At 43.5% G+C, this 1,035,344-nt stretch overlaps 3 protein-coding genes, 2 long non-coding RNA genes and 1 pseudogene across 9 annotated transcripts; 2 read left to right on the plus strand and 4 right to left on the minus strand.

The window, feature by feature from the left end:
- Nucleotides 1–34,188: 34,188 nt before the first annotated feature.
- SPDL1 (spindle apparatus coiled-coil protein 1) lies at nucleotides 34,189–55,109 on the minus strand (the record flags this gene model as incomplete). Of its 2 annotated transcripts, XM_080804260.1 has the most annotated exons (12): nucleotides 54,926–55,109; nucleotides 50,521–50,710; nucleotides 47,926–48,102; nucleotides 45,269–45,463; nucleotides 44,317–44,466; nucleotides 44,120–44,218; nucleotides 43,931–44,041; nucleotides 41,556–41,696; nucleotides 41,026–41,129; nucleotides 40,241–40,428; nucleotides 37,789–38,128; nucleotides 34,189–34,991 (listed from the first exon to the last, which is right to left on the minus strand). In XM_080804260.1, exons 2-12 carry the CDS (start codon nucleotides 50,677–50,679, stop codon nucleotides 34,844–34,846), a joined length of 1,812 nt encoding a protein of 603 aa, XP_080660386.1. In that variant the 5' UTR covers nucleotides 50,680–50,710; nucleotides 54,926–55,109. The 2 variants fall into 2 exon arrangements, with proteins under 2 accessions (XP_080660386.1, XP_080660385.1); XM_080804259.1 differs by lacking the exon at nucleotides 34,189–34,991 and having other exon boundaries at nucleotides 37,590–38,128.
- Nucleotides 55,110–278,096: 222,987 nt separating this feature from the next.
- LOC308343344 (large ribosomal subunit protein uL18-like) lies at nucleotides 278,097–286,112 on the minus strand (annotated as a pseudogene). The gene is made up of 2 exons: nucleotides 286,056–286,112; nucleotides 278,097–278,978 (listed from the first exon to the last, which is right to left on the minus strand). The product of its transcript is annotated as a large ribosomal subunit protein uL18-like (transcript).
- A 38,907-nt stretch (nucleotides 286,113–325,019) lies between these two features.
- Nucleotides 325,020–922,649, plus strand: SLIT3 (slit guidance ligand 3). The gene is made up of 36 exons (XM_080803857.1): nucleotides 325,020–325,650; nucleotides 370,613–370,684; nucleotides 377,103–377,174; nucleotides 427,103–427,174; nucleotides 730,693–730,764; nucleotides 768,220–768,291; nucleotides 788,567–788,638; nucleotides 794,794–794,957; nucleotides 804,108–804,249; nucleotides 813,427–813,498; nucleotides 818,307–818,378; nucleotides 822,001–822,072; nucleotides 833,071–833,214; nucleotides 834,442–834,605; nucleotides 844,402–844,552; nucleotides 845,534–845,608; nucleotides 852,526–852,669; nucleotides 853,612–853,755; nucleotides 856,336–856,499; nucleotides 857,611–857,743; nucleotides 870,506–870,574; nucleotides 872,258–872,329; nucleotides 872,940–873,011; nucleotides 881,203–881,274; nucleotides 883,209–883,372; nucleotides 885,794–885,918; nucleotides 892,990–893,087; nucleotides 896,821–896,960; nucleotides 900,367–900,460; nucleotides 905,265–905,402; nucleotides 907,345–907,585; nucleotides 909,490–909,620; nucleotides 917,934–918,088; nucleotides 919,285–919,570; nucleotides 920,308–920,513; nucleotides 922,047–922,649. The coding sequence occupies exons 1-36, from the start codon at nucleotides 325,454–325,456 to the stop codon at nucleotides 922,280–922,282; spliced, it is 4,569 nt and encodes a 1,522-aa protein (XP_080659983.1). The 5' UTR covers nucleotides 325,020–325,453; the 3' UTR covers nucleotides 922,283–922,649.
- On the minus strand, nucleotides 607,389–621,077 carry LOC308343034. 2 transcript variants are annotated; one of them, XR_013966839.1, is made up of 5 exons: nucleotides 620,938–621,037; nucleotides 614,320–614,378; nucleotides 609,682–609,809; nucleotides 608,609–608,875; nucleotides 607,389–607,772 (listed from the first exon to the last, which is right to left on the minus strand). It is a non-coding gene; the product is annotated as an uncharacterized lncRNA (long non-coding RNA). The 2 variants fall into 2 exon arrangements; XR_013966840.1 differs by lacking the exon at nucleotides 608,609–608,875 and having other exon boundaries at nucleotides 607,395–607,772; nucleotides 620,938–621,077.
- A 39,814-nt stretch (nucleotides 922,650–962,463) lies between the features above and the next one.
- LOC308343035 lies at nucleotides 962,464–999,967 on the minus strand. Its single transcript, XR_013966841.1, has 6 exons — nucleotides 999,798–999,967; nucleotides 998,414–998,540; nucleotides 964,117–964,168; nucleotides 963,596–963,647; nucleotides 963,230–963,477; nucleotides 962,464–962,870 (listed from the first exon to the last, which is right to left on the minus strand). It is a non-coding gene; the product is annotated as an uncharacterized lncRNA (long non-coding RNA).
- Nucleotides 999,968–1,000,346: 379 nt separating this feature from the next.
- PANK3 (pantothenate kinase 3) lies at nucleotides 1,000,347–1,021,782 on the plus strand. 2 transcript variants are annotated; one of them, XR_013966806.1, is made up of 8 exons: nucleotides 1,000,347–1,000,497; nucleotides 1,009,373–1,009,725; nucleotides 1,012,237–1,012,490; nucleotides 1,014,474–1,014,650; nucleotides 1,015,340–1,015,463; nucleotides 1,016,948–1,017,073; nucleotides 1,018,011–1,018,202; nucleotides 1,020,801–1,021,782. XR_013966806.1 is itself a non-coding variant. In XM_080803202.1 (7 exons), exons 1-7 carry the CDS (start codon nucleotides 1,000,470–1,000,472, stop codon nucleotides 1,018,059–1,018,061), a joined length of 1,113 nt encoding a protein of 370 aa, XP_080659328.1. In that variant the 5' UTR covers nucleotides 1,000,347–1,000,469; the 3' UTR covers nucleotides 1,018,062–1,019,364. The 2 variants fall into 2 exon arrangements, 1 of the variants encoding a protein (XP_080659328.1); XM_080803202.1 differs by lacking the exon at nucleotides 1,020,801–1,021,782 and having other exon boundaries at nucleotides 1,018,011–1,019,364.
- The last annotated feature ends 13,562 nt before the right edge of the window (nucleotides 1,021,783–1,035,344 follow it).

Raw genomic sequence — 1,035,344 nt, forward strand, 5'->3', positions numbered from 1 at the left:
GTTATAAGAAGAGATACTGGAGCTTATCCATAGCCTGATGGGAATGATCCAGGGGTGAGGGGGAAAAGGGAACATGCTTAAGGGAAAGGGAATCATTACAGAGGACAAATCCTTGAGTATATGGGATGAGATACATGTTATTAGATGGAGGTAAGCAGAATCACCCCTTCTAAAAGGAAGGAAGACAGAGCCAAGATGGCGAAAGAGTAGGGGACCTTGTTTCATCTGGTCTCTTGAATTTAGCTAGATATCTACCAAATCATTCTGAATACCTATGAATTCAATCTGAAATGTAAGGAAATACTTGCTGGAATTTTACAAATAGAAAGATGACTATTTTTGCAAGACAGGATGTGTAGAGAAGTGACTCTAAGGGAATATATTGGAAGATAAATGGTGGGGGGAGGGAACCTCCATAAGGTAACTACAGGAAAGTGATAGGAGTGAAAAATCAAAACTTTGAGGACTTTGCTCTGGCGAGAAACATCCATGCCTGAAAGGTGCTCAGGTGGTGAAGTAGGGCAGAATCCTAGGTGGGACACTGTGGTCTCAGGGGTCACAGGAAGACCAGGTGTGCCTGAACCAGCAGAATTCTCAAACATTGGAACAGGGAAACTGGCTATGGGAGGGGGCTCTTAGCTTGGTTTGCCATAAACCCCAATCCCCTAACCTCCACCAAACCTTGTCACCATCAGTGACTCCTCTAGCAGTGCCCTTGCAAAAGACAGAAACATGGTAAGCCTCCACCTTCCCCTGGAAAGATTGTCCCAGGCACACACAAAGGAGTCTGCAGAGTTTGCAACAGTGAAACCTGCTTTTCCCTGAGAGTTTACTGAAAAGAAGGGGCTGTGATCTTTCAGCTCTGGGGTTGGAGATCAGGGCATGGACGCTTTTATTTTCATCCTCTAAAGCCCCATGGAAAGTCTTCAGGGAACAAAAGCCACATAGAGCAACCAGAAGCAGCTTACACTAAGCCCAGCCTCTGGCAAGGCACGGTGCAACTCTGCCCAGGCAAAGACACCTGAGAATCAGTGCAGCAGGCTCCTTCCCCAGAGGATCAGCTGGAACAGCAGGCAAATTCCAAGTTTACAGAGCACACAGGACTACAAAACTCCAGCACTAAAGGAATATAATATATAGAATTCAAGATTTTTTCTCATTCTTTTACCTTTTGGTTTAAAACTTTCCTTTTCTTTTTTTTTTTCTTTTCAACTAGTTTCTAATTTTATCAACTCATTGTTTTCAAGTCTTTTTAACTTTCATTTTTATTTTTATTTTTTAAAAGACTTTATTTATTTATTTGACAGAGAGAGTAATCACAAGTAGGCAGAGAGGCAGGCAGAGAAAGAGAGGGGGAAGCAGGCTCCCTGTTGAGCAGAGAGCCTGATGCAGGGCTTGATCCCAGGACCCTGAGATCATGACCTGAGCTGAAGGCAGAGGCTTAACCCACTGAGCCACACAGGTACACTTCATTTTTAAATTTACATCTTATAGACATATTCTTCATTTTTTGCTTCCTTTCACTGTATTCAATTGTGTGTGTGTGTGTGTGTGTGTGTGTGTATATACACACACATATGGGATTTAGTGTCTTCTAACAAACAGACCAAAATACACCCAGGACCAAATAACCAAGTGTATCACCCTGTTTTGTCCATGTGGGAAATTGTATTGTCCTTTTGTTCTCCTTTTTTTTTTCTTTATCTTTTATTCTTTGGTTTCTGACTTCTTCGAATTTGTCTAGTGAGTATTTTGTTTGGGTCATGATTGATATTTCTTACTTCATTCTCTCATTCATCATTCTTCCCTGGGAACAATGATTAGGAGGAGGAATTTACAACAAAATAAAGAACCAGAGGTAATACTCCCTGCCACAGATCTAATTGATATGGATATGAGTAAAATGTCAGAGCTATAATTCAGGGTATCAATTATAAAGTTACTAGGTGGGCTTGTAAAAAGCATAAAAGACACTAGAGTATCTTTTAGTGCACAAACACAATCTAATCATCCAAAATTAAAAATGCTTTAACTGGGATGCAGTCTAAAATAGATGCTCTAACAGCTAGGGTAAATGAGGCAAAAGAGTCAGTGATATAGAAGACAAGATGATGGAAAGGAAGGAAGCTGAGGAAAAGAGAGAAAAAAAACTAATAAACCATGAGGGGAGGCTTTGAGAAATCAGCAATACCATAATGCAAAAAACAATATTGGAATTACTGGGGTTCCAGAAGAAGAAAAAAGAGATTGAGGGATAGAAAGTACATTTGAGCACATCGTAGCTAAGAACTTCCCTAATCTGGGTGAAGGAAACAGGCATTCAATTCCAAGAGATAGAGAGAACCCATTCAAAATCAATAAAAATAGATCAACACTCTGACATTTAAAAAAAAAAAAAAGTGAAGCTTGCAAATTTCAGAGATAAAGAGAAAATCCTGAAAGCAGCTTGAGACAAGAGGTTCTTCACTTACAAGGGTAGGGACATTAGACTGGCAGTGGACCTATCCACAGAAACCTGGCGGGCCAGAAAGGGCTGACATAATTCATTCAGGATACTAAATGAGAAACATATGCAGTCAAGAATACTTTATCCAGTAAGGCTGTCAGTAAGGATGAAAGGAGAGATAAAAACCTTCCAGGACAAACAGAAACTAAAAGAATTTTTGATCACTAAACTAGCCCTGCAAGAAATATTAAAGGGAATTCTTAAAGCAAAGAGAGACCCCACAAGTAACATAGACCAGAAAGAAATAGAGATAATCTACAGAAACAAGAAATTTACAGGTAATACAATTAATGGCACTAAGTTCTTATCTTTCAATAGTTACTGTGAATGTAAAAGGGCTAAATGCCCAAATCAAAAGACACAGGGTATCAGATTGGATAAAAAAGCAAGAACCCATCCATATACTGTCTACAAGAGACTCATTTTAGACCTAAAGACACCTCCAGATTGAAAGTGAGGGGGTGGAAAGCCATTTGTTATGCTAGTGTACATCAAAAGAAACCTGGGATAGCAATCCTCATATCAGACAAACTAGATTTTAAACCAAAGACTACACTCAGGGATGAAGAGAGACACTATATCATACTTAAAGGGTCTATTCAACAGGAAGATCTAACAATTATAAATATTTATGCCCTAACTTGGGAGCAGTCAATTATATAAACCAATTAGTAACAAAATTAAGGAAAACATTGATAATAATACAATAATAGTAGCAGACTTCAACACCTTACTCACATCAATGGAGAGTTCATCTCAGCAGAAGACCAACAAAGAAACAAGGATTTTGAATGACCCACTGGACCAGAAGGACTTCACAGATACACACAGAGCATTCCATCCCAATCTTCTCGAGTGTACATGAAACATTCTCCAGAATAGATTACATACTGGGTCACAAATCAGGTCTCAAATGGCACCAAAAGATTGGGATATTTCCCCGCATATTTTCAGACCACAATGCTTTGAAACTTGAGCTCAACCACAAGAGGAAAGTTGGAAGGAACTCAAACACTTGGAGGTTAAAGAGCATCCTACTGAAAGAAGGAATGAGTCAACCAGGAAATTAAAGAAGAATTTTTTAAAAAGGGAAAGAAAAAAAAAAAACAAATAATTCAGTCAAGAAGTGGGCAGAAGACATGAACAGACATTTCTCCAGGAAAGACATACAAATGGCCGACAGACACATGAAAAAATGCTCCACATCACTTGGCATCAAGGAAATACAAATCAAAACCACAACGAGATGCCATCTCACGCTAGTCAGAATGGATAAAATTAACAATACAGGAAACAAAAAATGTTGGTTAGGATGTGGAAAAAGGGGAACCCTCTTACATTGTTGGTGGGAATGCAAGCTGGTACAGCCACACTGGAAAACAGTATGGAGGGTTCTCAAAAAGTTAAAAATAGAGCTACCCTACAACCCAGCAATTGCACTACTGAGTATTTACCCCAAAGATACAAATGTAGTGATCCAAAGGGGCACCTACACCCTAATGTTTATAGCAGCAATGTCCACAATAGCCAAACTGTGAGATAAGCTGAGATGTCCTTCAACAGATGCATGGATAAAGAAGTTGTGGTTTATATATACAATGGAATATTATTTAGCCATCTGAAAGGATGAATACTTACCATTTACATCAAAGTGGGTGGAACTGAAGGGTATTACACTAAGTGAAAGAAGTCAATCAGAGAAAGACAATTAGCATATAGTTTCACTCATATGTGGGATATAAGAAACAGTGCAGAGGATCATAGGGGAAGTGAGGGAAAACTGAATGTGAAGTCATCAGAGAGGGAACAAAACCATGAGAGACTCTTATAGGAAGCAAACTGAGGTTGGCTGGAGGGGAGGTGGGTGAGAGGATGGGGTGAGTGATGGACATTAAGGAGGGCACATGATGAGATGAGCACCGGGTGTTATACTCAGAGCAACTGATGGATTCTTGAACAGTGAATCTGAAACTAATGATGTACTGTATGTTGGCTAATTGAATTTAAATAAAAGGAAGGAAGACAGAAGACATGGTGCAGCTATAGACTGGTAAGTAAAGGTGATAGAAACAAAGGTTGTTTTCAGAGAAGTAGTTGTTTCAGCATATGATGAAGAGGTGGGTGAGGGCTGAATTCTAGAGCCAGCCTAACTAGGTTCAAAGGAAAACTCCTTCCAATGCCAGCTGTGTTACTTTGTTCCTCAGTTCTCTCATCTTTAAAATGGAGAGAGTTTGCAGCATCAACTCCAGCAAGTTCACAGGACTAAAAGAGCTAATACTTGAGAGCATGTAAAGCATTAATATTTAGCACATAAACATGTAACAAATGTTAATTATTATTTTCTCAGCAAAATATGAAGGTCATCAGCTGAGATTAAGGAAGGAAAGAAGGTACAGAAAGAGAAGTGAAAGTCATCTTGCAGAATTGGTATATGAGTGCTCACTGGTCATAAGATTAAAGTGAGAGAGTCAAGATGACTGGATTTCTTCTGCCACATTTAGCTATTTGGGCACAGACATAAATTAAGTTGTGATTCTCTACTCTGAGTGCCATAAGAATCACCTGGAGAGCTTTTTTTTTTTTTTTAAGAATTTTATTTATTTATTTGACAGAGAGATCACAAGGAGATGAGAGGCAGGCAGAGAGAGGGGGGAAGCAGGCTCCCTGGTGAACAGAGAGCCTGATGTGGGGCTTAATCCCAGGACTCTGAGACCATGTCCTGAGCTGAACTCACTGAGCCACCCTGGTGCCCCACCTGGAGAGCTTTTAAAACTTACTATGTCTCAGGTAGTCCCAACTGGTCTGAGATGGGAGTTCAATAGACTTTCAAAGATTCTAATGTGCAGCCAGAGCAGAAAAGCACTAGAATAAGGGAAGAACTAACTCAGTTTTACTGAGTTGGGTTTAACTGAAGTTTGGGGGTCTGTCCAGAGGAATTCAGAGGAGAGATCCAGGGAAGGATTAATTATGAATAAATAGAATGTAAGTTAGTTAAGGAAAAAACTGAAGACTTCCATGATGGACAGTAGAAAATTAGAAGAGTCAGGGCTTGCAGGTCCCACTGGGGTAGAATTGTTGATGTGGGAGTTACTCTGAGAAGAGAAATAGCTCGTGATCATGTATCTTTATCCCACATGCCAAATACATTGTAAGCCCCTCAGATGTTTTACATAAACCACACAAAAACTTAAGTAATTGAAGTATGCCATGAGAATTATTTGAACCCAATTGACCTAAAGTGGTTTTGTTCTAAAAGGAGTTCAGTTACAGAGAACAGAATCTACTATAACTAATTTAAGTAGGGAGTAATATTACAGTGTACTAAGTGGGTCACAGAACTGATGAGGGGGCTAAAGCAACAGACACTGATATTCAAGTAATAACTACCACAGCTACATAATGGAACTGGACTTATTAATTTTTAAAACTGCCATAGTTGATATCCTCCTTTTATAGTAATTCAGCAAGATAAACAGAAAAAACAGAAAAAAAAACCCCATCAAATAAGAGAGGTACCAAATATATACCAATGCAACTTTATGCGATTTTACATGCTGTTACTTAGGTGAAATAGAAAAGTACCAAGTGTTGAAAACTATGTCTTTTTATACAATCTGTCCAAAAAGTCAATAAACAGGAAGTAAATTTATTTTTAAAGAGTTACTGGTTACTTTGTCAAATAATATGCCCAACATATTCTACTTCATCATCCTCATACCTTTTCGGGTGAGAGACCTCTACATTTAAGACACAGGGTTCAATTGTTAATCTTAAAAAATGTACAATAAACATGATTTTTCCTGTTATACTTTTTTTTCCCAGATTAGGAATTAGACCTATTGCTTTAAATTTAGAGTATTTCATTCAAAAACGTGCTGAATATTTTTACTTGAAAATGTAAGTAATATATAGTTTAAAAAATTAAACTGTTTCCCAAATTTGTGGACAGCTTGCACAGTAAAAACAGCTCAAGCCAACTTTCTAGTTTCTTCTCTTTACTTCTTCTTCTTCTTCTTTTTAAATTTTATTTATTTATTTGAGAGTGAGGGTGTGAGAGCAAGACAGTGCACAAAAGAGAGAGCATGAGCAGGGGGAGGTACAGAAGGAGAGGGAGCGGACTCCCTACTGAGCAGGGAGCCTCATGCAGGACTTGATCTCAGGAAACAAGATCTTGACCAGAGCCCAAGGCAGACACTTAACACCTAAGCCACCCAGGAGCTCTCTTTACTTCTAATGTACAAAACTCCAAGATGAAATTTGCTTGCTTGCTTTCTCTCTCTCTCTCTTTCCCTCCCTCCCTTCTCTTCCTTTCCTTCTTTTCAAAAAAGAGAGGTTTCAAAACCAGAATCTAGAGGAAATGTAAGTAACAGATTATTCAGGGTAAAGAAATTCATTCTAACAAGATAGGAAAAACATTGTTTCAAAGAGCCATCTCTTCATTTAGGAGAAATCACTTCTTTAGGTTTCAAATTTCACTCTTCTTATTCTGTTTTGAATTATTCTTTGCCTGTGCTTCTTTTCGTTTCTTTGTTGACATTTCTTTGCCCTCTTTTTCCAGATAATATATCTCTCAAGGCTCATAAGAAATACCATTATTAAAAAAGAACACTATATATGGGGTCAAAATTTCTGGACTTAAGGCTGGGCTCTAAAGAAAAATTACCTTGCCTTATAATTACATCGGCATTCTTAAACACAATGGCACAATATGATCTCTGGAAGGATCAACAAGTACTTATAGAAAAAAGTAATTGATACACAAGGTCAGTATCAATTTCACAAGTCCCAATGTTCCTAATAGTTCAAATTAAGTTAAAAAATTCCAGGTTATCTCATCTGTATCTCATAAACTTCTTGTAGATTTTATTTTAGCTAGCTATATATTATTATCTTAAAATAACCTAAATCTGGAATATCTAGAAACAGAATAAGGTATTTACAAAGATTAAAAAAAAATTTATTTCTGTTAGGTGGAGATAGGGATCAAGATTTATTTTGTCTTGATACATTTTACAAAGTGACCCAGGATAGTCTTTAAAAAGACTATCCTTTCCTCACTGCATCTGTAGTGTCATTTTTTTGGTTATAAATCAGGTGAGCAAATGTACTTGGCTCTGTTTATGGATTCTCTATTCTCTTTCTTTAATCTGTTTTCTATGTTTGCATTTACATCACACTAAATCATCATCTTATAACAGATCACCATATCTGTTAATATAAGTCCTCCACTTGTTCTTCAAGATTTCCTTGGATATTCTTGGCCTTTTGGATTTCCATGTAAAATTTTTTAATTAAAGATTTTATTTGAGAGAGTGAGGGAGAGAGAGAGCGAGCACAGAAGGAGAGGGACAGGGAGAAGCAGACTCCTGGCTGAGCAGGGAGCCTGATGCGACGCAGGGCTTGATCCCAGGACCCTGAGATCATGACTGCCTAAGGCAGATGCTCAACCCACTGAGCCACCCAGGCACCTCAGCATTTCCATGTACTTTTAGAATCGACATTAGAATTAACTTGTCATGTTCCAGGAAAACAAACAAAACCCCAAAATCTTGCTGGGAATTTTATTGAAACTGCTTTGAATCTTTAGATCAATTTGGAGAGAAGTGATATTTTTACTATGGTATATTCTGCCATTTATTTAGCTCTTTATGCATGTTATATTTTGTCATTTTCAGTGTAGAGGTCTCATACAACTTTTGCTCACTTTATACCTAGGCATACTATATCTTTTATGCTCCTGTAAATAGCATAAAATTTAAAATTTCATTTCTATTTGTTTGTAGCTTGTGTTTTTTAAAATTAACACTGTATTCAATAGATATCCTTAGTAAACACAGTTCTAAATTTTCAGTTTTATCTACAAAGTGTTTTATATTTTCCACATATCCTGTCATATCATTTGTGAATAATGAAACTTAAGAACTTCTAATTTTGATACAATTTCAGACTTATAGAAAAGTAATAAGAATAGTAAAAAAAAAAAAATCTGTATTCTCTTCATCCAGATTCTCCAAATGTTAGCATTTTACCACAGTTGCTTAACTACACGTCTTTCAATATATATACATGTTTTTCCGAGTCATTTGAAAATAAGGTGTGTGACATCATACTATTTTGTCCCTAAATACTTCACTGTGAATTTCTTAAAAACAAGGGCAGTACAATGATCAGATTTGCAATACAATGATCAGATTTAGGAAATTAACATTAACAAAATAGCATCAGCTAATCAAAGTCCTCATTCAAATTTTGCCCGTTGTCTCACGTTATCCCAGAAAATTCCATGTCATAACTTGCAGTCATGAGTTACATGTCTCTTTAGTCTCCTTTAAACAGGGTCACTCCCACTACTTTTACTAGTCATTCATAATCCTACATTTTGAAGACCACAGACCAGTTATTGATTGCCCCTCGGTTAGGGGTTCAGGATGTTTCCTTGTGATTATATTCAAGTTATATACTTTATTGGCAGGAATACCAAGTAAGTGATGTTTGTTTTCCTCACTACTTTTTATCAGGAGACACATCTTAACAATTTGTCCTGTTACTTGTGGTATTAACTTTAATCATTAATTAGGGTTTCCCCATGTGAATGTTAGAGGAGATTTCCCATTGTAATTAATATGTATTTGTGATGAGATATTGGGAGATGATGTAAATATTCTATAACTCATCATACTTTCAGCCCACTTGTTTTAATATCTATAAAACTGATTCTTTCCTGAATCATAGACAAAAAAGTTTTAATTCTATCAATCTTTCTACATTTATTAAATGGAATTCTACTGAGAAAAAGAGCTAATCTTTCATTGTTTATTTGTTCATATATTTATTTATTTAAATGAATATGAGCTCATGGTTTGTGATTTTCCTCAATGTCTTATAATCCATTACTATCATTTATTTAGATGTTCAAACTATCCTAGATTTGGCCAGTGGGAGCCATTCAAGTTGTGTTCCATGCCATTTTGACATGTCCCCATCATTCTTTCAGTACTTTCTTACTTTCTGGAACAAGATATTCAGGGCCCATCTCATTCATTCTCAGCCTTAGACCAGAAAGTAGTCATTTCTCAAATAAATGGTTCATTTAGTGGAGGTTATTTTAGTGGAGGATTGTATTAAGAAACAAAGATCTGAGTGCTGGATGTACTAGATGTACTAATTGCTATTGAGATGCTCTTGCTTCTAAGGCTTCTCAGTAGATAGAAATAAATATATATGTATATGTATATGTATATGTATATGTATGCCCATGTCTGTGTCTATATGCATGTGTGCGCATGTATAAAAGTGTACACATACATGTGTATCTACCTACGTAAGATTTTTTTATTACTGATACCTCCAATTCCAAGTCAACATCAAAGAGTTCATTTTTAGTTTTCCTTTTCATTAATCTTTACTCATCTCACCAACAATGAGAAATCTGGCTCCCATTATTCACAATACATTTAGTTATTTGGTCGAAATTTCAGTCCTTTTGCAAGTTTCCCCAGTCATTTTTTGTTAGAATGATTATCCTTAGGAGATTCCTCAAGAAAGGTCCATGGGTACAAATATTCCTAAATCTTACAATGTTTAAACTGTTTTCCTAAAGCCCTGATGTCTAAAAAATAGCTTAAATACAAATAAAATCCTTGGTTCACACTTTCTTTCCTTAATGTTTTTCTTCGTTTTGTTTTGGTTTTAAAGGCTGCATCATTATTGATGTTGTTTTAGATAAGTCTGATGTCAGACTAATTCTCTCGCTTCTGTAAGTTATTTCATTACACTCCCCCCTCCCCAGGAGTCAATGACGAGTTCTCTTTGTTTAAAAAAAGCTAATAGTTTTGAGTGTTTAGAATCAATTTTCCCTATTTGGAGTGTTGTGTTATTATTTGGTTCAACTTCATAGAGCTTTTATGGAGGGTCAAAAAGGACGGGGCTCATCAGTTCATAAAGTGGTTCCTGTTTTCTGTTTCCCTCATAAAATAGCTTTATATAGTTTTAGGCTGTTTTTGCCTTGTGTCATGGAAGGTTCCTAGTCAAAGGGTGCCCCCTCCTGTCAGTGCATAGAAGTTCGGTCTTTAATAAGTAGTTTGATAAGTAGTTTTTGTTGTCAGTGATAGGGAAGTTGGGAGAGTTCTGAATCCTCTATTATGGTTCTTTTGTCTTATAAGACCCCACATTTTTCCTCTTGTTTTTTTCCCCCTTATTTCCAATTTACAAATGAATCCTCAATAAGAAATTACTTATTGGTTTCAACTTTTGAAATTGATAAAGTTGGGTTTTTCTGTTTTAAGTAGTATTAGGTTTACATAAAAATAGAGCAGAAAATAGAGAGAGGGGCACCTGGGTGGCTCAGTGGGTTAAAGCCTCTATCTTCAGCTTGGGTCATGATCCCAGGGTCCTGGGATCGAGCCCTGCATTGGGCTCTCTGCTCAGTGGCGAACCTGTTTCCCTCTCTCTCTCTCTCTGCCTGCCTCTCTGCCTACTTGTGATCTCTCTCTGCCAAATAAATAAATAAAGTCTTTAAAAAAAAAAAAAAGAAAGAAAGAAAATACAGAGAGTTCTCATAAACATTTTCTCCCCCACCAGCATTTCCCCTATTATTAAAACATTGCATTAGTGTGGTACATTTCTTATAATTGATGAACCAATACTAGTACACTACTATTAAGTAAAGTCTATAGTTTATATTAGATTGCTATTTGTGTTGTACAGTTTTAAGAGTTTTGAGAAACGCATAATGTCATGTATCTGCCAGTACAATAGCATGTAAAATAGTTTCATTGTCCTAAAAATCCTCTTTGCTCTGCCTAGTCATCCTTCCCTCCATCCCCAATTTCCTCTTGAAACCCTGGTAATTACTGATCCTTTTCCTATATCTACAGTTTTACCTTTCCCAAAGTATCATGTACTAAGAATCATACAGTATATAGATGGTTAACACTGGCTTCTTTCTTTGTTGTATTTACATACATTAAAAGCTGCTGCCTGAGGATTAGGTTTCTAATTAAGCATCCATCTAGAAGCTGACTGTGTTCTTTCCCAGAGAAGAGGTAAGTCTGCAGAAACCTTCTCTACCCTCTCCCTCTAGCTCACTCTGTCACCAGTATCTCCCTGGAAGGAGCTTGAACACATGACTGTCTTTTGTGGCTGCCCACCCAAGAGCTGGGCCCCTGAAATGCCTGACTCTGATAGCCAAAGGGGCTTGTACTCATGAGTCCCATAGGACTATAGCAAACAAAGAAGCAGTTAATAGGCATAGGAGTGCTTGTTTGTGGCTATATACCTGGTTCCAGTGCAGAGGGAGCAGGCAAAAAAGCCCATGTCCTACTTTTCCCATGGAAGGTCTCTAACTACATGCTTTCTTGGCTGCTGCCTGAGGCTCTAGGTCTTGGCTGCAATCCTCCCCTTTGGAAGACTGACAGGTCAATGCAAACCCCACTAAGAGCCACATGAAAAAAAGAAAGTAGCTTGGACAATTACAAAGGATTGAGAGACAACCAAAGCTCAAACTGGGCTAATCAATAAGGTTAATCTTCTACATGAGATCACTCCATAAAGACTAGGGAAAAAGGGGCACCTGGGTGGGTCAGTGGGTTAGTCCTCTGCCTTCAGCTCAGATCATAATCTCAGGGTCCTGGGATCGAGCCCCATGTCAGGCTCTCTGTGTGGCAGGGAGCCTGCTTCCCCTGCCCTCTGCCTCCCTCTCTGCCTACTTGTGATCTCTGTCTGTTGAATAATTAAATAAAAATCCTTAAAAAAAAAAAAGGCTAGAAAAAAACCTCTAGGAACATAGGTTAATCAAACAGAGGTAAGTGGATTACCTGATAGAGTTCAAAACAACATAAAGATACTCATCAAGCTCAGGAGACAATGTATGAACAAGTGAAAATTTCAACAGATATAGAAAATATAAGAAAGTATCAAACATAAGTCACAGAACTAAAGAATGTGACAAAAATTTTAGTAGAGGGGTTCAATAGTAAACTAGATCAAATGAAAGAAATGATCACCAAATTTGAAGACAAGGCAGTGAAATTCATCCAATTAGAGCAAAAAGAAAAAAAAATGATAGAGTGAAGATAGATTAAGGAATTTATGGGACACCATTAAATAGACCAATATTTACTTTATAGGGGTTCCAGAAAGACAAGGTTGAGAGAAAAGGGCAGAAAACTTATTCAAAGAAATAATAGCTGAAAATTTCTTCAAAATAGGGAAAGAAACAAATACCCAGATCTAGAATGTATAAAGAATTCAAAAAATATAAATCCAAGAAGCCCCACACCAACACACATTATAATTAAGTTGCCTAAAGACAAGAAGAGAATCTTAAAAGTTGCCACAGAAAACCAATTTGTTACATACAAAAGAAACCCCATAAGACTATCAATTGATTTTTCAGCAGAAACTTTGCAGACCACAAGACAGTGACATGATATATTGAAAGGGCTGAAAAAAAGAAAAATGACAACCAAGAATACACTGCCTAGTTAAGGTGATCTTCAGAATTGAAGGAAAGATAAAGAGGTTTCAATGCAAGATAAAGCTGAAGGAGTTCATCACCACTAAACTGACCTTACAAGAAATGTTAAAGGGAGTTTTTCAAGCAAAACCAAAAGGATGCTAATTAGTAATAGGAAAATATATGCAGATATAAGTCTCATTGGTAAAGGTAAATACATATCTTAATTCAGAATATTCTAATGTTGTAATGGTTATAGGTAAATCACTTATAAGTCTACCATGAAGAGCAAAAGACAAAATTACATATTAAAAAACCCATAAAACTACAATAATTTGTTAATGAATATACAAAGTAAAACAATGTAAATTATGACTTTAAGTACATAAAATGTAGGGAAGGAAAGTGTAAAAATGTAGAGCATTAGAAATTAAGTTGTTATCAGCTTAAACTAGATTGTTATAAGATATTTTATATAAGCCTTATGGTAAGAAAGCAAAAGCCTATAGTAACACACAAAAGACAAAGAGAAAGGAATCAACACATATCACTATAAAAAATCATCAGATCACAAAGAAAGACATCAGAGAGGAACAAAAGACCAAAGGAATTAAAATAGTTAGGAAACAATGAACAAAATGGCAACAATAAATCTACAGCTATCAATAATTATTTCAAATGTAAATGAACTAAAATATCCAATCAAAAGACATGAATGGATTTAAATAAAAACAAGCAAGACCCACTATTTGCTGCCTACAAGAGACTCACTCTATCTTTTTTTTTTTTTTTTTTTTTTTAATAAACATATAATGTATTTTTATCCCCAGGGGTACAGGTCTGTGAATCGTCTGGTTTACACATTTCACAGCACTCATCATAGCACATACCCTCCCCAATGTCCATTTCCCCACCACCCTCTCCCATCCCCCTTCCCCCCCGCAACCCTCAGTTTGTTTCTTGAGATTGAGTCTTTTATGGTTTGTCTCCCTCCCAATCCCATCTTTTCATTTTTTCTTTTCCTACCTCCCCCCAAACCCCCCCACCTTGCATCTCCACTTCCTCATATCAAAGAGATCATATGATAGTTATATTTCTCCGATTGACTTATTTCGCTAAGCATGATACCCTCTAGTTCCATCCACGTCGTCGCAAATGGCAAGATTTCATGTCTTTTGATGGCTGCATAGTATTCCATTGTGTATATATACCACCTCTTCTTTATCCATTCATCTGTTGATGGACATCTAGGCGCTTTCCACAGTTTGGCTATTGTGGACATTGCTGCTATAAACATTCGGGTGCACGTGCCCCTTCGGAGCACCACGTTTGTATCTTTAGGATATATACCCAGGAGTGCAATTGCTGGGTCGTAGGGTAGCTCTATTTTCAGTTTTTTGAGGAACCTCCACACTGTTTTCCAGAGTGGTTGCACCAGCTTGCATTCCCACCAACAGTGTAGGAGGGTTCCCCTCTCTCCGCATCCTCGCCAGCATCTGTCATTTCTTGACTTGTTCATTTTAGCCATTCTGACTGGTGTGAGGTGGTATCTCATTGTGGTTTTGATTTGTATTTCCCTGATGCCGAGTGATGTGGAGCATTTTTTCATGTGTCTGTTGGCCATCTGGATGTCTTCCTTGCAGAAATGTCTGTTCATGTCCTCTGCCCATTTCTTGACTGGATTATTTGTTCTTTGGGTATTGAGTTTGATAAGCTCTTTATAGATTCTGGATACGAGCCCTTTATCTGATATGTCGTTTGCAAATATCTTCTCCCATTCTGTCAGTTGTCTTTTGGTTTTGTTAACTGTTTCCTTTGCTGTGCAAAAGCTTTTGATCTTGATGAAATCCCAATAGTTCATTTTTGCCCTTGCTTCTGTCGCCTTTGGCGATGTTCCTAGGAAGAAGTTGCTGCGGTGGAGGTCAAAGAGGTTGCTGCCTGCATTCTCCTCAAGGATTTTGATAGATTCCTTTCGCACATTGAGGTCCTTCATCCACTTTGAGTCTATTTTCGTGTGTGGTGTAAGGAAATAGTCCAATTTCATTTTTCTGCATGTGGCTGTCCAATTTTCCCAGCACCATTTGTTGAAGAGGCTGTCTTTTTTCCATTGGATATTCTTTCCTGCTTTGTCGAAGATTAGTTGACCATAGAGTTGAGGGTCTATTTCTGGGCTCTCTATTCTGTTCCATTGGTCTATATGTCTGTTTTTGTGCCAGTACCATACTGTCTTGATGATGACAGCTTTGTAATAGAGCTTGAAGTCTGGAATTGTGATACCACCGACTTTGGCTTTCTTTTTCAATATTCCTTTGGCTATTCGAGGTCTTTTCTGGTTCCATATAAATTTTAGGATTATTTGTTCTATTTCTTTAAAAAAAATAGATGGGATTTTGATAGGGATTGCATTAAATGTGTAGATTGCTTTAGGTAAAATAGACATTTTCACAATATTTGTTCTTCCAATCCATGAGCATGGAATATTTTTCCATTTCTTTGTGTCTTCCTCAATTTCTTTCATGAGTACTTTATAGTTTTCTGAGTATAGATTCTTTGCCTCTTTGGTTAGATTTATTCCTAGGTATCTTATGGTTTTGGGTACGATGGTAAATGGGACTGACTCCTCAATTTCTCTTTCTTCTGTCTTGTTGTTAGTGTAAAGAAATGCGACTGATTTCTGTGCATTGACTTTATATCCTGACACTTTACTGAATTCCTGTATAAGTTCTAGCAGTTTTGGAGTGGAGCCTTTTGGGTTTTCCACATATAGTATCATATCATCTGCAAAGAGTGATAGTTTGACTTCTTCTTTGCCGATTTGGATGCCTTTAATTTCTTTTTGTTGTCTGATTGCTGAGGCTAGGACTTCTAGTACTATATTGAACAGCAGTGGTGATAACGGACATCCCTGCCGTGTTCCTGACCTTAGCGGAAAAGCTTTCAGTTTTTCTCCATTGAGAATGATATTTGCGGTGGGTTTTTCATAGATGGCTTTGATAATGTTGAGGTATGTGCCTTCTATCCCTACACTTTGAAGAGTTTTAATCAGGAAGGGATGCTGCACTTTGTCAAACGCTTTTTCAGCATCTATTGAGAGTATCATATGGTTCTTACTCTTTCTTTTATTAATGTATTGTATCACATTGATGGATTTGCGGATGTTGAACCAACCTTGCAGCCCTGGAATAAATCCCACTTGGTCGTGGTGAATAATCCTTTTAATGTACTGTTGGATCCTATTGGCCAGTATTTTGGTGAGAATTTTCGCATCTGTGTTCATCAAGGATATTGGTCTGTAATTCTCTTTTTTGGTGGGATCCTTGTCTGGTTTTGGGATCAAGGTGATGCTGGCCTCATAGAATGAGTTTGGAAGTTTTCCTTCCATTTCTATTTTTTGGAACAGTTTCAGGAGAATAGGAATTAATTCTTCTTTAAATGTTTGGTAGAATTCCCCTGGGAAGCCGTCTGGTCCTGGACTTTTGTTTGTTTGGAGATTTTTGATGACTGTTTCAATCTCCTTACTGGTTATGGGTCTGTTCAGGTTATCTATTTCTTCCTGGTTCAGTTGTGGTAGTTTATACATCTCTAGAAATGTATCCATTTCTTCCAGGTTGTCAAATTTGTTGCCATAGAGTTGCTCGTAGTATGTTCTTATAATTGTTTGTATTTCTTTGGTGTTGGTTGTGATCTCTCCTCTTTCATTCATGATTTTATTTATTTGCGTCCTTTCTCTTTTCTTTTTGATAAGTCTGGCCAGGGGCTTATCAATCTTATTAATTCTTTCAAAGAACCAGCTCCTAGTTTTGTTGATTTGTTCTATTGTTTTTTTAGTTTCTATTTCATTGATTTCTGCTCTGATCTTTATGATTTCTCTTCTCCTGCTGGGTTTGGGCTTTCTTTGTTGTTCTCTCTCCAGCTCCTTTAGGTGTAGGGTTAGGTTGTGTATTTGAGACCTTTCTTGTTTCTTGAGAAAGGCTTGCACTGTTATATATTTTCCTCTCAGGACTGCCTTTGTTGTGTCCCACAGATTTTGAACTGTTGTGTTTTCATTATCATTTGTTTCCATGAATTTTTTCAATTCTTCTTTAATTTCCTGGTTGACCCATTCATTTTTTAGAAGGATTCTGTTTAGTCTCCATGTATTTGCGTTCTTTCCAAATTTCCTCTTGTGATTGAGTTCGAGCTTCAGAGCATTGTGGTCTGAAAATATGCAGGGAATGATCTCGATCTTTTGGTACTGATTGGGACCTGATTTATGACCCAGGATGTGGTCTATTCTGGAGAATGTTCCATGTGCACTAGAGAAGAATGTATATTCTGTTGCTTTGGGATGGAATGTTCTGAATATATCTGTGATGTCCATTTGGTCCAGTGTGTCATTTAAGGCCTTTATTTCCTTGTTGATCTTTTGCTTAGATGATCTGTCCATTTCAGTGAGGGGAGTGTTAAAGTCCCCTGCTATTATTGTATTACTGTCGATGTATTTCTTTGATTTTGTTATTAATTGGTTTATATAGTTGGCTGCTCCCATGTTAGGGGCATAGATATTTAAGATTGTTAGATCTTCTTGTTGGACAGACCCTTTGAGTATGATATAGTGTCCTTCCTCATCTCTTATTATAGTCTTTGGCTTAAAATCTAATTGATCTGATATAAGGATTGCCACCCCAGCTTTCTTCTGATGTCCATTAGCATGGTACATTGTTTTCCACCCCCTCACTTTAAATCTGGAGGTGTCTTCGGGTCTAAAATGAGTTTCTTGTAGGCAGCATATGGATGGGTTTTGTTTTTTTATCCATTCTGATACCCTGTGTCTTTTGATTGGGGCATTTAGCCCATTAACATTCAGGGTAACTATTGAGAGATATGAATTGAGTGCCATTGTATTGCCTGTAAGATGATTGTTACTGTATATTGTTTCTGTTTCTTTCTGATCTACTACTTTTAGGGTCTCTCTTTGCTTAGAGGACCCCTTTCAATATTTCCTGTAGAGCTGGTTTGGTGTTTGCAAATTCTTTCAGCTTTTGTTTGTCCTGGAAGCTCTTTATCTCTCCTTCTATTTTCAATGATAGCCTAGCCGGATATAGTATTCTTGGCTGCATGTTTTTCTCGTTTAGTGCTCTGAATATATCATGCCAGTTCTTTCTGGCCTGCCAGGTCTCTGTGGATAGGTCCGCTGCCAATCTAATGTTTTTACCCTTGTATGTTACAGACTTCTTTTCCCGGGCTGCTTTCAGGATTTTCTCTTTGTCGCTAAGACTTGTAAATTTTACTATCAGGTGACGAGGTGTGGACCTATTTTTATTGATTTTGAGGGGCGTTCTTAGCATCTCCTGGATTTTGATGTTTGTTCCCTTTGCCATATTAGGGAAATTCTCTCCAATAATTGTCTCCAATATACCTTCTGCTCCCCTCTCTCTTTCTTCTTCTTCTGGAATCCCAATTATTCTAATGTTGTGTCGTCTTATGGTGTCACTTATCTCTCGAATCCTCTCCTTGTGTTCCAGTAGTTGTTTGTCTCTCTTTTGCTCAGCTTCTTTATTCTCTGTCATTTGGTCTTCTATGTCACTAATTCTTTCTTCTGCCTCATTTATCCTGGCAGTGAGAGCTTCCATTTTTGATTGCACCTCATGAATAGCTTTTTTGATTTCAACTTGGTTAGATTTTAGTTCTTTTATTTCTCCAGAAAGGGCTTTTATCTCTCCGGAGAGGGTTTCTCTAATATCTTCTATGCCTTTTTCGAGCCCGGCTAGAACCTTGAGAATTGTCATTCTGAACTCTAGATCTGTCATGCTACCTATGTCTGTATTGATTAGGTCTCCAGCCTTCGGTACGGCCTCTTGTTCTTTTTTTTGAGGTGAGTTTTTCCGCCTTGTCATTTTGTCCAGGTAGGATTTGCTTTCTCCTGCTGTGGAATTCCGCTGTTCTTGGTGACTGAAGTTGGTTTTGGATGGTTTCTTGTTGATCTTCTGGGGGAGGGGCCTGTTGTAGTGATTCTCAAGTGTCTTTGCCGCAGGCGGAATTGCACCGCCCTTGCCAGGGGCCGGGCTAAGTAATCCGCTCGGGTTCGCTTTCGGGAGCTTTTGTTCCCTGAGTGCTTTCCGTAGAGTTCCGGAGGACGGGAATGAAGATGGCGGCCTCCCAATCTCTCGGCCCGGAGGAGCCGAGAGCTTGGGGTTCCGCTCCTCAGTGCGCTCTCAGAGCAAAGCGCCCAATAGCCCCGCCTCCCTGGCTTGCGGTCGCGCCTCGAAGAAAGCAGTCAATTGTTGGAGCTGGAGAAAAGCGCCGGGTCGCTTTTGTCTCCGTGGCCTCCGGCCGCGCTCCGAGCCCACCCAGCCTGCGACCGGCACAAGGTAACCCCGGGCTTAGAGCTCACTCCTCGGCTTTGTCGCTGTAGCCGGCTTCCCCGCTCTAATACCTGCGAGCTCTGCGGCACTCAGACACCCCCAGTCCTTCTGTGACCCCGCGGGTCCTGGGGTTATGCTGACCCCGCCTGGGTTTCCCCCCAGTTTAGCCTCTGGAGCGATGTCTCCCAGTGGAGCCGACTTTTAAAAGTCCCGGTTTTTTGCTCCGTCGCTCCGCCGCTTGCCTGGTGCCGGCCCCTCCCCCCGGGGTCTATCTTCCCGTCGCTTTGGATTCACTTCTCCGCAGGTCCTACCTTTCAGAAAGTGATCGATTTTCTGTTTCTGGGATTGTTGCTCTTCTTCTCTTCGATTTCCCGTTGGATTTATAGGTGTTCACAATGGTTAGATAAGCTATCTAGCTGATCTCCTGCTACCCGATGTCGTCTCAGCCTGCTACTTCTCCGCCATCTTGACCAAGCGAGACTCACTCTATCTTTAAGGACACACATAGACTAAAAGTGAAGGAACTGGAAAAAAAAAAAAAAAAAATAACAAAAAACTAAAACCAAATTGAAAAAAGTCCAAGCAAATGGAAACCAAAAGAAAGCAGGAACAGCGATACTTACATCTGACAAAATAAACTCTTAGCAAAAGACTGAAATAAGAGAAAATGCAGGTTATTATATCATGACAAAGGGAATAATCCAACAAGAGGATAAAACAATTGCAAATATTTATGCACTCAACACGGGAGGACCTACATATAGAAAGCAAATATTAACACACTTAAAAGGAGAAATAGACAGCATTATACAATAAAAATAAAGGACTTCATTATCCCACTTCAACAAGAGATATATCATCCAGACAGAAAATGCATGTTAAGACCAGAGGGACTTAACAGACATTTAAGGAATATTCCATAAAACAGCAGAAGAATACATATTCTTCTGAAGTACACATGAAATGTTTTTCAGGCAGATCATATGTTACATCACAAAACAAGTGTTAATAGATTTAAGAAGACTGAATCATATCAAGCATCTTTTCGAACCACAATGATATGGGATAAAAAATTGGTTTACAAAAAGAAAACTGGAATATTCATAAATGTATGCAGATTAAACTATATGTTACTGAACAACCAAAGCATCCAGGAAGAAATCAGAAGAGACCTAAAAAAGTATCTTGAAACAAATGAAAATGTAAAGACAACATACAAAACTTAGATTCAGCAAAATCAGTTCTAAGGGAACTTCATAGCAACAAATAGATACATTAAAAAAAAAAAAAAAGGAAAGATCACAGAAAAACATCCTAAATTTACACTGCAAGGAACTAGAAACAAACAAACAAACAAACCTAAACCTAAAGTTAGTAGAAATAAGGAAATAAAAATCATAGTAGAAATAAATAAAATAAAAAAAGAAATAAATAAAATAGAAATTTAAAAAATATAGAAAAGATCAATAAAACTAAAAGCTGTTTTTTAAAAAATACAGACAAAACTTTAACTACTATTACCAAGAAAAAAAGAGGATTCAAATAAATAAAACTAGAAATTTTAAAAAAGACAATACAATTGATACCAGAGAAATCCAAATAATAAGAAAATACTATGAAAAATATATACCGACAAACTGGAAAACCTAGATGAAATGAACAAATTCCTGAAACATACGAAACCCTATCAAGATTGAATCATTAAAAATATAAAATCTGGAGGGGGAGGAGTCAAGATGGCGGAGAAGTAGCAGGCCGAGATGATATCAGGTAGCAGGAGATCAGTTAGATAGCTTATCTAACCATTGCGAACACCAACAAATCCAACGGGAAATCTAAGAGAAGAAGAGCAACAATTCTAGAAACAGAAAATCGATCACTTTCTGAAAGGTAGGACCTGAGGAGAAGCGAATCCAAAGCGACGGGAAGATAGTCCACGGGGGGAGGGGCTGGCTCCTGGCAAGCGGCGGATCAGTGGAGCACAAAATCAGGACTTTTAAAAGTCTGCTCCATGGAGGGACATTGCTCCAGAGGCTAAACTGGGGGGAAGCCCAGGCGGGGTCAGCGTAACCCCAGGTCCCACTGGGTCACAGAAGAACCGGGGGTGTCTGAGTGTCGCAGAGTTCGCGGGTATTAGAGCGGGAAGCCGGCTACAGAGACAGAGCTGAGGAGTGAGCTCTCAGCTCAGGGTTACCTTGAACCGGTCGCAGACTGGTGAGCTCCGAGCGTGGCTGGAGGCCATGGAGACAGAAGTGACCGGGTGCTTTTCTCCAAGGGCGAGCGATTGAGAGCTTTCCTCCAAGCGCGACCAGAGGCCAGGGAGACGGGGGAGATTGGGCACCTTTCTCTAAGGGCGCACTGAGGCGCGGGACCCCGAGCTCTCGGCTCCTCTGGGCCGGAGATTGGGAGGCCGCCATCTTCATTCCTGTCCCCCGGAACTCTACGGAAAGCGCTCAGGGAACAAAAGCTCCCAAAAGCGAACCCGAACGGATTACTTAGCCCGGCCCCTGGTAAGGGCGGTGCAATTCCGCCTGGGGCAAAAACACTTGAGAATCACTACAACAGACCCCTCCCCCAGAAGATCAACAAGAAACCCAGCCAAGACCAACTTCACTCACCAAGAACAGCGGAATTCCACAGCAGGAGAAAGCAAATCTTATCTGGACAAAATGACAAGGTGGAAAAACTCACCGCAAAAAAAAGAACAAGAGGCAGTACCGAAGGCTGGGGACCTAATCAATATGGACATTGGTAATATGACAGATCTAGAGTTCAGAATGATGATTCTCAAGGTTCTAAATGGGCTCGAAAAAGGCATAGAAGATATTAGAGAAACCCTCTCCAGAGAGATAAAAGCCCTTTCTGGAGAAATAAAAGAACTAAAATCTAACCAAGTTGAAATAAAAAAAGCTATTAATGAGGTGCAATCAAAAATGGAAGCTCTCACTGCTAGGATAAATGAGGCAGAAGAAAGAATTAGTGACATAGAAGACCAAATGATAGAGAATAAAGAAGCTGAGCAAAAGAGAGACAAACAAATACTGGACCACGAGGAGAGAATTCGAGAGATAAGCGACACCATAAGACGACACAACATTAGAATAATTGGGATTCCACAAGAAGAAGAAAGAGAGAGGGGAGCAGAAGGTATATTGGAGACAATTATTGGAGAGAATTTCCCTAATATGGCAAAGGGAACAAACATCAAAATCCAGGAGATGCTAAGAACGCCCCTCAAAATCAATAAAAATAGGTCCACACCTCATCACCTGATAGTAAAATTTACAAGTCTTAGCGACAAAGAGAAAATCCTGAAAGCAGCCCAGGAAAAGAAGTCTGTAACATACAAGGGTAAAAACATTAGATTGGCAGCGGACCTATCCACAGAGACCTGGCAGGCCAGAAAGAACTGGCATGATATATTCAGAGCACTAAACGAGAAAAACATGCAGCCAAGAATACTATATCCAGCTAGGCTATCATTGAAAATAGAAGGAGAGATAAAAAGCTTCCAGAACAGGGGTGCCTGGGTGGCTTGGTGGGTTAAGTCTCTGCCTTTGGCCCAGGTCATGACCTCAGCATCCTGGGATCGAGCCCCACATTGGGCTCTCTGCTCAGCAGGGAGCCTGCTTCCCCTTCTCTCTGCCTGCATCTCTGCCTACTTGTGATCTCTCTCCCTCTGTTAAATAAAATCTTAAAAAAAAAAAAAAAAAAGCTTCCAGGACAAACAAAAGCTGAAACAATTTGCAAACACCAAACCAGCTCTACAGGAAATATTGAAAGGGGTCCTCGAAGTAAAGAGAGACCCTAAAAGTAGTAGATCAGAAAGAAACAGAGACAATATACAGTAACAGTCACCTTACAGGCAATACAATGGCAGTAAATTCATACCTCTCAATAGTTACCCTGAATGTTAATGGGCTAAATGCCCCAATCAAAAGACACAGGGTATCAGAATGGATAAAAAAACAAAACCTATCAATATGCTGCCTACAAGAAACTCATTTTAGACCCAAAGACACCTCCAGATTTAAAGTGAGGGGGTGGAAAACAATGTACCATGCTAATGGACATCAGAAGAAAGCTGGGGTGGCAATCCTTATATCAGATCAATTAGATTTTAAGCCAAAGATTATAATAAGAGATGAGGAAGGACACTATATCATACTCAAAGGGTCTGTCCAAGAAGACCTAACAATTTTAAATATCTATGCCCCTAACATGGGAGCAGCCAACTATATAAACCAATTAATAACAAAATCAAAGAAATACATCGACGGGAATACAATAATAGTAGGGGACTTTAACACTCCCCTCACTGAAATGGACAGATCATCTAAGCAAAGATCAACAAGGAAATAAAGGCCTTAAATGACACACTGTACCAAATGGACATCACAGATATATTCAGAACATTCCATCCCAAAGCAACAGAATATACATTCTTCTTCTTTTTTCAAAGAAATAGAACAAATAATCCTAAAATTTATATGGAACCAGAAAATACCTCGAATAGCCAAAGGAATATTGAAAAAGAAAGCCAAAGCTGGTGGCATCACAATTCCAGACTTCAAGCTCTATTACAAAGCTGTCATCATCAAGACAGTATGGTACTGGCACAAAAACAGACACATAGATCAATGGAACAGAATAGAGAGCCCAGAAATAGATCCTCAACTCTATGGTCAACTAATCTTCGACAAAACAAGAAGGAATGTCCAATGGGAAAAAGCCTCTTCAGCAAATGGTACTGGGAAAATTGGACAGCCACATGCAGAAGAATGAAACTGGACTATTTCCTTACACCACACACGAAAATAGACTTAAAATGGATGAAGGACCTCAGTGTAAGAAAGGAATCCATCAAAATCCTTGAGGAAAATGCCGGCAGCAACCTCTTTGACCTCAACCACAGCAACTTCTTCCTAGGAACGTTGCCAAAGGCAATGGAAGCAAGGGCAAAAAAAAACTATTGGGATTTCATCAAGATCAAAAGCTTTTGCACAGCAAAGGAAACAGTTAACAAAACCAAAAGACAACTGACAGAATGGGAGAAGATATTTGCAAATGACATATCAGATAAAGGGCTAGTATCCAAAATCTATAAAGATCTTAGCAAACTCAACACCCAAGGAAGAAATAATCCAATCAAGAAATGGGCAGAGGACATGAACAGACATTTCTGCAAAGAAGACATCCAGATGGCCAACAGACACATGAAAAAATGCTCCACATCACTCGGCATCAGGGAAATACAAATCAAAACCACAATGAGATACCACCTCACACCAGTCAGAATGGCTAAAATGAACAAGTCAAGAAATGACAGATGCTGGCGAGGATGCGGAGAGAGGGGAACCCTCCTTCACTGCTGGTGGGAATGCAAGCTGGTGCAACCACTCTGGAAAACAGTGTGGAGGTTCCTCAAAAAACTGAAAATAGAGCTACCCTACGACCCAGCAATTGCACTCCTGGGTATATATCCTAAAGATACAAACGTGGTGCTCCGAAGGGGCACGTGCACCCGAATGTTTATAGCAGCAATGTCCACAATAGCCAAACTGTGGAAAGCGCCTAGATGTCCATCAACAGATGAATGGATAAAGAAGAGGTGGTATATATACACAATGGAATACTATGCAGCCATCAAAAGACATGAAATCTTGCCATTTGCAACGATGTGGATGGAACTAGAGGGTATTATGCTTAGCGAAATAAGTCAATCGGAGAAAGACAACTATCATATGATCTCCCTGATACGAGGAAGTGGAGATGCAATGTGGGGGTGTTGGGGGGGGTAGGAAAAGAAAAAATGAAAGAAGATGGGATTGGGAGGGAGACAAACCATAAAAGACTCAATCTCAAAAAACAGACTGAGGGTTGCTGGGGGGAGGGGGGATGGGAGAGGGTGGTGGGGATATGGACATTGGGGAGGGTATGTGCTATAGTGAGTGCTGTGAAATGTGTAAACCTGGCGATTCACAGACCTGTACCCCGGGGATAAAAATACATTATATGTTTATTAAAATAAATAAATTAATTAAACAAAATAATAAGAAAGAAAGGACCAAAAAAAAAAAAGTGTAACTGCCTAAAAAATATTTTTCACAGAACTTTTAATCAGAGGATTGTATACTAGGCAATGAACTCTATATCCTAAATCATTGGGTAAATGGAAAAAAGCCATATACTTAAGAATAAAGAATTCATCTACTTAAAAAAAAAAAGAAAAGAAAAGAAAAAAAGAAAAACAAAGCTGGAGCCATGATGCTCCTTGATTGTAAATTACATTACAAAGCTATAGAAAGCAAACCAGTACAGTATTGACATAAAAACAGACACATAGATCAATAGAACAGAAGAGAGAAGCCCCCACATATATGGTCAATTAATTTACAGAAAAGGGGCCAAGAATATACAATGGGGAAGTCATCTCTTCATAAATGACTATATTTCCATTGTTCTATTTCTGGGCTTTCTATGCTGTTCCATTAATCTATTTTGTCCACTTGTTTACCAATACTACATTGTTTTCATTACTACAGCTTTCAATTAAGTCTTGAAGTTGGGTAGTATCAGCCATCCAACGTTGTTCTTCTTCAATACTTTCTTGACTATTCCTGGTCTTGTGCATTTTCACCTAAACTTTATAACCAGTTTATCCATATTCACAAGACCACTTGCTGGCATTTTTTCCCCTGTGGGAAAATTTTACTTATTTATTTACTTATTTATTTATCATTATGTTCAGTTAGTCAACATGTAGTACATCATAGGTTTTTGCTACAGTGTTCAAAGATTCATTAGTTGCATATTATACCCAGTGCTCATCCCAACATGACCTGCTGGCATTTTGATTTGGATTACATTAAATCTATGTATCAAGTTGGAAAGAACTGACACCTTAAAAATATTGAATTTTCCTACCAATGAACATAGGATATCTATTTATTTATATATTTTTTATTTCTTTCATCAAAGTTTTATAGTTTTCCTTATATAGATCTTGTACATATTTTGTTTGATTTATAACTATTTCATTTTGGGAGGTGATAATGTAAATGGCATTATGTTTTAAATTTTAAACTTAATTCTTTTTTTAATAATTTTTTTTTAAAATTTTATTTATCTATTTGAGAGAGAAAGAAAAGAGAGAGAGAGAATAAGCAGGGGGAGGAGCAGAGGGAGAGGGAGAAGCAGACTCCCTGTTGAGCAGGGAACCTGATGTGCGGCTCAATCCCAGGGCCCTAGGATCATGACCTGAGCCAAAGGCAGACACTTAACCGACTGAGCCACCCAGGTATCCCTAAACTCCAATTCTTCATTGTTGGTGTTTAGGAAAGCAATTGACTTCTGTATATTAACTTATATTTTATAATCTTGCTGTAATCATTTATTAGTTCCAACAGGGTTTTTGTTGTTGTTGATTATTTGGGATCTTCTAGATATGCAGTAATGTGATCTGGGAACAAAAAGTTTTATTTCTTCCTTCCAAAATCCTATACTTTTTATTTCCTTTTGTTGTCTTATTGCATTAGCTAGAACTTCCAGAACATGTTGAATAGGAATGGTAACAGGGGACATTTTGTATTATCCCTCATCTTAGAGGGAAAGCAGCTAGTTTCTCATCATTAAGTGTGATGTTAGCTATAGGGTTTTTTGTAAATCTTGTTCATCAGGTTCAAAGTTCCACTCTATTGCTAGTCTGCTGAGAGTTTTCGATTTTGTCAAATGCTTTTTCTGTATCTGTTGATATAATTATACGATTTTTCTTCTTTAGTCTGTTGATGTGACTGACAGATTAGTTGATTTGTGAATGTTGAACAGTTCTTCCATATCTGGAATAAATATCACTGGCATGCATATAATTAATTATTTTTGTATGTTGTTGGATTCAATTTTTTTATATTTTGTTCAGAATTTTCCATTTATGTTCATAAATATTGGTCTGTAATATTCCTTTTTTGTAATTTCTTTGACTGATTTTGGTATTGGGGGTAATGCTGACCTCATAAAATGAGCTGGGTAGTAATCCCTCTGCTTCTTTTTCGTTTAAGAGACTGAAGAGAGTATAATTTTTTTCCTTAAATATTTGGTATTCACCAGTAAAACTACTTGAGTATACTGCTTTCTGTTTTTAAAGATTGTTTATTATTTGTTCATTTTCTTTAATGGATTTAGGTCTATTTGGATTATGCCTTTCTCCTTATGTGGGTTTTGATAAATATTGTCTTTCAGAGAATTGATTGATTTCATCTAAATTATCAAGTTTGTGGGCATGGAGTTATTCATTATATTCCTTTACTATCTTTTTAATGTCCATAGGATTGGTAGTGATGATCACTCTTTCATTTCTTGTGTCTTCCTTTTTTCTTAGTCTGGCTATAGGTTTATTTTATGTATCTTTCCGAAGGACTAGCTTTTGCTTTCATTAATTTTCTCCATTAACTTCTTATTTTTAATTTTACTAACTTCTGCTTTTATTATTTATTTTCTTCTGCTTACCTTGGTGTATTTATATTTACCCTGACAGGCGTCTTTTAATTGGTGTATTCAGGCCATTTACACTTAAAGTGACATTTAAATTAACATCTATCATATTTGTAAATGTTTTCTATTCATCACTCTTGTTCATTTTTTGTCTCCCACTTTTTTCCCACCTTCTGTGGTTTTGAGCATTTTAGGATTCCATTTTATTTTTTCTCTTATCAATTACACTTTTAAACATTAGTGGTTGACCTAGAGCTCACAATATACATTTACAACTAATTTAATTCCACTTTCGAATAACATTATACCACTTCATAGGTAGTGCAAATACCTTATGACAGAGCATTGTCAATTCCTCCCTCCCATTTCTTAGTTCATGTTGTCCTTGATTTTACTTAGCTATCAGCTATAATTACCAAATACGTTGTTACTTTACTATTTTGAACAAAATGTTTTCTGTTAGACCAATTAAAAATAAAACAATGACTTTATTTTACCTTCATTCATTCCTTGTCTAATGCTCTTTCTTTGTGTATATCCAAGTTTTTGACCTAGATCATTTTTTGTTCTCTCTGAAATACCATTTTTAACATTTCTTCCAAAGCATGTCTATTGGTAAAATTTCCTCAAATTTCATTTTTCTGAGAAATTATTTCCCCTTCATTTTGGAGGAAAATTGCACTTAGTACAGAATTCTAGGTGTGTTAGGTTTTTTTTCTTTCAACACTTTATTTTACTCCATTCTCTTCTTGCTTGCAGGCTCCAAAAGTGAATTCTGCTGTGATTCATATTTTTGTTTCTTTATAGGTATTTTGTTTTTTATTCATGTGTTTCCCTTATGGTTTCTTTCAAGATTTTTGTTTCTTGAATTTTTTTTTTCAGTTTATTATAGTTCTAGCTGCAGACTTTTTTTTTTTTTAAAGATTTTTATTTATTTATTTAACAGAAAAATAGCACAAGTAAGCAGAGTGGCAGGCAGAGGGAGAGAGACAAGCAGATTCTCTGCTGAGCAGGGAGCCTGATGCAGGGCTTGATCCCAGAACCCTGGAATCATGACCTGAGCCAAAGGCAGCCGCTTAACCAACTGAGCCACCCAGGCACCCCTAGCTGCAGATTTTTTAAATTTATTCTGCTTAGTGCTCTCTGAGCTTCTTCAATCTATAGCTTGGCATCTGTCATTAATTTTGGAAAATTATCAGCCATTATTAATATACTAAGTATGTTAATATATTAATATTAAAACATTTCTTCTGTTTCCTTCTTTCTTCTCATTCTAGTTATCTCACTACAGGTATTTTGCACCTTTTATAATTGTCCCAGAGTTCTTGGATATTTTGTCCTATGTTTTTGTTTTTTTTAATTTCCTTTTTCTTTATTTTTGCATTTCAGTTTTAAATGTTTCTATTGGCATACCTTCATGCTCACTGATTCTTTCCTCAGCCATGTCCATTCTGACACTGATTTTGGACTTCAGTCTCCAGAACTATAAGACAGTAAATTTCAATTGTTTCATTCACCTAGTAGTTCTTTATTATGGCAATCCTTGGACACTAATACAGTAATATTATACTGGTTTTCATCTTGATTTGTTCTTGCATTCCTGGGACAAATCTGAGTTGGTCATAGTGCCTGATGCTTTCAAAATGCTTCTGAATTGGATTAGCAAATATTTTGTTGTGGATTTTTGCATCCATATTCATAAAGTATATTGGTCTGTAGTATTCTTATCTCATGATGTCTTTGGTTGGAGTATCAGAGTAATACTTATCTCAGAGAATGAGTGAGGAAATGATCTCTTCTGGTTTTTGGAAGGGTTTCAGAAGGATTAGTATTAACTCTTCTTTAAACATTTGGTAGCAAAAAAAAAGTAATAAATAAACGTTTGGTAGCATTTACTAGTGAAACCATATGATCTTAAGCTTCTCTTCGTTGAGATTTTTTTAAAATTACTAATTCAGTCCCACTCTTTTTTGTTATAGTTCTATTCAGATTTTTATTTCTTCTTGAATAAATTTTGATAGTTTGATTCTAGGAACTTGAGCACTTCATCTAGGATACATTGTTGGCATACAATTGTCAATAGTATTCTCATAATCCTTTTTATTTCTGTAAGATCATTAATATTGTCTCCAATTTAATTTCTTACTTTAGTACTTTGAGTCTTCTCTCATTTCTTTCTTGGTCAGTCTAGCTAAACATTTTCCAATTTTCTAATCGTTTCAAGAATAAACTTTTGGTTCCATTGATTCTCTTTGTTGTTCTTCTATCCTTTCATTTATCTTTGCTTTAATATTGATTTCCTTCCATCTGTGAGTTTAGTTTTCTTTTTCAGTTTTTCAGAGTAAAAGTTATTGATTTGAAATCTTTCTTTTTTCAATGTAGGCATTTATAGTTACAAATTTCCTTCTGAGTACTGATTTTCCTATACCCCAAAGTTGTTTTTTTTTTTAATAGTGTACTTTGTTTTCATTCATCATAAAGTATTTTTAAATTTCCCTAGTGATTTCTTCTTTGATCTACTGGCTGCTTAAAACTGTGTTATTTCTACATATTTGCAAATATTTCAGTTTCCTTTATGTTATTGATTTTTAATTTCATTCCATTGTGTTCAGAGAAGATACCTTTTCTGAGTTTAACTTTTCAAATTTATTGAGACTTCATTTGTGGCCTAACATATGGTCTATGCTATAGAATGATCCATGTGCACTTGGGAAGATGTATTCTGCTGTTGTAGGATGGAGAGTTCTATATTTCTGTGAGGTCTAGTTGGTTTATAGTGTTATTCAAGTCTTCTGTTTCCTTGTTTATATTAATTCTGTTATTGAAAGTGGGTGCTAACCTCTCCAATGATTATTGTTGAATTATCTATTTCTTCAATTCTTTCAGTTTTTGCTTCATGTGTTTTGGGGTTTTCTTGCTAGGTACACATTTACTATTGTCCCATCTTCTTGATGGACTGACTGTTTTATGATTATATAACGTCCTTCCTAGACATGTAAATTCATGTTTGTAGGGGCTTTGAGAGATTTGGAGACTGATCAAGAAAAAAAAAGTGATATAACCATGAATGGCAGTTAAGATACACAGTAAGCTTTACTGGGTGGCACCTATATCGTGTTGTCTAAGTGAGGAAGTCCCTCATAGCATGAGAAATGTCCAGAAGCTACAGGGCAGGGGCCAACATCAAGAAGAGCATAAGGAAACTCCTAGCAGAGAAGAGGACAGAAGAGAAAGCTTACATGTCTAGGTGATATTGCTCAGCAAAATGATGGGAGTCTCCATGTCTGAGATTCTGAAGAGCAATAGCAGCTTAAGACCTTATAACCACAAGGCCCTCTCTTATTAGGCAATAACTAATGTGGTCAGTTTTGCAGAGTATGCAGAAGACACAAGCTCTAAATGGCTAAGAATCTGCTCATTTGGTATTTTTATAATAATTTGATGTATAAACATTTGAAGTTGGTTGGCACTGCTGGGGCTTTTGAGCTTATAGGTCTCAGTCTGTAGTAAAGAAATAAACTAGAAATCAGTTTGCAGAGGCCATCTTTGGTTCATTCATATATGAATATCTTTCATATTTTGGAAACTTGGGGGCCATTATTTCTTCAAATATTCTTTTTGCACATTTCTCTCTTTCTAGGATTCCTCTTATACAAATGTTGCTATACTTGACAGGATCCTACACGTCTCTTAGGCCCTGTTCATTTCTCTTCTCTCTGCAGCCTGTATCATCTCATTAGCCAATCTTCAAGTTCACTTATTTATCTACTTGTCCAAATCTGCTGCTGAACCTCTCCAGTGTTTCTCATTTATTATTGTACTCAACTCTAGCATCTCTATCTAGTTCCTTCTTACAATTTGTTGAATAGTCTCTCTTTGGCCTTATTCTTAAGAGTTTCCATTAGCAATTTAAGCATATTTAAAATTATTGATTAAAAGTTTTGTCTAGTCCAATTTTGGGGCTTCCTTATAGTTTATTCTCCCCTCCCCCTATATTGACCATACTTATTTCTTGCATGCCTTGAAATTTTGTGTTGAAAATTGGACATTTCTAGTATTACACCATGTGACAACTCTGGACATGATACATTCCCCCTCTCCAGAGTTTGTTGTAACTGCTTTAATTGTTTTTGTGATTTTAAAATGACTTTTCTTCACCAATTTTGTAAGTCTTGTGTTCTTTGTTGTGTGTGGCCATAGATGTCTCTGCTTCTTTAGCTTAGTGGTCAGTAAGTCATTCATCAGAAATTTCCTGAAATGCCCAAACTCACTGATTTTTCTTATTATTCAGTTTCTTATTATTATTTCTTTTATTCTTATTATTATTCTGATTTTCTTATTATTCTTGATTACATAAAGAAATGAATATAATCCTTATCACAAACATGGGCACCCCATGGGTACTTCAATAAAAGTATTCCTCAAAACTGAAAAATCTCCCACTCCCATTTTCTGTTAATATCCCCACTTACCCACTCATATCAGATGTATCCTTTACTCCAAAGTCTAACATCCTATTTTGCCAACACCTCTTGACCGCCTTACTTCTCTAAACAGTACCTTGAATCTAACCACCAATCTTCATTCTCACTGCCACTGCCTCAGTTCCCATCTGTATTTACTACCTGGAGTAATCAAATGGTCAAACTAGTCTTTCCTGCCTCCATTCTTATCTTTTTCTAATCCAATCTTCCATTATGCTTCTAGGGTGTTTTTACTAAAAATAATTTCAATAATTCATTCAACGTTTTCAATTTATTCAGTAATTGCTTTGTTATATCAATTTTTCAGTGCCCTCCTATCATCTACAGTGGTTCTCAAAATATATTCTTAAAACACTCAACACAGTTGCCTCAGTTTCTAAGAATGATGAAGCAGAAGGTATGTGAATAAGGTTTTCTTGTCATCCCTATTCTTCAACCTTTAATCACAGTTGCTCTATAGGATTAGAGATGTTGTTTAATGCCTTTATTCTTTGAACAGCTATTTCTTCTACCTATAGTGCTACTCTCTCCATGCCTTAGTAAACCTCTGAGACAATCTTAAAGATGACAAAAATATAAGAAACCTAAAGGCATTTTCTTGTTTCGTTCTCTGTTCCTACAGGACTCTGTATACTCTGCTATTAACAACCTCTACCACATATTTTTCATCATCTGCTAACACCTGTGCCCTTGGACAAGTAACTTCTCTGAACTTGGCTTCCTCATCTATAAAATGAGAATAACTAAGTGCAATATTTAACTCACAGAGATGTTTGGGGGGGTCAAATATGGAAATCTATGAAAAGGCTTAGAAGAATGCCTGGACATTAGATTTATACAAATGTTAAGTACAAGTGTTTACTACTAGTAATAATAGCACTACCACTACTCATCTATGTGGGTCTATTAAACTGTGAATTCTAAAGGGTTATTTTTATGCCCCCAGCACACAGCTCATAGTAAAAACTCCATGATGGAAGGAATGGATCTACATTCTATAATATGCAATGAATACGGTCAAATATTTGTTATTATCCTCAGGTTAAAATTTTCATTTCCTGGTGCCTTCAGCTACTTCTTTTTGCAAGAGATATTATTTAATGTGAAATCTCTAAATTACTTAGAGTACGCTTTTTGCAGAAAATTAAGTTTATTTAATTTCTTACAAGTGGGAGGGGATTTCCTTTTAATATATTTCAGTAAACTTATCTAAACCACTATGAAGGGCATTAAATAGGACATGTGATATGATGAGCACTGGGTGTTATACTCAACAAATGAATCATTAAACATTGTATCAAAAACTAATGATGTACCACACCTTTGCTAACTGAATTAAAAAAAAAATTGTGTGTGTCAACTTGGTAGCGCCAAAGAACATAGATATGCAGTGAAACATTATTTTGGATATTTCTATGAGAGTGTTTTTGGATGAGATTAACATTTAAATCTGTGGACTCTGAGTAAAGTAGTTTGCACTCCATAATGTGAGTGAGTCTGTGTGTGCAATTAGTGCAAATCCTGTTTAGAACAAAAGACTGAGCTCCCCAGAGCAAGAGAGAATTCTGTAGCAAACAGCCTTTGGATCTGAACTGTATGTAACACTGGCTCTTCCTTGGGTCTCCAGGCTGCTAGCCCACCCTGATGACTTTGAACTTGTCAGCCTCCATAATCACATAAGTCAAGTTCTTAACATAACTCTCTTTCTCTCCCTCTACCACCATCCCTCTCTTTATATATAATACATCCACCTACAGTATATATGAAATTAAGTTGTAGACCAGGCTACAATCATTTAAAGGAAAAAAAAAGTCTTTATTTGGAAAGTTTAGAATTAAAAAAAATATATGTATATAATTATATAAATTATATATGTGTATATATAAAAATTATATGTGCCAGGGAATTAAGAATCCGTCAAGTTTTATTTTATTTCTCTTATCCCCTTTTGATAACAATGTGTTATCTATACAGAGTAAAAAAATTTAAAAAGGGGATAAATTTTTTCAATTTTATTTTAAATTTCAAAATTATATTTTTCATATACTTGAGACATAAAATTTAAATCATGTACATGGACACAATGATGGACATAGCTAATTAAAACACTGACAAAACTCAGTTATAATATATATTTTTAAACCAAGTTTTCTGTTTTCATAATATAGTGAAAAACTAAGTTCATTAAAAAGTACATAGGAAAATAGTTACTTTTATATTCTCCTTTCAAATATGTGACTTTGAAGGTATGCATTAATAACACTTAAAAATCCATATACAATACAACAAATAGATTTATAACACTTTCCTTTAATTATTAGTTTATTCACTGGAATTCATAGAAGCTCCGTGAAGAGTCATCATTTAAGGAACTCTTCTGATTGGAATCACAACCAAATTTTGGAACATTTGATCAAAGGAACATGAAAAGGCCAGGTCTTGGCACAACAGGTTGAAAGAACTAATCTACAATGTTGTGTATTTCAGATAAAGACAATCTCAACTAAGCTCCAAATCAACTTTTTTGGGCAAGTGGTACCTTACTCTCATTAAAGAAAAGTCCTTACTGCTGAGGGCACTGGGTCTCTGGAGTTGATTTGGAAGACACGTATAAAATAGGGTGTGATTTCTTACAAGTTTCCTTTTCCAATTTGCTTGCAGTTTCTTTCCCTTCTTTAACTTCTGTTTGAAGCCTTGATTCAGCAGCTAACCTACAGGCATTAAAGCATCCACTCTGAATTTAAATGCAGTTAAAAAATTTAAGAAACAAACCTCTCATATAATGAACCTCGAATGAGACATGATCAATTTTTTTATGTATATGAGGAAAAAATTATAGTTGACCCCAATACCATTAAGAACTAAGTCACTGCCTCTCTAAAAGAAACTTTTTTATATCAACAGACTTAATTTTTTAAATGCCTAAAAAGATATTTTTAAGGTTGATAAAAGTCATAGCAAAGCCTAAATTAAAGAATTAAAATATAATGGGATATCAATTGTGATAATACACCTAATAAAAAAATTTAAATGCTAGAGCACAATTTTAATGTTAATATGACATACAAAAGGCAAACACAAGATAAAAATAACATAGTAACCTGGGCTGCATGAATACATACCAATTGTCTCAAAAAACAAAAACCAAAACTTAAACTGAATTTCAACTAGCAGAATATTAATTTAAGAAAAAATAAACAGTGGAGAAATATTTTAAAAGGTTTATAAAGATTTTATAGCAAGAGCATCAATTAAATTGATGAGGCATGCAGTAGTATAGTCCCCAGTAAACCTGTATTTACTGTTACAATATTATCATAGGATTGCGCATCTAAGTTAATCATGCAGAGAACAAAAGGTTGGAAACGTCTTAAGGTAGCAGATGGACTCACACATACACAAAAACAAATGTTTTGTGGTATTTTATTTGTTTTTGTTTAATTTGCCAGACAAAATTCCAACATGTTACTTAATTTGAGTCAAACAGGTAGCTAAATACATTTGTTTAAGTAACTTTTATCAAGCAAAAAAAAGGCAGAAAAAGGAAATGAAGACAACACAGATAGCAAGGTCCGCACTGTTCAATTCTGGAACTTTGCCTCCAGAAATACACAACGGTCAAGCACACTTACACAATGAATCACATATATACGAGCATAACCTATTGAATTCATTTCAGAACTACTTGGAACTGTGTGTGTGTGTGTGTGAGAGAGAGAGAGAGACAGAGAGACAGAGAGAGAGAAAATTCATTTCAAGGTATTTTTCCTCAAGAATATTAAACTTTTATTTTATGAGACTTACAATGTTACTATATAAAAATTCAAGGAATGAAGTAATAAATTACAGTTCACCCTTGAATAATAAAGGGGTTAGGGGAACTGGCCTTTGTACAGTCAAAAATCCTTATGTAAGTTTTGACTCCCCCCAAACTTAACTATGGATAGCCTACTGCTGACTGGAAGCCTTACCCATAACATAAACAATCAATTAACACATATTTTGTATATATATTATACACTGTATTCTTATAGTAAAGCTAAAGAAAAGAAAACATTATAAGAGAAAATCATAAGGAAAATACATTTACAACAATGTATTTAGTGAAAAAAGTCCACATGTAAGTGGACCTGCACAGTTCAAACCTGTGTTGGTCAAGGGTCAACTGTACGTTTTTTTGTTTTTAAGATTTTCTTTATTTATTTGAGAGAGAGATAGTAAAGCATGAGTGGGGAGAAGGTCAGAGGGAGAAGTAGACTCCCCATGGAGCTGGGCGCCAGACACGGCACTCAACCCCAGGACTCTAGGATCATGACCTGAGCCCAAGGCAGTCGTTTAACCAACTGAGCCACCCAAGTGCCCTCAACTGTACTTCTCTTAATAGTAATAGCAGCTCATGTTGTTGAGGGGCTTTCACTATACAGCACCACCTTTAATTGCACTGAAGACTTTCAATAAAAAAAAAAATCAGATAAAACATATAAAACAGCCCCTTTAAAAAGGTGAGCTATACCTGACTATATTAATTCAAATGCACACTAGTAACATGTCTTATTCTGTACCCTCCCATCTACAACTCATGTAGCCCTAGCAGCACCTTAAAGATCTCCTTTCATAAGCAAACAATCCAAGCTCTTTCCACATCAATATTCTTAATTTTTTAATCTGAAGATATTTGTTTTAAATGCATCTATTATTCCACTGCATACAGACATCCTTTATCATCTTTTTATTACCCTCTCCATTTTCTTCATTAATTTCTCTTGCCCTACCCTTGGTCCTGCTTGTGAAGACCTGGGCTTGTGCCTTATTCCACCCTTCCCTTGGCTACTGTTACCTACCTTTCTCTTCCACTCACTTTCTCTTATCTTATCTCTACCATTTTCTTAAAGATAAGACTCTTAAAATTTTAAGTCCTATATAAATATATGTCTGACACTTTCTCTTTTAGTCACAAACTCAAATATGTAGAAACGAGAGGCTTTGAAGTTTTGATATAAAATGAAAATTAATTACCTTTGATATTTAAAAATATCAAAATCAAAGCTCATTCTTAAAGACTTAGGAGAAACATTTTCAAAAGCCATAAAAAAAATTCACCTAACAGTTATCAAGAAAGCTGAAATTTCTTAGACTACTAGAAAGCCCTTTTAAGAAGTAAGATAATTTTTCTTTCATGGCCACTCTTGAACTAGGGAAAAAAAATACCTGTTCATTTATTCAAACCAACAAACATTCAGATGTACTAGACTGTGATATTTTTGTTTCATGAAAGAGCAAAGTATAACTTTTGAAAGTAATTCCTTTGTTCAGGAGTCCTTTCCTTTTGTAATCATTTTAGTTTTTCTTAAAGTTTTAGAAAAGTTGAAGGTAGGCAGATGAAACTGTGGAATTATACTACATGCAATACTAAGAAAATAGATAAAGACACAGAGAGCACAGTTTATGCAGCGATAGAGAAGAGATGGAGAGGCCTGCTGGTTGCCCTGAAGAAAAGAGGACACTGACCTGGGAGAATTTGGGGTGTTTCCACTTCTTTCACTTAAGGCTTCAGAGTCAGCTGAAACTCCTATAAGTTTCACACATTTCTTTTCCTTCTTTGGCTGAATGTCCATGGGCAGACTTTTGTGAGGAGAGAGATTGATTCCTGGTGTATTTATAGAAACTGTCTTTTCTAACTGCAAGTTATCTTCAGAAATGCTGGTACAGCACTGGGCCTCCTCTTTCTGAGGTGGTAATTTGTAAACTTCTTCCCCAACAGCACTTTTGGTACATACATTGTTAGGGGTGGTTATATCCACAGGCAGGACTTCCCGCCTCTTTTTGGGTACAGGCACTTCGATTTTCTCTGAGAACAAAAACCATTAGAAATATATTGAGTCAGTAAGTCAAAACAAAGACACAGTAAACATAAGAGAATTACTTATATAGCTTTTTCCTTTCCTATTCCTCATTCTTTTGAAACCCACTTATCTCCTTATTGAAATCTTTTATCCTTTCTTTTTTCATGGACTTCACTAACTATTCCTTTAAAGGTTATCTGGCTATAAATTTTTCCCTGGGAAATCAAAAGATTTAGTTCTCACAATGAAAACTTCTACATTCTGATACTGTGATAAAAGTTACATGGGGCTTTGTAAGACTTCAGTGTTGAGGTAACAAAGGATACAGTGGCTAAGAGTCAAGGAATCGAGATACAAATCCCATATCAGCACTCTGCAGCCAGATGACTTTGGGGAAGTACTTAACCTCTTGAGCTTTATTTTTTTTTAATCTGTAAAATGGGGATTAAAAACATCCACTCCACTTAATATTGTTTGTTGTAATGATTACATGCAAAGAACAAGTCAAATTCTCTATGGCAACTTGTGCCTATTAGCCCCACCCACAAAATATATTCAAGATCTTAGTACTTCTACTATGGATACTTCCCAAGTTCAAACCATAGCATGTCTGACTGCAGACTATGGGAATAGCCTTCTGCCCCCTACTACGTAACATAATATCATTCCATCCCCATGCAAGTCTATTTTCAGTCACTAAATTAATTGTTCTTTTTCCCATCCCCCTACCAATGTGTCTTTCATTTTCAAAATCAAAATCAATATTCAAAATCAAAAAAGTTAGTAAAGTTGGAGAAACCATAGTTGGACATGGGGTTAAATCGTTATTTTCCCTTTCTCTTGTACTGCACCCCACATCAACTAGATTCACTTTACTTCCTTCTGTCTCTTTGCTGTGCTCAGTTCAGCAGACTTTTGAAATTCATAATGTATTATTCTTAATTAGGAAAGCCTATTAGAATCGGGGAAGAGAAAAAGGATGAAAAAGAAGCCTTTTTAAGCTATAAAAAAAAATTCACTATTGCTGACAACCTCCCCACTACTGTTAAGAATCCCTCGAGTCAGTGAGACAATAAAGACAGTCTTAGGAATATGAACAGCGTAGGGACAAAAACTGGCTGAAAATCTATAACCTAAAACATGTAATAACACCTTTTTTGGGTCTAAGGACCATTGCATTCTTAGGCTTTTTTACTTTTGGCCTTTAATCTTTTTAAATTTACAAACAGTAAAATCACTCTTTTTAGTGTATAACATGCAGAGCCCACATGGTAATGCTATCTTCTACCTTACTGATTAGATTTGCTAATTGTCCCCTAATATTTGTCCTACTAGTCTTCCTCAATAATAGAGTCCCAAAAGTGTACTCAGTAATATTGTAATAACTTTGCATGGTGACAGATGGAAACTAGACTTATCATGGGGGGTCATTTTGTAATGTATAAATATCGAATCATTATGATATATACCTGAAACTAACAGAATATTAGATGCCCGTTACACTTAAAAAAAGAAAATCCCAAGATGTAGTTGGGAACATGGCTTCTGAGAATCAAGACTACGTTTCTCAGCTTTTCTTATAGGTGAGGCCACATGACTCAGTTTTGCTCAAGGATTATGCTGATGAATAATGCAAATGAAGCCTAGATTGTGACACTCTGACCAGTCCCAGAATGTCTCTTTCAGAGTTCTGTAACAGGAGGACTTAATACCTATCTTGTTTAAGTCTCCACTATTTTAGGTTTTCTATAAACAACATTAACTAATACAGCTCCCAAACATCAGTTGCTTCAACAAAATCAAACTCTTCAATATATTGCATAAGATGCTGCAATTGTAAATGGAAAAGTCTCTAAGGTTTTCAAACCTTATCAAGGTTCTAATATACAGATATCCAACAGAATATCTATTACATTCACTCATACCCAGTACTTAGTTTTCTTTGAATTTTCTTACACATTTTATAGCAGTAAATTTGTTTTATTAGATCGAGATACATAACCACAAATTAGTTTGTAATGGGATTTGCATAAAGCTGTAGTAAGGAAAAAAAAACCTGATATGATTTCTCAGAGTTTCTTGTAATTTAAAAGACAAAATATATGAGACATACATACCTTCAGGTTCATACTTCAGTTTTAGCTCATCTAGTTTAGCTCTCAGTTTCATATTTTCACTTTGGGAGAGCTGGAGGCATCTTTCATTTGCAAAAAGTTTTCTCTCAATATCCAAAGCCCGTTGGCTCTCAAATAATGCTTTCATTCGTTGTATGGACAATTCACCTTTAGTGCTCTCATTTTCTTTGCTATATAAATAAAAGAGAATCAAAGAATATTAAAATAACACATAACATATATAAGTGTTTCATACACATATGTAAAACATATATTGTTAGTGCAAATCTTTTATTAGATATCTGAATTCTTAGATAAACACACATTTTGGGGTTAAGTAACAAAGAGACAATAAACAAAATAAGCTTTAACAATGGCACTTTCAAATAAAAAATGTCATACATCCTTCAAAGGAAAGGAGGAAAATATTCTTTCCACATTAATGCATGTGTAAATAATTTCAAGTTTCAAATTAGATGATATTTGTTCCTGAAAAATTTAGATTATAAGAACATTTTCTATGTCAAAGTTCTTTTCTCTTACCAATCTAAAATGCTAAACATGGGAAAATAAAAATATTTAATTATTCATTGAAAGTATTTTTTTCTTCAAAAACCAGCACTAATTATATCTTGACTACATCTTATTTGCTACACAAAGATATTTTTGATGCTTTTTTTCCCCGGAATTTCTTTTGGCAATTTGAAAACAAAAATTTGTAGTCACTAACACTACTTATTATAAGTACCTCAAGAGAATGTCCATCTTTCCAAGCGCCCAACACTTACTTTAAGTTGTCAAGCTTTATCTGAAGTAAATCTGTGTAATAGGTGTTATCTTCCGGAGCTCCAGAGTTGGCAGAAAGCTTAGATTCCGTACTTTCATATAAGCTCTACAGAAGATAAGAATTCTTATTACTTAACATAAATAACAAATTACGTTAATCCAGGTGTCCTTGAATAATACAGGTTTGAATGGCACAGGTCCACTCATATGGGAATTTTTCACAGCAGAGTACTATAAAATGTATTTTCTCTTCTTATAATTTTCTTAATGGTATTTTACTTTCTCTAACTTACTTTAAGAATACAGTATTTAATATGTATAACATACAAAATATGTGTCAATCAACTGTTCCTGTTATCAGTAAAGCTTCCAGTAAAGAGTAAGCTACTCATTAGGTTCTGGGGAGTCAAAAGTTACACAGATTTTTGACTGCACAGGGTTGGGCATCCCCAACCCCCATGTTGTTCAAGGGTAAACTGATTTAAGATATTCAAACCAAATCTGGCTGCATTATTGTAGGGGTTACATGTACCTTAAATTTCTCCAGATTTCTAATTTCACCTAAGAGGTGTTTAATTTCACCATTCTTCTGCTCTAGCATAGCAAGCAACCGTTCCTGCTGCTCAAATTCAGTTTGAGACCCTTTCATTTGCAGCAATGTGGCGATTTGTAACTAGAAAAAAAAAAAAACAAAATTACCACCCAACACCCCACAGAGAACTGAGTGGAGGAAAGGAAGATTCTGATGACTATATTTTGGTACAATGCACATTCTGTACTGTGTAACCTTGAATTCAGTTTGGAAATTAAACTAGCTATGTCTACTTTAATAATCTAATAATTTGAAAATATTTATATCAAGAAGTTTAGTTATAGATATAACTCTTGAGTACTTATTTAAGTACTTACGAGTAATACATGACAACTGTAACAATTATTTGTACTTCTGTGAAACATAAAATTGAACTAAATGGCTACGATCCAGAAGCATCACTTAACTGGTAAATAAACCTGTCCAAACACAGTAATGCTATACTTTAATCATCATATGCACTGTCATTAAGGTTCTGATGGGGTTTCTCAAAAATTTTGATTAACTTCAATAGTATTAAGTGGAAGAAATTATTACACTACTCACAAATTTACAAATGACAAGGATGGAAAACAAAGGTAAGAGACATCGAAGGATACCAAGGGAATCTTCAGTAAAAATATAAATACATTTATTTTTTAATAACAGTAATCAACTTACCTAATTATGAATCCACCTAAACCTGGAGTTACATACCTACTGAAGGGAAATTAACTGGAATCTAAAATTACCATTCCTTTCTGCCTTCAGAAATTTCCAGAGTTCTAAAAATTGCTAATAGTTTAGTTTTGAGTAAAGCAAGCAATGATAATACAGTTGCAGTTGTGGTTATGAAGATAGAAAGATGACTTTTAACATTCTTAAGGACCTGGTTTTTGTTCCTGCTTCAGACTAGAGTCTAAGAAGATTCATATCTACTTGCTTCTAAAGATAACTTGGAATATCATGGGAACATTGGGAGATTAATTATACTGAAAATTATACTGAAAATATGTAATATGTATATATTTATATATGTGTGTGTATATATATTTATATATATTATATATACTATATATATATTAATATATATATATACACTGAAAGAAAGCAAAAAGCAAATGTGAGAAAATTTACAAAAAAATCGTTCCTGGATAGGGGAATCTTGGTAAACCAGGCAGTACTGTCGAAATCCTTAAAAACTATAGCTGTTTGTTAAATTGGCACTTCCTTATATGCCAAGTACTGTATAAGCATTTTACTATGCTTTCATTTAATTCCAGGACAATTTAAGAAACAGGTTCTATCATATCTACTTTATAAACAGGGTGACTGATGATATACTGAAAAGTAAAAATGCTTGGACAAGATCACACAACTAGCAAGTGACAGAACTATAATTCAATCCCAGGTTGATCTAATACCAAAGTTTCATTACTAATTTTTCCTATTTTTAAATCTCACCACCCTGAATAAAACGCAGAAAGCCTTCTAGACTTCCAGTTACCCGTTAGGCATAACAGTTCAAGGATCGGGATTCTAAAAGACAGTACAATACTACAATCTTTCCAACTTTTGCATGTTTTTCTGTTATTGCCTGTTTGACTAAAATGATGACCAAAAAAACCCTTAAAATTAAAGGGGCCTACTGAGAGTTGCTGGAGGGGTGATGGTGGGGATAGGGTAATTGGGTGATGGGCATTAAGAAGGGTGCTTGAAGAAATGAGCACTGGGTGTTACATGTAACTAATGAATCACTGAATTCTATCTCTGAAATTAATAATACATGTTAATTAAACTGAATTTAAATTTAAAAAAATTTTTTAAATTAAATGGGCCTATACGCTTGTCTTGAGGAACCACAAGAAAAAAGTATCCGAATCTCACTCTATAATAAGCCTTTGCAGGAGAACTGCAGAATGTGAGAGAACTAGTTTTCACTGAAGTAGGAATCTTAGGCCTGTGCTAAGAAATGCCAGGCCAACAGCTGGAAATGAAAACTTGTGAAATTTTTCTGTGCTACACAAAGATTTGTATATTTCTGGGAAAGAAATTGAGTAACCATTAAAAAAGAAATCAATCACAAAGCTATTGAGTAACCATTAAAAAAATTAATCAACAGATGCTAACTGTACTATTACTAAATACCTACTAAAGGATTTTTTGAAATTAATAGAACTTTTAGTCAATCTAAAGATATTTTTTCTAAAATAATGCAGTTCTAGAAATTATGAAGTACACTCTTTGAAGGAAAAGATGCTTTCTTTGATATATCTGTACACATAATGCAGATACAAAATTGATTTAATAAACCTTCAATGATGATAACGCTATACCTTCATTCTTTGCATCTGTTCTCTGTTAAATGCATTTTGCTTCTTTAGTGACTGATACTTGACTTTCATACTGATAAACTGACGTTCCATTGCTGCCCTTCGATCTTCCACCTAGAAAATATTAACATGCTTCATTACTGTTGTATTAAGTGAAATGCCAATTTAATCAATGGAGTATTTGTTACATACCTCTGCAAACAAAGAGTTGCCCTTACTATTGGGGTCCAAGGCTTGCTGGAGTGCCTGGTCTAATTGCACCTGAAGATCTTGATTTGCTACACGAGCTTTCTAAATTTGAAAGGAAACAATTTAGCTAATAGAGGTTAGATTAGCAAGGAAACAACTTATTATTATTGGAAAAGATAATGTGACTCTAATCATAGTACCTCTAAGGCATTATAGTAAGAAACTGCTTCTTTCTCTCGCTCCTCTTTTTCTTCTTTAAGTCGGTCTACCTGGCGCATTAAATTAGTACTAAGAAGTTCTAGTTGTTCTTGTCTATATTGTAGTTCATTCACTTCTTCTTTGAGGGCGGTCTATTCAACAGGAATTGAAAAAGGAAATTGTCCTGAGTAGTCTTTCATTTAGCAGCTGCTCAGTTATCTATCAGAAGTGGTTCACACCCAAAACTAAAACTAAAGAGTTAGTCAATAGTTGTAAGGTGCATAATAAAATAAAAATTACTAAAATTTTTCAGCAGGGAGCCATATGAAAGGCTATCTTTCTTTCCTATAAATTTAAGCCTTTAATTTTTAATTAACCTCAGCCTGCAATGAAAAAATCTACATTCATATGCATATCAATTTCCATGAAACCAATATTTTATATAGGGCTTTTATGACACAAACTAGGATCAGAGTTAATGACTCTAAGTTCTTCCAAAGGTTTCATTAATCTAAAGGTAATTTGTTTTACATAACCACATAATCTAAAGCTTTACCATGAATGAATAATCCACCTAAAAACTCTACAAAGTACTTTTTAATTAGTAGCATCAAAGTTAAGATAAAAAATATTTCAGCCCCAGGGCACCTGGGTGGCTCAGTAGGTTAAAGCCTCTGCCTTTGGCTCAGGTCATGATCCCAGGGTCCTAGGATCAAGCCCTGCATGGGGCTCTCTGCTCGGCAGGGAGCCTGCTTCCCCCCTCTGCCTCCCTGTCTGCCTACTTGTGATCTTTGTCTGACTTGTGATCTCTGTCTATGAAATAAATAAATAAAATCTTAAAAAAAAAATTTCAGCCTTAAAATTACCCAAGGATTATAACAAAAACATGTAAAAAAATACGCAAGGAAAAAAAGAAAAAAAACAACCAAAGAACATACATGCCATAAAAATTACCTTCATACTTTCCATTTCAGTCAGTTCAATTTGAAGAGCTAGCATCTCTGAAGACATGCTTTCATGTACACGCTCAGATATTATTCGCATTTCCTCTGATTTACATGAAAGGAGTTCTTTCTGATGATCTACTTTGTGCTTCAATTGCTTTTCACTAAGCCTAGCTTCATCTAATTCGGCTTTCAGTTTTTCTAACTGAAGTAACAAAGAAAAATTCACAATCTTAAAAAGTCAAAAGGTAATTGAAGGTCATCAGAATATACAGTTGCAGTATAAATTACTCTGGTAACTGCAGAATAACTATTTTATAAGACAGTCAAGATGAACAAACTAATTACACTTTCATACAGTTCTCTCTTGGAAAACTAAAAATATATAGTTTAAAGGGAACAAACTTACAGCAGAAGGATGAAGTTTTCGGGTCAAGCCTAGATTCAGCGTATTTCATTCCTCTTAGATAAAAACTGTTAATGACTGTACAATTACTGGGTTATTGTGTGGCTCTCAACTGAGATGGGGGTTGGGGGTAAAACATTCAGCACCACACCTAGCATTCATTAAACAATTTCTGTTATCTATAAAAAACTTCTGCTTGATGTCCAGGGTTATAATTATCACCTATATAGAATTATCTTCAATTAGGTATCAATGTTCTATATCCTGATATCTGCTTTCTATTTAAAATATAAGAGTCTCTTAACTTGTTTTCCTTTTCTATTTTCACGAGGTGAAAAAAAAAAATTTCAGCTGAACGATCTATGTTGAAATGTGGCTATTCTTCTGAAAAACATCACTGACTGACCTAAATTTACTGCATGATGAGCCTATTAAGTCTTCCTATTTGGCCAAGGCTAAGCATCTTAAAACAGTGATATGCACTGACCTACAAACATACAAGTAGTCCATACAAGTAATCAAAGTATGTCTGGACTCTTGGCCACTTTGGCTTCAATGTGAAGAGTGAATAGTATGAAGAGCAATGATGGAAGCAGCCTACCTGGATAGAGGTCTAAAATAGTCTAGGGGAAAGAGGATGGTAATCTGGACTAGAATGATAGCAGGAAAGATGGATCCTTTGTAGATCAAGTTCTTAAAACCAGCTGATGGAGTAATTGTGAGAAATAAGCAAGGGGCATCTGGGTGACTCAGTCAGTTAAGCATCTGACTTCCGCACAGGTCATGATCCCAGGGTCCCAGGGTCAGACTCCCCGCTCAGTGGGAGATTCTGTTTCTCCCCTTCCCTCTGCCCCTAAACCCTGCTCGTACTCATCTTTTGCTCGCTCACTCTCTCTCTTGAAAGAAAGAAAGTAAGTAAGTTAAAGATATCAAATGTAACTCCAAAATTTTGGAAGAAGTGATTTGAGAACATCCATAAGACTGAAAATATTTTTTGACTAATTTAGTCTTTGCTCTGCCAAAAAGCCATTCTTATATTAGTGGTCTTGCTTCAGACTGTGAATATTTCTTACATTACTCTTTTTCTGTTTAGGTAATGAAAGCCACTGCTAAAATGAAAATATGATAGGGGCGGGGGAAAGGTATCATTATCAGTCATTGGTGTCTCAACTCAGATTAGTTCCAGACAAGGTGGATTACTGTTTGCCAGTACGAATGTAAGATGATTCTAAGTATTACATGAAAGTGCATTTTGATAGCTATGTTCATCCGACTACAATTTAGGAAAAAAATACAACCAACTCAAATATATAATTTCATTGATCTCATTACTTAAAATGAATAAACATTTAGAAAGAGAGTCAATTTAAAGAAATTAATTAACAGTACAAGTGGTACAGATATGGAAAAATTTTTAAAGATGCTACACAAAACATGGAAAATTAGAAAGCAAGCCAAAAGTCAGGTAAGGTTTTGTAGAGAAGAGTTTGGAAAGTATGGACTCTATACAAAGAAGAGCATAATAAAAGCTCCAGATTCCTTTGAAGTAACCTGAAGGAACTGGATAGTTGGGGGTAACCAAAAAAGAATGGACAACTTGTTTTTAATGCATGAAATGAAGGCAGTGTAACATGTTATTAGTCTAAGTATAGTGACATCGGCTTTGGAATCAGGCAGCTTTAGTCCAAATCTTGACTGATTTCTGTAATTTTTGTCCAATTTATTTAATCTGTTTAAACATTGGTTTTCTCACCTATTATCCACAGACAATAATGGTACCTTCCTTACTGAGTTCTAAGAGTTAGATCATATGTCATTAGCTTATCTTCAATAACCAAACAAGAAAGTTTGGTTATTCTAATGTTCATTAACTTACAATAAACTGTTGGTTTCTTTTGTAAGATTACAAAAGACTACTTCTTTCAGTGAAAGCTAGGAGACTGGTCTTTCTGAAAGGGAACTGCTATACTATGCACTACAAGCAAGAAGGTCATGCTTTTCACTAAACTAAAATTCCATAACAAATATCCAGTTACTGAAATTAAACAATTGTATTTAATTAGTAGAATGTTATTACTACAATTCCCTTGGGCAAACTCTTGTTTCTCATTGTTCCCACTCCCAATATTCTGATGATGGAGCCTTGATCTCAGCTATTTTGCACAGATGGCAATAAGAAAATCTTCATCACCTAAAATTTACATATTGCTAACTTCATAAGCATGAAACATTTTTGTTTTGACATACGTAGATATTCAAACCTTGTTTTTTAGTTCATTTACTTCTTGTCCATGGCTTCTGCTCAGTTGTTCTTTCAATTGCTCCAGGTGTGTTTTTTGTTGTTGTTTAATAGCTTCACATTCAGAGCTCAAACTTTCTAACATTCGACTCTTAAGCTCAACTTCTCTCTGAAGAGTATATTTTTCTTGTTCATAATTCTGAAAACAGATTCAATTATAATTCAATTACATAAAAATAACTTAAAGCCATCACATATAAACAGTTCTCACCTTCAACTGTTTCATTCTTATTTCACATATTTGCTGCTTTCTAAGTAACAACCACAGGTTAGACCTGAAGTAACTCTGTAGCTAATCAGTCTTAAGAAGAGCCCAGAGGGGGACACCTGGGTGGCTCAGTTGGTTAAGCAGCTGCCTTCGGCTCAGGTCATGATTCCAGCGTCCTAGGATTGAGTCCCATATCGGGCTCCTTGCTCGGCAGGGAGCCTGCTTCTCCCTCTGCCTCCATCTGCCAGTGCTCACTCTCCGTCTCTCTCTCTGAGACAAATAAATAAATAAATAAAATCTTTAAAAAAAAAAAAAAGAAAAGAAAAGCCCAGAGAGTTTTAGTCCATGCTACTGATGTGGTAATTATTTCTATGTCGTGTCAAGGAGGTAAGGTGTTCTGTGGCATGTCAACATGTCAAGTAATCTCTGCTAGTGAAAAAACAAAAAACAAAAAACACTTAATAGCATTTCAGTTTTCCCAGTGAGAATTATTTGGTTTGATAATGATATTTATGGCTCTGAAAATAAAATAGTGGACAAGGCACAAAGTGAAATACTAAATTATCCCTTACTTTCAGAATGTAGTCATCTGAGAAATGTTTACAAACGACTACTCAGATGAATACAGTGTTGAGACAAAAGGAAGATTTAAGAAGGCTTTTGCTTTTGCTTCTAGTAGGGACAAACGGCGGGGTGGGGGGTGGGGGGGCGGAGCAGAGGGAGAGGGAGAAGCAGACTCCCTGCTGAACAAGGAGGCTGACGTGTGACTCAATCCCAGGACCCTGAGATCACGACCTGACCCCAAGGCAGACACTAAATCAACTGAACCATCCAGGTGTCCCTCTGACAGGGAAGTTTAAAGATTAAAAAAAGCATTAGTTCAAAATCATTCAACTAGTTTTTAAAAGTAAGATAAAAAAAAAAAAACAAACTAGATTAAATAAGAGGGAAAACCAAGAAAAGCAGTTTTTTTTTACTGTACTTAAATTTTGAGATCAAAGTTTAAACCTATTATTGAGCATTTACTACATAAAACAGATTAATTCATTCTTTTAATAAATGTGTACCAGATTTTACATATATAAAAGTGAACAAGAGAGACAAAATTCACTCTCTCATGGAGCTTATAATCCAGAGTTAATTAGGTGAATCAGTGAATGATAGCAACTTTACAGAACACTCAGGGAAGGCCTCTCAGCTGAAGTGATATTTAACAGACACCTAAAGATTGAGGACTCAATCCATGACAGTAAGGGGATGTGCAATGTAGATGAAGGCAATATAGCTAAGCACAAGGGAAGGTAGTTTAAAATGAGGTCAAAGGTTGGCATGGGTCAGATCACATAGGAATCTGCAAACCCAAGTAAGGGGTTTGAATATTTTTGTTAATACAATCATAAGCCATAGTTGTGTTTTTAGCAGGACTGTGACAGGATCTTTCATTTTTTTTTTTTTTAAGATTTTATTTATTTATTTGACAGAGATCACAAGCAGGCAGAGAGGAAGGGAAGCAGGCTTCCCGCTGAGCAGAGAGCCCGATGCGGGGCTTGATCCCAGGACCCTGGGATCATGACCTGAGCCGAAGGCAGAGGCTTTAACCTACTGAGCCACACAGGCACCCTTTTCAATTATTTTTCTATGGCCATGTGGCTGCTGTGTGAAGAATGAACAGTGTGAAAGGCAATGAAGGAAGCAGGCAACCTGGTTAGAAGGCTACAGTAGTAATTTACAGGACAGATGATGGTGGTCTGAATTAGAGTGGCAATAGCACAGATGGATGTTTTATAGGTCAGGTTCTTAGAGTTTGTTGACGGATTAAAAATGAGAAATAAGGGCCACAAGAATACAGAGTAAAATTCCCTTAAATTTGGCTCAAGTTATTATACATTTACTAAGTAAGCTAAATTGCAAGAGAATGTTGTTAGCTGGCAGGGAATCAACTGTTCTTTCTGTTTTTGTTATGTTTGAGATGTCCATTAGTAGGCAATTGAATACACAAGTCTAGACTTTAGGAGTAAACCAAGGACTTGGTGTTGTGTCATGAGGCATTTAGATGTTATCTAAAGCTATGAAACAAATGAGGTCACCAAGGAAGAGTGCAGACAAAACAAACCTAAAATCCAGTATGTGCTAAAGAAAACAGTAACCAGATTTTTCAAATTCAAAACATACATGGTCAGAAACACTATCAGTTCATTCACTTCAGTACCCTTTATGAGAGATAGGGGTGAATAGCAACTAGAACTACAATCTTCAAAAAGGAATAAATCTAATAATAATAATAATTGCTAGACAATACAAATGTTCTACAGCTAAGCACTACTTTGTAAACAAATTCCAGGGTCCTACCTCAGTCATGGTTGTCATTTCATTACGACATTTATCCAATTGATTCTGCAACTCATTTTGGCTCTCCACTAGTTGTAAGCCATACTGTGCAGCTTTAAGTCGCTCTTCTTCAACCTCTTTGAGCTTGCATCGAAGATCTGCAATTATATCTGCCTCCATGGCTTTTTTTTTTTTTTTCGTTTTTAGTCTACTGTAAGAGGAAATGAAAGTACTTAAGCTTAAACAAAATACTCTGTACAATGATAACAATAGTAAAAGATAAATATATCTTTCCCCCCAATACTACTGCCATATAAAAAACACAGCACTGAAGATTGCATTACTGGCTTTTAAGTAGTCAAATTTGCATTCTTATTCTAAAAGTAAGGTCTGAAAATTCTTTTACCTGATTTGAGACTAAATCAAACGAAGAAAAAATATCGGACACATTTAACTTTGTTCCTAAGAAATGCAGTTATCAGGAAATTGTTCACTTGTGTGTTAAGCTTCCTTAAATGCTGAGGTAGGGTAGGTCTCATATTTATATCACCATAACAGGTAATCAAGTTAGCACAATGAAAGAAATCAATAATATATAGTAACATCACTGCTACTTAAAATATAAAAAGGCAGCTTTGAATAAGGTTTGTAAGGCAAGGACTATCATGTCCACAGTTTTTCACAACAGTGCTAACTTCTTGAACACATTAAATTTGCTGTACTGACAACAGGCTCACTACTGTTTTCCATTATTCATGAGAAGACATGCAAAACAGAATCATGTTCAGAGTAATTAAAAACATTTCTTTCATCCTAGATCTTCAATCAAGGACTTAAACATTTTATACAGAAACATTCCACATAATTCAACTTTACTCATCAGCCTTTCCAAATTGGTTCATCTCTTAGGCCAGATTCAAACTCAGCTTTGCGTTCAAAGAGCAACAGGCTGTTAATAAGGTTGTTTCCCCACTTTTCAGCCAAGGAAGGAAGGAAGGAAGGAAGGAAGGAAAGAAAGAAAGAAAGAAAGAAAGAAGAAAGAAACGAAAAGACAGAGGCAATCTCTTTCATGAAATTTACCTTCCAATGGGAGAAGACAAGCCATAATAGTATCATAATTATATGCACTAGAAAGTGGAAAAAAAAAGAAAAAGAAAAAAAGAAGATAAAAGAACTTGGAAGAAGTGGGGGGTATTGAAACTAGGATGAAATCTAAAATAAGTGTTGGAGGGAAAAACCCTCATGGTGACTTCTGGGGAAAAAAAAAAAAAAAAGCCTTGCAGAGGATAAGAGTTAGCTATGTATCTATTTCAGGAAAGAAAAAGGAGTAGAGGAAGGGGGGTAGCACTAAAGTGGAAGGACATCCAAGGAATGAACAATATAAGAGTTTAAGTCACAGGAGATAATAGAGGAGAATAGGCAAATCAGGCCATCGGAAGGACTTTGGCTTACACGCTGGGTGAAACTGGGGGTCCTTATAAAGTCTGAAGTAGAGATCTGATACTTTAAAGGGATCATTTTGACTGCTATGTTGAATAGTTTGGAGGGGAGCAAGTGGGAAGCAGAAAGACCAGGTAAGATGATTGCTTACACAAGGGTGATTATATAGGAAGTGGGGAGAAATGATCACATTCTGCACAAATACTTTGAAGGTAAAGCCAACATGATTTTCTGAAAAATTAAATATGAGGTATATGAAAAAGAGAGAAGTAAAAAAATGCCTGTAAGGCTTCTGGCCTGAGCAACTAGTAGAGCAAATCTGCCATCAGCTGAAGCATCAAAAATTATAAGTAAAAATTTTTTTGCAAGAAAATCAGGGGCTTATGTTTTGGACTTGAGATATATCAAGTAACCAGTTCGCTATATGAGTAGGATTTGGGCTGGAAATATAAATGTAGGGGTTATTAACATAAATCCTTGAGGCTTGGTGTCACCAGAGTAAGAGCATAATTAAAGAGAAGAGGACCAAGGATTGAGCCATTAACAGCAGAATATACTCAGGCAAGACCAGTGAAGTAGGAGGAAAACCAAGGGTGTTATCCTAGAAGCCAACTGAAATGGGTTGGAGAGAATGGTGGGAAAACAGTAAACACAGTTTTGCTGCAAAGCAGAATAAATGGGGCAGTAGCTGAAGGGGAAGTAGGATTAGGTTCGTCTTTTTTAAGAGATAATATTTTAAGAAAAAACCAGCATCCTTGTATGTCATGGGATAGATTCAGGGGAGAAGAAAAAGTGATGATATAGAAGGCATGGAGAGCTACTAAAGTGATGAAAAAGAATGAGGTCTAATATACAGGGACTGATTTTAGACGGGAGCATGAATATTTCATCTAAACTAAGGGAAAGCAAAGTATATGGGTACAGACACTGATAAGTAGGTAGGTTAGTGGTGGGAGTCTGCATAAGTGCCCTTCTAAATGCTCCAATTTATCAGTGAATTAGGAAGCAAGGTCATTACGTAAAAATAAAGATGAAGGAGGAGATAAATGTTTTCAGAAGAGAGAGAAGGGGAAAAAAGGTATCCTGTTATCGAAGGCTGGCAGTTACTGCTCTAAAATACAGGAGCTTTCTGGGGTGCCTGCATGGCACAGTCAGTTAAGGGTCTGACTCTTGGTTTCGGCTCAGGTCGTAATCTCAGGGTCGTGAGATTGAGCCGTGTGGGGCTCCTCACTCAGTGAGGCATCTGCTTCAGACTCTCTCCCTCTCCTTCTGCTCCCCCACCCCCACCACCATTGCTCACTCTCATTCTCTCAAATAAATAAAATCTTTAAAAATAAATAAAGACCTTTCCAAAGCCTGTAGGTGATGGGGTTAGGCCCTATTTACTGCACTGTTTATTATATATTTGTTGAGGATTTACCATTTGCCAGGCAGAGCGCTTCAAATGAATTACCTCACTTAATTCTCTTGATGGGCCTAAGTTAAACATTATTGTCATCAACATTTGCCAAAGAAAAAGGGGAGCTAGCCTCAAGACATCCCAGCCAGCAATGTCCAAGGAAGTAAAAAAAACAAAACCAAAACCAAAAAACAACAACAAAAAAAAACCCAACAGCTCTTACTCTTTCAAAAGATTTGCCAGAATTTCTATTATGTCTCGGGTACTGTGGTATTACTGAGGACAGAATGGTGACCCCAGAACTAGACAATGTCCCTGCCTTCTTGAATCTTACAGTCCATTTGTGGAAAGGCATTACATCAAATAACTGTAAAGTTTTAGAAGTGTTTTAAGTGCAAGAGGGAGCCTGTAACATGGGGGCGCTGTCCTAAGTTGGGAAGTGAGGTGGGGGTGAGGGAGTATGGACAAAAAAGATTTCTCTGAGGAAGTGACTTTTTTTTGCAAAGATCTAAGGGATGAGTCAGAGTCAGCCTGTCAATCTGCAAAGGGGTAGTGGGGCTGAAGAACTATACTTAACATTGTACGTGGTGCTTTGCAGGTATTATCTAATGCAACAACCCCATGAAACATAAGGCATTTCCACCATTTACACATATGCAAACTGAGGCACAGAAAGGTTAGGTAACTTGCCCAGGGTTACCAGCTAGCAAGTGGCTGAGATAGGACCAGGGTCTAGCCCCAAAGCCTGGTACCCCGAACCACTTTTCTGTTCAGCCTCTCAGAAACAGCGTGCACAAAGCATTCAGAACAGGGAGCTCAGGGATTCAGGCTGCCTTAGTTCTTACTCCACAACACACTGGTAGCATAAGCCTGGACAATTTATTTAAGGTCTTGTGTTCTCATCCGTAAGATAAAGACAATAACATCTAACTAACAGGGTTTTGGAGATGAAACCAGCTACGGGTACAGGCAGTTAGAATCTGATACGCATTTGTCCTGGGGGAGCACTGACCAACGGAAAAAGAATGAGAGCTGTGATATGTGACTTTTAAATTCCTAGGAGCCATGTTAAGAAAAGTAAATACAGGTGAAATTCTTTTTAGGAATGTTTTATTCAACCCCATTCATCCAAGACACTAGCATTTCAACATGTACTCTTTATCGTTATTAACGGGCTGTTGTCCTTTTTGAGTAGTCTTGGAAATTCAGAGTGCATTTTATATTTACAGCATTTCTCAGTTCGGACTGCCACATGTAGCTAGTGGCTACCATACTGTACCGCGCTGACATGGTGTTTGTTGTCACCCGGGGGCCCAGTCAGGCGACCCGCCCTTCCTTACTGATGCACAATACCGGGGTGGCGGCGGGGGGCGGTACGCGGCCCAACGGAAGATTGAGACCCGCTCGGAAGCGGGCTGAGAAGAACTCTGGGTTCCGCTGAAGAAGCTGTTCCGGCTACGGGCCTCCGCGGTGACCCAGACCCCAGGTTTCCTGAGGGCCTGCTCTCCCCACTCCCCAGAGAGAATCCCTTGGCCGCTCCCACCGCTCCTCTCCACACGCACCTCCCTCCAGGCCCGTGGCCCCTACCTCTCTCCTCACCCCTTTCCCCTGCTGCTGCAGCCGGCTGCTCGTGACGAGGGCTTACGGCGCCCAGGTTCGCGACTGCAATACCACCTCACGACAAGAGACGCTCGCCCATTCACCGAGCTAGCTCTCGGGGAAGCGCCAGGGCTTTTTGAATGTTGTTCCCGCGACAGCTCACACTTCTCGCGAGGTGTTCCGCGCAAACCGCGCGCAGAGGAAAAACGGGGAGGAACGTCTGATCCAGCGCCCCCCCCCTCTACTGCGCCTGCGCAGAAGCACGTGTCGGGCAGGGGACTTAGGTCTGTCGCAGACGTAGTTCAGTAGATGGTCGGCTTTACTCAGGCTTGGTTTTGTATGTGTCTTACCAATGTCTAGTTTTAGTTGCCGTGCCGTTTGTTTCTGTTTTTTTGTTTTTTGTTTTTTTTCTGGGGACCTTCTGGAGAGAGAGTGTCACTAGAAGGCGAGGCGGTGGGGATTTCTGAGGTGTGCAAGCCTCCGGCGTCCTACCCGCAGATTGGCTGGCGCGCGTCGTGGGGGCTGTGCTCTCTCGTATCTTCCACGGTTCCAGGAATCTGAATCCGTGTGACAGTGCCTAAACTCATTGTAGGACAGTATCACGGTCCCTGTTACAGAACAGGATGACAGTTATCGTTATAATGGCACTAACATTTGAGTTTTCACCATGTACCATTACAGTGCTAAATTTTACACGGATTATCTCAGTTAAGTCCACAGCCTGATGAGGTGGGTATTAATTATCCTCTCTTTCTACTGAGGAAAACAGCCCGAGGAAGAAAAATATAATGGCCAAGTGGTAGAACTCCAATTTGAACTAATGCGGTCTACCGCTAGAGGCCAGGCTTTTGTGTGTGTGTTTAAATAACGAGTTTATGTTTTGTAAGCCTGTTCACTATTCGAAAATTTAAGCAATCACAGATAACACTAGCCAACATTTAGTGAGCACTTCTGAGTCCTAGTAGCTTTTATATGGGTCCTGGGCTTTGAAACCATCTTTCTTGCCTCCTTGAGCCCTCGGCTCCTCTCTTCCATCATCAGTTTTTCTCCTTCCCTGGTAGATCTTACCTATCAGCAAATAAAAATGCTGTAATGACTGACATCTCAAAAAATAATTCCAATCTCCCTTAACTCCAGTCAGCTTCCACCCCATTTATTCTCCCTTACTAACAAAATTCGGGGGGGTGGGGGTGGAGAGACTGTTTATCTTCATTTTCTTACTTTTCATTCTAACATTTTTTCCCACTTCAGGTTTTGGTCCCCACAAGTCCAGTAAAATGGCTCTTCTCAACATCACCAGTGAGTTCAATTTTGCAAAATCCTTGCTTCTCTTGTATTATGACAGAGTTGGTCACTCTTGCTGAGTCTGGGTTTAGGTCTTGGTGTGCTATACCCTCCTTTCTTTTCTCCTAGTTTCCTTTGCAGATCTAGTTCTGATTGAGCGAGGCCAGACATGAAGGACTGATCTAAATTTGAACACTGGCAACAATGATACCTTCATATTGCCTAGCAGATAAACTTGGGGTCTGAATGAGTGAGATGCTTGTTCATTTGTCATCACCCCATGTTCTTGAGTAAATGAAATTCCATTTTCTCTATGATTTAACAAAGATTCCTCAACTGAATTCCTCAAAGTAAGACACCATTCTAGCCTGGATCAACCATGACTGACTGAGATTAGGTAATCTAAGATGTACCTAAACTTCATTTTTCTTTTTTGTTATATGAGAAGGTAGACCTACATTTCACTAAGTTTTCTTCTAAATCTGATTTTTAGTATTTTAAACTCTTAACTGAGTGGCCGTAATGTGTTAAGCACAGTGGAAGGAATTCAGAGATATGGTAATCTCTACCACAGTCTGGAAGAGGTTCACAAAATAGTAGGGGACTAAACAAAACAAATATAAATAACTACAGCGCTGTATATAAAAGCCATGCGAATTGTATATACCCTACACTGAAAGGTGTAAAGGGAGAGATCAGTTTTGTGTGGCTGTTCCATTAATTTGTTACAGTACAGGAGGCACTTGAGCAGGGCCTTGAAGAATGGCTGAGCTAAGGAGGAATACATTCAAGGGGAGGGGACAACATTAGCAAAATCATACAAGCTACCTGTATCATAATTATGGTCATTCCTTAGGAACAGTCTGGGTAAGGTGTTACCACTACTACCACTGGATACTAGATGTTACAAATGAAATGAATTCTAGATGTTTCCTGCTTGTTTGGATAACTTGCTTAAGATTCATAGTTTCCAAAACAGATGCACATACCCAGATTAGGTCAACATACTGTGCACTAAATGCCATGGGTCAGGAAAAAAAAAACAACAACACATATATCTGTTATTTTTGCTTCATATAAAGTAAGATGGGATTTTGCTTCCTTACATAGAGTAGTGGATTCACCAAGCATAGGAAGGTGATTTAGATGCTGGGAAAGAACAACCCTCCTCCCCAGTACGATTCCTGATATTATAGCTGTTCAAAACTAGGAGAGACTACTATAGTGAACTGGCCATCATTCCTTCACTATGACTATTTCAGTGAAAATGAGAGGATCGGTTATCAGAAATGTTGTAGAAGAAGTGTTGCATTGTACTGAAAGATGTGTGTATTTTGATATGAATTTACTGACTGATTAATTTTTTTTTGGTATTATAGGAGAATAGAATAGTCTTTGTCCTCAAGGGACTTAGGATTTAGTGAGAGAGGCATTTAGCAAACAATAAACCTTACTCGAGTATGGTTTAGACTTTCTTGTTCCTTCATATTATAAAGTAAAGTTCCAAGATAGTTTTGGGGGTATCAAGCAAGAACAAGCCCAGGATGCTGTGACACAGTTTGCAAATAGGAACTGGGTTGATCTACAAAGTTCCATAATTTATAAGAAATGAGGTTTTAGAAGTCCTACTCAAGGCTGTGATAATTGAGACCTGGAGAATGGCTAACATCAAGAAACAGTCTTAGGGAGAAGAGAGGGCTGCGTGTAGGACTTCAGTGATTGTCTTAATCCATAGAACAGGTGAAGAGTAAGGATACAACAACAAAAGAAGAAAAATCAGAAGAACCATCTGAGAAGTGATCAGGAAATTTAATTGTGAAAGTTATTGTGTTAATTAGATATCAATATGAATGATTGCATCAGGCCAGCAGATTTGACTGTTTAACAGTAAGAATGACAGTGGCTGTCTTTTTTGGCCCTGCTATTTATAGCCAGCTTCAGCTCTTCATGAGCCCTATTGCTATACTCCTTTTCCTCCTGAATGGATGCAGTCCTCACTTGGAGCAAAGTTGCATCATCCCAATAGAGAGGACATTTATTGGTTAACTTCTCAGAATCAATTCCATTCTCCTTTTCCTGTCCAAAGCATTCTGATTATTCTTTTATAAAAAAAAAGATTTTATTTGTTTATTTGACAGATAGAGATCACAAGTAGGCAGAGAGGCAGGCAGAGAGAAGAGAGAGAGGAAGCAGGCTCCCTGATGAGCAGAGAGCCTGATGTGGGGCTTGATCCCAGGACCCAGGCAGAGGGTTTAAATCACTGAGCCACCCAGGTACCCCCATTCTAATTATTCTTTAATAATTCATTTTTCTGTCCATTTTCAACCATGGGATTATTTCCAATTGACCCTATCCTTCAGTCGTGAGGTATCCCAACTCTCTGGTTATAGTAATTTGTTCAGGGATGGGCATGCAACTGAATCCAAGCCAGTGAAACAAAATGAGATATTCAGCGAGACTCCTGGAAAACTGGAGTTTGTTAACCCCTCTGTATTTGAACTCTGTAGCCCAAAGCTGCCAGCTGCCATCCGGGTTCTGTGAAACTTAAGTCAGCCTGGAATAGACTCAAAAACAGCTGATAATTAGAGAGGTTGAAAAAGAGTCTAGGTCATAATGTTTGTGCCTGTACATTAAACTCCTCTTAAAGCAAGAAATATCCCTAAACAATAGTTTTTGCTCAAGTGGCTTCAATTTTTGTTTTCTTTTACTTGTAACATGAAGGGTTTTAACCAATACACACAATAATACTTAAGTCTGGGCTTGAGTGGACTAATTAACCTGTCAAGTTCCCAGTCTGCATTTAGGATGCTATGAGACCAAAACTGGAAGTTGCTAATGTCCAGAGATAGGATTTAGTGATGGTTCCTCTGAGAAAAATGCACTGGTTGAACTGAAAGGAAGACTTCTCCTAAATGAAGGGGCTTAGTGTAGAGTAGAGTAAAATAGGATCCAAACAGCTTGTATGTAATCCCTTTCTTGGCACCACTTCACATTACCATTATGCCCCTGTCAAGCTGACTTCTTCAGGTGATTTTAGTGCCTAAGACAGTTAGAATAAACTGAAAGTTTATATCAGTTGTAGTTTTTACTTGCCAAAAAAAGTACCCAGTCTAGCTAAAGATATATACATATTTATAAATACAAATATATAAGAGTGTGTGTGTGTGTGTGTGTGTATATATATATATATATATATATAATATACCAACCCTAATTTCTGCAACTATTCACAAGACTATAGTTAGTTTCTGACAACCTATCTTCCAGTGCCCTTTATGTATTTCCTTCATTTTTTGTCAGTATCTCAACTAATTGGGGCTCTTATTCCAGTACAGTGACCCAGATCTACACTGCTGAATAAAACATTTTCACTAGTTTATGATTTATATTACTCACTATTCTGTTGACCCAGATTTATTTGGTCAGACTCAAAGTGAGATAGGATACAACTTAAGGTTTTGTTCTTTCTTTGAGAGCTTGAAACTGTCACACTACTTTTCTCTCTCTCTCTCTCTCTCTCTCGTGTGTGTGTGTGTGTGTGTGTGTGTGTGTGTGAATTCAGTGGAAAGAAGTGGTAACTGTCTAGATGCTTTAATATTTAGCTTAATATATTTTATTCCTAGAAAAAACAACTTGGGAGTGTACACAGTAAAAGGAGAAATTGATGAGTCAGCACCCCCAAGTAAGCCTCTGAATACACCTGTTCCATAATACTAGCTCATGAGCTACCTCTTGCCTGTTGCCACTAGGTGACAGTCTTTACAAATATTTTATCTGGAAGAGTGTCTTTCTGTTGCAGAAATTAGATTCTGTTGGGAGAGATGGTTACCTTTCTAGTTTCAGCTAGAATATTAAGCAAGTGCATATATTTGTTATAACCTACACTTTTGGTCACTTGAGGTCATAGTTATTCTTCATCTGGAGGAGTAACTTCTCCTCCTACCTAGAAAGTTTATTCCTTTCTACAGACTGAATTGCTTCCCCTAAAATTCATGTTAAATCCCTAACCCCTAATGTGACTGTATTTGGAGATAGGGCTTTAGGAGGTAATTATGGTTAAATATGGTCATAAGAGTGGGGCCCTAATCTGATAAGTTTGGTGGCCTTATAAGAAGAGGAAGAGAAAAATCTGTCTCTCTCTGACTCTCTTTGTCTCCCCATGCAGCACAGAAGAAAGGCCATGTGAGAAGGTGACATCTACAGATCAGGAAGAGAGTCCTCCCCAAGAACTGAGTGGGCCAGCACCTTGACTTTGACTTCTCAGCCTTCAGAACTGTGAGAAATGAATTCTTTGTTAAGTATTTCATTATTGTAGCCTAGAGCAGACACTCTATGGCTGGAGAGGCCCTATAACTAATGGTTAAGAATGCAATACATGTTCTGGAGTCAACGTCTGGGTTCAGTTGTAGGCTCTGTTACTCCCTAGCTGTGTTACCTTTAACAAACTACTTATCCTCTCTAAAACTCGGTTTCCTCAAGTACAAAGTGAGATAAAGTACCTAATTTGATAGGTCATTGTGTAGTTTAAACACTTAGCATCATATCAATAATGTCACCTGTTATTAAAGCATTGTCTCAGCTCAAATGTTACACCATCTGGGATAGAAAAGGGTTTCCATTTTCTGAATCCTTATCCTGGGGTGTGTCTTTTATGTATAGTCTGTAGCACCCTGTGCTTATCCTTTGGAACACTTACAATAGTTCACAATAATTTGTGTAATCTATGCCTCCCTTACTAAACTATAAGCTATTTGAGTCTAGAAAGTCTTATATGTGTTTTACTCACTGTGGTTTCTCTCAGCAAGTGCCTATTGTCTGAGAAAGGTAGGGGTTAAAGTTGAGTTTGATTAATGAATGATAAATTAAATTCATTAATTTAAATGAGAAATCTGTAAACTCTTTTTGAGAATCAAGTAAGGTAACTTGTAAAAGAATTACTATTTTTAATTCTGAATGAAAAGTGCAGAAAATATATTAATTGTTTATGTGAAACAAATTAAGTGTCCTAAACAAATTAAGTGTCCCAAATAATCTGAAGTTTTAATCACTTCATTCACTTATGATATGTGTCCCTCATTTGAACCAATATTTCTTCATTGAGAATTTATATATTGATGTAATGTATTTAATTCAAATATTTTAGATTATACTAAGGAACCTGGTATAGAAAATACTCTACTGGAGAGACCTGTAAAGCAAAGAATTCTTGGCTTAAGTAGATGTTCATTTTTGTGTAAATACAGAGTTGTATTAAATTCTTTTAAAGGAAGATACACCCTGATGAAGTTAAAGTTAAAGTTTTAAGACTCATGTTTTCCTAATATTTTATCATGCCGTGGGTGGATTTATCTATTTCCTGGAAAACAAAGCCTATGGTCCTATTAATTTTCCAAAAAGAGAAAATATTAAAAAGGGTGTATAATTTCAGTCATTATCTTAAAGTCCTTTGGTTGTGACATGGCCAGCTAAGTGAGTAAGGTGGCCCAAAAGAATAATAATGTTATATGTTCATGTTTAAACAGATAATTTTATGTTTCCAACGTTTTCTCAAAATATGGAGCATAAGTATTTTGTGGGCTTTATATACCTTAGATGGATAGGAAACGTTCCCTGTTTCCTATCATGATGATAAACCTTTAGGCAGCCTTGATACAGGATATGATCCTTTTTTCAGTCATTGCCTTACCATTTTATTTGCCTCTGCGTTATCAGGCAGGATGCTTGGATCCTGGATTCATCACAAATGAACTCCGTCAACTCCCCCATGACACACCACATGCTGGCAGTATTTGTCTACTTTTGATAAATTGGTCAGTCTTGTGAAATACTTCTCTAAACTAAAGTTCTGGAACTTGTCAGGTGTCCTCTCTGACACTCATGTCTTCCTTTGGCTTTCAGATTACCCAATCAGCTGGGGTAAAGCCAGCATCCTCCCACAAAGCTTGTTTCTTTGGAAATTCTGATCTATTGGCTTTTGGCACTAAAAAGTAATGTTCTTACACTTTCTGTCAGATTCAGATCAGTACTGAATAATCTCTTGGGGGTGAGTGACCTTTTAAATGTTGGAGGAGTAACAATTCCAGGGATCAGTGTGCATTTAGCAATTTGTAAGAAAAATCAGAAGGAATACAATGTCCTTTTGACTATATTTGAATGTAACAATGCCTAAATCTCTATGCACAAAAAAAGTATGTCTTCTGAATTATGAAGGTGTGTAATCATTATTATTATATATGACTGAAGGCAGGAGTTATGAAAGGGTCTTGGGTGACTGTTACCCTTCTACCTATAAAACTCCTGGCAAAGGGATTAATAGGTATCCTATAAACAGAGGCAGAGTTAAGTTCTTAAAAACAGCATCCCATTCATAGGATTTACATCTCCCAGCCAAATGGAAAATGAGTTTAAAAAGTAACATCTAGTCTATTTTTAAATACAGTTGGGAGATCTGATTTCATTTCTACTCCCACAAAAATAGGTAGTGTTACTCTCATCCTAAGACATAGATATACATATGTACATTTCACAGAGTGGTTTCCAAACTTTGTTCTACATTAGAACACCTTATATAGAACATTAATGAGGAGCTTTTACAACTTCTGATGCTAAGGCTGTACCCAACACTAATTAAATTAGAATGTCTGGGGGTGAGTGCCAGGCATCAGTAATTTTTAAAGATACCAGGGAGAATGCAATGTCCAGTGAAGTTTGGGAACCTGGGTTAACACAGTCATGTACTCTCTTCTGCACTCCAGCTTTTCTTTTTTCTTTTCTTTTCTTTTTTTTTTTTTAAAGATTTTTCTTTATTTATTCGACAGACAGATATCACAAGTAGGCAGAGAGGCAGGCAGAGGGCGGGGGGAGAAGCAGGCTCCCTGCTGTGCAGAGAGCCCAATGCGGGGCTTGATCCCAGGATCCTGAGATCATGACCTGAGCCAAAGGCAGAGGCTTAACCCACTGAGCCACCCAGGCGCCCCCCAGCTTTTTTTCATTGCCTTTTTAGCTCACTGGTTCTCACCCTGACTGCTCATTAGAATCACAGGCATCTTAAAAAATTTTTAAAAATCTGATTTATTTGGTCGCAGGGCAGTGTGTAAAAATCAGAAATGTTGGGATACCTGGGTGGCTCAGTTGATTGGGGGTCTGCCTTCAGCTCGAGTCATGATCCCAGAGTCCTGGGATCAAGTCCCGGGATTGGGCTCCCTGCTCAGCAGGGAGCCTACTTCTCCCTCTGCCTCTCTCTCTCTCTCTTTCTCTTTCTCTCTCTCTCTGCCTCTCATGAATAAATAAAGAAAATCTTAGAACAAAGAATAGAATTGGAAATGTTTAGCTGTTCCCCAAGTGACTCTAATGTGTACCTCTGGTGGAATCACTGGGCTAGCTGATTGTAGAAAGAGGTAGGATAAGGTGGGTCCTTTAGTTTTTTTCCTGGCAGTTAAGAGCTTTATACATTTCAAAATTATTGTTCACTAGCTTTGTTGAATGGATTTTTTCTTCAATTCACTACTCTGTTAAGTCCAACCATTTTCTTGAACCCATTGGTGGTAGGATTGCCCAATAAAATTCAGGACAGCCAGTTAAATTTGACTTCAGCTAAGCAATGAATAATTTTTAGTACAAGTATGGTCATGCAATATTTGGGATATACAATAAAAAAAAAGATTGTTTATTGGAAATTCAAATTTAACAGGTATCCTGTGTTTTCATTTGCTACTTCTGACAGTGCTTAGTGGTAGGAGAGCATAGCTCATTCTTGGGAAAATCAGCAGCTGAATTCAGGGGGAGTTCCACCCCTTTAATCTTCAGTTTATGGTCTGTATTTTAGCTCTTACCCCTTCTAGCTGTAGAGGTGGTAGATAAAAAGGCAGGAGCATTTTGGGAATTAAAAATTGCTAATCCTGCAGTGAGCCAAGAAGACTCACATTTTCCCTTTCTTTAGGGTATCATTGGGTGACCATCAGGGAAGCAGCATAGGAGATGAGGGAGGTCAGCATGCAAGAAAAGAGAACACTGAAGGGGGTGGAGATCTGAATCTTCAATCTTTAGTTTCAGGAATCCCAGTTCTGTCTGTGCTCTCAAGAGGATTCCCATTTTGAGCCTTTTCTGTGACTTTCAAGTAGTTCAGAATTGCTTTTTAAAAAATTATTATTTCTTCTTAATCTGTCTGAATATCAGATCCTTGCTGCTTGGCTGGAGTCAAGATAGTTTCCAGGTGAAACTGTTCCCATAGCTTACTGAGTCTGAACTAATGGAAACTTCAGATTGTCCCTAGCAATCTTTAAGAACCCCTCATCTCAAGAGGCTTTCCAAGCAGTCTGGGTGCCTTTCAGCCCCATCCTCAAAGGACTGTTCACCATAAGCTGATCCCTGAAATTTCCTTCTACCCCACCATCACAAATAAGCTTTGAGCTGTGGATAAAAGTTATAAAAGTCATGGGTAGGTGTATTTCTTGGTCTATAGCAGGCACTATACAAAAGGAAAAGGAGCAAGATTTCACAGTAATTCCCAGAAAGCAGGTGATGTAATGATTTAACCAAATTGGAGCCTGACATTTTGATGAACAACTCTTGAGTACCCCTCATAATTTCCTCCATGGAGGAGATAGGCAAACAGATAATATGTCAAATCCCCATTTGCCAGTCCAAGTTTACTAATAGAAGAAGGTGAAACAGGTGAAGCACATTAACTTTTAACCTGTTAACACTGATTTTTTTTCCCACTAAATGTTAGATGTTTAAAAGGGAAATGCACACTGGCAGAAAGGAGACAAGACAGAGGGTGATAGGAAGGGGCTGAAAACTGGCTTGCATCATGGAACATATTCTCAAGTCAGCTGGGCCCACTTTGTGCAGATGTTTTTATAGGAACAAGAAGGAGGGGTCAGTGTTCTAATATTTGACACATTAATGAAGCAGTGGAATATCTCTGTGATGCTGCTCCTTTCTGTAGCTGGAGGTGGAGGTAGAAGATCAGAGGCTTTGGGATAAATTTATTGTTCAGACTGAGTTCAAAGAAATTGCATACATTGATAGTAAGGTTTTTTTTCCAAGTTTACTTAAAAAGGGCTAATTTATTTTTTAGGTTGCTGACTCTACTCTGTAAACCAAAGAGCTGCATGTTTATTTGCCTGTGGATGAAATGATCAAATCATCATCAGATATTTTCTTCATAGGTGGGCAAGCATGTGTCTAGTTGGAGATAATAGTTTCAAAATTGATCTCCTTGAGTCTAAATGTTGAGCATGTTTTAGGGTAATACAGATTAAGTCTTCCTCTTCTCTAGATGGTTAGTTTGGCTTCTCACTTTTGGCCTGAATGCTTCAGTAGCATGCCTATACAGCATGCACTTCAGAAAATGGAAGAAGTCCATTTTTCTATGTCAGTTGGAGGTTTGCAAACTGGTGGCCCACTGTTTAGTGTACACAGTGCAGGAAAAAGGGAAAAAAAAAAAACAACTTTGAGCCAAAATAAGAAACCTGGGAATTTAAACACACACACATACACACACAATACACTTATTCATACACCCACACTCACACACTCACACTCATATGGACACACAGATTTTGGATTGCCAGCTTCTCTTGAAAAATCAGAAGATTTGGTCATGCGGTACACACATTCCTCATGCCAACATCTTCATATTTCTGGGCACACATTTTCCAGTTGACCTGCCTGTCATTTTATCTTTGGACTTATTCATTCAGTGAAATAGGTCAAATACAAGAAGACATTTATATTACCTTTATGTATGGTTCCTATATGCATTTGAATTTGCTATCCATAATATGAGACTAGACTGTATTATCACTCCAGTGTCCTTCAATATGCTTCTGTGATTCTTCTCTTTTATGTAAATGGAGTTTTTAATATTGTTAGGGATTATCTGATACTTTGCTTGAGTAAAGAACTTGACTGTATTGTAGCTCTAAAAGTCATTTCTGTCCTTGCGATTTGGTCTGCTGAAAGCGTGAATGAATTTATGACTAACAGAATAACTCTTCAGTTGATTTTCTTCTTTGGCTGTGTTTTTATTGATGGGAATTAAAATGATCATCTGGATAAACTTATTTATTAATGAAAACCAGAAATTAATAATTGGAATATTCAGAAGGGATTGCCTGTGCAGGCAAAATCTGGCAAAGAAATGCTCAACTGCTGACTCAACCTAGTATCAGACAACTTAACTCAAGAAAGGACCTTAGGGATAAAATCTGACCCCTTTGTTTTACTGATAAAACTGAGTTTAAGAGAAGTAAAGCCATTTATTCTTAATCAAACTATAGGTTTATGTCAGAGCTGGGGCCCAAACCATCTCTTTTGACTTTAATCAAGGCCAGTGTTATTTCTCTTATTCTTGATTGCTTCTAATTATATAGGTACAGTGTCAGGTTTACTTCTCAATTTTCATTATTATTTGTTCCAATAGCATTATTTATACTAATAATTATTATAACCTTATCATAGCTATGCTTTTTATAATTAATAGAATTACTTATGATAAAATTGTAGATCATTTCATACTTTTCTTGAAAATATGAAGATGACCCTTATTAATGAAAAATTTATGATTCATATTTTAATTTTTTAAAAGGCTTTCAAACAATAGGGAATGCTAGCAATAGTTGACTTTGCCTAGTTTTAGATGGCTTCCTCCACTTCTTTCCTATTATTTTCTGTTTGTCCAAATTTTCCATAAAGGATCTATATCATTTTCATAATTGTTAGAATTTTAAAACAGTTATATAAAAGAAACAAAGGCAAATACAGCCTAATAAAGACATTTATGTAAAATTAAAATGTTCTCACAGCTCATTCATTCCTATGAGTGGGATGTAAAGACCATTTCCTGTGACTCAAATATGCACACACAGAAAAAGGATTTGACACTTTCCCACAGTGAAAGAAAAATGTCTGGTGACCATGATTGCAAGGGGCATGTGCTGAGGGCTGTGACCTAGGGCACATTCCAGGCTGAGTAACACGGACTTTAAAACTGAAAATCTAGTAGTTCTAACTCTGTCAATTATGATCCCTTTACAGTAATCTTGCTAATCGATTAGCCCAGTCTTATAGTATGGATTTTTAAAAATTTTTTTGGAAATTCTGAAAGCTAAGGAGAGTTCAAATTTTGATTTACCTTTTGTCTAGTGTTAGGAAATTTAAAGGAAAGTTTGCACCCAACATCTTTCCCAAAGGCTGCTGCAACAGCTGCATGGTTACCAAGGGAAAAGTTTACTTGCATGGAGAGAGAAAATACTTCTTTATAAATAATCTGTTTTTACAACTCCTGTTTCTGGGAAACCTGATACATACAATGCATCTATGAGTTATTGGAGGTCACGTTCTGACTGTGTTTTTATTAAATATTTGACTTTTCACTTTCTTTTGTATTCACTAAGTTTGAGATCTGGGCAATTAAGGAGTTTGTAAAGAGCTTGCCACTGTCTCTCTTCTCCCTGTCTCCCTGTCTTTCTTTCTCTCTCTTGTTTCTCCCTCCCTCCCTCTCTCCCTTCTTTCCTCCTTTCTATCCCCTCCCTTTCCTCTACCTCTCTCTCTCTCTCTGTATTTTGAAAATACCAAGTTTTAAAGTAAGGATCACTCTACTTTTTCATGCTTCTTAATTTTGATTTCTTAAGAAGATGAAGCATCAGAGAATATTGCACAGCTCAGTATTGATTGACCAATTATTGTTCTCAGTCCTTTAATGTCCCTTCTGCAAATCTGGGATGCCTGTGAGAATAGTATTGACAAATAGAGCCAATGTTCTGTGTCTATTAGGAAGGCACCATTTTACTTACTTTCCCTTTATCATGGGAAAGGATACAAGCCCATCTTACAAAAGAATGTTTTAGGACCCCAGAGAATCTCAATAAAATATTTCATCAAGTTTTTCTATCAGCAGTTAACTCTTAGCAGGATTACTCCCTTTTTAAAATTTTGGTGTGTTTCTAAATAAGTCATAATCTCTTTTAATATCTAAATCAGCATTGGCACACACAGACACACATGGACACACACACACACACACCCCTCAGCTGCAATCTGTATCTATAAACTTTCTGGTATAGTTGGGATATAAACTGCTGCTGCTGTTTAGAGAGCTGGACAGTAGAATTCTTTGGCAAGACCTAATGACACTTCATAAGACATAGGCATGACATTTCTTCCCTCCTATTTCACCACTAAGTATTTTGGTAAATTTCATGTTCTCTGTCGGGGTCAGCATTGATGAGCTCTGGCTTCAGGCTGGGAGGGCCAAGGTTCTGACACACAGGCAGGAGAGTACTTAGAATCTAAATGACAAAAAGCACCTTAATGTAGAAGGAAGAATAATTGAAAAATCCCAGGCTACTCATGCAGTTCTTCTCAGTTGATTCCTGGAAACAAACTTTCATAGTCAAAACTCCCTCTCGCTCATGTTCTCACCCTACAATGATATAGGTATAAAATAAAACACATTTGCAGTTGTAGATGTTGGTAAAGAAGATTCCAAAGAGAAACCTTGGTTTCTTTTGAAATCTTTAAAAATAACTTTTTAAAAAATACTTGGTTTTTTGCTACTTAAGTTGGAGATTGAGTAAATTTTTCATATTACCTTACAGTTTATGAAGCACTTGCAGGTAGATTAAATTATTTAGTAGAAGAAAATAAGAAAAAAAATAAGAGAGTTTCCCCAGTAGGAAATGGCTGTATGAGTGTGATGTATTAATAATCAGCACAGGGGCGCCTGGGTGGCTCAGTGGGTTAAGCCTCTGCCTTCAGCTCAGGTCATGATCTCAGGGTCCTGGGATCGAGCCCCACATCAGGCTCTCTGCTCAGCAGGGAGCCTGCTTCTCCCTCTCTATCTGCCTGCCTCTCTGCCTTCTTCTGCCTACTTGTGATTTCTCTCTCTGTCAAATAAATAAATAATCTTTAAAAAAAATAATCAGCACAACATGCAAACTTGGGAGGAAGGTGCTTGGAGGGGTATGGACTGAACACAACTGGGGAAGGACCCAGCTCTGAAAGTCCCAGCTGGCCACTGTAGAATGGGTAATTCCTGCCACTGGAGACAAACTAATCTTGGTTCCAGCCTCTGCTTTACTTCTTAATAGAGAGTAGTCTAAGAGTGGAGGCTTTGGAACCACATTTCTTAGATCCAAATCCTGTGTTCACACTTGTTCTATGACCTTGTTCACCCTCCTGATACTTCTGTATTCTCATCACAGAATGGGGACAATTATACCACCTAGTACATAGTGTTGTGAGGATTAGATGAGATAAGATATGCATTGTGATTGGAAAGGTGCTGGCACATTGTGTATCTTTAGTAAATATAAGGCACTATTAGTAAACGTGTTACCTTAGAAAAGGCCAGTCACATGACTGCTTCCTATCTCAATATCCCCTTATATAAAAAGGGAGAATATAATTATTATAAGGATTAATTGAGAGTGTGTGTTTTGTTAATTTAATTTTAACCTTTTTATTAAAAATATTGTAGACATACACAAAAGTAGAGACTAATGTGACCTTTGTTCCTGATTCTCCATATAAGGAGCTTGGAAGTTGCCTCTCTGTTCTAATAGGTAAAAAGCCAAATAAACTAGAAAAATAAGAACTCTTCTAGGATGTGTTAGGAGAGGATGCAGGGCAAACCCCTGCCCTCAACATTGGAGAGACAGAGAGATGAACACAGAAAGGCATAACTTTCTGGAACAGAGACTTAAGTGGGTACCCTTGGGGCAATAAGTGCCACGTAGGAAAACACAAACCATAATTGCCAAATTGCTTGAGGCTCAGTGCAGACAAGTGTCAGAGTTAAAAACTCCAGGGGAATCCAAACATAAGGGGACCCCTATAATATTGTGAGATTTACCTCCAGGAGCTTGACCAGGTTCACACAGTAAATATGGGAGAAAAATCCTATCATCTTTACGGCAAGGAGAGGGGAAAATAAACCATTTTGAAATATGCCAGAGCACTCTGTTCTTAACAAGACCTGCCATGAGGAGTAGCTAGTTAACCAGGGCCTAACCTGGCAAAGTATTATCATAGCTTAACTGACCCAGGGAATGGAAATAACCAGTTTCATCTGGCTCCAGCTACTCTGTGCCAACTAATGGGGGAGAAAAACAACAACAACAACTGAGAAACATTTGTGAAGTTCACAGTCCAGAGAGGTAGGCTCACTGAAAGTTTGAAACCTGATCATAGCACTATAGTACATCTCTCCCCAGCTACTACCACATTACTAAACGACTGTTTACAGCAATACTTTTAACCCAGAACTTTATATTTGGCTATCAAGGAAAAAATTATGAGGCATGCCAAGAGTAATATATATATATATATATATATATATATATATATATATCATAGTTTGAGGAGACAGAGCAAGACATGGCAGGAATGTTGGAATTAGACTGAGAATTTAGAACAACTGTGATTAATATGCTAAGGGCTCTCATGGATGAAGTAGGCAGCATGCAAGAACAGATGGGCAATGTAAGCAGAAAGATGGAAATCCAAAGAAAGAACCAAAAATAAATGCTAGGGAGACTAATATAAATAACTGTATATGCCCATCATCAAGCATTAACAATGATCACTTTTTGCCATTTTTGTTTCAACTGTTAGTCCATCAGTTTTTTTCTGAGACTTTTTGAGTAAGTTACAGACGTTACATTATTTTAACCATAAATTCTTCAGCACGCCGATACAATAGATTGTTTGCAAGATGGCCACAAATACTCTTCTGTGTACAATATGACTTTGCAATGCGAGTTTGTATCTCCTCCAGTTAGGAAGTGGAGTCTGTTTCCAGTCTTGTGACTTGCCTTGACTAATGAACCTGGAAAAAGTGGTATTGTGGGATTCCAGACCTCCAAAAATTGTCCATTTGAGCCTAATCCAACTGCTGACCTCACAGAATCGTGAGTTAATAGCACTACTAAGTTTTGAGTTGTTTATTTTGCAGCAATAGATACCTAATGTAGTGATGTGTTTTTAAAAGTGCCTAACACAGGTCTTCATACATAACAAACATGAAGCTTTTATCATCCTGTCCAGAAGACTGAACTCACAAGGTTTCAGACATTTTACAACTCTGGAAGAGATTATCAGCATGCTAGGGTTAGTGTGGAAATAGTATCCCATGGCATGAGTCCTAAGTAAGATAGCCTTCTGTGGCTGAATTAGATATTTCAGTTTAAGGTCTAAGGGATGCTGATCCTTGACCCAAGCTTTATTGGGTCACAGTCTCCTTTGAGGATCTGATGTAGTCTATACACCTTCTTCTTAGAAATGAATACGTGTGTACACAGATCACTTTGCATGCACATGTGCATGTGCGTGCATGCATGTAAGTGTGCTTACATCCTGGGGGCTCGTGGTTCAGTCATCTTGCATGAGCACTGAATCCCTGTGGCTGCATAGTCAATGCTAACTGCCTGACAACTGTCTAGGTATTTGCTTCATTGTAATTGCTGTTGCAGCTACTAGTGAATGAGGAAGAACTCTTGGTATGGGTATGGCTGGATTTCAGATTTAGAGTCTAAAAGCTTTTTTTTATTTTTAAGTCTTCCATATATTTTATTTTATTTTTTTATTATTTTCAGTTAGCCACCATATAGTACCTCATTAGTTTTTGATGCAGTGTTCAGTGATTCATTAGTTGTGTGCAACACTCAGTGCTCATCACAACACGTGCCTTCCTTAAAGCTTCTTGGCCAATGCTTAATTTAACCAGATCTGTTTCTAGACCCTTCACAGCTTCCCCACCGAGACCTTCCTTTAGCCCAAACTCTGGGTGACAGAATGCTCGGAAGGTGGCAGCTCCCCAGAAGAGCCTCAGCAGCTGCACCTCACCATGCTGCTGGCGCTGTCCGATGTACTGGATGCTCCCACAGGACTCTGCTTTGCATTTCTTGAATATTGTAGATGGTCATTTATTTGGCTTGCACAGACTATAAATATTGGCCTTGGTTCACATTTTACACTGCTTGATTGCTGTCTGCTGTGTACCGTACACTAGTGGGTTCAAGATCTTATTGATGGAGATGGCCAGCTCTTTGGCCATTGAGTCCATCTCGTGCTAGTAATCATAGCGTCCAGTATTCTCCAGGAACAGGCGGAGCTGGATGGGAGCAAGCACGTGCTGAAGGCTAGAGAGCCAGCCCCAGACTCAGGTTAACTGAGAACTTGGAATACGTCTAAGACCAAAATTAAAGTAACTTTATTATTTATAAAAAAGATAAATGAAAGGTATTGATTATTAGTAAATATAAAGTAGTACCCACTTCATGTCAATTATCACTCTCTTTCCTCTTTGTTTTATTCTTTGAAATAGCACTTACTGCCTTGCATAACATTTTGGATCTATTTATTTATCGTTCACCTTCCTCCATTTTAATGCAGGCTTTATTAAAACATGGACTTCGTTATATTGCCAGCACAGTGATTGGCATAGAGTGGGTGCTCCATAGTTATTATAATTCCCTTTTGAATAAGTGGATGAATATTTGAATGAACTAATGGTAGTAAACTGGTGGTTCCCAAAGTTCTTCCAACATTCTTGTATGTAAGCATTCTCTGGAGAGGGCTTTAAAAGATGGAACTGTCCATTCTATATTTTGAGGGACTCTCATCATTAGGATGAGAAATGAACTCCAGAATCAGGTATTTAAGCTCTCCAAGTTATGCTGACATAAGTGGTCCTAGAAAAGCGTTTTGAAAAGCTGCCTCAAGTGATTTATTTTTCCTCCAAAGTTGTACACCAGGAACATTTAGCAAAACATTGGAGTCCCATCCTTTGTCCCTGGTACTTTGGGATAAATAAAAATATAACAAACTTCTAAAATAATCAAATAGTAATTCAGTAACTCATTTTCATTTAAAATAATTTTTCTGTTTTCTCTCCATTTTTTCACTGTGTCCCTGGATTTTTGTTTGTTTTAAGTAAAGTTAGGTAATGGATATATGATGTTGCTATAAAATCCTTTTTTTTTCTTAACATTTTATTTACTTATTTGAGAGAGAGACAGTGAGATAGAGCATGAGAGGGTAGAAGGTCAGAAGGAGAAGCAAAAGGTCAGAGGGAGAAGCAGACTCCCCGTGGAGCTGGGAACCCAATGTGGGACTCGATCCTGGAACTCCAGGATCATGACCTGAGCTGAAGGCAGTTGCTTAACCAACTGAGTCACTCAGGCATCCTGTAAAATTCTTTTTCTAGAAAAAATCTAGTGTAGCTAGCATACAGTGTTATACTAGTTTCAGGTGTACTATATAGTGATTCAACAATTTTATATATTACTCAGTGCTCACCACAATATGTCTACTCTTATCTCCATCCCCTATTTCCCCCATTCCCTCTCTGGTAACCATCAGTTTGTTCTTTATATTTAAGAGTCTGTTTTTTGTTTGCTTGTCTCTTTTTTCTTTGCTTGTTTCTTAAATTCCACGTATGAGTGAAATCATATGGTATTTGTCTTTCTCTGACTAACTTATTTTACTTAGCATTAAACCCTCTAGACCCATCCATATTGTTGCAAATGGCAAGATTTCATTCTTTTTTTTTTTATTATTTTGTTATGTTAGTCATCATACACTACATCAATAGTTTTTGATGTAGTGTTCTGAGATTCATTGTTTGCACTTAACCCTCACTGTTCTTTTTCATGGCTAAGTAATATTCCATTGTATACATACAACATATCTTCTTTATCCATTCATCTGTTGATGTACACTTGGGTTGCTTCCATATTTTGGCTATTGTAAGTAATGCTACAATAAGCATAGGGAGACATATATACCTTCAAATTAGTGTTTTCATTTTCTTTGAGTAAATTTACAGTAGCGGAATTACTGATTCATATGGTAATTCTATTTTTAATTTTTTGAATAACCTTCATACTGTTTTCCACAGTGGCAACACCAGTTTGCATTCCATTAGCAGTTCCTTTTTCTCCAAATCCTTGCTAACACTTCTTTCTTGTGTCATTTATTTCTTTTTGTAGCTTTTCCTGAGATATATATCTCAGAAAGGCTGAAAACTGCTCCTGACTATATATTTTTTCTAACTGAGAAAAATGTGGTAGCAGTTTGCAAAAAGAAATATTTGAAAAATGGACAGACTCACTTTTGGCACTGGAGTCTTTTTTTTAATTAATTAATTATTTATTTTTAAAATTTCTTTTCAGTGCACCAGAATTCATTGTTTATGTACCACACCCAGTGTTCCATATAATACGTGCCCTCCATAATACCCACCACCAGGCTCACCCAACCTCCCACCCCCCACCCCTCCAAAACCCTCCAATTGTTTTTCAGAGTCCATAGTTGCTCATGGTTCGTCTCCCCCTCCAATTTCCCCCAACTCCCTTTTCCTCTCCATCTCCCCATGTCCTCCATGTTATTTCTTAGCTCCACAAGTAAGTGAAACCATATGATAATTGACTCTCTCTGCTTGACTTATTTCACTCAGCATAATCTCTTCCAGTGCCGTCCATGTTGATACAAAAGTTGGGTTTTCATCCTTTCTGATGGAGACATAATTCTCCATAGTGTATATGGACCACATCTTCCTTATCCATTTGTCCATTGAAGGGCATCTTGGTTCTTTCCACAGTTTGGCGACTGTGGCCATTGCTGCTATGAATATTGGGCTACAGATGGCCCTTCTTTTCACTACATCTGTATCTTTGGGGTAAATACCCAGTAGTGCAATTGCAGGGTTATAGGGAAGCTCTATTTTTAATTTCTTAAGGAACCTCCACACTTTTTTTCAAAGTGGCTGTACCAACTTGCATTCCCACCAACAGTGCAAGAGGATTCCCCTTTCTCCACATCCTCTCCAACATACGTTGTTTCCTGTCTTGTTGATTTTAGCCATTCTAACTGGTGTAAGGTGGTATCTCAATGTGATTTTGATTTGAACCTCCCTGATGCCTAGTGATGATGAACATTTTTTCATGTATCTGTTAGTTGGCACTGGAGTCTTATAAGTTGAAGAGCATATAGGTCAACTAACACCTATACTTAAAAAAATCAGTTAAGCTTCAAAGAATATAATCAATTAATTCATTTTTTAAAAAGAATATGAATAGTTAAAAGCATTTTTAAATTTTTTACTGATCAAAGAAAAGCAAGAGTAGTGAGATTTTTCACTGACCAGTTTGGCAAAAATTTAATATCCCTTGTGGGAAATGTTGTAGAAAAACAAGGTGGTCTTGTACACAAAAACAAGCACTCCTATGTGGCCTGGAAGAAGTTTCCTAAAGGGCAGCTTAGAAATAAGTGTCAAATTTTTAAATGTGGATACCCATTGCTCCAGCAATTATATTTGTGGGAACATGTCCGTAGGAAATTAGTGGATATGTGTTAAAGACATATTTTCAAGGATATTAAAGGATGGGCCATTTATAAAATCAAATATTTTCAAACAATACTAATATCTACTAATCAGGATTAATGAACTTAGTTGACATATATCCATAAAATGAAAATAGCTGACATTTATTGAGCACTCACTGTTCGCTTGCTACTGTACTAAGTTCATTATAGGAATTAACTCATTTAATTCTCATAAGAATTCTCTGCATAGATAGTACTATTATCTCATTTTAAAAATGAGGAAAGTGAGGCACAAGGAGGTTAAGTAACTTGGCCAAGGTTATGCATCTGCCAAGCAGTTGAGTTGGGGGTGACACCAGGTACTCTTGCATGAGTCTGCATATGTGGAATATAACACAACAAGTATATGGAAAGGGGACAAGGATATATTTAGTAGAGGCAGGTAGATTTCAGAAGAATCTAGCATGGTTACAGGAAGAATAGAATGGAGGAAGGAAGAATATATATAGAATGCTTAGACAAAATTTGCAAGAGTTTATGCCTAATATATCTGGGGTTACTTTTAGATGACTTCCACTTTCTTTTTTATAATTGCTTACAATCTGAGATTCTTGTTTAGTAGGGTTGTATTTTTTTTTTTTTTACAATTAAAAAGGTACTTAAAAAAAAAAACCATCCAACCTTTAACCTCAAATTTGTTTTGACAAATTTCAGGGCATTCATTTTTAAATCAGTTGGTATTGGTTTTCCCTGCTAATGTTTCCTACAAGTCAGTACCTTCCTAAATTTCAGTTATTAAACAGTTTAATGTTGGTTCCCATCTATATTTTAATAAAACTCTATATAACTATCCTATGAGTTGCAATTAAGGAGGTTGCAGTGATATGAAGATATAATACTGAAATGATTATAATAGACATGGTTACTTAGCTACCCAAAGAGTCATTGATGGGATCTCCACTCTGCAGATTGGAAAAGCTGGATACTCACTTTCACAACCACTCTTGGACCTAGAGTTGGTCATGGGACAGAAGAAACCAAAGGGGCTGGCTGCCACATGAGCTTCTACAGAATACTTTCTTTTCTTGGTAAAAAGATCAAATTTAAGTGGTACTGCTTTTCTGTCCCTCAAGCTGACAGCCAGTTGTGACAGCATGATTTTTGCAGTTGTAGAAGCCATTTTGTGAATTTGAAGTTACAAGTGAGGGCAAAATCAAGAGATGTTCTGATCCTAACATATGGTGCTGCTGAACCAAAAACAACTGAAACTTACCTCCAGACTTCTTGTTTTGTGGAAACCGTATTTGTTTAGAAAAAAGAAAAAGAAAACCTTATTTGTTTAGGCCAACGTGAACTCTTTTATTACTTGCAACCAAGGATATTCCGAATGGATAGAGTACTCAGAATGCTCAGGTATTATTTTTTATTGCACTTAAAAATGTCTTATATCTTACCTTGTGTAGAAATACTGTTTGACTCATTTTTATGGAATTCTAAAGAGCTAAAACTAAAATTGAAACTTAATTAGAAATAGAGTTCATCTGATTAATTTATTTTTTTTTACTGCAAAAAAATATTTAGGGAGAGTAAATGATTAGCACTAGTTTATTTGACTAGTGGATTTTTTTTTTTACAAACATATTCTGGAACTTTGTATGGTGACGCCTTCAGGTGGCTATTTCTGCTTACTGCAAGTCGTAAGTCACAAGGTATATGAAGTACAAGATGATAAGACTATGAACAACCTACAGCATCTCAACAAATAAACTTGCCTGACAAGAAATATGTCTGCTCCTTCCCTGAGCATGGGAACTACTGGCTGATAAATTCACAGAAGATACGCATGAAAAATGCTTGCCTGAGTGTATTGGTAGCTGTTCTTCATCATAAGCACTTAAAGAGTCATTTTGTTGGATGATTTTGGTCACTGATAGAGGTTGAGAAGTGCAAGCCTATGGCAGCCAGCGCAGCAATGAACTCATTATTTTTGTCTAAAAGGCTAGCTCAGCCTCCACGAGAACATCTTTTTGGGATTTCTGTATCACTCACAGCTAATGAGTCTGGACTTGCAACTTACATTTCCAAAGTGAATTCCAGTGGTATAATATCATTTTAGAGTGAAGCTTAAAAAGGAAGAAGGTTGACACTAAGGGTATAATATACAACCTCATCCACAAGATATTTATTATAATAACTGCATTTGAACCTGTACCAATAAGATCTTTTTCTCATGGCCAAGCCATAAAATGGCCCCCAAATCAGAAAACAGCTATATCCTAACACTTGTGAGTCAGCTCTCAGCTCAAAAGTCACCTCCAGTAGAACATTCCCTAATTCTTCAATCTGAGGCAGCCTTTCAGCCACTCTTAAGATATAACTCCACTTTAGTTTTTTCTAGGCTTTTATTACCATCTGGCCATTATTTTGTTAGTTTTGCTCCTTGTTCATTATATCTCTTCCCTCACTAGCATCTCCTATCAGAGGCAGCCAGACCCACTCTATCGTGTTCACTGTGGCATCCTCAGTGAGGATGATGGGCCCGAGAGTAGGAGTTCAATAAATTATATGTTGAATGAATTGTTGAAAGAGTGACTATGATGCTCTCTCTACTTTGACTATTTAGTCAAGTCAATAAATTATCTTTTCACGGTGAGATGGAAGATGAAGTCTCTCTTTTTAGTTTTGGTGGTGGTATCAGTTTGTGAGTTAGCTGAGTACTTATGTCTTGGTCTGAAGAGTTACAGTACAAATTAGTGAAAATATATTGGAGCAGTTAGAACTAGCACATGCCTTAGTTACAATAAAATTTATGTGTGTGTGTGTGTGTGTGTGTGTGTGTATACACATGTTGGTTGGTCAGGTTTCTATAACTTGCTTTTAACTGGGTGGCCAGTGGCCTAGATAACTGAGGAAAAGATACTGTTTAAAATTATGCCAGAATTATGCAGCTATTTTCACATTTTACTGCATAATATGTTAAACAGATATTTTCACAACCTTCAACTGACCCTGTGCTCTAAGCATACATATACATCGCTTATCCAGTATAGACCCCAATATTAAAAGCCCTGAAACCACACCAGCATCAGACTCACTTAGAAAATTTGGGCATCTTGAGAGGTTGACGCTGTGCCCAAGGGAGAAAAGCCCATAGTGAACCCTGACACACCCTGCCTACTCTTGGGATGGGAAATCATGTAGGATGTGATATAGCAATAGCATCATTCTGCTCCAAAGAGTAGCTAAAGCTGCCAGAAACTAAATTTTCAGAGCAAGATAAAACATTAATTACAGATGTCAAGATTAAAGTTTGCTTTTTCTGCAGATTCCATGAGGTCTCTAAGCAACTTGATCTTTGAATTCCCAAGGCACTAAAAAGTCTACACAGAAGAGATTGTTGTCTTAATTTTGCAAGAATCCCCACCTTCAACACTGCCAAGTAAAAATCTAGCTTAATGACACAGACTACAAGGAATATTTTTGGGCTTCTTTTAGAGGGCTGACATTTAAAATACAATTTAAGCTGATAATTTAACTATAAGTTGTTCCAAAAAATCTATGAGTATACAAGTGCCTTGCCTGAGCTTAAAGAAACAACTGTGTAATCATCAAAATTGGATTTTGATTTTAGGAAGCCTTTCCACACACTACTTTTTAAAAGTCGTGCCACTCTGAAAGTGTTCATCATTTTAAAAGAAAAGCACTTACCAAAAGAGGAATTTGGCTGCTGGAAGGCAAAGAGCTGAGTTCTCGTATTTGGTATTCATAAATGTGAAGTCACCTTTTCCTCTCTTCTTGCCTTAGTCCATTAATACTGCTCTTAGACAATCCTAGGGAACAGAATACGGATTAAATTACCAATGCCTAGGGTTTGGAAAAAGTTACAAATGTCCAAGCAATATCTATTAGAGAGAAAATGTTGTTGTTCTGGGTATACACTCTCAGACCACAGAAAGATAAGTATACAAGAAATGGAATATGCGCTTTTTCTTCCCCCCCCCCTCTTTCTTTTCTTTTTTTAGCACTGACCTACATCTTAATATCAAGCCCCCATTCTGTTGAATGGCATGAAACATAAAGTTAGTTGTGGGTAAACTCCGTCCTTCCAAGTTTAAGCTTCTTTGAGAGTTTCTTTCCAGGTCCTTCCTGGAATAGCATTAGCATTGTGGCAATTTACAAATCTCTCTGAAGCACTGGGAATGATGCAAAGGTTAGCTGCTCTGGTCTGCCTTTAGTAATGTGGTTGGCCATCTTAGCTCTCTAGGGCTTCAACAGTGCATGCAGCCTTCTTTACCTTTTTCCTCCAGGCAAGGCCACTGTCTCCCAAAAATCCAGGTGGGAAGTATAATACAAGTCTTCTCTGTTTTCATATCTGAGCATTATATCATTTCCCCTTCTGCAACAAATACTAGCCACTTTGCTGAGATCCCCCCATTAATATCTCATTATTTTGCTCTCTTTTCTGATTCTTTTTTCTCCATTGCAAAAAATTTGTTAATTTAGAAAAACTCAACCTTCAGAAAAGTTGTAAGACTAATATAATGAACATCTGTATGCCTTTTACCTAAATATGCCAATGGTTAATTTTTATATCATTTACTTTATCTCCTTCTGTCTACACACAGAGATACACAGACACAAACACACAGACACACACTTTTCTTTCCCCTGAATCAATAGAGTTGCCTACAACATATCATTTCATCCTGAAATACTTTATCATGTATCTCCCAAGAACAAGGCATTCTTCTACCTTATTGCATTTGGGAATTTAACATTGACACAGTGCTTTTACTAGTATTACTAATATAGATCCATATCTAAAAATTTCTAGGCCTCTTGCCAATGTCCTTTATACATTTTTTCCTTTATAATAATCTTTATATAATAATCTGGGATCCAATTTGGGACTACTAACTGCCTTTAGGTATTATGGATCTGACTCACCTTTAAATCAGATTATCAGCTCAGAGAATTATCTTGTCAGAGTGCATGGAGGGAAAGAAGGAGAGAGTAGAGAGGGAAAACCTCACTTTGTTCTTTAGGCCAAGCCCTTGGTTTTTAAGGCTCAGAAGCCAAGAGATCTATTATTTTACCACTCTCTGCCTCGTTGCTCAGCTGCCTATCTTATAGGCAAAATGAGTGCTAGCAAAGGAAAACTGGAAGGAGAAAAACCATGCCACTTAATATTACACTTCAAATTGTTACCCCGCCCCAGTGTTATTACAGAAAAATGGATTTGTATCTCCCATTAAAGTAGATTTTTCTCCTTGGGGATTTCGTGATAGTGTCCCAGAGTCATCTTGTTCTGCCTTATAGAACTCAGTCTCTGAAGGACGATGTTCTTCCTTCTCACCTTGCTCTCTCTTCTGATACCCTTCTTAGTGTCATGTTATTGCAATTGATGCTAGAGAACAAATACTTTTAGTTGGCTTTTTGGAGGGTCGTTTTGGACACTGACTAAATTTAGAAGGACAGTCATGTGGATCGGTATGAAATCAGCACTCTTTTTTTTTTTTATTTTATTTATTTATTTTGACAGAGAGAGATCACAAATAGGCAGAGAGGCAAGTAGAGAGAGAAGGGGAAGCAGGCTCCCCGCTGAGCAGAGAGCCTGATATGGGGCCTGATCTCAGGACCTTGAGACCATGACCTGAGCTGAAGGCAGAGGCTTTAACCCACTGAGCCACCCAGGCGCCCCGAAATCAGTACTCTTAAAGATGAAAATTTGCAGGACACTGGCAATGAAGTGAATTACTTTTGCATAGGCCTCCTGTAGCTAAAAGCATCAGAGTAGCAGCCTCAAGTTAAGTGTAACGAGTTAAGAGTGTCTTTGCTTTCTGATTGTCTCAAAACTGTCTCTGGGCAGATGATCTCAGTTTATTAATTAGAGCCGATAACTTGTGAACTTTAAATCAGTTGCACGTTTTCAGCATGATAACCTCACTACTTTTGAGAGGCTTATATTACAAAGACAACAACTTTATGACAATGAACTAACGGCCTTTTGTACTGTTCTAGGCAGTATTTTACTTGACATAGGGAGATGTTGTATAAATACTCACCGATTGCAATACAAAAGAGTAATTATTCTTATTCAATGATAACATAAAGAATTGAGCTCAGATTCGGGATTTACTCAACTATCCCTCAGAACATGCTTTGCTACTACAGAGTTGTGCAGGGGATAAAAGAGAAAACAAGCAAACAAAAGAACTCCACTTTTCTTTGAAAGACCATTCATAGACTGGGAAAAATATATATTATTTGCTAATAGTATATTTACTATTTACTAATAGTATATTTACTATTCACCTATATGATAAATGAATTTTATCAGAATCTATAAAAAGTTCTCACAGTTCAATAATAAGAAGGCAGACAGTCCAATTAAAAATGGGTAAAAGATGCAAACAGACACTTTGGCTGATAAGCAGACCAAAAGGCACTCAATAGTATTAGTCATTAGGGGAATATAAACTATAATGAGATACCACCTCACACCAACTAGAATGGATAATGTTAAAAAAGACTGCTAATACCAAGTATTAGTAACCCAAATGTCTGTCAAGATGTGAATATGTTAGTATGTGCACAATGAGGTATTACTCAGAGAAACAATAGAAAGGCATGAAGCAACAGCCTGGAAAAATCTCAAAATAATTATACTGAGTAAAAAAATCCAGGCAAAAAAGAATACATATGATATGGTTCCTTTCATATGAAACTCTAGAAAATGTGAAGTAATCTGTAGAGGCAGAAAGCATACCAGTGGGTGCCTGAAGATGGAATGGGGAGAGGGTGTCTCAGGGGGATGGACTACACAGGGGCATGAAGGAACTTTGGGAGATGATGCATGTGTTCAGTGTCTTGATTCTAGTGATGGTTTCATAGGTGTATGGATAGGTTAAGACTCATCAAATTGTACACCTTAAATACTTGCAGTTTATTGTATATCAATTATACCTCCATAAAGCTGTTTTTAAAAAAGAAAGCATAGATTGGGAGAAAATGTTTATGATATATAAAATTTAAAAAGGACTAATTTCCGGAATGTAATAAATCAAGTTTACACAGCTCAGTAAGGAAAAAAGACAAACCAATAGTAAAATGAGCCAATATCTCTTATGGAATATATTATCTTACCATGGTAGCTCAGAAGTAAGATGGCAGGAGGGAGGTAAATGGAGTTAAAGTGTTCTAACATCCTTGAATTTCTTGGGAATTGGCAGAAGTACTTATTTATATTAAACTTAAATATGTTAAAGATGAATATTCTAATTTCTAGGAAAACCATTCTAAGAATATATAAAAATACATGACTAACAAGGTAATAGGGAAGGAAAATACAATAATAAAAACTTTTTTTTTTTTTTTTTAATGCTCCCTATCCTGAGAGCTCTGAGTTTAAGTTTTCCATCTCCCTCTCTAACCCTAGTTCAGTGTTCAAAACAGGACAAATTTGGAAATTGTTCAGGTTTCTTTTGTTTTTGTTTTTTTTTTTCCTTTTTCCTGGTTTGGGGTAAGAGTTGTGTGTGTATGTGTATATGTCACTTATTTTATTTTTTGCTGCTCCTCCTTATTCTTCTTCTTATTATTCTTACTATGACTAATTACGTGCTGTATGTGAGAGCAAAAATTATGAAAGAAAATTTAATCTGGTATTTACCTAAAACCAGGATAAATTACTTAACTGAGAAGGATTCTGAAACTCCTAGTTTAAATGCATGATTTATGTCTCCTGTAGTTTTATCTGCACTATCACAGTGTACTTTGAAAACAGATAATTGAGAAGTACCATATTTTGCTTTCAAATTTGTTTCAGGGACAGCAATAGAGTCCCATCACATTTACATATGTAGGCTACCTAATGTAGGCATCTGACCTTTAGCCCCTACACTCAGTAGTTTTCTTAGTCCTTTTTCCAATGAGTCATGACTAGGGAATTGCCAGAGTTGGGTGAAAGATTTTAAGTTTGTAGACTTAAATCTACAATAGCTCTATAATAAATTACTACTGTTTCTGAAGTTAGTATTTATATATATTTTGTCACATATTTACTGTTGCTCTTTATTACTTCTTGGATCTCTGTGCTTCAATCTAGGATCATTTCCCTTCCTCTTCCCTTCACTGTTTGTTTATATGAAAATGTCTATTTTGTCTTCATGTTTAAAGAATTTTTTTTTATTGGACATTGAATTATAAATTTACAGGTTTTTCCCAGTGTTTTTCTGATATGCTTCCATTGTCTTCTGACTGCCATTGTTTATGTTGAGATGTCAGTATCAATTTTTTTTGTCTTCTTTGTTAATAATGCATCATTTTCCTTTATCTACTTTTTTCGTCTTTTTATTTTGAAAAATATTAAAACTAGAAAATTTGAAATAATAGTACAGTGAAAACCTATATATACTTTACCAATATACACCAATTTTTTAACATTTTTCCAAGTTTGTCTTCTCTCTCACTCTCTCTGTTCCCCATATACATGCATACATATATACATGCACATATGTATGTTTTTATGTATATATTTACATATATACATGCGCGCATGCACACACACACACACACACACATCCTCACTGTCTTCACTCAGAATATCTCACAATCTGTCTTCACTCAGAAATGTACTGCTCTTAACGGTAGAATCTGATTGTCCTAATCCATCTCACCAACAACTCTGTTCACTGTTTTTTTTTTCTTTGTTAAATGCACATTCTTTTTTTTATTAATTATTTTTATTAACAAATAATGTATTAATTGCCCCAGGGGTACAGGTCTGTGAATTGTCAGGCTTACGCACTTTACAGCACTCACCATTTCACATCTCCTCCCCAATGTCCATAACCCAAACACCGTCTCCATAACCCCCCTACTCCCAGCAACCCTCAGTTTGTATTGTAAGATTAAGAGTCTCTTATGGTTTGTCTCCCTCCCAATCCCATCTTGTTTCATTTTTTCCTTCCTACCCCCAAGCCCCCCACTTTGCCTCTCAAATTCCTCATATCAGAGAGATCATATGATAATTGTCTTTCTCTAATTGACTTATTTCGCTCAGCATAATACCCTCTAGTTCCTTCCACAACATTGCAAATGGGAAGATTTCATTTCTTTTGATGGCTGCATAGTATTCCATAGTATATATATACCACCTCTTCTTTATCCATTCATCTGTTAATGGACATCTAGGTTATTTCCATACTTTGGCTATCGTGGACATTGCTGCCATAAATATTCGGGTGCACGTGCCCCTTCAGATCACTACATTTGTATCTTTAGGGTAAATACCCAGTAGTGCGATTGTTGGGTCATAGGGTAGCTCTATATTCAACTTTTTGAGCAACCTCCATGCTGTTTTCCAGAGTGATTGCACCAGCTTGCATTTCCACCAACAGTGTGGGAGGGTTCCCCTCTCTCCACATCCTTGCCAGCATCTGTTGTTTCCTGATTTGTTAATTTTAGCCATTCTGACTGGTGTGAGGTAGTATCTCATTGTGGTTTTGATTTTTATTTCCCTGATGCCGAGTGATTGTTGAGCACTTTTTCATGTGTCCCTTGGCCATCTGGATGTCTTCTTTGCAGAAATATCTGTTCATGTCCTCTTCCCATTTCTTAATTGGATTATTTGTTCTTTAGGTTTTGAGTTTGATCAATTCTTTATATATTTTGGATACTAGCCCTTTATCTGATATGTTATTTGCGAATATCTTCTCCCATTTTGTCAGTTGTCTTTTGGTTTTGTTGACTGTTTCCTTTGCTATGCAAAAGCTTTTGATCTTGATGAGTCCCAACAGTTCATTTTTGCCCTTGCTTCCCTTGCCTTTGGCAATGTTCCTAGGAAGAAGTTGCTGCCGCTGAGGTCGAAGAGGTTGCTGCCTATGTTCTCCTCAAGGATTTTGATGGATTCCTTTCTCAAATTGAGGTCCTTCATCCGTTTTGAGTCTATTTTTCTGTGTGGTGTAAGGAAATGGCCCAGTTTCATTCTTCTGCATGTGGCTATCCAATTTTCCCAACTCCATTTGTTGAAGAGACTGTCTTTTTTCCATTGGACATTCTTTCCTGCTTTGTTGAAGATTAGTTGACCATAGAGTTGAGGGTCTATTTCTGGGCTTTCTGTTCTGTTCCATTGATCTATGTGTCTGTTTTTGTGCCAGTTACATACTGTCTTGATGATGACAGCTTTGTAATAGAGCTTGAAGTCTAGAACTGTGATGCCACCAACTTTGGCTTTCTTTTCAACATTCCCCTGGCTATTCGGGGTCTTTTCTGGTTCCATATAAATTTTAGGATTATTTGTTCCATTTCTTTGAAAAAAATTGATGGGATTTTGATAGGGATTGCATTAAATGTGTAGATTGCTTTAGGTAGCATAGACATTTTCACAATATTTGTTCTTCCAATCCATGAGCATGGAACATTTTTCCATTTCTTTGTGTCTTCCTCAATTTCTTTCATAAGTACTTTATAGTTTTCTGAGTACAGTTTCTTTGCATCTTTGGTTAGGTTTATTCCTAGGTATCTTATGGTTCTGGGTGCCATTGTAAATGGGATCGACTCCTAATTTCTCTTTCTTCTGTTTTGTTGTTGGTATATAGAAATGCAACTGATTTTTGTGCATTGATTTTATATCCTGACACTTTACTGAATTCCTGTACAAGTTTTAGAAGTTTCAGAGTGCAGTCTTTTGGGTTTTCTATATAAAATATCCTATCATCTTCAAAGAGTGGGAGTTTGACTTCTTCTTTGCCCATTTGGAAGCCTTTTTACTTCTTTTTGTTGTCTGATTGCTGAGGCTAGAAATTCTAGTACTATGTAGAAGAGCTGTGGTGATAGTGGACTTCCCTGCCATGTTCCTGACCTTAGCAGAAAAGCTCTCAGTTTTTCCCCATTGAGAATGATATTCGCTGTGGGTTTTTCATAGATGGCTTTGATGATATTGAGGAATGTACTCTCTATCCTTATACTTTGAAGAGTTTTGATCAAAAAAGGATGCTGTACTTTGTCAAATGCTTTTCAGCATCTATTGAGAGTATCATATGGTTCTTGTTCTTTCTTTTATTAATGTATTGTATCACACTGATTGACTTGCAGATGTTGAACCAATCTTGCAGCCCAGGAATAAATCCCACTTGGTCTTGGTGAATAATCCTTTTAATGTACTGTTGGTTCCTATTGGCTAGTATTTTGGTGAGAATTTTCGCATCTGTATTCATCAAGGATATTGATCTGTAATTCTCTTTTTTGATGGGGTCTTTGTCAGGTTTTGGGATCAAAGTAATGCTGGCCTCATAAAATGAGTTTGGCAGTTTTCCTTCCATTTCTATTTTTTGGAACAATTTCAGGAGAATAGGTATTGATTCTTCTTTAAATGTTTGGTAGAATTCCCCTGGGAAGCCGTCTGGCCTTGGGCTCTTGTTTGTTGGGAGATTTTTGATGACTGTTTCAATCTCCTCACTGGTCATGGGTCTGTTCAGGTTTTCTGTTTCTTCCTGGTTCAGTTTTTGTAGTTTATATCTTTAGGATGCATCCATTTTTTCCATGTTCACTGTTGTTGATTGAGGGAATCTCTAAATATTTAACCAAACAATATAAGCATTTGAAAAATATGCTAGTGTATTAGTTTTCTGTTGCTTCATAAGAAATCACCACAAACTTAGCAGCTTAAAACAACACAAGTTGTTATGTATCTCACAGTTTTTTTAAGGCAGGAGTCCTAGTGTGAGTTAACCAGATCCTCTGCTAAGGCTCTCATGAGTCTGTAGTTATAGTGTTATGGCTGGGGCTGTGACCTCATTGAGACTAGGGTTTCTTTCACACTCACTAGTTGGTTGGATTTAGTTCATTGTGATTATAGGACTAAAGTCCCCATTTTCTTGCTAGCAGGAGGGACAGCTCTCAGCTACTTTCAGGTCCTTGTTACATGTTCCCTTCCATGGGCAGTTTAGAAATGGCTGTTTGCTTTTTCAAGGCCAACAGGAGAATCTCGCTCTTGTCTGCTGTGATATAGTCTCATGTACATAACACAATTACAGGAGTGACTATCCCATTGTTACAATCCCCACCCACATTCATAAGGAGGGAATTACACAGCACAAAAACACCAGCAGGAAGGATTCTTAGGGGCCATCTTTCAATTCTGCCTACTGCAGTAAAATTTAATGACATTGATTAAAATGATATTTGGAGAACATCCTACTTCTCTTTCTCTTGGAAACTCAAGATTGCTAAAGCACTGCAGACATGCACTTGTTCAGAATTGTTTTCAATATTCTTACTGAATTGCAGTAAGAACTGTTCTTTACTTAATTAGTTGTCTTCTTACTTTATTTTCAGAAGTATATGCAGTTGACCCTTAAGCAATGCAGGGGTTTGGAGTGCTAATCACCTGCACAGTTGAAAATCCACATAAAACCTTGATGCCCTCAAAACTTAACTGCCAATAGCCTACTATTGACTAGATGTCTTACCAGTAACGTAAATAGTGATTAGCACATATCTGGTATGTTATATTTATTATATATGGTATTATTACAATAAAGTAAGCTAGAGGAAAGAAAATATTATTAAGAAAATCATAAGGAAAAGAAAATACATTTATTTTACTGAACTGCATTTGATACTGTAATCAAAATACATTTGATACTGTAAATTTACATCATCTGCTTGCAAGATGGATTGTCTGTCAGTACCTATGTCAACACTGTCTTACATAATACAAAATAGTGTAGTGTTGTTATTATTATGTAGTATTATAATACTAACTATAGTTAGTATTATAATACTATATCAAAAATGAAAAGAATGTGAAAAGTATTTATTTACAGGTATAACAGTTCATTCATTGATAACAAAGAAGCAGCAATATGATTGCTTTTGGTGGCCTAGTGTAATCAATATGATTGTTTCGTGGTAGCCTAGCCTATACACTAATGAATGAATAATTATAGAAATTCTATGACATAGAGTATTACAATCATATTCATAATACAGTGTGGATACATTGCTAATATGTTTTTTAAAAAAACACCTGTGATTGTAGGCTGTTACAAAGTTTCTCTAATTAGAGAGGCAGGCATACTGTATAGCAATATAATATTTTGAAAACATATTTATAAATCAGTACTAAAAAACCCACATCATTAATTTTATACTAAATATCATTCACCTTGTAACTGTCCCATTTCTTTACAAGTCTTGCACACAGTGTTCTACATGATCAATAATACTTTGGTGATGATGACAACACAAAAAATGTCTCTTACAGTTCTTGCTATACAGTTGTTAGTTTTTTCACATGAAGACACATAATGCATATACAAGTTTATTTACTGTATGGCATAATGATTATTTATTGTTAATTAAATGAAAGTAAATCATCATCAAGGTCTTCATCCTTGTCAGTTTCAATGTTGCATAGGCTGAGAAGTAGAAGAAGAGGGGTTGGTCTTGCTGTGTCTGTGGTAGCAGAGGTAGAAAAAGTAAAGGAGGTAGAAGGGGAGACAGGAGCAGTAGGCACACTAGTATAACTTTACAGAAATACATGGCAATTCCTGAGTTTTTGTTTTTCATTTCTCTAAAACTGTTTATAGTACCAATTCTTCCACTATTTGCTTTAATTTCAGCACCTGTTTCATAGAAGGCTCTATGTTGTAAAAAAGTCAAAAGCAGTCTTGAATAATCAGAACCTTTCTGCCAGATTGTCTACTGTCAGTTTGTTTTCTGGCACTGCTTCTACATCTTCTTCAATGTCTGGCACTGGTTTAGAAGTACTCATCTCCATCAAATTCTCTTCTGTTCATTCCTCTGGTGTGGTGTCTATTAGCTCTTGAATTTCTCCAAGATCCATATCTTGAAACCCTTCACCTCTCACCTTTTTTGCCATATCCACAATCTCTTTCATGATTTCTTTGATTGACTGTGTTGTAAATCCTGTGAAGTCATGAACAACATCTGGACACAATTTTCTCTAGCAGCAATTTATTGTTTTGAGCTTTGATGGCTTTAACAGGTTTTTATATAACTGGGATGATATCTCTAATGGTGCAATCCTTCCAGACTTTCATACTGTTCTCCCTATCAGGATTCTCGTCCATAGCATTGATAGTTCTTTCCATGGAGTACCATGTGTAATGAACTTTAAAGGTCCTTTTGACACCCTGGTCTGGAGGCTTAATTAGAGAATTTGTATTTTGGGACAATTAGAACACTTAATTGCTTTCATTGTTGAGTTCATGGAGTTCTGGGTGGCCAGGGGCACTATCCAATATCAAAAGAACTTAAAAGTCCGTCCCTTACTAGGAAGGTACTTCCTGACTTCAGGGACAAAACATCGATAGAACTAGTGCAGGAGAAGGGTTCTCATTGTCCAGTCCTTCTTGTAATCGAAAACTGGCAACAGGTATTTATATTTTCCCTTTATGGCTTGGGGGTTAACCACTTTATAGATAAGGGTAGATAAGGGTAGTCTTGATCATAAGCCTAACTGCATTTGCATACAGTAGTAGAGTTAAACTATCCATTCCTGCATTAAATACTGTATTCACTGCTCTTCCTCAGTAATAAATGTCCTTTGTGGCATTTTTCCCCCCAGAATAGGACACTTTTGTGTGTATTAAAAACCTGTTGATAACAGACATCCTGTCTCCTCAGTGGTTTCTTATGGCCTTTGGAACTCATCTGCTGCCTCTTGATCAGCAGAAGGTGATTTGTTATCTCGACATAGCATTCGGTTTTAAGCCAAACCTCTTTCTAAAATTATCAAACCATCCTATGCTGGCATCACATTCTCTAGCTTTAGACCCTTTACCTTCTTTTTGCTTAAAGTTGTCACATAATGACTTTGCTTTTTCTCAAACTGTGTTAGATTCTATAGACATGACTTTCTTATAGCAATCTTGCACTCATATATAAGCTGCATTTTCAATACAAGATAAAAAGGTAGTTCACAAAAAGTGCAAGGTTTTTGTATCTGCTAGTGTAGCTACAGTAACAGTTTCACACATTTCCTGTTCTATTTTTACCACTTCCTTACACTGGATGAATTTATCTCGAAATAGTGGGCAACCACAGCTACAGACCTCAGTCCATGATACATACCAAGCAATTCATCTTTTTCTTATAATGTCATGACTTTTTTCTGCTTCTTGAGAGTACCTCCAGCATCACTAATGGCACTTCATATGGGTTCCATGGTGTTATTCAAGGCTTACAGTATTACACTGAACACAATGAAAAATATGCAAGAACCATGAGAAATCACTTTTCACAGCAATATTCAATTTACCAGAGAGATGAACTGCTTGCAGGGAGATGATTAGTGTCACATAGCATTTTAAGTGGATTTTCATAGCACTTAAACTCACCACTATGAAATTCTTACAGTAGTACAGCATGTGCTACAATTAACTTAGTATTAGTATTAGTATTGCATCCTTATGTTTTGTTTACATTTCTCTTGACTGCAAATGATCCCATGTACAGTCTGTAAGTGTGTGTGTAAGTTTTGATAAAGTTTAACTTTTAATAATACATTTATGTATTTTTATGGTAGTAAGTGATAAAAGAGTATGTCCATATAACTTATATATTCATGACATGTCTTTGTCTTAATTTTTCAGTATTTCTGGGGCACATGGTTCATCTGCAAGTTGTTTCAAATTGTCACAAATCTCAAAAAAATGTCCGATATATTTATTGAAAAAGTTCACATGTAAGTGGACCGATGAACCTCAAACCTGTATTGTTCAGGATCAACTGTATTTTTAAATGTATATAAGTAAAATAAAAATCTATGTTTGTAAAAAATCTTCTCAGATGCAGCAATGTAGAGAGGAAGAAAGTGATCTCCTTTCAGTTCCTCTTTCCATTCAATCTAGTTCATTCTCTAGAGGTAATTGTTGCTATTGGCTGGTCCTTTCACACTTTCTTCTATGCTTTTATGTACTTATACATGCATGTTTGCCTGATTATACTTAAATAATTAATAGAATCATCCTTCACTTATTGTTCTGCCATCTTTTTTCACCTCACAGTGTATTTTGCGGAGTTTTCAATGGCATAAGCTACCACTGGATTCTATTTTTAAATACTGCATAATTCTGTATTTAAAAGAAGAATTGTGCTAACATGTACTAAGTACCTGTTATGTGCCAGATAATGTTCTGGCTCTTTAAAGAGGTATCTAGCCCTACAAACAAGGAAATTTTGTCTTCTTTTTATCATTGGGGAAGACTGAATCATTGGAAAGCTAAGCAATTTGCCAAGGTCACATAGTTGATAAGCAGTGGAGCTGAAATATAAGCCCAAGCAATTTGGTTCTGAAGATTTTGTTCCAACTACTACACTCTGCTCCTAATATGAGATATATATATGAAATATATTTTTTAGTACTCAGCTATTCCTGGTCATTTAGGTTATTCCAATTTTAGACTAGTATAAGTAATATTACATTGAAAAATCCCTGTTTATATGTCTTTGTGTTTCATGTACAAATATTTCTATGGGATAGAGACTTAAAAATGTACTGTCTGGGTCAAAAGGCATGCATACTTTAAAGTGTGATAGTTCAGATAAAAGAAGGCCCATTGTATTTGGCTTATTATTGACCATGATCAAAACCAAACTCAGGGGCGCCTGGGTGGCTCAGTGAGTCAAGCCACTGCCTTCGGCTCAGGTCATGACCTCACGGTCCTGGGATGGAGCCCTGCATCGGGCTCTCCGCTCAGCAGGGAGCCTGCTTCCCCCTCTCTCTCTCTGCCTGCCTCTCTGCCTACTTGTGATCTCTGTCTGTCAAATAAATAAATAAAATCTTAAAAAAAAACCAAAACTCAGAGCAAGTTATCACAGGTACATCTACAGGATTTGAGAAATGTCTGAGCACTCAAGCCCAGTTTATTCTTTTATACAGTGATCTCATCCTTTGCTTCATGGACCTTGCAATACTCCTTTCACAATCTGTCTCTAAGGAGAAATTGCCTAGTCCACATGTTGTTCTGCCCCAAATTATTGTTTATTTCATTTGCATTTGGCTTGTCTCATAGTGATGCAATTAGCATGTGGAGGTATACCAGTTGTCCATGGGATTGTGAATGGAGACCAGAGTTCCATCTCGTTGGGACCTCCTCAGGTCTTTTTGGTTGGTTGGACTCTTAACAGTGCTCTTGGTTATGCTTATTCTTGTGGTCACAAGAATATAAACATCTTCTCTGCCCTTCTTTGTTTATTTAAAGGTCTCATCAGCCTATTCTCTTTACCTCTAAGTTTTCTAATTTAACTCTTTACTTTTACTTACTCATCTTCCTACCTTTCTCTTCTCCACTATAGTATATTCACTTCCTGAACAATACCGAATACTCAACATAGATGTTATTTGTCCAAGATTGCACATTTATGTTAAGTTTCTCATTTAGATGTGTGCCTTAACTGACTCAAGAGAGCTGAAATTTCCAAGTAGTCAAATATTTTTGGCTTGATTTATTGAAAATGCGAGAAGGGTTCATATTTGAGTACCCTGGGCATAAAGTAATCATGTGATGTGATATAGAGACTATGAAATCAGATTTAACATGAACCTTTCTTTTTGGGGAACTACCTGAGAGGTCCCCACCTGGATAAACAGGGGACATTTTGTAAGGGTCCAACTCTGTGAACGTTTTTAGAGAAGACAGAATTTTTAGAGAAAACAGAGAAACCTGTGTTTGTTGGTGGAATGGTATTCTGCTTTCCTGACAAATATTCTCTTTCTGCCAATGCCTTAAGATGATGTATGTTCCATTAAGGCTTTTAATAAATATTTGATTTATTAAGGCTTTTAATTTGATTTTAATATTTGATTTATTAAGGCTTTTAATAAATAATTAATAAATATTTAATAAGCTTAATGTTCCATTAAGGCTTTTAATAAATATTTAATAAATACATGGTATTCATTTCTTGTATCTCAGGCAAACTGATAGAAGTGGTCAAAATTGGTGTTTAAGAGAAATTTAGTTATAAGCCTCCCTTCATTTTTATGTATGCCGTACAACTCCCTAAGTCAAATACATCTTTTTATTTAAAGTCTCCATTTCATGGTCAAGTAATGGCATTTCTAAGGGCATTTCTAATGGCATTTCTAAGGACAAGGTCTTCCCCCACTAAAGGGAGAATTTGTCAGCAAGCTGTGCAGCAAATTGAGCCACAGTCAGAAGCAAAACATCAGTGGAGATGGAACTAACAGAATTGAGGGGTCTCCTGAAAAGTGTGTCTTCTGTTAGCACCAGTTCCACCACTGCATAGAATAAGTCACTGATGTGTTTTGAGTTCTGGAGCATTTCACAGTTCACTGCATCTCTTGTGGACTCCCTTTTGCTGGGAGAATGCCCAAAGTTAAGTAAACAAAACACAAGAGGCTGACTTGCTGTGGACAATAAATTAGAAGGGGTATGTGAACGTTCCTGCATTTATTGATTAGATTTGAGACACATCGTCTGTTTCCTATTAAAATCTAATGTCCTAGAAGAAAGCATTTTTGGAAAAACTCCACTAGAATAAATACTAATCAAGAACTTCCTATCTTCGTTGAAATATCTGCTACATTCTCTCTTGGCCAACCAGCCATTGTTAGGCCAGATCCATTGAAAAAGGTGAAAGATGCACATCACCTACATGAATTTCAGACATTGCCCTTTGCTCTGATAATTAAAACATTGTCTTTGAGGCTGGGCTTCAAAATTATTTCCGTTTGATTGCCGAGAGCTCCTGTTTTCCACAGGAATGAGAAAGTGTCCAGTGAAAGGTAAGATTATCATTATCATCATCTTCATTGTCATCGTGACAGTGCATTCTCAATTGAGGAAAAGAGCATTTTAAGGTTGTAAGTATTTAATTTTCAAAGCTCTACTCTTTCCATGTATTTTTTTTAAGACATGGACATTTTTATAAACAAGGCTAACCCTGCTCATCCTTTTGATGTGATAGGCAAGCAAACTTTGTGGAAACTGCTTCCTTTCAGACTCTCTAGTCAGAAAATATATCCCATTTTCTTGTGGGATATGGTTACATGGGAAGAAGCCATAACAGGTCTCTTACCATATATTGACATCATGAGCTGTACTAATCATTTTTATGACTCACTATTAGTATCATGCTCTCAAATCAAGCTGAATAAAAGAGGTGTCTGAATAATTCTAACTATAGTTACCACTTAGATTTCCTTTGAACTCACTGCTATATATTTATGAATGAATACATGTTTTTGCTGGGTTGCCATTAAACAAATATTAAATAGAGAAATAGCTTGTCTGGGCTGAATTCCTTTAAGCTGGAAAGCATATTCAAATCCTTGTAAATTCTGCATTGGTAGTATTTTTCAGCCTAAGATCTATTTAAACACAGATAAAAAGATTTCTATTCCTAGTTCATTTAGGTGTGAGATTTATGATGGAGTTACTGGTTCTTTTGACTATTCTATTGAAAGAAAGAAGAACTTAAAGCATGTGAAGAGTTTCTGTGTTATTTTTTTCTTAAGGCTTTGTCTGTTCTAGTATGAGATTGACTTCCCAAGCCATAAATAAAAATCACCTTCAGCTTCCTACAGTGTATCATTAAGAATAGAGCACTATTCTGAACTTGAGGCAGTTTGGGTACTGCCCTGATATTTTTATTATCTCAGGGTTCTTAGTCCCAACTGCTGGCTGGGATTCCTCTTTGAGAAGTCTGATCCCCTGAGACCATGACTAAAGAGCCCACCCAACTCTGCCTCCATCTACAACCCTGTGCCAGACTGGACACCTTTAGATATTAGTTGAAACCTGAATCTAGGCTGAGTTTTCCATACTCTCTGTGAACCTGAATACTAAACTCTGGCCTTGGGAGTCAGTTCTAGAACTGGTTAATGGTTAATACTCCTAATCCTACCTGTTCCCAGGTTCCTTCTCTGCCCATCAGCTCGTGTCTTTGACAGATATCACCAGATATCAACTCAAGAAAAGAAGAATGCAAATGAGTTTGAATATGAAATCTCAAAGGGGTAGGCAAGTCTACTTTAAAAATCTCCCAAAGTAAAACTTAGAGTTTTAAGTTTCATCTTTTGTTTGGCGTTTTATATATGCTTCTATTTGTATGGATAATTGAGAGCTGATTAGATTTCTAGATGCATTACAATAAGTGATTAAGTTATAAACCACTGGATGTCACTCTTAAGCTATGCAAGTATAGCTGCAGTAGAGATATTTGATAGCGAATTGGAAGTGGATAATTAGGAGATAGAGCTAGGGATAGAAACCATTTGAACTGCTGGGGTAGGTACATTTACAATGTCAGTGAACTATGACAGAGTTTGCCCTTATATATTTTCTCTAGTCTCATTTCTCAGTGGCAGTTAAACTAGATTAGTAATCAGAGAAAATTCTCTTGGCACCAAAAAGCCAGAAGACATTCATTTATCTGTTCAATATGTACATTAATCACATGCTCTAAGCAGGTTACTAGGCTAATGAACTATAGGATTTCAAGAAAAGGTGAATTGGCATCATGAATACATTTATCTTACTGGAATTCAGCTATGGTAAAAGAAAATGAAGGAAAACTCTGCCTGTTATTCCACTCAGTGAATTTATTCCCGAGAGTAATTTTACCTGCTGTCTCTCAGCCTCAAACTGAGAGGATTTTACACTCCACCCTAGGACACTGGAGCTGAGACTATGCAAACTACATTTCCCAGACTTCTTTGCTGGCCTCTGGTTAGGTTCTGCCGACTGGAGGCACTGGCAGGGGACAGGAGAGCAGAAGAAATATTCTTTCTGTTTTCTGTTCTAGCCAGCTTCTCTCCAGCAGTAGCACTCAAGTAGGACTCTAGCCTTGAGCTTATTTTAGCATTTCTAGCACCAGTTCTCCTGTAGTCCCCTCGGAGGTACCAGTAGCAACTGTGCCACATTTCCTCTTCCAGCTGTCTACCAGAGGCAAGTAGCAATCATGTGATGCCCCCCTCAGAGGTCCCAGAACCAGCTGAGCAGTGACGCCTTGGAGGTCTGAACATCTGCTCTGTGGAGACACTTCCCCCAAGATCTCAGGTTCTGCTAACACCGTTTCTTCTCTTTCATGCTCTCAGCCCTCAGAATGGTTACTGCTTCCTGAGCTACTAATACCAGGGTTCCTTTAGCAACTGGTTTTGCTCTTTCAGCCTTCCAAATGTTGTATAACTGATCCTCTACATTAAATCACCTCTGTCTTGAAACGTCATGAATGGTTTCTCTTTACTTGATGGGATTCTGACTACAGTGAACATGAGATGAGAGACGTGAATGTTCTCTTTCCTCATTCAGTATCAGATTTTGTGTGCTTCTGATAGTTGAGACATCTTGTAACACTGAATGAGATTCTAGTGTTTATAGTTCTACTTTTCAAATAATATGGGCCTTAATCATAAGGCAGCTAAAAACAGTAGAATGTAAAGCTTCATGCAAATAAAGGATTTAATGATACACCACCCTGTTCCAACACCAAAGGAAACCTGATGTTGAACTTAATGAAAAATGGTCACAAAATTGCTCCTTTCTAAGAGCTTTCCAAGGATGACTTGACCATATAAGATTTTTGCCTTGCAAGTTGATTTTAGAAACTGAACTTCTCACAGTACATGTCTCCATAGTATAATTTTGTAAAATTGAATAGGATAATAGTTCTTGCCTTCAGGAGTTTTGAGTCTGGTAGAAGAAATAAGTTTATACCAACAGGAAGAAGATACAAAGACAAACCCATTTGTCACATTAGTAGTCAGGCTTCATGAAATAGGTTGAACCAGTAGCAGGAAAACAGGGAACATGATGCACAGTTTCTGCTAGAAATTTTATTCACTTCCCTGCTTAGAACAAGAAATGATTATCATTATTACTATTTCAATTTGAAAGACCTGTTTGGAAGAAGATGCTTGCCTAGTCATGGAGTTTTGCTTAGTGTATAACCTTATCTTCTTTTGATATGTTTCAGTTCCATTTTATTTTATTTTTCTCAGTGACAATAGAGAACATCTTATTCCTCCTCAATGTCCTTCAATAATGTACTCTTTAAAGGTTTAGAAGACCAGTGTTAATTCTTCATTTTATGCTACCAGAGTTTCTTTTTCAATGTTTGTTTGTCTGATTTTTTCCCCTAGAAAACGCATGATTATATTCACTAGTTCCAATTTTTATCATCCCCGATCCTTCTTCATGTCTTACTTCTGGGACCAATGAAATAATCATTGTCCTTTCAGCACAGAACACCAGGTTTAGAAACACAAGAAAAGAAATATTCCAGCTCTAGTGCTGGGGCCATCACTCCGTAGGCACTTTTGAACTTCAGTATGTTTCATCCTCATACCAGGTCATTTATCTTTGAAGGTGGCAACATACTAGGGTGAGAGATCACCTAATGATGAGGGATATCTTCACAAGTTATGAAGAAGTGGTTTAACTCTTTTCTTAACTGCTAATCTTTGGGGATTCAGCACTTTTTCAAAATATATTTGCTTAAAATTCTTTAAGGATTCCTTTAAAGGACAGGAGCAAAAGGGAAACATAGAGGTTCAGAGCTGAAGAGAACATATTCATTGCTTTTTTTCCCCTCATGATTTGAGCTTCTTTGAGCAGTGTTTGGCCTGCCAAATGACTTAGTTTGAGGGGCTCTCCCCTTGTTTTCAACAGTGAGAGGGGTGTAGAAAATTTTTTTTCCCAAAGATACCTCTCCTAATACTTAGAACTATATCAGAGCACACTCCATGCATAATTCTGTGCATTTACCTCCTCTCTCTCTCTCTCTTTTTTTTTAAATGGCAGCTCATTCTAGATGAATGTGACAGTCTGAGAGGTATTACTACAATGGAAGTAATACACTTATTTAAGTCAGGGTTTACTCTACCCTAGAATGAAATATTTATGTAACTATAGCTTTCTGATTAAAACTTTTTACAAATGAAGGATCCGACGAGATACTGATATGTTTTGAATATAGGTCCATGTTAGAAGAACTTGGCTGCCTTACAACATTACGTTATAGACACACTTCAGTGTGGGGTAATACAGTTCATACACACCTTAATGGGAACCTCCTGGCTCTGACTCACAGCAAGAAAGGAAGCCAAACACTCTGGTCTATAGTGCTTGTTCAAGTTCCTGGTTTTAAATCTGGAGTCGTATTTACTTTGCACTTATTTTCTGAAGTGAATAGTATCATGGTGGCCAGGACTCCAGGTATGGAGCAGCACTAAAGGGTAGTTAGGAGATACTTCACCCATCAAAAAAAAAAAAAAAAAATTCATACGGTACGCCAAAAGAGACCATTCTCAAACAGAAGAGGTGTAAACAAGAGCCCACAGAGAAAAAGGCAAAGGAGGGTTTCAACTTTATTTAGAAATCATCTAACCAGGATATGTGGGGGAAAATAATGCTAGTTTCTAAAACAGGAAAAAAAAATTCATGGAGCTAAATCTTAGTCTGTAGCACCTAAACTATATGAGTATATAAAGGGATTTCAAATTTGCAATCAATTAATTAAATAACAATGTCAGACCATCTTTTGCTATCATTGAATTAGACTGGTTGATTGATTAGTCACTTTTGCTATCTTATAAAATGAAACTGGCAATAAGCTTAATGTTAGATCTATGTAATACGATTAAATTCCTTTGGGATGATTAAATCAATGCGTTTTAATATCTATATAACTGATTGTGGTAACGGTAACTTGATCCACAGTGGTGCAGCAAAATTCTGTTTTTGAGATAGGCCCCCATGGCTTGTTCAACTATGGTTATTTTAGTTGTGAAAACACAGTCTCAATCTTCATGACCTAAGCAATGCAGGTGGTTAGGGCAATTCTCCAAGTACTCTAATTCAGAGAAAACATAGGCTCTTCTAGAAATTAGCTGGGTCACTTGACATGTGGTTTCCTTGAACTTGTTCAATACTTTTTCCAGTCCCTTGCTTTACTTCCTCCAAAGGGATACAACCCTATGATGTCTGGACACAGAATATAAAATAGAGATGGAGAATTTTCTTTTTTTTTTTTAAGGTCTTATCATTTTGAGATGGAGAATTTTCTATGCTGTAAGCCTTGAATAGGATTTTTCTGACCTGGCAGGTACAGTTTCACCTAAAATTAGGAAATATTGTTGACCCAGGTCTGTGTTGCACTGGATGTATGTGGAGTGAAATAACAGAGATCTGTAGCTGTTCAAGGTCAGGAACTAGGATGCTAAAACAGTTAGCTTTGCAATCAGATTTACAAATAATAGGATCTTCCACACCAGTGGTTTTCAGAAGTTTTTACTAATCATTCTGTCCAATAATCAGGATTCCACTATCTTAGAAAAAGTCAATATTCTAAAAGAGGAGACTTATATGATTATAGCAGGAAATACAAACTTAAATGTCAGGATAAGATGACTGAATTAAATGCCCAAGTATAAACAATATGTAGTGGTGGAGACTACAGCAAATTGGAACTCATGCCCCATCTAAAGGCAGCATTCATTCGTTACTCAGTTCATCCAATGCATTTTGGATATAAATATGGCCCCAGTCATGCCAAACCTTCCATTTTTCAACAAAACTCAGAAACCTAGATCTTTATATGAAATTTCCCAATGTTTAAATGTTGACAACCTCTTGAAGTTTGTAGAAGCCAATTAATAACACCCCCTCCCTTTGCTTCTTGAGTTCATTAGCAATTAAGAAATGACACAGGAGTAAGACAGGTGGAGATCAAGATGTCAGCATTATTACTGATAAAGCTGATTGAAGAACAAGTCTGAAATTTTCAGCCAGATATATTTTCTAATCACCACTCTCCTCAGAGGAAACATTAGGTATGCAGAACTGCCTCAAGGTGGGGGGGGGCGTGGGGATGAAAAAAGAGAGAGCTCATAATGCTCTCAAATTGTTAATAGGGTAACTTTACCCAATTAATAAATGACCAATGGAGATCATATATAGTCTTCTACACATTTGGGAGAGAAATCAGAGGGTTCCTAGAGAGGAAGTCCCCAACACACACTATCATTTACACATGAAAATGTAAGGTGTAAGGCCAGGGGAATAGTAGAAGTTACACCATAGTAAAAACTAATTCAATTTTTAAAATGCTGTGTAGGAGGGGCATCTTGGTGGCTCAGTCAGTTGGGTGTCTGCCTTCAGCTAGGGTCATGATCCTGGGGGTCCTGGGATCAAGTGAAGCTCCTTGCTTGGCAGGGAGCCTGCTTCTCCCACTTCTCTGCTGCACCGTGCACACCTGCTTGTGCTCTCTCACTCTCGTCTCTCAAATTAATTAATTAATTAATTAACTTAGTTAATTAAAAATCTTTTAAAAAAGACTGTGCAGGACAAATACAGCTAAACTTAGCCCACAGATGCCCAATTTGCAACTCTCGTTTATACTTAAACTGTTTTTGGTCAATTAATAGCAATTTTAAGGCTAAACATTTTCAGTAATAATATTATAAACATAAATGCTAAAAATAATATTTACTTTTATTGGAATTCAACATATTAGAATACTTTTTGATGATTTTATGTGATAATTTAATAATTGTGTCTTCTTTCATTGGCTAAATTTTCCCAACAATGTAAGTCATGAAACAGATTTCAGATGATGTCCAACTCTGTACTCTCTATTTTCCTGACCCCATAAAGAAAGCCTGTGTTCAGGGGCACCTGGGTGGCTCAGTGGGCTAAGCCTCTGCCTTCGGCTCAGGTCCTGATCTCAGGGTCCTAGGATCGAGCCCTGCAACAAGCCCCACATTGGGCTCTCTGCTCAGCAGGGAGCCTGCTTTCCCTTCTCTCTCTCTGCCTGACTCTCTGCCTATTTGTGAACTCTGTCTGTCAAATAAATAAATAAAGTCTTAAAAAAAAGAAAAGAAAAGAAAAAGAAAGCCTGTGTTCAAAGTTCACAGCCCCACTTCTGACTTCACATTTCTCTCCCACTTGCACTTTAGTTTCATATCTGCTAAGACTCACCTTCTAATTTCTGTACTTGCCTTACCCTTCTTTTTTTAACATCTGAAGTTGTTTTCTTGGTGACTGTTTTAACTGCTCCCTGATTCTGATTTATCCTTCCCTATCCATTTCCAGCCATGCTCCCTCTAGGTGCTTTGGGTAAACACTCTACTAGATTCAACACCAGAGATCTCCAGACACTGTATGGTTCTCCCATTACACTTGCTCCAGACACTTCAACAGGAAGTGGCATTCATAAGTTTTCCATTCTTGGTGGGTCTGGAAATTTTTATTAAATACATTTTGCAGTGAGTGGACCACTGGCCAGGGCAATGATATTTGTCATAACAGGATCAGTCCTGTTCTAATGGTTTGGCATTTTAAATGGGTTTCTTATTCAGCAGAGAAAGAAATCAAAGTCATCCTTGATGGAAATATCTTGATGTTTCCTCCCTAATGTGACTAAATCTCAAAAAGTGATTTTAAAATCTAGCTTCCACTTTTTATAAAACCCCTCTCTTAGAATCGTAATTGACTAAAAAAGTCTTTTTAACTTCATTGTAGTGGTGGTCTGGGGCTTTTTGATGTGTAGCCCTAATTCACTGCTTGCTCTTTGGTGTGTTTTTTATTACTCAAAAGCTGTTTTTTAGGCAAATGGCACCTAGATATCAAAATGATGACCCTTTCTTGGCATATTATCCCTGGCATTTCCCCCACTCAGAGCTTTCTCCCACCAATATTCAAGGGAGGGCTAGATGATCAGAGTGCTTTGAAGGGGGCATGAAACTGGATGATGGAATCTGTTCTTGTCTTATTTTGCTCTAAGATGACCCTATACAAGAAATTTACTATCTGTTTGGGGGCATGGGGGAAGAAACCTCAGCCCTGGCTTTCTCAGCCTTCTCAGCTATGGGCCTTGAACTTCTGCTACAGCTAACACAACACAGTACGGAGAAGTTAATCTCAACTCGGGCGGGCAGAAGGTCAGAAGACTTGGCTGACCAGCCATGAGCTGTGCAGAGAGTTATGCTAGAAGTTGTGGGTTCCAACTAGGGTGAACCCTAGGCATGTGGCATCCACCAAAACTCAGTTACCAAATGGTGTCCACTTATTAAGTACCTACCATGGATTTGGAACTGCACCGTTTTTCATATGTAATCTCTTTTAATTTAATCCTTACTACATCCATGAGATAGGGATCCTCATAGAAGAAGAAACTCAGGCTCACATGGTTAAAGAGATAAACAAGGTCACACATCCAGTTAGTAGCAGAGTTAGAATTTAACTCCGGGTATCTGATCCAGTACCTGTCAAACACTGCCCATTGGCCTGTCCCGACAGTTTTTGTTTTCACTGAGGCATTCCATTTAGCATTCCAGTTCTCCATTTGTCTGGGAACCACAACATTTGCCTTGCTTTTGATAAACTGCCCAGGTAGATTTAGAGCTGCCATCAATGGGGTGGCTCTGACTGTATCTTTAACGCTGAACTCTCAGTTGGAGACAGTCTGTCTTAACTTGCATCCCTTCCAATTCAGCAGAAAAAGGGACTTCAGAATGCCTGTCATTATGCCCATGATTGAAAAGACTAATGCTCAAGGCCATTCTCTGAATATGAAAATTGTTGCATGAAGTCCAGTTATATTACAGATTAAAGATATATCCTAACTTGAGGCTCTTACTTTTTGCCATTTTGATCTGTGTGTCATAAGATGAACCTTATCTCTCTGGCAGACATTTTTATAGCTGATGAGTATTGAAAAGTATCTTTTGGGGGAGGTTCTAGCAGTGGAATGTCATGGTTATATACATAACCTCTGGGATCTGATGCCCTGGTTAGTTTTTGAGCACTACTTTATGACTAAGTGACCTGGGGTAGGTTTCTTGATCTCTTTATGTTATACTTTCCTAATATATAAAGAGAAAAAAATAATAACAACTACATAATGGATTTTTATTAAGATTAAGTAAATTAAAACATATAATGAAGTTACAACAGTGTCTGGCCCATTGTAAGTACTCAAAAATCTTAAATCTAATATTATTAGTGTGAGAGTTTATAGAATTGTCTTTATCCTTTAGTTTTGTTTTATAGTAGGTAATTTTTACAAAATGTGGATATGTGATTCATGGAGTTGTTTTTTTTTTCTAGTCTACAAAAGATAAAAATTTGATCCAACTTTATATATAGAAAAGAAATTACTGACTCTTGTAAATCAAGCAATTCACAAACCAGTTTTCAGTATGGCTTGATCCAGGGCTCAAATGATGTCTCCAGAATTCAGTTTGTCTCTATACATTTCTCAGCTATGTTGCCTTGGTTTGTTTGCATTCTTGGTGGTTCTTTTCTTGTGTTTGAAAGATGATTATTTTTTTTTAAAGATTTTATTTATTTGAGAGAGAGAGAATGAGAGAGAGAGAGCATGAGAGGGGGGAGGGCCAGAGGGAGAAGCAGACTCCCTGCTGAGCAGGAAGCCCAATGTGGGACTTGATTCTGGGACTCCAGGATCATGACCTGAGCTGAAGGCAGTCACTCAACCAACTGAGGCATGCAGGTGCCCCTGACAGGTGACTATTATCAGCCTTTGGAGCTCTGTGCTTCTATGTTGAAATCCAGTGAAAAAGAGTGAGCATCTTTATCCTTGAATTCCCAGAAAACGTTCTGGGGTCTACTCTGATTGGACTAGGTCAGTCTGTGTGCGCATCTTTGATTTGATAACTGATGCCATTTTGGCCAGGTCTGGATCATTAACTCCATTTTTGAGTTAAGGGTGGAGTCAACTCCATAGCAAGCACATGGATTGAAAGTAGGGGAAATTGGGAAATAGATGCCAGAAGAAAGATAAAAATATCCCAGATAGCAAAATAATAGATGTTCACAGCGTGAATGCTTTTAAATAAAGTTGGACTACTTTGCAACTACAGGGACCCTAGTTATTACAATTCAGTTATGTTGTGTGTCTAAACCCATTACACTGGATTATGTCTAGCATCATATAAAAGACAATATTAATGCAATAGAGATAGTGGATCTCCTAAATGAACCAAGCAGGTATATTTTAACATATATAATGCTGAGGTATGAAAGATTTTCACATTTTGGTTTCTAAGAATGGAGAAGAGCTCTTAGACTCTTCTTTTTTTCATTTATAACCTCTTCCTTCCACCTGCAAAAGGGGGAATTGTGGCTGCAGTTGGGCACTTTGTGTGAAGTTCCTATACACAGATGGTTAAGAAGTTCATTTCCTCTTTTTAGAGTAGTGTATTCACTTGGTCCTGCTATGTAGGGAGAAGGCCTAGCCATCTCTCTCTGGATGCTTCTTTTCCAGTGGATCCTAAGAATTACCAGCTTAGCTTTGGGCGCTAAAAATTTTGCAGAGATAAGCATTCAAACTGGTTGGGCTTTGTTGAGATGGAATATCCTTTCTGTTGGCTTATAGTCCTTTCAGACCTGTTTCACTTTGTTATATAGGAGCTGTCTATAGATTCAGTCCTGACTTGCTTGAATTTTGCTTTGGCTTTTGGGGTCAAAGCTCCTGTACTTTATATTTGTTTAATAGCTCCCTTGTAGACATTATAAAAGAAATATTGGTATACTCAAGGTAAGAATTTAGGTAGTACTAGGTCCTCTGGCTAAAATACCATCAAAATATCTTTATACCACCACTTAATTGCACCTAATTATACATTCCAAACACAACTTTTAAGAACATTTAGATGTAACATTATTGGCTTTAAACTCCAGAATTAAAGGTCCAAGGAACAAATAAAAGGGAAATCAAAGGCACATTACATTGCTCACACACTTGAAGAATATAAATCAGTAGTCTGAGCTGGGCTGTCACAACTTTTTGTTAAGAACAAAGGAATCTGGCTCAAAAAACCAAACTTGAGTAAAACCTCTTAACGGAACCAAATGTTTACTAATATGATTTCCATGGGAGGAATCTGGCCCTAGATCAAAATTGTATTTAGTACAAACTAATCTACTAAGGGGATTTGTTTTCTTAACCCAAAGCCTGAAAATCATTTTTGTGAAGTCCATCACTGTATACAGTGTGACTATTGTGCATTCCCCGTATTAGGAGAAAGAGTGGAAAATATCAAATCTTGTCAAATGAAGCAAAGTAAAAAAATTAGACTTTCGTTTGTAGGAGAGAAAATAACACCCCTGGGACTGAAATGCCTGCTCTATTACTAGACAATCTCTAATTGAGCCCTCCTTCAAAAATCCAACTTCATGACTTATGTCTTAGAAATTCCCTCTAATTTAAAGTGCTCAACAGTTTAACATCTGAGAATGTCCCCTTCTGAGCTGTAAGGACTAATGATCAAACGGAAACCTGTGAGATATAAAGACAGTTAACTTCTCTCATGTGAGTTCAGTGATTTAGAAAAGATTGATATGCTAGGTTTTTTTTTCTTTAATGACCTTCCCTGTATGTGGCCTCTCTGATTCCCATAATAACATTTTGTTTATACAGATAATTTTCTCTCCAGCAGGAGCCCTTACATGCTTTAATAACCTTTTCTCATAAATCAACTCAGTGCACTGTAAAGTTTGACGAGGTACAGGGGCTAGGAAGGGTTTCCTTGAGTCTGTCAACTGGGGCTCTGATTGCTCCATTACCAACTCCTGAACTTTCAAGTGGGTTGATATTGGTGTAGAGACCTGGGGGCAGGGCTTGACTAGGCAGGGAGGTCATGCCACAATGCCTCAGGGGTGAGTACAAGTTCTGTGAGAAACAGAGTATCTGAGAAGGTCTCATGCGAAGAAGACAAAATCTGTGTTTGTGTTCATAGTGAGGAAATCTTGGATCAGAGATTCTTGGGTTGGTTGTAGATTACCTAGGAATGCCATACTTTTTACTGACCCAAGCCTTCACTTACAAAATCAAAATGTCTCCACTGGATGATTCAGGTAGATTACATAGTATTCTTTTGGTAGCACAAGACAGAAACAGTTCAAATTGGTACAGACACAAAAGAAAAAAGAGCGGATGGTATTAGTGGGATACCCAGAGAAGGGCTTTAGGTACAGTCTGATCTAAGGAGCTTTTTCTTTTTCTCATTTTTTGGCTTTAGTGTTCTCACTCAGCCTTTTTACACACAGTGAGAAAAGCAGTTAGCATCCTCCTTTTCTGATCTTGATAACGTAGGATTCAAAGGAAGAGAGAGAGAGAGACCTTCCCTCTCTTGGCATGTCTGTATCAAGCTTTAAGGAACATAGTGACACTGTGGTTGATAATCCCAGCAAGACTCACATGAACTCCATATGAATGGGTTTCCTAAAGGTGTCAGAGAAAGGAAATGGGAAAATCTACTAGAGTGACCCATCTCTGTCAGCTCTATCGTCCTCTTTCCTATAACCTGTCTTACCCCTAGCACCCACCCACATACATGCATGTGTGTATATATAACCCACACATACATATGAAGTATTATTTACAGTTCTGACTAAAATATTCTGAAAGGAAACCTCATAAAAATTTAAAAAAAAATAAAGAAATACGACATAAACAACAAATTACAGTTCTTGAGGGTCTAATTGTAGTACTACAAGAAATTCCCTAGGATCACTTAATGTCTGTTTTATTTCACAAGAACTGTTATATGTACTCGCACTATTCTAAGTATTTTAACAAATATTAACTTATTTAATTCTTTTTTTTAATTAAAATTTTTATTTAATTTCAGCGTAACAGTATTCATTGTTTTTTCACCACACCCAGTGCTCCATGCAATCTGTGCCCTCCCTAATACCCACCACCTGGTTCCCCCAACCTCCCACCCGCTGCCCCTTCAAAACCCTCAGGTTGTTTTTCAGAGTCCATAGTCTCTCATGGTTCACCTCCCCTTCCAATTTCCCTCAACTCCCTTCTCCTCTCCATTTCCCCTTGTCCTCTATATTATTTGTTATGCTCCACAAATAAGTGAAACCATATGATACTTGACTCTCTCTGTTTGACTTATTTCACTCAGCATAATCTCTTCCAGTCCTGTCCATGTTGCTACAAAAGTTGGGTATTCGTCCTTTCTGATGGAGGCGTAATACTCCATAGTGTATATGGACCACATCTTCCTTATCCATTCATCCGTTGAAGGGCATCTTGGTTCTTTCCACAGTTTGGCGACCGTGGCCATTGCTGCTATAAACATTGGGGTACAGATGGCCCTCCTTTTCACTACATCTGTATCTTTGGGGTAAATACCCAGCAGTGCAATTGCAGGGTCATAGGGAAGCTCTATTTTTAATTTCCTGAGGAATCTCCACACTGTTCTCCAAAGTGGCTGCACCAGTTTGCATTCCCACCAACAGTGTAAGAGGGTTCCCCTTTCTCCACATCCTCTCCAACACACGTTGTTTCCTGTCTTGCTAATTTTGGCCATTCTAACTGGTGTAAGGTGGACCAGTGGAACAGAGTAGAGAGCCCAGTATATGGACCCTCAACTCTATGGTCAAATAATCTTCGACAAAACAGGAAAAAATATCCAGTGGAAAAAAGACAGTCTCTTCAATAAATGGTGCTGGGAAAACTGGACAGCTATATGTAGAAGAATGAAACTCGACCATTCTCTTACACTGTACACAAAGATAAACTCGAAATGGATAAAAGACCTCAACGTGAGACAGGAATCCATCAGAATCCTCGAGGGGAACATAGGCAGTAACCTCTTTGATATCAGCCACAGCAACTTCTTTCAAGATATATCTCCAAAGGCAAAGGAAACAAAAGCAAAAATGAACTTTTGGGACTTCATCAAGATCAAAAGCTTCTGCACAGCAAAAGAAACAGTCAACAAAACAAAGAGGCAACCCACGGAATGGGAGAAGATATTTGCAAATGACAGTACGGACAAAAGGTTGATATCCAGGATCTATAAAGAACTCCTCAAACTCAACACACACAAAACAGACAATCATATTAAAAAATGGGCGGAAGATATGAACAGACACTTCTCCAATGACGACATACAAATGGCTACCAGACACATGAAAAAGTGTTCATCATCACTAGCCATCAGGGAGATTCAAATCAAAACCACATTGAGATACTAAGTTATTTAATTCTTATGACAACCCTATGAGGTACATACTATTGTTATTCCTATTTTAGGAATTTCCAGTTTAGGAAATTGAGGCACAGAGTGGCTAAAGCATTTGTACCCAAGTAGGAGGAGTCAGAACTAGGATTTTTTTTTAATTTTAATTTTATTTTTATTATTTTTTATTATGTTATGTTAGTCACCATACAGTACGTCATTAGTTTTTGATGTAGTGTCCAAGATTCCTTGTTTATGTATAACACCCAGTGCTCCATACAATCTGTGCCCTCCTTAATGCCCATCACTGGACCAACCCACCCCCCACCCTCCTTCCCTCTACCATCAGTTTGTTTCTCAGAGTCGACAGTCTCTCATGGTTTGTCTCCCCTTCCAATTTTCCTCCGTTCATTTTTCCCTTCCTTCTCCTAATGTCCTCCATGCTATTCCTTATGTTCCACAAGTAAATGAAACCATATGATAATTGACTTTCTCTGCTTGACTTATTTCATACAGTATAATCTCCTTAGTCCCATCCATGTTGATGCAAAAGTTGGGTAGTCATCCTTTCTGATGGCTGAGTAATACTCCATTGTATATATGGACCACGTCTTCTTTATCCATTTGTCTGTTGAAGGGCATCTTGGCTCTTCCCACAGTTTGGATATTTTGGACATTGCTGCTATGAACATCGGGGTGCATACAGCCCTTCTTTTCACTATATCTGTTTCTTTGGGGTAAATACCAAGTAGTACAATTGCTGGGTCATAGGGTAGCTCTGTTTTGCAGACTGGATAAAAAGACAGGACCCCATCCATATTTTGAGACTCATTTTGAACCTAAATATACATCCAGATTAAAAGTGAAGCCATGGAGAACCATCTTTCATGCCAGTGGATCTCAAAAGAAAGCTGGGGCAGCAATTCTCATATCAGACAAATTAGATTTTAAGCTAAAGACTGTAGTCAGAGGTACAGAAGGACACTATATCATTCTTAATGGGTCTATCCAACAAGAAGTTGTTGTAAATATCTATGCCCCAACATGGGACTGGCCAACTGCATAAGCCAAGTGTTAACCAAAATAAAGAGACATATTGATAATAATACATTAATTGTGGGGGAATCTTAACACTCCACTCTCAGCAACAGACAGATCTTCTAAGCAGAAAATCAACAAAGAAACAAGAGCTTTGAATGACACACTGGACCAGATGGACCTCATAGATACATACAGAACATTTCACCCTAAAACAACAGAATACTCATTTTTCTTGAGCTCACATGGAACTTTCTCCAGAATAGACCACATACTGGGTCACAAATCAGGTCTCAACTGATACCAAAAGATTGAGATTATTCCTTGTGTATTCTCAGACTACAATGCTTTAAAACTGGAACTCAATCACAAGAAAAAGTTTGGAATAAATTCAAACTCTTGGAAGCTAAAGATCATCCTGCTCAAGAATGTTTGGGTCAACCAGGAAATCAAAGAAAAATTTAAACAATTCATAGAAACTAATGAGAAAGAAAACACATCTGGTCCAAAACCCATGGTATATGGCAAAGGTGATCCAAAGGGGAAAATACAGAGCCATCTAAGCCTAACTCAAGAAAACAGAAAAATCCCAAGTGCACAAACTGTCTTTACACCTTAAAGAATTAGAGAATCAACAACAAATTAAGCCTAACACATGCATGAGAAGGGAAATAATTGAGATTAGGACAGAGATCAATGAATTAGAAACCAGAGGTACAGTAGAACATATCAACAAAATTAGAAGCTTGTTCTTTGAAACAATAAGATTAATAAATCACTGGCCAGACTAATCCAAAAAAAAAGAGAAAGGACCCAAATTAATAAAATTTATGAATGAAAGGGGGGACATCGCAGCTAACACCAAGGAAATAGAAACAATCATCAGAAATTATTATCAACAGCTATATGCCCATAAGTTATGCAAACTAGAAGAAATGGATTCATTCCTGGAAACCTATAAATAACCAAGACATAAACAGGAAAAATTGACAACTTGAATAGACCAATAACTAGTAACAAGATGAAAACCTCCTAGTAACCTAGTAACAAAATAGTTAAGTATCTTAAGTAACAAGTAACCTAGTAACCTAGTTAACCTAGTAACAAGATCAAAAACCTCCCAAAAAACAAGAGACCAGGACCTATGGATTCCCTGGGGAATTCTACCAAACATTCAAAGAAGAAATAATACCTATTCTTCTGCATCCCTGAGATGCAAGGGTGGTTCAACGTTCACAAATCAATCAATGTGATAGAACAAATTAATAAGAGGAGGGAAGAACCACAGGGTCCTCTCAGTTGATACAGTGCAACTTCCTAAGGGTGCATGGGAGAAGAATGAGGCACAAACAAGTCAGCTGTTAAGAGAGAGGGAGCAGGGGACAACAGCTGGAAGGGCTGTCACCCTGAACAACTCCTCAATCCCCTATTTATTAGATACAAGATAACAACCAACAAAGGAGAAGAAGGTTATATATTAGCCGTAGGTCTTGTCGGTAAACAAGAAGGAATATGAGTCATATGTTGGTCACAAGTCTTACAAGTCAACAAGAAGAGTAAGGTGTGTCTGGTCAAGCAGCTGAATCTGTAGTTGAGCAAGCGCACTTAAATGGATTACCTTAACAGCAGGCTATCTCTGAGGTGGGGAGACAAGGAAAAAGGGAAGCAGGAGGTGTTCAATCTTGAGCAGGCTGGGCATCCCCAGCTACTCGGCTTCAATGATAAATATCATCCTCTCCACTGGAGGCCTGCTGCTAGTATAGGTTTTTCTCAAGGTCGTCTTTAAGCATGCTTGCGTGACCAGTACATCTCCTCATTAATTAAAGTTATATTTTAAGCAGTATATTATTCTGATGGACGGTTACAATACAGAAAAAGCATTTGACAAAATACAGCATCCTTTCCTGATTAAAACTCTTCAGAGTATAGGGAAGGGGGGAACATTCCTCAACTTCATAAAATCTATCTATGAAAAACTCACAACGAATACCATTCTCAATGGGGAAAAGCTGAGAGCCTTTCCCTTAAGATGAGGAACATGACAAGGATGCCCACTCTTGTCACTGTTGTTCAACATTGTACTACAAGCCACAGCAACAGCAGTCAGGGAAAAAAAAAAAAAGGAAATAAAAGAATTTCAAATTGTCAGAGAAGTCAAACTCTATCTCCTTACAGATGACATGATACTTTATGTGGAAAACCCCAAAGACTCCACCCCAAACTACTAGAACTCATACAGCAATTCAGTAATGTAGCAGGATACAAAATCAATGCACAGAAATCAGTTGCTTTCTTATAAACTAACAATAGAACTATAGAAAGAGAAATTAGAGAATTGGTTCCATTTAAATAGCACCAAAAACCATAAGATACCTTGGAATAAACCTAACCAAAGAGGTAGAGTATCTATACTCTAGGAACTACAAAACATTCATGAAGCAAATTGAAGAAGACATGAAAAGATAGAAAAACATGCCATGCTCATGGATCGGAAGAATAAACATCATTCAGTGTCTATGCTGCCCAGAGCAATCTATACTTTCAGCGCCATCCCAATCAAAATACCATCAGCATTTTTCAAAGTGCTGGAACAGTCCTAAAATTTGTATGGAGTCAGAAAAGACCTTGAATCGTCAAGGAAATGTTCAAAAAGAATAACAAAGCTGGAGGCATCACGTTGCCTGATTTCAAGCTATATTACAAAGTTGTGATCACCAAGACAACATGGTACTGGCACAAAGACAGGCACATAGACAAATGGATCAGAGTAGAGAGCCCACATATGGACCCTCAACTGTATGGTCAAATAGTCTTCAACAAAGCAGGAAAAAATATCCAATGGAAAAAAGACAGTCTCTTCAATAAATGGTGTTGGGAAAATTGGACAGTTATATAGAGAAGAATGAAAGTGGACCATTTTCTTACACCATACACAAAGATAAACTCAAAATGGATGAAAGACCTCAATATGAAACAGAAATCCATCAAAATCCTAGAGGAGAACATAGGCAGTAACCTCTTCAACATGGACCACAGCAACTTCTTTCAAGACACATCTCCAAAGGCAAAGGAAACAAAAGCGAAAATGAACTTTTAGGACTTCATCAAGATCAAAAGCTTCTGCACAGCACAGGAAACAGTCAACAAAACAAAGAGGCCACCCACGGAATGGGAGAAGATACTTGCAAATGACACTACAGACAAAGGGCTGATATCCAAGATCTATAAAGAACATATCAAACTCAACACCCAAAAAACAAATAATCATGTGAAAAAACAGGCAGAAGACATAAGCAGACACTTCTCCAAAGAAGACATACAAATGGCTAACAGACACGTGAAAAAATGTTCATCATTATTAGCCATCAGCGAGATTCAAATCAAAACCACATTGAGATGCCACCTTACACTGGTTAGAATGACCAAAATTGACAAGGCAAGAAACTACAAATGTTGGAGAGGATGTGGAGAAAGGGGAACCCTCTTACACTGTTGGTGGGAATGCAAGTTTGTGCAGCCACTTTGGAAAACAGTGTTGAGGTTCCTCAAAAAGTTAAAAACAGAGCTAGAATTTGAATCCAGGTAGTCTAGAAAAAGTTCCATGGAAAAGAAATTAAATATATTAAGCTCACTATCTCCTGCTCATTAGCCCTTGTCCCATTAAAACTGCTTCATTAATGTCTTCTGCGTCCTTTGCTTGAACTGCACTTCAGAGTTAACAGCACGTATATATAATATGCTATCCACTGATTCTGACCAATCTCCTCACCTATTACATACAGCAGGGTTGGCATTGCTTCTGATACAGACAGACCACAGAGAGATACTATGCAAAGAATCTGACACATAGTGGACTATCAATATGGATTCATTTTTTCTACCTAAACTGTTTTGTTTCAGCTTACTGTTACTTGGCTATTTTATTTATTTCTTTCTCATTTCTTAGTTTCAGTTTTTTAAAATGAGGGGATCACTGTATCCCATTTGAAAGAGCCAACATACTGAGCTTTGAGCAGAGTTGGGAATAGCTTTGTGTTCTCATAGAAATATAAATGCCTTTCTTCTCTGGATCCATTATATCATGGACCATTTATCCAGACAGATAATCCAGCAACTGAAATCTCACTCCAGCCCTGAGATCCTCCAAGACTATAATCCTATGATAAAAGACTAAACCATTTGTACTGGGTTGAATAGTATTCCCCCAAATTCATGACTATCTGGAATCAGAACGTGACCTTACTTGGAAATAGGGTCTTCACTGATATAATTAAGATGAGGTCATACTAGATTAGAGAGAGCCATAAACCAAATGACTGGTGTCCTTATAAGATAGCCATGTGAAGATCCAGACACACAGAGGGAAGAGGGCCATGTGAAAACAGAGGCAGAGATTGGAGTGAAGCAGCTGCAACCAAGGAATGTCAGGAATCTCTGGCAACCAACAGAAGCTAGAAGAGGCAAGGCAAGATTCTTCTTTAGAGCCCTTAGAGAGGGCATGGCCCTGCTGATACCTTGATTTCAGACTTCTAGCCTTCATACTGTGACAGAGTAAGTTTCTATTGTTTGAAGCTACCCAGCTAATAGTAATTTGGTATAGCAGCCCTAGGAAACTAATGCACTCTTTGTGCTAATTATTTTCTCGATGCTTCAAGTACTCCCTCCTAGATTCTGCTCTGTGATGCTAGGTCTAGTACTTTGAAGCCATGTTTATGCTTTGCCAGCAGCTCCCTGTTAGAGCTCCCCATTTGAATCATAGAAGGAAGCTTCACAGTTGGGGAGAGTTATGAGGCACATTTTGTCCTGTTTGCTACTCTTCTGATGTGTGTTAACATAGCAATGCTTCTTCACCCTAGTGTGGACAGTTAATTCCAGAAGCAGCCCATACTCTCAGAACCAGTCTCATTGACCTTCCCAACCAAGAAACCAGTACCAATCTTCTCATTTCCCCACAACAATCATGGGGCTCCATGTCCTAGGAGACTGTCCTCTAAGTTTCTACATGAGAATAATCCGACCTCCTACCTTTGCTTCCACAGCCCTAGGGTGGTCAGCTATAGTTAGTATGTACGCCATAGTCTCTTTTTGCTCTGCCAGTTCTTAGTACCAAGTTAACAAGTCTTTAAAATAAAATATATTTCACCCTTAAAATTAAAATAACCAATGTAGTTTCTCCTTCTTAACTGGACTCTGATTGGTTCAGCCTGTAGTCCTTGGCTCAGTAAAATGCTCCATTCCTCCCTGTTTGTTCAAATCAGCCATGGGGAGGCAGATCAGTTAGGAGGATTGGGAACAGTAAAAGTAAGACCTGACTACAATGGCTTAACCCAAAGGCTTTTCTTTCTTTCTTACTTTCTTTTTTTTAATTAAGACTTTATTTTTTAGAGCAGTTTTAGTTTTACAGCAAAATTGAAGGGAAGGTACAGAGAGTTCCCATATGCCTCCTGTCTCCACTTTTACACAGCCTCCCCCATTATCAGCATCCCTCACCAGAGCACATTTGTTACAACTGAAACCTACATTGACACATGGTAATCATACAAAGTCCATGATTTACCTCAGGGCCCACTCTTGGTTTTGTGGGTTTGGACAAATGTATGATGACATACACACATCATTATAATATCATACACAGTATTTTCACTACCCTAAAAATCCTCTGTGCTCTGCCTTTTCTTCTCTTGGCTTCTTCCCCATCCCATCCACAACCACTGATCTTTTTTCTGTCTCCATAGTTTTGCCTTTTCCAGAATGTCATGTAGTTGGAATCACACAGTATGTAACCTTTTCACATTGGCTTCTTTCATATAGTAATATGCATTTAAATTTCCACTGTGTCTTTTTTTGGATTGATAGTTCATATCTTTTTTAGGGCTGAATAATATTCCATTGCCTGGATGTACTACACTTTGTTTATCTATTCACCTGCTGAAGGATATCTTGGTTGCTTTCAAGTTTTATCAATTATGAATAAATATGCCATAAACATCTCTGTCTAGGTTTTTGTGTAGATATATGTTTTCAACTCCCTTGGGTGAATACAAAGGAGTACCAAAGGCATTTTTTATGAGGAAATATCCAGAAGCTGGCTTCCCTGTTGATTAATTCAGTGGCTCAAGGCTATAGTATCATGACTGGTGCAAAAGCACTTTCCTTTTCTCACCTCTCCCTCATGGCGGTGGGATGTCTGCAAAAGTTCCAGATGTCACGTGGAGAGGTGAGGATGTATAGTGAAGACAAGTAGCATGCTTCCTCCTGTATACCTTTTACTAGGGAGTAAAATCTTCAAGAAGCCCCCAACAAATTTCCCCAAAGGTTGAACTGCAACACATGTCCATACTCTAGCCTGGATGGGTGTCAAAAGTGAGCACCTGGCATTTGTAGCCTCTTATATGCAGGACAGTCACTATCAGCTTCCTTCACTTGACAAACCTTTTCTAATATGAGCCTCATTTTCCTTGTCTATTAAGTAGGGTAATAAAAACTATCCATAAAAGATTTTTGCAAGAACTAAATGAGGTAAAGGACTCAAATGTTCCTAGCATGTGTGGCATTTAATGCACATTCTATAGAAACAGACTTGTCCTCCTATTATCTGATTTCTTGTCCAAGGGGACTGCCTACCCTATACAACCAAGAAGATGCTGTTGGTTCTTGGTCTTGTATTTGGGAGGTCAGAGCTCAAAACTCCTGCTATAGCTTATGGATCTTCCATTTACATGGCACTTTGTCCTTTTTTGGAGTGCTGTCACCTATTTCACACAAAAATTGTGTGAGAAAGTCATCATTACCACAAATGTGGAAGTTGAAGTACTAAGGAAAGAGTTGGATCCCTGTCCCTGATGAGTTTATCAATATGACTTTTAAGTCCAGAGTTGTGGGAACCATTCTACCTTTTAGGATGAATCTAGATGTCCACAGAGATTTTGCCAGGAATAACATAGACCCCCATTTTATGGTAACAAGGCTTTCTGCTCAAGTCTCAACCACTGAAATTTTCTTAAGAGTTCCTGGGAGTATACACTATGGAGTATTATGCCTCCATCAGAAAGGATGAATACCCAACTTTTGTATCAACATGCCGGGACTGGAAGAGATTATGCTGAGTGAAATAAGTCAAGCAGAGAGAGTCAATTATCATACGGTTTCACTTATTTATGGAGCATAAGAAATAATACAGAGGATATGAGGAGATGGAGAAGAGAAGGGAGTTGAGGGAAATTGGAGGGGGAGATGAACCATGAGAGACTATGGACTCTGAAAAACAATCTGAGGGTTTTGAAGGGGCGGGGGTTGGGAAGTTGGGTGAGCCTGGTGGTGGGTATTATGGAGGGCACGTATTACATGGAGCACTGGGTGTGGTACATTACCACTGAATTCTGGTACACTGAAAAGAAATTAAAAAATAAAAAATAGTAATAAAAGAATTTTAAAAAGAGTTCCTGGGAGAAGTATTTTCTGTACACAGTTGTAAATGTATTCATCTATACCCTAAGAACATCATATTTCTAACACTGCAATTTTATTTTGACTTCGACTCTCTCCAGCCTTGTTCATCCACACAAAGAACCACTTTGAATCCTTTCTGCTTCTGCTGAATTCACAAGCATATTAGAAGCATCAAGGAGAAAATGAGGTTGTTGGATTTGGGGCAATGCATTCTGAGTAATGGAGGATGTATGCTGTGTTATGGCCCAAGGCAGCCCCCATAACAGAAACCTTCTCAGCGCATTTCTGGGGCCATTGGGGTATTGTCATGCTCTATCCTTGTAGGTCTGGGGAGAATTGCTCATTTGAAGAATCAGGACTACTCAGTCTTCTCTTTTCTTTATTTTTCCCTATTTGTGTTACATAGTATCCCTCCTGATATGGACTGTTAAGTGTACAATCTTTTAACTATAATGTATCAGAAAGCAAAAGGTATTCACATTGATTAACCAAGAGGTAAATTTACCAAGTGTCTTGACTTTGAAACATGCCTCTGAATCTTACTATATCTTACAAGAATTCTGTAAGCACTGGCTTCCTCTCCCTACCTTTCCCATGATAGTATAGACTTACCCTGGGAAACACTGTCTTTCCTTCTTAACCAGAGAGACTCTGTTGCAATGGAGTGGTTCTCAAACTATGGTAAAAATACTAGGTTCTGCCACTTAACATCTTGAAGAACTGTTTAGATCCAGTGTGTGTGTATGTGTGTGTGTGCACGCTCTTGTGTGGGAGCACACGTAAGCATGCTTGCACAGGTGTATGGAGGGTAAGCAGTAAATGTTACATTCTTCTCTAGGACAATCAGAATTTCTCATTCCTTTTTAAATCCTCTGTAGCAAAAGAGCTGAAGCACCCTCTTGCCATTTTTTATGGACCCCCCCCCCCCCACACACATGCATCTCTGTAGTTAGTGCTTAAAAAACTGTTACTGTCTGGCTGTACTTGGAAGGAGACAGGGCAGGAGATGAAGGGTGCCATGTCTGTGAAAAGCTTCCCCTTCAGTCAGCAGAAAGCTTACTTGTCTACTCTATGGAACTTGGAGCCCAGCCTGCCCCCTACATAACAGGACATGTTATCAGGAAGGACACTATTTGACAAGTAGAGATCAAACTGGTCTTATGGATGGCAATTGGTATTCTTGTATGTAGCATAGTGGGGTTATCTGACCATCTGTCAGGCCTCCTTTTAATTTGATGAAAATGCAAACAATGTTATGTGAAAAGTCAAATGCAAAAAGTTCTCAAAGCATTTTGAAGCATGGTGGAAACAAAACAACAAATAAAAACAAAGTATTTCCTTCTCAGGGAACTGCATATGAAAACTTCTGGAGAAGTAGGAAACAGCCTGACTAGGAACAAAGATTTTCCACCGGCCTGGGTTCTGGTCCTTGTAACCGTCCCTCAATAATATATTGCTCAAAATATAACTTTAACTAATGAGGAGTTGTACTGGTCACGCAAGCATGCTTAAATATGACCTTGAGAAAAACATGCACTAGCAGCAGGCCTCTGCTGGAGAGGATGATATATGTCATTGAAGCCGAGCAACTGGGGATGAGCAGCTCGCGCAGGGTGGGACACTGCCTTCTTCATGTGAGCAGAGTATTTGGGAATCCTGGCCCGCTCAAGGTGGAACACTGCCTGCTTCCCTTTTTTATTGTCTCCCCTACCTCAGAGAAAGCCTGCCGTAAAGGTAATCCCTTTAAGTGTGCTTGCTCAACTACAAATCCATGCTGCTGGACCCCACGCACCTTACTCTTTTGTTTACCTCATTTGCCTCTAAGACTTGTGACCAACATATGACTCACATTCCTTCTTGTTTACCTACTAGACATATGACTATTGTATAGCCTTCTTTTCTTCTCCTTTGTTGCTATCTTGTATCTAATACAAAGGAGTTGTTCAGGGCTACAGTCCTTCCAGCTGTCCTCCCCTGCTCCCTCTCTCTTACAGCTGACTTGTTTGTGGCTCATTCTTCTCCTGTGTGCCATTAGGTCCTGTCGGTGATCCTTACCCAGAGATCATGGGCAGGTCACTTAACCTCTGACAGTTAACAGGGTTAACTTTTTTTTTTTTTTTAATGGAATTTTAGGATAAAATGCAGGGACATGTGCTGTGACTGCAGGAGCAAGCTGGCATTGGCGAAGGATGAGAGCTAAGTGTGCACTACTAAGAGTTCTGTGTTATGTTTTGCAAGTTGGAATATCTTTTTTCCTCTAATACATGGTGTATTTGTATGTAAATCTATGGCATGCATTTTAACATGGGGTTCATGTTACTCCAAAGAAGCAGCAGATTTTTAAAATATCGGCTTATGTGGCTCATTTTTAAAGAATCTGAAATGAATTATTCCTTCTTTTTTCTTCCCTTCCTTTTTCTTACTGACTTACTTACTTTCTTTCTTTCTTTTTATAAAAAGTCATTTAGGGAGAAAGGTCAAACCTTGAACTTCTCTGTTGGAGAAGAAAAGTTTCCAAAAAAGAAACCCTTCAAATTGAACATGAAGTCAAAAATATATACTTCTAAATAGGTAGTAAGTGCCAAAAAATTAATCTAATACATTCTCAGACTCAACAAACATGGTTCTCTGCACAGGAGACAGATTTCCATGCCCAGTAGAAAGAGGTGGAATGGGGGAGAGTGTGGAGAACATGGGTCTGATATCTATAAGCTCTTCATTTCTCCTCAGTCTGCCTCTGTCATCACCATTCCCACCCTATCCGACCCATGGCAAATGAAGTCAGAGAACATGCTACTATATTATGACTTTAACCTTGTTGATTTCTAAGAGTTAAAAATTGACATTTTAAAAATGTTTAGCCTAAATATATTATGCAATCACAACAACAGTGCTTTAGCTTAGTACTAAATTGCTTTGCTACTAATGAAACAGATAAAACCACATTTTCATGTCTTTTCCTACAGCAAATATTTTGCCTAGTTCAAAAGTAGTTTATTCAGAGAGGGAGTATAGGAATAATCCCCAGGATCAAAATTACTTAACCTCCGATATTTGCTATTATGAGCGGTGGTGCTATGAGCATTCTTGCATGTCTCTTCTGGTGCAGGGTTGCAAGAGTTTGGTGTATTGGCTTAGGAGAGGAATTGGTGGAAGATAGTAAATGCAATTGTTCAATCTTACAAAATAATGTCCAGTTGTTTTCCGAAGTATTTATACTAATTTACACAACTATAAGGAGTTGGGTTGCTACAAATCCCCACTGATACTTTGTATTATCAGACCAACCAATCTTTGACAAACATCTATCTACATATTGAAGCAATAATACAATGACAAAAATAAAAAAGACAGCATAAGGTATACTATTTTAATAAAGTTCACAAAAAAGGCAAAATAAAACTATTATTTAGGAACACAGACCTAAAACAGGTTTTAGAAAGTATCAGTCTAAAACTGAGTAATGGTTACTTTGGGGAGTGAAGGAAAGGACAAGGATAGGATTAGGCAGGAGCACACAGTTATTGGTAATGATCTAGCGGTGTTCTTATGCTTCGTAACTTACACACTGAGGCTTCCATTCATCCTCTCTAGAAAATGGGGCCAATGAAGAATATAAATTTCTTAAAGTTGTTGTGAGGACTAAATGACAGAATGCAAATAAAAAAAGTCTTTATTCTAGAGTTGGGACCTTTAAATATTTTGGTATTTGTTTTACAAGAACTCTCTTGCTGGACCTTAGAAGTTTAGAGAAAAGGATGGGTAAAATTGTATTTGGATCTTAGATACCGTTGGAAGAGAAGCCTTTGCAACTTTTCTTCTCAGACACCCAAAAGAATCCAAATCCGTCTGGATGACAGATTGAAGTTGGTTTTGTTAAGTCCCTGGGGCAGGAATTATACCCTGAAGTAATATTTTGGTAGTGGAATGAGATGGGTCATGTGGGGTGGTGTTCAAAAGGGTCTGCAAAGTTATAGACACAGTAAAATTTGTCCTGAATCATGCATCTTGGTGTCAGACCACAGTCCTAGAACACCAAGCAGTGGGTATGTATCTAAACAGGCCAGAATTTGACCACCACTACCACCTCGTATCATTAATTTGCAATAGCCACCATGTCAGCAGTGACCAGGATACTCAGCCCCAATCACAAGTCTTTGCACTGCTGGGATTTCCTTGAATGTTGACTTGGACTCTGTCCTTGGTGTGTACAGCAGCATCAAGCAGGGCATGGAGACATTCCAAGCTTGTAACCCTTTTGGGTTGCATGTTTCCAGAATGGTGAGGATTCCAACCAGTCTTTTAGCTCTTACAGAGGCCTCTGTGGCAAGCAGGTGTTTTTTGGCAGTGGCAGGGAGACCACAGCCTCAATGTGAGTTTGCAGGTAAGAGCAAGCAGGTCTGGATGTGGGAGCATGATGAGTAAGCACCACTGGGTTTGTGCTTTCTAGACATTGCAGAGTTGGGGGGAAACCTCTGTGAGGAAAGATAGGATTTCCTTGCTAACTTTGGCCCTGGGAGATCTGAGTGTTTATTATACTTTGGTCCAAAGTGGTTGGGGAGAAATCATTATTTCAAATCCAACCTATAAAGCCAGACACTCCATCAAAATATTTTCATATTGATTACAATAAGATGACATGTCTGCAAAGTATGAAGGCTGCCATCAGTTGAAAATGAGGCCTTGTACTCTGTCAGCAGGATACATATTTATGTCCCCATCTTGGTTAGATCTTGTGGGATGGAAGGGAAACTCTTTTTGAATGTACACTGGATAATTTAGGACCTATAGTAATAGTTCTAAGTCTTCTGAATTGCATTTAGAGGTTTTTTTTAAACTTTATTTGTATAATTTTTAATATAATAAGCACTCATTCCTACCATATAATATTAATAATTGCCAACATTTGTTCTACTTGCTAAATATTTTTTTTAAGATTTTATTTATTTATTTATTTGACAGGCAGAGACCACAAGTAGGCAGAGAGGAAGGCAGAGAGAGAGGAGGAAGCAGGCTCCCTGCGGAGTAGAGAGCCCAATACGGGGCTCGATCCCAAGACCCTGGGATCATGATCTGAGCTGAAGGCAGAGGCTTTAACCCACTGAGCCACTCAGGCGCCCCCTACTTGCTAAATATTTTAAAAAGAAATAAAACATAAATAGATCAAGTTGAAGTTCTTTTTCTTACCCATTCTATCCTATTCTTACCCATTCTGTTTTCTTGCTCTTCCGAACTGCTCTAAGGCAGCTAATAATACAACTTGGGAGGCATCCTCCCCCTGCATGTTTTTATACCTTTACCATACTTGATATATCTATACAACATTATTTAGGTTTGATTCTTTGTTTTTTAAGTCACTATAAATTGTATCATCTGTACATATTTTTCTGAAACTTCTTTCACACATTTGTTTTTGAGATCTGTCCACTTTTGATATGTTACCATTTTGCCATAATATGAATACTATAATATAAATATTCCATAATACAAATATATAATGTTTTACTTATCTATTCTTTTACCCATGGGTATTTAGATTTTTTAAAATATTCACAAATTCAGATAAGGCTATAATGAATAACCTCTTAAAGGATGTTCTTAGCATGTTCTACCAGTTAGATTTGCCTACTTCACAGGAAACATGGTTTATTGTAGCATCAACATAGTCATCAAAGGCAACCTGTGATCACACTGTGGCCAGCTTGTCTTGTTTTGCAAAAGGCAGTTGTTAAAATTTCGTGAATTTTGTAAGGCAGTTAAAAATAGCCATTATTAAAAACACAATCTAATTTTACAGTATAACAAAATTATATTTTAAAGGTAGTAAGTACTCAAAACTCAACACTTCCTAATTATTTCACAATAACTTGTGATTATGCTCTTGAAATTATTTATGTCTTATTTCTGTGTGGTGGAAATACTACATGATGATGCATGACTCTAATCTCTCAACTCTGCCTTGTATTGTTAGCTTGAAATTAGCCAAAGAGGGAATATTTACACTATAGAAATCAGCGATGCTACCAAACCAAGGCTTGATTTATTGTTTTGTTGATTACATAGACCAAGAGTTGATAAACTTTTTCTATAAAGATCTACAAAGTAAATATTTTAGGCTTTGCTGGCCACATGCAGTTGCTCTCTGCACCCCCTCCCCCACTTTCTTCTTCCCCCTCGGCTCTTCCTCCTCCTTCTTTATAATCCTTTAAAAATGGAGAAAAAACAGTTCGCTAATGAGCTTTACAGAAAAAGGAACCAATGGCCTGTAGTTTGCTAACCCCTGGTCTAAACATAAGAAAGTAACAGAGAAAATGTTAGTGCAGATTAACTTAAGAGTGTGTTGTGTATATAAATACACATTTGCAAATAGTGAAAAAAATTGGAGATGTTCTTCTAGTGTTTGAAAACTGTTACCTGCTTCAACGAAGAAGCTATTCACATCCTTCACAAAGGAATGAAATTTTGACATATGTTCTTATTATTTATCTCTTTTTCATCTCACTCATTAACACAAATGAATTATCAACCAACATTCATTGGAACTACACCTGGAAATGTAGTTGTTGAACATTTATCAACATCTCTGGATCACACCCATTCAGTTTATGAAGAAAAGAAGAACAGAATAATTTGATTGAGATGCCTTATTATACACCACAAACACCCACCACCCCTGCCCCCACACACACCACTCATAGAGTTGGCATATCTTCTTCTTATGTATGGTCTTCCAGTTTTCCACTTAAAACTGTTTAAATTGCTACTGTTACTAATACTATGAACATCTTTATCATCATCATCATGATTATTTCACAGTCTTACTTCTCACCAGATGGTGAACGTCTCAAGGGTAGGAACTGTGTTGTAATTATTCTCTCTAAGCCACAGCATTCTCATTTGAAAAATAAGCTTAATAATAACTACCTAATAGGAGTTTTCTGTGAGCATTAAATGAGATAATATTTGTGAAGTGCTTTTGATGCTACCTGGCATATTGTAAACACTCAGTAACTATTAGGTATCATAACCATTATAAATACTAGTGGTATTAGTATTATTCTCATTATCCTCAATATCAGGGTAGCTTCAAATCCCAAAATACTTCCTGGCCTATTGCATATACACTGCAAGTGTTAAATTCATGAATGTGACCTCTTCTTTTTTTTTTTTTTAAAGATTTTATTTATTAATTTGAGAGAGAGAGAGAGAGAGAGAGAGAGAGAGAGAATGAGATGGGGGAGGGTCAGAGGGAGAAGCAGACTCCCTGCCAACCAGGGGGCCCGATGCGGGACTCGATCCTGGGACTCCAGGATCATGACCTGAGCCGAAGGCAGTCGCTTAACCAACTGAGCCACCCAGGTGCCCCGAATGTGACCTCTTCTTAGCATGTGGGATATACCAATAAAAAAATTTAACTGTTTAATCTACTTCTAATGTCCCTACGACAAAACACTAGATGATGTGGTGATACCAATGTATGTGACACATAAATGCAATTCCCTTATTTAAAGAGTTGACTAGGGAGACTGACCACCCTAAACAGTAGATGATAAAGTGCAGTGGAATGGAATAGGCTCTAAGTGCCAGGGGCACAAGAGGTCAGGGAAGCTACTATCTTCTGCAATGATCAGGGAACGTTTATGGGTGAGATGGGTCATGGACTGTTTCAGAGGGGTAGAATTTCTTTTGTCATGGCCACCTAATACCACAAATTAATGTAGATCCTTAAAATAATGTATCTATCTCCCCTCTCTCTTTTTTTTAGCAAATCATTTTCTTCTCTCTATGAAATGCCTTTAGTCTCTCTCACTTATGTATCTAGAAAAGCATCTCACCTCTCAAACCATAAAAGCAAATTCTGACATATAAACAGCACCAAGTGCATCCTTGCAGATGCTGGCAGCCTCCCTATCTAAAAGAATTTGCAAATTCCTAATAACCCTAGACAGTACTCCCACATCCCATAAAGTGCTGCAGTAAGTCACTCTGGAAATATTCTACTTCCATGTTAATATTCTCAATATCTGATGGGGACATCTTGCAAGAGGGCCTGACATCCATCTTAATGGTGCTCATTCATAAAGCTGTCCTGTGGTGAGCCAGGCTTTCTCTGAAATGGCCTCACCCAGATCCCCAGGTCTTTCTTCTCTGTCTATTGTGATGTCTGTTGTGATGTTTCTGATCTACAGGGTGTCCTAGGGCTCTCATCACAAGCTCAGGAAGAGCCTGAGGAGGAAGCATAATTCCAAAAGAATGGTCTTGAACATTTGTTGGCCTGCCAAAAATGTCTGCATATTCTACTACCTGGGTTTCTAGTACTGCAAAGTAGAGCTGGTATCATGCATATCATTTAGTACCTTTCTTTCTCTTTACCTATTGGGTTTTGTGAGGGTGTAATTAAACTCACACTTCACCCCTTTGAGGTCTAAGCCTTTTAAGAAATACACACGCAAGTCAGATGGAGCTCAAAATATCTATAACATAATTGGCAAAGATGGTAGAAGAATGATTTGATAGGGCCTAATGAGCATCCTGTTCTTTACCCCTAAGTCTAGATCTTGGGATGAACATGGAGTAAGTGGGTCTACATAGCAGACTCTCTTCTAGCCAGCCACATGGACAGACATGGCTGGCCTCATACCCTGCTGAGGCCAGAGTCCTGAAAGAGACACACAGACTGGGCCCTAGGCAATAGTGCCTTCAAATCATTACCCTGCCCATAGAGATTGGCAAACACTAGATGCCAGAATCTGATCCCCTCACCAAGCAGAGAAGTCTCTCTTCATCATAGAGGAGAGCCAGAAAGAGGTAGAGAGAAGTGCAGCAGTCTCCCACTTCTCCCCCACCCCCAATGCCTCTGAGAAGGGGACATCCCTTTTTTTGAGTCAAGATCTTGGGCAGAGGAAAAATGCTCAGTTATCTAACACACACAGAGGAATACCTCATTCCCAAATAAACTGCTGACCAATCACTATGCATCTCCATATTGTGACCAGTTGTTGGTGGCCTGAAGGAAAGCCTCTCTCTCTCTTCTCCTCTCCTCCCCCTGCCCTGCCTCTATTCCCATTTTTTCTTTTCTTTCCTCTTTCCTTCCTTTGTTTTGTTTTGTTTTCTTCCCTTTTTCTTTATATTTTCCTTTCAATAAATATTTATTGAGTGCCTGGTGTATGCTGGTGATAGAATGGTGACCAAGACCGATATAACTCTTACTTTCAAGGAGCTTACATCAAGTGGGTAGGACTGTTGAAAAAGTAAGTACCAAGCAAATAGTCGTTATAAGTCATGGTAAATGATGTGAAGGAACCAAACAAAAATCTGAGATAGAGAACAATGGAAAGCATTTAGGCATTTATTTAGAGAGCTAAGGTCTCTATGGGAAAGTCTCTTTGGAGAGGTGCGTTTTAGCTGAGTTCCAGAAGATAAGAAGTCAGGAGTGAAGAGGAAGTAGAGAGAAAGGAGGAATAGGGCGGGGAAGAGCTTTTCCTAGGCTACTTACAGGATTGGCGCTTTAGGCAGGCCAAAGAAAGCAGCCTCTGTCACCAGATAGGAGCTGCCTGTTGGTTTTCTCTCTCTGTATAATGCTGTTAAGTTGGTAGTGGCTTCCTAAAGTGTTGTCTTTTAGGTCCTTAAAGTCCTGATAGTAAAGAGGTCCATGGAAAATTGGTTGTGCCTGCCATGGGAGTAGAAAGGGCTTCTGGGACAGAATTGTCCCTCCTATTCTATAGGATTTTTCTGGTGGTCTGATTTCTAGGAGATGAGCTGGGAAGAATATGAGGATGATGTAGTTCCCACTATTACCCTTAAAATAAACTTATTCCACTCCACACCTTCTATAGCAGAAGGTTTAATAACTCATTCAGCAATCATTTAGCCAATGAGCTGCAAGATTGAAGGCATCTGACCCCACCTTAATGTATCTCTTCAAAATTATTCCATAACTCTCCTGTGTGTTACTTCCAGCAGTTGGACAAATTCCTAAAGAGAAGTGAGGAGTAGATCCCTCCCCATCCTGCTTTCCCATTTTAGAGTCTTCTTGTGACCCTACTATATGGAAAGTTAGGTGGCCTATTTCTGTGAGGGTGGAGGGATGCAGAAAATTTCTTTGGAGCACTTGGAATTGCAAGAACTACTACCTCTTAAATGGGATTTGCCTCATTCGATAAAAACCCATAAAACCCCATATCACATGGTATATGTGCAAACCTGTATATTTATGAGTCATTTGGATTTGTGTTTCTCAAGTGATATATTCTTATCAGTAGCTACACATGAGATAATGTTATGTGGTATGTGGGCTTTTTAATTTTAATATATATGTTAATATAAGAAAAACATTGGTCTATGATTTATACAAGAGATAAAATTACCTTTTCTAGTAAATCAATGTCAGTACAACAAGGTAATTTTTAAATAGTAAGGGGGTTATCATATAGATGGTATATGAATGTAACAAAGGTATGATGCTGATGATATGTACACAAAGAGCTGACATTTGGGAAACACATTTCGAGTTTTGTATGGGTTCAGTAGTCTTCCCCCAAAATTAGTATGTTGAAGTCCTAACCCCTAGTACCTCAGAATGTAACCTTATTTAGTTAGGTTCTTTTACTAAGAGTGAGCCCTAATTTAATATAACCAGTGTCCTTATAAAATGGGGACATTTGGACACAAAGATGGGCATGCATTAGGAAAGAGAATGTGGAAAAACAGAGAGAGAAGACAGGTATCTGTAAACCAAGCAAAAAGACCTAGAACAGATTCTTCCATCATAGCACTCAGGAAGAATGAACCGTTCCTGCTCACACCTTGATTTTGAACTGCTAGCCTCCAGAACTATGAGACAATAAATATCTATTGCTTAAGCCATCTGATTTACTTCATCTTAGTAGCCCTAACAAATAAAGAGTTTATTTTCATATACTTGCGAACAATTGCCTCCTGGACAATTGTTGAAATCTCAGAATTGTGGGCTTCTAAAGGATGGGAACTTCCAAGTGCCTGTAATGCCCAATAGCAGCTACAGAAGATAACTTAGTAAATCCCTTTTTCACAGACAATCAATATTCTATTAAGCGTGGAAAAAAAAAAAAAAAGAAGTTGCTTCTCAATATCTAGATTATCTAGTAGAAACAACACTGGCCTTGGAGTCCAAAGACCTGAGCTCAAGTTCTTACTCTGCCACAGACTGTAAGGACTTTTTTTTTTTTTTTTAACACTTTCTTCATTTGTGATCTCTCCTGGGGTCCTACGGTACCTATTCAGTTCTATTTTTCTCTCCAAGAATCCATGTTTAGAAAGTGTATGTCAGTCATCTCCACAGCTGGAGAGGAGGAGAGTCAGGGCAGGGCTCATGAGATGGAAAGAGGTTTGACTAGCTGTCTAGACAGACAACCTCAATGTTTAAACCTGACTGAACATCTGTTATTCATCTAAGATACACCTGATGCTACATCAGTCTGGTCACCTGGCCAGCAAAGATGTTGTCTGACTGTGGCAACTCAGGGGCTACAAGATAGTGAATTAGTGAATGGGAAAGAATCTATCTAGTCTACCTAGAATCCAAACCCTAAATGATATTAGGAACTTGATTAGGCTACTAGCTTTGGTCTACTATGATTAAAATTCAATTTTCCTCTTAATTGGCAGGATTCCAAGACCCCAAAACCCTCATTGCTAAGTGTTTAGTCTGGCTATAAGAAAATGTATAAATTTTATTCTCAAAAAAATAAGTTAATCTGAACTGGAAAAGGCACCTCTTTCTTTAGTCTTTACTCCAACAGAAGCCCCATCCTCTCCAGTCACTACCAACCAAGTGAGGGAAAGACACTTATTCTGACATTCTGACATTGGAGATTATCTCCTACTACCTTCTTGTTACCTCCTTGAATTTTGGGGAACTCAGAATGAAAATGAGAAAGGAATTTGAGGGGCTCCTGGGCAGCTCAGTCATTAAGCATCTGCCTTCCGCTCAGGCCATGATCCCAGGGTCCTGGAATTGAAACCCACATTGGGCTCCCTGCTCCTTGGGAAGCCTGCTTCTCCCACTCCCCCAGCTTGTGTTCGTGCTCTTGCTGTCTCTTTCTCTGTCAAATAAATAAAATCTTTTTTAAAAAGTAATTTGAAAATCAGTCACATGAAGTCAAGTTAATCACATCATGAATCCAATCAGGGTGAGCGGCTGCCTTGTTGGATGTGTCTTAGGCAGCAAGAATCAGACCAGAACTCCAGCTAGGTTGGTTGTGGTTATTTAGTTTCCATCTTCCCATACAGTGATAGTTGCTGAAGCTGCAGGAGAAAAAGGAATCTTTAGATGGGAAAGACATGGGTTCATCCTCAGCTATGTATTTATCTGGCTTCAAATGAGAGAGAAGCTAATCTAAAGAGAATGAAAAGGGCAAAAAATATTGTTTCTTCAATCTCTTCTCCAATACCACATTGTCAAAACAACAATAAATGTTTCTCTGAGACAGTGTTAGGCACTAGAGATCCACCAATAGCAAATGTAGCACTGGTCTCTCCCCTTTCCGAGCCTGTGTGTTAGGAGGGAAGCCCAGTGTTTTTCAGAACACTGGATGTGCTAGTACTTTACATGGTTTATCTCATTAAATACTCCAACACCACCACTGGGGGACTATTATGATACCTGTTGTGCTATTAGGAAAATTGAGGTTATGCATGGTTTATCTTTGCCTATGGCCATGTATCCTAAAAATGGTGATGGTGACATTTGATTTCAGGCACTCTAGGGTGGAAGACAGTATAGCTGTTCATCCGTTCTCAGACTTCCCAACATAGTCCTGTAAACAGTTATATATCTTCTCTCTGCTCTGTTTACATGTGTGTTGGTGCCCTGGGAACCAGGACACATCCCTGACTGGACTTTGGCTTACTCACCATCTCACTCTTCCCTTAGGTCCTGGAATTCAGAATTCAGCATTCTTGTTTAACTTACCTCTGTCTCTCAGAAAGCTCAGTTGCAGAATGCTATTTCAGTTCTGCAACCTACTTTTTTTTTTTAATGTGTCTTCTGACCTCTTTGTTCTCACATTCTCATAGTAACAGTTTGATAAGGATCTTTTTAAGATTATTTATTTATTTATTTGACAGAGAGAGAGAGGGGGGGATCACAAGTAGGCAGAGAGGCAGGCAGGGGAAGGAGGGGGAGCAGGCTTCCCGTCGAGCAGAGAGCCCTATTAGGGGCTCGATCACAGGACCCTGAGATCATGACCTGAGCTGAAGGCAGAGGCTTAACCCACTGAGCCACCCAGGCGCCCCTGATAAGGATGTTATATCTGATTCTGAATTGGTATTTCTTCCAGATTTTGGTTCTGTGTTTGAGGTTTGATACCAGTTACACATTCATTTCCTTCCTTCCTTCCTTCCTTCCTTCCTTCCTTCCTTCCTGCCTTCCTTCCTTCCTTCCTCTCTTTCTCTCTCTTTCTTTCTCCCTTCCTTCCTCCCTTCCCTTCCCCTTTCCTTTCCCTTCCTGTCCCTTCCTCTTCCCCTTTCCTTCCTCCCTCCCTTCCCCCCCCTCCCTCCCTCCTTTCTTTCTTTTCCTTCCTTCCTTCCTTCCTTCCTTCCTTCCTTCCTTCCTTCTGTCCTCCTATTTTCACCAGTGGCAGACAGATATAAGGAGATGGGGAAGACCAAATTCCTGGATCAGCTTTATGAATACCCAGATTTAGGGCCACTGGCACTCTGTGCTGAAATGTAGACTGACCTTGAAGTAATAATGGGTCTTCCAATAACTTCCTCTTCCCCATACCCCAAGTTTAAACTTTGGTACTCTCTTTGGGTCTGCACAGCTGATAGGTAACTAACCAGTTACCTGAAGGGCTGTATAGATAAAGATAGGATAGCAGGATAAAGAGCTGAAGAGGGGACTGAGGATAAAGAGCTGAAGAGGGGACTGAGTTTCTAGATCTTCCCTTGGAGACAGATCCGCAGCCTGGCCTGGCAGGCTGTCTGTGTAAGAGCAGGAGCACAATGTACAATTTGGCCCCTTTGCTGGGAAGCTGGCTGAAGTGAGAGTGGGCAGAGCCTGTTTCCCACTTTTGTGGCAGAGTATCTCCATGCACTAGATCCAGGATTTGGCCTTCCTGAGAATTTACTGGGCAGGAAGGTAGTGATCATATTAGTGGGTGAAGAGAAGAGTAGAAGTACTGGTGGAAGTACACCCTTTTCTGAAAGAGTAAAGGTAAGAAGAGTGAGGAATTCTTCAGCATTCAGACATCTGACGCATGATTTCTCCATTTAGCAGACTATAGAACTCTTCTTTCTGGGTGGAAAAAAGAGCCAGAAAAACACTTAGTGCTGGAAGACGCAAACTCTTTAATTTTGCAGGTAGAAAACCGAGAACTTCATTGATTTGCCCGAGGACACACATCTGCTTAGGAACTGAACCAAGGAACCAGAAGTCCTGACTCCACTCCCAGTGCTCCTCTGTTCATTGACTCAGGCTGAACTTAGAGACTTCTCTCCCTGAGAACATCCACAACACCCACAAACAGTTTTCAACTCACTCTCAAAAGCGTCATATAATAGCTAAATTCCCTTTGTTCAAGAGCTTTGATCAAGTGGCCTTAGGCAGTACATGGCTCATTCCATTCCAAATCCAATTGTCTCTATCTGTTGACTGTCACCCTCTTCCCAGCAGTCTTTTGTTCTACACCAAGAACCCTAAGGGCAAGCCTGGAAAATCAAAGAGCCATCCTAGTAAGTGCCCCGTTACTCTGGACCAGCCTGGAATAGGGATAGATGTTTAGTGACCCATCTTCCTGATATTCTCCTTGAGAAATTTTTAATTCGAATTTCTGCTTATTAACCAGGTAGTATAATGAGAGTTTTATTTTTTTTTATTTTTTTTAAAGATTTTATTTTTATTTATTTGAGAGAGAATGAGTGAGAGAGAGCATGAGAGAGGAGAAGGTCAGAGGGAGAAGCAGACTCCCCAAGGAGCTGGGAGCCCGATGTGGGACTCGATCCCGGAAGTTCGGGATCATGACCTGAGCCGAAGGCAGTCACTCAACCAACTGAGCCGCCCAGGCACCCTATAATGAGAGTTTTAAAGAAAAGATGGCGTTTTCATCTCAATAGGGAAGGACATGAATGGATGCAGGCTTGAAATCAAGGAGGACTTGGTACAACTTCTAGCTCTGCCACTCTATTGATTTATGACACTAAAAATCTTAATCTCTTTGAATTGTAGCTTCTTCATCTATAAGTGGGAATTTAAAAAGCTGTGTGTTTGTGTGTGTGTGTGTATTAAAGCAATAATGTTTATAAGGTCCTGGATGTGTACTTTCGATAAGCTTTAGTTCTCTCCCACTCTCCTTCTTTACTATGACGTTTTAATTTTTCTGTACTTTCTTTAAGTTCTTGTCCAAATGCAGATATATCTTCAAAGGCAGTGGATGTAATTTTGCTTCTTGCATTTTTCATCTAACATTATACCATCATTTGTTTTCCTCCATTTCTTTTAAGTTTGGATTAGATGAAATTGCTCATATTCACCTGCTTTGAGCCAGATAAAGGAATTTTATATATTCCCATCTAATACAGAGTTTTTAGAATCATCATTGTAAAAGATTATTTTATTGAGTTGATATAACATGATTTGTATAAAGATTCCCCATTGTTGACCATTTTGGTTATTTCTCATTTTTCCCCATTAAAAAATCTTCCATAATAAAAATCTTCATCAACACAGATTTTTTCCTTTCTTTGAACTATTTTTTGGAATGAATTTCTAGAAGTAGCTCCAGTTTTTATTTTGAGGCCTAATGAACTCTATTCATTTTGCCCATATTTATCACTTCCTTGATCTGTTCCTTTGGTCTGGTTAGGAATGAAATCTTTGGTAGAAACAACTCGGAAAACAATGGTAATTCTAGAAACCAGCACCTGGTGTTTGTCAGGGCTGAGGCAGAGGGGCAAAGAACAAAGATACAGTGGGAATTCATCTCTGGAGGCCTGGTCAATCTCTGCTAGAGATTTAAAAAAAAAAAAAAAAAAGGAGGAAGGAAGGGAAAGGAGAAAGGAAGAAAGAAAGAAAGAAAGACAGTTAATTCATGCTGAGCTGTCAAAAAGGGAAAAAAATGCACAAAAAGGAGAATCTTGGAAATGTTCATCAGTAGGAGAATAAATAAAATGTAATGTGGTTCTCTGATGGACTATTGTAAGCAATTAAAAGTGAACTAAACCTATATATAGCAATATGAAGAATTCTCAAAAAGAATTAATGAAGAAAAGTTAATTAAAGTACAGTATATTATGTATTTTTGTCAACTTAAAAACCGTATGTTACAATACTTTATATTATCATGGATACTAACATATGCATTTAAAATGAATAAAAACAAACAGGAAAGATACACATCAAAATCATGATCCTCTTTGCCCATGGGAAGGAGGAACAGAGGTGATTTGAATTATGCCTATAATGTTTTTAATTAAAAAAACACAGAAGCAAATATGGCAAATAGTGAATTCTAGGAAGAAGATGCCTAAATTCTAGGAAGAGGACACCTTGTTTTATTATTTTTCGTTCTTGTCTGTATTTGTTAAATTTCTCAAATCATCATTATCATCATCATCATCAATAACAAAAGATCTAATGATGAGAAGTGGCAGAGTTGAGGGACAGGGGAGAAGGGCCACCCAAGTAGAACCTACAGCAATTCAAGGTGGTCACTTATCTAGTTCATACTGTCTCTTTGTTACTCTTTGCTAAGTCAGTTTTCCTTTCCTGACATTAAGACAACTCTACCCTCTTGTTGGCTCCTAGACACTTTCAAGTATTCAGTCAGCTGGTATTGCTGGGAAGTGCTAAAACCCCAAGGCTATTTTTCCAGTATGCCTGGATCCCATGGAGTCTGAATCTCCACTTGAGATTCTAGGAGTGATCTGATAGAGCAGCTACTTACCTGATTCTGGAGCAAATGCTGATGACTCGGACACTAACCAATTGCTGGTTTCGCTAATAAGTAGTTTTTGGTAGTTTATTTCTGATAAGTGGAGCAAGAAACTGCAAGGAAGGGACAACCTATGAAAATTATATTTTTGATCTAAAATGAACACATTTTAAGTCAGGTGAGGCATGTAAAACATAATAGCCAGAGAATAGATAGAGCTGAATGCCAAACAGAGGTTAAGCTGAGAAGGCCAAGAGATCATATTGTCATATTACCCACCTGTAGTGGATACTGTGATATACCACCAGGCTCTGCCTTTGGACCGAGACACTTGCCAGGGACCAGTAATATTGCCTCCTGACAGCTCTGTCCCTCAGTTGCCTTGCCCAAGGTTATCCTTTTTCCTTAGGTATAATGGATATCCAAAGAGTGGCCTCAGTGGATATATAAACACCTGGCTCCTTTGCTTCAGTTGGGACGATTTAAGGGCCATTTCAGCACCAAAGCTCCCTATGAAATTGACTGAAGACTGTTAAAACTACAGCACAGTTCAGTTTCTTTCTTCTTCCTCTGCCCACTCTTCATCCCTTACTCCTTGTCCCTCGTGCCCCAGAGGTGTTGATCTCAGAGCAATAACTTTCTGAATTCAAATCTCAGAGTCTCAAACAAAAGCAAAAGTAAAAGTGAAAAAATAATGATTTAAAAAACCCTTAGAGTTTTCACGGTCTGTTTATAGGGAGCCTGATCTATAACGTGTTGACCTTGAAATCAGCTTTTCCTTATGCTTGTCCCCATTTGGGTAGTTTACATTACTTTTGTAAATTGATAACCCTGATTCCTGTCATCCCTCATAATTAATTAATCACCTATTGTGCTTGCAAGAAGAAGAATCCAATACAAGTCCTGGTCTTGAGTAATTTATAAATCAGATTTAAAACTAAGATTTCGATTAAAAAAATAAAGTTCCTCCAAATAAAATGACAATGAAAATCTAGCTAAGCAATACTACAAATTTACTTGCTTTGAGTGGAACAGACTTATTCTGTGAGCACAAAAGAAAGAAAATGTGGTGGATTAGAGAAGTTAGCAAAGAGATTGGAAAGTTAGCAAATAATAAAAGAATTAGAAAATTAGAAGAAAGTTCACAAAGAAATTGTCCATAGATACAGTGAGGAATTAGATGCCTAAGGAGTGAATAGAGGTAATTCTGTATTAGAGTTCAGACTGATTAAAGGAGGAACAAAAAGCCTAGCTGGAGGAAGTATAGGGAAAAAGAGGGGAAAGGTATACTGGGACGCGCTCATTGACGGATTGTGAAGAACATCCCCTATTAGGCTAAGGAGCTTGGTTTTACCCTGAAAGCAATGGGATGGGCTTAAGGAGGGGGCAGACACTGAAAGCTTGGGAGTAGGGTAGAGACAAGTGGGCAATAGTGTTGAAAGAAAGCTGAACTGGTGGAGGGTGTGTAAGATCCACTGGTAAAAGATCCAGTGGTATAAGTTCCACTGGAAGAGATGAACCCAGAGGCAGCCTGAGGCTTTGTGTGGAGGTCTACCTTCTAACTGTAAGGCAGAAAATAAGGATGATGGCAAACCTGCTTCTTGGGCTGACTACTGAAAATTAGTCCATAGGTTTAGTGCAGATGTTTAGTGCAGTGGCACAATAGTTGCCATCTCTCTGCTTTTGGTCCTTTTCCCTCAGTAACCTCCTTATCCATCAGAAGATGGATCTATATACCACTTGTTCAATGCAGCCCAGGACAAGCCATGCCTCCTTCATGAAGTCCGCTCTGTCCCCTTCAGTCCACGGTCATCTCTCTCTTCTTTGAACTCCTACAGTCTTTCAAGCCAAACTGTTTAATTATTTGGTCTGAGTTAATCTAAATTAGCACTGTCTTATAACTTATTGTTGAAACTCACAATTATGTCTAGAAAACCAGCTATGTACCACTGTGTTGTCTGGTTTCTTAATTCTTTTCAAAAATAAATTAACAATGTTTATTCTTCCAATCTGTGAGCATGGACTGTTTTTTTCCATCTTTTGTGTCTTCTTCAGTTTCTTTCATGAGTGTTCTGTAGTTCCTGGAGTACAGATCCTTTACCACCTTGGTTAGGTTTATTCCAAGGTATCTTATGGTTTTTGGTGCTATTGTAAATGGAATTTATTCTCTAATTTCTCTTTCTATAGTTATGTTGTTAGTGTATAAGAAAGCAACTGATTTCTGGGCATTGATTTTGTATCCTGCCACATTACTGAATGGCTGTATGAGTTGTAGTAGTTTGGGGTGGAGTCTTTAGGGTTTTCCATGTAAAGTATCGTGTCATCTGTGAAGAGAGAGAGTTTGACTTCTTCTTTGCCAATTTGAATTCCTTTTATTTCTTTTTATTTTCTGACTGCTGTTGCTAGGACTTCTAGTACTATGTTGAACAATAGTGGCAAGAGTGGGCATCCTTGTCGTGTTCTTGATCTTAAGGGAAAGGCCCTCAGCTTTTCTGCCTTGAGAATGATATTTGCTGTGGGTTTTTCATAGATGGATTTTATGAAGTTGAGGAATGTTCCCTCTATCCCTATACTATGAAGAGTTTTAATCAGGAAAGGATGCTGTATTTTGTCAAATGCTTTTTCTGCACCGAGGGGACCATGTGGTTTTTGGAGAAGTTGTGGAGAAGGGGGAACCTTCTTACACTGTTGGTGGGAATGCAACTTGGTGTAGCCACTTTGGAAAACAGTGTGAAGGTTCCTTTAAAAATTAAAAATAGAGGTACCCTCTAACCCAGCAATTGCACTACTGGGTATTTGCCCCAAAGATACAGATGTAGTGAAAAGAGGGGGCACCTGCACCCCAGTGTTCATAGCAGCAATGTCCACAATAGCCAAACTGTGGGAAGAGCCAAAATGCCCTTAACAGATGAATGGATGAAGATGTGGTCCATACATACAATGGAATATTACTCAGCCATCAGAAAGGATGACTACCCAACTTTTGCATCAACATGGATGGGACTGGAAGAGATTATGCTGAATGAAATAAGTCAAACAGAGAAAGTCAATTATCATATGGTTTCACTTACTTGTGGAGCATAATGAATAGCATGGAGGACATTAGGAGAAGGAAGGGGAAAATCAAGGTGGGGAAATCAGAGTGGGAGATGAACCCTGAGAGACTATGGACTCTGGGAAACAAACAGAGGGTTTTAGAAGGGAGGGGGATTGGGGATGGGTGAGCCTGGTGAGGGGTATTAAGGAGGACACAGGTTGCATGGAACACTGGGTGTTATATGCAAACAATGAATCATGGAACACTACATCAAAAACTAATGATGTACTGTATGGTGACTAATAACATAATATAAAAAAATAAATGAATAAATAAAATTTAAAAAAATTAAAAATAAATACATATATATTTTTTAATTGAAGTATAATTGAGATGTAACATGATACTTGCTTCAAGTATATAACATAACATTCTGTATTTGTATATATTTGCAAAATGATCACCACAGTAACACCTATCACATAGTTACAAAAAATTTTTTTTCTTATAATGAGAACTTTTAAGATCTACTTTCTTAGCAACTTTGAAATAATGCAATTCAGTATTATTAGCTATAGTTACCATGTACATTACAACCCCATGACTTATTTATTTTATAACTGGGAAGTTTATACCTTTTGACCTTCTTCACCAATTTCTCCTGCCCTCCACCCCTCTACCTCTGGGAACCACCAATCTGTTCTCTGTAACTGTGAGCTTGGTTTTTTGGCTTTGTATTGATCTTGGTTTTGTTTTTTTAATATTCTACATATAAGTGAGATTATATGGCGTCTTTTCTGATTTCTTAATTCTTAAATAGTTGATGGATTTCCCTTCTTCACCCTCATTTCTAAAATATTCTTCTCATCTGTCTTTTCCACTTCTGAGTAAAGACGAGTGTTTGACACTTAATAGTGACAATTGAAATTCATTAAACACTTACTATATGTCAAACCCTTGTTTTGCACTTACAGCTCTCTAATTCTCATAGCAATCCCAAGAGGTAAGTCTTGTCATTATCCACATTTTAGAGGACATGAGGCACAAGAGGTTAAATGACTTGCTCATATTTACACAAATAGTGAATAGTAGAGTCAGGCTTCTAAACTAGGCAGCCTGACTCTACTACCTACCCATTTAATCCCTGTACTATTCAACAAGGGACTCAAAGAAGAGTTCATGGATGCATGAGAGAATGAGGAATGGATCAGCTTTGACATGTCCAAGTCTTGTTACACAGTAAGAGATTAGCTTCTCAGGGAGGGTATTCTCTGAATGTTTATAAGGAAAGAAACTTTACTACAGATTCCAGGTATTTCCATGGTAGATTTAGGGTGCATATATAGGCTGCTGTTGAAGGGAACCATCCAGTTCTTAAAGATTAAGAGACTATGAAATTCTCAGAAAGAGCACTGAAACTAGGAACTTCTACAAAGCATGTTTGATTGACTTCGATGTGTATTTAAAATTAAGGTGCTAAACCAGTCACAAATCCTTTAAAGTATATTGTTCATCTCAATCTGTAGCTTCAAATGCTCATAAACCTCTCCAGATATTATTAGATGGCCTACAGGGCTTGGATTCCTCTGGGGTTCTGTTAACTTAAAACAAGCAAGGCAAAAGCACAGCCAGGGGTGTTTATCATCAAGGCTGATCATTGTTTTCCACTTTTCTCTTCCTTTATCAGAAGTCAAAGGCAACGTGAAAGATATGTGGCTATCAGAGGGTTATCGCTTGTTGCCAAGTGAAAAAGCACAGCTGAGTTGGATTTAGCTTGATGGGCCCACTGCTGAAATTCAGGATCTCTTATCTTTGCTTCCACTTCTCCTGTCTAGACACTTGACGATGATTTGCAGGAAATTGAGGCACTTACCCTTGCTGAGAAGTCAGGGCTAAAACATTTCTAAATATAATTTGTGTGTGTGTATGTGTGTGTGTATTTGATGCAAGTTAATGTTCATTCAAAAGGAAAACAACGATGTTTTTCTCTGGGACTGGGATTAGCTGACCCTCACTCAGACAGAGATATGTGACTTCATATTCTAGTTTTTCTAGGCCGGTAAGCTTGTCCGGTTATTTAGGGCACAAAACACTGGCCTCTCTTCCAGGAGATTCTTGTATTCAACCATTTTTTTTCTTTTATTGGCTTTCTTTTTATTTTATTTTTCTTATAAAAATGGGAAAATAATTTTATTCTTTCTGCAGCTGGTATCAGAACTTCTTATAATGAAAATTTGGCTTTTGTTGAAAAAAAAAATGCAATAATAAATTCACTTCAGGGTTTCAGGGCCTAGGTAATTGTCATCTGGCATCCAGGTTTTGAAAGGAGGAGAGAGGTTTTACTGCTAGATAGAAGAGAAGGAATTTGGGATTTGGCTTTCCTGGGGGCATCTAGAGAGGGTGAAACTTTAGGGTGAACGCTGTTGGAGAAAGAGAAAAGAGAGGGCTTCCAAAGTTGTCGATTTTAAGAAAAATATTTGAGGGAGTATAAAAAAGGCTAAAGGCAAGTTTTAAGGTTTTTGCTATAGGATAATTAATATAAACTACTCTCACCTCACCCCTCATTTCTCCTATGAAATCTAAGGGTATTTTTGGAGGAAGAGGAGGCAAATTGTATGTTCATGTTAATGACCAATATTCTTTCATGGATTCAAGAGCCAGAGTTAAGGGGGAAAACAGTTGTCTGGGTCACATTATAGGACTATCTAAATGTTGAATTTTTGCACAGTGGACCTAATTAGTTGCAGATTTTATCTGATTCAGTCAAGATAGCTAACTGACCAATAGGCAGTGCTCAACCCCATTATCTTTCGTTCTGCTGCCCATTCAGGAGGAAGGAATTGAGGAAGAGCTAGCACTTCGCAAAAGGCCAAGTTTTCCTGTAAGAAGCATTTCAGACTGCAATGGAAATTTATTTTCTCACAGTTCTGGAGGCTAGTCTGAGATCATGATCTCAGCAGGGTTGATTTCATCAGAAGGTTTCTCTTCTTGGCTTCTAGAGGGATGTCTTCTCCCTTTTCTTCACCTGGTCTTTGCTCTGTTTCTGTGTCAGTGTCCTAATCTTCTCAGAAGGACACCAGCCCTTTTGGATGAAGGCCCACTCATACGACCTCTTTTTACTTTGATTACCTCTTTAAAGGCCTATTTTCAGATACAGTCGCATTCTGAGGTATTGGGGGTTAGGACTTGAACATACAAATTTTCAGGGGATATAATTCAGTTCATAACAGTAAGGTTATTGGGGAAATTATTAACAGGAAGGTTTGGGGAAATTTCTGCACAAGTGCACATATAACACACACGCCCTACATCTGAAGACACACATTTTTAGCTGCTACACGAAAGCACACATGCATGCATTTTAGTAAGTTTGAAGGATTTCTGTCATTGCTGGAGGCATGAGTGGGGGATATGCAGTAAATTCTACTGAATACTGCATGATGTAGCCCACCAGGAATGTTTTCTGTTTTGCAGCGCTCTTTACAATCACACTGGGGATTCTTTCCCCATGTCTGTAAACTCCAAATGGTATTACTTTTAACCATGCTATGCTTATGAAACTCAGACCTTGACTTTGTCTCCTACAACAGCCAATGCTTTTTTGTTTGTTTCAACTCAGTTCCTGGTTTTCTTTAGTGTTTCTACAATTGCTCAAGTAGGACACCTCTAGTATCTATGAAGGGAATTGGTGAGTCTTTTAAATATCTCCGGCCTGCCCACCTTGCTTTTTTGAGAAACATATCAACCTTGAATGTGTCTAAGGATGTTCCGTTTATAACTGGAGATGAAGAAGTTAGCCATAGCATCAGAGCCCAGCTTTTGTTCTGGTGTCTGTGGCCCTTTGCTTGAAGAAATGAGGGGCCTCCACTCTGGAGGAGCTTGTGTGAATCGTGATATGCTTAAGATAATTGCGATAATTTCTATTCCTCTTGCTAGTGAATAGTTTGAGCATGGAACCTTAGAGAAAGTCTGCTCAGTGGCTTTTGGGAAGAGGTACTTGGGAGATAATCTCCCTTCTATTAATTACTGACTGTGCTTTTATGGGTTTTGATATTTGGACTGTTGCAGCTATCTTATGTCCATGAAGGGTCTTTGTCTCAGTATAATAGTATCTCTCTTAAGAGTGTCAAGAGGACCAACTATGTTAAATGCTTATAAAATATTTAGGACTGCATAAAACATATAAGCATTCAACATATGAATGTGAGGGGCATTTTATCAGTCTTGCTGAAGATGGCAGGGCCCCAGTAGTAATGATATTGCTGAAATTCTGAATTAACTAACTCCAACTCTGTAGCTACCTACCACTGGGCATCTTATTTTGTGGGATAATACATACCCTCCTTATTATTGAAGATACTTTTTGTTGGGACTTATGTTACTTTCAACAAAAGTCATCCTTACTGATACATATCAATAGATTCTTTTGAGTGAAGGCATGGGTAGGATCACTAGATGCTTCCATTGTTTCCAAGGGTACTAAATGCACTTGAGAAATTTGTCGTTTGTTAAAGAGTTAACTATCCTTCATAGTCAAGGGCAGTATTTTTCATCTTCCAAGTAATTCATGGCAGGTACTCTGGGATTTCAAAAGCAATAGACCTTGTATTTCTTGGAGGCAGTAAAGGCAGTAATATTATAGTGAAAAGAACCTGGAATTTGTAGTCTCTAATAGTTGGGCTTACGTACCTAATGAACCACTTACTGGTTCTGTGACCCTGGACAATCTGCTTAATCTGTATGTGTCTGAGTTTCTTTATCTGTAGGATGGAAACAAATAATCTTCATTTCCCATGGTTACTGAGAAGCTTAAAAAATTATATATGTAGTAATAATATTGAGGTTTTCCTATGTGCCAGCAGTCACTATGTGCCAGCATGCCAGACATGTTTTTCTCCCATCCATGAATCTACCTAAAACAGTATTAAATATTTCATCAAAGCAGAGTCCCATTTTACTTACAGATGTTTAAACTACCCTGACTGAAGATCTTGACATTAGCACACTTAAGAATAGGAGTAAATACCAGTTATAGACGAGCCTCTTCATAGTTATTGCCATTTGTGGAGCATTTGAAAATGGCATTTGGTTTTCAATGATGTGCTGAGAGAAATGATGAAATTTTCCCTCAACTTGACACAAAAGCCTTAAAATGTTTCACTGTATCAGAAAAGCACTTATTTGATTTCAATGTTCCTGAGACTATTCTGAACCAAAATGCAGTGAATCAGAATAATTTGTATTGAACAGAGACTTAAAGAGGCTAAAGAAATGCTTGCCAAACACAACTCCCCTGAGAAAAACATGTGCCAAGACAGGTTCACTGTCAGATACCCAACTAATTGGTGTGTTCTGAGTTCAGGTAACATGAGTGGAGATATGTTGATCAATATCCCTCAAGATACTTTAAAAAGAATCCTAATGTCATGTTTTTCTCTTTAGGCAGAGGACAGCATGTTTCTTTTATATTCTCATAATGATGTTTACTTTTTATGTCTTAATTGCCAGAAGTCCCAGAGGTAAAATTTTATGTTTAATGGTGGTAAGTAGCTTTAGGTAATGGTTCTGGTCAAATTAAATTTCCCTTCTCCACCATTTCATGGTTCTTGATCTAATGTCCTTCTTAAAATGGTCTACATATACCTTATGGTGAGTCACCTCAAATATTTTTCTAGGAAGTGGATATTATCCATTCATTGATTTATTCATACAACCATGAACAGGTATTTTTGGGCTATCTGTGCTATTTGCAGAGAACTCAGAGGTAAATAAGAACCTCTGCCTTCATCCCCATCATTCTAATAACCCACTGGGAATGAAAGACATTAAATAACTTATAAGTAATTTTTTTTAATTACTAAAAATTAGAAACATAGGGTCCAATGAGAATGTGAAATAGGAATTGTGGGAGTACACAGTCATCACACGCATATTCTGTAAAAATTCTCCCTAGCACTCCATGAATCTGAGTTGCAGATATCAACAAGCTCTTTGACTGATATGTATAGACAGAGCCTGAATGAGATCCTTTACACATAAAGAATTGGGTCCTTATTATTATTTGTCATTTAAAAAAGCCATCCATATTTAGCTCATGATTATCATCATCAAATATAATCTTTAAAATTCCCAAACCATAATATATGATAAAGAAATTTACTTGACATATATTTTCTCAACATGCAAGTTCTGTTGTCATTATAACTTTTCTCTCTATCTCTGCTGACAAGAAAGGAAGAATTGTAAGTTCCCAGAGGAGGGTTCCACATCTTCCTACTTTGTTTGGCAGCATATATTGCACCAAGCCTGTTTTAAATAGGAATTTTTGTTATTTTGAGATTATTTATCTTGACCATTAAGTCTTTGGAAATTTTCTAGGCAGAATTCACAGCTAAGTGTACACACTGACAAATGCATTTGGGAAATTGTTCAAGAATTTAGAAACATAAAATCTTAGTCGAAAGGATGTAAGACATTACTGAGGCTTAATACCTCATTTTTGGTGGGGAAACTGACCAGATAGAAGTGATATACCTAAGCCTAAGTGCTATATCTCATAGGCTATTGCTTATGTATCTTATCCTTGGTAGACTCCCAATTTCATCATCACTTCTGCTATTTTTTACTCTAATTTCTGGACTGACAAAGGGGCAGTAGTTTAGAGTAAGGACATGGAGTGAGGTACAAAGGCATTCAAATAACATTAGGGGGCACCTGCGTGGCTCAGTGGGTTAAACCTCTGCCTTTAGCTCAGGTCATGATCTCAGGGTCCTGGGATCGAGTCCTGCATCAAGCTCTCTGCTCAGCGGGGACCCTGCTAAGCCCTCTCTCTCTGCCTGCCTCTCTGCCTACTTGTGATCTCTCTCTGTCAAATAAATAAATAAAATCTTTTAAAAAAAAATAACATTAGACCAGGGCACCTGGGTAGCTCAGCTGGTTAAACATCCAACTCTTGATTTTGGCTCAGCTCATGGTTTCAGGTTCCTGGAATCGAGCCCCACATTGGACTTCATACTCCATGGGGAATCTGTTCAAGATTCTCTCTCACCCTCTCCTTCTGCCTCTTCTTGTGAACTATCTTTCTCTCTTTCTCTCTCTCTAAAATAAATAAATCATTTAAAAAATAACATTAGACCATCTAAGAAAGTCACAATGATGGCTATACTTAACTTCTTTGAGACCAATTTCTTGCTCTCTATCCATATGTAAAGCAGCGTGCTATAGAGTACAAATGTAAAAACTGAAGGTTTGTACCAGGAAATACATATCTAGGAAAAGTCCAAGAAATCACTTTATTCAAGTTTTGGTTTCATCTGGATACACATGGTTAGAGCACAATTTATGTGGAGAAAATAAAACATGACATTGTTCATTTTGAGGAAGGATGCGCCCTTCAAATCCAAGGCAGTGAACTTATTATTTCTTTTTTAGACAAAACCTATTTAGTCTGACTGAGGAACCTGCTGTTTCTTTCTACCTTTTGCAAAATTGCTGTTTAAATGTAACCTAATGGAAAATTTCATTGTTTTGCCTCAGGAATTTCTGTGGCCTTTTGTCTAACAGGAAGTCAAGGTCATGAAGTGTTTGCATCTTCCAGAATCTACTCCGAAATAACATAAGCTTCTGAGGCATAATGGCTTTTTAAGGTATCCTTCTAGGTAGCTTTGCCATTTTTTAACTGAAAGGGAAAAATAGGGTACCATGATATAAAATTTGCTCCAAGAGGTTTGTTTTGATGGGTGCTTTTGAGCAGTGATTCTCAATGCTGGCTGAACCTTCAAATAACCTAGGAGCCTTAAAAATAATGCAAGCTCACAGACATTCTTATGTAATTAGTCAGGAGTGAGTTAGGGTCAGAATTACAAGGGACACATCTCTTCCATCTTTCTAAAGGATCCTCTTGCCTCTCTGACCATTTTCCACTGCTGCTTCTTTGCTAGACGGCTGCTTAGCCACCTCCCACACCACACATATACCACCTCTTCAGTTCAATTCCCACTTCTCCTGAGCTAGCTAAAGCTCAAACTTCAAGTAGCAAGAGTCTTAAGAACCAAATATTGAGTTTTTGCTACTTAAAGTCATCTCTCTTTTTCTGTAGATTTGGATAAAATGCTACACCCCAAGGCATGGGATTTGATTTCCCAAGAGTAGCCATGGGCTGAATGATATCCAGGAAGCAGCTTGCCATAAGGTGAAACTGAAATCGGAGACAAGAGGGAAAAGGGCAGATAAACTTCCCCCACCCTTTTTCTGTTCTGCGGACTGCTCTGTGAGACTGCTCCTTGCATTTCTGGAGAGGTCCTCATGAGCAATTGCTCTGTCTCTTCATACTTTTGGTGAAGTGCTGGCCATCAAAGTAAGACTGCATGACATTACTTTGCGTCTTTCTTTGCCCATTTCTCTTATCTCTTCACCTTCACTGTCCTGTGCTTGCATCACAGATAAAGTGTTGAGCTTTTTAATCTTTTCTTCATGCTCTGCTTTCTACAGAAGTTAAATTCAGACCTTTTTTTTTTTTCAGTTCCCCGAGTGATTCTACCTTATAGCCAAAATGGAAAAGCGCTGCTTCTGAGAAAGATGTGAACTCCCATCTCTTCTAGAATATCACATGGAAATGGGATTTTTCTTGATGTTGTTTCCTTTTATTAATTTTTCAAAATAAGCTTAGAATTAAATTTAAAAATTCTCTCTTTACATTCCTTTTCCTCACCATTCCCTGTCCACTAGCTTTCTCAAAGTTCCAGCATTAACCACTATAAATGGTTTGATATGCTGTCTTATAGAAATGGATTTCATAAATAGACATAGAGTTCCAAAGTTCTTTTATTTTTCATGACCTTGATCACCTATCCATATTGTCTTATAATGCTTTTGTCATTTTACAATATCTCTCAGAGATTGTTGTAATACCAAAGGCTCCTTTATTGTTTTGAGTTGTGGTATAATATTTCATCATGTGGTTATATGGAATTACCCTTAATAAAAGAGCTTTAGATCGCTCATAACTTTTTGATGTTAAAAACAATGCTGAATTGAATATCTCTTAGTGTGTATCTTTGTGCACATGTGAATGTAGTTCTCAAGTTAGAATTGGAATTGTTGAGTTGAAAAGCATAGTCACAGTAAATTTTGATATATTATTCCCAAATGCCCTTTAAAATGGTGTCTCAATTTATACTTCTACCAAGAGTATTTGAGAATTACCATTTCTTCACACCTTTGCCAACAGTGGGTATTTTCAGTTAAATAAATTGTCAATTTGTGTGAATAATCATTGTTTAAATTTATTAAACACCATTTTTTAATCTTTATTTTAAATCTCTTTTGGCCTTGCATCTCCAGTATGGAAATTTTTATTAAACTTTATTAGAACAGGATGTGAGTGTAGTATGGCTGAATTAAGGCAGATCTAATTACTTCACACTCTCTATAACATTGGGGTTTGGAATTTAGAGGGCTGAACCATCCCAGCCCCCTCTCTGAGAGGAATCAGACCTAGGCACCAGAAGATGATTGAAAAGGCTTCTAATATTTGAGTTGCTGGAAGAGACCTTCACACCTTCCTGGCTTGCTCTCCAAATTCCCTGTTGACTCTAACTCCAACCAACCAGTCTGAACAGAAGCAGAGCAGGCTGAGAAGTTTCTCCAAAGACAAACCAATACCCTCTGCCAGAGAGTCTGAGTCCAGAGAAGCTGGGCCAAGATTTCCTTGGTAAACAAATTTTAGGCAAAGCTAATGTTGACTTGCCAACATGAAACAGCCCAGCTCTTCAGTATAATTCGAGCATGGTAGTAGTAAAGATAGGGAAACTGTGGTGAAAATGAGGCTTGTTATCAGATATAGGCTGTAATCCCCAAGCCAGCCTTGCATCTCTACTCCTTATATTGGTAATAAATATTTTCATGTATTACCTTTCCCTGAGAAGAAAAAAGGCATGGTCCCTATCCTTGGGATGCACCTAGTCTGATAAAGAGACATGGTCCTTGGTCCTAAATGCTCCCAAACCTACTGAGAAAATAGATAGTGTTATGTCTAGTTAAAATTTATAATATAGTTGATGAAATGAAATGTCATCACAAAATGACTCAAGAACACTTCAAAAAGCAATGTATAATGAATTTAATAGAAGCACATTCAGCACGGAAGGGACCAATAGGAGTAGTTAATTTGGGCACAGTTCTAAGAAGCAGTGTTTAGCACTTAGGAGCCCAGGAATTTGGCTCCCTTCCATTCTTTCCACTTAATTTTCCATCCCTGCTTATCCCTAGGTATCTCCTTCACCGTGGCCCAAGATGGAAAGTCTGTGAGTACTCCAGACTCGTTCTGCTTCCTTAATCCATCTTTCAGAGAGAAAGACCAGGTCCTGTTTAGTGTGATGGCTTTTAGCTTAGAATGTTACTCTCCCCTGTCTCTGAAGATCCCCATATATATGGAATTCAATCTAATGCAACATACTTATTAAGAAGCCCTCTAGTGTCAGGAACAACAATGACAAAAACATAATCTCTCCTAACAACTTGAGAGAGAGAAACACAAGTAGCTATAAATAGTGTGATGAATACTACAGGGAGATTTAAAAAAGAATTGGTGGGAACCTGTAGAAAGGGGCTATTTATTTTGTATACGTTGAGTTCTAATAGCTTATGGGTCATCTAGCAAAAAAATGAACAGTAAATTGTTGGCTAGATAGATCCAGAAATGACACAACAGGCTGAGGTAATGATGGAAATTTGGTATTCATCAACACATGGGTTTACTTGAAACTTTGGGATGAAATAACCCAGGGATGGAGTGATAAAGGTGAAGAACAATTGAATGGAAAAATACCAAGCTTTAAAGAATGAACAGAACTAGAGACCATGAAAAATAAGGAAGAATAGCCTTACAAAATGTTATAACCAGGGACCTCCATGTTCACTTAATGTAGAGTAAAAGTGATCAGATTCACCCTACCACCTGAAAAAAACAAACAAAATAAAACACCATCACCAACAATAAAACAATAAAATAAGGCACCACCAACAATAAAACAGAGAAATATATAACAAGAGTTTTCAAAATACTGGACATTGAGCAACAAAGCGTTGTGATGCATGTGAGATGAGAAAAAATGAGGTAAGCCCTAAAATTGCCCCAGCTTACTGCCTTGAGAGAGTTTCCAGGCTTCAACACAGATGGAACTCTGATAGTGCCTGGTGGACTCCATGAGTTGACAAAAGGTGGTAGAGAGTCTGGGGAGGGCAAGGCAGCTAGGATTCACAGGACAGAATACAGGAGGGAGAAATCTGCACAGAAAGAGAATTTCAGAGGTCTGAAGATGGTTCTTCTCTAATATTCAGATGAAAACTGACTAGTGTATCCATATGAGGAAACTACCCAAAACCAAGTAAAGAATCACCTGAAATGAATAAAGGGACACTCTGGGGTTCACATGTACAAGACCAGGATTAATACTTGTTCTTACCAGCAAGAGTGGAAAATTTTAATATCTTAACTAGATAGGAGGGAAAGTACTCAAAAGGGTTTTACTTTAGTAGTGTGGTAAAATTAGCCTTAGAATAAATTCACCTAACAAAACTTAGAACCAAGACCAAAAGGATCAAGCTCTCTCCAAGTAACTTAACAGTGTTATAGAACAAAGCTCAAGAATATTTATAGGAATACTAAAGTATTCAACAGCCAACAATGTAAAATTCACAATGTCTTATATTCAACCAAAGTTACCAGTTTATCAACTGAAACTCTTTCAGAGGGGCACCTGAGTGGCTCAGTCAGTTAAGTGCCTGCCTTTGGCTCAGTTCATTTTCCCAGGGTCCTGGGATTGAGCCCTACATCAGGCTCCCTGCTAAGTGGGGAGTCTGCTTCTCCCTCTGCCTCTCCCCCTGCTCGGGCTCTCTCTCCCTCTGTCAAATAGATAAATAAATAAAATCTTAAAAAAAAGAAACTGCTTCAGAAGTAAAACAGATGAATGAGCATTGTGTGATGTAAAGAATTGTTGTATCACTATGTTGTATACCTGAAACTAATATAGTATATCAATTATACTTCAATTAAAAACACAACTTAAAAATAAATAAAACAAATGATAATGATAGTAGACAAAGTTATTAAAACATTTTATAATTGTATCCTCTATATTCAAAAATCTAGAGGTAAGATTGAATATATATATATATATATCTTTTAATTTAATTTTATTTTTTCAGTGTTCCAAGATTCATTGTTTATGCACCACACCCAGTGCTCCATGAAATATATGCCCTCCTTAATACCCACCACCAGGTTCACCCATCCCCCATCCCCCTCCCCTCCAAAACCCTCAGTTTGTTTCTCAGAGTCCACAGTTTCTCATGCTTCATCTCCCCCTCCAATTTACCCCAATTCACTTTTCCTTTCCTGCTCCTGATGTCCTCCATGATATTCCTTATGCTCCACAAGTAAGATTGAATATACTAGTTGGAGTCATGGAAGACACAAATAAGAGCGAACTCAAAAGTTTTAGAGATGAGAGTACAGTGTCGGATATAAAAATACCCTAGATGGGATTAATATCAGATTAGACATTGCAAAAGAAAATACTGGTGAGCTTGAATACATAGCAAGAGAATGATCCAAAATGAAATACACCAAAAAAAACACAAACAAACAACAACAAAATTTTGAAAAATAGAAAGAGTATCAGTGAGCTATAGGAAAAGTACCATCAGTCTAACATACATGTATACTTTAAGTCCCTAAAAGATGGGGGGGTGCATTTTGTGAAGGAATTAATAGCAGAAAAAATTCAAGTTTTGATGAAAACCATAAACTTCCAGATCATAAACTTTAATGAACCCTATGCATACACGCATGTGTGCGCACACACACACACACACACAAATGTAGAAAACCACATCATGGCCCATGATAATGAAGTTGTTCAAAACTAATGATAAAATACTAAAAATAGCTTAAAAAATGAAAAGCACACTCTATGCAGAAAAACAAAGACATGGATGAGAGCAGACTTCTTATTAGAAACAATTTAAGCGTGAAGGTGGTAGAAATCTCTAAGTACTAAAAGAAAAAAATCTATGAAGTTATATATACCCAGTGAAAATAACTTTCAAACTAAAGATGAAATAAAGGTATTTTCAGACATGCAAAAGCTGAAAGAATTCATCATCACAATGACTGCACTACAAGAAATGTTAGACATGAAATCCTTTAGACAGAATTAAAATAACAGATAAAAATTTCTACACAAAGAGTCCAAGATGTGATAACTATATAGATACATAAACATAAGTTTTTTTTATTAAGTAACTGTCTCTAAAAGAAAATTGTTCAAAGAATGACAATATCAATATCAGGAATTTATTACATAGGTATCAGTGAAATGTATGACAAAATAGCAAAAAGCCTGGAAGGGCAGAAATGAAGTATAGTATTATAAGGTCTTACATATAAAGTGTTATAACACACTTGGAGCTAGATTTTAATGTTACAACTATATATTACAACCCTAAAGCAACAAATAAAATAAGAAAAGAGTTATATGTAATAAGCCAGCAAAGAAGATAGAATGAAATAATAAAAAATATTAATTCAGAGTAACTCAGAAAAATAGGGAAAAGAGAACAAAAAACAAAGGAGACATATAAAACAACTAGCAAGATGATAGACTTAGGACTAATCATATCAATAATCATATTAAATGTAAAATGTTTAAACACCCCATTTAAAAATCGGAAATTTTTAGATTCAGTAAAAAAAAAAAAAATCCAACTTGATGTTGTCTACAAGAAACACACTTGATAATAACAAATAATAACAAAAAATATATTAATGGTAAAAAGATGGGAAAGATAAAGAAAGCCTGAATTATCATATTAATTTCAGACAAAGTATCAGTCAGAGCAAATAATTTTACCAGAGATCAAAAGGTCATTTCATGATGATAAAGGGTTCAGTTTATCGGAGGACATAACATCCTAAATGTATATGCTCCTAGTAGCAGATCTTTAAAATACATGAAGCAAACCCAATAGACCTACAAAGAGAAATAGAAAAACATCCCATTTTACTGAGATAAGTAACTCCTCCGTATTGATAGAACAAGCAAACAGAAAGCCAGCAAGAATGTAGTAGACTTGAACAATCCTTTCAAGCAACTTGTTCTAACTGATATTTTTAGAACACTCCTTCCGACAACAGAAAAATGCACATTCCTTTCAAGTGTACATAGAACATGTATCAAGATAGACCATATTCTAGGCCATAAAACAAGTTTCAACAAATTATAAAGGATTCAAGTCGTAATAATATGTTCTCTGACCACAGTGAAATTAAATTAGAAATCAATCACAGAAAAATATAGAAAACCTCCAAATATTTAGAAACTAATACTCTTCTGAATAACCAATGAGACAAAGAAGACATAAAAAAATTAGAAACTATTTTGAACTGAATTAAAAAGGTAAACACAGCTTATCAGTACTTATGGGGTACTGTTAAGATAGTACTTCGAAGAAAAATTATAACAACAAGTGACTGTATTAGAAAAGAAGGGAAAAAAGTGGTCTTAATGCATTCAATTTCTTCCATAATGAAAAAGAAAAACAAAACCAAACTCAGAATGGAAAGGAAATAATAAAGATTAAAGCAGAAATCAATGAAAATTAAAACACAAAAGAATGGAGAAAATCAATCAAATAAAAGCTGGTTCTTTGAGATCATTAAAATTGATCAAGTGTAGCCAAACTGCTGAGTTAAAAAGAGCACACAAAGTACCAATATCAGGAACAATTGAAGTAATATCATTACAGAATCTATACATATTAAAAGAATAATAAGGGGGATCTTATGAACAACTTTATACCTATAAATTGAACAACTTAGATAAATTGGACAAATTTCCTTGAAAAAACACTAACTACCGAAGTTCATTCAGGAATAAATAAATTACCCAAATATCCAGCTTAAGAAACTGAATTTGTAATTAAAAATTTTCTCACAAAGAAGCTATTCAGACACAGATGGATTCACTGGTGAATTCTACGTAACATTTCAGGAAGAAGTAACACCCAATTCTACATAAACTCTTTTAAAAAAGCAAAGAGGGGGAAATACTTTCCTACTCATTATTTTTTTTTTTTTTAAAGATTTTATTTATTTATTGGACAGAGATCACAAGTAGGCAGAGAGGCAGGCAGAGACAGAGGAGGAAGCAGGCTCCCTGCTGAGCAGAGAGCCCGATGTGGGGCTCGATCCCAGGACCCTGGGATCATGACCTGAGCTGAAGGCAGAGGCTTTAACCCACTGAGCCACCCAGGTGCCCCTCCTACTCATTATTTGGTGCCAATATTACCCTGACTCCAAAGTAAGACAAAGACATCATAAGGAAAGAAAACTACGACTTGATAAATATGATGTCACTAACATCAAAAACTTCTGCATCTTGAAAGACACTGCTAAGAGAATGAAAAGACAATGCACAACTAGTAGAAAATATTTGCAAAACATAAATTTGATAAACTCATATTCAGAATATATAATCAGCTCTCATAACTCAATAAAAATAAAACAATGAACCTGATTTAAAAATAGGTGAAAATTTGATATGGCATTTCATCAAAGAAGTTATCCACATGGTAAATAAGCATACAAAAAATGCCCAATATTATTAGTCATTGAAGAGATGCAAATTAAATTCAAAATTATATACCACTAAATACCCATTAGAATTTCTGAAATTAATGACTAAACCTTACCAAGTGTTGGTGAGGATGTGGAGGTACAGGAACTCTCAAACACTCCTGCTGGGAATATGAAATGATACAATCAATTAAGAAAAAAAAGCTTGGCATATTCTTAAAAGATTAAACATGCATCTCTCATATTATCCAAACAGTTGATTCCTAGGTTTTTACTCAAAAAAACAGAAAGCATATGCACATATAAAATCCTATACCTAAATATTTATAGTAGCTTTATTTGTAATAGCAAAAAACTGGAAATAACCCAAAAGTCTATCAGCAGATGAATGAATTAACAAATTATGGTATATACATACACAAAAAAATACTACTTAGCAATGAAGGGGAATAAACTATTGATGCTGGAAACAGTATGGATAGATTTCAGAACCATGATGGTGAATCCAGAGCAAAACCAAAATAGTCTGTATGTTTCCATTTATAAAAAACTCCTGAAAATGCAAACCAACCCATAATGATTGAAAACAGATCAGTGGTTGCTGGGCATGTGGGGTCAGGAGGGTAAGAAGGCAGTATTACTTTGGAGCATAAGGAAATATGGGGGAGGGGGTGATGGATATGCTTACTTTTTTGATTGTGATGTTTCATGGGTGAAACTCGTTTATCAAAACATCAAATTATAAATGTGTGTTTATTATGTATAGTTTATTATATATCAATTAAATCCTAATAAAGCAGCTTTTAAAAATCCTATAATCATTTTTCTGTATTGACATAGGTGAAATTGATTTTCTTCATGGAATGTTAAATGAAGAAACCTTTCAAGGGCATTACACTTCTACATGTCCTGTTGTATCACTGCTTTCATTAAACCTAAAGTCATCTTTAGCATGGTAGCTGAAATACCTTCAAGAAATAACACAGCCGGTATACAAACTTAGATAAGGCTTAAAGTATTTAGGGATAATTTGTAATCTCCTACAGATCTGCCACATGTGGTGTGCTTCCTTTCTACGTGTGATAGAGAAACTTGAGATGGTATAAAATAGGGACCAGGAGGTGGGCACTGCAAAGAGATTCCTGTCTTTGCCATTAACTAGCTATGTACCTTTAGGCAAGTCACTTGCCCTCTGTGTTCCTTTATTCAGTTTTAAAATAAAGTGGTTTTGATTTGAATTTCCCTGATGGCTGATGATTAATACCCATCACCAGGCTCACCCATCCCCCACTTTCTAAAACCCTCAGTTTGTTTCCCGGAGTCCATAGTCTCTCATGGTTTGTCTCCCATTCCAATTTCTCCTCCTTCAGTTTTCCCTTTCTTCTCCTAATGTCCTCCACACTATTCCTTATGTTCCACAAGTAAGCAAAACCATATGATAATTGACTTTCTCTGTTTGACTTATTTCACTTAGCATAATGTCCTCCAGTCCCATCCATGCTGATGCAAAACTTGGGTATTCATCCTTTCTGACAGCTGAGTAATATTCCATGTATAGAGATAACATCTTTTTTTTAATTAACATATATTATTTGTTTCAGGGGTACAAGTCTGTGAATTATGAGTCTAACACAATTCACAGCACTCACCATAGCAATGTCCATCACCCAGCCACCCTATCCCTCCACCACCCCTGGCAGCCCTCATTTGTTTCCTGAGATTGAGTCTTTTACAATTTGTCTCCCTCCCCAGTCCCATCTTGTTTCATTTTTCCCTCCCTTCCCCCCAACAAACCCCCACCCTGGTTCTCAAATTCCTCATATCAGAGAGATCATATGATAATTGTGTTTCTCTGATTGACTTATTTTGGTTAGCATAATACCCTCTAGTTCCATCTATGTCATTGCAAATGACAAGATTTCATTTTTGATGGCTGCATAGTATTCCATTGTATATATATATATACCACCTCTTCTTTATCCATTCATCTGTTGATGGACATCTAGGTTCTTTCCATAGTTTGGCTATTGTGGACATTGTTGCTATGAACATTGGGGTGCACATGCCCCTTTGGATCACTATAGGGTAAATACCCAGTAGTATGATTGCTGGATCATAGGGTAGCTCTATTTTCAACTTTTTGAGGAACCTCCATGCTGTTTTCCAGAGTGGCTGCCCCAGCTTGCATTCCCACCAACAATGTAGGAGGGTTCCCCTTTCTGCAAATCCTCACCAACACCTGTCATTTCCTAACTGGTTAATTTTAGCCATTCTGACTTTGAGGTGGTATCTCACCATAGTTTTAATTTGTATTTACCTGATGCCAAATGATGTTGAGCACTTTTTCATGTATCTTTTGGCCATTTGGATGTCTTCTTTGCATAAATGTCTGTTCATGTCTTCTGCCCATTTCTTGATTGGATTATTTGTTCTTTGGGTGTTGAGTTTGATAGGTTCTGTATAGATTTTGGATACTAGCCCTTTATCTGATATGTCATTTGCAAATGTCTTCTCCCATTCTGTCGGGTTGTCTTTTGGTTTTATTGACTCTTTCCTTTGCTGTGCAAAAAAAAGCTTTTGATCTTGATGAAGTCCCAATAGTCCCTTTTCGCCCTTGCTTTCCTTACCTTTGTTGATGTTCTAGGAAGAAGTTGCTGCAGCTGAGGTCGAAGAGGTTGCTGCCTGTGTTCACCTCAAGGATTTTAATGGATTCCTGTCTCACATTGAGATCTTTTATCCACTTTGATACTATTTTTGTGTGTGGTGTAAGGAAATGGTTGTTTCATTCTTCTGCATGTGGATGTCCAATTTTCCCAACACCATTTGTTGAAGAGACTATCTTTTTTCCATTGGACATTCTTTCCTGCTTTGTCCAAGATTAGTTGATCATAGAGTTGAGGGTCCATTTCTGGGCTCTCTATTCTGTTCCATTGATCTATGTTGGAACACATCTTCTTTATCTGTGTTATATACAAACAATGAATCATGGAACACTACATCTTAAAAACTAATGACGTACGGTATGGTGACTAACATAACACATTAAAATAAAGAAAATAAAATAAAGTGGGACAAGATTACCCCTAATTTTCTTTTAGGCACCAAGATTAGGTTTTTTAGCATACTCTGTGATCATACAGAGGTTTTTTTTAACCCTGTTTCCAATATATGGAAGACTGTTTTCACCACTTATCCTTTGATAGCATGACTCCACATTCAGGTAGATTTACTACTGCTGTAGCCACCTCCTGGATTATTGCAGTGTACTTCAGCATGTTACGTGCTTGGGGGTGTCCTGCAGGGGGGAAAAGAAAAATATAATTTTGTTTTTACTCTGTCTTCCCAAGTTTTGACCACAGCATCATATGTTTCACTAAACACCTTATAAATACCTTAGGATTTGGGGAATGCTGATGTCACAGATTGTCCTCCAGAGGGCAGGAATTAACTGGGGGAGGATGCCCTTGGATGGCTGGTGTGCTGATGCTTTGGAACCAGGAAATGGAGAAGTTGAAAGGGATATGCATGAAAGTAACCAAGTATTGGAAAGAGAAAGCTTGGAGGGTCGTGAAAATGAGTCGACATTTTGGAGTGTGCTGTTGCAGAAGGAGGGGCAAGTGGCTTCCTTTGGGATATATATTCTAAGACCTTCAGAGTCACCTTCATTCTCTCCCCACCCTCCCCAGCTTCATGCAGAATCAGTGCAAAGTACTTTTCTTCATATCCATCAGTCTGCATATTCTGCTTGACTTTGAATCTCTCTAATTAGATTTTTAGCAGACAGAAGTCTTTCTGATGCCTTAGATCAGTATCTCCCATTGTGTACGGAAAAAGGAGGTTTGATGCAGGTGTGGTTCTGTAGGCACAAATTTCCTCTGAAGCTGGAACCTACCCATCCAGGGCCCACTACTTCTAATATTTAAGAGAATTCAGGTCACACATCCTATTAAAATTGATCATTTTGGGGCGTCTGGGTGGCCCAGTGGGTTAAAGCCTCTGCCTTCGGCTCAGGTCATGATCCCAGGGTCCTGGGCATCGGGCTCTCTGCTCAGCAAGGAGCTGCTTCCTCCTCTCTCTGCCTGCTTCTCTGTGATCTCCGTCTGTCAAGTACATAAATAAAATCTTAAATAAATAAATAAATAATAAAATTGATCATTTTCACTAATGAAACTAGCTGTGTTGCTTTTTTTTCTGTACATAGATTTACAAATAGTCAAAAAGATAAAACTCTATGTAAAATTTTGAGGAAAATGGAGGAGAATTAAATTTTACTGCCTGTGATAACTACTATAATTATAATGACCATCTTCCATTTGTCATTATATATGTATATATAAAATGCATTTTTATAATATATGTATGTATATTTGCATACCTATATATATGCATACACACACATATATATACACACACACATATATATATGCATCTACGTTTGCATGAATGGAATATAATTTGTGGTAGACAGAGCTCTCACAGTTCCTAATCCTCAGAACCAGTATGTTATAATAAATGGCCAAAGGGATGAAGGTGGCAGGAGGAACTAAGTTTGCTAATTAGCTGACCTTAAAATGAGGAGATTATGCTGAATTATTCATTTAGGCCCAATATAGTCACAAGGATTTTTCAATGTGGAAGTCAGGAGCAGAAGAGTTAATAATGTCAGAGTGTTATGATATGAAAAACATTGAACTGGTCATTGTTGGCTTTGAAGATGAAAAAAGCTGCCACCAGCCAAGGAATGTGGGTGGCTTCTTAAAGCTAAAAAGGCATATAAAACTAATACATGCTGTAAATACTATTATTACAAAGAACACTTTTCACCCTAAGTCCTTCTACCTTCTTTCCTGGTCTTTACTTCCCCACCCCACATAAACAATTTTAATGACCTGTTACATACCTACCCTTCCGTGCATTTTCATGCTTTTCTTTCTTTCTTTTTTTTTTTTTTACATACCCACAGATAGATGACTTTGAAATTATTTTATAAAAATGGAAGCACAGTTCTCATATGCATCATATTTGAACTTTTTAGATTGATTTTACAACTAAATATGACAGCAAGTGACAAAATTAAGGCAGGAATCTACCAGCCTTATGAGAATTTTCTTGGTTTCTGAATGGAGCCCAAGGATATGACTGAACCTATGGCAAAAAAGAGCGATGCAGAGGTTCTGAGCTGTTGGAGACAGTTGGAGACAGCTGTTAGATTGAACTTGGCTATCTGTATCTGAGAGCCACATCTGAACTTTTCAGCTGCATAGGTCAATGAATTCCCTTTATTTTATTTTATTTTATTTTTTAGCTATTTTGAGCTGACTTTTTTTTTTTTTTTTTTTTTTTTTAGTAACTTAGCAACACATCATCCTGAGATATAAACTCTAAAAGTCTGTTCATCTTTGGCTATTACACTATTTATTACAGGGTTTGGGAGGTTAGATGGCTTATCAGCTCCTTTCTTCTCCCCACTATATTTCAACTCTGACAATTATTTTAGTCAAAAGGCAGTAACAATTTAGCTTATACCAAAAAAATAAATAAGTAGATAAATAAAAAGTCCCTCATGAAACCAGGAAACACCACAAAAGTTGTCCTCTTAGCTTTATTGTCTTTCTGTTTTCTCTGAGAAGCTCTCTTCGGTGGACTGGATCTGTACCAGGGAGTGCTTAGCTCATGTCCTCAAAGTATAGCAATCAAAGAAGAAAGAGACCTTCTCAATCCTAGCTTTGGTTCAGAAAATCCAATTTTGGGTTCAGAAAAGGAAAGCTTTCTGATTGGCTAGCTTGGGTCAAGTGCACAGGTGATGAGAAGCTATGGTTGGTCCATCTTGGGTTCTAGTCTACCTCAGTGGCCATGGTTGGGGTCATAGTCTTTTCCCAGATGATAGAGTCATAGCACAGATGTTTCCAGAGGATTATTGAAAATACATTACATGCAAACTTGACAGTCAATAAAAGACTGAATCAAAGAAAGGTAAGTCAGAGAACACTCATGTTTGAGTGTGTCCCTCTTGGGTCTCTGGGTTTTCTTGCTAAAATATGAGGAAAATTTAGGACAAAGTGAAGTATTTATGATGCATCATTAAGTGAAGAAAAACAAGATGCAGACAAGTAACATGGAATACACAGTCTGTTTCATACAGACTTTTAAGGCAAGTTGAGACCAGAGGCTAATACTGAAGACCCTTCTTGCCCCATGACATAATCCCTGATAGGCTGGTCATTTTCAGAGGTCACAGGTCCATGTCTAGGCAGAAGCACCTTTGATACTCTCCTGTTCCTACAGTTCTCTTGTGAAGATGGTTCTGGCTGTCATCTTTTCTTTCCCTCCCTGCTAGACAAGTCTTAGTCCTCTCCCTGGCACAGGACTAGATGACATTTTGAGTCAAGCTGTCTCTTGGAAACAGAAACCATTATGAGAGGCTGGGTTGGGATGATGGGAAAACTGGCATTCAGCTGAGTGGGAGGATGAGAAACAAACCACTTGCCAGATGCTGAAGAGAATGTTTGCAAAGCATATGAAAGAGTGATAGAAGAAAAATGCTGAACATCGTGTGTGTGTGTGTGTGTGTGTGTGTGTGTGTGTGTGTATGTGTGTACAAATGCCATTCTCCCATCCAAGCTTAAAGAAGAGACTAATGGCATGGGAGCCCCAAACCTCCCACAGATGGTGTAGGACCCTTTGTGGTCTAGAAGGTGGAGTGGATGGCCTCTTTCTCTCTGAGGCCTCCATCACACCATTTAAAGCTTATCAGTGCTTACATTACTTCTCTGTGTGTGTAAGACTCATCACCTCTCCACAATCCGTACACCTTAGGTGGGTAATTTAACCTGCTTGTGGATTGATCCCAGTGGCTGGCCCACCCCAGGTTCTCTTCACTTGCTGCCCTAAGATGATGAAATAGGCACTTTTTATTGAGCTCCAATTGTGTGCATGGACTGTGAAGTCAGACTTTCAGGTACTGGCCCTTCTAGCTACTAATTTAGACATATCACTTAAATGCTATTGCAGCAGTGAGATAATAGATAGAAAGGGTATAGAAGAGTAAATACTCAACAAATGTTAACTATTGATATTAGTCCTCGTATCCTTCTTGAGACAATAGAGGGAGGGTGGTATTTTGCACTTTGGAAATGAGGAAACTGAGTGTCAGGAAATAAATTAGTAAGTGGCTCTGGACCACACAGCTTCTGAAAGATGGAACCAGAATTCCTACTGTTCCTCTGAATAGAAAAGCTGCATCTTATTAAAGAGTCCCTCCTTACAAAGTTCATGAACATGTAGGAAAGCAAATTCCTGCCTTTAAGACTGAGCTGATTATGTAATGCCTCAGAACCTGTTTCCCCGTTTATATGGTATTCTTGCATAACCGTTGTTATGATGGCTAAATGCGATAATGTCATAGAAGTAGTAAATATTCATTTCTTTTCAGTCTCCTTCCTTTTTATAGTAAGCAGAATGAAAGATTATGGAAGATGTACATTTCCTACCTGAGAATATGCTCTCAAATGATAAGTTCTTTTTTGTTTATTTTATGTTGTAGATCATCTGCATTCCCATTCTCCTCATGGTGATGGAGAGTCAGCAGCTGATGACTCGGCATCTTCTAACCCAAATTGTCTCTTTCCTTCCTTAGAAAGACATGAGATATGTGTGCAGCAGTAGATGGTACAGGGTAGAGCAGGCATTGGGCAGGCATTCAGAACATTGGTGTCCCAGACCAATTCTGCTCTTACCCACTGTGTGTATGACCTTGTCAATCACTGAACATCTTTGGGACCCCAATTTCTCATTTTAAAATGTAGCCAACGGCATATCCTCTGATGTCCTCACATGATCATTGTGAAGGACACATGAAAGAATGACAGCAAAATAAATTCAAAGAGTAACATGTTATAAAAATGCAGGAATTTTAATTGATGTCATACCCAACTTGATCACTGTTCTGGGAACTTCTGACAGTCCTTCCCTTTTCATAACAAGGCACCATGGAGGTCTTGACTTAGCATCTGCATGGCGCGGTTCAAATTTTAGCTTCAGAACCTTGGCAGGTCACATCTCTTCTCTGGACTTACATTTTCTTTCCTGTGAAACTGGAATTATTACCCCTGCCCTGACTACTAAAATATTTGTCATGAGGATCATATGAGATCATATATGTGAAAGAGTTTTACAAACTGCATGACATCATGTAAACTATACAGAACCCAAACAGGGAGTCATCCTAGGCATTTCTATTATGTGAACAAGAAGGCTTCTGGTTTTTATTCTCACCCTGAGAACTTTACAGCCCTGCCCCATTCTCTGTTCTCTCAGTCTCTCCATCTTTTACTTCCCAGTTCAGAGATGGCACATCATCTCACTGGCTTTGTTTGTCTTGAGTGGGTGGCCAAAGGCAAGTTGATGGTAACATCTAAACTGGCCTAGTGGTTGGTGTTCTCAGACCATCAGGTATTCAGCCGGGGACAATAAGGGGTGAATAAAGCAGTGTGGAGGAGTAGGAAAACTTCTCCTTTCTTTCCTTCTAGGTTCCCTGGCTGGCCTAATAATTAAATTGAGGTAAGAAAAATTAGCAGGAGAAAAACAAATTTAATTTTGTCTATACAGGAGCTCATAAAAATATGAGACTCAAAGGAGTAACCAAAGCAGGCAGCTTTTATACCTTTAAACATAAAAACAATACATTTGTGCAGAATTGACAAGACCTAAGTAGTCTGGGCTTGAGATAGTAAGTTAGTGAAGAAGTAACAAGGTTTAAAGCTTTCTTGGTCCTGAATTCCATATCTTTCTGATAACGATGTCTCTTTACCTCCTGGTACATAGAGGGTACCTTTCATATAGGAAATTTGTTTCCTGTTTTCAGGGTGGAGGGACAAAGGAGGATCAGAGTGTCCTTTTTTTAATTGTTTCTTAAGTAGCTTTAATTTCTAAGTTATCAATATGCCAAAGTGGCATATTTGGGGGCAGCCTGCCCTGAACTCCATCAACAAGGAAAGTTTGATATGGCAACCTCATTACTAGGCCTACAGAGTAGAGATTTCTTTCCTGGGGTGACAGTAAAATAGTTAATGACAGGAAGATTGGGCAATGCCACTCTGGTAATGGAGCATTTGGGGAGACTCCCGCAGTATTAGGAGACACCCCTTTGGTTGCTGGGTAGTATGGAAGTATTGGTCATAGGAGGTGAACCAAGCACCTGGTATGATAGTAGAACATTCAGGAGGCTGGAAGCAATGTACATTCACTAGCCAGTTTGCAAATCAGCATTTTCAGTGTGTAACTATTTTCTAGTACTGCCCTAGCTGAGACTACCAGATGAGTACCAGATTTGCTTTTTACCCAGACATAACAAAATGAACCTTATCTTTAGTTTCTTCAAAGAGTAGGGCAATGTGCCCAAAGCTGCTTTTTCCTCTTCCTCCTCCTTCACTTTCACCCCCTTCCCTCCTTCATCTCCATTTCTTCTTCTACCTCTGCCTTTGTCCTCCTCTTTCTTGTTACTTTTAACACAGTATGAATGAAAAACCCAAACATATGAAAAAAAGATGACGCATTCCTGCACATTTGGCCCTGAACATTTGGTCAGGGTTTGGCCCTCTCCCTTCTAATGACTCCCTTCAGTCATTTATTGAATCAATTTCATTCTCTCCTTAGTCTTTAAAAAAAAATCTGTTTATAATTCAGCCACAGTGTTAAGTAAACACTTGATTCAAACAGGAACAAGAATCTTCCATTTCTTCCCTGGCCTTCCTCTTAGGGCAAGACTGAAGGTTTTCTTTCTAGAAAGGGATTTATAGCTGCCATGAAGAGTAATGGGAAACCCAAAAAGATGATTAATTAAGCCAAGGGGCAATAAAGAATATATATGGAGAAAATTCAAATCTATTTGCATGGAAAAAGTTGAATTTAAACTGTCTTTGTAACATGAGAAGTGCTGTTTGTTTTTGTTTTCAAATATGAGAGTGTCTGATTTGAGATCTAGAAAGCCACCTAAATAAGTTCTGGGGAGCATGGCAGCTGGGCCATCATCTGTCTGAACTAACTAGCTCTGTGAACTTGGAGAAATAACTTAATCTCTGTTCCTCAGTTTTCTCATCTGTAAATGTGAAAAAAAGGACTAGTTACTATGTCAGAGTTGGTGTGAGATTAAATGAGATCATTCACCAGCATGCTTAGAGCATTGACTGATATACAGTAATTGCCTAATAAATGTTTGTATTAATCAAGCTTCACCAGGGGATAGAACAAATAGGATATCTATCTCTATGTATCAATATCTATCTCCCTACATATATCTATAAAGAGAGGCAGAGAGATGGTTAGACAGACAGAAAAAGATGAGGAAGATTTGGCTCATACAGTTGCAGAGGTTGAGAAGTTCCACAGTCAGCCAACTGCAAGCTGGAGAGCCAGAAAGCCAGTGGTATAATTCCAGTTTGAGTTTGAAGCCCTAAGAACCAAGGGGCACATGATGTGATGAGCACTGGGTATTCTATGCAACCGATGAATTACTGAATTCTACGTCTGAGACTAATTATGTACTATATGTTAGCTAACTGAATTTAAATAATAAAAAAGAAACTAAGTCTCTTATAATAGTAAAAAATAAAAAGAGAAAGGGTTGCGCAAAAGGCAAATACCTCTCAGAGTTTCTGTAAAGTTAAATTGATTTAATGTAAATTTATATTTATATTTGTATATATACGAATTTGTAAGTTTGTAGCACACAATAGTCCTTAAGAAAAACAACTTATTTTTGAGTTGTTTTATTCTTCTAAAAAGAATTTTAGTCACTTTTTTAGATTACTTATGGACATTTCTTAAGTGGATGTCTGGTTCTTTTTACTCTATTCTCTCTCTCTCTTTTTTTACTCTTGTGATGTTTATTTATTTATTCATTCATTTTTTAATTCTACCATTTACTTTTTTCAGATTTTCAAAATGTGATTTCATTTTTTATTTTATGTTTTATTATGTTCAGTTAACCAACATACAATACATCATTAGTTTTTGATGTAGTGTTCAGCAATTGATTAGTTGTGTTTAACACCCAGTGCTCATCACAACATATGCTCTCCTTAATACCCATCACCAGGTTACCCCATTCCCCCCAGCCCCCTTCTGTAACCCTCAGTTTGCTTCCCAGAGTCAAGGGTCTCTCATGGTTCATCTCCCTCTCTGATTTCTTCCCATTCACTTTTCCCTCCTTTCCGCAATGGTCTTCCATGCTATTCCTTATGTTCCACATATGAGTGAAACCATATGAGAATTGTCTTTCATTCCACTGTTGTGTATCCTTTTTCAAAGGAGGCTCTTCCTATGCTGTGTGACCCTGATTTCCTGCTGCCATTGTAGTTGGCTATCCCACTTTATGTCCCCTTGAGTACTTTCTTCTAAAGAGGCAACATCTAAAGTGTGACCTCAAAATCCTTGAAAAATCAACCACTCTTTTTTTCAACCACGGCTAACTCCCCTGGTTATTTTAGTCACACATTGCTGAGGCAAAAATGACCGTGATGGGAAACCAGCAGAGAGGTACCAGAGCACTGGAGCTTTTGAGATTTTTGAGATTAAGAGGCTGAGTTTCCATACTATGTCTCTGCTTTCTTGTAGATTCAGTGGATTGGTAATTAAGAAAGGGCAGTAAAGGGATAACTTCTCTGCTTCATGATGTCCGGGGTCTCAGCTGGAACACTTGTAGGCTGGAGGCTAGAATCAATCATCTGAAGGCTTTTTTACTCACATGTCCAGTGGTTGGTACTGGTCGTTGGCTTGTGGCCTCAGTTACTCTCCTTGTGGGCCTCCACACAGGTTTGATTGGGCTTCCTTGCAGCATGGCAACTGATTCCAAGTAGAAATATCTTGAAGGAGAGAGCCTTTTATAATTTAGCCTCAGAAGTCACAGAATATCGCTTTAGCACTGTGTTTATCAAACTTGTTACAAAGTCTTACCCAGTTTCAAGGGAAGGGAAGATACATTCCACAAATTTCTGAAAAAGCATGTGGGACCAGAAATATGCTATAGCCATTTTTAGAAATTATGACCTTTCATAGCTGAAATGTTCTAAAGTTCCTGGGATCATAGAGATCATCACATACTTGCAACTTTTGGAATGACTGCTAATTGAAGTGGTTCTGGGACTTCTTAGTTTGATGATTTGAGTTTATGAACTATGCTGAGGGCTGAGTATGGCCCTGTTCTTTTAGAGTTTCTCTGGTTGTTTCTTTCTGGCAAGAAAGTGGAGACCTATAGCAGAAAATATTTTCACACGTTTCTTGCATTGCTCCAGGCTGCAAACCTTCCACAATAAATTCTGCCCTTTAAAGTTAAGATTCAGTTAATCAAATCTTCTGTCTTTTTACTGAAAGCATATTTAATCCCCATACTCCAAATCCCAACACTTGGATACCAAGGTCCTACCAAGTTGATGACATGGACCAGCATGCTTCCTTAGGACTCTACAGGGAAGGAGTCCAGACTGGGAATCTGAATTAGGGACCAAGTTAGAAAAGCATTCATTCTTCTTGTAGGATATCTGCTTGTAAGGAACATTCATCTCTGTTCATTTACATGCTCAGATCTCTACCCAGAAACATCCCACATAAATATTTTAACATGGTGATGGTGTTGACATGTTGACACATTCTTTCTGCCACAAGTGTAAAGGATTCTGTCACAGTGGCCAGTTGATGTATTTTACTGACTTTGGTACTCAAGCTACTAAAGATTGGGAACTAAAATTAATTTACAATGAATTTGAATTAGATACTTTACTCTTTATTTCTTGTTCTTAAATCAGCTTCCTCTGGTTTCACCTTACTTGCAGAGAAGTCAGGAAATTTTAATGTAGTCAAGATTGTGGTGGTGGTGGTACTAGCAAATCATGGGGGTTAAGTGGGGTGGGGAGGTTGCTCTCCCTTTCTTGAGTTTGTACATCTTGTCTAGAATATCAGATTGTAGCTTCCTATCTTCAGTCAGTTGCTATTGCTTTTGATATTCTTACCGTTCAAGCTGAAGAATCAACAGCTACCTAAAGAAAGTTCTTCCCAAATCAACAGCAGGAGTCAAGAGGGTGAGTGAAAACCCAAGAGGCCTCTTAAGGCCTTAAAGCTAAAGCTCAGAGCTTTACATTGTCAGTTCTGCTGCATTCTATTTTTCAGACAGCTTTCATTGCCAAGCCCAGAATCAATGGCAGGCAAGTACACTTCTTCCACAGTGGAGCATTGCCACGGGTATGGATGTAGAAAAGGTTGAATAATGGAGGCCAACAGTTCAGTCAGTCACAGTTCCCCTTTTCCTCCCTATAATTTATTTGTTGAAGAAACTAAATACTTTGTCCTGTGGAATTTCCCACATTATGGATATTTCTGATTGCATATCTGCATATCCATGGTATCATTTTACATGTTTCTTAGTTTTCTGCATTTCCTATAAATTGAGAGTTAAATGTAGTGGCTTCAACTGACATGACTTTTTACAAGGATCCTCTATAGGTAGTGATGTGTACTTTCATCAAGAGGAGCATAACATCTCATTGTCTCTCTTTTTGTGTTGTTATTTGCCATCATTGATCTTTACCTAGATCCATTATTTAGTTGGAGGTTTACTAGAGAATAATAGCATTTTTCCTTCATTTATTACCAGGAACCCTTCTATAAAGAAAAAACTTTTCCTCATCAATCCTTATTAAGGAATATGTCCTACAGGAAATCAGGCTAATAGCTTAATTCTTTCCCTTCTTCACCAGTTTCAAGAGTAACGTGGTTCCTCAGCAAGCTCCAAAGAGGACATTGAGTGTTGTTTTTAGTACCTTATGAACTCATGGATTTATATATATATATGTATATATATATATATATACATATATATATATATATATATATTTTTTTATTATTCATGTCAGTGCTTGAATTGCCCCATTTTAGTCAGTGGAAGTCTTTTTTGGACTAATTCTTGACTTTCTGATTTGACTCCCATAGTCTTTGACAGTGATCCTCCTCTCAGGTATGGTAAGACATTCCAGGGTCATCTTGTACATTTTCTGCCTCTGTTTTTGTTTTTTTGTTGTTGTTGTTCTGAAGGATTAGGATAACTCTGCCTCATTTGGGTGCTAAATTGAAAAAAAGATAACAAACTTTTGGGGGTAGTGCTTACACTAGTATATTTAGTGGTGGGCAGGGGATTTAATGAGGAAGTGGGCATTGCTAATGGATAAGACTGTTTGCTGGCTGAGCCACAGAAAGTGGGAAATCCATATTAGGAGAAGTCTTGGGGTTTTAGAACTCTGACATTCCTATTTACCTCTTTGCAGGTCTGATTGTCCACAGGTCCATGACCCAGTGTTCTCTTGGAGGTTTTGGTAAAGCCAAGAAATTTGTGTAACAACAACTAATGAGCATAATGGATTTGTCTCGAGGCAATGCCATCTCTGGACAATAAAACAGCCTTTAAGCTCTAGGGCACAGCTTCATTTTGAATCTGTCTGCCTGCTTGTTCAGATAACCATTTACAGATCAGCCCCTCAGTCTTGAGTTTTGAACAGCTGGTAGTAATTTTCTTGCACTAAATGACCACTAATTATCCTATACACCACACTTAATTCATGCCTTGTTGGCTGAGTTGTGAGTTCACCTACTCATTGTAATTACTCCTTACCCTCATTCATTTTTACTGCCCCCTTCTCTCTTATCCTGCCTTGTATTTCCAGCACCACAATACAGGGAGTTAGATCCAATTGAAGAGAGGTTTCATAGCACTAGCAAGCCTCCATGGGTCAGGAGATGAACTCTGGTCTCTGCAACATGCCACCTGATGATGAGACGATGAAAGCTCCAAGGAGAAATTGTCATCTCAGCATTACGGTAAACCAGAAAGCATCACAACCAGGAGGCTAACACCTTGGTATTTAGTACCAGGTATTCCACTGTTAGACTTTATGCCTTTGATTGTGTCATTTAATTTAATATATCACTCTCAGTTTTTTCATGTCTAGAATGAGGATGATAACCTTTCCCTGTCCATCTCACAGGCTTAAAGTGGGATAATGTATATAATTTGGATTAATTATAAAGTCCTAGTAAGTATTAATTTTGACAGTTCAAGTATTTTGAAATATTACCAAATCTTCACAGTAAATGGCAAGGGGGAGAAACTCTTCCAGGCATGTGAATAGTAATATGTCATTTCTAAAGACTTTCTCTGTAAAGACAGTATGTCTAAAGATATTATCCTACTGAGTCATCATAAAAAATGATGAGCTGGGTTAGATGGGTGGAATTATCCCTGTTATGAGTTCAATTGTATCCCACAAAAAGATATGTTGAAATCCTAACCCCCAGTACCTCAGAATGTAGACCTATTTAGAAATAGCTTGATGCAGATGTAGTTAAGATAAAATCATACTTGAGTAGGTGGACCCTTAACCCATAGGACTGGTGTACTAATAAGAAAAGGAGGGGTGCCTTGTTGGTTCATTTGGTTAAACAATTGCCTTTGGCTCAGCTCATGATCCTGGAGTCCCGGGATCGAGTCCCACATTGGGCTCCCTGCTTGGCAGGGACTCTGCTTCTCCCTCTGACCTCTCCCTTCTCATGCTCTCTCTCTCTCTCTCATTCTCTCTCTGTCTTAAATAAGTAAATAAAATCTTAAAAAAAAATAAAGGTAGAGGGGCACTTGGGTGGCTCGGTCATTAAGCATCTGCCTTTGGCTCAGGTCATGATCCAAGGTTCTAGGATCAAGCCCCACATCAGGCTCCCTGCTCAGTGGAGAGCCTGCTTCACCCTTGCCCACTCCCCCTGCTTGTGTTCCCTCTCTTGCTGTGTCTCTGTCAAATAAATAAATAAAATCTTCAAAAAAAAAAAAAAAAGGAAAGAAAAGAAAAGGAGAAAGAAACCCACAGAGAGAATACCATCTGACAACAGAGACAGAGATTAGAGATGGAGCTGTAAGCCAAGGAATGCCAAAGATTGACAGCCACTACCAGAAGGGAAGAGACAAGGAGGGATTCTCACCTATCAATTTCAGCGGGTTCATACCCTGATATTGGATTTCTATACTACACAAATGTTACAGAATAAATTTCTGTTGTTTTAGAACACCTAGTTTGTGGTACTTGTTATGAAAGCCTTAGGGAACTAATATAGTTCCCATATTTCTGACCAGTATTCTGAGTTTTAAAAAGTTTAGTCAGCAATTTTTTGTTTAGAGTCAGTTGTGTGCGAGGTACTTTTCTAGGCCCAATCCATACAGCTCTAAATAAAACAAAGTTTAAATCATGCTCTAGAGTATACAGCTTGTTAAAGACAAATAATATAATGACACCCAGGTCTCTGGGCTTTCAGATCAGCATTTCTGTTTTGTTTTATTTTCATTATATCCTCCAAAGTAAGGAGGCAATGCTTATACTGCTTGTGAATGTGCCTAGGTTGTTTTGCTATTCTCTAGGGAACTCAGGAACCTATCTCCTTAATAGTGAACCTATATTTCCCTACAGATACATTACATGTATGATTACAATCCTCTCTAGCCCTGAGGATGGACACCCTTTTTTCCCTTTACCCTGAATTTGGGATCAAATAATCTGATTCAAGAACAGCTGCTTGTGATGGGGCATTTTTGAATGAAGAGAGAGAAAGGGAATTCCAAATTGCCACACTTCGAGTTATGGAAGTAAGTATTTAAAGCCCTCTGAAGGGTTGAGAGTCACTGGTCAAGGGACTTAACGTAGAAAAGTCCTTCTGGAGCCTCTGAACTTACTCTTCCACATATGAGGAAGAACAGCAGATGGTAGAGTATGGTCTGACTTTAGTCCTGCCATGGAGAGAACAAAAGTTGGCTTCTCAGCTCCTTGGTGAAGGGGCTAATAGACTTGTTATTTCATCACTTAAGGGTAAGAAAAGGTAAAATAAGTGTGTACAGGAACCTTACTCCATAAATAAAACCAACCACGGCAATAGCCTTGAAAGACTTATTTCAAGACCTCCTTTCCCTCCTACCTTGACATTTTAATGGGGTAGGCAGCTTGAACTTCATTGTAATGGAAACCAGAAGACAATCTCCAAAAGTGAAAGGCTACAACAGAGGCCCAGCAGCCTTTGTGTCTAAATGTATCAATTCTGTCCTCAGCAAATGGCAATGTTGCCTGACAGGCAATTACTGCTGTTCCTAATTGCTTCCATCAAACCCGGCTGTTTGAAATACCTAGAGCCCCATACCAACCCATGTCTCAGCCAACAGTTTTCTTGGCTTTGGTTAATGCTTTATTTTTGGCATGCTGGTTTCTGTCTGGCAATTGAATCTATTCCGACCTATTAAACTTTCCGAAGACCCTCTCTGATCAAAGCCAGAAGACAATCTAATTAGGTTGTTTTAAGTGGAAGATTGGCAAGGCAAAGAGTCTCCTGTTCAGTTTGTCGGTACAAGGGAAGAAGATGAAAGCTCTACTTAGGACTCTGCCCACAGATATACAGCTCATGGTAGAGCTGCCCAAGAGTGGCATTTTCTCGAGTGCCTATAAAAATGGGTTTTTTTGTGGAGAACTCTGAGCACCATGAGAAGGGGTGAATGGGTTTACATTTTAAAGTGCATAAGTTTTATTAGTTTGCTATAGGAAGCATGATTTTTTTTCTTAACCTAAAAGGTTTCCAGTGTGATTATATGAGAACTCTTGATATTTTTCTCTACAAGTATCCTCAACTGAGGAAAGGTCACAGACATGCAGATAATTATGAGTCATCTTTGGGGTTTCTATGTCCCTCATCTGCTGTTACTTTGAGTTCCTTTTCTATCTCCACTATTACCAATGCTTCTCAGTCCCCACTATCTTGCACCTGGACTAGGAAATAGCTTTCTAATAATTCTTACTGATTCCTATCTTCTGTCTCTCCAATTCATTCTCTGCAATGCAGCAGTGATGCACTTTTAAAAATGTACATCCAATAAAAGGCTACCTACTTTATGATTCCCTGTATATGACATAGAAAAAGCAAAACTAGAAAGAAAAAGAAACAGTGTTTTCCAGTGTCTAGGGAGTGGATTAAGTGCAAAGGAGGGAATTAAAACTTTGGGGAGGCGTAATAGAAATGTTCTATATCTTGATTGTGACATTGGTTATATGAGTGTAGGTATTGCCAATATTCATCAATCTAAATACTTAAAATCCTCAATTTCATTGCACGTAAGCCACAACAAACTTGACCTTTAAAAGTAAAAAAACAAACAAACAAACCTCCAATCTTGGGATTTGTCTTTATTTGACTGATGCAAAGCTCTGCTGTCTATGAATAGCCCACTTGTAAAAAACAATCAATGGCAATTGTTTAACATCAGAGTTGTTGTGGTAGCAATATCAGTTGAGGCTAACAAGAAACTTTGAGCCAAAACAACTTTAAAGGAAAAATTTGGGAATAAGATGCCCACAGGGGAATTTGAAAACTAATGATATATTCCTGGGATTCTAGAAGGCCTTACATATATGCAGGGCAGCGCACCTTCCCAGAAAAGACACAAGAGAAAAAGAAGTCAATACAAACTGTCCCTGAGGAATCTCAGACATTGGGCTAACTGGTTAAATACTTTAAATCAGGTTCTAAAAATAAGTTCAAAGAAATAAAGGGAGCCATTTAAAAAGTAAGTGGTGAAAATGATATTTCCTAAATGGGGAATATCAATATAGAGATAGAAATTATTTTCAAAAATGAAAATTCTGGAGTTGAAAGATACAACTTGAAAAATCCACTAGGGGTGTTCAAGAGCACATCTGAGATAGGAGAAGAAAGAATCAGGCAAAGTGAAGATAGATCAATTGTGGGATTAACTAGTTAGAAGAACAGAAAGGAAAAAGAATGAAGAAAAAAGAGCAGAGCCTCTGAAAACTGTGGGAAATACCAAGCCTACAAACATACACATCACATAGTGGGAATCCTAAAAGGAGAGGAGAAAGGGAAAGGAGAAGAAAGAAATTTGAAGAAACAGTTGCCAAAAATTCCTTAAATTTGGTGAAAAACATTAATCTACACATTCAAAATGCTCAATTAATCCAGGTAGAAAAAACTCTAAGAGATATATATCTGAATACATAATAATCAAACTATTGAAAGACAAAGAGAAAATCTTGAAAGAAGCAAGAGAAAAACAATTCACCCTGTACAAGGGATCTTCAGTAATAATTAAAAACTGATTTCTATTCAGAATCTCTTATGGAAGCCAGAAAGCAGTGGGATGACATATTCAACATGTTGAAAGAAAAAACTGTCAACTGGGTATTCTGTAACCAGAAAATTATTCTTCAATAAAGAAAGAGAAATTAGGTAATTTTCAGATAATTACAAACTGAGAATTTGTTATGGGCAGATATGACCTACAAGAAATGCTTAAAAAAAAAAGTCCTTCAGGCTGAAATAAAAGGACACTAGAGAGTAACTTGAATTCACATGAAGATATAAAGATCACCAGTAATAGTAACTATGTAGTTACCATTTATATAGGTAAATATAAAAGAAAGTGTAAATATATTTCTGTTTATAACTCTTTTTTTCCTCTTATCTGATTTTAAAAACACTGCATAAAGCAGTAATTATAAATAAATAAATATATATATATATAAAATTTGATCAGCTTTTAATGTATAAACATGTAATTTGTATGACAATAAAAGCATGAAGAAGGGGAAATAAAGGAAGTTTTATTGCAGCAAAATTTTTTGTATAGCATTAAAAATAAGTTGGTATTAATCTGATCTAATTTGTTTTAGGTTAACATGCCAGGGCAACCAGTAAAACTAACTTAAATTTTAAAAAATTATATATATAAATTAAAATGATATATGACCAAATATGTATTTAACACAAAAGAAGGCAATAATGGAGGACTAGAGGAACAAAAAGGATGTTCAATATATGGAAAACAAATAGCAAAATGGCAGATGTAAATCCTACTTTATCATAATTATACTAAGTGTAAATGGACTAAACACTTTAAGAGGCAGAGATTAGCAAAATTGATTTTTTTTTTGCCTTGCTTTCTTTGATTTAAATTCAGTTAGTCAACATATAGTACGTCATTAGTTTTTGATGTAGTGTTCAATGATTCATTACTTGCATATAACACCCAGTGCTCATCACATTATATGCCCTCCTTAATGCCCATCACAGTGACTCCCCAGCCCCCACCCACCTCCCTTTCTGCAGCCCTTAGTTTGTTTCCTGGAGTCAAGAGTCTCTCTTGGTTTGGCTCCCTCTCTGATTTCTTCCCATTCAGGTTTCCCTCCCTTCCCCTATGAAATTCGGCACTATTTCTTATATTCCACATATGAGTGAAACCATATGATAATTGTCTTTCTCTGCTTATTTCACTTAGCATAATACCCTTTGGTGCCATCCATGCCAATGTAAATGGTAAGTATTCATCCTTTCTGATGGCTGAGTAATAGTCCATTGTACACATAGACCGCATCTTCTTTATCCATTCATCTGTTGAAGACATCTTGGCTCCTTCCACAGTTTGGCTATTGTGGACATTGCTCCTATGAACATTGGGGTGCAGGTGCCCCTTCTTTTCACTACATCTGTATCTTTAGGGTAAATACCCAGTAGTACAATTGCTGGGTCATAGGGTAGCTCTATTTTTAACTCCTGAGGAACCTCCATACTGTTTTCCAGAGTGGCTGTGGCAGCTTGCATTCCCACCAACAGTGTAAGAGGGTTCCCCTTTCTCCACATCTTTGGCAACATTTGTTGTTTCCTGTCTTGCTAATTTTTGCCATTCTAACTGATGTAAGGTGGTATCTCTTTCTGGTTTTGATTTGTATTTCCCTGATGACTAGTGATGTGGAGCATTTTTTTCATGTCTCTGTTAGCCATTTCTATGTCTTCTTTAGAGAAGTGTCTATTCATGTCTTCTGCCCATTTCTTGATTGGATTATTTGTTTTTGGGGGGGTTGAGTTTGAGATGTTCTTCATAGATCTTGGATACTACCTCTTTTTTTTTTTTTAAGATTTTATTTATCTATTTGGTGCAGACAGAGAGAGAGAGAGAGACAGAGATCACAAGTAGTCAGAGAGACAGGCAGAGAGAGAGGGGGAAGCAGGCTCCCCGCTGAGCAGAGAGACCGATCTGGGGCTCGATCCCAGGACCCCGAGATCATCACCCGAGCCGAAGGCAGAGGCTTTAACCCACTGAGCCACACAGGTGCCCCTTGGATACTACCTCTTTATCTGTACTGTCATTTGCAAATATGTTCTCCCATTCTGTAGGATGCCTTTTTGTTTTGTTGACTGTTTCCCTAGCTGCGCAGAAGTATTTGATCTTGTTGAAGTCCCAATAGTTTATTTTTGCTTTTGTTTCCCTTGCCTTTAGAAACATGTCTTTCAAGAAGTTACTGTGGCCGATGTTGAAGAAGTTACTGCCTGTGTTCTCCTGTAGGATTTTGATGGATTCCTGTCTCACATTTAGGTCTTTAATCACAAAATAGATTAAAAAAAAAAAAAAGCCCAACTTTATGCTCAGAGACACATTTAAACTTAAAATACATAAATAGTTTTAAAATAAAAAGAGATATCATGCAAACAATAACCAAAGAGAACTATATTAAAACCAGGCAAAACAGACTTCAACACAAAAGGTGTCACTAGAGACAAAAGAGGATTTTTTTAATGGTAAAAGTGTCAATCTAAAAGGAAGAAAAAATAAAGGTACAAACATATGTACCTAGCAATAGAGCTGAAAATACATGAAGCAAAAAACTGACAAAATTGAAAATAGAAATAGACAATTCAACAATAAGAATTGGAAATTTCAATATCTACATTCAATAATATTTAGAACAACTATATGGAAAATCAAATGGAAATAGAAATCTTTAAGAACACTATAAATCAAGTATACCTAACAGATATGTATAGAATACTACCCAACAACAGAATGGATATTCTTCTTAAGTACACATGGAACATCCATCAGGATAGACCATATTTTAGGCCATAAAACAAGTTAAAAAATTTAAAAAGGATTGAAAACATACAAATTATATGGAAGGAAATTAGATGACAATAACGAAAGGAAATTTGGGGAAATCACAAATATGTGGAAATTTTACAATATGCTTCTAAATAACCAATGTGTCAGAGAATAAATCACAAGATAAATCAGAAAATACTCTGGGATGAATGAAATAAAAACACGGAATACCAAAACTATGGAATGTAGTATAAAGCAGGGCTTAGAGGGAAATTTTACCTTTAACTTATCATATTAAAGAAGATCTTAAATCAAGAGCCTAAACACCACTTTAAGAAATTAGAAAAAAGAAGAGCAAACCAAAGCCAAAGCTATAAGAAGGAAGAATATAATTCAGATGAGAGTGGAAGTTAATGAAAAAAATAATTAGAAAAACAATAAAAATATGTATAAAGCCAAAAGTGTATTCTTTGAAAAGATCAATAAAATTGACAGACTTTTAGCCAGACCAATAAAAAAAAAAAAAAGACCCAAATTACTAAGGGACACCACTACCGAACTTAAAGAAATAAAAAGCATTATAAGAGAATAGTGTGAACACTTGCATGCCAACAAATTAGATAACAAAGATGAAATGAAAAAAAAAATTTCCTAGAAAGACACAAACTACCAAAACTGACTTAAAAAGAAATAGACTATCTGAATAGACCTACAGTAAGTAGAGTAAATTATTAATAATTTTTTTTTCACAAGGAAAATCTCAGGCCTGGATGATTTTGCTGCTGAATTTACTAGATGTCTAAAAAGAATATAATCATTAGCAAACTCTCCTCCCCCCCCCCAAAAAAATAGAAGATGCAGGAGCGCTTCCTAACATATTCTATGAAGCCAATATTATTCTGATACCAAAACCAGACAAAGTCATCACAAGAAAACCACAGATTAATATCCTTTATGAATATGAAAGCAAAATTCATCAACAAAATACTAGCAAACCAAGTCCAGCAACATATTTAAACTAGTATACACTATGACCAAGTGTGATTTACCTCAAGAATGCAAAATTGGCTTAAGATATGAAAATCAATCAATGTAATATATTAACAAAACAAATAACAGAGATATAATAATGCTATTGACTCAAAAAAGGCAATGACAAAATAGTACACCCTTTCATGATAAAAAATACCTAACAAAGTAGGAATTAAGGGGAACTTCCTCAACCTGATAAGGAACTTATATAAAATATACACTTCTAACATGATACTTAATAATGAAAGACTTAAAATTTTATCCCCTAAGGTCAGACATAAGAGAAAGATGTCTACTCTTTCTATTTCTATTCAATACTGTTTTAGAGATTCTAGTCAGGGTAATTAGGCAAAAAAAAAAAAAAAAAAAAAAAAAAAGACACACATACAAGCATATACTATTGGGTTAATAAAAATGTTCAGCAAGATTGCAGGTATGAGATCAATATACAAAAAACAGTGTATTTCTATACACCACTAATGAACAATCCAAAATGAAATTTAAAAATCCCATTTGCAGTTGCATCAAAAAGGATAAAATACATAAGAGTAATCTAACAAAAAAAGTATAAGGTATGTACCCTGAAAAGCACAAAACACTGTTGAAAGAAATTAAAGAAGATGTTAATGATTAAGTGAAAAATCATCATATATTCACAGTCTAGAAGACTTAGAATGGCAATACTTTACAAACTGACCTGCAGATTTAAAGGTATCTCTATCAACATTCCATTTGGCTCCTTTTCAAAAATTGACAAGCTAAACCTAAAATTCTTGAGAACTCATACTTCTCAATTTCAAAACTTGCCACAAATCTACAGTAATCTAGACTGTGTGGTACTATCATAAGGTAGACATATAGGTAAAGTAATGAAATTGCAAATCTACATCTTTAATGGTCAAATGATTTTTGAAAAGCGTGCTAAGACCATTCAGTGGGAAAAGAATAATCTTTTCAACAAATGGTGCTGGGACAGCTAGATATTTATATTGAAAAGTTTAGTGGGACTCTTGTCATACCACATACAAGAATTAATTCAAATTGATCACAGACCTAAATGTAAAAGCCGAATCTATCAAACTCTTAAAAGCAGAAAGTATAGGAATAAATCTTTGTGACCTTGTTAGACAAAGTCTTATTAGATATAATAACAAAAACACAAGGAACAAAAGAAAAAATAGGTAAATTGAGTTTTATCAAAATTAAAACTTTTTGTGTTTCAGAGGTTATTATTAAGAAAGTTAAAAGACAACCCCGAGAATGAGGAAAATATTTACAAATAATATATCTGATAAAAGACTTATATCTAGAAAATATAAAGAACTCTTCCAACTCAGAAACAAACAAACAAAAAAATAAAAATGGGCCACGTATTTGAATGAGCATTTCTTCAAAGAATATGTAAAAATGGACAATAAACACATAGAAGATGCTCAACATTATTAATCATTCTGGACATGTAAATCAAAATTACAATGAGATACCACTCCATACCCACTAAGATCGCAAAAATAAAAAATAAAAAAAGATAATAACAGGTGTTGGTGAGGATGTGGAGAAATTGGACTATCCTGTGTTGCCAGTAAGATTGTAAAATCATAGCAATTTTGGAAATTGGTTTAGCAATTCCTCAAAAAGTTAAACACAGAGTTACCATATTACTCAGTATTTCCATTCTTAGTCATATGCCCAAGAGAAATAAAAAAAAAAATCCACACAAACCTTTATACAAATGACTCTAGCAGCATATTTCTTAATAGCCAAAATGTAGAAACAACCAAAAAATCCATCAACAGATGAATGGACAAATGAAAGTGATATATCCATACAATGCAATATTATTCAGTCATAGAAGAAATGAAGTACTGATAACATGCCACAAGATGGGTAAACTCTGAAAATCATGCTAAGTAAAAGAAACCAGATTCCATTTATATGAAATATCCATAATAGCAAATCTACAGAGAAAGTAGATCAATGGTGGTCAGGGTCTGGGACTAGGAGAAAATGAGGAGTGACTATTAATGGGAGTTCTTTCTGAAATATTTGAGATGTTCTAAAATTAAGTAATGGTGATGATTGTACAACTCTGTGATCATACTAAAACTACTAAATTGTACACTTTAAAAAGAATGACTTATGGTATGTGGATTATAGTTCAATAAGTCTACTATTTTTTAAATGTAAATTATATTATTCTAAATACATTTTTAAGCTCTCTGGTAGTTAGCTTCTTCTTATTCTTACAATAAAGTCCAAAGTTTGGCCATGGCCTACACTATCCTGCCCCTGTAGAATGCAATACTCTCCTGCAGAATCCTGGCTTTTGTTTTTCCTTCTACCTGGAACGTCCTTTTCTGCTTTGCCCATGGCCTTCTCCGTTTCACTTTTTCTTTGTCTAAAGTAATTGCTTCTCCTTCCATACATTTTATCACATCAAATTTTATTTTTTAAATTTTTTATAAAGATTTTTATTATTATTATTTATTTATTTCACAGAGAGAGAGAGAGAGATAGCAAGAGAGGGAACATAAGCAGGGGAAGTGGGAGAGGGAGAAGCAGGCCTCCCACTGAGCAGGAAGCCAGATGCGGGCTCAATCCCAGGACCCTGGGATCATGACCCAACCTGAAGGCAGATGCTTAAGAACTGAGCCACCCAGGCGCCCCATCACATCATATTTTAAATTTTTCTTTATACACTTATAATCCTAAATCTTGTTTATTTATGTATTTATCTGTATATTTGCCTATTGATCCTCCAGCCTTTTACCTCTACAATATGGTATAGCTTCCTCAGGGAGGACTACCTCTGAGTTGTTTTTCACTCTATATGTAATTTTGAGAAAAGTGTTTATCCAACAGTTAAATGCTCAGTGTATATTTCTAGAACAATTAAATAAATGCTCAGTATAATGAATGACAGATCTGACTCCAAACTTCTCACAGACAATACATTCTACTCAAGGGCCCTCTAACAGACAAACTTCCTGGGGAACCAGATGGGTGGTTATGTTTTCCCTCTTAATGGCATCGGGGAACCCAGAAGTTCTTGCCTCTTGCCCTTATTTGGTATTTCATCCACTGAGCCCTGCATTCAAATATTCTTCCAGGCTGTAGGAATGTAAGAAGGCTGCCCTAAAGGGGCCCACATTCTAGGGATGGAAACATACCCAAACAGTTGTGAAATAATGCAATAAATGCGAATGGAGAGCCACAGGGCACTAGGGAAATACAAAGTTGAAGGTGTAAATTCTTAGTTATAGGAATATGGCTTTAGGGAAGACTTCACTGAAGGGGTTAAATTTATGACCAGTGATTCTCAGATTGGTGGTGGGGTAGTAGGGGAGGTGGTTTTTGCCCTGCAGGGCATATGTGGCATTGTCTAGAGACATTTTTATTGTCACAACTGGAGGCAGGGGAGGTGCTATTAGAATCTAGTAAGTAAGGACTAGGGATGCTGCTAAACATCCTGCATTGCCCTTGACAACTCCCACACAAAGAATTACCTTGTCTAAAATGCTGATAGTGCTGAGGCTGAGAAACTCTGATTACAACAATAATTATTAATTGCTAAAACTGTTAGGTGAGAGGCTGCTAGGTAATTTTAGAATGGATGGATCAGGCTGATAATACTGATCAGTCTTACCAGAAAAAGAAGAGATAGCCAATTGTTCTATGTTCCCTCATGATGTAGTATATGAAGTGTTCTCACCAAAACATCAAATCTGAACCTGACCAAAATTCTAGTACAGCACCGGCTATGTGAAATATGCGAGCCACATACGTAATTCTAAATTTTCTAGTAGCCATGTTAAAAAATAAAAAGAAACCAGTAAAAATTAATTTTAATGATAGAGTTGACCCTTGAACAACACAGGTTTGAATAGCATGGGTCCACTTACACACAGATTTTTACAGTACAGTACTTGAAATAAATTTTCTCTTCCTCATGATTTTCTTAATAACATTTTCTTTTCTGTAGCTTACTTTATTATAAGAGTACAATATTTAATACCTAGAACTAGAAAATATGTGTTAATCAATGACTTATGTTTTTGGTAAGGCTTCTTGTCAACATTGTGCTCTTAATAGTTGTTTTTGAGGAGTCAAAATTATACGTGGATTTTTGACTGTGTGGATGGTCAATGCACCTAACCCCTGCATTATTTAAGAATCAATTGCATATTTTACTCTACCCAGTATAAACAAAGTGCTATTATTTCAACATATAATCAGTATAAACATTATTAATGAGATATTTTAGGTTTTTTTGTACCTAGTCTTTGGAATCTGGTGTGTATTTTATACTTACAGAACCTCTCTATTCAGACTAGCCACATTTCAAGTGCTCAAAAAGCACATAGCTAATGGCTGCAATTTTGGATAGAACAGTCTAGAATTAAACACCAGTTTGTAGAACAATTAGAGAACAGAGGGATACGTTATACACACTTCAAGGATGTTATGGATGTAATCAGAAAAGATCTGGAATGTGGGATGTAATCAGAAAAGATCTGGAATGTGGGAAACCTTTTAGGACAATGATCTGGTTTCTTTCACAAATTAAAAAAAAGGGAGGGGGTGTATTATCAATTTAAAGTGACTTATGAAATATACCCATCAAATGGATTTGCGGATCTTGCTTGAATCCTGATTTGAACAAAATGACTGTAAAAAATTATATTTGAAAGATTGAAGGCTAACTATTTTATGATATTAAAGAATTATTAATTTTGTTAAGTGGGAGGCTGGTATTATGATTATAGTAAAAATCAAACTCCTCTTAGAGACACGTACTGACATATTTACAGTTGAAATGAAGCAACATTTGTGACTGGGGAGGGAGAAGTGGGTGTGAGTATAGAGAAAACAAGATTGGCCATGAGTTGGTAATTCTTGAAAGTAGGTGATGAGTGAGTGCATGGGTGTTTATTATACTGTTCTCTTTGCTTATGTAAATATTTTAAAAATTAAGATTCATTAAATATCTTAATAAATATTTTTTAAAAAATATGCTTGATTTTAACAAATACTACATGCGAATATGTTTTGTTGTCCTGGCCCGTGGCGTGCATGTGCCTCTGATACTTGATGATGGCTTTCCAGAGGAGATCTCTGTCTTTTCTTCTCCCTCATTCCCCTACAGAAGCCACTTATAGGTGATCTTTTCAAAGGGAGGTGAAAATAATTGATGGTTATATTACTGATTTTCATTTAGGAATTGTAACCTTTTCAAAATAAGGCATTCTGAAGATTCTGCATATTCTAGCATTGAGATAAGAGCAGCAATTGAAAGTTGACATAAATGTTTATGTCAGGAATGAAAAAGAGAGAAACTCAAAGAGAATGTTTATATTGCTAACCTTCTGAGACAGCATGTCCCTATTCAGTTTTTCCCCCTAAAAAATTTACCAATAAGATATGATTTTAGATAGTATAAAAGAGCTTTAATATTATATTCATTTTATGTGTAGCAAACTAAAAATTAAGTAGCATATCAAACTCATAATTATGTGGATGTTATCAATTGGGGTGAAGGATAAGAAAGATAAGATAATAGATAAGTTTAAGCAAAAGTATTAAATAAATATAGTAGGCGGGACACAGATATGAAATAAATTCTGAAGGTGATTCACAAATGGTTGAGTTTTGGGAAATGCTAGATGCAGAGATTTTCTTCTCCTCGTAACCTGGATCTTAGGGGAAGAAAAATATTGAAAAGCACATGGAGAAATAATCATATAAAACAATTCAGGCTGAAACATCATTTTAATCAAGAGTGATTTTCATTATGAGAGTGACATATTCCTAGATCAATCTCTTTGTCTTGTGCCAAGACATATTTTCCCATATCTTGTGCCTCCCAGAGCACAAATCTGGTGGGAAATATAAAGAGAGAAAGTATGATGGTTTTGCTTTAGGGACAACATGTGCTGAGTAATAAAGTTCTGGATAGGGATGGAGAGACCTCTGCTTACATGTGCTATATCATGGACATTATTAAATCAACTAGTGCCTCAGTTGTTGGCCTTGTGTGATCTGGTCCCTGCTCCTCTCCAACCTGCAGCTCACCCTGTAAGCTCAGTTTCATGGCCAGTTTTCTGAACCCCAGTATGCAAGGCTTGTCCTATCTCAGAGTCTTTGCACTTGCTCTTTCTTTCTTCTGTCTGCCTTCCAAAGATCTTTGCTTGACTAGTTTCTTATCACTGAGCCTCAGGTTCAACATTATAGCATCCTTTCAGGGTCTTTCTCTTGAAAGAACCACTTCTGTATCAAAGAACCACTTCTTTATCACATTATCTCATTTTTGTCTTCTTCCTAGAAACTAATGGTCCCTGAAATCATGGTTTTTGTTTACTTGCTCCATGAAAGAAAAGATTTGTCTGCTTTGTTCCCAGTATTTCTCCATCATGTTGAATGGTGTCTGGCATGTGGAAAGAGCTTGGCAAATATTTGTTGAATGAATACACGAATTAGATAAGCTGGGGTTTGGACTAGATCATCTCTGTGGGTCTCCTTCCAGCTATGAAGTACTATGATTTTCAAAATCCATCACCAAAAGCATTCATCTTTCCAACACAGAGGTTTTCTCCATAAATCGGCCAAGATAGGATTTCTCAGGGCTTAACTGAAATGGTGGGTAAGCAAGCTAAGTGAAACAGATGCCTCCGGGTGCCGACACATCTTTCTCTGAGTTTAGGAACAGAGCAAGGAGCAATCATCATAATCAGTGAAGAGGTGGATGAGAGAGTAACTAGGTCCTCTGCCAAATTGCCTTTGTGGATGTCAGAGCCAGCTTCTCTGAAAACAGCCCTTTATTTAAAACATTACTCCAAGTGGAGCGAGCCCCCAACCCCACCCCCTTCCCTCTTACTTGGGCCTGGGCCCTCCAACTTGTCACATATGTGTTCAATTGCTTTCTTAACATCAGTTTGGGTAACCCTGATGTGAGGGAGATGTGAGAGTCAGCCATTAGCTCTGTGAAGGCCTGATGAAAGCAACTTTAACACATAACCATTTGCTTTGGCAGGAGCTCAGGCCAAGAGCAAAAGTCCTCTTGATGTGTCAAATTATAGATAAACACGAGTTTCAAAAACATTTGTGATATAACTGCAAATAAATGCTGGTAACTGGCAGGGTGCTCCGTTTACAAATAGTTCCTGTCAACCAAACAGTAAGAGGATAAACTTGAACACGACTGACTTCCCAGACATTTGAAAGCACTTTAATAGCAAGACTCTGAGGCTGCAAGTATAAAACAGAATAATAATTAAGGCTTAAAATGCCATCCAGCCAACAGCAAAGCTGCACAGGACTGTGCCTTGGGTTCTGGGGTTTATCACGATGAGTCAGTGTCTGATTCCTTGGGCCTCTCCCATATTTCCGAAGACCCTCTGAGATGTCCATGCCCTGGCTTTGGTTTGAGTTGTCTTGTTTTCTTCACATCCCCAATCCAAGAAGCATGACCCATGGAAACTGGAACAGTTGATACTTAAGAAGAAATGATGCATTTCTTGCCTAGGTGGGGAGTTTTAGGCCCCAACAAAATAGTTTCATCTGGTAGGTTGTTTGTAATGGTACAAAGTCAAAACAGACATTTGCCATGTCTGTGAAGCTCTTTAGTAATAAAGTGGTAGTGGTAGGAAGAAGATGGGGGATATACTTCCTTCTGCTCATTGACCACTATGAGTTTTCATCCATCAGTGCATCTATCCATGATTTGAGAAAGAAGTATTAAGTTCTGATATGCCAAACATAGTGCTAGACACCAGAATACATTGGAAGAAAGACTTGGGTACTGGAATCTGATGTCTATGATACATACAGTAAAGCTCTGAAAAAGGAAGCCATAAGTGTGGGTTCGGGTCTGTATTAACACTAAATCTGTTGTCTTAGTGCTATATCAGGAGCTTCAAACTCAGTGCTTGATCAGATAGCAAGTGAATGAAGCAGTCAGGGTGGGAACCATGTCTTCTCTGGAAATTTTGTGCCCCATGCACAGCAGGTGGTGAGACGCACCTCTGGCTAAGTGTTGTTGTGCTTGAAGATGGTAGAGGTTTCCATATTTTCAAGACAAGCAGGGAATCTTGACCTTCAAAATGTAAAGTTCCTTCATTATAAATATTCATGATTTAGTTTTTAAAAACACTGGTCAGGACAAAATTAAAATCCAGGGTATAATTTTCTCAGTTTGTTCATCAGTAAGAGAAAAGTCCTGTATCTGTGGAGTCTGATGATCCATGTGGTGATTTGTAGGCTGCAGTTGGGGCAGCCTGCCCCATGCTTGCTAGTTGTAGGTTCTAGTTAAGTTGTTTACCTTTTTTCTGTTCCTCACTGTCATTTTTTAAATGGGGACTACAACAGTATCTACTCACAGGAATAGTATGAAGAGGAAATGAGTTAATATAAATAAAATGATTAGAACAAGGCCAGATGTGATGATGGTAGGTAGGTAGGTAGGCAGATAGATAGATATATCTATTACATTATATTCTATTTGATTCCATATATAAAATTGGGCTATTATTATTTTAATTTCTAGTTCCTCTCACTCCTTTCTCCATTCTTTTCTCTCCCCACTTACCTCTCTTTTTCCCATTCAGAGACAAAACCAAAAATATGCCCATGACTTGTCTCTATTTTCACCCAGATTAGCTTGTCTTCTTTCTCCTCTGAGCTCTTGGCTCCTGCTGATGTCATATCCCAAGTATGTTTACCAAGGTGTTTTCCAAACAATGATAGTTCCCTCCCTAAGAAGGATTAAGATGTCAAATGTCAAGATAATATTTTTTCTACATGTTATATTTTATATATACACAAGATGTTCCATATTTTAAAGATATTTTATTTATTTATTTGACAGACAGAGATCACAAGTAGGCAAAGAGGTAGTCAGAGAGAGGGGGGGAAGCAGGCTCCCCGCTGAGCAGAGAGCCCGATGTTGGGCTTGATCCCAGGAACCTGAGATCATGACCTGAGCCAAAGGCAGAAGCTTTAACCCACTCAGCCACCCAGGCGCCTCAACGTGTTTCATATTTTAAAAATAAGTATTAAAAACACTGGTTAGGTCTTCAGGGTGTTTTCAGCCCCTAAAATTCCATGATTCCAGGGAAATGAAGTTTCCTAGCAGCCTGAGATGCCTCCATACATGTCTCCTCATGATGGATCAGGAAAGGCTGGAGCACACAGCCTGGCTAGAGCTCCTCCAATACTCCAGAGCTTGGAGATACTGTTGGCGCTTTCCTAAGGAGTCAAAGAGGCTGCAGTTCTGGAATGCTGGAACCTTGTACAATATTCAGATAATATACTTTCCCCTCAAAAAAAATTTTTACCCCATTACTCTTAGACTATTTCTAGACTCTTTAATCCACCCCACCTTGAGAAAAGTCAGTCATGCAGATGATATGGATGGAGACAGACTTCTCTCAGTGAAGAGAAAGAATTATTATAGATTTTTTAAATCTTATTTTTGTGTATTGATTTTGGCTCATAGTTAGAATTAGCAGATACAAAATCCTCAAAGATCCATTCTCTTCTCATTCTTCAGTAGAGCCAATAATCATATATATATATACACACACACACACACACACATATACACACATATATAGTATATATATAAAGCATATATATGCCCATTATAATTTTTACAAAGCATTTTTTCATCTATTACAATATTCATAGAAGAAAACAACACTGAAAAGAAAACCTTCCAAGATCTATCTCAGTTTTAGATCTGCTCTATGAGACCGTCCTTTCTTGCCACGGTGGCTTCAATAAAAGGATGGCAGTCTGATTTTTTGGCCACTAGTTGCTATCCCTGGCATTTGTTAGAATGAGAAGTTGAGATATTCTATTGTAGGTTTGGGAATAGATATTAGGAAAATTAAAGGAACAGGAAAGGCGTGTTCTGCAATCTGTTTCACACAGGTGTGTCATGGAAAGAGCACAGCAGACTTGGCACTGAGTTTTAGCTCTGACACTAACTAGCTTTGTGAACTTGGGTAAACAAAATTAACCTGAGCTTAGATTCTTCCTCTGTAAGATAGGAATGATAATGTCTGCCTCAAGAGGCTATACAAGTTTGATAACACCTGTAGCAGGGGTTGGTCCTCCTTTGTGAAATATGTTCTTCTCCTGTGGAGTCTGTAACACCATCCCTTCTTGCATTTTATTACTACCTTTTTAGCTCCTCCATCTCAGTCTCCTTTTCTTTTCTCTAGGCTAGCTTGAGTTGAATTAAGCTCTTCAAAGTTTGGATCTAAAAGCAATTGTCTTCTCCCTTGACACTTTTCTCCTAATTTCACATATACTATATTTATTTTTATTCCACTAGAAAGGATAGGAAGATGATTTCCCATTTCCTCATGGAATAGAAAAAGAGAAAAGGAATATATAGTAACATATTGGCACCCAAATGGTTTTCAGTTTTGGATTTTTTCCAGAAGACATTTCCCTAGAAGATAAGCAAGAGCCTGTCTGAGGAGCAGTTGAGGTAGGCTGAAATGGGGACATGATCAGTTGTCTAACAATACCAACACCCTGTATTCATGACAGCAGGATCCTGGGAGCATGGAATATTCCTGACACTAGTAGCGAGTCCCAAAAATTATCTGGGGGAACTCTGAGGCCCTGCTGCCATGTAGGGGATGTTGGGGAGCACTAAGGTACAAATGTAGCTATACAGGGGAACATGGCCACATTTGTGTCCACAGGCTGGTGAGACCATCTTGAACACCTGTTATAGATGTGGAATGCCTAACCAACCATGGGTTCCTGATACATTTTAAATAATCTCTCTCCCATTTATTTGGATACCAGAAGCCATATGTCCTATTAAGAACTAGTCATTTTTGTTCTAATGATTGAATTTTATATAGGATTTCATGGAATTTTATAGTTGGAAGAGACCTTAAAAGGTCAGGCGATCCACTTCTTCCAGTGGGATTAAAGAAGCTTGCAGATTCTTTCAGTATAAAATAAACAATTTAAGAGTAAAAGAAAATTGGGAATATCTGAAGGACTCAAAAGGAGTTGATGTCTTTAGACACCTGATTTGGGCTAATTATAAAACTTGGGGTAATACATTTTTGGCACAAGCTTCCTGGCAGTGAAGGCAAAATGGAAACATGTTGGGTTATTTAGTTTTGGTTTTCTGATGGTGGAAAGCATACACATTTTTCTGTAAGGACAAACTTTTTCCTGGAACCAAACTTAGGCATTTATCACATGAGTCACTGTGAGGCAGAATGGACAATATCTCCCTCCATGCCTTCTTATGTAATGTGCAGTTTTTCAACTGTATGTTCTCATCTTGACCATTTATGAAAGTGAAAATTCAAGTAACTAAGAATCCCCTTTCTGATGCACTGAGAGAGTCTGAAATAAATCCAAAAACCAAATCACTTATGCTCTTCTCCTCACCACTATGAGGAAAACCTATGGAGAAAAACTTTGGAAGGGGTTCTACTTAGGTATAATCTGAAGGCAGTCATCATTTTCATCATCATTATAACTACCTTTTATCAAGCACAAATACATTTTATAAATAAAAGCACATTAACTAAAGCTTGGTGAGATTAAATAACTCTTTTTTAAAAGATTTTTTAAAAATTTTTATTTATTTGACAGACAGAGATCACAAGTAGGCAAAGAGGCAGGCAGAGAGAGAGAGGAAGGGAAGCAGGCTCCCTGCTGAGCAGAGAGCCCGGATGTGGTGCTTGATCCCAGGACCCCGGGATCATGACCTGACCTGAAGGCAGAGGTTTTAACCCACTGAGTCACCCAGGTGCCCCTAAGTAACTCTTCTAAGTTCACATAGCTCATCCTGGTTTCTAGCTACATTTGATTGGTGGTGTTTCCTTGAGCCATTGTGTTGAGGAGGATTCTGAGGTCATGTTGTATAACAATAGCAAAGAGTTCCATGATCAATTCATGATGTTTGCCTGTGAGAGGGCAGTGAGACTTGCTGGCCATGCATCTACCATCAATGTGTGGTTACATTTTCCTGCTAGCAAAGCAACTTTCATGTGTCAGTAATTAACAGATAAATGTGTTGCATATAATTCCTCTACATTTGTTGGTGGAAATATCCCAAGATGTATGTTGCTTAACTACTTTCTATTACATACTGCTTGGAACTTCAGGCTGCCCAGAAGCTGATATAAATCCATAGGAACCAAACCAAATGAAAATCCCAACCTCATCACCTATCCCCTGCACACACAAAAAAACACCCAAGCCCACAATGCAAATCCAAGTTATCAATATGAGTTAAATATGTCTGCATAATCCAGTTTACAAATTTATTAACAGCTTTTTAATCTTATCTCATAGCTAGTATATAATATTTACTTATTTAACCAAGTGATAGAATCCTTTAAGAGTTAAAAATTTTATAGGTTCTCTGTGTGACACTTTGAATGATTTAGCAATTTCAGACTGTATGCAGCAGTTGAAGTGTAGTGACTCTGTCCTGAAGAGCTGTGGTCCCTCAAAACAAAACCTTTATTCAAAGGTTGCATGAGGCAACTGATCATCCCAAGTGGGGGGCTGCTGCTTTTACCTACCTACCCTCCCTGTATCTGGTAACAGGACCATCTCTTTCTCTATCCTCAGAGCATTAAGTTCTGGTAGAACTGACTCCACCTCCTGACCTAGGCATGTACTCACCCTGGCACCTTGTTCCCCCAACCAATGAATGAGGCAAAGATGTACAAGTTACCAAGTCAGGCCACTTAAGGCCCACCTACCACTTTGGCTGGAGCTCCAAGATAAATGCCTTCACTATCCTTGTTTTGCTGGGCTAGTAGAATGAACAGCCAATAGCTGCAGGTGTACATAATCCGAGGAAATGAATGTAACCCCAAAGTATCAGTGGGTGGAAAAAGAGGGAGTCAGAGCTTTGAGTATATATGTAGAGTTGTGTATCCATAGCCACAATCAATTTTAGGACATTTTTATAACCTAGGGAAGAAAGCTCGTTTCTCTTAGCCATCATCCTCAAATGCTCCAGCACTGCTTCCAGTCTTGGTAACCACTAAGGTACTTTTTCTTTCCAGATTTGCCCATTCTGGACATTACTTATAAATGGAATAATACAATATGTGGTCCTTAGTTCCCTTTTCATTAATTTCATAGCTCCCTTTACTTCTTCTTGCAGCCCTTATTAAAATTAAACATTTAAAATATGTGTAATCATTTGTTTAATGTTTTTCTCTTCCATTAGACAATATATTTCCATCAGAGCACAGTCTCCATGTGCTTAATTGACTGTTGTACTCACAATACCAGTGTCTACCCCAATACCTGTACACCACAGAGTAGACACTTCACAATATTTACCCAGTGAATAAATGGATAATGAATGGATGGCTGAATGAATAAATTAGATACCCACCCTGTCACCACCGAGACTGATCCAGAAATTCCAGTCTAGTTAGTGCAGTGAAAGAGGGTGATCTTGTTAACTTACTTCGAAACCAGGCCCCATGTTGGGCAGAAAGAGAAATAAATATCTATTTAACGAGAGTGTGTGGTCACACATGCAGATGTGTAATGTTTGTAAATGAGAAGTGAATTGTTTGTGTATAGGGGTAGAGAAGCTAGAGACTCAGTAAGCTGGAGCTAAGTTAAAGTAAATTATTTATTGCACTAAGCCACAAAGTCGCCACTGCCAACTGGTCACAACTGCAGTCCCTTCTTTTTCTTTAAGACCTCAGTCTCTGTAAGATACACTCTGCGTAATAGGAAAGAAGGCATTTTATATCTCAGAATTCGCTCGTGGCATCTTCAACTGTTTAAGGCCTTATTCCATGAGTATTTAGTTCTAGTTGTTTTCTTCCTGTGCCTGTAACCACACAGGCAAAGAAAGGGATGGGAGAAAAATCAGTTGCCTACTTTGTTCCTTGGACAAGATCGTGGAGTTGGAAACATACTCCTGCTTAGATAGCTTCTACACTGAGGCTTGGCAAAGCAGTTGCTGAAAACATTGAACAAAATAAACTACAGAATAGAGAAGGAATGCAGAAAAAATCATGAAAAACAAATTGGTGATTCATAGAGATTGCAGTCTAATGGCTACAAGATTTTCCCGGCTTTGATTTGAACTTTTCCAAGAAATCAGTTGCAGTAGGGTCTCCGTTGGTGGTTGGACATGAGAGGGGGCTTTCTAGAAATAGTGAATTTTTGTTTAGGATATTTATTTTATTTTTAATAAAGCAAATACTGTTTTTATTCCCTTGCTTCTGCACAAGAAATAAAATCTCTAAGTAATCCCAGCTCTTGTATGCAGGCAGCATAAAGAATACACCCAAAGAGATCATTTCAGAGATGGGATTCTATTTTTTTTTTTTGTAATTTATGAGCACTTCAATGACTATAAGAGTTATAAATGGCAAATATGGCAGGTATGCATCTGTGTGTGTGTGTGCTTCTGCCCCTTCTCTTGTGCTCAAACAAGTCCTTAATTAGAAATGTGAGACTGATTTCTGAAATGAAGATCTCTATTATGATTATCCACAAGGTTATAATTGATTTTTTAAAAAAGATTCAAGATTCAAACGAAGCAGTGACCAAGATAAATTTGACCAGTGGGATATTTAGTAATATATTTTTTTGGAATGTGTACTCCAGAGATACTGTACAAGGTTAAAATGCTCAGCACAACTTTGCTCTGTGAAGGGATATACACATACCCACCTCGTGTAATAAATAGGAAGAGCCTGTAGTGTTTTGCTTCCTTGGCCTTGTCCCCAGCCACTTATCTCTCACTTGTCTATAGCTCTTGCTGCTAAATTCACCATTAATCCCTCAGTTCTTTCAGGTAATTCAGAACTTTCTAAATTCTTCTGATGGTAAAATTACCTGGGACGCTTGTTAAAATCAGAGATTCTAGGTCTTACCCATGAAAACAGACTTTTCAGACAAATCCCTCATTTTAGGTGATTTTTATGAACAGAGGAATTTAGGAAACATGGGGCTAATAGTTTTTCAGTTTTATTTTACGATAACAAAGTGCTTTCATGAAACCCTTTCAGAAGATCATCATCATGAGTCTGTGACAAAAATATTATTCCCGGGGTGCCTGGGTGGCTCAGTGGGCTAAGCCTCTGCTTTCAGCTCAGGTCATGATCACAGGCTCCTGGAGTTGAGCCCCACGTAGGGCTCTTTGCTCAGCATTGTGCCTGCTTCCCCCTCTTTCTCTCTCTGCCTGCCTCTCTGCCTACTTGTGCTCCCTCTCTTGCTGTCAAATAAATAAATACAAACTTTTAAAAAATATTATTCCCATTTTACATAAAAGGCAACTGAGCTGCTAAAAGATAAAGTACCCTGTTTAAGGTCACTGGCACTATATCCTGACTACAGGCCATGTGGCCTAGTCCAGGCCCTCCCCACCAAGCCACACTGCTTTTCAAGAGCTTATGGTAATAGTGATGACATTGGTATCAAGCAAGTTTTGGTTGAGCAAAGAAAGGAGAGAAGGGAATTGTTGATAGAGGCTTTGAGAGAACTAAACCTTGAAGAATGAGAAACTCTTAATAGTTGGGGATGAGAGAAGAGAGTAGATGAACAGTCATGGAAATGTGAAGTCTGTTGTATTTTTGATTCATGAGAAGCTGTTGAAAATAGCGGGATCCTAAGAGTTCTGTAAAGTCTCCTCTACAGAACACTAGTTCTTTAAGATATACCACATAAAGGGGGTTCTTGACTCAAATAAATCTGGAAAACATAGTGACCTTTACTCCAGTGAGTAGATTCCCGAAGTACATGAGCATATTAAAGGCTCTGAGAAGTCTAGCAGAAAAAGAAAATTAAAGCTTTAAACCTGCAATATCACAAACTTACTTGATCATGGAACTCTTACCCCATGTTGTCTGAGCAAGCCTACTATGGGAAATACTGGCCTAAAGCATAAATTTAGAGTTGGGAATAAATGGATAGGAACAGTTGTAGTATTAAACACCCCAGAGATTTTTTGTTTTCTATTTTGCCTTTGCTCATTCTGGAGAGAAAGACAGACTACCACCCATAAAATAAGCAACAGAATATTTATTTCTCTGAAGTTTGTTCTCTCTTATTACTAACACAAAGCAAGTGTATGGAAAGAGAACCAAGCAGGAGCTGAGCTAAGCCCTGGGGTGTAAAAATCTGGTCTGTCTCAAGCTTCTGACTCTTCCCAGTCATCTGCATTAGAAGCCCAGTTTGTCTTCCTTTCTGTCCTCTCCAGTTTGCCTCTGCAGGAATGAGCGAGTCTAAAGATGTCTCCTCATGGACACGCTTCCTGCTCTTTCTGTTAACTGTATTGATTCAGAGGGATTCTGCATTCCAGAGGCCTTTTAGGCTCCAAGACTTCCCTAAGCAAGATACAGGTGGTCCCTGGTCAGAATAGCAGGGGAAGGAAAACTAGGCAGGTTTGCCAATTCATCAGTGAACATCACTCTGGCAAGAATGGAAATGGCATGGGCTTGTGGTTATGATGAGTCCCATATGTCAGAGCCTGATGACACCCAGAGATGCCTCCTTAGCTTAAATGGGTAGTCAGGTAAAGATAGGCATGGTGTACAGTAGTTCAGATGATTGGATGGGGCTCACATTAAGGATGGAGGGTTAAGGGGGAATGATCTTCCTTCTTCATTCTTTGTAAACTTAGCCTTTACACAGGGAGAGAAATTATCCCAGTTGCTTGTGTTTATATGCTTTGGAGATGAACATATCCAAATATGTTCATATGTTCCTCAGAAATATGTACATTTCTCAAAAATATAAACTCTAGTATTATTGTTCAAATGAGTCCTGACCTTGACCTACCGTAGGTCTGACATAGCAAAAATGGCATTTGGAGGAAGGTAGAACAAAGAAGTTTTGTTTATAAGGACAGTGTTTATAAAATGAATTTGTATGCATTCTCAAGGGTTGGTTTATTACCATCTCAGTGTCTCAGTGGTTTGTTGATGAATATTTAATGACCAGTTCTCCAAAAATTAATAAAGTGTGTGTGTGTATGTGTGTGTGTGTGTGTGTGTTTATAAATTTTACTGACGTAAAGGACGTATAACATAAAACCTGTAAATCATAAAATATACAGTATCCTTTATTGTAAATTTCATATAGCCAGTTGATTCTCACAGGATTATTTCATTGATTCTCATTGAACTATCTTATCCATAGCCAACCTATAGTTGCAACTGACAAACAAGTACAATTCCAAAAAGAATGGTTACTGATATATTTTTTAAAGATTTTATTTATTTATTTGACAGACAGAGATCACAAGTAGGCAGAGAGACAGGCAGAGAGGGAGAGAGGAGGAAGCAGGCTCACCGCCGAGCAGAGAGCCTGATGCGGGGCTGGATCCCAGGACCCTGAGATCGTGACCTGAGCTGAAGGCAGAGGCTTTAACCTACTGAGCCACCCAGGCACCTGTTACTGATATTTTTATCTATGTTAAGGGTAAGATGAAACAATGAAGATACATGTCTAAGTTTGCCAGATTTGACAAATAAAAATTCAGAAGACTCAGTTAAAACTGAATTTCAGATAAACAGTAAATAAAATTTTAGTATAAGTATGTTATGAACCATAGTTGAGATACACTTAGGCTAAAAATATTCTTGCTCATTTAAATTTAAATTTGACTGGGGCCACAGGTTGCCTCAGTCAGAAGAACATGTGTCTCTTGATGTCTAGGTTGTTGAGTTCAATGGGTGTAAAGATTACTAAAAAATCAACCAGACAAACAAGCAAATAAATTTAACTGGGCATCCTGTATTTTACCTAGCATTAAAGAATTTCACTGTTCTTCAATAAAACCAATGACTTCTTTCCTGAATCATACTAGATTTTGAATACTAGAAGACTATTTCCTCAATTTTTTATGCTATTCATCATGTAATGATTGTAAACATAACATAGTTTTGACTTTTGTCATCATTATGACATTTTGCCATCACTCTCTTCAGTCCAGAAAATCAACAAAACAATAAGCCAAACCCTGTATTGTAGCATTAGCCAATTTCTGTGATGCCTAAACTCCCACCATAGCCAATTTTAGTCAATCAACTTGACATCACTGGGCAAGGAATTTTAAAGAGATGCACAGGAACACACAGTATAGCATTTCCATCATACAAATACAGTAGACACAACTTCAAAAACATAGATAGGGGCACCTGGGTGGCTCAGCCAGTTAAACATCTAACTCGATTTTTGGCTCAGGTCATGATCTCAGGGTTGTGGGATTGAGCCCCAAGTCAGGCTCCACACTTAGTGGAGAGTCTGCTTGAGATTCTTTCTCTGCCTCTCCCTCTTCCCCCTGCCCCTCTCTCCCACTTGCATGCTCTCCCTCTCTCCAAAATAAATAAACATTTTTTTAAAAGAGATAAAGCAACGCTTATTAAAATAATTAGGAAGTGATGAATTTTGAGTATTTATTACCTTTGTTTTTTAATATAATTTATATAGTGGTTAAGTTAATAAAAGCTTTGCTTAAACTGGTTCACAAAAGTCTTCACAGTGTAACAGTTGGCTCTTACAACCTGGTAAAACCGCTGCAATGTACTGAACCTGTCCATGTCATCCTACCCAAGTCTTTTTTATGAATTCACAAAATCTGCTTGTCTGCTAGAGTTGTTTGCGTTTGTGGCCTTTGTTAAGTTTTGAGATTTTAAAGACCAAAAAAAAAAAAAAAAAAAGATACAACCTTTCTCTAGGGAACTCGGAGCTGTTCAAGGGAAGAATTAACATTTATTGAGCACCTTCTCTATTTGAGACACTGCTCTCTACTACAAATTTAAGATTACAAGATTACAAGATGCCATGTTATACAAAAGCCAGAAAGGTAGAGGGGACATGCACTCTAGACAGAAAAAGGTCACTAACACTGTAAAGTAGAAAGTTAAAAGATGAAATCTATTTGCATTCCCACCAACAGTGCATGCATGAGTGTTCCTTTTTCTCCACATCCTTACCAACACCTGTTGTTTCTTTTGTTCTTGATTTTAGCCATTCTGACAGGTATGAGGTGATATCTCATTGTAGTTTTGATTTTCATTTCCCTGATAAGTGATGATGAGCATCTTTTCATGTGTCTGTTGACCATCTGGATGTCTTCTTTGGAGAAATGCCTGTTCTTGTTTTCTGCCGACTTATTAATTGAATTATTTGTTTTTTGAGTGTTGAGTTGTGTAAGTTCTTTATATATTTTGGATATTAACCCTTTATTAGATATGCCATTTGCAAACATCTCCTTCCATTCTGTAGGTTGCTTTTTAGTTTTGATGATTGTTTCTTTTGCTGTGCAGAAGCATTTTATTTTGATGTAGTCCCAGTAATTTATTTTTGCTTTTGTTTCCCTTGCCTCAGGAGACATCTAGAAAGAAGTTGCTACTACTGATGTCAAAGAATTTACTGCCTGTGTTCTCTTCTAGGATTTTTATGGTTTCAGGTATCATACTTAGAATTTAGAATTTATTTTTGTAAACAGTGTAAGAAAGTGGTCTAGTTTCTTTCTTTTGCATGTTGCTGCCCAGTTTTCCCTCACACCATTTCTTGAAGAGACATTATTTTTCCCACTGGTATTCTTCCCTGGTTTGGTGAAAATTAATTGACCATATAATTGTGGGTTTATTTCTGGATTTTCTATTCTGTTCCATTGATCTATGTGTCTGTTCTTGTGCCAGCATCATACTGTTTTGATCACTATACCTTTGTAATAGAACTTGAAGTCCAGAATTGTGATGCCACCAGCTTTGCTTTTCTTTTTCTAGATTGCTTTGTCTATTGGGGTCTTTTAGGGGTTCATACAAATTTTAGGATTCTTCTAGTTTGTGAAAAATGTTGTTGGTATTTTGACAGGGATTGCATTAAATATGTAGATTGCTTTGGGTAGTATAGATGTTTTAACAATAGTTATCCTCCCAATTCAGGAGCATGCAATGTCTATTTCTTTCTTTTTTCTCTTTTTTATTTAAATTCCAGTTAGTTAACATACAGTGCAATATTAGTTTCAGGTGTACAATTCAACACCTGAATTCACAACTTCTGTACATCACTCTCTGTTCATCACAGCAAGTGCACACCTTAACACCTTAATCCCTATCACCTATTCAACCCATGCCTCCACACACCTCCCTTCGGGTAACCATCAGTTTGTTCTCTATAGTTAAGACTCTGTTTCTTGGTTTGCTTCTCTGTCTCATTTTTTTCTGTTTGCTCATTTGTTTCTTAAATTCCACACATGAGTGAAATTATATGGTATTTGTCTATCTCTGACAGAATTATTTTGCTTAGCATACTACTCTCTAGTCCATTCCATGTTGTTTCAAATAGCAAGATTTCATTCATTTTTATGGCTGAATAATATTCCAATATATACATATATATCATATCTTCTTTATCCATTCATAAGTTGATGGATGCTTGGGCTGTTTCCACAATTTGGCTATTATAGATGATGCTGCTATAAACGTTAAGGTGCATAGTATGTCCCTCTGAATTAGTATTTTTGTATTCTTTGGATCATTACCTAGTAGTGTGTTTGTTGCATCATAGCTAGTTCTATTTTTAACTTTTTGAGGAAACTCCATACTGTTTTGTCTTCCATTTATTTGTGTAATCTTCAATTTCTTTCGTAAGTTTTTCACCTCTTTGGTTAGGTTTATTACTAGATATCTTATGATTTTGTGTCTAATTAGAAATGGGAAAGTTTTCTTATAAATGGGATTCTTTCTACTGCTTCGTTATTGGTTGGAATGCAAACTGGTGCAGCCCTTGTGGAAAACAGTATAGAGGTTCCTCAAAAATTATGTATGTATAATGGAATACTATTCAGCCATTAAAAAAGAATGAAATCTCACCATTTGCAACAACTAACATGGATGGAGCTAGAGTGTATTATGCTAAGTGAAATAAGTCAGTCAGAGAAAGACAAATACTATATAATTCCACTCATGTGTGAAATTTAAGAAATAAAGCAAACAAGCAATGGGAAAAAGAGAGAGAGAGAGAGGTCAAGAAGCAGATTCTTATTATAAAGAGCTGATGGTTACAGAGGTGAGGTGGGTGGGGAGATGGGCCAAATAGGTGATGGGAATTAAGGAGTGCATTTGTTGTGATGAGTATGGAAGTGTGGAATTACTATATTATACACCTGATACTAGATAACACTGTGTGACATCTAACTAAAGTTGAAAACTTAAAAAAAAATAAATACAGGAATACTTCAAAAAAATGATGAAATCAAAATTCCTAGCATGGTTGTAATATCATAGGTCATCTATACCCATAATTAATGACTGGAAGGGCTTGTATGTTGTATGTATTTTTCCTTTAGGGCAATGGTCTTAAAGCATGATGTATTTTTTTCTATATTTTTCTTTGATGTTTTTGTGAAGATTTTCTGGACAATAAGCACTAATGTCTACAATTCAGACAACAAATACATTAAAGTAATTGAAGGGGCATTTCTCTGTGCTGACAGAGCTTTGAGGGAGCATGTGGAGTGTAAGCTAGGCCTTAAAGAATGGGAGGGATTTAGACAAGTACAGAAAACATTCCAGGCAGGGGAAATGGCATAAGTAAAGGGCTAGAGAGAGGTATTTTGAAGGAATAATAAATAAAATAGTCTGTCTGGAAAAGGTTCAGACATATCCATATATGTATAAGCTATATAAAACCAGGCCCCAGAAAGTCCACTTTTGGCCTAGAATCAAATTCAAATAACTAATAGTTGGAAAAATTGAAACTAATTTAAATCTTTACTACAGCTGCTTTAAGAAAACACAAAAGCTAGAGGACTTCTGCCCCTCATCACCAATGTTTCTCTCTCCTTAGGTTCTCATCTCTTCTGGTAAATTATTCTCTCCCTGTCTTGGCCCTTCTCTACTTCATTGATTACCTCAGTCTTCCCACTAAGTTTCGGGACAGGGTTGAATGGAAATTAGAATTTTCCTTAGTAGGCTGGGGAGAGAAATAGGCTGGGTACTATTGTAAAGTAACTCTTGTCTGACACATGTGGCAATAATAGTCACATGCACATACGATGATTATATCAATAAGCCGTTACTCTGTTTCCTCTCCTTTCCAACTCTGTAGTATTAAATTATGTTCATTTCTTGATTTTTTTTGTTTGTTCTTCTTTGCATTAGTCTTATACTTGCTATCAACCTGCATATAATATTCATTTCTTACCCAATTCATGTTAATCCTGAAGGATTCATTTATTTTTATTTTATTTTATTATTTTATTTTGTGGGAGGAGAAAGGGAGGGGGAGAGAGAGAATCTTAAGCACTGGGTGTGGAGCCCAACATCTGGCTTGATCTCACCACTTAGAGATCACGATCTGAGCAGGAATCAAGAGTCAGACACTTAACTGACTGAGTGACCCAGGCACCCCAGGATTCATTTTAGAAATGACTTCACCCAGAAGCTTTCCTTGACCACATAACCTGGATTAGTTGCCTCTCTCCTTTGAATCTGTAGTACCAAATACTACCTCTTGTTTTAGCACTGATTGCATTACCTTATCATTGCCTGTTTTACCTGTCTTGTCCCCACTGGACTATGGAAGATTTGAGGACAAGCCCTAGGTCTTATTTGGTGTGTGTGTGTATACTTATATACAACAATATCTCTCTATTTATGCATGTAATATACATATCTGATGGATTTATATACATATATATTTATTTATTTTTGAGTGCTCCTTTTATAGTTTTGGATAAATTAGTCCCTTTATTAGCAATTTCCGTGTGACAGACACTATATTAAACAATTTGCAAACAAAATTTTCCTGCTCTGAACAGCCATATAAAGTAAAAGTAACCCTTAATTATCAAAATTATCAAAAGAGAAATCTAGGACTCACAGAGGTGTGAAGCTTGCTCAAGGTCCCACAACTAGGAAATGGCAGCAACATAATTTGAACCCCAGGGTGTGACTATGTGTATGCCTCAGCATAAAGCATAGAAAGTCCATTATGGAGCCTGCCTTCAACAGGGTGGAGAGAGAAGATGTGTTATCAGACAAGAGATGGGGGCTGTTTGGAACTGACTGTCACCCAGGCCCTCGGTCGGCCATTGGGAGATGAGCTTGTGCCAGCTAGCTGCTGCTAATTCAGTCAAATGCTGAGAAAAGATGGGTGGAGAATAGATGTAAGCACACATTCATCACTTGTAGTTAAGGGACTCTTGTTTTTTTTTTATTCCTTTGCTTCCCTTATTATGAGACATTTAAATAAAAACAGCATTTCTTTTCAATAATAATCTCCTGTCCTCCTTTAAAGGACTCTGAATGGGTCTCCTAGGTGACAAGCAGATACTCTCTTTTAAAAGTTTTAACAATTGTGTAATGTTGTATGAGTATCCTACAGTGGATATAACAAAGTACCACATACTTAGTGGCTAAAACAATACAACTAAGTTCTATAGGTCAGAAGTCCAATATGGGTCTCGCTAGGCTAAAATCAAAGTGTCGGCAGAGATACATTACTTTTTGGAAGTTCTAGGGGAGAATCTGTTTCCTTGTCTTTTCCAGTTTCTAGAGATGACCTGCATTCCTTGGCCTATGGCACCTTCCTCCATCTTCAAAGCCAGCAACAGTAAGTCAAATCCTTCTCGTGCTGCTCTCTCTCCTGCATACTTCCATTGCCACACTGCATCAAACAACAACCAGGAAGGTTCTCCACTTTTAAGGATTCAGATGATTAGATTGGTCCCCCTGGATAATGCAGGATAATCTCTGCATCTCAAGGTTCTTATTCTTAATGACATTTGCAGAGTCCTTTTTGCCATATAAGGTAACATATTCACAAGTTCTGGAGATTAGAGTGTGAGCATATCTGGGAGGCTGTTATTCTGTTATACCACAAAGTAACCCATTCTACAGATGAGGAAACTAAGACTCAAAGAGGTGAAGTGACTTTTCCATAGTCTAGTGTCTAATAAGTGACAGATTTGAGATTCAGACTTGGCTCTGTGTGACTAAGAAGTTGATCACTCTTTCTGGAACAGCAAGCTGTCTTTTCTAACATTTCTGTGCAGGTCATAGAACTGAGTAGTGGTCTTGAAGAGGTGGCAACTTACAGAATGTAATGATTGGATGGCTTTCCAATTGGGAGCAGGGAAGCATCATTGAGTAATGAGAAAACAGAGACCCCTTACTGATCAAAAGGATAATGTTGCATTTTATCTCAGGTGTCTTTTTACAGTTTCCCAGCACAAATTACATTGCAGGTGACACTACCACATATTAGACATTGGACCATGGCACATTTATTAGTCAGCTTGGACTGCCGTAACAAGATACCACAGACTGAATGGCTTAAACAGAGTTAATTTTCTCAAGTTCTGGAAGCTAGAAGTCCAAGACAAAGGTGTTGTGAGGGTTGATTTCTAGTGAAGCCTCTCTTCTTGGTTTATAGATGGCTGCCTTCTTGCTGTGTCCTCACAGGGACTTTCCTTAGTGTTCGCAGAGAGAGAGAGAGAGAGAGAGAGAGTACTTTGATGTCTCTTCCTCTTCTTACAAGAACACAAGTCCTGTCAGATTAGTTCTCCACCATTATGACCTCATTTAACATTTTAAACTCCTTAATGGCTCTATTTCCAAATACAGGGGACTAGAGCTTCAACTAATGTAGATTTGGGGAGGACACAATTCAGTCATAACAGCATATAAGAGGCATTCAGTAAATATTAACTGAATGAATGAATGAATCAATCAATCAATTTGTTGAGCAAATATTATACGTCCATCACTAGGAATCAACATTTGTTGTTCTTTTAGTCCTTAGAACAATGTACAATGTAAGTTTTATTATCCATACTTCTCTAGGCCTTGATACATCGAACTATAATACAAGGTAATCTCAGTTTAAGAATCTGTGATCCCATTAATTACCTTCTGTGGGCTTTTTAGGGATCTTTTGTCCTGACACCTCTGACCAAAGATCATGATTGATAAGAGTCTTGGCTTCTATTAGACAAGCCTTGTATGTTATTTTCCCTAGATCAGCCTTCCATGGGAAGTATAGTTATAGTCCCTGGGTCAGCATTTTCATTGGCCCGGAGGTCAATAGAACACATTACCTGTAGCATGTTACCTAAAGAGGTGGTGATAGAGGAGGCCTTTGTGAGCAGAGAAATGTACCACATATACTCTTGCAGAGCCCCAGCCTACTTAGGTGCCTGCTTTGCATTGACTCCTACCAATCTATTACGTGCCAGGTGCCAGGATTATAGAAATTACTTGACCTTTAAGGTGTTTCTAATCTAGCCAGGTAGACACACAGATAAATCAGCAAGTACAGTCTAGTATACTAAATACTATATTGGAGCAAAGAGCTAGGGCTATGAAAGTATAGAAAAGAGATATCTAAACCAGTCTAGAAAGGTTGGGAAAGGCTTCCTGGGAAAGGTGGTGCTTGGACTGATTATGCAAGGATGAGAGATATTTAGCCACAGGAAGAAAGTAGAGGGAGTTTAAAAGGACGCTTGAATTATAACTGTGCCATTCCTGTGTGTACATTCATAGCAAGAGGGCAGTATGTATCAAGGTACTACAAAGTGAGTATAATTCTTCATCTGTTAATTTCACTTCTAGGAATTTATCCTGAGGAATTTACTAGACATGCACATAGAGATTTATGTGCATGGATGCTCATTGCTATATGATTTATAGAAAAAAAACCAGAAATAGTATAAATGTTTATAGTGAATTGGATAAATGAAACCATATGATGGAATATAATGTTGACATTAAAAGCCACATTTAATGAGAGGAAGTTCTCAAGCTGTAGTAAGTAGGGAAAAAGTGGTTTAAAATATGATCCCAATATTGTTAAAATTGGTTATAGAGTAGAACAAATGTATATTAGTTATATAAGTTCTCCATGGAAAAAAAGATTAGAATGAAATAGATCAAAATGGTCAGGAGATAGTAGAAATATTGATTTAAAAATTTTCCCTTTGTATTCTTTCAAATGTTCTACAGAATCATTCATTACATTTATAATTTTAATGCAAATTTAACCCCTCGAAACTGCAAAATGTTGTTTTTGCCACTCACACATCCCTTAGCATCCTCTCAATGCTATATCCCACTCATGCTGAGGCCCCAGTCACTATGTCTCCATCTCTACCTGGGTCTGTGCACATGTCTGCAAGAGAGAACAAGAACACAATTTCAATATGGTATTTCTATTTCAGTACCCACAGCTTTCCTTTTTCCATATCCTTTTCCACTCTCTTCATGATCCCTTTCCTCCAGAAAGGTCCAGTTCTGTGCAAGTGGCTCTGTTGGTCAAGCCCTACTTTTAGGGAATAAAATAAGTGCATTTATTGAACACTATGTGGCAGGCACTATTCTAAGCACTTTACATGGATTGGCTTGATTAATCCACAGAACATCCAATAGATACTACTATAACTTCCATTTTACTGATGCGTACACCAAACCTGGGGAAATTCAAGAACAGGCCCAAGTTCACCTAATTAGTAAGGGCTGGAACCTGGATTTGAATGCAGGAAGTCCCTGTGCACATGACAGATTCTGAAAGAGATGCTGATATGTAACCAGGAGCAGAACCTTTCCCAGGAAAGTGTGTGTTTTAGTAGAAGACTGAATTCTCAACTGACATAGACAAATGCAATGGGATTGGGATAGAGAAGTTAATATTTAGGGGGTATTGGGCCTCCCATTCCTATGAGATTCTCAGGGTATTTTATAGACCTGTTGATGTGTGACTCTTTATGTTCCAATTTCTTTGAATCTCACTTCTGGACGAAACACCCATGGAACAATGAGGAACTGGGCTCCTGCATGGAACTAAGAGAGTGTACCTATAGAAAGGGCACATAGAACTGCATTCTGTGATTCTGCAATTTCATGAGGCACCCTGTTATTGTTTTTCCTCATGCCAAGGAGGGGAAAACCCAATCTCTAAAGGGTTATATGCAGAAAAAAAACACCTAGCATGCAGAAGGGCCTGGCCAGAGCTTTTAGCAGGTTGAGAACCCTGGATGGATAAGTTCCCGTGTGAGCAATCCTGAAGGAGTCCCTCAGTAGGGCAAACCCTTTGTACCCAGGCCAGCATGGGCTGCAGAGGCAGAGGCCTGGGCCCGATGGTGAAGTTAGTTGCCAGATATGCATAAGCTGAGGTTCCAGGAAGCTCCAGCTCATTGGCATTCACCAGCTCAGCCAACTCCAAGATGACCTTTTATATTTGTGCCAATGTGTTCCATCTGGCTCAGAGTGCTTGGTTCAGTCCTCCAAAGGACTGCCAAAAAGGAAATCAATTGTTAGAAATCAGGAGGTTTCTTTAAAGCTTTAATATAGGTAACCTAGAGCTGAGATAATAGCTTCAGTAATATTAATAATACACAGTTCACTTTCACATACATTGACCCAGGGGTAAAAGGAGCATTTTAAAGCCTACATTGAGGTGCTCCACCTGTTGTCTTTGTCAAGGGAAGGAACTGCTTTATCAGTCATCTTGGTTTCCTCTCCATGCTTCCTTTGTACCTTGAGTCAATAGGATGAGATGAGTATGACCCTGAAGAAGGCCTGTCCCCCCTCCACCTTGTCCCTGATACAAGGCATGAGTCATCCACTATAGAACCAAGATACAAAGTCCATAAGCCCATACTTTCAATTTTCAAAATGTGAGACAGAAGGAGCACTCCATTGGAACCTGCAAGATAGTTGTCCCACCTTATAACTAGGAAAGAGGCAGTTGGGTTGAGAAGAAAGGAAGGGAAGTCAACAATGTGAGACTGATGAACTCAGCAGACTCCATTTATCAGCAGAGCCAAGTGGCAGCTGAGATAGCACCCATTTCTCTTTGTCACTGTCAACCAGTGAGGATGACCAGCCATCAGCCAGATGGTTCCCAACAATCAACAACTGTCTGGGCTTAAGACTTAGCTTGGCTCCCGTCCAACCATTCCACGAAGACAGCCCTCATTTAATGGCCCAGGATTCTGAGCATCCTTGAAAGGACTCTGCACTCCTAGAGGCTATGCCTTAGCATGAGAAGGAAGCCCCCATCGCACGCTGGTGGGACTAGATAGAACTAGACCTAGAATTCTTATGGAACCTTACTTAGGCAGAGGTGGAACTCACAGTCACAAGTGTGTGTGTGTGTGTGTGATCTGTTATCCTCCCTGCCTCAGCAGCAAGGAGTAGTTGGAAAGTGTCCCAAGCAGGGTGTAGGAACCTCAGTTTTGGTACTGACTCACAAGGAACCAGCCTTTGCCTTGGGGTAAGTCCTTCCAGTTCCCTCTCTGCATATCAGCTACCTCAAGTAAAAATATCAGGCCAATGATTTCCATCAGCTCTGCATTTAAATCACTTGCTTTCCCTTTTCCTAACATGCCCTTGTGAAAACTTATCTTTGAACCTCAGTTCCTCATCTATACATTGGGGATTGAAATACTTAGAAAATAAAATAAGATGTACCCCCCAAACAGTTGTTTCTGACTCTGGCCGCATATTGGAATCATCTGCAGAGCTTTAAAAAATACTGATGCCCTGGCCCCACCTCCAAAAATATAACTTAATTGGTGTGCAGTGCCGCTTCTAGGTAATACCAATGTGCAGCCAAAGCTGAGAACACCTAATATAAAAAGAATAGCACATTTTCTGGTCCCAAAATATGCATTTGATGAATGGACATTCTTAGATAATAATAACCTTCTTTAAGAAGGTTCCCAATGGTAGAAACTTCAGGCAAAGTGAAGAACTCTTTGGCTTTTTGTAGCTACTGATATCAGGGCATGTGCGGTCAACTATGTCCATGGCAGAGGGGTTCAGATGCAATATTTTGTGTTCAAATCCTTTTAAAAAATAAATAATACTTTTTCTCAATGTAGAAACGTTGGAAACCATGGAAAATTATGAAGAATTCCATCACTGAGGGCCAACCACCATTAACGATTTGACGTATCTTCTAGTTTTTTCCCCACCATAGTTAAATTCAACAACTAACTTAAGGTATTTGCTAGTGTTTATTATGTATCTACCATACACCAAGTATGGTAGATACATAATATCTATGTTATGTAGATATTATGTATCTAGTTTAGATACATAATATCTAAACTATATACTAGTTTAGATACTAAACTAATATATAAACTAATATATACTAACTAACTAATACTAAACTAATATATAAACTAGTATATAGTTTAGTATCTAAACTAGTTTATTGCATTCCAAGACAAATGGATATAATTTCACCTTCTACTTTTTTCACTGGACATTTTAGTTTGAGTGTGTTTTCACACCTTATTAAATATTCTTCCAAATCCATGGTTATTAAGGGCTAGGTCATAATCCATTTTATGGTCTTACCGTGATATAACCACTGTTGGATATTTAAATTATTTCTTGTAATGTTCAGATCTTAGGAATAACCTTTAAAGCATTTCATTTATGTCCCTTGCTTTTTTTCTTAATGCATCATAACAGATGTTCCCTAGCAGATCAAATCTTTTTTTTAAAAGATTTTATTTTTTGACAGAGAGCGAGCACAAGTGGGGAGGAGCAGCAAGCTGAGGCAGAGGGAGAAGCAGGCTCCCTGCCGAGCAAGGAGCCTGATGAGGGACTTGATCCCAGGACCCTGGGATCACAATCTGAGCTTAAGGCAGTGGTTTCACTGACTGAGCCACCCAGGTGTCCCAGATCAAATAGATCTTAATTTTTAAGTGCTTCATCATATCTATTATTTAACTGAACTATAATTTGTTTAACCAACTTTCTTTCAATGGAGTTTAGATGTTGTCAATTTCTGTCATTATAAAAATTGTAATGAATATCTTTACATACGTTCTTAATAATTTTTTTCCTGGTTATGAAAAAATATTAACTCATCTGTATAGAGAATTAAGGAAATACAGAGAAACAAGGAAGACAATAACATTTATCTAAGGATATCTATCATTAATATTTAGTTCCTTTGTCTTCTTGGTATTTGATTTTTATATTAATTTTTATGGTACAATTTTTTATTCTTTATTTAACTTTTACTTGCTATGAGCATTTTTCCTATGTCACTAAACACTCTTCAAAAGCAACATTCTAGAATGCTAGAGAATTTTCCATCATATGGTTATACTTTGATTTATTTAACTATTGCCCTTCTATTGGACATTCTGGTTGTTTGGGGTTTTTTTGTTTGTATATGTAGTATTTCAACATACACATTTGTTCATAATCTTTGGGTTTCTACTGCTACTAAGGGAAGGTTACTTGAAGAGGAGAATGAACTTCCCTTTAGGCCTGTTATACACATTTTCAACTTGCTTTCTAGAGAATCTGTGCCAATTTGCACTGCTACCAAGATGCCAGTGAGCGTCCATCTCACCTAACTCTTGCTAACATTGTGTGGTAGTTACTAGGGCTTGTCACAAATATTTCCCTTTTCATCTTCCAGGCGTAATGTCTGATTGCACTTCTCTACTGCCTTAAAGTTAGAAGTGGCTGTGTGACTTGCTTTGGTCACTGAAATGCAAGTGGAATTGACATGTGTCATTTTTAGGTGGAAATTTATGAGGCAGTGTAAAAATCACTGTTTTTTTCCCCTATCACAGCAACCAGAAACATTCTGAATGGTGGAGACACTATCTGCCTGAGTTTCCGAGGGTGGAGAGGCAGAGCGAAACTCCCAATGAGCCCTCTTTGGATTCTTTGCATGAATGAGAAACAAACCTTTGTTTTTAAAAAGCCTAAAATATGAGGTTTTTTGTCACTATTTATATAATTTATTTTTGAAGCAACATGTGATAAACCTAAAAGAGAAAAGCAAGGGAAGACCCCAGTGACTAACACATTCTCTTTTTATATAAGACTTTGCTACCTTCTTCTGTTATCAAAAAGAATTCCAAAGTGGGCTCAAGTAATAATAATGCTCTACTTCTTACACTAGGTGGTGTACTTACTGGTGTGCACTGTCCTACAATCACATACATTATTAGAGCATATCAAAAGTCACATATAAATATTTTATTTTTCATTTTTTATGGTATTATCTTTTTTTAATTATGTCCAGTTAGCTAACATATAGTACATCATTAGTTTTTGATGTAGTGTTCAATGATTCATCAGTTGCATATAACACCCCAGTGCTCATTCACAACGTGTGCCCTTCTTAATACCCATCACCTGGCTACCCCATTCCCCAATCCCTCTCCCTTCTGAAACCCTCAATTTGTTTCCTGGAGTCAAGAGTATCTCATAGTTTGTCTCTCTCTCTTTGATTTCTTCCCCTTCAGTTTTCCCTCCCTTCCCCAATGGTCCTCTGTGCTATTCCTTATGTTTCACATATGAGTGAAACCATATAATAATTGTCTTTCTCTGCTCAACTTATTCCACTTAGTATCATACCCTCCAGTTTCATCCATGCCAGTGTAAATGGTAGGTATTCATCCTTTCTGATGGCTGAGTAATAGTCCATCGTACATACAGACTACAACTTCTTTATCCATTCATCTGTTGAAGGACATCTTGGCTCCTTCCACAGTTTGGCTATTGTGGACATTGCTGCTATGAACATTGGGGTGCAGGTGCCCCTTCTTTTCACCACATCTGTATTTTTCGGATAAATACCCAGTAGTACAATTGCTGGGTCATAGGGTAGCTCTACTTTTAACTTCCTAAGGAATCTCCGTACTGTTTTCCAGAGTGACTATAACAGCTTGCATTCCCACCAACAGTGTTAAGAGGGTTCCCCTTTCTCCACATCCTTCCCAACATTTATTGTATCCTGTCTTGCTAATTTTTGTCATTCTAACTGATATAAGGTGGTATCTCATTGTGGTTTTGATTTGAATTTTCCTGATGGCTAGTGATGATGGGCATTTTTTCATGTGTCTGTTAGCTGTATGTCTAGTTTGGAGAAGTGTATGTTCATGTGCTCTTCCCACTTTTGACTGGATTATTTGGTTTTTGGCTGTTGAGTTTGAGAAGTTCTTTGTAGATCTTGGATACCAGCCCTTTATCTGTTCTGCCATTTGCAAATATCTTCTTCCATCCTGTGGGTTACCTTTTAGTTTTATTGACTGTTTCCTTTGCTGTGCAGAAGCTATTTACCTTGATGAACTCCCAGAAGTTCATTTTTGCTTTTGTTTTCCTTACCTTTAGAGATGTGTCTTGAAAGAAGTTGCTGTGGCTGATGTCGAAGAGCTTACTGCCTGTGTTCTCATCTAGGATTTTGATGGATTCCTGTCTCACATTGAGGTCTTTCATCCATTTGAATTTATCTTTGTGTATGGTATAAGAGAATGGTCCAGTTTCCTTCTTCTGTGTGTAGCTGTCCAGTTTTCCCAGCACCATTTATTGAAGAGACTATCTTTTTTCCATTGTGTATTTTTTTCCTAATTTGTCAAAGTTTAGTTGACCATAGGGTTGAGGGTCCATTTCTGGAGTCTCTATTCTGTTTCATTGATCTGTATGTGTTTTTGTGCCAGTACCATGCTGTCTTGATGATCACAGCTTTGTAATACAGCTTGAAGTCAGGCATTGTGATGCCCACAGCTTTGTTTTTCTTTTTCAACATTCCCCTGGTGATTTGGGGTCTTTTCTGGTTCCATACAAATTTTAGGATTGTTTGTTCCAGCTCTGTAAAAAGTACCAATGACATTTTGATAGGGATGGCATTGAAAGTGTATATTCCTCTGGGCAGCATAGACATTTTAACAATGTTTATTCTTCTCTTTTTAATGGTGCGCATCAGGAAAATTAAACTCTGCTGCCCTAAGGATCTGCTGCAAATGAAGAATCATCTTTTCCCTTATCCATCTAAATGGTACTAGGTACATATTTCCCCCAAACCTTGTATATGCCTCTATAAAAAGAACAATTAAATTCTTTCAGTTAATATCTTTAAATGTGCATATTTTCCTGCCAGGACCCCAACAACAATAACAATTAACATTTATTGTGCTCTTACTATGTACCAGGCATGGGTGCTATGTACCTCTTATTTATTGCTTAATGCTATCTCTCTATGGTTGTATTCCTGTTTTATGGATGGTGAAACTGAAACTCAAGGAGCTTAAGAAATCTGCTTTTACTTATTTATTTTTTATTTTTATTTTTATTTTTTGTGGTATAGTCGAAACTATATTGACAATGATTTATTGCCTAGAAGTGTAAATTTTCCAAATACTTGTCTTTTAATGGTCGATACATGGTTTGCAGCCAGCAGAACTGCAGTGACATGCACTGCTCACAATCTGGTTACAGCCTTTGTTCACCATGAAAAATGCTCTGCTTAATTGCACAGTAGATAATATTAACTTCTGATGGCACTTTTTCAATGTTTGTTCCTTTTACCAACACTGTAAATATTATTATAGCAAGTTTTAGTTTTTCAAAGACTTTACTGTGGTGAAGATAATTTATAACATTCTTCAAACTTTTTTTTATTATTGGTAATGATTCTCACAGAATTTTGAACACAAATGGAATGTGCTCAGCACTTTAAACTTTCTCACACAGCTTTTGAACATGATTTCTATCTAATATCATTGGAAGACATCCTAAAATAAATCTGCTTTAAAAAAGTAACCTTACTACATTAGTGGTAAATGGTGAAGCTAGTTTGAAACCATGTCTTCCTGACTCCAGGTTTTAGAGTTGATTAACTCCATTCCTCTATTCCCGGTTGTCTGCACTAGACATCAAGAGAAGGAGTCACAAGCAGATATCTTTCAGACAGGACCTAGCCATCAGATAAATTTAGTTTTATTTTTTTCTGTTTTTAAAAATTGGAAAATTTCAAAGTAATCTATGTCTCTGACTTCTACTGACAAACCAGATATGAAAGCAATGAACCTGAATTGTGCGGAAACAATTGTCTGAAATGAAATAGCAGCTTTCTTCTTTAGATGGGGTATGAGATCTCTAGTCTCCACAGTCCCCACCGCTCCCTATTGTCCTGTAACCAAATCACTGTTCCTGGCTGCTATCTGTCCAGCCTCTAGAGTCACTGGATTTGTGAATCTTGACCTGAATCTCGCTGTGATATTGTACAAAGAATGCTTCACTAGAATACAAGTTCCCAAAGACAGGCAGGACTTGTTGTCTGTTTTCTTTTTTTCCCTTCCTTTCCTTTTCTTTTTCTTTCTTTCTTTCTTTTTTTTTTTTTTCTTTTAGAGAGAAAGAGAGCATGTGAGTCGGGGGCAGGGGGGATGTTGAGAGAGGGAAAGAGAGAATCTTTTTTTTTTTTTTAATTATTTAATTTTTTATTTGACAGAGAGAGAAATCACAAGTAGGCAGAGAGGCAGGCAGATAGGAAGGGAGAAGCAGGCTCCCTGCTGAGCAGAGAGCCCGATGTGGGGCTCGATCCCAGGACCCTGGGATCATGACCTGAGCCGAAGGCAGAGGCTTAACCCACTGAGCCACCCAGGTGCCCCGGGAAAGAGAGAATCTTAAGCAGGCTTCCTGCTGGCCTTTATCTCACAACCCTGAGATCATGACCAGAGCTGAAATCAAGAGTTGGACACTTAACTGACTGAGCCACCTAGGTGCCCTGTCATCTGTTTTCTTAACTGTATCTCCAGGGCTTGGAACAGTGCCTAGAGGATTCTAGACTTGGCAGTATATATTCATGAATAGATGAATGGTGTCTTTGTATGGACCAGGTGTTTTGATGGTGAGAAGAAGTAGTCAAGAAAATTCTTTTGATTGTGAAATATGTGCAAAGCCATCTGATACTAAATCTCTTTCTTTGCCTGATTTCATACCATGGAGGTTCCAACTCTTCTGCTGAGCTTGAGTTTGGGGACAGATGCTCTGAATGTTGCAGGTTTCACTTCCCTTACCTTCCCTTTCCTGCCCAGTAGATTATTCTACCCAGTCACCCTCAGGCCCCTGAAAGTGTAAGACCACAGCATATCTGGATTACAGACAATTTTAATTGTCTTTCAGGAGCCTACTTAGTGAGATTCTACCATCCAAGAAAACTGCTTTGCATTCAGAGCTCCAGATGCTTTGGGCGGGTTCTTGGCAAAGAAAGGACTTTTGAACCCAGATGAAAGGTGTTAAGAATAACTGGGCTTGAAAATCACTGGCTGCTGCATTAGTGGAGCTAGGATTTGTTGGAGCTAGGGATAGAGGAAACTTTCCCTTCCTCTACTTGGATCCATGTGAATTTCTGCTCTGCTATGACTGCATCCGCAGGGGAATCAGGCACATTGAGGCAATGAATCCTCTGTGACCCTCGCAAAGCATTTGCCTTGACTTGAAGTCGTAGTTGCTAATTCCTCAGAACGTGCTGGTAGAAATAAGTTTTGATGCAATATAGTAGCAACATTCTGTCAACAATTCAGAGCCTTGCTAGGAAAGAAGTGAATCCCAGTCACTGGAGGTTCTCAGGTCTTCTTTCCCTAGAGCTACATATTAAGCAATGAAGTTGTAGTTTGCCAGGGGAATAGTAACCTTCCATAAGCACATACTATGTCCTTGGCTAGTTGCATATCTGTTATCTCTTTTCATTTTTATTCTATCTCATAAATAGAAAACCTGAGACTCAGAGAATTTCAATGACTTGTCCAAAGTCACATAAACAATAAGTAGAAGAGTCAGAATTTAAACCCAAAACCCCAAAATTGATTGCTGTTGGTGTCTGTATTTGCCATAGAGAAGATGGAAAACCCATCTGGGCGGAGATGCAATGAGCATGTGTAAGACAAAAATGTAAAAGGATGGGATATTGAGGCAAGTGGGGAAACTACATTGCAAATTGTACTAACGGTATCTGTCATGGCGAGAAGGGTCAGCCTTCTTTTTTTTAAGACGACTTTTATTATACTTTTAGAAAAATGAGGAACAAATACATAAGCTGTTCTTCCTGGGTATTGCAGTAAATAAGATGAACGATTTTAAGATCCAGACAATGAATAAGGAGCCCATGTTCACTTAACATTTTCACCACTTAATCCTTAAATCTTCCCTCGCCCGCCCACACTATTGCAGCTGGGGCCAAAGAGGCCTTGGCTTCTCTTACCCAGAAACTGGAGCTACTTCTGTGGCAAGCCACAGCTCCCTGGGGCCTGGCCTGTGATGCGGGTTAATGACGTCATCTTCAGCAGGAGTTTCAGATGGAGAATTCCCCAAGGACCTTATAATCAATATGTCTCCTGCCCCTGTCGCCTTCCCAGACAGAAAATATATTCATTCCTTGAGTTTTATATGCTGCTCTAATATCTCAGCTTGCCACCAAGCTTGATATCCCTTCTTATTCTCATCTACCACCCACTCCCAACCCATTTCATCAAAGCCCAGCTCAAGTATGGTGAATTTCAGAACATTTCAGCAATAAAAATGCCCAAATTTGGAACATTCATTTTTCCATTTGTCCTCTGTGGCTTCTTCAGTGACTTGGGAGAAGGATGGGGCACCGGAGTAAACCTTCTCTCCTCACCTCTTTTTAAGGACAGCAGATGCTCTTTTATCTGTTTTAGATTTTGAGCTTGTGCATATAATTCTTTTTGAGCCAGAACTGAAAGAATTCAAAACCTACCTCCTTACAGAACATCTCTGCAGAGGTGTTAGGGATTCTTGGGAAACTGTCTGATTGTACCATATTTCTGGGCAAAAGCTGTAGGGGACCCATCTGGCAGGGCAAATGGAAGCCATAATGTGAGCTCATGGAAGGAGTATGAATAACTGTCACTTCCTGGCCCCACTTGCATTACTGAGAAGGTGAATGGAAGAGAATTATCATGCATTCATTAAATCAATATTTTATTTCCTCCCTGCCCCCAGCTACCCTCCCAGCTTTGATCTCTTTGCCTCTGGAGCAGAGCTGGACAGGTGACTTTCACAATGCAAATTAGGATCACTGGGCTCTCTGCCCAGTCTTTGATCTCCTACCAGAGGAGAAGGCTGGTAGGCAATGCCATGTGCCCTGGTCCCTTCTCACCCACTGTAACCTTGGGTAAGGTAGAGCCTGTGGAAGGGCTTTCCTTTCATCCTGTAGAAGAGTAACATGGCTCATAGCAGCAGTCATTAAGCTGAGTTATGATCATTTACATCATAAGAGGCACAGGAGAAGCTAGAGAGGAAAGGGCATCTTGTTGAAAAGATTTTATTTATTTACATATTTTTACTCAAAGGTTAGAAGCTGAGTTTAGAGCAAGATCAAGGATATTGGGAAATAATTTTTCCCACCCGTTTTACTTCTGATGGCCTCTCCATAATATCTGCATTGATGCTTAGCCATAAGCCTGGGGTAGGGAGGAAGAAGGACATGACAAAGAGGGAGTGGGAGGTCTAGAACTACCTTTTGCTAATTAAAGGGCAGGTTGAACAGGAAAGGGAGGTAAAAGCAATTCCTAACCTTTTCAGTCCTGGGGCTTGTGAGGAAAAGCAGAGAGACAGGGAGAGGGGTCAAGGAGAATCATCAATGTTGCCATTCTTAAGAACCAAGAATTTGATGATGAATGCTTGGGAAGTGGGGATTTGATTCTATCTTGTTTCACATTTCAGACTCTGAGTACATCTATTTGACTTCATTAACTTGAATAAATTCAGTTTCATGAACAAAATTTCCTATATTGTCTTTATATTTCTCATTACATTGCAGAGTGGTGAGAACCCCATTAGTGCAAGTGTTTATCCATGGACTAGGTTCTGGAAATCTCCACCCTATACTATCACCACATATGTATTTCAGTCTCCTTCTAGTTGGATTTTAATTTGCTATATTGATTAGAGTTTAAGGAAAAGAGATTTTCTCAAGTTGGTTCAAGTAAAAGAAGGTATTTTGAAGATAGATGTGCTTTTATTAAGCACTAGAAACCTTGGACACCACAGCAGTCCTGGGAACTGACACTTCTCTTGGAAACGATACTTCTTTCTGTCCATCTCCTTCCTTTCCTGTGGACCTGCTCTGGTTATCTATTGCTGCCCAAGCCACTCTGAAACTTAGTGACTTAAAATAACGCTCACCATTATTTTTCATAGTTCTGTGAGTTGACTACACTCTATAGTTCTCACCTGAGGTGTTTCATGTAGTTGCAGTCAGATGGCAGCTGGAGATAATGTGATCTAAAGGCTCAACTGGGCCTAACTTCTAAAATGTCTCTCTCACATGGCTGGCACTTGATTCTGGCTGCTGCTGCTGGCAGTTCAGCTGAGGCTGTTGCCTGGAGGAACTACATGTGGCCTCCCCATGTGGCTTGGATTTCTCTTTGCATGGCATCTGGGTTTCTAAGAGAGACCATTTCAAGAGCCAACATTCCAAGAGACCTAGGTGGAAGGCAAGGATTCTTGTAGCCTATACTTGGAACTGCAACTCTCGCACTTTCACCATATGTGACTGATTATAGGGTCAGGCCAGATTCAAAGGGAAAATACTAGAATGAAACATGAATACCAACTGGATATTAGGGTTGACTGGGAGGGCCATTTTTGGAGGCCAGTTACCATAGGACCATTTGTTTGCTTACCCCTAGTTTCTGCTCCCTCATAACTTTAGTTTGCATGTCATCCCTCCCAATGGCTGCCCCTGGCCTCTCTAGACTTTTTCTATGACATTCTTTCAAGTTCCTGTCCTTACTCTCACTGGCTTAATCGCCTAGTTAATAAATTTCAAATTTTTTATAATGGCTTTGTATTTTGCTCAATTAGTCATGACACATTTTTGTATATTACTTTTTTTGGTTATTGAAGTGTAGTTGACATACAATGTTATTTAAGTTTCAGGTGTACAACAGTGATTTGACAGTTGTAAACCTTACTCAGTGCTCACCATAGTAAGTATAGCCACCATCTGTCACCATACAACATTATTTTATTATTGACTGTATTCCCTATGTTTTACATTTCATCCTTATGTCTTATTTATTTTATAAATTTGAAGTTTATAAATTTGAATTTATTTTATAAATTTGAAGAAGTTTGTACCTCTTAATCCCTTCAGTTACTTCTGGCATCTCACACACCCCATATCTCACACATAGATTTATCACACATCTAGCAGTGGACACATAGGTTGCTTCCATAATTAACTACTACAAATAATGCTGTAGTAAACACAAGGATGCATATATCTATTTTTTCTTTTTTCTTTTTTTTTAATAACACTAAGCATTTTTTTAAAGATTTTATTTATTTGACGGACAGAGATCACAAGTAGGCAGAGAGGCAGGCAGAGAGAGAGGAAGGGAAGCAGGCTCCCTGCTGAGCAGAGAGTCCAATGCAGGGCTCGATCTCAGGGTCCTGGGATCATGACCTGAGCCGAAGGCAGAGGCTTTAACCCACTGAGCCACCCAGGCACCCCTGCATATATCTTTTTGAATTGGAGTTTTCTTTTTCTTTGGGTAAGTAACCAGTAGTGCAATTACTGGATCATATGGTATTTCTATTTTTTAGTTTTTTGAGGAACCTCCATGCTCTTTTCTACAGTAATTGCACCAATTTACATTCCCACCAACAGTGCATGAGGGTTCCCTTTTCTCCACATCGTCATCAGTACTTGTTACTTCTTATCTTTGATTCTAGCCATTCCTACTGGTGGGAGGTGGTATCTCATTTTTATTTTCATTTCCCTGATGATTTGTGATATTGACAATTCTAAGTTCTTGATGGTGCACTCTCCAGAGTTTCCCTGGACAACCTATGGATTGCTTGTTCAATTCCTTTCCTATCAGTTGTAGCCAGCTTTGTGTGGAGCCAAGTGGCACTAACCAGATTTGCCTTCTCATTAAGGTTATGGGTGGGATAATCACTCTAGAAGGCATGTCTTGTACAAATTGCTTTTGCTTTTCCTTTGTTCATAGGATTTGATCATTAACTTGTGTAATTATAAAGGGACCAAAAGTCCAGAGAGGTCAGTTCCAGAGCCTCTGTCTTATGTCTGACATACAGTTTGTAGCTCTTAAATTTTGCCTCATAGTTCTATTAGGATAACGTCTACAAATACTGGCATTTAACCTCAGCCTTTGTTGTCCATGAGTCAGAGAATACACTTCAGTATCTTTGTGCTTGAATAAAACATGTGGTCATAAGTTCTGGAACCCTCATTTTAGAGATGAGGAAATAGTGACTTCAGAAGCGTATTGATTATAAATTCCCTAAGCATAAAGGCAGAAATAGACCAAACTCATTTCCCAAGACTCCAAATCCAGCCTCCCCAGTGTACCCTGATGTTTCCTTGGGAGGAACCAGCAACTCAGTGATCAGAAAAAGTAGATACACAGAACAAAAATGAGAGCAGGTGGGCCTGTGTTGATACCAGCAAGCCCCATTCAAACAGAAAATACTACTCTCTCACAACCAGGTTTCTACTCTTTGGTCGGCTACTGGCATTTGCAGGTCCAAGTGACCCTCACTACAAGTCAGTTTGCAAGTCTTGGTTAGCTCAACTCTCTGCCCATCCCAGTGACCGGGCTTAGCTCTGAATCTCCCATCCCACCCCTGCTTCTCAAAGAGAAGAGGTCAGCATCTTGGCATATCTCTATAAAGCCATTTTCACGTGCTGCTATAGGCTCTTTGGGGATTTTGGTAATATTCTGGGCTCAGTGACTTCAGCCTGTATAAACTCATAGAATATTTACTTATATGGGATTTTTCAACCCCACTTTCCACTCTGGGCTGAAGAATTAGGCAAAATGCCTTGAATTTATCCTGGGAATCATAAAATGGATTCTGCAGAGCGGTATTGGTTAAAAAATAGTTCTCCATATGGAACATAGAAGAGTGCTGGAGAACAACCTTCCTTGAAGATTTTTAAGATAAAAACAACAATGTTTATAGTTTAAGGATAAATTGGGTGACAGGAGGACTAAGTTTGTCAAGGTTCTTTCCAGGTGCAGCTCTTAAGAAGTAGTATTTTTCTTAAATATAGTAAAGAAGAAGAAGATACTACATTTCTCAATTTTATATATTTTTAAGTGCTTGAGACAGAGCTGTGGCATTAGAGTTGGTCAACTTTAAGGTCTGCTTAGACAAAACTGTGAATTCAACTAATCTGCTATTTCACCATTCTCTTAGGCACATTTTCACTCCCATCATGGAAATCCTTTTCTCCCCCTTCCAGTGTAATTCCATTCCTTTACTCTGTTATCAAAACCTGCTAAATATTAAGCATAACCTAGTGTATATTGAGTGATGATCATCATCTAATATATCGATTAACTTAAGAGAGGGACTTCTCTCATATTTCCAAAATTATGACAGGCAGAAATGCTCTTCTTCCACCTTATTAATGCATTGACCCTAGACCTCTTTGCCTGGTGTAGTATCATGGAAATAGCTAGGCAGACCTTAAGTGAGTTTGAGCGGTCATTAACTCTTAAGTCTCTGTTTTCTCCTTTGTAGAACAATAGCTATTGAGGAGAACTCTTTGAAATTGTCAGGTTATTATCTCCTGACCTGTCAGGCTGGTACCTAATATTTCCCAGGGTTGTCATGAGTTTTAAATGAGATAATGTACAGAAAATGTGTAGCACATGGCCAGTCACATGTCAGATGCTTCCTCTTGTTTATTGAGTCTGTTCCAATGCCATGACAATGGTATTACTCTCTTCCTTTCTAAAAATGAAAAACAGGTCCCACCAATTTTCTAGAGAAAGTCCTTTAATTTTTCACTTCTGTTTGTGGTTTACATGATGAAATATTGCTCATCTAAATAACAGAGAGCTACCAGACTTATAGAATTTTCCTTTATCCAAAATTTTCTTATAGTAACTGATAATGGCCTCCTTCCCTCCCTCATGCCTTTTTTCCCCTTGAAAATATGCTTTGCCCCAGAAACTGGCTATTTACAATACGTATGTTCCAGAAATCCCTTGTAATGAACCATACAAATCTATTTGTCCTGCTGCTACTATAATTGCCTATATCTTATTATAACTTAATATGTAACAGATTTTTTTGGCGAGGCCAGAAGCAACTGAGCATTCACTGAAAACGCAGACGCTGAAGGTTGTTGAGGAGCCAGTGAACCCACTAATTGGATAAAGTGGGGGATGGTGTGGAAATTTAATTAAACTGGCATTTGCTCTAGCAGCTGAAAATATTAATCAGAAAATGAGTTTTGCCAAAAAAAAAAAAAAAGTATAAGGCAGGGGTGGGTGGCAACATGAAAAATTCCATAGTTGCCATTCTTCCTGGCATTGATGAGAAAGTGATTCTTTTTTTTTTTTTTTCCCATGAGGTGTGGGTCATCTGTCCAGTGAGCTCTGCCTACAGCTTACTTGGGCAGAGATCACAAAGAAAGGCGCTTGGAAAGCTGTGAGTTGGGAGGAGGAGTGTGAGATTCTTGATTTGGGGACCAGATGCATCTCTTGGCAGTCCTTGATACAAACATAAAGATAAAATATGTGTCTGGAAAAAAAAAAAGGAAAAGAATAAAAAAGCCAATTTCCCCCTTTCTTCTAAAGAAACCCTCCTCCCAACAAGAGATGAGCTGAACATCTGCATCCATTCAAGCAATAATGCTTAAACAATTGTCAAATTTGAGAGGGGTGGATGAGGAGTTTGAACCAGGCGTTTAAATACATTCCATAACCCAGGAGCCATTGGAAAGACATTGCCCTCCCTAGGCTTCCAAACAAGAGTGGAGGAGGGCAAACACAGATGGGGACTCTTGTGTTTGGTTTAAGAGCTGCTCTCATTGGTTTGTTTAAGTGCTTTGAGTGGCCCAGACAGTTGTTCCCCCAGAGACCATTGCCCTACTGGGGACAGCTGGGCCCTGCAGGAAACTCAGTGTTAATGGACTTAGCTCAAGAGCCTGTAGGGAAGAAGAAGATAATTCTTCACTCAGAAGGCTAAAGGCCCTAGAGTTTTCTCCTCAGGCTTGGCCATTTGGACTTTAGCTTCTAGAAGAGCCTTTTCGGGCAATGAGTGCTTTAGCTCATGGTTTAACCTTGCTTGCTCCAAGAACACCTATTATATGAAAATGAGAAGGTACAAAGGCCCAAGATTCTTGCTACTTTTTCATGGTTGTTTTTAAATTTTTTTAAAATCATTTGAGAAAACTCTGATGACCAATGCTGATCTAGACAAAATGTGTGACAATACTTCTATATAAATTTTTGACTATTTCTTGTGAGTGGCCCTGAGAACCACTGCCCTCAAATGGGCAACTGCTGAATGGGGCACACTCTCCTATAGCCTCCAATGTCCAGATCTTCTGTCACCTCCCCTGCTCTCTCTTTGGCCATGTGGCAAGACGGTAGGGCCAAAAACTAGGAGAAGAGGAAATATTTTTCCTTGGCTTCGTTTAGTTCCCTCAGAATAGTCTTTATTAGTTTCCTAGGGTTACTGTAACAAAGTACCACAAACTGGGTAATTTAAAACAATGAACGGAAATTTGGGACACCTGGGTGGCTCAGTGGGTTAAGCCTCTGCCTTCGGCTCAGGTCATAATCTTAGGGTCCTGGGATTGAGCCCCGCACCGGGCTCTCTGCTCAGCAGGGAGCCTGCTTCCCATCTCTCTCTCTGCCTAGCTCTCTGCCTACTTGTGATCTCTCTCTCTCTGTCAAATAAATAAATAAAATCTTTAAAAAAAAAAAACGGATTTAATGTCTTATAGTTCTGGAGGCCAAAAGTCAAAAATTAAGCTGTTGACAGGGCCAAGCTCCTTTTGAAGACTGTGGAGACAAATCCTTGCTTGCCTCTTCCTAGCCTCTAGAGGTTCCTGGCAATCCTTGGCGTTTCTTGGTTTGTTTCCATTTTCACATGGCCATCTTCCTCTATGTTTGCCTCTGTCTCTGTGCTGCTCTCCTTCCTCTCATAAGGATACCAATCGCTGAACTAGGGTCCACCCTAAGCCATTATGTCCTCATCATAACTTGATTACATCTGTAAAACTGTTTCCAAATGAAGTCATATTCATAGGTACCAGGAGTTGGGACTTCAGCATATTTCTCTGGGTGACACAATTTAATCTACCAGTCTTTACTGGAAAAAAAAAAAAAAACGGTATTATTAGTTATATTGCTTCCATTTGTGCCCACATGCCTGTGTCAACCTGGATTTTAAATAAAGTCCATGATAAATTTTAAAAAATGAATGAACTCTATATTGTGTTCTGCTGGTGAATGTATTTTCCTAACTTGACCTAACTTGTACCAAAATGAATTACATGCAAAATAACACCACAAATTTAAAATGTATTCTGCAATTCTTCAACATTTAAAAGGTTTTTAAAGAATCATTATATTGTTTTTTTTTTTAAGATTTTATTTATTTGTCAGAGAGAGAGAGAGAGAGAGAGATAGCACAAGCAGGGGGAGAGGCAGGCAGAGGGGGAAGCAGGCTCCCTGCTGAACAAGGAGCCCTACGTGGGACTCGATCCCAGGACCCTGGGATCATGACCTGAGCAGAAGGCAGATACTTAACTGAATGAGCCACCCATGCATCCCTAGAATCATTATGTTGTAAAACCAAGTTTCATATAATATTATATGTTAATTATATTTGAATTTAAAAAGAATATAAAATAAAAAATGAATACATAAATAAAATTTGAAGTAAAAAAAAATCTATTTTGAAATCAGTGTACTACTGCCAACTGCTATTTCTTAATTCTTTGGAGGATTATGACTTTCTTGCATTTTGGTGTTCAGATGTCCCTCCTATAATGAAATAATCGTGATTCTAAATGGTATTTATTGGGACTCCTGGGTGCCTCAGTTAAGCTTCTGCCTTCCACTTAGGTCATGATTACAGGATCCTGGGATCGAATCCTGCATCAGGCTCCTTGCTCAGTGGGGAGCCTGCTTCTCTCTCTGCCTCTGCCTGATCTGCCTGCTGCTCCACCTTGTTGTGCTCTCTCTTTCTGACAAACAAATAAATAAATAAATCTTTAAAAAATGGTATTTATTTTAAAAAATTGTATAATGTCCTAACTTGCAAACTGAAGTTTTAATAACCCTGTCAATTCCTAAATACTTTGGGCTATTTTCTTTTAAATTTATATTTATTTACCTTTTAAATTCCAGTATATTTTACATATAGTGTTATATTATTTTCAGGTGTACAATATCGACAGTCCTATACATTACTTAGTACTCATGATGATAAGTGTATTCTTAATCTCCTTCACCTATTTCACCCGTCCCCCCATCCACCTCTCCTCTGGCAATCACTAGTTTGTTCTCTGTATTTAAGAGCCTGTTTTTTTATTGGTCTTTTTTTCTTTGTTTGTTTTGCTTCTTAAATCCCACATATGAGTGAAATCATGTGATATTTCTCTTTCTCTGACTGATTTATTTCACACAGCATTATACCCTTTAGATCCATCCATGTTGTTGCAAATGGCAAGATCCCATTCTTTTTATGGCTGAATAATATTCCATTGTATATATACCACATCTTCTTTATCTATCCATCTATCAATAGACACTTGGCTATTGTGAATAATGCTGCAGTAAACACAGGGATGAATATTTCTCTTTGAATTAGTGTTCTCATTTTCCCTGGGTATATACCTAGTAGTGGAGCTACTGGATCATATGGTAATTCTGTTTTTAACTTTGAGCCATTTTATAACCTAGTAAATTCTAAAAGTATAGGAATCACTGTAATAGATTTCTATTTTCATCCCTTAATGACTAAAGAGTTCCTTTATTAAAGTAATCTCTTAAATAGAGAACATCACTAGTTCCTTAAAGTTTGGGTTTTTATTATTGTCATTATCCATAAAATTAACTCGGTCTAGGAAGAGATGGAGCTAGAATTTACAGATAAACCCAAGGTTGACATACTGAGTCAGAAATTGAAAATTGTTAGAATGTAGTTGACAATACATATGGAAAGTTAATTCTGGTTTACAAAAATTTGCATATTCCTGACTTTTTAGAGGCTTTTTAGACTTTTTAGAGGCTCTTCTTCTATATCAGATACACTATGTCATTTTTGAATTGGGACGCTGATGCCTCAATGTGTGGCTGTGATTCAGTACATCTGCAAAAACCAAATGACACAAGGCTCCATTTAAGTGGTGTGAACTTCTCTCCCAATTAGTCATGAGATTGAAAGGCCCAGTATAGTGATAGGCTTGAATGGCCCGAGAAATAAGTAAGTCACAGATAGGACAGCTAAACTAATCATGGAAAATGGATTTCTAGATTTTTTTAAATGTGAAAATTAGTTCAGATATACACACTTCAGCAGGAACAAACAGCCTTTCATCATGTGAAGGAGGCTAGGCAAGCATTAGACCTGTTGATTAGACAAGATTGACTCTGGATATCATCATTTAACCTTATCAGAGATCTTCAGAGCTCTCAAGAGAGGCTGATTAATTATTGACAGGCAGGGTATGAAGAAATCCCACTGGATTGTGGTTACCTAGAGATAGAAATCAAAGCTAAGGAATGACTTAATAAAGTCTGTCCTGCGACCTGTAAAAAGAAAATGGGTTCCCGCTGCAAGGGGGTGAAGGAGAGGTAGGACAACTGGAAGAACTTCTTATCAGGACCTTGAAGAGTTTTCAAGTGTAGCTGTGATGCTATTTTCCCACAGATCATTCAGGTTCAGATGAAGTGACTTGTGTCTGGGATGGTTAGACAGGTTTTCTCCTGAGTGGGCAGGGGAGTATTGTTGAGCTGTATTCCATTGTAATGGTAGGGCTCTGTCTTCTTCATGGTCCCTATCATGTGTTCCTGTGAATACAGGAAATGAAGATTTGGCTGTCTGCATCAGGGCTCGCTTTAAAGGTATGTTTATCGACAGAGCAGGTGCACTTATATGTAGACAAATCCTACCTCATCTGTATACAACTCAGCATCAGTTTTAACTTCAGTGAATGCTCTTTCCCAAATTAGGTCAATTAGGTCATTTGCAAATGGCATAGGCTTGTTTGGGGCAGCATAAATTAAGAAAAGGCCTTTGAATGGGAAGGGGAACTTTATCTCCTCTCCCTCCACAATTCTACATAAGTCTAGAGGGGAAGAAACTGCATCCTTCTCCCCATCTCCACACACATTCTCTATCCTTCCCAAGGGAAGTGCTGCTAACTCCATTGATTGAATAAAAAATATTCACTGGGCCACCTGATGCTAGTGGGTGAGTTAGCTGCATCAGGCCTCAGATATGGTCTTTCTTCTCTTTCTGCCTCTTTATGCTACTCACGGAGGGCCTTGCTCTTTTCAGACAGGTTGGTCATCCTTGGCCACACAGACTGTGGGATTAATAAATTATGGGTCTGCCCTGCAGACCTAACTCTATTTTTTAAAGGAGGAAGTAGATAAAGCCACATTTTCTAGCTTCACTATCAGATATGTTATATATTGTGGGAAAGAAGGAATGGAAGAAGAACGAGGTGGCTTGGACGTACCCTTCTATATTCCACCCACAGCTTTGCGGTTAGTTTCTTTGTAAATAAACCTTCCTCAATGAGTGTAACCCTGGGGTTCTAGCTGATAGAATAGTCCTTGTACATATGACAGTGTTAGAAGATTAATTTTGTATATCACTAATTACTTTCAAAGGAGATCCATCTTGAAATTTCACTTTTCTTACATTTAGTAGCTTCAGAATATTTCTCCATTCTCTCAACCATTATCCTTGGATTACTGAATGGTGGCGGTGTTATCTCCTTGAATGCGTATGTTGTTTTAGAGAAGCCAATATTCAGTCTCCCCATGAGTTGACTTTGGAACCTCTTGGGGAAATAGATATTGAAGGCAGAAAGGAATAAAGATTTCAACTTTAATGCCTTTTGAGAATGCATTTCCCCCTTTCTAGCTGAAATTTAACTTATGTGCTCACCCATATATAGAGAGGAGAAGCCCTGCTCCATTGAGTTTGCATCCCATTGGACTGTAGGAAATGCAGAAAACACTCAAGCTCTGTGGACTGGTCCCAGGGAGCCAACTCAGATGGGGCTGAGCCCTGCAAGTTTTTCTCCATTTTCCATTTCATGAGTCAAACCATTCCTTCCTCCTTGGCAAGGGGGCAGAGAGGAACTTAAAAGGAAGGAAACTTGTTGTCTTTCAAGTATTATAGAAAAATGAGAAGTTTCTATTGTACATAATAAGGTAAGAGTACTGGGAGTACTTCTGTATAGAAACAGTCTTCTAAAATGAAAACCTTCATCTGGCTTGACCATAGGTTGGGAATGGTGTGACTTTCTTGGTATTTTAAAATGAAAGCTTCCTCCCTAGTCTGGTCCCTATATGATGCGGGAAAGGAAAATGTATCCTGCCCTGGGTTGCTATCATATTTTCATATTTCTATTCCTTGGGCACTTTTTGAATAAATTTAATATTATCTTTCACTAAGAATGAATGAATGAAGTGCTCTTTATTTTTTTAAGACTTATTTATTTATTTATTTGACAGACAGAGATCACAAGTAGGTGGGGTGGGTGGAGCAGGCTCCCCGCTAAGCAGAGAGCCCCATGCGGGGCCCGATCCCAGAACCCTGAGACCACGACCCGAGCTGAAGGCAGAGGCCCAACCCACTGAGCCACCCAGGCACCCTGAAGTGTTCTTTAAATCAGGAACTTTGTTGAGCGCCTGTCATGTGTTAAGTTTTATACCAGATGGTGATAGAGGAATAAAAGACAGGAACCCTATCCTGAAGATGTTCACAGATGGATGGGAAAGAAAGGTGCATAAATATAAGGTGACAGCAACAAGTGATATGAAATAATGGTAGCTCATATTTATTGAGTGTTGAGTGTGCCAGATATTGATGAAATATACATGAAATACACTTTACATGCATTATATAATTTAATCCTCATAATGCCCTTTCAAGGTGCTTTTATCATCCCCATTTTACAGATGAGGAACCTGAGGCATAGACTTATAAACAACTTGTCCAAAATAACAGTAAATGGCAGAGTTGGGATTTGAATTCCAGTAGTTCAACTAATGGCCAAATCTACTGGTTGATACAAACATGCTGTCATAGAGATAAGTATGGTAACTCTGGGTATGCAGAGAAACAGGCCCTAAACAGGACCAGAGAGGTTCACGAGATTTTTTCCAGGGGACTTCAGGGGTCACAACTTGTTTCCACAATCTTTGGGGACAGCAGGAGATTACCATGTAGAGAAGAGCTTTTCATTCAACCTAGTGCAAGGTCCAAGGGAGTCAAAGTCTCCTCTGAGATTTGTTTGGCTTTGTCTTCACATCTTTCCCTTCCAGATAGACCCAGGGAGTGGGCCAGAGGAACCAAGCTCTCCTTCCTTTAAAAACATCCCGCTATCCCCATAGAGCCGATATCTCTCTACTAGGAATCCAGAAATGGATCCTCTCTTTGCCAGCCTTCGTTACAAAGAACAGAGTTTCATGAGCAAATCTGGCTGCTTCCTGCCTAATGACAAACTTGTGAGCATCTCTCTGCGGCAGTTAAGTGTGACCTTTGGGTGATTAAATCAGCTTATACCCTTGTAAGATCTTGGACATGCAGAGCACTCTGGAGAGTCTCTTATTGTTCCAAGATGCTTTGGAGATGGGTTGGGAATCCTATGAGGAATTCCATTCACATTCCCCCATGGACTGCAGAGTAAATGCTCTCTGTGCTGACACCCACAAAGGGACAGATGTGGTTAGCATCTGTGTAAGGTCTCTCTTTGCTCCCAACTCAGCTTCTTGGAATCCTTGCAGGCTAAAGCTGTTGATTATCTTCAGGACACAGTGTTTGTACTCACACTTTGCTGTAACACAGAGGTGAAGAGAATAGGATTCGGAGTCCTGGAGCCCAGGGCTTGACCCCCTTTTCTCCACTTATATTGACTGGGGAACCATGTAAAACAACCCCATAGGATTGGTGGGAGGGTCAGTGAGCAAGGTAGGCTGTGCTCAGTATTATCGGCTCCCAATAAGCGATGGAGAATATTATTACTGTTACTGTTACAGCTATTAAGTGTTAACAAGTGATTGTGCATAAGTATCCTAAATTGAAGACACAGCCTTATCCTCTGGAACTCTCTGAAGCCTGCCTTCTCCGGTCTAATTTTTCCATGGCCATATGACAGGTAGGTAGGGACAAGGCTACCTAGGGCCCAGGTAGAAATTGGTGTTCTTGATGCCAGGTCTATATCCCAAACACATTGCTTTTTATCTAGGAGTTTACCTAAATCATTTTTGGAATTATTTGAAGTTATATTCAAAAGCTAAAGAAGATTCCTGTCTGCTCTGTAAAGTAGCATTTCAGCTGCAACTGATCTGACCCTGTGAAGTCTAGTTTTCTAGGATTATGTAAACTTATCTCTGTTTGCTCTATCCATGTCCATTATGGTTTTATAACACCTGTCTTTGGTTCCTCCCTATAAGGAAGAATTTCTTCACAAGTACAGATGCCCATTCACATACCTCTCTTCTAATATCTTTGGTGTCCTATGAGAAGCAGAAAGATTACAATTTTGAATTATCTTTCTTTTTTTTAAATTTTTTTTAATTTTTTAAAATTTTTTTATTTCTTTTCAGCATAACAGTATTCATTGTTTTTTCACCACGCCCAGTGCTCCATGCAATCCGTGCCCTCCCTAATACCCACCACCTGGTTCCCCCACCCTCCCACCCCCCACCCCTTCAAAACCCTCAGGTTGTTTTTCAGAGTCCATAGTCTCTCATGGTTCACCTCCCCTTCCAATTTCCCTCAACTCCCTTCTCCTCTCCATCTACCCGTGTCCTCCATAGTATTTGTTATGCTCCACAAATAAGTGAAACCATATGATACTTGACTCTCTCTGCTTGACTTATTTCACTCAGCATAATCTCTTCCAGTCCCGTCCATGTTGCTATAAAAGTTGGGTATTCGTCCTTTCTGATGGAGGCATAATACTCCATAGTGTATATGGACCACATCTTCCTTATCCATTCATCCATTGAAGAGCATCTTGGTTCTTTCCACAGTTTGGCAACCATGGCCATTGCTGCTATAAACATTGGGGTACAGATGGCCCTTCTTTTCACTACATCTGTATCTTTGGGGTAAATACCCAGTAGTGCAATTGCAGGGTCATAGGGAAGCTCTATTTTTAATTTCTTGAGAGGAATCTCCACACTGTTCTCCAAAGTGGCTGCACCAGTTTGCATTCCCACCAACAGTGTAAGAGGGTTCCCCTTTCTCCACATCCTCTCCAACACACGTTGTTTCCTGTCTTGCTAATTTTGGCCGTTCTAACTGGTGTAAGGTGGTATCTCAATGTGGTTTTAATTTGAATCTCCCTGATGGCTAGTGATGATGAACATTTTTTCATGTGTCTGATAGCCATTTGTATGTCGTCATTGGAGAAGTGTCTGTTCATATCTTCTGTCCATTTTTTATTATGATTGTCTGTTTTGTGTGTGTTGAGTTTGAGGAGTTCTTTATAGATCCTGGATATCAACCTTTTGTCTGTACTGTCATTTGCAAATATCTTCTCCCATTTCATGGGTTGCCTCTTTGTTTTGTTGACTGTTTCCTTCACTGTGCAGAAGCTTTTGATCTTGATGAAGTCCCAAAAGTTCATTTTCGCTTTTGTTTCCATCGCCTTTGGAGACATATCTTGAAAGAAGTTGCTGTGGCTGATATCAAAGAGGTTACTGCCTATGTTCTCCTCTAGGATTCTGATGGACCATTCCATGCTCTTGGATCGGAAGAATAAACACTGTTAAAATGTCTATACTGCCTAGAGCAATCTATACTTTTAATGCCATTCCGATCAAAATTCCACCGGTATTTTTCAAAGAGCTGGAACAAATAATCCTAAAATTTGTATGGAATCAGAAGAGACCCCGAATTGCTAAGGAAATGTTGAAAAACAAAAATAAAACTGGCAGCATCACGTTACCTGATTTCAAGCTTTACTACAAAGCTGTGATCACCAAGACAGTATGGTACTGGCATAAAAACAGACACATAGACCAATGGAACAGAGTAGAAAACCCAGATATGGACCCTCAACTCTATGGTCAAATAATCTTCGACAAAACAGGAAAAAATATACAGTGGAAAAAAGACAGTCTCTTCAATAAATGGTGCTGGGAAAACTGGACAGTTATATATAGAAGATTGAATTATCTTTCTTACGAATTTTAACTCCATGCTTGGCTGGGATGCCTACATCCTAAAGGACAGGATAAATTAGTGGCCAAACATGTGCTTCACTATCTAGGTCCCCTCAAGTACCAGTAGTATTAATTCTTCAATCACAGGCCATTATCTGTAAATGGGGATGATAATAATGATTTCTATTTTGTAAAGTTTTTATAGGCTTTAAGTGAAACAATTAAAGAATGTCCTATAGAACCTCACTCAGAGTAAACCTAAGTAAATGGAATATTAGGATTAGTAATACCAATTGGAATGGGGATTAGAATTAGGATTAATATTAGTACCCCTTGTCTTCAAATATTCTATGCCTCTATCTGAGTGGCCCTTCCCCAGTGTTCTTTGTAGATACCAAATCATCCCTCAAAATCCATTTCAGATGACATCTCTTCTAGGATACCTCCCCTTTTCTCCCAGGTAGAATTTATCCATCCCCCTAGTACTTTTTAATCTTCCTCCATTGTAATACTAATTCCTCTAAATGGCATTCGTGTATTAATGAGGCCATCTCTCATGCTAGACTGCTTCCTGAGTGGGCCCTGGGCCTAGGTCATGTCTGTATGACCTGTGAGCAAATCTGCCAGAACTGTCACTTCTTAAAGACTCTATAATTTGAAAAGAACCGCAAAGGCTACTCAAGATACAAGCAGACCCATAAGTACACGGAGATATGATGACTAGAGGAAAATCAGTACAGAATCCTTTACCTTAGCTGCATTGTGCAACTTCCAGACAGTGTTTCTTTTCACTGGAGCTAGGCCAGCTATGCCAGGTTTGGGGCACATCGAGGAAGTTTCTGAAAGTTATACCAAGTCTCTGCCTTTGCAGAGAGACAGGAACTAGTGAATGACTGACTGCCTTGTCATGCTGTCAGATGCCATGAAGACACCAGGGCATGTGACAGGGAGGCACATCACTTTTCAGTTGTTGGCATTGCTTTATTTATTTACTTTTTAGGAAGGGGAGTTGAGTGCTTCATGCCAGCCCCACTCCTTCCCTTTTATTCATGAAGGCTCCTTTCTTCTTGATATTTATTGCTATGAGTCACTCCTCTGTGTGCCAGATGGAAGATGCAGAAGCTTGGGCTCCTGTGAAGAAACATGAGGTTGAGGGTGGGGGATCAGGCTGAGAGTGGGGTGTGGAAAGGGAGCTGGAATGGGGACATGAGATTTGTTTTCAGATGGAATCAAGCTCCTAGTCTCCTCCCTCTAGTCCCATAGGGTTTGAGCAATTCTCTAGAGATGGTTATTTGCATGAGTTTTCTTTCTTGCTCTTTGAGCCCATCTGCACATTGCAGGAGAAATTTAATCCTTATGGACTCATTCATTAAACTCATTAAGCTATTGTTTAATGAGAACAATTTTCTGAGTGTGCATCCCTCAAAGTTGACTCCAAACAGCTATGATTTCCTATCTGTGAAGACCTTGGGCACTGAAGTCTGAGATGGGTGTTCCTCAGGCCTCTTGTTCTAGAAATGAGACCTCTCCATTCCAGAGAGGGCTGGAGAGGCTGTGTGTCCTGATTGCCAGAAACAGCATTGGCACCATATCTGTCCTTCTAGGTCAGAATGACCACATCTATCTAGACCTGGAAGATTTTAGAATCTCAAAAGCCATGGTCTTTTGGATTCATTACAGGTTACATCACTTCCATGAAGCTTGCTCTAATAGCTGAACATGATCTCTTCCTTGGTTTGATTCTCTTTCTACCTCTCTTATATCACTGCTTATTTATTTCTTATATTATAGGTATAACTGATGTGCTCCACTAGATGATAACTAATTTATAGATAGTGCTTGAAAGCACAGGTTTTGAGATCAGAGAGACCACGGATATCTTAAGTTGATGGGTATCCCATCTTGGAAAACTCAGTTAAAACTTCTGAGCCTTGGTTTTCTATCCATTTAAAACCTCTTTTAAAACAGAAAATGTATAAACCATAAATATATGGCTTAATGAATTCTTATGAAATGTATGCACCCAGGTCACACCAATCAGGGCATGATATAGAACATTATCAGGACCTTAGAGGCCCTCTCTGTGCCCTTTTCCCATCACATTTCTTCCCCCCTCACCTAAATATAACTATAATTTGAGTTATATAGTGATAACTTATTTGCATTTCTTCAGTTTCACCATGTAAATACTCCTAAATACTGCAGTTCCCTCCCCCCCCAGTTTGAATGTTGTTTAAATGGAAATCTGTAGTATGTATTCTTTGTGCATGGTTTCTTTTCTTCAATATTATATTTGAGTGGTTCAGCCACCTCATTGTGTGTAGCTGTAATTCACTCATGTTTGTGATTGTGCAACATCTCATTGCATGCATATACCACAGTTCATACAGCCATTCTACTTGCGATAGACAGGTTATTCCCAATTTGGGGCCAAGACAGGTAATGCCTGTCTGTGAAACTTCTTGCTTTTTATTTCTGAGGTACTTGTTCCTGAATCCTGTATTACTGGGTCACAGGCTTGGATTTAGCTTCAAATTTAGTATCTAATGCAAAAGTGTTTCCAAAATGTACCAACTTAAAATTCTATCAGCAGTGTATGAGAATTCCCATCACTTGATATTGTTCATCTTTTTAAGTTTCAACTATATGACTAGGTGTATGATAATATTTCATTTTGGTTTTAATTTGCCTTTTCTTGATTATTGATAGAATGTGTATCTTTATTTATGTTTATGGATTACTTGGATTTTTTCCCTTTCTCCCTCCCTTCCTTCCTTCTTTCCTTCCTTCCTTCCCTTTCTCTTTTTCTCTTTCTCTTTTTCTTTCTCCCTATCTCCCTCCCTCTTTCCCTCCTCTCTCCCTCCCTCCTGCTCCCTCGCTTTCTTTCTTTCTTTCTTTCTTTCTTTCTTTCTCTCTTTCTGCCTCTCCTCTCTTTCCTTCTCCCTCCCTCCCTCCCTCTTTTCTCTTCTCTTCTTTCTCTCCTCTTCTCTCCTCTCCTCTCCTCTTCTCTCCTCTCCTCTCTTCTCTTTTTTTTTTTTCTTTTAGAATCTTAAGCAGGTTCCATGCCCAAAATGCAGCCCGATGTGGAACTCAATCCCATGACCCTGAGATCATGACCTGAGCCAAAGTCAAGAGTCGGACACTGAACTGACTCAGAGGCCCCAGATTTTCCCCCTTTTGAAGGATCTGTTAGGGTCTCTGCTCCATTTTCCTTTTTTTTCTTTTAAACTTTTCTTTCTTTGCCTATGTTTATGCTGGATTGTCTATATTATTTTGATCAATTTAAAGAATTCTTTACATCTTCTGAATATGAACTCCTTTTGGGTTATGTTTGCTAATAGCTATTCACTAATAGAGTCACCAATAGAATTGCTAATATTCTATCATGTGGAATGCCTTTCTATTTCTTAGTAGTACATCTTGAAGAAATGAAGTTCTTAATTTGAATGTGGTCAAATTTATCAACCTGGTCCTTTTTTTATGTCATATTTAGAACTTTTGTCTGAAACTAAAGTCATAAAGATAATCTTCTCCATTATAATCTAACATGTTATTGTTTGCTTTTCATATTTACATCTGTAATATACCTAGAATTTACTTTTTGTTTATGGTGTTAAGATAGGAGTCAAATTTATTTTTTCCCATATGCTACTTAGTTATCCCAGCACTATTTATTGAAAAAGCCATCTTTTCCTTCTCTACAGTGACATTTTTAGGACAATCAAGTGTCCCTTTATTGTGTAGATCTACTTCTATTTTACATTATTGTTTATTTGTTGAAACTGATACTTATAAAATATTACCTTCTTCTTATAACTTTATAATAAATCTTGATATCCAATATAGCAAGTCTCCCCACCTTGTTTTCCCTATTTAAATTGTCTTTGCTATTATTGCATGTTTGCATTTCTATTTACATTTTTAAATCATATTGAAAAATTCCACAGAAAAGATTTTAGGATTTTTTGAAGGCAGAACCAATCTGAAGAGAGGATTGAACATTTTGTAATAATGAGTCTTCTAATTTATAATCAAGATATATCTCTGTCTATTTAAGACTTTTAAAATTTCTATCATAATATTTTATGATATTCTATTGGAAGTTTTTCACAAATTTTGTTAGATTCATTCCTATGAATTTTTTTTTGAAATCTACTGTGAATGGTATCTTTTTATAAAACTTGTTTTCAAGCTGTCACTTGAATTTAGAAATGTAATTGATTTTTATATGTATCAGCCATGTTAATTTTATTTTGCTTAGTCATTTCATTTAGGTTATTTCTCATATTTATCATTTTAGTTGTTCCTTGTTTCTTCCTGAATCTCACTTTCCTTCTGTCTTAATGGTATCCTTTAGTATTTCCTTTAGTGCAAAACTACTGGCAGCACGTTCTCTGTTTTTCATGGTCGGAAAATGACTGCATTTAATTATTTTCTAGTTTGTTTTTGTGAATTGAAATCTTAATAAAATCTATATACATGGTAACTACGTAATAAGATTTTCAGTTATTTTAACCTATCATTTCTTTCCAGGTCTTCTTTTTATTACATCTTAATTTTTGAAGCTATCCTAATTTGTCCTATAGAATTTCCCCATAAACTTAGTTTTGCTGATGGCATCCCTGGAGTGTCATTTAACATGTCCCTCTCCCCCTCTATTTCTCACAAATTAGTAGTTATTCATACATACAGATTCAATTATTTGGCAAGACTATTCATATATGGTATTGAATCTTTTCCTCAGGAGGTACATAATACCTGGTTGCCTTTTTTTTCTGATGAGAGCAGTTATCCTTTAAGTGTAACTATATTATGTCAGTAACTCTCACATTATGTTAGACAACTCACTTTAGTTGTCTGAAGCCTTTCATCTAATGCTTTCCTCCAAAAGTGCTAATGAGATAAATATTCTTAATGTTCAGGGTTTGTTTAGGTCTTTGTTCTTGAAAGATAGTGTGAATGACTAAATAATAAGCCCACATTTCCCTCCATGGGAATTTTATATATGTTACATCATTGTCCTCTGGCATAAAATATAGCTATTAAAAAATAAGATGGTTATATGATTTTTTTTCTTTATAAGTGACTTAGTAATTTTGTCTGGATAGCCAAATGATTTTTCCCATTTCTATAAAGTTCTATTGCCTTTTCTAGAATGTATTTGGAGTTCATTGTTCTGGCTTAATTTTTCTGGCCACATAGTGAGTGATTTCAATATGTACTTTCATATCTTGTTTTTTTTCAATTTCCACAAAGTTTTCGTGAATTATAATTCAATATTTCCATTGCTTTGATTTACTTTTTTTAGAGACTATGTATTCGAATATCTTTGCCTACCTTCTTAATTTTTTATTTTCTCTCAGCTAATTTTAGTCTCTTAATTTCAGTTTTTTCTTTCCGTTTCACTTTCTGTTTCTCAAGTCATAATTTATTTTGTTTATTCCTATGTTCATTCTAGTTTAAGCTTCATTTCTGAAATACATTTATTTTCCTTTTATTTTTCTTTCTTGAATTCCATCACTTCACTTCTGAGTTTTTTTTATTTCTGATGTATGCTATCCTTTAAAATATTTTTGTCAAATTTCTTAATCACTTTTAGCTTTGCAGTCTATATCTGTGGGTTAAAATCTTTATCGTTGTTTCTGGTGTAGTTTCATTGTCTGTAGGGGTGTTATTCTGCTCCTCATTTTCTTTTTTTCATTGTGTCTTCCAGTGGATAATGAACAAGGTTCTTTTTGGTTTCTTTTCTTTACACATCAAATTAGTGTTATTGGACTTTCAGGAATGAGGGTGAATAGTTTTTCTAGCTTTGCTACTCAAGAGTTTCTCTTTCTGTTGTTTTTGTAAAGTGTTAAAAAATATGGCCTCATATTTTATGAAACTTCCTTGCATTTTTCCCCTTCTCCACTTTTACCTGGCTCTTCTCTTTTCTTTGCCCCTACGGACCCTGTCCTACTCAACTTTAACTCTTTTCCACCCATTTTCCTACAGTGGAAGATTTCATGCTGGAAGAAAACTTGAGCAGTTTAGTTTTGAGAATTTGTAGGGCCCTGGGTGCTTCAGCCATTCATACCTTCTTATAGATCCCTTGCCCTCTGTTGTAAATAGCAGTGTAAAAAATTCCTCCCAGTTTTGGCTTCTCAATCTCAGTTTGGACTCTTACACTTTTCAGAGAATAACTGTCCAGGATTTCGTGGTTCTTATTTCAGGGCAATAAATGCCCTGTTGCTTCCTTCTGCTGCCATTCCTATACATGCTGACACCACACATGTCCAGTAGCCGCTGTCCGATGATTCATGCAAATCACTTGTGTTTGGATCGGTGGAGGTACCTTAGTCTCTATTTTTGTTGTAGATATTATTCTTGGTCTCTTAGTTTTTCAATCTTAGTTGCTCTGGATAATTTCTACAGGATGATTCAGAGAGATTAAAGAACAACCATTGCCACCACTACAGCTATATTCCCAGAATTCTCCCTTCCCCTTTATTATTGAAGAATATTTTTTTGTTGACAATTGTTTTCTTAAAGTAAATAAAAGTCTGTTATTCTGCTGTCTGCTGGCTTTCACTATTGGTGTGGAGAGTCAGCTGTCATTCTTATTGTTACTCCTTTGAAGGTTATCTGCATTTTCCTTTAGCTACTTTAAGAATATTTCCTTTTAAAAATTTTCAATATGATGTTTTTCAGTGTGGGTTTATTTTTATGTTATGCTTGGGATTTATTAGGTTATCTCAAATCAGTAGGTCAATATTCTCATCAATTTTGAGCCACTCTCAGTCATCATCCCTTCTTCCATCTTCCCTTTTCTCTTCCAGTGCTCCAGTTACAGGTATGTTAGAGCTCCTCATTGTATCCTCTGGGATTCTGTCTGATCTACTCTGTTTTATATACATTTTTCTTTTAGGATATTTCCTGAACAGTTTCTTCTGACCTCTCTTCTAATTTACTTACTCTTTCTTCAGGTCTATTTAATAAACTATTGAATCCAGCCAGTGAGTTCCTTTTTAATTCTAGAATTTCTGGTTATTTTCTAAATCTGCAAAGCTAGATTTAATAGTTTCTAGTTCTTTGCTGAAAATACTAAGTTCAACTTTTGTATTTGTGAGAATAATAAGCTAATTGTTTTCGTAAGTTACATCTAGAATTTCCACTATTTGGAGCACTTTTCAATTTAAGTTATTTTTATTGGTTTTCTTTTATATTGTCTTATCTCCTGTTAGCCTGGTTGTTGTTGATTATGTACTGGCTATTGTATATGAAAATTCATTTTTAAAAATAATTTGATGGATATGATGCTCTTATCTTTGTCAAGAAAGAGTTCTCATTTGCTTTTTCTAGATACCTGGGGTCATTAGCAACACAGAGTCATCTGAATCAAAATTCAGGGCTTGAAATTTTTGTTGGCCACTCAGATGAATTAAAACTATTTCATATGAATGTGATTTCTTCATTACTTCTAGAATCTAGTTCTTCCAGGTTCTAGTCCTTAATGTAGCATGTTTTCTTGAGACCCCTAAGTTTGGCAAGCCCCAGATTTCAACTTTTATCTCCCTAAACCTGTATGATGCTGTGAAAAGCGCTGCTTAGCCTCTTATCTACTTCTTCTGCATTTATAGGCATTAGTAATATTAGTAAATATCCTCTGAGTTGAAGTGGAACTAAGTGTAGCTTCCCTTTTCTGAATGTTTGTTTTCACCCAGGTCTTTCCCTAATAATTCCACTCTAATTTGCTTGCTCTCTAATGCTTTTAGAGGAAGATGTTGTACATATTTTTTCTAGAATTTTTTAAATTGTCTTCAGCCAGAATAGCAGCTTAAACCACCTAATCTACTGCTGCTCAAGACTTGATTTCTTCATCTGTAGACTCCCTGAATATTGATCTTATGGTTTTGTTGTAAGACCCAAATGATACATTAATAAAATATTAAGCAGACTATTTGGCGTATAATGAGCTCTCAATTTAAAATAGCTATTATTATCATTGTGTCATTGGCAAGGACAATGTCTTACTAATTGTTACACCAATGCAGCAACTGTTAAATCTCTCTGGCATGAGGGGAAATAATCATATAATTAGCATGTTATTGAGAATTTCAAACTATGTAAATGGAAAGAAAATATTTTTCCATTCCAGGCTTACCTTGTAACTGAGATAATCAGAAAGAGATAGAAATCATTAAGGAATGGGTAGAATCCATTCATGTTTCTTAAACATTTCAACAAGTTATCCATTGATTATGGAAGGGATAGATAAGATAAAAATAAAACAAGATTAAAATAAAAATGTTTTATTCAATATCTTGCTGGAAAATAAGCTCATTGGCCTTTCTAGTCTTCATCTACTTAACCCTCTATAAGATTACATGGTAAGTAGGAGAGACAACAAAGTGCATTAATTTCTTAAAATATGGAATGAACAAAAGGTCATGAACCCTATTGGGTAATTTAATTTCATCCTCTGATATATTTGTTTTAAAAGTTCCTGATTGGCAGGAGTGACTGCTGAGTTTAATAACAGTTGAGATGAGATATTATCAGTTTGGAGATTCAGTTGCCTGTCCTTCCTTATCCAGGGGCTCTAATGGCTTTGGTTTCTTGGTCAAGAGAAATAAAAGGACACTGAGATCCCTTCATTGCTCCATCTTGGCCCATGTATGTGAGGCCAAGGCCTCCTGAAAACAGCAGACTGTGTTCTACTTTCAGAGCCATTATTGAACACTATGGAATAATGACAGTTATAAAACTATTATAATCAGTAAATGAATTACTAAGCACTTTGCATGTTTTAACTCACTATGATCACAAGCACTGTAAGCACTAAATGTTATTATTATAACCATGAAGAAACGGAAGCAAAAAAAGTTTAATCATCCAAAGCCCCATATTGAGTAAGATCTTACTAACCTCTCAGACTTTATACTTTCCACCTACAAAATGGTAAATAGTAATTAGCCTTGATGGCATGATTGGATAAGGAAATTATATAATATACCTGACTTGTGTAGGCACTCAATATTATTAGTTGCCTACAAACATAGAAACATGTCATAGAATGCTAGAATCCAATGAACTATTTTTTCCACTCGGTGGGTTATTTTCATCATTATAGATCTAAGTGCCTAACTCAGTGCCAGGTGCAGTATTGGTACCCAATAAGTATTTGTGAAAATGTAAGCATATAAGTATTACATTTAAAGAAGGACTTTAGAAGTCATCTAAACCAATCTGACTCATTTAAGAAATCCTTTATTAAGAAATCACCAAAGAGAAAAAGCAACAAATTCACCATTTTCATAAGCCAATCATTTTGTTGTTGAAAAATCCTTATTCTTAGAAAATTCTTTTTTTTTTCTTTTTTAATCTTAAGGCAAATAATCTATAAATTTGGGGCATTAGCTCTGATTCTGCCCTCTGGAAGTTTATGGAATAAGTTTGTTTGTTTTAAATTTTATATTATTTTGCCTGAATCTTCCTTCAGACACTGAAATACAGTTCAAATCCACTTGGTATCTTCCATTCCAGACCAGATATGTCTAGTAACTTCCATTATTCATCATATAAACCAGATGTCAATTCGGGACAGTCTGTCCTTTGAGATTTAAATAAAATTGGCTAAAACCTTCTATCCCACATCCTGTGGGAAATCCAGGGCCCAACCCAAGGTTTCTGTGAATTCCTGGCAATTTATGTTCTTAAGGTAACCTCTGGCTTTGAGTTTCTAGGTCCACAGAACTCTATCTTACTCATGGTTTTTGTCTTGAATTTTCTCAATTCTCTACCGTGATCTTGACATAAGCTTATCCTCTTTGAGCCTTTAAAACCACAAACATGTAGTATCTGGGTGCATGACAGAGTTTACTGATGGTGATGATAGAGGCAATTTTCACTGTTAAACATGATTTGAAAGTAAATCTTTGATAATACAGTTCTTTAAATCTCTTATCCATTATGCCACTGAGAATTTATTTTTTGCCCCCTTTTTCTTTGTATTATGTCTTCTAACATATTGCTCTAGCCCTCCTCTCTTCATTACTCTCCCCATTTCCTATTCTTTTTTTTCTAACAATACTCAAATTTCTGCTCATTACCTATGCAGAGCTCTCTCCTTGCAAGCTATGCCCACAGGGTCTTCCACACCAAAGCTATTTATCAGAATACTTAACTAAACAACAAAATAACCTTCCTAAAAGGGCCCCTTTATACCCCTTCTTCTGTCTCCTAGATGTGCTCATTAAACAAGTTTACTTGTTGATATCTCTTCTGGAATAGATCTCCCAGATGGGATACGTGCGGTCTGAGAAAATACCTTTATTATGTAAAAACTGTACCTGTTAGAGTTCCACAAAGGTGCCTAGATAGGCCCTCTATGTAATATAAATGCCAGACATGAATAACATGATGGCTGTTATTTCTTCTCCCTTAAGGTGTTCCAGCCAGCTAGAGATTTAATTTACATATGCATGCACCAGTAGAATCCTTAGTTGTTACTCCAGCAAATATTCTGCACCACGGATGGGATGCAGATATCCTGGGCACAAGACTCCCATTCTGAGTGATGGACATGTTTTCTTTTCTCTGTATATTTGGGGAAAGTTATATTAATGTCACATGCATACTTTTAAATCTACATTTGATTGCTTATGGATGTCAAGATGTGACTTGGGCTTCTTAAAGCGTAAGAAAGCAATCAGAGAGATCCAGAATGATAACAACTTGGGAAAGCCCCAGTTTTGGTCTAGCAGTCATCATTTCTGTAGACAGTTTTGGAGTTCCCTAGAATGCTAATTTGAAATTGCATTCATAATTGATGGCTTGAAGGACAGAGGAGCCTAGATTTCTTTCAGGTACAGTTGTGCATATTTCCTAAGTACTTACTTTGGGCCAGGTACTGTGTTAAATGCATTATATCTATTATCTTATTTCTTCCTCCCTAAAGCCCTAGACTATAGATAACTTTATTCACCCCATTATGTAGATGAAGAGATTAAGGTATAGAGTGGTTAAACAGTATGCTCAAGGAGAGACAGCTAAGAAGCAGGAGAGTAAGTTGCCAACTCCCTGGCTTAAAAGGCAGTGTTCTTAGCCCCTGCACTCTTCTCCCACTCCTCCCATCTTGAGAGGTGGAAGAAAAAGAGACCAGGTAGAACATTTCTCTTCTAAATTTTAATTTTTTTGCAGGGTGCCTCAACAGCTTCCTTTTGGGTCTTTGACATACCATTATTGGCAAATCTAAACCAGGTGACTGGTCAATTTTTTAAAGGGAATCTGAAAGAGGAATTGCTTCTTCATCTTTCCCTTTTGGGAGACAGAGCTGCACAAGAGTAATGGGAGAGTTCACTGAATTTAAAAGAAATTTTAAAGAGGAAAGAGGCAGTGTCTCAGAGAAGTCATGAAGAGGTTACCAGGGAGATGCAGGGGTGACACCTATCAGAGATGAACTGGTCCTATCTTGGTCTCCGTGGAAATGTCAGTCCCTTTCAGAGAGGATTATTTTGCATCTTTATTAAAGTGTCTCAGGAGATGAACCTTATTAAATAGAACCAATGGGTTGAAAGCATGTAATTAAGCTAAACCATTTTTGTTCTTAATAACTTAAATACCTGTATCCCATAGGTTTTGGAGTGAAGTGTCTTCGTTCTCATTGGTTTCCATAAATTGTTTAAGTTCTTCTTTGATCTCCTGGTTGATCCAAGCATTCTTAAGCAAGGTGGTCTTTAGCTTCCAGGTATTTGAGTTCCTTCTGAACTTTTCCTTGTGATTGAGCTCCAGTTTCAAAGCATTGTGATCTGAGAATATGCAGGGAATAATTTCAGTCTTTTGGTATCGGTTGAGCCCTGATTTGTGACCCAGTATGTGGTCTATTCTGGAGAAGGTTCCATGTGCATTTGAGAAGAATGAGTATTCTGTTGTTTTAGGGTGGAATGTTCTGTATATATCTATGAGGTCCATCTGGTCCAATGTGTCATTCAATGCTCTTATTTCTTTATTGATTTTCTGCTTCGATGATCTGTCTATTTCTGAGAGAGGCGTGTTAAGATCTCCTACTATTAATGTATTCATATCAATATGACTCTTTATCTTGATTAATAGTTTTCTTATGTAATTGGCTGCTCCCATATTGGGGGCATAGATATTTACAATTGTTAGATCATCTTGGTGGATAGTCCCTTTAAGAATGATGTAGTGTCCTTCTGTATCCCTGACTACCGTCTTTAGTTTAAAATCTAATTTATCTGATATGAGAATCGCTACCCCGGCCTTCTTTTGAGGCCCATTGGCGTGAAAGATGCTTCTCCATCCCTTCACTTTCAGTCTGGGTGTATCTTTAGGTTCAAAATGGGTCTCTTGTAGACAACATATGGATGGGTCCTGTCGTTTTATCCAATCTGCAACCCTGTGTCGTTTTATGGGTGCATTTAGGCCATTCACATTGAGAGTGATTATTGAGAGATACGTTTTTATTGACATTGTGTTATCTTTGAAGTCTTTCTTTCTGTCGATTGTCTCTATATTTCTGTTCAATGCTATTCTTAGGATTTTTCCTCTTTTATAGAACCCCCCAAAGGCAAAGGCGGTCCTAAGGGGGAAATTCATAGCCATCCAAGCCTCCCTCAAAAAAATTGAAAAATCCAGAATACACCAGCTGTCTCTACACCTTAAAGAACTGGAGAATCAACAACAAATCAAACCAACTCCACACGTAAGAAGGGAAATAATCAAGATTAGAGCAGAGATCAACGAGGTAGAAACCAGAGATACAGTAGAACGTATCAATGAAACTAGAAGCTGGTTTTTTGAAAGAATCAATAAGATCGATAAACCATTGGCCACACTAATCCAAAAGAAAAGAGAGAAAGCCCAAATTAATAAAATTATGAATGAAAAGGGAGAGATCACAACTAACACCAAGGAAGTAGAAACAATCATCAGAAGCTATTATCAACAGTTATATGCCAATAAGCTAAGCAACCTAGATGAAATGGATGCATTCCTGGAAAACTATAAACTCCCAAAATTGAACCAGGAAGAAATTGACAACCTGAATAGACCGATATCTAGTAACGAGATTGAAGTAGTGATCAAAAACCTCCCAAAAAACAAGAGCCCAGGACCTGACGGATTCCCTGGGGAATTCTATCAAACTTTCAAAGAAGAAATAATACCTATTCTCCTGAAGCTGTTTCAAAAAATTGAAGCAGAAGGAAAACTTCCAGACTCTTTTTATGAAGCCAGCATTACCCTGATCCCCAAACCAGGCAAAGACCCTACCAAAAAGGAGAATTTCAGACCGATATCACTGATGAATATGGATGCTAAGATTCTCAACAAGATCCTAGCAAACAGGATCCAACAGCACATTAAAAAGATTATCCACCATGACCAGGTAGGATTCATCCCTGGGTTACAAGGATGGTTCAACATTCGCAAATCAATCAATGTGATAGAACAAATCAATAAGAGAAGAGAGAAGAACCACATGATCCTCTCCATTGATGCAGAAAAAGCTTTTGACAAAATCCAGCATCCGTTCCTGATTAAAACGCTTCAAAGTATAGGGATAGAGGGAACATTCCTGAACTTCATCAAATCTATCTATGAAAAACCCACAGCAAATATCATCCTCAATGGGAAAAAGCTCGCAGCCTTCCCATTGAGATCAGGAACACGACAAGGATGCCCACTCTCACCACTCTTGTTCAACATAGTATTAGAAGTCCTAGCAACAGCAATCAGACAACAAAGAGAAATAAAAGGTATCCAGATTGGCAAGGAAGAAGTCAAACTCTCTCTCTTCGCAGATGACATGATTCTTTATATGGAAAACCCGAAAGACTCCACCTCCAAACTACTAGAACTCATACAGCAATTCAGTAATGTAGCAGGATACAAAGTCAATGTCCAGAAATCAGTGGCTTTCTTATACACTAACAATGAAAATACAGAAAGGCAAATTAGAGAATCGATTCCATTTACTATAGCACCAAAAACCATAAGATACCTCGGAATAAACCTAACCAAAGAGGTTAAAGATCTGTACTCGAGGAACTACAGAACACTCCTAAAAGAAATTGAAGAAGACACAAAAAGATGGAAGACCATTCCATGCTCTTGGATGGGAAGAATAAACATCGTTAAAATGTCTATACTGCCCAGAGCAATCTATACTTTTAATGCCATTCCAATCAAAATTCCACCAGTATTTTTCAAAGAGCTGGAGCAAATAATACTAAAATTTGTATGGAATGAGAAGAGACCCCGAATTGCTAAGGAAATGTTGAAAAACAAAAATAAAACTGGTGGCATCACGTTACCTGATTTCAAGCTTTACTACAAAGCTGTGATCACCAAGACAGCATGGTACTGGCATAAAAACAGACACATGGACCAGTGGAACAGAGTAGAGAGCCCAGATATGGACCCTCAACTCTATGGTCAAATAATCTTTGACAAAACAGGAAAAAATATCCAGTGGAAAAAAGACAGTCTCTTCAATAAATGGTGCTGGGAAAACTGGACAGCTATATGTAGAAGAATGAAACTTGACCATTCTCTTACACCGTACACAAAGATAAATTCAAAATGGATAAAAGACCTCAACGTGAGACAGGAATCCATCAGAATCCTCGAGGAGAACATAGGGAGTAACCTCTTTGATATCAGCCATAGCAACTTCTTTCAAGATATGTCTCCAAAGGCGAAGGAAATAAAGGCAAAGATGAACTTCTGGGACTTCATCAAGATAAAAAGCTTCTGCACAGCAAAAGAAACAGTCATCAAAACAAAGAGGCAACCCACGGAATGGGAGAAGATATTTGCAAATGACAGTACAGATAAAAGGTTGATATCCAGGATCTATAAAGAACTCCTCAAACTCAACACACACAAAACAGATAATCATATTAAAAAATGGGCAGAAGATATGAACAGACACTTCTCCAATGAAGACATACAAATGGCTACCAGACACATGAAAAAATGTTCATCATCACTAGCCATCAGGGAGATTCAAATCAAAACCACATTGAGATACCACCTTACACCAGTTAGAATGGCCAAAATTAGCAAGACAGGAAACAACGTGTGTTGGAGAGGATGTGGAGAAAGGGGAACCCTCTTACACTGTTGGTGGGAATGCAAACTGGTGCAGCCACTTTGGAGAACAGTGTGGAGATTCCTCAGGAAATTAAAAATAGATCTTCCCTATGACCCTGCAATTGCACTGCTGGGTATTTACCCCAAAGATACAGATGTAGTGAAAAGAAGGGCCATCTGTACCCCAATGTTTATAGCAGCAATGGCCACGGTCGCCAAACTGTGGAAAGAACCAAGATGCCCTTCAACGGATGAATGGATAAGGAAGATGTGGTCCATATACACTATGGAGTATTATGCCTACATCAGAAAGGACGAATACCCAACCTTTGTAGCAACATGGACAGGACTGGAAGAGATTATGCTGAGTGAAATAAGTCAAACAGAGAAAGTCAAGTATCATATGGTTTCACTTATTGGTGGAGCATAACAAATAATACAGAGGACAAGGGTAGATGGAGAGGAGAAGGGAGTTGAGGGAAATTGGAAGGGGAGGTGAACCATGAGAGACTATGGACTCTGAAAAACAACCTGAGGGTTTTGAAGGGGCGGGGTGGGAGGGTGGGGGAACCAGGTGGTGGGTATTAGGGAGGGCACAGATTGCATGGAGCACTGGGTGTGGTGAAAAAACTATGAATACTGTTACGCTGAAAATAAATAAAAAATTGGAAGGAAAAAAAAAAAATAACTTAAATACCTGTTTGTGTGGAGGCCTGAACATCAAACAGCTTCCTCAGGCAAAAGACAGTGATAGCCATAGACTCACCATAGTAAGAATTCTCCTGGACGATTAGGAGTCCTCATATTTCCTCAGGGCCTGAGCTCGCTTTCTAAAACTTAAAACTCCTACTTCACAGAACACACATGCATGAGGACACTCATAATCTGGAATATCAGAGTCAGAGATACTGCTTAGGACATCACCTACTTTATTGATTTGCTGATTGATTCATTTAATCTTCAGTAAGGCCCTAATATGTATCAGGTACTAGGAACCCAGGAGTGATTAAGGCATATTCCTGGCCTCAAGGAAGGTATAATCTAATATGAAACACAGCAGTCTTCCTTTAGTGTTCTATAGGGATTCTTTCTGTATTCCTTTTCTTTTCTTTCTGTTTTTACTTTATATTCTCATCTAGGTGATCTTGGCCATTCTCACGAAATCATACCATTTTAATGAAGATGATTCTCAAATATATATGACCTATCTGGTCTTGTCTTGAACTTCACACCCATACACTTAACCATCTCTATGTTTTTTCTAATTAAATGACACATACGAATCTTAAAGGTCACGCAGCCAAAATTCAACTTTCAGTTATCCTCCAAAATCCTTCTCCAACCTTCTACCATCTTTATAAATGGGCCCATAATCTACCTTGGACTTGAAATCAGAAACCTGAGAGACGTGCTGAACTTTCCTCTTATACCCTCCATGTCCAATGGATACACAAGCCTTCTTTCCGCTCCTTTCAAAGCTAACCTCAATAGATTACGTCTCTTCATCCCTCTTGCCACTTCACTACTCTAAATCTCTGTTATCTTTTACCAGGGCTACTGCAATAGCCTCCTAACCAGTCTCCTTGCTTCCATTCTTATCCATCTCCAACCTGTTCTCCACACAGCAGCCAGAGTGGCCTTCTCAAAGTGTAAATTGGACTATCCCTATTCTGCATAAATTAGCATAATGGTCACAATAATTACAATGTTCTATAAGGTCTCTCACATATGGCTTGACCTACCCTCAACCACTTCTTAGAAATCTCAGCCCTCACAGGTTTGGTTTGGCCTGATAGTAGGTTACAGTGGGGGAGTATATGAGAGAGATTCTAAAGTCCTTATAATAATGGCTACCATATGCCCAACCCTGTACTAAATGATTTACTTACAGAATTTTTAATCTCAAGCCACACTCCCCTGCAAAGGAGGCATTAATATACCCACTCTACAAATGAAGAAGTATAGATGTGATGTCACTTAGCTATTGACTGGAAGAATTTGGACTCAATCCTAGGCCTCTGTCACTTCAAGGTGGACCCTGTATCTAATCTATCTCTGTTGTGCTACTTAATGCCCAACAAATATGCTGCCTCAAATTGTACAGAATCAATGACTATTTGAACCAGAATTTGAACCCAGAACTGGTTCTGTGCCTGGGCTCTTTTAATGCTACTGATAAAACTCTTCCTCTTCTACCAGGAAGTCACAAAAGTTATGCTGGCTGTGCAGAAGAAATTTTAAGTGTCCCTATAAGCAACAATAAACCCTGGCATCATAAGCTCATGTAGAACTTTCATAAAATAATCATATGTAGGCCCCTTTTCAGGGATTCTGTTTGAATTGGACTGTGTTGGAACAGGGGGTCCAGATACATTTTTTAAATGTGCTCCAAGTGATCTAACTTATATCCAGAATTGAGAAGCTGTTTTCGTTTGGTTGGAAAGTGCCTAATTCAAGTTGAGACAATCCTCCTGGGCTGTTTCTCCCTTTTTAAGCCCACTGACCGGGCCAGGTGAGCAGGCAGCCTCAGCACCTGGTTAACTAGAGTCTGATGGAGAGCCTACATCACTTCCTGGATGGTACACTTGGACAAAGGAACACTTTGAGAACCAAATATGATAAATAGGGTTTCTAGAGACTATTTGGTTACACAGAATCATTTGAACAATAGTTTCAGATCTCTTCCATAAATTCATTTTATGCTGAGCAGCTTCTGAGGAAATGTAATCAACATCTCTCTTCCTACCATCCTCCAGCAGTTTCTTTTCAGGTAGATGAATGGCTCCTGAAGGTTGAGGCTCTATTCATCCCTAGGGGCAACTTTGAAAGTTTAGTTAAGATCTGCAGGGAGTTTGGGGGGAAAGATGAAGAATTAAGGATAAGGCTTGGGTAGAAGAAGGAGACATTAATAAGCTCTCTCATTTTCTTATTCCTCTGAACTGCCCTCGTACAGAATTGAGATGATCCATCAGCAGGTTAAACTGGGAGCTAAAATATACTACTTTTCATTTTAAGGAGGAATACTAGTCCCATTGTTTAGTCTGCAAATCTTACCCTGTAGTGCAAAGATCACCTCGACAATGGGCCACATCCTCCTTTTTACTATCATCACATGATCCCTGAGTACTGTTAACAGCATCAAAATAATTGGAGTCAAAGTTTACTCCCTTTATAATGGTAGAGCTGTATGATTAAAAACCTGAACTCTGGAGCTTGATTCTTTAGCAGATTAGATTCTTTAGATTCTGAGAATCTGCTCCTTACTGATGGAGTACTTTAGGCAAGTTACTTTGCCTATTTCTCTATCTATAAAATGGGTACTCTAATTTATGTGGATTAAAATAATATATGTGAGTACTTATAATAATTCCTGGCACTTAGTAAATATTATATAAATATTTATCTTAAGGGGTACCTGGGTGGCTCAGTGGGTTAAAGCCTCTGCCTTCGGCTCATGTCATGATCGCAGGGTCCTGGGATGGAGCCCCGCATCGGGATCTCTGCTCGGCAGGGAGCCTGCTTCCTCCTCTCTCTGCCTGCCTTGCTGCCTGCTTGTGATCTGTCTGTCAAATAAATAAATAAAATCTTTAAAAATATATTTATCTTAAAATATTATAAAATACAGCCCACAACCAAGTGGATTAACTGCTAGTTTGTCAAACTTCCGTGAAAAATCTAGGAGAACATTCAGTCTTTGAGTGTGGTGGTATTCCCTATCTTATATACATTTTAGTGTGGGCTAGAGAGTAGAGAAGAGTTCTCTATAATATTCTTGTCATCTTTCAGTTCATCTAAAAGCCTGGGTTATTAGCTGTGGGCTTCTGGGGACTCCAGGTAGCATCACTAATACCAGTAGAGACCCCTAACATCCCTTCTTGGGCACTAGTTCATCTGCTTTCATGCTTTCTTAATCCTTTCGATTCTTTTGTTTCTCCCAAACTCCACTCCTTAGCCCCCACTAAGGTTCTGTCTAATCATCTGCTTAGGCTGGCATAATTTATCATTTATTCATGTCTCTTGCTTCCAACACTATTTAAAGATTGGAAGTTAGATCTTGAGAATGGAGGCAGGAAGACAAGAAGATACTCTCACCATGGTTTGGTCACAGAATGAGTCTCTGCATAATAATCAGACTTTTCATTCTATCAATATTAAATGCTTGCTGGTGTGTTTTTTTTTTAATGCAGCATCATTATAAAATTTTTTCTCTGCCATTTATTTTCTTGGATTGTTATGTGTCAGCTCTTATGGAAGGTATATCTGTTTTACTCTGAAATCATAAATAATAACTGCCATTCATTGACCACCTCACCATGGGCCACACACAAACCGTATTAACAGTCTATGTACTAAGACCCCTCAAAAGTAAGCAAGCATTATTATTCTTACTTAGGGGCACAGAAAGCTGGGATAGAGGGATTCCTTCATCTATATGAGGCTGATTTTCAAGACCTTAAAAGGTGAATCACTTCGAGAACCACAGGCACCAAAATAATTAAAGACTGCTTTAACCACATTTTAACATTTATTCTTTCAAACATCATGGTAAAGCATTCATTATCTTTCCCATTTTTTAAATAGGAAAACCAAATTTGAGAGGGTTTAAGGGGCATGCCCTAGGTAACACAGCTAGTACAAAACTGGAACCAAAAGCTGGGTCTCCTGACATGAATCCCACATCCTGGCCACTATACTAGTTGTATATACAGCCCACATTTCTTTGTGGCTTTTCTTAGTGCAAAATTGGAGCCTGGCATGCAGTAGATTATCATCATAAATTTTTTGAATAGATGAATGAGAAAGTGAAGGCTGTCTTTAGTCCCTTCTTCACCTCTTTTCCATGTCCCCCCCCCCCACCCAGATGGCTAATCTTAGTTGATACTTAGCAATTTCCTACCCAACTCTCAGGCAACTTCCTGTTCCTGTTCCCATTAAGAACTTAGCCATCTTTTATCCCATTCTTTCTAGTTTATAAGAACATAAACTGTAAGACCAGTTAACAGTTATTACATATGTACTATGCTTTAGGTACTTGTTTATCATATTAAGTCCTTATAGCAAATGTTAAGGTTTAGGATTTACATTTACAAGTAAAAAACCAAAACCTTAAAAGTTACTTGGCTTACAGAGCTAGAAAGTGTGGGATCTGGAATCCTATCCCAGGTTTATCTGACTCCTGAAGTTGAAGGCCATACTTGTTGAACTTCCCTGCCTCCACACAAAGCTGAAAGTGACTGCCAGGAATTTATTTTTTTACTCATCCTTCCCAGAAGACACTTGCATTTTAATAAGGTCTTTCAACACTTTATCCCAACAGTTCTCAAAGTGCAGTTCATGGCCTCTGGGCTCCTTAAGAAACTTTTAGGAGGTCTTCAAAGTCACAACTATTTTCATAATAATGCTAAGATGTCATCTGTCATTCTCACTAAGTTAACATTTGCACTAAGTTAACATTTGCACTGATGGTGCAGGAGCAATTGTGGACATAGCTGCTGCCACTTTAGAACAAATCAAGGCAGGATACCCAACTATCATTGCATACTTCCACACCACACATTCATGGGAAAAACAAAAAGGAAGTTTTCTTAAGATTTTCTGTGATGAAGCTGTATTACTATTTTTATTAAAATCCCAACCCTTAAGTACACATATATATATTTTTTAATTTATTTGTTTATTTGAGAGAGAGAGAGAGTACATGCATAGGGGAGGCAGAGGGAGAGGAAGAGATTGAAACTTTAGCAGAATCAATGCTGAACACACAGCCCAACACAGGGCTCAATCCCATGACCCTGAGACCATGACCTGAACTGAAACCAAGAGTGAGACACTTAACTGACTGTGCCACACAGGTGCCTCAAGTACACATATTTTTAAAATTTTCTGTGACAAAATGAGAAGCACACATAAAACATTTTTGAAGTATACCGAATTCTGAAGAAAAATCCTTTATGAGATTTTTTTTTGAACTGTGAACTAAACCAGCCACTTTTGCCATGGAACACCATCTTTTCTTGAAAAATTGACTGACAAACTGGTTATTCAGACTTGAGTATCTGGCAGACATTTTCTTAAAAATGAGCAAAGTATGTCTGTCATTTCAAGGAAAACAGCTGATGCTATCTGATTTCAATGATCAAATTTGAGCTTTCAGTGAAAATTAGAACTTAAAAAAAATTTACCTGCCACCATGAGCTTGACAAGTTTCCAATACTTAAATATTTTTCTCATAAGATCAGGGATGGTATTAATAGATGTGAGATTTTTTATATTGTATAGTGGAATGTATCAACATTTGGAAGATCTGCATAACTCAGTGAATCGATATTTCCTAAATGATTAATGTATGATATTACAGAACGATGCATGGATAAAAGATCCATTCAAAGTGCAGGACAGATGAGTGGACTTTAATGTAATAGAGTATGAAAAGTTCATTGATATGGGGTCAGGTTCCATACTACAACTAACCTGTTTTGGTGTACTAAAAAATCCCCACAGTTATCTAAAAAGTCTGTTGAAATACTCCTCCCTTGCCTAATTACATACTGTGTGAGGTGGGATTTTCTTCATAACCTTCAACCCAAATAACATATCACAACAGATTGAAAGCAGAAGGAGATCTTAGAATCCAGCTGCCTTCTATTAAGCCAGACATTAAAGAGATTTTCAAAAACATAAAGCAGTAAGTCTTCTCAACCAAATATTTTTTATTTAGAAAATATGTTTATTTTTTCAGAAAAATATTATGTTAATATAGGATGATATATTGTTATTTTAAAAGGAATTAATGAATTGAAATTTAAAAATTTTCTCAGTTTTAATTTCCAATATAGTAAATATTGAAAGGTATGATTCACACAAACAAAAGCTCTTTGGAATCCTCCATTATTTTTAAGAGTATAAATGAGATTTGAGACCAAAATGTTTGCAAACCACTGCTTTAATGCAAGAAAGTGATAATTTGGGTATTTCTGATAAACCAATGGAGTGGACATTGAGCAAGAGGACTTTTTACCCTCTCTCTAAAAACCAAATATACAATCCATGCATATTCCTCTGAGAAAACTTGTTCCCAGGAAACCCCCAATCAAGACTTGGGTTGCATGCTCTCCTTACATTACCATTTCACAGTGCCAGTTAAATCTTTGCTCAGGCAAAACCTCAGCATGGCATGCATTTAATTCAGATTTTTTCATGGATCATGACCTTTCAACTATCAAAGTCAACAAAGGGAGGGGATTTCTATATAGTACTACTGGGAGTGTATATTTCACCCCCAATGTGAATCTTAGTCTGAGAACATTTCTTGGCAGGTTCTAAGAGTCTATATCTAATTAATCACCTCTTCAGACACTCGAGTGGACAGCCCTTGGGGCAGGAAGGGAGAGGCCTGGGAGGCAAAGCAGAATAAACATCTTAATCCAAGTCAAGACTGAGGCCAGCTGTCCAGGCTGTCTTGTGGCCACGACTCACAGTGCTGCTGCCTATGGCTGCCTCTACTTTATCCCTTGAAAGTGCCTCCTTCCTTCTCCTTCCCACGCAAGCAGCCAGTCCAGTGTATAAATTTGTGGGTTGGACTCTAATTGCTAGCTGTGCTGGGAGGCCTGCCTCCCTGTAATTCAGCCTTGACACAAATAGCTAGAAAGTTCACTTGCAAAGCCACAACTCCCACAGCAAGGCCCTTGGAGGTTCCCTTCTAGAGAGAGAACTTCTATTCCATTCAGGTCAACAGCTAGTTACCAAGCACTATTTGGTACGTAGCACACCCTGTGAAAAATTAATCTGAAAAACAAATTTGACAGAATCATAAAGGCTTGGGGTTTCTAGGTATCTCATCATAGCTCTACCTTCACACAGGGCCCACTAGCCTCTACTTGGACCACTTCAGTGATGAAGACCTAGCTGCCTCTTCAAGCATTTTTAGAGAGCTTTAGTTGGTAGAACATTCTTTCTGCTTCTCTAGGAGAGGCACCATAGCACGATGGTTAAGCCACATAGACCTGGGTTTTAATCCCATCTCAGTCACTTATGATCTTGAGCAAGTTGCTTTATCTATCTATGCTTCAGTGTCCTTATCTATAAGAAGGAAATAATAATACCCATCACACACCATTGTTGTGTTAAAATAAACTATACTTGTGAAATATACTGCCCAGGTCCGTACAAGTTAAGTGCTTATTAAGCCAGTTCTGTCATGTAATCATGTTTGGCCTTTAGCAAAGTTGTTAATTCAGACTCTAACTGAAATAATACCTACAACTTAGAGTTGTTAGGATGCATCTCTGATTAGAAACTTACTAGTTTTAGGACATTGGGCAAGTTATTTTAATCTTTTAAGCTAGAAATGTCTTTATCTGTAAATAGCGGTAGCAGTGCTTGCTATCTAAAGGAGTTTTGTGAGAAATAAAGTATATTAAGATACATATTAACTCTGTGCTTGGTTAACAGTAGACTTCATTAACATTCACTCTATCCGTTTGTCCTGAGAGACGTCTCCCTCCCATGGTTTTTTGCCCACTATTTGGATCTATACAGACTAAGTCAAATCTTTCTTCCAGTTGGATCCTTCATTCTAATGTTTCCCAGGTGTGTTCTTTCCTCTGGTGTATACTTCTCCAGTATCTCCAAAGCATTTCTTGCTTTTTACCATCCTGGGAATGTTTCCCAGATGACCTTTAGTTTGTCAAGGTTCTTTTCAAAATATCATGTTTGGATTTAAATGTGAAATTCCAGGTGAAGACTGACCAGCCCAGAACAGTTTGAAACCATTGTCTTCATTGTGTATGATGCTGAATTTCTTTGAATGCAACCAAAGGTTAAGTGCTCAGTTTATCATATTACTGATTCATATTGAACTTGTAGTCAACTTAAATCATAGAGTTCTTTTCATATTTAACTGCTGTTAAACCATGTCTCTCCTGTACCATACTCATGAAGTTTAATTTAAAAAGGGACTACTTGTGATCTCTCTCCCTCTGTCAAATAAATAAATAAAATAAATAAATAAAATCTTTAAAAAGGAAAAAAAATATGGAACACTTCACAAATTTATGTGTCATTCTTGCACAGGAGCCATGCTAACCTTCTCTCTATCATTCCACTATCAGTATATGTGCTGTTGAAGTATGTTTAATTTTTAAATCATAAATACAGGATTTTTTTCTTCATCTCTGATAAAACTGGTTTCATTATTTTGACTCATTCTTCTTACCATTACTTTTAAAATAAGTCCGGATTTTGATATCCATCATATTTCCTACTTGCTGCATTCTCTGTTTACAAATTTAATCAGAATGTCCTTTATTTAATTTAATTAAATTGTTGTATAGGCCAAGTCAGAGGTCTGTAGGATGAAAGAGTGCACCCCACCCCCAACCAGGTGGATTTTGATCAACATTATGAAGGTCTAATCAGTTAAATCCCAGAAACTGTCTGTATTGTAATACTATCCAGGTCTCAGTTCTTTTCCATTTTATATACTCCATGCTTGCAAAATGATGAAATGAAGTTATCTCCCTCCTCTGTGGCACAGGGGAAAACATATAGCTGAGAACAGGGATTCAAATCTTTGTTCTTTAACACACTTGTTGGATGTCATGTGAAAAACTACTTAAACTTACCCTTGATTTTCCCATATACAAAAAAGACAACACTATTACATTCCTCACCTTTTATCCTTACAACACTATTACATTCCGCACCATTTATCACCTTAAGAATGGTGATAATTAGAATAAATTCTCCATAAAATGCAGATATTGCTTATTTCAGTAACTGGACTGGAATACAGATTATCTTTGCATATGTTTTAAATATACAGTTAAAGAAAAGATGTTCAACGAAGTAAAGTAGCACCAAAATTCAAACTCACATCTGTTTTGCTTAAAAATACATTATCTTTCCACAATGCTATGGTACCCGAGAATTATCTGTATAAAGTGCTTTGTAGGGGCGCCTGGGTGGCTCAGTGGGTTGGACCTCTGCCTTCAGCTCGGATCTTGATCTCAGGATCCTGGGATCGAGCCCCGCGTCGGGCTCTCTGCTCAGTGGGGAGCCTGCTTCTTCCTCTCTCTCTGCCTGACACTCTACCTGCTTGTGATCTTGGTCTGTCCAATAAATAAAATAAAAATTATTAAAAAATAAAATAAAATAAAGTGCTTTGTATTATAATATCTCAGATTGATATGAATTGTTATCATAATTCAGTTTACCATTTAGAAAAGACAGTTAGGTTCATTTAGCATAATTTGTCCTCCATGAATGCAAGTGGCCTCTGGTAATTACAAATTCACCCTTTTATATACTCAAAAAACACCTTTTAATAATTTTTTGCTAGTTTTTTTTTTAACTTTAGACACAGTAAGTTTATAAGTTATAGAATCATCCCTTCTTTCTTAGAAAAACTGAAAATATTTAACCTTCTCAGGTTTCTGGTACTTCTCACATGGAGAAATATGCCATGTTATTTTGTGTGGGTTTTTGTTTTTGCCTACAAAATGGTTACATGTAAATGTGGGAAACTACACAATAGGTAAAGAGTTACATAAAATGTAGTAAGGTATTAAAATGAATGACAGAAATCAAGAATTGTTCTAGAAGGTCAAGAAAGTGATTAAGTGTGAACTACAGATATCATCAAAGACCTCATGGTATGGACTGTAATTCTAGACTCCAAAAGATCAGTCCTTGATTTTTGAATTTTCCATAATGAAGCAAGGGAGCATTGATTGTGTTCTTTGAAGATTCCAGGAATCTGTTTTCACTGTCCTGTGCTTACTTGGGCTCCTTCTATCTGCACTGGTACCCAGTAGCAGTGCCAACTGTCAGAGCTGACTGGTTCACTCCTGTTTATTTGACAGACAGAGATCACAAGTAGGCAGAGAGGCAGGCAGAGAGAGAAGGAAGCAGGCTCCCCGCTGAGCAGAGAGCCCGATGTGCGGGGCTCGATCCCAGGACCCTGGGATCATGACCTGAGCCGAAGGCAGAGGCTTTAACCCACTGAGCCACCCAGGCGCCCCTGGGTGCCTGGGTGGCTCAGTGGCGCCCAGGCGCCCCTGGTTCACTCCTGTTGACCTGTGGTCCATGAACCCAGATACACTTTGCTGAGAGAATCATCAGAAGAGCATGTGTGGAGACCTGTGTTGACTGAAAATCAGGGGGAGTAGTTATTGCCCAGAATTCCTGAAAAAACGGAGCGACAACAAACCCAGGCATTTTTGCCCAAAGTCTGTAAGCTTTTAACTTATTTATATTACAAACATGTATTCAACACTTGGTCTATACTGGGCACTGGACTAAATGTTGGAGATAAAAAGTCAAACTAAACATGTCCTCTAGGAAGTTTCTCATAGAAAATGAAAACTTAACTTCTTAGTTGAATTTTGAGGAGCCACCTGCTATTAGTTGGATGAAAATGTGAACAGAGTTAAGGTATACCAGAGAGTGGAAACAGGTAAGGGAAAGCAAGCAGAGAAGCATGAGATATCCTGTCAAATTTAGGAAACTGAAAATGCTTTTAGGTGACTAACAGTACAGTGACTATGAGGGAGTGATGGGGTCAACACTAGAGGAGTAGTCAGAAGCCAGATGGTGAAGAATTCTGGATGCTAAGATTAGGAGTTTGAGTTCTTATCCTGGAGGTTATCGTGGCCCACAAAAGGAATTTAATCAGCAGAATGAAATAATTATAACTATGCTTTTAAAAAGATGGCTTTTATGAGAGGTATTTAGAGTAAATGGGAAAAGAACTGTTCTGAAACCCAGAGAGTTCAGTTAGGAGGCTGTGGCAGTAATCAGATTAGAAGCAATGGCTACTGACTAGAGCAGTGGCCATTAGTGGGAATCAAGTAGAGGGAAGAAATGAAAGTGATATTAAAGGAGGTAGACTTTGAGTCCTTGGCAGCAGCAAGAATGACATGGGAAGAAAGGGAAAATAGTAAAGAGTCTAAGGCAATTCTCATATTTCTTATATGGCTCACTGCATTGATTATTGTTCCTTTCATTGAAATAGGGCATGAAGTGGGAAGATGAATTTTGGGGTGGTAAGATGATGAGTTCAGTCATCAGTGTATTACGGTTTGAGTCTACAGGATTTCTAAGGAAATATTCTATCTATCTATCTATCTATCTATCTATCTATCTATCTATCATGTTATGTTAGTCACCATAAAGTACATCATTAGTTTTTGATGTAGTATTCCATGATTCATTGTTTGCATATAACCCCCAGTGCTCCATGCAATACATACCCTCCTTAATACCTATCACTGGGCTAACCCAACCCCCTTCCCTCTAAAAACTTCAGTTTGTTTCTTGGAGTCCACAGTCTCTCACGGTTTGTCTCCCTCTTCATTCCCCCCTCTTCATTTTTCCCTTCTTCTCCTAATGTCCTCCATGCATTTCCTTATGTTCCACAAATAAGTGAAACCATATGATAATTGTCTTTATCTGCTTGACTTATTTCACTTAGCATAATCTCCTCTAGTCCCATCCATGCCGATGCAAAAGTTGAGTATTCATCCTTTCTAATGGCTGAGTAATATTCCGTTGTATATATGGACCACATCTTCTTTATCCATTTGTCTGTTGAAGAACATCTCAGCTCTTGCCACAGTTTGGCTATTGTGGAAATTGCTGCTATGAACATTGGGGATACATATGGCCCTTCTTTTCACTACATCTGTGTCTTTGGGGTAAATACCCAGTTGTGCAACTGCTGGGTCATCGGGTATCTCTATTTTTAATTTTTTGAGGAATCTCCACACTGTTTTCCAAAGTGGCTGCACCAACTTGCATTCCCACCAACAGTGTAAAAGGGTTCCCCTTTCTCCACAACCTCTCCAACATTTGTTGTTTCTTCCCTTGTCAATTTTTGCCATTCTAACTTGTTTAAGATGGTATTTCAGTGTGGTTTTGATTTGAATTTCCCTGATGGCTAATGATGATGATGTGTCTGTTTGTTTGTTTGTTTGTTTGTTTTATGTGTCTGTTAGCCATTTGTATGTCTTCTTTTGAGAAGTATCTGTTCATGCCTTCTGCCTTTTTTTTTTTACATGATTATTTGGTTTTTGGATGTTGAATTTGAGAAGTCCTTTGTAGATCTTGAATATCAGCCTTTTGTCTGTACTGTCATTTGCAAATATCTTCTCCCATTCCATGGGTTGCCTCTTTGTTTTGTTGACTATTTCCTCTGCTGTGCAGAAACTTTTTATCTTGAAGTCCCAAAAGTTCATTTTCACTTTTCATTTCCTTGCTTTTAGAGATGTGTCTTGAAAGAAGTTGCTGTGGCTGATGTCGAAGAGGTTACTGCCTATGTTCTTCTCTAGGATTTTGATGGATTTCTGTCTCACATTGAGGTCTTTCATCCATTTTGAGTTTATCTTTGTGTATGGTATAAGAGAATGGTCCAGTTTCATTCTTCTGCATGTAGCTGTCCAATTTTACCAGCACCACTTATTGAAAAGACTGTCTTTTTTCCACTGTGTATTTTTTTCCTGCTTTTGCAAATATTAGTTGACCACATAGTTGAGGGTCCATATCTAGGCTCTCTACTCTGTTCCATTCATTGGTCTATGTGTCTGTTTTTGTGCCAGTACCATGTTCTCTTGGTGATCACAGCTTTGTAATATAGCTTGAAATCAGGCAACATGATGCCACCAGTTTTGTTTTTCTTTTACAACATTTCTTTGGTGATTCAGGGTCTTTTCTGGTTCCATATAAATTTTAGGATTGTTTGTTCCAGCACTTTGAAAAGTGCTGGTGGTATTTTGCTCAGGATGGCATTGAAAGTATAGATTGCCCTGGGCAGCATAGACATTGTGACAATGTTTATTCTTCCGATCCATGAGCATGGCATGTTTTTCCATCTTTTTGTGTCTTCTTCAATTTCTTCCATGACTGTTCTGTAGTTCCTAAAGTATTGATCCTTTACCTCCTTGATTAGGTTTATTCCAAGGTATTTTATGGGTTTTGGAGCTATTGTAAATGGAATTGATTCTCTAATTTCTTTTTCTACACTTACATTACTGGTGTATAAAAAGCAACTGATTTCTGTGCATTGATTTTGTATCCTGCCACATTACTGAATTGCTGTATGAGTTCTAATAATTTGGGGGTGGAGCTTTTGGGTTTTCCACATAAAGGATCATGTCATCTATGAGGAAAGAGAGTTTGACTTCTTCTTTGCCAGTTTGAATACCTTTTATTTCTTTTTGTTGTCTGATCGCTGTTGCTAGGAACTCTGGTACTATGTTGAACAATAGTGGTGAGAGTAGGCATCCTTGTTGCGTTCCTGATCTTAAGCGAAAGCCTCTCAGCTTTTCCCTATTGAGAATGATATTCACCGTAGATTTTTCATAGATGGAGTTTATGGAGTTGAGGAATGTTCCCTCTATCCCTATACTCTGAAGAGTTTTAATCAGGAAAGGATGCTGTATTTTGTCAAATGCTTCTTCTCTACCAATTGAGAGGACCATGTGGCTCTTGTCTCTTCTCTTATTTATGTATTCTATCACATTGATTGATTTGCAAATGTTGAACCACCCTTGCATCCCAGGGATAAAACCCACCTGGTCATGGTGGATAATCCTTTTAATGTACTGTTGAATCCTATTAGCTAGGATTTTGTTGAGAATCTTGGCATCCACATTCATCAGGGATATTGGTCTGAAAGTCTCCTTTTTGATGGGGTCTTTGCCAGATTTGGGGATCGAGGTAATGTTAGCCTCATAGAATAAGTCTGGAAGTTTTTCTTCTGTTTGTATTTTTTTAAACATCTTCAGAAGAACAGGTATTATTTCTTCTTTGAATATTTGGTAGAATTCCCCAGGGAATCCATCAGGTCCTGGACTCTTGTTTTTTGTGAAGTTTTTGATCACTGCTTCAATCTTATTCTGGTTACTGGTCTATTCATGTTGTCAATTTCTTCCTGTTTAAGTCTTGGTTATTTATGGGTTTCCAGGAATGCATCTGTTTCTTCCAGGTTGCTTAATTTATTGGCTGTTAGTTATAATTTCTGATAATAGTTTCTATTTCCTTGGTGTTAGTCGTGATCTCACCCCATTCATTAATAATTTTATTAATTTAGGACCTTTCTCTTTTCTTTTGGATAAGCCTGGCTAGTGGTTTATTGGTCTTATTCTTTCAAAGAACTAGCTTTTAGTTTCATTGATGTGTTCTACTGTATTTCTGGTTTCTAATTCATTGATCTCTGCTCTAATCTTAACTCTTTCCCTTCTTGTGTGTGATTTAGGCTTAATTTGTTGTTGATTCTCCAGTTCTTTAAGGTGTAAAGAGAGTTTGTGTATTTGGGATATTCCCATTTTCTTGAGTGAGGCTTGGATGGCTATGTATTTCTCCCTTAGGACCATCTTTGCCGTATCCCATAGGTTTTGGACTGATGTGTTTTCCTTCTCATTAGTTTCCATGAATTACTTAAGTTCTTCTTTGATTTCCTGGTTGACCCAAACATTCCTGAGCAGGATAGTCTTTAGCTTCCAAGTGTTTGAATTTCTTCCAAACTTTTACTTGTGATTGAGTTCCAGTTTCAAAGCACTGTAGTCTGAGAATATGCAAGGAATAATCTCAATCTTTTGGTATCAGTTGAGACCTGATTTATGACCCAGTATGTGGTCTATTCTGGAGAAAGTTCCATGTGCTCTCAAGAAAAATTAGTATTCTGTTGTTTTAGGGTGGAATGTTCTGTATATATCTATGAGGTCCATCTGGTCCAGCATGCCATTCAAAGCTCTTATTTCTTTGTTGATTTTCTGCTTAGATGATCTTTCTGTTGCTGAGAGTGGGGTGTTGAGGTCTCCTACTATTAATGTATTATCATCAATATGTCTCTTTATTTTGGTTAACAATTGGCTTATGTAGTTGGCCACTCCCATGTTGGGGGCATAGATATTTACAATTGTTAGATCTTCTTGTTGGGTAGACCCTGTAAGAATGTTAGAGTGCTCTTCTGTATCTGTAACTACAGTCTTTAGCTTAAAATCTAATTGATCTAATATAAGAATTGCTGCCCCAGCTTTCTTTTGAGGTCCATTGGCATGAAAGATAATTCTCCATCCCTTCACTTTCAGTCTGGATGTATCTTTAGGTTCAAAATGAGTTTCTTGTAGACAGCATATGGATGAGTCCTGTCTTTTTATCCAGTCTGCAACCCTGTGACATTTTATGGGAGCATTTAGGCTATTCACATTGAGAGTGATTTTTGAAAGATATGATTTTATTGTCATCATTTTGCCTGTGAAGTCTTCGTTTCTAGATTATATCTGCAAATTTCTGTTCTATAACACTCTTAGGGTCTTTCTCTTTTTATAGAATCCCCCTTAATATTTCTTGCAGGGCCGGCTTAGTGGTCACATATTCTTTCAGTTTCTGCCAGTCCTGAAAGCTCTTTCTCTCTCCATCCATTCTGAATGACAGCCTTGCCAGATAAAGAATTCTTGGTGGCATGTTCTTCTTATTTAGTACCCTGAATATGTCTTGCCAGCCCTTTCTGGCTTGCCAGGTCTCTGTGGACAGGTCTGACGTTATTCTGACATTCTTCCCTCTGTATGTAAGGAATCTCTTCCCCCTAACTGCCCTTAAGATGGTTTCCTTGATTCTAAGATTTGTGAGTTTTACTAATACATGCTGAGGCATTGGTTGGTTCTCCTTGATTTGGGGAGAGGTCCTCTCTGCTTCTAGGACATGAATACTTGTTTCATTCCCCAGATTAGGGAATTTCTTAGCTCTGATTTGCTCAAATATGTCTTCTAGTCCTCTCTCTCTCTCTCTCTCTCTCCATCCCCTCAGGGATCCCAATAATTCTGACATTGGAATGTTTCATGGCATCATTTATTTCTCTAAGTGTATTTTCATGGATTTTAAGCTGTTTGTTCCAGCCCTCTTCCTGTTCCTTCTTTTCTATCAATTTGTCTTCTAGATCACTAATTCGTTCTTCTACCTCATTTACCCTAGCTGTTAGAGTATCTAGATTAGATTGGATCTAACTGATGGCATTTTTAAGTTCTGCCAGATCAGCTCCCATTTCTGCCCTTAGGGAATCTATGGTGCTATTAATGAGTTTTCTCCATCCTAGCTATCATCTTCATAACTGTTACCCTGAAGTCTATTTCTGACATCTTGTGTATATCCATATCCATTAGTTCTGTGGCAGAGGTCAAAATCTCTGAGTCTTTCCTATTTTGGGGGTTCCTCCTCATAGTCATTCTGTTGAGGGGTAATTGAGGGAATATACAGAATCCAAATTATTGCCCAGAACCCAAGCAAGATGTATCTGTATTTTATAGGGATCTTAGGATTGTTGGCCCTTGTTCTTCTTGACTGTCTTCTAGGGGAGGATCCTGTGACACTGTTACTCAGGTAACCCTGTTTGGGCAGAGTTGCTATACCCCTGTTGTGGGGGGGGGGGGTCAGTGAGAACTGGTTTTGGGGGCTTTTGTTCTCTGGTGACTTTCCCTGGTGGCTTTCCTTGTCTCTTCTGAGAGTCAGAGTGGAAGTGACCATATCCAAATCTCTGTCTCAGAACAGAGAGATCACAGTCTGCCCCTCAGTGAGCTCTCCAGGCCACACTGTCTCCATTTCTGTCTGTGTTGCTAAAAACTGCAGCATCCTGGATTATGCGCCCAACAGCAGCACTCCCAGCCCTTGCTTCCAGGTCCAAGCACATTTCTTCCCTTTGTGCTTCTAAAACTGCCAGCCACCCCAATTCACACACGTGCCCCTGCAGCTCCAGGTTTCAGTTTGGGGAGCTGCCCTAAAGTCCTTTCTCCACTGCTACCAGTCTGCGAGTCTGTGCCCGGTCCCCAGCACATGAGGCTTTTGCACTCCCATGGCACAAGATCCCAGAGGCTCCCTACACCTTCTGTTCATCTTCTGATATCTGCTTGTAGAATCACGGCTCCCCACTTCATACCTCTGAGACCAACCACCTGAGAGATCTGTTTGTATAGATCCAGATATATCTTCTTACATCACAGACTGATTTTGTGGGTGTTCAGAATGGGCTGGTAGATATCCAGCTTAATTCAGAGGACTGGTTGCAATAGAGTCCCCTACTCCTCCACCATCTTTGTGACTCTCCCCAGGGGAGTATTTTAGTTGGCAGTATTAAATAAGAGTCTGAAATTCATTTGAAAGAACAGAGGAAAGAGAGATTCATTGGTGTATAAAAATGGTGGCTTGAAACCATGGATTGACATGGAAGGAGGAGATAGCAATAACAATTATTTTGGAAGGTCTGTCCAAAACACTCTTTTTCTCTAAGAATTCTCCCTCACTTGATCCATAGGTGGACATGTTTGAATAGTGTGGCCTTGCCATACTGTCCTAATTGTCATAGCTAGTTGGTCCAAACTGGACAAATTAGAATATATCAGCTAGAGGATCTGACATTGAAACATCCTTGCACAATATCTCCATAAGTTGTTTGGCTGTGGAAATGTAAATTCAGAAAGTATGGGACAACCATATTTGGCTATGAAAAAGCTAAATAAATTAAGTTGAGAGTAATGGAGGCAAGCCTGGGAGATAAGAGAGAGAAAAACTCCAAATTATCTAATAGTTTTTGAGACTGTGACAGCCCTTCACTAAGCCTTGGTTCCTTGGGAAATACCCCCCAAAATTCTTCCATTAAATCCCAATCCACCCCCTCAAACATCCCATTTTCCCCCTTAATCTTTAGATTGAAAATGTTATGTTCAAGCAGAAGGAGAATTAGAATATAACTAATTTGAAAGCCTTAATAAAAGTATGAATCCAGGCAATAAGTAGTAATAGCTGCTAACAAAACAAAAACTAAGCAAATATTATGTGTCTCCTAGGTGGAACTGGACAACATCACCTATGGTGAATCACTCCCAGAAGATCAAACTTGAGTCTGATCAAGTCTCTAAATCTAACTATAACAGTTTACAGCAAACACAGGGTCCAGGGGAGCATGTTAAACTTTACCATGGGGATAAAATCAGTAATATCCAGACTGGACAAGCATTACCAGACAGATCACTTTATTTTTTTTCATGCAGAAAAAGAGATGGGAAGAGGTGGGAGGGGGATCCAAGAAGTTAAATGAAAGTTAAGGGACGCATGAATCAATTTTAATATTTAGACCTTATTTTGATTTTGAGTCAAATTTGTTAAAAGGTATGAGATAACTAATGAAATGTGTTCCCTGACTGGACATTTTTTGATATTAAGGAATTATTACTTTTAAATATGATAATGATACTATGGCTATTTTAAAAAATAGTCTTATACCCTTCAAGATACATATATAAGTAACACATGAAGAATATAATTTCTGGGATTTCCTTCAAAATTATGAGAATGTGGCAGAACAAAGCAAAGAGTATAGATGAAAGAAATTGGTCCTGGAGTTGATAATAATTGAAGCCAAGGGTTCATTATATTATTCTCTCTACTTTCTATGTGTTTAGAATTTTGCTTATAACAAGTTGGTTGCTTTTAATAACAGCTTGACATACCTAGGAAATGGTGTCTGAATATCACTGTACTATACCTTGTCAATAAAGGATAAACCCCACATGGTCATTTCAATAAATGCAGAAAATACATATGACACTTGTCAAACTAGAAATGGAAAGGAACTTTCTCAAGCAGATAAAGGTCATCTACAAACAAAACAAAACAAAACAAAAACAAACCCAGGAAATAAGATACTTAATTGTGAAAGACTCAATGTTTTCCCTCTAAAATTGAGAACCAGGCCTGCTTTGACTATGTCTATTTAACACTCTGCCGGAAGTTCTAGCTAACACAACCAGGCAAGAAAATTAAATAAAAGACATTTAAGTTTTAAAGGGAGAAGTCAAACATTCTCTGTTTGTAGATGATATGACCTTGTATTAGGAAATCCTAAAGAATCCACTAAAAAACAATTAGAATACTAAATGAGTTCAGTAAAGTTTTCAAGACATTAGATCAATATACAAAAATCAGTTGAATTTCTATATATTAGCAATGAACAATCTGAAAATGAAATTAAGAAAACAATTGCATTTATATTAGCATCAAAAAGAATAAATAGAATACAAAAAATAAAACACTTAAGAACTAATTTAACAAAACTTATCATCTGAATACCATAAAACACTGATGAAAGAAATAAAGACCTAAATAAATGGAAAGAAATGTCATGTTTGTTAATCAGAAGGCTTAATATTGTTATGATTACAATTTGCCCCAAATGTTTGTCTGATTCAATACAATCACTATTCAGATCCAAGTCTGCATCTTTTCAGAAATTAGTAAGCTGATTCTAAGACACATATAGAAGTGCAAGGGAAGAAGAATGGCCAAACAATCTTGAAAACGATCAATGTTGGAGGAATCACACTTTCTGATTTTTTTTTAATGTTTTAGTTTTTCATTCCAATCCTGTTTCATTTGTTGCATTGGGGAAGACATAGGCAGCAACATCTGTTTCCAGGAACACTGGAAGAGGAGTGCATATAGACAAAACATGCAGTCATAAACAGACAAGTCAGGAGACAAAGACTCTCCTAGTTTATAAATGGAATGGCATGAAGCAGTAAAAACCAGAGGGATCACTGAGCAAGAAGATTAAAAAAAAAGAAGAAGAAGAATAGCAGGCAAAGAAAGATTGTACAAGAAAGCCACTGATTTCTGGACATTGACTTTGTATCCTGCTACATTACTGAATTGCTGTATGAGTTCTAGTAGTTTGGAGGTGGAGTCTTTCGGGTTTTCCATATAAAGAATCATGTCATCTGCGAAGAGAGAGAGTTTGACTTCTTCCTTGCCAATTTGGATACCTTTTATTTCTCTTTGTTGTCTGATTGCTGTTGCTAGGACTTCTAATACTATGTTGAACAAGAGTGGTGAGAGTGGGCATCCTTGTCGTGTTCCTGATCTCAATGGGAAGGCTGCAAGCTTTTTCCCATTGAGGATGATATTTGCTGTGGGTTTTTCATAGATAGATTTGATGAAGTTCAGGAATGTTCCCTCTATCCCTATACTTTGAAGCGTTTTAATCAGGAACCGATGCTGAATTTTGTCAAAAGCTTTTTCTGCATCAATGGAGAGGATCATGTGGTTCTTCTCTCTTCTCTTATTGATTTGTTCTATCACATTGATTGATTTGCGAATGTTGAACCATCCTTGTAACCCAGGGATGAATCCTACCTGGTCATGGTGGATAATCTTTTTAATGTGCTGTTGGATCCTGTTTGCTAGGATCTTGTTGAGAATCTTAGCATCCATATTCATCAGTGATATCGGTCTGAAATTCTCCTTTTTGGTAGGGTCTTTGCCTGGTTTGGGGATCAGGGTGATGCTGGCTTCATAAAAAGAGTCTGGAAGTTTTCCTTCTGCTTCAATTTTTTGAAACAGCTTCAGGAGAATAGGTATTATTTCTTCTTTGAAAGTTTGATAGAATTCCCCAGGGAATCCGTCAGGTCCTGGGCTCTTGTTTTTTGGGAGGTTTTTGATCACTGCTTCAATCTCGTTACTAGATATCGGTCTATTCAGGTTGTCAATTTCTTCCTGGTTCAATTTTGGGAGTTTATAGTTTTCCAGGAATGCATCCATTTCATCTAGGTTGCTTAGCTTATTGGCATATAACTGTTGATAATAGCTTCTGATGATTGTTTCTACTTCCTTGGTGTTAGTTGTGATCTCTCCCTTTTCATTCATAATTTTATTAATTTGGGCTTTCTCTCTTTTCTTTTGGATTAGTGTGGCCAATGGTTTATCGATCTTATTGATTCTTTCAAAAAACCAGCTTCTAGTTTCGTTGATACGTTCTACTGTATCTCTGGTTTCTACCTCGTTGATCTCTGCTCTAATCTTGATTATTTCCCTTCTTACGTGTGGAGTTGGTTTGATTTGTTGTTGATTCTCCAGTTCTTTAAGGTGTAGAGACAGCTGGTGTATTCTGGATTTTTCAATTTTTTTGAGGGAGGCTTGGATGGCTATGAATTTCCCCCTTAGGACCGCCTTTGCTGTATCCCATAGGTTTTGGAGTGAAGTGTCTTCATTCTCATTGGTTTCCATAAATTGTTTAAGTTCTTCTTTGATCTCCTGGTTGATCCAAGCATTCTTAAGCAAGGTGGTCTTTAGCTTCCAGGTATTTTGAGTTCCTTCTGAACTTTTCCTTGTGATTGAGCTACAGAACACTCCTAAAAGAAATTGAAGAAGACACAAAAAGATGGAAGACCATTCCATGCTCTTGGATGGGAAGAATAAACATCGTTAAAATGTCTATACTGCCCAGAGCAATCTATACTTTTAATGCCATTCCAATCAAAATTCCACCAGTATTTTTCAAAGAGCTGGAGCAAATAATACTAAAATTTGTATGGAATCAGAAGAGAACCCGAATTGCTAAGGAAATGTTGAAAAACAAAAATAAAACTGGTGGCATCACGTTACCTGATTTCAAGCTTTACTACAAAGCTGTGATCACCAAGACAGCATGGTACTGGCATAAAAACAGACACATGGACCAGTGGAACAGAGTAGAGAGCCCAGATATGGACCCTCAACTCTATGGTCAAATAATCTTTGACAAAACAGGAAAAAATATCCAGTGGAAAAAAGACAGTCTCTTCAATAAATGGTGCTGGGAAAACTGGACAGCTATATGTAGAAGAATGAAACTTGACCATTCTCTTACACCGTACACAAAGATAAACTCGAAATGGATAAAAGACCTCAACGTGAGACAGGAATCCATCAGAATCCTCGAGGAGAACATAGGGAGTAACCTCTTTGATATCAGCCATAGCAACTTCTTTCAAGATATGTCTCCAAAGGCGAAGGAAATAAAGGCAAAGATGAACTTCTGGGACTTCATCAAGATAAAAAGCTTCTGCACAGCAAAAGAAACAGTCATCAAAACAAAGAGGCAACCCACGGAATGGGAGAAGATATTTGCAAATGACAGTACAGATAAAAGGTTGATATCCAGGATCTATAAAGAACTCCTCAAACTCAACACACACAAAACAGATAATCATATTAAAAAATGGGCAGAAGATATGAACAGACACTTCTCCAATGAAGACATACAAATGGCTACCAGACACATGAAAAAATGTTCATCATCACTAGCCATCAGGGAGATTCAAATCAAAACCACATTGAGATACCACCTTACACCAGTTAGAATGGCCAAAATTAGCAAGACAGGAAACAACGTGTGTTGGAGAGGATGTGGAGAAAGGGGAACCCTCTTACACTGTTGGTGGGAATGCAAACTGGTGCAGCCACTTTGGAGAACAGTGTGGAGATTCCTCAGGAAATTAAAAATAGATCTTCCCTATGACCCTGCAATTGCACTGCTGGGTATTTACCCCAAAGATACAGATGTAGTGAAAAGAAGGGCCATCTGTACCCCAATGTTTATAGCAGCAATGGCCACGGTCGCCAAACTGTGGAAAGAACCAAGATGCCCTTCAACGGATGAATGGATAAGGAAGATGTGGTCCATATACACTATGGAGTATTATGCCTCCATCAGAAAGGACGAATACCCAACTTTTGTAGCAACATGGACAGGACTGGAAGAGATTATGTTGAGTGAAATAAGTCAAGCAGAGATAGTCAAGTATCATATGGTTTCACTTATTGGTGGAGCATGACAAATAATATAGAGGACAAGGGTAGATGGAGAGGAGAAGGGAGTTGAGGGAAATTGGAAGGGGAGGTGAACCATGAGAGACTATGGACTCTGAAAAACAACCTGAGGGTTTTGAAGGGGCGGGGTGGGAGGGTGGGGGAACCAGGTGGTGGGTATTAGGGAGGGCACAGATTGCATGGAGCACTGGGTGTGGTGAAAAAACAATGAATACTGTTACGCTGAAAATAAATTAAAAAAAAAAAAAAAAGAAAGAAAGAAAGATTGTACAAAAAATAAAGGTGTACAGATCTCCAGAATGGATTCATCTTGCATAACTGAAACGTTGTCTCCTTTGGCTGACAACTCCCCATTTTCCTATCCTTCCAGCCCTGGGAACTATTATTCCACTCCCTGGTTTTGTCAGTTTGACCATTTTATTTTTTTAATTTAATTTTAATTTTTTAAATTTAATTTAATTTAATAAATTTTGTGTGTGTGTGTGTTCCAAAATTCATTGTTTATGCACCTCACCCAGTGTTCTATGCAGTACATGCCCTCCTTAATAACCACCACCAGGCTCACCCAACCCCCCACACCCCTCCCCTCCAAAACACTTTCTGATTTTAAAACAGTAAAAATCTACACTAATCAAAATAGTATATATTGGCATAAGGATATATGTGTAACTGAATGGAATAGAACTGAAAGTCCTGAAATAAAACTCTCACTTGCAAGGATCGAAAGTGCTCCTTCCACTAACCAGTGATGACTGAAAGAAAAGAGAAATGTCTTTTTACCAGGAGATAGGGATATATGGGGCTGTTGGCCCTACTTAATTTTAATTGCTTTAATTTATAGCTCATTAGAAAAACAACATTAAGTTTTTGCCCATATGTAAAAGACTCCATGAAAATCCGAACACACAGAGAAAAGGAAAGAGGAAAAGAACACTAATTACAACTACAGTCATGATGACAATAACAGCCAACATTTATACAACATTTACTAAATGCTGGGCCTATTTCTAAGTATTTTCAATTTATTGAGTTGTTTAATACAAAAATCATATGTGCCACAAAAATCATATGTACCATTATTATTATTCTCATTATATAGATGAGAAAACTGAAGCACTAAGAGTTTATCTAGCTTACCCACAATCAGGTGGGTTGAAAGTGTTAAGACAGGCGTTCTCAACACTGATTACACATGAGAATCATGTCAGGAGCTTGTAAAACACCTAATGATTAGTTCATATCTCAGACCAAGGTGATTTCACTATGCAATCAAGGCTAAGAACCACTATATTAAAGTCCATCCTTAGTGATCAGAGTAAGAGGCCTACTCACTTAATAGTACAGTGTCCTCTGGTTTAAAGATTGATTTTTCAAAAAGTGGTTCCCAGATGCATTGCATGAATATTGAAATTAAAGTGAACTAAAATTGTCAGGTCTCCATCAAAACCTTGGATCTGTGTTTTAACTACCCTACAACGTAAGTCTGATGCTAGTTCAAGTTTGGGAACCAGTAGTACAAGGATTAGGGCAACTTCCTCTTCTCTTGTACCATGGCCTAGGAGACTAGAGGTGAGCATTTTTAGTGCAAAGTTCCATCTCTAGGTGTTTATCCACTGGCAAGTGTTTTGTCTATGAAGTCCTTAGATTCTTCAGTTGTAAAGTGAGGGAGAAAACAAAAATCTCTCAGATGTTCTCTAAGGTTAAAACTCTGCTTTTGGAGAATTCTTTCCTAATTTCCAGAACTGATTCAAGTTACCTGATAAAAGGAAATTTTCCTAAACCATAAGCAAACACAACCTTATTACCAGACATGAGAAGTCACTATGGCAAAGTGATTAACAGCATGGGCTCCTGGCCCTATCTAGGTTTGAATTCCATTCCTACCCTTCCTATCTGGTCATAGAAAAGTTTTAAAATATGTGGGCTTCAGTCTTTATTATAAAATTGGATTCCTATTCATACCTACATCTTGGGCTTATAGCAAGGTTGTATAAACAGTTATATGCCAATAAGTTAAGCGACCTAGACAAAATGGATGCATTCCTGGAAACCTATAAACTTCCAAAACTGAATCAAGAAAAAATTGACAACCTGAATAGACCAATATCAGTAACGAAATTGAAGCAGTGATCAAAAACCTCCCAAAAGCGAAAATGAACTTTTGGGGCTTCATCAAGATCAAAAGCTTCTGCACAGCAAAGGAAATAGTCAATGAAACAAAGAGGCAACCCACGGAATGGGAGAAGATATTTGCAAATGACAGTACAGACAAGGGGCTGATATCCAGAATCTATAATGAACTCCTCAAACTCAATACACATAAAACAGATAATCATGTCAAAAAATGGGTAGAAGGCATGAACAGACACTTCTCCAATGAAGACATATAAATGGCTAACAGACACATGAAAAAATATTCATCATCACAAGCCATCAGGGAGAGTCAAAACAAAACCACATTGAGATAGCACCTTACACCAGTTAGAATGGCCAAAATTAACAAGACAGTAAACAACATGTGTTGGAGAGGATGTGGAGAAAGGGGAACCCTCTTACATTGTTGGTGGGAATGCAAGTTGGTGCAACCACTTTGGAAAACAGTGTGGAGATTCCTTAAGAAATTAAAAATAGAGCTACCCTATGACCCTGAAATTGCACTACTGGCTATTTACCCCAAAGATACAGATGTAGTGAAAAGAAGGGCCATCTGTACCCCAATGTTCATAGCAGCAATGGCCACAGTCACCAAACTGTGGAAAGAACCAAGATTTCCTTCAGTGGACAAATGGTAAGGAAGATGTGGTCCATATATACAATGGAGTATTATGCCTCCATCAGAAAGGATGAATACCCAACTTTTGTATCAACATGGATGGGACTGGAGGAGATTATGCTGAGTGAAATAAGTCAAGCAGAGAGAGTCAATTATCATATGGTCTCACTTATTTGTGGAGCATAAGGAATAACGTGGAGAACATTGGGAGATGGAGAGGAGAAGTGAGTTGGGGGAAATCGGAGGGGAAAACAAACCATGAGAGACTGTGGACTCTGAGAAACAAACCGAGGGTTTTGGAGGGGAGGGAGATGGATGTTGGGTGAGCCTGATGGTGGATATTGAGGAGGGTAGGTATTGCATAGAGCACTGGGTGAGGTGCATAAACAACGAATTTTGGAACACACACACACACAAATTAAATTTAAAAAAAAAAGCACTGAAAACTTTAATCCCAAAACAGCAATATCTTTTGAACAACACCTTCTTTTTTTTGTTTGTTTTCTAAATTTTATTTTATTTTATTTTAGTGTTCCAAAATTCATTATTTATGCACCACACACACCCCCCAAAAATGTATTAAGTGCAAAGAAGTAAAGAAAAATAAGTTATATTTTCTTATAATAATAGGTCCTATTTATAACATACATTTCTATGTCAAACATTGTGTTAAATACTTTACAATCATAATCTTTTTTTATATTTATAATAATACTGAAAATTAATATTATTATCCCAGGTTTATAGATCAGGAAACTGAAATTTAGAAACTAAGTGGTTTGCCTAAGGTGAAGAAGTGGTAGAATAAAGATTTTAAACCTGCAAAAAAAAAAAAAAGTGCTTATGGAACACTTAACATCAACTGAGGCACAAATTGAGCTCTCAATAAATGAAAGCTATATTTATAATTATTAACATTATTTTTCCACAGTGGATATTGCACAGAATTTGTATTTCAATATTGCCCCCATTTACAGGCATACCCCAAAGGCAGGTATGAATGAGAAAGTTTTGGCAATTAGAAGAGAAAGTGACTATAGAGGACATGGGGCTGTGAGCAGAGATTATATGATAAGAATGAAATCCTAGGTTCATTCTATCTTAGAGCTGGCAGGGACCTTAACTACCTTTTAGGTCAACCCTCCATCCTTGTGGATCTGGAGAAAGGGGCCATGGTGGGGTAGAGTCTTGGCCTTGAGGGGTAGCAATTTATGAAGCATTAGTGGGTGGGGTCCTATTAATGGATGTGACTGGGGTTGGGCTTTGACCTACAAATAGACTACTATTAATTCAGAATGAAAATAAAAGCCAATATAGGAGAAAGAAGATTTTGGATGGAGGAAGTCCCACATTGTCTTAACCATCAAACCAAGTGTTAAGTGTCCTCCAATTCACCAGAATGGCTCCTGAAAGTAATCCATCTTGCATACTGACAGGTGTTTCACCCATTGGAAAGTTCTGTCAGACACCCACAAGATTTATCATCTGTTGCACAAAATTCCCCATACCTTTCCTATGCCAAAAACTAATTTTTAAAGTACACATGAGATGAAGGCCAATGAGAAGGGAGGATGCAGAATGGACTTAAGGTTGAGAGTAACACTCACAGTGCCCCCTGAGGAGAGCCCTAGAAGGTATTCTTGGCTATGGGAAGACAGAGTGGGGTGCTGGTACCTGAGGCCAGAGACATGAGAAGTAATTGCCAGGTGTAGAAAGTAGATGTGGGAGAGTGTTGGAGGATAAACTGTAATCTCTTAACAATTTTATGTATTTCCAACCCCTGGCCTGTAATAATCTGCTGCTCTCTCAGAAGCAGAGGAGGATGCTAGGTAAAAGACTCTGAATCACTGTAGTAATGTAATTCTCTCAGGAACAGCCATAGTAATTTTCTGAGTCTGTTGAAACAAAATTTGGAGGCTAGACGTCCAAACTCAAGGTGTTAGCAGAATTGGTACCTTCTGAGGGCAGTGAGGGAGAATCTTTTTCCTCTCCTAGCTTCTGTTGACCTCAAACATTCCTTGGCTTGCAGATGATGTTCTCCCTCTGTGACCTCACTTAATGTACTTCTGTATGTGTCTGCCTCCATGTCCAAATTTCCCCTTTTCATAAGGACACAGTCATATTGGATTAAGGCCCATCCCAATGACCTTATCTTAATTTGATCAGTTGCAGAGACCCTATTTCCAAATAAGTTCACATCCACAGTTACTAGAAATTAGGACATTTATACCTTTTGGAAGGGAACAAGTTCAACCCATAATATAACTCTTGCTTTGCTCCTAACTCTTACATGAAGCATATACAAATTTTCCTTTGTTATTCAATTTCTTGAGTCTTCAGTGTTCTGTCTCTAATTCAGAACTGTATGGCTTCCAGGCACATTCCCTACTGCCTTCTAACCTGGAGAAGTATGAGTGGTCCCCATACCTCTCTGCAAGGCACTCTGTCTAGCAGAGAAAAGCCTCAAAGTTTTCTTCCTAGAGCTGTTGGCAGGCAGCTGTTGCATTGAGAAAATGTAGATCTGGGAGGAACCTCAGGAGTCATGTTGTCATAGGATAGAACAGTGAACTGGGACACAAAAAGTCATTCTTTTTCAGGTACATAGCAGAACTAGTTACAAACTCAGTGTCCTTATTTGAAGGGCAGCACTCTTTCCGTTTTTTTGACCAGCTCAGTATTATATCAGGCACTGTAAAAGAGTCAAGGAAGTATAATATTCCATTGAGTTAAAGATGTGCATTATTAGGGGCTCCTGGGTGGCTCCATAGGTTAAAGCCTCTGCCTTCGGCTCGGGTCATGATCCCAGAGTCCTGGGATCAAGCCCCGAATCGGGCTCTCTGCTCAGCAGGGAGCCTGCTTCCTCCTCCTCTCTCTCTCTGCCTGCCTCTCTGCCTACTTGTGATCTCTGTCTGTCAAATAAATAAATAAAATATTTTTAAAAATTAAATAAATAAAAAATAAAAGAGTCACTTCTTTGAAAAACCTTCTCTAACTCCCTGAATAGGTCAAATTGGTTCCTTATAAGCTCTCAAAGCAACCCTTTGTAGCTTTCCCTTTGTAGCATTTGCTGTGGATACATATAGTTATATATAAATTTGATCATTTGAGTAATACCAGTTTCTTCTATAGATGATGCCAATAAATATCTGTTGATGAATGAATGAGTGATGAATCTATACTCATTTATAGAAGATGTCATGGTAGCTTTATGATTTGACCTTCATCTTGAAAAATGGTGGGCAATGAGCATAGAGAATATCACAGTCATTGGGTCATGCAAATATGAAGTAAAATCCTAATTCTGTCTTCAGTGGAATTATTGAGATCATTAAATTAAATAATATATAAAACACCTGTGCAGTATCTGGAATGCAGATAACAATAAATCACAGCCTTTTTTGTTGGTATTACATGCTTATCTCTAAGAGGCTGTTTGGGGGTAGGGGTCATGCTAAATCAGTACTTCTGTACATGTGTAGTACCTTCTGCCCGCCATGTGTCCATAAATGTCCATTGACTGAATGCATGGCCTTAAGGTTAAAGAAACATTTCTGGGATAAATACAGGAATGCTTTGTGTCTAGATCTACATCTAAGTAATAACTGTAAAAGTCACTTTTATGTTTTTCAAGAAATCATTTATGAATGGTAGGGAATCCTTCAGAATGGTAGGAAACTTTATCCCATCTCTCTCTCAGTGCAAATGTTTCTCATGCGGCACCTGTGATTCAGTAGCATTTTCAGTTTTGTCACCAGTCCATGGCTTAATGGGGGAAAGGAATGCCTAAATCAAATCAGGCGGCAGGGCTTATTAACGCCATTGGCTTAGAATTTCCACTGTAGCCCCCAGGACTATTCACAAGCTCTTGGCTCCTAGCTTCTTCATCTGACTATCATTTTTGGCTACAAGCCTCCTAATATAGAAAGTTTGACACTGTTTTTAAGTCAAGCAGGGAAAGACAATTATCATATGGTTTCACTTACTTGTGGAACATAAGGAATAGCATGAAGGCCATTAGGAGAAGGAAGGGAAAAATGAAGGGGCTGGGGAATCAGAAGGGGAGACAAGCCATGAGAGACTATGGACTCTGGGAAACAAACAGAGTTTTAGTGGGGAGCAGGGTGGAGGACTGGGTGAGTCGGGTGATCGGTATTAAGGAGGGCATGTATTGCATGAGTACTGGGTGTTATATGCAAACAATGAATCATGGAACACTACATCAAAAACCAATGATGTACTGTATGGTGGCATGCATAATAAAAATAAATAAATAAATAAAATTTATTTTCTCTCATTATGCATAAATTTTGATGAGTCTTTTAAATCCATGAATATTGGCATTTTTTTCACCATAGAAACAGTTTAATCTCTTTTTACCTTTTAGTTCCATTTTATAATACTATTTGTTTATGTATTGTGTATCTATTCTCTTATCTTTGTGTTTCTATTAGATATTGTATCTATTCTCTTATCTCTAATTCTCTGAATGTCCTTATAGTTTTGTTTTTTTTGTGTGTGAATTAACTTTTCCTTTGAGATCATTGTAGATTCACATGCAGGTGTAAGAAAAATATAGAGATCTTATATACCCATTGTTCAGTTTTCTCCCATGGTAATATCTTGCAAAAATATAATACAGCATCACAGTTAGGATATTGACATTTCTACAATTTTCCAATCTTACTCAGATTTCTCCAGTTGTACTTGTATTCTTTGTGTGTGTATGCATACTTAGTTATTTGTAATTTTATTACATGCATTGGTCCGTTTTCTACCTTCACAGTCAAGATACAAAAGAGTTCCATCACCACAAAGATCTCTGATGTTGCCCTTTTATAATCACACCTAACTCTGAGCTCCTGTCCTCACTTTGCTGTTTTTCTCTACATTACTTTCATATTTATCTACCACAGTACTGACTGGATTTTCTGCAATATCAATCCTGCTCTTTACTACTGTTTCCAGTATAAATGGTAATTCTACAGACATACTCTTTTTTCCCCTCATCGTCCTTTTTAAAAAATCTTATTTGTATCTCTTGTTTTCTTATTCCCTTTTCCTCTTGCAGCTGTCCTCACATGAGCATAAAATTGAGTGGGAACATGGGGAGTCATCTGATCCAGGGAGGCAAATTCTTAGAAAATATGCTGACAGATATTTCTGTACTTCATATACGGCAAGCTTATGGCCAAGGCACATACAACTAATCAATTGGATGTGGCCTACAAAAGCAAGTCTGTTTGTCATTCATGGCCTTTTCCAATCTTTCATTCCACAAATGAAGAAACTAAGGACAAGTATAAGAGAGTCTGTACCAAACTGTACAGGTAAGATTCGGAAATAGATCCATATCTGAAAATCAAATGGAAAACCAATGCCATTTGCATTCTTTTAGTTCCAAGTCTTTGCTTGGCCTCAGGGATGTTTTGCATCTAGGCTGGATGTAGGGTACTTCTGGATGACAAAGAGCTCTGAAGAGGGATCTGCTGATAAAGCTATTTTTCAAAAGTGCTCTGCCTGACGAATTTCCTGCCTAAATAAGGCAAAAGAAGAAAAAACTGTGGATCCCAATTCCATTTTTATTTATCTTATGTAAGACTTCTCTCCCCACCTTTTTCTTCAGCTAGTCAAATCAATCTTTAAAAGCAAACAGGATTCAGTCTGGCTATATGTAACTAACAATGAAAAGCAGCACTAGTAAGAATGGGTAAGGAAAGGCAATTTTCTATTTTAATCACAAAGAATATGGCCATGTATTATAGACCTCACTTCAGAAGAGAGGCAGTATTATTTAGTGGCTAGGGCCATACATACTGGGTCCAGCTTCTGGTATTTGAAACCCATCTCCAGCACTTTTTGATTGGTGACTTTGAGCAAGTTAGTTAAGCTTTTATTGCTTCAGCTTCTTCGTCTGTAAAATGGGGATTATAATATCAGTATCTACCTTACAACAGTGTTGTATAGATTAAATAAGCCACATACACAAAGCACTTGGAAGGGTTCCTAGCATATAGTAAGTGATATATAAGTGTTTGCAATGGTTATTTCACCACACCCAGACATAATGTACATAATGATCTTATGACGTAGATATTGCTTTTCCCATGAGGGAAATAAAAACTCAGGAAGTTACATAATAAAAACAAATAAGTACCAATTTTAAATAAAGCATAGAAAGCTAATATTTCCAACTTGGGGAAGTCATGGAACACTTCTTACAATAGGCGGATAAATACATAGGGAAGGAAGGAGACCATTAAAATATGAATGATTGAAAAAAAGAACAAAAGATGTCAAACCCTAGGTGTCAGGTCTTCTGGGGAAGGATACCAGATGCATAAGACTTAGACCAGCAACACTGTATCATTCCTTACCTATTTATTGGGCATTAGTTAAATATACACCATGATGTAATTATGATGAGGAACATAAGACAGTAGAGAAAACATAACCCCAGCCTCAAATGTAAGTACTATGTATTCTTCTAGGAGAGAAGAAATGGAGGGTAGAGATTGGTCATTTTCATGCCCTTTTATTATATTATTTTCTAATAAATTTCTTAGCACTGATCAGATGAAATTTTCCATAATGATCATACTTTGAGGTCCATTCCTATTACTGAAAATGTCATCAAAGTTTGTCCTCTCAATGATGGTGTCAGAATAGGGGTTGCAAACTGAAATCCTATAGGAGCCAAAAGGGATAATAAACCAATGAGGCATTCTGGGTATAAGTGCAGGAGCACTAGGAATGTAAAAGTTGAGGTGTAGACCACAGAAACCTGGGGAGCATACAGCCTGTATAAAGGGCATGCACTCTTCACTTGTAGTGGGTTATTGCCAGGTCTTTTTAAATCTTTGAGAGAATCCAGAAATCTGAGAATTTAACGTGAAAGCTCTTTATTTTTAAATACTGCATCAAATATAAACAAAACTAGGTGTGCCAAACAAAACGTGTCTGAATGTCATTTTTTAGCACTTGGCAACCAGCAGGGAACTTGCACAATCAATGATATACAGTGGATGCTGTTGTCTTTCCAGCTCTCTGAGAAAACCCAAAAGTCCTGCTCCAAAGCCCTCCTCCCAGATACCCTCTACTCTATCCCCTTATGCCCACTGGCTCCCCAGACAATAAACCGGACAACTTAAACCAAGAGTCTTACTGCCAAGGTATTGCTGCTGAGATTTTCAAGTTTCAAGTCCCTGGTTTAGAGTGAGTCATTTCAGACTCAATTAGTGGAGAGTTCCTCTGGGTTTGTCACTATTGGCAGAGGGGAAATGACTCAGACAGTGGAGTATGCAGTGCCTAATGGGTCCAGCATGTGAGGGCTTTTGAGATTGCTGGGTATAGTGCTCATGGTACCCAAAGGGATCACAGAGGAGGGCTAGAGGTTGCAACATGCTCTCAGCTAAACTCACTGCTGGCTCTTTTCAACTAAAAAGAATTTGAGATATTTGCATCTGTCCTCAAACATAATGTAGGTCCAGCACCTCAAAGATATGTATTATTACAGGCACTCTGGTTCCTTCCCTAACCTTCTTTCCTTCTGTCTGTCCAAACTGTGCGTGTACTTTGCATTTGGTATCACCAAACTTTGCAGTTCTCCAACCCCCTTTCTTGCTTCTATACCTTTGTAAATGCCTCTTTTCTTCCTGGGATGCCTTTGGCATTTATATTTTGCCTTTGTATTTCACAGTACCTTGTACATAGACAGGCAGTCAATAAGGGTTTACAGACCTATATTGAATTGGAATACTATGCAGCCCTGAAGTGGCCACAATGTGACCTATCTCAATTTTGTGGGCCAGACCTAAAATATCATTGACTCAGGCTCTGCCATCTAAGCCCTTGTGAGTTATCTGTGGGCATGAGCGGAGTGATTAGAGCAGAGAAAACAGGAATACACAGATAATTGAAAAGCCAGTAGTTTTACCCCAGTGCTATCATTCACTCAAATTCAGTAAACATTCTTTGAAAAAATACTTTGTCAGGTATTAATCTAAACACTTGGGATGTAGCAGTCAAGAAGAGGAATCTGTTCCCTGCTCTTTTAAAGCTTATATGTGGTAGGGAAGGAGAAGTAATAAATATAAACATGAGAGTACCAGGTAACATTAAATTCAATGAGGAAAATCCCGTAAGATAATCTGATAGAGACAAAATAGGTGTGGTGGCATCCCAAACAGAGTAGCAGGCTTGGTCTTTCTAGGAAAGCATTGTTTGTGAGACATAAGCGATGAGGACTCAGCAATGCTGACAGGAGGAAAGAAAGAGCATTCCCATAGAGGAAACAGGAAATGCTTGGAGCTGGGAATGAATTCGGTGTGTTCCAGAAAGAAAAGGGCCAGAATGGCTGGAGCAGCATTACAGAGGGCAAGAAATAAATTTTAAGAAGTAGTGAGGCCCAGAGAATGAGGGGCCCTATGAGACCACAATAAGGAATCTGAACTATTCTGAATGTGATAGCAAACCAGTTTTATACAACTTTCTGTCATGTTATGACTTTCCTCCACTTGGCACAGAATGCCCCATGAGAGGAGGAGAAACAATAGAACAGAATAGCTGAGGCTGAGATGGAGTGCTGGATGGCCCTTTGCTTATGGACCCTGTTTCAGGCCAAAAGACCTTTATTGTTAGGGATCAAGGCCTTGGCATTGCTATTAGGAACTTGTAGACTCCATGACATGCACTATTGTTGAAACAATTAGACACAGGCAATGTCCTTTCTGATGCATACAGGGCTCTTTGTGGGTCTGTATTCTTCCTTTGCATATAAAATCTATGAGTATGTTGTTTCTCAGACCTTAACATACATATGAAACATCTTAGCAGATCATGTTAAAATGCAGGTTCTGATTTGGTAGATACCCTTTCTTTCTTTCTTTCTTTCTTTCTTTCTTTCTTTCTTTCTTTCTTTCTTTCTTGTTTCTTTTCTTTTCTTTTTTTTTTTTTTTTAGCTGCTTGATGAATAAGTTTATTATCTTTACCTGAAAAATATTAATAGAAAAATGTGGTTTGGTTTATTAGCTCTCAACAGCCCACTCCTGAGTGCTAGGAAGCTTGCCTTTTTCTGAGCTATGCAGTTTCTCTCCTGGGCAAGAGACATTTTGGGATAGTTCCACTTTTTTCCTTTTCACTTCTTTTTTAGGCTTCTTCTCATAGAATAGATTCTCTCATATAACAGTGTGAGCTTTCTTAAAAATGTCCTCCATCATGTCTGGAGTTACATTGTTTGTGTATTGAGAGAATTATTTATTATAAGTATTTCATCTTCTTCCATTAGGTATCACATATAATCTGCAACATTCTGACCCATGATGTGCTTCTATTGTAGTTCTGTATTGAATTCATTGCATTCTGAATCATAACCAGGGAATAATTTGGTACTGTGAGGGGTAGACAAGCGTCCATCCACAGCTCCCTTGAGTGCCCCAAAAACTTCATTTCCAGTAGTAGTTCTGGCAAGCCTTGCATCCAGATAGTGGGTGATGGCACCACGTTGGCCATCAATCTTCCCATATTGTATTCATCTCTGGTCACCTCCAGTTGGCCTTCATAGATCTTGTCCATGCCAAACCTGTTGAGAAGCCTGCAGACCAGCAACATGCCCATACAATATGATGCATCATAATTTTTCAGGCCAACCTTCATACCATAACATTGGGAGTTCATAAACATAAGCTGCACAGACTATCATATCTCCTTCTCTACAGGCATAAACAATCTGACAAATGACATCTCCTTTGATCATGCACCATCATCCTGTATTTAGGTGTGTTGTACTTATTTTTATCCTGAGTTACCAAGCATTTCTGAGTATAGTAATCAGTTTTACCCTCTCATCTTTTTCTAAATTTCACATGGTATCTCTTGAAGTAAGCCTTATTCTTGACCACTTTTAAACCCTATCCTGCAGAACAAATACTAGTGTCTGTGGCTTGCTATAGAGCAGCCAGGGTGTTGCATTTCAAGTAATCTCAGAGGTGATATTGAGGCATCATATAGTCAGATCATGCAGTCTGAGGACTACATTTTAAGAAGCCAGAACTAAGGCCCCTTTGACAAGGATGCAGTTAGATTCCTTCACCTGTCTCCAGTTTACCTGTTCAGATTCAATCCCCTTCGTTCCAGAGCTGGAGTGACCTGATATAAAGTGAAGTAAAAGATGAAAAGTATAAGTATAAGATGTATAAGAGAAGAAGTATAAGATGCAATTTGAGGGGCACCTGGGTGGCTCAGTGGGTTAAAGCCTCTGCCTTCAGCTCAGGTCATGATCCCAGGGTCCTGGGATCGAACCCCGCGTAGGGCTCTCTACTCAGTGGGGGCCTGCTTCCTCTCTCTCTCTCTCTCTCTCTCTCTGCCTACTTGTGATCTCTGTCTGTCAAATAAATAAATAAAAACTTTAAAAAAGAAAGATGCAATTTGAAATCATACCTAGGCCCATGGGATCCTGAATTAAATAGTGAGGCCAGATGGACCAAGTCAAATAAAAGTCCTATGCATGTTAGGTAGTCACTCTGTTTACCCCTCCTAAGACACCAAGGTCATTTGTTCCAGAATCTCTTAGAAGACAGAAGGCAATTTGAAACCAATCCTGAACCCTGAGCACCTAGGGCTGGCCAGTGAGGCCAGCTGACCCTGATCAAATGGCACCCCACTTCTGTCTCCAGAAACACCAGGCTCCCCAGCCTGGCTCCTGCAAGGAAAGCTTTTTTTTTTTTTTTTTTTTGTATTGCACAGGATATTAGCCACTTCCTTCTCTATAATTCATCCTTCCACTTTGCCATCTGGAATATTTCTCTTTTACAAGTGCCTAAGTTGTTACAGTTTGAGGCAGTTGAATCTTAAATTTGCCATGTTAGGTAATTTATTGTTTTTAATGCTTTCTTCCCTAAATTCAGAGTCTGTGGTTTGAAACAGACTCCAGTCAGGATTTCTGCTTCCTACTTGGATATCTGGTGGTCTGCCCTTTCCAGGTCTTCTCTGGGTTTATTTTTCAGCTTCCCACTGGTGACTACCAAAGCTTCCTTCAAATCACTCCTCCCACTGAATCCATTAGTTTCCTCCATCCCTTCACTGTCCTGAATGCCTTGGTCAGCCCCCTTATGGTGGGAGCTAAGAGGTTTTACTGTGCCTAAAACATCTTTATACTGATACTCTAAATCCTGCTTTAAAAAACCTTTTGGGCTATGGTCATATAAACAATAGGTAGAAATAAGTACAAAGTAAATAATGAGATTTGAAGGGAAAGAGGCCTCACAATTGTTGAATATTTACTATGTGTAAAAGTCTGAACTGATAGAATAAGAAAATATCATTCCTACTGTGCAGATGAAGAAACCAAGGCTCCAGAGAATTTTCCCAAGGGATCCTGAGTTACAGAGTGGTGGGGTCAAGACTTGTACAAGATCTAACTCAAAGCCCATGTGTGTGTCATCAGGTTAGTAATGGAAGATTAGGTGAAGAACAGGATACCAGGCAAAGGTTGAAAACCAGGTTCTGTGGGTATTCAAGGTTGGGATAATCGAGCATAAGTCAAGCCAGGAAGCAGAATGGGCACAGAATTTCTAGAACAAAGTACCAGCTACTAGATAGAAGCTTTATGTTGAACTAACCTTGGCATTATCTCAAGATTTTATGAGCTTCTTATTTATGGAAAGAGCTGTACTTCTGGTTTGGTTACCTTAAAGCTTGCAAATGAAAGTGAATGGCGATAATCTGCTCTATGGAAATTTTGAGTAGGAGTGGGAGAAGATTAGTTGATCCCTGGAAATTTTTCCATGATTCTCTTTGAAGAGGCATGTTTAGGTAACACTACCCTAGCGGTTCTCAACCCTTGGGAGCTTTGGAATAGTTAGTATACATGGGCCCCATCCAAGACCGACTGTTGGGTTTCTAGCTGTGGGACCCTGGCATTTATGCTCTCTGAAGCTATCCAGGACTGATGGGATGCCAGGGTTAAAACAACAGCCTCAGGATAAATGAACTTACTATTTTTCCTTGCTCTGAGAAGGACAGACTTAAAACACTGCACAGTTCTAAGGGGCAGAGGAGAATAGGGAAAGCTTTCTAGTGCTAAAAGTTGGAAACCTGAACTTTTGTCATTTGGAAGGAGAAAAAGACAAATTTTAACCACTTTCCAATTTTGTCAAAGGACCATCCACCCAGAAATTCCCTTCATCTCATGTTTTGATGAGTCTAGCTTCCAGGGTTTAACCTTCATGGAATCAGGTTCCGGAGTGAGTTTGGTAATATCTGACACTCACTTAAAAAGCTCAATTTTAAAACTCACCACACTACATACAAGATCTGCTCTTTGTCTAAAGTACTGGCAGCTAGGGAAAATGCTGCTTCGTTGATTTTAGACCCAGATAATCTAAGGGACACAGTAGTTATTTGTCCTGACCAAGCTGCTTACGAAGCCATCAGGGAGCCAGAGCTAGGCCCTGCCCATCCTAGACTGTCTTCTTGAAGTGGAGCAGCATTTAAGATGCTCCTGAAATGTGATGAGAAATACAATCATCCCTATAAAATTAGCATGGGATGCTTAAGGGAAACAGTCTGTGTACCCAGCTCAACCCAGCCTCATAATGGTGGCCAGAGGATCTATGGGGCATCATGGTTATAGTTCCAACTTTTTATCAAGCCTCTCTTTTTTTTAGAATTGGTGTAAGACCCCAAGATGAACTATAGCACACTGAATCAGAAATTAACTATAGAAGATGATGGATATTTCAGAGCAAGATGACCCCCAGCTAGCATTCACTCTTTCCTAATTTGTCCTTGGTTTATTTCTTGGGATGTATTACAACTCAGAAAAAAAAAAATAAATGAACCAGATTCATCATAGCTAAATGAGGTTTTTGCCTAAGAAGAGGTATGGCCGAGAGAGAAAACATAAAAATCCCAGAGAGTTGAACAAGACTTTTAGAGCTTGTCTAGGTTAGTGATCCATCAGGATCGGGCAAAAAATGAAAATGTCTTCCCCATATCCCATGAGTTCATTTCATTGGTAGGATGTAATCCAAATACAAAACCTTAGTTACCCAAGTCTGAGAAATGTAAATTTTGTTCCTAACTACTCTAAATGGAAGGATGGTAAAAAGAAATTTTAGAGAACCAATCCAAGGATTGCCCAAAACCAGCAATTTTCAACCTGTATACCATAGAATAGTGACATGTAGCTACATGTTATTTTTTAAAGACTTATTTGAGAGAGAGAGAGAGAGCATAGAAAGAGGGGCAGAGGAAGAAGGAGGGAGAATTTCAAGCAGACTTCTCACTGAGTTTGGAGTCCAACATGGGGTTCAATCCCAGGACCTGAGATGACAACCCGAGCAAAAACCAAGAGTTGGATGCTCAACCAACCGTGCCACCCAGGTGTCCCCATTTTTTTTTTTAAGAGATTTTGTTCTCAGATGAATTTGAGCCATCCTTGACAAAACAAAGCTGAATATGATTCTTTACTGAGATATGTCTCAGGGTCTTCAACATCCATGCGGGCAACCCAGTTCTTCATATTTTAGGAAACATGAATTGGGTAAACACTTATCTAAGCCCATTTTTCAGATGAGAAAATTGGAGTCCAGAGAGATTAAATAAGACATCTGAAGTTGAATAGCCAGTTCCAAACCAGAATCCATGTCCCTTAAGCAGCCAGGCACGTACTCTGCTAGAAGAGAATGAAAAAGAGGTAGGGGTGGCAGACAAGACAAAAAGAAGAAAGATGAAACTGACAGGAAGGTGAGAAGGCTAGAAATCTAGAGGAAGAATATGCATCTATGTCTCTCCTAGTTACTGAGAGGAAAAAGTACAAATCAGTCTGCATGTGTCCTGACCCAGATGCAGAATGATTTCATTAAAGAGGTCGGAGCCCTGAACCCACATCTCATCCCTTCCCACATGTGCCTGGAATATGTTGATGCTTTAGCCTCGATTAGTAACAGAGAAAACTGGTTCTGTGGAGCATGTCATCTTTATAAATAGAACCAGAGTCCAGTGGTTTCTAAATAGTCAGGAGAAGCTCTGTCTTCTGGTATCAGCTATTTATTTGTACTTCTGTTTCATAAAACGCACCTTCTCTGGTCCTACACTTTGCCCATTAGGCGTCTGCTCTCCTGCCCCAGATTTGCTACACAGATTCCTGTCTTCTTGACTCAAACCCCTGGGAACAGGGCCAGTGAGCACTTTCTCCTCTGGTCCCTGCCAAGGTTGTCACTGTGGTGAGGATGTTTGTGTTTGATAGTAATTCCTCCTTTAGATGGTGCACTTAGGGGAAGGAAGGAAAAGAAGAAATATCTTTTTCAGCCACTATGCCTTAGTGGCCACATCTCTTTCTCTCAGCCAACCTGCACATTTGTTAATTCTTTTTAATAAAAATTTTAGTGTGTCAGTTCTTTCTGGTTTGGGTATATTTTGTCACTCACAAGAAGTAAATTGTAATTCCAAAATGATGCTAGGCAATCTGGTGATGTTATGGTGCCGAGTCTCTCCTCCACTCCCGTTTCTCTCTCTCTCTCTCTTTCACAAGCACTCTCTTCCTCAGGTAACAGACAGAAACCTAAGCTCAATCAGCAAAGCTGAAAAAGACAGGATTCTCCAGTAATGTAGCATTTCCTTTTCTGATAGACTTTTCTGATAGACTGATTGATTTTATTTTATTTATTTATTTTTTATTCATTCATTTGACAGAGATTACAAGTAGACAGAGAGGCAGGCAGAGAGGGCGGGGGAAGCAGGCTCCCCGCTGAGCAGAGAGCCCGATGCAGGGCTTAATCCCAGGACCCTGGGATCATGACCTGAGCCGAAGGCAGAGGCCTTAACCCACTGAGCACCCAGGCGCCCCTCTGATAGACTTGATTTTAAATGAACCATTCTGGAAATGAAGAACTCAGTAATTTGTGAAGCAATTTATACTATAAATAGCTATTTATCTCTATTAGTTAACACGTTTGGCCACAAGTAATAGAAGAGCCAATTAAAACTTGCTTAAACCCCACCTCATACATACCCCCCCCAAAGGGTAATTTACTGATCACCCAAAGAACAGTTAAGGAGTAGACCTACTTGTTATACTGTCGGATCCAAGAGCCAAAACAATGTTATCGGGACACAATTTCTCCCTCACTACTCCTGCTCCCTGCTCACCCTCAGCAGACTTCTCTCAACCAAGAGGTCCCTAGATGCCCCAGACTGACGACCTCATAGCTCCCAGTCAGCAAAAAGAGAGAGTCTATCCTTCAGTTGCTCAAGCAGGTCCTTAGATGAGTTTCACTGTAACAAGTTCAACCATGTCTAGTCTCCTGAAGCACTCACTGACCAGAGCTGTTCATTATGTGATTGCCATGACCTGGGTCATGGGCCCACTTCTGGAGCCAGCAGTGAGGTGCTATTACCAGGATGCCAGGCAATTATTGCTGGTCAGGAAAAAATACTCTCAGTTACACTCTATTTATGTATCATTCATTTATTCATTTTTGCAGAGATGAATTGAGGACTTGTTTTGTGCTGGAAACTAGGGATAAAATCCTAGATAACTTCTGCTTGTCCTTCATGATGCAGCTGAAGAATCAGCAATTTTATGATGAATTTCCTTCACTGACACCCCCTCAGCAGGACAAGGTATTCCCTCCTGATGCTCCTGCTTTTCTCAGTAAATACCCCCACCATAGCACACACTATTCAGATTTATACTGATGTCTCATCATCTTTCTCCTTAATTTACTGTGAGCTCCTGGAGGACAGGTCTTCTGTCTTATTTATTTTGGCCTCCCCAGATACCAACAGCAGGCACAAAGCACTCAGAAACCCTTTGCTGAATAAATATATGAGCGATGAGTTATTTAATTAGTGAATTAACACATGTGTTCCTTGGAGATTTTGGAAACTCTCAGGAGAAAAGAAATCCATAAATAACTAACTGGAATACAATGCAATCAATGGGACAACAACTGTATGACCAAAGACCTGGGAAGCACAATGGAAGATGATGTGTAACACAATTATTGAAAAAATTTAAGATATTTTTTGGTATTTCAAATCTAAACCTATCTCCCCATGACTTGTACCTGCATTTTTTGTTTTTCATTTTTTGAATAACTCCAAATATGTCTATCTGTTTTTCTATCATCTGGAACAATTCCTGACAACACATAAGGCACTTAATCAATATTTCTAAGAGAAATCATTGCATTTTCCCAGCTACACAACAGTATCAGTTGTGTAAAGGTAGGTATCTTATCCTATTATTGGGTATTCTCTGATAATTGCTATATCATTGTAAGAGTGAAAATATTCTCTTGTTGACAGTCCCCTGTGTTGGTATGTCTGCAACCCCAAAATCAACTTGAAAATTGGTTGTTTGAAACCTGAATTACATTTTTTAGGTAAAATATGGTCAATGGTGCTTGCTTTCCAAGCTATTACTCACTAGCTGATTTGGTGGCTATTGGTGCTCACCTGGGACTCAGGAATCAGAAGCCTCTAAGTAGTCCCAACCCTCATTTAAGGTGTAAGTTGGGTTTGGGCAGAACTGGGTCAAATCAGTCTTGGCCTCCTTTAACTGCTGATATCCCTCTTCCTTCCTCTACTGTCCTCTTCGCCCATGGCCTTCTGCTGCACTAAGGCTTCCATAGCTATGGTGGCCTTGAAGATGCACCACTTAGAATTCCTACTGTGTCATTGTGACTAGAATTGATAAACAGCCCCAGAGGCTGTGCTCCAAATCCACCATGCCATCTGCTCTGAGGCTTTGCTTCTCTTGGGCTGCTCTCACCCAATGATTGAGCACAAGAGGGGTACTAAGGCAAGCCCATACCTGTGAGGTGCTAGGTACATTGGCTCCAGGACTCTCCTTCAGCTTGGCCAAAAATTTCCTAGCACTGTGCTACAGTCCGAGACTCTGCCAACCCAGCTGCCTATCCTTCCTTCCCTCTGGCCTGCACAGGGTCAGCCCTGCACTGTGGTCAGATATCTCTTCTTACCTTCTCAAACTCCTCCTCTGCATCTCTTACAAACATTTTCCAGTGGATCTCTTGCATTTCTAGTTCTGTCTTGGCCTCTGCTTCTTGCAGGACCAGGAGTAACACATTTGTGACCTTGAGATTGCACACAGGAAGCATACAGCAGGGAGACTTCTTCAACCCCCATAACTGATGAGCATTTTCTTGCTTGGGGTACAGGAGAGATTGGTTGGCCAGTGCATTAAGGAATTATTAATTCAAACAAGAGGAGTTGGACTTACCTAATGGAGCTGAAAAAGATCTGAGACTCTTATACTTGGCAGTTAGCACCCAGTCTTCCTCAAGACCCTAAGGTCAGATAGATAATCTGCTCTTCCCGATTTCCTGACTTAAATTTCAGACTGTTTCTTATTTTTACTTGATTTATACTTTAAAATTACTTTCAAGATTCATCTTGATCTGATTTTACATGGAAATAAATGGGAGTAAAAAGAAAAGGTTTCCAGTGCAATTTTTTAATTTAAATTCAATTAGCCAACATATAGTACGTCATTAGTTTTGATACAATGTTCAATGATTGTTCATTGGTTGCGTGTAACACCCTGTGCTCATCACATCATGTGCCCTTCTAAATACTCATCACCCAGTTACCCCATCCCCCCACCTCCCTTTCCTCAACCCTCAGTTTGTTTTCCAGAGTCCAGAGTCTCTCATGGTTTGGCTCCCTCTCTGATTTCTTCCCATTCAGTTTTCCCTCCCTTCACCTATTCTCCTCTGCACTATGTCTTATATTCCACATATGAGTGAAACCGTATAATAATTGTCTTTCTCTGCTTGACTTATTTCACTTAGCATAATCTCCTCTAGTCCCATCCATGTCAGTGTAAATGGTAGGTATTCATCCTTTCTGATGGCTGAGTAATATTCCATTGTGTATATGAACCACATCTTCTTTATCCATTTATCTGTTGAAGGACATCTCAGCTCCTCCTGCAGTTTGGCTATTGTGGACATTGCTGCTATGAACATTGGTGTGAACGTGCCCCTTCTTTTCACTACACCTGTATCTTTGAGGTAAATATCTAGTAGTGCAATTGCTGGGTCAGAGGGTAGCTCTACTTTTAACTTCTTGAGGACCCTCCAAACTGTTGTCCAGAGTGGCTGCACAGCTTGCATTCTCACCAACAGTGTAAGAGGGTTCCCCTTTCTCCACATCTTCACCAACATTTGTTGTTTCCTGCCTTATTAATCTTAGCCATTCTAACTAGTGTAAGGTGGTATCTCAATTGTACCAAAAACCATAAGATGGTTAGGAATAAACCTAACTAAAGCAGGTAAAGGATCTGTGCTCTAGAAACTACAGGACACTTATGAAAGAAATTGAAGAAGACACACAGTGGTGGAAAACACTCCATGCTTATGGATTAGAAGAATAAACATTGTTAAAATGTCTATCTTGCCCAGAGCAATCTACACTTTCAGTGCAATCCCTATCAAAATATCATTGACATTTTTTAGAGCTAGAACAAACAATCCTAAAATTTATATGGAACCAGAAAAGATCCTGAATCACCAAGGGAATGTTGAAAAAGAATACCAATATAGGGGGCATCACAATGTCTGACTTCAAGCTATGTTACAAAGCTGTGACCATCAAGAGAACATGGTACTGGCACAAAAACAGACACATAGATCCATGAAACAGAATAGAGAGCCCAGAAATGGCTCAGCTCTATGGTCAACTAATCTTTGACAAAGCAGGGAAGAATATCCAATGGAAAAAAGATAGTCTCTTCAATAAATGGTGTTGGGAAAATTGGACGGTCACATGCAGAAGGATGAAACTGGACCATTCTCTTACACCATACACAAAGATAAATTCAAAATGGTTGAAAGACCTCAATGTGAGACAGGAATCCATCAAAATCCTAGAGGAGAACACAAGCAGTAACCTCTTCGACATCAGCCATGGAAACTTCTTGCAAGACATGTCTCTAAAGGCAAAGGAAACAAAAGCAAAAATGAACTATTGGGACTTCATTAAGATAAAAAGTTTCTGCAAGCAAAGGAAATAGTCAACAAGGCTAAAAGGCGACCTACGGAGTAGTAGAAGATATTTTCAAATGACCTAACAAATAAAGAGTAGGTATCCAAGATCTATAAAGAACTTACCAAACTCACACCCAAAAAATAAAAAATCCAGCCAAGAAATAAGCAGAAGACATGAACAGACACTTCTTCAAAAGAAGAAATATAAATGGCCAACAGACACATGAAAAAGTGCTCCACATCACTTGCCATCAGGGAAGTACAAATCCAGTGCAATTTTTGAGTTTCTGTCCCTTCACCTCCCAGCAACACTATGCATGCAGCCCGGTCAGACTGAGACATTGGACATATCAGGTGAATAACCTGGATCCTTTTTACACAATTTTGTCTGTTCCTTATATGTCTGTTCAGTATTTAATAGGAATGGAAAAAATAATAAAAGTAAATGCTTTTTTATGTTTAAAATAAAGAAATATTTTCCATGTACATACTACACATGATTTTTGAACTAGACAATTTCTTGAGGAGGCATAAATGTAGACATTTTAAGAAGCTATCCCCAGAAAAGACCACATACAGCATCACGAATTTTTCAGTTTCAGAATTTCAGCAGGCTGGTTGGTTACACGGAACTCTCAGAGGGCCAGTCTCAAAGTTAGTGGTGAAGCCTTGTACACACCATGTACTGCCACACACACACACACAAAAAAAAAAAAAAAAAAAAATCAACAGAGAGAGGTTGGCAGCAATTGGGAGTGTTTAACTGCAGCCAAACCAGTTTATGTCTCACCAGTTTTGTTAACCATCGTGTGTGGAGAGCTGAGTTAACTGGATCCCTACTCTAGTTTTATGCCAATAACATTTTGGGAGCCCCTATTGACTGGTGCTCTGGACAGCTGCCTAGTAGCTCACCCATTAATCTGGCCTGTATCATTCTTAGCCTGGGGTATAGAATGGACTCAGACTGAAATACCATGTCATGTCTCTGAAAAGCCCCCAGAGAGCCTGAGTGCCATTTGGCCAGAGGAAGACTAGGGAGAGGGGAACTTGGTGGAGACAGATGAAAGAATTTGGTGCTGGTTATGTACCTGGAAGGGTGAAGGAGAGCTGTGGCAGGAAATCACAGGTTTTTCTTACCATCTGAGAAGGAATGTCTTCAGTGAAAGAAGGGAAGGGGTAGAGGTTTTCAGTTTTGCCATTCCTCCTGCCCCCAAGAACATTTGGCAAAGTCTGGAGACTTCTTTTGGGTTGTCACAACTGGTGGGGAGGTGCTATTGGCATCTAGTGGGTAGAGACCAGAGATGCTGCTAAACATCCTATAATGTGTGGAATAGCCCCCACAATAAAGAATTATCTGGTCCAAAAGATCAGTAGTGCTGAGTCTGAGAAACCCTGCTAGACCCAGGCTTACCTCTAGTCCTGGGCTAGGATAGCTTATAAGTCTTTTATTTCCTTTCTATGATAAAAGCTTTCCTACAAATCTTCCTTTGCTTCATCCTTGGTTTACCTTCTTCTTGTCTGAGTCCTGTAGCACCTAGAGTATGTTCCACACCTTTATTCCATACTGGTGGAGAGCGTGAGTGGCCGGAAGCTGGGACGGAGGGGAAGGCAGGGAGCTTTGATACAAGGTACTCCCCATCTTCCCTGTCTGGGCCTTTCATTTGTACCCTGAGGCATTCATAGGAAGAGAAAGCCTTACAGACTAACAAGGAGATGGCTCAAGAATTAGTGACATCCAGATTTGTGCAGAGGAAGGAGAGTTTCCAGAAAAAATAAGTTTCCTTATTAACACTTACATGGGAGAGGGAGTGCGTGTGGTATGCTTACATCCTATTTATCTAAATATTGTTTCCATGAAGTCAGAAACCTTACCCTATGTTCTGACTATCCATAAATGCATAACAAACCTCCCCTAAATTAGCAGCTTAAAGCAATTTATTAGTATCTCTCACAGTTCTTGAGTTGTCTGGGCTCAGCCAGGTAGTTCTTGCTTAGACATCTCACATGTGGTTATAGTCAGATGGTGGTCGAGGCTAGTCATCTAAAGGCTTGACTGGCCTGGATGTCCAAGACAGCTTACTAATACGGGTTGCATTTATTGTTGGCTCTCAGCTTAGAACTCAGCTGAGGATCCACCTGGGATGTCTACCTGTGGCCTCCCCATGTGGGTCAGACTTCTTACAGCATGGCAGCTGTCCTCTAAGAGGGGGCATATGGAAGAGCAAACTGCAAATCTTTTTGTGACCAAGCCTCAGAAATCTCAGATTTCAGATGGTTAGAATAAAGTCACTGAGGCAGATTCAAGAAGAGGGAAATTAGACAACCTCATTTGACGTGAAGAGTACATGCACACAGGGAGCGAAATGATTGATTTTTGCCATCTTTGACTGTTTACCACTTCCTACTCTTTGAAGTCTCAAACTCTCCCTCCCAACCCCAAACAAGAGGGCCCAGCATAATGCTGTGCCATGTAGGTGAGAACCAGTATAGAGTAGTGGTTAAGACTATAGGTGTTTAGAGGCAGGGAGACTTGGGTTTGAGTCTGGGATTTTCCACTTACCATCTGTGGATCTTGGGCAATTTGTCTAACCTGTCTGAGTCTCTTTTGGCTCATTTGTGAAAGGGTGTTAATAAGTACCTCCCTTCTTTGTACCTGTGTAGGGTGTGGGAGAGGATGCTGATCTCAATGAATTCCTTTGGCTTTCTGGCTTCTGTTCAGGTTCAGTCAATGAAGGATCCAGCAGGAGACTGGAGGGCACAAGGCAAGAGAGTTTGAAATATTTATTCCCAATGGGATGCTGCAGTTCTGTCATTATCTGTGATACTCCATGACCACAGCTTCTGCAGGGCAACCATCATCCTGGCTCCAGCTGTCACTGCTTCCTCCCCTTGCCTCTTCAGGCCTAGGGGTAAAAATGGCTTCTCCTTGTAGCTTTGCTTGGGTGCCTCAACATCTTGCCTTGGTTCCTTTAACTCCACCATGCACAGGAAAATAATTCCTTCTGTAAATTATCCCAACATTTCACTGAAGTATGATTCAATGAAACCAGCAGTTACCTCCTAACGTCTTAAGGGCTACATCCACCAGTGGCTTCCTATTGGTCTCAGGGTGGAGCCCAAGCTCTTCTTCACAAGGGCCCCATAACCCTGCTAGATCTAGACCCTGCTTGCCTCTCTAGCCCACTGGGCTGTTTGTCTCCTCTGCATCTAGTACCCTGCCCTTAAGTCAGTTCTTATAATGCTCGTTCCCATTGAATGTGCCTTTATGCCTTCCTGGAAATCCTGTCCTCATTATCCCTCTTCCCTTGCAGAGTTCACTCAACTTACCCTCAGCTCAAATGCTGCTTGCTTGGGAAAATCTCCACAAATCACTAGATTGGGCATTTTATTTGTTTCTTAAATTTACTTCATATTTATATCACAATTTATGCATTTGTTTGATCAGTCTGTCTCTCCTACTAGACTATAAGAGGCAGGGGATTGAACTCATAGAAACAGAAAGTAGAAAAATAGTTGCCAGGGGCTGGGAAGTGGAGGAAATAGAGAGAGCTAGTCAAAGGGTAGAGATTTGAGGTATACGATGAATAAGGTCTGGGGGCGCCTAGGTGGATCAGTGGGTTAAGCCTCTGCCTTCGGCTCAGGTCATGATCCCAGGGTCCTGGGATGGGGCCCTGCATCGGGCTCTCTGCTCCGCAGGGAGCCTCTTTCCCCCCTATCTCTCTGCCTGCTACTCTGCCTACTTGTGATCTCTGTGTCACATAAATAAATAAAATCTTTAAAAAAAATGAATAAGGTCTGAAGATTGAACGTATAACATAGTTGCTCTAGTCGATAACACTATGTTATATAATTGAAATTTGCTAAGAGAATAGAACTTGAATGTTCTTGCCAAAAAAGGGGGGGAGGAAATACATGAGGTGATGGGCCTGTTAATTAACTCACTAGGGGGAATCCTTTCACAATGTGTATGTTTATCAAATCATCACATTGTACACTTTAAACATCTTACAATTTTATTTGTCCATTATACTTCAGTAAAACTGGGGGTGGGGAGAGGCAGGGAATAGGCACCATGTCAATTTTGGATCACTTTTATATCCTAAACATCCAGCATGGTACCCTGGCACATTTAGAATTTTTTAATCAATACATATAATCCAAAATTCCAGATTTCACCACAGGAGGTTAGAAAAAATGAGTTGGTGCTTCCAAGGTCATTTTAAGAAATTAGATGCCGTGTTGAGGACTTGAGTCACCAGATTTCCTACGACTTAAATTGCCCCTCTGCACCTTCAATTCCTTTTGGATATTTTTAGAAACCATGTGTCCAAACAAAGCTCTGCAAGGAAAATTTATACCCCCACCACCACCACGTGTGTGGTATGCAGCAGAGCAGAAAAACAATCAGAAAAGCACTCAATGAAGGAGAAAACAGCAGAATGTGAGTCCCTGGGCAAAGCATCTTGGAGAAGCCAGCCCAACAGCTGCTTGCATTAAAAATGATTGCTTTATATTTACGGCGGACGGGCAACAATAAGCAGTTTATAGCCTATAATCTAACACAAATGACTTGGGAAAATAGTCTTAATAGATAGTTCAGCTGAGTGTCCCAGGGCGTTAGGAAGCCCAGCAGGGAATACTCAGAGTTGGCCTTCATTGATCCAACAAAACCTCACTGACTGGCTGCATGTTAAACCATTTCGCTGTACAATTTTATATTCTCCCACTTAAGGAGACTCTGCAGAAGACCCATCAAACTCTGGGGGCACAGACTCTACTAGATACTCATCCCCAGAGTTCCCACTGGCTTCTTAGAAACTAAACCCTCCTCCCTGGGCTGCATCAGGCCAGAGAAAATGAAGCGCGACCTTGTAAAATATCAGTTCCTGGCTATTTCTCCCCTAATTGTGGGGATGTTATCATGGCAGAAGAAAAATATCATTTTTCTGCACTCCATTCTGGAAAATGATATCCATCTGTGGGAATGCTGAGCAGGCACAATCGCTGTGGCCAGGCATGGTATCAGACTGACAGGCTGAGTAAGAGTTTGGTTTTTATGAGTGGTCAGCTAGAAGAAAGGAAGTAGGTTCTGGGGGAATTTGTGTTCTCACTGCCCTTTCTTCTGGCCCTCTCACCGGTGCCTTGGGCCTTCTTGCTGTGCAGTGGAGCCTATTTGATCCCAGAACACCAACCTATATCATTGGTTCCTGTACTGTACACACATATTCCTAACCAGACTGCATGTTCCTCAAGGTCAGGTCCATGCCTCAGACCTCTTAGTCTCTCCTGCACCTCATTAAGACAACTGTTTTACTAGAAAGTATCTACTTCCTGCTAGAAAAATAGTAGTTCCATCTACAAGAAAGAGCACAGCCTCCCACCTCCTAACCACAGGTAATATTTTGTGTTACACCAATCCCCCCACCTATGTTAAATTTGTCTGACCTATAGTCCCATTTCTCTTTCCTCTTATTAGTTAAGAACTTAAGATCCAATACCAGGGAATTAGTGGCCAGCATTCCAGCTCACTCACAGTGGTGTGATCTTTGGAGAGTTATTTAATCTTTCAGAATCTCAGTATTCTTATCTGTAAAATGTGGCTAACAATGATACTTACCTCACAGCGTTGTTGTAAAGACTGAGTGTAATATGTACAACATGCTAATGTTGTTTGCACAGTGCATCCACATAGTTAGCATCAATCAGTGTCAACTTCTTGCTATAGTCTGGATGTTTGTGTCCCTTCAGAATTCAATTTTTCAAATCCTACTGGCCAATGTAATGGTATTTGGAGGTGGGGCCTTTGGGAAGTGATAGGATTCTGAGGGTAGAGCCCTCATGAAGGGGGTTAATGCTGTTATAAGAGACTCCACAGGGGTGGTTAAGTGACTCAGTTGGTTGAGAATTGAGCTCTTGGTTCTTGGTATTGGCTCAGGTCATGATCTCAGGGGTCATGGCATCGAGTAGCATTGGGCTCTGCACTCAGTGGAGAGTCTGTTTGAGGATTCTCTCTTTCTGCCCATCCCCACCTCTCAAATAAATAAATCTTTAAAAATATATAAATAAGAAAATAAATAAGAGAGACTCCACAGAGCTTCCCCACCCCTTCCAACATGTGAGGACAGAGTGAGACGGTGAGAGCTATGAACCAGAAAGAGAGCCCTCACAAGAGCGTAACCATGCAGGTGCCTTGATCTCGGGCTTCCCAGTCTCCAGAACTGTGAGCAATAAATTTCTGTTTATAATCTACCCATTCTGTGTTATTTTCTTAACAGCAGCTAAATGAACTAAAATATTAATTCTCTCCCTTCCCTTCTTTTTCTTCATTTTATGAGGGTAATCTCATCATGGCCTACAAATATTTACAGATTTTTTTTTTTTTAAGAAGCAGAAGTTTCCTACTAGAAAGGATTACCCTAATGAAGACCAAGAAAGACAAGGAGGTCTGAGACATGGACCTGACCTGCAGGAGCTTGTAGTTCAGTTAGTGATAAGTGTGTGCAATACAGGAACCAACAATACAAGACAGTGAGCTCTGAGTCCACAGCAAAAAGAGAAGATACTCTGAGCACAAAAAGAATAGCTCCATAAGCTTGGGAAAGCTTATCAGAGAAGCAGGGTCTTTAAGTTCTCAGAAAAATTAACAGGAGGAGAAGTACTCTGGACTGGAAAATGATATCAGTAAAAATCTTTGGGTAAGAAATAGAAAGTTCAAAGGACAACAAATAGACCATACAACTGAATTGCCCTGCGTGTGTTTGGCCAGTAGTGAAACATATGGCTATAGGAAGCCTTTGCTCCAGGAACCATATAGCCCCATGGGTGTTTTTACACATGAACTTGGGCTATTCAAAGTCACAGGATAAATACAGTATCTCTTCCTGGAGCTTCAACTTTCTTGAAAATTAAATTTCAAATACATCATGATTACATTAAAATAAATCCAGATATAATGTCCAGGAGACTAAAAAATTCACATGAAAATCTAGGATAAAGAATGAGAATTTACGGGGCACCTGGGTGGCTCAGTGGGTTAAAGCCTCTGCCTTAGGCTCAGGTCATGATCCCAGGTCCTGGGATGGAGCTCTGCATCGGGCTCGCTGCTCAGCAGGGAGCCTGCTTCCTCCTCTCTCTCTGCCTGCCTCTCTGCCTACTTGTGATCTCTGTCTGTCAAATAAATAAATAAAATCTTAAAAAAAAAAGAATGAGAATTTACAAATGCTGTGCACTTTATTATTTTTTTTTTATTTTATTTATCTGAAGGAGAGAGAGAGCATGAGAGGAGAGAGGTCAGAGGGAGAAGTAGACTCTCCACCAAGCAGGGAGCCCAACGTGGGATTTGATCCTGGGACTCCAGGATCATGACCTGAACTGAAGGCAGTTGCTTAACCAACTGAGCCACCCACGTGCCCTGCTTTGCATTTTGGGAGGCTTCTTAGAACTACTGCACAGAACTTATGGAGACTCCTCATTAGAGTACTTGGTAGTCAAAGTTTGAGATTAACAACTAAACCAGAGAATTGTTTCTAGTAATAGAAATTGTGTGGGTAAGAGGAAAAAAGAGTGGTAAAATTTTAGATACCAAATCCCTTTTCCTAATTTTGTATTTGGAGAGAACAAGGTTTCAAAAGAAAGCAGTTATTGCCTGGGGGTACACAGCTAAGTCTCGCCAATGCTATTTAAATAACAACCAAGAGATCTTATGTGGGGTGGCTGTAACATAATTTGTTTCCCTGCTTCTGAGATGCTCTCTCAAGATTAAACCTTACAAGTTGTGGTAGAAAACTTGTGTAATCTTTTGAATAGCTTGTAACCTTTCCATGTGAAATGTAAAGCTTCCCATTCAGGGATTCTGACTCTAGGCACCATTTTCAGTCTGTGAAAAACATGTAGGGAATCTTTTCCTGGCTGCTTGTCAGTTGTTGCTCAAGTGGTGACATTTTAGGTTTCCAGTCTTTTTAGCTCTCATTCTGATAGTGTCAGGTGAAATGGTTCAGGAGGTCTGGGTGATCAGTGCACCCTAGATTCTACTGGCAGTCAAGAGTCCGAAAGACACAAATCAGTTAGGAAGATCAGTCTAGCTTCAAGAGCAGTGTCTACATGTGTCCTAGAGGAACATGGAAAATTCACCTACTCCTATGGTGTCCACACCACACTATAGCAAAGTGGAAAAGCATAAGCAATACATTTTAGCAAACAGACTACAGAAATCTTAATCAAGTAAGGTTTTCTTCAGACCCTAAGGAAAATCTCCAACCACAAACTGGAAAAAAATACTTAAATTCACAGCTGAGGGGCACCTGGGTGGCTCAGTGGGTTAAAGCCTCTGCCTTCAGCTCAGGTCATGATCCCAGGGTCCTGGGATCGAGCCCCACATCAGGCTCACTGCTCAGCAGGGAGCCTGCTTCCTCTTCTCTCTCTGCCTGCCTCTCTGCCTACTTGTGATCTCTGTCAAATAAATCAATAAAATCTTTTAAAAAAAAATTCACAGCTGACAAAGAATTACATCCAGAAATTATAAAACTTCCTCATAAATCAAATAAAGGGAAGACTGAATTACAATAGAAAAATGGAAAATGAAGAAACCTGAAAAATCATAATCATGGAAAAAAATAGTAATCTTGTAACTGCAAATTAAAATCATAATGAGAGAACTTTCTGTATCAGATGGAAAAAAGGTAAAAGGTCTAACAAAACCACGTTTTGAGTTGGATATTGAAAAGTCAAGATCATATTCTCTATCAAAATGTTTATGACTATAAATTAGCACAACCACTTACGATAGTAATTTATCAACACTTAATAAAGTTAAAGATGTCCAAATCCTATGACCCAATAAGTGTATAGCCCAAAGACATTTCCACAAATGTGTACAAGGAATATTCATGCAACAATAATTTATAATAGTGAAGAATTAGAAACAACCTAAATTTCCATTAATAGAAAAATGGAAAAAATGTTGTTTTTGAGTTTTGAAAAATGGAAAAATGTTATAGTGGATTATTGTACAGCAATTAAAATGAATAGGCTTGATCTGTATCTGTCAGCATATTTAAATCTTGAAAATATGTTTACTGTGAAGAAAATAGGCTGCAGTGAATAACAGCAATATAATGTTAATTGGTATAAATTTTAAACCACAGATCAACACTATATACTAGTTTTAGACACTTAGTCAAAGTATAAATACATGAATAGGAAAGACACAAGCCATCTTCAGAATATGAATCACCTCTGGGGAACAGAGTTGGAAAGAGGATAAGAAAAGCTTTAACTGAATTCTCTGTGACTGAGAAAATCATATCCCCAAGCTTGTTGCTTGGATGAATATGAGTCCATATTTTTTTTTCAATCAGCCAATGTAGAGTACATTATTAGTTTTTAATGTAGTGTTCAACAATTCATCAGTTGAGTATAACACCCAGAGCTGATCACATCACATGCCTTCATTAGTACCCAATACCCTGTTACTCCATCCCCCACCCACCTCCCTTCTATAACCCTCAGTTTGTTTCCTGGTATCCAGAGTCTCTTAGGGTTTGGTTCCCTCTCTGATTTCTTCCCATTCAGTTTTCCCTCCCTTCCCCTTGAATATGAGTCTAAATTTACAGTACTTGAATGACATAAAAATCTCCGGCTGAGAAACTGGTGTTTAATAAAAGCAGTCCTGTACTGATAAATGCTTAAAACATACATTGGAAACACTTTCACAACTTGGGGTACACATGATTGACTACCACACTCATGCACGCATAAATCCCTACTGGTAATCAGCTCACAAACAAAGAGTAGAAAGTAGTACATCATGAAGAAGAGTCAGTGGACACCACTAAATGAAGAATGTGCCTTCCTAGAAGTGGGTATTATAGAACATTCCTAAAGAAACTAAATAACAATCAAGAAGTTCCTATCCCTGGGCGCCTCGGTGGCTCAGTGGGTTAAAGCCTCTGCCTTTGGCTCAGGTCGTGATCCCAGGGTCCTGGGATTGAGCCCTGCATCGGGATCTCTGCTCGGCAGGGATCCTGCTTCCTCCCCTCTCTCTCTGCCTGCTTCTCTGCCTACTTGTGATCTCTGTCTGTCAAATAAATAAATAAAATCCTTAAAAAAAAAAAAAAGAAGTTCCTATCCCTATTGAAGAGGGCCATCACAATATGCATCTTCCTTTTCCCCCTTTCTGAATAGACGTGCTCCCTGAAATTATCCTGCTGGTGTTCTATTGCTGTGTTGGGGAGAGGGGCAGATATTTACTTTTTGGTTCATAGACCTCAAGGCAAAGAGGAACCATGTCTGAATCTGATGGAATTTAAACTGAATGAAATGACTGGATGGACCTTTGGGTAGCTTCCCTTGGGGGAGGGGATGGCTTGAATGTGTTCTACAACTGGAAAGAAGGGGACAAAAGAGTATTCAATTCTGATTAAAAAGCAGAAACATGTACAGTTCACCAAATATTCATATGTTCCTCACAATTTTCAAGCCACTTACAGTTAGTTAGGAGCATGTGACTATTTCTTTTTTTTTTTCTTTAAAAAAAAAGATTTTATTTATTTATTTGTCAGAGAGAGCACAAGCAGGGGGAGCAGCAAACAGAGGGAGAGGGAGAAGCAGGCTCCCCACTGAGCAAGGGCGTGATGTGGGACTTGATCCCAGGACCCTGGGATCATGACCTGAGCTGAAGGCAGATGCTTACCTGACTGAGCCACCCCCACCATGTGACTATTTCTAAGCAGTGGATTGAAGTGGGAGTAACATGGGTTACTTCTGGACTGAAGCATAGAAGAGAAGGCATGAGATCTCCTGGCCCTCATGAAAAATTCCTCAGTGACAGTGGCAGCTCCATCTTGAGATAGTTTAGCCCCTAGATGGAAACAACTGGATTGCCAGATCATGGCTTGGAAGGAGCTGCTGACTTTCCATGAGAGAAAAATAAACTTTCATGTGTTAAGCCAAAACTTGTATTGCATGTGACTCTTATACACAAATGCACACACAACCAATGCTCACTGAAAAGAAGATCTCATACTGGGGTGCCTCGATGGCTCAGTGGGTTAAAGCCTCTGCCTTTGGCTCAGGTCATGATCTCAGGGTCCTGGGATCGAGTCCCACATCAGGCTCTCCGCTCAGCAGGGAGGCTGCTTCCCTTCCTCTCTCTCTGCCTGCCTCTCTGCCTACTTGTGATCTCTGTCAAATGAATAAATAAAAATAAAATTTCTTTTAAAAATTTTAAAATTTTAAAATTTCTTTTAAAAAAGAAAGAAAGAAAAAACAGAAGATCTCATACAAAAATTAAAATTACCATGGAAGGCCATCCACTGTAAGGAGAACAGCAGATATAGCAAAATGGGAATAATGTCCCAGAAGTCTGAGATAATGGAACTATATGATAGAGAATATATTAAAAAGTACATTTTAGATACTTGAAGTGCCATTTACAGAGATACAGGGTAGTATTGGGAAATTTTTTAAAAATTTATTTGAAAACAAAATTAACAGACCTTTTAAAAAGGAAAAGCATTGCATTTCAAATTGAAAAGCAAAGAAGACACACACGCACACACATATGTTTACTCATTTTATGACAGAGGTGAAACTGAAACGTAGTAGGAAGTGGGGTCTCTTTTCAATAATTTAATTTTTCATCAATCAGATACCCACATGAGAAAAATGAATTTTGATTTATACCTCACATTATAAAAAAAATTTCAGGTATATTGCAGATCTAAATATAACAATAAAGTTTCTACAAGAAAACATGGAAAATATTTCATGGCAAAGATTTCTTAAGTAGAATAACTATAAAATATTAATTAAAGACATGTTGGACTGTGTTAGAAATAAAAATTCCTGCTTGCCTAAAAATGCCACTATGAAAGTGAAAAGGCAAGCCATAGAATGGGATAAGATATTTACAGTATGTATATCTGACAAAATATCAAAGGAACTACCACAGAATAATGATAAAGACATAAACTCAATAGAGAAATGGGCAAAAGACTTAAAATAAGTATTTCAGAAAGAAAGCTTTCCAAAAGCCACTTAGCACTGAAAAAGATATTCAATATTATTAGTAATTAGAGAAATACAAATTAAAACATCAGTGGGGGTGCATGGGTGGCTTAGTTGGCTGAACAGCTGACTTTTGATTTTGGCTCAGGTCATGATCTCAGGGTCCTGGGATCAAGCCCCACATTGGGCTTCAAGCTCAGTGGGGAGTCTGCTTGAGGATTTTCTCTCTCCCTCTCCTGCCCCTCCCCTCACCATAAATAAATAAATCCATCTTTAAAAGAAACGAATTAAAACATCAGTAAGATAACAATCCAACACCACCAAAATGAGTAAAATGAAAAAATAAAATAAGTGTTGGCAAAGATATCAAGCAATAGAACTCCCCTCTACTGCTATAGGAGCATAAACTGGTAGAGACAATTTAGAGAACTATTACAGAGTAATATACATATATACATACACATATTCTATGTGGTAGAATAATGGATCCCCAGAGATATTCGTGTCCTAATCTCCAGAACCTGTGTTAGGTTACATGGCAAAGAGGAATTAAGTTCACAAATCACCTGACCTTAAAAGAGGAAGATTACTGGAATGTGCCCATTGTAATCATGTGAGTCCTTAAAAGTGGAAGAAGGAGTCGGAAGAGAGAATGGATGAAATAAGAAGGATCCGTATTGAAGTTACTAGAGGAAGTCAGGTGCAAGCCAAGGAAAGCTGGTGGGTTCTAGAAGTTGGAAAAGACAAGGAAATGGATTATCTCCTAGAATCTCCAGAAATAAAGGCAGGCCCTCAAACATCTTGCTCTTAGCCCAGTGAGATTCATGTGGGACTTCTGACCTACAGACTGTACATTATTAAATTTTTGTTGTCTTAGGCACTTTGTCTGTGGCAGTTTGTCGCAACATCAAAATGAATCTATCCTGTGACCCAGTAATTCTACTCCCAGATAGGTACTCACAGGAATGCAGAGATACATACACAAAAAGACATGTACAAGACGGTTCACATGGCTTTATTCATAATTACCTAAAATGAGAAACTACCCACATTTACATAAATGTCAAATGGATCATGTGTAACGTCTTAATACAACGGAATACTAAACCACAGTGAAAAATGAATGCTATACACAATGGTAAGATGGCTTTCACAAACATAATGTTGAATAAAAGAAGCCAACAGAGCTCAAGTAGAAAATTCCATTTATATTAAGCTCAAGATTAGTATAACTAACCTACGGTGTTAGAATCAGAATTGTGGTTGCCTTGGCAGGTGTCTGGGTGACTGAAAAAGGGTGCAAAACTGGTCTGCTGGTGCTAGCAACACTCAATTTCTTGATCTGGGTGGCGGTCTCAGTGTTTGTTTTATGGAAAATGAGTTGAAATCTATGATTTATGTGTATTTGTGTATGTATTTTTTATTTCAATAACTAGTTTAACTTTAAAAAGGCAGTAGATTGCTTAAAAAGCAGATTGACACAATAAGGGTGAAAATTGAAAATTGAGAAGTAAATCTGAAGAAATTCTCCAGAATGCAACTAGAGGATAAAAAGATGGAAAATATAGAAAGGGGTGTAAGAATGAGAAAGATCAAATTTTTCTATAATAGATGCTACATAAAGAGAGAGTAGAGAAAACAGAAGAGGAAATGTTCAAAGAGATAATGCTGAAAATTGTCCAGGCCTAATAGAAGATAGGAGACTTCAGATTTAGAAAGCAGGGTTTAAAAAGATGAAAATAAATTCATCCCTTTATATGTTGTAGTTAAGCCTAGAAATACCATTATCAACAACAGAGGATTGAGAGCAGTGGAATAATAAGTTCAAAGTTCTGAGGCAGAAGCAGAGCAGTCAACCTATGTATTTTTTTTTTAACTCAGGTGTATTAAATATAGTTTCCATAAGGTAAAATTCTCTCTTTTTAGCGTATGGTTCTGTGAGATTTGAGAAATGCATACAGTCATGCAAACTCTACTATAGTCAAGATACAGAATGTTTCCATCACACACACACAAATTCCCTCATGCCTCATTGTGATCAACCCTTCCTCCCACCCAGTCCATGGCAACCGCTGAACTATTTTCTGTCTCTGTAATTTTCATTTTCAAGAACATCATATAAATGGAATCATACAGAATGTGGGCTTTTCAGAAAAACTAATTTCACTCAATATAATGCATTTGCAATTCATCTAGGTTGTTGTGTGTATCTAGAGTCATTTTTTTATTGCTGAGTAGTATTCCATTGAATATATGTAATTCAGTTTATTTATCTATTCACCAAGTAGAAAGGCATTTGGGTTGTTTCCAGTCAATAAAATTTATGGAAAAAAATTACTATAAATATATGCATACAAAGTTCCGTGTAAACATGTTTCCATTCTTTTGGGTAAATAACCTAGGGATGGGATTGCTGGGTCATATATGACAAGTGTATATTCAACTATATGAGGAAAGTAATGATTTTCTGTACCATTCTGTGAGTATCTGTACCATTTTGCATTCCTACCAGCAATATGTGAGAATTTTGGCTTCTCTACATCCTCACCAGCACTTTGTATTACCCATTTTTTCTTCTAAAAATGTATGTAGTGATATTTCATTGCCATTTTAATTTGTATCCTTGCATGTGCTCATTTATCACTGGTATACTTCATGGGTTAAGTGTTCAAATCCTTGCCCATTTTAGTTCAGTTGTTGGTTTTGTCTTTTAATTGTTTTAACTATACTTTGAAGAACAAAAATTTTTAATTTAAATGAAGCCCAATTTGTGAATTTTTTAAAGTATGATGCTCTTGATGTCCTATCTAAGAAATATTTGCATTATCTTAGATTCAAAAATTTTTTCCTATGCTTTTTTCTAGGAATTTTATAGTTTGAGGATTTGCCTCTAGGTCTATATCTATTTTAAATTCACTGTTGTTTGTGGTATGAGATATGGGTGGAGGGCTTTTGTTTTTTATTTTATTTTTTTCATGTGGATGCCCAATTATTCCATCACAAATTGTTAAAAAGACCAACCTTCTCTACTGAATTACCTTTATGCCTTTATCTATTGTCTATACATGTGTGGGTCTTTTTCTGGACACTATTCTGTACTATTGATTCAAATGTCTACTTTTTCACCAATACCACACTATCTTAAATACTATATAGCTCGACATTAAGTCTTGAAATCAAGTGGTTTAAGTTTTTCATCTTTGTTCTTCTTTTTCTAATTGTTTTGACAATTCTAGTTTTTTCCCTTTACAAATAGATTTTAGATGCAATTTGTCAATTTCTACCAGAATGTTGGTTAAGATTATCTTAAATCTGTATGTCAATTTGGGGAAGGATTTACATCTGTAGAATATTGTGTTTATTACTCTATAATTCTGAAGAATCTATTTTAAGTCTTTAAAACTGTTTTTCAATATTTTGTAATTTTAGCATATAGATCTTGCACAAATGTTATTAGATGTATACCTATTTACTTCATGACTTTTGGTGATATAAATTACACTGCTATTTAAAGTTCTAATTTTTCATTGCTAGTATATAGAAAATCATTTGATTTTTTCATTCTTTATCCTGTAACATGTTACTCTGGCAGATTTTTGGAGATTCTTTGAGATTTTCTATATGGCAATCATGTTATCTGTGAATATAGACAATTTTATTTCTTCCTCTTTAACATAAAATCTTTTGTTTCATGCCTCACATAAATATCCTCACTTTATTCTTGAGAAAACATTCAGTTGTTTAGTAATAATGTATCTACAAAACTCTACAACTAACATCACACTTGTGACAAATGATAAATACTAACAGTACAATGATATTGTACTATAAGCTGTTTGGTTGAATCATAGAATTATTTTTAAAAATATTTTATTTATTTATTTAGAGAGAGTGTGTGTGAGTGGAGGGAAGGGCAGAGGGAGAAAGAGATTCCCAAGCAGACTCCCCGCTGAGTGTGGATCCTGACATGAAGCTTGATATCACAACTCTGAGATCATGATCTGAGCCAAAACAAGAGTTGGATGCTTAACTGACTAAGCCACCCAGGTACCCCTAAAATTAATTTTTTATAGCTTCCCAGTGTAAAGAGTACAACTGGAATCCTTTTTCATAGATAAGGAAAATGAAACTCTTGTGTATTAAGTCATTTTTCCTAGCAAATGGAAAGCCTGAATCTCTAATCTGGGTTTGATTGCTTCCAAAGCTGTACTATGAGGGCCTGTCCTGCTTGCTTTCCTGAGTTTAAGGCTCTTCTCCCTAAGCTTTAGCATCTCATAGATCTAAGATCTTTCCAATCTCTCATTCCAGTTACCATAAGATACTTTATGGCCTACCATAAGATATTTATGGCCCCACCTCATGGACAACCATTTTTACGTACTAATGTTTAGAGATTAATGGGCAGTAATAGCATAATAACTTCCTTCCTACACACATGATGTAGCTACAGGGATCTACCTTCAGAATCACGAAGCCTAAACCCAGAGTTAAAGATGGGAAGAGACTTCCTCAAAGCATATTTGAAAGAAGAACAGAGATTTCTAAGGATCCTTGAGATACAACATGCCTATTATTCTTTTCAAGATTTTATTTCAATAAATGGTTTTCTCCAAGCATATGAATAACTTATATTAGCACGGGTTGAATGGAAAACCTTGGGTTTGGGACTCAGATGGACCCAGCTCTATAACCTACCATGTGAAATTAAGCAATCTGCTTATTAGTTTATTCATTCAGTGACACTGTTTTGAATTACATGCCAAGCTCTATTCTTAGCATTGGGTTATATGACTAATCAAAATAGAGTCCTTCCCTCAGGAAGTTCATATTCTAGCATAGGAGATAATCAATAAACAATACACATGAAAAATAAGTGACATACCAAAAAAATGATAAGTGCTTGGCAAAAAAGAAAAAAAATAAAATAGGGCAAGGAGGAGTCAGGAGAATAGGTAGGGAAATGGAGGTAGATTGCTATATTAAATAACAGGGTCAGCATAGGACTCATAGAATAGTCAGATAGGAACAAAGGCTTGTAAGAGGCAAGGGTGAGACAAAGGGATATTTAGGGGAAGTTTGCTCTAGGCTTAGGGAAAGTCTGGAGCAAAGCAAGACAAAAGGGTGCCTGGTATATTCAATGAACAGGAAGGAAGTCAGTGGGGCTGGAGTGGAATACACAAAGTGGGGAATAATAAGGAAGGTCAAAGATGTAATCGGGGTGTGTGTCAGACTATGTGGAGTTTAAGACACTATAAAAACTTTGACTTTGAGTGAAATTGGAAGTCCCTGGAGTATTGTGGCAGCAATGATAGAAACAACCCAATTAAGGGACTATTGCAATAAACAAAGAAAAATGTCGTTATGGTTTAGAGAAGGGTCATGGAAGGGTGAGAATTAGCCAGAATCTGAATGTATTTTGAAAATGAAAAGAACAGGATTTCCTGATATATTGGATGTAGAGGTGAGAAAAGGGAAGGAGTCAGGGATGATTACAAAGTTTTTGGGCTGACAGACTAGAAGGATAAAGTTGCCATTCACTGAGATGGGGAAGACAACAACATTTTAGAGGGAAGACCAGGAATTCAGCTCTCTGGAGATTGACCCTATTACAATAAAAGAAGAGATCTAATGGTTGTAAGTGGCTTAAAAGCAAAGTTTTGTCAAACTGCTTTTTTTTTTTTTTTTAGTCTCATTTCTTCCCCTTTTTTCAAAAGTTTGATCTAAATTAAGTCCTGGGTCAACATGTCCTAGCTGATAGACAGAATGAGCTCTTGCTCCTTCTCAGCCAGGGAAGAATATAGGTTTTGGACAACAAACATAGCTACTAGAGCCCAGATCTGTGATGCACAAGGTATACGGCCCAAGGCAAAGCCATTGAGATGCTCTGTGCCTTAATTCATCATTGTGAAATAGGAACCATACTTATGTCACCTGATAGTTGAGGGGGTTAGTTCTAAGTATTTAGTATCACCCTGCATACAATTGCCAATGAATGGTAATGATTGCCATGTTATTATCATTATTATAATTGTTATAATTAAAAAGCAAAATAATGATTATGGTGGTGCAGTTTGCAGATAGGTCTGGTATAGAACATTTAGCTATGGGTATGTTTAAGGAGCTTGTCTCCAGTTGAAATAAATGACTAGAAATTGGGCCCATAAGATGTGATACCTCAGGACAGTTGGGGGAGAAAATCTGTGAAGGCAGTAGATACAAAGGTCAAACCACAAGCATTACTGTTAGAGTTGTAATGGGACCTAGATACAGGCTGAGTTCTGAGACCAAATGAAGGAGTAAGCCCACCTCCAAAGAAAATGGAAGAAAACACAAAATGGATTCAGTTACTCTAAGTGTAATTATGTCAGCTATGAAAATGCATTTACATGTTGTACTGTTGTATGTCAGAACTCTGATACCTCCTAGGCCACGAGAAATAAATAGAAACACTTTTCGAGAATTCTTCCTTCAACCCAGACAACATTCCAATGCAAACTAAGAAAAGATATCAGGGTGTGAATTCGAAAAGCAGAATGTATTCACTACGGTCTGAATTCCAGTGTATCTGCTTGAACCCTGAAAAGACTGACTCTGTCTTCCTCTTTATTATTAAATGTCATACTCATTTAAGTATTGCACAATTTACCAGTACATATGAAGCATAATAAAAGATGCTGGTCATAAGTATATTTTATCTTTATTTCAATGACACAAAATGGCAAATAGTAATCAGAGCAATGACTTAGAAATCAGGGCCAGAATGATATTTTCATTTATAAAAAATTATAACAGTAGCTACAATTATATAGATGAAGAAACTGAGACTTAGATGAAATTTTGAGGAATCAGGTTCATTGAGATATTTATAGACAATAATATATTTCCTTTTTAAGAGTATAGTGAAGTAAGTTTTGACAAATGGGTACAGTCCTATAACCAAACCATAACTAAGACAGAACATTTCTATTACTGCAGAAAGTTCCTTTGTGTCTATTTATAGTCAATTATCTCCCTTCACCCCCAGTCCCCAGCACTCAGTGATCTGGTTTCTGATCTGCTTTTTGCCTTTTCAATATGTCATATGAATGTAATCATAAAGTATGCAAGTTTAGTCATAAATACATTTTATCTTTATTTCAGTCACATAGTGGCATAGTGCTTTTGACATTCACCTACTTTTTGCCTGTTTTGATGCTTTATTTTTTTATTGCCAAATTGTGTTCTATTATATTAATGTACCATGAACTGGTTATCCATTTAGCAGTTGATGAGCATCTGAGTTGCTTCTATTCTTTATTATAAACAAAGTTTCCATAAACATTTGCATATACATGTTTTGTGGACATAGGTTTTCCGTTAAAGTATTAGGAGTAGGGTTTCTGGGTCACACAATAAGTGAATGCTTAACTTTCCTAGAAAGCACCAGACACTTTACCATTTTGTCTTCCCATAGTTCATGTGTATGAGGCTTCCAGATGCCTTATATCCTCAAGAGCACTTTTCAGTTTAAGCTCTTCTAATGGGTATCTAGTGATATCTCATTATGATCTTAACTTTCATTTCCTCAGTAACTGGTAATGTGTAGTTTCTTTTCACGAGTTTATTTGTCATATGTGTGTCTTCTTTGGTAAAGATTTTACCCCATTTTTACTTGGTTTCTTGTCTTATTGAATTTTGAGGCCTCTTTATATATTCTGGACATGAACCCATTATCAGATATGTGTCACCTACCGCTTCATGTATGTCACAATATCTTGCAAAGAACAGATGTTTTTAATTTTGATTCAGTTCAACTTATCAATTTTTTTTCTTTTCTGGTCTGTGCTTTATGCATATTACTTAATAAATCTTTGCCTAATTCAAGAGCAAAAGGATTTTCTCCTACGTCTCGTCTTCTAGAAGTTTTTATACATTTAACACTGACATTTAAATATATGCCATTTCAAGTTAATTTTGTATATGATGCAGGAAAAGGTCAAGGTTGTTTCCTTATTTAGGATATAAGTAGCCAATTGTTCCAGCACCCATTGCCAAAAAGATTATCTTTTGTCTGTTGAATTACCTTACCACTTCGGTTGAAGATCGGGGAGCATATGTAAGAGTCTGTTTCTAAACTGCTGATTCTATTCCCTCGATCTCTGTCTCTCTTACAGCTAATACCACACTGTCTTGATTATTACAGCCTTATAGTAAGCCTCCAAATCAGGTTATCTGAAATCTCCAACTTTGTTCTTCATGTCCCAAATTATCTACTTTAGCTCTTTTAGTTCTTTCATTTTTCTATACAAATTTTAGAATTAACCTGTAAATTTCTACAAGAAAAATTCACACCAGGATTTTGATTGGGATTACACCGAATGTATAAATTAATTTGAGGAGAATCGACAGCTTAACAATATTGAATTTTCTAATCCATGAGTACAGTTATATAGCTATCCATTTATAAGGTCCTCTTGATTTCTCTAATCAACCTGTTTGTCATTTTCAGCTTTTAAATCCTGTACATAGTTTTGCCTCTAAGTATTTCATGTTTTTTAATGCTATTTTTTGTTTTTATTTATTTTAAATTTTATTATTATTTTTATTGTTATTTTAGTCACCATACTTTTTAATGCTGTTGTAAATGGTACTATTTTTGTAATTTCAGTTTCCAGTTATTCATTGCTAGTATCTGAGAAAACAATTGATCTTCACATATTGACCTTATATCATGCAACCTTACTGAATTCACTTATAAGTAGATTCTTTAGGATTTCTTATGTAGATAATCACGTTGTCTGTAAATACAAGTTATGTCTTCTTTTAAAATCTGCATGCCTTTTTACTTTTTCTCATATTACAACATCAGTTGGGACCTCCAGCATAGTGTTGGAAATGAGTGATGAATCAGACATCCTTTCCTTCTTCCTGATCTTAAGAAGAAAGCCTCTGTTTTTTCATCTTAGCTAACTGTAGAGGTTTTGTAGGTATATGTTATTAGGCTGAGGAAGTTTCATCTTTCCCATTTTCTGAGAATTTCTATCATGAATAGATGTGAAATTTTGTTAACTTTTTTCTCCATCTCTCTAGATGATCAATGCTTTTCCTTTTTTACATTCCGTTCATGTTTTGCACTCTGCTTTTTATTTGTTACAAAACTTTTTTACACTCAGTTAAACAACACTGATTAATTTTCAAGAATTGAACCAATTTTTCATTCTTATGCCAAACTTTAGTTGGTCATGATGTATTATCTTTTTTATTACTTAATTCCATTTTCTAATATTTTTTAAAGATTTTTTATATTTATGAGAGACATTGGTATACATTTTTTATTTTTTTATAATATCTTTTTTTGGCGGGCAGCAAAGCAAAGTTTTTTTTATTATGTCCAATTATGTCTTTTTCTGTTTTTGATATCATGATAATTCTAACCTCATTAATGAGTTGGAAACTCTTCTCTTTTTTTCTGTTTTCTTGAGCAGTTTATGTGAAGTTGGTTATATTTGCCAGTGAAAATATCTAACCTGGATTGTCTTTGTGGTAAGGTTTTTAAACTATGAATTCAAATTTTAATAGATGTAGGGCTAATTAGGTTGTTTCTTCTTGAATAAGCTTTTGTAGTTTGTGCTCTTCAAGGAATTTGTCCATTCCATCTAAATTATCAAATGTTTGGCATAAAGCTTTTCATAATATTCTATTATTCTTCCTTTAATGTTCGTTGGCTTTATAGAGATGTCTCCTGTTTAATTCCTGGTATTGATCACTTACATCTTCTCTCTTTTTCATGATTATTATTTTAGAGATTTTCCACTTTATTGCTTCAAAGGAAAAAAAATGGTTTTCTCTGTTGCATTCCTGTTTCAATTTTAGTGATTTCTGTTTTCCATTATTTCCTTCCTCCTCTTTACTTTGGGTTTGACACATTCTTCTTTAGCTAATTTCTTAAAGTAGAAACTTAGGTTATTGATTTTCATCCTTCTTTCTTATCTAATAAAAGCATTTAATGCCAAAATGTTCCCTTTAAACACTAGTTTAGCTTCATTCCACAAATGTTCACATGTGGTGTTTTCATTTTCATTGAATTAAAAATATTTTCTAATTTCTCTTGTGATTTCTTCTTTCGCTAAAGTTTATTTAGAAGAGTGTTGTTTAATTTTCAACATTTTAAGTAATTTTCCATGTATCTTTGTGTCTTTGATTTCTAACTTAGTTCCGTTGTGGTCAGAGAATATTTTTATACAATTTGAATCCTTTTAAAATTATTGTACCTTACTTTATGACCCAGACTATTGTTTATCTTAGTGAATATGCTAAGTGGATTTGAAAATAATGTGTATTCTGCTATTGTTGGGTGGAGAGTTCTCTAATGTCAATTAGTCTTATTTGGTTACTAATTTTTTTTTCAGTTTCATATATCTTTAGTGATTTCTTGTCTACTTGTAGCAATTACTGAGATAAGATTGTTGATACCCACAACATAATTGTGGATTGGTCTATTCTTTTTTTTTTTTTTTTTTTTTTTTTTTAGCTCTACTGCATTTTGTTTTCATGTATTTTGAAGCTCTGTTGTTTGGTACATCCACATTTAGGATTGTTATGTTCTCTTGGTGAATTGACACCTTTATCATTATGAAACATACTCTCTTTATTGAGGGAAATACTGCTTCTTTTATTTTTTTATTTTTATTTGTTTCTTTTTAAAAAGTTTTATTTAAATTCAATTAATTAACATATAGTGTAGTACTAGTTTCAGAGGTAGAGTTTAGTGATCCATCAGTGGCATTATAACACCCAGTGCTCATTACGTCACATGCCCTCCTTATTGCCCATCTCCCAGCTACCCCATCCCCCCTACGTACTTCCCCTCCAGCAACCCTCAGTTTGTTTCCTATAGTTAGGAGTCTCTTATGGTTTGTCTGCCTCTCTGACTTTGTCTTAATTTTTTTTCCCCCTCCTTTCCCCTATGATCATCTGTTTTGTTTCTTAAATTCTACATCGAAGTAAAATCATATGAAAATTATCTTTCTCTGTTGATTTGAAATAATGCTTATTTTAAATTCTGCTTTCTCTAATAATAATATAGCCACTCTAGGTTTCTTTGACTAGTGTTTTCATGCTGTATTCTTTTCCATCCTTTTATTATTACACTCTCTGTGTCTTTATATTTAAAGAGGATTTATTATAGATATCATTCAGTTGGGTCTTGCTTTGTTTCATCCAATCCCACAAGTCTCTGGCTTTGTTTATTTTATTTATTTATTTGTTAGGATTTTTAATTATTTGAGGTGCCTGGGTGGCTCAGAGGGTCAAGCCTCTGCCCTCAGCTCAGGTCATGGTCCCAGGGTCCTGGGATCAAGCCCGGCATTGGGCTTTCTGCTCAGAAGGGATCCTGCTTCCCCTTCTCTCTCTGCCTGCCTCACTGCCTACTTGTGACCTCTCTGTGTATGTTAAATAAATAAAAAATCTTTAAAAAAGGATTTTTAATTATTCATTTGAGACAGAAAGATAGAGAAACAGAGATCACAGGTGGGGAAGAAAGGGAGAAGCAGACTCCCCACTGAGCAGGGAGCCTGATGCAGGGCTTGATCCCAGGACTCTGAGATTATGACCTGAGCTGAAGGCAGACACTTAATCAACTAAGCCACCCAGGTGCCCCAAGTCTCTGGCTTTAAATTGGATTGTTTAGACCATTTATATCTAATGTTATTATGGCCATATGGGTTTGAGTCTACCGTCTTGCTATGTGTTTAATATTTGTTCCATCTGCTCTTTCTTGCCTTTTTTCCTATTTTCTTATTTTAGATATAGAGAGAAATTTTTATCACTTCATTTTATTTCTTCTACTGCCATTTAGTTATATGTCTTTGTTTTGTTTTTTTGATGATTTCCTTAAAATACTGTTTATAACACATATTTTAAATTTTCATAGTTTATCTTCTACTCTCCAATAATACTATACCACTTTTCCTATAGTATAGTAACTTTACACAGTATATTCCCATTACCTTCTCCTGTCCTTTGTGCTATTATTTTCATATCCTCTACTTTTGCATATATTATAAACTCAGTGGTACACTGTTGTCATTTTACTTTAAACAATTACCTTTTTAGCAGCTTTATTGAGGTATAATTTAAATCCACTTGCCGGGAGCTGGCCCCTCCTGCTGCAGTCTATCTTCCCCGTCGCTTTGGATTCACTTCTCCGCCGGTCCTACCTTTCAGAAAGTGGTCGATTTTCTGTTTCTAGAATTGCTGATCTTCTCTTTGATCTCCTGTTGGATTTGCAGGTGTTTGGAATGGTTTGATAAAATATCTAGCTGATCTCCTGCTACCTGATGTCATCTTAGCCTGCTACTTCTCCACCATCTTGACTCCTCCTAAATACAGCAAACATTTTTAAGTCCAGTTGACTTTTGAGTTTGGGTAAGTATATAGCTGAGTGACTATCATCACCACAATCCACTCTTGAACAATTCCAAAAATTTCCTTTATACCTGTTAGCAATTAATTTCTACTGTCCATCCCACCCTACACTCAGCTCCAGGAAACCACTTATTTGCTTTCTGTATCTATAACTTTTCTTTTCTTTATATCTGATGTAAATGGGTTCATACAAAATGTAGTCTTATATTTGCATCTGGATTATTGCAATTAGCATTATGATTTTGATCTGCATCCACATCATTGCATGTATCAGGAGTTTGTTCCTTTTAATGAGTAATACTCCATTGTGTGGATATATCATTTTTAATTTTGTTTGTTTTATCTGGTCATCAGTTGATGGACATATGGATGGTTTCTAATTTTGAGCTATTATGAATAATACTGCTATACAAGATTTTGTGTAGACATATATTTCCCTTTTTTGTTTGGTAGGCATTTAGGAGTGAAATTATTGGGTCATATGATAAGTATATGTTTAACTTTTAAGAAACTGCCAAGCTGTTATCCAAAGTGTTTCTACCATTTTTATTCCTATTAGCACTGAATGGGTGCTCAAGTTTCTGTTTATCCTCTTCAACACAGTAATTTCAGTCTTTTTGGTGCTAGCCTTTTTAATGGCTGTGTAGTGGTCTCTCATTGTGATTTTAATTTGCATTTCCCTTATGACTGATTTTGAGCATTCTTCCATGTGTCTACTTGTTATTTATATCTCTTCATCTACCTTCTTGGATGAAGTGCCTCTTTAAGTCTTGGGTTTATTTTAATTTGGCTATTTGTCTTTTAATTATGGAGCTGTATGAGTTTTGGGTTTTGGTTTTTTTTTTTTTAAATAAATTCTGGGTACAAGATTTTGGTGAATTGTAACTGCTGCCAATACCATCCAGTGTCTTTATATGTTAGATACTATATTTTACATCTTTAGAAGTTCCATTTGCTTCTTTTTATATCTTTTTTTTTGCTTCCTAAATATACAAGTTATGTTTAAAATAGCTGTTTTAATATCCTTGTCTATTAATCATTATCACCTCTACCATTTCTGTGTCTGTTTGTATTGATTTTTTTTCCTTTTTTTGTAAATCATATTTTTCAGGCTTCTTTGTGTTCCAGGTGATTTTTGATTGGATGGCAGTCATTGTGAAATTTCCATTGTTGGTTGCTCTAGTATTTCTTTAAAAAGCATGGAATAGCCAAACTGTGGAAAGAGCCAAGATGACCTTCAATAGATAAATGGATAAAGAAGATGTGGTCTATATATACAATGGAATATTACTTAGCCATCAGAAAGGATGAATACCCAACTTTTGCATCAACATGGATGGGACTGGAGGAGATTATGCTGAGTGAAAGAAGTCAAGCAGAAAAAGTCAATTATCATATGTTTCACTTACTGGTGGAACATAAGCAACAGCATGGAGGACATTAGGAGAAGGACGGAAAAATGAAGGCAGAGGTGGGAGTCAGAGGGGGAGATGAGCCATGAGAGACTGTGGACTCTGAGAAACAAACTGAGGGTTTTAGAGGGGAGTGGGTAGGGGGATGTGTTGGTCCAGGGATGGGTATTAAGGAGGGCATGTATTGCATGGAGCACTGGGTGTTATACATAAACAATTAATCTTGGAACACTACATCAAAAACTAACTAGTCCTATGTGGTAACTAACATAACTTAATAAAAAACAATAATAAATAAATAAAAAATAAAAAGCATGGACTTTGTTCTTCTCACAGTTAAGTTACATAGAATCAGTTGGAGACATTTGAGTCTTGTTTTTAAGCTTTTCTTAGGGTGGGTCCCAAGTGTCTTCAGCTCCACTGCAAAGGTAATATTATTCTGAGGTTTCTACTCAATGCCTTATATTATGAGGGTCTTTCAGGGTGGCTGGTGGAAACACTAACTATTCCTAGTCTTATGTGAACTGTGAGAATAATTCAGCCTATTCCTGTCAGATAGTTCTCTCCTCAGCCTCATGTATTTTTCTCTAATAAATACTTCACCAAAGACTCAAGGAAATCTCTCAGTAGATCCTAGAATTCTCTTCTGTTCAGCTCCCACCTCTTGGTTACAACTCTAGTTGTAGTGTTACAACTCTAGACAAAGTTGTCTTTCCAGTCTCTATCTCTTCAACTTCAACTTAGAATGCTAAGTTCTCATCCCTATACTGCAATCTGTAAATTATCTATAGGAAGTAAGGTGTAATTGTACAGCTTACCTCACTTGTTTCTCATTTTAGGGAGGGGTCGTATACTTCTTATCTTCTGATGTTTGAAAATCATCTTTTTTATATATTGTGTCCTATTTTCTATAGGCTTAAGGTGGAAAGGTAAATCTAGTTTCGGTTATTCCATCATAGATAGAAGCAGAAGTCTCCATAGGAAGTTTTGGATCACAAGAATTACATGATCTGATGTATATTTTAACAATATGGGGCTGCTGAGTCAAAGGTTGGCTATAGGAGGTGGGGCTATAGGAGGCAAGGAGTTAGGAGATGATTGCCAGAATCCAGGCCAGAAGTGACCACCATTTGTTGTAATGGTAGACATGAAACAAAAGGATTGAATTCTGGACTTGAAGAAAAAATAAATGCAATTTGCTGATTATTTAGTTGTTGTGTATGAAAAGAAGGGAGAAATGAAGGATGACTCTAAGACTTTTTACTTAACTAGAAAATGGGGACGTCATTGGAAACAACAGTTTCGGCTTGGGGAGAAATTCTGAAAGGGGTGGTGGATTGAAGAAATAATAGAGGAGCTAGACACAGTTAGGATAGACAGCTCTCTCAAGGAGGTCAATCAATTACATTCCATCTGTCAAGAGACCCACAATCTAGTTGGGCAAGAGGAATATTCATAAGTAGATAATTACATCAGTGTAGGAGTGCAGAATAGAGGTTTACAGCCACAAATCAAATGAAGAAGTCTCTAATATAGGAGGGAAGCATAAAATACTTCACAGAGGTGGAGATGCTTTAGCTGCATGGCAAAGGACCAGGACAATTTCAACAGAGGAGGTGGGCAATGGCATTGCAGAAAGTGTGAAGAGAATGGGATAACTTGACAGATGGTAGACACCTCAACACTTTCAGGAAATTCTAATTCTCTATGGCTCAGCCTAAAGTGGGAAGAAGGACTTGTGAAAAAGTGAAGCAAGAGATAGAGGCAGAGACAAAGACCTTTCTTTACCATGTACATAGTTTAGACTACTCTGTAAGTAATGGAAATACTTCTAAGGCTCTGAAATGTGACTGGAGGAGTTGAGCAGGGAAGCCTTAAAGAGCCTGGGTGAGAGGCCATTATGGGCAGAACAAATCCAAGGAGAGGGAACATTTGGGGTATGAACTCACAACATTTTAAGCTGAGGAGTCAAGAGGTCTGTGTGAGCTGATGGATGGGGTAAATTAAGAGGAATAAAAGGGGAAAGTTAGATGTTTAGGTTTTTTTCTTGGCCAACTGGGTAGATGGTGATGCCATTAGCTAAAGTTGGGAAATAAAATATTTTACAGAAAAGCACACTCCTTACCCAAGACTAGATAATCCCTCAATGAGCTGGTGGCTCCAAGAGTGGGTTAGAAGGTCCTTAACCTCCTACTCCTGTGGTCTTCATCAACTCCATCCCTTATCCCCTAGCCACATTAAAAACTTAAAAGCTGTGGGGAAAAAAAACATTGCTACCTATGCAAGATACCTTTAACTCAAATCCCTTAATTAATGTGCATTTACTAGCCCCTTTATCTACAAATATCCCTGGAATTGCAACTGATTCTGTGTCCAGTCAGATCAGTCCAAAAATTTAGGCTTCTCTTCATACACACAAATAATAGGGGTAATACCACTCACTGTAGTACTTCACATAGCCCAGGATCAGTACAATGGTGAAGAAGAAATAATTCTGGCCTTCCCAGAAAAGGTCTCCCTCATATTCTAGGATCCATACAGTGCCCTTTTTCATGTTCCTCAACTAGTGAACTCACAGCATGGGGCCTTTGGATGTTTGTCTCTTGGAATAGTGTCCTATCCCATACCTTATTATATCATAGCTATATATCATATGTATGATATATATATATATCTCCTATTCTTCAGGTCTTTTGAGTCTCCTTCCATGGCGATTTTTGAGACATTTCCAGCCTCAGTTAGTCTTTATCATATCACCTTGTTGATTCCCTTCTGAACACTTTATAATTTTTAATTATATATTTATTTTCTTGTGTAATTGATTGTTTTACATCTATTGCCCAAATAAGACTCTATAAGAGTAACAATTGTGATTTATCTTGTGTTCACTAGAACATATATGATGTGACCTTTACCCAAAAAATACACGGTAAATATATGCTGAATCAATAAATAAGAAATAAATAAGTCAGACAATTAGGGTTACTATTTAAAAACATTTCATTAATTAACCAATAGGAGAAGGTATTATTTTGGGAAGGGAGAAATTTCCTGTTGTTCTGAAATCATACCACATAGATAATAGCTTTTCCTAAGATTCATCCTGTGTGATTTGGGGAAGAAAATTTCAAAATTGCATTGTTATCCCTTACTTTTGCAGAGCAAAAATGAACTTTGGGGACTTTATTAAGAGAAAAATCTTCTGCACAGTAAGGGAAACAGTTAACAAAATAAAAAGGCTACCCACAGAATGGGAGAAGATAATTGCAAAAGACATTACAGATAAAGGGCTGGTATCCAAGATCTATAAAGAACTTCTCAAACTCAACACCCCCCAAAAAACAAATAACCAAGTCAAAAAATGGGCAGAAAACATGAACAGACACTTCTCCAAAGAAGATATATGAATGGCTAACAGACACATGAAAAAAATTTTCAACATAATTAGCCATCAGGGAAATTAAAATCAAAACCACTTTGAGATACCACCGTATACCGGTTAGAATGGCAAAAATTAACAAGGCAGGAAACAACAAATGTTGGAGAGGATGTGGAGAAAAGGGGAACCCTCTTACACTGTTGGTGGGAATGCAAGTTGGTATAGCCACTTTGGAAAACAGTATGAAGTTTCCTTAGGAAGTTAAAAATAGAGCTAACTTATGACCCAGCAATTGTACTACTGGGTGTTTACCTTACAGATACAGATATAGTGAAAATAAGGGGCACCCCAATGTTCATAGCAGCAATGTGCACAATAGCCAAACTGTGGAAGGAGCTGAGTGCATTCAACAGAAGAATGGATAAAGAAGATGTGGTCCATATATGCAATGGAATATTACTCAGCCATCAGAAAGGATGAATACTCAACTTTTGCATCAACATGGATGGGACTGGAGGAGATTATGCTAAGTGAAATAAGCCAAGCAGAGAAAGACAATTATCATATGGTTTCACTTACTTGTGGAAAATAAGGAATAGCTTGGAGTACATTAGGAGAAGGAAGGGAAAAATGAAGGAGGGGAAATCAGAGGGGGAGATGAACCATGAGAGACTCTTGACTCTGGGAAACAAACTGAGGGTTTCGGAGGGGAGAGTGTGTGGGGATGGGTTAACCTGGTGATGGGTATTAAGGAGGGCACATATTGTAATGAGCACTAGGTGTTATATGCAAAAAATGGATCATGGAATGCTACATCAAAAACTAATGAAGTACTATATGGTGACTAACATAACATTAAAAAAAAAAGATTGCATTGGTATATCAGCCTATAATAATAATGAACAACCCCAAATCTTTTTTTTTTTTAAGATTTTTATTTATTTACTTGACAGACAGAGATCACAAGTAGGCAGAGAGGCAGGCAGAGAGAGAGGAAGGGAAGCAGGCTCCCTGCTAAGCAGAGAGCCCGATGTGGGGCTCGATCCCAGGACCCTGGGATCATGACCTGAGCTGAAGGCAGAGGCCCCAACCCACTGAGCCACCCAGGTGCCCCTGAACAACCCCAAATCTTAGCGGGGGTGTTAGGTTATTCTCCTATTACAGACCGTATGGTCATTACCTTCTATGTAGTGATTCAAGGACTCCAGTGTCTTCCTTTCTGTGGTTCCACCATCCTCTCAGGACACTGTGATTCTTCACTGGATCCCCTCTGTTTGTGTAGTCAGAATGAAGCATATGACCCCATCCTAACTGCTGGGAAGGCTGGGAGGGAGGCTGGTAAATATAGTCTTTTTGTATTCCCAGAAAAAAATAAACTGGATCTGTGAGCATCAAGCTAGCCTCTGCCACAAGAGGGGACTTCATTTGGTTGTTTAAGATCAGAGAGTTAATATATGTAAAATACTCAGAACAGGCCCAGCATATCGGGGGCATCCATGATGTCAGGTTAAGTTGCAAGAGGAGTTTCTCTGATTTTGCACTAATCACTGCTTGCTAAACAAGGGTGGTATTCTAAAGTTTCTGTCAAGCCCAACAGCTGGCTGGAGAGTTTTTTGAGCCCCAGTGCCCAAGGAAGCCAGCCAAGAATACAGATGCCACGGCCAAGTCCGTGTGGCACATCCTCATGCTTTGTTTAATTTGGTTCCCTGGGTGGGATGAATTTTATGAGCAGGTGTTCTGGTTAATTAGGTGATTAATACTCTTCAAATTGGAGAGCCATTTCCCCAGTGACAGTTCTTGCTTTGCTCAAATATGAGACAAAGCTTCATTGCATAGTTTGGACAGACCCATGATTGCACTCACCTGTCTCCCAGGCCTCTCAGGTCTACCCTCTGGTGCTGAGGACCAAGAGCCTGAACCCACATCTGGCTGAATCACCACCATCTTGATGTACCAGTTTAGAGAAAAAAGAGCTCTTCACTTCATCTGGCCTCCTTTCAGACCAGGGCAAAGCTGATCTGGGATATATTTCTGGTTCCTTTCTAGGGATTCCAGTCTGCATCATCTCTCATAGAGCCCAGATGGCCAACCCATGTCCAAAAGCAAATCAAGCATCAGAGCTTTTTCTTGAATTTGCTCTCAGACCAATAGGAATCTGTCCTAAACTCTCTTATATTCCACATTCCCAAAGCCCTTTCCTTACACTCATATACCATTCTTTTCCTGCCTGTTCATAGGCATAGGTTCATAGCCTTTGCTTCCCTCAAGAGGAAGACCCTTTTCCCTCACATTGAGCTCATCAAATCTGTGTATTCTCCAAAAATTGACCGGCATTCCTCAGCACTTCCAATCCAACTTGAAGTGATTTTTTTTTTCCTTTTTAGAATTTTTGTAGCACTAACTATCTGACTCACATTAATTAGCATTTAATTATATACCATATCTTTTATCTTCTTTCATATATCTTAAACTTCTCTTCCTAATTGGATTGTTGGCAGCTGTGAACTGTGTCTTCTTCTGGGCGTATATAAAGTTCCCAATAAATGGCTGTTCGATTGCTAAATTAAGCTAGATGCCACTTACACTTCTAGAAAATGGGTCAAATCCATTTTATTATACCAGCTGGGCCACACAACTGAAAATACGTCTACTCATTCTAGTTTCTCACATGTTCCAACTTTACAGTCATAGAGGAACTGAATCTCTTTCTCCAGTTCCAGTTGGAAAAATTTCAGGGAAGACTCTGATTGGCTTTATGTCAGTGCTCACCCCTAGAAAATCACTATCATGAGAGGGAGGCAAGATCATTTAACAAGCAAGTTCTAAATTATAATCACATAGTTGAAGTGAAAGATGAAGTAAGAGTTGTCCATTACAGGCAGCTCTGGATTTTGGAAGGTTCTATTGCTTTATCTTGTTCCCCAGGATAGGTTATATATTTTAAAGTTATGTATTCAGTCATCAAACATTTATCTATTCAGAGTAGATCTTGCCCCCTGGGGAAGCTCAACAGTGTAACTGGCAGTAAAACTTTAATATTCTTTTTTTCTCAATAGAGAGAAAAAGAAGCCTTTACAGGGAAAAAAATGACCTTCCAGCTCCAGCTGATGGTACCTTTACTTAATCCTGCTCCCCAGAAATGACCTAAAATTCATATATGTGAGTTTTTCCCTCCCCTGGGAAGATTTAGTAGGAATCACAGTCTTAATCTCAAATTGGAGTTTTCATCGTCTTTCCCTTCTCTCCCCATTCACATATTCCTCAGTGATCTACTAGGATGGCTCAGTGAGGTAGTGTGTCAGTTTCAGGGCCCCTGGTAAGAAGCAGACAACACAACCCAAAGGAGTAATTTGAAGAAGGTGAAGTAGAGGGACTATTTAGAAAAGTGAGACAGGGTTAAGGAATCAAGAGATGGGGACTACCCAAGGTTTAGCAATAATGGAAAGCTACTCCTACCCTCTAAAGAGATAAGGGGATGGGAATGGCAGCTGGAGGACATGAACTCTGACCTTCATTCAGTAAAGGAAGGTAGCCACGGCCACACTGCTGTCCTTATAGAGGAAGCGCTGACTTTCCTCCAGATTTCTGGGCTAGTTCCCCACACGGGCAGACCCAAGGGAGCACAGGTGATACAGTCCATACAGTGGGCAGAGTAGTCTGGACAATTCACTGGGGAACAACCAGCACAAATGGTAAGTTTCAGTGGGATGGGAGCAAACATATCAGAATGTGGGGTGGGGTGGAGAATGAATATAGTTTTCAAAAAAAAACAAAACCCCACTCAGAGTTTCTAGAAGGGTGCAGTCTCATCCTCCTCCCACAAAAGATCAAGTAACACTGATCGAAATAAGTAAAACTGCAGCAAGAGGGTGTCAAATAAGCTAGGTGATTGGAGAGATGATTCACTTGCATACTTGTAAATTAGTCATTCACCAATCATCAGAGATGAATTTGTACCTCTAGGCATCAAGCATGCAAAAATGAATTAGATACTTCTGTATGTTTGAAAATGTTTATAATAAATGTTGGAATTAATAGATTCTATAGATTCCCTGACTTTGAAAATCTAATAGACTGGATCAGCAAGGTTTCCTGGAGAAATGAAAGGCTCAACTAACTCTGGGTTAGCCAGACAGGAAAGAGCCAGGAAGAATGTTCAGGAGGGACGTTGATTGGGTGCGGGAGAGCAGGAGGAGTTGAGGTATAGAGGTAGAAATCTACTTCAAAGTTCAGGTTTGCATTGTAATGTGTGCATTTTAGAAAAAAATCCCTTGATCATCCGGACCAAGGATGAATTGTTGGAACAACAACAACAACAACAACAACAACAACAACAAAAAAAAAAAAAAACAAAGAAAGAGAATTGAGTTGGGGGCTGGTGTGAGCAATGGCCATGCCCGAAACAAGGATCTGAACAATAGAGCTGGATGCCCAACGATGAAGAGGGACAGATGCAAATGATACTCATGAGGAATAATTAAGGGGACTCGGGAACTGAATGGCTGTGGTGTGAAACAGAGGGAAGATGCTTTGGTGCTGTTTTGCCTTCTCGCCGTCCCCTTACTTTTTCAGCTTACAGCTCCCCAGTTTTCCTTTGAGAACACTGCTCCTGCCTGCCTCACTGAGTATAGCTTTCACGGAACTGTTATCCACAGATTCTGGCCTTCTGTGGTTAACAGGGTGATTATATAACCTAAGCCAGGCCAGTCTTTGTGTCTTGGGAATTTGGAAGTTTGGGTTTGGGCTTGATCCTAGATCCCCCTTGGTTTGTGTCTTTTTAAAAACTTCCTTCTTTAGTTTCTTCCTCCTTAATTTTGTATGCTACCCAAAGGCGTTCATAAAAATTATTTCTTTTTAACTTCAATTAGCTATTTTCTATTGCTGAAACCAGAAAACCTCAATTGATCATAGTAGCCATGTAAATAATGGTGCCTTCCACTGAGAGACAGAAAACGGGTGGAGGAGAAAGTTTGAGGTGAGTTTCTTTGGAGAATGGGTGGGCAGTTTGCTTTCGAGAAGCCTAGAGAGAAATAAAGAAAAAAAAATCCAAAAGTTGGCCCTGGAGGCTTATGCAGAACTCTGAAAATGACACCATAAGGTGTAAATGCCATCTCTCTGGTACTTAGACATAATAAGTCCTACCCAACAAACTCGCCTCCTAAGGACTTACTCATACTTCTCTGGGAAGAGTAATGCTTCAGAAGCCATAGAGGAGAGTGGGTAGAGCCTAATTCTAAGCATTGGGAGCCCTGGGTCCTGGCTCTGGCTCTTTCATTAATTAGCTGGATAACCTTGTACTAGTGACCCTCCCTCTCTGAGCCTCAGTTTCCATGTTATTGAATACAGAGGCTGAATTATATTGGGTGTTCTCCAAAAATTTCAAAAGGATTTTAAGTTTATATGTAAAAGGGTCAGCTATAGCAGGGAAACTGTGTTCAACAAACCTTAAACCAGTTTCCTTACTGCAGGGCTTCTCAGAATCTTAAATATGCTCATTGGTGATACAAAACTCCAAGAGTAGTGAAAGCCAGCGTTTCTCACCCTATTTTTGCCCAAGAAACCCCCTTCCCCACTTTGTTGAAGAAACAAGTAGAACTAGTAGTTGTCAGAACACACTTGCAGAAATGCTGGATCAGGTGGCTTTCAAGGTGGTTCCAGCCCTGCTCCCTAATTTTGTACGGCCCATGCCCTGTTTACCGCCTGTTTCTTTGGGATGATTGACTCCCAGGCTCTGTTCTAAAGTGTTCTCCCAAAGAAAAGCAAGCACACTTGAATGCCTATTAAGTCACTTAAAGATCTAGTCAGGCTCATGAAATTTCCCATCAGCTTAAATGGAAAACAAAGTCCCTGCCCCCCACCCCACCCTCACACTGTGCTCAGAGCACAGACCCAGGCCCAGCCTAAAGGGATTGCAAAACATGCTCTAGCGTGCATTTGGGAAAACAAAGAAAACTCCACTCTTTTCTGCTCCAGACAGTCTGAGACGCTTTTGTGCCCTTGGTTCTTTGCCCAGTTCTCTCATCTGCCTCAGTCCTGGTACTAAATTGGTTCAAGGTTTGGAGGAAAGTTTCAGAGGAAAGGATGTTTAGAGTTCTTAAAAGCTGAAGTCACTCTATGGACCAGGGCTTAGACTCTCTATGGCCACCAGAGGGCGCTGAGAACAGCATCGGTACGGAAAGCTGCTCCCAAGAAAAACAGCAGTAAATTACGCCTAATGTGTTTATGAATGATGGAGGGGCTGAAGTGTGTGTGACTGTGTATGTACGTGTACACGTACGTGCAGTTGGGTGCTATGATTTTGAAAATACGTTAAATAGTATAAAATAAAATCTACACCTCTACTATAAATTCACAGGATAGGTACGGTCAAGTCGTTGAAAATTTCCTTCAAGGAAAATGAGGCAGAAGTAATTAGAATAGCATTTATATGAAAGAAAAGGAAAGAGCTCTCAGCTGCGTAATTATTATTGTGGTATGTGTGACTGTGCATAGTGTGAGGCTATGCATGTACACATGCGTGTATGTGATTGAGTGTGAGGGTGTATATGGGTGTGTGTGTGAGCCTCAGGATAAGCACGTGTGTGCATGGAAGTGTGGGGGGGGGGGCGTGTGCACGCACGCGCATGTTCAGGGCTCATTTAGACTTTTTAAGGAAGTCTGGGCAATACTTCCTCCAGTTGCTGCCCTCTCCCTCCAAACAAACAAACAAAATCATTCCTACAAGTATTTATGGAGCTTCTAACACACGCGCCCCTCCCCACCAGCATCTGGAAAAGCTCAGACCTGGCCAATTTAGAGCGCTATGGAAGAATGAAGGCTCTGGGGGTGAAGGGATGTCTCACATGCGAATGACTGCTTTGCAAAAACACTTTCTCTTCTTTGATGCTCCGAACAACCCAGTGAGGCGGTCCCAAACTTGCTTTGAGGAAACCGAGGCTCAGAGGTGACATGATTGTCCCGGAGTCACCAAGTCATGAAGCAAAAGCTGACTATGGATGGGCATTGTCAGTCCAGCGGTCCTAGTCCTGGCCATCACGACTTTTAGCTGCACAGCGGGCGTTGGGTCTAGGCAAAGCAGGACCCGTCTGCGTGTAGGGTTTGTCAGCAGCAGCCTGATCAACAACACTATCAAACATTTTATGTGACACGTGTGACTGTGAAATGCTTAGTATCAATAAAACAGGTCCTTTAGGAAGAAGTTGCGGATCTTTGCCAAGATGAGGTAGGATCTTTGAGGATCTTCCTAGATGAGTGACGGACACAGCTTTGATGGGCTGTGGTGTAAAATATGAGTGAATGTGAGGACTGTGGTTTGGGGTACCTAGGAGCTGTGTGGCGTTGAGCAAGTCCCTTTACTTCTCTGAACTTTGTTTCATTTATAAAATGGGGTACTCAGATGCCCTCTTGCGGGACGGTGTTGAAACCCAAGGAAAGAAAACTGAGCTGAGTGCCTAGCTCAGTGCCAGAATAAAGAGAAAGTGCCACCAACCTGATCAATCCTTGGCTCCGTAACAGTGAATGGGTCTCAGTTTTGGGACCCTGCTGGCCGAGCCCCCTTTCCTTCCCTCTAACACATCTCCTGCCTCCTCCCCTCCGGGCTCTGGGTTGCTCCAGCAAAGTTCCCAACTTAGTCGACATGACGTGCGGCGCAGCCAATGAGAGGCGGAGCTGGCGTTTTTGGGGGGGGCGGGAGGGGAGGGCCCCGCGTCTCCGGTGTCTGCCCTGCTCAGTGAATGGAGAGAGCGAGCGCCGGCCAGCTCACCCTGCCGCCCCGTGCCCCAGCCGCCGCAGCCGCGCTCCCGAGCTCAGCCCCAAGTCGGACCTCCTCGGGCGCCGTGCCCCACTGCGCTCGCCCCCAGGTCCCCGACCCGGCCCACGCCCCGGGCAGCGGGCCAGCGGGCCCAGGAGGCGCTCTGTACCTGGGCACTCCGAGCGATGCGCAGCGGGGCAGCAGCAGCCCCGCGGATGGAGCTGCTGCCGCCGCCGCCGCCGCCCGGCGCGCCCCGCTCCGCCTGCGCCCCGTGCGCCTGAGCGCCGAGCTCGCTCCTCCTCCGCGCCAACTCCGCCGCCCGCTCCCCAGGCCGCTTGGGCTCCGCGCGCGATTCCCCGGGCTCCACGCGTCTTGCCCCGCCGAGGCAGCCTCCTCTGGGCGCGGGCCCCTGCACACCATGGCCCCCGGGCGGACAGGGGCCGGCGCCGGCGTGCGCGCCCGCCTGGCGCTGGCCTTGGCGCTGGCGAGCGTCCTGAGCGGGCCCCCAGCCGCCGCCTGCCCCACCAAGTGTACCTGCTCCGCCGCCAGCGTGGACTGCCACGGGCTGGGCCTCCGGGGGGTTCCCCGGGGCATACCCCGCAACGCCGAGCGCCTGTGAGTACCCCCGCCCCACCCAACCCGGGCCACCCACCTGGGTCCATAGTGGGGCCCCCAGGCACCAGATCTTTCCTCTCCTCTTGGCCGCACTGAATGCAGTCTCTGCTGTCACTCTCTCCCGGGTCGGATTCTTCATCCCCTGAGTTGGGGGTCTGTGGCGTTGGGCAGGTCTGGGGAGAGAGGTCCTGAAGCCCACTGCGATGGGCAAATAGCAGTGATTCTCCAGGGTTGAAGGCTCCAGACGCAGGGCCGGGTGACAGTTTCCAGCAGAACGCTGGCAGGAAGCGAGGGGAGGAAAGAACACTGCAGCCAGTGAGGTCTTAGGACGAGGGCAGGGGATCCGCGCACATTTAAGAGGTGGGCGAAGGAGAAAGCCGAAAGGTGATGGGGCTTAAGGGCACGGAGACCGGAGAGGGCCGAGACTCTGACCTGCCTGAAGATCAGAAAGGGCAAGTCACTTTCCGGCTGCCCTTAGAAGCGAAGTTGAGAGAGTGTGTAAAGGTCTAACTTCTGAGGAACCAAACGAATTGAGAGTGGGTGCTTGCAAAACCCGCCCTGCCTGGAGCGCAGCCTCCCAGATGCCAAGTTGCAGCCGGGGTGAATTTTTTATGGCTTCGTTATAAATGCCTCCCCAAACGGGCCGGAGAATGGAAATGCTGACAGCCCTTTAAATGAGACCGAGCGCTATAATCTTACAAACCGCACTCAGCCTCGGATCCTGGGTTTGGCAGCGAGAGGAGAGGCGTTTGGAGAATGGGGTGGATTGACCCTCGTTTTAACCCCAATTGTGCAACCAAATATTTACTTTTCATATGTCAACGTTTTGGAAACATTTATCATTTTGATCCTCGGACCAAATTCAAAACTTGGACTCCGAGGGTGGGCTCTTCCCAGCCCACAGTTGGGGAGTAAGGGAAGAAGGAGAAATGGAGGAGGGGGTTGGAACCGGCCTGGGAACACAGCCCAGAAGTGGGTGAGGGTTTGCTCCAGTGTAATCGACTTCTTCGTGTCTTGCTCTCCCTCTGTCTCCCTTGCCCATTGCATCTCAGGGGTGGGTGCATTGGGTCTTCCATTCTGCTCTCTTGACTTGAGGCTGGAAGAGAGTGGCACGAGACTGAATTGTCCTACAGTATGTTATTCCTGTTGATCACCTCCTGTCACCTCACTTCTCTTCCTCTAACTCCGTGTGTCCCTAGGCAGAGACTCAGTATAACTGCTTTCCTTTCTCCTGGAGCTTTCCCGTGGCTCAAAACATACATGTTGTTTTTTTTTTCAAGTGCATTCATTATTCTGTGTGGTCATGCAATTCTAAAGCACTGGAGCCAAACCTTCATTAACATATGTAGAAAAGGAGGCTCAGACATTTGAAAAGACTTGCCCAAGGTAATGCAGCAAGTTAGTGGCAATAAAGAGGCCACAATCCAGGTGTCCACAGCTTAATTCAGACCTCATATTTTACAGTACCAGTTAAAAACTTGTTGTAGTGGTATTCTTGGGTATCTCCCACTCTACTAGCCATCTTTGGAACAAGGGTCAGTTGGGGCCAAGATCTGTAAATAGATGGTCCTGGAAGGGTTCTGGCTGGGCTTGGGTCTTAGGGTAGCCTGCTCTTGCTACTGCTTCGGGTGGACCCCGCCAACATTCAGCTTGCTATGACATTGGTTCTCCTGTTTGGTTGGAGTCGTGAGACTACCTCTCCTCCATCCTCAAAATCATGGTACCTGTTTGGGAAACGGGGTGGGGGGTGGCCCCTTCTCCTGCTGGCAGGTAGGAAGTCTTCAAAAGCTATAGACATAGCACTGCAGTCAGTATGCCACCCACCCACCTTCCCCGGGAGACCCAGGCAGCTTGGAGCACCCCCTCTGCTCTACCACTGGAGACACTGGGTGGAGACGGAGTCCTGGGGATTCCCATGGCCCCCTACTGCAGTCATGGTCATCCGCAGGCACTGGCAGAGTGGGAAGTGCTTTGGAATATCTGAGTCTCAACTACCTTGGTTCCGGGCACTGGTGCCTCTTTGGCTGGGGTGCATGGAGTGACGTGGCTGCCAAGGCTGGCTCTTCATTCTGGTCTTCCTGCCCTGGGAGAGGGGACAGCCTTTAGAAGAAAGCTTGGTCAGGAGGGCTGCAGGGGTGAGGAGCAGCCCACCAACAGTCCTTCACCACCTCTCATCCTCTGTCAGTCAATGCAGATGGAATGTTTGAGTTCTGCAAACTCTTGGGGGGATGTTTGGCATTTCTAAGCTATGGGGAGGATTTTTTTACGGGAGGAATTTCTCATTCATTCCTTTCTTCATTCATTCAACAAACATTATTTGAACCTCTATGCATTCCAGTAACTGTATATAAAATCATTGCATATACAGAAGAAAACCAGCAATTCAACGTAAAGAATGTAAGCAGAGGACAGAAGAAGGAAACTTGCTTTAGTCAGGCTTTGAAACTCACCAGGGCTCGTTTTCTTCACGGGGCATATGGTCTGTCAGCATTGGCATCACATGCTCAGGACTTTCCTCAAATCCAGTTTTCTGATCTCTAATGTTTATGTTGTGTTTTATAACAAAGGAGAAGCATTTTCACCCTTTTTCCATTCCTGCTACTTGGCCTCCCAGAGAGGCTTTTCTGTAGGAGTATGTATGTGTGTGTGTGTGTGCACATACATGTGCAAATGTGTGTCATTGTCTCTCTGGGGGTTTTAACTTCTGAGGCCTTATGTGTTCATGCTACCCCTTAAGGAAAATCTGTATGGGGATAATGTGGTCACCATTTGGACTTTGCTTCAGGCCTGGAATGGGGCTTGTTCCATTGTTCATAATTAAGCTGGTATCAGAGTTGAGGGTCTGTGTTCCAGCTTCTTCTCCATAATGTCAGCACATTACACAGAAAGAGAAACTCTCTATCGTTTATAAACTACTGACATTTTTTTCCCCCTCAATGAGGAGGTGACACCCACAAGAAAACTAAATAAACGCAGGAGAGAATTCAGTGTAATTTATTATCCGTGCAGCAGAGATAGAGGACAAGAGGAGAGGAAGTGAATGGTGGTGCTTGAAACAAAACATTTACCATGGAGCACAGAGTAAACAGATGTCGCATTTACCCTTCTGAGTACAAAAGGAGCCCACAGATGTAATTCTTCTCCAACCACAATCTCAGCCTGGAAAAAGAGGAGACAGATGAAAACGAACTCTCACAAGGGGCCCCTTCTCCCCATGCTGCCTCAAGGCAGGCAGAGGCCTACTTCTCACCCGCAGCGAGGTGGTGGCCTAAACAGCGGAATGGGGCAAGAGTGGACATCTTTGGTTTTTCACTTGGCTCTGGAACATGCTGGAGACTGCTGTATTTAAATAAACATTTCCTGTTTGCGAAGGAAAACGGGCGAAAGGCTGAAACGTGAGAATGTGGTAACTTAATTTTCTCCATCACTCCAGATGATGGCAAGCTTCGCCGGTGGTTGGGTCCAATAAAAACCGACACCGTGTCACAGGCTTTCCCTCACTTGACCACAGAGGTCTCCAGGTCAAGTGGGAGACGTTCCAAGATGCTCCACAGCCAAGCCCTGCATCCTGGTACTTCTAGCCTTGGAGCCAGCCCAGCAGACGAGGGGCAGTTTGGTGAATCACGGGCCCTCTCTGAGCCACCCGTGGTGATGTGGCCTTTCAGAGAAGCACAGTGTTCTCCTGGTGAACCCATGAGCTGGACAGGAGCACTTAAGTGCACCTGCCTCCAGTGTGCTGTGCAACTGGATGGATTGCTTTGCCTTTCTGGGCCTCCTTTTCCTGAAAGCAGAAGTCTGGTGTAGTCCTAATAGTTTTCCCTGTATGGTCCTCTTCCCCAGTGCCTGACACATGGTAGGTTTTCAACCGGTATGTGTTGATTAAATAAGGAAGTCTCAAAAATACAAGTTTTTCTTTAGTTCTTATAAGTAAAAGATGGGTGATTATGGTTTTGTGTTTTTTATGTATGGCCAAGGGCGACTTACTAGTAACCGATTACATGAGTTATTAAGGGTTTCTAAAATTTGGCTTTCATGAACTAAAATTATTGCCTTACTAGAGTTACCAAGGACTCCTAATGAGGGATGCACTCTGGAGTCTGGTTGCCAGGCATTGCTTAGCAACCTTGCAAAACTCCTACTGTGCACACGCCCATGAAAAGAGCTAGCAGTCCCGAACACTTAAACTGTAGGCCTTTCTAATCAGGACCTCATCAGCATCATCCTGAGCTCTCTGTGGTTTTTGATTGCTGCTCTTCTTGTATTAATTGATGTATTTGTAGGATCATTATTAAGTTTTGCTTTTGCACATCATCTGGGTCTTGTATATTTCTGCATTTTTTGCATTTTGATTGTTATTTTGTTGTTATTTTGTTTCTCTCCGGTTCTGTTTGTTGTCTCTGAGTTCTTCCTCCCCTGCAAAGTGAGAATGGTAGATCTGAGAGCCCTGGGATCTTTTGCAAGGACTAAGTCGGCTGTGGCAAGGTTTCAGAACCCCATACCTCCCAGTTCAGGCTGTGGGCTCTGCAGACAGGCAGCTCTGGTTTGAATTCTGTCTCTGTTAGGGCTTTGCTGTTGCACCCTGGGCGAATGACTCCACTCCTCTGGGCTGTAGTCTGTTTAATCCCTTTGTACTGCATTTCCACAGCTGTAATACTGGGATGATGATCACAGTGGTCGTGTGAGCATGCTGTGAGTGTGGCCCCGGAGGAGCCATGTTCAGGCACACAGCCCAGTGCCCAGTTCTCCAGCTACTGCTCTTTACCTGTAAAGTGTGCCTCATAAATGTTCTGCTAGGGGAGAATCAGATAAAATAATGAACAGGAAGTGCTTAACACAGTAGCTGGCACTTAGGCCTCCACCAGCTATCCATAGTGGTGACCATGGCCGTTTCTTCTGTTGCTTCATCTTGGGCCCCATCCAGCTGGAAAGTTTGAGATGCCCACTGTTTCATTGTGCTCCATTGAGGCAAACTCCTTGCCTGCACATACACTGTGCCCAGCGTAACTCATGGCTGGTCCCCTCCCTCTCCTCTCCAGCTAAACCCAGGTTGGCCTCCGTTCCATAAAAAGGGGATTACGGTTGAAGTGGTTTATATCTTTTCCATGGGCGTGCTGCTTTGTGGTATATTTAAATAAGGAATGTATTTTATTTATTTATTTTGGGGGGTTGGATTTTCATGGGGGAATTTTTGGCCCTGACTTTTTTTTTTTTTTCAAAGCTCATTCTTTCTGTCTTTCCCTAAATACCTTTTACTGACTTCCCGTGTCTGCCTCTGTTACTGCTTTTACTTGAAACAGCTGTATTTACTAGTATGCTCCACCCTCATTATGTAAGGTGGTCTTAACCCTTTTCAGAATGGCTGAAAAGGAAAAAGTGAGGCACGAAGGCTTTTCCAGAACGCTTTTCTGGACCATTACTAATCCCAGATAGGATAGATGCAGAGGGTATCCTGCTCAGGTGCATGGTGTTGAGTTTCCAAGGCATTCTCCAGCCTTAAATTCAAATCAGCCTTGCCCAGGTGGGAAGCGCTCATAATGGGAATCTTCTGCTTCTCAGTTCTGAAGATCTGGATTGTGTTTCGTAAGTACTGCTAGGGCTGGTCTGCTAGGGCTGGTCTGCTGTGGTCTTTGCCGCTCTGTGGCCAGCACTGTATTTGATACAGCATTCCCTGGGAAACATTCGTCAGGATTGTGTAGTTAAAAGTCCTCAATAGTGAGTGGGTAGGGAGGTTGGAAAACGAACAACCGTTGGGTAAAGGCCTAGACTTCAGAGGCAGACAGGGCCCACTCCTGGTTTCTCAAACACTTACCAGTTGGGTGACCTCATTTTTCTCATTTGTAAGGTGGGAATGATAAAATACCCCCTTCATAGGATGCTGTGAGTACTGAATTTACTCACACGGACTGAATTTACTCACAGCGCATCCTCCCGAAGTATTCCTAGTGTGGTTTTCATAGAGATTCTCACTGACTGTAGCCCTCCTTCCGGAGCGAGCCCAAGTCACAGCCTCATGGGGACAACATAGATTGTCAGGGTTGAAAGGGTTCCTCTGGTTCCTGTTCCAACCACGTGCAGACTGATCTTCCACCAACATAATTTTGGAGAGAGCCGCCATTCTCCTTTGCTGGATTACAGCTAGTGGGGAGGAACTCAGTTTTTCCTAAAGCAATTTATTCCATTTTAGAAAACAGTTTTAACAAGAAAATTTTCTTTGCCTGGGGGTTGAACTTATCTCCCCCTGACTGTTGTTACACAGAGCAAATATAATCCTTCTTCCAAATGGTAGGATTTCAAAAATGTTACTGCTGTCGTGCTTCTCACTACCCACTTATCTTAGTTTTCTTCTTTCTTCCATAAATTTTTATAATTGCCTCAACTATTCTGTGTGTGTTAGTCTCTGAGACAGGCCCCCTTCCCGTTCCTGGTTATCTTCCTCCAAACAGGTTCCAGTCTTCTTTGCTTAAGAGTTAGAATGAGTCCTTCTACTCCCTTGCTATCTAAACTTCTATCAACATCCCAAAGCGACATTTTCACTTCAGAGAGCCACACCCCTGGCTTGGCTCCTTCCCACCAGGCTGTTCATTGCATCCCTGGTGTCTCCCAACCCTCCCTGCTGTTGGTCCTATTTTCTCCATCCCAGATTTGCACAGTTGACTTTTTGGAGTCTAAGTGCAACACTCTGCATTATCTTAATTAAATTTTGGCAAATAGTTTAATTTCATCAGCTCTTCAGCGACATTTTCTATTTGGATTCTCTCTTCTAGCATGTTACTACTCCTACCCCCACTCCGTCTGCCGGGTTCCTGGGCTTGCCCTGTGGATCTTTATCCAGGTTGTCAATGGAATCAGCAGAGTCCTCTCTGCTTGTTTAAAGTCTTTCTATGGCTGGGGAGTGGATTACATGAATATATTGTGCTGTTCTTTCTGGCTGGGATGCATAGAAATGTTGAGGTCTTGTTGGCCTGTAGCATCTTCTTCCCCTGGGGTTCTGTTGTTCATATTTTCTCTGGAATGATTTCCTATTAATGCTTAATTCCTCTGTTTGTCAAATACTTTCTAAAGTCTTGGTTACTCTTGGCCCTTTCCATTGTGATTTAAGTTTCATCCTTGTCCTATTAGGCTGGTACCAGCAGCCTCACCAGCATGGGATGGGCCTTGATGTGACACGTGTGTGCGCGCGTGTGGGCATGCACGCCCATGTGTGTGTTCTCTCCTGTAAAGTACTGTAACGTGTGAAGTTAGCTCTTCTGTCAGCAGCAGAGCTCCGCGGAGAAGACTCACTCTTGCAAAGTGATTTCCTTTAACGTCTTGGGCGCCCGCTGGCACAGAGCACATTTGTTTGAGCAGTGCTGGGCATGAACGTGATGAGGAATGAGGCTTAGAGGTGCACAGGCTCTTCCCAAATTTCGAACCAATGATAATGCTAATGACAACAACAGTCACCGCCACCACAACAGCTGCGGGTTGCTAACCTCCTCCTTGTGCCTGGCACTACTCTCACACTTTCTTTACATACTTTCTCTCACTTAATTTAACAATCATGCAAGGCAGAAACCCATCCTGTCCTCATTTGACAGATAAGGAAACTAAGAGAGGTGAAGTAATTTTCCCAGGTTTGAGCAGTAGAGTCAGGGCTCATTCAGGCAGACTGGTCTCAGGTCTGCGCTCCCCTTGCTGATCATGCCATCATTCCTCAACAAGCCTTCTAAGTCAGCCCCCTTGCTTGTCTTCCAAACCCAATTCTCAAATAAGAAGGAGGAAAGAAGGGGAAAAAAAATGAGCCCCGGTTGAAATAGTGAGCACCTGTTTGATGCGAGGCATCCCGAAAGGAAGACTGGGGCTGCGTTCTGGATAGTTGGTGGTAGAGCCGTCATGTCCAGTTTGGGGAAGCAGGCGGCATTCAGATTGGAGCTTGAAGGATGAATAGTGTTCCCATTGGGAGTGATGGAAACGTGGTACAGATTTGCAGGAGTTCATGGTTATGTTGAACAAAAGAGAGCCTGAGCCCAATTTAAAATGAATAGAAACTGTTCTTGAAGAAATGTCATCTAACAAGGGTGTTTAGAGAAGAATCCATTAGGTCAAGTCTTAGGAAAAGTATCACCATGGTTAGATGGCTAATATTTTTATTTTGGATTTGAGGGGATAAACTCCTTAAGAAGAATTCTGAGGAGGCTTCTTGACCAGTATTTTCCCCAAAAGTATTTGCTTAAATTTTTGCTGGGATTGCCTTCCTTCCCAATTAAATGTACCACTGGGCTTCTCTCCGCCTTGATCTCTGGGCTCCCCCACCCTGAGATCGGGTCCTGATAGAACAGGACATATAGAAGGTGCATCCCAGTTGGAGTAAATATGCCTCCGCTTTCCACAGCCTTATACTGCCTGTGTGGGCTTCGACTCCTCTTGTCCAAAACACCAGTCTGGCTTCTCGACCCCTGATTCATTCTGCACTTTGGCAGTAGTGTGGATTGTGGTTCCTGAAATTCAGCCAGCACATTTAACCACCCACCTTGACTCCCTCTTGAGTTTTTCGGGCTCCCTAGTTCCTGTACTTCCTGTCTGCTACCTGGCATACCCACTTCTTGCTCCCCTACCCTCTAGAAATAGTGTATGCCCTGACTCAGGCTGGTCTACAAGATGTGGAGCCCATGGTCCTCTTCTAATCTGAGATATGTGGGCTTAACCATGGACCTGTACATTTTGTGCTTCTCTCCTTGAACTTGAGCTGCTCCTGGCCCCTGCCTTGACCCCTCCAGCTTGGCTTCTTGCCTTCTCACCCTCTCCTCCCTTTCAAGTATCTCTCCATAGCATCGACACTGAATTTGGACATTCACCACCTAAGCCTTGGGTCCTGGAATTGGATTTCAGGAGGTTCTTTGTGGCCTGGACCTTCACTGGAGACTGGAGATGCCCAGCTTGTGGTTGTATCCTGGAAACAACCTCAGACTTCCTTTTCATGGCCACCTGAAGGCATTTATGATGCCCAGGGTAAAGTGTAGAGATGCTCCAGGGCTGGGCACTGTGCATGATCAATTACTTACAGTGTGCTGCTGAGTTTCCTACAACCCAAGGAGAAAATAGAGCAGATTTTTCTGCAGTTGAAAAGCTCAGCAGTGATGATTTCATTGAAGAGATATCTTGTTCAGAAATGTGGTACAGAAGTTTCTGGCCTATCTTGCACTTTACTGATATTCTTTCTTCTCCTCCCCATCTCTGCCCAGCTCTAGAATGTATGTAGATAAGTGTTTAAATATGGAGTTTCTTTCTTTTTCTTTTTTTTTAAATTTAAATTCAATTGACCAACATAGTACACCATTAGTTTCAGATGTAGTTTTCAATAATTCATCAGTTGTGTATAACATCCAGTGCTCCTGGGTGTTGGGATTAAGGAGGGCATGTGATATATATATGGGGTTTCTAACTGGTATTAATGAGAAACCAATAATGAGTACAATTTGATATAACCTTAACTGAATAAAAAGACAAGCCAAATCCTGGTTTCTGTCACCACCCCCACTTTTTCTTTTAACCGTGGGACCTTGTACAAGTATCTTTCTGAGTCTCAGTTTTCTCATCGGAAACCTTCAGAATGATAGGACTAACCCTTCTCCTATGGGGCTGATGCAAGGTTTATATGAGATCAGATGTCTGCAGATGCCTCCTAAATTTAGAGCTCTGTGAATACCTTAATGAGTCCACCCACGATATCTGATTTTAACCACTAAATCCTATATCTGAAAGATGATCAGCGTGCATTTTCAGAAGAGGAAACTCAATAATGAGTTCAAAGTCACCCATGCCTTCAGACTCTTGCTAGGTTTTCCTTTTCACTTCTTAAGGGGCATCTTTTACAAATGCAAATAAAGCACCTCACCAGCCAAGTCAGCAACCCAACCAGGGGAAGTTTAGAGGACTTTTTGCCTGAGTAATTGAGAAATGGCAGTTTCCAAGAAAGTAGAACCACAGAAGGGACTGTGTGAAGGATGGGGTTGTTTAAAGGAGCTATTGATTGAATGCCTACTATGTGCCAGGAACAACAATGAATAAAGCAAGTGAACTGTCCTCATAACTAGAATAGCTCAAAATGACATGGAATGCAGTCTGGGCTGCTGCTTCCCACCCAATGACTGACAAGGCAGAGGCCACCATGCTAGGTTCAGAGAGGATGTGATGGTGGGGGGAAATGCTAGAACAATAAGGGAGGCGACACCAAGCCCTCAGGAACCACTGATGAAAACTAGTCCCACTCATCCCTTTTAGTGGGTACAAATATGCAGAAAAACTCACATGTCAAAAAAAAAATAGTACAAGTAGAATTAAAAAAACTCATGGGGAAAATATTAATCTGAGAACAATTGTATCCGAGAAAGCATTTAAGTATGCCTCTGCAGCTAGCTGGCAAACAGCACCAGTTCTGCATTTTATTAGAGCCCTAACTCTGTGTAGAACACTGACCTTATTTGAGAAGCATTTCATAAACACTGACACACAGCGCAGCAGCATTGGAGGCCACAAGGAGATCCAGGGCCTCCTCTGCGCTGCCAGCTTCCCCTCCTGGGTGCTTGCGGCTGTCGCTAGATCACTAGACACTGTTTCCCCGTGGTGCTAATTCCCTTTCTTCTCTTTTAGGTTTAACAAGCAGGTAGGGATTTTCCCAGGGGAAAATGAAACAGGGGGCTTTGGACTGGCATGTGCTCTTTGTGCAGGTTTGCCTGCGAGAGGGGTGGGCTATGTGCTATACTAAGCTTAGAGGGGAAGGGTCCGAGAACTTTGATTTAGCCCAGTTTCTTGTTGGAGATCTCATCTTGTGCCTGGGACCTAGTGCTGCGTGTATGTGGAGGAGGCTGGTTCTCAGGCGGCATTCACCTGGTCCTTTGGATTGGAAGGCCTGCGGCTTGTAATAGCCCTAAGAAATGTGTACACCACATCTCCTCCTACTAGAAGCTGGCGGTTTTCTTTCCATCTGCTGCCAGCTGAAAAATCCTGAATTTCTGCCGTGGAACTTGGCTCTGTCCCTCCCCCATCTCATTTCCTTCCCTAGCCAAGAGATTTTTAGGCTTTGGAGGTGTCTCTAGGGATCTGGTCTACCCCTTCCCCAGTGATCCAGCCACCTGGACAGATAAGTGTCTTAGAGTAGTCATAGGAGGCGACCTCCTGAGAAGTTTGCCCCCTCTCATGTCAGCCTTGCTCACAGTGTTGGTCCAGAATAAAGATCTCTCACCCTTAGGAAGCCTCTGCCAATCTGAAGCTGGAGAGACAGAAAAGGGACCAAATCTAGTACCAAAAAACCTACAAAACAAAACAACAACAAAAACAAGGAATAATGTGGAGCTGGAGGGGAGAGGCACAAAATGGGTGGGTTGGGACAGCAGCTTATACTCAAGGCCCTAAGCACCAAAGTAGCTTGTTTAGAGTCTAGAAAGGGAAGACCTCAGATAGGAAAACTATAAGGGAAGGAACGCTGGGAACCAGGCCTGGAGCAGGAATCCAGAGTGGGAAGGCCAGTTACTTCATGGGAGTTTTTTAATGAGTCTGGTGCCCCCCCCCCTTCTAATTACTTCATACCACAAGATGGTAACCAATCTGCTCTGTTTACTCTGTTTAGGCATACATTTTAATACTTTCTGAAACATTTCCCATAAGCTTCCTCCTGCCATGTGCCCTCCTTGTATGTTCTAGAAATTTTGCAAAGACCTAAATCTCCTCTGCGTTCTTTCCTGACTGGAGCTGCATGCTGATTCAAGCCATATTCAGCCAGGAAGCTCTCTTCCCGTCTTTAAAACAAGAAACATCTCCTTCTGAGAAGACTGCGCTACAGTTTTCTTTGTCTGTGTTGCTAACGAACAAAGAGGCCCCACTGCAAAACAGCATTTCACGAGCATAGCGGGACTGATAGGACCTCTTGCCAAATGTGACTGTGTGTAGTTGTGCGGGGTGGGGGAAGCAGCTTTGTCAAGAGGAGAGCCGAGGGAGGCAGCTCGGGGGAATTTTTAGCAACTGCAGCATGGTGTAGTGGAAAGAATACTTGCATGGGAATTCAAAGACCTGGCTGCATGTCCGACACACCGAGTGCCCTCAGACAAGTCACTTGACCTCTCTGGGCCTCAGTTTCCTCGTCTTTAGAGGGGATGAAGGGAACAGGCTGGATGATCTCCAAGGATCCTTTCAGCCCTATATGTCCTCACTTCTGGGGGCTGGGATTTGAGGTTTAGACCTGAGCCAACATCCAGCCAACCCAAGGGACTTTCTAGAGGCAGTAGAGTGGCCGGGACAACTGCTTCAGGGAGTGGCTGGTCCTTGATTAAGGCTCAAATAATGAGCTCAGCTCCACAGTTAGCCTTCTGAAATTAAGAAAGAGAAAGATGTTTCGTTTCAAAAATAGAAGTTGGTGTCTCTTCAAACTGATTGGCTTTGGGTTTTGTAGACTTTGTGCACAGACATAATTTCCCTCCCTCTACAGCAGAGCAGCGCGGAGTTATCGATACTGGAGTTGGCGTGACCTGGGCTCAAGTGCTATAGCTAACTAGGTAATCTTGGGCATGTTCTTTACAAGACCAGTGCTCTAACCCCTGAGCTATGGAGCGTGGCATGTTCTTTAATAGTAAGCTGCTTCATCGGGTTGCTGGAAGGTTCAGATGAGGTAACACATGTCGAGCTTAGAGGACAGTGCCTAACCTTAAATAACCACTCAAAAAGCCATTATCCTGATTACTTATTGCTGCTTAACAAACCACCCCAAAACTTAGCGTTGTAAAGCAACAACCATTTCACTGGTTATTGCCCTATGCTGCTTTGAGTCAGTGTTGGGGACGTAGCTCAAATGGGATGGCTTGTCTCTGCTTCTTAATGTCTGAGGCATCAGTGTGGGAATGATTGGGGGAAGAGTTGAATGTCTGGGTGCTAGAATCATCTGCAGGCTGTTCACTCACACACCTGGCAAATAGACTGGGTTGACTTGAGGTCTGGCCTTGGCTGGGATCGTTGACCAGAGCCCCTGCATGTGACTTCTCTATGTGGCCTGGGCTTCCTTATAGCATGGTGGCCTTCGAGTGTTCTAACTTCTCACATGGAGGCTCAGAGCTCCAAAAACAATGTGACAATAAACAACAAAGAGGTTGCATGACTTTTTAGGAGCCGGGCAAAAATTGTCCCTTCTGTTGTATTTGATTGTTCTAAGCAGCACAAGTTAGTCCAGATTCAAGGGTGAGGATCACCTCTCAAAAGAAGTCCCAAAGAATTTATGGCCATTGCCACCGTGTTTTACATCCTCTACAGCCATTTAATTCTCACTGTTGGTTTCTATGCTGTGTAACTGATCTCTTAACTCCATAAAAGCCTCTTGAGGGCAGAAGCTATACATTTCTCCACAGGGGCTTAGTACAATGCTTGTGAGCATAAGACTAAGTCAACACATTTTTAAAAATTTTTAATTTAATTTAATTTTATTTCTTGTCAGTGTTCCAGAGTTCATTGTGTACGCACCATACCCAGTTTAAAGTAGCAAAATGACTTGAGTAGGCAGGAGGTTTAGTGGAAAGACCCTGAGCCAAAGAGAGAATCAGAAATCCATGTTCAAAAACGAGTGCTTTAGCAAATTACTCGTGTTTCTAGATTCAACTTTCTCCCTTCACCCCACCATGGAGACACTAATACCTATCTCAAGCATTGTTCGAAGAATGAGGGATAATATATGCAAAATGGCCAACACATTGTTAGTTGATGTTAGTGGACATTGTGAAGCATTGTGGCACTGTGGCAAGGACACAGATGCTCAAGGTGATAGACCGATTTCAAATCCCACCGCTTACTGTGGGACTACAGAGAAATCCTTTCATCTCTTTTATGGGAAAAATGGAGGTAATAGTATATATGTTTTAGGTTTATTTTGAGGATGATTAATACATTATGTAAAGCTTCTAGCTCCGTCCCTGACACAGAGTAGGGACTTAACATCTAGCACCTGCACATTGAACAGCCACAGTTAAAAATTGTTGTTCTTTTTTCATATATTGACTTATCTGCGAATTGACACATCTAACAATTATTTATTTAATGCTAATAACTCATAATAGACTCATTTCTCAAGTCCGTACATGCTAGGGGTCTGTGGATGCCTAGATCTGGGAAGATTAGTCATGGATGGAGAACTGGTCCTTTGGCAAGGAGCTCATGGGTGCAGGCCAGCTGCTTGGGACAAGGTCCTTTTTGAACACAGGTGCAGTTGAGTTTTAATTGCCCCTGTTGACTCTTGACCCCAGAATGCCCCTGGCTTCCTTCAGGTACAGCTATTTTGCTCAGATATACGTGTGTGTCCTTTCCTCTTTGGGTCTATCTTCTCCTTCATTGCCATGTAATTACAGGCAACATGCAAGCTCTTTGTGTCTGTTTTTGTTGTGGGTGGTCTTTTAAAAAAACATTGTTTTCCTGGTTCAAATGTGTCGAACCGTACCAGTCTTGTCTGTGTGGAGCCAACCAGGACACCCAATTTAATTTTTCCAGGTGGTTCCTGGGACCTGAAGCTCTGTTACGAACCGTTGACTAGGAGCTCCTCTGTTTCTTCCTGAAGATCTCCCCAAAGCCCCAACCTTAGACTTTTTTTAGAAAACAAGTCTAGATAATCTGATAAAATAAATTGTCCTTTGGAAAAATACACACACTCATAAGATTTTGTGAATGATCTTGAGGCCATTTGTTTTCACCTCCCCAGGTGGTATATTTCTTCTGAATCACTGTTTCATGGGCTTCTGGGCTTCTGCTAAGTTCTACTTGAGGATCATAGTGTACCTGTGAGACTTAGGTCTTCCCATTTTTCCACATCTTGCACTTCCTCCATCGTGATAGACATGTGCTGTGTTTGGCTGCTGAGGATTCAGCCTTCCTTCCTAGCCAAGTAGCATCTTCTGCACCCACAGGGTACAAATTGGTTGGTGTGTCATCTGGGGCCTTGCCCTACCCTGGTCAGAAGATGAGCTCATGCCCCAAAGTCAGGTCCATCAGGTGCTTCCTCCCTGAAAATGGAACCTTGACCAAAGGGACAGAGAGATTGGCCACGATGGCTTGCCATTTCAGGTAAGCACTTGTGCAATGACCAGAAATTGCCTGCTTTCCTTCTCCCCAGCCCTGTCCTTAGAATCCCTTTGAGTCTAGAAGTTCCTGATAGTCTTCTAGTGAATTCTCTTTTGCTCAGATTCATAAACTTGCCACCAGATAACTCTGAGAAAGCCACAGACAATAAACTTCTGGGGTGGGAAGTGGCATACTGAAAGAGATTGTGACTGGCATTTGGAAAAAGGCAGGCCCGGGTTTGAATCACAGTTTTACCAATTCACCAGCTGGGTACCCTTAGGCAAGTTCATTTTTCTCTTAGGATGTCAGCATCATTGCAAAATAAGGATAATGAGTCCTGAAAACTTGATTCTCAAACTTGGCTGTGCCTTAAAATCACCTGGGGAGATTTTAAAATTACCAGTGTCTGGGTCTGGTCCTCAGAGATTCTTCTGAATGATTTTGGGGTGCTTTCCTGAGTGTTGGGATTTTATAAAGCTCCCAGGTGTTTCTAATGTGCAGCAGCACTTGAGAAAATTGACCTGAAGAAAGTCTTCAAATTATAGAGAAGATTAAATGATACAAGTTATGTAAAACCCTTAGCATAATGGAGAGATTGATAAAAGTCATTCTCCTTTCCTTTCCTTTCTTAAGATGAACCAGAATCTCTTGCCTTTCTTTGCTTCTAGCATAGTTTTCTTTGTTTGGAGTAGTCAGAGCCATGCATGACAAGCACAGTGCAATACAACCCTGCTTATTTATACCATTTGAGGTGAAGGCCAATCATAGACATAGCCAGAATTATAGAATATACAAAAATGTGATTACTGTCACATCCGTGCAATAGCTAGGACGAGTTCAACAGTGTTTTGTGAGAGCATTCTATGGAGTAACTGCTTTAATGAGAAATGAAATTGATTTATAATTACCATGGCAACAGCAAAATAGAGTGATGTCTTCCCGAGGGATCTGGATCAGGAACCCAAGAGGTCTGCCAGATCTGTCCTGCAACGTGCTGAGTGACCTTGGCTCAGGCAGTTCATTTCTCAAGTCCTCAGTTTCCCCAGAGCCCATTTGCCAATGGGTACAGCTTCAACAGAATTTTTTAAGGAAATATGTTGATGTGACAATTGTTAAGATACTGATGAAAAGATTCCTATAGGAAGCAGAGTGAAAGCAGGGCCTTGAGCCTCTTGAGAAGATACTTACCGATCTCACTTCTCCCATCTGCCATCTCCCTTCTCCTTCTACCCCACAGACTCTCCCATATCTTACCAAGTAGGAACCTATCCAAACCTCCATCTTTATAAAGGGCTTTCTATAGAGAGGGTACAAAGGGAAACTCCCATCTTAGCCTAGGGTTTGTCTGCCTGAGTACTGGTGATATTTAGGGCTGGGCATTTTTTGATTGTAGGGAGTTGTCCTGTTCATCTTTAGCTATCCAGCAGCATCCCTGACCTCTGCCCATGACTCCAATCTCAGCCCCTCTCTACTCTGACAACTAAAAGACGTCTCTAGACATTGCCAAATGTCCCTTGGGGGACAAAACCATTTCTGGTTGAGAACTACTCCTCTAGCCCAGTCACAGTAAAGTGGGCTTAAATTAACAAAGCACCATAAATGTTGTGAAGGTACAATGGTTAATCTCTCTAGTGCCCTCACAGATTTTCTTAAATGCCGGTGAGCCAGAGAGCTATCAGGAATCCTTACATCCATTGTTACAGATGGGGGTTCTGAATTACAGAAAAGTTAATAGTAGTAATAATAACCACTGGCTACCATTTATTGAGTGTTTATTATGTGTTATGTGCATGGGTAAGTGCTTTATATATTACATTGTCCCAATTAATAGTTACATTGACAGAGTTCACAAATAGTGGCCAGTAGGCCAAGTCAAGCCTTCCGATGTGTTGTACTTGGCTCACAAGGTATTGGCTCATACAATTGGTCTTTTTAGTGTCCATTTCTTGCCAACATTTTAAGATTGGGTGAATTCATATAAAAATCTACCGCTAGCTTCTTTTTTTAAAAAATTGGTAAAAGGTGGCAAATAGGAGGGTCAGCTTGGCTCAGTGGCAGTAATTGGCTTTTAGATGAGGCGTGTCCCCGTTGCACCACAGTCCCCGCCATTCCTTGCTGTAACTCCAACTGTATGTTAGATGCCATTTCGCCTGATGTTATTTTCCTCCTGCTTAGCCCAGCTTCCCTCACTGGTATCTTCAGCCTGGTTTCTCTCGGTGGTTGTATTTGTGGTTTCCTTCCTTACATCTGCAGTGTGTCGTGTATATTACTATATTCCCATCTTAAAATGGGAAAACTAAAGCTCAACTGAAGGAAAGCGCTTGTCCCAATTCACACAACACATCAGCTAGGAGAGAAATCTGAGCCTCCTTCCTCGCCAGCATAGCCTCCAGCCATCACAGAGTAGCTGCTGGTAGAATCTCCCTGCATCCTAGGATGCTCCAGCCAGAGCTTCTGCGTCTTAGGGCTTCCTTGGAGAACCAAATCTCATCGTCCTTTTGCTCACCAGGAAACCACATGTCACCAGCATAGGAAGAGTGTCCTCCGAGTGTAGCTCCCAAGCTACGTTTCCCCTGTGTCTGTGCCACTCTTTGGTCTGTGTCCAAGGGCTGCTCCACACACTCCCACGTAGCCGAAGGGCCAGCTGGTGTGTGTGCTTCTGCCTAAGATGAGGCGGCTTGCCTGCGGGGAGGCTGTGATTGCTTTAGGAAATTAAGTGGGAGTGATTAATTAGGAAATGTACTGAGGACTCTGGAAAGAAATAGATGAAAAAGAAAAAAAAATTGGAACTCTAAATACAGAATGCTTCTGGCCACATGGCTAAGGATACTGTGTTCAGTGGAACCTAAGGCATTTGATCCTGTTATTTCTGCTGCTTTGATATACCATCCCCCCTTGCACAAGGATGCTGGAAGGAACCACAGAATCAGCTGGTTCAACCTCTTTTTTTCACCAAATGGCAGCAAGAGCCTCGAGAGACCACCAGAGGAAGCTGGCAGCTTCTAAGGAACAGATAGGCTTGAGACTCAGAAAGACCCGATATATAATCGTGGGCAGATCTCTGAGTCTTGGGCTTCACACTGTGAAACCAAGGTAGCATTAACCGTTGCCAAGGTTTGTTTGCAAAGAATTAGTGAACAAACGCGTGCACAATGACTGCTTAAAGTAATAAATGCCGGCACTGTTCTAGCACATTGCTATGTTTTCTTATTTTTTTACAGCAATTCTATGAGGTTGGTACTATTACTAGCTCATTTTATAGAAGAAGAACAAAGGCACTGAGAGGATACATTATTTACTCAATGTCCCATAGCTAGTAAGTGGCAGAGTCAAGTTTCTCATGCGGTCTGAGTCAGGAATCCACCTTAACCACTAAGAATTCTGCCTCATATACATATTATGTAATGTATAGGTGACATTGTATAATCAACATAATAAGGCATTTATGTGTGATACAATTTATTGTACATAAAATAATTAATATATAAGTAATTGATATATAATGTGCTATATTAGGTGGAACCCTATGGAATTGCCATTCTCATTAGTAGAAAAGTTGACTAGCAGTAATTTTGTAGAGTTCATCCTAAAAAATGATATATACGTCACAGAAATTTTTCCTTCTCTTACCTTCAGCAAGTTCCTAACTTTGAACCTTAGTTTCCCTCTCCATAAAATGGGGCTGATATCTCAAACACACGGTGCTGCCATACAGAATCAGTCAGACCGTGAGTGGAAAGCACCTAACACAGTGCTCGAAAAATAGGATCCGTTGTTTTTTTTTTCCAGTCACAGCCATGGCTCCTCACACACCTGCAGGGTCCTGCTATGTAACAGCCCTTCTCTCACCCCCAGTGGTTTGGCTTTTGGCTTGAGGGTGTCCATGTCCAATAAAACTTTTAAGTTATAGGCAAAGTATTAGGCTCAGGGGCTATTTTTCATTCCATGGACTTTGATATTTTCAATATGCTTCAGTCTAATATAAAGCTTCCTGTCAGGCCAAGCTGAATGTGTTGCCTTCCACTCACTTAAGAATTACGGTGCTGCCAGCATGAAATACCACCCTGCCTAGCCTCATGGCTCATTCCTTCTGTGTTTTCCCTTGGGTCCACATGGTAAAGCCCCCTGCTGTTCTCACTGAATTTTTGTCAGTCAGTCTTCTCTTTGGAAACTCAACTTGAGTCCCATCTGTAGGTTTTATGAAAGTTCTTTCTGGTCCTTTGGGGTATATGCTTTGTGACTTTGCGGAGAGCTGCGTGGTGATAGCCGCTCTCTTTCCCCAAACACTTTGCCAAAATGAAGAAATAAGACTAAGACCTCATCTCAAATCCTAGCTGTGCATCTGGACGGGTGTTTGGAGTCCTTGCAGTCAGCCTGGAAGATCATGAGGAGACTGAGTCTGCCCTCACCCCAGAGCCCTTCGGGGGGTCTTGGAGGCTAGAGGAAGTAGCTGAAGTGGGGTGGGAAGTAGTTTGGGTCTGTGCACTAAAACTAGAGTAACATCACATTGTGTCAGGCACTATGCTGAGTGCTTCTTACTGTTTTATTTAATCCTCCCCAAGACTAGGATTAGGGCCAAATTGAGGCACAGAAAGGACTTATAGTTTGCCCGTAGTCACACATGTGACAAACAGTAGACCGGAAATTCAGGGCGGTCCACTTGACCCATAGCTTTGGTTTCTTAACCACCACACTCTACACCTTATTGTCTTCATTTTTGAGCTTCTACCAAGTGGGCTTCCTAAAGCAGTAAGTTTTACTGATTCCTAGCTGTGGAAACAAATGCAGAAGCTGATGCAGCTGGTCCCTGAATTAAAGCCCGGAGATACTTGTGACCTCAGTTGCTGCCTGGGTCTCTTTTGCAGAGCTATGCTTCCCTGTGCAAGTTTCAAATCCTGTGAGCAGGAGAATCAGGAAGGAGGTGTACGAGCAGTCAAGTCCAAAGGACTGATAGGGTACTGTAAACAGGAGAGCCGGTGCATTCATTTGGCAAAGCTGTACTCGGTACCCCCACGTGCACCTGTGATACTCTGGTGACCAAGCCATTTCTTATCTCCTCAATTTGCTCTTAACAGGAAACAACCACACCACACCTACCATGGTGGTTGTAATCAAAACAACAAAACAAAGACCAAAAACCCAGCAAGTGACAAGTGTTGGTGAGAATGTGGAGAAATTAAAATACAATGTAAAATGGTTTCTGTGAAAAGCAGTGTGGCTGTTCCTCGAAAAGTTAAATGTAGAATTACTGTACGATCCCGCAATTCGACTAAGTTTACACTCAGAAGAATTGAAGGGTGGGGGGACTCAAACAAATGTCTATGTCACTATTCAGGGCTGTATTATTCACAATAGTCAAAAGGTAGAAACAACCCAGGTGTCCGTCAACAGATGAATGAATAAGCAAACATGATCTAGGGATACAATTCAATGTTATTCAGCCTTCAGAAGGAATGGAGCGTTCTGGCACATGATACAAGGATGAACCTTGAAAATATGTGAAGCAAAATAAGTTAGACACAAAAGGACCAGTATTACATGATGTCACTTATATGAAATATCCAGAATAGGCAAATTCATAGAGACAGAAAGGAGATTAGAGATTATCAGGGTCTGGGAGTGGGGTGGTGTGGAGAGTAGGAACTTAATGCTTAATGGGTATAGAGTTTCTGTTTGGGGTGATGAAAAAGATTCAGAAATAGATAGTGGTTATGGTTGTACGATATTGTGAATGTACTCAATACCACTGAACTATGTACTTAAAAATAGTTACAATTAGAAAGGATGAATATCTACCATTTACATCAACATGGATGGAACTGGGGGGTACTATGCTAAGTGAAATAAGTCAATCAGAGAAACACAATTCTCATATGGTTTCACTCTTATGTGGACCATAGGGAATAGGGCAGAGGACCACAGGGGAAGGGAGGGAAAACTGAAGGTGAAGAAATCAGAGAGAGAGGCAAACCATGAGAGACTCTCAACTCTGGGAAACAAACTGAGGGTTGAGGGAAGGGAGTTGAGTGGGGGGATGGGTGATGGGAATTAATGAGGGCACATGATATGATGAGGGCTGGGTATTATATTCAACTAATGAATCATGGAACATTATATCAAAATTAATGATGTACTATACATTGGCTAATTGAATTTAAATTAATAAATTGTTGAAATTATAAATGTTATGCTATATATATTTTAGCACAATATAATAAAAAATCAATCTTATCACAAGAGAAGCAAAAAATCGTTTTTGCAAAGGAGCAGAATCTTGCAGAAATCTCTTTCTTACTCATCTCAGCACCCAGGCCTTACACCTAGCACAGGGCCTGGTGTATAGTGGATATATATTCCTTTTTTTGCTGAACCAAACTGGGAACAGACTAATTCCATTTGTAGTTGAAAATGGCAGTGAGGCTGTTGAGTGTAAATTTTACTACCATGGCAACTGTGGAACACAAAGACAATAAATATGAAAACGCAGTAATATTTTTGGCAGGTAGGGTCAGCCGGAGGTAACATGGCCCATTGCAGGTAAATATAAGATTTGAGGGAGAGTGAATTGTTAGTAATTGTTATAAAAACTCAGAGTTGTAACTGGGCTGTGTTCTCTTTGTTCTGGTTGAGGCATTCAGAGAACGCTCTGGACCAGTGGAACCAGAATGTGTGGAAGGGTGGAGTCCACATTGATATTGGACTCCAGGAATCTTTGTTTGAAGGAAGCTCTCAAGGACAGACAGGAGGCCACCTGTATTTCTTTCCAATTATTCATGACATAAAGTTCAAATCCTCACGAAGAGGTGTTGTGGTCTCTACATGTCCTGGGCTGTTAGCAGAGTCACAGCTGCTACCCAGGGGGAAGAAGAAAGACCACAATTTGGCATTTAAGGAGATAGGCTGGGAGGAGAGATGACGAATTCATCTTGCCGTGGTGTTTCATGGGCCCAATGCTTCTTTTAGAAAAAGAAAATGGTTTCTAAAAGCTGATGCGAATTGTGGGTTATGTTTTGTTGTGCTTCTTCTGTAAATGGAGGCTGAGATAACCATTTTTGGATTAGGAAGGAAAGTCATTGCCTCTTCTCCCCTCTAGCACCCTCTCCATCTTGATTGATGTACACACATAGACATGAAATACATACATTGAATTACTATTAGCACGCAGGGAGCAGTCTTGGAATCCAAGAGGTTGATCCCCTGCAGTATCCACCATGCTGTACCCAGCCCACCTGTGACTTCCTTCTTTCAGACTCAGAGTTGTGAGCTGTATTCCCTTCTCATGTGTTGTGGGACATGGCAGCACCATGAAAGAGCCTGGCGCTCTGACGCAGCTGCTGGGTAAACCCCATTTGGAAAGGTCCTTAGGCAGCCTCTGAAGGAAGCCTGGAGCTGATTTCATGATCATACAAAAACCATGGGATTTGGAATTACGGCTAAATTTGAATCCAGACTTTGATACTTAATAGTTGTATAACTTTGATGAGTCACTAAACTTCAGTTTCCTCATCTGTAAAATGGGCACAAGGATACCTGTGTCAGGGTTCACGTGTACAGCACCCTACATGAGCAGCCCCTGTACACAGCCTATAAGTAAGCAGCTGCCTAGTACTTGGGAGCTATTATGAAGATACCAAGCAGCCATTTTGTGTTGCTTGGTTCTGGTGGTAGAGTGTATTGATGCTGGTCTGCTTGAAAAATCCAAGCCAGCCATAATTTAGCAGAGGTTACAGTAGCACCCAGCTCCATGCCATGATACAAAGAGCTAACATGTAGAGATTGCTCACTGTGTTTAAAGCACCAAGCTAATTGCTTTATGCAAGTAATCGTGTTCAATTCTCACAACTCTATAATTTTGGTACTATTATTATACCCACTTTTCAGATGATAAAACTGAGGCTTAATGAGGTTAAATGACTCATCCAAGACCACTCAACTAGTAAGTACTTGAGACTAGATAGTTTGACTTCAGAGCCCAGGTACGTAAGCAACACACTGGCCGTTGTGGGCAGGAAAACCTTCTTTGGGATTGCTTTGCAAGCTGAGCCAAGAAGATGCCAGTCTCAAGACCTGTCATGTGTTCTGACTGCTCAGTCTTAGAAGCCCATGTCTTATCTTGAAAATCTCCCCATTTGCCCATTGAATCAAGTACCCATTCTTTGTTGCTTTTCCAGGCTTGCCAAATCCAGTCCCCATCAATCATACATTGTTTTTCATTCTTTCATTCATCCTGTCAACATTCATTTGCTCAACACCTCCCTTGAACCATGACTATTAGTGCTGGAGATCATTTAGGCCCCAGGCACAGTCGTGGTGACTTTTACACATATTCCTTGGTATTCCTAATACATCTCTACATGATAGACTTCATTACCACTCACCACTTATTACTACTTTACAGTTGACACAACAGAGGCCATTAGGAGGTTAAAGTAGTTGTTTAAGATTCCAAGAAGTATGTCAGAACTAGGAGCCAAATTCTTTCATCAACTTTTGACCCAAGGAACTGTCTTCCCTTTCTCAATGCCTTTAGCACTAACTAGTCCTCTAAACTAGTGGTTCCTAAACTTGAGGAGGCATCAGAATCACCTGGAGAGCTTGTTTAAACACAGAATGATGGGGCCTCACTTCCCAAAGTTCTGATTCAGTAGGCTGGGATGAGGCTGAAGAATGGGCATTTCTAATAAGTTCCCAGGTGATGCTAATGCTCCTGGCTGGGGGATCCCACTTTGGGAACCACTTCTAGTCCAAGCTCTTCGAGGACAGGGATCCTATCTTTGTTGTTCTTCTAGCATTGCACAGTGACTGGCACAAAGTAGTTGTTTGATATGCATTTGTCATTTTGAATTTTTTTTAAAGATTTTATTTATTTATTTGAGAGACAGCACCAGAGAGAGAGAGAGAGAGAGAGAAATGGGCAAGCATGGTGGGGGGCGGAAGGGCAGAAAGAGAGGGAGAGGCAGACTCCCACTGAGCAGGGAGCCTGACCTAGGGCTTGATTCCAGGATCCTGGGCTCATGACCTGAGCTGAAGGCAGATGTGTGACCTACTGAGCCACCCAGGCATCCCTTTCATTTTGAATTGTTTGATCATATATCCATTTCTTCTTTGTATATCACATTGTGTTTTTATTTTTCAGTGTGCAAATTCTTAGTCTTTGCCATTTAGGATTTAAACTCCTGGGGGTCAGGAATTTCACCTTACACTTCTTTTTTTTCTTTTTTTAAATTTAATTTTATTTTTCCAGTGTTCCAAGATTCATTATTTATGTACCACACCCAGTGCTCCATGTAATACGTGCCCTCCTTAATGTCCACCACCAGGCTCATATAACCCCTCACCCTCCTCCCCTCCAAAACCCTCAGTTTGTTTCTCAGACTTCTTAGACCCAGCCTTGGACACACCGGATGTTAAGTAAATGTCAGCTGGTTGGTTGGTTGAATCAGAGACCAACCTCACCAAGACCCAATTTGCAAACCACTTGAACTCTGGGAGTACAGCCCTTGAGACGATCTCTAGTATATAGTCGGTGCTCAATAATGTTCATTGAATGCATATCACCAGTCTTTGTGGCTTTGTGGCCAAAAAACTCAAGTTTCTCTGATATCTTGAGCCCAGTTCCGGCTTGGGGGCTCACCCTCAAAGCATAGTTTGGTGGATGGAATTTTCCAGGATTTTCAGTTCACCTGTAGTCATGATTCTTAATCCTAGCTACACATTGGAATCACCTGGGGGGCTTTAAAATAATATTGATGCCTGATATTTACCCCGAGAGATTCTAATTTCATTGTGCTCCGTCTGACCTGGGCAGCAAAGTTTTAATAGTTCCCTGGGTGATTCTAATGGGCAGCCAAGAATGGGAACCCTGAGCATTTGGCTGCATGTATTTCTCTTGTACATTTGGGGAGGGCTGTTCACGTATATGGCTGTGGGGAATATGGATGCACACGTGTGTAGAGCAGTGCAGAGTTCTGCAGTCCTTGAGTGGCACAGAGTGAGCATAAGGGTGCAGAATTAGAAGTCAAGCCTTAGGTAAAAGCTTGGCAAAGCCAGAGGGTACCTGAGAGCGTTGAGCAGGCCTGCCTCTGTCTCCTGTGGCTGCCTTCAGCTGACCGCTGGTTGCCACTTTCCACGGCTGAGGTGGCTCAGTTTCAAGGCTGAATGCAGGTGGTGTGGCTTTTGCAAGGCCCTTTTGTTCACCCTCAGTTCAGAAGGGGCCATCCTCCCAGGGGCTGAGGTGTGGGGCTTAGTGTTTGGCAGCATGCACATCAGGGCTACGTTTATTCTTGGGTTTCTTGCTGGATATGCACACGGCTACTTGAGACCCATGAACTGGCTGAGAGCAATGGGAAAGGTCATGCCTGGGCCCCCAGCCTAGCTGGTTGCTTGACTCAGCACAATCCTGGTGTAATTAAGCATGACAAGAAGAAAAAGGGGAAAGGGCTGGTGGTTACCAGTGTGCACTCAGCCCAGGCCCCCCGGGACCAGAGCATTCAGAAGTACCAGCTGTTCTCAATTTTATTGGAGCTGAGACTTGGCTCCCCTACAGCCATTTCCACCCATTTCTCCCAGGCATTTGGGGTGTGGTCCAGTAGACCTGTAGCATCAAGTATCCCAGAGAGATGGTTGGGTGAGCGATTCCTTATTCCTGTCCCTTCTCTTCTCTCTCCTCATGTAATCTCAGGAGCTGTGTGTAAGAGACGCGATCACATTAGAACATTCAAATTGCCTACAATTGTTTGAGAAGTTGCACTGGGTAAGGCACTGTGCTAGCCACTGGAGCGAGGACTGGCTCATAAGACTTGGTTACACTAGTGGGAAAGCATTTAATCGTGATAAAGTCTAGGATCACATCCAATCACCTACCTGAGCCAGACAGGTGATATAAATGGGTGAATTGGGCTGCCCCTGAAGATACAGGGAGTGATGAGGGCTGATGGGGGCCATCAGTGAACTGGGGACCACACGTCCAGCAAAAAGTCACCATTTAAAATCCCTCTTTGCCAAGCAAACATAACAGGGTCTGTAGAGTGAGGTTCACTGGCAAGGAGCCCACGTGACACGACACCCACTTCTAACTACTTAGGATGGGCGAGCACTCAGTTAAAGGACCGCAGCTCCCTCACGTCTATGTGAAGGTCTAGAAACCCAAATTCCAGAATGAACTCGTGATCCCGGAGGTGTTCTTTTCCAGAGCCAAGCTCCACCTGCAGTTGCTGCTTGGGGAGCCCGCCTTGACTGAGCATCTGAGCAAGCTTCCAGAATGCGACTGGCGCAAATGGAAATTCACCTGGTGTGGTGGGTCAGTGTGGAGGTAGCTCATCAGGCTGCAGATGTGATAGGGAAGAGATTGTAGTGACTCTGCCCTCCAGGTTGATTTGAAGGCTTATTTCTCCTTTTCTGCCCCTCTAGGAGCATGAGAAGCAAGGGACAGAGGAAGGAACAGAATGGGATCCTGAGTACTCTTGTCCATGTTTCCTCCAACTTAGGCTTAGGAGAGCTTGGTAGACTTCTGCCCTGTTCCCACCCGGTTTCCTTCTGGTCTGCCTCTCCTTACCTGCCTGCTTTCTTCGGCACTGTGCTCATTTGCCCATCACTGGACTGTGGATTCAGATCTCCCTGGGGAAGAGCTGGAGGCTTTGCTTGTGGCCTCAGTTTCCTGACCTGTACCCTGCAGTGTTAGGGTCAATGGCAAGGTTTCTGTAGATCAAGAAACCTGTATCAGGGCCTCAAATGTCCTCCCTTCAAATGGCTTATGAAGAAACACAGACTTGGGCTTATGAACTTGGAGGGGCAAGTCCTTTTCTCTGGGGTTTGAAGCACTACATAGCTTCCAGTGCTTATTTGCTTCTGACGTGATGCTATTTTTAGCATTATTCTCCAGATATATGGGACACTCCCACTGCTGTTTTCATTTTATTTGTTCATCCATGTGCTTGTATTTTCCACAGTATGTTGCAGTGAAATGGTTTCTGTAAAGCCCCTTGCCTCCTTCCTAAAAAAATTTACCCCTTTTCAGTGCCCCACGCAGCCACACCATGGCCCCAAGCCACGTCAGAGTGAACAAACCACAGGCTGAAATTGCAACCATTCAGGAAAGAGGAGTCTTTAATTTGGGCTTAAAATAGGCCACAGCCTGAGAGTTGGGGGGGCCCAGGAGCAAGGTGTAATTGCAGGAATGGGCATAGGAGAGCCACCCCAGGATGACTGAGTGGGGGCTGTGGGCTGAGAGAAAGACAGGCATAGAGGTTGGGGGTCTGGTCTGGAGTCCCCCACAGCTCATTTAATATTATCTTCTTGAACCTCTTTTCATAATGGAAGAGTGAATGACATGGCAACAAAAATACATGACAGCTACTTACTCCATCTGGAGTGGTGTATCTGCTCCCTCTTTCTCCTCAAAACTCTATGCAGGCATTGCGTAATATTAGCTGTGATGAGAGCCACCATGCTGCTGAACTCCTGGGTCGCTATGTGTGTTATATACTTCATGGGTGGCATTCTCACTGTATACTCTTGAACAACGTCCCTGGAATTGTGCAAGCACCAGTACTGGTAGTAGTAAGAGCAAAGAGATGTTGAGTATTTATGGGCTAGACATTACCCTGTCCTCTTGATATTAAAAAACTACACTAATTCTCAACCCAACCCAAGGAGGAAGACGCTGTGATTATCTCCATTTTATAGATAAGGAAGTGGAGGCAGAGAGAATTTAAATAACTTCCTGCATCATGATGCTAAGTAAGCCATGTGTAGATGAACCTTCAGTCCGACCCTGGTGCCCATACTTAACCGTTATGTATCACCCTCCATGGTAATATTGTGGTTTTTATTCTTCTTGTTATTGTAGTGTGGCCTGCTTTAGCTCGGGATGCTATAACAAAATAGACTGTGGCTTTAACCATAGACATTTATTTCTCATAGTCATGGAAGCTGGAAATCTGAAGTCAAGGTGCCAACATGGTTGAGTTCTAATGAAAGCTGCCTTCTGGTTTGCAGATGGCTGCCTTTTCTCTGTGTCCTCACATGTAGAAGAGATGCTGTGATGTCTCTTCCTCTTCTCACAGGGTACTCTTCTCATCATGGGGCACTACCCTCATGATCACATTTAAACATAATTACTTTTCAAGATGTCACCTCCAAATATCATTGTGCTGGAGATGAAGGCTTCAACATAAGAATTTTGGGGAGACAATAACATTGACGTTTCCTTATTTTCGAACCTTACTGGGCTACATAAGTTCCTGAATCAGGGGTCAGCAAACACTCTCTGTAAAGGACCACATATTATGTATTTAGGCCCTAGGGACCGTACAGTCTCAATAGCAACTACTCAGCTCTGCCCTTGTAGCACGAAAGCAGCTATAGACAATCTATAAATGGATGACTATGGCTGTGTTCCAGAAAAACTGTATTTATGGATACTGAAATTTGAATTTCATATATTTTTATGTGTCATGAAATATTATTCTTCTTTTGATTTTTCAACCATTTAAAAATATAAAAACCATTCTTAGCTCATGGGCCATTTAAAAACAGGCAGTGGGCTCGATTTGGCCTGTGGGCCATAGCTTGCTGACCTCTGTTCTAGAGCACAGAGATCTGGAAGGTTGGGTATTTGTTTTAAATCTGTGCTTTCCCAGGATCTCTCTTGATTCTGACCCTCAGTCTCCATCAGTAAGTGCTGATTGAATGAATTACTGCATGGTATACGGAGGCTCTCTCTCAGGTATCCTAGATGATTCTGGGATACTGCTGATTTTCAGAGAAAATGAGTGCATTCTCATTTCAGAGAATGCGTACAAGGTTTCCTTTTCTCAAAGTAAGGATTGGAAATCTAGTTTTTGCCACAATTGCTAGAAGAGGGCAGGAGCCTCCCTTCAGGGATTTTTGTAGAACAGTGAAAAGAGAAATTTTTTTTTTCTACATGGAGTGTAGAGATTTATTCTTGCAAATAGACCTACAGAACGTGATTCCTAATAGGAAACAGATTTCCCCCTGAAGATAAATGGAATGTCCCCACCTCCCAAACTGAGAAGAGAATTGTTTCCTCTTTACAAAGGAAACAAATTGGATTCTCAAAGGAATAATCAGAGAAGTTTTTTTAAATTGTCATAATAAGCAAGATATGGTTTCATGAATGATGAAAGAGATATTTGCCTCTTTGGGTCTGGACATGCAGGACTGGTTGGAGGATCAGATGAGCCCTTCTCTCTCTCAACCTAGTTCTTGTCCCTAGGCATTTTGTCAGTGCCAGATGGGGGAGAGTGGCTCCTGCCTGAATGGGGTTGGTGGGTCCATCGCTGTCTCAGTGGCTTACTGTAAAGACATCCTCTTTCTTTCCAGCTCTTCTTCTTTAACACACTATTGAAAAAGGTCCCTATCTTTCAGCCAAGCTTCCCGATAGATGCATTATTTTTAGTCTGTGGGAGAGGGCATTACAAATGGGAGACTTGCCTGAGCAAAGACGTGGTGCTTGAAATGAGCCTGGTGGATGTGGGGGACCTGCCTGGATAGATGAGCTCTTTGCACTATACTTGGAGGCAGCCAGGGCATAAGGCTGAGGTCTATTGCCTTGCTGAAGGGAGAGAAGCATGATGATGCTGTTGGGCATGGACTCCAAGAGTTGACACAGAAGTAAGAGTGTCTGGGTCAGGGAGGAGCTACAGTCATTTGACCCAAAAACCTTAATTTCCACTTCTTTGCTGGATCCTGGGCATGTGGAGGGAAGTCCCACACAACCCTTGCCCTCTGTTTGTTCATGATAAAATAGACAGAGTCCATTCCTTTAATTCCTTCAGTTCCCTGGGACATAGAGGAGCAGAGAGCAGGGAGCCCTGACAGTCCAGCCTACCCTCCAGAATCATTACCTTGTGGATAATACTTAGATGTGTGAACTGGGGAAAGTTACCTAACCTCTAGGGAGCTCGGTTTTCTGTAAAATGGGGATAATAATAGTACCTACTCTTAGAATTGCTGTGAGCACTTAAAGGAGATGAACAATGCCTGCCACACAATGAGAACTCAATACATGTCAAACTATTATTATTATTAATTAGTATTATGCTTTCCAGCAGTTATAATTTCCTACATTTGTACAACTCTCTCTTAATTTACAAAGCCCCCTCGTGGATATTTCATTATCTCCAAAGCCCTCTGAGGTTCAGTTGGTGCTATTAACCCCCTCTGCAGATGAGCAGTGACTTGCCCACTTACTTACGGAGCTGTGTCGTGAGCCCTGAGGCTGCAGCTCCTGGTCTGGTTGTCATCAACTCTGCACCATTCTGCTTCCTTGCAGGGGTACAGGGCCCCATCAGCCCCACAGGGGATGTCTAGATATGTACGACATGTTCTTTGCTCTCAAGGAACATATAGTCTGGTTGAGATTTAGAGAGCCTTGCTGTAGGAAGTAGGGAGCCTACATACAAGTGAAATCCACTTGTGCTGTGTCCAGCAAGAGAAAGCAGGCCAGAAATGGACTGGCCAGGAGTCTTCTATGGTACCATCAGATGACACCCAGAATTTTCTTGTGCTGAACCTGCAAAGACCTGTCTCTGATTTCCTGCATGTCACTCAGCAAATTCCCTCCATGTGTGAAATGAGCAATGGAGCCAACTCTCTGGTGGATGGTGTTAGCTCCAAGTTGCATCACATTCCACCCCCTCCTCCTTCGCAACAGACCTTAACATTATTCTGTGATTACTTCGCATCATCCTTCCCAAATGTGCATCAAATTAAAGAGTTATTAGGGCATGGCAGGACATGTTTATGGGGAAGAATTTCCTTTAAAGTCACAGCTCAGCCTGAACTCACTTTATTAGTGTTTATATAAAGTATGTCGTCTGTTCCAATGCGATCCGTGTTTATATCTGCAGCAATCATTGCATTCCTTGGGCTGCTCCTTCCTGTTTTCTTAAGGCGATTGCTGCGCCTAAATTAAAAGTGAATAGTACGCGTGTTCTGTGGCTGTCAGGTTTGGAGATGGGACGTGACCCATTCAGAGAATGACACTTAACCACAACATGTCCTGCAAATATTATAAGCTTTGAAGTGGACAAGAAGGGGCATTCTTTAAAGAACAAAGACATGGTGGACAGTCAGGACCCCTTGTGAGTACTCCTTTTGTCACTTACCTTGTGGTAGGCTATTGTGACTCTAGCAAGGATGGCCATTTGTGCTGATTGGCTCAGAACAGTCCAACTTCTGCCTCTTTTCCTGATATAATCATTAATGCCATTCCCTTGGACTCACAGAAACATTCAAATTCGGATGAGAAATTATATGATCACTCCCGTTTCTCCGTTTTATTGGTACAAATGAAATACTTTGGATTTCAAGGCACTGTCAATGAAAGGCAAATGAAACTCAGTTAAAAGTGTTGATAAAGAACTAGGTTGGGAACCTTCAGTCGTTCAACAAATGTTTATTTGTGTTTTTTATGTGCCAGACATTGTGCTGGACCCTGGGGATTCAATATGGCTGCAACTCCCAAGCAGTCGGAGTTTATTGGTTTAGCTAAAATTTGGGGTATGTTAAGGAAATTCTCTAAACAGGCCATTTCAGTTTGCCTTTCACCCTTCAGGACTCTATTTATTTCTTGCAAGTTGATTGCTAAGTTCTCAGGCTCTGACATCTGACTGTCTAGATATAAATGCCCTTGGTGTACGTATCAGCTTGTGATCATAGATAAGGGTCCTAATCTCCCTGTGCCTCCATTGTTCATTCATAAAATGGGACTAATAATAGCATCAACCTTGCAGGCTGGTTGTAAGGATTATAAGAGGCACCGAATGTGAAGTACTTAGAATAGTGCTTGGCACGTGGTAAACACCCAACACACGTTGGCTCTTGCATAATAATTACTCACTCCACAGATATTTATTTAGACTCTAATGTGGGCTGACTGCAGCTTTTCTACCTCTGTTGACTAGAACTTAGGTGGCCTTCTTAAAAACACAATTTAAGGTAGTATGTTAATGGAGTTCAAAGCCTGTGAGAATTTTCATGGGTAAGAGTTCAGAGTCAGTGAGATTCTGAATTTATGGAAATCGATCAGTTTATTTTACTCCTTTTAAATATTGGGGGTGGGTAGCTTCTCCAAGATCATGCTATGGTTGGAAACAGAGCACAGAGGAAAAATCATGGATGTTTATCTTCGAAGCTTTCTTTCCCACTCTGCCAAATCATCGTGTGTATCAGTCAGCACAGATAAGGCTATGCTGCAGAAACAAATAAATCCGGATGTAGTAGTGGCAAAACAACAAAATTATATTACTTCCTTATACCAGAGTCCAGTGCAGTTGGTCTGGGTAGTGGGCTATGTTTCATATGGTCTCTCAGGAACCCAGATTCCTTCCATCATAGGACTCCACCATTTTTGACACATGGTCTACACATGTTGAGGAAGACAAGGGAAGAGAGTATAATGTGAAGGATGTTTTATAGTCTTGCCTGGAAATGGCTTATATCACTTCCATCTACATTTCTTTAATCAGAAATCAATCATATGATCCCACCTAGATACAAGGGATGCCAGGAAATTTAATCTTGCTGTTTACCTAAGAGGGAAATGAAATGGTTTGGTGAACTCATAGCGTTGTTCCTGCTATATCATGTGCCTGACGTTTCTTGACCGATTTTCAAAGGCTGACCCCAATCTCTTTTGAGATTTTGGTCTCCTAATTCCCAGGGATTTGTGGAGCCAATTTTTATTTTTTATTTTTTTTTTTTTTAGGTGCTCTCATATATAGGGTGGAGAAGTATTTTAAGAATGGGCATTCTGGGAAGAATTTGGAAGGGTATGAGATTTCTGGGCATGATAAAGTGGACATGTAGACTGAACCCTTCTAAGTTGATAGTTGTTACCTAGAGGTTATTGCTCAGGAAAAAAGTTGCCTTAAGTCATCATAGGAAGAATTTGGGAATGATTTATTTTATTTTTTTGTTTTGTGAGACTCAGGGCTAGACTAGTCTGGGGGTTGTCATGAAGGGAGAGATTGAAGGATGTGGTTGAATAGACTAGGAGGATCTGGGGAAAAGAGCTTAGACTTTATGCCCCTTCAAGTTTAGTTAAGCACTGATGTCCCATTAACCTATTCTGCATCTTTCTGTGGTCACATTTTGTATGAGTAATAGTCAACAGATTGATGGTAATGATTACCTGTTGAGTATTTACTGCCTGACCAACCCTGTGCTAAATCACTGTATCATCTCATTTACCCCTCATAACATCCTAGGAAATAGGCACTGTTATTATACCCATTTTACAGGTGAGAAAACAGAAGCTTAGGGATGAGTTAAGGAATTTGCCTAAAACCATTACCACTGTCTGATAAAATTTGAGCCCAGGCCATCTGATTTTAGCACCTGCTTTCTTAAGCATCATGTTCCAGAGCCCAGATCTCAAACTCCAATGCCTGTGAGGGCCACACAGGTGGCATAAGTGAGGGAAGCAGATGAATGGGACTAATGAATAGCAAAGTCTATATCTTGTCCAGAATGGGCAGTTGCCTCTTAGCTCCAGTTTCCAGTGGCCATGAAAGCCCAGGGGGTCAGATCATCTGATTTTTTAGAGATAATCTAGAATTCCGGATTTGTATGTGAAATGCTTCCAAATTGGCAATTAGTTTATAAATGCTAAAATCATACTGAAGACCAGACTAAACATGTCTGCAGGCCGGAATTGGCCCATGGGCTATGAGTTTGCAAGTTCTACTCTACTGCCTCCAGCAAAGAGCTAGATATGTCCCCTGTATGCCCTTCATGCTGGAGCATGAGACTGAACAGAGCGAGACAGGGGCCAGCAGGGAGCCCTCCTGCAGCAGGGAGAGGAAGAGTGGAGACCCACACTCGCCCCTCCTCCTTGCAGAGCCCTCACGACCCCCACATCCAGCCATCCAGGTTGCCCCTCTGTCTGGCTGTTCTCCTCCCTGCAGGTAGCTGTCTGCAAAGCACTGGCTGCAAACTTTTGCAGGTGTAAAATTATATATGCGAGAGTGTTGCCAAGCCAGAAATTTAGCCCAGGGAGGCTTAGTTCCCAAACAACTGAGGTAGTGTGAAGCCAGTTTTTTAAATCAAATTCAGTCATTTCTCTCCCGAATGCGTGTATGTGTTTTTAAACTTGTATGTGGTTATGTAACTGATGAGGATGAAGTGAAAAAGTCAGAGAATAATTCAGTAATGTCTCCGTTGTGCAGTAAGACATGAGATGGAAGCTCTATGAGGGGGATCCACAGTGAAATGTGGCTGCGCATGACCTACTGAGATGGTGATTTGGTGATTTTTGAACATGTATTGCTTTCTCTCTTCCATCAGGGAAGATGAATGGATGACTGGGGAGAGAAAGCAAAGAGAAGAAAGATATCCATATGGGTAGGGCTATCTGAGCAGCTTCTAAGAACTGCCGTTGGGCCCATCAAAGAGCTTCTTCTTTTGGCTAGACTTCCAGGTCTTAAATGGCTTTAGCTCTGCTGGTCACTTTAGCCATGAGAAGAGTCCAATTTCAACTGGGCCACTTCTTTCAACATTTTGGCAGGGAGAGGGGAGAGTGCGTGAGTAATACATATTTACTGTGGAAAACATTGCTAAGAAGCAAAATGTAAAATATTTGAGAAAAAACAACAAAGGAGTAACATGGAGGACATTAGGAGAAGAAAAGGAAAAGTGAATTGGGGGAAATCGGAGGGGGAGACGAACCATGAGAGACTGTGGACTCTGAGAAACAAACTGAGGGTTTTGGAGGGGTGGGAGGTGGGGGGATGGGTGAGCCTGGTGGTGGGTATTAAGGAGGGCACGTATTGCATGGAGCACTGGGTGTGGTGCATAAACAATGAATCTTAGAACACTGAAAAAATAAAATTAAATTTAAAAAAAACACACACACACACACACACACCAAAAACTCTTTGCCCCAGCATCCAGAGAATACTAGTGTACATTTCTCTAAGTGTCTCCAAGGGACCTCACTTCATCCAAGGTGTCTGGGAGGAAGTGAGGGGAGTATGATCTGTGGTTTTGGCTCCCACGGAGCTTCACTCTCCTTTGGGAGACGAGGCAAACACACAGGAAACAGGCAGCACACACGAGGTGGGAGGAAATGTGATGAAAGGCCAGAATGGATTGTGCAGAGGCTAAATGATGCAGAAGTTCAGAAGTTCAGAGAAGGGAGAGATGAGTGCAGGATGGAGAGGCTGGGAAAGCTGCAGAGAGGAGGCTTGGTGGGGGCGGGGGGTGCTTCACAAAGCCTGAAGAGAGGCCGTATGTTTCATGAGGCAGCTGAAACAAAGTACCATAGACTGGGTGACTTAAATCAACAGAGATGCATTCTGTCACACTTCCTGGGGCCAGAAGTCTGAAATCAAGAAGTCAATATGACCATGCTCACTCTGAAATCTGTAGTGGAGGGGAATCCTTCCTTGCCTCTCCCTAGCTTCTGGTAGTGGCTACTGATCCTTGGCATTCATTGATTTGCAGCTGCCTCAATCCAGTGTCTGCTTCTGGTGTCCCCTGGCGTTCTCCTTGTGTCTCTATTTTGTTGTCTAATGAGGACTCTAGTCGTACTGGATTAGGGCCACCCTAATGGCCTCATTTGAAACTAATTCCATCTGCAAAGACCCTACTTCCAGATAAGGTCACTCTTACAGGTACTGGCAGTTAGGACTTCAACATATCTTTTGGGGAGACACAATTCAAACCACAACATAGGGTAGGGTTTGGTTGGAGAAAAGATGTTGAGGGCTTTGGTGGCCAGCAAGTAGCAGGAACATAAATGTCGTTGGAGTGTCTCGCAGAGTCCCAAATCAGGAAGGTGCTCAGTAAAGGTCTTTGGACTGAAAGAAGGAAGAATTCAATGAGGCAGGCTAAGCCCAGTTGTGAGACCCACCCAGCGGCAGTGCTATTGCACTGTGAAAAGCACTGGCATCTTGGGGAAATGTGTCTTGTTGTAAGGGGCAAGTTTAATGTCAGGGGGAAGAGGTGGAGGGCTGTTAAACCATTTATTTCCCTGCTTGACCCCTTCTGTGGTTCCAAGTGCTGAAGGCATGAGAGCTGCCCCTGGGTGCTCCACAGTCTGTCCGCCACCTGCCTCTGTGATCCTGTTTGGTGTTATTCTACTCCAGTCACCTGACCTTTCTGTTTCTTAGACCCTCCAAATGCTTTCTCTCCTCAGGGCCTTTGTGATTCTCTTCTGTACTTAGAAATGTCTCCCTTTAGCCTCTCCCCTTGTCTGGTTCCTTCTTTCCCTTCAAGGCTCAGACCAAAGGTCTCTGCTGACCACCCAACCTAATGGCCCTACCTCCTCCTGTGCCCACTTTCATTCTCCTCACCTCACCCTGAAATGATTTTCTAGTTGTTTCTTTGTAGTCTGTAATTCTTTTGTTAATCTGTGGTTGCCTCTGTCCCCCTGTGTTAGTTTTCTGTTGGTGTGTAAACAGTCTTACCATAAGCTTGGCTTAAAACAACTCTCCAGTTAGCTAGGGGCCTCTGCTTCAAGGTCTCACACAGCTGTTCGTGGGGGGATGTGGTCTCATCTGAAGGCTCAACTGGGATGGATGCACTTCTGAGCTCTTGAGGTTATTGGCAAAATTGCAGTCTGTTAGATTGAAGACTTGAGGCTCTTGGTGGTTGTCTTCAGTTCCTTGTTGGTTGGTTGTGGGGGCTGCCCTCAGTGCCTTGCCACATGATCCTAATATGGTCACTTGTTCTTTATAGGTAACAAGGGAAGGGTGTCCCAGCAGGATGGGAACTATAGTTGTACATAATATAATCACAGAGGTGCCATCCTGTCACCTTTGCCATATTATATTAATGAAAACCAAGTTAGTAGGTCCTGCTTTGCTTAAGGAGAAGGGATTACTCAAGGGTGCTAATAACAGGAAATAGGGATCATGTAAGTCACCCTAGTGTCTGTCTGCCATGCTCAGCAAGAGAATAAAACTTCCTTGAAAGGAACAGTTTTTGTTGTTCAACATGCTATCCCTAGCCATAAACACAGTACTTAGGTCCAGAGTAGGTGTATAGTAAAGGCCTATTGTAGGAATATAGGAAGGATGAAGAGAGCAAGAGAAAAAGGGAGGAAGCGAGGATGGAAGGAAAGAAGGAAGGGAGAGAAGAAGGAAGAAAGGAAAGATGGAAAGGAGGTCCTGCTTTCCCCTGTAACATGCTTTAACAGCCAAATAAATCTTGCAGTTATCCTAAAGCAGTGACGCTGGGCTTTTACACATGCTGCTGCTTTTCCCTAGAATCCTTTTCCTCTCTCTCACGTATTCCCATGCCAACCAACCTAGCTGTGGCCAACTCATTCTTCAAGTCTCGATTAAAGCATTACCTTTTCCTGGAAGCTTCTTCTGACCCTTTAAACTTGGTATCCTCTCCTGTAAGCTTTTGTGTATAGCTCTGGCACAATATAGAACAGGAGTCTGTAAACTGTAGAAAGTGGTAGGAGGGCCTACCACTTTCTACCTTTCTACCTAATCTGGCCTTCAGCCTGTTTTGCAAATAAAGTTTTATTGGAGCACAGCCATACCCATTAGTTTGTGTATTGTCTATGCTACAGAGCTGAGTTGAATAGTTGTGATAAAAAATATGACTGGCAAAACCTAAATTATTCACTGTCTGGTCCTTTACAGAAAAAGTTTGACACTTAGTATAGACTATTTAGCACAGTCTGTGGGAGTTGACCCTTTATTTCTTCCCCATTATACTTTTCAATGTTGGAGACCATGCCCGTCATATTTACACCTGTGTCCCAGCATCTAGTATAGTGCCTGAAACTTAGTGGTTAAGACAATTTACTGAATGAATGACATGAATGATGTATCAGTCAGAAAATGAAAATAGGTAGAAAAACTCAAGTTAGGATTATGTAAAGAAGATTGATGTACAAGGGGACTATTTCAGTAGTTGGGTGTGATTCAGAGAACCAGGACTAGAAGCAATAGAGATGTTCTGAGCCAGAAGAGATTAGAGAAAGGAACTGTTCTGCAACCAGGAAATGGTCAACTGTGAAGAGGAGTCATGATCTTTGGTGGAGACGTTAGCTAACCTGAGTAACCTCTCAGGGAGGGAACCAGAAGAATAAATACACTCTTGTCACTCTGTTTTCTTCCCCCGTGTCCTGCTCAACTCAAAGTGAAGCAGGAGGGCACAGCAGCCAGCCTTGTGATGTGGTCCTTTCAGGTTAGCCTTGCTGGGGTAAAGAGCGAGTAACTGAAGTGGAGACCAAAGCCTCTTGACTAATTTATTCTGACTTGATTGGAACTTCTTCTTTCCTGGCCGTAAGCAAGGCGTCAGGCTGGACCACAAGACATCTTAATTCTGGCCCCTCCTACCACTTTCTTAAGCAGAATTCCCCAGATTAGGCTTTGAGATTTTGAACGTGAATGCATCACACCATCCTTTTTCAGAAGTTCGCTGTCCTTGTCCTCAGACCCTTTACTTCTCTGTGATCCCCATCAGAGCCCTTGCTGTCACCACCGCATCACAATGTACTTCCTTCTCATCAGCTCCAGGTCTTCTGAGCTCCTGTTTTCACAGCTATCTCAAATCTCTGATTGCTCACTCTCCATGGAATCTAGACCACTTCTCTCAACATCTAATTTTGTATATTCTTACATTGTTCTCTAAGTAACTTATAAGTGTCAGTCCACCTCCTCAACTAGATTCTACACTGAGAGCAAGGACCAGGCCATATTTTTAAGCCCACTTGGTTCTGGGCCCCCAAAATACGAGAATTCTAGATCTTAAAATTATTAGGACTTTATAGGTCATGTCACCCAGCTTCCTACCCATCACAAGTACATCCTCCAGCATGAGTTAACTACTAATCTCTGCTTATATACCCCTGTGATAGGGAATTACTTCATTGCAAGACAACCCTTCCAAATTTACCTTAGACAGAGATATCATCTTTCCTGAAACCCAGAAGGCATCACTCTGTAGATACTTGCTGTATGGGGCAGCTGGTCTTAAAGTCTGATCGGAACTGATGGTGTATTCTCTAACTCTGTAGTTAGAGAATCCTCTTTTTTGATGATTCAAAAAAGATGCACCATCATAGGAAACATCTTTTTTTTTTTTTTGGACACCAGTCCTAAGTTCCATCTCTGCATCCTTTCCCAGCAAGTTGTTGGCTGTGAGTGAAAAACTAACTACTCTGATTACTATTTTGCTGTTTAGGAATAGTTCCTTACATAGTTTATCTCTTGAGCCTCATGGTCATCCTGTATAGCTGGTGTTCTTGGTCACATTTTATAAAAGTCTCAAGAACAATACAAACAACTGGGGTTAAGCAAGTTTAAGTAATGTTCCCAAAGTCACCCGGCTAAGAAGGAAGAGGGGACTGAAATCTACATCTTCTGGGTTTGGTATTGAAGCCCTTTTCTCCACACTACACTGTTTTTACTGCTCCCTCTTCCCAGATGTGCCACAGCAAAAAGAACATTTTGCTGGAATGCCACAGAATGAATCAAAAGAAGAATGTGAGTATACGTGTGCCAAGTTAGGGACAGTGGCCTGCCCCAGAACATTTTTGTTTCATTTTTTCCAATGTTGTTCTGAATTCCTCATCCTCCCCACCCCACCCAAGGTGTCACACAGATGTGAGAATACCACAAAGCTGCAACTCACAACATTGGTTTATGATTCACTGATTGGGATGGGTAAAAAAATGCTGGAGACTACCATGGCGATGCCTGTTTATATAGGCAATATGGTAGATGATGAGCAACACGGCGGAAACCAGACATGGGCAAAAACAGCAGGAAAACACCCCCACCCCGTCTAGCTTGCAGAGGGTCTCAGCATCCCCACCGGCCCAGACCTCACTAGGAGAGACAGAAAAGGAAATGGGCCACTTTGGCTGAAATGCGAACCACTGAAGTCACCAGGAGTCCCCTTTGCTTTCTTTAAGATGGGATGGGAAATTCTGTTCTGTACTGTTCTATTTATTAATTCATTTTTCTCTCAGTCAGCAGCTAACCTACTGTAATAGAAAATGCTTAGAGTCTAGCTGTAGATGAGGAGCATGATGTGATTTAAAAAAAAAAAAAAAAAAAGTCCTCTCCATTCAGAGAGCCCAAGTTCACATCCCAGCTGTTGCCACTTACTGGTTGTGTAACTTCATGGCAAGTTGCTTTATCAGTAAAACCTAAGGTGGATTGGGGTGGGGGAAATTATGTTTCAGCTTCCTCCTGTGAAAAATGGGATAATAGTAGTACCTACCACAGATGATTGGTGTCTGGATAAGAGAAAATGAACATACAGTTTTTAACACAGTGTACATAGTTTGGGCCCAGCAAACATCAGATCTTATTAAGGTTTACCTTCAGTATTTTTATCTGTTTAAGGAAGATAATAACACCCACCTTTCAAAACTGTTATGAAGAGAAAGAAAAAATAAAAAAGATGGAAAGACCCTGACTCAAAGATATTGCATTTGTCGGTGTAGACTGCTATAACAAACAGGCCCAAAATTTCAGCAGCTTTAAGAATTATTTCTTGAATGTGTCTGAGTTTTATGTAGGTAACTGGAGAGACAGGGGAGAGGAGGTCTCTGTTCCACGCAGTCATTCAACGACTCAGACCCTTCCTGGCTGCCCTTCCTAGAGTCCTCCACTGGATTTACTGAGTTCAGCCCAAGCAGAGGGAAGAAAAAGAGCACGGAGGATTGGACAGGAAGTGTTACTGGTCAGGCCTGAAGGCAGTATATATTGCCTTTGCCTGTGTTAATAATGAGAACTTGGTCATATGGTTGCCCATCCCTGCCAGGGAGACCGAGAAATGTTACACTGTGTTCACCAGACAGAGGAGAAATGGTTTGGTGGACGACTTGCCAGTCTCTACCACGATGTTCACTGAATGGTACCCACTACTGCGGTTATGAACATAACAGCAGGGTGATTCTCATGGGATCCTAAGGCTCACTTGAAGAGATGGGCAACCGTAACGATGCAGCCTTTACTCCTGAGAACCTGAAGGAAGAGCCAGTTCTCACTTCGTTCCTAGAATGGGTGTTTTTTGCGCCTGGGAGCCATCTTTGACCGTAATGATGGGACTGAGGATCTTAGGGACGACAGGCAAGCATAGAAAGGGCATGCCATTGAGAGTCATATGAAGGGAGTTCCATTGTCAATGGTGAATTAAACATTCAAAAGGTGTCTTTCTCTTCCTTTCTCTTCCATCTCCCTTTTGTTGCCAAGTGAATCACACCAAAACTTAAAGGCTTAAGACACAGTGCTCATTTTAGTATTCACCCTCACAGTTTCTGTGAGCAGGAATTCAGGAGTAGTTCATCTGGGTGATCTGGCTCAGACTTTCTCATAAGTCATAGCCAGATGATAGCTGGAGACCTCAAAGTTGTTTGCACTTACGTGCCTGACCTCTAAGCTGGAAGCAACCAAATGGCCAGAGTGGAACCTCCAGGGCCCCTCTGGCACCTCTCTGTCTCTCCCTGTCCCTCCCTCTCTCTGGTCCTCTCTCATGGCCTTACCAGTGGTGGCTCTAGGCCTTCTGGTCTTCCCGCGTGGTAGCTCAGGGCTCCTGTACAAGTGCTCCAAGAGAGAGCCAGGCAGTCGCTTACTACGTTTTCTAATCCAGCCTCAGAAATTCCGCAACATCATTCCTGCCCCAGGCTTGTCTAGGCGGTCATGAAGCCTGCTCACTTTCAAGGGGAAGGGACCTAGACTCCACCTCTCGATGGCAGGCTTGTCAGTGAAACAACTTGTAGGCATGTTTTCATACCACCCCACTCCCCTACCTCACAGCTAGAACTGCAGTGGCTTCCCACCTAGTGTTCATGCTTGCAGGTGGTTCCAAACTCATGCGAGGCTAAGATGTACTGATTCTGATTCCCTCAATGGCCAAGGCTGAAGGCTAAGAAATCAGGCTGAAGTTCCAGAGTAGCCTGGACTGGGACAAGGGGAGCTGGGGGTGGGGGCGGGGGGCGCACAATGGGCACATGAGGTAGTACAGCCTGTTCTCAGTGTCCATTTAATTAATTCCCATTTTCAGCCAAGCATGCTTACAGTCAAGGTGTTATGCTCCTTGCCATTCCAAGGTTGCCAGTAGGAGAGGCTTACACAAAGCATGGAGGCTCAGAGAAGTTAAGTAAAATACTAAAACTCACACAGCTGGGAGTAGGGGGTAGGAAAGAGATTCGAACCCTGACCTGTCTCACCTCAGACCCCAGGAACGTGCTCCCTGACCTCCTTCCTGGCAGGTGGGCAGTGTGTGTGCTGGCAGGTCCGGGGAGAATTTGAAAATAGGTGTCCTAGAAATGTGAGAGGGAGGGGCAGCGTGAGGGGGCTGCTTGTGGTGCCATTTTAGTACATATTGATCACAAAATGTACCCCCCTTCCATCTACAGGAAGATAGTTTCCTGGAGTTCCCAGGATTCATCTGTAGGCACAGGGTTTGGGGTGGTGCAGACAGCTGCTCTCGATGTGGGGGAATTTCAGGCCCGAAGTGGCGGGTGCAGGGAAGAAGGATATAGTTCGACTAATGATAGTAACAATAGGTGCCACGACTGAGTCTCTAACATGTGCCCCGGGTGAGCACTGTGTATGTGTCATCTTGTTCGACTTTCATAAAAGCCCTGGAGGTTGAGGTGACCACCCTGTTTGTGGATGGAGCAGCTGAGCCTCGGAGATGAGGTGAACTGCCCAGAGGTCACTCAGCAGGTGGCAGGGCAGGGATTCAAACTCAGGGCTGCTTGTCCCTGAAGCTCTGCCTCCCCAACATGGACTATGTACCTGGGGCAACCTCATGACCGGTCCCTCCCCCCACCCCCACCACCAAGTCCTCAGTGTTTCAGCAGCACGCTTTGTGCCCCTTCACATAATAAATATTAATTGAAAATTTGGTGCCACAGCCACCAGCACAAGCTGCTGAGATACCATGCTGGGTCCTGGTAATTAAACCCTTAGTTGCATTGTCATATCTGCAGTGTTCAGTGTCCGCAAACATCAGTCCCGATTGAGACAGGAGTTGAGGATACTACTCAGGGTGAGCATGAGCACACACGCATTCCTAGCTGTGTGCTGCTGTCTCATTCTCACACAGGTGACCTTTCTTTATTTCCGTGGGTAGTTCTTGCTCCCCCTTTACCAGCACTCAGCTTGGTCTGGGAAGGCTATATACTGCCTCTCTCCATCACAGGCTAGTCAAGAAACAACTTGAGTGCTCTTTTAGGCAGTGGAAAACTGGATGAGGAACGGAGGTGGTTCCCAGGTGAGGTTCCCCAAGGACTCACTTGATTTTTATTTTGGTATTATTTTCCAAGTCAGGAGTATAAGCCCTCTTCATAAAGTGCTAGAATCTGAAGACTGTTTCCCTGTTCCTTTGACACAGCTGCAGAGCTCACAGGTCCCTCTGAGGCTTGACTGCAGGAGGACAGCTTCAGGCCCTGGCTAGGAAAACCCAAGGAGTAGTGACCGTGTGGATGGGGATCTGTCATAGGGAAAATGGCCTCCTTGGTTTCTGAATGTTCAGGACAAGAGCAAAGCCAGTTGAAAAGTGACTTGTGGAAAGTCCAATGTGGCCAAAACCCTGAGAAGTTTCTCTGGAAGGTATGGTAGATAGGAATTAGTCATTCAGCATCGTTATTAAGCACTGTAACATATTATTCATGGTTTTTTTTTGGGGGGGGGTATCTAGTCTTAGATAATGTTAGTGAACACAGAATATATGTACAGTTATTCATAGGCTCATTCTTTTTTTTTTTAATTTTTTATTTCTTTTCAGCATAACAGTATTCATTGTTTTTTCACCACACCCAATGCTCCATGCAATCCGTGCCCTCCCTAATACCCACCACCTGGTTCCCCCAACCTCCCACCCCCCGCCCCTTCAAAACCCTCAGGTTGTTTTTCAGAGTCCATAGTCTCTCATGGTTCACCTCCCATAGGCTCATTCTTGACTTTGGTTTTATCGAACCCTGGTTTTCCATTACCCATGGTGCCCCTTCTCCCCAACACAAATACCACCGTAATGCTTTCAGTCCTTCCATAGCAAAATCTTCTCTTTGGGACCATTTTTAGGAGCGTAAACCTACCAGTTGAGGCAGGAGCAATCCACGTAACTGTCTTTACCTAATGTATGAGATCAGCAAAGTTCCTTCTACTCTGTGCCAGGCACATACTCTCTAGATTGGACTATGGAAGTTAAATGAGATACTACCTTTGTCCTCAGGAAGTTGCAAACCAGCTGGAAAATAAACAAATACCTAAGTAGGTACCAAAGTCAGTCAAGATTCTTTTGGTTTCAAGTGATAGAAAATTCAACTCAGTTTTGAGACAAAACATAAGGGAGATGGGGGTAGATTGGCTCAAGTAATTTGAAAATGAGTAAGTACTCAGGCCTGGGTAGGCCCACATCCTCACAGGACAGCACCAGGAATCAGTCTCTGTTTGATTCTGGAGAAGTCTCTCTTCATGGTGGCAAAATGGTTTCTGGCAATGATGAACAGCTTGGAAACCCAGTGGGGAGAGAGCTGTTAGGAATCTGAGTTATGTATACTTTCCTGAAACAAGTACTATGATCAAGGGGAGTAAAGATGCTTATAAGCCTAGTCTGGCTTAAGTCTGGACCTGGGAAGAGGGGTCAGCCTCACTGACGTGACATGATCTGAGAGTTGGGGGAGGGGACTTCCAAAGAAAGAGCTGTTACCCAGAGAAGGGGCAACAGAAGCCAGGTGGCTAAATATAGCAGGGCTCTACTACCTACATAATGGGTAGCTTATTCCATACAGTATCCTTAAGGTTGGTTGGGCATGCTCAGGGGATGACATTAATCATTGGAATTACCTTCTGCTTAACAAGCAACATTCCTTCAAGCCCGCCTGAGTTGAATAGACTATAAGTATAACCTGCAAAAAAATCTGACCCAAATTTGCTCTCTATTGCAGTGACCTGGACAGAAATAACATTACCAGGATCACCAAGATGGACTTCGCTGGGCTCAAGAACCTCCGAGTCTTGTAAGTAACACAGGGCTCTTTGATGCATTTTCATTTTCAGCTCTTCAGCCTTGTGAAAATGTTCTGCTGCCCTGACATCACACCCTTCTGTGCTGGGTGACAGGAATGTACCATTCTGCAACAGAAAACCCTTCATTAGTGTACCCGGGTTTTCACAGGTATCTCATTCTGTGTCTCCATGCTGCTGGCTGGGCTAGACCAGTGGAGGAAGTCAGTGACAGGGAAAACAGAAGGCTCTACACAAATAAATCAACATCCCCAGCTTCTAGGATGACAGCAATGCCAGCTTGACTAACCATGCTGCTCTTCATAGAGATTATAATTCCTTCTCCAGCCTGTGCGTTAAAAGAGTATCAGAAGGAAAGTTATTTATCTTGTTGCTTACTGGAGAGGAGAGGAGAAGGGAAGGAGAGAGTCAGGCAGGGTCAGAGCCCCTGCTCTATATGCACAGCTGTACAGAGACAGGTAGCCAAATTGGAGCTGGGTATTGATGCAACAGGGGAGCAAGAAATATCAGGTTTCCTTGCTAAATATTGAACACCTTCACCCATCCCTAAGTCTGTGAGTGTTAAGAATGTGTCTCACTGCTTGTCCATTGGCAAGTGTGAGGCATTTAGAGGTACAGGAGAGAGGCAATTGGAGCCTCTTTCCTGCTTTACTCAGAGGCTGATTTTGCCCCATAGATGTGGCTCCAGCCCGGGAGCCTCGTCCAGGCAATCTGGCCACTGCCTTGGTGTTTGTTCTGTCAGGGAATCGTGGATGGCAAATCCCTACTACTAGCAGCAGCCAGAGTCTTGGTATCTGAAGCCATCTCCTTCTTTTTACTAAGAGCCCACTGTAATACAAAGAATTTTATTGTAGGGATAGGAAGTACCATGTTCTGGTCCTGCATCAAAATTAACCGCCCATGTGATTTTGGGGGCATCACTATAGCTGTTTGGACCTCATTTTTTTCATGTGTAAGTAAGTAAAGCCCTAGTTCAGTAGGGCTGCTGTGACAAAGAACCACACAGTGGGTGGCTTGAACAACAAAATGTATTGTCTCACAGTTTCTGAGGTCAGAAATCCAAAATCAGGGTGTCGATGGGGTTGGTTCCTTTTGAGGGCTGGAGGGGAGGATCTGATCCAGCCCTGCCTCTGGCTTCTGGTGGGGGATCCCTGGTTTCTAGATGGTTGTCTTCTCCCCGAGTCTCTCACATTGTCCTCCTCCTGTGCGGTCTCTGTTCACATTTTCCCTTGTCATAAGGGACACCAGTCCTATTAGATTAGTGCACACCCTAATGACCCCATTTTAACTGAATTACCTCAGTGACGACAGTATCTCCAAATAAGGGCACATTATGATAGCTTAGGAATTAGGACATCAGCATATGAATTTAGGGGGGGTGGATATAATTCCACCCATAACAAATAGTCAGAAGTCCTCCTAACTCTCATGGTTGCACAGTTAACGCTCTATGGTTTTAACATTTTCACAAAGTCTGTTTATTCTCACCACAACCTGTGGAATATTACTTGTATAGCATTGCTTTTCTTTTCTTTTCTTTTTTAAAGATTTTATTTATTTATTTGACAGACAGAGATCACAAGTAGGCAGAGAGGCAGGCAGAGAGAGAGGAGGAAGCAGGCTCCCTGCTGAGCAGAGAGCCCAATGTGGGGCTCGATCCCAGGACCTTGAGATCATGACCTGAGCTGAAGGCAGAGGCTTTAACCCACTGAGCCACCCAGGTGCCCCTAGCATTGCTTTTCTGATGGAGAAGTAGGTAGTGGTAACAATGGTGAGGATAACCAGCAGATATATGGTACCTTTCGCAGACCAAGCTCTGTGTTACATGGTTAGTAACTCCTGTCCGCCCAGAGGAAACAGAGGCACAGTTGGTTAAGTTGTCCCAGCTTCACATGGCAAGGAGAAATCAGAACCCGGAACGTGTGTTTTCTAACCCCTATGTAGAACTGCTATCCATTTGCATTATAGAAATTTTTGAAAACCAAGAAGCAGTAGTTGCCCCGTCTTATAAATGCAGCCCTGGTGTGCAAGTAAGCGGCTTACCTGAGTTTCCCTGAACACCAGTGTGTGGGGACACTAGGATCTGTATGTTGGGCCTCCAGATACCAGATGTTTCCTCCTTGATATATTCTCCAGCTGTGGCATGTTCATACTCCTCTCACCATCCTCAGGAGGAAAGGGCGGGGGGGCAGGAGGGGGTGCTTCTACCCTCTGGCGAGTCTTTTGCCCTAAGCAGTCCCGTGTCTGTCAAATGACCGGCAGCTCTCAGGAGATGCGTGGGGGTCAGAATTGAGACTGGGGTGGGTTGAGCAAATTCCGTGGCTCCGTTTTAGAGTAACTTTTATTGAAGAGATAGAGGCAGTAAACTGCAGGTCATTTGACAGCTTAAAAAACAAACATTTAACTTCTCTCTTTGTTTCGATTTCCCCCCTTGCATCTGTGAGAGATTTCCTTTCATACAAGTCAGAAATTTCACCTAATGCTTCATTTTCTAACCAAGTCAGAAAAGAAAACCCTTTGATTTTCTTACCGTTACATCAAAAAGGCTAATAAAAATTCCAATTTCCATATCTGCTCTCTGCAAATAGAAAGTTTAAAATAATCACAAAAGATTGTATTAATATCCTATGGATGGTCTACAAAACATTGCTTTGACTCCAGTTTAATTGGCACATTCTTCTTATTTTGATAAGCAACACCAAAACACTCCCCCTTCCCCCCTTTACAGACTCTGTTAATATACTGTGTTTCATTATCTTCCTTATCAACTCAAAGACAATCCCATTCAAGTGGCCCTTTATTACTGTGAAAGAATCTGTTAGGTGGGATAGCTGAAATGCTTTCTCACACCAGTGAAATACCCAGACATTTAAACCATATTTTCCCTCAATCTATTCTTTTTAGCTGAGTAACCTAGACAACTATCTTTTTTGAAAAGCTTTCATCACACCTTGGCACATTCCCTATATCTGTTTCTTATTTACAATTTATAGTGAAGCCAGGAAAGACTCAATAGTCTTGAATAATTTGAGCTTGCCACCTATTCCCATGCAGAACTTTTAATACAGTGCAAGTGAATGGGCAAAAGCAGATAAAATGGAGATTGGGGGACTTTGGTCTCATCCCAAGGCAATTTACCCCAAATAAAGTACATTCAAGGAGAAGATAGAAGAATTGCCCATAACAATTCTTTCTCTCACAGAGTGAGGGTAGGAAAAGATCTCTTCTGGTGTTATCAATTATATTTCATTTCTCAGTAGTCTGTTGCAAGAATTCTGCTATGCCCACAATGTGGGAGCCAGCTTTATCCCAAATGGGGTTAATAAAAGAGTTAAACTCCTCCCCAGCCATCATCACATGGGGCGATTTCCGATTCTGATCCAGTGTTAAAACTAAAAAAAATCAATGCTAAAAGAGCTGAAAATGAACACAGTCTGTGTGTCTCTAACTCAGAACAGACTCAAACCATGGGCAGCCTTTCTGGGCATCCAACCTTTCCTGGATCCCTGACTGCCTGCATCTGGTCAGTAGAATGAGAGGGATAGCAATGGCATTAGCCCAAGCTCCTGCACTGCATCTCAGCCTACAGGTCTGGATGGAAGGTTCCCAGCTGCTTCGTTCATTCGTTCGTTCGTTCGATCGTTCATCAGATGTTGATTATTTATTGTACCTTTAAAAGTCAGGTACTAGGCTAGACTCTCATAGGTCTAGGAAGTAGATCTAGAAAGGGACCCTCAGTTACCTTACCAGCCAGGATTCCAGCAGGAAAGAGATAACATTCACTCAGGACAAATAAGGAGAGCTAAATAAGGAATTATTTATACAAAGGTGTGGGCAAAGTTAAAAGAAACCAAGAAGACCTGGTGCGGTTTCCTGGGGCTAGCAACAAGGAGCTACACCAGTCCTCTGGGCCTCAAAGGTCCCACCAAGGTAGGAACTACCTGGCAGGATCTGTGGTCTTAGGTAGAGGGACACAGTCAATCTGAAGTTACTTGGCCGGGAAAGAGGTAGGAATAAATCCCAGGATATCCCTCCATCCCACCCTCTCATTTTCTGCCGGTTCCTTCCATTGGCTCCTTCAACTGGAAACCAGAGTCCGAGAAGCTTCTCGAAGTGATAAAAATTATCCTCCCTGAGCCTGAGCAAAGTAGAAAAGGGGCAGATATCTAATACAGATGTCTTTGCTTTTTTTGGCTCTCCTTTCTGAAAGAAGCCAGTAGTGTTAGGTTAATTAGTACAGAACTCAAAGATTCATCGGCAGTTGGAGTTAAACTCCTTCAGAAACCCAGCAAGAATATCACACTCAGTCACTGTAGTGTTGCTCTTTGTTATAATTGGGAACTTATGACAACAAGCGCTGTGGATTGATTGATAGTAAAAACCCAGCTAAACAAATCCCCAGTCACTAATACTGAACTGGTTCCTTGTTTAGCGGGATGTGCTAGTGTGAGTCTGTTGGCATTCCAAGGCCCTCCTCGCCATATGGCAGAATAGAGGGAAAGACGAGGGAAGGGAAAAGAACATTTATTAAGCCTCTGATTGTACTCCGGATCCTGGACTAGATAATTTACACACTTTATTCCATTTTTACCCTCACAAGGACTTAGGAGTTTTGTTTTTTTTTTTAAATTTTACAAATGAGGAAACAGAGTCCCTGAGAGGTTGACTGGATAACCCAGTGTCACGCCATCAGCTGGTAAGAAAGCAAGACAGGGGTTTTACACCAGATTTGACAAGCACAATACAGTGGGGGTTAGAGAATCTGTCCTAGATGACTGTGTCACTTTATCCCAATAATTTCTCCCTGAGCAAGTCTCTTAGCCTCCCTGCTTCCTGGTGTCCACATCTGTTAAGTGAGAAGATGGTAAGGGAACAGAGCATCATGAAGGTATGAACTGGAGTGGGCGAGGACTGAGGGAGACTAAGGGGCTCTTTTGCCTTGCCTGCCCCCATACTCAGTTCCCACCAGTTGTTGGTATTTGGAAATACAGAAGCCGGGTTTTCAAAAGGAGTTTCTTTTGTGATATGGCTGTGTGTGTGTGTGTGTGTGTGTGTGTGTGTGTGTGAAATATTGATTTTTAATTGTTTACAAAAAACTCACCAAAAATGTAAAATGTCATTGAACCCAAACAAAATCCCTTATCACTCTGGTGGTCCGAGTCAGACACTTCATATGTCCTAGACTAGCCTTTTCCATGATAGAAAATCATATGTTTTGTGGCCCCAAGGCATCTTTAGTTTTTCATTATTGAAAAGCCTTTATTAAGTGGCTGCTGCGCTAGGCAACGGTGTTAGGGTGAAGACTATGATAATAAACAGAACTTCTTAACCTCTTAGTCCTTAGGCATCGTGGGGAAGATGAACTTGAAAATAAACACCAGGACCCCAGTACAGAGGTTATGAAATGCCTTGGAGACATGGGGCCGGCTTGGATGGAATCATTTTGAGATGAAGGCCAAGCTTCCTTAAAGCTGCCTCCCATCCTTCTGCTTTTCCTTTAGGTGCTCGGGGCACCTCTCCTTCTGCCTAATCCAGGGGCACCCACAGCCCTTCCTAAACTCCACCTTCCAAAGACTCATCTTTTAAACACAGCTGCATCCCCCTAAGTCTTATTCAGCCAGCAGGATTGGTCCTGGATGAAAACTGGGCAACCTCATTGCTTTCCTTCCCTCATTGCTTCCCTTAACCTAAAGCTAATCCAATTTAAGCTGCCATTGTGTGTGTGTGTGTGTAAGTTAGGGAAACAAATGTTTCATTGTATACTCAGTTTTTAGGATATGCCACATCCTTGAATCAGCCTCACTTAAGCAAAGTGTTTAGGTTTTTAATCATCTGCATGGAGGACTTTGGAGGTCAGCGGAGTCTGTGGCTGGACTAGCTTTTGTGACCATCACCCTCACGTTGGGAATAGCCAGGCTCTGGGGTGAGGAGAGTTCCTGGCACAGGCTGTTGTCCAACAGTAAGGTCACCCTTTCTACTAGGTGACCCACAGACAGAGTACACAGAGAAGGCCCTCTTTAATGAGGTATTTTTATATCCCTAGAGGAGGGAGCTCCAAGGGAAGAGATGCTGAATATCTGTGTGGTTTTTATAAGAAGCAGCTTTTACCTCTTCTTTTTCTGTGCAACATCCTGCAGTGCTTGGGGGGACATTTGCTGAGAACATTCTTAAAATAGAGGCATGGAAACCAATCTGTCAGGTAGAAGTGTGCAGGCGGCGAAACCCTGGTTACCGTGACACCAAGCTGGCATGTGAATTATCTTGTCCCACCAGACTGATCCTGGCTGGGGGTGGGGGGCGGGGCAGAGTGTTGTGGGAGGGGCTGAGTGACCCTGCTTGCTGGGCCCGGAGCCTAGCACGAAGACCCTTCAGGCCCCTTGTCCTTGACGGCTGCTGTTTCTTTGGTTCTAGGCATCTGGAAGACAACCAGGTCAGCGTCATTGAGAGAGGCGCCTTCCAGGATTTGAAGCAGCTGGAGCGATTGTAAGTATAATACAACCTCCTTTCTTGAAAAGTCATCTTTTTTTTTTTTTTTTTTTTTTTTTGGTAAATTGACTTCATTGCGACCTTGCCAAAAAAAAAGTCTCCAATGCTTAATGAAATGTTTGCTCTTTTATTTAAAGCATATTAGATACATGTTAAAGAGACACGGAGATCCTTTCAAACTCTTTCTCTTTATTTTATTTTATTTATTTTTTTAAACTCCTTTTCTTTAAAAGATGCTAGAATTGGCATCTGGGATTTATTTTTCTTCTTCCCAGGCTTGAGCTGTTGCTGTCGATATCTGTACATGGCGCTGGTCCTTGCCCAAGCCTCTTCCCTTTTGCAGAGGGTGGAAGCCAGCAGTGGGTTTTGCTGTCATGGAGGCCAGTGTTGGAGACTCGCTATTTCACTGCCCCCTCCTCCCAGAGCCGCCCCCGCCCCTCACGGGAGAGCAAGGATGGGAGAGTGGGCAGGACCTTCAGTGTGCCTGCATCTCCTCTGAGCATCAGCCTGTCAGGAAGCCCACATGTTTCCACAAGAGAATGTAGTGCCAGGGTTTAAAAATAGGTTCTATTCTATCAGAGGGAGAGACGAAGACAGTGGGGATGGAGATGGATGGAGCCTCCATTTGTTGTGATGATTAATGCTTTTGCAGAAAACTCTTGGGTCACTCGGATGGGGCTGCTGCTTAGATGGTTAAGTGGGTAGCTTCACCTTTCCTCAGTTAATCACATCTGGCAGCTCATAACATCTGGATATTTGCTTCCTGCCCTCTAAGTGGGGCCTGTCCCCAAGAGCACTTAGTCATACTGGTGGGCGGTTCTCTTCCACGTTTCCCTCTGCGTCCTGGTTGGCCTGACATTTCAGCCTCTTTCTCCTGCAGTTGGGGTGCAGGGCTGCCACAACTCACTGCTCCAGCAGCCTCCCTAGAAGGATCCTGCTCGAGTTACCTGTCCTGTCACCAAATCTCGTCTACAGAGGCGGGCGTGGGTCAGGTGGAGGGCCTGCCACCAATGTGTTGGCTTTGTCATCTGCCACCTTTTCCCTTGGACTCATTGCATCTGGGGCGACACGGGTATTATCCAGCAGAACCCGGTACTGCCCCTGCTTTGTGTGAACCCTCTCCTTTATTGCTCTCCATCTGGGTCAAAGGTCAGCGTATGTATCTGTTGTTGGTTTAAAAATATGACATTTATTTCTTATAAAGGAAAAGAGTTCTAAAAATAGTGAATGCTGCCTCTGTTTATGCTTACATTTTTAAGTTGCTTGAAACCTAAATTCTCCTTATTTAGACTAAGGGAAAAAGATAAAAGTATTTGTTGAACCTGGTTCTTTTTGTATGAGGTTGTAAACGTTTCTGTGGAAGAATAAATATACAGTTCTTTGTGAAAAGGCCACATCTTGCTTAGTCTTCTGATTAGAGAGGTAAATAAACTCCTAATTTGTTCATTTCATGATTGTGGGGAGGGAATTAATTGATCATTGAGTACCTTGGACATGCTTGGAACTATGCCGACGTTTTGTATGCTATCTGTTGTTTTATCCCCACTAAATTCCTATGAGGTGTTATTATCCTCATTTTGCAGATGAAGAAACGGAGGCCCAGGGAATTGAAGCCAAAGAATTGTCAGGGGTGGGGGGTCGGGAGCCAAGATTCAAAGCCACATCTGTCTGACATCAAAGCCCACGGCCTTTCAAATTTCTGTGCTGCGGACATTAGATGAAGTGTGATCTTTAGCAATGGCCCTGCAAATAGCCTCTCACATACCCACTTAGCTCCGGGGAATATCAGCAAAATATTCTGGCAAAAAGGCGCTTTTCTTTGGGTTGGTGAACACAGCAGAAATCCCATGCATGTCTGCCGGACCCAGCGGCTTGCAGTCGCAGGGTAAACCTGGCTGTTTCTCCACTTTTGTGTAATAGGAGGCAAACGCTCACTGCTTTACTAGATAAACCCTCAGCTCTCACGGCTGAATACAGAAGTTGACTTCTCGTTCATATCCAACCCAGGAAGGGTGTTCTTGGTGGCTGGGCCTCTCTCCTCCAAGGGGAGACTCAAGAACACAGGCTCCTTTCACTCCTTGGCTCTGCCATCTTTAAACAGTGGCTACCAAGGAGCCAATGTGTGTCTGAACCAAACCACTGGAAGGGAAAACATCATGAAGGATTGCACATGGGAGGTTTCTAGGGGCCGGACCTGGAAAGAGTGTATATGACTTCCACTGTTACATATCTTGGATTAGGAATTGTTCACATGGCCACAGTATGCTGCAGAAGAGGCTGGGAAAGGTAGTCAGGGTGTATGCCCAGGAAGTAGAGGACACAGAATGAGCAAACAGGTAACCTGTCTCTGATTTACACTGCAAGTGATTTAAAGAAGTACTTGGGCAGGAAGGAGAATGAAAGCGTAGGTGGCTGGACCAGTATGCACGGTTGGATGGGCCCCCTTAGTTAAGGCTTTCCAGTGTCAACAAGAGAGGGTGTGTGTGACATTATCCTGACGTGTTAATCTGGTGTTGCTTATCCGTTGTGTCCCCAAACAGAGAGCTATAGAATGGGAAAACTGAATGTATCTGCGGCTAACAGCTGAAGAAGTAGATGGCCGATGGTGTCATCTGTAGCTCCCGCTCCTGACTTACCTTACTGGTATCTCTATATTTGGTAGTAGATTTATCTTTATCGATCATACTCTGAAATAGAGCCTGGAAATTATATAGGTTTTGATAATTCATTTCTGAAGTATTGATTTTCATTATGAATGGCCTTTATTCATTTGATCTCTTGAGCCTTCCTGGGAAAGGGGAGAGAAATCTGTCCCTCAGGTCTCCAGTCAGAGTTCTCCATTATTCCATGAAATGGCCTCTGCTGCAGATTAAGTTGCGTGCCTCTCCTCACATACAACAGTGATTGTCCTTATCATGCTGTCTGTTAATTCCCTATTTGCCTATTGTCTCTCTCCAAAACCACCAGTATGTTGAAGTCAGAAATCATGTTTCATTGGGTCTTAATCTCAAAGCTTTGCACAAGGCATGATAATAAGTACTTGTGGAATACTTATCAAATACTTGGGTTTTTGTTCTATACTAATGGCTCTAAACTGGAACCAATTCCCCCCACCTCCCACCTAGGGGACACTTGGCAATGTCTCGAGATATTCTTGGTTGTTGACAACAGGAATATGCTGCTGGTATATAATGGGTAGAGGTCAGGAATGCTGCTGAAGCACAGGACATCCTACAATGCACAGGACAGCTCCCACAACAGAAAATTACCAGGTTCAGTGTTAACAGTGCTGAGGTTGAGAAATTCTGCTCTTTACCTACTATGTATCGGATGGTATTATAGACACTTGACATATGCTATCTCATTTAATCCATACAACAATTTTTCAAAGTTAGAATTACTGTGTCCTTGATGTGACAATATATAATTCAAAACATTGGCTTTAAAGTATTGTTGCTAAGTGTGTTTCCCCTACATCTAATTTAGCTACATCTCACTTTTGGTTTCTGAAGAGTAGACAGGATAGAGGACCAAGTTAAATGAAACTAAGAGGAACAAGTAAATCCTATAGATGGAACAATCTACGTGACAACTGCCTTGGTCTCTTCAAAAATGTCATGAATGAGATGGGAGCTGACTGTTGTAGATTAAAAGACACTTAAGATAGAAACAGTAGCAAAAAGTTGGGAGGGTCAATGGAATATAAGTGTTCTAAGATCTTTGAATTGTCCAGGAAGTGATAATAGCATAAAAGCTTATTGCCTTATTAAATCAAGGATGCATGTTGCAACTTATAGGATAACCTCTAAAAAGAACAGTTTAAACAACATAATAACCTAATAGAGGGAGCAAGGACATAGAATGATACAAAGAAAAATACGGTTAATTCAAATAAGGGATAAAGGAAAGAAAAAGAAACATTGAACAAATGAGACAAAGAGAAAACAAATAGTAAGATGATGATCTTAAACACAAAAATATCATAATTATTGTGTATGTAAATGGATTAATCCTCCACTTAAGAGATGGAGTGGATAAAAAACAAACAATAATTATATGCTTCTTAAGAAGACAAACATCAAACAAGAAGATAGAGAAAAATTGAAAGTAAAAGGATGGAAAAGATACCATGAAAATACTAACCAAAAGAAGAATGCTGTGGCTTTATTAATACTACATAAAATAGACTTTTATTTTTTTAAGATTATTTATTTGAGAGAGAGAGAGCACACAAAACTAGTGAAAGAATTAGAACTAGTGTGAGTGGAAGACCAAAGGGAGAGGGAGAAGCAGGCTCCCTGCTGAGCAGAGAGCCCCAGTGTGGAGCTCAATCCCACGACACTGGGATTATGACCTGAGCTGAAGGCAGATGCTTAATTGCCTGAGTGACCTAGGTACCAAGTCTATCATAAAATAAACTTAAAAAAATTATTGGAGAGAAAGAGGGCTTTTTCAAAATGACAAAGGAATAAATACACCAGAAAGGAATCTGTATTTGTATGTGTAAAAATATAGCCTAGTGATACATAAAGCAAATATTGACAGAATTAGGAGGATAGACAAGTTTACATTCATAGTTAAGATACTGTTCTTATAATTAATGGGATAAAGAGATATAATCATTAGTAACAATCTGGAGTATTATAATATTAGTAACAATATGAAATACTATTAGTAACAATATGGAACAATATGACAAAGTTTGCAAACCTGACCTAATTGGTACTTAGAAAATACTGCAACCAGAAAAATGTAGAATAAACATTTTTTTCAAGCGGGTATGAAACTTTTATTAAGCACGGGTCTACAAAGCAGGTCTCAAAAATATCAAATGGTTGAAATAATATGGCATATTTTCTCCAGCCACAGCAGAAATATTCAAGTCTATAAGAAAACAATAACTAGAAAATTGCAAAATATTTGGAAATTGAGTAATATACTTCAAAGTAACATCTGAATCAAAGAACATATCATAGGGGAAATTGGAAGATATATTTTCTGAATGTTAATAAACATACAACATATCACAATGTGTCAATTGCAGCCAAAGACATGCTCAGAAAATGGATAGAAGGGGTATATGCACCCAAATGTTTATAACAGCAATGTCCACAATAGCCAAACTATGGAAAGAACCTAGATGTCCATAAACAGATGATTGGATTAAGAAGATGTGAGATATATATATAGATAGATAGATAGATATAATGGAATACTATGCAGCCATCAAAAGAAATGAAATCTTGCCATTTGCAATGACCTGGATGGAACTAGAGGGTATTGTGCTAAGTGAAATAAGTCAATCAGAGAAAGACAATTATCATATGATCTCCCTGATATGAGGAATTTGAGAGGCAATGTGGGGGGCTTGGGGGGGTAGGGAAGGAAAAAATGAAACAAGATGGGATTGGGAGGGAGATAAACCATAAGAGACTCTTAATCTCAAAAAACAAATTGAGGGTTGCTGGGGTGTGGGGGGTAAGGGATAGGGTGGCTGGGTTATAGACATTGGGGAGGGTATGTGCTATGGTGAGTGTGAGACCTGTGAAGTGTGTAAGCCTAACGATTCACAGACCTGTACCCCTGGGGCAAATAATACATTATATGTTAATTAAAAAAAAAGAAAATGGATAGCCTTTAAGTTACATCATTCAATTTATGACATATGTATGCTATCATATATTTTAAAAGAAATAAGGATAAATTTTTTTCTTTTTCTTTTTTATTATGTTCATTTAGCCAACATATAATACATCATTAGTTTTCGATGTAGTGTTCAAGTATTCATTAGTTGCCTGTAACACCCAGTGTTCTTCAACACTTGTGCTCTCCTTAATACCCATCACCCAGATAAAATCTTGATGAAAGTATCCATCTCAAGAAACTAGAAAAAGAACAAAGTAAAAGGAAGAAATCAGGATGAGCAGAAGTATATGAACTAGAATCATATATATAATGTTTAAGAACTCTGAAAAGCCAAACTTTCATTCTTGACACAATAAAATCACAAAAACTAGCAAGACTGATCAGAAAACAAAAAAGAAAGAAGACCAAATTGCCTATATGAAGGATAAAAAGGAGAACATATCTACGAATTTTACAGATTAAAGTGATAATAAGAGTAGATTTTGAAGAATGTTAGTTCAGTGATTTTAAAGATTAAGTGGAATTGAAAACTGAAGCAAGGAGGGATAGAAAGTCTATATAGTCCTATATCTATGAAAGAAATTAAATCTTTAATTAAAATGTTCCACCTAACAATCAAGACTCAGATGGCTTCACTAGTGAATTCTACCAAAGTTTTAAGGAATAAATAATATCAACATAAATTCATTCTATAAAAAGAATAGATGTTTGTCATTTGGACAATATAATTTTCTTTTTCTCCCAACCAGAGAGTGGGAGATTCTTGTGTGACTGCCAAGCAGGGCACTGGCTACTTGAGCTCTATGGTCATGATCAGCGGGACTCAGGCCGAGGTTGGGCATTACAGGGTCTCAGCTCCTACCAGGGAGAGGAAAGTCCCCCAGGCCTGTGAGGCAGTGGCCAACAGGATCGGGGGTGGGGGCAGTCCTGCTGAGGCCAGAGCAGGTGGCGGGGTAGATAATATAATTTTTATAGCAAAATCCAACAAGAACATTTCAAGAAAAATTATAAACCAACATATTCCATGAATATTTATATGAACTTCCTAACAAAATATTAGCAAAGTGAATCTAGTAGTGTATGAAAAAGACATATACAACCAAGTTTGGATTATTGAAAGAAGACCAGGTTGGCTTAATATTTGAAAAGCCTTTCCCAAATTAAAAAATGCTGAACAACTAGGGTAGCAAAACCAAAGACATAGGCAACATCTATAATAAAATGGTTGACACAGTATCTTAATAAACCTCTGCATTCCCAATAAAAGTAGGCAGGAAAAACAACTGGTGGTTACAAGACTGTTGTGTTATCTCATCTGTGTGGGACAAAGCAGAGGGAAGCCAACTGAAATTCTTATGACTCTGAGAACAGGAGATGGCTTAAATAACCAATATGTACTCATTGGAAAACACAGTGGCCAACCTGAGAAAAGCTGCCAAAAATGGAAGGGAGTTGGATTAGCTCCAATTCATGGTAAGTACAAAGGAACCATGATGTGATAATGACTGCTAGTACTTGGAGTATTCCAGGCCCTATAGATTCTTCAAACTAACAAAAACAGGGCTCTTTTTCAAAGAAAGGGCTAGCATTGATAAGAAACTCCTGAGTGTAGTAGATCAGAACAGGAACAATAGTAGAAATGAAAAGAGAACTTCTTGATGAAAGTGTTAGAAATCACCAGAAGAGTTAGGTTTTAGAAACTCCAAGGCCATGTTTTTCATTAGTTTGTGCAAAAAAACAAAGACTGAACTCTAGACTCTTGAAGCTAAAAAAGCTATCACTTCCCACCCCTCCCTCATAAAACTATAGGAATTTCTTTCATTTAAGAAATAAGCAACCAAAAAGATTATGGTTGAAGCACATACAAAATGTTTTTTCACAAGAAAAATAAAAAAGAGTAAGAAGTATAATAGCCCTTCTAGAAACAATGAAAACATGCAAGGAAGAGGTATCCACAAAACAGATGAAAACTGTAAATAGTTCAAAACTAGCCACATAAATTTAAGGTCTTATAAACTATAAAAGTACAACATAAATTTGAATTTTAAAAACTTGGAAATTAGCTGACTAGAGAAAAATGGAATGTGAAAGGAGGGACAAAGAACTCAGGGAACAGTTTTGAAATAAAAGAACTAATTTCAAAATAAATACTGTCAATTCTGAAGAAGGATGAACTTGGAAGAATCACACTATCCAATTTCAAGACCCACTATAAAGCTACAGTAATCAAGACAGTATGGCATTGGTAAAATAACAGACATGAATTAACAGAACAGAAAAAAAAAAGGCAATGGATCTATTGAAATACAGTTAACTGACTTGACAAAAGTGCAAAGACAATTCGATGGAGAAAGAATAGTCTTTTCAGCAGATAGTCCTGGGACAATTGGATGTTCATATGCAGAAAATTGAACCTAGGCACAAAACTTACATCTTACACAGAATTTAATTCAAAGTGGATCATAGACCTGAATATGAAATGTAGAACTATTAAACTTCTGAGACAAGGAAAAAAAAAGTACATGACCTTAGTTTTGGGGATGCATTTCTCAACATAACAAAAACATGATCCACAAAAGAAAAAAAAATGATCAGTTGAACTTTATTGAAATTAAAAACTTCTGCTCCACAAAGGACACTGTTAGGAGAATGAAAAGTCACAGACTGGAAGAAAATTTTTGCAAAATGCTTACCTGATTTGCATATAAAATATATGAAGAGCTTTAAAAATTTGACAGCAAGAAAACCCCCCTACCCTACAAAGAGAAAGAAACAGGCAAAAGATTTAAACAAGTACTGTACCAAAAGAGATATATATATATATATATATATATATATAAAATAAGCATATGAAAAATTCTCAATATCACTTCTTATTAGGATAATACAAGTTAAACAACAATGAAGTAGCATTGTCCCCTTTCATTACAATGGCTGAAATACTAAAGACTGATAATACTAATTGCTGGTAAGAAGGTAGAGTAACAGGAACTCTCATTTGTTGCTGCTGGAAATTCAAAATGCTATAATCACTTTAGAAGACAGTTTTGCAGTTTCTTACAAAGCTAAACACTGTCATATCTTGCAGTCCAGTTCAGTGGTTAGGGGTTCAGGGAAGAAGAGGGGATGGAAGGTTGAATAGGTGAAGCCATGGGGGTGGAGGGGTTATGGATGGCGAAATTATGCTGTATGATACTGAAATAGTGGATATATGACATTTGCATTGATAAAATCCATATAATTTTTTTATTAACATAAAATATATTATTTGTCTCAGGGGTAAAGTTCTGTGATTCTTCAGTCTTAACAATTCATAGCACTCACGATAGCACATACTCTCCCCAGTGTCCATCACCCCACCACCTCATTCCTCCCACCCCCCTCCACTCTAGCAACCCTCATTTTGTTTCCTGAGACTGAAAGTCTTTTAAGGTTTGTCTCCCTCTCTGGTTTCATCTTGTTTCAGTTTTCCCTCCCTTCCCCTGTGATCCTCTCTCTTGTTTCTCAAATTCCTCAAATCAGTGAGATCATATGATAATTGTCACTCTCTAATTAACTTATCACATGCACCCCAATGTTTATAACAGCATTGTCTGCAGTAGCCAAACTATGGAAAGAGCCTAGATGTCCATCAATAGATGAATGGATAAAGAAGATCTGGTGTGTGTGTGTGTGTGTGTGTGTGTGTGTGTGTGTGTGTATATATATATATATATATATATATATATATATACACAATGGAATATTATGCAACCATCAAAAATGATATCTTGCCATTTGCAATGGCGTGGATGGGATTAGAGGGTAAAACGCATAGAATTTTATAACATACAGAGTGAACATTAATGCATGAACATTTCTTTTAAAAAAAGATTTTATTTATTTATCTGAGAGAGAGAAAGAATGAGAGGGAGAAAACATGAGAGTGGGGAGAGTCAGAGGGAGAAGCAGACTCCCCACTGAGCAGAGAGCCTGACATGGGACTCAATCCTGGGACTCTGGGATCATGACCTGAGCCAAAGGTAGACACCCAACCAACTTAGCCACCCAGGCACCATGCATGAGCATTTCTAAAAATTATTTAGAAAATTGGAGGATCCCAAGATGGAATACAGACAGTGATGAATGTATGAGTCAACCTCCTGAAGGTGATGGGGGAAAGGTGCTGACTTAAGGAGATTTGGAAATGAGTCTGTGCAACAAAAGGCAAAAGGAACCACACGTAAGAACTGTACTGTAGTTAACAAAGTTGTTTCCCATAGGAGTCTTGAGTTAACAATTCTGAAGTCACTGTACATGTGTACTGGAATTGAACAATGGATACTGGATGGTAGAGACAGATTTCTTGTGCTGAAATGGGTGATTACAGACAGGCAATGAAGAAAACTATAATGGACTGTCAATGGATTAGAGTTGGAGACATCAGTATGAACAAATGTTTAGACTAATATAGATATGTTCACTTAATACAGATGGATATATACATAGAAATATATTAATATGTAAATAGACCTGTTTGTATATAAGCACATATTTCCTTGCTGTTAGCAGGAAAGCCTAGAAGTGATGACACCAAAATAGCAGTGAGCACACCTAGTGCCCAGATCTTGGTTTCTAATACCACTCCCCAATAAAAGGGAGCTAAGGCTCTTAGAGAAATAGGAGGATTCTAGGACTGGACATGAGATAGATTGTGCCAGAAAGGAAGTGCTCAAAACAAAACAAAACTGAAGCCGCAATTAGGGGATATGTTAAATAAAAGAACATAGGAGCAAACTGAAAGAGCTCCTAAGGGCCAAAGCTGAAATAATTTCAGCAATAAATAAACACACTGGTATTAGATTATAACCAAAGTTATATTATCTATGAGTTCATACTGACATAAATAAATTATTGGACAAATAAATGAATGAGGAAAGGAGAAATCTCCCATGCAGAAGAATTCAGAGTGATTTATGTAGATTTTCTGCCCTTGCAGAGGTGTGGAACATAACTCTCCACTCCTTAAATGTAGGCTTTGCACAGTAACTGCCTTCAGAAGAGTACTGTATGAAAAGGGGAGGGCAGAGCATAGAAATTTCACAGTGGAGAACTATGACACACACTACTACCTCGGCCAGATGATCAGGGCCAATATCCAAAATGCTAAGTCATGTTGATAGTATGCACCTTTGGTATGATGAAATGAAAATAGCAGTTTACATCTGTGATCTCTATCTCAAAAACCCATAACTATATTCTAATGAGAAAAACATCAGACAAATTCTGATGGAGAGACATTCTTAAAACCATCTGAACAGTTCTCCTCAAAACTGTCAAAGTCATCAACAGCAAGAAAAGTCAGTGAAACTGTCAGAGCCAAAGGAGCATAAGGAGATGTGAAGACTAAATGTAATGTGGCATCCTGGATGTTATCCTCAGACAGAAAAAAAAAGGATGCAGATAAAAAATTAGGGAATCCAAATAAAGTATTGACTTAGTTAATAATAACATATCAATATTGGCTCATTAATTGTGACAAATACACTATACTAATATAAAATGTTGATAAGGGAAACTGGGTGTGGGGTGTATAAGATTGCTCTGTACTGTCTTCCCAACTTTTATGTATATCTAAATCTATTCTACTCTACAACGTCTGTTTTTAAAAAGTTCACTAATGGCAGACCCTACTTGAATTACAGATTCGTAAGCAAAATAAATGTTACTGTTTTACATCAAACATGCATGCATACATACTCATCTAGATGCAACGTGAGCGCAGATAAATGCTTTAAGAGAAATGGAAAATGAGTGTTTTTTCAATCAATAAGAAGTTAGTATAGAGGTTAAGAGGATTTAAAAGGAAGTGATAGATACAGAGGTCAAAGACATTCTATCACATTTATAATACAAATTTCTGAGGAAGAAGACGAAAACAAATTACTCTGCGAAACTCTTTGACGGTATCATCTACAGCTGAACATACACATACCCCATGACCCAGCAGTTCCCCTCCCGGATATACATCCTAGAAAAAGACCTACACAAGAATGTTCATAGGAGCACTATTTGTAATAGCCCCGAAGTGGAGACAGGCCAGATGCTCATCAGCAAGAGCAAAAATCATTTGTGGTCTCTTCATATAATGGGAGAGCCTGATGGAAAATGAAAAATTACCCCAACTCATACACACACAAAAACTGCTGTATGTAACAACACGATATATCTCAGGAACAGAATCAGTGACATAACCCAGACATAAAAGAATATATAACCTGTTTTCATTTATATAGTCTTCCGAACAGGTACAACTAATCTATGGTATTACAAGTCTGGGTAATGTTTATCATCGGAGGGCTGTAAAAACGGAAGAGAGCGCTAAAGTGTTTCTGGGGTGTATCATCATTTGTTTCTGGATCTGGGTAGAGGTTTTGTGGATCTGTTCAACTAGGTGAAAATGCTTCTAGCCATAAAATTTAGATTTGTGCTTTTTTTCTATGTATATACTATACTTCAAAAAAATTTATTTTATAAGGAGACTTTAGAGACAGATATAACAACCAAATTCAGCTCCTGGCTTTTAATTGAAGCCTGGTTGGAAGAAACTAATGTATAAAATAAAATTTTGAGGGACACCTGGGTGGCTTAGTTGGTTAAGCGACCGCCTTCGGCTCAGGTCATGATCCTGGAGTCCCAGGATCAAGTCCCGCATTGGGCTCCCTGCTCGTCAGGGAGTCTGCTTCTCCCTCTGACCCTCCCACTTCTTATGCTCTCTCTCTCTCTCTCTCTCTCTCTCATTCTCTCTCTAATAAATAAATAAAATCTTTTAAAAAAATAAAATTTTGAGACAAATGGGGAAATCTGAACATGGATTGGGTATCATGAACATGGTGTCAGGGAATTGTTTATTAACTTTGTTAAGTGTGATAATGGTACTCTAGTTATGGAGGAAGCCCTTTCGGTGTTTTGAGATACATGTAGAAGTGTTTAGGGATCAAGTGTCCTGATTTCCATACTTTACATTAAATGGTTCCATGGAGAACACAGAGTAAAACAAATACAGCAAAATGAAAATAATTGCTGAATCTGAGTGGTGGGTATACAAAAGTTCAAAATACATTTTTAAAATTTTCTGTTATGTTTCAGCATTTTTTATAAAAATTTCTAAATGTATTTTTGTAAATTATCATGTACTTTTCGCAGAGAAAAAAAAAATTCTGACGCTCTGAAATTAAAGTAACTTGCCATGCTGAGATTTAAATCCAGGACTATTCCAAATTCGGGTGCTAGGAAAAGAAAACATAATCATCAGGAACTGGAATGAGATTGTGATATTGTATTATCCAATTTCCTTATTTTACAGACAAGGAAACGGGCTAGAGAGGAATTTGACTTCTATGAAATGTTAATGCAGCGTGCAATGTTGGAGGGGTTGAGTTGCCTTGGTATTAGCTCAGTTTTTCCAAAGAGCAGAACACAATAGTGTTCTTAGCTCGAAGCCTGAGTTCCCACTTACCCTTTAATTAGATGTGAAGTAAATAATTAGATTATATATTTAAACGCACATGGGTCGCAAATATATATTTTTAAATTATTGCAGGACTTATTTTGTTATTGGTAAGATAGAACCCCGCTTGTCCCACCAGAACTGAAATGTGTTATGTTCCTTGAGCCAATCATTTAGACGCCCGACACTCCAACAGCCCATGAATGTGGCTTTTTCTTTCTTAGCCTCATTTGTATCAACATCAAACACTGACCATTGTTATTAACTCAGAATTATGGACAGGGTTTTCTTTGTGCAATTTATCGCCTGCGGTGTCTACACTTAAATGACTCTACGTCCATGAAAAAAAAACCCAGTATCTGTATAGCTGCCAACACCAGAAACACCACCCTTGATGGATTTTTGATTGGTTTATGTTATTATTCCTTATTTTTTGGAAAAAAAAAAAGTAACTTCTGTCTTGGAATATATTCTCCATTCATTCCTTAAGAATTGCAAGACAGTGTGAAGGGGAGCCTTAAAACTAGGGAAATGTTAGGGGAAAAAAATAAAAGCTAGAGAAAATGTTCACCGCCATGTGATGCTCTGAGCTGGGCAGGCCCAGAGGCCGGTGTGGGTCAGTGCTGCCTGATTCTCTCTCACCAAGCCCTTTCCTCTCTGGCTGCAGTGAAGGACCAAGGCAGATGAGGAGGGGGCTGTTGGGAGACTTAAGCCTAAACTCATCAACTGTAACTATAACTATAACGTCATAGAGTGGGTGATGAGGCCATCTCCCTGGAGAATAATACTCAGGATTATAAGCCCCTTGATGGCAGGAATTTAAGTACATATGTAGGAATAAAGTGTAATGAAGTAGTAAGGAATATGGGTTCTGGTGTTCTGGCCCACATGTACTTGCTGTATGACCTTGGACCAATCAATGAGCCTCTCTTAGCCTCAGTTGCCTCATCTGTAAAGTATCTAGATATCAACCTCATAGAGGTTGTTGTGAAAACTAAATAGCATACATGAGAAGAATTTAGGACAGTGTCTGCTTTGTAGTAAATGCTCATAAGCATTTTACAGCAGGCTCTGGGGGAAAAAAAAGATTGATTACATGTTCATGGAGAACCTCTAAGACAGGTATTTTCAAACTTTTTCCAGCAACATCCTCTCCCACTTCACCCCACAGCAGCTCACCCATCTCCAGACAATTCCAAGTAATGAATATCTATTAAGCATCTATGCCACCAGGAATTGTGTCAGTGCTAGAGTTTTTGAGAAGAATACAGTGGAACCCTTGCCTTCAAGCCGCTTACAGTCTACTTAGGAAGGCAAGCATGTAAACACGAAACTTTCAGTAGGGCAGATGGTGAACCCTCGAGAGTACAGAGGAATGACCACCTCTACCAGTAAGGCCAGGGAAAGCTTTACCCAGGAGGCATCACTTGAACCAAGTCTTGAAGATCTAATGGGAGCACAAATCATGTGGCCAAGAGTAATACATCTAGCATTCAGGATGGAAGCAAGAACAAGAGTCACTCTCTAAAAGTTTCCACAGGCCCTTCGATCTGTCAGTTTAGTTGGAATATGTGGTGGATATTTAGTCTAATGATTTAAATATTAAGAACGTGGACTCAGGAGTGCCTGGGTGGCTCAGATCTTGATCTCAAGTTCCTAGGATAGAGCCCCGCATCTGGCTTTCTGCACAGTGGGGACCCTGCTTCCCTCTCTCTCTCTGCCTGCCTCTCCACCTACTTGTGATCTCTCTCTGTCAAATAAATGGATAAAATCTCAAAAAAAAGAAAAAAAAAAGAACGTGGACTCAAAAAGAAGACATCCAGAGGGCCAACAGACACATGAAAAAGTGCTCAACATCACTCAGCATCAGGGAAATACAAATCAAAACCTTAATGAGATACCACGTCACATCTGTCAGAATGGCTAAAATTAACAAGACGAGAAACAACAGGTGTTGATGAGGATGTGGAGAAAGGGGAACCCACTTACACTGTTGGTGGGATTGCAAGCTGGTGCAGCCACTCTGGAAAACAGTGTGGAGGTTCCTCAAAAAGTTAAAAATAGAGCTACCCTACCACCCAGCAATCGCACTACTGGGTATTTACCTCAAAGATACAAATACGGTGATCTGAAGGGGCCCCAGCCCCCTAATGTTTATAGCAGCAATGTCCAAAATAGCCAACTTTGGAAAGAGCCCAGATGTCCATCGACAGATGAATGATTAAAGAAGATGCAGTATATGTATATACTCAGCCATCAAAAAGAGTGGAATCATGGCACTTGCAATGCCATGGATGGAACTAGAGGGTATTATGATAAGCGAAATAAGTCAGTCAGAGAAAGACAAATATCATATGGTTTCACTCATATGTGGAATTTATGCAACCAAATAGATGAACATGGGGAAAACTAGAAAAAATGAAATAATATGAAACCAGAAAGGAGGACAAACTGTAGAAGACTCTGAACTATAGGAAACAAACTGAGGGTTGCTGGAGGGGAGGCGGGTGGGGGGATGGGGTAACTGGGTGATGGACATTAAAGAGGGCACATGATGTGATGAGCAGTGGGTGTTATATGCAACTGATAAACCACTAAATTCTACCTCTGACATTAATAATACACTGTATGTTAATTAAATGTATTTTAAATTAAAAAAAAACAAAACAGTTAAAAAAAACAAAAGCAGAACATGGACTCCAAGTTAGGAAAGACTTGGATTTGAACCGGATTAAATCTTTCCATTTCTCTTACCAACCATGAGGCCTCAGGCAAGTTTCTCAATAGCTTCCAAGTGCCATGTGGTAAATGGGATAATCATTATTGAGTAGATTGCCTTTTATTTTTATTTTTAAAATTTTTATTATTATAATTATTTTTTAAAGTAGGCTCTATGCCCAGCATGGGGCTTAAACTCATAACCCTGAGATTAGGAGTCGAGTGTTGCACTGACTGAGCCAGCCTGGCACCCCATAGTGTTAGTCTTTTAAATAGGAGGCGTGTTTCTAAGTTGATGTGAAAGATAAAAATGGAAAGTATTCAAATTATTGACAGTTCTGTCTCCCATAAGCAAGACATGTAGGGACATTTTATACTGACAAAGACAGTTGACCACTGGAGTCTCCACCAGCAGAATGCGCCTGGTGAGCACCGCATGGGGACTGAGATTGGACTGGAGGCCGTTCTCATCTCTCATCCATGTCATTTGGGGGCACAGGTTCATTGAGAAGAAGAATGATTGGGGCGCCTGGGTGGCTCAGTGGGTTAAGCCTCTGCCTTCGGCTCAGGTCATGATCTCAGGGTCCTGGGATCAAGTCCTGCGTCGGGCTCTCTGCTCAGCGGGGAGCCTGCTTCCCCCTCCCTCTCTCCGTGCTGCTCTGCCTACTTCTGATCTCTCTCTGTCAAATAAAATCTTAAAAAAAAAAAAAAAAGAGAGAGAGAAGAAGAATGATTGCTAGGACCTTGTGTACCTTGTATTTCTTCCTTTTTCTTTTCTTTTAATTTTTGCTGAGTGCCTATACGTGGGTTTACCTGTGAGTTAAATGTGCACGTGGATTCCACTAACCCACGCCTTATGGCTCTCATGAGAGTTCCTGTGGGAAGGGCTTCACACAGTGACTGGCACGATTATCACCGAGTTGGTATACTGAGACACCCTCCCAGACTCTCCTTCCCTTCATCATCATCACGGACTAAGAGTGATGGGTAGAGGAAAAGGGCAATTTTTTTGACCAGGTAATCCGAAGGACTACTCATTGCCTTGTTTTCATCTCTTAGGCCAAAGACCCTAGACCAAATACATACCAACTCCTGTTCTTGTTTTGCTGTCAAAAATTGCCTAAGCTTTTTTTTTTTTTTTTTTTTTCTATTTGGAAAACAGGCTTAATAGTATTTTCTGTCTGATAAGAGTAAGGGCATTGTCAGAAAATATGTATCCGCTAACGTACTCCAAAAAGGCAAACAGACTAAACAAAGCAAATTATCATGATTATTTCTATACTCCTTCCCTTGAGAGGGGCACAGCAACACAGCGGTTTAGATTCTGCCCAGTCTTTCCTCTGAATGCCTAAGAGCAAAAGAATTAATATTTTAGGTTTATTTGTTTTACTGTCTTTCTTTTTTACTGTTTTGTTAGAAGTAGAGAAATAGCCGAAAAGTCCATTTTCGCATTTCAAAGTTTAACAAGTAGAACTGCTCTAAGTCTGGGAATATGACAGCCAAGTTTTGAATCTCAAAATGCTTATGTCTCTCTGTCTGTCTCTGGGGGCTGTGTGTGTGTGTGTGTGTGTGTGTGTGTGTGTGTGTGTGTTGGGCTTCTCCAAGATGTGGAGGTTTGGAATGAAAATGGTAATTGACCTTTAACGAGAGAGCTGAGAGAACTGCTTCTGTATATTATATGACTGTGAGCTGGATTTTAAATGTTTGATTAAGTTATTAGAGTGTTTTGCTTTGGCATAAAGTACTATAAATTTACGATCGCTGGCCAAAGCAGTTAGTCAGTGGAGAAGAATAAATTGTTTTGAGAGGTGCTTCAAAACCTGGATTTTATTCTCTTGGAAAGACAGGGTTTTAAATAAATCATGTAATACAAATGAGAATTTCCATAATTAAGGTTCAAACCAGGAAGATCCCTAGGAGCTTTCGAGAGTTAAAATGAAGAACAATATTCCAGGATGCTTTCATTTTCATTTCTTTTCTCTTTAAATTGATGTTTTGTGTGCTAACTCTGTTTTTAGGGACCCAGAGACCAAACAGCCCAAAATGAGCATATATTAAATATATGTTGTGAAACAATTTTTCTCTGAAATGTACTTTAGAGAGACTTTTTAAAAAGTGTCCAGGACACCTTTGCTTGGAGTGCTTCCCATGTTAGAGGCCCCTGGTCAAGTGCACCCATGTCACTACTCAGAGAATTTCTGTCTGGCCATCCTCACTCCCTGTCACCCAGTAATGTCACTCCCTGACAGCTTTTGTGTTTTCAGAGCATCTCCTCTTATTTCTGTCGTTTAGGAAATCTCTCTTAAATGGCAACTCCCCTCTCTTGGGCACTCTTTCTGGCTCCTGGACTCAGACCTTCTCCCCAAAATTCTTCTCCCTCTTTCCTCGAAGTCCCCAGCCTCCCCTCAGTCCTTCTAGGCTTCTCCCAGGAGCGCCTAAGTAAATAAAATGTGATTAAATGTATGTGATTGGTTCTTGTACCGCTTTATTTATTTGATATAGGCATGCACTAGAGAACTTTCTACCATACATTGTACAAATATACCATTTATAATTGATTAAGTAGGGCAATTGTGGTCATTTCTAGAAAAGCATGCCATCAAGCCCTCTGTTGGGAACCTGGGCACGTACTCTGATGTTGTTTCTGTTGGATCACTTGAGAAAAGGACTGCAGCTCTTTGTAGAATATTGTGAAGTGCTACCAAAATTGTACTACTAAAACACTGATTTTCATCGGAGATGGGCTTAGTGATTAAGAGCACAGGTTGTATCCTCAGGCTACCTCCCTGGGAAGCTCAGGTTCTCCACTGGCCAGCAGTGTAGCCTTAGGCAAATGCCTTCATATCTTATCTGTACAGAGGGGTAGTAGAATTACCTACCCCAGAGTTGTTGAGAGGATCCAATGAAGTAATGCATGTTTTGTGTCTAACAAAGCACCTGACATGAAACAAAGTAAGTGGTTAATATATATATAAACTATTAACTACATGATCATCGTCATCATGATCAGATATAAGTGACAATTTAGTATATAAAAAAAAATTTCTTCCAAAAAATGGAAGCAAATGTAAATGTAAGGATTGACTGTTGAGCTGTTCCCTCGCTCCTGAATGCTCAAATAGATGCCGATGCCCACCCAGGGTTGCCCATCCAGGGTTGGCCACAGTGATCATATGCACAGCAACCTTCATCTCCCCAGTGGCCTCTGTGCTCCCCTTCACCCGAGATCTTGCAGACTGCTGTATCATTCGAAAGCCACCCTTTTCCCAGCTGGTCCCCACTTCCTGCAGGGTGAGGGCTATAGTGACAGGACTGAAGGATGAGGGGCCCACAGATGTGGCAAGTTCAGGTAAATTCCCTGCCACTCCTCCAGTGGTAGTATAGATCTCACGGAAGCATTCCCTGGGCTCAGAATGTTAGATTGCCTCTTCCCACATCCACACTGTAAGATGTCTGAGAGATTGCAGGCCTGGATCTTGGCAAAAACTGAAGATGCATCTTGAGTCTTCGAGCATCCTGAGACCCAGCATTAGTACGTCTCCAGATTGTGAGAGAGTGAGAAAAGAGACTGAGGATAACAGACTGGCATTAGTGATTTTGGTCTTAGCTTTGCCCTTAGAATAGTGAATATACTAGCATTCACTAAACACCTACTCAGTCAGACACAGTACTTGGTACTGTACAGATACTGTCTGACTGCATTCTCTGAGCTGTCCCACAGGTAGAGGTTATTGTCAGCATTTTATAGATGAGGTCACTGACTCTAGGGAAGGTGAATCACTTTTCAGTCCCACAAAACAGAGGCTGGAGCCTGAGAACTAAACTTAGACCAAGGCTAAGTGCTCTGGATCCCTATGGGTCTTTGGTTTTGTGTTGGGGGCTGAGTTGGTGGGAAGTGGTTGTAAGGCCACTTCCTTTCCACCTCAAGAATGGAGAAGAGGTGGGGAGAAGACAAGGGCTGAGGAGGAGTCCCTCTTGCCTCCCCAAAGCACGTCTGGACAGGAGACTGTCTGCCACCGAGGTCCAGCCATTCACCTCCACTCTCTAGTCCTCTCCTACTCCCTGAGCATTCTGGAATTTACCTGAGAGTTCTCGGGAGCTCCCGTTGCTCAGCGATGGGTAGTTAGTGGACGTGATGGTGCGGATTTCACATCCACATCACTATTCCGAGGAGCTAGGAGGGCCTTCCTATTCCTAGAGGTTGGCAAGTCCTGGAGGAGGAGTACAGCGCAATGAGGGAGATGGTTGAGGCTGCCTCCAACTATGGCCTCTCGTTTCTCCCCTTGTCTTCATCCTCATGGCTGCTGAACTCACCCATGGCATCATCATCTCTTGCTTGAAGGACCACAGATCTCTCTTCCTCACCCGCTTCCACTCTGGCCCCGGGGAAGGAGTTCTTCCCTCTAGAGCAAGCTAGAGTGAGCTTCTCAAATACAGATAGGGCTTAAAATCCCTCTGAGGCTTCTGAGGCTCTAAAATCGACTTCAGTCCCTCAGTCATGGCCAGTCTCCCCCGTCCCCTCCTCAGCTAGTAAACGCCATTCAGCCTTCAGCAATCAGCCACAAGGTCACCTGCTAAGGGAAGCCTTCTATGCCCTTCCAGCCTGTTCAGGGCCTCTCTCACACATTCTTACAAGCCTCTGACCCTTCGATCATCTCAATCTGTATTTATACATTCCTTAGTGATGCCCAGTCAACATTGATCTCCCTCATGAGACGGTAAGCCCCCTGAGACAAAGACCATATGGCAGTGCTCAGCACAGCAGTGCTGGCCTCTACCGTTATGCCAGCCCAGAACCTGCCCTTGTTAACATTTGTTGTGTGAGTGAGCAGTGTCACTGGTGATTCTTGTGCTTTGGAAACCCAGACAGAACACTCACACAGTTGTAGCCATGCCGAGGGTCCTGTGGTTACCCCACGTCGCTTCCCTTCCATCCCCATGTAGATCGGCTCTGCTGGACTCTCCCTCACTGCGCCCACAATGGGCATGACAAACAGAACTTCCTTCAGGGTACCTGCCTGTTACACTCACTACCTCGTGAGGCCCTACTCTTATCCCAGTGAGGAACCCATTTGTGAAACTCCCCTTCTAGAACTGCCTTCACCTCTCCCCTGGCAGTCCACACAAGACCTGGCACATAGTAGGTGGTGTTCTGGGGACATTGTTGAATGCTCAGCAGCATTCATCATGCTTGAACATCCTTCTTCATAGCAAATATTTTTTATTGAGATAGAATTTATATAAAAGAAAATTTATACATTTTGAGTGTTATGTAATTACCGGTTGGACTATGCATTTTATTTAAAAACTGAGTAATGCATTTGGAGCCGGGTCAAGTAATTATAGTAGGCCGGTAGGCTGAACCATCTCCTCTCCTAGGAATTTTCTGTATACCATCTATCTCTGCAGTGATGTCCTGTTAGGGGTCTGGCATTCTTTCATTATTTAGTCCTTACTGTAACCCTAGGGAGTACTTCTTACTAGCCTCCTGTTTGCCAGAAAGGAAATGGGTCCTGAGAGGTTAAATGATTGGACACCAAAGTCTCCGTGCTTTGAGAAGTAGAGGCAAGATTTGAAAGCATCTCTCCTTGTCTCCATAGCAGGTGATGTCATTGCCTGCTCCTGTGTATCTTCTTAAAACCTACATGGTGAGGGCAAGCTGCGGTTACAAATCAAAAGCCTGCTTGTTCTGCATGACTTGTAAACAGGCTCTGAAGGTAGCACCAAAGGTGGAGGGCTCCTCTCTCAGCCCTCACCGTTGTCTGCAGCCTCTTCCCTTCCCTCCCAGATCCCTGCAGAGGGTCTGGGAGACATGCGCACGCCTTGCTACAGAAACAGATCTCTGAGTCAGCCCTTGAAAAAAAGAAATCTCTTTGCTGGTTTTATTTTTCTTGGTTGATTTATTTGACAAGAACCCATTTTGTACATCCATTTTGGAATTTCAGAATCTTTTTTTTTTTTTTTAATCTCCAAAGGTCTGTCTTAAAAAGCTAAAGAAAATAAAAGAGAGGGCATGTATGCTACTCCCTGTGTGATGCTTTCTAAACCAGGGCTCTGCCTTTTTATTTTCTGACCCTGAGATCACACAGGTTGTGGAATAGGGGCTGAGCAGAGCTTAAATCCCAGCAGGTAGGAGTCCAATTTTGACTAATCCCTAAAGACACATCTCTATCACTGTTGTTTGACTTGTCAGGACACCTATGTTGCTAAACCCCACAGAGGAAGAGCACATGAATTATTCACTTTCTAACAGAGCTTCTTGGTGAGATCAGGTGTTACAACCAGCCAGCAAAAGGAAACGTTCCCAGCTCTAGCTGGCTGCAGATACCATTACTGTTGGTCTTTACCTGGAGGTCCATGAAACCCCACTCTGAGGCCTTCAGCAGAGATTCTAGGCCAGTGTTCCTGGGGTCTCTGATTTGGCAACAGTCACTTACAGAGTGATTGCGCATTCTGGCACATGGCATGTCAGATGCAATGAAAACGGGCACCAAGCTTCCCTGGGAACTTTCTCCACTTTAACATGTGTTTCAGCTGAGGGAAAAGCTTGGTGAGGGAGGGGGTGGTGAGGAAACACAGGCTGAATTTATAGTTGCCTTTAATAACCCATGCAGCTAAATTTATTAGGTCACAATGCCCCTTTGAACTGTGGCATGGAATTTTCCATGCATAGTCTGGTTTCTCCAGTGAGAAGCAGATCTTCCCATTCAGTTTTGTATCCTTGTCGAGTGAATGCCCGTGCCTTGACCATTTTGGTTAAGAACCAGCTTTGATCAGGGATGGTCTGGGAGCATTTCCCCGTGGCGCTCCATGCTTGTGTCTGATGACAGTAGCTACAGCAATGACACCCACGCATGTGGATTACCACGTGTATACCAGCTCTCCATGCACGATTGGGTCTGCAGACATTTTTCCTCCTGAAGACACTTAAAGCAGCATTCTGCGTCATTTTTTGCAAGCTCTGCTTTCCTGCATTCTTTGTTGTTTTGCTAAGAATAAGTTATAGCATCACTTTGTCAGTTTCCTTAGCCCCTTCTAATTGAACCAAGAAGCTCAGGGCAAAGATGTTCTTTGAATAGCTTCCAAATCTCAAGGCCTACAAAGCAGGGAAATAATTTGCTTAGATCCTGGAATCTCTCTCTTTTTTTTTTTTCTTTCCCCATCACAATCCCAAGAAGTAGAGTTTGGTTAAATGGCACCTGCGATCAATTCAAATGAGCAAATTGATATTGGGCACTTACTGTGTGCACAAATCCCTTGCTAGCAATGATGGGAGATAAAAGAGTTCAAGGTACAATGGAGTCTATTGACTTCTGAGTGATGATTTGCCTTCCAAGTGTGCCAGGGTGTGAGAGACTTAACATTTTCATTTTCACTTTTATGAATTTTTTGTGATGTGTATTAGATAAATAGCCGTTCAAAGTCATAGCCTTGTGGGTAATTTTGCTATGCATGAGAGTAAAGCAGGCACTTAAGGACAATAAAGGAGGTGAGTTAATTTACAGCCATATATTAAATAAAAATATAGATGATCCCTAAAAGTAATAACAAGATAGTTTGTGAATGATTAGAATATCAAAAGCCACCATCCTAAATGTACTTAAACACACCCCCAAGGAACAAGTCAGTTTATTATTCAGGGAGGTAAGCCAAGGGCCTTTGAGTATTTGACAATACCTGGTCATTAGCTTGCATGGCTCACTGCACAGCCAAGTCATGATGGACTTTTAATGAAATTGCTCTCACACACGTCCTTGTGACTTCCCATCATCCACTAACAGTAACATTGAGATGTAGACCACTCCCTGCAATCTTGACTATCTAGATGCGGAGGAGACATGGTGGAGAGAAATGAGCTTCCCATTAAACTTCACACATCCCACTCCACAAATTAGAATTGGAAGGGGGATGCCAGCGACATGGCAGAGGGCGGACGCAGCGCCACAGGCTGCGTCCAAGGTCAGAGGGGGGACAGAGGGAAAAGGATGTCCTGAGGCGTGGGGACTGCTGGTCTGATGAGCCACAGTACTGACAGCCCATCCCCTCCAACAGAAGCTGTGAATAAACCCCACGGCACACCCCCCTGTGAGGAGCCTTAAACCCATTCAGATGTGTAATGCTGTTGAGTGCAGTGAGTAGGCTAACAGCATCTTGGCATCGCCGTGGTGACTAATTTGTGGGCTCTCTGATTTTGTTCTGAGTTAAGTGGTCTTTATGTTCCAATTCTGGCAGGGCTGAACAGTGATATATTGTGTCCACGATTCCGCCCGGTTTATTGGTGCTCACATAATGACAGCCTGTTGAATGGGAAGAAGTAGTGCGTAAACAAAACAGCCCGAGCGGGGGTGGGAGGAGCTCTCATTTTCTGAGCTGTATTTGTTCTCAGTTAGGCACAAGATTTTCTTCTATCTGTGTGAGCCGAGACTTTGAAACCTGATGTGTATGTAAGTTTACCTGTACACTTGGAGTTCCAAAAGAGCTCAAGTTTGATTACACAGGGCAGTTGGCAATTAGCATAAAGACCTCTTTGCCAGATAGAAAAAGTGAATTCTGGAGCCCTGACTCCTTGCTGTGATGGGGGGGGGAGGTGGGGAGAGAAGGGGAAGCCCTGTAGGTTTGGGATTTCAGGAGTCAACACAAGATATCCCACACTAAGGAAAAACCTGAGCACACGTCACGGGCAAAGCCCTTTGTCCTAAGAAGACAGATCAATTGATTAATACAAAGAGCAGTAGCTGGAAGTAGAGGCCACATGCAAGGTCACCCACTGGAAAGGTCTGGTATGGTGGTGGGTGGCGGGTTTGAGGGGGCTGCAGTACGTCTGTCTTGAAGGGTACTGTTTGCATTGTTGAAACGTATGTACTGTGCCCTGTCGGGGGAGGGGCTGGTTTGAAGACCCAGTCTAGAGTGGTCCTATCCATGACAGGATAGTATTTCTCTCACCAATTCCACGTTTTTTATTGTTGTTATTGACTGTTGTTGGAATTGAAATTAGTAGGTACTACATATTCATAGTACAAAACCATTAAGAATTAGAAATGAGCAAAAGGAAGTGTCCCTGCTTTACCCAAATCCTGGTTCCCCCTTCCTAAACATAGTCATTGTCTTGTTTCTTTTGGATGCTTCCAGAAATTATTTGTATACAAACTTATAAAACTCTGTGTGTGTGTGTGTGTGTGTATGTATGTACATATGTATACGTATATCTATATGTGATTTCATACACCGATCAGAGCTCTATCCATAGATGGAGAAGATTATCATTTCTTTGGTGCGGTTGAAGGAAACCAAAAAGTCCAGTAGCCAAAAAACACATGCCCGTGACCTACCATGGATCCAAGATTTTTTTAACTCTTTGAAAATTATTCTTTAGATTTTAAAAAATTATTGAGACTATTTAGAGCAGTTTTAGGTTCACAGTAAAATTGAGGGGATGGTACAGAGAGATGTGCCATACACCTCCTTCCCCCATATACCCACAGCTTCTCCTATTGTCAGCATTCCCCACCAGAGTGGGACATTAGTGACAATTGATGAACCTATCTTGACACATTGAAATCACCCAGAGCCTGTAGTTTACATTACCTTCATTCTTTGTATTATACATTCTGTGGGCTTAGGATTTAGATTTTTTTTTTAATCTCCCAATTAAGACTTCTCTTGCATTTGATTGGATCCATCTGCCAGTGTGTGAATGAAGAAGGCCAGTCTGCCAGTGGGTTTTAGTATCTTATCTTTCATCTTATCTGTGGGGGCCTCACAGGGGCACTGGCCACACGGGGCACTGAGGTGCACAGAGCAGTGTGGGGTCCTGAGGACCGGCAGGGGCTGAATGGGAAAGCTGTGAGTACAGCGAGACCAGAGCGGGGAGAGTGAGGCCATGTCTGAGGAGGGGAGCCAGAGACACAGTACTGGAGAATTGGGGCTGGGACAAGAGCCCCAGACTCACTCGCATTGGCTACCTGGTGCATGGGCGAGTGGGCTGCAGGGAAGAGACAGCACGGAGGAGAGATCACGGCCTCCATGCTTGCCTCTGCATCTGTCTCCACACAGAGACATTGAGTCTCTGCACCTAGAGGCTTCTTGACAACTTGGGGTCTCAAAAGATTTCCGAGAGCAACAGAGGAAGAGGCGGTCAGTGAACACTCACCCATAATCCTGTGCCTTTGTTGACAGATGCCTGTCTTTGTACGTAGGGTGATAAACCGCTTCTGCGATTTCATCTTTTGAATTTCCCTATTGCCGTTCCTCGGGATAGGAATAGGCATCCCAGAAAGTGTCACCACTCGCTCGTAGCTGAGGCTGAGTAAGATGAGAAGCCCTCCCTCCGGCAGGATCTGGAATCCGTCCCTCCGAAGGTGGGGCGAGCCCCTTGCTGCAGGCCTCAGCCAGCCCACCCTTGACTTTCCTGGGCAGGCCAGGACGTCTCGGCCACACCGGATAGACAGACAGCAGGAGGGCAATGCTCAGTGAAGGCACAGGCGAGGTGAGCAGGGCACTGTGCACCTGACCAAAATCCTGGTTCTGCCACTTACTAGTGGTGTGATGAGCCATATAGCAAGTGACTGAAGTTCTCTAAGCCTTGGTTTTATCATCTGTAAAATGAGATAAAGTAAGTAATGGTCTGGACCTTACAGGGTTGTTGAAAGAATCCAATTCGTTAAAACCTACAAAACTCTTAGAACGCTGTGGCACTCAAAGAGGCTCAGGTGTTGCTGCTCTTCCTCTGGCATCTTCCTCTGCTTCTGTTGTCAACTGACGGCACTTTCTAAAATGCAGGTGGGTCCCTCCCATGCTAAGGCCTTTCCCTTCCTTCTGGCCATAAACCAGTGCCCGGCAGGACCTGAGGTTGACCTGAGTCCTGTCTGCCTCTGCCCTCCGGGAATGTGTCCTCCAGGCGGCCCTGGTGTGTTTGCTGATCTAATCAGGAGAGTGATCCCGGGCCCATTCCAGTGTTTATGCTGGCTCTCAGCCTAATCTTGTCGGTCTTGAATCCTTAACTGTAAGACTGAGAAGGTGGGCGAGATCTGGTTCAAGTACTCTGCAGGGTGGAGCCTTCCAAACGTTGGGAGCGATAAATAAATGTATCTGGGGAGGGTGGCTGGGTGGGTGGTAGCTGCATTTTGGTTTTACTGATTCATTCCTTTGGGAACATCCTGTTACCTGGAATGGTCAGTTGGACCACCATTCTGCCTCTTGTCTTGGACGCTGGGTTTCTAAGAACCATCGCTGGCGTTAATTGGACATTGACCAGTTATAAGCTTGTGCTAACCACTTCCATATGCATAATCCCGGGCAAGACTGAGAAGTACCGGAAGAGTCAGCTGGATTGTTTTCCCCTTTGCCTTGATGAAGAAATAGAAGCTTAGAGATGATAAATCACTTGCCTAGGTCACAGATGTAGTAAGTACAGGACCAGAACTTAGGCAGCCTGTCCACAGAGCTCTGTCAGATGTTAATGTTCACACGAGCCACCCAGAGACATGGCTAACAGGCCGAGGCTGGTGTAGCAGATTCCAGGCATGGCCTGAGAGGCTGTATTTCTCACTAGCTCCCAGGTGATGCTCACCTGCCCGTCCCTAGATGCTTTGAGCGACATGGCATCCAACCAGGAAGGCACCCAGCCTTGGCTTCGCATGTTATCTATTTTGTTTGGGCCTAACAGATGACTTTGCACACAGCTCCCTGACAGCATTCATGGTGAAGATGATCTCACATGGAGCTCTCAGCAAGCGACACAATAAACCCTTAGAGTCTGGGGAATGTACTTGATGAAGCAGGTGCTCTGCTCTTAAAAGGTCTAGGAATCCATCCTGTTTGACGGAGCGAGGGCCTTTCTGTGCCCCTGGGTGTGTCTGTTTTTCTAGCGTCTGCTGAGTTCCTGGATTTGAGACCCAGAGGAAACCACCATGACCTTGATTTTTCACCCCAACCTCTTTCTCTTGTTGTGCTCTACCTCTGATCATGGTCTCGTTTAGCCTTTCATTCCCCCAGGCTCAAATCCTTTCTGGGGTCTGATTCCTTCCTTTATCCCAGCTGTCTTTTCGTCATCAAGTCCCAGACTGATTCAACCTGCATAATATCTGTGGTACCTCTGCCCTCTAAAACCTAGAGAAAGGGACAAGGTCCTGATCACCTCCTGATAAAAGGAGCCATTATTTATTTGATAGCCAACATGTGCGTTATCTATTTCATGGAGCTCTTACCACTATCCAGCAAAGACACTATCAATTATTGCCGTGGGTCTGATGATGTACACAAGAGTCAAAAGACTCGCTCACTCCAGGTCACCCAGAAGGTAAGTTTTGGCTCCAAGACTGAACCCAGAGAGCCCAACCCAACTCTCACTCCTAACCTTCTGCAATACTGCCTTTCTCCTTTCCATCCGTCTCCACCCCAGCTAGTGGAGTCCCAAGTTTGGTCACTTGTTCATTCACCAGCTACCGATTAGGCCTCTAGTATGTTCCAGCACTATGTGACATGCTGGTAATTACCGTGAAGAGTGAGACACGTGTACTCCCTGTCTGTATGGAGCTTCATTTCAGTTATCACATCATTGCTACTTATTAGCTATGTGACTTTTATTGCCTTATTCAACCCATATGAGTCTATGTGACCCATATAAACTTCAGTTTTCTCATCTGGAAGTGGGGATCATTATAGTACCTACCCCACTGGGATGCTGCAAATATCCAATGAGGTCATGTATGTTGCACTGAGCACTGGCGCATCGTAGATGGACCACATCTTACCTGAAATCACATGTAAATGAAATTTAACTTCCTCAACATGCCATTCCAGGACTTTTATCCCAAGCACCCATGTGCCCCCCAAGATGAGTCATTGTTCCTCCCCAGGTAGGACACGCTTTTTCCCCAATTCCATGACCTGACTCAAGTGCTGTTTTCTTTTGCTGTTTATGACACCCTACCTCTTCTCTACGGTCACACTCCTACCTACTCTTCAAAGGCCAGCACTAATCTTGCCGCCTCCTCTAAGGCTTCAATCTCATCTATAAGAACAGGGCTCTGTTCCGTGATTGTCTTGTCCTCTGGCTCCCACGTAGCACTGAATCATGCTGCCTTGTGTTCTAGAGTACGAGTCTGCCTCCTTGGTTCCCCATTCATTCAGCGGATGTTTCATGAACATTCACTATGTGGTAGGCACTGTGCTACCTATAGCAGTATAGAATGGAGGTAATAACTTCCAGGACACCTGTCTTCACAAAGTGTACAGTCTAGCACAGCACTGTCCAATAGAATGTTCTGCAGTCATGGAGGTAGTCTCTCTCCTCTGTACCATCCATTATGATAGCCCTTAGCCACATGTGGCTATTCGCCACTTAAAATGAGACTAATGTAGCTGAGGGACTGAATTTTTAATATTGTTTAATTTTAATTTTAATTAAAATAGCCACATGGCTAGTGACACAATTGGGCATTGCAGGTAGTAGGAAGAAGCTGTTAGTCAAATAATCACAGAAAATGATGGAAAATTACAGTCATACTAAGTACTGTGCAGAAGGAGTACATGGTTGTATGAAGGCATACTGGGGGAGTCTGACCTACTCGGATGGGGGTGGTAATCAGGGAAAATAGTAATGATTCCCTGAGGTAGTAATGATTGAGCAAAAATCTGAGGCTACTCAAAAGAAGGTTGGGAAGCATGAAGGGCATGCCTGCAAGATAAGTAGGTAGCGTGTGCAAATGGCCTGTGGTAGAAAAGAGCATAGCCTATGAGAAGATCTCTGAGAGACCAAGAGCAAGCACCCTCCATGCCTCTTATTTAAAATCTCTGAAACACTTGGCACCTTGCTCTGCACGCAGTGGGTGTGGAATTAAATTTCACGTTTGGTTGTGTGAGGCCAAGGTCTCAGAAATGATGCAGCCTCACCCGTTTTCTCCTCAGAAATGCCTCAGCTGGAGAGCCAGGGAACAGGTGTCCCCACTCCATCTCCGCTGTGGAGGCTCCAATCGATAAGGAATCTTGTTTCCTGTCCCATATATCATGTATATGGCTGGCAACCTCCCACCCCTCAGGACTGTGGAAAATATTCAGGGTGTTGTTTGGAGGAGATGAGACCATAGACAGGGGCTGGAATCACAAGAGAACCTGTATATTGTACAATTTGTTCATTACTGAGCAAATACATGTGAGTACTTACTACAGGCAGATGCTCTGCTAGGTGTTGAGGTTGTGGTCAAGGGCAGAAGCCATAGTGTCCCTGACCTCACAGATCCTGTATTATGGCAGGGGCCCCCAGAGATCCCAGACTATAGCAGCAAGGGCCACTAGCTCTCTGTGGAACCTGCAGAGTGTTTGTGGCATTCTGTCATGTTCTCTTGGGTCAGTGTACAACTCAAACGTGCTCTCCAGTCTCAGCCATCCTATGCCGGGTCCCAAAGGCCTTGGCCACAGAGTTGAGCCTTCAAATTGCCTAGTAATTGAGCTGTAGACTACTGGGACCTGTACATAATTTGCTATATATTCTCCCCAGGAACTCTGCCTTGCACACAAGTGGGGAGTGTGTGAACTTCACAAAGTCATCATCTTTTAATAAGAAAAAACAAATAACTCCTTGTTTACACCCCAGCTTGCAGTCCCCACACCAATTTCTTATTCACACCCTTGGCTCACAAAACAGCTTAAACAAAGTTTAGTTCCCCAAGGCTGGGGGAAGGGTGGAAAGTCTAATTTTTTTTTTTTTTAACCTACTCAAGGTCTTGTCCAAACGAGTTGTCACCAAAAAATGAAAGCCAGATGTTATTTTAGTAAGAAATAAATATGTGGCCAAGCTGTGGATTGAACCTGAGGTCCCCCTGGATAGTTTCCACGTGTGTCGGTAGCCGGACTCCCAGGTATCGGCCGCGCACATTCTTCTCTTGTCTTTTAGCTGAGGCGCAGCACGCATAGATGGCTAACGAGCAATTAACATCGCAGCCTCCCATCCCGCCATGGCGATACCCCTGGGCTCGTAGCTCAGATTCAGACCAGTGCCGTGAGTCGCCAGGGGCTGCTGAGTTCAGGGTGAGAGACAGAGACCCCCGTTTGGAAAAGCGGGGAGAGGACAAATGCAGGCTGAAAGTGCCGCCTCCAGCTTCTCAATGAGGGATCTGCTTTTGTTGGGAGCCCTTAAATCCTCTTGGGGAACATACTTCTGATAAACATCGAGAAATTACAGATGAAATCAGGGCCTCGGAGCAAAGAGAGGCCCTTTGGGGTTTAACATTACAGCATGTTCTTCCCCCAGCCTAATTCAATGGTGAGCCTTTCAGCCAAAGGAAGTGTTTCGGTAATTGGCCGAATCTCCGTAGGAAGACCGCTGAGCTTGCTACTGCTTCTATCAGAGCATTTCTCTTCTCTTGGATTTTTCTCACACTTTTCAAGTTCTAGATACAATCGTTTGTGCCCTGGACTTTGAAACGGGTCATGCTGGTATTAGAACTTCCTCGGAGGGCAGAATAGAGGTGAGAGGGGGGAAAGTGATAGAATGGCGCTCTGAGGGTCGGTTGGGCCCAGAGCAGTGATAAACCCCTGGGGAGAAGGCAAGAAGTCTCACACCTGGAGATTGTGGGTGAGGGAATTGGACGGTGTGGCAGGCAGGTGATCCGAATTAGGAATGACTGACCCCAGACTGGGTGCGTGGCACACAGACAGAGCAGGCCGAGGGGAGGCAAGGGTCAGGCCGACCACAGAGACACTGAGGGAAGGAGCCCAACCGAGGGACTGGATCACTGGCACTGAGCCAGGGTCTCTAGGGAAGGGGGGCTCTGCTGAAGGCAAAGCAAAGCTCTAGCTTTGTGGAACCTCTCTGAGGTTTCCTCCTGCACAAACCGAAGATAAAATAGTTCATAGCTCATAGGGTTATTTTGAAGATAAAATAGACTAATCATCGTCAAGTGTTTAAAAGGGCGGCACTCAATAAATACTATTATTTCATGACAGGGTTTTAAACAGGAGGGAACAAGAAAAGACACAGTTCCTAAAATACGAGTTTAAGTGTAAGAAACATGTTTTTCAAACCAGGTTAGCTTGGCTTTAGAAACATACCATTCATTTCCTCAGATACTCATGTGATCTTTCCTTCTTTATTCAAGAAATCCTTTTGGCGCCCCTTTGATAGTCCCAGGGTTACAGAGACAACCTAGAGCAGGGTTAGCAAAGTGCAGTCCGTGGGCCAAATCCAATGCACTCCTGTTTTTGTAAATAAAGTTTTATAGGAACTTAGCCATGCCCAGTCATGTATGTATTGTTTATGGCTGTTTTCATGCTAGGTTGGCAGAATTGAGTGGTTGTGACGGATAGCCTAAGGCCTGCAAAGGCTAAAGTAATTACCACCTGGCTCTCACAGAGAACACTGACCAGCCCTGGTGTAGAGACACCTTTCAGTACAGCTCTCACTCTGTAATGAAAGAAGCCAGTCAGTAGGCAATTTCAGAAGGAATAGGAAATAATTTCAGAAGACCATAGGGGTAGAGAGGAGGATCGGACAGGCTTCCTAGAAGAGATGCCCTCTCAGTGGAGACCTGGAGGCTGAATAGGAGTTAATGAAGTAGAGGAGAAAGGAAGAGAATTCCAGATAGAGGGAACAACATTCGCAAAGGCCCGGAGGTAAGAAAGAGCAGGGGATGTTTGGGGGCTAAATGAAATTCATCACAGCTAAAGGGACAAAGGACAGGTGACACCATGCTTCCCAAGCAAGATGAAGATGTTTCAGTATTTTCTGAGGGCAGTGGGGAGGTCTTGAGGGATTTTCAGCAGGGGAAACAATATCGTTAGGCTCATTTTATAGGGAAATCAGTTCACCTGGAATATGTAGAATCACTTTAGGAGTGGCTGAGGGGTAAGACTGGAAGCAAGAAGGCTGGCAGGGGGAGCCCATTTCCGTAATGCCAGGGGAGACCACAGTAGCAAGAACTAGGAAAGAGGCAGTGGAGGTAGGAAGAGAGAAAGGTTTGGAGACATATTTAATAGGCAAAGCTCACAGCACATGGTGACTTGTGGCACATGGGGAGTGTCAAGTGAGAAGGAGTGAAGCGTGAGAGGGGATCACTCCCTGAGATGGGGACTGTGTGGGTAGGAGCAAGTTTGGGGTGGAGGGAGATGACAGTATCCACATGCCGATGGGACGCCCAGGAGATGTCCAATCGGATTCAGAGCAGGCCATGTCATTCATTCCACTGCTTCAAGACTGGAGGTGAAGATGTTAGCTATTCAGATATCCGGAGGAAGTGTTTTCTAGGAGGAGGGAATCAAGGAGAGGGCCTAAGGAGGGGAGCACCCTGATATGTCCCAGGAGAAGCAGGTAAGCCACGTGGCTGGTGCAGTTTGAAAACGCAGGAGAGTGGAGGGAGCTGAAGTTTGAGAGGCAAAGGGGGAGGGCGGTGGACAGACCGAGCACATAGAGACATGGGGCCCATTGCAAGAACATCAGCTTTCACTGAGTGAGATGGGAGCCATTGGAGGATTCTCAGCAAAGGAATGACTTGATGTGGATTTTGAAAGGATCCTTCTAGCTGCTAGAGGAGAAGAGGATATAGGTGGGCAATGGTGAAAGCAGGGGGATCAGACAGGAGACTACTGCAAATCTGAAGGCAACTCCTCCTCTTCTGTATTAGTCAGTTTCCCTTTTATGTAAGCAACCTCAGAACCTCAGTGTCTTATGGAAAATAAGTGTTTATTTTCCTTGCTTTATGGGTCATAAGTTGGCTGGGTTTGGCTGATTTCAGCTGACCTCAGCTGGGCTAAGCAGGGCTTGGATTCAGGCTGTCGATGGGCTTAGGACCGTTCATGTGATTTCTTATTCTCCTTGGGCTTGTGACAACCAGAGGCACGTTTTTTCTCAAGGCAGGTGGAAGAAGAGATGAGGTCAAGCCAAACCACAGAAGCACATTTAAAGCCCCTGCTCACATCACACCCACCAGCCTTCTATTGGCCAAATCAAGGTACATGTCAAAGCCTGACACCAGCAGGGAGAGGAGATAGGCACTCCCCTCTTTCATGGAAATACTGCAAGGACACGTTGCCAAAGTCTTTGGTATACGATTGTATCGCAGAGGAGGAGGGAAGAATTAGGACAATAAACCCATTTACCATGTTTTCTCTCTATTCCAGCTATCCTCGTCATCTTTCTATTTGTTGGCCAATTGTAACTCTGGTCCCCTGTGACTCATACTGCCTCACATGATGGGCACCTCCATGTTCTCCCCCGTCAGCTCTTGCTTCTCGCTGATACAACTTCCCGCGTGCCCTGAGTCTTCTTCCTACAGTGTTCTTTTCTTCATGTCCTGGTCAAGAAACTTCAGGGGCCAGCCATTTAGCAACACAGATTTCCCCCCAATATGAGCAATTTCTGTACCCCCTTCATGTTTCTGGGCAACCTGTGTCACACCTGTACTGTTATTATTTAATGTTTTTTTTTAACTTGACTTTAAGTTGACTTACTTTTCCCCCTTAGCTTTATCTTAATAATCACGAGAGTTACACATTTTTCTAAAAACATAAGGATATATATGCTGATTGATAAGCATGTTTGTGCATTTACCCTCTGAAATCACTTTAGAGGTTTGTTGATTGCATTCGGGGACCCACTGGCCTTCCACAAGCCTATAGCTTCATCCCATCCATCTAGCTTTTGTTTTTGCCTCTGCGTATTTCCACTGCTGTGACCATGATGGTTGCCTCGCTGTCTGTGCACCTGTCGTGGAAAAGCATTTGCCTCTAGCTGTGCTCAGACTGCCCTCTGAGCCTGGAAGACCCTACCACTTTCTCTCCACCTGTCCTTGAAGACCTGCCTCTTCCACAAGTCCCCTAGTCCCCAGTTGGCTCTCCCTTCCTGCTTTGCTTCAGCTGATGCCCATCACCCTGTGTTCCAGATCATGCTTCTCCCATTGCTTCATGTGTGCTGACCTTACCAACTTGATGCACATGTGGCCTTGCCTTGCATGGCTTGTGCCTGCCAGGTCTTACTCCACCCACAGGGCATCCCCAGCCATCATTCAGCATATTAACATAGATGCCGTGCCTGAGGTGTCCCATCAAAGTTCCTTTGACCACGTAGTCTCTCTGCCCTTTCTCTGTTTTTCATTCCCTAGCTCTTTCCTCTTTCTGTTGCCGGATGCGAATCCAATAGTGCCTCCTCCAAGAAGTCATCCAAAGTTCCGTTACAGCTTCCTCAATTCCCTTCTCCATCAGCACAGATCACATTTGCCTATGGTCATCAACGTACTTCTCTTCCTTGCCCAGTGGACTGACTGTAAGCTCTTTAAGGAGAGGATCTTGCTGGGCTTTGTGTCCCAGAGCATGACACAGAACAGGCACGAAGAAGATGTGATATGCATGCACAATGGACTGTTACCCAGCCACAAAAAGGAATGAAGTCTTGCCAGTTGCAGCAATATGGATGGGCCTAGAGGTATAATGCTACGTGAAGTAAGTCAAAGACAAATACCATATGATTCCACTCAGGTGGGATTTAAGAAACAAAGAAAGAAAAAGACGAGAAAATCAGGCTCTTAAGTATAAACTGACTGTTGCCAGAGGGGAGGTGGTAGGGGAGGAGGAATGGGCAAAATGGATAAAGGGGATTGAGTACACTTGCTTTGGGAGCATTGAGAACTGTATGGAATTGCTGAGCCGCTATAGTGTGCACCTATAACTAATATAATACTGTATGTTAATTATACTTGAATTAAAAGAGGGAAGCATCAAAAATGAGTAAAAGTAAAAGAAACAGGCACTGAGTGAACATGAAATTTCTCAGTCAGTTTATGAGTTTAGTGACTTGAACTCCGCTGTTTCTACTGGACTCTGTTCTTTAAGTCTTGCCTTCTCTCCTTTTCCTTCCCTGTATTGCTTGTCCCAGGTAGGCAAATAGTGGGTGCTTGTTAAGTTTGCAGTAAGGTGAGTTTCATAGGAAATGCAGGAGGTGACTAGGATTGACAATGAAAATTGATGCCAATTAAGATAGTTTAGCAATTCTAAGTGCTTTCAGGCCTAACCTGATTTTGAACGTCAAATGTATCATGGTTTTGATTATCAAAGGCAAAGGGGGATGTGTTTGGAGCCCTTTTGCCTTTGTCTGTGATTGAAGAGATGTAATTCATGTTAAGTAACTAGTCCTGTCCATTCTAGTATCAGCTCTACATCTGGAGATGGTGTCGAATTCTTTTTCAGGATGGAACTGGTATCGTGTGTGTGTGTGTGCTGTGTGTATGTGTGTGTGTACTTGTATGTGTGTGTGTGCATGCACGTAAAATGGAGAAAAAGGGAGACAGCAATCCAGATGCCAACACACCTGGCATCTATTTGTGAGGATCACTGGTTCAGTCCGCAGCTTGGGCCATTCATTTATTTCTTGCTAAGTGAACATCTGGGATTCAGTTTGAGACGCCAACATGTTTGGAAGGGATCTCAAAGCCGCGGTTGGGATGGGGAGCTGCCCGCCTGAGGTGGGAGTGAGAGAGGTGAGCAGGGGATCTTAAGCTATTCTGCAGACTTCGGTTCAAATGCAAAGGCCAGAGGGTGGAGAAACCCTTCCCAGGCTGGAAAAGCATTCACAACCAGGAATAACCAAAGAAGGTTCAATCAGATTAAAGCAATAATGCACCCTGAAAAGTGCCCCCTTTCCGCTTTCCCTCTATTCCCTTCCCATCCCACAGTTCTAAATATATCCAGGTATCTTCCTTTTCTAGGAAAAAAAGAAAGGAAAAGAAAAAGAAATAATCTTGGAACTAGACCAAGAAGGAAATGCTATGAGAAAGTAAAATTCTAATTAGTTATAGATGAGAATGGTCACAGAAAATTACTCTACATTCCTTGGCTCATGCCCGAGAAGGCTTCAGAGATCTTTTTTTTGTTGTTGCTCGATATGTAGATATATTTCTAGATACCTAGATAAAAACACAGAGAAGCACGCCATCATTAACAGATCTTACAGAGCCCAAGTGTTTAGAACAGAGACGAAAGGGAAATTTGTCATTTACAAGCTAGGAATGTTTGAATCTTTTGCTGTCAGGCCTTTTTTCCTTTTTTTTCCTTCTTTCTCTCTTCTTCTCCTTTTTTTTTACTTTGAACTTTCTTAAAAGCAAAGGCCAGTGGGTTCAAACAGGACCATTTTAAACAGTGTACTTCCAGAAAATTGTGCTGAGCTGCACCTGCCCCCTGCGACATCCACCAGCTAGTGTGTTTCTCCTTCAATTTGCATCTGTCATTTTCCTACCTGTGGGTCAAAGGGGTTGGAGACCCAGATGACGGGCTGAGAACAAGCCAGAGAGAGCATAGGAAGTCTGTGATAGGGTCCGCTCATGCCATTCTATTTAGAACCAGCTTTGCTGCATTGTTTTGGGGGATCTTAAAGGGGGAAAATCCTCATAGTTGCCTAAAGTATTTTTCTCTTAAATCCCAGTAGAAATGACTCGACATCAACCATAGGCCGCTCGAGGCATGCTTAATGTCTTGATGGAGCATGCTTTTGCGGAGCAGTGCTAATGTCTGAGAACGTTTCAGTCCTCCTCCCCTTCCCTTCCCAACATATTCATTCCCAGGCAGCACACACAAGAGAGAGCTCACCTTTGGGGGCCTTCTGCCTTCTCGCGTCCGCACTCCTCATTGCGCTGATACAGACACCTCACTCTCATGCTTCACATGGTGTAGGGACTCTCGGCCTCCCTCTGGCTTCACTGAGTTCTAGAGCTCTCCTTGCTTCCCCTCACCCCATTCTACAAATCGTGCCCCATACTCTCAGGACCCTCCTTCCAGCACTGTGCCCCAGGGTTTCAATCTGTGCTCTCGTGACTGCTCTCCGGGAACCTGGTTGCGCCATTCCAGCAGGTCCCCAACAAGATACTCTGGTTTTAACAGCCAGAGTGAAATGGCCAGCTCAGGGGTACCTGGGCAGCACTGCACAGCAACTTGCAGCACTGCAGGCTTTTTGCAGAGTTTACCATATTTTTCTCATTTGTTCCTTAGTAATTTCATGGGATAGGTGAATTACATATCCCCTCACTCATTGATTCATTCATTCAACCAACCAACTGAATAACCAAACAGCAAATATTTATTGAGCACCTACTACTAGTTGCCAGGACCTATTCTAAGTACTGAGTTGCAGTGAACAAAATTGACCAAAACAAAACAAAAACTAAAACAAAAAAACAAAACAAAACAAACAAAAAAAACCTCTTCTTGTGGTACCTCATATTTGGATGGATGATCTAATTGGTATCATTATTCTGTATTTTTTTTAAAGATTTTATTTATTTATTTGACAGACAAAGATCACAAGTAGGCAGAGAGGAGGGCAGAGAGAGAGGAGGAAGCAGGCTCCCCGCGGAGCAGAGAGCCCGACGCAGGGCTCAATCCCAGGACCCTGGGATCATGACCCGAGCCGAAGGCAGAGGCTTTAACCCACTGAGCCACTCAGGCGCCCCCCGTTTTTTTTTTAATATGAAGAAGCCAAGAGAAAGAGAGATTAAACCCTAAGGACCTACAGCTCATTTAGAGCTGGATATAGGATCTAGGTATCCTATCCATCTCTCAGAATAAGGAGAATAGTAGAAGGATCTTAGGAATCATCTCAGTAACCCATTGACTCTGTTGATGAAGAAAAGCAGGGTACTGCCATGCAGCTCTTGGGGGCAGAGATAGGACCATCGCCCAGCTTCCCTAATCCCTAGGCCTGTGCCCTATCCATGAGCTCTTGGACCCTGCATTGGCCTATAATTCACTGGCTCTGTCATTTTGTCACTGTTCATACCCACCTAATGACCTCTGTCTTACTCCATTTGGGCCTGTAACAACATACCGCGGACTGGGCAGTGTAAAGCAACAGGGAGTTATTTCTCCCAATCTGGAGGCTGGCAGTCCAAGGTCAGGGTACCAACGTGGTTGTGTTCAACGGAGGGCACTCTCCTGGGCTGCAGTTTGCTGAGTTCTTGCCATTCCTCACCTGCTGGAGAGAGCAGTAGAACTCTCTGGAACCTGTATCAGAAAGGTATTGATCCCGTTCATGAGGGCTCTGCTCTCATATCCTAATCAACTCCCCAAGTCCCATCTCCTAAATCATCACCTTGGGGGTCAGTATCTCAGCATATGAATGTGGTAGGGGGAGGGGGACAGAAGCATTCAGACTATGACAAACCCCCCTTACTTTCTTAATCTACACAAATATCATGGCCCATTTTCATAAGAACTGTAACTCCCTCAACTCCCTTGTCCATCTCTCTCTCTGTTGTGGTTCCTGCAAAAACCCTAACCTAGGCTGAATTCAATTTCGGTTGTGTGCACCCCATCACCCAGGCAGCTCGGATGTGTCTGGAGAACAAACACATGCTTATGGAGGCAGATCTCGCCTACAACTCAGGGCCACTAACCTCAACGGCTGCTGCCCCACCAACCTCTAGCCTTTCCTGGTCAGTTCACGCTCCTGCTCTTTCCTGGAAAACTGTGTCTTACCTTCTCCCCTCAGTCACCCACCACCCTTCTCCCCTCCTCAATCTCTGCAGACAATCTAGCTTCCTTTCTCAGTGAGAAAAGAGAAGTACTCAGAGGAGACCTTCCATAGATTCCCACCACTGTGTCTGCCATCACCTGTCCCCTAACTTCTGCCTGCCCTGCTGTTGCCACAGATGACCTTTGGCCCTGTTGAGGTCCATTGCCATCACTTGTGCACTGGAATTTTCCCTATCACCTGTTCAGGAGCCTTGCTGTAACAATTTTCCCGTCATCCCCTGCATCATCGATTTCGCTTGTTTACCAGATCACTCTCATCAGCATAGAAGCATGTTGCAACTCCCTCCTCCATCTAAAAACAAAAAGCCTTTCTTGACTCCATATCCCCTGTTAGCCACCAGCCTGTTTTCTGTCCTCCTTGATAGCAACCCCCCTGAAAATCCTTGTTTGCCCTTGATTTCTTCCTCCCACTCTTTCTTGAGCCACTCCAGTGGATAGGTCATGCCAACCTCTGTTAGCAAGCTGCTCTCTCCAGGTCACCAGTGAGCTCCTCATTTCTAGATGCAATGTCATCCTTCTCTTTGTCTACCTCTCAGCAGCAATCCCACTCCACCTGGGGACTCTCTCCCCTCACTTGGCTTCCACGATTCCACCCTCTCTTGCTTCTCCTTCTACCACACTGGTGGCTATTTCTTGTTATCTCTGCTCTCCAGCAGATGGTACACCCCACCGCTCATCCTCATTCCTCTTCCCCTTTCTTCATCTCCCATAGCAAGACTGTGGTTTGTGCCTTTAAATATCATCTACTTCCTATCTCGGTCTTATTATTAAAGCCCAGATTGGCATATCCAGTGGTCTACTGGGTGTCTCCACATGGATATTTATAAGCACATCAGATTTAATATATCCAGATCTGGTCCTCAGACCTGCTCTACCCATACCCCTCCCCCATCTCTGGTAGCAATAGTTCTACGGTTTGAGATGCACAGGCCCCACCACAGTGTCCACATTCCTTCCTCTGTCTCTCAAGCCTCACTTCAGTCCATTGGCAAATCCTGTCTGCGCCACCTTCAGAACATTCCTATCTTAACACCTCCATGGCAGCCACCCTGGTCACCGGGTAAAAAAAATTCCCAGAGAAGGGAGGAGCATGTGTAAACACCCTGAGGCGGGAGAGGATGCAAAACCGGAATGTCCCAGAAGGGATCAAGGCATGATTTTTGAGTTGGGAGCTGCCTGCCTTGTCAGTGTGAGGACGTCACCTTGGGGATGCAAGTTGTGGCCAATGTCAAGTGGTCTGCTTGTCTGGAATGGATCTGGTCAGCTCTGACAGATATACGTGACTCTGTGAAGTTGCATGCTCTGTATCTGTGGTAAATGTTAGGTGCCTGTGTCTGGGTCTGTGCATTCCCATGCATGCATAAATGCATGTTTTCTCCCACCCTGGATATGTTTTCCTGGAGTCTGAGCCCTCAGTGTTCTAATGTGGTTTCATGTACAGTCTACTGGGAAATTCCCAGAGACCCCTGCTCTTGAATTTAGTCCTGGATAAAACAGCCTATTGGTCATAGCCCCTGGGGTTCCCTGAATTGTTCTAGGCAAAAGTGACTCAGGTCTTATAGGTCAGCCCCCCTGGAACAAGAGGGTTCAAGGCTTTCTGGAAGGAGGGATATTGGGCTTACGGGTCAGAGGCAAAGCAGGCTCAGGCCACTGATGTGCTCTGCTTTCTTTCTAACGACTGTATAATTGGAGGAAAATTGGTCCAGTGTGAGGTACAGGAAAGTTCAAAAGGGGTTGTTTGGGAGTCTGTGTGCTTGTTTTCTTTTCACGCTAGAGTCCTGAGTTGGATCCCAGCAAGGTGAGATCCTGGGCAAGCCCCAGAGCTCTCTGAAACTGTACGTAAATCTCAGTACAAAGTCACCTGCAAGGGCAGGCAGGGAAGTTCTCAATGGACAGATCCTTTGGGTCTGAAACGTGAACAAGAATAAATGGCTTGTAGCGATGGCTCTGGATTTCCCTCCTGCTCTGGGAACAGTGATCCCGGGAATCTTAGAGCCTTCCAGAGGGGCAGTATCGTTAAATAGGCCTTGGACAGTAAAGCCAAGAGAGCACAGGGTCAGTTTCCTAGTCTACTTTGACTCAGTTTCTCTAGCTATAAAACAGACAAAAGCTCTCTGTTACTAACCTCCCTCCCAGGATTGTCACAAGGCCTGCTGGTCAACCAAGCACCAAAGTATTAAGGAAGGAGAATGTTGAAGTGGTTCAAAGCACAGGCTTTGGTGTCAGAGAGACCTCTTTCCAAACCTTGTTGATCAGCTGTGTGACTTTGGAGAAGTTACATAATCTATCTATGCCTCAGTTTCCTTATGTAATAGAATGGCAGTAACGGTGTTTATTTTAAGAGTCACTTTAAGGGTAAAATGAGAGAGCATATATAAAACATCTCACACAGTATAGTGTAAGTGCCCTATCTTGAGAGAAAAAAGGAAGAAAAAAGACACAACAAGGACAAAGAGGTCATGACTGTTGCTGTGATGCTAAGACAAGCTGGCTATTGTGATAGTTCTCACCAAACACCCAAGATCCCTGTAGATGTCCCAGCTTCCTTTACAGTTAGGTTTCCATTAGTTCTGGCCAACAGATCGAGAGCAGAGGTGTTAGGAGTCACCACTTGGTCAAGAAACCCAAGAACTGGTATGGCTCCTTGTTTCCTCTCTCCACCAGCCCAGCGGCCTTGGAGGCCATGCCTTCCCTACATCATCTCACAAGATGGAGCGAGTCCTTTCTGTGAGTGTAGAATCTGCATTTACTGTGTTAACCCAGTGAGATCTGGGAACTCATCTGTTATGCTAATAGCCTTGCGGACCAGCACAGTTGTCCATACAGGAGAAGTAAATCTATTTCTGGCCTCCTGGGGGGATCTAAGGATGATGATGGTGACAAGAACAGTTGCTGTAACAGTCACTGTTTATTGAGCCCTTGAGGAGCAGGGGAGAGACCTGTGCAGATGTTAAACCATTCATCCCTCTCAGGGACCTCATGAAGTAAAGATTTTGCTCTTACATAGTAATTGTGTTCCTGAAATAAACTTTATTTTTAAAATCGTTTTCTGGGGGAACCTGGGTGGCTCAGTGGGTTAAAGCCTCTGCTTTCGGCTCAGGTCATGATCCCGGGGTCCTGGGATCAAGTCCTACATCAGGCTCTCTGCTCGGCAGGGAGCCTGCTTCCTCCTCTCTCTCTGCCTGCCTCTCTGCCTACTTGTGATCTCTCTCTGTCAAATAAATAAATAAATAAATCTTTAAAAAAAAAAAGGGTTTTCTGGGGTACCTGGGTGGCTCAGTCGGTTAAGCATCCAATTCTTGATTTCAGCTCAGGTTATGATCTCAGGGTCCCTGGGATCAAGCCCTGCACTGGGCTTTGTGCTCAGTGGGGAGTCTGCTTGAGAGTCTCTCCCTGTCTCCCTCTGCCCCTTTTCCCATTCTCTCTCTCTCTCAAATAAATAAATAAATCTTTTTAAAAAATAAAAACAAATAAAATGGGTTCTCTCAAACAACTTTAATGAAGAAAAAATTGCTTAGGGGCAAGAATTTTAGAAAGTTATTTCTCTCACAGAAATGTCAAAAATAAAGGTTTTAATTGCTATTAAGGACATTTTGAAGTTACAAACTAAAAATAACAGATTTTCAAAATTGGCATAACCAGCCTAAATGTCAGCAAGCAAATGCTGAATTCTGTGGAAGATAAGACTCAGGTCAACTTGCTCCTGAACCATCAAAATAAATTGTGGTTTGGACCAGAAGTGCTATTAAAAGGAAGCCCCCACTAGATCTCAAGAAAGCTGCTAGCAAAAATAATAAGTAAATAAAAAACAAAAATAAAAATAAATAAATACATAAATTTTAAAAATGGAAATCCCAGTGGCAAAGAAGAATCAGTCATCCAATAGACATGGCCATGAGTGCTGAAGCAAATGGGCTTTTTGTCCACACATGTGGGAAGCATTTCCGATCATGACAGTGATGTAAACCAACAACATCACAAGTCAGTTTTCTTACTGAACTGATCAGATTACATCTAGTTTGCATTATGAAATTTGCATAGCAGGAAAAAAGCCTGAATGTGGTAAGGAAACCAAGAAGGTAAGAGGACATCAACGTTTACAGGGAACAACTGTAGAAATAGCACCACGTCAGGGCTGTCTGCTTTTTTCACTTGCCCAAGTTCAAGTTTTTTCCCTTATGCTCACAGAGTTCCCCTGATGTATAGTGACACCTGCTTACCCTCATGGATGATGGTGCCCCTTCTGAGCTGGGATTTGAGACCTCTGCAGTTGGGGGCTGCCCTTCCTCTGGACTTAGCTAGAGGCTCAGCTCCGTGGTCCTCTCCATCTATCCTCTCCATCTATCCCCTCCTTTTGGGGGGGGGGGTTCAAATCAAGTTTAATAAATAAAACAGCAAGGAATTCAAGGCAGTTCTCACTTCACAGTGTGGTTCTTGGTGGGGTGAGGGAAGGTCGAGGCCAACTCTGCAGATGGGCTCAATCCAAAACCCTCTCCTGGTGACACCGGGGTTGGGGAGTGTTGCCCTGGCCCCGTGGAGGACCCCGCTCCAATTTGTAAACAGAAACATAAATAAAACGGGAGAAGCTGGGAAAGGGAAGGACCAGGACCACAAACCATCGTGCTGGGGAGCTTCAACAGAAGAATGACCCACAGGATCGTTCAGCTCCGAGGTCCTCTCCATCTATCCACTGGGGGAGACTTAGAGCTTCTGCACTGAGTAACAGGGACGCTTTGGCCTTGTTGCTTAGACATGTTGACATTTCTGAAAGTACCAGTTGACCCAGAGAGCGTCTAGGCAGTCTAGGAAAGTGCCTGGGGCTAGGGAACCAATTAATTTCATTACTAACGTAAACAGTCCCAGTGACCTTTGGGAGTTAGCACATTTTGACTTTTCCCCTCCTTCAGGCCATAGCTGGGCAGCTGGACATGCCACTGTTCCCCGAGGAAAGGAAGGCTTGGCCGTGCGGTGGCCTTGCCTTGGCCTGCTGCTGACATACATGCTTTCGGCCTGGAGGCCTCTCACCCCGTCCTTCACCCCGGAGGAAGTACTGAATGAGCCCCACAGTTCTTGCCTTGCCTGTCAGTGAGGCAGGTGAATCTGCAAGAAGCTTCTGGAAAATGCAGATAGACGAGTGGGCCCTCTGAGAGTTATGTTCGCCTCCAAACAGGATGGCTCCTGTCACCTAACCCAGGAAGGCTGTTGATTCTTCAGCCTCCCCAAATTTGCCATTCTTCCCTTATGATTTATTCATAAAATTCAGCAGGCCCTTCCTGAATCACCACCCACTGCATGCCTGGGGCTGTGTGGGCTGAAGTTGGGACAGCAGGAAGATATTAGATGCATTTTCTACTCTGGAGGACCTTCAGAACTTAATGGGTAGATGAGACTCACACATTAGGTGATAAGTTGAGATAGTGTATCATGAAGAGCTAATTAAATATTATCATTATACATGGCAGCTAAGAGCACAGAGTTAGCATCTGGTGTCTGGGTTCAAATCCCATCACCATCATTTTGATCAGGTTTGACTCTGGGCAGATGCTTTAACCTCTTTAGTCTGCTGTTTCCTTATTATAGGGCTACTGAGGGTACAAGCCTCAACGCGTTTCTGTGGGAATTAGGTGGGACAGGGCAGGTAACGTACCTAGTACAGCGCCTAAGTCATGGCCTCACTGTTATTACCAGTTATTACTGGTATTACTGTTATTACTGATCTTAGTTGTCAGAACATATTTGAGAGACCCCAGTAATACAGAAATCAGGAATCTGAACACACCACATTCTGTGTGCTGGTCTCCCTTCTCTGTTCTTTTAGCAGTGACTGGTAATCTCAACTGATCAGTTACTCAGTTAACAGGAGCCCCGGGGAAAGGTTTTAATACCTCTACCCCTATAACTCCTTCCCACTCTGGTGATGATGCCTCCCATGTATCTCCTACACCCTAGTTCTATTCTCATCCTTTTTTTTTTTTTAATTTATTTATTTGACAGACAGAGATCCCAAGTAGGCAGAGAGAGAGAGGAGGAAGCAGGCTCCCTGCTGAGCAGAGAGCTCGATGTGGGGCTTAGATCCCAGGACTCTGGGATTATGACCCAAGCCAAAGGCAAAGGCTTTAACCCACTGAGCCACCCAGGCGCCCTTCCCATTCTCATCCTTAAACCAGGTCCTCATACAGCCAGGTGAATTACACAAGAGCCCTCTTAACTAGTCTCCTTGGTTCCTTTTTTGCTCTCTGCTAAACTGGGTTTATTGATACTCCAGAGGACTTTCTAAAATCCAAACCAGGTGATCATTCCCTTGCTCACACCCCTCCTGTGGCTTCCCATTCCTCTCAGGAAACACCCGAGCCCAGCTCCTTTATCATGACCTACAAGGGTCCTTGCTGTAGGACCCCTGCCTAGATTTATAGCTTCATTGCTTCTGTTTCTCATGTCATCCCCACAGTCCAGCAATGCATCCTGCTCCCTAAGTGCTCCTGGGTCTCATGGCCCTCCGTGGCCATGCACAAGTCTCAAAACCTCTGTCCCTGTCCCCTGAAAAGTTGCACTCATGCTTCAGAACTAAATTCCAACCACTTCCTTTGGGAAAGCCTTCCTTTACCAGGTCTGGGTTCACGGGCCCCACTCTGTGTTCCTATGATATCTTTGTTTTCATGCCTATCTTCTCCACTACTTTCTGATAATTTGGAAGGGAATATTCTTGTTCATCTTTGTATGTTCATATTGAAAAAGGGCTGGAGAGACGGATGGATGGTGGTTGGATGGAAAGCTAGATGGATGGATGGATGGATGGATGGATGGATGGATGGATAATTGAAAGGATAGATAAATGGACTAATTCAACAAAAAAAAGTGTCAAAACCTCTAATCAGATCTTACACCCAGGTGCCTCCAGGAAGGTGATAGCAGTACTATAAAACTTCGTAGTTCAGGCTGAAAAGCAGTATGACCTTGCAACTCCTAGCCAGTGGGTTTTTGACCTTGATGCTGCCCATTGTTCCAGCAGGAAAGCTAAAAATGAGTACTGATCTCAGAGGGAGGGGGACAGCCAGGTGGACTTTATCTCCTCACTGACCTGGCCTATGGCCTGTTTGTCAAGCTCCTCGGGTCTGCCCTCATATGGGTCCCGTTCGGTCCTTTGCTCCATCCAGGCATCATGGATCTATTTTCAGCTGGAACCGTGGCAGGAGATTTCAACCTTTGGTTTAAGGATGACAGAGCCTCGGATGGCACGAATGATCGAGGGCCTCATGGCCAGTACTTCTGTCTGCAGCCCGGGCTTCTCTGTCCCCCTACCAGGACAGTGACACCTTACCTACTATTTTCCTGCTCAGGGGCTACTGTGCAGCAGCTACATGGGGAAATGCACCTTACGCAGCTTGGAGCCTTCATCGGCTCTTCAAGGAAGACCTTTCGGCCCGCTTGTTTAGTGAGTAAATCCTGGAATGAACTGGAACTGAAACAGAGCATCGAAATCCTTGTGATAGGGAGAACCGGCACAAGGCCCGCCCAGGCCGCCGCGGAAAAACCCGGAGGCTGTGGGAGAAGAGCCCGGCCCAGCTGCCCTGGAAGGCTCATCAGGGTTTACAGAGCAGCAGGCAGAGCACAATTGGCTCAGTTTGGTTGTGTTTTTATTTTTGTCCAGCCACAAATACTGAAAAATGATTCCTTCCCTTCCTGGAGCCCTGGAGCCAAGCTGGTTTTATTTTTAGCTTCAACTCTGGTTTGGGGCTTTTCGAACTAAACACCCTACCCACTACAGGCCACGGCGGGCCAGATTCTCGGATTTTTGCCTAGACTAGAGCGTCAGTCGCCTGAATGTAGCTCTCACTCTGCTTTGTGGGGCTGTGACAATAGAGGGTGGTTCCAGACAGACCCACAGAGAGACCTGTTCTGGCCTTAGGGACCTCCAAGGGAGTCCTTTTCAGGGAGGGAAGCATATCCAGAGAGGATGGTTGTCTGGGGTGGGGCACAGGGGGCGGCAACCGGGGAAGAAAGGAAGCAAAAGGGGGAAAAAAAGAAGAAAGGGAAAGAGGGAGGGAGCTGTCAGTTATTGCAAAGCTTCGAGTGGTTCGTGGTTTAGAACTGGGGCTCTGGAGGCAGACTGCCTCGGTCCCGATGCTGTCCCTACACCTTCCTCACGCCGTGGCCTTGTGGAAATGTGTCCAGCCACTCTGGGCACCCGCGTCCTCAGCTGTGAGGTGTGGATCATAATGGTGCCCGCATCCAGGCTCTACTTCCTGCAATCCTGCCCGCCCAGCCTACAGCCCAGCATCAGACACACAGTTAGGACTCAACATGCATCATTTATTATCATCACCATGCTCTTACTACAATGCTAGACACTTAGGCATATACTGTGTCATTATGAAGTACTGTAACACAACGAATAGGGTTATTTTGCACATGGAACCCTGAGGCTCAGCAGGCTCAGCAGGCTAAGCTAGGTCCCACAGAGAGATCAAGATATAGTTTGACCTGGTCCCATCCCTGGCCGGACCCAAAGTCATACCACCTTGTCTCCCCTGGGATCTGTGCTCCCACATGATGTAAAGGGGCCTATCGCTGACCATTTGGGAACTGATCTAAACAAGCAGCTAGATTACCCCTCACGCTCCCCTGGGCTCCCCTTGTCTCTCCATTTTAATGACAAGAGCACAAAGAGTAGATACTGGGAATGATCAAAAGAACACTGGTCAAACTCATGGAAACAGAAAGCGTAGTGGTGGCTATCAGGGACTGGATGGGGCAGGGCGGGGGTTGTTTGATGGGGATAGTGTTTCAGTTTTGCAAGATGGAAAAGATCCAGAGATCTGCACAACAATGTGAATGTACTTAACACTGCTGAACTATACACTTAAAAATGGTAAAGGTGGAAGAAGAATTTTTTTTTTTTTTTTTACCACAATTAACAAGAAATTTAAAAAGAGCACTGTTGTGGGAGTCAGGTTGTGGTTGGGATGAGGCAGGGAATTTGAGCTTATCCCGTCCAACTTCCCAGCCTCTTGTCTGGCCTCCTTGCCAACATGGGGCTCACTAACGGCATCACCGGTCCGTACCTGCCCACATACAACATGAGCCCCTTTAGGGCTAAGCAGCACACTGCTGACAGGAGCCTTACTCTGGGGTCTTAAATGCTCCTCTCTTACGTGCTTTGCCCTTTTTAACCCCCTCCTAGTTCCCTGTCCCTCTCAAGTGTTTGGCCATCAACCTGGGATGAAAGGGGGAAAATGCCAAAATCCCACCCAGGGAATCGTATCTGCTTGGCCTCTCGGAGAGCCTGGGCTTTGGGGGCAGAAGCAGAGATGAAGCTCACCTTTTCTTCAGTTTGCTTAACTCTAAGAAGATAATAATGGTTGTCCCAGGTAACCAAAGAGGCAGTTCACTCTAAGGAAGAAATTCAACCAGGCTATAAACTGTTCTTTTGCTCTAGGACATTCTGGGGACAGATTTGGAGACACTGGTTTGGACACTCACTGATGAGTCCACATGAAGATACTAGGAGAGGGAGTCATGGGAGCCAGCAGGAAGCAAGGTCTCCCTCTTGGCCTCCCACTCCCAGGAGAGCCGCCCTCCTGGAGGCCACAACAAGGGTTCCTTGTCCTTTGGAAACACTCGTGGACTTCTTTACTATTGTCATTAGTATTGACCATTCTCAGGAGGGCATCTGACTGGCTGTCTTGCTGCCATCCAACGTGGGGCATCCATTCTGGCTGAGTTTACCTCCAGCCACGTGGCATGCCCACACCGTGATCTTTGACCCGGAGCCAACTGCCCCATTAGGCACAGTGGGGACAGGGTCCAGGGCCAGCAATACTTCTAAAGGCCCATGGAAATGCTTTCATTTCTTATAAAATTATAAGGAAAAAAAAATCCTTTCAGGTCAAAGTAAATGTTATTATATATAGTATTAATATGTTTTATATCTACAAACTTATAAAATATATTAATGTTTTATAGAGATAGGGACCCGCAAAGGCAAAAGTGCCAAGGGCCCGTGAAAGTTAGAATGCAGCCCTGCTCTGGGCCAAAGAGCTAGGCTGGCAGGGATTCCATTTGGCTCCTCAACCTGTGGCTTCTTCAGCTTCCATAGTAACTGCCATCTCCCCACCACACCACCACCACCGTCTAGGATAGAATATTCTCTCTGGTAGTTTACTTCTTTTTAGGGACCCACTTTGCAGTTCATTTCATCACTGGCAAGAGCTACCTGGAGCACATGGCCAGAGAGTTTCAAAAGCCTTGTGTGGGATCTGTGGGAAAGAATGTGTGATCAGTTAGTGATGTCTGTCTGTCTGTCCTAGGCCGTGCTGGGGGAATGGCAGCACGTATGCTGTGTTCTTGCCTGTGACTGACCTTTGCCTTCTGTCCTCAACTTGACTGCCCGCTTTTCGAGACAGAATATGCCTTAACATGATGTGCATCCCACGCTGATGAATCTGGAAGATTTCTTTATACCTGTTGATGGATTGATTAATTGATTGAAGTGATATCTGTCAATACACTTGATCCAATTTAATGTCCCCTGACATCCTCTCATTCTTCTCTTCATCCGTAGGCGCCTGAACAAGAATAAGCTCCAGGTCCTCCCGGAATTGCTTTTCCAGAGTACACCGAAGCTCACCAGACTGTGAGTAGAATTGAATTGTGTTTTCTGCCTGGCGTCCTGCCTGGCTTTGGTGATATGTATATTGTGACTGCCTTCGTGAGTGGATCCTGGTGCCAGGCACAGCTTGGCAGTTAGACAGTCTGCACGGGGACTTGGAGCTGGGCTTCAACATGGTGTGCCCCCACACCCAACTTTTAGCCCCCTTTCTTCAGAGATCAGTGGCGTAAGTGGCCAATGAGAGCCAGTGACTTGCAGTAGGTCTCTTCTTTGCAAGGAAAGACGTGATGTTGTTTAACATGGGTCTGACCTTACCTCAGGGAAATGCCCTGAGCATGGGATTTGAGATGGGTTATTTACAGGAGACAGCAGTGGTGTCCGAAGGCATTGGATTGGACTGATCATTCCAACCTCACCACCCTGCAGACTAGAACACCTCTTGCCCTTTTCCTGCCTCCTACCACCACCAGCCTGGGAACTCTGGGTCTGGAGATCCGTGGTTTTGTGGGAAAAGGAAGAAACACCTTGAATTTGGCTTTCTCTTCTGGGATGATCCACGATATAATGCAGGGGGGAGATTGGAGATGCTTCTGTGCATTTCTACAGTCTCAAAGTGTGGAGGGTTAGGAGCTGGAGATGAATGTCAAAATGGAGACTGTGGTTTGCATGTCTTGGGTGTTAGGCAAGTGCTCGTGCACTGATGGTGAACGGCTCCGTGATCCTGAACCTACACGTCATGCTGTCAGTGACTCTTGTAGCTCATGGGGTGAACTGGGTTGGCCCAAGCCTTGGTTTTCTGAATGGAGAGACAGAGTCTGGCTGCTTCATCGTCAAGCAGTGAGATTTACAGCCTGGCTGGGAAGACTCTAACATTACCGGGGAGGCTCCAAACTTGTGGCTGCCATTCACATTCCCAGTGGCTGTGTTTAATACCTGTTTATGCAGTCGAGCAATGTATGTAGGCTCCAGGATACATTGGGCAATATGAAACACATGTCACTGTGTGCACTTAAGAATGAGCTCTGAATTAGGAATCTGTATCCATATCTGTATCTGTGGGTACACACAAAGAAAGAGACCATATACGTAAGTGTATTTGAAAGGGTACTTTGTTGGAACGAGAACAGTAAGGGTTGGTTTGCGTTTAAGTGGTAAGCAGCGTGGCTCGCCTTCTCTAGGACACACCTGTACCTTTTGTCAAAGTCTCCTCGTGCTGTTTACTGCATTTCTCTGGCTCAGACCACCTGGATCACTTTGCTAAACATGGACAAGAATATGCCCTCCCCCCCTTTCTACCATTCCTCTCTGAGCCCACCCTGATGAGCGTGAGGGTGGATAAAGGGACATTCGGCAGCCTGGGTGTCTAGCTGAGCCAGATAAGCAGTACGAAATGGGTCTGAGGGGCAACAACCCGGTTTTTAATTTCTTATTCCTGTAGAGTTCTTTCCCTCCGTGCTCACTTACTAGCCGTCTCTGCACCCAGCACTACGTTGTGCCTTTTCAGCCAGCTCCTAATTAAGGCTGGCTATCTGTTCTTCATCGGGAATGTCAGCGTCACTTTCTAGGCACACAGAGGGTGGCCATGGGGCTGGGACTGCTGGGAGGCTTGGAGCAGGTGGGGTCTGACCGTTCTGTTTGTTGTAGGACTTTGGGTGGGCTGGTTTTTGCTCACGGAATGTGGCCTCCCAGCCACTCCCCACAGCCATCAAAGTGATGCCTATTTTATTCTAGGCTGCTCTTGATCCGATCAGAGGAGGAATTTCAAGCAGCAAGATGCTGGGGGCCAGGCCCAGGCAGACAGCCCGGGGCATGGGAAATCCCAGGGTGGCATCCTGTCATTTTCTGAGAGAGGTTAAGGGAGTCACTTTCCCTTCTGTGCCTGAATATCCTCATCAGTAAAAGGCAGACACCCCTCTTCCCTTTCACCTTCCTCACTGAGGAGTTGTGAGCATCAGACGAGATCACAGTGTGGGTGTGTTTTCTAGGGTTTACAGTGCGGCGTGAGTGTCCTCACCAAGATAACTGTGACTACTCCTACACTCCCCATCCCCTCAGCCTCGCTCTCTGTTCTCTTTCTCCGGGATGCGTGAAGGGACTGGGAGTTGCTGTGAGCGCTGAGGTGGATGACACTGAGCTTTTACCTGAAGCCGAAAGAGCTGCAGCTGGGAAGGCGGGGATGTCGTTCGACTCCGTGTGGTGTCCGTCCCTCTCCAGGTCCTAGCCGGGCACCGAGGCTGGCATACATCAGCTCTCAGTGAGAAGAGAAGGATGCAGGCCTAGGTGTACAAACAATGCCCTTAGGCTCTGGTTCTTTTATCCCCCATTCACTCATTCATTCATTCAGTCATTCATTCATTCAACAAGCTCTTCAACAATCCCTGTTCCAGCCTGGCTTCTGCTGGGTTTTCAGCTATAGACATGAAGGATGCCCACTTCTCTGTGTGCCTCATCATGACACATTCTGAATGGCTGCCAAAAAGCTGAGAGCTAAATATAATTTTTTTTTTTATTGAAGGAACTATATTAACCCAGGTTTCAGCTATAATCAGCAATCCCTTTTTTCTCTCTGGGCTTGATCTTTGATTTTTCTTAATGGCCCCATTGTGTCTTTGTCTTATTTTGTCAGCCACTCCAGGGCCTTTTTGGAAGTAAGCAGGGTACAAATTAGGAATCAATAAATGTGCAATCATGAGTGTGTATACATATGCCACTAGCTCTGTTTTAAAAGAGCATTGCATCTCAATAGACACAGTGAGCCATTTTCTAGGGAATGCTAAATGTGGGTACTGTGTGGCTGTCTACTCTGTAGTACGCCATGTGGGATAAGTAGCAATTCTGGACACGCCTTTTCCTTTCTTGCTAGATCTGTAGACAAAAACTGCCTAATACTCAGTGTTTATCCAAAGAATACCTTTTGGAAAGGCTATGGGCATGTAATAAGATGTTTTCAGGAGTGATTGGAAAGGGAAATAATATTTATTGAAAACCTGCTATTATAATAATGCTACTAACCAGTAAGTGACAGAACTCTGACTAAAGTCAGTTTAATCCAAAGAGAAAATATATTTGTTTATATACCCGGGAAGTCCGGAAATAGTTAAGGATGGCTTCAGGAACAACTGGATCCAGGGGCTTGGTGATGTCATTGGGACTTCATCTAACTCCTCCATCATGTGTAACAGTGCACCTGCAGCACCGAAACAATGGTGGATTGCTTAGCCTTGGTCACTCGTCTATGTCGGAGCACGCCGCTGTTGCCAAAGAGGTGGTGTCCTTTGACTGATCCAAGTTTGGGTCACGGGTTCATCTTACCTGTTTGGGGATGAGAGTATGGGCTTCCCAAAAGAAAGAATAATTCTGTTATCAGAAGATGGGGGAGTGATGCCAAACTTAAAAATGACAGATGTCTGCAAGGTTATTGAGCGTCTACTTCATGCAGACTGCTATGCTTTAATTGAGTGCTTTGGATCCTCAGTAATACTTCAGGGTAATAACAGTAGCAAACCCGTGAACTGGCAGGTGCTGGTCTGAGCACTTTATGTAGAACTTGCTTGCTACTCCTACCAGCCCTAGGGGTTAGGTGCTATTACTATTATTGTTACATCAGTGTGAAACTTTGGCTCAGAGAGGTGAAGAGCTCACCCAATGTCCTACAACTACCAAGTAACAGAACCAAAATTCAAATTTGGGTAATCTGCCTCTGGAGTCTGTGCTTTTCTCTACTACAGTCAGCTCCCTGCCTCAATACTCCCATTTTATAGTAGAGGAAACTACAACTCAGAATTTAAATTACTTGCCCACGTGGCCCACATTTCTAAGAAGAAGCACTACCCCGGGACTGTGCCTCGATTCTCAGATTTAACCTTTACAATCTCTGCAATCCTACAGAGAGAGCATTCTCAAATCTTCTTCCGAAGCTTAAAGGGGTTATCTAACTTACCCCATAGCTGTGTAACCAAGGTACAATGGAACTGGGACTCAAATGTGTGTCTGTGTTCCTGCAGGGTCCTTCCTTTCCTGTCATGCCAAGCTAGCTATTGTGAAGGCCTGAAGTGATGATAAAAAAAAAAAAAAAAGATTGATATTGGACCTGTCATATATCCAAGTGTTTCTGCCAGGCCTTTGCTGGTCACTCCACCCCCATTCACCCCCAGATCCAGCACCATTGATTCGTTGATCCATATGCATATTAGTGGTATATCTGTCCTCTTACCCTGTTTTCAAGCACTGGAGTACAAGCCAGAGCATCCTAGAGCTTGGAAGTGCCCTGAGGTTTAGATAACATCACTGTGGTTGATAAAGGGCCAGCAAGGTCTCCGTCATGCCCTGGGCACTCAGTAAATATTAGCTCCCTCCCCCACCCCCATCTTGACATAGATCATGAGGTTCTCAAGTGTCGGGACAGTGTTTCTGCTCTTCCTAAGTTGCCTACCATTCCTGACCCAGAGCTGAGCATAGGAGGTGGCAGTAGAGTGAAGGGGCTAAGGGGCCGTGAGACTGTGGACAAGTCACTTAACCTCCTTGGGTCTCAGGTTCCTCGCCAGTAAAATAAGCAAGAGAACCTACTTCTCCACACTGTTGTGAGGATAAATGAAAGTAACCCATGCACAGCCTTCAGCTTTGACTCTGGCGCATAGCACACGCTCAGGGAAAGATGGCTCTGGGCGACGTTTCTAGTTGATGTGAGCGTACCTAGGCCAGGGCTTTGATATCTGTGGCTAACACTTCTGCACCTGGCAAAGACTTCAGATTCCAAAAGAGATGAGGGTGAGGAGACACTGAACTTGGGGAGGGAAGATCCTGGTCTTCACACAGGCTTCACCACTCACAAGCTCTGTGGCCTTAGACATGTTATCTCCCCTCTCTGGGCCTCAGTTGTCTCATCTAGAGAGGACAGGATAGAACACAGTCTGTTACATGGTCTATAGGTTATTAATCCCCCCCCCTTTTTTTTGTATCCCCTTCTAGCTTTCTCTTTCACCTACACATGGGAGAGGGAACAAAGGATTTCTGGTTGTTTGGAGGTTAAAGTGTTAATGTTGCCAGAAATCATTAGAAGGAGCAGAAGACGAGGTAAAAACTGTGATTAAAAGTCCTTTGCGTTTTATCAGAGCACCTGGGTGGCACAGTCGGTTAAGTGTCTGACTCTTGAACTTAGCTCAGGTTGTGATCTCATGATTGTGAGGTTGAGCCCTGCATCAGGCTTGGGGCTCAGTGCAGAGTCTGCTTCAAATTCTCCCTCCCTCCCTCTAACCCTCCCCCACTCTCTCTCTCTCTCTCTCAAGTGTGACTGTGGTTTTTAAGGGTTTGACTTCTCCATATGAGAATGAGCAGACCACTGAGGTCCTTGTGGCCCATCTGTTCTGGATTCATGACCAAAGAGCTCATTCAATATTTGATGGTGGTTTAAAGCCCATAGCTGAACAAGCAGTATTTAGTAGCAGACCAGCCCTCTCCCCCCAATTCTTCCCCACTCAGTTCCACGAGGTATGTGACAGCTTTTAAAAAACTGCCACTGTGGTTAAATCCCCTGGCCCTCACTTGAATCTATAGAGTTGCAAGACACTTAGAAGGTTAATCCCTGAGGCAGCTGAAAACACTAGGAAGTGTGGCCAACTGACCAGCCTCGAGTCACTGGGCTGTTGTCACAATAGATCAGCATTCATCCAGAGTTAAAGGCTCTGAAGCCTCAGTTTCCAGGGAACTTACGTCCAGTGAGGGAGCCCTCCTCCCAACTCTCATTCCTGCTCGAGTGTACCTCTTCTTCCTCTTCACCATTGGCCACCCTGGTGCCACCTTGCATGTACGTGCCCCATACCCGCAAACAGACAGGACGCTGCATTCAGCAAGGTGCTCTAGTGTCCCTTTGAGGCAGCCCGGTGGGAAAGTAAAGAATGTGGCCTTTGGAAGGGTATAGACCTGGGTTTGGCTCCTGCTCTCCCATGACGCTGGGCAAGTAGCTTCAACTTTCTCGGTCTCAGGTTGATTCACTGCAAAATTGTGCCTGTCTTCGTTTGCTCGGGCTGCCATAGCAAAGGAGCTCAGATTGGACGGCTTCCACAACAGAGATCGATTTTCTCATAATTTGGATCCTGGCTGGGTTGTTTTCCTCAGTCTCTCTCCTTGTTTTAGAGATGGCGGTCTTCTTGTGCTGCTTCGCATGGTTGTCGTCTGTTCATGCTCAGCCCCGGAGTCTCTCCTTCTCATAAGGACATCAGTGACACTTGCTTAGGCCCTACCGTAATGGGTACGTTTTAACATAATCACCTCTGTAAAGACCTGATCTCCAAATATAGTCACATTCAGAAGTAATGAGGCCAAGGGCTTAAATAGGAATTTGGGGGCTGGGAATGATGCATCAGCCCATAATAGTTCCCAAGTGCATATTATATATTTGCATGGATTAGGTGCTTTATGACCTGCTTCTATCTATATTCTCTTACTTAATCTCAGGTTTAGGGTGTCAGATACTATAACATATCCATTTTAGAGATAAAGAAACGGAGTCCTAGAGATTTGGACAGCTTGCCCAAGGTCAGAGCCACAACTGGCAGAACCAAAATTCAAACCCAAGCTTGCCTGACTCCAGAGCCCACACCCCTAACCACAGTCTCCTTACAGTATTTATGAGAAGTTAGTAACACATGAAAGTGCCAGGCACCTAGTAGAACCTCAATTAACGTTTGTCCCTTCATGCCTTTGAAGCCTTAAATGAGCCCAGGCTTGGTGAGTGACTGGGGCCCCATACCTCTAGGTAATACCTTTTTTTTTTTTTTATTAAATTTTTTATTTATTTTCAGCGTAACAGTATTCATTGTTTTTTCACCACACCCAGTGCTCCATGCAATCTGTGCCCTCCCTAATACCCACCACCTGGTTCCCCCACCCTCCCACCCCGCCCCTTCAAAACCCTCAGGTTGTTTTTCAGAGTCCATAGTCTCTCATGGTTCACCTCCCCTTCCAATTTCCCTCAACTCCCTTCTCCTCTCCATCTACCCTTGTCCTCTATATTATTTGTTATGCTCCACCAATAAGTGAAACCATATGATACTTGACTTTCTCTGTTTGACTTATTTCACTCAGCATAATCTCTTCCAGTCCTGTCCATGTTGCTACAAAAGTTGGGTATTCGTCCTTTCTGATGGAGGCATAATACTCCATAGTGTATATGGACCACATCTTCCTTATCCATTCATCCGTTGAAGGGCATCTTGGTTCTTTCCACAGTTTGGCGACCGTGGCCATTGCTGCTATAAACATTGGGGTACAGATGGCCCTTCTTTTCACTACATCTGTATCTTTGGGGTAAATACCCAGCAGTGCAATTGCAGGGTCATAGGGAAGATCTATTTTTAATTTCCTGAGGAATCTCCACACTGTTCTCCAAAGTGGCTGCACCAGTTTGCATTCCCACCAACAGTGTAAGAGGGTTCCCCTTTCTCCACATCCTCTCCAACACACGTTGTTTCCTGTCTTGCTAATTTTGGCCATTCTAACTGGTGTAAGGTGGTATCTCAATGTGGTTTTGATTTGAATCTCCCTGATGGCTAGTGATGATGAACATTTTTTCATGTGTCTGGTAGCCATTTGTATGTCTTCCTTGGAGAAGTGTCTGTTCATATATTCTGCCCATTTTTTAATATGATTATCTGTTTTGTGTGTGTTGAGTTTGAGGAGTTCTTTATAGATCCTGGATATCAACCTTTTATCTGTACTGTCATTTGCAAATATCTTCTCCCATTCCGTGGGTTGCCTCTTTGTTTTGATGACTGTTTCTTTTGCTGTGCAGAAGCTTTTGATCTTGATGAAGTCCCAGAAGTTCATCTTTGCCTTTGTTTCCTTCGCCTTTGGAGACATATCTTGAAAGAAGTTGCTGTGGCTGATATCAAAAAGGTTACTCCCTATGTTCTCCTCGAGGATTCTGATGGATTCCTGTCTCACGTTGAGGTCTTTTATCCATTTCGAGTTTATCTTTGTGTACGGTGTAAGAGAATGGTCAAGTTTCATTCTTCTACATATAGCTGTCCAGTTTTCCCAGCACCATTTATTGAAGAGACTGTCTTTTTTCCACTGGATATTTTTTCCTGTTTTGTCAAAGATTATTTGACCATAGAGTTGAGGGTCCATATTTGGGCTCTCTACTCTGTTCCACTGGTCCATGTGTCTGTTTTTATGCCAGTACCATGCTGTCTTGGTGATCACAGCTTTGTAGTAAAGCTTGAAATCAGGTAACGTGATGCCACCAGTTTTATTTTTGTTTTTCAACATTTCCTTAGCAATTCGGGGTCTCTTCTGATTCCATACAAATTTTAGTATTATTTGCTCCAGCTCTTTGAAAAATACTGGTGGAATTTTGATTGGAATGGCATTAAAAGTATAGATTGCTCTGGGCAGTATAGACATTTTAACGATGTTTATTCTTCCCATCCAAGAGCATGGAATGGTCTTCCATCTTTTTGAACACTCCTAAAAGAAATTGAAGAAGACACAAAAAATAGGTAATACCTTTTGCTCTTCACAGATCCGTTTGCAGCCACCCTAGTCTTTCAGCTCTGCATTAAACTTGAAAACATAACTACATGCAGTATGTGTCGCCGTAAAACTCTATATCGATGTGAAACAGTACTATAAAAATGAAAAACCAGTGGAGAAAACAAAAACCATACTACTCAATTTTCCAGCAGAGTTGTTATCTGATGTGGTGAAATGATAATAGGACGACGGGGAAACCAATCCATCAGGACGGTGGGGGTTTCGGAAACAGCCTGCCGGCCTAGAGCTTAGTCCCAGAGACCTGCTCCCCCTGTGCTAGCCCTGCCTTCAGAGGCCAGGGATGGACCAGCCTCACCGTCGCAGACGTGGGGTCACTTTTTCCAGGGGCACAGCCACCAAAAGCTCATGGAAAATATCCCTGCGAACTGGAGCTCCCGTCCCTCCTCCTCCTGCATTCCCCCACTCCCTGAACACTGCAGAGAGGCCCTGGCCTTCGGTTGGCTTTACAGAGGGCCTCACCAACTACAAGTTTCATCATGTGCTTGAGGACAGGTTTAGCTTTAATCTGCATGTGAGCAGACAGTGAGTTACAGCGGGGGCCGTGTCACTCCTGGGATTTCTATTTTACGTGAGTTGCACTCTGGCTGTAGTACTTTCAGCTAAAGCCGGGAAAGAAGGCATGGAAGGTTTCTTTTCTCCACCGCTGAGGCTTTATCTGGCTGAGCAAAGAAGCCTACAGACTATCCACAGCGCTGACTACAAGCTAATGCTTTGATTGTCTTATAGACTTTTAAATGGTAACATTTTAGAGTTAAGAATAAGTTATATAGGGCACCTGGGTGGCTCAGTTGGTTAAGCAACTGCCTTCAGCTCGGGTCATGATCCCAGGGTCCTGGGATCGAGTCCCATATTGGGCTCCCTGCTCCACGCGGAGTCTGCTTCTCCCTCTGACCTTCTCACCTTTCATGTTCTCTCTCACTGTGTCTCAAATAAATAAATAAAATCTTAAAAAAAAAAGAATAAGTTATATAGGCCAGAATTTTTCAAATTTCACTGTGCATCTGAACACCTGGGGATCTTGTTAAAATGTGGGTTCTGGTTCTGTAGATCAAGGGTGGACCTAAGAGTCTATATTTGTAACAAATTTCCAGGTGATGCCCCTGGCCCAGGACCACATTTGGTGAGCAAGGATCTAGGTTCCACTGCTTCTCAGACTTAGCATTTGTGGGGGAAAAGTCCCTTGTGATGCTGATTAAAATGTTGATTCCCAGGCCATGTAACCAAGATATCTCATTCAGTAGATCTGGAATGGACCTGGGGTTCTGACTTTGTACGTAGGTACCCTACGTGATTTTGGTGTGTGTCACACATGAGCATACTTCAAGAAGCACTGATCTAGTACAAACCCTGTTACTTTATAGATTTTGGAGCAGGCAAAAAACCAGACATTTCTGGAGCACCTGTTATGTACTAGACACCCTTGGCACATACAGTCTTCTTTAGTTCTCCTGTGGGTTAGGTATTTTTGTGCCTACTGTACAGATGATGGAACTGAAGCCTAAGAGACTAACTCACCAGGAGTACTCCCAGGGCTTTCTGACCCCAATTCTATGGATTGATTTCTACCTTATCATATGCCTCCTGTGCTAAAACACAGCTTACCAAAGAGAGAGAAAATAATCATGGATCTCTGAAGCTTCAGTGTCTTGTACTTTTATGCTTATATGAGTGTATATGGGCAGATGCTCATATCTGATATCTAAAACAGTAAATTAAAACAGTAAATTTACAGACTTAAATAAATGTGTGCAAGTAGACCTTCCTAAGTTCCCTGTAATGTATCAAAAGTAGAGTTGGGTTTTATATTTTAAAACTCTTCGGCTCTTTGGGCCAACAGAAGAACTTTCTAAAGTGATCAGGTAATACTTGAACTGAGAACATCCTGCCAGCCTGAAAAGGGTTTTTTTGGTGGTTTTTGTTTTTTGTTTTTTGTTTTTTTTTCCAGAAAAAAAACCAAGCTGTGACTTTACAATGCTTTGGAATTACAGAATATGCTTGTAATTTTTACAATTCTGCACAGACTTCTTTGCCACATCTGGTTGATATTACTGGCAGGGATATATGGGGGAATAAACCATGGGCTGGAATGTGAAACATCCCACAAAATGAGTTTCTTATAGGTTGCTGCATAAAACATTTTGATTCTCCCTCTCTTTGGAAGGATGGCTTAAGTGATTTCATGGATTTAGTATTTTCTTTGGTTTGAAGGTAAGGTTTTTTGCTGGCCTATTTGGTGGGGGATCCAAGATGGCTTTCTGAAGACATGTGCAAAGGGTTAACCATTCTACAGCTGTGCCATGGATCAGGGTGAGAAACGGCACCCTTGAAGGAAGTCAGACAAACTGGACACTGGTAATAATGGTGAAACCCTGGGGCCAACTGAAGCGCCACAGAAAAAGGAAAACTATAAAGACACAAGGTTATATGTGTAAGGGCTTCAGAAAAGCTCCTGAATTTTTGTTCTGGTGGTACATTAAACAGCTCACAGCAAGAAGAGCTCAGCTCCTTGCACACACAGCCGGAAGCCTTCGTATGGTGGTGTGTTCTCTGTGCTGTATGTGAAAACAGTGAGTTGGGAAAGTGGAAAAATAAAACAAACACCCAGCTGATACCTGGCACATAGTCAATTCCCTATTGGGGACATTCCTGCTCAATTCCCAGGAATAGAACCGTGTGATCAGGGACAACTAAAATATTCATTGAACACCTAGTGTGTGAGTGTGTGTGTGTGTGAGAGAGAGAGAGAGAGAGAGAGAGAGAAACGTGCTGGTTGTTGGGATGCTGAGTATAGAATGCAGACATGTCTAATCTGAGCCCGGAGGGTGTGAGCATGGGCTTCTTGCCACCTGGCTCCTTCTCAGACTTCCTTGGCTCAGACCCACCTGCAGAGTTGGAACCTCTCTCTACAACACCATGTGCTGCTCTCAGCACCTTGTGGCATGTGGTAAAGTCAACTAGCCTCAGCACGGCTGTGTGGCCATCACTGAGGGTGCTCACATAAAGACTGTGCTCTCAGTGGCAACTTAGACCATTGATGAGAAGGAGAACCAGAGGCCAGCCTATGTACATACCCTGGGATCCTTGTTCCCCTTCTCCGGAGTTAGAAACTCTCAAGGGAATTGAGAATATCAGGGAATTATCACATTATATATAGAAAAATATAAGCATTTTGAGGTGGGTGGACTGCAAACACACATTCTTCAATTGCCTGAATGATGCAAATGTACCCACATCTAATAATCTTGAATTGTTTTTTTCTTGAACCACATTTAGCATCAACAGAAACATTTCTAAAGAGCCTAATCATCTCTTATTTTCAACCAACATTTGGGAATCTTTCCAGGGGACAAATAATGTTTTAATTTGATGTCCCAAATTCTAGCATAACTTCAAATTATTTTAAAAAAAAGTCTGTAACTTTGGATTTCTTCTTTCTTTCCTGTGGGCTCAGTATCCTATATGTTGAACACTCATTTTCGTTTGTTAGGTTTGTAGTCCTTTACAAAGTCCTGGAGACTGAAGATTGTAGTGAAAGTGTTCACACTATATTAATAAAAGCCAAACTATACTAACACAGTACTGTCTGAAACAAATAGAAATGGAGACATTTGAGAAGGCAATTCAAGACGGCATCATAGGAAGACCTTGAACTCACCTCTTCCCACAGGCATGCCGAATGTATAGCTACATATAGAACAATTCTCTATGAAAAACACCTGTAAACTAGCTGAACAGCTCCTCCACAACAAAAGATAAAAAGGCCACACTGTAATAATTAGGAGAGGCAGAGATGTGATCTTGCCAAAACCCGCACCCCTAATGGGGGACAACCCGATAGTAGGAGGGACCCCACAAATATGGAGTGTATCTCCAAGGAACAAGGGATTCAAACCCCATATTAGGTATCCCAGTCATTGGGACATGCAGTGAAGAAATGAGCCTACAAAATATCTGACCTTAAAAACTGAGGGGGCTTATGTCCAGGGGCCCTACAGGGCTCTAGGAGACTGAGACTCCACTTTTAAAGGGCTCAGACAAAGATTCACTCACCCCAGGACCCAGCTCAAAACCAGCAAGCTGAAAGGAGCCTAGACTGTATCTGAAGGAGAGTCACTGGCTAAGCTTAAAGGGTCTACCAGAGGTGTAGGAGTCTGTTGGAACCCTCTCTAGGACAGAGGCACAGGCAGGCACCATTTTTGTACTTTCCCTCTTTCTAATGCTGCTTATCCCATCCCTGTGCTCTCCTGCAGCCTTGTCAAACCTGGTAAGTAAGCTCATCCCAGCCCCAAATGCCCCCATAGCCCTGCCCTGCAAAACCTGGTGGGCCTACTTGCCCTGGCCCTATGTTCCCCCATGCCTCCACCCTGCAAAACTGACTTGGAAAGCTCATTCCAGCCTGGCACTCTCATTCCCACCTGGCACTCTCCTGGGGTCTCAAAAAAAGATGCAGTTCTTAGAAGGCTAAGACACTGGGGGCACTGCATAGACATCAGACTGAAACACACACCCCAAGGCTTCCTGTGTCCACTCCTTTAAAACTAAGAAAGATACCTGGTTTGCCTAATACCAGAAATGAACACAGAGAGTCAAGCAAAACAAGGAAACAGAGGAATATGCTCCTTGTAAAAGAATAAGATAAAACCCTAGGAAAAATTCTTAATGGAGATAAGTAATTTACCTGATAAAGAGTTCAAAGTGTGGTCATCAAGATGAGAGAGAGAGGGAGAGGAGAAAAAAGAGAAGAGGAGAGGAAAAGAGAGGAGAGGAGAGTAAGGAGAGGAGGGGAAGAGAGAGGAGGGGAGGGGAGGCGGGGAGGGAAGGGAAGGGAAGAAAAAGATATTCATCAATCTCAGGACAAGAATGGATGAACACAGGGATAATTATAAGGAAGAGAGAAAAAAAAAAACACAAGAAAGTACCAAGCCAAAGTCATAGAGTTGAAGAATATAACTGAACTAAAAAAAAGACACCGAGAAGTTCCACAGGTTTGTGCTCTCTCTCTCTGACAAAAAAATAAATAAAATATTTTTTTAAAAATAAAAGAAAAAGAATAAAATACTTAGGAATAAATTTAACAAAGGAAGTAAAAGACCTGTACACTGAAAACTGCAAGACACTGATGAAAGAAACTGAGAACACAAAATAGAGAGCTAGCTATTCCATGCTTATGCAGTAGAATTAGTATTGTTAAAATGTCCATATTACCCAAAGCAATTTACAGATTCAGTGCAATCCCTATCAAAATCCCAGTGGCATTTTTCACAGAAATAACACAAACAATCCTAAAATTTTTATGGAACTATAAAATATTCTGAATAGCCAAAGCAATCTTGAGAAAGAACAAAGCTGGAGGCATGCCCGTGTGCCCTTTGTAACTATATTAGAAAGTTATAGTAATGAAAACTGTATGGTATTGGCACAAAGACAGACACATAGGTCAAAGAAACAGAATAGAGCCCAGAAACCCTTTCATATATGGCCAATTAATTCATAATAAAGGAGGCAAGAATGTACAATGGAGAAGGCCAGTGTCTTCAATAAATGATACTGGGGAAATTGAAGAGCCATATGCAAAAGAATGAAACTGGACCACTATCTTACACCATATACAAAAATTAATTCACATTGGATTAAAGACTTAAATATAAGACCAGACACCATAAAATTCCTAGAAGAAAACATAAGTGGTAAGCTCCTTGACATCACTCTTAGAGATAGTTTTTGGATTTGACTCCAAGGGTAATGACAATGAAAGCAAAAATAAACAAATGGGTTTATATCAAACATAAAGCCTTCTTCACAGTGAAGGAAACTATCAATAATTTTTTTCAATCCAGTCTACTAAGTGGGAGAAAATATTTGCAAATCATGTATCTGATAAGGGTTTAATATCTAAAATGTATTTTTAAAAGTCATACAACTCAATAACAAATAAAAAGTCTGTTAAAAAATGGGCAGAGGATCTGAACAGACATTTTTTCAAAGAAGACAGACAGGCACATAAAAAGATGCTTAATGTCACTAATCACCAGGGAAATGAAAGGCAAAGCCACAGTGTACCCTGATGTTTATAGCAGCAATGTCCACAATAGCCAAAATATGGAAAGATCCCAGATGTCCATCAAAAGATGAATGGATAAAGAAGATGTGATAGATATCTGTCTATCTATCTATCTATCTATCTATCACATCTTCTTATTTATATATATGTGTGTGTGTATGTATATATATGTGTGTGTATATATGTGTGTGTGTGTGTGTATATATGTGTGTGTATATATGTGTGTGTGTGTGTATATATATATATACACATATATATATGTGTGTGTGTATGTGTGTGTATATACACACACACATACACACACACACACACAATGGAATATTACTCAGCCACAAGAATGAAATCTTGCCATTTGCAATGACATGGGTGGAACCAGTGGGTATTAAACTAAGCAAATTAATCAGTCAGAGAAAGACAAATACCATAAAATTTCACTCATATGTGAATTTAAGAAACAAAACAGATGAACATAGGGGAAGGAAAAGATAAATAAAATAAGATAAAAACAGAGAGGTAGACAAACAGTGAGAGACTCTTAACCATAAAGAACAAACTGAGGGTTACTGGAGGGGAAGGTATAATTGGGTGATGGGCATTAAGAAGGGCACTTGATGTGATGAGCAGTCAGTGTTATATGCAACTGATGAGTCACTAAATTTTACCCCTAAAAACTAATAATATACTATATGTTATCTAAATTGAATTTAAATAAAAATAAAAAACCAATGAGATATCATCTCATAATGTGAGAATGACCGTTATCATAAAGATAAGAAATACCAAGTGTTGGCGAGGATATGGAGAAAAGGAAAGCCTCGTGTATGTATGTAAATTGGTGGAGCCACTATGGAAAACAGTATGGAGGTTCCTCAAAAAAATAAAAATAGAATGCCATATGATCTAGCAATTCCATTTCTGGGTATTTATTGAAAAAAAAACTAGTTTGAAAACGTATGCATCCCTATGTTCATGGCAGCATTAGTCCCAGTAGCTGAGATATGGAAACAATCTAAGTGCCCATTGATGGATGAATGGATAAAGAAGATGTGGTGTACATATGCATTGGAATACTACTCAACCGTTAAAAAAGAGAATGAAATCTTGACATTTGTGACAGCAAAGATGGACCTTGAGTATTATGCTTAGTTAAATAAGTCAGATTGAGGTATCATATGATCTCACTTACATGCAGAATGTGAAAAGCAAAATAAATGAACAAACAAAACCAATATGTAAATGGAGAAAACAGATTGGTGCTTGCCAGAGGGGAGGGAGGATTGGGGGTTGGGTGAAAAGGGAAAAGGGGGTCCAGAGGTACAGAGTTCCAGTCATAAAATAAATAAGTCATGGGGTTGTAATTTATAGCACTGTGACTATAGTCAATAATAATATGTTGCATATTATATGATTTTATATGGGAAGAAGCTAGACTCACTGTGGTGATCATTTTGCATTATATACAAATATCAAATCATTATGTTGTACACCTGAAACTAGTATAATATTATGTGTCAACTAAACCTCAATTAAAAAATAGTAAATAAATATGATCTGGTTTGAGTTTAAAAAAAAAAAAAAAAGAAAAGAAATGGAGAAGTTTAGTAAATTTTACGCTCCTTGCTTGAATGTGGTGTGCTGGACCAGAGTTTTTGGTTCATGGTTTAGAAAAATATTTTAATGTTTTATTCATGATGTTTCTTTCTTCCTGTGATTCCTTCTCTAATTCTCCCCACTCTGCTTATGGTGATGAGCCTGTTTGGAAGTCTGGCCTCATCTTGACTGGCATTGCCTGTTGTAGAGCCAAGAACTTCCCATGGTTGGCTAAATGGAGTATTTAGCTATTAAACTGATGGTTTGGCCTCCCATTGGTGTGTCTAGGGCCCTGGACTAGAATTTCTCATCAATGAGTCAGCTTTTGATTGAAATACTCATAGAATCATGCCAACATTTCTCCCAGTGAAGAAAGCATCCTGACTTTTTGAGGTCAAAATGCTCCAAGGGGAAAAACTGCGTTTCTAAGAGGGTTAAATTGCATTTAATTTCATTTAATTTGAGATTTATGAGATCCTAAGCTACATATCAAGATGCTCAGAGAGACCTGACTTCAATAATTTAAAAAATATATATTTTTGATAGGAATTGCTGATAGTGGTACAGAAAGAAATGCTGGATCGTCAATTTTATTAATATCACGGCCTTAATCATCTCCTTCCTGTGTCTCCACATTTCCTACTCTGCCCTTCCTCTTTCCAAAACCACATGCCACATACACATCGCATTCCACCCACACGTACACATAAAACCTTCTCTCTATAGAAGAGCCCCAGACAGATAAATGAAGATCCCTTCCAGGCCGTTAAATCTAAGCACAGATATAATTTCACTTTAGTGCAAGATACTGATTTTTAAATTAGCTCGAATTATTGAGCAACACTGTAAGAAGATATCAGAGGTCAGAAAGGCAGCAGCAGTGGTGGAGGGGGAAGATGCTTTGTCTCCTTGGCTCATAATTGGTGTTTTAGGTGCATAAAGATGGTTAGTGGCAGATCTGTGTCAGAGACAGTAAATTATTAGTGTAAATGTTTTCTAGTCTCCAGAGAGAGCTTCTGTCTTCCCTGGAAGAGATGTGCATGATCAGGCTTCTACCCAAGACCTTCCGGGACTTTGATTCCATTTTACAACACAGAACAGAGCATTGTCAACTACCAGTTCCCAAGGGCTCAACCATTGAACAAAATTATCTTAGGGAATAATTGTTATGGCTTCCATCGCTAATGGCGTTCTCTGCAGATCCTGTTCCCCTGTGCATGGCACTTCCTTTATTTAAAGGAGAGTGAAAGATGGAAGATCATTAGGCCTCATGAGGCCAGAAAAGCAGGACAGGGGAAGATGGGTTGCCTGGAGAGTGCTCTACTCACAAGCTTCTCTCCAAGGGTAGAATCATTGACAGGAGGGTGGGTAGAATTTGGCAGCTCTGCCTTTACCAGTTTGTCCACCACCTTCCGTCTCTGCTGCTGTCACCTTTATATAAGCCACCATACTTTCTTGACTAAATGACCTCAAGGACCTCCTCATTAAGTCGTCCTGCTCCTACTTGTGTCCCTTCATCATCCAAGGTCCATCCAACAGATGCCGGGATCATTTGGGGATAAATCAGATCTCCTTATTCCATAGTTAAATCTCCCAGTGACTTCTTGTTGTTCTAAAAAAGAACCCCAACTCCTATCTCACATGGTCTAGCCTCTGTCACTCTTTCTGGTGCCATCTGAGGCTTCTCTCTAATTCCACCACGGCACCTTAGCAGGCCTTCCTCCTCTTGGCTCCGACACTTCTACTATTTCTCAGCTCAGGACCTTGGCCTTGCTATTACTTCTGCCTGGGACATTCTGACTCCAGACGTTGGCCTTGGGTAGGCCCTTCTTGAAATATAGATCCTGGTTCATACATGATTTCCACAGAGAGCCCTTCTCTTATTACCTTCAGTGCTGTTTTTTCCTTGCTGGCCATTGTCCATCATATGACCCAACTTTCTTTTCTTCATGGCACTTACCACTCCCTGAAATTCTTCTGCTCATTTATTCATTTAGTTGTTTATAGTCTGTTCTCCCATTCCCCCATTAGAATGTAAGCTTCTTGAGAACAGGGATTTTGTCTGTTCTGTTGACTCTATAATTGCCTAATATTTTATCTAGCACGTCATGGGCATTCAATAAATATTCTGCGAATGAGTGACTGAGAGAAGGAATTTGGTCTCTCTATAATCTGCTTTTTGCTCAATGTATAGGCAAAGGCGCCTTCTGTTCCGAATCATTGCCCTGAAAAAGCCCTAAGTCACTATTTAATAGCATATGAACACATATACGCACACAGACACACGTGTGCACACTCGTCAAGGATGCACACAAAAGTGAGGATGAAACTAACACGCCACATTTCCTTCTTCCATTTCTGGCATCTATTTCACTTTTTGCAAGAAAAATTATTTGGGTTTAAAAAGTAGGAGGATCCTGCCCTGGAGTTTTGAGAGGGTCTGCATGGGATGAGCCCATCCACACACAGCTGGGCTGTGCAGCCTGGAGGTGAACTGGCTTCAGGAGCCAGCAGGGTAGGATTCATACTCCCATCAGCGAGACAAACAGCCCATCCAAGATCCTCTGCTGGCTGATGGGAGCCAGTGCCTGAGACCAAGAGCTGGGGAGGGAGTGTTATTTTCTGATGCTTATTTCAAAGACCTGAGGATAATATTCTTATACAAAGAAATGAAAAGATAAACTGTGTTTGCTTCATCTCCCAGCATCATTGATTTTTTTTTTTTACTTCCAGTGGGCATTGAAAGGGATTGCGTAGCTATTAGGAGCCTCAGCTCAGTGAAGGCTTTACAAAGAAGGAGAAAGAAGACTAGTAGGGAATCGAACAAAAACCAAACCTCAGTCTGGGGGAAAAAAAAAAGAATAGATTACACTAATTTACTGAACACTGACCTAAACCTCCAAATTATTCTCCTCTTGATCTGAGATCTAAACCAGAGATTGTTCAAAAGACATCTGGTCACTTAGTCCAAACCTGAAGTGAACCCTATCTTCTGAATCAGTTGAACCAGAACCACACTGGAACATCGCATCACTAATGTTCTCCAAACGAACTCAGTGCAAGTCTCTGGCTGGTGCTGTGTAAAGCTGCAACACCAACCTACCGTTTCTTCTTCTCCGCCCCGGTCTTGCTTCCTACCCCTGTCCGCCACTCCTCCCTTCTGCACACATACCAGTCTTCAGTGATGTGCCTGTCATCTGTGCCATGCTGTGGAATGCAGGCCTTCCAGACTCCCTGTCCTGCTTCGGTGATGTGAGAGATGCTGCTGTTCTGCACAGCTTGACCTACTCACCACTTTTAATTCAACAAACTGGAGGAAAGAAGAGTGTCTTTTCAGTGAGGGCATACTCATTAGATGAATGGGGAGAAAAAAGAAGATAGGATAGAACAAACAAAAGGAAGAAAACCTAGAATAAGGAAGAGAGGGAGGAAGGAAGACCACAACCAACAAAAAGGAAACGTGGGGCAGAGGTGGTAAAGATAAAGAATCAGTGGAGGACAAAGGAAAGGAAAGCAAGAGAATAGGAATATTGGAGGGGGGGATGTATTTCAGATTTGTTTTTGTCCTTTTCTCGTTCCTTCCAAGGCAAATGGAACAATTTTTGATCACACGTGTTCCTCTTCATTCTGTGCCAAGATGTGTGTGAGCCCTCAGGAGGAAAGAAGCATCATCTTCATAGATGACCAGAGCCAAATGGCACCTTCTGGAACTTCTAGACCAGTGTGCTCATTTTACAGTTGGAGAACCTGAAGCATGGAGCAGTAGGGAACTCAAAAATCCCAGCCCTCAAATTCTTGGTCTGATACTGTGGGCACAGCCCAAAGATTCGTTCTTACCTTGGCCATGATTTTTTCATTAAGTGACAGGGAAGAGAAACCATGGAAGAAGGATCATTGGCTTGTAAGGGATCAGTATTGATGCTTGACGGGTCAGGCTGGCTGGGGTAGCAGTTATCTTAAAGGATATTCCTTTGAAAGTTGTAATACTGGCAATAGATTTGCTGGGGAAGTAAGGATGAGTGATTCTTATCTATGATAGGGTTGTTGGAGGTTCATGATGACTGCCTCCCGATAGTTATGTCATGACATATCTGAGGAAGGGAATTGAAAGGTCAGACCCCTCATAAGAGCCATTCTAAGCAAAGAATCAACAAACCAGGTAATCAAAAGGAATGAGTAGAGGTTGATTCCCCGAGGCTTTCAGCCTAGTGTTGGAAAAATGGCGGTACTAACAAAGGAAGAGAGGAAAGTTGTTTTTTTTTTTTAAAGATTTTATTTATTTATTTGACAGAGATTACAAGTAGACAGAGAGGCAGGCAGAGAGAGAGAAGGGGAAGCAGGATCCCCGCTGAGCAGAGAGCCCGATGTGGGGCTCGATCCCAGAACCCCAGGATCATGACCTGAGCTGAAGGCAGAGGCTTTAACCCACTGAGCCACCCAGGCGCCCCAAGAGAGGAAAGTTTTGAAGTAGGGTAATGGAGACTGCCCCCAGGGATGATAAGCCCTGGGATATTTGAATTTCCACCCCCTACGAATTTCAGAAATTAAAAAGCTAAAGTCAGCTTGGTATCAGCCTGAACATGATTTTCTTTCCCATCCTAGTGAGTTACTTCTCTAAGGACACATTCTTTATAAGGAGGCTAGGCATTTAAGCAAAAAGACCCTAGCCTGTTACTTATTACCCAGCAGACACTGAGGAGCTCACCAGGTTTTCCTAGTGGGCAGGGGCCCTGTACCCTGCTTACCTGTCATAAATAACCCATTTACCTGTAGCTAATTAGCCAGACTTCAGTGTGGAGTCTCAAATTGCTATGCTAATGATGGCAGCCCTCCCCTCCCAAGAAGGGCTGATTTCCCAGCTCAGCATGAGGGACTTCAATAATATCTCTTTCCAATGATATAATTTGATTCCTCCATGGGAGGCTGCTCTGGTCCTAGCTCACTTAGCACTAAATCTCTCGATAGATAGTCTCATTACTTAATCTTTTCAGGCCCCAGACCAGCCCAGGCCTCTTATTTATTTATCTGGGGCCCTGTTTACTTCCCTGTTGTAAATTACTTCTGGCTCCTGGCCGTCTGATCGCTGTGGTGATAGACTAATAGCTCGGAGCTACCACATTTGCCTTGTGTGATGAGGCAAATAATATGCTTAACTTATGGGAGAGAAGTGCACCCTCCATTTATTTCAGTGGGGGAAAATATTACTCAGGGGAAAGGGCCAAATCATTTACCTAATGGCTGCTAGTGGAAGTCGGTGTAATTACTGACAGAATTATGTGAAACAAATTGCCATGTGCATAAATCTAAACTTCCAGTTTCTCCAAGGCAGAGAGAGAATTTCGGCAGCTGGCATGGGTTCTGCCTTTCTGATGACTGGGTTTCCAAAGGGATGTTGGTAGAAAGAAGATATTGGCCCTCTGATTTGCTTGGCAAAGGGATGGATGCTCTTCCTCAGCTCCGAACTCCCTAAACATCTAAGACTGGAATGGGCAGTCTACAGCCTTCACCCAGTCCAGCCCACTGCCACCTGCTATAGTAAATAAAGTTTTATTGGAACATAGCCACACCCACTCATTTGCATACTATCTGTGACCCTATCTGTGCTACGGTGGCAGAGTTGCTTGGTTGTGGCAGAGATCATATGGCCCCCAAGGTCAAAAATACTTATAATATGGCTCTTTACAGAATGAGTGCTGATCCTTGTTCTACTAGAAGAACCTTCAACTATTTTATATGGAGAAAGATTAATTTGTATGACTCCCCTTAACCTTCCTTCAGACAAGTTCAGTCCCATGACAAGGAAATTTGAAGGGAACTAGAATGGTTATCTTGCTCTGTAGGGCTTCTGAAACCATTCATTGGCTTCTCTCAATGGTTGTGTGGTTTAGTAGGGATCGTGAGCCCATTTGACAGAAAAGAAAACTGAGACTCTGAAAGGGCAAGTGTTTTGTTCAGTGTTTTTCAGTTTTGCCCAGTGTCCTTCAGTTCATCCCTTGCCTGTCTGACTCCCACTTTTGTCTCCTTTCAGCTCAGCCTCATTGCTTTTCAAGGTAAAGGAGAGAGCCCTCGACAGAGGGAGAGGATGTATCTAGGCTTTCCCTCTTTCAGCAGAAGGGCTGCTCAAAGGCGTCATGTGAGCAACCAAGTCACAAGGAACACAAAAGCCAGAGGAGAAGTGAGGGGTCTTGCTTTCTTCAGTTGGGGTAGATGGTGGAGCAAACCCTGGATACTTTGTCATGCTAGGAAGCATAGCAGTTGTCTGTCAGGCAGCAATAGAAAACCAAGAAGAAGAGACCTGGGTGATAAAAGCTCATTTCATGGCCATTGTTGCCCTTGCAATGCCAATTGCTGGAGAAAGAGCCTGGTCCGTGTGGCTTCTTTATGGGGAAGATGGATGCCACCAGCTGTGCTGCAGCCAGGCTGAAAGCTGGCCTTGGCTCTTGTGCCCACTGGAAGCAGTTCTCTAAGCTTTGGGGCAGCCTGGAGCCCGGTTCAGATGCCCTGAACTTGTGCAGTGGGTGTGAGAAAGGTGGTGTGTCCACAGGCCTGCTGGCATCACCATTGTGCCTGCTGCAGCTGTACACAGCTCTGGTTGAAAGCAGGACCAAAAGCACCTCTTGCAAAATAGCCTTTGGGCTCTGAACCTAGGAAGACGGAGGGCACATTGAAAAGATGGTAAATAACACAACCGTGTAACAGCAGCTACAATTTGTTCCACGCTTACAAAGCACCAGCCATTGTTCTAAACCCCATAATCTTCATGATCTCATTTAATCTTCATGACCATCTTGTGAGGTGGGTATAACTATTCCATTTTCTCAAAAAGGAAAGGAAGCTCAGAGACAGTAAAAAATTTGCTCAAGCTAATGGGTAAAGAGTGCAGCTGAGAACAGAATCTGCCTGACACCCAACCATTCCACATACCAGGGCTGGGGAGCGGGGAAACCACAGACAGAGAGCCAAACTGTCATGGAGTAGCTTTGCCATTTGGGTACATAATTTTGCTTTTCTGAGCCTCGGTATCCAATGTTTGAATGGCTGTGACAGCCAGGGTTGTGGAGCAGTGAGAGGTGGTAGTATATTTTCAGCCTAAACCTATTGTCTGACTCATAGTAAGAGCTCAGCGGGGCCCTCTCCATTTTTTCCCCTCTTCCTGTGCCTGATAAAACACAAATCCAAGCCTTTCCGTCACTACCCTCATTGTCCATGATACTCTACTGAGCTCCTCAGGGAGTGAGATGCACAGAACCAGCCTTTCCCTTTAAGGCATTTTCCACCTGAGGTAGACATATGGTTTTCCATGTATAAGTGGATATTCATTTATGGACCGTGGCAAGGGGAGAGAACATCCCACCAGAGGTGAATGGAGCAAGATGTATTTGTTTCACGTACATGTCAAGGGAAGTTGCATTTTAGAGGAAGACATTTTTATAGTTCATTCATCTTTGCTGAGCTCCTTCTCTGGGAAATAGAAAGCAAAGAGAGTTCTCCAAGTACGCAGATGGGACAGGTGAGGGCTGGCTGTCACTTGTCTTTTGATCAAGCTGCAAAGGCTCTTGGTTCAGTCATCTCCTCCCCCGGAACTGGCAAGGTTTGTGATATCCCGATGAGCTGGGCTTCAGTAGAGGAACGTGATACTCAAGAGAATTAACATTGTTTCTCGTTGTACTACATGCTGCACAAGTACTTTCTCTGGCATTTTTCCTTCCAAACCTGTGAGGTGGCTATTAGTCTTATGTCCATTTGACATCAAGGGAAGAGGCTTAAAGAACGTATGGTCTGAGTTAGGGAGAGATGGAAACAAGACCAGAACCCATGCCTTCCCAACTCCAGAACTCATTGTACACTACACACCAGGTGATGTCTTCACTCTGAGAAGGAGAGGTACTCTCTTCATGCCCTCTGCCTTTCTTATGACATCCCAACTGTCTCCAAAGAATTTTTAGGAATTATTCCAGGATCTGCATACAGTTTCTTAAGGTCTGACCACTTCCAGCTTAGAGGGATTGGACTTTTTGTGACTCTCAAGATTACCACTGACAGGAACCTGAAGCAAAGTAAAATAAGAAAAAACAAAGAAGCGCCAATAATGACAACACAAAGCTGCGGGATAGGATTGATGTTACAGCTCACAAGTCTTAGGCCTGGAGCCCGATGGGTCTTTGTGATTCTCTGAATCTCATCTCTGTATCTCTCTGCCTGGGAGCCCCATTCCCTCAGGCGTCACCCTGTGATAAATCCCAGGTAGGTGGGTACCCTATCCTTACAGCTTTGGTCCTCGGAGCAGTCCCTGGGGCTATGTGGCCAGAGTCTGGGCCTATGTTCAGCCAGTCTGGGTCACACACCCACCTGGTATTGCTGGAAGGAAACCAGATGGATTCTAGGCTTACAGAGCTGAGAGCTAACATGTCTCAACCAGGTGAGGCTGGTGATGCCAAAGGTCACAGTCCCCTTATGTCCAGAACACTACACCTCTTCCAGCCAACAGCCTTGTTAAGAGTGCCTTACCATTTCATTCCTGGTCCTCCATAAAATAGAGAAAACACATCTGCATCTCTTCCTAAGACTCACCTAGGGAGCAAAAAAAAAAAAAAAAAAGTACATGTAATAGGACTGGAGAGACATCAAGGCTGCTGGAGGAGCAGTAAACATTTGAATTTGTGAGGCTGGGGAAGTAATGGGAAGGCGGCGCGCACTCAGGAAGCCAATGCCTCTTGTTTCCAGAGCTAAGAAGCAGCTTCCATGAAGCTTGGGCAGGACTTTGTAGAACAGAGGAAACTTGATGGAAGTCTAGATCCTTCCTCTGCCTCCCTCTCCAGCTTTCATTCCTGCCATGTCCTCACTCACTTCTTTTACCTGTCATTTCAAAACTGTCTTTGGCAGTTCAAAAATTCACCAGGTTTCACTTTTGTCTGCCTGTTTATGCCTTCTTATTCATACTTAGAAGGCTCTTCTCACATCCTGTTGTCTGAGTAAATATCACTCTTTAAAACTCAGCTCTCATCTCGCATCCAGGAAGCCCTCCCCGATGACACTGGTTTTTATGTATTAGAAAGACTTCCTCTGGCCCTGTCTTCCTGGGTGAACTATTTATCTGAGCCTCAGCCATATCCACTATTTTTTTTTAAAGATTTTATTTATTTATTTGACAGACAGGTATCACAAGTAGGCAGAGAGAGAGGGGAGGAAGCAGGCTCCCTGCTAAGCAGAGAGCCCAATGCGGGGCTCGATCCCAGAACTCCGAGATCATGACCCGAGCCAAAGGCAGAGGCTTTAACCCACTGAGCCACCCAGCCACCCCCATATCCACTCTTGAGACTGATGCTTTGCCTGCCTTTCTACCAGACTATAAACTACTCGTGAATGGGGAATTGTGTTTGTATTTTCCAGAGTTTAGAACAGCGCTAAAATAGTTTAAAATAGTTTTAATGGAAAAACTGAGTAAGTGATGTCTTAGTTCAGGCTGCTATAACAAAATACCTTACACTGGGTGGCTTAAACAACAGACATTCATTTCTCACAGTTCTGGAGACTGGAAGTCTGAGATCAAGGTGCTGGTATGGTTGGTTATGGGTGAGAACTCTTTTCCTAGCTTGCAGATGGCCATCTTTTTGTGGTATCCTTACATAGAAGGGGTTGGGGGAGGGAGGGAGAGAAAACTCTCTGCTCTCTTCTTATCAAGGCACTAATCCGAACAGGAAGACCCTACCTTCTTGAGGTCATCTAAACCTAGTTACCTCCCAAAGGCCTCACCTCCTAATACCATCACAGTAGAGATTAGGACTTAACCATCTGACTTTTCCAGTAGGACACAAACACTCAGTTTAACAAATAGGAAGTAGTAGCCACAGACCAATGTTGATTTTGTAGAACTCACTACCTCAGAGGTATTCAAGGTGGAGGATATGAACATCAGCCTTAAATGTCTAGATAGTCATTTCCCAAATGTGTTCTGTCTTAATAGATGTTCAGAAAAAAAGAGAAAGAAAAAAAAAGTATCCTGGTCAGATAAGTTTGGGAAATATTCTAAAGGAAATATGGAAGGCTTCTTGATTGCAGGACTTTTCTGCGCCTTTACTTGGCTAAGATGCTTTGTGACTTTCCAGGAGGTGCAAACAAGTGTGCAACTAGTTCCCAAACATTTTTGACTGTGGGATCTGTGTTCGTGGTGCACTGGGTAGCACTTGAGACTTATAGTACTGGTATTAAGAAAAGATGAGGTTAGAACTTTTAAAAATTAGGTTAATCCATAGGTGAAAGAGCCATAAAAAGAGCCTGAAAAAAATACTGAGGGCAGTTCAGTATTTTGTCTGGGAATGCCATGGTGATCAATCCGGGTTGGTGATTCTGAGGTGCCTTTTAATTGCCATCTCAGTTTGGCCTTCAAGCACCTTCTCATTGTTGGTTCTGATACAGGGCCAAGTTCTCCCTCCAGGCACTTCCCTCCGCTGAGGTCGAGAAGCATTTCAGAGGCTTTCATAACACCCCACGTCTTTCTCAAAGCTTTCCTTGATTTGCTAGAAGAAAGGTGTCAGTTTCCCTCCATGCCATTTGTCTCAAGTTGCTGGTCCTCTCTCTCCCTCTCCAAGCCCACCCCCCTCAACATTTCCTCTTTGACTCTATCTTTGGGAAAGTCCTCTAGCCTCAAGGGCAGAGAGTAGCTGTTGACTACGGAGGCATTCCAGGCAGGTTGTGGGAACCCAGATCCCTACTTGAATCCAATGTTCTCACCCCAACCCCACCCAGTTTCCCTCCAGAGGTGGAGCGCATTCTTCCCAGCTGAATCCTATGCAATGGATGCCTGCAAGGACTCAGCAGCTCCCCCAAACAAAGAATATTTATGCATTCACAGGGTGCGCTGCATTCCAGCTTAGGGATCTTTCCTGCTCTGCCACTCTGTCCCTCAGGACTGTATTCTGATCCATGCCCCTCCTGTGGCGAGAATAGCAATTAAATGGGGCCTCAGAATCACCAACCTGGACTGATCACCATGGTGCTCCCAGAGAAAGTACTGAATTGTTCTCAGATACTTTTTCTCTTGACTGAAGCCTCATATCGAGGCAGTGCTACACCATCTCAGGGCTGCGGTCACCTCTGGAATCTTGGTGTCAGACGCTTGTAGGAAGCACAGAAGCACAAAAGAAACCTGCAACACACACTCTTACCTCCCCCTCCCCCTCCCTATCTTCCCACTCATTTGTTTGACCCATTACTTCCCCCTTGCTTTTGCCCATGACCTTTCTACTGCCTGGGATGCCCTGCCTTCTCTTCCAAGGCCTATCCAAGTCTAGAGAAGGTGCCATATGGTTCTTAAGAGTGAGGGTTCAGGACGCCTGGGTGGCTCAGTCAGTTAAGTGTCTGCCTTCAGCTCAGGTCATGATCCCAGGGTCCTCTGCCTACTGTTCTCTCTCTCTCTCTCTCTCTCTCTCTCTAACAAATAAAGAAATAAAATCCTTTTTTAAAAAAGAGTGTGGGTTCTAAGTTAAGAGATCATTGCAAACATTAAATGAGATATTTTTATCAAGCGTTTAGCACAGTGCCTGGTGTTCAGTAAATGTCAGTTGCTTTTATCTTATTCTCAAGCCTCAAACCCTCCCCATTCAGTGAAGACCTTGTGACTGTCTCATGCCACATGGGTTCCGCAAATTCCTCACTGTGATCCTCAGAACCACCTTGATCAAATTTCTGATGATACTGTTTGCATTGTTTTAACAGACCGCTGTTCATCTTTAGTGTTATTACACAGGGCTGTTTCTGTCTTCTTTTCCTACCCACATGGTTGACAGTCATGTTGTCTGCCCGGGCCCACTACACACACAGGCTAGTTGATTTACTTGTCTGTTTAATTCAGCCGCACGATTGGGTAAAACTGAAGATTTGGAAAAATCACCCTGTTCTACTTGCAGCCACCCTTTCATTTAACGGGTGTGCAAAATGGTGATCCCGCGGATGGAATCCTGCCCACGGATATATTGTGTTTGGCCTGCATTTAAAAAAAAAAAAATTGCTGACTATATTTAAAAATTAGGAGAGTTCACATAAAAATCCAGACTGTTTGTTCCTCCTCCCGCATCAGGAGCCTTGGCAGCTGTAGGGACCCTGATTCCCATTTGGCCACAGTCCTCAGAGCCAAGTCTTGGGAGCCCTTTTGAAGAGCATGCTTTCTCCATTTTGCTAAAATTCCCATCGCTGTCACTGCCCCACATGGGCCTTGTACATTTATTTTCATAACCCTTGTAGTCTTTCACATAAGGGGACAAGATCTTCTTCGTCCCCTAGCAGCATGGCACAGAAGAGGCAACTGAGGCCCACAAAGCCAGGGCCACTGATCGGGCAGTGATGGTGGAGATCATTGATGGGGAGAGGACCATCAGCCTTTTTCTTCATTGCCCTAAATGAAGAGCAGGCCCCTAACAGGGTTCCCTTTTCCTTTGCTGTATCAGGAAATTGTTGAAGACCCTGCTGGACCTTTCTCTGATGGTTTTCACAGTCCTTTCACTTCTGAGAGGGAGGTAGGGCAAACCTCATGATCTCTATCCCATACAGTAGGGTGCCCAGCAAAGTCAAGGTCCTCAATACTCTCCTTGGGACTCTGAAAGCCAGTGGAGGGAGGCAACCCAAGCCTTTCAAGTGTGGGTATCCGAGTAATCTGCCACCTGCAGTCCAGCAAGACCACATCCCCTCCTTTGGGTGCAGTCAGGGAGGCAAGGAGAGAATCCCACCACGGCATGCCCCCAGGAGTCCTTCATCTGGACACACCATTCTCTGTCCCAGGAAAGGCACGCCTGAGCTGCCCCCCACCCCCCACCCCCAGTACAGGCCTTCCTCTCAGGAGGAGCGCTGGACTTGGTCTCTGTGGCTCACTGGACCCGGTCCCAGCAGCATCACATGGTCAAGATCAGGTCTTATAGCGCTTCTGCCTAGTCAAGCTTTGCCAACAGGGAGTTTAGAGGAGTGGGTAGGTCTGTTTTTAATTGAAACAGTTACTTCACTTCATCTCAGAGTCCGTGGGTCAGGGCCCTGATTTTGTGGTAACACGGCTTCTCTCTAAAGTTCAGGCCTCTCTGTCTCCGAGTCTTACTTATGTTGTTGCCAGCAATTGATTTGGGGTGCACTAATTACTGCCTGAACCCAGCAGCAGTTCTCTGTGGTAAGAGAGCCTTCCCTTGCCAGGGATCCTCTCTCTAATTTTCTGCACCGTGAAAACTTCCATTCTCTCTCATTTGACATCTTGAAGTTCCTGGGCTCAGGACCCTTTTACATGGAAAGGTTTGGGAGAAGCTAGCTAATTTATTTTCCCAAGTTATGTCATTGAAAGCTGGTTCCATTATTTATTCCAGAAAAATGTGTGTTTTCATACACTGCAGGTGTAGGGTGTAGACATACCATAAAATGATATATTAATCTGGAAGAGTCCTTTGAGATCTTCTCATTTAGGCATGGCGAACAGATTACATTTTAAATGCCAACAGATTAGATAACTGGTGCCCAGGGCAATATGTTGAGAAGAATTCTGAGGCCCATCTAAACCCTAGAAGGCACCTTGGGACATATTAGACCTGGTTACCGTGGGGCCAGTACCTGGAGCGGCAGCACATTCCGTCGGTAGGAGTCCCCCTTGAGAAGGTTCAGGCTCCCCATTTTATAAGTGAGGAGTTTGTGCTCACAGACTGGAGGCAACTGGGGTGCTTCTGGGCCTTACAACACCCCAGTGTGAGTTGGAAAAGGAGACACTTCCTGGGCTGACAGTGCTGCAAGGTCACAGATTTGGGGTGTGTCTAAAATGAATGACTTCTAAAGAAAAGTTCCCACTACCATGGTGGAGGGAGGAGAGGCACAGAGCTATCCCAGCAAGGTCTCTGGCCATTGGCCACATCCCAGGGGTCAAGGAGCTTCTCTCCAGTTTGCCACCTGTCACCATTTCCTATTGTCCCTCCTGAAGGACACAGGCAGATCAGCCATCAGCCATCAGCCATTAGGAACATGCCTGAGAGTTGAGAGCTTGAAGGGGATTCTGTATAACTGAGTGGTTGAAGACTGTGAAATCCAGGCAGACCTGGGTTTGAATCCTGACTTCGCCACTTTGGGGTCCTTGCCAAGTTACTTCATTTCCCAGGGATTAAATTTTGTTTTATTTTGTTTTTGAAGTAGTGATACTAACACCTACCTCATTGAACGGTTGTAAAAATTAAATGAGATGATGCATGTAAAGCTTCTAGCACAGAGTACAGCGTTCAGTCAATACCGTCTCAGTAAACGTATGCTATTTTTACCCTCTGATGCCGTGGAGCACATTTTCCCCCATCAAAATGATCTGAGGTGAAGAATTTACCAAGACTCTGGGACTCTGCAGTCTTGGAACAATAGAAAACAAGATGGCAGAATATTTATTATTTTCTAAAGTTACTTTCCACCAATTAAAAATGATTTGAGTGAACAATTTTGGAAATAGTACTAGATTACAGTTTTGCAAGACATATAGCCTACTCTCTTAAAACTGTTTTCATTACCATGAGGTTGTCGAAAGGTGCTGACCCCATGCTCAGAATGAATGACCCAGGAGGATGTGAGAGGTTTGGGTTCTGTTGACCTATGGTCCAGGAGAAACGCTTGAAGAGAAGAAGAGGTGCTCCCACAGGAAGCTCCCTCATTAATGCCCGTCTTCATTGCCAGAAACCTCAACAGAATATAAAATCCAGATCCTCACTTTGGAGAGGTTAGGGAGTTCTCTGGTAGTGCTCCAGAGGAGCTGTGTGCTCCCCTTACCCCAGGTCAAAGCACTTTCCAGAGTTCACTCGCACTCTGTCCCTCCTCCTCATCACTCATCTGTTGTTGGTGCTGCCAAAGGATCAGCAAAGAGGGGTGTGAGGACGTGGGTGGGGTGAGCAGAAGGACCAGTGCCTGAGGTCAGCCTACCTGGACTTGAATCCTCTGCTCCATGCCTCAGACAGATTATTTAATCTCTCAGAGTCTCAGTTTTGTTGTCTGTGAAATGGGTATGATAACAGTACCTAGCCCACAGAATTGCTGTGAGGCTTAAATGAGTTAATGCATGTAAGCACATAGAACAGGACTCGGAACCCAGTAAGCATTCAGTTCATGTTGGGCAACATTATTGTTATTAACACAAGGGTGTTGGAGAAGGGAGGTGGGAAGATCACTTTGGAGAATCTCCCAGATTCTCCAATCCCAGATTCCCCTAAGAACATACATGTAGGAAGGTTCATTCTCCTCATTTCTGTCTTTCCTGAGTTTCTCTTACCTATAATTTCAGTTCTATTACTAAAGTAAACCAGAAACTGGAAAAGATGAGACCTGAAGCATTCGAGAAGGTGGTATTGGCGGGGGGGAGGGGCAGGGAGGCACCTACCAATCCCCCAGCCCTCTGTTAAGTGCTTACTGGATTAGCTTAACCAAAACGTAGGAGGGTGTTTTTCTCTATCAGTAGGGAGATGGGTGCCCAGAGAGGTGAACTGACTTGACCAAGATTCACAGTTCTGGTATAATAAGGTTTCACCAGGCATCAGACTGACGTGGGTAGCTCTGGGACCCAGACTATTTCCTCCACCTCTGCTACTTCCCTGTTGCTCAAGAAGATCCCATAGCTCTGCCAACAATAATACGGTTATCGTGTACCTTGATGTGTCCGCTGCTAAATGAAGCATGAGCATGAACACACTGAGTGAATCATTCATCAGGCAGCAGTTTTCTCATTACGAACACGTGTTAGCAAATGAGTCTGTATCTCGGCATGAATGAGTCCTTTGGGGGGGTCACTGGTCCATAGAAAAGAAGGCCAGAAACAAAAGCAGTGATCCCAGAAGAAGAGGAGAAGGAAAAAATAAAATAAAATAAAAACAAAACTGGTGGTATTAGTGCAGACACTGACCTTAGACAGAAAAGGGAGAGAATATAGTGTGTGGTTTCTGAATTTGAATCCTGGCTTTTATCTTTACTATGGGACTGTTGTCGAGTTCCTCAACCTTCCTGTGCCTCACTTTCTTCATCTGCAAAACAGGCCTAATGCTGATATTGCTGACCCCATCAGTTTCATTCAGCCAGCAAGTGTCTGCTGAGCACCCACACTGGGCTAGACACTCAGATCCCCTTCTGTTCCAGGTGCTAGGGACACAGCTGGGAGTGAAATACAGCAAGATGCCTGTTCCCAGGGGGCTCGTGTTCCAGTTGGGAATGCTCATCATAAACAAGGTTAATACATAAAACGACTGGTATGTTGGATAGTGGTACAGGTTAAGAACAGTTACACAGAGATGACAGCAGGTGGCTAAGGGAATTTTAGGGCCCACAATGTGAAGGTGATGTTTGAGCAGTGACTTGCAGATGGTGAGACAAAGAACTAGGTGGATATCTGGGGAAAAAGCACTCTTAAAGAATGCATGCATGGGGTCATGTGGATGCAATAGCGCTTAAAACAGTGTCTGAATATAGTATGTGCTCAATAAATGGTAGCTACTTTTATATTTATCAGATTAATCATTGAAGTTGCTGCTGTTCCTTCTGCTTCCAGCTTTCTGAAGAGTCATGTTCAAGCTAGGCAGGAAGGAAGGCTGCAGAAACCCCTTCTGATTCTGTTGGCAGTATACAACGCCACATCTCTTTCATGTTGGCCTGGGCACAAGTTAAGACTCATCACACATTCAGGGGTCATGATCATGTTTCCTTATGCATGTAGCCTTTTGGAGCTTGTTCATACTTTTGCATAACCTGAATCCCTTGTTCCTTCCAGCAGCCCCATGGGGTAGGTAAGGCAGGTGTACCCTAGCTGCCCACCTTCCTTAGAAAGGGCAAAGGATCTAGCATTTCCTGAGTAGCTACTCTCAGAGCCAGGTGCTCTGCAAATCCTCCCCCAAGTCCAGTAGGACATGAGTTATCTATCGCTGCTATTTGAGAGGTGAGAAAACCAAGTAGGGCTAGGGCTGTGGCTGGCTCAGCAAGGCATAGCAGTAGTGGCCAGCTGGGGACCCCCTGGCATCCTGTGGTCCAATGTCTTGTATGGCTCGTGTAGTGAGCATCTTTGTTGCTGTGTGTAATTGGAGTGCCACCTCGGGATAGCCAGCCGTGCATGGGAATCCAGGGGACAGGGCCTTGTGGGAGGCTTGCAGTTGAAATGAAGTGGAAAGCAACCCTGGGAGACAGGCATAGATCTGCTAATCCTGATCCTAAGAATGTCAGAGTTAAAAGCAACCGTGGGCCCAGAGAACAATAGCTCCACATACCAGCAGGAAGGGGCACAGTCACTGCCCCCCAACCCAAACAACTGCTCTTTATCCAGCAGAGCCTGGGCCGGGAGGGTTTGGCTGGGTCCAGCCCAGGAAAAGGCTGACTCACAGGGGAGGAGAGAACAGCCCAGAGAGGATGGGAAAATGCAGAAGCCAAGTTTGCCCCCAGTGGCATATACTTTGGGGCTGAGTAATGTGGCAGACAAATCACTCCCTTTACCATCCCACCCAGAATAGAAGCACACCCTGAAGCCGCAGAGATGATTTTTACTAAAACAATAAAGCAAAATGGAACCACAGACTCTGCTGCTTCTTCAGGAAAAGATGCTGTGGCCCTGAGCAGCCTCCCCCCAACCCCCACCACTGCTTTCTAGAATGGGACCTTTGGAAGCCAACCTTCCTTTAAGGGAATTGAATTAGCCAGAACTATTTCAGATCATATTTTCCCTCCCATTGACTTATATTTACTGGTCTTGGTGGGGAGTCTGATGGTGGTATTTAGAGGGCCTTCAAGGGAAATTCTAAAACAATAGGCTAGACTTTCAAATATGTGGTCATGTTGAGACGTCTTGGGTTACTTTACACTGGCTTGGAAAAGGAACAGCCAAAACAACTTGACTTGCTAAAATCCTTCCAGAACATAAATCACTGGGTGCTGTCAGAGCTCATTGTGAGATGGGCCCATTGCCTCTCTCCCATGATCTGCCAGTTGCATACTGTCCTCTGTCCCAGAATGGCTCTCTACTGGGCCAGCAAGCACCACTGCTGCCCAGGCCCAGAAGGAACTAACATGGCACAAGTCCCAGAAATTTGTCTTGGTAAGTTTTGCAGGAAAACTAGCCTGAAAGTTATAAGATTGGAAGAGGATAGGAGTGATCATGTCACTTCCTTCCATTGTCCTGGAGACTGTTCCTGGACATCTTTATTTCCTCATTTGCCCCGGGCAAAGGTAAACCAAAGTTTCCAGATCTTCTGCCCTTGCTCTGAGCTAATAGCTCATGCTAGCTGTCTCATCACTTCCATGAGGTTTTAGGCCTCCAGAATAGGGAGGAAATAAATGTGAGACAATCACAACTTAAATTTTTTTCAATTTTTTTTTCCCAGCCCACAAGTTATATTTTGGATGCTCCTCCAGAGAGTATCCAGAGAGAAAGGAAGAGCTATAGGAATATCTACAGCCCTCTTCCTAAACCTCGTGAATAAACAGGGTGTGGCTTGGACAGCCTGTGTCCGGGTCTAAGATACTCTGAGATCTTGAGTCAGCGTTCCCAAGGTGAAAGTCAAGTAGGTCAGACTGCTTTTGGCCTACTACCGTTAGACTGGCATGCCTTTTAACTCACTCTTTCCTAAACAATGATACCATTTTCTCCTTTTCCCTCGTGTCCATCTTCTGAGATTTGCACCCTGCATTGAAATCAAGTTTAAGTCCCCGTTCTCTGTAAGCCTTCCTCCCTCGGTGCCATTCCCCCGACCCCCCACCTTACCTTTCTGTCATGATTTGGCATGAAACCTGTAGTAACATGTGGTGACAAATCTTAATGCTGGCCCCAGCCATTTAGTAACTAAGCCTGGTACCATGGGCTGGCTACCATATAAGGTGGTTGCCCTGATTTCATTTTATCCTTAGAGCAGCCCCAGGAGTTGGGGAGAGAAGCCAGACCACAATGAGGTCACATGACTTCATTAAAGTCCCAGCTCGTGAGAATGGGACCCCCAACCTCTGAACGCTGATGCTTTTGACTCCCAGTGTGGTCTGTGCTGTTGGATGACTTTGTGCACATGCTTTTCTGGGCTTGATAATCAGCGAATACTCTGTGGGTAGCAAGCTCACATTTCTTTGTGTCCCCGTGGCATCTAGCACAGTGCTTTGCACCCAGAAGACCCGTGTTTCTGTGTGTTGTTTGAAAGGTGTGTGTTATGCCCACTTTGTATCAGTTACCACGAGACAGGAAGAAAGGGAGCTTCTCCTCTTGCTGTGAGGGGGAGGTGGTGATTGTGCATCTCAACCTCTGGGCATCACCCCCTCCTGAAGAGCTGATTAAAACATTGCTGGATCCACCTCCAGAGTCCCTGAGTCAGTAAGTCTGGATGGGGCTGGGTACTTTGCATTTCTACCAAGTCCCTACGTGGTCTGGGACCTCACTTTGAGAATCACTGTCATAACGGGAAGTATAACCCAAGTTCTAGTCCCAGCTCTGCCTCTTACTGTCTGACCATGGGCGAGTTTCTACAACTCTGAGAGATCCAATAGAGTTTTCTCTAAAGGGTTTCTCTAATAACCTTATCAAGCTGTTGTGAAAATGAACTGAATATCATATAAATGTATGTAGTATTTCTTTACCAAATGTGGGCACAGCTCTGGCTGCCCTTTATAAATATGAACTCAGGTAATATCTATAATGAGCTTAGGAGGTGGTCTTCTTATTTTCTTTATTGTTCAGAGAGATGACTGAGGCCCAGAGAGGTTCTGTAACTTGCCCGAGGTCACCTAGCTAAGTCTGTGAAGCTGGGTTAAAACCCAGGCAGGCTGGCTCCAGGGTCCACATGCTCAGTGCCATACAATGCACCATACCTGGCCCACTGTTGGCACACATTCTTTCCCGTCTCCAGGCAGGCTACGAACAGGCCCTCCAAAAGGGGAGAGAGGCTAGTTTTCTAGTTCATAGGCATATTAACCAGAAATGACAAAGAAAAGACAACTGTTTTATGACCACAGCTTGAAAATCTCACGCTTGACCTCCCTTCTGATACCAGTATGGTTGGTAGGGAGCGGCTGTTTTCTCTTTAAACTTCTCTGGCACCAAGGTTTATCATTGCTCAGGAGGAGGGTGCTTAAAAGAAGCCTCGTGGGCTGAAGGAGTGTAGGAGGTGGGTTGCGGGTCAGTAATAAAAGCAGAGAGAGGTTTGCAGCTCCCCCCCTGAGGGCCTCAGGATTCTGGCCAGCAGGCGGGTGCAGAGGCACAGCCTAAGGAAGGGGCAGTGATGGACAGAGTGGGAGGGGAGCAAATAGTTTCAGCCTGGCCGGGTAGCTGACGCCAAGAGGGCAGGCAGTGGGAGAATTCCAGCTATGTCATGGGAAATGGCTATGGCCGGGGCTCTGATTAGCAGCCGACCACAAATCCTCTGGGACCCAGCCAGGGGTCAGGAGGCGGGGGCACACTGAGATGCCAAATGGCTGCTGGATTTTATTGTCAGAGAAGGCAGCGATTTTGACTGTTATCCCTGGATATGCGTGCTGGCACTGCCAGGAGCTGAGAGCAGGGTGGGGATGTGGGAGTGAGAGGGAAGCTAGAAAAATCCACTTTTCATTCCAGGGAACATAGAGGAAACACCAAGCCATGCTGCTGGGGCTTGGCACGATCTCAAAGCTTTTTGGCCACCCTCTCTGAAGCGTTTTTTGCCCTTTCTTCTTCTCTTGGCAAGGTGAGACATCAAAGACTCCCATTGCCATGGTAGGGACATGAAAGGGGATACTTGACCTAGATGCCTCAAAGTGTAGAAGGGTTGGGACAACTGGGCTTCTGGGAGAACAGATGACTCCAGTGAACCCCCATAGTCCGCTCGGTTCACATGTTGGGCTTAGAGCTGACCAATGAGATGTGGAAAAATCCATTTTCAGAGTAAATAAGCTCAGTGCCCAGCCTATAAATGGGGACCCCTGTGGGAATTGGATCAGGTCACCTGATTCATTCTAGTAGCTTATCTCAAGGCCCAGTACCATGAAGCCTTTATAAATGCTTGTTGAATGAATGAAGGGACTGATTGATTAATTGATTGATTATGTCCAATAGAAATACCACCTGATAAATAAAAACTTGCTCTGGGAACATCATGGTTCTATGTGACTAAGGAAGGAAACCTTTTAGTCAGGCTAGAGGAAATGAGACAAGCCTCTTGTTTTAAAAGGATTTCACTGGGTTTCACAGTACACTGTTTAGGTTAACAGGTCAGGCCCTACAGTTAGACTTCTCACATTTTCACAGGGCAGATGAGATGCATGAGCCTGGGCAAGCCACTTAACTTCTCTGAGCAGTAGTTTCCTCACCATTATAAAATGAGGAAAATAGTATTTTTTCCTTTTCAGTTCATTAAGATAATCTCTCTAAAGGGCTTGGTACAGTGATATACCCATAGTAGTTTTCAGTAAGTATAACTCTTTGGTATTAGTGAGGATTGGGTTTAACCACAAAAAAATCCCATAGTAACAGGGTTTAAACAATGTAGAGATTTATTTATCTCTGAGCTAAGAATCCTTGAAGAAGTCCAGAGTTGGTGTAACAGCTCTGCTCTAACACGTACTCCAAAAGCCAGGTTGCTCTATCTTTTAGTCCCATTACCCCTATGTTGTACCCTAATAAACTGAGTTGAATGGCAGCCATCACCTACATCTTCTAAGAGATAGAATAGAGGACGACTCAAGAAAAAAGGACATGTACCAGTTGCCTTTTAAGGGAACTAGCCAAATAACAATTTTGCTTATATTGTATTAGCATATACTTGGATCATGCTTTTAAAAAAACAAAAAACAAAAACCCATCAATCTCTATCTTTAAATTGGTGTATTTAGACCATTTACATTTAATGCAATTTATTGTAATTATTGGCCTGTTAAGTCTGCCATTTTATTTTCTGTCTTCTGTTTGTTCTTTTTTCCTTTTTCCTCTGTCTCCTTTTTCCTGTCTCAGAGTGGGTTACATGAACATTTTATTTGGAATTCCATTTTGAATCATCTATAGTGGTCTTGAATGTCTCCTTTTTATATAGCATAGTGGCTCCTCTAGGTATTACATTATATATACTTAACTAATCACATTTCATTGGTGTTGACTACTTACCAGTTTGAGTGAAGTGTAGAAATCTTCATAACCTCCATTTATTCCCCTTTATCATCCTTGGTTTATAATAATCATCTTAAATATTTCCTCTAAATACACTGAGAAACACACCAGCATTATAATGTTGGCTTCAACCACCAAACATAACTTAGAAAACTTAAAGGAAAAGGGAATAAAGTTACCCATATTTTTAAATAATACACACACACACACACACACACACACACACACACACACACACACTTATTTATTTATTTATTTATTTATTTATTTATTTATTTATGAGAAAGAGCAAAAGCATGAGAGAGAGCATGAGGGAGAGAGAGAGCACAAGAAGATGGGAGGGATGGAGGGAGAAGCAGACTCCCCACCAAGCAGGAAGCTTAATGTGGAACTCGATCCCAGGACCCTGGGATCATGACCTGAGGCAAAGGCAGATGCTTAAGCTACTGAGCCACCCAGGCACCCAAGTTACCCATATTTTTACTCTTCTCATTATTCTTTCTCTTTTTTCTGATGTTTTTCCTTTCTGTTTAGAGCATTTCCTTTAACCCCTCTTTCTTTGTAGGCTATATTTGCTAGTGACAAAGTCTTTTAGTTTTATGTCATCTGAGAATTCATTCTGAAGGATGTTTTTGCTGTATAGAATTCTGGTTGACAGTTTTTTGTTTGTTTGTTTTTGTTTTTGTTTTTGTTTTAGCTCTTGAAAAGACTTGTGTCACTTCTTTCTGAACTTCATCATCTCTGATGAGAAATTTGCTGTTATTTGAATTATTTTTCCCCTGTATTTCTCTTTCACTGCTTTCAAGATTTTTTATTTTGTCTTTAGTTTTCAGAAGTTTGATGTATGTGTCTTGGTGTGGATTTCTTTTTTATATACCCTGTTTGAGTCTGCTCACCTTTTTGAATCTGTTGATTTATGTCTTTTTCCAAATTTGGGGAGTTTTCAGCCATTATTTCTTCAAGTACTTTTTCAGCCATGCCACCTTCTTTTTCTTCTGGGGCTCCAGTGACATGTTAGATTTTTAAGTCTCTGTCCATTTCTTCTCAGTCTATTTTCTCTCTGTTGTTGAGATTGGGTCATTTCTGTTGTTTTATCCTCAAGCTCATCAATTCTTTCCTCTGTCCCTCCATTCTTCTGTGGAACTCATCTGCTGAATTTTTCATTTTGATCAATTTATTTTTCAGTTCTGAAATATCCATTTGAGTCTCCTTTTATTTTAAGTTTCTTTGCTGAGAATTTCTAGTTTTTCATTTATAACAAGTATGTCCAAGTATGTTCTTTGTTGCTCATGGAAGCATTTTTATGATAGCTACTTTAACATCCATGCCAGTATTAGCATTTTTTGATTGTCTTTTCTCATTTAAACTGTGATTTTCCTTGTTTATGGTATGATAGGTGATTTTCAATTAAAACTGAATTCTTTGGGTATTATGTAATAAGACTTTGGATCTATTTTAATCTTTTGCTTCTGCTGGCTCGTGGCATTGCTCTGGAAGGAGGAGCACTGCCTTATTACTGGCAGGTGGCAGTATGAATCCTCATTCCCTACTTTGGCTCCACCAATACTTGGAAGAGAGGACTCCTTGTTATAGCTGAGTAGGAATGGGAATTTCAGACCCGCACTAAACTTTTGTTGATGCTATCTAGCCGGGAAGGCAAGAATACCTTATTACAACTCCTCACATGACCTCACCAACATCACAAGGGTAGAGGGTGGTATCACTGGGCAGTGGTAAAAGTGTTGACCTTCCTTGGGACTCCTCTGATGGCACTCCACTGGTTAGGTGACTGAGAAGAGCCACCTTGTTACTTACCACCAGGTAAATCTAGAAGACCAGGCTCTCCACATGGTCTCCACTGATACCATGGGGAAGAATTTCATTGCCACTCAGCAAGGATAACGTGCCTTTATCTGATACCATCCAACAAGAGCTTGGGGCTCATGAGCAAGAGTGAGGCTCATGCGAGTAGAAGTTTAACTTCCCCACTCAGCCAGTGCTGGAGGAGGTGAGATGACAGATTTTTCTGTAGTGTTTGGCTAGAGTAAAGTGGTGAGTGGCTGGAGGTTTTCTGTTTGCTAGGCTGCCTCTTTTCTGCTCCTTAGACTGGGAGAGGAGGCTTTATTTGTCTGTGCCCATTGGCATATTGTAGTTTCTGACTTCACCAGCACCAGATCTGGGATACGTGAGACGGAAAAAATATCCAGAGGATACCCCCATCCTATTTCTTGGGTTCCAAGTCCCTATCCAGACTGCCTTCTTCTCTTCATCTTTTAGAGTCTTCTGATATTTGTTTTATATTACAAACAGGGCTTTAAATTAAAGTCAGTGGGAAGAATAAGGAAAAGTATCTCCATCTACTCCAGTTTCCCAGAAGGGGAAGTCCTGTCAAAAGGGCATTTTAAGTATTTCATCAGGTATCTCAGGGGTTCTGACAGAGCAGACCTTTGATGATTGGAACCGTGGTTTGTCCATATATAAATCTACCTTTAAATCCCTGTGATTTTTTTTTAATAGATTCTGCTTACTGCCCATCAGAAATGAGATGGAAGATGCTTTCTACTTAAGTCTTAATGAAAAGCTGTTCTCAGTGGGAGAAAACAAGGCAAGACAGGGGCAAAAAAGGAAAAAGAAGGGGTAGAGATGGGCCTTCCCACCTCCACAGCCTAGAAATTCTCCTCTTGACGATACCAGGACCAGGCTGTTGGAGCAGGAAGACTTGACAGGCTGAGAAGGACATATGTTATAGTAGCCACTGAGGGGGGGAAATCAATCAGAGTATCTTCAGTTTGGGTTATAAGGACTGTTAAATGGGATGTTGCTTGGTGTTATGTGTGTGTGTGTGTGTGTGTGTGTGTGTGTGTCTGTGTCTGTGTATGCACACACACATGTGTTGTGGATTTCTGCAAGGTATCTGTCTTAGAGCAAACCATGTTTTCAGAGTGTTCCCTTTACCATTATAGTGATTTCTTACTTCATCAGGATGGAATGAGCTGGAATAAGAATTGTTGGTGTTCCCTTTAGCAGTCGGAAGAATGAACTAGGTGGTTTAAAGTAAGCTTGACAATTCCTGGAATATTTCAGGAAGCTTCTTCGGACTAGAAATTACAAAGGTCTGTGGTCAAAAACATTGGAGAAATCCATGGTTAAAATAAGTTAAATACATTTCTTTATTGTGGGACTTCTGAGAATCTTAAATGGAATGATGTGCATTGTAAAATCTGCAGTTGTTTCCCAAATGTACTCAGTCATAGCTCCATAGATCCGTAGATCCATTTTGTTATAGGTGTTCTCTCCTAGAGAGAAATCTTCTAGAAAATATGCCGCTATAGACAAGGTTGAGGGTTTTACAATTTTGAAAAGAAGGAGTCATAATGGCCCTTCTAATAACCAAGGTGCACACACAAACTCTCTCCCCACCCATGCCCACTTCTGTTGCTCCAGAAGGAGGGGCAACACCAGTTTGCATCTGTCGATTGGGGAACTAGCTACTGATGTCTTAGATCCATGTCTTCCACAAATGCTTATTTTAAAGGAAAAGAAAAGTCCCAAGACTCTGCCGTGGGTTTCCCACAAAGAATCAACTCTCCTGGGTTACATAGGGGTACAGGATCATCCCACTGATGAGAAGGCTAAGCTTCATATATTCCCCCCTTCCTTCTTAGCTGCAGCTCTGTATCCACGTTAGAACAGAAAACTCTGCTCATTTAGGGACCATTTGCCTCAATGATTTGGTTTCAACGTAAGACCAAAGGTTTATACCTTAGCAGCTCGTGGGGCATTGGGGTTTTCAATAAGTTAATTTCAGATCCAAATTGTTCATGATGTTGCATTATGTAAACGTGACTCGGGCCAGGAGAAAGGCTCTGATTGCTATCAGTTGCAGACACTGAGGTGTTGACAGTGGTTGGAACAGTCTTGCCTTGTCTGAGTAGGAATGCAACCTCGGAAAGCTGACCGCACTGATAGGGAAGACTTGAGTGAATTGTCCTTTTGTCGAGGCAAATATGTGGATGTGCTTTGTAAATTAGTTCTTATCTGACTCACAGACACAGGGTTCAAAGGCTCAAGCACCAGCCACCAACACTAGGTTACCAAAAACTGCAACCGCGTGTGTATATTGTAGTTAGTTTAACCAGGTCTTAGTTGAAGCTAGTAAGCTAAAATGTCTTTAACTTTCTTATCCTTCTTGATCCTTAGATCTGATCTTCAGATGGCTTCCTCTTTTAATGTTCCTAAGTAAAGCATTCTTTTTGCCTTGAGATAGACCCCCAAAACAGCTTGGTCTTAGATGGTTTTGAAGGTTTATTTGGAAAAGCCTTAGTGAGCTTATGCATTCAAAAGAAACATTCTAACTAGACATGTTCATTTTCTCTGATTCTCATTCTCAGTTTGCTACAGATTTCATAATAAATTTTAGAATTCCCAAATGTTAACACCACATAATTAGTATAATAACTAATATTTATTGTGCCCTTAAAAGGTACCAAGCAGCATGCTCTCCTTTCTGTTCATTATCAGATTTAATTCCCTCAGCAACTCTGTGAGGCTGTTTTGACTTTACAGTGAGGAAACTAAAGCACAGAGTGATTGAGGAACCCCTTCATGGTTTCACAGCCAACAAATTCTAGGTCTGGGATTTGAAGCCAATAGTCTAACCCCAGAGACCAGGGGTCCTCTTTCAGGACAGGCCTGGGCACGGCCCCGTTCCTGGCATTGAGATGAGACAGACAGGCAGAGGCCGGACGTAGAACTCAAGGAATAAGCAGAAGGAACATAGTGTAGGTGATGACAATGGGAAGAACCCAGGAAGGGGAGAGTGTGGCCTCAGGTGCTGCCAAGGAACTGTCAGCATGGGGAGGTACAATTAGGAGTAATGGGAGCGGAACAAAGGATGAAGTCAGGAGTCTGTGTTACCCAGAGACCTGGCAGGGCTGGCAGCATCAGGGTAGTTTTTCAAGGTCTCCACCGGGTAGGTAGGGTTCAGAGGCAGGACCCACAAATGAACAAACTCGGGTGCCACATAGTTCATTTCGATGGGGTCAGGCCACAGGAAAATGTCTGGAACCAATAACCAGAACCAGAGTCCAAAGTGGAGACTGAAGGTAAAATTTGATTTCAAAGGTCAAGGGTACAACGCGACCTAAAGCCACGTTGATGATGGAGAGTCCCAACACGGGAAGCAGAGATCCCCAGATCCTCTCTGCCCAAGTGATAATTAACTCCTAGTGTTGACTCAAGACAACCCCCCCAGGCAGAAGGCAAGCAAGCTCTGCCTGACACACAGCCTGTCCTGGAGCCAAAGAGAAAACCCAAGCCTGGGCGTTTCCAAAAAAAAAATGCCAAGTATCTGAATATTGTCTGACAGTCTGTTAGTGAGATAGGAAAACAGCAGGCCTGGGTGTTGCAATACCACCTAGCTGTTCACGCGAATAAAACCCTGTCTGCTGCCACAGTTTACAGGGTATAATATTTGTTGAGAGAATGGGAATTCTACAAAGGGACCTGTAAACTGCCCAGTATAATTTCCATTGCTTTGTAAAGTCTGGAAGTTGGAAATGAAGTTTTTGGACTTGGGTTGTTCAGGGAGAGAAAAATCATTGTCTGTGTGCCAAATTCGGGAAACCTACTGTGAGTCAAAGACGGGTTGCAGGCCCTCCTGCCCTCCTCCTGGGCCCAAAAGGAGTAAGCGGCAGGCCGGGGAACTGGATTTGAGGCAGCCTGTCACTATTGAGCTGTGAATTCTGAAACCTGGCCCACATCAGCACGAGTGATGTCTTAGCCAGACACACGCCATAGGAGATATGAACTGGATTGAAATCAGAGCAGGGAAGGCTGTGGGGACCTCAGCGCCTTCCGAAGGTATTTTTAGAATGCTTTTAACCTGAAAAAGGGAAAGTGCTACCCTTCTGGAGACCACGAAGCTGAGAATGGCTTGTAGCTAAACCAGGCTAATACTTAATTTGGGGGCAGCCCCGGGCTGCTCCCCTGGGGTGGGGTGGAGGCGCCTGTTGTTATGCTCTGGGAATGTGACAGGCAGGGCTTGGCTGTCATCATAGCCGCCCCACCCCCTCTCTTGAGCCTGAGACTGGGACACCAACAGTGTCAGGGAAGGAAATAATTATTCCCTGTATTTGCGAATGTGGCTTACGGAACACATGGACAGATTTTATGCCCATGACGGCACCCGATACACAGGCCTCCTGCCCCCCACTTCTGCTGAGGATCTTGGGGGTCTCACATGTTCACACGGCTCTACAAGAGACCCTGCCTGAGACCCTCAGTCCCTACACTCGGCACATAAAGCAAAAAAATGTAGAGTCACAGTTACCGGAAAAATAACGCAAATTGGTGCCTGGCCTGTTTGCCGTCCAGCTGGCAGAGCTCGGTTTCTTCAGTAGCCTGCCAGCTGCTGTCGCTGACTTGCGTCTAGAATCATGTTTTATGAAACAGGGGGAGTTTCTTAATGCTCAGCTTGCTGGGATGCACACACGGGAGAAGCACGTAGAAGCTGAGGCTGTGCGTGAGGGCAGGTGTGAGTCCTTGGTCCGCATTCGAGGGAGGCACTTGCCTTCCGAGCCGTGTGGTGGCTAACTGACTTTCTCTCCCTTCTTCTCTGTCACAAATGCGTGTCATTGAATTGGCCCGATTGAAATGTGCGTGTGCTGGGATTGTACTGTAAGTTGTAGAGCGTATATTCTAGCCAAAGGCCCCTGACCTCAAACCCGGAGCTCTTAGCCCCACAGTCACCTGGCCTCCCTTGGTCCAATGTTGCCTGGCTATGGGAACTGTGTCCACTAACATTTCAGTAAAAATAATAATGATAGCAACAAGTATTGAGATGTCATCTTGCAGTAAGTGTTGTTTATCTTCTTTGCTCTTCAGACAACACCTTGACATAGGTGCTCCATTTTAGATAGGGAAACTAAGACACAGAGAGATTGAACCAAGTCAGTCAGCTTGTAAGGGGCAGGATTTGAACCCAGACTTGGGCAGCGCCCAAGGCCCTGCTCTTAACCACTTGGCTCTTCTGCCTCTGTCTCACCCTTTTCCTGACCACTGAGCTCTGTGCCCACATACTCTGATAGGAAGGCGAACCTTCTAGATGCCAGGAGGAGCAGGCCTGGGCACCTTACCCTGGGCTCTCTGGCTTGCTCTTGATCGTGGACCTGGAAGTCAGTAGCAGATGACACTGTCATCTGACTAAATAGAGTCCCCGAGAAGGATGACACTGATGGCAAGTGGAATCACAGGGGGAGACTGCTGACACAGTCCCTCAAACACGGCCCACTGTACTCTCTAGAGGGAGCACATCCGGGTCCCTGATAGGAGGGTTATGTCCGCACTGGTTTTCCTCCTGCCAAAGCTGTTACCCAAACTAACTTTTAAAGTTAGGGAGTTCTTTGGAGTGCCACACCTTGCATTAGAAACCCCTCTGTCCGATGGCACCAGCTGGAGCTCAGGGAAGTCTCCGAAGTAAAAGGAGGCTTCATTGATCCCAACGAAGAGGGAAGCAGGGTCCACAGGGCAGAGGGAATATGCTCTCAGTCGACTGACGGTGCCCTTCATACATGGCCGCTCGCTGTGCTACTCGAGAGAGCCCCAGCCAGACCAGGAGCCTGCGCTCAGTGGGAGACGGGGTGATGGCTATTTTCGTGCCACACATTGATCTCAATATCCCTTACGCTGAGCCTCTCTCCCTCACTCCCAACCCCAGTTCCGGGCCTGCCACCCAGCTTCTAAGTCCCCAGTCGTGTTCCTGACATTTCTTCCACTGCTCGGAGCCCTCTTGTCCGGAAGTCCAGCCACAAGATGCTTAGCGGTCCTCTCTCCTAGGGGAAGGGAAGTTTGAATTTTCCTTTGCCCAGATTGCTAAGGACTTAATTTCAGTAATTATTTCTAGCACCTCTGTCATTAGTTCAGATTATCTGCTCCCAAAGCCTTGTTCACCTGTTTCCCTCATACCCTCTACATCCTCATGCCTCCGTAAGGTGAAGGGGTACCAGAGTGGCCACTCCACCCAGATTCTTACATCCCTATGTGAGACAGGGGTGTGTGTATGTGTGTGTGTGTCTGTGTGTGTGTGAAGTAGGATGGGAAATTGTCCCTTGTTCCCAGCCTGGGACTGAGACCATTTTCCCTTCCTTATTTAGGCCTTTGTTTAGACCCAAGTATCATCTGCTTGTCCCTGAGAACCTGCACAGCCTCACGGCTTTATCTTTATCTTACTTTATATTTAACCTCATTAGCCATTTGTGGGCCTCGCCTGGGCCCCATCATAATGGCAGACACACAGGACAAGGGGCCCTGATGTTTATCTCTGCTGTGGAGTGTCTGGTATAGTAATTAACTTTGAGGTCTTGAATACAACAGGATATGGAAGGAAAAATCAGAAAAGCCCTCACTAATTTGCAGAAGGCTTTATAAACCAGAAACCAATTATTTGTTTGTTGCTTGTATAAGGAATATTTACAGTATCCAATTGCACATCAAAATATGATGGGGAGGAAGCTGACTTTGGCATGCAGCCTCCAGGGCTGGAACCCTTCCCACTGGCTGCATGGTCCTGGGTGCACCGTTTTCTCATGCAGAGCCTCTGTTTCTTTATGTGTGAAGCAGGCATGACAAGAGGAGGACCATGAAAGTGCTTGCCACTGTCCCTGGCATGCAGGGGCGTCGACAAAGGTAGGACCTCCCATCCAGCTTGCTGCAGCCCTGCCCCCCTCCCCCATCCCGTGCCCAGCTGTACGCAGCATGCCTACAGCTCGGATTCCTGCTGGTGCAGGGCCATCTAACAGTGATTTTTCCTGACCAGGGAATGAAGGCTCTGTTGGAATTTAACTATCAAGGGAGTACCCCTAGACCTTTTTAGTAGGCGACATCATCGCAAAACCAGATTTAAAAAATCATTCCACATTACTCACATGCTTGATCCTTCAGTTGTGCAATATCTGGTAATTGGCCCCTCTTTGCTTTCACAGGCACCAGAGAAAGATGTTTATTGGGGGGTTGGGGAGGGTGGGCCTTGGTTTGAGGAAGCTCCCAGGGTCTTGATTCTGCGGATTTGTGCTGATAGCCACTAGAGGGTGCCCCAGGGGTCTCTGGGGTCTGGGTCTCCTGCTGATAGGCTGGAGAGTCAAGTCAGTAATTACAGAAGCCTCAGAGGAAAGAGCCAGACTGCAGTGCAGATGACGGGAACAAAATTTTGGAGCTGGAATTAATAAAAGATTCTTACCACATGACCAAAAAACGCCCATGTTGTATTCCTTTGTGAGGTTAGGCTATATCTTTTTCTAACACGACCATTTACAGTGATTTTCTCCCCCAAACAATTGCTGAGTACAAAATGCCTTTCTATAAGCAATCGAACAAAATCTGTTAGTATCATTTCCTCTTAATTAGTCATGTAATTAGTGTGTGATTAGAATTTCCCAGGTTGTGTTTCTTCTGTTTTAGGAGGCGAGGTGGCTGAAAGCCACAGATTTCAGAGTTAGAGAGATCTGGCTTCAAATCCCAGCTTCCTCCATTACCAGCTATGTAGACTTTGAGGTCATGGAACCTTTTTGAGCCTCAGTTTTCTCCTCCATAAAATGGGACTGATGAGAGGCACCTGCCTGGCTCAGTTGGGAGAGCGTATGACTCTTGATCTTTGGGTCATGAGTTCGAGCCCCACACCGGGTATAGAAATTACTTTAAAAAATTGAAATAAAGTAGGACTGAGGGTACTCCTTTAAAGGATTTCTGTGGATAGTAGATAGGTAGTGAATATAACGTCTGGGATATAGTAGCTTTTTAATACATGACAGATATTATGCTTATTTGATTTTTTTCAATGCCCAATGTTAGTCACCAACATCCCTGATCTGCCCTGGAGAGCAACTTAGTGACTTTTAGGATATGATGAAGTATGTCAGTTCTCCTGCTGTCACAGTTTAAATTTGATCCATCCTGTTTCCTTATTAAACATTTTTAGTGAAGATTATTTAAGAAATAGGCATTTTATACAGCACACCAATGCCATATCACAATTAGTGACAATTTTTATACAACACCTAACAGAGGGCAGGAACTATTTATGCAAGATGACAACAACCACTGAACAATGTGCAAAGAAAATATTGTGCCTTCCTGGCCATTCCTAACATTTCAAGTCAAGGTGTTGCATTTAATTAATCTCCAGAAGGTTTAATCTCAGACTTATTAAGAGCATGATTTTGTGAAGGCAAACAAACAGCCCTGCTAACGGCACCAAACATGTTTATTCCAAATAGTTAATTAGATTGTGTCAGTTCCTGCCCTGGAGCTTTCAGGCTATTCTGTTTTTCTACCCATGTGGACATTCCGTCATCATTCATTTTTATTTCCTCTCTGGCCTTTTAAAAAGAGAAGCCGAGCGGCAGCGGCAGCCCAAACATGCGAGTAGCTGGAGCATTTTGCACAGTGAAATTCGTTAAATACAGGCCCAGCGCTGGCCGTCGGGGCTGCCTTCAGTATTCAGAACTCAGTGGGCTTTTCCAGCAACATCAAAACATCCCTGAACCATTCTGACCCTGAACACAAGCAGCCATGGTGACTAAGGCTTGGAAGTCTCCGGAAGTCCTCAGAGCTTGAAACTGTGTGGAAACAGGAACATAGACAGGAATTGGTGTGAGAACGTATGGCGGTTGGCTTCCAAAACTGCTAACCCATGTCTCTGTTTCTCTCTGACTTGCAAAAACAAGATATATCAGCTTAGGATTTTTCTCTAAGAAGTAAGGGGGGCTTCCTTTGGCCTCGGGAGTGCAGGGCACCAGCCCCGTGCAGGGCAGGGGGCACATGGAGGCAGAGGGAAAGGCAAACAGCTCTGCTTGCCTGGGCTGGTGTATATGATGATTCAGCAACAAAGTGATTCCAGGTCTTAGACATCCAAGGCCCAGGGACGCTAAACTTAGGGCAGGCTAGACCAGACACACACCACTAAGAAGCAGGAGGCTCCAGGTCTGTCTGCACTCCCAGTCTGGCACCTCCAAAGCAGTTGTGAAGGAAGGTGTAGAGAAGTAGACACAGACTAGTCCACAGTTAGACACATACCTGCCGGTCACACCTGTACACGAGCATCTGACATGGTTCCAGGCTCAAGGAGCTGGAGTCCTGTGTGGTAGAGTAACAACCAAGATTAATGAGCCAAGCACTAGGGGAAGTCAGGTTGTCGCCTGCATTAATTCCAAACACCTCTCTATGGTAGGTATAATCATTATCTTCATTTAACAGTCTAGGAAACTAAGGCACAAAGAAGCTAAGTGACTTGCCTGAGGTCACACAGCTTATGAGGGGCAGCTCAAGGATTCTGTTGCATGAAAAGATAATATAATGGGGTCATGAGTTAAAATAGGTGTGTACACCAGCTTGGCGAATTTATGTACCAAGTAAAGCCTGAAAAAGCTCTCAATCATAGAGGTTTCAAGGAGGAAGGGGTCTCTATGAGCTGGGGTTGGCAAAGGAGTCATAAGACATGGGGAGGGGGGTGCCCGTTGTGTTCAGAAGAGCTTACAAATGTGGGGAAAAGCAGGGAGAACATTCCAGTCAGAGAACATTTTGCAGGTGGCCATGGAGGCAAGAGGCACTGGGGTGGTCCGAGCAGGTGGCAGAGGAGGGTATGTGAAGGGCAGGAGGATGGCTGGGACAGCTGGCTCATGGAGGGCCTTGAACTTGAAGCCATCGTCATCAAACCAGAACCAGGGAAAATGAGGTGATTAAAGCCCCACAGCTGGCAGAGTCCTGGTTGGGGGGTGGGAGGACTGGGCTCCATCGGGGCAGTCAGCTTCCTTGCCTGAAAGACAGAAATGGCCGTCCGTTAGTGGGATCATGCAGCAAGCCTTGCATCATTGCTGTCTGACAACAGCACCAGCCTACGCTTGAGAGGGAATCCTTTCTGTGGTTAGGAGCAAGTGCCCGGGTTTGTGCTCCAGTTCTGCCATTTAGCTATGTGTCCGTGAAAGAGTGACTCAGTTTCCCTGTGCTCCCGTTTTCTCTGTGCTATAAAATGGAGTGACACATTCCTGGTGGGATTGTTGTCATTGAATTAAAGTGCCTGACACCTAGTAGGTCCTCGATGTGTGTTAGCGATTACCGTTTCCTTTGGTGGTGCCACTGGTGTGGTCATCATCATTGTCGTCTTCAGCGTTGAGACATGAGCAACGTTCCAGAGCCCAGAGAATGGCAGGAACAGACTAAGAGTATGTAGGTTTACCCATCTCCCTGGTTCTCAACTCTGTGAGGTTATTAGCTCTGCTAAAGGGTCACAGGGAGCCCAGCCAGTGTGGCCTGGCCCCTTGGCTATGATGCCCTTCTTTGTGGCTGCCTTACTACAAGGCTATGAACCTAGGTGTGCTTCCTTTTAAGCAGAGAGCCTCACCAGGGGGAGGTCCACGGGCTCTGCCTGCAGCCCTGGGCTCCTCGGGCGTCTGTACACTTGTACCTTCTGAGCTGTGTTGTTGGGGGAGAAGCCGACATGTGGTGCAGTGGCTTTCCTAGGAAGGCCTCTTGTCCTCAGTGGACCTAGTAGGCATCAAGCAGGCATAAATTGTATTTCCTTTCTAGTCCAGGAGACAGGAAGCTCCAAAGGGGACCCCAGTTAACTCTGAAGGAACACGGATTTCTCCAGAGCCTGGAAGTTCCGATTGGGTCTAAGGAGGTGTCACGCAGCCTTGGAAAATATTTACAACCACAATGACGGTGTCTCCCAAGCCGGGCTCCTGACGATACGCCTAAACAGATGTGTGTTTCTCCTGCCTCACAAGGTTCGCTGCCCTTAATTGCTACCCTGCTTCATTAAGGGGCAATTAATTTTGCGGCTGGGTTTTAAAAGGCGGTGATTATAAGGCAAGGACAAAAAGCCCATGGTTAGACATAATCAGCTGGATGTAAGAGGTGTTCCCTGGCCGATTAAAGAAGGAGGGAGAGAAGGAGCTTATGTCCCAGGCAGGCAACATTTTTCCTTTGGGCTTTTCTCTTCTCAGTTCACAACAAGCCCATCATTTTGAGGGCGTGAGACTTACTCTCTTCTAGGTCTTCAATTTGGGCATCTAGGCCAGTGCACCTTCTCCTGCCATAAAAGTTGGTGCGAAGGCCTGGACCCAGGTCAGTGGCCCGAGGCCTTGAGCGGTAGGCTTGGCTTTCTGAAGAGACCAGACTCCTTTCTAGGATTTTTACATGTTAGGGGGACTTGTATCTCTGTGTCATCCTGGACGCACATCCATTTCTTCATTCGTCATTCGTCAGACATTTGTTGCGAGCATTCTAGACACCGTGCTAGACTCTTGGGATGAAATGGTGAGCACAGCAAGTGTGTTCCATGCCTTGGGAGTTTATCGTCAGACGGGCCCGCTGGATGTTCATGAGATGATAACCAGATACATCATTCAAAGCAGTGAAATGTACCATACCAGAAAGGGGGGCTGAAGGAGCAGAAACTGGAGAATCAGAGTGGTTCTGGAAGATGACCTCAAGAAAGGGACTCTGAGCTGAGACCAGGAGTGGAACTCAGTTAGCCAGGTCGTGTGGGAGGGAAAGGATATTCTAGGTACAAGGGCCCTGAGACAGGAGTGAGAGTGACACTTTGAAAGAAGAGTGGACTGCAGCACAGAGGTGGGGTTGAGTGTCACTGGATAAAGGGAAGAAGCTGGGTAGCTTCGTGGACCTGTTTTCCTATCCATGAAATAAAGATGGCATTGCCTTCTCTGTCTACACCATGGAGTACTTGTGAGGAAAAAGGGAGAGAATAGCTGTGGGAGGTGTTATCTGTGCAAGAGTGTTTAGTGAACTCCTACCGGGCACTAGTCTATTCCTTTGAAGCAGACAGAGAGTCAAGACTGAAATCACAGGCCGAGGCTTAATGACACTATTTAATGTGAGCCATGTGAGATAATAGGGCCTTCTGCTTTGGCTTTTCTGTATTGTCACCCCATTTTTTACCATGGACCCATGTAATCCTGCCTGTTGTGAGCCCTCTCAACCCAGCTCTCTCTCCCTCTCTCTCTCTCTCTCTCTCACTCTCTCACACACACACACACACACGTGCATATATTGTTTATGCAAACAAAATTGAAATCACACTGCAGCAAGGTCGTATGGGAGTTGGTGTGGGGGGCCTGGGCTCTGGTGTCATTGGGTTTATATCCCAATGGCTCTCCTAATCACTGGCCTTATAATCTTGAAAAGGTACTTAACGTTAAGCCTCAGTTTCTACATCCACAAAATGAAGGTGAGAACATCTGTTTCACTGGTGGTGTTTGAATTAGATGCAGCAATCATGGACAGCCCTTAGCAAACTATAAGCCCTCAATAAATAGTAATCATAGTGATAACATTATTAGCGCTGAATGGCCTATTAAAACGCCTGACAACTAGTGCGTGCGCGATGAAAGATACAGTTACCGAAAGTCGGGTTAATAAGGATTCTTTAGGAAAAGAGCAGGGACAGGGCTTACACAAAAACGAGCACCTACTGGTTATTAGGACTCATCCTCTTTTCCTCTCTGTTTCTTTTTGCATCTCAGTTTCCTTCTCCCTGGAGCAAATTGGCTTTTTTTTTTTTTTAAAGATTTTATTTTTTTAGAGCAGCTTTACTCTTATAGCAAGATTGAGAGGCAAGTACAGAAATTTCCCGTTCACCCCTGCCCCTACACAGGCCCAGCCTCCCCATGATCAACATCCCTCACCAGAGTGGGATATTTGTTACAACCGATGTATCTATACTGATACACCCTGATCACCCAGAGCCCCTGGTTTACATTAGAGTTCACTCCTCGTACGTTCTATGGGTTTGGACAAATGTATAGTGAGATGCATCCCTTCCCTCCCTCCTGGTTTTGTGGTTGCCACAGCCCCAGTTGGAGGTGGACCTCTGTGCGAAAGTTTGCTCTTAGAAGGAAGGGGGGACTTTAGGGTCTCTGTAGTATCATCGAGCATTTTCACTGTGGATTGGTTTTCTTCATGTAGCAAGAAAGGTGGTCTCTGGTAACTCCAAAGTCATCTTTTCCCATCAGGTAACCCATCTGAAAAGGACTGTCTTCGTCCAACTCCAATGTGAAGAGCCCCCCATGTGGGCTGTCATTGGCTCTGCTTAGCATAGGTGCCTCACACTTGGACCAGTTAGCGTGGCCTCCAGGATCCGAGCTGGGTGATTGGCAGCCCCCAGCCACATGGTTGGGTTGGGGGGATGGGGAGTGGGGAGTGGGAGCCAGGTGTTCCAGAGAAGGTGGGGGAGTTGAGCGGAGACAGACCGTGATGAGGTCCCATGTACAGAGTGTAGCATAGGTTCAACCTGCCGGTTCTCTTGCCCTAGCCAGGCCCGTCATGTGGGCCAAGAGGACGAGGGTGCCACAGTTTGACTTGGGACCTAGACATTCCACGAGTCCCAGGTTACAGTCGGTCTCACAGTTCATGAACTGCTTTGCCATTCCTCTCTTGCTCTGGGCTGAATCCAGTGGGCAGTGACCCAACACCCAAGTGATTTGTGGGCCTAAAGGAGGAGGGGAGAAGCTGATTATGGAGTCAGCAATTACTCTGCCCAAGCCCATGCCTGGCAGGGCCTTATCTTTATTTATAGCTGGCTGAGCCTCCCAGAGCCCAGGTTTTGCCCTTGAGTGACTAGTGCACTGCAGTTTTAGTTCATAAAACACTGTTTGTTTATAATCCTTAACGGATTCTGTTTTATTAAAAGAGAAGGCTCCATCCAGAGTATAAATAAAGTTAACTGGTTAAGTTTTAGTTTATATCCACAGCGAATATGCAGTGGGTGGGCACTCACCACAGAATTATGCACACTCAGGATCTAACTTTATTAATTTTTTGTAAAGGTCTCTGTGGCCTGGACAAAACCTTTTCCAAAGGCAGGGGAGGGTTAGCATGGAGGACTTTAAGATCCTAAAATCTGCTTTGTGGCAGTGGATTTCTTTTTTCTTTTTTTATTTTTTTTTCATTGTTTAGTATCTTTTTGTTTTGTGTTTGTGTATTTGACAATAGGGCAGGCAATATGCCTTCTTATCCAGTTCTGTGATTGGGGGATGGGATTGGGGTAGACTTAGATCTAGTTCTATTTGACTGTGTGTGAGTGTGGGGGGAGGGAGGGAGAAGGGGAGAGGGGGAGAGGAAGAGAGAGAGGCAGCACATCTAAGGGAATAGTGAAGGCTTCTTGGAGCAGATGGCGTTGAGCTAAATCTTGAAGAATGGATCAGATTCTGACCAAAAAGCAGAAAGAAAGGGGAAAAAAAACATGAGTAAAATTCATGGTAAAGGGAAGAAGTTGAGGTTGTTTATGATATTGCATGAAAATCAGTTTGTCAGGGGCCATGAAGATGACACAAGGGAGACCAGATTCCAGGAGAGTATCTCCTGCTGGAGGGTGGTGGCCAGATCCGAAGGGTTTTTGTATTTGACTTAGAGGGTAGTGGAAAGCACTGATTTTCTGAGTGGGGGAGGGGCATGGTTGGACTTAAACTTCGGCTTGTGTGATTCTTCCGACTGGTACCATCCCTCAGAAATGGCTCTTCCCCCTTTAGCCAGTATCTTCCCCAAATCTGGAAAGAGCAACCGTGTGTTGCTCTCCGGAGTGCCCCTCACCCTCGCCTGCCTTCTTTTCCTTCTGTTTTTGGGTTGCTCCAATTCCAGAAGCGGGCCTCTGCGTGAAGTTTTGCTCTTAGAAGGAAGGAAGGGGAAACTTGAGGGCCTCTGAGAATTGAGTATCTCTGAATTTCTTACCCAAGGCCTCCTAGTGCTTTAAGTTTCTAAGTAAACTTTGGCCCCTGGTGGATAGAACGGTTCTTGCAGGCCTTCCTGCGGCAGCCTTGCTAGAGGGGAAAGAAGCCCAGATGTGAAGATGGAGTTTGTAAAGGCAGGAAAGCTCCAGGGGATTGGAGAGGTAGCCTGCCTACATCCTTCCTCCCTCCCTCTTTTGTTTCTCCCTTCCAAAAAAAAAAAAAAATACATTTATTAAGCGCCTACTGTGTACTTGCCATTCTGCATAGAATGCTCCATTTTCTCCTTGGAGGGACCTAGAAGGATTTCTTGAGAAAGAAAGAAAACAGCCTCAAGCATCATCATTATCTTCATACATTTAGGAAGGCATGGCAAATAATGGGCATATTTATTGAGACTCTCCCCTGGTATCCATGATGGACATCATAACTCAATCACAAAACACCACCTCATAGAGCCCAGAAGATGGCTCAGAACCATTCCTGACACAATGCTCCAGACAGCAATTTTCAGTTAGCAAATTTAGATGGGCTTCTAGGTTTGCTCCTGCATGTCTGACATCCTCACTAAACACCACTGGGGCATGCCCGATTCCTTCACACAAGACTTCCTGCCATGCCTAGAGGCCCATGTATACCCCATTTCACTTGTCCCTGCCTTTTGCCCATCTTTCCACCCACCCAACCCTTTCTGTAGACACAACAGCCTCTCCTAGAGACTGGCCACTGATACTTGCCAGTCGGGAGGCAAGTGTTGCTTTCAGGAGTTAATGCTGCAGAAGACATAAGCCCGGGTCCTCATCTGGGCTCGCTACTTACTCCTTGGGACCTGGAACAAATCAGGTCACCTCCGTGGGTCCTGGTTTCCTCACCATTAAAGGGAGAGCTTGGGTAAAGTGATGTCTTGCATCCCGTCCAGCTCTGGTATTTTCTGATCTAATGAATGAAAATATTTCCCATCTAAATCTAAGAAATTAAGTTCTAGTCTTTTCTTTAGTGATAGAGAAAATAACAAGGGAAAGAGGACAACGGGTTTCTGGTTTTTATTACTGTGTATAAGCCACACATCTAAATATAAATAAGATCTCTGTCATCCGTGACTGAGCCAGACTCAGTGCCGGGTCTCCGCTTAGACTTTTGGCATCTTTATCACATCTCTTGAGCTCCTTGTCCCCTAGATCCCTGTTCCTGGCCTAATCACACATCCCTGAAGCCTGCAGAAGAAAGTGATAGGAGTTCCTGGAGCTCTTCATGGACAGACATGGCTGTATCCCCTCATGGGGGCGGGAGGTCTTAGCATCCCCTGGACCCTTGCCCCAGAGCCAGCCCTGGTTCAAGAGCCTTGCAGATTCCTCCACCAGGAAGGAGAGCCTGTTTCTGGCTCTGACAAGGGCCATGGGGAGGTGGCAAGGGGCCAGCATCCCCCTCCCTGCTGAGGCATGCTCGCTGCTCTCACAGTGTTTGAGCTGCGGTTAATATATCAATATTTGCTCGGGAGGGTATTTGGCACAGAGCAGGGCCCTGGGACGCCGGCAGATAAATTGCCTCCTCTTGTCACATTCTTTGTTTTTTGGCAGCGATGGAGGGGTTCCTAGCTGCTGACAAGAGGCATGGAAAAGGAGCCCCTACTTTCCTCATGAATATTTGGATTTCACAATTTGACGCTGGATGATGTTGTCAGGGCTTCGAGTTGTCCCCATCACTCCCCGTGCCTTGTACTTAATCCGCTTCTGCTGAAATTCTGTTCCTGAAACTCACAGTTGTTTCAGCCACTGACTGAAAGCCCCCCAGGATCAGGCTAGTACTAGGGAATGGGGAGCTTAGCGGAGGTGAGCGTGGACCAGAATCACTCTGGCTGGGACGAATCCTGCTCTCGCTGTCTAGACATACACCCTGGGCAAGCTCCCTATTCTCTCGTGGTCTCAGATCTCCCTCTGGGAAGTGGCAGGGAGGAGGACAGAAGAGCTGTAAAGGATTAAATAATGTCACATTTGCAAAGCAGCTAGCAAAACACCCCGTGCATAATAAGTGCTTGATAAAGGCTGGATCTTGTTAATCATGTTTTACTCCTTCCATAAATATCTGGTGATTCTTGGATACTTTTGCCTGTCCTAAGTTTCTGGAGGACAAGGACTGAAACCTTCATTTCTTCTCTAGTTCTTCTTCCCTCCCTACAACTTTGGGGCTTTAATCTAAATCTCTCAAAGGTGGGTGCCCTCATTGCCATGGGAAGTGGCACCCATGGAGAAACCAGGAGCGCCAAGGAGAAAACTTGTCCCTGGACTTGGGATAGGTCTTGCTAGTGAGAGATGAGAGGAGGAACCTTCTGCCTGTGATCTCTTTAGGGAGCAGGTTAAAAGAGGCCCCAGGTCTCCTGGGAGAGCTGGGACAGCAGGTCTAGATGTAGGCAGCCTTTCTCAATGGTGATCAGTATAAGAAACCTACTTATTGTCCTGCTGGTGCTTGCGGATGATTAGTACAAAAATCAGAACAGTTTCCCCTCTAATGACAGTAGAGGGCCATTTCCATTCTGAAATAGAAGTCGCAGGTCAGGGATCGCGTCATAGCTGGGGTTCCCAGCATTTGGCACACCCCTGGATATGCCCATGCACCTGCATCATGCATAAGGGCATTAGCACCACAGCGGGGCAGGGGAAGACAAGACCAGCAGTGCCGTGGGACAAGACTCAGTCCCATGGGTCAGGACAGAGCAGCTCCATTCAGGGAACTTAGTATGTGCCAGGCTCCGACATGATAAGCATTTTAGGTGCACGATCTCGTTTAGTCTTTTCTGTAGTTCTCAAAGGCAGGTGTTTCAGCTCATGCTCTCCAGGAGCAGAGCCTGAGCCAGGGATACTTGGACAAGTGAGTTGTTGAGAAAATGTGAGAAGCAGGATAGGATGGGGAAGGAAGCCAACAAAGATGTGGCTGCAGGACAAATCCAATCTCTGCCTGACCCCGCAGAGAGCACTGGCATGTGTGTGGCACCACAGATCTGTTCTCACTGGAGGCAAGGCAGCTGGGCTTCTGTTCTCTCCTGTCAGTCAGTCCCTGGCTATAGGTCACACCTCCCAGGAGAGTAGGTGGCAGAACTTCCTATGCATTTCTGAAGTCACTCCCATACTCTGAGGGCAGCTTTAACCTATCAGTAGCAAACCCCAGGTGGGGGATGGGTGTATCAACCTGGAAAAAGGGATCTGGGCGTGGCACCAAGAGCATTTACTACCATGGGGAGGCCCCTTTTCCATATTGGTAAACTGAGGTCTAGAGTGTTTATGTAAGCAGTCCATGGCTGTGTGGAGCCAGGAGTCAAACCCAGGTGTCTACCTCCAAGCCTTTGGCCTTGCTGACTTGTACTCCCCCAGTGTCCCAACTAAGGGCTAGGTAGGAATTAGTAAACCAGAAATAGCTAAGGCATGTTCTCAGGAGGCCTGGAGATAAGGTTAAGGTCATGAAGGAAGCCCAAGCGCCAAGACAAGGCTTTAGTCTTCTGTAGTGTGACCAACTCATCCTGCTTTGCCCAGGACTTCCCCAATTTTGACACTGAAAACCCTGCATTCTGGGAAGCCCCTCAGTTCTGCCCAAATCAGGATTGGCAGTCAGCCTGGCTTTCTGGATGGGAGCATTGTCAGGATGCTAAAGTCTGTGTTTATGGTGCTGGGTGTAGGTTAAAGGTGAGGCAGGTTAAAGGTAATTAGAACTGTCATTCCCCATGGCTCTTAAGTCACGGCCTCATCTGCTAGAGGCTGTTTGGGGGACATGGGTAAGGGAGGGCAAGCCAGGAAAACCCCATGGCAGGAGGTTATCCTGGCCAGGAGCTGAGCAGAGAGGGTGGTCTGAGATCCAGGGTGGGCAAATGAGAGGAGAGACTTGGATGGCTCAGAGAAGGGGAGGGGAGGGAGTTACCAGCCCCCTGAGGCCTCCTCGGGGAGCTTGCCAGAAATAGATACCCTTCTCCTGCCTCCCGCTTTGAAGCAGGCTGTTTGCTCTGTGTGCGTGTGTGTGTGTGTGTGTGTGTGTGTGTGAGAGAGAGAGAGAGAGAGAGAGGTGGGGGGGAGAGACAGAGAGAAGGGGTGATGTACATTTGAATTAATCTAATGAGTAAATGTCCCACTAAGTTCCTACCCCATCTATAGGGCTGGGCAAAGTGCAATCGGCCTGTGTGCTTTTGAAAGTCCCCTTCACCTGCCTCCGAGTGGTCTGCACACCCGACAAGAAAAGCTGTCAGAAAGCCAGGGGCCATGTAACTCATGAATAATCCTGTCCTTTGGTGAAGTTTCCTGGGGAAGAGTCAGAGAGGGTGGTTAGGACCTAAGGCCCAGAAGCCTAAAAGCAAAGTAGGTCCTGGGTCCCTAAGGTCGAATCCTCGCCTAGAATGGCTCAGCACACACACACACACACAGATACACACACATACATATTCATGTTTGTGTATGTATACACATACACATGTACACACACACACACACACACAATCTCCTTGTAGCCGGAAAAACACACTGGCCCATCCTCCAGATGGGAAAGCTGAACCCAGGTCCATACCTGTGTGTTAGGCTTGTTTTTAGGAGTTGAAAGGAAGGTCCGGGGTCACCAAGTTTAACCTCTAAGGTGGTGCAGTTGCACTGTTGACACATGGCCCACTGTGACCCCATAACCGGGCTGATATTTCCTGCTGCCTTCGGAATGCAGGTGCTACTTGATTTTCCAGGAGCCGAGGAGTGAGCAGCAGCCCTGCTCCGGGGGCAGGTGGTGGAGGCGTGCGGAAGGCAGTGGCGGGGACGTGGGGACGTGGTGGCGTGGGCTTGGAGGGATGCTGGGAAAACGGCAAACCAGTACAAGAGGCAATGCCCACTGGCTCCCTTTCATCTGGAGTCTTTAGGCTCAGCACGGATGTTTCCATCTCGTGTTTCCTGCTGGTTTTCCTAATGGGCCCTCTTCAGTGTTACCTCCCGAGAAGTCTGCCGCTCTAGAGAAGGACTCTGGGGAAGCGGCCCCTCCTCCTGGCACTCGCCTCTGCCTGTTGTGTCCAGCCTGGCTCCTCCCTCCAGAGTAGCAACGTTGAGACTGATTTTATTTCTAGTTCTGTGTGGCATTCTGACCCATCACGCTGTGTTCAGGAGACTGTCCAGGGAAGGAGCAGGATTGGGAAAGTGACATGTGTCTTTTCCTGCTTGGGGCACAGAAGACCGTTTGTTAAGTCAAGGTGGTAAAGGCCGAACTGACTGGAACACGCTTTCCCAGGGACCCAGTCTGAAGTCTCTTGCTTCCTTCGCAGTTAGACAGACCTTCCCAGCCTGCCCCGGTAGCAAAGGGGGAGTGGGGTAAGAGATCCGCGAGGGCCAAGACTGGGAGTCGGCTTAGGGGTCTTGGACCCTGTATAGTCTAGTCCTTTTCCAGCATCCCACAGTTGTAAAACTTGTTGAGGTGTTTTGTCTGTGGCCCACAGGGAGAGACATGGATCCTTTCCATCACAACCCAGTGAAGAAATGTATGTACACAGATGCCGAAAGAAAGGTCTCCTGAAATAGTACTAACCTTTTGGTTTCACTGGTGGTGAAAGCATTGTTTCCGCATTCCTGATAGTCACTTGCTATCTCCCGTTTTGAGAACATTAGCCTTTGACGACCACTGAACTGGTCTCATGAGTCCAGAAGGAGAAACCACCCACAGGTGGAGAGAGTCCTGATCCAGTCTGCACTCTCACTTTGTGGAGGAGAGAAGAGGCGCAGGGTGACGGAAAGGACACTCAGGGCTGCACAGAATCCGATAGGCTTACTAGCAGCTACTGGATGCCAGGAATGGCCATAGGCGGAATATAGTGGTGAGCAAAACAGGGGTAGCTCTGCCCTGCAGATGCTGAGAGTCTCATGAGGCTGGCTGACATTGAACGAATGAAAGAACAAGCTGACGTATAAAATTATAGTACAAGATGTGATCAGTGCTACGGGGGGAGCAAGTCAGGAGCCTCAGTAGAGACCGGCCGGGGCCGAGGGGGGGGGACTACTTTTTATAGGGTGGTCAGAAAGCTCTCTCTGGGGCTACCAAAGTTAAGTCAAGTCCCATGGAAGAGAGCTGGGCAGTTACAGAGGGTTGGGAGACAGTGGGAGCCCAAGGAGGAGCAGAGACAGTTTTACGCAAGGGGAGTGGGAAGTATGAAGACCTTGGGTCCAAGAAGAATTGAACGTGAACTGAAGGAAAGCCAGTGCGGCTGGAGCATGGTGACAGAACACAGAGCCCAGATGGTCAGGAGGAGGCTCAGGAACACTTCTGGCCTTTGGACCTTACTCTAAGGTCAGTGGGAGCACTGAAAGATCTTAAATCAAGTATGTGACATGTTTGATGTATGGCTTTAAAATGTTCCCTTGGCTGCTCTGTGGAGAAAAGATCCGATGGGGCAAGTGTGGAAAGAAGGAGATCGGTTGGTTTCTGTCTGCATCATCTCCGGGGGAGGCCGGCGGATCTGCCTTTGCAATGGCCCAGAGCTATGCACACTTAGAAAGACCGCACTATTAATGAAACATTGGCATCTTAGGAAATGATAAAACAGGCTGATACGTGTAAAAATTAAGTAACTCAATTTGTTTTAACAGCTTGTGCTCTAGTACAGCAATTCGTTTGGCATATACACGGACCCCATCTGAACAGTAATTATGGCATGCTAATTATTTTACTGCATTGTGTACATCTGACATTTAATTACGGGCGAGTATGCGAGAGCGGATTCTCTTCCTCCCTCCACCTGCCTGACAGGTAGTTTTGTTTCCCTCCTTTCCACCTACGTTGTCTTTATGCCAACTTGTCATCTGCGACGAAATCGTGTTTCCATGACAGCTTTGCTCAGCCGTGTTGCCTGCAACTTGCAGACAATCACCAAAATAAACAGTTGACACAGATGTCATTCTCATCCTCCCGTTCTGCCTCTCCCTGCAACCCCCCCCCCCGCCTTGATCTAGCTCCTACTATAAAGATGTTAATTTTTTTTTCTTCTGCTTTGAGAAAGGAAAGTGATCCCTGTCAACCTTGAGCATCCTTTGAGACATTGGCCTGTCTCTCAGTGGCTTCTCTCGTGACCTCTGCCCTTCTCCATGGAGACCGCTGGCAAGCTGACTCCCATGGCCCTGTGCATAGATGATGCAGCTCAGCAGCTCTGGGTGGTAGACAGACAGGCTCCAGTCTTTGCATTCACAGGGAGGCGACAAAGGTGGGCTCATCACTCAAGAAGCTGGACCAAGGCTGCAGCATGCCCATCAGAGGGGGCCATTGACAGACACCATGAAGCCATGTCAAGCTTGGTGCTGGCCTGCCTGCAGAGATGGGCCTGGGGGCTGGGAGGCTGGGGAATGGCATGAAGAAGGACAGAAAGCTCCTGCCTATGAGCAGAAATGCCAGACCCTGCTGGGTTAAGGGGAGGAGAAGGGGGAGTGGGGGGAGAGGCAGATCAGCATCTCCTGCTGGTTGTGTCCTCTTGGCTGGTGTGTCTGTAATGGCCTCTCCACAAAGAGGAAATGCTGTCTGTGTCTCTCTGCTGGTGGGAGGCAGTTGAAATAGGGGAGGAAAAAGTTATGAGAACAGAACAAGAAAGAAGAAATGGCTTGAAAATGAAAGCTACCAGAACACCATAAGGCATCTTGTAAAAAATGAGCCTTGCTACAGGATTCCAAATCTCAACATGTAGCAAATGCAAATTAAAATACACACACAAGTCTTGTTATGGGTAAAAATAAGTGTCCTAAGGGTTGAGAGATCACAGAGTCCTCCCAAGGCTAGAGGAGGAGCCATTCTTTCTTCCTTATGTTCATTATATTTCCTTGTATACTTGGGGTTAGCTAAGAAATGTAGTGTACCTTAGGGAAGTAAGGAGAATAGACATAAAGACCTTCAGCTTGGTACAGAATGTGCTCTTTGAGAAGTACTGGTTCCTGCTGAGTTCAAGCGATCTTAGATTTGGATCTTTCCAGCTTGCATTTTGCTATTTCAGACCTAAAGCTGCAAACCCTCTGGCCAGGAATTTGCATAATTCAACACTCCTTGTAAGTGCCAGGCAAACCTCTGCTGGTTCACAAGATGATTTTTGGTGGCACACGGATGTCTGTGTGTGTGTGTATTTTAATAGTTAGGTATTCATTTTAATGTGCATTAAAATATATATAACCAGCACATCAAACCCATGTTTTAATGGATATAATAAAGTTTCTTGTATAAATACAGGTTTGGCATGCTTTCTTTTTCCTCTCTGCCAGGCCTTTTCTCACTTTACAAACTTGCTCAAAATTTACTCCTTTTAGGCATCCTGTCCTCAGTAAATCCACCTGGCTCAGGCCAGCCCTCGGTCCTCGCTCTGCTTCTTTCCCTGCTTGGCTTTCTCTTCCTCTGTCCTCTTCCTCCTCTCTGTGGTCATCCGCAGACATCCTGGAGAGCCTAATGTGTGCTGGGCATGTGAGAGGCAAATCAAACAGGTATATGGTTAGCTGCAGGAGCAGAGAAGTCACGCCGTGGCTTAAAGAAGCAGTGGTTTTGAATCCTGCAGAAGAAAGAGCAGAGCTGGCGCAGTTGTTCCAGAAGGCCATCGACGTCTTCCTGGGCCTCCAGGCTTCCCACATGATGTTCGTGTGTGCAAGAAGGCTGCCACACAGCGCCGATGCCTGTGCAGTGCCCTTTTCCCTCTGGACTAGGTTTTATATTTAGAAAGCTCAACCCTTCGCTCACATCTCATAGGAGGCACTGTTTCATATGGGTGTCCCTATTGCAAGGGGAGTGGGCAGAGATTGTGTTTTTTTTTTTTTTAAAAGATTTTTATTTATTTATTTGACAGAGAGAGATCACAAGTAGGCAGAGAGGCAGGCAGAGAGAGAGAGGGGGAGAGAGGAGGAAGCAGGCTTCCTGCTGAGCAGAGAGCCCGATGTGGGGCTCGATCCCAGGACCCTGAGATCATGACCTGAGCCGAAAGCAGAAGCTTTAACCCACTGAGCCACCCAGGCGCCCCAGAGATTGTGTTTTATATTTGCAGTCTCAGTGGTAGAGGAAGGCAGGGGAGAACGAAGTTATGGATGCCTTAGGGAGAGCTGAGCCACGGTCAGCCAATAGAGAGAATAGGACTGGGCTCTGGACTTATGGTCTCCCAAGTTGAAAAAGTCTGATGAAAAGTTAGCCTTATAATCTTTTAAGTCAGAAACTTGTAGAATTGAAAAGGAATTTAGGGATCATTTGGACCTAATCCATATTTTAAGAGATGAAGTCAGAGATAAAGGGGCTTAGTTTTGGCTAAGCAGGTCAAGAACCCTTCTTGGCAGACCCTGCTAATCTGGTGGTTCTCATCGGGAGCGAGCCTCAGAATCAAGAACAGGGCATGTTAAAATACTTATTGCTGGGCCCTACCCCCAGAGTTCAGAATGTAGGAGGTCTGGGGTCAAACCTGAGAATTTGCATTTTTTAAGTTTGTTTTTTTTTAACGTTTTATTTATAAATAAATAAATAAATAAATAAATAATATAAATGTCAAATAAGACAGACACAGATCACAAGTAGGCAGAGAGGCAGGCAGCGGGGGGGGGGGGGGGGGGGAAGCAGCCTCCCTGCTGAGCAGAGAGCCCCATGCGGGGCTTGATCCCAGGACCCTGAGATCATGACCCGAGCTGAAGGCAAAGGCTTAACCCACTGAGCCACCCAGGTGCCCTGCATTTTTTTAAGTTTTATTAAGTTCCCAGGTAGTGTTGATGCAGGAACCCCCCTTTGAGAATAATTGCGCCAGCCAATTGCAAGCATGCAGTTACAACCAGTGCTCCCACAGCAGGTTTTCCAAAATTATGCTATTTTAATTTGTGCTTTTGTATGTGTTCTTTAGCAACTAAATAATACAGTAGCAGATAATCAATGTGGTTAGCGGGCCAACTAACCTCCATCTTGGAATTGTCAGTGGTCATGTTGTTTGGAAGCCAGAGTCTTTCTGCTTGCATGAGCTGGCCATGCCCCAAAAGGGTTGAAGAGTTGTCCGTCCTCGGTCACTCCACTCTTGCCCCAAGATAACCACTCCCACACATCAATGAACTTTTCTGGTCCATGTTGCTTGACATTTTTCGCCATGTAAATAAATATCTAGAAACCATTTATGGCAACCTTTTATGTATTTTCAGACATTTTGCATAAATGGTATCCTATGTACTGTTCCGTAACTTACATATTTTATTCAATGTTATGTCAAGCTCTGGTCATAGTGATATATCTCAATGTAGTTTATTTATTTTAGCTGCTTGGTAGTGTTCCATTTTCATATGCCATGTTTCAAATGATTTTCAATAGGATTGGTAAGGTTTTAATATTGCTCTTAATAGCAATAATAAATTGAAGTGGGATACCATTTTGAAATTTTTTCATATATTCACTCACATACGTAACATTTGTCAGGTAGCTAATCTGTGCCAGGCACTGTTCTAGGCACAGGGACTAGTGCAGGGAATGAGCTCCCTTCCTCCCTCATGATGCTTACTTTGTAGGATACTTGTAGCAAGTCTGTCCCACCGGTGCTCCTATTCAAATGAGAAAACTAAAGTTTTCTGACTTTAAGTAGCTCACTCAAGTGCTCATTGAAAAGAGCAGGGGGTTTTGAATTAAATCTTTTCTCTCTAATTCCAACATTCTTCTAACATTTCACCAAGATTTCTGGTGAACCTAAAAACAATTAGCATTCTTCATCTTAATTCTCTTTGGGGTCCTTGATTCCTTTTTAAATAAGCTGTTAATATGGAAATATTACTAGATTTACTGAGAAGTCACAGAGAATGCCCATTTTTCTTCATTATTCTTATTCTTATTCTTATTCTTATTCTTATTCTTATTATTTTTTACACCAGGCTTGAACTCATGACCCTGAGATCAAGACCTGGGCTGAAATCAAGAGTCAGATACTTAACCAACTGAGCCACTTAGGCCCCCTGGTTTCCCTCATTCTTAGCATCTTATATCACTTTGATCCATCTGCCAAAACTATGAAACTGACATTTACTTATTACTCTTAATTAAACTTCGGACTTTTTTAGATGTCACCAGTTCTTCCATTAATGTCCTCCCTGTCCCAGGATCCTGTCCAGGGCACCACAAGGTATTTAGTCTTCATTGTCTCCCCAGTAGCCACTGGTCTCTTACAGCTTCTCAGTCTTTCCTTGTTTTTTGTCACCATGATTATCAGTGTACTGAGTCATTGATTTAGTGGAGTTCATTACAGTGTCCAAATAAGGCAATATCAAGAGTTGAGAGAGTTGTAAGCACCTCACCTGAGAGTGAGTTAGGTTAGTCCTGGCAGGAAAGGGATGTTGCCATTTCAGCACATCACATCTTTCTGACACTGCAAGCCTGATGCTCTCTTGGTGCAAGGATGCAGGGACACAGTGGAGTGACACGGTGTCTGGAGACTACAGGGGCCAGATACTTGCTGGCTGTGGCAAATAGCAGGTTTCAGTGGCTTACCAAGAGATTTTAACCTCCCGCCCCTCAAGCCCTGTTCCAAGTGTCATGTAACCACAATGTGACACTACTCCATCTCCCCCAGCTCTGCCTTTTTTTTTTTTTTTTAATATCTGTACCTCTCAAAAGTCAGTCCTTACTCCAGATAAAAAACCTTCTTCAGTCACAAAGGGATGAGAGTGAGCTTCTACTGCCTGGGTTCTGTGATGCTGTCAACAGACGGGATTTAATAATTAAATTTTACAAACCTACTGTCCATGTTAGCAGCAACATGGAGGGATCAGAGAACTCTTAAAAACAATATCCAGATTGTTGGTTAAAAGTATTTTTAGGCTCAAGATGGAAGAACCCAGAAAGGGTCAATTTTTAGAGCCTAAATAGCCAACTGCTTTCTTAGAAGGGCAGTGTTTGGGACACATTCTGTTTTAAATTTATATATGTAAGTATGTATATTAACTTTATTTTGTCTTAAATTTATTTTACATTTGTATATGCATATGTGTATTTGAGTTTGTGTATATATACATATATGTATATAATTTATTTGTACCCCATTATAAAGTGAATGGTCGCTGAAAATTTTTTAGAAATTTCTCAGAAAATAGAATCCAAAAATGGTTTTCTGTGATCCACTTCCCCAAAGACCGTTACTGTTGATATTTTGCTTCTTTCCATCCATTCATTTATGCTTTTGTTCTCAGAATATATTATGTAACATACTTGAAAAAAATTTTTCTTATGATACCATCATAAGCAGTTTACTTATTTCTTTTAAGGAACTATCAAATAAATACATAACAGTTTCTTATTTAAATAACCTTTAATTCACTTAATCATTCTATGGTATAGTTGGTTAATTTTGATCCTGAGAGAAATATTTTTGAAAGTAGAGCTCTCCTTTCTTTATATCCTTGCTTGTTTCCATCAAATAGAGTTCCAGAAGTGGGACTGGTGGGTCAGAGATTATAAACATTTGTAAACGTACAAACGTCTGGGAGTAAAAGGCCAACCCATCTTATTAGAGCTCTACTGAAGCCAGGTAACCGTGCTACATTTTCTAACTTTGTCTTGTGTCACTGCTTGCTCTCCAGACCTAAACAAACTTTGAACTGACCACAGCAGTGAAGGCTCTAATTCATTCAGTCAGTCACTCAGGCATCAGTCAGTTTTGGTGTCAGGCTGCCAACAGATGCTTAGGATAAGATGCTAGCCAAAACCAAAGCTCCTGCTCTTGTGTCCAATATAGCATCTGGCTCAGGAAGACCATGATTTGGTTGAGAAGAGAGTTAGATGAACCCTTTGGGGAGCATCTCTTTTCATCAGAGGCTTGAAGCTCACTAGCTACCTCCAGTTCTGTTTGCCTAATTGAGGTGTTCTGACTTCAGAGAAAGTTGGCTGTTCCATTTTCAATTCAAGGGGCATTTGATTGGAGCCCAGGAGACAAAACTGAAGTATTTTGTCTATGGTGGGAAAACCATTTTGGTTGCAAGTCTGATGCTGGGACCTTGCTACTGCTGTTGCCTCCTTTTAACAATGGAAATACACTCAGATTTCTCACAACAATGGAAAGTGCAGTTTGAGGGGTTTCTCCAATTGTTTTGCAGGCAGTACCTATTTTACTGTTCTCTGTACTGGAGAATAAAGTCCCTGGTTTTATGGCTCTTCAGATCTTCCTCATTGGTCCTCTTAACCTCCTGCAAAGAGTTTTCATTTGACTTTTTCCTTTCTGTTAATTTGTCTGGGTATGAGAGGCGCCATCTTGAAATGACTACCCAAAAGGATTGGAGGAACAAACGTCTGCCTCTTGGCAGCCTGTGACCAAAGTCTATACGAATAACTCTCAGACATGCTGTCTGATGATGAGGCCATGGTCAGTTGTCTGGGGAACATTTTGTCTAAATCACTTAAATCGTTGAAGTCAGTGCAGACTTTTCATTGTAATTATGTGGATCATGAAGTCCTGATGACTCCCAGTGGATGTCAGTAAAGAGTGACTAATGGATCATGGGGTCATTTGGTTCAGTTGGGGAGAAAAATCTGGGCAACCAAGGACAGTGCTTGAGGCGGTCCCCATCTGTGGCCAACCTCTTGCAGTGCTGTCTCCCTGTGTCATTTAGGAACTCTGACTCATCAGGGCCTGCCTCCCCAGCCTCATTACAAGAAAGCTTCAGACACGTAGGCAGGTTTGTGCCTCTCCAGCTTGGCCCCATGCCCTCTGATGCCTCGAGTGGTTGATATCACTATATCAAGGGAGCAGAGCTTGTGTCTATGAGCAAAGTTGCCATGGAGCACTTGTGAAAGGTAGTGCCCAGTGTCAACCATGATGTCATTTGAAAGTCAGCAGCCCAGGCTGTGCGCTTCATGATGTCACAGCTAAAGTCCCTTGGCTCTGGATCACAGTTTCTCTTATGCTAGCTTTTTTCATTAGTTGTTAATAAAAGAAGAAAGAGGCCCTGAGGATATTTTACCTTTACCTCAAAATACTTCTAAATATTTTACCTTCAGCAACAGCATGGTGTTCCCTGGATGAGGTCTCACATCTCTCTTTCTCTCTGTCCCCTATTTCTCTTCCTCTCTGTCTCTCCCATTCTCTTATCTCTCTCTTCTTTTTCTATATACATTTGCTTTTTAATTGGTCAGAGTACCTGTCACTTCAGAACATAAATAGGATGTCCAAAGTGGATGATTTTTAAAATAAAAAATTTTAAATGAAAATTTATCACAGGCTCTTGCATGGGAAGACATTACTACAGGGTATTTTGAGGTCAAAAGGTATGTCATCAGAGAGCTGGAATCCAGCTAGGTCAGTCCTCCTAGGTCTGTGGGGCCCCTTTCCTCTGTGGGTTCCAACGCAAACATGTTGTCATGAGATGAGCTAAAAAGCAAGTTAACTAAAACGAAGTCCCTGAGGAGTGTGAATTCTGGGACACCACTTGGTGCTGTCCCAACAGCCAACCTAGAAGCATATTTCATCTCTTGGCAAGCTGGTTTCATCGCTACCTGAGGAAAGATAAAGTACTTTGCTCAGGAAACATAAGCCCTTGTTCCCAGGCCTCCTGCCTCTCAAGCTGATGGACAGGTGTGGAAGGAATGCATTTGTTGGCAGGAATTAGTTGGTGCCCAGGCACAAATGGAAGTCATGTTCTTATCCCTCCTCTCTCAGCTTTGGGGAAAAAAACTGTGGTGGAGGGGGATGCTATGCGGGGAGAGGGGTGCAGAACAAGCTGTCTCAGTTTCAGCCAGCTGTCACTTGTCAGCGGATTCCAACAATGGCATCTCGCTCAGTGAACGTGGAAGCCAGAAATGTGCCTAATAATGGGGGCAGAGTGACCAGTGAGAGGCAAGGTAGACCTTCACTTTAAGTCAGGAGCAAGCTGCAAGGACTTAACTTGCCCTGGATATATTCTCGCCAAGAAGAGTTTTTCCTCACCCTGTACTGTTAATCAGTCATGGCTCCATCCCAACTGTGAGACTTGGTGTTCCCTTTGCTTCTGTTTCCAAACAGATGGCTTTCCATGGCAAGCAGGTGGTTAAGACAGGAATTTAGAGACCTAGTTAACCTGAAGTACCAACCATAGGCTCGCCCAAATGCATTACAGTTCAAGAGGATGCTGCATTGTTGATGTAAGTGATGCTAGAGATAGGTCTTAGCTCCTGTGCAAGGATGTGCAAGATATAATAGGCAAAAGCCAAAGACTACAAAACAGTACATATAATACATTTACATTAACCATACTGGTATTCTCTGATCTCTCTTTTTTTAATATATCTTTGCAAAAAAGAAATAAAAAGAGTGGAAAGCAGTACACCAAAGATTTGAATAGTCATTATTTCTCAAAGAGGTATTTTTTTTCTGGTGGTTATTTTTCCTTTGAGATTTTTCTGTTTTCCAAAGTTTTTTCTTTCCCTTAATGGTTTATGATCATTCTAATTCTAGCAACCTCTACCTATGTCCATAGTCCATATCCATCCATACTTTTCTCCAGGGTTGCTCTGCAGGGGGGTAGGCAGTCATTGGACCAGCACCGGTTTGGAAGCAGTGAGTGAGGTCTGAAACCCATCTCTTGATTTAGTTGCCAAACTATTCCTGGACTATGTCTTCCCAGATAAAAGGGAACATTTTTTCTAATTTATCTCTGCAGAAGGGATGCCTTTTTCTAATTCATGTAGTAACAATGTAGTAACACTGGATTTCTTGCTGCAGGCCTGTGTGTGTGCATGAATGCATGTGTGTGTGTGTGTGTGTGTGTGTGTGTGTGTCTGTGTGTGTGTTTGTGTTCATGTTGACCATTTTTGGCCATTCTATTTGATGACCTTATTGTATTTATAAAAGGTAATTACTCCCCACTCTAAATGTGGCAGGAGACTTAATACTCTGAGAGTTTGGAAATGGCTTTCTGGAGGGGTGAGTAAAGTTGAAGAGTCTTTCAAGAGACCATTTTCAAAAGGGCCTAACTACTACTCTTTTATGAGCTGAAATCCATATTTCCTAGGAATCAGAATGGATTGGGGGAAGAGCAAGAATGTGTGACTTCGAAATGTCAGTAATAAACACAGACCAATAAAAGGACCGAGTAACCGCCTAGTGCCAAGAGGATGCAGGCAGCCTTCGTTGTTTCAGGAGATAATGATGGTGTCACCAGCCCTGTAAAATCAAGGGACACCGTGACCATGTGGCTATGCCGGGGGGTGGAAGATGATCAAATTCTTTAATCATCTTTGTGATCTATATCTCTTTGTACAGTCACAACTTTGTGATGTTGAGGAAACTGGGCTAGCTTAACAGAGAGAATGTACAGTTAACATGAGATATCCAGCCAACATGAAATAATGGCACCCAATGGCTCCCAGAGTTCTTTCCTCTAGCCAGAGAAAAGTGTGATGAGCCGCAAGGACTCTGGGAACCAGGGCCCAGGGCTCTGATGCACATGCGAAAGGCAGGCGTACTCCAGAAATAGTATCTCTGACCCCAGAGACTGGGGAGGCCTTGTTTTAATTTCAGGGTTGGAATAATGACAGTTTTATGAACAACCAAATAGTTATTCTGGGTTCTTCTCTTGAGAGTGTGGTCTGAGACCTTGGCTTGTGTAGTCTAAGTGTGTAATAACATCTGATTGTGCTCTCAATGATCCTGTGACAGCCTCCACTTTGATTTCTATTTTGGAGCCCACTCCTAACTGGGAGCACCTAAACATAGGCCCTAGTGGGACGGAACTTAGAAGCAGCCTTATCTTAGGGCATTCTGGGGACAAACTGGTCAAGTCCCCACTCTCAGTGAAAAGAAACAAAAAGTCACCCCTGGCATTTTGGGAATGATAAAAGGAACTACCGTTTGGTAGCAGAGGGATTCCTCCAGGGTGGCTTTTGAGCCGTTCTAGAATTCTCCAAGAAATCACTAGAATTGGGGTGTTCGGTAACACGGGGTAGAGGAAAATGCACAGAAGTGGAATGACAGCAGCTCCTGGGTAACCTCAGGTACATCATTGTCCTTGATATTACTATCTCCAGTTCATAGCCAGAGAAAAAGCTTTAAAACTCGAAAGGAGTGTTGATTGTTTTTCCCTCTCTTTGCAGAATAAATGCCTCCAATTTTTACTGGCAGTAGGGTCTTCAAAATGTTAATGATGAGATTGTGTTCCCCTAATAAAATGTCCTCCAAGAGTAAATACAGGGCCGCAAGGAATATCAAGAGGAGTGATCCCTTGATCCGTGGTTGGCTATGAAAACCAAGCCCTGTGAGTTCGAACATCAACAGTATAGGACAGCCTTGGTCTCAGTCAGTGGTTGGGGTAGACAGGACATCAGGGGTCATGGAAGAGTCTCCCTGTGAAAGAATCAGGTATAAGAGGCCCAGACACAATAGACACAAGTCCATGGTTGCGGGAGGGGAGGGTGTTTTTGGCATTACTGTGGTTGATGAATCTAAAGCTATACAGAGTATGCCTCCTTAGAACTTACATTTGCTCTTGCTCTCTCTTGAGTGTAATTAGGTGAGATTAACTCAGTTTCAGTGCTCACCAGAAATGTATAGGTACTAAAAGTCCCAAAATTAATTCTGAGCCATTGGGTTTAGAGATAAGGCCCTGGGCCACAGTCCCTGGAGTTTCCCACAGCAAGGGGCAGTTAAGAATGGCCGTGCTGAAGAGTCCTTGAGAACACAGATTTGGAGTTTGGCATCTGGATTGCAATCCTGGCCTTATTAATTATTAATTAATTAGTAGCTATGTTAATAGTTGTCTACCTTTAACCTCTTTGTTGCTAAATGGTGGTAGAGGGTGGAATATAGTATTTCTCTATAGTAAGTACTTGTGAGAAGTAAGAGATCTCATGGTAGATTCCCAAGGAATGGAAGCTAGGATTATAAGAGAGGATCCTATATCAATTCTGAGACAAGAACAGTAGGGTCATTGCTAACCTATGTTAAAATTGTAAGCTTGTACCACTTCATTCCTCTCATCTATTTCTAAAACAGGTCTTGAGGGTATAATATACAGCATTGGGAATATAGTCAATAATATTGTAATAACTTTGTATGGTAACTACACTCATTATGGAGATCATTTTGTAATGTATAAAAACATCAAATTAATATGATGTCCACCTGAAACTAATAGGATATTCTATGCCAATTATACTTCAATTTAAATAAAACCCACATACTATGAGCCAACCCAGCCGCAATAAAACAGGGAAAAGAGGTCTAGCTCATGGCTAGGATGTGGGTGTTGGGTCAGAGGCAGGTAAACCAAGACTGTGGTAAATTAAAAAAAAAAAAAAAAAGCAAGAAGCTAAGTAGAACTGGATGCAACAATGAGGGTGGACACAGAGCAGGTGAGTGTGCAAGGTAGCAGAAGTCTTGGACCACGTGCTGTATTAGTATCTTACTGCTACTATGATAAGTACTATACTTTAGTACCATGAAAAAAACACGCATATATTATCCTACAGTTCTGGAAGTCGGATATCTGAAATGGATTTCACTGGGCTGAAATCAAGATGGTGGCAGGGCCACACTCCCTCTGGAGGCTCTAGGGAAGAATCCATCTCCTTATCTCTTATAGACTCTAGAGGCCACTTGCATTCCTTGGCTCACGGTTCCCTCCTTCATTGTTTCAAAGCAGCAGCACAGCATTTAAATCTCGCTGTCTCTTTCTATCATCACATCGCCTGTCTCCTTTCTCCTGGGCTCGGGGTGGAACTGCGATGGATGGCAACGACAGAAATCACTACCCCCCCCCTTTTTTTTTAAGATTTACCGATTTATGTATTTGAGAGAGAGAGAGAGAGAAAGAGAATGCGAGTAGGGGGAGGGGCAGCAGGTGAAGGAGAGAGGGAATGCTCATGCAGGCTCTATGCTGAACATGGAGCCCAACATGCGGCTCTACCGCAGGACCCCGAGATCATGACCTGAGCCAAAATCAAGAGTCAAACGCTTGAACAACTGAGCCAACCAGGTGCCCCAGAAATCACTTCCCATTCAAAGGATTTCTCCAAAGCATCTGTTTCCAGAGCGACTCTATGAGGAACAGGGGGAAGGCTAGAAAATTAGGTCCCTGTTGCTTCTCCATCTTATGTCTCATACCATCACTCCCAAACCAGGCACTCTGACATTATATCTATGATCAACCGTATTTTTTGAAAGATCAAATTAGGTCTTATTTTAGATGGAAAGAAGGGTAAGACTTTCTTTACATTTCTACTTAAGAAAAGATATCCTTCTTGGTTCTGTTCTGCCCATGGAGTAGAGTTTTTAATAGCCAGATCCAAGGCAGGATTTGGAAGCCAATGAGTGGTACAGAGACAAAGAGCTTTTTGATAAAAGGGCTTTTATTGGCCTCCCATCAGTTAGCTGATTTTTTTTCTTTCTTTAAATAATATGACAAATGAGCATTCTGATAAGGTTGTGTTTGGTATGGTTTCATGAGTTGACATAATCAAAAGCCATTTCCACTTGGCAGTGCACAAGAAAACCACCCAAGGCAGATAAACAAGGAAATTACTTAATTAGCGACTCAGGTGAGCACTGACTCTTGAGAAAGTGGATGTTATGATTGGAAAGAGGGCCAGAGACCCACAGAGGCAGCTACCATGGTTTGGTGGTCAGCCAGAGACAGACTCCCCCATCCCTTTCTTGCTGCCCCTGCATGAGGACTTGCTGACCGTACACCTGAAATGGGATGTAGATGAGTTCTGACTTTGCTACAGCCCACCTGTCAGTGTCAAGGAAAAATGATTGCGTCTTTGGTTCCCTCCAGTTCTCATGAAATAAACATCACCTGGCAATTCCTTTGAGATTGATTAGTCACTATTTCATTCCCTTGGGTCCTTCTTTCTGAGTTAATCATTGTTCTAAACAATGGCAGCATTAATCAGAATGAGAACAGTTTTTAGTCATTAACAGCAAAACCAGGTTTTGTGCCTATTGGAGGTCCCTTTATCAAACCAGCATGAAGTTCAGAAATTCATTCTATAGTGGGTACTCTTTCCAGGAGAGCCATATGTGCCCGTGTCAGGGGAATGTGCATGTCAGGGGAATGTGCCCGTGGGAAATTTAGTTTTGGATAGTTTTCAGGGGTCATCTGCATGGCAAGACTGAATAAGTTTTTTCTGGTGGAACTCCAAGCCCTTTGCTCTGGGTCAGCCAGTGTCTTTGACTTCCATATGTATCTACTCTGTTGCTTTTAATAGCTGCAGGGGCAGTCCAGATATCATGGGTCAGTAGTAGAGTTTTAGATCTAGACAGCTCACATATGAGCTTCAGCACTAACTGGCCATGGGACCTTGGGAAAACTTTAACACAAGAATAAATATCATCATCCATGTGGATTCCTTTCACGTGGTGCCTGATACATAGTAAGGGCTCATAAATGGAAGTGTAAAGACAGAGACCCCTGAAATTGTTTAAAAATGTCATGAGACTCCAGTCTGTTTTCTGGGACTTTCGAACCACAGAATATATCCTGAAGGGCAGAAGAAAACCAAAGAATGTCATAAATGCCATTCAGGTGAAGAGATGGCTGGAGTGTTCCCTACTTTCAAAGTGAGTCACCAGCAGAGTGGCAGGCTTGCATATAGACAGGCTCCTGCAGGTGCCAAATGACACACTTAGCCCTTTTAACAGCTGTTAAGTTTCATCTCCTAGGGACGGCCAAGGTCCTAAATTCCTCAGAACTCTATACCATCCATATTCCTGGGTCAGCTCTTCTTTAGAGACCCAGAGCTGACCATTTGGGAGACTAATCTTGTCCCTTTAGCATAAAGTGTAGACTGAGGTCTGCTCCTTGACCCCATTCTCCTGGGTTAACAGGCTGGCCTTGACCTGACTCTACCTAGGGTTTCAAGAAGAGCAGGATGAAACAACTAATTCCAGATCTTCTTCCCACTTTTTGGCCCTGTCTGCCCTTTCCAAAGGTCGTGGGGCAAAGACTGGAGGAAGACTTCAGGCCAGAAACATCTGCAGGCACTGTCACTGGTGAGGCAAACTGAGACTAGTGCATGGTCTTAGTGCCATCTGCCAAAGACTTCCCCACCAACACATGAATGTCTTCATCTAAGACCTCACTGAATGTGACACATGACCTATCTAACACAAATTCCTGGGAAAATAAAGATGCTGTTATACGTACACATCAGAAAGCCACACGTTTCCAAAATATTAAAGTGGAAAGCGTGTATCTTAGAGTCACAGAACTACAACATTGTTCTGGGCCCACGTCAGAGCACCTTCCCCTTATTATGTCAACTCATGCCTAAGAAACACTCTGGAGGGTTCTCAAGTGCTATTTAAATGGCCAAGAGAGAAAACTCAGAGTTTTCAAATCTATCAAATCTATTTCTGACTTCGCTGGCAATATTCAGAGCTCACCTTGCATAGGCAGACGGGATTTTTTCTCTTGAGAATAGAGACTTTCTGGTGGCATGAAATAATATTTGTCAGATATTTCCAGGGAATATGAACCTTTGACTGTGGGTTGGGCAAGATGTTTTAAACAAACAGAATTTTGGCTAACACTGCCCATGAGTGCCTAGAAATCCTGCCTTCCTCTTTCCTGCATCAAACTTGAGGTGAAGTTCGGGTTGGCAGCAGCTTGGGTCTGCCATCATGTTCGAATTCCACTATTTCTGGCCTGAGTTTGCTTTTTCTGGCAGACTTGAGCCAAGTCCCAATGAAACATATCCATGGCTTTCAAAATTACTGACAAAATTGGGCTGGCAAGAGGTGCGGGGCAGAGGAGGGAGGGGGAGGGGAGCACGTCCAGGGTAATTGCTGTGAATGGCCCAATGATGAGGGTCTACATCCAGGAAGTAATTTCATGGGGTCTCTGCTCACTCACTTCTGGTTTGGCTCTCCCAGCTCCCTCAGGCCGGGCACAGAGCAGTGCTTTTTATAGACTGTAAGTCCATTGTGAGGTTATGTATCCTAGCAGTTTGTAAAGCAGTGTTTTCATTATTTTTCGTAGTGGGACCGTAGAAACACACTCACGTTTACTGGTGCCTTCTCCTTCCACACTATCCTTGAATCATCGAGAAGGACTGTCCCCCTGAGCTATTCGTAGAAAGCTGTGTTTCTTCCGGGTCCAGGGCCACTCTATGTCTCTGGTTGAGGCTCCCGGAGCCCATCCTAATTAATGTTGTGGGAATGAAGGAAGCATGAGGACGTAGCCCTTCCTGAAGGGTTATGCAAATCCGAAAGGTTCTGTCGACTTTGAGCCTGGCCAAGGGAAACCTCAACAAATCAGTGATCCCTTGCTTTTTATTAGATTCCCTATAAACAACCAAGCCGCAGTGGTGTGGGAATCAGAGGACGGTCGGCTGTTTGATGGTTAAGGACTTTCCTCCAGTGCTGGTGCCAAGCAGTTGGAGCCTCTTAATGATGCAGGCTTGATTAGCCTGGTTCTCCCTCTGACTTCAATGTTTTGTTGAGGGGAAGAAGTACTTGTGGCCAGAGGATATGTAATTAACAGAAAGATAGTGACCACAAACTCTCATCTTTTTTTTTTTTAATGGCATTATGGACTTTTATTTTTTATTTTTTTATTACTTTTTAAAATTTTTTATAAACATATAATGTATTTTTATCCCCAGGGGTATAGGTCTGTGAATTACCAGGTTTACACATTTCACAGCACTCACCATAGCACATACCCTCCCCAATGTCCATAACCCAACCACCCTATCCCTACCCCCCTCCCCCCAGCAACCCTCAGTTTGTTTTGTGAGGTTAAGAGTTTCTTATGGTTTGTCTCCCTCCCGATCCCATCTTCTTTCATTTATTCTTTTCCTACCCCCCAAACCCCCCACGTTGCATCTCCACTTCCTCATATCAGGGAGATCATATGATAGTTGTCTTTCTCCAATTGACTTATTTCGCTAAGCATAATACCCTCTAGTTCCATCCATGTCGTCGTGGCAAGATTTCATTTCTTTTGATGGCTGCATAGTATTCCATTGTGTGAATATATATATATATATATATATATATATATATATATATATACCACATCTTCTTTATCCATTCATCTGTTGATGGACATCTAGGTTCTTTCCATAGTTTGGCTGTTGTGGACATTGCTGCTATAAACATTCGGGTGCACGTGTCCCTTTGGATCATTACGTTTGTATCTTTAGGGTAAATACCCAGTAGTGCAATTGCTGGGTCATAGGGTAGCTCTATTTTCAGCTTTTTGAGGAATATCCATGCTGTTTTCCAGAGTGGACCACAAACTCTCATCTTATCAGTGATGATCATTGGCCTGGTTGCCGATACTTTTCCAGTTAGCCACCATGTTCTGCCAGCATGGCGTTTGTAATTCCCCCTTCATTCCATTGGCAATGCCTTTGGGCTTCTAGTCTTTCCCTCCTCAAATCCATCCCAAATACCATAACCAGGCCATTCAGCCTGGAGAGCTATCTTAGCCTCTCCCACCCAAACATTCAGTAGCTCCTTATTTTCCAGGGGTAAAATCCTAACTTTGTATATGACATCCAAACCCTCGCACAGTGTGGTCTCAAGCCTTGTTTATGCCATCATGCCCCATGTTGCTCCTGTGAATACCAGACTGGACACCTGCCTTTCCACACCTCTGCTCAGAATGGCCTCCCTTGTCTGGACTTCCTGAATAAAGCTCCATTCAACTCCTCATCCCTCACAGGGCATCTATGACAGCCCCAACCCCAGAGTCTTTCTCTCCCCTCTCTCTCCTGCCTTGCCCTCCCGGAGCTTCTTTAATACTTGTAAACTGGGAATTTATTTTTCGCCACTTTATAGAACACCTGACCCAAGTGCAGGGAACGTCCTCTGCTTCTCTGCAGAGCCCACTGAGCCGGCTCTGCTAGGCCGGCCTTGTCCCGAGCAGAGGTGGACTGGCATGGAGCCCCGGAGCGCTGGCCTGGGTCAGGAGCACGGAGCCCTGGATCCCTCTGTAAAGCACAACTCTGGGCAAGTCCCTCCATCTCTCTGCTCCAGAGTCTCCGCATTGGCAAAGTGAGGAGTGATGACTCATTTGACAGAAATAGTCCTAAGGATTCCATGAGATATTTCGGATGCGGCATTTAGCAGGGTGCTGGGTGCACTATCATTCTCATTCTCATTCTCATTCTCATTCTCATTCTCATTCTCATTCTCATTAAGTAGAGGTGTGCTGGTGGACAGACTTCTGGTCATAGGACCCAGGGCCCTTCTGGGGAGTTGGGACACTTGGCTTGGTCTGTTTGGGGAAACCCTGGTCTGTGTCTGTAAGTTTGACTTACAGTTTGACACTTTCCTTGTGTGTCAGTAGGACAAATGAGGAGTCCCCACATCCCAGGTTGTTATGAGAACTGAATGGGACGATGCGTCTAAAATGCTGATGCTTAGGAAAGGCTTGGTTAATGTGAAAGCTACGGAATTCTGAGAATTATTGGAATAAAGTGGCCAGGGACCTGTATCTCCTCTGGGCCTTTGCTTGTGGGGCCTTGCTTTCCCCAGTGCCTCTGTTGAACCTGGTTAGGGCGGGTAAAGGAAGCCTCCTCAGGCTCTGACTTTCTGTCCTTCTTCTCTTCTGCCACCCTTTGCCCACTCTGTCTGACCAGAGCTGGAAGAGTCTGGAGACTTTAGAAAGATGGGGCTCTTCAAGTGGCCAAGGCAGACAGGTCACCTGTATGTCCCCAGGCAGCTCACGAGACCCTGCGGACCCTTCCTCGGGAACACTGGGTGCTCCTGGGACGTTGTGCTCCTGGTTGTGGGGACCAATGCAGACAGATTCGAACCCCTCCTCCTCGTCTCTGCCCTCTGTTTCATCAGCTTTATCCTGAGGTGGATCATGTTTCTCTAACTGCCTAATTGGGAGAATTTAGCTGGAAAATTGCCAGGGTGCGAGCAGCCAGGGCTGCCAGCCGTAATGTCAGCGGGTAATCCCTGCGTGGCCGCCAGGGAGCCAGGAACAGCCCTCTTTCTTCAGTCTTTCCCAGTGGTAGAGCATGCCACGGGCTCTACGAGAAAGAAAGGACATGGAAGAGCACAGAGGTGGCCCAGCAAGCTGCTCCAAGTACTGACCTGCCTGCCTCCCACCCCTCCTGGCCCTCTGTGCCCTGCACCAGTGGGGGATGGAATGCCACCAGCTGGACAGCTCGTGCCCCCTTGGTGCCACACCATGGTGCCGTGGTCAGTTCCGTGGACTCCCACCACAGCTGCCCTGAGTTCACATTTGGTCCAAGGGTCGTCCCAGAAGAGGAAAATCTAATTGTGAAAACTCATTCCTGAGTTTGAGAGAGAAACAGTGTCCAGCTGTGGAGCCTGGGGCCTGACTGCTTGCTTCAGTTCAAATCTAGGCTCTGCTATTTGCTGGGCAAGTGACCTAATCTCCTGATTTTATCATCTGTGAAATGTGGATGGTAAATCCTAGCACTTGTCTCCACACCACACACCAAGGGATCCGGACGGATGGTGGCACTCCCTCCTTTAACCCCTGGCATCCAGCATCATCCTGAAGGTGGATGTCCAGCCCACCCAGAGAGAAGGCATAAAAGACTGGACGTCAGAGGTTTTGATGGGCCAGGCTTAGAAGGGGGTTGGGGGGCACCTCACCCCAGTCACATTCCACCCTCTAGAAAGAATGTAGTCATGTGTTTGCAGCCTACCTCAGCCAGGAAGGATCGTTACTGGTGCTCAAGATGAAGAGGCCCTGCCCCCTCACCTCTGCCACCAGAGACACCTTCCTAGAAGCAGCAGGCATGAAGGGAGCACACGTGTTAGTGCTTTTCCTGTGTTAACTCCATCAACATGACGTGAGGAGACTCTATGCAGACACGACACACCAGCCAGGGTCTTGAGAGAAGCCCAGTGGGACCCACAAAGGACTGGTTAGAGAGGGTTTAAGAATCTCCGGAGAGCCACGTTCATGACAGTGACATCCTCATCCACCAAAAGGTAGAAGCAACCCAGGTATTCCGACAGACGCGTGTGTACGCAGAATGTGGTGTATAGGTAAATAGAATATTATTCAGCCTTTCTTAAGGAAGGAAATTCCATTGGTACTATAATACAACATGGACGAACCCTGAGAATAATTATGCTGAGTAAAATGAGCCGGTCACAAAAGACAAACCATGTATGACTCCACTTAGATGCGGTATCTCGAGTAAAAACTTAACACAGACACAAAGTAGAGTGGTTGTTGCCGGAGGCCGGAGGAGCGGGGAAAGGGGACTTACTGTTTGGTGGGTGTAGGGTTTCAGTTTTGCAAGAGGAAAAGGGTTCTGGGGAAAGGTAGTAGTAATGGGGGCAGAACAATGTGAAGATAGTTCATGCCACTGATCTGTATGCTAAAAAATCGTTCAAATGGTAAATTTTATCTTATGTGTAATTTACCACAATTAAGAGTAAGTTTAAAGGTGGGTTTAAGAAGAAGATATTTACAAAGATTTAAATGAGTTCTAGGTGCCAGTGAGTGATGGTATGGTGCAGAGGGAGTAACACTATGGGAAGCTGCATCCGCCCAGAGACCTGAGGGATAAGCAGAGGAGGGGGCGGTTACCAGGACAGGTGGGAACAGTAGCCATGGGAGAAGGGCCACGGAACAGGAGGTGAGGCTTAGGTAGGCAAACTCAGCACTTGCAAAGCACAGCTGAGTAGAGAGGAACCCATGGATAAATGCCCAGACCGCTCTCCTCCTGACCATGACTCCCCTGTCTGCACCCAGCCGGAATCAGAGGGCAGGGGAAGCTGGTGATGGCCTCCTGTGACTCAGCCTCCCCAGGGCTCACAGGTTGGGGGAGAGTGAAGGGTAGGTCTCGGGGGCAAGCAGAAAGGATTCGGGGCAGCTGCCATACTCCCATTCCATAGATGAGGATTCTGAAGTAATGTAACTCATCCAAGGTCACACAGTTAGTGAATACAGAGCAGGCTTCCAACCCTGCTGGCCCCAGACAGAGCCTCCTGAAGGAAAGGCCAGGCCTAAAATGTCAGGAAGGTCTGTGAAGTGCCCAGCAGTATGCCTTCTTCTTGAGTGAGTGAGAAAAGAGAGACTCGGAGAGCTTAATTCAGTACTTTTCCCAGGTCAGGCAGCTAATAAGCTGCAGATCCAGGATTCAGACTCCAAAGCTGAGCTCTTCCCACCAACTTCAAGAACCTTCAGGCAGGCAGTCACTCACTGTCACCACCATTATCACCAGCATCAGGACGCGGTCACTGAGCAAGGGCTGCATTGTGCCTTGTGTCAGGACAAAGGAGGCTACTATGCACAGACCCTATGCCTCTCCTACCCCCATTAAGCCTTCAGGCCAGGGCATCTACTTTGTAACAAGCCACACCAAACACGAACGCAAAATACAGTCCCTCCCCTGTCAGCAGACGCCAGAATGTTGAGCTAAAAGCTATGCTTGAAACCATCTGTCAAACCCCCTCATTTTGCCTGGGCCGAAATGACCTGTTTGTCCAGGGTGAGTTCAGGTCACAAGTTCAACATTTACTGAGCACCTGGCTAATGCCCAGTGTGAGCTAGGTGTGGGGGTGACCCAAGAGGCAGACCTGGGTCTCTCACCATACCATCTGCTTCTTTTCATCTGCAACACCATCACTCAGACCCAGAGCCCAAAAACTATGGCCCATGGGCCAAATCCACCTGCTGGCCGTTTTAAGGTACCAAGGGTCATCGCCATGCCATGTGGGCCACAACAGATAAACAAACACCCTTTATTTATCTGTTGGCTGTAGCTGCTTTCACATTATGACAGCTCAGTTGAGTAACTATGACAGGGACATTATGGTCCCCAAAGCCACGTGTGTGTGTGTGTGTGTGTGTGTGTGTGTGTGTGTGTCCTGACCTAAACCAAGTACGTTAGTTTGCTAAGGCTGCCCTACCAGGTTCCACAAACTGGGTGGCTGAAAATAACAGCCATTTATTGTTTCCCAGCTGGAGGCTAGATGTCCAAGATCACTGATTCAGCAGGCTTGGTTTCTTCTGAGGGCTGAGAAGGAGAATCTGTTCATGCCTCTCCTAGCTTCTGATAGCCTCGGGCATCTTGGCTTGCAAATGGCATTCTTCTGCGTGTTCACATCGTCCTCCCTCGATTCATGTCTATCTCCATGTCCGGATTTTCTCTTTTGGACAGATGTTGGATTTGGGCCCATCCTCAGTGACTTCATCCCAACTCAATCATCTGTGGGTGATCAGAGGTCATTTCCAAGTAAGGCTGTTTCCAAATAAGGTCACCTTCACAGGCACTGGGGGGTTAGGATTTCAAATTTTGGGAGACACAATTCAGCCTATAATTCCAAGCTACATTATTTCTGCCTGGACTATGGTGGGAGCTTCCTAACAGGTCTTCCACAACCCTCTGTGCACAGCACCCCACCCCATTCTCAAACCCTTAGCCCACAAGCCGCTGCCCATGTCTCAGCTTAGTCATTTCACAGGAACATTAGGATATGTCACCTCCAAGGCACACCCCATGGACAGAGGCTGAACTTTACCATCATCTGTGGCGTGCTGCGTCCCCTGCCCTGGGAGACCTTGCCGCTTCTTCATACCCCACCTGCTTGCACTGTCTCTGTCACCACCTCTCTGGCTTTCTTTCTGGTGTCCAAACTTGCCACACATCCTTCCTTGACAGGGTCTGTGTGTAAACTGTCCCTCTGCCTGCACCATTGTTCCCCTCACCTCTGCCAGTTCAGCCCCCACTCATCCTTCACAGAACGTCCTAAATGTCCCTGTCTCACCTACCAGGTCACATCGCCCATTAGCAGCTCATCACACTTCTCCAACATAATGCTCCAGGAGGGGGTACCTGGGTGGCTCAGTGGGTTAAGCCTCTGCCTTCAGCTCAGGTCATGATCTCAGGGTCCTGGGATCGAGCCCCGCATCCGGCTCTCTGCTCAGCAGGGAGCCTGCTTCCCCCTCTCTCTGTGTGCCTCTCAGCCTACCTGTAATCTCTCTCTCTGTCAAATAAATAAATAAAATCTTTAAAAAAAAAATAATAATGCTCCGGGAGTAGTGTGTGTGATTTTGGAACTGATGAGTCTCTTTGTCATTGAATGTCATTGAATCTAATGTCTTTGTCATTAGATTCAGGAGGTAAAACAAGACTCTTAAAGCTACTGTTGCTGTTTGCCTTTATATTCTGGCAACTAGGATTGCCCCGCCCACTGTGAGCTCTCCAAAACCATCTGTTGAAGGTAAAGAGAACTGAGGAAAGAGAATGGGAAGACAGTCAGGGCCATTGCCCCTAAGGAGTTGAGGGCTTAGTGAGCTCAATCAATGTGCAAACAGAAAATGACAGTATAGTGTGAAAAGCTATACTGTCATTTTCTGTTTGCACATTAATAAGGCAAACACAGGACGCACTGGGGAAGCACAGATGAGGGGCTTCTAGAGTGGGAATAGAGTAAGAATCGGGAAGGTTTCCTGGAGGAGGTGATGCTCAAACTTCGTCTCTTGCGTCTCCCTTAGTCCCACATTTCCAGATGGAGGGACAGCATGATTAAAGGCCTGGAGGCTTTTCCATTGTTGTGTAGCAAATTACTGTAAGCATAGAGGTTCAAAAACAGCATACACTTACTATTTCACAGTTTATGTGGTCAGGAGTCTGGACACAGTTTGGCTAGGGTTACCACGCACAGTCTCACAGCGCTGCAATCAAGCTGTTGGCTGAATTGCATTTTCATCTAGAAGACTGACTGGGGAGAATCATTTCCAAGATCCTTCAGGTTGTCGGCGGAATCATTTCTTTGTAGCCGTGTGACAGGGGTCCTGCTTTTCGCTGCTGTTGGCTAGAGGCTGCCTTCATGTTCTAGAGGCTCCCACCATTCTCTGCCATGAGGGCCTCCCCAACATGCCTTGCTTCCTCTCACCAGCAAGGAGAACCTCTCCTCAGTCCACTAAAGACGGAGTCTGGTGTAACTGAATAGAATCCCTAAGTGACAAGCCATCACTTTTGCTGTGTAACACGGAGTAATCATGCGAGGGGCCTCCTACCGCCTTTGCTATGTAATGTTACTAAATCACGGACTGACATTCCATTACCTTTCCCATATTCTGTTGGTTAGAAGGAAGTCACAAGTCCCACCCGTACCCAAGGGGAGAGATCTCACAGAGGCATGGATACCAGTTGGTGGAGAATCATCGGGTGACTTGAGGGTCTGTCCACCACAGAGCCTGGACAGAGAATTGTGTGAGGGTATCAACTATTCCCTCTTTTACTTACATAGGCTTGATGGAGGACCCCTCTTACCAGGCACCATTCTTGGTGCTGGGAACATAGTGGAGGACAAGACAGACCAACTACCTACCCTCCTAGAACTTCTCCATTCAGGGTAGCTAAAGTATGCAGGAGGGGGGAGGTTACTTTCCCTGGAGTGGTCTTTGGGCATCTTCCTCCCAACAGCCTAACACAGAGAGAGCTTTCCTTGTCAAAACTGCTCCAACCCCCAAAAGCATTAGGCAGAGTCCTTGGCCCAGCCATTGGTTTAACCATCCCTCAGATGTCAGGGGTTATGATGCCCCCAGTCATTCCTAACAGTTGAAGCTACTGTTGTTCAGTCTTACAGGAACCCTCCATGGCCTTGTGCCCCTCTCCTGCCTCTACCACTGCTCCACCTGGCTTCTTCCCTAGCCTTCAAGAAGATCTCTCCGAAAAATCCCTCTGGACTCCAGACCAGTGGTGGGATGCCTTCCTTGGCCTGTCCTGCCATTGGTCCTTAGTGCATGCTGGGTCAGCTGTCTCTCATTCTGCCAAAAGTCTGTTCTTCAGGGTAGACATGCCAGCATCCAGTCATCAGGGCCGGGACCTGAACCCGGGTCACCTGACCTTGAAGACCTTTTCCACTGCACCTTGCTGTCTAAGATTGAGAGTATCTAATCTGGTCCTCCCTCTGGAGAATTTTTGATCTCTCACTTATTCCATCGGTATTCAGTGAGTGCCTACTCAGGACCTTAGGCTGGAAACAGGCCGGACGCCTGCCCTTAGCCAGCTTACAGCCTAGTGGGGGAGACAAGTATGGTTTGAAGTATCATGCACAGAGGTGGAAATGGCATGTGATTCACCTGTAGTAAATGTTAAGAGTAACCAGAAGTGGTGATGAGAGAGCCCATGGGGTAGCATTTGAGCTGGTCAGCAAGGGCAGGAGAGTCACCCCTGCATGCAGAGTTCTTGACCAGCAATTAGGAGGAGGAAGAAAAGTCGACTAAGCCAAGGGCACAAGGGGATTAGAACAGTCATCCAGGCAGAGGTTATAACGTGAGTGAAGGCCCTGAAGTGGGAGAGAGTTCGGAGAAATGAACCAAGTGTAGTCGGGCTGGAGAGGAGAGGGCCAGGTGGTTGTTCTTGCTCAATCCGAAGTCAGACAGCCAGACCCAAACAGAGAGTGCAAAGGCCCTACGCCTGTCTCATTCCCAGGCTCCCTGTGATCTCCACATGCCAGGGCCTCCCATTTATCATTCTGAAGAGCCCTGCCAGGCTCCTCCCTGGGGCTGTCACCCCTTGGGAGAGGTTATCACCACACAGAAATCCAGCCAATCCTCTTACCATGTTCAGGGCACACAGCTTAGAATAATAACCATTTTTTTCAAGCCTTCAGAAATGTCAAACCTGCATCTACTTGGAATGAAAGACCCATGTTACCACTCTTAGCACAAGGGTAGTATGCCGGCCACGGCGCTGGGTAAATTGAATACAGCCAGTAAGTGCATTTGGGCCTCTAAAACGGGAGAGAGAAGCTTGATTTTCTACGCCTCTGGGTTTGGGAGTGCAAGCTTGAGCTGGGAGGAGCATGAGCTGCAAAGACTGACCTACAGAAGAGAGAAAGAGAGACAGACAGACTCACTCGTCATGTCCGTGAGCAGCAAGGAGCAGGGTCCAGCCATATGGGCAGTCCTGAGGAGGCAGGGACTGTGTGCCCTGCTCAACACTAATTAGAAGCAAACTAAGGCCTGGCTGAAGTGGCTGCAAGGACACCCAGCGGGGACCATTTCCTGCACGGGGCGGGCAGCCCTGGATGAGGGGGCCGACAGGTGCTGCCTCCTCTGACACTTTTGGCATCATCTCTCCCGCTCCTGCAGCTCATCCCAAGATGCGCATGACCTTGGAATGCCCAGGGAAGCTGGGTTTGGCTCAGGGTTCTGGAGACTGCTTTCTGCAGGGAATGGCTGTCTCTCCAGCTCTCCCTTTTGAGGGTCTGTCTGCAAAAACGGAAGGACTTTCGCTTCTTTAGAAGTTCAGCACAGCGACGGCTGGTAGTTTGACCTGGCTGTCTTGACACAGGGTCATTTTGACATGACCTAGAAATCAAGCCAGTGGATTGTCGGTGGGGACTGCGATGCCTTAGCATGCGGCAGGGAGACAGGGAGGGGATGACGAGACATGTGCAGTAGCATCAGGGATGGGGGAAGCTCAGGACTGAGACACAGAATGAGGAGAAAAGCCAGAAATAGGAAAGGGTCGGGGATACGATGGTGGCATTCAATACTGGTAATTTTTAAAACAGTATTTTGTGTGTCGAAGCAACAGTTGTAACATTGGAATGATGGTGCCAAAATGATGACCCACTTTGCTTTGGCAGCGCAGAGGAAGTGTGTCTTTGGCAGAATCTCCAGGAGTTCTCCCATCTCTCCTTTTCTTTCACACCCTTGGCGCAGACTTTCAGCATCACTCCTTCATGCTATTGCAGAAGTCCCAACACTGGTCACTCTGTGGTCACTACCCTCCATGCATCAGCCGGAGAGATTTTTTTTAAAACACATCCGATTAAAAAAAGGGTCCTTGGACTCTGCCTCCTAATATAAACCCAAGGCTGCTGACCCTGGTCTCTGGATCCTGCTCCTTCTACTTCCTTCTGCCCTGGAACACGTTGGTTTGTCCAAGGATGACCTTGAAGGGCATCACCTGGTAGATGAGCCTTGTCTTCACAGGCCTGATGCCTCCTGAGCTTGGCTGCCCTCTACCCAGAAGGCAGCCTCAAACCTTGGTAACCCCTCGGCATGCCTTTGGGGGGTGGTGGTGGCGGGGGAGAGTGTTCTTCACAGTGGAGAATGGCCCTCATGTATCCCTCTGCCTGTAAACTGCTTCTCCACAAAGATGAAGGTAGAGCACGAAGTTGTACCTTGGGCATTTCCCTGTTTCCAAGGAAAAAGGAAAGGCCTCCTCAGTCTGTGAGCATGTGCATATATGTGCATTAGAATTGTTAATGTTTCTTTGAAGAGAGGTAAAATTTATGTGTGGTTTAACCAAACGATGTGTCTCCAGTGGGGGAGAAAACCGCCCCTGACCCCATTAAACACTATTTGTGATGCATGGGGGAAAAAAAGAAAAGAAACCTTGAACTCTATGAGCGTGAGAAAACAAAGGGGAAATCGGAATTGTGGATCTGCCAGAAACCTGCCATTCATAGAGCCCACAAATCACAGGGAAACAAAGAGAAATGGAAAGATTTGGTATTAAAAACCCATTCTTCCCTGAACCTGTGCCAGCATCTATAAAACAATTACATGTGATCGTACTTGAGGCTTTTCTGAGACACTAATTCTTCTCTTGACATTAAAATGTTGTACATACTGCTTTCAAAATGTCGCACTCAGTCAAGGAGAGCACACGTCAGAAGAGCAGACACAGTGTGCGGGGCTAACCCAGCCCAGCTCCTGAACGCTGGGGAAAAACTGTGGTTTTCTTCCTTTTCTCCCCCAGGAGGTTTCCTTGGAGTCGCTAATTTTTGACCCCCAGGGTGTGATGTCCTTGCCTGGCTCCCACACAGCTCCCTTGTTGCCAGGAGACCAGACGAGGAGGTGGATGGTTCCCGAAAACTCCCCACCCCCGCCTCCAAAATGCGAGAAAACTCACCAAGGCTCGTGCCCAGGAGAAGGGGATGAGGCTCCAAGCGTGGCCTGAGGTGGCATGAATGCACGTGCCCGTCACTGCAGAGAGCACTGACCCCTGGATCCATTTGTGGATGCCGAGTTCCTGGTCGTGTTCAATGGGTCTTTGATTTAAGATTAAATAGGGCCCCTGTGTGACATCGGCTGTTGGTTTTAAAAGCCTTTTCATTTTGACAGGTGAAAACGTCATTAGAATTACCCTATGCAAAGATGTCAGGAAAAATATACAAAGGGAAATTGGAAAATGTGATGGAGTCGAGTGTGCGCTCCCTCTGTCCTGGTGTTTCCGCCGGGGCTTATTTATTTCTCATGCACTTGCTCTTTGGCGTGTCCCCAGTTGGGGCTTAGATGTAGAAATGCACAAAAGGCAGGTGATTCCATGGCTTTTGGCTTCTTGTTGGCATGGCTTCACGGGCTCACTTCTTGGCAGGGGGATCCATCTCTGGATCAAACGTGGGGCTATGTCCAAATTGAGCTTTGGGAGGAGGAGCCCCGAGAAGGAGAGGCAAGAAGAAAAATAGGTGAATTAAGTGAAAAGCATGTTGTGGGCCAATTTAATTAGGGCTAATATATCAGGCCCTATATTGTTTTTGGAACTGGATTCAGGAGTAACAGGATCCCCGACAAGTCGAGCCAGCCCTGCTAACGAAGGACTCTGCAGTTCACACACCAGTCTTGAGGAAACCCCAACACGGAGCAGAAAGTGCAAGTCCACGCTGGTGGCAGGGTGGGACACAGAGCCAGCCACAGCTCACCCTCCCCTTGGTCTCCCTGCCCTTCCTGCTGATGAGAGACAAGAGCTGGGAGCCAACGCTTCTGGGCAGCGTGGCTGGCCCCAGGCTGTGCAGGCCTGCCCTAGCCAGAGGTCTGGGCCTGCATGGGAGTGGGAGACTAGGGCATGCTTTCTGAAAGCTCCTGGACTGAAGGCTGCAAGTATTCCATCTGGGCCTAGAAAAGGGGCAGACCCTCCCATCTCCCAGGCACAGCACGGGGGCCCTGGGGAAGGGGCTCTGTGGTGTGTAATTTAATCCTTGCCTTTCACAAATGGAAAATGAATGGCCCAGAGTGGGAAAGGGGTCTCGCTCCCCACGTACACTACTGGCCTCGGCCCAGGGGACAACTCAGGATACTGGCAGCCACTTGCTTTCAAAAACTCACCAGGCAGAATTGACCTTTCTTGTGCTGGAGACCACAGGATCACATATCCTCCTCTGCTTGGTTTCCCTCACAGGCTCTGAGGATCACCTGAGGTGGGGCTTCTCAAACCCTTCCTCCCAGGCTGTGATTCCAGGGTCTTTGCTAGAAGGAAGGGGCCACAGGTCCACTTCCAATAAAACAGGCTTGATTTGTCTGTTTTACCTAACATGCTGCAGAGAAACCCTACCCATTGGGGTCAAACACAGTCTTCACTCCTTGCAAGCTGTGTGATTGACTATGTTATCTTCCGTCCTCTTGATCCTCAGTTTCCACCTCTGAGAAATGGGAGTAGAATAATAGTAGCTATTTAATAGGGTTGCTAGGGAGAGTCAGTGACTATCCATGTGTATAAAACACTCTAAATAGGACCTGGATATAATAATCACTCCAAAAGGTTATGACTACTACTGTTTATTTGTATCACCATGGTCACTATCATGTTAGACTTGTAGGGAAGACTCAGTTTGAAGGGAAAGGGGGGTTTCCTGAAGGATAGAATGAATTTGAAATCCATTGGCCTGCAATAGTAAGTTTTATGTGTCAGCTTCACAGGACCATGGGATGCCCAGATATCTGGTCAAACATTATCCCGGGTGTTTTGGTAAGGGTGTTTCTGGATGAGATTAACATTTGAGTCACTAGAGTGAATAAAGCAGATTGCCCTCTAAGACATGGGTGGGCCTCATCTAATCAGTTGGAGGCCTGAATAGAACAAAAAGTCTGACCCAACCCTGAATAAGAAAACATTCTCCTGCCTGATGGCCTCTGAACCAGGACATCAGTTCTTCCTGGTTCTATAACAGTCTCCTGGCCTTTGAACTCAAACTGGGACATCAGCTCTGCAGGTTTGGACTTGTCAGTCTCTATATAATAAATCTTTATATGTGTGTCTGTATATATATATATATATACACACACACACACTTGTTAATTTATATATATATATAATGTATAATATATTTGTAACATGTATATTTAACAGGATATATATAATATATATGTAACATGTATGTATATTTATATATATATAAATCTGTGTGTGTGTATGTGTGTGTGTGTATATATATCTATATAAACCTTATTGGTTTTGCTTCTCTGGAAAACCCTAATACATGACCTAAGAGCTACAAAAGGCCCTCAGTAATGTGTATGTGTACATGTATGTGTGCATGCACACATATGTCTGCATGATTTTCTACATGTTTCCATGTTAAAAATAATCCAAATATCCAGGTTCTTTGAAAATTTTAAGTTGTGGCAGCAGTAGTCTCAAATTGGCTGGAAGCGAGTTCAGCTGTCCCCATCGTACAGGACGTGTGATCCCCAGTTCTCACCTTGACGCAGACACACATCCTCCTTTCTATAGCTGCTTCCACATAGGGAGTTGAGAAAAGTTTTGAGAGATACTGGGGAAGTTGGTTGCCCTTTGGAATACGGGGTTCATTCATATAGTCAGTCTTTACTGGTAGGTGGCAGGTGACTAAGACATCACTTAAGGAGCTCGTAGTTGGAAGGAGAAGACAGACACTGGAATAGTGCTGTGCTGAGTGGTAAGTGCTAGATGGGACGAGGGCTGGGTTCTCATGAATCTGGGATGCAGAAGTTGAGGAAGGCCGCTGGAAAATGAGGAACGATGGAGCTGAGTCTTCAAGTTTGTGCAGAAGTGTAGATAAGTGGGGAAGAAGATGAAAGAGAACTCTAAGAAGAGGGAATGGGCTGTGCAAAGACCCTGTGGTAAGGGGAGCAGCATGGATTTGAAGAGCGGTTTGCCATAGCTGGAGCATACGGCAGCACTCAGGTATTGAGGCCGGAGAGGCGGTGACCCACAGGATCATCAGGTTCTTTTTCTTGAAAATGATTCAAGACTATTCCAAATTTTTTGCAGAGAAGTAACTGATCTATTTCCATTTTAGGAAGATCTGTCTAGCTGCGCTGAGGAGAATGAATCGAGAGGGAAAGTTGTAGGAAAAGTGACCGTGGAATTGCCACAGAAGATGTCTGGAAGTCTAAGATTTCCATTCCAAGCGTTAGAGCTTGGAGTCCTGTCATATTCTATAGGGGATAAGAACTTAATCTCTATCACACCTCATTGTGAATAAGTTCAGGGACCTTCTCCAAGAGCAAGTTTCCATGTAGGAGCTGTAGAAAGCACCAGGACATAAAAAACAAACCTCACCTCATCATGATTTTGCCCAGATCCTATCCTATGAAGAGGGACCATTCAGGAGCTCAGTGACGATGTTCAGTGGGATGTTTATGGGCTGCTCTTTGGGGCTCACCGTTGTACAGCAAACCAGAAGTCTTTTTGCCCCCTGATGTTCATGTTTATGGTTTTCTTCTGGAAGGATAATGGCCAGTTTTCCTTTATTCCACAAGACCTTCAGCATGAAAATCCTAATTTCAGATGTCCACGGGACTCAGGATGAGGCTGAATGCTCAACACTAACTTTTCCTTTGTGAGCAAACAGAACCCAAACCAGTTAGCTAGGAGGAGTCCTTGGGAAGAGGACATGGATTGTCAACTTTCACTTGGGCTCTCACACTGGGATGTTTGTTTAAAAACCAAGAGGACGTTTGGAGAGGCACCAGCTAACATCTTCTTGCCAGCAGGTTTCATCGACAGATGGGGTTTCCCTGTGTCGGCTTGTCATTAGTGACCATAGAGAGAACCCTGATGAGTCAGCCTGATCCTCAATCTTAAATCACCCCTGGCCCTTGGGTGAAGACGGCAGCACCTGGAATTAGCCACAGGCACAGTGAAAGATGAAATGAATCAGTGTCTACTCCGGCCTTGCCCCCCCCCACCATAGGCTTATATTGGAAGCTCTGGCTCAGGTAGTCATAGGAAGGTTGTGGGTGATGTTTTTAGTGTCTTTGTATCCCCTGTATTCCTTGTCCTCAGTGTCTCCAGAAATGAGCCAGCCTGGAAAGGGACCTCACACATCATGTGTTGAGCGGCCAGTTACCATCCTCAGCGCAGGTGAGAGCATGGACCTGTCTTCCTGACTCCCTTGGATTTTACAGCATCTTACCTGCTTTCATGCAGAGAGCACTTTCTCGGCACTCTTTCTTTCAGGTCTGAAATGGCCCTGTGAAAGTGCGTACCCTCACCCCTTTGTGATGAATAGGTAAACTGAAGCTAGCATACTTCGGAGGACTCAGCCCAAGTCCATCATGCTTGCAAGGGATTGCACCAGGACGGAACCCAGCTGTTAAATCCAGAGCATTTGGCTGTGCTGTCTTCCCCATCCAGCTAGTGGTGTTTGACATTGTCCCCTGGGCCTAGGGGGAGCCCCGCCGTGCCATTCTTCCTTGGCTTTCCTTGCTTTGAACTGGATTCCGTACTTTGTCTGCTCCAGGCTTGCTCCTCCCTGCTGCTTCTCTGCTATCACTGAATCCCAAACACCCGTGGTAGCAGAGGAGGGCTTGACAGGGTGAGTAACTAAGTGGGGGTGAGGCACAGTAAGGCATTCCAAGCTCATGGCCAGTTGTCTCTCCGACATCCACTCCCCAGGGAAGAAGCTGCTCTCTGGCTCATGGTCAGTTGGCTTTCATTTAAATAAACCCAGCAAGTGGGCCTGGACCTTCCTCTCCCAGTTGGCAGAAGTCCCACTTGCCTTCAAGACTCCCCTCAGATGTCACTTCCTTGAACCATCCCTGTCCTCCTTCCCCTCGAGCTGGCCTGCATGCCCCTCCAGGGCACTTAGCCCTCCAGCAGCCCTAGGTACACCGGGTTGTGATCTATGTATTACCTCACTACCTTGCCCACTGTACCATGAGCCGCCAAGGCCGAGACCAGGGTCCTATGGCCGGCTACTCTTACAATTAGGACTAGGATGGACTACGAAGTCAGACTGCCTGGGTTTAATCTCCAGCTCTAGTGCTCAGTAGCTGTATGACCCATTTAGAGGATATGTTTGCACATCTGTGAAATAGAGCCAGTAATCATCCCTGATCAAAAAATTATTATGAGGATGAGATGTATGGTATATAGAAAGCATTGAGCACTAGGGAGGGCACACAGTAGGTGCTCAGCCTGCCAGCTGTTATTATTACGTTGTATCGCCAGTGTCTAGTTAGTACACATGAATGGGAGAGAGGAGGTGGGAGGGAAGAAGCGTGGAAGGAAGGAAGAATTGATTGAATTAAGAAATGATGAATGATTGGATGGCTGATGAACAAGCCATACGTGTGTATTAGTCAGAGAAACAACCAGAAGGAGATGATGGATAGATGGTTAGAGATTTATTATAAGGAATTAGCTTTTGCGACTATGGAGGAGACTGAGAAGCCCTATGATCTGCCATTTGTATACTGACCCAAGAAATCCGGAAGTAATTCGGTCTGATGCCAAAGGGCTAAGAACCAGGTAACTGGCGGTGTAAATCCCAGTTCAGGAGCAGGAGAAGATAGGCTAAGATGTTCCAGTGCGATCTGTGAGGCAGGAAGAGAGGGGCGTATTCCTTCCTCCTCTGCCTTTTGTTCTGTTCAGGCCCTTAATGGATTGGATGAAGCCCACCCACACTGGGGAGGGTCATGGTACTTCACTGAGTCCATAGATCCAAATGCTAATCTCACCTGGAAACACCCTCACAGACACCCCTAGAAACAGTGTTTAATCTGGGCACCCACAGCCAGTCAAGCTGACACAAAATTAACTGTCACATACAAGCACGAAGATGAAAACAAGGCCTCCAGCAGTACCCGGGGTCCTTCCTACCAGCCTGATATGTCAAGGCCACTGTCTCTGGGGGCTGCTGGGCCCATGCATCACCTGTTTTGTGCAAACACAAAGTGTGATCTAAGAAGCATATTCCACACTAATCAGAGAGTCCCAAGGAAGGGCAGTCTAAAAAGACGGCAAAAGTCTAGGGAGAAGGGGTGGGCCCAGGAGGACGCTTGCTTAGCCTTCAAGCCATCTATGGAGAAGGTCAAGCAGAGGCAGTGGATTTATGGAACCTTCCCCAGGCCACAGGGAGCAGGCCTGAGCTCCTGAGCCGTCGTGCTGCTGGGGGGCGGGGTGGGCAGACACCCGAGATCCGACCTCAGAGCTCAGCGCTCTGGCCTCCTCCTGCCTGCCCAGGTGTGTGACCCTCCTACCCCCTGGAATGTGGCTGTGCTGGAGATGTAATCAGCAGAATGCCTCTGGCTTCTCAAGAAATGCCCCTTTGGGAGGGAAAAGTACAAACAGGCTGGGAAAATGCGAATCCTGTTTCTGCGGCCGAACAATTGCTCCATTGTAATGACCGTGTGCCGTGAGGTAGAAGTCTAAGATTTCAGATGACATCTTTGTCAAGAACCATCCACATGTAACTTACATCGTTGGATGCTTTTGTAGGCCGAGTTGTGTCACGTCTACCAGGTTATAAGCAACATCCCTCTTTCTGGAATGATCGAGGCTGTCAATATCTAGAACCGGACTCGCATGATGTGTGGAATCATAGATGGTGAATGTACTGGCAAATGGGTCCTCTGTGCCTACCGGCATTTGTTCAGATTCTGGCTCAATGTCATCAAGGTAGTCTCCCCTGAATCTCTGGGCTCAGTAAAGAAAGCCTGCTGCATCTGTCAGGAATGGATTCTCACTCGGGCCAAAAATGTGCCCGTTTGTGCTCAGTTATGGGTTATGTGTGGGGGGTGCATGTTTGCATGGGCATGGTATGGGCAGGGGCTGCCCACGTTCAGAAGGATGAACTTCTTTTTGTAGAAGGAAAGACACTTGGTCACTCGGCTCCTTGGAAAGGGGACTTCTTCTTGGCGTAGTTTCTGACTGAGTAATGATCCCCAAGCCATGGAACCCCATGTGTGAGAAGAAGCCAGCTCTCCAAAAGAAATAAAACCAAGCTGGGCCCAGTGATAACCATCAGGAAGGCAAGGGCAGCTTGCCCGGAGTCAGAGCTTTCCTTTGCTCTGGGCGTCCCTTCTGATCGGTTTTCCCCTAAACTGGGAATAAGCACTTGTCAAGTATATTAGAACATTAAAAAGGAGGAGAACATTTGGAATGGTCCCTGGTTCAGGCCCCTTGGGGGTTCCCCACTTATATTTTTAAAACCTGGGCCTTGGCAGGTCTTTGCTTTCCAGCTGGCGTGAGGCCGAGTGGAAAATGCACTTGATCCTCCAAGTTGTGCCTCTGGAGCTGGGTTTGAACCTAACAGAGGACAGATAAGAGGCAGCATTTGGGGAGCTTTGGGGGCTCCAGAGCAAGCTGCAGAACACCAGTGTCAAGTTGAGAACATTCCTTGTACTGCCACTTCACCTGACGACTTCCCCCAAACCACCTATGGCTGGATCTGCCCATGGCTGCTAAGCTCACATTATCCATCACTGCTCTTCTGGCAGAATACACGTCTCCCTGGTAGTCTGGCCTGATGGTTGTGGTCACCAGACTGCCTCTAAGAGGTGGAAGCACACCGGGAAATACAATTTTCAAAGCGCATATACATTTACCAGTAGTATTCTTTTTTTCCCTTCTCTTGACCTGCCTCCCTCCCTCCCACCCTCCTTTCCCCTCCTTTCTCCTCCTTTCTTAACCTCCCTTCCATTCACTTGTTCATCCATCCATCCTCTTTTCATCCTTTAGTGGGAGGCCAGTTTTAATGTCACTTCTCAAACTTCCTGGACCAAGGGGGGAAGAAAAGCAAGGATCCCTATCCAAAGAAGGGAATTGAGAGCTGCAGTATCCCAGCCCCGTAGGCAGCCTGCGGTGCACGCTGCTGGTAGAGCCGACAGGTGGTAGCGTTTCAGCACTGGGTAGATGCCCAGCCACACTGAGTCCTAATACAGTGAATCTTAACCTGAGGCTCACGGGTGGCACTCGGGGGCTCTCTGAATAACCTGAAATTATAGGCAAAATACGTATTGATATTCCTGAGGGGACAGTCCACCAAACCACCAGATTCTCAGTTGTGAGAGCCATCTGGGACTTAAATTACTGACCAGCTATGTGTGGATGCATCTGCACTCTACCTCTTCTCCTCTTAATAGTAGAAAAACATTGTGACGTAGTAGCTAAAAAATTAAAAAAACACTCTGGAGCCTACCACCTGGATAATGCCAGCTCTATCACTTACCAGCTACGTGACCTTGAATAATTATTTAATGTCACCGAGCTTCAGCTCATTCTGCTACTTCATTGGAGTGTTGAGTGGATTAAAGGAGATAACACTGGGGAAGCCTGTAGCAATGGGCATGGTGCGTCTGAGAGGCTCAGTAAATTAGTAATCCTTGGTGCTATGGTATGGTAGCCTAGAAATACCCATTAAACACCAGTGTTCTACTTCGAAGGTGTGCTCTAAACCAAGGGATAGAAAACTACGGTCTATGGGCCAAATCCTGCACACTAGCCATTTTTGTAAATAAAGTTTTACTAGCCCTTGGCCATTCCTGCTTATTTACATATAGTCTATGGCTGCTTTCAAACCACAAGCACAGACTTGAGCAGTTATGATAGGAAATGTATGGCCTGCAGAGCCTAAAATATTTACTACCTGGCCCTTGACAGAAAAACATTTGCCAACCCTTGCTCTAAACAGTCAGAAAGCAGTGATCTACTCTGGAGAAACTCATAAGTACACAAGGAGGCCTAGACAAGGCTGTCTTTATAACATGGTTATTTTACTCTCAAATAGCTGAAAACAATCTAAATGTCAGTCAGAAAAGGCCTGCTATACTCATACCATGGCAGATAAAAAGAAAGCATTCTATCTATATTGAGTACTGTGGAAAAGTCTCCAGTAGGAATTGTTGAGTAAAAAAAGCAAGGATGTTACCATTTGTGTAAAACATGCCAAACATATTATATATTTTATACTAGTTCATATGTAAATATGCAAATGCTTAGAAAGGGCTCTGGAAAAATATGCAACAAATGGAGAATAATGCTTGCCTTTGAGGAGGAACGGAGCATGGGGGTTTTTGTCGATAGAGAATTTAACCCTCTCCGTGATGCTTTTACATTAGGACCAGGCAGATGCAGTCATGTATTTCTTGTTTAATTAAAACGGATTGGAAAAACATTGTATATAAAATGAATGACACTTGAGCAGAACATTGAGATGTGGGTGCAATTCTGATAGGGATGATGAGGGAAGAACGTGATGCCAAGCAGAAGGACCACAAGAGCAAAATGAGGGGGGAGGGGAGGCACTGGTGTCATTGGGCAGTGAGGACAGTGACCAGTGTGGCGGGTCGCTGAATGGCAGGAGAAGGTGAGGACTGGGGACGGGAAGCAGACAGTTAGCATTAGGGAAGTTATTTATCACAGTAAAGGTCAGAAAGGGGAATCAGGGCCTTAGCTCTAATGCCACAGTGGGCCACGCCTTCCAGGCAGCAGGTGCACAGGTCATGGACACTTACAGTGAGGCTGGACAGAGCCCTAGGGTCCATCGACCTGCCAGATAAGGGGGTAGGGGCTTGCTCTTCTCAGTTCTTCCCCTTTTTAATTCTTTTTTTTTTAAGATTTTATTTATTTATTTGACAGAGATCACAAGTAGGCAGAGAGGCAGGCAGAGAGGGAAAGAGGAGGAAGCAGGCTCGCCGCTGAGCACAGAGCCTGATGCGGGGCTCGATCCCAGGACCCTGAGATCATGACCTGAGCTGAAGGCAGGGGCTTTAACCCACTGAGCACCCAGGCGCCCCTTTAATTCTTTTTTAAAAATTTCCTGAGCTTATGTTCTGGGGGAAGGAAAACAGAATTCGCTCTGCTTCTCAGGGCTTCATAAAACAACTGGACAATTAGATTTCATTTTTAGCATTAGGAGAAAAAAAATGCCTATTTCTAAAACAGTTGCTATAACATGAAAAAGTGCCAGTCAGATGTGGCTTGGGGCAAGATGACTCTGCACTGATATTTTTAACATTTGGAAATCCACCCAACTGGAGGAGAACTTAAATGTGCTTCCTGGGATGAGCGGCAGTTATACAATAACCAAGAAGAAACTGAGTAAGCGGCCAGATTCGGGGCTCTTGTTTGAAACAAAGGTGGGCCCAGGCTGTGAGTACTTGGCAGAGACAGGAAGTCGGGCAGGGAAGGCAAGTTTCAAATCTACAGAGATGATTGTCAAACTTCAGCTCTGCGATTAGGTATTAGGGAAGCAATCATTCCCTGCACTCCCTCTTCACTCCACAGTGGTCCCTGTGGCATAAGGTGGAACTAGGGAGACACAAGCCTTCCTGGGTCCTCTCCAGGCAGCGGTTGGTTGGCAAGCTGTTTCTGTAAAGAGTCAAATAGTAAATATTTTAGGATTTGCAGGACCGGTGGTCTCTGTCACTACTCCTCAGTTTTGCTGTTGTGACACAAAAGTAGCTATAGACTGTACACAGATGAATAGAGATGGCTGTGTCCTAATAAAACTTTATTTATAAACATAGCATCTGGCTGGATTTGGCCCATGAGCCATAGTTTGCCAGCCTCTGTTCTAAAGCAGTGATTTCACACCTTGGGGCATCAACACTCTATTCTCTCCCCAGGGGATTTGCAGTATTTGGGGGGGAGGGGTTAAGAGCAGGGGCTTTGAATTCTGGCCCAAAGTCCTTATGACCTTTGTGACCTTGGACAAATGGTATAACCTCATGATCCTTAGTATCTTCATCTGTAAAACAGAAATAATATCCATATCACTAGGCTCTTTTGAATGATAAGTTAGATTACTCAATGGGGGCAGGATAGCGTAGTAGTTAAGAGTATAGAATACAGATTTACTGGATTCAGATCCTGGCCCCAGCATTTATTAGCCCCATGACTTGGGACCAGGTTCTTTTTATTTCTATTCCTCAGTTTCATCATTTGAAAAATAAGATTAGTAAAGATACCTACTTCATAGTATGTTAGGACTATGATTTGAGTTGACAGGAAGAGCTTAGAACAGTGCTGGAAACACAGTGCACTCATAATAAACATCAGCTATGGTAGTAAAGTGGTTGTAATTACTTCTATGATAAGTATTTTGTTTTACATAATAATGGATCTTTACCTGCCTTAAAAAATAATAAATGTGATTTAAAGCTAACCTTATAATAAGGTCACTCTTACTTGCATTGCAAAATAAACCTTTTCTTGAGAGGGGTAAGAAACAAATGAGACCATCAGCTTATAATCAACAGTCTGTCTTGTATCCAGCACAAACAGTGGAGGAAGCAACTAAATTCTACTAATAGCATGTTAACTGTGTAAAAAAATTAAAAAATTTAAAAACATGAGTTACTCTATTGTAAAACTTTACTTCCCATAAATTGGGGGACTAGGAAGGGTGGCAGGGTCAGGGTCTACAGCAGAATCTCAGAACATTTAACTAAAGGAGCAACTTAGGGAGTGACCCCGCATCAGAGTCCAGACCAGGGCTAGTCAACTTCTGGCCTCCACCGCACTCAAGCTTGACCACAGGTTAGAGCAGACAGGTGACCCAAATTTGCCCAGTTATACTCAGAACCAGGATTTTGCTGGACTTTGGGGGAAAATAAGCCTTTTTTCTTTTTCCTACTGGAATTGCTAAACTGATGGGTTCCAGGCCTAGAGGAGCCAAAGACCATTACATGAACAAAACCTGCTTAAGAATGAAGCTGGAAAAGACAAAAGCAAGAGAGTTAAATTCTTGACATGACTTACCTCACCAGATCCAGCTGTACCTGGATCCTGTTAACCCCCATACTTTACAGTTATAAATAAATTCCCATTGTTCTTAAATCAGTTTCTGTCACTTGTACCTCATAGAGGCCTGACAAATATATCCAACCTATTATGCTATGACAGAACAAAAAAATTGAAAATCATTTTCCAGAACTCTCCTCCAGATAAAACAGGGCAAACTTCCCTTACTTCCTCCGACTACTTAGAAATAAGCCAGTCAGCCCTCTGGGTTGGGCCAGGATAATCGTCCAAAGGAACAGCAGTCCTCACTGGCTGAGATAAGCAGCAACTTAATGTATAGAAATTGCTAGAGACCTGAGGACTGTGCTCAGGATGGGGGTGTGAACAAGGGGGCACCAGCACCACAAAGGGCCTGGATGGAGAGGCCGCTGCTACCGCCAAGACTGGACGCTGATCCTGGCTAGAGACAGTCCTCTCTGGTGCTTCTGCCCCAGAAATGGACCGCGCTGCCTCCCTGAAAGAATTCCACATGCTGACTGATACCGAAAGCTCAGGATTCAAAAATCCCCAGCAATTGCATCGATTGTCTGAGCCTGGGTCCCCTGCCTGAACCCTGGCCGTAAAGGAAGCTGGCAGAGTGATGTGCTTGTTCTGACTTCGAGAGTGAAGGCAGACTACACCTCCCCGTGAGACTCTGGGTAGCAAAAAACAGAAATGGAACAGAGTGGAGTGAAGAGGAGTAAACAAAATAAAATGGCATATGTCCACGGTAGTTCATCTTCCCTTTCCTAGAAATGCTGCCACTCCGCTCGGGGATCTGCTTACCGTCCCCGGCCTCGAGCAACTGCCACAGCTTATCTCCTACCCGCTGTGGGTCAACCGGAACCCAGAACCTTCTCAATGCTGCCTGCCTACCTCTGAGGCATTTTCTGGGCCACTCAGTGATTTCACGGGGACATGTTACCTCCCCAGGCTGTCAGCCTTGGACAGTGTGATTTCCAGAAGGCCCTCAGCCCAGCTCACGCCATCTGTGAGCCGACTCTAAATCCGCCCACAGCACTGAGTGATAACTAATTATCAGGCCCGTCCAGCCCCGCCATGAGGCTCTGCACACGTCTGCTCTGCATTGTGGGCGGAAGGGGAGTCGGGCAAGGAGCAGCACTGAGAAAGTCACAGGTCCCAGCAAGCCTGCCCTCCTTGTCATTTCCCTTTTGTGTCCCAGGAAACTAATCCCATCCCTCTTGACGACTGCACAGTGAGGCTGCTTGCTTCAGTGATCGTCAAGGTAGCTTATCCCCTCGTTAATTAACTACTCAGAAAAACACTGTACGACACTGTGCTGTTTGGTTTCCGGCTTGTTAACACAAGGGACTCCAGAGAAACTTTGACCTGGCCCATGGCTGGGAGTTGGATGACTCAAGAGAAAAGCTGGATGGAGGAGGGGCTTGTTTCCCCCATGGCTCACTGTCACTTTGAGGCGCCATGGGTTGGAGATGGGTAGGGTGGCTGGGAACCCAGCTGCCATTAGGAAACTTGGGTTTTCTGCCATCTAAATAGAGTGTTCCTTGCAGCGCCCTGGGCTTGGGAGGCCAGATTACAGAACAGAAAGACCTGCACGGTAGAGTCTGGCTAGATGGCTAGAAATATCAGCATATTAGCCTCTTCATTTGGGCAATATTGTCCTAAGGTCAAAGGTCAGGTGTGGCTTAAAACCTAAATTCAATTGACCAACGCTTATTGGTCATCCATGACCTGCCAGCCACTCTGCTGAGCACTGGGAAAATAAGTATCCAAGACACAGTCCTGCCCTCAAGGAGGTCGGTCCATCTGGACAGATCAGCATTGGCCTAGGCTACAGAGATGCAAAGGAACAGCGGACCATGGAGGTGGGAGGTGAGCACGCCGCTAACTGGGAACCGATAGAGGGCTATGGTGGTGTTTCCTGTAGCTGCTGTAACAAACTGTCCTGAATGTGTAGCTTAAAACAACAGAAATGCAATCTCTGAGGCTGCTGGAGGCCAGACGTCGGAAATCAGGGTATCAGCAGGGCTGCCCTCCCTCTGGAGGCTCCGGGAGGGAATGGAATCCCTCCATCTTCCGGCTCCTGCTGGCTGTCGGCAGTCCTCGGCTTGCGGCCGCCCCACTCCAGTCTCTGCCTCCACCTGGTCCTCACATTGCCTTTCTTCTGTGTGTCCGGCTCCCTCTGCCTCTCCCTTATAAGGATACATGGGTTGGCTCTCTGGGCCTGTCCAAAAAAATCCAAGATAAGCTCCTTCTCTCAAGAAAACTTAATCATATCTTCTGGGACATAAAGACAGACCATCACATAAGATAATATTCAGAGGTTCTGAGGATTAGCCAGTGAATCTATCTTCAGGGAACCATTTCTCAGCTTGGGATGGGGAGAAGGAAAATTCCCTAGAGGTCTTGGGCCCCACCCGCCCTCCCCCTGCTCTGCTTTCTGAGTCAGGGGGCCAACCCCTGCCGGCTGCGGTTCCCGAGCTCCTGTGTCAGCTGGCTCCTGGCTGAGTGCTCCCAAGCAGAGTCATTCCCAGGAGACATGCGAAGAGGGGGGTGACAGGGAGAAGCCAAGGGATCCTTTTCCTTCATCTTTCCCTAGCAGCAGCTCTGGGAGTGGCTGTGTCTCCTCCGTGCTTGCATCTCCTGCCATTCGGGTCCCTGCACTCTGACACCACCACCTGTTCCTCCAGCCCAGGAATGGGAACAGCTTCTTATTGTGGCCTCTCCATGAGAGAGCTCAGCATCCTCTGTTGGGCTTTCGGCTCTGCTCACCTGCATAACCGGTTCCCCTGCATTAAAGTCCTTCTGTAGGACACACAGTGGCTTCAGTTCTCCTGCTAGGCCCTCAACCAACACAGGTCCAAGCTCAGATTTGAAGGATAAATAGTTCAGGAAAGGGGGGAGGTGGATTGTTGTCCCAAGGACTGACTAATGGTGAGACAGGCAGGCAGATCCTCAGATGGAAAAGACAGACATCAATGAGTTCATCACCCAAATAACAATATGACGACAAACAATGGTCCGTGAATGAAGGGGAAGTAGGATAGCTTTGGAAAAACACAGTGATGGGACATCTAATCCGGCATAAATGGTCATTAGGGCTCCCTGAGGAGTGATGTTTGTGCTGAGCATTGAGACCTGAGCTAGGAGATGAACCAGCCAAGGCAGCTCAAAGATGGGTTGAGTCATAGGCAGAAGTCCTGATGTAGGAGGGAGCTCCCAAGGGTCTGAAAGAAGGTCAGTGCAACTAGAGCACCAACTGTAAAGGGCTTCACCAAAAGGGGCAGTAAAGATAGGCAGGAGGCAGCTTGTTGTACAGGGCCTTATGGGGTTTGGGTTTGGGAAAGGCAGTCAAGTGGTATGGTTTTCTCAGAACAGAAGAGAATATAGTCTAGGGCTAGCAGCCACCTAAGGAAGGCCTCAGCTGGGGCACAGGAGATCAGGGACAGATGCTACCCGCCTCCCCTCGGCCAGGATTTGAGCAACCAGTTTGCTTCTCAAGAATTGAAGTAGGAGGGGCACGTGGGTGGCTCAGTGGGTTAAAGCCTCTGCCTTCAGCTCAGGTCGTGATCCCAGGGTCCTGGGATCGAGCCCCCTATCGGGCTCTCTGCTCACCAGGGAGCCTGCTTCCCATCTCTCTCTCTGCCTGCCTTTCTGACTACTTGTGATCTCTGTCAAATAAATAAATAAATAATCTTTAAAAAAAAGAAAGAAATGAGGAAGGACATAATGCTCAGAAACCATGTGAGAGAACTGCAGGATGCAGACACTAGGAGGAAGTTTCTAGAAGTTTACAACCACAGAGGGGCCTGCCATCTTCAAAGAAGTGCTTGGACTCAATGATGGATAGCCAGAAGAAGGATGGAGAAGACTCCAGCTGTGACTAGATGCTGGCCAGGAGTCCAGAGCTGGTCATATCAAGATCCTAGGTACAATTGCTCAAAACACAGGCTCCCTGACCCCACCCCTGGAGACTCACAAGCAGTATTTCTGAAGGAGGACCTGAATCTGTACTTGTCAAAGCCCCCTGGAGATTTTATTTTATTTATTTTTAGAGAGAGAGAGAGAGAGAGAGAACATGTGTGTATGCTTGCATGCATACAAACTGAGGGGGAGGGTCAGAGGGAGAGGGAGAGAGAGAGAATCTTAAGCAGGCTTCATGCCCAGCACAGAGCCTGACACAGAGCTCGATATCATGACCCTGAGATTACGACCCGAGCCAAAATCAAAAGTCAGCTGCTGCTTAACCACCTGAGCAGCCCAGGTGCCCCACCCCAAGATTCTTATGCACAGCCAGGTTCATCAACCAGGGCTCAGGCTGATTCTTCAGTAGACCCTGCCCATGTCTCAGTGATGTAAATCTCGCTTCCTCCACGTTACACCGCTGTCTCTGGTCTTGCTCCCTCCCAGGCTGGTTGTAAACTCCCGGTTCAGAAATGCCGGTGTTATGCCCGGTCTCTTTCTGGGATGCCTGTACCAATGCCCGTTGCTTCTGTTGTTAATGTTCTTGTTGTGGTGATGGCAACAGCTTCTTGTAAGAAAGACTTTGGCGGGGCGGGGCAGGGGCCTGTGGACCTCAGCCTTCTGCAAACACCCTCCTAGACATTCTGTAACACATGTTTTGTCTTCTGAAACTTCTGAAGCACCCAGTACCACCTAGCTAAGATGCAAACAACTTAGGAAGGAGGACAGGGTTTTCTCACTCACCAGTGCCAGGCAGACCACTCCCGCCAGCCCGCCCCCAACTGCAGGAGGTGGAGATGCTTCGTCCCCACCTTACCTGAAGCTGTTGTCCTTTATTTCCTACTTTAGAGAGCAGTCAGCCTGGAAGGTAGCCGTAGGGACCATCGGCCAACATAGACGGGCATTGGCATTGGCATCTGGGGGTACCCCCTGCCCTCTTGGCTTCCATTGCCCCACCTTCTTAGAAGCCAGGGAAGCCTCCTCTTACGGGCAGTCTGGGAAAAACAAGGTGGCAGGAGAATAAAGAGGACAGGGCAAGGACTGGGGCAATGCCACCACACTTTTAAAACTCAAAATAGAAAAAAAAATTAAAATAAAACAAACAAACAAACAAAAAAAAACAAAAAAAAACCCTCAAAATAGTGATTCTGGATTCCCAGGTCCTAATCCTAGTTCTTGGCCTCCTGCAAGTCATTATGTTCTGTTCATGTGTAAAATGGGGTGGTTGACCTGTAACCCCTAAGCTCTTAAAAAAAAAAAAAAGGTGTTTGTGCCCCTTGGCCTTGACCATTCTCACAGGAAAATAAAAATCGATTATAGAGGCTGCTGGAGCTCCCGAAGGACAGACACCCCGTGGCTGCGAGTGGAAGCGCCATTGGCTTTAGAGGAGGGTTTCCGGTTTTGCTCAGGAAGATGACTACCTCAAATCAAGGCCCCTGAAAAATGATTTCGGGAGCACCCATGTGGAATGAAGGTCGGTGCTAACTCCCTGGGCCTGAGGCTCGTGTGCTGTGGCCGAGTGAGCTGCAGATCAAGGAGCCGACTTCAGACCGGCTTTGAAAGAGGGCTTGATGCTAACACCCGTGTTGCTTCCGCCCAGGGCTGGGCCTCTCTTTCTGTCCGGCCTTGAAAATCACAGAAGGAATTTTCACCAGACCTGTCATTATTCCAGAAGCTAGGGAGAGGATGGATCAGGATGAGGACTGGGGTGAGCATTGCCCACCCCTTGCAGGTGCCGTTAAGACCAGTCGGTCTTGCTGCGCTGGGGCAGGCTGTGTTTGGTTTGAGTATTGACTCCAGGCCCCTCTGATTCACAGCAGTAACCTCCTTCTTGTTTCCGTTTCATTAATTTTCATTAAGGCTTAAACAGCCATGCCTGTGGCCTGGATTCGGGGAATCGGGGTGGATCTGGACAATTAACAGTTCTTTAAATTTTGCAGGTTATCTCTGAGTAGAGAGAGACCGGAGCGGAAAAGTCTCTTTTTTTCACCCTTTTACTGCTGTGTTCGTTGAGGCAATTTCAGTGGGATTAATTGACTGCCGGAATGGTTTGCATTTTACTGCCCAGGTCTGCTCACTGGGTCAGAAGATGTCTTAAAAGCTGAGGCCCGAGGCTGCTGACAACCTCCAAGACAGCAGGCCACTCCACGAGGAAAGTGGGCCCGCCGTTCTCATTCTTTATGACTCGGCGGGGTAATACGCTGCCTGTGTTTCCGGGGACCTGCTCTTGCTCGGAGAGTCAGGTTTTCTGTTTTTCCAGGGCCCAGGGGAGCAAGTACGCCCGAGCGGAGGCGGATGGGGAGGACTGAGTTTACGAAAGCAAGAAAGCTGGGGTCTAGAAAAGACCGGACTTGGATAGCAACCCAGGAACAATTTTCTCTGAAAGCTGGGTGGAAATCTAATCTACGTGTTGGTGCTGTTGAACTTGTCAAAAGTTAATAGCTGTAAGTTCTTGTTGTCTGAGGCAGGGATTAGCCACCCCAACTGGGAGAAGCAGGCAACGTGAATGGGTGACATGGGTCAGGTGCCCCGTGGAAGGATCCGCGCTCCTCTGGCCCACGGCAAGGCTTTGTGTGAACTTGGGAGAGGGGCCCCTTCCTCCCCACAGAAGCCAGCGAGGCCGGCTTTGATTTCAGCCTGTCTGGGCCCCCTCAGCAGACACAGCCAAATGCAGTGGCTCTCCCACCTAAGAACAGTGCCCAGCTCAGCTCGGGACGACATGCATGCATCAGGCGGGGCTGTGGGACCCAGCTTGCCAGCTGGGTCTGATGTTCTTTTTCGCCGGCTTGATTCAGAATAAACTGGAAATCTCTGTGTGTGAAATATCCCAAGTTTAAAATGTAAGCCACCACTTCAATTCTTTGTTTCCTCCGAGGAGGGCTAGAGTGTACCAGCAAGGCACAGGGGAGGCATGGATCGGGCTGCAGCTTGCCGGCTCTGGTACTGTACTGTGAGGGGAGTTACGTATCCACGTGCTCCACTCCTACACACACACACACACACCTGAGACAAAAGAATGGAAGATCCTGGGAGTCTTGTCTTTGATTCCTATGCCCCAATGAGCACACATTTGGAAAAGACCGAACGCCAAGCTCGAACATGTTCAGATGTTTTAAAGAGAGTAAAACCCCAAGGGATGGAGCGGCAGGACGCTTAAGGGCACGGGTGTGTGGAGTGAAGTGGGCAGAGTGAACCAGGAGGGACAGCTCTGGTCCAGGTGGATATTTTCAGTAGCCCATAATGAGCTTTAAGTCTTTAATTGCTGGACAGACTAGAAGAATTCCAGCCCTCCCAACCCCCCGCATTAAAAATTTGGAAGGGAAAGGAGGAATTTCTGGAGGGTGGCTGGCGTGCCAGCTCTCTGGTGGACAGAGCTCTGGGCCATACTGTGTGCTTCCCAGAGGCCTGTGATAGCCTTCTCCAGCCGTGACACTGTTTGTTCTTCCCTGCTGAGCCCAGATTGAGCTCGTAGAGATGGCTAATTAAACTCTGAACAGCCAAACACACTGGAGAGGCCCACCTTTGAAGAGCAGGAAATCCTAAGGACAATTTCCTGTTTGCCAGTTTGCAACCCCAGATCTCATTGTTGCGTTAAATTTAACTAAGGCATGTGACAGCACTCAACACCAATGTCCCCTCTGCTGAAAGTTCTCATCCTGGATGGGTGATGATCTCTTTTCTTCTCCCATTTCATTGTCAGGTATGTGTGCTTTGGAGGGGGTGGGGAGGTAGGTCAGTCAAGTTTTAATGGCCCAGTTAATCTTTTCACCGGACTCTGTTCTGTTAAAGGAACAGATATGTGTCCTTCTGTCCATATATGTCTCTTCACACATGTATCGAGATTACAATATGCAATTGATAGATAAATGCAGACACATGTAATATATATGGAAATCGAGTCAACGATGAGGTTAGTTCGATTTGGAGCCTTTACCTGTCCTGTTCCCCCTCTGGGGTGACCAGTTGGTTCCCAAACAGTACTGGCAGACAGTGCATCTCACAGACAACCGAGAGAATCAAATTCTCATCTTAGATAAGTTATGTCACATGTGGTAGTCATTCAGTAAAGATCAGGTCTGATTCTGAGATCACTTCATTTGCTTTAGAACTGTAAGAAAAATGGCTGAGTTCAAGTTGTGGACCCCGTACTGGACTCAGAACACACTTAGGGATGACTGTGTAAGTGGTGGTGTTGAGGCAAGGGGGAGGCAGGGATAAATGTAGCTGAACAGAGCGTGAAGTTGCATATGGTTGCTGATGAAGATACCAACAGCAAAAGGTAAACAGTGGGTCTCACGGGAGAGAAAGGGTTAACGAACACCATATGTAGATCTGTCATTTCTCTACTTCTTTCCAGGAACCCCTGGACTGATTAAATGGCCAGCCATGCTAACTCTTAGTCTTGGTGCAGTCCCTTCTCCCATTCTGCCACATGGTTTTATGCACACGTATGCACACAGATACTTTCCAAAACCTGGGCACTGGGGTGGGAAGAACAGAGTATAGACAACCAGTAGACAAACTTCCAACTTCCAGAGGCTTCTGTGTTACTTTTTTTTTTTTTTAATAAAAATGTCTCATTACTCTTTTGGAAATAGGCAAGGCAGACAGTTTGAAAAAAATAATTACTCCAACGTTATCTTAACTAAAATCTTTGCCAAAAACTCAGACTGGGAGTTCTGTAGATTAAAAAATAATTCAGAGTATAAAATATGAGACTTATATCTTTGGTATCTGTGAGATTCCTTGGGAGTGTAAGGGGGAAATAGGAAAAAACTAGAAAAGAAGAAGGGTTTTCAACTACCCGAAGAAAGCAGTGGTTTGTTTAGCATGGTCTCCCACTCATGGACCCATTTGCTGGAATGGCCACAGGCGGGAAAGTTCTAGCTAAGGACATTTACTGTGTTGGCTCTGTGCAAATCCCTACACCTCTCGGACTTCCGTCTTTGTCATCTGCGAGAAGTGTTCACAATAAGGACCTTCCAGAGAGTTGTTCATGTTAAAAGGGAAAACGGATATGCCTTACCTTGTACGGTCCTCACTGAACCTTCCAGTGGGGGTCTGGAGACAGACTGACCCGGGTTCAGAGGCTGTCTCTGCAACGCTCCAGCTGTCCATTCTCTCAGCTGAAAGCCTGTGCCGATAACACTTGTCATGGTGAGGAGTGAGACAGTGTGTGCCAAAGAGCACCGTGCAGGGTCTGGCTGAGAATGAATTTTTTATAGGTCTGGGATGTTATTAGCTGCTTTAAATATAATTCATTCTAGGCAGCCTCTTACTACCACCGCTGTCCACCACTCATACCTCCCGCTGGTTATCTGGGGAACGGAGTGTGTGCTGCTCAGTGGAGGAGCTCCCAGTGACTTTCTGGAACCTTCCCAGAGAAGACCCTTCAGTTCAGCATCCCCTCTCCTAGGAGGCCCTGATGGGAGAAGGTTCTGAAGCATCCAGTTGCTCCAAAACATGCCACAAAAATCCCAGGAAGGAAGGCCCCGTTAGCACCTGCACAATTGGAGACCCACGTCAGCAGAATGGCCAGGAGCTTCCTGCCGAAACCCAAGGGCATGGCAGGTTTACAGAGGCCCTTCATTAAGATGAATTATGAACCTGTGGGTCTCTGTGGCTCTGTTTGGCCCAGGCTAGGAGGCAGAGGCCCAGCTGGCCCCCTGCCGGCACCGCCTGAAACCCTCTACCTCTCCTCCCCTCCCAGGCTCCTTTCCATCCTGCCCTGTACCCCCTACCCTTGTTTAGTGAAAAGCAAAGGGTACCACCCCGCCTGGAGGTCCCAGAGCAAGAGGGAGAGTTCAACCTATAAAAATTTCTTCTTGTAAGTGGCAGGCACCTGGCTGACCAGGCTTGGCCCAGGGCCCTTTGTGATGTGTGCTGAGCCCTCTCCCATCTTCCCTCTCCTCCCCCACCCCCCTGCTCCCCGAGGCCATTTACAAGTCCACATAGCCAGGAGGGAGAGGAGACAATGGGGGTTGGGGGGAGCAGCCACAGCCAGGGAGCTGGCTCTGCATTTGTTCCCATCCTAAGCCACAGGTCAGAGGTTAGCCTATCAGCTCCTCCAGTGTGCCTGGCTTTTTATGTTTTTGCTTTTTTTCTTTAAAGCCGTGAAATATGATAAATGGTTGCACAGAGAAGCCAAGCACAAAATGCTCTCTAGGGCAGTGGTTCTTAAATGTTAATGTGCTAGCAAATCACCAGGGAATCCGGGCGTTGCCGGGGAAAGCCTCCAGCACGAAGGTGACATTTGGTGGCAGCCAGCCAAGGACTCTGAGGGCTCATCCGCAGCATGAGGGATGGGAGTTGGACACTAACAAGGTCTCCCCACCTGACCACAGAGCTGGCTGTATGGCAGAGAGGAGAGTCGCCGATGGGTCAGAGAACTGGGAGGCTTGTTAAAAACAACTTCCCCAGGAGAGTTTTAAAAATAGAAGAGGGAACTACTATTTACTGAAGATGAACCACGTACACGCTTTATAGTTTTCACCAGCAAGACCGAGTCATGCAGCCGCGCGTGTGTGGTTTTAGAGCCCGGCTGCCTGGGATCAGCTCCCAGCTCTGTCTCCTGCGAGGGGTATCTTGGGGAAGTTATGTCATGTCTCCCAGCCTGACACTCTTTGTCTTTACAGCGATCATGGTGGTAGTGCCTGTGTGGTCACAGAGTTATTTTATTGTGGGTTAAATGAGATACTACGTAAAAGCCCTTAGTATGGCGCTTGGCACATAAACGTTCAATAGACAATCTGTGCGGTCCCCGTCCTCATCAACACCATAATCACCACCTCCACCCAGTACCCTTAAAGCTTGAGATCCTATCTCTGACCCTCCTCTCCCTGGTCAGTGGGTGTCTTTTCTTAAGTTAGAATTGAAGTTCTCTTGGTCAGAGACCAAGGATGAGAAGCAAAGCTTCCTTGTTGAGCTGGAGGCTGTGAGCATTGAACACAAGCTGAAAGCAGTCCGGGGTGTGCTACAGGCCTCACCCTTCAGTTCCCTGGTTTACACATCCACCTGGGCAAGCACTGCCCTGACAGCCGGGGGGCCCGGGAAGTGTGTGCTCTCCCACATGGGACAGCAGGAAAGGCATCAGGGAGTCATTGCCTGTAGCAGCAGGATGAGGGACAAGGATCTGCTTCTCTCCCCACTCTCTCCTCTAGTCCCTCTCTCCTTCTCTCTTCTTTCCTCTTTAGAAAGCCAAAGGCGAAGGCTGATTTGGGGAAGCTGTGCTTTTTCTGATATCCCCAGAATTGTCTGCCATTAAGAAGCTTGAAATCTGGAGCGTCTTTTTTTTTTTTTTTTAAGATTTTATTTATTTATTTGACAGACAGAGATCACAAGTAGGCAGAGAGGCAGGCAGAGAGAGGGAAGCAGGCTCCCTGCGGAGCAGAGAGCCCGATGTGGGGCTTGATCCCAGGACCCTGAGATCATGACCTGAGCCGAAGGCAGAGGCTTTAATCCACTGAGCCACCCAGGTGCCCCGAAATCTGGAGCGTCTTAAGAAGGAGGATTCTGGGTTTGGACCATGATATTGAGGAGGCTAATTAACTCTTCCAAGCCTCGGTATCTTCTCACTCAGTATCTTTATCTTTTGAAAACAAATGGTAATGGGAGCATCCACTAGACCATAAGCAACTTGAAGACAAGAAATGGGTTTGTTGGGGTTTTTTCCCTCACTTCTTTCACACCGAGCATCTCGAGCAGTGGCTGCCACACCACTAGCATGGGGTACATGTCTGAGGGAACACGCGCCCCTCGCCTTACTGAGCCGTTGGATTCTCTGTGGAGATACTGTGTGTGTTGAAAGCCCTCGGCCCACACTGAGTTTCACTCTATGTTTACTTTTCCTTTTCTCATCTTAGACATGCTCTAAGGAGAAAGATGAAGGGTAAAGAAAGGAAAGTGATAGGAAGGGGGCGATGGAAAATAAGGAAGCAAGGAAAGCAGGTGAGCGGGCTGAAGCAGGTAGGGCTCCGGGTTGGGAGGAGGCCAGCCTTTTATCGCACGCTAGGTCTCTGATTTCCGCTTGGCCATCTGACTGATCTGAGTCTCAGGCTTCTCATCTGTGAGATGGAAGTAAAAACATTCATTTTACTGGTGGTGTGTATCTAAGGAGAAATATATTTGTGGAGACCGTCCCTGGAGTTCCTGGTGTGCTTTAGGTATAAGATGGTATGAAATCTGAAGGTGGAGAGGAAAAAGAGGAGCCAAGAAAATTGAAGGAAAATATGAAGCAAGGGAAGCAAAAGGAGAGGTTTGGAGTTTCTGCTTCAAAACACAGCCATTTCCTGCTGCTTCTGGATGCTGGATGGGCTGCACTTGGGTCTGAGAAGTCCTCGCGCTTGGATACCACCTTATTGCTGAACCCTGTATTTTGTAACCCGATGGGATTCAATCAGAGCGGTGGGTGGCTGGGGTCAGGACTGGGTAATATACACACAGGATACAGCCACTATGGGGGAAGCAAAATGAAGGGAGGGCCCCAGCCACGCTCCTAGAAAGTTAATTGTAGTTTTCTGGGATTCTGCAACAGACAGCGGTCTTGATCCTATGGGGGCTGGATGCCCTGACTCTTGGTCAAGCCAGACAACAACGTGGCTATGTGTACAAAGCGACACAGCCTGAGGGAAAGGCACCTGCGAAGTCCTGTTATTTTTTTAAAATAACTTTAAATATTTTGTCAACAGCATTTTCATTTTAATAATTAAGGAAGTTGTAGGCACTTACTCTGAAAATTTTGGAAAATGTAGGAAAGAATCTAAGTTCACCAAGATAATCCTCCACTGACTTTTTGATATATATTCCTTCCTGTGTGTGTACATGCGTAGCTTTCTTTTGGGTGAGGGGGTGTAAAATTGGGGTATATTTTTATTATCCTCTAAGTACTTAGTTTTCCCAAGACCCATCAGTTAAATAATATTTCTTTGACTCTATAGGAAATCCTGAACTAGATTCTGATTAGCTTTCCTCAAGTCTGAAATTAAAAAGAATATTCTTGGGAACTGTTGTTAATTGCTATGTTCTACAATTTACTCTAGAATTTCCAGAGAATAGACTTTCCAGAGATTGAGTTATAACACGTCCCCTATTTCTCTTAGGCTCTCAAGACACATTTCTTCAGCCCTCTCTCTTCTCTTAGAGTAAGTATGAGAGCATGAAAAAACCCAGTTTTGACTCTTGTTTTTCAGGATATGTTCCACAAAAAAGCATTTTAGCAAGCTGAAGAGAGAGGTGGGAACAAAAGGCGAACATAGGGAAGGAAGAGGAGAGAGAAGACAAAGACAGTGGAAGAAGACAGGCAGAGGGGTGAGAGGGCGTCCTGTGCTGTGGGACATGCCATAATCCTTTGTCCAGCTAATACTTACCACATGTCCATCATGTGACAGCCCTATGTAATAATCACAACCTCTTGAACAAGCCCTGCCCTAATATATGCTCTCTGATCTCTCCGAAGTCTGGAAAAGACCCCCAGCCCCCTTGACCCTTGGATAGCATTCTTCATAAACCATTGGAGAAACTCAATTTATCTTCTTTCCTGGAATCCCCTTACACCTCACAATGGCCAAGGGCAGACCAACGCAATGCCAGACCCGCTCTTTCCTGAATGAAACTTCCCCCAAGGGTCGTGCCCTTGTTGGTGGGGCCTTGGGCAGGAAGCTCTCCTAGAGCTCGAGAGGACTTTGCTTCGGGTGGGAACCTTCCAGGACACCTCTCACCACACTGCAGATTCTCAAGGAGCAGGGTGGAATCCTCTCCCCACGCCAAGGGTCCGGGGCCTTTGCCTTTGCCCCTCGATGGGGATGTGTTGTAGGAAAGCCCACAGGGCAGACTGGATGAAGCAGTGGCTCCATCTGTGGAGAGGGAGGGAGGGAAGGTTGCATTTTGTTGTAACTGACCACTTGATTCTTTCATCCCCTCAAGACATGTCTATTGAAACAAGAAAGATAAATATGTGAGGGGGTGGGTGTGTTGATTAACTGAATGGGGGACTCCTTTCTCAATGTGTATGTTTTCAAATCATCACATTGTACACTGTACATAGCTGCCAGCTTTATTTGTCCATTTTTATCTCCACGAAGCTGAGAAAAATAAAAATTTGGAAGAAAAAGGAGTTATTTGTGGAGGGTCTACTTCAGTTATGCACCAGACGTTGGTGTGGGCCCTGAGGGCAGTCCGGTAAACCGACAAGACAGGTTCCGTAGAAGCATCCAGACAAACTGAGAGTAAAATGGAAGATCACGCTGTGATCAGCCCTACACGGAGTTCTGGTCAGGAAGCTGGTGGCATTCAAGCCGAGCCCTAACACAGGGCTTCTCATACCTTCATGTAGACAGAATTCCATGGGGATCTTGTTAAAAATGGCAGATTCTGATTCTGAAAGGTGGTATTTCTGACCAGCCTCCCCAGTGATACCCATGCTGCTGGTCCCTGGACCACACTTTGAGTAGCAGGGTTCCAAATGCCAATGAGGGTTGCTTTGGACCTGCTTGTGGAGTGAGTGCTCCAGGCAGGGAAAGAGCCAATGGAAAGACAGAAGAGGACTAGCATGGCTGGGGAAAGTGCCAGATGAGCTCTAAGAGGCAAGAAAGAACCGTATCCTTTGGGCTTTGCGTGGAGGGTAGTGGGAACTCTGAATAGAGGGCTGTCATTAATAATTTTTCCCCAATTGTTCTATCTGTATATAAGAAGCCAAGTCTGTACTGTGCTTCTGCCTAGACAATTCTGGGCAGGAACCAAGCTCAAGAAACCCCTCACAGATTTGGGGAGTGGGGATGGGGGGACTGCAAAGAAAGCATTCCTATAGCCCACTCCATATAGCTAAAATTCAGGCAAACAACTTCCCTCGCTCTTGAGGTTGCGGGGCGGTGGGGGGGGGGGGGTTGTGGAGAATTTCTTAACAAAATGCTTTCAACCTCACAAAATTTTAAGACACAGCTTTTATGATTTCCCAGGATTTAGACATATGTACACAAGCAGCACCAAAAACACACCAAGAGAGAAAATTCCAGATCCTCACTCACCCCCGATACAGAGAGACTTTATTCCCCAAATACGTGCTTATGGTAGTCAGTTCAAGAAAAATGACATAAAAATCCTGGCATCATCTGATCCCCTCCTCCCGCCCTCTCCTACCAGAGTCACAGTTCTGTAGACTTCTCATGGAATGAGAAAAGGCAATTAAAATGGTAAACCCAACCATTATCCCAGAGTGTCTCCTCCAAAATTAGAATAAAAATAAGACAATCAGGGGCACCTGGGTGGCTCAGTGGGTTAAGCCTCTGCCTTCAGCTCAGGTCATGATCTCAGGGTCCTGGGATGGAGCCCCACGTTGGGCTCTCTGCTCCTCAGGGAGCCTGCTTCCCCCCTCTCTCTCTGCCTGCCTCTCTGACTACTTGTGATCTCTCTCTCTGTCAAATAAATAAATAAAATCTCTTAAAAAAAAAAAAAAAAGAAAAGAAAAAGAACAAGACAATCAGGTCACTCTCAGGTGATGAATTATGACCCGGTCCCTCGGTGATGTGTTGCATTTCTGTCCCGCTCTCCTTCTCGACATTGGCCTTGTGGGATGGGTTTCCTGCATTGTGAAACTGCTCCATGTCTGAGAAGAGCCCATTCGGCTGAGCTCTCAGCCTAATTAATCCAATCACGGGGTGGTGATTAAGAGGTCAACAGTGGCATTTCAGAGAACCCCCTTTGCCTTAGCAGCAGCGAGCTTGACCCCACAGTATCTCTGGACCGACTGGTCCCACTTTGGGCCCTCACTGCCATTGTTCGTAGCAAGGCTGACCAAGGGAGAAGGCCACAGTTTGGTCCGCCTGGAAGAAGGTGCAGCCTCACCACAGACAATACCTGAAGGTGTAAATGTCTCCCCTTAAATGGAAGGTTCACTTCAGTTCGGAACCCATAGGAGCCACAGTTGGCAGCCCCGAGCATGATGACTTTAATTAGGAATTCCCTCCTTTAGCCTAACTCCTTAGGAGGTGGTAGGAGGAAAGGGTGACCCCTAAGACCTCAGCAAAGGTACTTACCTCTCTGACATTCTGCTTCCTCAGCTGTAAAATTGGATTACTGATTGTACTTACTTCAGAGCGTATGTTTTAGGAGTAAATTGGTTATTATATAAAGAATTTTGAGACAATGCCTGGAATGTGGAAATACTCAATAGATGCTGGCTATTACTATCAGTATTACTATTACTGTTATTGTTTGTGTCATTGGGTATATTACTCAGAATTCCTAGTTTCAAGGTACAAAATCAGACTTTGCTGATTTGAGCAGAAAAAGAATGCACTAAAAATGATATTGGGTGGCCTACAGAATTTGTCAGAGAGATGGGAAATGAGACCAGGAAACCACCCAGCCAGGAACAACACCCAAAATCACCATGCAGGCCTGCCCTGGAGGGCAACATGCTGTCCACACCCGGCTGTGGAGACAGAGTGGCACATACCACTGCCCACTCCAGCCACGGCTGCCCCAGCACCCTATCTGGCCCAGCCTCTGAGAAGGATTCTTCCAAATCCCCACTTCCTCTCAGAGCGTTCTCCTCACTCCCTTGTGGCTCTGCTCTCTGATTGCCGGAGCCCCAGGAGCATGTCCCTAGCTTACTGCAGGGGGGTCTAGGAAACAAACATCTGGCATTATCTGGTTCTGTTGTGGAAGGGGGCTCTGCCTCCCAGCAAGACTCAAAATATGGAGAATTCCGCAAGTGCTGGATGAAGGACGGGCTTGGGCATGGTGGTGACCATCATGCACACAAGCCTCATCCCCCCACCTTCAATGCCAGTGCTTGTGGAAGTATAGAACTAGGAAATTCAGGGCCTCTAAACCTAAGGAGAAAACAAGGAACCTGGGGAGTGCGGGAGGGGAGACTATGGTGTAAGAAAAGGAGCTTTAAAAGAAAAGCCTGAAAGGATGTGAAGGTTCCGGTCTGAAGGATAAATTTCCAGTGCTTACATGCAACCCGCACTGCATGAGCATTTACCAATAAATATTAAATGAATGTGTGTCATTACTGGATGAGCCCTCTGGCCACCTGGAGCTACCGCTGTGTTGGAGGTAGGCTGGGGTCTGCTGCGGAGGCTGGCAGTGCTTCGGCATGGAGGCAGGTGCCTTTCCCCGAACAGTTTGAGCTGCTGCTGGGTACAGTGCTGGTAAGCCAGAGGGAGGCTGTGGGAGGCTGAGAACGGCCAGAGGCAACAGGAAGAGCATCCAGAGGCTCAGACCGGGGTCAGCGGTCATGTTGCTCAAGAGATTACACTGGCCAGTGACCTAGCCTCATAGGTGGTGTGAGTTTTATCTTTCTTGGCTAGTATCCCCCTGGTCTATGCTGACCCCTATCCGGCTGGAGTCTAGAAACATCCCTAACCCTCTCCCTGGGGGGCTGTGTCAGAATGATAAAACCTCTGCAGACAGGCTAGACGTAGCCTGGTGGCTCAGTTGATCCCCCCCCCCCGAGAGTCTTCAGCTTTGAATGATAAGTCACCTCTTCATGTGTACTCACCTGTCGTCATAGTCCTCTTGGAGCTGGAGGGACCTGATGTGAATAACGGAAGAGTTGGTTTTATACAGAGACATCCATGCCTTAAGTCATTTGCTCCTCTCAACCCCTTGAGGAAGGGCAAGCAGATGTTTGCAAACCTCATGTGATAGAGCAGGGGCACACCTGGAGCTCAGGAGGCTTATGTGACTTCTCCAAGGTCACACAGCAATAAGTAGAGAGCTCATCTCAAGTCTTCGGTCTCCCAGTCCAGTGCACCTGTTGCTCTCTTTGTGTGGAGACACATCAGTGCAGGAGGTAGGAGAACGCTCGTCCTAGGGACTGGACTCAGACCTCCCAGGTTGCTGTAAGGGTTAAAGAAGATACATGAAGAAGATTTAGCATGGAGCAGCCAAATGATAGCGCTCAGTAATGTCATAATGTTCTCATTCTTCATGTTCATCAGTATTCTCTGCTGTTCTCTGGGATACTCCCAACTGTCTGCACTCCCCCCATATCTCCATACTGCCTAAAGTCCCCTCTCTCTTGATCCAGTACGTCTCTGTGGGGGCCATCTTCCCCTCCCTTTCATTGGTTTCTGGAATCTGGAGGTAGTAATTCTCATACCTGTTAATGAACGACTGTTTGGCTCATTGGGGATCAAAAGTGAGCTATTGTTCTAGTCCCAACTCAAGCCAACTTAGATCCAAGAAACATCAAAGGGAGTTTTTGTTACCTTCTAGCATTTCCCTGTGACATTCTGAGAGCCCTGCACCTGTCATTTCCCCCTTTCTCTTCTAACCATAGTGACCCAATATCCCTCCTCTCTCTGCCCCGCCCACTGTCTCAACAGCTCCCACAAGGCATGGAGAAGGCAAGAACGGATATTTCCTGAACAAGAGGCCAAGTCAGTCGTAGCGGTAGCTAAAGAACTCAAGGCCTGTGGTGGAAAGAGACACGCAGGCAGAATTTCCATTTTGGTCGTACCTCTGGATTCTAGGCTGGCCCCCGGCAGTGCTCCCCAGTCAAAGGGGTACTGCAGAAACCCCCCTAATGCGGAGGCTCGTTTTGTTAGGGGAAAATGGAGAGCACAGGGTGTTCTAAAGGGTTGTGGCCTCATCAGAGGGACAGCAACCTACAGAAAGCGCCAGGAGTGAGAAGAAGCCCTCCTCTGGTACCTTTTCTAGGCCAGCCATTTGTCCCTCTCCATGCCCTCCACCCAGGAATCAGTGTCTTATGAACTACCTCTCCTGGAAAGCCCCTTCTCCTCCCTTATGTTACACAAAACAAGAATCGAATTAAGCTCTGGGCTCTTCCTGCTGCTGCTTTTCGGAACAGTGAAATATAGTTGGAGGTATTGGACTGTGCAGGAATGATTTTATCTGTTGCTTCTGCTTTCAAAGAAGAAGAAAAATGAGCATAGTCCCCAGTTCTGTGTCAGCAGCTAGGCTCCCATCAGGTGCCGAAGTTAGCACCCTCTGTAAGATTAAATGTACCAAAGACTTTTTGACCATCGTGGCCACATATGTTGAGAACAACCCACATGCGCTCCCCCTACCTGGTGTGATGAGCACCATCTCAAGACCCGTCTCATAACAGCCTTTAAACTGCCTTACCTGAAAGGTGAGTTCTCTTAGAAGTGGCACTTCACAGATGGGGAACTGAGGCTAATGGAGGTTAAATGGCTTGCCCAAAGTCACCCAGCTAGCAAGTGAGGAAGCCAGGATTCGAACCCAGTGTGCTGGCTCCAAAGCCCAAGGGCCCAGTTGTGCCACAGTTTACGGAAGAGAGTTGATGATGATGAATGTGACTTAGCAGCATGGGAGTCTAAAAGATGTGTAAGGCCAGTTTGAAAGTTGGGTCATTGGACTCTTTTTTTGAAGAGGAAAAGATAGGGAGAAAATTTAGGCACGCATCAGTGAACATAGCACAATGGCATTCAGGCGATGGGATTGGGAACTCAAGTGAGGAATCTGGCCTTTGCATCTTTAAATACCTCAGAAGGTCAGATTAGCACAGAAACCCTGATGCTGAACTGAACACTTGGTCCTCCCAGTTGGCAAAACATTAGCTGGTTGAAATACTTCCTGATGGAAATACCGATAACACACTGACAAAAGTTCAGACTTGTTTCTAAAGGTCATCTCAACCAGCGGAGCAATTAGTTCAAGTTTGCCTTTTGCTTTTCCCAGGCGAGTTTTAGCCGAAACCTCAAATTTGCGTCCTCTTTGCAACATATGGTCAGTGACAGGAGACAGCTTGAGATTATAACTCATACAGGACATGCGGTGATCAGAAGGTTTCTCTTCCTTGGGGCCAGAAACCCAGTTAGACATTGAGACTGCAGCCTGGCAACAGGCAGCAGCCTCTCCGAGGGGAATCTCATCCCTGGGATGCTCCCCAAACCCCAGAAACATCCCATGTCCTCCTGCATCTAGCATCTGAATCCTGCAAGCCCCACGATATCACTGTGTTGAGCCCCCAAAAGCCCCCAGTCCCTTCAGCATCACCCGCCACCTTCAGTGTGGGATCTGCTTCAACTTTCATCTTATCACATCTCTTTCCTCTTCCTTTTCCATTCCCACTGCCGCTGCCCGCTTTCACATCCCATAGCCTCTGCCCAGCCTGTCGCGGCTACCCTGTCTTCATCCCACCTTCCTGTGCCTCCTCCATAGGCAAGTGGGGTGACCTTTCTAATAGCACCCCCCCACCTTGACTTAATCCTGCTTAAAATCCTTCAGAATTCCCCACTGCTTTCAGAATAAAGCCCAAAGTCTTCTGTGGACTGGACAGGCCCCTGCTTGCTTGCCTGTCCTCATGTGTCACACACTCTTCACACACCCTCCTCCTCCTTTCATTCTTCTGGCCTCCCTCGACTCTTGCCAGACGCCGAATAGCGCATGATCTCTTCCACATATGCAAGTCCTGTTGCTTCTACTGTAATCGTCTTACTACTTGCAGAGTATGCAAAGCCCCCAGTGGAAGTTAGACATCTTTCTCCCAAGCCCTCTGGGACCATTCCTACAAGTCTGAGTTCCTCAGGGACCCAGGACAGGCGCCCTCGCTCTGTAGTGAATTGCAGAGGACCCAGGACCTGGTCAACTCAGAAAGCCACCAGGGAAACAGCTGAGGACCGAAGGTGCCTTCTGGTGCCATTGCTCAGTCTGCTGACTCTGGTCCTAAAGTGACTCTGGTTGCAAATCTCCCATCTCGAGCTTTCTGGGGCCCTGCATGGCAGTTCCTCTCAGCATGGCTCACCTGCCAGCCGCATGTGACTCCGCTGGTCCTCGTTAGATGAAAGCATCTAGAAGTCAGTCCCCACCGTGATAAGTGGTCCCACATTCAACTCCAGTGTGTGACACTGATGATTTCTGTGCCTCTTGATATATGCTTCTTCCGTCCGTCAGGGGCAATGGTTGTAACTCTCTCTCTATGGATTGTTGTGAGGATTCCATCAAGTGTGTTGTCCCTGTCCAGCTAGTTGGAGTCACGGCAGTCCGTATTATTTCCTATCTGTGCCTTCTCCATTGTAGCAGAGTTTCTGCTATCCGCTTATTTCCCTGTATGTTGCAAAGGCTAAAAACAAACCCAGAAAACTTATTAATTAAAGTTGAATTGCCCCTGAGCTGCTGGGTGTTAGAAGGTAACCTTTCCCTATGGGATCATAAGAAAAAGATTCTGCGCTCTTTTTGAGGCTTTTAAAGTTTACACGTTTAATAGGATTTTGGCCATAATAAGAGTAGAAGCATTACGACAAACTTCTGCAGCTGGGTGGGCTGTGAGTGTGCTGTGTGTGCATGCACACACTCAGGTGTGCTCGGCCACAGGCAGTCTCCTCACCTCTCTGATCAGGCACCTAGCTCCCTGGACCTCGTTGCCTCAGGGCTTTGGAGAGCATCCTAAGAAACAGTATTGAAACTTGCCAGGACATGGCCTCTAAAGGGTATTGTTGGGGACATGTGGTTTGCTTGTTTGTTTGGACTCACGGAAGAAATTCCTTCCAGCTTTTGGTTGCCAGAAAGGACTTTATTTCTATAGAGGGATTGCTACATTTTGAACTTTTACATCTCTCTTTACTTTGGCCACTGGGAAGCTCAGGATATAGTTTATAGCCTTCCTTCAACAGGTCCCTCTGGTGAACAATATTGTCTTCTGACTTTACTCTGGGCTTCCTCTTAGTGCCCTACCTTAGTTTCCTTTTACTTGAAGCTCTTTATCTTGGCACCTAGTTCAGTAGTTCACCCATAGTAAAGCATTATTAACCACAGTCTAGATTTTAAAGTCTATTACCAACAGAATACTCTTCATACTTTTTTCTGTGGAAATATAAATATGGGACTTTTTGGAAAATGGCAAGATATAAATGAAGAAACCTTGTTATTGACTGTTTTTCTTTCCCTTTCTCCCTCACTTTTTTCCTCCCTCATTGTCTCTTATTAAAACATAGCGAGAGTTCCCTTAAAGTAGGATTTATTGTACTTTTACAGCCGAACAGGGAATAGTCCTTACCAGCTTGGCTGGTGGAAAATTTCCAAGCTGCACAGTTCACTAGTTTATATTACCTAATAGAGAGATAAATAAGCCATGATTCTTCTTAAGGACTGGCTTTTAATTAGATTTTTAATGGATCCTCTTTGACTTTCCCAAGCATAAGTACTGCTGTATTAGTTCATTATTGTGATTAAAAGTGGCTAATAATGATCATAACTAAATAATTTTCCTCGAGTGTTTCAGCCCGGTTTACTGCCCTGTGTGTTCGCAGTACATAACTGGCCTCAGCCTATCTCTTTTTCTTTGGGTGCACAACAGAGCCACTGTTTTGTGCTAGAGGCAGGAAGCCTGCAAACGTAGGAACATGCAGGGGACATAGAGCGCTGTCTCTCAGAGCCACGTCTACATATATTTGTGTGTGTGTGTGTGTGTGTGTGTGTGTGTGTGTGTGTGTGTGTGTGTGTCTATCATTCATTCATTCATTCAACATATGTAAATTCATTCATTTGACCACAAAGATACTGCCATTGTAGAAATTCTTGAAAATTCCTAGAAGGAACAGAATAATAACCACAATTTATTTTACTATTAATACTGCATGTTTGTTCTTGTCTTTTTATAGGCATATATTTATCTCCACATTATTTTCAGAAATGGTATCATGTTGTTGCCTTAGCAATATATCATGGCCATTTTCCCATGTCATTAAATCATCTTCTACAAAATCATTGTTTAAGATCTGTAAAGTATGTCATTACATAGATGTATCATAATTTATTAATCTATGCCTATTGTTAGACATTTGAACTATTTTTAAGACATTATTTTAAGCAACATTGCAATTAATATCCTTTTAGAAATACAGTTGAACACTACTGTGATTATTTCCTTGGGTAAAAATTTTAGAGGCTGGTAAAAGGGAGTGGAGAATTTCGTGTTTTTGCTTACGTTCTCCAACACTGAGAATTAATCGTTTTTATGATTAATATTCTTTTCTAGGTTTTAAGCCACAGAGAACGATAGTTTTTTTTAAAGATTTTATTCATTTATTTGACAGAGAGAGGGAGAGATCCCAAGCAGGCAGAGCAGCTGGCAGAGTGAAGGGGGAAACAGGCTCCCCACTGAGCAGAGAGCCCAATGCAGGGCTCGATCCCAGGACCCTGAGATCATGACCCGAGCTGAAGGCAGAGGCTTTAACCCACTGAGCCACCCAGGCACCCCACGATAGTCGATTTAATTTAAGCTTTCTTCTTTCCATGTAAGTCAGATTGAACTTTTTTTCAGGCATGTGTCGGCAATTTGAGTATCTGATTTTGTGGCTTGCCTCTCTTGTCCTTTTCCCATTCTGTGTTATGATGTTAATTTTGGTATAATTACTTGTTGAGGGGCTCAGGGTGTCCTGCTTTACCAAAAATAGGTAACTTACTGGCTATATATACTTCATGCTTGAGGGGAGGATAGGATCAACTCTGTGTTTGGGTTTGGGAAAATATGATACCACATCAGTCAAGTCCAGCAAAGTATACACAACAAATTACAGACTACCCAAAGCTATTTTTAAATGTCATTACAGGTGATATTTGTGTTATCGTAGTTAGACCATGTCTTAGTCGTGGCTCTGCCATTACCTGCTTTGTGAACTTGGGCCAAGTCACTTCACTCCTCTGAACCTCAGTTCTCTCATCTGTGAAATGGGATGATGATATTTATCTCACAGTCTTCTTTAGTAGCAAATGTGCTAAAACTTATAAAACATAGTGCCTGGCACAAAGATGGCAGTTGTGAAAGACACTATTATTATCATTTAAGTGACTGTGCAAAATGATGTCCAACTTTCTGTTGAAACATGTCTCTTTGGAATAGATTGTTTTAAATTTTTTAATAAGCAGTTTTGATATAACTGTTGAGGCTGCACTCAGCCTCTCTCCCTCCCTCTTTGCTTATAGGACAAGCAGGGAAAGGTGCATGCTGTGTTAGAAAGAAGTCTCCCTGTTCCCATGAATGGGCCCTCTTAGGGGATTTTCAGATTTCCCACCTTCATCCTGACCCACAATACTATGGGAATAGAAGCACTCCCAGGACCCAAGGGCATCTTGGGGGTTGAAGGGTGACTTGGCCTCCAGACGCCCTTGCAATGAGTCGGATGCCTGATGTGGTCAAGTCAAAGGTCTTGTCAAAAAGAGGATTGCTTTGGTGGTCATGCTTCTCCAGATCGTTCCCAAGGGACGCAGGCTTAGAACTTCTGGGGATGCCAGGATGTTGGCTCAACTTTACAAACACTTTGCAGGAGCCACCGAAGTGGAGGGGAATGGATTTATGAGGACTCTGACATGAACCTTGGGCCCTGCTCTGCGTGATGGCTTCCACATTATTCACTGGGATGGAGTAGGAAGAATTTGTTCTGTCGTTTTTGATTCTTGCGCCCTTTAGGATATGCTATAAGCAGTAGCCGTTGTACAGGTGGATGTTGAATGTTTATCTGGTCATTAGAGGGCAGATTTGACTGCATTTGAAACTAGTTTGAGAGAGGCATTAATCTTACTTCTTATGAACATCTAAGACTCTCTAAGGGAATCCTCTTTGAGAATTTTAGGTAGTAGAAGTAATTCCCACTTTGAGCCTCTCCACCAGTAGCATGTACAACTTTTTTCATTTGTTCGTTTTAAAGATTTTATTTATTTGTTTTTTTGTCAAGGAGACAGAGCACACAAGTAGGGGGAGCAGCAGGCAGAGGCAGAGGGAGAAGTAGGCTCCCCACTGAGCAGGGAGCCCGATGTGGGGCTCGATCCCAGGACCCTGGGATCATGACCTGAGCCGAAGACAGACGCTTAACCCACTGAGCCATCCAGGCCCCCTGCATATACAACTTGTAACCATATGAAGTTTGCCCCTCTGGGCTTCCATTTCTTCAAGGACAGTAGTAATAATTTCCACACCTTCTTCAAAGAGGTTTTGAGGATAAAATAGTGGGAGTGAAAGGTCAAAACTCATAGTGTCAAGATGAGCAATTAGTCTGGGCTTTAGTTTCAAAACTACCAGGAAAAGCCCTCTGAGGCTTTAATGTCACCATCTGTAAAACCAGGAGTTTGAACTTGATCCCTAATAGCTATACTATCCCAGGAATGTATATGGAATGTCCAAAGGATTCATCCACAGTCAGTCCTGAAAACATAGACAGCGCTCCTAGAACTGAGTCAATATGGAAGGAGACCCAGCTTCACAGGACAGATGTTCACAGAAGGAAGAGACTTCCCATCTTTTAGCTGCACTCAGCCATGAACAGCATTAATGCTCAGCATACAGACAGCACTGCCTAAAAAGTACAGTACATTTGGTAGCAGAACCCCTGGGTTCAATTCTTGACTCTGTCACTTTCTAGCTATGTAACTAGAAATGTTCTCTGGCCTCAGTTTCCATCTCTGTAAAAAAAAAAAATGCGTAACACATCTGCTGGGTTTTTATGAGTGGCAAATAAGGTCATGTGTCCAAAAATACTTGTATATTATAGGACCTCACACACAGTGGGCATTCACTAGTGTGACCACCGTTGCTATTATTGGACTAAAACAGAGAAGACAAGTTTCTATTCCAGTCACCCCAAGAATCCAGAGGCAATGGCCCAGAGCCAAGAAATGTTCCAGCAGGCAAAGACTGTGTGTTCTGTCCCCCTCTCCTTTCCTTCCCACTTCAATTAGGGTCCTTCCAGGAAGTCACAGGTGAATTGTAAGAGTTCAGTTTGACCTTTAATAATCCAAGAAAGTGCCTCTGCTTATCTTTTTAAAGGGGAACAACAGAATCCATTTTTTGACACCCAGCAGAATGGAAAGGTGTTCCTTTGTAATGGGCTGGTTTCATGCCTTAAACCCTTTCCTTATGAAAATAATTTACCCTGCTAATTACATCACATTAACCAACTACTCCCGGTCTAGATTAAAGGACTCCTTTTTCGAATCATACCATAAATTAAAAGCAGTCCTCCCAGATACATGATTTCGTGGATAAATGCTGCATTTGTGTTGTCAGAATTTATGTTGAGAGGAAATGGAGGAAATGTACCCTTAAAGAAATATTTTGCAGTAGTTGTTAACACCTTCCACTCCTGCTCCCTGCTTCTGGTACCACAATATAAATGTGCAAGCCGTTAGTGTGAGATGAACGTTCTGGAGCTTCGTGGGCCACCTGCCTGTGTAGCTGGCTTGTTATATAAATTCCCTTTGCATTTCACAGATTTAAATACTGCCAGGGTCCTGATTTATGGTGTCCGCATCACACACATAAAACTTTCCCTCGGATCTCCCTCTTTCTCACACACGGGAGGAAGTCAGTCGTGGCCGCGGGTAGAATGGGTTGTGGAGCTGGTTGTCACCAGCAAGGTATCAAGACCAGGCAAGAGCATCCAGAAGCCAGCTGGAATGTGGCTGTGTTTGGGAGCCTGGTTCTGAGAAGTCTCTCTCAACTCCTGCCATCAGCCACAAAAGACTTAAGAGAACGTAGGCGGAATGAAGGAGCAGAGACATAGAGGAGAAGAAATTCTGGGGGCTCTCACCTGCCCCTGGTAGGAAGGAAACACACAGCCCCTCCTTCCAGACGTGGATCTCATGGGACGCTGGGGAGCAAGCCAGCCAAAGGAGATTGATCTAAGTGACCTTGGAGAATACAGAACTGACTGTCAAGGTCCCACATCTGGTACCACGGCAAGCTGTGGCCCTCCGTGCACAGCTGGCTCTGGGGCTCCACGGACACTTAGGATTCCAAACCTCCCTCCTCTGGCCGCCTGCAGCAGCCAGGGTGCTTACCTGTCCCTAAGCATCATCTTTAATCTGGGCAGATAATCCAACACTTGAATTTTTTAAAAACAATTGATACAAGTAATGTTTCCATTCTGAAATGTAAGGGAACATCTCAGCAAAGGCTTGATTTTGAAGAGGTTTACATGTGCATGCACACATGCATAGAGTCTCTTTATGAGTCTTGTTGCTCTTCCTGGTCCTCCCTCTCGTTCACAGGTAAAGGTTCTCTCCCCACCCTTGGCTATGTTGAGAACTTACCCAGGTAGATAAGGCAAGGAGAGCACATTAATGGGGAAATGATTGCAACAGTAACACCTTACTGGGCCCAACTCCCTATCAGGGGCACTCGCAGGTGACACATCTCACAGACAGGGTCTCTGCTCTCATGGAATTTACATTATTTGGGGGAGAGCAGACTGTAAGAACCAGATACATGAATAAGTGAAATAATTTTTAAAAGTATAAAATCATAAGAAAACACAATAGGATCATGTAATTGGGACTGGTGACAAGGGCAAGAAGAAGGGCCTGGACTTGACACGTTCAAGGGGCAGAAAGGGGGTGAGTGTGGTGAGAACACAGTGAGTAGGGGAGAGAGAGTAGAAGAGAATAAAAGCCGAGAAAGAGAAGATTCTAGATGTACAGGGTCAAGGTGGGGACTCAAAGATGTGAGTCCTTGCCTACACCATTATGGTAAGGAAAAGGACGAGGCAGTTACCAAAGTCTTTCCTAAACATCTGTGTAAACTCAGTGAGCAATAATGTGGTTCTTAAAACTTTAGTGAGCGCTAAACAAATTGGGTGGGCTTATCTTCCAACAATAAGGATTCTGCCAAGAAGGATGACTGGCAAATATCTGTCAGATGAACTCTGGACTTTTTTCTGGGGTGATCTAGAATCTAACTGTCCCCAAAGTAGAGGGATGGACTCAGCCTCCCTGGGCACATTCCTGACCCAGAGGTGGAGGGCTGGGGTGGGAAATGATTCTATCATCATGACACTGGTCTGCAGCTGGAGGGAAGGGAGGGTGGTCTCTCAGGGCATAAGTCATGACCTTAGATGAATGATGTTCCAGTATTTTCCCAGGAAGGTCTGGCAACATCCCACTGATGCTTGTTTTCAAGTGTTCCTAATCTAAGCACTCAAGGTTCTTTGTGCTCCGTTGTCAATGACTGATAGGACAGAAATGAAGCCAGCTTTGGCCTACCCAGCTCTTGTCTGGGACTCTGTTAGAGCTCTGTAGTAAGGTCAGGTGGAGACCACAGGACAGGGGACCAAATGCTGCATAGGAGTGTCTCTCTATCTGCCTTCATATGTGTGGCTAACAGGATGTTCTGTGCAGTCAGGACTATAGGGTGGGTGGGAGGGAGCCGAGTGGCAGGTAAGTGGGCCTCTAAGTTATGGGTAAGGGGAGAATCACACAGAATGGATAGAAACCTAAGCCAAGTAGACCAGGGTTCCACTCCAGCATGTGTCACTGGCCAACATCCAATCACATGTACAGTGTATGGGAAGCATCAATTTGGAGCCTTTCTCTCCTTGGCCGCATGGACCAAACTGCTGAAAGAGCCCTACCAAGATACCACTGAAGCCACACACAGCATCCACCCCGTTGTAAAGGAGCATTCTCCTCCCTTGACCGAATTGAAAGTCCCTCTGAATCATCCAGGAAGGAAACAGTAATGGGAAAGTAAGAGTTGCCTCTGTTTATTGAATATTTATTCTAGACACTGTGCTAGTGAATTACCTCACTGAATTCTCACAGCATCCCAATGAGGGCGATTCTCTTTCTACCCCATTTGTGCATGAAGAAAGTGGGGTGTAGAGAGGTGACAAAGTTGCTCAAGGACATAGCTTAGGAAGTGACCATGCAGAACTTCAGCCCAGGTGTCTAGGACCCCACAGTCCCTGTGAGCACCACTACAGTCCCCTTTTAAGACAGATGAGCAGTTCGTCATAAGTAGGCAGGTAGATCATCCCAGCAGCACTCCAGAGCTGCCCAAATTTCTAGCCCAGGCCCCGTGGATCGGACCTGACTGGGATCAGTGCCTCACACAGTCTGGCGAGCACTGCTTTCATCCTGTCTTTGTAGGTTCTTCTCTGCCTGCAGCTGGGCTTCTGGTCAACCTCAGGCTGGAACTTCACCAAGGAGCAGGGGACAGAGCTGCTTCCTTTGGTGGAGCAGAGAGCAGGAGACACACAGAGTCCTGATCCAAGGTGCTTATGCTTCAGTGATACCCAAGGTGGCAGCGACATGAGGCCATACACAAAAGTAGAGAACACACACACCTGCGGAGCTGGGCAGGTCACCTAAGGGACAGAAGCCAGCCAAATACTGCCAGCTTTCACCTGTTGGGCCCCAGGGAAACATAGGGCTTTTGTGCTCAGGTCTCTTAATTGTGTTTTAAGTCAAGCTGGAAATTTGGATTTTTAAAGATGTAATCTCCCATCTTTAAAATATTAGCAGCCAATTTTAAAAATTGTTTTTAATGTTGTGCTGTGCATACTAAGTATGTCTGCGGACTGAAGGAAGCCCAGGGACTGCGCCTTTGAGATTTCTGCAGGATAGTAGGGTATAAGAGTGTAGGGCTTTGGGACAGACTGCACCAGGTTCAAATCCCTACCCTCCCACTTCCTAGCAGTACAACTTAGATAAATAACTTAATATCTCAGCAGGGATCCTAATGTCCCCTTGCAGGCTTGCTGTAAGTTAAACGGATAAATGAAACGCCTGGCTTTTGAAACACCAGGTCCAGTGGCTGTCAGGTAGTAAGTGCTTAAGGAACGTTGCTATTGTTATCCCTGTTGTCAAGTAGGTATGAAGGGGGAGCTGCCTGACTTTGCTCCTAGGAAGCAAGAGAAGTGCTTGTATTGTACCCTGTCCTTTAAAGAATCTCTGTGGTCCTCTAGTGCTGAAGAAATGTCAGCTTTCTCTTTGCCAGGAAGACTCTGGCAGCAAGTTCTTCTGTACTGAGAAGCAAAGGATGCCATGAGCTTGTGATCGGTCAGGACAAAGGCAAGTGTTCCTGGAGCTTGTGCTTTAAAATGAACTCCCCCTCTTATTCGGAATTTCTCACCAGTGCTCACAGCAAACTCCCCAGCACCTGTGCTCCTCACTGGGCATTGCAGCATCCTGTGTTTGGTCCGTGCAAAGGGACGTGAGAGGGCATCTTCCTGGCATGGAATGTTCTGGATGTTCTTCCTTGCCACCCTCTGGAGCAGCAGAGAGTCCTCTCCCCAGAGGGGATGCATTTCCTAAATCTGAGGACACCCTCCTCTTTCCTCGGGCTCAGCCTGCTGTCTGAATCTCATAAAAGGAGTGAGAGACAGGGGAGGGCTCGCTCACCCGAGTCAGACGTAGGGCGTCACCAGAGTAGGAAACAGAATCATAAATTGTTGCAATCCACGGAAAGTCAAGCTGCTCCACAGCCTGACCCAGCACAGCAAAGCGTTTGGACGGAACCACAGACCAGCATTCAAAAAGAATGCCCCAAGATCTCATTCTTAAAAAATGTTTTTTTTTTTTCAAATAGTACAACACAGAATTACATTCATACCACACAACAAAATTTCTGGAAATTCTCTCCATATCTCACATTGCAGCAGCTGCTGCCTGCTCCCCAGTTTCCCCCAAGTGTTCTTGCCAATGTAGCCGGAGCTGTTCTGGTCTCCTTGACCTGCCCTCTGACCTTTCTTTTTTTTTTTTTTTTTTTTTTTTTAATTTTTTTATTTTAATAAACATATAATGTATTTTTATCCCCAGGGGTACAGGTCTGTGAATCGTCTGGTTTACACATTTCACAGCACTCATCATAGCACATACCCTCCCCAATGTCCATTTCCCCACCACCCTCTCCCATCCCCCTTCCCCCCCGCAACCCTCAGTCTGTTTCTTGAGATTGAGTCTTTTATGGTTTGTCTCCCTCCCAATCCCATCTTTTCATTTTTTCTTTTCCTACCTCCTCCCAAACCCCCCCACCTTGCATCTCCACTTCCTCATATCAAAGAGATCATATGATAGTTATATTTCTCCGATTGACTTATTTCGCTAAGCATGATACCCTCTAGTTCCATCCACGTCGTCGCAAATGGCAAGATTTCATGTCTTTTGATGGCTGCATAGTATTCCATTGTGTATATATACCACATCTTCTTTATCCATTCATCTGTTGATGGACATCTAGGCGCTTTCCACAGTTTGGCTATTGTGGACATTGCTGCTATAAACATTCGGGTGCACGTGCCCCTTCGGAGCACCACGTTTGTATCTTTAGGATATATACCCAGGAGTGCAATTGCTGGGTCGTAGGGTAGCTCTATTTTCAGTTTTTTGAGGAACCTCCACACTGTTTTCCAGAGTGGTTGCACCAGCTTGCATTCCCACCAACAGTGTAGGAGGGTTCCCCTCTCTCCGCATCCTCGCCAGCATCTGTCATTTCTTGACTTGTTAATTTTAGCCATTCTGACTGGTGTGAGGTGGTATCTCATTGTGGTTTTGATTTGTATTTCCCTGATGCCGAGTGATGTGGAGCATTTTTTCATGTGTCTGTTGGCCATCTGGATGTCTTCCTTGCAGAAATGTCTGTTCATGTCCTCTGCCCATTTCTTGACTGGATTATTTGTTCTTTGGGTATTGAGTTTGATAAGCTCTTTATAGATTTTGGATACGAGCCCTTTATCTGATATGTCGTTTGCAAATATCTTCTCCCATTCTGTCAGTTGTCTTTTGGTTTTGTTAACTGTTTCCTTTGCTGTGCAAAAGCTTTTGATCTTGATGAAATCCCAATAGTTCATTTTTGCCCTTGCTTCTGTTGCCTTTGGCGATGTTCCTAGGAAGAAGTTACTGCGGTGGAGGTCAAAGAGGTTGCTGCCTGCATTCTCCTCAAGGATTTTGATAGATTCCTTTCGCACATTGAGGTCCTTCATCCACTTTGAGTCTATTTTCGTGTGTGGTGTAAGGAAATAATCCAATTTCATTTTTCTGCATGTGGCTGTCCAATTTTCCCAGCACCATTTGTTGAAGAGGCTGTCTTTTTTCCATTGGATATTCTTTCCTGCTTTGTCGAAGATTAGTTGACCATAGAGTTGAGGGTCTATTTCTGGGCTCTCTATTCTGTTCCATTGGTCTATATGTCTGTTTTTGTGCCAGTACCATATTGTCTTGATGATGACAGCTTTGTAATAGAGCTTGAAGTCTGGAATTGTGATACCACCGACTTTGGCTTTCTTTTTCAATATTCCTTTGGCTATTCGAGGTCTTTTCTGGTTCCATATAAATTTTAGGATTATTTGTTCTATTTCTTTAAAAAAAATGGATGGGATTTTGATAGGGATTGCATTAAATGTGTAGATTGCTTTAGGTAAAATAGACATTTTCACAATATTTGTTCTTCCAATCCATGAGCATGGAATATTTTTCCATTTCTTTGTGTCTTCCTCAATTTCTTTCATGAGTACTTTATAGTTTTCTGAGTATAGATTCTTTGCCTCTTTGGTTAGATTTATTCCTAGGTATCTTATGGTTTTGGGTACGATTGTAAATGGGACTGACTCCTCAATTTCTCTTTCTTCTGTCTTGTTGTTAGTGTAAAGAAATGCGACTGATTTCTGTGCATTGACTTTATATCCTGACACTTTACTGAATTCCTGTATAAGTTCTAGCAGTTTTGGAGTGGAGCCTTTTGGGTTTTCCACATATAGTATCATATCATCTGCAAAGAGTGATAGTTTGACTTCTTCTTTGCCGATTTGGATGCCTTTAATTTCTTTTTGTTGTCTGATTGCTGAGGCTAGGACTTCTAGTACTATGTTGAACAGCAGTGGTGATAACAGACATCCCTGCCGTGTTCCTGACCTTAGCGGAAAAGCTTTCAGTTTTTCTCCATTGAGAATGATATTTGCGGTGGGTTTTTCATAGATGGCTTTGATAATATTGAGGTATGTGCCTTCTATCCCTACACTTTGAAGAGTTTTAATCAGGAAGGGATGCTGCACTTTGTCAAATGCTTTTTCAGCATCTATTGAGAGTATCATATGGTTCTTACTCTTTCTTTTATTAATGTATTGTATCACATTGATGGATTTGCGGATGTTGAACCAACCTTGCAGCCCTGGAATAAATTCCACTTGGTCGTGGTGAATAATCCTTTTAATGTACTGTTGGATCCTATTGGCCAGTATTTTGGTGAGAATTTTCGCATCTGTGTTCATCAAGGATATTGGTCTGTAATTCTCTTTTTTGGTGGGATCCTTGTCTGGTTTTGGGATCAAGGTGATGCTGGCCTCATAGAATGAGTTTGGAAGTTTTCCTTCCATTTCTATTTTTTGGAACAGTTTCAGGAGAATAGGAATTAATTCTTCTTTAAATGTTTGGTAGAATTCCCCTGGGAAGCCGTCTGGTCCTGGACTTTTGTTTGTTTGGAGATTTTTGATGACTGTTTCAATCTCCTTACTGGTTATGGGTCTGTTCAGGTTATCTATTTCTTCCTGGTTCAGTTGTGGTAGTTTATACATCTCTAGAAATGTATCCATTTCTTCCAGGTTGTCAAATTTGTTGCCATAGAGTTGCTCGTAGTATGTTCTTATAATTGTTTGTATTTCTTTGGTGTTGGTTGTGATCTCTCCTCTTTCATTCATGATTTTATTTATTTGTGTCCTTTCTCTTTTCTTTTTGATAAGTCTGGCCAGGGGCTTATCAATCTTATTAATTCTTTCAAAGAACCAGCTCCTAGTTTTGTTGATTTGTTCTATTGTTTTTTTAGTTTCTATTTCATTGATTTCTGCTCTGATCTTTATGATTTCTCTTCTCCTGCTGGGTTTAGGCTTTCTTTGTTGTTCTCTCTCCAGCTCCTTTAGGTGTAAGGTTAGGTTGTGTATTTGAGACCTTTCTTGTTTCTTGAGAAAGGCTTGCACTGCTATATATTTTCCTCTCAGGACTGCCTTTGTTGTGTCCCACAGATTTTGAACTGTTGTGTTTTCATTATCATTTGTTTCCATGAATTTTTTCAATTCTTCTTTAATTTCCTGGTTGACCCATTCATTTTTTAGAAGGATGCTGTTTAGTCTCCATGTATTTGCGTTCTTTCCAAATTTCCTCTTGTGATTGAGTTCGAGCTTCAGAGCATTGTGGTCTGAAAATATGCAGGGAATGATCTCGATCTTTTGGTACCGATTGAGACCTGATTTATGACCCAGGATGTGGTCTATTCTGGAGAATGTTCCATGTGCACTAGAGAAGAATGTATATTCTGTTGCTTTGGGATGGAATGTTCTGAATAGATCTGTGATGTCCATCTGGTCCAGTGTGTCATTTAAGGCCTTTATTTCCTTGTTGATCTTTTGCTTAGATGATCTGTCCATTTCAGTGAGGGGAGTGTTAAAGTCCCCTGCTATTATTGTATTACTGTCGATGTATTTCTTTGATTTTGTTATTAATTGGTTTATATAGTTGGCTCCTCCCATGTTAGGGGCATAGATATTTAAGATTGTTAGATCTTCTTGTTGGACAGACCCTTTGAGTATGATATAGTGTCCTTCCTCATCTCTTATTATAGTCTTTGGCTTAAAATCTAATTGATCTGATATAAGGATTGCCACCCCAGCTTTCTTCTGATGTCCATTAGCATGGTACATTGTTTTCCACCCCCTCACTTTAAATCTGGAGGTGTCTTCGGGTCTAAAATGAGTTTCTTGTAGGCAGCATATGGATGGGTTTTGTTTTTTTATCCATTCTGATACCCTGTGTCTTTTGATTGGGGCATTTAGCCCATTAACATTCAGGGTAACTATTGAGAGATATGAATTGAGTGCCATTGTATTGCCTGTAAGATGATTGTTACTGTATATTGTTTCTGTTTCTTTCTGATCTACTACTTTTAGGGTCTCTCTTTGCTTAGAGGACCCCTTTCAATATTTCCTGTAGAGCTGGTTTGGTGTTTGCAAATTCTTTCAGCTTTTGTTTGTCCTGGAAGCTCTTTATCTCTCCTTCTATTTTCAATGATAGCCTAGCCGGATATAGTATTCTTGGCTGCATGTTTTTCTCGTTTAGTGCTCTGAATATATCATGCCAGTTCTTTCTGGCCTGCCAGGTCTCTGTGGATAGGTCCGCTGCCAATCTAATGTTTTTACCCTTGTATGTTACAGACTTCTTTTCCCTGGCTGCTTTCAGGATTTTCTCTTTGTCGCTAAGACTTGTAAATTTTACTATCAGGTGACGAGGTGTGGACCTATTTTTATTGATTTTGAGGGGCGTTCTTAGCATCTCCTGGATTTTGATGTTTGTTCCCTTTGCCATATTAGGGAAATTCTCTCCAATAATTGTCTCCAATATACCTTCTGCTCCCCTCTCTCTTTCTTCTTCTTCTGGAATCCCAATTATTCTAATGTTGTGTCGTCTTATGGTGTCACTTATCTCTCGAATCCTCTCCTCGTGTTCCAGTAGTTGTTTGTCTCTCTTTTGCTCAGCTTCTTTATTCTCTGTCATTTGGTCTTCTATGTCACTAATTCTTTCTTCTGCCTCATTTATCCTGGCAGTGAGAGCTTCCATTTTTGATTGCACCTCATGAATAGCTTTTTTGATTTCAACTTGGTTAGATTTTAGTTCTTTTATTTCTCCAGAAAGGGCTTTTATCTCTCCGGAGAGGGTTTCTCTAATATCTTCTATGCCTTTTTCGAGCCCGGCTAGAACCTTGAGAATTGTCATTCTGAACTCTAGATCTGTCATGCTACCTATGTCTGTATTGATTAGGTCTCCAGCCTTCGGTACGGCCTCTTGTTCTTTTTTTTGAGGTGAGTTTTTCCGCCTTGTCATTTTGTCCAGGTAGGATTTGCTTTCTCCTGCTGTGGAATTCCGCTGTTCTTGGTGACTGAAGTTGGTTTTGGATGGTTTCTTGTTGATCTTCTGGGGGAGGGGCCTGTTGTAGTGATTCTCAAGTGTCTTTGCCGCAGGCGGAATTGCACCGCCCTTGCCAGGGGCCAGGCTAAGTAATCCGCTCGGGTTCGCTTTCGGGAGCTTTTGTTCCCTGAGCGCTTTCCGTAGAGTTCCGGAGGACGGGAATGAAGATGGCGGCCTCCCAATCTCTCGGCCCGGAGGAGCCGAGAGCTTGGGGTTCCGCTCCTCAGTGCACTCTCAGAGCAAAGCGCCCAATAGCCCCGCCTCCCTGGCTTGCGGTCGCGCCTCGAGGAAAGCAGTCAATTGTTGGAGCTGGAGAAAAGCGCCAGGTCGCTTTTGTCTCCGTGGCCTCCGGCCGCGCTCCGAGCCCACCCAGCCTGCGACCGGCACAAGGTAACCCCGGGCTTAGGGCTCACTCCTCGGCTTTGTCGCTATAGCCGGCTTCCCCGCTCTAATACCTGCGAGCTCTGCGGCACTCAGACATCCCCAGTCCTTCTGTGACCCTGCGGGTCCTGGGATTATGCTGACCCCGCCTGGGTTTCCCCCCAGTTTAGCCTCTGGAGCGGTGTCTCCCAGTGGAGCCGACTTTTAAAAGTCCCGATTTTGTGCTCCGTCGCTCCGCCGCTTGCCGGGTGCCGGCCCCTCCCCCCGGGGTCTATCTTCCCGTAGCTTTGGATTCACTTCTCCGCAGGTCCTACCTTTCAGAAAGTGATCGATTTTCTGTTTCTGGGATTGTTGCTCTTCTTCTCTTCGATTTCCCGTTGGATTTATAGGTGTTCACAATGGTTAGATAAGCTATCTAGCTGATCTCCTGCTACCCGATGTCGTCTCAGCCTGCTACTTCTCCGCCATCTTGACTCCTCCCCCCGCCCTCTGACCTTTCAGTTCTAGTATCTTCCTAACTCTGCCTTCCCATGTGACTCAGGCTCACCTTCTCCTGGTCTGCACCCCTGGCCAGAACGCCAAGCAGCACAGTAAGAGCAAGCAGGCAACAGAGTCTGCATGGGGATGCTGCTGGTTAGGAAGGCTGTGAGTGCATGTGCGCTCACATGCTGCCCATCATCACATTCGTAGAGCGGATGTTACCGGCTCAGGGAGAAGCCATTCCAGAGAACGCTCTCTTGACAGGCAGAATGTTTGAGAAGCAGTGTGAGGAGACTTTTCATGGACGAACAGGGCAATCCCTACATCTGCGATGATACTCATCTCATTTGACATTGAAGGAAATTCTACTCTTTGTACCTCATGGAACGGGGCTGATCTTTTGATTCACTACACAGGGGGGCAAGGAACCAGGTAACCTATGTTCTGTTGCCAATCTTATCTTGATCTCAAGGGGAGGGGGAGATCCCCAACCTTTCCAATGAAAAAAGAAGCCATCTTTTTGCTTATGTGGTTTCTTATGGGGGACACCTGGGTGGCTTAGTCCATTGAGCTTCTGACTCTTGGTTTCGGCTCAGTCATGATCTCAGGGTCCTGATATGGAGTCCCACTTGGGTCCACACTCAGCGGGGAGTCTGCTGCTCCCTCTCTCTCTCCCTCTGGCCCGTCCCATTCCCCACCTTCCCCACTCGGACTCTCTCTCTCACTCTCTCTAGAATAAATAAATAAACCTTAAAAAGAATATGTAGTTTGTTGTGGGCACAGAGGGGAAACTTTCATACTTCTGATGGCAGGGGTGGACATAAGATCCTTAGATCCCTGTGCTGCCCCGTCCTGGTCATCTGGTGTCCATTGCTGGCGTCCATGGCTGATGAAACTTGCTGTCTCTTCTCTTCATCCAGTGGGGAGTCCTGATGACCCACCCCACCCACCCTCTGAGCCTGGACCCCACCTACCTTCCACAGTTTCTCTGTGGCTCAGACATGTTTTCTTCCCGGCCCCCTGGTGTATTCTTCCCTCTGCTTCCACTAAACAATCCTTTCATTCCCCACATGTTAACCTCATGATGGGCCCCTGGCTCACTCAGCCACCATCCACATCCATGGGGACCCTTCACTTTTCCACTCTCAAAACTCTACTTTTGGGATTCTCTGGCTAAGCTGACCATATCACCATTTCTAGGCTTCCCTAGCTGCCCAAGCTCGTGCCAGGGCACTTGGCAATGCAGGGAAGAAAGAGTAGGGCCCCGCTGTGCTGAGCTTCTTCCCAGTCTAGCTCGGGTAACTCTCCTTGACCTGTCCTCCAGACCTCAGCTCAGGGTTATCTTTGCCAAGTACCCCCAAGGCTTGGCACCTCTAAATTTCTCCCATATTGTCCAAAGAGCATTCTTTTCTTTTCCTGATGGAAGGAAACTCACCACTATGCCATATCCTCCTCTCACCTTTCCTGGGTTATAGGTCATAGCTGCTCTTTTCTTTCCTGGAACATTAAACCTCTACGTGGACTTAACGGCAGATAGGATAGAGAGAAAGGATCTTGTTTACCAGAAAAGGGGAAATATATATATATTTTTAAATATTAGCACCATTTCACTTATAGCATGCTTACTTTTGTCATAAGACAGATATGGTAGATAACATTTTCCTATTTTCCAGTTGAGAAAACTGAGCCTCAGAGAGGTTAAGAAAACTGTCAGGGTCACACAGCTTGTTGGTGGCACAGCTAGGAAGAGCATGTGGCTGTTTTGACCCTGGAGTTGAGCGCTCTGTCGGTGGCACTGTGCCGCTTCCCCTGCTAGGACTCCCTTCTCCTCCAAGAGGCTGTGAAGTCAGCCATGGGGCACCATCAGCTCCACCAATCTGCTCCCCTGTCCCTTAAAGTGATTATAAAGTGGAAACCATGAAATCAGCAGCTGCAAGAACGGCAGGCATTCTGCCTTAAATAGGCACAAATCCTGGAAGCCAGCAGTTAATGCTGAAGTCACTGTGAGCTTCATTTAATCTTTTTTTTTTTTTTAAGAGATTGCCAGCTATGAATGTCTGGGAGGTGGCCAACGATCTGCTGTAAGCACTTAATAATTTGTAAGTCAAACCCCTCTATTGATGGCAATGTGATGTCGAAATCACTCAGCTTAACAACGCACATTGAAAAGACAAATCAATTATCCCTGGGTCTCTCCAAAGGTGGCTTGGGAAGGCAGCGCATGGATATGTAAGTATGTATAAACATATATATTTAATGGAGTGTGGAAGGAATAAAAACTGGCATAATAATTGAGGAATCTTTCGGACTCCCCCTCTCCTGGCTGGGAAACCTGCCCAGCCATGAATCCACAAGGCCCCTGGATCAAGTAGGAGCCGTCTCCTTACCCACTGGGCTTAGGAAGAAGGGAGGCTCCCACTGCCCACAGCAAAGGTTCCAGAGCCTACTCAGGCCCCATTCTGTGCAATACTCTTATGCAAGAAAAGATGGGACAACCCCACTCCATTGCCTTCACCAAGCCCCCGTCAGCTCCCACCTGGAATTGTATGGAAGCTGTCTAACCAGCCTCCATGACTCTACTCTGCCCTGTACAATCCATTTCTATAGAGAAGTCAGAACAGTCTTTTGAGAACTAAGGTCAGATCATGTCTTGCCCGAGCTCACTTCCACTGATGGCCCATTGTATTTAGAATAAAATCTTTTTTTTTTTTTTTTTTAAATTGTGGCTGATAATGCCCTACATATTTTGACCACTACCTACTTCTCTGACTTTTTCTCACACTTACACCCAGCATGCATCTTCTGGCCTTCTTTTTTTTTTTTTTTTTAAAGATTTTATTTATGTATTTGAGAGAGAGACAGTGAGAGAGAGCATGAGAGGCAAGAAGGTCAGAAGGAGAAGCAGACTCCCGTGGAGCTGGGAGCCTGATGTGGGACTCCATCCCAGGACTCCGGGATCGTGACCTGAGCAGTTACCCAACCAACTGAGCCACCCAGGCACCGTCTTCTGGCCTTCCTGATCTTACTTGAACAAGTCAGGATGTCCTTTGGGCCTTTGTTCAACTTCTGCCTGAATGACTAGCTTTCAACTTAGCACATTATTCAAGTCTAATTTAAAAGGTTACTTCCTCTTTTTTTTTTAAGATTTTATTTATTTATTTGAGAGAGAGAAAGAGACACAGAAGTGAGAGAGCATGAGAGGGGAGATCAGAGGGAGAAGCAGACTCCCCATGGAGCTGGGAGCCCGATGTGGGACTCGATCCCAGGACTCCAGGATCATGACTTGAGCCGAAGGCAGTCTCTTAACCAACTGAGCCACCCAGGTGCCCTAAAATATGACTTCCTTTTTGAGGCAGAAACAGGTTATACTCTTATTCCTTTTAGCACATATTTTTATCTGAAACTTACTTATTTTGAGTCAATTATTCATCTGCCTGCAATGGAAGATTCCCGAAAGCGAGGAATTTTTCTTTCCAGTACTTAGAGGGCTATTTGGCTTATGATTGGAATCCCTGGGAATCTGGATTGACTAAACTAATTCCTTCCTCTCCCTACCTGAAGAAATAACATATTAAAATTTACCAGAGATTCAGTTACTCATTTTTTTTCAAATTTATTTCCACAACGAATATTCACCAACTCCCTACTGTTTGCCACCTTGTACTCCAGGCATTGGGGCCACAGAGTAGTCCATGACCTCGAAGAAATCAAGATCTAGTAAACACCATGAAACTTCTTCAACATGGTAACAAATATAACAAAGGTGTACATGATCTACTTAGAAAATGGACCTCTAGGTCAGGGCTTTTCAAGGAAAGGATTTCAAAAGGAGATAAATCTTGGGGCACCTGGGTGGCTCAGTGGGTTAAAGCCTCTGTCTTCGGCTCAGGTTATGATCCCAGGGTCCTGGGATCGAGCCCCACATTGGGCTCTCTGTTCAGCGGAGAGCCTGCTTCCCCCTCTCTCGCTGCCTGCCTCTCTGCTTACTTGTGACCTCTATCAAATAAATAAATAAACAATCTTTAAAAAAAAAAAAGGAGATAAATCCTGAGCAGTAACTTGGAGGATGTACGGGAATTAGGCAAGCAAGGAGTTGAAGTATTCTGAACAGCACAAGCAAGTATCAGAAGCCCCTCCATCTGGCTAGAGTAAATGATTCTCATGAAGGAGAAGCAGGAACTAAAGAGGCAGATAGGGCCAGATAAAGAAGGACCTTTGTAACATTAAGGAGTTAGGACTTCATCTTGAAACAACTATAAACTGTTAAGATAATCACTTTGGTCCCAGTGGAGAGGATGTGTCTGTCAGAGGAAGAAAATATTAGTCTTAAGAGACCCTGTGGGCCTGGGTTAGGAGAGTGTGATAGTTTCCTAAGCCTGCTATAACAAATTACCACAAAAAAGAGAAATTTATTGTCTCACAGTTCTAGAGGACGAAGGTCCAAAGTCAAGGTATGGGTAGGTCGTGTTCCATCTGAAGTCTCTAGGAGAGGATCCTTCCTTGCCTCTCCCAACTTCTCGTGGCCCCAGGTGTGCTTTTGGCTGGTGTCTGCATCGGTCCTATCTGTGCCTCTGTCCTCACATGGCTGTCTTCTCCTTGGTTGTCCTTGTCTCAGTATGGTGTTTCCCCCCTCTTACTCCAGCACTGCTCATGTTGGACTAAGGTCTTCACTAATGACCTCATCTTGATGATATCTACAAAGACCCCATTTTGAAACAAGGGCACATTCACAGGCACTTGGGTGTCTTAGTGTTTTCAGGCTGCCCTAACAAAATACTACAAACTGGGTGGTGTTTGAACAACAGAAATTTATTTCTAACAGTTCTAAAGGCTGGGAAATCCAAGATCAAAGCATTGGCAGATTCAGTGTCTGGTGAGAACCCTCCTCCAGATTTTAGGCTGCTGACTTTTCATTGTATCCTCACATGGTGGAAAGAGGGTTAGGGAGGTCCATGGGGCCTCTTTTATGAGAGCACTAATCCCATTCATGTGGGCTTCACCCTCATGGCCTAAGCACCTCCCAGAGCCCCCCACCCCCGATAGCATCACATTGGGCATTAGGTTTCAACATATGACTTTCGCAGGGGAGCACAAATATTTGATTCTTAGCATAGGAGTTTAGATTTCAATACATCTTTTGGGGGGGACATAATTTAACCCATAACAGGGAGTAAAGGGAAAGAAGGGGGAAATTCCAGAGTTGAATAGAAATGGATTCAATAAGTCTTAGAAGCTAAGCAGATGTGAAAGTCTGAAGGAAAGGTGGTGACCTAGAAAGATTCCCACATTTTTGGTTTATGTGATCAAGTAGAGGGTAGAGACATTCGCTAAAATACAGACTATCATATAGGATGTAGAACACAAGATCCCTGTTTCTCTTCTTCAGATGCTTAGCCCATCAGCCAAAGTAATCTTAGTAGCCTAAAGAACTTCCTTAGAGAGGAAGAAATGGCCAAAAAAAAAAAAAAAGTAACCACACGAGTAAAGAGGGAATATTACCTCCCTCAAAATTCAGACCAGAAGCCAAAATGGAAATCAAATCACTGAATTCAGTTGATTTCTTAAAAACGAGAGCCACAGACCCAACCTGAGTTTTCCTTGTGGAGGAAAAAGAAGAAGCCTGTTTTCCCAGCCTAATCTATTGACCCTTCATTCATTCTGGAGCCAAGCTGAAATCAATAGTGTCTTGTTTGGTCAGAAAACCTTAGGAAAGGGAGGCCACAGCGTAGGCCAGAGCTTACTTGAGCAGAGTGTTCACAAGCGCAGGAAACCGCCGACTACACAGGTAAAGCACCCTCCGCGGAGGCCCCAGCCGCCCAGGGTCTGGTTCTGACATGGTTCATCCGGTGCCTGTGGCCGAGCCTCTTTGATGTCCAGACCAAACACGACCCACTCTCCCATGGGCATCGGCGCCTTTCCGCACGCATACCTGGAGGCGGTGGCTCTGGGCGACGTCCACCCGCCCCTGCTTTGAAACAGAGTGGGGCGGAGGTAGGTGGGCCACTCCTGGGAAAAGGCTGGCTGGATTCGCAGGCACCAGGAAGAGGCGATGATGCGGCGTTTCAGCACTGGGCTGAGAGGAAGCTTGGATAGTGTGGAATGAAGTCTACCTTCCTTCCACTCAGAGCCCAGGTCCACCTCCGAAGACCCCAGCGATGTGCTGGCCTATTGGGACCGAGACGTTGCCAGGTCAAGGCCAAAGAGGCTATGACCTACCACATTTTACAGATTGCTGACAGACGGGCTTACTGGCCTTCACACTCTGGATTCTTCTGGACATTTTCCCTCCCTCTTGTTCTCCTGACAGTCGGAAAGCCTTGTGTGGCTTAGCTGCCCTTGACAAGCTTTCTGTTGCCTGAGGCCGGGAAACCACCTCTGCTCTTAATCTGACCCAGCTAATTGGCCCTGAAGAAGTAAATTATGTAGAAAGAGGAGCTGTCTGTGACTCTTGCCACATATATCACCTAAGTATAAGAGACACAAAGAGTGACCACAGCCTTCTTATAAATCTATCATGGCCTCTTGACCTCCGAGCAATAACAAATAGAATTCTTGCAGGCTGTCCTGAAGATATGAAGACGTTTTGTGAGAACATCTGGCATTCATTGAGTCAGGAAAAGGAAGAAAAAAAAAAAAATCACAAGCCCTGGGACAGAATTTCATTTTCTTTTCATGTTGCCATGTGGGTGAAGGAGCCCTCTCTGTCTTTAAGCAAATGTGTGTGTGGGGAAAGAGGGGGGAGGTTGGTGGTGGTATGTGAGCTCCCTTTCAAGTTTTAAAAGGGGCATAAAAATGCACATGCATTTCTGTGAAGAAGTTCTCTGGCAGGGGGAGCATCTTTTTGAAGGGGATGTCCGGTTATTGTAACTTGCTGTCAGTATGTCTTCTTTCCTTCTGCTCCTGTGAAGTTTTCTCTGTGCTGCCCTCTGGGAGGACCTGGGTCACAGATGATGGAATCTATAGGTTGCTCAGGGGACACCAGAGTGTGCAAGCATGTTATGGTCAAGAGCCCAGAGGACTCGTGTACACCCTCATTCATTCTCTCTCCCTCCTCTCCCTCCCTCTCTCTCTCTCTCCATCTCTCTCTCCATTTCTGTAGATTTTGTCTCATCAGCTCAAAACCAACAAATTCAGATTCCCCTTGGAATGCAATGGAAGTTTACTTCTGAAGCCTGGATTTGCCTCTTTCCCACAGGATAAGCATATGCTCTCCTTCCCCCACACAAAAGTTGGCCTCTCTTTGATCAGTGAGTTTAAATCAGAATAGGTCTTAGGTAGCCAAGGTGGCTTAAAATGTTAGCAAACAGTGGGATCCCTTTTAATTTTTAAAGGGAACTCTAATTCTACCCTTTATGACTTGCTTAATTATCCTGGGCCCCTGAACAGCTGTCTATTGATTCCAATTAACATGATTGACATCTCCTCTGGAAGGTAAAAGCTAATCAACTACAGGGTCCCCCACTGAGAATTCATTTCCTTCTTGGAGTCACTCCTGGGCAGGAGGAAACTTAAATAGAGAATTGAGAATCGGCACCCACAGCTCTGATTTACTCTTTTATATACAGTCCCACAGTGTCTTGTGCAGGGAAAAAAAAAAAAAGCCTAGCAATTTTTTAAAAAATGGCAATTTATTTTTGAATCAAACTAGTGTTAATTCTGTTGGCTTTCCTTTTCCTTCTTTTCTATTTTTTATGAATCTAAATTGATCCCTTGAATGTTTGATTTCCTTTTCCTTTCCAGTTCTGAAGGACCCACAAAAATTTACTCCTGATTACTTCTGACAAGTTCAGAAGTTGACATGAACTTTCCAGTACAGCCAAATTTCAGCTTTCCATCTTTGGGATGCAGATCTTGATGGTTTTCTTGATATTTTCAGATTAAAAACAAAAAAGCAAATAAGAGGGAGGTTATGTCTGGTAACAAATCAGGCTCTATAAAGACAGCAGAGGGCTGGAATGATGCTGAACCTGACTATGCAATATAAAACAAAGAGAGCCAACAAATTCATTCAACTTATATTTCTGCCTATTATGTGCCAGGAACATGGAAACTTCTAGAAGGGTGGATGTGATTTGGCCTTGATACCTATGGCATCCCCCTTTCCTCCATGTGTATTCCTTTGGGCCAGAAAGGAAATCTAAGTGTTACAGTTGGCAGCAAGCTCAATATGAACAGTGTTCTGTGGTTGCCAAAAAAAAAAAAAAAAAAAAAGGACTAATATAGTCTTCAGAGTATCCAGTTCAAAGGGGGCAAGTGGTTAGGCAAATCGTCACACTGATTGGCATTTTATTTGACTATAAATTTCATTAGAGCAGACGCAGTGTTGGTCTGGCTGATCACCACATTCCAATAACCTAGCACAGTCCTTGGCATGTCACAGATACTGAATGGCGATTTGTTGAATGAATGAATTCTCTGGGCACAGACCCAGTAATTTCAAAGAAATGTGGGCCAAATTTGTGCTTAGAAAACTGGGCGGAGAGAATGATTATTGGATGATGGGACAGACAGACAGACCGATGGGCGGACTGGATAAGGTGAGTTTAGAAGAAATGAGATGAAGTTTTATTTTGGACAAACAACATAGGATAACTAATAAAGCTCAGTGTTCATACTCAAACAAGAGTTTGCAGGCTGAGTGTTTGTACATCAGGAGATGTAGCACTGCGTCCCTAACTGCTTTTTGAGTGACCTCCTTTAGTTGGGTTGAGCGATAAGTGAGAAGAATGGCAGAAGGGCCCTTGACAGCAAGCAGTATGGTCCGGCAAATCCTGGACCAGCTGGCCTGTTCATTTCACTCTGCTGACCAGAGAAAGTGCTCTCCTGACACATCTCTTCTTTTCTCTCTCGTTCTGGAGCCATGCCATTTACGCAAAGGACAAATGAGGAGGAAGGGAGACAGCCAAGAAGGAATAAATGGTTCAGCTCTGCTGGGAGACCAGGGTCCCAGTCTGGTTTTGCAAGGCTGCTCCCTCCCTGGGGCAGATCCAACAATTGTGGCAGCATTTCTTGACCAAAATGGAACCAACAACCAATAAAAACAGCACCACAAACCCACCCGGGAAGCTACAAGACACTTCTGTTTTGTTTCTCTTTCACCAGCTTCCGAATGTAGGTTTGTGTCTAGCAGATTAAAGCGTGTTGGCTATCATTTGTCAGCCCCAAATGCCGGTTTCTGTGTCTTAATGTCACTTCCCCTTACCACTACAAGAAATTTTCAGACAATTAGAAACTTCCTGCCTTCCTGCAGGAAGGCCAGAGCCCTCAACCGGACTTCCTGGAGGGAAGCGAGTATTTCTGATGCTTCCCTTTAAAGCAGTTTTTATCGTTTTGCTTCTTATAATTTTGATTTCATGCTTTTCTGTATATCGGAGGAGCCAATATATTTTTTCCCAACTCCAGATATTTGCCTGTTCCCTGAGAAAGTTCCCGTGCCTTGGGGGCTGACAAACGCGTGGCATGGCCTCACCCACTGTAGCAGCCCCAGAGGCCCCTGGCAGGCTGTTGGCTTTATAAGACACCTGCCTGATTGTCCTCTCTGTTCAAGCTGGGTTTGTAGTCATCCACCAAAGAAGGTCCAGGGCAATGCTGGTCACGGTGTTGCTCGACTCCTAAGGCCCCAAGCTCTGGCCTGTTCTTTGCTCAGTCTAATCTGAAGCTCGACATTCCAAGAGCAGTATCTTAACTAAGTGGGGGATTTTTTCTGAGCAACTGAACCAGTGGAGGAAGGGAGCTGAGTTCCCCTCTCCAGATTGTGGTTCCTTCCAGAGGAATCCCATGCCACCTGCAGAGATGAGACAAAGTCAGTCACTATAACAACTTAATGGGGCTACTATTATCTGAAGCAAAAATTCTGTGGCATTTAACGTGCATTACTGTTACTCAGATCTGAAACCCGGAACTTGGATCGGAACTTGCTTTTTATACTCAAAGCTCAAAAGTACAAATAATTCTGAGTCCTTGGCAGCAACACTGGAGGAAATCTGTAGGCAAACTAAATATCTTGCTTCAGATGTCCATATCGGTGGTGATGCTTGAATTCCAATAAGTCTCGTTAGGAAAGCACTCTCCTTACTCTTGCCCCACCTCATCTGTCACTCCAGCTCGACGACCAGCTTCACCAGGACAGAGAGTGTCTTACAGTTTGAGGAGCTGTATTCGGTAAAAGATCACTAAGGACAGTAACAAGGAATAATAATGGAAAATGTTGTTCATTGAATGTTTACGAAATGCCTGGTTTTGTTACCAGAATGTTTTATACCTTATCACATTGCCCAGAGGTTAGGGCAACTCTGTAAATGAGCTGACAATGCTGTTTAAGAATAAGGAAACTGAGGGGCGCCCAGGTGGTTCAGTGGGTTACAGCTTCTGTCTTCGGCTCAGGTCATGATCCCGGGGTCCTGGGATCGAGCCCCGCATTGGGCTCTGTGCTCGGCAGGGAGCCTGCTTCCCCCTTTCTCTCTCTGCCTGCCTCTCTGCCTACTTGTGATCTCTGTCTATCAAATAAATAAATAAAATCTTAAAAAAAAAAAAAAGAAGAAGAAGAAGAAGGAAACTGAGGGGACACCTAGATGGCTCAGTCAGTTAAGTGTCTGACTCTTACTACAGGCTCAGGTCATGATCTCAGGGTTGTGAGACTGAGCCCCACATGGGGCTCTGTGCTCAGCATGGAGTCTGCTTGAGATCCTCCCTCTCCCTCTGCCTCTACTCCTCCCCCAGCACGTGCTCTCTCCTTCTCTCTCTCAATAAATAAATAAATCTTAAAAAAAGAAGAAGAAGGAGGAAACTGAGGCTTTGGGAAGTTAAGCAAGCTGTCTGAGAGACTACCATGGACTGAATGTGAGTATTTGAACCTTGTCTGCTGCAAAGTCTGCTCTGAATCCCCTCAGCTTCTCCTTTCTGCTTTGGATTTCATTCAAAGAGCTTTCAAAGAAACAAAGAAACAAAATGAATTTGGGGGACAAGATGTGGATCTTGAGAGCAGTGAATTTGACATTTTGCTCCATGTTGTTTCCTTCTTTGCTTTCTCCCTTACACAACCACTTACTAGATGTTGTGCTAAGCTGACTATAGCCTGGTCCCGCTTTCAAGTCACTGGTCGCCTAGAAAAGCAGGTGACCATACAGTGCATCCTTGCCGTGCAGCGGGCGGAGGGGCTTCGTGGAACCCGCCCCTGCGTCCTGCAGCACAGGGGAGAGCAGCCAGCAAAGGAGGGGTGGGAGGGTTCCCAGCAAAGAAAGAGACATGGTGTATTAGAAGACCTGGAGGCAGGAAGGCACACAACATAGTCAGGGAGAGACAACACACCCAGGGGAGTTTGGTAAGACCAAATGGATTGAAGAAGCTCTCATGCAAGATGCTGGTCATAACACTAAATGGAAAGGTCATTTCAAGCTGTACGACGGAGACATTTGGAGGAGGCTAGAGGCAGAGATCCCAGTAAAGATGGAGGCCAGTCCCTGTGCTAGGACAGAAGGTATCAGAGATGAGGTAAAGGGTTGAATTCAAAAGACATTTCAATTGTAAAATCCACAGGGCTTAGAGACAAATTGTCATTGTCAGCCGGGCTGAGGCTGAGGACGTGGCTTGAATGGGTGGCGGGGGAGACATCCCCAGTGCAATCTGAGACATGTTGCCTTTCAAGATGCCTGCAGGACATCCAGGTGGAGAAGTATATTTTTTCAGCTATGCATTGTGTTTTGTGTTTTTGTTTTTATTTTTTCACAGTCTACAAATAGAACTTGAATCCTCCTTCGAGAAGTGAAGTTGCCAGTAAAAATAATGTCAGCATTAGTGTGTCTTGACTGTGGCTGGAGTAGGCCCCCTGTGGCAAAGCCCAGAATATAGAAAGCAAATGGTGGTTGTTAGCAGTCGGGGACAGGCCTCCAGCTGCTAAGTAGGGGTTTAGGCCTGGAGAGGGGGCTAGAGGGTTGAGGAAGGATGGGGGTGGGGAGGCAGGCGAATTATCTCTAAGAAGAAATCACTTTTGTTTTTAATTTTACACACATGGGGCTCATAATACTTGCAAGAACAGGGCTTAGTGATGGAGAGAGATGGAAGAGATAAGAGTGAGCCTCCCTTACTGAGGGGCTGGGGGGCACTGTTGCTTTCCCCTGGACCGATTTTGGTGCTCACAGAATGGATTTTGGGTGATGATCTAGAAGAAAGTGACTCCCAACCCTCTCCTGGCTTTCATGGCTTTCTTCATGCTTTGCTACATGTGCAGCCCCCTCTCAGCCCTCATCTGCCCAGAGTGCACCCTCCTCTGCCCAGCGTGCACCCTGAAGCATCCTCTGGAGAAGTTTCAGATATACACCAGAGGTTATTATGACTCTCTCTCGCACCTTACTTTTACTTACCTACCTACTTACTTTTTAAAGCAAGGTCAAAAGGCCCCAGCATCTTCTGCAATACATCGCATTCTAGGAGCCTCACCTCCCTTCTTGCATTCATTTAGGAATGTTTCATTTCTGCAAAAATGGTGCTGTGATCTTTGCTTTTCTATGCATGCCTTTCATCCTGCGCTCACAATGTGCTGTGCAGATGTTCCACGGCCAGACCCTGGTGCCCCCTAATTTGCTCTGTGATCCCCCGCTAGTTACAGTCCCTCTAGGCCATACGTTTACCTGCAGCTAGGCACACAAACAGGACACGTTGGGAGGATGTGGTCTCCTCCGTGCATGGCCTTCTACTTCTCTGCCTTTGCTCATCAAACTCTCCCCGTACTCTCTGCCTTCTCTCTTCAGGCCATACAGCTCCCTCTCAACAAGTTGGGTTCATTTGTTAATTCGATATGTCTATTTTGAGTGGCGTCGTAAGTGTTGTGCCTGTAGTTGTTCCCAGGGATACAGCCATGAACAAAGAGTCAAGAGTCCAGGAGCTTATAGTATAGTGGGGGAGATGACAGAGAAGTCAGCATAAACATACCATCTGGTATGTAGACGCTAAGGTAAGGACAATTGCAGGGTGCTCTGGGAACACAGAACATGGGCCCCTCACCAGTGTGAGGCAGTGCAGGCCTCCCATAGGAGGTAAGAGCTGGCTCACTATGGTCTGGTTCCTGGATCCCGGGTCTACTCTTTACAAGTTGTATTACTTTGGGCAAATTACTTAACAACTCTGTGCCTTTACAACGTGATAATGAATTTAAAACTTAGTAAAGTACCTAGCACATAGTAAATGTTTAATAAGTACACCTAGTAAGTACACTTCATTCATTATTCATTGACTCCCTCATTCAGTCACTGCCTGCTGAGTACCAACCATGTGCTAGACAATGTTCCTGAAGATGTGAAGAGGTATGGCCAGGTCTTGGAAAATCAGTTCCTCTAGAAAGTAAATTACTTCCTCTCAGCCCATTTTATCCTGCATGGACTGTATTTGGAGAAAGTCTTCGAAGTGATATTAATAGAAGTTTCTTTTGCTGCCTCTAGAAGCTGCAATCAAGAGGCCTTCGCTAGGGGTGAGGGAGAGCCCGGGCAGGGAGCAAGTAGCAGGTGTAGCTCGTCCAGCTTGCACATTTCAGGCTGTCAGCTCTTCTTCAGCTCCACTTGGCTCCCACTCGCTGCAGCCTCCAGCAGTCCCCCCTCTCCTGGGACCGCGTTGCTCCCAAATGCCATCTCAAATGTAGGTCTGTTGGGTGCCTGAAGGTTTTACCAACACCCACTGCATCAGAATACTTGCAATTCTTGGAAATAAAATGCACCGGTCCCAGGGGCTCTTCCTAAGGGAGAACCTGGCCATCTTACTGACACATTCAGCTACAGCTGCTTAGACCCTCACACAGAGGAGGAGGAGGAGGAAGAGACCGTAAGCCAGTGCTGTTCACCAAGACCTGAGCATGGCCCAGTGCCTCTGGGGCTGCATTGCCCTAGAGCAGCTCTGAACCGTGGAAGAGTCCTCCCCGTGCTGGGATGGACAGGGGCTGCTTCTCCAGAGAAAATAAACTTGCACAGTACAGAGCTAGGGAAGCCTAGACTTAATTGCCGTCATGAGGCTCCAAAAATGCAGCTGTAACGAGTCTCCTTTTCTGGATCCAGAACGCAGAGCTGGGTTCTTCAGCCCCATTGAATTGAGAGATGATAAAGTACCATTGTTTGGGGTCATTCCCTTTCCAGCAAAACCTTGTCTTTTTTTTTTTTTTTTCTTTCTCGAGGATAATTCCAATAACACAGTATTCATCATCTTAAAGTATATAGTTCAATTTCGAGTTTATTCACTATATTGTACAACCATGACCGCTGTCTAATCCCATAGCATTTCCATCACCCCAAAAAGCAACCTGCTATCCATTAGTCTCCCTCTCTCCATCCCCCCTTCAGCCCTGGCAACCACTAATCTACTTTTTGTCTCTATAGATTTGCCTGTTTTGGGCATTTCACATAAATGGAATCACTCATGTGTACCCTTTTATGTCTAACTTCTGTCACCTAGTATAATGTCTCCAAGATTCACTCATGCTATAAGTATGTAAGAGTACTGCATTCCCTTTTTTTGGCTGAGTAATATCCCGTTGTATGGATAGAGCACTTTTTGTTTATCTAGGCATCACCTGATGGGCATTTGCCTTGTTTCTACCTTCTGGTTATGATAATGCTGCTAGTGGAAATTCATGTGTAAGTTTTTGTGTGGATAGGTGTTTTCAGTTGTCATGGGTATATACTTAGGAGTGGGATTAGTAGGTTGTACGTTAATTCTGTGTTTAACTCTTTTGAGGAACTTGGGAAGAGTTTTCCACTACTGACTTTACCATTCACGTTCATGCAGTGTATGAGAGTTCCAACAATATACGAGAATTCCATTGTCTCCACATCCTTGCTAATACTTGTTATTGTCCTTGATTTTTAAAGTGTATCCATCCTAGTGCCTACTGGATGTGAAGGGGGGCCCTTTCTTATGCCTATTAATTCGGCTGTTACAGGCTTTTTCTACTTCTATCTACCCATAGACATCTTATCGATGATCCAGAATTTTTCCCAGAACAAAAAGAAAAATGATGGACAATTTTTAATATTTTGTATCTCTCATAGTTACATCCTTCTTGTTAACCCAGCCAGAATCTGCATAATTCCAATATTGAGCTCCCAATTCACATACCTTCCAAAGACCAAGCTCCCTCTGACTCCTGTTCTTTCCTAATTTTATGACCTGAATTTGAGAAACCATAGATAGCTACTCCCCCTTAAAGCCGCCACCCTTTCCTCCCTGGCAGCTGGAGAGAGGAGAGAAGGAGCTCATTGTTTTCACATTCTTCTCTTTATTTCCAAACCAAGGGGTTAATGAAATGTACAACTTTGTTTGGAAGAAATTAAAAGCAAAGCATAATCACGTCAAGACTTACTCTTCAAGAATTTGTGCTTGAACCCAGCACCAGCTAGAACATAGCTAGTGTAAAGTGTCTTCAGAATAGACTTTAATATGCACATTATTAAATTATATTAAACCAGCTTCAGGGAATGGAGTGTTTTCATGTATTTTAGTTGCGTGTTCCTATTACTTCTATGCATTGGGGTTATGACCTAAAAATCCTTATCATTAAAATAAGTCCTGAAGGATCTCCAGCAACCAGTGAAATCATCAACGCATTGTGTATAGTTGTGGGTAATCTGTGCATATTTTGTAACTCAAAATTTTCTAGTAAATTTAAATGGCCATGTGTCTCAACCAGCCCATATTAATGAGGTTTTAATTCAGTCAGATTTCTAACAAGACCAGAAGAGTGAAATGCAAAGCAAAACAGACTTGAGTTTGAATTCCAGCTCTGCTCTGGCTATATGACCTTGGGCAAGTCGCTTTTCTCAATATGAGATGAGATTCTGGTATGTAGGTTTCAGGGATGTTTTGAGAAGTAAATGAGATAACTTATGTAAAGTGTCAGCACAGGGACAGTCACATAAGTAGCAGGCATTCAATAAAGGGAAACCATTAGTAGTAGTGCATTTAAATAATTGGTGTATTCCAGAAATGGTGCAAGTAAACACTTTTTTTTTTTTGTCTTGTGGATAATGAAACATATTAACTAGATTAGGAAAGTGATTTTTAAGGAACCCTTTTTTGTAAATGGATGAATCGCTTCGAGTTTTATTCGGTTGAGATACATTTCATTTTTTAATATTAGGATTTCTTGAAACAGGACACACCTATCCCGAATCTTAAGGCCCCATCTCCTGTTTCTGAAAAATACCACGGTTTGATTCTCATGATGGCAAATGCTGGTGAGGCAAACAAACACAACCTCCCCCACCCTGCCGCTACCCCCACCAACTTTGATATGAGCAGACTGTGTGTGAGAGCCCAGGGTCTATGGACTGAAGGAGGTACCAGCTGCTGGGAGGAAAAAAAACCAGTTTTACTAATCTTGTTCTCCATTGGGATTTTAAGAGAAATCTCACAAAGATTTTTTGGTTAAAATGAAAGCACAGTGCTCAAACCATAATAAGGGTCTCAATTATAACCCTGGGAGAGCAGATAGGCACCGGATTTGATAGAGAGGACCCTTTTAGCACATCTGTCTTTGATAACTTCTAACGCAGAGACTGGCGCCTTTGAAATTAATGGGCCACTCCAAAGCAGTGTTTTAATAATGCGACTGAGAACTTTTTGTTATGTAGAACAGTCCTTACTGGTGCTGACTTTGAGGATTGAATTAATTTTTCATGAGTTCATAGTGCTTCAGGCTACTATTCCAGCTTCTCCTAGTTTCTGGGTTTGTTTGGGGGTTTTTTGTTGTTGTTGTTTTTGTTTTTTAATGTGTAGGTTTTTTTTTTTTTAAGGGTGATTTGTTTTAAGCATCTCCATATGAAGGTTTTGGGGAGCTCTATTTTCTCTTTGGTCACTGAATGAGTGATTCTAGAGAGCTTGAAAATTATCCAATAAGCCCCATCTCACTTTGCTTCCAAATATTCTTCTACCATCTTCCATCTTACTTGCATATGTCATGGACCAGCAATGTACACACAGCCACTGAATCCAGAAGGCAAGTCGGGGAGGCAAGCTGCCCTCTTGGAGAGAAGTGCCTTCTTTAGAACTGTAAGATTTGAATGAGGAATGAGATCCATTGCTTATTTTTTCCTTTTCATTCCAAGAAGGATTCTTAAGGCTCTCTACCAGCCCACTTGGGTTCCTAAGAGATTCTATCCTCAGAAGTCTGGTTGCTGGAAATGAGGGTCTTGTCTAGTGGAAATAGAAAGTACTTACTTTACTGTTAGCCTATCTTAGAGAGCAAACTCAGCCTCCTCATTTTTGGAAGTATTTTCCAAATGCTCTACTCACACAGATTGGCCCCACTCTCTGAAGTCCTATAGGAACTATACTGTCTGCAACATCGGATGTAGCATTTAATCATCCATAGCCATTTATCAAGTAATACATATTCATGGCATGAAAAAAACAGAACCTATCTTTTTGCCTGCTTTTCCCAACATTTTATAAATATGTCCTATTTTACTAGCCTGTAAGCACAAGAATTGAAGCATGGCTGACATTTACTTTTATAGGAAGGAAGGTACAAAGGGAGGGAGGGAGGGAGGGCAGGCCCATGGTTGTTCTGTAGTTCAGAAAACTTAATCTAAGTGCTGAGGCCACTGCAGATATAATGGATTGGGGGTGAGGGGAAGCTCTCCAAAGTCTTCCCTGCACATCCTCCTGTGTTTGAGGTAGATTCCCCACAGTATCTGGGACTTGGCTCCTTCCAGCACTATTCACACTCAGTTGTTATTAGCCATGTGCATGTCTGGCACCCCTACTATACTATGTTCCCCAAGAACAAGGAACTTGTTCTGTGTCTGTCTTGTTTGCAGATCCATGCCCAGTGCTTAGCACACAGCCTACACACAGCTCAGTACATGCTGGGTGAATGAATAAAGTTGTTCATGAACGAAAGAGCTGTGTAAATTAGTTGGGGCTTCTTCTCCAAAGAAATGATACTGAAAAACAGTATGTGCATATCCAGGGTATTTAGAATTGATTTGGAGAACGGTACTGTACTTCTATAATTTAGTTGGGGCATAATGGTACCAGGAATCACGAGAAGAGTGACAGATACGGAATGTTGGGGCCAGTAAGGAAATTATGGGCGGCTGAACGTTTCTCGGCCTTCTGCATGTTGTATCGACAGTACACCTGTTACTCACCAGCTCCATCAGTTTCGGAGCCTCACTTAATGCATCATCATTTGCAGAGATGGGGAGTAGGAGAAAGGAGCAGGCTGTAAGAAAGATTTCTGTTCTCTGAAGGTAGCAGCTAAGCGGCACTGGTAGGATGCCTGCTGGTGGGATTCTTCAGGTCATAATGTATGCACAAGACCTCTTTTTTTTCCCCCTTTATTAAGGGATAATTGATTGAGGTCAGAAGTTTTGGAGAGTCCTGGGAGATTTTTAATCTAGTGCCATCATGCAAAGCTTACTACATCAATAAGACGGTTCCGTAGGGGGATAGAGGAGTAATTGAGATGCCACACCAGCTGGAATCCAGATGAAGATACATTTGGAAGCTTAATCACAATCATGTTCTACACTAAATATTCATCCGTCTGTCTCCCAAAGAGGACAGGAAATTAAGTTGTCAAGGGCAGGGGGGATGTGGATTTAGCTGAAAGAAGAAACCCACACCTCAGCCTTAATCTCTAAATATGCAAGACTGTCTTCGATGGTTGAAGCAAAATCCTCTCCTTTCCAGTTTTATTTTCTGAGAAATATTTGAGCTGTTTATACACAATTTATCAGCTTTACAGTTACCGAAATGGACTGTTAAGATAGCTCAGGCTCCTCACTGTGGGATAAATACAGATGAACAATGCCATCTCAATAGAAAAATGCTTTACTGAGCTAATATAGAAAAGTATTAAAGTTGTGTAAACACACAAGGAGGAGCAGGGGAATTCCTAAACAGAGTTGACGGGCTGTGATTGCACATGCCTTGGGGTACTGTGTCCCGAAAGTTGAACTAAACCCCGCATATAGTCAGTAGGGATTATATTGTGTACTGTGGGTATTCATTCATTTTTTTTTCTTTTTTTATTTCCAAGTTCAACTCTTAGGGTCCCTTCAAGGCATCTAAATTTCATTTCAAAGGATGATTTGTAAAATGTGTGTTGCTGCCATACATTAGATGATTGTCTCCTTCACATTTTGGTCCGACATTATGAATCAAACATTGACTTTAATGAAAGAGGACAGTGTCCTATTAGAGGAGGAGGTTATATGAGGCAGGGTGTCATTGGCTACAAGTAACAGAAAAATCTCCACTCAAATCTGTTTTCATAAGGGAAGGTGTACAGGTTTCCCTGCTCTCTGAAAGTTTGCTCGATGCCCACCATTTTTCTGAAAGGCCTACTTAGTATCTGTTTTTGCTAACTGCAGGAAATCCAAAAAGGATTTTTGCTTTTACAAAATGGTGACTACTTCTTTGCTTCATGCCACTTCAGCTTACAAAAGACTTCATGAGAATGCTCTACTTTTGGATAGCAGGAAAAACCTTTACTTCACAGTGGAAGTCTTTAGGTGGGGGATACCTGAGATGCAGGATATTAGAGCTCCTGTCCTGCTTCTCCATGGCTCTCTTGGTGCTCTGCCTCCCCCAGTGTGTTGGCACCATTCTCTAATTGGGTCTTAGATGGCTATAGGACATCCCAGCTATCACATCCTGATGCTTGAATTTCCACCAAAACCAAGGTGTCAACTCTTCTCTAGGCTTTTCTCTTAAGGAGTAAACATCCTAGAAGCTCATTAGAAGAATTGCTCTCACTTGAAATCTACCTCGGCCAGTCCACTGATGATTTTACAGCCATCTTTGCTTGGAAGTGGTGGTGGGAACACACGCATCCTGTAAGACATAGCTACCCATGACGTCACCCAGTTCACATGGTGCAGCGGAAGGAACACGGGTCATATGGAGTCAGAGCTGCATTTGAATCCTATTCTTGTCACTAAATAGCTGTGGATCACTTACCCTCCGTGAGCTTCACTGCCCGTTGGGTAAAATAGGAGTATGACCCACCAAGATGGCACACACAGCACTGGGTAGGCACAGCTCAGTCCTAACTCCCTTTCCACGTGTGCCTTTTCATTGAGCGGGTCTTGGTGCCAACTTGTTAGCTAATACACGCCTGTGCCTCCTAGGTATAGGTGTCCGTTTTGTAATCCTATCTTCTAATTGATGTACCGTGTAAAGTATAATTTAATTAGATGTATGTGCATATAGCTATATTTGATATAATGTATCATAGAGATAATGTGTGTATATGTATGTTATCTATACATTACATATCTATTCAATCAACAGTTACATATCAAGGAGCTCCCTTATGTCCCATACTGTTTCGGGCATCCCCGTGTTCTGGTTTAGTGCTCCTCAAAGTGTGGCCCACGGCTTTGTGGCAGTTAGCAAATGGTATGTTCCTGACCTGGAGCAGATAAGTGCAGAAACTCAGAGTAACCATGTAGACACATCATAGTATGACAATGCTAAGACAGCCATACCCATGTTCGTTCTTGTAATACTTCATTTTTGTTGTAGTCTGCGAAAGGACTGGTGCATGAAAGATGGAAAACTAACACAAAAACAAAAACAGAAAGAGCCTGCTAGCCCTTCGTGGAATCACAGGAGACGTTTGCTAGGGCAGACACATACCAGAGCTACTCCTTGCCTTCCAGGTGCTGAGGTTTATTTGGGGTCAGAAGAGACAATTACAGAAAGTTGTTGAACAACAATGCAAAGACAACAGTGAGAAATAATGTCATGAGGCAGTCATAAATGACCAGGTGCCACAACAGTGGCTGCGACAGCGCTTGCCCCAGATGCCCGCAGGGGGACGAGGTGTCTGGAGAGTCTTCCCTGAGCAGGTGGATGTGTTTGGATTTCCCCTGCATCCCAGGCCTCCTGTCCGGGTCTGCTCTGTCCCTTCTCACTCGGCGGCCTGACGGGTTAATCTCCTGGCAAGCGAGGGCCTGTGAAGGAAGCTGGATGGAGTTAGATGTCAGACTGCAACGGGCCCGCACTAAATATCCCGCTCCGTTTTCCTTGACGGGGCTTTGATGTCAGCGCGAGACACATCAGATTACATGGGACGTCGTGTCATGTGTCAAATCAGTGTTGGGGCTCCATCCTGACACTTTAATTAGTACGGGTGGAAGGAAAGGATGTATTATTTTTCTGTTTCAAGGCAAAAACCCTGACACCCACTGAGAACTGTTAGGTTCTGCCGAAGCCCCTTTTAAAAACACAGCCTGTACCCCTCCCCCCCCCAAGAAAATGGCCAGAGTGTCAAGCTAACGAAAAGAGCCTTGGGCCGGGAGGTAAAACCTCGCTAGACTCCAGTCCGCTGGCAACACCTTGTGTGAGCTAGAGACGCCTCCCACGTGTCATCTTCAGCAACATAAATGCTTGTTAATTATCGACCTTGCAGCCTTAAAAACTAGCTACTAATGCTTTCATAGATCTCATCAGAGTATTAGGTGTTGAAGTGAGATAATGCCTTGACAGGGCTGCAGAGGCCACAAATGATGCCAAATGGGCAGGGAAGGCCATGTAGAGGGGAGGGGAGGGGGGAAAGATGCCATTAGAGACCTTCGCTTTTAAGAACTTCTGTCAATTAGCAACCGGTTACCCCACAGCTGGAAATACCTGCAAACACTTTGCTTTTCTTGTGCCACACCAAGCAGGCTGGGGTGTCCGAGCTCAGGGACGTATCCTATCCAGAAAAGCGCCCAAGCGTGAACGTGGCCCTTTGCCGCTTGTGAACGTGGACCCTGCATAATGAGAAACCCATGCTTTGCTCTCTGCTCCCGGAAGAAGGTCATCCAGCTTAATACTGAGTGAAATCTCTGAACATCAGTAAGCTGCATTCACTCTGACATCTAGACTCCTGTGTAATTAAGACCTCAGGTCTGGCGCTTGGTTTATCAGTGTGTCAATTCTCATTTACATAAGACTTCGGTTTTTCCCACATCTCTGCACAGACACCGCCAAAAACAAAACAAAACAAAACAAAATTATTAACAATGAAAGGGCTGAGGATAGAGTTACACAGCCCATCGTGTCTTTAATCCCTGCTTAACATTTCCCTTAAAAAGAACATTGCCCTATTCGGAAATTAAACGCAATGTGTTAGATGTTCTTTATGGAGGGTGAAGGGAGGTGGATTTTCCACTGCTTTATTCTGAGCTTGAAGAACATCCGATTTCATGCCCTTTATTCAACTGGGAAGCAGAATCTGCTGCATAATTGGAGGGTGGTTTCTTCATCTGTGCTTCTAGAAAACAACAGGCTCCCCCCCCCGCCCCCCCCGTAGCTGGATGCTAAAATCTGAGACTGGACTCAGAGATCCCCTAGGTGTGTTCCTCCAGTTTTGTTTATTCAGACAGTATGCTGGGTGTAACTGGATCCTACAAAGGAGAAAAGTGACTTCTGGGCTGCTAGAAACCGTCCTTCCCTCCCTGGGGAGCTTTCTCCAGGGCAAGGAGCAGTGGGGACCCAACACTCCGGATGCCTCTTCTTCTAACATTAATGGTTATGAGGCAGAATCATTTATTGTTGCAACTCAAATGAGAACAAGTATGTCCAGGAGAAGTCAGAGGAGTCTCACGAGACCACACATGGAGTTGGTTATATGACCTAGGAAACAATGCAGGCCTTCATTGTCACATCAGTGAAATGTACTCATCTGCAAAATTAGGGGTCGGGAAAGACGTCTAATAAAAAGGCACAGGGAAAGGAGATTCTGGTCTGTATAATAGGATTCTAGGCTCTAAGGTATCTGTTTTAAGCAGGAAGCCATATGAAAGGATGGAAACTTGGGGTTGCTTTCAAGGAGGCTCCGTCCCAGCTCTGTCACTTACTACTTACTGTGTAACCTTGGCCAAGGCATCGTACCTCTCTGGGCTTTAGATGCCTCGTCTCAGAGACAGATAGTTACAGAGCTCCCTTTGCAGTATTGCTGTGAATACTAATGACATAAGTCTTTTAAACTTCTTGGAGGAGTAACTAACGTAAAGTTAGCTCTCAATTCATACCGCCTGTTAGTGGTAGCACCGCTATACATTATTTTTATCCAGATGGCCATTCCCTTCTGAATGAGACAGAAACAGCGATCAACTCCCCTACTGCCATATAGTCTCCCCATATAGTCTGTCCTTGATATCTGGCCAATCCTAGCAGGCCCAGGCAGTCCTGGAAGGCACCCAAGAATTTGGGTCAATGCTTCTCAACCTGGCTTCACATGAGGATCATCCCAGGGAACTTGGAACAGTACTGAGGGTTGCAGGCCTTGAGGGTTTTATTTAATTGATCTGCAGTCCAGCTGGGCATCAAGAGTTTTAAAAGCTCTCCTGATTATTCTAATGTTAAGAATCCCTGGGCTAGGGAAAGGCTCTATTAATTTTGATATTGAAAAAAGTTCCTGAAATATGAATGGGATAAGCTATTACTTCCCAAGCATAGTGGTTACCGCTGGTGTTATGTGAGATTCTTTTAGATAGTTCTTTGTATGTTAACAGTGTTCCAACTATTGTCATGTGAATTAAGAAAAAAATATTTCAAAGCGATATTCTTTAGCTTTAAATTCATTAAAACTCAAAGTGGAAGGGAATATATATATACATATATATATTCAATTTAAATAAAATATCAAGTTAATATTTATACATTCCTGGGTTTAAAAGTATGACTTTGAGGGGCGCCTGGGTGGCTCAGTGGGTTAAAGCCTCTGCCTTCGGCTCAGGTCATGATCTCAGGGTCCTGGGATCGAGCCCCAAATCGGGCTCTCTGCTCAGCGGGGAGCCTGCTTCCCTTCCTGCCTCTCTGCCTACTTGTGATCTCTGTCTGTCAAATAAATAAATAAAATCTTTAAAAAAAAAAAAGTATGACTTTGAAACATAAATGACTAAGGCCTGGGAAATATGGTATGAAGCAAATATGATTGCAATTATAATTCTGAGTAAATATGGTAACTCTAAAGAATAAAATTACTGAGTAATTCTATACCTTTTATCTGTTGAAAAAAATGAAGGTAGATTTATGGTGGAATGTGCTGAAACGTCTAGCCCATCTAAGAACATAAACTCCTTGGTGTCTAGTAACTTTCTTTTGGGATGCAATTGGAGAGAAAAATGTTACTCCATATTTACTCAGAACTCTAATTATAATTACTTTGTATATACCGACATGGTTAATGATAATGGCATCTGTATTTTAAGAATGCCTAACCATTTACAAGGCACTGGCACTTCCATTGTGTAATCAGGTTGCCTGATAACTTGCTGTGGTTGGGCTGGGGGCTCCTTGTCCAACTGGGAAAAACAAAGCCTAAGGGGTGGGTTAGATGGCCTGTCTCACGTTACATGGGTGACTTGTGGGAGGGCAGGATGGGAACCTTGTCATCTAAATCTACAGTAGAACCTCCTGTGTTTTACCCTTCTTGTGCTTCTGAAGTCTTCCACATGAAGTTATAAAATTCTCAAGGACTCCTCTCGCTGCGTGACTGTGGATTGCCTTTTGGATCACTTGCTCCACACTGACGAGCACCCAGGTTTACTTCCAGTATTAGAAATTAATTGAAAAAAAAAAAAGAAATTAATTGGGCCAGTTAGGTCACCTATATACAAACCCACATTGATGAGGCTCCTCGAAGGTCTCTTCACTTTATACTCCTGACCAACCCCACCTTTTTGTGGTCTGGACAGTAGCCAGAACCATCTTTGAAAACACATCAATCCATCATGACACTCCTTATTTAAATCGCAGTGGTAGCTGTCCATTTTGCTTTGCAGAAATTCTGAGCTCTGCCCCACTTGGCACTCTGGTCCAGTTCATCTCCTGGGCATCCCTCAAACAGGCCACACTCTTGCTGCTCTGTATCTAGACAGTCCTCTTCCATGCAATGGGAACGCTCTCCCTCTCCCTGTCTGTCCTGCCAGTGGTTTCTCCATGGAGTGGAATTCCCTGACCTCCTAAGTGGATCAGACCCTGCCCCTGCCCTTCCCCCTTCCCCATCCCCCTTCCCCATCCCCCTGTTCCTTCCATGCAACAGACAGATCTTTCCATAATAGCTCTTACTGTGATTTGGAATTATTTGTCAGTGTGAAGCTCCATGAGGCCAGAGGAAGAGTCACTTCTGTGTTGGTTTCCTACCATTCTGGTTCCAGATCCTAGCACAGAACTTAGCACAGAGTCACTGCTTAACCAGTATTTGTTGAATTCGTGAACAGAATATGAAAAGGCTGAGGTGTAGCCTGCCCCCTCTGAGGACAGGGTGCCGTTGTCACCTCCTACACTGAGAGCAAGTCAGGGAGTCAGAAGTGTTTGCAAGAAGGTGAAGGCTGCTCTCTGCCTTCAGCTTGGGTCGTGATCTCAGGGTCCTGGGATCCAGCCCTGCATTGGGCTCTCTGCTCAGCGGGGAGCCTGCCTCCTCCCCTCTCTCTGCCTGTGAAGGCTGCTCAAGGCCACTGCAGTGGTACCCTCCTGAAGCTACCGTCCATAGCTGACTAGTACTCCTGCCCTGCTGGGTACTCCATTCAGGACATGACATCCAGCCAGTGGCTCCCAAGCTGCGTTTTAAGGGAGGGAACATTCTAGTTAAACCTAGGGTAGGACACCCAGAGCCCTGCCAGCCCCCCCTTCCCATGGCTCCCCCAGAAGTTCTGAGGCAGCATATAAGAACCCTGCAGGTCTCAGAACGCAGTGTTAACACCACACATCTTGTAGAAAAATAGAGCCCCAGAAGTTAGAAATCTGTATTTGATTCCCAGCAATACCACTTTCTACTTTCTGAGCCAGTAAGTTGCTTTTATTGGCCAAATTTTAGTTTCCTTACCATTAAAATAAGTATAATACTCCTTATCCTACTTAACTCATTGAATTGTTTTGGAGACAAAATAAGATAAAATGAAAATATTTTGAATAGGTAGAAGCACTTTACATTATTATTATTTGAGCCTGATATGATTTCTTCTCCTTAAGGGCCTTTAAATGAAGGAAGACACAGTGATTTTCATAGCTACAAAGGCGTCCCAAAGACATAAACACAGGGAAAGAACAAATGCATTATTCATTAGTGTTATGGATTTAGGTGGGTCGTCAGAAAGAGACAGTGCTCTGTAGCAGGAAGATCTTTGCCTGCAAATCAGGAGACCTGAGTTTGAACCTACCTTGTCATCTAGTTACTAACTGTGGGAATCTGGTGGGTCATGTAACCCCGGGAAGCCTCAAGGCCCCCCACCTATAAATTGCAGAGGGTATGAGAGTGGATAGGGAAGTGGAGAAAGGCAATGATAATACAGTAGTTTGGAGGATCTCATGACACAAATAAGAAAGGCCTCTGGAAACAGCAAATTGCCTTAGCAATGCAAGGCATAGGCATTAGTATTATCCGGGTGTTTGCATTACTTAGGCAAAAGGAAGTCAGGAAGTTTCAGGGAAGGCTGCCCAGAATAGCAAGGGAGTACCAAGAACGACTTGAGTAATGACAGGGAGAGGGCAGGTCTCGCCAGAGAACGCGTGCTTCGGGCGAGGGTGCAGCCTGGGACAGGGCTTATTTCCAAGGGGCTGGCAGGACCCGCCAAGATGGTGGGTCATCCCCCCCTTCCCGGGAGCTGAAGTGGCTCCTAAAAGCTCTGGATTACAAGGCGGAGGACAGCATCCAGGTGGGCAGAACGTGTTAAAAGGATCCCAAGTACATTCAAGGGTGTTTGTTTTCGATTGGAAGATAAGGATTAACTGGATTAATGGAGCCTCATGGATGGAGAATGTGCAGATGCTAATTGCCCCTAAATTACAGCGGATTCCATTGGAATTGTGTATTCTCTTCTAGAAGCCTAACAGCTGCCCCTCCTTCCTTCCCTCCCTTTCTCCCCACACAATGCTAAATGAACATGTCATTGTAACTGAGATGAAAGGCCTTGAAATTTATTTTCCACTTCCCTCCAAGATCTCTTGTTTGCAAAATACAAGAGGAACTAGGTTACTAGTCTAGTTTCAGTTTATTTCATACCAAAAAAAAAAAAAGTATTCCAGGGATTCAAATTTCTGGAAGATGATTCTGAGCCCTCCTTCCTTGCTGGGTCTCTGCCACACCAGTGGCCTAAGAATAAACGGTTCTCAGAGTTGAGTGTGCTTCAGAGTCACCTGGAGACCCTCCAAAAACACATTCCTAGGCCCTGCCCAGGACTCTCTGACTCAGTGGGTCTAAGGAGGTCCCCCAAACTTGGATTTGCTGCACGTTTCCTGGTAACACTGATGGGGGCGGTCCCAAGACACACTTGGAGAACCACTGACCCTGGGAAAATCAAAGTATTTTTAAAAACCTGGTCAAAGAAAAAAGAATGCAAACATCAAAATCCTGGGGCTGCATCTTTGGGGAAATGGAGGTACAACCACTCAGAATTTCAGAATGATTCATTTCCTAGGTCAAAGGTGCATATTCCCTTGGATTTTGTAAAGCTTATGAGATAAACATTGTTTGCAATGCATGGGAGATGCAAAGGAGCCTGGGAGAGGGGCAGGTGCTTGCTGGTGGGCCCCCCCCATTTCCCCCTTCACTCTGGTTCACGCACCTTTTCTCTGTCACTTATTGATGTCAACCAGTTTTTTGGCACCTCCGCAGGCATCACAGCTCCAGAACCCTGAACTTAACCCTCTGCCTTAACCCCACCAATATATGTCCAGTCCTGTTCCACATGTATTACTTCTTCTCTGCAACACTGGCTAGGGCTTGGGCTACTTTTGCTAATGCTTCTAGAACATTGCAAAGCACAGGACAGTGAATCAACAGATTCTGGGTTTTAGTTCTGGTCTCACATCTGTCTTACCATGTGACTATGGAAAGAACACGCTAAACCTCTGGGCATGATTTTAGTCATCGATTAAAGGAGAAAGTCTAGCTAGATGAGTGGTTCTTCCCCTTTAGGGGAAAGTGAAAATTGAATACATAGACCTCTTCCCAGAAAAATGCACATGTGCATGACATGCAAAATGTTGCTTACAGTTTTTAGACTGCGTAAATAATAGTATGGTAATAGCAAGCGGTAATAATAGCAGGCATTTATCAAATGCCAACTTTATGCCAGGCTCTGTGCAAAGCACTTTACATCTATTACCTTATTTAATCCTTGCAACAAACCTCTGAGGTCGTCAGACCCAGATTCGACTTGAGAAGATCATGGCAGAGACCAGAAGGAATGCATCTCAGGTCACCCAGTAGGAAGCAGCAGAAAGGGGATTTAAGGCCATCTGCACTGTTCTGAAGCTGGTAAATTCCTCTAGATTAAGGAAGGGACCCTGTTCTAGGTGATATTTCAAGTTCCTGAAGTTCTGATGTCCCAGGATTTGCATTTTTCCCCCAAGTCCCAAGAAGCAAACATTGGGAAAATGACCCATGGTCTTCTCAAGGCTTTTATGTATCAGAGGTGATCACAAAACTTAGAATTTAAAGGTGATTTGCGGTTCAGACTCAAAAAAGTAAGTCACTTCTCTCCTTTTTGTCTGTCTTAAAAATGAACGTTTATCACAGCTTTCAACCAGAGGCAGCCGCCTCTCAAGGCGAGGGAAATACCCATCCCGGCTTGGGCAGGCCAGTGATGTGACAAGATAAAGGGCAGATCCTTAATGAAAACCACTCTGCCTCCTGCCAGCAAAGGAGTTTTCTTAGTGCATTTCAAGTCCGCTAACACCTCTTCGCAGATCAATGGCTTTTCATAAATGCACCAGGAGATCTTTGAACCACTAATGCTTTAGGGGCTGTTTAGGTTTGGAGTCCAACTGTTTAATATAACTCTCCTCCAGGTCTGGCTCTACTGAAAGGTCTCAGGAAACAAGGCGGGGGATGTATGAAAAGCAGAACTGCCATGGCCAAGTGAGGTCCCCCCCACCTAGGCCTCCTGTTTATACAAGCAAATTGGACCAGGCTGATTACTTGCAGGAGGGGAAAGGAGGAATGAAATGACATGCGGGTCATGGTGGAGAGTTGAGTGAAAAGGAATCAGATTAAAGGTGCCTTTTGATTGGAGGGGAGCAGGTCATTTGCTTGAGGCAGGGTGGGGTGGGGAGCCAGTGATTGGCTTCATCAACAGACAAGGTCACCCACAGATGAAGCGCTATGATAAACACCACAGCGTGCCCGGGAGCCACAGGCCGGGCTTCCTGTGCCCCTGGAAAATAGTGCCATTTACTTTAAAACTTCTTTCACCACTAAAGCTAAAGGAAGGGTCTTGTTCAGAGAGCGGATGATCATTGGCATCAGGAGATATGACCCCAAAGGGCTTTCCTATGTCTACAGTGTGCCCACACCTGCTTTCCCAGAGCCCTTGGTGAGGTCGCATAGTAGTAGCTGGCATGTCCTGAATATCCCCCAGCTGGCACTGTGTTCTGTCTTGACCCCATGGAAACCTCCCAACAGTCCTATAAGGTGGATCCTCTGCTCTCATTAACCCCACTTTCAGATGGGGAATCTAGGCAAATAAGCAACTTGTTGCATCCATCTGGGATGGGAATCCAGATGATCTCTCCCTCTTCGCCACCAGACTGTGTCTGTCTACCTGTGTGAACAGGATCCACCATCATCCAATGTTTAGTTCATTTCCTCCTAAAGATCGAGGACCTAATGATTATTTCATGTATCCCCTCATTTAGACGTCAGGTCCCTTGATGGCACAGACGATGCGGTCCTTTCATTTTGCATCTCCCCACAGTGCCTGGTAGAGTAGCCACCTGGTCCCTATCTCTTATTCTTGAAAAGTCCCTCTTAAAGTCACTTTAGGGTTTTGTGAATTTTTTTTCCTGATTATAATATTAATACAAATTCACCACATAAGATATTGCTTTAGGCACCAAAATTTTATAGAGACAAAAAGAAGAAACCCCCGGAGGTAACAGTCATGAACACATCGGTATATGACCTTCTACTCTTCTCTTGATGTGTGTATGCGCATAAAGATACAGCTTAAATGGGATTTACACCACGTATGTCGTTTTAGAGCCTGATTTTTTGCTAACAACGTATCATGGATGTCTCTGCCCTTCCGTAGTCACAGATCTTCAGTTATTTGTACGTCCTAGTCATGCACTGTCCCACTGTGTGGCCATGTCAGCATCCATTCATCTGCACTTGGTGGGCTGGGCACTCCCTGGTATGTGCCTGTCTGGGCAAGACGCCGCGAGCACATCCGCGCCGACAACTTGCTGCTCCTAGATTTCAGTCCCTGCTCTCGGCCCCGCTTCTTGGAAACTGCACTGTCCTAACAGTTGCTGGGATCCCAGTTCTAGAAATGGCAGAATATATAAGTTGTCTGTTGCAGGATGCCTTGGAGACGTAGACAGTCCAGTTTCTAATATGAAAATTGGGCTGTGGCACTGCCCTTAAGACAGAAGGAAGTCACAAGGGCCCACTTCTGCTTCAGTCCCTCAGGAGGTTCTCGTCTCTTCTCCTGTGAGCCCTCCATCCCTGGACTCGCCGCAGCCTGGGGCTCATAGCTATTTCCAGAAATGCCCTGTCTGTGAAATTGCTAGGGACAGCTGATAAACCCTGGGGTCGAGGGTTAATGAAAGCCAGCAAGAGCATGGGGGGGGGGGGTCAGACTGAGGATCTGGGAGTTTGGGGAATGAACCACTCCCATTTTAAGTTCCCCGGGCTCAAGTGCATCCCGGGGAATCACAGGTGGCCAAAGCTGTGTGAGGACCCAGCCAGGTGTGAGGGTGGAGCTGGGGGAGCTTCAGGGCGTTGGCAGTGAGAGCTAGTACAAATGCAAGCCCCAGAAGCCCTATTTATTATTTTTCATCAGCTAAAAGAAGGCAATTTTTAGATTTAGATTTTTTTGATGAGCTGTCACCATGGTGATAGGATTGGAAATTCTTTTTCTGACAACATTGCTGTTGGACCATTTGTTGAATTATTTGCATACTGTGACTCTAGGAGGCCCCCAGAGCTGGGTGCTTCCCTCTCTACCCAGAGGAAGGTTGGTCTCAGCCATCCCTTGGGTTCTTTGCCACACAGAGGTCCGTGTTCCTACATGCCTGGGCTCTACCAGGTAGGGAGGAGATTCCTGGATCACCACAGTGCATCCTACAGAAGGAACTCGTGAGAAAACACAATCAAAGACAAGAAAAGAGTGAAGAATTTACCATCTGTTCCAGGGAAATTTGAGTCTCTCTACTTTTCTCTGGACCCACTTAGTTGGGTGTCTTACACATCACATCTGCATAATCCACTGCAGGGCAGAGGGGCTGGAGGAGACGTGCAGGAAGTATGACCTTCCAGAATGATCCAGGCACATAGGAACCCTGAGTTGCTGCTTCCATTACTGCGCTGGAACTGTCTGAATTCACTCCTGTTCTTCTTTCAATGATCATTTCTTTAAGATTCCAGATGGATCCAAGATAATTTTTTCAAACCTAATTCTCTGACTGATTTCAGAACTGTAGCCAGAGAAATCCCTTCTTAACATCCTTTTTTGATTTGGGGCCAGCAAAGGAGGACGGATTGCATTCCGAAACTTCCAGCACTTTTTCCCTCACACTTCCATTCAGACCTCTTCTCTGAAAAAAGCACCAGCCCCACTAATGAAGAGCCAGGTCCTAATGAGAAAAAGTATCGTTGTACTGATTGTCTTCTACTTCGGTGAGAATTGGATGTGTCTGGAGACTTCAGGAGTCCCAGTTGGCCCCCAGTCCCTTGGCCCTATGAGAATTCTCTACACCTAGGTAGGAAGTGCTTAAAACTGTACCTGTGTCTTAGGTCCGTGTCTTCTCTTCATCTCGTCTCCTTCCCTGCACACACACTCCCCCCCACCGCCGTGCGCAGAGCCCACTCTTCTACTACTCTTCTTTAAAGACAAGTAGGGGGTGGTTTATTCTGGGTAGCTATCAGTTTGCTTCTGGAGGATGGGTTGCGTGTGACAGCTTGGGCAAGGCACGGAGCCCAGGCTGTTTGTGTCACACTCCGTTCCCAGTGACAAACACTGCTGCTCGCCTCCCTGTCCAAATCTGATAACACGTATGTTCTCCCAATTCCGTGCTGTTGCTCTGGAAACGGAAGCAGCAGCACGATCTAGAGTAGGATTATGGCTTAGTCAACCTCAAAGTCTCACAGCCCTTCTGGCAACTTCTGGCAGGAAAATGGTATCCACTCCCACTGCCTAGTGACCAATGGCTTTCTCTCCCTGCTGGGAAGGTCTGACTCCCAAAGTTAGAGAAGACGTGTCTGCCCACAGCTCACATTGAGGGAGTATAATTTATTAGAAGACTCAAACTCGAGAATCTCAACCGAATCCCAGCCCTGCTGCTCACGAGATAAGGCACAATAAGCATGAGCTGTTTTCACAGCCCCTTTGAGCACCTCTGTTCCTCCCAGGGTGGGCTGGCCATCCCGGAGTCTCCCCGTTGTTAGACCTCAGGGCTGCATTCACATTCAGTACTCACTCTGAGGACCAGCTTCCTGGCTTAGAGGCTTACCAGCTGGGTGACTGGTCATGTTCTTCACCTTTCTGATCCTCCCGTGGGTTATTCATAAAAGGAGAATAATTATGCCTACCTCGAAGCTGGGTTTGAGGATAAACAAAGCAGCATGCCTGAGGTCCATAGCTCAGGACACACCCAACGTGACCTTCTGGGAGAATCCAATTCTCTACCTTCAGGATATAAATGTTTCCACTGGGGAGAGGAAACAGCTCTTTCCCTTTCCCTGCATTGAGATGAAGGACTGAAAATGTACCTGCCCTTAGGATTCCTGTTCCCCTCTGTCTGAACAGATGGGTGAAGCATGGGTAGAAAACCCAGACTCTGGCTCCCTTACTCACACATGGACACACCCACCCGGCCTTTACGGTCTCTGCTAGCACCTTGCAGGCATGACCTTACTGTGGTGGAGGAGCCTAAGTGTTTGAGACACAGGAAGCAGAGTGAAGATTATAGAAGACAACGATGAGAGAAGGTAGCTAGGAGTGGGAAGGAAAGAAAAGGGAGGGTGGTAATTGAGGAGGGGAGAGAGAGCGAGACTGAGAGAGAGGAGACTTCCCAATGAGCTTAGAAGTCCCCTAGGTTCCTAGAAGCCTGTAGGGAAAGCTTACTGTGCCTTCCTTCTCAATGCCACCAGCCTCCAGCCCAGAGGTCCAGAACTATCGCTAAAGAACATAGAGGCCTGTGAAAACCTTTAGTCTTATAAGCATTCTTTTTTAAATAAAAATTGCACCCCCCCCATTTTTAATAGAGACCTAAAGTAACACAGCTTTTTTTTTTTTTTTTTGCAATGAACAAAACATTTTTTATTGTAATGGAGTAAATGAAACCCCAAGGCCCTCTTTGCTGAGGAATTGCCTGCCCGGATACCAGCACGTGGGCCTCAAGGAGGAACTCACCCTGAGGTCCTGGTCTTCAGGACCTTCTGGTAAGGCACGCTGACATTATCCATGCCTGCGTGCATCTGGACATTTGTGCAGCTCTTCACCAGAAGACAGGCACCCAGAGTGATCAAAATGGGGCTGGTGCTACCGTAAATAACTAGATGAAGAAATTTTCAGGAACACACGGAAAGAAGAGCTTCCGTTACCTTAGGCAGCTTCATATAGGCAGAGAACATCATTTTAGAATGGGCATCCCCAGTAGTACCACTAGCACTTTCACCAACAAGGTAATGCGTTTCTGCTTAGGACCTGTTCACTTTTGGCTCATTTTCTTGTGGAGCAAAGCAGGGCTTTAAGCTTGGGTGGGGTGGGTTCCCTCTCGGTGTGCTTCTGTGTTTAAGCATAGAGCTCTTCCTCTGCTGTTTACTTGTCATGCCTCTTGTTCTCCTCCGCTAGGGCAAGTGCCTGAGAATTCTGTCACCTTTACACACCCTGTGTTTCATCTAAACAGTGAGGGGTCTGAAACCGCTTCTTACATCTACCCGTTACCCCAGACACATTTTGTTCAACAGGAAACCCTTAGATGCAAGAAACGTTGGTCTCTGGCTCACATACAAACTTCCATTATTTTCAGCAGCATGATTATTTTTGTACAAGGCAAACATAAGAAATACATAGTGGATATAAACTCAGTCTGCAAACACCAGTATATAGAACAATTTCTCAGACATGCCCACTTTCCACAAAAACTAAATCTTGGGCACTTCTCTGTCCCTCTTCCCCCTTTCCCAGGGCTGTGTCCAAGCTCCAGAGTATTTGAATGGAGCCCACAGGCAGAATGAGGTGATGGGAATCTAGTTCATGGCACTTTAGTCTGTCTACCTTGGCATCCAATAAGACAACCACCTCTCTTCATCCAACTCCTTCTTCCCTGCAATTCTACCCAGCACAGGAAATTATCCTTCTAGTTCCTTGCTCCTCAGAGGCTCTGGGAAACTCTCAAAGACTATGTTTCCTGCAAGGCTGCTAATTGCCACCATGAATCCATTCTTCTCTAAGGCTCCTGCACCAGGGTAGAGCAAAGGCAATTCTGAGAGACCTGATCACCTCATGTGGCTCTACCTGGCAGAGTTATGTCTCCTCAGACCCCCAGCTTCTCTCATTACCCTTCATCCCATCCATGTCCAGTCCTGGTACTTGGTAGAGAGAGGTTAAGAAAGGGGTCTCTACCCTCTGCCCCTCTGTGTCTCAACTCCCTTCATGATCCTTTTAAATATTTTCCCCAGCAGGAAAAATCTTTGGATTTTTGCTAATCCTGACTAATTCAGTATACCCCAAGTACGCTCGGGGCTTGAATCAGCACTGTCCAACAGAATTTTCTATGACGGACATGATCATTATGGCATAGCCACAGCTACATGTGACTGGTAGGACCAATGAACTGGTTGTTTAATTGTAATCGACATAAATTCAGATAGCCACACATTGGACAGCACAGGTCGAGATTTTTCAAACTTAAAAGCCAGGAGTTGATGTCTTTGTTCTCTATATTGCATAGGACTGTCCATCCCTAGGGCAAAGTTAGGCTATATCCTGCGTGTTTGGATACAAGAAAGTGTATGAGTATTGGTGGATGTGACGTGGAACATATCAGTTATCACTTCAAAATATTCTCCCACCATAAGTAAATAAAAAGTCATGCTGTGCTGATTCAATCAGTAGGAAGCCCAGAATCTGCCCGTTGCCTATCCCTTAAACATTACGGAAGATCCTGAGGCACTTCTGAAGGATCCCAGGGGTCCTTGGAACTTGCTTTGGAAATCACTGAGCTGGTTATATCTAAAATCCAGTCTGGTTCTGACATTTTCAAGATGTAGACTTGTTTTGATGAGAAAGTCATGCCTTCAGAGGGGTGGTGACTTGTCTTAAGGTACATAGCTGATTTTTGCAGGAAAGATCTGGGAGCTAGGTGGGCTGCACCTTATGAGAACTCTTTCCCCTGTACTTCTTAGTGTTCTCTAAGATTCCAACCTTGATACTAGACTGTTCCATCTCGCCTGGAAATAATTGCTTCTTGGGGGAAGGGGCAAGTCTCCTCCTCTATCACTGTGTGTGGCAGGGCATCTACCAGTCATCAGTGGGGGGAATAAATTCATCATGCCGGCATTGCAGGATGTGCAGAGTGCCCTCGGATAAATGATTCCTGCAACCACTGTCCTGATCCTCCTCTACCCTTCTCTTGCCCAGTAAACAAGTAGCAACCCCTCATTCCCCATCCTGCTTTTGAAGATGCTAAGGACCTCATGCCTTAACTCTAACTTTTGAAGATTTTATTTTTAAGATTTTATTTATTTATTTGAGAGAGGAAGAGAGAGTGTGTGCCTGAGCAGAGGGAGTGGCAGAGGGAGAGGGAGAAGCAGATTGCCCAATGAGCAGGGAGCTCAACACGGGGCTCGATCCCAGGACCCTGGGAGCATGACCTGAGCCTAAGGCAGATGTTTAACTGACGGAGCCACCCAGGAGCCCCTCAACAAACTTTTTATGCAAAAAGCCAAATAGGAAATATTTTCAGCTTCGCAGGCCATATGGTCTCTATTGCAAATACTCACTTGTGCCTTGCAATATAAAAGTAGCCGTAGACAATATGTGAACAAAATGACATGACTGCATTCCAATAAAACTTTATTACACAAACAGGCAGCAGGCCAGATTTAGCCTGAGGACTGTAGTTTGCCAATCTCTTTTCTAGACCTGGGAACGCACAGAATGGGAACATTTTAGACTACTTGCAAAGAACTGAAAAAAAGTATGTGCATTTTCTCTGGGTGCTGGAGGCGGCAAAAGAAAATGGATTCAGAAAATATAGAAGGAATCGAAGGACTTATTTAATTAGTCCTTTACAAGAGAGAAATGTTTTCAGCTGTGCTTCGAAGGAAAGCCATGATAGCTGTGAAGAGAGCATTTATTAAATATGTAGATTTCAGGATTCCACTCTCAGTATTTTGGGACAGGGCCCAGGAGTCTGCAGTTTTGGCATGCTCCTCAACTGGTTTTAAGTAAATGGTGGAGGTGGGGAGACCACAATTCGCTAAATACTGCAAAGCCCTTGGGTTTTGTGATGCTCATGGATGCAACAGTTATGATATAATTATGGGCCTTCTGAGTTCATAAGAAATAAGATGCAAGGTACGGACAAAGTCACTGATCTAGGTAAACCTAATTTTCTTTTTCCTTCAAGGAAGCTATCAGAATGTATGGAAGCAGAAGTGATCCTACAGGTCTTTCTAATTTATTTTTTTAACTGAATTAGCTTGGGACTCTAATTAGGAACAAATTGCATATGGCGCAACCCACAATTGGTTGTGAAGCAAGGAATAGAATCAAGACTTCCAATGAGGCTGTGACTGGGAGGCAGCTTTGTTTCTTTTAGGCATTCCACCACTTGCTTCCCTCCTCTGATAGATGGCAACTCCCAGATCTAAAAAGGGACAGTGTTTGCACCAGCTAGAGAGTCACAGTCCACAGTCGTAGAGAATGAGTTGACACAGTTGGGTGATTCCAAATCCTAACACTGTGTCACTTCCCTTCCCCTCTCCACCAGTGCAGCTCAAAGTTGCCTGAAACAGCCCGTCACTGCTTCCCCTCCTGCTGCCCAGCAACCCTGAGTGGGAGGAGGCAAATCAGCTTGGGAGAATCGGCAGTGGCCCAGGTGTCATTGCTGGGTGCTAATGGGCACCCCCACAGAGAGAGGCAAAAATGCGCTCTATATGACCTTGAGAAAGTCAGGGCAGGAGTGCCCAAGGAAGGGAGTCCCTTATGTTGGCCCATGTGTTCATGTTCCAAAGATGTAGTTGCAGTAGAAGGAAAAAGACAACTGCCTCTATAACACTGCATGTTAATTAGACTTAAAAAAAAAAAAAAAGACAAGTTAAAAACAAACAAACCAAAAAACCATGCAGGCCCAAAAAACCCTAAAGAAAGAAAACTGCCGTGGAGCCCTCTCCTTTCCCCTAGGACCAGCAATCACCCGCCTCCGAGTGGGTGCAGATGTTTTCAGTCCCTTGGTAAGAAGACCGCAGAGCACCAAGGAGTGAAGCACAAATCGATGTGTGTTTCCACAGTTGAGCACCCAACTCAGAGATAAGAGGAGGGAGAAAGATAAATTACTCCTAAGATTTCTTTCTCTAGTAGAGGATGGCAGTGCTGCACTCAGATCTGATTTCTGGGCACCGGAATTTGCCCTGAACTGAGGTTTCTCCCCCGCCCTCTCTCAGCTGTCTATCTATAAACAAGGTTGCCCAAGCCAACCCTTTTCTTCAGTTTAGCAGCGTGGCTGTGCCCTGGGGTCAGGGTGGTGCTCCAGCACTGAGCAGCCCATCTCCCTAGAAAAGGCAGTTTTCATTTCATTTTACTTGATGCCCTTTGCAGCAACCCTCGGATGAGTTTGATAAAATGCATACATTCAGAAAATTCAAAGTGGAAGTCACCTTGCCTTGGTTCACGCCCCTCATGCGGAGGGGAGGTGGGGATGGTGGGCGCTCAAGGGTTTCCATGTAGATAGGAACCACCTTGCGAGCTGTAAAATTGTGGGTTATGGAGCGCCCACCCGCCCCCCCCACCCCGGGGATTCTGACTCAGTCCTCAGAGGTGGAGCCTGAGAACTTGCATTTATATAAGCTTTCTAGATAATTCTAATACAGATTTAATGATGCTGGTAATTCTGAGACAAGTGGTATAAGTGGGAAGAATACAGGATTGAGGGGAGAGAGGGGTGTTTAGAATTGTTTTCTGAAGCTTTACAGGTAGAACCATAACCTCGATCTGCAGTAAAACCTGGCAGTCTTACCAGCTTTGCATTCAAAAAGGGCTTTGTTTTGTCCAACTGGAATGTTTCTCCAGCTTAAGCCCTGTTTCCTTTCTTTGATCCCCATTGGCTCCAGATTCCTTCTCTGACTTCTCCCCATGTGAGCAAATAAACCAAATAAAACTTCAGAGCTGCTTCCTGACACCTAGGCATTCCTTGGGCTTTTCTTTCTCTTAGTCTCTTTCTTCTTTTCCTTATAGGCAAAATTCCTCTAGAATACCCTCTTAGGACCGATGATCCATGCCATTTTGCCATCCTTCCTAGTTACCGCGGCAGCACATGCCTTTGAGGTCAGCCATTTCTACGGCAAGTTCAGCCCCGTTGCTCTGCAGAGGCTCGTGGGAAACATTCGGCTGAGTTGGAGGCGCTGGCTGCAGATGGTGTGCAATTTGGCTTGCCCTTCCCAGCCCTGCTGCAGGCAAGGGTTGGCATAAGCATTACGAATGTCCCCCAAGGTGGCTGCTTTCCTTTCCTTAAAAGCTTCTTTTGGTGAGAGCCTCTGGCGCCTTGCCGGGTCTGTGCCTTTCCAGCCCCATTTCATGCCCAGGCTCTTCTCGGCTCACTCCTTGGCTTTTCTTTGTTGGGCACCCCCAGGGTCTGGTGTGGGCTGGGTCATTAGGAAAGAGCAGAAGGAAATGTCCCAGAAGAGTCCAGAAATAGGGATGGGCAAAGAGGAATCACAGATGACGAAGCAGCCTCATCTGCCTCTCTCAGAGTGAAGAGCGCAGACATCTCTAATTCTAAGGAGGGACCTACTGTATAGGCCACACATTTGCATGATTTTTCCAAGGTAAGATTAATAGAACTGCAGATCCACAATGACCTTCGAAGGTAGATTGCAGGACAAGTCCACGGTCGGTGCCAAGTTTCCCGGAAAATGTCAAGAAGTGGCCATTAAGCAGTGATAGTTTACATCACAAGGGACAAGAGAGTGTGATCACAGACCAAGTTGCGCTCAAACCCCCTCCTGGCCACGTGACCTTGGAGAGGCCACTTACACTCTCCAGACGTTAATAGCCATATGTGGAAAAACGATGCCACCAATAACAAATAATGTTCATGGACCACTTACTACATTCTTAACATGTGTTAAGTGTTTTATATAATTTTTATTTTTTATTTTTTTTAAAGATTTTATTTATTGATTTGACAGACAGAGATCACAAGTAGGCAGAGAGGCAGGCAGAGAGAGAGGGAGAAGCAGGCTCCCCGCTGAGCAGAGAGCCCGATGTGGGGCTCGATCCCAGGACCCCGGGATCATGACCTGAGCCGAAGGCAGAGGCTTTAACCCCCTGAGCCACCCAGGTGCCCCGTTTTATATAATTTTTAATTGGAAAAAACAAACGCCAGTCCTGTAAGGACAAATACTGTTATTTGACCCATTCCACAGATGAAAAAATTAAGGTGCAGAGAAGAGTAGAATCTGTGTGACTAGTAACATGCTCTTAACACTGCGCTGACATCAGTCTCCTGTTTTATTATGAGGACTGAATGAGGATGAGGAGTTTAGCACAGTTCATAGATACAGGGCTCAGCCAATGATAACTACATGTGTTATATGTACTTAGTGGATGGTTCCATCCCAAATGAAGTGATTTCTCAATTTATAGGAGTATAGTTCGTACTTAATGAGGAATGATGATATTATGTTCTGCTAAACTTGCACATTATCCATTATCATGCCCTTTCCTAAGAAGGCTTTCCAGATCCCCCAAATTCCCTCCTCCCATAATCAGCATGATACCATAGTTGCTAGATTTCCCCCTTTCGCTCTGTCTTGATTTCTGCAACAGAAATGTTGCAATTCTGGGGACACCTGTTTCTGTGTTTGACTAAACTTCTTGGTGCAGTGGCTAGATGTACTGCTCTGTACTGCCAGGAGTTAAGCAGGAGCCTTGCTTTTGCTGACTGGCTGGTATGTCTTATTTAATGCTCACCAAGAGACTTGGGGATTCTTCTTAGAGCCTCGAAACGAGACGGTTGAATCATAATTATGGGACATCAGCTACTCCAAACCTTGTGAAAACAGCTGCTGATTTGCTGGCTTTTCTGGTCAGCTACAGGGGGCGGGGGGAGGTCACAGGCCCCTTTGAGGCAGTTGAAGAGGACTTGGCCAAGAGAAAGAAGGGAAAAAAGGTGGAAGATGAGACAGAAAGAGCAAGGGAGAGAAAAATCAAAAGAGCATAGAAAGAAAGTAATGTTTGCATAAAAGTATAGAATTTTTAAACTGGAAGACCCTTAGGGAATACCTGTTTCCATGTCTTAATTTTATCAATGAGGTTAGAACAGTCTAGACAGGTTATTATACAAAGTTCCACAGCTACTGATTCGGTATCACTTTTGGACAATCCTACCAAAACCAAAAACTGTTCTTGCCCGTCTACATGTGTGTGCATGCACGCATATTGCCAAACTCTGGCTTCTGGAACCCCACTGCTCACTGGCTGCTGACACACAGAATCCCAGCTCCCTTTGCAGATGTGCCCACAGCCATTAAAGGCACACCTGCAGGAGCTCTCCCACCCCTGGACTGAGGGTCACCAGGAAACATGCCCTAAACCTGCCCTAGTGGGAGCATTCCACCCTGAGCGTACAAACAGCTGCCCAGGAAGGGGCACGTGGTGGTAGTTGCCATGACGGGGATGGGGGGTGGGGTGGCAGAACAGAGCTACTTCTGTCTTGTTCTTTCATAATAGAAACTCCACACTGGGACAAATATATCTACTTGTTGAGAGTGTTGCTTTGTTTTCATTTGGTTAGTTGGTTTGCTGTTTGATTTGCATGGATGTATAGCCCTCCTCAATGACCAGGTTTTGCTTTATGCCCTTTTGGAAGTTTTGTTCTGTAGCCTACAAGGTCATTACAGCCTCAAGGTTGCTTCTTAATCGTCCTGCAAACATGGCTACTCCTCCGCAGCCCTCTGTACACAGAACACTGTTGCCCAGCTCAGAGGAGCCAAGGAAAGCATTCATCGCCAGGTGAGGGAAACTAGCTTGACATGAGTCTTGACCTGTCCTTTTCTGTTAATCTGTTTTAGACTTAAGTCAAAGGAAAGCCCAGACTTCTGCTCTCTCTCTTCCCCCCGTCTCACCAGGCTCTCTTGCCCCCAGTGCTTGAGATTTCTTGGCTCTCTGCAAATTTATACTGACTTACCACCCTGTGTACTTAGATAGCCAGGCCCTCAGCAATTGGGGTTCAGCACAGTCACTAGATACAGTGAGAGAGAGGATGCAGGAGAGAGGATATGCACAATATACAATGGCTAGTGACACTTATGAATAAAATGACTTTGAGTTACTCAGGCCTTGTGTATGATGTCAGAGAGTATGGTCAGTCCATGTGTGTGTGTGTCATAAAGCTTTAGGACATCAAAAGCAAAACAGCATAATTATCCTCCCTCCCTCCTTCCTTCCTTCCTTCCTGCACTGAGCATTCTCTATACTCCAAGCCCCAATGGCAGGCAGAACTCAAGATTTTTGTGTGGCATTATAGAAGTCTTTTACTCTTTCCCTCTCCCCCTCAGTACAAACTACCATGCGCCTGGGCCATGGCATGAACAAGACAGGTAGAACTTCTTTTCTCGGGGATCTGACAGTCTAGGGGCGGCAGGCAAGCACAAGTCAGCAAATATAGGTGTGAGAGGCTTTGAGCTCAGTGATAGGTCATAGAAAACGCTGATATGCAGAGGAGACAGGAGGCATGGCACCTTATAGGCAGAGGTCTGGGACGGACTCTCTAAGGGGTGGACACCTGGGCAGAGACCCAAAAGAGTAGAAGGAGCCAGGCTTGCTCCACAAATATTTGTCACCCAAGGAGCTGCCTTGGGCTCTGGCTGCCCTGGCCTCCCTGTGTAGCAAGGGTTTAATTCCATGGGGGGCTTTGCCTCAGAGTGGATTTGAGGAGAGGTCAGGCAGCCCCTGAAAGCAGAGTAACCAATCTTGGGGATGAGCCGGCCCTTCATAAACATCCAGGTCCTTTTGAAAAATGAAACCTGTGGTCAGGTCCCCCAGAGTAGAGGAGTCAAGTTTCAGTTTTAATCATTCAACCAAAGAGATGCCCCCTGTTTATATTCCATTTTGCAAAATTTCAGCTTCCCCTGGAAAAGGGGTTTCTTGCCTTGGATCCTGGAGGGCCTGGTGTGCTTACCTCCTGCAGATACCGCCTGTCTGAGTAATGTTGGACACGGAACCTCAGTGGCGGGCTCACGAGATGGTGGGTAGAAGCAGAGGCCCCAGATGTTGGATGCGAGTGGGTGATGAAAAGCATGTGGGAGGTGAGGACTGGTTGCTGGGTTGTTAGCATTCAGATTTGTGAGCTGCGGCTCAAATTATGACATCACAGAAGGATGGGACAACTTGTGAGTCCAGGAGCAAGAACATGGCTTTTTCTCTCCTCAGTTCCCATGTAGCCGGCAAAAATTCTGCCAAACACAAGATGGAACGATGCAGCAGAAAGATAGGCAGGGTCTGCAAAAGACCCCCTGTTCATAGCTCACATTTTTGGCACCTACTCTGTGCTAGACACTGGGGAAGACAGTAGACATGCATTGTTTTCCTTAGCCCTCACAATATGTGACACAGTAGGTCACAGTACTCGTCGCATTTTATAGATGCAGAAAGTGAGACTCACAGAAGTGAAGGAACTTGCCCAGGGTCGTCCAGGTCGTATGCAACGGCCAGGACGTACCTTGGGCCTCACTTAAGAATCTGGCTCCTCTCTATTCTTCCTAGTTATGCTTCACCGCCCGTTTGCTTAGGCACCAGACCTGCCAGAGTAAGACAAATGGGAGGAGGTGACCTACCTTCCTCGAGACGTTTTCTGAAATGATTCCTAAAGAGATGTGATATGGGCAACTTTCCAGAACTCGCTCAGTAGTTACTTGTTTAATAGATGAGTAAGTGGGGTTGGAGGTGGGGGTGGGAATTAGGGAGAACGAGAGACATGAGTGGAGAATGATTTCCAAGGCTGGATCTTTTCTTTATTTGACTGTAGTAAATTTTAACAAGGCCCTTAATGAAATCCCAGGGCTTAGCAGAGCCTCTACGTTTGTAAGTCACTGGCCCCGGGGCGGAGAAAGGAACACGGAAATCTGGCGCAGAGTTTAGTCCTGCTGAGCTGTGGCCCATTCAGATGAGCCAGTCTGGTCAGAAGGAGCCCCGTGCTCTGAGGGCATCACTCCTGCCCAGATACATCTACCAAGAGTCCTGATGCTGGCGCAGGAATGGCCCCGGCTCCTTGGAGGACTTGCCCCATGTCAGTGGCTGCCCGTTGGTGAGATGTTTGAAAGAAATTCTCAAAGACACTTATCATGGGTCTGCCGAGCTTCATGTCATGGTGCTTTGGAAACATTACAAAATAGATGTTAGTAATGAATGTTTTCGTGATCATCGAAAACTTGTCTCATTTCCCAATCTGTAAGATGCCCTTTCTCACCCCCCAAAAAATGACTTCAACCAACAATGAGGAGTTATCGTTGTTAGTGTGAATAAATAATATTGTTAGTGGGCAATAAATAATAAAATAGGACAATAAAACTGGTTTCCATCTTCCAGCACTTCAAAAAAAAAAAAAAAAAAAAGAAAAAGAAAGAAAGAAAAGAAAAGAAAAAAAAAGGAGAACATTTCCCTGCCATTGAAATCTTCTGTGTAGAGTGAAAAATGAAATTTTTATCAAAGTGGGCAGTAGCACACATAGGGCTTCCCCAGGATCATATTCTTGATTTCCTACAACATACTTAAAAAAAAAAAAAAAAGGCACCAGCTTGTGTAATGGCAAAAACAGCTGCAGCCCATTTGCTGACAGCAGAACCAGGTAACTTTTCAAGTCTGGTTGAGCTTTTTTTTCTCTTCCCTTTGACCTGACATCCATAAGTTAAGATTTTAGGATGTGTAAAACCCGGAGCTCTGACAGAGCAGGCCCTTCCCCCCAGACAGCAACTGTCTTGAGTGTGCAGGACAGAGCGTTCCTCTGGCCGCTCTCCTCAGGGGTCTGCAAAGCATCCCAAAGTCTGGCCTCCTTCTCCAGAAATCACCATCCATACCATCCTCACAGAAGAATCAAGCCATCTTACTTGTCACCTGTCAGCTGTCACCTGACCTGGACTACGATGAACCCAAAGGATTATCTTCCAAAGTCTCATCATCCCAGAGCCCACAGGTGATGAAGACCCTTACCAAGTAAAGGCATTTTCCAGCTCTGGCTCTTCTGCAAACCAGAGAGAGGTCATCTGGAACCAGACACCTCTCAAAGTTCACACTTCACAGAGGCTCATGTGAGGCATGTGAACTGAAGTCTGGACTGCTAGCGCCTGGGCCAGGCTGGGACTCGGAAGCAGTGCAGGGTCCCAGAGTAGAGCAGCCGAAACCAGTTTTGGGTTACAGCTTTGGCCCGTGTGGACTTAGCGTCTACAGCGAGCTTCACTTCCCTGAGCCCCGTATCTTCTGGAAAAAAATTAGACTCACATTTCTTATCTCGCCAGGTTATTGAATGATACAATATAAGTGAAGGAACTGTATAAACTGTAAAACTCTCTAAAAATAAAAGGTGTTACATGTGAATGAGTATAAATCACAGTGGACCATTTCAGTTCTACAAATGAATTTTTGTACAAATTTCAGATGTGAATTTTTGTCCACATCGTTTGTGTCAACTTAATTTCTTCAAGTCCATTCCAGGGTTGCCAGACTCAGCAAATAAAAGTACAGGACACCCACCCAGGATAGCACGTCTTAGGGCAACCGAGGCCCTATCCCTCTAGGCTGCCAAGAAACCATGGTGGGCATGGCTTGGGTTCCACTCTCAGTCTGGGCCACTGTTCTAGGGCCTTGTGGAAACCAAGCAAGTTACGTCTGTGATGCCCCTGACCCCCTCCATGTGGCAGCTAGGGCTTCCTGCTCTCTGTGGTCACACTGCAGAGCTGAGAATCATTTTGCAGAATTATCTCTGGTCCTGTGTTGGCCTGGATGTACAACACAGCCACTGCCTGTCGGGGGTGGAGGGTCTTGCTGAGGCAAGAGTCATGAGGTTGAGTCTTCCTTGCCTGAGCACCCAGCAGTCCCAGCCTCGGTCTCTCTCTGCCTCTCTGCCTCTCTCAGTGTCTTGTGCCCTCATTCTCCTGCCTCTGCTCCCAGCCCCGGGATGTTTCTTTCTGTTCTGGAAAAAACCTGTCTCTACCTTGGTTCTCTCCAGTTCACTTTGCCTCGTCCTCCATCCAGTTCCTCTTTCGCCCCCTTCCCTCTCCACAAACCTTGCTGGTTCAACTCCAGGCATCAGCTTTCAGACTGTCAAAGCCAGAGAGCCTTGCGAGGGACGACTCTTTTCTCTCTGCTTTGTACCATCTCTGAGGCAATGAGGGCAAGGCTGATTGGCCACGTGCTTGAGGAGAGAAGACAGGAGAGGAGAAAATAGATGAAAAATAGATACAAATTAATAGTTCAGAGTACGTTCCAGCCGTCACGAAAATGGTGCTCATTTAGCATGTATTTAATTACACCCCGTGTTGGCGCATTCCTCCACTGGTCTTTTCCTGCACTACATTTATAATGTGGGAGAGGGCCAGGCACTGTGCTTCCATGTGCCTGCTACCTCGTCTGGAGTGAGAGCTCAGCGAGTGTTTGTTGAACGGGTTTGGTGGCTTATGGCCTGCTTCGTGTGATGTTGGGGTGCGCTATCAGGATGCTAAGCGCCTTCCAGGAAAGCGGGCTGCTCTGGAGGACAGCAGCGGACCAAATATCACCTCCGCGGGTTACCGTTGGTTTGCTCTTCGTCAGCATAGATGGCTGCGTGGGCTGGAGGAGCCTGGCACAGAGAGGTGATGCGGAAGGGAGCTGGGAGCTGCATCGAACGCTTGCTCTTTGGCAAAAGGAGGAGGAGGATGTCTGCAGATGGACTACCCAGGTGACACTTGGCATCGTTTCAAATTAATGATATCTTTCTGAGAGTCTTGCAGACCTTGTCAGCTGACTCAGTCCAGTTATGATCACCCAGAGACACAGCTACATGGGATCTGGAAAGTGAATTAGCAAGCTGCCGGTTTCAAAGTTGCAGGGGAGGACTTGGGGTAGAACGGAAATTTCAAGAGGAGGAAGATGATTTTCTGGCTCGATACCTTTTGGGGTCCTTTGGCTTTGTGTCCCAAGGCGATCCCTCTCTCCTGGTTGACAGTTCCTGGTTTCCTCAAAAAAGAGCAGTGATTCTTGCTCATACTGAAATGTGACCTTGGGTGCAGAAAGCACAAGGTGCCCTCGCTCAAATCCCAGCTCACCAGCTTACTAGCGGTGCGACCTCAGACAAGTGAGCTCATCTCTGAACTTGGGTTTCCTTGTTGGTGAAATGCGAGTGATAGCACATATAGACATTCACCATGAGCTGGTGCGAGGGTCATGTGAGAAAATGTGTGAAAGGGCTTGCTGTAGGACCTGACAGATACTAAGGGCATGGGGAGTGTTTGTGGTTACTGCTTTTGGAATAATTTAGCTCTGAGGCAAAGTAAGAGCCGGAAGATTTCCCTTTAAAGAGGGGATGGTGAGTTCAAGTGGCTTGTCTAGGCTGCAAGGGCTGGGAGCCTCTTTTCCTCAGTGAAGAGAGGGACCTGGCTGGGACCGCAAACCCTCTGCGTTTCTCTGGCTCCTTCCAGATGCCAGCTCTAGCTCTGACTGTGGTCTCTTCTCCGAGGTTCTGTGCTCCTCTGCCTGGCCGGGAAGGCAGGCCCCATTCTCTACGTGCTGCTCCTCCCAACCTCACAGCTCCTTTGCCACAGATGATGTGCTGACCCAGAGATGAGTCATCACAGAAATCATTTCCCTTGTTTTGTAGGAGTTTGGAGGCCTTCTTCTCCACGGGACCCAGAGTTTTTTCTACCCCACATCCTGCCAGAGATGGTTTCTTTCTATCACAGTGAATTGATTTTTTTTTTTTGCTTATTTTTTAAAGATTTTATTTACTTATTTGACAAAGAGCACAAGGAGGGGGAATGGAAGGCGGAGGCAGAGGGAGAAGCAGGCTCCCCGCTGAGCAGAGAGCCCAACTCGGGACTCAATCCAAGGACCCTGGGACCATAAGATGAAGGCAGCTGAGCTGAAGGCAGATACTTAATCAACTGATCCTCCCAGACACCCCGATCTTTTTTCTTCTTAATCTCTATCTTTTCCTTTATGGACTTCACCCAGGAGGATGAAGTTATTGTTCCACCAGGAACCATATAGAGCTGGGGGTGTATGCCGAACTTGGCAGCAGGAGGACCCCTTGCAGCCGGCAACCCCACAGGAAAGTGGCAGTTCTCCTCAGACCGGGCTTCGGGAAACCCAGCACCAGAACCTCCTGGCTGGTCAGCTGCTTTGCAAGGGTCACTGTTTGGTACCCCATTAAGGCAGCAGGGAAGAGGGAGGCTAGCAGGGAAGATTGACATCCAAATGAACAGCCCGAGATGATTGCGTTGTCTCTGAGTGTCCCAGCTGGAGAGGTCCTGGGCAACCCAAGGTCCCTAAAGGCAAAGTGTGGGCACATACCTCTGTGCGTACAACCCCACTGCTTGGGGAGGGAGCCGTCCTCAGCTCTGATAAACCCGAGGAAGGAAAGCTGTGGAGAGGAGCTTTCTCCTTTACGCAAGTCAGGTTAGTCAGAACGGTAGCAAAGCCAGTAGCTATGCATTCCGCCAAGCAGACAGACTGCAGCATATGTCGGCAAACATACTCGGGCTGTGCGCCCCAAATACACACCTCCAAGTGCACATACACATGCACAGGTCTGATGTAAACACGTTTATGCACCTACCCAGAGGCTCCTGGGCTCTCTCTACCTAATCTCATTTTAAAGTCTATTATTTCTGAATCAAAGAATAGAGAATGAGGCTGGGCTAGAAGAGTTAGCTCATGCGCTGACCCTTCATCCCTGATGGTCAGGGCAGGGCCTCTGAGGTTGCCCTGAGGTTGCCAAGTTGCTGTGACGATAGAATGGGAGAGTCGTGCGGGCCTGCAGGTGGCAACCGCGTAAGGAGGTGGGCAGCGCTGTGTGAGGGGAGGGCTGGGCTCGCCCGGGACCCAGGCTGCTTCCAGGGCACCACATGTGCCTCCCCAGGCTTTGCCAGGAGATAACGGCTGAGAAGGCCAGCGGGCTTGGTCTTACTCTCTGACTGGCTTGGATGGGAGGCGCTCCTGGTTTCTGGTAGAGTCATCTCTTATTTAGGAAACTTTGGGCAAGAAAAAACAAGTGGAGGTGTGGGACTGGCTTTCTCTCATTGGGCTTTCAGATCCTGCTTCTAATAGTAAACACCAGGCTGTCATCGGCTCTTTGTGCTCAGAGAAGTGGGAGTGTGTGTGTGTGTGTGTGTGTGTGTGTGTCAGAGAGAGAGAGAGAGAGAGAGAGAGAGAGGGCAGGGGGAGAGAGGTGGGGGAGAGAGTCTTTAAATTTTAATTGGTCTGCAATGAAAGATTTAACTGTTTAAAAAACAAAACCCTCTTAGTCCCAGACCACAACTTATGTGCTAATGTGGGAGGTTAGGGGCTAGTGAAGAAAGGAGGAGGGGAGGGGCAGATTCCTAATGGATCCCATGGGGTGTTGCACTGTTAAGGGATAGGGGAACCAACCATATGGACAGTGGAATACAATCCCGACCTGCTGACTCTCTAGCTCTATCTCTTAGGTGGGAAGGGAATCTTTGCTCTCCTTTTTTTTTTTTTTTTTAAAGATTTTATTTATTGATTTGACAGACAGAGATCACAAGTAGGCAGAGAGGCAGGCAGAGAGAGAGGGAGAAGCAGGCTCCCCGCTGAGCAGAGAGCCCGATTCGGGGCTCGATCCCAGGACCCTGGGATCATGACCCAAGCTGAAGGCAGAGGCTTTAACCCACTGAACCACCCAGGCACCCCCGTTGCTCTCCTTTTATTTAAGATTATCCCGTAAGTGAAATAGATGATGAGGGCATGTGAAGTGGTTTAAGGTTTAGCATATACCCTGCTTCAGAAGACACCCTGGTTGGTAGATGGTTATGCTGCAAAGCCCCGAAATACAGTGGTGTAGTGGGTGCCTTGGGACTCAGGCATTGCTGTTGGCTAAGATGATTGTTTGCTTATCCGTCTTCCCCTTCACTCAGGTTGTGAACACTAATCCCATGGTGTCCCTCAGCCCAGCAGAGTGCCTGGTCCTGAGGAGAGATCAGCAAATTCCTGTTGGATTTTCTGCAGGCGTTTGGGGCAGGTACAGCCCCTAAGTTCCTATGGCCCTGATGAGTTCTGTATCCTGCCATTGGGATGCAGCACGAGCCTTAAGTTATAATGCCAAGGCCTTCCAGACATCTTGCACTGAGTTTGCTGTGCTGGGGTTTCAGCCCCACCCCCACAGCAGAGGAGACCATGCCCTCCAGAAGGACAGGGACTGCATCTTCCCTGCTAATGCTGTATCTGTCACTCTAGAAAAATGTCTGGACCATCCTGGGTACAATAAATATTCATTAAATGAATGAATGAATGAGTGAGTGAGTGAATGGATGTTCCAGCTGCATTTTGTCCTGTACCCTGGTTATCCAGCTGAAAAATGTAACTGGGGTTGTCTATGCTGGCCCTGTCACCAGTACCATTTGCAAATCCATTCTAAATGGTATGGAGCTGAGTTGAACTTAATGCCTCTGTTCTGGTTCAGCAGGTCATCAGGGAAGACTGTGATGGTGGGGATGATGATGCCTGCTATTAACTGAGAGCCTGCCGTGTGCCAGGAACTCATGCATTTTACGTGTGTCGTCTCATTGAATTTTCAGAGCTGTTCAGTAGTACGGTTACTCAAGTTCTATTTCCCAGTCACTGTTGCTCGAAGAGGTTAACCCACATGTCCAGAGCCCCAGAGCTGGGAAGGCATGGAGGCTCTTGAGCAACCCCAAAGCCCCTTCTCTTACCTCCCCATCTTGCCGAGCAGTATCAGACTCAGCGTTGGAGGAAGGCCCAGAGGGGTTTACTGTAAAAGCAGCAGAAGAAAAACAAATTGTAGGGAGTCTATTATGCTTGATCTTAAAAGTCTTGTAATGATCTTATTTTCTCTGGAGGACATTGTGAAAGCCGGTGATTTACCATTCTCCCTGGCCAGGGGAAGGTGTCCAGGCACCCAGCTCTCCCTACCTGTGCCTCAGGGCTCTGAACCTAACCCAGCAGGGACTCCGGAGAACCCATTCCCACCCACTTGTGTTTCCCTTAGACGCACAGAGGATCAGCCCCTCTGATTTCATGGTTGTTGTTTTTTTTTTTTTTTTTTTTTCCCTGGCGGGTCATGGGCTTCTAGCCAAAAACCCTTTCAATTAATGGACTAGGAACAGCACCCATGAAGAAAATTAGAAACAGATAAGAAGAGAAGGGCCTCCGTGCTCAGAGCAGAGGAAGGGAATAATTCTTGGATTATGCTGATGATTTACCAATGTTTTCCTAATGTGAGAATCGGTCAGCAGGGGCCCGAGTTTTTTACGAGGGAGGAACCTCTTCCAGACAGCTCACTCCCCAACAGCCCCGATAAATCCCCACACCCCCACTTCCAGTGAGAACGCTGCCCTCTCCAGAGTCACGGTGTCAAAGCCTGTTTAGCTGTTCTTTACGTATCGGCCGCAACCCCAACATTAGTTCATGCTTGGAATATGAAGCTATTTCATATTTATTCTTGTTTTATCTGGCAGGGAGCCTCAAAAGAAAAAAAAGAGTCCCCTGCTGGTGCTGTTCAGCTCTTATATCTTTATAGTCTCTTGAATTGATTTGACAGAGCAATCACGGGCCATGGGTGAGACCAAAGGCCTCTCTCAGCAACAGGCTGGAAGAACGGACAAGACTGCACAACTCACCTCCCTGGGCCAGTCCAGCCATGTCTGTGTTCTGCCCTGAGGCGGACACGGGGCCCTAGGGGCATGCCCTCCTCACCTACACTGGCCCATGCAGACTGGTGCCATAGGAAGAGTGTCTCAGGGTACTTGTTCAGTGGGGGCTTCTGAAAAAAGCAAGGGTATCTTGGGAGCCATTAGGAATGGCTTGCACCACAGAACATTCTAGAAACTGAGTGGGGTCAGACCTCCCCAGAGTTGCAGGCTCTTGAATAGACTATGCTAAAGCCATGGTGTGTTTCAGGAAGATTTGTCCAGTGACCTGGACTGCCAAGAAGCTAAGGTTCACATTTTGCAGGCTTCATATAAATCAAAGGGTTTTAACCCAAGGCACATATGAAGGACATATGAAGTTGTGTATGCACACAGACATACACTTGGTTTTCTGGGAAAAGATTCTGTTGATGTTATTGGGTAAACAGAGGGGTCTGTGACTGCAGCAAGCTTAAGAGCCTATGAACTAAGGCAACTTTCACTGATGATCTGAAATGATTTGAAGTACAAGTCACTCGTTTTACTTATCTCAGAAGAAGTAAAAACTTATTTTACTATCTGTGTACTTGTTTTCAGGTGGGTTAAAAAAATATATATATATAACTAAAAAATATATATATATAAAACTAATATATCACATTTATGATTTTGCAGATTATGCAGATTATGTTGAGTAAATCTAACAGCCAAGTTATTAGTGGGTAAAGATAAAATGAGTAAATAGCAGTAGAAGTTCTATGTATCTGGGGTAAAATTCGCTTAGGGTGAATTGGGAAATACTTTGATCAAGGAAGAAAAACGTGGACGATTCCAGCCTTCACAATCCCTTGTCCCAATTATGGAACTATTTCACAATTAGACCCCCGATTTGAGTCTCTCCCACCAGCTGCCTGCACACCACTGTGCATTCTAATGTGCACTCCAATCATAAGGCTGTCCCGCTCCAGAACACACAATGGCTCCCTGAGGCCATCACATTATGTCCCAAATCCTCTAACTGGGTTTTCAAGTCCAGCCTCTTACCTGATGTTAGCCTCACTGTTTCCTGCTTTGGAAACTCTTCTCCTGCCAGACCATTCTTTTCACCATCCTCCCCAATTCCCCAAATTCTGTATTTATTTCTGCCCTGTTGCTTTTGCCATGTAATTACCTCCATATCCTCTGCCTCCTGTTTTTCTTTTGAGCCACACCCCCCCCCCCAAATCTGCAGTTCCCACCAGTGTTTCCCTTCTCTGGAATATCGCTGCCTTGCCATTCTGCATGTCAGGGAAAAAGGGAGACTTTTGGTTAATTACCACTTCGTTTGGCACCAGTAAGCCTAGACGTGGAGAGGAGCCACAGCCAGGAGTCTAAAACTTCCCTTTTGGCTTGTTGAACTTGTTGACGAAATAGGATAAGTTTGGGATTAATCTTTGAAAAACAAGTGAGATAAACTTCTGGGTTCCAGAGATATTAACTCCTTGGTCCTTGTCCCAGCATAGGTTATCAAAACCAAGAATTGTTCATTTTTCACAGTTTATGAGGTTTATCTTCGACCTGTCATGAGACGCTGACAGAAAGATGAAATTGGTCTGTTTCCAGTCTATTTCACTCTCTTATTCCTGCTCTTATAACAAGTTGAAATGCTCCATTGTAAACACTTGAGGAGGGGAAAAAAAAATAAAATAAAGGCATGAGCAGGGAATGTGCACGTACCTCTTATAGATATTTTGCATTTTTTAATCTACATTTTTTTTTTATTGTGAAGGCCAAACTCAAAAGATGGAGGACCTCCCCCGTCATTCCAAACAGAAGGTGAATTTGAAGTGAACTAGTCAGGGAGAGTGACCGCACATTGCTCTGTGGGAGTAGTTTTGCTTTGTTTTGTTTTGTTTTGTTTTGTTTTTTCCCTCAGGTTAGACAGAGAAGATGCAGGTTTTTTGTTTTTGTTTTTGTTTCTTTTTTGTTTTCTCAAGTTAGACAGAGAAGATGTAGGTTCACCAAATGAGGGATGAAGAGGCACTAGATGTGAGAAACTTCTAGAAGTGTTGGTTGACGTGTTTTCATTGCATACCCTATCAGACATTCATTAAAAATAACAAAGCATTTGGATAAATGTGAAAGTGGTTTGAAATGGGAAGAGTACAAAGTATTTGCAGAAAAGTACTTTTTCCATTGAATGGGATTCTTTATGCCCCTCTGACACATCACAACTTTACTAATACGTAAGTTGACAAAGTAATAGACTTCTTACAGGCACTTGCTCCCTGCAGAATTCACAAAAATGGTTTCTGAAATGACTCAAATGACAGATTAGCAGGAATAGTTCAAGATGTTTAGGACTTGGATGCTCATCCAATAGCGAGCATCTAGGATAAAATGAAGACTGACTTAAAAAGTCGTTCTCAGGACTTATTATTGAACAGCGGATTTGTATTTATCAGATAGATGTTTACTGAATGCTCAGGGTTTTTACAACTGGCAGGTGTGTGTCTTTCTTTTTATGGCTGTGTTTGCATAAAGGTAATTTCTGGTGATTCTTTAGTGAGGTCGAACCAGGCCTATGATGTTTGACTCTGTATTATATGATTCATCTCATGCTCTGACTTCTAACATCATAAAGTTTCTGTTATTCATTCTTACCTAAAGGTTTTTTGTTGTCCCCATTGTTTTTAGGTTGTTGAGGATTTTCGTGTTTTTGTCATTGTGTTTCTCTTTGTATAATTCTGAATTGTAGATTTCAGCATTAATGTAGCTGAAAGAACTTCCCAGTTCTGGGAAGGGTCGGGTTAGTAACATTTACAGTTCTTTGTGTTCTTAACTAATTTTTTTAAGGCAAGGCACACACATGTTTCAGAATCCCCAGCCTTGCCCTGGCTGGCCCCGCACAGTGGCTGGGGCACAGGCCCTGCAGGCAGATCATCTGGACTTGAACTTGGCCCCCTGCTCACATGTGTCACCCTTGGCTACTGGCAGAGTGTCTTGTGCCTCAGTGTCTCATGTGTAGAACAGAAGTGAATAATACTATACCTACCCACAGAGGATAAGAATGCATGAGTTAATATATTAATTATTACATGCCTGGCCCATACTCATTTCTCTCTGTTTGATGTTGCTATGCCTACCTGACAGAAAGCATTGTGTTCCTTTTTTTTTTTCCACATAGTAATCTAGAAATACCATATAACTTTTTAGTAACGATCACAGCATTTATGAGCACTGATTTTTGCAAATGGTGGGAAATGCTTGACCCCCACTTCTTCTATTTCCCTAGCGGGGCAGGGACATCCAGGCCCCAAGAGGAAGAATCATGAAGGGCCTTCAGGCTGTCTTCCCCTCTCCTACACTCACTTCTCTCTACTCCAGGCCCTAAGCTACAACATCTTTGAGGCTCAGTGCACCATTAGAGCCCAGCAGGCTCCTTGTTATATAGATCTGCCAGCTCACAGGTGTCATAAGCTCTGTGCCTGCCACCACAGAGCCTGCCCTTGGGGTAGAGCCAGGACTGCCCTTGTGCCTCTGGACACACCCTCCATCCATACTCCTGGGGTGTGTCAGCGTGAGCCAGGGATTCCAATTAGACGGGCCCCTTCTGCATTCTCCACCCCTCAGCCCCAGGCACATTGTCCTAAGTTCTGAGAGGCAACACTAGGAGGTCTAGTGGTCAGTGGTGTCACATCTTTTATCAGACCACCTTTAAGAGCAGTAAAGCCAACATTCTCTATCTGCTTACTTCACATCGGTCTTGAACTTGGAAGGGATGGGGTTGGGACTAGTTTTTACCAGTACCCCCAAATACCCACACCCGGCTCTGTGTAGTGTTTCACTTGATCTGACAATCCTCGGAGATGGGGATTATTAGGATCTTAATCAGATCGGAGAACCAGGCTGAGAGAGGTGGAACCAGCAGCACAAAGCAAACAGCCTGGTATCTGAAGATCCGGATTCAAACCCACATCAGTCTGACCTCAGGTCCTTGAGTCTCCCCAGAAGTTCCCATACTCCGAAGTATACCCAGGCTCCCCCAGAGGACTCATTAGAACACAGATTGGTAGGCACCCTCGCAGAGCTTCTGATTCCGTGGATCTGGGATGGAGCCCGAGAATCTGCATTTCTGACAAGTTCTCAGCTGGCGCTGGTCCAGTGGGAACACTTCTCTATACCCAACCGCGTACCGTCCAATGGCTGTCTCTTAGTTCCAGACTTCAGAGTCCGTTGGTACATGAGGTGGTATAAAATTTTGGTGCAAAATATTAGAACTGGGAAAGTAAGCTTATTTGAAGTATTAACTGAGGTATCTACAATCTTGCATAGAAGATGGATCCATCTGAAGACATTTTAGAATTTGTTGTACTTTCTCAAGCCAAAATGAATCAAGGGAAGGATGAAGGGATGTGTCACTTTAAGCTACGACAGAGTATTTTATTCTTAAAATACATTTTCTGGTGGCATTTTATTCTAGAGACAATCTGGATGGCTTTCCTTCTTGTAACTGTGAAACCAGGAACCATCCCTGTGTCCCAGGAGATTCCTAGAATTTATTACTGAGAGCTCCCACCTGGTTTTGAACATGAACAGTCAAGAGGGAGAGTCAGAGAGATTGGGAATTGGCCCCAAATTCAGGGAAAAGTGATTACACGAAGAACAAGGCCCCTGGTCCTTTAATAGACACCAAAGAGAAGGCCAGAGAGGAGTTCTAAGTGGGTTTTCAAGTGCCCAGAAGAAACTCGGATGTACCAGAAATACCATTCCCATGAACCTGATTTTGACCTTTAAGTCCCCATCTTACGTACCAGGCTGATTGGAAATGCCATGTCACTCACTATCTGGGTCTCAGACCCACCCTCTTCTCCCCTCCCTCATCCTTCCCAGCACAGTCAAGAGTTGGCAAGTGGCAGAAACCAAAGATGGCTAGCACTGCTCCCTCCAGTGTTGCTCAGTCCCACAGAGGACCCGTGAAAACCGCCCTACTCAGAAAAAGTTTTGCTAGGAAAGGGAATTTGGGGCAATTTTAGCTTCCAGATAGGCCAACAGGTATGATTCCTGGGGTCTTTCCTCCTCCCTGGGGCACAACAAAGAGTAAAGCCTCTCCCAAAATTTTGGGCCCCCTGCATATTTTTCTCTCTCTAAACCCTTTCTAGTTTTCCGGAAAGATGCTGCTTCCCACCTCGTTTTGAGGCCATTCTCCCTTCAGTAGCGTCCTTCCCCAGTAAGACTTGATGCCCACTAAACGCAGAGTCCATAATACTCAGCTCTTTCCTGGAGGTGCAGAAAAATAATTTCATCCTATCCTTCCAGAACGGAAGAAGGGGTCAGAAAGCCAGCAGAGCTTGGGTTTGGTCATAAAACCATTAGATTCAAGCCAGGGCTCTCGGTGGGAGGGTGTGTAACCCCCAGCCTTCCACATTCTTGAGGGGCAGCACACCAGGGGCACTGAGCTCAGGTTTTGTTAGACAGTGATGTGAACTCTCAGGGCAGTAGCTTCCAGGCCCTGTGCCCTGGTCCTTGCCGATGTCACTCTTAGGGAAGGGGCTGGCATTGTCACATCCCCTCACGTATGGGGCAGGAAGCAGAGTCTCACTAGGCTAGACATAGAGAACACGAAGAAATTGAGGAACCTTTGCATGGGGCAGTGAGTCCCTCCCTCCTGCCATGATTTCCTGGGGGTGGGGGTGCTCTTACCTTGCCTCGCAGCTGTAAGAGTGACCTCGTGACACAGCAAAGCCACATTCGTCACTTGATTGTCCTGCAACAATGAAAGGCTCTTAAACCTGCTCAGACTGGGAGCCAGAGTATACCCTTCATGAGCTCCTCCCCAGCTCAGCTCTCTCACCGCAACCCCCCACCCCCACCCCACGAGGCCAGCCTAAGTCTCATTCTGCATACCGGTGCAGGCCATAAAAACATAGGTAGCTGGGGCCCCTCGCTGTCAGGAGCACTACTTCCTGTCACCCTGCCTGGGGACTGGATGGACTGGCCTGATGCCAAATCACGACTAGCCCATAGACGAAGGGCCATTGAAAAATCTGCTGCCATTAACTTTCATCAGGTAACTTCCCACCAGCCGAGAACTGTTGATGGTCAGAATCAACAGAGCTTCTTACGAGTTTCTGAATTCACTGTTTCTAAGAAACCACACAGTGGCATCGTGAAGGGGTTTGGCATTATAGCTGAAGCCCCCAAGGATAGCTAAGCAAGCCTAGGGTCATTAGAAGTCATAGATGATTTCTCCTGCATAAGTTTTGGAGCGATAAGTACCTAAGAGAGAATATTTTATTGGTGTTCATTAAAAATAAAGCTTTAGCTCCAGTCCTCCCTTTTCCCACCTCCCATCAGCTTAAAATGGAACCATTTTATGTCACTCTGGTGTGAAATGGGAAAGGATATTTGTAGCTCAAATGTCCCCGACTTGGCATCAGCCCAGGAAGAGGACAGCAGGCCCGGCTCTGGAAGGGCTCTGTTTGCAGACTGAGCGCCTCTATATCTGTTCCTTCATCTGAGGTCCTCTCTTGAAGGGAAGAGCTTTCCCACAGCAGAAGTCTAGTCATCCCCTCTTTTCCCAGCTGCCCCCAGACCTCCTAAGCTTCTGTGAGCTTTGTGGCATGCCTGCTCTGGGCCTGGCGCTGTGCTAAGTGCTTTCTTGTACACTAATGATCTTGGCAGTCATTTGGGGGTTGAATGCTTGGGGGGTGGGGGTTGGAGGCATTGCATGGTTGGTCAGGAGGAGCCAGAAAGGACAGTGCTGGGAGAATTGGATTCAATAGGGATCTTGCTCTGGGAAATCAACCGTAGTTCTCAAGCTGTGTACAAGAATGCAGGCTCAGATGTCCAGCGTGTTTTGACTTTGCTATCTGGGAGTTGGGCTGTGAGCAGAGTTGGCAGGTGCCAGCTGGATGCTGGTTTGCCATGAAAACAGTTATGCTACGAAAGGGACAGGAAGTGGGGTAGCAAAGGAAGCCACCTTGGAGACCACAAGTTCCCAATCCGTTGGAACCATTTGCCATCTAATTAATGAGAATCATCTATTTTGCAAATGTGTCAAGTGGGTCCTCTCAGGGGAAGCGCTTTCTTGACACTGATGATTCTCAATCTTCTGACAGTAGATTAGTTAAGTTTTTTTTCTTCTTCATCCCCTAACACAATTCCAGTTGTTTTCTTTCATCACTCTGTTACTGAGGACCCAAGGAAGACGAACTCAGCATAGTATTCGTTTGTGTAAACCATGACTAAGGTATCACAATTAAGAATGGAGGAAGCATATTTGAAAACTGTGTGATTAATTTGATAGCAGAATAAGGGACTTTGAGCACCCACCCCATTGGATTATGCATGTAACTAATTTGCCCTTGCTCCGTCCACATGCCCCCTCCGGTAGCCCAGCCCGAAGCAGCTCACTTGTGTTTTCCTGCTGTGTGTGTGGGAAGGCCCTGTGCACTCTCACGCTGTGTCAGTCGGCTTGGTGGGGTACTCACGCGCTCAGGGGGCTATCCCAGGGTGTAGCGTCCAAGCTGCCGTTGAGGGACGTACTTAAAAGATGGGCTCTTAAGTGAGGTTGGTTTGAATCTTGCCTCTATCCTCTGCCAACTGTGTAATTTTAGGCAAGATAGCAGATTCTTCTGTACCTGAGTTCTTTCATGTAGAAATGGGGGTAGTGATAGCTCCTAACTTTGTTGGCTTATGATAGGCATGAAATAAGACAATTCATGCAAAGTAGAAAGCCTGATATGTAGTGAATCTTAATAGCACTAAATATTGTTAGTCGGTGCATCTCCATTTTGACTAGGGGATGGAACGGCTGTCAACCTGGGAGGAGAGGTGGGATTTATGTGGGCATGTAGATGCGTAATTTGGTTGGGCATGGAAGGACACCGAGAGGGACAGATAACTGAATCCTGGGATGTGCCTGTCACCATTCTTGGAGTATGAGCACGTCCCAGGTGAGAAGGTATGGAAAATAAAAGTCAAGGACCATGTAAAAGTTAGGGCTGTTTTTCAAATATGAATCCAGAAGATGTCTTTTGGTTGTGTGTGTATGTCCTACGTAGCCCTCAAAGAAGGTCTTCACCAGCCACAGCAGCCCAGCATTGCACCCTTCCCAGCACCAAGGGTTCCATTTCCCATTTGTTCTTTATTCCATGGGGTTCTGGAGCCTTCCAGGGAGCCCACACAGCCTTCCCACTCCAGTGCCTCTGGGACAAGGTGTCTTCAGACAGCCTGAGAAAGTCATCTTCTTCTCTTTATCTTTTCTCAAAGCTACACAGCTAGCCTGTTGGGGCAAAGTCAGAACAAGAACCCTAGCCTCTGACTTCTCAGCGACATCCTCAGACGCCGTGTAATCCCAGCTGATTCTAGAAGCCCTCAGTCAGCTGCTGCTAGAAGCCTACATTTTGTAAATGTTATGTTTTGTTTTATTTATATTAGCTTAGAACATCAAGAGAAATCCGAGGGCTTTGCTAGAATGGGGGAAAGGCAGGATACAGCAGAGAAGGTGGGCGAGGCCCAAGAGGAAGGTGGTGGCTTCCCATGCCAGTCGCCGTATCTTCTTGTTTTTGTTTTCTGCTTCTCATCACCTAGTCAGCATTTTTTTTCCCTCATTACTGAATAAGTATGAGAGAAAATAAAAGCCCTTTCTATGAATCTTGATGATGAGATGAGAGAAAGCATGTAGTCTTTTAAACCGGAAAACACTTACAGGACTGAAAGCACCTTCAGAGCAGGGCCTGAGGGCGCGTTGAGCTAAAGCAGAGAACCCCCATCTGGGGGTTTCTTTGACCTTCACCTGACACTGCCTCACTCTCCATACCCGTACAATGGGCTACTGTCTGTCCTTCCTGCTTCAGATGGTGTACAGGAGGAGTCGCTGAGAAAGCCAGGGCAGGATCATGCCAGTGGACCCCATGCCCGGGGCCTGTGGAAGCGAAGACTAACATATCAGAGCTCTTTCCCCAACCCCAGGAGCTGGGACCAGAGCACAGAGCCCTCAGTCTCCCTCATCAGAGCAGCTTATCAGCGGCTCCCCGAGGACCCGGCCATTCTGTACTTGGCTGACATCTCAGGCTTCCTTAGTCCCTTCGGAGATGGAGAGGAAATGTGTATTTTTCAGTTTGAGAAGGAAGATAAATCTCTAAATGTCAGACCTGAGGCTTAGAGCGAGTACATAAGGGCCGTTTTCATTTGGGGCCTGACAGATCTGCGTGGGTTTCCTGGCCTCCAGACACCCACCTACTGAAGTCCCAGAGGCTGACCCTCCTTGAGAGGCTCGAGGGTAAATCCCGCACCCTTGTCACCCTTTCCAACAAAAAGGACTCTTTGAAGCTCATGCGGAGCTCTGGTGGTCATTATTCTGCATGTAAAGAGCCTTTGCCAATACCCACTGGCACTTTCCAGTACAAGGGGGGCACTGTATCAACCCCCACGAAACGGAAATGCTGCTGACGCTGGCATATGAGACTGCAGTTCCCTTCTGTGTTCAGTAATCTTGGGGAGACAACAACTAGAAAAGATATTCTAAGAAGTAGTCAGCCATAGAGAACAGTTTCTCAAACTGCATCCTTCGGAACCCTGAGGTTCCATGGCGTATGTCTCAGGGTGAGGCAGAGGTCAGGGCTCAGGAGGAAAGGGGAGGGACTGGGAAGCCCAGTGGCAAGGCTCCAGGCCTTTCTCCTCCAGAACTTCTGCTTTCATCTGTGCTTTATGTCATGGTTCTGGGGGCTGCTCCACGGACAGAAGTTTCCTCTGCTTTTAAAGAGTTTGAACACTGCTGGCTGATTTAGAGGTTCTGTTTGTAGGATTCAAGCTGTAATTATATCCATAGGAAAAAAATAAATAAAAGCCATTGACAAATCCAGCTTAATTAGCTCTTGCATAAAGTGAAAGTAAACTTCAGCAGAGTTCTACAGGATTCTGAGCTGACATAATCTCCTGGATGTAGCTGAGGGTCCTCACATATGTCCTCAAGACCCCCTGCCCCTCACTAGTGAGGCTGCCTTGCACTGTCTGCGAGAAACTTCCATGGGCTCTAGCCCGAGAGTGCTCCACTCAATAATCTTCACCAGCCCCCATAAAGCATCTGAAGAAAACGCAGGGGGTCACTCTCTTTTCTGCAAGGGGCAACTTTTCAACCACTGAATGGTGGCCCTAAAGAGGGGGATGGGGGGAGGGGGGAGTCCAGAGGCAAATGCAATGGCTTTGGGCCAAAAGGTAAAAGCGCACGTTTTCAGGAAAATTAGAAAAATTTGCCTGAGGCAGGTCCTACTTGCACACTGAGTTCTTATATGGGCCCTTTTATATTGCTGTTTGCTTTGCTTTTAAATAAAAAATGAGCGCCTGCCAGGCAGGGGGCCCCTCAGGCCCTGAAAGGGTCTGCACAGTATTGCCCCCACCCCCACCCCCAGGCTCCTGGGTCAGAGGCAGATGGGGATTGCACACCAGCGGCGTCCCTCCAGAGGGAGACCTGGGGCAAGAGGCAGGCCTGGGAGCCTGGGCTGGCTTTGTCAGCGCTGTAAAGGAAAACAGGGGTGGCCACTCCAAGCAAGGGGCTTTCTCCTCTCAGGTTTCAGGGGCGGGCCCTTGAAAACAATCTGCCTGCTAGAAAGACTAAAAGAGATCTTTGCAAGGTCCCTGGCAAAAAAAGGAGAGAAGGGCAAGCCTCTTCCAGGCTTTCCTGACAGACCGCCAGGGCACTCTGTTTTCCCAGGCCGGCCTTCCTGCAGTCCTGGCCGCAGGGCTGCTGCTGGAGAAGAAAGCCAAGGTGGACAGCGAGGCTTATGAGGCCCATAATCCACCTCTGCATCTGGGGCAGCAGTGTCCTTCCTGAGATGGGGGCTGCGGGCCCCCTGCTCTCTTCAGGGCAGGGCAGGTGGCAGGGCAAGGCCATGAACTTGCTGGTGGGAGCAGGAGCTGCCCCTTCCTCCTCGTGGGCCCTCTGAGCCTCAGCTGCTTCTCCTCTAATACGGGCCCAAGAACAGACCTGCTTGAATAGGCTTTGTGCAAGGATGAAGGACAACCGTCCTTACGGAAACTCCTGCTCAGTCCTCGGCACGTGGTAACCACTCACGTGGTGGCTATTATTAATTTAGTCCTGCTCGTGGGGAAGCAAGCACTCTAACATAGCATCTAATAACTGTATGTTTTGCAATAAAAAAAAAGGTCTCGGTGCCAGTCTCAACTGGGTCAGCTGCTTCCTGTGTGGTTTCGGATAAATTCCTTGACCTCTCTGAGCTTCGCCTTGTCCTTTTGCAAGATGAAGATGACAATGTCCTTCTCACAAGGCAGCAGGGAAGAATGCAAAGAAGCGCTTAGCACCGGGCTTGGCGCTTACCAAGCAGCGAACGATGATAGACCTCAGTATGACCGCTAGCTCTCACGGATGGTATTCTCTCCAAGGAGAACTTAAGTGTTTGCTCCCCACCCCCAGCCCCAAAACCTCCTCAGAGTGTGTGCCCCAAGCTGAACCCGTGGCCAGGTGAGGGACATAAGTACTGATACACTCGAGAGGGTCGGCCTCCCCATGGGCCCTGCAGCCTGGTGCCCTTGAGTCTCCTCTGGGAGCCAGGCTGTTCCTGGCTCTTGGCTGGCACAGGAACATAACTGTTTTCAGTGTTTTGTTTGATTCTTATCACATTTAATAAAGATAATGCTGTTTAAGGCTGTGAGGAGATGGTGAAAGATAAAGCCCTAGCTAGGAAAGTGAAGTAGAATTAACAGGACTTCGCAGGATCTGAATCCCTTAAAACGAAAGAAAACAAAACAAGAAAACGTGTAACATGAAAGCAAAGGTTTTCCCTGAGCAATTTGAAGCTGGGGTAGAACTTTCTCTACCTGTCCCACTCTCCCCACACACCCCACCCCTGCACGGTGCCCGTTTTCGCCCTTGGTAATGGCACCCCACTGCCATCCCAAGGGCCCCCCCTGTCTAGTCTCAGTTGGGCTGTCCTCAGAGCTCATCCCTTTCACATCTGGGGAAAGTTGCTTAGGATCTGTCCACTTGGTCGGAGAACAGGAGCTCAAGACCCTGTCTTGAACCCAAATAAATAGCGGGAGAGGCTGTGGTGAGATTTTTATGGCATGAGTCTGCCCTTTTCTTGTCTTCTCAGCTTAACCTCCTAACTGGTATGTGCCCGCTACACATTTCTCCACAGAACTGTTGGAAATAAAGGGACCTCAGAGGATATTCAACCTGACCCCATCGCTTTAGAGGAGAAGGAAATTGAACCTCGGACAGGTGAATAACTTGTTCCGGGTCCCACCACTGGGTTCTGACCGCCCTGCGAGTAAACCCCAGATCTCTCGGACGATGATCTGTTTCTCAGCTCCCCCTCTCCTGTGCTCCCATTTCAGCCGAGCTGTGGGGGCAGCGACTACTGCTTCCTTTTCCAGGACTTTTGCCCACACTGTTCCGCATTAATGTGTGTCTGCCTTTTCCATTCTTGTGGGTGTTGGTTACAACTTTGATTTGCTTAGCTCTTTTACGATTCAGCTAGCTCGCACAGAGAATTTTGAAATTACATTAGGCGCAGAGTAGTTTAGCTCTGACTTGTCTCCCAGCCTTCCCCAGGCTGGGCTCTCCTTCTTGTAAACCCTGAGGAGGGAGACAGATGGGGTAAATCCCACAGGAGATTTGCCAGCAGTGTCGACTGTGTTCGTAGCAGATTCCTTTCAAGCAGCCGAACCTGAGTTTGAGTCCTCTTTTGTGGAAGAATCACTTAGGTGTGTTCCTTCTTGCATGTAGATAGTTCCATTCCCTGCAAAGTTTGTTTTGGAAAACCAATTGCTGAAAGTTTTCGTTATTCGTAAGAATTCTGTTTTGTGAGAATTTTTAACCAAAAAAAAAAAAAAAGTCCCCTCTTGAAGATGTATACTCACCATAGTCAATCATTAATGGGTTTGCCTGGTTTGCATGGCTCTGTAAACGAAGGATTCTTTCTAACCTGTTTTTGCAAAGCTTCCCTGCTTCCAGTTTGAGCTTTCTAATAAAAAACCTGAATTCAGTGTGTGTCTCTGAGCAAATCAATTTACCGCCGTGGCTGAGACTGTGGAGATGTAAATGTCTGATAACACTGAGGACAGGCGTTTGCTTCAGTAGGATTTGTTAATGAAAATAAATCCAGAAAATGTTGCTCTCTGAAGTGATCGAGGAGGGCAGGCAACTGCCACCTCTGAGGTGGCGAGTGCCGAAGAAATTCCAGGAGAAAGCTGGAGCGTTCTTTTCTCGGGAGGCAAAATCCAGGCAGGCTCGTGTGGTTCAGTGGGTGCCCTGATGGTCCCTGAAAATCTCCTAGTTGATGTTCCTCCAACCTACCCCACCGTACCAAAGTGAGGGGGAGGCTGTGCCCAGTCCAGGTGAAGTGGAAATCCCAGATAATGTGTGCCATCTGAGGGGCACATGAATTACATCCCTAAGCATCTGGTGTGAGGTGTGCTCTAAGTTAGATTTTCTAGTCTTCCTGGGTGCGTCCTGTGCTGGGTTGCTGTTTTCCAGAAGCTATTCTGAGAGAGTGGCCAGGAAGCCAGACACCCCTCCTTCTGTGTCTGTGGCTCTGAGTGGACGGGAAGCCCATGGAAAGAGTGGCGTTTCCCAGCCTGGGGAAACTGGATGTTGTCTGTGATCCCTTCCAAATATGCAATTATAGAATTCTAGGGTTTTGGCAAATTGTGTGCCCATGTCATTGAGAAAAAAAGGAAAACCACGTGGTTGAGTGAGAAGAGCAATGTGGCAGAGTCGTCTTACAGTGGCCAGCCATCCCGGTTTACCTGGGACCAAGGGGCTTTCCAGGACATGGGACTTTCAGCTTTAAAACCAGGGAAGTTCTGGACAAAATGGTCACCCCAGGTGCACTTAGGGGCCCCACATCAGCCTCTCTGACACCCTAAAGTAGATATGGGTTGAGGAAGCCCAGCTTAGAGGGGATTTCTAAACCCGGGAGGGCTTTCTGATGGAGCCTGGCTGGTGGAATGAGGGGGATGGGTGCTGATCTAAAAGGATGCCGAAGGGAACACCTTCTTGTACCGGCAACTTGTTCCATCTGCCTTAGCTGTGCCGCTTTGGGCTGCTGTGTACCGATACAAACTCACAGACGGTGGAGGCGGGAGCTTACGAGGATTCTCAGTTCACCCCTGTTCCCCCTCCACCACCAAAAAGGAAAAAGAAAAGTCATCTCTATATTCTGCAAGAAAACATTTCATCTTCTTCCCGTTCTGGGTATGGAAGCTTCCTCCGCAATGGATAGGCTGCCACCTTGTGGCCATAGGGGAATGTGGGCGAGTGCAGGTAACCACAGAGAAAGAAATGCCCCTGGGTCAAAGTCAATTCAGCTCCCACCTCCTACCTGGCAGCAAGCTAAGTGCTGTAATGAGATTAACCTGGGTGGAGCTCGCTGTGTCTAGGAGAAACTTAACACGCTTAGCACTTTGCAGGCCGTATCCCTGCGGGTGCTCCCAACCCCCAGAGAGGTGGGAATTACTGTCACCATTTTACAGATGAGGGAACTGAGCCTGTCACTTTCTTAAGGTGACAAAACAAAGCTCATGGCCTCGACCGCTTGGGTGGAGTGGAGGTGAGATGAGCTTGAACAGAAAGCGTCTTCGTGGGAGAGATGGGCCATTCTGAGTACACGGGAGACACTCACCTGGGGGGCGTGACGGGTAAATACAAGGCAGGGTGTGGCTCTGCCGTCGAGTGCAGTGAATCCAGAGCAGAGGGCTAGAACTAGAGCTGTGGAGATTACGGGTTAGACACCAGGCAGGATGGAGCAGCCATGGAAAGGCCAATGGGAATCAGAGAACACAGTGAGCCTCCACTTAGAGACCATTAAATGCGTGCAATGCATGTTAGCGTCTATGACCAATGTTTACTAGTGAGTTAGCCCCCACGCTAGGGCTCTGAAACGTATCTCGTTAATTTACAACAACTCCGTGAGATCTGTAGCATTAGGACCCCCATCTCATAGGTGAGAAAACTGAGCCTCAGAGAGGTTGTCACTTACCCACAGTCATATGGATGGTGCATGGGAGTCACAGTTTGAACCCAGGTCCTTATGACTCAAAAACTTGTGCTAAAACCGCCACGTGCGTACTGGTGGAGGAAAACAAAACTGGCGCAGACGGAGGGCAACACGCCAAGCATGTGTGGGAGAGTCAAAGTCCGGCAGCAGTAGAGAAGGGTTTGTACAGGGCCGATGGACGTGGGTCTAGGAACTGGAGCAGGCGCCCAACTGGCAATGCTCTGACCCATGAGTGCGTTGAGAGCCCTCTGCCTCCGGCTACCGGTTTGGGCAGAGAACGGACTCTGCACTGCCTGGGGGTGAGGAGGACCCCACAGTCCCATGGTTGACTTTTCCTTATTCACACCACCAGGAAGTGCAGTGAGAGGACACCTGCAGTCATCCATTGGCCTCAAGAAAGTTAAATCACACCTCTGAGCCTCAGTCTTCTCACCTATGATATGGGGATCACTGTTTTTTGCCCTCCATCATGGTATTTACCTAGCTAGCATCTGGCACCATGGGAGGGGAAACTGAGAATTAACTGTAAGAAGGGATGCGAAAGGACCGTGGAGAAGTGTGAGCCCAAGAATGTATTCCGATCTCTGAAACTGAGTGTCACCATGCTGTACAAAGAATGTGAAAGTGGGATTTTCTTTGTGAGGCTGGACAGTTCATTTAAAAAGCCTTACTACATTGGTTAGATGTCTTTCAGTTACAAAGTTTTAGGAGAAGCCAACCCGAGTTTACCTTTTAAAAAAAAAGGGATTGCTGCATGGGTCTGAAAAGCACCTGTAGGATGATTTAATCAGGGGTCTGAATACACACCACACCCAATTCCTCTCTCTCTCTCTGCACTAGTTTTCTCTACATTGCCTCCGTTTGCAGACAGATGCCCCCCTCACAGTGGCAAGGCGGCCACCACAGCTCCAGACCTCACATCATCCAGGCTTAAGTTGAGTGGAGAGGAATACCTGCCTTCGTCTCTGTTCCAGCATTTCTGCTAACACACCCCCTCCCGTTGGTTTCAGCTGGAGACAGAGGAATGAGCAGCTCTGGCTCAGCCCAGGGCCCCATGCTCTGCCCACCCAAGCATGAGAACTGAAATGGAGGGGAGGGGGGGACTGGCTTTGCAAACAAAGATGGAAGCTGTTGCCATAAAAAAGTAGGGAGAGAAATGCTGGAGAGAGAGGGTATCAATCAACACATGTCCCCCATCGTTGCCTTGACCTTCAGTTTGGGATACAGACTCCCTCAGCAGCACCAAAGCTGCTACTTTGTTCTTCTGATGACTTGCTGATGAACGGCAAAGCAGAGATGGCTGAAGCTTAATCTCTACTTCCCAAGACTTTGCAAAATCCAGAAAAATGAGCCCAGTGACCTTGGAGCCAGGATGGCATATTCCTGGCTCAGCTCCTATGGCAGCCGTGGAGGGAATGAGGTCCTGACTTCTACTGAAAGCACTCAAGTGTACTTAGGCTGCAGTTTGGTTCCGCATCCAGGAATTGAAGTCCTTCGGGGTGCAGAGCCCGGGTGGCTGCAGGTGCAGCACCAGAAATCCCTGGCCGTAAGAAATCCTGTCAGGTGGGGAAGGCACTCAATGGTCAAGTCACTGTGATAATTTGAAATGACCTGAAAATTTTATCTGACTCCCTTAAAGCTTCTTGTAGCATTCCCCCTACTGTTTCTCTCCTGTGTGATGTTTCTAGATCATTTCCTAAAGTTTACCACTAGAATCATCTGGGTGCTTGAAAGTACAGAACTGGTGCTGTTAGAGACCTCATGATTCAGAACGGGGGGGTTGGGTGGGGAGAGCAGGAATCAGCAGGTTCAGTAAGCACCTTGGGTTACTAAGTCCACTGAGGTTTGAGATGTTCTTCTATTACATGTAAATTTCCCCTGTAACTCACAGTTTATCAGCTCTTCACCGAAAGTCAGCAGCATATTCCAGCTGTTTTCTTCTGAATTCTGGAAGTAGTCCATTTAGGAGGAGAAAACATTGTCAATGGGGTCCCTCCTCTTGGACAAAGTAGGACAAGCAAGAGGTTTGGAGTTACCCCGACATTTTCCCAACGAGAGGTCAGTGCGCCCCATGTGGTCTCACCTTGGTGTTGCACGGGGACGGGAAAGCGCGTTCTTCTGTTCTCGGCCTTACAGAGAGAGCGTGGTGGCCCGAACTTCAGGATCACAAGCCAGAACAGTTAAACGACAAGCCAGCTGAGAGAGAGAGAGAGTATTGACAGGAAGCATGCCAGGTGACTTAATTGAATTTGGGCAATTCAGATGGGGTAGCTGGTTCTCATTTAGGAAATTCAGATTGAATAACCAGTTCCCTTGTGAACGGGGGAGATGCAATTTGAGGAGCTCTGCATCAGGCCCAGACACCCCAGCCAGCCCTGCGCGGAGTCCTCGCTCCCGCGCGGGTTCGCTGGCATTTTACATTCACTTGGTATTTGTCTGTTTTCCTCCTGCCCTGGGAATTTCCTAAGTTCTGTTGTTAGGCTTTTTAATTTTATGGTAGTGAGTTTCAAAGTTGAAGGATACCCTGGTCTGTCACCAGCATATTTGACAATGCTGGTCCTCCTTTTACCCATTTTTTCATGTCAAACTCTGCATGTCCCTTTCCTTGTTTTCCTCTTCCGTTCTTCCTTGGCCTCTTTTTAATACGGTGACGCTGTCCTAACTTAGCTTCCATCCAAGACTCAAATTTGGAGCGTCTGGTTCTTTTGAGGAAGGAAAGATGTTCTGTGATATCTCCGTCTATATCGTGTACCTCAAAAAATCTTTTGGAAATAGCTTATACCCTCTTAAAAAGTAAATAATTACACCAGCTAATATTTACTATGTGCCAAGCACAATTCTAAGTACTTCACAACTTAATTTTCATAATAAGTCTAGGAATCAGTTCCTCCCATTTTGCAGATGAAGAAACTGAGGCACAGAGAATTTCCCTCAAGGGAAATGACATGATTTCCCTCAAGGTCCATAGCTGAAAGGTGGTCGAGTAGGGAACAGACCTCGGGCCTTGGCCCTTCTCCACCACCCTGTGCCACCTCCCACAAAGATTTCTGGCCTCACAGAAATGACACAACATCAAAACCCCATTTGGGATTTATAATATTTTTGATGAAGAAGATATTTGCTCCCATCCTGGGAAAGAGATTGCAGGGCTTAGGTGGAAAAAATCTTAGCACTAACCTGCTATTGATTTATGTGAAAAGATAAATTGGCACCAGACAGGGAAATCCCTGGCTTTAGGTGATCTTGGGAGTTTACCTGGGGGATGAGGCTGGTGAGAGCTCTACAAAGAGAGGAGCATTTTATTGTCCAGAGAATGATGTTTTGATCACTGAGTTTTCTGGAACCAGTAGCTATCAGGAAGTCTGACTTAGCCTTTTGACATTCAAATCCATCTCAGTGCGAATGGAAATGTCACTAGAGACAGGGGCATCAGCTGACCCAGGCCTTCAGGACAGGGGTAGGACCACTTCTCACCTTCTGGTTTTGATTGTTTGGTGGCTCACCCAGTGTGACTTAAAACGCGTGATTCTTCTTCCTCAAAGGAAACTAAGCAAGCAAGTTAAAGCTGTGGGCAATATCTTATCCTCCCCCAGGTTTTTGTATACATTTTCTTGTAGCCAAAGCTGTTTTAAATAAAAATTTAATGTTTTGGGCACAGCTGTGCAGACCAAAAAGTTTGAGTAAGATCTCAAGAAAGCAGGGTGCAGTGGGGATAATGACCGTGTGTGAAATAAGGAGATTAACAATGGGAGTCCCTCAGAACAAATTAAGGATGTTAGGCTCTAAAATTATCTCATCGCATTGACCTGCTTATCAGCTTAGGCCAAAAAGAGTCTTAGAAGGCCCTGATGATCCTTCCACTTGCCATCCAGCTGGGGTTCGAATCAAAGACAGTTATAACCTAAATGCCGACTTCATTCATTTCTTTCTTCCTTCCTTCCTTCCTTCCTTCATTTCTTTCTTTCCTTATTTGACAGAGGGGGGGGGGGGAGAGAGAGTCAGCATGTGTGCACACAATCAGGGGGAGAGGCAGAAGCAGGCTCCCCTCTGAGCAGGGAGCCCAATGCAGGGCTCCATCCCAGGACCCTGTGATCAGGACCTAAGCCAAAGGCAGACACTTAACCGGCTGAGCCACCCAGACACCTCTCTATTCCATTCTTGATCGTCTCCATTAATTAAAAAAAAAAAAAAAAAAAAAGCTGAGAAGACTCAGTTCAAACCTACTCAGTTACTTCTGAAACTATCTGTGGAGGTGGATTTTTTTCCCTTTAAAAAAAAAAATCTCCAAGGTATAGATGAATGTATTTGTAGAACATAATAAAAATGGGGGGGTTTGGGGGGTAGGGAAGGAAAAAATGAAACAAGATGGGATCGGAAGGGAGACAAATCATAAGAGACTCTTAATCTCACAAAACAAACTGAGGGTTACTGGGTGGAGGGGGACTGTGGAGAGGGTGGTTCGGTTATAAGCACTGGGGAGGGTACGTGATGTGGTGAGTCCTGTGAGGTATGTAAGCCTGACAATTTACAGACCTGTACCCCTGGGGCAAATAATACATTATATGTTAATAAAAATAATTAATAAAAAAATAATAAAAATGACCTATCAGAAAAATGACATAAAAAGACATAGAAAGTAGAGGTCCAGATATTTAATTTTTAGATGAAACAGGCATGAACTTCAAAAAATATAATCAGAAAACTGGGAATAATATAATCACGTTATTATATTACATTACATTATATATTATACATATTATATATTGTATATTATAGTATTATATTATACTGTGTTATAATAATTACAGCACTGCACAGTGGTCATAGAAAGGGTATGTATAGGTTATGGATATCACTTACTAGGGTGTGGCAATGGCAGATTGTTATAAAAGTTTCTAGAATACTTACTTTCAGCCTCTGTATTTATGCCTTCAGAGACCAGGAGTCAACGGTTCAGGGCCCGGCAGCAATCCCTTGAGACTTAGAGACACTCCAGCCTCAGCTCCAGCCTTCCAGGCCCCTGAGTATCCAGGGTCCTGGAAGCTTCTTGGGAAACCTGATGCCTTTGATACAATAACCCGGGGCTCTAGGAGTCGTGCTCCTGACTGACATTGATTGAAACCATTTATCAGAGGACTAGGAGAGCAGCTGATGTATCTTTAGAATTCAGGCATAGAGTTATGGATCAGGGCAGAAATGAAGATGTATGGTTATCATAGTAATGGGTGGGCGGGGCAGGGGCAGCAGTGCCCTGGGGCAGTAGGGAACCTTCCAACTGCATCCGCAATAATTAAAATCAGGCAGTGTTGGCTGGGCATGGTGCCAGCTGATTTGGCCTGCTCTTGGCTCTGCTGGCCCTGTCACCTGAGGCTCTATTTTATTTGGATGGGCACGGGGCGGGGCTAGGTCTGGAACACCCACCAGAGGCACTGCCATAGTTGTTTATGAGGAAAATGATCCTCCCACCTCTTTCCTCAATGCTTCCAAGCCTCATTACTTGTTTGTCTTCTCTGCTGCCTCTATTCAGATCCGACTCCAACCTCCCTCGGATCTCCCCATCACCACAATCTGATCTGTCGTGCGGTCAGATCCCTGTCAGCACGCCCCCCGCAGCTGGCCAGGCACACACTGGTGCATAAACCAATGTGGGAGTCAAACCGCACGTATGTCGATGAACCAGAGCAACTCATTCATACGCAGTATCATCAGCACACGTAGGATGGCAAAACCATATGACTGAGAGTTTCTAAAACCAGTGCCCTCATCTGAGGGTTGAAAATTGTCCTTAATACTTTTTTTCTTATTTAAAAAAAAAAAAAGAATATGTTTTGAGGGAAAAATGCTAATGAGAGCAAAAAGAAGAAATCCTTCTCAGTCAGCGCTTGTGCAGAACTCACTCTCTTCCGTGAAGTGACCGTAATCCATTGCAAGGCTATCCCAGAATGGACCTATCCATTCGTTTATCTGCGGACATTTGGTCACACATTCATTTTTTTTCACCTAACATTACATTGTAAACATTCCCAAGTCATTAGAAAACTAACCTATCCTAGTCATTTAATGACTCCATAGCACTTTCTTATATGGATGTGATTTTTTTTGTCCAATGTCATATTTTTTCTCCCAAATTTCTGCTATCAGTAGTGTTACTGAACCTGTATCTTTGTCTGCCTTCACCATTATCTCCGTCTCCATAGCTTCGTGAGTACTGGATCAAAGAGCATGGGACCTTCTTGAGGCCTTGCCATATTATGCAAGTCAGTATGGAAAATATGATCTTCAACTGCAGAGAAAGGCTTTGGTCCTAATTCTCACTCTGCCCCTTACCAAGCTGTGTGACCTTTGTTAGGGACTGACACTCTCTGAGCTTCAGTTGCCTCAGTATAACACAGGGATGGAAGCAAAAGCCTTGACTTCACAATGGCTTGAAGCTTACACAAACTCACGCATTTCAAACCCTGAGTACAGTTCCCAGCCTAGGAAGTGGCCTTTCCCTGGGACAGCTGATGTTCAAGGGAGGACGCATTTTTAACTCTGTCTGCCATCTCCATCCATTTTTCCAGGAGGCTCAAACTTGGGCATCTCTCCATAGTACATTTTAGGCAGAAGGAAGTGGTGTGTGGGCTGGACTTTGAGAGGCAGGTAGAACTGGTCTGGCTCTTCGAGAATGTGAATCAAACCTCCTGTGAGCAAATGGTGACCAGATAAAGAGAGTTGGGGGTTTGCATCTTCTGAGGGTTGTGTCCCATTATCTAAAAGTGGGGGCCTCTGATTTGTGTGGTTTGATGAGCAAGACGGAGATGTCAGGTTCTGAAATCCCAGGGGCTGAGAGCAGGCGATTTTTGCCCAGGTCCTGCTCTCCCAGGGTTCTTTGTGAAGCTTGGTGAAGGCTAAGGAGAGAGAGAGAGAGAAATGACAGCCACCGATCCCCAGCAGAAATCCATGCACTTCCCTTTGATGTGTTTGGGTTGAACCTACAAAGGTTAAATTTGAGAAAGCCCTCAGGGAAGGGGAGTGGTATGCAGTTTGCTTTGTTTGGGCCTCCAGTCCCAGGTCTGCCCTTGCTTTTACAGCAGACACATTTGTATGTTTGGATTTTCCAGAAGGGATAAATCACACAAACAGAGCACCTTGAGAACGCTTCAGGGAGGCCAGCTCTGCGCCAGCCCCCTCCTGTTGAACACATGCCCCATTCTCCAGGCTGCGCAGAGTGCCGCACACACCACCCTTGTCTGAGAGCTTCTTTCTGGAAAACTCATTCTTGGAGAGAACTTTCTTTGTGCAGTAGTTCAGCCTTTTAGACTAAACAGATGATGCGAAAATAGTGAAGCATAGAAAAGGAGAGAGAAAGAGAGCGTTCCTTTTGGTAAATAGAAAAGGGAAGGAGTCGCTTTTCGTTAAATGCTCTCTACCTCTCTGATTGATAGGCTCCACGTTGACAGTGGCCCCCAAGCCAAGAAGGATATTGAGAAACAGGCCCCCTCTCTCTCTGTGTCCTGTTTTCTCTTTGTTTTCTCATTGCTTGGATGACGCTGTGAGCCGGTCTAGCCTCCAAGCGCACATCTTGTCCTCCCCGGGCCCCCAAACAGGCCTGTGGTATTTGGCCTGCAACGCAGCATTCATTTAAAATCAAAGCTTTGAAGGTTGGTCTGGTTCGAGAACAATCTGGGAGCATGGGATTCCTTGGCATGCGGGCCTCTTGGGGCTAAGTGGAAAAAGCAAAGTCTGGTTTCCCCAGGACGAGCCCAAAGAGATGTTCAAGACAGCCTCCGGGACGGTGGGCCCGGCTTTGAAACCAAAGCCCGGACAGTTTCCCCTGCCCGACATCCCTGTCCTTCCTCCACTGGGGCTGGTCTGTGGTGCTCACATCCTGTTTTTATTATGAGGTGCATCTTGCTTCCAGCCCCCTCGGCTCCTGCCATGTCCCCCCAGCCCCCGGAGATGAGTCCGGGTCCCATTAGCGTGCTGATGGAGGCAGAGCAGATGACAGCGCCGCCCAGGGCTGAGCTTCCAACTGAGGAGGGAGGGAACTTTGGACCGGCAATTTCGGGAGACAGTTAAAAGATTAGATAGTAAATTTACTTAACAGAGACTAATCGCCTGGGACTGGGTTTCATATCCTGTTTTGAAATAATGTATTTTCTTTTGTGCTCTGGTCTGAATCTGTCATCCCTCCTCTAATAATGAGAGGCAGCGGATTTTTAATCTTTGACCCTCTTCCATATAATCTAATCACAGTGGTTTTCGGCTCCTCTTCTCCTTATTTGGCCAAGTAAGGGAAAGAGAAAGAACTCACTTCTCCCGCATCACTGGCCATTCTCTACTTGTTGCCAGGGGCTGGGCTGACAGGTAGAATCAGCTCTACCTGTGTGAGATGTTGTGCTCCGCGCTCTACGGGGGGGGGGGGGCGGGGCAGGTGGGGATACGGGAAGAAAAGAGAGGAAAGGAAGGCCACGTCTCTTGCGTCTGAGTCAGAGGAGTGATGGTGCCAAGTAGAAACTGCAGGACAGTGGTCCTGCCATCTCCCTGAGATCACAAGGCCTCCCACCCTGTGAGTCACGAACCGGGAGTGGCCTTGGGCGAGGCAGGCATCCTCCCACAAAGCCTTTGAGTTGAACAGAATTACAAATGAGACCCAGGTAATCCTCCAATTGTCTACACATGGAAACTTTTACACATTTAACATGCTCCTCTTCCCTTTCATGCTGGGAGGTCTTTGGGTGCCTCTCCTTTCTCTCTGGGTTTGGCCCATAGGTGGGGGCTTGACCCCAGGCACCCCATGCTGAGGTCTTCCCTTTGGGTGGGGTAGCCAGATAGGGTATCCCTTCAGGCTCCCTGATGCTGGGAGTCTCTCCCAGAGGAATCCTGGAGGCTGGGAGGTTGAGTTCGGTTGGAACAAGAAATGGGAGAAAGTGAACAGAGGAATATTTTCACTTTCCCTGCTGCCCTGCTCTCTCCATTTGTGTGACTGCTGCTTGGTTGGGGCTGGAGACGTGGACAAGATATCCATCACTTTCCTCTCCACCTGTCCCAGCGCTCAGGGCTCAGTGACATTCCAGATACAGCCAAGTCCCCGGACAGCTGAGTCCAAGTTCTCTGGTTGAAAGTAATAAAACACAACGAAATCCAAATGAAAAGGGATTTCTGAAACCATATGCAGTGGGGTATCTCAAATCAAAGAGATGTTGCAAAACAGAGCTTGCAAAGATGGGCACTGATCGTCCTCAGAGGGTCGTGAGAGCAGTGATTGCTTGATAGTCCTGCCCAGGCCTCAGTGCTAATGAATACATGCCAACCACATTCAGGGTTGTTTGGTTCCGTTGCCTGTAATTCAAATACCATTTGATGGGGAGAGAATGTCACTGGCGCAGCAGCGTGGGTCTGTATTTGGCCCCAGGAAAGGTAGGGCATCCTGATTAACAGCCTGACCAGATTGTATGCAGGGAAAAGCAGTGCCTCAACAGGTAATTTAGAGAGTGTGTCTCTTCTTTATCCAAAGATGAAGGGGATGATGGGCCGCCCAGAACCAACCAATTTCAGCCACACACCTGCAATTCCACGTCTCACTGGGATGTGACTTCCCTCAGTAGGTCTTGCCGTGGAAGCACACAGCAGAGCAACATGAAAGTTCTTACAAGAAACATTGGTGATGCTCTCTTCTCCTGCCCCTTCCCCTCACTGGACCACCATCACACACCCACACCCACACCCACACCCACATCCATCCTCCTGCCAGCATCACAAAGGTTGATTTGTGATTGATCCTAGAACTTGACCTTCTGAGTTGAGGTTTTTTAATTTCTCTTGCATCTCCAAGGTTCCCATCTTCACTCGTCTTCATTAACTTCCCTCCTGGGCCCCTTTGTTCCCCATTCAGGTCCCTGCCACCACTCCAGATCCCCCTTCTACCCCCTCCCCCAAATTCGCAGCTGAGATAAATAATTCGTAGGCAAAATAAATATCCAGCCCCCAGCCCCAGCTCTGTGTAATTACCTCCCTGGTGTGCCTTGGCTTTGCCTTGTGGGAAATGTGAGAAGGGAAACGGGTCCTTTTAGCCTATGAATGGTGCTTTATTATTTTGATGCATGAATGCGGAAGGAATAAGAGACAAAATAAAGTTAATAATACATTGCAGTGTAGATAATTCATCACTTAAATCAATAGGAACTGCAGGTCACTGGACTGGAACTGGTGTTACTGTGATCCAAACATGGAATTAATAATTGAAACTACACTGATCTGTCTTCCTGGAATGGGAAGACAGCCAACCCCAGGGATAGATACATACAGCACAGGAGGAACGGGGCGATAGAGATAGACAGATGATTCATTTAATTCCTACAGCTGTCACATACAGTAAATATGAAAATCTGCTTTCTATCTGGAATCAGCCTCATTTGGGAGCGAGGTTAGCTGAATTATATCCTCAGCTGTGTGTTTATTTTTTCATTTATTGCAGGAATTTAAAATGATTGGTTAGCATGGAATACCACATTCTCTGAGGTTGAAAAAGCTCTCTCGCAATAACTAGGCAGCGGTATGCCCAGCCTACGTGCATTTCCTCCTCTTCACGTACCTGGTAATTCTGGGTTCTCAGTGTCCCAAGAAGGTCTGTTCTGAAGCCATATTGAGGACCGTGGAATCCATTAGCAAAAGAGCATAACAGAAGGTCAGAAAGACAAGCTTGGAGAGAAAGCCTCAGGCCTATAAACTTGGGCAAGTTACGCGATCTCTCTGAGCCTCAGTTCCCGCCCCCCGCCCCCCGCCACCACCGTGTTAAGGCAGCTGGCACCTACCTCATAAGGCACACCATGAGTGAATGAGTTTGAATGAAAGGTACTTAGAATCATGGCTGACACCTGGCATCCACAATGTTTGACATCACTCTTGGTGGTTGGTCATGGGGTCAACTAGGCGAGGGTAAGGTGAAGTCTGTGGCTTATGGAGAGAGATTTATGTTGCTTGAACTAAAAATCAACACTAGCACTTTGGCTCTTAAAGAAGTAGCGCCACTGTAGATGTTCATCTGTGCCCTGTTGCCTTCTGCCTCTGAGTGCAAGGGTAAGTGAGACCCCGGGGGAGGGGGGGGGCTGCTGATAGGTCTGGATGCGTTGCCAAGGTAGGACTTGTACCTGGAGCAGGGGATCTGGCAGAGTTAAACTGTCCTGCCTGATAGAATGAGAGAACGTGGGGTGAAGATCAGGCCTCCAGAGGACTCTTTCAAGAGGGAGAAGCAAAGGAGAGGATTCAGGAAAGCATACAGGAGATGCAGCCTTGCACACAAAGGTAGCTAAGATTCTTAAGAATAGAGGCACTTCAACTTCACTTTAAACCTCCCTTCATCCCCTCAACTTTCACATTAGTGTGCACCCTGTACCAACGCTCTGTGTGCCTGTGTATTGGGGAGTCTGGCTGGACGTCACCTGCGAGGTGTGCAGAAGTCCTTTTTCCAGGAAGTCCCTTCCTGTGTTTACCTGCATTTCTGCTGAAAGTAGGGTCTGCTGGTCCCTTGTGGTGACTTTTCTACCTAACTGGAGCGCAGGTCTGAGAAGGCCACCGGGATGTGTGGCCAACGCTGAGAAAGAGAATGGTAGAAGGCCAGCCCCCTGAGGCCAAGGAGGAAGAGTCAGAAAATGGACGGTGTTTCTGGAAGGGATACTCTCAGTCCTTTCCCCATCCTCAGAGGAGAGGCCAGAGTTGTGTCTGCACAGGGCCCAGGGCAGAGAGTAGGTAGGTGAGAGCCGCTCCCTAAAGACAGAGGCAGATAGGTTCTGTATGAACCGGTTGTTGTTGTTGTTGTTGTTGTTATTGTTACTGTTGTTGTTGTCTTAAAGAACCAGCTCCCCTCTTCTCTCAAGGTGACTTCAGAGTCTATTGGCTCTTCTAAGTGCAACTATTTTTAGAGGGAAGTGCAATATAGTACCGTTAATGTAAGCATTTGGTTCTAAAGGGAGCAGTGATATGAAAATCTGTACACTCCGAGGTACCCTTGAAAATCCCTTAAATTACCCTTCACTCTCCAGAGCCTGGTCCCTTCAAGACTCAACGCCAAAAAAGGAACTGACTTTCTAAAATTCTGTTTTCTTTTGGGATCTGACTTCCCACCGAGTAGTAGAGGCTGAGATCTGGTTCAAACTGGAAAGAGGATCGGGTCAACAAAGGATTTTTCTCTTTTTGCTGAGCAGTCCAGCTCTGTTTCATGAGTCAGAAGTCAGGTGCCCTTCCCCTTCCCTGTATGACTTAAGCCAATAGTGTTAAAAGTGGAGAAGGCAGTGAACTAAGAGACAAGTCTTCAGGTTGAGGTCTAGCTCCACTGCAAACTGGTTGGGGGACTTTGAACAAGACTTTGATCTCTCTGGATATTGATTTCCCAAACTTTAAAACAAACTCAGTGGAAAAAAAAATTTAGATAGGTTCGTAGGTAGGTAGATACTTCCCAGCTTTAAAAATATGTATATAATTTAAAGTGTTCTAAACAAGAGGAGAACGGAATGTTTTTATAATCATGGTTTTCTAGTTTTCTGTATTTTTCATAAAGCCCTATGAGTTATAAATCCAAACTCCCCCCGATATTGTCTAATTGGATTATAATTATGTAGCCAGAATTTATATAGATACTGAATATATCCCATTTTAGAATTGAAATCAGCTAATATTTGTGATGTCCTCCTTGTTAATTTAGAAAAATCCTTCCTCACTATGTTCTAGATGCCATGTATGTTGGGGATAAAGAAGATAAATTAGGGGAAAGTCTTGGTTGACTGTTCGGTATCTCAGGTAGACAACTTTGGAGGAATTGTAATATTTTACAGAATTTGGAGGGCCTTCCTATTTAGGACTTTGTTGATCTGGACTTTTGGGAAATTTACATCTCAGAGTCTGAAAGTACTCACACAAACTGTGGGGATGTTGGGCAGAATCAATGGCCTTCACATTCCTTGATTCTCTTGATATGCCCCACCAGCCCTGTCAGGAGTAGGGTAAAGAGAAAGGACGTGAGGAACATTCTCGCTGTCAAGATTCTAGGTTTTCCTGTGCCCCTTCTTTCAAGGATATGGCTTTACTTTGATCTGATTTATATATTAAGGTGTCCATGTCAGATTTCATTCAAAGAAAGGGTTCATCATGAGGGGAAAAAAAGAAAAGAGATAGATGATCTTTAAACTCTTAGGTCTCCTGTGTCCATGTTTTCGTGAGGCTTTGATAAACAACAAAAATCTGAGTTGATGAGTCCTGGGGAGAGGAGACCTGAGCAGAATACCCAGTCCTCTGCTAGTTTCCAAGAACGCGTGTAGATTCCTTCCCATCATCCAAGTCACCCAAGGGCCGTGAAACCAATATGCGTTGGATTCTCATTATTCATAGTAGTTAGAGTCTATAAAGTCACCTCGAACACCGAATTAGTGAATGTTGAATCACTGCTCCTAGGGGAAATAGGTACACACAAACCTCACATGATAATTTTAAATTATAACAACAACTCACTCTGATAGATTCTGCTTTCTCTATTTTATGAAATAAAAAACAAGGTTCAGAATTGTTAAAAGGCTTGCCTGAGGCCACCCCACTAACTGGTGACTGAGCTGGAATTCAACCCTATTCAACCGGCCTAAGAGCTCCACCTTCTTGCACCACACTGCCTCGCTCCCAAGGTGTCCCCCCGACTCCCACCCACCCCTCCATCTCTGTATGACACCTGACACAAGAAGCTGGAGCATCACCTTGTCTGACCTCAACTGGGAACCCGTTTATCAGATGACTCAAAATTTTTAACTCTGCGCATGTCCGCAAATGACTGCAGAAGCACTGTGAGTATTGATGTTGGGGTTATAAATAAATGTTAGCAAGTAAGCGAATTTGCAAAGATGGAATCTGCAAATAATGAGGATCTGCTATTTATGTAATGCCAGCCATTTGCATTCTAGTCAAAGCTAGAGAAACTATTCATTCTACTATTCTGCTGTTCATATGCCCAGTGCATTTAATGTATCTGTTTGCTTTGGTCAGCTGTTGGTCAGGTGATCTAGGTGGGACTCCTTGAACAAGCCAAATCTTCTTATACTGATGAAAAAACAAAGAAAAAATGCATGCATTATAAAAAGAAAATTATAAAAAGAAAATTAATTCTATGTATCCATTCCCTCCTTCTCCTCCTCACCCCTATTTTTCTCTGCCCCACCCTTCCCTGCTGCTTTCCCTGACTCCCACCCCTTCAAAAGAGAGTCTTGTCTTTACCAGTCTACTTCCTGCCTGTCCTGTGATGTAAAATCTGGAAAACAGATAAAGAGACAAGACCTGAGAGGTGGTAAAATGGCAGGATTGATTGAGGGGTGGGGGCGTGTTAGCAAGTAGGAGTGTGCAGACACCCAGGAGGTGAGCACATGACACACGGAGATCAGAGAGAAAGGGTGTCTGAAAAGTCTGCCTCCAGATGAGGGTCATTTAAGAGATTCGAGGAAACGCTGAAATTCCTTTTTGACCATCTGTGGTGGCCTAACTGCTTCTTTACACATAACTGTATGTAGAAACTGGACCACAGGGACCTTTGCTTTATCAGGATTACGGGACAAATGTAAAATCTGTGTCTATTAATGGGTATGTTTATGTGATCTTTGCAGCATTATTTTTCTATGGTGAAGTTCTTAGAGGACTGGCTTGGGATGCAAACCTATGAAGGTGAATTTCATTATTCTTTCTGGAAGAATGAATATAAAATTGAAGGGGGGAGCCTCGTATCACCAGAAGTATGACCCTTTGGAAGAAAAAAATTTTCAGGCTCAGTCTAACTGTATCTTTCATGTTTGGTTCTCTTAAGAAGAGAGAACCGAACATGAGTAGTACCTAGGAGTTTCTCTTTCCTTTTATGTTATTCAGGCTCTGTAAGCCGCTGATTCCTCATCTGTAAACTAGGGGTAATACTAATACCTATCTCGGGCCAGTTGGGTCAGGATTCAGTGAGGTAAACTCAGCGTAGTTCCTGACACCAGCTAGCAACACAGTATATGTTATTTGCTATGATCATGGTTATTACCATACTATTATTCAACGAGAAGTTTTAAAAAGTTACTTCTAAAGAGAAATGAAGACAGGTCCACACATGTTGTACAGAAATGTTCATAGCAGCATTCATAATAGCCAAAAAGTGGAAAAAATCCAAGTGTCCATCCTAGACAAATGGATAAATAGAATAGGGTATGTCCATGCAATGGACTATTATTCGGCCGTAAATGGGATGTATGCTCCCACATGGAAGCATCTTGAAACATGGGGGAAATACCACCTACTATATGATTCAATTCATACGGAAACCCAGAATGGGGATATATATAGAGACAAAAAGTAGATTAGTGGGTGCTTAGGGATGGGGGTGGGGCAGAGATGGGGGATGAGGGACCGGGTGATAGTTAAAGGATATGGAATTTCATTTCGAGTTGATGAAAACAGCATTCATTGACTATTGCAATGGTTGCGCATATCAGTGAATATATTAAAAAGCATGAAATTACTTGATTTAAATGAATACATTACAAAGTATCTGAATTATGTCTCGATAAAGCTGTTTAGAGATTTTTAATGAAGAACAGGGAAAAAAAAAGTTACTTCCAGATCATTTCTCTTCTGACCCCATGAGTCAGAAGCCAACAGTTAGAATGCTGTCATTATATTCATTGACAGACATGGAAACATGACAGAAGGAACCTGTCTGTGTCCCCTTATTCCTTTGGGATCTGCAAAGGCAATACCCAGAGTCTGTGTTAAGCTGAAGCTTAGCATCCTGCAGTTGGAAAGAATTTCAGAGGTCATCCGAGGAAAGCATGCCCCAGTCACTGCCAGCATTTTGGCTCAACCAAACACTTCTTATCTCTGCTTGTACCAGGAACTTACACCTAGAGAGGAGAAGGGAACCTAAAAAATCCATGTGGGGGATATTTGTGGCACAGCATGGGGCAGGAGAAAGGACTTGGGAAAGAATGCATTTGATCCCGTGAACGGAAGGAGAGAACAGAGTGACAACAGCTGCCCCGAAGTGTGGGTGAGATGTTGCACGCTGCTCGCACCCACTGAGAGACAGAAGCAAACGCTGAGTTAAACCGGCAGAGACGGGTAGGAGTGTATAGAAGGCAGCCAAGGGAAGAGAAAGTGAGGGAGCCAACAGCCACGGAACTCTCATGATGAGTTGCCATACCAGGTCCTCTCACTTACCCCCTCCAGCATCCCTAAAAGCAGGTGTCAGTGCACCGCTTCTACAGCTAAGGAGAGACTCAGAGAGGGTCTCAGAGACCACTTTGTCAGGAGGTACTCAGTGGACAAGTAGGAAAACTGAGATTCAGGCATCACATCTTGGGTGTCTTAACCGATATTGCCGTAAAACACACCTGGGAAATGGGTCCACCATAATCCACCCAGTGACTCCAGCCAGAAACCTAGGAGTCATTCTTTACCCTCCATCAGCCCATCAGTAAGCCAGGATGGATCACACTCCTCCCCTGGTCCCTCCAGGTCAGGCACAGCCTGACTCTGCCTTCCCATTCTCTGCACTGTTGGTCATCCTGCACCATCCTCTGCCTTTTGCTCACTCTTTCCCCCAATTTGCAGCAAGGCAACCGTGTCTCCCTCTACTTGGAATGCCTGTCCAGGTCTTCTTCACCACCGGCTCCTTCACAGTCTCCAGATCCCAGGTCAGAAGTTGCCACCTCTTCTGAGAGAACTGCTGGCAACCCATCTAATGTGTCCTCTTCTAAGTACTTTCTGTCCCGTCGCTACGATTATTTCCCACGTCACACTTACCTAAATCTGCAGCTTGTTTTTGCAGCTTGATTTGCAGATGGTCTTATTTGTTCCCTATGTGCCTAGCTAAGTCCAGGAGGGGAGAGACGCGACTCTCTCATTCCCCAACAGAGTCCTGGCACCTAGACCTGCAATTGCACTACTGGGTATTTACCCCAAAGATACAGATATAGTGAAAAGAAGGGCCATCTGTACCCCAATGTTTATAGCAGCAATGACCACGGTCGCCAAACTGGAAAGAACCAAGATGCCCTTCAGTGGACGAATGGATAAGGAAGATGTGGTCCATATACACTATGGAGTATTATGCCTCCATCAGAAAGGATGAATACCCAACTTTTGTATCAACATGGACGGGACTGGAAGAGATTATGCTGAGTGAAATAAGTCAAGCAGAAAGAGTCAATTATCATATGGTTTCACTTATTTGTGGAGCATAACAAATAACATGGAGGACATAGGGAGATGGAGAGGAGAAGGGAGTTGAGGGAAATTGGAAGGGGAGGTGAACCATGAGAGACTATGGACTCTGAAAAACAATCTGAGGGTTTTGAAGGGGCGGGAGGTGGGAGGTTGGGGGAGCCAGGTGGTGGGTATTAAGGAGGGCACGTATTGCATAGAGCACTGGGTGTGGTGCAAAAACAATGAATTCTGTTACGCTGAAAAGAAAAAACAAAACAAAACAAAAAACAGTGCCTCAGGCTTGCAAGGTGCTCGCGATAGAGAATGTGAACAGAAAATGAAAGGGCGCCCCCTGGAGGTACCCCACCAAGAAAAGAGCCCCAGAGGGGACTTTTTTTGTGCAGCAGAGGGCTCTGGGACACCCTGGTTTTCTGCTTAATTGCCGTGAACATCTGAACACCTTTCCCGTGCCTTTATTTCTAGGGATATTTATTGAACATTTACAATAAAAGAGTAAAATCCACTTCTCAGTGATTGAAAGCAGATATCCCAGGAGGCAGGAAATATTGATGCTAAGGTTTGGTTTTGCCCACGAGGTGCAGGTATGAAGTCTGTGTCCCCAGGCTGGGTGTGAGAAGGGGCAGGACTGTCAAGGAAAAGGAAAGCCCCCATCTGTTTCAGCACACGTGAGGTACAACCGCTGGCTCCGGCAGAGATTCTGTTCCTGGGTCTTCTTAACGCCGTTCATTTTAGGAGAGTGTGTTTTGGTTTGGGTTTTGGTCTTGGTTTTAAAGAAAAGGATGGCAAGGAGGAACCAGGATGTTAACTAACCTCACATCACTAGGAGAAATGTGGTTTCAAGGACCCTGAGGAGAACCTGAGACCCGTATCCCTTGCCCATCCCTGGGAGCCAGGGCAGCCGCGGGGAAGGGAAGCGGGCGCACGGAACTGCACCTGTCACAGACAAATTTAGGGCGTCTCGTCCCTGTTTATCAGGCTGTCAACACCTCACCTGTCAGAAAACCATCTAGATGCGTTCAAGTTTATCAGCCTGATTGAGCAGAGCAGCCGCATGCTGATAGCTTGATGGCTGTGTTCAGAACGACCTGGGAGAAGGAGGGAGCCTCTTCCTGCCGCTGTTTCTCCGAACAGAAGAAAATCAAAAACAAACAAGGAGAGCCCCACAATTTAGGGTAATAGAGATGCCGGCCAGCCGCGGAAGGGCCGGTGGCCGGGTCCGCGCAGGCCGGCGGCGTGTTTGTCCAGTCACACACGGGGTCGAGGCGCTCCGCAGCTCCAGGTGCAGAAAAATCAAAGCCCAAACCCCCCATGTCATTTATTCTTCACAACCCCAGCTTGACTCCCTGCCTGTCTGCATTCAGGTTGAGTCCATTTAGCTGCCTCCACTGTGTCTGTTTAAAGAGAAAACAGAAGAATCAGCTCAGGGGGTAAGAGAAACGAAAACACAAAACGGCAACAACAGTGCTTTTATTTTACTTCTCAAACGGCTTTGTTTCTCTCTGCCGGTTAAGACGAAAATGGCTCTGCCTCAGAATGATTAATTATTATGATTATCATAAGTTTGGTGTCTCATAAAAAATATGCACTGGGTATTTTTGTTTTGTTTTGTGTGAGCAAAAGTTTCTGTAGACCAGAAACAGTGCTTCAGTCCGACTCCGACTGGGTTTTCACCTGCTTCTGAAAACATCAGTGCATAGTAGACATTGTTGTCATCATTTTTTACATGAAGATCAGAGATGATAGTGACTGACCCGACCTCACAGAGCTAGCAAGAGAGCTATGACAGACTCTGAGTCAGAGCGTCCGCATCCCCCTGAGCTTCATGTAGGAGGTTACGGTCCACAGGGCAAAGACCTGCAGAGGTAGATAGCCAAGACATGAGGTAGGAGATCGATGTGGTAAAGAAGAGAACTGACTCCAAGTTTAGAAGACTTGTTTTGGGTGACAGATGAGGAAGGAACCAGATTTCTTTGGGTGAGTGGGTTAAGGTTTCTGTCATCTCTCCTGAGTGAGAGTTTTTACTCCCTGAAGACAAACACTTAAAAGGGTATACAATTAGGTCTGCCGAAGGATTCCTTTTGTAATGCACTCAATACCACGGACGACTACAGAGATGCCTTCCAAAGTAACAGTGATGTGGTTGACGATGATGGGAGTGAAGGCTGGCATCTGCCAGGGTGACGACAGGGGTGGGGTTCTGCCGTGGAGACCGGAGCTCCCATCCCAGCCGTATTTGGGGAGAGGAGAGTTTGAAATTCCAGGAGAGCAGGGAGAGGCAAAGGAGAGGGTTTACGCGTTGTGCTTGGAGACACAGGAAGAGTAACCATTGAGTGGGGCCCGGGGGTGGGGACGGGGGGTGGGTGAGAGTGGGTAGGCTTGCTTGCGGATAAGGGTGGTGACAGCAATATCCCTAGCTCCGCTGACCCGAGCAAGCAGAGGAGGAGATCGGCTCTGAGACAAGAATGCCGTGTTTAACAGGAGGGCAGAAATAAATAATTCTTTATCTTTATGTTCAGGGAGGAGTGTGGTGAGGAATCTTAAAAACCCACTCTCTTTTCCAAGGCCCAGGGAGTGCAGCGAGGAATTTGAGCGCCTGCCAGAGCAGGTGAGCAGGGCTTGGGAAGAGAATCCAGTGCAAGCAGGCGATGCCGGCGGGAGGGGCCAGAGTGTCTGAGAGCGCAGACCTCATCTTTTCTGCCAGCTTTGCCATGGTGGGGAGGAAAGTGGGAAACTACGTGCTGTCCTTTCTGCAGAGGCAGGCTGACCACTTCCGATGTGGTGGGTGGGGAGCTGTTAGAGGGACAGGTGCAACAAAGGTGATGAAACCCCTTCCAAGACTGCAGACAGGGGTGCTGGAGGAATGCAATGGTTTTAAAAAAGAAATTATCACACGAGTGTTTTATAGTCACTGTGGAAAAATTACATGACACAGAGAAGCAAAAAATAAAAATTATTTACTCATAATCCCTCACCTAGGGGGAAAAAATCACTATTCATATCTTGGTGCAATTTCTCCCCAGATCTTCTTCCCCCTTACACATCCACACACACGTGCACACACGCACACACATTTCTATTTATAACATTGGATTACACCACACATGCTCTTTGGAAAGCTCCCTTTTCACTTAAAATACATAGAACATTTGTCTAAGCCTATCAACACTGTTCTTCCTTTTTTAAATGGCTTTTGGTCTTCCACTGTAATGATAGGCTTTGACATTCAGCTCCTAACGGTTGGAAAGTTTAGGTGCTTTCCAGTTTTTTTCCATCATCAGATGTGCTCCAGTCTCATCCAGTCATTTTCTGGGCCTTTGTCAGACTATTTCCTTGTGAAGAGAGTTGCTAAACAACAGGTTATACACAGCAAGACTTACTGGGATGTATTGCCAAGTTGCTCAACAGAAAGGCATTACCAGCTTACATTCCTTCCAGAAGTGAATGGGAGCATCTGTCTCTCCCCATCCTCATCTTCACAAGGTATCATGTGGGAAAAATTGGTTAGTGCTGTTCACGTTTGTGAGGCTGGAAGGAGCACCATGACCTAACTCTGCCTTGAACCCCCCACAGCACTTCCTCAGGCACAAAAGGCTCAGGCAGTGGGGTACGGACTGGGGGGATCCAACCATATACAGGAGAGTGCACTTAACGTATGGGCAATGGCAGTGACTGGGAGGTTCTCTCTCTGTCAGTTTTATTTACTTTTTTTTTTTAAGATGTTATTTATTTATTTGACAGAGAGAGAGAGATCACAAGTAGGCAGAGAGGCAGGCAGGGGGCGGGGGAGGCAGGTTCCCTGCTGAGCAGAGAGCGCGATTCGGGGCTCGATCCCAGGACCCTGAGATCATGACCTGAGCCAAAGGCAGAGGCTTAACCCACTGAGGCACCCAGGCACCCCTCTCTGTCCGTTTTAATACGTAGACGCCAGAGACAGCCTCTGCCATCCGAATTGACACCTGAGAGAGGGGCTGACACTGGTAGGGGGGAAAACATGGTCGCACACGGAAAGGAAGCCCCACGCCGCTTTCTTTTACTCCTCTTGCTCGTGATTCCAAGCAACGGCCCCACATTTTGACTTTCTGTTGTAAAAATCACTCTGGCTTTAAAATAAAGAAATCCAGGGCACTCCTCAGATTCTTCTAGGCAAAAGATTGGACTTCATCTGGGTCCCATTTGAGAAGAGTAGGTATATAAAAGCCTGACATAAATGGCGCAGATAAGATCGAGAGCTCACCTGGGGAGACTTACCAGTGTTTTCACATTCAAAGCACATGTCTCTAATGCTAATCAGATAACCGGAGCGTTTAGTTCTTACATCTGGCACAAAACTCTTGCTTTTATGTTTCCTATTTTTTCCCAGAAGGTCATAAAATTCACAATTGTATCTCACAATCAATATAGCATCTCTTCAGGCACTTTTGCACGTGATGAGCACCTCAGCCCTGGCCTGCTTCAGATAGGGGAACCAGATGCTGTTGCTGGTTTTCCTTTGTGGAGATGCTCTGTTCAAAGATGCTGTCACGGGGAGGATGTGGAAGGCAGGACATGTTTCCTCAACCAGACAGCGTACGGCGAGCTAGAGCGAGTGACTGACTGGACGGGTTCACAGTTGGGAAGGCAGACACATCACCACACATTTCATTTGGGGTTGTTAAGCTCTTTGCCTGGAACCTGTAGGCACCACCTCAGAATCAAGTGAAAGTTTCATCTTCAGAAAGACAGTGAACTTTTTCGTGTGACTGCTGATAAGTGATAAGAGAGAAGAATTCTGTCTGGACTTAGAGTAGCCGTATGATATCAGTTTGTAACACTGGTGTGTCAGAGTGCTCTTGGCATGAAGTTCATTTTGGATGACCAACAAGGGATATTCTGTAAGGGACCAGCTCTTAAAGAGGCAGAACTCATCATATTTCCCTGAACTAATTTAATATGAGTCAAAATCCCCTGAAAGTCACAATTTCTGTATTTTGGGACTGATGAGAATGGACAAAATAACCTAGAATCTTAGAGCTGTCTCAAAATCATACCTGAAAGTAACAAGAGAAAAGGGCCTAATAAAGTTTGCTTCTGAGCTATGAAGGTCACAAGGTTCATCTTCCTGGTCCAGCTTTACTTGAAGTTTTAGTTTCTTTTCTTGTTGAAGAAAGCAAATTCTCACGCCCAATCAAGGTCTGGCTTATCCCCTAAATGCTTGAGAATATGCTCATGCCTTAATTTGGTTCTTCCCATTTTGGCCTCAATAGATATTTTATCGTCTTTAAATTCTTTCTCTTTCACAAAACTCCAGACGGAGGAAACCATCATTTCTCCTCTTCGAGAGCGATCCATTCGGGCTCGATTGTTCTGAGAAGAACAAAAAGTCCTCGTTAGAGCTGAGACTGGGATGAGACAAGCAGGGTGCTCAGGGGGCACCGTGGAAGGAGGCACTCGCCCTCAGAAACATGTATGTTCACGGTCACGCCTGCATGCGGGCGCCTCCCCTAACGGCATCCTAGTGCCTCCACTGGCCTCACCGGGACCTGGCTCTGGGCCAGACGTTTTTTGAACACATCAGTGGAATCTAGCTTTTAGAGCCTTCTTCACTAGAAATGGATTAAGGGCTCTACTAGATGTCAGAAGATGTACTTTGCCTGTGCCCAAATAATAAAGAACAGACACCCCTTACGCTAACGGGGCTCCTCTTTGCTGATCTTCAGGTGACTCGGCTGCTAACACAGACTGACTGACCGTAATTTCTTCAATGCCCAGCCTAGTTTGCGCTGTGTCTTTGCTTCCATTACCACATTGGGGCCAAAAGTTTTGAAATAAATACCGCCAGGTGACCAGAAATCTCGAAGGTTGAGCATATTCAACTAGATTATATTTTTTTCAGCTTTTGCTTTGTTTACAAACAGTAAATTCACTCAATTCACCTGGCTTCTTACATTTTGTTCAGCTTGAAAAATGAAATGAGGTGTTTTTGACATTGTGTATTCTGCAGTCTCCTAATCTTCCTTCATATGTCCTGTTGGCCAATAATATGTGAAACTGTGCTCCGGGCTTTCTGTCAATATCTGCCTCTTTCTTATCTCCCAGGGTAGTAATTTACCCAAGAAACTTATTTATAACAGGTTAGGCACTAAAGTCTCCCTTACATAAACCCACATTGATGTCTCTGATCAAATTGTAATTTTCAAAGTATTCCATCAGAGTCCAGTTAAATTGTTCCTAGTGTTTTCCCAAGACTGGGTGACTTTAAAAATCTTGATTGTGCTACAAAAGTGTTTTCCCAAATGCTTTATTAAGAATTGTACAAATGCTCACCTTTTACCAGCAGGAAGTCTTTGACCACTTGGGGAAGACTCAAGCTAATAAATTTTTTTTCTTCTTTCTTTTTTTTTTTTTCTCCTTTTTCCCAGCCTCTTGCCTTTCTCTCCATTCAGGCTGCCTTCTTTGAGCTTGCTATTATAACTCGGGACAATCCTCTGTGGCCTCATAAATCAGAATTGTTAATATTTATAGCTTTGTTGGTCTTTTAAAATCCAGTTTGAGGATTTGGGGTCCCCCCCCACTTAAAACTTTACCTTTTGTTCTCGTATTATGGAACTAAAGTATCTTCTCCTGGTTTTTAACCCCAAACTCAGTATAAGGCAAGCCGTAAACAGAGCAAACGACAAAGTCTGAGGTTTACAAATGAAGATTATCCTCGTGGCCATTGACTCGGCAATCCCAACCTGGCATTTTCAAGGGTCTGTCTTTTAGCAAATGCGTATCAAGTTCATATACGAGACTCTGGGCAAGAAACCAGTAATAACCTGATAAACGAGACAGGCCTGGTCTCTGCCCTCATGGAGTTTACTGTCCAATACAGAGGTCATTAACCCTTTTCCCTAATGGGCCAGAGAGTTAACTGTCTTAGGCTTAGAGGCCCATATGGTCTCTGTCCCAGCTCCACTCTGCCATGTGCGGCAAAGCAGCCTCAGGCAGTCTGTGAAGAAATGAACAGGAGGGACTGTGTCCCAACACAACTTCATTTACAAAAACAGACAGCGGATCGGGTTTGGCTCATGGACCATAGTGGGCGACCCCTAGCCAAATGAAAGAAAGAAGTGAAAATTAGCAAGGAACTGAATATAACTGCCATGCACAGTCACTTCTCTAAAAGATAGAAGCAGGGCGCTAAGCTATGCGGTTACGGGGGCACTCATGTCGGATGGGGTTGTCTGGGAAGAGGGGTGGCTTCGGCAAGGCGTCCTGAAGCAGGTGAATGACCCGTGTTGTGAGGTCGGGGGTTTCAGGCAGTGAGAACTGCATGTCCAAAGGCCACTAGGAGGGAAAGTGCCTGGTGAACCTGGGGAGCTGGGGAGCCGGGAGGCCACTTTCACCCCTCCCCACTTTCTCTGTGCTTGACGTGGGGTGCTCCTGTGAAATGTGGGCAAGTCTGTTGGCACGCCCCAGAATCTGGCCATGAAAGGGACAGCCCAGGTTGCCCTGGGGGACTCCTCAGCACTTTCAGTGTGCAGGCAATGACCTCTCCTCTAGCCACCCAGGGAATGTGGGGGTTGGGCTCACTTTTGCTTTTTCTTCCTGCCCTTCTACTTCTTAAGGGAGGACCTTTCACCAGCACACGGAATACAGAAAGCTTGCTTGGAATGTGTCAGGCTAAGCAAAAACACATGGTCTGGATATATTCTCCTAAAATAGAGCAAGAAAGAGGCGGGAAATAGAGCAGCCTCACATAAATCATCATTTGTCCAGGGAGAAGGTTTCTGACAGATATGCAGGGTACCAGTGTGTGTGTCGGGGGTGGGGGAGGGGTGGAGAGGATGTTGTTGTTTGATTTCCAAGGCAGAGTCTCATTGTCCGGTCCTGTCCGGAGAGCAGCATGCTTGTGCATTCTACATTTGGAAGCCCAGTCTCAGTGTGGCCAGCCGCTAGAGAGATGCCCTGAACCCTGAGGAATACTGAAACTCCTTCTGCGTCCTGCAGCTGGTCAGAGATCCCTGTGGGGGGCAGGAGGCAAGCAGGTGGGCAGGTGGGCAGCCAGGGGTTCTGGAGCATCAGAATCCATAGCTCTGCTGGGCAGAGGGGGTGGGAACTATACAGTCCCGTACAGTGGAGGTGTCTGCAGAACCACCGGGCTCTGTGCCCTCATCACACATCCCTGGCCTTCCCCATCCACACTCCACACGATGCTCTGAATGATCTTTTCAAAGCACAGCTCTGACCAGCTATTTCTCCCCCTCTCCCTACCCCGCCATCCTGTCTCCCTCTGTGTGTCTCTCTCACACACATATATATACATACCTTAAATGGTGTCCTGTTGCCCTTAAGATAAAGAAAAAAGTTTCTAACATTTAGACATAAAATATACCTACACTTAAGTCCTTGGGTTTTTCCTTCTCTTTACTCATCTTGTGCTGTTCTCCAGCCATGTTAAACTTTTTATCAATTCTACCAATCCATCCTACTTCTTCCTGCCACAGAGCCTTTGCACATGCATGGAAAGTTCTATTCCCTATTACCTCTTCATTTTGTTCTCAACTCCAACACCTGGCCTCCTACTCAGGTCCATTTTCCCTTCTCTAAACTCCTAAAACATCCTGTAATTTCTCTTTCAAAGCCCTCATTACTACTCTAGATTTACATTTACTTGTATTATTTGACTAATGTTGATTAATCTTTGATTAATCTTGGTTCTCACCTCCCCCCCTGCTCATCAGTCCTGGGACAAGAAACAGGGCAGGGTCCGTATATAGGTTTCGGTTGTGTTGATTCTGTTTTTTGTTTAGTTCTGTTTGCATTCATCATTGTACCATGTCTGGTACAGAAAACAGTGTCTGGTACATGGCCAAAACTAAAGACTTTTTTTAATGAATGAGTGAATTTCCTGGCTGTTTCTTCCTACAGTGGGTACCCGAATAATGTCTAGTACTTGTATCTTGGGGTTCCCCTCTGTTGGGGCTTTTATCTAATCAAAGATGCGCTGGTCCCTGACTGGTATTTCAGCAGTGAAAGGGGAAGGGTGGAGGGCTGGTGAATAATGACAGTCCTTTCTGGAAATGAAGGTTTTCTGAGCAAAAGGTGATTGTAGAGATTATCCACTGACTCTTCATTATACAGGTGAGGAGATGGTTTTTCAAGGTCAAGGGCTCATTACATCACCAGCCATATTTACAGCCTCGATTGTCAGTACTTCAGACACCAATTCTTACATAAAACCTTGCTGCCTGCCCTCAGTCATAGTGCATGATCTTTCCTGAGTTCATCGCCCTTTTTTTTTTTTTTCTTAAAGCAAGATTAGCCAAACTAATAAAGCTCCAGGATCTCTTTTCCTTCCCTCCTGGATTCTCTCTCTCCAGTCTCAGTGTCCATCACCAACAGGCCCAATGACCCTTTCCACTGCAAGGGTGCCCGGCATCTTCTAGAGGGTGCCTCCTATGCCCAGCCTTCCCGATCTAACATCATCCTTAAAACTTACCTATTCTATATGCTTGATATCTTGATTTGTAACTTTGTTGACTCAACTGTCAGACAAAGCACCTAGTTGTGTTCATGGGTTTATGTGCAGCACAGCTCAGTTAATAACACCCACTTTCAACCCAGGCCCTCCCGGAGCTGTTAAGCAACAGGAACTTGGGACATGTTCTAAACCAGCATGGGAGTCTATACCCTACTTGGGTTGGTCAGCCCTGTCTCAGCAGAAAAAGCAGGAGATGTTACCTGTGCAATGGGGATTCTCCCAGGGATTTCCCCAGCCAGGCGTATGTTAAAGACTGCTGCTGCTCATCAAAACTGAATTGACTTGATTTTTCTGTCACTTTCCATCTCTCCATGGACTGAAAGTGAAATCTTAAGTGGGATGTGTCCCACCTAAGTGGGCTCTAAATTCAGGCCCATGTGGACAGTGCAAAACACCCTGGGTTCTATCACTGGCTCAGCCCCGTTAGCTGAAGCTAAGTCTCCCTGCCTGACCTGGAAGTGTGGAATATGTCCCAAGCCTTAACTTCCCCCATCTGTACAATGATTCTGACCCAACCATTGCCTTCTGTATGTTTCTAGATGCATGCATGTTCTTTCACTTAATTGGGGAAGGGGAGGCGTGACTTGGGTTCATTATCTCATACCTGGCATGGCTAAAATAAGCCAAGTGTCAGGCAATGGGGAGTGGTGGAGAGCATGTTTCATTGGGCATGTGCCCACTGAGCGGGACAGGATGGCAGGATCTGGTAAATAATGAGGCTGTCTCTCCAACCTCAATCCTGCCCCTCCCCCACTGGGTAGAAGCCATGTGCTTAGGCTGGGACCCATCCCAGCCCACAGCAAGATATTCCTACAGCCATAAGTATTACTTCAAGGTGATTCGATTAACCCAAAGCTCAGGTCTCTGCTGGACATTTGGAGACACATGAAGGCTGGCTGCGTCTCAGTGATAAAGCTGTAAAGTCTAGGACCACAGTCACCATTTTGCCCCCATCAGGGAAGGCCTCCTTATGATAAAGGCATCCAGGGAAGAATGGAGGACGCAGAAAGAAATTGGGTCCTCGATGACCTTATTGAGCTCTATTTCTAATCTATTTCCAGGCTTTTTAGGCATTTGGTCTGGGGTTTTTGTTTTGTTTTTGTTTGTTTTTTTTTTATTATTTTTAAGAAGATTCTTACTCAGTTGAGCCTCATCCAATATTTACCATGTGAGAATACAGAACCTCAGTTTTGAGGTCTTTTCCCCCCCAAGAAAATATGGGAATTTGGATTTTTAGCTTAAATTACATTATTCAAGTACCATGATGGCCAAATAAGCATCTCTATGAACTCCCAGTCCACAGTTCCTACTTCTCTAGTGGTCTAACTTCATTTTTTAAAGATTCCATTTACTTATTTTTAGAGAGAGAGCATGCACACACGAGAGAGAGAGAGAGAGAGAGAAAGAGCAAGTGAGAGAGCACAAGAGTAGGAGCAGGGGCGGGGCAGAGGGAGAGGGAGAGGGAGAAGCAGACTGCCCACTAAGCAGGGAGCCTGATGCAGGGCTCAGTCCTAGGACCCTGGGATTATGACCTGAGCCAAAGGCAGATGCTTAACTGACTGAGCCACCCAGGCACCCCTGTAGGTGTCTAACTTTAATATTCTTTGGTTCTTTGACTACAGATCCTTGCTAGAACCCCCATATTTTCTTTCCAATAGTCTTAACCTGGCTTTGTGTGGCCAGCTCTGTCTTTGAATCTTAACATTCTCTGGAACACTGAAGAAGTAGCCTTGGGTTCCCATCAATGAGCTAATGAATGTCTGGATGACTTAAGAGCTCTGAAATTTCACAAGGTTCAGGCATGGTGGGAAAAATTAGAAAAAACATCTAAAGTATAACACCTACCTTCTCACTGCTGTCTTCCTCACCACCACTTCCAACTGGCCAAGGGAGAGCACCTTCTCCCAGCTCCAGCAAGACCACTGCTGTATCTCCTGGCCCCCTTGAGCCTCTTCCCTTGGGTCACAGACCATCAGAATTGGGAACAACCATTTGCTTGAGCCTCCTCCTTTTGCAGATGGTGGAAAGAGGCCCCAGATATGGGAGAACCTTGCCTGTGACCACATAACTAAATTAATAAAGGTGCCCAACCTAAAATCCACAATTTCTTACACTTAGTTTTATGTTATCTACATTTGACCATGTTGTACCTCTTTCTTTTATCCCAAACCAAACCATCCAGACCAAGAAGCTATCTTTGACCAGGGCACACTGTCATGGAATGATCATGGTACTTTGGGGCCAGTTGACCCCGAGCTCTGCCATTTGAATGGACAATTAACTTAAGTACCCTGAGCCTCAGTTTCCCCCATATGTAAAGAAAGTATGAAATTGTTCCTCATTTGGTTTTTGTAATTAAAGAAACCCTTCATGTAAAACATTTAGCACAGGATCCGCCATTTAGTGGGAATTTAACAAATGTGTTTAATCTCTTTCTTTTCAGAAAGCTTGTAATTCCAGGGATGAGGCATTGCTGCTTAACTCTTGTCTGCTAGATTGTGCTCATCTCTTTATGCAATCACTGATCAGAGATCAATGAGCACCTTCAGTGTGCATGGATTTGCTAGACACCATAGGTACAATAGCGAATAAGTAAGGTGTGGCTCCTGCCCTCCTAGCATTTGTTATCCAGGAAGGAAGATAGTCACTTAAACAAGTGTGTAGAAATTATGCAACAAAGTCCCTGATACTCTCTCCAGATAGAAGCCATGTTAGGGAACTGATAAAATATATGGCGAAAATGAAGGGCGCTGAGTCCCATCGCTCAGGATTGAGTCCTGGGTTGGCCTCCTACTAGTGTGTCACTGTGGGCAAGTTGCTGAACCTCCCCGAGCCTTTGTTCCCTTATTTCTAACATGAGGATAATAATAGTTCCTGCCTCATAGGACTGGTGCGAGGGTGCAGGCATACATAACAGTGCCTGGTGCCTGGCACAAAGAGAACAGTCAGTAAGAGTCCCTGTCATTCTCTGGGGTGATATGGTTCTTGCTCATGCTGACTTTCACTGGGATGCCACAACCATGGTCCCACATGTCTGAGCTGAACAGAGAAGCAGCATCTCCAAGCTGACTCCTAGACACAGGGAAGACAGATCTGGGGTCCTAGGGGTGCAGAACCCAGCAGCCATGTCCTCAAGGCTCTAAATCCCTCTGCCCCCATCACTGGGACGGATTCTTGGCCCCCATCTCGGGTTCCATTCCGGAGAGACTACCTGCTCCAGACAGCCTGGGAGGTGAGGCCTCTGCAAGGTTGTCACTCCTAATTTGAACAAACAATATTGTGTTTGCTTTTTCTTCTACTTACAGACACTTTATCCCACAAAGTCACAGACAACATGGCATAGTGGCCCCTCTGGGGTGGTTTCCACACGTGCGGGGTGGGGGGGGGTGGTGTTCTCGTACATGTTTGATCACGCAGTCCTATAAACACAGAGGCTCTGTTTCCCCTGATGAGCTCCACCTGGCTTTCAGTACCTGTCAGAACCCAGGATGTTATTTTTGGGAGAGACTGTAGATTCTCCAGGGCATAGGCCAACTCTTTGTCTCACAGATGAGTAAACCAAGGCCTAGGATGACATGTAACCTGCATGAGGTCACAGGCAGCTCAGTGCAAGAGCCAGTGTTGGATCTCAGGCTTCCAAATTCCCTGACAAGGGTTATTTCTGCTTGGCCATAGCACCAGTAAGGCTTAATGCTGAAAGGCAACCACTTTCTTTTCAAATCTCAAACTGAGTCAGTTGGCTGTGCCTCCCCAGGGTGCTCAGAAAAGGAAGGTGGGGAAGCCGCATTCAGTCTCTGGGAGAAAAGAGTTGTGATCGATTAGCAATGTCTGCCATGGACAGGCGTGTGGAGCGTGTGTATCGTACACAGTCATTATTCTTGGCCTGATGTAAGCCAAAAGAGGCACCACTGGCGGTGGAATTTCATTCCCAGGCCGCAGGCAGGAAGGAGAATCTGAGGTGTTAACTTGGGGTGGGCTGGAGAATGCGGAAGAGAGAATGTCGGTAGAAGACTACACCCTCTCCCTTTAACCGGAAGTTAATCCAGATGCCCCCTGCAGGCAGCGGTTTAATCTCCCTCCTCTCCAGCCCCTCCTCCTCTCTTTCTCAAGGTAAAAATCCTCCCTGTCTCTGCCAAGGAATTGTCACGGGTTTGATGAGAAAGGTGGGAGCGTCCATGGCGATTACAGGCACAGACATGCAGCCAGAGAGTTCTGGCATTAAATCCCAGCTTTCCACCCGATAGTTGGTTTACAAGGAGCCTTGGTGCCTCAGTTTCCTTCTGGGTAAAGTGGGGATGGTAATGCCTGCCGGTCCTACAGGGCGGTTTGTGAGGATTCAAAGAGAGAAAGCACGTAAAATCTTGAGGTCAGTTCCTAGCATATAAGCTGTCCCATAATAAAATGGCAGCTGAACATGAATGTATCTTGGAAATATAAAATGCCATGGCCGTAGCAACTTCTTTCCAGATATGTCTCCTGAGGCAAGGGAAACAAAAGCAAAAATAAACAACCGGGACTTCATCAAAGTAAAAAAGCTTCTACACAGCAAAGGAAACAATCAACAAAACTAAAATACAACCTATGGAATGAAAGAAGGTATTTGCAAATGATGTGTCCAATAAAGGGTTAATATCCATACTCTGTGAAGAACTTATAAAGGTCCATATCCAAAACACAAATAATCCGAGTTAAGAAATGGGCAGAAGACATAAACAGACATTTCTCCAAAGAAAACATGCAGATAGCCAACAGACACATGAAAAGATGCTCATCATCAATTATCACCAGGAAAATGCAAATCAAAACCACAATGAGATATCACCTCACACCAGTGAGAATGGCTAAAATCAACAATACAAGAAACAACAGATGTTGGCAAGGATGCAGAGAAAGGGGACGCCTCTTGCATTGTTGCTGGGAATGCAAACTGGTACAGCCACTCTGGAAAACAGTACGGAGATTCCTCAAAAAGTTAAAAATAGAGCTACCCTAGGACTCAGCAATCGCAGTACTGGGTATTTACCGAAAGAATAGAAGAACACTATCTCGTAGGGATACATGCACCCCTATGTTTATGGTAGCATTATTTATAAAACCAAGATAGGGAAAGAGCCCAAGTGTCCATTGATTGATGAAAGTATAAAGAAGTGAGATAGATAGATATAGATAGATTGATATAATGGAATATTAGCCATAAAAAAGAATGAGATCTTCCCATTTGCAATGACATAGATAGAGCTAGAGAGTGTCATGCTAAGCGAAATAAGTCAGAGAAAAACAGATATCATATGATTTCACTCCTGTGTGGAACTTAAGAAACAAAACAAACAAAGGGAAAAAATTAAGAAGAGAGACAGACAAATCAAGAAACCTGGGTGGCTCAGTCAGTTAAGCATCCATCTGACTCTCGATTTCAGCTCAGGTCATGATTGTGAGATCAAGCCCTGAATCACACTCTGTGCTCAGTGGGGAGTCTGCTTGGGGTCCTCTGCTCTCCCTCTGTCCCTCCCTCCCTCATGCGCTTTCTCAAATAAATAAATAAATAAACAAATCTTTAAAAAAGAAAGAGAGAGAGAGAAAGGGAGGAAGAGGGAGGGAGGGAGGGAGGAAGGGAAGGAAGACTCTGAACTACAGAGAACAAGCTGATGGTCATCCGGAGGGCGGAGTGTGGGGGATGGGTGAAATAGTGATGGGGTTAAGGAGTGCACTTGCGATGAGCACCAGGTGATGTACGGAAGTGTTGAATCACAATATTGTACACCTAAAACTAATTAACACTGTTAACCATGCTGGAATTAAGATAAAAACATAATTTAAAAAAATATATAAAGTGCTGTGCAGGTTCCTTTGAGTTGTGAATTACTCATTCTTCCAGTTGGATAACGGATACCCAAGTATGGCGAGGCTCCTCGGAGCCCTTTCACTACCAGGTTTTCTGAATCAACAGGGAGAGTTTTAGAAAACTCATTGTGCTCAGTAAATGATATCCTTGTCTCTTGAAATAAGAATCAATGGCTTGTAGGGTGTATATGGTTAATTAGGATGCTTCAGTGATCAGAATACTCCATCCTCGCAAGGTACGGGAGTCGTCTGAATGATAGGACTGATCAGTCCATAGGAGTGATAGTCATCTGATTGATAGGCACCAATTCTCAACAGCTCCTCAACAAGGTTTAGAAAGGCAGTTGGGGGAGGGAGAGAAAAAGGCGGTTTGGTAATCATTCCAGTGTTTAAAGTATTTTTACTTAAAATAGAAAGAAATTAACAATGTTTAGGTAACCAAACTGGGCCATTTCTATCAAACTGCAACCCCAGTGTTTGCATTGAAGAATTTGAGATTCAAAGTGGTTAAGGGACTCGTATAAAGTCACACGGTGAATAAGTAGCAGAACCAGAACTGGAATCCGTGACACCGTGGTCCCTCCCCACTTTCAGGGGCACGCAGTAGAGGGCGCCACAGAATCACCTGAGAAGCTTGTTAAAAAGCCAGGGGCGTCTGGGTGGCTCAATGGGTTAAAGCCTCTGCCTTCGGCTCAGGTCATGATCCCAGGGTCCTAGGATCGAGCCCCACATCGGGCTGTCTGCTCAGCAGGGAGCCTGCTTCCTCCTCTCTCTCTGCCTGCCTCTCTGCCTACTTGTGATCTCCGTCTCTCAAATAAATAAATGAAATCTTAAAAAAAAAACAAAACAAAGACATGCCTCAGTACCATGTACTCAGAGCCTGGGGCAGGGGGTAGGGGGCAGGGACAGGTGTGACTACACTAGCTCACTAGCTACACCAGTGATTCTGAGGCTCAGTCGGGTCGGTCAACCATTGCTAGGCCCTGGCCACTCAAAGTGGGACCCAGGAACCGATTGCATTGGCATCACCTGGGAGCTTTTAAGAACTACAGACGAGCCCAGGCTCCCGTCCTGACTTCCCGAATCAGAATCTGCTTGCTAACAAGATTCCCCTGGGGGGCATGCGTGTCCGAATGTCAGAGACGCCAGGTCCGTGGAGACGCTCAAGCACCCTGCGGGCGCCACCGGTTCCAACAGCAGTCTGCTTTAAAAGGTGGCAGAATTAACACAGGTATCTGCTTTGCACTGAAGAAATAATACAGACTTGGGAGGAGGTCAAATTCAGCCTTTGACCTTGTGGGTATCAGCAATATTTTCAAAACCCAGCTACCTCGAAGACACGCATCCTCTGTGTTTCTCCGAGCTTCAGCAGACCGAAACGTCTCACTGCAGGGGAAAGGTAACTTGATGTGTTTTTTAGTGAACCTTAATATTTCTTCAAATGTCTTGGCATCCGTCTTACCCTTGCCTACATAAACACAGATGAGTTTCTCCAAGCTGTCCTTATCTCATATACTGAGAACATCTTCACTTTCTTATACTCTGATTTCTCATAAAGCTGTTTAGGGTCTTTTTATGTCCTTTGGTGTATTGTGGGGTGTTTCTGAAGAAGAGTTTTGCTCTGTTGTGAGTTCGAATAGTGGGTGTCATGGGGTGAACAATAAGTAGCCTTTACATCTGGAATGAGGTGGGGAGGAATCTCTTTCTAGGAAAGCTTATTCTGTAATTTCTAGAATTACACCATTTGTGTGGGTGTCCCCCCCCCGCCCCTTTAAATCCCAGAACAAGTTTCCCTTGTGCCTGGGGTGGCTGCAGAGTTTATGTTGAACCAGGCCAGCAGATGGCCACCCCTGCTATTTTGCTAGCATGGATTTGAATAAACCCAAATGTATTGTCGGCTGCTCTTTCCTCTTGTTTCTTGAGCAAGGTAATGCCAAATTCAGTGGGAGTCCCCTCCCCAAACCTGCAGTCTTAGCCACTAAAGGAGATGCTCCTGCAGAACCTGTTGGGGTGGGATGAGGAGGTACAGGAGGCAGGAGGGAAGGTTGCATCACCGCTCACGAAACAAAACTTAGCCTCCCCATTAGAGCTCTCTTCCCTGCTGGTACTGGTTTAGGTCTCCTCTCCCTCACTCCCTGCACCATACAGTCCTTTAAAATCCCCGCTCTTACCCCAGACCTTTCAGCAGTGGCCCAAAGGTTTGGAAGTGGTTCCAAAGGTGGCATGTTTCCCAAGCCTGCCCTTTGCACACACCAGTTCACCTGACCGTGTGGCCGATACTGGAGCGTGTCTCCCAGGGCGTGGTCCGAACCACAGAATCTGAGCTCCTGCCTTCCCATCTCTTGGTCTTCAGAACAGCCTGACCCAGAGCATGAGCTCACTAAGCCACCAACCTGAACTAGGGAACAGGCTGGAATCAGTTGGCTAGAAGGAGGGTGGGAGGTGCGGGAGGGAGGGCAGGAAGCAGCTTAGTCCTGACCATTAGTATTCGCCACTCTGAGAACGCAGCCACACAGAGTCCCTCTTGGGGTAGCCTCCAGGGAGCACTGCTGTCTAACCTGCAAAAATAGAAAAATAATTTTCTTTTCAAAACGCCACACTACCCAAGTGATTTGCTAATGGGTTCTGGCAGCTTTTGTATTAGCCTGAGAAGCCATTCAGACCACCACTGACAATGTCAGACTTATAAATTGCTCTTGTTAAGACCTACACATCAAAATTAAATAGGAAACACCTGGCAAGCTCCCCGCCAACCCCCCCCACCCCACCCCACCCCCCAGGAAGCCAGGAGTACCACTAGGTGGCCAGAGGAGTGTGGCCAAGGAACAGGCCCCCCTGTAGAAGGACCAGAGATAGTCTGACATCTTTGGAGGCAGTGGGGTGGGGAGGATGCCCCCCCTCCCCGAACCCAGAGGACTTTGGGTCAGATCTTACACAGAAGTGCAGGTGATAGAGTTTTGGAATATAGGTGAGGTTTGGTGGGCTGAGATCTGGAACCGACGACCAAGAAAGAATTCTTCAGATGTCTTTGGTACAAAACAGTGGTTTTATTAAAGCACGGGGACAGGACCGGTGGGTAGAAAGAGCGGTGGCCTGGGGGTTGTGAGGAGTGGCTGATTGTATACTTGGGAATTGGGGGAGGTTGGGAAAAAGGGAAGTGTCCAAAAGGACTTTCATAAGCTCAAGAAGACTCTGAGGATTCCAGAGGCCTTATTGTCAAGCTAAGGCTGTTTTTCCCTCTAGCAAACTTTAACATTAAGACAGCTGGAAGTTTCCTGGAGGAATGTCCCGCAGATCCCACCTGGGAGTGGGGGATGGGGAAGTTGCAGGGTGTCCACTCTCTCATGCTTTGTCCTCAGCTAGCCTTCTGCTCCCTCATCACAGGTGCTTCTGTCTTCCTTTTGTCACCATTAAAAAGCCACCATTTTTGTTTTGCTTAAAAATCAGAAGACCTGGCGACCCTGGGCCACATTCTCTCACAGCCACGGTCAGAACAACTGTGCCCTTTCGATGAACTGTTTCCCCTCCATGTCCCCAAACAACTGCTTTCCTTCCGGACCCTTGGCTCTTTGGCTTTACCCGCCTGGCCCCCGCTGCTGTGTGTTTGAACTCGGAGTTCCTAAGCTTTGGAGATAGAGGGCCTTGGCTTCAAATGACCTCGGAAAGGTCCCATCCTGCCTGTCAACCGTGGTTTGCTCCTCTGTAAAATGGAGGGAAAGAAGCCCACCTGGTAGTCTATGTCCATTAACCAATAGAATAATCATCTCTGAGAACCTCCTTCTTTCTCCAAGTGTCAACCCGCTTTCATCTGTATGACTGGAATCTTTGAGGCTGATGCCTTTCCTCTCACGGGGCCTCTTCTCCTCTTTGGGGGCACTTTCCCTCCCCAGCCCCCCATCCAAATAGCCAGATTTCTACTAAACAGTCACAACATTTGCAGAGAGCCCCATCTGTGCCAGACACGCTTCTCTCACCTTGTGTCTGTTATCAGTGCTCCTCCACGCCTGGCAATGCTGGGACGAGGATTCCCAGTTGATCCATGAGCAGGTAGGGCGGGAGAGGCTAAATCACCTGCCCAAAGGTACCACCCTGAGGCCACCACCAATGCCTCCTCCCACCACCACGGCCCCCTTCCTTCCTGTGCTCGATCACCTAGAATAAGACAATTTTCCATGAATTGCTAGGCTCTGGAATGACACCTGTTTCCCCAGAGCAGAAATGACACCTTTGAAGTCAAATTTTCTAAGCTCCCAGCTCCACAGGAAAAACCTATTTGGGGGCCCATTATGGCTGCATTCTAGAAGCCGTCAACACGGATCCTTAAATATAACAGTTCTTCAGTTCTCAGGCGCTGGCGGCAGGAAAAACATTTTGAAGGGCAAATAAATATTTATGTATGAGGGCTCTTTGTGCACAGTAAATGTTTGATTCTGTTGCCCCAATTCCCTGGGCTGAGAGTAAATTATGGAGCCCAGAAGAGAGCGTGGAAGCAAATGTGCATTCAGCACCTATACCCCTTCCACGAGGCTAGAGCGAACGTCTCTGTGCAGGCACGGCGCCCTGCGTGTGGAAAACAGGCCGTGGAGTGCTTGCATGTGCCTGGAGACCCGCTTAGTGCTTCGCGCTAATTCTCCTTTAATTGCCGCAACCCTTCATTTTATAGATGAGAACCAGCTGAGGCTGTTTCTGGCCTGTTGTGTGTTGACATGAGCCCAGGAAGCAAAATCTCCTTTTTTTTTTTTTCTCTTCTTCCTTTTCACACTAAACTGTAGACTCGTTGGAGAGTAGCTGGAATGGTAACAGTTGCAAAGACGCTCTTGGGCCCTTCCCAGGAGCAGCCCCTCTAAGCACTTGTAATTGCTGTGAATCCTCCCGAGCTGCTCGCTCGATGAAGGAAAGAAGTTGTAGCAATCTGCTCACAGCCAAGGTGGTGGGAGGAGAAACCTCCGCGCCGATGCTTCCTACATCGTCGTGGAGGAGATGTCCGAGCAAAGAATCCTCCGTTGGATCAGCTCGTTACAGGGAGGACTTTCCTCCCCAGTCTCTTGACCCTCTCTCTCTTTCCCTTTCTTACTATCCTTTCCCTTTGTCATCTTCTTCCTTCATCATCTTTTCACTTTCCTTTTGGTCTCATTTTTGTTCTGTTCTTCCATTCTTTACTGTTTGGGGCATTTCCCACCCCCTCCCCATCCCCCCTTTCTTCTCTTGCTTGTCTCCCTCCCTTCTTTCTCTCCCTCTTCCTCCCTCCCTCCCTCTCTTCCTTCCTTCCTGCTCCTCTTCCTCCTGCTCCCCACAGAGTTAGCCCTCAGGCCCCCAGAGAAGGCAGAGGAAATGTTTGTAAGAACTTCGGGGACTGGGGGAGCCCGGGGGAGCATCAGCCACTTGGGGGAAGTAATACCAGATGTGCCCTTGGTGCTAACAATCAGTGTGAGATGTAAACGTGTGCAGAGCTCCAGGAATAAAGCCCTTGCAGCTGGAGGGCTGGCAATGCCAGAAGGAGGGGGAAAGGAGGCCTTGCTTCTTAACCAGAGATGGATCCAAATCTGGTCTTTGCATGTATTTCTGCCTCCACCATCCCTTTTGGCTTTTGTAGAAAGGTGATCTATCTTCCCCCAAGTTTATTAGAGGCGGTTTTCCAACACCACTTATAAAATATTACAGGCAGCCCCGTGATTCATGGCCTCATTTATAACCCATAGCACTTGGGAAATTTGGGGGAATATTTCTCATTAAATCTATTTCCCAACTCTTTGGAGCTGCCTCCACCTCCAAGAAATGTCGGGAAATTCAAGAGCAGTTTGAGCCGTGGGGCAAGGTGGATAGCCCAGTGTTGGAGGGGGAAGGCTGGGCTGAGGGAGATACACTGTGACCTTCCAGCAGGGTGCCCCCGGGCGCTGGGGTAGGTTTCCCACATCCATCAAAGCTGTGTGCGTCTAAGTGCTTCATCATAGGTCTGTTTACCCTGTGTCTTTCCTTAGCAGAGGTGTCTCTCCAGGAGATTGTTCTGTAGGGGTAGACAGAAGGAGTGACCTATCAGGTCAGGGCTCAGCCTGTGGTCAGCAGGAACCCTTATTATAAAGAGGATTCCCTTCTATAAGGAGTAAACCGGGACCTTATTTCTCGGACTTTGCTATCAAATGGTGCAGCTCCTTCCAATTGCCTGGAGCGATATTTTTCTTAACAGTTAAGCATTGTTTATAGCTAGTAATCCGTTCCTTTGACCAATGTGGGCATTAAGTCACTCTACCTTGAACACTAGGCCAGATGTCTGCAAGGCTTTCATGAGAACTTTTATACTTTGACTATTATTTAAAAAAAAAAAAAAGGTACTGTTCTCTTGCTGAATCTTGGCTCTTAGAAAACCCAGAGCTCTCCCCTTCCACGCCAACAGCAGTCCCTTCCTAATCTTCTATGCTAGTGCTGATTTTTCTCTTGGTGATGGCCCCTCTCCTGAGATAAAGGGATGAAACCAGACTTTTTTAATATTTTGCCTTCCTACCACCCATGGTTTAGATATGCCACAGTCTCAACCTATCGGATGCAGCATAAATCAATGAAATTAGGAAAAAGATAAACAGGCTTGGTGTTTTTTATATTTACATATTGTGTTGTAAAGGGTAGTAGTCAACTTATTGAATTCCACTCTGTGCTGAGCAGTAAGAGGCAGATAAGTCATTTAAATATGGGGCGACTTCGCCTGTCATTCTGGTCCCTGTATGCCCAGGCAGACTCTGAGACAGAAAACATGAATCTGTTACTCACCACTCACCCCATACCCTCGTGTGGTAGTGTTTTGAGACCTATTTTTTTTTTTTTTGAAAGTGAAATAGAAATTTATTACTAGTAGCCCTGAAGGAAGTATGTGGTATGCCTTGAGTGGCCACGTGGGGGGGTCAGGGGAGGGTGTAGGCAGAGAGCAAGCAGCAGGACCTGCGGCACATGCCTCTGTTAGGATCTGTGGGTAGAGTGTTTTGGGGGTTCCCAGGCTAAGGCTGGATTGGTCCTTCAAACCAAAAATGGGAGGTTCTGGTAAGCTCTATGGTGGTCTTATCTCACGGGTGCACAAGGGAAGGAGTTGGGAGGCAGAAGAAACTGTGTCATCAGCCTCTTCTGGGGAAGTCCTAACAGAAACTTATACTTGTGACTGTGCAGGCTGTCCTAAATGGCCTGCACTTGAAAAGGGGGCTAGTGTCCGTTCAAGGGCCCTGAAAGCCACTCAGCTTACAAACTGGATGCTGAGGCAGGAATATAATACAATAGTTTAGTTAAACTCTCAATGGCCAGTCAGTCTTCCACAGGTCAGACCACCCATGTAGGCCTACCCCTCATTCCGGAGGGTTGTTTAAAAGGGAATAGTTGTTCGTTGTAGAGCTGACACTGTTGACTGAACTTGGATGAACAGCCTAGAGTGTATGCATGTGTGAATGGGAGGCTCTTCATGATATAGGAAGGACCTTTTTCAGTGTTCTTCATTCCTTTGTGGAGATCTGGGTTTCCCTGTGTTACTTTATTCTAAGACCTAATTTTTATAAAATAGGTCCTTCCCTCTATCGCCTTCTATAACTAAAGGTGACAAAGTATGGCCTGGGAAATGGGCTAGAGGGCCAAGTCTGGCCCACTGCCTGTTTTTGTAAATAAAGTTTTATTGGAACACAGCCATGCTCATTTATGTCTTTGGCTGCTTTTTTTTGCTATAAGAGCAGAACTGTTGTATACTTGTGACCAACAAAGCCTAAGTTATCCACCATCTGGCCCTTTAAGAAGTTTTTGACAATTATGTATTAATGTACAGAACTGTGGACTCAGAGCTGTCCTGTGTGGTGTTTTATGGATGTTTAAGGACTTTTCAAGGGCCATCTTAACTAGCTGTGACTTTGCCTGAGACACTGACTTCTGTTTGTCACTCCAGCAAAAGACTCCCTTCTACTGTGGGCACTTTGCTGTTGGTTTGGGGTTTTATTTTTTAACCCAATCCAGCCAGCAATTTTTGGCCTCGTGTGTGTGTAGTCATGGCACTTACTTTGGGAGGGTTCTCACAGGAATCCTTCACTGGAGAACGGGCTGGCTGTAATGAGCAAGAGCATCCCTGTGATGTGTTTCGGGGACTGGGGTTTCGTGCAGCCACATGTGGGGGACATACTACAGACAGGCATCCCCGTTGATGACCTGATACTTTCTCACAGTGGCCTCTCTCTCACAATGTTTGCAGATGCTGAATGATCCCCATGACTGCCAGCATCTGCTGTGGCCTGTGCTCTGGGGACACATTATTAGGAAGGAAGCTTAGATTTTCCAAGCCCAGTCAGGTTTATTGAAGGTTAAAAGCAAGGCCACAGAGCCTTGGAACTCCTGCAGGTGGAGAGACTCTCACAGGTCAGCTCGCTGTCCAGGGGCTTCCAATCCCGATCATCCGTCTCTCCAAAAATGCTTGTGAAAAATACAGACACTCTGGCCTTGCCCCAGGCAGGGCTGTTCTCAGGGACGTGATGTGGTGGGGAGGCATCTCTTTTAACAAACCCCACCAAGGAGTCTGAAGAGCAACCCCCTGTGGGAGCTGCTCATCTAGTCCACACGTCTCCTTTGAGAGCTCAGGGAGATGAGCCCGAATGTGGCCCAGCAGATGACCAGCCAGGACCAAATTCTGGGGACCTTGATAATCAGTCCCTACCAGTGGTTTCCCAGTCCATTTCAGTAGAGCCCTGGGGGTTCACAAGGATGCTTTCGAGGCTGCCCTGGGAAAAGAATGACAACGGGGCGGGGGTGGGGGTAGTCCAAAGAGCAGGGCTCTGGCCTTGTTCGTGTTCAACCAGACTCCCTTCACGTGCCTGTCTTATGTATTAGACTCTCCGTAGATCTTGTTTCTAGAGCAAGAACAGGCAGGAAGAAAGCGTCTGCTAGTGGGGGCAAAAAAAGGGAAGTCTCAGCCCTGCATCTTGTAGCAAAATCTTTTCTGCTAGAATCTCCTTTTCTGAGAAATCTCAAGGGAGAGTTTACTACCTAAACTGGCAGAGTATCCCCAGCATGATCGCTTCTCTCAGAAGCGGAGAGAAAGATGGACCAGCGGTACATCTGTAGTTCCCACAGGTACGGATCAGAACAGGATTTGTACCTCAATCCTGCCTACTCCAAACGGAGCCCCTTCCCTCTCTCCTTCCCGCTCTCCTTCTGCTCTAGACCCAGAAAACCGCTCACCCAAGCAGCTCCAGTGCATCCTGTGGTCGTGACTGTAAGTCATAGAGTGGTTGAGCACCTTGTGTGTGTCAGACACCGTGTAAGGCTCTGGACAAAGCAGGCGTGATGCTCAGGTGCACGGTCTAGGCTGGGGAGAAGACAAAGGGAGGAATGTGTCCGTCACCATCCTTCCATGGGCAGCAACTTCCAGGGCCCTTTTCCTACTTTTCTTCCACGATGATGCAAACTACCTTTCAGGCTCCTTATCTATGGCTCAGGCCTTGGCTCCTCGCCCTCCCTCAGGCCCTGGATGTGGGGCACACGCTTCAAGAAGGATTTCCCCAAGTCCCACAGACTGTGCAGAGGAACTGGCCCCCCGTGGCTGTGCTGGCAGCCCTGGAGTTTTGCTCAGCCTGGACAGACAGTGGTCTGCTCCTTCCCTGGGCAGGGATGCAGGGCACGGATGAACAGGCATCCCGATCTGGTTTTCCTTTTTTGCCATCCCTTTGGGCTTTAGTCTTGCACAGCATCTCTGCCCTGCCACCTCCTGGCCAAAATAAGGATCGAGCAGGGGCCTGAGGGAGCGGGAGTCCCGCTGCCCGGGCTGCAGACTGCAGCTCTCCCGCAGCTCCTGAGGGATTCAGGGAGCATCCCGGAGTGCAGGCTGCCGAGACCGCACCCACAGGCCATGGACAGGTGATGGGCAGACCCAGCCCAAATGCTCCCCCAGAAAATGGTCCCGGCAGAGGCAAGGATCTGTTTTCTCTCTTGTTGCATTTCTTTCAGCCTTTTAGCTTCTCCTGCCCCTGGTGTCTGTTTATGTGTTGAAATGCTTGCCTCTGTGTGTGCGTGTGTGTGTGTGTTTAGGGTCTAATTCTGTGTGCAGTATATGTTCCTTGGGTCCATAGACAACCTTTTCTCTTTATAGTGCAGATCAAAACAGGGGGAACGGCCTGATGAATATGAATGGGATGGTACTGAGAGACATAATAGTAATGATGTGACACCCGGCACGTTTGCCGTTCGCTTGTGAAAACTTTCTCTTTGAGGGAAGGACTGAGCTCATTTTTAGTTTCAGAAACAGCTGCTGTTTTCATCAGGTAGTGCTAACAAGACCTCATGAATGGAGATGTGTTTAGGGGTGAGGAAAGCTGTGGTGTATTCAGTTAGGTCGAGTGAGAGCCTCCTTCCCTAAATGCTGGGGTCCCTGAGCCAACGGCTGGGGGAGCGGGGGTGAGGATCAGGCAAGGGGAGGCTGTGCAGTCGATGTAGAAGGACCCCGGAAAACTGCAGGGGGTTCGCTGACTGAGGAGCCCCCGATGCCCAGCCCCTGCTGATTCAGGGTCTGTGTGCCTGTAAGTCAGCCTGAACACTGTGGAAGATGCTGGAGCTTGGCGGTCCCTGCCATCACCCAGCCTCTCCCCTGGATGTCACTGTTGTGCTGTGTAAGCAACGTTGGGGAGCACTTCTGGGACCATGGAAAACCCTCCCTGGCAGCGGCTGCCCCTTGGGGCTGGGAAGGCCCAGCTAGAAAAGGTAGGGCCAGGCCAACTTAAAGGCTTTTGGGAGATTGGAGTTCAGTGTCCCCCTCGCCTCCCCAGCTGAACCGTGCTGCCCCGTGATATCAGTGGTGGGTGACGCCAAGGTTCTCTGCCTCCACTGGTGCTGGGGCAGGACTGAGTCTTCAGTATGGAGAGGCCACGATGGCTGAGGAAAGTGGGGTCTGCTGCGCCTTGGTCCCACTGAGGCTTTCGGGCCCTCGGTTGCCAAGCGGGTTCCGGGCCAGTGTGGGTGATGCTTGAGAGCAGGGATGTGAGTCCAGATCCCATCATCATAGTCAACAGTCCAGCGAGTGGGGGGAAACTGTCTCTGAGCTCGGAGCCTCTGTTTCATCGAGGGCATTAAATGGGCCCGGAGTCCGTTGTGGCGTCATTGTAAGAAGCAGCCGGGAATGCTGCCCGCAGCACCTCTACAGACGGCGGCTTCCCAGCAGGGGACAGAGGAAGAGTTCACCAAGAACCTTCCAAGGCATTCGCCTGCCTGGGAGGACAGTCTTGTGCCTGATCCAATCCTGAACATGAGTACGAGCTCAGAGAGCAGAACAAATCAAGAGATTTGGCCAAGGCCTCCTAGAGCAAGCGCCCTCTCTTTTCTTTACTTGATTTTGAGTTTGGCGGCCTCTTCACAGAGCCCATATGCATGTGTTTTGATCAGTGTGTTGAGAGAAAGCACCTAAGTTTACCCCTAAAGCAGTCCGAGGGCTTTTTTCCTATCTCGGTGTTGATGTATTTAGAATAACCGGAAGCAGACTTAGGACGTACTAACAGTAAAGCGTGTGCAGAGAGCTCCGGGCAGGGTGGCCAGTAGTGATAACAGGAAGAGGCATAGACCCTCGGCCGTGAGGCCAGGCCAGAATGTGTCTGCCTCTCCCCGGTCCTAATAGTGCAGTCCAATCAGGAAGCCTGTGATCTCCTGCTGAATTTCTTCCCTGGAATGAGTTTTCACACGGTAAAGACTGAAACAGCTCCCAGATACGAATCAGTGTGGTGCGGTTTTGGGTGGCGTGGGCTAGTTTTCCGGCTGCGGTCTCCGTTTATGGGAGCTGCCAGTTTCACCAGGGTCCCACTCCCATTGCGCAAGGTGAGCTTCCGTGTGGAGGACCTGAGCTGGAGGGAACCATTTCTTTCCCCCTTCCCTCTCCTTTCCTCTGGTAGCACAGGTCTTCCCAGCTGGGGTTCTGATGCTCCTGTCCCCTCAGCCTCATTTCGATGACCGGAAGTACAGACCCCTCTGAGTATTGAAATGGGCGGATTCAGTGAGACCACCACTCTCTCCACTCAAAGTCAATTAGAGATACAAGTGAGAGACCCATTTGATATTAAAGGGCCATCCTTACCCCACACAAAAGAGCTTGGAGCATGGGGAGTCCAGACCTGCTAACGAGACTTCTACGCATAGACAAAGAACAAACTGGGAGATGGAAGACGCCCTTTTGTTTTATTGTGCGTTTGAATGTTCCGTTTTTAGGGAACACTTTCGACATTGTCATTTCACAATCACGGACTCAACCCCTCCTTCCTCTTTCAGAGCATTTTCGGCCTGTGCCCCACGAGGAGCTTTGTGCCTTTGTGTCTGGAGGGTAATGGGGAGGACAGAGACAAGTGTGGCATGCTTCAGTGGGGGAAAGGTAAATTGGAAAATGAGGAGGGCAGCCGTGCCCGAGCAGCTGCAAAATTGTTCAGAACCGCTTTCTCAACTGGGTTAATTGTTCTTCCCCGTTGTGCAGAGACACCTACGCCTCGTGAGGTCTGCGAGGTTTGCGTTTCTTTACTGCAAGGAGCAGCCTGTTAGAGAGACGGTCTACCACCAAGAAGCTGACTCTCCACCCCTCTTGGCTTTCCCTCTCTTTCCCACTTCTCTCCTGCTAACACTGCTTCCCCCCCAGGGCAGAGTTCATACAACTCTTTCCCCCTTGGCATCCGCTTTATCACTGGAAGAGTTGTCAGTGATAGGAGGGGTAGGCGGACTCAGACCAGCTCTGCTTGCAGAGTAGGAATAATTACAAAATCTCAGGCCGTTATCCAATTACTTTGACATGTGGCCATTCTAGGGAGTTCTAACTCGATTAAGTTCATTATAAAAAGATTAGTCCTAGGATGGGGACTGTGGATAACAAAGTGAACCTTCAGAATGTGTGCTGCTGGGCCACCAAGGACTTTGGGGGTAAAACTGAGTGAATGGCTTTGTTTATTGAATTACTGTTTAGGGATTTGCCAAGGAGTTTTGTTCAGATAGAGTTTGTGGCTTAAAGCGACGGTCAGCAGTTTCCTGTTTGTTTTCCTTTTTTCAACACCGTTCTTCAGTGCCATTATGGTTATTGTCAAAGCGCTAATCCAAGATGTTTGTCCCTAATGTTCTATGGGAGCATGGAGGTGAGGTTATTGATCAAAATGGGTCTGAGCCACACGGAGCTTATATATTATTCATAAGCTATGTGTATATATGCGCATGGAGAGTTCGAGCCCGGATGATACCTTGCATTTGCATAATGCTTCTAAGCAGTACAGAGCACTTGCCCATTTCTCATTTTGACCCACACAGCAATGCTTTGGAATAAATAGGCATTATTATAATGATTTTACAGATAATGAAACTGAGACTCTGAGAGGTTAACCTGTGGCCACCCCAGTGAGATAGTCCCAGAACTGAGGTTACTACTCTGATCTGCTCTTCCTAACCCAGAACTCTACAAATACATGTGAACTCGGTTTCTGTATGTATCTTAAACACCAAGGATGTGTTCAGCTCGTGGCAGTTGAATATTTGGATTAGCCAAGTTGGTTGAGATCGTTTTTTTTGTATTTCCCATGAGACCTATATCAGATACAATTTCAAGCAGCCAAGTTTAGTTGCTAAAAATCTTCTTCTCTTTCTTCTGGGCTCAAGAAAAGTGTGTATGCAGGAAACATCATGGAACTGGTTTTGGGGGGGTCACCCGAAACCCTTCTGGCATATTCCCTAGAGTCTGTCCTCCTTTAGGGAAATTGGTTATCACTTCATCTCCCTAGGATAAATGCCCAAGCCCCTGCTGAAGACCCTGAGATTTGACACATGAATATTAGGGTTTGTGAAAAGAGGTAATTACCAGCCAATCTCTTATAATTCACTCAGTTTTTGAGGGCCCATAATCCTCTGGGTGAACTAAGGAGATTTAAAACTCTAAATAGGTAAGTAGGAGACCCCAGGCTTTTTCAAGGTTAGCACTTGCTCCTCTTCCTTCTCCTGATGGTGAACACTGCCAGTGGATTATCACACACTTTTACTTGTCCGGGGCTGGCACTTCCAATACCGCTCAGAAATCAGGAGTTGGCTAGCAAGGTGGCATCTATTACCATCTCAATCTAGGACTTTAGTGACCCCACAAAACTCCAGAGGCACCAGCAGACTGGCCAGTCAGCCCCTTTATGTCTGATACCATCTTTAGGGCCTCATTTCATAATCAGCAACTGGAGACACCCGGGGAAGGTCAAGGAGAATGTGAAATGATCAAAAGCCTTTACATTTAGGTAGTAAATATATTCAGAATACAATTACAGTAAAAATTAGGGCAGAAGTTAGTGTGCCAGGAAAGAAAGTTTGTGCATAAGCAGAAATCTAGATTTCTACAGACTAGTAGTTCTATGTATCCCCCTCCTCCCCTAAAGGAAATACACACAGATATGCTATGTCCTACAAATGTTTACTCCCTAAGCTCGTCCAGCCTAGAGACCAAGGTTAAAAAACAAGCAAAACCAATTTAGACTGTTGAAGTATGGCCAGGATTTTCATTTGCAAATAATAGAACCCAATTTCAAAATGACTCCTAAAAAAAAAAAATCGAGAAAGAAACTACTGGCTCATTAAACTCAAGATTTAAGGGCTTCGGACAAGGCTGGACCTAGTAGTTCACTAATATCATTGGGACTTTTTCTATGTGATGGCTCCCAGCATTTCCACACTTACCTCTTCAGTGTGGAATTTGGCATAAAAAGAAGCATTTATTGTTTTGTTCTGTTTTCTTCCCCCAATAGTTCCTGTAAAAGTTCTGGAACTTACTTGGATTGGGTCTGGCTTGGTCGTTGGGTGCATCACAGAGCCAGCTACTGCTGCCAGGGGACATTCTATTTGCACTGGGCCAGACCTGAGTCATGTGGAGCCTCTGGAGACCAGCCTTGCTCCCTTCTCCATCCCTAACACATACACACACACACGCACACACACTCCCCAACACCAACTACTTACACTCCAAATGATAGAGATAAAGTAACTAGAGGGAAAGCTCCATTGACTTTTTTTTTTTTTTAAGATTTTATTTATTTATTTGACAGAGAGAGACACAGAGACAGACTATAAGCAAGGGGAGCAGGAGAGGGAGATGCAGGCTTCCCATCAGGCAGGGAGCCCGATGTGGGCCTCGATCCCAGGACCCTGGGATCATGACCGGATCCAAAAGCAGCTGACCAACGACTGAGCCACCCAGGCGCCCAGCTCCGTTGACTGTTGGCCGTGTACCTGGCCCAGTGCTAGATGCTGAAAGAAGCCTTGACCCATAGGTCCAAAGCTTAGCAGTTTGCAGGCTCTTTTCAAACAAATAATCTTATTTGACCCTGACAAACTCAAGGTAGATATTTTTATTATTACCTCTGTGCAGATGAGGAAATTTACATTCAGGAGGGTTCTATTATCCACTCTACTAGGCCTGGCACTTGAACTTTGATTTATCTGATGCCAAATTCTATTGCATTTCTCTAAGCCCTGTTTCTGGACATGTGAGAAGATTAACATGAAAAATTGAAAATCCTCACTCCTTTACCCGAAAGAGACAAATCAGAGACTAGATTTCGGTTTCTCCACTTAGGAGCAAGCCTCCGGGCACCTGGGTGGCTCAGTTGGTTAAGCAGCTGTCTTCAGCTCAGGTCATGATCGCAGGGTCCCGGGATCAAGTCCTGCATCAGGCTCTCAGCTCATCGGGGAGCCTGCTTCTCCCTCTACCCCTCCCACCTGCTCATGTTCTTGTGCATGCTCTCTCTCTCAGATAAATTTTGTGGGGGTGAGGGGAGGAACAAGCCTCAAATGCCAGATTTACACCAAGGAAAACTGTCTCCTCCACTGTTCATCAGCACTCAGGTACATTGGAGAAATAATACCAGCTATGGTGTATTGAACAAGTATTATGTGCCGAGCACTATGGAAGCACTTTAAAAAATTATTCAATGAGTGATAAGAACAACCCCATGGACTAGCACTTCTTATTCCCATTAGAGAGCTGAGAAAAGCAAGTCTGGGAAGGCTGAAATGACCTAACCTAGGTAGTGTGCCGAGCCAGAGTTTGAACTGTGCTCCGACTCTGTTCTCCTACCAAGAAATGAATGAGCCCAATGTCTTTGATTTCAGTCACTGACTGATTAGAATTCTTTAGAAAACTGGGGAGAGATGGGAGATGAGAAGGGCATCCATCCTAAACTGGGGGGTGATAGGCAGGAAAAAATGGAAGAAAATTAGATTGTAGATGAATTCCTGGTGATTCAAAAGGCCTTAAACCAAAATAATGAGAAACAAGGAGGCCAGCTACAGGCTAAAACAAGAATATCATCTTTCAAAGATTTCCAAAAGTTAAAATCGACTAGGTTTTAATTGTTCAATCCCTGTGGGCTTGTCTGCTTTCTAGAGGACAGTCTTGCGCTTCTCTTGCTCCTATAACTCACTCGGGAATGACAACAGTCCCTGGGGGATCCTGAGTGGTTCCATCTGGAGACAAGGGCCGGCCAGCCAGGGCTCCCCTGAAACAGCATATGCACTCTTCACAACCCCATCCTTCGCCACGTCTGTTTGCTGCAAAACCTGCCTTTTCACATCGTTTATACTTTTCAAGGTACACGTCTCATGACAACGCTGGCAGCTTTCAATTTATTAGGCTTATTAGCAAATAAAACTGTCCTGAAAAGCCCAGATTTGATATCTGGAAGATTCATTTCAGGATTGATTTAATTCAACCTGCCTCCTAGTTTATTTCACATCTCCAGGTTGGAACTAAATCACCCTCGCCTTGTTGATACCCTTAATATGATGGTTGGTTGGTGTTTGCAAAATAGATCAGGCTGTAAAAATCTGAAGACTCCAGTTGCTGCTGCTGCTTTTTTTTTTTTTTTTTTTAACAGAGATGATAAAAATACTTTGTAACTCTATGTGTCTGGGAGATTCTGGGTAGTTTTTTTTTTTTTTTTCCCCTTCTTCCTTGCTATCAGTGATGTTGTTTGAATATAGAGTGGTAAATCTATTCAAGGATGTGGTCCTTCTTAACTGTTGATTTACAGCAGTGGGAAGTCACCTACTTCCTCTGGAATCACCACTCTACATGAAAGACTGGTGACATCTGGCATTCAAGATGACAAACCTGTAGAAGCACCATCCAGAAACATTCCATCATTTAAGTCTTCTTGTTCTTAAGCCCTGGGCAACGGCACACTTTTTCAAGATGAAGACTTGAACAGAACAAACCTGTTAGTACCAAACCAGCCAATGGCACTTACCAAGGGCTATTACCCTCTGTTAGCATTTATCACCCACATCTCATTTGACACTTATCATTTATTGCCTGACAGTTTTATTTAGCTTTTATCCTCCCCCACTGTATCACCATCTGCTGTGAGGACATGGGTCCCAGAGTTAGTCCAATCCAGTGTATTTCCCATCTCTGCCACTTACTACCTGGGTAACCATGGCTATTTAATTTAGCCCCTAATCTCCGTTTGCTCATTTGCAAAAATAGGATAACAGGATTAAACTAAGTAATGTATGAAACCTCTCTAACAGTGCAAAGCACATGGAAAGTGCTTAATACATGGTGGCTGTTATTATGATGATTAATATAGGAGCAGTAATACTTACTAATAGCATTAAAACATGGTCTTAAGTGTTACTTTCCGTTGCGTATACCAGAGTGCCTTACATAAAAGTAGATAATGTGCCTCCTTAAACACTCTTGATTATAGAACACTTATGAGAAAAGATCCATTTCACTAAATTTTAAAAAATAGAATATATATATATCCTAACATGAAATAGAGTAGAGCTGCTTAAGGCAGCTTACTTTATAAGAGAACACTTAAAATTAACTGTCCAATGTACTTTGAATGTAGGGTTTTCCTAGCGACATAAGTCTCCCTCTGTCTTGTCTACATTTGTAAATTGTTCAGCCAAGCCTCCCTCCGTAGAATATACATGGATCATCTCAAGCCTTTCTGAATTAGCAAAAATTCCAAATTTTGGAAGTATGAGAATCCATAAGTTTTATTGTATTCCTAGGATATACTATACTCCTCAGACAGCAGTTCTAGCTAGACTTCCAAGCCAGGTACACATCTGAGCTCTTGCCTGTTACCTATTTTGACATAGTAAGTCAAGGGCCAGGAGGCACTGGGCTCACATGACAAAACATGCCCATGCACAGCAGTAGCACCCGAAGACCCCCACTCATCCACCCCAGCCTTCACCTGCCACCGCTTGGAACTTTTATGCCCAGGTGCCTCAATCTGGCCTGCTGCTGCTTTGTCTGTCTTGGCTTCCCCTTTATTCTGTATTTGTGGTTCTTTGCATGCCTTCTCCTGGCTGCTCATTCTTGTGTTGTCTATAGGGTTTCCTATACCCAGCAAGGACCCTTTTTCATATCATTTTCCAGCAGTAGATCTGGGGGTGTATCATGTCTTCTGTCTTCCCAATGAAGGCAGATTGGTCTCTGCCACAATTATTATAGAGAAAAGAGGATAAACCAGGATAGAAGGGACTAAAAGCTAAATTTATTAAATTATCAGATTTAAAGCCCTGGCACTTGAGATGCTCACTGAGTGACCTGAAAGGGCTCTTCTAAAGTATAATGCTCAGACATTGAGTTTGTTCTAGAATAGCAGTGTCTGCAGCAGCAGCACAATCCTGCCACCATGGATCTGTCACTCAGTCCCTGGCAATGTGCTGAGTACTTCTGTCCATTCCTTACCTATTTCCTGTTTCAATGTCCCTTTTCTCCTGCACATTAATGTCTTGGATTAGAACTACACATTCTCTATAAAAGTCAGGGGCTAAAATCCATCCATACTAATGGATAATGCCAACAGGATTTTTTGGATACTTTTTTTGTCTCGTGTTTAACCAGAATACAGTTCGTGTTCTCGCATGTGGACAGGACAGCAGCAAACTGTAAGAATTGGAAGAGGTTCACCCTTCCCCCAAGTAGTTTCCTCTGTTGTGTCAGAAAACTGGTATGATGTATTGGTTTGTTAGAACAGGATTTTACAGCCATATCCTGGGGAGGAAAACATAATAACGATACAGATGTATGGTATCTACTATGTGGATGGACCCGCTAGGATTATGACCATATTGTATGCCTGCCTTCTGGAAGTCAGAAGTTCTTGCTAAGGAATTCAGGAAGCCTTAGTGTGGACCTGATGGCTTGCGTTGGGGAAAATACTCAGGATGATTGTAACTACTATCATTTATTAGTCTCTTATATACTGGACATTGTGTTAGATACCACACTTTATTCGACTTCTTGAAAAAAGGACGAGGTAGCTGTTGACCTATTAATCAGAGAAGAGAACTAAGGTGCATGGGAGGCCACATGACTCACCCAAGGTCCTACACCTGGGAAGTAGCCAATCTGCGGTCCTCATGCATGTCATGATCTTCTTCCCCAGCTCCCAGTGGCTTCCAGTGTCCCGGGCTCAGAGAATGCTAGAACCTCCCATCCAGCTCTGCGGGAGACTCATGTCAGTCTCATGGGTTTTACCTTTGAAACACAATAGATCCACTTCATCTTTTGCCACCGCTACCGCCAAGGCCAGATGGCCGCTGCGGAGACTCCCATCTCCTAAATGGTCTCTCCTTATGCAGGTTTCTCCCCATCCAACTCATTTTCCATGGAATGCATGTCCCTTCCCAGATGCACATCAGATCCCCTCACTGACCTGCTTTAAACACTTCAATGGTTTTTCCCATTCTCTTAGGGTAGAAATGAAAATCCTCCCTCATGACCTGTAGTAACCCACCCTGCATGATTCCACCCAATGTCATCACCACACGCATTCCCACAGCCCCTGTGTTCCAGACACACTTTCTCCCTGTCCCTCCAGTGTGTTGGACTCCTTCCTTACCGAAGGCCTCATTTGAACTTCTCATCCCCTTCCTCCAGAAAGACTTCTCTGATTACACCCTCATTCATACACACACACACACACACACACACACGCACACCTCTGTGTATGATAAACTCACTTCCACAGCACGAAGCCTTGTTACAATTAAAGAGTTACTTGTTATTTAATCTCTAGGCACCACCTCCACATGGGAAGCTCCAGGAGAATAGGGATTACATTTAAATCTTCACCACTTGTAGCCCCAGATTCTAGCACAGGACAGGCACCTAGTAAGTGCTTAATAAATATATGTTGATTAACTAAATGACCTAATTACTCCAAAGCCCTCCTCCTTTTGCTGATCACCACCTTGCGTCCATCAGGATCAATGCCCGCATATCACCCAGCCTGGGGACAGGGTATTAAAGGAAGTCCAGTGACATGGAAGCTGTGTGCTTGTTACTCTAGCATGGTCTGGGCTGCTCATTGAGTTCATTTTCTCTCCCTTCTGGGACGTATATTCTTTCAGGGTCGAGACTATGGCTTGGGAGGTCTCTGACCACTTGCTTTGAGTGGAAAAGCTGTGGTCCAGGAGGGGCAGGTGAATGAGCTGGCCCCATCTTTGGTTTTGGCCCAATGATTGTTGATTTCCCATCCACAAGTAATCGGATACAAATACCTTAGTGCCAAGGGGCAGCTTTCGTTAGAATCTCTTTGTTCCGTTTCACTAACTTCACATCCATGTAGTCCTCCCTAGGCTAAGCATCGCTAATTGTGCAGAGAAAACTAGAACTATCGGATTCCAGAGTCTTCATTTGGTAGGCCCCGTTCATTTCATTGTTTGAAATTTGCTTACAATCTGATACTTTTTTTAGTTGCCAAATATAAACAGATTTGCTTCTTTAATGTTTGCCATCTTGGAAAGAATATATTTTTTTAAGATTTTATTTATTTATTTGACAGAGATCACTAGTAGGCAGAGAGGCAGGCAGAGGGAGAAGGGGAAGCAGGCTCCCCGCTGAGCGGAGAGCCCGATGTGGGCTCAATCCCAGGACCCTGAGATCATGACCTGAGCTGAAGGCAGAGGCTTAACCTACTGAGCCACCCAGGCACCCGGAAAGAATATTCATGAAACAAAAATCAGACACAAACACAAAGGATGCTTCTCAAAGAAACCACACCACAGTGTGAGTACTATCTCCAGGGCCCTGGGAGCTCAGAACAGAATGTCGTGATTTGTGCTGAAGCTTTTTCTTTGGTATTCATCGTAACCCTGTACATCTCTATTTATGAAAAAACTATGAAAGCAGAAATGCACTCAAACTTCCCTTCTGGTCAGGAGTTAGAAACATGTGTAGACCTAACAAGTTTTTCCATGTAAGAAGATCACTTTATCAGTATGGCACTGGGGCAAAAAGAATGGTCAATCAACAAATACTTTTGAAGGTGCTATGAGAGAATTAAAACAAAGGAATAAAGAAACACATCAAAACAACAGAGTGAAGGCTGCACCCCCAGCCTTGGGGAAGATACTCTCTGGTTATGGTGCTAAGAAGGGACTCAGTGATAAGTGGAGAAGGAATACTCGTCTTTGTAGACTGATAAAGTCAGGAAAGACTTCCTGGAGGAGGTGTGGCCGGAGAGGTCCTGGATGCACAGTAAGGAGGCTCTGATTTCAGGATGAAGATGACCTGAACTGAATCCTGACTTTATCATATTTTAATAGGTGATGTTGGACAAATTAGCTACACTCTCTAAGTTAACTTCTCATCTGCAAAATGAGGGCAAGACCTACTCTCTAGGGTTATTCTTGTTTTGCATTTAAAGAGCTATGAGAAAATGTACATAAAGCATTTAGCATAGTGTCTGGCCCACAATAAGTGCTCAAAATAATTGGAATATATTATAATAATAGTTATAATTATTTTATTGAATAATTGAATAATAATGATTATTCAAGAATAATCACTTACTGTTGTTGTTGTTTTAGTTCCCAAAACAGGCTTGCTTGCCGCTGCCTTCGCACAGGCTCTCTGCTCCCCCTCCCAAACCACTCCTGCCCTGTCTCAAAGGTTGCCTTCTTTCAGGACCGAATGTGAATGTCAGTTCAGGAAGAAGCCTCCCCCTCATCCTCTGTGGCTTCTGGAGCCTTATGCCTGCCTTGTTATCACTACGTAGTATCAGCCTGACTCTTCCCATCAGCCTGACCTCTGACGCTGTCACACTGGCCTCTGTTTCTTCCCACAGTAGGTTCAGTAATTACTAGTTGAATGAATGAAGGAACGAATGAGCTTCTTCTCTACTATAATTTTGCTCCATGCAAAGAAAATGTGAATCCAGAGTGGATCATCTAGCAACTGGCTATTTAAGTCGAATCCTAACAAACAGGAAGGGAGAGCAGACTGACTGTCAGCTCTCCAGGCTCTTTCCCTAAGCAGGTGCTCCCCGTAGGTTAATTACTCCTTCGGGAGCTCGGGATGAGTGATGATCGCTATGCCATCTGTCAGGGGCCCTGCCCACCTTGGCAAATGGATCTTTTCAGAGGATGACTGAGTGGACGTCCTGGTGGGCTTCTGGGAGGCAAGTCGAGCCCATGGTGCCCTCAGTACTGCAGATCTCGTGTTTGTCAGATGCAGAGCCCCTGCTGCGCGGTAGAGCAGAATGCAAGCTCCTGGTCAGAAAGGGAGAAGACGGAGTGAGCAGCACCTTCTCAGCACCACGCTCAGCAAACATGGGTTGAATAGATGATGACTTTCTCCTTGTCTGTCACTATTTCATGTGCCATTCAGCTTATCCCAGCCAGGTTCATCCTCTAAAACATCTCATGCCTGCTGAAAGACCTTCCTTCTTTCCCCATTGCTTATTCTATAAAATCCAGATTCTCCTGTTGGGCCTTTGTTGGCTTGGGTCTGGCCCTAGATGATATTCATCCTTTTCCTCTTTGAGTCTTTTTTTTTTAAGATTTTATTTATTTATTTGACAGAGAGAGATCACTAGTAGGCAGAGAGGCAGGCGGAGGGAGAAGGGGAAGCGGGCTCCCCGCTGAGCAGAAAGCCTGATGTGGGCTCAATCCCAGGACCCTGAGATCATGACCTGAGCCAAAGGCAGAGGCTTAACGTACTGAACCACCCAGGCGCCCCTCCTCTCTGAGTCTTTACCCACATCTGTGCTTTGAAGCTAGAGGTCCTGAACCCAAGTCCAGACTCCATCACTTACTAATGGTGCCCGGTAGAGAAAGAGACACCACTCCTTAGAGCTTCAGTGTCCTCATCCCTAAGAAAGGAACCCTGAGTTTTGCCTCCTCTACCAATTATAAGACTTAGCAGAGATGCAGTCTACTTGGCAGACTGCAAAGTCATTTCGAATGTGCTAGTGATTATTAAATATCTTCCACTTCAACCCAGCTGTTGTGTTTAACACCCCATGCATATCTTGGCGTCCTGGCTTATGTTCTTTTCTCTCCTATGCTGTGAGGTTCTCTGTATCCATTGATAGTGAGTGTCGTCTCTATAAGCTGGCAATCTTCCCACTTTGCTGGTATGCTTGGTGGTAATACTCATGTGGAAGACTCATTAATAGTGTCAGCTTCCAAAGGCTGGGATCTTATGATGAGAGCTGCTACTGACTGAGCTCTTGCTACGGGAGCCTATCACACGGAGTTATGCATGTTGCACAGACTTAGTTCAACTCTAGGGGGCACAACCCAAATGGTGGTCTGTGCTGCCAGAGTTTTTGTGTATGCGGGGCTGGTTTAGAAGTGCATGACCTCACTTATGAACAGGAAGTATACATCCCCATTTTACAGATATGGAAATAGACTGAGGAAGTATGAACTGGCCCGTCACACAGCTGGGATGTGGAGGAGCAGGGATCGGAACCCAGCTCTGTTTCCCTTGAGGTTCACTGGTGACTGACTATGATGCCCCGTGGGGTGTCCCTGGGGCACATGTTGATTGATTGAGATGAATACACTGGGGTTTTGTCTGCAAACAGTAGGAAAAATTTTGTCAAAAAAAGCGGGGGGTGTGGCAGGCAGAAACTACTGTTATGTCTGCCTCCTTGTAAGGTAGGAGCCCAGAAAAGAGATGACTTGAAGAAATCCAAGGGTCTATGTTTTTGTTTTTGTTTCTCTCATGCCCTTCTTATCTATTCCAGAAGAATAATTTGAAAACTTATGGTGCCTTCTACAAAAAAGAAAAGTGTCAGGAGTAGAGTAGAAGTTGGGATGTGGGGCTGAATTGGGAGAAGTGTCCCAACAGGTCCTGCTGCGTACCCGGGAGCTGGAGACATACGGCAGCCGCGCTCCCTGCAGCAGGCAGCATGCCCTGTCTTCATCGGCTGTGTAGCCCCAGTTCCACTGTATTTGAAATCCCCACCGTCCCACTGGGAGCACTGTGATGGCTACAGGCCAGCCAACAGGCAGGTTCCCTAAAAAGGTCAGATTCAGCCCATCGGGATCTCCCCCACCCCCCCGCAGGTCTGTAACTCAGAGTAGATGTGTCAAGGAACGTTTTAAAGTAAGGCTCCAGGGCTTTGGTACCTGGTGAAAATGTCCCCAGGAAGCTGTTAAGGCGGGCTTTGAGAGGGGCACCTCCAGGAGTCCTCTCGGCCCCACGTCCTGGCAGTTCTCCCTGCAAGGAAGCGTCTGCAGACAGACACCAGCGCCACAGAGCTTCTGGCCACACATCACTGCTTTTTTCGCTGACACTCCGTGCAATGTAGGGGCAGGGCCGCTGAAGGCCTGACCACCCCATGCCACCCCGTGCCACCCAGCCCAGCTCCCACCCCTCATTACGTGTGCTCAGACACACGACGCCTTTCCTCCCCAGAGAAATGCTATGGAAACTCTCAACGTAGGACTTGAGTTCTTGCGGAGGGGGTCAAGGTCTCTCTCTCACTTCAGCCTTCAGCTCAGTGACGTCAGGGACCATGACTTTATTCTGCTCATCCCTCTATTCACAGATCCTAACACAATGTTCAGCACATGGCGGATGTCCGGTAGTATCTGCGGGGTGGATGAATGAGTGCCTCCGTCCGTCAGCCGTTTGCTATTTCGATTCCGTCTGATTTTTTTTTTTTTTTTCCTGAAAGGCAATTGCCAGGTAATGGGCAGTCCAAACTGCATCCACATAACCTATGAGCTGAAATGAAATGTGGTCTTTCTCTTCCGGGGGCGCCTTTTTGGTGGCTGCTGCTCTGACTTCCCTGGGGAGTTTGTTCCGTGCCCAGGTTTCCTTTCTGGCAGTCAATACTTAGAAGACTGTTTATGAGGGACTCCCGGGCTTTCTGGGCTGACAGGGGCGTGGAGGGCAGTGCGCCAGGGCTGGCTGTCAGCGGTCAGGGCAGGACACCGTATCTGTAGAGGGAGGCAGCGACTCTGTGGCATTTGTCCTTAAAAATAGGCCGTTCCATTTTCTGTGGGCCCAGAAGCACACAAGTTACTGACCATGGCCCATGGCAGCATGAGATGGGACGAGAGGCTCTGTGCTGGGTGCATCAGGCTTCCCGGGGAACTCCTGGTGTAAGAATTTCCAGAACTGGACTTCTGCAACTTATATGAACGAAGGTGCAGGTGTTGCCTGCGGATCCCTCCCCGCAGGGTTCTGTTTCTAGGCAGGAGCCGGGGAGGAGCCTGGAAACCGGCTGTGGGAGGTGTGAGGAAACGGCGTCTGTTGAGGAGTGGCAGGGCACATATTGGAAACCACACTGGCCGACCTCGGAGCCCCAGAGGACAAGCCATTTGGCCTCCAATCATGCCTGCCTGGTTTATTGTTTGCTAAAATATAGGCCTTTCTCCCTGGCAGTCCTGTGTGGGGAAGACTGAAAAGGGGGTCATCTCCTCCACACTGATGGCCCTACGTACAATGGCTGGTCCCACCCGCTTGGGAGCCATCTTTAGGCAAAGATGCAGCCAAGGGTTCCCAAAGCTGAGAGTGGATGCTGGAATGACCAGTCCTCGCCACCACGGGGGCTGTTTCATCTGGGGGGTGTGTCCAGGAACCTGTGCTTTCCCTTCTGCCCAGAGATGTGGGTGGGTGGCTTTCCCCTGCCTCACTCTGCCTGGGACCCCTTTTCTGTCTCCTGAGGGTGACTTGTGCTGCAGGTGCTTGAACTCACCATGTCTCCTCCTTGCCCACCTGCCTTAAGTGTTGGTTCCAGGCTGAAAAGTGGCTGGAGTCCTCACCCCATGGAATAAAGCAGGCCAGAGCCTGACTGTGAGGAGGCCTCCACCTCCCCTGCTGGCCTCAGCCACTTCCCAGTGGTCCACATTCTCCCCCGCCAGGCGCCAGTGTGAGGCATCAGGCCGTCTCTGCCGGCGTTTCCCCTCCCCCATGGAGCCAGGCTTTGTCTGTCTGCCTGGGCACAAAACTCCTCAGGTAGTCTTCAGATAAATAACCTGCCAGTCAGGAGAGACAGCTATCCCTTCAGAGTAAGCGAGGGAGATGGAATCCCAGGAAGTCTTACTTCCCGTTGGTCAGACCCCTCTCTCTGCTCCTCTCTGAGCCACACCACCCTGGCTCCAGAGCGGGCCTGCCTTTGGTCCTGCCTCTGCCACTCTCTGCCTGCCCACACAGCTTCCAATAGGTGTGTTAACCCCTCTGTGCCTCAGTTTTCTCATTTGTAAAGTGAAGGTCCTGATAGCACCTACTCCTAGGATTGCTGTGATGACTCAATGATTTAAATCTCATAAAAGTTTTAACACAGTGTTGGGCGCATGGTAAGCGCTCAATAAATGTTAGCTATTGCCATTATAGCAGCAACAATAATAATGCTTAATATGATTTTGGGACATTGGGTGGAGTTGGGAATCACCTCACCTCTGTTAGCCTTGGTTTCCGTATCTACAAAATGGACACAATAAGGGGCCCAAACCCACTGGGTTGTTGTGAGGATTGAATAAGTTCTTAGAACAATGCCTGGGAATAATAAGCACTCACCAAGTAGTAGCTGTTGGATTATCATTATGGTTGCTTGGTATTTTTAGTGAGTAATTTATTATTTATTATTGGATCTGGGTCAACGACCTATGACCTGGTGGAAAGAGTCATGCTGAGGGTGGAAGTCCTGTGTCACCAGCCCAGGGAGTTTGGGCAGAGGTATTTTGATGACCTTAGGCAGGGTTACTCTCTCCATGTATAAAATAGTGCCCATTTCCCTTCCAAAGACAGGATGAAGAGAAAGTGGGGGAACAAGCGTGAAGGTGTTTTGGCTCTACAATTTCTATTTTAAGTAAAGTAGTACCTGAAATATTAATTAGAATCACTCCTGGCTGTTTTGATGTTAAAATAAATAAATAAATAAATCCTCCAAAGAAGAATGTAATGTCAAACGCTAGAGATTTTAAAATTCTGTTTGGCATTTCCTCCTTGCAAAAGGCTTGAACAGCCACAGAGGGGCGAGAAGCAGCCCCCGAGCCAGGTTTCTAAACAGAGGGAGGATCCGTGGGCGGCAGATGTGATATACACAGCGGCCTCTTGCACCCATCTTTCCCGGCGCAGCCCCAAATCCAGAGATCTGGAGGGACCCCGGCATGGCAGGGAGGCGAGGCACCCAGTCTTTACACCAGTGTTTCTCAAAAAATGATAGTCCACACAATTTAGGGATATATGGGAAACCTTTTAAAAAATTATTTTTAATGTGTAATAGAGAAAACTATAACTCACCCATTAAATTCTTGATTTTACTGATATTACTGTTTCTCCTCTTTATATAATTTTTAAAACGCGAGCCAATTTAAAATTTAAAATCTATTTACTACAAGTGTAGGTAAATACGGCAAAAATTGTAAAGGTAGAAAAAAAAATGACAAAAGTTTGGGAAGTGCTACATTAAACACATCTTTATGGAGTACCTGTTACTTGCCAGGCCCTCTATAGTAGGCTGCTGGGAATGTCACATTTTTTTTTTTAAAGATTTTTATTTATTCATTTGTCAGAGAGAGTGAGCACAGGCACACAAAGAGGCAGGCAGAGGCAGAGGGAGAAGCAGGCTCCCCGCTGAGCAAGGAGCCCGACGCGGGACTCGATCCCAAGACCCCGGGATCATGACCCGAGCCGAAGGCAGCTGCCTAACCAACTGAGCCACCCAGGCGTCCCAGGGAATGTCACATTTAATAACATATCATCCCTGGCCTGAAGCTTTCCATCTGCTATGAGAAATAGCCACGCCCACGCTAACTAGGACACGATGTGAGAGGCGATACACTAGCAGTGGAAGAAAGTGCAAAGTAGACCAGGTAAGGAGGGGTCCATTCCACGAGGTAAATGAGAAGGGCTTCAGACAAGAAGGACATCTCGCTGCATGTCGAGCATGCTCAGTCCTCCAGTTAATGGTACATGAGCAGTACCGTGCTGAACAGTATCCCCACGGCCAGAGCTCACCTGCTTGCAGGCCACATAGGCTCAGACATAATGATAAGGAAATACGTGAGGCAAATGCAAGTTTTCTTAGATGCCACAAAGGAAATGAGCTTCAGAATTAGGATAGGGCCCTTCTATGCGGGAGCAGTCAGAGAAGTCCTCTCTCGAAGATAAGGCTAAAACGCCAGACGAGACACCACTAGCCATTGGAAGGGCGGCATGAGAGTGTTCCAAGCAGAGAAGATACAAGCCGGGGCTTTGAGGCCAGAAAGAACCTTGGGATATTCGAGGAACAGAAACAAGGCCAGTGTGACTGCAGGCCCGAGAACAGGAAGGCAGGTGGGCCATTGCCAGAGTCTCAAATGGCCTCAGGGGCCAGAGTAGAGTTTGGATTTGATTCTAAATTCGGTGAGAAGTCAAGAAGAATGATTGGGGTTGGGGGAGCTGTCATGAACAAATTTGGAGAAATGGACATGAGGCCAAGGGGGCAGTTGGAGCAAAGGCCAGAGATGTGAAAGGGCGTGATGAAATTTAGGAACAGTCAATATAGTTAACTGTAGGAAGAAGCAAGGGGGTAAAGCTAGAACAGGTGGGAGCCCGGTGGCCTAAGGCGTGGAATACCACAACGGGCACCTGCGACTTTAGATCTCTCTTTAGAGGCCTTAAATTGTGGTATAACACACGTAACAAAATTTGCCATCTTAACCATTTTTAAGTAGGTCGTTCACTAATGTTGAGGATATTTACACTGTTGTGCAAGCCATCCTCAGAACTTTCATCTTGCAAAATTGAAACTCCATACCCCAAGGTGACCTGCCCCAGCACCCTGGGACCCTGGCAGCCACCACTCTGATTTCCGCCTCTGTGAATTTTACTACTCTCAGTACTTTACTTAAGTGGAATTATACAGTGTGGGGTTTTTAGTGTGTGTGTGTGTGTGTGACTGGCTTATTTCACTAGGCCTCATATTCTCAGGTTTCACTGATGCTGTGGCACGTGTTAGAAGTTCATTCCTTTTTAGGGCCAAATAACTGTCCATTTTGTGTATATACCCCGTTTTGTTTATCCACTCAGGTTCCTTCTACCCCTTTCCTATTGTGAGTAATGCTGCTGTGAACATGCTTGTACAAACATTTCATCATGACCTTGATGTCAGTTTTTCAGGTATATACCCAGAAACAGAATTGCTAGATCAATTTGGTAATTTAATTTTTAACTTTTTGAGGAACTGTCATACCATTCCCCACACCAGCTATATCATTTTACCTTCCCACCAACCCTGCAGGAGGGTTCCAGTTTCTCCAGATCCTCTCTAAAACGTATTATTAGGACTTAATCCTTCTAAAAATAGTAGTCATTCTAAAGCATATAGTGTGGTATCTCACTGTGGTTTGGCTTTTCATTTCCGTAATGATTGGTGATGCTGCGCATCTTTTTGTATGCCTGTCAACCATTAGTATGTCTTTTTTTAGAGCAAAGTGTATTCAAGTCCTCTGTCTGTTTTTTAATTGGGTGGTTTTTGTTGTTGAGTCGACTTTATCTGTGACATAGCAATGATAAGCTAAGGGGTTCTTGAGCAGGACATTAACACAGATCAGATTGTAAGTACACATCTGGCAGTAGAAAAGATGAAATGGAGGGTACAAGCACAAACCAGGGCTCCCGGGGTGGGTGCTATGACGACCCCATGGTAAAATGACAAGGTGGTAATGACCAACAGAAAAATGACTCATGTTTGCTCCTGAAAATTGCATCCCCAGATTGGAAATCTATGTTCTCTCCTAGAGAGATGAGCTTCTCCTCAGGACTGTGTATGCTGAGTTGGGTGGATGGATAGACTTAGCTTTCCTGTGTTTGGGGACCCACAGATTGTCGTTTTATGGTGCTCCCGACTTCTGAGTTACTGCCCCCAGAGAAAAGCACTATTGTCATTGAGCGACGTGGTGTGTGGAACACAGCCTGTGCAAATCATTTTCTGAATGGTGAGCTGCTGGAAAAGCTGATAGAGATCCCAGATTTTACCCATCTGGGTTCACAGCTGACCCTCGTCAGCTGACCTCTAATCTGTTTTCCGGCAGCTAGCTGAGCTCTGAAATGTGTCATTTAAGGCAGTAAGAAGGCCAAGACTCACTTGGTTACTGCCTTGAAATATAACAAATGACATTCTCTTTCTTCATACTAGAAAAGGCATGAGGCTTAGAGTTGACAAACCCGGACTTGTCTTTTGAGACTGAGCACATCAGCCTCAGAATCTTGGTTTCTGCTTCTATAAAATCAGGGAAATGGTACACCCCCCCTTTTGTTTTACAAGATACAGACTACATATTGCCTTATTCTGTGTTCACACCAACATCCTCCTTTTGTACTTGCCTGTAAAGCAGAGATGGGAAAGCTAAACATGGCAGTCCCCAGACTTCCCTGCGGCTCTGGAGGTGACTGGATATCTGCCATCTGAGACACTTCTACAAGACTGGAATCCAGAACTGAGTCCATTGGGAAGAGAGGGGGCCTGCCAAGGATGCTTCTTGCTGGTGTGGCTCCCGCAGGCCTGGTGTGGCTATGCAGCCAACTGTTCTGGATGTAGCTTTTAAAATCCCCACATGGCAGCTAGATGATCTGACTTGGAACCAGCCGTTGGGGCAGTTGCTTCCTGCTTCCCCAGCGTGTGCATTGTGGCAGCTCCCTTGGCTGGCCAGTTCTGCAGTATTGTTCCTGGGAGCTACTCCCAGAGGGATACCCTGGAGCCCATCCAACAAGTTAGTAAGCATTTCATCCCATTTGCTATAGAATTGATAGATGCTTACAAAGTTGTTGGTCTTCTTGCTGAAGCTCTAGAGGAGCTGCTGTTAACCTGTGATGAATCCCAGGCTCATTTACATGTTTAGGAGGACAGCACAAAATACCGAACGTTCCTAGCACTCTTCTTGACTCCTGGAAGATGTTCAGTCAGTACCGGTTGGCTCTGAATGAAACTGGGACTCTTCTCGGTGGAAGAGACCATTGCTTTCCTCTATGACAGAATTTCAAGGATACAAGGAAGGGATTTCTCTGCCTTTTCTTTCCTCTTTGCCAAGTCCTCCCACCTGCTTACAGATTCCCGGGAAGTTTTTTTGTTTTTGTTTTTGCTTTTTTTATATAAAGGGAAAAGACTATCATCTAGAAATAAGACTCAAAACTCAAATGTTCCTATATTCATTGCACTGGCTTGTGTTGAAATGAGGCGCAGTGGTTGATTTGGGCTCCTGTGCTAAAAGGGGGACTTGAGAAGGAAGGAGAGAGAGGTATGGCGGGTACTGGACTCCTGTTTATAGGAAAGAAAGAAGCCTGCCAAACCCAGGAAGGGAAGCCAGACAAAGCCTGGAGCTAGGAGTATCCTCCCTCCAAAAGGACTGTCTCCCAGAAGCACGTGGAGTTAGGATGCTGTATGGTCCGTGCCAATGCATGGCCGCCATATCCCATTTCTGTGGCCCCTGTGAACAGCGGGAAGTTGGCCAGAACCACTGAAGTGCCGAGGGCAAGGGGGTCAGAGGCATGAAGAGAGACTGGAGAAGTAGGTGGGGACTAATCAGGCAGGGTCTTGTGAACTATTTTAAGGACTCCTTGTCCAGCAGTTACCCAACATTTTCTGCCAAGGGCCGGGCAGTCTCTGTCATAACCATTTCACTCTGCTTCTGTGGCCCCCAAAGCAGCCCCAGACAATAAATACATCATTGAACAAGAGGCTGAGTTCCAGTGAGCTTTATTACAGGCAGCAGGCCGGATTTGGCCCCCTGGGGCCATAGTTTGCTGATGCCTGGCCTAGTCTAAAGACACGGAGAAGGCTTTAAAAGAGAAGGAAGTTACCCGATCATGCTTATGTTTGTAAAAGACCCCTCACCCTCCAGGGTGGAGAGTTCATTGCGGGGAGCATAGGGTTTGGAGCAGCCCAGGAAGAGGTCGTGGTGGCTCAGGGAAGGCGTTGCCAGCGGACACAGAGAAGTAGTTTGCACACATACTTGGAAATGTAAATGATAGAACCTGGTGATGGGGTGGGAGTGGGAAACATTCAGACCCATGCCGAGACCTCTGGCCTATAGGCTGTTCTGGGCATCAGCTTGTTTATCCTTCTTTTTTTTTTCTTCCAGCTAATGACTTGTTAAACCCTTTCCCAAAAACATGTTCAATCCAGGCCTTTCTTTTCCGCTCATGGGTCCTCTATTATTGTCCCAGTCATCAAGACCCCAGGCTGGAATCATCCTTGCCTCCTTTTTTACTAGGAGTCCTGCTCTTTCCTAATTAAGTATGTGATCTGTGCACTCTGCCCCACCATCTGCAGTTACAACCACCCCTCCCCCCATGACCTTGGTCTCTGTCTCTCTCCCCTTTCAGAACCTCTTGGTCTTGGTCAGTCCCTTCTCCAAAGCACCACACACATTCCTACCTCTGCAGATTTTTCTTCACATTGGTTCCCACCCTGTCTGTAGGATTAATCTTGTTTGCAAAGATAAAGACCTACCTCCCTTTGAAACTTGTTCCTTGACATAGTTAACACTATAGGATGGGGCCAATTTCTTCTCAAAACCTCAGTTTGCTCATCTATAAAATGGGATTCATTTTATTAATAGAAGGAATAACATATTGACATGAGTATTAACTCACAGAATGCATTTAGAATGTGGCAAGTGTTCAGTTAATATTGCTTTCCTTCTCCCACACTCCCTAAGAGTAGTTTCTTTTGTTGTTCTTATTTATTTATTTATTTATTTTTACTTTTAATTCTTTTTAGAGAGGGAGAGAGTGGGGGGGAAGAGAGAATCTTAACCAGGTTTTTTGCCCAGCACGGAGCCCAACCCAGGGCTTGATCTCACAACCCTGAGATCATGACCTGAGCCAAAATCGAGTAGGACGTTCAACAAACTGAGCCACCCAGGTGCCCCCTAAGAGTGGTTTAAATAATTAAACAAGCATTTACATGTAAAGTACTTAGAATAGGGTCTGGCACGTAGTATGTGCTCAGTAAAGGTTGACCTTTTTTTTTTTTCTTAGTGTAAGTGTCAAGCAGAGTTTATAAATGTTCCCTCTGCTTGTCATTCCTTCATTATGATAATCAGTTTGGGGAACTTGCAGATCAAGAATGCAGGGCAGGGCAGCAGCTTGGAGCCAGAATGGGAGAAGATGCAGCCGGAGGTAGGAGGAGGGCACTAATGGTGTGCATTTCCCAAAATCAACTTCACCTAATTTTTAATTTTGCTAATGGCTAGTCTTTATTTGAGATGTCATGCTGAAATAACTCTTTTAATAAAGGAAAACTAATGCACTTGCCCCCCTCCCCTTCCTCTACATCAGCAAGGACTTGGTGCAATGATGTATATCACCCTTTTATTTTAATTAAGCATATAGCTGTGAGAAGCTTGTAAAAACGTTGCCAACAGAGAAATGCTTTAACGGATGTGAACTTGAGGTTGGCTTGTCCCATATATCTTTACTACATAAAATTGCCCTCTTCATCTTGCACGGGAGGGGAATAGACGAGCCCCAGTGTGCACCTCTGGGCGGAAGCAGTGGAGGAAATAGGGTGTTTGGGAACATGAGGACTGTGCAGTTGTGAGCACTTTCAAGCAGACTGAGAAGAGAAAAAGAAAAAGGAACGCTGTCTTCTGCGCATGATCGTGTGCAGGGAAATATCCCCTCGGAGGTTCTCTATCACTTTCCCTTCTACATGTCTTGTGACCGATGATATCTAAATACACAGATTTGGAGGGAAACGATGAGGATTTTTAAATCTGAGGCCTGGGATTAAACTCCAGTCGTCCAGCTCCAGAGCCTCTGCCTTCAGCCATGATGCTAAGCTACTCCCCCACTGAAGGAGCATAGCAGGGGGTCATGCGAGGAGAATGCAGTGATTCCATTCCATAAATGAAGGAGTGAGCGATGTGTCATGGGTATTGATGCGACACCTTGCGCCTGCTTTATCAGGCGCAAGTGTGGCCCAGGAGACTGAGTGGATGGTGTCTGTGATTCCTATTTAAAACAAAAAATGGGGGGCAGCACCTGTGTGGCTTAGTGGGTTAAGCCTCTGCCTTTGGCTCAGGTCATGATCTCAGGGTCCTGGGATCGAGCCCCACATCGGGCTCTCTGCTCAGCGGGGAGCCTGCTTCTCCCTCTCTCTCTGCCTGTCTCTCTGCCTACTTGTGATCTCTCGCTCTGTCAAATAAATAAATAAAATCTTAAAAAAAAAAGGAGGGGGGAGAAATTCAGTTTAAATAAGCCAGGAAGATCGAGACTGAGAAACTGACTTAAAAGTGGTTTTGAGAGAAGAGACCTCCTCCCAACACACACACACTCTCAGAGAAGTAAGCTTGCCTTGGAAGATGGAGAAAGAAGGCGGGGATGCAGGGTCTCCACACATGGGGGCTGTGTGGAGACCCTGCATCCCCAAATGGCCCCTAACCAGGACACCGCGTCCCCAGCCAGCATAACTGCTCATATACCCAGCAGGCCCTGTGGAGAGCAAGCACAACATAACTAGAGGCAAGGACGATCACCTCAGAATGCATTATTCAACAGTGAGACACTTCGCAGCCGCAGGTGGGAATACAGCCCCCACCCCCGCCCCATGGGGCTACATCTCTCCTACTTCCTTATGCAGGTTTAGTGCACTTTCCAGCCTTGGTGAGTGGAGTGTGCGGGCAGTCAGGGGCTCTCCGCACTGCTTCCCAAACCACCGCCTTCTTTCTCCATGATCCCAAAATACAGGCCAAATGAATCCAATCAGCATCCCGATCTTCCCCAAAGGCAGGGCTGACTTCCTTCCTCTGTAGCCTTTTATTGTCCTCTTCTAGAATTCTGTCCGAATGGGATCAGACATCCCAAAGTCACTTATCTTCCAGAATCAAGGCGATTGTTAGAGAGCGTCTGCTGCTCCAGAAACTGGGTTCCATAATTCCTGCTAGAAAGAAATGACTGTCATTTCCACATAGGAAAAGCCAAAGCCCCTGTTTTATTTTATCTGTTCTAAATCGCTGAGGGGGTCCTACTGACTGTGGACATTGATTCTTCTCAAAGTGAAGTCCTTAAATAGAAGAAACCATATTAAGTAACATCAAATTGAGTGTAGATTCCCAAAACATGGCATGGAAAAAAGTTCTTAGCTTTTATGTTCCCACTTTTTATCAATGAGGAAGTGACTTTAATCAATAATGTATAGAATCCAAAATATAATTTATTGTTGAAAAATTAAAGCACTCGGTGGTATTTAATGTGGGAAATAAAAAAGCTTAGCATGTGATTCAATTTGTCTTTATTAAATAAGGGACTTCTAAAGTGTTTTAAACAAAGAACATTATTATTTTTATAAAAATCAAGTAACACCTAATCTTACAATCTAAAAATTCCTTGTCACAGCCATAGCCATTATTAACTGCTTGGGTATCTTTCAGAAAGTTCCTATGGTTAATCAAATAGAATCAGACCACATACTGTTCTGAAGTTTACTATTTCACTTAACAACATATCGTGGCAATGTTTCCATGTCGGAACGTAATTCTCTTCAAATAAACTTCTTGGTATTCTCTGATCTAGATGTTCTAGAATTTAGTATAACACGAACCAGGCAACCATCAACAAGATTGAAGTTGTTTCCAGCATCACTGAGACAGTGTTGTAGTAAACACCCTTCTGTGTCTATCTCTGGACATGACTCTGAGGATATTTGTAGGCTAAATCTCTAGAAGTGGAATGGCTGAGGCAGACCATGTTTAAGAAGAAATGAGATGGGCGCAAACTAAAGCCGGGGTTCTTTGAGCTAGACAAAAAGCAGAGCTTTGCCATCCCTCTATCACCTTGAATGCATCGCTGAGGCTGTGACATGGTCTTTTCTGAAGAGCTTTAGGGAGAACCCCACCACCACCACCCTCCCCCCCCGCCAGGCCCAGAGGCTGTCCTGCCGCCTCACCTGGGTGCTTGTTGCCGGGGCATAACCCTGCCACGCGCCTCTGTCCACGGAGCCAACCCGCTGAGAGCTGAATTCTTCCACCGGGCTGTAATTAATGGCGAGTGCAAGAGAGTTGTTGGAAACACAAATCGGGTTCACAAACCTCTTATAAAATATCTTCTAAAAACCCTCACCTTAGCACAGTCGTTGACATCGTGGCTGGAGCCCCAGTGACAACTGATATATGAACTTCCTTTACCCAAGTATTACTAGCCCCAGGGACCCTCTAAATCTCATTTTCTTTTACCCAACTCGGAACACCGGGCAGAAATGCATATATATGTAAGACGAATGCAGTGTACAGCTGAGACTTCCCCTGCTAGGAGTCTCTCCACACCTTGAATTTTGGACTCTCAAGCCGTTTTTAAATGCGGCTTCATTTTTCTTCCCTGTCATTACCTGATTTCATCTGAAAATCTCAGCATGTGGTTCTCTTTTCCTTTAATTCAGTAGATTTGGCATTGCTATTTATTATATCAATGTGACATCTATCTAATGTAACATCTTTAGAGCACCAGGATGTGTTTTGTTTTGTTTTTAAAGAGGGGTTTAACTCTTCAGGGCTAACAGGAGACTGTTTAAATTTATAGAGGTGACTTTAGCCCTTTGTAGATCTTCTTCTAGATAGAAATATATTTGTAATCAAAATGATAATCCATATTCCCTCATTCCTCAGCTGAGATGAATGGAAAGAGACTTGGGGGAAGGCTGAGCTATTTATTCAGATTGTTTAAAGTCAGAGTTAGTCTGTCTTGGGAGAGAAGATTGTATTAGCTTGATAAAGCTAACCCTTTCAGCCTGGGGAGAAAAGAATTACACAATAACAGCACGCAGGTTTTCTTGGCTTCTCAGAAGAGGAATTAGATTTTCACACACCAAAACCTTCCATATTGGAGGGTATGCTTCCAGAGATAATACGGACATAAAAGCAATACCAGATTGGTCTTTTTTTTTCTTTTTCTTTTCTTTTTTTTTTTTTTTTTTTTGATGAGAAGCAGGAGTCATTACAACAGACCCCGGGATTTAGAAGGCTGGCAGGGAGCCACAGGGGCATGGTGGAAGGGCTATGTCCATCTTTTTTCGATACAGACAGAATTTTGTAGAACAAGCAAATAAAACACAAAACAAAACAAGAACCTGTCGTTAGTGTCTGCGGCAAGGGGTGCCTTGTTTGGAGTTCTGGTCGGAATTTTTCATCACAGAGTATCCGTAAGAAGCAAATAGGGAGCTTGATTGTGATTTTTTTTTTTAAGATTTTATTTATTTGACAGAGATCACAAGTAGGCAGAGAGGCAGGCAGAGAGAGAGGAAGGGAAGCAGGCTCCCCGCTGAGCAGAGAGCCCGATGCGGGGCTCGATCCCAGGACCCTGAGATCATGACCTGAGCCGAAGGCAGAGGCTTTAACCCACTGAGCCACCCAGGCGCCCCTTGACTGTGATTTTTGTCAAGGGACCAGTTATTTGCCTTCCTGCAGTGCCACACACACATTCGGAAGTAGGGGAGGAAGGAAGCAGATACAGAGCTAAGGCACAGCGCCCCAGACAGAGCAGAGCAGGAGGAGTTTGGAGCAGCTAAAATCTGGCTTACAACCTCAAGGTGTGTTAACACTAGGACTTAGCTAGAAGCTGCCGTTGACTCTGGCCCTAAGCTCACATCCACTTGACCTTAGATAGGGTGTTGATATCAGATTTTTTTTTTTTTTAAGAGTCTTTCAGGCTCTCAACCTGATGATGATGAGTATGCAATGATGCCTGGGGCCGTCTGTTCCTAGTTACTCATCATCCCGCTGGAGGGATAGAAAAACTCCTATTTAGCAATCCTATCATTTATTTCTGTCTCCTTTGCACCTCTGAAGCTGAACATATTAGTCATGTTGTATGACAAGGATCGCAGGGATATTCCCAGCTGTTTGGAAGGAGAGGGGGAGAAATGACAGGCAGAGAAGCCACTATCAATAATACAAAGCACCACGGGTGAGGTGTATAGCATTTTGGTGTTGTCAGCAATCTAGCCAGACCCCAGTCAATCTCCTGTATGAGGTGTCCCCCACTGGACTTGAGAGAAAAGTTGCCTGGAGAAAGAGATAGGGGGAGGGAGAGGTAAGAAAAGGCTCCCTAAGACTGAGAAATACTTTATGTCTAAAATTGGCAATCCTTTTTGATGAGTTAAGTGGAAGCGAGTTATGATCTAAATCAATAGAATTGATAATGTTTTCATCTTGAAAGGTTAACTGTATTTTTGACACTCCCCTATCTCCCAAGCAACTTGGCTTTTAAGAAAAAAGAAAAAAATCCTATGGGCAAGGAGCCTCAGATACACTTAATTTAGGGCTGATGTTTATGACTGGTCATTGACCTTGAAATTCCATTAGCGCTAATGAAGGACAGTGCGGGATGCGTCCTGCCTGGAGTCCGGTAAGTGACGGGCTTGGCGCCTGCAGGGGCCCCCCTCCTCTGGCTCCGCACTCAGCTAGGATCTGACTTCACCGGGTCCTTCTGCCTCAGCCAGGCTCTTCTCTGCCTGGCAGAGCTCTTGGGAACAGCCTACCCTGGCTGCAGCTTCTCTTGGGCCTGCCTTCCAGAGGAGAGGAGAAAAGTCCTGTTAGAGCAAGTTTGGCATTTGCCGTATAAGCTTCTCCTTTCCCAGAGCAGTGGAATTCCAATGCAGATAGGCTGCTGGCTGAAATTTTCCATCTGAAACTGACACAGATAACAGTTGTAAATATTCCGTTATTGGGATCGCTGGGGTTGTTTCGCCCAAGTATTTTAAAGTAAATTATAGACATTGTGACACTTTATCCCTAAATATTTCAGTATGCCTCATTAAAAAGTAAAAATATGCTCTTCCAAAGCTACAACACCACTATCACTTTTAAAAAATGAATAATAATTCCTTAGTATCATCTGATACCCAGTCTACATTATAAGTCCCCCATTTTTCTAAAAATATTTTTTTAACAGCTGGTTTGTTCACATTACAAACCGAACACCATGTACACACTGCATTTAGTTGTTACTGCTCTTTTAGCAATAGCCTCTGGCCGCATGTGGCTACAAGCGCCTGAAATGTGGCTCGTCAAAACTAGGATGGGCTGTAAGTGTAAAGTGCACCCCAGATTTCCAGGACAGCACCAAAAACAAATGTAAAATAGCTCCTTAACAACCTTGTATCAGTTGTATGTTGAGATTATAATATTTTGGATATCGTGGATATAATAAAATATATTTAATGTGTTTTTTATTTTTTAATGTGGCTACTAGAAAATTTAAGATTCTGCAGGAGCTGGCATTTGTGGCTCGTATTCTGTTTCTCTTGGATAGCGCTGGTGAAAAACATTACCCTCTGCTTTTTTTTTAAATATTTTATTTATTTATTTGACAGAGATCACAAGTAGGCAGAGGGACAGGTAGAGAGAGAGGGGGAAGCAGGCTCCCCACTGAGCAGAGAGCCCGATGTGGGGCTCAATTCTGGGACCCTGAGATCATGACTGGAGCTGAAGGCAGAGGCTTAACCCACTGAGCCACCCAGGCGCGCCTACCCTCTGCTTTTAATAGAGTTCCTTCCTCTATTTTTCTCTTGCCCTTGACTTATTGAAGAACCCAGGTCCTGAGGTATCCACTCTCTGGATTTTTCTGATGGTTCCTCTAAGCTACAGCTGAATTTGTATCCCTGTATTTCTAACAGCTGGTTAACTCGGCTTGCTCAGATTCAGGTTTAAGTTTTTTCACAAGAAGCCTCCATGAGCGACACTGTATTTCAGACACCCCCTAATCTTTGTCTTCTTGCTGTCATGCTAAGGTTAATCATTGAGTTCAGGTGGTTACTGTCTGATCCCTCTCTTTAAAGCTGTTTCTGGCGGCACCTCGGTGGCTCAGTTGGTCAAGTGTCTGTCTGACCCTTGATTTCGGCTCAGGTCATGATCTCGGGGTTCTGAGATAAAGCCCTGCTTGGACTCTGCACTCAGCGGGGAATCTGTTTGAAGATTCTCTCTCTGTCCCTCTCTTCCTCTGCCCTTCTCCCTACTTGTTCTCTCTCCCTCTCTATCTTCCCCCCTCTCTATCAAATAAATAAATAAATCTTAAAAAGGGGGGGGTGTTTTTCCACCCTCCTTGCCAGCAATAATCTGTGACCAAGTATTTGGCACCCTGAATCAGTTTTTAACTTAATGATTTAACGTTCATTGATAGCCGTTGCCCAAATTAATCATTTAATTGGAGGTTAAGTTGCAAAATGATTTTTTTCTACCATTCTATTTAGATCTGTTAATTAGAATTTCTATGTAAAGAAAAGCTCAGAAACCTAGACCAGTTGGTTACCCTGAAACACAGTTCCTATAGGAAAGATCAGATAAACACTGGATTGCTGCTCTGTAACTAACCAGTTTTCAGAATAAGGAATTGTAGAGTGGTGACGAAGGGTTTTTTTTTTTTTTTCTTACTTTGAGTATTACTGTGAACTTAGGCATTTTGGGGTATTAAATATCAAGTAGGATTTTGAATTTTTAGTTTCTGTCATTTAAAAATCTAGAAAAAGAAATTCAGAAATTTTGCATAAAAATCTGTATTCCTGGGTTCCCATGAGACTGGGGGCTCAAGTAGCAGTAGGCTGACATGTTCACCAGCCCCCAGCCCCACCCCCAGAGTCCTTTGGAGGAGAGTTTGGCTCAGACCTTAAACAGGCCGTCTGCGTCCAGCCACTGAGTCAGGTTCTCTGCCTTCTCCCCGTATTGAGTGTGACCCTGAGTCCACCTTACGTCAGGAATAAAGAAATGAAAGAACAGAGAGAAGGGCCTGGCTGAGGGTGAAACAGCACCATGAGGGGCAGAGCTGGGGCTAGCAGCTAGGACTTCTCCCTCCCCGGAGGACCGCGGTACTCATCCTCGGAACCAGGAGGCTGTTTCCAGAAAGTCTGAGTAACAGTACAGCAGCTAGCGGAAGACGCTCCTTCGGTGTGTGCCCTGCATTTTCGTACTGCTACCACTGTGGTTCTCTCTGGCCGTGATTAAATCTTTCCCAAACCCTGGTCAGATTCTGACGCTGCCCACAGCATTAGCCCTACTTTGGGGCCCTCCTTGGGGACCATGACCTATAGAGTCTATGTGAACTACTCAAAATAAATAGCATTAGTACAGCCTCTTTGGAGACCCCTTGGGCAATATTTATCAAAATTTTAAGTGCATATACCCTTTAAGACCCAGCAATTGCACTGAATTTGTCTAACAGATACATTCACAAAATATTCCAAGACGCATGTGCCTTGAAGCTCACCATCCTCACAGAAAGCTGGAAGTATCCTTCACCAGGGACCTGTTAATAGTTTACGGCACATCCATATGTAAAAGAATAGCATGTGGTCATTTAAAAGAGCGAGACCTGCATGTGCAGATATGGGCAAAGTGCAGTGAAGTTTAAAAGGTACCATTAAGTTAAAAAAAGAAAAATGTAGAATAGTGTGTTTATTATTTTCTTATTTGTGTATATTTTAAATAATATGTATAAATGCCAGTATATATAGAAATGTTTTCAAGAAAGAGACACAAAATATTAAATTCTTTAGGTGTAGAGATGGGAGGTCAGTGTAAGGGAAAAAATAATTGGTTTTACTTTCTGTTTTATACCTTTATGGTTTTTTTATGGACATGTATCCATTTTTTTAAGTATTGAATTTATAAACAAGTTTGAGCGTTCAAACAAAACAGCTGGGTTTGGGGAAAGTTAATGGGTGCGGTTTTTAAAATCCGGTCATCTGGTCAGAAGGGCAATCGTGCTTCTTTGACCAGCGGCAATGAATATCTACTGAACAAGGTACAGCGGGGAAGGTACTGACAAGGGGAAAAGAGCTTGCTGTCAACTTAGGGAGAAAAGACCGACAGACCTAAAATGATTCTAGCCAGAACAGCGGGTCTGAAGTTAAATGCTCATCCTGTCTTCTAGGCTATGGGAGTTTCAGGCTACAAGAGAGAATCTCTTAATCAGGAGACCGGCAGCCTGGGGTGAAATCCCAAAGCCAAATGCATAGTAATAGATGCATCAGGCTGGACAGGCACAGAGACAGGGGAGGGAAGTCTGAGGTCAGAGTTGGTGAGACAAGAGCGACGAAGGTGAGTGTGACTGCAGAAAGTTCAAGGCTTTGGTTTGGTGGGAAATGGATTTGCAGCTCAACTTGGCCGTTTGTCAAGAAGCCATGGGCAAGTATATACATCCCAGTTCCTTCATCTGTAAAGTATGTAAACTCTATCCTAGAGTCATTAGAGGGATGGAAGGATCTGATGCGCATTCAGTGGTCGGTCCGTGTGGGATGAACACCCCAGTTCCTGCCTGGGCATGCAGACATGGAGGAAGAGAGAGGGATTCATGAGAGGAGAAGTACAGAGGCAGCCTGTGGTAAAAATGGCTCAAAGCCAGAAGGTCTGGCTCTAATTTGTCACTCTACTTCCTGGCTGTGCAGTAGGCAGCTTCCCTGCCCTCTCAGATTCCTGGTTTACCTGTCTATTAAATGGGGAGAAAGTGAAAAAAAAACAAACTGGGGTATCCTAAGCACTTGATAAAGGGAGTGACGTGCAAGTGAAGGTCCGTCCAGAAAGTTGAGGGTGGTCTGGGACAGCCAACATTCATTTACGCAGGCTAGGTTTCTGGCGGTTTCCAAGTATTACTATAGCGACTCCTAAGACTGTCCAAGATAAGTGAGGCAAGAGAGCTAAGATGCAGTGAAGAGGTTTCTCCAAAAAGTGACGGAGCCCAGTGGTAAACCTGAATCTGTTAAAGCTCTGGACTTCGCTTTGCCCGCTGCAATCCCGACGACAAATGTGCCACCGAACGGAAATCTCCCTTATTCTGAAGTCAGGCTGGAATTACTTAGAAAGGTAATCGGAGGATGGTTAAATGATGGCTACTTCTTATGGCCAGAGTGCGTGTATATGTTTTCATTATGCTAACCTAACATTACATGCAGTGAGAATGTTTCAAGAATTTCCTAAGCCATGCATTTAATTTACATTTTGCAAAACCCCATTTTTAATCAGACTGTTCATTAAAAGCATACTCATTGGGAGCTAATGGTAAGTGAGAGAAAATGAGTTTAAATCCACATTGCAGCTGTTCTCCCACATGCACTCGTTACACCAGCGTTTGGAGATTGTGCAGAAAAGGGGGAACCTAACAGGACCGCTACTACAGCTCAGATACTCCATAAATTATTCAAAACGTATGCACTGCAGTCTAATACATGGATCTGCTACATACGTAATAATTATTCCCTCACAAGTGTTTTTAATCATTTGGTATTTAATTACGTGCACTATTTGTCTTGGGAAGGCAGCCTGAGATGGGAGTTAGGGCAGAGAGAGGAGGCTGGCTTTCATCAAACCAAAGGAGAAGCCGTTTGATTTTAAACCCAGCTTTTTTTGCTTTTGTACCTGGTGCAAAACATTAGGCTATACTCTCTTTCCCAGAGTCTAGGATTTTCATTGATGTTTTCATTACAATAGAGGATTGGGGGCTGTGGCTTCCCTCACAGTCTCCTAGGAAAGTCTCCAATGAAGACAAAGCATAAAGTGTGTTTTGTGAGCGGTTCTATTTGCAGACCCACTTGGCATTACCATTTAACTCTGCAAGTGTTGTGGTATGGTTAAATCCAGCACGGATGCATGGCCAAGTATGTGTGTATGTGTGTAAATACACAGGTGTGCGGAGGTAGATTATATAAATGTGTGTGTGTGTGTCTTTGTGGATAAAAAAAATTCTTTGAACAACTGGGGCAAGCTAATGTAAAGAAAATTCTGCTCATTTAGATGTTTTCGTCTTGAAGTTGTTTTTTCTAGGACAGGAGAGAGGAAGTTACATTGAACCTTTAGCTTCATGACTATTTAAGTAAACAGACTTCATCTACGTAGCTAGACCAAACCAGCCAAAGAGTTAAAGAGAAAACAATTGTTTTAAGAAGCTTGTCTTCATCCCAGATGTTTTGGTTTTGCACAAAATCATCTGATTATGTGCTTCTCTCAGCTTTGAAATCATGTACCAATCTGTCTGTGTTTAACAAGAAAGGGAATGCTGCGCATTTGTAACAAATAAAGTTAATGGGTTTAAAGCACATAGGGCAAAGGGGAAGGTGGGACTTCTTTTGGGAGCCAACCAGAGAGTATGCCACATCTAAGTAGACAGATCCGGAGTCTTGGCTCAGTGGATCATGAGCTACAATACCTTAGAATATGCTCAAACCAAAAACCCATTTTTGATGCAAGAAAGAGCTGAGTTGGGGGACAGGCACAGTGCAGAGAGGAAGGCATTGTTTTGTTTTTTTGCGTCTCTTTCTGTAATGCCTAAATAAATCTTCAGGCCATATTCTCAGGACTCTAGGCCAGGGATTACAACTCAAATGCCTTCAAGTAAAGTAATTGAGTGAAGCGGGCAGGCATAATAAAATTATTTTTCTATGATGAGAAAAACAACAATGCGAGCCCAATGACAAATGGCAGTGGACACAGGGACCTAATGTTAGGAGGCAACAGGGATTTTGGTGGACAAAACCGAACTCAAGATAAAAATTGCATCCGTCTTCTACAGAGGGCAGCTGTCACTGAGATTCATGCGACAAGAGAGCCTAAGTTGATGGATCCTTGGAGTTTTCAAGAGTAGCCCCAAATTCAGATGTTTTTACAGATTTCCCAGTTTTAAAATGTTGGCTCAGGTTTTTTTTAAGAGCAGGCAGGCGAAATCAGACACCAGTTTGCACCACCTGTAGACAAAGGAGGACTCCACAAGAAGCAAAACTGTGCCCTAAATACTGGTCCTCCGTGGGAGAACAGCTCGGGGGCTGTCCCTTGCTGTCTTAGGTGCTGCTTATTCACATCTACACATGGACAGGACAGATGTGTGAGTGGAGGACAGACATCTGTGTGTCTGATACAGGTTTGCGTAGAGGAGTCCTTGAACATGTTGGGAGAAAATGCAAGCACTGGATGGGTACCCTGATGTGGTTTCCACATCACCTCCCAATCGGTAAGGGAGCCACAAGTCAAGGTCAGGGTTAGGTGGGAGTTAGGAGCACCCCTGGGGGCCTCTTCCACAGGGTTCGTGGAATGTGTGCCTCTGTATAAGTCAGAAATGATTGCAGCTCCTCCTAGGTTTTATGTGGAAAGCATTTTTCATTGAAATAGAGCTTGCATACCTTTATCATTGTTTATGAAATAGGGTAATCAGGTTTGGAAGAATTGCAGTGAACTTTACTATCCAGTCTGCATTTTTATGTTATTTCAGGCCGAGGTAAATATGTAATAAGCCATGTTCCCTGGTCTTCACAATTACTTTTTTTAAGTGCTGATCCTTTGTTTCCTTTGTTTGTTACCCTGATTATATGTGTTCTAAAATCCCTTGTCCTAAGAGAAAGAAGTCTCTGGAGCCAGCTTAGGAACAATCTATCCATAGCACTGTGTCCCTTCTTGGCTTAGCAGTGTGGCCCATGAAAAGTCTGGGAATTGGAGATGTTATTAATTCAGACTCTTCACAACCTCCTGCCCTCTCCACCACTCATGCTGCTTGACATCAGGACTCACTCCCATAGAGTGACATCAGCTCTGCTGGAAACCTGCCCTTAGTCCTCCGCAGACCAGTCGTGGGCTGCATGCTAGTGGGGCCTATTGGGAGAAGAGTTTGGGCAAGAATGAGAAGGTTAGGAGGAAGAGATGACTTGACCGTCACCGATGTGACTGACCTGGTCACCGCCTATCTCTTCCAGCATGTTTGCAAGGAATATAACACAACCACTCAAAAAGATGAGTATACAAGTACAATAGCACAGAAAATGCTGACTACAATGAGAAATTATATTTTAATCTACTTCAAAATAGGCAATTCAAATCATTTGAAATTCAAAGATTCAAAAGGCATACAATGAAAATTTTTCTTCCCACCCCTGTATATATGGCCACCCAGGTTATGCTATTAAGTGAAGAAAGAGCGTAAAGCCAAACCTTTCTCCCTCCCTCCCTCCCTCTCTAAAAATATGTATATTTATTCATGTATTTACTTACAAGCATATGTCCACACACAAATATATCTCTAGAGGGCTGGAAGAATGTTTTCCATGGTTGGATAGAAGGATTATAGATAATTGCTTCTACCTTCCTATATTTTCAAAAATATCTTTGAGTGTTACTCTAAGCAAATAGTAAGTTTCTTTATTTTACATATGATACCATCATTGAAGTCAATAGGGGAAAATTGGACATGACCAATCATCCAAAAAAAAAAAGGAAGGAAAGAAAAGTCACTCATTTTGTTGCAACCCAGAACTCACAATCGATGGTGCTTGATACTTTTGCAAACTGCTTTCCCGGCCTCTCCCATAGATGTGCTCATACTTGAATATTGCTGAATAACTGGCCTTCTGATTAACAGAATATTCAGGTATCTTTTCTGTTACCTATCCAAGAGAAGACTAATTCAAAGGAAAAATACTGTGCACACCAGGATACAGGTTTGGAGCAAAGAAGAACAGATCTTCTAGCTGGAAAGCTGTAGGTAAATTTACGTCTTGATAAACCAGGAACAGAGACGAGAAAGAGGACAGTGGGCAGTGTGTGCCAGTGATTCCGCCCCTACCCCCTGCCCCCGCCTTCAGTGTGAGATCCTAGCACCAGGCTGCGTCGTCCTCACACTGTAGTTCTGTGAGGACACGGGGCTTGATGGAGCAGAGGGCCTGGCATCAGCCGCTTGGAGCACAGAGCTTAAAATACTTGCTGAGAAAGTGTAAAAAAAAAAAAAAAAAAAAAAAAAAAAATCCCTTCCTTGCTCCCGGGAGCAGTAAAAGGGGGCTCTGAAAGTATAATCACTCACTTTACTTTTAACTTTCAAGTACACATGAATAAATTATGAATACTTTCTTATAAAAATTAGAGTACAGAAATATCAAAAGTTATAAAGTATATGGTTTGGGTCATATATTTTTTCTTGTCCTCTATTTTTTTATTGAAACAAATATAAATTATTCCCCTTAACCTTTATCTCCCAATTCCACTCCTCGCTGAAGAGAACACCATTTGGGATATAGACAGAACTTTTCTGATGCACTAGCTTCCAAACCCACAGTCACACACAGATACATAATGAGTGTATGCTTTTTTTTAATTAAACTTAAACTCTCCAGGTTTTTTTTTATCCCCATGGGCTCTAAATCTCACTTATTCTAAAGCTCTTTTCTAGAGCAATAATGTTTTCCACATACGAATCACCAAATGCTAAATGTGCTCTTCTCAGCAAATGCAATTCATTTGAGAATAACTCCCAATAAATTGCCTGTGATGTTTCTTTATTGCCGCAGACAATGGACAATGCCAAGGCAACGAGGGGTCGCACCAAACCAGTCATTAGTTTTAATGCAGTCTGGCAGTTTTAATCCTTTCTGTATTTTTAAGTGTAATAGCGTGGTATGGTGTGTTAAGATATTTTTTTTTTCATTCTTTTCTGTCTTGAACATTAAAACATAGAGGGAAGGTGGGGAGGGTAATGTGATATTTTCCTTATGAGAAAAAACATTGCTAACCCCATTTCTGCAGACTCCAAGTGATGTGGGGCAGAAATTTGGACTTGCTGATAATTAGGGTTCCGGGCTTGCTGTGTCTAGCACACCCACCGAGTTCTCGCAGGACCTTGTATTTCTTTAGTTTCCATCCCCTCCTAACACTTTGCTGCCTAATAGTCAAAACCTCAACCCAGAACTTATTCAGAAACTAACTTCCACGTGCGAGTATATGCTACATGATGAGGACTGTCCATGAAACTCTTCTCAAAAGTGACTGCCCCTTCAAATTCCGTCATAGCCCCATCGCCTCATTAATGCTAAAGCTTTAGTGTGACCCCAATAAATGAAAGATGCTGAAATAAAAGTAGTATTTAACTCCTGAATATTTGACAGTATTAAAACAGGAAAATACCAGCTTCTTTCCAAGTCAGAAGTCTAGACCTCATCTCCATGTGCATGGCTATGGAAGTCTGCCCTCCCTTCTAACTGGGCGACATCAAGGAGAAGTGGGGGTACAGGGTGGATGGGGTGAACTGAGCTCTTCCAAGTAAACATTGGGGGTTTTGCAAAGGCAGGGCACGGCTCTGGAGTCAGACAGACATGTTTAATCCCAGCTCCTCCTTGCTTTGTGCCCCTAGGTGAGTTGCATTTGGGACCGTAGTATTTGCCCTAAGGTCTCCTTACTTATAAAATTACAACGGTGGTAATTGCCTCTGCGTTGTTTTTCCCGTGGAAGTGGATGCAGAGTAGGTCCTCTTCAAGTGCTGGTCTTTCTGCGTTTAAGTTCAGACTTGAGTTAAGACCCCCTAGGATCTCGTGGTGCTTTAATGGCTACCTCCCCGTTGGAGGGCAGAGTTTGGAATCTCTCTTTAAAGAAGGTTGTGAGATTATAACACTGAGGAAGCCCAGGATTATCTAAAACTCCTGTGCTAGCCCAGGGCACCTTTGGACTGCCAACACTGTGGCACAGAGGAACTGCCCTCCCCCGGAGACCGGTGATCTGACCCATTTCGTTATGGGTGCCTCTAATTATGCACATGTGTCCATCACCATGTATTATCTCCATAGCAATTCGCCCTCCTGCCATTACGCCTGCCCCCAAAGCTGGAATTTGCATTTTGCAGTGATGTCTGGGAGTTTTTCCTCTGGTCTCCTGATAGGAAAGAGAAATTTGAAACGTACGCCAAAATGCTTATAAGGATCGCAGCAACGTGATAAGGGCTAGTTAAGCATGTGCAAGGTATTTTTATCACTGTTGTTATTTCTAAAGTGAAGTTTTCTGGATTAGCCCCACAGGGGAAATAAGAGTCCGAATGTTTAAAGTTTCATAGCTTCCTCTTTGAGGGAGCTCTGATTCACCGCTGTGAATACACAGACACTGATTAGCAGGAATGAAGGATCAGGCTATATGGGGTTTTTCCCTCACTGTTCAGCTTCTCAGCTAGTCTCCTACCCCAGGCAATCTAGCAGGACAGGCCGGGGCAGGGGTTGGTGGCAGAAGAGAAATGTGGCCTGTTCTTATCTAGAATGGACGGTCCCCAAGTCCGTTAACTGTAAACAAGTTCAGATGAGGTCAAACTGAGTCTTGGTGGAGTATGCTGTCCCCGACTCTGAGCGCTGGCCAGCTTCTGGAAATGGCACAAGAGGGACAGAGGGCTAGAAGCAGGTGCCGTGGGCTAGAGGGTTTCAGCCCTCTCTGCTGAATGCTCAGACGAGGCACTGACGTTTGTGCCTCAGCTTCCTAGGAAGCAATCGGTAATGCTCAAAGTCTGTCAAAGCACTCTCGTTATTGGGGGTGTGACAACGCCGGGTTCCCCTGTCCGCTCCACCTAGAGAAGCTCCAGTGTGATCTGTCTTGTACATCAGGATACTATTGGAAACACCCAACAGACAAAATAATTCTGCATGTAAATAGCCGTCTGAAACCCACCGAACCAGTTTAAAACATGCTGGAAGGCACCATCGTGACTCTGCAATGTTTACGGGGAGTAGGGAGGGATAGACAGTAGAGATGGGGGTCAGGGGCAATGACAAGAGGTGGGGAGGGGAGGGAGGTGGGTGGAGACCTTGAGGAGGACCAGCCAGGGGGCACTGAGCTCCAGCCTGCACAGCAGGGATGACCCAGGGCCCGTGCCCCCAAGCCGTTCATTCTGTGCCCCCCACGAGGGCTGCCTTTTTTGCCTACAGGACTAGAACAAAGAGCAAGGGATCCGAGGGTCCCGCCCTAGTTTTCTGTAACATTGGGATTTGGGGGCGAAGCCGCAGCTCTCTGCTCTGGAGAACAGGATCCAGCACCCCCACCCCACCCCTCCGCCCCAATGAAGTGCTGAGGTGAGATATGTTTATGACCCATGAGACGATGCAAAGACAATTAAAGCCCTAGTACGGTAAACCTGCTGAAGCAAGAACTCTGGGTTTCCCCGGGGCACCAGGTTCACACCCCCAGGGAAGCCGGCTGCTTTTGAGTTCTTTCTCCACCCATCTGCCGCCCCGCCCTCTGGTGCTTATGGACTAGGGCTGTCCCTTCCTGCGGAGAGCTGAGAGAGGAGGAGGCTTAGGGTGACACCATGACCATCTGCGGCCTTTTCCGTGAAAATCCACATGTAAATGGAAATGTGCTAAAATATAAGCTATCTTTTAACAAAAGAGCATAAGAAAGACCTATTCCTGCTGGTCTGCTGGTTTCATTTCAAGAGTCTCATCAACATTAAATAAAGAACTGTCCCCTCCCCTGCTTAGCACCTCCAGTGGCTCTTCTTGTCCTGAAGTCATGCCAGACCTGATCCCATTGGCCATCACCTCTTTTCCCCACCAGCTTCCGCTCGGCCACACTCTGCCCTAGCCCCATTCTGGCCACTCTCAGCCTTGGCCTGGTCCTCAAACCACACCGTCCCCCTTACCCCCCACACCGGCGGACTCTATGCCAGCAGTTCTGGCCATGCTGACATCACCAGAAGCCTCGGTTAAAACTCAGGTGGCCCAGAGGCCGTGCTGGACTTTGTTAGAATCTTGGCTACAGACTTACTGTTTGTTTTGTTAGGTGTAATAATGCCCAATGGTTAAAGTCCTTTTTGATTAGAATGGCATCCTGGAATACACACACACACACACACACACACACACACGCACACATGTGTGTGTGTAAAATAAGATGATGTCTAAGATTTGCTTTTAAGCTACCCCAGAAAGGAAAAAAAAAAAAAGTGTGTATGTGGAAGGAAGGGGTGGGAGGGGTGAAATGAAATTAACACACTATTGATAACTTGTTCAAGTTGATGTTTATTATACCATTCTCCCTACTTTTGTGTCTGTTTTTAAATTTCTACCAAAAAATGACATGTGTTTCCTCAGGGAAAAAAATATGCAAGTGACTTTTTCATATCCCCAGGTTTTCAGTTTAGACTGTCTAAGATTGCGTCTGAGAATCTGCATTTCTGGTAGGTTTCCGACTGACACTAATGCTGCCGGTCCAGAGACTACACGAGCCCCACCATTTCCCTTGCCTGATTCCTACTCACCCATTCGAGCTTCACTCTTCCCCGGCTGCCTCGCACGGACTGAGCACTCCTGTTATACGTGTTCCTATCATGCAAGCATCGAACTGAATTATAAATGCTCATCTGTACGGTTGTTTGCTTATGTTTATCCTCCCTATAATTCTGTAGACTCCATGAACAAAGATCGTGGCCATCACCTACCGCCTGTGACGAGCATGTAGTCGGTGCTTAATAAATGTTTGCTGTGTGGATGAATCTAGAAAGACTACCCATTTCAAATGCAGGTGGAGCATTAGGAAGGCTGCTCCTATGTTGCAGAGAAATAACAGAAGAGGACACCTGCCTAGTTAGCCAGATCGGCCGGATGCTCCCCAGCAACCTGGGAAATGATAACTGCACCCAGACCTCCCTGACATCCTGCCCTTTTTTTATAAAACAGAAACAATACATGTGGAGGATAGAAGCCTTCTCCACAGACTCTGGGTCCTGCCTTCTGGCCTCGGGCTGTGTGATATTGGGCACATCCTTTCTCCCTTGGGGCTTCAGTTTGCCATCTGTAAACCCAGAAGGTTCAATCTTCTACCCTAAAATTTGTTGCAAGTCACAGATTCTGTGCAAAAATGCTTCATTCCGAATAATACCCAGTGATGGTAGGGGTGTTTGGTCCTTTTCCCTAATGTTAGCCAGATCATGTCTGCAAAGGAAATCAAACTGGGAAGACTTAAGCTGTTTCTTGATTCTGGAGCCTTTGTTTGGTGCCACCCTCCCCCAGGAACTGGCAGGCAGCTGGCTGTGAAAGGGTGGGGGGCCACAGATACAGCCCCCGTACACCAGAGCCTCAGGGGAACCAGGGAGCCCAAATGTTTGAGCAACACTCCCTTCCTGCTTCTTGTCATTCTGCTTTATTTAGGGCAGCGTTCAAACCAGTGAGCCTGGCCAAGGTTTCAGGTCGTGTGTATTTCAGATCAGCACCCCCAAATCATTTCTATATATTTTTCTTTCTTACAATCCCAGTTTCAGATAGTAACTCTGAATGTACATCATAGTACTCTCAGCTCTGCTCGTTCTGTCTGGCACGTACCAGGAGGACCCCACTACAGCATTACGAATGCTCCCTATTGCTTAACTGGTTCACTTTCGCGTTTTGAGTACATGTGTACTTGCCTAGAAGTCTTCTCTTTGCTTTCTATCTTTGGGGGACAGAGACTACAGTACGACACTTATATACAAAAATAAGTTGATTAGAAAAGCTGAGACCAAAAGCATAAGAAGAGAGAAGCAAGAGTCTTGGCCTGGTTTGCCACATTATTTAGTTAAAGAAGATGGGCTCTTTAGCCTGGCTTTTACAGAAGAAATTTAGAATATGTTTACCCAGATATTTTGATGTTCTGGTAATAGCCTTCTCAGTCATGATGCTTTTAACCTTTGGCCTCCTTGGGGTTCTCTTTGTCAGGGCAGAAGGGGTGTGCCCTCCTCTGCATGTGTGTATCAGGGAGTTCCAATTACAGAGGATTGAAAAAGCAAGCTATGAAGGACCAGAAGAAAATGAGGGCATTTGCAGGTACAATGATCTGAGGCTTAGAAAAGTTGATAAGAAGGATTAGAACTGAAAAATGAAAAAGACTCTTAAAAAAAACCCTAATCCATTATAGGGCCCATTACTTTTCACATATTGTCCAAAAATCTCATGAATAAAGGGGAAAGAAAAGAACGAAGGAAAAAACCTGGCCTCGGTTCAGAATGTCAGTTATGTCTCTTTTTAATCCTCTTTTGACAATTTATTTGACGTTTTGAACAGTGGCCAGAAAAGCTATTATAACTATAAAACATATTCATTGGTATAAATCTCATTAGGTCGAGTGATTTAATTAAAGTATTGACATGCTTAATTGATACATGTAAGCCAAGACCGTTTTCATATCTCATTTCCATATGCTTTCTGCTTTAAGAGAATCAAGGAGCTGGAACTTAAAAAAAAAAAAAAAAAAAAGTCTCCCTCCATAAAAACTGCCATAGATTCATCAGTGCCTGACGTCCCAGGGGACCACTTCCTGCCACTCTCTTGATTCCCAGCCAGCTACTCCTCTAAGTGGCGCTGCTCAGAGGGACGGTGATGTATACCCAGCTTGAGTGCCTGTCAGGCCTTCTTATGATCAATAGGAGAATATTTATATTAATAAAGCATCAAGTTAATTAAATAAAATGGTCCTCTGGGTAAACTTAAGATACTAGAGGATGGGCAGGGATCGATATATTCTGCCATTTGAGCATTAAGTATGTGCCTTGAAATTTTATGGAGCTTTTAAAAACTCGCTTCGTAATGTAAAAAGTTTGAAACCTCCGCAAGTTTTCCTCTGCCAGAACCTCTTGTGCCTGCCTTCTGGAGCCGAGGGATGCAGGGACTGGAGCCATTCCTTAGAGATGGGCGCTTGGGTGAAACCCCGCTCCCCTCCGTGTAGGGGGCTGTGGTCTGTGGACGAGGCTCAGGAGGGGGTGGAGGCCTGAGTTCCGTGCAGGGTGCAGGCAGGAGGATGACAGTCCCTTGGTTCCAGAGCAGCCCCCCATGTCTGATGGAGGAGAGACCTTGGATCCCCTCCCTTTCTTGCTCCCCTTATCCGGAGAAAGCCCAGCCGCTAAGGATCTGTGGAGAGGGATCTCTGCAGAGCTTCCCCCTGATCTTTGCCTCTTGCTGTCCTCTGCCCCTCGTTCTCCCAACCCAGCTCTTTCCGCATGTTTGCACTGGTCTCCACCCCGTGTCCTTTGTCTCACATCTGTGCTTTTCTCTTTCTCTGTGCGTCTCTGCCGTTCATGATCTCTTCTGGGAAATCACTGTTTCTGTGCACGTGTGTTTCTCTCTGACTTTTGTTTTTCTTTTTTTTCCTTTTGTTTTCTCTATTCTGTCTTATTGTCAATCTCCCTTCCTCTTTGTTTTTGTGTCCCTGCCTCTTTTTCCCTCCTTCTTTCTCTATTGGTCTCTCTCTCTCTATCTCTCAATCTCATCTATTTCTCTGTGTATCTCTGTCCCTCTCTGCCTGGCCTCTCCCACCGATCCATAGCTGACTTTAAAGAAGATCACAGACTCGGCCCCTCCACACCAGCACTCAGAGGCTAACTTTCTGGTTCCTTCCTCTTACTCCTACGGCAGCCTCCAGTGTGGGTTTGGGGATAGGAGAGAGGACAGAAGCCCGGTGTCTTGCCTTGAACAGCTGAGTCTGTCTGCAGAGGTGACTTTCATTTCCTAAGAGGTGACGTCATACATGCTGTCCCTTTTTGTCCTCTCCCACAGACTATGTTTTCTCCTTTTCTTAGCTTTAACCCATAGCCCCTAACTCCATGGTCGCCTTATTAATGATGACCTTGCTTTGAAATGTAAGCCACAGGACCATTTTAACATGGTAGGAAGGATAACCAGGGAATTTGCTTTAGTAGCAAATTCAACTCCCCTTCCCATCTTGAGTGATCTCAGCCTCTCCACTTGTGGCTGTTTGCTGCACGGCTCTGGACCCCAGGCAAGGTCATGTTCCTCGGCTTCCTTCGGAAGGTGGAGGGCTACTTTGATTTGTCCCGAGTCCGTGCACAGGCAGCTGGTCACCAGCCTGTCCTCAGCCTGGAGCCTGTGTTAGGGTTGAGGACACCTCCCATCTAAACCCTGCCTGACTGGATCCTCCAGCTCTCCTACCGGTCTCCTGCCCTCCTTCTCATTGTCCCTCCTCTTTGTGGCGCCTCCTGCTGGCCTCTCTGCACAGCAGTTGCTGTTGGATCCCTAGGTTCCAGCCAGGTTCCAGCCAGCTTCCGAGAGGGCGTGCAGAGCGCTGTGGGGCTTTAACTCTGTGACCGTCCATCCTGACCACGCATCCCAGGGAAAGCCTGGTAGAATCAGTGAGGTCAGGTCTCCCTGCAGGACCCAGGGAAGCTTTGAGGCACGTCAGGCTGAGCAGAATCCAGGTGTTGCTTTCTTTGGTATTAAATTTGGGGATTGCTGCTTTGCAGTTTGAGCTCCTATGTAATGTTCTCTGGGACAAGGAATGTGGGCGGATTTTCTTGTCATCTACTCATAGTGTTTTGAACGCAGACTTGAACAGATACTCATAAAAACTGGTATTTATCAAGTGCTTCCTACCAGCCAGGTAACATACAGCTCTAAATTCATTAGCCATTTTATAATAATTCCCTACCATGAATATGTTCATTGTCCCCATTTTACAGATGAGGAAACTGAGGCTCAGAGAGGGTGATCTACTCATACAGAGTCACGTACTTAGCAAGAAGCCAAGTCTGAATTCACACCGAGGTTTTCTGGCTCCTGAGCCATGCTTCCAGTAGTGTGCCTCGCTGTCTCCTGGAATCCTGACCATAGGCAGGACGTCTGGGGTCACTTATGAAAGGAGGGAGCTGAGTTACCAGGCAGAGTATGGCTCAGGCAATGGTTAATGAACAGAGAGGCAAGGGAGGTAATTCAGAAGGAGTCGCCCCTCCATCCCTCCTCTCCACCCCCAACTCCTGCTGTGGAGGTCCTACCCTCTTTGCCTGGGACAGGGGAGTTCGTGGTATTGGGCATCAGACCAGTGACAGCAGCCCCACATTCATCACCGCTTACTTTCATCTCTGCAGATCACTGGGTTCTTCCAGCGCATGCCCCTCATCTCTTGCCTTTCAAGCTAAATGGCCAGAAGCAGGTCTGGGATTAAACCTCAGAGTTAACTTCAGGCTTGGTGTCAGCCTATTGGGCTGCATCCGTTCGTACATAAATAAGCAAGAGAACAGCATCTATTCCGCCCGAGTCGATACCAGGACATCCACAGGTGTGAGTTATTAGCAATAGCTGTAATTGTTTTGAATGGAACAATAAATAGTGCAGGGGGTCACGGCGAGAAATGTCATGCTATAGTATTAACATAGCTTAATGGCTTTAGCTGTGATATGCTTCACCCAACCCTGGGCTTCGAGAAGCTGGCTGTGCAGCTCAGGGCACTGAGCTCTTGCTGAATTGCTTTCCTGCTTGGGCAGAAGATAATTTTGAGCCTCTCTGAGGCTGCATTGATTTTACCAGCGGATGGCCCCAGGATAGCATCTCACCTTCATCCCTGAGGTTTCACTTATTTAATGGGGTTCTGAAAAGTTACAAGAAAGAACAGGCATACACAAGCCCCATTTCCTTGATCTGCTGCTCTGCCTTCCAGACTCCAGCCACTGGGCAGCCACAGCCCAAGGCATAATCCCTCCCAACCCACCACCCCCTGGCCCCTAGGGGCTCCCATTTCTTCAGTGAAAATGAGCAGAGGCAGGGGACGAGCCCCAGTAGCAGATCCTCCAGTGGAGGAAGGAGGAGTTGCTCAGTCCATAAAGCATGAGTCTAGGGTCAGACACACACAGGGTACCCAGAGAAAGGATCCTTTCTTCATGACCAAGTTGAACACTGAACATTACAGGGATAGAAATCAGGAAATGGCTTTACCTGCTCCCAGACGACAATGCCTCAGCCCGTTGGCCTGCCTCTCTGCTCCCACCTTCCCCGGTTGGACTCCTTAATTCTCAGGCTCCATGGGGGTTTCCACACCTCTTAGACCCTTTGGCAGAAGGGAGAGTGATCATGGAGCAAATTATCACAAAGATAATCAAAACTTTCTCCCTGCCAGTCATCCCCTTTCTGACATGTCCTATAGTTTGATGCTACAAGTGTCTCCTTCTGTCCCCAGGGTTTGATTATCAGTATTATCCTAGTTCCAATGAGTGCCAGAATTCAGAAATGAGGAGTGGAGGAGGGGTTGTTCTTGGAGATGTGTCTTTGTCAGGCACACAGCCCTTTTCTGAGCCGAATTCATTTTCCAAATTCTTGGTGTCCTCTCAGACCAGGTTTAAACCCTATTCCGAAAAGCCAAACCATTCGCTTAGCCTCCCTTCCCAGGTACCCGCTCATTCCCACTCCTCGGGGTAGCTCACTAAACCCGTCCTAGAGACTTTATCGGTGGCTCCTTAGAACACAAGCCTGTTCTAGTGGCATTAGTTCTTGAACCCTGCCCTGCATCAGCGAGGCCGAGATAGAAGGGTAGGGGCACAGGGACAGAGCTCTTTATAATCTAAAGGGATAGACGGGACTTGGGAAAAAATCCCCATAGCTTTGTATTCTTGACCATTCATGAACCAGGCAATGACATGAAATCATTTTCGCTTATTTTTAATCCACTCAACAAATACTTTTTAAGCGGTGTGTCAGCGCTTGGGCTCAGCAAAAGTTTCTGACCATGTGAGACTAATAGTTTAATGAAGGAGCCCGTGGAAATGACCATGTTTCCATACAAGCTTGACCTTCAGTCAGCACAAGGATAGGCAAGCATGCGATCTCCCTGGATTCAAACTCACTTCTACCTGTGGCTAAGTCCCTAATCTGCCTTGAGCCTTTGGGTGAGGTCAGATTTAATAGCGCCCGGGGTTAAAGGACCACTTTTGGTGGATGGTGTGGCATTTCGTTGGGGTTTTCTTTTTCAGAGGCAGTAAGGGGTGCAGGGAAAAGAGATTACGTCAATCACAGACACGCTCTCCTTCCTGATGCCAACAGAAATGGGCCCAAGTGGTCACTGAAAATATGAATTTGGAATCTGCCAGAAAAACGGGTTAGAAGGTACACTTTCCAGCCCCCTTAATTTTTGCTAATTGTACAAGCGGAGCCTATGGGATATTCTGCCTCAGAACCTAGGCTATCAGGCCACCGTCTGGGAGGCAAATGAAGGTGCCCAGGTCAGCAGTTAATCCTGAAGCAGCCCAAAGGCGCATACTTCATTTCAGAATGATTCCATAAATGCTCCCCCAGCCCCTGCTGCCTCCAACCCCTGCTTGTAAAGTTTCATCTCCTAATTGCAAAAGCTTTTTGCATGGGAATGTCTTTGTGAAGAAGAGAGGACTCAATTTGGGCCATCTCTCTAAAGAAGACACGGGAACAAGGACGCTTCTCCAATTAATCAGCAAATGCTTGGCTCCAGCTTTCGGCCGGAGGATCGATTTACATAAAGCTATTCTCAAGATGAATTTGCCTCCCCCTCTGCTCCCCATCCACTCCCCTCGTCCAGCCAGCCTTAGACGTGCTACTGGATTTCGGATTGACGGTGTCAGCTACGACAATCAAATTAGGGATGAAAGACTCAGAGGGCTGCCAAGGGATAGGGACGGAGGGAAGGGAGGGGGTAGGAACAGTATGTCAGCCTGGAAGGAGGATGGATTGCACAGAAATGGGCTCCCTTTTCCCAACTCCAATGAGCAGAGGCACAGCTCCAAACAAAGGAAAAAAGGAAAACGCTGGTCCCCATCTCTTTAAACTAGGTGGATTACCCCACTCCCCACCGTGTGCGCGTGCACGCACACACACACACACACACACTCACTCACTCACGTCAAGATTGGGAAGTTAAACCAAAACATTCCATTGGGCTTAAAATTGGCAAAGGGCTATCTCAGGCATATAATTCAATTCTTAGGATCAGGTGATTTTCAGCATCAGGTTTCTGCCCACGATGTAAGAACACCACAGTCTCAGTGCCACCCCCTAAAGTGACGTGGCAGTGGACGCATGAACTTGAGTCAGATGCGAGTAATTAGAATCCTGGTGATGGGGGTGCCTGGGTGGCTCGGTGCATTAAGCCTCAGGTCATGATCTTGGGGTCCTGGGATCAAGCCCCGCATCCGGCCCTCTGCTCAGCGGGGAGCCTGCATCCCCCTCTCTCTCTGCCTGCCTCTCTGCCTACTTGTGATCTCTCTCTCTCTGTCAAATTAATAAATATTTTTAAAAAGAAAAAAAAGAAAGAATCCTGGTGATGTTTCTTAGCCACTTAGTGAAGCAGGGAATTTTGGACCAGAACAGAAGGCACAATTAGACTGATAACAAGCGCTCCCCAATCCCATCTGATGTAACTACCTTGTCGCTAAACTGTGATAATTCTAGGAATTAGGGAGCTGTTGAGAAGCTCAGCTTCTGTACCATTTTGCTGGAGATGATCAGTCAATTATAATGCTGTTTCCTTAACGCAAAGAGCCTTAGTTGGCGTTGCGTATGATAATTCAATGAGGAAAGCTTCTGTTTGGACCACAAGCGTTGGTTAACCCTGCCAGCCCTGGAAAGTTCGTTCAGAAAGACGCAAATTAAATCCTTTGGCTGGAAGGAGGGTCTCTTTGCGGAGGAGGAATGGCTGAATGACCTGGATATTTCAAGCCCTTAAATCCAAAGGTTTCTAACTTGAATGGCTCCCTTCCGTATTTCCTATTGTTTACCCATCCACCCTGCCCCCCAGCCTCCGAGGAGGCCCGCGCTGGACTCCTTTAGATTCGTTCCAATAGCTAATACTCTTTTCCTCTCTTGACGATGAGTGGGTGCAGAATTCCAGCATTGAGCGCCTAACCTTATTCTAAAAGTGCTCTGTTCAGTATGACAGGTGCTAGCCGTGTGTGGTTACTGAGCACTTGAACTGTGGCTGGTCTGACTTAGATGGATGGAAAATACACACCAGATTCTGAAGAATTGGTGTAGAAAAGAATATAAAGTATCTCGATATATTTTCATATTGATTATATGTTAAAATATTTTGGATATATTGGGTTAAGTAAAATGACATGAAAAAGATTCATTTCAACTGTTTCTTTTTATTATTTTTAATGCAGCTAATGGAACAAATTAAATTGCATGAGTGTCTTATGCTATATTTCCATGGAACGATCCTGTCCTAGAATTAGCAGATCCCCTCTGGAAGGGTGTTGGCCTCTGTACCCTTCAGCCTTGGGCTGCAGTGTCCTGGCACCGGCACGGAGGGTTATTTGTTTTAAACTGGGGGGAATTCAGTGGGTTGGGCCCTGTGTCCTCCCTATTTGTGGGTCCATGGTCAGCCTGATTTGCTCATTTTCTTGAACCTGTGTGATCCTAATGCAATTGAAATTGTGATTTCTAGAACATCTGCCCCTAAGGAGACAGAAGGTGTGTATGTTAGTAACTAATCATAGAGCAAACCAATAACCCTAACCTTACTTGCAGCCTTTAGTCTCTCCGCGGATCTCCTTAACTTCGGTGCTCAGACACCAGGTCTCCACCTGCTCTAGAATGGTCACCGCTCGGGATCTGCCTCAGAGCCCAGCTGCTCCTGACCTGTCCTCCAGTGTTTCTCCTGCTCAGCTGCAGCTCTCCTAGAAACCTGGGAGAACACTTGTCTGTGAGGCCCAATCCAGAATGCTCTTATCCCTGCTGGTTTAGGACAGTCCTGGGGCAAAGGGCTTGTTTCCCTCCTGCTGATTCGCTGGGGTCCCAGGGAGGGGTGTAACCATCTGTGGACTCTTAGCCCTTCTAGGTCAGCCTCCAAACTGGGCCCCTGAGTGGCTTCTTCAGGTATGAATTAGATATTGTCACTTTGTCCCCCTTCAGCCTTCTGTGACACTATCCCATAAGCATTTTGTCCAACACCAGCAGGCTCACTCACACCTGGGACACAGGAGGCCTTTGCATCTTGGACCCAAAATTTCCCCTGGACACTCAAGGTAGTAAGATACTGTAATTGTGAGCTTCATGCTAATAAAACAAAGATAGTGATTTGCATTTATATCCTGCATTAGAGTATAGAAAGTACTTGATTTTTCATTACTCTCGATGCTTATCCTGATTTCACAGAAGCACAAGTTGAGGCTCAGAATTGAATTGATGTTCTTGACAGACACACAGCCCGTTAAGTAACATGGGGTGTGAACTCAGCACAAATCATCCTACCTGTGCTCTCAAACTTGTCCAAAGTTGTTGCTCCAGAGCCCATCCCCAGGGTTTCTGACTCAGTAGGTCTGGGATGGGTCCCAGAAATCTGCATTATTTTTTTATAAATGAACCTCTTTTGCACCTAACACTCGGCTCCGGTAAGTACCCATTCACGGCCAATCTTACTCCTTCTCCATTTCCACCCACTCCCTCCTTCTTCCACATTATTCTGAAGCAAAACCCAGACATCATCATTTAATTGTTAATTGCTGCAGTATGTATCTCTCAAAGATAAAGACCTAAATGAAGGGAAACGTAGCCCACAATACCATTATCCTATCTAAATTATTTTAGAAACCAGGGATCTGTATTGTTTTGAAGCATCATCGGTAAATTCTGGTGAGGTAGGCCATGAGCCCCGCTGTGAGAACAGCTGCCCGTAACATCCTGTGCTGACTCCTAATAACATCTTCAGACAGTCCTTATTTTTATCAGACTGTCCACTTTGAAAGACAACCAAAGTACTTGATGAAACAAGACTGCGAGCCCCAGTGATTCAAATGGGCATCTTTCCCTCCCCCACCCCCCCCCCCAAAAAACTAAAAAGATGTCGAACCTCGAGTAAAACAAAACTATGAATTCTTTTCCTTGCTGGTTAGGAACAGTCTGCAATGGGACTTTAGATACAGGGTTTTTTCTGGTTGAAAAGGAAAAAAACTGTAAAACTGCAGCTCTTACTTTTGGGGACATCTAGATATTTACTTTCCAGTTAAATGTGGGAAGAGTTCTGTTTGTTTGCATCGGGGGTCAAAGAGAACGCAAGCTCCAGGAGGACAGGAACTCGGTTCTGTTCGCTTCTGTGTCTCAACACGTGACACAGCATAGCACATATTGGTGCTAAATTTATGTTTTGCTGCATGAAGTAAGAATCTGAGCTGACACTTAATCTGCCAATATTAAACATCTGAATGGTGTGGCTGGGACTTTGCTAATGAGCTTGTCAGAGGAGGCAGAATGAAAGGAGCTTTTCCTCATCTCTTTCATTCAGTAACTTTAGCATCAAGAAAGCAAGCCTGTAAACTAATGCAATGAAATATTCAGAAGCCAACTGGAGCGGTGGACAATGACTGGAGCATTTTTCGTTTGTTTGTTTTGTTTTGTTGGTCATGTTTTGGGTTTTGGTTTTTTGTCCCCTATGGATACTTTGATCCTCTGGGTCCCTGACATACGTGGCAGTTCTTTCAGGGGATGATTCAGTTATCCCATTATAATCTCCCTCAGACAAAGGATGCCATTGACTAGGCACCCAGCTGGAGGCACCAGGGCTTCTTAGCTGGGACATATGCTCGGGGCTCACTTGGTTTTGACAGTGACCCAACTGCAAACATATAATCTTGCTTATTAAGATAAATTGCCTGCAGAAGAGATTTTCCTTTTAAGATAAATCCTCCCCAAAGTCCACATTGTAAAATCCCCAGGGAATAATTTTTCCTGCATGTCTGTCCCTCCCACTGTATAAGAGAAGCAAGACCATCTTTCTCTTGGGCTCCTTGAGCAGAGTGATAATGTCAGAGTTCCTATATTATTAGGAGTTGGGGCTAAGGGGAGCAGGGTTCAACTTTGTATGAGATGGCAGCAGGGAGAGTTTAAGAATTTTTGGATTCATGGATTATCCATCAGAAAATTTTTAGATCCCTAAATGAGTTTTGATTGATACCTACTGCACCAAAGGGCAGGTTTCCTCCTATTAGGCAGTGACTGGGAAAGTAATTTTAATACATACTCAGGCCAAAGAGAATCAGAGTGGTAATCCATGGCCCTGATCTCAAATCCAATAATGGTTCCAAAAAGAAGTGCTTTTTTTTTTTTTTTTAAGATTTTATTTATTTATCTGACAGAGCACACACATGTACAGGAGAGGGAGCAGACTCCCTGCTAGGCAGAGAGCCTGATACAGGGCTCGATCCCAGGACCCCGAGATCATGACCTGAGTCAAAGGCAGCCGCTTCACTGACTGAGCCACCCAGGTGCCCCTAGAAATGTTTTTAGATCATCCCATCTTTTAGTTTGGCTAATCAAGAGTTGATGGGATTTTTTTTTTTTTAAGTTACTAAAAAGGTATCTGATTGGTCTCAGCGCAAGGAGTCTGGGGAGGTAGACAAAGGAAGGTATCAGACTGCGTTTTTCCAATTTCCTTTGGTCACTAACCTTCCCCCTGTGACCTCTTGATCCTTGGATGGGTCATCTCATGAATATATTTTTTTTAATCTTCTGAGAACTTCTCAATCAGGAGAATTATCCTTGAAGCCTTTGTATGAATGCTTTGGGTTGGATCCCTTGGGTCTTTTAACTGACACTGGTACCCATCTCCTGCTTCTTCAGATTTTGAGGATAAAGATCAGAACCAGGAACGTCTTCAGCAATGTGTCCTTGAGTTGTTAGAGTCACCTTATTCAGCCTTATCGAGAACAGGCAGAGCCAGGCAATTTGTGTTATTCTTGGGTGGTCTCTAACCAAGGGCTGTCTGGTGCAGAGCTCTAAAGGCCCAGATTCCTTGGTTAGAAACAGGAGCTCCCAGGGTATGGGGCTAAGGCTAGGACTTTTCCTAACTGACCTTTATTTCCCTTCTTGATCCTGCTTCCTGCAGCCGTTACTGGTGTCTCCCAGGAGCACTTTGTGAGTCCATCACTTGGCTACTTGTCAGCTTCTTTAAGAGCCCAATCTGAGACAGACCTTTTCCCCTGAATTAAGCTCTCCTCTCCCATTCGAAAGACTCTAGAATTAAATACGGATACTCCTATCTAGATGATAGAGGAGGGAAACTTTGATCACTCCCCCAGATTTTATGGAAAGAATATTAACAACGTTTATGGGTTCAATTCTTTGCACAGTTGTAGACATATGTCCTGAAGAGGATCATAAAGGATGTTTTCAGCAATGTAAAATGCAGGACTAAATGGGCGGAAAATCCAAGAAATAAATATAGCCGTCTGGTGAATGCCTACAGGGTTCCAGGTGCTACGCAAGACACACAAATATCAACTCCTTTCATCCGCATGATGAACCAAGGAGGTCAGTAAAGCCCCCGCTGTAAAGATGGGGAAACTGAAGCATTTCAGTAGTTTGCAATGATCATCCAGCTAACTGGCTTGCCCCATCTCAGAAACAAGAATGCCCCAAGGTTGGGGGAGCTTCCAAGCCCCATCCTGTACCTTTGGAATAATTGAAGATTGACGTCTAGGAGCAAATTCCACCCTCCACTAACTGCCATTTAACACGGGACTTCCTGGGAGCATGAACGTGACTGAGACAAGCACATTGTCCCCACCACAGCAAAGAGGACACTATCTTCCTGCTTCTTGCCTTGCTGTCTTCCCTGGAAAACACGGGGTGGGCAGAGGTGGGGGTGGAGGTGGGGACTGTCATTCACTGTTGCTCGGAGAACAAAGCACGCCTGACATTGCAGGGAGAGCCCCGGGAAGCATTTCAAAGCTCCACTGGAACTAGACAGCCTTTCAATCCATTTATCAAAGTGTCTGCAGTTCCCGTTTCAAGGTAGATGAAGCAATAATAAATTTGTGAAGAAAGTTAATCTGTGTCCAAAGCATTTTAGTAAATTAAAAAGGGGGGGGCACTGGCTGGAAGGGGGATATATTGGTTCTTGCCAACTCCTATTTGACTTACTGTCTCCTTAATAAGTCCTCTTTGGTCTTGTGTTTTTGGATGGAATAATCTGTCGGTTAATCATTTTCTGGAAGCAGGAAAATGCACTTTAGCTAATGCAGTCCTCCTTTCCTTCAGAGTCCTAATTATTTAAAAAGACATCCCAACCTGTAGCCCGACTTCCCAACCAAGAAAGCGTTTCCCAACAGCCGGCTTCCTTTACTTCCCCCAGAAAATCTCAGCACTCCCCTTACCTTCTCGCCCTGCTCCAGCCTCGTACCTTTCATCTAATGTTTAAAAAAAAAAAAAAGTTATGTTTCCCTGGTTCCTTCTGAACATTTTCCCTCAGGAGGGGCAAGGCACGAAACTCCCGGCAAGCAATTGCCCGGAACTAGGCTCTGGGGCACTATGGATAGATTTTGTTATTTTTATTTAAATGTCTGCTGAAAATGGTGCCTCTTGTCTCTCTCAAGGGTAGTGCTTAGCACTGGCTCCACGCTGTGGCATCACGCTGAGATAAACATGCTATTAGGAGTCTTCACAAAGGCCTCGAGATAATTGTGAAGGGACAGTTACCAAAAAACGAAGCACCCAGCCCTGAGCCCTCCTCCACGCCCCATCAGTAACACCATTAAAGCTGTCAGTTGGTCAGCCTACTGGAGGTATTTATGAAATCAATATACAATCCTGCAGATGGATGGCGGTGGTTTTGTTAGCTGGAGAAGAGAGGCTCAATGGAAAATAAAATTAATAAAATTTACAAGCAGATTGTCATGGGGAACAGATAAATTCCCTATGACCCACCGTTTTGCTCAGTTGGCAGCAGGCTGAAAGCCATGGCAGGGAGGTGGAAAGAAAGCTGTGCTTTCAACTGGGGCCCTTAAACTAGGAGCAAGACGGTCAACTTCCAGCAACAAAATAGGACTGAGAAATCCGAGTGGCTGCCCCATGCGATTGTAGGGTTTCACCTGTGTGATTGCTTCTGTGGGACGTTTCCCAGCAGCTAGGCTGGATCTCTCGCTAAAATGCTACTCCCCTCTCATCATCCTGCTGTATTATAAGCCAGAACCATCCAGAGATGGTTATTTCTTCAGTGTGTTTGGGGCACATTAAACTCCAAGGTTAGTGAACTACTGAAGCACATACCCTTTCTCCTGGCTTCCAGGCATGGTTATTGCTGACTCGTCCAAACCTCTCTCCTGTTTGCTCCCATGCCCCGGATTCTGATCATCAGATGTTGGCCAGAAGTGTGGCCCGACCTGTTTCCCAGAGCAGCCAAGGTAGCAGCCAGGCCTGGGAGGGGAGTGGGCAGGGGCTCGCTGTCCTGGAGACCAGCCTTTGCGTGGCAGAGAAGACTAGGCCCATTGTGGTTGCTGGAGCCTGGGGTACAGCCCAGATGCCTGGTGGAAACTGCATTAGTCAGACGACAGGACCTGTGCCCCCTTCTCCTGGAGTCTGATGGAGAGCAGAGGAATGACCTTGGTGACCCTGCCTGACCTCTGCTGTCTCCGTGGGCTTTGTTCAGTGCCCTGACTCCAGCCTGGAGCCCTGCTCATTGAATCAGACCCAGCCGGGGGAGCCTGCAGACAGAGGAAACCGGATTTGAGATGGGGAACACCATGTTATTCAGCCCCCGAAGCCACCGGTAGTCATAGCTACACCCTACCCCAACTCTGAGCCTTGCCTCGGGGCTTAACCGTGGCCCCAGACAATCCCTAAGTGTCCAAGGTTCCAGCCAGCTGCTTGGAGTGTGGTAACTCCTCTCTACAGGGGAGAGCAGAAAGGAACACCTCTCTCCTGCTTTCTGTTTTTCCTCCTGCTCCTTCACACAAGGTTAATTTAGACAGCCCAGGTTTTTGTGGAGGATGGTTGGCTGACTTCTCTTTCCAAATATATTAGGAGTTCCTCTTTAGCTGTTGATTAGGTTCCCGTGGAAAATCAGGGTGGGAGGGTATCCATTAGTACAATCTGCCTCTGGGACAACTTGACAGTTAAAGATGTTGACCCTGCGACGCAGTATGTTCTCCTTACAGGACTTTCTACCAAGGAAGGAGGTCAGCAAGTGCCCCGGAAAGGTGTGGAGAGGAAACCTCATCCTTGTGTTCCCTTAAATGACAAATCCCTTCCCCCCACCCCGCAATGCGGGATCCTACAGCCCTGTATACAATTGGATGATATACAGTGATTAAAAATGTTGGCATACGTGGACTGTTAATGACATGAACAGATGTTCTCAGTATAATAAGTGAAAAAAGTTTATGCCTGACTATATACTACAAGATCACATGGGTGAAATTTATACATATTGCTCCTAATTTGTAACCGTGGTTATGGTCTGGGTAGGTGATTTTTTACCTTTGTATCTAATTTTTTTGTGTTATTTTCACAATAATTGAGATATATATCTGTATCTATAGATGTATATGCATACGATTGATGTGTGTGTATGTGTGTATAGACACACGCCGGTATGATTGATTACTGAGATTCCAAGCAAGCTTGAGGTATGAATGAAAACAAGTGCATGTGTTTGGTTTGAGTGGGGAGTTGGGGGGAAGGAAACAGAAAACTAACCACATGGTTCTTAGGAGAGGAAACTGAGGTTTGGGGGATTGTTAATGAGAACCCTGGCACGAGACCTGGGTTTGAGCCATCTTCAACACCTGTCACTTTGTCCCTTACATTTCCTCCTCCAAACAACACATTAGCACTGCTTAATGCTAGAGGAGGTGCCCGTGGGACCCCCCATTTTGGACAAGGTTTGTAGAAATGCAATTTGAAGTCATCATGCCTGTCACTAAGCCCAGGAGGCCCCCAGGGGGTGTCTGGGGTAAACAGAGATGGTCACCCCCATCGGAAAATCAGGATGGCTAGGCTCCTTTCCAATTCCAGATGACAAAAGCAGAGAGTCCCTGAGAGTGGGAGACTGAGTGCTGTTGACCCTGCAGTGGGGGAGGGACGGCAAGGGAGGAGGGGGGCAAGGGGTCTCTCTGGGAGGTGACAAAACAGAGAATTGGGTGCGGTATGCGCAACAAACAACCCGGCGTCTTGGCTCGTGGCCTGGAGGTGCGAGACCACCCACAAAGCCCGCCCTGGAGGCAAGCTGCTCCCGCCTGGTAACCATTCCAGCAGAGGCCATCGCGGCAGGAACAATGTGGAGGCTATAGCAGCCTGGGGCCTGAGACTGAACAGTCCCTCCACCACTCCTGACCGCAGAGGCAGCCAGCGAGGGGTTTTGTTGTCATAATGAGATGCAGATAACGCCGGGCCTGGGTCCTTAACGTGGTGTGCCTCTTCTCTTCCTGTTTAGAGATCTGAGCGAAAACCAGATCCTGGGGATCCCGAGGAAGGCGTTCCGGGGCATCGCCAACGTGAAGAACTTGTAAGTGATTTTTTTGTCGTTGTTGTTCCTCTGCAGATGTGGCTTTCTGGCCAGAATAGGGGTGAGGGATGGGAAAGGAAGGTGGTCTCACCATGCTGTGTGGTATCTCAGTGCAGGCGCCTCTGAGACAGAGGGAGGGATGTGCTTGAGTGGTTTCCAGGGAACACACGTCGGATGCCATGACAGCTCCACGGAGTCCTGTCGCGCTCTGGTTTTTTGGCCCCAAGTGTGAGCATTGGAGTCCCAGACCTGGGTCAGAGCCGGGCCCCAGAGTAGCTCTGTGGCCTGGGGCTTGACTCAGCTACTCCCAGGGTCTTTATTTTCTATAAAATGGGGATGACAGACTGGTGGGGGTGTTGACACAAACGAGGAAGTGTGCTTCGTATGTGGTAAGTGTTCAATAAACGGGAGTCTTGATGATGGCGGTGATGATCGTGTTGGCGAAGGTGTCACTGTTACTAATAAGATCTTGTGAGAGGGCCTGCCCACTGGTGTCCCAAGATTGTGGGGGAACATAGCCACGTCCACTCACTGTACTAGCTGGTTAGTTTTGAGGGTGTGTTTAGTTTTAATTTGAAGTGATTATCGATTCACAGGAAGTTTCAAAAATAGTACATAGGTCTGTGTGCCCTTTGACCCCAGTTTCCTCCCAGTGGTAACATCTTACATAAGAAGTACAGTATGAAAACCAGGAAACTGCCATGCGTACAACCCACAGATGTTATTCTTCAGATCTCAGATAATTACACACCCTCATTTGTGTGAGTGCCTGCCCGTGTGGTTCTGTGTAATTCTACCCCACGCAGATGCCTGCGCCCATTGATGCGATCCATGCGGAACTCGTCCATCACTATAGTTCCTAACTTGCCAAATAACCTTTGTCATTGTTAACCCGGCCTGCACTATTTCCTGTTTAGCAGTGACTCCTGGGCCCTTACTTTCACAAGGACCGTGCCTTCCAAATCCTCTTCCCTGCCACCGTGTCGGTGTGTTCAGAGCGTGTGTTGGGAGAGGGGCACAGAAGGAAGTCTGGTTTGCCTGGGCAGGCCTTTCTGTCCACTGGCCTTTACGGGCTCACGCTCAACTTGAGAAGTCTTGAAGGAAGTTTCTTTAAAACTGCTTTAGCTGTCGGTTTTCCTTATAAGGACTGCAGGGATATTAGTGTCCTGGGAAGCCGATGATGGCTTCCAGATACAGGCTGTCTGCTTCCCCTGTTGCGGAGAACTTGGCGGGAAGCTTTAGCTGTTTAACATGCAAAGCACACAAGAGGGCAGAGGCTTCTCAAGGTGAAGGGAGCCTAGGGCAGAGAGGACTTTGCAAGGGGATCCCACACAGGAAGCTGCCCTCTGCTTCGTCTGGGGGTGTCTGCTCAGAAGGAGGAGAGGGCAGGCTGGAGCAGACAAAGCCCTGGAGAATGTGACTCAAGACTGCATATAAACCAAAACTAAGAGACTGTGTGAATTAGCATCTCAGAAAGGCAAGGCAGGAGGGGAACTTAGAGATCCTCTAAAACCCCACCTTGTCCACAGTGAGAAAGTTGAGGACTAGAGCAGGACAGTGACTAACTCAAGGTCAACCAGCTTCTTAAGCTGGCTGATCCCCAGACTAACATTTTACATGTGCAAAGTGGTTTCTCTGTCCTGTCTCCTGGCTCTAATTTTAAATGGGCCAGTTAACAACGACAGCAACAGCAAGAACAAAACCGTGCAGGGATGTATAAGCAGGGCTGTGTAGTCACCAGCTACAGTTTGGGTTCTCAAGAAAGTGACTAAATCTCACAGTGGGCCACGGTAGCTGCTGAATTGGGGGGCTTGTTGTTTTCCTGTAATACCTTTAACCTCACAAAGGCCTCAGGAACTCCAAGATTCAAGATTCTGCAAACACAGACTCCTGAGTCACTCAGGGGGCAAGTGTCAGGCCTTCCTTCTCCAGGCCTTGCAAACAGGTCTGACTCAAAGGCCTGAATTTAGGGAGGATTTTTCTCTTTTGTTTTTTATAGCCAGTGTCAGCATGTGGTCCTGGGGTGAGAGGAGAGATAAGTAAACACACTGCTGAAGGAATGAATCAGCCAGCAGAACTGAAGGGGGGTTGATTACTTTACACTTGGGATCAGTTCCTTCAGCCTGCATTTGTAGGGCAGAACCTATGAGGCCCAGAAGTATTACATTCTCGGGTGGCTTACGGTAAAACTGGGGACAAGAAACACATGTGTACCAGACGATGTTTAGTGATTTAACAATCCAGGCGAAAATTGGCAAATAAGTGGCTGTCAGAGCTCAGAGAAGAAAGATGGCTTTAGGGAGCACAGCCTAAAGGTTAGAAACATGGCTTTGGCCACCTGGTGGATCTAGGTCTGATTTTCAGCTGTTGTGCACATGGAGTCTGTGACCTTAGGCACATTACTGGACCCTTCTGAGCCTAGATTTCCTCCACGATAAGACAAGGATAAGAATTGTACTTAACCTCCTAGGCTTTTTGTGAAGATTAATGAAATAATGAGTATGGAGAACTTAGTACTATCCTTGGTACATGGAAGAGGTTTAGAAAGTTCTGGCTATTGTTACTGATGTATTCCTTGGTCGTTGTTATAACTGTAAAGACTTTACCCTGGCCTGAGTGATGGTTGGAATTCACAAAGTAAATGAGGCAATAGTGTGTGCCAATATAGAAGCAAGCCTGTATAAGGTATGTTCCAAGGGACACAAGCAGAGCCATCTCGTGGGGGTGGGGATTTATGAGGCAGAACAACAGATGATAAGGTTAGGAAGAGAGGTGGAGGCCAGGAGGCAGTGAGACTTGCCTGCAGGGTGTATGGACTTTAGATGTAGGTAACTGAGAACGTAGATGGCTTCCAACGTGGGAAGAGTCAGGATGAAATCATTTATTGTGGAAGAGGAGCCTAGGACAGGAGGAGGAGAAAAAGGAAAGGCGGGAACTGGAGATGATGCTGAGTCCTGGGTAAGGGGTCAGGGCTCATGCTTGGGAAAGAGAGCAATCAGAAGCAAAGGAGGATCCAAAGATGCCAGTAGGGGCCAAGTCAACAGAAATTGGCAATTAATGAGGTATAAGTGGCCGGTGGGGGGCCGGGGGGCATGTGTGGAAAATGATGAGTTTCCAAGCTCAGATGATACCAAGAATGATGGTCAGTTTCCATAGTCTTTCATCTATGCAGCCACCAAAATGGTTTTTGAACCTACTAAATGCCAGGTCTGAAAGAAGCCATAGAAAGTGAGATCTGTAGATCTGTGAGCTTTGCCTTCTTGGAGCTTCCACTCTGCAAAGACTGAAAGGTCCAGAGAAGAGCCAGACTTGAAGACCCTAAGTTGGGTGTGAAGGGATGTCAGGTCTTCCATGAATGGAGCATCTTCTGTGTCTTTGGAAACTGGGGAGCCTGACATCCCATCCTCTTGTTCCTGCCGGGTGAATGACTTCGGTCTCTGGTCCACAGCTGTGTCCATGAGTCTCAGCCTCCATGGTGTTCTTAAGAGGGAGGTGGAGGAAATAGGCTTAGAGCCTTCAGACAAAATACCGTGTGGGTAATTGAAGACAGAGGAGCAGAGCTAGGGCAGGTTCAAGGAGGGGAAGCATCTGCGTTGAGGTGATAATTGAAGTTATACATTTAAATATGCATCAGTACATGTAAAATAGAAGACGCTGTGCAGAAATTAAGTTTGTATAAAACCTATTAAGGAAACACTCCTCCTCTTACCAGACCTCAATTACCGGCCTGTAGACTGTCTCTCTTGTTACAAATTTTAAATCTCAGGAATGTACATCCCTCTCAGTGTGTTCGAGAAGCACCTCCCATTCCGCCTGCTGCAGCCTTCTCTACCGCCTCCTGTGAGCTCAGGGAACATAACACTGTTTCATTTCTTAGGTAAAATAGAAATAGAAGATAAGTGATTAGAGTATCAGGCTATGAAATGACAACAGTTGGGCCTGTCCAAGACACCATATATTTCATTAGGAGAAGGAGATCAAGGCTCTTCTATTTTTTTTTCTACGTTTGTAGTTTTGACATGGAATTTTCTTTGCTTGTCCTGCCATTCCCCTTTAAGAAGGAAGAGACTGTCGTACACCCATTTTCCAGCTGATAAAGTTAAGTTCCGATCAGTGTTTGATTTGGTAAGAGTCAGCAGACACAGTTGGGCCTAGGCCTCCCTACGTACCTCTCCTGAGTAACACCCCCAGGCATGTTCCAGACTCTACCCGTAGACACTTCTGTGTACCCAGATCCCTCTCCACTCAGCCGTGCTCACAGCAGGAAGGAACCAAGAAGGCTGTAGCTAGTGATGCCCTGATTCACAGAGGCAGAGAGATATGTGTGTAGCTTTCATCAGCGCCCAGGGCAGGACAGAGGTGGCGTTTAACCCAGTGGGAATGGGGGCTAATGGCCCCCACCCCAACAAGACAGTGGAAGGAAGTCCCTGATTGCTTCCTGATTCTCAAGAGAGAAAAGGTCCTTAGCTGGGGATACCACTCTATGCAATTAGTAAAAGCTGGTTTAACGGGCCGGTCCCGCTCTGCTGCCTGTCTGGAAGGGGGGAGAGGTGCTGTATTTAAAGAGAAGCAGTCGGCTGGACAAACAGATCTGGAGAAGGATCCCTCAGAAAGACTGACCTGTAGATAAAGCAGTATCCAGCACAGCACAGCGCCTCCCATAAGCCAACGCTGCGCCCGGTTCTGGACCAGAGACATAGTGAGGTTGAGAGAGGAGGAGAGAGGGAGGTCACCGGGATGGCGCAGAGAGAGGGAAAAAGAAGTGAATTGGGAAAAAAAACAGATGACAAGCCACAATCCAACAAAGCATAAGAAGAAAAAGACAAAATCCAGTATAGATTGTTTTTAAAAAAAATGTCGCCTTGCCCTATCTTTCCCAGCACTTGTGTTTTCCTCTGTTTTTCAGTTTCTATTTGCGAGGACTCTGTAGGACATGCATTCCAGAAGGGAAAATCAATAACCCCCTGTCTCTGCCAGCCAGCAGAATTTGGAATTGACGGTTTCAAAACAAAGCTGGGCAGGCGGCCTTTGTGTTCTCTAGTTAGTCTGGGTTGCCGCACTGCCCGAGTCTGCCCTCCTGCTTCCTGAGATTAATGAGGGCTGTCTCCGCCCGCCCGGTGAGCAGCCAGTAATCTCATGTGAGGGTGAGGGAGGCGTGCGGAGGGACTCGAAGCACCCGTTCGCTGGGAGCATCCGTGTCTGCTAATCTCCGCAGCCATTCCTTCTGTCACTGTGCCTGGAACCGAGTTCATGCTCCTGATCATACCCTGCAAGACTCTGATGGCTGGGCCCTCCCTCCCCCACATCGTGCTCCCCATGCTCCATCTCATCCCCTGAAACACCCCAAGCTCCTTCCCACCTATGGGACTTGGCGCTCAGCCCTCCCTTTGCATGGGATGCTAAGCACTCGCAGCTCGCCGTGGTCAACTCCTTCAGATCCGTTAGTTCTCAGCTCCAACATCGGCTCATCAGGGTGGCCTTCCCTGACCCATCCAAAGCAGCTCCTCCATCCCCCACTGTCCCTCCTCTCTATCCCACTACCCAGTTATATTTCTTCAGAGCACTCATTGCCCCTGCAATTACCTTGTTCACTTATTCGCCACCCTGTCTCCATCTGTCTCACAGAATGAACGTGAGTACGCAGTGCCCCTGCCTGCCTCTGTCACCGCGGAGTCCCTGGTGCCCAAAACAGTTCATGGCAGAGAGTACAGTCGACTAAAAATGCATCGAATGAATGTTTGTTCAGTCATTCCTTGAGTATTTGCAGTTGACCTGTCACGTATAGGAAATCATGAACAATCATTAAAATGTTGAATATGGAAAAAATATTATAGAAATAACAAGATACCATCCTTGTACTTAACGAACTCGGTCTAGGGAAGGAACAGGCTAGTAAATGAGCAGGTGTAGCCCATGTACCAAGACTCAGTTGGAGATAAAGGAGGAAGGGTTGGGAAAGCCCCCAAACAGGCCCAATTCTGGCTTCACTCAGGAAGGGACATGAGTTGGGTCTTGGAGGATGAGTAGGAGTTCCTCCAGGGGAAGGGCTTTCCAGGCAGTTGGAACAGCATGTGAAAAATCACCCACCACTGCAAAGGCACAGAGGTATGTGAAAGAGTCGATGCTTGGAAGAGTTGTTGGCTGGAACACGGCAAACAAGAGAGGCACTGAAGACAGCCAAGCTTAGTGAGGCGGGGAGCTGGGGCTGGCGGGAAGGGAGGACTTCAAATGTCATGATCCATGGCATCATGAGATCCACTGGAGGGCTTTTAATTGGGGCGTGGTATGGTCAGATGTTCATTTAAGAAAGACAGTGGCAGTGACAGTGGGGAGGACGGCCAGCCGAGGGGAGACTCAAGTCTAGGTGGCTGCTGGGGTACTCGTGAAGCTGTTGAGAGATGGCAAGACCCCAGAGGCAGGTTCGGTGGACCTAAAGAGGCAGCGGCAAACTGCAGAAACCTGCAGAAACCTGTGCAGGCAGACTGGCCACGTGAACTGCGTACCAGTCACCAGGGCCTAGCAGGCCAAAGGCAGAGGTAGCTTTCAATGCCAGGCATCTCTGCCGACTCAGACCCAGGAGTGGTGGCTGCCTCTCACGAAGAAAGCCATGCTTGCCTCTTGGCAGGGGTTTGGGAAGTCTGCTCCCAGGAGGCAACCAGATGCTGTGCGATCACCTGCCCAAGGGGCGGCAGGGTTTCCAGGCTTTCCTCCCTCCGCCCTCGTGGCTCTGACTACGTCACGTTCAGAAATGCTGCTGGAGGAAGTTGGACTGGATCCCCATCTGCGAAGTGCTACCCAAATAAGCTATCCTTAAAAAGGGATCGTGTCAACCCACCTTCCTTCTTTCCCCCTCTCCTTCCCCCCCTCCCTTCCCCCTTCTTTGTGCTCTTCTATCTTTGCGTTCCTCCTTCCATATATCATGATTGAGCGCATACCTTTACCAGACCCAAAGCCAGTCCTGGAAACAGATGAGTAAGACACAGTCCCTGTTCTTGAGACATTTCATCTGCAGAGGGAGGTAAACAGATTCACACAGGGCATATGTAATATGATAAATATATCCCTAGAGCGTCTTCTTTATCTGCCCCATGGCCCACGAAGCAATGCTCAGTAAAACAGCAGTTGATTTATTAAAGTAAATCCACGGAAGTGAGAAAAATAGTGGAAGACACCGGTGAATTCAATTCCATAGTCTGGAAAAACTATGTTACTATGTTATCCAAATGCAAGGAGGTGGAGTGGTTAAGTGCTCCATCCCGGACGCTGTGCCTAGAACTGGAGGCTGTAAGTGACAAACAGAATCCCTTCCCAGCCAGATCACACAGGCTGTAGTCTGTGTTAGGGGTCCTCTGTTGGGCTTTGGGTAGTTCTTATGCTCACTCTAAGTCATACCTGTCTGCTCAGTTCTCTCTCTCCTCCAGTGGCCTGAAGCTATGTAAGTGGAGAGGTTGAGTCTGTCTTGTTCACTGTCTGCTTGTTTCCAAGAGTCACTCTATGCCTGGCACATGTGATAGATGCTCAAACAATGAAAATTAATAAGTGGATGACTTTCAGAACAAAAAGACTCCAGCGCTTAGAGAATCACTAAAACCCTGAATGAAAGAGCATGATTACATCTGGGAACAAAGGAAAATTAAAGCAAAGCCTCAAGAACCAACCCAGAGAATCCCTCATGTTTTTTTCAGGATAATGGAGAGCACTATTCGGAGGCCAGCACCGAAATTTACTATCTGGGATATTTTTATTTGTGGACAAAATGCTTTTTTAACTCATCACAGATGTTTAACCCCAGTGAGCATTAAATCCACAGAAAATGAGTAGTTTAAAGAAGCCCGTAAAATAGAATCCCATCTTTCCTGCATCCCGGCAAGAAGCACAGTGATTCTGGGCTCCTCAGAGTTGGGCTTAGTGGTCTTATGAGAAATTCACCATAGGGCTGAGCATTTTACCTGGAGATTTTTAGGTCTACAAAGAAATGAGGGCATCTGGGTGGCTCAGTGGGTTAAGTGGCTGCCTTAGACTCAAGTCATGATCCCGGGGTCCTGGGATCAAGTCCTGCATTGGGCTCCCTGCTTGGTGAGAAGCCTGCTTCTCCCCCTGCCTGCTTGTGTGTGCACTCTCTCTTTCTCTCTCTCTCTCTCTCTCTCTCTTTCCCTCTTTCTGTCAAATAAATAAAATCTTTTTAAAAAATGTCTTCAGAAGAGGAAATACAAGTGTTACAGTGGAGATTACACTGTGAGACTCCAGTAACTAATGATGTTCTCATTCTTTGTCTCATTGGAGACAACGTAGTATAGTTTTGAAGAGTGTAGATGTAAAGTATGAGTCTTGGAGTCAGACTTGATTTTTTGTTGTTTAATTCCAGCTTTGCACTTATGACCTGTGTGGCTTTGGGCAAGTTACTTAACCTTTCTGAGCCTTAGTCCCCTGATCTATAAAATGGGAAAACTACTGGTGAGGAGTTTAACAGGAAAGTGTGTACCTTACATGTATAAATAATAATGCTTCATGGTTTGCCCAAAGCCTTCATAGGTATTATCTTTTTTGTTTAAGGATTTTCTTTATTTGAGAGAGAGAAAGCACAAATAGGGGGAAGGGCAGAGGGAAAGGAAAAAGCAGACTCCCCACTGAGCAGAGAGCCGGACGTGGGGCTCAATCCAAGGACCCCGGGACCATGACCTGAGCTGAAGGCAGATGCTTAACCAACTGAGTCACCCAGGTGTCCCATAGATATCATCCTGTTTAATTACCACAACAGCCCTGCCAGATCATTAGAGAAAAGTCTATTAACCTCCAGACAGAGATGAGGCAGTTAAGGCTCAAAGAACTACAGGAACTCTCCAGAAGCAGCAGAGCTGATCAGTGGCCAGGCTGGGGCGGGATCCCAGGATGTGTCAGGGCTTTTCTGAGTGGCTACCTAGGAAGGGCCCTGCGATTTGATGAGCATGGGTGATGTTTTATTGGAAGTAGCAGGTACAGATCAGTGGGGGGGATGCTGGGAAAGCATTTCTGGCACCCAGCTCCAGCCAAGCCCCTGGGAAGCAGGAATAAATGGTGATGGTCACCATCTGGGAAAGAACTTCTGAGAAGACCAGCAGGAGTATCTGAAAGTGTGAGTTCTTTCATTAATAGACTTGATTTTTTTAAGAGCAGTTTTGGGTTGACAGAAGAATTAAGAAGAAGGTACGTTGTCCCAGATACCCTCTGCCCACACACGTAGTTTCTCCCATTAAATCTTGCACTGCTGTGGTGCATTTGTTGCAATTGCTGAGCCAATATTAACACATTTTTTTAAAGATTTTATTTATTTATTTGACAGACAGAGATCACAGAGAAGGAGGCAGAGAGAGAGGAGGAAGCAGGCTCCCTGCTGAGCAGAGAGCCCGATGCGGGGCTCAATCCCAAGACCCTGGAATCACGACCCAAGCTGAAGGCAGAGGCCCCAACCCACTGAGCCACCAGGCGCCCCCAATATTAACACATTTAACTAAGATCTATAGTTTATAGTAAGGTTTGCTCCTGCGGTTATACGTTCTATGGGTTGTGGCAAATGTCTAATGATACATATCTACCTTTGTAGTAACATGCAGAATAGTTTCACTGCCGTAAAAGTGCCCTGTGTTCCACCATCCATCCCCCTTCCATTCTCCTAAGCCCTGGAGTGTGAGTTTTTAAATGGACAGGGAAATCCCTTCACGTTTCACAGCCCTTCATAATAGCTTATATTTATTCCATTATTCAGACTCGAACAACCCACATCATCTTTTTGCTTCTTTGAGAGAGGGGAAGCGAAGGGTCATAGAGCACATCAGCAAGAAAGCCAAGAGCAGTCCCCACTTTCTCACCTGTAGCCTGAGGTGTGAGCATTAGAATTTCTTCCTGACGACGCTCCTTCAGAGAAGACCTGTAATCAAAGCCCCCATCCAGTCCTGGTGTTGGTCCAGACTCTGCGTAAACTCCCCAGAGTTTCCATAATGGTTTCAATCTCAGGTTCCCAGGTCATCCTGCATGGGGTCACGTGAACCCTGGCTCTTACCACTTTTGTGATCTGCAGCCAAATATGTCACCTTTCTGGCCTCAGTTTCCCCATCTGTTAAGTGGAAGTATTACCCTCGTCATGGTGTTGTTATGAAGATTAATAATAATTATGGCTCCTTTATCTCATCTCTGAGAATCAATTGGAATCAGACTATCACATCTCATTGTCTATCTTCCCCTCTGAGATAAAATACATGCCCAAAGAAAAAGGTTATATTTACAGTGTTCTGCTTCAGATTCTTAAACATATTTAACTTCATCACATCTTCTCATCTTTCTTCCAGTGGGGCTGCCGTGTTCTGCTTTATGGCTTGTAATAGGCAAGGTACAAAACAGGTCAGAGAAAAGGAGGTGTACCTTCCCCACCCTCATCCATCTCCCTGTCCCCATCAAGACACAGAAAGTACCAGAAGAGCCCACACGAGTTATGGGCTCGGTCTCAGCTCTCCTATTAACTGCTGCCTACCTGTGATGAGCTGAATCGTGCCCCGCCCCCCCACCCCCCACCGGAGATGGCCACATCCTAAGCCCTGGAATATATTACTATGTACCCTACATGGCAAAAAGAACTTTGCAGATGTGATTAAATGAAGGCTCCTGAGATGGATAGACTATCCTGAATTATTTAAGTGCACCTAATGTAATCAGAAGGGTCTTTATAAGAAAGAGGACAGTACTGGAAGCAGAGGGATAGAGACCCTGTGATGCAGCCAGTGAGGAAGCAGGTTCTCCCCTAGAGCCTCCAGCAGACACACAGCCCTGCTTGCACTTCGACTTGAACCCAAATGAAACCGATCTAGAACTTCTGACCTCCCAATGCTGAGAAAATATATTCCTATTTTAAGCCTCTAAGTCTGTGGTAATTTGTTATGGCAGCAGTAGGAAACCAATACTAATACTGCCCTTGGGCTGCCACTTAACCTCTTGGTGTTGGCTTCCTCCTCTGTTGAGATAAGGAATTGGCGCGCTGTCGTCAGTGGATCCCGTGTGTATTCTGAGACGCTCCTGTGCTTCAGGAGCCTACAAAGAAAAACTTACTTTTAATAATGATAAGGTTGTTAATCCTCTCTTTTAGACATTGATATTCAACATGAGATTTTAAGTAAGCGAGAGTCCTATTTAAAAAAAAAAAAAAACTTGAAAAGTCACTGGAGTGGGCAACCCTTTATGTAGGCTCAGACTGCAAAGGGTGATGATTCTTTGGGACCGTGGTCCATCAGGGAGGAGCTAGGTTGTGTCACTGAGGGAAAACTCTGGGCAACAGAATCAACAAGCCAGGATCCGGTGGGGACCAGCGGAGAAGAAGATCAGAATAACACCTTCTCTCAGTGCCTAGAAGGGTGACCACCCAGGTTGAGGGTCTGGGCTGAGCTTATCCTCAGAGAGAAGGAAAAGAGAAAAAGTTGAATACTGACTGGGAGACATTTTCTGGAATGGGGCTGAAGCCACCTGAAATCTTTGGGACATCCTTGGGAGGGGTTCCAGATTTCTGCGGGCATGACTGAGTTCAACCAGCTCTCCTGCACAATCTCCCTTCCTGCTTGCCTCACCAGATCGACTGGTTTGCATCTCAGGGAAATGGCTGCTTCAGGGAGGGAAGACTTGGGCAGCCACGGCACTCAAGCAATATTTGCCGGATGAATAAGGAAGTCCTCTGTGCAGGGGCAGAGACGGTGGTTTCCAGAGCCTGAGGTGTCAGCCCCAACATAGCTCAGGACAGGCACGGGTGTGTTATGGGAGCTGGTGTTTTCAGAGCGCCTTGCTGTATCAGGACTGACAAATCCACACGCACCGGCTGTGCTGGAGTGGAGCGCTTCTGTGTCTGCCGCAAGTGCTCAGCTCTCTAAATGGACAATGTGTTACAGTGTTTCCATTTAGAAGACAGCCCTTATTTGCCATTGTTAACACTCTCCTTTAAAGCTGTCTCTCTAACCAGGCTCCAGGCACAAATGCCCAAAGCTAAATTACTTCTAAATGCCAATGATCCGTTCTCAGTTACTGTGTCTGCCAGGAAAACTACCTAGCTGGACAAGTCAGTACCCAGTAGATAAGATTTGGTTTACATGGCACGTGGCCCAGCAGTTCTGAGATTTTTTTTTAAAGATTTTATTTATTTATTTAACAGAGAGAGAGATCACAAGTAAGCAAAGAGGCAGGCAGAGAGAGGGGGGGAAGCAGGCTCCCCACTGAGCAGAGAGCCCGATGAAGGGCTTGATCCCAGGACCCTGAGATCATGACCTGGGCCGAAGGCAGAGGCTTAACCCACTGAGCCACCCAGGTGCCCCAGTTCTGAGATGTTATAGCTAATTAGCATTTCATTCGGGTAGTTGCACTTCTTTCTTTGCTCTTAAAAGCTATACCATTTCTTGGGCTCAAGGATGGGATATGTGTGCTAAGATCCCTCTAAAGCCCATAATGCTACCTGAAATGCTCCTATCTCCTCTCCACTTCCTCACAGAATAAACAGAGGCTGATTCAAGAAAGGAGTAGTAGCTTCAAAACAGTCATTCTTCTTAGTACTAGGTTCTTATAGGGCCCTTAATCTTATTAATTATGCCTATCATCTCAATCTCCATGACAACCTTATGATGATTATTGCCAGTTTACAGATGATCAGACTGGGGCACAGAGGAGTGAAGTGCTAAATCCCAGGGTCATATGCTAGTAAGTGGCAGAGCTGGGACTTGAACCCAGAGAGTTCAAGTCTAACACCTGTAACCGCTATGCAATGCTGCCTGTACTTAGAAAAGCATTTAATGAAAATCGAAACCAATGGACAAAATTCCACCTCCACACAAGTTTTATTTCTTAGTCATTGTGGGGTTTCAGAGATCAGTAAATCTTGCTTGAGAAATCTGGATATCCAGCTTCTCTGGAAAAAATCAGATGTGTTAACACTGGATGCTTAAGCCTGCTTAGCAAACAGTGGCCTGAAGCTGAATTGCAGCTTTCTTCTTAGAAACAGTATGCTCTGCTGTCCCTACCCGGCCTGCTTTCCTGGTCCTACAAGCTTCCCAAGAACCCCATGGTTGTGGAGAGCCATCCCAAAGGAAGAGCTACCAACCCACCTCTTTCCTAAAAGGGTCCCTGGTCTGCAACGGTTGCTTTGCTACTGAGGCATACTACTTCTCTTCCCCGAGCCTTCATTACCTTTTCAGTAAAATGAAGATGATATTAGCCTTTAACCAAGTCATAAATTTTCATGTTAAAGTTAAATGATATGACAAGTGGAAAGGCCTGAAGATAGAGCTTGGCACAAAGTAGATGCTCAGTAAATATATATTTTCTGCACCCCATCCCCCCACATTCTTTCTCCTTCACTTTCACTGATGCAAGGAGAGAGAACCCCACAGTCGGCCTATTGGCATGAAGGGTTGGAGGAAAGGGAAGGTTTGGGAACTTGGTTTGGTTGGCTCGGGCATTCTCTCTGTTCCAGCATCTTGAAGACAAGCTCTTCGATGGGGGGTTGTAAGCTCGCATACCATGAGTGGACAAACAACGTGTGGATGGGGCCTGATGCTATTGAGGGAGGAACAGGAAATAGTAGATGCTATGGCTCGCTGGAGAACGATGGCTCCATCTAAACGTTACCATGAGTTGGCTCCAGCAGGTACATACAGGCTCACCATTAGCACAATTTTTTTTTTCATTTTCCTGCAAGAAGCAAGAAATGGAAATTTTTCTGTAAAATCATCTGATTTTGCAATGCTAAGACCTAACACAAAATCTCTTTAAACACTGAGTATCCCAGGGGCACCTGGGTGGCCCAGTGGGTTAAGCCTCTGCCTTCCACTCAGGTCATGATCTCAGGGTCCTGGGATCGAGCCCTGCATCGGGATCTCTGCTCAGCAGGGAGCCTGCTTCCTCCTCTCTCTCTCCGCCTGCCTCTCTGCCTACTTGTGATCTCTCTGTCTGTCAAATAAATAAATAAAATCTTAAAAAAAAAAAAAAGACATATTCTCCCTACCCCCCTCCTTAAAAAAAAACAAAACAAAACACTGGGTATCCTCACTGTGCAGACTACATAACACCACCTGTGGGTCAAACAGGAGTCTGACTTAGATGGTGCCTCCCGCTCCCTCAGGAGCGCCTGCTGCGGGAGTGGAAGTGAATGGAAGGTTCTGGTGGTTTGTCCCAAAGTCCCACGTGTCAGTAATTCGATCCTTGCTAATGTGCTGGCAGGCCATAGTGCCATAATTCCTTAAACCAGTTAAAATCCACCAGCTTCCAAAGGCCATGGAAGAGTGACTATAAATGGTGGCAGTCGGGATGGCTGCAGAGGGAAGAATTTAAGAACCATGCTCCTGTAACCACATCATGCAGATCACTGCTAATTGCGTTAGGCAGAGCACTGTCCCTGAACTTGAATTTCCCTCTTCACCACATCCCATAGTGTTTTGAGGCCAAATACCCTGCCAGGAATTGGGTTTGCTGCCTCAGAGTACGTCCTTGGCCCACCCCTGAAGTGAGTGACTTTGCCGTGTTCTTTGCAAAGTCACACCCCAGTGGTCCTCTTCACGGAAGCATCCCAACGCCGCCAGCCCCCCAAGGGACTGACACATTCTTCAGCTTGACTCCAGGTTATTTATTTTGACTAGACTGTTTACTCAATGCACGCAGCTCTGTCTGTGTGCTCCGCTGGCACCAGCGTCATCTTGACGCCGTCATTGATTGCCTGTCCTTTCAGAGCTCAGCAGTGGAGTCCTGTAGTCCCCTTCCTCCCTGCCGACTCCCATGATTTCTGCAGTTGGCTTTTAAAGTAATGATGGTGAAGTAATGGTCGCCTATCTTCATTATAGCCACATGTAATGTTTCCAAAATGTGGCTTGATGATGCTCTGTTTTCAGATCCAGACCTCAGCAAGAGGGCAGATTCCTGCACCTTATTAATGACTAAATCGTGATTGGGGCCCGGGAATCTGCATTCTAGCCCCCTCCAGCTTGATTCTGTAAGGCTTGAGAATGACCTGCATGCTGGATAAGGACTTGGCATTGAAGTGAGAGACGTCTGGGGCCGAGTCCCAGCCCTCCCCACTGATCTTGAGCAAGTGGCTAATTTCTCTGAGCTTTGTTTCCTGCCCCCGGCCAATGGAGACTAAAGATAGTACCTAAATCAGAGACTGTTTATAAAGTAGTTAGAACTGACACATAGTGAGCACTTCAAATGTGAATTTTTTATCTCATGGGGTTTGTTGTAACCACCCAGTGAGGTAGGGGGCATTGTCCCTCTTTTCAAGATGAAGTTTGAACTCAGAAAGTTTCAGTAGTTTGCAGCGATCATGGAGCAGAGCTGAAATTTGAACCTCCATCAATCTGACTCAAACTGTTAACTGTTCTTAAAACAATAGTGGGAAATCAAATCAGAATTGAAATGAGAGCAAAGGGGCCTGGAGGAAAAAGGATAGGGGGACCCAGCCTTGCTTATGAGGTCAGTGTCTGTGGTCTGTGTTGGGCTTTCCCTGTAGAGGCCGTGGTCGTGGCTTCCATTGACTCCTTTGTGTCTAATGCTCTGGCCTTTGTGGCTCTTAATTTGTCAATCCCTTGGAATGTTGTCAGTGGAGGAGGTCCCATGTCCTGACAATGGATTGGAGAACGTGGGAGGGCCTCCTTTGGAGCGAAGCCAGAAAACAAAGCCTCCCTTTCAGTTACTTTGAGGCCTTTGTCTCCCCCAAACAGTGTAGAGTAGAGGACCTCCGGTTTTCTTTGGAGGCTTTCTGGGCTTTTCCCTGTGAGTGCCTTACAAGCTGGGGAATGAGCCTGTCCCCGCTTTAAGTTTATGCCGACTCTGCTACCCCATGAACCATGACCCCAGAGAGTTGCCATCTGCCCAAGGCCAGTGTAATGCACATATCTTATAGGGACAAAGGAAAAGGCACCTGAAAAAAGAGATGTCAAAACTCATCATGCTTCCTCAAACTCGGTTACTCTACGAGGATGATTTTTTTTTTTTTTTAATCGATGGTCAGGTGGGGGGGCGCAGGTGAAGCCCACTACTGTTTCTGTTAGGAATGAGAAAACAGTATGAGATAAGGAGTTAAGCTGTTAAATAAGCTATTAAAGAATCTAGCCAATATGTCATTAAGATGTCTTTAAAATTCAGATCACCGAACCCTATGTTCTCGTTTATTTTTTTTAAATACAATGAAAGGTACATTTTAAAGTGTGAATATGGCGGTGTATTCAGGTGATTTTAATTTTTAAATCAGCTTTACTGAGGTATAATTTCCCTACAGTAAAGTGCATCCCTTTTAACTATACAGATCAGTGCATTTTGATGAGGATATTGTCCTGTAACCACCACCCAAAATGTGCTTTGTATCTGCCTGCAGTCAGTCCCCACTTCCCTTCACCCATGCCTCGACCCTGGCAGCCACCCACGGGCTTTCAGGCGCTACCGCTTTGCCCGAGGAACTGGTTCATATAAACAGACTCGTATAAGTGTGTTGTCTTGCGTAACTAGCTTCTCTCACTTTCTGTAGTATTTTGAAATTCATCTTCCCTTGTATCGTCAATCTGTTCTTTTCGGTTGCTGAATAGTACTCCGCTGTGCAGTTCGACTACAGTATGTTTATCCACTCTCCTCTGGGTGGGCATTTGGGTTGTTTCCAGGTTGTGGTTATTATGAATAAGCTTCTATGAACTTTGACTTGTGTGTTCGTTTCTCTTGGATAAATACTTAAGAATGAGTTCATTTTATTTTATGTTTTATTTTGTCTCTTTTCTGATATATCTACAGTGAACATGCATTACTTAACAGCAGTCAGAACAAATACCAGAGTAGGCTGGTATCCCATGTCCCATAGCCCATAGCCCACTGTTAGAAGGCTGACATAAGTTGAGAAAAAAGACCTCACTGTATTTTGTCTTTATTCTGGGGTAGTGTGTCCAACTGCTCCCCATGAGATTTGGATGTGATTAGAGAGCTGCTTTTCTTGAGTGCTTGCTAAGAATTCATGGGGCGCTCAGCTGGCAAGGATGTGGAGTGGTTATTTTACACTGACAGAGGGAGTGTCCCCAGTATAACCCCCTTAACAAGCAATCTGGCAACCACTATCAAATGCGAAAATACACATATTCCTCAATGCAGCCAGTTAACTTTGATGAATCTGTTTTATGGATAAATTTATACAAGTTCCCAAAAGGCAAGTAGGTAAGTGTCATTTGTAGCAAAGATGTCTTGGGAGCCACCTTAAATCCCATCAGTAGGACCCCGGTTATATGAATCGTGTATGTCATTCACCCAGCTGTTACAGAGTAGTTACACTGTTACAGAGTAGTTACACGTAGTTACGAGCAGTGAGACTGATCTTTGTATATGATACAGAACAGCATCCAGAGGTGATGAATGAGAAAACAAGGTGCAGGAAGGTCAGTACAGTTGTGGGTTTTTTTGTTTGTTTGTTTGTTTGTTTTTTTATCATTTGTGCTTTTAAAATAGGATACTTGTATTTGTTCTCCTACACTTTTACCTATGGTGAGATATTTGTGGACACATTCATTGGAGATTCTAACAGTTATTGCTGGGGAAGCTAAGTTGCAGAACGGGAGGAATAGGGCAGGAGGGGTATTACTTTCACTCTAGACTTTTTGATGCTCCTTGAACCTTTCTTCATAATGTGCATATATTTACATATTAAAAAATTGTAGGTTAAATCCATCTGATCTCAGCCCAAAGAACGGGAGCTCTCCTGTTTTCATTTGATTCCCTGGTATAACATAGATAAGAGAGAGTGCTTTTCGGAGCAAGAACTCAAAAGACTCTGAGCCAGCCATGCCCTGTGCCCACCTGTCTCTGTCACAGTTGACCCTCTGTAACTGAAAACTATGATCATTACCATTTGCATAAGTACAACCACATTGACCCACAGTTCTGCCTGCCAGTTTTGAATGAGGGGAATTATTTGTATTCTGTAGGCATCTCTGATTGTGGCCTTGACCAGCCCTGAGATATCTTTCAACAACGAATCACCAGCAGCCAACCCCATGACCTTTGGAAAATGAATTTGCCCGCCTTTGGGCCTGCCCCAGTTCTCTTGCCCAAGTAAAATGTCAATTAGATCACTGGCTGAATATCGCTTTTGTCTACTTAAGCACATTCAGCTCACAAACCCGCCAATGTTTGCTTGATTCTTTTTAAAAAAAGACTCCACACCCAAGTTCAAAGTATGCTCCTGGCTCTGTGTGGTCACAGAAAGAACCAGTATATTGATTCATTGGGAAGATACAAATATTGAGTCATTATTCAGCTGTCGGGGAAATCAAACTATGTGGTGTTGTGAACAGACTGCGTTTAATTTGGGTTTGTGAACGCTTCTGGTCTCATGGCACCGAGGTCTCGTGCCCAGTGTTTTCCTCCTCCTTCAAGCCCAGCTTGCGCTGTTATCTAAACCACACAATGAAGAAGATAAAACCCAACTTAGGTGATCTTGAGGGGTTAAATAGACAAGAGAGAAATGAATGGGGAAGAGGAGATGGCTGAGCAATAGAGATTCAGCCGAGAGGCGCCTGGGTGGCTTAGTGTGTTAAGCCTCTGACTTCGGCTCGGGTCATGATCTCAGGGTCCTGGGATCGGGCACCCCACCGCATCAGGCTCTCTGCTCGGCAGGGACCCTGCTTCCTCCTCTCTCTCTCTGCCTGCCTCTTTGCCTACTTGTGATCTCTATCTGTCAAATAAATTTTTTAAAAATATTAAAAAAAAAAAAATTCAGCTGAGAACCATAGAGTAAGAGGACACCGCCAGCCAGTAAAACCCCAATTAACTGTTAACAAGTTTCTGGAGTCTTCTGCACTCAGGCTTAAAGACATTTCACTGGGGTTGTAACCAAAGAGGTTTTCCCAACATTTCCTTAAGCAGATTATCCCTGTCCCCATTCTCTTTTATCTGCCTTTTACTGCCTGTGTCTTATTTTAAATAGGGACCAAGGGATTCCTTTGGTCCCAAGTCAGCCTTAGGTATGTTTTCCAGCTACAGGGAAAATATACAGACCACGAAGCCAAGATTCTAACCTTGAACTCTGCCTTAGAAAGGGTCGCGTCGTGTTCTCCAAAGAGAAGAACAGTCTCTACTAGTTACATCTCGCATACATAGAACAATAAGTGATGCTTTCACTGCTAACGACCAGCTGCTAATGTTTAAAAGGGCTTGTCTCTGCCCTGGGCACAAAAATCCCAAGGGCCCCAAGCTAGGGATTTCTGCTTTGAATTTTGAGGGGCTTCCTTCTTGTGTGTCTTGGAGGTTGAATGGTTTGAGTCAAGCTTTTCCGGGTCACCTTCACATGTCTCAGGCCATTTTAAAGCAAGGGCTGGCCCACATCTTCCTTTTGTGTCTGTTATGAAATTGGTTCATAGCATTTGCACCTTCCTAGCAATTAAGATGGCCCATGTGCAGTTTGGGGAACCTGCCGTCTACCAGTGTAATTGAGTTGTGAATGTGCAAATTTTCTCTGCTGGATTGTTCATCACAGAAGACGAGCCTTCTCAGTAGACTATTAATCCAAATGCCTTTTCTGGAATCAGCTCCTTAATGCAATTAGATTTCCTAAAATGAATTCCTTTCTTTGCCCATTTTACTACTGAGACGAGTATGAGCCGTGCTTTTATAATAAGTGGTTTGGCCATCATGTACTTCCTCCCCTGCAGCCAGCCTCTGCCTGCTGACTTGAGGACCTGGAATTCAGGTTGCTCTACTTAGAGTCCTAGACTTAACCCAGCCAGAAAGGACTTGCAAATACAGTCCACACCTCTCCTTTTTTTAAAATGTGGCGATTTAACTTGTCCTGAATCATTCAGACAGTGGGCAGGAATTGTGACCAAAACCTGGGTCCCTTTGACCTGTGCCTGGGTCTTGGTTTATAAAAGGTGACCAAGTGATAACACGGGAAGTCAGTGCCATTGGAAAAATAGTTCATTGTTACCCAGAGCCATGCTAGAAATGAGAGGCTCACCACGGCATGTGGGGAGGGCCACATAGGGAAGCACTGAGGTCAGGAGACAGAAGCAAAGCTAAAGCATAGACCACAGCCTTTACTGAGGTTCGCCTGGGAAAGGGGAGGCAGGGCGGAGTAAACAGCTTGGGATTGGCTAGTTTGAATCACTCCAGTGGGCCTTGGGGTGTGGGAGCTGTTCCAAATGCTCTGCTGCCTGGGTCTGCATGATTGAGAGAGGCTGACACCGGCCTGGTATGTGTGTGAGAGAGAGAAGCGGGGTTGCAGGTAGATAGTGTGGTTTGCCTAGGAAAGACCGGCTTCCTGACAAGTTGTTTACTATCTCCAGGACTTAACTAGCTCTGGGAGATGCGGTCTCTCCTCAGTCAGCAAGATACCCCTCCAGAACCCACCTCCAAGATGTCAAGCAATCATAAAATACAGAAAGTGAAAAATATGATGCCGGGGCACCTGGGTGGCTCAGTGGGTTAAGCCTCTGTCTTCAGCTCCAGTCATGATCCCAGGGTCCTGGGATGGAGCCCCGCATCGGGCTCTCTGCTCAGCAGGGAGCCTGCTTCCCCCTCTCTCTCTGCCTGCCTCTCTGCCTGCTTGTGATCTCTGTCTGTCAAATAAATAAATAGAATCTTTAAAAAATAAAGAGAGAGAGAGAGAGAGAGAGAAATATGATGCCTGTATCCCTTAATCCCTGGACTCAGTTCCTTTTTGGCCCCCTACCTCCTCACCGCACTCCAAGCCCTGGATTGAAAGGTTCAAGCATCCCTGGGTTCCAGCGGTGTTCAGACTTGACAATACAGTTTAATCATCATTCACTGTCTCAGTTTTTTCACTGATGTATCGTACATCACTCTTCCCTTCCCAAGTAGTGTGACCTAAGAGGGTTGTGATCAAGCCCTGAGCATTCTGCCAAGTGTTATCTTAGGATTTGAAGTAATTATTCCCCTCTCTGAACCCCTCTTTCCTCTTCTTTTAAAAATGATGGACTTGGACCAGATAGTCTCCAAGATTGATTCCAACACAGAAATTCTACAACTCTACAGTTACCATCACCCAGAGGGCTGGAATGTCCTTCAGCAGGATAGAGGGCCATAGTAGGTGATACTGTTAATGACTTAGAAACAAACAGTGAGGCTCTGAAGTTTGGTGGATGACACGGTAGGCAGGTGGTTGTTTCCCAAGAAATCACAGTGTTACAGTTTGCAATCAGGGCTCAGAAAATAAGTCCAAGGCGGAGAGCTCATTAGGACTGAAAGACTTTGCTATCCCACCCCCTTTCTCCTCTACCTCCTCCTGCTCCCACTCCCGAATAAAACAAAAAGGTCATCTTCTCCTACACACACACACACACACACACACACACACACACACAGATTCTCTTCTGAAATATATGGGATGCATAAAATAACAAATGCCGTCAGATCTCAAGTTGGGCAAATACAGAGACAGCATTTTCAGTCTCATTGAAAAGTAGTTGTCAGAAATATGCCATTCATTCAGAGTCTCTAAGTGCTCTGTCAAGCTTTAACTTGATTAAAATTGAAAACCACATTGCTTGCAAACCAAACGCAAAATCGAAATCTCTTTACTCAGTGCTCTTAGATTCCGAAGCCCGGGCTTATGGATTATCCTCAGTTAATTTATGCCATCTTTGTGCCATACATTAATTTTGAATATATTTGTTGAAAATTTCCTGTAGCTTGCATTTATGGTTGTCAAAGGGGCTTTTATCTTGAAAAAAATGGTGCTGGTTTTAATTACAATTCTAAATGGCTTCATAACCATCGTGAACCCTGGATTTACATCATCTTTATGACAGCCACGCGATCCCCGCTTTATTGATTTTGTCATTTGCTTCATTACAGTTAATGCAAACCTTTTGTACAGACACAATTCTGGTGCTGCGCTCTTCTTGGAGGGGTTCATATAGAACAGCGTGACCGAAACAGACCCCATCCCTCCGCCCCCTACTTCCACCGCAGTGCTGACCAAAGGAAAAATCAGGACGGGAAATAGTTCCAAAGTGCTATCCATCACAGACAAAGGAAATGTTAGCTCTGACTATCCAACCCTTTCCTCTGATTGGATGGGTCCTGACTTTTCCATTTTGAAGTCCTGGGAGATGACATCCCTCACTGGGGCAGGACTGTTGGGTTCACCCCACCCCAAGCCTTGCCTGCCTTCTGTTCAGAGAAGACCTATGGCGGTGGTCACCCCCTTCCACTTTTCATATGCGAACCCCCTGCACCCAGGCTGGCCAGGGGCAAGGGGACCTAAGTGTACTGGGACGTGAATGTGTTGTAAACGTAAGGTTAGTCCCAGAGTGTGAGTGCCCAAAGAGTGAGTAAGGATTTAGGATGCAGCACTGGAAACTGAGGTGGTCAGGTTGAAAAAAGAATTTTTTAAGGGGGAAAAAAACAGAATTCAAGAGTTCAGGAAAGTATACGAAGACACAAACTTATGTATTTGTATCCATCAGGCACCAGCCGCTACAGAAGGGCCAGCAATGGCTGAGGGAACCAAGAAGGAGGCTGAGCGCCTGATAAGTAAGGGAGGCTGCTGCAGGGCCTTTTGTGGACAAAAGCCAGGCCCTATCAAGGTGGAGGGTTGAGAAAACAGCACTTCTGACCTGGAAATGAGCATGTTTCCTTTTAGGTTCAGCTTCAAAGGGCCTTGCTTTTCCTAAACCAAGGGTTGTAAGACAACTAGGCTTTAGCCGAGATGTAAAAATAGGGTGAGCTTGTCAGAAAGAGCAGTGTGGGTCCAGAGATCATTTCCGGAGGGGAGAGGGGATCGCTTCTCGGCCTTTTGGCTAAGATCAAGCGTGGAGGGGAGAGGGGTTTCATTTCTAAGGTACTTTAGGGGCAAATTCAGCCAAGTCCTAGAAGGCGTTCTCTGCCCTGTTACCTCCTCGAGACATAAAGGTGGATCACTCAGCTCGAGGGCATCACTGGGACGGCTTCCTCCTCTCCTGCCTTCAGAGGCTGTGTTCCCACGACTGTACTCTCATCTTGCCTGTCCCCTGTTTGATCGGGGACTCTAGCCTTAGCGTTCTGGGCTTACTGTAAACATTACTGGTTTTCAGAAGTCTCTGTGACTAATGGGATGGAGAAAGATGCCATTCTGACCAGGAAGAGGACACATTTCAAGGGGATGAGGTAGAAGGAGCCACAGCAGCCTGACCCCTTATTTCTAATCCCACAAACATTCAAAAGCTTGAGAAAGCTGGTCTTATCCTACCTAGGAAACGCTCCATGATCTCTCCCCATTAGACACTGTTTCGGACTGCTGAGCTCAGTGGGTTTCTGTGGAGCATTTTAGCAGAAGTTAATACCACGTTTCATTCATTGTTGTTTTGTTTTTTTTTTTCCTTACCTCTGCAGACCTCCAGGGTCCCCGTCCTAACTGTTCCAGCGGGGAGGAAACTCATATTTGCATTCTCAACATACTGCATTAAAAATAAAGTCTGACTCCTCCGATAGTACCTGTAACCACAACATGAGAAAATTCTCACGCGAGGGCTTCAGGGGCTGGATTAAAATTCCGCAGCCCTGACTTCAGCTCTGGAGGGGTGTACAGACATCGTCTTTTTCACAGCTTTGGTTTACTGATAGGGAAATTTTAGCCCAGAGAAGTTAGGTCGTGACCCAGGAAGGTCAAAGATCTTTGTCATTTGATTCCCGAGCAAACTTTATTTTCTCCACTAAACCACTTTATCTTAGATAAAACTCTACTGCCGGCAAATGAGAGAAAGAAAATCATTCTTGTTCTTTTCTTCCCCGGCATGGTGTTGCTTATCCTCACTTTCAAAGCATAAGCCATGTTCTCATTTCCTTCTCCTGGGAATCACAGGAGGGCCCAGAAGCTCTTTTCAGGCTTGACATGACCGGGAAGTAGCAGCAGCCTCAGTGGAAAGCCGGAAACCTTCCCTCGGGACTTGGAACCTCATCCGTAGAACTGGCCCTCACTGTCCCAGTGGGGTCCCTATGGCTTCCAGAACCTTCTGTCCTTTGTTTTTCTGGCCTCTTCCTCCCATTCCAACTTGTTTGGATTCATTCAACTCAGTGAGACCCTGTGACCACCCCAGAGCCCTAAGAATTTGGAGAGGGAAGAGTACAGAAGACAACTGAGCACCCTACCCAGCCTTTGCCCCCATGTCTTTCCCCGGGAGCCTTGCCCAGGGGGGGCTCCCAGAGGCCCGGTCAGGCAAGAGTTTCTGGTTAGAGACACTTCTTTCTCTGGACCGAGGAGAAAAGCTTGGCCTTCTTGCTGGCCTTCTCGGTGGGGAGCCAAAGAGCCAACCTGAAGAAAGGCAAGAAGGAAAGTCAATACAAGCTACTGAGTTATCTGTGCTGGATACTGATGGGGAAGAGGGAGCAGTTGTCTAGAAAATACAGCATAGTAGCTAATCCCACAACACTGTGCATTTGACTTGGGAAGCAAGCCCATGCTTTATTACCCCCCCCCATCAATTTTGCTAGCCTCATTCTCTTTGCTTAAACTGGTTTTATTTTTTGCTGAATGCTGAGTGACTGCTGGTATCCCCAAAGCCAACTAGGAGAATTTTTACATTTGCTATATATAATCCCCCCAAGTAGGTGGATTAACTCTCCCCCCCCATGTTTTTTTCCTTCATTCTCTTTGCTCTTCAGATGCCAAGATATTTTTTTTCACATCAGATGGAATTGGCTTTGCTGCCTGACAGCACCTCTTATAAATTACCCTCACAATGTGATGCTCTCGTAAGACTCCTCTCTGTCACAGGAAGAGCAAGCGAGCAAGCCCCTCTTTTTTGGGGGGGGGTGGTCGGGAAGTCAGAAGTCATGTAACGGAATTCATCATTTTAAAGTAGAGGGCTCCTGGGTGGCTCAGTGGGTTAAGCCTCTGCCTTCGGCTCAGGTCATGATCTCCGGGTCCCAGGATCAAGTCCCGCATCGGGCTCTCCGCTCGGCACGGAGCCTGCTTCCCCCCCCCACCTTCTCTGCCTGCCTCTCTGCCCATTTGTGATCTCTGTCTGTCAAATAAATAAATAAAATCTTAAAAAAAATAAAGTAGACACAATTCAGTGCCATTTCCTATATTCATAATATTGTGCGACCATCAGTTTTATCTAAACCATTTCGTCCCCCCAGATACCCATTAAGCAGTTGTTCCCCATATCACCAGTTCCTGGCAAGTGCTAATCTGTTTTCTGTTTCTGTAGATTACCTGTTCTGAATATTTCGCAGAAATGGAATCATACAGTATGTGTCCATTTATGTCTGGCCCTTTCACTTAGTACAATGTTTTCATAGTTCATCCGTGTTGTAGCACGTGTCAGGAGCTCCTTCCTTTTTAATGACTGCATAATATTCCACCGTGTGACTGCATCAATCACCATTTGTCTACCCATTCATCTGCTGATGAACATATGGACTGTTTCTGCCTTTGGCTATTGCAAAGAATACTGCTATGAACATTTGTGTGCAAGTTTTCGTTTGCACACCTGTTTTCAATTCTTGGAGGCATATCCCTAGGAGTGGAATCACAGGGCCATCAGATGACTCTATGATTAACTTTTGAGGAGCCACCAAACTCTTTTCCAGAGCAGCTGCACCATGTTACAGTCCCACCAGCACGGTGAGAGGGTCCCTGTTTCTCCCCATGACTTTCCATCTTTTTGATTCTCGCCATCCTAGTGAGTATAAAGTGGTACCTCGTTGTGACACCCTGGGAGTGTGTGCCGAGCACTCCCTGTGTGCTAGGCACTCTGGGGCAGGTGCAGCGGTGAACCAGATGGATCCTGCCCCTGCTCTCCCATTGCCAGTGAGTCCAGGCCTTCTTCCTTGTTCATCAAGAATAATGAAAGAGAAGCCAGCCTTTTTCTAGAGTATTTCAGTTCTGTGCGTTAGCTGGATTGAAAGTAGTTATCAGCACTGCCCATGTTGCTGAGTTTTGATGCCCCTTTTTCCAGCAATTAATTACAGGGACCTTGATATCCCCTTACAGTGAGCTTACGAGACGTATTTTAATTGGCTTCTGCTGCCACAAAGACACCTTTGAGTGACACCTCACTAATGGCCGCTGCCCCTGCACATCCCAGTACATGACCTGGTTAGTACTGCCCTGTTGTTTCGGGTTGTACTTTAGAAGACATGCCTGTGTCGCCACTGGGGGAGGCCGTGCCTGGGAAAGACTGATGAAATTCTGTGCCGTTTGAAAGTCGCCCAGAGGACAGAGAGCCATTTCCTTGAATATGCCTCCACCTTGCTCAAGAAAGCACAAAGCTGTCCCAGGCTGGTCGGAGGCCACCTGCCAGGTCCCAGTCGTCAGCAGGAAATTGTAGCATCTCCTTAAGGCATAGATGCCTGCTTCCTCCAGTGGTCCAAAAAGTTAAATAGACTGGGACTTCCAGGGAATCTCAGTGAGACACACACAGGGGACAGCAAGGGGACACTGTGGAATGTACTGCCCTCACCTTCCATTGTTTGGGTCAGAATGCTTGCAGGCCAGTGAAAGCAACTGCGTTCCAGCAGCCACCGCCAAGACCAAACCTTGACTTTGTTCTCTTCCCAACTGAATATAACTGAGTTAATTCCACATGCTCCTAATATAGGCTCCCTCTCTTCTCACTTTGGAAGTCAGAGAGGGAAGGATAGCAACGCCAGGTAAGCCCCAAAACTCCCAGATCAGGAAGGCAGGTTTGACCCTGACTCTCCGATGTATGAGCTGAGTTCCCTTGAAGATGCCACGTAACCTCTCTGAACCTTGGTTTCCTTATGTGTTTACAATTAGCCCTACTGCTGTGAAAAAAGTGCTCTAATGGAATGATGACCAAAGGGTCAGGAGGGTTTGGAGAGAGCTGTTCATTTTGCTGTGTTTGCACAGGAAGGTTTGCTGGATGTCGTGGCCTCTGAGGCAGGCCCTAATGGATGAGAGGGGATTCCCCAAACAGAAGAGGCAGGAGGGACCGGCATGATGAGGAACGCTGCTCGCACTTGGTACACTCACATACCACGGAGCCGTTGGAGTGGTGCCGTGCTGAGGCGTCAGGGCTGTTCACAGAGAAGCAGCACCACCTGCCGTCATTACGAGCAGGGACAGACCTGGGTTCAAGGCCAAGCTCAGAGGTTGAACTCTCCAAGCCTCTCTTGCCTTTTCTGTAAAACAGGAATCACGATATTATGAGGCCCAACTGAGATAAGACATTGAAGATGCCCAGCTCAGTACTTGCTGCCTAATAAACAGTGACTGAGTCCTACTATGTGCAGTTAAGATTGTGGTTGTGTTGTTGTGATCATTTATAGCGTAGGCCACAGGGAGTCATTAAACGTCCATGTCCCAGTTAAGGCATGTTAAGATTAAGAAATTACACGCCGCTGGAGCACCTGGCTGGCTCAGTCAGTGGAGTGTAGGACTCTTGATCTCGGGGTTGTGAGTTTAAGCCCTATGTTGGGTGTAGAGATTGCTTAAAAATAAAATCTTAACAACAAAAAAGAAGGAAATTATACATCAGGGACAGTAGCGTGGCAGTGGACTATTTTAGCTGCTCAACACATAACTTGGTTGGTTATTAATTGAAAAAGGTTACCAAGGAATGGGGTTCAGTTTTGTAGTCACTCTCCCTAAAGGTTCTCACCTATAGGAATTATAAGTATGGGTCCATATTGACCTCATTCTCCTGGTAAAAGAAAAATTTGTATTTTCTTTCATGGAGGTTTTTGATGGCTTCTCATATTTCAATCTCCTATCAGCTGGAGAAGTACCAAAAGCATGTGGTCTGAACTACTGCCCTCAGTCCAGAAAAAATGTATTGAATATCTCAAATAATAGATTCTTTGGCCTGGGATGTAGGAAGAGTGGATAAAGGGATAGGCTCAAAGCACAGAAGGATCTGAGTAAGATGAACAGGAACTTTTTCTTAAGAATCTCATAAGAAATTGACCTCAGGCTGCATAACTTCAGATCTGAAGGAGACTTTAGAGATTACAGAAGAAGAATTCCTATGTTTACTATTATTTATTTCAAAGGAAAGAAAATTAATGCCACAAATACCTTTTCAGAGTGCATATATTTCATTACTTTCATACTCAAAACTTCCTTTTGGGCTAAATGTTATTCCATTTCACAAATGAAGAAACAGACTCAGGGACGTGGATGCTGTCCATAAACTGGGTGCCTTATAAACAGCAGAATGTTGTTTCTCGCCCTGCTGGAGCCTGGGATGTCCAAGACCGGGGTGCGAGCCCATCCCGTGTCTGAGGAGGGCCTGCTTCCTGGGGGTGGGGGGGGGCAGCTGCCTTTGTGCTGTAATGTCACATAGTGGAAGGAGCGAGGAATCCCTTTCTGGATTCCCTTTTATAAGGATGCTAGTCTCACTCATGAGGACTCTGCTGGCATGATCTAATCACCTCCCAAAGGCCCCACTTCCTAATAGAATCGCCTTAGAGAAGAAGTTTTAACATAGAATTTGGGGTGGGGAGAAACATTCAGTCTCTAGCATTCTGCCCCTAGTCCCCCAAATTTCATAGGCTTCTCACAGGCAAAATATGTTTCATTCCATCTCAGTAGACTCAAACTCATTCCAGCATCAGCCTAAAAATCTAAAATCCAAAGTCACATCTAAATTGAGGCTGAAGGGGCACGCCTGGGTGCCTTAGAAGGTTAAACCTCCAGCTCTTGGTTTCAGCTCAGACTGTGATCTCCTGGGTCCGGAGGCTGAGCAGCATGTCAGGCACCACGCTCAGCAGGGAGTCTGCTTGAAGATTCTCTCCCTCGGCCCCTCCCGCTGAGTGCAGTCTCCCTCTCTCTCAAAATAAATAACTCTTTTAAAAAATAAATAAATGGAGGCTGCAGGTATGATTCATTCTGAGCCAAGCTGCTGTCTAGCTATGAACTTGTGAAATCAGACATGTCCTTCCAAAGTGCAGTGGTGGGACAGGCATAGGACCTGCATTCCTGTTCCGAAAGGAGGAGACAGCAAAGAGGAAAAGGAGTGACAGGCAGGTCCCAAGCAAGCCCAAAACCTTCCGGCCCCACTGGGAAAGATAGGAGTCCCTTCATTCATCAGCTAGAAATTCACAGGTGACCTAGTCTTCTATTTTATAAAAAATGGTTAGCAAGGGGCGCCTGGGTGGCTCAGTGGGTTAAGCCTCTGCTTTCAGCTCAGGTCATGATCCCAGGGTCCTGGGATCGAGCCCCATATCGGGCTCTTTGCTCAGCAGGGGTCCTGCTTCCCTTCCTCTCTCTGCCTGTCTCTCTGCCTGCTTGTGATCTCTGTCTGTCAAATAAATAAATATAATCTGTAAAAAAAATGGTTAGCAAATGGTGAGAGCATCCAAAAGTTACTCCGTATGGGTTGGAAATTTGAGTAAATTCAGAAGGTCTTTAATTTCTCCATGAGAGATCCATGTGATTCTCTTAAAGGGAGACAAAGATCTTTCGAGGGCTTAGGAGGCCATCCTGGTCCTCCCTTGATGCAGCTTTGATGGGCTGTCATGGAGAGACCCCTTGACCAGCACAGAGTAGAGCCGCTTACGTCCCGTGCCTGAGTGGAGCTCAGCCTCCCCGGGCTCTGATGCCTACAGCTGTCCCGTCTGGGAGGAAATACTCTGCTCTGCCTGCTTCTTGTTGCTCATACTCGTGTGGCTGGAACAGTTTCTCTCGAGTCCAGCGGGAAAAACTTCTGAAAGTTTCTGAAAGGGGCAGGGAGTGAAAAAATTTTAAAACTCTCGACAGTGTATGCTGATGGACCTAAACACACAAAAAAAGCAGATCCGTGGAGGGTAACTTTCAGGCCCATTAACAAAAGCGCATTTCATCTTCTGGTTTCTCACTCCCTCTCCCCTCCACTGGGGAAGAACCCCAGATGGTTATTGCTCGAAGAGTGTAACTAGGGAAACCACAAACCTGCCCCAGTCACTATGGAGACAGCCTTTTATTTGTTTGGCTTCTGAGTATTCATGACCTTAGCAAGGAGGCCAGTAAAAAAACACGCGGGTGCTTCATACAAAGACATTTTAATTCCCAGGGAGGAAAGTTGGGAATGCACGTTAGGACATCTCAGCAGCTTCCCGAGCTCCCGCTGTGGGTGTGTTTGTAAAAGGACAGCCCATTTTACAGGAGGTGCAGTGAGGAGCCTCTTGGAGTGGGCATAACTGAAGGCTGAGTTTGTGAATCAGCACGCCTTTGGCGGTTTTAGGAACACTGGTGAAGAAGTGACGTGCCCAGAGTCAATCTGTCTCTCGTGCAGTCAGGCCCCGGGGCCTCACCTGGGAACAGCCACTGCAGTTTGCCAGGACTGATGAGTCCCCCAGGATGGGTCTCAAAAGTTTCAGGGCTCAGGTGCCTGGGTGGCTCAGTGGGTTAAAGCCTCTGCCTTCGGCTTAGGTCATGAGCCTTTGGCTCAGGGTCCTGGGATTGAGCCCCACATCAGGCTCTCTGCTCAGCAGGGAGCCTGCTTCCCCCACCCCTCTCTGTGCCTGCCTCTCTGCCTACTTGTGATCTCTGTCTGTCAAATAAGTAAATTTTAAAAAAATATATATATATAAATATATATACATATATTTATGTGTGCGTGTGTGTGTGTGTATGTGTGTATATATATATATACACACACATATATATACACATATAAGTATATGTATATACATATAAGTAATATGTATATATATGTATATATATACATATATATACATATATATGTATATATAAGTATATATACACACACACACGCACACATAAATATATGTATATATATTTATATATATATTTTTTAATATATATATATATATATATATATATATATATATATATATATAAGTTTCAGGGCTCAAATGGGAATGTTCCAGGCAAACCCTGGCAGTTTGGACATCCTGGGTATGAAGCCCTTTGGTCCCTAATATTAGGTCGATACAAGAAAGGATGGATCGGAGACAAGTCTCGAACCGTGAGAGCACATTGTGCAACAAGAACCCAACTTCCTTGGTCCCATGGTCTACAGTTGCTGTGAAACGAACAGAACTCTCTCATCCTGAATACAGGATGTGTCCGTTTGGTTTGGTTTTTGTTTGCTTGGTTGGTGTTTTCGTTTTTATTTATCCAGAAATGCTAGAAATTGGTTTCAAATGGATAGTAGTCCAAATTAAGTGAGAGCTCGGTTTCTTCCTAGCAACTATCCTTCATGCGAAATTGGTTTGCAGGGATTCTCCCCCCTGCATTTTTCAGCACAAAGTCATTTGCCAAATTCCCAACAAACCGGAAACTATGTAAACACAGAAGTAGAGTTATTGATATTTCCCAGTGATGTGTAAAACACCCCTTTATTCTCCAAGGTCTGGCTTGCCTCTTTGGTGCTAATCCATCATCTGTGTTTGCATGACTGTAGGGCTTGGTTTCGGACATCTACTGGAGTGGGTGCGGTTGTGTTTCTGCTGAGAAGTTGCATATGTCGAACGGCAATAGGATTCGTCCTTGATAAAAGGTATTATGCCAGCCATGTGGCAAAGTCTGCACAAGGAGGCTTGTTGGAAAAGATTCACGCTTCAGTTTTTCACTGAGTTCTAAGCGGGGTGTTCTGATCAGAGAGCTTGATTAACCTAGGATTCGGTCCTTCACGAAGTAGGTTTGGTTGGTTGAACTCTTTGGAATACTCGCAACCATTTAATTATCTTAATGTATCTGTAAGTATGACCAGATATGGGCACATTGAATTTCAGAGGTCATCAGTCACGTTAACTATTTTATAATAGTTATAAATTTTATAATTTAATAATTATATAACTATTATGAAATTTATATATATATAATTTATATAGGTATAATATATATTATAAATTTTATATATAATTTTATAATAAGCATTTGCATTTACATGCATACAGTAGGGAGATATTGCATGTAATTATTATGTAGGGGAAATAGGCATAAAGTTGTCAGTTCTATAGACAGGAACCATTGTGGGTACATAAATAATTCATGGATCTGTAAACATATCAATATGCATGTATTCTTGGGTCTGGTGGACAAGTGTACCAAATGTGCAAAATAATAGATTCACCTCTTTTTGTTCATTTGAGATGTCATTTTAATGTGGAATTACAGTAGCTCCTTAATGATGAGAAGCAGTGACAATTCATTAGCAGACTGTGGCTTAGATCAAGTGTTTGATTTGCCTACAAAGTGTGGCCAGTACTCAATTATATGGAGTGTATGCATTTCTTTTTGAACATATTTTTTTCCCCTTTGCCAGTTAAAATAACCTTGAGCTTTTTTTTTCTTTTGAAGACCCCAGCCAGCAGCAGACAAATACTTCCATAATTTGTTCTTCAATAATGATTTTTTAGAATGTTAAACTGTCATTAAAAAAAAAAACCTTAAGAAGCACTACTGGATTCCTTGTTTTCTGCTTAAAGGACATTTGGATAATGCGAAGAAAAGAAACAGCATACCTGGGCTACTTCGCTTGTTTTAAGGAAACACGGATTCCCCAGGTTTTTTGTTGTTGTTGTTGTTTGTTTTTTGTTTTTTTTAATAGTTGCAACACTCTGTTTCTCCTCATTTTGGAAAAGGGGTTATACTTTGAGTGTGTATATGTAGAAACATATATATTTCATCAAAAACAAATTTAGATTAGTTTAGTTTTAGAATTCCCGTATACCTCTTAGGATAATTGAAATGTAAACACCACAGGTGCCGGCTTCTTCCAAAAATTTTCAAAGGATGTCTTACACTTCATTCTGTATCCTAGGCGCCTAATACACCGTGAACAGCTACTAACCTTCAGTTGCTCTAAACCGGGTTAGTTAATTGTTGGATTCAGAGCCCAGAGGCTTGCTTTGAATTTCTACTAAGGCTTCCCTTGTGGATTTCATGCAGAAGTCCTTCTCCTTATTGTGTGCCTTTTGTGTAGATCATTTTGCTTGGAAATTGGCAAACTGTTTAATTCCAAAGAGCGCTGAACCTTAGCTCCTTCTCCATTTAGCATGAGGACTGCGGTTCCTCTAGCTGCAGTCCTGGAGCACACGCTGGACTGGATTGGGGGCCCGGAGCAACAGTGCCCTTAGGCTAAGTTTCACTGTCCAAGGGCAGAGATTCTGGGTTCTCCCAGAACATCTGCGTGAGAAGCACACATCTGGATGGATGTGCCTCGGTATGTAGACCCTGCATCTAGATGACTAGTTGGGAATTCTGCTTTTCTTCCAGAAGCCTGTTTCTGGAGATCTTTCAGGTGTTTTCTCCTCACGGCGACTCGAAAGCGTCATGGAAATCATGACATTTTCTTCCTTTCTTTGTTGCTGTTGGTGGGGGGGGAGGTGTGGTTAGGAGATAGGTAGATGGCTCTTAATATTGTAATCAGGGTTTTTAAGCCCTTTGAAAAGGATTTAAATATGCTTCTTTAAGTTCCTGAACTGCAAAAATATTTCTTTTCTGCTTCAATTATGAAATTTGAAATTGTGATTGAAGGAGATGAATGGCGATGATATTATGCTTACGAATGGGAATTCTAACAAAAGCACTATCTCCCCCGTCTGCCTTTGGTGAAGATTATTTTTAAGTCCTCACTCATGCTGGCTTTCCTTGCGGACTTGTTTATATTCGCAGGGTATGAAAATACAGTAGTCGGGAAGCTCCTCTCAGGGAGTCTGCCGTGAGCTCTTGTTGGAGGAGTTCTTTCTAAATGGACTCTGGTATCATTTTAGCACACATTGTTTGGTGAAACCTGAGCTGCTCAGGGAAATTAGAGCAGTTAATTTAATATCATGAATGTTTTGGGGCTTCCAGACTTAGTCACAGGCAGGAGAGTGTAAATCAAATTGAGTTTTCTGTATAGAGTAGATGACGATGAAAGTCGCCTCCGAAAAAAAACAGCCAAACTTCCCTCCATCCTCTGCCTTCCTGCTCCTCATTTTCACCACAGAAATCTCAGGTTATTCCAAGCATCCTCTCCAAATACTCCCCTGGTGGAGGTCTGTGTGGCAGAAAGCTCCCCGTGTAGTCAGAGAAGGAATGCTCCATCACCTAGGGCCACGGCTGGGACAGCGTAGCTCATGGCTTGAACCCCACCTGCCATACCTTCAGTAGAAGGACTCACTGTGCAACCAAGCATGGCCAGCTGGGAAGTCCCTGGCACTGTGCTAGGCACCAAGGCAGGTCATTTTGTGTGATAAAAATGGATTCGGTATCTGTGAAATATACCTCTTACTGCCAGGGGAAAATAGAAAGACCAGGCATCCCAAGACTCCTGAGTTCTGCATGCTCCCCTATCCAGAGTTCCTTCTGCACATTCATGCCTCCCAAGCAACAGAGTATGGAGTGAGCAATGGGCTTTTTTTATTTGTTTTTGAGAGGGCCTTTGAAAGAGTCCTTAAAAAGTTCCAAAATGGACCTTTGACCCAAGAGCTTAGAACACAGTTCAGCAGCCTCCAACCCTCAGAAGCAAACTGCTAAGTCAAAGGCTTTGGCCTTAACTCCAGAAGGTTCTCTGTGTGTTTGGTAGAGCCCCACTCCAAACACCTGCTAAGGGATGGTGGGCTTGCATTTATTTCGCATCCCCCACCCCGTGCTCGGGGACTAACTTTTGTGTATCTGAGATGTGATTTTGAAAGAAAAAGCAACCTTGTCTGAGGAAAGTATGTATTTACTTTGCTTTAGGGCCTAGCTTATTTGCATGAAATATCAGGATTGATTGCAGACAATTAATGACCTTTTCCAAACACTCTGATGCTCAGTGCCATAAAGATATTAATAGCTGGGCCACAAAGCAATTTTCAGGTTTTCCTTCGCTTGACATGCTCCTCCTAGGCCTCGTAACCCCGAAGACTTCCCTGATAAACTACGCGTGTGGGAAATGACTGACGACCGAGACTGGGGTACTGTTTATCTGTGGGTAGAGTAAAAGGAGACAATCGTGGTTATAATAAATGTACACCACACTTCTGCATAAATATCTGAAATTTTGATACATTTCATACATTCTAAGAGAGTCTATGAAAATTCACCCACAGAGACACTTCTGTTACTGCTCAGTTTCCCCCATTACTAATATACAACCAGGTGTCAGCTTGTGCCGCCCAGTGAGCCTGTTTAAACATCACAGAACTGATCACGTAGGAGACCTTCCTGCTTTTAGCCTTATAGCGAGCAGGTCCCTCCCTCAGACTCTGTTCCCGCTGCTCCAGTAATCCCCACGCAGGACTCTGATGGAACGTTGAACAGTGGGCTTGGTTTGCCATCTTTCGCACCTCTCCTTTCCCCCACCCTTTTAATTTCTTTCTACCTCTTCATTCTTTCCCTTCTTTCTATGAATTTCTCTTCTCCCCTGCAAACTGCATTCTTTCCACGTAACGTTCTGTACATTTTTGGTTTCTCATGATCGAAAAGAAAAGCAACAAGAAGCATCTCACAAATCCAGCAAATAAATAATATTCTAATAGCAAGGACCTCTCTGAAATGTCTGCCCAGAAGCAGATGCACCACAAACGGCCATCGTTGTACACTACCCCAGACTTCTCAATCTGATGATTTAGATACTTTTGTACTTAGGTGGATGGGGCCATTTTTGCCGAATTCAGCATATTTATTGAAGAATTTCTTGGAGCCAAAAGCCAACTCCACTGCATTTTGCTTGGTAAGGTTTGGTGGCCTTGATGTGGGGCAGGCGTTGTTGATCATCTGCCCTTAAACTGATGATAAATCTAGAAACCAGGCAGCAGGACTAGGCTGCCTTAATAGAACCTTTGCAGGGAATCCACAGCCCCAGTACTTACAGGAAATCTTGGGAAAGGATATTCAGCAAACTCACGTTAAGAAAGACTCGGGAAGAATTCCGGGTAGCGAGGACACTGGGAAGTGGGCATCCGTAAGAACTTTGAATTCTAGATGTAGAAATTGTCCACCTAAAGAGTGTTTCTGATTCTTGCGATACCCATTTGTCACTTATTTTTAAACCCTAAGTGTCTAAATCTTGTATCGGGGGCATATGATTCGGTTCCCCGTAATATTGTGGCAGAGCCCGTCTGTTGTGACACACAACATCATTCTGATTGTACGTGTTTCATTCATGTGCCTTTACAGAAATCCTATATCTATCTGGTTTCTCGATGATGATAGTATTTTAAGTTTAATTCTACCTTCCTGCAGCAGAATATAAAACCCTCCGTGAGGGTTACTGAATGTATTGTCGACACATCTTTCGCACAGAGTTGTTGAGGTAGATTAGTACAAGTCACAAATGAAAATTCCAGCATCAGGAAATCCCTTCACCTAAGAGGGGCTGATTTTTTTTCTGAGACAAAAGAAAAAAAGAAGTCAGTAAGGGAGTTTTTCAGGACAGCCGTACTTCTTTCGGCCATTCGCCCCAAAGACCGTGGTGTGTTCTGCACACAAAATACAACAGACAGTCTGGTGCCAATAAACGTTTTCTGTATTACCATCCTTTATTTTAGAAATCAAATGACTAATATGTAATGTGAGATTTGAGTTGGAGTGTGGTCGCAACTTACACTTAAGACCTATTTTGATTTCGGGATAATGGTATATATTCATTATCCTTCAACTAAAATACCTCAGTCCCCAACTAGAATGTATATTAGTCAAGGCATCCTTTTAAGAGACATTTTCGTGCTCATAAGATGGAAAGGGAAATAAAAAAGGAGTCCCGAAATAGGTGCATTTAATTTTCCCCAATTTAAATTTAAGTGGTACATCTTTAAGGCAATAACAATATTCCTTTTCTTCCCCCATCAGGAATGCTTCCATCAATGGATTTCTTTAATGCTGATGGTGGTTGGTGCAGTTTGAGGGGCTCTGTAGTTAGTCAGAAAATGCTTCAATAGAATGACCTACCAGATGGACCCCATAACAAAGCACAGAGGCATCAAACCACCACAGACATTTGGTGCTTAGAATAATAAAAAGACTATAAAATTAGATTAGTTGAGTCTAATTTGGAATCGGTATATTCCCCATGCACCCTCGCTGCTCTTGGGCAGATAAAGCCTTGAGATTTAGCACTGTGTCAGAGCAGAAGACTGCAACTTCCAGTAAAGGGAGACGAGGGAGAGGGAGAGAGGGAAAAAAGCATTCTGGGAGGTCGCGGAGGGCAGAGCAGTGACCTCCAATGATTTACAGGCCTTTAGCTTAATGAAATTGTTTCAGTGACATGACGGTAAGAGCTCGTAATGGATTGGATGCCCTAATGTAATGAAATTACTCCCTTCTGCCTAAAAAAAAAAAAAAAAAAAAATGCGCAATTAATATTTACTGAGACCTGACAGCCTTTGGTGCGCTCGTCTGTGTAGTTCTCTCAAACAGTCAGAGAGCAGAGACGGAGCAGCGTGGCAGACAGGCTGGCTCTGCGCGAGCTCCTGGCGGGGACGAGCAGAGCCTGCCAGGGGTGGAGGGACAGGCGCTCGGGTGGCCGGGGACGCCCGGCCCGGGCCGCCCGGCTCCTCGGCGCTGCCCCCACTCAGCCTTCACGCCCTCCCCTTGCTTTTCCACAGGCAACTGGACAACAACCACATCAGCTGCATTGAAGATGGAGCCTTCCGGGCGCTGCGCGATCTGGAGATCCTGTGAGTTGATTTTGCGACCGGTGCTGCCTTGTGTGCGTGTGCGTGTGTGTGTGTGTGTATGTGTGTGTGTCCCTGTGAGGAGGAGAGAGGGGGCGTGTGTGTGCAGGGGGGTCCGTGTGGATTGCATTTCTGTGTCTTCTGCTGCAGTGCTATTAAAATTGGGAACCGGGAGATCCCTCTGGCTCACCTTGGCCAAAGTGTTTGTAGGCAGCAAAGTGTGATTTCTCACCTCCCGCAAACTGGGGTTCCTGCTAATTAAGTCGCAATTGAGTCCTTTCTCCCCTGGTGCTCCCGCGGTATTTGTTGCTGGGTAGAACAGATGGGCCGGAGTAGCCCCCCGGCGCCTGCCAGGGCGTTCAGGGAGCGTCTGTTTGAGTGTGGGCATGGGGAGAGACGGGTTACAGGTCTGGGAGATGCGAGAGGGGACAGCACCAAGGGGTCAGTTGGAATCACCCAGGATCACAAAGGGACCTTGGCACGGGGCGGGGGGGGGGATACCAAACAGCCTGGTAAAGTCTAGTCACTGCCATTGCTCCTGGGATCTCGCCTCGGGTTTCAGTGCAAACTTTAAGCAGTAACCTTAAAGTGGCAGGGTGGGGGAGAAACAAGAAGAGGTGTAATCCCCCCTCCCCCACAATACCTTGTGTAGCTGCCTTCCTGTGTTCTGAAATTTCCAGTGGTTCCAATCTGATTTCCAGGGGTTGGTTGGGGGTGGAATTCAGCTAGGAATCATTTTGGGGTCATTCAAACTAAAGTTAAATTGTGTAAGAAAACATTTTTATTGTTGTCACCCAAAGCAACACTTCCAGCGGTCCCTGATTTGGAGAAACCCAGAAAGGAAGGCAATAAAGCCTAGTAGAACTTGTGTCAGGAGATGTGTGGTTCAGTCCTGACTCAGCCCCTAATTGGCTGTGTGACCTTGGACAAGTCCCTTCCGCACTCAGAGTCTCGGTTTTCCCATTTGGAAAGTGAAGCGTTTGTGGCTCTAACTTGCGGATGGCTTCCCCTTTCCAAATTCTGTAATTGCTTGGTTCTAAAAATAATTCTGATGGTACAGTTCTATCCAGTAAATGATAGGGTAGGATTTGTTCAGCATCCCCCTGAAAAAAAAAAAAAACAAAAACAAAAAAAAACCTACCTAACCACCAGGTTATATATCTCTGACTTCCAGAGGAATGAATAAATGTTGAACCAATGAATGAATGGATTTATTAAAATGTCCCTTTCTTTTCACCTGGCCCCCCAGACAGTGGGCACGGGTTGGAGAAAACCTCTCCACGTTGTGTGAGAGGAAGGTGATTCCAAGAGGAATCACGGGAAATAAAAGGGGATGCTGATGCTGCAAGGTGCCGGAAATCTGATGAAAGCCGCGAATTCCCGGGACAGAAACGGCTGGACCCACAGCCAGGGAGGTCAGGCTGTCAGTCCTAAGATGGATGGTGGCTTCTCACCCAAACTCTGACCCCGGAATGGGCAACAAATGCATGTCTGCTAGGGAGAGGATGCCAGCCCAGTTCAGTGACCCAGGATTTCTCTGATCAGGAGAGTGGGGCTGGGAAGGGTAGGTGCAATTTTCCTGCCCGCAAAAGAGCATTTCTGGAGAGGGATGGTAGGAGCATGTCACCTCTTTCTTCAGGAAGATGAGAGAATTCCTTGGGAAGAGACCAGGAAATGGAAATCACCAGCTGCCACAGAACAGCTGTGACAACCTGACAGCCCGCATGTTAGCTCTCTGTACTAGGAGTGGTGGTGCCTCGTCTCACCAGGAAGGCTGTCTGGGGGAGAGGATAGGGCTGTACAGTCAGACACACCTGGGCACAGTGGGACTTTGGCCAAGCTACGCAACCTCTCTGAGTCTGTTCCCTCGACTTTAAGAAGAGGTGGCTTCTGTCCCTTCCATTCCCCTAACTTCCTCCCTGTCGTGCCCTCATCCCTATCAAACCCCTGTCTGGGACGGAACTGGATTGCTCTTCTCTACCCCAGTGTTTGCTATTTTTAAAATGTTGGTATATTATAGCATGTTGGTACACCAGGTTTCTCAAACTTGAAGCTTAAAAGCCTATGGTGGGGTTTAAAAAAAAAAGTTCTCATTCCATATTTTTACAAAGAGATCACGGGATCTGATGAGTTTATCTTCTCAGTTCCAAACAAAGCCAGATCAATAGCTTTGTTTTAAAGACACTCTCATTTGGCTTCACATGGCTAAGTACTTAAAATTAATCATAATCATTTATTCCATGGGTTCTTAATTTCCATCAGAGGCACGCGGCTTTGGAACCATCTATCTTAATGGTGAGCCGTTCTGAAATTGGCTGGAGCCGACATCTCCATTTAAAGAATCTCCCCTCCCCATCCCCAGACCTTCCAAATCTCATCTGCACATTGACATTTTATAGCAATTCTCTGTAATCACAACTTAGGCATCATAAAGAATCTTGACAATGAAATAATAAATAGGAACTAAGTGAAGGCATCATATATTAACTTGATAAGTTCCTGAAAGAGAGAGGTTCAAAACACACTATCCCCAGAAAGGTCATCTTTAAGTATCCAAAGCTTTAAAAGTCTTCAAATTAAGAAGACAAAATAGAGTATTACTCTAGGTGTTTTCTCTTTGACATTAGGCATAATGAAATAAAAAAAGGAGGAAAGACTCGCGATTACTCCCATGGAAAGCTCCCTCAAAATTAACTTAAGGAAATTTTGTGGACGTCAACTAGTGGTGGAAATATTTCACATGGGATCCCCCTGTTGTTCCATTTTTTTCTGTGGGTGGAACTGCTGTGAAACTTCTTCCCATCCAGGCTGAGGTTGGTCCCACAGGACACGCCATAGGAATTGAGGGGAGCCTGTGAGAACCCCTGGAGGTAGAGAAAGAGGAGTGGGTACCAGGCTGGAAAAGGCTATGACAGCTGCTCGCTTCATCCTCATTTTTGGCTCCTGCCCAGTGGGGGTTGTCTTGCACAGAATATGGGGAACAAAGGAAAAGAGCCACCCCCTCCTTCCCAGGTAGCCAGAAAAGGGACTAAGGAAAATAGCATAGCACGGAGGAGGGAATCACAGCACAGAGAGTACTGCCTTGGTAGCATGCGCTCTGCAGTAACCCGTGCCCGACAGTGGACATGGTGCTCTCATGGACCCTCTCCCTCAACATCCTCACAGCCCTCCTTCTGCCAAAGACCCATCTCAAAGAAGCCAGGTAGCTGCTTAACTAGTAAGTGGCAGAGCCCACGTGAGTAACTGTCCTACCAAGGTGCTTTCCCAATCTGTGTTGCCAAAGCTGTCACGGAGTTGGCTTCCCGGAAGCATGGCCCGCGGGTGCCACAGACTGGTGCGAACCGGCCCCCGAGAGCGGGGCTAGGTGAGCTAGCGGTGATTCACAAGTCCTGCCCAGGAGAATGGTGGCGCCTCCCACATGCTTCTGAAATTGTCATTTCCTTTACCCAGTTAGTGGACCCCCACAAAGTTGAAGGTAAATCAGACTTGCCAGGGAAAGAAAAGAGTCCTGCTTTTTCACTGAATTACATTCTAGTCCCAGAGGTGATTTCTTCTTGCTTCTGCACATCCCCAGTTGACTTTGTCACTCAGGGGTCTGGGGGCTCCGTTCTTTAGACCTTCCAACAATCCAGCCCCAGCTTTCTGTACGGCCTTAAGGTTCTGAACCGAGAGTTGCTATGACTCAGATGGCCTTCTGTTGCCCCAATCACTGGCCTTTCCTTTCCACCTGTCCTATACATTTGGTGATTCACATACTCGGTCTCCTCCAAGTTGGGGTTATACTGCAGTTGCATATGCCAAGACTGCATTTCTGACCCTGTGTGTCAGGAGCCACTCCGTCACAGCTCTCTGAGCTGGTTTCCTGGCCAGCTAGGTGGAGGACAGCCAGGCACCTCCCTGCCCAACGTGTTGTCCTGTGCCAGAAATATGTTTAATGAAAAAAAAAAATTAAGAGTGTGGACAAAGAAAACAAAAGCGAGAAAACCTAGTTAATAAAATAATTTTTTTTCAGTAGTCCTGTGGGAAAGGAAAAAAATATTTTCAGACACTGTCTCCTGACAACATGCAGCAAATCAGAAGTTCAATAGATATACGCTGCCAAAAATGCCATGCAAAAGCTGTCAGGAGCATAGCCTGAAAATGCTCACGTACCCCAGTGAGTGGCCTGCCCTTGATAAATCACAGTACCCGCTAAATTGCATGCAGGTCCAACACATCTGCAGATAACCAGTGTGCGTTGTTTTGAAGGTCTCCCTCCATTTATGTCACTTGCCAATTTTGGAAATTCATTGGCTTTATTATATGCTGGGCCTATAAGGACCTTCAGGATGACCTCTTATTTGGAGATAAGGCACAGGGAGATCGAGAACAGGCAGGAGTGAGGCCCAGGCCATATAACATTTTGCACCCGGGTATCTATTCCCATCCCTCACCCTTGTCCAAGCTCTGGCCAAGAGATTTGTCAAGGGAAACAGCAAGTTGGTGGCAGCAAGGGGACTAGAACCTGGGTCTGCAGACCCCTGATCCCGTGCTCTTTGCCCACACTGGACATCTTCATGCAACTAGGCAGTCCAGAAAAAGAACCCTCAGTAAGACAGGGGATCCCAAGCACAGTTGTCCTTTCAGAGCCATTATTAAGTGTGTTTTTAGGAGATTTGGGGAGGAAGGCAGACTTGAGTACATGACAGAATCGAGGAATGATCCTGCTTTCTGCTCTCTTGAAACCAGATGTTGCAAACTGGATAGACCACAGACTATGTTGCATCCACAGATGAGTTTTTTTTTTTTTCAATTTTGTGGAGTATTTTTAAATTGACATTAGCATCTTAGGTTTTAAAATTATAAAATTTTTCATAAAAGTACAGATGCCCAGCTTTGGGTTTCTGGTAAACCAGAAGCATTGGCAAACCCTGGGCTGCATTTCTGCCCTGTGACAGTTATGGCTAAAGAGCACATTCCCTCCTTAGAAGGGATGCATAGACTCTCCTTTCCACTGACCTCCATTCATTTCAGCTACTTACCAGCCAGGGTGGGCCCCGCTGTAATCCATCCAGGAAGCAAGGACACACTTGTGCCAGCAGGGTGCCAGGTGCCAGGTGCCCGAGTCAGTAAAGCTTCAGAAGAGCAGGTTCTCTGGCAGATCAAAGTCTAGAGGCCAGATCTTACCAGAGTTGTTGATTGGACATGTATAAGCAGAACGAAGTGACATGGAGTCGAGGACCCCCAAACTGAGCGAGGACATCACAGAAACAGGCAGGAATCTCTCATGCCCCATCATGTGGAAAGTTCTTCTCAAGAGTTGAACTAGCCTCCAAATTCCCTTTGATTTTAAAGCACTTGTCATTGGGTCTATGCAACTGATGAGAAGTGAGATAAACATGCCCCACCCAGTTTCTTGTTTCCTGGACCCCTTCATCATCCCATGTGCTGAGCTCCTTCTTAGTCCACATTTAGAGAAGAACGATTCATGAGTTAAAGCAGTGGTGGGAATTGACCAGACTTTTAGAGTAGATATTCAGCCACATCCCAGCAGGTACAACATGGCCTGACCCCAAGCCCTACTTGAAAACATAGAAGGATGGAGAAGAAAGACCTTTGCTGGTCTAAGAAGAAGTCAGTGACAAGAAATTAACAATAGTCCTGATACCCAGATCCGGGTGTGCTTACTCCTCTAGCATGGGGTTGCTGTCTTGGCTGAAGGGTCCTGGGCATTGGGTGTAAGGATGTTATAGACCTCGTCGGCCCAATACAGAAAACCCAGAGCTTTATACAAATGGAGAGCTATCCTCCACTTCAGCCGAGCTTCCTCTGGGTGTAGAACTAGATGCTCTGATTAACAAATAGTAATTAACAACATATAATACAATGATATGATAACAATTATTAGTATGGTCACTATGGATATTATAATTACTATTACCGCCTCCATTTCTTAGTGTCTGCTGTCTTCCAGGGACTATGACAAGGTACTAGAATGCCGCATTTTATGCAAATCCTCGCCACAACCTTACAAAGTAGAACCTCTAAATCTCATTTTTCTGAGGAGGAAACTGAGGCTCAGAGAAGCTAAATGACTTTCCCGAAGTGCCCCTGGCAAGTACTTGGGCCTGCTCTTCAAGTAGCAAATCCAGCTCTGCCTGGTGTTGGAGCCCCTGCACTTCTCTGCTCTGCTACAAAAAAATTAAAATTAAAAAAATGCATTCTGGAGCGCATAGACCAAAGAAACATTTATGTGCATTAATAAGATTACAGGCTGTTGTAAATGCCCATAATGATTCAGGAATGATAGTTTTCTTTTTCAAAAGTTGACCCACAGGGTGCTCAGATCTAAACCTGTGACCTTAGCTTAATCAGCATTATACCCAATTCCACAGAACCACCCCGACCCTGGAGGTATAAGGCCACAGTTGACCTTGGGGGTGTTGGAGTCCTCCCATAGGACTGGCTGCCGGTCCAGCTTCACCAAACTGGGTGGTTTGGGGTTCGTTTCCTCATCGAGAAATAGAAGCAGTAAGACCCACCTTGTAGGCTAGTATGTGGATTGAAGGAGGTACCATAGGTGTAGGTCTAGCAGACAGCAGACACCCAACCAGGACGCTCACCACAACCAAAGATGGACATGCCTGCACTATTTCACTGCCTTATCCCCAGAAGCTCACACAAACCTGAAACAAAGTAGGTAGTCATTTAAAGTACATGGAACTGGGGCGCCTGGGTGGCTCAGTCATTTAAGCATCTGCCTTCAGCTCAGGTCATGATCTCAGAGTCTCGGGATCAAGTCCCAGGTGGGGCTCTCTGTTGAGCAGGCAGTCTGTTTGTCCCTCTCCCTCTGTCCCCCCACTGCCCCCCAACCCCGCTAGGGCTCACTCTCTCCCTCTCTCTCAAATAAATAAACTTTTAAAAATAAATAAATAAATAGGGGCGCCTGGGTGGCTCCGTCATTAAGCGTCTGTCTTCGGCTCAGGTCCTGATCCCAGGGTTCTGGGGCCGAGCCCCGCATTGGGCTCCCTGCTCGGCAGGAAGCCTGCTTTTGCCTCTCCCACCGCTCCTGCTTCTGTTCCCTCTCTCGCTGTATCTGTCTCTGTCAAATAAATAAACAAAATCTTTTTTAAAAAATAATAAATAAATTAATAAATAAAGTACATGGAACCAAATTCAGTTGAAATGAACTCACTGAGTGGAAGCCTACTCCACCCCAGCCTCCAGATTCTTTGTTACACTTCATTCCTGAATAGAACTAAAGTTGTGATTGTCCCAAAATTATTTTAAATACTGAATGATGTAGTATTTTACTGAAACAGCACATTTCTCACATTACCTTTGTTTTTTTTATTCCTCCAGCTAAATGGCCATATTTTTTTATGACCTATGAACAAAATTAGAGCCATAGTAAAAAGTGGTGTTTTCTTTTCTTTTTTTTTTTTTTTTAAAGATTTTATTTGACAGAGAGAGACTCAGTGAAAGAAGGAACACAAGCCGGGGGAGTGGGAGAGGGAGAAGGAGGCCTCCTGCAGAGCAGGGAGCCTGACACGGGGCTCGATCCCAGGACCCCAGGATCATGACCTGAGCCGAAAGCAGACACTTAATGACTGAGCCACACAGGTGCCCCCCCAAAGTGGTATTTTTCTAACAGACAAGACTTGTTTTCATTTATTTACAAGGTGTTTCACCTGGGTTTCTCTAGGAAGTGAGAACATTTGTTTTTGGAATCAAGGTATTTAGTCACAACATAGCTTTGAATATAGAATTGTCACTGCCTACTGAAAGTCTTAAAATATTTCCAGAATATGATTCTTTTTGGTACTGTGCTACAAATTGTGATTTGTTCAGGCAATCAGAATTAAAATTGCACTTTGTGGAAGGCACCAGTAACTTCCATTCAGCTCCCAGGATCCTAGGAAAGGAACTAGGTTTTCTGTGAATGCTCACATGGGCCATACAACACACACCCCTCCTTCAGAGTAACCCAGGCTCAAGGCTCAGTCATAGCCATGTTCTTAAAATGGCTGGCTTGTTTTTTTTTCCATTTAAATAAGCAGCACTTTAAAGTTCAAGTAGCTAGAATTGGGGTGGGGGGAGGGTGTTCCAGTGGTTCCCATTCGATTGTACTTTCCTGCTAACTAAAGTCCTGTTTAGTCTCTGGATTGAAAATGCATTGGTGTACATTCCTGGGTTAAGAGGATATGGTGAAGGTCGTTGAACTGTTCTTGAGCCCAGAGGATCTGTGAATTGGTAAGACTCCCGTTACCAACTTCCCCCATGAGCACCACTTAGGTGGTATCGGGTGATGGAGGTCTTACCATTCATAGCGGCCACAGACTCCTCCAGCCACCAGGTCTCTGGCCTGAAATTCTGGCTTGACAAAGTAGCTTTGCTTTATCCCACCTTAAATGAACTAGAAAAATAACTGCATCTTTCAAAAAAGATTCCAGAGAATTTCCTCTTGGGGGCAAGATGAGGAGGCCAGTGGGGAAACACCACAGAGCTACCAAGTGCACACAGGGGTCCGTTCACTCCCAAAATGGAGCTTCTACACCGATTTGCAAATGCATTCCTGAGCCGATGGTCAGCCTCCCTCCTTTCTCTCTCCCCCGCAGCCAGCAATGGCTTCAGTGACCAGTGTGTGAGTGTATTCAGGGAGCATCCTGCCCTTGTCCAGCTCTTATCTCATGGCTCTCAAGGGTCTTCAGGCCAGGGACCCGTGACTCCTTGAAGAGCTGAACCTGCCCCTTTCTCAACCTCCACTTCCATCCAGGATGCAGAATATCGGCTGGCTCAGTTCACCTGTGGCCAAGAGTCCATTACTCTGCAGAACCGTGTCCTGAAAGTCAAGGTCCTAGGAACTCAAGGAAGTTGACCCCTTCCTGCTAGTTGGCTCTGTGGAGGGGAGGATGGCATGGGGAAGACATGGAGACGCAGGGCTGAGGGAGAACCAGAGCATCATCAGTACCTTTCTCAGCTTCCATTTCTCATCTGCAAAGGGGCTTAGAAACAAGGGATGGGGAGGAGGAAGGGTGGAGGGAATCTGATTCCATTTCTCCAATGTCATATCTGGACTCTTTGAACTCATAGAAACTCTAGAGTGCCCTTTCCCATTTGACTTATAACTAAATCAGAGGACCCCATCTATTGGCACGCAGTTAATTGAAAACTTCAGATAGAGAGTGTGATTGTTTTTACAATTGTTTTAGTCTTTGCGGTGTTTAAAAAAAAATTAGAATTTGTTGCCAATGTTTAAAACCCAGGTAATTTTATTTAAAAGTTATACAATTTCAACTTCCCCGGAATATCTGGAGCCTGGGGCAATCCTCAGCATGTGGCTCTGGTGGTCTAGAGTGGCGCTGTCTCATAGGACTGTGTGTGGTGCAGGAAATGCCTCTCATCTGTGCTGTCCAGCATGATGGCCACTAACCACAGTGTAGCTCTGGAGCACTTGAAGTGTGGCTTATACAACCGAGGAACTGAACTTTTATTTCATTCTAATTGATCCAATTTGAAATCACCACCTTCAGCTTGTGGCTACCTTATTGGACCTCGCAGGTTTAGAGCTGAGTGGTGAATAAGTACCCCATTCGGACAAGACTGGCCTCTGCAAGTCCCCACAGCTCCCACCATGCCTGTTTCCCTGCTTGCTTTGTTCCGGATCACTGGGGCTGTTTCACCTTCATTAAGAGACACTTTTAAATGGTGTATTTTCTGAAGTTAAATACTTTGAGATATCTGCCATTCCCCTCATCCCCTGGCTCTGTCCTTTCTCTTTCTGAATTTAACCATTTGGATCTTGGACCTGCAAAAGACCCTTTTTTATTAAAACCCAGGAGTATGATTATTAAAACTGTCTCCCACCCATGTGAATTTCTGTCTCTGTGAGAATTAGTTTCCTGATCCCAATTATTCACTTTTTCAGCCTTGCAAATCATTTCCACCAAGTCAACTGGGTAGGAAAATCGCTCCCATGTCTGGACCCGTCCCTTCTCCATACATAAAATAGAGACGGGAGATCTAGTTAGGGAAGCAAGCCCGTTAACCCCACAGAAGCTGAGTGGAACTGTAACTTGGAACGACCTTGGAGGTCAACCAGTCCCACCGCTTCATTTTAAGAGAAAAGAATTCCCCCCAAAGGTTGAGTGACTTACACATTGCCATAGAAAAATTTCACAGAAGAACCAAGCCTTCGACTCTTTATCCAGTGCTCTGTATTGCCGTCTACCTTTCCCCCTGTGTTGGCAGAAGGGAAACGAGGAACAATGAAGCCAGCCTCTATGCCATCTGTCCATCCCATCATCTCTTAATCTCTAGTGTTTTTCCAGAGAGAACAGCGTATGTTCAGTATGGGGACCAAAACCCTCCCTTTCTAGGGCCCTGTAGTCCTGCAGCCACTGCTTGGGAGATGACCACCGCAGTAGCCAACAGGTTGCTGTCTGTTAGGAAGGCAGTCTGGGAAGAGATTGAATTATACATCGTTGATCCTGGCTATACCAGTAGTGATCAGAGGCCGGACGAGGAAGCACCCTGCCTGTCTTTGAACCCAAGTAGCCCGAGTAAACTGTGTCTAGCTTCCTGAGAGAGCCCCTCCCTTGTAAATATCAGAGGGTAAACCCAGATCTTGCCAGCATCTCAGCCCAGGAACAGAGCCTCACGCACCCTATGGCTTAACTCTAAACCGTACATAAGAAATAACTTATAGGTTTGGCCAGAAGACTGATGCACGGTGTGTGGAAAGCTGGCAAGAGCACACCTTCCTGGTGGGACCCAGCCTTACCCTTATAAACAGAAAGTTTCTTAAGACTCTTTGTCTCCAGGTAATGATAGTTGGAGAGGGTGGGGGTGGAAGAAACTTGAATAATTTTTTATCATTTTAAGATAGTTCACTTGAGGGGCACCTGGATGGCTCAGTCTTGTTAAACGTCTGCCTTCAGCTCAGGTCATGATCCCAGGGTTCTGGGATCAAGCCCCACGTTGGGCTCCTTGCTCAGGAGGGACCCTACTTCTCCCTATCCCTCTGCCTGCTGCTCCCCCTGCTTGTGCTCTGTCTCTGTCAAATAAATAAAGAAAAAAAAATTTTTTTTAAGATAGTTCTTTTGAATAGTAGGTTCCTGGTGGCTGCCCTCCTGGAGTTGCAGTATGCAAGGAAGGTATCAACCATATTCACCATGAACATGCTTCGATTTTATGTATAAATATACATATGTGTATACACACACACACCCCTACATTTATATATCTCAATTTTTATATATACATGTCTCAGAGTGTGTGTTATATATGGGATATGTATTAAATATACATATATGATGTATGTGTGATACATATGTGATATATATATGATTCAAGTTGTTAAATTAATTTTTTTGGTTCAGAGACTAAAAACTGTCATCTGCAAGCCAAATCCAAGTTATTTTTCATTGTGACTTTTGTTCCTTTATATGATTTAATCACCAATATTAAAAAAAAAAAAACAGGAGACTTCACATAAAAATTCTACATGTCTGGTTTTCTCTTAAAAAAACAAACAAAAAGGAACAACCAACAGCAGGTGCACCCACATTCCAGCATAGCAACAAGCCTTTGAAACAAGAAGTGAGGATCCCAGGTGGCAGAGCGGGGTTGACTGCAGACCCCACGCAACCCAGTTACTCAGATGTAAAGCCTGGCTCCTGCAGGCAATTGAGTTTGTACTCCTGGATCAGCCTAGGCGGCTGTTCAGAGTGGAAATTTATTTTGATGAAAAGATGCCGAAAGCATGACCCTTCACATTTGGAAACTCATCCATCCATGCAGGAAATATTTATCAAGTTGTTCTATGTGCCAAACACTGGGCAAGGCCCTGCCTGTACCACAGGGCGCAAAACTGGCGTGTCCTCTGTTCTCTTTCTGTGTACACGTTAGTGGGTGTTGAAAAACTTCCCCCTTCTTCCTCTCTTATGGGCCAAAATGCAGCTGAGGGGGGGAATCGCCCATTGCCCGCCCCCAAAACCGGCCCCCCTTGACTGCACACCCACCTGTTCAGTTATGTAAGCTGGAGGTCATTCTTCCATTCTCAGTCCGCTGTGGACATCTTGGCACACTGGCAACTTCCTGATTTTTAAATAATGTAGCAGACAGGATGGATCGTCCGGTTTCCCAGCCTATGGATGACGAAACAGAACCGGGAGAGGCCACTCATTCTTGTTGTTGTTGAAGGTATATTTTACAATTAAATCGGTCGTTGGGAGGCAGTGAAATCATTCTGAATCACCACCAGCCAGTGTCTGTGATGATCTCAAAAAATGAGTAAAGAGAATTAAGAGACCAAAAATACTGGAGCCCCAGGAATACCGAGCTACCGGACATCCCACCGGGCAATGGCAGGATTTGAAGATGCGTCATTCTCTTTTGATCTTCCACTTTTTACATTTATTTTGGAGGCATCTTTTTTTTTCCCTTTTAACACCGAGGCTCTGCTGGGTAGAAGGAGATGAGTTTCTGCCTGTCACAATGTGAATGTATAATGAAAGGAGAACCAAACACGAGCCCTTTTGTTAAGGAATCCGTATCATCAAAGACTCAAATTGGCAGCTGATTGTTTTTATTTATTTCTGTAGGTTTTACATGACACCTGGAGACCGTTTAAAATGTTACTTGGCGGTAAGAGCTCTGTGTTTAAAAATAACATGCACCCGATGCCAAATCACTTTAGAGTCGGGTACAAATATTGAGACAAAAACCCCAGCTGTTATTGCTTTGGCTGCTAATTTGAGGTGTCAAATGAGAGCTCGCCTGCTATACGTCAGTGAATAAGGCCCCTTGTGAGATCATTATGTTTTCTAACAGTTGAGAGTAATGGACTAATCAGTGCAGCATCAGTTGGTTTCATTATATGCCCACACAATGGTTATGAGCTTTAATTTAAACGGTCCGCAGGGAGATCAAGGAAATCAGTAATAGGCGGCACCCAGGATAGTCCCGGAGAGCAGGTAATGTGCGAGAGAGGGCTTCCCACCATCCTCTCTCCCGTCTCCCTCCGTCCCTCTCAGTCCTCCTGCGCTGTCTGCCCGCAGAGACTCACTACTTGGCTCCAAACAGCCCAGAGATGAGCTTTGCTTAAGAAGCAGATCTGTACTCTTGGTTCTGAGGGGAATGCTTAAAAATCCCAACCAACCCATCCAACAGCAAGGGCGGCTTCTGGCAAAACTTAGACACGTTAAGACCGAATCCCCCCTCTCCTGCGTAGCCTCTCCCAGGGCCCTCGCTGTCCGTGCTGAGCTCTGTGCTCTACAGACAAGAGGAGACTCAGGTAGTGCCAGTGCCTCTGAGTAGCGTCGGCAGGGAGGCAAATGCCATGGTCCCCGCCACGTGGAAGCCTGTGAGGGCTGAGTGCAGCACTGGCTTCATGGAAATTGGGCAGCCAGCCTCTGTCAGACCATCCCGTGAGAGGCAGTTTTGCACAACGGTAAAAAATCAGGCCCTGGCATCCCACTGCTCTGTATTTGAACACGGTCTGCACAACTGTAGAGCTGTGATCAGAGCAGATCTTTTGAGGCTCTGAAATGGAATGGATTACCTCAGCATTGCGGGGAGACTTAGATGACATGTGAAAAGTGCTCAACCCGGTGTCCTCACATAGCAACTCCTTAATAATTAGTATCAGTGTTGTTACTGCTCTCACTGACATCTTTACTGGAGGATCTCAGCAGGCTCGCCTCCAAGCAACGGACTTCACTAGTCTCACCGATGAGAAGGCAGAGAGTTCGAGGCAGAACCGATAACGTTCAGTTTAGATATTCTCAAAGGATGCGTGTTTGTACGTTCTTTCTGATTTCTGGAGTTTCCTAGAGCCTCTAGCTGAAGCGGAAAGTGGGCAGCTGGGTGATAGGAGGGGAACACTCAGGGGAGCTTCCTCCAGAAATGACTGAGTCATTGAGCTGGGGAGAGATTCTGGGCTGGGGGGAAGGCTTGGGGATGCCTTCCTTAACCTCAGTGGGCACTGGGTGTGTGTTCTCCCACAGCCAGGCCACAAAGAGACACCACCTACACCCATTATCATGGACTCAGCCAGCCCAAAGCATTCACATTCCCAGGACCTAGGAGCATGCAGAAGCACCTGGTCACCAGCAACAAGCCTTATTCCTGGGGCCACGGTGGATCAGTCAGCAGCCACCAAGCAAGACCAAGACACACCAGCCCTGCTTTGACGTACAGGCCAGAGAAGGGAGCAGGCACCTAAAGCATCCTCAGTCTCATTCCTCTCTCCCTGTCCAAGTGGCCGTGAGCCCTCAGCCCCTCCCTCCAAGGCCCTTATGCTGCCGGAATCCCCTGTGCTTCCCGTTCCCAGGGCCGGCAGTGTAGATCCTTCCTGCAGGGTCCCGCCGCAGTTTTTGCACTCTGCTGCTGTTCAGACAACGCTGCTGCCTCCTTTGGTTTGTTTCTGCCCCTGGGAATTCAATACAGGCCCTGCTGGAGAAGTTCCAGCTTCAGGGATTGGAGGGCTGGCCATGGGACTGGGTATGTGTAAGGACAAGTCAGGGCACCTCCAAGCTCCCTTGAAAAAGACATTGCACTGCCATGGCTGCTGATGACTCACTATGCATGTCCTTCCTGGGGAGTGTTAAAGAAGGAACCACCTTATTTACTGAGACGTAAGGAACAATCAGCCTGCCTCAAGAAGACGGCTGAAATAGGCCTATCTTCCAAGAGGGATTATCCAACCCAGGGAGCCTGGATCCCTACCTGTGCGGAGGGGAAGAGGAGGGGCTCGAGGAGTACCCCGAGGGCTGGCACGCTGGGAGTCTGTGGTGGCACTTACTGTGGGTGCCTGGTTTTGCAATTATGTGATACGTGCTCACAGATAATACTGCTGCATTAGAGTCAATTACATAGTGCTGTGGACACACAACACGCAGATTACAGCCAGAGCCAAGAAAGCACAGAGTGATAAAGCGAGGGCCTAATCGGAGGAGACAGAGGGAAATGTCAGCCTTATTAAGGTTGCCAGGGTGGCGTGGCTGCAGCTGGACTTGGCCCCTCCAGACCGAAGATGGCTATCTTGAGGGCCGTGAGGGAGAGCCACACGTCAGCACAGAGCAGAGAGCAGCAGGGAGCCGGGGGCAGAAGCCAAGTTGGAGCTTTCCAAGGGTGAGTACAGCAGCCTCCATGGAGGGCTGTGTACTAGTTCAGACCTCGGGGCTCTTTCTAAGCAAGAAACCCCCCATGCCCTCTGCAGAAGAGGCTTCCAGTCCCAGAGTCAGCAAGAAGGTAGCCTATATGCTGTCCTCCCACTCAGGTAAAGGCTCTATTCTTAGCTTTTTGTCTGGCTCGGTGGTTTTCAAACTTGAGCTTGCATAGAAGGCTACGGAGGGAGCGTCTCGTGTTAAAACACATGAGGCTGGGGGACATCCCCCCCTCCGCCACACCGAGCATCTGCTTTAGTAGGTCTGGGTGGGGCCTGAAGACGTGATGCTACAGGTCTGGGGACCACACTTAGAGAACCACTACCCAAGTTCATTCCACACCCAGCCCAAGGTGGATTCACCTGCCCTGTCCCTTGAGCAGGGCCTTCTCCTGGACTTGGATTTCACTGCAGCATCGTAGGTTCTGGAAGCACTGGGACCCATCTTCCAGGTGGGCCTGTGCTGTGGGCCAGGAGTGTGGATTCTACAGTCAGACCTCCTGCTTTCGATTCCCAGCCCTACCACTTGCTGCTTGGGCTTTCCTACCAGGGTTTTGAGAGCTTCTGACCTAATCCCCTCTTCTTACAGAGCAGTTATGCTGCCTGCCCACGTCACAGGCAATTACTGACAAAGGCGAGACAGGAACTTCCCAGTTCTAGAGAACCAGGATTGGCAAACACTTTCTATAAAAAGGCAGATGGCACTATTTTCGGCACGGCCAGCCCTGTGGTTTCTGTCGCATCTGCTCAGCTCTTGTAACACAGAAGCAGCCGCCGTAGACAATACATAAACGGATGGGTAAGACCTTACTTACAAAAACGGGCTGTATGGGATGGCATCTGACTTGTGGTCAGTAGTTTGTCATCTCCTGGAATAGACCCGTACGTGCACAACTGCCTCGTGCATTCCTCCCTACTGGGGAGCCCTGGTCTTGCCACAGTACACGGGATTCAGCGGAGGAACATAAGCACATTCTTTCTGGGTATCAAGGTTGGTTCTATTCGTGCTCCCAGGAGCAGTAAGTTCACTAATCCCTTAGTGTCCTGGGGAAAACCAGCTTAATGCCCTCCCTCTAGTGCTCAGAACTGAGAGAGCATGGGGTCCATTGAGGGAAGTAGCCGTGCCCACATGGATCATTTTAATATGGAAAATGATCCTTTTTCATTAAACATTTATGTTCTGATTATGACAAAACAGAAGAGGGATTGCACAGTATATAGGTCACCCTTAGTCTCAATATAAATACAGTATAACAGGTAAGGGTTTTAGGACAAAGAAATGGGAGGTAGGCAGACTGTCTTTAAATCTCATGGGGGGGTGGCCTTATTTCTAGTTAATACTGAGATGCCCATTTAGTAGCTTGTAACGGTGCAAAAGTTGGGGGGAGGGCAGCGTAGTTCTCAAGTCTCAGAGAATTAATTTGACCCTGATCTTGATCTTGACACTGCATTAATTTAGGAGAAACCGCCAACCTGGGTGACTTGGGGTAAAATGTATTTTCTCAAAGTATCTCCAAAGGAGCAGAGCAGTGAGGTTAAAGCTAGATTGTAGAACTGGCAGAACTCCAGAAGATAGAGGTACATAAAACAAGACGATGAGGTCCCCACAGCTTAGTCCGGGCCAGCCCTCCAGAGGCGGGTCATCATTAGACCCAACCTTTTATTTTCCTATTGGTTAATTTTCAAGGAAGTTCATAGAACAAGAGACACTTGGGCACTTCTTTCCAGCTTTGGGTGCCAGGGTGGACACGACAGAAAACATCCACACTGGGGTAACAAACTCGCTTGAAAACAGGAGGCAGTGGGTAAGTTGGGGGAAATTGTGGTATAAAGAAAGAACAGTGATTCCCAGATCCTCCCAGGAGCTCGTGAGCTACCCTGGGGGTCCCTTTCGTAGCCTCAAATCACTCGTCTCTAAGATGGGGATAAGAATTCCAACCTCAGAGTCCTACAAATATCTGATAAGGTGAATGCGAAAGCTTATTGTAAACCATAAAAGAATAGAGAAACACAAGGTCAAACAACAGCTAAGGGTTCCTGAGTGCTGCGCACAAAACGAGCCAGGTGGAGTGTTCACAAGTGTGCTTTGTTTCAGGGCAGGGTGGTTGACTGGATAAGGCCCCTCCCTCCACAAAAGTCCACATCCTCATCCCAGGAACTTAGGACTATTACCTTTTATGGCAAAAGGGACTTGGTAGATGTGACTAAGATAAGGATCCTGAGATGGGCAGGTTATTCTGGATTATCCATTTCGGCCCTAAATGTCTCACGAGACTCCTCATAACAGGAAGCTGGGTCACAGTGGACGGTGGGAGATGTGACAGCAGAAGCAGGAGGTCGGGGAACTGTAGGAATGGACCACAGGCTGAGGACAGGCAGCAGAGGACAATGAAACATTCTCCTGCTGCTGCCACCTTAAGAAATGTGGTCCCCTGAACCCACATTAGACTTCTGACCTCCAGACTGTGTTGCTTGAAGCCATAAAATTTTTAGTAATCTGTTCTCCTATCAGGAGGTGACCAATGGAGTTGGGCTTGCTTCATCCGTGAAATGGAGGCGATCACAAAATTGCCTGTCTCATAGGGTGTTTGCAGCAATTAAGTGAGATGGTACAAGTGGAACCCCCAGCCCAGTGCCTGCATGGCACACAGTAAGCTCTCAGCTAACATTGGGAGTACTAGTATCATTGTATTATATCACCCCTAAAGCTCTGTGAGATTGGTGCTATTATTATTTCCATGTTAAGGGAGGAAACCTAATGAGATTCAGAGAACTTACTGGTGGTTGCGCGGGCTATAAGTGGCAGAGCTAGAGTCTGAACCAGGTCTCCCTTCCAGGCGCTTGCTCCCCAATGCTGCTCCACTGCAGGGGGCAGGGGGGTGGTTATAACACCACCACCACCTTTGAAAGCCAACTTCTGAGTGGTGCAGGCACCAGAGAGAGCACCGTACTCCATGCCTGGGCACAAGCCACCAAGACTAGAGATCAAATAAATCTAGGTCTATCAGGGAAACAATGTAGCTGCCATGGAGATCAGCATCCAAGAGGTCACCAGCCCTCTCTCATCCCCAGGCTGGCCAGCCCCATGCAGCAAATCAGGAAAGTCTGAAGACTGTGTTTAGTCATTTTGGTTCTGGAATAATTGCTATTATCGTAAATGTTTTATAGCCCTCATTACAGCTCACATTTAAACATCAGTGTAGTAATACATTAATAAGTCATTGCTGCCGGATGCACTTACGGTCAAGGCCTGCACTGTGTGTTCAGCTCAGTTAGGGCTGGCTGTGAACTCTCCCTGATATGAGTGGCTGGGTATGCTTGGAAGGAAGCCTCTTCTCTCCAAAGGCTTGGTGCTCTTTGCCTTTGGGAGAGGAAGATGGTCAGACTGTTGCCTGGTAGTGAGTCCATGACCCTAACGAGGTATCCCCAAAGTGCGGAGCCTAGAACTCTGGCACAGAAAGGGAAATGAAGGCATCATTTCAGCTCCAGAGGTATTCCACATCTGATAGAGGACTGGTGGGGGGCAGGGGGGCATTGTCCCCACACCCAGGAAGCTTCCTGCCAAGGAAGTGGAGTGACAGACTCTTCAGCCTTGTCGGATGAGATATTCCAAAGGCTACCTGGGTGTGGGGAGATAGGATGAGTTAACACACACCTCACAGAAAAGATAAGCCACAGGACACGGAACAGCTATGTGGGCTCAACTTCACAGAATGCCAAGTGTCTGCACGGGAACATTGGTAAAGTATGGAGGAGGCAAGAGCAGCCACGCAGATGTGCTCTGCACATTCCTCTTTGCCATACCCTGGGCCTGAATTAGTGCTGGACCGGTGGTAAATACCAGATGAGGGAGGGAGACTACTGGGTTCTGTGTCTTCAGGTAAACAGATTTCCTGCTGGCCTTATTAACCAAACAAATGCTAAGTGGGCCCTGAGGAATTGCAGGGCCAGGGAGGGTCTGAGGCAAGGGGGTGTGGTGGGGTAGACTCCCCCTGTGGTGGGGTGGAGGGGGAGAGAATGTGTAGGCGCCTTGGGTACGGTGGGTATGGGGGCCACTGTGCTGCGTGAAGATGGATTTCCACTTCCGTGGAGGTTGGGGTGGGGGGAACCATGAATGACCAGGACAGGACTAGATTCCCTCCGCAAGTGTACGTAAAATGGTAGGCTTCATTTACTGAATATAGACTGCACGCTGAGCCTTTTACCAGCCTGTGGGGGAGGTACCGTTACCCACCTGCTTCTGCCGATGAAGAGCCTGTGGCTGAGAGATGCTGGTAATTTGCCCAAGATCGCACAACCAGGGCATGTAAGACTCAGTCTGAATCATGTATGGACCAGGTCGTGGGGCTGTGGTCGCGCACGGGATAGGAAACGCTGGAGGGCATTCTAAGAGAAAGGCAATATGTTTATCGAGAGCCGAGGAGGAAAGAAGTCTGCTTAACCGTGGAAGGCTCCAAAGAAAGGCTCCTTCCTGGGCCAGCGGGGGCCCATGGGAGGGGAACGGGGTGAGCTCATGAGAACATACTTCCAGAATAAACTGTCCATGTAGCACCCTGTGTTAGGTGGTATGGGCGGTGGGCAGAGCAGGGAAATTGGAGCAAGACAGTGCTGGATTCCAGTCCCATCTCCCAAGCTCAGCAGCTAGGGCTCCCTGGGAGAATTCTGTCCCCTCCGTAGCTCTACTTCCTCATCTGTAGCACGAGGACAATGTGCACCTCGCAGGGACGTGTGTCGCTAACCAGAATGACACATATCTGTTTTCTTCTCTCAAAAAGTAGGACTTTGATACGTAACTGACACGGGGCTTGTGAGAATTGGAGATGTCAGAGGTCATCTGTGCTCAGCACCTGATAGGATTTCAGGAGGTGACAGTATTGCCCTAGGTGGGTCCTTGAGTACTGAGAGGGCAGCCAACGAGAGGAAAGAGCCTCCCTTTCCTCTGAAAGAAGGAGTCAGGGATTCTCTCATCTTCTGGAGATCCGCCCCCTTGTCTCCAGCTGCCCCATAGCTATTGATTTATGATCCTTTTGGCAGTTGCACCAATTCCTCCCCACACCTTCCAGAAATCTCTGCTGCCCCCCCAATGCTACATCCTTGTTAACCGTTTCCCTTCTTCCTCTGCCTTCGCAGCACCCTCAACAACAACAACATTAGCCGCATCCTCGTCACGAGCTTCAACCACATGCCGAAGATTCGAACTCTGTGAGTAAAGGTCCCTGCTTCTGCCCCACACTCAGCCCCACGTGCCCCACTCTGACCTGCACACGGGTCCTAGAGCAAACCCCGCCTCCTCCCGCCACTGACGAGGAGATCTTGGTGAGCCACCGATGGGGGAGAAGCATCACAGTGCCATCCACAGTTCTGAAACCCCATTCCATGGCAGACAGACAGGTTTCTCTTTACCCTGTTGACGGGGGAATGCGTCTTTGTGTGTCCCATCTTGACGGAAAAATTTATTAGTGTTACATTGTGACAGAGCATGGCTAACTGGGATGTAATGATTCAGTGTCTCCTGAGCTGATGTCACCTGCCATTTTCAGTTCTGTCGTAGCACCGTGGTCATGTTTTCCCCTCTGTGTCCCATGGCGGAGTGGGTGCCTTAATCCCGCCTTCTCCCCATCCTCCTGGCCCACACCCAGCAGAGTCCCCTGCTCCCTTGATGATATATTCTGGTAGGATACAGGAACTTGTTCTTGACCATTACTTTTGGGGTAGGCTCCAGCTTTCCTTTTCCGTGTACTCAGAAGGCAAATCTTCCCACAACACCCCATATGGAGAGCGGTCCCAGTGCCTTTATTACCTGGGGAGTTCCCCTCTCCTCTCAACCAGAATACCTTTTGTAAGTTTCTCTGCAAATGAAATCTGTTGGCCTTTCCGTAGGGGTTCACAGGCATGGTTTCCTTGCATTGGTGCAACTTCACCAGCGTGTGCATTACAGTAGTAGTGGAGAGCCAGCCCCCAAGAGCTTTCAGCTATTTAGCTGCAGCGAGCTGGAATTCCTGCTGTTCCCTTTGTTAGCTCCAGGACCTCTGTTCCCTCTATAAATGGGGGCACTGGAGAGGATCAGATGAGAGGAGGTACGAGGAGTGCCTGGCACGGAGTGGATGATAAATGATATTGACTATGACTGTTACCATCACTCTATCCAGGAATCTGCACTAAAAGTTCCAAGCAACCAGCTCATCAGTGGCCCCTGAGCAACATGGGATCCACAGGGATTTAAAAATCCACAGAGCAGTGGTTCCCAAAATTGGGTCCTTGGACCAGCAGCATCATCATCATGGAATGAGATTAGACCCGAGGAATCGGAATCTGTGGGGGTGGGGCCAGCCATCGGGTTGTAACAAGCCCCCAGGGAGATTCTGAAGCTCATAATGTTTGAGAACCCCTGCATGGGTGAGAAAGTGACCTTATCAGGGCGAGGTGGGGGGTGGGCCGGGAATGAAGCAAAGAGCGGTGGAGCCCTGTGTGAGGGAACAGCACGGAGCTCCCTGGGCAGACCTGAGTGTAAAGGCGAGCTCTGACTGCCCCTGACTCTAGGCAAGTTTCTTCCTCTCTCTGCCCTGCAAGGACAGGGAGTTTGTAAGTGCTTGTCTCACAGTGGTGAGAATGAGGTACGCTCGCAGGTGGAGGACCTGTGTCATGAGGTTCACTCAACAGATACTGGTTACTGCGAAGAAGCATCCAAGCCCATTTTCCCTCATTGCTCCCCATTTCTCCCTCCGACCCCTCTATGATAGCATCAGTCCACCAAGAAAACCTTTCCTTTTCCTTGCCCTTTGAAATGGGATGGTACAGTCGTGGGGTTTTAAGGAGAAACCATGGGGTCTTCAAAGACCACCTCAAAGCCCATGGCAAGCTACAAATGAGCTGCAGAGGACTGTGCCCGGGGCTTCTGGCCTGAAAGCGGAAAGTGAGCCTCCTGGTGTAGGGCCTGCCTCACCCAACATGGGCTGGTGGGATAGAAGAAAATGGACCCTCCCCTGCAGAGACCCGCAGTCCAGCTCCTGTGGCTCCTCCTCTGTGACTTCGGCTTCCCCTCTTGCTGTTCTCCATCTAGGAGCAGCAATAACAGAGGCTGGGGCTGGGTCCTCGGGACAGGGCCCCTGGGGAGCTGGGTCTGGCTCTCAGGTGCCTTGTTTGGCGGCCTCGGGTGGAAAAGGAGGATGGAAGAAGGTCTTCTCCTTGTTTCTGTTGTCATCCTTCCCTGCGGTCCCGAGCACTCATCTGATGAGTTCAGATCAATCAATCAATCTCGTCTGTTCTCTTTGCTCCGTGCCTGCTGCCACTTTCTCTTTAGTTTAATTTCAGAGACGGCTCTGTACAGAACTCCCCAGAGACTTGCACTGACTAATCCCCCTTCACTGTAATTAAAGTGGGGGTGGGGGAGATGGGGGGTGGGGAAGGGGGAAAGAGGAGCGAGGAAGGAAGTCATAAATGGGATTTCTAAAGGAAAGCTTTTATATTTAATTCGGAAAGCCACATTTTATAGAAAATGAACACTGACCCTCTCTAAAAGGATTTGCTGGAAATTTAATTTAGCGCCTGTGGCTAAAAGGCACCTTTTACAAATTGGCATTTGTATGCATTCACCTTATCTTCTGTGGAGGTGGATTTGCCAACATGGGATGTGGGGTTTCCATCAGCAGAAGATCGTAGAAATGCATGCAGGAACCACCTCGGTGCCTTGATGCCTTGGTGTCTAAGTAAGAAATGGCGCTCTGTACAGGGAGGGCTCTGGGCTGGGAGGAGACGGAAGAGTGGAGCCAGTGCCCTCACGACAGTAGTAGCTGCAGACATTCCTTTGATGGCTAATGGTGTGCAGGGCCTTGTGCTGAGTCCTTCTCATGAACCGTTTAATCCTCACAACAGCCCTGGGAAGGGGCACCCTTAATAATCCCCACTTTATAGATCATAGCACTGAGGCCCCCAGTTCAATCACTGCCCAAAGTCAGAATCGGAAAAGCGCGGAGCCAGTGTCAGATCTGGGCGATTTGACATGAGAGCCTGAGCTCGTTCCATTCAGCAGAAACAAAAGCAGAGGAGCCGAGGAAGGCCTGAGAGGCCACTCGAGGCCACCTTCCCCCAGGTCACTGCCATCCCAATTCACCAAAATCATGAAAAGGAAATAAAATAATTTTTCTTCCCACTTGAGGAGTTTAGGAATACTCCTGGCAGTGTCCAGGCTCACGTTTCCTGATCGATGTGATAACTTTCCTTTCAATAGTAGTAGTTGGGGTGATACTCCTCAATTTGCTCTCCCAAACATGATTTGAAAGGCTGGAACGTAGAAGAGTCTGCCCGGCTCAACTCTGCCAGCACTCCCGGCGGTTAGAATTCTAAAGCGGGTGGGAGGATCTGAGCCCGTCCACTGCTCTAGGCTTTTGACAAGAGACTTTAGGTGGATTCCAAGTCCGTTTTGGTCACCTGTTTTCTGTGGTCCCTCTTGGAAGTGGAGGAATCCCTGCAAAGGCAGACAAAGGGTTAGGGACCATCTGGAGGAAGGTAACGAAGAAAGGTAGCTTGGGGCCGCCTTGCAGAGGTTGAGAAAGAACCAACCTGACATCATCTTCCAAAAGGAAAACCTCCAACATTTTCAGTCTCCCAGAAATTAATCCGCTTAATAAGGATCTGACTGACCTAAACCTCACTTTAGCCATTCCGTTGATCTCTTACGCCTGATGGGAGCTGACGGGAAGTCATTGACATTGATCTACCTTGTGGATCCATGTTCAGCCCTTCATAGGAATCCCTGTTTGCTTAGCGTCCGTGCGTCACTGCCAGAGAAGGCAACCACCTTTCCGCACTGAAGCTAGACTCTCTTTAGAAGGCTCTGATCCTCCTGACGCACAGAAGTCTCCCAGCACCTCAGCCTATGCTGGCACTGCGGCCTGCCTTTGCTCTACCTTGTCACTGACACCGTCCCTTGTCACTGTCGCCATTTTCCTCGGCAGTCTTTACACCAGTGGTCTATTTCTGGCCACAGAGCCAACACCCCATCCCCTCTCTCTCTTGCTTCTCTTCCTCTTTCTCTCTCCCTCCTGTCCATCTGTCTGTCTCTCTCTACAGCTCACTGATAGGTCAGGAAGCAGATCATTTTCACACATGCTGAAATTTCCCAAGAAGGCCCAGGGTAGAAAAGGAATTCCCTCATCTCCTTCATGTTCTTCCCCTAGTTTAGGATTGTGCCTCCCCTACGCTTTCCCACTGGTGGCACCTCTTTGTGAAATGCCAGATGAAGAGGAAGCGGCATAGGGGTCTGAGCTTTGAAACTCAAAGGAGGGAATTGCTTGGGGCCCATTCCAGGCACGGGATCTTGGGCCGTGGAGCCTCTGAAAATGTGTTCAGCTTTAAAGTATTGACTCCGAAATCCACAAGAACTTCACAACATCAAAATTAATCATTTGGAAACAAAAATCATAAAAATCCTTTCAACAATTTTTAGCAGAAAAAAAGATTTACATTCTGCATGGGCATGGGTTCATTTAGTTGGTCAGAAATGATGGGATCTGGAACCCCCTAAGGCTGTTGAGGCTTCTGGTGGCCCTGGCCTGCCCTAGGTTTGCACCCACGCCATGGCAGGAAGGCTTTGCCGGCACGCCCCTCCAGTTGGCGGCACGTGGACAATGCTGAGCAAAGCTGACTTTATGCTCAGTGGAGTATAGTCAAGAGCCCTTCAGAGCTCTCCATTTCAGGCATGGAGGTAGCCAAGCCACTGTTTCAGGCCGCCACTCAATAATAACCAACTTGACACAGAGTACTTGAAAGTCTCCAGATACTACTGGCTGATTAGCATGTCCAGGATTGGGCGCTTGAAATTCACAGCAGAAACCCAAGTGTGTGATGAGCTGATGTGACTAAAACTTACCACCACCACTTCTAATGACTTAGGGTTGTGGGGAATATGGAATTGGAAGCCCCCGATAGCAAAACCTTAGGAAAAAACCTGTAGAAACCCCTAGATATCCTTAGTTTGCCCCGCAATTAATGGAAGGTAAATTCAAGTCATTTAACCAGATGAGATTCCTTTCAGAAGTAGAACATGCAGGGGTTCCTGGGTGGCTCTCTAAAGCCTCTGCCTTCAGCTCAGGTCATGATCCCAGCGTCCTGGGATTAAGCCCGCATCTGGCTCTCTGCTCAGCAGGGAGCCTGCTTCCCTTCCTCTCTCTGTGCCTGCCTCTGCCTACTTGTGATCTCTGTCTGTCAAATAAAATAAATAAAATCTTAAAAAAAAAAAAAGAAGTAGAACATGCAGATCCCTCTAGCAACTCTTAATCACTCAGAGGCAAGAAATTGATCTAGAATCACATCTACTGGAGGGGGAAAGCCGCAGAGTCCTGGAACTGGCTAGGAGGGTTTTTCCAGGGGCACCTGAACCAGAATAGCAAATACACCTGGTGGAATTGAACTTGAGAAGAAGAAGAGGGCACTGTGGAGACATTGCAGTGGGCTCCAGGAGTCTGCAATGGGCAGCTCCTTATCTAAATGGAGGTGGGTAGGGTCACCTGGGTGGCTCAGTCAGTTAAGCGTCTGCCTTCAGCTCAGGTCATGATCCCAGGCTCCTGGGATGGAGCCCCCTCAGGATCCCTGCTTAGCAGGGAACCTGCTTCTCTCTCTTCCCCTACCTGCTGCTGTGCCTGCTTCCTCTCTCTCTCTCTCTCTCTGTCCCTCTCTCCCTCTCTCTTTGTCAAGTATATACTTTGTCAAGTATATAAATAAAATCTTTTAATGGGGGTGGATGGAGAAAAGATGCCTCCAACAGAAAGGACCCTTCCCAGCATGCCCTGCTCCCTGGGCCAGTGCACACAAGCCTCCCAGTATTCCCGGGGTGGGGGTGGGGGTTCATTCACTGTAGGGAGGAAATGCAGGAGAACGAGTGAAGGCAATGGCAGGTCTTGGCCACAGTGCCACTATAGACTGAGGCATTGAGACTGCGGAGCCATTTCAAGCCATCAGGAGCCCAGGCTAACTATAGTCCTGAAATCTGCAACCAAGTGACCTCTTTGGAAGTTTGACTAGCATCCGAACCATTGCTTTAATAATGTCACTTTTCCTCCTTCTACATGCTGAGGCTTTCTTGAGTGGGGGAAAAAAAAAGGTGGAATTACTATTAAGAAATGGGGACTTGCTCAGAACCCCAGAGGCATCTGTCGGATGCGGCCTGCATGTGAAGATAACAGTCATTTGTGGTTTGGCAATAAAGGGCTGAGGCTCCCGTGGTAACTCACGAGTGCAGAGGGAAATGCTTTCCGGGGCTCCTGAGGATTATCACGCTGGGCAAAGGGGCACGGAGGTTTGGCCTGCTATGTTCACTTCAGGCCATGACAGCGTCTTACCTCTGTCCCTCCCTCTCCCAGGCGCCTCCACTCCAACCACCTATACTGTGACTGCCACCTGGCCTGGCTCTCGGATTGGCTGCGACAGCGGCGGACAGTTGGCCAGTTCACACTCTGCATGGCTCCTGTGCACCTGCGGGGCTTCAACGTGGCAGATGTGCAGAAGAAGGAGTACGTGTGTCCAGGTGAGCTTGCCCCGCCCCTCTCTCCTCTGTGCTGTGACCCATGCACCACCGAGCCCACCCTGACATCATTGCGGGCATGAGCCCACACCCAGCCCAGACGTGGGCGTGGAATCTCCTAGGTTCCCCAGCACTGCACAGTCCCTTGGACTCTGGGGCGCCCTGACTAGAGTCCTGAGAAAGAAGCTCTTGTCATCTAGTAAAGGAAACTGCTCAACGAAGTCATGAATCACTTTCTGTTGAGCTTCCTAGTCCATTGATGCTAAGAAACTTAACATGTGTTAAGTGCATTGTTTAGCATTTCCTAAACACTTGCCCATTATCTAATTGCTCACAGATATTGAGAGACAAGTTAGTGGAGGTGGTGGGGGTCAGCCTGCTTGGCTGGAAACCCTAGCTCTGCCCCTTAGTAGTGTGTGACTTTGGCAAATTACCTCATGTCTGCAAAATGGAAAAATCATAGTATGTAACTCTAGGGATGGGTGGGAGGATTAAATGAAAATAATGCATAGAAAGCCCTTAGCATAATACTCAGCACTTTGGTAAGAGCTAGTAAGTGGAGCTTAATTTTTATAGTTTAGTGGACCCACAAAATGCACTGAGCCAACAGCAGAGTTTGATCTGTGGGTAACTGAAGTGTAATAGAAGCACAGATTGTCTAGTACAGGAAACAGAACTATGCACAGGACGGAAGGCAGTGCAGACCTCTGGGGATGGGAAGAGGCTGAGCGACCGGAGATCTTCCCAGAGGATGTAGTGGCTTTTAAACGGAGTCCTCAATTCCAAGTTTGCTTATTTGTTTTTACTTCTCATTGACACCTTCCATTCCCACCAGCTCTCTTCTTCTGGTGGCAAAGAAGGAGAGCCAATCCCTGAATTTCCTCAAAAACAGAAAGTATTCAGTTGAGTTTCTCACAGAGGCATCCCTGATTTCCAGGAACCCAATCCCGAAACGGGAGCCCAGTGGCCTCTGAAAGCTGATCTTAGGGGGTCGGCCTAAAGGAAGGAGGAAGGAGAGGGACCTCAGCACTGGGGTGGGAGGGAAGGAAGTGCACCCCTGACATTTCTTGACCATTGCTGTTTTCAGAACCGAAGGAAGCCTGAGCCCCACGTGTGCTGTAGGGCCCCAACCCAGCCAGCAGTGCAAACCGGCTCCCTTCTGCTCTTAGGCGGCATTGGCAACGGAAGATTTTTTTTTTTAATTCAACTTCATCTCGCGCTCCCTCCTGCTCTCTCTTGTCATGTTACTACTTCATCAAGTTATTTATTATCCAAAAACATTTTAACATGTCTCAGAGCAGCACCTTAATAATTTCCTATAGACGCCCACTTAGAAATCACTTCCCGTCAAACACATATAATAAAACCATTTATCACACAGGCACCCAACTCACATACACTGACTATAATTACAGTAATTATTAGGCAAAGAGTACAATATCGGCATAAGTGCCAGTGAAAGAAATAATTATAGAGTGCAGGAGTCATCCAAGAGCTAGTGAGAAAAACTAATTAGAGAAAATGTGAAAACACATCATTACCGGTGGGTGCCAGGCTGACGCTCCGCGCGAACACACGTACCACTTCGTCGGGAAAGCACCTTCCCGACCAGGGAGGGCAGCTTGCTTCCCTGTCACTGTCCCCATCAGGATCCAAACCCTGGATCCTGGTCAGGGAGAGAGGCTGACCCTCCCAGGTCCTGGACGTGCTCGTGCTCTAAACCTCCCTGCTTCGAAAAGGCTAGATCTAGCAGGCGGGTTAACGGTTCAGTATGAGCGACCCTGTCGCCTCCCCTGTTTATATCCATTAAGCCCAGGGCTTGTGGTGATCCCTCACACTTGGTAAGACGAAGCTGGGTGCTTTCTGGGGATCTAAGCATCGGGCACAGGCTCCAGACATGAATGCGCCGTTCGCCTGCACCCCTCACCCGTAGGAGAAATGTACTGTGGGAAATTTAATGTGGGAAGCCCTCTGCGGAAGGGATTCTAGGAGGCTCTCCAGGCTCTCCTGGGTTAAAAACAGAGCTGTGCAGGGCGTTGCCTTCTGCAAAGGTTCAAGTCAGATGTCGTGGTTGGCTGAATTGACTGTCCGCGACGAAGGAAGCACCGCCATCTTGGTGGGGTGCAGGAGGAGCACCGCCTCCGGAAAGTTCGGCCTCTTTAATAACTGTTAAAGTTTGTGAGGCTGTGTTCGGGGGGTGGCAGAGGAAGCCTCGCGGAGCAAGACTCCGTGTGTGCACACTCAGGGGGCCAACACGGAGGGCTGCTTTCTCGCACCGGCCGTCCCCCACCCCAACACCCACCGGGTAGAGGGCAGGCTCCACCCGTGGCAGAGCCCACAGGGCATCCGCATGTGGCCGTGTGGTGGGAATCTGACCCCGTCAGTTGTAGACTGCGAAACTGTCAGTGTTCCTTGTTCAGCCTCTTCCCCCGGTGACTCCCCGGAGGAGGACTTCCGTGGAGAGAGGCAGGACCGAGAGCATCTCGGAGAAGCTAGAGGTCATCTGCTCGGGAGAGAAAAAGGCCCGGGGCGCCAGTTCAGCCGTCCCCGCGTGTAGCCGCATCACCAGTGGCCCCTGTCAGGGAAGCGTCCGAAAACCTCCCGGGCCCTTAAACCATATCAAAAAATTCACTCAACGCATGACTCCAGAGACAAGAAAGAGCTTTATCTCACTCAGCCTGGGCGGGCCCTGCCTGTTCTAGTCCCCGCTATCTCCCTGTGAATGAAATCCAGCCGACTGGAGCCAGGCCTCTTCTCCCCAGGATTCCTGGCAGCGGGCGCCTTATCACTCCGGCTAACCCAGAGATTGGCTAGCGGGGCACTTTGGCCAAATTCATCTCCGCTGTCAACCTACCCTTCCGATTGAAGGTATTTATTTCTTCCTTTAAGGAGACATCTAGGAATTTTTCAAAGGGTGGGAGACTATATTTTATTTTTTATTAACGTTTTCTCAGGTATACAGTTGGACTGCTCGGTTTCCTTCAGCTGCTGCTGCAAGGATTCCTCTGTGACTTTTTCTTGTTAAGAGGAGGGTCAGGGCTCTAGGACTAGAAGAGGCTGTGGTCCCTGCTGCTTGTGGCCTGAACGGGACTGGGACTTTATTGAGTTTATAAGAACAGGCCAGAGAAAAGGTTCTATTTTGGCCATTACTGGACTCATGTGCGTTCCAAGTTCTGGGTTTTAGCCCATCCTTACCTAAAGGGTTTATGCTGGGGTTTAAGCTCTAGGATTTATCTTCCATGCATCAATTTTCTGGTCCCTTAATCTGAAAAAGTTTCTACTGGTCACAATTTGTAATTCAAGGGTATTAGTTAAATATTTGACCCCTTGAGTCAATTATCTCTTTCCTTTAGACATCTTTGTATTCATTGGTTTGTCCACCTGTTTCACACTTAACCTCCGCATAGTCTTTGAGGGTGAGATACTCTTTCCTGAAGGTCAGTCTTGTCTTCTAGTACGAAAGGCTCACATCAGACATTTTTCAGGTGCCCCAATGCCTAGAACAATACTTGCTCTTAAAAGCCTCTCAAGAAATCCTTCCTCATTTATTATTAAAAATGAAATAGGCATATCTCCCTGGAAACAAGACACTTTCCCCTTCTTTTTTTTTTTTTAATTTGGGACTAGTTACTAAGTATAAAGATAATTAAAGTAAGCCATGACTAGCCGCCCATCTCCTTAGGAGGTTTTAATTAAAACACCATAATTGGACATTGCAAGAATGAGATTATTAGGTTTATTTAGCCATTCCTAAAATTATCATGCCTCTGGTATTTAAATCACATTCATTTATATTCTCATCATAATTGCTCAAGCCCCATTGTCATTGCAGTCTGTTGTTGGCTTTTGAAAGGCCAGAGGCCAACAGGGATGCTTAATTTGAATGTGGGAATTAATTTATTTCCACATGCTCACGAGGCCATTGGATTTTTCAGTTCTGTGCACTCTGCTGGGTGGGAGTCCCTTTAAAGACAGAGAGGAATAAACACCGCTCTAACAGGAGTGTCCCGCCACCTCCAGCACAGCTTACACAGTCTGTGTCTTGGCCCCTGAGCTTCCTCTTCTACCTCCTGAGATTGCCAGGCTCTCACAGTTTTCAGTATCATGGCAATAAAGAGAGGCATTGGGTGTCTTTTTGGTAGAGGGGGTAGCACAAAGAGCGCTGGACCAAATTTTAGAACTTCGTCATTCACCGGCTCCCTGATCTTGAACAGTTTGCCTGACCTCCTTATTCTCCCCTTTTCTCATTGGTATAATGGAAGTAATAAGAATAATATTGGAACCTGTATCACAGATTTTGTGAGAACCCAGTGAGATCATGCCCGCAAAGCACTGGATGAAATATGGGGCACATAGGAAACCGTCCCTAAGCCCTAGCTGCTATTATGAGAATGACATCATTCTTAGTTTGGCCACCATTGCGTCCCTGGGCAAGCACTCTCTTCCAAGGGATGGCTTCCTCACCATCTCCGTGGCCCTTTCTAGGTCTGAAGTTTGGTGACCTTTGCCCCACTCATTTGGGCACGAGTTAGGACTTTCCCCTTTTGGCACGATGCCGAGTAGAAGAACAAAGTTGAGGATGCAGCCGGCAGGAGCCAGTCTCCCCAGTCATCACTCCTCCTCCTTCTCTATCAGACCGGAGGGGGTGTGGTGCAGTCAGCAGAGACAGGATGACATGATCTCTGTCCATGCCAGCCGTCACAGGCACTGCCCTGTGACAGGGCTAGCCGGGGACACATTCCTGCCCTCATGCTCATTGTGGGCCCCCTCCCCGCACCAGAAAGCAGCAGCCTGGTGATGGCGATCAGGGAAGAGCAGGGAAGGACCAGCACCCGGTTGCCCCACATTCGGCCCTGCCCTCCCTCAAGGCATCAGAGCACAGTCTGAGGAGTCAGGAGACACCAGAATGTGGGACGTCTCTGTTTGCTCCTTGAGTGGCACCAAGGTGGCTCTGGTTCCACATTGAAATTCCCGGTAGTGATTCAGAAAGGGGAGATGAGCCCTGGGGGCAGACAGGTACTTGGCCCGTCTCCCCGTCTCCCTGTTCTGGATGAGAACTTCCACCTCAAGGCAGCAACATTTTCATCCCACTGAAAGAGTGCTTAGGGCAGATAGTTTGGGCACCCATTCAAAAACAGAACAAGTTCATGTGCTCTCCCAAGTTCATCACGAAACATCTCCGAACGTGGATTACAGGGGTTCTGTGTGCTAGTGAATCACTACTCTCTGATTTAGGCTGCTTTCTTTGCCAGGAAGAGGGGGAGGTGGTAGCAGCAGGCAGGCTTGCTCGGGACAGTGAACGTTCGTGGGCGGCGTAGGCACATGTTCCTACAATAGGAACACGCCCGTGTGTGTAGGCAGACTCCGGCCCAGATCAGCCCCTCCCTTCAAAGACAGGTGGAGAGACTCTTTCCACCCTGATCAAAACATTCTGTTCTCATTCCTCTCTGGCTTGTACAGTACTCCTAGAATTTCTCGGAAGAAAGGTGGGTGTTTCATCACTTTGTCCCCCTGGGAATCCACTGTCACCTGCACCAACCCCATCGCATGTGGACAGGAGAGGCTGGGAGGGAGGGATTTGCTGACAGAACTAAGGGAAACCTAGGACACTCTTACCTGTGTGGGTAAGCAAGGCTCAGAGGGAGCCCCAGGGGACTGGGCAATTGGCCTTTGCTGGCACTGCGCTGTGGTAGAAAGACCTGAACTTCAGGCTTGAAAGTCCCATCCACCTAATGGCCACTCCATCCCTCCACACTATGGCGGAGCCTATCAGCCAGAGCCCAGAGCCCTCAGAACTCAGGCGACCTCACCTCAGGACCCTTCTAGAAGGATTGCTTGCCTCCCCCGCCCCCCCCCAACATATCTTGGTGACATTCAGCCCCCACTCTACCAGGCTTCTAGACCAATTTTATCCGTGTGTTCATCCTTTCACTCACCCAAGGTATGTTTACTGAGTTCCTATTTTGTGTTTCAGTCCTATTTTGGGCACTGGGGATGGAACAGGGCGGAAGACAGAACAGGTCACTGCCCTTATAGAATTTACATGCTAGTTGCCGTCTATCCAAGACCAAAAGCCAAGGGGAGGGACTTCTGCCATCACAGCACTCCCAGGCTCAAAGGGAAGTGGGCTCAGTCCATCGGACATTGATCAGAGGGGAAGGTTTCCAGGGGAGATGAACCCATGTTTCCACCCCATCTTAAACCTGACATGTTTGTTTCAACAAGAGGATAACACCCTTACCACACGTGAATGCCTGGCTGGGAGCTGCCAGCCCAGGATGCCAACAGAGGCTATAATTACCTTTGTTTCTCTCTTCGTAATTAAAGGTGTTGTTAGTGACCTCGTTACGGAATCTTTTTCAAAGGCTTTCTTTCTTTTTTTTTTTTTTTTTTTTTACCTTGACAACATCCCTTGAAATGTAGCACATGCTGCCTGCAGAATGAAAGCCACCCTCCAAAAGACCCAGCTCATCCCCAGAGGGATTCCAGACTACAACCTGGGTCTGGTTTAAACAGATTTAATTTCAGCATAGATGTCAAAAGGGGCACTTTGGGGGGGAAAAAAAAAAAAACTCCATTTCAGAACTTCCTGTTGCCCACATGAGTCCTTGACTGTACCGTCTTTCTCCCCCATTTCCCTTTCTGACACACCCCAACCGAGTGATATTTTTACGGATCAAAAGAAGGACAACCATCTGATACCCTCTGCCTCAGTGGATGGAAGTTCAAGGGCACGGACTTCAGCCTTCCATGTAGCCCCTGACTTGCCCAAGCAGGAAGGTGCCCAGGGTGTGAAGACTCTCCCTGACTTTGTTAGGTGCCCTTTGCCCCAGGATGTGGAGGGCCAGGCCTGGCATTTTTCTTTGGGGAGCATGATCTGCAGTTCAAAAGCCCTGACACCTGAAGCCATGCCTCTCCCAGCCTCTCTTGCATGTGGTGAGAGGGAGGAGACACTTCCCACAGTAGATCCCCTGACCACCTGCAAAGCGGTGGAGCCGGGAACACAGAGGTCCTGTTGGGTGTCTTACTCCTGCTTCCCTTCCTCTGAAGACCAGGAGTCATGAATCTTTCCATCCAGAAAGGACTTCAGAAGTCATGCAGTCCAAACTCCTTATTCACTGAGATCGAAGCAAAAAAACTCAGAGGAGCATTATGACTTGCAGACCATTAGTGGCAGAGCCAGACTCATTAATAGTAATGATAACAACAACTAACAGTACTAAACTCTGACTCCGTGCCGTGCATTCTTCTAAATCTTTTACATGCATTAATTTCCTTTATCTTCATAACAAAACCATGCTATGAAATAAGTATTGTCATCTTCCCCCATTTCACAGATGGGGAAAACTGAGGCACAGGATATAAGGATGAAATTACAGAACCAGGATTCAAATTGAGGCAGTGGGACTCCAGGGCCACAGCACCCTCGTTCCTGATCTGAGGCTCTCACAGACGGATTCTCTGGGATTGCCATTTTCTCAGAAATGGGAAACTTCTCCAGTTTGGAACTAAGTTGGTATCCCTTCTCTCAGAGAATGTTCCAGTTGGGGACTTCGGTGTTAAGTCATCATCTCTCCAGCATTTTCTGGTCTCCATGAAATCCACTAGTGCAACACTGGAGAGTTTGAAGTCCTTGTGCCCTTGACAAGAATATTTTCTCAAATGTCCCTGCTAGGAGGACATTTTTAAATATTTGATGTGTGTGTGTGTGTGTGTGTGTGAGAGAGAGAGAGAGAGAGATAGATGAGACCAAGGAAAATAAGAATCTTTGGTTATTGAGTTAACCCTGTCCAGCAAGGTAAGTGTTCCACATCAAGCCTTTGGCATTCCTTTGAGCCCTTGCAGAAGGGCCTGCCCCAGGCACAGGGACGGTCGAGTGTGGAGAGGGAACCTTCCACTTTGAGTCTCAGTGTCTGAAAAGGCATTTGCTACAGGTCCCCCTTGGTCCTCTGACACAACCACTGTAACCAGATCCTCTCTGGCTTCCCAGACTTGGCTTCTCCAGTGAACAGAGGCCACACCAAAATTAGTTTTCCCCTGCCGACATTTTTGTGTTTCATGTTTCATCTCTTTCCAAGGGCTCCCAGCCAGAAGTCCCATGTCCGAGCAGCGAGGAGATCTGCAGGGTTGGTCTGAGTTGATCTCATCCCGTAGCCCTCTGCTCTGGGGCTGGGGGTCTGGAAAGACATTGACAGCATCCCTGCTGACTAGATCTAGCCGGTGTGGGATATAAAGTCCTGAGGAGGTTTTGGGGTTGAGTTTACTTTTGGGGCCACAATGTCATCATTTGGAAAACTAACCACAGGTTCGAGATTCTTGCCTTACTTTGAAGAAATAGGGATAGCATGAAAGTTTTTGTCTTGAGGACATCTGAATTCATTGCTTGTGACTGTTTGAACCCTGAGTTAGTTTGCTAATATATGTACTTCTTTGCGTTTGATATTCTAAGTAAGCGCCTTAGATGCCACGTACTCAAGTTTTTACTACTTTGCTTTAAACTCACACCGGTTCTCCCCTCAAAACAAAAAACTAACTCCAAAATATGTAGTAACTTCTTTACCATTTTTTCCAATGAGGTAGAGTTTATTTGCATGGTCTCTGGACATACAAGCTGTTTGAAAATGCCTTGGATGTTGTCACTGCTGGTGACTGTTGACAGTTGGACAACATCAGTGCCCCAAATAATGAAATTCTGACGCCTTTTTTCCTCCCACTTGGTTTTAGTCATGAGTTCTAGCCTCTAGAGAAAAGAATGAAAATGTGTCTATGTTCAGCATCCAGTCCTCCAATAAAAACCAAACAACGTGGGTGTTCATTCAAACATTGGTCTAAGAGCGTAGTCCCAGCCCGTTTGCATTGCTGTGGCATATTTTCACGTGGGATTGACTCTGTGAGCAACCCTTTCTCTGAAAGACGAGGCTGATGGGATGACAGAGCAGGTGGGACAATCCAGAAGCAGGTCAAGGTCAGAATCTCTCCTCTTGGCTAAATATTTAGCCAGTGGCAGCCGTGTCTCCCAGCTGAGGGGAGATGTCAGCTGGCGGAAGTGTCTCAGGTAGCTTTTCAGCTAATGCTGGGAAGTGGTGAAGAGGCACAGAGGGCCAGGCAGCTCCAGACCCTGCCGTGACTGACCGCTGTGTTCCTGCCCGACAGGCCCCCACTCAGAACCTCCATCCTGCAATGCCAACTCCATCTCCTGCCCGTCGGCCTGCACTTGCAGTAATAACATCGTGGACTGTCGAGGGAAGGGCTTGACTGAGATCCCCGCCAACTTGCCAGAGGGCATCGTCGAAATGTAAGTACCCCATCTGCCACTCTCTGTCCCTGGGAGTTTACCTCTGTCTCAGCCAGTCCCCCAGTGGTCTGGCAGCACGATGGCCTGTTAGATCTAACTATGAAGAACACTCGGGAATCTCTTTGCTATCCTTACAGGTTCTCCCAAGTGTGGTAGTTTCCAGAACACAGTCAGCAAACGATGCCTGGTGGTCCAAATACACCGACCACTTAGTTCTGTGAATAAAGTTTTCTTGGAACACATCCACACCTATCGTGTAGGCATTGTCAGTGGCTGTCCTCGTAAGGCAGGATTGAGTAGTTGTGACCTACGGCCCACCAGGCCCGTTACGTGTACTCTCTGGCCCTTTATGGTGGGAGTTTGTCAGTCCCTTCCCTGGAGCCGCCCTGGGATCACGTTCTAGCTCTACCATCCACTAGCTGTGTGGCTTTGGGCAACATCATTGCTCTCTTTCATCTCTAGTTCTCTCAGCTTTAACAATGTGGTAATTATAGTATCATCCATGGGTCATTGTGGAAACAATGAAATACAGCGTGTAAGCCCTTAATTCAGTCCTTGGCACATGAATAAGTGCTGTGTGCAGTGTGGTAGTGTTGGCAGAAAGTACATGAGTGACGAACTCATTTCCCATGGCTGCCATTAACTGAGCAAGAGACTGAACTGTTAATCATTTCAAATCAGATTCTTGTCCTCTAGACTCGGTCTGTAGGTAACACAGACAAGACTGTGTATATCCATGTGTGTGCACGGATCCACTGAAAGTTCCACTAAAAATTGGTTGACCGTATAGCTCAACCTTGTCTACGCTTCCCCCACACGTTAGATGATGGCCAGTTTCTCATTCTGGATTGAGTAGATGGTCAGTCAACACTGACGTAAGATCACTTGTTAAATGACAAGTGTGTTCATGTTCTACCTTCACTTTTAGGTGGCTTTATTAAAAACACAGTGAGATACAACCCTCCTGCTCCAAATATCATCAGATAAAATCCTCCAAATAAGACACACATTTCCGTAGCCTCTCTGCTGCTCTCCTCCCCCCTTCCTCCTCCTATGCATGCCCTTCTGTTCTGATAGATGGCCCATTAACTCTTTCAGCCATTCATACGTTCATTCAACAAACATGTGTTGTTAGCCCACTGTGTTCCAGTCACAGTTCTGTGCTTGAGGAGCATCAGTGAATAAAAGAGATAACATTTCTGCCTTTATGGTGCTTGCATTCTAGTCAGGGGTGGGGGGAGGCAATAAACAATAACCAAAGCAAAGCAAATTATGAGGTGTGATAGAAGGGGGTGGCTTCTGTGGAGAAAAATAAAACAAGGAAAAAATTCAAAGTAAGTAGGGAGGAGAAGATAAAGTGGCTATGTGGAAAAACAGTATTGCAGGTCGAGGGCACAGCATGTGCAAAGGTCCAGAGATAGGAGTGTGCCTGCTGTGCCAGAAGGCCAGTGTCGCTAGAGTAAAGTAAACACAAGGGAGAGCGTTGGAGGATGAGATCAGAGAGGCAATGTGGAGCCAGATCAGGGGGGCATTTTATGGACTCTGCTTTCATCCTGATTGAGATGAGAAGAAACAGATGGTTTACCACAGTGGAGACTCGGATTCCTCTTTCTTCCTTGGTTTTACCAACTTTCCCCTAATTCCCTTTAAAACTTTCTTCCCCAGCCCCAGGGACACAACTCATGCCTGCACCTCTTCCTGTGGGCAGGAGCTAGTCAGTAAAGCGTCCTTTTGGCCTGTCACCCACACCTTGTGTGGCCTTCTCTCAACCTTCAGTCTTCCTTTCAGCAACAACCAACAATTAATTCACGTCACGTTTTGCTGTTTCCCTTCACTCCTCATGGTCTATTGCTCCAGCCTTGGAGATCCCTTCCTTCCGTGGCGCTCCCTTAGACCCCATGCCTCTCGTGTTCATCCCCTCGCTTCTCTTCTTCTCCCATTTCCTTTTGTTCCTGGCCTTACTCTCTCCCCTTTCCACGCTGTTTCCCTTGTCTTTATCTTCCTCCCCTAATTCATTCCCCCCTTCTCTCCCTCTCCCACCCATGATCCTCCCACTTCCCTTCCCAGCCCCAATCTTCCTCTTCACCCAGTTAACACTCTGCTCCTTGTCATAAGAACCTCCACCTTCCCTCTCCGTCCATGCCAGGGTAGGACTCTGGCTCTCCTAAGACGGATGTTCAAGACAGAATTCTTGCCCACGTTCATCTCATTTCAGATTCCCATAGATCTTTGCTTTCTTTCTCTGCCCCATTTTGTTCCTTTCTCCCTCTGTCTGCCAGGGTTATCTTCCCTCCTCGACAGCCATAGATCTTTCCTCAAACCACAGCCTGATGAAAGAGGCCAGTCTAGTAGTCAAGCGGTAACTTGACCCCCACCAGCACCTTCTCTGCTCCCCATCTTTTCACCTCCAACTTGGGCCTCACAGGCACAGAGCTCAGGTGTCCGGGAGAGAGAAAGTGCACGTCAGAGGTGGGATCCGCGCAGACCCAGCCATACCTGGACTCGACTTCATACCTGGACACCAAATTTTTAAAGGGATATTAACAAACTAGTGTAGCGATTTCTGAAAGGCTCTCTGATCACTGATATCTTTTTCCTGATGTGAGAGGTAAAGTGAGAAAAACAAAAACAATGTGATGTTTTTCTGTTGAGCAAAACTGGTCCATTTAAAGGACTATCCTTTATTTTAAATTCCTGGGCTCCCTTATTCTGTTATTGTTGTTTTTAAAAATGCCCGTTATCTTATAAAATGATGGCTGCTGAAGGCAGAATACGTATGCTTGTGTGCATACGCACAGGTCCATGACGAATAGGTGTGTAATTACATGTGTAATTATTATGTAATTATCGATATATGTCTCTGTATAAACACATATCATATATAACACAGAGGGCACCTTAACTGGCAAAGTAAAAGGTCTGGAACCACCTAGCCTGTGAGATCTAAAAGTCTGGGAATAACCAACCTAGCTAAAGTGCTTCTAAAAACAGCCACAAACAGCAACCGAATTCTTAAGAGTGTAGACGGTGAATTCAGGGAGCTAGCTCCACGTACTGGCCCTGGCCCTGCCTTTTAGCTCTTGCTGAATGACTTTTCTGAGTCTTGTTTTCCTCAACTGAGACATGCAGAGGCCAATGGTACCTTCTTAACAGTTCTTGTGAAAGTGAAATGAATGTGTGCTGCCATATGCTTAGTGTTGTGTCTGACACATAGGATAGACTCTGTTAGCCAGGACTGTTGGTATTTTACTACTGCTAGTACTAGTACTACTACTAGGACTAGTACTACTACCACTTCTGTTTAACTACTACCACTTCCACTTGTATTAGGCTCAGTGAAATGGGTTGGACCATATCATCGGCACTGGGGCTACCTGCATGCGCAAACATTCCATAATGGTACGTCAGGCTTTTGAGGGTTTGGGGTAAGAGAAGAGGTTCAAGAACCAGGCTAGCCACTTGCATTAGGAATGGAACCGGGCAGTGGCTCATCTTCATGCAAATGTATGCAGACATGGAAATAAGGCTGCCCCTGCTTCCCGAGCACCCATGGCCCACCAGACAGATTGCCCAGGATTTCTCCTTCTGCGATGAAATGAAGCTGAGACATTAAAGCAGACGAGGCAAGATTCTTTGGTTCGGAATATATGGGGAAAGGTGACATGTAAGAGAGACCTTTGAGGAAGAAACCTCCTCATTCTTCAAGGCGACAAAGCCTGTGCCTGGGGACCTGTGTGTTGGCCCAAAAGTCTTGAAAGCAGCTGAAACGCATCCTCTTAGCAGGGAGAGAAGACCAGCAGATGGGGGAGGTTGAAAGATGAGACAGAGAGTAGAGAGTTGAAACTGCAGTACGCACCCCAGGATGAATAGAAGTGTCTGATTTATCATCCCAAAGACATCTGAATGTGACTTTTTCTTTTTACTGTCAAGAATTCTGCCTCTTGTCCATGGCACGCATACAATGCATACTTTCCCTCTCTCCTTAGGGACGCTGGGCACCCTATCAGGCGCTCCAGGCCCTATGCACAACCCTTAGCCAGCAGTGGTGCTCTAACACCTCGGGAGGGATTCTGTGCTCCCCAGCATTTACAGGGAGGAAGGGCTCTCTCTCATGCAAAGCAATCTGACAAACTCTTACAGAATTTTTTTTTCAAAGCCGAAGCAGCTCAGAGAACTGTACGCTGGTCTCCCCGCATGGCAGAGCCAATTCCTCTAAAAATAGCTTTCTTCCAGAGAACCCACAGTGAGGCAGCTCCCTGCAGATTTTCCTCGAAACTGAGCTACCGCCAACAGCACCGTTCTTGCCGCTCCCTGTCGTTTCTCTGAACCAGCTCTAGCCTCTAGCTGGGATAGATTCTGGGAAGAGCCAGAGGCTCACACCTTCTCTCTTCTGTGGTCTTCTGTCTTCCCTCCATGGTCCTTCTCAAGGCTCAAGAGAACCTTCTGTAGCTAGAGCTTCATCTTAATCTGTGTTCCATCTTCTTCCGGGTTGCTCTGTCCCCCTCAACCCACAGCGCCATCCAGTGTGTCTCATGCCCTCTGCTCTAGCAGCTCAGTTCAGTTGATGGATAAAGGCCATGGATGGGCTTACTGGCAAGTCATAAGTAAAAGCATCTGGGGTAAAGTAGCCCCACTTTACACCTCATCTCACCTCAACCCCACTGTTTATCTGGGGTGAAGAGATAAACAGTGGTTTATCTGCTTAACACAAGCAGATATTCTCCCGTTATACTGGTCACCAGGGGATTTTAAAAAGAGAGAGTCGGGGGTGGTGGAAAAGCAGCCAACAGAACAAAAGGACTGGAGGGTTCTGGAAGCCATCACCATCTGGGATTCTTAAACGTTCTGAGAGCACCAGGTTTCTGAGGGACTGCCACGTGGAAGGAGGGGAGATGGGGTGGGATGGGGCAGTGGTATACAGGGGAAGCAGAGGAAGCACAGAATAATTAGGAACAGAGCCTTGAGATAAATAGTCCACGGTTTAATTCCCAGTTTTGCCTCTTACCTAGGGCACCTTTCTTAACATCTCCTGCTTCAGTCAGCTCCCCCCTTTGCACAATGGGGCTCATCAGACCTACTAGAGATTTTCTATGAAGATTAAATAGCACAGTTGTGCAGAAAATTAGCACAATGTTTGGAAGACATTGAATGGAACCTAAATAGAAAACCTATTCACCGGGTCACATGTACACCATTGTAGAATGGTTTATAGTCTCAAGTTCCCCATACTATTTTTCTTTCATTTTTTTCCGAAGGTGATAAAAAAAAAATTCTCTGGGAGAGGCATCTGGGCATATGCATAGAATCAGAGGAGCAGCTCTGGCTCTGTGCCTGTTCCTCTGCTTTCTGTACGCAAATGCCAGGTATTGTGCAGAGCAGGTTACGAATGACTCATGTCACATGTGCCTGCAGCCGCATCTTTGTTGTTATTACGTTAATAATGATACTTTCTTTATCGGATTGTTGAAGGAATGAAATGAGCCAGCATGCAAAGAGCCCAGTGTCTAACATATAAGCTGGTCCTCAGGAGATGGTAGATGATTGTCCTTCTTGTCCCCTCAGCCATCAACGCCACCAGCACTCGAACCCTCCTCCAGAACAGCTCCATCAGGTGATTCGTGGCCATGACCTGGCACTGCCGTGCCCCTGCCAGTCTCTCTGGCATCATGTTGACTTCTGCGCTGCTAGAAATATATGGTGTTCAGTCGCATGTTTGCAAATGACAGATCATTAAGGAAGCACCGAGAAACTAGGGCAAATCAATACAGAGCGCAAATGGCTGAAATCCCCATCAGATGTTCCCATTGTGTTTACTGGTGCCGGAAGACGTTCAGATGTTTGATTTGTATGTTTGTTTTTATGCTAGTTCTATTAAATCAGTTTGCAGCCTGAAGAATGTTTGCCAGACAAAGAAAGACACATGTGCCGTTTAAGAGAGACCTGAAACAGCTGTTGGCTTCAGACACCTCTCTAAATGTGACAGTTTTTGCTGATGCTAATGCTGCTTTTCATCCTTCACTTTGAATTTTTGTCGCTGGTAATATGGATCTTTGCAAGCTTGTTCTAGGCTATATCAAACCCACCAGGGGCTATCTGCTGCATAGAAACTTTGTGTGTGTACACGGTACTGTGGGCTTACCCCCTTGACAAAGGGGCTGTTTCCCTGAGGATGAGCTGGCAATGACTGGAAATAGACATGCCTCTGCTCCAAATGGGATTTGGCAAAGCTCGGTGATGGAGTTCAGGTTGTTGAATGGGATGGAGAATTCAGGTTTCATCCCGGCTATATAGCTCTTCCTGGCTATGTGAATTTGGACAAGTGACTTAACATCTCTGAGCCTCCATTTTCTCACATTTAAAGTGGGGATGATGATAATGACTAGGGTTTGCCTCAGAGAGGTGTAAATATTAAGATAAAGCATGTAAAACGCGTAGCCTAATGCCTGACTTACAAGCACCTGATAGCTATTAGCTCTTACTATTGTCGCTTTCCCTACCCTCATCTTTACTTGGCATTTGAAGAAACTGACTATTCACAACTATACCCCCCCCCCCAGACTCTGATTCCCCCTGGGTCAAGGTTAACCCCTGTATCGTGGCACTTGCCATGGCCTTGGCCCTCTGTAAGGGCTCCGGTGTCTAGCCAGGACCTACAGCAGCATGAGCAGCAGAGAGACTACAGAGACAAATACCATCCCTGGGGTGTGCATGTCTGCCGAGTACAGGATGCACAGAGCCGTCCCTGCCGAGACTGGCGTTCTTTGTTCAAAACCACACCTTTGCACTCTATTTGCATATTTATATATAGTCACATCTGTACTGCATCTCCCTCAACTCCTACAGCCTTTGTACAAAACACTGACCTCTGCAGAGGCTGCCTGATGTCTCAGCATCGGCACTGGGGTCTTACCCTCCCAAATGCCTCTGTGACTCTGGGGAAGTCACTTTGGTCTGTAGGCCTTAGTTTCTCTGTTTTCAGAAAGAAAGGCGGTATGTCCAGTGGGTAGAAACAGATGTCAGTCCTGCCCATTGTTAGCTCTCTCGCTCTGGACAGGCTATTTGATCCCTCTAGGTTTTATTTTCTGCATCCGCAAAAGGAGGCCACCATAGCTTGCCTCATAAATGTAAGGATTAAAAGAGATAACAGACACAAATCAACTTGGCCTCATGAATGGTAGCTCTTCGTGTTTGTTCTGTGAGCCGTGGAACTTGCTTCTCTGATGGACTGTCTTGGGCTGTTGCTGGCCCCAGATTATTAAGCTGGAGGCGGTGGGTCCTCTTGCAGAAACTGAGGGGTTGCCTTGTTACCGACAGTGGCTCTGCCCAGAGACATCCTCCAGCCACGATCCCTTGCCGAAGTGGCAGGTGAATCACAGGATTCCCGGAGAGCATTTTCCACCTGACTGGTAGTCCCAGAGACCCACGGAGCCGCTGCCTTGGCTGAGAGATCCCAGCTGAACCCTGCTCTGCTGGAAAACAAGAATGTCCTTGGAACTTCTCAGTCAAGGCAGCTGGCCCTGAGTCTGCTGCCTCCATGGGTGGCTGGATCCGGGAGCTCCCAGACTCCAAGACCTGATGGCTTGCTCTTGTGCCTTACCGTGAGCCAGCCGGGCCACCATCCAGCCAGGCTGTGCCCATGTGCCCAGCAGAACATACTCCCCGCCCCCTCCGGCAGGCCACAAAGGCTTTCCTAATAGACCGTGGCAGTCTCATTTGTAGACTCTATTCATCCAGCAGCCAAGAATGATCCGTCCTGATGCTCTTCTCTCCTCCCACCCACCCTTTCCCCCCGCCCCCAACCCTTCCTTTGGCCCGGAGAGTGATTTGTCTGTGTTATGGGTAGGCCTGACAAACCATTCCACATTAGCGGCCGAGATGTTGTTTGAAATGGGAAAATTGCTGGCAAACTGCTCCATTAGCGGTTCCAGTAACAAATACTCTCTTCCCCCAATGAAGATGAGATCGCAGAGGCACAAATTAATACGGCTGTCTCCCCGACTCTGCAGCGGGGATTACTCTTCAAGATGAATGGGCTCATCCCCGCCAGAAATGCACCCACTAGATGTAGCCTCCAAGGGAGCCACTTCCGCTTGTCTGTTCCTTCTGCTCCCACTATCCCTCTCTGCACATGCTTTTTTGGGCGTCTTCCCAGCTGAGGGTTCAGGGAACATCCATGCCAGATAAGGAGGTAATGAAAAGATCCATGCCATGGAGAAAAGGGAGATGGACGAGGAGAGGCTGAGTCCTTAGCCGAGGCCAGGGCGTTCCTCATCCCCTCTAACAGAGGGAGGCCTGTGGCCCACCACACCGGTTCTTGGTGATAGGAAGTCATCTAGGAGGCAGGAGAGGAAAGCACTGAGATGCTCACTTGCTTCCCATGGCTCCTTACCTTCAAGGGAGTTCTGGGCCCTGGGCCTGTAGCATTTCTTATTCTGGAGTCCTAGGAGAGGAAGCACTTCAGTAAAGTCTATAAGGTGGTAACGCCACGGATTCTAGCAGCAGCCTGGAGTGGGGGGTGGTCCAGCTGGAGCCTCTAGAGCCCTCAGGGTGCCAGGGAGCCATTTTGATGGCCGTCAGGCTGAAAGCCTAAAGACTTGAAGGCTGTTTCTCCAGCACATTAGAATAGCCCATTGAAAAACCCCAGAAACAAATATCTAATGTTGTTATATACTGTATATTGTACTCCTGAAACTAATAAATCAGTCATACCTTAATTTAAAAACCAGAAGTGAAGTCAGCTATGGTCATTTCTGCCTGTTTGGTCCCCCTGTGGCAGGGGGATTGAGTCTTTAACTGAAAAGTGACATGCTTCTCTGGCCAATGGGCATTGCTAGCCCACAGGTCATTTCTTCTTTTTCCCTTTAGCCCTTTGACTTTTTCAGCACTCTGGTGCTACAGCTTTTTTGAAGAAGACCTCTGCCTTCAAAGATGGCTTATAAGAAGCAAGAGCCAGAATCCTCAATTACTTTTCTAATTTTTCCAAAGCCCATTAGATCCTGGGACGGGTGCTCCATCCACCGGAACACGAGTCTCTAGCTTTCACATGGTCTTTGCCTGGTGTTCTGGAACCAACATGGATGCCATGTGGTGAGGGGGACCATCTTGTCCTTGAGGCCCTCAGCCACCCCCTGTAGACAGGTGGGTGGTTAACTGACTCTTCTCTGCTCTGTTTTTCAGACGCCTGGAACAGAACTCCATCAGATCCATCCCTGCTGGAGCCTTTACCCAGTACAAGAAGCTGAAGCGAATGTGAGTTCTCCCTGGGGGGAGATGAGGCCAATGTTTTCATGTGGGGGGTGATGTGTCCTGTGTTATGGGCAAGCTGCCCAGCAGACAGCCTGTGTCACATTCTTCTTGGAGAGTTCAGTGTTGGACCTGGAATGCTGTCTGAGATGGAGAGGTATGGCTCACGAGTGCTGCTTTCAGATGCTGAGGTATACGGATTTAGACACCTCAGAACTCAGGGTCTCTCCAGCTAGAGCACAGTAAAATTATCTGGGTGAGAGGTGGAACTCAGCTGGCTGAGAAACCAAATACCACCATTTGGATTGTCCTCGCTTTCATGATGTGGACCTGAAGTAGGAGTGTCAGTAAAGCTGGGATGGTGGCCTCGTGTCGGTCTCCAGCACCCTAACCGACGTGTCCACAGCCACACACACACTCATCTAACAGAGAGTAAACGTCTGCCGCGTGCAGGAACCACAGGGTCTGTGGACAGAGTGTGTGCTAACGCCAAGTCGGCTGTTGTGGAGCTTACATACCAGAGTGGGAGATCACAGGAAAGAAACAAATACCAGAAATCGGTAAGTACTAGGAAGCAAAACAAAGGAAGGGCCCACAGAGGCCTCTCCGTGCAGGTGACCCAAATGAAGGGTGGGAATGAGGAACTCTCAGGAGAGAGTGAGTAAAGAGCCCTGGGGAGCGTATGCTGTTGGTTTGCAGAGCGGCAAGGAAGACGGGAGGGTAGGGGAGACGGTGGTGGGGATTGTGGTGGAAGGTAGGTACGTAGGGGCCAGACCCTGTGGGCCCTTTAGGCCATGGTAAGGACTTTCTGTCTTTCTAAGTGAGATAAGAAGCCTTAGGCCCTTCCTTTTCCTCAACCACATATATCTTGCCTGTGATTATCCCCACCATCCCCGTTACCACTGCGTCTAGGATCACTGCCACCACTGTATCCTGTCAGTACCTGGGGGACAACAACACCGCTGCTCTTTCCCTACCATGGCGCCACTGACAGCATCAGGCATCATGGCCCTCATTCCCCCCACGGTGGCACCATCATCATCACCACCCTTCCCCAGCCTGTGACTGCCCTGAGCCCCGCTCTGTGAGTCACTCAGACCAGGGCGCTCAGAAGAGAGCCTAGTGGGATTCAGAAATGGTCCAGCCATTGCCAGCGTAGATATTAAGAACCTGGGAAGGAGAGACACCTTTCCCTTTCCCAGGCTGCGAAATCATTCATCATAGTCCAATAATCAAAATGCTGTTTTCATCCCAGTTCCGTACCCTCTCTGGCCTCCACAGAGGAAGAGAAAGCAGGTAGAAATATGTACCAACCCATTTCGCGCCCTTCTGCTGAAGGCTGATTCATCAGTTTCCCTTGAGTAGGAGGGCCTCCATTAAAGAGGTTAAGTGTCTGCTGACTTCTTTTATGTTAAAAATAAACATCCCCAAGAAACAGTGGCATTGGTAGGCTTTACCCTACGATCTTGGGAAGGCAACTTCCCATTTCCCTGGAAATCCAAACCAAACAAGATTTTCTCCTGGTACAATTCCAGCAGTAGAAACCAGCATAATGAGCTAGCCCCGAGCACGTACTTTTTCCCCTCCCCTTGGCAGCATTCTTGCTGGAGGAGCTGTATAAATATAGGCCTTAATATTTAAAACCTTGGGCCATTAATCTCCTGGTCTCCCTGCTTCCCCATCTCACTCCATACCCCCCCCCAACTCATTTTTAAAGCCTAGCTTGATTATGCAGCCAGATAGTAATTTCAGTGAAAAATGACAAGTTCAGTCACTGCCCCAACCTATATCTCTTGCATGATTTAAGTTACTGCTCTAATTTTTTGTGAAGTCCAGGTAATTTAGAGCTTGGCTATGTTTTACTGTCCTTTCTTCATCCCATTGGAGTTGCCATGATCTGTGCATTCAAAATTCATAAGACCTTCTCAGTCACGATCTGGGAAGGGAATTTAATTTTTGATCACTTCTGATGCTACTGATATTTATTATGATGCCATTTTTTTCCCCAAGGAGATGGCGGTGGGGAAGAGAGACCACTTAAAAATGTCTCTGATTAACAGAACTTCACAAGCCAAGACTGGAGTAGGATGGTTTGCGAGAAGTAGGGCCCCTGGTGAGAATGGATTTTAAAACCCTAAGTGTGAATTCCTCCTGGGTATACATGACCACTCTCTCTACAGAAGTTTCCCCTTAACTAAACATGAACCACACCCTCCTCCTATTTCTAATAACAAAACAAAACAAAAAAAGAATTGTCCTGGAAGGGATGACTTTGTCCCTATTTCTTGTGGCCAGCTTAGTATAAAAAATGTTTCCAGGTAAAAACTAGTATCACAGTAGAGAAGCCACTTATGAGGAGCGTAGAAGGCCCTAGAGAGGAGCCCCTGGTCTTCCAGGGCTGGTTACCTGGTGGCGCCAGCTAACGGGGGCCACAGCTGTGTGGTTTGGCCAGAAAGGCGTGTTCTTTCGTTTCTGTCTCCCGTTTCCATGCTTTTAGGTACAGTAGGATTCCACAGATGCCAGCCCTTGCTAGAGTCCCACAGCTATGTCCCCTTCTCTGACCCTTGCTAACAGGGAATTTGCCACCTTGGTTCTGAACCATCTGGAAAGTCCACTGCCTCTTGGCGACCCAGTCTGTAAGCCCTGGGGCACTGGAGTATGTCTGAGACCAACCAGACTGGAAAGCACAGTGGCCTAAAGGATGACCCTGGGACCATGTGCATGGGAATCACAGGAGATGGGCTACACATGCAGGTTCCCAGCCCCCTTCCCCCAGCTGGCCAGAGCAGACTCCCTGGGGGTGCACTTTAGTAAACACCCTAGTGATGTTTGAGAACCACTGACCAAGAGTGACCCAGACTCCGGGAGGCAGCTCAGGGCCACCTGCTATGGATCTGGAGGAGTCAAGCGTGGAGGTCAGTGAGCGGCAACAGCCTTCCCTAGCCTGCCTTCTGTCCAGTGCCACTGCCTAGTGTATCCGTCATTGTGAAGTGAGGGGAGACCTGAGGTGCCAAATACATAGCTGTGTCAGGTCACCTGTGGCTCTGGGTCCTTCACCTTTTCAGGCTGCCATTTACTTTCAGCAGAACTAAGAACTAAGATGAAGTGACCACCAGGGGCAACTCCCAGCTAAACTAGCTCTAGTCCACTTATGTTCCCCATCATCTCCGAGACCATCAGACATCCCTCCCATGCTACAGAGAAGAGCACGTCTGAAAGGCCAGCTGTGACCTAAAAACCACTTGGCCCCAACAAGGCTAAAGCCGAGGGCTCCTCCCCACCCCCACGTTCCAGAACTTTCTCCTGCATGCTAGAGGTCTACGGAGCTTGAAGGGACATCCCATGATCAGGAAGACAAGAGAGAGCCCCAAAGCAGAATGAAACAAAACCCCAGGCTCGCTCAGCAGGCGGATCGGAGCACAGACCCTGCGTGTTGGCCTGACGTGCCTTGCGGGGCAGGCAGGCGGAGGGCGAGCAAGAGTAGGATAATCCTGGGCATTTGCTTGTTAAGACCCTTCTACAAAAGTAGAGCGCCAGAGAAAAGCCTGGTGTAAACTGACGGGTTTGTGAGCACAATCTGCGGATTTGTGAGAGGCGATCTTGCCAGCTAAAGGGATAAGCTCGACAGCTGTGCCTAAGAAGCCTTAACCTGTGAAATATCTTTCAACTTACTGGCTTTGGAACCAGGGAGGGAAGGGAGCGGAGGCCTAGGAAAGGTGGCTGTGCAACCCTTTGAAGGCTATTAGGAGGGGAGAAACAGACCCGGGGAGTGTGTTTCAGAGGCTGGGGGCAGGGTGTCTGGCCTCGCCAGAGGCAGTCGCTTAAGATTCTGCTTAGATGTGCTTTCTTCTCCATACTCCCTTGTCTCCTCCTCGTTGACCCTCCAAGACCCCAGCTCTCTCTCTCCTACACAAAAGCAAAGACCCATTGATTTATTTTGTTAAAGGAAAGAACTGGAGAGGTTCACTGTCTCTGGAAATTGGAGCAGCTCACCTTCCAATGACAGGAGCCCAGGGGCCAAACTTGCGCTAAGGACTCAGGGAAAGTCTTCAGCCTCAGTGAGGTGCCATTAACATTGAGGCTGGAGGCTCGGAAGTGACTGGGCTACAGGAAAGGCGCAGCCTCTGGGCTCCAAGGAGGAGCCAGGTCAGGACCATTTCTCATGCAGCCTCCCGCTCGTCCCCGCTATCCCCCAGCCCTGGGCATCACCCCCCCCCACCCCCCGGGCTCATGCCCCGCCAGTGACAGATCCACATATCAGAGCCATCCCATGAGAATCTTGTGATTCTCGTGTGACCTGGAGGGTGCGCCGAACCAGACAGAGACTTAAGTCACTGCTCAAAACCTCTTTTCAAGTCAGGAAGGAAAGGTCGCTGGGGAGGTGAAATGACTCAGAACAACATGGGGAAGGAAATCAGCATTGGCTGAGGCATGCGACAAGAAGATGCATGCCTGCACCCTGCCCCTTGTTTGGCCCTTGTTTATGCTGTAATTGCTTGGTAATGCCGCAAGGCCCCGTTGTACCCGGGTGTGGTCTTCCCTACCAAGGGAGCGCTCACACGGACAAAGCTGGATGTCAAAGTCAAGATGCGGTGGGTGAGCATTCTCTGAAAGCCAAGAAAGAGCGAAACAAATGTATATATTTCATGGAGACACGGTTGAACTGAATGGTCTTTAAGCCCTTTCTCTTGTACTAGGAATAAACTGATTAATTCTCACCATTTTAAATATCTGAAGTGCTTGATTCAGAACTAGGAATGACCGTTTCACACCTTGGAGCTGTGTTCTCAGACTCTCCCATTAATGTGTTTTAGAGACATCAGCAAGAATCAGATATCGGACATTGCTCCAGATGCCTTCCAGGGTCTGAAATCACTCACATCGCTGTAAGTGGGGAGCAGAGTCGCGTGGGGGGGGGGTTGGCAGTGCGAGAGGAGTATGTCCCTATATTTCAGGAGGTGTTTATCAAGGCTTTATGTTCCCTTACACACTTGTGGCAACCTGGTAAAAGAAACAAATATTTCTTCAGGGGAAATTGATCTTGGGGAATATTTCTACAACCAAATGCATTATTTTTATTGATTAAGTGCCCAGCAGCCTTCCAGTTATTGGCTTCTAATTCAAATGCATCTTCTGCTCTACCCGCACTTCTTCTCCCTCCCATGTGCCTCAGCAGAGCTCTCTGGGGAGCTGGAGGGACAGAATGGTAATGTATGTTTATGACCAGTGCGCCCATTTTGCCCATCTGTGTGACCTTGTCAAGGGAGAAGCTAATTTTCTTCCCCTGATTTTCAGGCTTTTTCTCCAAACCAACCTCATGGCCTTTGTTCTGAGTAAGCACCCCCCCATCCTGGAAGGCCTTCTTTTCTTGGATTTTGCAATCCTAGGGCAGTCTCCTGGGTGGAGCCACGGCCTCCCCCACCGGGGACTCAGAGACCCAAAGGGGCAAGAAGGCGTGGAGCTTTGTCCTGATTCTGTCAGTGACTCACCTGTCATGTGGCACAGGGGATGCCACTTGAGTCTACTGTATATTTTCCCGTCAGACAAAATGGGGATGGGGCTATCTTTCCTGCCTAACCCACATTCAGTGGTGACCATGATTGAAATAACTGGCAGTACCTATGAAGCCCTTAGGGGGTGCCAGGGGTCTTGCAGGTTTGGTGCTCTTAACAACCTAAAACAGAAACTCTATCCTCATTTCTTTTACAATAGAAGGAATCAGGTGATCTAAACTCCACATAAACAGGAATTTTTCTCTCTCTTGATCCTGGCTGAATCTCTGGCACCTCAAACAGCACCTGGCTCATAGTAGTTACACAAATATAAAGTTTGTCGAAGAAGTATAATTATCCAAAGTCCACAACTGGGAGAGGCAGGATTTGAACCCAAGCAGTGCGACTCCAGAACCCGTGCCCTCAATCCCTGTGCCATGCTGCCTCCCCAGATATGTGAAAAATACACAATAAGAGCCAAGAAAGGTATCCTCAGTTGATATTATTTGTATTATTGGATGACCCGCCCACTGAGTGGGGCGGGAATGCTCAGAAGCAAGCTGTCGAGGCTTCGCTTCTCTCTGCAACCTGCTTGCTTAATTTATGAGTAGGCAGGTAACAAGATACACATTTCCCCCACCTGGCCCCATCCCACTGGGAAGGGGCTGAGGACAGGGAAGTCTCTTGATTCAGCTGTTGCCTGCTGCTTGCAGAGTAAATTAGTTTCATTTATCGAATAGAACATCTGGCTGGGATATCAAAGACAGGATTGTATGTGAGATTAGTGTCTGCTTATTGTGCTGAAGATCACAGAAGAGCAGAGAGAGAGGCTCCGTGTGCCGCCAGGATCCGATCCCTGCCCGCCCCACCCTCCCATTCCCCTTATCTGGCTTCCCTCTGCTAGAACTTGGGCACAATCTGAGGACTGTGAGATGCTTCTGGTCCTGCAGGGGGGAAAAAATTGAAAATCTGGTTGCCAAACATGAAATTGGCATCTCACTGGCCAGTTTTGAAATATACTGGGGCCGTAAGGGAAGTGCCCCTCACCTCTAATGTATGCATTCATCCATTCAAGTAGACGCCTGCTAGGCACATAGAATGTGGTAGTGAACTGGACAGACAAGACACTTGGTCTCATGGAGCTTGGAACGGAAACACACCCAGCCCAGACTCAGGAGTGGCCAAGCTAAAAGGCAGGAAATCCTTGCCCATACACATTCATTTATTTAAACAAATACTATGCTAGGCCGTGTCAGCTCTGAGCTCTAGGGAGGAGCTCCAGCCATGAGCTCCAGCCATGAGCGAGCCACACATCACCACACAGAGCCGACATTCCAGGGAGCTGAGAGGTAGAGGCACAGAAAAATGTTTAAATAAATGAATACAGAAGTAATAGAACATAACTCAAAGAGAAGTGGTGAAGAAATAATAACAGGATGACAGGTGGTAAAAAAAAAAAAAAAAAAAAAACCATTAAAATATTTAGGAGAAGCTTCCCAAGGAAGGGACGTGGGCCCTCAGACCTGAAAGGTGGGAAGAAGGTAGTCAAGGAAAGATTTGGGAGCAAAGCCAGGTGGGTCTACTCCCAGATTGATCCAGGGTAGCCCCACAGCCCTCTCCAGTCTGCCGGAGAGTGGTTTGACCCACCAGGTTAGGGCTGTCCCTTCTGGAGGTATGATGGGTTATAGGAGGATGCCCTGCCCCAAGTCCCTGGTCCCACCACCCCACCAGCTGCTGCTACACCAGAAGCTTTGACATCAGCTGAGATGAGCAGACAGTGACGCTACAGCGCTTGGCACAGAGAGCAGTGGGACGTTAATATGAATTACAAATGTGAGTCTGAGCCATCATGCTGACTTTTATTTACTCATTAATTTGTTGAAACATTAATGAAACACACCCGCCGGCTGAGTGAGACACTTTTTCCTGGTGGTGTCTGGAAAACAGAGGGTTTGGTTTATCGCTCCCATTTACTATTTCCTCGCCCTAACATTTTGTCTCCTCAAAGACGTGGAACGGCCTGGACTTGAAGTCCGAGTGGGGATTGAATATTGCACTCACTCAGTGTACTTCAGGGCCCAAGAGGGAATTGAAAGGAAAAAAAAAAAAAGAAAAAAGCCCTCCCCGGCTCAGTTTCCTCCAGACCGAGAGAAGCAGACTGTGCCACAGATGAGAGTGGAGAGAGGCCAGCAGTGGCCTTCAGCGCCTATGCAGAGGGCCAACCGGACGCCCTGGGCGCTGGGCCAGAGAGGCTGACCGCAGAATTCTCCCCCAAGTCCCGTCCCCCCACCAAGTTTCCGAAGGCCCGACCATGAACAAGAGACACAGTGTGAGGGACCCTGGAGGTCTGACAGAGAGAGAGGTAAAAGAATTCAGAGTCTCTTGGTTCCTGCAGCTCAAAGAGGGGCTGGAGTGCAGGGGCATTGCTCCAAGGTCACAGTTCCTTGCTCTCCCGTGTTTCCCGAGAGCCAGTCCTCGACTCAGCAGTCCCCCGTGCCACCCGGATAGGACCCAGATACCCAAAGCCCTGTCTGGATGGATGATTAAGGAACTCCGCTCAGGAATTCCTAGGATGCAATGGGATACTAAAAGGAAATGTTCTCTAGGCTGGGCTCAGCCTGATCAATACCCATTGAAGGCAAGAAGACACGGGGCCGACCAGCTTCCTACACATCTTATTTATTGCTGAGGTGTGAGTCATACTAGCCGCTCAGGGAGACACTACAGAGGGACTGCTGCTCCCTGTTGTGGTTTATTGAACTGAGCTGCCCAGGAGTGAAACAGGATAGAGCCCATTTCTCCTTGCCTCCCACACAGCCTGCCTCTCCAGCCCCTGGTGGCACTCACCCGCTGTCCCCCTGGTAAGGATCAGGGCTGAGGCCAGCTGGAGAAGGAGATGCTCTGAGAAACCCCAACCACCCACCCGCTGGAGTTGGCGGAGGTAGCGGCCTCTACGGGCGTGGGTCCCAGTGGCCTTGCCTCCACAGTGACCACTCTCTTCTCTGCTCTGTTGCAGGGTGCTCTATGGGAACAAGATCACCGAGCTTGCCAAGGGACTCTTTGATGGGCTGGTGTCCCTACAGCTGCTGTGAGTAGGCCTCTTGTCACTGTGTATGTCTTGGGGACTCTGCAGGTTCTTCTCTGCAAACTTCGAGCCACGCACTGTACGGTTCTTTTGAGTTTACACATACCAAAAAGGAAAAAAAAAAAAATCTGAGCTGTCCACCCCACGCCTCTGTCACCTCTTTTTGGTGGAAGGAAAGTCAAGGAGTTGGCAGAGGGAGGCCAAGGTCAAGATAAACAAATCTAAATGCTATAGCTCAGGAGCCTGGCCTGGGCGTGAGTCACTGACCACAGATCTGGGGGCTCGGAATGAAGCCTGCGTTGAATCTATAAGGGGCAACGTCTTGCAGGGGTGAGCTAGGAAAGTAAAACACTGACACACCATATTGCAAGAAAGCTGCAGGGGAGCTGCTATCAGGCATGTGACCTTGAAGACGGGTGGGGGTGGGGTGGTGAAATAATTATACAGAAGAGCGAAATCCGTCACCGGTGCAACTCTTTCTTGGTAAGATGTGGCTGGGGGGGGGAAGTGTTTATTTAATTTAAAGGAAGATTTGTTGCCTCGAATTTTAAGCTCTGGGATTATTTATTTGCATTTATTTCATTCTGGTCATTTGAGCTTAAATGTTTGAAGAAGATAATTGGACTCTAGTGAGGAGAGGAACTTAGCTGGTCCTGTATTCGAAGATTTTATGACGGGGGTGAGTTACCTCTGGTCTGTGATGAGGTAGCTGTGGCGTGTGCTTGCGTTGGCAGTGGGTGTCGGGGTGTGTGTCTGCGCATACACTTCCTTGCCCGCTCGGTGACCGTCGTAGTTCCTGGGAGTTGATCTTGAGTATCCTGGGAGCACTGGAGTAGACCGAGGTCTCAGGGAGGTAAATGACCTGCCCTCGGTCACACAGCAAAATCAGTGTGGAGACTGGAGAAGGTGCTTGGCCCTCTGAGTAGAGTACCTCTGAGGGCCAACGAGTGAGCTAGTGGGTGCATTATCTTTGTAAAACCATCTCCAAGTCACAGGCGGTGAGGAAGGGGCCCCTCATGTCCCCGCGTGCAGTTAAGCAAACTTGCAGTAGGAGTTTGTAGACCAGAGAGTCAAGCTGGTCTCCGGCTGGAAGGGAGGCAGGATGCTCGAGCAGAGAGAGGAAGGTTGGCAACACTTTCTCAGGGTGACGCCCAAAGACTCTTCAAGGAAGAAGATGTGAGAATTTTCCTCAGTCTTTACCTTTCCGCATCTTCACTCCCTACCCTTCCTGTGTCCTGTAAGACTCGGGCCCGGACAGGTCCTCCCCGGACCACGCAGTCAGGAACATAACGCCCGGCGGCTGCCCAGGCCACACGGCCGTCTGCAAGCAGTAGTCGGGTTTGTTGCAATGAAGTGGCAGGAGAGGGAAAGAAGGTTCCGGGTCTTTTTCTCTGTATCCCCCCTCACCTCCGTCTCCGCGAACCGACTGTCTCAGTCCGAGTCTCTGTGCGGGCGTATGGGTTTTAAGTTCCCCGCCCTCAGGTGAGCCTTGAAGGCTGTTAGTTACAACGATGTGCCAGGGCTCTGCAGGGAGCTGGGAGTTTCACAGATGGTGTTCTTTGCTTCTAGCAAAGAAGCTGTAAGTTACAACCACCACCATCAACTAGCTAACTGTAGCTATTAATCCCTGGAAAGAAGTGTAACAATAGCGTGGGCCTTGAGGGAGATTTTGGGGTGTTGTGTTCCACTGGGCTGGAGTGAATATCCCTTTACAATCAGCATGTCTGGTGCAGCATGTCTGATCAGGAAAATGCCCTTGCATACATTAAGGAGAAACCTAGCTTGCATCAAAGTGCCTAGCCCAGGGCATCGCTTGTAGCAAAGATCAATAAATGCATGGGTTGGGGGAGGGGATGCATGTTTTTTAAATGTGTCCCAGCTTGGAGCTGACACCAGTGATATTAATAGAACTCGTAGGACTTTGCAGGGGCAGGAAAGGCAGCTCTAGTTCAATCCCACCACAGTTTTGAGCAGATGGAATGGAGTAGCTGGGAGCAAAGACAAAGCATCCCCTCTCACACGCACCCAAAAGTTGACACAACTTAGGAGGCCTTGCTTTCCAGAAAGAAGCAGCAGCCGCCGCCTGTCATTGGGCTTTGACCTGCTGCTGAGCAGTTGGAAAGCATGTCCTGATTAGATCGAATTTAGCGTCCAGCCCGCTGTAGATTGGATTTCTCCTTGTTAGGCTGGAGACACTCTGATAAGAAGGCTCTGATTAGAATACCCTGGTAGTCTGGGTAATTTCCTCTCTTTTGACTTGAAGGCTTTTTGCAAGAGGTTTGTGTTTATTTTTCTCTCTCCGTTTCTCAAATTATTGGTACATCACAAAGTCAAGCTGTCTCTGCCGTGAAGTGATCCCAGCTCTTTCCTTCCTGGCACTTGTCGTGAGGCTGCCCGTAGCAAAGTGGGTACATTGAGTTGTCCTGCCTGCACCCCCTTGTCCCATTTCTCCACATTTTTCAGCCATCCCAAAGAATTTGCCCAGTCCCTGGGTTGTCCTCCTGGGTCATTTTCTTCATAGCTTTGTTCCAGCAGATGGCCAACACTAGGCCATCTCAGCCTTCCAAGTTTCTCAGAAGCTGCCACAAATGGGTCTATGTGGAAAAGCTTCAGCAGTCCTGGGAGTAAACCCCTAAACCCAACGCCCTGTCCTCTGGGTGTCAGCCTCGAAAGAGTCACCTCCTTTAGTTTAAGTCCCAGAATCTTAGAGGTCAAAGGAACTTCAGGGCTCCAAGCACAGTCTCCTACCCAGCTGGTGCAGAAACCCCTCCCCCATGCCCTCTATGACAAATCCCATCTGTTCTTACTGGTGGTGTTTGCAATGCGTCATCACTGTGCGCTGAGCAGCTTAGGAAGCTAACTTTCTTATATTAAACCTCAGTAATGGCTTCTGGGAAACTCAGAAAAGGCTATTCTCAAAGTCTTCAAATGTTTCAAAATAGCTAGTATGTCTCCCTGTAATTCATCCCAGACAGGTTCAGTTCTTGCGGACACTCACCAGGGGTTGGTGTGGTGGTCTATCAGCTTCCCTCCTTAGAACAGACAGCTGGGGAGCAAGCCCAGCACCCACTGGGACCGGAAATATGTTTAGAGACTCCCTTCTAAACATCTGAGAAGTCAGATATCCCGCATGAAGACATCTCAGAAGCCACGGCTAGGACAGGATATGTCACTGCACATATGCTCCCAACTCCAGGGATGTATGCAGCTGGATGACCAGAGAGGTGACCTGTCCTCTTGTCCCAGGCTGCACCTGTCCCCTTCCTCACCAAAAATTTAGAATCAGTACTTAGGATGCTCCTGTTCCTGTCCATTCCCCTGCCTACCCAGGCTCTTGGGTTCCTAGGACATTAGCCAATCAAGTGCCCCCAGATCCCTCATGTTGTAGCTCAAAGATCAACCTCTCCCAAAGCAAGAAAAGCCATCCATGTCTTTAGAACCATCACTTTCTCTTCTGACAGGCAGCCACCCGTTGTGCTGCTTCAGCTCCCCCAGGGGGAAAAAAAAAAAAAAAAAAGCATTCACTGATTGCATGGCCTACATAGACAAGTCACCTGAGTGGGGTGGGCCATTATTTGAGGCAGAAGCTTTCGTGTAAATACTGGCGGTGATCGATGTTAAGCCTGCCCCAGGAGGTCTTAAACCAAACCAGACTGTCTTTGGGCTGGAATAAGTTAAGACAACCCAGGCACCTGTTGTTTGATTTTCTTGGAAAGCAGACAAAACCATTTGAGAATCTTGGAGTTTGCCAAGCAACATGCCAATTACAGGGCAGTAAGCAAAACTCCACTCCCGTAGCTCACTTTTCCTTACCAGCTGTTTCTCAAGTAATATTACTGCTACTAATAGTAGCCGCTAACATTTACTGTCTACTTACTATGCTCCAGAGCCTGTGCTAAAGGAATTTGACGTGCTTATATGCTTCTCTAATCCTTACAACGATGCTAAGAGGAAGGTATTGTTGAAAGGGCCATTTTATGGATGAGGAGACTGAGGCATTGAAGGGTTAAGGAACATGGCCATAGTCACTCAGCATGTAAGTGGCAAAGCATTTGCACTCAGGCAGTCTAATTCTGCAGTCCACGCCGGAGACTTTTGCTTCAGCCCCAGTCCCAAGCAGATCTACAGAGCTAGTTTGGGGATCCATGGAACATTCCTCACTGGCTCACGCCAAGGAGGAGATGCCGCTGAACTAACTGTATCTCGTTCCTTTGGCTGTGCCTCAGTATCAGTCCTGGGCTGCCGTCTCCGTGGGACTTCCTCCGGTTCCTTGGTATCCTGCTAATCCCATGAGTGGGCACGAAGGAGCTGCTTGTCCTTAAAGACTGGGTCAAGGAGAGGTGATGAGAACTCTCCCTGCCTGCAGAAGTAAATTTGCTTTTTGATGCACTCCTGAGAGAAGCCTTCTCCCCTTTCTTGTGTACCTGGGGCTTCCCAAGGAAGGTCATCAGGGAGACTGAAAGTCTGGGGTCATCCCATGCTTGGTCATCGAGTGAATAACTCACCCCTCTTAAAGGACCGATTAGCAAGCAGGAGGCAATGGAAAGGCGAATGACCACCCTAGTCACTGTTAAGGAAGAGGAGGAGCCAAGCCAGGACCCACTAGGTGAGGCCTTTGACCTCCTGAGAGCCGGTGATGGCTTCCCTGTCTGGTCTCTCAGTCTCCGCTTCCCTCTGCTTGAACCCTCTTCCTAGAGTCATCCTGTGTCTGTGGACTCCAAGGAGGTCCTGTTTCTCAGACGGGCCACCTGCTGGCATTACTACATTTGCAGTTTCCCTCACATTAGGAATCACCATGACAACCCACAGCTGGTGACCAGCAGTACAGCCATGATCAGGAGAGAAGGAAAGAGTCCCCTTTGTCCTTAGTTGGGCCTGGGAGGGCGCCTCCTGTTTCCTCGCATGGGCGTTTAGCCCCACATGGCCCCGAGCAAGACAGGGCAAGGTTAGACATTCTTGACCTCGTAGCCCTGGGCACCACCAGTCTCCTCTCCGTGTCTGCCTGCAGTAGATTCCTGAAGGTCAGAGCAAATCCCCCACATCATACGGTAAGGGTGAGAGCATAATATTTGTTCTAAGGCAAACAAGTAGGATAAAGGAATTCAGGATGATCGAAGGTTAATTCTGGAGAAATTAAAAGAAAAAAAAGAGGAAGAGATTAATGAGGGAGGCTTGACTCTGTACCCAGCAGCTTCGTCAGAGGTCCGAACTACCTCCCCAGATTGGTGTCCTCGCTAATGCCCGTGTGGAATAGTGGTAAATACTTTCAGGGAGAGCTCTTCTAAGAAGGAACCGTAGAAAGGGCTATGCCAGGCCCTTGCTGGTACCATCCTTCCCATCCTGTGTATCTGCATCTGAGTGTTTATGAGACAGAAACTGACTCCCCAGCCTTGCATTAGGAAAAGGAGGATCCACAAAGCACCACCCCTCTACCCCGCCCCGCAAGGCAGGAGCCTGGGCCATCTTCCTGTCCCATGGTCTTTCCTGCAAGGGTTTCGCTTATTTCCAGGAAGGGGGTCACTATACTCTTTCTTGGCACCAGTTTTCTGAGAAAACCTTGCACTATGGGATCTGAACATGCTTGGGGCATTTCCCGACAAACACCACAGAAGTAGGAGGGGTAACGTCCCCGCTGTCTTCCACAGACCCGTGGGCAGGTGTGGAGAATATAAATGCCACCCAGAATGTTAGCTCCGGGCCACCGAATCAACATGTGGACTGCCGGAGTTGCCAAGGTGATTTTAATGCGATTTATCAGTAAACCCAACTCCAGATGTTCGTGTTTTCCAAACCTTGCAGCAAAGGCCTGTGAGCTCCATGGGACTTTCCCTGAGGAGATGTGGGCAAGGACAGGAGCAAAGACTGGGGTCTCGGTGGCCTTCTGTGTCACTGGCTTCTTTAGGGAAACTGGGGGTGGTGGGTCCTCTTCACCGATCAGGGCGGACCTCATCTCCCCGCCGTGGTTCTTTCTCCTGTGCTACCTGGGCCTTGAAGGAATGAAGCTGCCAGCTGCTCTCCATGTTGAGAGCAGCTGGGACTTCTGTGGCCAGCCCAGGCCGAGTCCCCTAGCAGAAGGACCTGAGTAACAAGGCCCTCCTGAGCACAAACTCAGGATGTTTCACCCCCCATGCCCCAAACACACACACACACGCACACACGCACACACTCGCTTTCTCTCTCTCTCTCTCTGGTTCTCAGTGGCTTACTTCCAGCCTTGCCTTTTCTGAAAGCAACAGCTCTGGAAAGGATTATCTCTCAGCAGCGTCGTTACATTGGTTAGTCAGTGGGCTGAGTGCTAATACCTCTTGACACGGAACATATGTGGAAGCCGAACATGCTCCGAGAAGAGGGGTGGCCGAGGGCCTCGTTAGGGCTCATGCTGGAAATAAATGTAGAAGGCGATATCCGTGCGCTCCCCTTCTCCTTAATCCCCTCTGAAGGGAGCATGGCTCTTTTCGTTTTGTTTTATTTAATTGCAGAATCATCACAAAGTCCGTGGGAGCGGCTACGGGGAACGTTCTGCCACCTCCTCCCAGAAGCATTAGGTGATTCCCCAGGCCCCTTTGTGGACATCAGCGTGGTACCTAGGTGGGAGCAGTCTTCGGGCTGAGAGAGCTTGGGTCCACTTCTCAGCCTACACTTACGAGCTGTGCACGTTTGGTCACTGGTACTTAAGCCTTCTCTGTCCTAGTGGTGTCATCAGTCACATAGGAGATGGCACTCGTCCTGCAGGGCTCTGTGGAGATTCATGAGTTCGTGTTTGTAAGGGCTTTGGAGGGTACCTGGCTGAGCATCGTGCTTGTTACCTGTAGGGTCACGTGGCCCTGCTCTTCGTCTGGCCTGACCATCTCAGCCCCCCTCTTCTTTTGCTTATGAGACCTCTGAGGCCCTTTGGGAGGTGGACCTGGGAGCAGGTGGCTCTGGGAAGAGGTGGCCCCACAAGGTGGTTCGATATGCTTCGGGGGGAAATATTTATGAGCACGGTATGCCCCCAGCCCCTGATTCCCTGGATCAAACAGACCAAGCTGGGATGAAGTCAGGAGGTCAAAGTTTTGAGTTAGAGGCAAGCTGGAGCTTATCATCTTACATGAGGGACGCTGTTGTCTCTGCTTCATCACTGCCCCCTGATCTGCCCAGGGTGGAGTGAGAAATCAGGGGAGCCATGCATACCAGCTCCCAAATCAGCATGTGGTCAATGATCGCTGGGCCGTGGGAACCCTGCATGTGTGAGCCCCTTGGTGAAAAACCGGCCACTTTGTGCTAATGGCAGTTTGGTGAGCGTCCCATCTCTGACAGTTTGGTGCCTCGTCCTTCCTAAGAGTTGGCAGGATTCCTGATACCTCTACACAACCAAGAGGCAAGCAGCCTTCCAGACCCAACCAGGCCTGTGTCCACCTGGTGCATTCTATGCCCAGGTGCATTTCCAAGCTAGCAAAAACAGCCACTCCTGGAGTCAAGGAGCACCCTCCACTGGGCACAGAAAAGACAGTATGGATATTATGTGCTGGACAGAGTTGAAGTCTGAAGTCAGGCTGACCCTTCACGTATCACTGGATGACCTTGGTCAAATCCATCGCCACTCTGACCCTCGGTCTCCTCCAGCCAAGTGAGGACAATCCTAGTGCCGCACAGAGTGGCATCTCTAGAGATGATGCCGTGTTATCCATGTTGGTCCCCCAGCAGCTACACGGCTGCTCCTCAGATGACATGGGACAGGACAGATGGAGCAGCCTTGAAGGAGAAAGACAGAGAACCAGTCCCTCCCGTGGAGTACTGAGAAGGCCTGTCTTCAGGACTTCTTAGGGAAGTGCTGAACCCCATTCCAGATAGCCACTTCCCCTTTGCTCTCTCCCAGCGTGTTTTCTTAATTCCCCTCCAACTCTTGTCCGCGTACCAGGTAGCTCGGGGGTCCCCCCGTGGAAGGCAGATGGAGCTGAGTAGCCACCAACCTTCCTCCCGGAGGACAGAGGCCGGGAGGACAGGCTCTCAGATCTTGCTGGAACTAGGGATCAGCGAAGCTGTCCCCAGCATCTAAATCTGGATAAGCAGCTTAATTTTATCTCTCCCTGCACCTACGTGTCTTGCCTTAGAGGCAGGCATCCCGGGAGAGAATGAGTGACCAGGAGACGGTGCCCATCTGCGTGTCCTCACATGCTCGGCGTCTCACGCTGTCTTTGCCTGGTCTTTCCGCCAGCCCGGCTTGTTTTGATGCCTCCTATCTTGGCGCGAACATCCCACACTAAGACATCTAGAAGCAGTAGGGAACAAGAAAGCATTTGGGTCAGAAAAAGAAGCCTCAGTAGTTCCCATGAGCAGCCAGAGTAGCAGGCCACTGGGATACCCTTTCAAGGCAGGTCCAGGTCACCACGGCAGGCTCCCTGTGGGCCTCGTCCTTGTCCGACGTCCAGCATTCCCCAGAGTGGCAGCCGGGCTCGCTCATCTGCACAAGGGTCCCCAAAATGAGTGCCCGCTCAGGAGAGATGGGGGAAGAAACTAGTGAAAGGTACCAAGAGGGACCAGTGAGGACTGCGGCAAAGGGGGCAGAGGTCCTATCTAAGGGGGACGACCACTCTGTAGCCACCTCCAGGGGTGCTAGCAACATTGCTAGAGCATCTAAAAAAAAATTTTTTTTTCAAAAGGAAATAGAAATCTGGTGTGTGTATGTGAGGGAGAGAGAGAGAGAGAGATTTCCTGATTTTTAAACACTGGGAGGGTAAGTAAACAGATTTGCATGTGGGATGTTGTAAGATCTTGTGTGGCGGGGGGAGGGGGGTGTTCCCTCCTCAGGCCATTAGACCTCTGACTTGGTCTCTTTCCTGAATTGTTCAATATTTCCTAGCAAAGTGATGTCCTCAGAAGGCCCTGAATATCAAGGTTTGGAACAAATCTTTCACCACATACTTTTTTCTTCTTTGTAAACAAGCAAACCAAATACAAACAAGGTTGTGTGACGGGTCCGTTCCCGCCCCGTGGGTGCTTGGCCGTGCTGGGTCCCTCCAGCTTTTCTCCATGGTGCCCTCCTTGGAGAGTGACCTTGACTGAAGTGTAATACCCAAAGCCCAGGAAACTCTTGGGGGCCTGCCGCCAAGGGGTAGATAGATGGGCAGGGTGTATAAGGCATTCATAAAGAAGAAAGTGCACCCTCCAGAGACCTCAATTCTTGTAACTGCCTCCAGCATGCTCCCTGGAAACACGTGTGACCTTGACCAAGCCACCACACTCTCAGCCTCCGTTTTGTCACCTATACGTAGGAGGTTGGCCCTGCCCATCTGCCCAGGTTACCGTGGGAATGATGGGATGCCAGGAAAGCACTTTGGAAAAAAAGAAAAGTATTCTAGTAGTGGGAGCTTTCCTCCAGGAGGACATCTGTGTAAACCCTTGGGACTCTGCCCATTATTAGCCAGATTAAATAGGCATTCTTCCCCTTGTCACGGCTGCAGCTGCCTGCCCACACCCAGGCTGCAGGGGGCCCACTGGGAGGACGGGCCTGCAGCAAGGGAGCAGTGGCACAGATGATGGGGCTCCCGTGGGCAGCCTCATCATCACCAACTCCAGTCCCCCTGGACCCTGGTGTCAGGGCCTCCAGAGGCAAGCCAGCCCACGACGAGTCTCCTGGGCCATTCCCCCATGGGAGAAGCACTGAGCCAGCCTTGAAAAGAGAAATTTTAAAAATTTAACATTTTTACTGGTTACTTTAGTTCTCCGCATCCTCTCTTTGATTAAAGAGGGAATGAGAACTGATTTTACACCAGTTAAGAGGGCACAACTAGTCGGTCTAACATTGTAAGGGAAATTCTTAGGACTCAGGTTTGCTTGACTTGCCAGCCCTGTTCTGGAGGACGCTCCTAGAAGCCTCACAGCATCCCCTGTGCTGGACCAGAGCTTTTCTGGAAAGGCAGCTTCCTCTAGTGCTGTTTGTTTGGTTGTTTGTTTTTGGTGGAGGGAGGTGTCTGAGGCTCTAAAACCAGGGCAGACGGGTGCCACCTCACCAGATTGTGGCCCCCTGGAGTTGTGGATGGGGTTGGGTGTATTTCTTAGTAAATGCTCATGCTGAGCACTAAGAAGAAAGGGAAGAAAAGAGATGTCATTTGTGCCATCAGGGCTTATAGTCATCATAGGCGGGTGGTAAATGATAAGCAGCAGCGAACGTCGTGGAATCACAAATTGAGAGGCATGCTACAAAGACAGTGAACTGGGCTATGGGACACCATGGTGGGGAGCTGGGGGTCTTGCTGTGGATGAGGGGATCGAGACTGGGCTCTCCAAGGAGGTGACATCCACCCTGAGATGCAGAGGAGGGGAAGGAACTACCTGAAGAAAGGGATTAAAGAATGTGTTCAAAGGACCTAGGCCTAAATGCTTATGGGGGTGTTTGAGGAACGAAAATGTCATGAGTGGGATACATGGGTGAGAGGGACGGGGGCAGAGATCGGGTCACAAGAGGTCCCATCCATGTGCGTGCACCTGTGCGTGTGTGTGCACATGCGTCAAAGAGAGGATGCTCACCCGTGGGTGTATTTCTCTGGGAGATCGCATGGCCTATAACCGCCATCTGATTTCCAGCGGGACCCGTGGTTCAGAAGAACTCCCAAGGAGTTTTCTGAGTCAAAATTGCCCTTAGTCAATCAACGAAAGCTTTAGCATGATTGTGCCCAGTGATTTTTTTGCAATTCCTGGAAGCACCGCATTCTAAAGCAGAAAGGAAAGCACGGCTGTGCCCTTTCCAGCCTCCCCACGGCGGGCACAGGGAAGGCTCCAGGTGACCTCAGCCTGTGACGCAGCATCCAGGATAACTGGCGTACCAGTGCCCAGATGTATGTGGAGTTCCGGGGGCCACAGGGATGCAGGAGCCCCCACCCCCACCCCCACCACCCACTCTCAGCAGCAGGGGCCGTGGCTGTAAGGCACGAGCAGAGTCTGTAGCCTGTCACCTGTGGGCGCAGCCTTGCTCCACGGGGAGGTGGCAGGATTACTGAGTCACTGGCCTCTCTCTGCTTGCAGCCTCCTCAATGCCAACAAGATCAACTGCCTGCGCGTGAACACATTTCAGGACCTGCAGAACCTCAACCTGCTCTCGCTCTATGACAACAAGCTGCAGACCATCAGCAAGGGGCTCTTTGCCCCTCTGAAGGCCATCCAGACCCTGTGAGTACGCCCCTGCAAGTGGCAGCACGTGCCCAGAAAGCAAGTGACCCCAGACGCCCAGACACACAGAGCACCCCAGAGGAAGGCAAAGTGAGCATGTCCAGGAGGAGGTCTAGAGCCTGCGGTGAGGACAGACTAATAACTGGTTCTCACTCAGCCCTACGGAGCCCTCCCATGGTGCTCCACACCTTGCTGAGGACTTTCCCCCGTAGTCAGAACTTTAGGCCTCAACAACCCTTTGAGGTAGGTGCTATTATGGTCTCTCATTTCTCTGTAAGGAAACCAGGGCACAGAGAGGTTAAGTAACTTACTCAAGGTTGCACAGCTAGTAAGAAGCAGGATGTGAATAGGCAAAGTTGCAGCTCACCTGCTCTCTTAACCACTGTGGCCAGTGTATTCTGAGCTGGCTCTGTCTCTGCTGATAGCCCAGTCCTGTCCCCCTCAAAGCCACCCCCCCACCACCCTGCAAAACCAAAGCTCTGGTGCAGGCACTCGGAATTCATCCCCTCCGTCTTCAAGGAGCATTTCCCCACTCCCGAGCACTGCAGATGTTCATAAGTAACTCCGTCAGGTACAAGACACCTAAGAACAGATCTCAGCCCAGCCTGGGCCTGACCTTGAACCTGGGGCTTCTGGACACCTTCTAAGTCACCTGGCACTTCCCTGTAGCCAGAGGCAGGTGCTGATAAAGTGTTAAGAACGGTCACTGTATGTTGAACAGTGAGCACGTGCTGAGCACCGTGTTGGCGCTGAGAAGAGTTTTCTCATGAGCCAGAGGAAGCCAAACCACAGTGCTGGCCCAGCAACGAGGAGAGCAGCAATACCCACTACTCTGTGTGTCTATGTGGGACGCCTGCCATGTGCCAGTCACCATGCCAGCCACTTTCTGTGCCTGGCATTACGGAGCTTGAAGAAGTCAAATCTGGGCAGCTATAAGGACAGACCCTGAGCCTGCCACGTTACGTGGCCCATCAGAACTGGTGTGGGTCCGAGTCGAGATCAGTGGTGTCCTGCCCCAAGTCAGGAGAGCAGGAAGATGGTCCCCCCTCCATCCCCAACCCCCACCGGCTGGCTGCCAGCTGCACCTGGGATTGTCTCTTGCCCACAACAGGCCTCCCCCGCTCAGCTCCCCGCTGCCCCCCATGAGGGAGGGGCCCAGCACCAGGAAGGTGGTGGTGGAGCGCAGCACCCTGGGTCACTCCTGATCAGTTCTCCTCCCTCTTGCAGCCACTTAGCCCAAAACCCGTTTGTGTGTGACTGCCACTTGAAGTGGCTGGCCGACTACCTGCAGGACAACCCCATCGAGACGAGTGGGGCCCGCTGCAGCAGCCCGCGCCGGCTGGCCAACAAGCGCATCGGCCAGATCAAGAGCAAGAAGTTCCGCTGCTCAGGTAATCAGGTTATGGGGCTGGGCCCCACCTTCCGACTCAGAGCACAGCAGCCCCAGAGAGGCCAGTAATCCAATCTGGAGGACAGCAAGCACTGTAATGGCTCCTAGGGAGCATCTTTGCAAATTAAATTGGGGAAATTCAGTTAGGCCTGCAGAAAACCAATTACCTTATGGATTTAAAATAAAACACACACACACAATAAAAGCATTGGGGGGGGTGCACAATTTCAGGAGAGACAGAACCCAGGTGGCAGCCCATCTCCAGGGCCAGGTGGAAGCTAGGGGAGGGCCAGTCTCTGCCCATGTGCCTTTTAGAGGCCACAATTTACTTTCTTTTAGTTCCCAAGGTGTGCTCCCCAAATGGCAGAAATAAATATGTCCCAGGCGAGGCTGCAGGCAGCGTGTAATCTGGGGGGCCTCCCGTCCCCTCTGAGACCACCTTTGGTACAGCCCTTAGGCCAGAGTTTGTTACAGATTTCACGGACATTCTTGCAGGCTAACTCCTCTGCCCTAGATTGGTACATTCTGCTTATGAAGAGAACAGCAAAGAGCTGTGCTCAGTGGGAAAGCAAAGCCGTGCCCTTCAGTTTCCAAGCTCTCTCTGGAAACCGTCCCATCCGCACCCGGGAAAGATACCAGGGGTGAATGGCAGGGGAGTTCTTGGTTCATCTTGGAAAGAGAAGTAGCTATCCTTGATCCAGGAGCTAGATGAACAGGCCATTAAAAATGCCAACCATGTGTGTCAGTTGCTGCTGGAAAAAATCACCATGCTGCATTGTGCTCCCAATGACGAGAGACTACTAGTATGATGGGCTGAGGGGTTGGCACTAGCCTTTACAATCTGTGTGTCAGCAAGAGCCCTTCTTCCCTCCCGCCCAAGAGCATCTTATGTAAGCGAGTTCTCCTGGGGAGAATGGCAGCGTGGGCCCTGGTGGCCAGGAGAAGACGAGCAGACACACTTCTGCCTCTTTCATGTTGCTCTTGGTCTCTAAGTCAGATCCTTTAGTCCAGGTCTTCAGAGAGGTAAACTTCAGCTATTTGCTTTTTCAGTCGAAACTAATACCTGGAAAGGGCTTGGCAATACCACAGGGACTCTGGCAAAATGAGGCATTGGTCCCAACTTATCTTCCACAGAATAACAATGTCAATTACAAGAGCAGTTTCTGGCCAGTGATGAACTCTGTGCTGAGTGCCCCTAGTTCGATCTGGTTCTTCCTCTAGTCAGTCCTCTGAGCTCGGGAGGAGGGATCCCCGTTCTGCAGCTGAGGGATCCAGGCGCTTAGAGGTCAAAGGGCACCACAGTCACAGCAAACAGATGCTGGAGGCAGGACCAGACCCCAGGTCTGGTTGACTCCTCGATGCTGCACAGCATGTAGGAGAGAAGGAACATTTGGAAAGGCAGTCCAACTGCTTGGGTGACTCCTTTCACAGTCTCATGGCCTGTCCCCCACTCCCTGCAACCCTTCCTTAAGTTCCTTCTTGGGGCCAGCAGCATCTCTGGGAGGAAAACCCTCTCCCAGCCCAGAGGTGTCTCCCGAAGAACAGTCCTCCTTCCCCAGGGCCTTTCTCGTAACACGCACCTCTTATTCCCTCTTCCCACTCTGTTCCTCTCCAAGTCTGCCCAGGGCTGAGTTCATTAGCTCTGACAAGCAGCTGTGCCCCAGAAGAGGGGCAGTAAGATGCAGAGGAGGACCGGGTACTACCTGCCGACCCCAACCCCTTGGTCTTCCATCGCAATGTCAAGGCTCCAGATTGATGCCAAGACCCTGGGGGGGGGGGGAGCAGATCAGGAGTGGAATCAGCCCAGGGTCCGAGGACCGGCATCTCCCAGGGACCGAATCTGGGCAAGTGCCTAGGAATGACTGTAGGCTGGGACTAGGGGTGGCAGGGTGGACGTGCAGACAGACCAAGTAGAGAAGCGAACAGCAAGCTGACCTAGGACACTGTAATGCCTCGTTCTCTTGCTCTGCCCCTACCTGCCTACACTGGCATGGGAGAGATCCTGGCTGCTTTTCCTATGGAGGGCAGGAGTGGTTGGAAATTGTAAAAAGAAACAGAAGTGCAGGGTTCTTGGACTGACCCTGTCTAAAAGCCTTTTTCTAATCAATACTAAGCAGATTATTTCTATAAAGGTAGAGAACGTCAGAGCTGACGCCTGACATAGAACATTCTATGTGCTATTATTTCATCTAGCTGCAGAGAGGAGAGGTAGAGAGAACTACCGGGGAGCATCAGAGGCCTGGGCTTTGACAGACACTGGGGCCCAGACCTGCCTTGGCTTTAAGGGATACAGAAGCCATAGGTCCAAAGCTCTGTATTTCCAGGAAGCTCCAGAAGAAGGAGGGGCAGGTGACACATACTGGAGTTGACAGATAATAACTCTGCGTTTTACTTTCCCCTAAAAGCACCCCCATTGCAAAGACAGCTGATGTAATTAGAATCCAATTTGAGGGCTGCTCCTGCAGTGCATGAAGCCCCTCCTTAGGCAGGGCGTCTGGCTCCCAGCTGCCCTGCGTCTGCCTCTATCAGCTGCATCCGCCGCCCTGGGCAGCAATATCGGGTTAGAGGTGAACGCTGCCAGCTGGGGTCATCTGGCCATTGGATTAAGTTCCCCTGAAAAGGCACTGTCTGGCTGGCTGGGACCCCAAGCCCATCCCCAAGGGAGCCCTTGGCAGTTGGAAGATGCTGCCCGTCTTCCGTCACACCCCCTCCCTTTGTGTGTAGAGATCTGTTGGCAAGAAGAAATTCACGGGGAAAAGCACGGAAGGCGGTGATGTGGTATGTACAGAGAAGGCAAATGACATGACCCCGCTCAGGGCGTCAGGAGTCTTAGAGAGCTCAGCGATTGCCCAGTCCCTGCCAGAGATGATGGAATGGAGGCCCGCACTGCAGAAACGTATCGTCTGAGGTTAGAGAGTAGTGTTTGCAAGGCGAGATCTGAAACCCGGCCCCTCTGATGTACTGTGAAAATTTTCTCCAGTGTCCCCCCTTTTCTTTTTGTTGAGGGAAATCAAAGAGCACGTTTCAAGGCTTGGGTGCAGGGATGATTTTTCCCTGCTCTGATCAAAGTGGAATATGAAATCCCCAAACCAGAGTGTGGCAGAGTCCTGCGTGTCCAGGGGTCGAAGCAAGGTTGAGACCAGGTTGCAGTGACTGCCTCTTGCTGGTTGGGTGGGAGGGCTTTGAAAGAGGTCAGATATGGGGCTGTGATGTGACCTTGACCAGCTGACCAACCACTGCAGACAACCTATGTATGCACAGGCAAGATGCACCATCTTGTCCCAAAAGTACCCTGTAGAGGAGCAGTGACTCCGTCTCTCCTGTCAGAGGGCAAGAGTAGGGAGGATCCCAGTCACTGGGCCCCGACTCTGGCCTCTTCACGATACACACATCTCCTCCCAGTGGCTTGGGAGGAAGTTCATAAAACTGCCCCTGATCTGTTGCAGATAGGGATCTGGAGACTGGGTGCCCTCACCTAGGCCCCTGGCACCCAGAAAGAGTTGGTTGTTGGTCCCTCCACCCCCTCCATTTCCCCCCGAGGAAATCTGGAAATCAGGAAGGACCCTAGAATCTGGTGTCTTCCCCCTTCCCTTCTTTCTCTTATTCTAAAAGATGCCACTCATCGTGATGGGAACTGCTCACCTCCTCTGTGAAAGTCAGGGTTCGCAGACGGTCGGGATTGTAGGTTTCCTAGTCCCAAACCCAGGGCTCCGTCGGCTTCCCCGTCTCTCTCCCTGGCTAAGGTCATGTATTTTCTTTTGATGTCCTACCCCACCCTCCCCCCCCCCCGTGATACGTCAAGTCATCTGGGATGAATGTCTGTCAGCTGGAGGGTTTCTGGGCGCCTGGAAGGGTACTGAGGAGACTCCTGAGGTGTGGAATATCAAAGGTGCTTTTCCTGAAGAAGAGCACTGCAGCTTTGTTAGCCCACCGGAAGTTGTGCCTGTCTCTTCATTAAAGAGGCAGGGAGATCAGACTGCTACAGATCCACTCTGCTATGGGGACAGACATGTTGCAGAGTGTGAGGAAGATGCTTCTGCTAAGTCTGATATCTGGGCAGGTGGATGGTGTGGTTGAGTGGGATTTAGAGGTTCAGTGCAGGCCTGTGATATGACCAGAGACATCTGCGCTCATCGTTCCCTTGGGAAGGCTCCAATGTGCCCTGATCCTTCTGCATAGGGGTGTCTAACGATCTCCCACCCATTCTTCTCCCCTTCCTCTGTGTCTCCCCTGGGAACGGGGTACAAAGGCGGTGGGGCTCCCGTCTTCAGAAGGGCTCCTGTGGCACCCTGCTCCTGGTACTAACCGCGCTCAGTGGGGGCCTGCTCCGGCCGCCGCTCCTCCGCGCTGCTTCCTCTGAGTGCTCCCGTCCTCTCTCTGACGCTGCTTCCTGACCTTGACTCTGACCGGTCGCCGCGGGGCTTTCCTTTGTGCTTGATCTAACCATGTGGTGGAACGATGGAAACGGAACATGGTTCTGTCAAGCACCGCGGAAAGCACCGCGCTCTCCTGCAGCATGGCCCGCCACCGCCGCCGCCACCGCTGGACACCTCTTCTCTGCTCTGGAGCACCGCAGCCCAGCACCCGCCAGACCCGCCTGTCCCGGTCTAGCCTCACAAGGGAAAAGGGGAGGTGCGGGGGAGGGGGCAGTCTCAAAGGAGTCCCAGAGCACCTCCACCTCCTGGTAGCAGATGTGGGCTGAAACGGGTACGAAGAAGCTCACTGGGGACATGCTAAGATCTATATCCACATCTCCTACCCCAGGTGGAGTCGTCATCCCCCAGAGCTACATTGGATGCCAGCTGAGGGGTAAAGTCTAGGTCAAAGCTCAGAAACCACTGTTTTTCTTCTATTCAGAGAGAACAGGTCCCCCGATGGCCTATGCCCCATGGTTTCATGGCAGGGTCCCAGCGCAAGGTTATTTTCCCAAGCGGTAGCTAACCCAGAGGTCATACTGGTGTGACCCACTCCCTACCCGCCATCTTTACCGGAAGTATTGGGGATGCATGTGAGCATGAGAATGGGTGAAAGTGGCATGAGTCTGAGACTTTGGATTTAACCTGTGGCTCCTTTTGAACCCAACCCCCACTCTTCATGAGTACCTTGGCCCTGGTCCCCCACCCCCCACTGTGCAGCCTGAAGTCCAGTCCATGTCCTTCACCTCCCAAGAACAGTTAACATGGTGACCTAGGTGCTGGGCTCCTCACATGGTGCTTATTCTGTGCCCCTGAGGGCTGTGCAGAAATCAGCTGTCTCTGATAATAAAGGGATCGTGGCACCTCCCATTCTGTTTGCTTCTTGGTAAATCCTTAGTGTAACTAGAAGATTGTTTTTGGTCAATCTGAGGTCACCCCTCAGAGCCAGGGCCTAGCTGTTGCTGAGTACCAAAGAGTCCTGCGTGCCTCTCTGGGTGCTTTCACCATACCCTGAGTGCTTACTATAGGTCAGGGATTGAACTCTTTCCATCATTACTTTCTTTACAACAAGCTGATAAGGCCCGTTGCACAGAAGCAGATAGATACCAAGTTAGCTAGGTTACCTAACTTGCCGGGGGTCACATGGCTGCTCTCTCCAGCTATAATACTCAGCCTTCTCAGCTGTGGACAAACCCATGCCTCGAATTATAAAAAGGGAAAAAATGATAGGATTGACTTGAATTGACAGGGAGTGGAAAAACTATATTACCACTCCGTTTCCAGCTTGCTTCTGTTAATAGAGGAAAACTTGAGTAAGCAGGCAAGCAAGCAGCATGGTTTAAGTGGCTCCCCTGTCCAGCGTGGATATACCAAGATCCGTTTGGTACAGAGCAAACCCCCGAGCCTGGAGCAATTCCCTATCCTGAATGGGGAAGGCATTCTGGGTTCTCGGAGCTGCGCCTACCATGCCAGGGGCTGGGCCTCTGGTGTGGGTCCATGATGGCACCTTTCTGAGCACCTCCCCGGTTCTGTAGCAGCAGGCTTGCGAGGGGGCAGTGCCCAGCCATAGGCCATGGACCTTTCCCTCTGCTCTCAGGCAGATGGCTGCATCCATAATCGACCCTGATAGGAATAGGTTACGAGGACAGCTGTCTGCCCCACTGATCACCAAAGTCCTGGGAAAGCAGTGGACATCTTCCAGCCACTGGTGTCTAATCCCCCAACCTCTGCCTGTGACCGAGTAACCGTGTGCCTAGCAATGTTTTCTCTTGATTCCATTCATTACTTATAACCCTTTGCTTGTCCACATAACTCTTTCTTCAAGCTGATGGACTGCCCCCCCTCCGCCAGTTCCTCTTTCTGCTCCTTTCCTCCTTTCATCCTACCCACCTTCGGGATATTGGAGGTAGACGAGGAGAGTTCTGGACACATGCACTGGCAGGGCCGTGGTCGTCAGATGACAACAAATATGTGACTTTCATTCACCAAACGGGTTGCCCAGAGAATGACGCAAATCCAGACTGCTAATAACGGGAGCCGTCCTGGGCCCAGCGCTGGTCTCAGCCTCCAGGGCCATCCAAAGAATGGGAGCTGTGGCTCCCTACCTGCCCCAGTCCCATGACCATCCAAATGTCAAAGACGGTCTCTCCTGGGAAGGCACCATAGGGCAGGGATTCATAGTAAAACCACAGTGCTGTGGATCTCCACCCCCTCGTCTATTAAAGCTTGTCTGTGATCATGTACCAAGTGTCGTGGTTCTGAGCTTTGAGCAGAAAGGAAGGAGGGCTTCAGGGGCAGGAGCAGGCGAGAGGCCTGATGACATCAGCTCTCCCATGACCCCCTTCAGTCGTCGTTTTGTTTTATGGCCCTTCTTCCAGTCCTCCGAGATCTCCACTGTCTGAACTCGCCCCAGAGAGAAGCAGCCGCAGCCCGTTCAGTTACTCCCCTCCTACTAAGTATTTCTGGCAGTGACAAATATGCACTGAGATTGAAATTGACTTTTAAAGCTCTGGAAAAGTTAAAAATACTTTTGGGTAGTTATGAGCATTAGGCATAACAAATGGCTCCAAGAAACCCTGGGTAGTTTGGGCAATGAAATATGAAGTACTGGGGGTGGCATTTCAGACTGGCTCTGGCTGGGGAAGGAACTCTTTGGGATCTGGGCAAACGCCGTTATTAACATTTCTGGCTCCCACGCCTATAAAATACCACACTCCGACCCCCTCGTTATGACAAAGCAGGGCAATAACAAAAACAGCAGGGGGGAAATGTTGGAAAGAACATATTAGTCCATCGAATCTAATTGCAAAATCATTTCATTAAAATGGGTCAGCGGTTCCATCGCAGAGGTCCACCAGTTATAATCTAACTATACTACAGAGAGCGATTCCTGCTAACTACAGACGCTCTCACCTTGATTAAAATGAAAACGCATTTAATCGGCCGCAGTCCCCGGCCACAGCCCAGCCAGTAGTGTACATCTTCAGGCTCGCTCTGTTGAAGAGCAAACCGTGCTCCCTCCTGTCTTTCAAAGGCAAAATTTGATCTGCGCTCAGGGTTCCTCTACTTTGCGAGGACTCCATTGTAGGCGCCTTCTGAAAGGAAAATAACGTGTGCGTACGAAGTGTCCCTTCACGCTATCACCATGTAGAGCCACCGGCAGGGAGCAAGAGAGGACTGTCATTTAGCAGGGTTTGCAAAATGAAATTCACCCAGGACTCTGCACGCTGATGTGTCTGGAGGAAGATGGCCCAGGTCAGAGTTACTCAGTGGGATGGATGCTGGCAAGCCAAGGGCAAGAGATTTGAATAATGCACTGGATTAGGAAGCAGCCCAAAGAACTGTGGGGATACGTGCACAGATTTTGCTCACACAAGCCTGGGGGTGGCAGGTGGGATGAAGGAAGGGGGTGAGGAAGGGGCAAAGAGGGAAAGGAGACAGGTCCAGGCCTCTGATCCCATCTTCAGGAAGTCTCACTTCAGAATGAGAGACCACCAAGTTCATCCGTGATCAGGGATTAGCATAGGTTGTTGAGGTGAGGGGTGAGAGGCCTTGAGCGTGGAAGATGGCTGCTTCCTGCCTCCCACTGCCCTCTGCAGGAAAGCGCTGTTCCGTCTACCTCTGCCAAGTTGGACTCTATCATCAGTCCTAGAAAGACCAGGATGAAGGTTTTGTCAAAATCCTGCACATTTGCAGGAAAGCATAATATTGGTCACACAGGCCCTGGCATCTGCCTGCCTGGGTTTGTCCCTCTGTGGTGTACCAAGGGCCTCAGTCTTCTCATCTGTAAAACGGAGTCACAATAATCTGAATGTTACAAGGATTAAATGGGCTCCCCCATCTGAATTTTGAAGAATAGTGCCCGGCTTGTGCTCCCTGCTCCCTAAAAGTCAGCTATGATCACTAGCTACACAGATGTTTTAGTGGCCCCCGATAGGCCAAATGTTCTACTAGGTTCCGGAAAATAACAGTAGTAGGATCGCAAATGTCCATGCAGCTCTTTTCCCTTCCCCAGAGCCTCTCCACTGTCACGCTCTTCCTTGCATTTGCACAACCATCCCCACGAGGCAGGGGCAAGTCCGAGACCCCCATTTCCCACATGGAGGGGCGGAGGCTAGTAAGTGCCAGAGCCCGGACAAGCCCACGACTGCTGAAGTTTCTGCACTGCTAGCGGCCCACACTGGCCCTACCGAGGATCAGATCACCAAGGTCCGCCTCAAGCCCTTAAGCAACCTCGTGATGTTCACGTTCTCCGAAACACTCTGGAAACATTCCCGTATGGGACAGACGGAGTGCTAGCAGCGCCCTGCTTACACACCGGACAAACGTGGACCAAGCCTGGGTTTCGTGCCTAGCACGGCGCTAATGAACCGTTGACCCCTGTCAGCTGGGAAGAACCAGGGCTTCCCCAGTGACCGCCGCTGGGACTGATGGTCTCACAAGGTGTGCCCGGGTGCCGAGGGATCATTTCTAATCACTGAAGCAGCACCCCAGGGCCTGTCCTGAGATGTCACTTGCTGATGCTCTTGCTGTTACTGTGCGATCTCAGGAGAGATTCGATGGCAAAAAAAAAATAAATCTTCGTTCCAACCACTCTTAGCTCATCAGAACTGGCTTCTTTCACTGCAGTTAAACCAACCTTATTCTCAGAGACAGGGCAAATCACTTGGACCCTCCCAAGAGTTGTGCTTGTCTTGACAGTTTTTAAGTGTTAATTTATTGCTATTATTGGTTTTAAAGAGGATCCTCAGGCAGGATTCACACGCATTTAGGGCCTTGGGCTCCAATTTCCCAGGTCCCCAGCCCTCATTATTGTTTTCCCAGTGCTGAGGCCTGGTGTCAGTGGTCGTTGACCTCCATATGCTGGGTCTCCTTTGTTGTTTCATTAGCTGCTTGAGGAGAACTGAGTTTGTGACCCCTTCCCTGACCTCATCCCCACCCTGACACAGCCCCCATCAAAATGCCATCAAAATCTCTTCATCGGGATTTTCATGAACGTTTAGAGGGTCTACAGATGATGGGCATCAGGGACTAAGTACTCTCCACCCCAAATTGTAGCCCAAATTCTGCACACGTGCACCTAGGAGCATTTCTCTGAGAACATAAATTTGCATCAGCTTCTCAAAGAGGTTCATGACCCTCAAAAGTTTAAGAGCCCACAGAGCTTGAGCCTGGTTTCCCAGAGGACTCAATGAGTGACAAAGACCAAATGAACAGTGGGAGGGTGGGGAGGGCACCAGCCATGTGGTCACATATGAAGGCAACGCTGTGTCTATGCCTGGGAGACACCCCCCCCCAACAACTATGTGTCTCCCAATCCCACTACCCCCAACCTCGGCCCACGCCTGGGTGATCCTGACTGCCCTCTTTGGCCCCGCCCAGGCTCAGAGGATTACCGCAGCAGGTTCAGCAGTGAGTGCTTCATGGACCTCGTGTGCCCCGAGAAGTGCCGCTGCGAGGGTACCATCGTGGACTGCTCCAACCAGAAGCTGGCCCGCATCCCGAGCCACCTCCCCGAATATGTCACCGATCTGTAAGTACTACCTGGGCCGGAATTCCCTATGCGGCCCCAAGCACCCTATCACCCTGAGCCAGCCAGAGCGGGGTCTCTGGGAGGCAGCCCCCTCCCAGCTCAGTCCCGTGGGTGCTCCTTGGCCATCCTCCACGTCCTCAGCAGAGGATGCACACCCAGGCACCCCCTACCGACCACTGCCGGGAACAGCTTCCTCGAAAGTAAAGACCAGTAGTTCATTCTACAGATATTTCCTGAACACCCGCTGTGAGCCAGGCATGGCACTAGGCCCACCGGCTTCCACACTGCGCAAAGCAGACAGTCCTTCCAGGTCCTTAATGAAGCTTATCACGTAACCGAAAGACGGTTGGTAAATAGTTGTCGAAGTCAAGAAGATGCTGGAACGATGAGGTGTATCTGAGCCTCCGGTTATGCATGCTAATGGAAGGATGTGCTCATTTGTCCAGAAGCGGGAGAGCTAAAGAGCTACAGCGCGGTAGGGGTGAGGGCGCGGCACGTGCGGAATGGTCAGACCCACACGTGGCTTCCGTTATCTTCACTTTCTTCTCACTGGGCAAGGTGCTTCTCAGACCTCAGTGTCCGATGTTTCACTGTAAAATGGGGCGGGGGGGGGGGGCGGAGGTGCCTGCCTTCTAGGGGTCTAAGAAGATCAAGCAAGAGAATGCAAGCACGGAATTCATCTTGACTCCTGCAGGGAGTGAGCCCTGCATAGATAATGGTGGCCTTCCTGATTAGTGGTGCTTGTGCTAGTGTTCCCTTCGACTTGACACATCACAGAAGCACACGGCCAGGCACAGCCTCCTGGGCCCTCATGGTCTCCCTGAGTTTTCCCTGGCTCCACTGACCTTGGCTGAATGTGAGGGCCAGGTGGCTACTCAGGTCAAGCCGTGGGGGAGCTGGGGAGGGTTCCATGGAGGGCGGCGGAGGGGGCACCCCCCTCCCCAGCTAACCCCCCATCTCGTCTGTTTGTTTCCCGTGTAGGCGACTGAATGACAATGAGATATCTGTTCTCGAGGCCACTGGTATCTTCAGGAAGCTGCCCAACCTGCGCAAAATGTAAGTCAGCCTCGGGCACCTGCAGCAGCCTCCAGGCTGGGCCAGGGTCTGTGCTGTGGACTAGAGCAGAAAGCCAGGGCCCCGGTGGCTCCCTCACCCTCTGCTCCAACCTCTCCCAGCCTCTTCCTGCCCCCATTGTGGGCATGTATTTGGAAGCAGGACAGTAAGGCACAGCCATGCAGAGACAGACCAAAATGAAACTTCACTGTTTTGGGGTTTTTTTGTTTTTTTTTTTTTAATAAAGATTTTACTTACTTGAGAGGGAAAGAGCAAGAACAAGCAGGAGTGGTAGGAGGGGAGGGGGGAAGGGGCAGAGGGAGGGGAGATGCAGGCTCCCCGCTGAACAGGAAGCCCAATGCGGTGCTCAAACCCCAGACCCTGAGACCATGACCTGAGTCATAAAAGCAGATGCGTAACTGAATGGGCCCCAAGGCACCCCAAAACTTCACTGCTTTTAAATTGCCACGTGTTGTACAGAGCGTCCATTCAGCACTAACCCCAATACTCAGTCCAGGTGCCCTTTGCTCGTCCTGATCCTCCACCTCCAGCTTCTACCCCAAGGGGTGTCAAGAGGAAGTCAGATGAGGACCAGCAATGGGATGCAAGAGGCTAGGGGCCAGGGCACTTAGGACTTTTCACAAGGTGACAAATGTTCCGTTTTTAGATGGCCTCTAAAGGCTTCTGCATCGGGGAGGCACACTGGAGCGGAAATGCTAGATGTCTTGCACATGGGGCTTCAGCCCAGGTGTCCTTGGCCCTGACCTGAGCCTGACCTCAGGCAGAGGGCCCACATGCTTGCATTGGCTTCTCCAGTGCCAGAGCTGCCCGTCCTCATAACCCGCTCCCTGCCTCCGAGTTTGGGCCAAACAAGAATCATGTGGCTGAGCTAAGGGAGCATTTGTCCTGGGCCAGAGGCCACATTCCCTGCCTCACGCGCATCATCTCATGTCATCCTTGTACACCTGCCCGGTGCTGGCCTCACATTGCCCTTTGTGTGGGAGATGTAGCTGGCAGGGCTTCTTTAAGGCCACATGCCAATAAACGCCAGGGCTGGCATTCACACTGGGGTTCATCTGTAATCACAGCAGTGTCCAGTGAGGCTCGCTTCCGCTCATCTTCCCTTCCCAGGGGCCCTCGTGGAGGTATCCGTACAAGCAGGGGCTATCTACCGTCTGATTCCCTTCTCCTCGGCCCCTCTCCCTGCTCCCACCCCAGACTCCACACCTCCTGGCCCCAGCATTGGCTTTGCCTCTGGACCAAAGGAAATACAGTCAAGCCTCATCATTCACGAATCCCATAGTTGCTAATTCACTTACTCGCTGAAACTTCTTTGTCATCTCAGAATCAATATTCATGGTGCTTTTGTGCTCATTTGTAGACATGGACAAAACAGCAGGGAATTTGAGTTGTCCTACATGCCTGTTCTCAGCTGATACCAAACAAGGCCGTGCTCTGATTTCTTGTTTCAGCTCTCAGACTGTAAACTAGTGTGCTTTTCACAGCATATTTGGTGCAACATCTTTTTGCATGTTTATGCATTTTGTTGGTGATTTTGACACATACTGCGGCGTCTAGCCTTCCGAGTCATAGGAAGGCCGTGATGGGCCTCGTGGAGAAAACACGTGCATTACCTAGCTTTGTTCAGACGCGAGGACCGGTGCTATGGGCTGTGAATGCCATGTCAGTAAATCAACTGCATGTATAAAATAAGATGTCTTCAAGCAGAAGCCCCCGTCAGGCAAGGCTACGTACTAATCAGCGGATGACAGTATTGTGATCACAGGAACATAACCCTGCGTTTCTCCTAGGAGCCGTGGTTTGGCATTCCCTAATTCAGTTTTCCCCAGGACTTTTCAGACTGTAACTACCGTGAATAATGAGAACTGATGATAAACCTTTATTTTTTGTCATGTGCAACACACTTCCACCCATCAGTCCCCTGCAGACCAGAAGGAGAAAGGCCTTCCCCTGCCCTGTGCTGCACCTCCCTCCCTCCCCGCCCACAGCCACCAGCTTGCCCGTGGCCTCAGTGATGGCTCTGTAACTGGGAGCAGGAGGGGAGCACTCTGAAGGCACAGAGGAGAGGGGGACACACGTGGGTCCTGGTGACGATTGTGGTTATCTGTAGGGTCAAGCTTCGGAGGCCAAGCACAGATATCATCCATCTCCTGCAAGGAAATGTCGTGTTTAATTCAAACCTGAGAAATGCGTACTGTTTTAAACCTCAGCAGAGAAACTGCCCTGCATCTGGAGAGAAGGCAGGTATTTAAATGAGTGAGGCTGCCCAAGTACACATCTGCATAGTAAACAGGATGAAGTAGTCTTTGCTTCCTTGGAGAGACATTACCCTCCCGTGTGAGATGAGATTCACACACTTGGAATCTGTCTCTCATCATCCCCCTTGTGACATGGACGGGAGAAGAAAGAACCATTTCTGTGCACCAAGAAAAACAACCACACGAACACGATGCTAAGTAACCCCCAACTCCCAGCCTCAGCATCCAAGTCACAAGAGAGTGGTGGGGACTGCGGCAAAACGCAGACCCAGTTCTCGCCAAAAGAGGCAAAGGTCACTGGGTTTGTCCCACTGTTCGCTGTGCTGGAACACGAAGGTCTGGGCTGCCAGACATTCCCCGTAGCAGCCAGAAATCCAGGTGCAGGCCTTACCTGCATTTGTTCCGAGTTCAGTTCTATCTCCCTCCTGCTGTGTCACCCCGGGAATGCCCTTAACTTGCTGAGCCTTAGTTACAGTATTTGCATGGTAGAAAGAAATCTACCTTCCTTGTAAGTTATGATGAGGATCAGAAATCGGTGTGAAGAGGTTGTTGAAAGACATGCCTCTGACCTTGGACCTGGGATGGAAAGGTGCAGGAAGACAGAGGAGCACATCTGGGTTGAGTGACCAGGGTAGCTAGCTATATATTTAAAACAGGAGTTGCAAGTTCAGATGGTTTCAAGAGCCAGAGAGTAGCACAGATGTGGAAAGGAGCTCAGTGCATGGCAATAATAATAATAATAATAGAAATAGATAACCACTAACAGTTACGAGACGCTTCACTCTGTGCCAGACTGTACTAATATCAATTCATGTAACTCTCCGCAAGAAAAACAAAAAAGCTTTGAGATTGTTTCATTTTACAAATTAGGAAGCTGAAACACAGAAAGTTAAGTAACTTATCCAAGGTTAAAAATCAAGCAGTGGAGCCAGGAGTGGTAACAGTACTGATCAGCTGGGGAATGCGTGCACTATCTGAAGGCAGTAATCCCGTGTGTGTGCACGTGTGTGTGTATAAGTTCATATTCATTGCACTAGCCAACCGAGCAAATGCTGAAGGAACAGATCTGGTCCCACGTATTTAAAATAACTTGATGGCAGCTCTTTTTGTTAAGTAAAGGGTCTTAACTGGAACCTGTCGCTGTCCCTACATCCCCACAGAAGTAGTGGGCCAGCTGGGTCAGAGTAAGGTTAAAGCCAAGTCACTGAGCTTCCTCAAGGACTGTGAAGTCAGGACCCTGAGGGTATGCTCTTGACTTTATTCTGACTGGGCCCAGGAGCTGAGGAGGGTGAGCATAAAGCTAGGTGTTGAAACTCTACTATGCCTTTACCGGTCTTGTTGGAATAATGAGATCTCCAAGAATATCATGTGTACTAAGGGATGTCCTCCCTCCACCCCTGCCAAAGAAAAAATGTATAAGCCATTGCCCAAAAGGACTATTGGTACGACTTTTCAAATGATGTCACATTCAGACTTGGTCACGGCCTCTCAGGCAGACTTCTAGGTCAATCCTTACACTGAAGGAGGATCTCAGCCACAGGCTGAAACCTGGCAGCCCTCTAGCCAAAATCAGGTACATACAGGCACATTTGTTGGCAGTAGTTGTGTTTTTAGTAAGAATTTGTTGCCCACCTTTAAAAATCAGGAGTGTTCATGGAAAAAAAATATCCAAATTTCTGGGATCTCTCGGAAAAGCAGAAGATCTACCAGAACAGGGCCAAATGTCTCCAGTTGAGTTACAGTGAGGAGCAGCTGCCCTGCTAAATAAGGACATGTGCTTTTCTGGTCACTGGGCTTGTGGACTGGCTATCCCCCTGGACCTGCTTCCTGCATCAAGTCACCAGCCTGGGCCCTGTGGACATTTGAGCTTTCAACCCCAGCTTGAAATAGAATTTCCACCTTGGCCGGGGAGAGGTTCATAAAAGGGTAGACAGGACCTCCCTGCCCTGACAGCATGCAGAGTGTGTGCTCCAGGATGACCCGGTATCCTCAGTTTCTAGAACAAAATCCACTTAGCTCTCTCCCTACTACCCTTTCTTCTGGGACTGGGCTTGAAACAGGATTACAGATGCCTCCCTGCTGCCAGAGTGCATGGGCTGTCTTACAAGCCATGGGCTAGAAGAGGACCAGGCTTGCCTCCTCAGACTCAGCCTTTCCAGGGGAAGCCAGACAAATCCCCAGCCTGCAGGGGCCTCGTTGTTTCTCAGGACAGCCAGCAGAGGCAGTGGGACACACTGGGTTTATCAGGATACTGCCCCTCTGAACCACCCCTGAGCCTGCGTGGGAGTCTCCAAGGCTGGGCCCCTTCAGTGTAAGATTCCATCCTCATCAGGGGCAAAGCCAGGATGAAGCCGTATTCCTTCAGGTGTGTTCATAGATATGAAACTGAGGAGAGGCCACCCGCCTGAGTGGTCCTGGTTTCACATTTTGTGGTCCCCGGGACCTGGGTGTCTTCAGGAAGATAGTGCTCTGAGAGAAAGACAGAATTCCTACAAAAGCCGGATGCTCTCGTTTTGTGTGTGGCGTGCTTGCCCCAAGCTGCCTGTCGTTTTGAGCAGCGCTTTGATGAATGGAGCCACAGCCTGGTCTTCTAGAAAATTCTATCCCCTCCTTTTTTGTCCTCCTTATGTTTTCCATTCTCCCAGCCTGAGGAAATCCAATTCACAAACCTTACAGTAATGTGATGTTAATTTTGCTCATTTGAAGAAACAGATGTCAGGAAATGGGAGCGCTCCCCCTTCATGGTTGCTTTAACTCATCTTCATTGCCCGTCCTGTGGACTTTAATTCCCCACAGAGCCTAACTCTCTGGAGCAAAATCCTTCTCCTCCGGCGTTCGTATGAGTTACAGCTACTGGGGGAGCCTTTATCTCTCCTCCTGTGTCTAATTTGGGGGTAATTTGCAGTCTCCCCTGTGCGCTACCTTCATTCCTGGGCTATCCCAGACCAGGACTACCAGGATTTATTTTTTAAAAAGAAAAAAGAAAAGAAAAGGCTGAGTTTAAGGACAGCCAGCAAGGGTGGGGGGTGGAAGTCCAGTGAGAGCGTCTCCCAACCCTCTCAGACCTTGGGGGAGGGCGATGAGGAGTACTGCTCCTGTTTCCCCAGCAGGACGGAGCAGGGAGGGGAGCAGGGCCAGGACAGGAGCGCTGAGGGTGCCGACGGGGCTTCAGCTGTTCCTCTGTACCTGCACACAGGCGGGGGCACTACCATTGCCTTGCAGGCTGTGCCCTGTCTGGGAAGGAGGCAACAAGCTGGTGTTGAGCTCATGGGTGCCCAGTCCAGTCGCTTGCTCTGAGCCAGTTTCCGAGGGAAGCCTCACCCCCTGGGATTGCTGTGGGTGAGCCCAGAGCTGTGCACGGGTGCGTAAGGGGAGCAAAACACCAGGGGCTCAGTGTGGTAGGGACGTGGACTGGGCCCTGGAGCCCCGTCCTCACCTCTCTCATTCCCAGCAGGGCCATGGGCCAGCCTGTCCATCTCTGGTGAGCCCTGGGTCCTAACATCCTCAGTGTGCTTAGAGGGTTAGCAGGCTCCGTCTACACCACCAGATTTCACCATTCACAGAACACTGTTCCCTGTGCTAGGCATGGACAGGCTCTTTGCTCCTGAGACTAGATTCTTCCCCCAGTTTGTGTAAACACCATCGCTCTCCACTCCATCCGTCCCGCCTGGGATGCATTTCAGGCCCGACTCTTTGGGTGGTCCACGGAGGCCCCTTGCCAAGGAGCGCCCTGGGGGACACGCAGCCTTGGGGGCTCTGCAGGAGTTCACGAGAGGCCTGACGTGTGGTGATCAGGCACGGGGGGAGAGGCCTCCTCAGAGCTTGGGCAGACTTGGAAAGGGTGGCCCCAAGTATTGGTGAGACCATGCTGTTGAAAACACAATATCCCAAGCCCTGAATCCCACAAAGCAGTAACAGAAGGGTATGAGTATCCACACCACCAAAGGAACATTTACTTCGGAAAGAGGCTGCTCCCTAGCGGACTTTTGATATGCCGGAAAGCCTGGCCTCAACCCCAGTTCTATGAGCTATGTGACACTGAGCAAGTTACTTAAACTCTCTGAACCTCAGTCACCTCATCATAAAATGAAGCAATGATACTATACCTAATACTCTTGTGATCGGTGTTGTTTGAAGGGTTTGACGTGATTCTGTGGGCCAGACCCCTTGCTTGGAACCCACTGCGTGATATGTACTCAGAAAGTAGTAACTAGAAAGTGTCCATTTATATCAAGGATCTCAACTGTAGAGCTAGAAGCTAGAAGCTCCACAAACATCCCACCCCCACAGAGGGCACATTTTATATTTTTTTCCTGCCTTCCACTTGAGAAGCACTGCTAGGTGAGAGTTTCTGATGAAAGGAGAAAATCAGTTTGAGACTCACCCTTTTAAATGTGCTCATCCCCGGGGTTTAGAAAAAAGGATGACCCTGAAAAGACTTACGGTTGCACGCAGCCTGTTTCACATGTGAGCCCCAATTGTGTGGGACTGGAGTCCCTCCACAGCCACGGGTGCTGAAAACCAGACATCAGGGAGCCCCACCATGCAGTTCTCGGTCCAGGGGCACCTGAGGGTCCCCTCTGACTGCAGGGCTCATGATTCCCTCCCTGCATCCTGACCCACTCTGTCCCCTCCTTCTAGAAACCTGAGTAACAATAAGATCAAGGAGGTGAGAGAGGGTGCCTTTGACGGAGCGGCCGGCGTGCAGGAACTGATGCTGACCGGGAACCAGCTGGAAACGCTACATGGACGCATGTTCCAGGGACTCAGCAGCCTCAAGACTCTGTGAGCGCCTGGAGCCTGGGCCAAGGCTTGCAAGGAGATGGGAGGGCAAGGGACCAATGGGGGACTGCAAAGGCTGGGGCGGGCAGCTCCTGGGCCTGGGTCCTGTCCCGACAAGCTGAGTCCCTTCCTTCCTGGAGCCAGAGAGGCGCTGGACATTGGCCAGCCCGTGATGGACAAGAACTTAGCATGTTTGGCTCCCCAGCCCACACACCCCAAAAAGTCCTTGCCCTGAGGTGTGCACATAGATTCATGCCGGAAATATGCTGAGAGAGGCACACACACACCCACTTAGACACAGACACATGTGCATAAAAATGACACTCACACTCACAGGCAGCATGCAGCTAAGCACAGACACAAACAAGTGTGTACACACAGCACACACACACACAAGCTGATGGCCCACAGCCACATCTTTTTTTTTTTTTAAGATTTTATTTATTTATTTGACAGAGAGATATCACAAGTAGGCAGAGAGGCAGGCGGGTTTGGGGGAAGCAGGCTCCCTGCTGAGCACAGAGCCTGATGTGGGGCTCTATCCCAGGACCCTGAGATCATGACCTGAGCTGAAGGCAGAGACTTAACCCACTGAGCCACCCAGGCGCCCCCCACAGGCATATCTTGATTCTCCTTTCTCCTCCCAGAAATATACATGCTGACACTGACCACCACACAACATACATGTGCACATGTATGCACTCATGACACACACGTTTACATAAAGCACGTACAGGCAAGAGTGTACACACACATTCATGGGGGGCCACAGTGGGACCCCACACCCTGCTATCACAGAACAAGCCTCAGCATCGCAACTGGTCTGGGCCTGGAGTTGGCGAAAGCATCCCACCTACACACACACACACACACACACACCTTGTGGCTCAGTGGTGGGGAGAAGATCATGCCTGTGTTCCCTCATCCCCACTCCTCTCTTTGCAGGATGCTGAGGAGTAACCTGATCAACTGTGTGAGCAATGACACGTTTGCTGGCCTCAGTTCGGTGAGGCTGCTGTCCCTCTATGACAATCGGATCACCACCATCACCCCTGGTGCCTTCACCACACTTGTCTCCCTGTCTACCATGTAAGTCCCCCTGTACCCGCACTGTGCACTGACTCTGGGCTCCTCTCCTGCACATCTCTACCCTGGCTGCTCCCTGCTATGTTTGGCCAAGGTCACCTACCCATTTGTCAACTTAATAACCATTTGCTGGGCTCCCTCCATGTGCCAGGCATCATCTAGGTGCTGAGGATTCACAGACATGGTCCCTCCTTCCTGGAGCTCATAGCACAGTGAATGATCACAGAACAGAGGTCCACAGTAATAGGAAAACCCAACATAGGCTTTGTCAAAGAACACTGGAGCTGTGTTCTGGAAGGTGAGTGGGTGTTAGCTTGTTCAACAGAGTGGGAAGTACATTTCCTTCTATCAGAAGAACATGTGCAAAGGCCCTGTGGTGGGTCACTGCAGAGCAGATGTATGAGACAGAGCATGGTCCAACATGGTCATAGCACAGAGTAAGGGAGGATGAGGTATGAGGCAAGGCAGGAGGGAGGCCCGGGCCAGGCTACAGGCTTGCCGTGAACTATTTTGGTCTTCATCTAAAGCATGTCAGGAAGCCACTGAAGGTTTTAAGCAGGCTGGTGACATGGTCTGACAGGGTTTTAAATGATGTCACTGGCCGCTTAAATGTGTATCAGAACCAGAATTAGAATCTAGCCTTCTGGACACCTAAACGAGTGCTCCTGCCCAGGTAATTCACTGTACTGGTAAAGTGGGCTTTAGAATAGTAAAGTGATGGGATCTAGAGCAAATTTCCTGGATTCAAACCCTGGCTTTACCTCTTACTAGCTGTGTGGCCTTAGAAAAGTTACTTCCTCTCTCTGTGTTTCAGTTGTTCCTTCTCTGTAATTCATCTCATAGGATTGTTATGAGGATTTAATCTGTTAGTAGTTGTAAAATGCACAGGAGGCATCTGACATATAGAAACTCCTCAGCATTTATGATTGCACATAGTATTTCCATGTGGCTCCGTTAACCTTAGTTGCTGGTCCATCCTTGCTCTCTCTCCTTCCCAGTGACTCTGAAAGACAGAAGAGAAGGCTTTTGGTTGTATCTCCTATGGCTGCTTCTTGTTCCTGTATCCCGCCTCACTGGGAATAAAAGCCAAATTATAAATGTCCTGAAGGGCCCACACCATCCGGTCCCTCCTAACCTCCCTCCAGGCCAGCGCTCCCCCTGCCCCAGCCTCCTCTCTGCCCCCTACACCCTAGGCCCACTCCCACTACCTGGAAGAGCCTTCCCCCAGCCTCCTTCCGGTCTTCGCTCAAGTGTAGGTTACCTCACCCCACTCTGCCCCGCATGCCATCCCCTCCAGCTCCTCAGCCCAGCCGTGCTGACCTCCCTAGCATGGACCATTTCCTAACAGACCATACAGCCGACCTTTGCCTTGTTGATCCATGCTGTCCACCTCCCATCAGCTGGAATGGAAGTTCCAGAAGGACAGGGATGTGCAGCTCTTCTGTGCACTGCTATGTCCACCATGCCTGTATGTGTGCCTGGTACTAAGTGTCCATCATATACCTGGAGAATCAGGGCATGAATGGAATGAATGAATGACAGCAAGACGGGGGGCAGGGGGCTAGGAACTGGCACCAGCAGGTTGGTTTATTTGAGCCCACTTTTCACCCCTCCTGTGTGTCTCCACACTGAGAATCCAGAGACACACAAGATACCCAGAGAGGTGGAGTCGCAACGCATCAGGGGAACCAGCTTTGACACGAGAAGAAACTTGCCTGACTTGGCACAGCTGGGGCACGTCTGTGTCAGGATTCAAACCCAGGCTATCTGACTCCCAAGCTCTTAATTTGTCCTGTCTTACCACAGCCACTCAGGGCTGTCTGGCCTCTTAGGTAACCTCCCTAAGCTTTACTTCCTTCCTGTGTGAGATGAGAATAATGTCCTGTCCATCCTCAGGCTCATGAAGTGCTGAGCCTGGTCCCCGTCCTCTAGCAACACTCACCTGCCCACAGCTGCTCTCCCCTCGTCCCTCCGCCAAGCCAGTCACTGCATTCCCCAGATACATACACAGTGGCAGTGCTGGTGCCAGGCAGGACCCCGGAGACACAGGATGGACAGACAGGTCTGATGCCCACCCTGGGGGAGCCGAGAGTCTAAGGAGGGAGGCCAGTACGAGGGTGGGTGCTGTGCCAGCCATGTGTGCGAATGAGGGAGAAGACTGGGACAGATGCAACTCCTCATTTCCATGTAAGCCAGGACTGAAGGAGGAGGGCAAGGAGGCAGCCAGACAGACAGTAGAGAGAGTCGTGACCAGCGTCGGTGGGGGCGCTAAGTGTAAGAGAACGTGCTGAGGGGCTAAAGACAGTCCACAGCTGGAGCTCAGCGGAGAAGGGAGGGTGTGACAGGAGACCACGGTCCTGTCATCCTCAGAGGTCCAGAGTGAGACCCTTGTGAAGATCGCCTCTGGATTCTAGAAGAGAGTCTGCATTTCCTTTCCTGGACCTCCTCCCTCCTTCCCTGGAACCCAGAGCAGGCCTCCCTGGAGAGCTGGGCTCCAGGGTTGCAGCCCTGGATCCCGAGGCCAGCTACCAGGGTAGAAGGGTGGGTACTAACCACTCAGAGAGGCCCTTTCTTTCTTCCCAGAAACCTCCTGTCCAACCCCTTCAACTGCAACTGCCACCTGGCCTGGCTTGGCAAGTGGTTGAGGAAGCGGCGGGTCGTGAGCGGGAACCCCCGGTGCCAGAAGCCATTCTTTCTCAAGGAGATCCCCATCCAGGATGTGGCCATCCAGGACTTTACCTGTGAAGGTGAGGAGGCTGGGGGCAGAGCGGAAGGGCAGTACCTGGGAAGGCAAGAAGCATACAAGGGAAGAGAAATGCAGCAGGGAACTTAACGGTCAGGACCCCCTGAGATCTGACATGACTCTGCCCTCTGGCATACGGCTGTGGCTTTGAAGGGCTCTGCAGGTCTGGGACTAGCCATATGGCTCCCTCATGCAAATTAAATAAAGAGGTCTCTTTCTAAAAGGGGTCTCTTTACTTTTGTCAGAAAAGTATCATAATACACTGATTTTTTAAATCAAGACACTTTATGGCTATAAGAATACTCTTGTACTAAATGTCTTAATCTATCATCCACAGTGCCCAATAGATGATGAGGCACTCTTGTGTAGTATGCAACCTACACAACTGTGCATGAGAGCCCTGGCCCTCAGTTCTCCTATCTGTGTCATGAGGCTCGTGTATCCTGAGAAACAGACTTCAAGATGAGCTCCTGGGAAATTTCTGTCACTGGCGGGGGCGGGGGGTGGGGAGTGGGTTATGAATACCTGGAGGTCCAAGGCTTTGAGTGTCAGGATTCCCAAGGGCATATTTACATAAATTCAAGCCAGCACAATTTTTACTTGGTCAGCTATAACTTATCTAAAGACAAATAAACTGGTTTGTAGATTAACTGAGGTTAAGGTATAATGGGGTCTGGGGACACATTTACCACCCCAGAGGGATTGTGTCCGTGGAAGGAGTGGAGAAAGGGAGAAGAAAGAGGGAGTAGACAGGGCTGTCCGCCTACCCTGGACAGCTCCTTCAGTCAGTTTGGCTTATCCCTGATTCAGTTCACAGTAACCCCTTCCCTATCTAATTCTCTAGTTAATCAAGTTTTTAAAGTCTTCATGTAATGTTGAGTGTGGCAGTAGAAGGTTCCCTTTTCCCCGACCCAGGCATACGTTCTTTCCCCTTTGCCCATGGAGACCAGCAAGGCTCCTTATTTCTGGTTCAGGCTCCAAGTGGAGGGCTTCCCTTTCCTGAAGACAGCTTGGTCCCTGGCGCCCGGCCTCACTCACCTGCCCCACACCCCCGCCCCGCCCCCCCCCCCCCGAGAAGTTAGTGTCCCCCGTGCTCATGCTGGGATCCTCCACAGGCAATGACGAGAGCAGCTGCCAGCTGGGCCCACACTGCCCGGAGCAGTGTGCCTGCGTGGAGACAGTGGTTCGCTGCAGCAACAGGGGACTGCACGCCCTCCCCAAAGGCATTCCCAAGGACGTGACCGAACTGTAAGTACCCCCACCCTCGAATCCCACCGCCGCCAGCATTCACCACACTCCATCCCTAGTGTCTCCGGCACGACTGCCTGGGGTGCCCTTCCTTGAGGGGACCCCAGCACCGTGGCCTCAGAGCCTCCTCCCCAGTGCCTCTGCCTGGCAGGTGACGACTCCCTGCCCTCCAGAATACAAGTGGGAGGGTTACCACCTTGTTTTCTAGATCCCCAAAACCCCTGCTCTGCACTCCACCTTCCAGATTCCCCAGCAGTCTCTCAGTCTGATACCAGAAACAGCCCAGGGTTAATAGTAAGAACATTGCCCAGCAGGCACTGTGGCTTCCAGAGCACTTCTACCAACATGATCCGTCCCCCCTTACAGCCCCCCATGTCACAGATAAGATCTTAGCCCTGGGTCCTGCTCGTGCTCCACCCAGGAGCCATCTGACCCCACAGCGCAAGCTCCTCACATGAATTCCTCGGGGCTGTTCCGGCCCCAGAAGCTCCCACTTACACAAAAGAGGTCTCATTCCCTTCCTGAAGCACTCTTCATGTTGTGGAGGAAGCTGTCTTTCTGCCCCTTGGAGAGCTCAGCCGGTCTGGAGTGGCCAGGAGCCCAGCCCGCACACGCGGTATTCCTGCTTCCGTTCGGTCACTCATTCACTCAGCACCTGTCTGTTGAGGGCCTGGTGTGTCAGGTTCCTCTGATCACACTGGGGAGACCCCCACCCACATGGGGCCCCCGGTTCACTGGGGAAGGGAGACGTATGCTCAACCATCTCAGCAGCGTGTGCGAGATGACAGCTATCACAGTGCCACGAAAGAGAGGACAAGGTCGCTGTGACATCCTAGAGGAGAGAGACTTCCCTTGGGTGTGGAGATCAGAGAAATCTTCCCTATGGAGATGAAGCCCAAAGGGCCAGGGCGGGGGGGTGCCCCACATGCCCCACGGCAGCTGCTGTGGGTTGTGGCAGAGCCGGGTCAGGTGTGACCAGAACCCAGAGTGCCAGCGCGGGAAGACACATTCGCCTGCCACTCCCCCCCCACATCACAAGCGCACACTGCATCCCGGACCCCGGACATGCCCCTTCCTCTGAGACAGCTTAGCATGCACCCTGCCCTCGGACACAAGTGGCAAAAGTGACCCGGACACCAGCAGGGACTGTTCTGTGATTGGCTCTGCCCATGCTTCCCTGGGGGATCCAGAGTAGGACAGCGACATAGGATAGCAGGTCAATGCCTCAGTGTGCATCGTGGCTCCCGACTTCTCCTGACACTCAGGGAGGCTGTGACCTGGGCCACCCATGCCAGGAAAGGAAAGGAAAGGGAAAGGGAAGGATAGGATGGGTGGGGGCAGGGAGGGAGGAAAGAAAGAAAAGAGAGATGGGGAGGGAGGGAGGGAGATCACTGGGTCTTGATAGTCACTCAAACATCCATGACAACCCTGCGTTCGGGTTCTGGTTGTGCTGCTGGAGGTCAGCACGAGCACCACCATGTGGCGCCACCAGCCCCAGGCCCTTCCCTCCCCCGGTGCCGTGGCATGGGGGCCGCAGACATGACCCAGGTACTCGCCTCCTTCCTAGGCCAGCGGAATGCCAAGTGACACATGCCAAAGCGGAAAAGAATGCCATGAAAACAGGCCTGTGGATGCTTTTCCCCAAAGCTCATGAAATAGAGATTGAAATAACAAAGATAATTGGCTGTAATGATAAACTGAACTCCCGGGCTTGGGGAAACACAATTTCCTGCTTTGGAAATGATGGCAGCCCCCTCGGCCAGCCTGGTTTCCTAAGCACACCCAAGATGGCAGCCTTCACCTCTGAGTGCAGACTGTTTCCTGGAGGGAAGGAAGTAGGAGTGTCTGGGAGGGGTCTGAAGAAGGGGTGCAGGGAAACTGTTGCTGGAAAAAGTGCAAGTCAACAGGCCTGGAAAGCTGTGGCTTGGGGCCTTCGGTTCAAGGACCAGATTCAGTGTTTGGATCCAGTGCTGGTTTCCAGCTCCCTTAGGCATCATTAGTGGTCTCAGGCAGAGCTGCCAATGTACAAAACAATATTAAGTTTAATTCATTGAAAAGCAGAAAAAAAAAAGCATTTCTCCAAAGGGAGAAGAAGTGCTTCCTACCGCAGGCACGAGTGAGGTGATACCGTACAGGTGGGAAGTGAGTTTTCCATCAGTCCTGCTCTCTTCTTGGGCGAGGGGCCACCTGAGACCTGTGGCTCTTGCCCTTGCGGGTTCAAGCAGTCCCTGAGGTCGGCATGCTGTCCCCCGGCTCTTTCTCAGTGCTGAGAACTAAGAGCCACTCCCCAGGCCTCATCCCCAGTAAGCAGCGAGTCAGGATCAGAAGGCAGCTTGGTCGGATCCCACATGCCATGCTCTTGTCCCCTACCCCAGAAGTTCTTAAATTTGGAGGTCTCTGGACCCCTTTTGGTATTTTTCTTTTTCTTTTTTTTTTAAAGATTTTATTTATTTATTGGACACACAGAGAGAGAAATCACAAGTAGGCAGAGAGGGGGAAGCAGGCTCCCCGCTGAGCAGAGAACCCGATGTGGGACTCAATCCCAGGACCCTGAGATCATGACCTGAGCCGAAGGCAGAGGCTTAACCCACTGAGCCACCCAGGCGCCCCACCTTTAGGTATTTTTCAAAAGCAATGAGGACTCTTACTTCCGTTTATGTGGTTATAGCTATGACATTTACCATATTGGAAACGACTACTGAGGATTTTTTTTAAAATATTAATCCATTTAAAAATAACAATTTCTCGTTGCACGTTTATATAAACAGCAAAGTTCTGTGGAAAACAAACCAAAAGAAATTTAATTGAGAAGAGGGACATTTTTACAAACGTGGCAGAAGGCAACTGGATTTTTTTTTTATTTTTAAAATTTTTTAATTTTTTATTGACATATAATGTATTTTTAGCCCCAGGAGTACAGGTCTGTGAATCACCAGGTTTACACACTTCACAGCACTCACCATAGCACATACCCTCCCCAGTGTCCATAACCCCACCCCCCTCTCCCTGCCCCCCTCCCCCCGGCAACCCTCAGTTTGTTTTGTGACAGTAAGAGTCTCTTATGGTTTGTCTCCCTCCCGATCCCATCTTGTTTCATTTATTCTCTTCCTACCCCCCAAACCCCCATGTTGCCTCTCAACTTCCTCATATCAGGGAGATCATATGATAATTGTCTTTCTCTGATTGACTTATTTCACACAGGATAATACCCTCTAGTTCCATCCACATCATCGCAAATGGCAAGATTTCATTTCTTTTGATGGCTGCATAGTATTCCATTGTACATATATACCACTTCTTTATCCATTCATCTGTTGATGGACATCTAGGTTCTTTGCATAGTTTGGCTATTGTGGTCATTGCTGCTATAAACATTCGGGTGCAGGTGCCCCTTCGGATCACTACATTTGTATCTTTAGGGTAAATACCCAGTAGTGCAATTGCCGGGTCGTAGGGTAGCTCTATTTTCAACTTTTTGAGGAACCTCCTTGCTGTTTTCCAGAGTGGTCGCACCAGCTTGCATTCCCACCAACAGTGTAGGAGGGTTCCCCTTTCTCCGCATCCTCACCAGCATCTGTCATTTCCTGACTTGTTAATTTTAGCCATTTGACTGGTGTGAGGTGGTATCTCATTGTGGTTTTGATTTGTATTTCCCTGATGCCGAGTGATGTGGGGCACTTTTTCATGTGTCTGTTGGCCATCTGGATGTCTTCTTTGCAGAAATGTCTGTTCATGTCCTCAGGCAACTGGATTTTTATAACCACTTTGGCATTCCCTGTGTCGTAACATGATGGTTTGGGTCAAGTGCAAGCAGCAAATCTGGCTTCACGTAGTCATGTAGTTGGAAAAGGGAGGAGGATTTTCATAGCCCTTCCAAATAATTGTGAATATTCTTCTTTGATATCACATGGGGTAGTTTTGTAAAGGCTAGTTGTTGTGTGAAACCCAAAGCCGCGTCAGTGGACTTTCTGTCCTATGTTACTTGAATGGAGCTTTCCCCTGTGAATGATCGTGTAACAGTGTAACAGTGTGCACTGGTCATTTGGAAGATATTGGTTCACTGAGTTATGCAGAAATTTCCGAGGTTGGCACATTGCATCACACAATATCAAGAATGTCATAGCCAGTAACATCACCACAGACCCCCTCAGAAAAGCCTCCGAGGAAAGGAATAATGCTCAGTGTGGCAGTTACAAGTTTTCTAAACTTTGAATTTTTACTTGGAAGCAAGCTTGAATTTTATCACTGCCATTAAGTACTATTAGTGGTTTTCCTGGAAGTGACAGGCTTCCAATATTTACTTTTGACATATTGCCAACTAAATACCCATCCCAGAGTGACCTGTTTGCTGGCCAGTCTTCAAAGCAGAAATGTTTTATGAAAGAAAATTTTAAAAACGGCTAGTTCAGCTGGTAACTCCATGACACCACAGCTTTTTCTCCAGAAAACCAAAGCTGAAATGCTTTATGCATGTTTCCCATTTTGCCACACAGAATAGTAAAAAGATGTGTGTTCAAGGGTTGATATTCAGTGCAATTAATAATTTTTCATGGCTTCGCGGAGGACATGCTTAAGTGAATCTGGCTTTTTTTTTTCACCTGCATGTACTTAAAGGGGAAGAATAATGCCCCCTGTTACCACGAGGTGCCACGGCTGCGACTCATACTGAGGTGCAGGCGACTTCACTCACCCCTGCAAATGGAAAACCGTGTTTTAATTGTTATCAAAAAAGTAGTTCTAGTCTCCCAGAGCCCTGAAAAAGTCTAGCAGAGCCCCAGTGGCCCATGGACTGCACTTTAAGAACCACTTAGGTAATTGCACACAACCCTCCAAGCAATCCAGACCCCCGCTAGAGGTCAACACTAAGGTCCTGATTTAGAAGCAAGCCTGCAAAAGCTTACTGACAGCAGGGCAGAAGCAGACATGTCAGCCCCTGCCCCCCAGGGGAGGTGACACAAATTCAGTCTGCAAAGGTAGGCCCCCGTCAGCTTCAGAAGAGTTCTGTTCTTCCTGGGCCATGAGCCTCGTAGGTTCAAGCTTGCCATTCCAGAAGAACTGAAGCCTAAAACATCTCTTTGCTTGCATCTAAGGGAATGTTTATAAACATCAGACCTTCCTGGTTCTGGAAACAAACCTGTAAGTCCACATCTTCCTGAGGGCTAAAGAGGAGAATGAGAATCTAGTGTCAGTAAACCATGCCCCCTCCATCCCCCCATCCCCTGCCATGCTCTCCTGCTTAAAATCCAGGAAATTTTGAAACTGATTTCATGTGAGGACTGTGAGCATGGATTTGTTGTCCCACCACTAACATCCCAAGGAGAGGAGAAGGGAAGGATGACATATCTCCCCCAGGCATTGTTGTGGGAAGAGGGGATTTCTGCTGGGGTGTGGAGGCTGGGGACATGGGGGAAGCAGGCTCACAGTAGGCCCACATCCACAGCACTGATAGGAGGCTTGAAAGGGTTTGGGGCTTAACCATCAGGGCACCGGCTGAGACACAGCTCTGTGAGACTGTGTATCGCAGGGGGAGATGAGCAGAATGTGCTCCTTAAAGGAGGGGGGACAACCTGGCCTGGCTCTGGTTAGCTCCAGAGGGTCAGAGGACGGGGATCTGGGGCACAGCCAGCACCTCAAATCTAGGGCGATGGAGGTACATGCTAGAGAAGGGGCAGAGCAATGTAGGAAGTGACAAGCACGGAGGCATGGCAGGGACGTACGTGGGCAGGGATAGGGAGGAGTGCAGGCCGTTCTGCCCACCCAGCCTTTAGGAAAGCAAGGGAAGTTGTGTCTGTCCAGCTGCAGTCAGCCACAGCCAGCAATCCGAGCATGGACTGTGTGCCAGGCACTGCGGTGGTCGATTGTTTCTTTATGTGATCTCATTCAATCCTCCCGGGAATCCTACAAGGCAGGTATTGTTACTCTCATTTTGCAGAGGAGGTCACTGAGGCCCAGGAAGGTTGAAGAATTTCTTGAGATCACACTGCCAAGAAGCAGCAGAGCATCGACATGAGCCCAGGGTGGTCTGACCCCAAGGCCCGTCCTTTAGCCACTCAACTACTCCCATGGGCAGAGGCCTGGGTCCCCATGTGCTCTGTCCCTTGGCCTGGCTCATTGGTGATTTTCAGGAGGCAGTCATGTGTCTCCTTGGAACCTGCCATCTGCATTTCAGCAGGGAGAAGGCAAACCCGGCACCCCTGCCATGACACTAGAGGTGCCTATCTGGTTCCAACGGGGCCGTCCTGACAGCTGTACCTTGTCTAATAATGCCAGCTGCTGCTTTCTTCACGTACTTGCCACCTCCCCCACCCACCCCCACTGGGCAGGTTCCCTGGAGCACTTTAGAGAGCAACAGCCCAGCACTGACTATATCCTTGCCTTTATCTGGCCCAAGGAGAGGGACAGAGATTGCCTGCAGCCAGCTGGATGGCAGCTGGCTCTGGGCAGAGCAGAGCTTAGGAGTCCAGGCACAAGCCTTGGTGCAGAGAAGCCCTCAGCAGATGGCTTCAGTAGAGGACACTTCCAGGCTAGCGGGCAGTCACGGCCATCTGTGGGAGGGCCTGAGGGAAGTGGGAGTACAGGCCACAGGCTCAGAGAAGCCCTCTTCACGCAGTCACGTGTTCACTGAATTTATTGTGCGAGATAATGTCACAGGAGCTGGGAGCACAGCAGCTAAGGTGACAGATGAGACCCCTGATGTCAGAAACTTAGAATGGGGGAGAAAGTAAGAAGGCTCATCAGGAAATTAGGCATTTCAGATAGGACAGAGAATAGTGTTTCCTAGGAAAAGGTGGTGGTGATGGGATGTGGGAAGCAGTAGAAAGAAAGAAACTGTTTTGAGAAAACCCAAATGTGGAAAGATCTGAAAGTCAAGAGACCAAGAAGACCAGTGATGGAGCAAATAGAATGGAAAGGAGACTGGTGTGTCCTGAAAACTCGAGAAGGATCTGCAGTTCCCGTAGGCTATGTTGAGGGCTGACTCCTTATCCCAGGAGAAATGAGGGAGCCAAGGAAGAATTTTAAGCAGGGGAATGACATGATGCGGTTCTCATTTTAGAAATATTACTCTGGAACAAGAATAGAGAATAGAGGGGTGCCTGGATGGCTCAGTGGGTTAAAGCCTCTGCCTTCAGCTCTGGTCATGGTCCCAGGGTCCTGGGATGGAGCCCCGCGTCCAGTTCTCTGCTTGGCGGGGAGCCTGCTTTCCCCTCCTCCTCTGCCTGCTTCTCTGCCTACTTGTGAGCTTTGTCTATCAAATGAATAAATAAAATCTTTAAAAAAAAAAAGAATAGAGAATAGCATGGGGATCATTATCTGTTTTCCAACATTCATATGTATCACTGGATGGAGAGAGAGAGAGAGTGTATGTGTGTGTGTGTATTCAAAACACACTGAAAACCAATGTGCTGAGCACTGCACCAAGAGCTTTCCACAGAGCCTCCTCATAATCACTTCAAGGTGGCGTTCATGATAAGCCCTCCCTTTTACAGATGAAACTTAAGCTCAGAGAGGTTAAGTAAGTTGTCCAGGGTCACACAGCTATTGGCTCATGGAGCTAGGATGTGAGCCTGGGCTGCCTGACTCCTGAGCTAGAGCCATGAACGTCATCCCAGGCTCCTGGTGGAAACCCTGGCCATGAGCGGGGGCTCCTGGAAGGCAGCCGCCATTCTCCTTCATGGTTCAGCAGGTCTGAGAGTTCTTCATGTGACGCTTGTCAGTGCCTCCAAGCTCCGAACAGAAAAGGGGAGCATCCATTCGACAGAGCTCTGTGTGGATTTTCATGTGAGGCAGGCGCGTCCGTGTGGGCTGGTGCCGGGACTAAAACAGAGCGTTTAAATGCAGAGCGACACAAAGGTTGACCCGCTAGAGAGGCTCTGATCGTTCCGAGGCCGGCAGGGCAAGCGTGCCATCTTCTGAAAGCGTCCCTCTGGGCCTGGGCTGCAGGCTGCAGGCAACTTTGGAGTTCAGAGTCTTCGTGAAGGGCTTTGCACAAAGAGAGCTTTCCCACACAGCCACCTCTGTGTTTGTGAAGTGAAGCCTTTTGATTTCATGTCTTCTGCGCTGCCACACCAGGGTGCCAGGGACCTGGTGCCCTTAGAGCGGGTCCCACACGGGCCCCCCTCAGCCCTGTAGGGCCGCACGCAGCTCTCCCTGCGGACTTCGGGGCTTTGCATCACACAGACAGTGTTTCCTGCGCCTCGACCGCTGCCAGCCAGCGTCCTGGGGTGTCACAGGGAGCAAACAGACACAGTCCCGCCCCCCTAATCACAGACTCACATGTGGAGGTCACAGCGAGGAGGGGCGATGCTGTGAAGAAAATGCACTGAGAGCTTGGACTAAGTAGCTTGTCATGTCCCCGTGTGGGGATGATGTCGGGGAGGCAGTGCTGGAACTGAGCTCTGAGTGGCTGTTGGAGTGAACTAGCGGGGGATTGGGGGATGCGTGTGTGCCCAGACTTGCCCTCCAAAAGGAGCATGGGACATTTGGGGGACGGGGCTGAGGCCAACGGAGAGTTTGCTGTGGGGTGAACAGCAGAGGGAGGCAGGGCCTGGGACAGTGAATCTCATGGGTCAGCTTGACTGGGCTACGGTGCCCACGTGTTGCCCAGAAGGTGTTTTGTAGGTGCAGTTAAGTAAAGGAGATTACCCGGAGTAACGTGGATGTAGGCTTCATATAATCCATAGAAGTCCTTAAAAATGAAAAATTGGAGTCTTCTGTAGAAGGGGGAATTCTGCCTGAAGATCTTAACACAGAGGTCCTACTTGAGTTTCCAACTTGCTGTCCCTTCTGCCTTAGAGTAAACTCTGTCTTGCGGTGCCTGGATGGCTCTGTCAGTCGGGCAGCCCACTCTTGCTTTCGGCTCAGGTCATGATCTCAGGGTCCTGGGACTGAGCCCCACGTTGGTTTCCATACTCAGTGGGGAGTCTGCGTGAGAATTCTCTCCCTCTGCGCCTCTCTGCGTGCATGTGTGCACACGCGCGCTCTCTCCCTCTCAAATATTTTTAAAAATTTTTTAAAAACAAATTGTCTCCCCTTCTGTATATATATTCATATGTGTGTGTCATGTGTGTGTATCTCTTCTATTGGTCTGTTTCTCTAGAGCTCCCTGACTGATCTAGGACAGGCCATAGACAGCTTGGAAGGATTTGGGCAGGATTCGGGTAGTCCTTCTCTAGCAAGCCGCGGAAGCCAGGGAAGGGTTTTTAGCAGGGAGCAAGGCCGATCCAGTCAGCATCGGGAGAGCACTGATCAAAGCCAGGTTGGAACCCAGGGAACTGGCACGGCAGGCCCAGAGGTTCCAAGAGCATCTGTGTCATGTTGCCCACCCTCCAGGGACCCCCGAGCCTCCCCGCATCCGATGAGCGTGCTGTCAGCCTCCCTGATTTCCAGCGGTGGTTTTATGTGTTCATTCAACTTTCAGCAAATGCCTGTATCCACAGAGTGTGGCCTGCCTTACAGATGGACGTGGGCCAGCCACAGGGCATCTTTGAAACCATCGTAGGCAGCCCTTCTCTTCATTTGTTCAGTCATGCGTTTAGCAAATATTTGAGGTCCTACTGTGTGCTAAGCCCTAGACTGTGCTCTGGGGATGCAGCAGGAAATAGAAGTGGCCCAGGTCCCTGCTGTGTGCATCTTCTGTTCTAGCAGAAGTGAGTGCGTAAGTTCTGTGGTAGAGTGGTTCCTCTCAGGACAGAGATGGCCAAAAGCGAAAATAAGAAGCTTCGGGGAGGAGTTGAAATGGCGTGGGTTTGACTTCTTGGACTGTGCAGCCCAGTGGCCCTGAGTTTCAATCCTGGCTCCTGGGCTCACTCCTCCCATCTCAGAGCCTCCATGTCCTTGTCAACAAAATGGACAAAACACCCAGCAAAATATCTAGAGGATTAAATAACAGACCAGAGTCTCTGGATCTCACAGCACTAGGCTATGCACCTGTTGTCTCCGTGTTGTTATTTTCCTTGTCGCTATGTTTCCTTGTCAGTGAGGTTAAGTAACTTGCTTCCGATGTGCTTGTCACGGGGCCTCTGTAAACATCCCAGCAGGGAGACTTGGGGTTGTGGTGTCTTATTTGGGGTTTCCTCTTAGATGCCTGGAGTTTGCTAAGTAGTTGTAGCAAACAAACAAGAATGAGAGAATGAGCGGCATGGGAGAGGGTGAGCCATCACTGCCAGCCCGAGGCTAGACCCCTTCAGGTGTCTCCCTCGTGGTTAATTAGCCTGCCTCCAGCAGAGATGCTCCCTGGACCAGTGCCTCGGCACCAGCCCTGCTCATTCACCCAGCTCCTACCTCCCACCCTCCCTCCTTTTTTTCCCTCCCTCATGCCACACTGTCCACAAAATACTCCCTGAGGGCAGGTGGCCCCGCATGACCCCAGAATCCCGCCCCTCCCACAGTGGAGAAGGCTGGAAGCTCTTCACCCGTCTGCTCCTTGCCACCACGGTTGAGCCACACGGCCCGTGTCTGCACAGAATGTGAATGCCCCGCCACCCATCCCTCAGCGAAGAGCAGAAGGATGAATGCAGGGCAAGCCCTGTGCGACGCCAGCTCCCTGCACCTGTCTGTGGCCAAGCCCTGCCCTGGGAATAGATACCCCTCCCAGGTTGCAGTGTGTGATCCGCCCATCCCCCTTAGCCTGCCAGCCCGGCCTCCCAGGCTTCTCTCTGCCTCAACAGCACCCAAGCCCAGGGCCTTCCACAGGCCTCACTCTTGCCCGACTGTCCCTCCTCCCCAGCCGTCCAAAGCACCCCACCTCAGCAGCGTCTCCATTCCAGAACTTTGCTCCTTTCCTTCAAAGCATGCATCAGTTTGTAATTTCTGTCACGTTCTGTGCGTGTCCTTAATATCTCTCTCTCTCCCCCACCACCGCAGTCTTTCTCTCCTCCCCTCTCCCTCCCAGTCCCTCCCCCTCCCTTTCCACATTCGATTTTCAAATGCCAGAAAGTAGGGATCACACCTGTCTTCTCCACCAGTATGTACACTGCCCAGCACACTGCAGTTGCCCAAGAAATATTTCTGCCTGAATAAATGAATGCATCTACGAATACATGTCTCTTAGCTCCTCTGTCTAAGTGCATGATCTAAGTATATGTGGCTGAATTTTAGGCCAGATGATCAAGCTCCTTGAAGGCAGAAATGAGCTCTGGTTCATCTTTGTATCTACCTCCCTCATCTGGCATAGCTCTCGGCACATAATAGGTACACCCCAAAGGATTAAGGACCAAAGGGACAATAATCCAGCATGCCATGGCCACCTCAGACCCTATGGGGTCCTGCCAGTGCTCTGGGCCATGAGGATTCCCAGGGGCCAGCCCTGGAAGTAAAGTCACTTGGCCCTAATTTAAGGAAACACCCATTCCAACTTGACCTTAAAGCTAAGCCTGGGTTGGCCATTGACAAGCTGACTCCCATCCTGTTTCAACCCATGTCATCCCATTCAACCATTTGGCAGTGGGACTGCTGGGTGCCAGGCGGCGTGCCAGCACCTTGTGACTCAAAATGCAGCTTTCGGACCAGCAGTTCCCACCCTCACCCAGGAGCCTGTTGGAAATGCAGACTCTACAACCCGGCACAGACCTACTAGATTAGAATCTACCTTTTAGCAAGATCCCAGGTAATGGGTACCTGTGTTAAAGTCTGAGAAGCGTTGGGCTGGAGAGAAAGACAGAGGGTCTGCCTCCTTGGAGTTCAAGGCAGCCTTTGTGCTGTTGGGCATCAGCACCATTCCAAGAGCGATGTGCCTTGACATAAGGGAGTTTCGCCCAGGAGACCAGATCAGGCATCGTAACCCATCTTAAAGATGTTGTCATTTTGTCCCAAGAGCAACAGGAAGCCCAGGGAGAAGGAGTTTACAGCAAGGGTGGGATTGAATGAATTGGCCCATGTCCCCTCCTGAGGGTAGTCATGGCTTTCGTAATTCATGATCAAAACTAGACTTCCTTCTCTTGTCCTCAAGCACACTCAAGTGTCGGAGGAGGTGACCTCCTCCTAGGTGAGCAGGTGAGTGCGGGACCCTGAATTCCAGACAGGTCTAGGCTCAGACCTTGCCTGTCCAGGAGGAGTCTCTGTCTGTCGGTACATCTCGGGTCTGAACCGTGGTCCTCACCTGCAGGCAGTCATCCTGCTGGAAACCACAGCATAGTGCTCCAGGAACACACCCTTTTTCCTCAGCTTCCCGGTGCAACCCTGAATTAGGGTTCTCAGCAGGAATTGTGGTTCAGCTCTCCCGTGCTCTCCAGTAGCTAAATAAAGGCCATAGGGAACTGTGGTGAGACGACAGTCAGAGAGACCTGGGTTTGAATCCTAGCTCATCCACTCATTTGCTGTGTGAACTTGGGCAAGTTTTTTAACATCCCTGAAATTGTTTCCTCAACTGTGAACCCTTGCCATGTGAGAGTATTGTGAGGTTCGGGTACAGAGTGAGTGCTTTATGTATTCAGAAATGTTTATTGGACACCTACTGTATGCCAGTTCTGTACACACTCGGGAAGTGGGGGGAGGTCCACCACTGGACAGTTTTAGGCAACAGCTCTACCATCACAGAGGATAGCGGACCAGTGGGAAAGAGTGTCGTTTGTTGAATAATCACACAAATCAATATTAAGTGACAAATGTTGTATGTGCTTTGAGATGGGGGCAGGGGAGAAAAGGAGCTGTGAGAGAGTAAAACAGAGGCCCGACCTCGCCCAGAAAGTCGGAGGAGGGATGTCGGTGAAATGACCACGTGTGCAGCGTCTCTGGACCAGGTGTCACTGTGCACCTCTCTTGCAGGTACCTGGAAGGAAACCACTTAACAGCCGTGCCCAGGGAGCTGTCTGCCCTCCGACACCTGACACTTATGTAAGGAGCCTGGCATGGGGGGTGGGGGGGACATGGAATGTTCTCTCCTGGGGAGACTCAGAAAACTCATGTGGAGGATAAAGGAGGCTGGTCTGTGGGCTTTGCGGCGTTCCTGCACTTTCTCCCGGGGTGGAGCACAGAGAGGCAGCTGGCAGGCGTGAGCCGGTCTGACGTACCAGGCCTTACCAGGGAGAACTACACACAGAAATACCCAGAGCCTGGCATCACTGACCATCCACATCACCTTCCCCCTGGGCTTAGGGACAGGTGGGGGAGCCTCTGACTTTCTGGGGCCCCAGTTAAATCAGGAGACTCCTCAGTCTCCAGGTTCTTGCAAGCTGTGGCTGCACTGAGGTTTGCCAGGAGCTTAAATGAGCATTTCTTCTTCCTCCTCTAGTTGCCTAGAAAATGTTCCAAGTAGGTGATTCAAACTGACGTTCCTTCAGGTGGCAGCTCCTACTGGCTCCAAGTCTGCCAAGATCCCGGAAAAACTCCCAAAGAAGGAGCAGGGCTGCGGGACATGGGTGGGGCCTACGAAACTTCGTGGTCCATGAGCTTTGTCCCTTGACAGCCTCACTGCCTTGCCAGGAGGGGACCCATAGGGCACAAAATAATTCTTGGGGGCGAGTGGTCACTGGAAGGTCACCCTGGTTGCTCAGGGGGCAGGGAGCCAGTCCACCGGGGGAAAAGGAACGTTCTTTCAGAATGAATCACTGTTACCTTGGGAAAGTGGGGCTACTGAAGAAAGGTGGAAGAAAGCCACCTGTCACCTCCTTTAGCCTGGCTTCCTATATATCCCCAAATGAGCCTCTAGATGAGATTTCTACCTCTCAGTCCTGTGGGCATTTGGGGCCAGGTCATTCTTGCTTGTGGGGCTGTGGACGCTGTGGGATGTTGAGCAGCATCTCTGGGCCTCTACCCATGAGATGCCAGTAATGTCCCTCCCCAAGTGACAACCAAAAATGTCTCCAGACATTGCCACATGTCCCTGGGGAAGCAAACGTGCCCTGAGTCGAGAACCCAGCTGATTAATTTGTTTGTTTGTTCAGTACTGATGCTCCAAACCACCCTCAAGCAATTAATTCAGAAGATCTGACTTATAAACCAGAGTGTCTGGACACGGCAACCAGGCCTCGGAGGGTGTAAGCACTCTCCAGGGGATTCTAATGCGCAGCTGCTTTTGAAAACCACTGCTTGGGATAGTTATCCCTGCCGAGAAGCTGGAGAGTGTATTTGGCAGAGAACTACACCGCCACCGACGGCGGCACTCCCCGTAAGAGAGAATCTGATAAGATGGGACAGATAAATGCCAGAAGTGAGAGAGGAGCAGCAGAAGGAAGGACTGACCCGGGGAAAGGGGCACTAGAATAAGGAGAGATCTCACGTGTTCTGTGTTGCTGGGAGGGTGAAATGGAAGGATAGACTTGGAATTGGTTGACAAGGTAAATGGACGAATGGACAACAAATGCTTGAATGAGTGATTGAATAAATGCTGAACGAAAAAACTGGACGAATGGGTGGATAGGTGAGTAGACAGGTGAGCGGATGGATGGAGGAACGGAATGATCAATGGGTGGATGGATGGATGGACAGCAGGCACACACGGATGGGCGAACGCTGGGAATGAACCCCCGCAGATGCAACTAACAGTCAAGTGTGGCCCTTCTGTTTTCCTCTTCCTAGTGACCTGAGCAACAACAGCATCGGCGTGCTGACCAACTACACCTTCAGTAACCTGTCCCACCTCTCCACACTGTGAGTACAGGGGCTGCTGTGTCTAACGTGGGCCTGGCAGTAAGTGGCGTGTGGCCGTCCTCTCTCCCTGCCCCCTCGGGCCTGTGTTCTCTGCTCTGGTGGTCCTCAGGGCCATGGCTGCCCTCACATAGTGCAAACCTTCATCCTCAGAAGGAAAACAAAGTAGGTCCGAACCCTACTGTCTGGGCGGTAAGAGGGGAACTAAGACCTGATTACTTCTGCAGAAGTCCCTTCTGGGGTTTGTGAATTTTCCTTCCCAGGGGAGGGTTTCCCTTCACAATTATATTTTGCTCAGATCCATTTATTTCCTATTAGCTCGGCACAGGGTGAGCACTGACCATTTGACCGTAGAGGGAGGCAATGGCAAAGCTGGTTCGGAGGCCAGCCTGCCATGGAACACGAGAGGAAGCTGGGGAGACAAAGCCAGTGAACTTTCTGGAGCGGTGGAGAGCATTTCTCTTCCCTTTACTGTTGGGATGTTTTTTGTCAATATCTTAAACTGAAGTAGAGGAAGAAAGCATTTGCTTTGACTGGTCCACAGTGTGGACGGTACACCCATAAGCAGCTGAGAATAGCAGTGGCCAAGAGCGCCCCGTGTTTCCTTCCACAGGATCCTGAGCTACAACCGGCTGCGGTGCCTCCCCATCCACGCCTTCGACGGGCTGCGGTCTCTCCGGGTGCTGTGAGTACCCCGGAACCTGACTCCCCCTGGGCTTCACCAAGTCACAGCGGGCAGTACTAAGTGCTTCCATCCCCACCCAACATGTCCCCAGCCCAGCGCTCCTGCGGGCTCAGTGGGGTGGGGAGTGCGAGGGGGTGGGGGGAGGGCAGCCCACTACCACCCATGGACCGGGAGCAAATCACAAACACCTGGAGTTTCTGCTGCTTTTTGTGCCCAGTGAGATCAGCAGCACCTCTCTAGGGAGGATTAGCACATGCAGGTGTATTCTGTACCCCAGTAGAGCCCAGCGTGTGGCTTGTGGTCACTGTGCTGATGAGCACGCCACTGCTGGTCCCCCTGGCTTCCGAGGGCCAACATAAGCCCTGTGAACCTCTGCGAGGAGTGTCAGGGCTCACAACTAGAAGCCCAAAGACCTGGTTCAGCTCACAGACAGCTATGAGTTAGCCATTGTAGAGTTAATGGACTCACAGAGCATCCTTTCAAAAGAACAAAGTTTTATTAAGTTGCTAAGAATTAAACATCAGAGGACTTCTCATACAAATCCCCATTTCTAATCTCTCTTAGAAAATGGAGAGGCGTGGCCATTGCAGGGCTTCCCATCTAGGTTGCTACAAAGCCAAGCAGCCCTGCCCCTTTAGCTGGGGCTCCAGAGTCTGCAGCCTCCACACCCGCCCCCCTCCCCCATCACCATTATGACACCTGCCTCACCCCGTCCTACCCAGGGTAGAGGGCAGCTGACTGAGGCGGGCGAGCTCCTAGCAAAGACAAGACAGCCACAGAGTCTACCTCTTTCCAAGCGCGGCTCTGACCCTCCCTAGCCGTGTGTCTTCCATAAAATAGGTGGTAATTACCTCATAATTGTGTGTATGTGTGTGTGGTTTTACAAGGATTAAGTGAGATGATGTATATACAGCCTTTAGCATAGCTCTGGTCCGTGGTAAACACTTTATAAATATTCACTTGTTACTATCGGTACTTGTATTACCTTACAAGAGCAGGAATGGCACCTCACTGTGCCACCCCCATCCCGGGGCCCTGTTGTCTATCACCTCATCTTTGTGCCTTGTCATCTTGCATATTTTGTTGGCAAAGGAAGATCCTTTGAATGATGTTCCCATGAGGACAGAAAGGCTACTTTTCATGTCCATTGCCTCATATAGCCCTTTGCAACAGTGCTGTGAGAGTGAGGGGATTGTGCCCATTTTAAAGATGAGAAAACCAAGGTCCGGGTTGTAACTGGCCCAGAATCCAGCCATCAGGAGGCCACAGCATCCAGCCCTCTGACTCAGAGCCCTGGGACCCTTTCAGGATCCACTAGCAATCAGCAAACAGCCCCCAATGAGCCCATCCATTCCAGAGCCTCTGGACTGATGTGATTTATTGGAGCCCACAAAACACTGGTGTCAGCGACAACTCCCGCCACATGTCATCTGCGCTGTTATTAAAAATCAATTCTCTCGGGGCAAAGAAGTGCCCGTGCTGACAGTGTGCAATCTGTTATTGTCACTTATTTATTATCCGCCTTCTCTGGGGAGTTTGAGAATGGAAACATCAGCAGAACCATTTCCCTGTTTCTGGTTGAACGCAGCGGAAGATGGGCTCCTCTCATTGGCCGGGGCTGGGGTGGACCTGCTGCCCCCTCCCACGTCCCACCATCCCCTCCCCAATCCCAAACTATTGTCTCCCACCTGGTCTTCCAGTTCTCTGCATGGGCTTGCTGCCAAATTTGAGTGGTTCCAGTGCGGCAACCCAGCACAGGAAAGGGAGGGAGACTGAGAATGCTTGCCTGTCCATTTGTCTAGTCTCCCAGGGTGGCCGCGTGAATATCACTGGGGTTTCCTGCTCTCTGGGCACCTCGTCTGTCTCACTCCAGACTGCTCTCATTTGTTCATTGGGAGCGCACAGCAAAATACCACATACTTCTGCTTGTTTCTTCAATTAAGAATTAGTAGGCTTATGGCATCATCATTTTAGAATCATGGGATCTCATAGATAATAAGTGGTCTTAGAGGCCCTCGTTGCAACCATCTGCCTCAGTGGGGAGCAACCATTTTCTGCATAAAGGCCAATTCAGGAAAAATAAAAATGTTTATGGACGATGTTTCTTTTATGATATTTATCTCCTTTCCCTCAGTAATTGCACAGCTAGGAATTTATGCTAAGGAATAATACAGTATGAGGGAAAGGTTCTCTGCTTTAAGATCTTGGATGCTCTGTTATTTTTAACCTACATTTTATATAGTACCCACAAGTGCCACAGTGGGGAAATGTTTAAGGAAAAGTGTAATGCAGGCAGCCAATGAAGGGCAATTATTAAAAGAGATAAAGATGAAAACAAGGTAGCAGCGTGGGGAAGTGTTTACCACACAGCCTTATGTGGAAAAGTGAACCTAATTGGTATATATGTTACAATTATAACTTGCCTACCTTTCTCCTTATAAAGAAGGACTATAAGGGAACATAGACAAATGAAAAAAGAAATCATTGATCACTAACCGCTAATGTGAAGTTGTTTCTGTAATAAAAGAAGGCAGAGTTAAAGATGAATGAATATAGTAGGATATTCGCAATTTAGAGGGTTAGGGGGAAAAGGTAGGTTTTTGTGAAATCAGGAGTTGTAATAGCTACAACTACATTTGAGCATTTATGTCTTTTCTCATTTCTAAATGGTTTTATTACTTTGATGAAAATTTCAGAAATGACCAGAGATCCACGGCTGCTGGCAGTTTGGGGTAGGGGAAAAGAATGAGCATCAGGTTTAGCCAAAGACAAGAGCCAAAAAGTATTCTAGAAAGATGTGAGAATTTTAGAGTGAGAGGGTGTGTGTGTGTGTGTGTGTGTGTGTGTGTGTGTGGTGGTGGTGGTGGTGGTGGTGGTGGGTGGATACGAATACATTTCTGAGACAGGAGAGTTGTCAAGGAACCCTGAGTACAAAACGCTGGGTGAAAATTTGCTTTTCCTCGTTTGCTAAAAACAGCTAGAAGAGAACATTCTCATGGACATTCTAGTTCTTCTTCAGGGATCTGTGTGTTCCCTGATCTTTGCCCCACACTGAGCCACATGCCTTGTGTGCATGTGTGTGGTCCCAACTGTCAGTCCCCAGCCCCGGCTGCAGGAGGGCCACCTGGAATCAGTTAGCTCTGCTCATGAGGGAGGGTGTGGGATTATCAGTCATCATCCTCAGTATTTTTAGCCCCTCGTCCCTGAAGGAAGATGGTGCTTGCTATTTATGTGCACTGGGCTGTTCATCCCCATTCTACCAATTGGATGGGTCCTCCCTATAGCATCTTGCAGAGAGCTCCACTGCCCTTTGCTTGATTACCTTTAGAGACCAGGAGCTTGCTCCCTTCCCAGATAACCCCACTCCGTTAAGTAAGTAAGTAAGTTAGTTAAGAGGGAGAGAGAGAATCTTAAACAGACTCCACACGCATCGCAGAGCCAGACGCAGGACATGATCTCGAGACCCTGAGATCATGACCTGAGCCGAAATTAAGAGTTGGGCACTTAACCACCTGCGCCACCCAGGCATCCCAATCCCATTCCATTTTTTTTTAAAGATTTTCTTTATTTATTTGAGAGAGCGAGTGAGAGGACTCAAGCTGGGAGAGAGGCACAGGGAGTAGGAGAAGCAGGCGTCCCCCAAAAGCATGAAGACTAAGTCAGGGCTCCAACTCCATACCCTGGGATCATGTCCTGAGCCCAAGGCAGACGCTTAACTGAGCCACCCAGGTGCTCCAATCCTACTCCGTTTTTGACTGGCTGTTGAACATTAGACAATTCTGGTGAGCCAAAAGGTGATTCCTTATGACCTCTAAACCCTGGTTCTGGTTTGGCCCTCTGGTGCTACCAAAAAATAAAATTAATTCTGAATTTTAGAAATGGGAAGTGAGTCTCAGAAATTATTCTAACCTGAGGGTGTCCATTAAGTGTCTGACTTCAGCTCAGGGCATGATCTCAGGGTCCTGGGATCAAGCCTCACGTCGGACTCCTACTCAGCGGGGAGTCTAGGTGGGGGGAGTCTGCTTGCCCCTCTTCTCCTCCCCCTGCTCGTTCTCTCCCCCCTCACCAAATAAATAAAATCTTAAAAAAATTATCCTATCCAAACCTCTTGTTCATAAGATAAGGAGACAGATTCAGAAAGGCTTAGTGACTTGTCCACATTCACTTATTTATCCTTTCCTGAATACCCACTATGAGTTGAATACTGTGCTAGACACCAGAGAGGAAAATAATGAAACACAATTCCCATCCCCAGAGAGCTCACGGTCTAGAAGAGGAAACAGACAAGTAGATAACCTCCTGCCACACGTGGTGGTACCTGGGAGGGAGCCACAGGACTACACGGGAGAGGCATGTGACCCAGTCCTGGCCATCCCCTGAAAAGGCTTTCTGAGAGGGAAATCGTAATCACGGCTGACAGTTATCAAACTTGTCTGTGTACTACACAGCCTGGGCTACATGCTTTAGTTAATCATAGCCTCTTCTCATATCCACCCTCTGAAGAATGTACCACTATTATCGCCATCCCCCAGACCAGGAAACAGGCTCTTCAAGGTTGAGTCACTTTGCCAAAGTGGAGTGGAGAATATTCTAGGCTGGGAGAATATAATTTCCCTAGACAGAGTCCTTGAAGGAAGGGCATGTGCATGGGGACCGCCAAGGAGCAGCAGCTGGGAGGGGAGTGTGACTTCTGGGGGCGGGAGCAGGAAGCAGTGCTGCAGGACTAGCCCACAAGGCAGGAGCAGAAGCCGGGTGGGAACCAGGTCCCCAGCAACCAGCCTAGTCCTCTTGCCACCACATTCTCTCCTTCCCAGCCAGAGGTTCTCTCTTTTCCTTGCTGCCCATTTCAGACTGTCCTTGAGGACTGGAGGGACATGGCCTAGAGAGTCCTCTGATGAGAGTTAAAGAGTGTGGTGGAAAGAGACACGGGCCGGAAGGTGATAGGCACAGGGTCACTCTGCCAAAACCCAACGTGTCTCTTCTCCAGCCTGGGAATCTGCCTCACTACTGCCTTTGCCAGGTGTAGACTACATAGCTTCAGGCTTCCACTGTGTGGGGGGAATGTTTTGAGAGGGCTAGCCCCAAAACGTGTCCCGGAGCCTCGAGGGGACAGAATCATAATGAAGCTAGCCATAATCACAGCTCACAGGAGCGAGTACGCGTCCCAGGCAGGCTCTGCACTGAGCTCTGTGCCATCTGAACCTCTTGCATTGTATCTTTAATCTCTGCGACTGGTTTAGGAAACAGTATGTTAGATCCCGTCCTGACTGAAGGTGGAGAAAATCACTTCAAACCACCTTAAGCAGGGAGAGAATTTCTCGATGCAGGTAACTGAAACAGTCAGTAGTAGACATTACATTCTGGGACTGGATGTGGGAGCTCCCATGGTACAGAAATGTGCCTCTTTCTGCTTCTCCAAGTGAAACTGTCTCTGTCCTAACAGTTCCAGAGAAAGCCCCAGAAATGTCTCACACTGGTCCACTTAGGTCACATACTCAGCTTCCAGCCCCTCTCAGTGACTCTCACCTGGGCCATAGTGGTGCCCATGTGGCCAAACCAGATGGACTGAGAGGTGGGGAAAGGTGACTCCCCCATGGAAAAGGGAGGAACTGTTACCGAAAAGAGATTGATGCCAATCAATCCACACCCCTGAAAAGATATCTACTGTGAGTGGATCCTAAGAATTCCTCCATCTGAGAGATCAGAAAACTGAAACACAGAAAGATGAAGTCCCTTGAATCAGATCATCACACAGCCAGCGGTGTTCAGAATAGGGACGCACACCAGGCATTCTGATCAGATCTTAACCGCCGAGTCACCTGAGAGTGACCTAGCCTGCTCAGAAGAAAGTCTGCCCACCCACCCCCACGCGCATACAGGATAGGAGGATGATGGTCGTCCCTGCCATCTGTCACACGAACCGTGAGCACCTGCTTCACGGACACATAGCGGGTGCACCTGGGGGTCTGGAGACCTGAGGTTCAGGCGACCCACAACTGCCACGAGAAGGTTCTGCTTTCATGTTACTCCAAGTGATGCCCTCATCTGCACCCCAAAATGCCCAAGTTTGGGACTTAACACCTCCTAAGAGTCAGCAGGGAAGAAGGAGTCCCAGGCCCTTGAAGATGAGCTGTCCCACTTCCCTGACAACCCTGAGGATAGTGGCGGGACAGGCAAGAGTCTTTCTTCGGGGGCCAAACCGGGAGTGGGAACCTGCAGCGTAGACAGATTTCTTTAGTGCTGTCCCAGTAAGTTACAGCCCCGTTACTCTGCAGTTTATGGAGATCTCAGTGGCTCAGCTCGTAATAAATGGGAGCGTGACTTGCAGGAGTCACAGCGCCAAAGCTGCCTTTGGGTCATTTGGTGTTTTTAAATTAGGGCTTCGTGCCTCTCCAGGGGCCCAGACCTCATTCAGAAATGATTAACAACGGGGCTGGGTGCATTTGCTGAACAGCAAGCAGCCATGAAGTCATCCAAGCTAATAGCAGGCAGGAGCCGGTATGATTCATAAATAACCACATGCATTCCAGACTAGATGATACTGGTGAGTGTTAGGAAGTGCTTCTAGCTCCTTCTTATCTGGGGAGTGAGAAGCTACCTCCAACTGTCTTTGGAGGACTGGGTACCTTCTTCCTGGTGTCCTCGGGATAGGGAAGAGGGGAAGGGGTTTGAGGTGATGAGGGTGATGACCTACGGCAGCTAAGTGTGGTTCAGAGGACCAAGAGCATGAGCGTCACTTGGGAGTCGGTTAGAGATGCAGCCTCCTGGCCCCCCTGATACATGGGATCAGAGCCCCTGAGGATGGGTCTCAGAAATCTGTTGGCTCCGGCGCTCAGTCTTTCGGAGAGGCTCTGTTCTGTGTTAAGTGTAATTAAGCTCCTGTCTGTATTCCAGCTCAAAGCCCAGGGCAGGCTATCAGCTAAAAGGAAAACAAAAGGGCAGATTCATTAGGATGCTTTTACACTCCACAGTCACCTCTCATCGCCCCTTTGTTTGGTGGGCTCCTTCCCAGCACGGGCGGCCGTGTGCAGTAGTCACCAGCAGAGCCCCTGAGTGTCTGTGAATTTCACCTACCATGCATTTCACAGGCCAGACCCAAGGGAGTCATCTGGGTGGACACTTTCTATGGGTGTTTGATGATCAGTCCTTCAAAGGAAGGTGTAAGCCATGAGTTACGGATTTACTAGTACTACCTGAGTGCTGGCGCAGTGTGCATTTCGTTTTTCTCGTGGACCTGTCCTGCAGCCATTTACTAAAAGTGCTATCTGTGCTATCTATGCCGTCATTCTGCAAGTGAGAATGACTCCCAGCTCTTGCCACACAAGGTGGAGAGGGGTGTGATGGCTACTGGGCACGTTGCCTGGCCTCTTGGACATGCTGTCAGAAAATGCACTTGGAGGCACGCGAGCACCAGATACATTCGCGTCATGGCAGATGAGTGTCCAACTCCATGGACTGTCCCAGGGACCTGAGCGCCCCCCTCCCTCTGTCACCTGAGCTGGGATTCATAACATTTCTCAGTCTGCCCCAAATCTCTCTTGGTGAATGTGAAGGGAACTAATTTATTGATCTGTACCAGCCATTTTTCAAGACCCTTTCACATATATGAATAATGGTTAGTCATTTAGCACATAGAAAATGCTAGACTTTGTATGGATTAATGCACCCACAACCACCTTCTCTGACAAATCTGTTTACTTTCATTCCCGCTGTACAATAGGCAACTGAGGCACAGAGAGGTAAATAACTTTGTCCAGAGTCACACAGCTGGTAAGTGGCACAGTCAGGAGTTGAAGGCAAGCAGCCTGGCTCTAGAGCTTAGTCTCGACCACGGTTCTTCCCAGTATCTCTCCAGTGCCTCCATTACATAGACATCTGGCTCGGAAGAGTAAAGCTAATGCACCCAGGATCCCACAGCTAAAAGGGACTGGTTTCTCCTTCCACCCCGGGCCTGTCAGATTCAAAACTCCATCCTCCTCTTCCTCAAACCCTCTACCCCACCCACCATCCGCACTGCTGAGCTGGGCGTGGAAATAGGCACACACCCGCCACAGAGGAGGCACCTCCTTCTAGGAACAGTGGGGCTCTGAGTACAGCCGAGGGGCATCAGGGCCAGCCTGGGACCCCAAGGGCGTGCTGAGCTCAGAACCGTAAACTGGGGCTTAACCTCCGCCCTGTGCTTCCTCTTCAGGACTCTCCACGGCAATGACATTTCCAGCGTTCCCGAAGGCTCCTTCCGCGACCTGACGTCTCTTTCCCATCTGTAAGTAGCCTTGGTTCTCCTTGGTATGGATCCGCTGAAGGCAGAGTATCGTGATCGTGCCAGGGATCGTGCCGTCCCTGGACCCATTTCAGTATATGTTCTTTCTGGTACGCACAGAGCGCGTTCCATAAAAACGTGCCCACGTGGTACACCTCTTGTGTTCTCTGCCTCGGACGCCTTCAGGGACGTCATCAATTATGTAAACAATGTAAATGTTTAATAAGAAAAACTAACATAAAACTCTTACTATGTGATAAACACTTTAGATGAATTATCTCATTTACTTGTTACAGCAATAAAGCATTTCTGTCCCCTTATTACACATGGCGAAACTTAAAAATTGAGAAGAGCTAAAGACTTCGTCCAAGGGCTGCACAGCGAGTAAGCAGCAGAGCCCTGGTTCAAATCCTGGTTCACCTTGACTCTAGAGCACAAACTCGCTACCACTCAGCATGAGGTGCTCCCTCCCCATTTTATGCAGGGGAAGCCGAGGTCTGCGCGTATTAGCTGTTACATACCTCTGCCAGTGACCATTTTTGAGTCAGTATACCAACTCCATGCATATTTAATTATTTTCAAAGTGCATGCATATACTGTGATAGTGATACATTATGTATGCACCTTATAAAACATTCAAGAAGTAGAAATGCTAAAGGATATGATTTTTGAAAGAAGCAAAAGTTCTTGTATTTTCTGTCTGGACACCCCCGTGCAGAGGTCTGCACCAGCCCGTGCCATCCCCCCTCCTGTGCATTTTTAAGCTGACTGGTGTAGTCAGCTTCTACCCCCTTGGGTCCTGTGAGTGGCCTAAGAATTAGATGAACATAAGACAGAGCAACAGGAGAAAAGCGTGCAAATGTATTTGGTATTTTTATGTGTACGTGGGGGTCTTTGAAAGGAAAATGAAGACCCGAAGCCGCCATTGGGCCCAAAAGCTTATATACATTTTTATATAAGGAATGATAACTTGTGGGGATGGGTCAAGACCTTGGGCTGGGGCAGTCTGTTAAGGGGCGGTGGCCAGGAAATATATCAAGGGACTGTTGGAAGATCAGGGTTATTTGAACAGGCTTGTTCATAGGGGTCCATTCTGGCATTGACTCCCAGGCTCTAGTGGTAAGAATCTTCTCTTTTTGGTGCAGGGAAGGCGGCTTTCTCATGGGAAACTTTATGACTTGCTTTTAGGTAGAAAGAGGGAGGTCGGGACACCTGGGTGGCTCAGTTGGTTAGGGCGCTGCCTTTGGCTTGGGTCCTGATCCCGGGGTCCTGGGATCGAGTCCCGCGTCGGGCTCCTTGCTCAGCGGGGAGCCTGCTTCTCTCTCTGCCTCTGCCTGCCACTCTGCCTGCTTCTGTTCTCTCTCTCTCTCTCTCTCTCTCTCTCTCTGACAAATAAATAAATAAATAAAATCTTTAAAAAAAAAAAAAAAAAAGGAAAGAAAGAAAGAGGGAGGTCAGAGAGCCCCTCTGGCACCTGCCGTTTCTCAAGTACTTTTAGCTCAAAATCATCACTATACTGACACAGAATGTGTAGGTGTGGCAGGCTCTGAGCCCTTTCCGTGGTCTGAAGCTTCTCCCTAGGTTGCTGTGTACCAACACCTTCTCTGCAGAGTAGACACTTTCAGCAGGGCAAGTGAGCCACAGAGTCAGCCGGCCAAAGTTGGAAGGATCCTGGAAGGGCTAGGATTGGGGTTGAGTTGAGGATTGAATCTTAGCAGGGCAGATGCGAGCAAAACCTCAGATGTGGGAGGACCTTAGGTGGGGTGGAAACATCTGGAGGGATTGGAAGGACTATCTGGAGTCTGGTGGAAACTACTTCTCCATTAGGTCTCCAGTCAGACACCCCTAATCCTGCCAGAGTCTGAAGATTCTGTTTTTCCATGGAGCCTCTGGGCCAAGCTGAGCAGGGGGCCCTGACTTCTTGCTGTGCCTTCTAGGGCGCTGGGAACCAATCCTCTCCACTGTGACTGCGGTCTGCGCTGGCTCTCAGAGTGGGTGAAGGCAGGGTACAAGGAGCCCGGCATCGCCCGCTGCAGTAGCCCCGAGCCCATGGCCGATAGACTCCTGCTCACCACCCCCACCCACCGGTTCCAGTGCAAAGGTACCTGCTGACTCTCCCCTGCCCCCCCAGGGGTCTGCTCTGTCTCCGATACCCGTCAGAGCTGGGCATCTCAACAGATGGGACTTCTGCAACCACTGCCCCGTCTCTTCCATGGGCCACCTGGACAGACTCAGACGCTTTGTCATCTCTCCTCCAGGTCCCTCTGCTGGCATCCCTATGTGTCCCTCGCTGACTTCTTTCTCTATGTAGTTTTACACAGAGAAAAATCTTAAGCCTGTGTTTCTTTACCCAACATTCTTAAAGCATAAGCATTTTCCCATTTTTACTACGGCAAGTGTTTGGTACATGAGATTTTAATCGACTATATCCTTATGATAACAAACTGCTACCTAGTTCTTATGTGCTGAGCATGATGTTAAGCCCTTTTTTGTGTGTTATTTCATTTAATTCTCAATTTCCAAGTATTTATTTAATTCCCTGACACTCTTGGTAGACTTCAGTATTACCCTTATTTTTAAAAATGAGAAAGCTGAGGCTTACCTAGGGTAAGGGACTTCTCAAGTCTTGTCTTAGGAGGCTTCCAGGTCTTTCTGATTCCAGAGTTCACACTCTTGCCCACCAGGCCTATAAAATATTCTCCCATAACTCCTTTAACCAATTCCTGGAAAACCGATATTTCCAATTATTTTCTTACCACTGATGCATAAAGGTCTTTCTCTACTTAAAATTATACACTTAGGGGCACCTGGGTGGCTCAGTGGGTTCAGTGTCCAACTCTTGATTTCAGCAGAGGGTCATGAGATCAAGCCCCGCTTCGGGCTCCACACGCAGCACGGAGTCTGCCGGGGATTCTTTCCCTCTCCCTATGCCCCTCCCCCCACCCTCTCTCTCTTTGCCCCCTCCCTCTAAGAAAATAAAATACAATTATATCCTTAGTAAGATTCAGAGAACAGAAACTACTGAGCCAGAGTATGTGATCATCTTTAAGGTCTTCACGCATATTGTCGATTGGTTTCCAAAAAGGTCGTAAACCACTTTATGCCCCCAATAGCACCATTTGAGTGCATTTTCCACCAGACTCTTGCATTATTTTATCTCATTTCATCTCATTTCTAATTAGAGACGCTTAAAAAAGTCGTATCTCCTATTTTGTCTGTCTGTATTGGGGAAACTGAATTTTTTTTTCAAAAATTTACTTTCCGTTTGTATTATATATTTTCTGTTAATGTCCTTTACTCATCTCTTAGAGCCTTGAGTTTGATTTACATACATGCTTTGATTACTCTATAAACTTCATGTGTCTCACATTTTTGCTTAAAGCAGGAAAACATTCCATTGGTTTTAAGCTAATTTTTCATTTTCCTCCTCCTGCTTCCAAAACATCTGACTTGATTAATGTTTAAGAGGCCCAGCTCACTCTAAAACAGTGCTTCTCAATCATAGCTGCACATTTTGGAATCACTTGAGGACCTTTCTACTGGTGCCTGGGCCCCAAGCTCCAGTTTTTAAATTCAGTCTGGGTGGGGCACAGCCTGGGTGTGCTGGGGATATTTAAAAGCACCTTCGCTGTCCGTACTGCAGGGTGACCTGTTCATCCCAGTTTGGCTGGGACCTTCCTGGTTTTTGCACTGAAAATTCTGCATCCTGGGAATCCCCTCAGTCCCCGGCAAACCAGGCCAGAGAGCGTCCCCTTCCTAACGTGAAGCCTGGGGTTGAGTCAGCTGGTAGAGACTCCGTTGGGTCGGGCCGTTCTTTCTGTTCCCTTACCCACAAATGGTCAGACTTGCCCGGGGGTGGGGGGGGCAATCTCAGCCCAGTCTCCGAAGCTCTGTGCAGGGACCATGAGGGCCACCCCCCACCCTTACAGCTGAAGAGAACAGGACGTGGTCGGAACTGTCATAGAGGCAATGTACGCCTGAGCACAGTCTGCCAGCCACCACTGACCTCATCACTGTGTCTTTTGCCGTCACTTCTTCCCTCCTCCTGCCAGTTCAAGGGTTCCACAAGGAGGACTTCCTTTGGCCCAGGCACCATGCCCTCCTTAGCCTAGCCTGAACTACTCCATGGGGAGGGGTGCTTGGGGGCAGAGGAATGGGAGGTCCAAATGGAGCCTGGACCCAGAGCTCCCAGAACATAAAAAGATACACAAGGGTCTTCTAATTATGGTGCATTGTTTGTAGATTAGCTCCAAAATCGGATCAGGCTAATTATAGTAATTGATTTGACTGCAGAAGTGCTTCTGAATGATGCCCCACTGTGATTTTTTTTCCCTCACTGGACAATGGCTGCATTAATGGGACTCTAGCTAGACTGGATGGTGCTGGCTGGGGAGGGCCAACTGCCCTCTGTGTGTAGAGATGGAGAGGGGCCGGCAGCTAGTTGAGGATGGGGCCAGAGAGGAGAGGAGGGGACGGAGGGGTGACCGTGACCTGCTACCAACATTCTGGTTTTGCTGTCCAGGGCCAGTGGACATCAACATTGCAGCCAAGTGTAATGCCTGCCTCTCCAGCCCATGCAAGAACAATGGGACGTGCAGCCAGGATCCCGTGGAGCTGTACCGCTGCACCTGCCCCTATGGCTACAAGGTAAGATAGGAAGCCTTGCCCCCACCCTCCATGGCCCCAGGAGGGGCCCTGTGCCCTGCTGACCCTCCCTTCTCCAAGGGCGGCCTGGACAACTCCATTTTGCTGGTCACTCCGGAGTGGTCTTTGCCAGTACCACTCCTCGTCTACTGCTGCCCAGTCATGCAAAACACAGAGAACCCCTACAGTCTTGACAGTGACACTCAGAGATAAGGAGGAAATGTAATATTTGTATGCTCTTTGCTAAACATGGGGAAGTTAAGTCTCAGAGAGTTCAGATGTTTCCAAGCAGAGGCATCTGTGGAACTCACCATCCTGGCTTCCCTTCAAGGGGATTTCCAGATCCTCCCCTCCACCTCTCCAGCTCTGTCCTCGGATGGCCAGGGCTGGAAGCACCGCTCTGAAGGATAGAGGGATGGCAGATTGAAAGGCCTGGGGGCTGCCAAGCCAACACACCGTTGACAGGCTCGGGTCAGCACATAAGGGGATGGAGATGCTGGTTCTCCTGGGTGTCCTCCCCAGAAATCCAGGCTACCTCCAGAACAACCTTTCCTCCTTTCTTCTCATCCAGCACCACACAGAACATGTTATCCTGCCTCCCTACTAACATCCATAGAGTATGGACTATGTGGCAGGTGGTCTGCTTGGCATTTTACTCACCTTTACTTTTTAAACACATCCTATGGGGAAGACTAATTACTTCCCATCTACAGATGTGGAAACTGCATCTCAGACTGTTGAAAGGGCTTGACTCAATGTCCCAAAGCTCATAAGCAATATAGGGTTGGGCTGGGACCTAGCGCTATGTGATTCCAAAGTCCCCACCCTTTCCCCTGGATGGCCAAGCCCCTCACTGTGCCTCACTGGGGTCAGCAAAGCTGTGGCTGAATCCTCTTCCCCAGGACCTCCCCCACTTCCCACCTCCCCAGGGTGCCCATCCGAATGGAGCGGGCAAGCCAGGAGTTGCAGGACCACTCCAGAGCTCACCTAATGCCCATGGCTAGTGTGGCAGAGTGGGAGGGAGCCGGCATCGCTGGGTCTGCTGTCCCCAGGGGCATCTGCGTGTGTAGTGACCAGCTTGAGGGGCAGACTCACTCTGGGGAAGAGGGCTCCGTGGTGGCTCTTCCACGCCAGCTGTGTCTCTAGCCGACAGTGTCAGAGTGCCACCTATGGGCCTGGCACAGGAGAGCCAGAGGATTCCCTTTGCAGCCCACCAGCCAGTCTTGCCCCAGCCAACCACCCCAGACCCAGGCATCCTATGTGTGCATGTGCACCGACATTGCAGGGGAGGTAGAGAAATTAAGATGACATCCTCGGGCCTAGGTCCTCAAACTCCCTTTTTTAATTTAATGCCGTAAACAGACTGTGGAATTACACAAAGGGCGAGCGTGGACTCCAGCTGTGCTGTGTGGTGATGGCCAGGGGTCTCTTCTCCGCCTTCCATCCACAAACCAGGGCCCATCTCACAGGTGTGTGGTGCGAATCACAGGCACGATAACGTGTGCAGCGCACCCAGGAGAGTCGTCCGTGGGCACGCAGTAAGCCGGCCTGCTGCTGCCTTTGGCTTCACCTTCACCCAGGACTCTCGGTCCATGAGTCTGAGTGTCAGAGGCCATCAGCTGCTCTCCTAGAAAGGGGACAGGTGCATTTATGACATCCCCAGTTCCAGACGTATGTAGTTCTCTGGTATGCACTGACTGTGTGCTGGGCGCTCAGCTGGACGTTTGCATTTATTCCCTCCCCTAAGTTTTGTGGGTTTTTTTAAGTTTTTTTTTCATTTCTTTTTTTCTTTCTTTTCAGCATAACAGTATTCATTGATTTTGCACCACACCCAGTGCTCCATGCAATACATGCCCTCCATAATACCCACCACCTGGTTCCCCCAACCTCCCACGCCCCTCCCCTTCAAAACCCTCAGTTTGTTTTTCAGAGTCCATAGTCTCTCATGGTTCACCTCCCCTTCCAATTTCCCTCAACTCCCTTCTCTTTTCCATCTCCCCATGTCCTCCATGTTATTTGTTATGCTCCACAAATAAGTGAAACCATATGATAACTGACTCTCTCTGCTTGACTTATTTCACTCAGCATAATCTCCTCCAGTCCCGTCCATGCTGCTACAAAAGTTGGGTATTCATCCTTTCTGATGGAGGCATAATACTCCATAGTGTATATGGACCACATCTTCCTTATCCATTCGTCCGTTGAAGGGCATCTTGGTTCTTTCCACAGTTTGGCGACCGTGGCCATTGCTGCTATAAACATTGGGGTACAGATGGCCCTTCTTTTCACTACATCTGTATCTTTGGGGTAAATACCCAGTAGTGCAATTGCAGGGTCACAGAAAAGCTCTATTTTTAATTTCTTGAGGAATCTCCACACTGTTCTCCAAAGTGGCTGCAGCAGCTTGCATTCCCACCAACAGTGTAAGAGGGTTCCCCTTTCTCCACATCCTCTCCAACACATGTTGTTTCCTTCTTTGCTAATTTTGGCCATTCTAACTGGCGTAAGGTGGTATCTCAATGTGGTTTTAATTTGAATCTCCCTGATGTCTAGTGACGATGCCTCCCCTAAGTTTTATAATCACCTGTGAGGCGGGCAGTGTCATCCCTCTCTGAAAGATAAGGGAAACTGCTTCACAGTCTGAGTCTTGCTCCCTTCTGTGTCCAATCAGCCTGCGTCTGAAAGTCCGGGAGCTGGGTTTGAAGCCCCTGGCTGCTTCCTGCCCCACTTCCTGCTACGCTTATGAAACTGGCCTGGCATTCGGTGTCAGAGCAGAGTGCGAGCACAGGGCTCTGGCAGGACAATGCCGCTTGTTTGGACTTCGCTCACAAGGTTCTGAACGTCTTGTGGAAGAATTTGAGCAGAGATTGGGGCCTTTAGGAAGCTGCTGGGCTCGCACAGGTCTGGGGTACGTGGAGGAGGCTGGTGGCGGAACAGTGCGTGGTGGTGATGATGGTGATGACTAGGACAGCAGGAACATGAGCAGGCAGCATTTACTGAGTGCCTGCTACATACCGACAACACACTGAAGTGCAAGCATTATCGTGCCTACCCTTCCTCGAAGCCCTAGGAGGCCAGGTCCATTTTCCAGTTTAGGAAACTGATAGTGGACGAGACCGTTGGGATTGAGAGCTTAGAACCAACAGATTCCAGAACCCATGCTCTTGACCGCTGCATTCATGGCCTGCTGGCAAGCACCATGAGTTCGTGGCCATGTGGGAGCTGTCAGAGTCTCCAGACCAGGGCAGAGTAGGGTGTGCTGGTGGGAGGAACACCAAGCAGGACCCCCAGAGCTTGTCTCTACCTGACTGTGTGACCTGAAACAGCTCCTACCACCCCCCCAAACTCAGGTTCCTCAACCTCAAAATGCAGCAGGTAGAACCAAAAAGTTCCTTAACCATGGGTTCCATCTGACCCCCTGCCCTGTGTTTGTTCCCCTGCGTTCCCTTCTTCTGGGGTCAGAGCCCACCTGAGCAGAGTGACTGAGTAGTCCTGGGTGAGTTGCAGAGTTGGCAACAATCAGCAGGCACCCACAAAACCACGCTCAGCATTCTGACATTTATCTCATTATTTCCCCAAATCTCAGTTTTTCCATGGACTGAGTGACCATGGGAAGCCACAATATTACCCCAAAAAGCATGGCCCCCCACTGCGTAATGTTTAGTAAAAGCTACTGTTCATCTATAATGCCAGGCCTCTGTGAAGCAACGTAAGCACATCACCTGATTTCATATTCTCTTTTATCCTCTGAAAGATGTTTTGTTGTCCTCTTCTGGTAGTTGTAGAAACTGGGCTCAAAAGGATCAAATAACTTCCACAGCTCCCACACCTAGAAAGTACATGAGCTAAACCCAGAGGCCACATCTCCCTTGCAGGGGAGTCTATACCCCACAAGGAACCAGTTCCCTCTGAGCCTCACGTGCCCCTCCCCCAACCCCCCACCCCGGCCCTGCACATTCTCGGCGTCTACTCACCAGCAGAGCTCCTGTGAGGACTGAACAGGTCATGCATGCACTTTGGCAGCCTCAGAGCCAAGACTCAGCAGCTGCTTCAGAGAGAGAACAGTTTTACAGCTATGCTAACACTGGGGAAAAGACAGTATATGTTTGGGCTCATTCTGTTTTCAGCCATTTAGTTTCATGTGGCTCTGTTCAGTGTCCCAGCACAGTGCTCCTCACACTGTAATGTGCACGGGAACCTCTTGGAGACCGTATTAAATGCAGGTTCTGGCCCATAAGAGCTGAGGTCAGGTCCAAGTTTATGCATTTTTTAATACTTTTTATTTATTTGACAGACAGAGATCACAAGTAGGCAGAGAGGCAGGCGGGTGGGGGGGGGAAGCAGGCTCCCCACTGAGCAGAGAGCCCGATGTGGGGCTCGATCCCAGGACCCTGAGATCATGACCTGAGCCGAAGGCAGAGGCTTAACCCACTGAGCCACCCAGGCGCCCCCAAGTTTATGCGTTTTTAACAAGATCTCAGGGAATGCCAGTGCTAGTAGCCCAAGGACCATACTTTGACTAGGCAAGGTCCTGGAGCAGCCCACTTGGCCCCATCTCAGAAAGAGGTTTCCAGTGGGGACAGCAACTCCCAAACTCCTTTAAAAGAAGCCAGAAGTCCCAGCCACGGTGTCTGTCCTCTTTCTCTCTCTCATACATACACACATACACACACACACACACACACACACACACACACACACAGCGGTGGGAGACCATGGAGCACCATAAATCTAGTAGATTTGAGCAAAGTGAGGCTGAAGAGAGTTGAATTGAGCTAATTAGCCAGGCATTGACAATGGTGATTATTTCTCAAGGACACGTAAGTGACAGAAATCCTCACCTCCAGGCCCAATTAGCACATCGTCAAGAGCTAGGGTCTGCCTCCTGGATTTCTGAGCTCAGCGTAAGGGACTGCAGGAGACCCCACCAACTCCACATCTCCCTATCCCACCCCCAAGGGAGGATCCCACCTGGAGTCCCTGATCCTTGAGAGTTCCCCAGAGCCGAGAGGCTGGCCCCGGTAGGGGCGAGGAAGGCCCCGCCTTGACCTGATCAAGGTTCTCCTGTCCTGCTCTTCACGGCTCATCCGTCTAACACACACTCACACTCCTGAACAATTCAGTCCCAACTAAAGGCCTGAAAAAGTCTTTGGATCCCTCTCCCCCCCACCCAGCCCTGCCTCAGACCCCTGACGTCAGCCCCATCTCAAGAGCTCTTCCTTCCAGCGCTACTGTCACATGCCAGGTGCTCATTATATACATGCATGATTTCTCGTCACCATAGGTGAGGTCATTATTATCCCCACTTTATAGATAATGCAGACAAGGCTCAGAGAGAGCTGGTAATCCCCTCAAGGCGCACAGCAGTCCGACGGGAGCGTCTCCCCAGGCGTTCTGAGTCTGGAGCCGTGCTGTGAGAGGGCCAGCAGAGAGGTCCCCGGCGCCGGCTGCGGACTGCCTGGCTGGCTTCAGCTGCTGCCTGCTCCCCTTGCTGCCGTGCCGGCTTGGACATATTAGCTCACTTTCCAAGCCTGCCTTCCCGATCTGGAAATGGCCATAATAACAACCATACCAATCTCAGAGGGTTGTTGTGAACATTATATGTGATCGTGAATATAAAACCCTTAGTGTGAGGCCTGGAATGGAAAATGTGCTCAATAAATTGAGAATGAGTATTGCAGTTTCCATCGCACACAATGAGTCTCTGAAAGGGATCCCGTGTTGCTCTGGTTTAGAGTAAGCCCAGATCCCACCCCAAACTGCATTCTCCTTCTCCCCCTTGAGAAACCCCTGACTGGCCCTTTGCAGTGAGAGCCGTGAGGGCCAGACCCACGCGGCTGTGCCTCCCGGCTGCTGGAGACTGTGCCTGTGGCTTCAGGGTGTGAGCCGGGAAGAGGGTTGCAGGCCCAGTTGGCAGTGACCTCCAAGACAGGGAGCCTGGCCGCACTCCGCCCCAGGCCCTGGCAGCAGCCACGGCGGGAAGAGGATTTTCTCAGGCAGATGGTGAGCAGGTGGTATGGCAGTGGGAGGGCTCCTGTGATCACCCCCGCCTGGCATGCTGCCCACACCAAGCCCACAGCCCAGAAACGAATGCAGCGGATGCCTCCCCAGACCCCATGGGTCCTCCAGGGGACTGCTTGTCAAGACTTAGCCACGGCGCTGGGGCATCAGTCCCACAGGAGAAGCTGGAGCCCGGGCCAAGCAGTGGGCGGCTCCCTCCGAGGAGGCTTAATGGCCACAGTGTCCGCCTTGGGCTCCCTCCTCAGTGCCTTCGCCCTCACTGTCCTGCCCGGCGTGCTCCTCCCTACCTACCACACGGTTGGCTCCTTCTCAGCTCAAGGGTCCCCTTCAGAGGGGCCCACTCCGGAGGAATGCCACCCCACCCACAGCTGTCTGTCGCAGTGTCCTCAGTCCGGCTGATTCTGATTCTGATTCTGAAAGAATCAGAACTTTCAGTACCAACGCCCGGGCCCGCTTCCAGACCCATCAGAGATGAGCGACGGGGGGCGTTGTCACTTTACAGGGGTGAGGTCTGCTGGCCACACCTCAGCACTCGTCCGCCCTACCCACATTGGGGCCCCATGGAAGCCTCCGCAGGGCTAGGAATACGGTGGCCGGCTAGCATGTACCGAGCGCCTACTGTGTGCCAGACGTTTTACATTCTTGAGGTATTTCCTTGCGGGAAGGGCCGCATTTAATTCTCACGACGCCTCTGTGAGACAGGCTGGGAGAGGCTAGAAGGCTTGCACAAGGTCACGGTCAGCCCACCAGAAAGAGATGAAGCTGGACCGTGAAGCCAGGTTTTCCTTCATTCTCGCCCTGCAGTTTGGGATAGAGAACAGGATGTGAATTCTGGGAACTAGTGAAGCTGAGGCCCAAACTCCTGAGTTCGCTCACTGACTCCGAGGGCCCCCTTCGGCCTCCTCCGGGCCACACAGCAGACTGGTCCCAGGGCCTCCTTGTGACCATCTGCCCGGCCCCATCTCAGAGGATGCCGGGAGCTCCAAGGGGCGTCCTGGTCCAGGCAGCCATTGAAAGCCTCCCTAACCCGGCGCTGTTCCCTCCTCTCCTCAGGGCAAAGACTGCACCATGCCCATCAACACCTGCATCCAGAACCCCTGTTGGCACGGGGGCACCTGCCACCTGAGCGACAGCCACAAGGACGGGTTCAGGTAACTGCGCCCCTGTGGGCCTCTCCTCCCTCCCTCAGAGGGCTTTCTGGGCAGACTCCTGGGGCAGGCTGAAGAAGCATAGCTGTTCCCCGAGGGCCTACTATGTGCCCACACCGTGCCAGGCCCATCGCACGGATGAGCTCCAGGCCCTTCTCACCCTATGAGGGAGCTACTGTGATCCCTACGATACAGACGAGAAGGTCGGTGCACCCACAGGAGCCATCCTCTGCAGTGACACGGTTAGCAAGCGCTGGTGCAGGGGGTTCAGGGAGTCTGTCTCCAGGGCCAGGAGGGCACAAGGGGAGGCAACAGCTGCTGGCAGAAGTCAGAGAAGGATGGCACGACGGCTCAGAGCCCCACCAGCATGGGAATTCCAGCACTCTTCTGTGTGCTACAAACAGTAATAACAGGTGACATTGACTACATGTTCATTATGTTCTGGGCACGAGCTTGTCTGTAGTATCTCATTTAAATCCTCATAGTGACCCTATCCACTGGAGGCTGGGGCTAGCCCCGTTTGACAGATGAGGAAACTGAGGCACAGAGATGGATTTGCTCAGCCACCTATCCTGACACTCATTCCTGGGTCTTCCCACCCAAACTTGTTCCTCCTTAAGAGCTCAGGAAGAAAAGAGAATAGAAACCACTTAGGTTTTTCCCATCCCTGTTCTAAAAGCGGGCTTTCAAGACGTCTGCCAATCCCCAGGCCCCCTTCCTACTTCCCACCCTTCTCGATTGCTTTCAGATGCCCAGTTTTCCTGGCCCCTGGCCCTGGCAAAAGCAGACCAGTAGGAAGTGGTTCCTTTAGCACCCCTAGTGAGTGGGTGGGAGGCAGGAGAGGAAGGGGTGCCGAGCCAAGCTGTGTGTGGATGTGTCAGAACTCAGACTACAAACGAGTATCAAAGGCACTCGCTAGGGGCTGCCATGTGGTCTACAACAGGTTCTGGGCTCCCAGTTCTACCCAAGGAACCCAGCCTGCCCCTGTGTCTACTTGCCAAGCCAGCCCATCAAACTCTGGCTCTTAAAAAGTGAAATTCAAGGCAAGGTTTGTTTTCCTGCCTGAAGTGAGCCAAACCACGCACTCCAACCTTATCGCTGGGAGCGGGTGTGGGGTGGAGAAACCACACAGGAACTTCACGCGGAGGTGGCCATGCGGCCCCAGCCAAGGAGACACCTCCAGGGTAAGAGCCTGGCTCTGCCCACCCAGCCAAGGGATGGAGGTCTGCAAGAGAGAGGAGTGCCCTTGCAGGTGACCATGTCTCTCCCCTCTGGTTCCATTGCAGTACACCTCCCACCCCCCAAACATGCCCCGCCCTCCTCCTTGTGGGTGCCTCCCTCTCTGGAGCTGCAGGTGAGCAGAAGGATCTTGTCTCCACCCTCAGTGGCTGAGGGGATACAGAGAAACTGGAAATACTTTTAGAATTTCATTTTCAAGAAAAAGGGCCCAGACCTCCAAGATTAGGGAAGTGGAGTGGAGGATGAAGGCAATGAGGACCATAAACTGTGGGGACAGCACAGTTTATGGGGGGCTCCCAAGAGCAGCCCGCTCCCTCACTAGGTTAACCCCTGATAGGCTGGCAAAGTGAGGGACACCGTCAGGGAAGCTGTGCTCCCTTTTTCCTTCCTGTGTCCCTCTGCTAAGGCCGCTGTAAATGAAGTACCACACAGGGGTATCTTGGAACAATGGAAATGTATTCTCTCACGTTTCCAGAAGCCAGAAGTCCAAACTCAGGGTGTCAGCAGGGCCATGCTCACCCTGAACCCTGTAGGGGAAAGGCAAGGATCCTTCCTCACCCCGTCCTAGCTTCTGCTGGTGGCTGGCGATTTCAGGCCTTCCTTGGCTGGCCGCTCTGCCCCGCTGCGGTCTCTGTCGTCATTATCTCATGGCATTCAGCCTGGGTCTCTGTCTCTACCTGGCCGTGTTCTTACAAGGACGGTGGTCATATGGGACCAGGATATGGTCCCTCCCCCAGGATAACTGCATCTAAGTTATATCTGCCTCCTCATCAGATGCTTCTCCAGTCTTAGTGCATTATCTGCTCACAAAAAGAGCAAAGGCCAGCAGAGCTGGCCGGGCAGGAGACCAAGACAGGAGATAGGACCTGTCCTACATCCCCAAGCTAACTGGGTGCTCTTGGAGTCTCCTTGACAACCGCCTGCCAAGGTTTCCAGTGAGGGCAGAGGAGACTTCAGTCTCCTTCCCACCCTCTGTCCACTGCATGAGCAAGCCGTTCCCTGACCAGCCATCCGTATCCCAGTTTCATGCAATCCCGAGGCTCTAGGGACAGCCTGGGTAACTCATTTCAGGAAAATAGGCAATATTGTGGTTTCACACCTTCGAAAACCTACCCTCTGTCTGGCTCTGAGGAAATCGCTTTTCATGAACACCAGAGTCCCTCACAGAAAACAGGAATCCATCATTTTGCTTCACCTCAAGAGCTCAGACTGAAGAACCCCCCAGCCTTCTGTAGAAGATGTGACACAGCTTTCAGGTTGTAGAGGAAAGGAAGTTAAGTAGGATTCTAGAAATCCACTTCCTGTTAGTTTAGGTTAGTGCCTAAATCCCAAATCAGAGCAGTCTCTAAAACAGAGAAAGGCCTGGAATCCTGAGTCTGAAGCTGGAACATACATTCATGAATGGGGTGTAAATCCCTGATGGGGGGCTGGGCCACAGAGGGAGGAAGTCCCTGCAGCTCATTTAATCAGATAGTCGTCTCCCACCTGTGCCCCTTCTCATTCGCTCAGGGTTCTCCATCCCGGCTTAGTTTGCACCCCTAATCCTGGGATGTGACCAAAGCTGGGCAGAGGACTGCCAAGGTTTGAGGTTTTTAACCAAGAGATGTAGCGCTTTGGAGACAAGTTAAGGGAATGCATCATGCAATCCAGTGTTTTAAGTCAAGCTCACCAGAGAGCCTCGGCATGGGCAGGAAAGCCTCCTTCCGCCCCATCCACTTATCCCCCAGAAGCTGGAGGGGTCCCAGAAGTAGGAGTACACACAGGGAACAGTGGCATCCCTGAGAAAGGGTAAGGAGGCCAGGTGTGGAAATATCTAGAAGTGAAGCTAGCTAACATGTTCTGAGCATTTTCTGTGTGCCAGGGCCCCACTAAGCCTTTGACTTGTGTCGTCTCTTCACGCCCCATAACCACCATGGGGGAAAGTTATACTCTGCCAGTCACTATATGTGGAAACTGAGACACAGCATTTAATTAATTGGCCTAAGGTCTTATAACCAGGAAGCAGCAGACCCAGAATTCATTTCCGATACTTGACTGCAGATCCTGATCCTGGCCACCGTGCCCTATTCCTGCTCGAGGTAGAAGGCCTGTCCTTGAGTAGAAAGTCACTCAGAGGGGGGATGTGTGTTCTGCCGTTTCTCTCTCTGTCTACAAACCACTACCAGAGAAGAACCAAAGGAAGACAGCTGGAGAATTTAAGCTCTCTCCAGGAAACCACTTCCAGCTGGGGGCTGGGGGCACGGAGGCAGGCAGCCATCCAGGGCCAGGGGATGGAATGTTGCCCAGAGACAGCAGGCTAGATGAGATGACCTTTGCGGCCCCTGAGGGTCTTCCTGCTCAGGACCCCAGGGCTTCAGGTATACAGAGTGCTGCGTGGGACCTCCATCCAGAGAGAAACCTGACTAATTATCTCCCCCCAACCTTCTTTTCTGCCACCCCAACCCCACCCCACTCTCTGACACCCCCTCCTTCCTCCTCTTCCCACACATCCCCAAAGCTGCTCCTGCCCTCTGGGCTTTGAGGGCCAGCGCTGTGAGATCAATCCAGACGACTGCGAGGACAACGACTGTGAGAACAATGCCACCTGCGTGGACGGGATCAACAACTACGTGTGTGTCTGCCCTCCTAACTACACAGGTGAGGCCCCCCACGCCGCACCTGCGCATGGCGGTGGGCCAGGGGTCACGTGCTAAAGAATTCTCTTTTCTTAGCTTCTTTCAGGGCCCCCACCCTCTGCCCCCGTGGACAGAGAATCCCCCAAACCCGGTGCTGTGCCAGGAGGGGCTTCCCAGAAGCCCTCTCGGCTTTTTGGTCCCTTCCATCCCTCCCCCGCCCCCCATACCACCCCACCTGGCACATCCCTAGCTCCTCCCCATTTGAATCAGGCTCCCAGGGCACTTGGAGCTGTCTGCTCCAGTGGCTGATGGCCATCCCCTCCTTTGGGAACCCCAGAGAGCCAGCGCTGGTTGAGGCCAGCAAAAGGCATTTGCTTTCCATTTCTGCTTTGCTCAGGTCTAGTCTGCTTTCTCTGGAAATTCACAGCTTCTAGACATTCTGCTAGGAGCTGAGGATACAAAAATAGCCAAAACAAAGTTGCATCTCCTAAGAAGCTCATTGTCAAGTGGAGAGAGACATGTAGAAAGAAAATACAACATCTGTAAGCCCCCGGGGAGTCCTGGGATCACAGAGGAAGAACCTAACCCAGACAGAGAATCCAGGGAGGCTCCCATAGGTCATTCGTCAGTATCCTCATGCTACCCATCCACCCCTAAAACACAGCACCTCTATGTCCTGTATTGACAGCCCCTGATGAGAACAGTTACATCGACTAGATGATGAAGCAAAATGCCACCCAGTGGCAGGAGCACAGCCTCCTTTGTTGTAGGATCAACCCAAAGTGGCATATTCAAGAATGCAGTTCCATAAATCCCGTGAGTTCTTTGAGGAAAAGCCTCCAGGAACGAGAGTTGGAGCGGCACTGTGTGTAATAATAGCTCTCTTCCATATGATACAGAAGCAGCGAACTAGAGGTTCTGACAATTCTTGCTTGAAAGAATGCTGTTTAACTTTTGTTTAACCCTGCAAGTCCCAGATGTATCTGAAGTCAGAACTTCCCTCCTACCCTACCCCAGATCTCCTTCCCAACACAGACATTGTGTGTTGCAAGAAACATATTTTAGGAAATAGCAGCCCAAGGCAAGGATGAAAACAAGGACCGGGCACCCCAGGGACGGCTGCAGCCTGTCCTTTTGGCACCTGGCTTGACATCAGGAACGAGGTAGGAGATGAGAATACACTGACAGTGATTAGAGGCATTCTGACGCCATGGAGAAGGAAGCCAAGTAGCCTCCAGTGCCCCTTGGGACCCTGTGCCATATGCAGACCCCCAGCCCATTAGCCCGGTATCCCCCAAGCGCACTCTTGGGACTGTGATGGAGCGTGCCAAGGGTAACTGAGAAAACACTGCTACTCCTCAGCCTCCTGGGTCCCAGGAGAGTCTCTCTCCTGGAGAAAAGTGCAGGGAGGTCTGCTGACAGTGTTCTTCTCTATATCTTCCAACTTCCCAGAGCAGAGTTGTAACCAAGAGTTAAGTTAGCAATAGGCAGCACTTATTAAAAATCTACTGTATACAGACTGCTGAATTAGCTATGAGGGATACCAAGAAGTCCAAAAGTATGCTCTCAAGGGGCATCTGGTCTACCTAGAGGAGAGGAGGCGTCATACAGCGTTAAATTGTTGGTCCAGAAGAATCCGCTTGGTACCAGAAAAGAGACAGTAAAAATCCCAGCAGTTTAAAAGAGAAGGCAGGGGGCGCCTGGGTGGCTCAGTGGGTTAAGCCTCTGCCTTCAGCTCAGGTCATGATCTCAGGGTCCTGGAATTGAGCCCCGCATCGGGCTCTCTGCTCGACCAGGAGCCTGCTTCCTCCTCTCTCTCTGCCTGCCTCTCTGCCTACTTGTGATCTCTCTGTGTCAAATAAATAAAATTTAAAAAGAGAGAGGGAAGGCAAAGCAACTCAAAATAAACTTTGGGGAAAGGAAGGGCAGTAGGACTGAATTTATGGTGGGCAAATGAGCAGTGGTGGGGGCACTGAGGAAACATTTATTGAGGTAGCTTCCTGCTAGTGGGATAGCACGGCCTGTGTCTGCGGTTAACTAAAATGCATCTCTGCCTGAGAATGGGATGCCATGGTCCTCTCTGTCCTAGAAAATGCCAGTCCCGGGGTGCCTGGGTGGCTCAGCAGGTTATGCCTCTGCCTTCGGCTCAGGTCATGATCTCAGGGTCCTGGGATCGAGCCCCACATCGGGCTCTCTGCTCAGCAGGGAGTCTGCTTCCTCCTCTCTCTATGCCTGCCTCTCTGCCTACTTGTGATCTCTGTCAAATAAATGAATAAAATCTTAAAAAAAAAAAAAAAGAAAAGAAAATGCCAGTCCCACACAGACGACTGTCTGTCTCTCTGGGTCTCCCCAGAAGTGAGGAAAAGGAAATGCCTTATAAAGAACACAGCAGCCTCTGTGATCTTGAGAGGCTGGCAAAATGAGGATAGGGTAGGGGTCAGCTTCTCCGCATCACAGCACAGAACAGACACTGGGGCTGTGTGTGTCATCCATTTCCACCCCAGCCACCCTCAGACCTTCCTCTGCCCTGTCCCAGCAGCCCTCACTGCCCATGTTCGCCCCCCCCCAAAGAAATCCCATGGGTGACATTTTCCTCTCTTAGGTCACTCTCCACCTGGCTTGACCAGCTGGATTTAGTGGTGCCCAGAGCTCAGGGGTCCATCTACCCCAGCCCTCACCCTGCTGTCCCATCTCACTCTGCTCCACATTCCCAGAGAACATCTCAGGTGGTGTGAGCTATGGGGAGCTTGTGTGCAAGTGCCATCCCTGGGTATTTATGACCCATTAGGCATTTCTCGGCATGATGACTTTCAAAGGGAGTGTATCCAGAGACCTCAACTTCAAAATTCCTTTCAAGTTTTTTCTCTGAGAAAATCCAGGGGGGCTTACTTATCTACAGCAGGTGGACTCTGCTGCTAAGCCACGTCCACTCCTCCAAGAAGCCTCTGAGTTTTCCCGGAGTTTACCCTGTGGTCACAGTTACATCTCTGTGTTACAGTCATCTACTAATTTGTAGATCTGCCCCCCTCCCAGGCCTTGGGGAGGACAAGACTAGGTCACTGTTGTGTCCCTAGTGCCCGTCAGGGTGTCTACCACACGAGAGGTGCTCCATAAATGGATGTGGAAGGAGAAATACAATTAAGCATAGCCCAGGTCAGCGGCTGGCATCCTATGGTTTCAGCTGCAGCAGCCCCTGAATGATGAAGTGAAACAGCCTAAGGATGGTGCTCTGACAGTGCCCAGGGGAATCCTCAAGTCCTCCCAGTGTCACTGCTACAGAGACCAAGGCAGGGGTACAAGAGAAAGAATGTGCCAAGAGAGTGAATGCAGGGTGCCTGAGATCCACGACCTCCTGATTGGGGGCTAGATGGATCTGACCTTCTAGCCAGGGTCTCCCAGGCACCTGACCTTTCTACCTACCCCCACAGGTGAGCTGTGCGATGAAGTGATTGACCACTGCGTGCCCGGGATGAACCTCTGTCAGCATGAGGCCAAGTGCATCTCCCTGGACAAAGGATTCAGGTAAGGTTTGGCTTTGTGTCCCCAGCAACACAGGGTCCTGGGGTCTCTGCCTCTAATGGGGTCCTCTCCATTCTCTCCCACTCGCGATCTCTCTCTCTGCCTGTTTCTCATTCATTACTGTGTGTTTCTCTGTGTCTCTGACTGGTCATGGTCTAATTCTTTCCGTCTCTCTTTGTTTCCCTATGCATGTGCCTCTGTCTCTGTCTCCTTGTGGTTCTCTCTCTTTGTGAGTCTGTCTCTCTCTGTGTAGACAGACAGATGGAGATAAAGATATCCCCTCCTTCCCTTACCCCTCTCCTTCCCCTCCTTCCTTGTCTTCCCACACCACACCCCAACCCCAGCACACTTTCCTCTCCAGAGCTAGTTTGATAGAACAAGCCCACCGAGGAAGCTGAAGGGCATTTGCTCCTTCACAGCATTCTGCCCTCTGTGGCTCCAGTGAGTTTGCCAGCTTCTGTACCTGTGTACTCTGGAGGGGGCCAGGGAGGGGAGAGGGGGCACTGACTCGGTTCAACAGTACAGCCGTGGGTGGCGCTGTCTCTACAGTGAGCCTCAGAGCCCAGGGGAGCTCAGGGAGCTCAGGAGCAATTCTAAGGGTGAAAGGAGTGTCTGCCTCAGAAGGCACCAGTTCCAGAGCCTGAGAATCAAATGACACCCCTGGGAAATCACTCCCAGGCTCTGTCCCTACTTCCTCCACAACCCCTCCTTCATGAAAACATGTGCCATTGCCTCTCCTGGAGAAAACCATGAGATCCTTGAGTCCTGGGATCGACTGATATCAGTAGGAACATCCCAGAACCCTAGGGCCAAGAACAGTCTCCCCTAAATCCTCTCCCAAAGCTGCCTTGCACACACAGTTGGCTCCCCTCATCCCCAGCAGGCTCTGTCCAACACTGGAGAGGTGGCAGGAGCCTCTAGCACCAGAGAATCTGGGGGAGCATGCAAAGGCCAGAACAGCTTGGGGCACCCCGGAAGAGCCTTCAGCAAAGATACCGGAAGTGACTCCACAGAGTCACCCCTAAAGATGAGGGATGTGGGTCTGGAGCTCCGTGCCTCTGCTGATGAGTCTTCAAAAAGAATCCTGACCAGCCTTCCGTCCAGTAGCATCTCCAGCCTCTGGAGCAAAGCTCATGCTCTGGGTCTAGATGGCTCCAGGATCTGTCATCAGTCTGTGTGTGTCCAGCTTTCAGTCATAAGGCAGAAGAGTTCCCAGACTCTGGGGGTTTTTAGACTATAATGCTATGCTGCAAAGCTGAACACTTTATGGAAACCCAGGATTTTAGAAATTTTGAGGCTAATGACAATATTAAATCACAAAATCTTAGGGACTTAGGAATTGTGCACTCTTAGATTCATAAATCTCTCCAAGACTTAAGAACTTGAGAAATCTTATGATCCTAGAATCTAAGAATCATGGGTTCTGGTTGTTGCTCCTCAGTGAGCCAACCCTTCCGTCCTCAGATTCTCACCGTGGAAGTGCCACGGGTATTGCAAGAAGTTTTTGATTCCCTCCCTCTCGAGGCCCTTGCCGTGGACCCCGGGGGAGGAAAATCTGACCCAAAACCAGTGTGTAGAAAGAAGGCATTTCTGGGGCCCTCGATTCTGGCTCTGAGTGCTGCCAAGGAGCTGAGGAGGGGAGAGAAGAACCCACTAAAGCAAAGGGAAGCCCCCACACACTTTAGGAGGTGAGCTGAGATGGGTGGGATTTGAATGAGCTGAGGGAGCGGGAGAGGGTCCCACCAGCAGCAAAAGAGTCTAGAACAGGTAGCGGTGAGAAAGGGACATGAGCATATCTTGTCCCGTGTTTTCCTTTCCCGTTTTGACTTCTCCAGTCTAGAGCTCATCACCAGGGAAAATGCTAGAGGCCTATTAGGGCCTCTGGTTTTGCTCATCCCAAAGGAAGCTTCAGTCCTGCCTCCTGCCGTGCACGCACCCTCATTCAAATCCACCCTACCTGCTCCTCTCCCCTCTGAGAGGTGCCACATGGGCTCAGAGGTAGCTGGGCTGCTGGAGTGTAAGTAAGCCCCCAACCCCACTTTTCCTACTCCTGGATTTGCCATCAACTCAGAGCTGCTCTTTAACTGAAGGGAGAGGCCAAGGGGAGGAAGAGATGCATAAAACAGACTTGAACCCAAACCAGAGCAGGCTGGACTGACAAGCAGAGTGCTCTGGGTGTGCCTACGAGGGGCAACAATGGTGGCCAGGCCCCTGAGCTGTGAAGATTAGTAGAAGACCCAGAGCTGGAGAGCAGATCAGGGGCATTCCTCAAACTCAGAGGACACCGACTTGACAGAGCACAGTGAGCATGAGAACTGGTCGGAAGTGGCCCATTGGGGTACAGGTCTGGGGTCGGGGTGCTAGGGACTTGGGGCCAGAGACCAGGATCCTCTGGTACTTGTCCCTAGAAACCTCACTCTACTGTAGCCAAGGCCCCTTGAGTTCTAGGGGAAATATAGAATATGGAATAGGAAGAATGTAGAACATAGAAGGAAATCAGTCTAATTCTCAATATCTCGAGATGATGTAGTTATGCACAGTGTCTCCCAGCATCTTGAAGAGGGCTATAGCCAGCTCAGTAATGTGGATTTTATTAAAATGCATTTAAATCAAACACTCCTCCCAGTGCAACATGTCCTATTCTTAGTCTCCCTCCCTTCCCCTCCTCTCTGCTCTCCCCTCCTTTCCTCTCCTCACCCATATCCCAAGGCAGGCTTCAGGGACAGTAATAAGAGACATGCAGCCAATGCAGTGTTGGCCCAACTTTGAAGATGTTTAGCCTTGAAGATTTCCTTGTGTGATGCTCTAATGAGGACACAACAGAACAGATAAAACCATATACCTATCTGTGATATAAACACTGAAATCGTAACGTACCAAAACCTGGAATATAATGAAGCACACTGCCCATGAACCGAGGCAGTCAGAATGACAGAAGCACATCACAATGATTACCGTGCGCGGAGGACTTCACCTGCATCAGGCAAGCTGGCCTGTCTCCCACCACACTCGGCGGTCTCAGGCTATAAAAACAACTCTCCGCTTGCTAGGCGGGGGCCAGGTGCCACGAGCTGAAGCAAGCCGTCCATGTGTTCACACCCAGAAACACTGGGGCTGCGAATCAGTCCAGGCCTGACTGGTTTATTAGCTAAATCGGGAGACTCCTGATGTCCTGGGACCAAAGAGATCACTTGGTTACGCCCCCTTGTTCAGAATCAAAAAGTTCTATATGTAACAAAATCATTTAAGCCTTATTACACTTGAGAAGAAAGGCAAGGGGGAAACACGTGAGCACATTAGGGAATGCACATTATACCCCCAGATGCTCCTCTTAGCAGATGAAGAAGTGGTGGGCGGATCCTTGCTGTGGGAAGTGAGGTGCAGGAACCGGCAGCAGCCGCATCCCAGGGACGCTTGTGCGGCGTGCTGATTCCCAGGCCCCACCCGGCCGCCCTGATCAGAAGCTGCACTGTAACAGGAGCCCCGGGGCTTTGCTGGAGCAGCGCGGGTGTGGAGAGGGCTGTAGCGTTGCCAGGAAGAAGGACAGGTGTACACTCGCCCCCAGACCTGCTGTCTTCGAGGGCACACGGCCTCCAAGTCCTCATGGAGACCTCCTCGGCCACCTTGACTCCATGCCTCCCAGGCTGGACCTTACCCTGCAAGGACTGCGCGGCCACTGCTGCCTCAGAGAGGCTTGTGCAGCTTGAGTTGTGCTGCAGGTACTTCTAGACAAATGCCTCCAGGGACCAAGCTTCACACTAGTGGGTATACTGAGCCCGTGCCCCCCCCCCCCCGACTCCAAGAAGCTTGCCCAATTGGCCTCTTCAAAAACCTGGGCGGAGTGAGGGCTGTGACATCAAAGTTTGCACTTTCTGGGGTAGCAGTACGTCTCATATTTGAAATTTACCCTGCAGATCAGTAAAGGTGAACAGGTCAGATCGTAGCTGATTCCAGTTTCTGAATGCAGGCTCAGCAGATTCTCAGGCGCTGGAACTTGTCCTCCAGCGATACCCCAGACACGAGTCTTAGCTAGCCACAAATCCATGGCACATGCCGTGCTCTGCCAAGCAGGCCCAGCAATGCCGGGATGCACCTGTGATTCCACTCCATCCACTCCTACAGGAGGAGGAGCAAGGAGAGGAGGAGGGAGGACCATCCCTTTGTCCTGTGGCTTCTCGGGTCGGGCTCCTCTGTCCCAGGTGTATTCAGAGGTCTTGCTTCCCTGGCCACCTTGGCCACCCGGCCCACCTTCCTCCTCTGACCTGGGTGGGCTGTGGTTACTGTTTATACTTGGCCCAGTGGAATTCAGCTGGCGGGCCCACAGCAGTACGTGGGCTCCAGGCCTGCAGGAGGCAGAAGCGCCAGGAAGTGTTGGTATTTACGTGTGCCTGTGTGTGTGCCTCTGCCCCTGTGAGCAATGCAGTCCCTTCAGGTCTGTTTCGTGCTGGGACTCTGACCAGTGTCACCCAGACAGAGGAGCCCAGGGCTGTGTGCTCCAAGTGCACGCTCCGGGGGGCCCTGTGTGCAGCTGGGTGCCCCTGGGCCAGCAGGTGCTGGGGCTGCAGCGCCCACCCTTCTCACTGAGTGCTGCCGCCAGCTCCTGAAAACAGCCCCCACATGACGTAAGCAGACATCAGCTTGTGGGAACTCAGAGCCCACAGACGGCTGGTGCAGCCGACCGTGGGCCGGGCTTCAGGGAGCCTTTGAGAAATGAGAGGGACTTAGGAATGTGGGTACCCAGAGAAGACAGGAAGCCCCCTGGAAGCCATCCTGGCCCACAGAACACCCTTGCTCTGCTGCATTCTAGGTGCGAATGTCTCCCCGGCTACAGTGGGAAGCTCTGCGAGGTGGACAACGATGACTGCGTGGCCCACAGATGCCGCCACGGGGCCCAGTGCGTGGATGCGGTCAACAGCTACACATGCATCTGCCCCCAGGGCTTCAGGTATGGCAGGGGGGCCCCTCGGGAAGGAGCCTTCAGACTGGGGGACTGGCAGGCTAAGGCAGGCAGAATGGAGACCCACTCCTAGGCAGCGCTAGCCCTCGGCCTCCTGGGTCTCCTTGGAAGGTCAGCCCTTCCATGTCTGAGAGCAGATGCTGTTAAGCCCATGTAATAGACAGGACAGCCATCCAGGGCAGCTGTGCGGGAGTTGGACTTAAGATGCGGCTCACATGATGTCAAGCTTGGGCATGATTCCTTCCAATGGAAGATGCTACCGTCTTGGAGCTCAGCTTACACGGTGGGGTAGTCACATGGCCACACGGGCAGGGATCTTCTTTTTAAGCTAGAGAACGAAAGCATTATTGTACCCTAATGGTAGAAAAATGGAGGTAAATAGGAAAGCTTGGGGTTAATCACTGGAATCAGTGAAGTAGGAAGAGAAAGAGGGAATGGGAGGCATGGGCGGGTAGTCAGGAGAGGTCCTTGGGGTATGTGGATGGAGACGCTGGGTACCAGCCCTAGCACCCACACTGACTGGAAGGGAAAGGTGCAGGGGGCACTGGAGGGGCGGCAGGGACCAGACCAGGCAGGGGTGGGGGTCAGATTGGGGAAAGTTCCGTATACATTAGTACTTGCCACACGGCATAAACACAACCATGCAGATGACCCTTGGTCACAGACTCTAAGAAGGAATCATGAAGAAGTCTGGTTTTTCCAAAGCCTGATTGAGACCATCTACATGAGGCTTGTGAAAATAGACATTCCTGAGCCCCACCCCAGAGCTACTAAGTTAGAATTGCAGGGGGTGGGGGGTAGGGCGGGGGGAAAAGTGGCTGGGAATCTGCACTTTCTTTTAATGTCTTTAAATTCTGGTGAGATAGGGCGCCTGGGTGGCTCAGTGGGTTAAAGCCTCTGCCTTCGGCTCAGGTCATGATCCCAGGGTCCTGGGATTGAGCCCCGCATCGGGCTCTCTGCTCAGTGGGGAGCCTGTTTCCCTTTCTCTCTCTCTGCCTGCCTCTCTGTCTACTTGTGATCTCTGTCAAATAAGTGAATAAAATCTTAAAAAAAAAAAATTCTGGTGAGATATATATAATGTAAAATTTTCCGCCTTAACCATTTTTAAGTGTGCAGCTCTGTAGCATCAAGTAAGCCAACCACCGTCCATCTCCAGAACTTTTTTAATCTTGCAAAACTGAAACTACATGCATTAAACACTAACTGCCCACTCCCCCTCCTTACGGCCCCTGGTAACCACCATTCTACTTTCTGACCCATAAATCTGACCACTCTAAGTACCTCATGTAAGTGGAACATATAGTATTTGCATTTTTGTGACTGCTTTATTTCACATCCTCAAGGTTCATCCACCTTGTAACAGGTGTCAGAATGTCCTTTCTTTTTTTTTTTTTTTAAGATTTTTTATTTATTTATTTGACAGAGATCATAAGTAGGCAGAGAGGCAGGCAGAGAGAGAAGGAAGCAGGCTCCCCGCTGAGCAGAGAGCCCGATGCGGGGCTCGATCCCAGGACCCTGGGATCGTGACCTGAGCTGAAGGCAGACGCCCAACGCACTGAGCCACCCAGGCGCCCCCAGAATGTCCTTTCTTAAGGCTGAATAATATTGCATTGTATGTATGTGCCACCTTTGTTTGGCCATTCATCGTTGATGGGTGAGAATCTGTGGTTCTAACAAATTTATGCCAGAAGATTCTGATGACACTGAAATTTGGGGACCAGCACTCTCCAACCCCATTATTGTAAAAATGGGGAAATGGGGGCTTAGAGAAGGAAAAGGACTTGCCCCAGTTAGTGGGAGGGCTGGAACAAGCCCCAGTTCCCATCTTTCTTTCCTCTCTCTGTTAGTGGCCCTCTGGGCAAAATAACTGATTGTCTCCTCTCACTGTCTTCCCCTCATTCCTCCTCCATCTTCTCTCCCCTTCTCCCAGCGGGCTCCTCTGTGAGCAGCCCCCACCCATGGTCCTGCTTCAGACCAGTCCCTGTGACCAGTACGAGTGCCAGAATGGGGCCCAGTGCATCGTGGTACAACAGGAGCCCACCTGTCGCTGCCCCCCAGGCTTCGCCGGCCCGAGGTGCGAGAAGCTCATCACCGTCAACTTTGTGGGCAAAGACTCCTACGTGGAACTAGCCTCCGCCAAGGTCCGGCCCCAGGCCAACATCTCCCTGCAGGTGCGCCTCCCCCCAGCATGCCCGCAGGCTCCGACCATTCTGAGAACCACCGCTGTTCTTAGGACAAGTCCTGACTGGCTGTCACCGCAAATGGCAGCCCCCACTCCCAGCCACATCCGTTCATTTACCTAGAAAATAGTCACTCAAATATTGTATGTCAGACACTGTGCTGGCAATGGGGATTTGATGGTGGGCAAGACAGACAGAGCCCCTTGTCCAGAGAAAGATGACAAACAGAGGGCCGGTGCCAGCCCTGGGTGTTGTGAGAGCGCATGGGTTCTCCCATGAGCTCCCACAACAGAGATCCTCACCTGCTGGGAAGAATGAGGAAGGGTCCCCAGAGACAGTGATAACTAAACTGAGATCTGAAGGATGAGTAGGGGTTTGCCTAGAGAAGGCTAGAAAAAGGAAAAGGGGATGCCCTTTTCACCTGAGAGAGCAGCATGTACAAAGGCCTAGAGGCACAAACAGGGCATTTTTTAGGGAATGGAAAAACATTTAGTATGAACCAAATTCTTTTCCAGCTAACTTCTTTCAAGTTCCTTACCTATGGACCCGAGCACATTTATTCCAAAATGCATCTCTGGGTGACCTAAATGCTTCTGGGAGGGGTGGAACGGGGATGGAATGGGGTTGAGAAGCAGCAGGCCCCTGCCTATCAGCTTGCTGGGGAAGAAGAACCCCAGAGACACAGCAAAGGGATGCAGGCCAGCTAGCGGCCCCTGCCACATGGCACTAACTAGGGCCCTGCTCTCCTTTCGCTTATGGCTGCACTGGCCCAGCTTTAAGTTTACGGCAAAAATATTTATTCAACACAGATCTGTTGAGTGCCTTTGTGTCCAGGCCCCTTGCTGGTGGTGGGGCTGCAGAAACGCACAACGTTCAGACTGCCTTGGCTTTTGGAGCACCCAGTGCAGTGGGCAGGCCTCTGAGATGAGGGTTGACCCTGGGCACTCACAAGGAGGCGGCTCTGGCTACCGTCCGCCTCTCCTGCATTCTCCTCCTTGCCCTCCTGCCTTCCCCTCTCTGTCCCATCGACCCAGGCACCTGAATGTTGGGTCCCAGTTAGCCCGTGCCGCAGACATCCGGAGGTCCCGTCAGACCATCTGCTTCGTTTCCAGTCCTTCAGGCTGCACTTGTGCTAGGTGGTGGGAGCGGACAGGCTGGTCAGAGGATCCCATCCCTGCAGCACGGTGCCCTCTGGGCAGCAGCCTCTGAAACCAGGGGCTCTCAGCCCTGGCACCACATTAGAATCACCTGGAGAACTCCTAAAATTATCTTTGCCTGGGCCCCGCCCCCCCCCGAGATTCATCTGGAGTTGATTTGGGGTAAAGCCTAGACACAGGTGTTTTTAAAAATTCCCCAGATGACTCTTAATACAGTGCCTCGTTCATAGTAAACATGCAATGGTCATTGTTAGCATTTTGTTCATGATTATTATCGTACTTTATACAGAGACTGAGGCCCTGAGGGGAGCAAGGATTTGGGTGGGATCACATTGTATGCTGGTGGGAGAGGCAGTTAGAACTCAAGGCTCCTGACCCCACCCCCACCACCTGCACACACAATAAAACACATGGTTATATATTATATATATTATTTTATATACATATGTGTATATATATATATCTTATATGTAATAATCTAATGTTTCTGTACATAAATAAAGTGGCACATAGTGAGTCCTCAGTAAATAGTTACTGAATTGAACTACTCCATCAGCACTTGCTGGAGGGTAAGTATCTGTGCTCTGGAAAATTCCCAGACTACACAGAGGAGGAAATGGGGATGTGGATTCAGATCTGGGGTTCATCCAGAAGATGCCACCTGGAAGAGGTCTCTGTGAGGGCGGGGTTGGGGAGGCTAGGCCTCAGGGGAACCCTAACCCACATGCCTCTCTCCAGGTGGCCACGGACAAGGACAACGGCATCCTTCTCTACAAGGGAGACAATGACCCCCTGGCGCTGGAGCTGTACCAGGGCCACGTGAGGCTTGTCTATGACAGTCTGAGCTCCCCACCCACCACCGTGTACAGGTAAGAACCGCAGCGCTGCCGGCCAAGGCACGAGCCCCGAGAGGAGACGCCAGGGGCCGCTCTGAAGCCGCTCCTCCCTGCCTGCCCCCCTCCCCCACCCCCAACCCCCACCCCCAACCCCCGACTTTCCCCTGCTCGGAGCTGCCGGTGGGAGGGGGAGGGGCGATGCTGGAGGAAGACGCAGGACACGAAGTCCGACCCCCGCCGGGAGATGACACCTCATTACCATAAGATAAATGGCCAGCTGGCTACTGTGCAGGAGCGCGTGCGCCAATGCGGATGAGGCTGCTTAATGAGCTGCCCTTTTCAAAATGTCATCCTAATCTTTTATTAGTTTAAGAAAGAAAACAGGGGGAGATTAGCTTGCAACTCAAGGGGAAGACATCCCAGAGCATGAGGGAGCAGGACTCTTCCTTAAGTGACTTTCAAACTGTTCTGAAGATGGTTTTTCCCTAAACTTGTTTTTCCAACAGTCACCCTGATTTTTCCGTAAAACTATAAAAATACGGCACGTCAGCTGTCCTGTTCCATAGCAGGCTGCCTTATATCAGCTTTTAAATCTGCGCCCTCTCTCCTTTTAGCTTCATCTTAAGTCATATCATTGGTGAAATCACAGATATGCTAGTTCAGTGTTAGTTTTTTTTTCTACTCCTCAGTAAAATAAATTCTAAACTAATAAATTATTTTAGTTATATTTTTGTAGTTATTACAAAAATCACCATTAAAATGAGAAATATTTGTGTTACACCTAAAATCACATAAAAACTGCCAGTGGCAGGAGAGCCATTTCTTGGGGGAAAGCACGTATATGAGAGAGACCACATCTGGAGGCCAGCCTTCCCCTCTAGAAGCAGGCTCACGTTCACTGGGATTGGGGACGGGTAGCAGTTCACAGATTTTTTTCCCAGGAGCTAAGTCAGTTACGCAGTCACAACTTTATACTGAAATCAAAATATTAAATACGCAGAAGCAAGACTGTCCCACAGGGCTGAGAGGGAGCAAAGTTTCTTCCCTCATACTTACTCTCACGAAGGCCCCCAAAACAACTCCCAACAAGCCCAGTTGAAAACCATTGGTTTAAACCAGTGGTTCTCAAAGTGGGGTCCCAGAGCAGCAGCAGCCAGGAACTTGTCAGACATGCCCATTTTCAGACCTCACCCCACACCTACCGACAAGCTCTGGGCTAGGGCCCAGCCATCAGTTTTAAGGAGCCTCCAGGTGATTAGATGCACAAGTCTGAGAAGTGGCAGCTTACCCAGGAAGCTTTCCTGGAGGAAGAGCCTTTTGTGATGGGTCTTGAAGCAAGGTGGAGTTTACATGAGCAGGGAGAGCAGGTGGGCAAGCCGATGGGGAGAAGAGCAATGACAAGCCTAAGGGACAGTACAAAGGGCTGGACCAGACAGAAGGTGTACAGCAGAGGGTGGGTAGAGGGAACCCCAGGCAGGTTGGGACAGTGGGCTACAATGGACACCAGGAGAAGGAACTCACCTCAATGGCCTCAAGAGTTCCCTAGAGTCAGGGCCTCTCAACGTCTGTGTTCTTGGAGCCACTGGTCATGGTCATGGGCCTGTGGTGTCAGACACATCTGAAAGCCTGTATTTAAAATGGGTTTGTTTCCAGACGGTCTTCTCTGTGGCAGGACTGGTAGTGCCCCAGTAAAGCGCTCTTTCACGCACTCTGGAAACATCTCTTTCCTCCCCTGTGCACTGTGCATAATCGCAGGATGCATTTTGGGGGGTGTTGTTGAGGGCTGGGGGTGCGAAGGTGCTTGGCAAACTGAGCTTTGACGTGGGCATGTCGCAGACAGAAGGTGTCACAGGAGAAGGTTTCAGGAGAGGTTGGGCTCTGTCCAGAGCTGGGAGCCCATGCCCCACACTGACATGAGCTGTTAAGGGGTGATGTTGTCGGTGAGAATGCTGGAACCCTTTGCTAATGCCTGACTCGGGATGTGAGGAATGAAATGGGAAGCTAGAGAATTCTCTCCTACAGCCCTCGTCAGCAAGCCAGTGGGCTGAGCGTTAGTGCAGGGCCCCGGGGAGACCCCAGGGTCTTTCTCTTAACCCTGGGACAAATCCAATAAAGGATGCCCATGCCTAGGTCTGTGTGCCAAGCCTAGGGACAGACCCTTAGTGTCCTGCCACTCACAGTCCTAAAGGACTCAAGTCTCCAGAAATCCTGTATTTAAAATGCGTTTGTTTCTAGGCTTCTCGGAGGCAGCACCCACCGTGCCCCAGCAGTGTGCTCTTTCACTCAGTAAACATCTCCCAGGTGCCTCATGTGGGCCAGGCCCTGGACTAGGTATGGGGGACACAGAGTTAAACAAAACACAGTCCAGAAAAGAAGGCAGGTGTAGAAACAAGCAATAGTCACAGAGGCAGAATTAAATAGGTCTCTCCCAGAAGACACTGGTACATGCTATGGGACATTGAAGGAGCAGACATTTCTGTTCAGAGAACCGGGGAAGGCTCCCTGGAGGAAGAGGTAACATTTGAGCTCAGGCTGAAGCTGGGGCTGACAAGCATTTCCACAGGTGGAGAAGTGAGAAGGCCCTGGGCAGGGGGAGACCCCGTCAGTATGCACAGAAGCCATGCTTAGGGGCTGGGGTTAATGGAGAGCACAGAGTCACTGTGGTGACCTCTGGCCACCTAGGAAGGCCTCCTCAGCCTCAGGGCCAGGGTGTCAAACCAAAGCTGATTTAATCAGGGGAATTGGCAGCTTGCAAAATTCTGCCCACTGAGGCCCTATGGACAGCCCCCAGAGTGAGAATGAGAAGTTAGCACCCCCAGCAGGGATTTGCAGGCCTGGAGCAGCTGGCTTCTGGGCTGCCTTCCTGGGGGTGCCTGATTTTTTTCATCTGCCCAGCTGTAGTCACAGGTCGGGGTGCTGTACTTCAAGGTCCTACCCCGGGCTCTAGGGCAAACACACAGTAAAGCCTGTCTGAGCCCCTACCTGCCCCAGAATGGGAACAGGCTGCACTATTGCTGAGTTCTGAGACTTGTCAGAGGGAATTCAGGCATTATTTCCTACCAGCAAGGCCAAGGGGTCAAGTAAGGTAACAGACTTGGGAAAGCGGACTGTGGTAGCCTGGAGAGCAGAGGCTTTGTCCAAAGGGACCGCTGACCTCAGCTCCAGCAGATGCTGCCATGTGGGAATGCAGGTCATTAAGAGAAGTTAGAAACCCGGGCTTTCTATGTGAAATAGTTCAGTGTTTAAATGTGGGCCACAAGACAACTCTGTTTAGCCCACAGTGCAGGCTTCCTGAGTCTTAATTACCACAGTCCCATCCACTGCCAAGGGCTTTTTCTCGCTTGCCCCTTCCCACAAGTCCTGGGCAAGTGTCATCACTCTTATTTCAGGGATGAGCTGCATGATGCTCAGATGAAGTCTTTGGCCCTGTAGCACACAAGCCAGTAAAGTGGCAGAGCAGAGATTCAAACCCAGGTCAGGTTCCCACCAGAACCCACTTTTCCACCATGCTGAGGCATGATGGCCAGGGTGAGAGAGAGAGAGAGAAACCATGCAGCCACAGTCCAGGAGTTGGGGGGCAGGGCAGGGGGCTGGTGTCGCTGCCTGTAGTCTTGATGTCTCAGGCTACCACTTAACGGAAATCCCAGGGACGATTTGGCTGTGAGGCTCTATCGCCACCTAGTGGCCACAACTCAGCACCCAGGTGAACATGCCCAGTACCTGGAGGAATGATGATTCATTTCACGGTGGAGTAGGGTCCTGTGGCTTAGGATCCTGGGTTTGTCTTGCCTCCCCCACTTCCACTTTAAGACTGTGAGCTGGACACCTTAAGTCTCTGAGCCTAGGCCTCTTATCTCTAAAATGGAAACAAAAATTGCACCTCCCCTGTGGGGGTTATTAGGGTTAAATGAGAGAATGCAGGTCAAGTGCTCAGCACAGAGTAGCACAGAACATGTGCCTACTATTGGTACTAAAAGCAGAAGAGGGGCGCCTGGGTGGCTCAGTCAATTAAACGTCTGACTCTTGATCTCAGCTCAGGTCTCTATCTCAGCTTGGGTCTTGATCTCAGGGTTGTGAGTCCAACTTGGCAAGGAGCCTACTTTAAAAAAGGTGGGAGGAAGGGAGGGAGGAAGGAAGGAAGGGGAGCAGAGATGGAGGGAAGGAAGGAAGGAAAGGAAGGAAGGAGGGAGGGAGGGAGGAAGGAAGAGAACTCAAAGTGTCCTCATGCCATTCCCAGACAGGAGCCACCCAGCCAGCTCTGACACGTCCAGTGCCCTCCACCTCCCAGGTGATGCTGGTTCATCTGGCCCAGTGGATACTGAGGAAGACTCTCAGAGCCCAGTTGTCTCCCCTGTAATCCCTACATCTCTCTCCAGGAGACTAATTATGGGGCTTGGAACCTTAGTAGGATCCTTTCTTTAGAGTTAACAGCAGATAGTTTCGGGTTGCTTTTTGGGGTTTTTGTCTGTTTTACCCCAACCTTTTTTCTTAGAGCAGCAGAGCCATTTTTCTCATTTACTTCAAGGGCCAAGATTACAAAGGAAAAAACAGTGAGAAGAAATAGAGCCATCCTGATTTATGAGATGGTGGTGGATAATCAGAGCCTGTAGCACCACCTACCCCAAACCTCCACGGACCTGCAGTCTGAAAACCACTGGCTTTTGGCATCACCTCCAGGAGACCCTAACAGAGATGTACCAGGAAGGCACCCTATTAACCCAGGAGCCCCTACTGACACAGGTTATGGGAGGTTTGGATTTGGAACAAGTCCTGACTTTGAACCTCACTTCTCCCACCTCCTAGCAATGTGTCCTTGGTCAAGTTATTTAGGTTCCCTCCCTGTAAAATGGGGCTCGTGAGTGCCTTCCTCAGAGATGGTTATTAGCCAGCAGAAACAGAAACCCAAAGCCCTGGGCAGCTGGAAGGTAGAAGAGCTCTTCTAGGGTCCACGAACCTGCTCCCCGACTCGGTCCCTCCTGCCACACCCAACTCCAAGCCCAGGGTCAGGGTAGAGGAGATCATCATTCTACCTTTGAGCGCTTGCTAGGTTTCAGAAACCATGTGCTGTCCATCAGAGCATGGCAAGCTTGACCTCCGCGCCATTGCTGGAGTGTGGAAATGGAACCTCAGATCTACAGACTGGTGGGATTTGCCCAGGTTACCTCAGTTGGAAGGCCCGTGTGAGAGCAGATCTCTCCAACACCCGAGCGTGAACTAGCAGAAGACTATAGCTGGAGGAAGAGGCCTGCCTAGGACTCCCCTTGTGGGAATCAGAGGAGGCCTTCCACAGACCCAAACGTCTGGGGCACTGGGGAGCCTAGCAGCTACTCGGGGGCGGGCGGTGGGGTGGGGAGTGGCCTCACGACCTCTTTGCTCCTGTGGCTCCTACCAAACCACTGTCTCCAGGCTGGGGCCCTCAGCGAAGGCGTGCCAGGGCCTGGGGCCAGCACTTGGAGCCGAGGAAGGAAGCAAGCAACAGGCTTGGCACCCGTGGCCAGGAAGGGGTTAGTGGTATGTGTTTGTTCACTGTGTCTGTGTGTTTATAACAGCTGCCTCAGACTCCCTGAATTTTAGTCAGAAGGGAATGCCAAGACCACCCACCCAGAGCCATGGCCTCTCTACAGCTCTGTCTCTGACAGGTGGCTGCCCAGCGTTAGTCACGAGGCTCGGGGATAGGGAACTCATTCCGGACAGCGTCAGTTTACCAGACCGTCTGGGGACACAGCGGCATGTTCTTGCATGTATGTTTAAAAGCTGCGTTAGGACTCCAAGTCAGAAGCTTGTAGTCTCCACACACGGGCCTCATTCCCCCCACCCACCATCAGCTCGTCTTCAGAGCATGGGTCTCAGCCTTTTCCTTTGCTCACTACTTAGAGCAGTTAGAAGCTGCTGGAATAGAACAGCTCTATCTTCTTATGACTTCCTGGCTCCCCATCACAAATGAGATCCTCCAGTGGACTCTTAGCTACCACTCCACCCCTGTTGCCCTATTTCTTGACCAACCCGTACGCAGATATATTGGTCGTTTGGTTTGGAGGGAAGGCTGAGGAAACATGAGCTCTGTGAGTGTCCTGTTTGCCACTGATCCCTAGCACCTGGGACAGTGTGGCTCAGAGCAGACATCCAGCGGGTGGGAGACGGATGGCTGGAAGGGTAGATGATGGATGGAGGATGGATGGATGGGAGAGAAGAGAACGGTCATGATGGGTTTGGGAGGGTCCTGAGCCCCCCTGCATGTCCCCCTCAACCAGCACTTTCTCCCAGAGATCAGCAGCATGAGAGCAGCAGTCGCTAGTTTGCAGGCAATGGTGGGTTCCTGCTGCTGTTAACAGACCAGCCAACACTACTGATGATGGTCACATTTTCCCAGTGATTTACAGTCTATAAAGCACCTTCAAGTACCTCCTCTGATTCGCTCATCACGCTAATTCTGTCAGGTTGTCCTCCCCCTTTTACAGATGAGGAGACTGAGACCAGAGGGGTTCTGAGTGGTCACGGGACCGCCAAGGAAGGGGCTAGGACAGACTCTGCTTTCTCCACTCCACCCCATGTGAGCCTCTCTTCCCCCAAGTATTTTCCTCACCTCTCTGCTGAAACTCCCTTCAGTCACTGATGCTGCTCCTGCAGGTAATCGGTGCCACATGTGGCCCAGGAGCCTCCTGTTGTAGCTGCTTTACCAGGGGGCGGGGGGGGGGGGCAGCGAGCCCTCAAGTGGAGAGGGAGCCTCCGCATTCACCACCGCCATCTGACTGGATAGAGCAGAGTTCAGCTGCCTCCTCAGCCCTTTTCAGAGAAGGAGTACGGTATTTCCAAATGCCTGTCACCTGCACTCACGGCTCCCTCCCAGCCCCGGCCAAGGATCGAATAGCAGAAAGAGCAGAACGTTGGGGTCAAAAGTTTTGCCTATGCATTCTCTTTTTGGAACATATTAGCTGGATGACTTCAGACAAATCCTTTCACCTCTCTGGGCCTCAGTGGTCTGATCTGTGAAATGGGGTATCTGATGCCCCTTGATAGAATGATGGTGAGGGTCCAAAAAGAGCAGAGAGCCATTCAACACGATGCCTGGCTCTTGCATCTCCCTCACAAGCCCTCGCTGAGGGCTGCTGGGACTGAGGGAGGCAATGCGGGAAAGGAGCATACGTGTGGGCTTTGAAGCTAGATGGACCTCAGTGTACAGTCCTGCTCTAGTTATGAGGACCTAGGAGCATTATTTGACCTCTCTGACCTTCTGTCTCCTTGTCTTTTTTAAAGATTTTAACTATCTATCTATTTATTTATGAGGGGGGAGAGAGAGAGTACTTATGGCGGGAGCAGAGGGAGAAGCAGACTCTGTGCTGAGCAGGGAGCCTGACGCAGGGCTTGGTCCCAGGACCCTGAGATCATGACCTGAGCCGAAGGCAGACACTTAACCAACTGAGCCCCCCCAGGCACTCCTCTTTCCTCGTTTCTGTAATGCTGTAAACATGTGAAGCAGTGTTGTGCGGTTTTACTAATCCACTTATGGTCAGCATACTGCTGGAGGTGCAGGAGATGAATTAGATGGCACAAACTATTGACACTTTAATTGAGAGCCTTTATTTTTCATATGTACTAGGAAAAATATAAATCACCCTGAAATATTCTTTTCATGGGCAGGAGTCCTTAGAACAATGCTAGCTTTATATCCTTACTGATGCTTAAGGGGGAAATGGAGCAACTGAAGAAAAACAGGTTAATAATGGTCCTAGTGGCATGCCATAGAGCAAATATTGAGAAGGCAGTCTGAGGATGAGTTTGCTTAGCTCTGTAAAATTCTAGAAAGAAATGCAAATAATATAACTGAATGCATGACATGGCCGTAGACTGGCTCTTGTACTGGAAGGGGAAAAAACAAAGACACTACTGGATCCACTGAAAAATTAAAATCCAGCCTGAGTAGATACAAGTATGTTACCAATGTTAAATTTACCAAAGTTGAAAATTGCAGTTTGCTTCCACAGGAGAATATCCATGTCTTTAGGAAATGCACACTGAGGCATTTTGGGATAAGGGAAAGGTATGTAACTTTTGAAGGATTCAGAGTGTATATATGTATATACATCTATGTGTATGCGTGTCTATGGAGATAGATGGGTATGGAGACAGAAAATTCATGATAAAGCAAGTGGGGCTAATAGGAGAATCTATGGGTTTAAAAGTATTCTCTGTATGTTCCTACTTTTGCAACTTATTTAAGTTTGAAGTTATTTCCAAATGAAAAATAAAACAAAATGCTAGTAATGCTGGCCAAGTTCACGGGCCAGTGCCTGGCTGTGGGAGGCACCCAGCAAACCCTCTGATTCTCGCCCCTTCTCTCCTGCCCAGTGTGGAGACCGTGAATGATGGGCAGTTTCACAGTGTGGAGCTGGTGATGCTAAACCAGACCCTGAACCTGGTGGTGGATAAAGGAGCCCCTAAGAGCCTGGGAAAGCTCCAGAAGCAGCCAGCAGTAGGCATCAACAGCCCCCTCTACCTTGGAGGTAAGGCCCTTTTCCCCTCCCATCCCCATCACCTCCACCTCCCACCCACCCTCTGTGCTTGGGCACCCACCCCGGCCTACTGGCCAGGGTTCCCCTGATCTCACCATCCACTGCCAAAGCATATCAGGAAAGGCTTCCTGGAAGAAGTGACAACCAAGCTGATTACCCTAACAGGTAAATAGTCAGATCATGGCGAGGAGGAGAAAGAATATAGGCTCCTTCTGGGGAACTACAAGTGGTTCAGGAGACAAAGATGATGGGAATGGTGGGAAAAGGTGAAGATGGAAAGGGGTGGGAGGAGATGGGAGGTCAAATCCAGGCCCTACTATCCACAGACTTCAGGTGACATTCCCTCTGCTCTGCCATCACGTCAAACACTGTGAGGCTCAGGTGACGTATGTAGTACACATTTGAGATGAAGGTCATACAAAGGCTGAAAAGGAAGTAGCCACCAGTCTGGCAGAGCCTGGGCCTGAAATGCAGCCCAGGGCCTGTAATTCTCAAAGGGTTATGTGCAAAAGAAAAAGAAGTCACCAAAGCAGCTTATTCAACAAAGAGATTCCCAAGGCCTCCCTGCCAAGGAGACCCCTCCGGAAGGCTCAGGAATCTGTACTGTTAACCGCTGATCCAGGTGCCAGGGGCCCAGAGAAAACCTTCCATCATGAGCAGTCCCAGAAGGGACACAGTTTCTCCCCCACTGGAGATCCCCAAAGTTCCACAGAGCAAAGCTGCTCCCCTAAACCCCTTATCTCCCAAACTCTAGCTCTTCCACCCTATGTTCTGTGGGGCCGTGACAAGGGGCAGGGGAGGTCTGGTGGGGACAGCAGAGGAATGGGATACACCCTCCGTCCCCTGCCTGGAGGGGGTGGTCCTCCTCCATCCAGCAGGTGTGGCCCTGTGGTGAGCCAGACCTTCTTTTTCTAAAGAAGTTTGAAGTAAGGGTTTTGGGGGAAATTTTCTATACTTAAAATGATGGCAGCAAATTCACGTTTTTTAAAGAGTTAAAGTACAGGACAAAGGCTAGGAGCCCTTGTGTGGCTGTGGGCCCAGGTTTTGGTCCATTCCCTCCATCCAAACAGCAGAGGCCCAGAGCTGTGAGCGCTCAACTCTGAGCACCCGGAGCCCTCCTTTGCGCTCGGAGGGGCTGGTGGGCAGGGGAGGGTCTTCAGGCAGCTGTCCCGGCACCCCTCCCACAGGCATCCCCACCTCCACGGGCCTCTCGGCCCTGCGCCAGGGCACAGACCGGCCGCTGGGCGGCTTCCACGGCTGCATCCATGAGGTGCGCATCAACAACGAGCTGCAAGACTTCAAGGCCCTCCCACCACAGGCCCTGGGAGTGTCCCCGGGCTGCAAGTCCTGCACCGTGTGCAAGCATGGCCTGTGCCGCTCCGTGGAGAAGGACAGCGTGGTGTGTGAGTGCCACCCAGGCTGGACCGGCCCGCTGTGTGACCAGGAAGTCCGGGACCCCTGTCTGGGCCACAGGTCAGTGCCCTGCGAGCCCAGGCTCCCCACATGGACTCAGTCCCTGCCTGTAGCCCTTCCCTGCCCAAGAAGCACTGAGGAAAGCTGGAGGGACTGTGGTCAGATGGTCCCCAGAACCCACGTCAGTGTGACTGCTCAAGCGGGCAAGAGCTCACATAGCCAACAGCAGGTCCCCCTTAGAGACAGTGTGTGAGCACCTTGCTGAGAGCACCTATCTCCATCAAGTGGAATGACGGTGAGTTTCAGCATAGTTTCTCCATCTCAGAGATGTGGGTAAGACTATGTGCAGCATCAAAGCCGCAGAGGAGAGGGGATTGTAGAAGGTAAGAATGATGTCAGGTGTAAAGCACTCATCCCCATTCCTGGCACCGCTGCGGGTGGGTGGGAGGCGCTGGGGGGAGGGGGTGTACACTAGTGACATTGTTATCAATTAAGATGCCAGAGCATTTACAACATTTAGAGAATGCTTAGCTGCTTCAGAGCAAGGACCTGCCACTTGGAGAGGGGAGTTGGCAAGCCATCCAGCCTCGTGGCCACAGCTGGCAGCTGACTTGGCACGATCTGAGCCTCCAGCAGGTCGGATGATGCTGCTCAGCCCCTGAGCTAGCAGAGGGCAAACCATGGGATGGAGAAGACCTATGAGGACCCGCTCTGAACCTGGGCCTTGGCTGTGGTGGACAGAGAATACCTCTGCAGTGCTCTGCCTTCCCCTTTCTCATTCTGTCCTCTGCCAACAGCTGCAACCGCGGGAAATGTGTGCCAACCGGGACCTCGTACGTGTGCAAGTGTGCAGAAGGCTACACCGGGGCCACATGTGATCACAAGAATGACTCCAACGCCTGCTCTGCCTTCAAGTGTTACCAGGGGCAATGCCATTTCTCCGATCGAGGGGAGCCCTTCTGCCTGTGCCAGGCTGGCTTTAGTGGGGAGCACTGCGAGCAAGGTGGGTTCACTGTGCGCAGGGGAGGGGGACCAGAGGTGGCCACAGGAGGCAGAGCTAGACTGTGGTTCCAGACTGCCAACAGTCCAGTTCCAGCCCAGAGGCTGCATGCTCTTGCAACTTCATCTTGAAAATGGGGAAACACCCTCCCTCTCTGAAGCAGTTGTCCACTGCTGTGTAACTAGCCCCACAACCCCAGGGATCCAAGCCCTCCTCCTTCCCCTCCTCCGTGACCTTAACCCGTGGAGTTTGTTCATTTTGAAATAAGCTCAAAAACAGGAAAATTAAAACTGAACTGTATTAAAATTCAAATCTACCTCCCCAGGAGGGCTTTTTTTCCTGCATGGAAAAAAAAGTTTTCCTCCCTGGGCCCAGATTCCTAGGCAGACCCCTCGGTCTCTAAAGGACTCTCACATTTATACCTAGTTGCAATACTATTCTCAACCAAAACAGACCAGGTTTTGAAGTTTTTTTACTAAGTAATATATTTTGAAATAATCTGAGATTTAACAGAAAACTTGTCAAAAAATAGCGTTCACTCTCCCGTCACCAGATTCCGCAATGACCATATTGCCACATGGGCTCTCGCCCACCACCCCACATTGTACACACAGGCACTAACGTGTAATTTTTTTTTTTTAATTATGAGCTTGTTACATCATGCTCACCAAAATTCATTAAAATGAATAGAACCCTTTCTCATTCAGTCTCCTCTGAGGCTCGTAACCTGTGAAGCAGTAGGAAGAACAGGGAAATGGGTCACCGTCTTCCAGACGAGGAGAGTGGCTCAGGGAGGACCAGTGTCTTGATCAGGCTGCAGGGCTGGGGATCTAAGCTCCTCCTTCTCCTCAGGGCTTTGCTTTAGACCTCCTCCCAGTGTCCACACAGAGTATAGCAGGGCGTGGAAGATTCAGGCCGCTATAGGGGCTCATTAACTCCTCATTCAGCTCCCCCCTCCACAGCACATCCCTCGAGACACAGCCCTGGGCTACATCCAATGCCTTGCCCTGTTCAGTTCTGTAGGCCCCATCTCAGTTTATGCTTACACACATTCACTTCGTATCTCAATTCTATACCAGTGGGCACTGGGCAAAACTAGAGACTTCCTGGTTTTCAGTGAAGCCAGAAATCCCAATATTTAATTGATCTTGTGGGGTTTTTAATGGTGACATTTAATTTGGTTTCCAGGTCTAGGTGGCACAATCAAAATCTGGGGCCAGGATTTAGTCCATAGCCTACTACTTGGCCACATCTACTGTGGTGTTTGAGTTCCTTGAAGGAAAGGACAGCGCCTGCTTGTCACCAGGAAATGCTCAGGCCTTAGTTGTAAATCTAGCAGCAAGGCAGGCCCAGAAGAAGCCCTCCGTATTTGTGCAACAACTGCATGGTTTCATAGACAGGCAGGTGGAAGGACGCATGAAGAAGTACAAAGGGTCTTCAGGCCACCAATGTTTGCCGACAGCCGACCCAGGAATGGCCCCCGGCTAGTCATCTGTACCACCCAGGCCCTGACCTTACCTCTTCTGCCCTCTGCAGAGAACCCATGCCTGGGGGAGGTGGTCCGAGAGGTGATCCGCCGCCAGAAGGGCTATGCCTCGTGTGCCACGGCCTCCAAAGTGCCCATCATGGAATGTCGTGGGGGCTGTGGGCCCCAGTGCTGTCAACCCACCCGCAGCAAGCGGCGGAAATACGTCTTCCAGTGCACCGACGGCTCCTCATTCGTCGAGGAGGTGGAGAGACACCTCGAGTGCGGCTGCCGCCCATGTTCCTAAGGCCAACTGCCCACCTGCCCCCCCACCACTCAGACTCCAGCTTCATGGGGCTGGGACAGCCATGTGGGACCCCCTTGAGATTCGAGGTGAAGAAGTAGAAGCTGGAGAGAAAGCAGAAGAGAATATTAAGTATATTGTAAAATAAACAAAAAATAGAACTTATTTTTATTATGGAAAGTGACTATTTTCATCTTTTATTATATAAATATCACACCGTCTGAGTATATGTACCATATAGTGAGTTATTTTTACCAAGTCCTGTGTATTTGTTGTGGTTTTTATAAACAGCTGTTAAAAATTTTAAGAAAAAAGACTAATAAAAATGTTTTAAAACAAAAGGATAAGAATAAAGAAGTGATAGCCTGTCCGAGGAGAAAGAAGGAAGTTTTTACGCTGATGAAACAGTATCATGTCAGCAGAAACCAAGACCTGCTTACTGAGCTCAGGAAAAGGAATGATAAGAGGAAGAGAAGGAAAAGATTTTTCTTTGTTTCTTCTTACTTTTAATGACTTTCTTTTTCTTCCCTAAAAGCACCCAGCTTTTAAGTCCTGGTTGCCGAAGGCTATCCTTCCAGGAAAAGCCGCTGCACCCTGGCCACCTCCGCCTCACAGTCGCTGCCCCCACCTGTCCCAGGCTACCAGCAGGTTCTGAAACCTCCTGCAGACCCCTCTCCTCCCTCCTGGCTGGCCCTCCCTGCCACTACAGGGTTGTTGGAAACTCTGCCACAGGCTTCATCTGAGCCTGCTTTGCCAAATTTTAAAACACCGCCTCTTTCCCTGCCCCTCTCCAGGTGAGTCAATGGAAGGGGTCAATGACATCTCCTCAGGCCCCAACCACTGGCCCTTCCTTTGAAAGTTCTGAACCATCCTCTTCTCTCCAGCCCATTTCACATTGGAATGCAGGACTAGGGGAGCAGGCAGTCAGGGCTAGGGGGATGAGGAAGGCCAGGAGCCCAGACTGCCCACAGCCCTGGTAGATGTCCAACTCTGGAAAGTGTTGGGAGGATCTGGCTATGGGACAAACAAGCCTCTGCCACCTGATCCTCCAGGCCACCCTCATAAGCTGTCATCACAAAGCCCCGCCCATCTGCAACACTTTCCAACACGTATCGGTACTGCACCTGTTTTCATCTGTGCCATCCCTGCTCTGTGCAATTCCTGCTCCCATAAGAAGGGTAAAGCCATACGGCCCCATTTCACAGACAAATACGCCTCTCTCAAACTCTGTATCTGGTCTGAAGCTATATATCTGATAAGTAGAAGAGCCAGACTCAAAGCTCTGGGTTCCTTCTCTAAATAGAGTAAACATAAGAAATTCACAGGTAGTTCATCAGACAAGCCGTACCAGGAAAAGAAAGTAAATGTTCTTTACTACTATTTTTCCTGCTTGTGTTCAAGTCTGGTTCTGTTCCCCCGGTATCCAGAAAGCTTCTAGACAGAGTTATATATCCGGAAATGTGAGCAAAGGCAGCTCACCCAATGGAGATTTGCCCCTGTCTGTCAGCTCCCTCAGACTAGTACAGACTGCTCAGGGGCTCAGCTGCTCAGCCCAGTGCCTTGTCTCTCACTCATCCCTCCTGCCCCTTGGGAGCCTCCCCTGCAGAACTGTGAGGGAGGGCGATGTGGGACTCAGAGGACCTTCCAGCATGGAGTTTCCCCAGAGGAGCCTAGTGGTTCTGTGAGGACCAACAGTGGGCCAAAGAGTCCAAGAATCAAGAGGGAGGCAGAAAAGGAAGATGGAAGAACACAAGGCAAGTGGCAAACAAGGAAGGAAGGAGAAAAGGAAAGAAGGGATTGGGGGGGAGAAGAGAAGGAAGAAAGGGATGACCAGGAGGAGGGGAAAGGAGGGAGAAATAAGATGGAGGAACTTACTTAAAAATGTGTGTACTAACATACATTATGTTCCAGGGACTTAATATTAGAAACACATCCACCATAAAGTACATTAACAGATTCACTTAGTACTTACTACATTATACATCAGATACCATTTTATATATACATACACACACACACACACACACACACACACACACACACACATATATATATATGAATAATACATATTCTCAAAACAACCCTGTAGTAAAGACATTACAACCCATATTACAGTTGAGCAAGTTGAGGCACAGAGGAGTTAAGGAACTTGCATAAGAACAGATGCCTAATAAGTTATAGGGCCAGGATTTGGGCCCAGTTTGCCAAACTCCAGCAGTTCCTCCTCATGGGAGGGCAACAACTGCCTGTAAGGATCCTACAGTCCAGGGCAAAACCCGTCATGGGACAACTGCTTTATTATAGGAGTTTTCCTCATGGCAGTATAAATAAGGGAAGCCTCTGTCCAGACTAGGAAATCTCCAATCCTGGGTCTTCAAGGATGAATAGGAGTTTGCCGGGGCAGGGGGTGGGGTGGTTAGAAAGGGAGTGGAACTTTCCAGGGAATGGCTGTTAGAAAGCAGTAAAAGAGGGCAAAGACCCAGTATGGGAAACAGAGGTCCAGGGTGGCAGGAGTGTAGGATGCACATTGAGGAGTAGGAATCAGTGGGGTAGACATGAAGGCAAGGGTTCAAGCAGTCAGAGCCACGTATGGCAGGCTAGAACACAGGGACCCAGCAGGGTTTTTAAGCAGGGGACTAGTAAGACAAGGTCTGTTTTAGGAAGGGAATTGGTGGCAAAGATGAGACAGTCTTGGAAGAGGAGAGAGCACGCTGCCACCCAAAATGGCTCTGGGGGCTTCCCAGTTGTTCACTTGAGTTTGTTGTAGCTAAGCAATGCTGACTTCCAGATAGGTCCCAAAAGTCTGCGGTAGTTCCAGAGTCCTGAAAGAGGTTTCCTGAGATCTCCCCAGTACCCTTCCCCATCCCTCATGCCTTCAGTCCACCTCACTCACACAGGTAAACCCTAGGCTAATTCTACCACCAACACTCCCAGCTAGCCTCTCTCCATGTGACATGAAGCCCACTCAGCCTGCCATCTTGAGAGCCATGCCCCAGGGTCCCTAACTTTCTGGGAAGACTTGACAGGCTGCCAGCTTTCCCTCTGCCACCCCCAAGGAATCCAAGCCCTGCCTCTGCCAGCCATGCCCTGCACCTACTCCCGAGCCCAGCTGCAGTCAGCCAGGGTCTTAGTGGGGCTTGAGGGTAATTTTGAGACTTCCTCTCAATTTTATAAGCCCTGATTTTATGAAATGCCTAATCCAAGATTAAGAAAATGCTCCCCAAAAGGAAGTTTCTCTAACAAACGCAGATAAAAATGTTCTTATTTCAACAGCTAAATTCTAGTCCCCCAGAGCAGGAAGAGGTCAGTCAGGTAACTTGGATGCTTAAAAGTATGGTTCAGTGTTTGTGTGTGGGGATGGGCATATGTGAAAGGGCTTGGGCTCGGTTTCCTCCTGAGCAGGATTCAGGGGAAGGGAGAATCCCTTTGACTCAACCAAGGGACCCTAAAATGGTTATGAGATGACATATTTAAAAGCTCTTTGTAAAGTGTAAACTAAAAACCTTTCATGTAAGCTGTTACTGCTATGGTTGTTGCTGTGATTGACATGCCAACAGGCCCCATGGAGAAGATGGCTTTGTGTTTTCAATTTCAGAAGGGAACCGGAGTCTGATGCTTCAGAAAGAGGATAGGACAAGAGAAAGAGGGGCAAGGAAAGAGAGGGAGATTTCCTAGGGCCAGAGAAAGAGGAAATCCCCAAGAATGACCCTTAGGAACCTGGGAATAGCCAGGAGGGGGATGGAGCTAACCTCGCTTTCCACCAGATACAAAGCTACCATCAGATTGAGCCCTATGGCCAAGCAGCCCCCCACCGCCTTTGCTGGGAGAAGCCTCTAGCCTAAGTGAACCTGCCCCTCAAAACTCACAGGTATCAGAGCTGAAGGAATCTCTGGTGAGGGATAAACCTGAGAATCAGAGAAAGGGAGTATCTAAACCAGAGACCAAGATCATCCAACAAATTAACACCAGAGGCAGGAACACACTCAGGTGTCTACCCAAGCCATCATTCTTCCTGCGTCTCCACTGTGAGCACAGGAAGAGTAAAGGTTGAGACAGACCCTGTGATACCTTCTAGGTGGCCAGAAAAGTATCCTTCCCCCACAACAGATGGGTGATGGCTGGGAAGCTGGGGCAGTGCCTGGTTTGGGGGCACTTATCCATATGTTCCAGTCTGGATTAGACGGTACCAAAGGAAACACTTGGGGAAAGTGGGTGAGAGATGCCCCCTAGCCAGAACAAGCAAAGACAGAGTAGGGCACTTGGCAAAGCTTATTTCTCTAATTCCACAATAGGTTCTAAGGAAAACAAAAAAAAAAACAAACAAAAAAGAAACTTTTAAGATGGTTTTTATAAAACAATGTTACAGTGCCACTTCACCATTATGGGATAAATAATGTGCATTTTTTGATTCAACAGACTGTCATTATCTGATATCATTAAAATAAATGAATGAGTCACAGGAGAGCTGAGTTATGTGATGTTCTTGTGAATACCATAAACTCAGCCCTTCTCCCGGGTGTGTGTTTTATTTTTATTCCTGACCTTCACTCCCTGGGGCAAAGATTACTACATTCATGGGGTTTGGACAAGTCTGGTGTGGAGTTAGTGAAAACAATTGGTTTCCTGAAACATGAAGTGGGGAAAAAAGGATTCAGAGGTCTCGAGAGACATGGGGGAGAAGGCCCAACACATGGCTTGAGGTCTTCAGGGTGTGTGATTTGTATAGTCACAGACTGGGTGCCAAGGGGCACAGGGGAAGAAGCCACTCCAGGGCAGAGAACATTCAGTAAGATGTGGAAGAAGACTGGTCCTGGGCACTCCAATGCCTAATTAAACCCCCTCTTTTATTCATTCCTTCCCAAGCATTTATTCAACATCTACTATGTGCCAGTCCTCATCTAGGCATTGAGGACAACACAAAGATGATCAAGACAAAGTCCTTGTTCTCCTAGAACTTAACTTTTAATTGAATGTCAAACAAATAAGCAAGTAAAGACATCATATAATATTAAACACACACACACACACACACACAAAGTTGACAGGACCAAATAGCTGGGGGTACGTTCCACGGTGAAGTCAAGGAAAGCCTCTCTGAAGAACTGGGACCTGGGGTCAGGTGAAGTACCAAGAAACGGAAGGAAGAAGCCTGACCCCACAGCACTCACTAGATAACTGGCCCCATGCAGGTGGAATCTGAGCGAGAGTCCAAGCATCTTAGGAGGCCAGAGGCGAGGACGTGGGTGAGCAAGCACAATGAGTGGGCTTGCAGGTGAGGGCAGAACTCACCCCTCAGCTTCCCAGCCCTGAGGAATCCTTGGGAGCTCATGGCCTTTCTAAATGAAGAATGCCATGGGTCTGGAGGCCACCACCAGCTGACTGAAGGTCACTTTTGCTTCCCTAGCAGATAGCCCTGCAGCTCCGTGAAGGACACCATTGGGAGCAAGACAATGGTGAGCAACAGATGCACCAAGTGTTGGGAAAGTGCCCAGGCCTGTCGTTCCTTCTTCCCCTGGTATTTCCTGAGCAAGACATGGCCACACAGGCCGGGGCGGGAGGCACTGAGCCTCCATCAAGATGCCCTTAATATTAGCTTCAAAGCTTTCTGTGTCAAGGAATCTGAGATGGAATCAGGGAGTAGATTTTGTGCTGATGTCTCCGAGACCAGGCTGCCTGGACATCCCTGCCAGGAGATGCTGCTGGCCAGAAACCAACAGCCTCCACTTTCCAAGCTCAGACCAAGTAGCCTACTTGGGATCCTTTCAAATTCCCTTCTGTGTCAACTGCAGAGTTTCTCAACTGGGAGAGATTTTGCCACCAAAGGAGGCATGTGGCAATGCCTAAAGACAGTTTTGATTGTTTGACTAGGGCAGGGGGAACGCCTGGCATCTAGTGGGAGGTCAGGGATGCTGCGAGCATGCACAAGACAGCCTCCACAACAAAGCAGCAGCCTGCCAAGGAAGGGATCAGTAGTCTTAAGATTGAGAAACCCTGTCTGGGACTACTCAGATCCTTCCTGCGAGACCTGAATGGAATCATTTATAAATGAAGAAGAGGGTGAAAGTGCTCAATAGGCAATGAATAGTGGCCTCCTAAGGGGAACCTGGTCCCTTGGTGCAAATAGGTAGCAGGCTGGCAGTCTGTCCTTGTATTTAGAACACAATTATTGATGGGAAATGGGCTGCGACATTGCCGGCAATGAGGTGCCACCATCATGCTTCCTTTGCCACTCTGTCCTTACTACCCAATCATGGCAAATGGGTGCAGAACAATGGATTATGTACTTGTTATGCTTAGGTGACAGATATAAAATATGGTGGAGTAGGGGGCATTCATCTTTGGACCGGCCACTGGCAAAATAAATAAGATTTTTTAAAAATGAGGTTTCTATTTCCTGGAACTCTACCCTTCAGCTAGGCTCCTGCAGGAAGAACGGTGAAAGTTATCAAATCAAAACGTGAGGACTGTGGATGTGTCTATGGAATGTCAAAGGTGAGTGCAGAAAGTATAGGTCAAAAGTCATAAGCAGCCCGACTCTAAGATGGAGCAAGGGATGTTGGACGAATTCCCAGTAATGATGGCAGGATTAACTCATTGTCAGAGTAACCTTGCTCACTCAAAATAATCTTGGAAATTGCTGCAGGGATAGGAGAGGCTCTCAGCACCTGACCAGAGCTCTGTAAATAGACCTTATGAATGTCCATGTTTGCAGGGGTACTAGAGGTGAGACAGCCTTGAGAGCAGGACTGGAGGAAGGTCTAAATGGTAAGTGAGGAAGGTCTAAGTGATAAGTAAGCAGGCCTCCATCTGGCTCCAACTCCACTGGCCTTAAAGAGCTCCACATTCTCTCCCCTATTCAGCTGTTTGACTTTGGAAATATCACTGAGACTCGGTTTCCCCTTCTAAAAATCGAGGATGGCAATACATCCGAGGATGGCATAAATCTCTAAAGATTATAAGTGGCAAAAAGCAATTCAAATTAAGCCACAAGAAGAATATGTTGGCTCAAGTCATTGGAAAATCTAAGATAGTTCTCACTTCATCAGACGGAGATGTGCATATCCTAGAGCTCATACAAGGTCATAAGGGCTCTGGGTCTCACACATACTTGGCTTTCTTCTGCATGGGCTTCATTCTTAAGAAGGCCCTCCTGGGGAGTTGGCAAAGTGACTCTCAGCCATTGCACAATGAAAGTAGTACATACTACTGATTTCAAGTCCAGGAGAAAAGGCTTTTTTCCAATAATCCGAGCAGAGTCACTGCCAGTAGAGTCACTGCCTCTGACGGGCCTAGATTCAGGCAAATATCCACCACCGAACCAGACATTATGGGCAAAAGAATAAGATTCATTCATTGGCCAAACCTGTATCACATGACCATCCCTGGAGCCAGAAACAGGTAGTCGAAGGTGAAGACAAGAGTTTCCCCAAAGAAAATAATTAATAGACACTGGGTGGGCAAAAATGGCAAATAGAAACTACTCACCACAAGGAATTATTTAGAAGAAGATTTAAAAGATTTAGAAGATTTTTTTTTTTAATTTAAGTAATCTAAGAAATTTTAAAAATTATTTAGGGATGCCTGGGTGGCTCAGTTGGTTAAACATCTGCCTTCAGCTCAGGTCATGATCCCAGGGCCCTGGGATCGAGTCCCACATAGGGCTCCTTGTTCAGCAGGGAGCCTGCCTCTCCCTCTGCCACTCTGTCTGCCTGTGCGTGCACTCTCTCTCTCTGACAAATAAATAAAATCTTTAAAAAAAAAAAAAAAAAAAGTCTGCCTTCAGCTCAGGTCATGATCCCAGGGTCCTGGGATAGAGTCCCACATAGGGCTCCTTGCTCAGCAGGGAGCCTGCCTCTTCCTTTGCCTGATGTTCCCTCTGCTTGTGTTCTCTCTAACAAATAAATAAAATCTTATAAAAATTTTTTTTAAAAAACGACAAGTTCCAGTTCAAGGTGGCAACACAGGAAGGATCCTGAACCTATCGCTTCCCACAGACAACAAATCTACAACTACATATGCAACAGTTTCTACAGAAAGAAACCTAAGAACTCGTTGACCCACTCCTTCACATTGGGTGAACCAGAAAAAACCCACATCAAAACCAGTAAGGAAAGGCCAAGACACAATCTGATCATAAATGCCAGCCCTTGGCACAGAGACCCACAATCAGAAGCAAACTAATAACCCTGAGTTTCTCACTGAGGAGTGAAGGGTTTGAATCCCACATCTGGCACCTCTATTTTTAAGACCTGCACTTGAGAAGTGAGGCCCCAAAACATCCAGCTTTGAAAACAAACAGGGTTTGCATCCCTAAGACCCACAAAGCTATAGCAAACTGAGGAAGAGTTCTTAAAAGACCTCACCCGTGGATTCACCCACCCCAGAATACAGCACAGAGGCAGGAAAGCAACCAGTTTTTCCGTATATGAAGCTTGTCTTAAAGCGCCCACCTAAAGGGCATGCATCTGATTTACCACACATAAAGGGCCTACCAGTATACTCTCCAAAGGCAGAGGCCAGTAGATGCTATCTTTGCCCTCTCCCTCTGCCTGCATCCAGTTCACCAGTATCTACTGGAAAGGAGCTTGTGTACCCATCTGGCACCCCAGTTTTGTGGCTGCCACCCAGGGAACAACTCTTGACCATGTGACTCCGGTGGCCCGTGGGGCTTACACACATTGGTAAAGACTTCTGCACTGGCTACACTCCACAGAACAGTGGGGAGGCAACAGACTGAGGTACTCAGGGTTTCTACAAAAAAGGCAATTACTTTGTAACTTCAGCCTCAGGGACCAGTGCCTAATTAAACACACATCTAAGAGCTGACTACAATCCTCTACAGAGACCCTGGAGGAAGGGTGCTATCTTCACACTCTCCCCAGTGTGCTTCAGACTACTGGTGTCTCCCAGAAAGGAGCTTGTGCACATGTCAGGTGCCCTGCCTTTTTGTGGCTGCCACCCAGGGGACAACCTATGGTCTCCCCTGGCTCAGGTGGCCAGCAGGGCTGATACTATCAAAGTGCTGAAAGTAAGAAAACTGCCAACAAGGGTGCCTGGCTGGCTCAGTCGGAAGAGAAAGTGACTCTTGATCTCAGGGTCATGTGTTCAAACGCCATGGTGAGGGTAGAGATTACTTAGGTAAATAAAGTATTTAAAAAAAAAAAAAAGAAAGAAGACCTGCCAACCAAGAATACTCTACATGGCAAAGCTATTCTTCAGAACTGGAGAAATAAAGTTTTCCAGGTAAGCAAAAGCTAAAAGGAATTCACTACCACTAGACTGACTACAAAAAGTGTTAAAGAGCCTCTTTAAGTGGGAAATAAAGGGTACTAACTAGTTAACAGTCAAACATATGAAAGTATAAATTTCATTGTTAAGGGTGAATATAGGGAACTCAGAATAATCTGATGTTGTAAAGATGGTGGGTTAATAACATAAATTAGTAGGAAGGTTTAAAGACAAAAGGAATTTTTAAAACCATAAAACTATAATAAACAGATATACAAGATTTAAAAAATGTAAACTGTGACATCAAAACCATAAAACATGGGGGCAGCAGGGAATAAATATGTGTAGCTTTAGAATGTATTCAAACTTTAAAAAAAGATTTTATTTATTTATTTGATAGAGAGAGAGAGATCACAAGTAGGCAGAGAGGTTGGCAGAGAGAGAGTGGGAAGCAGGCTCCCGCTGAATGGAGAGCCCGACGTGGGGCTCGATCCCAGGACCCTGAGATCATGACCTGAGCCGAAGGCAGAGGCTGAACCCACTGAGCCACCCAGGTACCCCTTCAAACTTTATTTTTTTTTTAAGATTTTATTTCAGGGAGAGAGAGTGAGTGAATGAGAGCATGGCAGGTGAGGGAGGGTCAGAGGGAGAAGCAGACTTCCCATAGAGAAGGGACTCCAGGATCATGACTTTAGTTAGCCAAAGGCAGATGCTTAACTGACTGAGCCACCCAGGGGCTTGAAACTTAAACTATAAATCATTTTATATAAACCTCAGGGTAACCAGAACAAAAACATAGAGCAGACAGAAAAAAGTTAAAGGAATCTAAGTATAACGTTACAGAAAATCATCAAATCACAAAGGAAGAGAGCATGAGAAAAAGGAATTACAAAACAGCCAAAAAACAATTATCAAAACACCAGCAGGTATCAATAATTACTTTACATATAAATGGACTAAATTCTCTGACCAAAAGACAGAATGGCTGAGTGAATAATAATTTTTAAAAATCCCATCTATACAGTGTCCATGAGAAACTCACTTCAGATGTAAAGACACACACAGACAAAGCAGGAATAGAAAAAGATATTCCAAGCTAATGAAAACCAAAAGAAAGCTAGAGTAGCTATACTTCTAACTAGACTAAGACTTTAGACAAAGACTAATAAGAGACAAAAGAAAGTCATTATACAATGAAAAGGGGGTTTATCAAACAAGAAGATCTAACATTTGTATTTCTGCACAAAACACCGGAGCATCTAAACATACACAGCAAATATTAACAGACATAGAGGGAGAAAAAGTCAGCAGCACATTAATGACTTGGGACTTTAATACCTCACTTTCATCAATGGATAGATCATCCAGAGAGAATAAATCAGAGAACATTGGCCTTAAATGACACCTTAGACCAAATGTACTTAACAGACATACAGAACATTCCATCGTAAAGCAACAGAATATACATTCTACTAAAGAACACATGAAACATTCTTCTGAACAGGTCACAGTTTAGGCCACAAAACAAGTCTTAATAAATTTTAAAAAGACTGAAATTACATCAAGCATCTTTTCCAGCCGCAGTGGTATGAAACTAGAATCAATTACAAGAAGAAAATTAAATTCCCAAATCTGGAAATTAAACATGCTACTGAACAACCAACAGGCCACATTAGAATTCTAAGAAATCAAAAAATACCTTCAAACATAAGAAATTGAAAATATAACACACCAAGACTTAAAGATACAGTGAAATCAGTTCTGAGAGGGAAGGTCATGGCAATAAATGCCTACATTAAGAAATAAGAAAGATGTCAAATAAACTTTTACACCACAAGGAACTAGGAAAAGAAAAATCAAGCCCAACATTAGTAGAAAAAAGGAAATAAAGATCAGAGCAGAAATAAATGCTATAGAAACAAACAAACAAAAAAAAACAATAAAATGTATTAAACTAAGAGCTGGGTTTTTTTTAAAGATAAACAAAATAGGCTACCTTTAGCTAGACTCACCAAGAGAAAGACCATGGACTCAAAATGAGAAATGAAACAGGGGAAGTTACAACTGATACCACAGACATACAAAGGATCACAAGAGGCTACTGTGAACAATTATAAGCCAACAAATTGAACAACCTAAAAGAAACAGTTCAAATCCTGGAAACGTACAACCAACAAGGACTGTAACAAGAAGTAGAAAATTTTAACAGACCATGAATGACTAGTAAGGAGACTGAATCAGTAATCAAAAACCTCCCAACAGACAAAAAATAATGTCATTGGTAAATTCTACCAAACACTTAAAAATAGCAGCAATCTTCCTCAAACTCCAAAATAGAAGAGGATGGAACACTTCCAAACTCATTTCACAAGCTGGTATTACCCTGATACTGAAACCAGACAAGAATACAAGAAAATCATGCATCAATACCTCAGATGAAAATACAGAATTCCTCAACAAGATAGTAGGAAACCAAATTCAAAAATACATTAGAAGGATCGTACAAGGGACGCCTGGGTGACCGAGTCAGTTAAGCATCTGCCTTCGACTCAGCTCATGATCCCAGGGTCCTGGGATCGAGTGCTGCATCAGGCTCCTTGTGCAGTGGGCAGTCTGCCTCTCCCTCTGCCTGCCACCTGCCCCTGCTTGTGCCCTCCCTCTCCGACAAATAAATAAAACCTTTAAAAAAAAAAAAAAAAAAGAGGAGGATCATACAAAAGGGACATCACCAACACAGACACTTAAGTCATTCCTGACTTTGCTGCTTATCACAGGGAAAACAACTAACAACTATTCGTAGATGAGACACCACCTAGAAAGTGGGGTGAGGCTAAGGCATCCTCCTGCACCTGAGACCAAGATGGACAACATTAGAAGGGTAAGAAAGGTGGTTACATGCTGATTGCATTGTCCCTTCCCCAGACCACTGCAACACACATCAAGAGGCCTCCCCAGAGCCTACAGTTCCTCCAGTAGGAAAAGAAAACCCAGCATGAAGATCTAGCCTCCCCTACATTGTGGGCTCCTTCTTAGGAACCCCACTCTGGTTTCATACCACAGGGATTTCAAGAGAATATGCAAGCACTGACCACTGGTAATATGACTGTGAAGAAGAAAGGGGAAGGGACCTGCAGCAACCAGCACTCAAATCTTGGCAGACCAATTTCCTACAGTGCCCAAATGGATGTCCCACCCAGCACCTCTGCTGATGTGCAGAGCCACAATGGTAGCAAAGTCTGACTGGGACCTCAGCAGGGCATAGGTCTGCCTGACTTGGCATCTTAAATCAAGAGCCTGTATGCTGACCCCACCCCCACAAGCCCCTGTAGGCAGAGGAGTGAAATCATATCCTCACCCACTACTAGGTGTTCCTGGCCCTGCTCAAGCAGAAAGAGCCTTGCTGGCCTTGAAGCCAGCTACCCTGCTCGGACCAGATAGGTGAGCTAATTCAGAACCTTGCCCACTGCTTGAGTATAGCTCCTGATCCCTGCCAACCACAAAGCCTCATACTTGGAAATTCTTGAAAACTGCTTGGATCTGCGCCCCCACCCCACCACCCCACACCATCCCGAACCCTGCCAGAGCTAAACTGTAGCCCTATCTACACCTCTATGAAGCATCCAGACCCACCCAAAGAGAAAGCCTGGCCAGAATGCCAGCAAAGCTATGTGATCCAGCAACACTGAAACAGAAAGTCCAGCAGCCAGGACTCGTGGTCTCCAGAACAAAGCCAGGTGCCCCATTAGACCAGGGAAATTAAGGGGCAGCACACCTAGAGTCAAGACCACAAAGAGTCTTTGCAGCCTTGGAACTAGTTTTCTTGCTGTACCTGGGCAGGGAAACTAATCTGTAGCTCAGTCATTTGGTAAATACAGTCTTCCGCCCACCTGAACAGAGAACCTAACCAGAGTATACAGGGAGCTACAGTCCCATCCAACAGCACTCTTTATAGAGGTCTTAAACACAGAACACCGACTTTGCCATCTGCTGAGCAAAACCAGGGGCTCTGTCTTGTCAGCAAATTCAGTGCACAGTCTTGTCTGATTTGGGTCCCCCAAAAACCAAGCACGCAGGTCCTCAGACCCATCCTACTGCCCCAGCAATGCAGAGAAGCTAATTCATAGCCCCACCCACTACTGAGTATATTACCCAATCGCACCCACTTGGTAAGCCTGACTAGAGAACCCAGATAACATCCTACAGCCTCATTTAAGCAGGGAAACAAGCCAGCAGTACTAGCCAACAGTTCTCAGCCAACAACACACTCAGCCCAACCTTTGAGCTTGGGCAGTGGCCTTGTCAAAAAACAGACCACAAGTGAAAGCCTCACCTATAAAGACATTACAGTCAGACATGCCCAGAAACTCAAACAGATCAGAATGGTGAAGAAAGGTCTCTGCTAAAGCAAATATGTAAAATCTGAAAGAGGAGACACTTACTCAAATGTGCACAGACCAATATATCAAACAAATATCATGGAAAACTCTGGTAAACATGAAGCCACCAAAGGAAACCAGGAAAGCCTCGATAACAGATCAGATAGTAATTCAAAATAGTTTGAGGAACCTGGGTAGCTCAGTCAAGTAAACATCTGACTCTTGGTTTCAGCTCAGGTCGGGATCCCAGGATCATGGGATCAAGCCCCGAAATGGGCTCTACACTCAGCACAGAGTCTTCTTGAGATTCTCTCTCCCTCTGTCCCCCCTACTCATGCATTCTCCTTCTCTTCCTCTCCTTCTAAAATAAATCTTTTTTAACAGTTCAAAATAGTTCTTTTAAAGAAGTCTACTGAAAGAAAAGTCTAGTGAACTACAAAACACACTGACAACAAAATGAAATTAGGAAAACTGCATGTGAAAAAAATGAGTAGTTCAAGAAATAGAAAACAAAACAAGACAAAAAAAAAAAAACAAATTCTAAAGCTGAAAAAAAAAAATGACTAAAATGAAGGATTCAATAGAGAGCTTCAAAAGCAGACTTAACCACACAAAGGAATCCTCGATCTAGAAGACAGGACATTTGAAATTACCCAGTTAGTGGAATAAAAAAGAAAAATGAGGGCACATGGGTAGCTCAATCAGTTTAGCACCTGCCTTTGGCTCAGGTCATGATCTCAGGACCCTGGAATCCAGCCCCACACTGAGCTTCCTGCTCCTCTGGGAGCCTTCTTCTCTCTCTCCCTCTGCCTGTCACTCCCCCTACTTATACTCACTCTTTCTCTATAAAATAAATAAGTTCTAAAAAAATGAAAAAATGAAAAAAAGTGATGAAAGCCTATGGGACTTATGATACATAATCAAAATAAACAATACCCATATCATGGGAATTTCAGAAGAGAAAGGAACAGAGGGTGTATATATAGAGCAATAATGACTGAAAATTGCCCAAACCTGAGGGAAGAGATAAACATCCATCTCCTTGAGGCTCCAAAATATCCCCAATAGGTTGAATCCAAATATGGCTAAACCAAGATTTATTATAATCATTCCGAATTTTTTTTCTTTGAATATTTTCAATATATCATCTAATTCTCTCCTAGCCTGCAACATTTTTGTTGAAAAGTCTGCTGATAGTGTTATGGGGTTCCCTTTTTATCTAATTTCTCTTTTCTCTTGCAGCTTTTAAAATTTGTCTTTGACTTTTGACTGATTTTAGAACCAAGAATTCTATACACAGCAAAGCTGTCCTTCAGAGATGAATGAGAGATAAAAGCTTTTTGAAACAAACAAAAGCTGAAGGAATTTAGGACAATGAGACCTGTCTTACAAGAAATGCTAAAAGGATTTCTCTGACTTGAAGTAAAAGGTAAAACCCTAAGAATGGAGTATAAAATTCATTTGTAATGGTAAATATATATTCAAAGTTAGATTCTGTTATAGAATATTGGTGGTCCATAATTCATTTACAAGTCTAGTTTAAAAGTTAAACATCCATATCTACATTAACCTTTATTAGTTACACAATATAAGAAATAGGTAATTCGAACATAAAACCTAAAATATGAGAGAAATAAAAGTGTAGTTTTGGAATTCTACTGAAAGTAAGTTGTTGGGAGGTTTTACAATTTTAAGGTATTTTATGTAAGCCTAATTGTAACCACACTGGAAGACCTATGGTAGTTACACAAAAGAACATGATGAAGTCAAAGTATATGGATACCACAAGACATCAAAACACAAAAACAATACAGCAGGGGGAGAAAGGGCACAACGGATCTACAAGCCAAACAAAATAAAATGGTAACAGTAATTTCACACCTCTCAAAAATTACTTTAAATACAAATGGTTCAAATTCTCCAAAAGTCAAAGAATGGCTGAGTGGATTTTTTTGGTAAAGATACAATGATATGCAACCTACAAAAGACTTATTTTAGTCTTTTAGACACACATAGACTGAGAGTGAAGGCACTTAAAAAGATACTTCAAACAAATAATAACAACAACAACAAAAAGCAGGGACAGCTATACTTGTATCAGACAAAATAGATATTAAACCAAAAGAGGGTAAAAAAAAAAAAAAGAGAGAGAGAGAGACAGAAAGAGAGAGATAATGAAGGTCATTATATAACGATAAAGGAGTCAATCCACCAAGATGGTAGAATATTTGTAAATATTTATGTGCCCAACATCAGAGCACCCAAAAATAAGGCAAAAGCTAACACTGCTAAAACACACCTTAGAAATAAACAGGAATATGGGGCACCAGGGTGGCTCAGTGGGTTAAAGCCTCTGCCTTCAGCTCAGGTCATGATTTCAGGGTCCTGGGATAGAGCCCCACATCAGGCTCTGTGCTCAGCAGGGAGCCTGCTTCCTCCCCTCTCTCTCTGCCTGCCTCTCTGCCTACTTGTGATGTCTGTCAAATAAATAAATAAAGTCTTTGAAATAAACAGGAATACAACAATAGTTAGAGACTTTAATACCCATCTCCCAATTATGAGTGGATCATCCAGAGAACCAACAGAAACAGTGGATTTGAACAACATTATAGACTAAATAAACCTACTAGCCACATATAGAATATTCTATCCAAAAACAACAGAATACCTGTTACTCTCAAGCACACATGGAACATTTTCTAGGACTCTATGTTAGGCCACAAAACAAATTCAAGAAGACTGAAATCATACCAAGAATCTTCTCTGACTACCTTCATATGAAACTACAAACAAGAAAGAAACTAGAATATTAAAAAATACATGGAAACTAAACAATCTCTTGAACAACCAATGAATGAAGAAAAAAGAGGGGAAATAAAAAGTATCTTGAGATAAACAAAAATGGAAATACATTATACCAAAACTTATGGTATGTAGCAAAGCAAATCTAAGTGGGAAGTTCATAGGAATAAACATCTATATTAAGAAAAAAGACCTCAAATGTGCAACCTAACTCTGCCCTTAGAAACTAAAACAAGAAAAAAAAAAAATGAACTCAAAAGTTGGAAGGAAGAAATAAAGATAAGAGGAAGACAATAGAAAAATAAAATTAAGAATTGGTTCTTTGAAACAGAATTGGGAAAACTTTAGCTAGATTAACCAAGGAAAAAGGGGAGCAGACCCAAACCAATAAAATCCAAAATGAGAAAGAAAACATTACAACTGATAGTAAGAGGCTACTGTGAATAATATATGCCAACAAACTGGACAACCTAGAATAGAAAAATTCTTAAAAACATACAACCAAAATTGAATCATGAAGGGGGAAAAAAAAAACTAAACAGACCAATTACTGGGAAGGGGACTGAATGATTTTAAAATATCCCCCAAAATAGAAATACCCTATGACCCTGCAATTGCACTACTGGGTATTTACCCCAAAGATACAGTTGTAGTGAAAAGAAGGGCCATCTGTAGCCCAATGTTCATAGCAGCAATGGCCACAGTCGCCAAACTGAGGAAAGAACCAAGATGCCCTTTAACAGATGAATGGATAAGGAAGATGTGGTCCATATATACTATGGAGTATTACGCCTCCATCAGAAAGGATGAATACCCAACTTTCATATCAACATGGACGGGACTGGAAGAGACCGTGCTGAGTGAAATAAGTCAAGCAGAGAAAGTCAAGTATCATATGGTTTCACTTACTTGCGGAGCATAAGGAATAATATGGAGGACATTAGGAGAAGGAAAGGAAAAGTGAACTGGGGGAAATCAGAGCGGAAGACAAAACATGAGAGACTCTGGACTCTGAGAAACAAACTGAGGGCTTTGGAAGCGGGGGTGGGGGGATGGATGAGCCTGGTGGTGGATATTAAGGAGGGTACATATTGCATGGAGTATGGGGTGTGGTGCATAAACAATGAATCTTGGAACACTGAAAAAAAAATTAAATTAAGATCTTAAAAAAATAATAACAATAAATAAATAAAATATCCCAAAAAAGAAAACCCAGAATGACATCACTGGTGGATCTTACTAACATTCGAAGAATTAATGCCAATTCTCAAAGTCTTCAAAATAAATAAATAAATAAATAAAACAAAAACAAGGAGGGGACAGTCTTAAACTTATTTTACCAGAACATTACACTGATACCAAAGCCAAAAAACACACTACCAAAAAGAAAACTATAGGCTTATATTCCTCATTGATATAAAAACAAAAATTCTCAAATACTAGCAAACTGAATTCAGCAGCACATTAAAAGGATTATTCACCATGCTCAAGTGACATTTATCCCTAGGATGCAAGGACACTTTAACCTATGTAAATAGTGCAACACATCACATAAACAGAAAGGTAAAAATCATATGATCATCTCAACACACACAGAAAAATAATCATTTGACAAAATTTAACACCCATTTAAGATAAAAAAATCAACAAACTGGGAATAGTAGGATTTTACCTCGACATGATAAAGGCCACAAATGACAAGCCCATACCTACCATCATACTCAATGATAAAAGTTGAAAGCTCTTCCTCTAAAATCAAGAACAAGACAAGAGTACTCACTCTCACTATTTTCATTCAAGATAGTACTGCAAGTCCTAGCCACAGCAATTAGGCAATAAAATAAACTGCACCAGAATTGGAAAGGAAAAACTAAAACTCTCTCTACTTGCAGATGACATGATTTTTTACATAGAAAATCATTAAGACCCCAGAAAAAAAAAATGGTTACCTCTAATAAAAAAATTCAGTGAAGTTACAGGATTACAAAACATGGGAAGCAATAGCATTTTTTAAAAGATTTATGTAGAGAGAGAGCACATGCACACAAGTATGGAAAGGGACAGAGGGAGGGAATCTCAAGCAGACTCCCCACTGAGTGTGGAGCCCAAGACTGGGCTCAATTTAATGACACAAGCGATCATGACCTGAGCCAAAAACCAAGAGCCAGATACTCAACCAGTGTTGCTATAGCATTTCTATACACTAACAATGAATTACATGAAAAAGAAAATGATCTCATTTATAATAGCATCAACTATAAAATACTTTGGTATAAACTTAACCAAAGAAGTGAAAGATCTCTACTCTGAGGACTACAAGACTTTGGCAACAAATCAAAGACAACACAAATACATCTAAAGAATTCTTTGTGCTCATGAATTTGGAAGAGAATTGCTAAAATATCCTAAGTTCACCTCATGTTCCACAGATACAACTGGGTAACATTCACATCAGTGTAAATGACCCAAAGACTGGAAGAACAAACTCCACAGCTAAATGCAGAGAAGAAGCCACAATGAAGATGGTAGAAGGGCAGGGACACATCAGGGTGCTAAACAGACTCTCAAGTCCATTCACTGGAGGGAGGGAGCGACAGGCACAGAGAAAGGAAAGAAACAGACCCTCAGTGCACAGAAGTCAGTTGCATTTCTTTACACTAACAATGAAGCAGAAGAAAGAGAAATCAAGGAATCAATCCCATTTACAATTGCACCAAAAACCATACCTAGGAATAAACCTAACCGAAGAGATAAGGATCTGGACCCTGAAAACTATAGAACATTCATGAAAGAAATTGAGAAAGACAGGAAGAAATGGAAAAACATTCCATGCTCATGGGCTGGAAGAACAAATATTGTTAAGATGTCTATCCTTCCCAGAGCAATCTATACATTCAGTGCAAACCTTATCAAAATATCATCAACTTTTTTCACAGAGCTGGAAAAAAACAATCCTAAAATTTGTATGGAACCAGTAAAGACCCCAGATAGCCAACGCAATCCTGAAAAAGAAAATCAAAGCTAGAAGCATCACAATCCTGGACTTCAAGCTGTATGACAAACAAAGCTGTAATTATCAAGACGGTATGGTACTGGCACAAAAACAAACACACAGATCAATGGAACAGGATAAAGAACCCAGAAATGGACCCTCAGCTCTGTGGTCAACTAATCTTCAACAAAGCAGGAAAGAATATCCACTAGAAAAAAAGACAGTCTCTCCAACAAGTGGTGTTGGGAAAATTGGGCAGCCACATCCAGAAAAATGAAACTGGACTATTTCCTTACACCATATACAAAAACAGACTCACTGTGGATGAAAGAGCTAAATATGAGACAGGAATCCATCAAAATCCTAGAGGAGAACACAGGCAGCAACCTCTATGACCTTGGCTGCAGCAACTTCTTGCTAGACATGTCTCCAAAGGCAAGGGAAACAAAGGCAAAAATGAACTATTGGGACTTCATCAAGATAAAAAGCTTTTGCACAGCAAAAGGAACAGTTAACAAACTTAAAGAAAACCTGTGGAATAGGAGGTGATATCTGCAAACATCTTGTCAGATAAAGGGCTAGTATTCAAAATCTATGATGAATTTATCAAACTCGACACCCAAAAAAACAAATAATCTAATCAAGAAATGGGCAGAACACATGGACAGACATTTCTCCAAAAAGACACCCAAATGGCCAACAGACACAGGAAAAAATGTTCCTCACTTGGCATCAGGGAAACAAATCAAAAATCACAATGAGATAACACCTCACACCAGTCAGAATGGCTAAAATAACCACTCAGGAAACAATGAATGTTGGCAAGGATGTGGAGAAAGGGGAACCCTCCTACACTGTTAGTGCGAATGCAAGCTGTGCAACCACTCTGGCAAAAACTATGGAGATTCTTCAAAAAGTTGAAAATAGAACTACCCTATGACCCAGCAATTGCACTACTAGGTATTTACCCAAAGGATACAAAAATATGATTTGAAGGGGCATATGCACCCTAATGTTTATAGCAGCAATGTCCACAATAGCCAAACTATGGAAAGAGCACAGATGCCCATCAACAGATGAATGGATAAAGATGTGGTATGTGTATATACGTATGCACACACACACACAAGGTGTATAGACATACACACACACTGTATACATACACACATATGTGCGTGCACATACACACACACACAGGAATATTACTCAGCCATCAAAAAGAATGAAATCTTGCCATTTGCAATGATGTGGATGGAACTAGAGAGTACTATGCTAAGCAATATAAGTCAATCATAGGAAGAAAAATACTGTAAGATTTCGCTCATATGTGGAATTTAAGACACAAAACAGAGGAACATAGGGGAAACGAGGGAAAAATAAGACAAAAATCAGAGAGGGAGGCAAACCATAAGAGACTCTTAGGGAACAAATTGAAGGTTGCTAGAGGGGAGGTGGGTGGAGGGATGGGATAACTGGATAGTGGGCATTAAGGAGGGCACTTGAAATAATGAGTACTGGGTATTGTATGTAACTGATGAATCACTGAATTCTACCTCTTTTTTTTTTAATATTTTACTTATTTATTTGACATGGGGGCAGGGAGAGAGGGAGGGAGAGAGAGAGCAAGCACAAGCAGGGGGAGTGGCAGGCAGGGGAGAAGCAGCTCCCCACTGATCAGGGAGTCCGATGCAGGGCTTGATCCCAGGACCCCAGGATTATGACTTGAGCCAAAGGCAGATGTTTAACCAACTGAGCCATGCAGGCACCCCCTGACTTCTATCTCTGAAAATGATAATACACTTTGCTAATTACATTGAATTTAATTTTTTTTTTTTAATGGAAGAAACAGACCCTCACACAAGGGAGCCTCATGGGGAAGCCAAATCCGAATAGCATTTGGCTTTGAAAACCAAAGAACTATGAGAGTTCTTACAACATGCAGGACTTAAAGCCTGGGACTTTAAAAGTCTGCAGGCTTGGGTCTGGGAAAGGCCAGACTGTGAAAGAACCTGAGACCCCACCGTTAAAGAGAAAGTATTAAAAATAGTCCACAGAGAGTCAGTATAGAAGGAGCAGTTTGAAAAATGCCTGGGACATACAGGAAGGAGACTTATTCACTAGTCTCAGAGTGCATTTGTTCAGAAAGGCAGGGCAGGGATCACTGAGCGACTTCTTCAGGAATAAGAAATGTGGCAGGTGCCATTTGCCTCCCCAGTCCCCAAGCATAAACACACAGCCACGTGCAGTAACCGGCAAGGTGCCAGCATTCACTACCTAACTTGCTTACACAGCACCCCCACACCCCCCATACCTCCAGCTGGGCCTGCCTCAGTCCCAGCACTTTAAACCCTGCCCCCTTCGGAAGACTGAAACAAACCCTGTGAACACTGTGTTTCCCTAATGTACATTCTGCGGGGTCTCAATCTTGGCAGTGGCTGGTTACCTTCCGTGCATACACCTTCTTAAACTGAGCTTGCTACCCACTACTTTCAAGAGCAGGTAACACAGAGAGAGACAAAGAGTTAGACAAAATGAGATGGAGGAGTGGATCATAAAAGAATAAGACCAAAACAAAACAAAACAAAACACAAACAAAGAAAGAGACCTAGGTGAAATGGAAATCAGTATCTCAGAGAATTTAAAGTAATGGTCATAAAAGATACTCCCAAGGGGCATCTGGATGGCTCATGTCATGATCTCAGGGTCCTAGGATCAAGCCCAGCATCAGGCTCTCTGCTCAGCAGGGAACCTGCTTCCCCCTTTCTCTCTCTGCCTGCCTCTCTGCCTACTTGTGATCTCTCTCTCTCTCTCTCTAATAAATAAATAAAAATATTTTAAAAAAAAGAGATACTCCCAAGTCCTGAGAGAGAGAGAGATTGGAGGATATCAATGAGATAGTTAGAGAGATAAAGAACTAATCAGAGATGAATGCAATAGTTGAAATTAAAAATATATCAGATAAAATAAATAGCAGACTAGAGGAAGCAGAACAACAACAAAAAAATCAGTGGCCTAGAAGAAAGAGTAATGGAAAATAATTAAGCTGAGAGGGTGAGAGGAAAAAAGATTATGCAAAATGAGAGTAGATTTAGGGAACTCAGTGACTCTATCAAGCACAGCATTCATATTATAGGGATCCCAAAAGAGAGAAAAGGGGAGCAGAAAAATTATTTGAAGAAATAATAGCTGAAAATCTCCCAAATCTGGGAAAGAAAACAAATTCCAATCCAAGAGGCAGAAAGATACTCCCAACAAAGTCAACCCAAGGTCTACACCAAAACACATAGTAATTAAGATGGCAAAAAGTAGCAATAGAATTTTAAAAGCAGTAAGAGAAATGAGAACAGTTACATACAAGGGAAACCCCATAAGCCTATCCGATTTTTCAGCAGAAACTGCAGGCCAGAATGGAGTGGTAGGATGTATTTAAAGTGTTGGGGAGAAAAATCTGCAGCCAAGAATACCCTATCCAGCAGGGCTATCATTAAAATAGAAGGGAAGAGGGACGCCTGGGTGGCTCAGTTGGTTAAGCAGCTGCCTTCGGCTCAGGTCATGATCCCAGCATCCTGGGATCGAGTCCCACATTGGGCTCCTTGCTTGGCGGGGAGCCTGCTTCTCCCTCTGCCTCTGCCTGTGCTCGCTCTCTCTCTCTCCCCCTCTCTCTCTCTGACAAATAAATAAATAAAATCTTTAAAAAAAAATTTAAAAAAAAATTGAAGGGAAGATAAAGAGTTTCTCAGCCTAACAAAAGTTAGAGTTCATTACCACTAAACCAGCCCTAACCTAACAAGAAATATTAAAAGGAACTCTGAGTAGAATGCAAAGACCATAAGTAAAAGTAAGAAAGGTACCCTTACAGCATCCTCCACGATTGTGCTTCCTGTGTGAAGGTTATGGACAAGATGGTGCCGCCAGTGCAGGTCTCCCCACTAATCAAGGTTACCTGAAACCTCGGGCAGAAGAGGAGAGGAGGATAGCTGCTGAGGAGGAAAAGCAGGAGGATGAATGGAAACGAACTAAGAGAGAAACTGGTAGAAGCCCAAGATGACAACATACTAAAGTGAGCCTGCCTTTCTCTGGAATGGTGTAGATGAATAAAGCTTTCTGTGTTGTCGGGGTGGGTGGTGGTAGGTAAAGAAAGGTAGAAAGCACAAAAGCAGTAAAATAAATATATCTGCAAAAATTAGTCAAGGGATTCACAAAAGAGTATAAATTATGATACCACATACCTAAAATGTGGGGAAGAGAGTAAAGAACAGGTTCAAACTTCAGCAACCATCAACTTAATATAGGAGTAGATATTATATACAGACCTATCATTAACCACAAATGAAAATACAGTAACAGATAAGCAAGAAATAAAGAGAAAGGAATCAAAGCATAACACTCAAGAAAGCCAATTTATAGTAAGAAAAGGAAGCAAAGAAAGAATAAAGAACTACAAAAATGACCCACAAGTAACAAAATGGCAATAAGTACATACCAATCAATAATTACTTTGAATGTAAATGGACTAAATGCTCCAACCAAAGACACACAGTGACAGGAGGGATAAAAAAACAAAAAACAAAACAAAACGAACAAACAAAAAAAACAAGACCCATCCAAATGCTGCCTAGGAGAGATTCATTTCAGATTGTAAAGCCACGTGCAGATTGAAAGTGAGGGGATGGAGAGGGCACCTGGGTGGCCCAGTCATTTAGTGCCTGCTCAGGTCATGATCCCAGGGTCCAGGGATCAGGCTCCCTGCTGGGTGGGAAGCCTGCTTCTCCCTCTCCTACTCCCCCTGCTTGTGTTCCCTCTCTCACTGTGTCTCTCTCTGTCAAATAAATAATCTTAAAAAGAAAAAAAATAAAAATAAAAAAGAAAGTGAGGAGATGGAGAAATATTTACAATGCAAACTGATGTGAAAAGAAAGCCAGGGTAGCAATACTTGTATCACACAAAATAGACTTTAAAACAAAAGAACATGAGACAAAGAAGGACACTATATAGTAATAAAGAAAATAATCCAACAAGAAATTATAAATATTTATGGACCCAACATGGGAGCACCCAAATACATAAAACAGTTAATAACGAACATAAAAGTATCTGATAGTAATGCAATAATAGTAGAAGACTTTCACATCCTGCTGACATCAATGGACAAATCACCTAAACAGAAGTCAGCAAGGAAAGCATAGCTTTCCATGACACATTGGACCTGGAGGATTTAACAGATATATTTGGAACATTCCACACTAAAACAACAGAATACACATTCTTTAAGCTCACATAAACCCTCTCCAGAATAGATCACATATCAGGTCACAAAACAGGTCTCAACAAATTAAAAAAAGAAAAAAAAAATCAAAATCCTATAGTGCATCTTTTCTGACCACAATACAGTAAGACTAGAGATAACTCACAGGGAAAAAAATCTGGAAAGAGCACAAATACATGGAGGTTAAACAACATGCTACTAAACAATGAATGAGTCAGCCAGGAAATAAAAGAAATCAAAAAACATATGGAGACAAAAGAAAAAAACACAATGGTCCAAAATCTTTGGAATATAGCAAAAGTGGTTCTAAGAGGGAAGTTTATAAGCAATACAGGCCTACCTCAAGAAGAAAACTTTCAAATAAACAACCTAACTTTACACCTAAAGGAGCTAGAAAAAGAACAAATAAATCCCCAAGCCTTCAGCTTGAGTCAGTCCCCTATGGGCCTCCTTGCTGAGCATCTCCCTCTGTCTGCTCTGCCTGCTGCTCCCCTTGTATGTGTGCTCTCTGACAAATAAAAGCTTAAATAAATAAATCCCAAAACCAGCAGAAGGAAGGATGATAATAAACATTAGAGCAAAAATAACGAAAAATAGAAACTAAAACAAAACAAAACACAGATCAATGAAACCAGGATCTGGCTCTTTGAAAAGATCAACAAAACTGACAAACCTCTACCCAGATTCATCAAAACAAGACCCAAATAAAATCACAAATGCAGGAGGAGAAATAGGATCTGACATCAAAGAATTACAGAAGATTACAAGAGAATACTATTAAAAATTATATGCCAACAGGGGCGCCTGGGTGGCTCGGTGGGTTAAAGCCTCTGCCTTCGGCTCAGGTCATGATTCCAGGGTCCTGGGATTGAGCCCCACACTGAGCCCCACATCGGGCTCTCCGCTCAGCGGGGAGCCTGCTTCCTCCTCTCTCTCTGCCTGCTTCTCTGCCTACTTGTGATCTCTGTCTGTCAAGTAAATAAATAAATAAATAAATCTTTAAAAAAAAATTATATGCCAACAAACTGGACAACTTAGAAGAAATGAAAAAATTTCTAGGAACACATAACACACCAAAACTGAAAAAGGAAGAAACAGGAAAGTTGAACAGACTGCTAGGCAGCTAAGAAATTGAGTCAGAATAAAAAAACAAAACAAAACAAAACAAAAACCCTCCTCTGTGCCCCCCCAAACAAACAAAACCAAAAAAAAAACCCCCAAAAAAACAGAAGTCCAGGACCAGGTGGTTTCACATGTGACTTCTACCAAACATTTAAGGTTTTTATTTATTAGAGAGAGAGAGGAAGCATGAGTGAGGGGGGAGTGGCAGAGGGAGAGGGAGAAACAGACTCCCTGCTGAACAGGGAGCCTGACATGGGGCTCGATCTCAGAACCCTGAGATCATGACCTGAGCCAAAGGCAGATGCTTAACCAACTGAGCCAACCAGGCACCCTCTACCAAACATTTAAAACAAGAGTTAATACCTATTCTTCTCAAACTTTCCAAGAAAACAAAAGAGAAGGGAAACTTCCAAATTCATTCTGTGAGGCCAGCATTACCCTGATACCAAAACCAGATAAAGATACCACAAAAAAAAAGAGAGAGAGAGAGAGAGAGAGAGATAACTATAGGCTAATATATCTGATAAACAGAGATGCAAAAATCCTCAACAAAATATTAACAAACGCACTCCAACATACATTTTTTAAAAAAACATTCACCATAATCAAGTGGGATTTATTCCCAGGATCCAAAGTGGTTCGGCATTCACAAATCAACAGGATATGTCATACCAATAAAAGAAAGGATAAAAACCATATGACCATTTCAACCATATAACATGCAGATAAAGCATTTGATGAAGTACAAAATCTGTTCATGAGGAAAATCCTCAAAGTAGGTTTAGAGGGAACATACCTCAACATAATAAGGGCCATGAATGAAAAAACCCTCAGATAACAGCATACTCAATGGGAAGCACTGAGGGCTTTTCCCCTAAGGTCAAGAATAAGACAAGGATGTCCACTCTCATCACTTTTATTCAACATAATACTCATAGTCCGAGCCACAGGAATAGTGCAACAAAAAGAAATAAAAGGCATCCAAATCTGTAAGGAATAAGTAAAATGTTCACTCTTTGCAGATGACATGATACGATATATAGAAAACCTGAAAGATTCCACCAAAAAAACTGCTAGAAAGGATTATTGAATTCAGTAAAGTTGTAGGATACAAAATCAATGTACAGAAATCTGTTGCATTTCTTCTATACACTAATAATGAAGTAGCAGAGATTTTTTTTAAATCCCATTTACAATTGTATCAAAAATAATACAATACCTTGTAATAAACTTAACCAAGGAAGTAAAAGACCTGTACTATGAAAACTGTAAAACACTGGTTAAAGAAATTGAAGATGACACAAAGAAATAGACAGCCCATGCTCATGGATTGGAAGAAAAAATATTGCTAAAATGTCTATACTACCAAAACAATCTACACATTTAATGTAATGCCTATCAAAATAACACCAGTATTTTTCACAGAACTAGAACAAATCCTAAAATTTGTATGGAACCACAAAAGACCCTAAATAGCTAAAGCAATCTTGAAAAGAGAAACAAAGCTGGAGGTATCACAGTTTCAGATTTCAAGTTATATTACATAGCTGTAGTAATCAAAACAATATGGTACTGGCCCCAAAGTAGACATATAGATCAATGGAACAGAATAGAAAGACCAGAAATATACCCACAATTATATGGTCAATTAATCTTCGACAAAGTAGGAAAAAATATCCAACAGGAAAAAGTCTTTACAACAAATAATGTTGGGAAAACTGAAAAGCTACATGCAAAAGAATGAAAGTGAACGACTTTCCTACATCCTAGACAAAAACTCAAAATGGATTAAAGACCTATTGTGAGACCTGAAACCATAAAAATCCTAGAAAAGAGCACAGGCAGTAATTTCTCTGCCATCAGCCATAGCAACATCTTTCTACATAGGTCTCCCGAGGCAAGAAAACAAAAGCAAAAATAAAATATTGGGAATATAGCAAAAAAAAAAAAAAAAAAAAGGCTTCTGCACAGAAAAGTAAACAATCGATAAAACCAAAAGACAACCTACTGAATGAGAGGAGATAACTGCTAATGACATACCCAATAAAGGGATAGTATCCAAAACACATAAAGTATTTATAAAACTCAACACCCAAAAAAAAAAAAAAAAGGGGGCAGAAGACATGAATAGACATTCCTCCAAAGACATACAATGGCCAACAGACACATGAAAAGATGCTTAACATCACTCATCATCAGGGAAAGGCTAATCAAAACCACAATAAGTTCCCACCTTATACCTGTCATATGGCTAAAATAAACACAGGATACAAGTGCTGACAAGGATATGTAGAAAAAGGAACTCTTGTACACTGTTGGTGGGAATGCAAACTGGTGCAGCCATTGTGGAAGACAGTACAGACGTTCCTCAAAAAATTAAAAATAGAATTCCCAAATGATCCAATCATTGCACTACTGGATATTTACCCAAAGAATTAGAAAACACTAATTTGAAGGGATACATGCAACCCTACATTTACTGCAACATTACCTACAATAGCGAAGATATCGAAGCAGCCCAAGTGTCCACAGACAGATGAATGGATAAAGAAGATGTGGTATACATAGGCAATGAAGTACTATTCAACCATAAAAAAGAATGAAATCTTGCCATTTGCAACAACATGGATGAATCTAGAGACTATAATGCTAAACGAAATAAGCCAGTCAGAAAAAAACCAATACCATGATTTCACTCACATGTGGAATTTAACAAAGGGGAAAAAGACAAATAAAAAAGCCCAGACTCTTGGGGCGCCTGGGTGGCTCAGTGGGTTAAAACCTCTGCCTACGGCTCAGGTCATGATCCCAGGATCCTGGGATCGAGCCCCGCGTCGGGCTCTCTGCTCAGCGGGGAGCCTGCTTCCCTTCCTCTCTCTCTGCCTGCCTTTCTGCCTAATTGTGATCTCTGTCTGTCAAATAAATAAATAAAATCTTAAAAAAAAAAAAAAAGCCCAGACTCTTAACTATTGAAAACAGACGATTACCAGAAGAGAGAAGGGGATAGGGGAAGGGAAGAGGATGGTGAAGGTGAAGGGGATTAAGAGTACACTTAACACAATGATCACTGAATAATATATAAAATTGCTGAATCACTATATTGTACACCTGAAATTAACACTGTATTAACTAAACTAGAATTTTTTTTTTTTTAAGATTTATGTATTTGAGGGAGAGAGAGAGAGAAAGGAGAGAAAGCATGTAGAGGGAGAGTCAGAGGAAAAAGCCAACTCCCTGCTGAGCACGAAGCCAGACATGGGGCTCAATCCCAGCATGCTGGGATGACAACCCAAGCCAAAGGCAGACGATCAACCCACTGAGCCACCAAGGCACCCTAAACTAGAACTTAAAAAATTTAAGTCTTCTTAAACTACTGATCTGCTCTTAATAAGACATCATATGTAATTTTATCTTTAAAATTAACTGCCTATAAATCAAGAATTCTGTTTTGCCAGAATAATTACCTACATTTATCAAATCTTTGATTTACCTTTAAAAAAAAATCCCAATATTCTACAAAGCTAAATTTGCTTAGTTATTTGACTTGATGTATTTTATTTGTCTCTAATATCTTTTACTGTCACTTTAAGTGAATAATTAAACAGTTTCATATTGAAAACAAATGCCAAATTCACAGAAAAAGATTATATTTGCATTTACCAGAGGCAGGAGGTCAGGGGAGGGAGGACTGGATACAGGCTATCAAAGGGTACAAACTCCATTCTAAGATAAATCAATATTAGGGTTGAAATGTACAACATGATAATTATAGTTAACACTGCTGTATGGTATTTACAAAAGAGAATAAGCCCTAAAGGTTCTCAAAACAAGGAAAATATTTTTTCCACTTTTATCAGATAATGGATGTTAACTACACTTTCTGTTATGATCATTTCATAATACATTTGAATCATTGTGCTATATACTGTAAAGTTACACAGTGCTATATATCAATCATATCTCAATTTAAGAAAAAAAAAAAAAAAAGAGAGAGAGAGACACACCTGCGTGGCTCAATTGGTTAAGAGTCTGCCTTTGGCTCAGGTCATGATCCCAGAGTCCTGGGATCAAGCCCCGCATTGGGCTTCCTGCTCAGCAGAGAGCCTGCTTCTCCCTCTGCTTGCCACTCCCCTTGCTTGTGCTCACTCTGACAAATTAATAAAAGTCTTTAAAAAAAAAAAAAAAAAGAAGAAGAAAACAGGATCATCATTATTCCCACTTGATGCATGAATGGTTCAACTTTATCAATTGATGTGACCTTCCATATTAATTAAATGATAAAAATCATATCATCTCAATAGATGCAGTAACATTTAACATCCGTTTATGATAAAAACTCCTAACAAAGTGGGTACAAAGGTAACATACTTCAACATAATCAAGGCCACATACCGCATATCTACAACTAACATCATACACAATGCTGAAAAGCTGAAAGCTTTTCCTCCAAGATCAGGAGCAAAACAACGATGCTCACTCTCACTTTTATTTCAGCATAGTATTAGAAATCTTAGCTAGAGCAATTAGGCAACAACAACAACAAAAGGCCTCCAAATTGGAAAGGAGAAGTAAAACTGTCACTATTTGCAGAACACAAATTACATGTAGAAAATCCTAAGACTCAACAAAAAAGAGAGAGAGAGAAATTAGATCAATGAATTCAGTAAAGTTGCAGGATACAGAATGAACACATAAAAATCTTATGTTTGTATAAACTGAAAATGAACTATCAGAAAGAGAAATTAGGAAGATAATATTGTTTACAATTCCATCAGAAAGAATACCTCAGAATAAGTTTAACTAAGGAAGTGAAAAACCTATACACTGCAAACTAGAAGACCCTTATTGAAGAAATTGAAGACCCCAGTGAATGGAAAGATATTCCCACTTATGAGTTGAAAGAATATTCCTTTGAAGATTATTTATTTAGAGAGAGAGAGTGCATGTGCATGTGCACACAAGTGAGCTGGAGGAGAGGCAGAGGGAAAGGGAGAAAGAATTCCAAGCAGACTCCATCCCAACTCAAAACCTGACATGGGGCTGGATCTCACGACCCTGAGATCATGACCCAAGAGGAAATTAAGGAGTCAAATCACTTAATCGAATAAGCCACCAGGCGCCTCTGGAAGAATATTCTTAAGAGAATATTCTTGAAATGTCCATACTGCCAAAAGCAATCTACACATTCAATGCAAACTTTATCCAAATTCCAATGGCATTTTTCACAGAAACAGAACAATCCTGAAACTGCATAAACCACAAAAGACCCCAAGCAGCCAAAGCAATCTTAAGAATAAAGTTGGATGCATCATAATTTCTGATTTCAAACCATATTATAAGGTTATAGTAATCAGAACTATGGCACTGGCATAAAAACAGACACAGACCAATGAAAAGAATTGAGAACCCCAAAATTAATGCATGCATATATGGTTAATTAATTTTAGGAAAAGGGGCTACAAGTACACAATGGGGAAAGGACAATCTCTTTTAATAAATGGTTTTGGGGAAACTGGACAGCCACATGCAAAAGAATGAAACTATGTTGCTATCCTGCACCATACACAAAAATTATCTCAAAATGGATTAAAGACTTATATGTAAGATCTGAAACCATAAAACTAGAGGGAAACAAATGATAAATGCCTTGATGTTGGTCTTGACAATCATATTTTGGATATGACACCAAAGTCAAAGGCAACCAAAGTAAAAACAAAAAACAACAAACAAAAAAAAGTAGGACTTCATCAGATTAAAATGCTTCTGCACAGCAAAAGAAATCATGATCAAAGTAAAAAGGCAACCTACTGAGAGAAAATATTTGCAAATTATATATATAAGGGGTTATTATCCAAAATATAGAAAGAAGTCATATGACAACTTAGGAGCAATAAATCAATTAAAAAATGGGCAGAGAATTTAAATAAACAATTTTCCAAAGACAACATACAGATGGCCAACGGGTTCATAAAAAGATGCTCAACATCACTAATCATCAGGGAAATGCAGTTTAAAACCAAAAGGTAGGGGTGCCTGGGTGGCTCAGGGAATTAAAGCCTCTGCCTTCAGCTCAGCTCATGATCCCGGGGTCCTGGGATCGAGTCCCGCATTGGGCTCTCTGCTCAAGAGGGAGCCTGCTTCCCCCTCTCTCTCTGCCTGCCTCTCTGCCTACTTGTGATCTCTCCCTCTGTCAAATAAAGAAATAAAATCTTTAAAGAAAAAAAACAAAAACAAAATATTAAAAAAAAAACCAAAAACAAACAAACAAAAAAGGTATCACCTCACACTAGTTGGGATGGCTATTTAAAAAAAACAAAAAGGCAAGAAATAACAAGTGTTGGTAAAGATGTGGGGGAAAAGGGACATTTGTGCACCATTGGTGGGAATGTAAATTGGTACAACCACTATGGAAAACAGAATGGAGGTTCCTCAAAAAATTAAAAATAGAACTATCCTATGACCCAGCATTCTGCTTGTAGGTATGTGTAAAAAGGAAATCAGAATGCTATATCAAAGAGATAGATGCACTACCCATGTTCACTGCGGCATAACATATAATAGCTGAGACATGGAAATGCCCTAGGTGGCTACTGATGGATGAATGGATAAAGAATATGTGACAGACAGATGATCATTAATAATTAGTTACTAAAATTGTAAATACAATATTATATTGTGTATATTTATGTATATATAGTGTATATATGCACACACACATAATGGAGTATTATTTAGCCATAAAAAAGTAGGCAATCTCACCATTTGCAACCACAGATACACCTTGAGGGCATCATGCTAACTAAAAATAAGAAAAGACAAATAACGTATGATCATACATGTAGAATCTAAAGAAAAAAAAACTGAATAGAGAACAGACTGGTGGGTCAGAGCAAGGGTTAGCAGCTATTCTGTCACCCCCACCCCTCCTCCAATGTAGGGAAAGAGACGTCTTTAGGCTGCACAGGGGGGTGAGTGAAGAGGGAGAAGGTGGTCAAAAGTTACAAATACAGAAGTTAGGGGTGCCTGGGTGGCTCAGTGCATTAAGCCTCTGCCTTCAGCTCAGGTCATGGTCTCAGGGTCCTGGGATCGAGCCTCACATTGGGCTCTCTGCTCAGCGGGGAGCCTGCTTCCCCCTCTCTCTCTGTCTGCCTCTCTGCCTACTTGTGATCTCTCTCTCTGTCAAATAAATAAATAAAATAAAATAAAATAAAAAAACAAATACAGAAGTTATAAATAAGCAAATCCTGGGAATGTAAGGCATAGCATGGTAACTACAGGAGTGCATTGTAGATCTAAAGTTGAAAATAATACTGTACTAGATTATGTGAAAGTTGCTTCATCTTAAAAATTCTCATTATAAGAAAAACTGTGTTAACCATGTATGGTGATAGAGGTTAACTAGATTTATCATGGCAATCATTTCACAATATATACAAATACCAAATCACTATGTTATACATCCAAAACTTAGGTAACGTTATGTCAATTATCTCAATAAAAACAACTATGACATAATATGGATATGATAAGCTAAGACTAGGAATTCACCAAGTACCTCTAAATATACAGCAGAGGTCAACATTTGGCAGCTAAAAAAATAGTGAAAAAAAATTTTTTTAAGATTTTATTTATTTATTTGACAATAGCATGTACTCAAGAACACAAGCAGGGGGAGCTGCAGAGAGAGAGGGAGAAGCCGGCTCCCCACCGAGCAAAGAGCCCAATGAGCATCTCGATCATGGGATCATGACCTGAACCGAAGGCAGATGCTTAACTGACTGGGCCACTCAGACACCCCTAACACTAAGCTTCTCATTAACATTTTTGAATATCTAGAAGTTTCATCATTGGACTCAAGATGTGCTTTCCATGTGGTATTAAAAATTAAACTTAAAAATGCAGCCTAGGGGCACCTGGGTGGCTTAGTGGGTTGGGCGTACATCTCTTGATTTCAGCTCAGGTCTTGGTCTCGGGGTTGTGGGTTCAAGCCACACAATGGGCTCCATGCTGCGTGTGGAACCTATTTAAAAATAATAAATAAAAATGCCTCTTTCCCTACGTTGAAGGGGAGGTGGGGGAAAGAATAGCAGCAAAATAGTTGCTAAGCTACTGGGTATTTACCCCAAAGATACAGATGGAGTGAAAAGAAGGGTCATCTGTACCTCAATGTTCATAGCAGCAATGGCCACGGTCGCCAAACTGTGGAAAGAGCCAAGATGCCCTTCAATGGATGAATGGATAAGGAAGATGTGGTCGATATGTACTACGGAGTATTATGCCTCCATCAGAAAGGATGAATACCCAACTTTTGTATCAACATGGATGGGACTGGAAGAGCTAAGGCTGAGTGAAATAAGTCAAGCAGAGAGAACCAATTATCATATGGTTTCACTTATTTGTGGAGCATAAGGGATAACACGGAGGACATGGGGAGATGGAGAGAAGGGAGTTGAGGGAAATTGGAGGTGGAGACGAAGCATGAGAGACTGTGGACTCTGAAAAACAATCTGAGGGTTTTGAAAGGGAGGGGGGTGGGAGGTTGGGGGAGCCTGGTGGTGGGTATTATGGAGGGCACGTATTGCATGGAGCAGTGGGTGTGGTGCATAAACAATGAAATCTGTTACACTGAAAAGAAATTAAATAAAAAAATTAAAAAAAAAAAAAAAGAATAGCTGCTAAGCCCTGCTTGGAGTCCTAGAATAAAATAGAATGAGCTGAGGAGGATTCTCAAGCTGTCCACTTCTCAGTGACCCCGTTTTGAAAAGGACTTCATCTTCCATCTCATTTTGACAGCAGCTAATAGGACGTCAGAGCAGTGTTTAGAGAAGTAGAGGATTGCCTAGTCACAAGAGAGATGGTGGATTCACAGAATGAGGTGACAAAACCAACATTCATGACACACAAGCTATCCTTTTGTGTAAGACCAAAGCAATGCTGCCTTCACGTTCTGCTCTCCCCACTTCACCAGTGAGTGAGAAAGACTTGAATCCCACAAGTAGGAAATAGGAGAGGGGGGATTTGAATCAGGTTTGACTGAGAACAATGCCCATGTCCTTTCCACTATTACACCATACTTTGCACAAGCCCTTGGTAAACGTCTCTTGTTGGCTGCCTTCCCATATTCAGGGGGTCTTGTGCAAGAGACCGGAGCTCATGGGATTAAGGAAAGCTGGCGAGCTAATTAGTGGAAGACTGAAACCAGACCTTGTGTAAGCGCTGGAGTAAAGCCAAGGTAACTATTAAGGGGAAATAATGGGAACAGCTTTTATAGAGCACCAGCTGTGGGCCAGTGGTTTTACACATTTATCCCTACTCCTCACAGAAATTCTTAATGGCTGGGATTGTTATCTCCAGATTATAGCTGAACAACCTGAATCTTGGAAAAGTGAGGTCATTCCCCGGGGGTTCCACAGCTAGTAAACTGCAGAGCTGGGATTCAAACCTAGGCCTGCTATCCCACCTTTGGCCTCCAGAACAATCATCTCTGTTTACCATAGGTGGGAGGGCGGGACTGCAGGAAGTGTTTCGAAAGATGAGAAGAGACTGTGAGTCCAAGGTAGCAGACACCGGAGTCTCACTAGCAGGCCTCAAACACGGTAACCCCAGTGCAGCTGGTGAGGCTTGCCCTTCCCACCAGACAGCCTTCAGCTCATGCCTAAGAAAGCCCTCTTCCATACCCATCCTCACGGATCAGAACTTTTCAGCTGATGGGGACCACTGCGCTAGAGAAAAGCCACACATACTGGAGGCCGAGAGCTGCCTCGGCTAGGTCACTTCCATAAGTAGGTCATCTCTCTGGGCATCCACAAAAAAGGGAATGGGTTGGTAAAATCTACCTAAAGCCCAAGAACGTTACCTGGTTAAAAGATTCTGCAATAACCCAGTTTCCAGTGAGGCCGCGGCGGGTGGGGAGAGTGTTATCCCCCACACACCACCAAAAATTCTCCAGCACCAGCTGGGTGTCTTACAATTTAACTCTGTTTTGACACTACCCTGAGATAGCATCAGATTCCACGAGGTAAGGATTCAGTCTTCCAAGATGCACCCTTCCCCCAATTTCAGAATCTACTTTTAAGCTCAGGTTGTTAGCAACAGACTACAGACTGCAGGTTCTAAGGACCTGCCCCTGCCTTAGGTTTGATAAATTTGCAGAAGTGGCTCACAGAACTCAGAAATACCTTTCACTTACTAGATTACCGGTTTACTGTGAAAGTATGTAACTCAGGAACAACACGATGGAAGAGATGCTTTAGGCAAGGCATGGAGAAAGGACACAGTTTCCATACTCCCTCCGAGGGCACTGCTCTCTCCAGATCTTCATGCGCCCATCAACCCAAAAGCTCTCCAAACCCAGGCCTTATGGGTATTTTATGGTGGCCTCATTATACAGGTGTAATTGATTAAGTCATTGCTGTTGGTGATTGAACTCAATCTCCAGCCCCTCTCCCCTCCCTGGTGGGTCAGGTGATAGGTCTGAAAGTTTCAACCTTCTAATCACTAGGTTGGCTCCACTGCCAACCAGCCCCCATCCTTTTGCTCTCCAAAGTCACCTCATTCACGTAACAAAAGACACCATTATGGCTCTCATTACAAGGAATTTCAAAGGTTTTAGGAGCTCTGTGCCAAGAGCAAGAAGGAAGACCAAATATATCATTCTTATTATAGACCACAGTATCACACCTGCCTAGAATTTACCAGGAGAAATAAATTACATGAATACACTTTGTAAAAACTACGAGCACCATGAAGATATGGATTACTCCTAGAAACAATATCTAATCTGTATCAACTTCCTGGTGCTACCATTATGAAGTATCACAAACTGGTTTCAAACAAGAGAAATCTCTTCCCTCCACAGTTCAAGAGACCAGAAGTACGAAATAAAGGTGTCAGCAAAACTGACTCCTGGGAGCTTAAACTTCCTGCCTCTCGCCTAACTTCTGCAGTTTGCCCACAACCTTTGGCATTCCTCGGCTTGTAGGCAGATCCCTCCAATCTCTGCCTACCTCTGCTTCCACCCTGTGTGTTTGTATGCCCTTTTCTCTTATTGAAAGACACCTCCATTTTTACCTCAGACTTCCTAATTAAGTTCTTTCCAGCTTCTCTCTCAAAGCAGGCAAAAAACTCTATAGGCAAAGCATCTCAGGATGGGAACCAGCAACAGAAACTACCCCATCAAGCAATAAGGACTGCCCTGAGCCAGCAAGACCCTGCCAGTGATTGACGCAAGATAATGATCGACCTGCCCTTTACTGCATGTACCCACCGACCTTTGTCCCACCTTCTCCTTGTATAAACCAAGGAGTTTTTTCAGCACTTTGGAGACAGTCTTTGAGATATTAGTTCACTGTCTTCCCGGTTTGCTGAAATAAATTCTTGTTTGGCTACCACTCATCTCTCTTCTTTGGATTTTGTTAGTGGCAAATGGCCGAACCTGGTCTGTTTGGGACCCATGAAGCCAGGTACTCTTGCAACCCTGTGCCCCAACAACATTATAAGGACACTGTCCTTTGGATTTAGGGCCCATCCTAATCCAGAAGGCTCTCATCTCAGGACTTGCCTTAGTTACATCTGCAAAGACTCCAACTCCAAATAAAGTCACATTCTGAGGTTCTGGGTGGCCATGAACTTTGGAAGGGGAGGACACTATTCAACTCCCTACACAATCTAATGTCTTCTTTACAGCTGAGAAAGCTCAAGTTCTGTAAAGGGAAATGACTAACCCAAGGCCTTACAGCTTCACATGCATAACCAATGCTGGAGGCTGAGGAAGCATGGACACTGATTTTCATCAGTGGACAGGCCCTCCTAGGTCAAGATGAAAAAGCCCATCCTGCATGAAGACAACCAGAGGGAGGTTCTATAATTTCAATTTCTCCCTCCTAGGAAAGACAGGGAGGCATCTCAGTCCACAGAAAAACCACTGAGGCCAGAGAGAGAAACCGCAGAGCCTGCAGTGTGTCACAAGCTAGCACCAGACATAGAAAAGCCACCGCCTCCAATTTCCTCCGCCTACTATTTCCTCCCCTTAAAGTTTCAAAACTCTGCCATAATTCATTAGAGAAGTGGCAGCCCTGGACCACAAGTTTGTGACGTGCTTCTCTGCAGCATCCCCAGTTCTTAGGGCCAGTGTGGCCACTAGGGATGTAAGGGGCAACTGGATCTGTAGCTGTTTCCCCCTGGTTTTCTGTCTGATGATAGACAGAAACTCTAGCCGCACCACTGTCTCAACAGGGCTGCATTTTTTTTTCCAAAACCCAACATTCCGTCAAGGGCACAGAGCATCTGTTTCAAGTCAGGAGCTAGAGCAAGCCTGTCTCACACGTGGTGCGGCTCAGAAACCACAGCCACGGTACTTAAAACCCAGTGCCCTGAGATAATTTGCCTTTAAACCAAATTCAGTGGCTGAGGCCTAATCAGAAATTGTTGGCATTTTTTTCCTAACCCAATTTAATTCCCAATCCCAACCCCAACCCCCACCCTTTAACCTTTGCTTTCTCTGGCCTAAGTCCTGGAAAATGGAGTTTGGAAATGCCTGGGGGACTTCTTGGGTGGGCCCCAGTGCTTCAGGGAGAAGAGATAGGACTGAAAGGTACAAGAGGGATAAGGAAAGAAGCCAGACACAAAAGATCACAGACTATGCGATTTCATTTGTAAGAAATGTGAATAGGTAAATCCACAGAGAAGGGAAACAGATCAGTGGTTGCCAGGGTCTTTTGGGAGTGACTACGTAAGTGGGGAGTCCCTTTTGAGAATGATGAAAATGTTTCGGAACTGGAGAGAGGTGATGGTTGCGCAACAGGGTGCATGTACTAAAGGACACTGAGTTGTTTACTTGCTAATGGTTACTTCTCTGTTCTGTGAATTTCACCTCAATTTAAAAAAAATTCAGGTGGTTCAGTTGGTTATTTGGCAGACTCTTGGTTTCAACTCAGGTCAGGATCTCAGATTCATGAGATTGAACCCCACATTGGGCTCTGCACTCCGTTCAGCACAGTGTGCTTCTCCCTCTCCCTCTGCTCACCGCCCCCCACCCAGTCATGTTGTCTGTCTCTCTCTCTCTCTCATGAATAAAAAAATAAATAAATAATTTTAAAAACATTCAAAATGGAAGAGAACAAGGGTGGGAGGAGGATGAGGAAGGAAGCCCTGCAGCTGAGAGCAGCCAGCCTTCAGAACAGCCCAGAGCAAATGTCTGCTAACCCCTGCCCGTCCAGCACAGAGCGGCTGGCTAAGTGCCTGTGGCAGTTTCCCTAGGAACCTCAGCTGAGAAACTGTGCCCTGGGCCAGCTGGTCCCAACCCTAAAGCTACAAAGTCCTGCCTCTTCAATGCATCAGCTGAATCATTTTCACAAGCTTAAAATGAAATGAAGTGGAATGACGTACAGTGGGAAAAACACATTTTTTTTAAAGTTAGGCCTCTCTGCTTAGCTTCTCAGAAGTGCTTAAAATGTACACTGCCTTTTCTAAACTGAACTGAATTCCTGTTTTAAGCCACCATCCTGTAGCACTAGGCAACATTTTAATTTCAGTTCAGCATCTGCCACTCCCTTTCTCCAGAATCACACCTGAGTTCCAGGTATCTCTAGGTATCCTCTGAAGGTGTCCACCCCTTGCTGTTTCCATGTATTCCTGCAAGCTGCCAAAATGCCCCCATACCCTGGACCTCTGGACACCTGTCCTGCTTTTGCCCTAAGTATCTGGCAGGTCATCTCCAAGTTTGTGGTTTCTCTGTGCCCCCTCGCTGTTCTCCACGAATGTCTGGGAACACTTGGTGGCCCTTCTGCCATGCTGTGGCCATGTCGTGACAAGAAATGAGGTGGAGCTAAGGCTGTTTACCCACTCACTTGCCACTCTGAGACACACAGAAAAGTCATTTGATTGCTTCCCCACTGCACAGGGCTTTGGGAACTCTTCAAGACTGACTCAGTAGTCATGGTTTCCAGCAGCTCTTTCTACTCCTTTCATGCCATGTTATGGCATCTGTAATATCCCTAGGGATACATCCCACCCCCCAGGTTCTACCTGCAAAAGTGGACACAGATCTCTACTCTGGAATTCCCCAAACCTATACACAGTCTGTGAGGTGAGATTCAAATCCAATCTGACTTTCAAACACAGGTACTTCCTCCTGCACATCACCTTGTTATATTTAATTGGGTGCCTTAGAAAGTCATCCATCTTTGGACTACAGTTGAGGTGAGGGGGTTTTAGGTGGAAAAACTGAAACAGATACTCCAACAGAAGAGCCCCAAGAGCACTGTAAATGGGGTGCAGAAATAGAAACCTGTCAAACAGAAGTGTGTCAGTGTGTTAGAGGATTCTTTTTCCTCTGTCGGTGCCCGCGGTTCTTGGTAACGCAGCTTCGAAGAATGAAGGCGTAGACCAGACAGAGTGGTGGGCAGCAAAGCAAGGTTTATTGAGTGATAGCAAAGGGACAATACAAAGCTCCCAAGGAAGGAGGGGACCCGAGACAATTGCCACTGGAGTTTCTAAGTTTAGGGGTGTTTATGGGCTTGTTAGTGGGTTGTTTTAATCTGATTAACCCTCCCTGCACCTGTCATCCAATCAGGTTTTTGTCACGACTTTTGTCACAGGGAAAGGGTGGAGGGCTCCTTCCAGGGTGGTGTAAAATCCTTTTAAGGGTGGTTTCCTCTGAGTGAGGGAGCGCTTGTCCCTGCCGGCCTGCCTGCCTTCCAACTGTTCTTCATCAAATGTGCCCCACTTGTTTGCACCCACCATTCCCCATGCTCACTTCTTCAAGGTTCCCTGTTCCCTGTAGGAGACCCTCATGGAGGAGGTAACCTGAAAAAGTCAAAAAGACACACGAGTTTATACAAAAACGAGTATCTAAAAAGTTCCAGGCAATGGTTGAACCTTGAAGACATTACACCAAGTGAAAGAAGGCAAACACAAAGAGTCACATATTGTGTGATTCCATTCACATGAAATGTCCAGAATACACGAATCATGGAAACAGAAAGTAGATCAGTGGTTGACTATTTAACAGGTATAGGGTTTCTTTCTGGGTGATAAAAATGTCCTGGAATTAGTAATGAAGGTTGAAAAATTTATGTACTTCTAGTACATAAATGTACTAGAAGTCACTGAATTACACACTTCAAAACAGTTAAAATGGGAATTTTCTATTATACGAAGTTTACCTCAATACGAAGAATTTTTCCAGACATGCTTGGGTTTGGGAATTAAGACTCCTTTATGTCTGGTTGGAGTGCTCAGAGAAGGAATCTGTAATGGAATACCATTTGGGCAAAAGTGTCAACTCCAAGCCTTTGCCCTCGATACACATTTTCAGTCAGCTTCTTCTTTAACTCCACAGCTGTCCCTTTAAAATTCTGCTAAAATTCTGCATAGATCTGGTTCAGACCCTCCAGCTCTTGATAAGCCCCACCTGGAACACATAAAAAAATTTGAAGGTGTGGGACTTTGCTCATTTCCAAACAACTGTGAATGTCTACAGCTGGAGGCACAGACTTCTAGCCCAAAAAGCCCCAACAGAAGTCACCCACCTACTGTGTGGAAAAGAGATTCTTCTAGTCTTGTCTCTCTCCTTTAAGCACTCTGTGAAAGAACATATCATTCTCTTAACAGTAGTGACCACCTTTGGTTATGATAATATGCTAGATCTGGTGCTAAGCACTTCATATACTTCTCACTCTCCCAAAAAACTATGAAAGTGATCTTATAATTCCCATTCTGCAGATAAGAATATACAGACCCAGTGGGTGGAGCTTCTTGTGTAAACTTGTACAGCTGATAAGTGGTCAGGTTATCTGCCCCCACAGTCTCTGCTCATAACCATTGTATCGCACTGCCTCTTCCCAGCTAGCCATGTTGAGTTGCCCCTCAGGACTTTGTGCCATCGCTTCTCTGACTTCTTAGTTCTCCCTTGTTCACTGGTGTTGAGATTGTAGGAAGATATGTGAACAAGAGATTCTGGTTCTGGTAATAGCAGAATAGCCTGTATCAAACTAACCCTCCCACATAACAATTATATACTCTGTATAAAATATTTTTAAAAAACAATTACCTTAAGGCACTGGACAGCCACCAAAGCAGGCAGAAACTAAGAGGATCCAACCCTTGAGAGAAATGAAGCACATTGGGTAAGATCTTCCCCTAAAGGCACATCCCTTTAATTTACACTGTGTATAGGGCCGGAGTGACTGGAAATGGAGGAGTGAAATTCAGCAAATGATAGAAGCACAAAAGAGACTTCCTTTTAAAATCAGTGTGCCAATTCTCCTCTACTACTTGGCTGAGTGCTCATAGTTCATACACAGAGTAAGACTCTAAATTACCCAGAGGAAAGCAACTGCAGGGAGATTACAAAACTGTGCGAACACAGCCACATTAGAGAAGCTTGGTAAGCACATGACCTTTCCACTGGCACTCCTTCAGGACCATGCCACATACTAGGACTAAGGTCTACACCCGAGACTAGGATAGAACCGCAAGAGACAAGTCTAATAAAGGCTGAAACTATACTCCCATGGAATTAAAGTGATTTGTCAGCAAGTGAACCAGCTACCGGGACAAAACCCAATACTTTTCAGAGAAAGATAACAGAATCAAAAGACTCTGGAGTCTATTACATATATAAGAACACAATAAAAATTACCTGGCATACAAAGAACCCAGAAGAGGAATCAGATATTGGAATTAGCAGATGGGAACCTTGAAATTAAATATAATAGACATATTTAAAGTATTTTATAGGAAAAGATGAATGTAATAGCTGGAGAGCTGGGGAATTTCAAGATAGATAAGAAAATTCTAAAAAGTAAGCCAAATGTCAACTCACAAACAGAAAGTACAATATTTGAAATCAAAAAAATTCCCTAGCTAAGATAACAGCATACTGCATACTCTAAAAGTAGAAATGAATGTAAAGATACATCAGCAGAAATTATCCAAACGGAATCACAGAGGGAAGAAATATTTTTCAAACACGAGCAAAGCCTCAATGGGAAACAGTAAGTAATCTGACATCTGTGTCATTGGAATCCCAGAAGAAAAGGAAAGAGAAAACTAGGCAGAAAGCAAATATATGAAGACATAATGGCTGAAAAATTTTCAAATTCAATAGGAAAAATTGCAATCTACAGATTTAAGAAATTCAGAAAACCCCAAACATGACAAATAGACACACACCCCCAAACAAAACCATGCCAAGGCATATCATAATCAAGTTACTAGTGGCTAAAGACAAGGAGAAAATCATTATTATATCCAGGACGAAAAAAAAAAAAGACATATGTCATAAACAGAAGAACAAATATAATTACTGCTTACTGCTTTTCAGAAACAACGGAGGCCAGAAGACAACGGGATGACATCTTTAAAATGCTTAAGAATGGGTAACACCAGTAAATGGGTAACACCAGTAAATGGGTAACACCAGTAAAAAACCTACTCATACATGAAAATTATGTTCTTTAAGCACCTACTCTTAAGAGAATTAAAGTTTGAAAAAAAAAAAAAAAAAAGAGAATTAAAGTTTGGGGCACCTGGGTGGCTCAGTGGGTTAAGCCTCTGCCTTTGGCTTGGGTCATGATCTCGGGGTCCTGGGATCAAGCCCCGCATCGGGCTCTCTGCTCGGCAGGGAGCCTGCTTCCCCCCTGCCCCCGCCTACTTGTGATCTCTCTCTCTCTGTGTCAAATAAAGAAATAAAATCTTTAAATAAATAAATAAATAAATAAATAAATAAATAAATAAATAAGAATTAAAGTTTAATGTTTTCTCATTGCTACAAAGGCAGCCAGAGCTTTTAGTCTAAGGCCCAGCTCTGAAAGTACACTAGCTATGTGCTATTTCCTCTCCGAACCAGAGTTCTCCTATGTGAATGGAAATGATAATATCACCTTCATCTCCTAGAGGAACTAAATGAAATTGTAAATGTAAAACACTTACCACAATGCCTAGCAGATACTGGGCTATAGACCACAGGGTGGACAGGGGATGGAAAAGATATAGACAATGGGGTCCATGACTCCCAAAGCCCTTTCCAACTAGCTAGGCAACCAAGCTCTATGGCCAAGGATACTGGATATGAGGGACCTAGACTGTGGTCACAAGCACCACTATGACACCAGGTGAATGGGACCACACCTGAGCTACTTGGACTGAGAGTGCAGGAATGGTAGCTCCCTGGATTAATACTAGGGGCTGTAACTAAGAGGGGATGATGGAAGTGGGAAGGTAAAGAACAAATGTACACCTAGATGCTAAAGGTGGGTCACAGTTTTCCTTCAGGGACCTTGTACATAAGGAAACAATTTGGCATGGGAGACAGAATACAAAACACTAAACATGATGATAGAGGGATGCATGGAGAGGAGAAAGGGGTGATCGGGGAAGACCTCTCAGAAAAACTATTCATTTGCTGAAACAAGACGAAACCAGAGAGGGAGACAAACCCTAAGAGACTCTTAATCTCAGGAAACAAACTGAGGGCTGCTGGAGGGGAGTAGGAGTGAGGGATGGGGTAACTGGATGATGGACATTGGGGAGGGTATGGGAGGGATGGGATAGCTGGGTGATGGACACTGGGGAGGGTATGTGCTATGGTGAGCACTGTGAATTGTGTAAGACTGTTGAATCACAGACCTGCACCCCTGAAACAAATAATACATTATACGTTAATAAAATAAATAACAATAATAATATTTTAAAAAGAAAACCTATTAATCTGAAATGAATATTCAGGGAAAAGTAGGAGTCCACAAACCAAAAAGAGGAAAAAGATTTTTCAGGCAAGCCAGGAGAAGACACTGGGAGACGGGGTGGGAGTTGAGGCCACAGAGATAGAAACAGGCCATGCCCTGCTTTGTGAGCTGTGACAAAGAATTTGACTTTCTCTTCTCATGAGTAGCTTTCATTGTGTGTGGGTTGTTGTTTTGTTTTGTTTTGTTTTGTTTTGTTTACCAAGACCCACAATAATAAAATCATTTTATGTGACTACTTGGACCATAGGTATGTACATACATATATCATACATGTATGTGAACATATGTGCATATAAATCTCAGATGTAACTACTCTGGAAAACTGGTACTTTTAACAGTTATCATACACCTACCCCGTGACCCAGAGATTTTACTCCTATGAGTATGGCCACTAGAAATGAGTAGAAATGAAAAGACATGTATAAGAATATTCACAGAAGCTTTGTTCATAATAGCCAAAAAGTGGAAACAACTCAAATGTCCATCAACATGAGAAGTGGATAAGGAAATTGTGGTACATTCACATAATAGAATACAATAATGACAATGGGCTAACTACAGCTACATGCAATGTCACAAATGTATCTCACACATGTTGAGTTAAAGAAGCCAATCTCCAAAACCCCATTTAGTTCAAGAACAGGAGGGAAAAAAAAAAACCCTAATTGATTATTAGAGCAGTCAGAAAAGTAATTATCTAGCAGGCAGGGTGGGCTAGTTTTGACTAGGATAGGGGAATGAGGGAGCCTTCTGGGGTACCAGATATGTTTCATGTCTTGGTCTAGGTGGTAGCTAAACGAGAGTGTGCACATAAAAAAAACCATCAAGCGGCACACTTAATTCTTGTGCACTTTACTGAATATGTTGTACCTGTTGGGAAATGTCATTAAAAAAGATGTAACTGCCAGTTGACCTGTGAATATAACCTGGGCACTTGGAGGGCTCCTCATCCTCTCCTCTGTCCTGGGAATGTGGGTTCCTCTTGCCTTTCCCACTCCCAGAGGCTGCTCCAAGAACATAGCCTTGAGATGGCGATGTGGTGTTGAGAACACCTGCATGGTACATGTGACTGAGCCTCGTTGAGTCCTCTTTATAAGCTTTCAAGATTTGGGACACCTGGGCGGCTTAGTCAGTTAAGCATCTGCCCTCCGCTCAGGTCATGATCTCAGGGTCCTCAGATGGAGTCCCACGTTGAGCTCCCTGCTCAGTGGGGAGTCTGTTTCTCCCTCTGCCTATAGTTTCCCTGCTTGTACTCGCTCGCTCTCTGACAAATAAATAAATAAAATCTTTTTTTTTTTTTAAGTAAGCTTTTAAAATCTGAGGAATGGATCTGGGGGTCCATTCATCTTGCAAATGCCCAAGACAAGCCTTATATGTAAGTTCTCTTTGTTTATTAAAACTGCCACCTACCAACTTGGAGCACCCTGCCCTTCAAGAGGGGGGCAGTTCAGATTATACTCAGGAAGCTCCCAAGAGAGTTCTGAACCCACAAAACCTCAATACAAAATTACATGCTTAGATTTAAAATAATCTGAAATAAATGTTCTGCAAAACAATACTTACATGTGACTGAAGCTGACATTTAATCTATTCAGTTTTTTCACACTGGTTGCAATTCACTAAATTGATTTCATTACCCACTAAAGGTCATATTCCATTATTTGAAAAGTACAGTTTTAAACACTAGGGAGCCACTGAGTGTTTCAAGGAGAAGAGGGATGTGAAATGGGCTAGCATTTCAGAAAGTGCCCTCTGGGGCAGCATGAAAGATGGTTTCAAGTTGTAAGACTCAACTGGGAGCCAGGTAAGAGCCCATTAGGTCTGAGGATGGGTGCCAGAGGAGAGGGTCTTGAGCAGGGTCTTTCTTTCAGGTTGTAAGTTTTTGCACTATGCACGGACCTCTCACCCTGCAACACACCTGGCCCCAGTGCCCACAGAACTGATGCCCCTCCTGCAGGCAGTGGCATCCCCCTGGGAGCAGCTGGCTGAGGGGAGTAGGCCCATTCTCTCCACCATCATAGCAAGCATACAAGTGTTTGGGACAGAGGCTGCCCTCCCTCTTCCCAGCAAGCAGAGCTCTCCTCACAGTGCTATTAGGAGCCAGGTTCTAGGTAAAGCTGACAAGGAAAGAAAACAATTTCTGTGACCTGTTTTTTCCCCAAACATCACGCAAGTCACTTTATGAGTTTCATCTCATTTCATTCCTACAACAATCCTTTAGAATAGATCTGATCGTCTGCAAGGATGAAGAAAGTGAGGCTCAGCGGGGAGTAACACAAACACACACATACAAAAAAACACACAGGGTCACACAGCTGTTAAGTGATAAAGCCAGGCTTAGAATCCATGTAGACCAACAGAAAGCGCAACCCTTTCTGAAGAAAAGGCCTAATAATGTGAGCAGGTCCCATCTTGATTTGAGATGCTGACTACAGAAGGGGAGCCTCGGTCATAATATGTGCCAGTGCCCCTGGGGCTCAGTGAGAGCTTGCAGCGAGGGTGGAGAAACCTCCAGAAAGCAGGCTGCTCTCCACATGGTACTGGGATTTCACGTTCTCTGTCTGAAGTGTGGTAAACTATGACTTTTCCCAATCTTTCATCCTTGCTTCAGCTGGGTGGGCAGTTCTGCCAGGAGCAGATCTCACAGCTCCTGTGACCCAAGCCCTGGGCAGCATTGGCAGTGGCTCTGTTACCTCATCTCTCTGGCAGGGGACAGCAGGTCAGAGAACCAGAGATAGACAGCAGGATGTGTGGAGGTTCAATGAAAGTGGAGGTCAGGAAGGGCCATGTCCCTGGCTACCAGGCCCAGACTGGCCCAACAACGTGCCTCTATTTCTACATGAATATCACAAGATGTGGGGAAGCTGGTGAAATGCCTTGGCTCTGAGGCACATGTTTCTTCTAGTCACCTCTAGAGAATTCTGGAGGCAGAAGAGATTCTAGCTGGAAGTTTTGAGGCCATTGGAAGCTGGTGCTCTCTGAAGGAGAAAGTCAGTATAATGAGTATCTCCCAACAGCCCTCATCACTATGCCTCAGAGAATAAACTTGCAGTTCCCACGCGGGCATGCGTGCATATGCACGTACACATACAAGCACGCACAAGCACACCGGCCAACCCAATCACTACTGTCTCTGTCCTGGACAGCAACCTTTGGGTTTCTTTGCCAGCTCCCTTGGTGGAAGCCCATGCCACTCTTGTGGTAGCCTTGACTCATTAGGCAGGCTCTAGCCAACTTCTTGCCTTCAATTTTAGAAAGGACTAGTTCTCTGTTCCAGATCGCCCTCTAAACTCCAGGCGATACTTGTCAGTCTTTCAGTGGTTCTCAGGGAGCCTCTGCCCTTCGCTTCAGGTATGTGTGGGCAGGGATTCCTGCTCTTAGTCAGTCTCTCTCCATCATCTATATGCCTCTTTATACTCCCAAAGCAGCAATGGGACCAGATTTTTTGATCCCCATTTAGCATATTCTGCATAGCTGGGCTAACTCCTCCCTTTAGAAATTAGAGGTTATTAACACCTTTGTTCTCAGCTTCATGGATATTTATGAGCAAGATAAGTATAATATTAGAAAATCAAGAATTCTGGGGCACCTGGAATATTTAGTTGGTTAAGTGTCTAACTCTTGATTTTGGCTCAGGTTGTGATCTCATGGCTCCAATGCTAAGCCTCTCTCTCTCTGTCCCTCCCTCTGTTTGTGCACACCCTCTCTTTCTCTCAAATAAATCTTTTTTTAAAAAATTAAGTATATTGTATACCACTCACCTACCTTTCTTTCTTTTTTGTACTTCTGCATACAGCAGATGAATTCCAGACCCCTCAAACATATATGCGTATTCGCACACATGCATTTCCCATACTCATACAAATACAACAGCTGAAAATGGAGTCTAGTAGTTGAGGCGGTATCTCCACAGATATCATCAGTGCCCAAAGTATCTGACATGTGTCAGCCTGTGGAGACATCTAGCCTGCGTGTAAGGTGAAGTTTTGAAGCTAGGATATACTCAGCCCCCTCTGGCTGCACATCATTGTGTTCATTTCAGTATCGGATTATGGGAGGCCATCTGATTTCCTCATTTCTAAGCCCTCAGGGGAACCTCATAATAGTCCCCTAATACTTACAATCAAATCATTCCAAAAAAGAAAATATCAGGCCATGACCCCTGTGCCTGGGTCCCCCCAGGGGTCGTCACTAGATCTGCTCTTGTGTCATTGAGTCCTGGCATCATGTGAATCAATAACCAGGCAAAATTAGATATTTTCAGTGAATGTCTTTCCCCTGTCAGCAATGCATGGCTGTCAGTTCCCAGCACCCTTCATACACCACCTCACTTTTCCCAGTCTTGTGCAGAGCTCTGTGAGAAGAGAATATTACCCATCTCTGGGAAAGATACAGATGCCCATTCCAAGCCTACTGATGCTCTTAATAAGCCAACTAAATACAATGGAAGAAACCCTGATTACTTTCCTCCCCTGCCCCATTTCCCCCATTGCAAACCTTCCTGCACTGATACCCACTGATAGCACTTCTCCCTTCCTGTAACACTGGGCAGGGATAAAAGGCCCACCTGGACTTGGGACCCCATCGCTCTACTTCCTCAGTACAAGTGCCTTTCATGGTTTATCCCACCCTCCTCAAGTAGCTTCTCTCTCTCGCTCTCTCGCTCTCTCTCTCTCCCCTAAACCTTCCTAGTCACTTGCTTCATTTCCAGAATGATACAAAGTTAGGCTTAGAGAAGACAACTAGAAGGAGGTAGAAGGGAAGGGGTGAAGGAGAAGGGAAGAAGGAAGGAGAAAGAGATGGGAAAGATTGAACTGGCTCTTCCCCACAAGAAACAAACCCACTTCTGTTTCTTCTGACAGGACACTTTCTCCAGCCATTGCCTTAAGCTCTCTCCTTTTCACAGCCAAACATTCTGGGAGAAAGTTCTATGTTTTTCGCTACTTCACCTCCAATTTATTTCTCAACTGGCTTTAATCTGGTTTCTGTCCCCTCCTCTCCACTGAAACTGATCTAAGTTCACCAGGGAGGATTTAACTGCAAAATCCAATTGACTAAAAAAAAAGACAGTTTCTCCAGATTATCTGGTTCAGAGGATGACCCCCTTCCTTCTCTTGAGACTCAACTTTCCCCTGGCCTCTGTGGCCCTACCTTTTCCTAGGATACACCATCCCTCTTCATCTCCTTTTCTTTCTTTGTCCACTAAATGTTAAATGCCAGGACCACTCCCTAAACCACCTTCATTCCTTACTCTATTTACTCCCATAGGGATGTGACATTCAAATCCACAACACCAACCATCAGCCTTGGCTCCCCACTGATGCCTGCCCACACACTGTCATAATAACATAAAAACAAAAACAATGGTTAACTGATACTATGCGCCAAAACAACCCTCTGAAGCAGGTGCCATTATCAGCCATATTTCACAGATGTGCAAACTTAACTAGCCCAAGGTCACACGGTTATCAGGAGGCTGTTTTGAAGTCCACACTCACATGATACTCTATGTTGGAAACACAAAAGACTCCACCCTAAAATTGCAAGAACTCATACAGAAATTCAGAAAAGTGGCAGGATATAAAATCAATGCACAGAAATCAGTTGCATTTCGGGGTGCCTCTGTGGCTCAGTCAGTTAAGCGTCTGACTTCAGCTCAGGTCATGATCCCAGGGTCCTAGGATAGAGTCCCAAATAGGGCTCCCTGCTCAGCAGGGAGTCTATTCTCCCTCTCCCTCTGCCCCCAACTCGTGCCCATGTGTGCTCTCTTTCTCTCTCTTGAATAAATAACATCTTTAAAAAAGAAAAAGAAATCAGTTGCATTTCTATAGACTAACAATGAGGCAGAAGAAAGAGAAATCAAGGAATCAATCCCATTTACAATAGCACCAAAAACCATAAGATGCCTAGGAATAAACCTAACCAAAGAGGCAAAGAATCTGTACTCAGAAAACTATAGAACATTCATGAAAGAAACTGAGAAAGACAGGAAGAAATAGAAAAACATTCCATGCTCATGGATTGGAAGAACAAATATTATTAAGATGTCTATGCTACCCAGAGCAATCTATACATTCAGTGCAATCCCTATCAAAATACCATCAACTTTTTTCACAGAGCTGGAAAAAAACAATCCTAAAATTTGTATGGAACCAGAAAAGACCCCAGATAGCCAAAGCAATCCTGAAAAAGAAAATCAAAGCTGGAAGCATCACAATCCTGGACTTCAAGCTGTATGACAAAGGTGTAATCATCAAGACAGTATGGTACTGGCACAAAAACAGACACACAGATCAATGGATCAGAATAAAGAATCCAGAAATGGACCCTCAGCTCTGTGGTCAACTAATCTTCGACAAAGTAGGAAAGGATGTCCAATGGAAAAAAGACAGTCTCTTTAACAAATGGTGTTGGGAAAATTGCACAGCCACATGCAGTAGAATGAAACTGGACCCTTTCTTACACCATACACAAAAATAGACTCAAAATGGATGAAAGAGCTAAATGTGAGACAGGAATCCATCAAAATCCTATAGAAGAATGCAGGCAGTAACCTCTATGACTTTGGCTGCAGCAACTTCTTCCAAGACACGTCTGCAAAGGCAAGAAAAACAAAAGCAAAAATGAACTATAGGGGCTTCATCAGGATAAAAAGCTTTACACACACACACACACACACACACACACACACACACAAAAGCTTTACACAGCAATGGAAATAGTCGACAAAACCAAAAGACAACCAACAGAATAGGAGAAGATATTTGCAAATGACATATCAGATAAAGGGATAGTATCCAAAATCTATAATGAACTTATCAAACCAACATCCAAATAACAAAAAAATCCAATCAAGAAATGGGCAGAAGACATGAACAGATATTTCTGCAAAGAAGACATCCAAATGGCCAACAGACTCATGAAACAATGTTCAACATCACTCAGCATCAGGGAAATACAAATCAAAACCACAATGAGATACACATGACCTCACACTAGTCAGAATGGCTAAAATTAACAAGTCAGGTAACAACAGATGTTGGCAAAGATGCAGAGGAAAGAGAAACCTCTTACACTGTTGGTGGGAATGCAAGCTGGTACAGCCACTCTGGAAAACAGTATGGAGGTCCTCAAAAAGTTGAAAATAGAGCTACCCTATGATCCAGCAGTTGTATTACTAGGTATTTACCTAAAAAATACAAATATAGTGATCTGAAGGGGCACCTGCACCCCAATGTTTATAGCAGCAATGTCCACAATAGCCAAGCTATGGAAAGAGCCCAAATTCCACCAACAGATGAATGGATAAAGAAGATGTGGGATGGATAGATAGACAGACAGACAGACACACACACACACACACATATGTACAATGGAATACTACTTAGCCATCAAAAAATGAAATCTTGTGATGAATCACAGACCTATACCTCTGAAACTAATAATACATTATATGTTAATTAATTTAATTTAAATTAAAAAATAAATAGATAAATTTTTATGGGGGGGAACTATAATGACAAAAAAACACCTAAATTTATCATACCAAAAAAAGGCTGAGCACAAGATAGATACAAAAATACATGGTGGGGGCGCCTGGGTGGCTCAGTGGGTTAAAGCCTCTGCCTTTGGCTCAGGTCATGACCTCAGGGTCCTGGGATCGAGCCCCATATCGGGCTCTCTGCTCGCGGGGAGTCTGCTTCCTTCTCTCTCTCTCTGCCTGCCTCTCTGCCTACTTGTGATCTCTGTCTGTGTCAAATAAATAAATAAATAAAATCTTTTACAAAAATGCTGATTCCTTATATATAAAATGCAAAAATTGATAACACAATACACAATAAAAAATACTCTTTTAGAAGTCAAAATTGTGATTTTCCTTAGTGACAGTGTGAATAGTGATTGGTAATAGGCATAAGGGAAATTTCTTGAGTGTTAGTAATATTTTGTTTTTTTTTTATTTTGCTAGTTACATTAGTGTGTTCATTTTCTGAAAATCCATTGAGCTCTATCTTTTTTTGTTTGTTTGTTTGTTTAAAGATTTTATTTATTTGCTTGACAGAGAAAGACACAGCGAGAGAGAGAACACAAGCAGGGGGAGTGGGAGAGGGAGAAGCAGCTCCCTGCCAACCAGGGAGTCCAATGAGGGGCTCGATCCCAGGACCCTGGAATCATGACTTGAGCCAAAGGCAGATGCTTAACAACTAAGCTACCCAGGAACCATTGAGCTGTATCTTATTATGTGTTTGTATTTCTATATGCATATAAAATTTTAATTAAAAATTTTAAAACAGGGGCGCCTGGGTGGCTCAGTGGGTTAAGCCTCTGCCTTCGGCTCAGGTCATGATCTCAGGGTCCTGAAATCGAGTCCCGCATCGGGCTCTCTGCTCAACAGGGAGCCTGTTCCTCCCCTCTCTCTCTGCCTGCCTCTCTGCCTACTTGTGATCTCTCTCTGTCAAATAAATAAATAAATAAATCTTTAAAAAAATTTTTTTAAAACATCACACAGTAAGTGACTAGGCAGGATTCAAACTCAGTCAGTCACACTTAAGAGAATGAATCCTAAATCTTCATTCTACAATCAGAGTTACACTATTCTCTAGAACAGTTGAGGAAAAAGATCTAACTATACCCCTAGGTTAGTCAGAGTCTGTGAAAAACAGAACACTAGGATGTGTATAGAGAAAGAGAGAAAGGAGAGAGCAATTTTTTGAAAGAAATTGGCTTGTGCAATTGAAGTTGGGGTTGCCCAGTCCCAACGCCACAGAAAAGACCAGCAAGCTGGAGACTGAGGGAGGAACTGATGTTTTAGAAGGCAGTCTGGAGGCAGAATTCCCTCTCCCTCAGAGGACCCTGACTTTTTCTCTCCTAAAGCCTTCAACTGACTGGATGAGGTCTATCCACATTATGTAGTGTAATCTGCTTTACTCAAAGCCTATTTGTTTGTTTGTTTTTAAGTAAGCTCCACACCTAGTGTGGGGCTTGAACTCACAACCCCAAGACCAAGACCTGAGCTGAGACCAAGAGTTAGATGCTCAACTGATTGAGCCGCCCTGGCACCCCAAGCCTATTGATTTAAATGCTAATCTCATCTAAAAAATGCCTTTACAGAAACATTTAGACTGGTTTTTGAGCAAATATCTGGGTACTGTGGTCTGGCTAAGTTGATACATAAAATTAACTGTAAGAAACCCTAACAATTCGTTTTTTTAAGATTTTGTTTATTTATTTACTTATTATTTATTTATTTTATAGAGAGAGAGACAGAGAGAGCAGAGGGAGAGGAAGAGGCAAACTCCCCACTGAGCAGGGAGCCCGACGCCGACGCCGGGCTTGATCCCAGGACCCTGGGATCATGACCTGAGCTGAAAGCAGACACTTAATGGACTAAGCCACCCAGGCTCCCAAACAATTCCTAACAGAAAATCATTCTTTTTTTGTTTTTTAAAGATTTTATTTACTTATTAGAAAGAAGAGAGAGCACAAGCAGGGGAGCAGCAGAGGGAGAAAAAGAAATAGGCTCCCCACTAAGCAAGAAGCCTGATGCACGACTCCATCCCAGGACCCTGGGATCATGACCTGAGCCAAGTTGTTGTTGTTGTTATTGGCCAAAAAATAGGCATTGGAAATTAAAAAAAATTTGCCTTCTCTCCCCCCCCAAAAAAAGCTTAACCAACTGAGCAACTCAGGCACCCCAGAAAATCGATGCTTATACTCTAAGTTCTTCAGGTTTCGTATTGATTCTCTAACTTGGTCAGTAATTAGAAAACATAGAGTGAACATCCCAGGAACCAAACAGAAACAAAATCTTTTCCAACATGATCCCTGTGGTATCCATAATTATCCAGCTATGGGATCCCAGAAAGCAAACCTAGCAGCACGCCACATTTTGCCAGGCCTCTTCATTTATCCCATAACAAAAGCCATCCCAGTGGAGACAGTACCAGTGACATGCATTACAATGACTTAAAATATCTTCAATCCTGAAATCACTTTCCAGAGAAATTGGGCCAAAGTCCAAACAACTTCTTCTATCTCTCCCCTGAGTCTGAGAATCTGCTTTCTGCTGAAACAGGTTTTTGAGAAGGAGAGAACAGAGTGTGGTCCTTGACTGGAGAGGAGGCAACGACTGATGGATAGGGGAGGATGTGAAAGGCAGGTTGCCAGGCTGGGGCCAATTCTGCGATCCCATGAGGGCTCCAGAGTACCCCAGGGAAATCAGGCTACAACTAGACTCCTGTTGAGACCACATTCTTGCTTAGGTATTTCCACCTTGTCTTGCTTCCTCATTCTCCTCCTTTTCTGCTCCCTCAATAAATCATTCAAACAATGAACCCCATCTCAGGTTCTGCTTCTAGGGGAACCAACCCAAAACAGTTGATCCAGAGAATAGGCGGTGGTGAGGTTGAAGGGGAGCACCAGCTGCTACAGTCCCTCCGGCATCTGAGAGGTCTGGGACAAAGGCGGACCAAAGAGACCATGGAACTAGGTGTGCTAAGATGTGCTGAAGAGAGAGGATGACAGACTGAAAAACAATTTCAGAGGGCCTGAATGGCAGCATTTAGAGAGACCCTTATCTCCCACAGCTGGAGGGCTGATAGAGCTGAAGAGCTGGCAGCCTAGTTCTCTGCTAGGAACATCCGTTCACACCAAAGACGAGGCCCTGACAGGGAAAGAGGGGATGCAGATTCTTGGGAGGTGCTATTTGAAGAGATAAACCCAGGTACACTTGAAGCCTCTCTGGGCCTACCAAGTGTCCCTGTTCCCTTGCTGGAAGATAAGCCCTCACCTCCACTCTACCTTGCTGAAAAATGAGTCGGGGGTTTTATAAACAATATTTGCCCTCCTAGAGATTTGCCCCACTTCCACTCCTGGCCACCAGACTGATCATGAGGGAAAAACTTGAGCATGGACCAACTCAGAAAGTACTAGGCCTACTGAGGAAAGAAAGGGATTATATATTAGACCCGGCCAACATGCATAAGCCCAAACTGGGGGAGGGGAGAATGTCTGGGGAGGATTAAAAGGGTGATGAATCAAGGAGGGTGACATAGAAGCTGGGTAAGAGTTTGTTGATGAAGAGGGGTCCTCGCTCCAGTGTCACAGGATGGCCCCAGGGGATGTTTCCAATATGCTGAAGAGAGGCTCTTGAAAGACTGGAAAAAGCAATGAGCCAAACAACAATTCAGAGATGCCAGAACTGCCACTGCAAACTGGAGGGAAGGTCTGACCCGCTCAGAGCAGTGGGCATGATAGAATGGGCCTACCAGATGAGACAGGAAAACCCACCAGCAGACCATATTCCTTGAGAAGGCCTGGAGGACTCTCCCTTTACCAGGGAGATAAGAAAGTATTGGTGAGGGCCACATGGGAGGCTCAGTCAGTTAAGCATCTGCCTTCAGCTCAGGTCATGATCCTGGGGTGCTGGGATCAAGTCCTGTGTCAGGTTCCTTGATCAGCAGGTGCCTGCGTCTCCCTTTCTCTCTGTAGCTCCCCCTGCTTATGCTTGCTCGTTCTCTCTCTCTCTCTGACAAATAAATAAATAAAAATCTTTAAAAACAAAATCTTAAAAAAAAAGAAATATTGGTGAGGTTGGCAATAGTACCTCAAGAAGCTTGTAGTAGCTGTCTTCTACAGGACTTGCTGTAACAGAAAAAAACTGGATAATAAAATTCCAGAATAGCAAAGACCAGCAAAAGCACTCAACCATAAGAAACAAGATGGGTACAATTACCATAAAGGGCAACAAGTGTAGAATGGTGGCCAGGGACCCTAACCTGCACGGATCTAGATAGATGGCTCATCGAACATAGTAATCTTGGGAGCAAATCAGGACATCCAACTAGGGTACTGCTTAATATACACAATGAAAAGAGATCAAGAATTGATGGGCCAAAAAATGAGGTCAGAGATACTCTATAAGCCTAAGACCAAAGCAATCACATAGGGTCCAATGCTCACAAGGGCCTCTAGCTTGGAGTTTACTGCTCTGCACCTGCCATCTTGAAATTCTTAAAAAGTTTATCCTAGAATCTGTTTGTAGGGGAAGTCCTATTAAATTAGTAAGGATGAGCAGGGACTTAGAGCCTTGGCTCACAGGCAGTGCCACCTCCCAGCACCTTCTCACCTCCTTCACCTCCTTACACCCTTCTTTCTGCCCCACCTCTCCCTCCCTGCCCTGCCCAGTGCTGGCAGCAGCCCTCTGCCCACAGCAAGGGCCTGAGTGCAGACACAAGGAAAGGTGGGGCTGGGCAAGGTGGTGGCTGTTCCTACCTCTGGCTCGCAATGCCAAAGCACATTTAGCAAGCACTGCGGGAAGAGCAAGCCTCTCACCTATCCCCAGTGAAGGTAGCTAGACATCCCAGCGCAGAGGCTGAAATAAGCTTAGGGTCTCCTTCCACTGTGGACCAGAATGGGTGATCTATGGGAAGAGGACATTCCTAGCTCAACTTCCTGAGCCCAGAGGCAGCATGTCAGGTGCTGGTGTATCTTTCTGCCTTGCACACCCTCCCTTCCAACCTTCCTGGATCTGGCTTATGTCTGCGTCTTCTGACTAGCTTGAGGCACCTTCTGGGGATGAAGCACAAAAATACAAACTAATATAATTTGGATGATACTTGCACTTAAAATTGGCACTGTACAAAATGAAAATAAATGGGAGTCTTCTGGTAGGTGGCATGGGAGGAAAAAGAGGCTTGAGGGGCAGGGCCGGGCAGATCCCCTTCTCTCCCAATGTGAGCAGTGTCCTGAGTGTCCTGAGCAGTGTCCTCAGCCCCCAAGGCTGCCCAGAGAGGTGGAGCCGGTGGCCCGGCCGGGAACATGAAGCAGTGTCTCTCGTCTTCTTGACCAGCGTGGTTCCTTTCGTGCTGGCACCGCCACCTGCGGACGATTCCCCAGAGTGACTGGAAAAGCTTGATTCTTTCTCTCAGACTACAAAACCCTCTCCTTATCCAATATCCAACAGCACACAGTAAGAAAAAGGGATCAATTGGCCTCAACACATTTAGAAACACTACCGACTTTTTCAGCCTTGAAAAGGCAGTTTAAATTATACCTGACATCAAGTATTGAACACTCTTCCCAAAATTTCAAAGTCGTGGTGGTAGATGGTAAAGATCAAAGTGAGTACACCAGCAAATGGCAGGACTCCTTCAGTGGACATGTGGTTGGTGAACCTGACTCTACAGTTCTAGCCCACATAGAAGATGATATTACAATAAGAATCAACACCAATGGGGCAGAATATAATGTAGAGCTACTTTGAAGACTAATTATACTAAAGACAAAAGAAAATTAGTTTATAAATCTGAAGATATCAAGAATGTTTCACAGCTACAGTCACCAAAAGTGTGTGGTTATATAAAGGCAGATAATGAAGAGCTGCTTCCAGAAGGTCTGGTAGACAGAGAGCTATCTGATGGGCTCCATCCCAGGACTCTGAGATCATGACCAGAGCCGAAGTCAGATGCTTAACCAACTGAGCCACCCGGACACTCCAAAGATTTTATTTTTAAAGTAATCTCCAGGGGTGCCTGGGTGGCTCAGTAGGTTAAAGCCTCTGCCTTCGGCTCGGGTCATGATCCTGGGGTCCCGGGATCGAGACCCTCATGGGCCCTCTGCTCGGTGGGGAGCCTGCTTCCTCCTCTCTCTCTGCCTGCCTCTCTGCCTACTTGTAATCTCTGTCTGTCAAATAAATAGATAAAATCTTTTTAAAAAATAAATAAATAAAGTAATCTCCACATCCAATGTCAGGCTTGAACTCACAACCCTGAGATCAAGAGTCACTCACTCTCCCAATTCTGCCAGCCCAGAGCCCCAGGACAGATCACTTTAGGGTCATTTAAAAACCTAAACATCTTGGAGAAATACTCTACTGTCCTCATTTTTGAAAACTTGGAAAAATATGACTAACATTTTAGTATATAAATAAATCCTCAATTGGATATTTGATAAGAAAAAGGACATATTACCATAAACTAATTTTTTTAAAATTTATTTATTTGACAGACAGAGATCACAAGTAAGGAGAGAGGCAGGCAGAGAGAGAGGAAGGGAAGCAGGCTCCCTGCTGAGCAGAGAGCCCCATGTGGGGCTCGATCCCAGGACCCTGAGATCACGACCTGAGCCGAAGGCAGAGGCTTTAACCCACTGAGCCACCCAGGTGCCCCCCATAAACTAATTTTTAATGTCTGATTATCTGGATAGTTTTACCATTGCTTTGTTTAAATTATAAATGTCTAGAAGAAAATGACAGTTCCATAGCCCAACAATAAATTAGATGATTGTTTTAGTTTTTTTTTTTTTTAATTTTAAATTTTTTTTTTTTTTTTATTTGACAGACAGAGATCACAAGTAGGCGGAGAGGCAGGCAGAGAGAGAGGGGGAAGCAGGCTCTCTGCTGAGCAGAGAGCCCGATGTGGGGCTCGATCCCAGGACCCTGAGACCATGACCTGAGCTGAAGGCAGAGGCTTAACCCAAAGGCAGAGGCTTAACCCAGAGGCAGAGGCTTAGCCACCAGGTGCCCCAATTGTTTTAGTTTTTTTAAAAAATGAAGATAAATGGTAAAATTCATGCTAATAATTTAAATTTTTATTTTTCCTTTACTTAGAACTACACTAAATAGCAAATAAAAAATACCATGGCAAGTTGAAAGAAAAATGGTAGAAGAAAGAAAAAAGTTTTATATGTTAGTATCTTTAACAATACTTTTTCCCTGTTCTTTTGAAAATGGGCTCCCACCATCTTCATTTTGCTCTGGACCCAAAAAATTATGTAGCCAGTCCTGCTCACTCCCTGTCTCCTGAGAGCATTGTCCCCCATAAATCACTTGAACAGTGTCCCTATCTCTCTCCCACATAGCTTCTATAGAACCTAACATAGGATACATGCCTGTTTATCCAGGAAAGAAGAAACTAGAATTCAGGCACTGTGTCCCATCAGCAAGAGCAGACCTGAGCTCTCCTCTGCCACACCTTTTCTTTCTTCCAAATTCACCCTGAGTTCTTATCTAAAACCAGTTGTCAGGGTTTCCTCTGGGGTTCTCCCAGCACCTATGTCCATTCACTCCACAGGCAGGAGCTGAGCACTTAATAATAACAGCTATCAGGGGCACCTGGGTTGCTCAGTGGGTTAAGCCGCTGCCTTCGGCTCGGGTCATGATCTCAGGGTCCTGGGATCGAGTCCTGCATCGGGCTCTCTGCTCAGCAGGGAGCCTGCTTCCCTCTCTCTCTCTCTGCCTGCCTCTCTGTCTACTTGTGATCTCTCTCTGTCAAATAAATAAATAAAATCTTTAAAAAAAAATAATAACAGCTATCAGAGAAGTGCTTACCATGCCTTACGGTCAACCCTCAGGCTAACCCTAAGCAGTAGGTAGTAGGATCCTCATGTTACAGAGAGGACACAACCTTACTGCCCAAGGTCACTCATCAAACAAGTGACAGACTCAGGATTAGAATACAGGGCATTTCAGTTTCGTTACCAGGTTACCTGTCCTCTGTCTGCCCTAAGCTAGAGAGGTATGCAAGACACAGTCCTTACAAGAGCACATCTTGTTAGTGAAATACAGGCTCATTTATACATACTCCAGGCGAAATGATATATTCAAACAATTTGCATCTAATCAGAAACTCCCAAAATAAAAAGGGGCTCAAAGTCAATCTAAATATGTCTCCCTCCGCCATGCTTAACATTCAGGCAGGGTCAGTCCAGCTTCCTGGAATCAGACAGTGCTAGTGATGGGGCACTCGCTCCCCAACTAGAAATTTCCACCTGTTTTCTCCAGTAATCACTATTGGAAATAACATACTTACCATCTGTTATTCTTTTTTTTTTTTTTTAATTTTATTTATTTGTCAGAGAGAGAGTGGGAGAGAGAGTGAGCGAGCAGAGGCAGAGGGAGAAGCAGGCTCCCTGCCACGCAAGGAGCCCGATGTGGGACTCGATCCCAGGACACTGGGATCATGACCTGAGCCGAAGGCAGCTGCTTAACCAACTGAGCCACCCAGGCGTCCCCCATCTGTTATTCTTAACCCCTGTCTTTGGTCTAATTCTACTCTCAAGAGCACGAACTAGACAAGACAAACAACAGCCCCACCCAGCAGCAGCCCCTGAGGCAGAAGTGAACACTGCTGGTCTCCCTATGATTTCTCTAGGACATGATTTCCCACACCCCCTCACATCTTGGCTGCCTCGTCTGCTCATTCCAGTTCCACCAAGTCAGATGTATTACTCAGGACTCTCTTCACTCCAGGTGTCAAAAACCAACTTGATTTAAGAGAAGAAAAAAATGGAGGAACTGGGTTTATCAGTTCAAGTAACTGGAAGGGAAGCCTGGTAAGATGGAGGAACTGGAATGATATTGTGAGGTCTCTTGCCTTATTGCCTCCACTCTGAGCTGAGCTCTCTCTAGGGGGTCAAGGCAGAAGTAAGATTACAGGCCCAGAGGTTATAACGCATGTCTGAGGCGAAAGGCGGCCAATAAAGGCACAGAAATTGAGCCTCATTGGCCCAGCTTTGGATTATACTGCCATCCTGGAATCAATCACTGTGGAAAGAGGAATGGAAGGCACTAACTGCTAGGCCTGGCTACAGACTTACCTGGACCTGGAACAGGGACTAAGAGTGGGAGCTTAGTTTCCCAAAGGAAAATAAGTCAAGTTATTTTTATAAGAAGTGAGAATGAATATTCAGCAGGCACAACCCACAGCCTTCTAAACACCCACAGCCAAAAGCATGAAAACACGTGGTCTGACAAACCCCTGACAGCAAGATTCTAATTCTTTCTGTCCCGCCCAAGGGAAGGGGATAGTTTCTGGGTCTCCAATGGGAACTGGGTATAACTTGGACCCATGTCCGATTTTTTTTTTCTTTTTCCCTCTTCTCACTTCTTCCTTATCCAACCCACTAACACAGACCCAGACTTCTTCCTGTTGAATCTAGAGGCAAAGAGAAAGAAACATGCCAAGAGGACCTGGATTCATATGACCTCCCAGAACCTTGAAAGACTGCCAGTCCCAGAAACACTCCTTCCAAGGGAAAGGGAATCTAGGACTGATGAGATTATCTTGAGGCATTCAGGGGAACTGATGGAGAAATAGGTCCTTCCTAGTGATCAGGTTACACAACTCAGTCTTTCAGGTTAGCCTCACTGTACGTAACACCCATGCTTCTGTACAGGTTAGTTGCTTAAAGATCAAATTATAGTTTATTTTTTAAAAGATTTTATTTATTTATTTGAGAGAGAAAGTGAGAGAGCATGACCAGGGGTAGGGGCAGAGGGAGAAGCAGACTCCCCACTGAGCAAGGAGCCCACCATGGGGCTCCATCCCAGGATCCTGGGATCATGACCTGAGCCAAAGGCAGACGCTTAACCACTGAGCTACCCAGGTGCCCCTCAAATTATAGTTTAAATGTACTGTCAAAATAATACAGTAAAAACTAACTACTATTCATTAAGTATCCTCTATTTGCAGGAATATTTCAACACTTTAGCAAGTAGGTATTATAACACTCACTTCACAGCTAAGAAAACTAAGTCTCAGAACCTGCTCAAGTTTCCAAGGGCAGTAAGTGACAGAGTAAAGACATGAATCCAAGTCTGCTCTCAAATCCCCCAACCTGCCTCCAAAGCCTCCATTGGGTTTTCTATCACACACTCTAAAGAAAAGGAATTCCGTGGCAGTGATTTTTATAACATTCTTAATAATGCCTCAGAATATCAATCTTGTGCATATAGGTTTTTATATCCAAACTTGTTTATAGTATAGCGCACCTATAGTTATTCTGATGTTTAATGGGAATAACCAGTATTGAATACTTTTTGATATTGAGGTTACAGCCATACGTGATTTTGTTCACCCCCTCAAATGTGCTCTGTACTCCAAGATGCCTTCCATATGCAGGGTAGCACAGTGGTCAAGAGCACTGAGTAGGGCCCAGGTCCAACTAGTTGAATGACTTTGAAAAAGTGGCTTATCCCTGTGGGGCCCAATGGTCCCTTTCATAAAATTAATGAAACAATAGGACCTACATCATAGGATTTTTATAAAGATCAAGCGAGATCATCTAAGTTAAATTCTCAGCACCATACCTGGTACCTACTAATTACTCAATAAATGCTCCCACACTGGAAGCAATAGGAAGGCAGGGAATATGCATACTTTTCTTCATTACTGCAACCCTAGAATCAAGTCCAGTGCCTTGCACATGGTAGGCACAAAATAAAAACTTGTTGAACAAATAATTTATTTAAGCAAGCGCATTTAATCATTAACTAATCTAAGATGTAGAGACAGAAAATAAACACCACTCATTTAATGTAAAATAATTTTAGGTGGTATTAAGTGCAGGAAGAAAAACAAAGCAGAGAAGGATAGTGAGTGACAGAAAAAAAGGGGAGGAAAGATGTGTTATAGAGAGCCAAGAACTAAGCCAAGTTAGACCTAATAGAGAGTGTTATGGACTGAATATTTGTGTGTTCCCTCCCCCCAAATTCATACAGTAAAGCCCTAACCCTCGGTGTGGCTGTATTTGGAGATGGGGCCACTAAGGAAGAAATTAAGGTTGCATGAAGTCATAAAGGTGGGGCTCTAATCCAACAGGACTAGTGTCCTTGGGAGAGGAGACATCAGGGAGCTTACTCTTCCCACCTGTCTGTGTACATGCACATAGGAAAGGCCATGTGAGCACACAAAGAGATGGAGGCCACCGAGGAGCCAAGAAAGGAGGCCTCAGAATGAACCTACCTTGCTAACACCTTGACCTTGGACTTCCCAGTCTCCAGAACTGTGAGAAATACATTTCTGCTGTTTAAGCCACTCAGCCTGTGAGAGCATTTTGCACACCAGCTAAGACAGCGCAAGTTCTAAGAAAAGGAAACATCAAGTACAAAGGCCTTAAGGAAACTTGGTGTTCAAGAACAGCAGAAGGCCAGTAAATGAACAAGAGAGAAAGTGGCAAGACAGAGAGTCAGAGAGTCACGTCAGTCTTACCCTACAGGCTCTAATAGTACTGTGCCAAAAGAAAGCCCCATCCCAAACAAAATTGTTATCATAGCACTATGATATTTAAAATGAACTGACTTTTTTCCAAATTTATGTAGAGTATAAATAAAGGCCTTTTAGAAAACTAAGATACTTGTATATTTTTTTAAACAGAATCTATGGATAAATCATATTCTTGCCATGCAAATTTCGTTTCCATACAAATCAGACTGCTAAGCCCATGCCCCCTCTATTGTGAAATTCTGTGCTTACCACTGGAAATAGAACCCTTTTCCTCTCCCTCAGGTAGTAACAAGTGTGTTCCAGCTATAAGCCACCAAAGCTATGACCCTCAACCCCCAGATGAGGTCTGTGTAAACAGTGCTAGGGAAAGCCTCCAATTTCTCTGCACTATCAGATCTGGCCAACTCTGTTATTTCTCTTGCCAGGGTGGATCAACAGACCTGGTTAATGTTGAAATCACTGCAGGTAATTAAACAGGCAAAACTGGGCTTGGCCTCAGAGAAGGAAGGAGGGAGGGGGCTATGTAGATTTTCCTTTCTTCAGTGTCAGCACTACCAAATTGGCATTAGTATCTGCTTTCCTCCTGATGCCATTTAGTCTTGGAAGAAAAAAAACAAAACCAAAAAACCAAAAAACCATGAAAGGGAGTCAGGCGGATTGGGAAGTTAAACTCAGAAGTGGATGTTAGAGTCTATAGCTGTAGGCATAAAAGTATGCCTTTTATCTGATGTAATGGTTTGCAACAGGTAGCCATTTTGCCCACCCAATCTCTACCCCTTGGCCCATCCGGCAATATGTGGAAACATTTTTGGATATCACAACTTGGGTTCAGAGGGAGTGCTACCACCAACTTGTGGGTAGAGGCCAGGGACGTTGCTAAACATCTTGCAGAGACAGGGTAGCCTTCCACAACAAAGCATTATCCAGCCCCAAATTTAAGAAAAAACACAAGGAAAAAAAACTAAAATATTTAATTGCCTTTCATGTGTCATATGGTCTCCACATTTCCATGCACATACACAGTTGTCATTTAATCTTCACATCAAGTCCACAAAGTGCTGCCCACTTCCCAGGTGAGAAGTGGGGACTTCACTCAGCTAGTTCCTACCACAGGAAGAATTTGAACTTGGCTCTGGGTGAGTCTCACTAGACTGTGAGTTCCATGAGGACAGGGACCTTGCCAACCTTGTTCACCTCCATATACCCAGTGTCTGGCAGATTTTGGTAACTGAGGGAAGTACAACAGACTTCCTTGCATTAATATTGGGTAATAACATGAATATCCCAATCAATGGCTCTAAAGTACATGCTCATTTCTTCCCACCACTCCTTGGGAATAATAAAGATCCTCATGTCAGGTCAGTATGTTGCATGTCAGAAACAGAAATCTCCCTAGGCCAATACAGCAAAAACAGATGTTTATGGTAAGAATACAGAGGTATAATGGAAACAAAGCACAGCCAGGACTTAAGGACTTGGAAATCAGAGTGCCCCGTGCTCTCTGTCATCTTTACACCTTGGTTTTCTTTTCCAACAGATGACCTGTTTTGTTTAGCCATCTTGTATATGACCCAATATACCAGCCTCTGCAACATTTTAACTCTGGAAGTCTCCATGGCCTCTCCCCTGGGCTCTCCATAGTTAACTAGCTTAATCTGTCCATATCCTGGTTATTATACATTCTCTAAGGAGGGATGAGATTGGTATGGCCTGGGCTAACCTTCAAGATGACTCTGGCCAGACAATTGCAACTTCATGAGACACCTGCTTGAGAACAGGCTAAATGAGCCCCATCAAGCCAGAGACCATAAGCCATAAAAAATGAGTGTTGTTTTTAGCAATATTTCTTACTATAAATCACAATATTATAGGGGCGCCTGGGTGGCTCAGTGGTTTAAAGCCTCTGCCTTCGGCTCAGGTCATGATCTCAGGGTCCTGGGATCGAGCTCCGCGTCGGGCTCCCTGCTTGGCGGGGAGCCTGCTTCCTCCTCTCTCCCTCTCTGCCTGCCTCTCTGCCTACTTGTGATCTCTGTCTGTCAAATAAATAAATAAAATCTTAAAAAAAAAAAAAATCACAATATTATAATTATCGTGTTTGACCAGCAGGCAAAAGCTAGAAGGGCCTCAAAAAGCATGTTAGTGAAAATCTAAAGGGTATTGATGATGACTTAAAGGAAAATGCTACTGGAAGTTGGAAGGAAGGGGACCCCTGTGGGCAGTGGAAGATTTGGTGCACTGTTGTCTACTGTAATGTGGAAAAGGAAATATTCCATAATATGATGACCTGGCCAACCTACGTATAGTAAAATGCAAAGGAGAGCAGCTAACAAAAGAAACTTTTTGGTACTGGAGCAAATTTTAGAGAGTATATAGAAGTGTCAGGGTTTTCTGGGTTTGAAAATAAAATGACTTCTCATGCCCAGCCTCTCCAGAGGGCAAACTCTTCTCAAATTAAAATGGTCTTCAGCAAAGGGGTCCTGCTCACTTCATTAACCCTTTCAAACAGCCAAAATTCCCCTGAAGAATTTCAGACTGCACTTGTCTATCTTAATTAAACAACAGGATGTCCCTTAAAAAGCACCCAAAGTAGAAAGTACATACATGAGCTGAAGAGATTTATGGTCATGGCTTTTTCCCCAATGGAAGGAACTCGAGGAAGAATCATTTAAAAACTCAACATTTTTTAGAATCAGTTTGAACTAAAAGAGAAGAAAATAGTGCACAGTGAAAAAAAAGGGCTTTGGATTCCAGAATTTCTATGAGCAGGAAGCAGGCTCAGAAACCTCAGAAACCACTCAGGGCAAACATGGTTTTCATTTCATGGAAAAGGACAGCTAAATCCAGAAGGTAGAACCAAGAGCTCAGAAGGCAGACTATAGAGAATCACCGAATAGAATTGGGTCCTAAGAAAAAAAATTATATTGCCGTTTCCTGATGCCTATCCCACCACTTGGTGGGTGTGGGTGTGGAAGACAAATAACCTGTCTTTTTATTTTGTTTATATTCTATATCTATCTAAATATATCTATATATAAATACAGACAGATTTTTTTTTAAGGATGGGGAGGGGGAGGAACTGAGGGAGAGGGAGAGAGAGAATCTTAAGCAGGCACCACACCCAGTGTGGAGCCAGCTAGATGCTGGACTGGATCTCACAACCCTGAGATCATGACCTAAGCCAAAATCAAGAGTCAGATGCTTCACCAACTGAGCCAATAATCTGCCTTTTTGTTCACAGATACTCAGATCAAGAAGAATCATTCCTGAAGAGATATTAGTAAAGATCTGGACTCAAGGCCCCTCATCCACACCTAGAAATAATACAGAAGAAAAGGACCTGGACTTCATGCCTGTCCTAGATGGCACAAGATGTTTGGGAGAGTCTTTGGATGGGACAACTGCATTTTGAGTGAAGAAAGAACATAATTTGTGGTCAGAAGCAGACCATGGTAGTTTTAAAATCTGACCTCCCAATTTTTTAACATTCCTACCATGTAAAAGTGGGCTCTGTCTCCTTCCCTTCAATCTTGGCTCTGTAACTGCTTGATCAATAGAAAACAGCATAAGTGGTACTTTTGTCAGTTTCTGGCCCAGGCCTTAAGAAATGAGCAGATTCTATTTCTTTTCTTGGAATTCTCACTTTTGGATCCCACCCATCATGCTGTGAGGAAAGCCCAGGCCACAGGGAGAGGCCAAGGGATTGTGTTCTAGAAAGCCCCACTATGGTCCCAGTCTGTAGTCAGCATGGGAGTAAGAAAACTAAGAAAATTCCAGCCCCAGCCGAGATCCAACCATAAGCACATAAGAGACAATAAGTGAGATAGGACTAGATGAACCAGGCAGGCCTCAGAACCATGAGAGAGAATTAAATTATTGCTTTCTATTTCCAAGTGATATCTTTTTATTGATAGAAAACAGGCAAGTCTAGCAGCGCTTGCGGCTGAAGGATCTTCTCGAAGGCAAAAGTTAGGGTCAGCTGAGCTCCATCTTGCCAGGACAAGTGAGATCCTGGTCCTCACCCCTTTCTGGAGCAGCAGTGGATCTGGGGTTCCCAACCAGCTCTAGGGCCCCATCGCCAGCCGCTCAGCACAGCTTCTCCCCTCTGACCAGCAGGATTTCTTCAATATTCCTCTTCCTATCCAGGTCCGAGAATCAGCCCAGTTTGTCCACGATGATGCAGTGCTTCTGGCAACAGGGGCAGGTCACAATGACCACGCCTCGTTGATAGGCCAGTTTGGAGATGTGCTTGGAGGACAGTGTCCCACAGACTTTGCAAGTGTAGATAAGCCGGTGGTTCCAGACCCTGGCCCCAGCCTGCCTTCTCCCAAGGCCATCAGGCCAGCCCCATGTCCCCACAGCCATCTCAGACCTGGCTCCTGGGGCCACGTGCTCAGCAGCCATGGCCCACAGCATCCCCTAAATCACTGCTGTTTTTTTTAAGTCACTAAGCACTGGAGTGATTTTTTACACAGCGATAGATAGCCAGAACAGACAGTTCCCATAGTTACTTTATGTAATCTTAAATTGTTTGAGGTATGACAATAAACATATATAATCTTAATAATTATAAAGAGTCATTACATATAAAATAAATTTAAAATTACTATTAAAATGACACAAGGTTTTGGAATCAAAGAGAACTAGGTATAAATCCTGGTCACCATCCTATTAGTTACATTACATTAGATAAGTTACTTAGTCTCTCTAATTCTCGATTTCTTTCTCTTTAAAATAGTGTTAAGGGCTGGCTCACTCAGTGGAGCATGTGACTGCTGACCTCAAGGTTGTAAGTTCAAGCCCCACATAGGGTGTAGAAATTACTTAAAAATAAAATCTTTAAAAAACCTTCACACATGTAAAAAATAAATAAATAACTAAAATAAAATGGAATTAGTTAAGAACGCCTATTGTATAAGATTGCTGTAAGATTTAAAATGAGAGAAAAAATGTAAATCCTCAGCCCAGTGCCTGGTACACAGTAGCTGGTCAATAAACATTACTCATCGGGGCGCCTGGGTGGCTCAGTGGGTTAAGCCTCTGCCTTCGGCTCAGGTCATGATCTCGGGGTCCTGGGATCGAGTCCCGCATCGGGCTCTCTGCTTGGCGGGGAGCCTGCTTCCTCCTCTCTCTCTGCCTGCTTCTCTGCCTACCTGTGATCTCTATCAAATAAATAAATAAAATCTTTAAAAAAAAAAAAAAAATAAACATTACTCATCATTGTTCCTTGATATTGACTGAGCCAATGTTGGCTAGCAAAGCCTCTGGTAATGAATAGGTCTTCTCTCATGTAGGAGCACTGACAATTCTATTAAGCAGGCCAAATGAAAGTTTGCCTTGTGCAACAGACTCTGTGCCTGGATGACTCTAGAAGCAGACATTCCAAACAGGGCTTAGGCATTTATTTGGTTCCAGATGTTAATTGCTCCAGTTCAGTTGCTGCTGGAAACTGACTCACCTGTAGCCTTGACCATCAGTGGGTGTCAATGTAAACAGGTAAGAAGTGAACAAGGTTAAGGAGACAGACAAATACAACATGGATACGATCAGTGCTCTGCACAATGATTCAGCTTCTGTAGAGGGGATGGAGAAGCTAGGTTGATTTTCTGTTAGCTAGTCAATTCAACGAGCTGTATATGAATTAAACATTGACTTTCACAAAGACCTAATGCCTATGTTGTAAAACATCCAAAGTAAGAGTTGGTGAGGCTCATGACATAAGGAAGCTTGTGGTCTAGTTAATGATGCTAATTCAATCACTCTTACACTTAATGCACTCATTCCACAGTTAGAATGTCTTCCCCTGACTGGTCTCTTTGCCTGAGCTCCATCTAAGCTGTTACCTTCACCACAGCCAGAGTAAACTTTCTAAATCCTGGTTCTAATCCTGATACTAGCCTGCTTTTAAATCTTTGAAGGGTCTCTGTTGTTCTCTGGAATAAGTCCAAACTCTTTAACATGGTTTCCAAGAAATTTTATGACCTAGTTTAAAATCCTCCAAAGGTTCTGGGTTGCTTTAAGATTAGAATCCATACCCTGTGTGTTCTACTAGACCTGCATGAACTGGATCCTATCTGACCTCACCTCCCCACCCTCTACCTCCCTGCTTCACTCCACTCCAGGCACACTGGTCACTTTGTTTCTCCAACATGCCTCAGAGCCTTGGTACATGCTCTACCCTCTACTTGGAATACTCATCCTCAAGTTTTTTGCATAACTGTTTGCTTCTTAAACTTCTCAAGTCAACCACTTCCTAATCAATCAATCTGTTACACATCAGTTAGTTGACTTTCCTTTTTTTAAATTCATTTTTTAAAAAATATTTTATTTACTGGGGTGCCTGGGTGGCTCAGTGGGTTAAAGCCTCTGCCTTCGGCTCAGGTCGTGATCCTGGGGTCCTGGGATGGAGCCCCGCATCGGGCTCTCTGCTCAGCGGGGAGCCTGCTTTCTCCTCTCTCTCTGCCTGCCTCTCTGCCTACTTGTGATCTCTGTCTGTCAAATAAATAAATAAAATCTTTAAAAAATATATTTTATTTACTTATTTGAGAAAGAGAGCAAGAGAGCACAAGCAGGGAGGAGGGGGAGAGGGAGAAGAGGAGCAGACTCCCCACTGAGCAGGGAGCCTGATGCGGGGTGGATCCCACATGACCTGAGCTGCAGACAGACACTTAAAGGACTAAGCCACCCAGGTAACCCATTATTTGACTTTCTTAACAGCATGTATTATAAACTGTAATTATCTTACTTCTTTATCAGTAAGCCCCTCAAAAGCAGGAATCCCATCAGCCAAGGTCACTGCAATATCCTCAACTCGTAAAATAGTACCTAGAATATACTATTGTGCTCAAAACATCGGTGGGTAAGAATGAACTGCCATTTTCCAGATTTGGAATCCAAGGCTCAGATAACTTAGAGGACTTGCTTAACTAGTACACCCAAGTCTGACTGATTCCAAAGTCCATGCTCTAGACCTGCATTGTTCAAAGCAGCTGGTCAGTAAACTGTTTGTTACTGGTCCAAGCCTGAGGCAGTAAAAGGTCAGGCCAAAATGTAAAATAATGGGCACCTGGGTGGCTCAGTGGGTTAAGCCTCTGCCTTCCGCTCAGGTCATGGTCTCAGGGTCCTCGGATTGAGCCCCGCATCACGCTCTGTGCTCAGCAGGGAACCTGCTTCCCCCTCTCTCTCTGCCTGCCTCACTGCCTTCTTGTGGTCTCTCTGTCAAATAAATAAAATAGTTTGAAAAAATGTAAAATGATGAAGGGCTACCTTCATGGAGCATATCTCGCTATGAAAAGAGTATCAGCTAGACTAAAAACAGTGTGCTCAGTGAAGCAGTTGCTTTATATTCTGCTGCAAGCTCCATATCCCACTGGGAGCTAATGACAGTCAGGGGTCTGCACACACCTGTGTGCCACACTTTGCCTAGCATTCCTCTAGTCTGGCCACCACACTATACTCTTTACTCTTTCTCATCCCTCATTTGATGCCTTCATGTGAGGTACTTGGGTTTATTCCTGGCTCCTTCCTTCCTCTCATCTATGGGTTTGTGCGCAGGAAGTGTCAGATAATTTATATTGTAGATAAAGAGAATATTGAAAATGTGGGTAGGGTTTTTTTTATTCCTGCCTTTCAAAGTAAGAAAAAAAATTTTTTTTAATTATTCCCCGGTTCTGGAATTTTCATAAGGCTCTGAGCTCCAGAAAACTAGCTATTCTTGCTGGGTAATTGGCTAAGCTCTGTCAAAGCCCTGATTTCCGAAGTAGAACTGTGCAAACTATTCTTATCCTACACACTGGACTCACAGCCTAAGGCAGTGATAGCCTCAAAAATCCTATGATGCAGGGGACTGTCTTTATGTCTTCTTGGTCTCCTGTCTCATTGGTGCAGAGGTCCCTAACTATTCTCCATTACCATGGACTCTCTACCAGTGCTTTTCTTCTAATCCCACCAAATAGCCCCTCTACACACACACACACACACACACACACACACACACACACACACAAATATCCTATGGCAACACAGCATGCCAGTAGGAAAGGCTTCTTCATTCAATCATTCAATAGTCAGTCAGAGCCTTCTCTGGGCCAGGAATTGTGTTAAGAGTTGAGAAATAGGGGCATCTGTGTGGCTTGGTCAGTTAAGTGTCTGCCTTCGGCTCAGGTCATAATCTCAGGGCCATGATCACAGGGTCGTGGTATCAAGTTCCACATCGGGCTCTGCACTCAATAGGGAGTCTGCTTCTCCCCGTCCTCATGCTCTCTCTCCCTCTCTTAAATGAATAAATAAAATCTTAAAAGAAAAAAAAAAAAGAGTGGGGGAAAGAACAGAGTTCATGCCCTCTGGGAGCTTTCTGAGCTGAGTGAGGAAGTCAGACTAAATGTGACACAAATAGTCTCATGATGAAAATTATGAACAAAGTACTCAAGTTTTACAAGAAAGTCAAATAGACACTCTAATCGAGTCAGCCTGTGTGCACTAGAGAGGGGCAAAAGGGACCTATACACTGAGGCTCAAATATCAGCAAGAACGATTTGTCTTCCTAATAGTCACCAACAACCTTTTGCTCTGTATGTCAGGTACTTTGTTCAGCACTTTAGATGCAGGAAGTCATTTCATCTCTACAAAGGCTGAATGGTGGGAACCTTTTTTATCCTCCTTTGACAGATGAGGAGGCCAAGACATAGATAGGGAAATTACCACTTCAAAGTTGCATAACCAATGAAAGCTCAAAACCTAATCCTGCCTAATTTGATGCCTAGCTTTTACCATTGAACTCTACTCTAACCTAGTTCAAGGCCTTGATAAACACACTTCTGTAGGTATCCCAGGTCCAGCAAGAGGCCCAGCTGTAATTAGAGGTGCCCCTGATTACACACAGTGTTAGGAAGTTCATGATGGCTCCCAGGCCATACTCTCTTCAATATTAACCCCATAAAGTACAATAATTCACTCCTACTAAGCTGCCTTTGTGGTCAATAATTACTGGTTGTTGGAAGTTTCTAGAAGGCTGAGAGTTTCCAGGTTGTATTTGAAGGACTTGTACACAAGCTCATCCAATTTATTTATTTGTGAGCCACCGTTCTGTTACAGACCCCATGCTAAGCTTGAGGACACCGAGCAGAATAAGTCACAATCCTAGCAATCAAAGAATTCATCTGATATTGAAGGGGACAGGCAAGTGAAGGGATCACTATATTACTATGCAAAGAGAGGCAAAAAGAAGGTTGTGCAGGGACCAGAAGTAGCTTGGAGGAAAGGAAGTCTTTCCAGGGGAGGGGATTTCTGAGTTGGGCTTTAAAGTATGAATAGGTGTTCAATGGGAAGTCAAGAAGAGAGCCTTACAGATACAAAAAGGATAGAAGCATCAGGCAGTAACATGTACTCCATCTGCTATAAGCAGTTTTTGTCTTATCACAGCGTATCATCAGGGTGCATGGATGAAAGGGATGCAGCTAAAGAAGTTTAGAGCAGCCAGTCATAATGGGTCTTATATCCTAGGCTAAAGGGCTGGGATTTTATCCTGAAGACAACATCAGGGGAGAGACACAGATCTAAACCCTGGAAATCATAGAGTTCAGTTTGCTTTTGCAAAAACTCACTCTGGTATCAGCAAGGAGTGTAGATGGAAAAAGCCAGTCAAGAGGCAGGAAGGACCTATAAGAGTATATATGGGAGATGTGGAGACTGGTGCTTGGATGAAAGCAGTGAGGCTGGACAGGAAGAAGAGACACAAGGACAGCAATGAGGACTTAGCGACTGGTTGGATATGGACTAGACGGGGGCGAGAGAATTCCAGAATGACTCCCAGCTTTCTGTGTTGGGCAAGTGGGTGGATGCTGTCTACTTGTTTACTCTCTATGTCCCCCTGAAATGTAAACTCCAGGAGGGTGGGACTTTGTCCTGTTCCTCAGCACACCCCGAATACCTAGAACAGTGCCTGGCACACTGTAGGAAGCTCAGTAAGCAGTTGTTAAATGATGTTCTCAGGGTGCCTGGGTGGCTCAGTGGGTTAAGCCTCTGCCTTCGGCTCAGGTCATGATCTCAGGTCCTGAGATCGAGCCCCACAGTGGGCTCTCTGCTCAGTGGGGAGCCTATTTACCCTCTCTCTCCGCCTGCCTCTCTGCCTACTTGTGATCTCTCTCTCTCTGTCAAATATATAAATTTTTCTAAAAAATTAAAAAAAAAATAATGTGCTCATCCCAGAGCTTGTCTCCATCTCTGCCACCACCACACTGACACAAGTTCCCACACAGTTCCCAGAGTGGAGCGCCTCAGACTTGGTGACTGCTTACATGGGGCCAGGAGGGTGAGGGAGGAACCTAGAGTGACTAGCCTTTCCATTTCTAACTCATGGCACCTCTCTGGTCTACCTATTCTCCACAGAGCAGCCAGAGTGGCTTTCTAAAATCATAGATCATGTCAATGCCCTGCTTAAAATTTTCCAGGGGTCCTCAAGGCCCAGCATATCCACTTCTCCAACTTCACCTCCAGTCACTTTACTCCAATATACTTTATTCTCAACTGCCTATATTGTGGGCTCTGTTTCTCAAGCCAAATACACCTCCAGTGCCAGTCACACTTCTGACTTCCCCAGCAACTTGCAAGGATTCTACCTCATACACTACCTTCTGGGAGAGGCCTTCTCTGACTGCCCAAACTAAAATAAAGCCTTCCCATGTGCACCTGAATGTTTATAGCAGCAATGTCCACAATAGCCAAACTATGGAAAGAGCCTAGATGTCCATCAACAGATAATGGACAGAAGAAGATGTGTTGTGTGTGTGTGTGTGTGTGTGTGTGTGTGTGTGTGTGTATAGTATTCCTATACACACACACACACACACACACATGTGTGTGTGTAGGAATACTATGCAGCCATCAAAAACCCAAAATCTTGCCATTTGCAACGACATGGATGGAATCAGAAGGTATTATGCTAAGTGAGATAAGTCAATCAGAGAAAGACAATGATTACATAATCTCTCTGATATGAGGAATTTGAGAAGCAGGGCACGGGGCCGTGGGGGGTAGGGAGGGAAAAAATGAAACAAGATGGGATCTGGAGGGAGACAAACCATGAGAGACTCTTAATCTCACAAAACAAACTGAGGGTTGCCGGGGAGAGGGGGGTAGGGAGAGGGTGGTTGGGTGATGAACACTGGGGAGGGTATGTGCTATGGTGAGTACTGTCAAATGTGTAAGCCTGATGATTCACAGACCTGTACCCCTGGGGCAAATAATACATTATACATTAATAAAATAAAAAATAAACAAATGCACAAATAATTTATAAAACAAAAAACAAAGCCTTCCTCCTCTGCCCTAGCACATCAGCCTGATTACTTCTTTCACATCAGATATCACAGCCTATTCTTGTTCACCGATTTGTTGACTTGATTATTAGTTCTCTCTTTTTCACCTCTCTCTCTTCCTAGCATGTATTCCAGTGCCCAGAACATAGAGCTCAATTAACATTTTTGTCTAAAACTGTGCTTCCGGTTTTATGGTGATGCTGATGATGCTCATACAAATGACGCCCTCCCACAATGAGATGCTAGTTTGTGTTTGTGGATCCAAGGACTGACTAGAACATATTCTCGACCATCTAATTAGAGACAGAATCCATTGTCACAAGCTTGGTCTGGGCTTTGAAGCTAGGGGTGTGTGTGTGTGTGTATATGTGTGTGTGTTTCTGTGTGTTTACTTTATGCCAAGAGAACTCATAATCATCATTAGGTACAATCTACCACCTGCCTCAATGGATACCCACTTGGTAAAAGTAAAATGAGGATGTGGTAGCTCTCCTCTGTTCCTTTGCAAGATAGGGTGAATTTATTGCGTCTTATAAACTATAAGTATTGAGACAGGAAGACAGTCTCTTAGCCCCTTCAGATATTCTCCCCAGCTCCCACATTGGCTCTGTGGGGAGGGGTTTTTAGAACATGCTAAAGAAGAGAGAAAATGCAGTTACCCAGACAGTACTGGAGGGAGGGATTGGGCTGACAGGCAACAGGGGCTGCAGAAGAAACCTTCTGGTCAAAAACTGAAGCAGAATAACCTTACCAGTTTCAATAACACTGGGAAAAACCTAAAGGAAAGCACAGTTGAATACATCTCATAATATTCCTGAAAAAGAGACATTTTAGTGAACCTCAAAAATCAGAAAGGGAAGAAACCCCAATTGTTTCATTTTAAAATGGGTAATCTGAAACCCAGAGAGGTGAAAGGACTTTCCCAGGATCACACCGAAATTCTGTGGCTGATCTAAGACTAGAATTCTCATTATTCTAAGTTCAGTGTTTTCTGGCACATATCATCACCAGTATAAACCTAACTTTTAAGTTAAATTAAGCTAAGTCATATCCGCATGTCATTCATCTCTGTGGCCACAGAAACTAGCAAGTGCCTGTGTCCAAAACTCATCCAAATTTTTATGAATTCTCATTTCTAGCTCTTCTGCCTCTCAGTCCATGGCCAGCCTATCACAAGACACACTTATCACTTCCCTTCGATTTCCAAGCTGATGCTATCAGAAAGAGGCCGGAAATAACCAGAAGATATATGTTGGTAGAGAACAGGGTATGCACATGATACTTACAAAAACAGCAGGTGAACCCATAATAGATACTTCACAGTTTTTGAAGCTATATCCGATCAGAAATCGTGATTCTCAACCAATAAAACTGTGGGCTAACAGGACCATCTGAGGACATCCATAGCTCTGTCTGTGATAGAATGAGAAGAGGGGAGAAGAAGAGGAAAAGGTTAAGTCTACGAGTCACGGTTCAGAGTTATCGGGTCACACACACATCTGGGAACTCAAAAGACTGTTTCTATAAAAAATAAAAATATTTTTCTAAACAACAAATGTGGAAACTGGGGTCAAAATAACAAAAAATAAGGTACCTCAAAGTACCAATTAGACCTGAGGTCCAATCCTAAATAATTACCTTAGCCTAACAGCATAGATAACCATTCTTCATATTTACAATAAGGATAACAATAGCAATAACAGATGTAGTCATCACTTACTGATCACTACCCATATGACAGGCAATGAGTTAACCACTTAAATACCCCTTCTTTCGTCTAATCCCCATCCCAATCCCATGGAATATAGACATCATTATTTCCAAAGAGAATCAGAGAGATGAAGTAATTTGCCCAAATTTATTGTCAAGTTATTGGACCAAAAATTGAAATCTGAAGTTCTTATTCATTATATTTCAAAGGGTGGTTGTGAGGATTAAATCTAAATTAAAATTTAGATTTTAATTGCGAAGTGCCAGCTCTCAAGACATGCTCCTTGGGTAGTTTGTGTCCCTTTCTGTCCATATTCATAATCCTTGTCATCCTTCACAGGGGAGGGACAGCAAAGCTTAATCGTCCAGGGCCAACTCTCAAACCATCTGAGGTACAAGGGCCGAGGGGAGGCCAGGAGAAGATCCCCAGTGCCATCCCTTCCTGTTCCAGCTAGAAAACTCGGAATCTAGGAGGCATAGGGAAAGGGGCCTCCGTCTTTCCTATGAGAACTGGAGCGTCTAATTTTCTTCTCCGGAGATTCTCCCCTTTGGAAGGATGGGGCCGGACTGCATGGAACTGTGGCAAAGAGCACGTGTCCCACAAGTTACTTAACTTCTCAGATCCCACCCCATCCTCAAAATGCGTGGTAATGGTTGTAATGCAGTTTACAAAGTTGCTCAACCGAACTAAATAATTTCACTAAATGTGCTTAGCAGAGGGCCTAGGACATGGCAAGCATTCAATAAATGTTAGTTATTATTTTTGCCATTATTTTTATTATTCCAACCCCAACAACATTCGAGGTGCCTCTATTAAGCCAGGGGGTCGCGTTGTGAATGACTTGAATTTACAAATGCATTCAGTGTTCTGCCTAAACAGCGGACCGACAGCCCGGCATTTGGGCTTTCCATGGTACAACGACCAGGTTTTCTACCTCCGGGGGAACGTCCGCGACTTACAGAACAGCGACGACAGTACCAGCACGGAGTACCCTTTCCCTTATCTTTCAAGGGCGGGGTGAGGCCTGAGCCCCCGACTTCCACAGCACGCCCATCTCAGCCATCATTGGTCGCCTCGTCGCTGGCGTGATTAAGGCCCTTCCCCCTTCTCTCTGGGACCACGCTAAGGCGATCTCCGGAAGTGGAGGGGCCTCAAAGGAGGGACCGCGACGGATCCTGGGCTTTGTAGTCCGATCCTACCGCTGCAGCCAAAGACCAAGGCGTCAGGACCCGGAGAACTACAATCCCCAGCAGCCCGCGAAGAGCGGAGAGAGGGGGAGCTTGTGTCACGTGGGCTCTCGGCCTGGGCGGGCTATTTCTTAGTGCGGCGGCGGCGGCGGCGGCGGCTCGGGGGACCGGGGCCTTTTGTTTGGAGCGGCTGCGGGGCGGGCCCCGGAGCGGCGAGGCCGGCGGCCTTCCCCGGCTCGCTCGGTCCCGGCACACCCTCACGGGGGTGGGGAGGCCGCCCCTGGGCCGGGCCTCGCCTCAGGCGCCGCCGCCCCGCCCTAGGCCCGCCCCGCCCGGCCTGAGGGGAGGAACCGGCTGGGCCTTCCCGCGCGGCCCAGGCAGCTCCAGAGTCGCCGCCACTACCTGCGTGGCCCGAACCTGCCCCTGGTTCCTTCTGCAGACGCCATGAAGATCAAGGATGCCAAGAAACCCTGTAAGATGAGGGCTTGGGCCCGCCGGGTTGGGAGAGCACTTTGGGCCCCGTGTGGAAGCGCCTTAACGGAGCGGCCTCGTTCCCGGCCTGTCGCTCGTCGCCGGCGCCCTGCACGGGATGGGGGCGCAAGGAGCATTTCAGCCTCGGGATGGAGCCTTCTCCATCCTTCTGTGCGCGCGTGACGAACGCCTGCCGCCCCCTGGCCCTTTCCTCCCACTTCCTCCTCGAGATCTGGGACGCGCTTGGGGGAATTTTTGATTCGTTGTTTGCCAGGCAAGGCTAGAGCTACCAGTCCACTCCCCCAGCTTCCTCTGAAGTCGGGTTGAAAATGGGTGTCATTTGCGTGGGGGCATTTGCCCCCTTTTTCTTTTTTTCTTTTTCTTTCACTGATTGCTGTGCTTCCCGCTTGTGTCCTTGAAATACCGGTGTGTTCCTGGGAGTTGTCACTGCTGTTAAAATTAGAATCTTTTTAAAACACGCCTGTAACCTACCAATGGGTAATTGCCTTAGCTTGTTTTTGTTTAGAATAACAACTAGGTCGTGTTTGCTTAAAAGAAGAGACAAAAAAGATAAAAATCACGGGTATTCCCGCCACTCAGAGCTAACCACTATTAATACTTTGTTGAATGCTCTTATTAGAGGTTTTTCTACGACTATTTTTGTACGTGCTTTTTAATAAAACATTCTTCACGTGTTTTAAAAGAGATCAACTTTCCTTTCCTTTTTATTATTAGCCTTTTAAAAACCTTTTACTCCTGTAAATAGCTTATTTAATCACTCATTGTGATTTTCATACTTTGTAAGTATATTCTCCCAGAGGAACCAGGAATGTGGGGAAGCATGCTTATCTTAGAATTGTATTGGTATTTAACAGTTTTTAGTGTCTCATGTGATCTTAGAGTTCTAAAAAATCTATAAAAGGGAGCATTGACACCTTCCCTTCTGGCCCTTGAGCGTTCTTGTAACCTCACCAGAAAGGCATCATACCAGAGCACTTTGAAAACGACTAATTGTTATTTAAATGTGAGATAATTTGGTCTTAATTTTACAGATGAGGGAGTTGAATTTATTTAGCCTCAGAGTAACTTTTCCAAGGCTGTACCAACCAACTCTGTGCTAATGAGGTTCCCTCATAGTCCAGTGTTTTTTCTACACCCAGAGGGATAGGTTAGTCCAAATACTTAAGAGAAGAAAACCTTTCTGATCTGGGGGGTTTTATCTGCCTGCTGAAAAAAAAATTTTTTTAATGATGATTTCTTGTGATAACTAGAGTTCTTGTTCAAGGAGCCTATAAAATAGTGATGTGAAGGCTTAAATAAATGACAGTACTGTAGAACCACTTCTAATTGTTTTATATTTGCTGAATTAAACTAATCTTGAACAGATGCAATCATGGCAAACACTTGGACATCTTCCCTTAACACATACATTTTCCCTGCTTGTCTTAGAACTTCCATTTAGTAAAATAAGTTTAACTATGACAAGCTCATATGCAGACTCTTAACGGTATTTTCTTTTTTTCCATGATAGTAATATGATTTGTTAGATTTGGTCACACTTGTAATCAGGTATGAATGCCACCTCTGTCAAAGGTGTTAACGCAAAGATATAAAGGTTTATTAAATAAACTTTAGGTTGAGAAAAGAACGCCTTTAAAAAAAAATTTTTTTTTAAGGATTTACGTATTTGAGACAGTGCACAAGTGGGGGAAGAGGGAGAAGCAGTTTTCCCTGCTGCAGAGCAGGGAGCCTGATGCAGGGCTCCATCCCAGGACCTTGAGATCATGACCTGAGCTGAAGGTAGATGCTTGATCAACTGAACTGCTCAGGTGCCCCAAGAACACCTTTTTTTTTTTTTTTTTTAAGTTACTTGCTATTACATTATGAGGCCTTTAATGATAAAAGAGTCATGTTGAAACACTAGTCAGTTAATAGGATTTAGAAGTCTAAAGTAACATTTCCTGTTTCTTTTGTGTGAAAGATGATACTACTGCTTCATTAGTTCTTCATACAAAAAGTAAAGAACATCTTGTTTTGTGAGGGAAGTATTTCCATTATAAATTATAAACATATGTAACTGGAGAGTGTTATTTCTAATGTTTTTAGGAATATTAACACTCAGATTACCTAAAAATATATTTGTGTTGTTTTTGAGTAGTTGTGTAGGGTTTTTTTCGTGAAAATAAATTTAGTGAGCACTTCATATGTGTAAGGCTTTATCTTTACATGCATTGCTGTATTAAACAAGTAGCTTTGGCTTCACACTTTCTTACATTCCCCTGAGTGTTAGAACATTGCTTTTAGATACATCACTAATATTAGGAGGTTGTAAATCAAATGCATGTATTTAACCAGAAAAGAAGAAAAGGAAGTAGTTTCATCTGCTGGACTCTATAATATAAGTAAAAGGTTAGCATTGGAAGTATGTGTTAATTCAACTCCAAGGGAAGGATGAAGTCAAACATTAACCTAGTGAAAAATTTTTCTTTGTGAAAATATGGAAACCTGAAAAATTACAGTGTTTGTTTGCTTTACCTTTACTTAAATATTTCACACTGCTTAAATATTAGATATTAAAAAGCCAAACAATCATGGGTTCCTTTGTACCTCAGCTGATGGGATGTCTTAAGGTATGTTCAACCTTTGTTTTGCTTACCTTTGTGGCATGGAGCCTAATTAACACGATGATACTAAAGGACACATTTTTTAATTTGAAAAGATGAAGGTTTTTGAGTCTCTGCTTTGCTAACCCAGGCTGTTACCTAAAGCTTTTGTCAAGAGCAGAGAGAATTATATGGCATATAATTCATATAATTCTAATTTGCTTCTATATAATTTGGCCTGTTTTTAACTTGAATCATTACTTAAGAATCTTCACTTCCATGAGCACCTAGGTGGCTCATTTGGTTAAACATCTGACTCTTGATCTCAGGGTTGTGAGTTCAAGCCCCATGCTGGGCTCCATGCTGGGTGTGGAGCCTACTTTAAAAAAAAAAAAAAAATTATCCCTTCCAGTTGAAGATGAAGTACAATTGAATGTGATAGTTCCTAGTATTCCCTTGGATGTACCTAATTTACCAAAGGAAAAAGAAATATTTACCTAACACTCTTCTAAGGAATTATGATACTCAAGGTGTGAAGATGGTTATTTTCTTAGTCTATTTCAAAACACCAGCATTTTTAGTTGGAATGATTATCGGGAAGAGCAGAATTAATGGCTTTTTTATCTAAGAACTGAAGCATACCTGGAATTTACCTGTGCACATGCCCATTTTAGAATTTTGTTTCTTAAAATAATCCACTAATGTTTTAAACATTTTCATCATTTGGCCCCTCTTTCTGCTAAAGAATTAAATCTGGCATAGGATCCTTTTGGGCTGAAATCTGCATGGAGCCAGTAGCAATTAAACAGTTCTTTAATGTTTCTCCCCTACCTCTTCACATCTAGCAAGACACCAAATTCTTATAACACATTTTGTTAGAAATCAACAGTTTGCCCCGTGACAAGGTATCTTCTGCTAGATATCAAGGGGATTGGACTTGTCAGGTTTCTTCACACACAATCTACCTGGTAAGAAAGATAAAATTCTTGGTAGCACTTTATGCTTATGGTAGTTCTGGATGTTTTGTTACTGATGGGGAACTGACAGCTCTTTTAGGCTCAGCTGAGAAACAGAATAGGAGTTGTTATTTTTTTGAGCGCCAAATAGATTCTAGAAAAGTCTGGAGAAGGCAGTGCATATTTCCCATCAAAAGTACTCATTTGTATTTATGAAGTGTGTATTTTACTTTTTAAATGTGTGTTTTGGTTCATTATTTTCACCTTGGCAGTAGAGAGTTTTATTATCAAAGAATAAAAAATGTTGACGTTATATGCAGTAAGTAGCCTGCTTATGTGCTGGTGACTGACCTTTAACCTGTCTCGGCTAGAAGCAACAAAACTATCGGTATAGATGCTTGCCTGATTTTTTAGGAAACTTGGTATTTTTCTTACCTCATGACTATTAGTGGACCTGTGGTTGTACTTAATAACCTTATAGTTCCCTCGTATTTAGAATTGTAAATAAAATTTGAGCTCCATGTTCCTTTCCCCCTCCTGTTTTGGTGACAAAATATTTTTTTTTTAATGTACTAGAAAATGTAAAGATCAGTAATCAGACCACTTACTAAATGATAGAAGTGAATCATAATTAAGAATTTGTGTTTTCTGTGAGACACACCTCACTGGTTCAGTCAGTAGAGCATGGGACTCTTGAACTCAGGTTGTGAGTTCCAGCCCCATGTTGGGTGTAGAGAGTGCCCAAAAATAAAATTAAAAAATTAATTTTTCCTTTTTTTCAAGTTCCAAAGAGGCTTTAGTATATACAGAGGAGGGAGGGGGTTCAGTCCTTCTTGGCTGCGTCTTACCCCATGGCTGCCAGGACATTGCTCATTTCCTCTCCTTTCCTCTTGGCACAGATGTATGTCACCACCCTTTCTTTGATGAACTTGGGGGCGCACTTGTCCTTGGAGACCTTGCACATGCCACTCATGTGGGGTGACATGACACACCTGGGATCATCTGAGACCATACAAACTTGGTGTGCTTGGTGAGGCGCCCATGGCGGTGGCTGTGCCTCAGTTTGCTCACATTCTAGTGTACCTTGTGGCCCTTGTTGAGGCCAACGGCTATAGAGTAGGCTAGAACCATGGCTTCTGCTCCTCCATGATTCCCACGGCAGAGGGTCCCCATACTTTTTTAATGTGATTTTTTTTTTCTCCCCCTCTGGCATAAGGAAATGAATTCCAGAACTCTGCTGAGTTAAATGTCTCACTGTGCCAAAGGTGGCTATTAACCAACTTTTTTTTCTTTGGAGTCACCGGCAAGGCTGACTTCTTTCAATCCCTACCTTCCTGATTTTAAGAAGAAAATTGTCATAATTGAGGTTTACTAAGAAATAGAAAGCACATGTCATGTTCTAGTTTGCACATGATTACTGAGAAATTCGACTACAATATAGCATCTCTAGTTACCCTTCCCTTAAGAACAGACGTCACTAAAAGAACAAATGTATCTCATAGGCTAGATGTGAGATGAGTTTGGGCTTTTTGCATTCTTAATTTTAAAAACTGACCTCTGTAGTCAATAACCGTTAAAGAAGTCACAGTTTTTCCAATTTAATTAGCAGTTTTTTCATAGAACCTTCTGTTCCTGTAGTCCAGTGTACAAAAGTGGGTCACACAAAGATTTAAAATTGAATGGTAATACTGTTTCATGAGTTCGTGGTGGTTGTTGGTGGGTATTTTTTTTTTTTTAAGATTTATTTTTTTTATTTTAGAAAGAGAGAAAGAATCTTCACTCAGACTCCCCACTAAGCACAGAGCCCAATGCAGGGCTCAGTCACGACCTTGAGATCATGATCTGAGCTGAAACCAAGAGTCAGTTAACTGACTGAGCCACCCAGGCTGGTGGTGGTTATTCTTTATGTGTTAGGTGTCGTACATATCTTAGAGTATTCTTTAGTAATTAATGTAATTTAAAAGAAATGAGGGTGGCTCAGTTGGTTAAGCGGCTGCCTTCGGCTCAGGTCATGATCCCAGCATCCTGGGATCGAGTCCCACATCGGGCTCCTTGCTTGGTGGGGAGCCTGCTTCTCCCTCTGCCTCTGCCTACCACTCTGTCTGCCTGGCTCGCTCGCTCTCTCTCTCTAACAAATGAATAAATTTAAAAAAAAAATAAAAATAAAAGAAATGAGAGATTTGATATACTGTAATAATAAAACATAGCTTTGTTTACAAATTTTTTAACTTTCTGTGTGGAGTTTTCTTTTTCAGATAGGACAGGCTTGGTTGTTTCATGCAAATATATCAACAAAAGCCTTTTTCCTTTTTTTTCTTTTTTTTAAGATATTATGTATTTATTAGAGAGAGCGCGCGCACAAGCACAGGGAGCGGCAGGCAAAGCACGCAAAGGAGAAGCAGGCTCCCGGCTGAGCAAGAAGCCTGATGCAGGACGTGATCCCAGGAGTCTGGCTGGGATCATGACCTGAGAGCCAAAGGCAGATGCTTAACCAGCTGAGCCACCCAGGCATCCCTCAACAAAAGCCTTTTAAAAGAAGAAGCAGTGGAAGGTTTTGTTTCTTTTTCTTTATCAATTTAACTATAATTATATCTAAGCAGTAGTTTTCTCTGGGAAAGAACTAGTTAATACTTTTGAGTACCCTAGTCTCACAAACAGGATTTCATTCAGTGAGCCTTTCAATTGCCTACTCCACAGTTAGGTACTAGAATTGGCCCTTGACCTTTGGGCTCAAAAACCTTGGTGCTCCTGCATAGCTTTAGAAAAGTAGAAAATTTATTACTCTCCAGTATTTCATCTATAAACTTCAGATCTTCCTAGGCTATAAGGTCCTTTGAAAATTAATTTATGTTTTCATGTAAGAATTAAAAGTTCTTGGGGTGCCTTGGTGGCTCAGTGGGTTAAGCCTCTGCCTTTAGCTCAGGTCATGATCTCAGGGTCCTGGGATCGAGCCCCGCGTCAGGCTCTCTGCTCAGCAGGGAGCCTGCTTCCCCCTCTCTGACTGCCTCTCTGCCTACTTGTGATCTCCCTCTGTCAAATAAATAAATAAAATCTTAAAAAAAAAAAGAATTAAAAGGTCTTCACATAAATGTTAAGTAAGGTCCTTTTGAAAATTTATGTTTTTGTGTAAGAATTAAAAGTTCTTCACATAAATGTTAATTGGGTTTTTTTCTTTCAAGAACAGCAGTTTTCACATATTTATAAACCTGGGAGCAGACAGGGACTTCTGACTGAAAATAAAAATATGAACTTTGAACCTGGTAATGTTCGCAGCATTGTAGTTTGCTCTGAATTAATATTTTTATTTGTGTATTTTGACACCTGACAAAAACATAGAAAGGAAAACTATAAACTTAAAACAGTTCTTAAAGTATTTTTAATTTTGGAAAATAAAGGTTTTTTAGCTTAATAAATCTTACCATGTAGAAATTCTTCTATCCCAAAATGCACTTTATGTGGAAGAGTGATTTGCACACATGTCCCCATGAAATCTAGAATCAAATATCAACAAATAAGAGAAATCGGGCTCCTGGGTGGCTCAGTCAGTTAAGTGTCTGCCTTTGGCTCAGGACATGGTATTGGGGTCCTGGTATGGAGCCCCATGTCAGGGTCTGTGCTCAGCAAGGTGTCTGCTTTTCCTCTCCCTCTGCCCTTCCCCACTCTTGCCCCCCCCTTTTCTCTTTCAAATAAATAAAATCTTAAAAATAATTTCAGTTATACCAGTAGCATTCCTATGTTTTATCTAATGTCCACTGAAAAGTGTCCTAATTATGATTGGGAAAATTCTGGCGGTATCTCTGATTTATTGGATCAGTAGAGGTACTCCATATTGTTTTTTCTTTCAACGGGTTGTCCAAGCAAACAGTTGCTGTAAATATCCCCTCTATAACTGTTAGTATTGCTATTTACTACTAGGGATTTAAAAATTGAGAGAATTTAGTCTGTTTCTTTAATATTTTAGTTACTTATAAAAATCTATAGGTGACACAAAAGTGTTGTGCCTGTTTCGGATCTTACTGCAGATTATAGTCTTAAGTCATTTTACCTTTTTTTTTTTTTAAGAACTTTCTTTTTTAATACTCTTCAGTGTAGATCTGGAAACCCAATCTGGAAATTGGGTTTCAAATACAAATACAAGTGATCTTAAAAAAAAAAAAGACAAGTGAACTATTTCTCCAGAAGATAATGAGAACTACTCCTTCCTCATTTAATATTATTTACTAATTTCAGTAAACATAAATTCTGAAATAGAGAAGTGTATAGAATCTTTTCTTGTTGAATTGTATGAACCTGGTTTCTAATAGTCACATTTCAAATAAAATATTAATATTTAAGAAACAGATTTTGGAGGGAACTAGTTTTCCTTGACAACTTACACATAAACTATTAAATATATTTTGTTCTGAAGTATTCTGTAATGTGTATATCCTTTTTTTTAAATTTTTTAAAAGATTTTATTTATTTGACAGGTTACAAGTAGGCAGAGAGAGAGAGGAGGAAGCAGCAGGCTCCCCGCAGAGCAGAGAGCCTGATTCGGGGCTTGATCCCAGGAGCCTGGGATCATGACCTGAGCCGAAGGCGGAGGCTTTAACCCACTGAGCCACCCACATGCCTGTAATGTGTATATCTTAAGTATTAAATTATTCTTGAGTCTCTATCATTTTGTTTAAGGTCCCAGAGATTAGAAACAGACCTTAAAAAAACTAGTTTTCAGAAAATTTAATTTAATGGCTTTTCCAAAGTTACATAAGTACAATTAGTGAAAAAGCACCAGGTTCCAAACCTAACTGATATAACTCCCTGCCCAAATGTGCCTAAGTAGACTTATCTTCAACATTAACACCTAATTTTATTAACTAGATGTACCAAAGAAATATAATGTTTAATGAGCAAAGACTAAAATTTCTTTTTAAGGAGGTACTTTTTCCCTTGGGTTGCTTGAAGTAATTATAGGCCAATTTTATTACATTAAAATCTTACTAGAAACATTATCAAGCCGTAGGTGATGACCTATTTATTAAAACAAAATTGGTCCAAATTTTTCTTGATCCTTTGGGGGCATATGGTAAGTATTTAATAAATGAAAAGGAATACCTACCTGACCAGCAATGAAAAGGCCCTGGGCCTTTGTTACAGGTTTTTAGAAAACGTATGAAATAATACTTTGAAAGGAAAAAGTTGAGTTCCATATACAAGAAGCATCTAACCCCAAAAATATTGACTGCATAATTCAGGGTATATGATGTTTGTGGATAATTAACTAGCTCCTAATTTGCATTTCTAGAGTTGATATATATGTATATTTTTTTATCCACAGCTTTCCCATGGTTTGGCATGGACATTGGGGGGACTCTAGTAAAGCTCTCATACTTTGAACCTATTGATATCACAGCAGAGGAAGAGCAAGAAGAAGTTGAGAGCTTAAAAAGTATCCGGAAATATTTGACTTCTAATGTAGCATATGGATCCACTGGTATTCGGGATGTACATCTTGAACTGAAGGATTTAACACTTTTTGGACGAAGAGGGAACTTGCACTTTATCAGATTTCCAACCCACGACCTGCCTACTTTTATTCAAATGGGAAGAGATAAAAACTTCTCAACATTACACACGGTGCTATGTGCTACAGGAGGTGGTGCTTACAAGTTTGAAGAAGATTTTCGCACAGTAGGTATCTTACGCAAAACCCAAAATTGATACCCAATATCTCTCTTTCTCTCTCATTTTTTATTTTTTTTTAAGATTTATTTATTTGAGAGAGTGTGTGTGGCAGGAGGGGTGGGGGTGAGGAGCCAAGGGAGGGGGACTAGCAGACTCCGCACTGACCATGGAGCCCATCGTGGGGCTCAGTCTCACAACCTTGAGATCATGGCCTGAGCCAAAATCAAGAGTTGGACTCTGAACCCACTTAGCCACCCAGGCACCCCCTCTTTAATTTTTAAAATACAAGGCTGTTTATATCTAGCATGCTTCCTAGATTAGTTCCCCATGCTGGATATGGAGGAAGTATGTCTTCATGACCAGCTTTTCACGTGGGGCCCTTAATTATTACCTTTATAGGCTGAGTAGAAAATTGTCCAGATTTGGGCTTATTGTCCATAATATTTGGTAAAACCTGCTAAGTTTAGGGACTACTATAAAGCTACAGTAAAAGGGTCAATGTCAGTGAATTTGGCAGTATACAAAGCCACATATAAGGGGTGTTTGAATTATTTTCACTATGATTGCATTGCCCTGTGTTTGCATTGCTTTTATGTATTATCCATATAGTGCTTTCTCCCAGGGCCATCTCTTTCTCTGCCCCCCCCACCAATAAATAAATAAATCTGCTGAAGCCAGTGTCTTTTGATTAAGTAGACATTGAATGAGAGTCCCCATTACCCCTTTTTTCTGGTTTTATCCACCAACCTTACCATGTTCCTATCTCAAAGGGGGTCATTTGGATATGGCAAGAGGACTATGTAAACACTGATTTAAGTGCTACTGGGGGTTTGTCAAGCTTCTAGTCCTTTCCATTAGATTAAAGATTAGAATGTTGGCATTTGGGACTACTAAAATTTGTTTTCTTTGAAAATATGCTTGTGAACCATTTAATTTCTTAAGTTCTGTTAATAGAACATAAGTGATGATTTATATGGCTCACATAAGTGAGACCCTTAAATTATGGGATGGTTTAAAAGTCTAAATTTGTATTTAATTTATTGAGTAATTTTAACATAAGTTTCATAAATTTGAGACTAGTTTACTTGAACATGTGATATTTAGTGTTTGCCAGAATTCTTACCAGAAGTGGCATCTTTGAAGCCAGCTTTTACCTGGCCATTGAAGTATCAATATTTTCTTTTTTTTTCTTTTTAAGGTTTTTGTATGTGTGTGTTTTTTAATGTATTAGAGCATGAACAGGGGAAGGGGCAGAGGGAGAGGCAGACTCCATGCTGAGCAGGAGCCCATACACAGGGCTCAGTCCCAACCTGAGCTGAAAGCCAACGCTTAAGTGACTAAGCCACCCAGGTGCCCCAGTAGTATCAATATTTTCTAGTGATGAAGTTCTATAATAACTGTTTATATTAATACTCAATCATTTATTAAGCTAATACTTGAGTACTTAGTATGTGTCTGGTATTATGCTAGACACAGAACTCAGCTGGGAATAAGACACAGTCTTAGCTTTGAAAGAGTGCAGTATCTAGACCACACAGGTCAGTGGGTTACAAGTAAAGGTGCAGTGTGTTATAATTAATAGTATTGCTGTGAAAAGCAGGGTCATGGGAACACCAGAGTAATATTACCTAACAAGTTCTGGAGAACAAAAGCTTCCCAGAGGAAGTGGTCTCTAAGCTGAGATCTTTTTTACAAATAGTTTATAATACATTCTTTACTAACCTGAAATGACTTTAATAATTTCAAACTAGTTACCCAAACTATAAAATAGAGACAGGAAATGAAGGTATTTAGAAAATGGGTAGATTCTCTGGTATGATCACATGAGAGGGCATAATGAGATAGTTAGATGCTGGCACTTAAACATAAATTCACCATGAATTCTAAAGCCACAAATGCTGGTAGATTGATACGGTATGTTTTAGGAGACTCTTGTGCCATAAATGGTATTACTGTTTGTGACGTAACACTTGGGAAAATTCCAAGCAATAAAAAAGTCTATTAATTTCCTTAGTTTAAATGGTGGTTGCATTCCTAGCAAATTTAGCATATATATATTAAAGCCAGATGAAGAATCCTTTGTGCTTCCATAGGCTCGGATAATTACAAACAAATTTCCTTGCTGCTGCCTAAAAAAAATGTCTGTCAGAAGGCTCAAATATTAGGCAAGAATGGGATAATTTTTTTGTTTTTGCACAACTGCCCTACCCATTGCAGGTATCTGGCATCCCAAGTCCTTCCCACTGTATGTTAGTTTGGTCCTGTCCTCCTCTCCATCTTTGTGAAAACTGAAATATCCCTAAAAATTTCCAGAATGTATCCAGAGGTAATACTACCATCAATGAGAACCACTGGACTAAGAGATTCTGACACAAAACAAAACAAGTGAAAATGTATGGGTCATAGATGATTTTGAAGTTTTATAAAGTACGTGAAAATTATACAGTGCATTTGAGTTAGATATTTTGAATACTGTCCCTTGTTCACTTTATAAAACTTCTATGGTGTTTTTTATAGATTGGAAACCTCCACCTGCACAAACTGGATGAACTTGACTGCCTTGTAAAGGGCTTGCTGTATATAGATTCTGTCAGTTTCAATGGACAAGCAGAGTGCTATTATTTTGCTAATGCCTCAGAACCTGAGCGATGCCAAAAGATGCCTTTTAACCTGGATGATCCCTATCCACTGCTGATAGTGAACATTGGTTCAGGAGTCAGTATTTTAGCAGTCCATTCCAAAGACAACTATAAACGAGTAACCGGGACAAGGTAGTGACCTTTCTGTTCTTATTGCAGCATTCATGTTGTTTTATACACAGAAGTTGTGAAATCATCTTAATGCTAGCCTCTAAGGTACATTTGTGCAGTAACAGAAAATGTAGATATGTTAAGTATAAGTTAGAGTGTTACAAATGATATGTTTTATAAGGTATGTATGTAAAGACTCAAACTAAAATAATTAAATATTTATATTTGCTTAACATCAGTTGGCATCAAAATTTCCATAATTGTAAGAGGGGATTTTTATCTGGAATGATTCCAATGACTTTCTGTTTTCCAAAGCATTCATTCCTCTCCTTGTTTTTCACTGTTATATAGATCTGTTTAAGCCTGAAGTTTGCCACTGGTCAGCTTGCATGCTGGTTGGATTAGATTCACATTTAAATGGGCAACGTTGTAATAATTCTTTTTTTCTTTAAGATTTATTTTATGTATTTGAGAGAGTGGGGGGAAGGAGCAGAGGGAGAGAGAGAATCTCAAGCTGACTTCCATCTGAGCAGGGAGCCCCATGCAGGGCTCAGTCTCATTACCCTGAGATCATTACCTGAGCTGAAATCAACAATCAGATGCTCAACCAAGTGAAATAATTCTTACTAGATGAATTTAACATGAACTCGTCATGGGATAACATGGATCTTCTAAATATCCCATAAGATTTCCTATAATGCCTGAAATATTGTGAAATGAAGTTTTATGATTGTCTTTATGATTCTGATACATGTACTTGATCAGCTTTTAAGGATAGAAACTGGGGCTCCTGGGTGGCTCAGTCATTAAGCCTCTGACTTTGGCTCAGGTCATGATCCCAGGGTCCTGGGATTGAGCCCTGCATTGGGGGGGGTCCCTGCTCAGCGGGAAGCCTACTTCTCCATCTCCCACTCGCCTTGCTTGTTTCCCTCTCTCGCTGTGTTTCTCTCTGTCAAATAAAATAAAATCTTTAAAAAGGGGCGGGGGAGAAACTCCTCTAATTATTTGAGGAAGAAAGATTTGGGGGGTTATAAAAAAATTCATTTCTGTTTTAAAGTAGTACTCTTATTAAAGTGATACTTAAATTTTTTTGTTTTAAGTAAACTCTACCCCCATGTGGGGCTCAAGACTCAAGACCCTGAGATCAAGAGTCATGTGCTCTACCAACTCAGCTGGCCAGGCACCCAAAGTGATACTTAAATTTAATTAGTATTTTACCTCTCTGGTGGCTAAAAATCTACCTCTACTGTAACTCTGTGCCAAAGAATTACAGGGAAATATTACCTATTTCAATCAATTCTAAAAGAAATTCAGTCTGTTAACTAAATTCCAACAGTATCAGGGATAGATGGAATCTGTTAGAAATTTAGGAGAGACTGGGGAGCAAAGGTTTTTATTTTAGGGATTAGAGGGGCATGATTTCATTTTAATCAGCATATCCAAAAGAATAATAGAACCAAGTAAATTTTTGTAATCAACATATTGACCAGCCTAACAAATTTTCTCACCATATTCATTTCTGGGTTATTTCAAATGCTAATGTGTCACACTGAATTGATTTCAGCCTTGTCAGACCAAGTAAATAGGCCTTTCACTAAATCCTTTCCTGGAAACCATTTATTCTTTGGACTTAAAAGTTTTCTCCTTTTAATTCATATGGTACTAATTTTTAACACTTACTGCTTTTTTCCCCCACATGTAAAAGCATTTACTTTTAGCAGTTACAAAGTTTAAGGAATTGGGTAAAGACATTAGAAGTTAATCTCTTTCTGCCTTTTTGTTGCTATCACCAACTGTTCTCCCCCCACCCCTTGCTTTATTCTTTCATCTGACAAGTTTGGTTTGGCATTTTTCTTACCTTCATTATGTTGATATTTCAGCACTTGACATTAGCAGTGTGTTCATTATTTGTGTTTATTAATTACATGGATATTCCACCTTTTTACTCTGGAGGAAGAATACAGTGTGTAAATGTAACTTACATAGTGTTCTTTTTTTTTTAAGCCTTGGAGGGGGTACCTTTCTGGGTTTATGCTGTTTATTGACTGGCTGTGAAAGTTTTGAAGAGGCTCTTGAAATGGCATCCAAAGGTGACAGCACCCAAGCTGACAAGCTGGTCCGTGACATTTACGGAGGAGATTATGAAAGATTCGGTCTGCCAGGTTGGGCTGTAGCATCTAGGTAAGTTTAATATTTATTTTATAATTAAAGTTGTTTGTTTAGTTTTTAGAAGGCAACATATCAGGAAGTTGTTGGGGGCTTACTCTTACCCACGTTAGGTTCCAAGTTTTGAACGTTCATGTAATTTAAAAATAAGATCCACATTAAGGGGGCACCTGGGTGGCTCAGCTGGTTCAGCTTCTATCTTCAGCTCAGATCATGATCTCAGGGTCTTGGGATTGAGTTCTGCATTGGGCTCTCTGCTCCCTAGCAAGTCTGCTTTTCCCTCTCCCTATGTGATCTCTCTCGCTTTTGCTCTCTCTCAATAAATAAGTAAAATCTTCAAAAAAAAAAATACATACATTAAGAAGTCAGTAGGCAATATATCCTAGTCTCTCTGCCAGCTTCCCCCCTCCCTCCCTCCTTTTCTGTGTCTGTCTCTCTCTCTCTCCCTCCCCCTTCTCTTCCTTTACCTCTCACCCTCCTACCCTCCCTCCCTTACTAACAGCCTCTTGGTATTTTATTGTGTGAATTTATTCGAGTTTGAGGGTGCTTTCCAATATTCTGCTATGTATAGTTCAGTGGGTCAGTCAGTAACCTTGTTATATACCTTATTTTGTACTTGTGTAAATTTATCTGTAGGATAAATTCCAAAAATATATGAAATGTTGCTTATAATCAACAGAATTTTGTTTTTCATTTCTCTGCAGTTTTGGGAATATGATTTATAAGGAGAAGCGAGAATCTGTTAGTAAAGAAGATCTAGCAAGAGCTACTTTAGTTACTATCACGAATAACATTGGTTCTGTGGCACGGATGTGTGCTGTTAATGAGGTAAAAAAAATTAACTATTTGAAAAATGTGGATTGGAGCTTCATGTACATGCAGCAGGGCTTCTTTGTGTTCCTTAAGGAGACCTATAGAATTGAGATCTCCGTTAAATCCCAAAGCTCATTAGCGGTATATGCCATGTACACCTAATTGTTATGTTACTTTTAAAGAAAGTAGCAGATAATTCAAATTGGAAATAGAACAAAGAAATATTTACATTTTCAAATTTATCTAGAAACTTTTTCAGAAATACACAACCTAAATTTCTTGAAGATAGAAAAGAAAAATCTTCCCAAACAGGGTGATTCTGAAGTAACTAATTATTGAAAAAGGTGTTTTTTGCTGTTAATGTTAAATTTGATTAGTGAGGTGCTTAGAAGTTTTCTTATTGCCTTTGGCTTCTTTACAGTGCTGCCTTGTTGCATATGGATCAAGCAGCATTGTACAGGGCTATGAAGGCATTGAGACTTGTTCTTCACCTGAACTTTGAATGATGTATACTTAACGAAAAGCATGTACTCCTATATTTATTTTCATTGTTGGGTTATTTTTATTTGAAGGAGATTATATACACAATTTTGCCTTCATGTAATAGATGTATTTACCTATTTAATTTTTGTAAATATCAAATACTTAAAATGAATTGGGAATTTTACTTTTTGAGGGAATCCTTCATTTGTTCATTCATTTATTCATGAAGTATTTTATAGAGTACCATATGCCAGGCATTGTTCAAGGCTCTTGGGATACATTGGTGAAAAAAAAAAACAAAGGTCTGTGACTTTATGCAACTTCATCCATTCTAGTGATATAATAAATTTTTAGTGTGTATTTGGTGATAAATGCTGTTTTTTAAAAAAGAAAATCATTAAATAAGATAAAGAGAATTGAGAGTAGACCAGCAGAAAACAAACTGCTGAGTAATTGGATTGTTGAAGGAAGGCTTTATTGAAAATGTAACCCTTGGATAAATATTGAAAGGAGGTGAGATAATCAGCATGCAGATATTTGGGGAAAGAGAAGCTCCAGCAGAGAACATCTGTGAAAAGACCCAAATTAATTCTTTGAATTATTCTGTTTAAATCCAGGATTCTAAGTTTCTCAATAACAGTGTAGTAAGTTAGTTAAGGGAGCCATTAGCAGATGTTTTAACCCAAGTTTAGGGAATATTTCACTTTGGGGGGCTGACAATAATCTGGAACCTTTTTTCTTTGCCCTATAGATCTAGATTTTCACCAGCCACTTGACAGTAATTAAGGGCCGTAGTTTACACTAACCAAACTCAGTATGCAAAAATGTATGCTCAAAAGTTCAATATATTACTGTGAGTAGAAAGATTGAAACACCAGTTCCTCCATATAAGATTTCCTTCAAGTTGTCTATGGAACCAAATTAGTGAGTGGAATCTTAAAGTAGAGATTTTCTATATTATAAATTCTACTTGATAATTTTTATTTCAACTCATTTTCTTTGTTCTTTTCTTTTAGAAAATAAACCGAGTTGTCTTTGTTGGGAACTTTTTACGTGTCAATACTCTCTCAATGAAACTTTTGGCATATGCACTGGATTATTGGTCAAAAGGTCAACTGAAAGCATTGTTTCTAGAGCATGAGGTATGATAGGAAAATAATGCTTTGTGAATTTTAACAGCATGCTTTTATATACAAGTTTCATATGTTGCTTCTTACTGTGTACTCATAAGTATAAAACTATGATTTACCTAAATAGTATATTGAGTGTCTCATTTCAGTTTGAGTTGGGGGGATAGGGTTTACTGTAACGTGGTAGGCATCCCATTAACATGGAGTTTCCCACTTCCTCTGACCGAGAGAGAGTGATATTAGATCTTGTGAGCTCCTTAGATATTGGGGCTGCTTGTGTACTTAGTTAAATTGTATTCTTTTCTCTTTTTCTCCCCTGAGATAACAAATGTGAACACCATAAAAATAAATAGTTTAGCAATGAAAATTCTTCTACCACAACCTCACCCCCTACCTCCAGAGGGACCACTGTTAAAATTTTGGAGATCATTCTTTAGGACTTTTTTCCTGTTCATTCATTACATCCAGTTATTCTGGTCTGAAATTGTCAGTTCATATAATGATTTGGATAAAGTCAATTTACCTTGAATTCTTTTGTTTCTGGTCAGATGGACATACTAATAATTCTGATAACACAGAGTCAGAGTATTCTCTTGTGTTTATGTTTCATTGTCACTGCTCTCTCTACGGTGTACTGCTGTGCAGGCTCCACATGCCATGCTGGATGCCAGGAGAGTGGCAGGTGGAACAAAAAGAATTGTATTGAAGAAAGAGGAGAGGGGCTCAGAATTGTAGTAATGGCTCTCTGCAGAAGCTTTTCAGTGTCTGTAAGCCACACTTTAAAATTATGTATTTCATGTTTTTCAAATACTAGCTTACAACACAGAAATAGGTTTCTGAATAAGAGTTCTTAAATAGATCATATATAAATATCTGTTCCTAATAGTTGTTATATCATATGCTAATTTAAAAGCTGAACTGCATTAATAATTGTTTTAAAATTATGCAGGGATACTTTGGAGCAGTTGGTGCACTTCTTGGACTGCCAAATTTCAGCTAAAAGGCATCAGGTTATTCTCTACTAATAAATGTCATCCATGAGGAACTGAAAACCAGAGGCATTATTACTGCATTATTTGTCACTGGGAACCAAAGGATAACAGAGTAGCACTATTCCTGTTGATTTTTAAATGTCAAGATGGTAAGCTGCCAAAAGTTGCCATATTAAAAGAAGGAGCTCGGTAACATGTGAAGTATTTCTCATTGAAATGCTTTCCCTTCTGTATATATCCAGTGTTAAATCCTTAAAATGCAATACAGCCTCTGATTATTGAGCTTCCTCTCAGAAGGTTTTCTATTTATTTTATGTAGCCAACTATTTCAGTACTGTATGCTCAAACACAAATCTTAAAGTCTTTGAAATGTTTAGCTCCTGAAGATAATTGGATCTGAGTATTTGTTGTAAGTGTGTTCTTACGTGTCTTGGTTACTAGTAAATGGGCAGTAACATACCCTGTATCAAACTTACTGAAATGGCTATCAAAGATGATCGTTTTGATGTGATCTTAGAAATGGTAAGGCAGTATGAATTACTCATTATTGCAGTTTTCTCAACATTTCCCCCACCAAAAAAGCATGTTTATGTGATCTTTTCCCGAAGTATAAGCTCTTTCAAATGCCATAATTTAATTGAAATTCTATTGTTAAATATTAGCCTGAATTTTAAGATGAGTCCTAGAAGATCACATAATTGGTGATAATTGCACTTTCTGTATTTTATGTTAATCATTATATTTTTAAAATGTTTTGTAATTTTTAATTAGAGACTTAATTACTTATTTGAAAATCCATTTAATGAGGTCCCAGGACTATACTAATAGAATATGGTTTGTGTGCATTGATAGAGACCTGTGCTCTTTCCGTACCACATTATCTTGGGCCTGAACTTAGTCATTTCTGTTTAATTAGGTCTGAAACTTCAAAATTAGAGGCTTTATTATGAACAGCAACAAAAATCACATTTATTCTAAAGAGATCTCATGGAAATCTAAAATGTTTTGAAACTGTAGGGGTCTAAGGGCAGTATTGCAGAATTAGGAAAGGATCAGTGTTTTATACATTCTGGTAATAAAGGCATTATAGTTCCAGAATTTGTAAATCCTTTTGCCTTGGAATTTGTGCTCTATTTTGAAGTCATTTTTTATAATGTTACTAATTTTTTCAGATATTTACTTTGGCAGTACCATTTTTGGAGATCTAGTTCAGAAAAGTTGTTCAAACCTGTTACTTAATTGGTTTAAGAAGTAGACTTGGGAAAAATATTCACCTCCTTAAATTACTAGTAAGTGTGGATATGCTTTGAAGAGCTTAAAAATTGTTTACAGGAAGAAAGAAGTATTAATATGTTTTTATGGAACATAATTTTGCTCCATAAGGAACAGTTTGCAGTAGAGGTGCTTGATAAAGACATTTCTCGTTACAGTTTTCAAGTTTCATGCTCAGATGTTTAAAATTCAGTTTTATTTATCTAAAAGCATGAAGGTATGAATAATAGGAGTGAATATTCAGAGGGGAAAGCATATAAGGTAATTTTTTAGAATTTAGAATATTTGGAACTTGGAATTCATGTCGGGTCAGTAAGTCACTTTGAAAACCTACAATGACTAAATGTTTCTTACTTTAATGTTTCCATTGTTATGGCTAGATATCTCTGTCACTACAAAAAGCCATGTGCTCAGTTTATTTTAAAATTTTGCGATTTGGACATTTGAACAAAACGTTTTTGTTTTTAAATGATAATTTCATGTTCATGGCAAACTGTATTAGCGGCCATAGCATGGGGCTGTCTTTAAGAAAGAAACAAAATGGCTGGAGTCCATGTAAGTTAATTTGATCAGTGCTTTGGTTAATTTGGGACGTGATTCATACTTTATGTCCTTTGAAACTGAAGTTACCTGTTAAAATGCATATACAGTGAACAACCATTTCACCACTTTTGTTCTTGGCTGTTCTCATGTATAATCAAGAATTACTGGAATAATAAGTGTGAACACAGAGTTGTGATAAAGACTGCCAAGATTTTAGTTTTTTATTACAATCTCTCAAAATTCTTTATAAGCATACAGTGGTAAATAGATTTAGTTCTTAGCCCAATCAGCGTAATGCCTCAAAGTTCTATAATAGAAATAGGCTGTACAGTTTAAGAACATGAAGTGTAAGCCATATGTAATTTCACATTTTCTAGTAGGCATATTTAAAAAGTAAAAAGAAGGAGGTGAAAATCATTTTGATTATGTATTTCTATTTAACCCAGTATATCTGGTATGTCACCATTTCAACATACAATCACTATAAAAAGTTATTTAGGAGATACTATATTTTTTTTTCAACTTTGTGTTTAAAACCAGTGTATATTTAAACAGGACACACCTCAGTTTAGGCTAACCACATTCCAAGTTCTCAAGAGCCACGTTTCGATAGTGGCTACTGTACTAGACAGTGCAGTCCAGAACTAGCTCTTAAAAATGAACACTATTGTATATCCATTAAAACTTTATGAATATTAAAAATAAAACTTTATGAATAAGGGCTTTTTAAAGAATTTTTGAGAGGTGATATGGGAAGTATTATTTTTTATAGGAAAATATGGGAACTTTTTTTTTTTTTAATACAAAAGGAAATTAAGAAGTAGCTCATTTGGACTAGTTTATTTTACATAGACTAGCTGTATTTCTGACCAGTCCAAAAATGTCTTTCTTTGGATCCTGCCATTTCATCATACCGTATATCATTTTTCCAGTGATACTGATGAAGTTGCCCAAGACCCATCCTGACTGGCATCAGGAATCTCTAAAATGTCGGTTTTCTTCACTGAAGCAAATACGATGATTCCAGTGACCTAAATCCCCCCAACCTTATCTAATTGAACTTTGAGAAGACAATTTTAAAGGACTAAAAAGAGACCCTTTTAATTCTTGAATTCTGTACACACAGAGAATCTTCTTTGTAACTTTTGGATTTAATTTCCATTCTTTAGAAGTGGTAGATACAAAGAGCACTATCAGGTTGTCTTGGGCTTGATGAAGAACACAAGGTTTAGAACTCTGCACCACCAACACCCCCCTCCCAAAAAAAAAGTCTGCCTTTTAACTAGAGATGTTTAGAGCTAATAGCGTTCAATTCTATACCCAGTTTCCCCAAAGACATAATATTAGACTGGCTTGCCCGTCAACAGGGGTATTCCTTTTTCAGCTACTCCGAATAGGTGGGCTCTTCATTTGGGTTAAGTCATTGCCATTGCCAGTAATTTACATGGCCATTGACAGTCTTTCAAGAGGTTCAGAGTCTGCCAAATACTAGACTCTGTAAAGATTCTTGAGTTTTTTACCTTTGCATGCAAATGTGATTACTGTATTTTAGGTACCAGTTCCTGAAAGTCCCATTTCTGTAAGAAAAATGATGCAGCTAAAGGGAAAGGTTTTCCTCTATATCCGATGGAACTTTTGCCTTGTAAGAGCAGTCTGTCACATCTTGCCTTTCTAAGGTTGCATTCTTTGTGGAAAGCTTAGGAAGGCAATGGTTTCCAGATATCCTTTTATAACCACTCTGCTTGCTATATGCAAAAAATGTTCGTATTTTGTAGTGTATCTTTTTTTTCTGTTGAGCACTTTATGCTTTTTAGTCTATTGCATTTGAGAAAATAGTATAGAAATCCTTTCTTATTTAAAGCCATGTAAAAACTGTTTAAAGGATAATCAGAAATAAATGAGTGTGCTTTATTTAGCATTTAACTTACTGTTTTGTGGTATGTATAAGCAAAATACTAGAAATATATTCCCTTTTTGTAATAGTCTTTGACCTTATTTAAGATGATTTACCAGGAAATGTCATTGATGTCCTATTTCCTAATAAGTTTATTAAATGTGGGTTTTATTCTGATACTGAAGGAATTCAGCCAACTTTATGTCATCAGATAACCTCAGAAAATAATGTGCTTTATCTGTATTACTGCCTGTTTTCAATATTTAAGTTAGTAGTGGTCTTATAATTTCTACTGAGCCTAATAATCAAAGACCAAAACACGTAATTTTTTTTCTTCAAGGTATTTTTAATAGCCTAATAAAAATGATGGTGGTATAAAAAATAAATCACCCCAGCTTTTTGACCATATCTAAAATTCTGAGTAGTTTCCACTTCCAAAAAGACTTCTCAGAGAAGTCTCTATTGCTTGTGTATTCGGTGGATGTGGGATCATAACTTGGTATTATATTAGAAATAGTGCCAGCCACTGGTCTAAATTCTTTGAATGTTACTTTCTTTCATTGTAAAATGAGGGAATTGATTTATTACAATGGGAAACGACTCCATTATCATCAGGATCCTGAAAAAAGTTTCTCCATTTATGGCTGCATTTGGAAAGACTAAAGTGTTCGGATATGTTGTGTCATATTTTGGTGTTAATTTGATTTGTATATGTTGATAGAGGCACTAGTTTCTGGATTCTCACCAAGCCAGTAGAATGGTATTAGTTATTCTCTCGTAATGCTATGTTCTTGCCTATGATGGCCAAGTAGATAAAGTAATATGAGGGGTTTTATATATATTATTAAAGAGTGTATGTGTGTGTGTCCACTTTAATCTGTGGAAGTATCTGGAATTTTTATTGTGTTAACTTTAAAATTATGTGGACATTATTACAGCTTTTCCATTGTACAAAAAGAAACATCCTGGTAGGTTCATGTATGTTTGAATAGTAGATATATTTGGGATTTTTAGTGGCCCTTTTCTTTAAGCTGTTTCTTCTTTCTGGTCATTTTGAGTAGGAATAGATATGGGATAAACCCCTCCAGGAATTACTTACTGCTTTTGTCAAACACATTTTATAAAGAAATTTATAAAACAATTTTAATTAACCTTCAAGTGAATTGAAATATGTGTTCTAGTCATTTACATCAAATACGAAGACCTGAAATACTTTTATTCTTAGAATTGAGGATAAAAAGATTATACGTGGTTCTGACATTCCTAGCTTATTAAAATAAATGTAGCAGTGAGTTGATACTGGGACTTCAAGTACTAAATAGTTGTGCTGAATGATGTGTTTGAGGGGAAATAAATTTTTTTTTCCTTAAGAAAAAAAATAAAAAAAAAAATCTAGAAGTCTTTATATTCTGGCTCTTTGGGTAAAGAGATTATTTTTCTTTTAAATTTTCAGTCATTTTGCTGCAGCTGCCACTAATTTTGTGTTTAAAAGAACTAATGAGGAATATATTTTTCAAAGGAGTAAATGAAGTTAAAATTCAAGGTTTTGAATTGTATAAAATATGCAACTGAATTTCAATTCTAAGATATTGCTGACTTTTTTTTTTTTTTGCTATTAACATCTTTCATTCATTACATGGCTTAACAGTTTCAGTAGCTTTCAAAGAAAACATTTGAGCTTTTACATAATTTGTAAAGTATACATAAGTAATGCAGATAGTTTGAGATTATTTTAGCTTTACATTGTATCTCTCAATCATGGACATGATACCTGGCACAGTTAGTAGTGATTGCAGATCAGCCATTTTTAAATTTATAATTTTTTTCTGAGATGCCCTTTTTAGTTTGCAAAGTTTAGAAACAAAAGGTAACTTTATACACCTAACATCAGTATCTTAGTTTCTTTGTCCCAAATACAATTAATGGAATTAGGATGTAAGTCCTGTTAAGATGGTTTTAATATTTTTTTATACATTGTATGCTTTTCCTTTTTATTTGAACCTACATTGAGACTTCGACTTTTTAACTGAAGTTGAATGGCATTTGTCTTAATCCTGCCCAGTTATTGACCAAATCATATCTAGATGTTTGTATGTTTTAATTTTATTTATACAGGCCATTTCAGTTTAAGTTGCCTTATTCTATTGCATTGTTCTTGTCAAGTTTAAGCTTTGTCATCTTGGAATTCTTTTAACACTGAATCTGTGATGTAAAAATGTATGATGTGTTACAAATTTTATTCATAATAAACTAACTTATAGCCTATTGTAACCTATAAAACATTTCTTGTAAATTGTCCAGTTTATTTTTTCATTTATGTACATTTTCTTATGTAAATTTTTAAAATACTCGTTGTGGCCTGTTCTATAAACATTCCTGTGCTCTTCTCTTTAATGCTCATTTGCATGAAAGAAACTTGGGTTTTGCTTGTTTATATTTGATGGCCATTAAGCCAACTTCGGTACTCTCTGCCTTCTTTCCTGTAGTTCAACTTTTTCTAGATTTGTTCATATTCTAAATAAATGTTAAAATCATTCTTTTTATTTCCTACTTTTCAAATAAATCTCTAAGTTGTTTAATATGTGTATCTTTTTATTATTTCATTTTATATATTGTATTGCCACATTTTCACTCTGATTAAATTTTTAATTGAGATTACCTATAGTAGAATGTAAACTCTGAGAACAAGAACATGGCACAGTCTTACCTCTGTCCCCAGTAGTTGGCGCAGAGAAGGCATTCAGTAAATAAATACTTGCTGAGTGAATTCATTGTAGAGTGTCCTTATCTAGTCTGCCTGTGTAAGACAATTATAGTTTTTCCCTACCTTCTGCTTCCCATCATTAGAAAGCATATTAAGTTCTTCATACATACAAACCTTCCTGAAATTTAGGACTTAACGTTTATTAAAATGTAGAAAACGTAACTTTTTCTCAAAATGAGGCCATGTTACCCTATACCAGGAATGAATGTCAACAGAGGGGTTCTTCCAAACTCTTGGATATGCTCTACAGGAGATGCCAGAACTTTGTGGTCCTTTGGAAGTGTTAACTTCATACATGCTTCCTCTAAACCAAAACTTCATTTACTTATTTTTAATAGACAATGACTGTTAGATTTGTTTAAAAAAAAGGAAAAAAGATGATCTTAATATGTGGGGAATTAATTTGGAAAGTTTATCATTTTCAAATTGAATGATTGTTCATTCCAGGCACATATGAATGGTTGAAAACATGAAGACTACCAATATGACTCGGGAAGTATATAGCCTTTCTGTTTAAGAAAAAAAAAAAATCCCTTGGAATGCCTGGGTGGCACAGTCATTTAAGTGGTTAAATGTCAGACTCTTGGTTTTAGTTCAGGATCATGAGATCAAGCCCTGCAATGGGCTCCTCACTCAGCTCTGAGTCTGCTTGAGATTCTCTCTCCCTCTCCCTCCCTACCCATCTCTCTCGCTCTCTCTCTTGAGATAAACCTTTAAAAGAAAAAAAAAAAAACAGTAAACAGCAGTTAGGATGAAAAAAAGTGTGAGATGGTGAGTAAGGGGAAAGATGATGAGTCTGGTGTGGAAATGCAAATTTGAGATATAGTTTAGAAGTACTGCAAGCAACTGGAAATAAGTCGCTGAAGAGCAAAAGTAGTTCAAGGCTATACACATAAGTGCTTCATTCAAAACTCACTTATTCTGGGAGGGAAAGAAAGAGCTCATACTGGATTCTATTCACAGTGCTTACAAATGTTGAAAGCAAGATGCCTCTTCTTTTGACATGTTCCTCCATTAAAGGTATTGTATATTGAGCAAACACTGTTAATGTTTCTGCATCTAAGGTCTGTTGATCACTTTTTTTTTAAGATTTCCAGATTATTCTTAAGTAACCTCTACCACCAACATGGTGCTTGAGCTCACAACCCCATGACAAAGAGTCACGCATTCTACCAACTCAGCCAGCCAGATACTTCCTATTATAAAAGCTTTGTGTATTTCGTATTTTAAGATACTCCTAATGCTTCTGGGATTTGAGGGTTTTTTAAAGAGCTTTGCTTTGGGTTCTTTTCTAAAATAAACTTGGGAAAACCTAACATCTCGGGACTGTACCTCTTTTACATTAAAAAAACTGGTCTTTTTAATGTTGCTTTTCCCAGATATTAATAAGAACCCCAGAAGTGCATTTGACTGGATGTTGATGTAAATAAATGCACATCTCCAATCAAGGCTTTAAAAAGTAAACTTTACAATTTCTGGAAATAGAAAAATTATGGAAACCATGATGTCATGTTCTTTTGGAGTGAAGAGCCTAATTTGCTCGTTTTTCTCTAGCAAGAGTTTGGAGTCAGCTACCCCTGATTTCTGGGGGGGCCGGGGGGGACAGGGAGAAACATTAACTACACCATTTAGAAAACTCAGGGTGCCTGGGTGGCTCAGTGGGTTAAGCCTCTGCCTTTGGCTCCAGTCATGATCTCAGGGTCCTGGGATCAAGCCCCGCATGGGGCTCTCTGATCTGCGGGGAGCCTGCTTCCTCCTCTCTCTCTTTGCCTGCCTCTGCCTACTTGTGATCTCTGTCTGTCCAATAAATAAATAAATAAAATCTTTAAAAAAAAAAGGAAAACTCAAGGCTCTCAACTTGAAAAAGATGAATCTATATTATGTAGGATTTGGCTTGTTTTGTTTTTGTTGTTTTTAAATATCCTGTTTTAAGAGTTGAAATTTAAAAATCCTGATATGTTTCAGATTTCTAGAACATTTCTTCAGGTTTTTTCAGGATAATAGTTTAATACTTCAAAAAGTGATTTCAGTAAATTTGTGATACTGGCTTTTGTTTATTTTTGGTTTTGGACTTTTTTTTTTTAAGTAGTCTCCATGCCCAGCATGGAACCCAGCATGGGGCTTGAATTCAACAACCATGAGATCAAGACCTGAGCTGAGATCAAGAGTTGGACACTTAACGAAGTGAACCACCGAGCGCCCCTGGGACCTATTTTCTAAAATCCTCTTATTGAAGTATAGTTGAAGTAAAATAATAGTTAATTATATACTTAAGTAAGCTTGATAAATTTATACACCTCCACAACTACCGCTCCCAAGATACTTCCATCATTCTTAACAGTTCCCTTGGCCTCCCATCTTAGTCCCCTCCCATCCTCATTCCATGGCAACTGATAAATGCTTTATGATAGTAGATTCAATTTATCTTTTCTAGACTTTTTTTTTAAGTAAATCTTTTATTTATTTATTTATTTGACAGCGATCACAAGTAGGCAGAGAGGCAGGCAGAGAGAGGAGGAAGCAGGCTCCCGGCAGAGCAGAGAGCCCGATGTGGGGCTCGATCCCAGGACCCCGGGACCATGACCCGAGCAGAAGGCAGAGGCTTTAACCCACTGAGCCACCCAGGTGCCCCTATCTTTTCTAGACTTTAAAGATAAGTGGGCTCATAGGGTATTCACCCTTTTTTCACCTCCCAATACCCTATTCCTCCCTACTCTAGGCTTTCTAGAGTTACAATCTACTTTCTGTTTATAGATTTACCTATAATATGTACTAATACCTGACTGCTTTCTCAGCATATTTTTTTGAAATTAATCTATGTTGTATCAGTAGTTCATTCCTTTTTACTGCTGAGTAAATATTCCATTGGGTGAATATACCACAATTTATCCATTCACTTGTGCAGTTATATACAAGCCTTTGCATCAACATATATTTTCTTTGGGCTAAATAGGAGTGGAAGTTCTTGCTGGTATGGTAACTATGTTTATTTCTATAAGAAACTGGAAAAAATTCCCCAAAGTTTCCATTTTTACATTCCCACTGGCAATATGAGAGTTCCACTTGCCCTGCATCTTTGTCAACACTAAGTGTTGGTCTTTTTAATTTTAGCCATTCTTGTGTATGTGGTGTATCTACTATGGTTTTAATTTGCATATCCTTAGTTATTGATAACAATGAGCATCTTTTCTGAAGTTCATTATCTTTAATATATGTTTTTGTAAATACTGACCAAATCTTACCCATTTTTTAATTTTTTTAAAGAATTTATTTATTTATCATAGAGAACAAGTAGGGGGAGAAGCAGAGGAGAAGCAGACTCCCCACTGAGTAGGGAGCCCAATATGGGACTTGATCCCAGGACTCTGGGATCATGACCTGAGCCAAAGGCAGATGCTTAACCGATTGAACAACCCAGGCTCCCAAATCTTACCCATTTTTAATTGTCTCACTGAGTTACAAGAGTTCTTTACTGCAGTTAGAAGCACTTTGTTGGATATATGTTTGGATATTTTTTCCAAGTTGTGGCTTTTTATTTTGTTAGATTATTTTGAAAAGTCGTTTTTTATTTTGTTGAAGTCCATTTATCATTTTTTTTTCCTTTATGGTTCTCACTTGTTAGGTCCTAAGAATCTTTGCCTACCCAGCATCATGAATATTTTCTCCTGGTTTATTCTAAGCATTTTATGTAGTTTTTATGTTTAGAACTATGAATCCATGACGTAAGGGTTGAAGGGGTGTGTCTTTAGGGGTCTTAAGCATGTGGGTATCTAGTTGTGTTAGCATTGTGTGTCAAGAAGACTTGCCTTGTGATTGTGTGAGTCCCAGGATTGGAGAGAGGTAGAAATTACAAAGCATCAGGAGGAAAGTTGTGGGAATAATGGATATGTTCATTAATGTCATTGTGATGATGGTTCCACAGGTGTATACCTATGTCAAAACTCATCATATTGTTTAGTTTAAATATGTAATTTATTGTACACAGATTATACCTGAATAAAGCCTTTTTTTTAAAGACACAGAATAACTGTTCACATATGTGTCAACACACGCAGTTCTTTCTCCCGATTCTGATTATGAAGTTTATGGCTCAACCAATTCTAGACATGTAAGAAAAGTATATTACTAACATTCTGTTTTTTTCTTGGGTTCCTTTCCATAATGCTACTTTAGCCTGAAATCGTCCCAGTGCTGTAAAGAAAGGAAGGCTATCTTGAATCCAAGTCTTATCTCAATGAAACTGGGCAAAAAGTTAAAATAAAGACCCTTCATCTAAGAGTAAACTTCAAATTTCAATTGCCCTAGTATCTCCACACACCAGTAGCCAGTGACCAGCCAAGTTTGGGCATAGAGAATCTATGAATTAGAAAGAATCTTGCAGGGGCACCTGGGTGGCTCAGTCATCAAGTGTCTGCCTTTGGCTCAGGTCATGATCCCAGGGTCCTGGGATTGAGTCCCGCATCAGGCTCCCTGCTCAGCAGGGAGCCTGCTTCTCCCTCTCCCACTCCTCCTGCTTGTGTTCCCTCTCTCACTGTTTCTGTCAAATAAATAAATAAAATCTTTTAAAAAAAAGAAAGAATCATGCAGACTGCTGATTCAAACCCAGGATTTTACAGGGAATTATAAAGCTCAGGGAAGTCAATTGTCCTGTCCCAGGCCACACAGCAGGTTATTAACAACTCAAACTGAACTCTAGCTTTTCTTAACCCACTCAGTGTTGTTGTTGTTGTTTTTAACCCTCCCTCTGTTGGGCAAGTAGCATACAGGAAGAGAATATTATTCAAATTAAAAAGAATAAGGTTAGAACATCCAAGAAAGATAGAACAATCAATATAGAAAAATCAGAACAACTACAAGTACAAAAGAAAAACCATAGAAAAAGTATCTTCATAAACACAATAAATATAAGTGTACTAAATTTGCCAATTAAAGGAGAAGTCTGGATTTAAAAGGAGGAAAACATATATATGCTTTTATAATATAGAATATTAACTAAAGTAAAAGGTGGGAGAGGCAGAGTAACCATTTTAGAGTAACAATTTTAGAAAAATAAAACACCACACACCCAGAGCAACAATACAATAGGGAAGGATCTCACCAGATTGACACTTCTCTAGAAGTGAAAAAGCACATGAGCATTCTTCCCAGAGCAGATCTCCAGGACAGGAGGTACCCAATTTGGGACCTCACATCAGGTAGTCCAGCCCCTAGGATCTATCCAGAGAGAAAAGCCCCAGAACATCTGGCTTAGAAAGCCAACAGAAAAAAATAATAATTAGAAAGCGGGGCTGGAGCACCTGTCCAGCGCACTGGGTAAAACATGTGACTCTTTATCTTGGAATCATTAAATTCGAGCCCCACATTTTGGTGTAGAGATTACTTAAAAAACAAAATTAAAAAAAAAAAAAAGAAAAGAAAAGAAAAAAGGAAACCAACAGAGCTGAACTAATGTCCAGGCATCCAAAAGTGCTATAGGAAACAGGTTCCTCTCCTGGAGGGTTCGTATTCAGTCTCACTAACCCCAAGACTCAAGGAAAAAAAAAAAAAAGTTGGAACCCACTTTTGTCAGTAGCCAGCAACAACCCACAAACATACAGACTACCACAGGCACAGAGGACTTTCCTCAGGAGTGAGGGGTTGAAGCTCCAAATTGGGTACCTCCCGCTTTGGAGATCTGTCCTGGAAAGATCTAGCTTTGAAAATTGGCAGGGCTTAACTCCAGGGGCTTTGAATATCAATGTGTTTAACTCCAGGAGAGCCTGAGGGCTATGGATTACTAAATCTCTGCTCTTAAAGGGCCCAGGCACCATCTCACTCACTCTGAGGCCCAGAACAGAGTCAGCAGTTTGAAAAGCACTGGGCCATAAATGTAGGAGATCTATTGACTGATTTTAGGCGCATGCCAGAGGGGCAGAGATTTGTAGGAACGTTCTCTGGGAATAAAAGTGATGCTGGACACCATTTTTCTTGACCCTTTTCAACCTAGCTGGCCGAATGTTGGCAGACACTCTCCAACTACATTGCTAGCAACATTCATCCCACCCTGGTATTCCCCTGTGGATTTACCACTCTCAATCCACCAATCCAGACAGGTGTCTCTCCAAAACGGTTCCTGCCCTGCTCCACCAAATAGGCAGCCTCCATTGGGACCAGCATTCCTCCAAAGCAACACCCACCCTGGGGAGGAAGGGAGGTACCTCCACCCACCAGCATACATGTAGCAGTGCTGGGGGCCAGGCCCACCCTCTACCAAAAGCCCCACAGCAGTTACCTCCCAGGCATAACATGAGTGTGCACAAAGTCCACAAACAGGTTACCCCAGGAGCATCTAGTTCTGGTGGCCAGAGGGAACTGTGCTTCTGGGCCCCACAGGCCCACACATAATACCACTACCTTCAAGCCCAGGGAGGAAGCTGACCTACTAATCCATTAAAAAAAGATAATCAGACCAAATGAGAAGACAGAGGAATATGTCCCAAGTGAAATAACAAGACAAAACCTCATAAAAAGAACTAAATAATGAAGATAAACAATCCACCAGATAAGGAATTCAAAGAGACGGTCATAAAAATGGTCAGTGAATTTGGGAGAAGAGTAAAACTCAGTAAGAACTTCAACAAAGAGATAGAAAATACAAAAAACAATCAAGTTGAAGAATACAATAGTTGAAATGAAAAATACACTAGCATGAATCAACAGCAGATTAGATGATGCAGAAGAATGGATCAGTGGTCTGGAAGACAGGGTATTGAAAATCATCCAAGTTGAATCCAAAAGGAAGAAAGAATTATTATTATTTTTTTTTAATGATGATAGGTTAAGGAATCTCCAGCAAAACATCAAGTGTACCAACGTACACATTATAGATGTCCCAGAAGGGAAAGAGAAAGAAAGAGTATGGAAACTTATCTGAAGAAATAATAGCTGAAAACTTCTCTAACCTGGGGAAGGAAACAGACATCCAGATCCAGGAAGCACAGAGAACCCCAACAAGATGAAACCAAAGAGAGTTACTAAGACACAGTAATTAAAATGTCAAAAATTAAACATAAAGAGAGAATTTTTTTAAAAGATTTATTTATTTATTTATTTATTTATTTATTTATTTGAGAGAGAGAGAAAGAAGGGAGGGGGAGGAGCAAAGGAAGGGGGACAAGCAGACTTTACACTGAGTGTGGAGCCTGACACAGAGCTCTATCTTACGACCCCAAGATCAGGACCAAAACCAAAATCAAGAGTTGAATGCTCAACCAACTGATTCACCCAGACACCCCAAAGAGAGAATCTTAAAACAGTGAGAGAAAAGAAACTAGTAACATACAAAGAAATAACCATGAGACTATCAACTGAGTTTTTAGGAATTTTTCAGGCCAGAAGAGAAGGGCATAATATATTTAAAGTGCTGAAAAGAAAGAACTTACAATGAAGAATACTCTATCTAGTAAGGGTATCATTCAGAATTGAAAGATCAATAAAGAATTTCAGAGACAAAGAAAAGATAAAAGGTGTTCATCACCACTAAACCAGACTTACAAAAGGACTTAAGTGGAAAATGAAAGGCCATAAGTAAGAAAATTACAAACGAAAAGGTCAACAGTAAAAGCAAACATATAGTAAAGGTAGTAGATCAATCATTATCAAGCTAGTATGAGAGTTAAAAGACAAAAGTAGTAAAATCAACTATATAATAATTAATTAAGGGATAATAAAAATAATAAGATGATGCAAAATACATAAATCTTGTGGAGCAGGGCAAAGAAAAATGTAGTGCTTTTAGGATGTGTTGAAAGATGGGATGCCTAGGTGGCTCAGTCAGTTAAGCCACTGCCTTCAGCTCAGGCCATGATCCCAGGGTCCTGGGATTGAGTTCTGCATCGGGCTCTTTGCTCTGCAGGGAACCTGCTTCTCTCTCTGCCCCTGCCTGCCACCCCGCCTGCTTGTGCGTGCTCTCTCTCTCCGATAAATAAATAAATAAAATAATTAAAAGAAAAAAAAAAAAGAAAGTTAAGTGATGGGGCGCCTGGATGGTTCAGTCAATTAACTGTCTGGCTTCGGCTCAGGTCATGATCCCAGGGTCCTGGGATTGAGCCCTGTATCAGGTTCCTTGCTCAGCAGCGAGCCTGTTTCTCCCTCTCCCTCTGCCTGCTGCTCCCCCTGCTTGTGCTTGTGTGCTCTCTCTCTCCCTCCCTCTCTCTCTCAAATAAGCAAATAAAATCTTAAAACAAAAAGTTAAGTGACTATCAACTTAAAATAGACTGTTATAGGGGCGCCTGGGTGGCTCAGTGGGTTAAAGCCTCTGCCTTCGGCTCAGGTCATGATCCCAGGGTCCTAGGATCCAGCCCCGCATAGGGCCCTCTGCTCAGCAGGGAGCCTGCTTCCTCCTCTCTCTCTCTGCCAACCTCTCTGCCTATTTGTGATCTCTGTCTATCAAATAAATAAATAAAATCTTTTAAAAAATAGACTGTTATACACATGGGTGTTATATATGAACCTCATGGTAACCACGAAACAAAAACTAAAAAGAGATGCACAAAAAATAAAAATAAATCCAAGTATAACACCAGAGAAAGTCAACAAATCACAGGAGAAGAGAGCAAAAGAAGAAAGAAACAAAGAATTACAAGAATAACCAGAAACCAACTAACAAAATGGTAACAAATAAATAACCTATTAACACTTATTTTAAGCTCTCTCCTCCAGCCATCCAAGATGCTGAAAGAAAAGAAGGCTAAGGGGAAGATGACCCCAGCCCCTGCTGTTGTGAAGAAGTAGGAGGCCAAGAAGGTGATCAGTCCACTGTTTGAGAAAAGGCCCAAGAATTTCAGTATCAGTCAGGACATCTAACCCAAAAAGGACCTCACACACTTTGTCAAATTGCCCTACTATATCCAGATGCAGTAGCAAAGAACTATTGTCCATAAACATCTAATAGTGCCTCCTGCTCACCATAAGCAGGTGGGATTTATTCTAGGGATGCAAAAGTGGTTCAATATCCACAATCATGATATACCACATTAACAATATGAAATATGAAAATCATACAGTCATCTCAACAGAGGCAAAAAACATTTGATAAAATTAAACTTCTATTCATGATAAAAACTTTCAATAAAGTGGGCATAAAAGGAATACAGCTCAACATAATAAAGGCCATATATGATAAGCCCACAGATAATATCATATCCGATGATGAAAAACTGAAACTTTTTTCTCTAAGGTCAGGAGCAAGAAAAGAATGCACACTTGCACCACTTTTATTCAACATAGAACTGGAAATCCTAACTGCAGCAATCAGACAACAAAAAGAAATAAAAGACACCCAAATTAGTAAAGAAGAAGTAAAATTTTCACTCTTTGTAGATGACATGATACTCTATATAGAAACCCCAAAGACTTCAACAAAAAAACTGCTAGAAATGATAAATGAATTCAAGAAAGTCATAGGATAAAAAAAAATGTATCAATGTACAAAAATCTGTTACATTTCTATGTCAATAAGGGAACAGCAGAAAGAGAAATTAAGAAAACAATCCCATTGAATGCAAGCTGGTGCAGCCACTCTGGAAAACAGTATGGAGGCTCCTCAACAAGTTGAAAATAGAGCTACCCTATGACCCAGTAATTGCACTACTGGGTATTTACCCTAAAGATACAAATGTAGTGATCCAAAGGGGCGCATGTACCCAAATGTTTCTAGCAGCAATGTCCACAATAGTCAAACTATGGAAAGAGCCTAGATGTCCATCAACAGATGAATGGATAAAGAAGATGTGACATACATATATATATATATATATATATATATATATATATATATATATGGATATATACATATATCCATATATATGTATATATATATACACACACACAGATATACACAATGGAATATTATACAGCTATCAAAAAATGAAATCTTGCCATTTGCAACAATGTGGATGGACCTAGAGGGTATTATGCTGAGCGAAATAAGTCAATCAGAGAGAGACCATTATCATATGATCTCTGATATGAGGAATTTGAGAGGCAGGGCGAGGGGTTGTGGGAAGTAGGGAATGAAAAAAATGAAACAAGATGGGATCTGGAGGGAGACAAACCATAAGAGACTCTTAATCTCATGAAACAAACTGAGGATTGCTGGGGGGTGAGGGGGTAGGGATAGGGTGGCTGGGTAATGGACATTGAGGAGAGTATGTGCTATGGGCAGTGCTGTGAATTGTGTAAGACTGATGATTCACAGACCTGTACCCCTGGGGCAAATAACACATTCTATGTTAATAAAAAATAAAAGAAAAGAAAAGAAAAGAAAAAGAAAACAATCCCACTACAGTTGCACCCCAAATAAAAAGATACCTAGGAATAAACTGAACCAAAGAGATGAAAGACCTGTATCTGGAAACTATAAAACACTGATGAAAGAGATTGAAGACAACACAAAGAAATGGAAAGGTGTTCTGTGTTCATGGATTGGAAGAACAAATACTGTTAAAAATGTCTATACCACCCAAAATAATCTACACATTTAATGCAATCTCTATCAAAATATCACCACATTTTTTTTTAGATTTTTATTTATTTATTTGACAGTCAGAAATCACAAGTAGGCAGAGAAGCAGGCAGAGAGAGAGAGAGAGAGGAGGAAGCAGGCTCCCTGCTGAGCAGAGAGCCCAACATGGGGCTTGATCCCAAGACCCTGGGACCATGACCTGAGCCGAAGGCAGAGGCTTTAACCCGCTGAGCCACCCAGGCACCCCAAAATATCACCACATTTTTCACAGAACTAGAACAATACTAAAATTTTTATGAGCCACAAAAGACCCC

The sequence above is a fragment of the Martes martes genome, assembly GCF_963455335.1.
Source record: "Martes martes genome assembly, chromosome: 5".
Classification (NCBI taxonomy): domain Eukaryota; kingdom Metazoa; phylum Chordata; class Mammalia; order Carnivora; family Mustelidae; genus Martes; species Martes martes.

Bases quoted from the DNA above. Each gene is read 5' to 3' on its own strand.
- SLIT3 (XM_080803857.1), top strand. From the start codon at position 325,454: ATGGCCCCCGGGCGGACAGGGGCCGGCGCCGGCGTGCGCGCCCGCCTG. The intron at 872,330-872,939 runs GTGAGTACAGGG...TTCCTTCCACAG, and splicing joins CTGTCCCACCTCTCCACACT to GATCCTGAGCTACAACCGGC. The intron at 896,961-900,366 runs GTGAGGCCCCCC...CTACCCCCACAG, and splicing joins CTGCCCTCCTAACTACACAG to GTGAGCTGTGCGATGAAGTG.
- PANK3 (XM_080803202.1), top strand. From the start codon at position 1,000,470: ATGAAGATCAAGGATGCCAAGAAACCCT. The intron at 1,012,491-1,014,473 runs GTAGTGACCTTT...TTTTTTTTTAAG, and splicing joins AAACGAGTAACCGGGACAAG to CCTTGGAGGGGGTACCTTTC. The intron at 1,014,651-1,015,339 runs GTAAGTTTAATA...ATTTCTCTGCAG, and splicing joins GGTTGGGCTGTAGCATCTAG to TTTTGGGAATATGATTTATA.